Below are 1,148,737 nucleotides of genomic sequence, written 5' to 3'. Positions count from 1 at the left end.
TGAAATGGGGATTGTGGTGTTTTTAAAACAGACGAGTAGTTTTTCAAATTTTTTAAAAAAAATGTTTATAAGTACTAATATTTTACAAGTGGTACTGCAGTTAAGACTTTCAACTCTTACAATCAGAGGATTTCCATTTGGTGGATCCTAGCTGTACCACTTAGCAGGTTTTATTTGGGCAAGTAACTTAATCACTTTAAATCTCAATTTCCTCATGTGAAAAATGGGAATAATAAAAATATCTTCTTCACAGCATGCTTAGGAGAATTAAAAGAGATAATTATCCCAGAACTTGAACATAGAACACAGTAAGTGATAGCTTTCAATAATATTTATCCTCCTAAATGTCAAAGTTAGCAAACCTATTATGGGGTCAAATATTTTTATAAAGCATAGACTATAGACGGAAAACTGCAGACAGTTCTCACACTGTAATCTTTAAGACTTTTACTGTGATGTTCTAATTCTTCTCGTAGATAGGCTTGTTCTTGATAGACTTCTGTTTCACGGTAATTCATCAGCTCTAATGATGATTTAATTAGTATAACATTTATCAAAATACATTTGCTTAATAAATGAAATTTTTATCATTAGCAGTCATATGTTAAATTCAAGGCCTTCCACTTTAGAAGGCACGTAGATAAGTCAGAGCGGAACTAGGGGAGAGGGAGTCCATGGTGACAGAGCAGGGTCCTGGGGAGATGGTGAAACACTAAGGGGACCAGATGCTCTGGAGAGAAGACCTCGAGGAAGAGTACTTCCAACATTTAAAATGTTGGCCTGGAAAAGTTATCAGTTGGTTAAGAGCCCACAGAGAGGGCTTGGGTCCAATGGATTGAAGACATAAGGAGACAAATTCCAGTTTAATATAAGAAAAAAGTACATAATGGCCAATTCTAGTCAGGGATGAAATGAGCTGTGTTCGGACCAGTGGCTTCCATGTCACTTGTAGGGTTTTGAACCAGTGCAGACACCCACTTGGCCAAGTTCTGGAACAAAGGGTTCAAACACCAAACTGATGATGGGAATAACTGACTTTTAACAAATTTTGAGAGTCAGTATCTCCGATTAGATGTTTCCCCCAGATCACAACATACCTACAGAACTCTCTCAGCATTAACTGAAGTACTCCCTTAGTCCTATTAATTCTGCAAATCTAACAAGCTTTTACTTCAAGGTAAAACAAACAAAAAACCTAAGAGTATAACTTAGAACATATTGAACATCCAGTAAATTATACTCCAGCGGATCAGGCACAAGGGAAATAATAAGATGGGCCCCTCTGTGTATTCCTCTGTCCTCTTACCTCCCTGATGTTTGAGGATTCCTGCATTTGTCCATATACTGGGAGATATGTCTAGGTATACGTAGGACCCCACACTTTGAAAGCAGGCAGATCTGAAGGCAAATTTGAGCTCTGCTACATACTAACTATGTGACATTGAAAAAGGAGTGTTGCCTCTCTGAGTCTCACTTCCCTCACTCATAATGAAGATAAATTTTATTTTATACAGATTAAAGACGGTGATATAAAACATTTATCACAAAGCCTGGAATAAAATACAGTAACCATTGTAACTATGACTTCACTCATTCAGCAAATATTTACTGAGAGTTATCCATGTCGGTCACAGTACAAGTGCATCAAGAAGTACTGTCTACACTCTACTGGAGTTTGATAACCATGAAGCTCATAGATACCACTGCTAACTGGAAACATAAATGGCAACTTCAGTAGACCTGAGGGATGTGTAATCACAGAAAGGTGACCTCCAGAATAGCTTTGATCTACATTTTATAGATCACTGCCTTTACTGTTGTTCAGTTACTTAGTCCAACTCTGCGACTCCATGGATTGCAGTACAGGAGGCTACCCTTTCCTTCACCATCTCCTGGAGTTTGCTCAAACTCTTGTTCATTGAGTGGATGATGCCATCCAAACATCTCACCCTCTGTCACCTCCTTCTCCTCCTGCCTTCAATCTTTCCCATTATCAGGGTCTCTTCTAATGAGTCGGCTCTTCCCATCAGGTGGCCAAAGTATTGGAGCTTCAGCAGCAGTCCTTCCAATGAATATTCAGGGCTGATTTCCTTTAGGGTTTTCTGGTTTGATCTCCTTCCTGTCTAAGGGACTCTAATGAGTTTTCTCCAGCACCATAATTCAAAAGAATAAAATCTTCGGCACTCAGTTTCTTGATGGTCCAACTCTCTCATCCGTACATGACTATTGGAAAAACCATAGCTTTGACTCTATGGACCTTTGTAAGCAAAGTGACGTCTCTACTTTTTAATATACTGTCTAGGTGTGCCATAGCTTTTCTTCCAAGGAGCAAGCATCTTTTAATTTCATGGCTTCTATCACCATGCACAGTGATTTTGGAGCCCAAGAAAATAAATCAGTGCCTTAAAAGGAGCTGAAATCCCTTCACCAAAAGTCTTACTCCCCAACCATGTATACACATATTATCTCCCTTCACAATGAGTGGTCTGTGAAAGTGAAAAGTGTTAGTCACTCAGTTGTGTCCGACTCTTTGCAGCCCTATATACTGTAGCCTGCCGGGCTCCTCTGTCCATGGAATTCTCCAGGCAAGATACTGGAGTGGGTTGCAGTTTCCTTCTCCAGGGGATCTTCCTGACCCAGGGATTGATCCCAGGTCTCCTGCATTGCAGGCAGATTTTTTACCATCTGAGTCACCAGAGAAGCTCGAGTGCTATGAACCCTCTTGGCGAGTAAGAGTAAGGGTGCTGGCTCTACTTGGAACTCTCATTAGTAGGGGTTAGAATGCCACACTGCAGAATTTCTTAGCCAAAAGCATTCTCAGTCCCATTCAGAGAGCTCAGCATAGTGGGCTATTTACCGCTATGACCTCCCTTTCTCCAATAATTTTTCAGATCTGGGAAATAGTCTGAACCACAATTGCTGAAAAAAGTTATGCCAGTGCTATATCTGGAACCAAATGAATAAACAAGACATTAACATGCAAGTTCTCCGTAGCTTGAGGCTCTGTTGCATTAATGGTGATGAAAGGGTAGGTAGAGATCAGCAGGCATAGAGGGATAGGTGAGGCAAGGTCATGGCAGCTCAGGAGGCTGGACCAACAACTACAGAACCAATGGTCAGGGAAAGAAGCTATGCCTGAAGGCACAGCCTGACATGAGGGATGTGAGGAGAAGGCAAGAGCAGTTTCCAACATAAAATATTTGCCATTTGTCCTAAGGGGCTATGCCATTCATAGTGGATCCCTACAGTGCTAATCCCACTAGCAGTTCATTTCTAAGAATGGGCTCCAACTCTAAAAGAATTATGCATATACATATTAGGTTAGGATGACTCTCATCTTTGAATGAGAATAACTTACATTTATGTAATGCCTTACAGCCTTCAACCTCACACGGTACAGAATCTGCACAATGTAGGAGACTCAGGTTCGATCCCTGGGTCAGGAAGATCTCCTGGAGAAGGAAAGGGCAATACACTCCAGCATTCTTGCTCAGAGAATCCCATGGAGAGAGGAGCCCTGTGGGCTACAGTCCATGGGGTTACAAAATGTCAGACATGCCTGAGTGACTAACACTTTCAACACTTTCACAGCCTTCAACATGACCTGTACAATAGCCAGGCATTTTTATTCATATTTTAATTTTAAAGTGAGGAAACTGAGACTTAAGCATTTAAGTCATACAACTAATAAATGAATAGAGCCTTGTCCCGGAACAACTCTTCTGACCCCGTGCCCAATACTTCTTTCACCAGACAACAGCCAAGTTTCTAAAAAGGACTATCCCATCAGCAAATTCTGTTATAAATAGGGAAGATCCATTGACAGTACAAATAATCATCTCTAAATTACTACAATTTCATAAACCTTTTTCTTCTATTAACAAAGAGTACCCTATACAGTGAATCCCAAGTGGACAGCTTTCATACCCAGAAGAAACACCTAGCACAAGCCTGTATTTTCATCGAAGAAACTGAGACTCAAGAAAGTAAAGGGTCATGCCAGAGAGAGGTATTAACAGAGTAACAGCCGGATGTGGACTCAGATATTCTATGCATTCCAGACCAACACTCTTTACTTTTTGATGACAGTGCCCAAAAGCCCTGAACAAACATTTAAAAATTTTTTTCTATGCTTAAGAAACCTCAGCATTCATGTTGCAAGTTTGTCCTGATCACTCTCTATCAAACCTATCTGCATTCTTCAGGATCTGTTTTAAAATAGTTGGAGGCTTATCTTCTTACCTACCAACATTTTAATTTCTGCTTTTCACCTTGTTGTGAGAACAGTCATGCATCCAAGACTCCCTAGATACAGGTGCACATGGTTAAACAGTTCCAACTGCATTAGCTAAGATTCACCCAGATTCTGTTCCCTGTTATGATGGCCTCTGGTTTCCATCTGATTTCCTCACAGCTCTTGGCTTGGGTCGGAGAGGGCAGTAACATGCACAGTGGGGATATGGGTTTCAAGGGAGTGACTGTCACATTTCAATTCTCTTATTGATTACCAAGGAACTCCACCACTGCTGATTAACCTTGCACATGCTTGAAGAAATATTTTAGTCAATGAAATTGTTTAGCTTTGGGGAATTACTGAAGTGTCAATGGAAAAACAATATAACCATTACTTAAGAATTGTTTTTAACTAATAACCACTATACCCAGTCTCAGACTATTTTTAACCATTTATTTGGCTTCAATATTTTCCAGTATTCTTGCCTGGAGAATTCCATGGACAGAGGACCTGGCTGGCTATAGTCCATGGGATTGGATAGAGTCAGACATGACTGAACAACTAACACTTTCACTTTTACCTGTATGCTGAATCCCAATTCTCTGACTTCAGCTCACCTCTTAATCCCAAACCCAAGGTCTATATATTCATCCATCTGTTGGACATTTCTATTCAGAGCTTCCATTTATCTTTTTAAAAAATAGAACACATCACCTATCCTCCCTAACTGGCTCTTTTATCCCCTGCTGGAATTACCTCAGGGATCAGCTCCACACTGTCTCCCAGGTACCGCTTACTGGCCATTTATTCTTTCCTCCCCTCATTTTCCATTTGCTTGGAGTCATTAAACCCTTTCTCAGTTTTCTCTTACATTTCTCTGCAAAGTCACTTCTCCACTCACAGTGCTCTATTCTCATCTCAGGTAGATCACCTCATTTGGATAAGTATCCCCTTCCAAGTTCTCCTGGCTTAGACTCACCTTCCTTCATTCCATCCACCACACAGAAATAGGCTCTCTAAATGCAAGTCTGACTGGGTCACTGCCCTGAAGAGTCCAGCATCACAGCTTGGCATACAAGGCTCATGATGACTTGAGCCCAGCCCTACCTCTGCAGCTTCACCCAGCACCATCCCCGCATGTTTATCCTCTGCTTATCACCAGACCACACCACTTCCACATTCTACATGTGCATACATGCCTCTGTAGGTGCCCCTTCACTTCCTCAATGACCTTGCCTCTTACTTTGCTGACCGACTTCCATGTATCCTTTCAAGACTTACCTGGTTCATGACTTTAACTTGAGCAGCATCAGCAAGCAGAGCACATCTGATTCCTCTACAGAAGGAATATCTGTACAATATCTCCTCTACAGAAGTTTTCATTCTTTGGTTTTGTTTTGTTAAAATATGGACTCTAGCTGAGAACATGCTTTACATTTTAGAATTTCAATTCTAGAAACTGTTGTGAGGCCAAAGAGGCCGGTGAATATATGTAGTGCAGTAGTTCTATATCCTCCATATCTAAAATTATCTCAGGAAAGACCCACACGAGGATTAAGCTAAAACACGTCTATAGTCTATGAATATCCACCCCAATTCAGCCCAGATTTTCTCTTGTGTAGTCTGAAGTTTCTAGAAATAAATGTTTCTTCTTCATAAGACAACTACTCTAATCTTTTTCTACACAGTCTAAAGACCTAATTCGAGGTTCTTTGTTAATTAAGCCTTACTCCAAAATATTTTTAGCTGAAAAAAGTTCATCCACCCAAAAAAGAAGGGCTCATGGGACCCTTCCCTGCAGCCCTCTTGCCCAGCTGAACTAAGCTTAACAACAATCTTGACTAGATCAAAAATGAAGACCTTAGAATAGAATGGATCATTAATTATCTCTACAAGATGTGAACACAACCTGGGGTAGAGATGTATATCCTACCATTAGCAGGAATATTTGCTAACCAGCATAGTTAAGAGGCGGGTATTATCTAGACTTTAGGCCACCTGCAAAATGAATTAAATCGGTTGGTTTGTCTCAGTGACCAAAAATAAAATCATAAATGTAAAGGCCTTGGAGATGAACATAAAGGAAAACACTTCATAGCAAGTCACTACTTAGAAGTTAAGATTTCAGAGGTGAATAGGGGGCTACCAAATACTAAGATTCCTCCAGCAATTTCAGAAATAAGAGGGCCTCGCTGAGCCACGTTCGACTCTTCGCAATCCCGTGGACTGTAGCCCACCAGGCTCCTCCATCCATGGGATTCTCCAGGCAAGAATACTGGATTGGGTTGCCATTTCCTTCTCCAGGGGAATCTTCCCGACCCAGGGACTGAACCCTGGTCTCCCGCATTGCAGGCAGAGGCTTTACAACGGGAAGTGTCAGGGAAGCTTCAGAAATAGGGACTCATGGAAAAAAGCAACATATTAAGTTTTTGTCCTAGTTCAGGATGACACATGGGGCCCTTGGTGACCTGGCCTCTTGTCAGTGGTAAGGTCACGGTAATAGTACTGTAGCTAGATACTCAACCTCCCTTGTGCCTGGATATGGTCCTATGACTGTATTCTCACCAGCAGAACAGAAGAGGAAGTGATGAGCACCACTTCCAAGACCAGGCCTTAAGATACCAGATATGCGTTCTCCTATACCTTTTTATCAAAGTAACAAAAATCCAGCTTTGACCATGCAGACAAGAGTAAGGCTGATGGTAGAGCAGCAACAGAGAAGGACCCTGGAACCCTGAATGACCTTGCAGATCAGGGTCACCCCTTCAACTGGGCCATTCACCTTGAATTATTAAATAAAAGAGAAATAAACCCTAACATTCTTTCAGCTACTGTATTTTATAGTCTGTTACACCCTTTTAGCTTTTACCTACCTAGTAACACCTGTCCAAGTTTTCCCCACTCCTCATGCTTCAAAATCAGCTCTTCTGTAGAGTCTTTCTGAGACAACTGTGGCATATTTACCCCTCTTCCAAGTCACCACAGTCCTCTGTTCTCAACTCCACTGCAGCTATCGTCACAGTTTGTTTCAATGAGTTGTTTACTCTTCTGCCACCCGGAAAGAAGTAACTCAGAATTCTGGAGGCAATAATGTATCATCTACTATGTTCTGCAAAATGTTTGGCACAAGTTTGTAGCTTAATGATTCCTAAATGAATAAATCAAGTTGGAAACCACACAGACATTCCTAGATCGATCGAAAGTAAATAATAGTTGTTGATATACACATTTGTCAGCTCACACTCAATGGTAATCATGCTGCTAAGCATTAGAAGAAATGTTCAAGTCTTCCAAGGGCATGGCCTTTCTCTCTAATAGAAATATTAGTAAAATGTAATGGTTGCCTCATCTAAAAACCATGGTTCAAATATATGACTAATGACAATTTAAAAATAACTACAACAAAGGAAAGAAATGGCCAAAAAAAAAAAAAAAAGATCCTTTGATAAATTACTCTATATTGGCAACATTTGGCTTCCCTGGTAACTCAGTGGTAAAAAAAATATCCTCCTGCCAATGCAAGAGACATCAGTTCAATCTCTGAGTCGGGAAGATCCCATGGAGAAGGAAATGGTAACCCACTCCAGTATTCTTTCCTAGGAAATCCCATGAAAAGAAGAGCCTGGCCAGCTACAGTCCATGGGTTGCAAAAGAGTGGCACACGATTTAGTTACTAAACAACAACAGCAAAAGGAACCTTTATTTAACATTGATTATGTTTGTTATTAAAATTAATATGATTATCCATGGTAATGAGGTATAAAAGCTTTAGCCTTCACCCTAATCAATCACCTTTCCAGTTTCTGAAATAAGTGGCAAAAAAAAGTAAACCTCTGTCTGACTTCTAGCATGAATGCAATTGATACTAATACTGGTTTGAATCAAATATAAGACTGGATTTCATTGTAGTCAAATAGAAATATATCAAGTTTGCAGGTTTGGGATAGAAAGGAACTTGAAGATGAGTCAAAGTGACTAAATAATATGAAGCCGAGTATTAGAAGATTCCCTTTGCATATGCAAATATTTTTATCTCAATATTTTGTACCTTATAGACAAACATTTGTGGCGCTTTTAAAATTTCCATTAGTCTATTTTATTGTGGCATAACAATAGATCTTTAAATTTGAACTGTTCTGAGATTAACTGGAATTGGATCTTTAAAATTATTTTAAATTTAATGATTATGCTGTATTAAGCACTTTTTTTTTTCAAACTCCAGTAAGAGTTAACAGCCTTTGGCATGTTGCTCTTTCTGTCTGAGGAAGAGAAGTAAACAGGTAAAATCACAAGTAATCTTGACACATGTATTCTATTCATTATAACAATTAAATTTACAGAGTTAGGGAAATACTCTGGAGAATCTGCTTCCTCAAGTTTGATTTGGGTTGAAGCCAAAACATTTCAGCGTTGGTACTCAGGAGTATTATTTAGAAGATAAATTGCCTGATATCAGATTTTGGAAAAGGTAGAATTACCATCAAGTCTTGTTACACAACAATTCATTGGAGGGAACATACCCTGTATTATTCAGTTTTGCTTATCATAAAAAAAGGATTACTACTAAGGAGAATTTAATTGGAATAAAATATCACTGAATTACAGTTTAGTGTAGCATTTCAATAATAAATAGACCACCTCTTTCTCTTGGAAAAAAGTTTTATTTTGAGGTTTTACTGTCCCACTGGTATGTAATATATATTTAGATATGTGTTCTTATCATAAATCTTTTAACGCTAAAGTAGATTGTACCAACTAATAGGAGAGCTTCAGTATTGATCTTCCACTTCTTTTGAATGACAAAAACGGTTTCAACTTTCAGTGTGGCAATATCTCAAAAATAAATTTGAGTGGAAGAGATTACATTCAACTAAAACTACATTATGAAGCAGCAGCAGCAAGGTAATATAAAGTACTTTTCACGGGGATATTTGAGATCTGTACATATTTTTCCGTTTCTTTCAAGGTCTTGATTCAACAAGATTTATTAGCACTGTCTTCTTTAAGCGAAAACAAAAAAAAAGGCTCTGTATAAAAGTTTGTGTTTTTCTGTGTCTAGAACCCACACTTCTGCACTCAACTGTCTCAAAATAACTACTGTGAATAAAAGCCTTTTCTTAACTTGGTTAAGTTGAATTACCACTGCATTTTAGCCAAGGTTAATTCTTTTCATGGGAAAACTCTTAATAGGGATATCAGGCCTTCAAATGAGAACTTTAAAACTGAAATGCTAATGTGATCAAGGATAATATTAATGTTGAGACAAGGTTTATAATGGCTTAGTGAAGTGGCATGTTGAAGAGTAAAGAAAATAATGCATATAATCAAAGTGGATGGGGTAGAGAACAAGAAATATGTCTGAATTCTACTGATATTTTGGCAAATGATGGTTTTATTTTGGCAGGGATTTCCTACATCACTTTGAATAGATTTACGTTAGCAAGATGCACAAAATAACCCGAAAATTCCTTATATTCCTGGTGTGTGGGGAGGTTCTTGCTGAATACATTTGTCCTTCTCATCATGGAACATATTCATGCACCGTCAGCACAGATGCTTCTAAAAAGAAAATTATACACCCAGATACAAACATCCATTTCATCACCACTCTCTTTTCCTCACCATGTGTGATATCTAATTACTTAGGCAGTCCATCTAGTCACAATAGAACCACAGGTGCCACAAAGAAGTCTCAGTACAATAGGAATTGTCTTGCATGGAGGAATAATGGGAAGTTCCCATACTCAAAAGTTTCCTAGGACACAGGATCCAAACCTTTCCTTTCAAAGATGTGGAAATATATGATAATGCATGTTCTGTGTTTGGTATTTCCTTTTTGACTGATACACAGCTTCAGGCTTCCCACTATGTTTATTTGTACTTTAAAAGGCACTTTTTAAATTTGCTCATGTGGAGAAAGTATGACATATTTGAAAAGAGAACATAACCGTTTGTTGGGAACTTTCAATCTGCTAATTCAAATGACTCAAGTTATATCGCATTGTAAAGAAATTTTGATCACAAAACCACTTTTGTTTTTTCTAAAGCCAGAATTTTAGAAGAATCTTAGTCATGCTTCAGCTGCATGTCACTGCATTCATAAATGGGCCTCCCAGGTGGCTCAGTGGTAAAGAATCCACCTGCCAACGCAGAAGACACAGGAGATGTGGGTTCCATCCCTGGGTCGGGAAGATCCTCTGGAGTAGGAAATGGCAAGCCACTCCAGTATTCTTGCCTGGGAAATCCCCTGGACAGAGAAGCCTGGTGGGCTACAGTCCCTGTGGGTGCAAAGAGGTGGACACAACTGAGCACAAATGCACGAGGCATGAAACGCATTCATAAATATCGCCCTATGTTCAGTACCAGTGTGTGCGTGCATGCTAACTCGCTTCAGTCGTGTACAACTCTTTGCAGTACTATGGACTGTTGCCCACCAGGCTCCTCTGTCCGTGGGATTCTCCATGCAAGAATACTGGAGTGGGTTGCCATTTCCTCCACCAGGGCATCTTTCCAACCCAAGAATCGAACCTGCACCTTTTATGTCTCCTACAATGGTAGATGGGTTCTTTACCACTACAGCCACCTGGGAAGCCCCAGTGCCAGTGCACTGAAGTTTATTTCCTCCTGTGTTTATAGACTAATTTGTCTTGTAAATAACTGACCTGGAGCTGGTCCCAGGACAGCACATTATTATCAGTAGATATTTGGACAGAACAAAGAACAAACCCCTGGAGATTGTCTTGTTAATATGTATTAAATTTTAAAGGAATTACTTCATTTGAACAAAAAAAAAATATAGAGTCTATAAGTCTATACCTTTCAAGCTCTGATAATTAATAAAAAAGAATCCTCATCCTCTCTCTTCCATCCCCAGTAAGCCCTGGACTAGCAGTCAGCTGATTCGGCTCTGCTTTAAGTTCTGCCACTTACTGCTAGAATGAGAGCCTTGAAAAATTCACACTATCTTGTTTCTTGGTTTCCTGTTCAAGACAGGAAGTGAGAGACAGGGACAGTAGTGAGTTCTGGCTGCCTAACAGGGTACTTGAGAAGGTCAAATGCATGGGAGAAAAATCACTGGAAAGTGTAAGTTCAGTGAAAATATGAAGGGTTGTTATTGTGTTATGATTACCTAAATCTTCAACGGAAAAAAAGTTAATCTCATTCACTAACTATATTTTATAAGTGAGAAAATCAAGTTAGAATATAAGGTAGATTGTGTTTTAAGAACGCTATCTTAGGACTCAATGTTCTTTCCATGATTACACTCAACTAGTGAAGTGAAGTAATAAACAAAATCATATATCGATCAATGCCTCATACATAGGCGTGTGTGTGTGTGTGAGTGTGTGTGTGTGTGCGTGTGCGTGCTCTTACATTATCATTAATTATGCAATTGCCATTATGTGGAATATTTCATGAAGATAATGTGCCCTTCATTATTAAACAAATTTCATTTCAATAGCACTAACCAAATACAAATACGAATCATTTATATGTGATTATTTTAAAAATTATCCCAAAGTCTCTTGCTAGCCTTATCTCATACCAAGTTATTTGGAAAAACTCCACTCCTACCCAGCACTTCATGCATCTCTTTGATTTCTAGCCTGGAATAGCTAATAAGTAAAGCAACACAGCTAACTACACATTCATTTTCTTAGTACAAGTAAAAATGACTGTTGTTTCCTTGATACAATAAATTCCTCCATTCAATAGCCTCCTGAAAGTGACTAAAAGGGCATAAGATTCTTCTACTTCTCCTAGTTCCGTTACAGGATGATCAGATCACTGCAAGTAACTGCCACTCCTGCCAGTAAGTTAGAATCCAAACAGCCCAACCCTGGAGTTTCTTTAGTAAAGCCTACTTTTATCAAAAAACAGATATTTGTCAATTACTCCTTTCTTATAATGTAATATTCAAAAATGTTTTCTTAAGTATAAAATAGAGCCTCATATAGAAAAAAAAAATAATGTATCATCAAACAGAACTCTACCGGGAAAATGAATGAAACATGTAAATAGACCTTGTGTTTCTTTGCCCTTCTCCATCAATCCAAACTTAGCCAGAGAAATGTAAAGGCCTGATTCCTGAGCCCCAGGCCCTTGTGTGTAGCCTGCACATGTACCATGCCTGCTACTGAAACTGTTTAATAATAGAGGAGCTTGCACTTTCATGTAATTCATAATTAGAAGACGACTACAACTGCACTATTTAAAATCAAGCCTTTGTTATCAGCACCAGTTTTAGACAGAAGCTGAGAATCATTTGTGAGCTGCGGCAGACCCAGACTGTTCAAAGCAATTGCTGTTCAGCATGAAAGCTGCAATGGAGGTCACGGAACAGGTCAGGAGGAAAGATAGTGTATCGATTTCACACCAGGAATAGAGGCAAAGCTAGGGCCCACTGTTGCTGCATGTGATGTATTTCACTTCGGTTTAAGGCACATTTCATTCCCGTCTGAGAGGGGGTGGGGCACAAAGGGCAGTGGATTTCACACGGAATCATGATGAATTCTGGACTCGTGGATTCCAGTAAATATCTCCTTCCTGGCATTAAGTATTTCTGTAGCAGAGTGAATATAATGAAAATTAGGCTTCCGATGGTAGCAAGAATGTACCTTAAAAAAAGGTACCTATGTTGTGGGAAGTTCATTTCCTCCACTTATTAAAATGCAACAAAAGCAGACATGAATGTAAAAGCATAAAATGTATACAAGTGAAGAGCTCTGCAGAATGACCTCACAATGAGCATCATTCACGTGGTCAGAATGATGCTACAGATCGCTCAATGAAAGAAGTCGACTAACAGAAATAAACCTCTCAAAAGAGAAGTCTTGGTCATGGCCTCCACGTAATTCTCTGAAGTCATAGGATATTGATGGCATCAAAAAATGTTATTTAGTGTTTCCACATTGTACATGGACTTTTTCTTCATCAACTCTGAAAAGCCATTCATACTGAATAAGATCTAGAAATCAATTTACGTACACTAAACTTTATCCTGCTTCAGGCTGGCCTAAGAAAACAGGAAAACCCTGTTTATTTCCAATAAATGCCATTAATTTACAATAACAATTTTGTATTCTGCCTTGACTATGACTGTCAGCATTTTCCTACTTTCAAAATTTGTATCAGTTGGGTGAGCTTTGGAAAATAAAATAGCTGCTGGATGTTTACGATTATAAGCAAATGGAAACAGGGCAGTGTGCTTATCTGTCTTCCCATTGGAGAAAATGGACTTTTCCATTCATATACTCACCACATTAGTCCAGCTAATCCCAAAAGCCACCCATCTAGAGTGGGAAATAATTTATTTGTAATGTTAATAGCATCGTCCCCTTTAAAAATACTGATTTCATTATACATAATATAAATACTTATATTAGTTTTGTAATATTCTCTTTTCCTGTTTAGAAAGATATTTTCTCTTTTCAGAGAACCAAGATTATATTAGAGCACAGAGACATCCTTCTAAATTATTTATATCATTTCTCCACCTAATCATTATTTCTCTTAGACTGATCCCAGGCATCCGTGCAGGCCTTTGCATTGCACCTTCTTCCTGCATGCCTTGTTTGTTATTTTATAGGTAAGGAAGATCAATTTGCCATGTGCCATAGAAATAAAGATATGGCAATTAAGGCACATATATTGATAGATTCTTTAAAATTATTTTGTTTGTTCCCAAGCCTCCTTTCCTAAGGAATTTAACAACTGAGAAGGAATTTGCACATTTCCATTTTATCTGACAAAATAAAATGAAAAAGCTCAGATATATAGAAATATTAAAATAGAGATGAGAGAGAAATAAATATTTTTCTCACAAGGAAAACTGACAAGTGAGAAGAAACTACACAGAGGTAGGGAAAAGTTAGACAGAAACCAAGTGACATGACCAAATGGCCTTTAAATTGAATCCAAAGTATCAAAAAAGTCCAAATATCTATAGGAAGCTATAAGACTAATCAATCCAATCAATTATCTAGGAAGATAGTCAGTTTAATAGAGAAAACAACTGATGTAAAGAGCAGTATAGAAACTTCCTGCTAAACTATTTATGAAATTTGGCTGACATGTCACCATTCCTTCAATTGGTTCACATGAACCATTCTGTCAACTGGTTTCAAGGCCTCAATCCAAATTCTCCAGGCAGTTCATTGAGTCTTTTGTTACTGGCAATTTATCTTTAGAGAAGTTTGAATACATATAATAGGTATCGTTGCTCCAAGAAATATTTTGGCTAGCACAGCAATTTGAGAAGTTTGATGAAGTCCCAACCACCTATCTTACTTAATATACAATATGAATTCAAAAAGAATCAATGGTACTCCAATATGTACTTGAACTCACAAATATATTGCTTACATTCTTTAACCAATTTTTTTATTCATGCTAACATTTTTAAACCTAAGGCAGCTATTTCTCAGATTCATTCTTAAGATGATAATTCTTGGCTTCTGTTGAGATATTCTCCCCACCCCGTATATACTTTCAATCCAGAGACATGATATTGAAGTACGTTCTAAGCAAAAGTGCAGCAGTTCAATCTCCAAACCAAAAAACCGAGGCTAAAAAGATGCCGCTTAGTCAGAAGTGCAGCTTTAAACTGCATCACCAGTTCAAAAGATGGCTTTATCTTTTCTGCAACATAACAATGATGATGATCTGAATAAGATGTCTAGATTCGTGAGCACATAGCCCCGTATTCATCTAAAACAGAGCAAGTCAATATGTTTGTGTTTGTGCTCAGTCATGTACAACTCTTTGTGACCCCACAGACTGTAGCACACTAGGCACCTCTATCCGTGGAGTTTTCCAGGTAAGAATACTGGAGTGGGTTGCCATGCCTTCTGTCAAGGGATCTTCCTGACCCAGGGATCAAACCCGCATCTCTGACATCTCCTGCACTGGCAGGCAGGTTCTTTTCCACTAGCACTACCTGGAAAGCCCCTTATTAATGTTCAAGCTGGTTTTAGAAAAGGCAGAGGAACCAGAGATCAAATTGCCAACATCCTCTGGATCATGGAAAAAGCAAGAGAGTTCCAGAAAAACATCTATTTCTGATTTATTGACTATGCCAAAGCCTTTGACTGTGGAAAATTCTGAAAGAGATGGGAATACCAGACCACCTGACCTGTCTCTTGAGAAACCTATATGCAGGTCAGGAAGCAACAGTTAGAACTGGATATGGAACAATAGACTGGTTCCAAATAGGAAAACGAGTACATCAAGGCTGTATATTGTCACCCTGCTTATTTAACTTATATGCAGAGTACATCATGAGAAACACTGGGCTGGAAGAAACACAAGCTGGAATCAAGATTGCTGGGAGAAATATCAATAACCTCAGTTTGTAGGAACTAAAAAGCCTCTTGATGAAAGTGAAAGAGGAGAGTGAAAAAGTTGGCTTAAAGCTCAACATTCAGAAAACGAAGATCATGGCATCTGGTCCCATCACTTCATGGGAAATAGATGGGGAAACTGTCAGACTTTATTTTGGGAGGGCGCTCCAAAATCACTGCAGATGGTGATTGCAGCCATGAAATTAAAAGACGCTTACTCCTTGGAAGGAAAGTTATGACCAACCTAGATAGCATATTCAAAAGCAGAGACGTTACTTTGCCAACAAAGGTCCGTCTAGTCAGGGCTATGGTTTTTCCAGTGGTCATGTATGGATGTGAGAGTTGGACTGTGAAGAAAGCTGAGCACCAAAGAATTGATGCTTTTGAACTGTGGTGTTGAAGACTCTTGCGAGTCCTTGGACTGCAAGGAGATCCAACCAGTCCATTCTGAAGGAGATCAGCCCTGGGATTTCTTTGGAAGGAATGATGCTAAAGCTGAAACTCCAGTACTTTGGCCACCTCATGTGAAGAGTTGACTCACTGGAAAAGACTCTGATGCTCGGAGGGATTGGGGGCAGGAGGAGAAGGGGACCATAGAGGATGAGATGGCTGGATGGCATCACTGACTCGATGGACGTGAGTCTGAGTAAACTCTGGGAGTTGGTGATGGACAGGGATGCCTGGCGTGCTGTGATTCATGGGGTCGCAAACAGTCGGACACAACTGAGCGACTGAACTGACCTGAACTGAAAGTATAGTCATTTTACAAACACATCCACTAAGCTTTTTTCCCCTTATAACTCCTAACTCCTTTAGGTACTCAGACTCTCTTTTTGGCCAAAGGGCTTTGCAGTATCAACCCCATTGCATCCCAAGCAGTGACAGTGTCCTTCCTCTTTCCTGGTGGACCTCCTCCATCACCATGATCACAATTCTCTGTGAGCACCGTGGTCTCATTAAGCCACCACCATTACTATATACATTCATAATATAACTCTCACTCTTCATAGAAGTGGCCCAGAACTTGTGGTCCTTAGGTTCCCTATCATTATGGAACAATGATAGGTTCCCTATCATTATGGAACAATGATAGGTTCCCTATCATTGCTAGAAACAAGGATGACAGCACCCTACGCTCTTCCATCCTCACCCTCATCCCCAGAATTCCAACTGCTCTGCTTTCCAGCGATCTTTGCTTTAGAAGCAGACTCCAGGAAATATGATAAATATGGCTGTGGAATAGCACAGGGATCCTTCCTCCCAAATCTCAGGAAAGGCCAACTGAAGGGCTATAGGTTGTACACAAACTTCACAGATTAAAAAGCAAGTGGCTTCCAGGGCAGATTCAAAACAAATTAAGAGGACTTTCCTGGGGGCACAGTGGATAAAGAATCTGCCTGCCAATTCAGGGGACACAGGTTCGATCTCTGGTCCTGCAAGATTTCACATGCCACAGATTAACTAAGCCCGTGTGCCCATGCTCTAGAGTCCACAAGCCACAACTACTGAGCCTGTATGCTCTAGGGCCTGCGAGCCACAACTACTGAGCCGCTGTGCTGCAACTGCCGAAGCCCAACTGGGCTCCACAAGAGCAGGCACCACAATGAGAAGCCCACACGCGCATCACAACTAGAGAGTTGCCCCTGCCCTCCGCAGCTAGAGAAAGTCTGAGCACAGCAACAAAGACCCAGTGAGGGCATAAATAGACAAAATTTTTTAAAGAAAAAAAATCAGAAAAACATAAGGTGCTTTGGCTCTTGTTATCCTAGTCTCCATTTCTCCTTCACACCAAGAAACTAGCCTCCATAGGCAATTTTATGAAAACCACATATATACTAGCAAGCGACCAAATAGCTCTGAGGGACTTCCATAGAAGCAAAAGTGTCTCCCATACCTGAAGCCTAGGAGCATAGGGATGATGTTAGGAGGCAAACACACAAAGAGTGCAAAGAAAGAAGCTCATGTCAGTGAAGAGTCTGTTTATCCTTAAAGCCATATTGGCAGCCCAGACGATTCTAAAACATCCCTCGGCACTCTCTTTTGCAAAGTAATTGAAAAATGCTGCACCAACTGATTAAAAAGCATTTCAAGTTTATGCCTAATGTCTGTTATATATATTTTCAAAGCACTGAATGGCAACAAAGATTAAAAGCAGTTCCAAAATAAACAACAAATATTTATTGAGCAGCAACTATGAGGCACTCTGCTGGGACTACAGGGGATTTAAAGATGTGTAAGACTGCATCTACAGTTTAGTTGGGAGATCAGACATATGCACAGTAGAGGTTAAGCTCTAATACAACATGAAAATACTTGAAATGTCAAAAACTATATATATATCAGCAAATGTCTCCATCTCAGGGTATAAGGCTGCTCTTCTCCCCAGACACGTCCTAGCCCAATCAAAATAGACAAAAAATCTGCCGTCAAGTAATAGTAACACTGATAAAAATAAGTCAAAGAGATCACTGCCAATTAAGAAAATGTCCTCAAAAAGGCCCTTGATTTTTGCTTGCCTATTTAGTGAATATTATGTGTGTATGTATTAAATAGATAGTTTGCTAGGCTTAATTTATATGCAAAACTCACTAAACACACTCAGAAAATAAGACTAACTTTTTAAATGATCCCCTTTCATTAGATGTCTGCAAAATATCAAAATAACTGATCACTTCAGTCATTAAATAAAAGAAATTCATCCGATCAATGTGACTGGCATTTGTTAAACACAGTGAGCCTAATTTTCTTTTACTTGTCTATTAAACTGACTTCTTATAAACTGACAGATGATCTCAAAAGAAAATAATAAGTTTGTCTTAATAAAACCTTTCCAATGGATCAGAATTGTTGAGCTAGTTCAGAAGAAAAGGAGAAATGGGTCCCAAGGAATAGCCTAACACAGTTCTATGGGCTCCTTACTCAGGTCATTATCCTCTCACCTTAGTTTTCTCATTCATGAAATGAGGTCATTGAGTAAGATGCTTTCTGAGGAATTGCTCCCAGAAAGAACTACCTGGGATTAACAAATTAAAGATAATTACTTTAATACTGATGGCCAAAACCTTTCTTTCAAAATATACATACCTACACACAACACTGCCTTTAACTTTATTAAAAAACTGAATATATATAAAATTACATAATTTATGTATATGTGTTCTGTAGACAAATACAGTTACATCTTAAATACCCAAAGCAACAGATATACATTAACAACTCCACTATACAGTTTTATATATATTAAAATGTCATCTTTAGTTTCATTTTCCAGCTGAGAATATATCATGTATACCACCAAGTATAGATGAAGTTAATCATATTTAATAGAATGAGCAATGAAGACTCAAGGTTTTATTTATAATGTAATATAACATTTTTGCAGTGCTTTAAGAAAAAACATTTTTTTTAATTTCAAGCTGTTGATTCTACTTTAGAAACACTATTGAAATTCAACCCTTGATTTCATAGAATGCATACTTTCATAGCCTAATTCTATGATCTTTAAAGTGAAGAAAACATCAGAAATAGATCTGAACACTTCATTCAAAGTAGAAAAGAAATAGCCCTTCATTCAAAACAGAAAATTCCAAAAACCTAGCACAAAAAGTACAGTGTTTAAAAAGCATTTTATTTATTTATCCTCAAAGTGACTGTTTATCTGATTTATATGATCATCATTACTTCAATACATAGTAAAATACATTATTTTGGACATCATTTTAAAGTAAGGTATCTAAACATCATTAAATACATGTAGTTATAAAGTATAACATAAAGTTCAAAGGCTAAAGGCCAATGGATTAATGTACCTACAATGACAATTTTGTTTTTAATTTAACAATTTATTACATGTTATTTACACATTAAAAGAATGTCAATATAGCAACTGTGGGGACAAAGAAGTAAACATAAGCACGGCTTGACATCTGGCCAATGTTAGAATGTGACTGGGAGGTAACTGGTATAGCCATGAACTGTAAATATGGAAGGTATCATTATTCTATGATATATGATAGCTCTTAATGGGAGAGAGTGATCATCAGTTAAGCAAATGAACCATTGGGCAGAAAATAGATGTGACACCGTGGGCATGACATACTATCTGATAGGCGATGGACATTAACTGGTTCACAGATTTTAACGAGGACATATACACAATATGTAGTACATACGCATGTGCAAATTGCTCTATGTATTTAAATAAAATGAAGATATTACTATACCACAACTAGACTCAACTTTACTTCTATTTTCCATTCACACATTTTCAAACCTACATTCATCTGTATACACAAAGATATTGGGGCAAATCTTTGCTCAGAGTTTCTATTTGATCTGATATCTAACGAGTGTAATGAGAAAATTATAGATACCCTGAAACTATTTTTGGATCACAAATTAAACAAATTATACTTTGTAGTCTGAACCAAAGTTTGAATTTGGTGCCAGTGAAAGTTTCTGACTGAAAAGCTCACATATTATATGATAAAATATAACCTCACAAAATCAAACTGGAACTTGAGTTTGTCTTTATTTAGGCTCTCCCCAAAGCAGACCATGAGCTAAAGATCTGAATGCAAACAATTTTTTGGAGTGAAGGAAATACTGGCAGGGTGTTAGAGAAGTGAAACAGAGAAAATGAAGTAGTCAGTAAAAATATGAAATCAATGCTACCACTATGAGCCACTGGAACTTAATCCCACCAAGAAACTCTGAGAGTCAATGTAAACTGCATCTCAGGAATCCCATCCAAGGGGCAAAGAAACTACTCTACTTATATACCATTTCCATCAGTCACTGGGGACTGTGTCAATTCCCTGGCAAGAGCTTCAGCAGCCAGACAGAGCCCTAGACCAAGGATGCTGCCAGATAGAAGTCAAGCTGTGGGCATTGATCACATATGCTATGGTGTCCTAATACATTCAGAGGTTCCATACAGGAACCCACAGACAGGCTGCCAACCTACCAGGGGACTTCATTTCCTTTTGCCTTGAATGTTGTAAGCACCTTCTAACTGGTTTTCTTGTGCACTTATTCTCTCCATTTCAAACCCTCCTGTGCATTATTGCTAAATTAACCTTCCTATAACATGATTGTTATCTGTCAATGCCTTTCTCGAAACCTTCCAGTGGTTACCCTTTGTCTGCAGAATTAAATCAAATGTTTCAGTCAATCTTTTCCCAGTCACATTATATATTATTCTCCAGCACTTACCTCGTATTCTGGTCAATGAGAGCAGTCACTATTCACCCAAATACACCATTGTCTTTGCTCACATCTTACTCCTCACCTGGGACAATATAGATTTTATCACAGTCTATTTCAAAGGATGCCCATAGTTGTCTAAGAAGATGAGTCTCCATCACATGGGCTTTCCTTACATGTGCCCCTTTCTGTATTTCCACAGCATCCGATTCCCTTTCTACTCTGGTATTCATCAGGCTTCAAGTTCTACTTACTGCAGGAATTATCTGCACTTTCCTTCTACATTCTCAGCTCTGTGAGATCAAGATCTTTATGCTAGTCACTTTGTTTCACCTACAATACCTAGAATAATACTTGCCATGCAATACATGTTCACAAAACACGTGTTGAATTAAAACTATGACTGTAGAAAGGTGTCAGTGTGTTATAAAAAGGGAATTAAACTTGGAGTCTGACACCTAAACTTCCACTTATAACTAGGTGTGTGGCACTGGCATCCACTTAGCCATTCCACTTCTTAGTTGCCTCACTCATAAAACTGGAAAATAAACCGCCCTCTGCTACATATTTCACATACATAACTCGAGAATTAAATAAAGCAATATCCATGAAGATGCTCTGAAACGTTTAGTGACAGAACATCACACGTTACAGGTGCTATCACAGTGAGGCACTGTCCTTCAGGTAATGATGGAGATGACGCTGACCTGCTGCTGTGATGCTGTGAGTAGTTTCACCAGTATTTGTTCTGATTGTGCTGGCCTCAGTTTCAGCTCTCCTTAAAATCAATGCCTGTACAGTATGTATAAGTTGACTAGCTGAGAAGAGAGATCAGCATCTGAATTTAGTCACAGGGTTAACTAGCCTCATATGGTGACTGAATGAAGGACATTGACCTCATTAACATCATGCATCAGTCAGCAAGTGTGTGTGTGTGTGTGTGTGTGTGTCTGTATGTATTTAATAGACAAAACGGTCTATTAAAAGAAAAAAGAATTTTATAAGGCTCCCCTGCTTGTCTAGAATACTTACAGAGATGATTTTCATAGGATGCACTTGAGTAAGTGTACAGATAAAACATATGCATATCCTCATCCTTCTCTTTTCTAAATGGCACACTCCAACCTCACAGTATATTCATATACTGGCACACCTTTTAAATATTACTAAAAGGCTGCCTTTCTATAGTATATTAAGCAGCTGCTTGCATATGAGTATCTTGTTGTCCAGAGTGACAGCTGTATTTTCGCCTGTTTTGACATTGAGTCTGATCTGGGTGAATAGCTCATATCCATTAAAGTGCTATTACAACACTGAATGACTGCCAGAATACTTCCTGATCAATTTTAAAAGCCAGCTAGCTGTCATCATCTAATCGCAACAGCAAAAAACAAATCTTTGGGGAATAAAATGAGATTTTTTAAACATTTTTAAGACAGTGTATTAAATATAATCCCTAAAACCTGTTTGAATAAGAATTATAAGCTATAGAAATGGGAAGGTGGAAATATTTTCTGCACTTTGAAACCCCTTACACTTGCATATTGGCAGGCAATCTCAAATACTCCTTAAATTTACCATTTCGACAATCACTGAGTTTGAACTCCTGCCATTACATAACTTAATAAAGCAGCACTGAAAACAATCACCACAGAGTGTGATTGTGCTCACCATTAAATTTAGTTCTATAAAATTTAAGACTGAATTCAATCATCTTTCTGTCTTTGCTTCAATGGTTGAAATCCAAGTATTCAGGTTTACTTTTTACTTTTCTCAACAGCCGGAAAATATGCATATTTTTAAAGCTACAATGCCAGTATTTTAGATTTGCATTTATTAAGTACTGCCAGAGGGAGGCAGAACTCACTGAGACAGTTAAGACCACTTGACTCACCAGTTTAATTGAGAAAGTCTTACTCAAAGTTGTAATTCCACCACCATTATCCTGGCAATATCAACAAATACATAATGTATAAATTGGTATAATCCATTTGGAGGGCAAATATTTAAAGGATATAGGGAGTTTGGGTGCATTTAATCATCTGGGATGGTTTCTTAATGGGCAGCATTCGGCTCTTCTCTTTGTGGTTTTGACGGTCCATATTTTCACACCAAGACTATGTCAGGAACACTCACAATTGAAGTGGGCTTTTCCAACTGCAGGAAAGAAATGATCCAACTGCATCTCATCAGGAGGCTCAGTGGTCCTCACTTCCTCCCAAGATCACAAAGTTAAGAGAGTCTGAGCAAAAGGCTAGAAATGCCACCTTTCCAACTCACAGCCTAGAGAATCTAATAAATAGTGAGTAATATATTTCTAAAATCCTTAAATATAAGTCTCTGTAATAAAAGAGAATAATTAATGGAAATGCTTGGTTGATAAAAATCATTATCCATTTTTGGAGATTCAAGAGCTCTCCCGAAAATCAGGAACCTGTGCAACAAAGTTTACTCCACAATACTAGAGGACCTCCTTTACTTTCATCAAAGTCACCCTTCACTTTTACTTTAAAAGACTCTTCATCTCTCAATTTGTTTTTAAATATTAAAATTGATGTTATTCTAAGAAACTGCTCTATCATTAAAAAAGGCAATGCTCCCCTTTGCATATCAGAGAAAGTTCTAGTCACAGCACTGGGCTTACCAGTCTTTTAAGAGCTGCTTTCCAAACCCACAGCTGTCCTTCAATCCTAAGACTCTGTCTAGCCCCACGAATCAGCTCCCTGTTCCTCCATAACTACAGGCCCTTCCTCAGATCTGCCTAGTCAAACTCTTTCAAAATATGTCCTCCATCAGCTCCCCTGTGAAATTTCCTTCTATTTTCCCAGGTAAAATCATTTATCCCTTCCTGGGTGTTCCCCTAGTACCTGCACACATTAATTCCAGGCCTGAACATATAAAAAGAGTATTTTCATTATTTCTCTATTTACCTACCTATGTTAAATGCCATAGATACCAGGCTGTAATAGGAACAATATAAAGAAAATTCCACAGAGTCCAAAATACCCTAAATGATGGAAATTATCTCAAATTGAGATCCCGACATGAGAAGAAGAAAAAAGTAGCAGCTCCCATTATCAAGTTGCCTTTTGTGTTTACTTTGTGGTGGATTTTACTCGTTGTTTATCATTTTATCATTCTCACCATTGTTCAAGCTTTATCTTTGTAAGGCAGAATTATCAAAATCCATCTATCTATCTATCATAGTTTAAAAAATAGGGAATAGCTGGGGTCAGATCACAAAACACAATGAAGAAATGACAAAGCAAAAATGTCAATAAATTTGAGGTTGGAACTGCAGAAAATATCTCAATTTTTGTTCAAAATTACACATTATTATTAAAGGTAAAGCTCATGTTTTATAAATGTATTTTACCCCCTGAGGGTAAAAAAATAAAATAACCAGTGTTCAAAAAGCAGAGAACAAAACTACAGATACTGAAGTGAGACCTCTGTGATGGTTCAAGATGTGAGCCACTGATGGTTACTCCCAAAAAACTCCTTAAATTCGTAAAAGAACAAGTGATATTTTAGGAGCAACTATTCATTGGGTCAAAATAGCTGAGGTCATATTAGATTGAAACCTCGCTGCCATATATGTGATTTTTTTTCCTTGAACAGATTTGACTATACTTTGTACCTATTACCATATGGTATAGAAAAGAAAGTGCAGGAAAAGGTTGTAACTGAGGTCAGCTACTTGTGCCAATCCCCATTTCCTTCATATCTAGTCCATTACTCTCAGCACAAGTTGGTTCAGCCTCCCCACATACTGTTAAAAATATGTATATTGCTTCTGGGAGATCTACTGCCCCTTGTAAATTCACATATTAAAGGGTAGCATAGAAGGGAAAGGAATCTGTAATAGAGTCATTTATAGCCAAGCACTAAATCATATAATACAGAAAACAAATGTGGATGGCTTAGAGGGTGGGGGCATATATATTACCTCTCTTCTATGAACAATCATAAAATTAAATGGGATCTCCAAGCTGCCAAAATTAAGCGGAAGCTGGGCTACTAGAATATCAAAGACAAAGAAAAAGAGAAAGAGAGAATGAGATGGAAAGAGAGAGACCAACCAACTTAACCTAATCTGAATAACTAGTTAACCAGGTGTTAAGTATTTAAGAGCTTTTTTAAATTAAAAAAAATTAAACAGTTTTGAAACTCATTATATCCCAATGCATATTTCCAGAGAAGAGGGGGAGTGTGACATGAAGAGGCACTTAAAAAAAAAAAAAAAAAGCCTGGAAAATCACAGGAAAAAAATGAACAGACTACAGCTTTACCAGCTTTTCCAATGATTCCTATTCCTCCTGACTCCGTGCCCAAACACGTCTTTCTCTGAACTGCCTTGCTATTTTGCCAAAAGAGAAAACTTATTTTCCATCTATGTAAACTCCTAGAAGAGGAGGGAGCAGGAAGACTACTCAATTCAGCCCAAGAAAAATAGAGCCCTTGTGCGTATCTCCAAGTGTCTGGCAGTGACCCAATCCCCTGGCAACGTTGGTGGTCCAGCCTGGAGGCTATGCTCTGACCTAGGAATTAGAAGCGTTTTGCTAACCTTCCTTCACTGGGTCAACTGGAGAAAATGATACACTTAACCGCAGGAAGGAAGGGCATAAAGCACATCACATTTAACACCACCCCTTCCCTGAAGCTGGCAGGTCCAAAAGAGTCCCTGGAATTTAGCTGCAAAGGATTAAGCCTTGCTAGACTCTGTAATGAGAGGAGCAGCTTCAGCGGTAGAGAGGGCAAAAAAGAGGAAGAGAGTCCCAGGGAAAGGATGAGGAAGTCTGAATTCTGGATTCAAGAAGCCAAATCTCTTTTCATTTACATAAAATGTTAACAGAATCAATCACAAAGGATTAAGGGAGACTGAAAATATATTTAAACTAGCTGTCTGATGAACCAGTACACTACAGCTAAGAGGAAGGTTGTGAAGTAGAAGAGTGATCTGGAAGCAAGAGTAACAAGAGCAACAAACCCACCGGGAGGAAGGGCTAAAATGTGGGCAGGTAAAATTAGACAGATTCCTCCCAGCTCCGCAGGAAAATGTGAAAAACCAGCAAGAAGAAGAAGGGACAGAGAAGAACCAAAAAGGAAGGAAATTCAGACCATTGCTGGTATACAGGCTCCATTAACAGAGAAAATTGTTAATAGATGTGATAAACGTTCATTATAAAGAGTTTCAAACCACAGATAAAGATCATCCATAATTCCAATATTCAGTTAGTTCATGTGAACAGTTCAGAATATTTCTATATTTCTATGTATGAATCAATATACGTGTATGCAATTTTTAACTGAGATCAAAACTGTGAATAATATTTTTTATTTAAACCTTTTATTTTCTATTGGGGTGTAAACAATTAACAATATTATGATAGTTTCAGGTGAACAGTGAATGGACTCAGCCATACATATACATGTATCGATTCTCCTCCAAACTTCCTTCCTATCCAGGCTGCCACACAACACTGAGCAGAGTTCCATGTGTTATACAGTAGGGCCTTGTTGGTCATCCATTTTAAATATAGTGGTGTGTACATGTCCATCCCAAACTCCCTATATTCCTTCCCCTCATAATCATAAGTTAGTTCTCCAAGTTTGTGAGTCTCTTTTTGTTTGGAACATCTTCATTCATATGACATTATAATACTTAAAAATAAGATTTTTCAATGAATGAAACATATTTTTATCCTATAGACCTTTGCTCTGCAATATGGGAGTCACTAATAACATATGATCATTGAAGTATAAGGACTTTAATGTCTCTTGCCCAAAAGACATATCAAGTTACTCTCCTTTTAAAACCATTTGAAAATGTCTGTTTTCCCTGCGATTTATCCATATTATGAACATCTAAGAACAAAACCAGTATCTTATTCATCTTTTCTCCTGCTTTAGTGTCTGACACATAGTAAATGCTCAATAAATGTTTGCTGATTGATCTGAAAATATGCTTATCTGAGACTTATAGGAAAATAAAGGCAAGGCTAACATATGTCCATAAACATATCCACAATAAACAAGCAAATCTAACCTCTCAACTTTAATGTAAATATTACAAGTAAACAAAACATAGTATTCAAGACAAAAGCTCATATTTGTCAATAATTTATATCAAGACCAGGAAAAGATGTTTTCATAAAACTCCAAAACTACCAACATTTAAATGTCTAATGTAAAAAGGATATATTCTGAATAATCTTCCCATCTACCTTACCAGTGCCACACTCGGGTTATTATAAAACTACAGAATCAATCCACCGTCATAATGCATTTTTAGAATGTAGTAAGAACAACAATAATTGTTAACAGCCTACAGATCTATTTCCAGCAGCAGAAAGCATCAACACATGTATGAAAAAAGGTGATTCTGACTCAAAGTCAAATTAGGAAATAAGATACATAGAAGAAATATGGAGATTAGGTCACACCTTCCAATGAAAAGAAATATTCATTCCAAAAATGATGTCATGGGTCAGCTTTGAATCCAAGTGTAAGGTTAACATTTTGTCTCACTGGAAAAAAATGAATTTGACCTTGTAATATTTATATCACATAGAAACTACCCCAGACAGATTTCTTTCTGAAAGCCTTTAGATTGCCTCTTGTCAAACTGCCTGTGTCAGAGATGTGAAATGTGATCCTAACTGGAGGCCTAGTGATAACCAGAAGACAGGGCTGGAAAGACTTTTAGTTTAGTTTCTTTTTTCTTTGTTAATGAGTGTTTGCCACTATTTTTGTTACGTCTACCTGGAAGAGTACAGATATCATTGACGACAGCCCTCAGACAGACTTGCTTCTTTTTACAAAACTGTTAACAATCTTGGATTAAAAACTTAAAGGCAATGGATCCTGTCAGCACTCAGAAAGGCAAAGTCACTTACCCCAACTTTTGACTAAAACATTACAAAACTGTTAACAGTCTTGGATTAAAAACTTAAAATCAATGGATTCTGTCAGCACTCAGAAAGGCAAAGTTACTTACCCCAACTTTTGACTAAAACATAGTAACTCATTACAAACCAACTACAGAACAAAACAGTCTGAACAAATCTGGAAAATAAAGATCATATATTTTGTTATATATTAATATGGTAAAGCGTCTGCCTGTAATGAGGGAGACTTGGGTTCGATCCTTGGGTCGGGAAGATCCCCTGGAGAAGGAAATAGCAACCCACTCCAGTACTCTTGCCTGGAAAATCCCATGGACGGAGGAGCCTGGCAGGCTACAGTCCATGGGGTTGCAAAGAGTCGGACACGACTGAGAGAATGAACTGAACTGAATAATAGTAATAGTAAAATATTTATCCCTTTAAAAATTTATAAGGAATTGGGGGAAGGAACCATTAAAAAGTTTAAAGTTATATATTGATTAAATGATGACTAGGATTTTCTATACAAAAGAGTATTTTTAATTCTCTGAAAATGTGTAATTTCTAACAACATTAGTAGAAATGCCTGACTGGATGATACTTAAGTGGTTTGTACACACTTTCATTTCATCTTCAAAACATATGCTCCAGTAGTACTTCCAGTTATTTTATATTGACTCATAATCTTCTATCTTCAACATTTTCCTATGGATATTAGAAGGCGTATATCTTATATTTTGTGAACTAATGTAAGTATATCTATTAAAGGCCAAAGACACGATTCCTCTAACATGTTTTAAAATTCAGTAAGTGAGAAGGAGGCTATAAAAAAGAGGCAGCCTGGTGAATGAGGTAGAAAAATTATGGGATTTGGGATCTGAAAGACCCCTGGTTTGAGTGTCCGGTCCAGCCTTCTGTGACTTTGGACTTCTTACCTAACCTCTGTGAGGCTCCATGCGGTCCCATCAATACACTGGGGGTGATGATAGTATCCTGATATGTGGTTTCATAGATGGTCTTTACATGTGTGAAATACGTGTTCTTTGCAAGTCATAACAATTACTGTGTAATAACACTCCAACTACTATTGTCATATTGTCTTTGCCACAAGAACCTAAGTGAATAAAACATATCACATAGCCTATAGCGCAACATATTACATATTCTCTTATATTTACTACAGAATTTAATATTAAACATTTGTAAATACTAAAAATACTGGAGGAGCTCAGGAAAGAAAGGATAACACTAGGGTAAAAATAATTAGATATGACGTTAGTAAGAGATTTGACCTTTGCTTAAAAACAAAAAGACAGGATTTTGGAAGATCAGAAGGGTGAAAGGGTGGGAGCACATGTGTGATAGGCTTTTTATATGAAAATCTGTGGTTATTAAAATCTTGTACCTGTGTCCATAGGCTTGTTTTGACCATTGGGCCATCATTTGTGACTCCCGACACTTATTTGAAGAAACCCAGAAAACTACTTGGACACAGGTAAGGTTGAGTAAAAATAACCACCACTTTTTGAGCAACTGCTATGTGTCAATTACCCTCTGTCTCATCTGTTTCTTCTGTAAAACAGGGATTGTTGTTGTTGTTCAGTCGCTCAGTCATGTCCAACTCTTTATGACCCCAGGGACTGCATTACACCAGGCTTCCCTACCTTCACCATCTCCCAGAGCTTGCTCAAACTCATGTCATCTTCTGTCATCCTCTTCTCCTCCTGCCCTCAATCTTTCCCAGCATCAGGATCTTTTCTGCTGAGTCAGCTCTTCGCATCAGGTGGCCAAAGTTTTGTAGCTTTAGCTTCAGCATCAGTCCTTCCAATGAATATTCAGGACTGATTTCCTTTAGGATTGACTGGTTGGATATCCTTGCAGCCCAAGGGACTCTCAAGAGTCTTCTCCAACACCACAGTGCAAAAGCATCAGTTTTTCAGTGTTCAACTCTCTTTATGGCCAGCTCTCACATCCCTACATGACTACTGGAAAAAACATAGCTTTAACTAGATGGACCTTTGTCGGCAAAGTAATGTCTCTGCTTTTTAATATGCTGCCTAGGCTGGTCATAGCTTTACTTCCAAGGAGCAAGTGTCTTTCAGTTTCATGGTTGCAGTCACCATCTTCATGATTTTCAAGCCCAAGAAAATAAAGTCTGTCACTGTTTCCACTGTTTCCCCATCTATTTGCCATGAAGTGATGGGACTGGATGCCATGATCTTTGTTTTTTGAATGTTGAGTTTTAAGCCAGCTTACTCAATTTCCTCTTTCACCTTCATCAAGAGGCTCTTTAGTTCCTCTTTGCTTTCTGCCATAAGAATGGTATCATCTGCATATACTTCTGGCAATCTTGATTCCAGCTTGTGCTCATCCAGACTGGCAGTTCTTAATTCAGGGAGAGCACTTAGAACGCTGCCTAAAAGTAGTAATTACTCAAACCTTGGCTTAGATGATGATAAAAAACGATGATGATGATATAGCAACAGGCCCTATATGATGTACTTTCACAGCATCATTGATGATTCACAATAATCACGCAACCCACAGGGCCACATATTTGAGATGGCATAGAGTTGAATAGGAAAATATTGGACCTCTTATAATAAAAGTCACGTCCGACTCTTTGCGACCCCACGGACTGTAGCTTACCAGCCTCCTCTGTCCATGGGATTTTCCAGGCAAGAGTACTGGAGTGGGTTGCCATTTCCTTTTCCAGAGGATCTTCCCTACCCAGGGATCGAACCCAGGTCTCCTACATGGTAGGCAGATGCTTTACCCTTTGAGCCACCAGGGAAGTCTTATAATAAAAGTAATCACTGTGAACTGTTTTGGGTAGACCACTATTTAAAAACGATTGGTCTAGTAGGAACAGGATAGCCAAGAAGCAAAACAGGCACTGAGATTCTTACGCAGGCAGTGAGAGGCTGAGGGGCACTTTCAAGGTGGTAAAAATGGGATGGAGAGAAAGGGAACTCTGATCCAAAAAGGAGGGGGAGGGGTGCATGATTCCTTCTCCTTACAGTTCACTAACATTTCTCAAGTGCTCAGAATGTGCCCGAAAATGTGCTAAGTGGTTTTTATGCTGACTATTTCATTTAATTATTCCAGTCTGGGGTAGTTACTGTTTTCATTTGCATCTTGCAGATGAGTACACCTTGGCTAAGGACTATACTTAAAATAACCCAAGGTCATACAGCTTGAGCTGGGATTTGAACTCAGATTTCTATCTGACCTCTGAACCAGCACTCTTGACCTCCAAATGATGCTAACTCTCACACGGCTATACTTAAAATGATAAATATTTTATCTGACTGTAAGAATTAATTGATATTGATTTCTTTATTCAGGATGCATCTCTTTGGTATCTGAAGTTTTAGTATGTACTAGATACTATCAAGGAATATCCATTTTTAGCAAAGAATGCAAATCCAATTGCCAAACACCAATATTTTGAAAGGGATAACACTACAGACATTTAAAAAATATGACAAGGTATATAAATAACATCCATGGTGATATTCATGAAAATCAACTTATTTATAAAAGAATTATTATTCCTTCTTTCTACTGGGTCCAGCTTTGCAAAGGAAAAGCCAAAGGAGTTTCTCTAAGCAAAATCAAAAAGTTAATTTCATGAAGCCAGCTGTTTTAAATAGGGTTGTTTTGAAGACATTGTTCATATCTATTCAAAAAGACCCCAGCCCTACCAAAATGTTTATCTGTCACTTCTAACTGATCCTTTACAAAGCCTTAGACCACTGCTTACAAAAGGAATGTAGTTTATTACAGTTGTTGCACTCCAAATGAATATTGATTTCAATCTCAGAATGCTATGAAAGGACTTGCATCAATTACACAGTACATCAGAGTCATAATGCAAGTTACCTAGTTCCAATGATGCACACAGCAAATCAATCATTCACTTTCACACACCTTTGAAGAGACACCAGCCACCATGAGCTTCCTTTATCTAAAACCCTAAAATAAACCATGCAGTGCAAAGTGGTGATAGAAAAGGAAATCATCCCCAGTTTTTAAAAAGCACAGGCTACCGTCAGAAAGCCATTATAATTACTCCCTTTCAAGTGGGCTGTGTGTTAATACAAATACAAATGAGGGGGTAAAAAAAATGAAGCCTTAATGACAGCATTATGAGGGGAGGTTTCTCCTTTACATTATTTATTTATTCAATGGAAAATTATTTGGCAATTATGATAAAGCAACTAGACGACAATGACTTTCCTTTGAATCACTAATTAAAATGCTGATTGCCTGTGGAGTGAGATGTGCAGTTATGGTCAAACAAGAACTTTCATTGTGCTAAACAGCTTGGGCTGGCCTGACACCTGGGTGGGGAGGGGAGGGTGTGAATCAGGCACACTTCACTACTAAAATCACACTCATTTTTATTCAGTAAAATTCTAACAATGTTATAAATCTATATTATTGTACTCAGTAATCTGAAGAGATTTTTTTTAACTAAGAAAATCTAGGTTCAGAAATGAAAAACCTTACGAAGTCTATGAGTATATTTAATACATCTCAAATGGCTTCGCATGTAACAGTTATTTTTTATAAGTTGGCACTTCTTGTATTCTTCCATTTCTCTACAAGCTACCTTTATGGATAGACAAACATCAAAGAAATGTGACCTCCTTAGTTCAACATAAATGCTCTTCAAACACAGATGGTTTGTCTTCAATAATAGAAGAAATGTCTTACAATTAATGGTGAAGAGGAAATTAGAAGAAAGTAATGCAATGAACTCAGTGCTCTGAATGTTACTAACTAAAATTATGGTTTTCCCAATAACACTGAAATAGTCATCATTTTCCAAAATGAAAAATACATTTCTTATACTCACAACTTGTTTATGTTCTCAAAAATCAATTCATAAAGTTAAAAGAGAGTAGTTGCCTTAAACCAGTAACATACATTGTTAGGAAATACATTATTTTGAAAGATTCCATCTCTCAGAGAACAATAAATTCTTTAGATTTGGAAGAGAATAGATAATAGATAAGTCATCTGGAAGCTTCCCTGGTGGCTCAGACAGTAAAGAATCTGCCTGCAATGCAGGAGACCCAGGCTTGATTCCTGGATCGGGAAGATTCCCTGGAGAAGGAAATGGCCACCCACTCCAGTATTCTTGCCTGAAGAATTCCATGGACAGAGGAGCCTGACGCACTACAGTCCATGGAGTCACAAAGAGTTGAATACTACTAAACAACTAACACACACTTTCAGAGAAGTCATCTACTCTCATCCAATTCGAAACTTGCCTCCACAGTATCTCTCAGAGAATCCTGCCTTTGCCACAACTTGAGAAAAAGATGTTTCCTATCTCAAAAGGAAGACCATCCCACTTCTGAATGGTTCCAAAGGTCAATAAATATCTAAAGGTCAAACTAGCTTCCCCAAAAGTATTGCTGGAATCCACTCTCGAGTTATCACAGAATAAACGGATCCCTCTTCCAAACAATCCCTTCCAAATATTTTAAGACAACCATCATGCTTCCATCAGGTTTCTTCTTTTCCTTCCAAATTCACTAACTCTGGTTCTTCCAGATGCAGTCAAATTACCCAAGTGCTTTTGGATCCATTTTTTCCCTGCTCCTAATTTTTAAGCCATGATATAACAATAAATCATATTCATCTCACAGTCAAATAAAACATATAGGTCAATGTTACACAAGTGACTTTTAACAAAAACACAAATTTTATGAACTTTGATTTATTGCTCTTACATAACATTTTCTTAGTCCATAACTAACTCAGATGAAATTCACTCCTGTCTATTTGATGCTACTTCATGTCTCTAAGCCTGACTTTCCTTGTGTATAAAATGCTTAGCACAGTAAATTCTAAACAGGCACTAGCTACCATTTATGAAGTATTTGTCAAGTGCCAGGGACAGTGCTAAGGGCCCTATATGCACTACACACTACTAAGGTAGGCATCATTATTTCCATTTCACCAAAGAAAAGACTATGGCTCAGAAAGTTTCCATAGTTTGCTCCAGGTCACCCAGCTAGTCAGCAAGCCAAGATTTGAGTTCAGGCCACCCTTATCAACACACTATAAATGACTACTGTTCTTAATCTCCTACCTTGTAAAACATTAATAAATGGGCTTAAGGTAAATTTATTGAACAGAATCAGATTAAAGAAGTCTCTTAAGAGATCAGCCTCCAGTTTGATTAACTTTGGGCCATTTACTCAAAAATCCTGAATCTCTCACCAGATAATGTATATATCCATAGAAAGCCCGTAACTATACCAAGACAATTTCTCAATGACCTGCACAAACTAAGACACATGCTACATCTTGGGAGTCTCCCTAATCTACAGATTCAGTAATCATAGTATTTTATAAGGAAATGAAGTTAGCCTGGCACCCTCACTGCTATCTAATGACTACTGCTTTTGCCCAATAGTTGTCAATTCATCCATTTAACGGTTCCCATCCCAGGACAAGTCTAAATTTAGGCATTCACTTTGTTCAGAATATCAGGATTTGGGCTCATATCTCTTCTTTCCTGGTTTTTCCAAAGATTTCCAAAAGTATTTCCCCAGTCCTAACTGAAAATTTCTTTATTTCAATGGATGAATCCACACAATTTAGAGCAACTAGGAGCTCATTTAGACTCTCTACACATATTTAAGTTTTCAGGTTCTTGTAGTTATGGTTGTGATGCCCTTTACAATTTGAAAAATCATAAATCCTTTACAGAGAAAAGAAAAGTTAAATCAGATTTAGTAATGTTTCTTTCTTTTTAGCCATCTTTGTACTTGATACTATGTTTCAAACAATGCAAGTTGGCAAATATTTATGGAGCACCTATAATGTGCAAGTATTTTTGATGAGAATGAAGTATATATGATGAGAATGATGACACACTATGCTTAAAAACCAGGAAGCAGAGTCACAGTGACAGAAAGGGCTAAGTTAACACAAAAGAACAACATTAAGAGAGCAAACAAGCTGCTATGGGGAGCCTAGCAATTAAACAACAAACTAGATCTCTTATTTCTCATCTTCTATGTTTCCAAACATAACTTTAAGTCTTTTCTCATAGTTCTACAGAAAACTCGAGAAAACTTGCATGTGATATTTTGGGAGAAATCACTCTTTTCTCCATTGGGGTCATCTGTTATTGTTAGATTTTTATTATTAGAGCCTCCCCTCCAATGACTCATCTCTACTCAATACTCATTTATTCATTCATAACATAAATATTACTGTGTCTACTAAATACCAGGCAGTCATTTAAACTCTTAAGTCACTGAATCATACTTATAGTATTTTTAAATTATCTACTGTGGATCAATTATTACAAGGCCACTGGCCCTGAGTTTAAGAAATTTAAAACTTTATATTTTTAGAAATCTGCTTCCTAAAGTCTCAGGCTACTGCTCTATGTACAGTTGTCACTTGACCAATGAATTCTCCCTTAATTTAGACTTATTGAGAGTATCCATTTACTCCACTGAATCCTCAGTTACTTGAGGGATTTTTTTAGTTCATCATAAACTTTTCAGACTCTTGGAAAACTACTTGGAGAAATGAAAATCCCCACACTTAGCATGCCTACTGCATTAACAGTTCTGCAGTCTCAATAATTAAAGCAACATCCCTGTCATCCATTTCAAAAGGCGGCCAACAACTACTCCTAATTATTTAATCCATGCCCAAATGCTTTCTACTCAAATGCGCACTTTGGGATTCAAAAATATTACTTAAATACTATTTTCACTATCAAAGTAACAGATGCTTATTGCTGAAGCATTTGAAAATATAGAAAAGCAGAAGTACAAAATTATTACTCAAAGTCTGGAAGTAATTTCTTTAAGAATTTTGGTATATTTCCTTTCTGAATAAGTGTGTGAATAACACACATATGTGTCTACATATGCATATACATGCTTTGTGTGTGAATATGTGTGTGCAGGATATATATTACCTATGTATGCCAGTCTCTGCATGTTTTTTTAACCTGTTTATTATTTCAGGGGCAAGTCCTCCCACTGCAGTTCTTCCATTGCTAGTTCTTCCCCTTAGTACTTGAGTCAAGACTTGCTTAGACCCCTTAAGCCATAATCATATGTTCTTCTTAAATCTACTTTATACCAAATCTACTTTATACCAAACACATATCTGGCCATATTGGCCCTATCCTCACTATTATGGCCTGCTATGGCTTCTAGAGAACTTCTAGGCTCTTCATTCACCATGCTTCTTCATTAGTTACATATTAAATGTAAATCTATGTTGTACTCATCTTGTTTCATTTTCTCTTTACCAGCTCCACATTTTGACTGAAAGCCCTCTTGGCTCTAATAATAAGACTCCTATCAAGCCCATTCTTCCCAGTCCTGAAACTTTGGGAAAACAGATGAAGACACTGCCTTATCTCACACATGTAAGTTCATATTCATAACTCTTGCAGATATCTTCTCAGACTCTTCCAATGCCCCCCCCTTATATATTATGCATTGATCAGCTCTTGGATTCAATGAGATTTAAAAACAGACCAGCCATCAGTGCTAGTATTCTCACTCCAAGAATGTGGTATATTTCTCATTAAGTCATGTCAGGTCTACATCCAGCTTCCTTCCACTCCTCAGGAGAGACTACTGCAGCATCGGGACTCCCTGTGTGAGACTTCTCTGTGAACACTGCTCACTGTCAAGCAGAGAGCAGATAAGTGCTTCCTCAAAAGGCTCAGCCTCATCCTCCAGGGGAACAGCTCCCATCTGCTGCTCAGCTCTTGGGTGGCAGAAGGACTTTTCTGTTTCAATGTGGAATCAAGTTCCTATACTCACCAACACCGAGATGTTGGTTCATAATTGCCCTCTGATGCTTTCTTCATTCTTTTGCTCTGATCAAGAAATATTCTAAGAACCAGTGCTTATTATTCAGATATCTAAAACAAGTGAACCTCTCTATAGTCCAATAAGTTTACTTACTAAATGAATAGATGAGATTTTTTTACTTAATACACTAAGCTTTGACCACATGTCATTTGATCTTTTAAGATAGATAATATATCACTATACAGAGTCTCGGAGAAGGCAATGGCACCCCACTCCAGTACTCTTGCCTGGAAAATCCCGTGGATGGAGGAGCCTGGTAGGCTACAGTCCATGGGGTCGCTAAGAGTCAGACACGACTGAGCGACTTCACTTTCACTTTCACTTTCATGCATTGGAGGAGGAAATGGCAACCCACTCCAGTATTCTTGCCTGGAAAATCCCAGGGATAGGGGAGCCTGGTGGGCTGCCGTCTATGGGGGTCACACAGAGTCGGACACGACAAGCGATTTAGCAGCAGCAGCATACAAAGTCTACATTAATAATGACTTTCATCACTATGTGGTCATCATTTTAACATTAATTCAAAACAACAGTATGTAACATTTAGTTACTGTTTTGGTATATGAGTAGTTTATTTTAAATTAAGGATATTAACTACAAACATATCAACTTAAACAGGAAGAAAAACAAACACATATTTCTCCAAAACTACTATTTCTAAGTTTTTTAGTACTGAAATCATGAGTTTATGAAATATAGCCCTTACACAACTAATCTATTCTGGAAAAAAGCAGTACAGTTTTCTCTGTCCCTTATCCATGTCTCTGCCATAAAATGTATATCCACATCCTCCCCAAAATCACATGACGGTGTATGTTTTATAATTATCCAAATATTAACATTTTATCTCTTTGCTTATAGTAAACAAAATTATGGGGGTTATTTTTTTAAATATTTGCTGTTCTGATTTGAGTAATGGCTTATAAGAAGTAAACATAAGATCAACTCTACGGATTCTCAACAGAATACTTCAGATTGTATTTTTCATGTTTCCATCATTTGACTGTATACAGAAAAGTGAAAGTGATTTTATTTCTTATTTTGGCTTATTTGTGACATCTCCATGTTATTACCAACATAAAATGAAAATGAGAAAATTCTGGAAGACAGTTTGACAATACTTATCAAAATTTAAATGCATATTCTATTTCTTTTAATTTATTCCAAGCAAATCTAGCAAATGAACAAATACAGAAATGCAAAAAGACAGCCACAGAATTTTTATAAAAACAAAACACTAAAATTAATTTAAACACCCATTAATAAGAAATTGCTTACATGAAATATTATGCAATTAAATACTGTGTAACTATCAAGAGAGTTATATCATCTTGCAGAGATTTTTATAACATATTAATTTACAAAGCAGATTAAGGCCCATATGTGACAATAAAATATAATTTTTAAAAATATATAAGTATAGATATGAAAAGAGCCTATAAGACCATCACCAAAAACTTTCAAATGTTTCTACCTTTAAGGTGGGATCACAGGTAACTTTGTCTTTATATATCTATGCATTGCATGGCATACAATGAGCATGTGCATTTATATTAAAAAAAAAATTAAGACAATAAAACTACCAGAATATAAAATCTGCCTTTTAAACTCAATATCTTAAATCTAAACTAATTCAGAGACCCAAAACACATGACACTGATTTCCATTTAAAACATTTTTACAAAGAATGCCAAGAATGATTAATTTTAAAACATTTATAGAAAACATACTATAAACATTTAATATTTAGAGAATTATAGATGGTAACCTTGAGGGATAAAGAATTCCAAGTATAACAGCAAACAAAATTTCATTCGGTTCAGTTCAGTCGCTCAGTCGTGTCTAACTCTGCAACCCCATGGACTGCAGCATGCCAGGCCTCCCTGTCCATCACCAACTCCCAGAGTTTACTCAAACTCATCCTCTGTCTTCCCCTTCTCCTCCCATCTTCAATCTTTCCCGGCATCAGGGTCTTTTCAAATGAGTCAGTTCTTCACCTCAGGTGGCAAAAGTATTGGAGTTTCAGCTTCAGCATCAGTCTTTCCAATGAATAGTCAGGACTGATTTCCTTTAGGATGGACTGATTGAATCTCCTTACTGTCCAAAGGACTCTCAAGAGTCTTCTCCAACACCACAGCTCAAAAGCATCAATTCTTCGGTTTTCAGCTTTTTTTATAGTCCAACTCTCACATCCATACATGACTACTGGAAAAACCATAGCTTTGACTAGAAAGGCCTTTGTTGGCTAAGTAATTTCTCTGCTTTTTAAAATGCTTTCTAGGTTGGTCATAACTTTTCTTCCAAGGAGCAAGCATCTTTTAATTTCATGGCTGCAATCACCATCCGCAGTGATTTTCGAGCCCCAAAATATAGTCTGTTGCTGTTTCCACTGTTTCCCCATCTATTTGCCATAAAGTGATGGGACCAGATGCCATGATCTTTGTTTTCTGAATGTTGAGTTTTAAGCCAACTTTTTCACTCTCCACTTTCACTTTCATCAAGAGGCTCTTTAGTGCTTCTTCAATTTCTGCCATAATGGTGGTGCCATCTGCATATCTGAGGTTATTGATATTTCTCCCGGCTGCAATCTTGATTCCAGCTTGTGTTTCTTCCAGTCCAGCGTTTCTCATGATGTACTCTGCATATAAGTTAAATAAGCAGGGTGACAATATACAGCCTTGACATACTCCTTTCCTGATTTGTAATAAGTCTGTTGTTCCATGTCTAGTTCTAACTGTTGCTTCTTGACCTGCATAGAGATTTCTCAGGAGGCAGGCCAGGTGGTCTGATAGTCCCATCTCTTTTAGAATCTTCCACAGTTTATTGTGATCCACACAGTCAAAGGCTTTGGCATAGTCAATAAAGTAGATGTTTTTCTGGAACGCTCTTGCTTTTTCCATGGTCCAGCGGATGTTGGCAATTTGATCTCTGATTCCTCTGCCTTTTTTAAATCCAGCTTGAACATCTGGAAGTTCATGCTTCATGTACTGTTGAAACCCGGCTTGACATTACTTTGCTAGCGTGTGAGATGAGTGCAATTGTGCTGTAGTTTGAACATTCTTTGGCATTGCCTTTCTTTGGGACTGGAATGCAAACTTACCTTTTCCAGTCCTGTGGCCACTGCTGAGTTTTCCAAACTTGCTGGCATATTGAGTGTAGCACTTTCACAGCATCATCATTTAGGATTTGAAATAGCTCAACTGGAATTCATGTAATCTGCACATAGTCATTAGGTATGGAGATCTGACCGAAGAATATAATACTTTTTCTGACTTCCTTATTAATCAGTGTACCTTATCAGCTAGGGGACAGAAACAGTGGAGTAGACAGCTGGAATTCACCACCCCTTAAGGGCAGTGGACACTTTGACTCAGAAAATCCATTCATCCTATGGCTACCATCAAAAAATCAATAACAACAAAAGCTGGAGAGGGTGTGGAGAGAAAGGAACTCTCCTGCACTGTTGGTGGGAATGTAAATTGGTACAGCCACTATGGAGGACAGTATGAAAGTTCCTTCAAAAACTAAAAACAGAGCTACCATATGAGCCTGCAATTCTACTCCTGGGCATATATCCAGAGAAAAACATGGCCCCAAATGATACATGCAATGTTCATTGCAGCACTGTTTACAATGGCCAAGACATGGAAACAACCTAAATGTCCATCAACAGAGAAATGGAAAAAGAAGATGTGGTATGCTGCTGCTGCTGCTAAGTCGCTCCAGTCGTGTCTGACTCTGTGCGACCCCATAGACGGCACCCACCAGGCTTCCCTGTCCCTGGGATTCTCCAGGCAAGAGTACTGGAGTGGGTTGCCATTTCCTTCTCCAATGCATGGAAGTGAAAAGTGAAAGGGAAGTCGCTCAGTCGTGTCTGACTCTAGCGACCCCATGGACTGCAGCCTACCAGGCTCCTCGGTCCATGGGGTTTTCCAGGCAAAAGTACTGGAGTGGGATGCCATTGCCTTCTCCAGAAGACGTGGTATACATACATACATATATATATATATATATATATATATATATATATATATACACACACACACATGCATATATATGTATATATATATATGGGAATATTACTCAGCCATTATAAAGAACGAAATAAGGCCATTTGCATATATATAAGGGAATATTACTCAGCCATTAAAAAGAATGAAATAAGGCCATTTGCAGCAACATGGACAGACCTATAGAGTGTCATACTGAGTGAAGTTAAGTCAGACAGAGAAGGGAACTATCATATGACATCTTTTGTATGTGGAATCTAAAAAGAAATGATATAAATGAACTTACTTACAAAAGAGAAGGATACTCACAGACTTAGAAAATGAACTCATGGTTGCCAGGGGGACGGGATAGTTAAGTACTTTGGGGAGGACATGTACACACTACTATACTTAAAATGGATAACCAACCAAAATGGATAACCAAACCTATTGTATAGCACATGGAACTCTGTTCAATGTTACGTGCCAGCCTGGATGGGAGGGGCCTTGGGAGAAAAATGGATACATATATATGGATGGCTAAGTCCCTTCACTGTTCACCCAAAATTATCACAACACTGTTAGCTGGCTATACCCCAATACAAAATGTTTTGGGTGCTAAAAAATAAAATAAAAAATAAAATTTTTTAAATAAACAAGAAGAGAAAAAAAGAAAATCCATTCATCCTGACTACTTTCTTTCTCTCCAAGAACATATAGATGGATACCATCACTTATAATACTAACCAACAAATTTGGACCCTGAGTTCTGTCATGCTTTGCCACTGTATATATATAATCATGTTAACAAAAACTATGACTTTGAGGATGAATGTATCATTTTTCGTGACAGAGTTCAGTTTGAAGATTGTACAGGGTTTAAATCTGAAAAGTGAAACTCTCACTTATAAGAGATTTACAATGTCATCAAAGAATATGGTTCCTAGTATCTAGTGAGTTGTTCATTCTCATTAAACTTTAGTTTCTATTTACCAATACAGCACACCTTTATTGAAATAATGATGCAATATTAGAAATTAAATATCTAGAATGGATATCAACTAAAGACTTGATTTCATTCAAGAAGAGATCTCAATTCTCTTTCATGCTCTACCCCTGCTGAAGTTAAAAAATGAGAAGATAAAAATATTAAGACCTACGTGAAAGTGAAGTTGCTCAGTCGTGTCCAACTCTTTGCGACCCCATGAATGGTAGCCTACCAGGCTCCGCCGTCCATGGGATTTTCCAGGCAAGACTACTGGAGTGGGCTGCCATTTCCTTCTCCAGGGGATCTTCCCAACCCAGGGATCGAACCCGGGTCTCCTGCATTGCAGACAGACGCTTTACCGTCTGAGCTACCAGGGAAATCCTATATTAGGTCTTAAAACTCACAGTGCCTCTATATATAACTCATGAAATTGTAAAGGACAGGGCAATGTTCTATGCAGTTGTCCTGTGCAGAAACTTGGACGGTGGATGGAGAACAATGGGATGGAAAGGAAAAGGGAAAGAAAGGCAGGCAGGGCACCAAGCTCCACTCAGCCTGAGCAGAACCATTCCTATCTGCTGCACATCTGGGCTTCTGTGTAAGAGTTCACTTGGAAAGATGAGCCTGTTGCTTGAAGGCAAAAAGGTAGAAGAAGAAAAAAGAATGAAAAGAAAAACATTTGAGAAAAAGGCACATGACCCCAGGCCTCTCTAACCTAGAAACCTGAATTCTTGATTCATCCCTGCCACAACTAAGAGTCCACCTTGGGCAGTCTGCCTCAGCCCTCAAAGCCTGCAATAAATGCAACAACATTAAAGTGAATAAAAGATACCCCATAAGGGTAAAAGAAGAAGAGCATAATTGATTTATCATTCAATAATTTTCCAATTTTCCATACATAAGTAGGATACAAAGATAAAAGGTTACCAGAAGAACAAACAGGAAAAGCAGAACTCAGTTTTCTTATAATTGACAAACATAAACCCTTAAATTTAGGGTTTAAATTAGCTTGAAGTTTGTCTAAAGGAGAACTGGCTTATGCCCTTCTCATTTTGACTCCTGTGTCGAGTCGCTCAGTCGTGTCCAGACTCTTTGCGACCTCATGGACTGCAGCTCACCAGGGTCCTCTGTCCATGGGATTTCTCAGGTAAAAATACTGGAGTAGGTTGCCATTTCCTTCTCCAGGGGATCCTCCTGACTCAGGAATCAAATCTGAGTCTCCTGCACTGCAGGTGGATTCTTTACTGCTGAGCCATCAGGGAAGCCTAAAACCTTATGGATGTTATTAATTTTAGAAAACCACTGACAATTAGTCAAATACAATATATATGGATTTAGGTTTCAGTGAAGTTAAGAGAGTCTCTCACAAGCTCTTTCTCCTGTTTATGACTCATGCCTTTAAGGCAGTTGGTCACTCTGAAGGTAAATAGAAAGGTTTGTGCTAACCCTTATCCACAGTCTGGGATGTATCTAGTGGAACAAATGCTGCAGCGATCATCTAGACTGATGATCAGATGATGACAGCAACGTTTTCTTTATGGGATTCTAAAATTTGATTGAGTGTCCAGTATTTGCCTGACACTGTTCCATGTATCCTCTCATTGTTTTATCTGCACAGTACAATTAGAGTCCCATTTTCTGATGAGGCACCTAAATCACAGGATGAGTATAATGAACTTTAGAGGCTGTGTTGTCCACTGCCTTTATTTCACAATGGAGGAAAATGAGTCAGGGGGTACTTAGTGTCAGAAACAGCAGTAAAATGACGGTCCTCTGGGTCGGCCTGGCCTTGGGTGGTGCAGGGTTTCATGGTCAGGCAGCCAAAAACATATTAGCTTCAGCATTCACCAGCTAAACGTTCTTTGTGAAGTTATGTTACCGCTCAAAACCTTGATTCCTCACCTGTATATTGGGAAAAAACACTGTACTAAGGCCCCAGGCTTAGTGAAAATTGCAAAAGTACATGAACTCTTAGTGCCTCATCTGGCATAAAACTCTTGGTCAAAAAAAATAAATATGGGGCTCTATTTTGTTACATTTGTTTGTTTTATTTTTAGATGCCATATATATAAGTGAAATCAGACTTACAGTCACAGAACCAATGAGAGGTTGCCAGCTGGGAGAAAGGTGAGGGGATAGGGGAAATAGGTCAAAGGGATTAAGAGCTACAAATTTCTAGTTACAAAATAAATAAGTCACAGTGATATAATGTACACACAGCGAATATAGTCAATAATATTGTAATAACTTTGCATAGTGACTTGACTTATCATGATGAACATGTCACGATATATAAAAATATTGAATCACTATGTTGTACATCTGAAACTAATGTAATATTATAATTATACTTCACCTAAAAAGGTGACCCCAGTGTTATTACTACTACTATACATGCGTCCATCTCCAGCAGTCGCTGGGGTCATTAGTGCCCCCACCATCAGCAATAGGACATCAGGTTCGTCTTCAGAAGAGATACCTAAACTTGCTCCCTGATTCACTGTTGTTGCTCACAGGCCCCCTCCTTCTTAAATTCTGCCTTTCCATCTCCCTATCTGTCCATACTTCACACTGAGACCCAAAATCAGATGCAACTGTCTTAAGAAGCTGACTCTCAAAAGTTCCAGCCCATGCTGGTCCCCAGATCTGCCATATATATTACTGGATTCTCAAGATGGCACTTTATTGAATAAAATAAGATATCTTTTGACATTATCTGACTTATTCTTATTTCTCAATGAGGCAGTTTTCATAAAGGAGACTATTCACATTTTTATGTACCTCTCCAATGCTGTGCTGGGCTTAGTCACTCAGTCATGTCTGACTGCTCTGCAATCCTTTGGACTGTACCCTGCCAGGCTACTCTGTCCATGGGATTTTTCAGGTAAGACTACTGGAGTGGGTTGCCATTTTCTCCTCCATACAGGAGTTTAGGGTAGGTCTGCAACAAATAACTGTGAAAATATAGCCTTTTCTCAACCATAAATTAGCATCTTTTTGCTTTATATCATCTACTCTTTATCTGGACTCATATACTATATTTGTTTATAACAGCCACATTTTAAAACAACAGTTCTGTGTAAATTGAGGTATACTGCCATCAAATCCTCAGAGATTTCACTTGAGAAGGTATCATGTTACAAAATAAGTTTCCCCGTCAACGTGTGACATGAGCACAGGTGTAAATTCCAGAGGCCAGACTGACCATAACACTGGCGTGCAGCTCATAAATTGCTGGCCACCGCAGTCAGCCTACTACCTTTGCAAAGTTATATAGAGTTTCTCAAATTTCATAATGTTCAAAGATTTTCTGTAGACCAAGGCCTACACAATAAATAAATCACATGCCCTTTTCACTGGAAGTAGAATTCTTACCTAACATTCATTTCCTATAGAACCCTCAAAATTATAAAGACTATAAATTTCATGTGCTATAATTTTAAACTCAAAAATTACACATCCTCAGTCTTTATACTGTTTCAGAACGTAAATGTCTAGCAGCTTTGTGTGTCATTTTCAAATGTCTTTTTAAAATGTGTGGTTTCACATTTTCTTTGACTAACACCCCTAAACTCAGTCCCTCCCGGAGGAAGAGTTAATCATTGTTTCCACATTGGTATGCATTCCCCTAGAGCTTTTTACCATAAATTTACAAACATACATCTGCATCCATAGAAAATATGCAATAGTCTTTTGTGACCTGCTCACTTCACATAAATGATGTCATATTGTATATATCATTCTATAACCCCCCTTTTTTTATCCCTCAAGGTAATGGTGTTGGGGAGAAATTTCCTTGTCAGTAAAAATATTTGTAGTTCATTCTTTTTAACTGGTGCAGATTTCCACAGTTTGTTCAACTGGTTCTTTATCAATGAACATTTAGGTTGTTTCCCCTTATTGCTATTATAAATGCTGCTGCAGTGATCACCCTTGCCAGCTCCTCTATTATTTTCTATGCTGTCTGATTAGAAATCATTTTAATTAAGCATGCATTCTAATCACATATAATCCCTCAATAAATAATATCATAAAGTTTTCTATTTATTACTTAACTAGAGTAAGTTTAAAATTTCATAGCTTTCATCTTTGGTAAAGACCCTTATGCTGGGAAAGATTGAGGGTAGGAGGAGAAGGGGCCAACAGAGGATGAGATGGTTGGATGGCATCATCAGCTCAATTGACATGAGCCTGAGCAAACTCTGGGAGACAGTGAAGGACAGGGAAGCCTGGGATGCTGCAGTCCACAGAGTCACAAAGAGTCAGACACGACTGAGCGAACAACAACAAATATTAAATTTAGAGACCTATCCTCACAGAAGAGAAGCTGGCAAACTAGGGCCCACATGCATGCATGCTAAGTCACTTCAGTCATGTCCAACTCTTTGCAACCCCATGGAATGTAGCCTGCCAGGCTCCTCTGTCCATGGGATTCTCCAGCCAAGAATACTGGAGTGGGTTGCCATGCCCCCTCCAGGGGATCTTCCTGACCCAGGGGTAGAACCTGTGTCTTTTAGGTCTCCAGCACGGGCAGGCAGGTTCTTTACCACCAGTGCCACCACAGTGCCTGGTTTTAATCCATCCACTGCCTGTTTTGTAAATAAAGCTTTAAGGCACACAGCCATCATCACTCTTTATACATTATCTAAAACCTCTCTTGTACTCTTAACAGCAGAGCTGAGTAGTTTTGACAAAGACTATATGGCCCACAAAACCAGAAATACTTACTCTCTGTCCCTTTACCAAAAACCTTTGCTAACCCTACTACTAGAATATGAAATAGTCTTTCTGTGGCAAGTTTTTTTTTTCTTTTTCTATTCCTACAAAGTGCAAGTTAAAAGGTCAGCATCTTCATACTTTAAGTAGAAAACATTTGTAGTGGTACTTGCTACTGAAAAAGTCCATATTGACTGAACGCATATTGACCAAACGCAATGATACCGCTTTCGAATTCCACAATTGAAATATATAATATAACATCATAACTGTTTCAGGCCCTTCATAACTATTTACCAAAATCTGAAATGAGGAACAAGACTACAGAGTGAGGCATATAGTGATTTAAGCCGATAGCACCACTGCACTCTTTGGCATCTGGGATGGTTGTGATCACTGCTGCTGCTGCTGCTGAGTCACTTCAGTCGTGTCCAACTCTGTGCGACCCCTAGGTGACTTCTAAGATCAGTCCCAGTTCTCACATTATCTGGCACCAACTATTCACACTTCAAAGGAAGAACTATTAACAGGAGCTTTATGTATTTATACTATTACTCAAAATTATCACAATGTTCATTGACACACTCTTATTATTTTATGTTGTCACTGACTATAAAATTTAGGTTAAAGTTGGAAAATAGATAATAACAGATTTTTTTAAAGGTATAATTTGAATTTATTTACCATATGTTCACTGGTGACTCAGACAGTAAAGAATCTGCCTGCAATATGGGAGACCCGGGTTCAATCCTGAGTTGGGAAGACCTCCTGGAGAAGGAAATGGCAACCCACTGCCGTATTCTTGCCTGGGAAAGCCCATGGACAGAGGAGCTTGGTGGGCTACAGTCCATAATGTTGCAAAGTCAGACACAACTGAGTGACATGTTCTATACAATGAACTGGTATTTACAGAGTTAATGACTAGTAGAATCTACCACTTAAACAACATTAGGAGACCCAAAGCATGCACAGATAAATTTGTTTATATTAGAAATATAACTGTTTTCATTATTTTCAACTCAAATTTCCAGGTTGTGCCACATTTGTAGAAAAAGGGAACCATGGTTCCCAAGCCTTGTCCTGTGTCATAAATGTTAAAGGCTTTATCAGCATTCCTCATCATGAAACTTTACAGAGTCTATAAGCAGGGTTCAAACAATTGTCCAAAGGACTGAATTCCCATTTTGTTCTCCCAAATGGAGAAATAAGACTTCTGGTTTTGTTTGATGAAAAATAATAATGACAATTACTTCTGAATCATTTGTAGACTGACATTTGACAGACTTTTTGGAGACCCCTTTACCAACATGATTGCTTAGTCTCTTAAATGAGCACTGTAGTAACCCACAGTTGCCTCTCCACACAGCAACTGTGTGTGTGTGTGTGGGGGGGGGGTGTGTATGTGTGTGCATGCACATGCACTCGGTTGTGTCCAACTCCCTGCAATCTCATGGACTGGAGCCCACCAGGAGCCTCTGTCCACGGGAATTTTCAGGCAAGAATACTGGAACGGGTTGCCATTTCATCCTCTAAGGGATCTTCTTGACCCAGGGATCAAACCCACATCTCTTGCATCTCCTCCATTATCCCACAGCAACTACTTAACGACAACAAAAATAACCAATGCACTGATGAGTTGGTGCTGTTACTGTTGAGTGGAAAGAAAGGAAAGAGAATGGGGAAATGATTGCTTTCCCCTAGCCTCAGGCCCAGGGTGGGCCAAGGACCAAGTCTGCCCAGGACAACAAGGTTTATGTCAGGCTGTCCTAGTGTGATTACTAATGGGTCTCACTCCCCTCCTCAAAATGCCCAGTCTTAACCATAAATTACAGGTGGGTGCCCTCCTTAGAGGAGAAGGCAATGGCACCCCACTCCAGTACTCTTGCCTGGAAAATCCCATGGACAGAGGAGCCTGGTAGGCTGCAGTCCATGGGGTCACTGAGAGTTGGACACGACTCAGTGACTTCACTCTCACTTTTCACTTTCATGCATTGGAGAAGGAAATGGCAACCCACTCCAGTGTTCTTGCCTGGAGAATCCCAGGGACGGCAGAGCCTGGTAGGGGGGTCGCACAGAGTCGGACATGACTGAAGCGACTTAGCAGCAGCAGCAACCCTCCTTAGATCCAGCCTTTCCCCTTAATCTTTGCCTCCTCCAGGGTCTCTTCTCCACTTCTTTTTTGAGAGCCCTAATTTGGCAAGTGCTGAAGGAAGAAAAGGGAAAAAGGAATGTCCAGAGTCAGAGACAAGCAGGGCCCCTGATATCCAGAAGGCAAGAGGAAGTAAGAGAAGTGATAAGCAATAGAGTTGGGTGAAGTCCAAGGTCAATGTTAATAGCTTCCTGCATCAGTCAACCAGGTCACAGGAACTGTGTGCTTCCAAGGTTGGCTGTCTAGACTGGAGGGTTAAGTGTTAGGGTCAGGGTTCCTGTCTGAAGACTGTTGTTGGGCCCATAGGTCAGTACCACGAGAGAGGTCACAGGAGAAAATTGAAAGGACTTGTCCAAAGAACTGAAGTTTCTGTAAAGAAGCTTTAGGGCTATCATAGAAACTGCTATTTGAAAAAATAGGGGAAAGCTCTATGAATGCTGAAGACCCAACAGCCAAGTAATGTCCAAGGAACACTCACTTCAACAATTTTGAGAAGATGTTCACTGTCTTTAACTCGAGAGCAACTCCCTCTCAACACTAGTCTGCTGATCATCTCTAAATTAAAAGGTTCTATTTTGACACAGATGAGTTCAAAGTGAGCTTCCCCTATAAGTAGGAAAAATCTTATTTGACAGGGCTTCCAACACTCTCAGGGGCTGGGGATCCAACTCTCAAACCTATCTCTCAAATAGATCGTCATACACTGAGTTCTGGGCAGCTAAAAGAATGTGATACCACATGACTCACACTCCTGAGAAACTGCACTAGATGTTCTAAGCGATCAAATTATAAAATAATAAAAATTATTAGTATAGTCATTGTATAGCTAAGACTTACAGAGCACTATATATCAAGCTGCAGTCTAAATGCATTACTTTTATTAATTCAATTAATCTTTACACAGCCACAAGAATGATGATATTATTTCCATTTTACAGGTTAGAGAACTGAGGCTAACAAATCAGCCCTAAGTCACACATTAACAGGTGGTATAACTGGAATTTGAACCAAGGTAATCAATCAGGCTCCAGATTGTACTCACTCAACAATTTTACTATAATAACTCTCTTACACTAAACTCTTCTGAAATTCTGAGATTGGTGGAATAGTCAGCTTTAACATAGTCCAAAATAATTCCAGTAAATTACATATACCATTCTTGAATTTTCTACTTAAAAATTGAAATTTAAGGGGAAATGCTTTGTTTTTTCCCATGTCCCTATGAAGTAAATCGTAATCTTAAATCTTTACAACTGTTATAAAGCTTACCCTGTGTAATCTTATTTGGATTTCTTCTAAATGAAAATAACCCACCAAAATATTCAGGAAAGAAAGCTCATGATGGTGTTATATTCTTTTCTGAAAGCTTCATTTAGACACCTACCAGAGATCCCTCATGGACACAGAAAAATCTTAAACTGTCTCTTATTTGATCGTGCTTGCCTAAGGCATTAAGTCCAATCCACCATGTCGCACCTCAGTAACTCGACACAGACTAGAAAATTCTTGCAGTCAGCTTCCCCAAGGGATTTGTTAAGTTTCACATGCATTTAGTTGTGCAGTTGGCCTGCTCAAATTGATAAACTTGTAGCTAAATTCTTTCTGCAGCAATGGGCTGTTGGGCTTTTTTTTTTTTTTTTTTATCACCAAGAGAATAAATACTGCAAAAGACGCTGTTACTATGTGTTAGTGCTACCCATTAGTTTTTAACATAATTGAGCTTACATTCCAATTTCCTAGTAACTGATAAGTATTTATTTTGTGGATGTGGTTGAAAAGTGAAAGGAATTTAAAAGGTCTAATACTGAAATATATTTATAGCAAAACAAAAAAAGGAAGGAAAAGAAATGGTGATGTCTTAAATTGAGCAAAAAATGAAACAAATATTATGAATAAAATTAGTATTTTTCTTAGAATTCCCAAGTTGCTATGATACATGCCAATACAGGGAATTCTTGCATCTAAGCTCAATAAAGTCAATACCTAAATGCAAAATGGCTTGGCTTAACAAAAACATACTAATGAAGCTAAAACTCAAATTGTCAAGTTGTCAAATTGTCATAAAAAAGGGGGTCTTCTCCCAGATTTTAATCTTCCTTTTACTGTGCTTCTCAATTCCTAGACTAGAGCATCAACTCATATCATATCAACATTCATCAGCATATGATTTTCTATCACATTTTATCAAAGCTTGTCCCACACCATCTTCTACCTCACAGATGAATGCAGATGGGAAAAATCCCAGAGAAGCATCTTACAAACTCACTCTCATGTCATACCTGGGGACTCTGCTATTTTAGACAACATCAGTATAGGTTATAAACTCAGCATGTTCACCCATATCAATTTTGAAAGTCAGCACATCAGTGCAGTGTGTGTTATTTTTTATATCCTCTAGGTCTATGTCATTTATCTTCAGTTCATTTACATATTCAATATATATTTGTTAATTTTTGTTCTATATTGTTTTATTCTATGTTATTTGTTTAATTATTGCTCTATATACACGAAATAGATAGTGATCATATCTGTCCTTATGGAGAGAAAAAACTGAACAAATAAATATACATGCGATGAAGAAAATAAAAATAAAAATTAGTGAAGAATATGTATATAATATATACTGTATATACATAATATATATATATATATACATACAAACATATATATTCAGTTCAGTTCAGTTTAGTCACTCAGTCGTGTCCAACTCTTTGTGCCCCCATGGACTGCAGCACACCAGGCTTCCCTGTCCATAACCAACTCTCGGAGCTTGCTCAAACTCATGTCCATCGAGTTGGTGATGCCATCCAACCATCTCATCCTCTGTCTTCCCCTTCTCCTCCCACCTTCAATCTTTCCTAGCATCAGGGTCTTTTCCAAGGAGTCAGTTCTTCACATCAGGTGGCCAAAGTATTGGAGTTTCAGCTTCAGAATCAGTCCTCCCAGTGAATATTCAGGACTGATTTCCATTAGGATTGACTGGTTGGATCTCCTTGCATCCAAAAGACACTCAAGAGTCTTCTCCAACACCACAGTTAAAAAGCATCAATTCTTTAGTGCTCAGCTCTCTTTATAGTCCAGCTCTTACATCCATATATGACTACTGGAAAAACCATAGCTTTGACTAGACAGACCTTTGTTGCTAAGTAATGTCTCTGCTTTTTAATTTGCTATCTAGGTTGGTCATAGCTTTTCTTTCAAGAAGCAAGCGTCTTTTAAATTTCATGGCTGCCATCACCATCTTCATGATTTTCAAGCCCAAGAAAATAAAGTCTGTCACTGTTTCCATTGTTTCCCCATCTATTTCCCATGAAGTGATGGGACCAGATGCCATCATCTTTGTTTTTTGAATGTTGAGTTTTAAGCCAGCTTTCTCACTCTCCTCTTTCACTTTCATCAAGAGGCCCCTTAGTTTCTCTTCACTTTCTGCCATAAGGGTGGTGTCATCTGCATGTCTGAGGTTATTGATATTTCTCCCAGAAATCTTGATTCCAGTGTGTGCTTCACCAGCCTGGCATTTCACACAATGTACTCTGCATATAAGGTAAATAAGCAGGGTGACAATATACAGCTTTGATGTACTCCTTTCCCAGTTTGGAACCAGTCTGTTGTTCCATGTCCTCCTAACTGTTGCTTCTCGACCTACATACAGATTTCTCAGGAGGCAGGTAAGGTAGTCTGGTATTCCTATATCTTTAAGAATTTTCTACAGTTTATTGTGATCTACATAGTCAAAGGCTTTGGCGTAGTCAATAAAGCAGAAGTAGATGTTTTTCTGGAATTCTCTTGCTTTTTTGATGATCCAGCGGATGTTGGCATTTTGATCTCTGGTTCCTCTGCCTTTTCTAAATCCAGCTTGAACATCTGGAAGTTCATAGTTAACGTACTGTTGAAGCCTGGCTTAGAGAATTTTGAGTATTACTTTGCTAGTGTGTGAGATGAGTGCAATTATGCAGTAGTTTGAACATTCTTTAACATTGTCCTTCTTTGGGACTGGAATGCAAACTGACCTTTTCCAGTCCTGTGGCCACTGCTGAATTTTCCAAATTTGCTGGCATATAGAGTGCAGCACTTTCACAGCATCATCATTTAGGATTTGTAATAGCTCAACTGGAATTTGGGTGATCAAGAAAAGTCCTCATGATAAGGTGAGATTAGAAGAGAAACCTGAAGGAGTTTAGCATGGGAATCATAACTTATCTAGGTAAAGATGATTCCAGGCAAGTGCAAAGGCCCTGAAGTAGGAACCTGTGGACACAGTCGAAAAAGTGAGAAAAAGGATGATAGGAAATATCAAATTGTAAGCCAGGCAGCAAATCATACAGGCCCTACTGGGTCACACTAATGTGACTGCAACATTTTGAACAAAAGAGTGCCTTATTCTGATTTTTATTTTGAAAGAATAATCATGATTTCTCTCCAAGGAAGAAACTGTGAATAAGCAAAAGTGACCATAAGGGAAAGGTAGGTAGGTAGCCATTGGTAGGTAGCCATGGCGGAAAACAGTAGTTTAGCACAGGGCGGGGGTGAGGATGATAAGAAATAAATGCACTGGGGATGAACCTTGAAAACAGAATCAAAGAAATGAGCAGAATGTGGAGCATAAAATAGATGAAGAATGAAGCAGATGGGTTAGACGCAGGATATAAGAAAATGTATAAAGATCACTCCAAGGATTCAGATATAAGCAATCCAAATTCTTTACAAGTAATAAACTCACCTGTAACTTTATAGTTCATTACCAGTATGCTTTCTCTTTTGACCATCATTATAAATAATAATAATAAGAGAAGGACAAGGAGAAGGGAGAGGAAGAGGAAGAAAAAGATGAAAATAATAGTAAAATAATGAATGTATAAAATAATGGGCAGGTATATAATAAGCACAGTAAAATGCTCCTTGTCACATCTAAGTGATAGGTGTATGGATATCTACTGTAAAAGTATTTTAAGTATTCTGTATGCTTGAAATGTTCACTAAAAATGTTGAAAAACACATATACCATTTCCAAAATGTATTGACTATTGAAACTTTTTTCAATGGCTCCATCCCATGAAAATGAATAACCCACCTACATTACCCAGAAAGTTTCAATGACTTGCACAAGACTACAAACCTTAGTGAAAATAAAGTCAGGACTAGATGGTTGGTCTCCTAACTCTGCAATCAGAGCTCTTTTAAACATACAATCCTGCCAGTGTTTGTAGAACGTTTTTCACAATGAAACTGAATTCATATTAAATCAACACATTACGTTCATTCAAATCATCACTCATTCCCAGTTTGTTACCATCAATAGTGTGTTACAGTCAGGTTTTGAGCCATCTCTCTTCTTTGCCCTCTGGGTTTCAGTAAGTCCTATCACTTACTTTTATCTTTCAAAACTAGAATCTTCTGTGGCTTCAGACTTACAACTTCTCTAATCCTACAGGAAACAGGGGCCCCTATGCTGTTTACATAAGCAAAGCAGGCTCTTTAACTCCATCTCTAACATTTTGCATTTCTCTGTTTTCAACTTGAGAGGATCCTACATACAATCCTAAGTATCCTCTTCCCTGAGTAACTTTTGATTCCTGTTTTCATGAAGCCAAAACTGGCTCCCAGATGCCTCTTGAATCAAATGAAAACCCCCATCCAAATGATTATCTTCACACTTAAGTGCCTTCATCTCCATTCAACACTTTTATTCAGCAAGTAGCTGTTGAGTAATCACTTTGGGCCTATCTGTATATTAGGCCCTGTGGGAAATTACAAAATATATGACATTATTCCTGTGCTTATGAATCTGAACAATCAATGTGGAGAGACACACACAGGAAAGACACACATATGAAACATTTTTATAACAGGATGAGGTTGTATGTGACTACACATTCACAGCAGTGAGTGGAACAGACAAGTCAGACTACCAGGGACCAACGTGTTTGAGAGAGGCTTCATGAGTTTATGTAACATAAGCCGGGGCCTGCTCCAAAAGGTGCAGAAGAGCTCATTCTCTGGGGGAAGCTCTTATGTCCGGGATAAGAATTAGCCTGCTCTAGATAAGAGACTAATGTACCCAGCCTTCTTGTGTTTACTGGTCAGAAATGAGGCTGGAAAGGAGGTGGAGGCAGTGTGACACTGATTCTTTAGGTATAACTTGGGAATCTGGGATTCATCTTCACACACAAGAAAGGCAAAGGGATTACTAAGGAGGATATGACAACACGAAGGTGGTTATTTATCTAGTAGTAATATCCAGAGTGGAACACTAGGTAGGAAATTATTATATCAGCACAATTGTTAGGACATGAGGTCTCTGACAAGAGTGTGCAGGAAATAGAAAAAGGAATATATCGAGCAGGCATTCTGAAGGAACATTGTCAAATACATAAAGGAGAGAAAGGTTAACAGTGACTCTGGGGTATCACACAGAAGCAATAAAAGAATGACGAAACTGTTGATTAAAAATAATGAATAATGAAGCTAGGGAAGGAAGGAATGGTGAGTCGGAGGTGATGTCAGGTCATCTAAGTTGAACAGGCAAACTGGAAAGAACAAAATAAGCCTCAGGTGAAAAATAAGGATATGATCTAGATTCAGAGGATTCCAGCATAAAAACGATAGACAGAGACCACTAACTATTCCCCTAAACTCATGACTTTTACTTCTTGGGCACCCAGCTAAATCACCCTTCCCAGACTGTTGCAAAGAGTTGCGGCCACACGCTTGAGTGCTGGTCGGTGGGGTATATGCAGGGCTCCTGCCAAGCTGGGCCCACATATACTACCCACTGACTCTCCTCCATTTCCCATCCCCTTCACCAACTGAATGAAATACTCTCAAAATCCAGAAGACTCCTTGGATCTAAAATTTTTAGCTGGAAGGAGCCTGGAACCCTGAATAACTACACAGAATAGAGACACTCAAACATATATTCCCATTGGATCTGATATAAGAAATAGGCTTTCAGTGTGTTAAGTCACTGATATTTGAGATTCTTTGTTATAATAGCAGAAAATTCTGAAAGAGATGGGAATATCAGACCACCTGACCTGCCTCCTAAGAAATCTATACGCAGGTCAAGAAACAACAGTTAGAATTGGACATGGAACAACAAAGAAGCAACAGTTAGAACGGGACTGGAACAGACTGGTTCCAAATTGGGAAAGGAGTACATCAAAGCTGTATATTGTCACCCTGCTTATTTAACTTCTATGCAGAGTACATCATGCAAAATGTTGGGCTCCTGAAACACAAGCTGGAATCAAGATAGTTGGGAGAAATACCAATAATCTCAAATATGCAGATGACACCACCCTTATGCCAGAAAGTGAAGAGGAACTAAGGAGTCTCTTGATGAAAGAGGAGAGTGAGAAAGCTGGCTTAAAATTCAAAATTCAAAAAATGAAGATGATAGCATCTGGTCCTATCACTTCATGGCAAATAGATGGGGAAACAATGGAAACAGTGACAAACTTTATTTTCTTGGGCTTGAAAATCACTGAATATGGTGACTACAGCCATGAAATTAAAAGATGCTTACTCCTTGGAAGAAAAACTATGACCAACCTAAACAGCATATTAAAAAAGCAGAAACATTACTTTGCCAACAAAGGTCCATCTAGTCAAAGCTATGGTTTTTCTAGTCATGTATAGATGTGAGAGTCAGATTATAAAGAAAGCTGAGCACTGAAGAATGGATGCTTTTGGACTGTGGTGTTGGAGAAGACTCTTGAGAGTCGTTTGGACTGCAAGGAGATCCAACCAGTCAATCCTAAAGGAAATCAGTCCTGAATATTCATTGGGAGGACTGATTTTGAAGCTGAAACTCCAATATTTTGGCCACCTGATGTGAAGAACTGACTCCTTGGAAAATACCCTGATGCTGGGAAAGACTGAAGGCAGAAGGAGAAGGAGACAACAGAGGATGAGATATTGGATGGCATCACCAACTCAAAGGACATGAGTTTGAACAAGCTCTGGGAGTTGGTGATGGACAGGGAAGCCTGGCATGCTGCAGTCCATGGGGTCACAAAGAGTCAGACACAACTGAGCTCCTGAACTGAACTACTATAAGGTTTTCCAAAATAAATCTCTATCCTATAAAACCCCAGATGTTCAAGCCAACCTTACTGCCATCTATGAAGAACCTGCACACTTCCTCCGTTTTCATTCATTTTATTCAGTTTCATTCATACATCCTAGAATGATTTCCCCTAACTAATCCCTGTCCTTCCTGTCCTTAATATTTTTGCCTAAGTTTTACATCCCATATTAAAACAATTCCTGACTTACCCCAGCAGACAGCAGTCACTGTAATCATTTCCCTAGCCCCACAGCACTTGAGCAAATATCTCTATCCATCTGTAACTGGTTATGACTATGTTTTTATGTTTATTTTATCTGTTATCATGTATCTCCATTTATATCTGTTCCATTAGATTATAAACTCAATATGAACAAAGATTGCATTTCCTGCTTCCTTTGTAATTTCCTACATGCCTCATATATTGCCTTATACTGTCAGTGCTTCATAAACTCAACTAATTGAAGTTCGAACTTCTACTCATGTACTTGCACCAGATGCCTAACAACTCACAAAATCTGCATCAATAACATAAATACACGCCATCTTGCAGCGGCACCCTCGTTTATCCACCAGCATTGGGGAAGAAGCTGGCCCAGAGAATTAATTTCAGCAAATATAACACAGCATGGAGGAACACAAGCTGGACAACACGGCACATTCGGCTGGCATCTGAGCCTGAAATGTTCTCTAGTAAATCACATTTTAGCAACAGTCATTAAAATAGGTCACTACCAGACATTCAGTAGCCAACAAGTTCAAACTGATCCAAACTGGTTTACACATGTCTGACTTCAGTAACTAGTACCAAGATGTTTTAAGTTAGAGGCAGTTGACACTTTCTAGCCCCATTAGACCCTGATGCCACTGACATTCTTTAACTCAACTCTGCAACACAGCACCTATGCCACCTCCTCTGTTCCCCCTCCTTTGTGATACTAGGTTATTGTGTATAAACATCAGTTGTACACTAGATAGTAACTGTGGGCTTTCCCATCTGCTTCACTCAAACCCACTGCAAACACCTTAGTACAAGGATGGAATCTGTTCAAAGCCCTAGGGCCAATGTAGCATTTGTAGCATACTAAGTCGGGTAAACTCCAGGAGTCTATGATGGACAGTGAGGCCGGGCGTACTGCAGTCCATGGGATCACAAAGAGTCGGACACGACTGAGCAGCTGAACTGAACTGAAATTACATCATAGGCTTCCCTGGTGGCTCAGTGGTAAAGAATCTGCCTGCCAATGCAGGAGACACAGGTTCAATCCCTAGGTCAGGAAGATCTCCTGGAGAAGGAAATAGCAACCCACTCCAGTATTCTTGTCTGGGAAATTCCATGGACAGAGAAGCCTGGTGGGCTACAATCTATGGGGTCACAAAGAGTTGGACACAACAGAGCAACTGAGCACGCAGGCAAGTTACATTATTCAGGGTTTTTTATTTATTTTTCAACTACAAGCAAGAGAAACCCAACCTAAACAAGTTTAAGGGGACAAAAAGGCAACCAAGTAACAGTGAAGATAACTAGGCCTAAGAAAATACATCATTAACAGATTTTTCTCCCCAGACATGCAATTCTTGGAAAATCTTTACCAAGGTAAGAAACTTAAAACTGTTTGGTTCCGAAATACCAAAGGAAACAATTTTTTAAATATACCTATAATAGTTGAGGGAGATTAAAATGTACACACTTTCAATTATCAAATAAATGAGTCACATGTATAACATGTACAGTGTGGGGAATATAATCAATAATTATGTAATATCATTGTATGTTGACAGATGGTTCAGTTCAGTTGCTCAGTTGTGTTTGACTCTTTGAGACCCCATGAATTGCAGCACTCCAGGCCTCCCTGTTCATCACCATCTCCCGGAGTTCACTCAGACTCACGTCCGTCGAGTCAGTGATGCCATCCAGCCATCTCATCCTCTGTCGTCCCCTTCTCCTCCTGCCCCCAATCCCTCCCAGCATCAGGGTCTTTTCCAATGAGTCAACTCTTCGCATGAGGTGGCCAAAGTACTGGAGTTTTAGCTTTAGCATTATTTCTTCCATAGAAATCCCAGGGCCAATCTCCTTCAGAACGGACTGGTTGGATCTCCTTGCAGTCCAAGGGATTCTCAAGAGTCTTCTCCAACACCACAGTTCAAAACCATCAATTCTACAGTGCTCAGCTTTCTTCACAGTCCAACTCTCACATCCATACATGACCACCGGAAAAACCATAGCCTTGACTAGACGGACCTTAGTTGGCAAAGTAATGTCTCTGCTTTTGAATATGCTATCTAGGTTGGTCATAACTTTTTTTCCAAGGAGTAAGCATCTTTTAATTCCATGTAACTAGGCTTATTGTGGTGATCACTTTGAAATACATAGAAATATCAAACCACTGTGTTACATACCCAGAACTAACAGAGTATTGTGTGTCAGTTATACTTAAAACAAACTATAGAAAATCTGGGGTTACCAGAAGTGGGGCATGAAGCGAGGCATGAAGTAAAGGGACGTCAGATGAAGACAATCAAAAGGTACTGACTTCCAGTTATAAGGTAAATGAGTACATACAATATGATTAATATAATTAATGTAATGGCTGTATGTTGCATATGATAGCTGTTAAGAAAGATTTTTTTTCTATTCCCTTAATGTTATATATAAATGAGATAATGGATGTTCACTGAACTTATGATGATAATCGTTTCACGGCTATGTAACTGAAATCACTGTGCTGTACATATGAACTTAAAGAGTGTTGTATGTCAATTATATCTCAAAAAAGTGGTAAGAGATGCAATTTTTAAATAAAGTAAAAATACATATTAAAATGTGTGTGTGTATACACCTGTAATTACTGGAAATAAAAGCACTCCAGGATGGAGACTTACAATGGTTAATCATTTACAAAATGCAACTTTGTTTGACAAGAAATAAAACATGTAAATAATCCTCATCTAATTCCTCTCTTGGAATTATAAACCTATTATAAACCAAGGGACAAAAAATATTTACTGATTTTTTTTTTACCATAGTAAAACAATAACTGAAATTGAAGAAGAATTACTCATTAAAAATAAAACTTAAAAGCCAACATCAAGTACCCACTGTGTTCCTCACACGGTGTGAGACACAGTGAACACAGACATGAATCGTATGAAGTGCCAGTCTTGAAGGAGCACACAGTCTAAAGAAACAACCCTTGAGGCAGCATGACACAGGCTGTGATCACGACCTAGGAGAGTGAGGGGGGAAGGAGAATAGCTATCTTCTGAGTAACGGCACAAGCAGGGGATATTTCGTAGAGGAGCTGGAATTTCTGCTCTTCCTCAAAGGATATAGCTGGGCTTTACCAAGAAAGGAGACAGAGAGAATAGCATAAGCCAAAGGAGAGAATGGGGAAAAAACAGTAAGTGTTTAGAGAATAGAAACTCTTCCCATATAGGAAGGAGAGAGACTTGAAGGAAGGACTAATGGGATAGGATTAGGAAATTTAGGTGTATAGCCTAAATTTCAGGTTATAGCCAGGTTGTATCAGTTCAGTTCAGTTGCTCAGTCATGTCCAACTCTTTGTGACCCCATGGACCAACAGTACATCAGGCTTCCCGGTCCATTACCAACTCCTAGAGCTTGCTCAAACTCATGTTCATCGAGTTGGTGATGCCATCCAACCATCTCATCCTCTGTCGTCTCCTTCTCCTCCTGCCTTCAATCTTTCCCAGCATCAGAGTCTTTCCAATGAGTCAGTTCTTCACAGCAGGTGGTCAAAGTACTGCAGCTTCAGCTTCAGCATCATTCTTCCAAAGAGTATTCAGGACTGACTTTTGTATGCTGCTGCTGCTAAGTTGCTTCAGTCGTGTCTGACTCTGTGCAACTCCATAAACGGCAGCCCACCAGGCTCCCCGGTCCCTGGGATTCTTCAGGCAAGGACACTGGAGTGGGTTCCCATTTCCTTCTTCAATGCATGAAAGTGAAAAGTGAAAGTGAAGTCGCTCAGTCATGTCTGACTCTTCGCGACCCCATGGATTGTAGCCTACCAGGCTCCTCTGTCCATGGGATTTTCCAGGCAAGAGTACTGGAGTGGGTTGCCATTTCCTTCTGCAAGACTTTTGTATAGGGTCATATAAAGAAAGGTTGTATACGGTCTTATAAAGAAAGCCAGGATGTTTAGGGTCTTATAAAGAAAGCTGGGGAAACTAGAGCTTCATTCTGTACACAAGACGGAGACAGTATAGTTTGTTGGGTTTCTTTAAGATGAAATGAAATGTATGGAGTATACAATTAATCATTTTAAAGTAAACAATTCAATGTCATTTAGTAAATGGAGTATATAACCACCAGTTTTACTATTTTAAAAATATCTATATCACTCCAACAGAGCAACCTGTACCCATTAAGCAGTTGCTCCTTGCCCTAAGTCCTGACAACCATCAATCTGTGCTCTGTCTCTAGAGTGTACCCTGCATATACGTGGAATCATAAAATAAGTGTGTCTGTATCTGGCTTTTTTCACTTAGTCCAACATGTCTGAGGTTCATCCATGTTGATACATGTATCCCTACTTCATTCCTTTTAATGGCTAAATAATATTCCATATTATGTGTATATCAAAATTTCCTATCCATTTATGTGTTGATAGGCATGTGGGGTGTTTCCACCTTTTGGCTGCTGCAAATAGTGCTGCTATGAACGTGTACTTGGAATTGTTTGTGTACTTGGAATTTGAAAACAGGTACACAAACAAGTCCAAGTACATGCATGTGTACATGACTAAGGAGAGACTTAGCAGTAAGATGGCTGGGTAACTTTGTGATGAACTGGTGTTTTCCTCAGTGGCTATGACAAGGAAAGAACAAAGGCCGTTAAGAGTCTATTCAGTTACCTAGGTAAAACATGCCAATATTAAACCTAAGACCACAATGCTTGTAGAAGGTAGAAATACCATGTAAGGAATGGTCAACTGTGACTTCTGTTTCTAGCCTGAGTAACTAGATAGATGCTTCAACCAATAACTAGGTGGTTAACCAACTATTAACAGCCCTCAGTAAAAGGAAAGTGTTAGAAAAGCTGATTTAGAGAAACTGAGTATTCACCAAAAATATCTAATGGCATAAGGAATTTGGATCACAGGATGAGACTGAGTTTTACTGTAAGTTTGTTAACGATTAACACAAAGAGGGTAGCTGACAGAGATACACAAAACATGGAAACTCCAGGAGAGATTAAGAAGATGGACAAGAAAAACAGTTTAGAAAATGGTCACATTTGAATACCAGGTGGACTTAGACCATGAGTATGAAAAGAAAGCAGAGTTAGAAAAGAAAATTGAACTGTAACTTAGAGTACAAGAGCCAAAAAAACAAAAAATTTAATTTCCTTATTGGTATCTAAATAAAGAGTTCCAAAGAATAGCAAGAAGAGATAAGAAAGCCTTCTTCAGTGATCAATGCAAAGAATTAGAGGAAAACAACAGATTGGGAAAGACTAGAGATCTCTTCAAGAAAATTAGAGATATCAAGGGAACATTTCATGTAAAGATGGGCTCGATAAAGGACAGAAATGGTATGGACCTAACAGAAGCAGAAGATATTAAGAAGAGGTGGCAAGAATATACAGAAGAACTGTACAAAAAAGATCCTCACGATCCAGATAGTCATGATGGTGTGATCACTAATCTAGAATGAGACATCTTGGAATGTGAAGTCAAGTGGGCCTTAGAAAGCATCACTATGAACAAAGCTAGTGGAGGTGATGGAATTCCAGTTGAGCTATTTCAAATCCTGAAAGATGATGCTGTGAAAGTGCTGTACTCAATATGCCAGCAAATTTGGAAAACTCAGCAGTGGCCACAGGACCAGAAAAGGTCAGTTTTCATTCCAATTCCAAAGAAACGCAATGCCAAAGAATGCTGAAAACTACCGCACAATTGCACTCATCTCACATGCTAGTAAAGTAATGCTCAAAATTCTCCAAGCCAGGCTTCAGCAATATGTGAACTGTGAAATTCCTGACGTTAAAGGTGGTTTTAGAAAAGGCAGAGGAACCAGAGATCAAATTGCCAACATCCGCTGGATCATGGAAAAAGCAAGAGAGTTCCAGAAAAACATCTATTTCTACTTTATTGACTATGCCAAAGCCTTTGACTGTGTGGATTACAATACACTGTGGAAAATTCTGAAAGAGATGGGAATACAGACCACCTGACCTGCCTCTTGAGAAATCTGTATGCAGGTCAGGAAGCAGCAGTTAGAACTGGACATGGAACAGACTGGTTCCAAATAGGAAAAGGAGTACGTCAAGGCTGTATATTGTCACCCTGCTTATTTAACTTATATGCAGAGTACATCATGAGAAACGCTGGACTGGAAGCAACACAAGCTGGAATCAAGATTGCCAGGAGAAATATCAATAACCTCAGATATGCAGATGACACCACCACCCTTATGGCAGAAAGTGAAGAGGAGCTAAAAAGCCTCTCGATGAAAGTGAAAGAGGAGAGCGAAAAAGTTGGCCTAAAGCTCAACATTGAGAAAACGAAGATCATGGCATCCGGTCCCATCACTTCATGGCAAATAGATGGGGAAACAGTGGAAATGGTGTCAGACTTTATTTTTTAGGGCTCCAGAATCACTGCAGATGGTGACTGCAGCCATGAAATTAAAAGACGCTTACACCTTGGAAGAAAAGTTATGACCAACCTAGATAGCATATTCAAAAGCAGAGACGTTACTTTGCCGACTAAGGTCTGTCTAGTCAAGGCTATGGTTTTTTCTGTGGTCATGTATGGATGTGAGAGTTGGACTGTGAAGAAGGCTGAGTGCTGAAGAACTGATGCTTTTGAACTGTGGTGTTGGAGAAGACTCTTGAGAGTCCCTTGGACTGCAAGAAGATCCAACTAGTCCATTCTGAAGGAGGTCAACCCTGGGATTTCTTTGGAAGGAATGATACTAAAGCTGAAACTCCAGTACTTTGGACACCTCATGCGAAGAGTTGACTCATTGGAAAAGACTCTGATGCTGGGAGGGATTGGGGGCAGGAGGAGAAGGGGACGACAGAGGATGAGGTGGCTGGATGTCATCATGGACTCAATGGACATGAGTCTGAGTGAACTCCGGGAGATGGTGATGAACAGGGAGGCCTGGCGTGCTGCAGTTCATGGGGTCACAAAGAGTCAGACATGACTGAGTGACTGAACTGAACTGAACTATTGGTATCCCCATCAGAAAGACTGACTCTTATGTCATGCTGGTTTTTCCATGAGTTAATACTCAGCAGGATTCCTCTTATTCTGGATCATCATATACTGACTGCTCCTGTGTCCTCCATTTTACATATACCATGCTGGTTTAGTCTACCAAAGCTCTGTATGGGTAATAGCTCCAATTTGCAAATATAACCTGAGGCTTAGAAGGGTTAAGTAATTTTGGCCAAACCACACAGCTGGTGTCAGAAACAGGGTTTGAACCTATTCTCCTTCTACTGTGCTGAGCTGCCCCCTGCTTCAGTTTGCTATTAAAACAGTAATTTCTCTTTCCTGTAAAATTTTTGCAAAGGTTACTTGCTTCTTTAGTCAAATGATGATTGTTCCAAGTAGTAAATCTTGATCTGAGGAGCTCAAAGTCCTTAAATAATATTTTAAAAATAAATGTTAGAATTACTATTAAAAATTTTAAAATTTAGGGTCCCAATAACAAAGAGTTATCTTGCAAACTTCATCAAAGATTAGTTTCTTTCTATGTAAATCATTGTTATTCATTTAAAATTTTCCATATGGAAAACAATTTTGTGCTCTAATCTGTAACTTAGAAGAGCTTAGTATATTTAGTTATTGTAGCTTGATGTACTGTTTTTTTTTTTTCTTTTGCTGAGGGAGAGATATGAGTAGTATTAACCAATGTTAACTCTTTGTTAGTGTGGATGAAAGTGTCAGTCGCTCCGTCAGACTCTTTGCAACCCATGGACTCTAGCCCGCCAGGATCCTTTGTCCATGGAATTCTTCAGACAAGAATATAGGAGTTGGGTAGCCATTCCCTTCTCCAGGGGAACTTTCTGATCCAGCGATTGAACCAGGGCAGGGTCTTCTGTATTGCAGGCAGATTCTTTCTCATGAGAGCCACGAGGGAAGCCACAACTCTTTGTTAACAGGATATAAATGTAGTATATTGGGAGTCAGTCTATGAGTATCTGTTGTAACAAAAGAGTGAAATACCAAAGCATTCCACCAGTATTTACATTTAACCACCAATACCAGTACTTGGATATCTATGATATCCATAATAATGTATTTCAAACAAAATAATGAGGCATCCCAGTCCATCATCCATACCTCCTTATCCTCTCTTCCCCAGGGAGCACCCAGCCTCTCTATCACCACTTTAACTTGGAAAATTCAAAGAAGGATATCTTCACAAACTTTATGGTTCCCTTTCCCTAGGGCCGAAGGTAATTAATTTGACAAAAAATCCTCCTCTCAAATTCCTTCTGGACTATGATAAGCTAAGATCCTGTTTGTATATAAACAAAAGTGCTTAATTAAACAGCATATCTGATAATGTCAGAAAAACTGGATTCTCATGCCACCATTTTATTAATCAAAATTTGACTCTATCTATGAAGCCATGAAGATACATCACTCTTCAAAAAGGTAACAATATTTTAATTTTCTAATGCCTTTTTTTTTGTAATACTAACTTCATCTCTATGCAAAACTTACATCAAGTGCTTGGAAAATTAACTGGAGAGAATGATTAAAATACAGAAGGAAATAAAGGCCACAATCCCCCAGTGAAGTCCAGCGTCTGCCTGTCAAATGGAGAATAACCCATAGTTGAACTAATAAAAAGTATACAATGGCTAGTAAGTGGGTCTTTTGTCATATATGATACTGTTATCAAATTCAGTGGCCATTTTTAGGTCCAAAATCTTCTTTCACTTTTGTGTATTTGCTTATGATTTTCTCTTCAATTTCTCACCTCCTTGATCTCCTGACACTACACAAAGCAAGGAATTTGACTGTATTTGATTGTATTTTCCTTTTAGAATTTCTTATCCTCCTTGCATTACCTGACCCTATTCTTTAACTACCTTCATGAATGTTTATTTTTTTTTAAGTCCCTTTGTTCTTCCTACTCTCCAAGCTCTAAAATTGGTCACTCACAAACCTATGTCTGCAATCGTGCATCTCACACAATTTATACTCAGAACAGCACCAAGAGAATCATTCCGTTTCTTTACCAAACTAATCCCATGTCTCAGTCTCCCTCTTTTGATTAACTGATATCACTATTCTCGTTATGCAAACTCTGGAGTCATCTTTGAATAATTCCTCTCATTCATGACTAATTCCTCTCATTCGGCCTTCCCTTGCAGCTCAGCTGGTAAAGAATCCACCTGCAATGCGGAAGACCTGGTTTCTGTCTCTCAGTTGGGAAGATCCCCTAGAGAAGGGAAAGGCTACCCACTCCAGTATTCTGGCCTAGAGAATTCCTGGGGTCACAAAGAGTTGCACACGACTGAGTGACTTTCACTTTCACATTTATTCTGAATTTAATCATGATACTATATATATTTCATTAAATTTTTAATAACGATAATTCATTAATGTTTATTCCCTTCATGTAAAGGTATAAAATAGCATTCACCTTAATACTGGGCTCAGAATACAAGTTCACGGCACTCCCTGGCTCCGTGCTTACTCCTAGAACAACAATAACTATAGCAACTTACCTGCTGACAGCCTCAAGGCAGGCTCTCAGACAGGCATGGTCCCAAGTCCAGAAAGAGCTCGTGAGTTGGCCTCGGCTGGTCGTCTCCCACTACCTCAGTTCTAGATACTACTTGCACCTGCAGGCTAACCGGTGGCATCCTCCATACAGAAAAGAAACTGATCTATGAAATTTCTACCATAACAGCAAACCATAGAACAAAAAAGGCAAAGTCAACAGAATGAATTCTGCCACATCATGATGTGAATATTACTTGATGACTTAAGAAAAAGAACATGACACTGAGAAAGGGATGACTTACCCACAGAGAGTACTTAGAAAATGAGAGCCATGGACACAAACGCCAGATGTCCCCTTCTAGACACTCTATATGGAAAAGCAGCCTCAATGAACTATTGACTAACCTACCATCAGTAATCGGGCTTCCCAGGTGGTACTAGTGGTAAAGAACTCACCTGCCAATGCAGGAGACATAACAGACGTAGGTTCGATCCCTCAGTCAGGGAGATCCCTGGAGCAGGGCATGGCAACCCACTCCGGTATTCTTGCCTGGAGAATCCCATGGACAGAGGAGCCTAGCAGGCTACAGGTTATGGGGTCACAAAGAGCCAGGCATGATGGAGGCCAACTCAGCATGCATGCAACATCAGTAAGCATCACAGAACTATTACTGTGATTCATCTTACTCCCCTGTTCTGATTCCAGGCTCACTAGGGGCTTCTGAATGTCTGCTTTCCATGCAGGAAAAGAATGTTAGGGTCTTGCTAAGACAAGCATTCCATCTATGTGATTGTATTTCTCACTATAAATGAATAATCTGGCGTTCTGGTTTATTGGCCTCATGGATGTGGTTAATGTGAATCCACCTGAGAGAGATGGATCTGCTCTCTGAGTACTGCCACCAGACTTCCAAGTTAGCTAAGCTGAGTGGCAGATTCTGTGTAAGACATAGTCAAATTGCCAGGGCAATAAATTCCTTACTGAGGGCCTAAAGAGGAATGCGATAGTATTTTGTAACCAACTCTGAATGATATTCTTTAATGCTGAATACAGGGGATAGCAATTATAATCCAATAAGATTGTTTTGAATTAGTCATGGGATATGATCTGAATGATACAAATTAAGAGATGGAAAATATCATTGAAATTTTTGTCATCTAGTCATTAAATGAATAATGTGTGTTATTTTAATAGCTTCAGAGGGTCAATGGTGAAGAATTCTACCTACATTCGGTCTCCACTGTGCTTACAAGGATATAAGCCAGTACCTTATACAATCTCACAGGAAGATGCTACTAGAAGTGTTTGGGAAATGATTGCAGATGGACAGAAAGCTAGAAACCAAAGGGCCAGGTATTCCTCAATCTAAGACTCTTGATTCTTCAGAGGGAAGACTTCTATGGTAGCCTTAGAAGAGGATATTACCCCTCATGTCCAGATTACATGGGACTTGTTTCTTCCAGAACTGCAGCCCATTAACCCAGGTTAGTTTTCCAGAGGGAATATCAAGAAAACCATTCCTTATCACAAATATACCTCTATAGGGCCATTAAAACCATCCTGCACTTACCTCACTGATCCCGACAAGCCTTCAATTTCATCAAGAACAAACCCTGAATCCAAATGTGTTAATCCTCCATTAGCTTTTTAAAACTATACTCACTCTTAGTTTTTAATTTTTAATTCTTTATTTATCTTTCAGTTTATTCCTCTGTCTACTGAATTCACCCACCAGGAGCCTTCCATTACTGAGAAATTCCAAAAATGAGCTATCAGGGAAGGGGGAAATGGTAGCACTCAAACTAATAAATTGTAAGTGTAGGATTATGTATAGTCACATTAACCCATCTGGAAATTTTTATGCCACAAAAAGAATTGTTTCTGCTACTTATTCTTTCATAATTACTAGAATTCTTCCTATTGTATTATGTGGTTTTAAAATAATTACAGCAAGTCAATAACAGTGCCTTAAAATGTAATGATCCTAATGATTAAACATAACAAAACAGAAACAGAGTTACAGATACTGAGAAGTAACAGGTGGTTGTCAGAGGGGAGGAGGGTGGATGGAAAAAAGAAATAGGTGAGGGAGATTACAAGGTACAAACTTTGGGTGCAAAATAAGTCACAGGTATGAAATGTACAGTGTAGGGAATATAGTCAATAACTATGAAATATATTTGTATGCTAAAAGATTGTAGCTAGACTCACCCTTTTGATCATTTTGAAATGTACAGAAATATCAAATCACTATGTTGTGTAACGGAAACTAACATAGTGTTACAGGTCAATTATAATTATACTTTAAAAATGGAGAAGGCAATGGCACCCCACTCCAGTACTCTTGCCTGGAAAATCCCATGGACGTAGGAGCCTGGTAGGCTGCAGTCCATGGGGTCGCTAAGAGTTGGACATGACTGAGAGACTTCACTTTCACTTTTCACTTTCATGCATTGGAGAAGGAAATGGCAACCCACTCCAGTGTTCTTGCCTGGAGAATCCCAAGGATGGCGGAGCCTGGTGGGCTGCCATCTCTGGGGTCGCACAGGGTCAGACACGACTGAAGCGACTTAGCAGCAGCAGCATACTTTAAAAACAAGCAAAAAAAAAAGAAACTCATAGAAAAGAGATCAAATCTGTGGTCACCAGAAGTGAGGGGTAGGAGAGAGGAAACTGGATGAAGATGGTTGAAAGGTACAGACTTCCAGTTATAAGATTAAGTACTAGAGATGTAACATACAATATAATAAATACAATGAACACAGCTGCATACCATACATGAAAGTTGTAAAGAGAATTCTAAGTTCAAACAGTTCTCTTTACAAGGGAAATATTTTTTTCTATTTTTAAAAATCTATATGAGATGATGTGAAGTGAAAGTCACTCAATTACGTCCAACTCTTTGCGACTCCATGGACTATACAGTCCATGGAATTCTCCAGGCAAGAATTCTGACGTCGGTAGCCTTTCCCTTCTCCAGGGGATCTTCCCAACCCAGGGATCAAACCCAGGTCTCCCACATTGCAGGTGGATTCTTTACCAGCTGAGCCACAAGGGAAGCCCAAGAATACTGGACTGGGTAGTCTATCCCTTCTCCAGGGGATCTTCCCAACCCAGGAATTAAACCAGGTTCTTCTGCATTGCAGGAGGATTCTTTACCAACTGAGCTATCAAGGAAGCCCTATATGAGATGATGGGTGTTCACTAAACTTATTGTGATAATTATTTCATGATATATATAAGTCAAATCATTATGTCATATACCTTAAATTTATACAGTGCTATATATCAATTATATCTCAATGAAACTGGAAGAAAATTAAAATAAAATGTAATGAATGGACAGCTAATGTACACATCCATTCAATCATTCCATAAGCATACACTTACCAAATACATTCAAATGTTTTCAAATTCTGGAATAGACTGCAAATATTTGCATTTCTGCCATCTCACTTATTAATGGAAGTTCTCAGCCTCAAAACATCCCAAACTGGACTTACTATATTCTGGCACAAATCTGCTCCTTTTCCTACATTCCCTATTTCAGAGAATAAAAACACAATCCACTGAGTGAGAAATCTTTGCTCTTCATGACTCTTTCTCCCTTATCCCTCACATCCATTTGATTATTAATTTTTGCAGAACTTGCCTCCTACAATTTTTCGAGCTCATCCTTACTCATATTGCCTTAGAGCAGGGTGATATCTCTTGCTTGGAAGACAACAAAACCTCACACTGGCATCTCCTTCCTCTCATCTCACATCTCTCTTCTCTCTTCTACATCACCACCAGAGTTAGCCTTCTAAAATTCCAATCTAACCAGCTCACTCCGAAGCTAATCCTCCATAGCTCGTACAGTTTAATTCAATTCACAGGCATTGTGATGGGAAGTATAAAATAAAAGTTCAAAACCCACTGAGCAATATACAAGTTCTAATAATTTCCCAAACTATAGCTTTCCAGCCTTGTTCCCTGTCATATGACTATATGTGTCCAATCACAGCAGCCTATATAGATTTCCCTATGTGTACAGAACATCCTTTTCCACTTTATCTATCTGCCTAGTTCTTTCTCATCCTCCAAGATTTAAAGGGCTCCTATGCTCCTGACAGTCATTCCTGAGCCTCTAAAATGGCTCTTTTGTCCCAATTCTCTGGCACCAGAACATCCTGTACCTGCCACTTCCACAGCATACATCATGCTAGCTGAAACTATTATTTGCACATTTGTGAGTCTCCACACCTGCCCCTCCCCACAATCAAACTGGGAGTTCCTAGATGGCAAGTACCATAAGTGGTTCATCTGTGATTTCTAACACCCTTCCCAGTAGTAGTTATATAGTAGATAATCAATAAACACACGCTGAATGATTATAGCATGCAAAAGAATTCTATAGGAGTTGGGTTATGGGTTTCACAATTGGATATACAGAAAAAATAAACCAGAGGAAAATAGAAAGATCTTCTTGAAAGGTACAAATTAGGTTTCAGAGATTAAGTAAACCCTAGAAAAGTTTCAGAGATTATAAGTCAAGTGACATCAGTGGTATAACAATGAAGACAACCAACGAGACAAGTTAGTTATTGGTGGTGCTACTGTGATTGCTGACACCCCCAAAGATGACATACCCCATTAGCGTGTGCTAAGTCACTTAAGTCGTGTCTGACTCTTTGCAACTCCACGGACTATTACCCATCAGGCTCCTCTGCCCATGGGATTTTCCAAGCAAGAATACTTGGAGAACCCAAGTATTTTCCCAACCCAGGGATCAAACTTGTGTTTCTTATGATCCCTGCAGTGGCAGCTGGGTTCTTTACCACCTGGGCTAGTATCACCTGGGTAGGTACCACCTGGGCTTCCCTGGTGGCTCAGATGGTAAAGAATCTGCCTCTAATACAGGAGACCAGGGTTCAATCCCCAGGTTGGGAAGACTCCTTCAAGAAGGGAATAATGACCCACCCCAGTATTCTTGCCTGGAAAATACCACAGACAGTGAAGCCTGACAGGTTATAGTACATGGGGTCACAAAGAGTCAAGGACAACTGAGAGACTAACACTTCACACCTCGTTAGTGGTAAAAGACAAAGTTCAGCTTTCAGGGTCCTAATAAGAAAGACATTATACAAATGTAGGATTTTCTCATTCTTTCCATGCAATAACAAACTAGTCAAAAGCCTGAATCCTGAACATGTTTACAGATTGCTATTTGTTACTATATCTACCACTGTCAACGTGGGATGTGTTTGTTTCTATACTACTGACAACAAGCCAAAGGAATTACCTCTAAATTTTTAAACTGAGAATATGAAAGATTGAGTCTTTTTGTTGACAGAGGTCTGCTATGAGCATGTAGAAAAACAGTCTTGTAGAATAAAAAGAATCTTTTTTTTCAGTTATCACTAGATTAACTATGTCAAATGTTTCACTGCTGCCGCTGCTGCTAAGTCACTTCAGTCATGTCCGACTCTGTGCGACCCCACAGATGGCAACCCACCAGGCTCCCCCATCCCTGGGATTCTCCAGGCAAGAACACTGGAGTGGGTTGCCATTTTCTTCTCCAATGCATGAAAGCGAAGTCGCTCAGTCGTGTCCGACTCTTAGCGACCCCATTTACTACAGCCTATCAGGCTCCTCCGTCCATGGGATTTTCCAGGCAAGAGTCCTGGAGTGGGGTGCCATTGCCTTCTCCAATGTTCCACTAGGAATTTTTTTTCTGTTATTCCTAAAGTATTCTAAGTGTTACAAACATTGTAAAATCCCCAGATGCTTTATAATGTACCTACAAAAAATGCAAGCACATACTCATTGTAGAGAAATTAATTCATAGAAAAATATATTAGAAGAAGGAAAGTCAGAGAGGCAGCAACTATTGAGGAATACAGGTTTTCAACCCATCGTTCAATTGGAAAACTTATCCAGAGTATATCAAAGCTATGTGCTTTATCTTCTGTAAGTATAAACTTCCCCCTATTCTTTTCTAAATTAAGGCAGCAATAATGGTCCCATGGATGGAGGAGCCTGGTAGGCTGCAGTCCATGGGGTCGTGAAGAGCTGGACACGACTGAGCGACTTCACTTTCACTTTTCACTTTCATGCATTGGAGAAGGAAATGGCAACCCACTCCAGTGTTCTTGCCTGGAGAATCCCAGGGATGGCAGAGCCTGATAGGCTGCCATCTATGAGGTCGCACAGAGTCAGACATGACTGAAGCGACTTAGCAGCAGTAGCAGCAATGGTCCCAAGGAAAAGCCATTAGCAAGCATGAAGCTATGGCCAAAGTAACTTTAAGTGAACTATCAAGTGAAAGGTCTCTCTAGACCCATCACTTTGTCATTTCTAAAAGTTCAATTTCCAGAAAGCACATATAAAAAGTAGACAAAAGTTGCCTTTTGCCAGCCTCAGCCAACTCTGAGACTTCAAGGTCAAGTTAAGTGAGCAAACCCTCTCCACCTACAATCTCTCTTTTCTTGCTCAGGAAGCTCACACAGTTTACAACAGGACAGAGTCAGGACACTCACTGCCCTCTCCCTATTCAGCTTACATGCCTCTATCATCTCCTTCCTCAGTTTTTCCTTCCAACTAATTAAATAAGGAGGCCATTAGACCGGGGATGCTCTAATGCCTTGGTAGCTACTAAGCAAACAAAACCTAAGTCATTCATGTGCTGGAATCCAAAAAGTGAAACATAAAAACATCCAATCACAAACAGCCAACTGGGCTTCCCCAAATAAGGCACCAGCTTAAACTACAGCCATCAGATCATTTTTTGCTTTGTTTCAGTATCTTATCTACAAAAATATTGCTCCCAGCTCCTGTCAGTGGAGCTCTTCTAACCACCTTCAGTTTGGGGCTGCTGCTGCTAAGTCGCTTCAGTCATGTCCAACTCTGTGTGACCCCATAGACGGCAGCCCACCAGGCTCCGCTGTCTCTGGGATTCTCCAGGCAAGAACACTGGAGTGGGTTGCCATTTCCTTCTCCAATGCATGAAAGTGAAAAGTGAAAGTGAAGTCGCTCAGTCATGTCCGACTCTTAGCGACCCCATGGACTGCAGCCTACCAGGCTCCTCTGTCCATAGGATTTTCCAGGCAAGAGTACTGGAGTGGGGTGCCATTGCCTTCTCCCAGTTTGGGGCTACCAGATTCAAATCGAATAATGCTCAAATCAACTCTTGAAAAGTTTTAATGTGACTCAGTTTACCTTTTTAACAAGATTAATAACTTAAGCTATAATTTAACAGAGGGTTGCAACATTAGAGATTTATAATTCTTAAATAAAGAGGCAATAAACCACCGAATCAATGATTTCTCCAATCTGATTTGAATATTTTACATTTTGATATATTTTATTGAAACTGTACTTGTTAAAAATTTTTCCAGAACTTCCCTTTTCTTCTATTAAACTAAGAATGGAAAATAGTCATACTAATTAACTTTATCTATAAGAATATTGGTAGTTTTTTTAAAAAGAAATATGATTCTTTTGTATGTTGAATTGTGACAAAATTTTCAGTTATTATATTAATTAATATGCAGTTTACCCAAGTATTAGAAATTTCATGAAAACACTTAAAATTAAGTCATGGTAACACCTAAGAAGAGCAAAAAGAAATTTAAAAAAATTTTTGGTGCCAAAATCTGAGTCAAGTCAGAAATTAAAATCATTTTGACATACAATTATTTAGTAACTAGTCTTATAAACTCATAAAAATGTATAGTTTAAAGTCAATGTAAAAATTCAGTACTTAAAGTTGTAAATTTTAAGTCTGCACAGTTTTTACAGAATTGACAACTTTGCTATCTTATTGCTGTTAGTGTCATTTGTTCTATAAAGACCACAGAACATCTACTGTTTGAGAAAAACACTATACAACTAACATTCAAAATCTGATTCCAATTTTAGTATGTGTCTGATCACTGGAAATAATAACAAAGAACTACTATAAAAGTCTACACCTAACGCCCCCCTCTCAGGGATCATCTTAATTTTTTTGAATCCATCCTGAAAAATGTAACTTTTTTTTTTTTTCAAGCAGCTGATGCTTTTAAACATGCTGGACTGGGCTGAGCATTCCATCGTCCTGATGTCACACACCAGCATTTGTCTCAGAAGACATCTTTTGTACTTGTAACCAAAAGGCAAAAGAAATCAGAGCTGTGGACGGGAGAGAGGGGGAGAGGAGGAAAACTGCTTAGACCAACTCAGTGAAAAGAATTCCGACACAAACCTGTATATTTTTAGTCACTCAACATGCCTACTTTAAAATAAAGCCTTCTGACTTTTATAAGGTATTGTGCTTATTTTCACACTATTGGTTTTAAAAATACTCTCTGCTTTATGGTAATGTGTCACAGGGAAGTTAGCTATAGTTTCATGAAAGACGTTTTCATCCCTGACTGGCATCTTCTCAATAGCTGGGGCCCAGGCACACCGCTCTCTTCCCGGCAAGGCCCTCTGCACTGAAACAGTGCCGCATTCATAACTTACTCTCAGCACCGCGGGGCAGCGCCACAGAAAAGCTTCTCCAACCTAATGGGTTACATCACTGCAAAAGTCTTCCATTTGGCCTAGGTGAAAAACATGAATGCATGCCCCATTCATTTCTCCACCTTAAAAAAAAATAAAGTAAAATCATATCCACCCTAAGCGAAAAAAACCGGCATTCCCACAGCCCAGCTCCATCAAAGCTACAGCACTACTCTGCCTGAAGCTTAGGCAATGTTACTGCTAACTTTCTTAAACTGCCACCAACCTTCAAAACCAATTTTCACAGCTTGTGCTGCTATTTAAAAAGCTCAGTAAGGTATTAAAAATAACTTAAAATTTTTTTCATGGAAAAGTCTTTGGTGCAAACATTGCCTTTAGGTTTAGGTCACATTTTAAAAATATACTTGACATACAGTCATGGAACCGAAAGCCTCACCCTTCCCACTGACATCAACACACATGAACCACGGCACACAGAGGCTTCCCTTTCTCCTCTCCACACTTTGCCCTTTGCCCAAATCTGCCGCTCCCAAATCTTCTCAGAGTGGGTCAAACATCCGCAATGCTTAAGAAGGCAGTGGCCCATCCAAAATATTTTAAGTTGAAGAAAATACACTTTTTTCCTCTCTCCTTATTAGAATGTGCCTTTTAAGGCTGAACCATAATAAATGGCATGAGAACATTTCCATCTTAGTCTCAAAACACAGGTTACATATATGTGTGTGTGCGTGTGTGTGTGTATATATATATATTCACTCTTGGGAAAAAGAAGAAAAACTTGGTCATAGCCCCTTCTCTAAATCATACAAATGAGTAAGGGCAGAGTATAGCGAGTACTCCAGCCATAATTTTTTTAAAGGCTGCAGATATCCAAAACCACAGCGGCATCCAGACTGCCCAGGAGGCAGTGCTCTCCTGCACAGAGCTCAGAACCCTCACAGGAGCAGTCATGTGGGTCCTCAGAGCCGCTGTGGCAACGGCAGCAGCTCCATGTCCTCCTCACTGCCTTACCGCTGCCTGAATGACAAGGGAAAGCCATGTCAATTACGAAGAACTGTGGACCTTATGACTAACGACTCACTCAAAGCCATTTATATCCTCAATCGTGTAAATCCATCCTCGCTCACCAACCCATGACGTGATAGGACTTTATAGCTTCTTTTAAGCTATTTCTGTGCATTATGGAGAATCAAGTTGCCATCCATGGTCAGAATCTGAATCCTAAACATCCTTGTGAAATGCTCACAGAAATCAACTGTCTGCACTCCTATAAACCCAAGAGCTTTTCTTATGCCTTCTTTTCCTCTCCATGATGTGTCCTTTCTTAGGAATTAGCTGATTTTTTTGTGTGTCGTTTGTTCTTCAAACATAATCCCTAGCTGACATACATGAAAAAAAGATATTTTCCCCAGAAAGTCAACATGGAAAATTCCAAAAGAGACTCAATTCTCTTACTAAATATAACATAACATTTTGGGCATTAGATAAACACTTCACCAAAAAAAAAAAAAAAAAAAGCATAAACGTTAATTCTTGAAATACTGAAAGTTCCAATTTGCATAGGAACAGCCTAACATCAACACAGTAGACTTTTAATTACCAAAGATTCCCTCCCTGTGTAATCCGTATATTTCTTATGTACTGTAGATTTCTGCCTTTTCTAAAATGTTCAGTAGCCTCTGGACTCTGTAGCTGTACTTCTCTACTTCAAGACAGATCACTGAAGCCCTCCCTGAACTAAGTAAAAAGGAGACACTGCTGCTGCTGCTGCTGCTGCTGCTAAGTCACTTCAGTTGTGTCCGACTCTGTGCAACCCCATAGACGGCAGCCCACCAGGCTCCCCCGTCCCTGGGATTAGACACTGATGCTGCTGCTGCTAAGTCACTTCAGTCGTGTCCAACTCTGTGTGACCCCATAGACGGCAGCCCACCAGGCTCCGCTGTCCCTGGGATTCTCCAGGCAAGAGTACTGGAGTGGGTTGCCATTTCCTTCTCCAATGCATGAAAGTGAAAAGTGAAAGTGAAGTCGTTCAGTCGTGCCCGACTCTTCGTGACCCCATGGACCGCAGCCTACCAGGCTCCTCTGTCCATGGGGTTTTCCAGGCAAGAGTACTGGAGTGGGGTGCCATCGCCTTCTCCAGGGATTAGACACTAGCATATATAAGAACCACTGCTCCCATGCCCATCTATAGGATTCCTTTCTTTGTTTCCCATTTTATCAATATATATTATCTACTTGTTTATCTAAGTCTGATTACAAGCATATTTTGCTGAGACAGTATTCTGGCATGTCATGCCCAGATAGCCCTCATAAATATCAAGTAATAATCATTATCATAATTTAAAGGACTCCCTTTATGAGAAAGTAAATATAATTTGGCTCTCAAATTCTTTACATCTCTATGCAAATTACATCCAGGACTTAACTGGTTCGCAAGGTAGACGTCAAATCAGAAAACCTCTCTTGATGCAATCAGTCTTAAGAATTAAGTCAGATACTGCGCTTTCAGAACACAGGAATGACTACATTGGAACCACAGACTTGGTGGCCATCCCTCAGAAACTCTTTTAAAAGGCACGGCAAAAATTCACAGAATAGTCACGTGACTAAGGATAATTAACGTCAACCATTTCCACCCTACAAAAGAAAATAGAGCGTCTGTTAAGAATGAACAATAAAGACTTTATTTTGGTCCCATTGTTGTTGGTGTTTTTTGTGCTTTTTTTTTTTGAAGCAGTTCCCATCTCTAAAAAATATTTGCAAACACAACAGTATTCCAGTTATCTCACTGTTACCAAATTTGCTGATAGATAACGTTGTTGGAATAAATTTTGTAAATATTAGAAGAAAATTTTAAACCTGCTTAAAAATAATTTCCATTAGAAATACAGCACAATTAAAGAGAATTGAAACATAGTATTCAGGTAGCCATTCAATTTACATTGCCACAAATCCAAAGACTGATGAAGACAAAATGTTGTTAAAAGAGCACCAAATCTCTGTTATCCTTCATCTCTTTCCTTTTTTATATTTACCTAACTCTTTTTGAGCATTTTCACCTTAAATAAGCACTAAAAAGTGGCAAGATTTAGGCAAGATTTAATAAGGATATCAGCTACTCAGTGGAAGACCTCTGAAGAGCTGTTTGAGGAAGAATCCTCACTTGGCTTCTAACTCTATATGAAATTCTAAAATAGAGCAGGGATTAAACCCAAATAAAATTGAGAAAGAGCCATTACAATCCAGGTCAGGTTCACACTTAAACAATACTCAGCTTATTTTCAGAACACGGGACAACATAGAATGTATTACATATACTGAATCTAGTCAGGCTGCATTTTAAACCATATTGTATTCATTTCTTTTTCTGAATGAGTTTTCCTGCACTATACTTAATAATTCTATCTTATCTAATAAGCTTTGATAAATTACATAAATATAGCACAATATCATTAATTTATAGCCATTATTGGAAAAGGAAACCCAAAACGGACCATACAGTTTTGGCCAAAGACTTGAATTTATAGTGTCTGGCAAGAACTTTTGGAATGAATACTGGTGTATATTACTTTTTCATTTATAAAGGGAACTTTTCCATTCAAGATTATTGTTGAAAGAATTAAATTAAGTAAAAAGTGTACAATTCCAGATAAAAGTGTTCATCTCAAAAATGAATGATTTAATATGTGAGTGACCTACCCTCTGAATATTGGGGAATGTAAACAGGTCATATGAATAAATCATCCCATAAGTACAAGGTGTATACACATACAGTACGTAGTGGAATAAGGAGTGCTGGTAAAGAATCCGCCTGCAATGGAAGACACCCAGGTTCAATTCCTGGGTGGGGAAGATTCCCTGGAGAAGGGATAAGTTACCCACGCCAGTATTCTTAGGCTTCCCTGGTGGCTCAGCTGGTAAAAAAAAAAAAAAAAAAAAAAATCCACCTCCAATGTGGGAGGCCTGGGTTTGATCCCTGGGTTGGGAAGATCCCCTGGAGAAGGGATAGCTACCCACTCCAGTATTCTGGCCTGGAGAATCTGTACAGTCCATGGGGTTGCAAAGAGTCAGACACGACTGAGTGACTTTCTTAAAAAAAAATAAGAAAAGAAAGAAAGAAGAGTAAAAGATTTCACAAAGAATAATTTTCCAAGTTTGTAAACTCTACAAAATATTCCAACAAAGACAGAACTTGAGGAATTTGTCTTTGTTGGAGAATATATTCAATACAATCACTAGCTAAGGACAATGAAAATCTTCAGTATCTTTGTGTAATAGCAAAATGCTAAACATCTCTGTTTCTGTAGGTTGAAATTTGTTTTTCATCTTTAATTACACCTAAAAAACCAATTGTCCTTTAATCTTCACTTAAGATAACTTATAATTACATACTATTCTGCAAACTACTACAAATAGCCAAACCACATATCATTTCTGGTACAGCCTCAAACTTTTAAATTATTCCCGCCACTACGGAACAATAAATGAAAGCTGCAAGTTACCCAAAGCTTTATTTTAGCCAAGAGTTTAGCTCTGCCTCCATCTGAGTAATACTAGCAGGTGGGAAATTGAGTGATTTTGCTTTCACTTTCCTTTTCCCCCTTTATCCTACCTGTAGCAGTAAAACGCCCATTGACCAGTCCATATAATGTAGTGGACAGATGCAAGGGCCCATGCAGAAGATAAGTGTATAGAATTTAGGAACTAACTGGATTTGAGAAGGAGGAGGTTATCTTAAATACTTCCAAGTATTGAGCATATATATCAAAAGTAAATGTCTGAGGTGAGATGTTGATTATTTAAGGAGTACATACACAGAGGCATCATTTTAAGGGGTATCCTATTTTGGAATGCGAGATGCTGAGCTGATACCTCAAGAGAGGAGAAAGTTAGGAAAATAATATAGAAATGGAGGTGAGTGCAATGGGCCATGGGCATAGTCTGCTACTTGACACCCTAGGAATGGCTGAGATCAGCTAGGAAGAAAGTGAAAACAGAAGAGAAGCTGGTCTGGGATTACCTGTGCTTGTGCAGTTAAAAGCGAAGTGGGCTTTGGTTGTGCCCATCAAGACAACATGCTGCTGAAGCTCTTACTACCACCCCAGTGAAAATGGTGAGGAAAGGTGTACTGCCCTAAATACACCTGAGAAACATTTCTGTGATACCTTACAGGAAACCTTTATGATTTGAGAAAAGAATCTCAACTAGATTTATTTTTAAATATTCAATGTTCTGAGTACTTTTCTAATTAAAAAAATTGCTATTTTTCAGTAAGAATAAAAACGTCTGAAAACTTTAATGTAACATATAATTGATATAGTTTCTCATCAAAACATTTACTGCATAGAGATACAACTGTGCTTAATATGTAGTCCATTAAAAATAATTAAAGGGCTGCCACATTTCACCACAGAGGTGGATTTCATTTCCATTCTGGACTCAAAGATCACTTTCTATAAAGCATTCTCAAGATGCCTGTTCTGTTTACAAAAGCTCTTCAGATGAAAGATGTTTTTGCAAATGCAAAATATGAATTATTGTCATCATCATCGTTTTTATTGTCCTAGGCATGTGAATGGATTTTGCATCTGGTGGCTGTAAGGTTTTACCACAGCAGGGGTGGCTGGGTTAAAACCTAAATTCCTAAAGCAATACTGTAATACTTTGAACCATAGTGACATCCAAGAGGGATAATGACTTTCTGATGAAGTGAGCAGCTCCTCTGTGGTAAGAGGAGAGACGCCAAACCTGGAACCTGGTGCAAACTCACAGCTAACTCCTGGCTGAAAGTGGATAATAAATGGCTTCAGGCATTTCTTAGTTCTCTTGTGTGAACCTCTAACAGCAAGAACCACTACAGGCTACAGTGCTGAGGAGCTGAACAATTTGAAAAATACGTGTGTGTTTACAGATATATATATGGCTAAAAAATTAAACTGAAATACAATTTTCTAATAACTTCCATAACATAAGTGGCCTGTATCTTCTTTCAAGACAGAGTATCAGTTTATTTCAAATTTAGAGATACTGGCCTCGATTCAAATTCATGGCAGTTATAGAAACCAATGTTCCGTGCCTTGATTCAGGTGGCAAGCATTAAATCTTTTTCCGGCTGTCATGCAACAACAACTTTAATACAAATTAGCACTGCCAAACTCAGTTTCCTGGGCTCAGAGGTCCTTGATGCTACTCTGTGAATTTTATTCAGACTTCCACATGAACTGTGCTCTTTCGAAACGGTAGCATTCAAAAAGAGAAACCTAAACAAAAATACAATCTAATTATTTCCAACGTATTCTAATTCACAGCTTACTACAAAAATTAATATCCCCCTTTTCATTTTGATTAATGTGAAACACTCATTATGTCATACGGGAGAGTGTTCTTAGATGCAAATTCTGTTTCTATCACTGCAGTTCTCCCTTCAAGCTGTTTACATTGAATAGAGACCCGTCAATCAGTACTAATTCAAAACTACAGAGCTTGTGTTAGTATCTCATGGTTTCTAAGTCAAACCTTTCCAAAGCTCACAACTATGGAAAAAACAGACCAAAATAAAAGAGCCACCTCTTCTCACTAGATAGGAAAACCCAATTAACTCTAAACCTGACACTCCAAACAACTTTGGAACGGCTTCCAATAAGAAAAGATCTGTCAAAGAAACAATATTTCAAACTAGGAATGGATTCTTCTTGTTTTTCAAATTGGTCTTTAATTAAGACACCCCAGGGAAAAACAGAGCGATGAAGTAGTTAGGCTTAGCTTCCAGGTCTCTGGATATATGGTATGCTCAAAACCATGATCCTCTGGCAAACTTTTAACATTCACAGAAACACTGTTTAGCTGCTTTCAAACTGACATAATAATATGTCATTTCTTTTCTTAAAAAATAAGTTTCTGACAAGTAAATTGGTATGATTCTAAAACTAAACTCACCTCCTGGTTTAGTAGCAGCTTTCACTTAATAACCACTTCAAAGTCCACGAATTGGGCAATGTAACAAAACACCTCGTTCTGAACTCTGCTCATATAGTTTTACTCTTTCTTGACCTGAGAAATTCAGGAACCACTATTTTTAGGCCGGAGAAAAAAAATTTTAATGAGAAACTAGGAGAAAATGTGATCCCTCAAATATCATATATAGATACCTGAAATGGAGAAAATTATGTCATAGTTTCTTTGAACTAAATTATGTTAGGGTGCTCTTTTAAATATCTAAATAGAGCAAATTATACTAGGGTACCTTGATATACTGCAACCCTCAGACCCAAAGAAAGAGACATCACAAATAATGGTCCACAGACATGTGTGATCTTTTTAAATGGCCTTAAATACTGTGCAGATGTGAAGCACAGGAGATTGTGAAGTAGAAGAGAGTGGTATCCAAGAGACACCGGCTTCATACTACTCATCTGACCTTCAGCTGAAGCTTTTACTCTCTGAGCCCTAGTGTTCTAAGTTGTAAAGTGAAAAAGAAAAAAACAAAAAAACAGTACCTAGAAAGAAATTTTTTCAAGGATTAAGTGAGAAAACATGTCGAATACAGTGATGTACATAATATGCACTTCTGTTAGTTCTGAATCTTAACAAAACTTCACAGAAAACAGTGAAATAAGCATTAGCATCCCCAACTTACAGAATAAGAAACTGGGACTCGGTTCAACTAGTTTGTTGGAAGGTACACAGGTGTTAAGTGGCAAAGCCAGGTATTTAGAAGCAATAAGCAGAATAATAACATATTAATAGCAGACATTCACTGTGTGCCTCCAATGTGGTGGGCATTAACCGAAGCTCTTCAAGATGTTATCCAATGTAGTCTTCTAAGGACCCTATGACATTCACACTATCATCATTTTATAGATAAGGAAACAGTGAGCCTCAGAATACCTGAACAATTTTAAATTCCTCAGCAACTACTTATTAAGTCCTTATGATATTCCAGGCATGGCGGACTCAAGCGGCAGAGGGCAGACAGGATTCTTGACTTCTCAACTTTACAAAACTCATGCCTAACCAATCTTAGAAGGCTGTCACCTTAGAGATTGAGGAAGACATCAATCTAAAACTGAATGCCATCATTACCTGACACTTTGGGGAAAAATACAATAACCAACCATTTATAGACCTTTTCTCATTAATCCATCCAACATTTCTCTAGTACACAAAATAATTGTTATTTCTGCTTTATAGTAAAGTGAAATACAGAAATATTAACAAAATTGGATCTAAGGGTTAAAAACAGTTTTCAAAATATGGATAGGACATTGCTGAGGAACTGGAACCTAGACACCAAATGAGCCCTTCCAGTGCCAGAGACTCAGTTTCCCCCATGAAGAGAGTCTGGGGCACCCTCCTTTTACCCTGCATCCTAGTGACCAGATCTAGACATAGCTATGATTTATACACACAAACTCCACTATCCCTTCCAATTTCTTGTATTTGAGACAGGACCTCCTGGCCGTACCACCACTTGGCATAGGCACAGCAGGCATCTTTCACTTCGTTTACAAGGGAAATCATGTTATGAACTGTACAAGGCATGGCCCTGCCCCCAGTTGTGTATCTGGGTTTCTCCTTTGGGGTAGGGTAAGACATGTTTCTTTTTCCCAAAGTGGTCCAATCCCCACTTTAACTCCTAACTCTCAATCTTACAAAAGAGTCAAAGCAGAATATATGCACCCTGCTGAAGAACAGAGCCTCTTCCTCAACATACTAGCTGAGTGACCCTCAGCAAGTCTTATCACTGCCCCAATACTCCCATTTCCTCATCTATAAATGGGATGATAACAATAGCACCCAACTCAAATGGTCATTGTAAAGATTACATAAGAAAGTATCCAGCACAATGCCTGGCACCTGAGGCCTCAACAAATATTATTAATGGCTCACTATATTTATTAGCATTATAACTCCACTTTACTATTCCTTTCCAGTATACCCAGATCCATACATGGGGTCGCAAAAAGTCGGACACGACTGAGCAACTTCAATGTCAAAAAAAAAATACAATACTTACAAGAAACACTAGGAAAAAAATAATGGTAAAAGAAGAGATAAATTTTTTAAATGAGATCTCAAAATGGATTTTAGATCTCCAGACTCTGCCTGTGCTGCGTGACTATTAAAATAATGGCAATACTGACAGAAACTGTTGAAGTTTTTCAAGCCAGCAAGTGAATGTGTTTTTCCTCCTCTATTGACAATTCAGCTGAGTAAATAGATTCTCGTGTGTGTGTGTGTGTGTGTGTGTGTGTGTGTGTGTGAGAGAGAGAATGTGTAAGAGAGAATGTGTATGTGTCTGTGTGTGAGAGAGAGAGAAAAACATTAAAAAGTAATTATGGTCTTACGTCTAGAAATACTAACTAGAAGACCCTGAGTTAGAAAATCAAGGCCATCTTTGAAGACTACAGTCTGTTTTAACACACAGAAAATATGAGGAGGCAAAACCTTGATGTCAGCTCCAAAGGCATCAAAGGAAATGAAACATTTACCTAATAGACTATATATATAATTATGGTGATAATCGGTGTTTTTAGCTATTGTTAACTTTAAAAATATATTTTAAAAATAATTCTATGCAGTGAAAACAAGGACTTTTTCTTAACCTTGGAGAGAGATACTTGATAGAAAAGAGTCCTCTGAGAACAGAAGAGAAGGAGCTAACTCAAGGCTTAAAGAATGAGTCATGTCTCTAGAAAATCCACATTTATGCTCATCCACTCTTGAGTCTCTCTGTGTGCATGCTCAGTCGCTCAGTCATGTCCAACTCTTCAGGACCCCCTAGACTGTAGCCTGCCAGGCTTCTCTGTCCATGGAATTTTCTAGACAAGGATACTAGGATGTGTGCCCTTCCCTTCTCCAGGGGATCTTCCTGACCCAGGGATTGAGCCTGTGTCTCCTGCATCTCCTGCACTGGCAGGTGGATTCTTAACCACTGAGCTACCTGGGAAGCCCTCTTGAGTCTCTGAGCAGGCTGGGACTAGACAGGTCTTGACATGGATGACAAGGTAGACATAACCTAACAAGGAAGCTACCTTGTTACATTTCTTCTGATTTTTCAGTAGGGGTTGTTTAAATAAAAGTATCAGATCAGGTGATTAACCTTAGTACACAGATATTTCTCCCTGACATAAATTACAAAGCCCTTCCTTCATCTCAGTATTCAAGTATGCTCTGTATGTATATATATACATATATACACTAACAACAGAGAAGGCAATGGCACCCCATTCCAGTACTCTTGCCTGGAAAATCCCATGGACAGAGGAGCCTGGTGGGCTGCAGTCCATGGGGTCGCTGGAAGTCGGACACGACTGAGCGACTTCATTTTCACTTTTCACTTTCATGCATTGGAGAAGGAAATGGCAACCCACTCCAGTGTTCTTGCCTGGAGAATCCCAGGGACGGGGAGCCTGGTGGGCTGCCGTCTATGGGGTCGCACAGAGTTGGATATGGCTGAAGCGACTTAGCAGCAGCATACATTAACAAAAGAGGCACTGACTAATGTCAGTATCTAACTGGAAAACAATTAAGGAACAATAAACTCTTGAAAAGAGCAGGAAAGAGGTATGAATTTGGAGCCTGGTAAATCATTTAAAGCAGCAATTTCCAAACTTCTTTGACTGCGCACCACTATCAGTAAAACACCTTCTAGATCGGCCTTTACCAGGCATGTGCCATTTAAAAATGTGTACAACTGTACCAAGATTACATGCATACTGCAAAACACAAACACAAAATATCATTTTAAAGGTAAAGCTTAAAATGAATATAAATCAGTTTCTTCCTGAACCAAAATAGTTCTTGCTGCAGACTACCTGGAGTGAGCACAACCCATTTGGAGATCCTGATTTTAGAGATCAGGAGCAAGTGAGACACAAAGATCTAGCATGGGAGCTATCTTTTTACCTGTCCCTACCACCTCACTTACTGTCTACATGAATGTTTCTTAAAGGGGAGTCCAGGGGCCACCTACATCCAAAATGTCTGAAGTACCTGGAGATTCCCAGTCTCCATTCCTGACTTAAACAGTAGGCCTATCAGCCTTCATGATTAACAAGCTCCCTAAAGAATTTTTATGGACACTAATGTTTGAATCAATCCCCAGGGGCTCATTGCCTTTGCTCCTTCCTTCTGTGGCCCCCAAGGAAATCAGAAGAAGGAAAAGTATAAGGTTAGAGTGTTTTTGGCAAAACACACACACAATCATCACCACACCACAATCACTGCAACAGCAACAACAACAACAAAAATCTCTGAAAAGAAAATCACTTTTAAGAGGTAGAAACACCGTCAAAACTGCAGAGCTGTTTGCTGGTATCAACCCTCCACCATTTGCTGAAATTTTAGTCTTCCTTTCCTACAAAGGATATCACATTCCTCCACTTAAAAAAATTACAAATTTAAAGATTAAAAATATAAAAACTGATACAATTCAAATATACTGAGAAATGTGTGTGTATATTTTTGCTCCAACACACTGGTCCAGTGATTTAAAGACAACAAAGATGCTTCTCTGTAAATCTCCTTTGTTGTCAAAACATCCACAAAGGTGACCAGGACCATTTGAAAAAAATAATGGAAACAAGACCCTACTGAAAGCTGAAAGGAGAAAACAACCATATTTTCTCAGACGAAGACAACGAATCACCCAACTGTTGATACAACTTCTCTAGGCTGATGATATTTAAAAACTCAGTCTGGAGGTGAAAGATTCTTTATTCAAACATCCCAATCTGTTTAAAGTTTTTCAAGTGCTTTTACAGACTTTTATGGCAAATTTTGCTAGTATGATACAGTGGAAAACTGTTCTACCAGTATCATCCTCTGTGTTCTGTGCTTAAGTTGCTCAGTCATGTCCCACTCTCTGGGACCCCATAAACTGTAGCCTTGAGAGGCTCCCTTGTCCATGGAGATTCTCCGGGCAAGAAAACTAGAGTGTGTTGCCAAGCCCTCCTCCCGAGGATCATCCCAACCCAGTGATCCATCTGAGCCATCAGGGAAGCCCACGAATACTGGAGAAAGTGGCATATCCCTTCTCCAGGGGATCTTTCAAACCCAGGAATCAACGGTGTACAGCATTGCAGGTGGATTCTTTACCAGCTGAGCTACCAGGGAAGCCCTGTATCATCCTCTGACCACAGACAAATATAGAGATCATGATTTATTACCTACTAAATTCTGAATTCTGACACTTTATTGATCAAACATCTTTCTATAGTTACTCTCATCAGTAACACTAAAAAAAAAAAACAAACTAGTTTGTTCTTTTGTGTTATTTGCTGGGGGCAGGGGTGGTGTGAACTTTGTAAAATACCTTCCTGATATAATTTCGATGAAGTGAAATTATATAGTGAATTATATAGTGAAATTATAAAAGTCGTGTCCGACTCTTTGTGACCCCATGGACTGTAGCATACTATGCTCCTCCACCCAAGGGATTTTCCAGGCAAGAGTACTGGCGTGGGTTGCCATTTCCTTCCCCAGAGGATCTTCCTGACCCAGGGATCGAACCCAGGTCTCCCACACTGTAGGCAGATGCTTTACCGTATGAGCCACCAGGGGAGTCCTAAATTTTGATGATACCGTGATAAATAAAGGGCTTCGCAGGTGGCGCTAGTGGTAAAGAACCCACCTGCCAATGCAGGAGATGTAGGAAAGATCCCCTGGAGGAGTGGCCATGTGGCACTGATCTGATCACTTGAGATGGAAGCGTGGCGCTCTGGAAAAGCCTTCCTTTGCCTTTTTGATAAAAAGCATGTAAGTGGCTATCCCTCCGTAAGCCCTCACCCTTTTTGCCTTGAGAGCAGCCTTGGTGGATCTGGAGGAGATACCTTCTAATCCTAGGGAAAATAACCAAGAGAAGCAAAGGAAACACCAGCTTTGCCTTTGTAAGGTTGTTAAACTAACACCAAGAGTCATCTACCTCTGTACATGTCATTATCTTGAAAAAAAAAAAAAAACAATCTTTTTTAAGCCATCATTAGTCAATTCTTCTGTTTACTTCAGTAGAAAATATCCCTTGCTGGTAAATACCTTCTTTTCCTCCACCACATTTTTAAAATCTAATTCAAATATCACCAAATGTCAGAATTTTTCTTACTCTTCTGAACTAGTAAAGAACTCTATCTGTATAAAGTCTCAGCATGTTTTTACGTTATTATTATGACTTTTTCTCACTGGAGGTAAATTTCTTGAGGATGGAGGTCCTGTTTCATTCATTTTGGCTCCCCACAAAGCACTTAACAGGATGACTAGCAATCAGAAGTGTTTAGCTTAATATTCACTGAATGAATTTATTGATAATGAATGATAATCTCCTTTGTCAGTTAGACAACAATAATCAAACTCACAAATCTCCTATGGAAATGACTTCTGTGTAGATTCTATTTACTTACTCTATCTGTATTTACTCATTCATTCCTCAGCATTAATCTATTAATCTATGTGCAAGGCAATATATTACATGCCAAAGGAGCAGAAATCCATTTGATATAGTTTGTGACTTCAAATAAAGTAATTTATTGTAGAAAAATACATATTCACTTAAATTATGCCCTATGGCCTATTTCAGATGTCAGCACTTGAAAGGGTTACTTAATCTAGGTATCCCTGCTATAGAAATGGCATTCAAAATTCAAGATATACTTATTTTCATTTATAAGCAATTTCAAACCCACAAACAAGTGAAATTCTAAAAGTACATTTTTATAGGAAACCTAGACTACTTTCTCACACAAATCACTTTTTAGATTATGGTTAAGTATTTGATCAGCCTCAGATGCTTGTATAACTTTAATATGGCATAATTATGGACCAAATACTCCCAACATGAACATTAAGTCAGTGAAAAAGGAAATTAAAAAAAAATTTAATCAACCCCATGCTACCCTATTCCTTGTTTGGGTTTGGAGTTAGCTCAAGGCAAAAACTCCAAATAAATGAATGTGTTATTAAGATCTTACCTTCCTTAAGAGGCTTCTCTTGCCCACAAACTAAGCTGAAAGTACCTTTCAAATATTAATAATCACTCCCCTTCCTATATCACAGAAGGGTCCCTAACCACCATTAAAAACATTACCTTTCAGACCCGACCCTAAGTCCTCTCTTTACTTCAGGAAGAAGAATGAAGGCATTGTGATCATACTCATTTGCAAGGGTGCTTCCAAGAGTATCTGTCTTGTAAAAGGAGAGCGTGTGCTACTCTGTTCCATCACCAACTCATCTCCCATCAATGTGAGGTTAACATTTCCACCATGTAGGGGAGACTTTCTTGACACAAATCTGTAATGAGCTGACTTTGGAGGTGAGCTTCTCTATCCTAATCCTTCTGCTGCTTCTCTTTCCCATCCCTGGACTCACTGTTCACAAGGAACCTTCTAAAAATGTAGGTCATTCAACAACAAATATGAAAGAACTACAAGAAGTGGCAAAGTGCTGCTTTTATGCCTTTTCAAACAGTAGACACAGCAGGGATTCTAATAAGGAAGAGAGCAATGGGTGAACAGGGGCAACCTGTTGGATTTATTATGGGTCATTTAAAATTTGGCAACCATCTGTACTTAGGGGTCGAAGATTAAAGCAAAGATTAATTAAAGCAAAAATGTGATTACAAGGAATTTCACTGTTCTTTCCCACTGTAGACTTCAGCAAAGGCTATACAGGCATGCATTTGTGCGTGCGTGTGAGTGTGTGTGTGTGTGATTGAGTAACCTTGATCTTTAGGAATTGTCAAAGGCAGTAATGGACATAAACTATTTTTGGTACTTAATTTTTAATCTGAGGAAAGTCTTACATTTGTTCTTAAATAAGGCTGGACAAGGAAACTAAAATATCAAGTTTCTTTGATTCTAACTAGTATTATACTGGCAATGTTTACAATATAGGATATCTCAGGCTCACCAAGGGTCCCACTGGTAGACTTCTATCAATAGCTAAAAAAGAATGGCAAAACCTGAATATATCTTAATAAGTGTTTATACAAGATTAAAGTATTTCTAAATTGGTCTGCTGCTGCTCCTGCTAAGTCACTTCAGTCGGGTCCAACTCTGTGCGACCCCATAGACGGCAGCCCACCAGGCTCCCCCGTCCCTGGGATTCTCTAGTCAAGAACACTGGAGTGGGTTGCCATTTCCTTCTCCAATGCATGAAAGTGAAAAGTGAAAGTGAAGTTGTTCAGTTATGCCCGACTCAGCGACCCCATGGACTTCAGCCCACCAGGCTCCTCTGTCCATGGGATTTTCCAGGCAAGAGTACTGGAGTGGGCTGCCATTGGTCTAGAATGAACACAATACTCTGAGTCTTTAGTAATAATAAGTTTGGAAAACACAATCATAAATTTCATTACAAAGGAACAAGTTGGGGAGACAGAATACATTCCAGGAAAACTGACACCTGAATTGATGAGGCAATCTACATAAAAAATTAAAATGCGATCCAAAATGGAGCTTATTTTAATGAAGTAACATATTACTTCTATTTTTCCTGCTGATATAAGTATTATTTTTAAGTTATTTTTTTAACCTATAAAAGTGGGCATTTTAAATAAATATTATTTATTAAATATATAATAAATATTGCCCTTAGGAATTAAAGATAACATTATATACCTGGCAAATAACTTTCAGTCCTACTTTTTAAAACCTATCCATTTCATGAAAGAAGTCTAAACAAAATATATATATTTGTTAAAAAGGTTGCACAAATGGTAAGCCTATAAAGAAATCTTTTTCACAGAATCTAGATCATAACTGCCACAGGGAGGAGTGGGGAGTGCACACCTCCGGGTGGTCATTTCTGAGACGGTGATAACATCTGTCTGCCCTGGGTAAGTGTCATGTTCAAGTCCTAACTCCGGTACCTAAGAATCTGAACTTATTTAGAAACAGGGCCTTAACAGCTGCAGTTATGGGCTTCAATACAGTATGATCAGTGTACTTATAAAAAAGGAAAAATTTGGGAGAACACAATGTGAAGATGAAAGCAGAGATGGGGGTGATACACCAACAAGCCAAGGAATGCCTAAGATTTCCAGAAAACCACCAGAAGCTAGCAGAGAAGCAGGGAATGCATTTTCCCACATCATCCTTAGAAGGAACCAACTCTACCTACACCTTGATCTTGGTCTTCTGTCCTCTAGAAAGGTGAGACAATAAGCCACCCAGGGTGTGGGGCTTTGTTTCAACAGCTCCAGAAAAAGAAAACAGTAAGATAACTATTTTTATAATTATTTTTAAACTGTATACACATGTTGCATGGACTTTTCTGAATTCATACTTTCATTAACAATACAAATAAAAAGTAAAAAAGAAGTTCTATTCCTATTGTAAAGGTAAGGGGGAAAAAATGAAACTCTGCAGAAGAATCAAGATGGACATGTTAGGTTAGGTCTCTGGGCTGGAAAATAAATGAAGTCATAGAGCTTAAGAGTAAGAGAAGCAGCCGAAGGCAGCAACTAAACTGTGAGGACCCACACCTTGCCTTTCCTCAAAAACTGAGAATGTTTAGATGTTAATCTATATCTAACCCAGGACAAACTGATAGTAGAGAGCCAAAATCAAGCTCAGCTGTTGTACCACTAACGACTTGACTCCTTCTATCCTATGTTTTAAACTGTCCTTCCCAGGTTTATAAAATCACTTTTATTACTAGCCAGATATCTAAACATGTTTCAAAATGTTAGTCCCCACTACTGCAAATACCCTTAAAAAACAGTTTTAATTTCATGTCTCATTCAACCTACATGCCTGTGTCTCTTTGCTCTTCTCAATTAGTTTCATTATGTTAAATTATTAGTAACATGAATTTCTTTCACTTATTTAGTAACAAGAGGCAATCCTACCTGATATTCTTTTCTAAATTATGGAAGGGCACAAAAATTAATTTCTAATGCCTCTTTTCTCTAAAAGATGTTTCTAAAAATAAACATTTTTGTCTATACATCTACTAATTCCACTATCTACCATTGATTTGTCATCACCAGAGTAAGATTTTTGCAGCTAGGACCTGCAAGTCTACAAGGCTAATATTAATCTTATGAGATTTAGAAGTAGCACAGTGGGAAATGGGAAAGCAGACACTCAAATCCAGTGCCTAAAATTCTTCCATTTGTCTGATACAACAAATTCCATCAAAACCTACACATTCAACTCCACAAAATCAGCAAAGTAAGAAGAGCATTTGGTTCAGACTTTTTTTTTTTTAACTGCAATTTTTGGGACACAGTGTGGGCCATATCATCTCAAAACCTTTAGGGCAATCTGTATGATATCAGTTATATGTGGGACATAAAAAAATACAGCAAACTTGTGGATACAACAACAATTAAAAAAAATCAACAGACTCAAGAGAACAAATTAGTGGTTACTAGAAGTACTCTTGCCGGGAAAATTCCATGGACGGAGGAGCCTGGTGGGCTGAAGTCCATGGGGTCACTAAGAGTCGGACATGACTGAGCGACTTCACTTTCACTTTCATGCATTGGAGAAGGAAATGGCAACACACTCCAGTGTTCTCGCCTGGAGAATCCCAGGGACGGGGGAGCCTGGTGGGCTGCCGTCTATGGGGTCGCACAGAGTCGGACACGACTGAAGCGACTTAGCAGGAGCAGCAGCAGCAGCAGCAGCAGGGAGAGAAAAGTAGGAGGGGTGGTACAGGGGTAGAAGATTCAAAGGCACAAAACTATTATGTACAAAATAAACTATAAAGATTATAAACATAAGAAATATAGCCAATATTTTATAACTATAAATGGAGTATAACCTGTGAAAACTGTGATCATTATATCATATACATGTAATATATAATATTGTACATCAACTATACTTCAATTTTTAAAAACTGTAGGACATTATTGGCATACGTTTTCCCTAATGAAACAGTTCTGTGGTAACCAGCCTCCAGGATGGGTCCCAATAACCCCTCACCTCCTTGTACTTCACTTTGCGTAGTTCCAATCCACACTGCAGCAGGGCTGGTCCCTGTGACCAACGAAATATGACGTGACATTTCCAAGATAAGGGCCGAAAAGACTGCAGCTGTCATTTAGGGTCTCTCCTCAGACCCTCTTTCTGTCTCTCATCACTCAATCTGATGTAAGCCAGCTGCTACTGTAAGGACACTGAGGCAGCTTAGAAGAGTCTAGCGGGTAAGGAAATGAGACTCAACATCCAGCAAAGAACTGAGGTTTGCCAACAACCACATGAGCTGAGCCACCTTGGAAGCAAGACTCCAGGCAGCATTTGACAGCAATCTCGTGAAAGACCCTGAGCCAGAACCACCCAGGAGATATTTCAAGTTTCCTATCCCTCAGGAACTGTGTTAGATAATAAATGGTATTATATAAGTATATTGGTTATGAAAAGTAATGTGATTTAAAACTTGAAAATGTACCGTTTTTATATTTTATTATTGGATTTAGGAAACATGTAATCTGTAATTATATTCCAAGTATAAACCTGGTAAATTCATTGATGTAATATAGCTTAATATATATATAAGATTCCAACCCAGATCATCTTAAGAATTTTAACACCAACGATTCAAATCAAAACATTTCATATACACTTACATTATATATGGCATATATATTAATAATTTTTTAAAAAGTTTGGTTAGATTTTCACAACTGTCATTTCTTAATGCTTCTCTAATTATACCTTTTTAAATGTCCAAACTTCTTCTCTGGCAGAATAAACGGCTGTGGTGCCAGTGGTAAAGAACGCATCTGCCAATGCAGGAGACATAAGACAGTCAGGTTCAATCCTTGGGTCGGGAAGATCCCCTGGAGAAGGAAATGGCAACCCACTCCAGTATTCCTGCCTGGGAAATCCCATGGACAGAGGAGCCTGGTGGGCTACAGTCCATGGGGTCTCAAAGAGTCGAACACAACTTAGCAAGTAAATCTGCCTACATTGTAAATCATGCATGCTAAGTTGGACACAACTGAAGTGACTTAGCACGCTAAGTTGGACACAACTGAAGTGACTTAGCATGCTAAGTTGGACACAACTGAAGTGACTTAGCATGCATGGTTTACAATGTAGGCAGATTTAGTTGCTAAGTCATGTTCCATTCTTTGAGACCCCATGGACTGTAGCCCACCAGGGTCTTCCTGACTCAGGATCAAACTCCGGTCTCCTGCATCGAAAGCAGATTCTTTACCAACTGAGCCACCGGGGAAGACCCTTGATTTACAACAGATACTTCAATCAAATCCTTAGAATTTCCTCTACTCATATGGAATTTTAAATATCTTCATTGAAATATTTCTTTCTCTTCTATTTACATCAAAACAGATGTATATAGTAACAACTGGATTTCTTTTTAATTTAAATGGTGAAAATAATGATGGGAGGAAGCTCAGCCCATTTATTATAAAATATCTGGTAAATCAGACAGGAACCTGGGATCTGGAGTTCAGGGAACTTGGGTAGGAATCCTGATTATAAAATGTACTAGCTGTGTGACCTTGGGCAATTTACTTAACCTCTGTACTGCTGCACCCTTATTTATAAAATAGCAACAATATCACCTATCCCACAGGGTTGAATAAGGAATGGGTAATGCAAAAGATAGTTTTAGCACAGAGTCTAGCATAAATCAATGAGTATTTGTCATATTTAGTGCAGCAAAAAGTAAAACAGAAAGCTGAAAAAATGTCCCAGGTGGGGACAATATTGTTTTGGAGATTAGTAGTTATAGTCCAGCATTATTTTTATAAGTATGATCACTTTGGAACTCAAATTTTAGGGAAGTCAGAATAATTATTATCTGAATACAATTTTCAGGTATACCGAGGAAGAAGAGAGTCAGTGAAAATGGTATCTTCCATTAAGTAATGGCATCTTAGACTCCCCCAAACCACAGGTTCTCCCCAGTCTACTTTTCCTTTTTCTGTAACAATAACAAAGGACCTAAATACCAAGCATCAGGATTGTTTATGTCTTGCAACTGTCTATTACTTAGTATTTATATAGACTTTTATAACCAATAAAGAATTTTCCATGAATTATCTCACGGAATTACATACAAAGTTCCAGCTAAAGACTGAATATGTTTATTTCAAACATCAAATTAATTTAAATATCAAAATTGGGAGCTCTATTCTAACTTCAAAGTTGATCATAACACTAATGACTGCTTCTGTCTCTTAAATGGTTCTTCTCTGGGAAGGAGATGGGCTGGCTAGAAGCTGCAGGCCACCACATCCTAAAGCATGCACAGGGAGTCAGTACACCCTCCTCAGTGTCAAGGATACAAGCATACCCACTCCACGCTGTCTTCCTGTAGCCAGCACTTTGAGCTAAAAGAGGACCATTCTTCAAAAAGCTGAAGAACACATTTTCAAAGTTTCTTCCTGCCTGTCACCTCCCCACGCCCCCACACACAAATTGCTTTGGAACAGCCCAATTCATTATCTTTTTTAGCAGCTCATGGTTTCAGTTTAATGTCCTTATCTGCTGTCTTCCCTCACTTGGCAAAGCTCTTATCAAATGTTACTCTGTATTTAAAATCTAAAAGATAGCTAATACAGGGTTTATTATAGAAAATACAAAAAAGACCTGTTTTGCCATTATATATTTGCATTCAGAACTGCTTATGTTTTAAAAGAAACTTCCTTAGCCCCAGAAAGTGTCATTTTTATCATTAAATTCTATCCAGAGTTTCTTCAGGATCATTACCTATTACCACTAACAATAAGAAAAGTCACTGGATAGTACCCATTGAAACAATAAATACCTTTCAGAAGGGAAGGCGATAAAGAGATCTTGAATTAGAAGGCATGTGGTTTAAAATTGTGGTATACATTCCTAAACTTTAGTATATTTTTAAATTTCATATAATGCTAGTAATCTATCTCTTGTTAATGCCTGCATTTAAAACAGTTCCATTTAGAAATATAAACTCTTCTTAAGAGAGCATTTTTCATCATCTATTAATCATTTATTAAATGATCTGTCTAGTTCTAACTTTATGCTGATGCTATTACTTGCAGTTTGAAATAAATCAGTAGTGTTTAATAGTGTTTAGTTTTGAAATCCATTTTTAACAATTTCAATAATAAACATCAGTCTTTATATTTTTCAGTTCAAACCAATATTAATCAACCAATTCATTTTGCAGGATATTAGCATTTCTAGTAGGAAGACCTTCTTCAAAACATTTCATTACCATCCTGTCCTCTCCCTCCCGCTAATATAGTAAGGCCCTAAACTCAAACAGAATCACACAGTTTCTCAATAATAGCAAGAAACAACACACCACTGTACCAAAATACTTGTTTTTTTTTTAAAGCTTTCATTTTTTCTAATTGCTTTTTATGACTCCATAATTGCAAATGAACATTATGTGAGGGGTTTCATACCTGTGTTTGATCATTCACTTGAGTATTTAACTTAGACAATTGAATATCATATGCTGTTCTGTATTCGAACATCTGAACTACTTTATTCATTCTTTTACTTTGTATTTAACACTGAAATATAGCTTTCTAAAAGAATTTAAATAAGACCACAGCTGATTAGCAGAGAAGACAGTTTCCCACCCAAAATATGGTTGTTAGAAGTCTTCCTCAGAGGGTTTATCTGGAAATTAAATGAGATAACATGTTTAATGCTCTGAGCACATGGCCTGAGATGCAGAAAGAGTTCAACACATGTTGCCTTCATCACACTGATGATGATGATGAAGAAGATGGAGCATGTGGCCATACAGGGTATCAGGAAATCCTCACACTATGACTAACCCAGGGGCATCTTCAATTTGAGATATACAGCAATTTATCATAACATGCTATGCAGATTTTGTGTGAAAGACTGCAAAACCAACATAAGATGGCATCACTACAACCAGATAGGAATACACATTTTTTTCAGAGAAATGTTATTAGGGTTCAAATTACTGGTAAAATATTACTTTGGGTTTTAAATATTTGTTTCTGTAATGGAAATAGCAACAAAATATTTTCAAGTTTAAAAATGTTTATTTCAAGAACTGCCATGAAATTGCCATTTACGTGGGGAATTAAGCAGCAAAAACATTTCCCTAAATACTTCCAGAGGTCGGTGAATATGTTTGAACACAAATGCTGAGGAAAACACAACAAACTGAAACACAATATACTGCTGTCAGTGTTCTTAGGATTAAATGGAACTGTCTTACTGCAGGCTTTCATCTCCTCCTATTTCTTAAAGTATCACTATTAAGTTTTACATAAGTCCTCCGCTCTTTCCTCATTTTACGCTAAACATTAAGTATACATTTTGTGTAAATAAAATTCATGCATAAGCAAAGATTATATTCTATAGTAAAGGATAAAAATAATGTTTAAATAATGTTAAAAACTCAAATGTATGACAAGATTTGACTAGCTGATGGAGTAATGAGGAAAATCATTTTCATTTTCTTTGAATTAATAAAAGCTGTAATAGTATACAGAATAACTGCTTCGCCCACCCTCAACCCCCACAAAATGTCTGTAATTTGACATCCCACTGTGATGTTCTTGGTGGTTTGTCTAAAACGCTCTCTCAGCCAACTACCTCTGGGGCACAGGAAGAGATAGGTCTCTTTAGTTTCCATGTGTATTTGAACAGATTCTTTTTATATTAATGCAGGATTTTACTTTCACTTTTGTCCTGTTCCAAGACATATTCAAGGATATAATCATATAATCATCCATGGCTACTGTAATAAACATTGTTTTTTCTGCTTCTCTCCCAAACTCCTTGCATGAGTTAATGACTATAGAGAATATTTAAGTCAGGGGCCCTCCCTGGTGGTCCAGTGGTTAAGAATCCACCTTGCAATGCCAAGGACATGGGTTCGACCCCTGGTCTGAGAAGATCCCGCATGCCAAAGAACAGCTAAGCCCCTGTGCCACAGCTACTGAGCCTGTGTTCCAGAGCCTCAGAGCTGCAACTACTGAAGGCCACAAGACCTAGAGCCTGTGCCCCACAGCAGAGAAGTCCAAGGAGAAGCCCACGCACCACAACTAGAAAGCAGCCCCGGCTTGCCACAACTAGAGAAAGCCCACACATGGCAACGAAGACCCAACACAGCCACAAATAAACCAAATACATAAATTTTTAAAAAAAGAATATTTAAGTCAAGGTGGGGAGGGGGATCTATTTAAATACAAAGAAAGTAGAAAAAGTAAGGAAACCCTCCTGCATAATTTCTGTTTTAAAGTTCTTCCATGTGTTTGATTACTATCTTATAATCAAATATCATCTTTTCTTCTAAAGCCCCCTGACTCAAATCTGGAAGGATAGGAAATGCTACAGATTCTACCTAATTAACAATTAATCATAAATCACACAAAATGAAAATGAAGGATCACATATAACATTAGACATGAGGTATTCTATGAAAGTGCTGCACTCAATATGCCAGCAAATTTGGAAAACTCAGCAGTGGCCACGGGACTGGAAAAGGTCAGTTTTCATTCCAATCCCAAAGAAAGGCAATGCCAAAGAATGCTCAAACTACCGCACAATTGCGCTCATCTCACACGCTAGTAAAGAAATGCTCAAAATTCTCCAAGCCAGGCTTCAGCGGTACATGAACCATGAACTTTCAGATGTTCAAGCTGGTTTTAGAAAAGGCAGAGGAACCAGAGATCAAATTGCCAACATCCGCTGGATCATGGAGAAAGCAACAGAGTTCCAGAAAAACATCTACGTCTGCTTTATTGACTATGCCAAAGCCTTTGACTGTGTGGATCACAATCAACTGTGGAAAATTCTGAAAGAGATGGGAGTACCAGACCACCTGACCTGCTTCTTGAGAAACCTATATGCAGGTCATGAAGCAACAGTTAGAACTGAATATGGAACAACAGACTGGTTCCAAACAGGGAAAGGAGTACATCAAAGCTGTATATTGTCACCCTGCTTATTTGACTTATATGCAGAGTACATCATGAGAAACGCTGGACTGGAAGAAACACAAGCTGGAATCAAGATTGCCGGGAAAAATAGCAATAACCTCAGATATGCAGATGACACCACCCTTATGGCAGAAAGTGAAAAGGAACTAAAAAGCCTCTTAATGAAAGTGAAAGAAGAGAGTGAAAAAGTTGCCTTAAAGCTCAACATTCAGAAAACGAAGATCATGGCATCTGGTCCCATCACTTCATGGGACATAGATGGGGAAACAGTGGAAACAGTGTCAGACTTTATTTTTTGGGCTCCAAAATCACTGCAGATGGTGACTGCAGCCGTGAAATTAAAAGACGCTTACTCCTTAGAAGGAAAGTTATGACCAACCTAGGTAGCATATTCAAAAGCAGAGACATTACTTTGCCGACTAAGGTCCGTCTAGTCAAGGCTATGGTTTTTCCTGTGGTCAGGTATGGATGTGAGAGTTGGATTGTGAAGAAAGCTGAGCGCCGAAGGATTGATGCTTTTGAACTGTGGTGTTGGAGAAGACTCTTGACAGTCCCTTGGACTGCAAGGAGATCCAACCAGTCCATTGTAAAGGAGATCAACCCTGGGTGTTCTCTGGAAGGAATGATGCTAAAGCTGCAACTCCAGTACTTTGGTCACCTCATGCGAAGAGTTGACTCACTGGAAAAGACTCTGATGCTGGGAGGGATCGGGGGTGGGAGGAGAAGGGGATGACAGAGGATGAGATGGCTGGATGGCATCACCGACTCAATGGACGTGAGTTTGAGTGAACTCCGGCAGTTAGTGATGGACCGGGAGGCCTGGCATGCTGCGATTCATGGGGTCGCAAAGAGTCAGACACGACTGAGCGACTGAAATGAACTGAACTGATCCTTTTCATAAGCTACCTGACTTCAGTCAGCATACTCCACAAAGGGGCATGAGACGGACTATACATAACAGTACTACATTCATACTTACTACCTGATGGATTCAGAGAATAAGCTGTTCACCTCTGTAAACCTGAAGATACTCAGGGGTTTCAACACAAAGTGGCAATGCCCAACCGAGCGCCATGTGCTCATTCTTGGGGCTCCCACTGAATGGACCCCCTCCTCTGCTACCACAGTCATAATTAAGTCTGTGTTTGCCAGAGACTTGAACACAATTCATGCAAACTGCAGATTTCTCAAAAGAAAGAAGTCTAAAAATGACAAAATGACATTAGAATCATAGTATGTGAAGTATTTACTCCTATCATTGTAAACACAGTTCTTTCAAATGCTTAGCTTATTTCAATTGTCCAAACTTACTCCAGGTCAATACTCATCTTTGGAGTCTTTATTTGATTTACCCTTAAGGTGTGCAAATACACACACCCATACACACCTATTAAACACCAGGTATCTTCTATCAAAAGTCAGACTAAATATAAAGAATTTGTGGTTTCTGGGGAATACGAAACAACGCAAAAGTTTACAAACAAAAACATCAAGGCAAATAAACACGTAAAGAATCTATCAAAATAAGTAGAGTGTCTAGAAACCAGACCAAACGAAAAATAAGAAAGAGAGCCCAGATTTCAACAGTTAAAGCAAACAGAAGTGTATTTGCCAACAGTTTGACAGAACAAGATACATACCATGTGCAGACACTATACAGTAAATTTTGGGTCCCCTTGATTTTAAAGCGCCCAGTGGACATATGAATGCCTGTGGTCAACAGACAACTGTGTATATGGGTTTAGAGATCAGGAGAGGCACTGGTCAAAAGGAACAAGTGTGGTGTTGTCAGCATCTTTACTTGCTTTTATGAACCATGGAAATGAATGGTAGACTCCTGTAGGGAGTAGAAAATGAGGCGAGAACCCTGAACAACAAACAGAGAGCTGGGAGGAATACCAGAAATGCATGGCATCATGCAAGTCAAGGGACCAGAGTGTCACAAAAAGGAAAGAGGGATCAGAAGCATCCGATGCTGCCAAGAGATTATGGAGATAAAGACTGAGAGTGTCTGTTGGTAGCAGGTCAGCTCCAGTGTGGAGCTATACAAGGAAGGGGACTATAGTTGGCTGGGAAAACCGGAAAGTCACGGTAAGTTCATGGAGTGAGAAAGAACTTCTGGAAGCATTCAGTTATTTGGGGAGAGTAGAGCTTTCATTTTAAAGAATTTATAAGGATAACAAGAAATAAAAATCAAAGTAGAGATTGGGGTCACAGGTTTTTTTCTAAAAGAAAAACAAAACTTTAGGTTGCACTTGAAAATGGAAAGGTCCAACTTTAAGGGAACTGATGAAGTACATTTAAAGAAATGTTGAGTGAGTCTGAGATAAAGGAGCACAGAAACAGCAGCCAGGTGTAAAAGCTACACTGAAATTTTCCTGTACTGCGTTGAGGTGGGGAGCAAGGAGTGTAACAGCAATGATTTGATAATGAAGCTTCTACATTTAGGCTACAAATGTCCTAAACTATACAACTGAGAGGAAAATAAGAACTTCCATAAGTTCATAATGCTTACTTTGATTCTGCCACCAAATTCAAGAAGTATACATTCTCCAAACTGAGACACAGACGGGTAAGAGAGTGACTCAGTCAAACAAAGTGAAATTTTGCAGCTTCCATAATTTCTAAGAGATGACACACATGTCAAATACATACCTGGAATAGAAAATAAATGCTTATAGTGAGCAACATTTTAAGATAGCAAACACGAGTTACAAATTAGCAAACTCAAACACTGAAAAAGTTACGATAACATGCTAAAGAGCTTGTCACTGTGTCTGACACATGAATAATGCAATAAACAGTAACTATTAATGTATTATTATTAAAACTGTACAACATATGTACAGTTGCTCAAATTTTCCAGGTAGAAAAGCACAGTCCAGAGATGGCCTGTGTTTTTCAGAAAGAGAACAGTCTCTCTAAATCGATATTGAACATATAAACGAACATTTTCACCTGGAGTTGGGAAGCCAGAGTAGACCTGGACAAAATAAATCAAGTAATTACCACGCTGGGACACCAGACCAAATAGCCATGCATAGTCATACTCATTTCTGGAGCTCAGTGCTCTCCTTGCGCAAATAGAAAGCTTCTGCCCATTAAACAGCTCTTATTATTAACACGGTAGAATTTCTAACTGTGTTACAGGTGAGAGCTCTGTTTCCATCCATGTAGTCTGTGTGAATATGTGTGTGTAGAGGTATTTAGGTATATATATCAATGTGTCAGATGTTACCTTGGGTTCAGGGAATTAAATGTGCCTCTTTATCATACGTTAATAAATGTCTAGTTAAATTTTATTCCTAAAATTATTTGAGATATATCAATATATTTGACCATGCCTGACCACCACTGAAGACAAAATTCAGTGACAGTAGATAATAAACTTTGGAGAAAGTGAGCAATGTTCAGAGTAAAGACAGAAAGGAATTAGTATATTTGAACTACTGATTCATTCTTTCCCTAGAGTCATTAATTATTTTGTTTCTTTATATATATTAAGTTCAATCACATTTATCAAATTTTATCCCTCTACTGGTTTGTATAAAAGTAACAATCTTCACCACTATTAATAAATCATGGTAAAAAGCAAAATTAATCACAGTGTTTTTCACTGTATGCTTACACGTGATTTTCTGTGCAAAGATCTTTGTCACAGGTACTATGTACACACAGTCATGGGATGGATGAACAGTCCTTCTAAAGATCCCTAGAAAAATGTCAGCCTCTTTGTAATCTCTTGTATTTTACATGATTAAATTTTTTTAAATTTTGGCCTAATCAACTTAAATTATTATAGGTACAATTTTGTGAAATACAGAATTAATGAAATTCAAATTTTATGGAACTATAATTGACTATAAAATAGGTCTAATATGATTCTAATTGGAAATATTCCACTGTTCCAGATTTCATCCATTTGGTGCTATCATTTGGAGGTAAAGACACTGTCAATGGTATATTTGGTTCTAATTGATTTTCTTGGTTCCTTGCTTAATAGAGAGTCCTGACACATCTTGAATCTAAGACTATACTCTGTAGAATTACAAGGGTATACTCTCAATAACGTAAAGAATTCAGCTCTGAAATCCAGAATAGACCAGAAATTTCTAAGCATTTATAAAAAATAATTTATAAAATGCTTAATTTTCTCTAAAAATTTCTTTTAGATCAGTGGCCATTATCATGGTATGCAAAGGGTGGTTGTAGGTTTCTGACAGATATGGAGGATTTCTTTAATGAAACATAAATATGAAATAAGTATAATTAGAATTGGAATTCATTCATCCCTTCATTCAGTGTTCCAAGTGGAACTCTGTTCCAAGAATGTGTTTCATCATTGGGCATGCAAAATGAAGGAGACTAATTTCTTCCCTTCCAAAGAGGTCACAATCTCTAGAAAAACAAGCTTGGAAGAACTATAACATTTCTTTATCATCCATTACTTTGGTTAACAGTCCTCTACCCTGGATATGGACATGCAGAATTTTAATGATAGATTCTACTAATGAACTATGATCTGTTTACCCATGTGTTGATAGACAATTTCCATGTCCCACTATCACCTCTTCAAGAGCACTTTCCAGTTTGATATTTCAGCACTATCTACAGATATTTGTTTGTCATTTATATAAACATCCCCATGCAGAAAATAATTAGGGAATGCACCCAACAGAGGATATTTGGGTCTGAGTGTATTAGCTATCGGGCCATGTTCTGATAATGAATTTGCATTAAACTATATTAGAATGGTATCAGTAAATCCTATTGGGATAAAAATTGGGCTAAAAGACTAGAAAAGGGGAAAACAATGTGCCAAGTGATTGGGCATTGACAGGAGGTAAACACCAAATTTATAGTTGGATCTGACTTGACTATAAACCACAGGTTATTTGGGGCTTACCGGTGGTTAAAGAATTCACCTGCCAATGCAGGAGACCCAGATTCGATTCTTGGGTTGGGAAGATACCCTGGAGGAGGAAATGGCAACCCACTCCAAGTATTGTCTGGAAAACCCCACGAACAGAGAACCTTGGCAGGCTATAGTCCATGGGGTTGCAAAGAGTAGGATGTGACTTGGCAATGGAACATGCATGCACAAGTTATTTTAACCAAGACTTTCAAGTGCGACATCACATTAAATCAAGGCATATTCAAAAGTGCCATGCTATGCAAAAGACAGGAATGTATTATAACCCATGCCACCATAACTCACAAAACGGAAATCTGTTCACTTGTGATTGTTGTAAAAACTATGTGGGAAAAAGAACTGTAGACTGTAACTTGCTAAACAATATCATAATCTCCTCATAATAATCTTTAATGTAATACTTCAGCATGATGCTAGGTGTGATCAGCAAGTTTTGATGATCTGTTTGTTTTGCAATTGTAATCATTAGCTTTATAGAGATAGTTAACGATGAAATCAGAAGATAAGAAAGGTCATGATTTAGTAAAATTTCAGGATGCAAGAAGACTCAACACCTATAAGCCAATGGAATGTATTAAAGGTAATATAGAAGATGGGACCTATAGCATTAATCAGATAGAATTAATAGCATTAATAGAAAAGCCCCAGAATAAAGACTGAAAACAGAAAATAACTCTAAAGGAGACAGAAGGAAGCTAGTATCAGGATGTCATTTCTACTCTATACTAACAACACAAACAGGTTTGAGTCCAGTTTCAAATCCTTACTAACTATGACCTTACCTGTAAAGTGAAGATATTGCCAAACACATCTTACTGAGTGATGGAAAAGCTTAAATAATATACAGCAAAGGCACAAAGTGAACTCTTGGGAAGTTAAAATGTATGGATAAATAGAACAAATCAGGAAGAGAGCAAGCTTAAAAATAGGACAGATACCTGCCATGATGTAATATATTAGAATGTGAAAACATTAACATCATAAGGATCTGTCCACTACTGAATCATGATTAAGACTAAGATTCTGCATCATATACAATTTTGGAAAGATTACATACTTGAAACCTTGGTCACTTTCTGTCCAAATAGCTGACTTCATTTTGCATTAAGCTCCAAGAATCTCTACAGGACTATTTTAGCTCTAGATCCTCTCATCTATAATAATCCCCACAACAGTGATTCAGATCAATGAGAGACAAGTTTCCATGAGTCTCTTGCATTTCTGAGCATCTTGCAGGCAAGGTACTAACTATCCTTTGCTCCAAACTGTCCACTGAAGTTTGCTTGTGTAGAGAATGGCTCTGGAAGATAGAGCTAATGTTTCTCCCTCTGAGGAAAAAGAACACATCTCTAAAAGATTTAGAGTCCCTAAGATCAGAGTTCTTGTAACATAAGCTATTGTGTGTGCAGGTATTATCTAGTCCTCTTTGCACCATCCTATAGGAATTGGGGCTCAGAGAATTACATGCTGATATCCCGGCAATTGCTAATGCTGTATTAAACTTCACTTTTCTTCATCTCTGAATCAAAGGTCTTGCATCTTCTACCAGGATCCATTAAACTGCAGCAGGCCAACTTATTAGCTTGCACGTAGGATAAAGTATCAGACTCTTCAAAATTCTTGACACAGATTTTCAGGATAAATATACTCCCTTGAGTAACTGGTGAAAATGTATGAATATACCATTTCTTGGATCCCCTGAAGCCCATTCACATACTGGTATAACACTGATGGACCATGGGTTAAAAATTCCTGCCTAAGTTAGGAGAGGTCACACTCAATTAGAGTCTATCAAAAGTTTTGTGACCGTGTATAGACTAAATCTGCTTTCAAGTGAATGACAGCAAAATACAGCTAGGCAGTAACATCTGCCTTTGGAGCAAGACTTAGTAAAATGAACTTGAGAAGAAGTGAGCATGGGATGGATCTTGTTGAGTCTGTTATAGTTTGGTTCAACCCAAATCTAAACACCTGCTGCAGATTCCTTTCTACAAAGAACACTATAGCCATCTATAAATTCCCCATTTAAATTCTATTTCAGCACTAATGGGACACTTGCAACCTTGGTGTCACAGCCTACCACCCAATTCTAAATCTCTTCTCTTTGTACTAGCTCTATACCAGAGACTTTTAATTAGTAAAGAAAAAAAAATGGTTAGCAAGGAAAATGTGTACACCTCGTGCATTTAACTCAGCTTATGACATTTCCATTTTTACACTCAATGTGAGAAAATTAACATTATTTCTAAAACAATGTCATGATGAGATGCTGCTAAAGTTTCAGAAGAGATATTTCAAAGTGTTGACCGACATATCTCTTAGAGGGGTAAATATGTGTGGTGTGGAGAGACAGGCAAGAACATGAAAGATTCTCTGTGTTCTACCAATTAAAGTCTTGTTTATTAGTATCGCTTCCTTTTAAAAAATGAAAATAAGCTTTACTCCTAACTATAAATTGTTCTAATCAGATTGTCTCCTAATCAGTTCAGCTCATTCATGTCCAGCTCTTTGCAAACCCATGGAATGCTGCACACCAGACTTCTCTATCACCAACTTCCGGAGCTTGCTCAAATTCATGTCCATCGAGCTGGTGATGCCATCCCACCATTTCATCCTCTGTTGTCCCCTTCTTCTCCTGCCTTCAGTCTTTCTCAGCATCAGAGTCTTTTCCAATGAGTCAGTTCTCCTTACCTAGCTATTAGGAATCTCCTAATAACCTAGCTAAAATCAGCTTTGAGAAAAGGTCTCTGATGAGTAAAGAGGGAGAGACTGGAGTTACAGAAGTCCAGTTTACACCATACCATACTTTTTTCTTAAGTGTTTACATAGCAGAAAAATAGAAAATTGCCTCTTGAAGTACAGAGTACTTTTAGGAAAAATATTTTGATCAGTGGTATTAAATCATCACTGAAAAGCATAATACCCTAAGGAGATAAAGTACTCTTAATCTCTAGATAATATATAGAATACATGTTTGGATAATCTATATTAATTTATATTATCTTTAAAAAGTTATCTTCTTATGGTATCTATTAAACACATTAATTGGAAATGTTCAAAGAAAACAATAAATAAGTGACTGATACATGTATTTAAAAACTCATTAATCTAGGGATTTCCCTAGTGGTCCAGGGATTAAGACTCCATGTTTCCAATGATCCCTCACTGGGAAACTAAGATCCCAAATGCTGCCTGGCCAAACAATAAAACAACAACAAAACAAACATATATTTGTTCCGTATATACAACATATAGAACAAAAATATATATTTGTAACATATTAAATTAAAAAAATTTTAAAGTCAGTCTATCAGGAGCAAAAAATCTTATCCAATCATAAATATTTATTAATAAATCTGTCTACCCTATGAACAGGCTTCCCAAGTGGCACAGTGGTAAAGAACCACCTGCCAATATAGGAGACATGAGTTCGATCCCTGGGTCAAGAAGATTCCCTAGAAGAGGAAATGGAAACCCACTATAGGATGACTTGCCTGGAAAATTCCATGGACAGAGGACCCTGGCAGGCTACAGTCCACAGGGCTGCAGAGTCGGAATGAGAGACTGAGCATGCACACACACCCCATGTATGTATGTATGTATGTATGTATGTGTATGTGTGTGTGTATACAGTCACTAAGTCATGTCCGACTTTTTGCAATACCATGGACTGCGGCATGCCAGGCTTTCCTGTCTTTCACTATCTCCCGGAGTTAGCTCAAATTCATGTCCACTGAGTCAGTGATAGCAATAGCAAGGAGAGATAAGACATTCATGTCCACTAAGTTGGAAATACAACAACGAGAGATAAGAAAGCCTTCCTTAGTGATCAGTGCAAAGAAACAGAGGAAAATAATAGAATGGGAAAGACTAGAGATCTCTTCAAGAAAAGTAGAGATAGCAAGGGAACATTTTGTGCAAAGATGGGCACAAAAAAGGATAGAAATGGTATGGACCTAACAGAAGCAGAAGATATAAAGAAGAGATGGCAAGAATACATAAAAGAACTAAACAAAAAAGATCTTCATGACCAGATAACCACAATGGTGTGATCACTCACCTAGAGCCAGACATCCTGGAATGTGAAGTCAAGTGGGGCTTAGGAAGCATCACTACAAACAAAGCTAGAGGAGGTGATGGAATTCCAGTTGAGTTATTTCAATCCTATGTGCAGATGATACCACCCTTATGCAGAAAGTGAAGACGAACTTAAGAGTCTCTTGATGAAAGTGAAAGAGGAGAGTGAAAAAGTTGGTTTAAAACTCAACGTGCAGAAAACAGATCACAGCATGCAGTCCCATCACTTCATGGCAAATAGATGCGGGAAAAATGGAAACAGTGAGACTTTATTTGGGGGTTGGCTGCAAAATCACTGCAGATGGTGACTGCAGCCATGAAATTAAAAGATGCTTGCTCCTTGGAAGAAAAGTTATGACAAACCTAAACAGCATATTAAAAAGCAGAGACATTACTTTGCTGACAAAGGTCCAACTAGTCAAAGCTATGGTTTTTCCAGTAGTCATGTATGAATGTGACAGCTGGACTATAAAGAAACCTGAGCACCAAAGAATTGATGCTTTTGAACTGCGGTGTTAAGAGAAGACCCTTGGACGGCAATGAGATTCAGCCAGTCAATCCTAAAGGAAATCAGTCCTGAATATTCATTGGAAGAACTGATGCTGAAGCTGAAACTCCAATACTTTGGCCATGTGATGTGAAGAACTGACTCGTTTGAAAAGACCCTGATGCTGGGAAAGATTGAAGGTAGAAGAAGAAGGGGACAACAGAGGATGAGATGGTTGGATGGCATCCCCAACTCAATGGACATGCGTTTGAGTAAGCTCTGAGAGTTGGTGACGGACAGGGAGACCTGGTGTGCTGCAGTCCATGGGGTCACACAGAGTCAGATAAGAATGAGCTGCTGAACTGAACTGAGTCAGTGATGTCATCCAATCGTCTCATCCTCTGCTGCCGCCTTTTCCTTTTTGCCCTCAATCCCTCCCAGCATCAGGGCCTTTTCCAATCAGTTGGCTCCTAGCATCAAGTGTCCAAAATACTGGAGCTTCAGCTTCTGAAGCAGTCCTTTCAATGAATATTCAGATTGATTTCCTTTAGGATTTACTGTATACCGCAAAAACACTAAACCAGTTTAACTTCACAAGTAAAGAAGAAGAATTAGAAGGAAGCTCCTTTGAAAAACAAGGTTAAAAATAAATAAATAATTATTGCTGTTACCTCACTACAGAAATTTATTCTTTTATAAATGTTTTAGGAACACACAACATTTTCAGGGATTAGGTATTCCCCTAAGCACTGGCTTGTCCATCAAATATTATGTTAACTTCTTTCTTTGTGGTATATCATCTGGTTTTGAAATATTTCCAGAGTTGTTCTACTGTCTTGATTGAATTTAACCAACAAATGTATTTATCACTGAACACTTCCAGAGTTTTCCTTCAGCATTACACTGAGTCATGTGCATAATATGTCACTTTAAAATATAACTTAATACAGCCTATTGCTTCCTCTGCAATGCCCCTCTGGACATTCTTGCAATAAGAGTTTCTTTTAAAAGATGTTTTCATAGAAGAAAAATACTTAGGTATCCTATATTTTAATGATGGAAACCTGCTTGGCAAGCATCACATTTGATCTGAAAACTTTAGTTTATTTAATAATTTTATAAATAAGGAATATATGTAAATATTAACACCATCAGAATAAAAATTCACATAACTTAAACTCATTATTTTGTATCATACATTCATGTTATTTAAATCATGTAGTCACATAATTTTATAGCAGGAAGGAAATGTTAGCAACTCAATATACAAATGAAGAAACTACATAAAACAGAACTTCCTACAAAGATAGCAAAAGACTGACACAAGTCACCAAGACTTACTCCATTAGCTGCTGTTCTACTAGAATCAAACAAGCAAGTGGCCAATGGTAATTCATAAAGTATTGCCCTGACAATCTCGATATATCCATGGGCTCCTGTCTTAAGTATATGTTTATTATCCCTCACCTAGAGCCAGACATCCTGGAATACAAAATCAAGTGGGCCTTAGGAAGCATCTCTACAAACAAAGCTAGAGAAGGTGATGGAATTCTAGTTGAGTTATTGCAAATCCTAAAAGATGAAGCTGTGAAAGTGTTAACACTCAATATGCCAGCAAATCTGGAAAACTCAGCAGTGGCCAGAGGCCTGAAAAAGGTCAGTTTGCATTACAATCCCAAAGAAAGGCAATGCCAAAGAATGTTCAAACTATGACACAATTGCATTCATCTCACACACTAGCAACGTAATACTCAATATTCTCCAAGCCAGGCTTCAACGGTACATGAACCGTGAACTTCCAGATGTTCAAGCTGGATTTAGAAAAGGCAGAGGAACCAGGGATCAAATTGCCACCATTCACTGGATCATCGAAAAAGCAAGAGAATTCCAGAAAAACTTCTACTCCTGCTTTATTGACTACGCCAAAGCCTTTGACTGTGTGGATCACAATAAACTGTGGAAAATTCTGAAAGAGATCTGAATACCAGACCACATTACCCGCCTCCTGAAAAATCTGTATGTAGGTCAAGAAGCAACAATCAGAATTGGACATGGAACAACAGACTGGTTCCAAATTGGGAAAGGAGTACGTTAAGGCTGTATATTGTCAGCCTGCTTATTATTTACCTTACATGCAGAGTATATCATGCAAAATGTCAGGCCAGATGAAGCACAAGCTGGAATCAAAATTGCTGGGGGAAATATCAATAACCTCAGATATGTAGATGACACTATCCTTATGGCAGAAAGTGAAGAAGAACTAAAGAGCCTCTTGATGACTGTGAAAGAGGAGAGTGAAAAAGTTGGTTTAAAACTCAACATGCAGAAAACTAAGATCATGGCATCTGGTCCCATCATTTCAGGGCAAATAGATGGGGAAAAAATGGAAACAGTGACAGACTTTATTTTGGGGGCTCAAAAATCACTGCAGATGGTGATTGCAGCCAGGAAATTAAAAGACGCTTACTCCTTGGAAGAAAAGCTATGACCAACCTGTCATATTAAAAAGCAGAGACATTACTTAGCCAACAAAGGTCCATCTAGTCAAAGCTATGGTTTTTCCAGTAGTCATGCGTGGATGTGAGAGTTGGACTATAAAGAAAGCTGAAAACCGAAGAATTGATGCTTTTGAACTATGGTGTTGGAGAAGATTCTTGGACTGCAAGGAGATCCAACCAGTCCATCCTAAAGGAGATCAGTCCTGAATATTCACTGGACGGACTGATGCTGAAGCTGAAACTCTAATACTTTGGCCACCTGATGTGAAAAACTGAGTCATCTGAAAAGACCCTGATGCTGGGAAAGATTGAAGGCAGGAGGAGAAGGGGACAACAGAGGATGAGATGGTTGGATGGCATCACCAACTCGAGGGATGTGAGTTTGAGTAGGTTCTGGGAGTTGGTGATGGACAGGGAAGCCTGCCATGCTGCAGTCCATGGGGTCACAAAAAGTCAGACGTGACTGAGCGACTGAACTGAACTGAACTAAACGGAACACTTCTTGCTTTTTGCCTGCCCTCTATTGTACACAAAATCTGACATTCCTTGGTACAGCTTGACTTTCAGGACTCTCTAACTGACTTGCACCCTAGCATATCTGAACAGCAGTTTAAATATCCTAGTCTGGGGATGTTCTAGAATTCCTCTTATAGTTATTTTTACAATATACAGACTCGCATCAGCTAGAGGATGGTGCTACTGTCATAAAAAGGGCTATGTCCCAAGTCATTTGTTTAAGCTGCTATGCAGCCACATCAATACCTCGCAGAAAAGGGCCTTTGGAAATTCTTAACATTCTGAAGATAAACACAAAGGTATGACACAGCTCTTTCTTTTTTGCTAAGACTTTTCTATCTTGTTAGTAGTTGTTTGCATCAGATAAGAAGTGACTGCTAAAAGATATACTTAACTTATTATAGCTATAAGCTTCCCTGTATTAGTAGGAAGAGACCCTTTTTATTTTATTTTTACTTTTTTTTTTTTTTTTTTTGGCCATGCTGTGTGACTTGTGGCATCTTAGTTCCTCAACCAGGGATTGAACCTGGGCCATGGGCAGTGAAAGCAGAGAGTCCTAACTACTAGACCACCAAGGAATTCCTCTATTTTATTTTTTAAATGATCCCAATTTCTTGTCCTAAAAACCGAAAATAATGTATGAGATTAAACCCTACGGATGAATCCATGTCCTATAGCAGTATAGGTTATGGGATAATATGCCTTCATAAAACCTTCTGCTATCTCTGTTGCTAACTATAACTCTTGCATATATAATTCCATTATACTTTTATAATTCAAGGTTTTGAAATGCTTTTGAACCATTAATATATTTTCCTGGTTAAAATTCTTTGAGATGTTCTTAACAAGAGTCTTAGATAATGAATTTGGGCAAACTCTGGAACAGTCTTTACAGTATTATCATTCTCATTAATTTTCAGAACTACCCACTGTGTTGAGATGATTGTCATGGGCCTAAGACTTCAATTTGGCTAAATATTTTTGCATATATTTCAACATATAAGTAACTACCAGATGTTTAAATGTTAAGTTCATATGGAAGAAATGGTTAAATGTATTTATTTTTATCTCACGATTTCTTTGTAACACTAATTCTCATTTTACTATTTCCTTATGTACTTCACTATTTCCTCAATATTTTGGTCTACAATGGGCCAATAACTCTAAAATCCCTTCAAAGACAAAACAATCCTTTAAAATATTTCAGAATTTAAACCATTTACTTAGGTATAATATTTAATATATGCAACATCGCTAATTTTTTAAAAGAGAAACCTGATATAGTGATTCACCTATTACTTCAGTAAAATATACAGACTTCATGTAAAGCACAGGATTACACTTTTTTTTAACAGAGTTTTCCATTTATATTCTTATTTGGCTTTAGCAACCTGATATGTGATTCTGCCCTAACCTGTCAGAAAAAAGATGGGTAGGAGGCTAAAAACAATATTACTTTTAAGAGAGTTACTGCAGTACACAGTTCTGTACTTCCATCCAGTTTATTCGTTTTTCTTTGCCTCTTTGGTTATCTCTGAAGACTGCTCCTGTTTCCATTGTTTCATCCTTTAGCATTCACATATCAGAGCAATAAGTATTTCATTACTGGTTTATCTGTCCAGAGGCTTGAGAAGCGGTAACAATTAACCCTCCCTTCACAGTGATTGATACAGGCTTTGCTTTCAATTTGTTCCACTACACAGATCATGAAATTCTGAATGCAATCATCCTCATTGACCTACACTTTCAAACACACGGCTACAATGAGACGAAAGTAATTATTAAAAGGAACACAGGACTACTGAGATCTGAAACAAAGTCTTTAAAAAATCTGTTAGATGACCTTCTGGTAAAATTGGCAAATTCTGATGTTAACAAAAATGATAGCTTTGTGTCCCTGTCTGAAAATATTCAATGCAAGCTGATCAACGTATACTGTGGTGATTGTACTGACTGCAGTGTATACTTCGAAAATACAGAAAGCCATTTTAGAACTGTTACAAAGTAGAGATAAACTGTCAACACTGCAGCTTAATCTGCCTAATTTTTTTTAAGGAAACTAAACTTCCTGCTTTGTGTATAAATGATCAACATTGACCAAAGCAAAGAATCAAGACTGGAAAAGCAATAGCTTTATTCTGTAAGAAGACTTGCATACCTGAATCCTACATCTTCCCTCTCCTCCTCCCTTTAGATGAAGATTCACAGTAAGAAATGAATACATTTTTCACAAAGTCTGAAAAATAGCTTCAAATAAATATTAATCTACTGCAATCGATATATATGAGGAATGGAGAGGGCCGAATGGGAGAGTGGTGACTACAGAACTATATTAAAACAAGGGTTGCAGTTAAAGAAAATCAGGGTGGAAAGCAAGGCAGCAGGCCTGAGGCTCTAATCACAGAACAGAGTGATGGAGATGAACCAATACTGCATGGATTAGCAATGAATTATTTTGAACCGTAATCATATGGCTGCACAGAAGAGAGGCGAAACTAGCCATTACTCATAAACTGATCTACTGATTTCTTGAGAGAGGTGGGGGCGGGGGGATGAGAACAAATTCATATGCTAAACTAATTCAGAATAATGAAAACCTAAAGATGCAGTTACACTTCAAGTTACATTCTATTTTTAATATCTACCACATACTACATAATATGGGGTATTTACAGTAGAAACTATAAAGTGCTTGGATTCGAAAATCCAACCATTTCTTCTACGATTAGGATGTGAGATATTTATGCCACTCTGTTTTTTCTTGTCCAAGAAAACCATTTCTGAATACCTTTCATACCCCCAAATATAAAACACTAAAGTATTTCGTGATAAAGAAGAAACAGTACTCAAGGAATTAACTTCCTTTGGATAATGGGAAAAAATCATACCAAATGAAGATTCGATTGTTAGAACTAATTTTGTTAGGAAGAAAAAAAATCAAAACTGCTGGTAGCAAGAGATTCCTGAGATTCTTATGAACAGACTGTTTAAATGAAGAGCACTTTAATCAGTAGAGGAATCCTCACGTTTCTAATGTCTTGCTGTGCATTCTGCAGGTTATAGTAGCAGCTGGTAGAGGTCATATATCTTTTGTGAGCATCCCAAAAAGGCTCACTGCCAGACTGTTAAATTATGAATAAGCAATGAACAAAAGAATGCAGATACGGTGGTGACAAGATAATCCAAGCAAATTTATCTATGACAAATTTCACAGGATTAACAAATTACATTTACACAGAACAATAAAAATGTGCAAAAAAAAATAAATGATGAGCCTACTTTTCCTTAAAGCATTAGGAAAACAAAAAGTCACAAATCCTCTGCATATATTTAAATTTAACTTGATCTAAAGTAAGACATTTATAATATATTTAAGATATCTTTGTAACATTTTCCCATTTTAGGTAGATATACACAAACTTCATATACTGGTTTATATTTCATATATGTTACATTGTAAAGAATATATATATATATACACACACACATATATATATTTGGCTTATATATAAATCATGTATACAAACAGTGAAATCTACAATAAATAAATGTCATCCCATTCATATACATGAATAGAATGGATATGTTTTTAAGAAACATATTTTGAGAAATTTATTTGTGTAATTTGTATAATTATTTGTGTACTATATAATTATTTGTAATAATTTCAATTAGTACAATACATATTAGCTACCAAAATATCCTTATTCACTGATGCCTCCATTTTCAAGGACCAGAGAGAGGGGTTCTGAAAACAGTTTCAATCATTCCACTTGCTCCTACCAAAACACTGCAGTCTTTTTGAGTAAAGTGCTTCTTCTGCACGAAGTTTTTAGAACTAGTGCCCTTTTCTGCAGTGTTACAATAGCAGAAAAGAAAATTCACAGTTGGTGGAGGGGATTGATTTCAGCTATATTCATTAAAGATGACCCTTAATCCAATATTAAACTTTTCTTTATAATAAAATTATTTGTATTAATCTTATAAATGAGAAAAGCCCCAGTCTATCAGATAATAAGAAATTACTGAAATGACCTGTGAGTCCATAAAGTGTTCTTAAAATGCTATGTGGCATTGCTTTCCAAAATATGTGATATATATTTAAGTTTTAATGTTATAGACAACCTCTGTACCAGAGTCAGAGCCCTTTAATACTGCATTGGTATACTGATGATAATAAAATAATGCTGTTCAGTCACTAAGTCTCGGCTGACTCTCTGTGCTCCCATGGACTGCAGCACACCAGGCTTTCCGGTCCTTCACTATCTCCAAGAGTTTGCTCAAATTCATGTTCATTGAGTTGGTGATATAATTTATTTTAAGATGACCTGAATGCTGTTTTAAATTTTGTAGCCTATTTTTCATTTATACTTCCTACTGTCTGTTGCTTTTAATCTTCAATATTTTAGCAAAACATTTCTCTAAATGAGTCCTTTCCAACATCTCACAAGTCAACCTATCCTTTATGTAAACAAGAAATTTTCTTAACGTGAAAGTGAATGTTTAAGTTACACAAAATACTCAGCTCTTTCAACCACAAATACTCAAGCACTGCTTATCTAGTCCTTTCAAGCCCTGAAATTCCTATATTTTATTCTTTTTTTGAAGAAGCTATTTGGTTGACAGTATTGCATCTAAAAACAGGAAGATAAATGTGGTATGCTTGTCTACTCCCTCAAATCTAACATATGTTCTACAAGGAGCAGTGATTAAAGTCAGATGTTACAAAGTTTCATAATCTTCAGTCACTAAGTTGTGTCCAATTCTTTTGTGATCCCATGGCCTGTAGCCCACCAGGGTCCTCTGTCCATAGGATTTCTCAGGCAAGAATACTGGAGTGTGTTGCCATTTCCTTCTCCAGGGAACATTCCTGACCCAGGAATTGAACCCGTGTCTCCTGCATTGGCAGGCAGATTCTTTACCACTGAGCCGCTAGGGAAGCCCTTTCCAAAAGTATAGCTTTTATCAAAGAAATGTTACATACCAGACCAACCCCTGTGATCCCCCTCTACCCTACATTAGAGAAATTAAAATGTTCTCAAGACTTTCCTTTCTTGAATGTCACAAGTGTGTGAACATCCAGGAGGAGAGTGGGGGAAGCTAAATGATAACTTATCACTTACGTATTTACTGTGGTCCATTTTTAAACATGTTTTTAATTAAATGAGTTAATTAATATATGTAAAGCCCTTAGAACAGTACCTGGTACACAGTACTATATAAATGCTTGCTGTCATTATTTTAATGCCAGGTAATTTGGCAACAGGCCAACTTCCACAAGCCCTTGTACATCTCAAAAGAATATACAGAAACACAGGCAGTGAAGTGTATTATGCTTTACCCATTCAGTGGCAAAACTATCCCAAAATAAAAGTCTCGGCTGTAGTCTTTAGCTTAAACTGTGACACACTCTGAGGCAAGAATAACAGGAGTGGAAAAGGTCCATGAATACTTCACAGTCTAAGACCAAAGAGGCCTATGTATATGGCAAACTGATGCTTCAGAAATCATTCAGTGAAAAGTCTGCCCCGAAATATAGATAGCTGTGGAAGGAAAGAAGTGAAAGTTGCTCAGTCATATCTGACTCTTTGCAACCCCATGAACTATACAGTCCATGGAATTCTCCAGGCCAGAATATTGGAGTGGGTAGCCTTTCCCTTCTCCAGGGGATCTTCCCAACCCAGGGATCGAACCCAGGTCTCCCACATTGCAGGCGGACTCTTTACCAGCTGAGCCAGAAGGGAAGCCCAAATAGCTGTGGAGATTGCCCACAAAACTACCGGAATGTTAATGGTAGAGTGAGAATAATTCACTGATTCTTTCTCTCACTTTATAAATACCGTTTTTCTGAACTTCTCCAAACATGTGATGAAACACCAAAAGGCAGAGATCTAGTTCACTACTCGGCACACACAGTCTTTCTGCCATAAGAGCTCTCTGGCATGGGCTCAGAAATCCCTGACTCTGGAAAATCTGAAAAATGCAGGGCCCCTCCACATTGCAGTTAAGGTCCTACATTTCTACAGAGACAAACCTGATTTCAGTCTCTACTCTACCACCTTCTTTGGGAACAATATGCCTCTGTTTTCTCATCCATAAATGGGGATATTAGCACTTCCCTTGTAAGGCAGTGGGGAAACCAATGAGAAAAATACTAGGAAATATTTAATATTTGTTGCAAAGGGCTTTGAAACAAGTAATGTCCAATAAATCTTTATTATCATATGTGATCATTTTCATTTTAAAATCCCAAAGATCTTTAAAAAATTTTTTGCTATTAATTCATTTACATTATATAACATCTTTTCTTTCTTTCCCCCAAGAACCTCTAATTATTTTACAGTCCTTAGTTGCAATATTTTACAAGCGGAATACCTGTCCCCCCAGAACACTAAGCTAACAGAAGTCAAAGGAGATAAGGAGCCTTTTTTACAGGTCCATGAATTCTCTACTTTCTACTCGTCTAGAAAAGGGTGTTTTCTGGCCCTTGATAATATTCCACATATCCAATATATGGACAAGTCTATAACTAAAGCAACTGTTCTTACAGGGTGTATTATTCACTACTATCTCCAGCACAAGTCAGGACGGTCCATTGCAGAGGTTCAATAAATAAAGCTGAATGAACAAACCAATCAATAATTATAGTTGAGGCTCACAAGCAGTTTGGACAATGGCAATGTGCGATTTTCATCTTGCCTCTCATGATTTTGTACACGAGACCACAAGTATGCCAATTAATTCACCAAAATATTATGCTTCAGACATGTATACAGACAACTTCAAGTGCTGTTTAATCTTGTCACTGCCCTAGTAATTTCAGCTATAGTAGTAGTCACTTTCCTCTTACTAAGCCATGCCCTGTTTATGCACTACATTTTTACTAATATCACTGCAAACTATTCTATGTAAGGTTCTATCAAACTTATTAGTGCAAACATCCTATTGACATTAATGGGGCCCAGCGCAGTAAAAATACCATTCAGTTACAGTTGGTTTATTACACTGCCCAATGAGGGGAAAAAAAAAAGAAAGAAAACAGGCACTATTTACTATAAAAACACTAACATCATTAAATGCAAAGCAAACATAACTGAATTTTCCCATAAATTTGGGAAGTTCTTAGCTAGTCATAGTACAGATTTCAATATTTAAAGTTTTACATATTCCATTGTGTACAACTTTGGAAACATTTAAATTTTTAAATTAACATTTAATCACGTGAACAACTAAAAATTTTAACAGTCTAATCCTTCCACTAGGTATCAGACTTATCCATTGTATGCAATTAGGAAATGTTGATAAAACACCTGAAATTAAATTATAAGCCAAGAGCCATGCAGAATTTTTTTTAAATTAATTCAAGAGATGAATGCTATAATACAGAAAAAGTAGCCATGTGAACATAACAGGGGAGGGGCTAGCTCTGCTCTCACGTGTGTTTAATTTTCTTTAAATTTAGTGAGTGGCATTCTGCATAGGAAAGGGGAACACTGGAATCGCAGGAAAAATAAGAAAATAAAAATAGACTATAAGGGTCATTATTAATAGTAAAGCACTTAAGGAAATGTATTAGAAAAAAACATTATCAGAAGTGATTTAGATATCTCTGTGACATAGCCCCTGCAAATACCCTACAAAATATAAAGCTCAACAGCTTTAAAAATATCTCAATAAAAGCTACACTGCCTAAATGTTCCCGCGTCAAAAAAAAAAAAAAAAGTACTGCTTTACAAAAGCATGTACAGTATAGAAACCCTTGTCATAGAAAACCATGCCACAGAGCAGGGGACCCTGGACATCAGATCCCATTTCAAACAGATGCAATTTTAACATGCCAGTGGATCCCAAACTAAGATCTGGGCCAGAGCAAGAGTTGAGAGGTTTATAGAAATTCTGGCATTCCCATAAAACAGATCTATTGCAGGTAGGAGCAACAACTGTGCAGAAGAATCTGAGGGAAAATTCAAACTTCATATTGCCAAAAATACCAGGCTGTTCCAATTTGTACATCAAATTTAAATTGCAATATAATTCTTCCCAACTCATTGCTGAACAAGATAGTAATTTCCCACAACTTTCAGTCAAATATAAAAGTCGTATTCTTAAGAATATTTTTAAAGACCACAGGGACTAAAACTTTAATAATAATACCACTAGGTGCTTAAAAAAAAAAACCTCATGTAACTTTTTTTTTTAACCAAAAGCATCCAATAATGTTGGGTTCGAGTTTGCTCATAACAAATCAAATCTAGTAACAGGCATATTACAGATTTGAAGTAGCTATGTGTCTCTCAATTTATAAATCAGAAATTGGAAATAGGAAAGGATGCTGTAATGTGGGAGGGTCCTACATAATGAAGGTCTTTATAACTCCTGGCTCCTGAGCTATACAATCTAATATCCTCTCCGGTGGTTCTGTGATATGCCCATGCATTACAGTTCTTGTTGACAGTCTGTTGCCTTGGAAATATTTCATTATTTCAGTTTTTCCATTTGTAGACCCTTGGCCTTGTGATATGAAGGCCATCCTATTTCATATTTTCGATTATCATTTAAGCAATCTTGTGGAGCTATTTATATATAAGCAAGTGTTAGACAACGCATATCATCATTTATCACTCTGTGTTTAAGCTTACATTGTAGAAAGAAATGCCTCCAAAAAAGTCTCCACCACCACCTTTACTTTTTAAACTAAAAGCCCTGTGCTACTGGAATATGCTTTGCAAACCAGCCTGGGCGTATCACATGCTTGACACTTCTGTCTAATTTTCTTGGTTTTACATCCACGTAGTGGAAAAACTCTGTGGTAGTACTATATAATTTGCAGGCTACTGGAGTTTTTTGTTTGTTTGTTTGTTTGGTTTTGTTTTTAATCAAAGGAATTTTAATACACAAGGTTTTCAACTTGTTATTTCAGGCTCCAAAGAGACACTTTCTGCGTGTATGAGTCAGAGGAATTTAAGGATAACTAAATAATAACATAAGACATTATCAAGAAAAAACTTCTTTTCCCAAAATTTACTCTGTAAACATTATTAGGAGGAAATGACTTTTGTACTGTATTATTAAACTCAGGTCAGAGTTTCTAAACAAGAAGACAATTCAAAAGATTTTTTTTCTCTCTCTCTACAAGTTTTGATACTGGTATATGTGAAAAACAATAGAGATAGTGTCCATAAAAGCCTTTAAGAAGTCAATGATTTGGAAACCATGTTTTAAGTAAATGGGAGGAGGTCACTTAATGCATGTCCACAGAAAACCATCTTTTGTAAACATATTTCTGTTCAACCATTACAGAGAAATTACACTGCTAACCAACAAGTTCGAGGCACAAAGTCCACATAAAGGTGAAGTGACTACTTAGTTGAGCAAGTAACTATGAAAAACAACCCCTCCTGAACCAACCGTCTGATTTCCCATTTCTCATTACAAAACCAAATCAAGGAACATGTGTAATGTTTACACTCAAAGTGTTAAGAGCATTTTAAACCCTAATAACAAAGTGAACCCTCGGGGCATAAAACAACTGTTTGGATAACGGGCCAAGTTTGTGGTTATTACTGTTTGAAACATTTAGTTTATAACTCCTTTCTTCCTTTCCTCTGTATCGTCGCTCCTTCTGCCCGTACCTCCTTAGTACTCCTCCCTCTCCCTACAGGTTAAACCTTCTCAGATCCAACCTTTAAAATGACAGCATCCGAGCTGAACAAGAAGATGCTATTAAAGGGCATTAAATTAAATACAGTATATCCTCCTACAACTTCAATCAGAATTTCAGACCAAGTGTTATTTAGTTCAGCTCTCAAGTGGAGCAGAATAACAAATCGCGCACTTTGATTTACCTTCTTCGAATGCCAAATGGAGACAGGTGATAAAGAACGCGCTCATGCACAGGCTATGAAGTTTCCTCTAGAAATTAATTCTATCTTCAAGATTCCTATCTCAGAGAAATTCCCAAAATGGCACACAAATAGGCCTCTGCTGGAGAGATTACTGGGGCCATCCCAGTAAATACATTTACTACCAGAGAACTGGGGAAGAAGGAGGCAAAGAAAAGGAAAGAAGGGAGGAAATCAATTATAAACTTTTGACTTCGAAAAGTATTCATCACCGTGTTAAATACGAAATAATTATTAAAAGCTTTGCACAAATGCTCTGAAAAGCAATTTTTCTACCTACAAAAGTAAAGTACTTAATATGTGAATTCCCATAAAACACTTAAGACTAAATGTTCCTTTTAGCTTTATGAGTTGTCAGGTAGTTAATGCTAACCATCTTTAACATCTTTAAAAGCTGAGCTGTGTATGATTTACTCCCAGGTACATGACTTATATAGAAATTAGAGTTTAGAATGAGTCTCTTACGTATCTACTTGAAATTATTTCCTTAATCCTGACAATTCTGCGGTCCCTACTGAATAAAGGAAACAAGCAATAGTGCAAGTGAAGTTTTCTAAGGGAATAGCTTGTTTAAATATCTCCTTAACAACTAGATGGAAACTACAGGTTAAATGCTATGTTGTATCAAAAATAAAAATGCCCATGTCAAAACAATTAAATCTTGCTACTATGGACTTCCCTCATCTTTTCAAATTCACTTAAGCCTGTGAGGAAAGTAAACATCGCTGGTTGGGGGCCGGGGGCGGGGCGGGGGGGAATGGACACATCTAACCGCATTTGTTTTCCTCGGGAATCAATGGGTAACATTTCATACTTCCTACTGAGCATTTCCTCTTCTGAGACAGAAAGAGAGATTCACTTTGCTCAAACCAATATGCTATATGCAATTAATGTCATTAACGCTGCCAATTAATAGCAAATAGGAGTCCAAACAAAGTAGGCTGGGTGGACAGCAGGAGGGGGAAACCACGAGGGGCGGAGGGGTGCTTAGTTACTCTGAAATCTAACAATGCCACTCACGCAGGACAGTTAAGGAAATTGTGAAGACAAACTCCCTTTCCCTTTTGGCTTCGGTGTAACTAACTTCAAACAGACATGCTCGGCTGAGGTCCCTGCCTGGATATGCAGTTCTCCCCTGGAACTTTTTAAAACACAGATCCGCAAACAGTAACTAACGGGACAGAGATGTTCCAAGTGTTGGCACATTTTGGATCTCGCTGTTGGCTGGCTCATTGGGACTGAAGGGTTTTCTTTTTTTCCGCGGGGGTGAGGGGGTGAGGGGGGTGTGGAAGAAGAGAGTGAATAGGAGGGCAGTGGAGGAGAACAGAGGGCAAAAGCAGGAGACCTACAAGTTGACGAGGCTGGGGGCGGCAGCCCGGGCGGCGGGGAGGCGGCCGCGCGCCTCTCTCCGCCCGGCCCGGCCTAGCGGCTCCGCGCGGAGACAAGCCCCTCCGCGACACCGTCCGGGCCTGGCGCGAGCTCCGCGCTCCCCGCCCCCGGCCTCCTCCTCCTCCTCCTCCTCCCCTGCTCGCCAGCCTGCCCTCCCCCTCCCCAGCCTCATTCCTTCCTAGAGAGCAGCTGCCAAGGGACCTGCGGCGGCCCCGGGGATCCCCCGGCCCCCCCACCCGCACCGCTGCTCCCCGCCACACTGCAGCCCCTTCGTTTTTGTTTCTCTCTTTTTCTTTTTTCTTTCTTTTTTCTGCTTTTTCTTTTTTTTTTTTTTCTTTTCTTTTCTTTTCTTTTTTTTTCTGTCAACGAGTCACTCCATTCGCCGAGCCGAGGAGGTGCGACCGCTCGGAGAGCCTGGCGCCGCCGCCGCCGCCGCCGGAGAGCCCGCTCGCTGCCGCAGCCGCCGCGGGCGGACAATGCGCGCGGGGACCGCGGAGCCGCCTGCCCGGCAGACCGGGTTCCCGCGGGCTCGCGGCCCAGGAGGCGGGCTGCGGAGCGGGGCCCGCCACCTCGGCGGAGGCGGCGGCGGCGGCGGCGGCGGGAGCGGCCGCCCCGGCGGCAGGTTCAATAAACAGAAAAGTGTTACCGTTCTCGCCTGGAAGGATCCTGCTGAAAGCTGGGCTTGGTGGGCGCCATCTTCCTGCTATTTTTTTTCCTCTCTTACTTTTTGCCTCTCTCCCCACTCCCGGGGCGGGGGGCGTGGGGAGGGCGGGGGGTGTGCGTGTGCGTGGGGTGGCGGGAGTGAGTGCGGGCGTGCGCTGCGCTCAGCGGCGGCCGGGCGGGCGGCGGCCGTGGCCGTGGCCGTGGCCGTGGCGGCGGCGGCGGCGGCGGCGGCGGCCGTGCTGCTGAGGCGGGGAGGCTACGGAAAAGTAGAGGGGCCGGAGCCTCGCCGGCAGCCGGCCGTCCCCTCGCGCCGCCGGTGCCTCTCGCCGCAGGTCGCCGCCTCCTCCGCCGCCTGCGCCTTCTCCTCCCCCTGCTCTCCGGGCGCCGCCGCCGCCGTCCATGCGTCGCAGAGCCCCCGCGGCCCGGGCCGCTCCGGCTCCCGAGACATGCCCGGCGCGGAGACAGGCGACCGGCGGCGGCGGCGGAGGAGGAGGGGGAGGCGGCGGCGGGGGGGCGGCGGGGGGAAGGCGGCCGCGCGGCCCCGCGGGCAGCCCGGCCCAGGGCCCCGCCGCCGCCGCCTCAGGGTTCTCGCCCTCGCGCGCCGCCACACCCCCCGCCGTCAGCCCCGCCGCCGCCGCCCCGAGCCGGCCGGGTGGCAGGTGGGGCACACACCCTCCCGGCGGGGGGCGGTGGGGGGCCCTAGGCCGGGAGGGGCGGGGAGCGGGGGAGGAAGCGCAGGGGGTTCCCAGCTTGACCGCTGTGAAAGTATTTCTGGGCATTTTCCAGCTGCTTTGCTCCAGAGCGCTCTCTCGCACGCAGACACACACCGCCCCCCCCCCGCCCCCCTCTCGCGCGCGCTCTCTCTCTCTCTCTCCCTCTCTCCGTGTCTCTCTCTCTCCTCTCTCTCTCTCGTTGGGGGACTGGGAAGCTCGGCTGCCGGCGCAACAACGCCACTCAGTTGCAGTTTCGAACACTTCCCTTCTCTGGAGTATCGCGGCCAGGAGGAAAGAAACAAGAGAGAGAGGAACTGGGAGGCCCACGGCAGCGGGCAAGGCAACCCGGCGTCCCGGGCGCGCCTTCGGGGACAAGCGGGTGGGGTGCGCGGGCGGAGAGGCCCGGAGAGCCCCTCTGGGCTGGCGGAGCGGCGGCACAGGCTACCTTGTGGCTCGGGCGCTCTCAGCAGCATTTCCAAGCCCGGAGCAATCTGCATTATTCACGCATGTATCAAGTCTGCAGACCCCGGGGTTCACAAGTGAATCCCCAGGAGTTTAAACGCAGTTAGATAAAACGCTTCTCCCACCTGGGCACCTGGGACCAGACCGGACTTCGGGCCCTCTGGGATCCAGCCTAGCCGCGTCCTTATTTTACAGCTCAGAGAGGCCTAGAGATAGGGCCACTCGGTGCAGGGCCAGTGCTGGAATCTATTGCCTAGGTACCCTTGGTCAGAGATTTTTCTCCACGAAACCGCTCTGCCGGGTGTGGGCAGCTTTTTAGGCAGAGACTTGGATCAGTCATGTGTCACCCAGGAAAGTAGAAAGGACTCCCAAAGCATTTCTTATGAGAGCCAGACGGAAAACATCAATTCTAGGAGAGGCTTTGCATTTTACTTTAAACTTAAGAAAAAACAGACTCTCAAAGAGGTCCCATTCACTGCTACCATTTCACTATAGTGGGGCTGAGAGTCAGAAACTTGGAAAACCTAAGTGTTTTTCATGGCAGACGTGTTTAATCTGCATGATGATGTTCGAGTTCTCTTTGGAGTACACTCTACAGGTAGGAGAAGATGAGAGTGATTGAAAAATGAAGTAGAACGTGTTAAGTACAAAATATACATGGGCTGGAAGACAGAGGAAAAGTTGCCTGCTTGGAAGTTCTGGCTGCAAGACAGTCAGCTTAGGGCGTTTCTACCAAAAGATGACAAATGAGAGAAGCTTGTATTCTCCCAACAGGTGACTCTTTGCTTGAAAACCCCCTTATGCCTGTCACTTCCTCATCAAACTCTCGGAAGGAAGTTAATGCTTTTTTTTTTTTTTTTTTTTTTGGTAAAATGATGTTACCATTTACTATATATAACAGACATATCCAGGTCTTGAGGTGGAAACTAAAGTCTGCCCTTCACAGCCCCTACTACCTAACAAGTAGGTGGCCTACATTCCCAATAAAATTCCAGAGGACAGGGGACTTGTGACTAAGACCATGCCAATAACCTTCTAGCCCTCCCCCATGACTCATCCCCCTTTCCCCAAATTAACTAAAATTAAAGGTAGTAACAGGTGTCGTCATATCTGAGTAATGAAATGGAGAGCTACATTTTTCACAGCTAGCACCTTCTCTTCTGTCAACATGAGAGAACATAAAAAAAAGGGAACACGACATCCCACAGGCTAAAGTTTAGAGTTGATTCTTTTTAAAGCTTTAATCTTTAGAACTGCACTGGGATTCAGAAACTTGATAAAGTGGCCCCAATTCAAAGATGAACATGGAAGCATTGCAGCGCTTTCAGGGGCAGAGTTGGGGACCATGGAGGATTACCCTTGGGTGCTGCTGACTGGCAGGCAATTGGCCGTGGGAAGATCTTCATGGTGACAGACACCAACACTCCAAGAATAAACATAAAAGCTGGAAATTCATGACCACTTCTTATGCCCAGTTCATGTCTTAAGGGTTACTTGAAGTTCCCCGGAGTTCCCTGAAATCGTCCAAAGGCCTTCTGACATTTCTGACCCTTGACTCCCTACTTCAGAGACCACACTATTGTGACTACTGCCTGCACTTCCTAGTTAAAGTGACCGATGTATTCTATTGTCATTTAAATGTTTTATAAGTGACCAAAAAAAAAAAAAAAAAAAACTATACCTGAATCATGAGAAGGAAAAATCTAATTCCTTCCTGGTCCTTTTATGTTTGAAAAATTCCCAGATCTTTTGTATTAAAGGTTCTTATAATCACTGAACTAAAACAAGACTAAAATAATTTTTTAAATCTCTTTAATGAAATAGTCTCTTTTTGACTTATTTTTAAGACTCTCTTTTTAAAACTTCTGACAATACTCAGAGAATATAATGAAGTTCTCTACAGAATATATGCAATACAGGGCATCAACTTGGAAAGCATTCAGTGTGTTATGCAAAACCTGCTCTGGTCGCTGAGCCATTGGTTAGAAGGCACAAAATATGGCAGTGATAGATTATCTTAACCTTTTCAGTTTAAACACTGTTGGTTCAAATCAAAGGTTCTCAAATCAATGAAGTTTGAAATACAAGGTAAAAATAGGAGCTCTTATTTGAATTATGCATTGTGTATATTTTAAGTTAAATGCCATTGGCAAATCTCTCAGATGTTTAATCGTGTGCAATCTGGGAAACACAAATATTTAATTTCACACTTTCATGTGTTCTTTTTTTTTTTCTCCCATCTCTTATGAAACTGAATCCCACAAATGGGTAGCTTACCTTTCATACTACATTGTTAGTTTTTCTCAGGGCATTTTTGTGGATTACATTTTTGATAAAATCTTGAAACATCGAAAGTTGTCCTTAAGGAAAAACTTCAGGGTTCTAGGGCTGTTGGTGGTGCTGGTGGTAATATTTTCCCCCTTTCTTTCCTAATTGAATCAAATGATGTTTCCTATTTCAATGTCACACCCATAATTTTTTTAAATCTATAAATGTTTGAAAGAAATGCAAACAAGAAATACTTGAAAACTTCCTTCTTACCACCTAACCTAACTTTGTAAAATTTGCTTCCTAACTTGTATCTCTGAATCTTATCATTTGCATTATAATACGTTTAAAATGAATACTTAACAGCGCCAAGGAGACTCGGATTTCTTGCTCTATTTCCCTGTAGTAACAGGTGACAAGATAACACTATTATGTAGAATTGCAAGTCTACAGCTTCTCCTGAAAACCGTTCCCATTCTGTTTGGAAACAAATGATCAATCAGCCTCAGGTGATCAACTGCCCCCCTGGCTGCCCGTCAGCTCGGGTCCGCACCCGGCAGAGGCATTGAGAAAATTCCGCTGAAGGGGACGAGGATCCCAAAACTTTGCAAAAGCACCTTGTGCTGTGTCTCAGACTTCGCTGTAACTCCTTGGCTACGCGGGGCTGAGACTCTGGATTTGGGGCCATGCAGAACGTACAGGGTGGTTCGACTTCGCCGGTACACTAAGTGCCTTTCAGTCTGAATTGTGAATGATTTTTTTCTGTCTTATCTATAGAACGAGGGGCAAGCAAAGTGAGCCCTGGCGATGTGCATGTGCGTTGTAACGCCAAAACAAGAGGCAAAGTGAGTCCCACCCCAGCATCCCGGAGCGGGGGACACTATCCCAGCCCAGGCGGGACTACTCACCGCTGCTGGTAGGAGGTGATGCCCTGGACGTTCTGCGGGGTGCCGTTGGCCGCGGCGCCGGCCCTCCCCATGCCCGCGCCGGCCGGCACCCCCGCGGCCGCCCCGCCGGCCGCCGCGGCCGTCACCTGCACGCTGAAATCCGGAAATATTCGGATCATCGCCGCGGCTTCGGCCCCCGGGCGCGGCGGCTCTGGGCTCGGGCTGGCGGGGGCTCGGGCTGGGGCTCGGGCGGCGGCAGCAGCAGCAGCGCGAGCAGCGGCGGCGGCAGCAGCGGAGCCAGGCACCAGCCTGCAATCCCATTAGTGAGCCGCGGCCACTGTGCGCGGCGGAGAGGCGCTTTGATGTGCGCGCAGCGGGCTGGGGTGGGGGGGGGGGGCTGCCGCAAGCGCGAGGAGGAGGTGCGGGGGGGGGGGGAGTGCGAGGGACTTGCAAACAGCAAAACGTGTCAGGGTGGGGCCTTTTTTCCCTTTTGGGGGGCGGTGGTGCTCCCCCCTCTTTCCAGGATGTTGCTCTCACTGGCTGCTCCGGCTGCGCCGCGCGAGCCCAGCTGAGGGAAGAAGGGGAGGGGGTGGCGGAGGAAGGATGCACCGGGAGGCTTGGAGAGGACTTGGCCGGTGCAAGGGAATGACGGGCTGCGAGCGGAGGGTGCCTTTCTTTCCCGCCCCCTCAACAACACGGACACACACACACATACACACACACACCGCGCACTTCCGACCCAAAGTGTAAGACGAGCGCGCGCTCTCCCCCTCTTTTCTCTAGAGAAATAACCACCATCCAGGCAGGCTCGCGCCTCCCGCGGCTTCCAGTAACCTGGACTCCAGCCCGCGTGTGCAGGAATGGGGGCGCAGATTCTCCCCTCCCGGACAGGACCCCTCACTCTACCGGTCTTCTCTACGCTAGGTAGCGCGAGGGTTGCCAACTGCAAGTTGGACTACTGGAGAACTTGATGCTTATCAAGGAGGGATGGTGTGCAAAGGAGGAAGGGGGGGGGCGCTTTTGTGCAACGGAGAGTTTGTTCAACCCTTTATAAGAAGGGACTCTCTTCGCTCCTGGTGGGCGGGCATGTTGGTCTTGGACAAACTTGTGAGGTGGGGACTGTAGGTCCAGCTAAAGGGAGCCGGTTGTGCCCCTGGTGATCCATCTCTATACGCCCCTTTCAAACGATGAAACGAATAAATTAGCAGCCACAGCTGGGGCGAACTCTGCAAATTCCAGCCACCAGGGAAACAAAAAGAGAAAACACGTGCATTTATTTTCTCGTGCCTTCCAGTTACTTCTCCACATTGTTATATCAGTGTTTCTTTAGGGGCTAAGGCGGGATGCCGTGGTTTGGGCGCGCCTTTTTAATGACAACTTGCACTCCTCGCCTGTATAATGGGTGGGGGCAGTGAGGAGTGAATGGCTACTCCCCACCCCCCGCCTGGGACCCCCGCGTGTCCCCACTTCCTCCTTCTTCCTTCCGGATCGCGAAACTGGACCGGAGTTGCCTGGCGGAGGGTGCAGCCCCTGAGCAACGCGGGACGTGGTCTCGCCTCCTCTGGCGCGCCCTTACCCCCGGGACCCTTTGCTGGTATTGCTGTTGGTTTCCCCCATCTCCTTCTCTCGTCTCTTCTTCGCTCCGCGCTCAAAGGCCCGGGCCTGGCAGCTAGGGGAACGACTGGCCGCCGCGCCCGCAGCGCGAACACAACTTGGGCTCGGCGGAGCGTGGTGGCCGCGGCCGCGCCGCCCGACCCTCGGCCAATAGCGCCTCGCCGGGCGAGGCACCTGCTTAACCCTTTGGGCCTGGGGCTCAGCCAGCCGCTGGGACCCAGAGGGGCTGGGCCGATTGGCCAGAAGTTGCCAAGGACGAGAGTGGTAGAGACTGCCCGGCCCGGTGTCCCCGCACCAGGTCTGGGGGCCAGACGCCTGCCCTCGCCGCAGACCTGGGCTCCCGTTCCATCCTCGTGACTCCGGGAAAACAGCCCAGCGGCACAAAGACCGGTCCGCGCCCGGGCAGCGTCCCGCGCTGGCGGCGCAACCTCTTTGCTCCCCTAACCCGAGTCAGTTTCCGGAGGAGCCGCCCGAGCCCGGCAGCCGCAGGGAGACAGAGGGAGGGAGCCCCAGCTCTGGCTGGCCGGGCCCACGGCGCAGCTGCGTTTCCATTTTCCTCTCAAAGAAAATGCTTTGGACGGCAGATAATACCAGGAGATATGAAACTGCTTCGTCCCCCACATGTTGCACGTAAAAAGAATCGTAATGAGCATCTGTGGCGTGACGAGTTAGTTGAAGATCTAACCGAGGTCCTGTCTACCTCCTTCCTAGGAAGGGGGCCTTTTCCTAGTTTAAAGGCATTTCATTCAGAGCTATTAACAGTTACTTGTTCTGTGGCCAAACACGAAGTCACTGAACCGGCGCGGGTGGGGCCTCTATTGAGAGGGCAGGTGCACAGGGGTAGGTGGAAAGCCACAGGGGAGGGATCAGGTCACAGAAGTAGGAGGGCCTCTTCCCACCAGGAGCCCTGCGGCCGGGCCAAGCCTTGCGGGTGGACTCCGGTTTCCGTGCTCCCTCCACCCCACCTCTCATCCTCAGGGTTGGGTCAGAAGAGATTTCTAATACCACCCCTTGGCTCAGCGAAAGCTTTCCTATGGAAAGAAAGGGGAGTTCGCACTAATTATGGAGAGGTCAAGAATGTTCTAGGGGTTGAGAAAAGTTCTCCTTCTCTGACTGCATAAGGTCAAGGCCAGCAGTCCTGCAGGCCAAATGAAGTCCAGTTAAGGGCTGACCAATGAGGCTTAAAAGGAACATATATGCAGACAGTGGCTTTCTATATAATAGCATGTCTGAATTATTGGCCCATTGGGGGTGGTGCCTGTGCCTGGCGTCTGACGTCTAGGTGGTTCCCAGCCAGTAAGAGCTGCTTCCATGTATGTATGGTTTAACTCCAGTATGTAATACCATGTTCCAGGTTAGATCCGGTGGATCAGCAGGCAGCCCCTAAATGTGCTACAAGGTTCCAGAAACCGGTAAAATGCTCTTTGCCCAGAATAGATATTTTCTCTTTTAAAATATTTTCTACATAATCAATGAGTTGCATTTATAGACCATATCATCCTTCTTTTTAAATTTATCTTTGATTCTATGAATAGAAAAGACTAGCGATTATATTTTATTGGCTACTTATTTTATGGACTAGTTGGTCTGGAAATATGTGGTCCTGCTTCCCTTCTTTCTTGGAGGGCAAGTTTTTCTTGCAAGCCCAAAGGGCAAACCTGTCTCCCTCAAAAGAAGATGTGAGATTTGCTGGTGGACGTTTGAAACAAGATATGCTGAAGCTACTTCAATTATACTTGATACTATTAAAGTAGAGTTTAATGAGCACATTCAGCTTCAAAGTTCCAAGCTTTCAACTATCCATATTTAAGAGAATTAATATGGTCCCTGCCCTCCAGAAACTTTCTTTTCTAAAATAGAAATAAACAGACTATGCAAAGAAGACTTGCACAGTATGTTACTTTAGGATGTATGTGATAAGTCTGTTTCACTGTTTTTGTCCTTACATATAAAATTTTGGAAGTTTGGTTTGCATGCATGAGAGACAAATTCCTTATTGGATCTTCTTATCTTTATGTTCATTAAGGACCTTAAGCAAAATATGTTTATTCCCTCATTAGTAATTCAGATTTCATTACTCTACTCTTTCAGTTAAAATCTTTACATGCTGGCAGCTGTTTTGAAATATTTTGAAAGTTGCTTTGGCACTATTCCAACCCAAAGGGCTCCAGTTAACATTAAACTGTATACTTTCTCATTGTACATCCCCCTTCCCCCACCTAAAATATACATATCAGGTTATGTTGAGATGTAGAAGAGGAGTTTATGATGTTTTAACTCTGAATACATACATATGATATACACACAGCTAGCACAATTACATATTTACATCTTTATCCTTGTTGTCAGTGTACAACTGTGCCTTTTGCTCATATGATAAAAATATCTATTCTCTGGAAATTCATTTTCATTTACTTAGAGTTAAATGGTTTGACTTTGACTTTTCATTATTGGCTGTCAGAAGCTGCCAATGACAGGTAGGAGAGAAGAACTACAAAGCTTTATTGTATCTAATTTTTGCTTTACTCTAGTCAGGTGTTTAAGGAGAAATAAAATAGTACACAGAGACTAGAATAAGATAAAATAAATAGATAAATAGAATGAAAATGTCATATATAATGAATAAAGTAGGAAATGCTTTACTCTGAAATGCTGAGAGTTTTATTGCAGGGATCATACTTCAGTAGAGGTTTTTGGGGGGGTTTTCTGTTTTTTGTTTTTCTCATTAAAAAAATGTGAAATGGTCTATAACAGTTTGAGACATAAGGCTTCATTGTAGGAAAAGCTATGGGCTAAAATTAAGATGCTCCCATTTCATGGGAAGGAGATTTTATCTTATGTAGAGGGGATAAACTTTTGATTTAAAAAATGTTCCATCTCTGCTCCTCAGTTGAAATTGAATTCAAGCTCTTAATGCTAAATTTTCCATGCTATTAATATGTCCCCTAATCCAGTCAAAAGCAAAACTATGTCAGGGGAGAGAAAAATAATATAAACCTCACAATAATGACTTTCTTGATATTCCAGGGGAGAAACTAAGGAACTGAGAATATCTAATAAATCATTATTTATCATATATGTATGTCCATTGATAACCTATAAGGAGAGCACTGAAGATTTACATAAAATGTACAAAAGTGGCATGGGAGATTGGGCCTTTCAATATTACTACAGCCTATATCAAATACTATCTCTAACTATTATGCTTAAGTAATTCTTAGAGGACTTTATAAATATTAGCTAGAAAAAGAAGTAGTTTGGTTAAAAGAGAAAAAGAAATCCTTTAGCTGTTTCTAAATTCAGCAGCAGGCAGTAGAAGAGGAATTTTTTTTTTTTTTTATGTGAGTGAGGAAGGGTCTCAAATCCATGGTTTTTTTTTTTTTTTTTTTTGAGTTAGAATATTCACACATTGTGGTAATATTATTCCAAAGCATGTGCAAATCAATAGAATCTAACTAAAGCTAAACTTAGACTTACATGCAAAATAACTAAATTATCCCAACATATTTAAAGACTAATTTGTCTTTAAACAACAATCTCAAAAGCTGCTCTTATTTTTCCATGATTGAGGATTTTATTTTGGAGCTGAAATATCTCTAATTTTTAGGAGATGATTGATTTTTAAATCTACCTGGGAGGATAAAGGAGTGTCAAATGCTGGCTCCAGTCTGCTGCTTCTATCACTGTCAACATAATTAGAACTTGGAAGGACCCACTAAGATGTAAGTTAGGACTTGTACTTCAAGTCCAACAGCAACATGTTACTTTCTGTTCCAGTGAAAATTATGCCTAGTGCTAAAGGCAAATTTTATTTCTGTTCAGCTTGATTCCTCCAAGTAGGTATACTCAAATAGCCAACAGACTCTTTTCTTCTCTTAATTTTCTCATTAATTGTAAAAATATTAATTCATTGCATGCTTGATTCAAGAAGTGACTAATTGCTTTGGATTTTTTTTTTTAATGAAAATGACCATACTAGATGAGTTTTTACTTGACTTTTTCATTTTCAGTAGGATGGGATATTTTATAAACCTAACCACAAAGCAAATCAAACAAACAGTCTTATTACACTCCATGCTGTGTCAACCACTCTATTTTTATTAAATTATCATGTCTTGAGGATGAGATAGTTGGATGGCATCACCAACTCAATGAACATGAATTTGACAAGCTCCTGGAGATGGTGAAGGACAGGGAAGCCTGGTATGCTGTAGTCCATGGGGCTGCAAAGAGTCAGACAAGACTACAGTGACAAACGCTATGTCAACCACTTTATTTTTATTAAACTGTTATGTCTCTTCACCTAGAGGAGTGGATCTCAAACTTGAGCATACATCAGAATTGCAAGAAGGGCTTATTAAAGCACAAAATTCTGGGCCTTACCTTTACAAGCTCATATTCAGTAGGATTTGGGGTGGGGCTATTATTATTAATAATAATTTGCACTGCTAACAAATTCCTAGGTGATACAATTGGTCCCCGCATCATATTTTAGAATCACTGGCCTGGCCTGCAGTGTTTAAGATAGAGGTACGTTGGGAGGTCTAGCTTCAGATCCCAACTTTGCCACACACTGATGAAACCGGGAAGGGCAAGTTCTTTAAGCTCTTTTAGATTCTACTACTTAACCTGGTGTTAATTCAGGCCAGCAAAAATGGATTTGCCTTGCATGGTGGGGTTTCAGGGACCATTCCTTCCTTCAGGGGGTTGAGTTTATTAGCAGAAGTAAATATATAAAGAAACAAATATATAGATAAATAAAATGTCCTAAGGGCAACAACAGATTTACATAAAATGTACAAAAGTGGCTTGGGAGATTGGGCCTTGAACCAGATGAGCCGAGAAAGAAAATCAGTCAGGAGCTGGGGGCAAAAATCACGCACTTCAGGGGACCTCCCTGATGGTCCAGTGGCTAAGACTCCATGCTCCCAAGGTAGGAGGCTTGCATTTGATCTTTAGTCAGGGAACTAGATCCTACATGCCACAACTGGGAATCTGCATACCGGAACTAAAGATTCCACACACTGCACTTAAGACCTGGTGCAGCCAAATTTAAAAAAAAAAAATCTTGCACTCTGGGTTTAATTACAGTTCTACCATTTGCAAGCTGGGTGACTTCAAGTAATTTCTTTATTTTCACCAAGCCTCTGTTCCTTTCTTTGAAATATATGTAGTTCTCAAGGGATTGTGGTAGGGTTTAAATGATATAAAGTGCATGAAGCACTTAGTACAGTTCATTACTCCATGAAAGGTAGTCATCACCATGGGGACAGTCTCTTAAGATCTCTCCCAAGTTCTCTTCTTTGGAGATGAGAAAGGTCTTGAAATTTACCCACATAAGTATTGAAATACTTCCATGCTCTGTTTATGAATGTTGATAAGTCTGTTTAATTTAAATTCTACAAGACACCTGCAATTCTAAGTGACTAACTTTGTTGATCAAATTCAAGAAAGACACCAGATAGAAATACTGCAAGCATTTCCCAAAGTCCAGTGCACTTTTCCAAGAGTCCTAAAATTTAGCATTACACAAAGGGTAGATAACCTCTGACGTTGCTGCTGGTGCTGCTGCTACTAAGTTGCTTCAGTCATGTCTGACTCGCTGCAACCCCGTAGACGGCAGCCCACCAGATTCCCCCATCCCTGGGATTCTCCAGGCAAGAGCACTGGAGTGGGTCGCCATTTCTCCAATGTGTGAAAGTGAAAAGGGAAAGTGAAGTCTCTCAGTCGTGTCCAGTTCTTCAGGACCCCATGGACTGCAGCCTTCCAGGCTCCTCCGTCCATGGAATTTTCTAGGCCAGAGTACTGGAGTGGGTTGCCATTGCCTTTTCCAACCTCTCACGTTAATCATATGCAAAATGTATAGGACCTAGAGGTTATCATAGTAAGTGAAGTAAGCCAGACAAAGACAAATGCCATATGATATCATTTATATGTGGAATCTAAAAGACATGATATGAATGAACTTATTTATAAAACAGAAACAGACTCACAGAAAACAACTTACGGTTACCAAAGGGGAAAGGCGTTGGGAGAGGGATAAATTAAGAGTTGGGATTAACATATATACACTGCTATATATAAAATAGATCATCAATAAGATCCACCGTATAGCACAAGAAACTATACTCAATACTATGTAATAACTTATATGAGAAAAGAATCTGCAAAGGAATAGATATATGTATGTGTACAACTGAATCGCTTTGCCATATACCTGAAACTACCATAACATTGTAAATCAACTATTCTTCAGTATAAAATAAAACAAGTTTTAAAGAAAACTGAAAAAAAGTATGCAGTGCAGTATCCTATCCATCATTCTTGTTATAAGAAATATATCTGGTTGGTACGGTTCTCAACAACAACAATTGTTATCAACTTTCATATTATAAACAATTTTTGATTAAAGAAAATTAAATAAAGATTCTTTAAAAGATATGCTTAGACATAAAATAGTGGATTACAGATTCACTATTGTATTGGAAACAAATATGTGGCTTTTATTTCCAAATGTTTTGAAATTAATAAGGGTAAGGATAACTATAATCTTTCACCGGAGTGTTCCTTGGAACGAGGATTCACAAACATTTTTGTCTCAAGTCTCCTTTAATTCTTAAACATTTGGAGGCCACTCAAAGAGCTTTGGATTATGTATATCACATCTATCAATATTTAATATAGTCAAAATTAATTTTTAATATTTTTCGTATTAGTTCATTTAAAAAATAATACTCATTACATGTTAACACACACTTTTCATTGTAAAAATTAACTATTGTTTCCAAACAAAGAAAAAAAGAAGAGTGATGTTGTTTTATATTTGTTTTGTTTTAACATCTGGTTTAATAGAGGACAACCAGATCCCCATATTTTTTCTGCATTTAGTCTGTTACAATAAGTTGTTTGGGTACAGAAAATCCAGCTTCACATAGATATATAGTTAGAAAAGAGGTAAGTCAAATTTTAAGGACCTTAACATATAATTGTGAGTATCTTCTCTACTGTTATTATACTAACACTCAACAAGTAATAATTTCTTAAAAGTTAGCTGAAGTCACATTAAGAAATGTTTCACATTCCAGTCATTGAAATTCATTGACCTGTAGAATTTTTGTTCATGCATGGCTTTGTATCATATGCAGTGATAATTTTTGAAACATTAACATAGATCTTCCAAAGGTTAACAGATTTCATTATACAATATCAATAAAAATCACATGTGCTAGTATCTCTACTATTCTGATTTGAATTAGTATATAAAACCTTTACTTATTGGGAAGCTGTCAAGCTCACAATGACAGATACAAGTTTCCTAAAATTCTAATTTTCACTTGGAATCTCAAATACTATTATTGGTAGCCAAATACTGAAAGTTGTATCTTCAAAGGACAGGCACATTTTATTCATTTTCAAGAAAATGTCCATCAAATACATCTAAATAGCTATAGTTTGTCTGTTGTTCTTTCAAATAGTGTTTCATTAAAAAAAAAAAGTGGCTAGTTCAGCTTGCAACAAGAACAACAGGACAAGAATATTTTGAGATACTTATAGATATGCGCCAAAAGGGCTTTATAAACACCTCCCATTTCATCACAAAGGATGTTTAAAGATACATGTTCAAGAGTCCAGACTTAATAAAGTTAATAATTCTTACTGCTTCATCAAGGATGTTCTCAAATGAATCTGGCAGCTGTTCACTGTGAATGTGTGGCAGGGGAGGATACAGCGACTCCCAGTGCAGTTTGCTCCTACTCCCTTGATTCATGTTGATGCCCAAGCAGTTTTACTCACCTTTGCTTCTGTACCATCAGCATCCACAGTGACATATCCGCAATGAAAAAGGCAACTATTTATTATGTTGTTAGCATTGTTATAGTCTATTAAAATAGTTTTGACTTCATGGACACCCTGAAAAGGTCCTCAGCCCACACTTTGAGAACTGCTGTCTTAAGTTATTATTATGACCAATAAGGAAAGTTTTAACTTTTCTTTTTGCTGTGTTTTTTTAAAAGAGTGAAAACACACTTTGCAATTATGTGTTGCTTCACTATCAAATCATGAGTGTATTATTAAGAATGTACTTACAATTTTGACTTCATGTGGAACTGATAAATGTATGTTTTGCTTTTATATTGTCACCCAGGAAGTAGGTATTCCAGTACTTAATGTTGAAGATCTGGGTCCAGGAACTTCACTTTCCCTCTGTTCTCCAGAAAAAAGATGGGAATATAGAAATCAGACTGATACTTCAGAAAGATATAAAGATGAAACTCAGAGCTAGATTAAGTTCCATAGCAGAAAGAGGTTTTCCACTGTTCAGAACCTGAAGAGGGCCACCTCTGAAGGTGCTGAGCCTCCCACACTTGGGACATATCTTGGCAGAACAAAGTGACCACCTTCTAGAAACTCAGGTAAAGAACTGGAATCAATGCCCTTTAAGTTCATATATTATGTAGACATAATATTTAACCACATTATCTCTATACCATAAGCAAAATACAATTACACCATTTTTAAAGTTTTATACAATCTTTCTAACACAGCTTCACAGGCAACTAAAAATATTTTCTATATCATTCATCATTATTCTCAGGCTGGAGGATTTTAAAATCTTGTTCAAAATGGAAAAACAAGCTGAGTTATTTGTGCGAAGCATCTCCAGTTTCTCAAAACCCACAATGCACAAGAAAAAGGGAAAGATCTGTAATTTAAGTATTTACACTAATTAATTTTAAGTACCCTGGACAGCTGCTCAAGACACAGCCCAAAAGGAGGAGAGTAACAGTCTTTTGAAGTTAAATCACTACTTGTTATTAGTATTCATAATCCAAGGCATATCTCAAAGAGATGATAAACTCCTGAAGAATTAATCATTTATTATGGAATTTAAAATAATCTTGTTGAAGAATTATATCCCAACTCTGAGATACATATTTGATGGAAGTTGTAGAAGAAGCAGCTTCTTGGCTGACTTATTTACAGAGACAGCTTTTCAGTGTTTTTGTCTCAGAGGAATCAAGAAAGGATGTGTATCAGAGAAATGTTATCTGTGTATCTTTGCATGAAGGTAAGATACCAACATAACTCTTTTCTAACTTTACTGATTTTGACTGAGAAATGATCCCTCTTAAAAAGTGATTTGTGTGGTTGCCATGAAAGGAAACTATATACTTGACGAAGATTCATTGAAAATTGTAAGTTATTTATATATGGGCGGGGGTGGGGGTGGATAGCAAACCCAACTGCTCAAATTTCAAAGTTCTGCCAATCTTATTTTGTTTCATTTTGGGAGTGATATGGAGCATTTCCACTTGGAAACTGCTTTGATGCTGAAGATCTCAGTTTATTATGATTTTATTTTTAACTTTTTATAAAAAAGAAATATTGAACATTTCAGAAGGAAAATGCACTATATATGAAATCACTTCAGTTTGGCGCAACAAAAACCCAAGCTAATAATTGCTGCTGTAAGATAGTTTATTTCTCTCTCATGTAAATGTTTGGGATATACTAGTAAAATGTGATTACATTTCTTTTTTTTAAAAAAAGAAAGAAGACAACAACATTTTTTGAATTGTAGTGTAATGAGGAATCTTGAATGGTGAGGTGTACTTTAAATTCAATTGATAATATAGAATTAAACCCAGGCAAATGTTCAGATATTATTTATTCCATAGTAATGTGATCAACTATTGTTCTTTTGGCCCATAATCAGAATATGAAGGAGAAGTATCAAGGATCAAGGTTGTTTATAGTGAGAACATGGACTCTAGAAAATCTCAACCACCCCTCTCATTGACAGAATGGTTGCCAGTATTCAGCAGTTTGAGAATGAGACATCTTTCTGTTGGTCATCTCAGATGTCTTAACATTTACAACCTGGTTCTGGACAGAGACAAGATATATCTATAAAATGACTTGCTCCCTCCAATCGTTTTCTGCCAAAGATTCTCTTACCTTCAACTTGAGCTCCTTTTAAACCTTTAACTCCAGGTTTCATTCCAAGCACATTTCAGTGTTACACACTTTGTTGTTACCATTTGAAAGTTATAGAGAAACTCGGATATTTTAATAATAGCTTAGAAAACTCCATGTTCTACATTGTATGTTAGAGGTCTGGAGAGGGAAAACTTGAAACTCAGTGCCTGGATTTTAACCTGGCCAGGGACTTCAGGCCAATTACTCAGCCTCTCAGGGAAGAGTTGCTTTCATTCATTTCCTTTTAATGATGCATGAATTTGTTTCAACAAATAGTCCTTGAACACCTATTATATGCCAAGTATTCTTTTAAACAGCAAGGCTACAGCAGGAAGTAAAACAACGCTGCTGCTCATGTGGAGGTTTCACTATAGGCAAGAGGAGATAGTAATGAACTAACATTGGTACAGTCAGAAAAGACAACTTACAAGGATGTTATAAGGATTAAATAAAGTAAGCAATATAAAGTGTTTAGCCTTAGTGCCTGACTTGCAAACACACTTGTAGGTGGGAGCTATTATTGATGGTGTTACATGGATTTGGAACAGTATGAATCAAAAAATTTGAGTTTCATTAATAGTTTAAAATTACATTCCTAATCTACATGGAAGGAGTTGTTCCTATTTTGAAAATAAAAAAGTCTCTGTAATATATAATGGAATTTTTAAAAATTATTATTGTTTAGTTGCTAAGTCGTGTCGAACTCTATGTGACATTTTGAGCTGTAGCCCGCCAGGCTCCTCTGTCCATGGCATTTTTCAGGCAAGAATATTGGAGTAGGTTGCCATTTCCTACTCCAGGGGATCGTCCCGACCCAGGGACAGAACCTGAGTCTCCTGCATTGCAGGCAGATTCTTCACCCCCGAGAGATCATGGAAGCCCCTAATGGAAAATTATCTCACATTAAAATAATTTTTATTTCTCCTCTCTTATTACTCTGATTTTTCACAGTAGAATATATGTATTTGAAAGTACCCACAAAGAATTAGTGGTGCTAAAATGGGTAAACACATGAAAATGAAAAATGAATGTTTCCTGGTCATCTGCCAGTAGTCAGGCACTATGTTGGGCATTTTATACACACTCTCTGATGACACTTGAAAAGGTGCATATTATTATCCCCATGTTTACAGATGGAAAAACTTCATTAATTGCAACAGACTCTAATAAACACTTGGAACAACTAAAGAAAAATAAAAATGAAGACAACTAAAATGACTTCCATTTTTTAGTTGCCAGTTATTGTTTTACAAGTATATATTATTGTCTATATATATCTTCCCTGTAAGAAGCAAAGTAATGAAATACCACCAATCACACTGAGAAGATAACTGACAGTGTTTATATCGTAATAATTAGTTGTCCTAAAATAAATCAGGATTTTTTTTTTTACTTTCCCTCCTAAGTTCTCTCAAGTAACGATGTAAAATGGTCATAACACTCTAGTTCAACTAGGAATGCTCATAGAAATGGTAGGGATTTTTTTTTTTCCTATTAGGTTTGACTGTGTGGATCACAATACACTGTGGAAAATTCTGAGAGAGATGGGAATACCAGACCACCTGACCTGCCTCTTGAGAAATCTGAATGCAGGCCAGGAAGCAACAGTTAGAACTGGACATGCAACAACAGACTGGTTCCAAATAGGAAAAGGAGTACGTCAAGGCTGTATATTGTCACCCTGCTTATTTAATTTCTATGCAGAGTACATCATGAGAAATGCTGGACTGGAAGAAACACAAGCTGGAATCAAGATTGCCAGGAGAAATATCAATAACCTCAGATATGCAGATGACACCACCGTTATGGCAGAAAGTGAAGAGGAACTAAAAAGCCTCTTGATGAAAGTGAAAGAGGAGAGTGAAAAAGTTGGCCTAAAGCTCAACATTCAGAAAACAAAGATCATGGCATTCGGTCCCATCACTCCATGGGAAATAGATGAGGAAACAGTGGAAACAGTGTCAGACATTATTTTTGGGGGGCTCCAAAATCACTGCAGATGGTGATTGCAGCCATGAAATTAAAAGACACTTACACCTTGGAAGAAAAGTTATGACCAACCTAGATAGAATATTCAAAAGCAGAGACATTACTTTGCCGACTAAGGTCCGTCTAGTCAAGGCTATGGTTTTGCCAGCAATCATGTGTGGATGTGAGAGTTGGACTGTGAAGAAGGCTGAGCGCCAAAGAATTGATACTTTTGAACTGTGGTGTTGGAGAAGACTCTTGAGAGTCCCTTGACTGCAAGGAGATCCAACCAGTCCATTCTGAGGGAGATCAGCCCTGGGATTTCTTTGGAAGGAATGATGCTAAAGCTGAAACTCCAGTACTCTGGCCACCTCATGTGAAGAGTTGACTCATTGGAAAAGACTCTGATGCTGGGAGGGATTGGGAGCAGGAGGAGAAGGGGACGACTGAGGATGAGATGCTGGATGGCATCACTGACTCAATGGACGTGAATCTGAGTGAACTCTGGGAGTTGGTGATGGACAGGGAGGCCTGGCGTGCTGCGATTCATGGGGTCACAGAGTCGGACACGACTGAGTGACTGAACTGAACTGAACTGAACTGAATGATAGCAATGGTATAGATCAATGCTCCTAATATATGGTCCCAAGACCAGCATCATCATTGTGGGAACTTGTTAGAAATGCAAATATTTGATTCTCACCTATGACATGAAAAATTCTGAGAGTGAAGCTTACACTCACTAGTGTAATGGATTGTGATGTATCCAAAAGTGTGAGGGTAATTATTGGTAACCATATTATAGATCATTATAAAACTTTTTTTTTTCTGAAGCAAAGTCTCTCTCCTTAGCAGAACAAATTTATGTCATCGGTTTCTTTATGTGAAAATAGAAAACGAAACACTCCTTTAAAGACTCAGCATTTCCAGATGTTTCCCAGGATCACCATTTAGGGAGCTGTGAAGATAGTAAAACTTGAGCAAATATTTCAAAGGCAACCAAAGTCTAATTTCCTTTCTAAATTCTACTGCTTCTAAAGGAGTGGGGAATATATTGCAAAGGCTCAAGATCTGAAAGTTCAGAAGAGAAAACCAAAAGAAAGAGTGAACACAGGGCCCTCCCAAATATGCTTTAGAGGCTTTCTATCCTACCTGGAGGGCTGGCAGGACCAGGCCTTGTTCAATATGTAGGAGGTCAGAGACTGGGATTGGTTTGTTAAAGCTGTCACTGAGATTAGAGCTTCCCGAAGCTCCTGTCCGAACATCAAGTCAATTTCTTGCTAAACTCTCTCTCATTGTAAATGGGAAAAAGATTAGACTGTTGAATGCTTGGGGAAAAATATAAAACCAGCTGGTAGGCAAGCTTTCCTTTTTAAAAGAGAAATTCTCTCAGCCTTCTGAACTCAAAGATAGCTTAATAAAAGTTTTGGAAAAGACTAAAACTAGTGGGGGTAAAAATAAGAGGGTGAGAAAAAAGGAAGCCAGATACTTCTTAAAATTAGTGAAATAAAACATCGTATCAGTGAAATAAAACATCTTCAAAGTTCTTACAGAGGTACTGCTGAGGTAGAAAAGGGAAACACATAATGCAAAATAATGTTTAGACATTTTAACTCCAGAAGAGTATGGGAAACGCATGACCTAAGGATAGAAAAACCATGCTTAGCATTCAAAGTATTCATATTTCTCACATGTGTACACAACCTCCTGAGGCACAGATGTCCTCCTCTCATCTAATCAAAAACTCCTTTGACAGGGACCCTTTGCAGGAATAACTGGAATGGAGCAAGGAACTCAAAGTAATCCTCATTCAAATGTAAAAAGTAATGAAGAAAGGCCTCCTGAATTTTCCATCATCACCCCAGTCTGATGACCTCAAAGCTATGGCTTGCACTATAGTTTTGAGAAATGAAGCCAAAGTAATAGTGATTATAGCAAGATTTCTGGTGTTACTGGGCCCTGGTGAACAGTTTCCATGAATTAAACTGAAGTAAAGTTCAAATGCTCCTGAAGTAGGTGGGCAATGTAGCTGCTGCTGCTGCTGCTGCTAATTCGCTTTAGTCATGTCCGACTCTGTGCGACCCCGTAGACAGCAGCCCACCAGGCTCCCCTGTCCCTGGGATTCTCTAGGCAAGAACACTGGAGTGGGTTGCCATTTCCTTCTCCAAAGCATCAAAGTGAAAAGTGAAAGTGAAGTCACTCAGTCGTGTCTGACTCTTCGGGACCCCATGGACTGCAGCCTACCAGGCTCCTCCGTCCATGGGATTTTCCAGGCAAGAGTACTGGAGTGGGGTGCCATTGCCCTCTCCGGGGCAATGTAGACTTTAGACCTAATCAAAATCAAGTTATTTAGTTATGATGACCAAGAATTAAATGCAAAGATGCAGACAGGAGTGCAAGAGGCTTTAGGTTGTGTATTGAGTGGGGATGGGTAATACTGTCCAGGAAAGATAAAGAGAGGGCAAGCAGGATTTGGCTAAGTTGTCAGACCAGGATATACATCTGAGATTTGTGAAGAGACAGTGGAAGAAGAATTGTGCAGGGAGAGTCTCAGACTGAAACCCTGAAGAGTCAGGTCCTGTTTCAGAAGAAATCCACCATGGGCAGAAGTGGTCAGGCTCTGGCAGCCCCAGTAGTGTTCAATCCCTGTTTGAGGACCACTAGGGAGGAGTGTGGGCTTCCCAGGTGGCACAGTGGTAAAGAATCTGCCTGCAATGCAGGAGACCCAGGAGACACAGGTTCTATCCCTAGGTCAGGAAGATCCCCTGGAGGAGGGCATGGCAACCCACTCCAGTATTCCTGCCTAGAAAACTCCATGGACAGAGGAGCCTGGTGGGTTACAGTCCACGGGGCTGCAAAGAGTTGGACATGACTGAGCGTACCTCCACCACCACCAGGGAGGTGTGTGGTCTTGGCTCAAGAGTTGTGACATCCTGTGAAAGCACTGCCCCTAGAGGCTGTCAGCCATGTCACAACTGAATGCAAGTTCTTTCATGAAGGAAGATCCAAGTGGCACACTTCTATGGTACCTGCAGGCCACCCCTGTGCCATACAGACCCATGTCTCCATTCAGGAGGAGCCCTCCAGGACTCCGGTGGGGCTCTCTTACAGATAGCTTGGACTACTTTCGGAACCCTAGGGGCCTGCACTGAGATTCTCCAGTGAGGGTATTCCATAAATTCCACTGTATCTTTTTCTGCCACTGACATCTTCAAAATCATAGAATATGCTTGATCATCTGTCGAAGCAGCAAAGCTGCTTGTTCATGCAGTCTGGTCCTGCCATAGAGCCCTGCCCCCGGTATGTGGACTGAAGCAGTATTCCTAAGTGTGGGATGTGTTGCTTTCTGAACCCAAAGAAACTTATCAGGCATTGTGCTTCTTTCTTTGTTGTAAGATTCACAAGAAGCAGCAATTTGGTGTTCTGTTTGTTTGTTTTTTAATAATTTGGATGGGCTACCCCAGCATGCCTATGATCCTATGATTGCTAGGTTCCCAAAATTCTACTGCTATGTGCTCATGTGTGCTAAGTCCCTTCAGACTCTTTGTGACCCTAAAGACTGTAGCCTACCAGGCTCCTCTGTCTATGGGATTCCCTAGGCAAGAATACTGGAGTGGCTTACCATTTCCTCCTCCAGGGGATCTTCCCGACCCAGGGATGGAACCTACATTGTTTATATCTCCCACATTGGCAGACAGGTTCTTTTCCACGAGCACCACCTGGGAAGCCCTCTACTGATATGACAGGCCCCCCAATCCCCATATGGTTTATTTCCTGTTCTCTGGAGGGCATGTATCTTAACAAGACTTTCAGGATGCTAGCCACTTCTTACTCAACATGCCTGACATACGTAATATCATCAATGCAATAAACTGTTGTGATATTCTGAAGGATATAGAATGGTCCAGATCTCTTAGGACCACAATATGACAGTTTACATAGCCCTGTGGCAAAACTGTGATTATATACTGTTATCTATACCATGTGGACCAAAGAGAACTATTTCTGTTCACTCTTCTTGATTAGGAGAGAAAGTAACAAGCACACTTGCCAAATCAAAGGCTACATATCATGTAATGAGGTCCTTGCCAAGGTGAAATTCTATGTTCCAAAGAGAATATCCCTAAGTCAATAAAGTCTCCTTCATCCAGTATTATGTTCAGGCCCACTTTTTCAAGCATCCTCAAAATCTAATCCCAGGGGTACTTCCCCAGCTTCTGCTGGAATCTGCTGGCTAAGTTAGGATATGATTAATTTCTCTGTTCTCAAGCTCAGTACAGCTCTAGCTGGGTTCCACTGAGACTTGATTCTACTTACCAACATGGCAGCCAGAAGTGGTGGAGGCAGATATTGAGGAGAAGCCCCTAGTTGCTGTGCTGGGAAGAAGCCCCTGCAGTATCTCCCCACCTAGAAATGAGCTGACCACCTACACAGGCTCAGAAGGTTCAGAGGAATCTGGGGAATCAAAATCTACAGGGTTGTCTACTCTAATGTCTCCCTTATCCCATATGTCAAACTTCCTGACTTTCCCTCTGAAAGCCCTGATTATTAGGTCTGACTCTGGTGAGCTTTTAGTCATTTGAAGCTCAGTAATTCTAAGTCTGGGGTTTGTTAATTGGCTTTTCCTGCCTTCCCCCTATGGAGGATCAAGACTACTTTTGAAGCTGTTAAAGAGGTCCCCAGGACGTCTCACCTAATTTTTGGTTTGTTAATGGCCATTAGCTTTTTATTATTCTTCTCTAGTGTTTTGATTCAACCTAATAACAGCAGCCAAATGTATTGTCCTTACACGCATTATTCCCCACCCATCTCCTGCACAGCACTTTTCAAAATCTTGAGTCATACTTGCAATCAGGGTGTCCCCTGCACAACGGCAATGTCCTAGGTCATTACCTGTGAAGGTTTTAGCAATGGGATCACCACCTTTTGACGGGGGACTGTGTGTGCTCTGCTTACCACCAAGATGGGGGTCCTTATTGCCATAGGAGCCGAATAATCCGGGCCCAAAGCCTATCTCTTCATCCCTTTGGGTCCCCAAGAAGACAGATGCTGAGGCTGAGTTAGAAATATACAAGGTCTACTGGGAAAGGTATCCCCTGTGAAAGGTAAAGGGGAAGGAAGCAAGATGAGACAGGGAAAACTTTTAGACAAGCTGGAGATCTGTAAATGTGAAAGGAAAGTGGGAGGAAGCAAACTGGGAGAACCTCAGACCACCAGACAGACCTAACAAAGCCTTGGCCAACCCAGGTGAAAGCTCCAAATAAAAATCACCCTTAGAGGAGTATAGCATCAGGCAGAAATGGCCAGGCTGTAGAACCTTGCCATGTTTGGTCATCACAAAGTGTCAGCCAGGAACAGTCTGGCCTGGGCTCAGATGCTGTGGTGGACCCTCCAGCCATTGCCACTGGAGGCTGGCTGTCAGCTCATTGCACTCTGAGTGTCCCACTTCCATAGCTGACACAGCTATTTTATTAACAAATATACCAGGGGCTTCCCTGGTGGCTTAGACAGTAAAGAATCTGCCTGCAATGTGAGAGACCTGGGTTCAATTCCTGGGTCAGGAAGATCCCATGGAGAAGGGAATGGCTACCCACTCCAGTATTCCTGCCTGGAGAATTCAATGGACAGAGGCTACAGTTCATGGGGTCACAAAGAGTTGGACACAAATGAGCGACCAACAACTTTTCTCATTTCAAAGAACAGTGGTAGGTTTGACAGGAAATACAGAGTGAATAAGTATGGTTCTTGCCATCTGAGGGGCTGGCGGTGCAGAAAAGGGGAAAGCCATGCACATCACAAAGAAGTAATCCAAGTTGCAAGGCTGCCAGGTAAGGACATATTACTCTCGTCTGTTCAGTATCCTTTTTGCTTGTTATGCAAACCTTACCACAGTTTTCCTCTGAGGAACCACCTCTTTTGATGTGGAAATGCCCCACCACCCCCAGCTTCATCCACCCCCATCACCTCCAAGAGAGGGTGTGACTCAGACTTGGCCACTTAGGATCTTTGCTGGAAACATGCTTTTTCCCCACTGGTGTTGCTTACTCTAAAGATGAGGTTAAGTTTAGAGTTGCCAGAGAATACGTCATAAAGAGAGCCTGCCTAAGAGGGGAGCCAAGGGGCAAAGGAAAGCGGAGCGGAGAAAAAAGAGTTTGAGAAACTGAATCTTGATGACACATTTGGAGCTCTTGGATCCCTCCAGACTTTGAGACCTACATCCCCTCCTAGGCTTTTCAGTTTTATGAGCCAATAAAGTAAGTATTTCTTTGGTTTGGGGCTGTTTGAGATGGGTTTAGTCACTTTCAACTAGAAGAGTCTTAATACAAAAATGGTAGAGAAAGGAGAGAACTGTGATGTGTTTTAAGGCATAATCCTCTTTAATATGGGCCTAAGAAGGGTCATTTAATGTTAGAATTAGAAACGACCTCACGCAAAGTCCAGTTCCAATCCAACATCTTTAAAAGAGAGTCAGCAAAATTGGAATGACTCATCTAAGGTCACGGAACCACTTGGTGGCAAATCACAGGCTGACTCTAAGGCTTCCATTTCTAGGCCACAGTTATTTTCACTGTGACACCCTTATGTCCTTTGAGAAAAAGGAGATTATACAGTGTAATTCATAGAACTCACAGAAAGAGAAGAAAACTAATTTATAAACAATAACAGCTACTGCTAATTTAGTATTTAATGCCAGTAATCCTGGATAATGTGGCTATTGAAGAGCAGTTAGTAACATGGGCTTCATACTGTAATTTAGCATTACTTAAGTGAGAACAATATCAAAGTATGCACTTTTGAGCAGAGTGTGAGAAATGTCTAATCCTTATTAATTTTTCCTTTTGTGACTTGCCTGAAAATGCACTTTTTCTTTGTCCAGCACATTTCTCTTTCTTTAAAAACTTGTTTTGAACTTGTTAAAAATCTGGAATGTTGTGAGAGGAGAAACCATCTTGGAAAATTCAAATGAAATTTTTTCAGTGCATTGTTATTTACCTAATCATTGTAAAGATGTTCAGGGAGACCCTTCTGTCTTGGTGGTCCCCCTATCTCAGTGTGAAAATGTATTCTCATAGCAGCATTTTAAAAAATCAGCATTCTTACGTTTTAAAGGTTACATTAGAAGCTGAATTTTTGAGGGATGATTGTGTCCACATAAAATACCTTAAGGAAAAGGTGAAGCATTTCTACATTTATGAGTAATTGATTCTTTTATAATCTTTTGTTTTCTACATAAGGGCTTATAAACAATCCGGGGCTTTCTATTTTAGAGATTTATTTGTAGGTTGTTTGTTTTACCTAGTGTTATAGTATTTTAATTTTAAAATGTATTTGGATTTCTTTCATATGTCAGTTTTTTTAAAATATTTTCCAAATTTCTCTAAAAGCAACATTATGCTCAATCCAGGCTCACCATCACATAATTAGCCTAGTAGATCAGATTTACACACTGCAAACTGGAAATGGAAGAGCAGACTACATCTGAAGAGGGCAATGAAGAAAGTGCTCTCCGTTACATACACTCCACCTGGCAGCTCTCCAGGCTCTTATTTTTTTTAATAGATTTGATTTTAGAAAGTTCATCTATACTATTCAATTTAAAGCCTCAAGAAGTCCCATGCAAATCTTCAGGTTCAAAATGTCATAACTGCAAGTAGAGGCACTTTCAGTGTACACATCCTTGCAAACCCTAGTTAACAAAATACTGATGATGAGAAAAGCAAACGAATGAAACTCGCATATTAATGACAAAGGAGGAGAGTTGTATTTTGGTATTTTGCAACAAAGGAAAGTCTGATTTTTTGTCTCCTCAGATTCAATACTTCATGTGTACACTCAAGTAATATTCGCTGAGCACCCATGTTCATTTAGCACTGGAGATGTGGAGATGTATGAACCCAACCCTGGTGCCTGGGGAGCTTCACTGTTTACAATAGCTAGGACATGGAAGCAACCTAGATGTCCATCGGCAGATGAATAGGTAAGAAAGCTGTGGTACATATACATAGTGGAATATTACTCAGCTATTAAAAAGAATGTATTTGAATCAGTTCTAATGAGGTGGATGAAACTGGAACCTATTATACAGAGTGAAGAAAGTCAGAAAGAAAAACACCAATACAGTATATTAAGGCATATGTATGGAATTTAGAAAGATGGTAACAATGACCGTATATGAGAGACAGCAGAGACACAGATGTAAAGAACAGATTTTGGATTCTGTGGGAGAAGGCGAGGGTGGGATGATTTGAGAGAATATCACTGAAACATGTATATTATCATATGTGAAACAGATCATCAGTCCAGGTTCGATGCACAAGACAGGGAGCTCAGGGCTGGTGCACTGGGATGACCCTGAGGGATGGGATGGGGAGGGAGATGGGAGCGGGGTTCAGGATGGGGGACACATGTATACCCATGGCTGACTCATGTCAATGTATGTTAAAAACCACTACAATATTGTAAAGTAATTAGCCTCCAATTAAAATAAATTAATTAATTTTTTAAAAAGCAGGGAAGATAGGGGCATAAACAAAAGACTAGGGTGCCCTGTGAGAAGTGCTGTAGTAGAACTGTGTGAGGATTGAGGGAAAAGCAGGGGTGAGAAGGTGAAGGTGGCCTGGGAATAAAAGGTAAGATGAAAAGCTTAGTAGAGGAAAGCAGCAGGAATTTAACGGGAGTAGAAAGAAAGGGCATTCTGGGTCAGCATTTTCTAATAGGTGAAGGCGAGCATGTACATTTCATGCAGGGAATGGAATGTGGTTACAGAGCAGATGGTGTGCAGTGGGACACGGAGGTGAAGCAACAAAGCAAAATGAGCAACAAGAAGTTACACTCAGGTGTGCCACTGCCAGAGATTCGGGTTTGATCCCTGGGTCGGGAAGATCCCCTGGAGAAGGAAATGGCAACCCACTCCAATATTCTTGCTTGGGAAATCCCATGGATAGAAAAGCCTGGGCAGGCTATAGTCCATGGGGTTGCCCAAGAGTCAGACATGACTTAGTGACTAAACAACAACATGCAAGGTAGGCAGAGGCCAGACTTTAAAGACCTGGAAGGTCAAGCCACGGAACTCAGATTTCACCTCACTTTTCACAGTCACCAAAGATACTTCTGTTTTAGCAAGATTGTGGCATGAACATATCAAATACAAAAACGATAAAGTCTACAAGATTGTGGAGGGTCAATTAGTGAGAAGAGATACTGGAGCTAAGGACTAGTTTAGAAAACTGTACCAATAGAGAGTGGCCTGGTAATGAGCACTTGAGCTGGCAATAATGCAGTGGAGTAAAGGAGACAGGAATGTTGCTTAGGTAAAAGCTGGAGGTTAGCGATATTAATTTCAACTAAGGTAGGAAACGGGGCTCCCCGGTGGCTCAGTGGTAAAGAACCCTCCTGCCAATTCAAGAGTGCCCACACTCAGTCCAGGTCCATGATTACTCAGTCCTGGGGCCTGACTGCAATAGATCTACACTGGTGGCCTGGGGGAAACAATGCCTGAAAGATACCTAGGCCAATTACCAGCATACCCACATGGAAAGTGGGGCTGAGAGCAGTGCCAACCATAGTGTAATTTGTGAGCCTGCACAGTGGCTGAAAGGGAACACAACAGAGAATGTCCGTAGGTGAACAACTCCTGGGGAGGAACACTCAGTGGCTTCTCTCCCAGGGGGAGAGCTCCCATCCTGCCTTCCTCACACCACAGATCAGAAATATAGCTAAGAAACAGATCTGGGGGCCTCCATTCCAATAGCAGACCCCACTTTGACAAGGAAGTGACAACCACAGAGCAGATACCCTGCTCGGTATCAAGTGTAGGCTCTGTTGCCATAACATCAGTCACACCTCCTTTCAAGGGGATAACAGCCAACATACACTGAGGAGAGAGGTGGCAGACAGCCATACTAAAAACAGCCCTGGCACCAAAATGTTAAATGCATGGAGGCTACATAGGGACATTTCCACATAGAAATAGTCCTCCAAGACAGTCTGAGGTTGGCATTGGTGGAAGAACCCCCAGAATATTGAACCTGGAAGGCCAGAGGGGCCTGGTGCAGTAGCTCCAAAGGGCTGAGAGAAAAAGAGACTCAACTCTTGAAGAAGGCATACAAGGACTCTATACTCATATGCACTGGATCCCAGCAAAAAGCAGTACCTCCATAGGAAACTAGGCTAGACCTCCCCAGGGGTCTTGGAGGGTCTCCTGAGGAGGCAAAGGTTGACTGTAGCTCACTGCGGGGGCAAGGACACCAGTAGTGGAAGCCCAAGGGAATATTTATTGGTATGAGCTTTCCCAAAAGTCCCTATTTCAGCACCAATACCCAGCCCTGCCTCACAACCTTTAGGCTCCAGTGCTGAAAGTCTCAGGCTAAACAAACAACAAGATAGGAACATAGCCCCAGCCATCTGAAGACAAGCTGCCTAAAGTCATACAGAGCTCACAGCCACCTCAAAACACATCTTGTGACACAGCCTTGCCCATCAGAGGGACAAGACCCAGTCCCGCCCACTGAAGGCAAGGCACCAGTCCCTCCAAGCAGAAAGTCTACACAAACTCCTGGTCCAAACTCAGCCACCAGGCAGCAGACACCAGAAGTAAAAGGAACTATGACCTTGCTGCCCGCAGAAAGGAGATCACAACACAGAAACTTAGACAAAATGAGATGACAGAGAAATATGCTGCAGACTAAGGAACAAGATTTTTAAAAGCCCAAAAGAACAACCAAATGAAGAGAAGATAGGCAATCTACCTGAAAAAGAATTCAGAGTAATGACAGTAAAGAATCCAAAATCTCAGAAAAGAGAATGGAGGCACAGATCAAGAAGATACCAGAAATGTCTACCAAAGAGAGATTTAAAGAACAGAGATGAACAACATGATAACTGAAATGAAAAGTACACTAGAAGGAATCGATAGCAGAATGCTGCTGCTAAGTCAACTCTGTGCGACCCCATAGATGGCAGCCCACTAGGCTCCTCTGTCCCTGGGATTCTCCAGGCAAAAACACTGGAGTGGGCTGCCATTTCCTTCTCCAATGCATGAAAGTGAAAAGTGAAAGTGAAGTTGTGTCTGACTCTTAGCGACCCCATGGACTGCAGCCTACCAGGCTCCTCTGTCCGTGGGATTTGCCAGACAAGAGTACTGGAGTGGGTTGCTATTGCCTTCTCCACAATAGCAGAATAACTGAGGCATAAGAAAGAAGAAGTGAATTGAAAGTCAGAGTGGTGAAAATCACTGTGACAAAACAATATAAAGAAAAGAAAAAAATGTGAGGGGGAAAAAAGTGAGGACAGTCTCAGAGACCTTTGGGACAACATTGAACATACCAACATTTGCATTATAGAGGTCCCAGAAGAAGAAGAGAAAGGGAAAGGTCCTGAGAAAATATTTGAAGTGGGAAACTTCCCTGACATGGGAAAATAGTCACCCAAATACAGGAAGTGCAGAGTCCCATACAGGATAAACTCAAGGAGAAACACACTGAGACACATATTAATCAAACCAACAACAAATAGATACAAAGAAAGATATTGAAATCAGCAAAGGAAAAACAACAAATAACATATAAGGGAATCCTCATAAGGTTATCAGCTGATTTTTTAGCAGTAACTTTGCAGGCCAGAAGAGAGTGGCACAATATATTAAAAGTGATGAAAGGGGAAACCTACATCTTAGAATGTTCTACCCTGCAAGGCTCTTCTTCAGATATTTACAGAAGAGTTAACACCTATTCTGTAATTCTTCCAAAAAATTGCAGGAAGGAATACTTCCAAAATCATTTTATGAGGCCGCCATCACCCCGATACCAAAACCAGACAAAGATAATGTGAAAAAAGAAATTAGAGGCCAATATCACTGATGAACATAGATGCAAAAATTCTCAACAAAATATTATCAAACCAAATCCAACAAAACATGAAAACGATCATAAACCACAATCAAATGGGATTTATCCAAGGCTTGCAAAGATTCTTCAGTACCCACAAATCCATGTGATACACCACATAAACAAACTGAAGAAAATTTTTTAAAAGATCATCTCAATTGATGTAGAACACACATTTATGTTAAAAATTCTCCAGAAACTTAGCACAGAGGGAAGCTATCATAAGCTAACATAACAAAGGTTATATATGACAAACTCGCAACCAACATTATTCTCAATAGTGAAAAAATAAAAGTGTTTCCTCTAAGATCAAGAATGAAACAAGGATTTCCACTCTTGCCATTTTCACCCAATATCATTTGAAAGTTCTAGTCATGGCAATCAGAGAAGAAAAAGAAATAAAAGGAATCCAAATTAGAGAAGAAGAAGTAAAACTATCATTGCTTGCAGATGACATGATACTACTATACACAGAAAATCCTAAGGACACTGCCAGAAAACTGATAGAACTTATCAGTAAATTTGGTAAAGCTGCAATATACAAAATTAATTAGCAGAATTCTCTTACATCCTTGTACACTGACAACAAAAAATCATAAAGAGAAATTAAGGAAACAATCCCATTTACCATAGCATCAAAAAGAACAAAATACCTAGGAATAAACCTAAGGAAGAAAAATAGCTATCAGAAAACAGTAAGGTGCTGATGAAAGAAATCAAAGATGACGCAAAAAGATGGAGAGACGTACCATGTTCTTGGATTGGAAGAATCAATACCATCAAAATTACTATACTACCCAAAGCAATCTACAGATTCAATGCAATCCCTATCAAATTACCAATGGCATTTTTTTTTTTAAAGAATTAGAACAAAATTTTTTTTTACAATTTGTTTGGAGACACAAAAGACTCTAAATTTTTTTTTACAATTTGTTTGGAGACACAAAAGACTCAAAGCAATCTTGAGAAAGAAAAACAGAGCTGGAGGAATCAGACTCCCTCCATCAGACTACACTACAAAGTTAAAGTAACAAAACTGTTACTGACAGAAAAACAGAAACATAGCACAGCAAAGGCAAGCAAACAAAATGAAAAACTAACCCTCAGAACAAGACAGAACATTTGCAAATGAAGCAACTGACACCGGATCAAGCTCCAAAATATACAAACAGTTCATGTAGCCTAGGGAAAAAAAAAAAAAAGCAATCAAAACATGGGGAAAAGATCTGAGCAGACAGTTCTTCAAAGAAGACATATTGATGACCAAAAGCACATGAAAAGATGCTAAACAGTACTAATTATTATAGTAATGCAAATCAAAACTACAATGAGGTATCACCTCACACCAGTCAGAATGGCCATCTTCAAAAAACCTACAAATAATAAATGCTGGAGAGTATATGAAGGAAGGAAACCCTCCTACACTGTTGGTGAGAATATAAATTGGTAAAACCATTATGGAGAACAGTATGGAGGTTCCTTAAAAAACTAAATATATATAGAACTACCCTATCATCCAGCAGTCTCACACCTGAGCATATATCTGGAGAAAACCATGATTTGAAAGGATAATGCAAATGTAATGTTCATTGTAGCAGTATTTACAATAGCCAAGACATGGAAGGAACAACTGGTACATATTTACAATGGAATATTACTCAACTATATAAAAAGAATGAAATAATGCCTTGTGTAGGAACACGGATGGACTTAGAGTTTATATTGAGGGAAGTAAGTCAGATAGAGAAAGACAGATAAATCACTTAGATGTGGAATCTAAAAAAATATGATACAAATGAACTTATTTATAATAACAGAAATAGAGTCACATATGTAGAAAACAAACTTGTGGTTACCAGGGTGAAAAGTGTGTGTATGAACTGGGAAACTGGAATTGACGTATACACACTATTGTAACTAATAAGGACCTACTTTACAGCACAGAGAACTCTACTCTATAATGACCTATATGGGAGAAGAATCTAAAAAAGAGTAGATATATGTATATGTATAACTGATTGACTTTGCTATCCACCTGAAACTAATGGAACATTGTAAATCAACTATATTTCAATAAAAATAATTAAAATAAATAGATGCCTAGAGAAAGCTGCGGAGAAGGCAATGGCACCCCACTCCAGTACTCTTGCCTGGAAAATCCCATGGACGGAGGAACCTAGTAGGCTGCAGGCAATGCGGTCGCTAAGAGTCGGACACAACTGAGCGACTTCCCTTTCGCTTTTCACATTCATGCGTTGGAGAAGGAAATGGCAAGAACACTCCACTCCAGTGTTCTTGCCTGGAGAATCCCAGGGACGGGGGAGCCTGGTAGGTTGCTGTCTATGGGGTTGCGCAGAGTCAGACATGACTGAAGTGACTTAGCAGCATCAGCAGCAGCAGAGAAAGCTGATGACTTGTCTGAGTCACATAGCTGGTAGGTAGTGAGCTGAACTACCAGAAAAAACCCCCAAATGTAATATAATCTCTGAACTCTGAACATCCAACTCTCTGGACCTCCGCTTCTTCATCTGTGAAAACTTTTGGACAGGATAATCTCAAAACTCCCTTCTGACTCTAAAGGCTATTATTATGTGCTTCACTAATGAGCAAAAGCTAGCATTTCAATGTTGGTTTACATCCAAGCTGAGTGAACCTGAGGAAATCACAGATTCACTGAAACCCAGTTTCCTCATCAGTACAAATTGTTATGAGGGTTTGATTATTGTGGCTATATGCTTCTACATTTATCACAGTGGTTATTAGAAAAAATATAAATTAAAACAGCATGATGTTACTACATATTCTCTGGAATGTTAAAATGTAAAGCACAGAAAAGACCAAGCCAGCAGCTCTTTGGAACAACTCTCAATTGCTGCCAGCGGGACTGTAGACTTGTCAATCATGTGAGAAGACTGGCACTGTCCAAACAACACACATATCCTGTGACCAAGCCTCTCCTCCACAAGGATCACATTAACCAAAAGTCACGCACAAGCATGTTCACGCAGCACTATTCATATGAACCTGTGAGATAACAGGAGGTATATTTATTGGTCTGTGATCCTGACTCCCGGCACAGAGCTCCTAAAGCCCTTGGAATTTCCCAAGTGATAAGAGCAGTAGGGCATCTTGTGTTTTAATGAGGCCCCTCTGGGTGGCTCCTTGATGACTTCTGGATGGGGACTGTTTACCAGAAAGTTGCTGTTGTTTAGTTGCTGAGTCATGTCTGACTCTTTTGTAACACCGTGGACTGTAGCCTGCCAGTCTCCTCTGTCCATGGGATTTTCCAGGCAAGAATACTGCATGAGTTGACATTTCCATCTCCATGAGAGCTTCCCAACCTTGGGGCCAAACCTGCAATGTCTCCTGTTTGGCAGGCGAATTCTTCACCTTTGAGCCACCTGGGAAGCCCTGGTCACCAAAAGACCAAGCTGTGACTAGAAACTTGAACTTTTCAGCCCTGTCTTCCACTTCTCTGTAGAGGGAGGTGGTGGTGGTGGTTTAGTCGCTAAGTCGTGTCCAACTCTTGCAACCCCATGGACTATAACCCGCCAGGCTCCTCTGTCCATAGGATTCTCCAGGCAAGAATACTGAAGTGGTTGCCATTTCCTTCTCCAGGGGATCTTCTGGACCAAGGAATTGAACCCAGGTCTCCTGTATGGCAGGCAGATTCTTTACCAACTGAGCTACAAGGGAAGCCCCCCTGTAGAGGGGAGAGGGCCCTAAAATGGAGTTAACAATTGATCATGACTGTGTGATGAATCCTCCATAAAAATCCTGATGGTATGGGTTTGGGAGAGCTTTTAGGTGGGTGAACACATCCACCAACAGCGGAAGTGACATACCCCAACTGCCTGGGGACAGAAGCCCCTGTGCTTGGGAATGTACTAGGTCTCTCTTATACGCCTCTTCATTTGGTTGTTTAGCTCTATCTTTTACCGTATCTTTTAATAAACTTAAAAGCGTTTCCCCGAGTTCTTTGAGCTATTCTAGCAAATAATCAAATCATAGCAGAAAGAAGGGATGAGAACCTCCAATTTGTAGCCAAGTTGGACAAAAGCTATGGGTAACCTGGGGACCTAGTACTTGTGATTGGCATCTGAAGTGAGGGACCGCATTATGGGACAGAGACCTTAACGTGTGGGATGTCACACTATCTCCAAATAGTTTGTGCCAGAAGTGAATGTAGTTGTAGGGCATCCAGCTGGTGTCATAGGAAGTTCCTTGATGTGGGGAAAAATCCCACACATCTGGTGACCAGACGTGTCAGAAGTGAAAGAGAAAAAAGAAACACAGAGGAGGAGAACTGTAGGTTTTTCCAAAATAGAACCCTAAACTAGAAATTTCCCCCAAAACCCTGTCAACAACATCAGGGATAAATAAACCAAGGCATATACAAAGACAGAATGAGAATGAAAGAGCTACAGCTACATACAATGTGACTACATCTCACCAACAAAAGACTAAGCTGGGGAAGTCAGCCACAAAACAGCACATAGTGTTTCCCTTTATATTAAGTTCCAAAGCAGGCAAAATTACTCCATGCCATTAGAAGATAAAAGGGGTTACCCTCAAGGTAGAAGATGAATAGTTTTAGGAATGCTGATAATATTCAGTCCCTTGATCTGGGTGCCGATTATACAAGAATAGTTTGTCAAAACTTGAAGGAGTTCTATGCCCACAGTTTTTGCACATACACTCTACTTCAGTAAAAGTTTTATAGCTCTTCTCAGTACCTAAGAACTATTAGCATCCTCTATATGTAAATATTTCTTGCTATACCTATGTATTTATTTACCTTCTAAATATCCGTCTACCTCTCTATAGCAGCGTGTCTTTCTGACTAGGTCACTGCTTTCTCTACTATAGTTGGCTTGTGATGTGGAAGAACATCTGGGTTTTTCCCCACTGGCTGTGACTGGCCGTGTTTCCCAGTGCCAACCCCATACAGTAGTTCCAGTGAAGTATTTGAAAATGCTCTGCTCAGGCCCTGTATGTGAAACATGCTGAATAAATACCAGCTAAGGGGACATGAAATATTCATCCCTGAACAGAAAATTATAAAAACCATAGTCAACTAGGTTCTTGAATGAATTAGCAAGAAAATACTTCTCATAGAAGAGCTGATTTGAAAACATCATATAAAAATTTATCATGGTCTGATCCCCTTTACGCTGTATTCTATTTTCATCACGATATAGTACACTACAGAACATTAATGTTGATTCTCTCTAAATGATGCTTTCTAATTATTGTAATCTGGTAAAAGTATGTTCTATTGATTAGATAACCATGCCAAAAATAACACATAGTTTTATTAATTAAAATAATATGGCAGGAAAACCAATATTAAAAGCTAGATAATTAAAAAATTTAATAGCATCACAGGTTTAAATCCATGGAAACTAGGGGAAAAAGGTTGAGAAATTTGTGACAGTTTCAAATACTGGGTATTTGTGATGATACAAAAAAAAAAGAAGCTTTTTAATTGAAAGTTTTTGAGATACTTAGTATTTTTTTTCAACTGTGGTTTGTGTAAAAATTAGGGAACTAAGATTGGAACTATTGTTTGTCAAGCTTGAAAGAACGCTTAAAATATGTTAAGTAAATTAAACTTTGTGAATTGAATATAATAGCACCTAAATCTTCTAATTTTCTAGCCCATTTTCTTGTCCAAGCTAAAATTTAAAAGAATTTAGGTTTTGAATCTCCTATGATTTCTCTCTTTATACTGCTTATATTTATAAACCATCGCAAAGTGAGGGGACCCTCTTTCAAAGCATCATTTTAAGTTTCTTGCAGGAGATAATGTAAATACTGCATTCAAGATCATTCAGCAATCCTACCCGTAGGCATATATCTAGAAGAGACAAAATTTCTAATTTCAGAAGATACATGCACCCCAGTGTTCACAGCAGCACTATTTGCAATAGCCAGGACATGGAAGCAGTCTAAACATCCATCAACAGATGGGCGGATAAAGAAGATGTGATATATACACCATGGAATATTACTTGGTCATCAAAAATAATGAAATAATGCCATTTTCAGCAACATGGATGGACATAGACATTGTCATACTAAGTGAAGTCAGAGAGAGAAACAGAAATATCATATGATATCACTTATGTGTGGAATCTAAAATATACAAATAAACTTATTGGCAAAACAGGAACAGACTCAGAGACAGAAAACAAATGTACCAAAGGGGAAAGGGAGGGAGGATTAAATTAGGAGTTTGGAATTAACAGATATAAACTACTACAAAAATAAAATAGATAATAAGAATCTTCTGTATAGCATAGGGAACTATATTCAATGTATTTTAATAATAAAATAATCTTAAAAATAATATGTATATATGTATCTGAATCACTTTGCTGTACACTTGAAACACTGGAAATCAACTTTACTTCAATGCTTAAAGTTACAGTACTAAAAAAAGAAGAGTGGACAATTTATGCTGGCAGAGGTGGCTGCTAGTGGCCCACGGAGAGGTTAAACCAGGAAGAGAAATGTGAAGACTTGTTTGCCTGAAAGAGCTTTCGATATGATCACTTCATCTTAGCCATGGGCTTTCCTTTTACATGCGTACCGTACACGTGTTGAAAGAAACCCTCTGTTATTTAGCTGGGCTGGCAGGGGATGGGGGAAGGAACTTTTAGCCACTTGGATCTATATGGACCTGGACATGGCTTTGTGGTTAAACTGGAAGAAACCCTTTTGTTGCCTGCTTCTGACAGGCTTCTAATTTCTGATTTGATGAGGACATTACAATGCTCTCCCCACCCCCTCCCATGCCTCTTCCTCTCCCTCTCCTTCTTCTCCTCTCTTTTCTTTTTGCTCTCCCCAGTCAGAGGCCTTAAGGAGTATTTCATTTCAAACCTTTACTTCACAACAGCTTCACTGAAGCAGGATTCTCACAATAAATAACACCCATTACCAGCCCCCTACCATTGTCCAATTAAAAGAAAAACATCAATTAAAAGAAGAAATAAGATTAATGTAAAAAAATTATAGCTTTTAGAAAAAAAGACCACTGATTTTCAGCTTTAGAAAAAAACATAAGGGAATGCAGGTCTTAGTGAATAGCAAACTGCACTGTTCAAGAAAAAGCTGAATAGCAGTTTAAGTTGCAAGTCCACTAACCACCAGTACCAGAAAGTAATGGCAAAATAAAGGTTAAAAAGGAAGGTGACAGATATGCTGATTAAAATGATCTTAAAAATGAGCTTCCTTTGAACATTAAATGGAAAAATCCAGAGTTTGGATTGCCAACTGTTTACAAAGGAAAGATTATTCAGAAGAACTACGTGACTTAAACAATAACATCTTTCAGATTTTTCTGGGAAGATTTGTAGATAATATGAAATTTAAACTAACATTTGGACTTTGTCCACTTTGTGCACAGGGAAGACATTTTTGGCATGCTATTTAAAATATTTTCATATCAGTTTATCATTCCAAAGTATAGTGGAAACACACACATCTGCAGTTGCACTCAGTGGTATAAAGAAAAAAAAATGGAAAAGGCTGAGGCCACTTTACCTTATATAGAAATAAATCACAATTCCCTGTATCTATTTTGTGCTTATTTCTACCCATTCATATATGTAAGATACAATTTTAAGAAATTCTTTGTAAGAGCAAAATCATCTCGAAAACGTGAGCAAGTTACTTAAGCTCTGCTATGCTTTGGTTTCCCAATCTAAACCACAGAGACAACAGTAGAGCCCATTTACCCAAGCTATGGAGAGCATTGAAAAACTACTAAGTAGGGACTTCCCTGGTGGCCCAGTGGTGAAGAATCCACCTTGCAATGCAGAGGACACAGGTTCAATCCCTGTTGGGGAACTAAGATCCCATATGCAAAGGAACAGCTAAGCCTGTGTGCAGCAACTGCTGAGCCCACATGTGACAATTGCAGAGAGTCTCTACGACTTATTGGAAGATTCTGCATGATGCAATGTAACCAAATAAAAAGAGTAATAACTACTAAATAGCTAAAACTTCTTAGGGCAGGGTATGCATGTGTTGGTGTGTGTGTGTGTGTGTGCACACATGGGTATGTGCTCGGTCATGACTGAATCTTTGTGACACCATGAACTGTAGCCCTCCAGGCTCCTCTGTCCATGGGGATTCCCAGGCGAGAATACTGGAGCAGGTTGCTACTTCTTACTCCAGCGGATCTTCCTGACCCATAGCTCAGACCCACATCTCCTGAGTCTCCTGCATTGACAGGTGGATTCTTTACCACTGTGCCACCTGGGAAGCTCATGTATGTAGATAGCACCAAAAATAAAGGGGAAAAATCAAAATAAAGCAGAGAGGCCATACTTACTATTTATTAAATTATCAGCTATTGAAACGTTTGTAACTTCTGGGGAAAAAAAAAGAAAGAATATGCAACAGAGACTATATGTGTCCTGCACTGCCTAGAATATTTACCTGGCCCTTTAAATCAGTCCCTGCTCCAAGATAATCTTGATGACAATAAATATGTTTTATAAATATAAGTGAATAATATATATGGAATGCCAAAGATATTTGGATTTTCTTTGGGATTATATAGCATTTACTAAGATTAAAAATTGATTATATGACCAAATTATCATTTCTCGTGTAAGTTCAAACATTACCAAAATATTTATCAAAGGAAAGTCTACTGAAGGATGTCTGATGTCTGACGCCAGCAAATGTTAATCAGGTTTTTTGTAATCCTTGTTTTGTTATTTTTTACACCCTGGTCCATGAATATGACCACCAGAAGCTAGCATATATTCATAGAAGCCTTAAGAGTTTTATTAGCTTTTATTACCAAATTAACCTCACTGAGGGTTATGGTGGATGCACACTTCTAGGGGGCACCAGCCCGATTGTGTTCTGAACTATGCTTAGGGTTGCGGTTTTTTTTTTACATTTTTATTTTATATCAGAGTATAGTTGATTTTCAGTGTTGTGTTATCTTCAGTCCAGCAAAGTGATTCAGTTCTAAGTAAACATACATCTGGCTTCCCTGGTCGCTCAGACGGTAAAGAATCTGCCTGTAATGTGGGAAACCTGGGTTCAATCCCTGGGTTGACAAGATGCCCTGGAGGAGAGCATGGCAACCCACTCCAGTATTCTTGCCTGGAGAATCCCCATGGACAGAGGAACCTGGTGGGCTGTAGTCCACGGAGTCACAAAGAGTCAGACATGACTGAGCAACTAAGCACAGCACAGCAAACGTAAATCTATTCTTTTTCAGGTTCTCTTCCCAACAAAGTATAGCTCCCTGAGCTATTATACAGTAGGTCTTTATTGATTATCTCTTTTACATCCAGCAATGTGTATGTGTTAACACCAACCTAATCTATCCCTCCCCCAGCACCTTTCCCCTTTGATAACCACAAATCTGTTTTCTGTGCCTGGGAGTCTTTTTCTGTCTTGGAAATAAGCTCATTTGTATCTTTTTTTTTTTAATGAACAGAACCCCCTGAGTTGTGTGACACAATGGTACTGAGCTAGGTGCCTTTATAAGTGGACTTTGAATTGGCAAAAAAGGAAAATAATGTATACAATGTATTTTTAAAATTTTAATAGAATATTTGATAAACTCCATCTTGCCATCTTGAAAAGGTGGTTATTTTTCCCAGAGATTTAAAGATCAGTGAGTGATGCATGCCAGCTGGTTGGCGGTCAGCACAGTGGGGCTAATGGCCTATCACAAGACATTTATCTTGAGCTAGGAAAGCTCAGCTTAGTTTTACTCAATGCTCTAAACGAAGGCAGAGAAGTTCTGCTTATCTAATTTGTTTATTACCTGAAGCTTGGACGCCTAGAGGATCCTAGGCCTGGTTTACAAATGAAAATTTACCAGTGGACCGAAACTTAGGAAAATAATTGTAATATAAATCAGTATTTTGCATTAAGGAACCGTCTAAATCATGATTCTTTCAATACAGACACATGTAATTGATTTTTCAACCTAAATGTATTTTGGGTTCAAGAGACTTCAAGGAATTTTTAAAAGACTGGGGTAAGTATGGAGAATAATAGATATTTTTAAATATCTGACTTTTTTTAAGTAAATAAGTAGAAATTTAATACATTTTTTTTCCTAGAGGTGAAAATGTAAGATAGAATTTAGGAGTTAAATAACTGAAAGGTTTCAAGCCTGGTTTAACCCACAATTGTTCTTTTTTTAATATTTACCATCCTCCTCCAGAGTATTTTATTTAACATTCGAAATCAGTTACTAGTGTTGAAAAGCCACAGGATTTCATATAAATATCTGAATTGCCAGCATCTTTTGAGTCACAGGAAGACCTGGCAACAGCCAGCAGGAGCGGGGCAGGCCTTCCAGTCACTACAGTCCCCCCATCCCCTATTGCTCACCTGGCCTGCTGTGGATGTTCCTGGCCTCTAGGTACCTGAACTTGTGTGACTTCTATAAAGTGATGAAGAAATTCTGAAAAAATTAGATCTGTCCCCAAATGTAGTGGTTTTCATAGAACTGTTGAGCTTCCCTATCAAGCAGGCAGTGTCAGTGAAGCGTAAGCTGACATGGATAATATAGAGAATTCTTGCATGGGGTTGGAAGCTAGGATAGATCGACGTTGATCAGATGTCTTTTTAAGAGAGCTTTGCAGTGTCATTTGCTTAAATTATTTTTTATTGTAATGACTCTTCAACATTCAAGAACACAAAACTTGGGAGTTAAAAATCTTATGTTTTAGCTCAGATTTGTATAAATTCCAGACAAATATTTCAGTTAAACTCCAAAATTACTGCTGTTAATATCTCCACAAAAACATTTAAAAAGCAGTCAAATCTTTATGTTTCCAGATTTTTCTATCTTCATATTTTAATGGAAGTGTTTATGATGTGTAGACACAAGCTACATTTATATTTCATCATCCACATAGTTTCGGATCAACACTTTGGCAATGTGCTTAGTTGGAACTGTAAACTGAGGACTGATTCCCACGGCCCAATATTCCCATGAAGCCAGGTCATTCACCACCAGCATTCAGAGAAAAATAAGAAGATGATCCTAATTATGCCAGTTCATTCTGCTTATGAATGTTGAAGAGCTAGTTTATACTATTTGAGATTCAAGTGCACATGTGTAGGTTCCTTGTTCCAGTGAAAGCTCTGACTCATTGAAATGAAGTCAACGGATATTTATAATAAGTGCTTAATGGGTAGCCACCATTGTCAGGACAATAGATGTATCAAATAAAGTTCTTGCTCCTAAGGCCTATACGTCCTCATTAAAGACAAGTCTGGAACAGAATAATTTAAAATAATAAAATAATAGAAACAGCAAATAACCAAATATACTACAGATTGCATATATAATAGGCATCTGGAAGAAGGAAAGGGTAACACACACCGTTGTAATCTGTAAAGAACTAGTAGGATGCAGATGGTCCAAAGGAAGGGAGAAGGTATTCTAAATAACAAACTCCTCCTCTATTAGGGAAATGACTGAGGCATGTGCGGGTATGAGAAAAGCTTGATTATAGAAGTCCTGAACACTCCCCAGGAGAAGGCAATGGCACCCCACTCCAGCACTCTTGCCTGGGAAATCCCATGGACGGAGGAGTCTGGTAGGCTGTAGTCCATGGGGTCGCAAAGAGTTGGACAGAACAGAGCAACTTCACTTTCACTTTTCACTTTCATGCATGGAGAAGGACGTGGCAACCCACTCCAGTATGCTTGCCTGGAGAATCCTAGGGACCGGAACCTGGTGGGCCGCCGTCTATGGGGTCGCACAGAGTTGGACACGATTGATGTGACTTAGCAAAACACTCCCCAAGCTTGAAACCTCAAGCACTCCTTTAGGTACTGATGAAAGGGACAAAGTGATGAGCGTAACAGTGTCCTGAAGACTCAGCTAGGAGACTAACACTCTGATCCAGGCAGGCTGTGAAAAGCACTCTTCTAAGAGGTGACAGAAAGGAAAATACAATTTGTTTCAAAAGATGAATGCATTGCTCTTGGTCATGTATTGGTATAGTAGGATGGTCATAAAGAGAAATGTTATTTAAAATTTGGATAACTCTGGGCTGCTGGTGTGCTGATGGGATTAGTTGAGTGAACTCAGATTAGAGCCTATTGCATTTCTTTCGATATCACAACCTTACAGGGTAGAATAAGCCCCATAGGGAGGTGGGCTAGTTTTTCCTCAGAGAAAGAAGCAAAGAGAGAGTTTGGACTAGGGTACAATTTGAAGATGGAAATACGAGAAGTTGTAGGGGCTTATGTTATACGGTCTCTTTCTTCCCCTCCGTGAAGTAAGAAGAAAGAGCATCTACTCAGCTTAAGTTCCTAAGGTTAGTGATGGATGCCTGGGGAACGTGGGAAATCATGTAAGCTCAATGCACCAGTCTAGGGATTCAAAAATACATAAACAGAATGTAATGGCTATTTAAGCAGAGATGAAATTGTATAAATTTGGAACTGAATTTGGTATCACGGCCCTGAGCATTTCCTCCAGCAAACGTTGATAAGAACCAAGGATGCAGAACCAAGACGGCAGACAGTAAGTGAAAGAGATACAGGATTGCAAGGTGGCCTCTCAGGTCTTATTGACAGGACTGTTCATTTCACGAAGTCCAGCCTGGATAAGGAAGCAAACAAAACCAGCATCACTTGGATACGGTCTGGGGAGAAGGGAAGCATTTGAGGGCATGGCGACAAAGAGAAGAGCAAAAGGAATGAGGAAGTCAACAGGTTTTACATATTTTTTAAAATTCCTGTATTCATTTAATGGTGTACCAGTGTGAAAGTCCTGGGTGATGGTGTAGCCACAGATGTGGCTGTGCCAGGGCCAACTGGAGTTGAGTGAGGCCTGAAGATGAGGGTTGTAAGGCCAGGGAGGTATTGGGTCATCAACCAAGGAAGACGATGACACACTTGGGTTGTAGAGGTTGGTAGAGGCTTCGGTGCCCCTATCCCTGAGGAGACTGGGACAGCATCTGGGTATCCAGAAGCTGAGGTGAGGGAGAAAGAGGTTTGGGGAGAGGTCGTGGATTGCTGACTGGGTAATGTTAGGAGGGTAATGAGCTAGATGCATAGTAATTAGGGAATGGGTTGACTCTTGCACAGAAAACTTCATGTGTCTCTTTTTGTGTCCCTTTCGGGCTCTGCTTACTGCACACACAGGGGAACTGACTGCACCTCAGCTCTTGAACACACTCAACAGATACCTTCTATCCCAGGTCCTAACAATAAAATGTGGCCCTCACACATGTACAAGCTAAAATGGAGGGAGTTAACACCCATTGGGACATTACTTGTCCAGTACTTCACTGATAGAGCTCCTGGTGGCTCAAATTATAAAAATTCTGCCTGCAATGCAGGAGACCCGGGGTCAACTCCTGGGTTGGGAAGATCCTCCGGAGAAGGGTATGGCAACCCACTCCAATGTTCTTATCTAGAGAATCCCTTGGACAGGGGTGCCTGTCAGGCTACAGTCCATGGAGTCACAGAATTCGACATGACTGAGTGATTTTCACTTTCACTTCGCTGGTGGACACATGCTTCCCTCTTCCATCTATTGGGCAAATAATTCTGAGATGACTTCTAGAAGGCTCCTCAGAGCACCCCAGGTAGATTGTCCCCCTTTTGTCCACAGCGGTGGCCAGTCTGATAACACCTCTATGGACTGACTGTCCCTCCTTCCTGGGTTCACTCATCCCAGTTCCCCATGCTGTTTCCTGGGGTCGCTTCTTAAAATGTGCTCACTGAAGAGAAGCCCCTGGGGCAGACTGGCTTTCCTGCATTAACCGAAGACCCTCATCTGTAAGTAGAAGCCACTGATGAGCAATGAGGAAAGTTTCATGTCAGGTAGAAGTCAAGCTTCAGTTGGGGGAGGCAGAAGGACTCCTGAAAGACACAGGAAGAGTTTAATACTGGACGCAAATTTCCAAAGGATCGTCCCGGAATGGGTGGCGATCAGAGCTAGAGCAGAGTGGATAGAGATGGAGCACGCACAGAAAAAAGAGGGAGGTGAAATATGAATTGTACATGCTAATTTCCTCTCTGCTAGAAAATAAATATACTAATAACCTCAAAGGGCACGTTTTAGACAGCTGTATTTATTGCTGTAGCTTTGCGTTTGCCTTCGTCTTCATCTGTTTCCCCCTGGATAGAACATCAGACAGTCTAGCCTTGCTGTGTATCTCTATTTCTTGCCAACATGCTGATGTCATCCTGTATCCAGCCCTTTAAGTCACTTCAATTCACATTCATGTCTTTTGTCTTTTCCGTGGTGTCTAATTTACTACAGCTTCATTGCACTGGCTTTTCTCTTAAGTAGGATACATGGTCAATGCCTCTAAGAGAAAATGTCAAAAACAAACTATTTCTGTACACAATAATACCATGTAGTGTCCACCAGGGAAAGTTAAAAAATATCTATGTATATATAATTACATAATTTTTAAAAATTACACACAATTCTGATGGACTGCTAGATTCTTGGGCTTTTTTTTTTTTTTGCTGTATTGCCACTAAACATTACCATATTTCTTGGACTTTTGAACCAATAAATCAGACATTTTGTCTATTCTGAGCTGAAGTTTGTCATTTTTAAACATTCTGGGTTAAAATTTTAGGTTATAAGAGGCATCGGTCATGAGTTATAACAAATGGAGAAAAGACATCTGTTGTTACTTCCTAAGCCTGCTGAGTCATAAGCCGTAAGGACTCACCAGCTCCATATCAAGCAGGCCTGGGAGAGTGGTAGACATGTTTGACATTCAACTGAACCTCGAATTGTTGTTGCTTAGAAAGAATTCACAAAGGAGACACATTTGTTTTGGAATCATAGAAAAGTGAGATCAAAAGAGACCGTTCAGGCCATGGGCTCCCCATTTCCTGCTGCTCTTTCATGTCACTTTGTTTTGCTTTGTTTTGTTTTCTTTCGTGTATTGCTCACCCTAGCCTTAAATTTCTTCACGGATGACCCTTTGTGAAATTATTTCACAGTGTAACATTGCTGATAAAACTGCTTTACGTTTGCAGGCCTCTTGCCCATAGCTATTCTAGGTCTGGTGTTTCTAATGCAGAGCCAAGTTGTGGTTATCCAGTGGGACCATACCCCTCCCCTCCCCTGCCCACAATTCTGACCGTGAGAATCATCTCACTCTTACAGTCGTTGCCTCATTCATATACAGTGTTTAGAACTTCTCTTCTTTATTCAAGTTCTGCAGTTTTTCTGCTACTTTTTTAATTCCTCCTACCTTACATCTCACCTCTCAATGATGAAGAGCTTTAGCAGATTTTTCTTAAACATAATTCATCATCATAGTTAGCAGTGGCAGTTTAAGTGGTAGATTTCAAAGCACATTTCAAAAAATATAATCCTAACCATCCAAGAGACTCTAATCCAGAGAAACAGTCTTGTTGGGTACCCGTCACCCTTTATTGAATAATTAAGTTCTTCCAAAGCTAATTGATTATAGCAATGCTGATATTAGACATGAAAATGTATCTGTTATACATGTATTGGCGTGTGCTTACTAAGTCCTATATCAAACAAGTTAGTTTTTGTGCTCTGTCACTAGGAGCTTAAATCTAAGATCATCCCTATGTCCAGCTAGTCAGAGGGAAATATAGTGTTTCATTAGCATCTATTTATGGGCTTCCCTGGTGTCTCAGATGGTAAAGAATCTGCCTGCAATGCAGGAGACCTGGGTTTGATCCTTAGGTCAGGAAGATCCCTTGGAGGAGATCGCTACCCACTCCAGTATTCTTAGCTGGGAAATCCCATGGACAGAGGAGCCTGGCGGTCTACAGTCCACAGAGTTGCATAGAGTCAGACATGACTGAGTGATTAACACACACTCAGCATCTATTTATATGAAGTGTGTAATATAGCAGACTTGAGCTGCTTTCTATAATGGATACTTACTGTTGTTAGGGAAGGAGGGAATCACCCCGACTCTACAGTTAATTCATGGGGTTTAACTGCAGCTGATCCATGCCCTCCATCTCCTAACACACAATCACATGCTTACACACAGACATACACACAGTCACACGAGAGGGGAGGGAGGCACCTGAATTTGGCCTGGCCATTTTTAGAACGTTCTGTATGTTATGGGAATGGGGATGTGTCAAAACTCTCCAATAAGACTTACTCATGAGCCTTTGACCTCTCCAGTGAAGTTACTGAGGTGGCGTATACACACAGAACTACTGGCGGCTGTCTCACCAACTTTCTCAAAGGCTCTTTCTGAAGGAAGTGGCAAGAGGAAAACAAATCCAAAAGATGAAGAGTGAAATAAAATTCTGATGACATCATTTGAAAGCCAGCAGAGAGATAGATCTTTGCTGAAACCAGTGCTACTCCCATACTTTCCAATTATATGAGTCAACATATATCTGCTTTGTTTAAACCAGTTTGATTTAGGTTCCTGTCACTTTCAGGCCTTACTAATACATGTAGTTTGCCAAATAACCAGTTTGACCAGCCTTCTATATCAGTCTTTGGCATCTACCACTTGTCAAAGGAGATCTACATACCATTTGCTTCAGAATCACCTGAAATGCTTAGAAAACATACATTCTTAAACCGTATACCCCAAGCTTCTTAATCAGAATCCAGAAAGGTGAGGCTTAGGAACTTCATCCTTGTCAAGTCACCTCTGGTGATTCTATGCACATTAAAATTTGAAAGACACTACTGAAGTCATAACTTTTGATTATATCAACTCAGATCAATCAGTTTTTTATCAAATTGACTTGTAAGTTCAGTCAAACTGCAATTCTTTTCAGATAATTGATCAGTTTTTAAATGTCATCATTAATGTGGAAAGAAAATAAATACTGAAGGGTACATGTGAGAGAACTGTAATGGGACTTACAAGTTTAAATAACTGGACCATCCATATTGATAACATTTTATCTGTCATCTAAGTGGCCATTAGAAGAGATAGTTAAGTTAGGAGGGGAAATAAGTAACTTTAACTCAAAGAGGTGCAGAAAAATGTTTCACCTTTCCAATATGGCATTAATCCCCACAATTGAATTCCCAGAGACTACTTCATTTTCCAGAGACTACTAGTACAATGAAATATTCCTCATTTGTGAGGGTCCCTCTGCTTCTTTGGGTCTTTTCCATTACTCTTAAATGTATATATGCTTAATTAGTTAAGTTTAAGACACAGTTGAAACTCAGGAAATTCACCTCCAAATCAGTTTCAGAAGAGATGGATGATGTGGTGCAAAAGCAAACGAATCTCTCAACTGGTCAATAGATAAATATATTGTGGTATATACTTAGCGAGAAAATGAAAAGATATATTAATACATTTAACTATAATGATCAATCTAAGAAACATTCAGTTCACTTCAGTCGCTCAGTCGTGTCTGACTCTTTGTGACCCCATAAATCGCAGCACGCCAGGCCTCCCTGTCCATCACCATCTCCCAGAGTTCACTCAGACTCACGTCCATCAAGTCCATGATGCCATCCAGCCATCTCATCCTCTGTCGTCCCCTTCTCCTCCTGCCTCCAATCCCTCCCAGCATCAGAGTCTTTTCCAATGAGTCAACTCTTTGCATGAGGTGGCCAAAGTACTGGAGTTTCAGCTTTAGCATCATTCTTTCCAAAGAAATCCCAGGGCTGATCTCCTTCAGAATGGATTGATTGGATCTCCTTGCAGTCCAAGGGACTCTCAAGAGTCTTCTCCAACACCACAATTCAAAAGCATTAGGCTAAGTGAAATAATTCAAACACAATAGAGTGCATACTGTATAATTCCTGTACAAAATTTAGAAAAGACAAAACTACAATGAGAGAAACTAGCCAGTGGTTGCCAAGGCCTGGGCGTAATAAGGCCTCTCCTACAAAGAGGCACAAGAGAACTTCTTTGGGTGATGGAGTTGTTCTACATCTTAGTGGAGATTACACGTGCTATGTGCTGTCACTTTAGTCATGTCCACTTAAGTCTTTGCAAGCCCATGGACTGTAGCCCACCAGGATCCTCTGTCCATAGCATTCTACAGGCAAGAATACTGGAGTAGGTTCTTGTCCCCTCCTCCAGGGGATCTTCCCAAGCCAGGGACTGAACCTGTATCTCTTACATCTCCAGTACTGGCAGGCAGGTTCTTTACCACTAGCACCAGCTGGGATGCTTGAGATTACATGACTGCGTATATATCAACATTTATCAAGCTGTTCCTTGGTGGTTCAGAGGGCTTCCCTGGTGGCTCAGATGGTAAAGAATCCACCTGCAATGCGGGAGATCTGGGTTTTATCCCTGGGTTGGGAAGATCCCCTGGAGAAGGACATGGCAACCCACCCCAGTACTCTTGCCTGGAGAATCCCCATAGACAGAGGAGCCTGGTGGGCTACAGTCCATGGGGTCGCAAAGAGCTGGCCATGACTGAGCGACTAAGCCCAACATAGCACACCTTAAATGAGTAAACTGTATGTAAACTATGCCTCAATGAAACTAGTATTAAAAAATAAACTTTAGGAGACTTCCCTAGTGGTTCAGTAGCTAAGACTCCATGCTCCCAATGCAGGGGGCCGAAGATCGATCCCTGGTCAGGGAACTAGAACCCACACACACTAAGTAAGAGTTTGCATGCCTCGGCTAAAGACCCCATGCCGTAACTGAAAGATCCAGCATGCTGCAGTGACGATGGAAGACCCCAGGTACCACAACTGAGACCCACTGGAGCCAAACACAGAAATAAATTTTTTTTAAAGTGAACTTTACACTGAACAGATTTCCTCAGAGAAGAGGAACAGTTCTAGGAAGTCATGGACTGAAGTCCAGGGGAATTGTTCATGGTCTGGAGATGCAGGCAGTTCCCACCAAGGGAAGGACCAGGGAGATCCAATGAGGGAGGAGAGGGAATCTCTTATTTTAGAGCGGCAGCTTCCTTACTCACCTGTGTTTATGGTGTTCACTGACTTTAGTGCCACAAGGAATCAGAGCCAGCTGAGGCTCAAAGTTCTGCCTAAAGGTGACTATGGGAGGAACAAGGGCTTCTAAATTATCTGACTGATAGGAGCACACTGACAAAAGAGGTAGTGACCAGGAAGGGCTGTGATGGATGAGCGGCAACACATGGAGAAGCATCCTCATGTAGGCGTGTGTGGCCTGCAGCTAAGAGATGTACTGGGACAGAAAAGGACACTTCCTAGTCTAGAGGATATTTGTCTAGAGACCAATGGCCTTTCGTTGTAGGCTGGTCCCACTGGAACCATTCAAAGATGTCACCAGGTTATTTGCCCAAGCAACACATTCTAAACAGCTTACAAGTGAAAAACTAAAGGATACTAGTAAATATCTATTGAATTAAATATTTATCCTGTGGGGAGGAAAGACTTTGTAAAAGATAGGGGAAATTGCTTCTGAAAAACTGAGAACATTTAGCAAGCAATACAACTGCTTTATTCTCAGACCTTCCCTGTGAGAAGTGGGGTTTTTTTGGTTTTGTTTTCAGAGTCCTTTCCCCTAAATACCCTGTCTGCATGCTGAGAGAATGAACAGGAACAACTGAATTCTGTCCATTTCACAAACCCCTTAAAGGTAATAGGGTATCCCTATTGGTAGTGTTTTATGAGTCAAAGGATGAGTTTGGACTGCCAAGTGGGATAACTTTTTATTTAAACCCCAATTTTCTCTTTCACTCATTTGCTGTCATAAAGCAAATGAAATTTGGCTTTTAAAAAAAGTGGTAATTCATGTAAAGAAACTATTAGAGGGATTATTAAAAATCCATAAATTACATTAAATTTATAAAAAGCTCTTAGTGCCAATAAATAAGTCATGTCCTTATCTAGACACATTCAAACTGGGCATCCATAAAAAAGCACAAGGAAATGAAAAGTTCAAATGGAAGAAGAATCGCTAGATGAATTACTTCATCCTAAATGTTGCAATTGGCTTCTTTTACAGGAACAATTTTTTTCCAGAGGTGATAAACGCAGAACCTCATCAATCTAGCTCTTTACCCTTGGCGGATACTTGTCTTTCTATATGCAATTTTTTTTTTCCTTCTTGGGCTCCAGACACAAAACAGAGTATCTTTGTGATCCAGGATTTGTTTGAAGCGATTTCATCTGGAAAGAAGTCAAGCAGGGCACTAGCAGGGGAGCTTTTACAGATTATGACCTGTAATCTGGTTAATACTTTGAAACACAAAGATCCGAATGTTGGGATAAGAACATTTCATATGTGGCCATGTGCCCTACCTCCCCCACCTCCTCTGAAGTCATCCCAGAGACTGAGCAGAACCCAGCTTGCACATACTGGCGGGCTAAGAGCAAAGATAACATGGATGTAATGGCACATATTACAAGTCAAACATAGGATAATCACCTAATAATAGGAATCATTCATTCTATTATTGCCATAGGAATCAATTTCCGTTTTAGTTTAGGTATCATATCCATGGTCTTTGATCAACAGACAGTGCTGGGGTTGAATATAAGGCCTTATTTTCACTCAGATATTTGAGCTAATCTTTAAAGTTTTAGTTTTTTACTAAAAGGTTACCTGAAACCAGTGTTTAACTTTACATATCCATTTGGAGACCAGTAAATTTTAATTTGTACTCTCTTAGGAACCATCTGCTGAAAGTAAATCTTCATAACATCTAAGTTAACTTGTGAATATGTTTACCTTTCTTTAAATATAAAGAATTTGTAGAAGATACTCAATGGCATAATTTTTCTATCCAAAATGAAAGATGAAAGTTTATTTCCCAATTCAAATTTGATACTTTTTTTTTTTACTATACAGCATACAACCAGCTTTTTAATGGCCATCTTAAAGCCTGAAGACATTGATTCTATTTTGGAAATAATAACTTTGTGAGGGACTGAATTGGCATAAGAGATTTTGGGCAGATGTGTTTTCAACACATTCACTTGCACACACATGCCCTGTGTGCAAGGGAATTAGGCATCCCAACAATGATTATTTGAGACTTGAGAAATCTACATGCAGACTGGGAGTCTGGGGTTAGCAGATGCAAATTAGTATATACAGGATGGATCAACAATAAGGTCCTACTGTACACAACAGGGAACTATATTCAATATCCTGTGATAAATCATAATGGGAAAGAATATGAAAATGAATATATAGGGTCTTCTCTGGTGGTCCAGTGGCTGAGACTATGTGCTCCCAAGACAGGGGCCCTGGGTTCAATCCCTAGTCAGGGAACTAGATCCCACATGTCACAGCAGATAGTACACAGTTCAGTTCAGTTCAGTTCAGTCACTCAGTCGTGTCCAACTCTTTGTGACCCCATGGACTGCAGCATGCCAGGCACCCCTGTCCATTGCCAGCTCCTGGAGTTTACTCAATCTCCTGTCCATTGAGTCGGCGATGCCGTCCAACTATCTCATCCATCCTCTGTCTTCCTCCTGCCTTCAATAACACATGTCCTGCAACTAAAAAAGATCCCATCACACAACTAAGACCCACAGTGGCCAAATAAATTAATTAAATAAGTAAAAGAATATATATACATGTATAATTGAGTCACTTTGCTATAAAGCAGAAATTAAACACAATATCGTAAATCAACCATACTTCAATAATTTTTTTAAAAGAAGGAAAAAAAAAAAAACTACATGCAAGAAAATTTTCAGAGGAAGCACAATGGAAACCCATAGTTCCTAAGGAAATGCCCTTTCATTCCCCATCACATCTGGGAAGCAAATTATTTAGAGGAATTCTTTGTCTGAGAAAGATAATAAGAGAGAAGTCTCTAGATTTTAAACATCACCATCCCTCTGCTCCTGGAAGAAGTCCCTGTCCTCTGAAGCTGTTTCCTCTCATCTTCATGCCACTGGAACAAGCAAATACATGAGATGTTAAGAGTGATTGCTGTTCCTGCAACGACCTAGGGTTCCTGATTCACATGGGTGAAGTTTTTCCAGACTAGTTGGGAAACCAAATTGTATTTCAAAGAAATATTGCCAGGAATGAAGTAAATTTCAAATTTCAAACAAATGACTTGTGTAGTAACTCTTATTTTCTAACCCATTTGTAAACTGAGAGCTTCTGGGACTATTCTTCTGAGGTCAATTGTTTGCCATATTGGTTGAGAAACTGAAGTTAGGCTAAGTAATTTCCTCAATAGGTTCAGAGATCAAAATGCCTAGAAATTCCCAGACATATCCTCTCTATAGAGTATTCATCTCATTCATTCTGCACATTGTTATTTTGTTCATACATAAGCTTACTTGTCAAAGAATGAGCCAAAGCATCGCTCTAAGTAGCGCCTTTTTAAATGTGAAGATTTAAAAAAACAAAAATCCTTTTGGGTAAGCAAGGCAATCGATTTTAACTCTCTGTTCTTCTATGACTCAACAGAAAGGATCATTCTAACATCACCTTCACTATCCCACAATGTTCAAATAAACCTCTAAAACTCTGTTTTACACATTTGATACTTGTAGAGAAGAAAATGGAAAAAGGGAGCTTTCATCATAAAGACGTATGGCTGATGCAGGCACTTGGGAAGTTTCTCTACCCTATTTTCTCTATTTATAAACCCTGTTTCTCAATGTATTTTTACAATGAGGTTTTTTAAAAAACAGATTTATTTTAATAGGGAAATGCAGAATAAAATGTAATATACAGTTAGTACAATTCTGGGATGGAACAAACATTCATGTAAAATGAACACACGTTAGAGAACATGTAACCTTTCTGAGGATGAACTTCCCACATAAATCCTCTCCTTTCTCTGGAGGCTGTGAGACAAATATCTAGGCTGTCAAAATCAGAAAGCTTTTGATTCCAAGTAATAAGGGGCCTGGGGCAAGTGACATAATTTTCCTGTACCAATGTCCTCATTTGTAAAATGAGGATAACAATACCTTCTGATTCTACAACACTGTGAAAACCAAAAGAAAAAAAAAGAAAGAAAGAAAGAAAAAGAAAATTGAAGTTTCAATTTTGTAGAGGTATACTCTAAAATATCAGTCTTTAAATTGAAAAACTGATGGGCCATTTGATTGTGACTTTTAAGCATCTGAGCAGGTGAATTTTTGTTCTTTTGCACATCCAAACCTTTCTTTCTCTTAATTAACAAGTTTATACCTTGAATATTTATGGTGTGATCACAAGTTTATAATACCCATCCACATACATCATTTCATTTGATCTTCATAGCAGCTTTTTGAGGTAGATGTGATGTTTCCTGGGAGGAAACTAAACAGCAAATATCCTAATATCTTGCTTGAACCTTGCAACCTGGAGGCAGTTGAATTCAGCCTTGAATCCTGGTCTGCTGGGTCAAACTGCCACTTGGCCTCTGCAGGATCATGGCTGAACATGGCTGGTTCCTTGTTAGGGTGCAGAAGGCCATGCATTTCTTTAGCTCTCTTGTTCTCAGAGCTCCCTTAAAACCCCCCAGAAAAATGGGCTGAGTTCTCAGGAAGGGACATGCACATTAGCAGAGAGGATACAAGTTCTATCAAGGAAGCCACAGTTTATACAGCTCAACTGGGGACTGCTAATCATTAGTCTTTTACTTTATTTGTTCCAAATACTTTTCTCTAAACAACCAAATGGGGGATGGGAGCAGGAGGGGTGAGCAGGAAAGAAATGCCAGTAATCACGGTGAGCAACAGTCATAGGGGCAAAGTGACAGCTCAAGGCTTTTCTGTCGTCATAAAAGTGGTGCAGTTTTAGAGCGTTAAGATGAGCAGATCTCTAGGGTCTCTGTCCACCAGGGTTCTAACAACATTAGAAAGGGTGAGCCAGTATAAACAATAGCAAGATTTATGTGAGAGTAAACTGCTGACCATTGACTCTGATTTTGAAGAGAAAAGAAAAGAGAAAGCCAAACGAGACCAGATTCTTGTTATGTCCCTATTTATGGGAAAGTGAGAAACTTGACCAATTCTAGTAGACATTAACAATGAGAAGGCAAGCAGCTGATTCTGATGCTGTAAGATTATAGACAATAGAAATTAAATAGAAAAGAGACAGTAAAAAAGCTGTAACATGGCTATCTTGCTCTGCAGGTTTCTAACCAGCAAAAGGGGTGACAGAACCAGCTGGATAGGACAACTATACACTAAGAGGAATGAAAATTTTGAAATCCTACTTTTGTGGGACAAAACATCTCATGTAAGGACACTGCCAAGAGAAAATAAAACTCAAATACTTTCATTCATGACTCGTCTTTCAGTTGGTAAAATTTATCTGGAAAAGAAAGCCCAGAATTTACTCTTCTGCTTGGACTTGATTTTTATGCCTTACTAACTGAGGCATGGAGAAGGCAATGGCACCCCACTCCAGCACTCTTGCCTGGAAAATCCCATGGACAGAGGAGCCTGGTGGGCTGCAGTCCATGGGGTCGCTAAGAGTGGGGCACGACTGAGCAACTTCACTTTCGCTTTTCACTTTCATGCATTGGAGAAGGAAATGGCAACCCACTCCAGTGTTCTTGCCTGGAGAATCCCAGGGATGGGGGAGCCTAGTAGGCTGCCATCAGGGGGGTCGCACAGAGTTGGACACGACTGAAGTGACTCAGCAGCAGCAGCAGCAGCAGTAACTGAGGCATAATTGAGGCACCTCCCCTACATTCTTCCTTTGCTTGTCGGTAAAAGACGGAAACAGACTCTTCTCCTTCAGTTTACTATCAGTTAGAAAAGGTATTTTTTTCTACTCTGCAGAAACTTCTCATTGGCTTTATGATTATTTTTGAGCTATCACAAACATTTTGGCCTCATCTTTTTATGTTAGCAATCTCATTAACTCAGCTAGATCTTTTCAGCAACAAAAGAATGCTTATTATAGTCTCTTAGATGGGAAGTCCATCTTCTTAAAAAACCACATGATTAGAAAAACAAATATGTAGGGAAAGAGTATTTCGCCACAGGAGGGAACTTAACCAAAGCACCATTGACGGATCTTAATAAAAGAAAAATCAAGCTTAAAATAGAAAATTGCACACTTGAGCACAAGATCTGCTCCCATAATCTGGGAATTTTATGGCCTCCCTAAAGGAAAGAGTATGTGGTCTGTTAAATCTGATCATAAAATATCTCCTTGAGACCTTAAAATGTAATGTGTCCAAGGTGTAGTCCATTCCGTATGGGCCAATCACATAGCTGGGGTGTCAGCTCCCCAATTTTAAGATAGGCCTTCTGGTGTTATAGCCACACTCTACAGCCTTCAGAAAAAGGTTGAAAACTATAAAACTGAGGACATTTTACAAATATTAGGATAGGAATATATGTTTGATATGTATTTATTAAATATATTTGAATATCATATCTATACATCTATTTTTCTGTGGAAGACTTGGAAGGAGGCACATTAAACTCTAAAATGGTTATCTATGGAGATTGTCAAGAAACAGCTTTTTCATGTTGTACATTAGTACATTTGATTCTTTTTTACAATGAGAATTTATTAATTCAGCAATTAACATAATATCAACACAATTTTTTTTTTTCTAAAGTAGGTTTGAGGTGAGAGGATATATTAAAAATATCTGGTAATCCCAGACGAGTTCAATGCACAGTTAAAACCAATTACTTGGGGATGATCTTAGAGCTAAAACAGAAATTCTGATATTAGAAGTGTTAATATTATATTGACTAGAGCAGCCCTGGAAATTCACTAATTCACCCTAATTTTTTAAATGCCCTTTAGATGCATTGAGAATCAAGTAGTCAGTGATTATTTCCACTTCAGGAGAATAAGTGATTACCCTAGGTAATTACTATTACTAAGAGTTTATCCCAACAACAGAATATTCCAAAATACCAATTTTAGGGATATACGTTGTACAAACTCTGACAGTTTGCGATGGGGAGCTCATGCTCAAGAAGTAGAACAGCAAGATTTTAGCTTTGGAGCACGATCATTGACAGGCCTGAGCTACTTAGAAAGCTGAATGCTGTGTCCTGACACGCACGGTCTCACATTAAACAAAGCATGTGTTAAATTTCTGTGTGAATGGAGACTAGTACCAGACTCGGGGTAGGTTTGTTTTTATTTTAAAAATATGTAGTGGAAACAAAGAACCAGAGCTGAGTAAAGTAGCTCAGGTGAGTAAGGAGGGGCGGGGACAGCTCAGGGAAGGGTGGGGCAAGGGGCTCAGGGTCAGAAGTTCAGAGTTGTTCCAACCAACTTCATAAATCAAGTCACTTATAAAGTTATAAAAAGAAGAAGACCAAGTTCACAAAAGCCCAAACACTGCCATCTGCAGAAGAGACATCCTCTCTAAAGCGACTGAACAAGGAGAAAAAGGGCAAGAAAGAGATACTTCATAGAGCCAGGCCTAAACTAATGCTTTTTGCCCTACACCTTCACATTTACACTTAACCTAAAGAGATTAAAATATCATAATAATTCTGAGATTTCTGGCTCTCAAGATTTCCATTATGACACATCAATAAAGCAAGGCAAGGTGACTGAGAAAGAACGGCTGGCTTTCATTTCCTGCTCATTTGAAGGTCACTTTTGGAGATAAAGATTATATTTTTGCAGAACCAGAGGATACACGAACATTTCTAGAAACTTGTAACATCAGATGTTCTGAACGAGCAAAGGAAAATGAATGATCCTATTAAGATACTTCTGACCATAAATCAGAGGTGTTAAGCTCTGACTGGCTAACTTCAGCTTCCCATTTGACTCATTTGAAAATGGAACTGATGTGAATATAGATTGAGGCAAAGACGCACGGTACCATTAGAGGTGGCTCGAAAGCTACTATTCTTGGATCTTAGCTTGAAATACAGTGTGCCTAGCACCTGGAGACAAATATTTGCGTCGCTTCATTGTTAAGTGACTCTGTACGAGTCGCAGAAAAATGGGTGTCATGCTTGAAATACAAAAGAACTGCTGTGTTAAAGCTCATCGTCTCAGAGGGGAGGTCGGAGAGCAATTTAGTAATGTGGAGCATCTGGAAAGGGTAGTCTCATTTTCAAAGTTAGCCTGCTCCCATTTGCAAAAGCACCTATTTCCCGCTTTGTGCCACTGTTCCAACCTCCCTCCCTCCAATATTCTTAATGACGTTTTGCTTTGCTCCTCTAATGAGCAATCCTTCAGCAAGAGAAATGTGGACCCAACTTCACCCATTTCTACTGAGTTCTTAGTTTCCAGAGGCTTTTCTGCTGTGGTTAGCATGGTAAAGTTCTGTCATTCACTCACAGGGAAGTGATTCCAGTCTTCCAAGCCACTGTTTTCCCATCTGCAAAATGAAGCTAAAATAACTCTAATCCCAGAGGTTCGTTTTGAGGCACAGAATTGAATTTGCTAATGTGTGTGAAATACCTGGCACTGAGTGGGTGGCTAACAAATGTAATTGTCTTCCTTCTAATAAAATAGCGTCATGTAGGTAAACACAAACTCTTTGACAACAAAAATCCCAACAGTTAAGTGATGCAAATAACCTTTTTTTTTCCTTTGCTGAAAGCATTGAATACATTTACCTTTGCTTTTCCAGGCCTCTATGTGGTGTCCGGTATACAATAAATGCTCAATGATGTTTGCTTCAGAAGTATTGCTTAAAACATCCTCTACAAATGCAAGCAAGCCGACCATTTCAATAGTCAACTAAAGGCTGAAAAGCTGTCCTAAGAGTTTACGAAACGTTAACAGGAACATTCGCAATAGAGACAAGTGTTTTGAGCTCAGTGAGCGCCTCTGACTGCCTCCCTTCTGAACTGGGTGCAATCATCTTACCACATGCCACTAATCAACACAACTCACAGAGCAGAACATTAGAAACAGCTGCTTAAGGACTTTGTGAATATTACTTTTCCTTAAATGTGAAATAGTGACATATATATTAATACTTGAATCTGCGCAATAGAGAGCTAAGATACTCAGACATAATCTTTAAAAGAAACCAAATTAGTATCTTATATATTCTAAGATAACCACCATAGGCATTTCAATTAGAGAAGTCACATATGAAGGCAATTAGATGGCTAATGACAAGATAGCATTCTGAGGAGTAAATAATGAGTCAAGCCTATAAATTATAATTTTTTATCATCTAGGCAGTTCTTAAACTTTGAGAAATAGAACTAAATATTTTTCATACTTAGAGTTTAAATGATAAACTATAGTCCTTTAATACTAACACATTTTAAAGAGAGAAGTAAAAGTTATTGGTGTAAAACTCTACAGTTTTTTTTAATCAAGAATTTTTGGGGACAAGTCTATAATATTCTAAAAGAAATGCTCCAAACTAAGCAAGACTTCACTGAAAAACCACAGTACATCTGAACTGAGATTTTTCTTTTTTCGTAAATAAATGATCAAAACACAGTGATATAGAATCCAGAATCTGTTTCTATCTCCTAAAAAGTTCCTGGAGACTCTAATTTTGTTTTGACATGTTTTTGGTATTGTAGAGATGACTTTTGCATCTAGGTACAAATATTGTAGTTTGTAAGGCTTTGGAAGTTATTTTGTTACTCATTCAGTGACATACCAAGACTTTCTCTTCCAATTTTGTTTTTTCACATGACTAAGTTTTCTTTATTCAAATTAGAAAATTAAAACTACTAAAATATCAAATATTTCTCATTAATTCTGTAACTATTCACAAATGATGTTTGGTGTAGATATGAAAAATCACAAACAAAATATTTTAAAGCCAGGCATGTTAATTTATCACTTAGGAAAGTATTTTCAAGATATTTCAAATTTCATTAAAAAAGAGAGTATCCTATATACTTGATCATTTACACCAAATATAATGTTGACAGATATCTATATTTATTCGATTACTCATTTGTTCATTTGCACTTTCTCATTCTACAAATTTTTATTTCCCCACAATGCCCTAAGCTCTGGATATAATTATCAGCAATTATACAGCATTCTCTTCCCTCATAGGGCTAACAATGTAATATGGGAGACAGACATTAATTTTTTTAAAGTCACATGAAAGAATAATTACAAACCATCATGACGTTGTATGAAGTGTTACTCATTCAATGGTGTCCAACTCTTTGCGACCCTTTGGGCTGTAGCCCACCAGTCTCTCCTGTCCATGGGATTCTCCAGGCAAAAATACTGGAGGGGGTTGCCATTCCTTTCCTCAACCCAGGAACTGAACCTGGGTCTTCTGCTTTGTAAGCATATGCGTTACCACCAGGGAAGTCCACAAACCACGGTAAGCAGTCTGAAGCAAATGCATTGGATGCAATGAGAGCATAGAACAGGGGCCCTGACCTCATTTGGTGGCTCCAGGAAGACTTCCCTGAGGAAAATGCTTGACTAAGATATGAAGAATACTGGTCAGTCATTCATGATGGATAAGGCGAGAAGTGAATGCCAGTTTGCCAACCTAGTTTGAAAAATTGGGAAGAATCATCTTACTTTTTGAAGTAAGAAAAAAGGCCCCTGTAGCCAGAGAATGAAGGAATGGTTCCCAGCTCTGACTACCAACCCTGACTGCTGCTGCTGCTGCTAAGTCACTTCAGCCGTGTCTGACTCTGTGTGACCCCACAGACAGCAGCCCACCAGGCTCCCCCATCCCTGGGATTCTCCAGGCAAGAACACTGGAGTGGGTTGCCATTTCCTTCTCCAATGCATGAAAGTGAAAAGTGAAAGTGAAGTCACTCAGTCGTGCCTGACTCTTAGAGACCCCATGGACTGCAGCCTACCAGGCTCCTCCGTCCATGGGATTTTCCAGGCAAGAGTACTGGAGTGGGGTGCCATTGCCTTCTCCAACCAACCCTGACTAGGGGAGCTTTAAAAAATATGAGGGCCCAGACCCCACCACAGACTTAGATACAGTAATTCTGGGATGAGGGTGGCCTAATAGTATATGTTTTCTACAGTCCCTTTGGTGATTCTAATGCATAGCCCAAATTCCAAACGACTGCCATAGAGTTACTGAGGAGGCAATGGAACCCCGCTCCAGTACTCTTGCCTGGAAAATCCCATGGACGGAGGAGCCTGGCAGGCTTCAGTCCATGGGGTCGCTGAGGGTCGGACATGACTGAGCGACTTCACTTTCACTTTTCACTTTCATGTATTAGAGAAGGCAATGGCAACCCACTCCAGTACTCTTGCCAGGAAAATCCCATGGACGGAGGAGCCTGGTGGGCTGCAGTCCATGGGGTCACTAAGAGTCAGACACAACTGAGCAACTTCAATTTCACTTTTCATTTTCATGCATTGGAGCAGGACTGGCAACCCACTCCAGTGTTCTTTCCTGGAGAATCCCAAGGACGATGGAGCCTGGTGGGCTGCTATCTGTGGGGTTGCACAGAGTCGGACACAACTGAAGTGACTAGCATCAGCAGCAGCAGAGTAGAAGGGAAGAGATGGTGGTGCCTGCAAAGATGAGCATTGTTTGGGGCCAGGGGATGTAGAAGACCATGCATGAGTGTGTAATGGGGTAACAAGTGGTGACTTGGGGGTCCCATAGCTGAGGACTCTGGAGAGCATACCCTCTCCTCCCATCCAACCGTCAATGTTGATTAATGCTGCATTTCCCATCATCCCTGCATGGTTAGATCTTAAGGTTGAGTTTAGAGAAAATAGAGATATGTGACATATCTAAGATACCAAAGTTATGGCTGCAGATTCACAGTCTCTGACTATATCCAGGGAGCCCATTGTATATAACAGTCATCATGCTAGAGGCTGCGAACAGAGAAGTATGCAAACTAGCTTCTGGCTAGAGCTTACAGCGCAGTGAGGAAGGCAGACGGGAAATGAAAATGATTATATAACAAAAAGATAAGAAATGTGCACGAATGCTGAATATGCAGAAATGACTGCACTAAGTGGCATTTAAGCTGAAAGTTAAAGAAGCAGAAATGACGGAGGCCGAGGAAGCCTGAGCTGAAAAAGTATGGTCAGCCCAGGCTGGCTGTGTTTTAACAAGGAAAGAGGAGAACAGCATAAGGCAGGGTGTTAGAGGTATAAGAGTTTGATCATGGAGGACCCGAGGTAGAAAACTTGAATTGTACTAAGCAGCACGTTGAAGAAGGAAATGGCAACCCACTCCAGTATTCCTACCTGGAGAATTCCATGGACGGAGGAGCCTGGTAGGCTACAGTCCATGGGGTCACAAAGAGTCAGACATGACTGAGTGACTAATACACACATAAGCAGCATGTATTTCAGTATATCCAGTGAGAAGTTTCAAGCAAGGAGCTTAACATGATCCAATTTTACATAATGACATATAGAATAAGATAATTTTATCTTACCTACCACCTTTATTTAATAAATGTTTAAAGTATATTTTTAAAGATTTAAACTATAGATATATTTGAATCTCCTACTGCTCCCCATCTTTCCCCAAAGGAAACCAGTATCTCAAAGATTTTAAGACCTTACTGTAAATAATATCAATAAAATTTTAATAATAGTTTTATGGTTTAGAATTTAACACTGATGTGTAGTATTTGAGAATCATTCACTCTGCTTTTTCAATTAATACTTGGTTTGGCAAGAATGAAAACAGAAGACTCAAATGACTAAGAATCGCCAGTCTATGTCTGACTCAGGATACAGCATGCTTGGGGCTGGTGCATGGGGATGACCCAGAGAGATGTTATGGGGAGGGAGGTGGGAGGGGGGTTCATGTTTGGGAACGTATGTAAGAATTAAAGATTTTAAAATTAAAAATAAATAAATAAATAAAGTGGGTTTGACAAAAAAAAATAAAAATAAATAAAACATTTCTCAAGAAAAAAAAAAGAACTAAAGAGCAAAAAAAAAAAAAGAATGAAAAAGGATATATCACTAGCAAATTTATAAAAATAAAAAGAATTATAGGTAGTAACATGATACATGTCAACAAATGATATAATCTAGATGAATGAACAAATTCCTAGAAAGAATACAAACTACCAAAAGTGACAAGAAGAAACAGAAAATTTCAATAGAGCTCTAGTAAGTAGATATTCAATTAGTAATAATAATGATAATAAAAATATCCCACAAAGAAGGCTCAGATAGCATCACTGAGTATTCCACCAAACAAGCAGAAAAAAAGACCAACCGTTCACAAACTCTTCCAAAAACTGAGCACTAAGAACTCATTCTATGAAACAAGCACTGCTCTGACACCAAAACTAGGCAAAGAAATCACAAGAAATGAAAACTGTAGACCAATATTCTTTATGGATTTAAGTGCAAAAATTTTCAGCAAAATACTAGCAAACTGAATTTGACAGTGTATAAAAGGATTATACACCATAGTCAAGTGGGATTTATCCTAGAAATGCGGGGTTGTTTTAACATATAAAAATCAGTCAGTAAAATATACCATATTAACAGAATCATGCGCAAAAAGCATAAGATCATCTCAATAAACTCAGTATAGGCATTTGACAAAATCCAACTCTCTCTTATGAAAATAAATTCAACAAACCAAGAATAGGAGGGAAGTCTTCCCCAGCCTGACAAAGGCCATCTATTAAAAATCCACAGGTAGAAAGAAAAACACCAATACAGTATACTAACACATATATATGGAATTTAGGAAGATGGCAATGACGACCCTGTATGCAAGACAGGGAAAGAGACACAGATGTGTATAACGGACTTTTGGACTCAGAGGGAGAGGGAGAGGGTGGGATGATTTGGGAGAATGACATTCTAACATGTATACTATCATGTGAATTGAATCACCAGTCTATGTCTGACGCAGGATGCAGCATGCTTGGGGCTGGTGCATGGGGATGACCCAGAAAGATGTTATGGGGAGGGAGGTGGGAGGGGGGTTCATGTTTGGGAATGCATGTAAGAATTAAAGATTTTAAAACTTTAAAAATAAAAAACTAAAAAAAAAAAATAAATAAATAAATTTGTATAGAGAAGGAAAAAAAAAAAAATCCACAGGTACCATCATACTTAATGATGAAAGATCGAATGTTTTTTTCTGAAAATAAGAAACAAGTCAGGAATGTCTTCTCTTGCCACTTCTATTCAAAATTTTACTTGATGTTTTAGCCGGGAAACTTAGTCAAGAAAGAAAAGAAGTGAGGATCAAAAGAAGGAAGAAAAGAGAGGAAAGGAGGAAGGAACATGATTCATATCACAGAGGAAGAAGTAAAAGAATCTATTCAGAGATGACATGAACTTGCATATAGAAAATCCTAAAGAATCTACACACACACACAAATATTGGAATAAAAGAATTCAACAAGGTTGTGGAATATGGGATCAATATATAAAGATCAGTATTTCTATATGTTTGCAATAAAATTTTGAAAATTAAATTGAGAAAATTATTCAGTTTACAATATCATCCAGAAGAGTAAAATATTTAGAAGAGAATTTAACAAAAAAGTGCAAGGTGTATACACTGAAAATCATGTGATATTAAAAGAAATTAAAAACCTAAATAAATAGAAAGACATCCATGTTCACAGATTGAGAGACCATATTCTTAAGATAGCATTATTCCCAAAATTTATCTACAGAGTCACTGTAATCTCCATTAAGTTCCCAGCTGCCTTCATTGCTTTCTGAGAAATTGATAAAGCGATTAAAACTTATATAAAACACAAGAGACTAATCACTGAAAACAGCCTTGAAAAAGAAGAAAAACATTGGAAGTCTCACAGTGGTTTCAAACCTTACTACAAAAGTTCTATAATCAAAATAATAGGATGGCTGCCATAGGATCAATGGAATAGAATTGAGAGTACAGAAATAAACTGTTCAGTGTATGTTTAATTGATTTTTGACAAAGGTATCAAGACAATTTAATGGGGAAAGAATAGTCTTTTCCACCAGTAATGGAACCATGCCACTCTTCTGCTGCAAAGCAGGGAGAAGAGTCTCAGCCCACCCCAGGGGGCACTCTGAAGCTGGGTGACCCAAAGGGCTTGCTGCATATTGGACCACAGGGCCAGACCTTTAACTCATATCTTGATTAGTCATTGATTGTGGATCATCCCCATAAGGGAATGACCCTGCATGAGGTGGGTCTCTATAGACGAAACAATCTGAGAAAGGGCTGACAGCTAAGCACTCTTCACTGACAACACTCCCAGCCGCTGAGACAAGAAAGTCATTCTTGAAGGGGCAGCATATTTCCATGTCCATCAGAAGAAATTTTTTATCATCTTCAAAAAGTCCCCTATCCCTCTTACTCAATTTTCAACCCACCAGAGGCAATGGCTGTTTTAGTTATTTATCACCATTAAACAATTTTGATTAATCTTGAACATCACATAAATGGAATCATAAAATGTGTTATCTTTTATATCTGACATTTCACTGAACATGTTTTTGAGTATCACCATGTTATGTGTGTGAATAGTTCATTAATACAATTATTTTATTGTATTACTAGACAACGTGCTTTTCCATTTTCCTGTTGAACATTTATGTTGTTTTTAGATTTGCTTATCACGAGTAAAGCTGCTATAAACAAGTCATTTTGTGGAAAATGTTTCATTTACCTTGGCCAAATACTTAGAGGTAGAAATGCTGGGCTGCGAGGTGGGTGTAGGTTTAAGAAATTGTGAACATATATTTTCACCAGCAAAATGTGAGAGTTGCAGTTATTCTGCACCTTTGCCAGTATTTGGTATTGTCAGATCTTTTCATTTTAGTCATTATAGTGACTATGAAGTGGTATCTTATAGTTTTCATTTGTATTTTCCTGATGCCTGATAAACTTTCCCATGTGTTTATTTGCATCTGTATATCTTCTCTTTTGAAGTATCTGTTTAAGTCTTTTTCACCATCACAACCCTCTCCTCTTAAAATTAGGTTTTCTTAATGTCTTAGTCATCAGAGTTCTTTATATATTCTGATTACAAGTTTTTCATTAGATATGTATTGCAAATATTTTTTTAGCCTGTGACTTCTCTTTAATTTTCCTAACTGTCTTTCAAAGAACAAAGGTTTTTAAATTTGCTATTCATTTAATCAATGTTTTCTAGTATAGTTTCCACTTTTTTTTCTTATTTAAGAAACCTTTGCATAAGCCAAAGTCACTGATGTTTTTCTTCTGTGTTTTTGTATACATTTTGTTCTATGATTCAACATCGAAAACAAAAAGCTAACTAAAAATTGGCAGAAAATTTGAATGAACATTTTTCCAAAGAAGACATACAGATGCCAACAGGCACATGAAAAGATGCTCAACATTGTTAATCATCAGGGAAATGCAAATCAAAACCACAATGAGATATTATCTCACACCTGTCAGAAAGACTACCATCAAACAGACAACAAATAACAAATGTTGGAGATGTGGAGAAAAGGTGGGAATATAAATTGGTGCAGCTACTGTGGAAGACTCTACAGAGCTTCCTCAAAAAGCCAAAAATAGAACAGCCATATAATCCAGAGATTCCACTCCAGAGTATTTATCTGAAGAAAGTTAAAATGTTAATCAGAAGAGATATATGTACTCTTGTGTTCATTGCCAAGATATGGTAGCCAAGATATGGAGCAACTTAAGTGCCCATCAACACATGAATGGATAAAGGTGCATGTATATAATGGAACACTATCCAGCCAGACAGAATGTGGTCCACTGGAGAAGGGAATGGCAAGCCACTTCAGTATTCTTGCCTTGAGAACCCCATGAACAATAGGAAAAGGCAAAATGATAGGATACCAAAAGAGGAACTCCTCAGGTCTTTAGGTGCCCAATATGCTACTGGAGATCAGTTATTTCTGGAGAAATAACTCCAGAAAGAATGAAGGGATGGAGCCAAAGCAAAAACAATACCCAGTTGTGGATGTGACTGGTGATAGAGGCAAGATCCGATGCTGTAAAGAGCAATATTGCATAGGAACCTGGAATGTCAGGTCCATGAATCAAGGCATTTGGAAGTGATCAAACAAGAGATGGCAAGGGTGAATGTCAACATTCTAGGAATCAGCGAACTAAAACGGACTAGAATGGGTGAATTTAACTCAGATGACCATTACATCTACTACTGTGAGCAGGAATCCCTCAGAAGAAATGGAGTAGCCATCATGGTCAACAAAAGAGTCCGAAATGCAGTACTTGGATGCAATCTCAAAAACGAAAGAATGATCTCTGTTCGTCTCCAAGGCAAACCATTCAATATCACAGTAATCCAAGTCTATGCCCCAACCAGTAACACTGAAGAAACTGAAGTTGAACGGTTTTATAAAGACCTACAAGATCTTTTAGAACCAACACCCCAAAAAGATGTCCTTTTCGTTATAGGGGACTGGAATGCAAAAGTAGGAAGTCAAGAAACAGCTGGAGTAACAGGCAAATTTGGCCTTGGAATGTGGAATGAAGCAGGGCAAAGACTAATTGAGTTTTGCCAAGAAAATGCACTGGTCATAGCAAACACCCTCTTCCAACAACACAAGAGAAGACTCTACACATGGACATCACCAGATGGTCAAAACTGAAATCAGATTGGTTATATTCTTTGCGGCCAAAGATGGCGAAGCTCTATACAGTCAACAAAAACAAGACTGGGAGCTGACTGTGGCTCAGATCATGAACTCCTTATTGCCAAATTCAGACTCAAATTGAAGAAAGTAGGGAAAACCACTAGAACATTCAGGTATGACCTCAATCAAATCCCTTATGATTATACAGTGGAAGTGAGAAATAGAGTTAAGGGCCTAGATCTGATAGATAGAGTGCCTGATCAACTATGGAATGAGGTTCGTGACATTGTACAGGAGACAGGGATCAAGACCATCCCCATGGAAAAGAAATGCAAAAAAGTAAAATGGCTGTCTGGGGAGCCTTACAAATAGCTGCGAAAAGAAGAGAGGTGAAAAGCAAAGGAGAAAAGGAAAGATATAAGCATCTGAATGCAGAGTTCCAAAGAATAGCAATAAGAGATAAGAAAGCCTTCTTCAGCAATCAATGCAAAGAAATAGAGGAAAACAACAGAATGGGAAAGACTAGAGATCTCTTCAAGAAAATTAGAGATACCAAGGGAACATTTCATGCAAAGATGGGCTCGATAAAGGACAGAAATGGTATGGACCTAACAGAAGCAAAAGATATTAAGAAGAGGTGGCAAGAATACACAGAAGAACTGTACAAAAGAGATCTTCATGACCCAGATAATCATGATGATGTGATCACTCATCTAGAGCCAGACATCTTGGAATGTGAAGTCAAGTGGGCCTTAGAAAGCATCACTAAGAACAAAGCTAGCAGAGGTGATGGATTTCTAGTTGAGCTATTTCAAATCCTGAAAGATGATGCTATGAAAGTGCTGCACTCAATATGCCAGCAAGTTTGGAAAACTCAGCAGTGGCCACGGGACTGGAAAAGGTCAGTTCTCATTCCAATTCCAAAGAAAGGCAATGCCAAAGAATGCTCAAACTACCACACAATTGCGCTCATCTCACATGCTAGTAAAGTAATGCTCAAAATTCTCCAAGCCAGGCTTCAGCAATACGTGAACTGTGAACTCCCTGATGTTCAAGCTGCTTTTAGAAAAGGCAGAGGAACCAGAGATCAAATTGCCAACATCCGCTGGATCATAGAAAAAGCAAGAGAGTTCCAGAAAAACATCTATTTCTGCTTTATTGACTATGCCAAAGCCTTTGACTGTGTGGATCACAATAAACTGTGGGAAATTCTGAGAGAGATGGGAATACCAGACCACCCGACCTGCCTCTTGAGAAATCTGTATGCAGGTCAGGAAGCAACAGTTAGAACTGGACATGCAACAACAGACTGGTTCCAAATAGGAAAAGGAGTACATCAAGGCTGTATATTGTCACCCTGCTTATTTAACTTCTATGCAGAGTACATCATGAGAAACGCTGGACTGGAAGAAGCACAAGCTGGAATCAAGATTGCTGGGAGAAATATCAATAACCTCAGATATGCAGATGACACCACCCTTATGGCAGAAAGTGAAGAGGAGCTAAAAGCCTCTTGATGAAAGTGAAAGAGGAGAGTAAAAAAGTTGGCTTAAAGCTCAACATTCAGAAAACAAAGATCATGGCATCTGGTCCCATCACTTCATGGGAAATAGATGGGAAACAGTAGAAACAGTGTCAGACTTTATTTTTTTGGTCTCCAAAATCACTGCAGATGGTGACTGCAGCCATGAAATTAAAAGACGCTTACTCCTTGGAAGAAAAGTTATGACCAACCTAGATAGTATATTCAAAAGCAGAGACATTACTTTGCCAACTAAGGTCCATCTAGTCAAGGCTATGGTTTTTCCAGTGGTCATGTATGGATGTGAGAGTTGGACTGTGAAGAAGGCTGAGTGCCGAAGAATTGATGCATTTGAACTGTGGTGTTAGAGAAGACTCTTGAGAGTCCCTTGGACTGCAAGGAGATCCAACCAGTCCATTCTGAAGGAGATCAACCCTGGGATTTCTTTGGAAGGAATGATGCTAAAGCTGAAGCTCCAGTACTTTGGCCACCTCATGCGAAGTGTTGACTCATTGGAAAAGATTCTGATGCTGGGAGGGATTGGGGGCAGGAGGAGAAGGGGACGACCCAGGATGAGATGCCTGGATGGCATCATGGGCTCGATGGACGTGAGTCTGAGTGAACTCTGGGAGATGGTGATGAACAAGGAGGCCTGGCGTGCTGCGATTCATGGGGTCGCAAAGGGTCGGACATGACTTAGCGACTGAACTGAACTGATCCAGCCATAGAAAGAATGAAATCTTGCCATTTGCAACAACATGGATCAACCTAGAGGGTATTGGGCTAAGTGAAAGAAGTCAAACAGAGAAAGACAAATACCATATGGCTTCTTCAAATACACTTACATGTGTAATCTGGAAAACAAATGACAAACATAACAAAAAAACAGCTATAGATACAAAGAAACAAGTTGTTGCCTGAGGGAAGGACAGTGAGGAGAAAAGTAGGTGAGGGAGATTTCCAGTTATAAACCTTCAGTAACAAAATAAATGAGTCACAGGTGAAATGTTCAGTGTGGAAAATTTAGTATATAATTATATAATATCTTTGTATGCTGACATGTGGCAACTAGACTTATTGCGGTGATCATTTTGAAATGTATAGAAATACAAAATCACTATGCTGTGCCCCAGGAAGTAACATAATGTTGTCTCTCAATTATACTTCAAAACCAAACAATCAAACTCATGGAAAAGAGATCAGATTTGTGGTTACCAGACACAAGGAGAAGGGGAAGAGTGAATTGGATGAAGTAGTCAAAAGTTATTAAATAAATACTGGGAATATAACATACAACATGATGTATATAACTAACACTATTGTATGTTACATGAAAATTATTAAGAGGTTAAATCCTAGTAAAAGTTCTCATCATATGGAAGAAATGTTTTTCTGTTTCTTTAATTTTGTATCTATATGAGATGATGGATACTCACTAAACTTACTGTGGTAACTGGGTCTTCCCTAGTGGTCAAGCAGTAGAGTCTGCCTGCAATGCAATGCGAGAGGTGCAGGAGACAAAGCTTCCATTCCTGGGTCAGGAAGATGCCCTGGAGAAGGAAATGGCAACGCACTGCAGTATTCTTGTCTGGAAAAACTCATGGACAGAGGAGACTGGTGGGCTAGTCTCTAGGGTTGCAAAGAGTCAGACATGCCTGGACACTCACACATTAATTCATTTATTGTTTATTTCAGGATGCATGTAAGTCAAATTATTATTTGACACGGCTTAAATATATAGAGCGCTGTATGTCAGTAATATCTCAATAAAACAAGAAAATAAAAAAGCAATACATGAAGAAACTCTGACAAAATTCCAAAATAAGGTCTTTTATCTTGAACAGATGTAACCTAACAAAGCACACTTGGAGAATATAAAATTTTTTCTATTTATTTCTTCATCAAAGTGTATTGATCACTTGCTATGTGCTGTGCTGAGTTGAGCCTGGACACTCAAAGTTCACGGCTGAAGATTCCTGCCCTGAGTGATCTTTCAGTCTTGTGGTGAAGATCATGTAAACAAAACGTCAGAAGATAATTACTGTCACAGAGACATACGCTAAGTGGTGTGCAGGTGCAGAGACCATTTAGGGGAGATACCATCTAGTTGGATAGGCCAAGAAGTGGCTCGCCATGGAAACCAACAGAGCTTCTGTATTCTAGGCAGGGGGAGAGTTACAGTTAGGGAAAGCACATTGATTGAAACCACCCACCTTGGCCAGGCACCATAGTAACCATTTGCATGAGTTGTTTTAGGACAGGAGGTCCTGGTACGGAACAGGGAGCTAATAAGCCACCACCAACTGGAAGAGTTCTGGAAAGGTCAAAAGGAGACACCACATGTCTGATCACCTCCCAGAATCCTCTCCGACATCCATCTTGGCTGAACAAGGCAAGCACCACCAGGAAGGACTCTGAGTCAGAATGATTGGCTAAAGACAACCTGGGAACTAATCCCATTACCATAAAACCCGAGACTTCGAGCCACGTGGCAGAGCAGTTCTCCTGGGTTCCCTTACCCCTCTCCACCCGGGTGCCCTTTCCCAATAAAATCTCTTGCTTTGTCAGCACATGTGTCTCCTCTGACAATTCATTTCCAAGTGTTAGACAAGAGGCCAGTTTCGGGCCCTGGAAGGGGTCCCCCCTTCCTGCAACACTACCAGTGAAAAGGAAACGTTGAGAAAGTTGTGAGATGGGGTGGCATGTTTGTAAAAGGACCAGTAATTTAGGCATCATCAGTCTGACTTAGGCATTTTTTCCCACCCTTAGAGATAAGAGAGCGAATCATTTCTGACAGGTTCGGTGACTCTTTGTTTTGGAACTTTATCCTGAATACACTAAGGAAACTACTCTCATTATTTAGTCCTACTCATCAAGAACCAGAAGGAATTATACATCCTGCAATTGTTGCTGCTTAGTCACTAAGTCTCGTGTGCGACCCTTTGTGACCCCATGGACTGTAACCTGCCTGGATCCTCTGTCCATGGGATTCTTCAGGCAAGGATACTGGAGTGGGTAGCTACTTCCTTCTCCAGGGGATCTTCCCGATCCAGGGATCGATCCTGAGTCTCCTGCTTGGCAGGCAGATTCTTTACCACTGAGCCATCCTACAGTTGCCCTATTACAAAATCTCAAAATTGGAATAAGGATTTACCTTATTCCAAATAAGCTTTAAAAAAAAAAAAAAACAGCTTACAGAATGTTGGTGGCTAAATGTTAGAGTTAAAAAAAAAAAACTTTCAAAAGAGAGTATCAAATTTACATTTACTACTGTCTACCTGGCCGTTTTCCACCAAATGTACTCCAAGAGAAATTGCACAAAAATGGTAATAGTTAAACAGTTAAACATTGCTATAGTCCAGTTTGTCAAGGAAATGTAAATCTTAATTTTTAGTTTCAGAAGGAAACTACTCTCTTAAAATTTGATTTCCTTTACCATCTGCTAAATACATTGTAGAGAGCACGTAAGTCAAATTTACTTATCTTTACATATGAACAACACTAGGAAATTAAAAAAAAAAAAATCTCAATATGAGTTCTATTCATTTAGAAATGGCCAGAAAAGTAAATCTCACTGGAGGTAAACCCCAAAGAAAAGACCCTGCAGCTCTCAAGAAACATCATTTTTACACTTGAAGGAAAAGTATACTTGAGACATTGTGTGTGTGTGTGTGTGTGTGTGTGTGTGTGTGTTAGTCACAGTCCTGTTCGAGTCTGTGACCCATGGACTGTAGCCCGCCAGGCTCTTCAGTCCATGGGATTCTCCAGGCAAGAGTACTGGAGTGGGTTGTCATTCCCTTCTCCACTTGAGATACCATACTTAGCAAATAATCTGAAATTCGAAAGGGAAACCTAAGTATTTTGACTTGGTGTTTTCTTTGAAAAAGCAACAACTTAATTTTGATCCAGATTTGATAAACGTTTTTCTTCTTACCAGCAATACAATGGCAATCTGAGTTTCTCACTAGGCAGTCTCCATTTCTGCAGAGCCCTCTGCAGAGCATCACCTCCTGCATGACACATTCATCACTGTCACATTGCATGGTCATTACTTAGAGTTTAAGAAACATCCCTTTTTCTACCCAAGCAGTATAAATAGCACTGAGCATGCTTTCCATTGTGAAAATGGTATTAGGACAGTGATAATCAGTTGGCACCACCAAATGTCTGAAAGACTCAGGCAATGACACTCAAAGACGGTTGTGTCCACATCCATTTCCAGGAAGAAGCAGAAAAGGAAGTCTTCTCAAGACTTCAAGGGGCCTGCTTGCCAACTGAACCTATCAGGTTTGATGTCCTAGTAATTTCTCCCACTGTCCATGCTTTTTTTATGGATTACTCTTTTGTTTATATGGAGTTACGCTTTCATAGCTTCAATTTACTGAATTCTGGTAGACAGTATCTTGTTAAGGTGGATCAATTGGTGGAAAGAGGATAAAATTCTTTCTGCTTCTTTAATGTATCCAGGTACCACTGGTTTTAAAGCACTCTCCATATGCAGGTCCAGAGATTTTAAAAAATTCAAAGCATCCAAAAATTCACAAAGGTCAGGGTATCAGCTACAAATTAGTAGGTTCTGATGCATAAAGTTTATTTTTGTTCTTGGAAGACTTTTTGGGCTTGCTTGTGACTGGATGTATCCTATGTGGTAGTAGATTAAGAGTTACTGCCACTGGGCATCCTGCCAATGTTGGATCTTATTTATTTCTAGTTCACCACTCGACATGCAAGAGGTAAAACCAACACAATCCACAACAATAGCCATATTGTCAGGAAATCCAGCACCTGATCACAATCAGGGTAAACCAGGCTTCTCACGCATCAGTTTTCCTCTTAGAACGTCCATGTTGTTCATAATAAAAACTCCAGGGAGAAAACAGGAAGATGAGGCCTGATCTCTATTTCCTTTATTTCTTAGTTTAAGTTCTTAATGAGGTATGGGGATTACATGAGGAAGAATGTGGGGAATTACAAATACGAGGCTTCTGGATTAAAATCTAAGAAGTGTGTTTCTGGGTAGGTGTTTACGGACACGTAGGAGAGCTGTGATGGTGGAAGAAATTCGCTGGAGGGTGACAATGTGAACTTGAAACCGAGAGCAAAAGAACGTTGCTGATGCTTACCTCAAAGATCATTAGGGGTTTGTTTCAGGTATCAAATGATTGATGCTCAAGGAAGGTGGCTATAAGTAGAGGCTATGAATCAGACTGACTGACTCTGCTTTCAGTGTGTTCAGCTAATGTTCATCAATGAGGTGCTACTTAATGGATAGGATAGTTGATTGTGGATTATTTCAAGTTGGTTTTTCCAGCCTCCAAGGTCATACCCTGTGATCTTTGCCTCTCAGTATTCTTGCCTTTATGCATATCCTCCCATTTTGAACCATGAGTGATCTGTGCAATGAATAGAACATTAGTTCAGTTCAGTCACTCAGTTGTGTCTGACTCTTTGCACCTCCATGAACCGAAGCATGCCAGGCCTGCCTGTCCATCACCAACTCCCGGGGTTGACCCAAACTCATGTCCACTGAGTCGGTAAGGCAATCCAACCATCTCATCCTCTGCCGTCCCCTTTTCCTCCTGCCCTCACTCTTTCCCAGCATCAGGGTCTTTTCCAATGAGTCAGCTCTTCACATCAGATGGCCAAAGTATTGGAGTTTCAGTTTCGACATCATTCTTTCCAATGAACACCCAGGACTGATCTCTTTTAGTATGGACTGATTGGATCTCCTTGCAGTCCAAGGGACTCTCAAGTCTTCTCCAACACCACAGTTCAAAATCATCAATTCTTCTGCACTCAGTTTTCTTTGTAGTCCCACTCTCACATCCATACGTGACTACTGGAAAAACCATAGCCTTGACTAGATGGACCTTTGTTGACAAAGTAATGTCTCTGCTTTTTAATATGCTGTCTAGGTTGGTCATAACTTTCCTTCCAAGGAGTTAAGGGTCTTTTAATTTCATGGCTGCAATCACCATCTGCAGTGATTTTGGAGCCCCCCAAAATAAATTCAGCCACTGTTTCTCCATCGATTTGCCATGAAGTGATAGGACCAGGTGCCATGATCTTCGTTTTCTGAATGTTGAGCTTTAAACCAACTTTTTCACTCTCTTCTTTTACTTGCATCAAGAGGCTCTCTAGTTCTTCACTTTCTGCCATAAAGGTGGTGTCATCTGCATATCTGAGGTTATTAATATTTCTCCTGGCAACCTTGATTCCAGCTTGTGCTTCTTCCAGCGCAGCGTTTCTCATGATGTACTCTGCATATATGTTAAATAAGCATGGCAGAGGTGAATTCCTAGGCTAGGTCACCAGTGTTCTTTTAGCTCATTCTTTCTGGAGGAAGGCAGTGACAATATCCTGAAGGCAATCAAGGGGTCCTATGGAGAGGGTTCTGTGAGAAGGAACTAAGTCCTCCCACAAAGAGCCAGCACCATCTTGGCAACCATGCCAAGTGGATCCTCCAATCCTAGCTGAGCCTGCAGAAGTCCTTGGTCTCAGTCAATATCTGAATGAACCTCATGGAAACCCTGAGCCAGAACTGCCTCGCCAAGTGAGACCAGAATTCCCGATCCACAGTGCTGTAAACAAATTTGACTGTCATTTTAAGGTTTTACATGTTGCAGTAATTCATTTCAGAACAATAGATAGCTAACATTAAACTTCCTCTACTATGCTTTCCATGGGATTTCCCCAGGTCACTCCAGTTGCCTCAGAAACACCTAACCTTGGAAACAAAGCTCCACTCAGGCCTTCTCCTTGTAAGTTACTAACTGTTCACCAAAACCTATTTTCCTCAACATCCTGAGTTATTGGCTAAACCATAGTGTTCAGCCAGTAGGGGTGGGAAGAGTTGTAACTTCAGACCTGACCCATGAACTCTCCCAAGTGTGCTCCCCTCTGCTTTTTTCCTTCCCTGGTTGATTGGGATGCAACCTTCAGGGTGACCTTTGAAGGCCCATGGTAAAGATGGCATTGCCTCCGTCAGGCCAGGAGCCTGAAAGACTGAGCAATGTGGACTGTTCCATAAGCAAGGAACAATCTTTGTTCTGATACAGCTAAGCTTTGGGAGGGTCTATTTGTTTCACCAATCTAGCCTATTCTAATCTACTTATTGCCAAGTCAGTTTCCAGATTTTCTGGAATCTTTATCAAATCTGTTTCCCAGAAAAAATTTCTTTTCATGTGTGCTATTTCTTGAAGGTACTTTTATAAACTGGTAAACGAATCTATGATAATATGATCACCAAGTGGGCCTGGGTTAAAGATTCAGCAGTGCCAGATACATCCTATAATTTAACAAGGTCTGCTGGCAGATCTACATTAAACTCAAGAAGCAACCCCAGAGCATTTCAAGAAACAGCAAGACGGTGAAACAGATTTTGGATGACAGACAGGATTTTGAGTGACTCCAGTCACAGCATGCATAAACTTCCAACATTTGGAGGGTGTTGGCACTGAACTATAATCTCCCCCCAGAGTTTTAGTCTGGCTGACTCTAGGGAAGATGAAGTTTAGTCTATAACCTCGGTGACATCACATCATAACGTTTGCAGCTTCTAGACTGGCATGTGGGCTCATTTCTCATATGTAGTTGGCTGAGTATTTTTAATCTTCAAATGTTTTCCATGTCCTTTAGGCATCAACAGAGAGGAAGCCAAATATAGTGATCTGAGGATCTGTGGTTTTGCGATATCCTAAAACATTAAGGAAGATGCTACTATGTCTTGACAAAAGCATTTTAGCTTCAGCTTATTTTTTGTTTGTTTTTTGAAAATGAGATAAGAAGAAAAGATTAAAGAAAATATTCACATAGTGTTGGCTATACCTGCAAGGTGATGCCAACTAAGGAAAGATTATGCCAGCATCAGATTTTACCTTGATATTTTTTCTCACACACCCTTCTAACTAGTTCCCACTGTTATCCAAGTAGTCAGAGAGGAGTGACTGTTGATCAGGTCATCTTCTAGCTTACTAACACATTCGTGACCAGAGATATATGACAGCCACAGGTGTTAGTTTCTGCAAAAATCCCCTGGTGGGCAATGTATTAAGGTCTGCAAGTAGTAACAGAGAAGTTTAAGAATGTTTTTATATGGAAAATAATAGTATGACATATGAAAACATTCTCTTTCTAATTGTGTCTTAACCAGGTACTCCAGAAAGTATAGCCCCAGGCAGAAAGCCTATGCTCAAGTCCTTTGTTAAAAAGTACAGTCCTGATTCTTGAAAAAATGGCTGAAAAGGCAAACCTTGAGGTCACCCCCTCTGAGAGGTCCAACAAAATTACAACTATTTACTGAGCAACTATTGGTGAGAAAGACTGAAATCTACTAGAAAAAATCTACAACTACAGAGATAAAGAAGGAAACAAATGAGCTGGGTAGGAGTGTCAGAGTGATGGTATAATCAACATACATGTCCCCAGATCAATCACCAATAAATGGGAGAATAATTACGGTTGTGGAAGTCTTCTCCAAGGAGGGAGGGGTCTAAGCCCCACAGGGAGCTCTGAGGTCTGGAGAAGCGCCTTAGGAAGACAAGCCCCCAGGATGTTGGGTTTTGAAGGCCAGCAGGGCTTACTTTCTGGAGAGCCTGAGGCCTGTGTAAGAGCCTCCAGTCTTAGAGGAAACTCTGATACTTTGGCCACCTGATACGAAGAGCCAACTCATTAGAAAAGACCCTGATGCTGGGAAAGATTGAAGACAGGAGAAGGGGAGGACAGAGGACAAGATGGTTGTATGGCATCGCCAACTCAATGAACATGAGTTTGAACAAGCTCCAGAAGACGGTGATGGACAGAAAGCCTGGCATGCTGCAGTCCATGGGGTCACAAAGAGTTGAACACAGCTGAGTATCTGAACAACTCTAAGAGAAAGCACAAATCTCAAATGCTCTGGGACCCAAAGAAGAAGCAGAACTTAGAAAGGAGCTTGGGTCAGACCCACGTGCTGATCTTGGGCAGTTACCCAGGGAAGGAGGCAAGTGGAGTTCATCGGTGGATGCAGAAATGGCTGCCATTTTGGAATCCTCTCTCCACCTTACTAGCCTCAAAACCCAATCTCATCCCATTCAACCGGCCTGTAGGCTCCAGTACTGAGATGGGCAGAAACACAGCACCACTCACCAGCAGGCAGGCTGCCTTTAGACCCCCTAGCTACAGAGCCACCCCTGGACATAGCTCTGTCCACCAGAGTACCCTGCAACTAGCCACAAACATCAGTGTATGGGACAAGACCCTGGAATCCCAGGGCTCTACCAAAAGAGACCCTGAATCCCATCACTGTCCCCCAGCAAACTAGCTCTAGCCTTGAGACCACCAAAGGGAGGCACTAGCCCCAGGACCACTGCAGCCTGCTGTGGCAGGACCCAGTCAACACCACCAGGCTGGCATCAGCCCGGGACACAGGATCTGGCCCACCAACTAGTAGCCAGCAACCTCCACACAGGGCAGGACCTGGTAACCAACAAGACCAAAGGCCAGCCACACCTACCAGACCATCCACCGAAGTCAGCCCACCATAACAAAGGACCTATTATGCAGCCCACATAAGGGACAGGTAGCTCTGGTGCCCAGAGAGGAGTGAGGTGGAGGTAGTATGCATAGGATGTCTCCTGCCTAAGAAGAACTTCAAGGTCAGGAAACATAATCTATCAGGCACAGAGAAACAAAAGCAGCAAATTAGGAAAAGTGAGGAGAGAGAAGAACACATTTGAAACAAAGAACCAAAATAAAATTCTGAAGAACTAAGTGAAGAGGAGGTAGGCAGTCTACCTGATAAAGAGCTCAAGATAATGACCACAAAGATGACCAAGGAATTTGGGAGAAGAATGGATGATGCAAAATTAAAATACAGAAATCTGTTGCACTTCTACACGCTAACAATAAACTATTAGAAACAGAAATTAAGAAACAACCTCACTTATAGTTGCAGCAAAGAGAATAACATACCTAGGAATAAATTGAAGAAGGTAAAACCTGTACTCAGACAACTATAAGACACTGATGAAAGAAACTGAAGACAACACGAGCAGATGGAAAACTATACCACTTCTGGTATCAGAAGAATTCAAGTTTTAATGAGCATGCTACCCAAAGCAATGTACAGGTTCAATACAATCCCTATCAAAATACCAACTGCATTTTTCTCAAAACCAGAACTAATAATTTTAAAATTTGTTTGGAAATACAAACAACCTTGAATAGCCAAAACTATATTGAGAAATAACGGAGTTGGAGGTATCACTTTGACTTCAGTCAATACTACAGAGCTAGAGTAATCAAAAAAACTACTGTACTGGCACAAAAAACATACACAAGGATCAACAGAACAGAACAGAGAGCTTGGAAACAGAAGCATACATTTATGGTCAACTAATATGACAAAGGAGGCAAGAATGTACAATGGAGGAAAGGCAATTTCTTCAAAAAGTCATGCTAGGACAGCTGCACGGAGAGGAATGAGATTAGAATGTTCCTTCACGCTATATACAAACACAAACTCAGGATGGATTGAAGACCTAAATGTAAGGCTGGAAAACATAAAAATCCTAGAAGAAAACATAGGCTGAGCATTCTTTGATGTAAATTGTATAAATTTTGTGTTGGGTAGTTCTCCCAAGGCAATGGGAACAAAAACAAAAATAAAACAAATGAGAGCTAATTAAACTTAAAATCTTTGCACCCCGAAGGAAACCGCTGACAGCAAAAAAGACAACCTACTGAATAGGAGAAAACATTTGCAAATGATATAACAGATAAGGGGTTAGTATCCAAAATACACAAAGAGCTTCCACAATTCAATTTAAAAATACCCAAACTCAATTAAAAATGGACTGAAGACCTGAAAAGATGTCTTTCCGTGGAAGGCATACAGATGGCATGAGCAAGAAAAGATGCTCAATATGAACACGAACAAGAAAAAGATGCTCTGACAATCACTAATTGTCAGAGAAATGCAACTCAAAACATAACTCACTTGTCAGAATGGCTATCATCAAAACACCACAAGTAACAAATGTTGGCAAGGATGTAGAGAAAGGGAACTCTCACACACAGTTGGTGGGAGTGTAAATTGGTATGCCCACTGTGAAAAACACTATGGAGTTCTTCAAAAATATGAAACTAGAACTACAATATGACCCAGCAATTCTGGGTATATATCTGGGTATACTTCTGGGTATATATCTGAAGGAAATGAAAACACGAATTAAAAAAGATATAGGCACCCTAATGTTCATAGCAGCATTACACACAACATCCAAGACATTGAAGCAATCTAAGTGTCCGTCAGTAAATAAATGGATAAAGATGTGTTATATAGACAATGGAATACTACTCAGCCATAGAAAAGAATGAAAATTTTCCATTTACAATAACATGGATGGGCCTGGCGGGTGTTATGCTTAGTGAAATAAGAGACAGATAAGACAAATACTGTATATTATCAAGTATATGTGGAAACTGCTGCTACTGCTGCTGCTAAGTCGCTTCAGTCGTGTCTGATTCTGTGTGACCCTATAGACGGCAGCCCACCAGGCTCCCTCATCCCTGGGATTCTCCGGGCAAGAACACTGGAGTGGGTTGTCATTTCCTTCTCCAATGCATGAAAGTGAAAAGCGAAAGTGAAGTCGCTCAGTCATGTCGGACTCTTAGTGACCCCATGGACTGCAGCCCACCAGGCTCCTCCATCCATGGGATTTTCCAGGCAAGAGTCCTGGAGTGGGGTGCCACTGCCTTCTCCATATGTGGAAACTAAAAATAAACAAATGGATAAAACAAAACTGAAACAAACTTGCAGATACAGAGAACAAACTAGTAGTTTCCAGTGGGGAGAGGGAAGTGTGCAGGGGCAAGATAGGAATAAGGACTAAGGTACAAACTACTATGTATAAAATAAATAAAATACAAGGATATTTTGCACAGCACAGGGAATCTAGCTACCATTTTATGATAACTTTAAGTGGGGTATAATCTAGAAAAATTTTGAATCACTATGTTGTATGCCTGAAGCTAATATATTATAAATCAACACCACCTCAATGATAAAATGAGGTATGATCCTGGGGAGCAGAGGTAAGGGTCAAAAGGACTGATGCAAGGGAAAGAGGAGTTGCATTTATCCAGTGATACCATCACCTGTCAGCCAGAAATTCTTTCCACAGGGTGTAAACTCCCCTGAATTTCTGGGTGTACCTGGGGAGGGATATGTCACTATAGATTAGTTTGCACCTGTAGTTTATATAAATATAATAAAAATATATGCTCTCTTTTTTACCGTTTTTTTCCCCACTCATTCGCTCAGTGCAATGATTTTAAGGTTCATTCCTTGTGTAGCACGTGTGAACAGTGGTGGTCAGCATGCCCTGATGCGCTCCTTCTTGACACCCCTCATCCCGTGTGACTGGGGCCTGTGACTTGCTCCTGACCAGTAGAACATGGCTACAGTGATGGGTGCCATGTTACTGCTTATTTCACTTTTTAAAATGAAAAAAATTGGTAAAATCAGATCTTTACTTCACCTAGAATTTGTTTTGAGTTATGATAGGATGTAAACTTCTAAATTCTAAAATAGCTTATGCATGCATGCATGCTCAGTCACTTCTGACTCTTTGCAACCCTATGGACTGCAGCCCGCCAAGCTCCTCTGTCCTTGGCGTTCTCCAGGCAAGAATGCGGCGATGGGTTGCCAGGCCCTCCTCCAGGGGATATTCCCGAACCAGGCATTGAACCCACGTCTCCTGCATTGTTGCCAGCTTCTTCACCCAGTGAACCACCTGAGAAGCCCAGTTCCCTAAATATCTTACTGATTTCTTTTCTCCGTCAGGTTGTGGTGCCAGCTGTATCATATATTACATTCATATACCCAGAACATATTCTGAATGAGGAAGAACGTTTCAATACTAAAAACCAGTAGGGAGAAAAATTAAAGAAGGAATATAATGAGAAAAATTAAAAAGATAAAAAGCTACTATGTGGGAAAAAATTTGGCAATGAAAATGGAAAAAAAATGGTTTTTCCCTGATGATGCAGGTCTTAAAATTTTGTGTGTAAAGGAATCTATAAGAGAAGAAATGCAAGTTTCTGGGAAACATAGTCATAATAAAAACTAACAAGTATGAACCACAGAATGCTGAGTCACCAGACTAATTGCTTTACATGAATCTCATTTCATCTCCACAACAGCCTTAGGAAGTAATTGAGTTTAAGTATATTTTAATTTCAGAAAGATACCAAGATATTATTTATCTTCAGTTAGTAAATTAGTGAAGTTCATTGAAAGACTGTTTGTGAGAAAATTTCCCAAGACATGAAAAAGCACACTTCATAAAAAAAAATCATAAATTAAATTTCAGCAATTAAAAAACTTTTGATATTTAAAATACGCTATTAAGAAATACAAGGACACAAACTGGAAGAAAACATTTGCATTAAATACCTGATAAAAGGGCTTTTATCCAGGATTTGTAAAGAAATCTCAAAACTCAGAGAGAAGATGGTGAACAACCCATTTAAAAATTAGGTAAAAGACTGGAAGAGACACTTCACCAAAGAAGATAGATAGATAGCAGATAAGCACATGAGAAAGCTCAATATGATGAGTCAGTAGAAAGATTCAAACTAAAACCACAATGAGATCCTACTGCATAAATATTAGTATGGCTAGTATTAAAAGATTGGCCATATCATGTGTTGACAAGGCTTTGAATCAAGTGGAATTCTGCTACACTTTGATGGGAATGTTCAGTGGAGTACCACTTTGGAAAAAGAGTTTGCACTGAAAGTCAAATTTAAAATTTCTTATTTAAGTATTCACATATCATGTAATCCAGAAATCCCACACTTAGGTATTTGCCCAAGAAAAATAGAGGCATCGTCACAGGAAAACTGGAACACAAGTGCTCATAGCAGTTTTTTTTTTTTTTTTTTTAACAAAATAGCCAAAATGTAAAACAAGCAAAATATCTCAGTGGGAGGAAGAAGGAACAAACTGCAGATCCATACAATAGATTATTCCTCAGCAATAAAAAGCAACGAACTTCTGTCACACAGGAAACTTGGATAGATATCAAAAACCTTATGTGGAGTGAAAAAAAAAACAGATCCAAAAGTGTACTTACTGTGTGACTCTGTTTATATAAAACTCTAGAATAGGTAAACTAGTCTGTAGTGACAGATCAAGGGTTGTCTAGGCCCAGGAAGTAAGGAGCACAAAGGGGCATATTCTTGGAAAGATTCTATATCTTAATTATAATAATGGCTGCATACATACATTTTTCAAAACTCCTTGACATTTAAGCTTAAATTGGACTATTTTATTGTAGGTATATTGGACCTTTATAAAGCTGACTATTGAAAATGATTTTCATCCCAGTGGGATTTTGTTTTTACATTACTAAAGCTGAAATACTTAAAAAAATAACTTGAAAAAAAGTTTTGTTACAGAAAGAAGCTTTGTTAAAGAAATAATGGCATAGCTTCATGCTGAAGAATTATATATTTATTATACAAATTGTGAACACTATTTAATGACATCTGAAACTAATCAAAATGGATTTTTAAGGGAAAGGAGAGTCACATAACTCTATGTGAATTGTATCTCTCTTTAGAATTTTAAAATCAGCCATTACAGCTTTGAATTTAATTTCTTCTGTGCTTGTATGCTCCCTTGTTATCTTTTTAAGTTGTGGAAAAATGCTTGTTTATATGTGTAGTCTTTATGCAAATTATTGTGCTTCCTGAGGATAACTTTTTTTGTTCCTGACTTTTATTCATAGTGGTGAGGAAAGAAGAACATAAGTACATAATCTGTTTCTTTAAGACCTGGGAATATACCTAGTAAGGTGGAAAATATATTTTGCAGTGTTTTTTTTTTTTTTTCTTTACAGGATTGACTGAAACCAGGCACACTGAAAATATTTCATATAAAATGTTAGTTATACCAACTTTAAATAATAATGCATTTAAATAGGTAGGGCTTATTGTGACTGTGCTATTTTCTTTCTTAAAAGTTCAAATTCATGAATTTTTGCACAGTACATGATTTTATGTCTAAAAATAATTATAAAAACTCAGAAGAAAATTATTCACTTTATTTCATATTTGGTCTAAGATTTTTATCCTTTTAATTGTCCTGGTGGGTATCTGTGTCTCAGAGGACTATCTCACATTCTAGAAGTTACCCCAGGCCTCTTTAACTGAAGGAATGGAATAAAAAATTGAGTTCTCAGGCAAAGCCTGGTAGGGAAATGGAATATCCTCCCATTTAGTCTTCATAGCTTTAAAAGTACAATGGTCTAGTATAATTCAGGGAATGAATACGTCTACTAATAACATATTTTAAGATTTATTTTACTTTGCTCAAAACATCTTCAGTGCCTCCCAGACAGCAATGAAATAAAGTCTTCTTTCTGAGAGTGGAATTCAAGGCCTTCCATGACCTGTCTTGGTTCCACAACTTACCAGCTATGACTTTGGGCAAGGTACATTTTTCTGCCTGAGCTTCTAGTTTCTTCATACCAAAAAGTACATAGGAAGAGTAATGTCCTGCTCATAAACTTGATGTGGCCAATAATGAAAAAAATTTTTTTGCTCACATTATGTGGGTGGCATATAGTGAACAGTTGGTAGAGGGAGATATTTATTTCATGTTGCTATATTTGCCTGCTTTTTTCTTTTTTTAAATTTCCCTACTGTGTTGTAACTTAAAGGATCAATGTTGTTTTTATTTTTATTTTTCTCTTGTCTATTCAGTGGGCATTTATTGAAGGCTTACCATTGCCAGGCATCACGCTGGGTGCTGATGCTACAAGGGCAAAGGAAATGAACATGGCACCACCCTCAAGTAGCTTTCAGTCCTATGCTAAGAGAGTCAATAAATAAGAAATTCAAGAAGAAAAGTAGGTAGTGACAAATATTAGCATGGGATGGAGGGATAGGGAGACCCAGTCTTGATGGCTGCTGTTAGAGAAGGCCTGAGGAAGGAGAAGGACACCATGCAAAGAGCCGAGGAAGAGGGCGTACTGGTAAAGGGAATAGTACGGGCGACGGGCCTGATTTAACAGTTTGGTAGGTGAATGAGCAGAGAGAAGGGGCTGGAAATTAATGAGCAAAGGGGAGATAGTCCTGAGGTTTGCCTAGAAAAGCCTCCAGGGGCCAGATGTTGGGGGCTCGGCAGGGAGTTTGGGCAACATTCTATGTGCTGTGGAAAACCACGGCAGAAATCTACATGGCCAAAAGACCATTCTGCAGGAGCTGAGACTGGAATGAATGGAGCTTGGTAGGTGGGATGGTAAAGAAGGGGACAAGGGTGGAAGAAGATGTCTAGCATCTGGCTTCTGCTAGCCCCTTCGTCCTCAGCTGTGTTCCCTTCCCGGCAGCCTCCAGTTCTTTAGCCACTTCTGTCTTCCTCTCCATGTGACACGCTGGGCCTTTGCACCATTTATTTTCTCTGCCCGGAATGCTCTTCACCCAGATCACTGACAGACTGGCTAGTTCTTATTCTTTGGGTCACAGCGCATAGTCAGCTTTTCAGAGAGGCCTTTCTCCCTTCCTGATGGATGCACAACTAAGAATTTTTTTGAATCAATACAAATTGATTCAAAATTTACAATGCAATGTTTAGCTCATTATAAAAAGGGTGCCTGATGAAAAGAATAAACCTAATATTTGAGTAAATAAATGTAATTGTTTCTACAAGTAAGTTATGGAAGACTTTAGTAGCTGATTTCGGAAGCTGGAACCTGATGTGCAGAGAACGTTTCTCAGCACTTATCACTGTCAACCACTCCACAGCCCCTGCAGTCACTATAATGCTACTACTGACTAGTAGAGGAGCACATGGTTTGGGGTTTTCTGCTTTTTCTCTGGCAGCCTCTTCTTGTTTGCATGGTCTTTGTAGTCTGCAGTACGAACCTACGCAGAGTTTATCACGGGTGTTGTAAAACATGCTTTTTAAAAAGTTTTACCTCGTTAGGACATTTTGAGGTATAAAATTTGGCATTCTGCTTTTAACTCATCTTAACAAGATGTGAAGAATTCCCAAGGAGGATATTTTCTCAAAATTATAACCTAAGTGAAGGCTGATAACTAAAAGTTAAACATACATCTTAAAGCGTTTTGTTTGTTCATCTGTCAGTCTATTTCCTTATTTATTTAACTAGTTAAAAGTTCTTCACAACCGCATTTTTACCTAAATAACATTAACAGCTTGCATGATCATCACATAGCGTAGCAGTTACTCTATAGTTATAGCAATAATAAACACAAATTTTAATTTTAACTGAGTCTTTGTAGAATCTGAAACATAAGATAGAGTTTTCATTTCAGATTATGTCTATAATGTTTATCTACAGTTAAAAATAAATACTCAGATATTAACAATGAACCTTAATGATATATTTTGTTTTTATTTCTAATGTTACTTTCATTAGTAAGGCTGGAAACCCACATGTTTACCTAATCATTAATTACTGCCAAATTACATTTTGGCAATTACATTTAGAGCTGCCAAAAATGCCCTTGAAATAGGCATTCAGGTATTTTGCCTTCCAAATCAGTTCAGTTCAGTCGCTCAGTCATGTCTGCCTCTTTGCGACCCCATGAATCACAGCACGTCAGGCCTCCCTGTCCATCACCAACTCCCGGAGTTCACTCAGACTCATGTCCATCAAGTCAGTGATGCCATCCAGCCATCTCATCCTCGGTCGTCCCCTTCTCCTCCCACCCCCAATACCTCCCAGCATCAAAGTCTTTTCCAATGAGTCAACTCTTTGCATGAAGTGGCCAAAGTACTGGAGTTTCAGCTTTAGCATCATTCCTTCCAAAGACATCCCAGGGTTGATCTCCTTCAGAATGAACTGGTTGGATCTCCTTGCAATCCAAGGGACTCTCAAGAGTCTTCTCCAACACCACAGTTCAAAAGCATCAATTCTTCGGCACTCAGCCTTCTTCACAGTCCAACTCCCATAACCATATATGACTACTGGAAAGGCTGAGGTCAAAGACAAATTGCAGATTTTGTCTGAATATAAAGACCCAAGCAAAAATTGAATACATCTCTGCTTACCACCATTGCCTCCAAAAGAGACCCCTGCTTTATTATTAGTCATATATTAATTATTAACTGGTTTTTCCTTCTTTCTAAAGATTTCCTCTGTCCCTTCTTTGAATGCTGCTCAGTAGGAATACTGATTCTATCTTGTTCAACAGTGCGTTCCCTGGGCCCAGAAACATTCCTGGCACATAGCAGGAGTCCAGTGAAGCTTTGCTGAGTGGATGGCAGATGGATAACACACAGTGTATAGGCAAGAGATAATGTGACTTGACTATCGCAAAAGAAATGTGGAAAGTAATAGTTTTTTTTCTTTTTGTGTACAGAATCAATAGCCTCAGCTAAAGGATTGAATGGTAGCAGATGAGGACAAATTATTAAGCAGGTTGATTTCCAGGGTTCTGGACTGAGAAATTTTTGTATCTTCAGTGTTTAGTATCCAGCCTAACACACAGTAGGTACCCTACTGATGTTTGGTATATTAGTGAATTGACTCAAGCTTGGACTTCGGTAGATTTGATTAGCAGTTATGAAATTGACAAGCACCTACAAGCATTCTGGACATGATATTCCCAAATCTGTGCCCACTGCTGATCCCTGATGCTCCCATTGCTTCCCAGTGGCTGAACACTGCAGGCAGAGGCCACTGAGGGGCAGCGTGGTGAACTTTACTGGCTGGGGGGAGAGAGCCAGGGAAGTGTGATTACTGTCGCTGTCATTTGACTTGGGGTTTCAGCCAGGTTGCTATAAAGCTTTGCAGTACCTCACCTTCTTCCCCAGAGGAAAATGAAGAACGCTAATTTAGAAAAATACAGTGAATTTTCAAATTAATTATTGGAACAGTATCTGAACCATGAAAAAATTCTGCTTCCAAAAGAGGATTAAAAAAGAGCATAACGGCACTAATTGTCACAGAGTCCTTGCTACATTTTATAGATTTTTCATTTTGTAAAGCAGTGATTCATTTCAAAGGAAAAAAGTTGAACAGCAATTCCAGCGAAAAGTTAAATTAATACAGACATTAGCCCAGACTCTACACGGGTGATGTTGGCAGGCTACATGAAGCTCTTGCTCCCGTGGACACCACACATGGGAAGACAACCTCCCGATTTCTTAGCTGCTATAGTCATTTACTAAATTGTGAGCTCTGATGTGTCCTCGCCCCGGAATTCATTATATGGCTTCATGGGTTTGCTGGCCCTCCAATTAGCCACTTTTCCTGCCTGATTTCTTAAGAAAGGGACAAAGCTATTTGAATGTGGCCATATCTGCACAATATGGAGACTGTCATTTTTCCCCTCTCAATGATTTTACAAATAATGATGTGCTGAGCAGAGGGAAGATAACCATTTCAGCATGTGCCCACCAATCATCTCTTATTGTTTTCAAAGAATGAGCAAGTGTTCTTCTACACTTTGGGTCAAAACAATTTTTTTTAAAAAAAGACTAGAGTCATACGCATGCCTATGTGGGAAAGTTTCACTTTTAGAATCAACAAAATCATTGTATCCTCTCCTCACTGACCTCACTCCATCAGATCTCCATCATTTGTAATGAGTCTGAAAGCCTGTAAGCCTGATATTCTTTCCCCACCCACCCTGTCCCCACTCTCACTGGTTCTGTGGACTTCAGGTGACCACAGGATAATACAGGGGGCTGGGAAGGGACAGGCCTGCCTTCAAATCTTGTTTCAGTCCCATCATTGCTGTTTGACCCTAGGAAAGTTGCTTATGTTCATCTGTGCAATGGGTTTCATAATGAACACCACGCGAGGCTTTAGAGCCGGTGTGCGCCTTTGAGATGCAGATGAAGTTCCTGTCATGACTGATCATAGCTGTCACTGTTGCTGCCTAAATCCTCAGAGCACCCCAATTCATTCATTTATCAATAGGATCATCTTCCCTTGAGTTCTATATTGTGAAGCTGTCTCATATTCCATATATTAAACATCTCTCTGTCATTCTTCATTTATTCATTTAACAAATATGAGCTGTGCAATTATTATGTGTTGGGTCTGGCATGAATCCAGCTGTTCTAGAAACCCCTGCTTTGCGGAAGACTGTGTCAGGCTGCCTTTTGGTATTAAGAAAAATCCAGGGTATCCTTTATTTAAATATCTATATTCATTTCAATATTAACCAACTTGTTGGGTGCTCCTATTTTGGAAAGCATGCTGCTAGCACTAGAATAAGATACAGACCAGAAGGGAGTTTTTTATCTAACAGTTGATGCAGCTACAGGCAAAGTATTTCAAACAAGTAACTTAATAAACTTCACCTCATGGCAAATAGATGGGGAAAAAATGGAAACGGTGATAGACGTTATCTCCTTGGGCTGCAAAATCAATGTGGATGCTGACTGCAGCCATGAAATTAAAAGACCCTTGCTCCTTGGAAGAAAAGCTATGACAAACTTAGCATATTAAAAAACAGAGACATAACTTTGCTGACAAGTGTCCATATAGTCAAAGCTATGGTTTTACCAGTAGTCATATACAGATGTGAGAGCTGGACCATAAAGAAGGCTGAGCACCAAAGAATTGATGTTTCTGAAACGTGGTGCTGAAGAAGACTCTCGAGAGTCCCTTGGGCAGCCAGGAGATGAAACCAGTCAATCATAAGGGGAATCAGTCCTGAATACTCATTTGAAGGACTGATGCTAAAGGTGAAGCTCCAACACTTTGGCCACCTGATGCAAAGAGCCGACTCACTGGAAAAGACCCTGATGCAGGGAAAGATTGAGGGCAGGAGGAAAAGAGAGCAACAGAGGATGGAATGGTTGGATGGCACTGCTGACTCAATGGACATGAGTTTGAGCAAACTCTGGGAGACAGTGAAAGACAGAGAAGCCTGGCCTGCTGCAGTCCATGGAGTAGCAAAGAGCCAGATATGACTGAGCAACAACTTAATAAATACATTCATAATTTAGGTCTGGAGTCTTAGATTTTATTGCCTCTATCATGGGAGGCCATGGAAAATCTGAGGGACCATAGCGGGAAAATATGTGTATAACATATTCATATATATATATATATGTATATATATATATATATGTTAACACTTAGGTAAGATTACAGCTTTCTAGACAAGCAAAATATACAGTTTATATGTTCAATAAAGCACCTAAAACTGTTATGTCTAGATATATTAATAAAAACCCCATTTTTTTAGATGTGATTGTTTTATTTTTGTTGTTTGTTTCTCTTAATCTCTGAACTGTTGGGTCTCAGATTTTCTAATCCCAAATATTCTGAGAAGAGATTACAGCCCACGCCTGATTCTCTAGGGACTTCCGAGACAGATGGAGCATGGATACTTGGTATCTGCAAACAGTATATCATATCTTGCTTCAGTCAAAAGTTCTTATACTTTTCCTACTGAACTTTTGGCCAGACCTATTGACAAACAGCAAAGTAGATGGAGTCTGCTAGTGAGCATGAGCCCAGAGGCTTTGAACCCAACCCAACTGCACTGAGAATTTAGCAGTGTAGGAGAGGATCCAATGCTTGGCCAACCCAGAGAGGGGAGAAGTATTTGGCCAGGAGCTGTTGGGGGAGCCTGTTCACCAAGCAGGATTATAGAGCAGTGGAGGGAGCCAGGAGTGTCTGTCAGGCTCTGTGAACCCAGATGTGGCCTGCTCTGTGAGGATAATTAAAACCTCACCCTGGAAGGAGTGACCCAGTCTTCTGAGTGTTCAGAATATATGAAAAATTTCCAGAAATTATTTTACATTTTATTGCAATTAAGTAGCTACTGTGTGCAAATCTCCAGGTATGAGGCTGTAACTTGGTGTTTTGCATGACCTTGATTCTGCTTTTATTCTCCTCAAGAAAGTCTACCAGCAAAATCTGGTTATTAGGGAGAGGAAAGTGCTCTGTTTGTCATTACTGAACTGAAATGCTTCCATCAACCCTGAATTACAGGAAGAATCTCTCGTACTTAGCTATTGTTCGCATCATCGTCGCCATCATTATTTCAGGCTCCTGAAGGAGAGACGAGAGTGCTTCTTGTAATGCCAACTGTGATTTGCATGTTCATAGAAGGTTTGAAGTTTCAGAAATTAAATGTCGGGGTGTAAAATTTTCTTGAAGGAAGAAAGTATGATTGCATCGAACTTTCAAAGTACAATCAAAGTCTAAAGGAAATATAATTATTATTGTCGGTTTATCACCTCAAACATGTTGTTGTAAATGTCATTATATCAGATGAGTTTGGTAACAGGTTTTCCATTTTGCACTTTATTTGACAAGGTGATTCATTGTTTAGTGCAGTTTAAGATGTCAGTCCTTCTGGAAGGAATTGAGCTGAGCTGATGTGCATAAGAACATTCTTCCATCAAAGTATATGATTAAAGAAGGGTTAGACTCCTGAAATATTGTTTCCAAACTTGCTGTGAATAAGAGTAGTTTCTTTGTCGAGAGATAATTTATCACAGTTTGCTACATCTGGGAAAGTGTATGTAGACTACACGTGCAGCTATGGCATTTTGCAAAGATCTAAGTCTCTGCAGAATTGTCCTCCTTTGAATAAGTTTGCCTGCAGCATGGAAACCTAGTTAGTAACTGAAGTTGTGTGCTTTTGTGGGTTTCGCAGACACAACTGAAGTGACTTAGCAGCAGCAGCAGCAGGTAGCTCAAAGGTAAAGAACCTGCCTTCAATGCTGGAGACCTGGGTTCTATCCCTGGGTCAGGAAAATTCCCTGGAGAAGGGTATGACAACCTTCTCCAGTACTCTTGCCAGGAGAATCCCATGGACAGAGGAGCCTGGTGGGCTACAGTCCATGGGGTCGCAAAGATTTGGACACAGCTGAGCGACTAGCACACGTATACACCTCACAATAAACTCGGGTGACAGAGTAAGCACATCTCCGTATGCAATATGTTGGATTAGTTTGTGTCAGTCACCCAGTATAGGTAGTTCACAACAGAGCATCCAGCTTTTGAGCTCCAAAAGGGAGCCAGAATCTTCTTTTTGCCATTATGATGATGCCAAAAGCATTTCCTTTTTCTCTTTGTTAAGGTCTTACATCAAAATTTTAAATAAGAACGTAGATCTTTGTAATAAAAAACACCATTTATATATACCCACGAAGAACCAGGAATCAGACTAATTAATACATTGGCTCTCATATTCAAAACAACCTTGCCAATTATTTGCATCCTCATAAAATTGAGGGATCTGAGACTCTGAAAGTGTAAGTAATTTGCCTAAAGTCATACAGATGTTGAGTGACAGAGCTGGGATTTGTCACCCCGAGACCCCAGTGCCCAAAGTTCTTCATCTTCTGTGGTTGGTGTGTGTCTAAAGCACATCAAACATGCCTTTTTTTTTAAGCACTGTTTTAGAGCTTGCTTAGGCAATTCCTATATTTATATATAGTGTCTTTCAAAATTCCACTTGGTACCTGACTGTTAGTATCTTGTTGTAGGTACAACTGTTTACATCAAACAGAACTGAAAGATGGAACATTCTTGGGACTTCCCTGGTGGTCTAGTGGTTAAGAATTCACCTGCTAATTCGGGGGACATGGGTTCGATCCCTGGTCCAGGAAGATTCCCCATGCCATGGACAACTAAGCCCGTGTCCCATAACTACTAAAGCCCTGGTGCCCAAGCCCTTTCTCCACAACAAGAGAAGCCGCTGCAGTGAGAAGCCCCCTCACCACAACTAGAGGATGCCCATACTCAGCAACAAAGACCTAGTACAGACCACTAGAAACAAAAATTTTTTTAAAGCTGGACCATTCTTTCTTTGCTTTTTCCAAATTCAAATACATGCTGATTTCAACAAAGATCAAAATGGCCCAAGGCTTTTAGAGGGAAACTAGATACAGAGGAACTCCCAAGTATTTTCCAAATTATATTATTTAGAATTGACCAGGTAGAGAATGTCATGTGATAAAATTCCTTTTTAAAACTGGACAGGCTTTTTCTGAGAGACATAATGACCAACATTTGCTAATACAAAATAGTTGTATTTATGCAGTTGCCACTAAAAATGACAGACATGTCATAGCTGAACAATATCTTCTCCAATGATAAAAGAAGGGACAGGTTTGATGCTTATGTTGGTTCAAGGTTGAAATATTTTCAAGGCCTCCTCCCCGCCAGTTTATCTTGAGGACAGGGGAGTCCAGGATAATTTGCATGGCTCTCAGCCCCGTGTGGGCTCTGCTTCTTGGAGTTGGAATCAAGACTCCAAATCTGGGATCCACTGGAATACTCAGGTATCCCAAACTAGAGGAGGAACTCCTATGACTTTCTGTTTACATTATGGCAGCAGAAGCTTTGAAACCTCAGGTTTGTGTGTGTATTTAACCATAGACTTCTTGACTGATGTTACCAAAAATCAAGCCGTCTCCAGGAACGAGGGCTTGTTTTCATTTCCATTTAGATTTTTAAAATATTTATCAGTATTCATATGTCTGCCCACACATACCTACCAACAACACACAGTTGATGGTTTCAAATCCCATAATAGAATTAAAGCACTTATCATATGTCCCATAAATTACACCTTGCTTGGGAAGCAATAGAGCACTGCGGAGCGTGTGGTGCCGGATATGTGGACTCAGATCCCAGTTCTACTTCTATACTACTTCGGAGACTTTGGGCAATTATTTAACTTCTCTCTTCTCAGCTTCTCCATATTTAAGTGGTGTCTACTTCATAGATTTATATGGGTAATATTTGTAAAGCACCTAGGAGAGTATTTGGGTACATACTGAGTGCTATAGAACTATTTGCTTAGTAAGATTTTTTTTCTTGAAGCAATATGATTATCTATTACCTCACATCCCTTAGAATGTCTATTATCAAATCAAAACTATAATAAGGTATTACCTCACACTGGTCAGAATAGTTGGTCAAAATCTACAAACAATAAATGCTGGAGAGGGTGTGAAGAAAAAGGGATCCCTTTTACATTGTTGGCAGGAATATAAATTTATACAGCCACTGTAGAGAACAGTATGGAGGTTTCTTAAAAAAAAAAAATCCAGAAATAGAACTACCATATTACTCAGCAATCCCACTCCTAGGCATATACCCGGATAAAAGCATAATTCCAAAAGATACGTACACCTGCATGTTCACTGCAGCACATCCGCAATAACCAGGACATGGAAGCAACCTAGATGTTCAGAGGAATGAACGAAGAAGATGGTACATATATACGATGGAACACCGCTCAGGAATGAAACTGGGTCATCTGCAGAGGCACGGATGGACCGGGAGACTATCACACAGAGTGAAGTGAGTCAGAAAAAGAGAAACAAATAGTGTATATATCCACAGCATATATGTGGAATCTAGGAAAATAATTCAGATGCACCTATTTGCAAAGCAGAAGCAGAGACACAGACATAGAGAAGAAGCGTATGGACGCCAAGGTGGGAAAGTGAGGGTGGGATGAACCGGGAGATTGGGACTGACATGTATACACCATGTATAAGATAGATAACTAATGAGAACCTGCTGTATAGCACTGGGAGAAAAAAGAAGGTGCGATCTGTTTATAGATCATGTATTGAGTTAACTTTAAAAACACATTCCAATATACGTTAGGTGCTGGCAAATACTGTTTGATTCCACTTCTATGAGGTACCTAGAATAGTCTAATTCATAGAATCCAGAAGTACATTGGTAGTTGCTTGGGGATGTGCAGAGGGGAGATGGGGCCTTCCTTAGCGTTTAATAGGGACAGAGCTTCCGCTTAGGAAAGTGAAAAATTTGAGAGATGGATGATGGTAAGAGTTGCATGACAATGTGAATGTACTTATTGCCACTGAACTGTACAGTTAAACATGGTTTAAATAGCTTGTTTTATGTGACTTTTACCACAGTAAAAATATTTAAATAAAAAATGAGGAGATAGCTAAGGGTAAGAATGTGAGGAAAAGAGAACACTCTGTGCACTGTTGGTAAGAAGGTAAATCAATGCAGCCACTATAGAAAATAGTATCAAGGTTCCTCAAAAAAGTAGAACTACCACATGATTCAGCAATTCTACTTCATGGTATCAATACTTACTTGAAGAAAAATGAAAACACCAAGTGGGAAAGGTATCTGTCGCGTGTTCATTGCAGATGCACATGGCCCATGTTCATTACAATAGCCACGATGTGGAAACAACCTGTCTATTGATAGATGAAGGGGTAAATAAAATCTGATGCACACACACTCAGGAGTATTCAGCATAGAAAAGAGGGGAAGTACAATGGCAGAGAAAGACAGATGTTCTTTGGTGTCACTTATATGTGAACGTGTAAAGTGACGTCACTCAGTCATGTCCGACTCTTTGCGACCCCGTGGACTGTAGCCCACCAGGCTCCTCTGTCCATGGGATTTTCCAGGCAAGAGTACTGGAGTGGGTTGCCACTTCCTTCTCCAGGGGATCTTCCCAACCCAGGGATTGAACCTGAGCCTCCGGCACTGCAGGTGGATGCTTTACCCTCTGAGCCACCAGGGATGCCCTTGTGAATGTGCAATCTATAAAACAAAACAAAACCACGCTCACAGATGCAGAAAGCAGACTGGTGGCTGGCCAGGACAGAGGCGAGGGGCGGGGGTGAGCACACTGAGCCAAGGGGGTCAAAAGGTATGGGCTTCTGGTTATAAGAAAAGTAAGTCGTGGGGATGTAATGTGCAGCATGGTGACTGTAACTAACAATGTCTGGCACATGTCAAAGTTTCTAAGAAAGCAGATCTTAAACATTTTCATAAAGAAAAAAACTTGTATACAAATTGTATTGTGTGCATGCTGACAGATGTGAGTCAGATTTTTGCAGTGATCATTTCACAGTATATACAAATATTGAATCGTTATTTTGCATACTTAAACTAGTATAACGTTATATATCAGCACATCTCAAGAAAAATGATCGTAATGGATTAGGAAATACGTACTTAGAAGCATAGTTTGTGGAGCATTAACTCTTTTACGCTTGTGCTTGATCCTCCTAAGGAGGCAATTGATACAATTTGAAGGTAGAAGTCACGTTTTAGTGTATATTGGTTTCTGCATCAGGGTAGCTACAAAAGAATCAAAATTCTGTACATAAGGCAAGTTGGTTTGACCGTTTTTATTTTAAACTACTGTTCCTAGAGATATTAAGTGGTGGTGATTAGACAAATAAACTACTTGAATCCAAGACTAACCCTGCACAAGTCACCTATGTTCCTGAGCCTTAGTTTCTTCATCAATAAATCAGAAATATGAATATATCTAGTGGTTATGTTGTTATGAGAACCAAATAAGTTTACTTTTGTCAAGCACTACTAACTACAGTCCTTTAGTCAGTAACAGCTATGTATTATATTAATCTGTATAGTTTTATGATTTGAGCCCCTTGTCCACATTCTCCCATCTTATTGTCAAGGATAAGTATAAATGGTATCAAATGACTACATTTAAACTGGTATAATGCTTGAGAATGCCAGTGGACCACATTAAGAGGTGAGGAAGCTCATAGGTATACATGTGCTGATGGTCAGATTTTTATACAGTAACGTGCAAAGTTTTGATTTCTGTATTTTAAAAAATATGTGGCGAAATCACTGTGAATTTAGACAACCAAGAATAAAGTAGAATATTGAGGAAATAGGAAACCGACCCTGCGACAAAAGACGGAAAGGACTGGCCTTATTTACCTGAAAAGAGACTGATAAATGACTTAGTCAAGGTTTTGAAGGATAGCTTTTATGAGAGTTTTATTTTCATATATGAGGAGATTAAGGAACTGACTGTAGATACTCGTCAGCAAAGTGGACAATGTGAGGACTTCTGTCCATGAATGATGGACACTCCCACCACAGGACAGTCTCTTGGCAATCTCTAAAAATCTTCAAACATGAGGTAAACTATCATTATCCTGGATATGTAGAGTAACTAAATCTAATTCCTAGGGATGAAAAGTGAGACCTGATAACCATAAACTTCTCCAAGAGTTGATTTTGCACACGGAAGACTAAGGGCTTTCCAAACTCAGTTCTGCCCATCACCACCATGCGGTGCCACTGTTATCTGAGGTTGGGCCTCTCAGCCCCCATGGTGGCCCATTACCACGAACAGCCTCCTCTATATAGTCCAGAGTAGACTAGCATCACTTTTTATGTGTACCAGGGGGTGAAAGTATAGGAAATCACTGGCTTCAGTGTGTAATGGTCTGAAAGAGAGGTGCCATCTACACACAAATATGGTCCATTTACTGAAAACCTTTTGGAGGCTAAATATGACCTTGTGATACACATATGGGAGCCAGGACGGAAATGAGAAAATTAAGGAATTTACAGTATTCATCATTCAGACTGCTTAGGTGTTCTTTGGATTTTCCTTAGGAAAAGAACATTCGAGGAATTCAACTGGAACGTTACAATGACTTGGCCAGTGTGACAAGGTCTGTCACTTCATGACAAGTGCTGATGGAGCCCATCCATTTCTGACAATCTGTACCTTGAAAATCTGGAGTGATACGATTCCAAATTTTCTTGACAGAAAGCCAAGACAACCTTGTGAGCTAAAGGACACAGATCACATTCATCATGTTCTTTGACTTTTTGTCTCTTCCTTCTGTATTTCCAGTTTTATGCTTAGGAACTTTGCATTTGATCATAATCAGAGTAGAAAATATTCATCCACCAGTCAGTCACTCATTCTTTTATTTACCAGACACATAGGAAGAACATTTATAAGTTTATAGAATGACTGTTCAAAGTTTTGAATGATCCAATGAAACAGAAAGGTAATTGGGATCCTGAGACACACACTGAAATAACTATCATATAAGAGAATGTATAAGAAGCACCACGAAGGTGAATTGGGAAAATAGTTTTGGGCAACGGGAAAGGAGATGAGAAATCAGCATGCAGCATATAATTCTGAAGGTAAAATGCAGTCTTTCAATCAGTTAGAAGCATTTTAAGACTTTTCATGGAACTTATTGATTTATCATTGGTCATCGAATCCATAAAGAGGCCTAAGTGTATGATCTCAACATAGATTCAAGGCTTATAATTCTCTCTCAGGGCCATTACGGCTGGACAGTATGGTACAAATTAACGTGGCTAGGATGAGCCTTCTTTTTGACAAATGAAATGTCTAGTCTAAATGGCATAAAACAGGGCTGGATCCCAAGTGCCCTCCTTTTAATTTTATAACTGAACAAATTGGTTGCGTTTAGATGTCCCAGCCACAGCAGGACAAGTACCTCTCATGTGTTGATGACATACTTTCCTATATGGTTACAAAGTGGCTTTGACAAGCAATTCAGCCTATTGGCCAACTTATGTCAGAAAAAAAGATGCTAAGTATTAATTCTCCTAAAAACAAAAGTGATCCATTTTGGCAGGCATACTTTGACATCTTAATGGACAATATTAAACTAGTCTGCTCAACTGATGCCATGTGTAATTCCTTAGGGTAAAATCTGTGATTCACCTGGTTAACTCTTGGCATTCTGTTGGTCTTAAACATTTGACATGGGTCATGTTAAGGGTATTCTGTGGTCAAGACAGATCTTTGGTACTTCTTATCTTCAAAACCTTCTAAGACAGGCCATCTCCTTTGTACCCTGTGATACAAAATTCCAGCATTTTCATCAATCTGTGTAAACAGTGAGTTGCTTTGTGAGAATTGTCCTTGATCTATTAAAAAGTGCTCATCTGGCTTACTGTTTTACAGAGGTGAAGTGACTCTCCATTAAGATAACAATATCAGACAAGTCTTTTTTATTTTCACAGGGAAACAGCATCTCTGTCACCTACACATCTGATCTTTTTTTTCAATCAGAAATGTGGACTATCTGTGAGTAGATCTAGATAGCAATCTCAAATTTGAATTACATTATTACTCATCTGCTGTCAAAAAGCCTGGCTGAGGCTATTGATGCTTAGAAGGAATTATTGCAGGGAACCACTGATCAGGCATTTTCAAGATTCTTCAAACTACAACTATGCTGTGTCCTTACTTATCATAAGTAGTTCTATGCAGACACTGGGGGAAGGAGAGGATGGGATGAATTGAGAGAATAGCATTGAAACATACACATTACCATGTGTAAAATTAGATAACCAGTGGGAATTTGCTGTATGATGCAGGGAGCTCAAATCTGGTGCTCTGTGACAACCTAGAGGAGTGGGATGGGGTGGGAGGTAGGACAGAGGTCCGAGAGAGAGGAGACATATGTATAGCTAGGGTTGATTAAAGTTGATGTATGGCAGCAACCAATATAATATCGTAACGCAATTATACTCCAATTACAAATAAATAAATAAAATGAAAAACTATAAAAAGAAGTAGCTCTATGCAGCCTTTTTAAAAAGTAGACTTAAATCATAGTATCTGTTATGTTACTCAGTGGTCCCCCAAATAAAGACTCACGGGGCAAATTCCTCCCAAAACTCAGGTACAGGGAAAAAGTTATTTCCTTTTGTTAAACAAAGAATATTCTCATTGATCATGTTTTCTTTACTTTAATTGCTGACAAACTCAGAGTAAATTTTTATGCTTAGATTTAGTGCTTTCCCCTTGTTTGGATTTTCAAATAATTATTCCCTCACTGTTTTTATTTCTTGGCTCATGTCTTTGATTAATAATTTCCCACTCAACTGTGATTTTTATTGTAAGCTACCTCATATCACATCACTTGAGAAAATAGGCAGTGTATAAATATATATGAAAATCATCATCTCTTCAACATAGACTGGTTAGCGATTGTTTGGAGCAATGACTAAGAAAGTGTGGTCAGTGTAATACCTGTAGAAGAATCGCTTGATGTTTGTGTTAAACAGACACTTAGGCTTGACCTCATGTCTACTGGATCAGAACAAAGGTGGGACTGGGAATTTTCATTTTCACAACTTCTCCAGTGTGGATTCTACAGATTAAGGACTGAGAACTCCAAAGTTACTAACCTTCCCTCAGAAGGATACATCCTCTATTTCCCAAGCATTGTCTACAGCTCTGTGTGTATCTCAGTTGCTCAGTCCTGTCCAATTCTCTGAGAACCCATGCACTCTAGTTCCCCCGCAGGCTCCTCTGTCCATGGGATTACCCAGGCAAGAACACTGGAGCAAGTTGCCATTTCCTCCTTCAGGGGATCCTTCCAACCCAAGGAATCGAACCTGCATCTCTTGTGCCCCCTGTGCTGGCAGGTGGAATCCCTACCAGTGTGCCACCTGGGAAGCCCATCTGTAGCTCTAGCAGGTCAGAAATTTAGATATTCACAAAATGCCTGGTTAAATGAAATGTGTGAGGAAAAGTGATAAACCCTAGGCCTGAACCAAGAATGAATAAGGAACTGGAAAATTATTACTATATACCATGTGTGAGTCATGGGGAGTATTGACAACAGGGTGGCAGCAGAAATGGCAAGTATTTAGAGATTTCAAACTGTGAGGAAGAGGGAACACAGGACTTTTCTAGTCACAGTTTGGAGGTGAGAGATCAGAGATATTCCAGAATTTGAATGTTGAACAACTGGAAAAATGTTAATGTCATTATGTGACATAGACAATCATTTAAAAGTTAAAAAAAAAAAGTTTGGGTTTTAAAGTATGAGGTCCTAAGAAAACTAGTAGGTGAAAAGACAGTTGGATAAATGGGCCTACATCTAGAATTCTTGAGAAAAGCCAAGCTTAGTGATTAAACACTGGAACGTTACACCTAGAGGTGAGTCGAAATCATAGAAGTAGATAATAACTCTGAAACTATAGAATGAAATGCAACGAAGGCTGAGAAAGAAATCTAGAGAAACACCTCCAGTGAAGAGAGGGATGAGACACACGTCAAAAAGTAGGAGGCAGAAAAGAGAACTATGGGCTTCAGAAGTTAAAAGAATAATGGTTTTCAAAAGAGGGTTTGAGTGCCAGATGCTCTTTTGCTGTCTGCTAGGATTATAATTTCCTGAGGAATTGTACTTGAGCCATTTGAGTAGAGTGGAGGGAACAAATGGGAGGGATAGAAACCTAGAATTCGGGTAGTATAGGATGGAGAGCTGGAATGGTCACAGGATCAGGAAGAAAGTTTGAGGATGAGGTCACTGATAGACTCTATGGTGTCTTTTCCAAAACTAGGAAAATGTGACACTTATAATGGGTAAACACTCCCACGCATGCTGGCCTTTGGCCTGCAGAATACTGGATGGTTTCATCCTGTCTGGCCTCTTCAGCTAGGGGTTTTATGCTGAAGTTTTTGATGACAGCACATATTTAAGAATGTTTCTAGGCCTAGAAAAAGTTAGCATTTGTTGCTGGGCGTAAGGACAGCATGGAGTGTAACTAAGAGACAGGAGGATAAAGATAATTGATAAATCAAGGGGAGCATGAAAACACACACAGCTGCTCTTAGAAAACAGAGCAGATATAGCTATTTATACCAATACCTTACTTGAAATAAACATCATTAATCTTTTCACATAATATTGGCATGGAATGGACTCCAAATCTCCTTTTATATTTACAAAAGGGCTTCGGAAAAGTTGTGAGTGCCATATAGATACAACAAAGAATGAGGCAGATCTCAAGAATCGATATGGGATAATTTCCAGAGGATATTATTAAATGAAAAAAATCAAAGGCAAAGGACACATTTGGTATGCCACCTTTTGTGCTAGAAAGAAAGGAAAATAAAAATATATTCATATATCTGCTTATTACTACAGAAAGAAGCAGAAGAAAAATAAGCCAGAAGACAACAGAATTTTGGACTTATAAGAGCTGATGGGAACCGAGGTTGATGAGCTACGTGAGGGAATGACAGTGTTTTGAATATACCTTTTTAGGTAGTTTTGAGTTTGGAGAACATGTTAGTATTCTACATATCCAAAAATAAAAATTAGTTAATAAGAACTGGAGGGAAGAAAAAAATAACCAAAAACTGAAAGGAAATGGAAACAAATGAACTTAATTTTGTTTTAAAAGAAAGTCATAACAAAAGGGAAGAAATAGAGAAAGAAGGGAAAAGAAGTGAGGGATGAAGGGGGGGAGGAAAAAGAGCCAATAACTAAGTAACAACATAATTAGGAACTTTGGAACACAGTATTTGACCATACCCTCAGTCTCGAGCAGAGTTGGGAGTGTGGGAAAGAGAATGTGGGGATGGGGAGATTGCAAACGAATTCTGAACTCTTTTTTGCAGGTTTATTACAGTGAAGTGAAGTGAAGTCTCTCAGTCGTGTCCGACTCTTTGTGACCCCGTGGACTATAGCCCACCAGGCTCCTCTGTCCATGGGATTTTCCAGGCAAGAATTCTGGAGTAGGTTGTCATTTCCTTCTCCAGGGGATCTTTCCGACCCAGGGATCGAACCCAGGTCTCCCGCATTAACCTCTGAACCACCGAAGCAATTCTGAAACAATTTTAATGGTATTGTGTTACTCAGCAATGAGTAAATGTGTTGATGTTGGTATCCAGGGAGCTCACGATGGAAGACGGGAATATGAAATGGGAAAAGTCAAGAAAGAATCTGTGGGATGGGTTCTAACTGGAGGAACTGATGTGAACTCCTGATTCCTAAGATCAGTCTATGTATGTGTATCTGTGGGTTTGCATCTGCATGTATACATCTCCGCATGTATATACATCTATATATGTCAACATGCCTTTGCACATATACATGTACATATATGTGCATACATATTTGTGTATTTGCTAGATTTGCCAACCGAAGGGTCAGAAAAGCAAAAACATCTCAGTAGCCCTAAGCAAACCTAGCACTCAGATCTTGGTTTCCAATGCCAACTCCTATGAAGGACCAAAGCTTTGCAAAGAAATGACTGATTAAAGAATTGGGGCAGGTAAGTACGAGGTAAGGATGAAACATCTTGTTATACCAGAAAGTGAGAGATTGTTTAAAGATGTCATAAGAACTAAAGAGCAAGACTGAACGGCTCCCACTGGTCAAATTTGAGACAATTTCAGCACCAAAATAATTTGAGTATAGTGACGGATTATAAAATAATTGGAAAAAAAGAAATTCACGAATTCACACTTATAAATATATAAACAGGGGAAAAGGAAGAGATTTTATTATAGTGAAATATCAAGGGCCACTGCTAAGTGTGAAGAGAGTGGCAGAGTGGAAAATCATAATTTTGCAGCCATCTTAGAAAGAATTGGGTGAGATAAGTATTATCAATGGATGGTAAGTAAATGGAAAATTTTGAGGAGGGGCAGGATATTTACATGGTTTTACAGTGTTTCTCCATAAAATGTCCAAAATTAACATCACTAATGGGAAACAGATGAACACTATGTGTCTCTAGACAGGACACACCAGAAATGATAGAAAACCATCTATGTTGATTCCTGTTGAGAAATCATGATTTCAATCTAATCATGAGGAGAGATCAAACACAAAGTGAGGAATCATCTATTTTGCAAAGGGGGAATCATTCTTCAAAATTGCCAGTGTTATAAGAAGACAAAGAAAGACTGAGGATATGTTTCCAGGTTGAAGGAGATTAAGGAGACATGACAACTAAATTCAAGACTTAAATTATGTACAAAGAGGAAAAAGGATATTATTAAGGAAATTTATAAAATTGGAACACGCAAGGCAGATCAAATAAAGAGATTTTGTATATTTTATGCTTATATCCATAAATCTATCAACAATTGCACTATGGTTTTATAAAAGAACACACCTATATCCTTAGGAAGAAATGTATAATGAAATATTCAGGGATAAAAGGCCAGAATGTATATAATTTATCTTCAAATGGATTCAGAATAAAATCATATGGTTGGGTAAACAGAAAAACGACAAAGCAAATGGGCTGAGATATTAACAATAGATAAACCTAGTTAAAGTGTACTATTTTTATTTTTGTAATACTTTTAAAATCTGAAGTTATCTTCTAATAAAACATTGAAAAAGTTTTCACTTGTTGTTATTTAAAATATGTATAGTTAGGTGTGTTGTCAGTGTGAAACTCAGCAAATATGATCCAGGAAATCTGCTATCTTACAAAATATCTTTTGAAGATAATGTGAAATTCTGAGATGAATTTTTTACAAACTGAGACCTCAGTATTTACTCTTAAAATTACATTACCTTTAGGGGAAAAAAGACCTAAGTGAAGAAATGTCACATAAAAAGCCCACATTTTCATTCCATTAAATTAAAATTTAATTTATACTTACACTTTGAATTTTCCCTCTCCATCACCTCTTTCAGATATGAAACAAAATACATGAAAGGGAAATTGCATATTTCAAGTATTCTCAAGCAAAAATATATGTTCCTACTAGAACATTAATCTCATCCTTCATAATTACTATTGCATTTTTCTTTCATCAGGCTCTGACCTTTAAGGTGTTCCTGTTGTGTGTGTTTTTAACGTCTAACTTTTCTGGCAAATGTGCAGAGGTCATAATGAGGCATAATTATATACAGTATATAATTTTCTTTGGCCTTTTTCAAGTGCTAATTTAGCTATCATTTCTTCATATAGAATTTAAGAAATATAAGAAATACTTTTAAAAATGAAAGTCGTTTCTCCAGCTTTGGTATGAATTATATGTTCAATAAGTAACACAGACATACGTATAGATGTTAAGTGAACTCTGTAAAATAAATTCTTATTTATATAGATGGAAATGAGTTTCTAAAACAGTTTTTTTCCTCCACATTCTGCTTTTATGAAAAGGAAACAAGTAATAACTAGCCTGCTATATGGTCAGGCCACTCAAGATGGCTGTTCTCTTGCTCCCTGTATATCCCCTGCTCAACCAGTCCCTGTCTCACCTACATGCTACTCACCTGACCGACCTTCCCTTGTAAATTATAGAGCCTAATCACTAAATGCCTGTGTACTTGCCCATGGTCTCAGCCAGTGATTATTCTGATTTTCAGATCAGAATTATCTCCACTATGATAGCTTATCAGAGGGGTGGTGAAGGGTACCCACCTCTGCTGGTTTCCCTGGCAACCAATGAGCCAGCTTGATGTCAATTCCCTCTATAACTATTACTCTTCCTCTACTCTTGGTGGTAAAACTACTCCCATGTCCAGTTCACCGCCTGCCGCGCACAGTGGGGTGCTGCTCCAGGATTTTGCTTTAGAAGTGGAAGATCCCTCCTCCCCAATCTATTAAACCACTGGTATCTCTGTCACTGACTCTGAGCTCTTTCTTTGCTCTTGAGCTGGGTAACTACAGGGCCTGCAGGCCTATAGTGTGCAGTCCCCCACCTACCTTTCCAGTCCTCAGTTGCCTTATTGTAAAATGGGCATGCATAAAGAAGGATGAAATAATGACATCTGCAGCAACATGGATGGACCTAGAGATTGTCACACTGAGTGAAGTAATCCAGACAGCAAGACAAATATCATATGATCTAGCTTATATGTGGAATCTAAAAAAATGGGTACAAATGAACTTATCTACAAAACAGAAATGGAGTTATAGATGTAGAAAACAAACTTATGGTTATCGGGGGTAAGGAGGGGAGGGATAAATTGGGAGACTGGGATTCATGTAAACACACTACTATATATAGAATATGTAACTCCTAAGGACCTACTGTATAGCACAGGGAACGCTACCCAATATACTCTGTAATGACCTGTATGGGAAAATAATTTAAAAGGGAGTAGCTATTTGTATAACTGATCCACTTTGCTGTACACTTGAAACTAATACAACACTGTCAATTAACTGTACTCCAATAAATTTTTTTAATGGGCATAAAATTAGCATAGTAACTGGCACATAGTGGGTAGTCAAAAGATATTAATTTATTTTTTATTAATTACATTGATTAAAAAAATGATATCTAGGGTATGTTTACTATCTTAACCTGATTTCCTATAATTTATTTGTCATACTAAATAATAACTGGTCATCATTATGATAATGCTGAATCATCAAAGATTAAATTTTAAAAATGTTTAGGGCTTCCCTGGTTGCTCAGGGGTGAATTAAAGAATCTGTCTGCCAATGCAGGAGACACAGGTTCAACCCTGGGTCAGGAAGATCCCACATGCTGCGGAGCAACAAAGCTTCTGTGCCGCAATTATTGAGCCTGTGCTTGAGCGCCCGAGCTCTGCAAGAAGAGAAACCACCACATTGAGAAGCCTTTGCACAACTAGGGCATAGCCCCGGCTCACCGCAACTAGAGAAAAGCCCGCACAGGACTGAAGACCCAACACAACCGAAAATAAATAAAATCTTAAAAAAAACTTGAGTTGCCAGGAAGTCACACATGACTTAATCAGATTTTTAGGTTAAGAGGAATATTCTGGTGTTCAATTATTCAGAACCAGAATCTGTCATCTTTTATTTTTTAAATATAGCAATTGAGTATTTCATTCATGTTGAAGTATACCTCTTAATCTTCAAATAGTTAGCAGTTTTACTGTCTATAAGCTATTTTTCCATATAATTTTCATCATTAGCATAAGAGAATACTCTTAAACTTAGAACACGAAAAAACATATTTAAAAAATGGGCAAGTAGTATATATGTAAAAAAAGAACTATTTCTTGAAAAATTAAGGAGCTTTCATTTTACAAAACCTTGCTGTAAGCATCGTCAGTCACTTGAGATTGGCAGGCATGAGAGAACCTATGTGAGGACTGATTTGACTTTCACCCCATTGTAATGACAAGATGAAATTCAGCAATGTGAATTTCTCTATAAAAAGACACTTTAAATGAAACATGCTTGCAAGCAAGCAAACACATACACACAGAGGGAATTATTTGTCTTGAATTGCTGACAGTGTAAGTAACTTGATCAACTAATAGTACCAGACTAATTCTATAAACCTTAGAGCATTTTTTATAAACCAGTGGTTAGGGAATATTGGGATTTAAAGAGGATCTTATGCATTTTTATGTTGTTAATGCCTTAAATCATTTTAGTCCTTGAATGAATGTTGCTGAATAATATTTGTTTCATGCCTGTAATGGCCCATTTTTTATAGGGAGGTGGGATTTTTTTTTTCATTGAAGGTTAAGTGTAAGGACAAATAAATGTTTTAGTAATTTTAGTATAGTATTTATGAAATCATTTGGTTAATAGTAAGTTAATAAAATCCATTAATATGTGTCTTGATGGTGTGGAGAAACACCAAATTTTACATCTGGTGATACAAGTCCAAATTTGCCACATAAAATAGATGACGGGAGAAAAAGCAAGGCTGCAGTCTATAAGGTTGATGAACATGGCAGCCTCTATGGTAGAGACACCAAAGACTTTGTGAAAATCTGGAAAATCTGAATGTTCTGTATGTTATGCCTCTGTAGTTAATAAGGAGTGAAGTTGCTTTGGTTAAATCATCAAAATGGGCCATTTCACTAATGTAAATCAGAGGCCAAGTTTTCTCGCATTTTGCATTAGCTGCCCGTAAATTCACTTGTTTTTAAGAATGTACTCACCAGAATGCTCAAGTTCTTTGTGGCTGTGGAACAGGGGTGTTGGTTGAGTCTCTTGTTCTTTGGAAGCCATTTCCCAGGTATGGGGGCACTTCCTTTCAAGCAAGAGAATGCAAGCTTCAATATCAGTGGTTCTTAAACAAGCTATCACAAGGGATTTGTAACCAATAATAAAGTACCAATGTGTGGAAATCGCTTTCTGTGTAAGTATGAAATAGATTGTCTTAAACGCTATCCATAGACTATGGATATGCCACCCCACTTTGCCACATGAAGATCCCCTTCATGAGTTGGAGAGAAGGGGGCAGAGCCTTTCCTGACTAGAAATTGCTTATCAATTCTTGGCAAAAGTTGGAAGTGTCTCGCACAACCTTCCAAGTTGTGTGTGTTGCAATAGAAAAGAGACTGAGAAAAGTTGTTTTATGCATTTTCTAGCTTACTTTAAAACCCAATACAAACCATTCGTGCATATTTTCTGCTTTGTGAGGGCCTATTAGTCAAGGAACAGAGTGGTCTCAAAGCACTGGCCAAAATGGCTTTGCTGCAGAAACACTGTGGGCTTGCCTTGCATATGTCATTTTGTTATTTCACTCTGGAAATGCAAATACATAATTCTCAAATTAAGAGGCTGTTGATATGTGCAAAGAAGAGTTTGCTTTTTAGAGAGAAAATGGCAAAAAGGCCACTGTCTTTATGTGTCCCCTCCCTAGGCATAATGGCAGTGGGAGATGGTAGGGCTGACAAAAGTGAATTAAGAAAAAAGTCTGTAACCTTTGAACAGCTTCTTTTCAAAAAGTGTCTACCTGTGACCACAGCAGGATCTGTGGTATGTACTGATCTCCTTGATAAAGTCAGATGGTTATTTATGACCAGGCCTTAGGAAATGCAAGTGTATCTTACATAATCCTTGATCATGGTTTTACCTTTTTGGGGTTGAAAAATAAATTTGAAAACCCTGATTCTGAAATGGATTGTTTTTAAATTTCTTTGGACTACTTTAGAAAAACACTTAGAAAAGGGATTCCAGTTTATTGGTAAACTGAAGTGAGTTTAGGTTGCCTCAATTTTTCTGATGGTTTTGATTGAATTAATGACTTAGTCTATAATTGACTAATCCTCTAAATCAATCAAAGACAGTCTGTAATAAGTTTAAATCTATAATAAGTTAAAGTCTGTAATAAATTTAAATCCTTAAACCAACGGTGGATGTAGAACAATCTTTATGAAACAAAGCACACTTCATTTTACTAAGGACACGTGAAACTGAAATTAAGAACTCAATAAAACCTAGAAAGCAAAAACCTATTGTAGGTGCTAATACATTGATTTTGCAAATGAAAATCTACCTGCCTCTAAGAAAATGGTGTCAGAATTAAGAATAATATAGACCAGGGATGAGAAAACTTTCTCTGAAATGGACCTAAATATTTTAGGCTTTGCAAGACATATGGTCTCCATCACAACTACTTACCTTTGCAACTACAGTGCAAAAGCAGCCATAGACAATATGTAAACAAATGTGTGGGGCTGTGTTCCAATAAAACTTTATTCATGGACACTAATATTTGAATTTTATATAATTTTCACAAGTCATGAAGCACTCTTTTGATTTTTTCAACCATTTTAAAATGTAAAAACCATTCTTAGCTTATAGGCCAAACAGGCAGTGAGCTAGATTTAGCTCACAAACTAGTTTGCTGACCCCTACCTTATCCTGATGAAGCATGAGCTGTAAGAGTAAGTAGTGAATTTCAAGACACATCAAGAATCTCAGTGAATCATTCACACTTATAGAGTAGCTATTGAACACTATTGAACATCACCTATGTACTATTCTTGACTAAAATGTTTACTCTGAGTTGAATAAAGAGAAAACCGAACATATCCAGACTGTGGGTCATTCTATGAAAATGGACAGGGCCCTTCAGAAATGTCAGTTAGGAAAGACCAGGGAAAGAAAGAATAAAAGTGCAGGGAAACTGTTCAAGATTAAAAAGATAGGAAAACTAAAAACAATGTGTAATCTTTGGTTCCTATATTAAAGCAAAAACCACCATAAAAGGACACTCGGGATATCTGAAGAAATTTGAATATGTGTTGTCAGGTTTTATTGCATCAATGTTATTAATACATTACTTGGGTGTAAGGATGGTATTGTGAACTTAAAGAATAATGCCCTGATCTTTGGTGATAAATGCCAAAGCACATATAGATATGCAATTTAATTTCAAATGGTTTGACCACACAAAAGTGTGTGTGTGTGTGTGTGTGTGTATGTGTGTGTATGTGTGTGTGTGTGTGTGTAGAGAGAGATGAAACAAAAGTGATAAAATATTAACAATAAATGAATCTGAGTGATAAGTATACAAATATTACTACTCATTCAACTTTTATATAACTCTGAAATTATTCAAAATAAAAATTGGAATAAAAAAATACATAGAAAAAAGAGACAGCTGTAAATTTAGTGAGTTCAACTTGGAAAATTTGGCAAGACTTATATAGTGGTTAAAAATAAAGTATTTGTTAGAATTACAAAATAATATCAGTTCTATTTAGAAATTAAAATAATTTGATTTTAAGAAATAGCTGAATCATTTTAGTGTGTTTTCATATTTTTATCAAATTTTTCCCCAGGAAAGTTACAGCATTGGTAAAACTTAAAGTTGGACTGATAAAACACAACAAAATTATTAAGCTCAGCTTCTCAAAAGCCCTGAAATTAGATTTTTTTTGTTTTTGTTGTTATTGTATAAGATGTATGCTTATTCAGTGACCAGAAATCTGAAATGTACCTTTTTCTATAAATAAAACTTACAAATAAAAAACTCCACTTCTTCTAGGAGTCAAACCCAGATAATTCTTCACATTAGTTTGCTCACAGGATTTTTGGAAATGTAGAGAAACAAGATAGGAAAGAAGATAAATGAAACAAAATAAATTTCTCTTTTAATTTAGAGAAATTACCCTATTCAAGGACATGAAAGGCACTTTCACAAAACAACTGTAAACACTTTGTGGGCAGAAACCACATTTTAGTTGCCTTTGCATCTCAAACGCCAAACACACTGCCTCAAGTAATCATTCCATGAATGTTTGTTGAATGACTGAATGAGTAAATGAAGGTGGGGGGATTCTGCTATATGAGAACAGGTTAAGTTTGGATTTGATGTAAGGAAAATATTCAAGATGATTCCGGCACTGGACTGGGGTACTGAAGGAAGTAATGAATTCTTATTGATTTACTTATTTATTTCTTTATTGAAATTTACAATAATAGAATAAACATATATCTTGGATATATTCTGAGAGAAAACTTACCACTTAAATGTTCAGATATTTTTTCTACATGTATGATGATGGAGACAGTTCCTCAGTTTCAAGGATACTGCCTCTTAACATTCAGTCAGGTTGAAATGGATCTGAAAATCATGACATATGAAGGGTGGTAGAGGGAAGTGAACAACAGAAATCAGAGCAGCTGGGAGAGGATGAGTAACTGGTCTCAATTTTATCTTCAGCGTTGCCAGGAGAAAGGGGCAGAAATACTCTGAGCAGTTGCTCAGGACAGAACTTGGATTGGTGACCAAATTAAAGGCAAGGGGAAGCGGAACTATGCAGATTTTAGCAACCTAAGAAACAACTTTTTTACAGAGGGACGTGTCTAATGGTGGGACAACTTGCCTTGACAGATAATGAACACACTGAAATGGTCACATCGAAAATGTATAGGCAGAGTTGGTGTGACCATTTTCAAGAGTGCCTAGGAGGGTTGTGTACAGAGCAAAAGACTGAGGCTATATTTCATTCCTTCCAACTTGAAAAAGCATTTTCAATAAACCTGAAAGTCATGCTACAAATTCAGTGTTAATACTAAATAGATACTTAAAAAACACACATTTTCAATACCTCAGAGTCTTCAATGAGCACATAACTGGTAAACAGAACAGCTCAGTCAGTTTTTTCTTCAAATATTTTACAATAGACTTAGACTTGGCATTCTTAATTACCATCCAAGGAAAATTTAAGTTGTCTCCGTACATAAAATAATACCATACCTCTAAGGAGATTCAGAGTCTCCAGGATCTGTTTCTTCTCTACAGGCTAGCCGCTCTCCCTGTGAGCTCTATGATCCTTGGGAGCCTAGATTATTATAGTCTACAGCTGCCTCTCCACGAGGCATTTATCTCTAATCTCTCCCACCTATAATCATGGTGCATCCTGTGGCTAGATGTCTGCCCAAAACCCCTTTTGAACAAACTACTACCCATTACAGAGCCTAGAATGATTCATTGATTTAGAAATATGTATGGAAAAGATGGGGCAAAACAAAATGAAAAGTTATTAAGTGGCGGAATTATAGACTAGTATTTAAAAAATATTCTTGGTGTGGCACTCATAAGGTTCTACCAATGAAAAAAAAAGTCAGGTGCAAAACAAAGATGCTATTAACTTTCCTTACTACTTAGCATATTACATTCAAAAGCTCCAACTTAACTTTTGAAGAGACTCTTTATTAAGTCTCTCCGTTTACCTCTTCTCCTCCTATCCCTGCAGTTAAGCTTCACTATCTCCTACTATCTAACTTCCTGCTCTCTTCTAACCTTTTTCTTCCTTCTTGTCCCTTGTTGCTGCTTCTTGGTGCCTCTTTCACCACTTTGCTCTCCTCCTCAGCTGCGGGACATCTACTCAGTCTCTCTGTGTTCACCTCATCCATTCTGCCTCTAAGCCTCCTAAGAGCAGGGCTTTTGGTATCATTGCATCCCAATGTCTAGACTAGTGCCTTGCAGACAAAAGATATTAATGAATTATCAGGTGAATGAATGATTGTCATTACTGTGACTATATGAATCTACACCATTTTTAAAATTTTGACATAAATTGATTACACATTATGTGTGGTTTTATATTGCATTACATTTTTTTCTAATTGTTTATGTGTTTTAGTGTAGCTTCCTCAAAATGAATAGATGTCATCCGTATTACCTAATTCAATACTTCAACACAGCAGATTTTTATTGAGTACCTACTATGTGTCAGGCACTTTAGTAGGCATTAGGATATAAATTCGTAAGTACATTTAACAAGAGCAAGTAAAGACCAAATGGAGTATTTTTTAGCTAACTTCTTTTACACAAAATAAATACACTTGAAATCTATAGTTTAAATTAAAAAATAATCAACTTTTTTATACTTTTCTACTATTTTTTCTATCAAATCCATTCAAAAGAATTATATAACACAAATATAAGATATACTAGGTATCCCGAAACCCAAAACTACACCATCAATGATAAATATAAATTAAAAAATCTAAGATAAATTTTTATTGGTTTGGGGAGCTGGCATTTAATCATTTGTGTTCCAAGATCTTTATAGTGATCAGAAAGATTTTTTAAATTGTGAAAGCTTCATCTCTTATGCAATATGAATATTTTGGAAGCTGCTACATGTCAAATTTTTCCAGAATCAGGTGCAATAATTTGGTAAAGAACACAGGTAAAAGAGATCACTAATTTTCCTTTTCCCCCAATAAACTATGTTTATTATGCCAATTTTAATTGCCATGCAATCTAATGGATTTAAGGCTTATATTTTCCACATCACTAGACATCACAAACATGAAAGCATTTTGTACTGTCATTATACATCAATGTTTGTACTTGGTTATACATATATACAGAAATTATTCACACATCTTAACCTTGCTATTTCCTCCTTTCAAACCAACACAATTTTACCATGAAAGCAGCTTTTTAATAAATGGTATAAGAAATACAGCAAGGCACACTTTTTAAAAAACTTTTTTCTCATTACCACCTCAAGAAGCATAAAAAAAGAAAATGTTGTACATAATTTAATAGTAGAATGTCACCAGTTTATAATATACAACACCATATAGTTGTTTCCTGAAGTGCTGCATAGATTATTCTTTTTAAAAGGAAATAAATAAAATGGTGCTTTTAAAAGTTGCTTAACTTTGAAAGAAGGACCAGTGTTTCTTCCCTTTGCTGCCATAAAATCAAATATTGGCCTTTCAGGTAAATCTTTTTCCATAAACATAGGCATCATACCATTAAAAAGAATCAAAATGGAAACATGAGATTGGTCAAGTACCACCAGCAGGGCAGGGAGTCGGGGGCGGGGGGGGGGGTTCATTCCAGATAGGTGAATTTAATGGACCAACAATTCGGTGAACTGCAGAATTTTAAAGAGTAGATGGGGAGGGGAGAAGGCAAACTGAAAAGTCTTGCTGGAGAGGTGGGGTCGGCAGAGGTAGCTTGGGACAGGAATCCATGGGAGAACAAGCAGCTTTGCTGAACTTCAAAGACAATCACCTAAAGAGAACCAGCGCACATCCAGGTCACAAGGCTCATGTGGACAACCGCATTCAGAAGAAAGATTCGTCTGGGGAGAGGTCAGTGTAACAAACGGCAGTGACACGATGGAGCCAGAGACCAGCCCAGGGAGGGGGGTGAGGCCTCCCTTGAGCTGCGGCCAGGCTTACCTACAAGAGACAAAGAAGTGAGAGGAAAAACTTTCAGAAGTGTCGTTTCATTTGCAAAACTGATGAAGGCCACGATTTTAGAAATGCTTGCTAATGTTCTGAAATAAAAGGAGACATAAAGTGGTTGTAATAGCCCAAATGTTTCAGAATCAATGTGCAAAATAGATTGCTTTTCAAAAAAAGAAACAGTTTTAAAGAAAAATAATTATCAAGTTTGACTTTTTTTCTGGATCTTATCTACTCTTACTTGTGAGTGAAAGTTGCTCAGTCGTGTCTAACTCTTTGCAACCCCATGGACTACATAGTCCATGGAATTTTCCAGGCCAGAATACTGGAGTGGATAGCCTTTCCCTTTTCTAGAGGATCTTCCCAGGGATCGAACCCATGTCTCCCTCATTGCAGGTGGATTCTTTACCAGCTGAGCTATCAGGGAAGCCCTTTGCTTGTGAACTCAGTTTCGGGTACTTGAGATATCGTCAAATCAGTATGAAAATGTGAGGCTGCCGATGGCAAGTGACACAGCAAAGTATCAACTGAGCCCCTTTGAGGAACTGATGAAGGCTACCATTTTAGAAATGCTTGCTAATGTTCTGAAATGAAAGGATACATAAAATAAATAAAATAAAACAGCTCAAATGTTTCAGAATCATTGTGCAAACTCGATCGCTTTGTTTTTAAAAAAGACATAGTTTTAAAGAAAAATAATTGTCAAGTTTGACTTGATTCACAGAGTGGGAGTCTGGACTCTGGGGTTTAACCCTTCCTTCAATCACTATACATGTGACAGTGGGATTGAACAGTTCCATTATTTTACAATGGTGAAATATTCATAAATGTGATAAACCCAAATCCTTCAGCCCCTTATCTATGAAAGGATACAACTGGGGTTTCCAGCTCAAATATGAATGCATTTCATTTAAAGTACTGACAGCATTGTGCAAATGAGAATGATTCAATTAGTTCTGTATATCTGATGGCTCAGATACAAATTTGTTACAAACTCAATCGGTTCTTCATATTTCTAAGTGGCTAAAATCAACCTGTTGAGTATGAGGAACAATTAAAATTAGGCAATGCAGGATGCAATTGTGGTAGGTGCTCTGACTAGCTCTCAAATATAGCAGGCTTTTGCTTGTAGGGGCTTAAACTGAGTTCTCAAGTCTGATGTCAGGTTGCTTTATGGTCCTTCTAGAACTACTTTCATTCTTTCTGTCTTGCTCTCTTCCTCTATAATCTTGCAACCTGTTCAAGAGCCAGAAAAACTTGAGCAAATGTGGTTTGGCTGAAGCCACACGATGTTGGGGAGTAAAGGCAAGTTATCAAGAACAGGGAGAGAAAGACAGGAACAGATGGGATGAAATTTGTTACAGTAAAGTAACGCAGTAACTCAAGAAAGGCATGGTGCATTGTTCAAATGCTGAGGACATGACTCATTTGAAATCTGGCCACTGAGTAGGGAATCCTTAGGTGAGGCAAATATGGGCTTACTAAATGACAGTACTTAAATTCCTCTGGATAATCAAAACTTTCAATCTGGCCCATTTGGAAAGGGTCAGGATAAACTGGTTGAGACAAAGATCTGGGCTGTGTGTATATGTGTGTGTGTGTGTGCGCGTGGGAGTGCATGTGAGATGGGTGATGCCCAACAAAATCTTTGATATTTAGCGTGGCACGGCTCGTTATTCTGAAGTGCTAGGAAATTAAAAAAAGCACTTCACATCCAACAGAACTTTAATTTTTTAAAGTGATTTAAAGGTAAATATAATAAGATCACATCTATGTTGTTTAGGGAAAATTAATACGCTACCACCAAGAGTAGTTTCCTAAACTGCTTGGTCAACTTTGGGTCATATTAAACTCTTAATGTCATTCCAATTAACAGAATAACAATTTGTTGTGTACATGAGAAATGTTGCTTTTAGAGCTTTCCCAGTTTATAAAAACTGAGTAGCAGCACTTTCTATTGTGTATATGTATATTTGAGCATACACAAATACAAGTACTTGCCTAAAATCTATGGCCCTCTAGATATGGCCTTTCTTTGCAGACTGATAGAGTAGGAAAGGCAATAAAGCTAAAAAAAATTCTGAAGGAAATATGTACATCTTAAGTAAATACAGCACCCTCCCACACTAAAAAACCCCAGAAAATCAGAGCAAACCAAAGGAAAAAAATAGTATACACTGGCTGCATGTGATGAGTTTAGTTTTTGTATCACAGGATTTACCCAGCCTGAAGTTTAGGGTTAAATCATTCACCAAAGGTCAGAGGCTTATGATGAGGATTATGAAGAAATAACTGTCAGAATACAGCAAAAAGATTAGTGCAAAGTACATCTCTTAGGCAGGTCCTAGGAGGCTCTCCATACATATATGCTTCCTTCAAATTAGGCAGAAATATCTGGATCTATCCAGTTACCTTTCTTTGATATGACTTGCTATAACTGACCCCTCTATGTTTGTAGAAACATGATACACAAATGAAAATAGTGAAAGGCACAGCAGTGTACCTGGAAATCAGTGCAAATACATACTGTGTTAGAGCAAGTTAAAATTTCTCAAACAGATTCATTGGGCTTTTAATTAGAACACAGTAAATGAAAAACTTGTTCCAAAAATTTTGCAAAAAAGAAATGTTTGTTTCTCTTGAGGACTATAACTGCTATTCTAAGTTACAGCTCTTCTAGAAGACATTACAATCATTTCATCCTCTGAGAACTTATTTCTGGTGGAAAAAAAAACAAATTTGGTGAACTTTATTTTCCTGATAAAAAGGGCATCCCAAGTGATAGCTTTCATATGGCTTTAAAACGTGGAGTTTTTCTTTTTGCTTTTCTGAATCTTAAAGGGAGAACAATGACAACAATTAAGCTTTCATAGACATGAAACCTCATATTTACATATAATTTTACTATGCATTCCTGACATTCAACACAGAAGGTGTGTCAACATTTTGAGATTAAATGACTTGTTCTGGCTGGTAGTATTTTAACAATATGTAAATACTTACACCCAGGTACCCAGCATTAATGACTGGTGAAAAGTTTAGGTATCCAGATGTTCTGTCTACATGAAACTGAGAACACTGAATAGGCCCAGTAAATATGGCTACCTAAACGGCCTTAGGCTGATAACAAGTCACTTGGGGGCGATGTGAGTTCTGCAGAAATAAAGTCTGGCTGCTTCTCCCATTGCCTGTGATTGGCCAGGCATCGAACCGCAGGGGCTCCACAAAATATTGCTAACTGGCAGGCGGGCTGGCAGATAGTTTTACACTGTCCATGCCTGTAAAATTGTGAGGATTACACAGATCCATCAGCATATTCCCTTCCCTGAGTCAAAAGATGGAGCTGCAAATCATTACATTTCATTTCAAACAGGGGAGAGGAAAATTCCCCAGGGCATCAGAAAAGAAGGCGTGCACCCCAGAGGTTTCTCCAGTGCCTGAGCTTCTCGAGACCAGATCTCGGCATGACTGGTGATTTGAGGGTCACCGTCACATAAGTCTGCACCCAGAGTGGTGTTGCTTTCAAGCCTTGATCCCCTTTCAGAAAACAAAAATCAGCCAGGCTCTACCGGCCCTTCTGTGGAGGTTGGCAGAGCTGGCAGTACAACTGGTTCTAATAGAACTTGTTTTGAAGCAGCTTATGGAATGGCAGTTATTCTCCCTTAATGGTCAGTTTTACTGCAGACTGATGGAGAATGTGATTATAGGGTGGACATGTTTCACAGAAAATACATTTCTCTCTCTCCTACTTTTGTTCTCCCTTGCAGCCAATTGTAAATAGAGTCTGAAACACAGAAAATTAGTTGTGCTATATTAGTAAGTAGGGCTGCTTTCCTACAATTTTGCATACTGAGTTTATTTTTAGGGTATATATATGGTATAGATTCCCCCCTCACTCCCCATTTCTAGCAGCTCTACACAGAATCACACATTTTAATGAGCTGAGGGCACAGGTGTTGCAGGAAAAAAATAATGATGTTTGCCATTCATCTTTCAAATTAAATAATGTGTTTTTAAATAGTAACTTTTTTCATAATACATTATGGGAACAACATTATCTGTCACATTTTAAAAGATGTATTTGTAATAAATGTAAATTACTTTTAGAAAATCAGTAATTAGGCTCATCAAAAAATAAACAATCTGCCACAAAAAAGATAATCTTTAGCATAGTTAAGTATAATAACTGTTATTTGAATAAGTTAACAAATTAGGGTAGATTGCTTCTGTAATTCATTTCCTATAGCACGAGTTTAGGTTACTGCATTAAGCTTCTGGAGTAGGGGGTGGAGATGGCAGTCAGTACCTCATACTTTGGTGAAATACAACTCTCACATTCAAAAACTCACATTTTCTTTTCTAAACTTGATTGAGAAAGTATATTCATCACTGAGGCTTAGAAATGGGAAATAACAGAGTTTCGGTGTCACTTTTAGAATTGTATCATCCTATCAGAATTATCAATCAGTACCTGTCTTATTAAACACGAAGAGCAGAATGACTTTCTCAAAAAAAAAAAAAAAAAAAACACATGGATGGAAATCAGCCTGTCACCTTCAGGCAAAATTCAAAAATTCTGTTTTTATCAAAACGCCATTAACTTGTCATGTATTCTCTCCGCATTTGCTTTCGGAGCCTGTTCTCAGTCTCTGTGTGGATAAATAAAAGCCTCTTCCTTAACATCAACTTTCCCCTCCTGTTTGAATTCTCAGACTTGGTCGTGATTAGGAGCTGTGACAGCACAGCCTTCCACCAGGGAAGTAAATGTGATGATAGTTACATTAGACAGAAGCGTAAAAGGAGGGCCCAGATCCGGAGATGCAGCTTTAACTTAATCACTGTTCATCTCTAGGCACTGAAGGGAGCAGGCTGTGCACAGAAGCTGAAGCGGGGAGCACTGTGCATGCATTCTGATCAGAGGGTATAATTGCAATCTGGAGGAGAACCCCTTTTCCTCCCTTAGTGGGAGAATTTGAGGCTCTACTGTATTTGACTACTTCCTCAAATTTTTAATTCTTCTTGGCATAATGATGTGATAAAAGTAATGTTACTAAAAATGTCAATGGTGACCATTTTTTCCCTCTTTTGCTTCACAGTTACTTGCACAGTTGGGAGTATTTCTTCCATCTAAATGCCTTATTCAGATAAATATCTGCCATGACCAGCCATCCTGTCTAGTCCTTTCTCCTATCATAGCTTTGTTGACTAAAACTCATATTTTTAAGTATGTCTATATTAAATATATATGTGACAATATATTAAATATATATTAAAACATGAGGACTATACGTACCTTCAATGAGATGATTTTCATGCTTGGAGAGGGTTACCTTCTACCTATGCATATTTCTATGTCGTTCTTCATGAAGGTTTAGCAGATTCTCTTCACAGGTTAGAGCTGTGGGGCTGGGATGCCATGAGGCCTTGTCCTTTGGCTGCTTCGCCTTCGAGGAGAGTCTGGGAACTCCAGATGGGGCTGAAGAAGCATTGTGTTCTTCTGGCCTTGCAGACTCACCTGGGTTTTCTGAACTCTCCTTTTCACTGCCTAGCTTTGAAGGAGTAGTTACCTCTGCGCTTTCTCCATGGACATTAGAAGCTTGGGGTAAACCATCCACTTCCTTTCCTACATTACCTCCTTTCGGAGGACTTGAAAGGGCCACTGTGTCTGCATTATTGGCGAGGAGGGAAGTATCGCTGAACCTGGAAGAGCCTGCTCCTACTAGCAGGGGTACTGCAGCCTCAGTGGGATCTGCAGGTTCATTTGGAGGAGCATCAGAGAAACAGGGCTTGTCTTCAGCAGGGTCCTCCTCAACACAGGCCTCGAAGAAGTATTCGGTGTCCTCCTTGTCTTCCGAGCCAGAGTCAGTCATGTCTGTTGGCAGTGGAGTGCTGCTCTTCTCTTCAATGTAATTGGTGACCTCCCCACAATCACTGTCATGCGAGGAGAGAGATAAGTAGGAATAAAAGTCCCCTTTTCTTAGCTGGATGGGCCGATGAGAATGCTCCAACACCTTCTCCTTGATTTGAGTTAATGAAGTAGGAGCAGTGACCTCGTTTTCAGGTTGAGATTTACATTTCAGGGCTGTTGAAGTCATGTCAATGATTTCCTTAACAAAGTCATGTACTGAGCAATCTTCGGCATCTTTTTGATGAAAAATGTCTGGTTCACAGTCACAACAGGAAACGTTGTCATTGGCGGCAACGTTTTCCTCTGTTTCATTTTGTTCGCGTGCTAGGCAGCAACCAGCAGGTTTTCCAGCCATACTCGGTGCATTATTAGATGACGATTTCAGTACATTGGAGTCCTGTCCATTGATAACACTGGTTTCTGAAGGCAGTTCTGGACAAGATTTCTCAGGGGGAGTAGAAGCAGCACTCTGATTTTCAAAATGGTGGTGGTTTTGACATTTCTTTGGGACATGTCTAACCATTTGGGAAACAGACTCCTTCCCAGCAATATTTGATTCATCTGAGCCATCTATAACTGGTTTGCACTTACAGTGCTCACTCTCTGAAATCCTTTTCCCAGCTGAACCAAGACTTTCTGATTCCTTTGAAATCTCATTCGGTTTGTCCTTCTGACTTTCTGGAGTGCTTTCAATATTGCCGTTTTCCATGTCTGCCACATATGGATCTTTATTAACTTTGAAAATATTTTTCTTATTTTCACCTTTTGTCCCTAACTCATGAGTGTGGGGTAAATTCTTACTATTTCCATTATTTTCAGAGAGATGTTTTATTGAGCCATTGAGAAGGGTCTCAATGTTGATAGTGTCTGAGGAATTGGTCATCTCACTATTACTTACATCCTTATTGCCCTTGACTTCATCACTGAGATTACACCTTCTCTTATCTCTTGTCAAGGAAAGCTTGGGTCTAATCCAGGTCTGCAGCTCATTCTTAATGTAGTCCAGCCCAGACATCACGTTGCAGTCTTCATAAATTTCATCATCCGTTGCAATACTGGAGTCATCATCCTCATCTTTGACGCACAGCTCTTCTTCTGTTAAGGTGAGCGTTGAGCTGGAGAGGAGGTCACTGTCATCTTCATCATCAGTGCAGGCAGAGGTGCAAGAGACATTCACGATCATGCTGACATTGACATCACTTTCATCGGCCACTGAACGAGGAAGGCGCTTTCTGAATGACACATTCGATTCTGGGATCTTGTTCTTGTGTAACACAATATCCTCCGAGCAAAGAGAAAGCTCATCACTGCTGCTTAGTTCTGTAAGAGATGCTGGCGAGTCTTCATTAATAGAAGATGCCATGTCCAGTGACAGTTGGCCAGGGAAAGACATCTTTTGGGAACAGCTTTGAAGAGTGATATCGGAAACACTTCGCTTTATCTTCTGCTCTGAAGGGCTCTGGATATTCTCCAAACGATTCAGGAGATCTAATGTTCTTTTACTCAGTTCACCAACTGAGCCACTGCTCACACTTAGGTCCCCGGAGCTGTGACAGCTAAAAAGATCTTCATTGCTTTTATAAGATGTCAACCAACTTTCTAAAGAAGTGCTTCGCTGGAGGTTGTCACTGCCATTTTTAAAGATGCCCAATGCAAATAAATCACCCCCTGGAGAAAGAGACTCAATAGACGAACTATGAGATAAAAGAGAGAGCTGTCTGGCATTTTGCATGCCAGTGAACGTCTTCTCTACATCACCACTTTTATATGAACTGTGATCCATTTCATGGGGTGCACTTGCCAAAATCCTTTCATGGGGAGGTGCATCTGGTTGTAACTCTGTAGCCTGATGTTTAGATTTGCAGGATTTTTTATCAAAATAAAAACCATGAAGCAGGGGATCCTCCACATGTGCTTTTTCACTTTGTGACTGCTTCATTATCAACGGTAATTTGAGTTTTGAGCCTTGGAGGTACGAGTAATCATAAAATGTAAACACGTCATGTTTTCCTTGTAATTCTTCTCCCAAACAATCAGGGGTATGTTTGGTAACACTGTTTAAATCTCCAGCTTTTCCATTTATACAACCCACCGGTGAAACGGGTAACTGAGAGCTATTTGGGAGCTTAATCCGTTCCTCCTCGTCTCTAATCTTTTGCCCTAACACGTTAACTGCATCTCCCATTTGTGGGTCCAGATGTTCAGTGTCAGGGTTACTTGGGGACCCATCCACTGCATTGAGCAAGCACATTTCAGAGTTGGTGGTGGTTTCGGTGTCCCCTTCACTGACAATTCCACTCTCACTGCCTGAATTTTGGCTCATGTCTCCTCCATGGCATGGGCAGGGCTTCACCAAATTGGAGCCCCCTAGAAGATCTGGCAAAGATTTGGTAGATGAAAAGGAAGAGTCTTTGCTGAGACTCTTAGTTAAAACACTAGGCTGCGTCATGCTAGTGAACTTTGGATTGTTTTTCAGGAATGGGATGTGGCTGTCTTCATAGAGCTCAACATTGTGGAGGCTGTAGACCTGGTAAACGTGCGGACTGGATGGGGCAGTGACACTTGATGCATACTGAGATGCCCCGTGGCCACCTGCCTCTTCTTCATACCTAGGGTTCTCACTACCTGTCTCTTCAAGGTTTAAGGAAGGCATGACAGGTTGGGATTCTTGATCAAGGTCATTCAATTCTTCGTTCAAACTAATTAACTTGTTACTTATGTCAGTTTCATCCCATTCCAAGGCATCCTCACTCGTCCCATTTAGGTCCATCAAGCCAGGATCAATCACATTCAAAGCCTCCTGTGTAGGAGAAAGGAAAAAAAAAGCAGAAGAATTAGGGACACAAGCATGAAAATTTTATCCATTCAAAATCTCTTGGAAGAGTCAGGAAAGAAATTTGCCCCAAGCATGAATTTGAAAGATAGCATAATTATCAGCTCTATTCCTCTCTGGAATAACATCCAAAATTATTGAAAGAGGCTTTTCTATCAATAGTAATTTGTCACTGGGGGCAATAACATAGATTAAAATGTAAGATTATTACAGTCAAATATGTAATTTATGGAATTAACTATTTCCTATTGATTTCGTCTGCATTTTTAACCTTGGATTGGGTGAAGATAAAACTGTCAGGTAAATAAAGGTAAAAAGAGGTTAGCCTGTGACATCTTTTAGGGTACGTTCACGCTAATATCATTGCAGTTCTGGAGTTCATAATGGAGTACTATCTGCACCCACATATGGTGAAATCCCCTCTTGCTTCTGGTTCCTGAGTTCTCCACTTGATGCAGCTTCTGGGGAAAGAGAAGAGAGTTGTAGCTATCTAAAGCCATTCACTGGCCAGGAGCTCTCATAAGTCTGTCTTTTCCACCACCTTCCCTTTAGGGTTCCTTGTCTTCAGAATGTGACCCTGTTCCCAATCAGACCCAAGCTGAGCACCAGCTGACTGGTTTCTTTACCCACACCTTCCTGGACTTGAGTCTCGGGCCCCAGTACTGCAGGGTAGCTTCTTAGTCATTAGTCACTGTTCTCACAGTCTTTATCAGTCTCTATCACAGAGATTCCACTTTGATCCTTGATCCCTTGTTCACTTCTCTCATACTGTCCCTATGTAAAGTCCAGGCAGAACCCTCCTGCTCCAGCCCAACTCCAGCCCTAGAATAACAACTATCTGAGGACTTCCTGACTCCATGAATGAAGCAGCCCAGATTCTCTTAGGCTGCTTTCTGCCTGCACAGTTGGGTTCTTGTTCTTTCCTTGGATTTCTTGATTTTTACCCTCTTTGGTGAAGCGTGACACATTCTGGGACACAGAAGCTGAATGGGTTTGGCATGGTCTTGGGCAAGTCGCTTAACCTTTCTGGGCAGTCATCGCCTCACACCACTTTTTCAAGGGGGTCAGCACTGTCCATCTTCAGAGATTATTCTGAGGATTAAGTGAGCTAATGCTTGTGAAGGGCTGAGGAGGCAGTCAGTATAATGCAGCTGGAATAGTCAGTGCATGGAGAATTGCTCTAGAGTGGCCTTTAGTTAATGCATAAAGGGTTTTCCCGGCCTACCTCATTCTCTCCTCATCTTTCCTTTCAATTTGCTCTTAAAATCACAAGGGATCCATGACGTGCGTAGAGAGAGGTGTCTCACTGTATTAACAGGTCAGCATCTCTGAATTACAATTCAGAATTATTTTGACAATCTGGTTGAAAAACAGGCCATGCTGCTTTTCTTCCTCAGGAGTGGGAAAAAAGGCTTTGCCAGCAGCACATTCACAGTGCTCTCCTAGGAAGCTCTCAGTCCTTCCTGAAACTACTAGCGGACGGATACCACAAGAACACATTAAGCATAAAATACCCATTAGCACTGGATATGTAAGAGATTATCTGTATAGCCTACTTAAGTTTAAAAGAGTCTAGATACAAAGTAAACATTAATTGAGGGATACTCTTAAATTTTCTAACAGAATCTTTCCTACCAACGTTACAGCACTTAATACAGTTCACTGGCTATCATCATGCTCACTTAGGTATGGGGTACGTTCACCATGATGAATTTTTATTAGAATTTCTGTTTATTCTTTGCTTGCTGATAAAGGAAGTACTAATGACCAGTTAGTACGACTAGTGAATGTTAACATCTTTAGCTGTAGAAACAATCAGTCAGTCTAATCAAATAGTACATTAATTTCAAATACTATCTTGGCAACACTGGATTCTGAGAATGCTAATAAATAACTGAATTTGTCTTTCAAAAGAGCTCTCTCTGTAACTCTCAGGTTGACTTTAACATTTAGAGGTACAGATTTTCCGTGAGGGTCCCAAACCCGGGGGCTCACTCTGGCTGCAAGAACCATGCCACCTGGATGGGCACCAGGAGCTGAGCCCAAGGGACGCCTGTAACTCAGCTATGACACAGTTGTTTTCTGACCAAAGGCTGCCTTTGTGGCTTTCCAAATGCAAGCCCACAAAAAGCATAAAACTTGCATGGCAGCATCTACAAGAACAAATCTTTCACCCAATAAAGTAGCTGGAGTGGAAGATTTCCACAGGAGAAGATTAAACTTTTGTCTGTAATATTGTCCTTTTCCTTTCCTAATTCTCTCTTCCTATAAATCTCTTAACTTGATTATAATTTCAAAAAAGTTTTTATGTCAACTCCAGGGAATATCTGACAAGACCCATTAGAAAATCATTCACTTTAGACTTTACATTTTACATATTAAAGAAGAGCTGATCACTCTGCCCTCGTTCACTCTTTTCTGTTATGAATTAAATTCTGTCAATATTTTCAGTAAAATCTCCATTTTGTCAAGATTTAACCTCAAATATAAAATATACCCTGAGGGTAAAAAAAAGTAGGGAAAATTTCCAAGAGGAAGGACATTTACAACATTTATATAACTAAAAAGTTGCCTTTAGAAAAAGACAAATGTACAGAGTGATATAACTGGCTGGAAAATTATTTGGTCAAAAGTTCTCTTTGAGGATAGCCCAACATAGCAAATAATCCTCAAGCTAGTTAAGCATATTTTGTTGTTTTGTTTTTCTAAAGGAACTATCTGGTGCTTTATAAAACATCTCAGATGTTCCCTGTCTTTGATAAAGTGATAAATCAAACATGGATTTACAAAAAAAAAAAAAACCCTAAGAATATTTGTGAAACCAAGAAGATGGTGAGTAGTACATGAAGTTCCAATAGCGAGGCTGCCTTTTCAGAGATAATTCTGAATTAAATCCATTTGTGCAAAGGCTTTTCATTCATAAACCTGTTTCACTGGTGCAGAATTCTGGCCTAAACCAAGGACTCTCCGTATATAATTACACACAGATGTGCATACACACACACACACACACACACACACACACACACACACACACACACACACCTTTGCAGATCTGCTCAAGACCAAGTGGAATCAATTGGTGTTACTTTGTTTTGTTTTTATTCTTAGAGGCAGGTTATTTATGTTAGTGTAATATAGATAGAGAAACTAAAAGTGGCTGGAAAATAATTATGATGATGATGACAATGACCAAGATTCCAATTGCAGCAAGTAATACCTATCCAAATTAACTTCCTTCTGCACTTGCGTGACTTTGAGTCAGGTATCCTAGGACTTCATCTCTAGGCTTTTCTTAAAATTTTAAGTTAAATGGTAGATTTTTATAAGTGATGAGAAACACATTATCAGCAAAAGAGTGGAGATGAAGGAACCTGACATTCTATAAAACAATAATCCAACAGAGATCTGATACAACTACCTTTGGATTCCTTTAATTTCCTTTAAAGAGATGCAACTTTTGAAAAACTAAGGTATATCAAAAAGACTAGGATGAACTGAATGTTCCAGTCAAATTTCTGGTGCTTGAAATAGCCAAAACCATTAGGAGGTCTTGCCATCAGTGTCCCCCTGTTTATTCCAGATCTAAGAGTTTACTAAACAAGACCACTTACAAAGCCCTGGGAGGTGCGGTTTATTTGTAGGAAAGTAGAACATAACAAAAACACACAAATAAAAGTATCAAAAACATAGAGAACCGTAAGTGAATAAAGATAAGCATATTTACCCTAAAGCAAAAAGCAGAATACAGGGAAGTTTGGATAGGAGGGAGAAAATGATATATAGATAAGGGTGGGGGAATCAATTTAAAGAAGGAAAATTCTACCCTTAATATACTTACTCTGCTCTTTTGATGCAATATTTTGCCTAGCACCACCTCCTCCAAATGTAAAAAACCAAAGTGTCTGATCATTAGATGCATAATTATTTTCCTAAACTAGATAGGTAGAAATTTTTCAAAAACATCAACAACTGTAAGAAAGAGCTAGTCCTTAACAAACAGACAGCTTTTATGAGAGTTCAGAGCTTGTGGTACTCTGCCTTTTGATGGGCAGAGAACAGATTCAGAGTTAGCAAGAAGAAATATAGATGAAAAATAAAATAGGATCAGAAGCAAAAATGTTCGCTGTTCACCAACCATTGCGGAATTTGGAGCAAACAGATCTGGGTATGAATCCTCGGTTGCCCCCCTTTACAGGTTAGCAGTATGATCCTGGACAAGTTACTTACCATGTGTGCCTCAGTTACATCATTTATCTGTTCAAGATAACCAGAGTACATTGTGTCTATCTTAGAGACTGCTGGGAGCTTTAAATGAAAAGAAGTCTGTGAAGTCCTAGGGGGAGGGCCTGGCACATAGTAGGGATACAAGGATAGCAGCTATAGCAAATACTGCCTGTGAAAATAGAGGAGGACAGAGTAGTTGAGTGTTAAATAACCCTATCAAGGTGGCTGGCTGACTAAATTCTTTAGTGCAACCACATGCATGGAATCCAATGAAATCAATATTAATCAGGTCCCTGACTTACTCCCATTGCACCGGAAATGGGGGGTGGGTTTGTCTTTGCATGTCCTCACTGAGCATATTAGGAATAGCCAGATGAGAAAAGATGCCTGCCCAGCTCTCGGCAGGCCCTATAGCTCAAGGACTTTCTATTTCCAGAAAATAATCTCTTTTTTTCAAAAGGCAGGTCCATTGTCTGTGAAATTCTATCACTACTGACACATTAGAGCAATCAAATCCTGCTCACTATCTATCAGATTGACAATAATGTTAAAGTAACTTGTCTCAGCTCAGAAAATGCTTTGAAGGTCTATCTCACACTAATGATCAAAAACTGTTGCTCTTTTTCAATAACAAAGCTGATCAGAAACTCAAAACAGACAAGTAAAACCCAAAGTCAGCTCACAAATCTCACTAAAATGGGTACTGACATGAACATATTTCCCAGTCTTGGCTACACAGATATTCTGAATTAGATGAAAATGAAAAATCCATGAGATGTTGTTTTAAAGTAAATTTAAAGTAAATTGCCTTACTTTTCAACAGGAACCAGGGACAAAAGAAAGTTTGACATTGTGAATCAGGGGTTTTCCTCCTAGCTATAAACTCCATGAGGGCAGCAGCTTCTCTGGGCTGTCTCCATTAGTGCCCTAGCACCCAAAACCCTGCCTGGTACGAAGCAGGTTCTCAAAAAAATTATTTAATGAGCAAACAAAAGACATGTCTTTGGTCTCGTGAAATGCTGAAGAACTCTGGGAAAGGTTTTTAGGATTTTTTGCCATGACAAAACCATGTGGAGAAATGTATGACTTTCTAACTGGTGCTACTTCTCAGTTATGAGCTAGCAGCCTCAAATACATTTTGCTTGGTGAAAGAAGCCAGACACAAAAAGTCATACACTGTATAATTTTATTTACATAAAATACCCAGACCAGATAAATCCATTGAGATGGGATCAAAATTGGTTCCCAGGAACTTGTAGGAGGGGAAAATGGGGAGCAATTACTTAATGGGTTCAGGCTTTCCTTTTGGGGTGATGAAAATGTTTTGGAAACAGAGGTGATGGTTATGTAACATTGTGAATATAATAAAAAATGCCACTGAATTGCTCCATTTAAATGATTCATTTTATGTTCTGTTAACTTCACCTCAATTTAAAAACAAACAAGCAAACAGCAGTCCTCAGTCCTACTGAGTTTTCTGAACCTATAACACCATCAAACGTAACAGGACGTCATCACTCTGTTGAGGACCTTGCTTACAAAAATATTACAACAGATATTTCTGAACTCATGTACATCACTGCACATATATTATCAATAAAGATAATTTTTTATTCCAGGCTTCTTTGGTCTGAATGCATGTTCATCACTCCTAGAAATGTTGACGAGAAAAGCATCCTGTGGATAGTACGTCGGGCTTCCCAGCGGCATTAGTGGTAAGAAACCTACCCACCAATGTAGGAGACATAAGAGACACAGGTTCAATCTATGGGTCAGGCAGATCCCCTGGAGGAGGGCATGGCCATCCACTGCAGTATTCTTGCCTGGAGAATCCCATGGATAGAGGAGCCTGGAGGGCCCTGCAAAGAGTCTGACGTGACTGAAGTAACTCAGTACACACATAGCACTTCTCTTAGTTCACCTTCACTCATTTCAATGCAAAAGTCTCGTGAGAAGAGAGAGTGTGATCAAAAGAGCCCTTATTTGCTGAGTCTGCCACAGGCTCACCAGTGACCTTCTGACAGCCGAGACCAACTGATCCTCCTTTGCCCTTATGTTACTTCATTCTTCCGCAGCATTTGACTCCATTTTTCTTGAAATTTTCTCCTCCTTTGATTACCTTGATGCTAAGCCTCCTCATAAAATTCATGCAAGCCAACTGTTAAATGACAGTGTGTCCAACAGCTCTGTCTTGCTTCTTTTCACCCTACAAATGCCCCTGCCCTAGGTTTAGCCACGTGAGGCCTGACTGTCTATGATTCTGAAGGTTTATAGGCTACACTGAGGAGAAAGGCATTCAGATAGAGTTGGGGCGGGGGACGGGGGGCCACTGCAGGACGAGGGAACAGTAAGAGGCAAAGGCAAAGGGAACCAAGCTCTGTGGGTACCTTCAAAGGAAGGATGAGCAACCTGAAAAAGGAACACAGCAGGAAAACCCAGGTAGGACTGGTGTGAAACTTTGGGACCTGAAAGAGAAAGACTGAAAGCAGCGGGTGGTTACGAGTGTTACAGAAGCAGAGACGACAAAGGAGAGGGGCAAAGCCACTGAGTTAGCAAGAAGAAAGTCATTTGCCCTTTGAGAGGGAATATCCTGGAGGCTGGTAGGAGAAGAAAGGAGCACAGGATACGCTTGATAGTAACCTGAAGAAATCTAGGTTCCCCAGTAAAACTGTTATTGAGATTGGGAACCTGGTCCTACCAGATGCTATTTACCACCTTCCTTGTCTTTCAGCACTAGTCTTGGGAAGGGAGCACAAATGGGGAAACCATGGAGGCCGCAGAACATACAGGAAACTCTTCAACTGTTCTACCACTGCTTCCCTCAATTCTAGTAGCCCATCCTGACTTTGGGCCTATTTAAAACAAATAAACAAAAATCCTCTTTAATATTTTTAAATAAGATTTTGTGTGTAAAGAACAGGTTGCCAAGAACTTTGAGGTTCTATAAATGAATGATTGTGATGCCCACAGAGATGTTATGGGGAGGGGAGGTGGGAGGGGGGTTCATGTTTGGGAACACATGTAAGAATTAAAGATTTTAAAATTAAAAAAATAAAAAACCAAAAACCAAAAAAAAAGAAACAAGTCCATAGAAGAAAGAAGGATACACAAACTAGAAGCACTTCTTTCTATAATTTCAGTCTTACAGTGCTATTTGTGCCAGTAAATTAAAGAAACTTAGATACTGTCAAAATGTTGACATAACTCTTAGGTGTAGTAACCTCAGCATTGGTGTTTTAAAGCTAGGTAGCAACTGACAAATACCTTGCATTAAGCTATTTTTTAAAACAAAGTAATTACTATATAAATCATTATTCATTAAGCATCTACTGCAGGAAAAAGTTACTTTCCCATGCAACTCTGAAAGTTTCAGTAGAAGTAACTAGAAAAATAACTTGCTTCTACTGGAAAATAAATTGTTTTATCTTAAATATTGCTTTATGTACAAACATTGAAATTTTTATTATATTCAGAATAGAATGAACAGGAAAACTAGTCTATTTTTATCTTTTTAGTCATTATTCTGTTTTCCAGAAAATTTTCCTCAGAGTTTCAAGAATGTGTCTACAATTAGGATTGCTTAAAAATGAATTTAAAGAACAACTTGGGAAGAGATTTTTAAATAAAAGGAATATCTTTATCTGATCTCTTCAGTACTGTGTAGAACTGAAACCAATAAAATAAAGTACAAAAAAACCCACAAAAAAACAAGTTCAATATAAAGTTTAAAAAACCCAATCACAATAAGATGGTGGCATTTTCTACACTTTATTTACCACCTTGTTGCTGTTGTTTAGTCACTCGGTCGTGTCTGACTCTCTGTGACCCCATGGACTATACCCCAGGCTCCTCTGTCCATGGGATTTCCCAGGAAACAATATTGGAGTGTGTTGCCATTTTCTTCTCCAGGGGATCTTCCTGACCCAGGGATCAAACTCATGTCTCCTGCATTGGCAGGAGCCTCCAGGGAAGCTCCTATCTGCTACTACCATATGGGAAACCTATTTGGATGACATGCGGAGTTGGATAAAGAATTTCCCCCCTAATAACATCTGGCCCCATTCTTCTGTCATTGCTCTGTTTGGTGTTTGCCTTTTGACTGTCAAGAGTTGAGATAACATTTGAGTTTTGTGCCTTGGGATGTAATTTTTGCTTCACCTTTACCTTAGTGAAAGGTACAGTCTAGTTCCTTCCTTTATGATAAGGATCTCCCATTAATAAAACCTACAATTTTTAAAAACTTATAAAGCATATTTGTGCTAAAGCAGGGGTGAACAGTTCTGTAAACAAATGAAGTTTACTGACATAGCATAGGAGTTTCCAACTTTCAGACTGAATTCTACGAACACAAGCTGAGATAGCTTCCTGTACAAAGTGAGCTTTGCCAACATGCTGAATCCTGCCTGAAAAGTCAAATATCAGCTAACGGAGTTCACTCACATCCAGGATCTGCTTTCTTTATGAAGTGCATATTAGTTGAGGGAATGTTGTATCTTTTCACTCTCAAAAGGTCCACATTAAGAACAAACACTGCATTATCCCTATTTTTAATGGATTGCTTGTCTTGTTTTGTTTGTTTCTGCTGAATTCTAATACTGTGATTACAACTCACCATTCAGAGGCAAAAAAAAAAAAAAAAAAAACCTAAAAAAAAATGTTGAAATGACTAAAAATGGTACATATCATGTAATCTCTTTTCCATCTTAAGTCAACCAAACTTATCTCTTGCTTTTCTCAGTTTATCACCTGATTGGCCCAATGTTTAACATAATTAACTGGAAGGTCAGCTATGATTTGTTTTCTTAAAAGACTTAATTTTTCTTTCTAAATCTGATTTGATTTGATTTCAGTTCAGTTCAGTCACTCAGTCATGTTTGACTCTTTGCAACCCCATGAACTGCAGCATGCCAGACCTCCCTGTTCATCACCAACTCCTGGAATTTACCCAAACTCATGTCCATTGAGTTGGTGATGCCATCTAACCATCTCATCCTCTGTTGTCCCCTTCTCCTCCTGCCGTCAATCTTTCCCAGCATCAGGGTCTTTTCCAATGAGTCAGCTCTTCGCATCAGGTGGCCAAAGTATTGGACTTTCAGCTTCGACATCAGTCCTTCCAATGAACACCCAGGACTGATCACCTTTAGGATGGACTGGTTGGATCTCTTTGCAGGAGGGATCCCTCGAAGGGACTCTCAAGAGTCTTCTCCAGCACTGCAATTCAAAGGCATCAATTCTTCTGCACTCAGCTTTCTTTATAGTCCAACTCTCACATTCATACACGACTACTGGAAAAACCATAGCTTTGATCAGATGGACCTTTGTTGACAAAGTAACATCTCTGCTTTTTAATATGTTGTCTAGGTTGGTCATAACTTTCCTTCCAAGGAGTAAGCGTCTTAATTTCATGGCTGCAATCACCATCTGCAGTGATTCTGGAGCCCAAAAAAATAAAGTCTGACACTGTTTCCACTGTTTCCCCATCTATTTCCCATGAAGTGATGGGACTGGATGCCATGATCTTCGTTTTCTGAATGTTGAGCTTTAGGCCAACTTTTCACTCTCCTCTTTTACTTTCATCAAGAGGTTCTTTTGTTCTTCTTCACTTTCTGCCATAAGGGTGGTATCATCTGCATATCTGAGGTTATTGATATTTCTCCTGGCAATCTTGATTCCACCTTGCGCTTCTTCCAGCCCAGTGTTTCTCATGCTGTACTCTGCATATAAGTTAAATAGGCAGGGTGACAATATACCGCCTTGACGTACTCCTTTTCCTATTTGGAACCAATCTATTGTTCCACGTCCAGTTCTAACTGTTGCTTCCTGACCTGCATACAGGTTTTTCAAGAGGCAGGTCAGGTGGTCTAGTATTCCCATCTCTTTAAGAATTTTTCAGTTTATTGTGATCCACACAGATTAGATTTACAGTTCTGTTTTAGTAGTCTCCTCTAAAGAAAGCTTCTTTTAGACTTAAGGAAAACTGAGAAATCTCACAATTGCTAGAATATCTCCCTTGAACTACACTGTTCAAGAACTATACTATTCTACGTAAACAAAGAATGGAGAGTATAGAAGTTATGCTTGATGCTTGAAAAGTTGCTTGAAATTTCAGGATGAATTTTCCTAGAAGGTAGTAAATGTCTTTGAAGTAAGTTTCTAAGAGATTTTATACTTCTGATTCCTAGAGTACTTAGAAATGTTAAAAATGTAGAATCCCTGGGTTATTTTCTTTTTTGAGATCTCAAGGGAAAAATACTAAGGCTTCTGAGATCTGATTAGATATAAAAATTCAGTCTTGACTGGAACAGAAGCTCTGGTCCTGGGTTCTCATGAAGGAGGCTCTTGAGAGTTTTAAATGTCAGCACCTTAATTCAAACTGTAACCCAAATCAAAGGTTCCCAAATCAAAGAAATGTAAATTTCATTTTAGAGGAAAAATGATCTCAAAATGTGAATTAATTTTGTAAATTAAAAAAAAAAAAAGAATATTAGAGGCTTCAGTTCAGTTCAGTTCAGTTGCTCAGCTGTGTCTGACTCCTTGCGACCCCATGATTCACAGCACGCCAGGCCTCCCTGTCCATCACCAACTCCCAGAGCTCACTCAGACTCATGTCCACTGAGTCGGTGATGCCATCCAGCCATCTCATCCTCTGTCATCCCTTTCTCCTCCTGCCCCCAATTCCTCCCAGCATCAGGGTCTTTTCCAATGAGTCAACTCTTTGCATGAGGTGGCCAAAGTACTGGAGTTTCAGCTTCAACATCAGTCCTTCCAATGAACATCCAGGACTGATCTCTTTTAGGATGGACTGGTTGGATCTTCCTGCAGTCCAACGGACTCTCAACAATCTTCTCCAACACCACAGTTCAAAAGCATCAGTTCTTCGGTGCTCAGTTTTCTTCACAGTCCAACTCTCACATCCATACATGACCACTGGAAAAACCATAGCCTTGACTAGATGGCAAGATATTACTTTGTTGGCAAAGTAATATCTCTGCTAGGTTGGTCATAACTTTCCTTCCAAGGAGTAAGCGTCTTTTAATTTCATGGCTGCAATCACTATCTGCAATGATTTTGGAGCCCCCCAAAATAAAGTCTGACACTGTTTCCCCATCTATATCCCACAAAGTGATGGGACCAAATGCCATGATCTTCATTTTCTGAATGTTGAGCTTTAAGCCAAGTGTCACCTTAGTCTCTTAAAATCCTTTTCAATGTAAAAAATAATTAAAAATAATTTCAAACCCTAAACTCTTCAGATATGGGCCCCTAGTGGCAACTAAGAGAATATGTTGAGCTTATAGTCCAGAGAGGCAAGGCATTATGGCCAGTGGAGCTAATTACCTAGGCCAGACCTGCCTAATCTGCTACTCCAAGCAGGTGACGATGGTAGCATTTGCAAGTTATCTCTGCTTTGCTTAAAGTCAGTGCAGAGTGAGGCATACTTTAATTACATAAAGCGTGGCTACTTTTTTTTCTTTCTTTTTTTTCTTAATAAATTACAATTAATCAGGGAAGTATAAAGCCAGGTGGCCTCCATGTTTGTGTGCTAAGTTGCTTCTTCATGTCTGATTCTGTGTGACCCCATGGACTGTAGCCCGCCAGGCTCCTCTGTCCATGGGATTCTCCAGGCAAGAATATTGTAGTGGGTTGCCTTGCCCTCCACCAGGGGATCGTCCTGACCCTGGGATTGAACCTCCTTTTCTTAGGCCTCCTGCATTGGCATGCAGGTTCTTTACTACTAGCATCACCTTAAAAATATTTTTCAAAGGCCTAGTCTATGCAAGACTTTCTCCTGGCAGATGTCATCACTGTTATTAGGAAGAGTTAGATACACAGAGATCCCTTATGTTTATCTGCTGGTAGGTTCTATGTTACGGGTAACAAAGGTTTTATTTTATTTTTTCCAAAATTAAAGTCATTCCTCACATGAAATTAATCATTTTCCCTCATTATTCAGTAAAACCACTAGATGAGCTGCGACTCCATAAACTTTAGGAACTCATTTATTACGTTGTCTGATCAGACCTTGCGTTTATTTACATAGTGCACCCGTAAAACCCAGCTTTCATTAGTGTTGGGGAGGCAGGGCCCTGCCTCCTTTGCTGGGAAGGTGAAGCTGGAGAAGATAATTAACCATGAAACAATAAGGAGGCTTGCTGGGTAAGCAGTAGTGTGAAAACAGTTACTCCTCACAAAAGAGGGGAAATTAGCTTGCTGAATAAAAAAGGAAGTGTCAGATTGAAGACTGAAAGGCCTGCCAACAGAAGTAGATAGCTCTATGCATCATTAATGAAATTTTTTAACACTTAAACACCACAGCTGTCCACATTTAAATGCATGTAAATGCCATGTGTTTCCAGAGATTAATATGCATGTTAAAATATTTCTTTCCTCCTTAAAATCCTAGATGTTGTCTCTATTTCATTTCACCTACTTCTTCTACCAAGAATAAAAATGCACTAGCTTTCTCAGCACTGTGTCCTCATTTCTAAAACCCACATATACTAAGCATCCTGGAGATGGGCAGCATGCTCATTATATTTTTAACAAACACATTATTTTACATTCATAATACTGATATTTTAGTAAATAGAAAGTTTGTTTTGATTTTGCTGCTTCACAGAGTGAAGACTTATGATGTGCGTTTCCTTTCAAAACTTCCTCCCAGAGCATTAGTGCTCCCTGAAGCAGCCCCATTTTGGCAGAAATTCAGTTCCGTGCAGTGCCAAAAGAAATAGAATAAACAAACACTGCTCCATGCAGCTGGCGAGATAATTTACATATTACTGCACACCAAACATGAAGACCTGAATATGGATTAGAGCTACGGTGATGACACAAATGTCATATAGATAAAGAGAAACAAAATCCAACACATCGTTGTTTATTTTACTGCTGCTACTGTGTGAGTGCCACTCAGAAAGAAAAAAAATGGAGGAATCGCTTTTTGAAAATTGGACTCCTTTCCTTATTTGAAGAGGGTTCTTTCAGACTGTAAAACAAGAAAAGAGCTGAAGGGTGTGGGTTATTTTGGATCTCCTAATATTCTGTCCTTTTGTCTTGTGAGTTAAGCCAATTTTAATGTGCATCAGCGTGGATAAGGAGAATTAGTGATCTGATAAGAACAACCTTTAATATATAAAGACACCTGAATTCCTATTTAGACTTTTTCCTGCCCTTGACAATTTTAGTTGGGCACTGTGCTCTTTGACAGGTTAAGTTCCTTGGTTAGAGAGATCCAGAAGGCCATTTGGGCCCATTAAAGCTCCATCAGGAAACACCATCCAGTGGATAGAACTTGCCTAAAGTTCTCAGCTAACTTGTCATTCCTGCATGTTAGTTGACCTTTCACGTCCATATCTAGATGTATAAGAGTACAAGGAAGAAGGGACATGGCTCTGGATATTTATTACTGTAAGTCTTTTTCTAGTCCTTGGAGATGACAAGAGCTATATAAAGAGCTAAGAAAGTAACACTTGACAAATGATGATAGTGACAGGGTGGGGAATAAAGAAAATGTAAAATATTTGAGCTAACGCCAAATTAAAAATTCTTTATCCTGCATTGGACAGGGTTGACCTTACGGGCAAAAACTGCTTTAAAATGGGATTATCTTAGGAGCTTTCATGACATTGTACAGGAGACAGGGAGCAAGAGCATCCCCAAGAAAAAGAAATGCAAAACAGCAAATGGCTGTCTGAGGAGGCCTTACAAATAGCTGTGAAAAGAAGAGAAGCGAAAAGCAAAGGAGGAAAGGAAAGATATTCCCATTTGAATGCAGAGTTCCAAAGAATAGCAAGGACAGATTAGAAAGCCTTCCTCAGTGATCAGTGCAAAGAAATAGAGGAAGACAATAGAATGGGGAAGACTAGAGATCTCTTCAAGAAAATTAGAGATACCAAGGGGACATTTCATGCAAAGATGGGCTTGATAAAGGACAGAAATGGTATGGACCTAACAGAAGCAGAAGATATGAAGAAGAGGTGGCAAGAATACACAGAAGAACTGTACAAAAAAGATCTTCACAACCAAGATAATCACGATGGTGTGGTCACTCACCTAGAGCCAGACATCCTGGAATGTGAAGTCAAGTGGGCCTTAAAAAACATCACTACGAACAAAGCTAGTGGAGGTGATGGAATTCTAGTTGAGCTATTTCAAATCCTGAAAGATGATGCTGTGAAAGTGCTGCATTCAATATGCTAGCAAATTTGGAAAAGTCAACAGTGGCCACAGGACGGAAAAGATCAGTTTTCATTCCAATCCCAAAGAAAGGCAATGCCAAAGTATGCTCAAACTACTGCACAATTGCACTCATCTCACACACTAGCAAAGTAATGCTCAAACTTCTCCAAGCTAGGCTTCAATAATACGTGAACCGTGAACTTCCAGATGTTCAAGCTGGTTTTAGAAAAGGCAGAGGAACTAGAGATCAAATTGCCAACATCTGCTGGATCATCAAAACAGCAAGAGAGTTCCAGAAAAACATCTTTTTTTGCTTTATTGACTATGCCAAAGCCTTTGACTGTGTGGATCACAATAAACTGTGGAGAATTCTGAAAGAGATGGGAATACCAGACCATCTGACCTGCCTCTTGAGAAATCTGTATGCAGGTCAGGAAGCAACAGTTAGAATTGGACATGGAACAATAGATTGGTTCCAAATTAGAAAACGAGTACGTCAAGGCTATATATTGTCACCTTGCTTATTTAATTTATATGCAGAGTACATCATGAGAAACGCTGGGCTGGATGAAGCACCAGCTGGAACCAAGATTGCCAGGAGAAATATCAATAACCTCAGATATGCAGATGATACCACCCTTATGGCAGAAAGTGAAGAAGAACAAAAGAGCCTCTTGATGAAAGTAAAAGAGGAGAGTGAAAAAGTTGGCCTAAAGCTCAACATTCAGAAAATGAAGATCATGACATCTGGTCCTATCACTTCATGGCAAATAGATGGGGAAACAGTAGAAACAGTGGCTGACTTTATTTTGGGGGGCTCCAAAATCATTGCAGATGGTGACTGCCACCATGAAATAAAAAGACACTTACTCCTAGGAAGAATAGTTATGACCAACCTAGACAGCATATTAAAAAGCAGAGATATTATTTTGGCAACAAAGGTCCATCTAGTCAAGGCCTTGGTTTTTCCAGTGGTCATGTATGGATGTGAGAGTTGGACTATAAAGAAAGCTGAGCACCAAAGAACTGATGCTTTTGAACTGTGGTGTTGGAGAAGACTCTTGAGAGTCACTTAGGCAGCAAGGAGATAAAACCAATCAATCCTAAACGAAATCCACCCTTAATGTTCACTGGAAGGACTTGTTGAAGGTCCGACTTTGGCCATCTGATTCGCAGAGTCAACTCACTAGAAAAGACTCTGATGCTGGGAAAGATTGAGGGCAGAGGAGAAGGAGGTGACAGAGGATGAGGTGGTTGGATAGCATCACAGACTCAGCAGACATGTGTGTGAGCAAATTCCAGGAGTAGCGGGGGACAGGAAAGAGTGGTGTGCTGCAGTCCATGGGTCGCAAAGAGACAGACAAGACTGAGCAACTGAACAACAACTACTACTCTTGGCTCAGTGTAAAAGCAAAAGGAGAAATAAGGGCCATGTGAGAAAATCTTGTGATATATCATTAGAGATTAATAGTCAAGGAAAGTTCTTCAACATTAAAGAAACAAATTATTTGAAAACAGTTAAGAGAGTTGGAGTTATTTTACCAGGTGAGGAAAAGGCTATATTGGAGCTTATTTTCTATTGTATTTTGGAAGTTACTACGACTCGAACAAGGAAAAAGTTCTCTATTTTCACAACTCCAAACTTAAAAAACAGAATTACACTGCAACAAGAAAAAGTAGCTAAGATATACCAGAGGGATTTGCTTTTAAAAGGGCAATTAAACAGTCTCATGGACTGCCATGAAAGTCTACAAAAAGTATATCCCTAGGCTTTTCTAAAAACAGAAGAAACAACAATATGTTTAGGATAATCCTACACACCACTTTCAAACCACGCTTCCTAAAATAAATCCTTTCATTGCATTACTCCTCTCACTAAAATAAAACAAATAAACAAACAACTGTCAGTGGTTACTGTCTCTTCAAATTATTTTGACTGATTTTTAAGGCATTCAATCATTCGGTCATATAACAATGACTAAAATGTAATGTTCTCCCACAGGTGATCTTCCCTACGCCTCATGAATATTTGCTGCTCACTTATGTCACCATGTCTGTGTTCATAGTAGGCATTCAATAAATTTTCTTTTGAATGAGTGAATGAATGAATGCAGTTTTAGTACCCTTACCAAGTATCTCAAAATTCAGTATTAAACTCCTCTATAAAGATTTCTCTGAATACTGAGCCCTCAGTGATTTCCCTCTCAATTTTTTTTTCATTTAATTCTTATTGTAGTGACAGAACCACACAATTTACTATTAACATTTGCTTATTTATTTAACAAACGTTCATTAAATACTTACTACATATAGTTCCCAATCCCTGAGCAGATAATAAAGGTGAACTGAGCACAGACTCACTTCTCAAGTAAACTTGCAGCTTTGCATTTAGTTTTCTAATTGGTACTGTCATTTTCAGGCCAAACACAGCTCAAAATAATTATTGTCTCATCTATGTCAATATTATCTTACTATATCACTTCATATAGCTTGCCAATTCTTTGAGACTGAAAACCATATCCTGAACTACTTCTGTGTAGACAAACTCAGAACAGTGCTGAGCACAGAGCAGATACTCAAGGAGCAGTTGGTGACTACCTGCTTATAGGCCCAGCTCCTTCCAAAACCATGATCCAATGGAATCAAAAACAAACCACCTTGGCAAATAGGTTAAATATTCAGAATCCAAAACTTGCATATTCAGCAGTGATACACTAATAGTATCATGGTTATAAGAAAATACTTAACCTATATAAAAATAACTTTAGTTATTCTGACTTAAGGCCCATGGCCCCGCCTGTATCATTTTGTACTGCTAAACTCCTCTCCACAAAAAGTAGCCTTTTCAATATTGGTATTTCAGTTATAACCCTTTGGATGACTAAATACAGAATCTTTTCTTTGATAGTCAGCAAACTTAGTCCTTTATAAATTAAAAAGTCATAAGCATAATTCAAGTGAAACAACAGACCTAAAATATTAGCCATATATAAAAAAAGAAAACTAGAGTAAATCTGATCTTTCTATAGTAGGGTAAGAAAATTATTTGATGCTAGTGGCATTTCCACTTAAATGTTTTCTCTTCAACCAAAATTTAAATGTGACTACTGCTTCATGATCAACAGGTTGGTATTAAGGCTTAATACCTATTATTTCTAGACCAGTGCTTCCCAATATTTTTCAAGATATGACACATAGACAATGCTGATATAAACTTACATACTGAGAAGGAATGAGAGACCACTCACTCCAAAAGGGAAATAAAAGGCAAGGTTTCCTTCCAGGCCCCATCATGCCTTCCTTTCCACACCAGAAGGGAAAAGGTTTCAATATTTTAACACATCTCTAACAGGATACATGAGAGGGCAGCTATACATGAGATAAATATAATTAGAGGTGTCTTTAGTTGAGAAAAACATAAATACATTGGGAGACAGAGAGACAGGTCAATGAAGACTGAATTAATGGCAGACTGATGTAGGAAGGTCCGTCTAGTCAAGGCTATGGTTTTCCCAGCAGTCATGTATGGATGTGAGAGTTGGACTGTGAAGAAGGCTGAGTGCCGAAGAATTGATGCTTTTGAACTGTGGTGTTGGAGAAGACTCTTGAGAGTCCCTTGGACTGCAAGGAGATCCAACCAGTCCATTCTGAAGGAGATCAACCCTGGGATTTCTTTGGAAGGAATGATGCTAAAGCTGAAACTCCCATACTTTGGCCACCTCATGCAAAGAGTTGACTCATTGGAAAAGACTCTGATGCTGGGAGGGATTGGGGGCAGGAGGAGAAGGGGACGACTAAGGATGAGATGGCTGGATGGCATCACTGACTCAATGGACGTGAGTCTGAGTGAACTCCAGGAGTTGGTGATGGACAGGGAGGCCTGGTGTGCTGCGATTCATGGGGTTGCGAAGAGTCGGACACGACTGAGTGACTGAACTGAACTGATGTAGGAAGGGAAAAAAATAAGCATACTAAAGCACTTCATGGCAAATAGATGGGAAAACAGTGGAAACAGTGACAGATTTTTATTTTGGGGGCTCCAAAATCACTGCAGATGGTGACTGCTACCATGAAATAAAGAGACGTTTACTCCTTGGAAGGCAATTATGATGAAACTAGATAGCATATTAAAAAGCAGAGACATTACTTTTCCAGCAAAGATGCCTCTGGTCACGGCTATGGTTTTTCCATTAGTCATGTGGATGTGAGTGTTGACTATACAGAAAGCTGAGTGCCAAATAACTGATGCTTTTGAACTCTGGTGTTGGAGAAAACTCTTGAGAGTCTCTTGGACTCTCAAGGAGATCTAACCAGTCCATCCTAAAGGAAATCAGTCCTGAATATTCATTGGAAGGTCTGATATTGAAGCTGAAACTCCAATACGTTGGCCACCTGATGCGAAGAGCTGACTCATTGTAAGAGACCTTGGTGCTGGGAAAGATTGAAGGCGGGAGGAGAAGGGGAGACAGGATGAGATGGTTGGATGGCATCACCAAATCAATGGACATGAGTTTGAGTAAACTCCGGAAGTTGGTGATGGACAGAGAGGTCTGGCATTCTGCAGTCCATGGGGTCACAAAGAGTTGGACATGACTGAGCGATTGAACTGAACTGAAGTGAGAATACTCTGGGGCTTCCCCGGTGGCACTAGTGGTAAAGAACCCACTTGCCAATGCAGGAGACTTAAGAGACACAGTTCCATCCCTGGGTTGGGAAAATCCCCTGGAGAAGGAAATGGCAACCCACTCCAGTATTCTTGCCTGGAGAATCCCATAGACAGGCGAGCCTGCCGAGCTCCAGTCCATAGTATCACAAAGAGTCAGACATGACTGAAGTGAGTGTGCACACATGCATGAGAATATTCCAAAATTAATGAGACACCAAAATAATGAGCCAGGAGGCAGGATACAATAAATAAATACACACACACACACACACACACACACACACACACACACACAGAGGCATATCATATTCAAACTCCAGAAAACCAAAGACAAAGAAAATCTTGGAAGAAGTCATAGCAGGAAGAAAACCTCACTAATAGAGGAACAATGACAAGAATTACAGCAGACTTCTTATCAGAAACCATGCAAGCAGGAAGAAATTGTAACAAAATATACAAATTATCAAGAGAAAAAAATCAGTAATATATAATTCTATAGCCAAAAATTTCTCCTTCAAAAGTGAAGGAGAAGTAAATATTTTTTTAGACAAAAACAGGGGACTCATTTTTAGCAGACCTGCCTTGCAAGAAACATTAAAACAAGCTCTTTGGGAATAAGGAAAATTATATTGGTAAGAAACTTGGATCTGTATAAAGGAAAAAGCACTGGAGAAGGAATAAATGAAGATAAAATAAAATCTTACTTATTTTTATTCTTAATAGATCTAAATGATTCACAGTAATGTCATAGGGAAGGGAAAGAAGAATTAAAAATATTCTTTTGTAAGTTATCTGCACTATGCATGTGAAACAATACAGTGTTATTTAAAGATAGGCTTATACTGTAAGCTCTAGGACAGTGACTAAAATTTTGTTAGGAAGAAGTATAATTGATATGCTAAAAGAGAAGACAAAATGGAATCATATGAAATGCTCCATCAAAATAAAAGAAAGCAGAAAAAAAGGGGCAAAAGAAACAACAAATGTGATGAATAGGGAATAATTACAAACATGATAGATATTAATTGAAGTATATTAGTAATCACTTTAAATATGGACGATCTAAATCACGCAATTAAAAGCTAGAGGTTTTCAGGATAGATAAAAGAGTAAGATCCAGCTATAAGTTGTCTACAGAACTTTATTTTAAATGCAGACTCATAAAGATTAAAAGAATGGATAAAGATATACCATGATAACATTAATCAAAAGGAAAGTAGAGTAGAAAATTATAAATAAAAAAACTTTTTAAGTGAAATGACTTCTAAATAACAACAACAAAAAGAAAGTTGGACTAACTATATAAATTTCAGACACAGCATACTCAAAAAAAAGGAAAATTATCAGGGATAAAAAGGGTTATTACATAATAATATAGGGATCGATTCTTCAAGACAACAATAATCCTAAATTGTATTCATCTAACTAGAGTATATAAAAATACTTGAGGCAAACACTGATAAAACTGCAAGGGAAAAGAGAAAGTCAGATATTATGGCTAGATTTCAACCAGAGCTAAAGTCTTCTGATCTAGATTCTTTCAGTAATTGGTAGATTAATCCACATTCTTTCAGTAACCGATATATCAATCAGGCAGAAAACTAGTAAGGAAATAGCTGACTTTAACACTAGCAATCAACTGTATCTTAACTGGCATTTACAGGATATTTTATTCAACAATAACAAAATATAAATTCTTCTCAAACTCAGATGGAACATTCACCAAGAAAGACCACATTCTGAACCACAAAACACACCTTAGCAAATTTAAAAGAACAGAAATAACAATGTATGTTCTCAGACCACAATGGAATTAAACTAGAAATCAATAACAGAAAGCTGAAAAATCCCCAAATATTTGTAGATTAAACAACAAACTTTGAAATAACACATAGGTTAAAGAAGTAGCAAGAGAAATGTTAAAATATTTTAAATTAAATTAAAATGAAAATACAATTTATCAAGATTTCTAAGATTCAACAAAAGAAGTGCTTAGAGGGAAATTTGCAGTCTTACATGCCTATATTAGAAAGGAAGAAAAATATAAAATTAGAAACCTATGTTCCTATTTAAGGAAACAGGAAAAAAAGAGCAATTTAAACCTAAAACAAGATGGAGAAAAGAAATAATAAGAATGAGAAAAGAAATCAGTGAAATTGAAAATAGAATAATAGAGAAAATCAACTAAATCAACTAGTGCTGAGAGGGGTGTGGATTTTAATATAACTGGCTTAGTTTTGGCCAATTCTGAAAGGAAAGGAAGTAGATAAGGATGGGTGGTTAGGTCAACCATGGAATCTATCACTTTTTCAGAATTTCTTCAACTACTCAGTTCTTTGTTATTTGTTCATGTATTTATTAAGCAAAAATATATTAACATCCTAGTATGCCTGATGCAGAGCTGACACATTGGAAAAGACCCTGATGCTGGGAAAGATTAAGGACAGGAGGAGAAGGGGGTGACACAGGATGAGATAGTTGGATGGCATTACTGGCTTAAAGGACATGAGATTGAACAAACTCTGGGAGACAATGAAGGACAACGAAGCCTGGTGTGCTCCAGTCCATGAAGTCATAGAGTTGAACATGACTTAGCTGTTGAACACCAACAGTGCTAGGAAATGTATTAATTTCTAGACAACTACAAAGTAAGACTTAATTCCTACAATAACATAAACAATAATAGCAGCTATCGTTTACTGACCCTGTGGAAGCAATTGTTCAAAGAACTTTCACCTATTAATTCATTTAAACTCATCTAACCCAAGGTAGGTATTACTGTTATCTCCAACTCGTGTATGAAGAAGGTGAGGCATTATAAAGTCAATAATTTGCCACAATCACAGAGCTACTAAATAGCAAAGTCTGACCAAGCTCTTAGTCATTATAATACTCACTTCAGTTCAGTTCAGCTGCTCAGTCATGTCTGACTCTTTGGATCCCATGAATTGCAGCACGCCAGGCCTGGTAGGCTGCAGTCCATGGGGTCACTAGGAGTCGGACACGACTGAGCAACTTTCCTTTCACTTTCCACTTTCATGCATCGGAGAAGGAAATGGCAACCCAGTCCAGTATTCTTGCCTGGAGAATCCCAGGGACAGAGGAGCCTGGTGGGCTGCTGTCTATGGGGTTGCACAGAGTCAGACACGACTGATGTGACTTAGCAGCAGTAGCAGCAGGCCTCCCTGTCCATCACCAACTCCCGGAGTTCACTCAAACTCATGTCCATCAAGTCAGTGATGCCATCCAGCCATCTCATCCTCGGTCGTCCCCTTCTCCTCCTGCCCCCAATCCCTCCCAGCATCAGAGTCTTTTCCAATGAGTCAACTCTTCACATGAGGTGGCCAAAGTACTGGAGTTTCAGCTTTAGCATCAGTCCTTCCAAAGAACACCCAGGACTGATCTCCTTTAGAATGGACTGGTTGGATCTCCTTGGAGTCCAAGGGACTCTCAACAGTCTTCTCCAACACCACAGTTCAAAAGCATCAATTCTTCAGCGCTCAGTTTTCTTCACAGTCCAACTCTCACATCCATACATGACTACTGGAGAAACCATAGCCTTGACTAGACGGACCTTAGTCGGCAAAGTAATGTCTCTGCTTTTGAATATGCTATCTAGGTTGGTCATAACTTTCCTTCCAAGGAGTAAGCGTCTTAATTTCACGGCTGCAGTCACCATCTGCAGTAATTTTGGAGCCCTAAAAAATAAAGTCTGTCACTGTTTCCACTGTTTCCCCAACTATTTGCCATGAAGTGATGGGACCAGATGCCATGATCTTCATTTTCTGAATGTTGAGCTTTAAGCCAACTTTTTCACTCTCCTCTTTCACTTTCATCAAGAGACTTTTTAGTTCCTCTTCACTTTCTGCCATAAAGGTGGTATCATCTGCATATCTGAGGTTATTGATATTTCTCCCAGCAATCTTGATTCCAGCTTGTGCTTCTTCCAGCCCAGTGTTTCTCATGATTTACTCTGCATATAAGTTAAATAAGCAGGGTGACAATATACAGCCTTGACACACTCTTTTTCCTATTTGGAACCAGTCTGTTGTTCCATGTCCAGTTCTAACTGTTGCTTTCTGACCTGCATACAGATTTCTCAAGAGGCAGGTCAGGTGGTCTGGTATTCCCATCTCTTCCAGAATTTTCCACAGTTTATTGTGATTCACACAGTCAAAGGCTTTGGTGTAGTCATAAAGCAGAAATAGATGTTTTTCTGGAACTCTCTTGCTTTTTTGATGATCCAGCGGATGTTGGCAATTTGATCTCTCTTCCTCTGCCTTTTCTAAAACCAGCTTGAACATCTGGAAGTTCACAGTTCACGTATTGCTAAAGCCTGGCTTGGAGCATTTGGAGCATTACTTTACTAGCATTTGAGATGAGTGCCATTGTGTGGTAGTTTGAACATTCTTTGGCATTGACTTTTTTTGGGATCAGAATGAAAACTGACCTTTCCCAGTCCTGTGGCCACTGCTGACTTTTCCAAATTTGCTGGCATATTGAGTGCAGCACTTTCAGAGCATCATCTTTCAGGATTTGAAATAGCTCAACTGGAATTCCATCACCTCCACTAGCTTTGTTCGTAGTGATGCTTTCTAAGGTCCACTTGACTTCACATTCCAGGATGTCTGGCTCTAGGTGAGTAATCACACCATTGTGATTATCTTGGTTGTGAAGATCTTTTTTGTACAGTTCTTCTGTGTATTCTTGCCCCTCTTCTTAATATCTTCTGCTTCTGTTAGGTCCCTGCCATTTCTGTCCTTTATCCAGTCCATCTTTGCATGAAATACTCAAGGAAACAAAAATTCTTCAGCTTTTCTTGAAAATTTACTCTGTCTACTGGACATCCTCACATTAACAACATATATCTTACATTTACTGTCAGACCATAACTGCAATTTAAAATCATTTCTTTCCTTCTTTCCTTTCTCCCTGTCCTTTCCACCCTCCCTCATCCCTCTTCCCTTCCTTCCTTTCTTTGGCCATTATGAATGGAAACAGGAAGGAGGGCATGTCGAGCTGTGTATAATGCACTTTCATACACTGAAGAATAATGGTGAGGGATTTATGAAAGAAAAATAAATCTATTGGAAGTGATTTTTAAAAGACCTTTTGGTATTTGAAGCTTGGCTAGAAACACTCTAAAAGAAGAAAGCTGTTTTTGACATGTATAAGATTTTTTAACAACCTTCTCTCTTGTAAGTAATTAAGTATAAGTAATTACATAATTACTTGATTATGTAGCAGCACTAAAATTTTACAGGAGGTCTTTCACTTAAACTCTACCCTTATAAAAATAATTGCCACAAGTCAAAATTATTTTCTAAATGCAGCAATTCTTTCTGCTTTTAATTTTTTGAGTAGGGGTACAGGTGGGGGAGTGAAATCTAGGCCTATTTTTGTTTAGCAACCAGAGCCAGAGAAATATATGATTTAATAAGGTGTCACTGTGTTCAGATACTGACTTAAAACTTAGAGTGAATCCCTAAGTTATGATGGTGAGAAACAATTCGGTGGGAAATGAAATTATAAGACTAAGGCATATTCTAGAGAATTTCTTTGGGCATAAATTTCTAAAATCATCAGTCATAATAGGGTGAGAATGCTATTAGTTTAGTCACAAGATAGCATTTTAAAATACTTGGTATCTCAAAATGCATCATCAAATACTAAGACTGAGAGATAGAAAAAGCTTCAGATATAAAGAACACTCTCAAAACTTCATTTTATGTAACCTCTGCTTCCAAGAAACAAGCTTCGGTAACAAAATATATGGGATTTGCCCCATTTTCTTTCATTCTTTCTATCGTTCTTTGCTTTTTCTCTTTTTTAAAGTGAGCTGTCTCATCACTGCAAATTTTCTCAAGTTCTTAGAACTCTAATTAAAATGTGGTAATTGGTTATGTTACCTCAATTACCATGATGCATGGACATTGATGCAAAGTGACACCAATTGAATCCCTTGGGTGTTTTACCCTGGGGCCATCCCATTTATCGTGGCCTTATTATTTTCAATTATGTGGCTAGATGTGTCGCATAGTTTCAAGGCCAATAAATATGCAGGGTTCTCTGAACACAAGGTTCTGTGTTTTCAGTGCTGGAGCTCTGGAGCAACAGGGCAAAAGGAAAAATATATTTTGTGAAGAACAAAAACTTAAAACTCTAAATTCACTAAGGACTGAAAGGTACCCTTGCTAAAATAAAGGTATTTCAAAAGAATCCAGATTATATTTCTTTCTAAAATGTTTGTTTGGAAAGCGAGGATGATTTATTTGCTATTGATGACTACTTCTTCTAGCTAAGAAAATAGTGATGGGACCATTCAGAGACCTTATAGGATGAGTTAGACAGGGGAGGAAACTGAGATAGAAAAACAAAAGTTTTCTTCCTCTTTAGATATAAGTTTGGGTTCACTTCACTTTGAAAAGGGCTAAGCAGAACTATAGGACTTCCCCAGGGGCTCAGTGATTAAAAAAAAAAAAAATCTGCCTGCAGTATAGGAAATGCAGCTTCCATCCTCGGGTTGGAAAGATCCTATGGAGAAGGAAATGGCAACCCACTCCAGTATTCTTGCCTGGGAAATCCCATGGACAGTGAAATCTGGTGGGCTACAGTCCATGGGGTCACAAAAGAGTCAGACACAACTTAGCGACTGCTGCAACTGCTGCTGCTAAGTTGCTTCAGTCGTGTCCAACTGTGCGACCCCATAGACAGCAGCCCACCAGGCTCCCCCATCCCTGGGATTCACCAGGCAAGAACACTGGAGTGGGTTGCCATTTCCTTCTCCGATGCATGAAAGTGAAAAGTGAAAGTGAAGTCATTCAGTCGTGTCCGACTCTTCACAACCCCATGGACTGCAACCTACCTGGCTCCTCCATCCATGGGATTTTCCAGGCAAGAGTACTGGAGTGGGGTGCCATTGCCTTCTCCGACTTAGCGACTAAACAACAACAAAAAAGCAGAGCTATACTGAATACTTTACAGACATAAATATAAACATAATATCAATAATATTTTACAGAGATCTGTCCCCAGTGTTAATGGGATGGTAAGAGCACCTGAAATGGTTATAGCCTATAGTATTTCCTATTGGGACACCACTGTGCTTGTGGGAGACAAGCCATAGATTGTTCTATGCCGTTGTCACCCCACCCCATCTACCTATTCAATGCCAGTGGTGTCCTCAGTTACTATGATTGATTCCTGTACATTTCTCCACAAAAATTGAGGCATGAATTAGAACATTATTTGGGAACATCATCAATATATACAATTTGACACTTTGTCAAACCAGTTTCATTTACTGAGAATGATACTTGCATCTTCACCAGGTTTTCTTTTTAAAAAAAAAATCACATTCTCAGATTTCTGAGAACCACAGAATATCTTTTGTCCTTTTAGATATCAGTATGTCTTGATTTATTTTGAGTATTTTGAAATAGGTACAGTCTCTATCCATATGCTGCAGATGATAAAAGAAACTGACTTGGGAAAGGGAGTACTGGGACTATACCAAGATATTTTAAAAACTGGCAGAACACGTATATTTATGACAGGATCCCAAGCTTTATCTCCAAATTAACACCCGAAGAACCTTATGTTTGCAATACTTTGAAAATACTTTTCCATTTAAGCCTCATGCATAAATTAAATGTCAGGTCATTTTCCCCTTCATTCTTCTCTTTGGATTCAACAGCAAACTCAAAAGAATTTTGCATAAAACTCATTCTGTTACTTTTAGAAGTACTTTTAGAGTAAAAAATGTTGAGTGATGACATGATGACTTTATCCAAAGCATTTCACTCATAATATATGCCAAAATCAGAACTTCATTATTCAAAATTTTCAAAGCATATTTTACCTTCTTAAGCCTTTCTTTTTTAATTCAATTTTTTCTCATTGTTTGATTTATTTTTTCCAAATAATCCCAATACTTAATTTTATTTCTTCCAATGAAAACACATCTTCTTCTTTTTTTAAATATAAGAGCCAATGTCTAAGAGTGGGAAAAAGCACTGGATTTTCTTCCAAATATAATTCTCTAATTAAATTCAAGCTTGAGTCTTTAGATCTTTAATACATTATGCAAAAAATTCATAAGACTGATCAACTAATAGAAAATAGTACATTAATAAAAACTATTGTATTATCATTTGTTTATATGATTCTTCTTATATTCAATTAAAAAGAACTATAGGCAGATTCTAATGACAAGAAAAAATAAGACTATAAATCAATAATACAGGATGATGTGATAACCTACCAAAATAGTTATGGGGTAAAAAATGGCAAGAAATTATATCCCAAAGAAACTGTAATTCAAAAAGATACATGCACTCCAATGTTCAGAGCAGCATTATTTACCACAGCCAAGATGGAAGCAACCTAAATATCCATCAACAGATTAACGTATAAAGAAGAAGTGGTATATATATATGTATATATACACACAGACATACACACACACACACACACACACACACACAACGGAATATTACTCACCCATAAAAAGAATGAAATCATGCCATTTGCAGCAATACGGAAGGCCTTGCTGCTGCTGCTGCTAAGTCGCTTCAGTTGTGTCCAACTCTGTGCGACCCCATAGATGGCCTCCTACCAGACTCCTCTGTCCCTGGGATTCTCCAGGCAAGAACACTGGAGTGGGTGGCCATTTCCTTCTCCAATGCATGAAAGTGAAAAGTGAAAGTGAAGTCACTTAGTCACGTCCAACTCTTAGCGACCTCATGGACTGCAGCCTACCAGGCTCCTCCATCCATTGGATTTTCCAGGCAAGAGTACTGGAGTGGGGTGCCATTGCCTTCTCCAATGGAAGGCCTTAGAGATCATCATATTAAGAGAACTAAGACAAAGACAAATATAATATGATATCTCATATGTGGAATCTAATATTAAAAATGATACAAATGAAATTATTTATAAGACAGAAACAGCCTTGCAGATATTAAAAACAAACTTGTGCTTACCAGAGAGGAAACATGTTGGGAGAGGGGTAAATTAGGAACTTGGGATGAATATACCCAAACTACTATATAAAAGTCAGATAACCAAAAACGACCTACTATAGAGCACATGGATCTCTAGTAAATATTCTGCCATAACCCTTACGAGAAAATAATCTAACTAATATGCACTGTAAATCAGCTATACTCCAATAAATTTTTTTAAAAGATTAAGGAATAATACTGTGCCTTTTCTGATCCATGAATACAGTATAGCATATATAGTATAGTTTTAATCACTCCTTTAATATTTTGTTTTCAGAGTATCAGTTTTCCATATTTTTGTTAGATATATGCCTAAGCCTTTCATATTTTTGCTGCTATTGCAAATGATATTGATTTCAATTTCAATTTGATTATTAATTAATAGTACAAAAACACAACTTATATTAGTATATTGATCTTGTATCCTACAGTCTTCTTATATTCTTTGTTAGTTCTAGATATTTCAGGGGATTCTATAGCATTTTCTACATAGATGACCATAGAATTTATGAATATATTTGCTCCTTAATTTCTAAGCAGCATGTCTTTAATTTCTTTTTCTTGCTTTATTGCACTTGCTAAAATTTCCAATGCAATGGTGAACAGAAGTGGGTGAAAATGGACATACTTACCATGTTAGAAGAAAAGCATTCAGTGTTTTACCATTAAGTATGATGTCAGTTGTAAATTACTGTATATGCCCTTTATTAAGCTAAGGAAGCTCCTACTTTAGTCTTAGGATTCTGAGCTTATATCAGGAAGAAGGTTAGATTTTGGCAAATGCTTTTTCTGCACCCATTGGGATATAGTTTTCCTTTCTATTTGATTATGGTGAATTACATTGATCTTTGTCATATGTTAAGCTACTTGTGCATTTCTATAACTCACATGGTCGTAATGTGTTATCTACTTTATACATTGTTGATAATTTTATAAAATTTTAATATCTTTTCTATATTCATGAGAGATATCTTTGACTAATGTTGAGTTGGGAAGTATTTCTTCCTGTTCAATTTTCTGGAAGATTTTGCACAAAATAAGTACAATTTCTTACTTCTCTATTTGGGAGAATTTACCCATAAAGCTATCAAGGCCTGGAATTCTCTTTATAAGGACATTTTAAACTAATGGTCATGTAGCAGATATTCAGGTTGTGTATTTCATTTTGAGTAAATGTCGACAGTCTGCAACTTTTAAGGAATTTGTATATTTTATCTAAATAATTGAATTTGATGTTAGAAAACTATTCATAGCATTTCCTTTATATTCATTCAACATTAGTAGAATCTGAAGTGATTTCTCTTATTTCTGATAATGATATTTTTTTCTCCTCTGTCCCTGTTCAGTCTTCTAGATCTTTATTAGTTTCACTAATCTAAAATTTTTTTTCTCATAAACTTTTTTCTATTGTTTCTTCTGTTTTTAATTTCAGTGATTTCTCCTTGAAACTTTATTTTTCCATTCTTCTACTTTGTGTTTAATCTGCCCTTCTCTAGTTGCATAAGGTGAAAATTAAGGTTATTATTTTGGTGGCAAATTTTGGTTAGTACAAACTTTAATATTTTTTATTTTTATTCAGTTCAAAATAATCTCTAATTTCCCTTTTTCATTTTTCTTTGTTTCAGGATTTATATATAAGTTTGCATTTAGTTTCCAAATATTTCAGGATTTCTCCAATATATTTCTAATATTTATCTCTATACTAATTCCATTATAGCCCAAGAACAGGATATAATGAGGATTTTTTAAAATCGGAGACTTGTCCACAGCTCAGAAGAGAGTCAATTTTGGTAGATGTCCTATGTACACTTGAAAAGAGTGTATATTCTCCTATTATTGGATGGACTGTTTTAAATGTCAATTGGGTCAAATTGATTTATGGTATGATTCCAGTTTTTTATATTCTTACTGATTTTCCGTCTACTTGTGCTAACAATTATTGAGAAAAGTATTGGACTCTCTGCCCCAAACTGTGTATTCTTATCTTCTTGTAACTGTGTCAGTTTGGATTTATGAATTTGTAAGTTTTGTTCCTAGAGCACAAACATTTAGTAACGAATGGCATATTCTCTTGATTAATTAACATATTTATTAAGAAATATCCTCTTTATACCTTGTAATATTATTTGCTCCAAACTCTAATTGTTTTAATATTAATGTAGACACTCCAACTCTCTTTTAATTGTATTACATATGTATTTTTCCATCATTTTACTTTTAACTTGATTTTTCTTTATACTTAAAATAGAATCATATAGTTCAGTCTTGATTTTTTATGCAAAGTAGAAATTATTGCCTTTTAATTGAGGTCTTTAATTCATTTATATTTAACAAAAATATTGATGCAGTTGGTTCAATTTTTCATCAATTATATCTATTCTTCACTCCCAGTTTTCCTCTTTCTCTGCATTGTATGAGATTTTTTAAAATGATTTCCTTTCCTTTGTTGACCTATTTCTTATAGCGCCTTCTGTTTTTAAAGAGTCAGAGTATAAGAACCATACATACAAAAGTATAATTCTATTTCCTGGACTTGGTGATATTTTTGTTATATATTTTACTTCTACGTGTCTTATATTAATAAATCCCTTCAGTTCAGTTCAGTTCAGTCGCTCAGTCATGTCCAGCTCTTTGCAACCCCATGAATTGCCACATGCCAGGCCTCCCTGTCCTTCACCAATTCCCAGAGTTCATTTGCTTTCAACAACCTATTATCATTTAAAGCAATTTAAATAAGATGAAATAAATTTCATTTTAACCCACACAATAAATGTTTCCAGTGCTTTTTGTTTCTTTTTGTGACTCAGGTTTCTACTGATACCATTTTGTTTTTTCATGAAAGGATTTCCTTTAACATTTCTGGCAGTTCTGCTGATTGTTTTTTGATGATGATTTTTTTTTAAAGTTTTGATAGCTGAAAACTATTTTTGTCTTACTTTTAAAAGAGCATTTTCTGTGTGAAATTCTGAGTTATTTTCTTCCAATACTTTAAAAATGTTGTCCCACTGTCTTCTGACTTTAATTATTTCTGAAAAATGTATGCAAGAACTCTTTCTTCTTATGCTTCTGTATATAATGTATTCCCCATCCACCATGCCAGATACTTTGAAGATATTTTTCTTATCACTGTTGTAGTCTTTTTCAAGTTTCCTGGGCTTAAAGTTTGTTGACTTTCTGGATCTGTCGGTTTATAGTTTTCATCAAATTTGGAAAATTCTGGTCATTGTTTCTTCAAAAATTGTTTGCCCCTCTTTCCTTTTTTAAAAAAATTTTATTTATTTTAATTGGAGGCTAATTACTATACAATATTGTGGTGGTTTTTGCCATACATTGACATGAATCAGCCATGGGTGTACATGTGTCCCCCATCCAGAACCCCCTCCCACCTCCCTCCCTATCCCATCCCTCTGGGTTGTCCAAGTGCACCAGCTTTGAATGCCTTGTTTCATACATCGAACTTGGACTGATCATCTATTTCACATATGGTAATATACATATTTCAATGCTATTCTCTCAAATCATCCCACCCTTGCCTTTTCCCTCAGAGTCCAAAAGTCTGTTCTTTTCATCTGTGTCTCTTTTGCTGTCTCGCATATAAGGTCATTGTTACCATCTTTCTAAATTCCATATATATGTGTTAATATACTATATTGGTGTCTTTCTTTCTGATTTACTTAACTCTGTATAATAGACTCCAGTTTCATTCACCTCATTAGAACTGATTCAAGTGGGTTCTTTTTAATAGCTGAGTAATATTCTATTGTGTATATGTACCATAACTTTCTTATCCATTCATTTGCCAATGGACATCTAGGTTACTTCTATGTCCTAGATATTGTAAACAGTGCTGTGAAGAACATTGGGGTACACATTTCTCTTTCAATTCTGCTTTCCTTGATGTGTCTGCCCAGCAGTGGGATTGCTGTGTCATATGGCAGTTCCATTTCCAGTTTTTTTCTCCACACTGTTCTCCATAGTGGCTGTGAAAGTGAAGTTGCTTAGTCATGTCCGACTCTTTGCGACCCCATGGACTGTAGCCCACCAGGCTCCTCCATCCATGAGATTCTCCAGGCAAGAATACTGGAGTGGGTTGCCATTTCCTTCTCCAGGGGATCTTCCTGACCCAGAGATTGAACCCAGGTCTCCCAGATGGCAGGCAGATGCTTTAACCTCTGAGCCATCTGGGAAGCCCATACTAGTTTGCATTCCCACCAACAGTGTAAGTGGGTTCCCTTTTCTCCACACGTTCTCCAGCATTTATTGTTTGTAGACTTTTTGATAGCAGCCATTCTGACTGGCATGAGATGGTACCTGTTTGTGGTTTTGATTTGCATTTCTCTGATAATGAGTGACGTTGAGCATCTTTTCATGTGTTTGTTAGCCATCTGTATGTCTTCTTTGAGGAAATGTCTGTTTAGTTCTTTGGCCCATTTTTTGATTGGGTTGTTTATTTTTCTGGTATTACGCTGCATGAGCTGCTTGTATATTATAGAGATTCTTTGTCAGTTACTTCATTTGCTATTATTTTCTCCCATTCTGAAGGCTGCCTTTTCACCTTACTTATAGTTTCTTTCATTGTTCAAAAGCCTTTAAGTTTAACTAGGTCCCATTTGTTTATTTTTTCTTTTATTTCCATTACTCTGGGAGGTGGGTCATAGAGGATCCTGCTGTGATTTATGTCAGAGAGTGTTTTGCCTATGTTTTCCACTAGGAGTTTTATAGCTTCTGGTCTTACATTTAGATCTTTAATCCAATTTGAGTTTATGTTTGTATATGGTGTTAGAAAGTGTTCTAGTTTCATTTTTCTACAGGTGGTTGACCAGTTTTCCCAGCACCACTTGTTATAGAGATTGTCTTTTCTCCATTGTATATTCTTTCCCCCTCTGTCAAAGATAAGGTGTCCATAGGTGTGTGGATTTATCTCTGAGCCTTCTATTTTGTTCCATTGATCTATATTTCTGTCTTTGTGCCAGTACCATATTGTCTTGATGACTGTAGCTTTGTAGCATAGTCTGAAGTCAGGCAGGTTGATTCCTCCAGTTCCATTCTTCATTCTCAAGACTGCTTTGGCTATTCGAGGTTTTTTTTGTAATTCCATACAAATTGTGAAATTATTTGTTCTAGTTCTGTGAAAAATACCATTGGTAGCCTGATAAGGATTTCACTGAATCTATAGATTGTTTCTGGTAGTATATTCATCTTTACTATATTGATTCTTCCAATCCATGAACATGGTATATTTCTCCATCTGTGTATTAATTTTATATCCTGCAACTTTACTATATTCATTGATTAGCTCTAGTAATTTTCTGGTGGATACTTTAGGGTTTTCTATGTAGAGGATCATGTCATCTGCAAGCAGTGAGAGTTTTACTTCTTCTTTTCCAATCTGGATTCCTTTTATTTCTTTTTCTTCTCTGACTGCTGTGGCTAAAATTTCCAAAACTATGTTGAATAGTGGTGGTGAGAGTGGGCACCCTTGTCTTGTTCCTGACTTTAGGGGAAATGCTTTCAATTTTTCACCATTAAGGATAATGTTTGCTGTGAGTTTATCATATATGGCTTTTATTATGTTGAGTTATGTTTCTTCTATGCCTGCTTTCTGGAGAATTTTTATCATAAATGGGTGTTGAGTTTTGTCAAAGGCTTTCTCTGCATCTATTGAGATAATCATATGGTTTTTATCTCTCAATTTGTTACTGTGGTGTACCACATTGATTGATTTTGTGAATATTGAAGAATCCTTGCATCCCTGGGATAAATCCCACTTGGTTATGATGTATGATCTTTTAAAAATGCTGTTGGATTCTGTTTGCTAGAATTTTGTTGAGGATTTTTGCATCTACGTTCATCAGTGACATTCGTCTGTTTTCTTTTTTGGTGGCATCTTTTTTGGTTTTGGTATTAGAGTGATGGTGGTCTCATAGAATGAGTTTGGGAGTTTACCTTCCTCTGCAATTTTCTGGAAGAGTTTGAGTAGGATAGGTGTTAGCGTGTCTCTAAATTTTTTGTAGAATTCGCCTGTGAAACCATCTGGTCCTGGGCTTTTGTTTGCTGGAAGATTTTTTTAATTACAGTTTGGATTTCCATGCTTGTGATGAATCTGTTAAGATTTTCTATTTCATCCTGGTTCAGTTTTGGAAGGTTATACTTTTTTAAGAATCCATCCATTTTTTCCAAGTTGCTGATAGTAGTCTCTTATGATCCTTTGTATTTCTGTGTTGTCTGTTGCGATTTCTTCATTTTCCTTTATAATTTTGTTGATTTGATTCTTCTCCCTTTTTTTCCTGATGAATCTGGCTAATGGTTTGTCTATTTTATTTATCTTCTCAAAGAACCAGCTTTTAGTTGTGTTGATTTTTGCTATAGTCTCCTTTGTTTCTTTTTCATATATTTCTGCCCTAATTTTTATGATTTTTTTTTCCCTTCTACTCACCCTGGGGTTCTTCATTTCTTCTTTTTCTAGTTGCTTTAGGTGCAAAGTTAGGTTATTTATTTGATTTTTCTCTTGTTTCTTGAGGTAAGCTTGTATTACTATGAACCTTTTGCTTAGCACTGCTTTTACTGAATCCTATAGGTTGTCATTTTTTCATTTTCATTTGTTTCTATGCACATTTTGATTTCCTTTGATGTCTTCTGTGATTTGATGGTTATTCAGAAGAAGAAGTGTTCATAATTCAGAAGAAGAGTGTTGTTTAGCCTCCATATGTTTGTATTTTTAATATTTTTTCCTATAGTTGACATCTAATAATACCACATTGTGATCAGAAAAGATGCTTGAAATGATTTCAATTTTTTTGAATTTAATGATTCCATTAGATATATACTAATCTGCCTGAAGTTATCTCACAGCTCACTTACGCTATCTTTTTGGCTTTTTTCCTGTCTGTTTCATTTCTGACAGTTTCTGTTGTTATGTTTTCAGATTTATAAATTGCTGCTTGTGCAATGTCTAATTGATTGCTAGTACTATCCAGTGTATTTTTCATCTCAGTTATTATAGTTTTCATCTGTAGAAGTTTGATTTTAGACAGATATTTTCAATGTCTCTCCTTAATAAGCTCAATATATTTTCTAGTTCCTTGAACATATGGAATGCAAGTAAAATAACTTTTAATGTTCTTTATTAACTCTATAATTTGTCATTTCTGTATCTGCTTCTATTGATTGAATTTTTCTCCTCATTATCAAAGATATTTTACTTCTTCTTTGCATGCTGGTAGCTTTTTAAAAAGAATTTATTTATTTTTAATTGAAGGATAATTGCTTTACAATATTGGTTTGATTTCTGCCATATATCAATATGAAATAGCCATAGGAATAAACATGTATGCTGATAGTTTTTAACTGGATGGCAGATACTGCAAATTCTACCTTACTGGATGCTGGATACTCAGATGCCAAAAAGCATTCTTGAGTGTTGTACTTAGATATAGTTAAATTACTTTTAAAGAGTTTGATCTTTTCAGTTTTTTTCCCCCACTCTTTATTATTTATTTATTTATTTTTACTTTACAATACTGTATTGGTTTTGTTGGGCAAGACTTCCCAAGTGGCTCAGTGATAAAAAAAAAAAAAAACCCACCTGCCAATGCAGAAGACGCAGGTTTGATCACTGGGTCAGGAAGATCCCCTGGAGGAGAAAATGGCATCCTATTCCAGTATTCTTACTGGGAAAGAAGAGCTTAGTAGGCTACACTCCATGGGGTCACAAAGAGTAGGAAGAAACTGAGCATGTGCGTGTGCATACACACACAAACACACACACACACACACACACACACACACACAGCATTTAGTCTAATTTGCATTACAAATGCAAAACTGTTCTTAGTACTCTGTCACAGGCCCTGTGATTGATAAGGGTTTCTACTGTGACTGATAGGAAAAGGAACTATTCCCAGCTGTGTGTGAGCTTCAGGGATTGTTCCTTCTAATTTTTTCAAGGGGTTCCATCTCTGAAGACTTAAGAGGATCGCTCTGATAGCTCTAGAGCCATCTCTCTGTGCAGCTCTCTCCTCTCTGTTATATACCTGTAGCAACTGTAGCTGCCCTATCCTCATCGGACTCCCAGACCTGTCTTCTCAATCCAGGGAGAATGCAGGCTACGCAAGGATTTCTTCTATGTACACAGCGACCTGGAAATTCTCTCTAGGCAGAAATTTGAGTAACCAGAGTATCACTTCAATCATTTCACATCTCTTCACTGCCTGGTATTCAAGGTCTTGAAATTCTGGTTTCTGTCCAGTTTTTAAATTATTTCAGGTATAAGGGTACTGATCCTTTACCCTATCCTGGCTGGAAGTGGGAGACTGCCTATATCTTTTTAGAGGAAGAGGTCTATGGCTTCCATCAAGGAGTTATCAAGAATGAAGCACAAGCTGGAATCAAGATTGCCTGGAGAAATATCAATAACCTCAGATACACAGATCTCAGAATTAAAATTAAAAGACACTTTTAGAGGAACTAAAGTGCAAAGAAGAACTAAAGAGCCTCTTGATGAAAGTGAAAGAAGAGAGTGAAAAAGCTGGCCTAAAACTCAACATTCAGAAAACTAAGATCATGGCATCCGGTCTGATCAGTTCAGTTCAGTTGCTTAGTCATGTCTAACTCTTTGCAGCCCCATGAACTGCAGCATTCCAGGCCTCTCTGTCCATCACCTGGAGTTTACTCAAACTCCTGTCCATTGAGTTGGTGAAGCCATCCAACCATCTCATCCTCTGTCATCCCCTTCTCCTCTGCCTTCAATCTTTCCCAGCATCAAGGACTTTTCCAATGAGTCAGTTCTTTGCATCAGGTGGACAAAGTATTGGAGTTTCAGCTTCAACATCAGTCCTTCCAATGAACACCCAGGACTGATCTCCTTTAGGATGGACTGGTTAGATCTCCTTGCAGTCCAAGGAACTCTCAAGAGTCTTTTCCACCACCACAGTTCAAAAGCATCAGTTCTTCAGTGCTCAGCTTTCTTTATAGTCCAACTCTCACATCCATACATGACTACTGGAAAAACCATACCTTTGACTAAAGGGACCTTTGTTGGCAAAGTAATGTCTCTGCTTTTTAGTATGCTGTCCAGGTTAGTCAGAACTTTTCTTCCAAGGAGCAAGTGTCTTTTAATTTCATGGCTGCAGTCACTGTCTGCAGTGATTTTGGAGCCCCCAAAATTAAAGTCTGTCACTGTTTCCATTGTTTCCCCATCTATTTGCCATGAAGTGATGGGACCAGATGCCATGATCTTAGTTTTCTGAATGTTGACTTTTAAGCCAACATTTTTACTCTTCTCCTTTACTTTCATCAAAAGGTTCTTTAGTTCTTCTTCACTCTCTGCCATAAGGGTGGTGTCATCTGCATATCAAAGGTTATTGATATTTCTCCTGGCAATCTTGACTACAGCTTATGCTTCATACAGCCCAACATTTCTCATGATGTACTCTGCATATAAGTTAAACAAGCAGGGTGACAATATACTTGACATACTCCTTTCCTATTTGGAACCAGTCTGTTGTTCCATGTCCAGTTTTAACTGTTGCTTCCTAACCTGCCTATCAGTTTCTCAAGAGGTGAGGTCAGGTGGTGGTCAGGTGGTCTGGTATTCCCATCTCTTTCAGAATGTTCCACAGTTTATTGTGATTCACACAATCAAAGGCTTTGGCATAGTCAATAAAGCAGAAATAGATATTTTTCTGGAACACTCTTGCTTTTTAGATGATCCAACAAATGTTTTCAATTTGATCTCTGGTTTCTCTGCCTTTTATAAATCCAATTTGAACATCTGAAGTTCACAGTTCATGTATTGTTGAATCCTGGCTTAGAGAATTTTGAGCATTACATTGCTAGTGTGTGAGCTGAGTGCAATTGTGTGGTAGTTTGAGCATTCTTTGGCATTGCCTTTCTTTGGGACTGGAATGAAAACTGACCTTTTCCAGTCCCGTGGCCACTGCTGAGTTTTCCAAATTTGCTGGCATATTGAGTGCAGCACTTTCACAGCATCATCTTTAAGGATTTGAAATAACTCACCTGGAATTTCATCACTTCCACTAGCTTTGCTCGTACTGATGCTTCCTAAGGCCCACTTGACTTCACATTCCAGAATGTCTGGCTCTAGGTTGGTGATCACACCATCGTGATTATCTGGGCCATGAAGATCTTTTTGTATAGTTCTTCTGTGTATTCTTGCCACCTCTTAATATCTTCTGCTTCTGTTAGGTCCATACAAATTTGGACCATTATTGTACCCATCTTTGCATGAAATGTTCCCTTGGTATCTCTAATTTTCTTGAAGCTATCTCCAGACTTTTCCATTCTATTGTTTTCCTCTATTTCTTTGCACTGATCACTGAAGAAGGCTTTCTTATCTCTTTCCTTGCTATTCTTTGGAACTCTCATTCAAATGGCTATATCTTTCCTTTTCTCCTTTGTCTTTCACTTCTCCTCTATTCACAGCTATTTGTAAGGCCTCCTCAGACAGCCATTTTGCCTTTTTGCATTTATTTTTCTTGGAGATGGTCTTGATCCCTGCCTCCTATACAGTATCACAAACCTCCATCCATAGTTCTTCAGGCATTCTATCAGATCTAATCACTTTAATCAATTTCCATATAATCATAAGGGATTACCATATAATCATAAGGGATTTGCCAGTCCAGGTTCGATGCATGAGACAGGGTGCTCAGGGCTGGTGCGCTGGGATGACCCTGAGGGATGGGATGGGGAGAGAAGTGGGCGGGGGTTCAAGATGGGGAACACATGTACACCCATGGCTGATTCATGTCAATGTATGGCAAAACCACTACAATATTGTAAAGTAATTAGCCTCCAATTAAAATAAATAAGTTTAAAAATATAAAAAATTTAAAAAAAATTTAAAGGAAAAAAAATCATAAAGGATTTGATTCAGGTCATACCTGAATGGTCTAGTGGTTTTACCTACTTTCTTCAGTTTAACTCTGAATTTGGCAATAAGTTCATGATCTGAGCCACAGTCAGCTCCAAGTCTTGTTTTTGCTTACTGTATAGAGCTTCTCCATCTTTGGCTGCAAAGAATATAATCAATCTGATTTCGGTGTTGACCATCTGGTGATGTCCATGTGTAGAGTCTTCTCTTGTGTTGTTGGAAGAGGGTGTTTGCTATGACCAGTGTGTCCTCTTGGCAAAACTCTATTAGCCTTTGCCTTGCTTCATTCTGTACTCCAAGGCCAAATTCGCCTATTACTCCTACTCCTCCTATGACTTCCTACTTTTGCATTCCAGTCTCCTATAATGAAAAGGACGTCTTTTTTGGGTGTTGGTTCTAGAAGGTCTTGTAGTCTTCATAGAACCATTCAATGTCAGCTTCTTCAGGATAACTGGTCAGGGCATAAACTTGGATTACTGTCATACTGAATGGTTTGCCTTGGAAATGAACAGAAATTATTCTGTCATTTTTGAGATTGCATCCAAGTACTGCATTCCAGACTTTTTTGTTGACTATGATGGCTACTCCATTTCTTCTAAGGGATTCTTGCCCACAGTAGTAGACATAATGGTTGTCTGAGTTAAATTCACCCATTCCAGTCTATTTCAGTTTGCTGATTCCTAAAATGTCAATGTTCACTCTTGCCATCTCCTGTTTGACCACTTCCAATTTGCCTCAATTCATGGACCTAACATTCTAGGTTCCTATGCAATATTGCTCTTACAGCATCACTTCATGCCAAATAGATAGGGAAACAATGGAAACAGTGACAGACTTTATTTTGATGGGCTCCAAAATCACTGCAGACAGTGACTGCAGCCATGAAATTAAAAGACACTTGCTCCTTGGAAGAAAAGTTATGACTAACCTAGATAGCATACTAAAAAGCAGAAAGGTCCCTCTAGTCAAAGGTATGGTTTTTCCAGTAGTCATGTATGGATGTGAGAGTTGGACTATAAAGAAAGCTGAGCACTGAAGAACTGATGCTTTTGAACTGTGGTGGTGGAGAAGACTCTTGAGAGTTCCTTGGACTGCAAGGAGATCTAACCAGTCCATCCTAACGGAGATCAGTCCTGGGTGTTCATTGGAAGGACTGATGTTAAAGCTGAAACTCCAATACTTTGTCCACCTGATGCAAAGAACTGACTCATTGGAAAAGATCCTGATGCTGGGAAAGATTGAAGGCAGAGGAGAAGGGGACGACAGAGGATGAGATGGTTGGATGGCATCACTGACTTGATGGACCTGTCTTGAGTAAGCTCTGGGAGTTGATGTTGTACAGGGAAACCTGGCATGCCGTAATCCATGGGGTTGCAAAGAGTCAGGCACGACTGAGTGACTGAACTGAAGGAGTTATCTTCCCCTTGCTAAAGATTATTCTGACTGGATTTGTAAATTATTATAGATTATTCTGAGTAGATTTATACTGATATGGATTTGTATTGTTTTCATGGATTGTCTCATATATTTTAATTTGTATCTGTTGTAGGAAGTGAAATTCAAACTGTTCCAATAATAAAAATCTTAGTCCTCTATAATAAATACATCACAAATTCAGAACAATATTTTGGAAAATGGGATACTCTAAGGTAATACAGGCAGATGGTACTGTTGACCAAAATGTAAAGCCTTAATCATATAAAGAATTCAAAGCAACAAAATTCAAGCTTCTTTAGTTCATAAAGAAAAAAAGGAGGAGATGATAAATAAAAACATATGATTTAAATGAAAATTAGTATTACAGTATAAAAAGTATACACGGAGATTATTTTTATAAGTAACACAAAATAATCCAAAGTAAGTCTGTGAAAAGAGCTTGAATGTAGAAAGAACAAAGTGGAGTTGGTCAAATAATCATGTAATTTCACATCTCGATGATAAGTGAGAAAGATGCTTTTGAGTTTTGTCTGTTTTAACTCCCAGAATTTAATAAAAGATCTCTTGCTTTCTTCCAGTTAAAAAGAGAGAGAGAACTGTTTACCTAGTTAGGAGAATTAGAGAAGCTTACTTAATTGACATTTTTACTTTTATCTGAATTTTTCTGAATATTAAGGGAAGATTTTCCATATTTTGTCAATATTAACTCTAAACTTGAAGCCAGTAATTCTCTCAAGAGACCAAACATTATTGTTCTTTGTATATTTGCACTAACTACATATTTTCTGGAAAAGGAAGAGGTCTTGCTTACCTATCAATCTCTAACACTGATTATTATCGAGTATCACTTAGAGAAAATTCATTTGTTTAACAAATTCTAGAGTACCTGTTAAGTCCTACACGCTATGTGGGGTTTTTAGGAATGTAAAGGTGAGGAGAAATTGAAATGAGGCTGTTTTCTTCAGACTAGTGGAGAAGATCAACAGTAATTAAATTATCACACAAATAGAAGTGACATGAAAAATGAGGAGTACTGGACAGACGATTAGGTGACATCTCTTATACAAGCTATTTCCAAAGTGACTGATTAGGAAAATTCTACAATACAGAGACAGAGTTAGAGCCTCTAATTCTAAGTGCCAGAACCTAGCCTGCACTTTCAGAATGACTTCATTCAATACCTCACAGAGAATTTCCTTCAGAAATAACTTGAAAAGAGAATACCATGGGGGACTTCACATTATACCTTAGAACCTGGAAAAACTGACCCTACCTTCAAGAACAAAGGTTAAAAGTCATCTGCTTGGTGATCTCATGAAAGTGAAATACTCAAATAGGAACATCATACTCAAAGCCATTTTTTTGAGAATATGAACACTGAGACTTAATATAGTAACTCTAGACCAAATGCCAGAATGAAAGAAAATTATGAAATAGAAGAGTGTGTTCATTTATTTAGCAAATGTCTATTAAAATCTACTATATGCGGGTGTGTCCCAGACCCTGGAAATACAGCACTGAACGTTCCTGTGCACAGTAGAGGATGGCATAGGTGCAGCGACACAGGATGAAAAAGAAACAGACCACTTAGAGGCTTCTGAGTCTCTTCAAAGGCAGCCTCCACATGGGTGAAATACTTGTTTGCTCAACAAAGCAACCTGGACTCTTTACCCAACCAACAGAGATCAGAAAGAAGTCAGAAATAGTTCCAACATTTTGAGGTACATGGTATTCACTGCCTTGTTGACATTAGTGCCGCTTGCTACTCTTCTCTCCCTTTCTCGAGGGACTGTCCACTTGTTTAGCACAGAACGACCTTATTTGCTACCTCAGGATTCCAGAAAACCTACACATCCAGCATTCAACCTACAGAAAAGGGGAGATTTGGTCCACCTGTAATGTTTATCTACCTCTCTGTAGTAGCTTGAGCCTCTAAAAAGCAGCCAATATTTCAAAGCTAAAGCTTACCTATACCACAGAAGTAGGATAAAAATGTCCACAGCTAGTTTGCAGAGGTCCACTCCTGCATCCCTGATCATATGATTTCAAGTAAATCTCCAAATAAACAGTTCTGTCTCCTCCAAAGCAGCCTGAATGCTTCTCCAGGGGCAACTGGTTTTTATGTAAACTTTATTATGGTCACTACTATGCTTAGATGTTTCAAACTATAGATAAAAAATAACCTCTTTTACAAAAAAAGGAAGAAAGAAAAGAAAGAACTCTAACTAAATAGCTTCACAACAGACAGGTCATTTTAAGAAAAGACATCCAATTATATAGAATCTGATTGCTGGTAATAATCTGGACGTCTTAAGAAATTTAGCAACTTCAGCACAAAACAATTGAAGTGAACTATTAATGATAAAATCATCCCCTAGATTCAACGTAACTACAGTTGCAAAAAGAGTGAGAAGGCTTACTGATTCACTGTCTCTCCTGCTCCCAGTTTCCAATGACAAACACACCAGATAGCAAATATTAAGGCTTTGTTAAAATTAGAATTCATAGGAGAAGACTATTTTTCAGTGGCAACATTTGATTCAGTGGCAATATTTGATTTTTCAATTTTGAATCTTGGACTCTCTGAAAACATAGAACTGATGATATAAATACACAAGAAAAAATTTCCATTGTATCTATATATGTATGTATCTGTGTATTTCACTTATGTAAGTCAAACATGAGAATTAGGCCTTGAACTAACAGACATTAACTTCAAGGTCCTTTGGGGAATGCAATCTTTTCATCTATAAATCCTTTCCCTTAAGGATATGAAGGTTTTCTGGATAAGTGTGTATTCCATATTATAATAAAACAACTCTAGTTATATATTTTTTCTTCATCTAGCAATAGCCTGAGTTTACAGTCAATTTGGAAAATTCTAAAAGCAGTCCATACCTCTGCCTTGAGCACTGCATTAAAACTCTCAGAGGAAACTTGCTAGTTCTCAGCAACGCATCTCTATTTGAAGGAGCTCTAAGCAGGAACAATGGAGACTGTTTTACACATGGACAGTGTGAATTCCTATCATGGAAAGAAAAGGCAAGTGGCATACTTTACTTCACTGCCTTCTCTGTAGAGCATACACACAGCTCTGTAAGCTCTGAGAGTGGTAAGCTGTCTCCTAGCAAAACCTTCATGGTGTATTGTATGATTAGCAATGTTGTTGGTGAAGGAATGATTGAAAGAATTTATGGCTTAGTTTGGTAAAGTTAAGTGAAGTCTCCATATGATTTCTCTAAAAGACAATGAGACTAAAATTCATCTTACTAGTAGGCAAATGAATTTCTGTGTTATGATAAATGGAGTTTCTTTTAGAGGTTGGAGATAACTATTCCTTTAGTTAGCAAAACCACTGTTAAGAGGAACATATTTTCCAAGTCCTGAAAGAATGTTTTTCTGAGAAAAATGAGAGAGCATCATGATTTAAAAAAGAAACTATCACTCACAGATTCCTTTCCCATCTTCTTTTGCAGCCGTGTTTGCCACTGGACAGCTTGCATGACAATGGCTTCCCACCGTCTTTCAAGATTCACAATGATCAGCTGCATGGGCTGGTGGTCTGCGTTCAGGTTGCAGGTCTCCCGGTCATCCAGAAGATGTTGGCATAAACGCAGGATGGAGGCCACTCCGCGACGTCGCTGCTTGATTTCACGACAGAGGGACTGCAATGCAAAGAGGGACCGCTCCATGAGCATTTACAGGACAGAGTTCCCTTAAACATACAACATCCTCTTCCACCATAATTTTAAATTGTAGGGATATGCTCAACCACAAATAAATGGGATAATAAGGCCTCTGGGGTTACTTTTGGATTGTATATCTTCTACCTAAGTGATTTTTGCTTCATCTCATTCTTCTCCTCCTCTCCTCCTCTTTTTAAACTTATTTCTACATCTAAAATGTTGGGTCCGTCTTTGATGCCTAGGTGATTACCTTGATGAAATAAATCATTTAGGTCATATGAATGCCAAACAGATTGCCATGCTTTGCTTCAAGGTCATAGAAAACACAAAAGACAGAAAAGTCCTCCAAAATAAATGAGATATTTCCAAATTTTCTCCTAGATTCTCTGCAGCTAAAAGTTTACTTTTCTACAGACTGGAAATAAGTTAAATAAGATTGCAAAAAAACTGATATATAACAGCTAGTATTTGAAAAAATATGGTAAGCAACATTTCTCTTCCAAAACTTGATTAACAAAGCAATAATGTTTTGAAAACAGAAATTAGGATACAGGATGGTTATTGCATTATTTGTTAGTTGCTGTGTTTCTTATAATAGACATTCACACTATTTAAGAAGGATATGCATGCATCAAAATAACATTTTGCCCCCAGAAGCATTTGTATTACTGCAGTGACCCTAAGCTGAATGATTCAAGCAAAATAGTGGGCAAACATGTCTTAAAATATTGTATCTTTTCTTTGCCTACGGATAGTGTGTAAGTGATATTCTAATTCAAAGCCTTCAGGAGAAATGATGATTATATCCACAAACATCACTGAATTACTAATCTCCCTCTACCGCTACAATTGGACTGTTCTAACAGTTAACAGATTGCTTATTAATCAACAAGGGTAAACAAGACAATGCAATTTAATTCAGCGCTAGAGTTTTAATGCCTGAAAGTATTTGTGCTTAAAATGTTAATCTAGATAAGGCTTCATTAGAAGAAGTCTTAAAATGATTAAGTGCGGTTCACTGAAATGTGCACAGAGTGGTAGTAGATCAGCAGGTGGACGTTTCATACAGATGTTCCATTTATTGATATAATACATGCTATAGCCATTTAAACGACCCTAACTCAGTAATAGCTGGAATTCTATTATTTCTGTAATGAGAGAACCCTGTACCTTTAATATTTCTGAATTTTAAATAAGGAGAATGACAAATTCCCACACCTCTATTTATAGCAAAATATGACCAGGAATTTTATTATCCAATTTATACCAGTACAGCATTTTCAGTTATGTTTCTTGAACTTAGCCTTATTTATTTTCCTAGGGTTCATTACTATTTTCCTTATATAACTGCTGATAGAACCACCAGGTCTGACAAATTTCTTTACTGACACTATTCATTAGCTCAATGCTGAGTGGAGAGAAACTCCTACACAATCAAAGATAAAACTTAAAGAGTCTACCAAAGCAACAGGCATTGTTTCCATCTCCTCCTCCAATTCTGCTGACTTTCTCTTTTACATGCTTTCTCTCCTTCCCTCTATTTCCTTCTCTCTCTCACACATATACCCACATACCCTTCAATTTGCTCTCTTGCTCTAAAACAACTGTTGAGCCAGTCAAACTATTAAGTCCACTTAATATCTGTCAATTTTTTGCCCAAAGTTCAACACTTCAAGATGACATAATAATATAGCCAACTGGGATTGCTTCAAAAGAGTTCTATGAATATATATATAGAAGATTTTACTTTTTGTTTGTGCTTGTCATTAATTTGTTAAAAAAAGGGCGGGGGCTAGAAAATCAAAAGAGATGTTCCATGCTGCCAAATTGGATCTTGCAAAATTCTCTTTTAAGTTGCCTAAAATAATAACTGCATTTCTACAGCCAACAAAGAGTCCTGATGTTTCTTAGCTGAATGAGAATTTGCCAGGGATGGCAATAAAGGTATGTGTGGTGTTAGTCAGCACAGCCGCATTAGGTGATATTTACAAAGCAGCCCAAACAGGCTTTATTCATCTCACAGGTGTTTTCAGAGTTCTGAAACAGACATGTGAGGTGGCTAAGGGAAATTTTCACAACGCTGATTAGCCATAACTTTTAATATGAATCTAGAATGTATCCAGTATTTAAGTATCCAGATGATCCTCACTCTACATCTGAACCCCAGTCAGCTGATGGGTTTTAAACCATGTGTTAGGTGTTCTTAAAAATTGTTGACACTTAATATCAGATTTTTATGTCTCCATAATTCTGCAAATTTAAAAAATTTAAATATCCAAAGAACTCAGTGTATATTCTATATTAATAATTTCTCCTGTATGCACACTTTAGAAATAACACTACTTTAAAGAGGAGAGAGAGGAACACTGAGAATTTTACATGGAAACATATTTTTCAGTAATTTTTTACATCTAAGAGATATAATTGATAAAATTACATTCTTTTTACACAAATGTGTTTCCATCTCAACCATTAAAATATACATATTTATTTATAATCACAAACACATACTAGATAAAATCAGTGCATTTGCTGGCAATGTTTCATAGAATCAGTAGAGTTCACATTATTTCTATGATAAACTGTGTATAGAGAAATGTTAAATATAACTACATAGGAACAAAATGATTATTATAACTATCTTTGGCTTACATTTTTAGAGAAAAGCACTTTTAAACAGAAACCCAAGCTAAGCAATCTAAGTAAGTCTCAGAAACAAGATGAACTCATCCCTGCCTCCAGACCTCCTCAAATGTGTATTGTACCTTGCATCTGCTAGGCATTATTTCAGGCATGGAGGCATCAAAAAAAGAGCAGGTTACTGTTCCCACTCTCAAGAACCGGAAGTCTACTGGAAATGGACTAAACAAATAAGTATGGTACCAAGAATGATACAGAGAGGTAAGTGCTAACAGAAGTTTGTGCAGGTTGCTATCAGAGGAGCCATGAAATCAGGAAAACAATGTGAGCCAGACTGTCCAAGTCGGGTAGTTGAGGTTACAAGGACAGAAGGTCCAGTAGCAAGTAGTCTGGGACACTAGGAGTACCAGGCATGTTGGAGAAAAGAGAGAATGGAGCCCCTGGAAAAGGAAGTAAAGAACGGAAAATTCTGGAAGGTTTTGTTACACATACACATGTATCTATTATTTTTGAAACTTTCTCCCATTTAGGTTGTTACATAATATTGAGCAAAGTTCCCTGTGTTATATAGTAAGCCCATGTTGGTCATCCATTCTAAATATCACAGTGTGTACATACATGTCAGTCGCAAACTCCTTAAGTATCCCTTCCCCCCACCTTCCTTTCCTAGTAACCATGAGTTTGTTCTCTAAGTCTGGAAGTCTTTTTGCTGTACACCTGAAACTAACACAACACTGTTAATCAATTATATTTATAATCCAGTATAAAAAGTTATAAGTTCTAGAGAAGATATGGAGAAAAGGAAACCCTCCTACATTGTTGGTGGGAATGTAAACTGGTGCAGGAACTGTGGAAAACAGTGTGGAAGTTCACCAAAAACCTAAAAATAGAATTAACATATGATCCAAAAATACCACTCCTGGGCACATATGCAGACAAACTCTAATCCAAAAGGGCACATGCCTCCCTAGGTTCATGCATGCATGCGTGCTAAGTCACTTCAGTCGTGTCCAACTCTTTGCAATCCTATGGAGGGTAGCTCGCCAGTCTCCTGTTGATGGGATTCTCCAGGCAAGAATATGGGAGTGGGTTGCCATTCCCTTCCCTAGGGGATCTTCCTGATCCAGGGATTGAACTCACATCTCCTGCTCTGCATTGTAAGTGGATTCTTTACTACTGACCCACCAGAGAAGCCCTAGGTTCTACTCACAATAGCCAAGACATGGAAACAATCTAAATGTCCATTGACAGATGAATGGAAAAAATGATGTGGTACATATCTACAGTGGAATATTATTCAGTCATAAAAAATAATGAAATAATGTCCTTTGCAGTAACATGGATACAACCAGAGATTATCATACTAAGTGACATAAGTCAGAAAGAGAAAGACAAATATAATTATTTGTCTATTTCACTTATAGATAAGTGAAATATTTATTTCACTGATATGTGGAATCTAAAATATGACATAAATGAACCTATCTATGAAATAGACTCATAGACATAGGGAACAGATTGGTGGCTGCCAAGGGGAGGGATAGAGGGGGAGGTTATGGTTAGCAGATTTAAGTTATTATACATGGAATGGATAAACAACAGTTATACTACATAGCACAGAGAACTATATTCAGTATCCTATGTTAAACCATAATGGAAAATAATATTTTTAAAAGATGTATATATATGTATATATATACACATAAATATATAACTGAATCACTTTGCTATACAGCAGATTAATGCAATATTATAAATCAACTATACTTTAAAGTTTATCATTTTAATTTACAAAAAGAAAAATTTGGAAGATTTTTCATTATCGCCAGGTTTGAAGCATTGTCCTTGATATCCAATGAGATCATGCTGGTTCCTAAGCATAATCATATTACCTTCTCAGAGAAGTAGAAAGGGAAGAAGTGGGAAAGAGAATGTAAATATAAAGAAGGAGAATAATCGAAATGTCTAAGAGAAACAGATTCCAAACGCCTTTATATTTAGCTATCATTATTATTTGGTAATCTTTAGTCATTTTTTTCCTAAAGAGCTACCTTTGTTAGTATGGAGGTCATTGTCTTAGTATCACTTCAGAATCTTATTGTTGGAATATAGTTTGGTGTGATACTTTTAAGTCTCTAATGACCTACTTTATTTGCTTATTTTACATTTCCATTCAGTTTCTTCATGTTACTTTAAAAGTGGATTTGCTATCAAAGTTGAGAAGCACATAAGCAAAAATCAAAATTCCTAAGTTGTTTTTTCCTTTACAGTTCACCAACCCTTTAAACATATCTTCTTGGACATGTTACAAGAGCGCTGTCAACAAATTGAAGGTATTTGTTTTACACTTACAAACTTGCAATATGATTTTCAATCCACTAATGGTGGTACAAAGGGGTGTTTCGGTTTATCTGGGGATTTTCTCCTCTCCTGACCTGCTCTATGAGTTTCTTTGATAGCTGAAACTACTCATATTATGGAGCCAAGTGTGATGTTGGTGTAGTTTTATTAACTGAAATAATAAATCAATTATTTTTTAAATTGTTATTGAATGGCTAAAAAAATTAATGAATCAATCAATGAATATATCTTTTCAGCCAGTGATAACTTTATATTATTCATATTTGCTTGATAATCTCCAGAATTTTAATATATTAAGAATGCTAATTGTTTGAATACTATATTTTGGGATTTTATACCTTTTGGTTATTTTTGTCAACTAAGTAATTTACCAACTAATGACTAACATGTTTGGCATTGAGCTAAATTAAATAGAAGCTTTGTTCTGAGAGAGTTTACATAGTAATAAAAACCTTGATGACTGTTTGGCACGTACAAGGCATCATACTGTTAATGCCTATAGCCAACGTATGAGAAGAATGTACAGCAGATGCAAAAAATGAGAGGCTATGATGGTACCTCTGCTGCTGCTGCTGCTAAGTCGCTTCAGTCGTGTCCAACTCTGTGCGACCCCAGAGACAGCAGCCCACCAAGGCTCCCCCATCCCTGGGATTCTCCAGGCAAGAACACTGGAGTGGGTTGCCATTTCCTTCTCCAATGCGTGAAAGTGAAAAGTGAAAATGAAGTCGCTCAGTCGTGTCCAACTCTTCGCAACCCCATGGACTGTAGCCTACCAGGCTCCTCCGTCCATGGGATTTTCCAGGCAAGAGTACTGGAGTGGGGTGCCATTGCCTTCTCCGATGGTACCTCTATGATTCTCCAAAAGATGCTTTTGGCTTGTTGGTTTGGAATCATCATTTGGAGGCAAGTTGGGAAAGATCACATGAATGATACTTCTTGTAGAAGTAAACATTTATTGGGTGTCATGTGTCAAACACCATACTTTTCATTACAGGATTGGTACTGGTGGATAAGAGGCCAATAATATGATGTGGTACCTGATCTTAAGGGCTCGTAAACTGGCTGTAAAGAGAAGACTCTTGGCTACTCACAATAAGAGATATTAATGCAACACAAACGTTTTTGATAAGACCTAACCCATCAAGATATTGTAGGTTTTTAAGTGAGGTAAGTGAGGTAAATGTACCTTGTGAACAGTGACGCTGTGACCCAAAAGTAACATGGAGTTGATATACATACTAAATTATGGGCACTGGCTTTGAAGATGAGAAAGATCATTACCAGCTAAAGTAGATAGTTGCTAGGTTTCTCCTCTTGGTAGTATTTTCTTAGTTATTTTTCACTAATTTCCAATACTAATGACAAATCTTTTGTATATTTCTGTATGCTATGCATTTTCTTAGGTATTTCATATGTATCAACTCATTTAATTCTCAAAATAGCACTCTGAGATCACATGAATGATATCGGCTTCTTGAAGAGGGTCTGAGACATACGTTACTGTCATCTACCTATTTTATAAATGAGATGATGGAGACACGAAGAGGTTAAGTATCTGACCAGTGATGACACAGTTAAAAAGTAGCAAATGATTTTAACCCATGCAGTCTAAATCAAGAGCCAATCCATGAAACTATGCCACACTGCCTTTCATAAGAGAGCTGAAGAAGCTTGCAAAATTTTGACATTTTCAGACCATCTCTGCCCCTGAGTCCTAATTAGAAGTGGTTGCAGCCATAAACTTACTGCCGATGAGAGGACCAACATCTTGGTTCATATACCTGTCAGGGGTTTATCTTATACCCATTCCTAATCCTGCAAATACAGTAAGAATCAGTAAACTATACAATTCTTAAGCCCAGGGAAGTTAAATAGCAGAGGTGGAAAAATACAAATTAATTCATTGAACAAATATTTAATAAACACATATTATGATGGGCACTGTTCTCAGTGGTTGAGATACATCAGTGAACAAAACATAGTCAAAACGTTCTGCCCTCAAGAACCTCATATTTTAGCAGACAGTGGGAGCTAATCTCTTTTCTGAGAAAAAGATGTAAATTATATAAATAATAAAGAAGAGATTTAACAAAAGTGACAAACATTCATTAGGCAAACGATTAGCAAAGTTTCCAGCAAGGGGTCAGGAGATATTTTGGTCCTGACAGCTCCATTCTTGAGACAATTATGTGCTTAACTATACCTACTGTATAATGTATGCTGCAAATAAGAATTTCCAACCTAGAATTGTAAAGGAGTAATTTTTCAAAACAGAAAAAAAACACCCCAAGTGAGGTATGAATGATGACTTGAATATTCAAAGAAAATATGGACAAAAGACATCTTCATATTTTAACTGATTTCGAACTTAAAAGATATCAGCCAATACAGGAACTCAGCTCAGTCACAAACTCTGGGACTTGATCTATATTGAAGCTAAATATTCTATAAGCATGCAGTGAAGTGCAAAAAATAGCAATTGAAAAATGACATGATTAAATGGCACGACATGCAATCATTTGCTCTCAATTATATCAATGTATCTTCTTCATTTCTAGGAGTCAGGCAGAAATATTGTTTTTTAAATGCCTCTATTAAATTGGTCACCAATAATAAAATAGATGAGAGTCCTAATAAGCTCATTTACATACCATACATCATACACTACAAAACTATTCTCTCCAAACAGTTTTACTCACAGATTTGTCTCCTGGTTGTCATGCGTCTTTGCTACATTAGCAGATTTTAAAAGCATAATACTGCCTTCAGGACCATTTGTAGAAAAACATTTGTGAAACTTTTCCAGTTAACCCTTGGCTGGGTCCTTATTGCTAATTATGGAAAAGGTATTGATATAATATCTTGGCTGTCACATTTTATTATGATGACAGTAGAGGCAGAATCTAGGTCTGACATTTTGGAAATACCATCTAATTGCAAGTCAGAAACAGAGAATGACAGTTTTAAGTAGATTAGAAGTTCTTGCAAAATAACAAACTGGTTTATTTAATGTAAAAGCTAGATTTTTAAAATAGCATTAAAGCCCCCTGAATTGATTCACCAAGCACATCTCTATCAGCTCCTTGAAGAGGGTCTGGGATGTGTGCCAAAATAGTTTTAAAATTGCACATGACAGTATAAGTCTAGATTCTAATGCTAAATGATTTCTTTTCGTCATTTGAAATCAAAGTATTTTCAGTGAACACTTTCATTTGTAAGAAAAACCATCTCGCCTCTGTTCATCTAGGCTTCAGATAAGTGAAATGCCATCTTTACCCCCATGGCCTAATTAGCCTGACCTTTGACCTAGAAAAAGATCTTGTTCTTGTAATCTAGAATCCTCACCAATCAAGATGAATCATTAAGGGCCACCATGACTATTACTACTAAAATTTCTTAGACACCCTTTGGTGAATGGTGTCATCGAAGGAAAAACCATTCTTTTAACACACTCATATTTATGTTTTAATGTTTTATACCTTCATCTGTTTAAAAAATATTAATTCTATTTGGAAAGGAGTATTTCTATTTCTCTCAGCTACTTTTTAACTGTGGACCAAACTTAATAAGCATTCTAAAAAAGAAGACTGTTATTCCATGAAAGCTATTGCTAGCCCTGTCTGGCATTCTTTAATTTCTTTGTGACTTACCCTAAACTGTGTTAAGTACTTTAAAATATGTTTGTTTTTAAGAATCAAGCTCAGTGGTCATGTGCTTAGTTCATATTCACACGTAATTAGTAATATGTTATATACTTACTTTTCTAAATTAAAAATACTATTAAAATTCTAGACATATAGCACAATATGAAGATTAAGTTACTCTAAAGAAAACTGTAATAGCTTACGGATTGCTTGTGTCATTACTGAAATGCTGGTATCTATTACAGAGTCCCTCTGGAATAAAGAATGCACTTTTGGCAATAATCTCCTAAAAACATGTCTGTTATTGTTAAGATGCTAAACTAGTTGCAATTATAGAAAGGTAACTTCTAGCAATAAGAGGGAAGGGGTGCTGGATATAAATGCAACTTAGCCATTATACTATAAATACCTTTTCTGAAAATCCTACAGTCACTCTTTTCATAAGTAGATAAGGCATTAATTGCCATTTATTTTTACATTATTATATTTTGAAATCTTTTTACAATGCCCACTGTGCTTTTTATCTCTTACTGATTCCATGGGAAGTATTTTAAAATAATTCTGGAGAACAGATGAAGGTGATTTTCTTCTTGGGTTATTTATGGATCCCAACTATCTGAACTCATCTGTGAGCTCAGGTAAAAGAAGAATTATCATAAAAAAACCACACCTGGAGAATGAAGCACCATTCAGAAGGAAAGCCAGAGAGCACAGGAGCAAAGATGACACATACGGAATTCCCAGGGATAGTGTGGATCATAGAGAAAACAGATTACTGGACTAATTAATTTCACAAATCAGTCAACTCTGCTGTGTGATGCTTTTCTAATGCTCTTACCCATACACAGTTGACTATTCCTCACCCGTCTTCTCCACCAAATCCTATTTTTTTCAGACTTATCTCTGGCTGACTTACTTGTATTTCCTATGAAGCCACTCCTGGAACTCATCACAAAACTCAGTGTTACTTGAAGTATAACAGCTAGGAACTGGTTTTTTAGGGAAGTATTACTGCTATTCAAGAATCCTACAGATGGGAAGTAAATGAATTCAAGAACTCTAGGGACCCAACAAGAGTGCAGGAAGAAAGTTAGGCTATGGGGAATAACATCACTAAAAAAGTGGAAAATGATACTAGGGACAAAAGTCAACATTAGAAAGACCTTTCTGTTTTTTCATTTTATACCTTCCTGACCTGGAAGAGGCTGAGGTATAGCCAGCTCTATAAACTTCATATTTCTGATTTTATTTTCATAGCACCTAAAATAAATAGGACGCTTTCCTGTGGGCTTGGACCATTGGGAATTTGCTTCTTAGCTCTTTCCTTTGCGTTTGTGGAGGAAGCCCAGGGCAACTCGACTCCTTTTTCACCGGCTTTCAGTATTCCCAGATGTGCAGTAATACTAACCACACTCCCAGGGTCGTTTAGAAGTTTAACTAATACATAATGGCAAAACACTCTTCAACTGTTATATGAAGTAGTAGAGAGATGCTGACTAAATATTAGCCAACTGGTAAATTGCTATAATGATTACTTAGCTCAAAGCAATATTCCACAACCTTATGGGAAGGAAATGTAATAAGAACTTCATTCTTTAAACACTCCCATAGCTCAAACAAAGCAGAGGTCCAGGAGAAATTTTTGAGAGCAGTTTCTTAAACAAAGCTAATTTTCCTTTTAGAAGAATATGTTTTCTTTTTCTGAGAAAAGACACCACATCCTTCTCTTGCTTGCTCCCCCAAACAAGATTAAATACATTGGGGGATAGTTTTCTCATTAATCTCCTTCATCTGTCAGCAACGCAGAACACAAGTGATCTAAGCATAAATGTGTTTTCGTGGAACGTTTGAGAGGCAACTTGGATTGAGGGGGAAAAGAAACAACATACAGTCTTCTCATACAATAACTAGTTATGTGATCTTGAGTAAACGATAGAACTTTTATGTGCCCTCAATACCCCATCTCTAAAATGCAATGATCCTTTAGTGTTTACCATCTTCTAGTATCTCATTATTATATAACTTTGTTCTGAAACAGGAAGTTTCATATGGTGGTCCTTTAAAAAATAATAAAACATTGAATATCTCAATTCAGTTGCAAGAGGACTCTCATCTTTGCTGATGAACTTTTAGGGATGATAGAATATTAGTTTCATTTAGTCTGTATCATTCTTACTCATTTTCCTCTTTACCGGCCTGCACTGTGGGCAATGGCTTTAATTGGACAAGCGGGTTGTTGCAATCATTTGCACAAATCATCCTTACTTGGTCTCAAGATTCTCCTCATGTCTCCGTCATGTTCTAACATCTTCAAAGTCTAACTCCAAATATTTTCATAGTGAGAACCACATGCCTAAGCAAAGTACACAAAACTGTAAATTTAACTGCCAGTGTTGCTTTTGTAAAACTGTGAAGTCTGTTCTACCAGAGTTTATATTATAGACAGTTAGGATGACATAGTTGAATGGATCCATTGGTTCTCTTGCTGGTAGTCTTGGCTGACAGATAAAGAAGCGAATTGGTTTTCAAACATCTCTCCAGGCTCTAAAGGACATTTCTCCTGTCATGACTGAGAAGCAACAAAGAGGGGCATTTTTTAGAAAATGAGGAGAGCACAGGACAAGGAGGAGCCAGCATAGGATAATAGGAGGAGCCTATTATCCTGTGCATCTCAAATGAGCTTCTAACATCAGACCTGTCTACCTGGTTTTACTTACCTTGATGACATTAAACTGAAAAAGAGAGAAAAATATCCTTGGGGAAGAAAATATTATATTTTAAATGTATAGGGTATAAGTAAGGATTTAATCAACAATTTGGAGTGTCAGGAAAATTAAAAGAGACGTTAGGCCATCTTTTTGCCAGATAGGAGTAATGATTTATGCCTCCACTCTATCTTAGAGAGGTTTGGGGAGGATTAATGAGTTAATGTGTGTAAGGCTCCTTAAGCTCCTCATATGGAGGTAAAACACAAACACAAGGGGAAAAATGATAGCAAACTCCATACTGAGTTGAACTCCTGAGAATAAGGCCCCTGGAAATGAGAAGACGTTGCAGGTCAAGACGGTTAGTATCTGAGTTCCAATGCCAGAAGAGCCTTGGTTTGTTGTCATACTTATTTGTAATACTGTTTAAAACAGTACTTCATAGTATTAGCATTTCTACATTTCCTGCCAATCACAATGTTCGCTGTGATGATCATTTTTAATTTCTATTCATCGAATGAGATGGGTTTACCCTATTTTATAGATGAATAATTAAGATGTGAAAATTACAAAGGCATCAGTGATGACTCATAAAATCATCGACTTGGTATTATTGGACTACGGCCTGGATTAGGATTTAGGAGATACAGGCTGCCATCTGGCTCTGGTCGTGTGGTCTTGGGTGAACTATTTAATTTACCAGAGGTTGAGCTAGCCAAATGACCTCAAATACCATCTTGTGATGAAATTCTACAATCTGCTAAGTACTTCTTTAGTATCCAGCAACCCTAAAGCAATGTCTGTGTTACTGTGAAGGGCATGTAAAAAAACAAAAACTTGAAGATAGTTCCTACTCCTGGATGGACCTAGAAATTACCATACTAAGTGAAGAAAGCCAGACAGAGAAAGACAAATATCATATGACATCACTTATATGTAGAATCTATAAAAATGATAAAAATGAACTTATTTACTAAACAGAAATAGACTCACAGACAGAAAACAATCTTAGAGCTACCAAAGGGGGAGGTATAAATCAGGAGTTTGGGATTAACAGATACAGATATATATAATACATATAAAATACATAACCAATGAGAATTCACTGTATGGCCCAGGGAATGATACTCAGTATTTCATAATAAACTATAAGAGAAACTATCTATCTACAACTGAATCCCTTTGTTGTATAGCCAAAACCAGAGTAGCATTGTAAATCATTTCAATAAAAATTGTTTTAAAAGTTCCTACTCTTAACAAGTTTATACACTTAAAACAACAATGAAATATCATCACGTACCTATTAGAATGCCCAAAATTTGGAATACATAACACCAAATGCTGATGAGGTTATGGAGAAACAGGAGCTCTCATTCATTGCTGGTATGAATGCAAAATGGTACCAACACTTTGGGAGACATTTTGGGAGTTTCTTACAAAACTTACTACCATATGATTACCATATGATTATACTCTTACCAGATGATCCAGCAATCACACTCCTTGGTAGTTACCCCAAAGGAGTTGAAAAGTTCTATTCCCACAATAAACTGCACATGGATATTTATACCAGCTTTATTTATAACTACAGAAATTTGGAAACAACCAAGATGTAATTTAGTAGATGAATTAATCAATAAACTGTGGTACTTCCAGACAATAGAATCTTGTATTCAGTGCCAAAAAGAAATGACTTATTAAACCATGAAAAGACATGGAGAAATCTTTAATGCATATCATTAAGTGACGCTAATCTGAAAGGGCTACATACTATGATAGAACTATGATATTTTGGAAAAGGCAAAAGTATGAGGAATGAAAAGACCAAGGGTTTCCTGAGGTTGGGGTGGGGAATGGGGGATGAGGAATGAATAGGCAGAATATAGAGGATTTTTAAGGCAGAGAAATTACTCAGGATGTTGATGGACATGTCATTATACATTTATCCAGACCCACAAAATGTACAACATAACTGTAACATAAACTCTTGACTCCAGGTTTATGATGTGTCAGGGTAGGCTCACCAGTATATACAGAACAGGACATCAAAAAGGAGGGAACTAAACATGTAGATCTTCCCTGGTGGCTCAGTTGGTAAAGAATCTGCCTATGATGCAGAAGACCTGGGTTCAATCCCTGGGTCAGGAAGATTCCCTGGAGAAGGAAATGGCAACCCATTCCAGTATTCTTGTTTGGTATATCCCATGGACAGAGGAGCCTGATGGGCTACAGTCTATGGGGTCACCAAGAGCTGGACACGACTTAGTGACTAAACCACCAAAGTGAAAGTGAGTGTCTGACTCTTTACGACCCCATGGACTGAATTCTCTAGGCCAGAATACTGGAGTGGGTAAGCCTTTCCCTTCTTCAGGGATCTCCCCAATCCAGAGATCAAACCCAGGTTTCCCACATGCAGGCAGATTCTTTACCAGCTGAGCCACAAGTGAAACCACCAAACATATAAAGAAACAATGATAATCAAATAGTAGGAAAACTTTCCTGATCTAAAGCAGAATTTAATTTTTCAAAATCAAGTAGGACTCACCAAGCTCTCAGAAGAAGAGATAAACACTTTATCACATACAAGCGAAAAACGAAGTTACTATGTGGCCACAAAAATTAGACTTCACCTTTACCACCACAAATGCCAAAAGAATCATTAGCAGTTTTGATGGCAAAAGATTACACAACCCATAACAAAATTTTTAATTCAGCCAAGCTATTGTTTGTATGTGAGGTCAAGAAAAATACATTTTCAGACATGCAATGGTTTGGGGGAATATACCAAGAATGCACTTTTTCTATAAAAATTATTAGAAGACAATCCAAGAATCAGTATTAAGAATAATTTTTTTCAACAAAAAACTATGGTATAAAAAAATTGAGGTTGACCAATAAAAAAATTTGTGTAAAGAATTCTGAAATATTGTTCATATTCTTATAAAATAAATGCAAATGCCAAAAGAAGTTATTGAAAGTACGAGAATGAATATAGTTATATTAATAGTACTATCTGCACTAGTACTTTACTGACATATTTCTTTCTACTTTTAAATCAATAAGACATGTTACCTGTGCCAGCATCCTGACTGAAATTCATAACTAGGAAGATGTTTACCTTTACATTTTATGCAGTATCTCTACTCAAATTATAAAGACACTATAATGTTAGAAAGAAAATGGGTACAAAGGGACAACAACCATGGTGACAAAGATAACATTGCAACTTGGGTTCAAAAGATGCTTCTGTCCTTCTGAGGTAGCATTTTCAATGACACAAACATGAATCCTGGTATATAAAGTTAATTATAAACCAGTAATTTTACGCCAAAGCTAAAGTATTGTTTAGAGGAGTTAAATGGCATCTGCCATTGAATAAATTTAATGATAGAAAAAAGATGGCTAGTGCAGAATCACAGAATGCTACAGCTGAAGAGAATTTTTTTCGTTCAAGAGCCCAAATTTACAAATAAAGAATATTAGACAAGAAGAGAAATTAGTTGCTGAGATTATACAGTTGAAAATCCTAGATTGTAATACTGCCAACTAATAGAACCTCATGAGGATATTCAATGAATACCATTGATTAGTTAAATTATAAAAGAATGATATGGAAAATTATAGAAAGATGGTTGACAATTTAACATGAACATTGGGGAAAAAAAAGAAGTTTTGTTTGTTTCCCTAAATGAAAGTCTAATTGTGTATGTGGGGGTATGTATGTATCTGTAGACCAACGATCTGTGAGAAATATGATGAAGCTATAAAGGGGTATTTACAAGAGAGTCAGGGAGACAGAAAGTAGAGAAGAAATTGCCCTCCAAGAATCCCTACCTTGCACAAAACCTGTAATGCAGCCCAATGTGGAGACCCACCTTTGATAATCTGGGATCTAGTTTTCTGCACCCTAGAAAAGCTGTCCAGTCCATAGGTCAGAGCACAAACTTCGGAGGTCTGCTGACTACCTCCTTTTTTTTTCTCTAGTCTTGAGAGGAAAACAACTTTCTTGTGACCTTCCTTGCCGACATAGTAATAGATAAATGATGCAACTCATAGATAATTCAGTTCCTAACAATCATACAACTAATACTGAAGTAATTGAAACCCATGGAAAGGTCTCCATCTACTATTTACCACTTATGTTATCCACTGTATATACATATACTGTTTTAAAATAAGTGCCTTTTAAGAAGGGCAAGTTTATGCTATAGTAATTATAATGTTGGTAGCTAATATGTATTGAGTTCCCATCAGGCAGGCTCTATTTTAAAGAACTTTCATATATATTATATCATTTAATACTCATAGCCACTCTATGAGATTAGGTGTTATTACTATGCCTATTTTAAAGATAAGAATCCTGGGGCTTTAAGAAAAATCATGGATTAGAAATAGGTAGAAACAGGATAAACTCAAGCATCTTGAACTTTAGGCTTCTACACTGCAATGGATCAAATTCACTGCTTCAACCTTATCTACATGAAGGGTAATTCTACAATTGTGTACTCCCAGTTTCTTCCTAATTTGAGTTTATTTACAACTAAAATAATATTTAAGTAATGTTAAGGCTGTATATTGTCACCCTGCTTATTTAACTTAGATTCAGAGTACATCATGAGAAATGCTGGGCTGGAGGAAGCACAGGCTGGAATCAAGATTGCTGGGAGAAATATCAATAACCTCAGATATGCAGATGACACCACCCTTATGGCAGAAAGTGAAGAAGAACTACAGAGCCTCTTAATGAAAGTGAAATAGGAGCGTGAAAAAGTTGGCTTAAAGCCCAATATTCAGAAAACTAAGATCATGGCATCTGGTCCCATCACTTCATGGGAAATAGATGGGGAAACAGTGGAAACAGTGGCTGACTTTATTTTGGGGGGCTCCAAAATCACTGCAGATAGTGATTGCAGCCATGAAATTAAAAGACGCTTACTCCTTGGAAGGAAAGTTATGACCAACCTAGACAGCACATCGGAGAAGGCAATGGCAACCCACTCCAGTACTCTTGCCTGGAAAATCCCATGGACGGAGGAGCCTGGTAGGCTGCAGTCCATGGGGTCCCGAAGAGTCGCACACGACTGAGCGACTTCATTTTCACTTTTCATTTTCATGCATTGGAGCAGGAATGGCAACCCACTCCAGTGTTCTTGCCTGGAGAATCCCAGGGATGGGGGAGCCTGGTGGGCTGCCATCTATGGGGTTGCACAGAGTCAGACATGACTGAAGCAACTTAGCAGCAGCAGCAGACAGCATATCAAAAAGCAGCTGGAGCCAATTATACAGAGTGAAGTAAGCCAGAAAGAAAAACACCAATACAGTATACTAACCCATATATATGGAATTTAGAAAGATGGTAACAATAACCCTGTACGCGAGACGGCAAAAGAGACACAGATGTATCGAACAGTCTTTTGGACTCTGTGGGAGAGGGAGAGGGTGGAATGATTTGGGAGAATGGCACTGACACATGTATAATATCATATAAGAAATGAATCACCAGTCTAGGTTCGATGCAGGATACAGGATGCTTGGGGCTGGTGCACTGGGATGACCCAGACAGATGGTATGAGGAACGAGGTGGGAGGGGGGTTCAGGATTGGGAACACGTGTACACCCATGGCAGATTCATGTTGATGTATGGCAAAACCACTACAATATTGTAAAGTAAAATAATAATAATAATAATAATAAAATTAAATTTAAAAAGAACAACAACAACAAAAAAAAGACGGAAAGTTTATCTTTCCAAACTTCTCAGAGGCAAAAATGTTATAGATCCATGCTTACTTGATTTCCCATCTGCCTTTTATTATCAGCTACTTGGTTAATTATGGTTATCTGAAGAATATATCATTTAGATGGTTTTCCTAGTTACAATCTTTATTACTAACAAATAAATGAAACTGCTTGGATTTCACAAGAAAAATCAACCAGTTGATATTTACTGGGTGAAGGTTTTAAAGAAAAATAAACCTTTAAAACTATGAAAAAAATAAAAAGCAGAGACATAACTTTGTCTACAAAGGTCCGTCTAGTCAAGGCTACGGTATTTCCTGTGGTCATGTATGGATGTGAGAGTTGGACTGTGAAGAAGGCTGAGCGCTGAAGAATTGATGCTTTTGAACTGTGTTGTTGGAGAAGACTCTTGAGAGTCCCTGGGACTGCAAGAAGATCCCACCAGTCCATCCTAAAGGAGCCCAGTCCTGGGTGTTCATTGGAAGGACTGATGTTGAAGCTGAAACTCCAATACTTTGGCCATCTGATGCAAAGAGCTGACTCATTTGGAAACACCCTGATGCTGGGAAAGATTGAGGGCAGGAGGAGAAGGGGACAACAGAGGATGAGATGGTTAGATGGCATCACCAACTCGATGGACATGGGTTTGGGTGAACTCTGGGAGTTGGTGACGGACAGGGAGGCCTGGTGTGCTGTGGTTCATGGGGTCGCAGAGTTGGATACGACTTAGCAACTGAACTGAAGAAATCAAGTAAGAACAGAAATATTCATCACTGTGGTTTCAGAGCCTAAAGACAGTTATTTGTGGTTTTCTAGGCAGCGATAAAGTAAGGACAGGTGACATATCTGTCATCTTTCTAGATTACCATCTCAGCCTTTGTGTGTGTTAGTCACTCAGTTATGTCTGACTCTTTGCAACTCTATCAACTGTAGCCCGCCAGACTCCTGTATCCATGGATTTCCCAGTCAAGAATACTGGAGTAGGCTGCCATTTCCTTCTCCAGGGAATCTTCCCAAACTAGGGATCGAATCCAGGTGTCCCACAGTGCAGACAGACTCTTTACCATCTGAGAGCAATAATACAAATGACACATATGAAATGAGTACATAGCTACCTCTCTGCATCTTTAACTCAGAGGCAAAATGCCCCACTTCAGGAATCATTCAGTGTCTTTTAGAAAAAGGCATACTCAGAATGAATTAGGCCTTAATTACTCCATTTTCTTTATTTTAGAAGGCTTACACTGGAATTGCCTATAAAAATTTCCTGTGGGTCTTCCCACTACCCCAATGGTTAGTGTGAATAACATTTATTTAAATCTATCTTTGAACTTCAACCTTAATCCAGCCAATGTTTTTCTCTTTACAAGGCAATTCTGGATTGTATCCAATTACTTAAAATTACTTCCAAAGAAGTGTTAGATGATGGATTTTTAAAAATATATACAGTGGGGGAAAATATCTGATAAAAGCTGATTTCAGTATTTTTTTATGAACATATATGGTTAATATAATAGCTTAAAAAAAAAAGTATTTAAGACACGTAGAAAGGATTTAATCCTGTCTGAGGTCTGTTGATTTTGAAGGCATTTTACAAGCTTTTGTTACAGCCAGATTGAATTACTGTTAATTCTTTATTTGCAGCTTTGCCAACAGCATCATTACCAAGTTTGTAATGAATGGCTCTAGGACAAAGCAGCAGAGATGATCCTATAGGGTACATGGCCTCCTTTCTCATATCTCAAAATTTCAGCATATTCTCTTCTGTCCCTCAACCTTACCTCCTAATGTTGAGAGTTTTGAAGGACACAGGAAGTGTGATTATTTGTGGTGCCATTTGAGATTGATTATACTGGACATGGGAAATTCCCTCTAAACCTCTTGGCTAGATTGGTTCTATTTTTATTTCTGGAAATGACAGAGTGAGATTTGGGAAAATACTTCTTAAACCATGTGAACTGTGTTTAGCTCTTTTATTTATCTATTTTGTAAAAGTACATCAGTGATATTCCCTTTCAGCTAATTACTTAGTAATGCTGCAAACTTCCTAGTTAATTTGAAATTCTGTTTAAAACCCTACTCTAAAAATTTTAACTTCCAAAATTTAAAACACTGACTCGCATGACTATCAATTTGAACTTCAAGCTGAATCTAGGCAACCGGACTCCTCGTCTCCACCCTGTCTCTCTTAGAAGCCGTCCCAAGGATGAGGCCTTGAGATAAGAGTGGGTGATAAGACTAAATGGACTACATATATGACTGAACTCAGGTCAAGCCTCTATATAAACCTTTAAGATTCTGGCAGGTATGGAAATCTACTTGTCTCATGGTTGCCCATGACAAACCTGCTGTTTCCTTTCTTATTAAAACTGCCAACTACCAATCTGGGGTAGTCAAGCTTCTTTCTTCTGTCTTTTCCTGCCCTCTGTTTATGGGGGTTGATTTTAGGTTATAGCCAGGGGTTATAACTCCTGATGGGGTTACAACCCAACATCCTATAGATGGCTATCCATGTAATCAGAAATGGAAGGAACAACAGAGTAAGCTACAAATTAATGTGTTTTTCTCTTCCAGAAATAGTTCTCTGACCCAGGGACTAATGAGTCTACACAGTAGTGGCAGATTCAGGAACAACCTTTCTAGGTCTGACTATTGGCCTATTGGCTCTATCCCTGACTAACAGTATGGTCTTGAGTAACTTCCATTTTCCCTGCCTCAGTTTTCTCATCCATAAATAGGGGATAGTAAACCAACTGTCTCAGGACCGTGAGTGTTAAATAAGTGAATGGGAAAAATTAGGAACTGTGACTCGCCTCCTATGAGTGCTCAGTAAGTACTGGTTGTCATTGTCACAGTTATTAAAAGAATGTTTTGTTCCTCCAATTGCAGTTCTAGCATGCAGATGGTACCCATCACCATGCTTTTGGTAATTTTTGTAATCTAGAGCAGGGTCAGGAAACTAAAGTCTGCTGGTCAAATCTAGCCCACCAACTGCTCTTGTAAACAGTTTAGTAAGTTAGTTTTACTGAACACACCATATATATCATTTATATATCGTCTGCGGCTGCTTTTATACTACAATAGCAGAATTGAGTGGGCTTCCCTGGTGGCACAAGTGGTAAAGAACCCGCCTACCAGTGCAGGAGACATAAGAGACTCGGGTTTGATCCTTGGGTTGGGAAGATCCCCTGCAGGAGGGCATAGCAACCCACTTCAGTATTCTTGACTAGAGAATCCCATGGACAGAGGATCCTAGTAGGCTATGGTCCATAGGGTCGCAAAGAATCTGACACACTGAACTGACTTAGCGCAGCACAGCAGAGTTGAACTTCGACAGAGACTGTATTATCTGCTTTTCTACAGAAAATGTTTGCTAACCCTTGATTTATGGTAAAACAAGGTTTCAGTGTATTTAAGGGTCAGCAAATGACAGAACGGGAGAATACTAAAATCTGAACCTAAAGCCCACGGTTTTTGCTCTGTCTTCAGTGCTGGTTGCTGTCTGAATTCACATTAACTTTCTGTATCTCAAGTTCTTCACTCATAAAAATAAATAAAAACACACATAAGAAGGTCATCACAATTTTCAACTAATATTGTTAGGGTAAGGTTTAAATATAATAACATGCATGAAGTGCTTGGTCAAATTTAAATTAGTAAGCAAATTTGGGACATCAGTCATTGAGAAGGTTACCATGTCTATTCCACTCGTTCTTGTCAGTGACAGAGCCTCTTGGCTGGTCTAAACTTATCCTTCCTAGGCTGGTTCTGGACCCAGTCCAGCACTGCAGGCTCCTTTAACTGGTAATGGATAATTTCTCCCAATTTGAGTCTTTAGAATAATGAATTTCGTTACGGGGTACAAGGAACATATGATTAAGGAATTATTTTTTTTCTCTCTCTCTGAAGGGTCACTGTTAAAAAGCAGTGTTTTTCCGCCAATGGCATTGAAGCTGCACACACACAGCTCTAAGGGGCCCTTTGCCAGCTGGCCTCATTAAATCTCTGATGTGCTCTCTGCATTTTGTTGTCACAGTGTGTTCACTCCTGAACCGTTTTTGCCTTTCTGTCCCTGGGCTCACATCTTCCTGTCTCTCCCATCCAGGGCTCTGACTCCTTCTTAGGTAGAATTTTGCCTCATGTCTAATCCCACATTTATCACATTACTGCCTTAAAGGAAAAAAATAAATTCCACAATTGTTTTTTTTTCTTTTTCTGAAAACGTAAGACTGTGATCCTTTCTCTCATCCCAGACCAAGCTCTGAGAAGGAAACAGTCGTGTCTACAAAGCGACGGATTTTCATTTTTATATGCAGCACCCTCCTTCCCTGTTCTCCTGGGCAGTGCACTGTGGCCTATCTATCATTACTCTGGGTGTCACATAAAGAAATTCATTCTGTTAAAAGCCTGAGACTTTAGAGAACGGAGAATCATAAAGCTAAACCCTGTGGATAAAGCCTGTCTTCTGTGTGACCAATGACAGCAGTAGACATTTGGGAACCCACAAGAAGAGGTGGAATGTGGCAAAGAGTTTTTGACATACAAAGGTTCTTTAATAACTCTCTTATCTAAGTGGTTTTATCACTTAGGAAGGCAGAGGTTATCTGCTTTTTTTGGATTTGGGGTAAGTAAAAAGTTCGTATTCTGCATATGCCTATTACCAATTATGACTTTGACAGGTTATAAACATTATATTACAATATTATTATATTACAAACATTTGGTTTCATTCTTCCAATGAATGTGGTAATATACAGAACACTTAACTAATTATACACGAAGCTCTAAAGAGCAAACAGCTCAGAAATATTTATAATTGTGGCTAGGAAACACATTTATTACAGCAAATATGCATAAAGCTTTATTAAAAAAAAAAAAGTACTGTCATGCTAGATGCACTTAGCTTATCTGACCAAATTCCTCAAGGTCAAAACTTTAGAAGAGACTAGAGTTCCACATCATAAAAGAAAATCATCAGGACTCCATAATCTCAAAAAGTTTTAAAAGCTTCAATTTTAAAAGTGACACATGGCAAAAAAAAATTGACACTGATATTGTACAAATATGTAAAACAAAAACACAAATATTTTCACCTCTCTAGATCATTAATTGGAGAAGGCAATGGCATCCCACTCTAGTACTCTTGCCTGGAAAATCCGATGGATGGAGGAGCCTGGTAGGCTGCAGCCCATGAGGTCACTAGGAGTTGGACACGACTGAGCGACTTCACTTTCACTTTTCACTTTCATGTATTGGAGAAGGAAATGGCAAGCCACTCCAGTGTTCTTGCCTGGAGAATCCCAGGGATGGGGGAGCCTGGTAGGCTGCCGTCTCTAGGGTCGCACAGAGTCGGATACGACTGAAGCAACTTAGCAGCAGCAGCAGCAGCAGATCATTAATAGCTACAGCAATTTGCTATTCTGGCCAAATTGCTGAAGACTGTGACTAATAAAACTACCACCAAGAAACAATCACATTTAGTTCTGTCTTGCTCTTCCCTTTAGTCACTTGGCATGGGAAGGCATTTAGTAAATACCAATAAATAACCAATTTTGCATAGAAGTTCAAAGAATGGGCGTTAGAAGAGTCAGACAGTTCTGGATTGAAAACCAAATTCTACCAAGTGTGGCCTTAGACACACAAAACTTAACTTCCATGTGCCTGTTTCCACATTTGCAAAGTCGGGATCCTAATACCAACCTCATATGTTGCTAGTAACATTGAGATACATGTACATACAATGGAATATCACACAATGTCAAAGTAAGTGAATTACAGCCACACTCTATGAGATGAATGAATCTTGGCATTATAATGTTAAGTGAAAAAGAAATCCTAAAAGATAACATACAGCATGATTACTTTTTAATGAAGTTAAAAGCAACTAAAATTAAAAATATTCCTTCCTACCAGAGGAAAGCAAGTAAATAGAGAATGTGGGGTTCAGGATCATGCTATCTTAGGTAAGGTAGCAGGGGATGGAACAGGGCTGGGAAAAACACAAGATGAGCTATATATTACCATCAAGATCCTATCTGTTGTTTGGAGTAGGAAATATTATTTATTATTTTTAAAATAATAATAACTGTATTATTAGTTTGGGCTTCCCTGGTGGCTCAGATGGCAAAGTGCTATTATTATCATTTATTATTTAGTTATTATTAATAACTATATTAACTATAATGTAATAATAACTATATTTTTTAAAAAATAGCCAAATAAGTGAAAGTGGGGCATAAAAGTAGTTTAATGAATAGTGATATTGAAAACATAAAAATGCTCTAAAGAAAAATCATCTTTGAAGAAAAAAATAAAACAGCAAAAAGTATCTCTAATACGTCTAAAAGAAAACTTCTATGATGATTTTCAGGCACTAAAGTAAACATGGTAAATAATGAATTAGGTGTAGTAAATATTCCCTAGAGGCCAGAAAGTATTAGTGAATGACTGGAACTCCTAGAAACCGTCTAATGATTTGGAAGCTGAGAGACATATCTCTGTCTCTCTTAATCTCTTTTAAATTTGTTACTAGGACCTAGCTGAAAATGACATTGATGACACTGTAAAAACCTAAAGCATAAAGCTAACATCACTTGGCAGCATCAGTGAATCAATGCAGAACTGCTTATGCTTCCATTTATGATAATAGTGGATGTGAAAAACAATGGCCTTCAGTTACCTATGTATGAGCCAAGTAGGTAGGTAGGCAGGTATATAAATAACTGTAATAACAAACTTCCTGTTACTATTTCCAATTATTATGTAACATCTTTGGTCTTATAATATTAAGAAATTTCATCCTTTATGAATGCATCTACAAAAAGTAGAAAGAATGATTTACACATATGAGCTCATAACTGTGTGAGATACATATTACCAGCATACCATTTCATAGATGAAGAAACTGAGGCACCAGGGATCATACAAGAACTATGACCAAGGTCATAAAACTAACTGGGGCCACTAACCAGTTCACTAAAGCTGCAAAACAAGCATAACAGAACGGAAATATGTTACACAACATCTAGCCTATTGATGACCAGGATGCTTTGCAAGGTACCTGTAAAGTTCAAATAACACAGAGGGAAATATCTGAAGACTCCATCTCCCTGAAATGGAGAGGGTTAGAGTTAAACAAGCGGAAGTCAAATAACAAATCTTTCGGATATTAGATGTTAGAGAGTGAAACCCATTTGCCTTGGCAAGAGACTTTTAACTTCAACTCAATGGCAGACAAGGAATTCAAGTAAAAAGCAATGTGTAGGTATGTGATACAGATGGTTCACTGAGAAATACAGTGCCCTTACCCTGGACGGGGGCCTCCTCTTGGGTTATGCAGGGGAGCAAGGGAAGGCGAGCTACATGTGACTACATTCTCTGATATGTAGACCGCTCAAAGAGGGCAGGGCAGAAGGTATGCGATGAAGAAAACCTGGTCCTAGAAGGCTTTGAGAAGAACCGCTTGCTAGGTGTCAAGAAGTTCTTTCCTTCTTGATTTCCCACTTTCTCCTCTTTCAAACCTCTCAAGCCAGCAAATTCAGGTTTGCAACCCAAAAGCCTTAGGCTGACACCGACCAGCGCCCAAATAATCACTGAATTTATGGGAGGGCTCAAGTAGTACAGGCTAGTATGGCCGGTAAGAGCCAGCATTTGAATTTTAAGCTGCTTTTGAATAGATATTGTGTAAACCATGGGAACAAACAAGGGGAACACTTCATGGACATACCACAAACATGCACACAGCTGTGTTACTAAGGTTGACATTTTTCTATGGAGGAAAATGCCTCTAATGTAGGAACCTCTTTTACTTTATTTCTTCCTTCTGTAAGTAGCTAATTCTTTCATATGTAAAAATTATATTTCCTTTTGTTAGCATTAATACTCTTCAACTAAATCATGTGCTTTTATCATATCAATTTATAGAAGTATTTTTAGCCACATTATTTATAGAACATGTAGGTCTGCCTTTCAAAGTCCTTGGTAGTCTTGAGTGTCTGCTGGTCTGCTTTTAATTTATCAAAGCCCTCCTTCAATAGGCACTGCACAAAACCCACAAGCAGTAGAGATTTCCCCTACACAATGTGTATTTGATATGCTTAATGTTCATCTTTATAAACACACAGACGCTGGCATATAAGAAATGTGGAGGGTGTCTATAAATTCAAGGAAACATTTAAGTGCACAGTGATACATAGATACATGGGTATAATACTTTATGTACTTGATAAATATTTCATCCCTACCATAAAGAAAGCTTTTTATCAACTTTGATTGTTTTTTTATTACCTTAAAGTATTGCAGTTGTTTCTCAGCATTCATTGTTCCTTCCTTTTCTTGTCTCAGACAGGAATTGAAGATGAAAAGCTCTGTATCTCTCAGCCACCCTTTCAGTTCTTTGATCCTGACCTCCAGCTGCCTTACCAGGCTTCCGCTTTCAGGAGAGAGCAGGTCACGTGTACTCGACCCACTGTGGCCCGCCATTGTGTCCTGGATCTTCTCTCCTAGGGTTTTCTAATGCAGCAGATTAAAAACAAAAACACCAACAGAAAAAAAAGAAAAAACACTGATTAGCATAGGTACCAAATACATATCACAGTTTGGCTGGTGACAAGAGCCCACCTGGAAGGTGTCTGCTGCAGCCGCCATGTCACAACTGACATTCAGTTCAGATGAGCTCATTGTTCCATTAAGAACTTGATTCTCAAGCCATGGGTGTTGTTCTAACTATCACTAGAGGCTTAAGAAGACCTCATTCACTGATAATTTCCTCTAACAGAAAGGAGCTCTGACCCAAAAGTTCACCATGGTCACTGATAAAAATTCATTTGTATTCTCATGACAGGAGTTTACAGTAAAAATTCTCTGCCTAAAAATTTCAGGAGATAGAAGTTTGAGTTTAGTCAATATATTAAAGAGGCCAAGAGAAGACTGCACAAAAGAGAATGAAATTTCTTTTTTTGTTGTTTTGTGAAGTACAATTCCCCAAACCTTATGATTCAAGGCTGTTAAGAAGAAGCAGCACCTCCTTGGTGCTAGATTTTACCTGCCCTGGAAATCATTCAACCTTTCAATTCTTCCCACTTCACATTTGTGGATGCTCGATTCTCTAAAATAAGTGTTAAAATGAGTCCCAATCCACTACGCTAGAACTCTGCTTAGATGAACCACTATGGCTTGGAGTATAGTCAGAGAAGGCTTTTTTGCTTTTTTTTTTTTTTTTTTTTTGGTGAAAAACACTCTGTTTGGAGCATCAAAAGGAGTTAATCTATAAGGATGAATTAAACCTACAAATATCAGCTTTAAAACACAAATAAAATTAAGTCAACCAACATTCATCTGCTGTGTAGTATTCTGTAAATAGTATCTTTAGGAGATCGTAACAGAAAAATAGCCTTTCCTGGCAACACCCTTGTATTTTCATGGTGCAAATATTGATAATTTGAAGACCCTCAGTGGAATCCAGATTTAGCTATTGTTTTTATGCTGTAACAAAAGTAGCAGCAGGAGGTGAAATCAATGCCCTTGGAGGGTAGGGTCACAAAAAAGAATTTATTGCCACTTTTTTGTTCTGGAACAGTTTGCAATCATAAATTCTTCATAAACAGAATACTTCAGAGAATGGTCCGTCTTCATAAATATACGACAGAGGACATCAATTTCATTTAATTCACAATTTGTGTCAGCACAGCAGATGCCAATGCCTGCCTTGATAGGGTTGTTTAATATGCAATTGAGACAGAGTAATATGCAGCACAGGGGACAAAATTTCACAGATTAAACTGTACGCACCACTGACATTTCATTCTAATGTATTTCCATTCCACACTGTTCACCTTAGATGAAAGTAATATTAAAAACCATATCCCTCTATTTTACCATTGTTAGAAGTTAAAATCCTTGTCTTTAAATTTTTTTCATGCCAATTAAAATGTAATCATGCCAATTAAAGCAGAATGCCTGGTGGTGGTAGTGTGGCACAGGTTTTGTTAAAATTTTCCTTCCACCCTTCTCTCCCCAGAAATCATAACAACACTCAGCATATTGCATTCGAATGATATTTTTGTCAAAATGGCAACCATTTTAAAGGTATTTGGCACATAAAGGATAGTGAAACATTCTCGTTCTTTTTTTAATATTATCTTGATTTAAAGTTTTTGTTTAGGGAACTATATATATGACATACTTCAAACAATTTTCCAAAAAGATTATTATTAATTATTTACCAAGTTAGAAACAGATATGTGAAAATATAGCACAGACAAACCATCACTTTATCTACTGAGCAAATAAAGTTGCTGCTCTCATCTATTTAGTAAACAGTCTTTAAAATGTCAGACACTAACCACATTTCTCCTAAATGGGATCAATGAATTCTATAGAATTTAGTAGGTTCGGATCTAAATCACCATATAATAAAATGAAAGCCATTAATAATAATTGAAAAGTAATGTAACAATAAGTCAGAATAAAAACTTTTAATGTTTTAAGTTACTTTGTACAACTGCAGAGTGTGGTGAATTTAGATGAGAAAGCAAGGATTTCTACTTGCAGTTTTTTAATCACCTAGATTAAGCATGGCATAAACTGAACATGGCATTCCTCCAAGTCATCAAGGTACATGGAGAGCTTTTTATTCAAAATATTTTTGGAGTATTATTCCTTTAAAAAAAAAAAAAAGTCAGGAAAGGGAAGGCATGCAAAATCATGCTCCATAACTGACACCACCCATACTTAGCTGTTAGAATTAATCATTTACGTAATTGACAAATTTAGCTTACCCTTGATTTGAAGTGAAGGCAATTTAAGAGAGAAGTTGATGAAAAAATCGAGTCTAACCTCTCTCTCTCAGCTGTCTTCCAACAAAAGGACAGAACTGTCCCCTGCACAGTGCCATCCTGGTCTCTGGGTAACAGAATCTCTATATTGCCTTTTTGCCAGATTCTTGCATCTCAGTGCTTGGCTGAGACCCAGCCCATCATGGCGTGAAATGAATTACATGAAACTTTTTTTTTTTTTTGGCCTTTGTTAAAAGTGAGCTGGAAATTGAGGCACAAAACAGAGGCCAGTGTAATTCTACAATTCAGATTTGGGTCAAATTTGCATCTTTGTTTTGGTGGCTTTAGTGTGACTTGAAAGCTGTGGTGGCAACCCCACTTTTCATCTGAAGGCTACAGTAAATAGTTAAACAGTGATGTCTCCAACATGTACCTTTGGAATAAATTCTATTAACAGTCATTCAAGCATGACAGTCAGTGTATATCAGATACACTGTATTATAGTTGACTTGGTGCCTACCCATAATACATGGCATATTTTACTTACTTTTTTATGTATTAAAGAACCCAAATTATTAAAAATCTGAAAGGAGACAAGCTCAGAGTAAAAAAAAAAAATCAACAGAAGACGAAAAGCAGTGTTTTTCCCCCGTAATAGCATGAATAGCTTGTTTGAAATGTAGGTAGTGAATTGAAAAAGAGAGATATTTGTGCCTCAAATTAGAAATCAGACAGATAGAGTACTTCACTACACAAAAAATGTACACATAACCTACAAACAGTAATAAAAATGCAAATACCCCAAGCAGTTCCCATTTTTCATTAATTGAATCCACTTTTTCAAGGAGATCATTTGGTAGTAAAACGCCACCTTTCTTCAAAGCTTCAACCTTACTAAGCAGCTCCGTCTTTTTCAGGTCCCTGATGGACATTTCCACACTGTAACGCTAAAACGGGAAGAGAAAAAAGATTTCATTAGGGAAAGAGGTGTTCTTAGAAAATCTTTGAGCACAGAGTTAGTGAGGCTCACGGGTGTTAAAAGTTTTTGTTTCCAATAGAATTTATGGTGAAGCTAAACTAAGAACATTGAGTTGTTGAGAAAAATGCTGATAATGGTTTTATATATAATATATATATATTCACACACACAAACATCCAAGGTATTCTATTTAGTTGAATAAGCTTTATGCCTTTCTAAAGTTTGTATACATATTTGATCTTTATCTTGAAATATTCCAAATGAAAATACCTGGTCTAGGGGGGATTTAATATTACAATTAGTCTTGGTCAATATTTGCTCTGGAGTATTGCCCATCAGTCATTTCTGCCCTCTAAGGGACCAGTCTCAGAGTGGTACAAATAAATTGATCTCTAAAAATTGTGTAATTTTTTCCTTTTCCTATAAGTCCTCTGAATTCTTAATTTTTTTTTCATTTACTTTTTTACTTGTGTAGGCTTGGAGAAGAGGTATATATAGAGAGAGGAAAAAAACACCTCTTTAAGAATGGTTACAAATCTATGCTTCCTTATTGATTACTATAAAATGTCCCCAAACATCACAATCAATTACATAACTCTCATCCCCTGATACACATGGTTTTCTAACAAACTGTCAAGTGAGTGTCTCCTAAAAGATGTTTTGCAAGCGATAATGTAAGTGCTATTTAATGTGACAGTTACTATGGTGATTCTCTTCAAATAACTCTATCTTCATAGTTAGAAAGTCCTATATTATGGACAACTATAAATGACTGTGGATGTATTTTTTAAATGTGCACATAAAAACACTGCTGAACAGAAAAAAAACTAGATTCTGGTTAAAGTATTAAACCTATTTACCACTTTAGCACATTTCCAAATGTATACTGACAATCCCTAAACTTCTTTCTTCAAGGCGTGAAAGTTAGGTTACCAAGGTCCATTGTCCTAACTGAGCTAAAATGAGCACCTTATCAGATCTAGTAAGAAAAGCTTTTGTCTGGCAAGGTAGGAAATCAGCAAGTTCAAAACCTCCCCAAGCACTTGGGTGATTTTATTCACCTGAGAACATGATATTTCATAAGATCCCCAACTAAAATACAATCAGAAGCAGCTTAAAGGAAAAGAAGGTATAAAATCCTTGTTTTAGTTAATAGGCCCTCAGCATTTTCCTGCATATGTTTGCATACTTTTAGCTTCATATTTTAATCTTTCATTTACACTAAACATGCACATCATTTGTATTATGTAAACTTCTCCAAATGTTAGTCATTTGTGGATCACAGAACAAAATGTTTTAAATGAGGTGATTTAAAGCATTTCATAGTATTAATGAATGTTGATCAGGGAGTCAGAGTATCCAAAATTACATGAATATGTATAATGAAAAGAATCAAGGGTTGCTTTAGAGTTCTTTCAGAATTTGGCCTGTGAAACATGGGAGTTCTGAATTCATTTTCTAATGGCAGGCAATTACCATGACCACATTACTCCAACAGTTATAAAACACACTGTCTGCTCAAGTCCTTTGGACTCAACACTCAACAAGCGTTCTGGAAACCTAACTGTTTATTTATCAGAGCAATGATTGGAGGAAAGGGCCATCTGCTGTATGCAATCCGATTCCCCACTAAAGGTGATATTGCTGACAAAGGTTTACATAATTAATTTGGTAAGACTTCTTTGACATCATACTAGAGGAACGAGTATTTCAAGCAAGCAGAAGAATTCTATTCACATCTTTCACTTATGCCACGTGCATTAATTGACAGAAGGAGTTCTCCACCTGGGCTACCCAGGAGAAGCCTCAACCAGTTATCACTTTCGCTTGTAACATGCTCACCCTCTCTCTTTACCCCAACTTTGAACAGCAGCTACACAGCAGATCAGTCATGAAAGGCAACAGCTTAGATGTATCCCACAAAAAACACAGTCTTGTAATAAGAAATATCTAAAAAGCAATTAATGTACTTTTAGATATAATAAATTAATTTTCTCTGTGAAATCTAGCACTGGTAGTCACTGCAACAGCTATTATAAAAAGTTACTACGTTAAAAAAAAATTGTCTTCAGGTACGCTCTTTGTCACCACATAACCTACTGTATAAACAGATTGATGAGAGAGAGGATTGACGGACAATGCCTTCAAACTATAAAGGCTAAGAGAATCCAGCTAATTGTTAGGTAAGTATTGGTATGTGCACAAGAGGTAACAGAATGTCACATAATTTAAGGTGAAAATGTTTATTTTAATTTTTGAAGCACTCTGAAGGTTGAATCTGATACAATTTAAGGCCTCAAGCTGTATATGTCATCATGCCAGAGGGTTATATTTTTGTTGATGGGAGTATGTTTTAGCTTTTCTCCCTTCAACATTCTCAGCAGCATTAGACAGGGACAACCAACTGCCAGCTCTATCTAGTTCTTGGTCATTCTATCAAGTAGGGCTACTTTAGTCTATAGTCAGAAAATAATTTAATCTTCATATTCATTCTGTCCACAGCAGTAAGTGAGCAGAGGCTGCCCCGCTGTGTCCTGTAGTCTAGGGACATTATGATACAGACTACTCTTCCAATAGTCAAAAATGAGATTAACAAGTTAAAGTCAGATGGCTTTTCTTGAGTGCTAAGGTAAATAAGCATCCAGTATTTAATTTCCCCACAGCACCTGCTGTGGGCCTCTCTGTCTAGTCAAAAATAAAATATACTCTATTGAAAGGGTATATTTACATTATTAAGTGTATTTGCTTGGCCAATTCAATTTTGACTAATGAAGCCTCCTAATAGATCTGTGAATGACCTAAATTAAAGACACAGGCCACTCCTATCCTAAATGCCACTCTTGTGTGTGTATAGAGATATATAAAGAAAACTTTAAAACAGTTAAATATAACCACAAACACTAGCTTATTTTAAAAACTAAGAATTAAAGAAGTTTTTAGAAAATTCTTATTCAGTGCTTACTTTTTAAAAGCACAAATACTAAAATTGAATTATAAAATGAAGTTAGCCAAAACAGGATTTCTGAAGTAAATATAATTAGAAATGCATGAAGACTTGATTGAGACAACTTTTTTGACAGTTATGCTAAAGGCTTTTTTTCCCTCCTAAAACCTCCCCCCTGCCTTTTTTTTTTTTTTTTTTTTTGTTAAAAATCACACCGAAAATTCTGCCCAAATGGAGACTGGAACAATGCCTTGAAACAGTGTTAATTGTCACCATGGAAACCAGAAGAATAAGCCATTTTGAAACTGGTATAGAAGGCACACATTGAGCAACTCAAGCATTTTTCTGCCTCCCTCAATGTTAAAGAACAAGATGCCTTGTCACTGTGAGGTCAGAGAAAGAAAGCATCATGAAAGGGATGTCGATGCTCACTGTCTAGTAAATAAAAAAATAAAAAATACTACATACAGCTAATGCTACAAGACTCTACCCAGTGAATCTTTTTGAAATAGAAAGATCATCAAAAGATGGCCAGGACTGGGGGATGGATTCCACCTAAGCAAAACTTCAGGGCTATATTATGTGAACCTTGCCCTCAAAGCTCCCTGGGAATTCTGCTGTTGTAATAAAACTTCAGAAGAGGAAAGAAAAAAGGCAGCATGATGGAATTCAAAATAATGCTCTAAAAGCACACAGAGAGATTAAGACATCCATTGTAAGACTTTTGTATGGTGCTTCTGTTGGTTATGCTGAAAAGAGACCAGACATTGCTGAGCGGAGAGTGAAGTTTTGGCTATGAGAAACACAAGAATTAAACCAAAGAATTTTCTTGATTATTAGAATAGGGCTGTCAGATTCTGTGTCTCCAGGGTTTGCGTATTTACATCTTATACCGTATTTTAACTAGGCTTCATGTGATTTTATATGAGGAAGAGTAAAAGCAAGGATAAAATGATCTAGTTATTAGAATTACAGTATGATTATCTTTCCCAATGCAAAGTAACACCATAAATACCTGCATATTCAGCATATATGCCTTTTCCATAAAGACAGGACAGACAAAGAAAATACACTGAGAAAAGAAAATATACTGTAGTCTATCAACAAGAAAGCTTATGCTAGGAACACACCAAAACACCAAACCACTGGCAAAATTATTTATGAAAATATGCAGTTTTGCACAAAAGTGCAGGGATGTGTCCATCTATGACTCCCATATTGTGTTTTCGGGCTAGTGTTTACCCTCCTCATGTGAGGCTTCATGGTGGCCCCTCAGCAAGTCCATGCCTAATGCCATTCAGTGGTGAACAAAGAGTCTTTTTATATGAAAGTCCAGGGTCCACAGCTCAGCTGTACATGCCGAGTGCAGGAATCTGCTAAAGGCCAGTGTCCCCTCTGCAGCAGTACTTACGCTGCCCCCTTTTTCAGAACACCAGCATCCAGCATCTCAGGATGCATGTGATGTTTCACATGGAGCCACTATCACCAGCACTTAGCGAAGATCTTCAAAACTGAAGAAGAGAGTTCAAGCCCAAGACAAATAATGGTCTTTATTTCTTGCAAACTCCTTGTATTTTACCATTAGCAATTTATGGCGAATAATTGCACAGAGAAATTATAAAGACTCCTACAATTGTCCTTGTAAATTAATAATAGGCTTTCTTGATTGGGATAAATCTGCTGCTGAGCCTTTGGAAAAATTAAAAAGTGCAATGTCATTTAAAATTGCCAGAACTCGCACAGCAAATTACATCTGAGGTTAAGAATTGAGTTTTCCCCCCTCTTCTAGCTTATTCCATTTGCATGATCTGGAAATCACATTACATTGGCCATGTATTGTTAATTGGACATAGATTGCATTATCTTTAATATAAATCAAACTACAAATATTAAAATGAATTGCAAATTCCCTAATAGAAGATCATAAAACAATCTTTTTTAAAGTATCTCCCATTAATAATTTAATTCCAATTATATCACTCAGAAAACTTAAGTAGGAAACCTGGCAACTTCTTTCTCCAATCATTCCTTTTACATAACAAATACCTAAGCTTTTTCTAATAAATACTCACAGCAAAATTCCCTGTGAGAGAACAAAAATAAAACCACTATAACTGAAAACTTTTCAGTGCTGAATTTAAGTAAAATACTGCATAAGAACACCAAGTCTGTCTCTCCTGTCCCTTCCCTAAGGATGAGAGAAAAAAGTCTCCTACAAAAAAGATTTACTAAGTTTAACAACTACTGTAATCATACTCTGAAAATTTATTATTCTTCTATTTATTTCTTAAAAGGGTCTCTAGCCCCTTAGCTTTTTCTATAAACTTGATATCTTTCTGAAGCCTTTGCATGGCCTTTAATGAGTTTATATTAAATATTTAATACTGTTTAGGGCATATCCACTACTACCAAAAACAGTTATATTCCCAGCAGTCCCACTGTTTCAGGCAGAGGACTTGATTGATCCTCCTAGCCTGAATTGAGTAGAATGAAAAGAAGCAGTTGGAAAATAGCTGCAATCATTTAATGCAGATGACCTCTGACAGCCTCGCAGCTCTTCTATCTGAACAGAAATTTGCATGGGGTCTCTGTGCAGAGGAACAATGTAACCTAAATGGTAGACAATCTTTATTCTAATGAAGTGGGTGTCAAGGTCAATGTAAAACTGCAATGATAAATGGTGCACCACTAGGCAAGAGAAGTTGCATAGGCATTGTAGTGCTTTCACATTAATTGAAGACTGAAATGCACTGCGTGAAAAGCACAAGCCTCTCTTTTCACCATAATGTGTTAATGCGCCAATGCCAAAATGATTTCTTCAAGATGTTTGCCTGCTGACATGTATCTTATTGCAAAAATAACATAAATATGAAATTATGACATAAAATGGACATTTTTAGAATTTAGGCTTTTCCCTGATTATAACTGTAAAATTCTAAATATTAATAAAAGTCCCCAAACAACATCCTGACACCTAATGTAATTCCTTTGATTCCCCTTCCTTTTCTTTTTCTATTTAGACCTGTCCTTAATTAGCTTCAACCAGCAACATTTTATGGTTCAACCAGAACCCGTCGATGCGTACTTTCATACTGAGCTAAGTTTAAAACAGGACTTAGGAGAGGAGAATCATTCAAATACATATTTCCCCCTCTCACTTCTAAGTTTTCTGCTTGGTCTGCAGTTAAGATCTTCAGGTGTTGTTTGTCCTGAATAAAAATGTAATAAAAGCCCATGGTTTGCAAAAGAAAATAACTATTTTCTAGTGTGAGAACTAGAGGACTATAATCTGGTTGTTGGACATTGCCAAAATGACGATACAGCAATAATTACACCATTTCTTCAGTTGATCTAGCAATTTTGTGGCAGTCAATATTTTTCTTTATATGAAAATAAGAACAGTAGGCTGCTTTTAAGAAATCCTGATCTATTTAAGCCCGTGAAGGGGACATTGTTTGCTAATACACTCATTAGCAACCAAGCATTTTCAGTTCATCAATTAAACAGGAAATGGAGTTGCACCATTAGTCACAATTTGCTAAAATACTGATAAGAGCATATTGCTAACCATTTGAGAAACATTTCCAGGCTCAACCCGTAATTTGTTATAAACTGGATGCATTTTTATGGTTGACAGTTTTTTCTGATTCTGGTAGACCCTGTGAAATGTCAGCCACATTTCACAACACTGAGCTTCCTGCTGCAAATAGATCTTAATAATGAAATTATAGTTATACTAGTTAAGAATGGTCTATAGGTCTTTCAGTCTGCCGTCTTGGTGAACAGAAGGCTTCCGGTCTGATTTACTATAAAATAAATGATATTGCTAGTTTGTAAGTCTGATGTAAAAACAGTCTCAAATAGAAATCAACATTCCTGAAACGGTAATTCAGGGGGAAAAAAAATCTTAACATGAAGGAGGATAGTGAAAAAGGAAAAAAGTTACTGATGAAACCGTTTAAAAAACTGTACAGCTTCATCTGTGTGTGATTTGTCAGGTCTGAAGCTTTGACGTGCCCAAGGGGCAGACCCCAGCGGGGAGTAGGCTGCCGAGCTAAATAGCTGTGAAAGAAGTCTTAATGTAGGATGGAATTCAAACTAACCTTGACATGACCTCGGGAAAAATATGCAAAAAGTAAAATGAATGCACTCTGCAAGATACATCCTAATTTTGTGGTGGAGCTGGTTAGTTTTACAAACATAACTGAGACTTTAAAAGAAAAATAGAGAGCTAGTAAAAGGGGAAAACTTTGGAATTCGGGCAAAAAAAAAAAAGTAAGCAGGCATGATGTGCTACGGTGAAGGCATGTGAACCATTTGGAAAGAATCCAAATAAAAACCCACACTGAACAATATTGTTGTCAGCCTGTCTATTCAGGAAAATTGTTTTTTTTTAGGTTGAATATAAATGACACAAAGCCAAGATTACATCATTGCATTACAAAGTCTGTTGTGGCTTTTAGTTGAACAAGCCCCATGGATCTATTGGTTTAGGACAGTAATTCAGTAAGGAGGTTTTAATGTGTTATTTTTCCCCCAGTGTCAATAAAAAATAGAAGAATTTAAGAAAGAAAAATCATAAGTGCTCTTTAGTCACTTCCTTGGTTTTGATCTGTATTTATAAGCCAAACTCAAATATTAGTTGATGCACTGAGTCTTGATTTGATTTTATTATAAATTTTGCCTGTTTTGGAATGTTTGGCTTAAGGAGGAAGGCATTTTTTCTAGCTCCTCAGCTAAGAACTGGCTAACTCATTGGATATATGGAAATTTTAATTGAGTGTCAACTTGTGTAGAAATTCAATCCTATTACCTTCTCAATGTAATTTTGTAGCAATACCAGTTATTTACTACACTACTAACCAGATTTTAAACATAATTAAATTGCTAAGAACATACACCCCAAATCTAATGACTTAAATCCCTACAGCAAGGATGTGAATTCCTGGATCAAGTATATACACTTCTATTAGATTTTTATAAGCATAAAGCGAGCAGGAGGATGCAATCATTTAGAAGTACAGAAGTACAAGGAATTTTGCTAAGAACCTGTTGAGCATTTCTTTGTAAAGATCACTACTTAATGGATATGTCATGCCATGGGGTCATTTTTTGGTTAGTCTTATTTTTATTAGTGAACATATATAATAACATTTGTATATGGCATATTGATTAGATTGCCAAATTATACTAATCCCATTGGTCAATAAAGAATAATAAATATTTTAACTCTGATATCATAAACTCAAGCACCTACAGGTAGTAGTAAACTGGCTTCCTAGTGGAATGATTTCCTTGCTGTAAATACTCCCATCATGGTAGATTCCAAGCTACCAATTGTTGCTACTGCTGGCAAGATTCCTTAAAATATAACAATCAGCTCTCACAAGTCAGAACTAACCAGATCCAGCACCCCACTTCCTGGCTCTAATGTAAAGAATGTGAGTATAGATAAGTCATCTTCTATCTTTCATACTCTATTGCTAGGGTCACAGAAAAGAAGAACTATTTTCTATAATAAAACAAAAGGCATAAATGTGATAATTACTAACATTCAGTTCCAGTCAAGGGGAAACAAGAGGAAGTGGTGTGGATTTTATGGAGGATAGAAGAGCACAAGTTTCTCTACTCAGTTCTGTTCCTATGTGAGATATGGCTTCAATATGGCTTCTGTCTGGTCAGGTACTCATCTGAAGAGAAGATAGAATATATAGTTTTATATGAAAATTATCATTTTTATATGTTGAATTAAACTTTTTAACATTGTCCAGGCCAATCTACATCTCTAGTTGGATCTGAATTTGCAAGCAAGTACTTCTAAATGTCTCTTTTAGATGAGATTTTAGACCCAAAGTAAACATAACATGCTGGCATTGTAGATGAAATCTAAGAAGGAGATAGGGCAAGTATTAAGCCAGACAGAATTAGTCAATAACCATCCCTTCCTCCCACCAAAAAAATAAAAATATAGAAAGTGCACAAAGAATGGAGGTGACTAGGCTTCAATTGTCTTTAGGTTCAAGGAGTCAACAGACAGAGTGGAAGGAATGTAAAAAGAATGAAATATGATTTGAGGGGTCAAACACAGGGTCAAAAAAAAAAAAAATGGTAGCAGATAGATCAGTTTAACTGTGGTTTTACTAGGCCCAAACCTGCAGTCCTTGTTCTCACTGGATTCCATGTTCCAAGAGGGACCTAAGCAATGTATTACATATCTAAAGAAGAGCACTTAAGGAAGTTCCAGAAAATAAGCAACACTCCTCCAGGGAGCAAGCTGTTGAAGAAGCTGGAGATATTCAGCCAAGAGATAAATAAGAGTTGAAGATGACAGAAGAAAGGGAAGAACATGTTAGCAGGTGTGGAATAGTAAGAGTACTAAACAGAAAACATTAGTTTCATCTGACCTCAGAGGTCAGGCCTGGAATCAAAGACTGAAGCACAAGAGCTAAAGCTTGGGCGATAGTGAGTTCTCACTCACCAGAGTTATTCAAGCAGAGACCAGAAGACTACCTGGTTGGGATATTTTATTGGATAATGAAGCATTGGTTGAGGATTGGCCTAGAAGAAAGTTTAAAATTCCTCTCTATTTTAGAAAGTTGAGATTTGGGGGTCCACATTCACCAGATTAGCCATAAGGATCACATTATTATGTGTAGAAGTGCCAAGACTGAAAAATACCAAGTTAAGGAGCAAGCTGTCACTTGCCAGAAAGAGACTCAGATATAAGATCCTGATGCAGAGAATCCCAGGAGAACAGTGGGGCAAAGATACAACTACATAAAACATAAGCTATATAATCTAAGCTCAAAAATAGAGAACAAAAAGAAAAGGCAAAATTGGCTGAAAAATCCTCAAATGGTCTTCCTACTTTAAAGGCATATTTGGTGAATTCCTCAATTTAAGGAAACCTTTTGGATCCCCCCCCTTTTTTTTTTTTTTACTAAATATTTTATAGGAATATTGAGTTTATAGGAAACTTCTACTATCCAATTTATGCAGTTCGGTCCATATTTCAACAAGTCCTTTCTGTAGATTTTTTTAAAAAACACAAACTTCACAAATGCCACTCTCAAAAATTTCCTTCCATTGATATATATCAGAACTTTTCTCTAACAGATATCTAAGAAATGTGTTACATACAATCCATGCTGCCAGCGGCATGGGCATAATGGCAATTTCTCCTCCATGCTATGAAACTTCATGGTTGTGCTGTATTATGTCGAAAATCTGCACATCTCAATGGGTTTTCCGTGCATTCCAATGCACTTCTGTGACGATGTGGATCATTGCCATAATACATCATGACTGTTCTAATTACGGTTTCATTATGATATACCCTATCAGGGCTGTCGTAATGTCATGTCAGCACATAGTAAGAATAGTTATGCAATTATGTAATATCTGTTAGAGTATGTAGTGTAAGATGGAAAAAAAAAAAGACATGAAGAACAGCAATTAATGTAATGAAACTCAGTTTTCTCCTTTAAAAAAGTTTCCAATTTAAAAGTACTTCCTTTGTTTCTCATCTCCCAACCTAAACAAATGCCTTCAAATACATCCGTTTTTGTTTAATTGGATACTGCTATATAGTTTAATGGACTTATTTTTTAATAAAGCAAAATAAGAAGAGGGAAGTCCTTGACTTCAAACTATTCTCTGTATGTCACAAAAGAGTATGATTCACCTAATGTACGCGACAAGAAGTCCAGTAAAAATTTAGGCACTGAGGTTTACTATTATGCAAATGTCAATGTCACATTCTCCTGTTTCTCTTCATCTCTTGTGTGGACATAGAATTTCTTGCCTTACCTCCTAAACCTCAACTGATCAGCTCTGTCTTAAAAAACAAACTATGATAATGAAATGAGATAAAATATTAACATCCCTATTTACCTCTCTAAATTATGATCATATATTCACCTGCCTTTAGTTTGGTAGCCAAAATACACCCAAATATCTACAAAAATAGAAATCTTGTCATTTGTCTTATAAATTTGAAGAATGAACTCTCAGAGGACGAGGGCATGACTTTTTTGGTCAACCATGGAGTACCTTGAATATTTGAGGCCTTCTGAAAGCCCTGAGTCAATGAATAGTTTTTCAAACTAAGTGATACATGAACTGCTTTTTTGTTGTTTTAATATACAATCATGGGAGAATTTATATATCAAAGCTATGCCATATCTTTATAGCTGAATTACAGGCCTGTTCAATGCATTCATAATAGAAATGCTGATGAAGCCTAAACCATGGATGTGTACGGTTGTGCAGCAGCAGTCATTTCAAATATAGATATATTTTTAGCATTAGGAGCGACCAAGTTTGTTTAAATATGGACTTTTTTTTTTTTACAATTGCAAGTAATGTTAATAGCACACTGTAAATGTTAAGGCTAAGTGTGCAATGTCAAAATAGATTGAATCTCTCTGAAAATTGGAAATTCAGGCTTTTCAAACGTAATCCAGATGTTTGGCTTTTATTCAGATTTCAAGAAAGAGGGAACTAATATGATATAAAATTCATACATGCATATTTCATTAGTGCCTTTTGTATTGCTGAATTAAACATTCTGAAACGTGCTTTTCCCAAATCACATAGAGTCTTAAACCAAAGCAGTTGCCAAGATGTTGCTCACCTCAAAAATAATGCCAAATTAATTTCATAAGGAAGATACTATATATTTCTTATGTTAACTCTGCAGATAATGTTTCTCCAAAAAGAATATCTTGCTTTCTCTTTGAGGAAGATAAGAAAAATGAGAAGTGGAACACTGTAGCCATCATAGTGTATGTATCAAAAAGATATTACTGCCAAATATGGTGACTTTGGAAATCTGGGAAAATCAATGGCCTAAATGAAGGCTGAAAACATTGTCCCCCATGTTGTCATCATCAAAAGCAATCTTTTCAAGTTTAGTGCAAACAGGCATTCCCTAGGGCAGCACTGAGAAGCATATACAGAACTCACCATGCAGGTGTTAAGACAGAGCCAATCAAAGCATTTCCAGGGTCGTCTGTGCCAAAAACACAACGGAAGTGCCATCCTAACTTTATGTACTCATATCATGACTTTTCTTTGGTAGAGTGTTTTTAATCTTTCAAAGGGTTTCAACATCTATAATTGTAATAGCCCCTTAATGCCATGGGATTCTTCTTGGTGACTGCCTGAGTACGTGTATAATAAAATATTTGATCTCTTAGGCCAGTTTTTGAGAGTACTTTAGGTGTCTTCACATCAGATGAAGATGAATGTTGTATCAGAACTAGAATAAAAGTTCCTGCAATGGAATATATAAAGTCAAGGACCATGTTTTGTTGACCCTTCATCTACTGTACCTCTTATCATTATGGCTTAGATACAGAAGATAGTTGGAAAATATTTATTCATTTGAGTTTCTCCTACATGACCAGGTGAGACTGTATCCAAGCCGTCGAAATATATGCCAGATGAAAGTATACCATACACAACAATGAGCGGCATGTGATTGCCTTATTTCTCTTCAAACTTTATGCTCAATAAAAAACAAACAAACAAACTTCTTTGGTTAAAGCATCCTATACAGAAATATTCTCAAATTTTAGAGAGAACAAAGTTAACTATTTCCCATGGCCAGGAACGGTTAATGTAAGAAAAGCTTCCATAAAATGTATCAAAGAAAAGAGGAAGGTGACAGCAGATCTTTAAATATTTAAGGACACCTTTTATGAGTTCAGTGTTTTCTCACAGCAATAATATTTGATCAGAATGCGAGAGGCTGGGTCCAATTTCTAGTTCCAACACTAGTGTGCAACAGAATTAAAAACCTTCCTGCTCTAACCTCTTTTTTGTTTCTTTGGGATACATGTTCATATTTACCAGAGAGAGTTTTTAAGAAAATAAACTTTAAAGATTTTAGGCTTTAAGCTTTAAGTGCCGTGTCTTGCTTCAGCCTCAAAAAACTTGACTGTCATTTCAATGGATTGTTCTCTTTTTTTGTTCTCCTACGGCAAGCCCAAGGGGAAAGTTAGTCACATCACTTCTGTCTTATGGATTAAAAATTGATACGTAGAAGTTAAATGACATGCCCAAGGTCAGTAAGATCATGCTAAAACCCAGAAACAGAATTTTCAGAAAGAAAATTTTCATCTTAGTTTGCTAGGCTATTCCGTTATCCTTGAAAATGCATTTATAGATATCAGTGCAGAAGTCTGAGGAAATTGGTGGGTCCTGGGTATTACATTACAGTATAATATAAATAAAGTCAAGAATGCCATTCAAAGTGAGTTTAGAGTAGTCAAAACACAGTTAAGAACCCCACTCTATGTCCTCCACAGCCAGATTTATTTTGGTATAGGCTCATCTTCCGAACCTTTATGCATCTTTAAGAGCATGAGGTTGAGGTTAAAAGGGCAGAGAGTTTTCACCATTAGTCATATCTGTGATCCAGAAGTTCTCAGGCACAGGTAAAAATTCATTCGTGTAAGCTAAGACTACAGGCTTCCCTCATAGCTCAGTTAGTAAAGAATCTGCCTGCAATGCAGGAGACCAAGGTTCAATTCCTGGGTTGGGAAGATCCCCTGGAGAAGGAAATGGCAACCAAAACTCCAGTATTATTGCTGGAGCCGCCCATGGACAGAGGAGCCTGACAGGCTACAGTCCATGGGGTCACAAGAGTTGGACATGACTTAGAAACATTAGGACAAGACTAATGTCCTAAGCAGTATCTTAGGACAAGACTATAAAGAGCAAACTTTGGTTGTGACAACTGCTTTATAAGCACTTTTTCCAGTTATGTAAGGGACTCTACCATGAGCCTTCAAATAAGTTCACTAGAATAGCTGCCTCAAAGAGAAACACACTGTGTGTGAGTGTTGGGTATGTGTTCAATCACACAAATGATAAAAGTAAGGAAGAGGATGGAGAGAAGATCTAGAGACCAAAATAAAGGAAATGCATAGATGGATGGAAAGGAAGTAATGAGTAAGTAGGGAAAATTACAAAGGTTTAAACAGATGGGGGAAACAGTAACTAGTCTACAGAGCTGCTGCTGCTACTAAGTCACTGCCGTCGTGTCTGACTCCATGTGACCCCATAGACGGCAGCCCACCAGGCTCCTCCATACCTGGGATTCTCCAGGCAAGAACACTGGACTGGGCTGCCATTTCCTTCTCCAAGTCTACAGAGAATAAACCATAAAAACTATGTAAAATAAAAGTACTTCAGAAGAAGAAGGAAATCACTGCTACAGAAAAGATCTTCCATAAATGACTTCCTGGAAATAATCAGATGAAAGAATATGATAATGATAGCTTAAAAAATTGTGTAAGGGCTGCAAATATTCACTAAGAGGAGAAGAGAAGAAAAAGAGGTAAGAGTACCAGGATGTGGCCATTTAGTACAGCTTACAGCCACAAAAAGAAAAGGATTTAACTTTTCAAGAATAAATGGTAGTTACTAAAATTTGTGATTTTGAGGATTCTCCCTAAGCACCATCAAAAGGGAGCCCCTTCACTGGGCACCGTCTTCGCTGAGCCTGTTACTTCTCTGTTTGCTATACTGGTGGCTTGTTACCTGGTTCAAGAGATGCCATTTCATATTTTCATGTAAAATCTCTGCTGTTTAAAAACAGGGACAAAAATATATTCACCACTTATCCACCACCAATATATTTTAAGTAAGTGGGTCATGTTTCTACAAAATTTCAAATCTCTGTGGACAATGCATCCTTTTTCTTTCTTTTAATAAGTCTCTACTTTTAATATATGTGACTTTTGTAATGAGATTTTTTTTTGGTCTGTTTCCCATTTGTAAGTAAGCATGCAAATTCCTCATTCATTTTTATTATGTCTTAGAAATAAGGTATTATAGCCACTGTCAATATTAGTAAAACAAGTCACATAGGAGGGTAGTCATTGAAAAGGTACACTCTGTCTCTCTTTATATATATGTATATATGTACGAAGATAGTTCCCATCTTTTAGAAAATATATCAACAAAGTGTTACTATTTTTCTCCTTAATGAAAGGAGGAGGGAATTTTGTTAATATTACCCAGTAACACTACTTCTCAAAATGTACACACTTGTAACCATTTTATTACTGAGTTCTATAAACATGGAAACTGAAAAGGACCCATACCAAACATTTCAATTTGTGAACCAATGAGTTTCAAAGAGTTAGGCCACAGTACAAAAAAATAAAAGAAGAGAAAATACATGCCTGGAATCAGATTGCCCATGTTTGAACTTTGTTTGCATTGCTTACTAGCTGTTCAATGCTTTATGCCTTAGTTACTCATTGGGGCATAATGTTAATACTTTTTTCATAAGGTTCTCTGAGGATTGAATGTGCTAATATATGCAAGATCCTAGACAATTACTGTTATATACTAAAGTTATGACCAACCTAGATAGCATATTGAAAAGCAGAGACATTACTTTGCCAACAAAGGTCTGTCTAGTCAAGGCTATGGTTTTTCCAGTGGTCATGTATGAATGTGAGAGTTGGACTGTGAAGAAAGCTGAGCACTGAAGAATTGATGCTTTTGAACTGTGTTGTTGGAGAAGACTCTTGAGAGTCTCTTGGACTGCAAGGAGATCCAACCAGTCCATTCTGAAGGAGATCAGCCCTGGGATTTCTTTGGAAGGACTGATGCTGAGGCTGAAACTCCAGTACTTTGGCCACTTCATGTGAAGAGTTGACTCATTGGAAAAGACTCTGATGCTGGGAGGGATTGGGGGCAGGAGGAAAAGGCGACGACAGAGGATGAGATGGCTGGATGCCATCACCGACTCAATGGACGTGAGTCTGAGTGAACTCCAGGAGTTGGTGATGGACAGGAAGGCCTGGTGTGCTGCGATTCATGGGGTCGCAAAGAGTCGGACATGACTGAGCGATCGAACTGAACTGAACTGATAGTCAAGTGTTTGTTGCAACTTGATCCAAATGTTGCAAGCTAAGAAAATATGACCTTTGTCATAAACTTTTCTAATCTCTTTTATGACCCTAGTTTTTATATTTATGTATAACTTCCCTTTACTAAATAAAACATTGAACCTAGGAATCAGTATTCAACAGGAAAAAAAAAAACAACCTTGCTTTTTATTGACTTCCACTGAACATATAAATGAAAGCTATTGTGGTCTGCCATTGGTTTGTTATTCTTCCCCATTGTGTCTTCCTGATTTTGGTAAAAGCCTAGGAGGATGTCAAACTAATTCCCATATCCGAGGGGTCTTCTCATACTGCACTCTTCTGCAATGCACCTATCTCCATCTGACATGAAAATTCTGTCTAGCAAGGCCCCTGGTGGCTCAGATAGTAAAGAGTCTGCCTGCAGTGTGGGAGACCTGGGTTCAGTCCCTGGGTTGGGAAGAGCCCCTGGAGAAGGAAATGGTCACCTACTCCAGTATTCTTGCCTGGAAAATCCCAGGGACAGAGGAGCCTGGCAGGCTACAGTCCACGCAGTCACAAAGAGTCGGACATGACTGAGTGACTAACACACACACAGCAAGGTCCAGTTCAAATCTCATTTCCTTTACAAAGATGTTCTAAGAGCATCCTCTTAGAAGACCAGGACTTTTTTTGGTACCACACAAATGTGCTATCTTTGTTATAATTTTATTGTTTTTGGTTTTACTCTTCTAAATGGATTATAAATTACTATGGAAAAGGGCAACCTTCCTTTTTTATTGTTCTCCACAAGATATAGTAATACTTAAAAAAAGCTTATTGTCTCATCTTCTTAGTCACTAATACCAGACAGCATCATTCCTTATTCTTCCTCACTTTTTAAACTAAAGGTAAAATTATCCAACCATTAATTCCATATATATATGTATATATATCAGAACATATGAACATATGTAATTTTAAAAATATATGTGAGAAAAGAGAATTAATGTGAAATATCATTGTGTGTAGGCACACAGAGAGTGATGCAAATTTCATAAACTATTAGCAGGGCTTGACACTAACTGGGGCAGTTTGTAAAGTAGGTAATATTTGAAATCAATTTTTCCCCAAAGTAAATACAAATCTACCTTTAACCAGAGAGTGCTACAGAGAAGCCCCAGTAGCAAATTTGGCATTAAGAGTGATCATCTGTCATGAGGCCTCCCAAGGTTGACTTTGGATTCAAATATGAGCCTATGCTCTCCCAAATACCTTGGAGACCATTCCGGTCCTTTCTTCATAGACAGCTAAATGCCTTTAGCCATATTTGCAATGACATCCAGTGTGACAAACAAAATACAAACCAGGTGTGGGCATACCATACTACAAGCAGAAGGTAAGAACGGGTCGTTCATATGATGTGAAGCGACCCATTTTCAGTGGAAATGTGAAAAAATATATCTATTTGATGCTGTTGAGAAGTCCAGGGAGTATTTGTTAATTCTGCCAAAAGAAAATGGTAGGAAAATTAAAATAACTGGAAAATAAGACGTCAAAGAGAAAGCTCAACTTCCGTGACAATTTACCAAAGGACATTGTCAAGAACCTGAATGAATGGTTACCTAAATAAGAGTGGTTATATGTATACGTATAACTAATTCCCTGTGCTTACAACAGAAAATAACACAATATTGTAAAGCAACTATACTTCAATAAAATTAATTTTAAAATAAATAAATAAAATTTTATACTAATCTGCATAAACAAGAAGTTATCTACTACTGAATAAAAGTAAAATGGAAAGGAAAGAGTCCAAGAAGGCTCATAACATATGTATTTATGACTACTACCTGAAACGAACCGAAAATAATGTGGCATTTAGAAATTACCAGTTAAGATAGTTTGCAAAACAATTATATAAATTCAAATATATATTGTTTCCTTAGCTTGGAAACTATTCCTAAAATCCTGATTTTTGCCAGATTGCTTATAGCAAAATCAATTACTAACTAGAAAAATCTTTGTTTTTCCACCAAAGAGAGAATATTGAAGTTGGAATGGACCTGGGAACTACCCAGTCCAGATCTCTCACTTTAAGATGAGGAAAACAAAGCCTGAAAGCAACAGTGTCATCACCTAAGGAGAGTCCAGCCTCCTTGTGCTTTATCCCAGGGCTTTCAAATCATTTCTTCCCTACACTGGTCTTATATGAAGCTTAAAAATTAGATCAAAGAACACTCAAAAGAGGATCTAGGGAATAAAAATAACAAAGAAACTGAGGCACTGAGATGAAGTCCACCCATGCTCAAGAATTTACTATATGGAGATCTGAGTGACCGTGGTCTTTTCCTTTTCCTGAGGAAGCTTCAAGATCAGTAAATCCTGATAGCATGCACATGACAGCAGGGCTGAGTCATGGTACAGCTCTTAGAGTAGCAGCTAAACTTATTTTTTAAAACTCTACTTTACTGAATGTGCGTATGTGTGAGTGTGCATTTAAATATTTTTATTTTGTTTTTACTGTTTTCATTCTTTCTAACTCTGCTCAATAATTAATTTTCTTAAAAGGTCAATGTAAATTTCTCTTTCAGGACCAAATACAAAACATAGGGTTCATAGAATGATTTGCGAGCAGTCAAGCCACCAGAGAAATATGAATAAAAGCTGAATAACAGCCAAAGTTGAAGGAAGTGTGTTAGATACACTTTCAGCTTCATTTGGGTCCCACAAGCACAACAGAGTATAGGAGGCCACCTGGTGGTGAAATAAACCAATTAACCATTTAATGCTACACTGAAAAGCAAGCAAAATAGGCAGACTTTGGATTGTTACATAAGAAAAACTAGAACCTTGGGCAAAATAATGATAGTCAACATGTATTAGTGTAATAAAACAGACAGAAAACTGAATTGGAAAATCATTCAAATCTGTACAGTAACGTGTATCCCTAAAAATGTTGCTGTAATAGTTATTATTTATACCAGGGACTGGCAAACTTTGCCTGTGAAGAGCCAGAGAGTATTGCTGACTCAAACAAGTTGAGAGTTATGGGCACAGACACCCACACAGTCAAAATTCTGAGTATAACTACAGTGGACCCTCCCTGTCTGAGACTCAGCAACTCAATCAACTGCAGATCATGGACTTATTGTAGTTCTTATTTATTGAAAAATATCCATGCATAAGTGAATCCAGGCAGTTCAAACCCATGTCATTCAAGGGTAAACAGTTAAGGCATATGGGTCATTTGGTCACTGCTGAAACTACTCAACTTGCTATCTTTGTATAAATATAGCCACAAACAATTCATAAATGAATGTGCCTGTGTTCCAATAAAACTTTATTTTAAAAAACAGGCCATGGTCTGGATTTGACCTCCAGGCTGTAGTTTGTCACCCCTTGATTCTATACTATGTATTGGGCCCATACTATTTACTAAATAAGCACAAGGCTGAACCCCTTACATACATCATTGAATTCTAACAACCTTTCAAGGTGGGTGCTCTTCCCATTTCACAGGTTTAAAAACTGCAGCTTAAAAAGTTTAAATAATTTGGTGTAAAATGAACTCTGCTCCCTCTAACTTAGAAACGCTTTATGTAGGCTCCTCCTTTATATAGCCTCCTTTTCTCCATGATTGCTGATGCCTGTTCTGACCCTCCCTCCCGTTCATCAGAAGCTGCTTCTGGTTTCGCTCCATGGTGACTTTGTTCCTGTTTCTCTACCTTGTGTTTCCTTGAAATGTTGTTTGTCTCTTCCATCTCTTTCTCCATCACTTCTGTTATGTTTAAAAGCTTTATGTCAGTTTTCATAACAACAGATGCAAGCAAGCATAAAAAAAGACAAAGCAATGTATTAAAAATAGATAGCCACATATACAACAATAAGCCAAGGAAACTGTCATACCATATACGTTCCAAATGGAAAGTGAGCCAAAAACAAGATGCTCACTCTTATATAAATAATACATTACACATCCACTGGGAGAAGAAGCAGCTCTGTCCTTAAATGGGAGGATAATTTTTTTTTGGTCTATTTTGGTGTCATTTTCTTTTTCTTTTTCAATTCTTTTCTCCCCAGGTATACACTATAAGTCATACCATCTCAGACAGACCACATTCCACTTCCAAACCATCCATGAACTATTTTATTAACTATTAATAGGAGAGAGTTGAAAAACCCAATGTAGAAATCCACAGACATCATTAAAGTTCCTCAAATACATAGATTTACCAGCAGTCTCTCCATATTAGCATAATTTCCCCTACAAAAGAGGATGGAGGTGGTTTCAATTAGATGGAGTATAGACAAACTGAAATAAAAGACTTTTTAACTTAAAAAGAAAACTGCAGAAGATGAGAAAAGATATGCGACTATATTAGAAAACAGAAGAAATTTAATTACAGAGCAGGGATTCCAGCCGATTGGACAATAAATCCTCACGGAAGGGATTTACACTAGATACAAGAAGACTTTCAGGGCAGGGAGAGTTGTTAAACATTTTAATGGAAGGTTGTGAATTCCCTCTGGAAAGATCTGTAATGGAGGACAAATTCTCTCCTATCTGGAATGGATAAAAAAACAATCTCTGAAAGAGAGGAAACGAAATGAAGGTCGTTTTGAGGTCACTTGCAGTCCTGAAACTCCAGGTAAAATTCTCACTTCCCATGGGTAAATAACGGTACAAAACCTCTAAAAGATTCACTTTGGAAGATTCAGGAGAAAACACTCATTAAGCGGGTGATTCAATTCACAAAATATTTTTCCAGTGTCAAATATTACCCAGCTCTGGGGAGACATCCACCCAGGAGGGCACAGGCCTGAGCAGCATTGTGGACAGGGAACACAATTATTCACTTCAGTCAATTTTTTAAACAAATCTTTGAGCTTCAACCAGCTTTCTGTAACTGTATTTCCTGAACTTGGTGAGCTCAAAAATCCTGCAAGAGCTGGCTGTCACATGAAATTTCTGGCATTATTCATGGTATCCTTGGATCTTTTTGTAAACAGAAAAGGCTCTGATAGTGTTTCCATACTTTATTTCCTTTTCAAACCCAAACTTGGATGAATGGAGCCTCTTAAACTATCATCAAAACACTGGTTATAAAATGCTGGCCAAATTTGAGGTCTTGTGCTATACTCCCTTGTTGCAGAGAAAGAATTCAATTAGCTCAACTCTAGCGATTCATTTATATTTAAGTTTTCATGAACGTGAAGATTTTTGTGGCTTACAAGAAAATTAGAGATTCACAGAATTGGTCTTTAGCGTTACCAGGCTGAAGAGAGTGAAGAGGCGAGAACAATCATACAGAGAGAAGTGTTCTTCATGCATATTTTCAAATCTTACCATTTCCCAGCTGAGGAAAGCTTAGGAGGAAGGACAAAGTTCAATGGGAAGAGAGCAAACCCCAAAGGATATCAAGGTAGACACAAATGGGGGCAGGAAGTGAATTCATCACAAATCTTTATCAAAATCTAATTTTAAATGGCACATCTTTGTAAGAATTAAAGATTTTAAAATTTTAAAAACTAAATTAATTAATTAATTAAAATAAATAAATAAATAAATGGCACATCTTTTAATCTTTGGCTTTATTGTTTAAAATCATAAAGCTTACAATTAATACCTAAATAAAAAGTATAAATGGCAGTATATGAGAATTATTTTTTTAAATAATGAAGAATTTAATTTTTTTTAAATACAACAGTGGGAGAAAGTTTCAAAATTCTATTTCAGCTTTCGCTCGATATTATAGCAGTGAAATGCAGTTTTTAAATTTTCCTATTCTGAGTTAGCTTGCTACAGCTTTGAAAAGACGAATCAGTCCTTTAGTCTTTCTCCTTTCTTCACCCTCATTATGATGGACTTGGATTAAAGAGCTAGCCCAAGTCCAAATCTCTTATTATTTTTCCTCACCCCTTCGTGATTACATTTTTAGACACACAGTTGTCTGAAGTCAAACCGGATTTTATACAACGGAAGTGTCGGTAAACTCTCCTGCTAATGACAGTACAAGAACAAACTGTGCTGATATACTTCACATTGCAAATGATTGTTTACGTTCACCTACACCTACTGCTCTATTTTGGGGCTTCACGTTTGTATGGCTCATGTTATCCTCATACGTATGAACAATTATACTGAGATTGTCTACATAATCAAGAATACATCATTGAATACTACGGTTCAAGGGGTTGGAAACTAGCCATTGAATTCAGGTGATTAATTGTACATTTTTGTACCATTTGTCTCAGACATGGATGTCACTGTCCTTTTTTCCCTCTCTCCCTCTTTTTCTCCCTGATACCAGCCTGGACAAATCTGAGTACTCTGAGTATTAAGAACTGTCCTTAATGTACATGGGGCTTCCCTTGTGGCTCTTTTTCAAGGAGAGAAAATTTGACTTTTCTATTGGGTTGCCCAGAAAAACTCATTCGGGGTTTTCTGTAATATCTTACAGAACTGAAAATTATGTAAATTATGAAATTTTTTATCACCTCAATATATAACATAAAGTGTTAGTCACTCAGTTGTGCCGGACTCTTTGTGACTCCATGGACTGCAGCCCACCGGGCTCCTCTGTCCATGGGATTCTCCAGGCAAGAATACTGGAGTGGGGTGCCATTTCCTTCTCCAATAATATAAAAGGAGGCCATAAAGTTTTAGACTCAACTAGCACAACATGAAAATAGGATTGCCTTCTTGAAAAATTAATGAGTTGATAGCATAGCTCTGATCAATAGAATCTAATTAATAGATTATTAAATGCCTTATTGTTAAAATGTTTCCCACCATATATTTATTGAATTTCTATTCTGTGCGAGGTACTGTGCTAGGCATTGGAGATATATCAATAAACAACACAGACATGAATCTTGCCCTTGGAGTGTGAAATCTAATAAAAATTATAATCATTCATTCTCAAATTTGGTCCACAAAGTCTAAATCTACCATACTATTTAAAATGTTATTTAATTAATAAAAAGTACTCATGGCTAAATTAATCTCAAGGAGGCCTCTCGCAGGGAGGCACCTGTGAATATTGAAAGGGATAATTTCATTGTAATGAAGGTAGCAAAATTCAGTATGCCAAGATTTATAACACAGAAATGAGCTCCAGACTGAAACTTGGCATATATGAAAGGATTTATATAGTTATTTATATATGCACAATTATGTCTTGGGATAGCCAGTATGTCTGGTCAAAGGAATCTGACTTTATCTAGACCCAGTCCTGAAGAAAGATTATTTTAATTCAACAAGTTAATACTTGGTATCTGTGTGCATAAGCATAAGCACACATAAACGTGCGTGCATAACTAGGTGTGTGTGTCTCTCTTGCATAGATTTCCTAGTTTCAATGGCTAAGTTGAGATGACAAGGGGAATATCACAAGTCTTTTTTATGCAAATATCTATGAGCATATGGAATCAACCACTTAGGAAGCAGCCAAAATAGTAAGTTCAGTTGAGTTTCAGGGATGTATAGATATCCTTCTGGAGAAAGGTGAAGCTCTGTGGCCTGAGAAATTTCAGAAGGAAAATTTAAATCAACCCCAAAAGCAGTAAGGATTTTAGTCTGGAAGACTCTTCCCTAGCTTTAGAATAAGAAAACGTGTGTATGTGCATTGTGTCTTATGTAAACGAATCAAGATTCAGCGGGAAGCCCACTCTTCCCTCTTGGCTTAGTCCAGTGTGCCTCATTAGGGACAGAGTGTCACAGAAGTGCCTATTTTAAGAATGTATGAGCTTCACAAATGCCCACATTATTAAAAATATGCTTAAGAATGCCCTTGCTTCTGAGAAGTGAACTTGCTTCCTTGACAGGATGGGAAGGTAGTTTATCTGCAAATGATATGCCTCTAGAGCACCTCTCCAAGGGGACACTTCTTCAGTGACTCCCTTTCCAATAATAGGATCCATGAGGTTAAATCTTTCTAGGGTCATGATACCTTTAATCTCTTTCCCACAATGATTTATTTTCAGCCTTAGCTTTCCTGAAACTGACAAAATACAGGAGGCTCTGTGAGGCAAAACATAGCACGCCTCCCTAGGATGCTGAGGTGTTTAAGAAAGGTTGATGAGTGGCTAAAGAACCAGCCCATTTTCTCTGCAGATATACCATCTAAATATTGAGGACTTTCTTCTTTCTATCTTAGCACAAAAAGCTTATAGAGAGGGAGGAAACAATGTTCTTGCAAGAATTTTACCTGTTGTAGAGAAGAGGATATAGGGCAACAGTGGGCAGGCAAGCAGTATACGAAAGAAAGACTATGGGCATTAGAACTACCCAAACTGGGATCAAACCCTGACTTCTTTACTTATTTCTTGTGGTAGTTACTAGTTCAGTTCAACAAATATTTCTAGTTTTCTTCCTTCCAGCATATAGTGGGGGTGAATTTCCCCATCCAATTTGGAATAAGGTGGAGCCATGCAATTAGTTCAAGCCAATGATTTTGAGAGGAAGTGACATGTGTTTCTTTCAAGGAGAAGACTGATACCCAGAATGAGACCCTCCAGAAGTCTCTTTCCTCTTTGCCACATTGAGGGAATATATAAGAGGGTGACTAGTCTATCAGTCTGAGTCCTGGAGTTAGTAAACAATATCAAGAATAGCCCATAACTCACTTGTGATGGATGCGTAATATGTAATGAGAAATTAATTTTTGCAGGTTCAAACCTTTGAGATTTGGGGGCTGTTTGTTATCTCAGCAAACCCTAGCCTATCCTGACTAAGAAACTAGTTCTGTTATTTTAGACTAACCAGTTAACCTCTCTGTATTTCAAGCTCAGAGTACATGAAGTGGGGACAATAATTCAAGATCATCATTAGTATTAAATCCAATAATGTGCATATGGCAAGTATTAAATACAATAATGTGTACAGGGCACTGACACAGTCTAATATTAAGATTTGACCAATGTTCTTTTTTTTTCTTTTGTCCCACTATCCTACTCCTACCTCCTATCTCTCTCTCTCTCTCTCTCTCTCTCTCACACACACACACACACACACACACACACACACACACACTTCCCTTCTTATCAAATGGTGAAGTAGATAGCATCTGTCCTTAGTTCCTTTTCTAGATTTCTTCTCTCTACCCACTTTTCACTCTATTTTACCTTCTCAGTGTCTTTCCATTTAAACTAGATGACAAAATTAGCATTGAATTCAATAGTATTCTCCCCCTGCCCATACACTGCTGCTGCGGCTGCTGCTAAGTCGCTTCAGTCATGTTCGACTCTCTGCAACCCCACAGACGGCAGCCCACCAGGCTCCCTCGCCCCTGGGATTCTCCAGGCAAGAACACTGGAGTGGGTTGCCATTAGAGTACATTCTTTTTTACTATAAAGAAATGAGTCTTAACAATGGGCTTTAAGGCAGTGCGGATATTTAGTAATGGAGATAAGATGGTTTGGACTGAGAATACCTAATACTCTAAAAATTATGAAAGCGAAAGTGTTAGTCACTCAGCCATGTCTTTATGAGTCAAGTCTTCACTCAGTCATAACTTCTTGCAACTGCATGGACTGTATCCACCCGGCTCCTCTGTCCATGGGATTCAGGCAAGAATACTGGAGTGGGTTGCCATGCCTTTCTTCAGGTGATCTTCCTGACCCAGGGGTTGAACCCAGGTCTCCCGCATTAAAGGCAGACTCTTTATCACCTGAGCCACCTGGGAAGCCCTTTTAAGAACACTGGAGTGGGTTGCCGTGCCCTTCTCCAGGGGATCTTCCCGACCCAGGGATCAAACCTGTGTCTCTTCCATCTCCTGCTGGCAAGCAGCTTCCTTACCACTAGCATCACCTGGGAAGACTTTACCATAAAGACATGAATCTCAAGGATGGGATTTAAGGCAGTGTGGACATTTAGTAATGGGGATAAGATAGTTGGGATGGGGAATACCTAACAGTCTAAAAATTATGTCCCTTGGACAACCACACATCTACTTCTTTCTAAAGTTAGACATGGTAGTAAAACAAGGACAAGAAGGAAGGAGGTTTAAAAAAAAAAAGAAAGAAGTTAACAAGTTTGTTTGTGAAAGCACTATGGCTGAACTTTGCCTGCCCCCTGCTCCACCCACAGCTGGCAATGGCCAGTCTACTGTGACAGCTACCAGGACTTCTTTTGAAATAACCAAAACATTATTTAGCTACCTTTCCAGTATGGCTCAGTGGTAAAGAATCTATCTGCATGCAAGAGATGCAGGTTTGATCCCTGGGTCGGGAAGATCCCCTGGAAAAGTGAATGGCTATGGCACCCCACTCCAGTACTCTTGCCTGGAAAATCCCATGGATGGAGGAGCCTGGTGGGCTGCAGTCCATGGGGTCGTGAAGAGTCGGGCACGACTGAGCAACTTCACTTTCGCTTTTCACTTTCATGCATTGGAGAAGGAAATGGCAACCCACTCCAGTGTTCTTGCCTGGATAATCCCAGGGACAGTGGGCTCCTGTCTATGGGGTCGCACAGAGTCGGACATGACTGAAGTGACTTAGCATCAGCAACCCATCCAGTATTCTTCCCTGGGAGATCCCATGAACAGAGGAGCCTGGCAGGATACAGTCCATGGGGTAGTAAAAAGTCAGACATGACTTAGCAACTAAACAACAGCAACAAGAAGCCTCATCTCCCAGCTTTAGGAATATACGCATGAAATCCTAACAAACTGTAAAACTCAGAATGATAATAAAGATAAAATATTTGGCTTTAATAGCATACATATCATATACTTCCTTGTAGTTATGGTTACCATAACCAACGGCTTCTTGATGTGATTATATGGAACATTAACCTAACATTTATCCTTTTTATATTAAGACCCTTTTGCCAATGCCAATAAAAGATGTTAATGTCATAAAATATTAAAAACAATATTTGGTTTTTATCTTTTAATTTGGCAATTTGGGAGGGGCAAAATAAATAACCCCCAGTTCTTACCACAGTTGTCTGTAAAGTTTAATCACACAACATACAACTTTTTTCCTAGCGTCAAACCAGATTAGCCTAAATATGAATAGATCCACTAAAGATAAGCAATTTAAAAGTAGGAAATACTAAAAAGTAGGTGAGGGACATTTCCCTTAACTCACTGACTTGAAACATATATTTATATAGTATTGAGCAGTTCAGGAGCCAAAGACAACAGTAAACCAAACATCTTTTCTTATTAGGAATGTAAATGTCCTCTTATCCATTTCTATAAAACTAGGAAGAAATCTATAAACATGTAGAGTTAAAGCCAAATCTCGCAGCTTAACAGAAGTGGGGATTCATGTCTAATTAAGTAAAAGTCATTTTTCAAAAGTTAAAGGCTGAAATTTTTGCAATTTAATCCAAAATTTTATTAGCAAACTTAAAGGATTATCCTGATTGCAATTAATAAAAAGCTCCCAAACAGGTCAACTCATTTAAGTGCTATCTGTAATCATTTGTATTTTAACATGATGGTTATTACTTATTACCCTGAAACCAAGAAGCACAATGAGATATTGATTACTTTTAACCTTTAGAGCCAAGGATTCAGGAAAGGTTAGAGTAGGGGAACATTCTTCCTTTCTTGGCTGGCAATGTATAGCCTTCAGGAGAATTCAAATGATTCCCATTGGCCAAGTAGATCCAAGATTAGTTTATTCCCTGGGCTGACAAGAAATGATGATGCTTTTAAAAATAACACCCAGCAGTATTGGGTGAAGTGTTACATTTATATAACCAATGGCCTCAAGATGTGCTTCACATCACAGCAAGTCTCAGGCTGTTAACCCTGTACCAAGATTTGTTTATCCAAGTATTTTGTTGGATATTAAAAGTAATAGTTTTAATTGGAATAGACTCATCTCATTAAACCAAGTTCTCTGGTAGTTTCCAAAAAGCTGAACACAATCACTAGCCACTGCTGATCACTAGCATTTCTTTTTGTTTTCATTTTCCATGACAACATTTAAAAATAATTTTCACATTGTGCCACTGAGAAGCAGTGAGTTCTAGGTAAGGCCCAGAAAAATTATGGGCAAGGGAAACATAACTGCTATGTGTTAGATTAATTTGCAGAACACTTGGCATTATTATTGCCAAGTCGTCAAATTGTTCCAAGTTGTTCCGGAAGGTTGTTATTAATAGTATGTTTTCTGAGGAAAGTTCTGTCTACTTTTGGAACTGCATTTCTGTTGCCAAGGAAACTCCTTTAAGCACAGTTTTCTAGGAGCACACTGCTGCTTTTGTTTGCCAGTGTCCTATTCATATCATCTAAGTAAGCGTTTTACATGCTCCAGCCTTCAGTCCCAAATGTTGAAGTTTTAGCCCATTTAAGTTGCTTTTTCAAACATAGCTAATGCTGGCTATGATTGCCCTCTCTCTTCCTCCCCCTACACTCTACACCCTCCACTCAAAGTCCCCTCTCCCCTCCTTCTTCCCATTCTCCCTCCAACATGCCCAAATCTTACTATTTAAGGTATATTTTTTAAAAACAGTTACATTAAGAAAGATAGTTTTCACAAGTTTTTGATAAATTAACTTCAATTTGAATAATAATTCATAGGTTGTAGCATGAGTCCTTCAAGTGTTAATTATCTTTTCACTCTGAAATTAATGTAGTCATTTCCTACTGACTCCTCTACCCCATTTATTGAAGTGCTGAGGAAAACATGTCATTGAGTCCTGAGCCAGCCCTGTTGTTGTGATTAAGCGTGGTCACATGGCCCATCTCTGCCAAAAGGAGGGCCCTGAGAAAAGGTGACAAAGACAGTGATTTCCTGTCAGCAGAGAGTACGACAGGGCTGTCTAGAAGTGATGCAAATGAGGGGAACTTTCCCCACGGCTTGTTTGATCCACTCTAGGCCAGAGCAGGCCAGGCCAGGGAGAGAGGGAGCAGTACAATACAGCTGAGGCTGCCCAGAGAGCCAACGCACCTTCCGGACAGTAGCTCACCCGCCAGAGACAAAAACTGCTGGCGGGGCTTCCCTTCCTTGCCCCTCTGCACACAGAGCCAGCTATTTCTTGGCATACTATTCTCTTAACATCCTTCTTTTTTTTCTCCCCTTTTAAAAAAGCAGTGCAAATAGGTATTATAAGCTCTAGCATAAATAGTGTTTCATATATTGTTCAGAAACCACATCCATCTACTTTTTATTCTAACATTTTCAGGATAAGTTTTGCCCTCTCTAAAAAAAAAGAAAAAGAAAAAAAAATATATATATATACATATATGTATATTCAAGTATTCAAAGTATTCAAAGCAAACACTGATTCATCAAAGCCCAAATTAATATGACAGCAAATCTAAGGACTTTTTGAACTTTAAAAAAATGGAACAACAAATTCACTTCTAGACAGCAGTGGAGACAGCCTAGGTTTTTCCATTCTGATTGCTTTAAAAATGATTAGATAATGTTTTTTGCAATATTATAATGATTTTAAGCATATTCTTCTTATCTTAATGGAGTTTTAATCTAACATACAATTAAGCTCTACAATTAATCTACTGGGAAAGAGGTAAAAAATTATCAGTAGGTTCTTGTGCCTGATATACCAGGTACATTTTTACCTTGACTGCTTCACTAACTAGTAATTTGCTTCCTTTGAACAATCAAGGTAGAAAATTTGGATATTGAAATTCCAATATAAAGCCTAATTAACAGAATTTAATTTTTTGACGAGTACTTCTATTCTGTACACCAACACATAAGTTAAAAAAAAAGTTAATGGACTTTCTTCTATTTTAAGCCTAGTTACTGTGACCTGGACCATGAACCAGCCTACCATTACATTTTTAAGAACTCAAGTTCAGCATAAAGGTCTCAAGCCACATTCAAAATTATACAAATCAATATAATCCGGAACAAAATGAAAGAGAACTATTGCAGAGAGCTGAATTTACAAAACACAGGACAAGCATGATTAACCAGTTTTCTATGATCGGTTCATAGCTATGACAACATCATTTTGGCATCAATAGTTATAAAAACAAAATAAGTCAACTATGTCCCATTTTTCTTCTTTTACATTATATTTCTTATTCCCTAGAATTTCTTATCCCATTCCATACACATGATTATTTTAAAAGTCACATTGGTTGTCTTATAATAAATACACATCTAAATTCTCTAAAGTAACTTTATCCTTTTAAAATTTACCCCTTTCTCTTGTCTGGCTTTTTTTCCCTCTGGGAAAAAAAAAAAAATTCGTTTTTCAGTGTTTTGGTTTTTAAAAGCTTGTTTGTATTTGATTTTTTAGCATTTTTTTACCTATTCATTTGTCTACCTAATTTACTCCTCTACTCTTTTTCTCCTTTGGTTAACTTTGTATTAACTGATTTCAACTGTTTTTCTATCTCTTCAATGTTTACATTTCTTTCTCATTTTACAAATGACCTCTTCTTTTCCAGTATATAATACTGATGTCCTTTCATTAATTCCATCTGGCCAAACTATCATTGAAAAAAGCCACTTATGGATGAGAGCTGTGCTCAAAGTCTCCAAGCATTACCTGGCAACAGAGTCAGAGTAAACATAACTAATTTACTTGTCAGAAGTATTATGTCTACCTGTAAGAAATAATTGTGGCTAGTTATTTCTCTATTGTACCATTTTAATCCCTTATATTAAAAAAAAATCCTAACAGAAGATATTTTCATTTCTAAGTATCAAAATAAACTTAATTTCTCCAAGGAAATATAATGTTTTTTTTTAATGGAAAATGTAAATTTATCATCTGAGCATATCTCCCTCTTTGCTTTCACTACCAGGAAACCCAGAAAAACTTTTAGGATCTTAAGCAGTTGTGTAGGACTTTATAGTCTATGTGACTACATATTAACTCTTCTCACAGAAACAGAATCCAGCCTACATATATTTTCCCAGTTCTGATTTGTACTTATATATTAAACATATTTTTATTATTTTCCTGTGAAGTCTTATGCTATGCTAAGTCACTTCAGTCGTGTTCGACTCTTTGCAATCCTGTGGACTGTAGCCCATCAGGTTCTTCTTTCAATGGACTCTCTAGGCAAGAATACTGGAGTGGATTGCCATGCCCTCCTTCAGGGGAATCTTCCTGACCCAGGGATTGAAATCATGTCTCCTGTGGCTCCTACACTGCAGGTGGATTCTTCACCACTGAACCACATGGGAAGCCCGTGAAGTCTTATAAACAACCCCAAAGCAATAACAAAATAAAAATTACTATGTTTAGTGAGCACTGTATTATATAGAATGAATGAGTTTTCCTTTTTCACACAGAACATATTTTTTATAATACTTACACCAATGGAGAAAGATATAGGACACTAGGATTTTTCCCACAAAAGCAGAAAACACGAATAACTAACTGCCTAAATTAAGCACAACATCTTCAGTGTAAATTCCCTGAAAGCATATACATCTTGGTTGAAGTGTCAGTATTATATTATTTTTAAGCTAGAAGAGTTATTTTTAACCCCTTAGAAGTAATATAATCTAATCTTTTACTGATGTGGAATAGCTAAGGCATTCACTCAAGGTACAAATCTCTAAATATAGTATTTTAGTGAGCTTCATACTATCTGAGGGCTTCCCTTGTGGCTTAGAAGGTAAAGAATCTGCCTGCAGTGCGGGAGACCCAGGTTCAAATCCTGAGTCGGGAAAATCCCCTGGAGAAGGGCATGGCAACCCACTCCAGTATTCTTGCTGGGGGAATTCCATGGACAGAGGGGCCTGGTGGGCTACAGTCCATGGCGTCACAGAGAGTTGGACCAGACTGAGCGACTAACACTTTCACTTTCATATTATCTGAAAACAGCTCTTGTTCAACAATAACTATAAACACCAGCCCATAACTCCTGAATCTGGCTCTTGGAATTAACCCTTCATCTCTGAAACATGCAGCATGACTAGGGGCTCTGTCACCTGTGCTCTGTAAGTAGCAGAGACGGCAGTGCTCCGGGCCCTAGAATGAAGCTGCTGCAGGGCGCAGCCTCTCGGCCCTCCAGGACTGGCTGCCTCTGCTGCAGACAGCAGCAACAGGCCCAGCTGGCTCCAACTCTCCCATCGTGGAGATGCTTCCAGGTCACTCAATTTATAAAATGTACAGGATGGGGGAGGAGCTGTCCTGAGCTTCTCTGAGCCCACGAATAATGCCACCTTTGATCTGTAGGAATGGAAAATAAAGCTTTTCCTTGGCAAGTGGGTTTTAAATATTTCTCCATTAATAGTTAATGCACATGCAGACCAGCAGAGTGACAGCTCCCTGTGATTAGGAATTCTGGCTTCGTAATGCTAGTCCAAATAGGAGCTGAACTTTCAAAATCACGGTGTTACTTTTGACAAATTAAATTGTCCTACTTAGGAAGGTAGGAGGAATGAAGAGAAAGAAAGTGAGAGAGTGGGAGTAAATTCTCCTTGGAAGTGATTCTCAGATTGAGGAAGAAAGAAACGAGAAAAGACTACCTTTGTGTTTTCTAAGCTGATGATACTGCCATTGTTTATTAGAAAACAGCTTCAGAAGATCCCCATGCTGACGCTGAGCCAGACCAAGAAGGAGAAAGGACAGACATTGGCAGCATGTCTCACTATCTCCAAACAAAGAAGAAAATATATTTAAGGGAGTGGTTACTTTTTAACAAGAATCAGGTCATTCTTAGGGCCCAGCAATTTAAAACTAATCAGAAAGAAAATGATTTTAAATTTCTAACAATCTGAAAATAACAAGAAATTTTTTAAACAGATAATCCACTTTATAGCCCATTGTAATATTAAGGATCTAAATTATGTGAGATTGCATCAACGTATTCTTTGCCTTTCAAAACTAATTCTTTCCCCTTCAAAGTTCCTTGAGCATTCTGGTGTTTTAGGGTAACCAAGATATTACAAAACGTGCTCCACTCAGGAGGTCTGCTGAATGAATTGTCTGGTCTTTATCTGAAGTTCCATATCTAGGAGTCACATGATTTTCCAGCAGAGACAAGAATATAAAGTAAAGTCAGGAAGGTTGTACCTAATACTGAAAATGTTAATTAAAAAAAATAAAATAAAATAAAACAACTTCCTACTCTCTGACTACCATCTTACTATATTCCTCTAAAGTAACAGTTACAAAGGTGAACTTCAGGGATCAACCTAGGACTGAGCAATGCAGAACTGGGGTGTGGGCATGCCTCTCCATACCAGGAAATCAGCTGAATGATGAAATAGAGAGAGCCCTACTCCTCACCAGGGAGAGGAGGACAAAAGTCTCAAATTCTGTGATAACAGGAATACCTGTCCTGATCTACAGTTCCTGGGAATGTACCGTAACTTAGTTGAAGTCTCTCTTAAAAGCTGTTCACTGTCATTCTTTTCATTAATAGCAGGGATAGTGAGTTTCAATATCATCCTTAATTGTTATAACTCAACGATTATTAGTTCAATATCAATTAGATAAGATGCTTTGTTAAATAACACAAAGAATACCAGTGGAAAGCATTTTTCTCAGTTATACAAGCATTTTATCAAACGAACATGACATAGACAAGCTGAGATAGATGAAAATTCTGTGAAAAGAGTTGGGTGTCCTATTGAGTTGTCATGATGATTGGAGGAACACGAATCACAAATACCCTGTAGTGGAAGGAACAGACCTACAAATGAATTTTTTTGTCCCAAATGCCGATGGTGCCCCTGGTGAAAAAGGCTGAGGACATGTTGGTAATTTTTAGGGCCAACAAATCTTAAGATTAAAAATGAATAAGGTAGATTCAAATGGTATCAAAAGCCTAGAAAGGTCTGGGGACCAACTGAAAAGCTTTAGTCCTTTAGGGGTCTCTGTGATCCACTGGCTCCAAATCTCACTTTCCCAAGGCACTAGTTGAATTGATTCCTAGAAAAGCAGATTAGACAGAGAAATGGGACACTGGAAACATTGACCTAACCTGAGAATCCCTGGGGATTCTTGGCAAAGGTCTGAAATTAATTTTCTGCCATTAGTTTTTCTAACTCAGCAGCCACCCCAATTTCTAAATGAGTCCTTCATCAATATCCTCAAGACTGTTTTGGAGATTTCTAAACTTCTGGAATAATTTGGAAGCTTATATAAAGAGAGACACTCCATAAACCTGTAGCATTGCCTTTGGTTTCTAACCTAATCTGTAATTTGTTTATAAGCCAAATGAAAAATTAGTGCAAGTCTAGTGAGCTTAGATATACTGAGACGAGTCACAAATGAAGAACCCCAGTACCAAAATGTTTGGAAAAGTACTATACTCCAGAAGTACTGAGTGGGAGGAATAATGGCCTTCAATACGCCAGAATGGAAATTCGCAGGCAGAGCACTTAACAAGGAAACCACAAGCAAAAGAAGACTGCACTTTTTGTTCAGTGATTTCCTATTAATTGTGATGTAAATTATATGAATGGGATTTTGACAAAGAAGAGCACTGTTTCTAAAAAAATAGTGGTTTATGTGCAAAATACAAAATGCACCAAGAAAAAGAACTTTAGCATCATGGATGCAGTAAACTCTGAGATAATGGCTTATGATTAGATAACTTTCATATTATTATATTTTCTTTTTTACCTAGACTTTTAATGCTTAAGTCTTTGGGATAAAGCAAATATTAACAAACAATTAATATAGATTTACAGGCATCTTTCATATGCAAGTCTTGATCCTGGCATGAGATACAAAATCATCTCACTTTGGTTACATTAGGTTGAAATTGTTATCCTAACAATATGTGCTGCCAGACGATGGTAGCTTTGTGGCTACTGTGGACAGCTATCCATATAGGAAACAGCTAGCAGTCAACAAACTTGATTAATGTTGGGCAGAATTCTTTAGGGAGTAAAATATCACCGTTTGCTGAGTCCCTAGGGAGCTTATATCTTCTGTTAACTAAGATGATTCCCAGGGGACACAAATTAAAGTCTACCACACCCTTGAAAATAAATATGTCTCTTTAGAGGAAGTAAAAGTTAAAATAATATATTATAGAAAGGTAATTTAAAATGATAAAAAATTGGAGAAGAAAGAAGACAACTTCTATTTGACCTTGAATGTACTTCTTATTCTATAAGAAATTTTAAAAAGCTAGAGGGTAGTTGTTTCTTGTCATTATACTGTTGCTGATTCTGTGGTTAGTTATTAATTTTATTTTTTATGATTCACAATCTGCTCTTTGAAATATGCCATATGCTCAAAGCAATTCAAGGATGACAACTGTCAGAATTACTCCAATAAAAATTGCCTAAATGAGGAAGATTTACTGCAGTCTGATATTTCAGTGGAAAGTCCCTCTACCCTCCCCAACTGCTTTTTCAGACACTGTGAATATTGCAACCATTTTTTCAAGTCAAACTCACATGACTGTTTTGCAAGAACTTCTAAGACAATTTAAGCAGAATCGGTGAAACACAGTAGGCTAAGGGTGAATTAACAGACATGGAAAACAATATAAATAGTTATTAGATGGATTGCCTGCAATCAATATGTGAGTTCCAAGCCAGTTTTCTTAAATCACACGCAAATGCATTGACTTAATATGACAATGTCTGTGCTATGTAACACTAATAAACATTAAATTGGACAAGCCCTGTATCCTGGAAGCAGCAAGCCAATCGGAAGGCTTTTTTTTTTTTTTTTTTTAATCTCTGGAAATATCTGAGGGGTGGACAGAATCCACCTGAGTGCTCCAATCACAATACATTTTGTTAAATGTTACCAGTCTATTTATCCTTCATTTTGTTTCAGTCTATTTATTAATGCAGTTTCATTTATTGCTATTCATCTTAAAGATAAATCTTTGTCCTTCTATAGAATTACACCAAATAGAATGTGATAAAGGGAACTTTCTTGCAATTATGATGTCGGTACAGTCTGTCAGCACACAGGGGATGGAAATGAGTTTGGGGACAGGGAAGGGAATTCTAATAGACACCATGATACATACAATGAACGCAAAAGATATCCTGAGAGAGAGAAAGACTTGTCAGGCTAATCAGATCTTCCCCAGCAAGGTAAAGGCAAGAAGGGTAGCTCTAACCTTGTAAAGATGCTGCTGCTGCTCCTCTGACATCATCAGGTCGTGGCTGTCCATCACGAGGGACTCCATGTCAATCAGCCAATCCCAGAGCTCCTGATATTCTGAATCAAAGTCCAGAAGCCTGAAGATAAGGCACAAAATGTATTATGCATAAATACAGTGTAGTTGTTAAAAATCTCATATTAGAATAATATATTCTTGAAAACCTATGATGTTCCTGGGTGATACCTGTAAAAAGAGAAGGAAAAATTCTCGGTGTGGTTACACAGTGGGCCAGATAGGAACTCAAGCTTTTGACATAGCCATTTTCTTAGATTTTGAAAACATAACATGTAATTCTGATGCTTGTACCTGAGACATATTATGGCTATTTCCATTCGCTCACCCTGTCTGAGGATTTGCAGCATTTGAACAAAATGAACTATGTCCTTGAAAAAGAGCATTGCCATTTTTAACAGACTGAGACATGGAGGGTCAGTGCCTTGGGAAGGTTACCTGGTCCAGAATCTGTGGTACAAACAGCACTCTCAACATTCAAACCTCTTTTTCTCTTTGACTAGATTTTCCGTGGATACTGCATGTATCCTAATATATTCATGATTAAGAATACTAATTCAGTTAATTTCTCTATATGATCACTATATACTACCATATCCAAAATATTATTTTCACTGGGAAATGACTCAATCATTTATCTGTCCCTCTGCTGTCTATCTGCCTATCTCTGCAAACGTATATCCTACGTTTATTGTCATGGATGAGTAGCCAGCATTTCAGTTTAACACTCAGAGATAGGCTTGAGTGACTCTGGTAAGCCAGTGAGAACCAGGGGCAGATCCAGTATTAGACAGGTGTTCCCCACAGACATGTAGGAAACAAAGGTAAGGACAGGAAGTCAAAACAATGAATCTCTGAATAGCCAGCAATCATTAAAATTCAAAGGAGGATCACTATGGTTTTCAACAAAATAAATCATTAGAATAAGGAGCTTAAAAGGATTAATGTGATTCTCTATTGAAAGCCTGGTGAATAAGTAAAGCTCAGATTCTTCTAAAACACTGTGATCAGAAAATGAAAGTGCAGAATGAAAAAAAAAAAACTATGACTTTGTCCTTCTCCCCAAAATCATCCCTCTAAAAGAAATCTGCGAGTCTCGTCAAACTCTGAGCAAAACCCTATCAGTACTAATGGAGCAGCAGCCTCAGGTATGAATCTGAACTTATCACGTGGGCGTCTTATTACCGCCTTGTCCCTGTCTTTATACACGAAATGACTGCTTTCCAAAAAAGTGAACATCTGCTTTTCATAACTTACAATTTAATCTTAATAGATCTGTCAAAAAATTAAGGTATATCTAGTGATGGAGTCTAGACCTAGAATCATCTATTTTAATTACTTTGCCATAATTATAAAGTTTTTTGATTAGAACCATAAGCACCCAGGCCAAGGCTTATCATTGGCTAACATGTAGAATGAATTAATAAATGTTTAGTGAATGTCAATGATGGATATAATTGATATAAAGAAACCTTCAGTAAGGCTAAGGTGGTCTAGAGCTGTGCTTTCAAACTTTACTGTGCCTATGGCATTGCTGAGAGTCTTGTTGAAATGCAGATATTGACTCAGTACTTTTAGGGTTGGGTCTGAGACTCTTTGAAGTAAGTGTTGACAACTGGCAACCCTGCTGCTCCTAGATCACGCTTTGAGTAGTAAAGACTTACTTACAAGCATACATGAAATCTGAAATAGTATCCCATTTCAAAATACTAACAAACAAGCAAAAACCACTGCAACAGGAACCAATAAACCATTAGGCTTTTTAAAATTTCATTCTGTGAGTGATTGATAAGGAATGACTAATAAGCAATTGCTCACACGGCAGACACAATCACTTAGAAATATCTCCTGAATTATGTTTACTGTTTCTCTCTCCTTGTACCCGCTCACATTTTGACCACAAAGACGGGGAAAGGTGGCATGCCACCCCCCAAATTAGGAAAGTATAATCCTAATACTCATATAGGTGAGAATATCCAGGAGAATATTAAAAGCAAAAGATAAAGGAAGGGAAAGGCTCCTCGCTTCCATCTCAGTGGACTTGGAGAATAAGAATGAAATAAAGGCAAGAGGAGCAGGTGCTCAGATGCATGTCCCTCTCTCTCTTGGCTTAAGACCTAAAGGGAAAGCCAAAAGCACCAGGATGCTTTTCCTGCTACATAGTCTGGGAGACTGCCTTAAACAATGCCCTCACAATAACCTGAGGTGGGGATGCTGCAGAGAGTTGTGGTCAGGACTCTCTTTGCTACTCTGTTCTCTTCCCCTTCCCCCATGATGAGACTGTTCTCTCATCCTCCCATGAGGTTTCTGGGAGTTCAGGTGAACTTGACGGAGGCATTACCATGGCAACAGAGACACAATGACCTCTAAGGAGAGCCAGGGGGGCCTCTGAAGCCAGACCTCAGACAGCTGGCTGGGCCAGTGAAGACTGAGATGAAGCTTAGTCAGCAGGAAATACCTCCTGAACCAAGCCAAGAGATAACAACGCAGCCACAGGCCTCTGTCGTGTACAACCTCATAATGTAATGGCAGGGCAAGACCCATTGCATGGAACCTAACCAGGCTGCATCCAGGGGCCACGTTAAGCCAGAGGGCCTCACTGTACCCCAGAATCACAAGATCACATAAGCCCCTTATATTGCTCAGATGCCATCTTGCACAAAAGAAGGGAGAGGAATAGGAAATCTGAAAAACAGCATTTATTCCAAGATGTTGTTCCCTAAAGAAAATGTTATTTTGTTAGGAAAGGCTACAAGTATTGTGTGTAAGAGCCTGAACTCTGATCTTAAAACCAGGTTTTTTCTGTTGTTATACCAATGATGTATGTAATTAGGAAGTCTCATAAATTATCAATCAGCAAGTGATAATAAGGAAAGCTGTTTTCTTTTCCATACGTGTATGATTAAAAAAGAAGCTTTGATTATGACTAAACAATTTAAGGGCAAGGGGTGAATTTATGTTTGTATCCCTAATGCCCAAGATCAGCTCAGTTCAGTAGCTCAGTTGTGTCTGACTCTTTGAGACCCTACAGACTGCAGCACAGCAGACTTCCCTGTCTATCACCAACTCCCAGAGCTTACTCAAACTCATGTCCATTGAGTTGGTGATGCCATCCAACCATCTCATCCTCTGTCGTCCCCTTCTCCTCCTGCCTTCAATTTTTCCCAGCATCAGGGTCTTTTCCAAAGAGTCAGTTCTTCGCATCAGGTGGCCAAAGTATTGGAGTTTCAGCTTCATCAGTCCTTCCAATGAATATTCAGGACTGATTTCCTTTAGGATGGACTGGTTGGATCTCCTTGCAGTCGAAGGGACTCCCAAGAGTCTTCTCCAACACCACAGTTCAAAAGCATCAGCTCTTCAGCAATCAGCTTTCTTTATAGTTCAACTCTCACATCCATACATGACTACTGGAAAAACCATAGCTTTGACTCTCTGGACCTTTGTCAACAAAGTAATGTCTCTGCTTTTTAATATGCTGTCTATGTTGGTCATAGCTTTTCTTCCAAGGAGCATCTTTTAATTTCATGGCTGCAATCACCATCTGCAGTGATTTTGGAGCCCAAGGAAATAAAGCCTGTCACTATTTCCATTGTTTCGCCATTTTTTGCCATGAAGTGATGGGAATGGATGTCATGATCTTAGTTTTTTGAATGCTGAGTTTTAGGCCAGCTTTTTCATTCTCCTCTTTCACTTTTAGCAAGAGGCTCTTCAGTTCCTCTTCACTTTCTGCATTAAGGGTGTATCATCTGCATATCTGAGGTTACTTGTATTTCTCCCGGCAATCTTGATTCCAGTTTGTTCTTCATCCAGTCCAGCATTTCTCATGATGTACTCTGCATCTAAGTTAAATAAGCAGGGTGACAATATCCAGCCCTGATGTACTCCTTTCCCAATTTAGAACCAGTCTATTTTTCCATGTCCAATTCTAACTGTTGCTTCTTGACCTGCATACAGATTTCTCAGGAGGCAGGTAAGGTGGTCTGGTATTCCCATCTCTTTAAGAATTTTCCACAGTTTGCTGTGATCTACACAGTCAAAGGCTTTGGCATAATGACCAGGATAGTACTTGATAAATGATGATGAGTGAATATAGATAATGAAACCAAGAACTTTTAGTAGGGCTAGGATGACTTCAGAAGAGCAATACATGATAAAGATAATATTTCATCCTCAAATACCAATTGCAATATAGACAGGTTCCCCATTCATTCTGAAGGTGAGATTTTGCCTTCAGTACACAATGGTACATTTGCTTACTTGAAATGATTATATACAGTATCCTCTCAATTAATGTGAGCTGCCTTCCCATTCCTTTCACATCCTACTTCTATGGCGAAAATTAAGGGAAATTTATGGATAGATTTTAAATAGATGAAAACTACATACAGGATGATATAATGTTCAGAATCATGGATTTTTTTTTACTAGCTCTTTACCATGTCTTTATATCCATTGAGCTGTTCCCTCCTGTTATTCTCCCTATCAAAGGACTTAGAACAAAAGCCATTTCTTCTAGTTAAATGTACCTCAGGCTCATTCTGAGATAATCTTCACTGGAGACCTGCAAGTGCTGACTGAATCTAACACAAATATTCACAATTCCTCCAGTCCAGTCTGTTTTCATCCTAGCTGAGAATACTTAAATAAGCTTGAGTTTGTTAGATATGGTAAATGCTTTGGTTCTTTATTTTGTTTCAATAGTGTAGAATCAGCACTAGTGTTTTTCAAATGACAAATTCTCATCAGATCCTAATAGTTGCTTCAGTATTGTCTGACTCTTTGCAACGCCGTGGGCTATGGTCCGCCATGCTCCTCTGTCCATGGAATTTCCCAGGCGAAAATACTGGAGTGGCTTGCCATTCCCTTCTCCAGGGATCTTTCCAACACAGGGATGGAACCTTAATTCTGAAGACAAAAACATATTTTAAGCACTTGTGCCTGATTTCAGATTCTTTGGCATGTGTTAATTCACAGCTTAGGGAATACCTGACAGTTTTCCAAACTTAAGTGAAATCAAATATATAACTTTGTAACAAATCAGAAATAAATTACTAGAATTTCTTTGTTGGTTTTTTTTTTAATCTTCTGAAATGACTGTAATTTAATGTGCTCATTATAGCAGGAAAATTCTGAGGTAAAGGAAGTAGCTTACTTTCTTCTGTTTATATTGCCTGCAAAGGTATGCTGTAGACTGGTGATTTTATAAAAGACATCTTCTAAGGAAAATGTCAGCTACTATATAGGAAAACAGAAAAGATCATAGATGAGTGAATTTATCAAGGGTAGCACAGAACTAGTTAGTTCTATAACCCTTTGCAGAATATGCTGATTCCATCCGTTGATTTCAGAACCAGGTACTTTTCCTTGAAGTCCTCGTGACAAATGACCCCTTTTTAAAACAGAGAGAGAGAGATGATTGAAATTGTGGCAAATAGTTCAGAATCTTTTAAGGGGTATGAGTATAGGAACTGCTCTTTTGGAAGGATTTTCCTTATAAAATTTTCTTTGTAAATGTGCTTGGGTTCCTGCCAACTGATTGATACAAATATATAATCTCCTAGATGTCAAAAGGTCTCAAAGCATACCTTTTCAGTACTCTGTGAATACATTATACTCTATGAAAATGTTACAAAGCAGAATTGTACACTATTCTAAGACAGTGTTATAAATCAAACACATTACCAAAGTGATATTGTTTTGGATATTTTCCCTTTAAATTGCCATATCCCTGAAGGTTTCACAATAAAAGAGTTGGACATTCTATTGCAGATATGATATTACCAGTTTTGGAGCTTTACAAGCACAATCATGTAATGAGGAGAAAAAGTCTTCTAAATCAAAGTCAGGTTTTGTTAGATAAATATAGAATTATGTGTTCATTTCAGCATCTGAAATTCTAATAAAGACAGAGACAAGTTACGGAAAAAAAAAACATGCAATTTTTTTCTTTAGTGTTTTTTTTCTCTAAATTTTGGCTAACTACTATGATAATTGCCAAAAGTATTTCCCAATATCTTGTCCATCATTTTCTCTAACTTTTTCAGGTTAAAAAAAAAATTCCATATTTTTTCACCATGGAAATAAAATACTAACAAGACTGTTTAGTATCAATTTTTGCAGATTGGATAGCAATATATCATTTGTGAGGCTGGCACAGTTTAAGAAATGATCCTTTCTCTAAACCCTGGTGGGACTTATGTTTGACCAGCTAAGTGTTTGAATACATAAATGCATTCAGCCTTTGGTATTTAAAGTGAGCATCATTAACTCAACATTTCAACTTAAACTTTGCTTAAAAGATAAAGTTTCACCCAAGTGAAATCAATGGAAGGTGTGTGTGAATATATGAGGTTCCAGCTTGGTCCACTAAGGAATTTTGATTAAATCAGACATCAAATGAAGAAATCATCAAAATAGAGCAACTAATAGTTGAAAAAAAGAATACTAAAAAGGCCTGGAAGCTTTTCTACTAAGGCTGAGTAATACATATTTTGGAGCATTTAAGTATCCATCATTTGTAAACTTAATAGTTACTTTCACATTAATATATCCAAAAACACAAGATCAGTTCCTCAGATACCAGCTTGTCTATGTTGGAATTTCTGTTAAGTGATCCAATTTTCCTAGCTTCTTTAGCATATTGATTCTTTCCCCAAATATTCACTAAGTGTTCACTGTTCACATTATTTGCTCAAGGAAGTTTGTCTCTGGTTTTCAAAAAAGACACTAAAGGTAATGGTAGCAAAAATCTCATAAAAATATACTTTAATATTATTAAAGTAAAACACTAATAATTGATTAGAATTTCCCATCATCCTCTATGCCATGTGTCATGTAAGCACAGGAGGCAGATAAAAGAGTGGCACCTAGTCCAATCACATTATCATTAAAGAATAAAATTTAGCTTTCCAGACATGAAATCTGATATGCACAGTTGCATGTAGAATCCCTTTCCACTCTAAACATATTAAAGTGTGGACACTAATTTACTATTTTGAATGAAAATTCATGAGCCACTTCCTCATGAGAAAAGCAGCCTGCCTTTGCCATTAATAAATAAAAAGGAATATGGAGTTCTTTCCAGTAGTAATTTTCTCAATTCTCATATACACCCATGTACATGTGAAAATGTCTAAGAAAAATAAAACCAGTCCTACAGATCTGTTAACGATAGGCCCCACTTTCTCATGGTCTTATGGACGGTTCATAAACTCCTGCTATTAAAATACAATCCATAAAGCAAAAAAATTCTAACCTCTAAGATTAGCCATAAAATTAGAAGTATTACTGTAAGTTTCTGGATATATCTAGAAGATTCTGTTAGGCTGTCAGGAAGTCAAAACTCTCTCTCTAAATTTTCAGATAATACACTGGACTAAGTTCTAGCCAAAGAACTTGAAAACATTCCGAAGAATTTGGAAATGGCAGTGATTCTAACACAAATGTGAGAACCCATCTATCTGCAGACAAAGCAAGAGATAATGTCGTTTAAAAAAGAGAGAGAGAGAAACCTTCCTATGTCATTGTCCATGTGTTAGAGGGTCTGGATCCAGACTTGCTTCTGGCACACTGCTGAGGGTTAGGCAGTTCAGCCTTTTGTAAAAAGTCTACTCTATCCTCTACCTCCCTGGTTTTCAAAGATTTAACAAGCAATAGAGAGTATCTGAAGAGGGTATGGCAAACCACTCCAGTATTCTTGCCCAGAGAATCCCCACAGACAGAGGAGCCTGGTGGGCTATAGTCCATGGAGTAGCAAAGAATCAGACATGATTGAGTGACTAAGCATAGCACAGAGAATATTCCCCCTCAAGGTTAGGGCAGGGGATAAAAATGTGTGTGCTCAGTCACTCCAGTCGTGGCCGACTCTTTGAGACCCCATAGACTATGGTCCACCAGATTTCTCTGTCCATGGTATTTCCCAGGCAAGAATACTAGAGTGGGCTGCCATCCTCCTCCAGGGGATCTTCTCAACCCAGGGATCAAACTCATGTCTCCTGTCTCGTGTGTCTGCTGCATTGGCAGGTGGATACTTTACCAATGCGCCACCTGGGAAGCTCAGGAGGTAAATAACACAGGAATAACTCTCTGCCACCCAATCTCTAACAAAATCTTTGTGGAAGAGTTACTATAGAGATCTCTCCCAATATGATTTGATCTATCCTGTAAATTGGCTCTTAACTGAACTGTGCTTTGACATCACTTCTGCAGCCTACATCAAAAAATTGCCTTGGGAATTTGGTTTCTCTTCTGAAAGTATTAGCTGCTTAGTCATGTCCGACTCTTCGCGACTCCATGGACTGTAGCCCACCAGGCTCCTCTGTCCATGAGATTTCTCAGGCAAGAGTACTGGAGTAGGTTGTCATTCCTTTCTCCTGGAGATCCTCCCAACTCAGGGATCAAACTCAGGTCTCCTGCATTGCGGGCAGGTTCTTAACCATCTGAGGCACCAGGGAAGAGATGGAGTATTACAGAGGCCTGTCTTCTGAAAGAACTACAGGAGAAATCCCTCCCAGGACTCAGTGTGTTTCCCCAGATGTATATTATTTTTAATCTTAGGACACTAGAATTTTCTGATGGATGAGATTTCACTCTTTCCTTTGGATGTGGAAAGCTTAGAGCCAAATCATTGCCCTTCTTGAGGACATGCACAGAAGATGCACTTTTTTGTTTTCTGGTACACATTTTACTTTTACCTAACTGACTTCAGTCAAATATTTATTCTATTTTATTGTAAATATTTTTGGTAAGTTGACTTAAATCCTTTGTGAAAGTAATGTGGGAATGCATAAAGGAATACATTTTCAAGAAAAGAGTTAAGCTCTGCACATTAAAATGAGGTAGATTAGATTTGTCTTAGACTCTCTCATACTTCTTTCCTTCTTCAGTTGACCCCATAAACTTTCCAAAGCAGCACAGAAATTGTTTCAGCATTGTTAAGATGGAAAGGAGTTATATAAATAAATAAATAGTTTGACTTTACTCTTAACTTTGAAATAATACTTCCCCAGTAATTATGCCACTACCTCTCTAGTTCATCCTTTGTTGGCTCTTGGTATGGATGGCATTAGATTACTGAAGTGGAAGACTGTCTAGGTCTAAAATTAGTTTAATGTATTTGAACATTAGAAGCATATGATATTATGATCCCAAAGGAATATTTATACTGGTGAGATTCTTTTTATAGCCAGGAAGACTTATTTTAATAATCATAGTGCCCAGAATATCAGTTTTTCAGAAGGTAGTCAGGCACTTTTTGCTCCTTTGGCTACAGGATGCATTGTGATCTTACTATGTGATAACATCAGAACACAACAGAAGGAGCAAAAAGAACCTGAACTGAACACTGATCAGTTGTTCATTAGTTTGAGACAGGGTAAAAATCAGGGGAAGTAGGTAGAAATGCAGGGTAGAAATAAGGTCGCCTTGGATCATCTCATGATTTATCTGGGAGAGTATTCCCAACATCAGCACACAGTTTATGACTGGAGTGTACCAAAAGGAAACATTTTATTAATATGCAACAATGTTCCAAAAACAACCATTGAGCAGCAATTCAAAATGTTCATTGAAAGAAAGAGAATATAAGTGAGCACGAATGTTCACCCAGCTGCACAAGGATATTTTTGGCCTTTGGCTCAACAGAAATCCAGAAAGATCATCCTATGGCAATGAAACCCAGAGGTGATTACACCCCTTCTCAGGTATTTGAAGTCATTCAGTATATCTTATTGCTTATTTGATCTTTAATCAAATAATGTTTTAAATAGTGATATATTTGCTTTCATCTGTCAATACTATTCCTCTTTGGGAGTGTTTTATATGTATGTGTGTGTGTGTGTGTGTGTGTGTGTGTGTACATTATCACAATGATTCAGGAATACTTCATTTCCTAAAGGAAAATGGATTTATTTTTACTGCCAAACTTTTAACCTTTCGGCTAGTTAAAGTTCATTTAGTTCAACCTGTTGTGCTTGGAAACAACCTGTGTATACTGTTCGTATTTGAAGGTAAAATTTACTTTAAAATGTTACATGATGTGGGACGAATACTTCTACATTCTTATAGAGAACAAACCTTGACTACATATCCATCTGTGGACATTGCCCAAATTCCCCCTCAGCCAGAGGCTGGCATATGACTGAGACTGAAGTATCTTCTAGAACTTTACATAAGTACAGAAGGCTCTTTGAAATTCCCTCTGGATCGCCGGAATCAGAGTCAGGAAACATCGCCCTACTCTTCTACTCCACAGTGTTATTTATAGTAACGCTTAATATGTGTGCACACACACGCACACACATATCCCTACATGATGTTGTTTAGTCGCTCAGTTGTGTCCGTCTGACTCTTTGTGACCCCATGGACTATAGCATGCCAGGTTTCCTTGTCCTTCACCATCTCCCAGAGTTTGCTCAAACTCATGTCCATTGAGTCAGTGATGTCAGCCAACCATCTTGTCCTCTTTCATCCCCTTCTCCTCCTGCCTTCAGTCTTTCCCAGCATCAGGGTCTTTTCAATGAGTATGCTCTCACATCAGGTGGCCAAAGTATATAACAACTTGAATTCTGATCTTTAATTTTTAATCCTGTATGCTCTCTCTCCTCCTTCAAGAATTTAGACTAGAGAAAATATACATCCCTAAAAAAAATTTTTTTTACGTAGTTAGAAGCAATCTGAGCAGACCTAATACATTCTAACACCTGGAATCAGAAGGTTCTACCAGCAGCTTGAAGACAGAAAATAATAATCAACAGTAGTTTTCAATTCCTGCTAATCAAGATATCACCTTGGAATTTTCAATGCTATGGTTTTATTTTGGGTTTCCCAGAGGGCACCAGTGGTAAAGAACTCACCTGCCAATGCAGGTAGACCTAAGAGATGTGAGTTTGACCCCTGGGGTGGGAAGTTCCCCTGGAGAAGGGCAAACAACCCACTCTAGTATTCTTGCCTGGAGAATCCCATGTGCAGTAGAGCCTGGCAGGCTGCAGTAGAGCCTGGCAGTCCATAGGGTTGCACAGAGTCAAGACATGACTGAAGTGACTTGGCATACACACAAATTTTATTTTAAAAGACTTGTATAATACAGCCTGAAAGATTCTAGCTGAAATAAAAATGTTCCTATTAGCCATATCTTTTAAAATTAGCATTCTTAAAGAGATTGCTATGTCTCCCTGAGGTAGGTTTTGTGGGGACATGCTACCACAAGGTAAGCTGCCACCTCCCTCAGCCCCTGCTACCTCATAGTCACCATACTGTCCTTGTTGATGGTTGAGGAGCCCAAGACATCCCTGAGCTTCAGATCTGCTTCCTGGGCATTTTTACTTAGATGTTTTGCAGACCATAAAAAAGAACTTTGTCCCAAACAGTCAGTTCCTCTCAGGCCCCTGCTCCTCCCCTGCATTGAATACGATGTCCATTTGTGCAAAAGCCTGAAACACAGAGGTCTGTCTTAAACCCCGCCTCCCTTAATGTCCCTCATCCACTCAGGGACCAGGTTCTGTCTTCAACTTCTTTCCATTTTCATTCCTGCTGTCTTCAGGCCAGAACAATTTCTCACTTGGATGACTAGAATAGCTTCTTAATCAAGCACTGTCTAGTCTTGCCCATGCCAGTCCATTCTCCAGAGTGCTGCCAGCATAGTTTTAAAATTGCCAGCCTATTCTTGCTGGAATCCCTGACTGGTTCCAGCTGTTTGTATACATTGTCTCTGCTGTGGGAAACACTGGCTGTCACCTCTGACCCTGGGCCAGCCTCACTCTTTGTGTCCCACTGCCTCTACAACCCCAGTGCCTAGTAGAGCCTGCTCAAGAATCATGAAATGCTCAATGACACAAAAATCATCTGAATCTAAGTCTTCTTATTTTCTTTCTCTCCCCACATTAGAATGGCCCTTTTCTCTCTCTTACTTGCCTTATCCAAGGTTTATCGACTCTTTCTGGCTTTAGCCTCCAATCAAGTCTCCACATCTCCCATTAATTTCTAATCTATTATTGGTCTCCACCTTCAGATTCTCCAATTTAGTACATCTGGAAAGGGACCCAGGATTTGCAATTTCTAACAGATTCCCAGGAGATACTAATGCTGCTGGTCTAGAGATCATTCTTTGAAAACCACTGGAGCAATGATCTCAATTGGCAGTGGGCATCAAGTATAATATATTTTGGTTCACTCCTGCCTCCTGAATCAGAATTTTGAGGGAGGTGATATGGGCAGGCAATTTTCAACTTAAAAGTTCCCTAGGAAATCTTGATGTGTCCTAGTTAAGGATCATGAACTCAGTGATTAACTCCAGGATCTCAACTTCACTTTCTTCCTAAGCCTTATTTTGCATTACTCCCTCTGACTTTCTACCTTGCTCTCCAGTCATATGGAACGGTAAGCAGCATAATGATTTCACACCCTTATTCCCTCTGAGCCCTAGATTCGTTTTAGCTTTTCATTTATGCGCCACCATTCACTGGGCACCTAGCACACTCCAGGATGCAGCGTCTAGTGTGGTGAATGTGACAGACATGGCCCTGCCTCATGGAGTCCACATGTTGTTTGCTCTAAGCTTCCCTGGAACCCTCTGCCTCCCCTTCTTCTTCGTGATACAGAGAAATACTGATTTAATGCTGCTCTCTTGATAGACTGTAAATTTCATGAAGGTAGGGACTATGGTCTGTCTGTCTTTGTAAGTGCTCAATACATGTTTGTTCAGATTAAATTGGAAAATTCTTCCCCCGACCTAGCCCTCTTCCGAAAATCACCTCCAGAGTCCCATCTCTCTCTATCATTCCTGACCTGCTTCAATTCTCCCCACCACCATCAGAACTGAGCACCACCTTCCATGAGCCCTGCTCCCTACTCCAAGCAGATTCCTAACTCATCACTTTGATCCTTCATTCTATGCTGTTTATAAATCTGGTTCCTCTTACTAAATAAACGGTGAGCTTCTCAAGGGCAGGGACCATTTCATTTTTGCCTTTTAAACTCTGCACTTCGTAAAGGAGGCATTTAATAATATTTGTCAAATTAATGAATTTAATTTTTCACTTAAGCCTGCTTTGCAGTGTTTTTGTCCAAACTTCTTGTGGCTTAAATGAAATTGCCTTAAGACTCTTCTGTTTCTCTGTAGTAGGACAATACCATAATTCAAATTTCATATACCATATGGAACATGCATAACGTGATTTAGGGGGAAAAGAGTTTATCAAGGGTCTGAGCTAAATTTTCAGAGAGAGGGCAAAGTGTGACTTCATGGACTGTTCACTGCATCATGACTCAGGGCTCTGAGGTGAGGTCCTGGACAAGCCAGTCACCAGCCTTTTTGCCTCTCAATTCTATTATTTATAAGCTAAACAAAAGACATGTTTGTAATCTACTCTAAGTCTTGATGGGAAGTAGGATACTACTTACTAAAATAAACAAGATTTTGAAATTCATTATAAAAATGAAATCAGACAACCCCTTAATAGAAAGAGGTGTCAGAAAGACAGATGGTTATACTTTACAAAATTTACAAAAGAGTATTCTTGATGAAATCTGCTCAGAAAATTGTGCCATGCACATAGTATGCCTTCAGTGAATATTTATTGGATGAAAGAAACAAGACAATTTACAAGCTTTCATTTAAATCAACAGGAGTCAAAAGCACCAACCTGCTCCCTTTGAGAATCACCAGTGACTCAAGCACTGTTGGTCCCTCCAGGAAGCGACGGTTCCCTACTTTGCTAGTTAGGAACCAGGGCCCAGTGTCTCCCACAGAGGGACACATTCTGTTACTACAGCTCACACAGCTTCACATCCTGTCAGGGAAATCTTCCCCCCACACATACTCATGACTGTCAAACACACATTTCATGGTTGTACACAAGCTGTGTTAAATCACCTTGATATGCAGCTTTTCATTAAGCCAGAGAGGTTATAAATTCATTTCTAAACAATATTTTGGTTACACAAAAATGGACATTTAAGATCTCCATTCAGTCTAACAGCTGAGTCTTCCCTGGAGTAACCTTATACATTTTTCAACTACATATGCTCCTTTGCATGGACATAGGCTGGAGGAGGAAATAAAAACATATGGATTGCATCACCAACTTAATGTTCTCTTCAGTGGATTGGATATCTATCTGCATATGGAATGAAGACCCTAGAAGGCCCACATTATTCCCACAATATCTTATCAGAAACAATGCTCATTCTGTGTAACAAAAGGAACTGTTAATGAAGTTTATGTATCATTGGAGCAGATAATTTTAAAAGGCTGTGTTCTTAAGGTTTCAGAATTACAGATTCAACTGTGGGAGCAAAGGGTCTCAGGAGCAGGACACCCCAGATAACCTCACCCACATACATTTCTCAAACAATGGTTTTCTGTATGTAAACAGAAAATAGAAAGGAGTATATGGTTTTTGTCCTTAGTATTAAATAGCTGCCTTTTCTTCAGCACACTCTTAAATTTCCTGACAATGCACAGCCTTCAGCACCCTAAGGAGCATAAACAAAGGATATCAGGCAAGTTCACCTACTCCCACTTCACAGAACAATGCTTGTTGTTAACTAAGCCATTCCCAGGGCAGATTTATGATTTGTGGAGCCCAGAGTAAATACTCAGGTTGGGCCCTTGGAATCTGAGGTCAGAAGCACGTGGTACCAGCTCAATCCCCAGGGCTTTTAGAAAACATGAAAATGTGACCTAAAGTTTGTGGTGGTGGGTACACCAGGGACTATTTAGGCATTTAGAGAAATTAAAGCACGTTAAGGCCTCAAAATAGCTTATTGTTCACGCTCGAATATTTAACCTTTTCTTTCTAATTTGCTGTCATGCTTTTCCTCTTGTGAATAAATGTCTTCTGAATCATAGAAGATGAATCAAATACATGCTCACATGTCTATATATTAAAAATATCTTAAAAGAGCAACAAACTATAGAGATAGGTAAATTTTAAAAGTTAAAAAGCCCTTGCCCATTTTCTAAAAAGAATTACAACTCGAATTCTTTTCTTGCATTCTTAGACCTCGGGTTATATCACAAGACAGAATTTGTAACCTGTGTTGTTAATTTATCCTCAAAATCTGAATGAGAATTTTAAGTCACACGTAAGAGAAAAAAGAAAGCAAGTACATGGAAAGACTTCTTTTCTCTTGCCTTGTGAAGGAATATTTTGGCTAGAGTCACTCCCCATAGGTTTATACTATGCTGTTAACATGTTATGGAACTTGGGGGAACAGTTTCTCTCCCTTCTCGTCTGGCTCAAGCATAAAAGCAAAATAGGTTACTTTTTCCATTTTAATGAGTATAATTATTATCAAGTCAGTAAAATTATGAAATGATTAAATTTCATTATACTCTTTTAGTCTTTAATAATCACCTACTAAATATTAAAATTGAACCAGAAAAGAATTTTTAAAATAATAGTACTTTATAAATCTCATATATGTATCTATCTATATATATATATACACACACATACACACACAGTGAGAATGTTTGCATAATTTTGAAGTAATTTGGAAATATTTGAATGCATAACTTAACTATTCAGTAGCATGGGTAGTTAGTATAATATAAATACAGCCATAGATCTCAGGCTGAATGAAACTGTTGGTAGGTCATTGAAGTTGCTGGGTTGTTTCATGTAACACAGACAATAAGCTCTAGTCCACCATTCCATTTGACTTCATGTGATGCTAACCAGTTAGTCCATAGTCCCTAAACAATTATTAAATATCTATATTTTCAAAAAATTATGTTCTACCAGTTTCCATTGAGGTTCTGGTGTTTAAAATTTGCTTAGATAGACTTTAAACTATGAGGTTTAAAGAGAGGGAAATACACTGAGAAAATTATAGGCACAATGTAGTGACAGAAATGCTCAGAAAATCACAAGCCTGTTTCGAGCAAATAATACCAAAGTTAGGAAGTCCTGGGTGAGATGACAGACTGATAAAATCCATAGTCTTCAATTCTGGCATGAATGGAAAAGAACATAAATACCTTGTCTATTGCACTTCTCTTGCTAGCTTGGGAGGAAATGCCCGCCTAACACCGACCAGAGGAACATCATTGAAAAAAGTAGAGATTAATGAGAATAAAACAACAAAAAGAATAGTTCCCTACCCATTGCCTCCTCCTGAATGAACTTTTGACATATCAGCAAACTCTTCTTTCCGTTTGCTGCTGCTGGTATACTGCTCGCTGTACAGCTTGAGGGACATCTGCTCAACAGCATCTCTTTGTGCTTCCAGGTAGCATAGTTGAACCTCAGCCTGGAGAGAGAAACAAAGAAGAATGGCTGTTTTAATCTGGAAGGAATGCATTTCAAGTGAGGTGTAACAACACAGAGAATGGGAATTGTTCACATCATTATACTGCTCCTTTTCAGCTTGGATTTAATGGGATCAGCTGGGCATATTACAGAATTATATTTTAGATCTGAATCTTATAAGTTCCTCCTTAAAATATAACCTGAATAAATGAACTCTCAGAAGACTCAGTAAATATCACAATATATCCCTGAGATCATAATACTGTATCATGAGACTTTATATAAAAATTCTGTGAAATTCCTTAATAATATTCTTCCTCATACTGCCACATATGTAACATTTATTTTTTTTTAAAGAGTCCCCTTCCAACCCATACGTTTGCATGGACGCATACTCTGGATGCTTCTTATTATCTTCACCCTGAGGAGAATAAAAAAGCCTAGTACTAATTCAATACCTCTTCAATAGGGATAAGACTTCCTACATTACTTTTTTTGGTTCTCTGTATTTTGTCTTAATAATTTTAAAATAGAAAGAACAGTGATTTTGCTTACATGCAGGCTTGAATTGTTAAATTTTTCATAGATACTTGGGGCTCACTGTACTAAAAGGAGAGGTAGTAAGTTCACCATGCTGTTTTCTATCAAACCAAGGCCAAAAGAATGCTGAATAATATTTGGCAAGGAAATGTATTGAAGAGATGCTTTATTTATTGCAGCTGTTGTGATCCCTGTGGCTTTAGAGTTCCCCAGAACACCAGATAAAACAGGGAATGAAGTCTTCCCAGTGGCATGCTTGCCTGTGGTGAAGGAAAAAGGCCAGTGCTGAGTACATGTACACTGTGGACCAAAGGAGCTCTTAAGGTCTTTTTGTGTGCTTCACTAAATCCCACATGCCCGTTAACATTTCTCAACAGCCTTAAAATTTCTACTTCTTTATTATTTAATTATATATTCTCCTACAGAAAGACCAAGTCTGAGTCAGTTGCTGGGTAGTTGCCAGATTTCCACAACATGTAGGAAAAGCGGAGTCAGAGATGACCTTCTACCCTTCATGTCCATGGCCAACCAAGGCCTCTTGCACACTCTCTGGTTTTATAGACACAATCGTGGAAAAAAAAAAAGAAGAAGAGTGTCATAAAATACCAGTTGCTTAAAAGGGCGAATCAGGACTCTGTAAAGGAAATGGGTAGCTTATGAAATGGAAGATCTCAAATCATTCTAGAATTTGTATTTTGTTCTTTTCCACGGGAGCTAATTATGAATGCTCTAGATATTGAGGAAAAACTTTAAAAATACTAAAATGACTATATTCATGTAACTGAAGTTTCCGCAATCTATGTATTGGTTCATGTAACCTTTTTTCGTCCAAACTAATTGACTTGCATAAGGATTAAGAATTACGTCAAATGCTATAAACTAAGGATAATGTTACATGGAGTATTTTCAGTTTGGGAAGAAAGAGTGTGGCTGGTGGAAAGCACAAAGGAAATACTAAATCTAGTGTTAGCCTATTTATTAATAGATGGAGAAAGAGAAGGCATGGAGCATGTTAATGACAACACAGAAGAGTGCCAAGTCAGAGGTTTGTAGGTATCACAGAATTTGAAGAAATACCTAGAGACCTAAGAATATTCTTTAATGGTTGGGGGGAAGAAAATGAAACTGAATATAGAGAGTTGATGATTAGAAAAGAACATTAGACAATAGAAATGTATTGGTTCTATATCTTTCAATAAAGTATACAATATTCCCAAGCAACTAAATATGAGATCATTGAGAGATACTGAACAGTAGTCAAAGAACTGAATACAACCTGAGATTATCATACTAAGTAAAGTTATAAAGTAAAAGACAAATACCATATGATATCACTAAAATATGAACAAATGAACCTCCCTACAAAACAGAAGCAAATTCATAGACACATATAACAGACTTGTGGTGGCCAAGGAGGAGGGGGGAGGAGAGGGATGGACTAGGAGTTTGGGGTTGGCAGATGCAAAATATTACATGTAAGATGGATAAACAACAAGGTCTTAGTGTTTAGCACAGAGACCTGTATTCAATATCCTGTGATAAACCATAATGGAAAAGAATATTTAAAAAGAATGCATATAAGTAAATAACCGAGTCACTTTGCTGTACTGCAGAAATTGGCACAACACTGTAACTCAACTATACTTCAATAAAAAGTAGTGATAAAATAATTTTTAAAAGAGAACTTAAAAACAAAAGTCTTTCCAAATGCTATCCCCATTCTCCCCCTTCTCAACACTATGGGAATAATGAAGAAACACCCCACACAAATTATTCTTTTGGAAATCCCATTAAAATAATGAATCTGCACCATTAGATGCCAAAGTGGCATGTCTGATCCCTAGAGGTCCCTGTTAGTTTTTAACCAAGAATGCTGAAACTACCATACAATTGCACTCATCTCACATGCTAGTAAAGTAATGCTCAAAATTCTCCAAGCCAGACTTCAGCAATACGTGAACCATGTATTTCCTGATGTTCAAGCTGGTTTTAGAAAAGGCAGAGGAACCAGAGATCACATTGCCAACATCTGCTGGATCATCGAAAAAGCAAGAGAGTTCCAGAAAAACATCTATTTCTGCTTTATTGACTATGCCAAAGCCTTTGACTGTGTGGATCACAATCAACTGTGGAAAATTCTGAAAGAGATGGGAATACCAGACCACCTGACCTGCCTCTTGAGAAATCTGTATGCAGGCCAGGAAGCAACAGTTAGAACTGGACATGAAACAACAGATTGGTTTCAATAGGAGAAGGAGTGCGTCAAAGCTGTATATTGTCACCCTGCTTATTTAACTTCTATGCAGAGTACATCATGAGAAATGCTGGGCTGGAAGAAACACAGGCTGGAATCAAGATTGCCGGGAGAAATATCAATAACCTCAGATATGCAGATGACATCACCCTTATGGCAGAAAGTGAAGAGGAACGGAAAAGCCTCTTAATAAAAATGAAAGAGGTGAGTGAAAAAGTTGGCTTAAAGCTCAACATTCAGAAAACGAAGACCATGGCATCCGGTCCCATCACTTCATGGGAAATAAATGGGGAAACAGTGTCAGACTTTATTTTTGGTGGCTCCAAAATCAGTGCAGATGGTGATTGCTGCCATGAAATTAAAAGACGCTTACTCCTTGGAAGAAAAGTTATGACCAACCTAGATAGTATATTCAAAAGCAGAGACATTACTTTGCTGACTAAGGTCCTTCTAGTCAAGGCTATGGTTTTTCCAGTAGTCATGTATGGATGTGAGAGTTGGACTGTGAAGAAGGCTGAGTGCCAAAGAATTGATGCTTTTGAACTGTGGTGTTGGAGAAGACTCTTGAGAGTCCCTTGTACTGCAAGGAGATCAGCCCTGGGATTTCTTTGGAAGGAATGATGCTAAAGCTGAAACTCCAGTACTTTGGCCACCTCACGCGAAGAGTTGGCTCATTGGAAAAGACTCTGATGGTGGGAGGAATTGGGGGCAGGAGGAGAAGGGGACAACAGAGGATGAGATGGCTGGATGGCATCACTGACTCGATGGATGTGAGTCTGAGTGAACTCCAGGAGTTGGTGATGGACAGGGAGGCCTGGTGTGCTGCGATTCATGGGGTCGCAAAGAGTCAGAAACAAGTGAGCGACTGAACTGAACTGAAGGTTGCAAACTAGACCACTGCTTGTTTTTGGTAAAGATCTCACAAATGTGTGCCACTGGTTACAAAAAGCAATGTAAAGAGGGCGGCCAACTTCATATAGACTCATCACTACCGTGGAAAAATAATTGAAGCTCAGCCCTTTGAGATCCTTGGCCATTTCTGTGCACAAGGGTAACACCTCTTGTGTGACATGGATTCCTGGAAAGGAATTCAGAGAACAATGCTGAGAGCAACTGGAGAAACAATTAGTCACCTTACAAAAATGATTGAAATGCTGTGATCTAAGGCTTTTATTGCACAATATCTCACAGGCATTTGACATAGGAAACTTCCCTGTGCTAAAAAAGAGACAAAATAGATGGCCCAGCTTTTCCTATCCATCTGTATTTCTATCTCTGTTTTCAGTGATTCATTTCAAAACGTGATGATAAAAATAGAACCAAAGTTGTTTCTTCGGCTAAGGTTGAATGACTGTGCCAGTCTAAATCTATCTGCGAACTGCCTTATTTTTTTCTCATACTGTATTTTACTCTACAGATAAATTTTTAGGAGAAAGATCTGGAGAAATTATAGTTCTTAAAAAAATAGTCACACTGAATCTTTGATTGAAATAATTTCATTTATTGAAGCAATATAGAACCAGACATGAAACAATGAACTGGCTTAAAATTGGGAAAGGAGTACATCAAGGTTGTATAGTCTCACCCTGCTTATTTAACTTATATGCAGAGTACATCACACGAAATGCTGGGCTGGATGAAGCACAAGCTGGAATCCAGATTTCTGGGAGAAATACCGATAACCTTAGATACACAGAGGACACCACTCTTATGGCAGAAAGTGAAGAGGAACTAAATAGCCTTTTGATGAAGGTCAAAGAGGAGAGTAAAAAAGCTGGTGTAAAACTCAACATTCAAAAAACTAGGATCATGGCACCCAGTCCTATCCCTTTATGGTAAATAGATGGGGAAACAGTGGAGACAGTGACAGACTTTCTTTTCTTGGGCACCAAAATCACTGCAGATAGTGACTGCAGCCATGAAATTAAAAGATGCTTACTCCTTGGAAGAAAAGCCAGGACAAACCTAGAGAGCTAAAAAGTAGTAGTTAAAGTAGTAGTAGTTAAAAAGTAGAGACATTGCCAACAGAAGTCCGTCTTGTCAGAGCTATGCTTTTTCCAGCAGTCATGTACAGATGTGAGATTAGGACCATAAAGAAGGTGATGATGCTTTCAAACTGTGGTGCTGGAGAAGACTCTTGAGAGTACTTGGGACAGCAAGGAGAAAAAAACCAGTCAATCTTAAAGGAAATCAACCCTGAATATTCACTGAAAGGACTGATGCTGAAGCTTGAACATTTTGGCCACCTGATGGGAAGAGCCAACTCATTGGAAAAGACCCTGATGTTGGGAAAGATTGAGGGCAGGAGAAGGAGGCAACAGAGAATGAGATGGCTGGATGGCCTTATCCATTCAATGGACATGAGTTTGAGCCAACTCCAGGAGATACTGAAGAACAAGGAAGCCTGGCGTGCTGCAGTCCATTCGGTCGCAGAGTTGGACATGACTGAGTGACTGAATAACAATGACAATTGTAGATACTTTAAAAGTGACTATATTTTACAAATAGAAACACAGAGTATAGTATATTAAATAATACTACTGATGAGTAATTAACAAGATTTGATAACTTATTCATTAAGAAAAATGAAAAGGAACAAGAAGGAACAGACTCACTGACAGACCTACCTCTCACTTCCTGGCCAGTGTCATCAATGGGAATATAAAATGAGCAGTATAGATAAAGGGAACAAACGAGCTAAAACACAGTCTTCTGCTTTGAGGTACCATCTATGGGGTCACACAGAGTCAGACACGACTGAAGCAACTTAGCAGCAGCAGCAGCATGATTCCCAAAATGAAATGTTCAGCAAGCAAGTGGAAATATTAGGACTGAAATATAAACCCAGAGGCAAAGGCTGACACTAGGAGATGAAATGAGAATGCCATGGGAGATTGTGTATGATGAGAAGAGAAAAAGGATCAGCTCTTATCCTAATCGAGGCCTGCATAAGACCTCAGCTGACCTAAAGTGATGGATTCTCAAATGCTCTCCCTCCCTCTCCACCAGCCGCAAATCCATTTTATAGATAGTTCATTGATCTTTTTGATTCACATCTGGGATCACTGGTTCTTGTTGTTTCAGGGCTTAATTCTGGACCTCTTTATTTAAACTCTTTTCAATGCTACCTATGTAGTAACGGCTCCCTATTCTCTCCTCTGAGGGCCATATTATATATACAATCAACCACTGCTAACTGAATTTACTTTAGGCATAGCTGTTGAAAACACTCTCCATTCTCATTCTTACTGCATGCCTCCAAACTTTCTGTTCTTAGTATCCTCCCTTTAAATAAATGGCACCATCTGTTGCTTAGGTCAGAAACCTGAGAATCATCCATGATTCCTCTTTGTCATTTCCTACAACCAGTTACTCCCTAAATTCTGTTGATTCTTCTTTCAAAATGTCTCTCCAGTCTGTCTTCCCAGTCTGCATTGCTGCCAGCCTGGTCCAAGCCTCTATCAACTCTCCCCTGTAGTATAGCAGTTATCTTCTAATGTGTATCTGCCCTTGCCCATTCCTGCCTCTCCCATCTCTTCCATTACAGTGTCAGAATGGTCCCTATAAAGCTAAGTTAGTTTCATACTGCATTTAGATCTAAAACACAAACTTAGAACATAGCTCATTAGATTTGCTTCCTGCCTACCTTACACCTCATTCCCTACTTCTCTCTTTCTTGATCACTATGCCCCTTGTTATGCTTTCCTTCTTCCAGTTCTTTAAATAGCTCTTTCCTCTCTAAGGACCTTTGCACATACTGTTCCCTTTCTCTAGAACATTCTCTTGCTAACAACTTCTCATTCTTTACCTCTCAGCTGACATGTTACTTCTCAGGGAGGCTTCTCTGTCCACCTTATCAAAAGTAGATCCACTCTGTTTTTCTCCATTGCAGAACAGTGTTGATTTCCTTTACAGCACATATCTCAATTCAGAATTCTTAAATTTGCTGGCTTATATTTTCTCTATCTCTGTCTCCAGACTCTAAGCTCCATACAGGGATGGTGTTTCTCTGTCTGCTTGGCCATTATGTATTCCCAGCACCTAGGCAGTATCTTGAACATGATAGGGGCTCAGTAAATAATTTATCACTCATATAGTCACTAAGCCTTTATCATGTGTCAGGAACTACACCAAGAACTATGGGTATAAAGAAGAACAAAACATTGTCCCTTTTCTCAAGGGATTGTAGTACAGTGGAGGAAAGAGCCATGGCAACAAGTAGATAAGCGTACTGAGTAAAATGATGGTGGGGGAGGATGGGAAATAAAACATTGTGTGAAGGTTAGGAATGGGCAGTAAAAGCCAGGTAGAGGTAACAGTTGAGCTAGATCTGGGAGTAGGGGTATATCTTTGTCAGGTAAAGAAGCAGATGGATATCTTTACAGGTAGAATTCTTCATTTGTTCAGAGGCCCAGACTTACAAAAGGATGTGGCATGTTCAGAAAATGGTGGCTGCAGCTTTGGGGGCATTTAGACAAAGAGGCTAAAGTAGAAGGGGATAGGCTATGGAGAATGTCACCTCAGGGAATCTTACCTATCCAATGACCTGCCAAGAAGATGTCACTGTTTCTGTGATGGCCTTAATCTACTTCCATCTCCCTTCTTCTGTCATGAGATGGGTTAGTCCAGATATGCTCATAAAGTTCCTACCTCCTAACATTGCATTGAGAAGAGAGTCAACAGTTTCCAAGAGGACAGAAGTCCAGCAATCCAACAGACAGAATGCCTACCTAAGAGATTCTGTTAACTCATTTCTCTCTAGTAAACTTTTAACATAATGTTATTGGTTTATTTCACATAATGTGTCCTCTTCAAATTGTATGTTGAAGCCTTAAACCTAAATGTGACTGTAATTGGAGACAGGGTCTTTAAAAAGATAATTAAGGTTAAATAGATCACAAGGGTGTGGCCCTAATCCAATAGGACTGTTGTCTTTATAAAAAGATGAAGAGTGGTCCCACAGAGAAAAGGCCATGTGAAGATGCAGTGACAAGGCAGTTGGCCATCCATAAGCAAAGGGAGAGGCCTCCTGAAACCAAACCTGTCAACTACTTGATCTGGGACTTCCAGCCTCCAGAACTATAAGAAAGAAATTTCCATTGCTTCAGCCACCCAGTCTGTGTATTTTTTATTGCCACCCTAGTAGACTAACTAAGATCATGGCATCCAGTCCCATCACTTCAGGGCAAATAGATGGGGAAACAGGAGAAACAGTGGCTGACTTTATTTTTGGGGGCTCCAAAATCACTGCAGATGGTGACTGCAGCCATGAAATTAAAAGACGTTTACTCCTTGGAAGGAAAGTTATGACTAACCTAGACAGCATATTAAAAAGCAGAGACATTACTTTGTCTACAAAGGTCCATCTAGTCAAGGCTATGGTTTTTCCAGTGGTCATGTATGGATGTGAGAGTTGGACTATAAAGAAAGATGAGCACCAAAGAATTGATGCTTTGAACTGTGTTGTTGGAGAAGACTCCTGAGAGTTCCTTGGACTGCAAGAAGATTCAACCAGTCCATCCTAAAGGAAATCAGTCCTGGGTGTTCATTGGAAGGACTGTTGTTGAAGCTGAAACTCCAATATTTTGGCCACCTGATGTGAAGAGCTGACTCATTGGAAAAGACCTTGATGTTGGGAAAGGTTGAAGGCAGGAGGAGAAGGGGACAACAGATGATGAGATGGTTGGATGGCATCACTGACTCAATGGACATGAGTTTGGGTAAACTCCGGGAGTTGGTGATGGACAGGGAGGCCTGGCGTGCTGTGGTTCATGGAGTCGCAAAGAGTTGGACACAACTGAGCAACTGAACTGAAGTATGCTAATATACATAATAAAAGTTAGAATCACTGCCTTCTTATCAGAGGTTTAATACAACTGCTTTGCTACTTATCATTGTTAGTATGTTTTCCCCTTTTATTTCTCAGGTGGCGCTAGTGGTAAAGAACCTGCCTGCCAATGCGGGAGACATATGCAACTCGGGTTCAATCCTTGGGTCAGGAAGATCCCCTGGAGAAGGAAATGGCAACCCACTCCAGTATTCTTGCCTGGAGAATCCCAAGAACAGAGGAGCCTGGTGGGGCTACAGTCCATATGGTTTCAAATAGTTGGACACAACTGAAGCAACTTAGCATGCACAATTTACAATATAGGCAGATTTAGTTGTTAAGTCATGTTCGACTCTTTGTGACCCTATGGACTGTAGCCCACAATTCTCCTCTGTCCATGGGATTTCCCAGGCAAGACTCAGGTATATTAACTCGGGTCTCCTGCATTGCAGGCAGAGTCTTTACCAACTGAGCCACCAGGGAAGATCCTTGATTTACAACAGATACTTCAATTAAATCTTTAGAATTTCCTCTATTCATACGGAATTTTAAATGTCTTCATTGAGACAGGTTTGAGCCCTGTGTTGGAAAGATGCCCTGGAGAAGGAAATAGCAACCCACTCCAATATTCTTACCTGGAGAATCCCATGGACAGAGAAGCCTGGTGGCTATACTCCATGGGGTCATGAACAGTTGGATATGATTAAAGTGACTTAGCATGAATAGCCTAAATAATTAGAGACACTCCTCTTCAAATTTAGACTACAAATTAATAATTTAGTCAGAATACAAGACAGTGTTCTAAAATAATCTATTTAAATTTGGCTTGGTATGTGGTGATTCAAATTCAGTGATATTCTCCTGAGCCCAAATAGTTAATCAACCATATACTTCCCTCTTGATGAGGGGGAAAGAGGAGAGTGAAAAAGCTGACTTAAAAGTCAATATTAAAAAAAACTAAGATCATGGCATCTGGTCCCATCACTTTTTGGTGAATAAATGGGGAAAAAATGGAAACAGTGATAGATTTCCTCTTTGGGGGCTTTAAAATCACTGTGGATGATGACTGCAGTCATGAAATTAGAAGATGATTACTTCTTGCAGGAAAGCTATAATAAACCTAGACAGTGTATTAAAAAACAAAGACATCACCTTGCCAACAAAGGTCCATATAAACAAGCCTATGGTTTTTCCAGTAATGTACGGATGTGCGAGCTGGACCATAAAGAAGGCTAAGTGCTGAAGAATTTATGCTTTTGAATTGTGGTGCTGGAGAAGACTCTTGAGAGTCCCTTGGACAGCAAGGAGATAAAACCAGCCAATCCCAAAGGAAATCAACCCTGAATACTCATTGGAAGGACTGATGCTGAAGCTGAAGCTCTAATATTTGGCCACCTGATGTGAAGAACCAACTCATTGGAAATGACTCTCATGCTGGGAATGATTGAAGGCAGAAAGATAAGAGGGCAACAGAGGATGAGATGGTTGGATGGCATCACCAAGTCAATGGACATGAACTTGGGCAAACTCTGGGAGATGGTGAGGGACAGGGAGGCCTGGCATGCTGCAGTCCATGGGGTCACAAAGAGTCAGACAAGACTTGGCAACTGAACAACAACAGCAGCAGCAACAACATACTTCCTTCTGATGATGTGTCTAACAACAAAATAGTTATTGAGCCCATTGTAAATTTGGTGGTGAGGGGGGTAAATTTCAGTTATTCTAACAATCTTGAAGGATTAAACCCACACTTACTTTTATAATCACATACAGATACATGCCTTATCCTTGCCCTAAAAAGCACTGATTTAGTTAAGAAATATCAATTATTTCATTGTCACTGCATATCCCAGGACCCTCTGTTGGGTTAAGTATCCTGAGAATGTTGGAAAATTAGTTTTACTCTTTCTTAACTCATGCCATTGCAGGTCTGCCCGCTCACTTCATAGCTTCCCCCCACATCCACCCAGCCACTTGCGTCTGATTCTGCATCCTCTGCTTTCTCTCCTGTTTCTGCGGAAAATGTCCATGTTTCTAGCCCAAACCAATCCCCTCCATAGACACAAAGACCCCTCTCTTATCTATGCGAAGATTATCGCCCCAGCAGCAAATCACCCTTCTCTTCCTCAAGTTTCTTCCTCTCCACTATATTATTCTCATTAACACATTTCCGCGCCCCCCCTCAAAAAATGCTGTGTTTCTCCCATGGTGAAATAAATAAAGGGCTTCTCAGGTGGTGCAGTGGTAAAGATTCTGCCTGCCAATGCAGGAGAAAAAAGAGACACAAGTTCCCTGGGTCTAGAATATCCCCCAGAAGAGGAAATGACAACTGACTTTCCGTAATCTTGCCTGGGAAATTCCAGGGACAGAGGAGCCTGGCAGGCTACAGTCCATGGGGTCGCAAAGAGTCCGACGTGACAGAGAGACTGAGCACAACCATACAAAATAAATAAATAAAAAGGAAAAATAATCTCTTGACATCAATTGATACCAATCTATTCTTGGCTTAAGCCCCATTTCTCTGTTCTTCATTACAGCAAAATCACTTTTATCCACATTATCTATACTCACTATGTCCAATTCCTCTCCTATTTTCTCTTGAATGTACTCCAACTAGGCTTTGGTCCACATGCCACAGCTGAGTTCTCAGTCTTCAACCTATCCTGACCTGCTCCAGCAGGGCCAGTGGGCTTGCTCCAGAGCTCTAGGGGCATTTGGATCTTGTTTGCATGACAGCTCCATCCCTAACCTCCCTTAAGTCTTTGCTAAAATGTCACCTTCTTATTCAGGTCTATTTTGATCTTCTACTTAATACTTCAACTGACTCCCGCCCCCCCCCCCCCCCCCCCGCCCCTCCACCCAGCAATCCTCACTGTCCTTCATATATTTTTACCTTGTGTAGCTAAAATAGGTAACTTATTTTATACTGTCTATCTTCCAATTGTGGACTGGAAGCTGTGAGTGGACAGGTATTTATGTACCCATTGCTATATTTTATCCATGTATTCATTGCTTTTATCTATGTATTCATTGCCATCTCCCCAGTACCCAGCACAGCACATGGTATGTGATAGGCAATCTAAATAAATTAGCTGAATACATTTTACAGAGTTTGAAAATTTTAAATGGTTTAAAATGTACAAGGAAATAAGACAGATTTAAGGTTGTAGCCTCAGTTTAATTTTGAAAATAGTTGGCTTTATTCTCTCTTAAAAAGGAGACATTTTTTTACTTTGACCAAAAATTATTGAAATATAGAAATAAGAAAGCCTTCCTCAGCAATCAATGCAAAGAAATAGAGGAAAACAACAGAATGGGAAAGACTAGAAATCTCTTCAAGAAAATTAGAGATACCAAGAGAACATTTCATGCAAAGATGGGCTCAATAAAGGACAGGAATGGTATGGACCTAACAGAAGCAGAAGATATGAAGAAGAGGTGGCAAGAATACACACAAGAACTGTACAAAAAAGATCTTCACAACCCGGATAATCACGATGGTGTGATCACTCATCTAGAGCCAGACATCTTGGAATGTGAAGTCAAGTGGGCCTTAGAAAGCATCACTACGAACAAAGCTAGTGGAAGTGATGGCATTCCAGTGGAGCTATTTCAAATCCTGAAAGATGATGCTGTGAAAGTGCTACATTCAATATGCCAGCAAATTTGGAAAACTCAGCAGTGGCCACAGGACTGGAAAAGGTCAGTTTTCATTCCAATCCCAAAGAAAGGCAATGCCAAAGAATGCTCCAACTACTGCACAATTGCACTCATCTCACACACTAGTAAAGTAATATTCCAAATTCTCCAAGCCAGGCTTCAGCAATATGTGAACCATGAACTTCCAGATGTTCAATCTGGCTTTAGAAAAGGCAGAGGAACCAGAGATCACATTGCCAACATCCGCTGGATCATCGAAAAGCAAGAGAGTTCCAGAAAAACATCTATTTCTGCTTTATTGACTATGCCAAAGCCTTTGACTGTGTGGATCACAATAAACTGTGGACAATTCTGAAAGAGCTTGGAATACCAGACCACCTGACCTGCCTCTTGAGAAACCTATATGCAGGTCAGGAAGCAACAGTTAGAACTGGACATGGAACAACAGACTGGTTCCAAATGGGAAAAGGAGTACGTCAAGGTGGTATATTGTCACCCTGCTTACTTAACTTCTATGCAGAGTACATCATGAGAAACGCTGGGCTGGAAGAAACACAAGCTGGAATCAAGACTGCCAGGAGAAATATCAATAACCTCTATGGAGATGGCAGATGACACCACCCTTATGGCAGAAAGTGAAGAGGAACTAAAAGTCTCTTGATGAAAGTGAATGAAGAGAGTGAAAAAGTTGGCGTAAAGCTCAACATTCAGAAAATGAAGATCATGGCATCTGGTCCCATCACTTCATGGGAAATAGATGGGGAAACAGTGTCAGATTTTTTTTTTTTTTTTTTTTTGCTCCAAAATCACTGCAGATGTTGACTGCAGCCATGAAATTAAAAGATGCTTGCTCCTTGGAAGGAAAGTTATGACCAACCTAGAGAGCATATTCAAAAGCAGAGACATTACTTTGCCAACAAAGGTCCCTCTAGTCAAGGCTATGGTTTTTCCAGTGGTCATGTATGGATGTGAGAGTTGGACTGTGAAGAAGGCTGAGTGCTGAAGAATTGATGCTTTTGAACTGTGGTGTTGGAGAAGACTCTTGAGAGTCCTGGACTGAAAGGAGATCCAACCAATCCATTCTGAAGGAGATGAGCCCTGGGATTTCTTTGGAAGGACTGATGCTAAAGCTGAAACTCCAGTACTTTGGCCACCTCATGCGAAGAGTTGACTCATTAGAAAAGACTCTGATGCTGGGAGGGATTGGGGGCAGGAGGAGAAGGGGACGACAGAGGATGAGATGGATAGATGGCATCACTGACTCGATGGACACAAGTCTGAGTGAACTCTGGGAGTTGGTGATGGACAGGGAGGCCTGGCGTGCTGCGATTCATGTGGTCGCATAGAGTCGGACACGACTGAGTGACTGAACTGAACTGAACTGATAACTTGTTTACTTTCATCTAGAGAAAAGGAAGAAGAAAACCTTCTTTATTTTGAATCATTTGGTAATATTTTATTCAGCTAATAGAGTGATCTTATATGTCACATATTATATTAAAAGCTAACCACAATGGTCTCACACTTATAGAATGAAAATTTCAGCTATTGTCATCATGGAGTAAGCTACACAATACATTTCAAAATGAGGTTTGAAGTCTTCTGGGTAAGAATGTGTTGTAGCTTAATAAAGCCTGATTTCCCATTTAAAATTAAAAAAAAAAAAAAACAGTCATTTGAGCTTTCGGAAGAGACATCAGCAATGTCATAGTTTGTATTTGGAAGAATCCACACCAGCTCAGGAAGACCATGGGGATCCATCAATACTTGGAGGGGAACTGTACATTTTCTGAAAATAATTTTGTTATTTGGGAATATTTTCCTACTTTTACTAGTCTTTTTTCTTTACCTTTGATGCACTGTCTCTAAGCACACACCTTTTTCCCTTATGCATTATACAAATATATCTCCCCTCTAAACTCCCTGTAGAATCCATCTCTTGCAACTGGCCCAAATCACTTCACTCTTCTGGAAACACCTTCAGGTCCCTAAACCCCCATAGACTCTGACAAGGACTTTCAGGATTGATTAGAATCTCCATTTGGAAATCTCCATGCTTTTGTTTGGCAGAATTCCTCATATTCACTCCAGGATTGAGAGTTGTCACCTCTATAGTGGTTTTTTTGTTCCCCAAGATCCTAAAATGAACTCTCGGAAGACATTTATCACACATCCACGATTAGCTATGTTCTAATTAAGTACAAACATTATTTGGCAATACAAAGGAGGAGTTCTGTGTATAGGACTGAGTAGAGCACCAAAGTCTCCTTCTCCTAAGAGTTGGAGCAGAGACTACAGACTATGGAGCAATGCATCTCTTTAGAATAAAGTTGACTAAAGGTCTTCATTTCTTCATTTGACAAATATATTTTGAGAGTCTCTTTATGTGTAAGACATTGTATAAGATATAAATCTGGGTCAGACATGGTTTTTGTCCTTAGGGAACCTATAACCTAGAATTACAGAAAATTATATCATATAACAGGAGCTAAAATATTTGTTCAAGGATATATGGCCAATACACTTTGAAAATACTGTCAAAGAAACAATTAGTGAGTTGGTTAGGATATTCTTTTTATCAATGGATAAAAAACTTTTAAAAGTATTTAAATATTTCTTATTAAAAATAAAATATATATCAAAATTTAGGAAGATGCTCAAAGCTATTTCAATATCATACTCAGCAAGTGAGTGAGTTAAAGTCGCTCAGTCATGTCCAACTCTGTGATCCCATGGACTGAATACTGGAGCCAGCCTTTCCCTTCTCCAGGGGATCTTTCCAATCCAGGGATCAAACCCAGGTCTCCCACATTGTGAGCAGATTCTATACCAGCTGAGCCACAAAGGAAGCCCGAGAATACTGCAGTGGGTAGCCTATTCCTTCTCCAGCAGATCTTCCCAACACAGGAATCTAACCGGGGTCCCCTGCATTGCAGGAGGATTCTTTACCAACTAAGCTATGAGATTATTACATATACTAATCTTTGTACATTAGGCTATAAAATTTCTCTGACCATACTGGCGGCGCCAGAAAAGCTAGACTTATGTTCCCAAGGTTTATTTATACTTATTCATGGATAAGAAAGTCAAGACAACTGCAAAAGATAACTGATTTAAGTAAAAATATTGTATTTATATATTTAAAAGGTCATCCTTCTGTCTACTGACTTGGTGCTAGTGGCAAACCATTAAGACCATTCAGTGAAATGTTTAAGAAATCCAATTTTCAAGCTATATACTTAATGGTATTTGTTAAATGGGAAGCATTTAAACAAAGCAGAAAAATTAACATGAATGCTATTTTCATTATTTCTTCTGCAGTTGTGTGTAAAGAAAAATGTCATCTTCCTCCATGTTAATGAGAGAAGAGATGCCTATATTAAAAACAACAACAATAACACCTCCACTTAAACATAAAGAACAAACACATCACACAGTCACATTTGTGGATAGCCTCATCTACCACTACTCTCCTCTTCTTTGTAATGGAAGTAGTTAAAGTCATTAAAAATTCAGCATTTTATGTCACGAGCTAGGGTGGGAAGGGAGCGTGATTACACTGTGTGGACTGGAGGGGATGATTAGAATTTCTATGTTTCTCCATTACTGTTTCCTTAGCAAATCTCTGCACAATGACACAGGTGTCAAGTCTTGTGTTTATATTCTTCAGTGATGTTCTTATCCCTACTTCCAAATACCTCTACCACCAGTCCTTATGTACTTTCTGGCAGAAACTAAAAATTAAAGACGTATAATGTCAAGATACAGTCTCAGCTTCTCTTGCCCTGCAGGACTGGCAGTTCCTTCCCAAGTACAATTATGCTGGCAAATGCTGCTATTAACTCTATGACTACAACGTGCACTCCAGTTCCTTTGAAATTCTATAAAATAGTTGTTCTTAGATGGTGATAGAAAGGAAGGAATGAAGCAGGAACAACAAGAATTACTTTACATACTAATAATAACAATTTAGCTATCAAAACAGAACTGAACAAGTGTGCCTTTATACGTTCTTTTAAAAATGTAGCCTCCTAGGGTACTAATAATCAGGGCCTATGGTTCAGGAATGCACAGTAGCACTCAGCTCAGTGCCTGTATCCTCATTTCAAAGAGAATCATTCAAACCGACATCCACCCTGTCAAGAGTCTTGACTTTGAGCTGCTAATGTAGAATAAAAATCAATATAAATTTTGATCATTTGATGAATATTTACTTCTTTCTTTAGTGTGTAGGGATTTAGAATTGAAAAGTGCTGAATCAAGTCATTTTATTTTTCTGTGTTTGTGCCAACACCAATTTACTACCCTCCAGAAAGTTCCTGAACAAGATGTCTCAGGTGGTGTGCGTGTTGGTTTTTCCTGTCAATCAAACAGTATGTCAGTAGGGAACCATAATCATTTCCCTTTCATACTCTTACTGTTCCAAAGAGGAATATTTTGATTACATCCCTGGAAAAAGTAAACTTTCTCATTTAGACACACTATTGTAAGCCAGGGTGTCTGTTGGTTTTGGCATTCAGGTGAGCCTCAATTGATACAATCTATTAAAAGTTAAACATTTTATCTTAGGCTCCAAGGATTTTGCACTATAAACAGAGCTACAAATGGGTTCCTTTATAAGCAACATTCAGCATCACCCCCAAGACAAACAGCTTTTACAGATGTTGCCATCTTTTTCAGACATTTTTCTGAAGAATGACAAGAACATATCAACTGACTGCTCTAATCAACAGATTGGGTTCACAATAAAAAAAATTATACTTTCATTATAAATGAAAAGAGAATGCATTACAGACAAATAACTCTAAAAAAACTTAACAATTAAAATGCAATTCCAATGTAAGTCTAGTTGTAAGTAGAGTAGCATGCCACCATTTTTGCTATGATACCTTGATCTATATAACAAAAGCTTACTATTTTTGCAGGGTTTCCATAGTGATTATTAAAAGAATGGTCTTTCCTAATTTGAAAGAGGCTAATTGCAAATACCAAAAAGGTAAGCTATTCTCATTAAAAAAAAAAAAAAGTCACATATGACAGAGTGCCAGAAGATTCAATAATAAGGAGATATTTTTGGTGGTTCCTTATAAATTAAATAAAAATGGCAGCAGCTGCTTTTCCCAAGAATGATATAGCCCTGGACAATCACTAGATATTATGTAGACAGATGTTTTAAATAAAATAAGTATTTAGATTGCTAGATACCTTGCTAGATATGAAGGCAATTATAGGATGTCTTTGTTAAATTACATTTTTCATTTTTGTGAGGGAAAAAAAGAATTGTCCTGGAAACAGTACCGACAGGAAATGATCCTATATCTAAAACAGCTGGAGACTGTAACTAATATAAATTTACTTGAAAATAAAAATGCTGTGTGCCTCTGGAGACATGCAGTAACATGCCATAAAAACAGATGAGAATATAAAAGTATTTAAAAGGAGAGAAAATACATTTTATCTAGATTATACTGAGATATGATTCACTAATAAATGAGAAATATTTGAAGATGAAGAAAACAAAGAAAATCAGAAGTCATTTAAAAACTTACAACAGATATTTTACTTAAAAATATTTGCAGGAAATATAAAAATAATTTTCTAGGGAAAACATTTTGCTTTACAATATATTGATTATTAACCAATTTACTAGAGTCATATAAAAAGGTAAAGGCAGATAATAGTTTTTAATTAGAAAATTCTAATGAAAGCAGAGGGTGCTTACTATGAGAAAGGCAAGGACCCAAAATGCTGCCTAAGAATACTGGAGTAAATCTTAAAGTCATATGTAAGAGCCTCTATACAAAACTCTCACTACCTTTGTCCACGCTATCCCCATCTTTATTCCTGTTAGCTGTTGAATCAGAAAGATATCTGATGTACTAATTCATACCAAATATTTATAGGCATTAAGATTAACAACCCATCTCTAAGTTCATGAATTCAATACTCTTCAATTAAAGACTGAAATGCGTTAATCTACAAGATAATTTTAAGGAAGGCTAATGGATGGAAACCTTTTTTCACAGCAGCAGTGAGGAGGGTCTGCAAAGACTTCTAAGTCTTGAGTGCCCACCTCCCTCATCTCTATCTAAGGCTCATCCTGGCTGTGCTCACAGGGTCTGGATATCAGGCAGGAGGAGATCACATGAAGCTGGATTTCCTTTGGGGCTCTAATTTGCACAGCCAGAAAAGACCCAGAGCCTCAGAAGTTAGCTTACCTTGTCAAGAGGAAAGAACACCCAACATGGGTGAGGAGAGGGCTGGAGATGAGGAGAATAAGGGCTGAGGATGAGGAGAATAAGGGCAAGTGGAAGAGCAAGGAGTAAAAGCAAGTATGTATGAAAATCCCATGGACGGAGGAGCCTGGTAGGCTGCAGTCCATGGGGTCGCTAAGAGTCGGACACGACTAAGTGACTTCACTTTGACTGTTCACTTTCATGCACTGGAGAGGGAAAACCCACTCCAGTGTTCTTGCCTGGAGAATCCCAGGGATGGCAGAGCCTGGTGGGCTGCCGTCTATGGGGTCGCCCAGAGTCAGACACGACTAAAGCGACTTAGCAGCAGCAGCAGCATGGTGTGTATGAAGAATGGCTGTTACAAACCCCAAAGAGAAGACTTAAACAAAATCTTGACTTAAAATTCTTTGTTCGGTTGCAGTTGTAACATGCTCAAAAATGAGAAGTCTAGAACCAAAACTAAAACTCAAAACATATCTGTTACAGACTCAATGTTTGTAACAAAAAAGAAGTGACACTTTTGAACTGTGGTGTTCGAGAAGACTTTTGAGTGTCTCTTGGACTGTAAGGAGATCAAACCAGTCAATCCCAAGGAAATCAACCCTGAATATTCAGGACTGATTGCTGAAGCTGAAGCTCCAATACTTTAGCCACCTGTTGTGAAGAGCTGACTCATTATAAAGACACTGATGCTGGGAAAGATTGAAGGCAGGAAGAGAAGGGAACAACAGAGGACGAGATGATTGGATGGCATCACCGACTCAATCGACATGATTTGAGCAAGCTATGGGAGGTGGTGAAGGATAGGGAAGCCTGGCATCCTGCAGTCAATGGGGTCAAGAGTGGGACATGACTGAGCAACTGAACAAGAACAAATGTTTGTGTGCCCCCCTCCCCGCAATCCATAGGTTGAAACCTACCTTCAATGTGATGGTATTAGGAGGTTGGGCCTTTGGTAGGTGATTGGGTCATGAGGGTGGAGCCCTAATGAATGGTATTAGTGTTGTTATGAAAGAAACCCCAGAGAGCTGTTTCTCCCTTCTAACCTGTGAGGACACAGTGAAGCAGGAAGAGGGCCCTCATCAGACCCTGAATCTGCCAGAACCTTGATCTCAGACTTTCCAGCCTCCAAAACTGAGAAATAAATGCCTGAAGTTCACAAACCACCCAGTCTATGGTATTCTGTTATATAAACCCAAACAGGCTCAGCCTTCTTTATGGTCCAACTCTCGTATCCATACATGACTACTGGAAAAACCATAGATTTGACTAGACGAATCTTTGTCGGCAAAGTGATGTCTCTGTTTTTTAATATGCTGTCTAGGTTTGTCATAGCCTGTCTCCCAAGGAGCAAGTGTCTTTTAAATTCATGGCTACAGTCACTATCCACAGTGATTTTGGAGCTCAAGATAATAAAGTCAAGATAATAAAGTGTTTTCACTCTTTCCCCATCTATTTGCCATGAAGTGATGGGACCAGATGCCATGATCTTAATTTTCTGAATGTTGAGTTTTAAACCAGCTTTTTCACTCTCCTCTTTCACCTTATACAAGTTACCAAGTTTTAAAAAGAGTTACTGGGGTTATTTGACGTACACACACACGTGTGCACACACATATTTGCACAAAACATTGCAACAGTAATTCCCACCCACTTACATCATCTTGATTACTATAAAGATTGACGATCACTGCTTCTTAGAGCTTATAAAGGTGGGCTTGTATTTTAGTTGTTCTTGAAAATGCTCACTAGCTCATTGCTATTATATCTGAAAGAGACTAAAAAAAATTATAAATACATTTTTTGCTCTTTGGAGGCTTGATTCCTACCCATCAGGCATGCTCTTATTCTAAGTGAGGCATAAATTAAACAAAATTATGGCCTTCTTCTTCCTCACTTTTCTTAACTCTTTTTTCTGATCTTTGTTTTAGGACCACAGTCATCGATTCAGTGGACATAAGTCTGTGCAAACTTTGGGAGATAGTGAAGGACAGGGAAGCCTGGTGTGCTGCAGTCCATGGGGTCACAAAGAATCAGACAAAACTGAGTGACTGAACAAGAGTGAAAAAAAAATGAACTATTGCTATCTCCTAAGCCAACAGACTAATGAAAAGAATTTAACATTGCTGTGTCCAAAGCAGTCAAATTTTAACATTCTGTTCCAGTATTATTTTTTATGGCCATTATTCTATTAATATATTTTCCCCCTGGTAGTCAAGATGGATGGAGGAGGCAATGGCACCCCACTCCAGTACTCTTGCCTGGAAAATCCCATGGACGGAGGAGCCTGGTAGGCTGTAGTCCATGCGGTCATGAAGAGTCAGACGAGACTGAGCAACTTCACTTTCACTTTTCACTTTCATGCATTGGAGAAGGAAATGGCAACCCACTCCAGTGTTCTTGCCTGCAGAATCCCAGGGACGGGGGAGCCTGGTGGGCTGCCGTCTATGGGGTTGCACAGAATTGGACACGACTAAAGCAACTTAGTTAGTAGCAGCAGTAGTAGTCAAGATGGCAGAGTAGAAGGAGGCGCACTCATCTTCTCCTGCGAGAACACTAAAATCTCAACTAGCTGCTAAACAACCGTCGACAGAAGAATGTTGGATCCCACCAAAAAAAGATACCTGCATCCAAGGGCAAAGGAAAAGCCCAACAAGACAGTAGGAGGGGCACAATCACATTTAGAATCAAACCTCATATCCTCCAGAGATGCTTGGGAGGCACAAACAAAACCTTGTATGCACCAGGACCCAGGAAATGGAGCAGTGACCTCCACAAGAGACTGAGTCAGACTTGCCTTTGAGGATTTGAATGTCTCCTGCAGAGGCAGGGGTCAGCACTGGCCTGCTGTGGAGACAGGGGCTCTGGCTGCAGCAGGGGCTCTGGCTGCAGCAGACCTGGGAGCCATGGCATGCTGGTGTAAGTCCTTTCGGAGGAAGTTGCCATTACCACCATTACCCCTAACATAGTTCAGCCTCAGGCCAAACTACAGGGAAGGAATACAGCCCCACCCATCAGCAGAAAATTGGATTAAAGACTTACTACAGCAAGACCAACCTAGATAGCATATTGAAAAGCAGAGTCATTACTTTGCCGACTAAGGTCCGTCTAGTGAAGGCTATGGTTTTTCCAGTGGTCATGTATGGATGTGAGAGTTGGACTGTGAAGAAAGCTGGGTGCTGAAGAATTGATGCTTTTGAACTGTAGTGTTGGAGAAGACTGTTGAGAGTCCCTTGGACTGCAAGGACATCCAACCAATCCATTCTGAAGGAGATCAGCCCCGGGATTTCTTTGGAAGGAATGATGCTAAAGCTGAAATTCCAGTACTTTGGCCACCTCATGCAAAGAGTTGACTCATTGGAAAAGATTCTGATGCTGGGAGGGATTGGGGGCAGGGGGAAAAGGGGACGACAGAGGATGAGATGGCTGGATGGCATCACTGACTCAATGGACATGAGTTTGAGTGAATTCTGGGAGTCAGTGATGGACAGGGAGGCCTGGCGTACTGCGATGCATGGGGTCTCAAAGAGTTGGACACGACTGAGCAACTGAACTGAACTGACTGAGAGCAAGACCCTGTTTTCCCCACAGCTAATCCCTCCCATCAGGAAGCTTCCGCAAACCTCTCATCCTCATCCATCAGAGGGCAGACAGAATGAAAATCACAATCACAAAAAACTAACCAAACTGATCACACTGACTACTGCTGCTGCTGCTAAATCGCTTCAGCCGTGTCCAACTCTGTTCGACCCCATAGACGCCAGCCCACCAGGCTCCCCCATCCTTGGGATTCTCCAGGCAAGAACACTGGAGTGGCTTGCCATTTCCTTCTCCAATGCATGAAAGTGAAAAGCAAAAGTGAAGTCGCTCAGTTGTGCCCGACTCTTAGCAACCCCATGGACTGCAGCCTACCAGGCTCCTCCGTCCATGGGATTTTCCAGACAAGAGTACTGGAGTGGGGTGCCACTGCCTTCTCCGCACATGGACTACAGCCTTGTTTAACTCAATGAAACTATGCACAGTGCTGCGTTGGGCCACCAACCCAGAAAGATCATGGTGGAGAGTTCTGACAAAATGTGGTCCACTGGAGAAGGGATTGGCAAACCACTTTAGCATTCTTGCCTTGAGAACTCCATGAAGAGTATGAAAAAGGTAAAAAACTATGACACCGAAAGATACTAGATACTATGCTCCACGTCTATTTAAAGGAATGATCTGACCTTGGCCTCAACCAGTGCGGTACAGAGGCAACTCTCCTTGGGTCCCAGGATGCTCAGGGGTCTGCTGTGGCTGTCCTTCACCGTCTATTACTCCTCCTAAGCTGCTCTCACGCTTGCCCACACACCCCAGGTATTACAGACTTCTTTCAGTTCCTTGAACAAACCCAGCTCCTTCCCATACTGGCTCCTCTGCCCAGAATTTTTCCTTCCTTCTTCATATGACTATCATCTTCATATCCTGTAGCGGTCAGTTTAAATAGTACTTCCTTCTCTGATCATCTCACCAAAGATAGCTATACTCTATTATTTTCTTTCTCAGGTCCTATTTATTTTATTCCTAATATTTACTGCATCTTAAAATTATAGTTATTGGACTTAATGATTTTTTTTTTTTGCTTCTTTGCATGCTTGCTTTTTCTGATTCTTATCTCACTGATATGTAAATTCTATAAGGACAGAGATCTCATCTTTCTAGGTTTATCCCCTAGTTGTATCATAATTGTATCCCCGATGTCAGAAAATTGTGTGTTGATTGAATGAATGAATAAATGGGTTGTTGAGTGCAGGCTCACAAACAATTCTTAAGCAAAGATCCTTGGACAGTGGTGACAAACACTTCAGGTTGCCAAATGGAGTGCTAAGATATAAATGGTGGCATTCAAAAGATTTCCAGAGCTGTAACAGGATCAATTCCCTTTAAAGGGGTGCTTTGACCAAAGTCTCCTGAGATTCCTTCAGTTTAACATAGACTGAGATTGTCTAAGAATTGCAACCAAGAAAACTTGGTAGCAATTAAGCCTCTATGTTATACATTTTAATTTAAAGTGTTGATGCTTAATTTTAGCTGGTCTGTATGATGCTTTAACCCTGGAGATAAAATAATTAGTTGAGCTAAGACATGGAGAAATATTTCATGCCAAGCCATGACAGAAGCAGGATTCTCAAAGTGACAGGAAGTACAGTTGAACAACATACAACAGGATGGGAAAGTTCACGTCACGAGGAACCAAAGAGAATAAAAATGATTAATACATGGGAAACTCCTTAAGATGAGTTCAGAGAGACTCCAAAACTTATCTCATTAGGCTGTCAATTATCAAAGGGGAGAGGGATGGGGCAATTTACCTCTTGAAGTCCCAGAATATTTTTCTTTGAGCTTCATGTCTTCCATTTAGAATGGAAGTCTGAGATATTTCACATCCTTAAACAGAATCTGTTCTGTGTATGACTGTCGAGATAGAAACACCAATTATGATGTGGTTATACCTGCAGGTACTGTTGGGGCTATTTTCTTCACACAGAATAGCGTAAGCACAGTGATTTTGGAGTTATTGTTTCTGATTTAACAACTTATGCCTTCTGCCATATGCAGGTTAGAAGAGTTATTCCTTGCTGTCCTTGATGTGACAGCATCTAGTTCATTTCATCTTTTACATGATATGTTAAATTAAGCTGGGAAACTAGATAATGCAAGTTGTAATAAGTATAAAAATAAAAGTAGCCTCAAAGTTAGAGCAGAGGAAGTCTCATTTCAATTTGAATTTTCAGCAGCATTTTGGTTGTTCACATCATTTTACTTATTGCTGTAGCTTACATAATTGAAGTTGACTACATAAGTTCATATCTGGAGATATAACTCTATCAAATTTTGGAGAAAGAACCAAGAAAGAAGGAGTTATCTGGGCTTCAAAGAGCTTCTCATGCATGGGTGCATCCTGAGTTGCTAGGTCATGTCCAACTCTTTGCAACCCCATGAACTGTAGCCCTCCAGGCTCCTCTGTCCATGGCATTGCCCAGGCAAGAATACTGGCGTGGGTTGCCATTTCCTTCTCCAAGGGGATCTTCTGACACAGGCATCAAATCCATGTCCCCTGCACTAACAGGCAGATTCTTTACCAATGAGCCACCAGAGAGGCCCAGAGCTTCTCATAGTTATGAGCAATTGAACCAACCCTCACCGTGAAGTAACATTAAAACATTTTGGTGATCCGCTACTGCACATAAGACACAAATCACAGGATTAGCTAGAACCCTCACATTCAAGTCAGTATACCCACTACTAGACAACTTGTTCAACAAATAACCTACTGGCAATGTGGTTACATTTCCCCTTATGATGGCCCACATATGAGAGACCTATTTGTGAGGATTAATGGGCTTCCCTGGTGGCTCAGACAGTAAACAATCTGCCTGCAATGCAGGAGATCTGGGTTCAATCCTGGGTCGGGAAGATTCATTCCCTGGAGACGGAAATGGCAAATAGGAGCCTGGCAAGCTACAGTCCATGGGGTCACAAAGAACTGGACATAACTAAGTGACTAATAGACACACACATACACACACACATGAGGATTAATGTAGTAGATCTTCAGTTACATCACTGTTCTGATTTTAAAATCAAATAATAACAACAATGAACAAAGGTCTTTCAGTGGTTGCCATTTTCTTTAGAGTAAAATTCAAATGTCTCAGCACAATGTTTAAACACCACTCATGACTGGATCCCAGTCCACCTTCCCCTGAATCCTCTTTAACTTCGTTTTCTGACAAATAGCACACACCACTGATATTCACTTCTGACTAAACCATGTCCTCCCAGGTGTATAGCCTTTCCATCTCTATTTCCCAACCACTTCTCCATTTCTGAAGCTCCACACCCCATACATTCCTCCATGCTCAATAACCACTCACCACACCTGAATTCCTGGACTCACAATTCGCACCTATATTATAAAATATGCATCTCTTCTCACCTTATACGTATTCATGATTGCTCTATCCTATCAGATTTTAAGTTCTCCAAGAATAGGATATGAACCAGACTTATTTTGATATTGCAGGTTCCTGACATATAATAGACAGTCAACAAATACTTGCTAAATGAATGAATGAGTCAAAGAGATGGTCTGGCGAAGTTTATATATTAAAAGAGCTGATTATTTTAAAAAGTATTTAAAAGTTTGGGGGCAGGAAAAGAATAAAGTAAGCCTGGGACATTTTTTCTACCAGAAAGCAAAGAAGCATCCATTGACTAATGGGAATATCCAAACAATACAAAAGCCATCATGAGGAGGCTCCCTTTTAGAAATTTTAGATAATCTGAACATCAAAAGAGAAGAGTTGTAAGTAAAAAACAATCAACATATAATTATACTCAAAAGAGAGGACAAGAAGTATCACTAATTAAGATGACTAGTACCCCAAAATTGGTAAGTAAAAAGTTGTTTATCTTAGGTTGATATGAGGAAGCTTTATAGGAAAAAAAAAATGCCAATTAAAAATATGGAAGAAATAGAAAACTACCATTTCACAATCCCCAAGGAAATCATTGATTCCAGCAAGAATCATCAATGGATTCTAAAACTATTAAACAAAGCTTTGAAGGAGAACTAAATATTCACATGATGTCAAGGCACTGTCCTACAGATTACTACTAACTATAAGGAAAATCTCATCTCTACAAAGAAGATATTTGGCTGCCACCAATTTAGCATCACAAAGAGTGGACAACACAACTTGATGAGATGCCGTATGAAGTATGCATACCAAAAACATTTAACTTGAATCCAAGGAAGCCTCTGGACCAAATTTACAGGTTATAGCAAATAGGGAGTAGAGGAAAAAGCTACAAGACACCATGAGGAAGCAATCAGACAAATCTAGAACATAAAACATTTTGTATAATGATTCACCTGCTTCTTCAAATCGGTATTTAAGGGCTTCTGGGACTTCAGTTTGAGTGGAGTTTTCCCCCAGTTTTATTGAGAAATAATCGACTTTCATTACAGTATAAGTTTAAGGAGTATAACATGATGGTTTGATTTACATACATTCTGTGGAACGGTTATCTCAATTTCAGTCAACATCTATCATCTCATATAAAACGAAAGAAAGAAAAAAAGAAAAAAATTTCCTTGTGATGAGAACTCTCAGGAATCACTCTGTTAACAACTTTCCTATGTATCATATGGTAGTATTAATCATAGTCGTCATGTTGTACATTACAGCCTTGGTTCTTATTTATCCTAAAACTTAAAATTTGTACCTTTTTCTTTACCACCTTCCTCCAATCCCCCGCCCACACCCTCTGCCTCTGGTACCACATGTCTGATTATTTTTTTGAGTTGTTTTCTTTAGATTACACATGCAAGATCATATAGTATTTGTCTTTCTCTGACATATTTCACCTAGCACAACGTCTTTAATGTCTATCCATTTTGTCACAGATAATAGAATTACCTCATTTTTATGGCTGAATAATGTTTTACGTTGAAGAACTTCTCTATTCATTCATCTATTAATGGACACTTAGGTTGTTTCCATGTTTTGACTATTGCAAATTATGTTGCTATGAATATGGGGGTGCAGATACCTTTTCAAGTTAATGTTTTCATTTCCTCTGGACATATTCCCAGAAATGGAATTGCTAGATCATATGATAGTTTTATATTTAATGTTTTGAGGCTCCTCCATACTGTTTTACCTAGTGGCTGTACCAATTTACAATTTCACCAACAGTACACAAGAGTTCCCTTTTCTCTACATCCACACCAGCACTTGTTATCTTGTCTTTCTGATGATGGCCATTCTAACAGGCATGAGGTGATATCTCATTGTGGTTTTAATATGCATTTCTCTAGTAAATGACTAGTGATGTTCACCGTCTTTTCTTGTGTCTGTTGGCCTTTCATATGTCATCTTTGGGGAAGTGTCTGTCAGGTCCTTTGCCCAATTTTTAATTGTGTTATTTGTGGTTGGTTTTCCTTTTCTTTTCTTTTTTTGCTATTGAGTTGTATAAGTTCTTTATTGATTTAAAATATTAACAACCTCATTATATATATGGTTTTCAAATATTTTTGTAGGGTTCTGAAATAGAAATATGTTGAAGAAAAAGATGACAGTGAGGAACAAAATCATTTTATATTACCATTAAATGCACTGCTATCTTCAATATGCTACTTTGAAGTCTGAGAACCAGCACTAAGAAAGAACTATATTTTTCTAATGACAAACATTTTACTTTTAGTCAGAATACCATATCCATAATGAAACTTTCTACTATGTATTGGATATTTTAAAAGAAATATAAAGTTTTATATTGTATATAATTATTCATTTTTTATCGTTTCATCCCAAATAATCTATTCTCCTATGAAACAAGTATTGATTTTGTCCTGTTACTTGAGCCAGTATACAAATTAACAGGTTTATTACATGTGGTAAAAACCTGGATTTACTATCTCTCACCTATATCAGTTCACTAATCACTGGCTACCTAGACAAATGCTCAAATCATTGAGAATAATGTTGTGCTCGATCAGGAATCACTTGCTAATAGGATATTGATACTCTGATAACAAATTACATTTATACTTTCATGGTTATGTGATTACACATACATTTCTTCATTTGACAATTATAACAATCTTGTGCCATGCTCAGGTAGATCAGGTATTATTATCTCTACTGAACAGATGCAGAGACCACAGATCAAATAAATTTGTCCAAAATCAAAGACCTAACAAGAGGAAGAGCCAAAGGGTTCTGGCTCCAAGTCTAGTGTTTTTTTAAATAACCATCCCAAGTATCCTCTCAAGCTAGCAGTTCTGCAACCATGATTTTCAATCCCTAACCAGTCTCAGAAAAGGCAACTAAAACAGATGGGGAGTAGCACAAAATCCCTGGGTAAGGTATGCATATCAGTCACCTTCTGTGAGGCTCAGTGTACCTTGTCCTGTGGCTCCTGGACTCAAGCAAAACTCTCTGCTCCTTTACCTCCAACAATAATACCTATTATGCAACCTTAGTGGCTGGGCACCACTGCAGTGTCCACACAATGACTACCGGGTACAGCTCCCCACTCATTCACCTTGTCACTCCTTCCCTTTACACACTCTACATATGGTGAGCAACCTGACCTCACTGTAGGGATCTTTTTCTTGCCAGTTCTGATTACTGATCCCCAACCAGTAACAACCTGTTATCCTTATGATGTATTGATATGTGGGATTCACAGGGGTCCTGGGATAACTTAGAAATTTAGGGCCAAGGTTACAGCGCATGTTGAGCTCTTGACTTTCCTACATTTACCTTGTCACCCTATTACTTGTTTATGGAGGCATTATCCCTATTCCTTTTTGATCTCTTGCTTCTGGCTGGTCACAGATCCCCTGGCACCTTCTCAGACTCTTGTTTCCATCCCAACACATGGAGGCTTGCACATTCCAATACAAGCATCATGGAGCAAATAAGGACTCACCTGGTAACCTCCGAGACAATCTGTCCCAGTCTTATAGCAGGCAGCAGTGGCCTTTGCCTTCTCCTAATTCTACCTATCAGCCCTCTAGGGCATGTGGTCCTCACTGTGCCTGTTCTTTAGAAAATACTAAGTTCCCCAAATGAAACGTTACTCTCTGTGGTGAGTCTTGAAAGCTAGAGATTATGAAAAGTCAGGTGATCCTTGTGAGAAAGCGGGAGAATAAGCATTGAGACACAGACAGTCAAGGACAAAAGGCAAGAGTGAAGAGAAAAAGAAGAAATACAGTGACAGAGATAGCCCAAAAGCCTTTTTATATTTCATGTAGGTTCTAGAAAAATCATGAGATAGTAAATTAAGAAAGAGGAATAGTGACTTAAGTCATTAAATAGTCCATCTTCCTCACTCCAGTTTAATTAGTGTTTCCATATTCTCTATGAACACATAACCTTTCCATATACCCTCAAAATTGTATGTTTTAAATATTATTCACAAGGTGGTGATGAATCAACTATCTTCTTAAAGTGGATTCCAGGTCCATGTAAGCCTTACTGACATCTTTAAAAAGTGTGTTCTTATTTAGCACTTGAGAAAAAGCAAGTTAATTTTCTACAACCTTTTTTTCCCCCTGTAATCTTTTCACCAGACCCTAAAATCACTTATTTTCAGAATTCTCTCAAATCCCTGAGCTGGAATGTAGTGTTCCAGCCAACTCCTTCCTCCCACCACCAAAACATTGACGTTTCTTTCCAGGCTTTTTGAGTGATCGCCTCACAATTAGGAAAAGCCCAGTACACCCTTTAGTTGTCACTTCCTACCAGATGTTTTCCGGCTGTTCCCAATGTCTTTCTGCTAATGCTCTGCCATCTGCCACCTTAATGGTGCCCCAGTGGAGAATGGATGCTTTGGTGACTTTGCTCTCAGACTTGTGAAGACCTGGCCCATTGCCTCATCCTGGGAAATCTGATCTGCATGTTTGTCACATTCCTCCAAATAAATGTTGCATTTATTCCACCTAATAACTAACCAACTAACATCGAGCCAATTATGACATGAAGTGATAGTGTCATATCACTTTACCTCTACACCTCTATACCTGTATACCACTCTTGATTAATGGGCACATTCACATCTCATTTCCAGCAATCATATGTCCTGCCACCTAGATGACAACTGACATCTTGCCTAAACAGTACTATTACTTTTTAATCTTAAAATATTTTTTAATCAGTATGCCAAGCACAGCAGGACAGTAAGGAGTTATATGCCTTCTTGTCACCTTGCTGGTTATATCAATACTTCACACATGGAAATCTTGTGTTCATTTGATATTCTCTACAGCTGAATGAAGACAAATCCTGGTCCTCTGAGATCCACAGTCAGTTAGAGTCAAAGTCTGCCAAGGAACAGCGGTAACTGGTGCTTATTTTCGGAGTGTGTAAATCAGTGTGGGATCTATTTGTGTATATTTATTGAGATTATTGCTCCCTTCAATTATGTAGAGTAATGGAAACTATTTTTCTGAAACCACAATTATACTAGATGTCAAAAAGGTTAGCACCATTAGCTCATAATGCTTTCCCAAACCCAATGGGAATGGTTGTTATTGGGACTCCAGCAAACACAACAGCAAGTTCCAGAAAAATGACATGCATACTAATTACAATGTACCTGTCTACAGGCATCTATCTATATTTTGAATTAGTTAATTTAAAGTTTGGGCCCACCACATGATAACATGTTATCTTCCAAGATAAAGCAAGCACACTATGGCACTCTTCAATAAATAGTTCACTAAAAGTATGTGTGCTTATGGGGTCACAAGCCAGACCTGTATGCAAAATCATCAGAGTATAAACCTGAGACTGAAAGAGTGTTCACATCATCCTTGCCAGCATAAACACAAGTTCTCTCATCTCACTATTGTTATTTAGGCGCTAAGTCGTATCCGACTCTTTTGTGATCCCATGGACTGTAGCCCACCAGGCTCCTCTACCATGGGATTTCCCAGGCAAGAATACTGGAGTGGGTTGCCATTTCCTTCTCCAGGTGATATTCCCGACCTAGGGATCAAACCCAGGTCTCCTGCATTGGCAGGCGGGTTCTTTACTGCTGAGCAGCCAGGGAAATCCTCTGATCTCATAACACTATTTTACATTGAACAAGCAGCATCTTCCCATTTCAGCTCGTATTTAACTGAAATTAACAACATCCATCTTTTATTTGACAAAGGAATAAGATCCCAAATAGCAACTTCATGCTTAACTTGAAGCAGTTGTAAATGTAGCAACAGTGTAATTTCTTGTGCTGAAAGTTAAACATTCACTCATTTCTGCCTCAGTCAATAAATGTATTTAGTTGTTTTGTAAACACTTAGAGTGTCTTCAACTTAGAAAACATCCTATGATCTAATAACGTGTGCTGGGCTTTGTAAAGGAGGGAGATAAGGCCTGTAAGGAGCTTCTAGTTAGCAAAAGACACAGATTGTAACAGGTAATTATAAAGCAAGGCAGAGTGGCATAAAAGTAAGAACAACAAAAAGGAGCTAATAATACATTGAAAATACATGTAAGAAATGGTATTTTCACTGAGTCCTAGTGGATGAACAGAATTTTGACCAGAAGATAAGAAATAAATATGACTGGGCTGAAAGGAGCCTTTAGAAATGAACCTACCAAACTCTACTGCACTTCATATAATCACTGATATTTTGCTCCGCTAAGAGTGTTATTTAAGTTTTCAATGCAGTTAATTGAAACCCTACTAGATGCAAATCAAAAGTTTCAGCCTTAATTGAGATATTTTGAAAATTGAACCCATTGCTTCAGGCAGGTGCTACATGAGATTCCATTAATATAGGTAATTAACATTAGCCTCTGCTTTAATTAACATGCACACTTTAATTAGCAAAGCATTAACCAACATTAAAAAATCTGATCTTCATGCATCACAAAAACTACAAAGTTATGACTACTATGTTATTTTTCTCCAAGGTTGTAAATCACAAAACAACGATCACTTTTGAAGTACACACCAAATTTGAAATATTAAACAGGGAGATATATACAATATGAGTGATAACTCTATCAAAACAAGAAAAGAATGTTCTTTACAAGATACAGAGCCAAGAGCTTTCACATTTTAAATATGAACTACATTATAATCTTTCAGTGGAGGGCAGAAGACTTTGACTTAAATGAATCCCCATAGACTGTTATCTTCCTTATAAGAAATAAACAAATGATTATAATAGAGTTAACAATGTGACCGTCTACCTCCTAACCTCTTCTTATCCTTTCCAGGGACCAAAGAAAATAGTAGTTTCAATGTCATTTAGTACCTAAGGTTCCAAACTAGCAAAACTTTCATTTTTAAAACAACCTACGTTGCCTTGTTTTATCTTAAAGATCCACAGGCACTGGAATAGTTCTTTACTGTAGACCTACCACGTACAGAGCCACCAGTAATTACCTATTTTTATAAAACACAAAATTGACTTTCATGTTATTTCTTTCTATGATCAATCAAGATGTGCCAATTTTTAAGTTCTATTAATATTCCTTGTTAACCTATTTTATGAAAAAAGCTTCACCTTTATATGGAATAAATGGCACCCATGTGGCATACCACTGTATTCTTTTGTCCCAAGATGTACTAAAATTATAGTAAAAAACATTATAAGCCTTTTAAAACTCACATTTATAGAAAAAGCAAACATATACTGATTAAAACTTTTTAAAGAATTTCACAATATTGCACAAAATTAAAACAACAAAGTCCCCACTGATCTCCTACAACGTGTAAGGCAGTATTTTAGACAAAGAGAAACCCAAGTGACCATGACAAAAAGTGTCCATCTTGAACTTACATTCACATCCCAAACTGAAAATGTCAGAAAGCACAGCCATTGGGGTAAATGTTGGTACAATAAAAGAAAAAGCAGTGGGCGTGATATTAGATTTGTAGCCTCATTTGCTCTCTTAAGCAGTTACTAATACTGCTTGTTCCCAGTGACTTCAAAGAAAGCTGGGTCTGTTCCCACCATTGACCACTTCACCACAGCCTACCACAGGGTCAGCAGGAGTCGGTATTTTCACCCTTCACTCTCCAAGCTCCTTTTCAGCTGACAAGTTGGGCAGTGAAGGCTTCCTAGGTTTTACAAAGCTGTTTTCCAGCTGTTACAGTGGATTCCTTGGCCCTCCCTCCTATGGCAAATCAGGACCTGGGCTACCAGGAGACCATGTGGGAGACAGGTATCCTTCCTAGATCACTGCTGAGGGCAGTGCCCTGGAAACAGGTGCAAGGGCACCTCTCAATTCTGTTAAAATGAAGTCGAAAAGTCTTTATCAAATTCTTCCTCTATTCTGGAGATATTATTATGACAAATTCCTTATATAAAGCTTGAAAGAAAGTTTTAGTCACTCAGTTGAGTCCAACTCTCTGAGACCCCATGGACTGTAGCCCACCAGGCTCCTCTGTCCATGGAATTCTCCAAGCAAGAATACTGGAGTGGTTAGTAATTCCCTTCTCTAGGGGATCTTCCCAAAACTACAGTACCCAACTTATCATATTACAGAAGATGGTCCTGAAAATAAACAAAATAGTCCATACCCAGTTGAGTAACTTCCATATAGATTAATGGGGAAGAAAAAAGTTTTTAGGGGAGAAAGATTTATTAAAATAGAGTCACTGTTGACAATTAAAATTTGATGGGCAGATAATAAAAGTCACATTAAAAACAGAAATATTTATGTTCACTTTGAATATATTTTTATAATCATCTCTGCTATAGATATTGCTTCATAAACACATTTTAAGCATAGAGTTTCCAAACACATTTCTTTAGGAAAAAAAATAAAATCAAACTTAGCTCCACTAGTAGAGTGCTCTACTTTTGTTATATTCAATTCACCAAAAGATGGCTGAATCTTTATCATGTTTCATATCAACCAACTTCTGATGAATTTCACGGAAGTAACAAAAAGAGGTTTATCTTGAAACAGACAGATTAATCTTAAAAGAGATTTAACACACATTGACTTTCTTTAGATCTCTGATTATATTCTGCATGACATGATCATCATAAATCGGGAAATATGGTCCAACTCACTCTCCTACACAAAAATGTTGTTGTTGTTCTTGTCCGGTTGCTCAGTCTTGTGCAACTCTTTGCGACTCCCTGGACTGCAGCATGCCAGGCTTCCCTGTCCTTCACTATTACCCAGAGTTTGCTCAAACCCACGTCCACTGAGTCAGTGATGCTATCCAACCATCTCATCCTCTGTCGTCCCTTCTCCTCCTGCCCTCAATCTTTCCTACCATCAGGGTCTTTTCCAATGAGTCAGCTCTTCCCATCAGGTGGTCAAGTATTGCAGCTTCATCATCAGTCCTTTCAAAGAATACTCAGGGTTGATTTCCTTTAGGATTGACTGGTATTATCTCCTTGCTGTCCAAGGGACTCTTAAGAGTCTTCTCTACCACCACAGTTAGAAGGCATCAATCCTTTGGCACTCAGCCTTTTTTGTTGTCCAGCTCTCACATCCATACTTGACTACTGGAAAAACCATAGCTTTGACTAGATGGACCTTCGTCAGCAATGTCTCTCCCTTTTAACATGCTGTCTAGGTTGGCCATAGCTTTTCTCCCAAGGAGCAAGTGTCTTTTAATTTCATGGCTGCAGTCACCATCTGCAGTGATTTTGGAGCAAAAGAAAAGAAAGTCTGTCTCCACTGTTTCCCCATCTATTTACCATAATGTGACAGGACTGGATGCCATGATCTTGGTTTTTTGAATGTCGAGTCTTACACCAGCTTTTTTACTTTCTGCTTTCACCTTCATCAAGAGGCTCTTTACTTTCTCTTTGCTTTCTGCCATTAGGGTGGTGTCATCTGCATATCTGAGGTTATTGATACTTCTTCTGGCAATCTCGATGCTAGCTTGTTTGTCATTCAGCCCAGCATTTCACATGATGTACTCTGCATGTAAGTTAATAAGCAAGGTGACAATATACAGCCTTGTTGTACTCCTTTCCCAATTTTGAACCAGTCCATTGTTCCATGCCTGGTTTAACTGTTGCTTCTTAACCTACATACAGGTTTTGCAGGAGGCAGGGAAGGTGGTCTGGTATTCCCATCTCCTGAAGAATTTTCCACAGTGTGTTGTGATCCACACATTCAAAGGCTTTAGCATAGTCAATGAAGCAGAAGTAGATGTTTTTCTGGAATTCTCTTTCTTTTTCTATGATCCAATAGATGTTGTCAATTTGATCTTGGTTCCTCTGCCTTTTTTTAATCCAGCTTGTACATCTGGAAGTTCTTAGTTTACATACTGTTGAAGCCTAGCTTGAAGGATTCTGAGCATTACCTTGCTAGCATGTGAAATGAGTGCAATTGTGCAGTAGTTTGAACATTCTTTGGCATTGCCCTTCTTTGGGATTAGAGAGAAAACTGACCTTTCAGTTTTCATTCCAAAAACTGAAAGACAAAAATGTTATTGTTGTTCAGTTACTCAGTCATGTCTAACTCTTTGAGATCCCATGGATTTAAGTACTCCAGGCTTCTCTGTCCTTCACCATCTCCCAGAACTTGCTCAAACTCATGTCCGTTGAGTCGTTGATGCCATCCAACCATCTTTTTCTCTGTTGTCCCCTTTTCCTGCCTGCAATCTTTCCCAGAATCAGGGTCTTTTCCAATGAGTCATCTCTTCACATCAGGTGGCCAAAGTACTGGCACTTTAGCTTCAGCCTCAGTCCTTCCAGTGAATATTCAGGATTTTTTTCCTTTAGGATTGACTCCTTTGATCTCTTTGCAGTCCAAAGGACTGAAAAAAAAAAAAGAATGTTTTCCCCATTCTAACCCTAATCTTCTGTTTTCAGTCTTATTTTCCATTCTCCTCTACACAATCTTCTTCCCTAGGCCATTTGTCTATTCATCATTGGCTTCTAACCAGAAGCTTCCTATTTCCAAGTCTTTGCAAGCATTTCCCCTCCATGAAAGACTTTCTCTAATATTCACTCTCTTAGAAAAAATCAAAAAGTCCTTTAAGGGCCAACACTAACATCTCCCCAGTTCCAAATCTTGTGTTAGTTTTATTTTCCTAACTAAATAGTGAGCTTCTTATAGTCAAGGAAACTCCTAAAGCATTCAGAACCTTGCCTTACACATCAGAGTTACCTGAAAGCTTGATATCAACATTTTAAAAGATTAACTCCTGGAAATTCAATGTAAAACATGACAGCTATAGTTAACAATAGTGTACTGTATGTTTGAAAGGTTGCTAAAGGTGTAGAACTTAAACATTATTTTCACAAAGAAAAAAGCTTTATAACCACATAAGGTGATGGATGTTAATTAATACTATGGTGGTGATCATCTTGCAATATGTACATATATGAAAACATGCTGTACACCTTAAACTTAAATAATTTTGTATGTCAATTATATCTGAATAAATCTAGCAAAAGAAAGAATACCTTAAAATCAAATAAATAAATAATACAAAGATTTATTAAAACATTCAATAATAAACTGTTCAAACTGTATAGAATTTATCCTTTAATTTGAGGTACAGTTAACATTTTCACCTGGAATCACACGAGAACCAGATATAGATCCCCATAGTTCACAGATGCCACCAAGGTAGAAGAAGAGCAACAGAATGTTAGGTAAGTATTGAGATGAAGTGAAAGTGAAGTTGCTCAGTCATGTCCGACTCTTTGCGACCCGTGGACTGTAGCCCACCAAGCTCCTCCGTCCATGGGATTCTCCAGGCAAGAATACTGGAGTGGGTTGCCATTTCCTTCTCCAGGAGATCTTCCCGACCCAGGGATCGAACCCAGGTCTCCCACATTGCAGGCAGATGCTTAACCTCTGTACCACCAGGGAAGCTTCTCATTGAGGTGAAAGAACTTAAATTAGCAGCATCATAGGCTGGTACACTTAGAATTGACTTCAATTTTATTAGAATATTCAATTTTCAAAAAATAGTTTCAGAATAATAATTACTATTAAGGAAAACTACCCCAAAATGTAAAAGTGCTCAACCATCTACCCCTAACTCTGAGCAATAATGATGTTTTCATTGTGTTGGGGAGGAAAATTTTTCCTTTCTCTCCTTTGGTTGGCCTGATAATTAAATTGACATAAAACAGATTAATAGGAAAACAAATTTAATTATGTAATATAGAATCTCCTTGAAAGCCTGAGACTCAATGGCAGTCAGGCATCGAGGCTTAAGTACCATCTTGAGGTAAGGGGAAGGGAGTAAGGACTTAGGACTTGAGAAGAAAATTCAAAGGAAAGGGAGATTAGATGTTTGGCCAACAAATGTTTACCATGTCATGCACATCAGTCTTCCTGATATAAAAAGTTATCCCTGGTAATAGCTAGCTCTCTATTACTGGTCTCCTAAATTCCTTCAGGCAGAGAAGGGACAAGTAAGAATTCTTTTCTGAGACTATTGGGTCTTAATAGCCTTCTGCTTAAACCATCCACATCCAAAGTGGCACACTTTGGGGTAGCAGACTGTGCTCCCCCTCAGTTGCAATCTGCAGTATCTTACTGAGTACAAGGTATACAGATATACAATTATATTTAATCCTCAAAGTGTCAACTCTATCTACCATTTCTTTATCTTTTTTTTCAATTTTCAAAATGGTGGTTTTATTGCTAGTTTTTTTTTTAAATTCTTACATGATAGTATACATGTTAGAATGTCATTCTCCCAAATCATCCCACCCTCTCCCTCTCCCTCTGAGTCCAAAAGTCCGTTATACACATCTGTGTCTCTTTCCCTGTCTTGCATACAGGGTCGTCATTGCCATCTTCCTAAATTCCATATATATGTGTTAGTATACTGTATTGGTGTTTTTCTTTCTGGCTTACTTCACTCTGTATAATCGGCTCCAGTTTCATCCATCTCATCAGAACTGATTCAAATGAATTCTTTTTTACGGCTGAGTAATACTCCATTGTGTATATGTACCACAGCTTTCTTATCCATTCATCTGCTGATGGACATCTAGGTTGTTTCCATGTCCTGGCTATTATAAACAGTGCTGCGATGAACATTGGGGTACATGTGTCTCTTTCTGGTTTCCACAAAAATAAACTCAAAATGGATTAAAGATCTAAATGTAAGATCAGAAACTATAAAACTCCTAGAGGAGAACATAGGCAAAACACTCTCAGACATAAATCACAGCAGGATCCTCTATGATCCACCTCCCAGAATTCTGGAAATAAAAGCAAAAATAAACAAATGGGATCTAATTAAAATTAACAGCTTCTGCACAACAAAGGAAAATATAAGCAAGGTGAAAAGACAGCCTTCTGAATGGGAGAAAATAATAGCAAATGAAGCAGCTGACAAACAACTAATCTCAAAAATATCTACCATTTCTTAAAAGTAACCCAGAAATACCAATATTGTCTAAATTGAAAGACAAACTGGAAAGACAGTGAAAATACAAACTGTGATTATTTATGACATCCATCCATATGGCATAAATTAACATAGCAGCATCAACCAGGCTTTTTGTATTTTATCTTCCAATTATTTCTGAATGATAGATACTTTAGGAAACAATTTTTAGTTTTACTGACTATTTTACTTTTTTTTCCTTTCCCTTCTCTATCTTCTCTACCATCTTTTCTCTTTCCCCTCAGATATGAAAAATATGAAGGAATAAGGGTTACCATTGAATTGAATAGTATCACCAGGGTAAAAGGTAACTGATGAGAAAAGAGTGATCACCCAATTATAACTGAAACAGGAGGGAAGGGAGTAGGCTATAACCTTTAAAAGAATGACATAGCCATCAGTTCAGTTCAGTTCAGTCTCTCAGTCGTGTCTGACTCTTTGCGACCCCATGAATTGCAGCACACCAGGCCTCCCTGTCCATCACCAACTCCCGGAGTTCACTCAAACTCATGTCCATCAAGTCGGTGATGCCATCCAGCCATCTCATCCTCTGTCGTCCCCTTTTCCTCCTGCCCCTAATCCCTCCCAGCATCAGACTGCTTAGAACCAACTAGGTCCAAGATGCCAGAAGATCTGACTTCCAGTGGACCCTGAGTCTCATTATATGCTTGTAGTACATTAGCATGGAGAAGGCAATGGCACCCCACTCCAGTACTCTTGCCTGGAAAATCCCATGGATGGAGGAGCCTGGTAGGCTACAGTCCATGGGGTCATGAAGAGTCGGACACGACTGAGCGACTTCACTTTCACTTTTCACTTTCATGCATTGGAGAAGGAAATGGCAACCCACTCCAGTGTTCTTGCCTGAAGAATCCCAGGGACGGGGGAGCCTGGTGGGCTGTCGTCTATGGGGTTACACAAAGTCTGACACAACTGAAGCAACTTAGCAGCAGCAGTAGCAGTACATTGGCATATGCTAAGTGACACACCCACCAGCACCATGACAGTTCCATGGTCAGTCATCAAAGGTCAGAGAATGGGTGGTGGCTCAATTCCTGGAAATCTCTGTCCCTTCTCCAAAACAGTCAAAATAATCCTCCCACTCATTAGCCTATGACATTACTGAGTCCATAAAAACTAACCACCTCATGTTTCAGGGCCTTCTGAGATGGCCCACCTTCTCGGGAGTGACATTCTCTCTAAATAAATCCACTTCTTACTGATCACTTTGTTTCTCACTGAATTCTTTCTGCCACAAGACATCAAGAACCTGGACTTCATTAAGTCTTGAGACCAGGTGTGTGCTCTCAATTAAGACACTCTGAAATTTTCCACCAATTAGAAACAAATTAAAAAAAAAAAAAAGACTGTGGTTAAAGTCCCAATCTGAGTTGCTCAGCTTCATAAGCACTAATTCTCTAACTCTCCCTCCTCTCCTCCCCTTTCTCTCTCCTAAGAGAATGAATCTAACATCATTCAGATAGAGTTTGTGACTCTGTGACAAACATGGCAGATCAATGGGATACTTTGTCCCTTCTAGGAATTTTTAGGGATCTTCCCAAAATCAAGAAGAATCATAGGTGAATATTTTACAATACAGAAAATACATTGAAACTTGAATTCTGTTCTTAATTGAACATTAAAAGTAAGCTTTACTGTAAAGTGAAAGTGAAATTCATGTCTGACTCTTTGCAGCCCCATGGATTATACAGTCCATGGAATTCTCCAGGCCAGAATACTGGAGTGGGTAACCTTCCCCTTCTCCAAGAGATCTTCCCAACCCAGGGATCGAACCCAGGTCTCCCACATTGCAGCTGGATGTTTTACCAGCTGAGCCACAAAGGAAACCCAAGAACACTGGAATGGGTACCCTATCCCTTCTCTAGGGGATCTTCCTGACCCAGGAATCAAACTCGGGTCTCCTGAATTGCAGGCAGATTCTTTACCAACTGAGCTATTGGGGAAGCCAAGCTTTACTGTAAAATCATAGTGATTTTGATGTTATCAATTTATAAAATATTTTATTACAAAAATCAACATCATATCGTAATTCAAATTACTCACAGAAAACACTTTCTGATGAGAAAGTACCTGTGCCACAATCAACTGTTTCTTAATCTTCTGTATATTCACGCTTTTCTTGATAGTCATTTCTATTTCCATAATCAATTTTACTCACTGATACAGTATTTCTATTGATGCATGTGTGTGTGTTAGTTGTTCAGTTGTGTTTGACTCTGTGACTCCATGGACTGTAGCCCACCAGGCTCCTCTGTCCATGGGATTGTCTAGGCAAGAATGCTGGAGTGGGTTGCCAGTTCCTTCTCTAGAGGATCTTCCCAATACAGGGATCAAACCCCAGTCTCCTGCATTACAGGTAGATGTTTAACCTTCTGAGCCACCAGGGAAGCCCATTTCTATTGATGAATTTTTCTAAATTCAATTCTTCAGCTTGTATAATATTTCATCATCAAAACATTTTACAACCAAAATTTTAAGTAATAAATCAGATTGAATCTGTAAGTCCAACATATGTTATTTTGTTCATTTATAGAAGTACTTAGAATATGATCTTCTTGTAAACTTTTTTAATGTATAAAATAGATATTTAATATTTCCAACTGTATACAAGGCATCTTCCTAAAACACTATAGTGTGATATATCTCACTCTTAAGTAATAAGTCCACAGAATTGTGTGCTTTATTTTGATTTAATTGGTTTGTTGCATTTGTGATTGGGTTCTTTCTAATTCACTTTCTCATAGAAGAGAAAATTCTCATTTTAGTGAAAGCCATTTCGTTCCATGACAGACCATCCCCTAGGGGAGCCCTTAGGGTATGCAAAATATGCTGTAGGACAGTGTCAGCAAAACAGACCCAGGATGTCAGTGGTGCAGGCTTCAGAGTCTAGCTCTTGTGAAACTGGAGTTTGTAATGGCCTCACAAAGTCCCCTAGCCACTTGCAAATGACATACCAGTATTAAATTGAGCATGACATTTTTTAAAAGAGGAAATTACACAGCAGATATATAGCTGCTAAAAATTATGGCATTTTATAGGGCAAAATCTGATTTTTAATAATGGTCTAAAATAATGACTTTAAGTTGGAGCAATTAGTAAGAGTTTAAGGTACAATGGTTTGCAATTAGACTTGTGCACATGGCAGGAGAGCCCAAATGGCCAAGACACGGGTCTTTTAACTTGCTCCTGTGAGTCTGTACAGGCGTTTAATGGTCAGAAACCTGAGAATTCCCACTCATTCAACTGGCATGAACATGAAACGATAGAAATCAATTATTGCATTTTTCTGTTGAACAGATCAATTCACAGCCATAAACAAACAACAACAAAAATGGGGCAATCTTTCATTTGTTCTAGTTTTGTTAACACAGAGACCAGAGAGAGCAAAGGAACAACTACACATTTGTTACTGAATACTCAACAATTTCATTATGTTCTTGAAGATAAATATTATCATTACAATTATATAGATAAATAAATTGGTTGACACAGAAGCAATATTTATAGATCAACAAAAGAAAGAAGAGGAAAAAAATGGCCAAACATGGTAACTATGCTTTCAGTGGTAGAATACCTAAATTCAGGCCAAACATGTACCAATTAATAGAGTGACTCTTCTGTGCTTTAAATGTCAAGGTACGCAAAGTTGCACAGGCATAAATCAATGATGGATTTAAAAGTTTAAAAGTCGTGCATTCAGAAAGAGGAATGGGGAGAAAAGATCAAGGGAGGAGAAAGGTGAGCAAGCTCAGAGGAGAGTGGTAGAGTTGTAGCTTGAATGCAGAGTAGTTCTCTTGACTGTAAATGAAAATTTATTTTGGTGTAGTGGATGAAAGTATCTTTTAAAAAAAGGCAAAATACCCTGGACTTAATCCAACTGGGAATGATGACCATGCATGGAATTTCCTTTTAGGAAAATATTTTGTGGTCTTATAAGGATTAGAAGGCGGAAGAATACTTAAAAATAGTCCAGCTCCATGATCTTCTGGGTTTCTAAAATAGGGAAGACAATCAGGTAAGACTGGTGGACTAATTTAGACATAAATTCATTAAGGCCTATGCAACAGTGACAGCTGGAGAAATAGAAAAGCATGACTCCAAAGGGCTTGTCAAGGAAGATTCAGCAGGATTTGGTGGCTGGCAGTCCTCGTTTGGGAAATAAAGGAGAGAAGAACAGTGAAAATTGCTTCTGGTGTCTGTTGCTGAGGAGCCTAGCCGGTAGTGACAGGGAAAGTAGAAAAGGAAAAAGAGATACAGTTAGTATTATTATGGACAGATTCAGGTATCAACACATCTAAAACCAGTAACCTTCTACAGGCCACCAAAGACAGAACTGTAGAATGCCAAGTGGGAGAAGACTGAACTGAAGATATAGGTTTGAGCACCACTGCTTATGATAGTAGTTGAAACCATCCTAAATGATAAGAGCCCCAAGGAATCTGTACATAGAAAGGAGATCTAGAATGGACTTTGAAGGCAATAAAAAAATGGGAGGAAAAAGAACAGTCAATAAAAAATTTAGTCCAAGAGGTAAGAGGACCAAAAAAAAAAAAAAAAAAAATCACAGTGATTTGTTAATAATCTCTATAGGAAGCAGATCTTCCACAGCACATGGGGCAGCAACTGATCCCACATAGCAGTGACCAGACTAGCTGCAACAAATTAGATATCAATTCACCACCATGAAGACAAACAGTCACTGAAACAACTTAGAAAGAGGGATGAATCTGTTAAACCCAGAATCCTCTGCTTCTATGACACATGCAATAGGCATGAGCACCCTGCTTAAAGAACAGAAAGTGATTGAGAATGTGGAGTGGACAAGGCTGCATAGTTATAAGTGTGGGCACTGGGTACCAATGTGGGAACCATTAAAACATGTTAAAGGGTGAAGAGGGGCTACACGGCAAATTCCTATGACTGCTCAGTATAAAAAGCATCGAATAACCTATACAAGCTCCAATAACCTCTCAAACTTTTCTCTGTGTCTCACAGGGCCATCCCTAGTTGTTTCTACATTCCACCAATCAAAGTTGAAATAATTAGATATCATGGAGAATTTTTTCCTTTATATGTTTTCTAGTTTAGAACAAAAAAATTTTAAATACTCTTTATAAGTCAAAAAAATTACATTTTGAAGAGTAGAAAATAGAAAAAAGAGAGTTCTCAGAACTATCCAGCCTAAACCAGGTTTCCTATTAGTTTTTCTTATTTCCTCAAAGAATTAAAAATCAATGCACAGTCTAGGTGAATACAAAATAGGGCTAATAATGCTGCTTTTACTATTATTGCAACTTCATGGGGAACCCTGGTCTGATTAAAACACATTTGAGCTGGTAACTGATATATTTTTCTTTTTTAGGTGACACGGGTTTTTGTAAATTAATTGTACTTAACATTTAGAAGTTGGAGTAGATCACCGATATGTCCTTAAAAGGCAAATTACTCTAAGTTATGTGGGACTTTTTGCACAGTACACATCTAGGCTGTCTTAGGATGAAATACCGCAGAGTAAACTGCTTATGGGCTTCCCAGGTGGCTCAGTGGGTAAACAATCTGCCTGCAATGCAGGAGACACAGACAGATGTGGGTCTGATCGCTGGGTCAGGAAGATCCCCTGGAGGAGGGCAGGGCAACCCACCCCAGCACTCTTGCCAGGAGAATCCCATGGACAGAGGAGCCTGGTGGGCTACAGTTGATAGGGTCACAAAGAGTTGGACACGACTAAAGTGACTGAGCATGCATGTACAAACTGCTTATATTTGTTTGCACTGCACATGATTTTAACTGGAGAAAAGAAGAATGAAACAGTAATAATGAGATATCTTTTTAAACTCTAACTGAAATTTATGACTATGAGACAAAATCAGATCTATAAAATTAAAATGAAATCCCAAATCTTAGATAATTAGTTCAACATCTATGTTAAAATAAGAAACAAGAGCCCTTCTTGAGTCCTATTTTTAAAAGTGATCTATGTAAAATGTGAGTACTGTGTGCTGCTTAGAGAAACTCAGTATCTCCTTCGAAGACCAGGAACTTTTCTCTACAACATACTTTCCACCTTCTCTTTATTAGTTAAACCAGCTGAAAATCATTTACTGAACCATTCTGCAAACCTAGCTGAGTGATTAGCCAGCTCTTATTAATACTTTTTTATATCATTCTTATGAAATCCAGGTCACTCCAAAAAGGATTTGTATAAAATTAATCATAAACTACTTAAAGTGATTTGTTTACTATTGCATATTTGTTTTATATTTGCATCTTAAATTTTCAGACTTCTAAAAGTTATGTATAATTGATTCATATTTATAAAAAGGTATAAATAATGCCTGATTTGCAGCAAGGAAAAAAAATGTCTCTAACTTTAGAATTGATAAGCAATAAAATAAAAGTAAAATTACAGTGGAATCTATTGTAGCCCTTCAGTTCATGTCTTAGAAATATAAAGATATTTGTAGAAATTTAATGAAAACTTAGCAGCACAATTAAATGTGAAATAAGTTTTAACATGCATTTCTCCTGCCAATTGGCATACATAATAGAAAAATAGTAGAGAATAGGTTAAACAGTCTAAAAGGATTTTAACCTTAAATTTGACAGAAGTTAAATGGCTGTGACATTGGGTTCTTCTGCTTTATTCCAGCTAGTAATCCACCCTCAAAGTTCCTGTCAGGTAAATGACCTTGTATTTCATTAACTGATAATTAAATGGATTTATTCCACTAACGGTTTTAATTAAAATGCTAGAAATATTGATTACCCCTCTCATCCTTATTCCCCCAGATGAAAAAAAGGTTTTAGGAATGTTTATTTAGAGAAGACAGAGAATTAAATTAGATTGAATCTCTATGAGACCCGAAGACTGGTTCTTTCATTTCTGCTGCTCAAGCAGAAAAAGGTTTCAATTTTTTGATGTTTGATTAATTATTTTGCAATCCATTTATGCTTACCTTGGTGTTTAATTAAAAATGTCATTTTTAGCATAATTAAATTGGCTATCTGTGGAAGACTAACTTCAAACTTATATTTAAAAAATGCAATGCCTTTTTATTTTATTTATTTATTTTGGTAAAAGAAACTTTTTAGTTATTTGCTTTTTTGGTAGAGATACTGCCTCATGAATGAAAAACTAAGGAGAGCTGGAGCTTAATTGGATTTCCTACATTTGAATATTAGGCCACATATGCTTATGACTAGTCTAGGTTTACTTGGCTGTGCTCTTTAATCCATTAGTGATTCATTCATTCTAACAAATACAGAATATGCTCTTCCAAATGTGCTGGATTTCATAGTGTTTACACTGACAAAATATACCTCATAAAAGCTGTCTTCAGCATGCCTGGGTGCTTTTCTGCAGCACTGATTCAAGTTAAGATACAGTTTCTGCTGTCAGTTCTGTCAAAGCACATCCAGGCAACTGGAAACCTTTTTCTGCTAAACATCAGACCTAATAATGACAAAGTGGGAAGTGTAATAAACAGGAAAGGAAGACCCAATCCTTCTTGCTTTAAGGCACATGACCAGAAGGAAATGTTCTCCTATGTATTCCTTGAAAAGGCAATTCTAAAAATGATCACCATTATTATTTATGAAGCAATGCTAAAAAACTAATTTCTACATTCAGTTCAGTTCAGTCGCTCAGTCATGTCTGACTCTTTGCGACCCCATGAATCACAGCACACCAGGCCTCCCTGTCCATCACCAACTCCTGGAGTTCACTCAGACTCACAACCATCGAGTCAGTGATGCCATCCAGCCATCTCATCCTCTGTCGTCCCCTTCTCCTCCTGCCCCCAATCCCTCCCAGCAACAGAGTCTTTTCCAATGAGTCAACTCTTCGCATGAGGTGGCCAAAGTACTGGAGTTTCAGCTTTAGCATCATTCCTTCCAAAGAAATCCCAGGGCTGACCTCCTTTAGAATGGACTGATTGGATCTTCTTGCAGTCCAAGGGACTCTCAAGAGTCTTCTCCAACACCACAGTTCAAAAGCATCAATTCTTTGGCACTCAGCCTTCTTCACAGTCCAACTCTCACATCCATACATGACCACTGGAAAAACCACAGCCTTGACTAGATGGGCCTTTGTTGGCAAAGTAATGTCTCTGCTTTTGAATATGCTATCTAGGTTGGTCATAACTTTCCTTCCAAGGAGCAGGCGTCTTTTAATTTCATGACTGCACTCACTATCTGCAGTGATTTTGGAGCCCAAAAAAATAAAGTCTGACACTGTTTCCCCATCTATTTCCCATGAAGTGATGGGACCGGATGCCATGATCTTCATTTTCTGAATGTTGAGCTTTAAACCAATTTTTTCACTTTCCTCTCTCACTTTCATCAAGAGGCTTTTTAGTTCCTCTTCACTTAATGCCATAAGGGTGGTGTCATCTGCATATCTGAGGTTTTTGATATTTCACCCAACAATCTTGGTTCCAGCTTGTGCTTCTTCCAGCCCAACGTTTCTCATGATGTACTCTGCATATAAGTTAAATAAGCAGGGTGACAATATACACCCTTGACATACTCCTTTTCCTCTTTGGAACCAGTCTGTTGTTCCATGTAGTAATTCATGAGAAAAGTACAACCAAAGAAGTAACTAATGGAAATCAAATCTTACTCAAGACTGAGATATTTTGTTGTAGGTTTTCAACCAAAATCAGCTCAAATCAGCATATTTTCTAAAATGTTTGCTTTTTAAACAACTTCTCCTAAATTCTACTCTAGCTATAATAAGTTTGGGCCTTAATACATAGTCCTGGCTTGCTGAAGTCACAGAAATGAGAACACATGCAGTTCTCATATTCATGACTGATAGGGGTTCAAGAACTGAAGTGGCCATTTAACATTATTTTAAATGGAAAGACAGTATAGGGGGAAATAGCGATATAAAGACTCTAGATGAATCCTCATTTTGGTACACTTTCATATTTCTCTGTTTGGATGCTTTTTTATTGATTTTGTAGCTTACAGGTACAGCTTTCCAGGGCATAGTTGCATAGTTTTTCTTTTGATGGAGAAAAGCAAGTATAGTCATACTGATAAAATAATTATTTAAAGTCTTCAATTAATCCCAGAAGGGTTTTTGAATATGATTGTGCTCTGAATAAAAAGGCATATTTCATATAGCTAGGCAGAGTAGATGGTGGTGGCTAATGCTCCACTGACATGAAGTTCAGAGCTTGAATTTTTAAAAAGAATAGTCACTTTTAGCACTCATGTACCTTAATTACATTAGTGATCCCAATATCTATTAACTGGATTTTAGCAGTCTAATTTAAACAATGTGGATTTTCTCAAAGATTGTTACAAATCATTGATATATCTTCACTCAGTCTTATTATCAGAATAAAATCTTGGCTAAAGCTTTTACCAGACAGCTTCATTCAACCTACTGAATGGGGGAAAATATTTATAAATGATATGACTGATAAGGGGTTAATATCCAATATACATAAATAGCTCATACAACTCAACATCAAAAAACCAAACAACCCAATTTTAAAAAATGGGCAGAAGAAATGAATGGTCACTTTTCCAAAGAGGAAATGCAAATGGCCACCTTTTTGTGTTAAGGACACCAAAAGATGTTCAACATCCCTAATTATCAGGGAAATGCAAATCAAAACTACATGGAGATATTATATCACACCTGTCAGAATGGCTACTATCAAAAAAGAACACAAACAGCCAACGTTGGTGAGGATTTGGAAAAAAAGGAACCCCTATCCACTATCGGTAGGAATGTAAATTGGTGCAGCCACTGTGGAAAACAGTAGAAGGTTTCTGAAAAACATAAAAATAGAACTACTATATGGCCCAGCAATTCACATTCACCACAGTGTTCACTGCAGCATTATTTACAATAGCCAAGACATGGAAGAAATCTAAGTATCCATCAACAGATAAATGTATAAAGAAGATGTGGTATGTATGCAATGGAATAGTACTCATCCAAGAAAAGAATGAAATCTTGCCACTTGCAGTAACATGGACTGACCTGGAGGGCATTAATTTAAGTGAAATAAGTCATACAGAGAAAGACAAATATAGTATGATGTCACATGTGGAATCTAACAAATATAGTAAACTAGTGAATATAACTAAAAAAAGAAACAGATTCACAGATACAGGGAAGAAGCCAATGGTTACCAGTAGATACGGGCAATATCAGAGTAGGGAATTAAGAGGTACATAATATTATGTACAAAATAAGCTACAAGGATAGATTGTACAACACAGGAAATATATCCAATATGTTACAATAACTATAAATAAAATATACCTTTAAAAATTGTGAATCACTCTATTGTACACCTGTAGCTTATATAATATTGTATAGCACCCTATACTTCAAAAAAATAATAAATTTTTAAAACTGAGGATATTTAAAGCCTGCTCAGGCTTCCAAATGGGCTTCCCAGGTAGCTCAGTGGTAAAGAATCTTCCTACTAAGTAGGAGACCCAGGCTTGATCCCTGGAGAAGGAAATGGCAACCCACTCCAGTATTCTTGCCTGGGATGAATCCAGGCTCCATGGACAGGGCCTTGTGGGCTACAGTCCATGGAGTCGCAAAGAATTGGGCACAACTTAGCGACTAAACAACAACAGGCTTCCTAAGCAAAAGAGAAGAAAAGGGTATACATTTTCACTGGCAAAAAGAGGACCAGAAAAAGTGAAAGTGAGCAGGATTCCAAGAGCCTATTTTTCTCACCAGTAAAAGGAAATATATTTGGTCTTATACTTCAGTTTTCTCTTTTAGCAAATGGGAATGATGGATGCCTAAGGAAAAGGATCATGGGCATCTTTGCTCTTGCTAGTTCAGCCATTAGAATTTCTGAAAACCCTGCATCTGTTGGATGTTAAGACTAATGAATACCATTTGCAAAATGATAACTATATCAGTGGTTCAAATTTGCATAGAAGAACAAAGACAGAAAGATAAGGGAAGGTGGCCTGAGTTACTATACTTGAAAAATGACATGTTTCATTTTCATAATAATAGGAGCAGGGTTTTTCATACACCTACCGCAACTGGTATTTAAACAACAACCACTTGTCAAGACTACTGATAATCCTAGCACGTATACCTACTTCTTTGACTATTGTTCTGGGAGAGGGTGACTTGGTATGCCCTCAAGATACATACACAAATATTTTCAAGTTGCCAATATAGTTCAGTGCCTTTCCCACGAACTTTAACAACTAGCCAAGATGAATAACTTTATTTTTATCATTGATATGACATATTTTAATCTGTCTACATACAAAAGTAGCACTGTTAACAATTGCAACTTTCTTCAAGTATGCTATGAATCACTGTATTCCTTTTCCCTTTTTTCATGCACCATTGCCACTATCTTACCTTCAGCGGTTTTGCTAGATTTCAATGAAGATGGAACTAGAGGGCACACATTAGAATTTTATATCAGTTCAAGAAGGGGAGAGAAGAAAGACATATGAAGCCAGAATGACATTCATTGAAGGTTCCCTAGGGAAGATAACACATGTTTTTGTCTCTCACCTGCTAGGCATGCTAAATCAGTGCAATGATAAGCTAATTTATGAAATATATTTCACTGAAGCCTGGACATCTTTACTGTTGCTGATTCACTCATTAGAAGTTTAGAAATAATGGCAGCCTAATTTTTTAAAAGTAGAGGACTTGAATTTTCTGAAATAATGCTTGTAGTAGATTTTGTATGCAGCTTCAGGTTTCTAACTAAAATAAATGCTACGATGTGGCTGTTTAGCCTAAACCCGGAACCTCTACCAAAGTCTCTCTGGAATCTGTTATACCAGCCCTAGATATCATTATTGATACATTACAGTATCAGAGTGATTGGGTTTGGGGAAATCCCAATATATATTAATATGTCTAATATATGTGTTCTCAGATGTACAACTGTCTTTAGCTCTTTATGATCCTTTACAATGCTTTATAACTCAAATGTCCAAACTTAGCTTTTTTCTGACACACCTGGACCCATTTTCCTTTAGAACTGTGACTTTAACAGAACTATCAAGCCATCTTAACCAGAAGAGTGGTCTAAGGATGATAGAGTGATTTCCAAGGAGTGTGCATCAATGTTTCCAAGTGGGCACCATTAAAATACAATGTCACTGTGGTAGCCCCTAAAACCAATCCTGTTTTGTTAGTAATAGAGCAGACCGCTTCTTGTATTATGTAATCATTGCCTTCTCCAAGGAGTGGCAAATTAAATGTGGATCAAATTAAAAGCATCTGAGCATAAAATTAGAGTCAAAATAAGAATTTCCCATTAAAAAGTGCTATTCAGCCTTGTGTGATATTTTTGAAGACTCCTTTTCCCTGCCATGCTCTGATCCTCCTGCCAGGTTCCCCAGAATTGTATATAAATAGAGTCTGCTTCCTTACCATCCTCCTGTATCTCTTGCCAGATTTACTTGAATTCAACACATCCCTGTTTGAGGCTTGGGAGCTCATCAACACAGGAGTGAGCTTTTTCACCAGCATAGACAGTGCCATCAAGAAGCAGACAAGGTAGGAGGATTTAGCAGTCTGCCGTGATGGGGCAGGAAATGCAGCAGACACTCGTGATAGCCAAATGGCATCTAAATAAACCATTAAAGGTTGAAGAATTCCTCAGTGCTACCTTGCTCTTTTAAGGGTGCACCTTTCAGAACAAAGTAATTTTCTCTGAAACTAAGCATACAAATAAGTAAGTGGGATTTTATTTAATTACTTAATTTTTCTATGCACAGAGTCAGAATCTGAGTAGAGTTTAACCTTTTGAGATTAGATCACGACCAAACACAAGATAATCTTTGTCTTTAGCTCGATAATAGCACCGTCCTAAGCAATGTATTGAAGCATGTTTTACAGCAAAGATGATAACAAAAGATTTAGGTTTGTCACAGAAATAAGCCCGTAAGTGAGAGGTGACTGGTTTGCAACTTTTGTGCATGAATGATCCATTGATTACAGTAAACACACCTGTTAGTCTGTCAAAGACCAGAAGCATTATGACACGACAGCTTTGTTTTTTTTTAAAGCAGGCCTCTCATGACAAAAACAAAAGGGAATTTTATTGGGTTATCGTATGAAGAACTTCTCTACTCTTTGTGGAAGAAATTGGAGAGATTAAGTGAGAAGGTTAAAAATAATTTATATATTTATATAATAATAATTTATATATAAGGAAACACAAATGTTTCAGTATGTGAAAGTTGGTGAGTAGAAAGAATGGAGAAAAGGAAACAGAGGCAGAGAGAAGCTGTGGGGTTAAAAAATTGGGGTTCACTAAATACAACAGGGAACTAAAAAGCAATCCAAGGCCTTGTTATATAGACTTTGTGTCACTTTATAGAAAAGTAGAAAAAATTTTTAGTATTTAAAACCCTTTTTACTTCCTAGGTCAGTAGACCTCTTGGGAACATCCTGGAAACAAAACCCCTTGGGCAGTATTTACAGAGAGATCAAATGAATGTCTAGTTTCTTTGCTCCAAGGTCACCAGATAAAACTCAGCCAGGTTAGAAATTACTGACAGCTTTCCTCTGTGATGTTGGAAACACTTGATAGGAGGAAGAAATGACCTTCACAGAGAAAGCCATTTCTCTGGACATTATTTGACAGGCTTTGGAGGGCAGTAACTTCCCATTCATACCACCATGCGTGTTTGCTAAGTCGCTTCAGTCATGTCCGACTCTGCAACCTCACGGACTTTGGTCTGCCAGGCTCCTCTGTCCATGGAATTCTCCAGGCGAGAATACTGGAGTGGGTTGCCATGCCCTACTCCAGGGGATCTACCCAACCCAGGGATCAAACCCATGTCTCTTATGTCTCCTGCACTGGCAGGCAGGTTCTTTACCACTAGCGCCACTTGGGAAGCCCTCATACCACCATATCACCTCTTCAAATTCTGGAAGTACAATCCCAACTCCATCCACAGTAAGATCTATGGATGCTGGGCTTACAATCCCTCTGTTTCCTTCTGTGACAAATAGATCACCAAACTAAACTGGACATTGAACATCAAATGATCTGTTGGAAATGGTCTGTTCAGCAAACGTCACATCCTCAAGGGTCTGCAAATGAGGAGCTTTCGTAAGTCAAAATTTGTGCTTTCTATAGATGTGTACAGAGAGGGGAATGGCAACCCACTCCAGTGTTCTTACCTGGAGAATTCCACGGACACAGAAGCCTGGTGGGCTGCAGTTCATGGGGTCACAAAGAGTCAGACACAACTGAGTGACTAACATGCACACACATACACACACACATAGATGTGTACATATATGAGCATCTACTAGTGTAGGGCTCATTAACAGTTCAGTATGTCAGGTGAATATATCTACGAGAAACAGAGGAAAGAGGCAAATAACCAAAGTCAGCATTATGAGAATATTTAAGCCTACGCAGTGAATCCTAACGAAAGATGAGGAAACACATTTTTCATTTCTACCTCAGGTGACTCTGGTCTGGGCAGAAAATCAAGACTACCACCAAGTCTATTTTACCTCAAATGTCCATTTACTTAGAGGATGTGCCTCTTGCCTTTATATTTTCCCCTGATGACACACAATTGGCAAAAGACAACACTGTTGTTACATTTCTTCAACAGCAAAAAATGTCTTTTAAAAAAGGGAAACCATTTCCACGCTCATAAATCTGGAGGAGAAAAAAGGAGGGGAAGAAGAAATGCAGGAGATCAAAAGTGAAAGGAAGAAAGAAAAAAAAAGAAGAAAAAGAGAAGAGAGGAGGGAGGCAAGCAGGACACACCTTTTTAAACATAACATCCATCCTTGTAGATGAGTTTCACCATTGGTTCCTACTTTCCCCTTTCAGAGTTAGAATATTTGAAACATTCATTAGGGTAACACTGGTAAGACAGTTCTTTTCTAGATATCCAGAGCATTAATCTTCCTTATTTTATGTTTCTAAGAGTTATACTGAAATGTACACATTGGTTCCAGTTGTACTAGTAAGTCTCAATTTATCCCCTTTTATATTGTCATAAAAAGGGCTTCACTGTTGACTCAGACCATAAAGAATCTGCCTGCAATGCAGGAGACTGGGTTTGTTCCCTGGGTTGGAAAGATCCCCTGGAGAAGGGAATGGCAACCCACTCTAGTATTCTTGTCTGAGAAATCCCACGGACAGTAGAATCTGATGGCCTACAGTCCTCAGGGTTGCAAAGAGTCAGACAGGATTGAACAACTAACACACACACACATACACACTGTTATAAAAACTTTATCTTAGTGAAAAAATTCTAATGCTATGTGAACTTTAATTGTATTGCCAATTTCCTCGTCATATCATATTCCCATGGCACAGAATTAACACTGATATACTTTAACTACGCTTCATGTATAAATTTATACACACAGAGGCATATGAAATTTTTAATGAGATTTACCTGAGTAATGCTAATAGGGAGCCACACATGTAAATCCTTGAGCATCAAAATGAAAATATATCTCTACATATTCTCAAATAAGGTTTCTTGGGGGTTCATTTAATGTTTGTGGGGAATTCATTTATATGTGTAACCAAATCTCATCGTGTGAAGGTCACAGTATTTGGAGTATTTCCTAAATGCTTCTTTCTATGGTGAATGAATAGAATAGACTATGTTCAAATTTGCTGCTTTCCTAAAAGCCCACTGAAAAATGAGATGCCTAATATTTTAAGGATAGTTTCCCACTATTTAAAAAAAATAAATCAACTTTGTGAAAGAAAAAATGTATAGCTGCCAAGTATATATAAGTTCAAAAGTTTTTCTATTGCCTGAAATAGAGATGCAAGAAATTACATTAAAGTTTTAAACAGAAACAGAAGTTTTCAGTCAATGCAGATAAAAATCTATTAGAGATAAAATTGTTTTGACAAAAACTGTGTAAATACAATGCCACTGGCTGCAAGCCTATTATTGAATGCAAGTGGAAAATAAGAACAGCACTCCTGAAGGGGCATTGCTAAAGTGACACAAAATAAACAGAGCCATTTCAGTATAATTTTTCACATTAATTATGTTCTCTTATCGTAGATGTATAACTAGCCAAGTATAACAATAATAACAAGATAGCACCAAAGTTATTTTGCAAACAGGAAGAGGCAAATAAAATAATACTGATATGCTAGTTATTAGATTACCAGCCTTTTATCTTGTGGAATAGCTTCCCTGAACAAAAAGACTATATTAATCATTTCTGTTCCTCTCAGTAAATGATATTGCATTTCTGGAAAAATAATGTTAACAGTCTTTCTCCTTAAAAATACCTTCATTTATTTGCTGATTTGCCATCTTCAAATCTCCAACTACTAAGAACATTTCCAAAAACAATTTTCAGCATTAAGAACATTGGCTTTATTTTCTCTCTTGCCAGGTTAAAATATAATGCCATAAAAGCACAAGTTTCCCCTGCTTTCTTTAATGGACCTCTTGCAACCTCTTATTTACAATTTTATCAAGTATGTACCTATAGATTATACCATTTTTAGTCTCCTCAAATAAATTTCCCTTTATTCAAGTTCTAATTGTAGCTCTCCATTCTTTCTTACAGACTGAAATTTACGAACCACCCTGAATTTAACCAGTCTCCATCAGGAGTCTTTGAGGTTTGTCCTCTGGAGGCCATATTTTTTGTCCATTAATCTTAGAATAACCCCAAAGTTCAAGTCCAACAGGCTTAGTTAATATAAGTCTTTTAGTTTTTCACCTAGCAGACAGAAGTTCTCTCTTTTCCTGAACATCCTAGAGCTCAGATTATCTTTATTGTACGGTATATTATTGTACCTTCCACTTCTTCCATTTATATAATTTGCATTCTTCTCTTGCACTCAGATCTACCCTTCTGTACACGGAGCATGCCAGACTTAATCGAATGCACACCTGATTACTCATTACTATCACAGAGTGGAGATGGGCATATTTTTCTTTATTAGTCTCAAAATATTATTCTTAGTGAAGGACAAATTCAAAAGAACCTCCCAGGGAATAGAAGAGCAGTAATTTATCTCTTCTGCACCTTCACTAAAAATGGTTATCTGCAACACGCCTTAAAAGAAATCTCTGGGTCTTAAAAGAGTCTCCGGGTAGAATATGAATGGCAACAGTTTATGGCAACATGCCATCAAAAGGTCACGAAAGGAAAATGGCAGCAGCTAATGATTGCTTGTTATTTCACCTCTTTGGATTTTTGTTTGTACATTTCAGTTTGTTTCTACATTTTCACGTGCATACTTTTGTTTCAACATTTTTTTGTTTGTATATGTCTGCAACAAAGAGTCCCATGACATTACTACATAGATTCTCTGAGGTAGTATGTCTGTGTTGTTTCTAAACCACATTCTTTGAAGCTTAGCATTCATGTTTCAAAACTCTGATCTCTTTGGGGAATGATAGGATATTAGAATATACCACTAGATGTGTTTAAGACTCTGAATCAATCGAAGGTTATCTGTGAGGGCTAATGTGAGCACAGGTAAGAGAGAGTTGGCCTCTATTCACAATGTGAAGCATACTGAATAACTCATTTATAAGGACTGATTAGAACAGATGTTTATATTTGCATCTTATTTATGCAGACATTTATAAATTGTTACAAAAGAAAATTATTATTTTTCTCATCTCCCTAGATTATATATGAGGATAATAAAGAAGAAACGTTGAGGAGACAACTGGAAGATCATAGACCCCAAAAATAAAGAAGAGGGCTCTCTCCTCCCTAAGGCCTAAATCAAAGCTCTGGAGTGATTTTAAAATGTTTTTTAAATGTTTTTTTAAAAATGATTTAATATAGTGAGTTGAGATACATTACATTAGATATAATTAGACCTAGACAGGAAAGGTGGTTCTGAGGAGCTAATGAAATATCATTAAGGTTGAATATAAGATGGTTGATTAGGATAAAGCTAATCCTGATTAGGATAAACAAGATAGGAGCTAGAGATCTTATTTTTTTCTCTTATTTATATATTTATTTTGAGTGAAGAAGATGTATGCTATCTTGTATTTACTGGAAAGAAAAAATAGAGACTATTACTGTCTTTACATTTCATTAAAATATTCTATCATGACAATTGTCTTCTCCATTTTATTCTTAGAAAAGACATTTGCCTTTCCTATATTAAGGTAAATGATATGAATAAAATTAAATTTACCAGCTGTATATTTTGCCTTCACAGTAAAGAACTACAAGGCCCTGAGCAGTCTCCCTGCTCCCTCCCTCCTAAAGCCACACCCCTCACGCCCCCTTACCACCATGGCCCTTCTTGTACTCTCCAGCCACTATGCAACATAATCACCAATACTCTCTCAGCAAGAAAAGATTTTCAGTCTCTGATTCCTCCTCACCTTTACCTATTTAGTATTGAATCATTATTTAGGTCCCCACTCCATTTTACTTTCTTGGTGAACACTTGCCCAACCTCCCTGACTAGATCAAGCCAACTACAATTTCTCCTAATACTCTGGACTTCTCTGCAGCATTTTTTCACAGATGCAATTTTTTCTTTATCTGTGCAAATATTTGATTACATTCCATCTTCCTCAAGCCTCAGGAGGGGACAAATCCTATCTGGTTTGGCTCACTAGCATTTCCCCCAAAACTTATTAGTGTGATTCCTAGCATGTGGAAGGCACTCAATGAACATCTGATAAGTAAATTAATGAATGATTTTCACTTTTTACTGAGATGATTGTTATTTTATAGATACAACTAATTATCAGTTCTACTCTTGAGATAAGTGAAGATGGATGCAGCATCCTCTCTGTAGAAATTTGATATGTAGCTGAAACCTTTTTCTCCAAGAGTAAATATCTCTGTTCTATGAACACAAAAATAATCGGCCACAAGTCATAAGATCATGTACACTCATGCAAAAACAATTTAGATACTTCTGGATCACTTACAGTTCCTTTAATCATCTTCAGGGCTTATTGGTAAGCATCAGTGGATCATAACATTAATTGATTTTGAACCATTCAATAGAAATAGCATTTAGATATTACATATTACATGTATATCAGTTATTCATGCTGATGTCAAAGAATTAAAGTAAATCATACATATATGAAACCATCTAGACTTTGAAATTCAGAGAGTGTTACTGCTACATCAGGACCAAAATTCCCACTGAGGCATGTAAATTTATAAGTATTTCATATTCTTTATTGCTCCTTTCTCTATACTTCCATAAGACATCATGTACTATCTCATTTTAGTCCATATTTTTGCTGGTATTATAGTCATGACTGTATATTCAGTCTTTTTCTTTACCTATAATAGTCTCAGGAGTAGAAATCAAATTCTGTTTATTGTATACCACCTCCAACACTTTACCCAACCAACAGCCATGCACAGCGCTTTAGTAGTTAAAACATAATACATATGTTTTAAATAGAAGGGAAGAGAAAAAAACTAAAGAAAGAAAGAGAAAGAGAAGAGGAAACAGAGGGGGGAAAGAGGAGATGGAAAAAAAAAGTGGTTTTTCCACTGATGATACCATTTTGCTTGGATCAGGTTACTAGATAATATCAACTATTTGCAGCAGTTATCGGAGAAGGCATGGCAACCCACTCTAGTACTCTTGTCTGGAAAATCCCACGGGTGCAGGAGCCTGGTAGGCTGCAGTCCATGGGGGTCGCGAAGAGTCAGACACGACTGAGCGACTTCATTTTCACTTTTCACTTTCATGCATTGGAGAAGGAAATGGCAACCTGCTCCAGTGTTCTTGCCTGGAGAATCCCAGGGATGGGGGAGCCTGGTGGGCTGCCGTCTATGGGGTCACACAGAGTCGGACATGACTGACATGACTTAGCAGCAGCAGCAGCAGCAGTTATTTCACAAAAACTCAACAATGGTTAAGGTTTCATCACAATATGCCATCATCTATGATTAGATTTTCATTCCTTCTCACTATCTCTCCCCCTCAATTACCTGGCTAAAACATTAATACATGGTTAAATAGTCGACATGCTGGATGCAGAAGAGAAAAGGAAACAAAGCAGAGCCATAGAGATGAACACATGGTCTATTAGGCCACGGGCAGCTGCCCACCTCCAGCGCTGCTGCCTGTGTCAGGACAGAAGTCTGAGACAAGCGGATCCTGCCGCGCTTCTCATCCTTGCCATTCTTTACTCAAAAGAGAAAATCCTGTGCTGTTTTTTCATTTACTCTTACCCTGCTCTGCTCCCATCTTATTTTCCTCTTGACTTTCCCACCAGCCTTTTCCTCAGAAGTAGGGGCTGCTTGGTTTCCCCTTGCCACTAACCATGGTGTGCACAAGACAGTCTTCATGTCCCCACAGCCCTTCCCAGACTGCTGCTCCTTTAAATTGAAAACATTCCTGTGACTCATCCTGACTCTTTCTGTGTGGCTCATCATTCTTGGATTTTTCCCACTCTATGGTTGAGGACTGTGGCACCAGGCTCAGGATCTAACTCTCCACCATCCCCAACTGCTTTGGTCAATTTCAACTTATGTAAAATTAATTCTTCCCATAGGGCAGTTCCTTGGCTTTTTTGATTCTAAGAAACAGCAGTCCACTCCCATAACCATATTCTTGCTGTTTCTAGGATATGAATGTAAACACCCATAACTTTGATCACTTTGCTGTGGTCTCTGACCACAATCCCTCTGATTCTCCCAGTTGCTTTCTCTCTCCTCTCCCATCCCCACTCACCCTCAACTGTTAATGAATTTACTCTTTCCAGACACGTCTTGAATAATTCTAATCCCTGACTATAGATCAGCTCTCTTTCAGCTTCCTGTTTTTTTCCAACATAATCTCAGGGTTTATTATTCCAATCATCCCCTTGCCACTGTTTTCTGACTCAACTCAATTGGACATATTTGTACATGTTACAAATAACCCCCCAAGAAACATAACACAACAAAAGAAATCTTTATGTAACATCTTCCTTTGGCTATGATCTTGTTTTTCTTTTTTTTCCTACCTGCCCCAATATCTTGTTAGAATAGTCTATTCTACATTTTCACCTTGGATTTGTTCTTGAATCCACTGTAATCTGGTTTCTGTCCTTCAGAATCCATCCCTCCTCCACAATTATCTATCTTAGAATACACTGTTGTTCACCCAGTGCCTCCTCAAAAGCCAGCAACTGCTTATGTTCTCCCTTCCCTCCCATTGGTTACCAAATTATGGTGTCATAAGCTAAAATTCACTGAACTTATGCTATGTGTCAGGGTCTATGTTAAGTTCTTTACATTTACTCCTCTCAAGAATGCTACAGAGTACACAGTATTATCATTATTCCCATTTTACAGAGATGTAAAGTGTAACTAGAGATGACAGGCTAGGCCAACTACTTCTCCTTCCATAACAGCTTCTGGACCCATTCTTTCCGCTCCTTTCCCATGAACACTGCCTTGTTTCAGCTCATCAAGAGGTGCCCCACCTCATTACTTACCCTAGCTATATTTTGTGTCTTCCATCCATGCTTCCTACTGCTGTCAAAGACTCCTCTAAATTTCGCAACTGATTACATCACCCCTTGCTTTTTGCTTTTTTCAAAAATTTTTATTTTATATTGGAGTATAGTTGATTAACAATGCTATGTTGATTTCAGGTGTCCAGCAAAGTGATTCAAAGTTATCCATGTACATGTATCTATTCTTTTTCAAATCCTTTCCCCATTTAGGTTATTATAAAGGGTTGAGCAGATTTCCCATGCTATACAGGAGGTTTGTTGGTTATCTATTAATATTTTAAATATAACAATGTATTTCCTTGCTTAAATACTTCCATAGCTGCCCCTTAATGACCAGACTAAAGTTCAGTGGGCACACTTATCACACAGGTCTGCTCACAGTCTGCCCCTTGCTGGCCTCCCTGGCACTCTACTCATGCCCCTCCCTCCTCCTTCCATACTCAAGTGGAATTACTTATTGTTCCCCGACACTGTCATGCTGTGTTCACTCCCAGAAGTACACTTTCATCAGATTAATTTTTATTCATTCTTTAAAATTCAGTTCCAGCACAGTCCACCCAGCAAGTCCTTGTGATGCCTGGTGTACGCGCCCTTCCCCACCACTGTGACTTACCGTCCTGCTCCCACCACACAGTTATATGATCATCCCTTGCATTCAACTACCATCACCTACAAGGTGACCAGGACTGTGATTTTCTCAACTTTGAACCACCAGTGCCACTCATAGTGCCTATCAATATAGAGGGACTCAAATATTTATTTCTCAATCTCTTCTCTCTAATTTAGCTGTCCTGATCTGAACTCAAACATCAAAGGATGTTTTTCAAAATCTGTCATACACCTAAGGAAATTTTTTTTTATCATTCTCCAAGTGCAACAAATGATGTTTTGATAAATTAACACTCCTAATGAAGACAGCATTGATGAATTTATAGTAAAACAGGCATCATTTGCTTGTTTTGATGGGTAAGTCATTTGATTGCCAGCAATTATGTTATATGTATGTAGATATTTCAGCACATGTACCATTTACTACATTTCAAAGTCTGTTATTTTTAAAGGTATATAGATTTTTGGTTTAAAATGTCTAACAACTACTAGGACACCTTTATTTTAAGTAATTTTAAAAATAAGTGCAAAGTCCCTACTAACGCTAGCCTATATGTGTATAACCGAGCTAAAAAACCACTCAGTCAGTTCAGTTGCTCAGTCATGTCCAACTGTTTGTGACCCCATGGAGAAGACCACTATTTGCATATAAATCAGTAAGCTTAGTAGTAGATTTCAGGTGTCTTGAGAACCAACATTAAGCAAAGAATAAATTGAATAGTACCATACTGTTTTCACAAAAGCTAATAAACATGGCTTTGTAACACCCTGTTCTTTGAAGTAATCTCCTTTCCTACCATTATCTGGCTTAACATATATATTCCTACAACCTTCACGTATGTATCCATACTTCAAAAAACTTACTCAGTAATTAATTACCCATGTTCAACATTCTTTATGCGTTTAGTAAAATATGAACAGTGAACCAAAATCATTTTCCCATAAAAAGGCTGACATTCATTCTTTCCCCTAGCGTAAGTATCAATAAGGTGAATGTAATTGCTGTCTGTTTCGACCAGTGTCCTTCAACCCCAGTCTGTTCTAATTCATTCATCTAGCCTAGCCACAACACTAGCTCCCAGCTTCAAGACAGCTTCTTAGCCACAGCTAAATTAATAATAGAGTTGAAGGTAGTACTTTCTAAAATTACTTTCAATTTAATAATTGGAGATGGATCAAGGATATGCTTGCTTTTTTGTTATTTTTCTGCAGTGAATGATACAAATTAAAGTGGACAATAAAACATCCAAATACAGAGCCCCAGCTACTTATTTCTGTATATAACTTATACATATGTTAAGCCCGAAAGCAAAGACTTTTACTCTGATCATGACTCATAGAGCAAGCGTTCCATAATTCCTTGTTCTTTACAGTTGTATGAGAATTGGCAAGCTACTTTTCCATGCGCCTATTCCCTCACTAAAATAAATTGACTTCTGGAGTTTCCGGGAAAGGCTGTAACTTGATTTTTGAATCTGAAAACAATTAATAAAGCACTCAGCAAAAAATCCCAAAGAATGTTAGTACAAGACAACTTAACCTTGGCAGAACATACACTTCATTGAACTAGAAATGATCTTCCCTTTCAAAACTCCCCTGATTAAACTCAGTAGTACTAAGGTCACTACAGCTCTACACTGAAAACTAAACTGAATGCCTGGGCCTCACTTCCTTTATCTCTGAATTCTTATGTTCAGAAGGGAAGCAGCCTTGCCCAGGGCTCGCAGAGGTTTTGTTATTCATGTTTTTATCTCAACACCAAACCCTATTGTTATAGCTACCTGACTCTTTCAAGTTTGGATGTATTTAGGAAAAGAACTGGATAGCATGCCAGATGTTAACCATTTTCAGAATGGTCTGAAAGTAGTATTGCATTAAACCTATGGCCATTGCTATGCTGACTCTACCCCCCACCCAAGTAATCAGCAGTCAAAATGAGTAACCTTAAGATAATTACTATCAATCAATTAAATTGAAAGCCATGATGTCCTCAGCCTATAGAAAGATTCGAGGTAGGTTTAACTCACTGCTATTTTCCAAAAGCTTAAAACCAGGAAGAAGCAGTAATGAGCAAGTAAAAGTACCATAAAAATTTGTCAGGGAAGACATCATAGAAAAAGTAGGCTTTGAACTCAAACTTGAAGCTTGGTTAGAAGTGACTGAGATAAATGAGAAGGAAGAAAAGAATTCCAGGTGAAGGCAACAATGTAATACCAAGCAACACTTACTAAGCATCTACTGTGAGACAGATCACTGTCTCACACTGAGCACTTTATATGCCTAACATCAGCTATTTCTACAGTCCTGTGAGTTGGTTTCTTTGATCATCCCCATTTTGTAGATAAGGAAGTTGAAACTTAGGTAGCCTGAGTATCTTGTTCAAATTCACCCAGCTAGTCAGTGGCAGGTGCCTCAAACTCTAACGCTCTAAACATACAGGTGGAGCTTGGAGGACAATGAAAAAACTAACCCAACTAGTGATGGAGGCTACGTGGAGTAAAAGCAGAAAGTGTTTGATGTATGAATTAGATTGTAGAATGCCTTAGAAATAGAAAAGGTTTGAATTTGAAATAAGAGCCAGGGAAGGTCTGTAAGCAAGAGAGCAGTGTTGATGGAAGACTCAGAGTTGCAGAGACATGCAGATTGGTTTGATGAGTCAAGCACACACTTGACTGTGCTCAGTCGTGTCAGTCACGTCCAACTCTTTGTAACCCTATGGACGGTAGACTGCCAGGCTCCTCCATCCATGGGATTCTGTAGGCAACAATACTGGAGTGGGTTGCTATGCCCTTCTCCAGGGGATCTTCCCAACCCAGGGATTGAACCCGTATCTCTTATAGTCCTTTGGTAACTGTACTTGGTAAACTTTGCTTTAGAAGTGATTTAGAACTAAACCACCAAATGTTAGGAGCTTAGAAAACCAAATGTTTACTTCTCACTTACACTACATGTCTGCTAAGGATGGCTATGAGTGAGTTGTGAGTTTTCTCCATCTGTCTTCATTCTTGGATCCAGGCTCCAGGATGAAACAGCAGTGCCTATTTGGACATGCTATTCTTGTGGCAAAGGAAAAGAGCCAGAGAGACAAGAAAGACAGGCAATGGGTCTTAAAATATCTGCTCACTTACTGCTGTCAAAGGCAAGTCACACAGCCAAGCTCAAGCTCAGTGTCAACAGGGCAGGTTTGCATCCCCCTCCACAGGAGGACTGCAAGTCCCACAGTAGAAGCAGGGGTGTATAATCCTCTTATAGGAAAGGGGAGTGAATAGTGGGGACAATAATGCAATCTATCAGAGGAAGCCTGTGCTCTTTACAGATGCTGTCACTGTAAATTACAACAACAGATTGAAATGATAAACTTCATAGAAGGGGGTAAAATGTCTGGTTCTCCCCAGATAGAGGGCTCCATCCTAAGGAGAACAACTGCTATTCTATTTCCATATTTTTTGGTAAAAGTCTTATTATGCTCTATAATTTTATTGTCCCGTTCCTAAAATCTGTCAAAGCCTAAGAAATGAAACAAAGACAGTTTATATGAATTGATGGGGATATGAATCCTTTATACCATTTCATTACAATTAGAATCAAATTAAATTAGAAGAGTAAATGGAGAAAGGACCCAGTTAACATGTGTGTACACTGTCTTGATTTTCTATCCTAGATGGTATTATAATTAAGATGATTTAACCTACTGACTCTCTGTGGCTGCTGACCAATAAAATATTCTAATTGTATACAAAACACATATGATACAAAGAGTGATAGTTAAAAACAAACTGACCGAAAAATATCTGGGGGCTGTTAAAAAGGAGACAGCAGGCCTAAAATGGAGTTGTTTGTGCTAAAACTCCACGTCAGCAAACCAATGCTTAATACCTAACCTAACTGGTTTTAATTCCCCCCCAGAATTGTAACCTTTAACTAGTTAAGCTGGAATTATCTGGTCAGCACTAGTGGGGTAATCCACCCCATAGAACTTGCTGTATCCCTTAGGAGGGCAAACTTTCCTGGGACCTTTGCTAAAATTTCCTTTTTCTGTCCCTTCTCTACCTTTAAAGATCTTTCCTCTTCTACACCGTGGTGGAGCTCCCTTCTATTTACTAGAGAGGATGCGGCCCAATTTATTAAATGAATCATTTAATTTAATCAATTTGACATTTACTCAGTTGAATTTTTATCTAACTGTGCTAAACAAGTCATTCACAAATATGCAGATCATTAAATAAATAAAAATGATGTCATGATATCCTTAGGGTGAGTCATTTCCAAGCCTTTCTTTAGAATTTTTTAACCTATAAAACTAAAGTCTGAATCTTAGCTTCACACTGTTTGGTTTTATCACTCAAGTCTCTTGTCCCTCACTGATCATTTACAGCTTCCAAGGTCATTCCAAAAGGTCACTGTTTAACTGGTCCAAAGGCTGATTCTTTGATCCCCTTCCCAGCTCCATATCAAGGTTTCCTGTTTGAATTCTTAAACAGAGATGCATTTCTTTGCAAATTCACAACTTCATCTGAGCACAAAGTTTGATGATACTAGAACATTCCCATTAAAGATCAATTTTGTCTGACATTCCATTAGAAAATGATCTCTTTCCTTTCTTGCAATCCTACCAAATCTTTCAAGGAAAGTCCAAGTTTTTCCAGAAAACACAACTTGAAAGTCTAAGAAAGACAACATGTTGGGAAGTCTGGTAGGTTATGAAGTACTTAATAAATATTTGTAAATGGATAAATAAATTGATTCATCATTCTAGCAGTTAAGCCCCTCCTTCATAACAAAAGCTCCTAAACTTTTACTTAAAGGCATATAAAAAATTCAATTTTTTTTTTTTGGTATAAGATGGTCAATAATTATCTGTCATTGCTTACCAGAGCAAGGAGAAAAAAGTACAGTCAATGGTTCATAGCAAAACATATGTCCCACTTCCCATCCTCACCCACTTTTGTTAAACAAATGTTTTTAAGTTCTGGGCACACAGGTCAGGGGAAAGGGGAGAATGAATATAATACTGAAAATTCTAACATTAGAAAGAGAAAGTCGTCTCACTCCCAGTCATCTAAAATGCCATTTCCTAAATACCATAGAATGTTATTAGAATTCATCAAGGTCTAAGAAGCTTTCTTTTGTATTATAATGATCTACTACATGTAATCGTGTTTATAGAAGAACAGCGACAACTCACAGCATAACCACATCCAGGGTATAGATTTGCTTTCTAAAGATCTTTACCTAAATTGACAATCAAAATGCTGCTGTAAATTTTTTAATCATTTGAAACATCTCACTTATGTGGCAACTTCTACGGTGTATTCAAAAGGCTACTTTCCATACAGTAGCTCAAATAGACTTATGAGTTGCAACTTATTGGTGAAATGCTGGAATGCTGGCTTAATCATAGCTAAAGACTTTGACGCACTGGAAGAATGCGAATAGAATCCCATCTCTTCATGCTGCAATTACTGCTCTCAGGAGATCAATAAATGTATTTCTCCTAGTTTTGTACAACTGCATAACTGTAATATATAGTGTTTACTAACTCTGTTTTGCTATATTTGTAAAACCTATTTAAAATCTAACCAATCTTAATCTTAAAAAATCATAAACTATTCAATCATGAAATCATAAACTATCTAAGAAAGCATTCTGAAAAGTGGAAAATTAGTAAATATAAAACCTGTACTTTTAACATCATGAGTTCATTTGCATAACAACATACATAGGGTACTCAAAGAATAATTTTCTAAAAATAACATGGTAAACAATAGATGGGATATTTCAAGCACAATGTGAGAACAAATCTCTCAAACAAACGAAACGCCATTTGTGGAAAATGAGTCATGGAAAGCATGTTTCTTAATATGAAGTATAAAATATCTTAACCTAATTTAAGTTTCTACATAATCTGTGAATTTTTTAAAATTCACCAAAGTTTTTGGAAATAGAAAAAAGACTAGAAGGAAATAATATACATAAAAATGTTTAGCCATCCTTACAATTCAATGATAAAGTAGTTATGACTTTATTTCTTTTTTATTGTTTACTGTAGTTTCCAGTTTTCTTTAATGAACATCCATTACTGTTAATAAAAGAAGGAAGAATAAACTGTCTAGAACATTGAAAGAACTAACCCCTTTGAATCAAGAAACTGTTACATAAACCTTATACATTCTGTATGGAAGGGCTTACCTTTTAAATTTGAAAGAATATTATCCGGTTATAGTTTCACTTTGGTTGGGGTTAATGCTTGCATCTAAGTCCTTGCAGGTGACATTCACTTTCATAAAAATATTTTTTTCTCTGGTCCAAAACCATCTTGCTTTCTTCCTTGAACTAAATTACTACAAATAAGTCTTGAAAAATAAAACTAGTGCTGATACCCAACTCCATTGCATTATAGGTTTTTCATCAAATTCTATAAGTAATGCATCATATTGCTTTCTTTTCCATAACAGCAACATGAGGTAATTTCCATTATATCTTTTTTATAGTTTTTAAAAAATCTTTCATTTCCTAAATGTTGAACAATACAAAAAGCTGCTTGCTTACATTCTCATCTGGAATCTTATTTCTAATTTCAGTTTAAAGATAGCCTCAAGTAAATTAAATGGGCCTATTAAATAAGATCTTTTAAAAACCCAAGTTTAAAATGAGATGAGATCTTCTATTTTAAAATTAACTTATTAAATTTTGACAACTTTATTTCATGCAAACAGGAAGAGGCAGTTGAAAACTATAGCCTTGGTTTACACACAGAAGAGAAATTGATATATTAGAGTAATAAATTTCCAGGAATCAGAATGAAATGGTCATGATCACCTAGCTATTGGGAAGCAATTTTTTTTTTTTTTCCTCTCATGTAGAGGTCCCAAACTAATACTTTGGTTGGTCAATGTAACATGGCAGAGTATTACCATTCTTAAAAAGACACAATTTCAAGTCATTGAAGTTTGGTTGTGCTTAAGAATCTGAGGTCTAGTCCTTCTAGCTTCCTGATAAATGAATGCTTACAGGCAGCTATCTGCACTGGAAGAAGTCGTAACCTTACATGAATGTTCTCTGATTAGAAAAAAAGCTTAAGGTCTTTTTCTGCTACTTACGAAAGAAGCCCACTTACACCTAGGCATCCAGAGACATGGAACTAGGTTAAGATTTACTAGCTCCTGGGCAAAAAATACACTGTACAATTTTCACATTGAAAATTTTCACATTTTACATATAAGTATAAAATATATAAATGTAATAAATATATAAATGCCTTCCTTTTCCATTTCTTTCTCTCTCTTTTTCCCCAAGAAACTAGCACTTCAGCAAATCACATAGTTATGCTGTGCTATGATGCACAATGTGTTCATAGTAATGTGACATGTCTAAATGACAAAACACTGGCTATATACCAAAAATGCAAAGTAGTTTACATCCTTTCCCAAGGAAGAAAAGACTGTTATCAGTTTCTTTAGCAAGTTTCTTTGCTGTAAAATGGCAGCCAAACAACTTATTACCAAATCTTTACGAAGTTTATGATTACACCGAAACAAAAGGTTTTAGGTATGGATGACTTTGTGAAATTGTTCACTACCCATAGCTCTTCCCCTCTTGGCTTAAAGAGGTAAAATTATGAACCTTGAAATTGCCATCTCTCTTTTTTGTTCCTAGAAAAGGAGTAATAGAAGATTTCCTCCCCAAACTGCACATCCCTCCCATTTCTCCAAGAGACCTGAACTGCAGGTAGTAAAAGTTTTTATTTAGAAGACAGCTTATTTATAAATCATGGATAGTAAAGTTCTGGTATTAATTCTCACTTTTGTTTGCTCAACTTAAATATTTTAATAAACTGTTTATTTTATTTTGACTTTTCACAGGTAGTGCTACGCTGTTAGAACACACAGCTGTGTGGAATTCTTAAGAGAAATACGCTAGTCTTAAAATTTGAAAGGAAAAAAAAAACGCTTTTGGGGGGTGTTACTCTTTAGTTGGAGATGAAGGGTAAAACAGAAGAAAGATAGGAGAGAAGGGAGATGTGTATTCCAAACCTAGCCGTATAAATAGATCCTTTCACTTAAAAAAAAAAAAAAGCAAAAACAAACAAAAAATTTCCTTCCTTTTATTATTTCCTCCTCCTTTTTGTTTCCTTTCAGTGGTCCAGGTTGAAATTATTTCCTGGAATCAATCAGCCAGCCCTAATTCTAATAGAAGACTTGAGAGAGGTTTGCGTCTAATAACAGCTCTATGGAGGCCCTTGAAACTCTAATAAAGACCCATCAACCCATCAGAAGAACATGTAATTTTATGTTCATTACTTTGTGGTGCCTGGCTGTAGAATTTGGATGGTTGCACCTCAATTAAAAGTTGAATTGAAGTTAATATCATTTAAATAAAAACTTCAATAAAAAGTTAAAGTTCTATTCTTAACGGCATTAGTATCCTCTTAATGACCGCTATGGTCATTACCACCAGATAACTGACCTCCTTGACCCTTTCCTCAGTGAGACACCTTCCTGTAACACAGTCAATGATTTAGCAGTAATGAGCACTCTCTGGGAGATTATCCTGTAACCAAGCACCTTGACTTACCATTCCCTCATCTCCATCCTTCAACAAATTTTGTGTTTTTCCATTACAGGTTTTTCTTTTTCTACAAGAGAAAGCTGCTCAGGCTCTGCACCAACCCGTCCACCTCCCTTTGCCCTGTAGAGGTTCACCATATAATTGGTAAAAACCTCAAATGTAATTAAAACAGTGTAAATTAGAGGCAGTCTACTATTCGTGAGCAGTGACTGCTGCCTGTTAAGAACCTTAATCTCTACGATAAGAGACCACTCTAAAGAAGGAAAAAAAAAAGAAAGAAAGAAAGCTTAGAAAGGAGTTAAATGTGGCTTTCTAAGTCTCTTTCCAACTGGGCTTTGCAAATGGTGTTAAACTGGAAAATGTGGGAGACAAAAAAGAAGAAAAGTCCAAAAGGGTGATTTTAACAAGAGAGACTTCCACAAATCCTTTAAGAACTTCATTTCCTATTTTCCTTTTTCCAGAGACGCCATTAACTCGGGGTTGTACCAAAGAAGAAAAGGGAAGGGACACTAACCCAATTTTCTGTTAAAATAATGTCCTAGTAGGTTCAGCAACTAAGATGACTGGGAAATTCTCATTTCATAATGTTAGTTATTTTGGGGGCACTGTTTAAGGAAAAATAATATGCTCCTTATAATGCTCTGAAACTTTATACCTTAGTTAAGAATGGATCAAATTGGTAGAAAATAAATCCAATTTTTGCGGCAAGTCAAACTCACAAACTAGAAAACTAAAATAATATCAAACACTGATTACTAAATAATTAATTTTATTACAAGTCAAATTGGTCCTCAAACTGAGATTAAGCAGTGTTGATGAGATACCCCTAGTTCAAAGTTCATTTATTTTGCTTCTCTGATTTTCACATTAAATTTTTACCATAGGAGGAGATTATTCAAAGAATAAAGGCCAGATCATCTTTGATTGGGAGAAGGCACTGGCAACCCACTCCAGTACTCTTGCCTGGAAAATCCCATGGATGGAGGAGCCTGGTAGGCTGCAGTCCATGGGGTCGCTAAGAGTTGGACACGACAGAGCGACTTCCCTTTCACTTTTCACTTTCATGCATTGGAGAAGGAAATGGCAACCCACTCCAGTGTTCTTGCCTGGAGAATCCCAGGGACGGGGGAGCCTGGTGGGCTGCCATCTATGGGGTCGCACAGAGTCGGACACGACTGCCGTGACTTAGCAGCAGCAGCAGCATCTTTGATTCCTCAGACGACAGATATAAGATGAAGTAAGTATCTGATGGTACTTTCAGATATAAGCAAAAGAATTTATTAACAAGGATTTTTCTGCTAACATACGGTGTTGCTCTGAAGAGATATTTAATTCCTTTTTTGTATAATTCTGTCTATATATAAGATTTACTTTCATGTCCATAAAACCTGAACAAAGGCAGGGAGATTGAATAAAACTTCAGCTGATATCAGTCTAATAGTTTAGTGATTCCCAATTAGTTCAAGATTTTAAAAAAAAAGGAAAGGAAAAGAAAAAAAGGAATATTGTTCATTTATTCACCAACAAAGCATTACCTATTATATACTGGGCGAGAAAACAAAGATGAAAGAGCTATAGTTTCTGCCCTTGAGGAGTTTATAGTCTAATGAACAATAACAAAATAGAATGGAATATATGAAAAATCACACAGAAGTAACATGTTGAAGGAATGTAGTTGATATGACTAATTTTGACAAAAGGAGAATTGTTTAGTTACCAGGTTGTATCTGATTCTTTTGCAACCCCTGGAATGTAGCCTGCCAGGCTCCTTTGTCCATGGGATTTTCCAGGTAAGAATACTTGAGTGGGTTGCCATTTCCTTCTCCAAGGGATCTTCCTGACCCAAGGATTGAACCTGCATCTCCTGCATCAGCAAGTGGATTCTTTTCCTGAGCCACCAGGGAAGCCCTGAGGGAAAATTAGGAAGAGCCTAATGGATGAAGCAGTATTTGAGCTGAACTTTGGAGAAACAGAGTCTGAATGGATGGAAAGCAAAGAAGAACACTCTTCAGGAAATAGCCTTGGACTTATAGCTGAGTATGGTGCTAGAAAAGCAGAACTGAGGTACAGCCAAAGCAACAGAACTAAGGGCCACTAAGCCTGGAAGAGTGATTTGGGGCTGTGCCGTGCTGTGTGCTGTGCTTAGTTGGTCAGTCGTGTCGGACTCTTTGTGACCCCATGGACTGCAGCCCGCCAGGCTCCTCTGTCCATGGGGATTCTCCAGGCAAGAATACTGGAGTGAACTGCCATGCCCTCCTCCAGGGGATTTGGGACTGGGTCACAGATAATTCTGAATACTGTTAAGGAGTTCAGTTTTACATGTGGCGAGGCTTTTGAGCTGAAGTTTGATGTGATCCAACATGTATATTTTAGGACGATGACAATGGAAGTAGAGTAACTGGTACATAGAAGTAAAATTGAGACTGAGAGTTCATTAAAGCCAATGATATTACTCATCTCCAGCACTGGGTGGGGAGACATGGGGTAGGGTGGGCACCACCAACATTATAGAATTATAGGCAAGCAAGTCAGGATATCCTTATAAACTCATATGTAAAATACAAATTACCTTCAACTCAGTGATTCAGTCTGTGGGAAATTAGATTTCAAGATCAGTTTGGTTATACGAGGAGGCCCAGGCCAAGGATAGTAACTGGGTATAAAAAGGAGATGGGACGTAACAGAAAAGCATCTCTATGGCTCAACCAAATGTGAGTGTGTCCACTGATTTGTTAATAAACACTCCTTGATCCAAGTTAAACACATACCTGGCTGGTATTGTAATGGACTTTCCATTTCGTCCCTACTGGTCTCTACATGTTAGACCAAAGTCACGACCATGTAGGGCCAGGCCTACTAAATAACACCTGGAATGACCCGTGAAGGGCTGGTGAAATATCGTCCCTTTGGTTGAAATAGGGCTTAACTTGTGTCTTTCCAGCAGATGCCAGGATCAAGAGGAGTAATGGTCTATATTCTGCATGAAGCAGGGGCTCGGGTATGACTACATGGGAGGCTTCCATAGACCATCGAGAAAAACTATCAAGAAAACATTTTTACTACACTGAAAGAAAATGGAGCGGGTTATTTTTTTTTCCGTAAAATATATTGTTCTTCCAGGCTGCAGTGAAATAGTTTCTATTTAATTGCACAGAAATCCTAAGAAGGTTACAGCAGTGAAACATTAAAATTCTAAGGGCAACTAATAACATTAAAACTTTATAGCCCCAGATAGAATAATTTAGACAAAAACAACATGAACATATGTTTTGTGTAATAATAACAAACATTTATAGCTGTCAAGAGAGAAAAACACAGGTTTATGCACACCTTAATGGTGTGCATGGGTGAGCATGAGTATATTTAAAACATAATATATTACAAAAGTGACAGCAGGCATGGCTCTTCTGGGTACTATGTTAAATCAATGAATAAATTACCAAAAGTGAGCTGTGGCTGTTTGGATGTGTAATTGAGCTTAACGTATGTAGTGTTATTTCAAAAGAAACTGTTCAAGGAGTTTCGAGCCCAATCCACTCTGCATCTATCCTAGGCAGTTTACAAATAGCAATAAATGAAACTGTTTCACAGTAGGAAGGAAGTTAAGTTATATACATTACTTAAATGGAGGAAAAGTTAATTTTAATATGCTTCGCAGGAATTGAAAACAAACTTATAATAATTTTCTTATGTTCACCAAATTGGAAGTTGAAATGTAATATTTGAATTTAAATTTATTTTAATTATTCACTGTATGACTCACAAAATCACTAGAATTATCTGTTCAATGTAAAACAAATACATATACAACCCTTCATAAATATATGTTTATTATTCTACTTGTTTTAATTATACCATTTGAATGCCATACTTTTTCAAAAAAATTATTAGACTACAGAATGTGAAATAAATTTTAAGCTTGTTTGTGCCAACAAGTTAATGGCAATTGGTAATAACTGTGCTGCAGACAAAGCCATTAATGTGATTTTTAGAATAAAAATAACTTCTCATAATTTTCTTTCTAATTATAAGGTTGTTTGTCTTACTTAGTACTCTACTACAGTTTTATGAAACTGAGAAACAGGTATATTCTCTTGTTTTTCCCTGCTTGTTTTTTTCTGGACTTACCCATCTCATATTTTTGTGTAATATATAAAATGCTGTGACCCTTTTACATAGAAAAAGTGAAACAAAATTCCCTAAGAATTAAGTCCTGAACCTTCTGAATTACAGATCTTGCCAAGTAGCCAAAAGGGCCACTCTATAACTATAATTTCTTTTTTAGGAACAGCAACTTTAAGCAATTTAAAATGCTATGATGGGTTTAGGCAACAAGCATGCTGGCTCATTTTTCACTTCTTTTCTGTTAATAGGGTCCTTATATTATGGCAGATACAGGATGCAGGAATGTCATGTGTTTTATGAAAAGGAGCCTATTTTTCTTGAACAGCATATTTTCATCTGTCCTGTTAGTCCTGTACTCTGTCGCCATTTATGGCCTAAACCTAACCACCTATCAGAAGTATCTTCCAATGCTCTCTGCAACTGTATGGGCCCCTGGACTCATAAACCCAAAGACTTGCTTTTCATTTGTACTAGATGAAACAGCTGCTTACTAGCACTGAAAAGAACTAAAATGAGCTTGTACTTAAACACAGTTTTATTGAAAATCACAATACAACTATTTACATTAACTACACCTCAATTGAAAAAAGGGACATTATCACTAGGTAGGAGTTTGTCCCTTGGCACTTTCAACACCACTTCTTCTCACGTTGCCACAGTTAAGTCATCTTGCCTCTCTACTCTCTTCCCCCAAGTTTGCACAAACCAACCAATTTACTGACTCCGCCAGGCACTAATCCCCCAGGGTTTCCCTGCTTCTAAGAGCAGATGCTGATTAACACAGTCAGGACAGTCAGATGTAGACAGACAGTGAAGCCCACTTACTGCTCCCTGCTTGTTAGGAGACCAAGATAAGGAAACTACTAGGACAGGAAATACTGTTTTATGAGTTGGGAGTTTAAAGACCAGGCCATATATGCTGAAATAGGTAAAGCTATTTGAAAAAAGCTTCCTTATCTTACCCCCTTTCAAGTCTTCTCTGTCTGTAACTGTGGTCAGAGTTCTCTCATCTTCGGGGACCCCCTAATCTCACTGAGACAAGGCTGGTAGTTAAAGCGACAAGAATCAAATACTTTGCAGAAAGAAATTTACTGAGGCTCCTAAGAGCAAGGCCATAAGAGCCAGAGCCCCTCCCTGACTGCACTCATTTTTAAGTAAGCCATTTTCCTTACCTGATTTAAACTGAGTCCTGTAGAATTAATGGGCAAAGAGTCAGGGGACGTGGGAAGGGAAAAGAGATCGGTAGCTAAATTAGTGCTCAATGCCAACTGGTATGTTTTAAATGTTACCCTATGAATACTAGACCTATCAAGAGTAAATAATGAATGTAAGCCACAGAAACAATTTACTATAGAGGTCTAAATACATATTAATAAAATCTTACCCTCAAAGACCCTTGAAAAAATATCATACTAGTTATTCCCAATAATAACAAACATAAAATCATAATTCAGAAGTTCAGATCCTAAATCATTAAACTCAGGATCTAGTTACCTAAGGGTATAATGCTACAGTTCAAAAAGTATGAAGATATCACACATTGAGTCTTTGGGGTCTATAGGGCCCATATTTTGGCACTGAAGAGAAATTCCAGGAATCACAGGACGGTGTGTGGAAGGCATGGCTGTGCTAGGACTGATTTTTATGGCATCTTAATAGGTCCTACTGCGACTACCTACTCTGGTACCACCATGAAGCATCTGGCTCTGAGGATTGGTGCCTCAAAGTGGTTATTTTCAGATTAAAATTACTGTTTTTTCCTTTTCAAATCCATTACTTCTGACTCCAGTTGTGGATTCAGTCCTTGCTTCAGACTGTGTCTTTTGTTCTCATGCTCGACTTCCCTGAATGAGGTGACTATCCTCCATTCCATGTCCCACTCACTGCTCCTCATTGTAACCCAGTGAAGTCCCAGCCCCACACACCCACCATTGCAAGAGAAAAGGGAGTTAGACTCCTACCCTGGCTGAAACTTTGAGGTTGGGAATGTACGAAATATTTCTGCTCTTAGCTACCATGTATGAACTGGTCAACCATCCAACTCTGACAGTACTTCCATGTCTATCATCTGACCACATCAACAACCCTGTGAGGGAGGGAGGCAGCATTATTACATCTCCTTGGCAGATGATCACACAGGTGCAGAGAAGGGATTCTCTGACTTATGATCCCTGGGGACAGCACCTCCCGTTTGTCTATGGTGTGTGGATATACGGACTTATGTTAAGCCTCAGATTTCTAATTCTGAAATATATATCTATTTGTCTCCATCATTATTTCTAGTCTCAATGTCAGTTCTTCTCTGGTTATGAAAATAATTGATAGCATTAGTCTCAGGAAAAAAATACCTACCAAATTTATTTGGGCATTTTCCCTCCAAAGCATATTAATCATTATATTATCACTACTGTATCAGTGATATACTGTATCATGGGATATACGCTTTATACAGTTTGCTTGAAATATAAACTTTACCAAATCATACCTTTTCTTCATCCAAAACTAAAGGTGTTAATAAAATTATGAAGTACTAAATAGCTAAAATGAAGTAACAGAAACTAAATAGCTTAACAGTATAGTACATTCTCTCCTTTACCAACTTTTGTAACTCTAATTAATTAAACTTAATTGAATTCTCAAACATACTCTAGAAAGGAATGATAATCTTATAGAAATTACAAGAAACAGAAAAATAAATACAAAAAGAGGTATACTTTACTGAAATTAATGTTTCATTGTCCTCCCTGGGAACAAAATAACAATTATTTAAATGAAAGTTATATAGTATTATTTAATCGAAAATTAAATATTTTAAAATTATTTAAATGAAAATAATACAGTATTATTATAGTTGACATATTTACTATTATATAATTGGTATGTATAGGATGTCCCTGAGCTAGCTAACTCATAAATAACTGTTTAAAATGGCAAGAAAAGGCAAATTTCCAAACACAGACATAGGTTGCTTTGTTTTTCCTTTTTTAAAAATTATAAAATGCAGCTATAAAATATTTTGCATTAAAAAGATATTTCACTTTAGTTTTATATAACTGGCCTATATTCTATCATATCAATTAAATTTAATCTACATAACCTCAGAGAATATAGATCAGTTTACAAAACTGGTACAAATGTTTAAGGCACTAACAAATAATCTAAAGAATAACCACATAATTGAAGGGTTTTGATTTCTGTTGCAAATTTTTTGTTCATTAACAAGCATTTTTAAGAGTAATCTTTAAGAGACATAGGCTGAGCACCACAGTGTACGGAACAATGAATGAGAAATAGTTCCTCACCTTCAGAGAGCAAACAGCCTGAGGAACATCTTTAATACAAAACTCAAAGACAGAATGTGATATGTACTATAATTGAGGTACGAATGCTATGGGAACATGCAGAAAATTGAGTCATTTGACTAATATAGGTATTGGGTGGGAGTGGAAAGGATTGAACAGGTAGAGATGGGAAAGATATAAGAAACAGAATGAGAAGAATACAGAGAAAAAGGACAAACTGAGCAGTTTTGGAGAATAGAAGTAGCCCTGTATAACTCTAGCAAAGGAAGACAGGCTCAACGGAACAATGCTGAAAAGGATAGAACTTCACAGGCAGCAACAGAAAACCGCAGACGCATCCTGGATAGGAGAGTCACGGTGCAAATGGAAAAACAGCACTGACAAGAAGTTCAGATCGAGAGGGTAGTTTCAGAACTTTGTCCGGTGAAAGCTGTGAGCTCTGCAGAGGTTGGGGACAGTGAGGGCTATACAGCAAGCAGGTAGCAAGCAGGGGACAGAGCCTCCAGATTCTGAGTCAATTAGGAAATTTCACTTGGTTTTATGTTTGTATGGGATTATGAATAACATTTAGTTTGAAATTTTTTCTATTAAAAAAACCCACTAATTAAGATCAAATGTTCTATTTATAAATTTGGGAACTGAGACTCAGAGACTATTTTATTTGGTAACCAAAATCATGAGTGAACTCCAGTGAGCCTTATTTCAATAGAGTGACTGTTGCTAAAGTTATCACGGAGCAAAGAGTTGAGAAGTAAAAGGTTAAAAAAAAGACGATGGTTTAACAGTATCAGAAGTAGTAAAAGGGAAGAAGTAAAAGAAAGTATTTTGAAAAGTAAAAGGTAGAGAAAGATGCAAACTGTGTAATAAAACAGTAATCTATAATTATTCATTTAAACAGTGAATTTGTTGCCTAGGGTGTTTGTGTTCCCATAAGAGAAAATTCCAGCTCCACTAACAGAAGGCCAGACAAAGAGGGAAATATTAAAAATGCTGAAGGTAGGATGGTTCCAGGCTTAGTTAACACAGCTGTTCAATAATATAAGGAATCCATATTTCCCCTCTGTCATCCTTGGCACATAAGTCTGTCCTCAGCTAGCTCTATTCCCAGTGACAAAACTATACAGGTCAGCTTCTTGTTCTTTTGAAAGCATTCAGAACTGTTAAAGGGAATCTTCTCCTCCTGTTTGTCTCTTTCCATAAGGAAGAAAACCTAGGTAGAGACTTTTCTTCATATCTTACCAGTCAGAAGGGCATAAATTGACTGTGCCTGAACCAATCATTACCATGGCAAGGGTGGCCCTTGTGGTTATCTGGTGACTCATCATGGTTAATTGCCTGGGCTGGAGAATGGGGTCCACTGGAGAAGGAAATGGCAACCCACTCCAGTATGCCTGCCTGGAGAATTCTATGGACAGAGGAGCCTGGCAGGCTACAGTCCATGGGTCGCAAAGAGTTGGACATGACTGATGACAAACTCTTTCACTGTTAGTTTTTTACCTCAGTCACCTAGTATGGAAGAAGATGGGTATGTAGATAAAATATGTTATTCTGTTAGGAAACAAGATGAGGAAAATGGCTGTTGGTTAGGCAGTCCACATGCCTACAAATGAAGCTTAATAACCATTGTTTGATGCTGTTGTTGATGATTATACCATTAGTACAATATCCCCAAATCATTTCCCTTTTAGGAGGAAACGTGTGCCCATACTTCCTAATATCCAATTTCACCATGTATAGGAAGAAAGAGAGAACTATTGATTGCCTAGGAAAAGCACACATAACAGGAATTTCTATTTCAAAGTATTCATTGAAAGAGGATGTTGTAAGACAACAACTGCTTAAAATGCAAGATTTCCAAAGAAATTCTATCTTCAAACTCTTTCACCTGATTTCCCTTTTGTGTATTAGCCAAAAGAGAATAGTCATTAAGCTTTTTGTTTACAACTAAGACTAAATGAATCTGCAGATAATGACAGAAGATGCTATTTGTCAAAGGTGTGAAGCAGGAATACAACTGAAAACTACTTCATAATTAGATAGAACACAGAAGTAATTACAAAGGAAGAAAAAACACTCAGTACATCAAATTTACCTTTATCCACTGATATCTTTGTTCACATCACTGTTCTCTTTGTTCTATAGTACACAGTTAATAATTCTTAGCCTTCACCCCTCAAAATTGGGGGAAATTTTTCAATTACTGATTAACAGTAATGGTTATAAAATTCTCAATTATTAGGAAATGAGATGATTTACTTTCATTCTAAAATGCCACATTAGCACAATTTAATGACAATTTGAAAAATATACTTTGTTTTCTGTTGTCATGTTAATCTAATTTACTTGGAAGAAAAACTTGTGACACAAGAATTTCATTCATGAGGACAGGTAGTGCAGTCCAGAAAGCTAATTTATAAATATGTAATTCTTAGAAGAGTTTGTGAAGAGGAGAAACAATGCGTGATCAAAAGGGAGGTTCAGTATAAAACACTTGCTAAGTACACAAGAGGTCAAGTGCTGGAACCTCTGAAGTCTTGGGTAATGGAGTAAATCCCAACACATTAAGCTGGTTGGCATCATCCTACAAGAGTCAATATCACTGATACTACTGAGCTCGCTCAGCATTAGAATCATGAGTATATCATGTAGCTGTCGCTTTTAGATAGGAAACCACTTCAGTATTCTTGCCTCAAGAACCCCATGACCCCAGAAAATGAGCCCAGCAGGTTGGCAGATGTCCAATATTCTACTGGGGAAGAGTGGAGAAACAGCTCCAGAAAGAATGAAGCAGCTGGGCCAAAGTAGAAACAATGCTCGGTTATGGATGTGTCTGATGGTGAAAGTAACGTTCAAAGCTGTAAAGAATAATACTGCATAGCAACGGGCAATGTTAAGTCTATGAATCAAGATATTTAAGGTCAAAGACTAACAGAGTTTTGCCAAGAAAACACACTGGTCATAGCAAACACAACAATGCAAGAGATGATGCAAGAGATGAATCTTCCAACAACACAAGAGATAAGTCTATACATGGACATCACCAGATAGTCAACACCAAATCAGATGGATTATATTCTTTGCAGTCGAAGATGGAGTTCCATACTGTTAGCAAAAGCAAGACTGGGAGCTGACTGTGGCTCAGATCATAAACTCCTTATTCCCAAATTCAGACTTAAATTGAAGAAAGTAGGGAAAACAACTAGGCCATTCGAGTATGACCTAAATCAAACCCCTTAACGATTATACAGTGGAAGTGACAAATAGATTCAAGGGATTAGATCTGATGGAGTGCCTAAAGAACCATGGATGAAAGTTCATAACATTGTACAGGAGGCAGTGATCAAAACCATTCCCAAGAAAAAGAAATGCAAAAAAGCAAATTGGTTGTCTGAGGAGGCTTTAAAAATAGCTGAGAAAAGAAGCAAAAGGCAAAGGAGAAAGGGAAAGATATACCCATCTGAATACAGAGTTCCAAAGAATAGCAAGGAGAGATAAGAAAGCCTTCTTAAGTGAACAATGCAACGAAATGGAGGAAAACAATAGAATGAAACCCCACTCCAGTACTCTTGCCTGGAAAATCCCATGGACAGAGAAGTCTGGTAGGCTGCAGTCCATGGGGTTGCTAAGAGTTGGATACAACTGAGCGACTTCACTTTCACTTTTCACTTTCATGCATTGGAGAAGGAAATGGCAACCCACTCCAGTGTTCTTGCCTGGAGAATCCCAGGGATGGGGGAGCCTGGTGGGCTTCCATCTATGGGGTCACACAGAGTCGGACACGACTGAAATGACTTAGCAGCAGCAGCAGCAGCAGAAATCTTTTCAAGAAAATTAGAGATATCAAAGGAACATTTTATGCAAAGATGGGCACAATAGAGGACTGGGATGGCAAAGATATAACAGAAACAGAAGAGATTGAGAAGAGGTGGCAAGAATACACAGAAGAACTATACAAAAAAGAGGTCTTAATAACCTGGATAATCATGATGGCATGGTCACTCACATAGAGCAAGACATTCTAGAGTGTGAAGTCAAGTGGGCTTTAGGAAGCATTACTAAGAACAATGGCAATCCACTCCAGGATTCTTGCCTGGAAAATCCCATGGACAGAGGAGCCTGGTAGGCTACATACAGTCCATGGGGTCGCAAAGAGTCGAACATGACTGAGCGACTTCACTCGCTCACTCACTCACTAAAAACAAAGTTAGTGGAGGTGATGGAATTCCGGTTGAGCTACTTCAAATCCTAAAAGATGATGCTTCTAAAGCACTGTACTCAATATGCCAGCAAATTTGGAAAACTCAGCAGTGGCCACAGAACTGGAAAAGGTCAGTTTTCATTCCAATCCCAAAGAAGGGCAATGCTGAGCTATTTCTTTGTCTCAGATCTGGTTTCACAAATGGACCAAAAAGTCCCATATGACATTATTGGTTTTAGTAGTTTAGGCAGATGGAACTATCCAGTGAAATTTAGTATTTACCCCTATCTTTCTAATGGCTGCCAGAAGAAGCACCAAATGAATGACAGTAGAGAAACAAATGTGACCAAGCTGTTTTGGAAAAACACATATATAGATTCTGTTCCAGAGAAGTGATCTGGGTCATTTTACAAGGCAGAGCTCCCCAACCCTATATTTCCAAGGTCTAGAAGGGTATGGAACAACAGACTGATTCTAAATAGGAAAAGGAGTGCATCAAGGCTGTATATTGTCACCCTGCTTATTTAACTTATATGCAGAGTACATCATGAGAAATGCTGGACTGGAAGAAACACAAGCTGGAATCAAGATTGCTGGGAGAAATATCAATAACCTCAGATATGCAGATGACACCTCCCTTATGGCAGAAAGTGAAGAGGAACTAAAAAGCCTCTTGATGAAAGTAAAAGAGGAGAGTGAAAAAGTTGGCTTAAAGCTCAACATTCAGACAACAAAGATCATGGCATCTGGTCCCATCACTCCATGGAAAATAGATGGAGAAACAGTGGAAACAGTGTCAGACTTTCTTTTTTGGGGCTCCAAAATCACTGCAGATGGTGACTGCAGCCATGAAATTAAAAGACGCTTACTCCTTGGAAGAAAAGTTATGACCAACCTAGATAGCATCTTGAAAAGCAGGGACATTACTTTGCCGACTAAGGTCCATCTAGTCAAGGCTATGGTTTTTCCTGTGGTCATGTATGGATGTGAGAGTTGGACTGTGAAGAAGGCTGAGCGCCGAAAAATTGATGCTTTTGAACTGTGGTGTTGGAGAAGACTCTTGAGAGTCCCTTGGACTGCAAGGAGATCCAACCAGTCCATTCTGAAGGAGATCAACCCTGGGATTTCTTTGGAAGGAATGATGCTAAAGCTGAAACTCCAGTACTTTGGCCACCTCATGCGAAGAGTTGACTCACTGGAAAAGACTTTGATGCTGGGAGGGATTGGGGGCAGGAGGAGAAGGAGACGACAGAGGATGAGATGGATGGCATCACTGACTCGATGGACGTGAGTCTGAGTGAACTCCAGGAGTTGGTGATGGACAGGGAGGCCTGGTGTGCTGCGATTCATGGGGTCGCAAAGAGTCGAACACGACTGAGCAACTGAACTGACTGACTGACTGAGAAGGGTATAAAAGAATATAATAAAGTGCATTATGTTAGTTAAACCTCATTCATCATTTACTAGAAGGATATGTATGCACACAGATTATGGTGCACCAAATATAACATGTTAAAAATTAGACTTTGTTAGAGATGCAAACAGTATCATGATCTAGTTCTGCTCTCTGAGTTTATGTCAGTTTAGAAACCTTTACCTTCTCAGTTCAATCTCACCTAATCTTGTTAGAGAACTTTAGAGCAGAGGCTACAAATTTCATCAACCAGTGTGCTGGTCAGCTGCTAAGTCACAATAGATGCTTTTAGTCTTTTTCAAAGCAACTCAGAATGTATTTTTTCAGACAATCTGTTCAAATAGAGACCAACCTCCCCCTTCCCCCCCCCAAAAAAACTAACAACCTATTAAAATAATTAAGTGACACAAGGAAATACAAAAAACATTAAAAATCATATTTTTATTCTTTATCATAGAAATTACTAGTTATTTGGAGAGAAATAGGTGAAATGGCTCTTTTAAAGATTGTTTTACTTACAGTAAAAGCCAAGAGGCAAAGGAAATGGGAGAGAACTGTAGAAAGGAAGATCAAATGGTAAGATAAGATTGTGCCATTACACAGTAAAAAGAAAAAGAATATCATAAAAGATGAGAAGATAGAGTTCTGTCTTTAATAATAATATTATATATCAACCAATTTAATTTTTTAAATATATATTTTTAGTTCAAATAACATTTAAAGTGAGCAAAACAAAGAAGTTTAGGATGTAGTTGCTGCACTGAGGAATCTTCAGTCATGGAGTACATATTGCCTGAAAAGTAAACTAACAAAAGATATAAATGAGAGCTCAAGACAACAATAGAAGTGGTGTCATTTCTGTGTCAGGCTGTGTGTGATTAGTCACCAAATGTGTGGTACAAATAGTAAATGCAGTATAGTTTAGAAGAATAGCAATCACTTAGGGCTGGAAGGTTGCAGGAAATCTCTACTGAGAAGGAGGGATTTGAATCCCATTCTTGTTCTCCTGTTCCTCCTCACTCTCAACCCTCTCTCTATTCAAACAATTGCCCTATTGACTAATCACATGGAATCTGCCTTCATTCTAAATTCTTTGGTTTCCTTTTCTCTTTGCAATTGCTTACCACTCAATATTCTTTCTTTCTCTTCTACTTCATAAGACATATCCTCCCTTCCTTCAATTCATAGCTCCACCCGATTCACTTCCTCTCTGTCATCTGAATCATGCCAATTCATCTTCTTTCTTATCCTTCTTGAAACTATCTTCTTCAACCATCCATTTTTAACCAGTCCTATTCTGTAGTCTATAAATGTGCTAAGGTCACCTCTACTCCATGAAAAGTTCCTTTGACCTATACCCCTAGAATCCCCTGTTACCAGTGTTCTGGAAGGCAAGAGCTGGGAGTTTCACTATTGAGCATGCATATTCTTACTTAATCCCCAGTATTAATATGATATCTTTGCTCTCAGTTACCCTAGACATCCCCCAAGGTTCTATCACACTTCTCCATTCTCACACAATAGGCTTTTCTTGCCAATATCAACTTCAAAGGCTAAAGCTATTAAATCTATGTAGACTTCTCTAGCAAATTACCAATGGCATTTTTCACAGAATTAGAACAACAACAAAAAAATCTTGCAAATAGCCAAAGCAATCTTGAGAAAGAAAAATGGAGCTGGAGGCCTCAGGCTCCCTGACTTCAGACTTATACGACAAAGCTACAGTCACAAAAAAGCATGGTACTGGAACAAAAACAGAAATACAGATCAATGGAACAAGATAGAAAGTCTAGAGATAGACTCATGCACATATGGGCACCTTATCTTTGACAAAGGAGGCAAGAATACACAATGGAAAAAAGTCTCTTCAGTAAGTGGTGCTGGGAAAACTAGACAGCTATATGTAAAAGAATAAATTAGAACACTCCCTAATACCATACACAAAAATTAACAAAGTGGAATAAAGACTTAAACATAAGGCCGGACTCTATAAAACTCATAGAGGAAAACATAAGCAGAACAATTTGATACAAATCACAGCAAGATCTTTTTTGATCCAACTCCTAGAGTAATGAAAATAAACACAATAATAAACAAGTGGGACATAATTAAACTTACAAGTCTTTGCACAGCAAAGGAAACCATAAATATCTGCAAACAAAGTTACCAACAAGGGATTAATCTCCAAACTATACAAACTGCTCATGCAAGTCAATATAAAAAAATTTTTTTTAATGTGCAGATCTAAATAGATATTTCTCCAAAGACATACAAATGGCCAAAAAGCAAATGAAAAGATGCTCAACATCACTGATTAGTAGAGAAATGCAAATTGAAGCTACAAAAAGGTATCATCTCACTCTGGTCTGAAAAAAAATCTGGCCATCATCAAAAAATCTACAAACAACAAATGCTGGACAGTGTGTGGAGAAAAGGGGCCCTTCCTGTACTCTTGGTGGGAATGTAAGTTGGTACAGCCACTATGGAGAAAAGTATGGAGGTTCCTTTTAAAAACTAAAAATAGAAATACCATATGACCCAGCAATCCCACTCCTAGGCATACTCCTGGAGAAACCATAATTTGAAAAGATACAGGCACCCCAGTGTTCATTGCAGCACTATTTACAATAGCCAGGAGATGGAAGCAACCTAAGTGTCCAACAACAGAGGAATGGATAAAAAAGATATGCTACATATATATAACAGAATATAGTTAAGACGTGTCTGACTCTTGCAACCATATGGACTGTAGCCTACAAGGCTCTTCTGTCCATGGAATTCTCCAGGCAAGAATACTGAAGTGGGTCGCCATTATCTCCTTCTGAGTAATGGAATATTACTGGAATATTATTCAGTCATAAAAGAGAATGAAAAACTGCCATTTGCAGCAACATGGATGGACCTAGAGCTTGTCATACGGAGTGAGACAGTGTCATACTGTCTGACATATCAGACAGAGAAAGACAAGTATCACATAATATTTCTTATAAGCAGAATCTAAAAAGTGGCACAAATGAATCTATTTATAAAATAGAAGCAGAGCTACAAAAGTTGGAAATAAGCTTAAGGTTACCAGGTGGTAAAGTGGAGGAGGAATAAAGCTTTTCAGGCGTTATTTTCTATTAGGTCCTCATCACGTCCCATAAATATGTAGATACTCTATGTTCAAAAGAGCCAAACCATTCACTGTTCACCACTCTTTAGATGTCCCTCATATTCTCCATATCATGATATTTCCTCTACCTAGCATGCCCTCCTTCTAATATTTTCCTACTAACAATTTGTCAGAATGCTAGAGATCTCCACAAAATACAAATTCTCTTAGAGGAAAGAGCTTTCCCAGGCACCATGAAATTGAAATAATGTCCCCTCCACAAAAGTTCTCTATTTCTTTTGCCCTTATCTCTCATTATAGTATTCATCACACAGTCTACCTTAATTTAGAATGGTGTGTGTGTGTGTGTGTGTGTGTGTGTGTGTGTGTATGTATGTGTGTGTCTACTGTTGCAAAGTGAGCATGGAGAGGAATAGTGTCCTGTCCAGAGCTATGACATCATAATGTAGTTATGTATTCAATATTTATTGATTTTAAGGATGGATAAGAGCAGTGTAAGTAGAGAGAACAGGAAAAGTCCTGGGCAAAAGCAAAGAGAAAAGAAGGGAAAAGACATTTGGAAGATTGTGAATTAATTAGAACATTAATGAAATGAAACAGTGACATGAATCTTGACTAAGCAGGTGGAGTCAAGGGACAGGGTAAGGAATTTGGTCTTTATGCTGTCACACACGAATTTTAAAAACCTTTGAATAAGCCTGAGTACCTAATATGAGTTTGGAGCCTACATTTTCTATCAGTAAAATTAAAATGATAACAGAAGCTACAACTGCTATATTATTGAGAAGAATGAACGAAGGACTTCCCTGGTAGTCCAGGGGCTAAGATCCACATTCCCGATGCAGAGAGCCCAGGTTCAATACCTGACTGGGGAACTAGATCCCACATGCTGCAGCTAAGAACCTGCACACTGCAACTAAGACCATCACAGCCAAATAAATAAATAAATAAATAATAACAAAAAAAAGAATGAATGAGATAATCCAGACATAAACCTAGACCATAGTAAGCCTGCTAACTATGCTAACCCCATTAATACAGCGTGTTACACACACGCACATGCATACTTTATGTGATAATATCCATGATGTCAAAAATAAAGACAGTTTTTCAGGCTTTGACTTCCAGACTAGAGAAAGGAAAAAAAAAGACAGAGGGGGTAAAAGGAGAGCATTAATGTCCATGAAGTGACTTAGGCAGATGAGCTTCCCTAGATGCATATTTCCTTCTTTTATCTTTCTGTGCCTTCTCTCGTCTCAGCCTCCTGCTTTAGGCTTCCTTTTTCCCTCTTCCCTTTCTCACACAACAAGATCCATGACCCTGCTTAGCCCTGCACGGAGCCAGTGCTGGCCTCTGTGGGCCAGATGAAGTACAAAGAAGCCACCGCCCCCTCCTAGTGCAAAGTGGCCTGGAAGCTGCAGTGAGATGGGTCCCTGGACTCTAGCCCAGCAAGACCTCAATTGAGATAATGTCCCCTGAGAAACATTAACCTTCATTTTGATACAGTGGGAGGTAAGACTGGGGATGTTCTGTGGGGCCTGGTGGCACTATAGTACTCTGAAAAAATCTCTCTGTCTCTGTTAGCATCAGAACAATATACATGGCTATATTCCAACAGACTTCCAAGGAAAAGGAAAAACCAGCATGTGGACACCTCTGTGCTTTCTGACCTCAATGGATGGAAGAGATACTCCAGGTGTGAGAACAGTTAAACAAGCATTTGGAGTACTCAGGGTGTTGAGCGCAGGTGTGTGTACATTTGAAAGCTGCTGTTTTATAAGAAGTGCTAGGTGACTCAATAAACACAAGAGCCAGAGCAACCTAATCCCTTTAGCAGGGCTCTCCCCAGCTCAGATGCTCCCCTGCCAGAAACAACACATTCGGGGGTGGGGGTTGGGGGGCGAAGTGTAAATCACACACTGAGGTAATTGTTTCACACTTTCAAACAATTTACTTATTAGTTTTAAAGTGGATTTTAGAAGCATTTCTGTGTCTTGCCTTCTGGTTTTGTTTTGTTTTGTGTAAATACTTCTAGATTTAAAAAAAATGCTGACCCCCACCCATTGTATATCAAAAAGTACCTTGAATGTGTTTATTATCTTCAAGATAGATCAGGCTGAGTTAAGAAATGTTAGTTCTGCCTATAAAAGAGGGCTGCTTTCCATAGAATGTAACTTTCTATCTAATACCATGCATCTCTGCAACTCTAGGTGTTACAGATTCAAAGATTAGGTACTCTTGACTAAAAAGGAAAAAAATAGACTAGCTACTCTTGTCAATGACATTTCCCTGTCATTGACTAGAGACACCAAAGAATTTCACTCCCCAAATCACCCAGCACTGGAAGTATAGTGCAAAAAATCAAGATAAGGTATGGTTTTCTACATCACAGAGGCCATGATGCGGCTGACCATTAGCTATCCTTTGACCTAATATATATTAAATCATCTCCATCATTTTTTTTCAGTCACCTAGTTAAAATGGCAGACTTCTTTAAAAAAACTCATCTTGGGCCCACCCACACATCTGATAATATGCAAATGTAAGTGCTTCAAGGAGATTAGAAGAACTATCTTTTATTCAATTCCATCACAAATTTAGTAACCACAACTGAACTTCAAAGAAATAACTCACTTTTGTTTCTGTCTTTCAAAAACACTTTTGAAGAAAAGTTGCCCTTCTGTTAACAAAAAAAAAGGACTACTGAAGAATCCACAGTAGAAGAAAGAGCTCTCCCTAGGTACTACATTTCAGGACTGTTTATACAATTCAGCAGGAAAGGAACTGGATACTGGCTTTTAGGAAGAATTCTGTAAGGAAGAGGGGGAATTGCTAATGCATTTAGTACTCATTTGCTTGCATCAAGAACCCTGTTCCATTTCAGTCTGCCAACATCCTAATTAAGATGATCTAAATCTGAGGTGATCTATTATTCTAGATCTAAGATAGCTCAATCTACATTAGACAAGATGTTACAGCGTGCGCTTACAATGAGATGATAAGACCACTGAGCAGGAAAGCATGTCTTTCCTCATGTCTAACCCAGCATGGGGCAGAGCTCTCTGTCAGCACTCAGTAAATAATGGCCAGGCCTTTGCCTGTTGTTTTTGTTTCTACTAATTCAATCTTATGATATCATTTCTGGTTCCTCTGACAACACATAACTGTGCTCTTGTTTTGAAAAAAGAAAAGAGTAAATCACCTCAAGTAATTCTTTATATACATCAGTGCCACATATAAGTATGACTGACCACATACAAATGCAATTCCCATTCAATATCTTAAGGCTGTTTCTGAAGTTCTATATTAAAGAACATGCAACTCCATAAGTATTTGAGCCAGAAAAGAAAAGAATGCAGAAACAATGCTTTAGAAGAATCTGGATCAAATTCCGTTCCAGGATAATAATATCCAGCTGCACTATTACCCAAGAAGTACTATATAATACAGAGACAAGATCATAAAAAGGGCCTTCCCCGATCAGCCTCTTTCTCTTCCTTCAGTTAAAGAAAGTTACCCATAGTTATTAGCATAAATACTAGGTAAAGACTTGAGTGTCTGGTAAACAAACAGAAAGTATGTGTTACTATTAGACTTGCCCTCTCTTGACATCTAAGAAAAGGCTAGGTGATTAGCAACATACCCAAATCAGAGTACACACAGACACCACTTTCTCAGCCAGTACCTGAAACTGTCATTTGTAGGGCTGAGCAAACATATTTAAGAAATGTCCTTAAGCTTGCTCTTGTGCTATTGTTGAACAGATAACATTGATGACCTTCACAGTCTGATATCCATTTCCAAAGGGATGACAACTTCAATCTACGAACCTCAAAAGGAACCAGATAAAATAAGCACAACCCTAGAGTTCAAAGCAGCTAACCCTCTGCCTCCTTTCACTAAGTAAGTAAAGATCTTGGTTGGAACCCAGGCGAGGTCACCCTTTCTATTTGCTATAAAGTTTACTGAATTTACATTAAAATCTTCAAATAGTTTTTGTTTGGGGAACGTATATGTTTCTTTAAAGAGGACAAAGGAACCATTGCTGTGTGCTTTCAGTGATGCAAAGTTTGAGATGTCAGGCGGGGAAATCCCGGCCTTGATTCTAAGACATCCGTAATGATGGCTCTATAGGTAAAAAATAAAAACAGGGATAAGAACGTTTTAAAGGAGGCAATGTGCAAAATTTAAGAATGCCTTTTTGCTTTCAGGATTTTTGTTTTTTGCCTTGAGATGTAAAAAATAAAAATAAAAAAGAAGAAGGAGAGTAGCCTTTGTTTGCAGTTAGACATTCACTGTGTTTTGAAATCCCTCCAGCTATACACCATACAGAATTTTAACATACTAAAAAGCCTACTTCAAAATGATGAACTTTCACCAATCTATCTTAAAATATATAATTACAAGCATACATTCAATTCTTGGATCGTGTGTGCCAAAGCTCTATTTCTAGAATTGGTGAATTTTGTTCTCTATTTCCATGTATAAAAGATCTCACAGTCCTGGGAAAACACTTTTTTTAAAAAATGAAATACAACAAATAAGGTATGCTGCCGAGTCCTGGGGGAGAAGTTTCCCAGAGTCTTTGAATTTCCTCCTATCTTCCTTCTTTACAAGATTTCTAAGACCAAGCCCTTTTCTACAGTCTCTCAAACAAGGTAAAAAGAAAAATACCCCCTAGATATATTCCTTAGATTTTCTATTATGCTTCTCAAGTTCCCATAGCTTCTGATGTAAACCTAAGATGAATTCTAGAATTATTTTTTTATTATGTTTTAATTTTATTTCCTCTTTTAGGTCTAAGATGAAATAGATGATCATAAATGCTATGCTTGGAGATATATTTCAAGGCACAATTTGTACATGACCTGTGCAAGGTCATGTCACGGAAAGAGGGCCAACATGACAGACAGGGAGCGAAATTCAGCTTTTAGTCTCGCAGAACTCCAGGGTTTAAGCTTCTATGTGTGCAATATGTTTCTGTTTAAACAGGGCATTTTAGATACTTTCTGTATAGGGACCTCATTCTGACTTGAATAGTGTCAATTAGAGACACATGAGGAATTATTGCTCAAGTCACTGATAATTAAGGGTCATTTTTTGTCACATGAACCTGGGTGTGGCAAGCTGGCCTAATCTCATCCAAAAGGTTGCAAGTTTTCTGCATGTGCTGTTCTCTCTGCCCATCAATTTCACTTGGGCAAAAATCCTTCCCTGTTTAAAACATCAACTGCCCTCTAAGTCTTTCCTTGAGACCCCTACTTGGGGTTAGTTAATTCCTCCTCTGTTTACTCACAGAACTTTGTACCCCCCTCCAGTATTCTTGCCTGGAGAATTCCATGAACAGAGGAGCCTGGTGGGCTACAGTCCATGGGGTTGCAAAGAGTCAGACACGACTGAGCAACTAACACTTTCACTTTTTCACTTTCTACTAGAGTAATTGTTAGATTCTATCACAATTATTTGTTTGTTGTCTCCACCACTAGATTATGCAGTCTGACATATTTACCCTCATCTCGGGTTTCCTATGGGCCCAGCGCTTGTAAGCACTTCAGATATGCCAACTCTAAATCTGTATCACAGTCCCTTGAGGTGGATGTTACCATTGCCTCCGTGGTACAAATGAGGGATCTGAGGCAGGGAAGTTCAGTCATTCTCTGAAGGACACATTGCTAGTGAGTATCAGGTTGAACACAGACAGTCTGACTTCTGACTGAGGAAGGCAGTTCAGCAACATTAAGCAAACAGAAAGAATGACCCATTCTGGTTTTGCCTCAGTTTCTTAAGTTTAAATTTAGAAATGGATTTTCTTTATCTTAAGTTGAGTTTACCTTCACCCTTGACTATGGATAAGTTCATTTGTCTAGAGAAAATTCAACCCAAACTGAGGAAGAGAGAACTGGCAGGGAGGTAAAGGCCTGGGGTGTAGCCCGCTCTGCCAGGTCGAAGTCTTGACTCTCACGCCTCCCCCAGGTCCACATCCTGAGATGCCTACAGAAGCCTCTCCTGTGGCTGCTTTTTGATGCATCACACTGTGCACATAGTAGGACAGGAAATGTTTTGGAACAGAAATACTATTAATAGGAAAGACCACTTATGTTATTCTTTGTAAACAGATGTGAGTTAAGAAAGACATTTTCACTTAGGAGGTGATTCAAATACAGAGGATTTTTGTTCTTGTCATTTTGTTTGGAACTGAGACATCCAAGTTCCAAACTTGGGTGACTGGTGATGGAAGCACAGTCTGATGCTATAAAGAGCAATACCGCATGCAAACCTGGAATTTAGGTCCATGAATCAAGGCAAATTGGAAGTGGTCAAACAGGAGATTTCAAAAGTGAAGGCCAACATATTAGGAATCAGCAAACTAAAATGGACTGGAATGGGTGAATTTAACTCAGATGACCATTATATCTACTACTGTGGGCAAGAATCCCTTAGAAGAAATGGAGTAGCCATCATGGTCAACAACAGTCTGAAATGCAATACTTGGATGCAATTTCAAAAATGACAGAATGATCTCTGTTTGTTCCAAGACAAAGCATTCAGTATCACAGTAATCCAAGTCTATGCCCTGACCAGTAATGCTGAAGAAGCTGAAGTTGAATGGTTTTATGAAGACCTACAAGACCTTCTAGAACTAACACCCCAAAACGATGTCCTTCTCATTGTAGGGGACTGGAATGCAAAAGTAGGAAGTCAAGAAATAGCTGGAGTAATGGGCAAATCTGGCCTTGGAGTACAGAATGAAGCAGGGCAAAGCCTAATAGAGTTCTCCCAAGAGAATGCACTGGTCATAGCAAACACCCTCTTCCAACAACACAAGAGATGATTCTACACATGGACATCACCAGATGGTCAATACCAAAATCAGATTGATTATATTCTTTGCAGCCAAAGATGGAGATGCTCTATACAGTCAGCAAAAACAAGGCCAGGAGCTGACTGTGGCTCAGATCATGAACTCCTTATTGGCAAATTCAGACAAATTGAAGAAAGTAGGGAAAACCACTAGACCATTCAGGTATGATCTAAATCAAATCCCTTACGATTATACAGTGGAAGTGACAAATAGATTCAAACGATTAGATCTGATACACAGAGTGCCTGAATAACTTTGGACGAAGGTTCATGACATTGTACAGGAGGCAGGGATCAAGACCATCTCCAAGAAAAAGAAATGCAAAAAGGCAAAATGGTTGTCTGAGGAGACCTTACAAATAGCTGTGAAAAGAAGAGAAGCAAAAGGCAAAGGAGAAAAGGAAAGATATACCCATTTGAATGCAAAGTTCCAAAAGGAGAGATAAGAAAGCCTTCCTCAGTGATCATGAAAAGAAATAGAGGAAAACAATAGAATGGAAAAGTCTAGAGATTCTTCATGAAAATTAGAGCCTTGATGTACTCCTTTTCCTATTTGGAACCAGTCTGTTGTTCCATGTCCAGCTTTAACTGTTGCTTCCTGACCTGCATATAGATTTCTCAAGAGGCAGGTCAGATGGTGTGGTATTCCCATCTCTTTCAGAATTTTCCAGTTTATTGTGTTGACTTACACAGAAGAACTATACAAAAAAGATCTTCATGATTCAGACAATCATGATGGTGTGATCACTCACCTAGAGCCAGACATCCTAGAATGCAAAGTCAAGTGGGTCTCAGGAAGCATCACTACAAACAAAACTAGTGGAGGAGATGGAATTCCAGTTGAGCTATTTCAAATCCTAAAAGATGATGCTGTGAAAGTGCTGCACTCAATACACCAGCAAATTTGGAAAACTCAACAGAGGCCACAGGACTGGAAAAGGTCAGTTTTCATTCCAATCCCAAAGAAAGGCAATGCCAAAGAATGCTCCAACTACCACACAATTGCACTCATCTCACATGCTAGTAAAGTAATGCTCAAAATTCTCCAGGCCAGGCTTCAACAGTATGTGAACTGTGAACTTCCAGATGTTCAAGCTGGTTTTAGAAAAGGCAGAGGAACCAGAGATCAAATTGCCAACATCCATAAGATCATTGAAAAAGCACAAGTGTTCCAGAAAATATCTATTTCTGCTTTACTGACTATGCCAAAGCCTTTGATTGTGTGGATCACAACAATCTGTGGAAAATTCTGAAAGAGATGGGAACACCAGGCCACCTGACCTGCCTCTTGAGAAATCTTTATGCAGGTCCAGAAGCAACTGTGGGAACCAGACATGGAACAACAGACTGGTTCCAAATTGGGAAAGGAGTACATCAAGGCTGTTTATTGTTACCCTGCTTATTTAACTTATATGCAGAGTACATCATGTGAAATGCTGGGCTGGATGAAGCACAAGCTGGAATCAAGATTGCTGGGAGAAATATCAATAACCTCAGATATGCAGATGACACCTCCCTTATGGCAGAAAGTGAAGAACTAAAGAGCCTCTTGATGAAAGTGAAAGACGAGAGTGAAAAAGTTGGCTTAAAACTCAGCATTCAGAAAACTAAGATAATGACATCTGGTTCATCACTTCGTGGCAGTGACAGACTTTATTTTGGGGGGCTCCAAAATCACTGCAGATGGTGACTGCAGCCATGAAATTAAAAGACGCTTGCACCTTGAAAGAAAAATTATGACCAACCTAGACAGTATATTAAAAAGCAAAGACATTACTTTGCCAACAAAGGTCCATCTAGTCAAAGCTATGGTTTTTCCAGTAGTCATGTATGGACATTACAGTTGGACTATAAAGAAAGCTGAGCACCGAAGAACTGATGCTTTTGAACTGTGGTGTTGGAGAAGATTCTTGAGAGTCCCTGGGACTACAAGGAGATCCAACTAATCAATCCTAAAGTAAATCAGTCCTGAATATTCATTGGAAGGACTGATGTTGAAGCTGTAACTCCAAAACTTTGGCCACCTGATGCGAAGAACTGACTCATTTGAAAAGACCCTGATGCTGGGAAAGATAGAAGGTGGGAGGAGAAGGGGACAACAGAGGTTGAGGTGGTTGGATGGCATCACCAGCTCAGTGGACATGAGTTTGAGTAAACTCCATGAGTGGGTGATGGCCTGGTGTACTCTAGTCCATGGAGTCACAAAGAGTCAGACATGTCTGAGCAACTGAACTGAACTGAGACATCCAAATCAGCAAGAGTCAGATACGTTTATTTTTCCTCCTGATATCTAAATTCACATCTCAAGTCCCTTCAGATCAATGTCAACTATGTCACCTTTTAATCCCTTTCTAATTCTGCATTTTACATATATTTATTTTTCAGATTCAAATAATTCTTACTTATTGTAGAGACTTAGAAAATTCAAAGGTATTTTAAAATATATAATTGCATATTTAGGCCTCTTCGAATGTTTGAAAATTCTCTTCTAAAACATTAGTTTTAAATGGTTATGTAGTATTTCATTGGGATAAGATATAGCATAGTTTAATTAAACAGCCCCTGTTTTTGAACATTTTGAAAATGTGAAAGTGTTAGTCGCTCAGTTGTGTCCAACTCTTTGCAACACTATGGGCTGTAGCCCACCAGGCTGCTCTGTCCATGGGGAATTTCCAGGCAAGAGTACTGCAGTGGGTTGCCATGCCTTCCTCCAGGGAGCTTTGTGACCCAGGGATTGAACCCAGGGCTCCTGCATCACAGACAGATTCTTTACCATCTGAGCCACCAGATACCAATGGTTTGGTACTGGAAGTAACAAGAAGACAGATATTCTTTCACACTGTTTTGAGGATCCCAGTTATGTGAGGATCATGTGGCCCTGTAGGAAGAGGTTTTCTGGGAGTTGTAGAATGCAGATTCTGGGGCCTTACTCAGGTGACTGATTCATTTGAGGTGGGGCCTGGGAAAGGGGGTCCTATTTTTGAGAAATGTTAACATTGCCTCTCATTTCATAATACCTTCTCCTCATTGTGTTTAGCTATCTTCTTTATTTCATCTGTCTCTGACAGAATGAGCAATAGTGCCCACTTCAACCTGGCCCTGGTAAATAGAGCCACAGGTCCTTGTGAACACAGGTGACTGCACCATCTCTGCTCATCCACCACCCCGACTGACCCCGCTTACCCATCCACACTCCACACCAAAGCCAAGGACAGGTCGTTACTCTATGAGTCAATGATGTCCTTTCCCTGCTCACTCCCAAACCCTCCCCTTCGCCCCTACAGCCACGCAGCCTCCCTTGCAAACTCCCCGCTCCCAACCAGCTGCAACAGCCTGTTCACAGAATGTCACTTCCTCAAGGAAGTGCTCCCCCATACTCGGATCTCAATCACTTCTCCCAGCCCAGCCTCCGGTTACTCCCTTTGCTTTTCTTTCACAGTCCAGCGTGGTTTATAAAAGCATGGTTGTGAGATTTAAGTCTGTCACTCCACTTCACCACAAGCTTCGTGAGACAGGTACCGAGGCTGATTGTTCATCACTGCGTCCTACCCTGAGCAGTGCCAGTAACAGACAGTGCTCTAGGCGGTGCTGAAAATGAGCTCTGGGGCCAAAGGGCTCAGATTCACATCCCAGCTCTGCTACCTAACACCTGTGACCTTAAGCCAGTTGCTTCTCTGTGCCTTCATTTTTTTCCATTGGGAATTATAATGGTACTGCCTTAAGGTGTTAGAACTGGACATGGAACAACAGACTGGTTCCAAAGAGGAAAAGGAGTACGTCAAGACTGTATATTGTCACCCTGCTTATTTAACTTATATGCAGAGTACATCATGAGAAACGCTGGACTGGAAGAAACACAGGCTGGAATCAAGATTGCCGGGAGAAATATCAATAACCTCAGATATGCAGATGACACCACCCTTATGGCAGAAAGTGAAGAGGAACTATAAAGCCTCTTGATGAAAGTGAAAGTGGAGAGTGAAAAAGTTGGCTTAAAGCTCAACATTCAGAAAACGAAGATCATGGCATCTGGTCCCATCACTTCATGGGAAATAGATGGGAAACAGTGGAAACAGTGTCAGACTTTATTGTTTTGGGCTCCAAAATCACTGCAGATGGTGACTGCAGCCATGAAATTAAAAGACGCTTACTCCTTGGAAGAAAAGTTATGACCAACCTAGATAGCATATTCAAAAGCAGGGACATTACTTTGCCGACTAAGGTCCATCTAGTCAAGGCTATGGTTTTTCCTGTGGTCATGTATGGATGTGAGAGTTGGACTGTGAAGAAGGCTGAGTGCTGAAGAATTGATGCTTTTGTGTTTTTTTTTTTTTAATTTTAAAATCTTTAATTCTTACATGCGTTCCCAAACATGACCCCCCCCTCCCACCTCCCTCCCCACAACATCTCTCTTTGAACTGTGGTGTTGGAGAAGACTCTTGAGAGTCCCTTGGACTGCAAAGAGATCCAACCAGTCCATTCTGAAGGAGATCAGCCCTGGGTGTTCATTGGAAGGACTGATGCTAAAGCTGAAACTCCAGTACTTTGGCCACCTCATGCAAAGAGTTGACTCATTGGAAAAGACTCTGATGGTTGGAGGAATTGGGGGCAGGAGGAGGAGGGGACGACCGAGGATGAGATGGCTGAATGGCATCACTGACTCGATGGACGTGAGTTTGAGTGAACTCTGGGAGTTGGTAATGGGCAGGGAGTCCTGGCGTGCTGCAGTTCGTGGGGTCGCAGAGTCGGACACGACTGAGCGACTGAACTGAACTGAAGGTGTATGTAGTTTGTTGTGAGAATTAAATGAGAGAGTACACAGAAAGTAATGTACAACACAGTAGCTGGCATGTAGAATGCCTCCAATACGGGGTGGCTTTTAAAAAGTAATCACTCGGTATATTTTTGTTCAATAAATAAAACACAACAGAGTTTTCAGGCATGTTCTTTTTCATCATCACTGGCCCCTACTCCAACCAAAGCATCAGCCCAATCAACTTCCACTACAGTCTGTTCCTTGAAAGAACAGCATTTCTGCCCTGAGAAGTCTGCTGAAGACACTCCCCATTCCCTGTTATTAGTTCCAGCTCTGATTCTTTCATCATGTCACTTCCCAAAATATGTGCTCATGTGCCAAGACACTTCTCTTCCTTCCTTCAAGTATTTCCTGAAATGTGACCTCCTCCATGGAGCTTTCTTTAAATGGAACTGAGCTCATCATTCTGTTCTCTGTTTCCAACAAATAAGGTGAAGTTCGTTGTTTTAAGATTCCAAAGCTGTAAAGCACCTGAGGTTTTCAACTAACTGCATGGTCTCACCACTGCAGAACAGGTTGGGTTTCTCCTTGCCTGAACTTAAGACTGTGAGGCTCAGAGGGCAGAGCATTTGTTTAACTTGCTCTGTATACATGTAGCCCAATGACAATCCACATGGAGGCTGAGTAAACGTGACTTGATGATGATTTAATTACTTTGTCCATGCCAGGAATATAAGCCATGAACTCTTAAATCTGTTTCCCCCATTTTATAGTATGTTTCCATGCTGAGTCTATTATGAGACCTGTTTTCTGCATTAAGTTTCACAAAAGAACAAATACAAAAGAAAAGAGAGATTGAATGAAAATATCAAATTAATAAAATTATCTTCCACATCATGAGTCCAAAGATACCTTTGGACTTATTAAAAGGTGCCTTGTTTAAAATTCAAGTTCATATGCTTTACAGATTATTTTGTAAATCTAAAATAGATAACCAAAACATGTCAATATTCATTTTTAAAGTACTTGTATTTGGTGCATGCACCATTATGGAGAACTTACACACAGAGCAAAAAGATTTGTAGCAAAGCATATGACCTTCTTCCCACTACAATGACCATCCCCTAATTAGGCAATGCATCTGATAGTCATTAACAGGAATGAGATAATGAATCACTTTCTCTCTTCTTTGTTAATTTGCTGTAACCAAGCGGCTAATGGATGTCAGAGCTGAGTGATTGCACTGATTATAGTGATTTATAGTTGCAACAAAACAATTTAAAACCATTCTGATTATTCATGTTAAAGATGCTTTATGTTTTGTTTACTAAATGTTTTATGTCCTCCTTTCTCCTACCCTTAAAGTACTGTCCCCCTCCTACTCTGCCACTTTTCACAGAAAGACCCGTTCCTGGAAAACTTGAAAGTTGTAGGAGGCTTTTTTTATTGTTTTAAACTAAGCAATTTCATTTTGTTTATACATACCTATACATAGAGAGAGAGAGATAAAGTTTACCCAGTAGAAACGAAAAGCCTTAGGGGTAGAAAGAAAACTTCAGTGGTGCCTAGTTCAAAAGAAGACAGAAATAAGAGGAAATAAGGCAAACTTCAAGCCACTTACCTTGGGGCTTCCAGTCCCTTCCTCACCCTCCACAGACACATCAGTAGCCAGAATCTCGGCTTTGATGGTATCCAGAGCCCGGAGAATCCAGCTGTGTTGCCGTTTGATTTGCCTCTGCAGCTCCTTCCATTGACTTGCAATCATCCGCAGCATGTCCTTCAGTCCTTCTCCAAAGGAGGGGGAAAGCACACGTTAGCGACTCAGCTGTGTTTTTACTCAGTATTGTTTTTCATTTAAGATTAGATGGATATTTCCAACAATAAACATAATTTTAAGCAATCATTACCCTCACCTGCCTCTCAGAACTGAGACTGGGGGTTTTTGACTTGACAGAAGGCATAAGGACACAAAAATTGGAAAACCCCATAGTTGCATAGTTTAGAACTGACTTAGATTTAACACATGGACTAAAAAAATGTATACAGAACCAAAATCACGATACGTAAAAATTATTAAGACTCTTGCTTCACATTCCAAATAAAAGGCCCTGTGTATATCTTTTTGTGGAGACTTTACAATGATCAGAAAATGTATGGAAATAAGTAAAGGTAATTCAACTTGAAATACAGTAAATGGGCCAAATTTAAGACAGCAGTCTTTAGCGTTAGCACATCAGATTAATGCTGCTCTTTTCTTATTGGGCTGTGGTAAGCTCAAAACAAGGGGCAAACTAATTCATCCTGTCTTATGGTCTTTTACTACCAGGATAAGTATAACCAAATGACAAAACTATTTTTTATTTACAATCTGTTTGTCATAAATACACTAATACTGAGGTAAGAACTGGTCTAAGGCTAAAACTCTGCTAATGCAATGACCAGCAGAGAACATGCAAAACGGTCATGTGTGTGAATTGGCAGGGAAATAATCATGTGTCTCTAGACTGCCTGCCTTATATCTGTAATGATACCTACAAGTACCCGGATGCATATGCATTATACTATATGCACAATTCTCATTCATTATCTTAATGTTATTTCCAGAGCACCTACATTGAAAAGCATGTCAATGTGAAGTTTTCAGGAATGCGATTTCAATTGAAACTTGGGTGAACAGCAAGCCCCAAATAAAATGAACAGACCATTTGGAGGCAGTATTTCATCTTATAAGTATCACAGCATTGTATGCAGTATATGAAACATTTATAAATCTTGAAGGTCAATCTGATAATGTAAATATTAATAATACATAAGGAAGTGAATATATGCAGTAATTTACAGCAATGCTTCTTCATTCTTAATAGTCTGGAGACATAAAGACTTGCAATATTTCAGGAGGATTTACCTGCTTTGTGAGATGCAATAAGCTCAAGAAGTTGGTGTCCTTCCTCCTCCACAGCTTCCTTGAGCGCACAATGACTGTCTACATTCAACTTAAAACTCTGCAAGGAAAAATATGAGCATCAAACCCTGGCAAGGCCATTAAACGTAAAACATCCATATAAAATTACTTGCTACTTTTTATCAAGAGCCACGCAGTTCAATTTACCCAATAGACAAACTAATTTGCAATACTAAAAGCTATTGATATTTGGGATCTGGGCTCAAAATGTTTCCATTAGATTAGCAGAGTGCATCTGTTTGGAAACAGCTGACATATCTAGAAATTCATTAGGTTTTTATGAAAAGTCACATCCCGTAGGCTATATCAAAAGTAGCAGTGTTCTATAATATATACTGAAATTCTACCAGCACATATAAGGTCTTTTCTTCACTTTTTTAGAAACATTAGTGCTAGCACTATTTATGAAACCATAAAACACTGGCAACATAAATTATGTGCACATATATAAATCCATTAATAGTAGGGTTTGATTCAGCTGTTTTTCAGATATCACACAAACTATGGAATACTGAGGTGAATTTAGGTGCTGTAGAGAGGAGTCAAATGTTTTTCAAATGTTTGAATTTCAAGCTTATTCCTTACAATGTGACATTGCTTTATAAATAAATACATCAAGCATACGAGGGGCATTTTTCACTTATGATAGTTACCCAAAAGATAAAACTATTCTTATGGGTGAATTTCAACTCATAGAAATTTCTTGCAGGAAGCTTTCCATAATGTCTTTCATAGAATTAATTACTCCCCTCTCTCGGCTTCCTCTGTTCCTTATATCTGCTTCTATTGAAGAATTTATCACACTGAATTCTGCTTTATTCACATATTTGGCTACCAAATTATTACAATCAAAAGACTTGCCAGTTTCACATTTATTTCCAACTCATGTCACATACAAGGTGTTCAATAAATATTTGCAGGAATAGTGGATATCTGCTGAACTGGATCAATAGGACTCTCTGAAGGGGAAGGTTTCCATTTTAATATTTCAGGAAACAGGGATGGTTTTTCCAAAGATGTTTTTCCATCTCTGGAATGTTATAAGGTGTTCCAAACACAGGAGGTCTGATGGAGAGTAATCATAGTAACCAATATGTTGAATCAATGGTTAGTCTTGAGAGTGAAAATCCAGCCCTTGACTTGATTAATCTGAAAAAGTATGGATTTTGAAGGACTATGTGCCAAATTCTGACTTCTCTATAATAGGACTCCAAAATACATGATATATTTTGCTCTCACTAAAAACTTGTTGAGCAATGATTCTATATACTACACTGAATTTAGTATTAAGAATAATTGACAAGTTTGAGATGATACAGTGTTATTGGGAATATAATCCAGGTGAAAGAGGTTAAACAATCATATGCTACGAAATCAGGTATTAATTTTTCCCATTCTTTCATTCAGAAACCATATTGCGCCTCTTCTGTACACTGGAGAGGGTAATAGCAATTTAAGGGGTATAAGGCATGGCCCTGCACATCAAAAGGAACCTGAACCGTCTTGGAGGTTCAGGGAGAGTCTTTTTCTTAGTGGAAAAAAGGAGTCTTTTAAAGCTCAGAAGAAAAAGCGGAACAATCAAAGTAAGCTGAATATGAAGGAGGTAGAGACATAATCAGAACTTGGAATATAAAGATAAGAATTTTGATTTTTAAAAAATGACTCCAAAATGATGAATCATTTCATCTTACTAGAGGCATAAGAAACAGTAAAACTGCAGCATATAGCAGAAAGAAACATTAGATTTCCCTGAGGGTTGTTCACTATTTCTTGTATTGTCCTCTTTCAACTACAGGTATTTGGTTGAACAAAATTAAGTATGGCAATATATCAGAAGCCTGATGCTTCTGGTCAATATAATAGCTTTTAAAAATTAAATTATTATGATTGTATAGCCAAAACATGGGTGTTATTTACTTTCTGCCATGATAGTGGAGAGCCTCAGCTCTGAAGCAATGTCATGCAGATTGAGGTGCATTTGTGTGTTTCAGGGAGAAGGGACATAGAAAAGAAAAATACCTGTGATCAGCCCAAGAGCACCAACACTTAGGAAGAAATCTAGAAAGAAATCTATGCTATAGATGATGTCCTCATAACTATAAATTTAGCCCAGTGCTCTCTTTGATTCTATTTACCTAAAACAGACAAGTATTGAATGTTGTAATCATGAGCTTCTGAAGGCATGCATCAAACCTATGTCTCAACAAAAGAGAACCTTAGGACCTGTGAGTAGGTTGCATAATTTGACATAATTGAGGCCAATAGTACAGAATAGAAGCAGTTGGATCTGGTTCTGTCTCAAGATTATGTGGAAGGATTTGATTAGGACATTGAAAAAAATGGTGTTCATTACTAAGAAAAAAGATAAGCTGACAAGCTTTATGCTACAGAAAAGAACCACTTAATACAACTACAACCCAAATGATATTGCTTGATTTTCAGGTGTATCCATTAACGACTAATAACATCAATAAGGAATGCACAGTGGGCCTCTGAGAAGGCAGACAAGCCAGCACATGAACAAAATTGTCAATGAAATTTCTGGCTGCTGAAGAATTCTGTAATAAACTCACTTGCTTCTGTGCCCACCTCTTCCCTAGGGAAGGAAGCTTAAGCAAAGGACTTTGTTGTTGTTGTTGTTTCACTTGACACTTGGGCACATTTCCATTCCTGTGCTGCTAACAGGTTTCCTCAGCAATGCCTTACGACATATGGTCCCTCTGCAGCATCCACAGCACTCCCTGAAAGTGCAGGGCATTCTCTGCAGGTTTAATTTATGGCAACAACATGGCCATAGGCAGGTACCACAGATCTGCATCACTGAGGATGATGTGAAACTCCAAAACTATGAGTAATCTGGGGCTTACGAGATAACGACATCTTTTTTTTTAGTGTTTTAAAGCAGCATAGAACTGAACATCCAGAAGAGAATAGCTAAGGACATGAAAAATACAGTGGCTGAGACAAAGGACCCGATTAGCAAAAAGATGATACATCAGAGGTTGACCATTGGGTATTCCCCTTAGTTCGACCTCCAGCCTCACCAGCTGTATATATATGGGTGCCTTACTCCTTGTCGGGATCCAAGTTCAGGTGAGGCACAATGACTGCACTTTGATCATGATCACAGCTTACCAAGTAGATAAAGTACTACATCTTTACCCATACTATCTCAACCAAATTTCTGCAGATCTCAGTTTGATGGAAATATGGAGGTCACACGGATATAAAATGAAATCATAGAAATGTATGCCTTGATACACAAAACTATGACAAATGTGAAGAATGTTATTCATGAGGGATCATAAGAATTGATATGAATCTCCTGATATACAAAACAGTGGGAAAGACCATAAGCACATTCAGAGGCTTCAAGATCCAAAATGTCTGTTTTAGCAGAATCATATCATGAACACAGACTTTCTGCTGTCCCCAAGGAATATTGTCAATGTGGGCCAGGTCCATTGAGGTCCATGAATTTTATGTTTGTGAACAGAGAGGCCAAAAAGAGTTACTGCATCTTTCTTGACATAATTTTAGTTTTCTTTTTAAAAAGCGTATGTTAAATCAATAGTTATTTATTGAGTAGTCTCTACCAGACCTATAGATACAAAAGTTAACAGTACACAATACACATGCAACATATAGTCTGTTGGGTAAAAGAGATCAAAAGCAAATAGCTGTATATGACCCAGTAAAAAATAAACATGTAATCAGGGCTTGATGTATAACAGAGAGTGGCAGGGCCTTCAGCTGAACAGTGATGTGCCATGCTCAATGAGATTGAGCTTTTTTAAAGTACCATGCTGGCCAAATAAAAACAAGACTGTGGGCTATATTCCGTATGACAGTGCTGGATAGGTACTGAGGGAGCTCAACTGGGAGCCAGGTTCTACAGAGCCCAGTGGGGAGCTCGTGGAGAAAGGACTGGATTTCCACATGGGGCTGGAGATACCCTGTCTTGCAGCAGGAACCCGGGAGGCAGCAGAAGCCACTTGGTGTGGCTAAGACAAGGTCGAAGAAGGGGAGTTGGGAGCTGTGGCTACACGTGTTATTTAACTCTAAGAGAAACAGAAGAAGTGGAAGAAGATGTTGACAACATGAGAGAGTGACTGGTAGAATTCTGTGTTCTAGAAACATCTTTCTAGCTGTTACGTAGAGCTGATTTTAAAAGGGCGGACAAGGAGACCATTTAGGAGGCTGCTAGGGTAATAGAGGCCAGATGTTTCTGCATGCTCATATTTTTTTTAATTAAAAAAAGGTATGCTTTTTCTTCTAAATGAATGGAAGAAGGAAGAATGGAGACAATCTTCTGTCTTTTTAAGGTTTTCTCAGTGCGTGAGAATAGCATGTGCCAGAATTTAGTTCTTTGGCTGTTCTGATGATAAATACCAGAGTTTTATTAGTCAGGAGTCTCCAAATGTGAAAGACATATTGAACTGATGAACTTTTACTCCCACTGTCATTTTAAAGAGATGGTATATATGCTGATGAATAAGACACCTCGTGACACTTTTTCTTCACACAAAAGATTTTTACTACCCTAGGAAAATGAAAACTTGCTTTTTCACAAGGACAGGAGGAAGAATGTGTGTTCAGTCAGAGAAGCAGGGGCTTGAAAAGTCACCTGCTACCTGTCTCAGGCCATCTCTACCCGGACTCTATTCTGAGCTGTGCCGAGTACCATCTGCATCCCCCAAAGGGCTCTTGGTGGGAAAGAAAGCCATGATTCCCTGTGAAGAGCCTGGCAGTTTCTCTCCTGCTTGTCCCAATGCCATTGATAGAGGATGGTCATATGGTCCTCAAAATATAATATATACCTTCCAAATGCCGTATGTGCCAAAAATTCAAAGACTTTTATGAGTAAATATTTATTTAAGAACCTCCTAAAAACTTGATAAGACACTACACAGCCATTACAATGAAGACTATGAATTGGCATGAAAAACAGAACACATTACAAGTCAAAAATTGAAAGTTCACCGTTGGTGGTATAGTGGTAAGCACAGCTGCCTTCAAAAAAAAAATGAAAGTTCAAAATTGTATCTATGATACAATGGACAGACCCAGTGTGTAGAAAAAGAAGACAGTAGGGACTGTGCAGTTAGGACTCGGAGTGAACTTAGTCTGGTCTCATGGAACAAGTTCTTGGAGCTTTAGCTTTCTGAAACATAAAATGTAATATTATCTAACTTCAAGTTGTTGTGAGAATTAGTGGCAATGATTGGAAAGCATTGAAGCAGTGTCTGGCAATGAGTGGGGCTAAAGCAAAACCATTATAGACTTTCAAACTCATTGTCTCTGTTTTCCAAATGTTCTGTGCAGTAGGTGGTGTTCACGGCATTTTTAGGTGACAAGAAGCACTTCCTGTTGAAGCTGCCTGCACTCCTCAAGCACTGACCCCAAGTTCTCTCTGCCTCTGGGCTAGCACCCAGCACAGGCCTGCCACAGACGGCATGGAACACAGATGCTGCTCAGAGAGTCCAGGGAGTGGGGGACTGAGAGACCAGTGGTCTGGGTCTTCATTTTGCCTCAGGTGTGTGCCCTTGGACAAGTCATCTAATGCTTCTGGGCTTCTGTTTCCTTATCTACAATCCAGGCATGTGGACTCAATATTTTCCAGTTCTTGGACATTTTATCTTTAAGCCAGACAGTTAAGGACAGATGGTTCAGGAGAATTTTTATTTATTCTAAACTAGAAAATTTTCAAAGGGGGAAGAATCCCAAAGGCCATCTAACCATTCATCTATCCTAGGGCAGCTCTGTCCCTCTACCATTCCAGGCAGATGTGTTCATTCTATTTTTAACTATCTCCAGGAAACTTTCTTCTAACTTCTCATCCTGAGTCCGCAACATTTCGTCTCAGGAATGTGAGAGCTTTGTGAAGAGCAGCATGAGCTTCCCTCCGCTTCAGACTGTTTTGCCAAGTCATCTCTCCAGTGTAGAAGTTGGAGATCAGAAATACTGTGAGGATATGCCAACAAAATCCACATGTCCAATCAATCACCAAGTTCTGCCAATTTATTTCCCATCCTCACCATTCTGTATCGACTAATGCAGGCCCACATTGTCATCCTTTGACAGGCTGACTTCAACAACCTCCAGCCATGACCCCCTAAAAATTACATTTTTTTCTTTATTTGTGGTGTGCCTATGAAGGTGCAGGCATCATCTTAAGCTTGAGGGATGTGGCTGTGAGCAAGATAAATATAGTTCCTGGCCTCACAGAGCTCACAGCCTAGAAGTAGAGATAGGAGGTGGAGGAGTGCGCAACTTAAAAACAAGGAGTTACAATCGATCATATCAAGGGGTCTGTGACACGGTGCAGGTGCTGGGGACAAGCATGGGCTTTGGAGCTGGACAGGCCTGGGTTCAAACCCTGGCTCCTCCATCAACCACTTCATGCCTTTGGCACTCTCCGTGGACTCAGTTTCTTCATCTGTAAAATGAGGACATGTTAGTGCCTGCCTTATGGGGTTCTTGTGAGGATGAGATGCCATGATATCTGTAGAATAGAGCCTGGCATATCATAATAACAGAATACAAATATTTTATTACATGGAGTGATCCAACTCTGAGAAAGATGCTTGTTGAAATCTCCCAGTGCTTCCCCAGGTTGCAGGATAAGGTGGCCTGTGAGATCTCCACCAAGTCTGCTTCTTGGGCACCAGGTCTGCCTTGAAATGTGCCTGAACTGCTTAAAATTTCCAGCTCACACCAGCCATTTGCTCATCTAAGATTCTGCTCTTGCAGGCACCTCTCTGCCTGGAAGGTCCTTTCCCTCTCCCCTGACTCAGTCCTGCTCATTCTTTATAATTCATCTCTGGTGTCACCCTTTCTAGAAAGCTTTCCCTGACCATCTTCCACCCTTCTGGCTTCCCCCCGCCTCAGCACCCACATTACCTGTGCAGAGCTCAGACCTCCACTAATTACACTGCTGTGTAACTACTGATGGCAGGTCTGCTTCCCAGCCATGAGTTCTGAGAGGAGGATGTAACTTTTTACTTGTGTTTGGATTCTCACTGCCTAGGACAGTACCTGGCACACAGCACACACCTAATAAATGTTCAGGGAGCAACTGAATGCAGATTCATACCAGAAACCTTCCACGATGCTTCCGAGTCACCTATACAGCATTTTGGGCAATACTGGTGCAATCACTTCACTTGGAAGTGGTTGATAAATGTTCCCAAATTTTATTCATTGAACACCATGTAAATGAGCTGTCATGTTCCTTCGCCTACAAAATTACTTGCCAATTACACTGAGATGATCCTGGTGTAATTGCCATGTAAACTGTATCCTGGCTGAGATAGCCCAAATCATCAATTTAACTTTACCCTCTCATCATATGGTACTTACCACATAATTAAATAAATGGTCAGCTACCACCACAATTATATATCTCCCCAACAAAATGAGGTGGTTACATTTGTCACTGATTTATTAGTTATGACAATATGCAACACACCACCACGTATACTATCAGAAGCTTCATAAAATGGAAAGCACTATGTGCTCTTGAGAAAGAGGTTCTAAGTTTATGATCAAAGAAATAAGCATTATAAAAACTTTGTTCTCTGTTTTTTTTTGTAAGGGCATTAAGATATGAAGACAAAAATCCTGTTCTTTCTGAAGAAATTTTTGCCCCTGAAATCTCAGATAATAAAAACATCTAGCATTTGAAAGTGAATTTAGCTCCTCAAACAAATTACAACTTCTTTCAAATAGTTGCATTTTTTTTGCAGAAGGTATATAAAGTATATATACTGGCATTATTAAGGCTGGCATTCATTTTTGATAGACTTGCTAATATCTAATGCAAGGATTAGAGAAGTTAGAGAGACCCTGAATATTGATGGTGCCTCTTAGTGACAAAATTTTCATGTTTTTCTGGATGCTGCCTCCACACCTGGCACAGGTAATCATATTGACTTCCTAGCACGGCCACATTAGGCCAAATAGATTCACAGAGGTTCTGTCTAAAGGGACCATTTGACTTCCAGAACACACTGCTTCTGAGGCCCTAATTGAAAAAAGAGGTCAGTGCTAGCCCAAATATCTCTCTACCCCCTGCAGTGGAATAATTGATGTGCAGCAGCCTCTACAGATGCGGAGTCACTAAGGTGATGGATGGATATAAGTATATTATTCACACGTACATCTGCTAATATACAGGTCCCAGTGCAAACACCAAGACCTAAGAATATTATGTGGATTTAGGACAATCCCTGAAGGACTCTAGTTCCATTAAAAATTTGTTTGGCAGCCTGGGGCAGATCTATCCCAACTCCCACATGCTTCATGCATTTGAGAGGGGGAACCAAACTGCTTTAGAAATAAATTTAATAAATTTTGTAATGTCAAGTCATTAACATCCTGTTTAGTCATATAGTCTTCATCTTTTGAAATGGTAACGTTAACCTGTGGAATTTTTTTTTTAACTTTCTAATGTCTGACTTAACATTTTTACTTTCCTTGTGTTTTCTGCCACAGGGGATGAATTACATCCTGAAAGCAGAAGAAAAATATCCTACTGTTTCTCTCTATAGGCATTTTTCTTGTCACAAATATACCAGACAATACCCAGAAAGTCTGTAACCAGGGTCCATTTTGATTTGGAAATTGTACAGGAAATTCCTGCAGACATTCATGGTTTATAATCTTAGTTATAATTTGCTGCTGTAATGGTTGTAACACTGCTTCTACAAAATGTTCGTTTATTCATCTGGCAGATTTGTTTAGTACTCATTAAGCATGTGCAGGGCAGGGTGTCAAAGGAGACACCAAAAAGACACAAGCCATCTCTCAAGTCAGAGGAGAATCATTCAGGCAGGGAAGCTAGGAAGAAATTCAACCTTTCTAGGGACACCTGAGCAACTCACACCTGTTCTCAGGTCTCCGACGGGCGTGCATGAACAAAGCATCTTCACAAACAACAGGCTTATGTGATCTTCACAACACCTTCAGGAGACATGACAGGCATTTTTCTGGCTAAAGATCTGTTTCAGGCCTGAAACTTTTATCTTAATATCATTGTTGCCAGGTAAATTGTTTCAAGATTCCAAAATTCCATGTGACACAGCAGATAAGCAAGATCTGCACACAGGTCTACACAAGGAGACAGATGGTGGGCGACACACCTTGGCTCAAGTGAATTAGGTCACCCACTGGCTCTCCACACACAGAGTCCTTCAGTCCATGCAGGAACCCTCGTAGTACAAGGCACTCTGCAAACTTTCTTTCAGCGTTTAGCATACCACCACCCTAAACAGCTCTGATGCTGGGAGGGATTGGGGGCAGGAGGAGAAGGGGATGACAAAGGATGAGATGGCTGGATGATATCACCAACTCGATGGATGTGAGTCTGAGTGAACTCTGGGAGTTGGTGATGGACAGGGAGGCCTGGCGTGCTGCGATTCATGAGGTCACAAAGAGTCGGACACGACTGAGCGACTGAACTGAACTGAACTGAACCCTAAACAGCAAGTGCTTAAATAAATCCAGTTATTCTCTGTCATTCTATTTTAAAATAGTCATCACATTTGAAAGAAAGAGAATAAAGTAATAAATCAGGAAAATGTATAAGTGACAGCAATTTTCAAAATGATGGGAACAAGAGTCCTTAAACTGAGTCAGGCAAAAAGTACATCCCCAGGTACTTTGAACAGTTCAAAGGGAAGACAAGACTATTTGTCTCCCAGATGCACAGAATTAGTTATATGAGCAAAAGGATGTGCCTCCTGTCCCCACGCATCAACCTCAAAATGCCTGCATGCTATAAATCCCCAACAGATCTTTCTTCCACAAGCTACCAAAGGAAGGAATTCAAGGTTGCAAGTTGAGTACCTCAAATCCCTCAAAGAGAAGTGATGCTGCTCCCTACTAAACTCTCAGCTACTTACCTTAAACTTTAAACTGACAGGAATCAAGGGGGACAAGCATATAGAACTTCAAAGCTCCTACAAGGCCACCAGCCCTGCTCCGTGAGGCTGAGCGGGGTGGCGGCCAGTCTCGCACAGCTCAGGCTTTTGAAGTCTGTCGACGGTCTCTTATTAACTGAAGCGTATGGGCATGTGGTAGCTGCTGGTCTTGTGAAGCTCAACTTTTTCGGGCCAGAGCTGCCTATCATCTTAGCAGAGGAGGGTAGGCAGGGAGAGGTGGGCACCAGGAAGTGGGAAATGGAAAGCCTGTCATCCCTTAGCTTCAGACAATGAAACGTGGAACACAGGTGGACATGCAAGGGCAAGCTAAAGAAAAATAGTTGAATGTGTTTTGGGAAATTTTCTGGCATGACTAAAAACTCGGTGAGAAGTATCATGTTTTTCTTATGATACAAATGAAAAATATGATTTAATTTAAAATGATATAACATAAAGATCTAACTATAAATGCTAAATGCATGAAAACATCTGTATTGAGATTTTGTTAGCCAGTCACATTATTAGTTCGATTCAAACTGCTTTTGTAAGTTCCTAGGGTAATGACACAATAAGGAATAAGGAAAAGTTTTCAGACCATTCTGCACCAATACAAAAGTACTGTCTGCAGGGTTTTGGTGAGTTTGTGCCCCCTTGAGGAAGACACTTCAAATTGCAGGGACCACTTCTAAAATGAACAAGGTTCTGGAAAGTGGGCTTAAAAACTACCCTTATAAACGCAAATTCAGAGCTACACACACAGAGATGGCCCTATTCACTTTTTAGGAACTGGAGCAAAAGCTTTTCTGAAAACATGGCAGAATCTCATTACATGGGACCCTGAGCTGCTGCTGTTGTTGCTGTCTGTCTATAGCAGCAACTCAGGTAGACTGCAACTTTGCTGTAGACAGACAACAATGGGACAAGGAGGAAACGCTCAGCTGTTGTTACAACAACATGAATGCTCATTGCAGTATTATTTGCCAAAGCATCAACAAAGAGGCAGCTTAAATAGCCATAATTATGGGAATGGTTAAGAAAAGTGTCGCAAATCCATACAAATAGTAAGGAGCAGCTAAAATGTGCAGTAGATTTTCATTTTCTGACAGAAGGACGTCTGAGATATATTAAGATACAAAAACAATCACTGAACAGTATGCACAATGGGCGAAAAATCTTTACAATGTATGCACTTTAGAAAGATATAGAATAAACTGTTTATGTTGGTTATCCAGAAAGTATAAGGCTTTCTACTTTTAATTTCATGGTCTTTATACAGTTTAAACTTTTCCAGTGAGTATAACTTAGTGTTTTCCTGTAACTAGAGTTCCATAATTCCAACAGCTGTATGAAAGACAGTTTCCTCCCCCCTTAAGCAAATGCCCCCAGTAATCGCTGAGTTCTAATAATGTCCCCTCTTTTGCATGTGAATACTTCTTGTAAAGTTCACATTCCCTGACTTCACAAACCCCTAGAATAACCCTGGAGCTTCAATCCCACCCCGTACACAGAGAAGCTTTCAGCCAGTTTCCAGACCCTTCAATACACTGAAGTCTTGGTCAGATTCTGTCTGCTGTGGGGCAGCAGGCCTTCCTGTGCTAATCCCAAGGGCATTGGTAGCATCCGGAGAGACTACAGAGGACAGACCAGATGTTGGTAATGAGACTTCTGACCAGACGACAGCATCAAAAAGTGAAGAGATATTTTTCTGCTGACATCTCTTTCTAATCCACCCCCTTTCTAATCTATCCCCTCTATTCTTATCCATCTGCTGCCTAACCCTGTCCACTTCCTCTCCATTTCTCTCATTGCTCAGACCTCATTTAACCCTCTCACTCAACAACAGCCTCCCTAATCTTAGGCTTGTTCCATCCATGACTAAGGAAGCAAAGTCTCTAGAACATACTGGCCTTTTCAGTACTGGAAACCAAACACGCTTTTGCCAGGGTTAGAGACCTTTTACATACTTATCAGTATGGCCTTCAGGCCTGACTAATCGTGGATTCCTCAAACTACTGAGATATCCATGTTCTTTTAGAACAGAACCCCCAAAACAGTTTCTTTTAAAAACATTTTCTATTCACATCAAAAAAAGGGACTCATTTCCTTAATATTCACAAAGCTCCCATAAATTCCAAAGCAAAAGGCCAATGACCTAGCAGAAAAGTACGTTACGAATATGAGCATATAGTTCTTAGAAAAGAAATACAAATGACTTCTAAAAATAAAAAGCGGTACTCAACACCACCTAAATACAAGAATAAAAACTAAAATACAATGAGATGACATTTATCAAAGGGACAAAGATCAACCGATCTGATAACATGGTCTAATAGTAAAGATGTGCAGAAACAGGCTTTCTCATGCATTGCTGAGTATAAACTGGCACTATCTCTGTCAAGGACAATTTGACAATACATGAAAAATTTAAATATATATAACCTTTGACCCAGAAGTTTCACATGAAAGGTATTTATTTTAAAGATAAGCCAATACTATGCAAGAGAATGAGTATTCAAGGATATTCACTGAAGTGCTGTTTATAATAGAAAAAGACTGCAGCAAACAACCTATGCTTTCATCAATAAACAACGGCATATTCACAAATGGAACACCGTGCAGCTATCTGAAAGGATGCAGCAGTTATATATTTACTGATTTTGAATTATTGCTAATATAAATTAAGAGAACAAAGCTAATTATACATATGCATTTGTTTTCAAATACCAGGAGTAACTCTGAAAGAATACAAAGAAAAAAGGAATAATGGTCACCTCAGGAAGAGAACCGGTAAAGGTGGTGGTGGCTGGGGGGCGTGGGGGTGCACATAGGTGGGAGGCATGCCCTTTTACTCCCTTCCTTTATTTACCTGTAGAATTCTGTGTTCTATCCATGCATTAGTTACTTTAAAAAAAAAAAAACCCACATTTAAAAAATCTGATACCAGAGTGCCATTCCAGCACATCCTTCAAATACTGTGTGTGTATGTGTTAGTCACTCAGTCATGGTACAACTTTTTGTGACTCCATGGACCGTAGCCTGTCAGGCTTCTCTGTCCAGAGAATTCTCCAGGCAAGAATACTGGAGTGAGTAGCCATTCCCTCTTCCAGGGGATCTTCCTGACCCAGGGATCAAACCCAGGTCTCCTGCATCTGCAGGCAGATTCTTTACCATCTGAGTTACCAGGGAAGACCCTCAAATGCTATACTCAAATTCATTTTCCACTATGCCCGTTGTTATTCTCTCACTTAATCCATGGACTTATCCAGTTAATTCATAGCAAGCTGAGACTTCCCCCATGGAATTTACAGTTGATTCTTGTCACTCTCCTGCTTTAAAATAAAATCAAACCTTCTATGAATCCCCATTACCCACAGAGAAAAGTTCAATCCACTCAAAGGGCATTCAATTTCTTTTACCATCCAGCCCTTACCTGCAAGACACAACATAGCCTCAGCCACACCAAATAGCTCACCCCACCTCCCTTACTTGCCCATAAAATTTCCTCCCACCTCCTCACCTCCCCTCTTTATCCAAGAAATCATATATGGTCTATGAGGTCTACATCAAATTACATCTCTGAGCCTTCCCTACCCTGAGGAAGAGCAATAAAACTTCACACTACGATCTAAACAGTACTTGGCTTATCTCACAAGAAGTTTACTGCTCAAAATTATATTACATTCATCATTTATGGGTCTATAGATGACTACATTTAATCTATGGTCATCTCCCTTAGATTACAAATCCCTGGAAGAAAGACGTGAAACTCATTCATCATGTATTCCTAACATGTAAATAACTGCCTGGCACACATAGGTGCTTAATATATATGGACTCATCATCATCACCTCCCCCCCACCATGTTTTCTCATTTATCAAACTGAATTAAGAATGTTGTTTCTCCAAGGCTTTTTCTATGTGGTTGGTTAATGTTTGCCCAACCTGACACAGCTCTGCCTGTGCAAATTTATCTCCCAAGTTTAAGCCATGCCTTTGGGTTTGGCTCTTTTTCCTAACTACTGTGCAGATGTCCGGTGTCAGTTTGACTTTGCCTTCTCCTACTGGATACTCTGGCTACAGGTTTAAAAAACAAAAGAACCAATTTCTGCTTTGTTTTCCTGCAATTGGCTGCATATGATGTGGTGCCATTTGGTGAGTTAGGCATGGATAAACACTATTGAGGAAATGAAAGTTGTCTTTTCAGCAAATGGACATGGACTGTAATCTCTGAGGAAAAAATTGCTGTCCTGCTCTCCTACTTTGCTTCTCAGCAGTCTAACTGAAGATAATAAAAATCCTTTTGAAGGGAAAAACTATTTATGATGCTTCTACGTAAATGTAGTTTTGGGTGACTTTTGCTTCTTTAGACAATAAAAATGGTGATAAGAGAAATGACCTAAGTGTCTACCATCAGGTGAATGGATAAACAAATTGTATTGTATCTACACAAAGGAATACTATTCAGCAATAAAAATGGACAATTAAAACATACAAAATCAAAGTAAGTATGCTGGGTGATCTCTTCAAGAAAATTAGAGATACCAAGGGAACACTTCATGCAAAGATGGGCTTGATAAAGGACAGAAATGGTATGGACCTAACAGAAGCAGAAGATATGAAGAAGAGGTGGCAAGAATACACAGAAGAACTGTACAAAAAGGATCTTCACTACTCAGATAATCACAATGGTGTGATCACTCACCTAGAGTCAGACATCCTGGAATGTGAAGTCAAGTGGGCCTTAGAAAGCATCACTACGAACAAAGCTAGTAGAGGTGATGGCATTCCAGTTGAGCTATTTCAAATCCTGAAAGATGATGCTCTGAAAGTGCTGCACTCAATATGCCAACAAATTTGGAAAAGACAGCAGTGGCCACAGGACTGGGAAAGGTCAATTTTCATTCCAATCCCAAAGAAAGGCACTGCCAAAGAATGCTCCAACTACTGCACAATTGCACTCATCTCACACACTAGTAAAGTAATGCTCAAAATTCTCCAAGCCAGGCTTTAGCAATACATGAACCGTGAACGTCCAGATGTTCAAGCTAGCTTTAGAAAAGGCAGAGGAACCAGAGATCAAATTGCCAACATCCGCTGGATCATGGAAAAAGCAAGAGAGTTCCAGAAAAACAGCTATGTCTGCTTTATTGACTATGCCAAAGCCTTTGACTGTGTAGATCACAATAAACTGTGGAAAATTCTGAAAGAGATGGGAATACCAGACCACCTGACCTGCCTCTTGAGAAATCTGTATGCAGGTCAGGAAGCAACAGTTAGAACTGGACATGCAACAACAGACTGGTTCCAAATAGGAAAAGGTGTACATCAAGGCTGTATATCGTCACCCTGTTTATTTAACTTGTATGCAGAGTACATCATGAGAAACGCTGGGCTGGAAGAAGCACAAGCTGGAATCAAGATTGCTGGGAGAAATATCAATAACCTCAGATATGCAGATGACACCACCCTTATGGCATAAAGTGAAGAGGAACTATAAAGCTTCTTGATGAAAGTGAAAGAGGAGAGTGAAAAAGTTGGCTTAAAGCTCAACATTCAGAAAACGAAGATCATGGCAACCAGTCCCATCACTTCATGGGAAATAGATGGAGAAACAATGGAAACAGTGTCAGACTTAATTTTGGGGGGCTCCAAAATCACTGCAGATGGTGACTGAAGCCGTGAAATTAAAAGACACTTACTCCTTGGAAGGAAAGTTATGACCAACCTAGATAGCATATTCAAAAGCAGAGACATTACTTTGCCTACAAAGGTCTGTCTAGTCAAGGCTATGTTTTTTCCAGTAGTCATGAATGGATGTGAGTGTTGGACTGTGAAGAAAGCTGAGCGCCGAAGAATTGATGCTTTTGAACTGTGGTGCTGGAGAAGATTCTTGAGAGTCCTTTGGACTGCAAGAAGATCCAACCAGTCCATTCTAAAGGAGATCAGTCCTGGGTGTTCATTGGAAGGACTGATGCTGAAGCTGCAACTCCAATACTTTGGCCACCTCATGCAAAGAGTTGACTCATTAGAAAAGACCCTGAAATTGGGAGGGATTGGGGGCAGGAGGAGAAGGGGACAACAGAAGATGATATGGCTGGATGGCATCATCGACTCGATGCACATAACTTTGGGTAAACTCCGGGAGTTGGTAATGGACAGGGAGGTTTGGTGTGCTGCGATTCATGAGGTCGCAAAGAGTCGGACACGACTGAGCGATTGAACTGAACTGACTGATGCTGGGTGAAAGAAACCAGACCAAAAAAGGAAAAAAAAAAAAAGAGAGAGAGAGAGAACATATAGCTTGAGTGCACTTATGCAAAATTCTAGAAAGTACAAACTAAACTAAAGGCTCATGACTACTTAGGGATGAAGAAAATCTGAGAGGGCAGGGAGGGAGCAATTACAAAGGGGCAGGAGGAAGCTTTTGGAAGTGATAGATATGCTGCCTGTCTTGATTGTAGTGACAGTTTCATGGGTGTATACATTTGTCAATTTGTCAAAACTTGTAAAATGTTTGAATATATGCAATTTAGTATGTCAAAATTATACCTCAATGAAGCTGTTTAAAAAAATGGACAGAGGTGAAGAAGGAGGAAGCAGGATGCAGCATGCTTGGGGCTGGTGCATGGGGATGACCCAGAGAGATGTTATGGGGAGGGAGGGGGGAGGAGGGTTCATGTTTGGGAACGCATGTAAGAATTAAAGATTTTAAAATTAAAAAAAAAATAAAAATAAATAAATAAAAAAAATAAAACAGTAAAAAAAAAAAAAGTAGTGTTTAAAGAGGGTCATCCAATGTGCTCAATATTTGCAAAATACCTTTCCAGACTGACATTTTCCTGAAAATGTCACTTTCTAAAAAGACATGAATTGTATTTTTGAAGGAGCAGCCAGGTTGCAAGCAGATGATTAATTATCATGGAAAATCATTGATGTATCATTGCAATTTCACAGTATTTCTTACAGTTAGAATAAAGCTCCTTCATATCTCTCATAAAGGTATTGTAAAGCTTTAATTGATTTGTGTTGGTAAAAACCCTTGGTTACTGTCATGGAAAATAATTGAATTAAGTATCAAAATATAAATGTACAACTTTTTTATTGTTTATTTGCTTTTCTTTATAATAAATGTTGCAGGGTGCCAACTATTCTATCACATTATTAAATCAGGAAAGACATGTGACCCAGAGGCTTTCACATCCATTGGTTTAACATTAAATTATAGACTCTACAGAGAATGTTCATCATGTAGCTAACTCCACATACTAGATACTCTTGAAAATACCTCTTGCCCACTCATTAAGAAGCAGCAAAGACTTATACAGGGTGAACTAAGAAATATAAATCTCTAGGCTTAGTTGTACACTTTCCTTATGGAAAGGTAGATTTTTTTCACCTACTTTTGAGAAGAATAACAATGTTAACTCAGCACTATAGTAAAAAAAGTATAATAAAAAATATAAATGACAATATTGCTCAGGAGCTATGTAGATGGACATTGTGCTCAGAGAGACAGAGTAACGCAGAGTTTGCATTAAAGATGTTTAAATGACAGGCTGTATCTAGATTAACTAACACAGCATGCAGTAAAACGGTGACTCAGTAACTGTCTTTTAGCATCACTCAGTGGCAATCCATACACACTAGGTCTTCAGTAACTGTTAAAACAAAATTACTCCTAATTTCAGTTCCTAAGATTGTGATTTAACAACAGTGAACAAATCTGAGATTATAGTCCCTCACTATTTGCAAAGCAGAGGTAATGAAGATGTTCCTATGTTATCTCTTGAAACTAATACAGACACGGTAGTGGAGAAAATTCATTCAAAAAAGTGTTGATCATCAGGTGGAAACAAGGTTATTCTTTAAGAGATAGACAAGACATTTTAAGAAGAGCTGTTTGCTGTGGACCTAATGTAGAATCCATAGCAAAGAGAATAATAGTTTCTATATTTTAGGCGGGAATGTCATTATGAAGCCGGTACTGGATACCTGCAATTCATTATGGTCTGTAAAGAGCTCTGCAATTTACAAGACCAGAATCCAGTGGACACAGGCCACATGTGGCAATTTAAATTCAAATGTAAATTCATTAGAATTAACAATTCATTTCCTCAGTTACTCTAGCCACATTTCAAGTGCTCAGTAGATAGGTGTGGTTAGTGGCTCCCACAATGGACGTTCAATATTGAATATTCCATCATCACAGAAAGTTCTAGTGGATGGTGTTGGGCTAGAATGAGACAGAGGCCAACACAGGGGAGCTAAGTGAATAATTCTGCAATATGGATTTGAGAAGAGGAGTACATATTGCTTTAAAAAAGGGTCAGGTCATTCAGCTCCCAAAGAGAGGAGAGACCTTGGTTCATATTTTCCTTGCCTGGCTTTCAATAAATAACCTAGAGTTAAAGTGCCCTTTATGTCCTCATGCCCTCTGGGACCTCAAAAACGAAATTTGTGTTTTCCATAAAATATTAAATCAAGAGAAATTAAGACAGCACATTTAATGTGAAATAAAGTTCATATACTCCTGTTTAAACACAGATTAGAATTTCTGTCAGAACAATGCCAGTGAAAAGTTGACATCCTAATTAATACAATTTACATTATAAAGCAGTGAATATCTTTATCTTGCTATTATGAAATGCCCTCTTTTAAAAAAAAATCAAGGCTCTACTCAACAGGGATTTGAATACTAAGGGTAGTATTCAAAAGCCCATGTACAAGAGAGGCAGTTAGGGTCAGTGGCATTTTTACACATCAACCCAGCTCTCTAAAAATGGAAACAATATACTCAGCCTCTACCACACAGTTTTGTGAGTTTTAAAAAAAATCATCCACGGGATATTTACATGTAGCAATAGGATTTTGAGGCTGTTCTTCCTGCTTTTCTTGCAATGATATAAATCACACTGCAAAACACAAACACTGAAGAACTAAAAAACATCCCTGTTCTCTCTCCCCTCTTCCTCCCTTTTCTCTCCTTTCTCTCTCTCCTCCATGCACTTAATATCACAGAGAGCGGTTCCAGAACCCTGTGAACTCACATATATGCAGGACTCCCACGCAATGTTTATTCAATCCAAATTCTGAGTGTGTGAGAGGGGCAGAGAATCAGCCCCACAGCTGGGTACCCAAGAATTCGTGTTCATTGCCTTTGTCAATTTTATGCTATCGGTGAAAGGAATAAAGATGAGATCCTGAAAGCTTGAATTTTCATTTCCTCTGACAATGTGCTTTTTCTTCATGCTTTATCACACTCCACTACTTGGTTTCCACCCCTTCATAATTGATATCGGCCATTTGAAGCATTCAGTAAAAACCTCATGAGGTTCATCAAATGTCCCCCAGTCTATAATTCTTGCTCCTAACATATTCAGAAGCATATTCATCCAAGTGTTTTCTACTTTCTCTCCATGGCTTTCCTTGTGCACAGGGACAAGAGTAATGACAGTTGTATTAATTATATGCTGAAAAACCCACATAGCAGCAAAAATGATGGAGATCATCATTTTAAATATTTTATTAAAATAACCCAGTGTAGAACAGATAAAGTAGACCCTCTTGATAATGAGAGGTTCATTAATTTTATAAGAATTCTAGAAAGCTTAGAATGGTCATCAAAATGACCTTTCATTTATTTTTTTAAGAAGAAGAAAAACTTCAGTCATCACTTTAAGAGAGCAAGGGTCTAGTGAAATTTTCTAAGATATTTTTAAAAATAATTACCTTTTTGGGAAAAGTTTTTAAAAAACAGCTTTAAATATGGAGAATTTAGATTTCATAGTATTACTTGAAATGCCTGTAAATTTTCAGCTTCTGTAATTTACCCCATTAAAACTTGGTTTATTAGCATATAATGACTTCTGATAAGTAAAATCTACATTCTCCATAAACAAACAAGGACCACATTAAAATTCTTCCCGAACTAACATTAAGAGCAACATAGTCTTGTTTACCAAGTGTGTCTCCAGGTACAGTTTTAGGCCATCCGTCTCTGCTTTAGGAGGTGTCCAATTTTCAGTGGTTTCCATGGCTTCGTTTAACCATTGAATAAATTCATCCAGTTTGTTTACAAACCCCTTGTGACAGAGAAGGGGGGGAAAGAACAAGAAAAGCATGTTAATAGGTTATTTTTTAAAGCCAATCTTAAAAATTCCATACCTCATCAATGGTAAAACTGATACCACTGCAGCCCCATCCTATGTCCACACTGTACAACAAAATTCCCACCATTCCTGCCACTGAAATCTATTAAAATGGAAAGAAACTGTTCATGATACCACTCTGGTTTTTTCCCTAGGAAAGATTTTGCCTTTTTTTTTTTTTTTTTTGAGGAATTTAGACTGGACTGCAGAATGGGTATCTGACAAGAGCCCCCTCACCAAAAAATCAGGTCAAGTCTGCTAGGAACCCAGCTTTGGGGGATAAAGTAAAGATGGCGTTCTTTACTGAGAAGCCCAAGGAGTTGAGGTGCCTTAACTGAAAGAGAAATCTATTTTTAAATCACATAAGTGTTTAAAGGGACTTGGATTAGTTCTACTGACAGCTCAAATGTCTGTGATTGAGTCTGGGTTCTAAGAAACTAAAAAAGGTACAGGACCAAGGAACAAATGTAAACGCCTAACTCTGGGTGTGTCTTGGACATAAAAAAAAAAAAAAATTTCTCGGCTAAGAAGCACAATTCACAATAACTTTGCAAATTTTCAAATAGTGGTTACAAAAATTTATTGGCCATTTAAAAGAACACATCTGTGGAAACGGAAAATGTTTTGAAAAAATGAAAGCCCGGCTCTGAATCTTAAGGGAAGGAATAGGGCTGGCCACCGGCTTGCCATGGCTAGGTAAACAGCACCACCTGGAGGTCGAAAGGAGGAAGGACAGGCTTCTGTATTTGAACTCACTGAGATGGCTTGGGATGCTAGTTCTCTATTGAACTTAACCTGTTCCTCAGTTACCTTTTGATTATCTTTGATTAATATTTTAATACTTAACTGGTGAGTTAACTTGCAATAAAAATCTAAGCACTCCTCATTATCAGGGGGGATTTTAGCTTTCCACCTTCACTCCTACTCATGTGTAGCCATAAGAATATAAACAGAAATTATGAAGGCAAGTGATACTAAAGTCCATCTGATTTCTGAGACTTTTGTCACCTGCTATTTCTCCACCTCTCTGAGCCTGTTTCTCTGTGGTGTGTCAACCAGTGTTCTGTGAAGTGGATAGATCTATTCTTGTATCATGAGAGGATACTCTTAGAGAAACCAAATAGGCTCCACTCTGTACACTGAGCTATGTGACGTGCAGGAGAATTCACATTTGGATGCAGAAAAACGAATATTTGATGTTCATCTTCAGAAGCTCTGCTAGAGTCTTCATGGTGTGAATGAAGGAAAATGAGGCTGACATAAGTAATAACATGAGAAAATGAGGAAAAAATGCAAAATTTTACTTATTTTGTAATATAAATCAAATCCTAGTAAAATAGATACTGGTCTTTCATTCATTCTTTTTAAACTTCTGTGTATTTATTTCTGTTTGCACTGGGTCTTCATTGCTGCTGCACAAGCTTTCTCTAGTTGTGGCCAGAAGGGGCTACTCTCTGGTTGTAGGGCATGAACTTCTCGTCTCAGTGGCTTCTCTTCTTACAGAGCATGGGCTCTAGAGTGAGGGCTCAGGAGCTGCGAAGCACGGGCTTAGTTGCTCCACGGCACGTGGGATCTTCCTGGACTAGGGATTGAACGTGTATCCCCTACACTGGCTGGAGGATTCTTAAGCACTGAACCACCAGGGAAGTCCGTTATTCATTCTTTTAACAAATATTTATTAAGCAGCTGCTTTGTGTGAAGCACACTGCTGGACAGTACTGGGAACAAAAAGATAAATATCAGTGAAGTAAAAATATCAGCAGAACATAAAGCATGTCTAAGCACTGGCTTACTGAGTTCTGGTCATTTCAATCAGTAAAAAAAGTTAAACCATCAATAGACTTGAGACATGTACCTGAACTTTTTTGTGAAACTTATTCTGCCTGTATCAGAATTCTGTCTGTACCTAAGTTTGTTTCTGTTCTTAGTATTTGACCTGCCTGTTTCTCTAATACTCTGAGTTTATGCATATTTACCTGGAGAGTCAAAGATGACTATAAAAATCAGATTTTCTTCATAACACAATTCAATGCTGCGCTATACAAAAAGCACATTTTACACACGTTCGCCTCACCGCTACAGACTGAGTTACAAGCCTTTGAAAGGCCACATTTTAGTTTTCCTCAAACTCCTGAATTTCATCTATTCCATTTGTCTCTCTTGTCATTTTCTACCACCACTTACCTTATTGTTCCTTTTTGCCCCTTCTTCCGTTATCTTTCTCTGCCTCTCTGCCAAGCACCCCAGGGCACACTGAGAGTGACCCAGGCCACAGGCACCAGTCCTCCTGGGCCACCCCCTTAACTGTCTCCTTATGGGTGTATTCCTTGCTATATTCATATCTGATACATGTTCTGAGAGTCTGATAACTGAAGCCAAGCCAGGATTCCACCTGCAGAAGAAACCTTGGTCATCCAACTTGGGAGAAAATGGAACAGCCATTAGCCTATTCTCACCAGTTAACAGCGCACTTCCCACTTTCAAATCATCTGCTGGAGTAATCAAATTATTTACATTTTGAAAGTTCCTTAATGAGATGCTTTTAAAGAATCTTACTTTGAAACTTTCTAATGCATAAATTTTTTTAAAGGCTAAGAAGCACAGGTAAAGTATATAAAAATGTACACTTACAAGTTTGTGTAAAATAATTTGTTAAAGCCCTCAGTTAACATACATTCGAAGATTATATTTGCAAGGAAAATAAAAGGTTGAGTCTTGCAAACAGCTACACTTATGACAGGTTAAAAATACCCATTATTAATCCTCCTACACTATTGCTGGGTAAACAGGTACAGCCACTATGGAAAACAGTGTCGAGTTTCCCTTTGAAAGCTAAAAATAGAGCTACCATATGATCCAGCAATCCCACTCCCAGGCATATATCCATGAAAAAAGAAAACTCTAATTTGAAAAGATGCATGTACCCCAATGTTCATAGCAGCACTATTTACAATAGCCAAGACATGGAAGCAATCTAAGTATCCACTGACAGATGAATAGATAAAGAAGTGGTGTGGTGTATATATATGGAATACCTCTCAGCCACAAAAAGTATGGCATATTGTCATTTGCAGCAACATGGATGAACCTAGAGATTATCACAGTAAGTAAGGTAAACCAGACAAAGAAATAGTATATAATATCACTTACACATGAAATCTAAAAAATAGCACAAATGAGTCTATTTACAAAACAGAAACAGATTCACAGACATAGGAAGCTAATTTATGGTCACCAAAGAGAAAAGTGATGGGGGGAGATAAAGTGGGGAAAGGAGGGAGAAATTAGGAGTACAGGATTAAAAAATGTATGCTATCACATATAAGATAGATAAACAATAAGGATTTTCTGTATAGCACAAGGAACTATATTCAACATCCTATAATACCCTATAATGAAAAATATTCTGGAAAAATATATATCTGAATCACTTTGTTGTAAACCTAGAACTAACACAATATGGTAAACCAACTATATTCCAATTTTATAAAGAATACTCACTATCTCTTTTATTTTCCTGTCTATTTCTCTTCTGTGACAAACCTAGTCTGATTTACTAGAAACTGTGGGGGTGATTACTGTTGCTCTAGGACAGAAACAGAGCTTTCCTTGCGGCGGACAGGGGACCGGGAAACAGCAACGCAGTAGAGAATAAGACATGGTCCCCCTGCCTTGTGTTGTTAAAGGTCTAGGGGTAATTTTTTTTAATAGAATTACATGATTTTTAGAACAAATTGAAATTGAAAACTATTTCAGTAGAAGGGGAAAGGAGTATAAAATAGGAAGCAGATATTTGTATTGTCAACACAAATCTGTGAAGTGGTGCTGATTATGGTCATTTTACAGATGAGGAAACTGAGGGTCAAAGAAAGTGGGTGCCTAGCCTAGAGGCAGAGCTGGAATCTGAATCCACATCCCATTCCAGAGTCTGTTCCTCTCATGGGGCCACAGCGCCCTCTAGAAACAGTGCTCTGAGAGACATATTACCAAACCCAGATGGAGAAGAAACATTTGTTCCCACTCTCACATTCTTAGCACTGAGATTAAAACTCTCAAAAAAGTCCCTCCCCTTCACATTCAGTATTTTCTATTAATTTTTCTGAAAGAGGATCTCTGATGAGAGCAGGGACTTTAAAAAATCTTTTTTTTTTTTAAGCAAGCAAAAATCACCATAAATTTTATTTTTATAGAAAATTTAAACCAAAATTTTATTTCTAATTTATAGAAAATTTAAACCAAAATTTTAAGGCAGCACATGCTTAAGCAAGCCCATCCTATCAGTGCCTCAATTACAGATGAGTTTGACTCAGTTCAATCAGAGAGGAGATAGCTCCTAGTCCTCAGGAGGTAGTTTAACCAGTGAGCTGAGCTGCTAATGTCCTCTTGGTGTTTACTGTTTGGATATGTGTGAACATGTGTTCATCCAGAGAAGGATGCACATTTCTTGGTGGACACAGAAATCAAGTGTGTTGTCTGACCTAGCCCAGATCAGGTTAACTGCCTTCAGAGAGGGACATGCTGAAGAGCATCAGAAAGTGAACTATTTTCATTGTATTTTTGAAACTAGAAAAGGTCAGCCTCTGCTGTTAAAACTTTTTAAACCATTCAAAACCATTTACCCCTTTCTTAGTGTTCCAAGATTAAAGGATTCCATGAATGACCTTATCTGAACAATGCTAGCTGAAACAATAAGTAACCCTCATATAGCACTCACTAAGCCTGGCATGCTACAGTCCATGGGTTGCAAAGGGTTGGACACGGCTTGGCTTCTGAACAACAAACATGCCCGGACGATTTAAAAGCAATATACAATAGATCATCAAGCCAGACTTTAAAATATATTTTCTCTTGAAATCTTCACATAAGCCCTGAATGAATGTCCCCATTCCTATCTTATCAATGCAGAAACTGAATTTCAGAGGCACCAAGTAGGGTCATAAAGACCCTGTGAGGTGGGTACTATTGTCGCCCCCATTTTACAAATGAGAAGACTGAGGCCCTGAGAAGTAAGGAGACATGCCCAATGCCATGTGGCTAGAAGGTGGTGGACTCAGCACCTGAATCCAGAGAGCCCAGCTGGCACCATGTGAAATCATGAAAGGCCAGCTGATCTAACGATTTGCCTAAGTCCCTGGCAGAAATTAGAACTTGAAAAACATTTAAATGAGGATTAATCATGATGACAGGAGAAGGTATATTAAAAGGCGGGGGGAGGAGGAACATGCTTATCATGAACCAGTGCAGATAATATTAAGAGAACAGCTGTTAAAACCAGACAAACTGAACTTGATTCCAGGCTCCATCCATCTCTTACTAATAGTATAAACTAAACGAGCTACATGGTGCCTCTGAAATTCAGTTTCTTCATTGGTAAGGTAGGAATGGGGATATCCATTAGGGGTTTATGTGAAGATTTCAAGAGAAATATATATTTTAAAGTCTGGCTTGATAAACAATTTTTAAAAACCATTTCTAATGAACAGGTTCCAATTTGATCTTTTATGTCATCCACTCAAAACATTTTGATTATTCACTAAGCATACAGCATTTTGCTGGGTGTCACAGGGAAGATGGAGAGAAAAGTCCCCCCACAGTCATAATATGAGAGGAGGCACCAACTGCTCTGGCCATGCAGAGGGGGTCATAACTTGGCTCAGGTCATCACATGAGGTGATGTGGGGGGGGCAGCATCTGAATCTGCAGGTGAGCAAAGACTTCCCTACTTCTTGTTCCACCTGCAGGTCCTGAAGGGATCGTGCTTCTCTATTTAAACAGCACACACTTTAAGGATAATCTGGCTTCATTTTTCAAACCAGGACAAATGCTTTGGAGCCAGTCTTTACCAATTACCACTGGAGCAATTACCAGTGAGTAATTGCAATCCTCTTACTTTACCCAAAAGGAAGCTTTATTTAGGTTCTGGCAGCTGGTGAAATTAGAACCCCACTTAAAAGCAAAATTATGCATTGAGCTTTAATATGTGTATCTACCAACGTATGGGACTTCCCTGGTAGCTCAAGCTGGTAAAGAATCCTCCTAAAATGCAGGAGGGAAGATCCCCTGGAGAAAGGATAGGCTACCCAGTATTCTTGGGCTTCCCTGGGGCTCAGACTGTAAAGAATCCGCCCACAATGCGGGAGACCTGACTTTGATCCCTGGTTGGGAAGATCCCCTGGAGGAGGGTATAGCAACCCACTCCAGTATTCTTGCCTGGAGAATCCTCGTGGACAGAGAAGCCTGGAGGGCTAAAGTCCATGGAGTCGCAAGGAGTCGGACACAACTGAGTGACTAAGCACAGCACCAAGATATGGGCTTCCCAGGTGGCACTAGTGGTAAGAACCCACCTGCCAATGCAGGAGACATAAGAGATGCAGGTTTGATCTTCCTGGATCAGGAAGATCCCCTGGAGGAGGGCATGGCAACCCACCCCAGCATTCTTGCCTGGAGAATCCCATGGACAGAAGAGCCTGACAGTCTACAGTCCATAGGGTCACAAAGAGTCGGACACAACTGAAGTAACTTCACACACACGCTATCAACATATATATTTAGCCTTCCATTTTTACTTATATACCTAATTCTTATATGAAATGACTAATATAGCTTTTTTACACAATAGCTTTCAAATGCAATTCACCTTTCCCAACGACATATCTGTGTATATAATATGCTACCAAGACACGGAGGCTCAAGATCAAATGAAAGGGAATTAAAAGTGATACTTTGAACTCTACCAACTTACACATTTACCCACATTCCTACCTATCAAATCCAACACAGTACAAGTAATTGACAGAAGGGAGGATATGGTATGTGCTTTTAGAAGAAAGATTGAAGAGAAAATGAAATGCTTTAAGGCAGTTTTAACTCTGTTGCCATAAGAAAACTCAAATACTGAAATGTTTTATGAAATATTTAGCTTCTCTTCTAAAGGTTGAATGAAATGTCTTTAGAATTTGAAAATATTCCTAATATAACTATCCCAGAATAAAGGCTGTCAGTTGGAAAGAGAATAAAAAGGGCAAAGAAAGGTATTATTTTAAACTGCCCAGGTGAGATGTCTTATTCTGAACTCAGTATCATGTGAGTATGATAAACTGAGCTGAATCTCTAATTCCTTCAAATACAAATGACAGTGGTTTCAACTGGGAAAAGAAGAGCCCAGAAAGACCCCTGACTCTTATAATGGGAAAGGCTTTCCTCCAATATCCAAAGGCTTTGACTTCAGTTACTCCCTGTTGTTTAGTTGCTAAGACATGTCTGACTCTGTGACCCCCATGGGCTGTAGCCCACCAGGGTCTTCTGTCCATGGGATTTTCCAAGTAAGAATACTGGAGTGGGTCAGTTATTCCCCACTTATTTATAAAAAGAAATGGTCAACAATGTTAAGGGCAAAGCAAGTTTGGAATGCACATCATCAAAGTCTAATAAAGATAGGAATGAATAAAAGAAATAGGAATAAACTGGAACTCATGATAAGTTAGTATTAACTGAGTACCTATTATGTGCCAGGCACTTATGTATTATACTTACAACTACTCTATGCTGTAAGGGTTTACAGAGAGCACTGATGCACACACAAATGCTTACAACTGTCAAGCAGTGAAGCTGGGGACCCTCCCGCAGAGCTGTGCTCACTGACTCCATGTGACACATTGTCTCCAGCACCCCCAACGTTCCAGAGGCACTGGATCAGCAGATCAGGCCATCTTTATCTGCCTCCGAATCCCAAACAAGGACCTAGGTTGCTCTCACTTTAGAATTTAGGATTATGATTGTTTAATGGTTTACTTGTAGGCTTTTTATATCCAGCGTTATAAATAACAGTACTTAACATTTGGGTGCTGACTATCTACCAACTATTCTTCTGATAACTTGTGTAGTCACTTAATCTTCACAAATGTCTCTATTGTACAGATGAAGAGGCTGAAGCATAGAGGAGTTATGTAATTTATTCAAGGTCATAAAGCCATTAAATAGCTATTAAGTAGTTTTGTTCCAGGGTCCAAGCTCTAAACCACAAAGCCACAGTCTTTGTAAGCAGACTTACCCTCATGGGGTTCACAGAGAGAAAAACAAAGGACATAAACATTAACTGTGGTCCATTCTTGCTATCGAGCCTCTGTGAGAACCACTGTCCACGCCGCAAGACTTCAACGTTCCCATCACCGCCGCCTGTGTTGTAGATAATTCTCCCTTCTCTACACTATTTTCTGTCCTCCTTTGCTCCTTTTTTAAGGAAAGGGCTAATCTTTTATTGACATTAGATGAACATTTACTATTATACAAAATCTTATAAATATTACTTGGAAATACATAACAAAAATATAGGCATTATATAGACATGTTATATAGACAAGAGCTCCCATATAAACTTTCTTTAGAAGATATATAAACATTATATAGAAAAGGGGAAATATTTTACTGAGATTAGATGAACATTTTCCTTAGCAACAATTTTTGTTCATTTTTATTATATTATATTTTTATTATAACATTATATTAAGGTATAGCTACTTTACAATGTTGACTGGTGTTTCTCTTTTGCCTTTTCCTTCTCTTTCCTCTACTCCTTGCCCCTCCCCTCTCTTGTTCTTCATTTTTCTCTCCCTTTTTTGCTCCTCTCTTCCTTGCTCTCCTCCTCCTTCTTCCTTGTCATTCCTTCTCTCTCCTGCAGCTCAAAGTCTCCCCAAACCATGCTGTGGCTAATCAATCACTTTTAATAAATATTTCCCCATATGTTCATACAATTTTTAATGAAAAGGGCAGTTTCCTCGACACTGAACACAGAGCTGAAATGATATAATCCTATGTTTAGATGGGAATACTTTCCTGAATAGTAAAACCTCCTTGTAAATCTAATAATTGGAACAAGAATGCATGTAGCTAGATGGGGGTGCTTTTAGATGATAAAATTTTTCAAAAGATTATCTATGATTGTTTAAATAGCCTAAATTTTATCTAAAGAATATACAGTTCTTTACCAATAACAAAGTTATTGCTTTAGAAAAAAATGGAATTCAGTGTAGAGAGTTTATCACACTGGATGAGCAAGAAACAGCCAACTTTTTACCAGAGAACTTCAGAGCAGCGAGTCAGTTAAGGGTAACAATGCAGCCACTGTACTATCAGTGGAGCCAAGAAGATAGAAAATAGCACTATCTAAATACATCTGCTTGCAAAGAACAAGAGTTCCATGCACATTCGAAGTACAGACCCAGTCTTCAAAAGCCCCTCAGATCCCAGGTAGTTCAATGTCTTACAGGTAAGGAAACTGAGGCTCAGAAAGGTCAACTACTTGACTGGTAACAGACCAGCAGGCAGCTGAGGCAGAAGGACTCGAGTATTGTGTCCTCAGGTACAGAGCTCTAATATTGTCCATTTTTAAGTTTTCATGAATGTCTTATGGAGTAAAAAATTCTAGAATTAAAACAAAGACAGAATTAGAGTTTTAAAGAATAAGGTAGAATTCCAGAGTTCTGTTGGCTTAGCTAATTGGGTATGCCATCTGATTGGGTGGCCTTAGGCCAGATGAAAAAAAATAGAGGACACTGAGAGGAGCCAAGAACACTCTTGGCAGATAAAATCCAATAGAGAACTACTCATTATGAGAAATCTAAGTAGCTGAGCATGGCTAATGTTCTGGAGGCCAACAGGGAAACTGAGAAGTGAGGTTGTGAAGAGTCTAAGCCAAGAGCTGGGCATATACACTGCACTCTCAAGTTGGGGCTTGATCCTAAGAACAATCAGGGTGTCACTGCAGTTCTGCAACAGAAGAGAGAGAATCTGATCAGCATCTTAGAAGACTCACTCTGACTCCAGTGTGGAGAGTGGATTGGCAGGTGTAAGGCTGAGATCAGAAAAGCCAGTTGAAAGGCTACTACCCTAACTCCTGTGAGGGCTAGACAGAGGCAGAAGTAGTGGGCATGGAGGGAACATGCAAGATTGCAGAGAGAGAAGTTAACACAGACAGGAACAGTTGAATTTGATAGATAAAAAAATTGGGATATCTGTTAGAATCTGATATGACTTCTAGATTTCAATTTTGGTTGGAGTTACTATTCTCTGAAAGAAGCAGGAAGATATTCAGAAGGAAGAAGTCATTTTACATGGTCTTAGATAGCTTGTGAGGGGTAAGGAACAAGATCTAGGTTAGAGAACGCAACCTACAGGTAGTACTGGAGACCACGGGCAGGAATGAGAACCCAGAAACAGTGTGGAGGGACATATCTACTGGGCATCTTCTATAGACTGAGGCCCCACAGTGCAATGCTCTTAATTTTATTCACCCCAGTCCCTCATTACGTGTCTGCTTCAGTGGTTCTTGACACTGTCTGTGTCCTCAAATCAACTGTAAAATACACCAGATTCAGAGAAAGGAAATCTTCCTCAAAGTCCATCAAGGCTACAAAGATAAACAGCCAACAGCTGAGACGCACTGGGAACATACTCAGGTTGTTCTTGGTGGGAAAAAAGTACTTGCTGCCCTTTTGTGACAAGCTAGAAAAATCCAGTATTAACCAGAAAACAGGATGTGCTAATAGGAAGCACCAGACCACCTCACCTGCCTCCTAAGAAATCTATATGCAGGTCAAGAAGCAACAGTTAGAACTGGACATCGAACAACAGACTGGTTCCAATCAGGAAAGGAGTACATCAAGGTTATATATTGTCACCCTGTTTATTTAACTTATATGCAGTGGCTGAGTGCGTGCAGGAGGGCCTGGAGGAGGAAGGGCTGCGGGAGATACCCCTCATCCAAGGTAAGGAGCAGTGGCTGCGCTTTGCTGGATCAGCTGTGAAGAGATACCCCACGCCCAAGGTAAGAGAAACCCAAGTAAGATGGTAGGTGCTGCAAGAGGGCATCAGAGGGCAGACACACTGAAACCATACTCACAGAAAACTAGTCAATCTAATCACACTAGGACCACAGCCTTGTCTAACTCAATGAAACTAAGCCATGCCCGCGGGGCAACCCAAGACGGGCGGGTCATGGTGGAGAGGTCTGACAGAATGTGGTACACTGGAGAAGGGAATGGCAAACCACTTCAGTATTCTTGCCTTGAGAATCCCATGAACAGTAATGAAAAGGCAAAATGATAGGATACTGAAAGAGGAACTCCCTAGGTCAGTAGGTGTCCAATATGTTACTGGAGATCAGTGGAGAAATAACTCCAGAAAGAATAAAGGGATGGAGCCAAAGCAAAAACAATACCCAGCTGTGTATGTGACCGGTGATAGAAGCAAGGTCCGATGCTGTAAAGAGCAATATTGCAATAAGAACCTGGAATGTCAGGTCCATGAATCAAGGCAAATTGGAAGTGGTCAAACAAGAAATGGCAAGAGTGAACGTCAACATTCTAGGAATCAGCGAACTAAGATGGACTGGAATGGGTGAATTTAACTCACATGACCATTATATCTACTACTGCAGGCAGGAATCCCTCAGAAGAAATGGAGTAGCCATCATGGTCAACAAAAAAGTCCAAAATGCAGTATTTGGATGCAATCTCAAAAACGGCAGAATGATCTCTGTTTGTCTCCAAGGCAAACCATTCAATATCACACACAGTAATCCAAGTCTATCCCCCAAGCAGTAATGCTGAAGAAGCTGAAGTTGAACAGTTCTATGAAGACCTACAAGACCTTTCAGAACTAACACCCCAAAAGATGTCCTTTTCATTATAGGGGACTGGAATGCAAAAGTAGGAAGTCAAGAAACACCTGGAATAACAGGCAAATTTGGCCTTGGAATGCGGAATGAAGCAGGGCAAAGACTAATAGCGTTTTGCCAAGAAAATGCACTGGTCATAGCAACACCCTCTTCCAACAACACAAGAGAAGACTCTACACATAGACATCACCAGATGGTCAACACCGAAATCAGACTGATTATATTCTTTGCAGCCAAAGATGGAGAAGCTCTATAGAGTCAACAAAAACAAGACCAGGAGCTGACTGTGGCTCAGATCATGAACTCCTTATTACCAAATTCAGACTCAAATTGAAGAAAATAGGAAAAACCACTAGCCCATTCAGATATGACCTAAATCAAATCCCTTATGATTATACAGTGGAAGTGAGAAATAGATTTAAGGGCCTAGATCTGATAGACAGAGTGCCTGATCAACTATGGAATGAGGTTCGTGACATTGTACAGGAGACAGGAATCAAGACCATTCCCATGGAAAAGAAATGCAAAAAAGTAAAATGGCTGTCTGGGGAGGCCTTACAAATAGCTGTGAAAAGAAGAGAAGCGAAAAGCAAAGGAGGAAAGGAAAGATATAAGCATCTGAATGCAGAGTTCCAAAGAATAGCAATAAGAGATAAGAAAGCCTTCTTCAACAATCAATGCAAAGAAATAGAGGGAAACAACAGAATGGGAAAGACTAGAGATCTCTTCAAGAAAATTAGAGATACCAAGAGAACATTTCATGCAAAGATGGGCTTGATTAAGGACAGAAATGGTATGGACCTAACAGAAGAAGAAGATATTAAGAAGAGATGGCAAGAATACACAGAAGAACTGGACAAAAAAGATCTTCACGACTCGGATAATCACAATGGTGTGATCACTCATCTAGAGCCAGACATCCTGGAATGTGAAGTCAAGTGGGCCTTAGAAAGCATCACTACGAACAAAGCTAGTGGAAGTGATGGCATTCCAGTGGAGCTATTTCAAATCCTGAAAGATGATGCTGTGAAAGTGCTGTACTCAATATGCCGCAAATTCGGAAAACTCAGCAGTGGCCACAGGACTGGAAAAGGTGAGTTTTCATTCCAATCCCAAAGAAAGGCAATGCCAAAGAATTCTCAAACTACTGCACAATTGCACTCATCTCACACACTAGTAAAGTAATGCTCAAAATTCTCCAAGCCAGGCTTCAGCAATACGTGAACCGTGAACTTCCTGATGTTCAAGCTGGTTTTAGAAAAGGCAGAGGAAACAGAGATCAAATTGCCAACATCCGCTGGATCATGGAAAAAGCAAGAGAGTTCCAGAAAAACAGCTATTTCTGCTTTATTGACTATGCCAAAACCTTTGACTGTGTGGATCACAATAAACTGGAAAATTCTGAGAGAGATGGGAATACCAGACCACCTGACCTGCCTCTTGAGAAATCTGTATGCAGGTCAGGAAGCAACAGTTAGAACTGGACATGCAACAACAGACTGGTTCCAAATAGGAAAAGGAGTACGTCAAGGCTGTATATTGTCACCCTGCTTATTTAACTTATATGCAGAGTACATCATGAGAAACGCTGGACTGGAAGAAACACAAGCTGGAATCAAGATTGCCAGGAGAAATATCAATAACCTCAGATATGCAGATGATACCACCACCCTTATGGCAGAAAGTGAAGAGGAACTCAAAAGCCTCTTGATGAAAGTGAAAGAGGAGAGTGAAAAAGTTGGCTTAAAACTCAACATTCAGAAAACGAAGATCATGGCATCTGGTCCCATCACTTCATGGGAAATAGATGGGGAAACGGTGAAAACAGTGTCACTTTATTTTGGGGGGCTCCAAAATCACTCCAGATGGTGACTGCAGTCATGAAATTAAAAGATGATTACTCCTTGTGAAGAAAAGTTATGACCAACCTAGATAGCATATTCAAAAGCAGAGACATTACTTTGCCAACTAAGGTCCGTCTAGTCAAGGCTGTTTTTTCCAGTAGTCATGTATGGATATGAGAATCAGACTGTGAAGAAGGCTGAGCACCGAAGAATTGATGCTTTTGAACTGTGGTGTTGGAGAAGACTCTTGAGAGTCCCTTGGGCTGCAAGAAGATCCAACCAGTCCATTCTGAAGGAGATCAGCCCTGGGATTTCTTTGGAAGGAATGATGCTAAAGCTGAAACTCCAGTACTCTGGCCACCTCATGCGAAGAGCTGACTCATTGGAAAAGACTCTGATGCTGGGAGGGATTGGAGGCAGGAGGAGAAGGGGACGACAGAGGATGAGATGGCTGGATGGCATCACTGACTTGACAGACGTGAATCTGAGTGAACTCCGGGAGTTGGTGATGGACAGGGAAGCCTGGTGTGGTGCGATTCACGAGGTCGCAAAAGTCGGATACGACTGAGCGACTGAACTGACTGAGAATATATCATGAGAAATGCTGGACTGGATGAAGCACAAGCTGGGATCAAGACTGCCTGGAGAAATATCAATAACCTTATATATGCAGATAATACCACATTTATGGCAGAAAGTGAAGAAGAACTAAAGACCTTCTTGATGAAAGTGAAAGAGGAGAGTGAAAAAGTTGGCTTAAAACTCAACATTCAGAAAACTAAGATCATGGCATCTAGTCCCATCACTTCATGGCAAATAGATAGGGAAACAGTGATAGACTTTATTTTGGCAGGCTCCAAAATCACTGCAGATGGTGATTGCAGTCATAATATTAAAAGATGTTTGCTCCTTGGAAGAAAAGTTATGACCAACCAAGACAGCATTTTAAAAAGCAGAGATATTACTTTGCCAACAAAGGCCCATCTAGTCAAAGCTATGGTTTTTCCAGTAGTCATGTACGGATGTGAGAGTAGAACTATAAAGAAAGCTGAGCGCAGAAGAATTGATGCTTTTGAACTGTGTTGTTGGAGAAGACTCTTGAGAGTCCCTTGGGCTGCAAGGAGATCCAACCAGTCCGTCCTAAAGTAATGCAGTCCTGAATATTCATTGGAAGGACTGATACTGAAGCTAAAACTCCAATACTTTGGTCAACCTGATGTGAAGAATTGACTCATTTGAAAAGACCCTCATGCTGGGAAAGATTGCAGGCAGGAGGAGAAGGGGATGACAGAGAATGAGAAGGTTGGATGGCATCACTGACTCAATGAACATGAGTTTGGGTAAACCCCGGGAGTTGGTGATGGACAGGGAATCCTGGCTTGCTGCAGTCCAAGAGGTTGCAAAGAGTTGGACACGACTGTGAAATTGAACTGAACTGAACTGAAAAGTACTCCTGGGAGAGGCATGTTCCAGTTGTAAAATGAGAGAAATGAGTTGGACAACTTCTCATGCCTTTCTGACTGTTAGCATCTCTGGTTCTTGCATACAGAGCTTCTTTCAGAGCCAGGGATGCTCAGATGATTTCCCTGTTCTAGTTGAACAGGGAACTGTTCTTTGGTGACTTTTGCATACCCTCCTCTCACTATCCCTATCCTTTAAGATTTGCTGCAAGGCTCCTCTCCCAGCAAACCATCCCGGCCTAGCACTATCTCTCCAACATGCTTCCTTACTTTTTCCATCTTTTGCAGTCAGAGTTCTGATGGACAATTGTAAACCTCCTGGAGACACTCCCTTTTTCTTCCGATAAATCGTAATGATCTTCCTCTGGCTAAGGAGTGCTGTGGGAATTATTACTTATAAGTACAAAATTATAAATACATATTATAAATATGTATAAATACAAGTTACACATAAATAAGTACATTTTATTTATAAGGATGCTGTGTGGCAATATTATAAACTAGAAGTTTGTATTTATCTGAACACATATTCACAGCATAAATTCCTCTACATAAACTTCCTAAGGTGTCAGAGAAGTGCATTAACTAAAATTATTGGGCCAATTAGAGAAGAATCATCTCTAATGCAACAGAAGAATCATTTGTCAAGGCAGGAGGCTCAGAGCCTCACAGAGAAGAGGGGTGCAGGAATCTAGGGTGACTATCACAGGTCCCACAGTGACGGGTCTTGAGTAGGAGGTTGAGGCTTCATAATGACCAAGATGGCTGAAGGTAGGAGGAGAAAATAGGGTGGTGGCATCCGGTCCCAAAAGGCCAGAGCCACCTGCATACAAACAGCTACTGAGGCCTCAGCCCTCCCCTCTCAAAACAGTTATAGTAACAATGACAACAGCAGGAGTGAACATTTCTTAAATGCTTACTACACACCAGATACAATTCTGAGCTCTTTAAACATTTTAACACATTTAATCATTAAAAAAAACCTGTATGTGGAAGATACATTTTTAACTTATTTTGCAAGGAAAAAAACTGGGGTGAGAGAGATCAAGTCACTGGCTCAAGATACACAGAACCGCATCAACCTGAAAAATGCAAAGTACCTGGGCCTGAACTTACAGGTAGCACCTTTCCTGGGTAAAGTTGTTTATCGACCATGAAAATCTCAGGCCAATCATCTTTATATGATGAGATCATATATAGCCTGACATGGTCTGACATCATGCGTGACCTCGTCACAGAACCCACACTCTTAGAATCATCTGCCCCCACACTGATCAAAATTAAAAAGTTAATTTTAAGACATTACAACAGCAAACTTGTCAAGATGAATGTTTCCAATCTGCTTCATTTAGCTGAACTTACTTACTTACTATCAGTCAGTCTAATTCATATCTAATTCTTACTTGTTTACCGTCACCATTGTCCCTAGCCTCTTGGCATCTGAGAAACTCTAGCCAGGCCCTAGATTCCTCTAGGATGTCTGGCTCTTCTCACTTTACAGTGCCGGAAATGCAGCATGCGTATTTTCATACCACCAGGCTCATTAATGTCATAGCCCCACACTCACTCACCATTAGGGTCTTCTAAAGAGAATTCACCCAGGATTCCATGGAACAGAAAGAAATTCCATGTTGAAGTGATATATTCTAGCAAATATTTTAGAGAGAAATGGCTGCATCTCTTAGTTATGCCTCTTAATCTCATAACATTTCAGAACTGAGAGGTATCTTAGAGGTCAGCCAGTTCAGTTTCTCTACTAATGCTTATTTTTTGAAACTGAGGCTTGAGGGCTAAAGTTTCTAAGGTCTCAGTGCTACATGGGGCAGAATTAATATTCTTATTATAAAATTAAGATTATTCTTTCTATTATTGTGGACGCTAATTCCTTGAATTCATGGGAAAGGTCACAATCATGATAAGACTGGTATTCATGTAGCTGTTGGAGTTTACAATGAGCTGGTGCTCTTTGTAATTTCATACAATAATCTGTGCAGTGACAAACATAATTAATATCCCATTTTAGAGACTAAGAGATTTAAACAGTAAACTTTGAGTGATGTATTCAAGTTTTCATAATTAAACAATGAGGGGCTATGAAAGGAGTTCAAAGTTCCTGCCTTTCAGTCTGTACACTTGAGTAAATTACTAACTTCTCTATGTATCTCTGCCCTCATTGGTAAAACGGGGATAAAATAAGATAAGAGTGTATTCATCACAGAGGTATTTTTTTCTTGAGAATTAATGTGATGATGTGTTAAATGAATAAAACTCTTAGCATCTTGCCTGACATGGCAAGTGGGCAATAAATGTCAAGGCTTTCTTTTTTTTAATCACTGTCTTTCTAAAACATCATACTGTTAACACAGAGAAATTACTTTAGGCTTAAGGATAAAGAAGGGTTCACTAATGCCCTGATAATTATTGAAATTGAATTAAAAATGCAACACTGAGTTTATTCCTCTTTTGATTTTCATCATCATAGAAATACTTGCTGTCAAATGAGGTTAGGAACTTTTATCATCCTGACACAACAAAAACCAATTTAATCATAGCTTTTTTACACCAAGAAAAGAACAAAGAACTATTTTCATATTAATATTTAAAACTGCAAACAAAAAGCTGCACCTTCCTTATAATACCTTTCGGAAGCTAAAAATCAGATGCACTGACTGGATGCAGCCTCATGGTGGTGCTAAATCACCATGGATAAAGCCTGGAGTGCCAGCTAAGGCTCTGCAGAAGCCAAACTGACACAGGACTGAAACATTCCTACTGAGTTAACCAGGAAGGTATTTGCTTTGAATTCCTACAGTTCTTCTCCACAAACCTTGAGCAATGACCTTGACATACTGTCCCAACAAATCCATTAGTAATGTTAATTCAGTTTTTTTCCCCTGGCATTGCAACAAATAAATATACATACATATATATAATATTAGCTATAAAAACATCTGTGTAGCTTTATTTTTTAATGCTGTATTAATTGAGATTCTCAACTTGGATCTGGCCACAGCATCTGCATACAAGATAACATCTATCTCTGCCCCATTCATCTACTGTAGATCTTAATTTCATATGTCCCTTGGAACCGTTTATTAAAGTTCTTATATCTCTCAGCCCCCAAATCTTAGCTTGAAATCTCAACTCTTGACCTTCTTCCTACACTATCTCATTTTTTAAAAGCCACAAAACTAGACTGATTTTCCCTTCATAGCATAACCCACCTCTCTTCATTTTCCTCAACTGACTTCCAAAACCATAGTTCAGACCCTTTTATCATATATGCAGGTTGTTGCACCAACCTTCAAAATTAGCCTTAGAGCATTAGTTCCCAACCTTGACTGCACATCAGAACCACATGAAGGAGCTTTAAAAACTACCCATCCCTTGGGAATCTGCTTTAATAGCTTTGGGTGGAGCCTGAAGTTGGAATTTTCTTTTCAAAGCTCCCAGTCATTATAATGTGCAGCCACAATCAAGAACCACTTCACCAGAGATGTATCTAGCATACCATAGTCATGTTAACCTTAAACTATAAACTATCTGGGCCAAACATTTGAGTAATTTCTCCTCATCAGAAAGATTGCAAATAAGTGACTTTAAGGCCAAGCTGGATTTAGAAAAGGCAGAGGAACCGGAGATCAAATTGCCAACATCCATTGGATCACAGAAAAAGCAAGAGAGTTCCAGAAAAAACATGTACTTCTGCTTTATTGACTACGCCAAAGCCTTTGACTGTGTGGATCACAACACACTGTGGAAAATTCTTCAAGACATGGGAGAACCAGACCACCTGACCTGCCTCCTGAGAAATTTGCAGGCAGATCAAGAAGCAAGAGTCAGAATCAGACATGGAACAACAGACTGGTTCTAAATTGGGAAAGGAGTACATCAAGGCTGTATATTGTCACCCTGTTTATTTAATTTATATGCAGAGTACATTATGTGAAATGCCAAGCTGGATGAAGCACAAGCTGGAATCAAGATTGCCGGGAAAAATATCAATAACCTCAGATATGCAGATGACACCACCCTTATGGCAGAAAGTAAAGAGGGACTAAAGATCCTCTTGATGAAAGTTAAAGAGGAGAGTGAAAAATCTGGCTAAAAACGCAACATTCAAAACACTAAGATCATGGCATCCAGTCCCATCACTTCATGGTAAATAGATGGGGAATCAGTGGAAACAGTGAGAGATTTTCTTTTCAGGGGCTCCAAAATCACAGCAAATGGTGACGCAGCCATAAAGTTAAAAGACACTTGCTCCTTGGAAGAAAAGCTATGACCAACCTAGACAGCATATTAAAAAGCAGAGACATTACTTTGGCGACAAAGATCCGTCTAGTCAAAGCTATGGTTTTTCCAGTAGTCATGTATGGATGTGAGAGTTGGACTATAAAGAAAGCTGAGCTCAGACGAATTGATGCTTTTGAACTGCGGTGTTGGAGAAGACTCTTGAGAGTCCCTTGGACTGTAAGATCAAACCAGTCAATCCTAAAGGAAATCAGTCCTGAATACTCATTGGGAGGACTGATGCTACAGCTGAAACTCTAGTACTTTGGCCACCTGATGTGAGAACTGACTCATTGGAAATGGCCTAGATGCTGGGCAAGATTGAAAGCAGGATGAGAAGGGGACAACAGAGGATGAGATGATTGAATAGCATCATCGATTCGATGGACATGAGTTTGAGCAAGCTCTGGGAGTTGGTGATGGACAGTGAAGCCTGGTGTGCTGCAGTCCATGGGGTTGCAAACAGTCAGACACAACTGAGCGACTGAATGGAACTGAATTGACTTGAAGGCCAAACCCATCCGATGGATATATCTTATTTTGCCTGTTATTAAACTGTTCAGACTGAAGATTTTAAAAACTGGGAGATGTCACCTAAAACCCAGATTTCCTCTCTTTCTAAAAACTGCAACGTCTGGCCACACAGGGCCCACAGCCCCAAGCAACCATCACATGGCTGCCTCCCACTAGGCATGGCACTGGCCCCTCAGCCATTCAGTCTCCTTCACTCCTTACTTACACCTACCTGTGTGACTCATTTATACTATCTGTCTGCCACTCTTCAGAGTCATTTTAGTTTGCATCTTCTAGTCTAGAGGAAAAAGTTCAAACTGAATGATACTTTTCCTCACCCATTTATTCGCTTCTTCATGCATTCATTAGACAGGTATTTATTTTGTGTCTGTGCTAGGCAAGCACTTGGAATACAAAGTTCAATATATTTTGGTCTTTTCTTTCTAACTTTACATACTGATTCCCTTCAAGTAACTCTATTCTAACCAACAGTTGGTTTAAGAGACATCTCTCTCCTAATGTTCATAGCCTGGAGGCTAAATTCCCAAATCCTTTGCAGTTAGCTGAGGCTATAAAGACAAAGTCTGGACCAACTGGATGTGAACAGAAGTGACGTGTACAACTTCCAAGTCCTGTCTGTGAGAGTGAAGTTGGGTGCTCTCCATGTTCCCCTTCTGGTGAGATGGAACACAGGCTCAGCACTAGAGTCCCCTGGGACAAGAGCAACAGGGAGAAAGCACCTGAGTCCCTAGATGGCCTCTGTCTTCCCTGGATTGATTGCCTACCTCTTGCTATGTGAGAGACCAACAATCTTCCAGCTTATTATATTTCAGAATCTCTTTGTCTACAGCAGTTTAGCCTACACCCTTTACTATTTCCCAAATACACCTTAAATATTCTTGCCCTCAACCTTAGCTTACACCAAAGCTTTTGTCACTAATATCCTGCCTTCTCATCTCTACTAAACTTGGCTCATCATTCAAGGCCCAGCTCAAGCAGTGCATCTTCTGTGATGCTTGTTATCTTCCTTTCTCTGTTCTCCCATTGTTTGACTTTCCACTTGATGAGACTTATCAAATATTATCATATTTAACAAACAGGGCCTAGAATTATGTTGTCATAGCTCTCTCAAACTCCAGGTCCAGAATTTAAATCAAAATTTGAGATTTTACATACCATAAATACAGAAGAATATTCAGAGCCCAGTATTCTGTTACTAATGCCTCTTGTGGAAAAATAATCTGCACTATCAATTCATGTTCAGTTTGTTATCTTTTAGCACTCTTGGATCTTTCGATTTCAGCTACAAAGCTGAGCCTTTCCAAGTCTTTAAAATCATGGCTTTTTCCTTAATATTTAAGCTAAATTCCTTATTCTTGCACCTAAACAAATTTTTCAACCCACTGGATACACATTTCTAAGAATAAGAAATGCACTGAGAAGATCAAGGGTTCAAGCTTGAATGGTGATGAAAGTCATCTTGTAGTCCTCTCATACTTGGAATATGAGAATCTCTAGGACAACCTTAGAGGGAGAAAGCAGAAGATGCACTTGGGGAAGGAAATTAATAGGGAAAATAGGTGCCAGGGAGTGAATATATTCCAGAAGAAAATATATTCCAGAAGAATAGTAAAGGAAAAGGAAAAGAAATAAGGAAGATAATTCAGATACAGGAGAAAGGTGAGACTAGCAACTATGAGGGATAAGATTAGCATAAAGGAAAGGCATGTACAAAATGAAATGCCAGTGAAGAAGAGTTGAATCCAATAACCTCAAAATGCTTCCTATCTGATCAGATACTCTTAAGAGATCATTACAAACACTGAAGTGCAGACTACCACTCCACCAACTTTAGGAAAACCGCTATGTGGTTGGTACAAAAGAAACATCAAAAGGAGATGAAAATTAAATTTATAGCAGATCTCGATAAAGTTACTAAGTTACTCTGCTGCTGCTGCTAAGTCGCTTCAGTCGTGTCTGACTCTGTGTGACCCCCATAGACAGCAGCCCACCAGGCTCTGCCATCCCTGGGATTCTCTAGGTAAGAACAATGGAGTGGGTTGCCATTTCCTTCTCCAATGCATGAAAGTGAAAAGTGAAACTGAAGTCGCTCAGTCATGTCTGACTCTTTGCGACCCCATGGACTGCGGCCTGCTGCTGCTAAGTCGCTTCAGTCGTGTCCGACTCTATGCGACCCCATAGATGGCAGCCCACCAGGCTCCCCTGTCCCTGGGATTCTCCAGGCAAGAATACTGGAGTTGGTTGCCATTTCCTTCTCCAATGCGTGAAAGTGAAAGTGAAGTCGCTCAGTCGTGTCCCACTCTTAGCGACCCCATGGACTGCAGCCCACCAGGCTCCTCCGTCCATGGGATTTTCCAGGCAAGAGTACTGGAGTGGGGTGCCATTGCCTTCCTGCTGCTGCTGCTGCTAAGTTGATTTAGTCGTGTCCGACTCTGTGTGACCCCATAGATGGCAGCCCACCAGACTCCCCCGTCCATGGGATTCTCCAGGCAAGAACACTGGAGTCGGTTGCCATTTCCTTCTCCAATGCATGAAGGGGCAAATAAAAACAATACAGCTGTGTTTCAAATCAAGTAAAGAACGGTAGGCAGGGTTTTTTAAAAACACCTAAGTGTTTTTTTGTTGTCGTTTCTTATTTTTTAAGACAAATCTTGGCTCTTGAAGTTTTGTCCTATCATACAAAAAAGCTAGAGGTTGAGAGGTGAGATCTTTAAAGCATAAAAGGTAATCATCCTGAGATAAAAGGTAATCACACTAAGAAAAGATAAAAAAATAACTCAAAGACTTAAACCTAAGTCTTAAACTATAAAATGCCTAAAAGAAAACATAAAAGCCTCCATTGGTCTTGGCAAAGATTTCTTGGCTATGACACCAAAAGCACAGACAACAAAAGCAAAAATAGACAGATGGGTCTACAGCACACTTTGAAAATTCTGAGTATCAAAGGGCCCAGTGAAAAGGCAACCTATGGAATGGCAGAAAATGTTAGAAAATAAAAAATATAATAAGATCCAGAATATAAAGAACTCCTACAACTCAACAACAAAAAATCAAATAACCCAATTTACAAGATGGGCGAAGGACCTCAATAGACATTCCTCCAAAAAGGATATACAAATGGCCAACAAACATATGAAAAGATGCTCACCACATCACTTATCAGAGAAATGCAAATCAATATCCTAATGAGATATTACCTCACACCCATTAGAATGGCTACTATGATTTAAAAAAAAAAAAACAGAAAACAACAAATGCTGGTGAGGCTATGGAGATATGGAGAAACTGAAACTCGTGTACTTGGGATTTTTAAATGGAGCAACCACTATGGAAATGGTATGGTGATTCCTCAAAAAATTAAAAGCACAACTACCATACGATCCAGCAGCAATCCAATCCAATTTCTAAGAATATATCCATGGAATTGCAAGTAGGGTCTTGAGGTATTTGCATGCCTACCTTCATAGCAGCATTATTCACAATAGCCAAGACGTGGAAGCAAGCCAAATATCCCTCCACAGATGAATGGGTAAACAAAATGTGGGAGATATATATATATGTATATATATATAGTGGAATATCATTCACTGTTTAAAAAGAAAGAAATACTGCCATATGCTACAACATGGATGAACCTTGAGGACATTATGCTCAGTGAAATGAACCAGTCACAAAAAGACAAATACTATATAATTCCATTTAAATGAGGCATCTAAAAGGCTTCCCAGGTGGTGCAGGGGTAAAGAATCCACTGCCAATGCAGGAGACTCAAGAGATTCCGGTTCGATCCCCAGGTAGGGGAGAACCCCTGGAGAAGGAAATGGCAACCTGCTCCAATATTCTTGCTTGGAAAATTCCATGGACAGAGGAGCCAGAGGAGCCTGGTGGACTACAGCCCATGGGGTCACAAAGAGTTGGACATGCTGAGCACACACACAAAGGAGTCAAATTCATAGAAACTCAAAGTAGAATGGTGGTTCCCAGTGGCTGAAGGAGAGGGGATAAAGGCATCATTAGTATAGTTTCAGATTTGAAAGATGGAAAAGTTCTGGAGATATGTTTCACAACAATAAGACGATACTTAATACTACTGAACTATACACTTAAAAATGGTTAGGAAGGCAAATTCCATGTTTTTTTTTTTTCTTTTACCACAATGGAAAAAAAAAGGAGAAGAAAAAGAGAAGACAGGAGAGCGTGATATTTCTTTAATCACTGCCACCATCAGTGTGGCATCAGTGATGTATCAACATATGGTCAAAACGAGGATGAAAAATAGGAAGGGTTTTATCTGCACCATTTTATCTCTGGGATAAAGAAATGTAGAAATCAGTGACAAGTTAATCCCAGGACCACACCTGTTCTATATTCCCATTATTCGTTACTCGGGAATTACTGACCAATTCCTGTCTCTATCTACAGGCGGCGGCAATGGTGACTGCCTTTGCTACCACAGACTAGACTACAATTCTATATAGCCTAGTTACAAAGAGCAAGCACTCAAATATCTGTTGCACTCAATCTGAAATTACTTATGTGCAAAGACATTCTTAGCTGATACCAAAAATAGGTTTTCAAATTGGACTGTAGATGTCTCTGAGATAAAATGCTAACAACAGCTGAGTCATTGAACTATAGCTGAGACACTATAGTTGAGCATTTGAAGACATTTATATCTCAGGGGGGAAAAGGAATTAGCTATGTCATGTATCCATTAACTTGGTACCAATAAATTCAACCCAGTGGAGTCATGTCTTCCAGAGTGACTTCCGAGAATTTAGAGTGAGCAGAAAGCCTGTGATGTGAGAAGGGAATCTGGCACTTATCCCAAAGGACAGATCTCCCGAAATGCTTTACTTGTCGCTCAGTCGTGTCTGTGGAGAAGGCGATGGCACCCCACTCCAGTACTCTTGCCTGGAAAATCCCATGGACGGAGGAGCCTGGTGGGCTGCAATCCATGGGGTCACTAAGAGTGGGACACAACTGAGCGAGTTCACTTTCACTTTTCACTTTCATGCATTGGAGAAGGAAATGGCAACCCACTCCAATGTTCTTGCCTGGAGAATCCCAGGGACCGGGGAGCCTGGTGGGCTGCCGTCTATGGGGTTGCATAGAGTTGGACACGACTGAAGCGACTTAGCAGCAGCAGCAGCAGTCGTGTCTGACTCTTCAAGACCCCATGGACTGGAGGTCCTCTGTCCATGGATTTTTCCCAGCAATGATACTGGAGTGGGTTGCCATTTCCTACTCCAGGGGATCTTCCCAGTCAAGGGATCGAACCCAGATCTCCGGCATTGCAGGTGGATTCTTTACCATATGAGCCACCAGGGAAGCCCTGCTGTTATCACACCACACTGCACTTTTCCAGCTCCCTAGGAATCACAACTGCTCAACTAGCATCAGTAATCACCTACATTGGACTAGTGGCTACTTACCAGCTATGGCTATGAGAAAGAAGTCATACTATTCATTTGCTAATCTAGTAGTGGTCTGTGGGTTTTATAAATAGATTTGATCTGCCTATGTGATTACTGCCTAAGTTCCTTGGCATTTGAATACATCTCTAGGAGGAAAGCAAGTCAGTTCTGGCATCTCAGCTGAAATCCCAGCTCCCATACTTAGCAGCAGGGTGACCCTGGGCAAGTCATTGGCATTAGAGCCTTAGATCTGTACAAACAGGACCAATAATAGCTCTTCCCTGGGGATGTTATATAAATTAAATGAAGGAATCTACTCAGAACGTCGCATATAGTGGATGCTCAGCAGACATTATTTGCCTAGCTTCTTCCTCACTTTCAAGCAAAGGTCAGCAAATGTTTTCCATCAAGGACCATACAGCAAACATTCTAGGCTTTCCAAGCCATTGGTCTCTGTCACAACACTCAATTTTGTCACTGCAGGACAAAAGTAGCCATAAATGATGAGCACAGCTATGTTCCAATAAAATCTTATTTTAAAAATTAGGCCTTGGGCCAGTTTTGGCCCACAAGCTATAGCTGCCATTCCTTAACACTTAAACCACATATGTCCAGACATCAGACTAAGCTAATTTTTCATCATTCTGTTGGATTTTGCCTGCTCCAGACATGTCCTTGCCCTTTCTCTTAGTTGCTTTTATTTCTTGAATGTATCAGAGCAAATGAGTCTAGTTCAATGGACTGACTCATCTCTCGACTTTTAATTTTAGGCCTTGAGAAGCCCCATAGGAGGTAAGCACTCAGACCTGGGATGCTCGATTACCTTATCCACACAAGAGGTTCTCGGGAAATCAGCCATGTTTGAGGAAGATTCCCTCAACCTGCACAGAGACTGGAAGATAGACCATCACTTAAGAACTCACCTAACTGAGGAACTTTCATTAGAGGAGAAGGATGGGTTGCAACTTATTTCCCAGGTTTTAAAATACTGCATAACCAATATATTTGCATTCATTTGTGTATGTATAAAGCACTTCTTAGAGGACATAAGAACTGAAAACCACAATGATCACTGGCAAGGTGGGAACTCAAATTGAGGGACAAGGATGGGAGAGAGAGTTAACTGAATATTTTTAAAATGTTTTTAATGGTTTTGTTTATTTTTATTGATGTATAGTTGATTTGCAATGTTGTGTATAGTTGATTTGCAGTGTTGTGTTAGCTTCTAGTATACAGCAAAGTGACTCAGTTATACATATATAAACACATTCCTTTTCATATTCTTCTCTATTATGGTTTATCACAGGATATTGAATATAGTTCCCTATGCTATACAGTAGGGCCTTGTTGTTTATCTATTTTTATATATAGTGGTGTATATCTGCTAATCTCAAACTCCCACCCTTTTCTCTTTTGGTAACCATAAGTTGTTGTTGCTGTTGTTGTTGTTGTTGTTTTATGTCTGTGAGTCTGTTTCTTAAGCATAAGTTTTTAAACCATGTGAAAACATGCAATCTATTCAAAAATTAATTTTTCTGATGAATTAAAAATTCAAACTAAAAACAAAACTTTCACATTCACAAAACCAGCCTAGTAAGAGAAAGACATACATGTGAGAGGTGAAGAAAGACAAGAACATAAAGCATCTGAGACTCACATGTCTCATGACTCCCAGGTGTCCCCAGGGACCCTAAGGCAGCCCATAGTTTTAGATCAGGCCACAGTTCCTCCCATGGAGTCCCACATGCCACACTGAGAAGCTTTCCAGCACCTCCATCTCTCTTGCTACTGACTCTTTTATTCCTGCCTTCAAATAAGCTTTAACTTTTTAAATAGAAACTTTTATCTGACCTCACTTTCCACTGCCATACTTTCTCTCATATGGCTTTCACAGCTCGGTTCCGGGAGCCATTAGGAATGATTCTCTCTCACTTCTTAACCATCTATAACCCAGCTTCTACCTCTGCTCTTTCATGAAGTCCCTTTTTCTCTAAGGTCCTCACTGACTCTTTACAACAAATCTAAAGGTTGGTTTTTCTCCTTCATCCTTACTGTTCTTGAACTCCATTTTGCAAAGAACAAAGCTGATATTCATCTTACTAAACATCTCTTCTCCCTTCATTTACTTAGTACCACAGAATTCTGTTCCTCCCTCAACCCCACTCTGGGCTGCTTTCATATTCCTGCCTCATAACTGGGCTAAAACTTGAGACATCCTTTTCTCTTCTCCATCTATCCTCATTCTCTCAGGGATTTCTTCTCTTCCCAGGACTTTATCTAGTGGGAAGAGAAAGCAGACGGGGCTTGAAGCATGGCTCTATGACATATTAGCTGTGCGGGTTAAGGGAAGTAATTTAATCTCTTTGAATTCATTTCCTCCACTCTAAAGCAGGGTCACTCACTCTTTCATTCAACAGTCTTCACTGAGCATCTACTATGTAGCAGACAATGTTCTGGATACATGAGATTCACTAGCAAACTAAACGGATGAGTATTTCTACCCTCACAGAGCTCCCAATCTAGCAGAGGGAGACAAAACATTAACAATAATATACATGCTAAATAAGAGAATTATATAAAATGTATAAATACAGTAAGAGCTGAAGACAAGAAACAGAGGTCAGGATACACCTTTTAAAAGGTGATCAGGGTAAGCTACCCTGTGTGCGTGTTTAGTTGTGCTCAACTCTCTGCCACCCTATGGTCTGTAGTCTGCCAGGCTCCATGGGGATTCTCCAGGCAAGAATACTGGGGTGGGTTGCCATGCCCTCCTCCAAGGGATCTCCCTGATCCAGAAATCAAACCTGCATCTCTTATGTCTCCTGCATTGGTAGGCAGGTTCTTTACCACCAGCACCACCTGGGAAACCCAAGCTTCCCTAAGAAGCTAATATTTGAGCAATCACTCAGAAGAGAAGGAGGAATTAAAAAACTGACAGAGAAGGTACAGCCAGAGGGAGCTGACAAAGGTCTGAAAGGCAGAAGTGTGCCTAGCTTATTCTAGGGACAGCAACGGGGCCAACGTGGGAATGGAGTGAAGTGAGCACAGGAAAGAGCAATTGGAAATGAGTCGGAGAGGAGTTGGGCAGGCGGGCAATCCATGTAGGGCCCCTGAATGCCATAGGAGCCGTTGTGGGGTTTTGAGCAGAGGGGTGGCATGATCTTTCAGGGTTTTGAGCTGAGGGGTGACATAATCTGATCTATTTTATAAGGGTCACTCTGGCTGCTCTGTCGGGAACAGACTTTAGGGGAAGCAGGGTGGAAGCAGGGAAACCAGCAAGGAGGCTACTGCAGTAACCCAGGCAGGAGTGATGGTAGCTAGGACCAGAGTGGGTGCACTGGCGAAGTGGTCAATTTAAGATTAAAAAAAAAACAGACTTGCAGGGTTGTTATGAGAATCTTATGAAAGCATGACTGCAGGTAAAGTGCCTAGCATGTGCCTGATACCAGGAAGATGTTAACTTCCTAAATGGCTTAGTCGTTAAAAAAAAAAAAGTGTCTGCCAACACAGGTGACTCAGGAGATGAGCAAAGGGTTCAATCCCTGGTGGGGAAGATCCCCTGGAGTAGGAAATGGCAGCCTATTCCTGTATCCCTGCCTAGAGAATCCCATGCACCGAGGAGCCTGGCGGGCTAGTGTCCATGTGGTTGCAAAGAGTTGAATACAACTGAGCATGCATGCCTGCACACTTACTATATTTTTCTGGTCAAATATGGGTCACCATATGGAAGAGGTCAAAGCTAGAATGTGATACCCCAGGTCAACTGACCTGGGGAGTGACAGTCACCCTCACCTGAAGTATTGAAATGAGGTTAGTCTGAGGAGGGGGCTTAATCTTTTAGCTTTTCACCTCATAGCCCAACTCCAGAACAATATTTCCTGAGGCCTACACTCCCTCTTAAAAGTTTCATCATCTACTCAACATCAGTGCATATATTTTTAAAAACTACCTGCCCCACCTCCATCTCAAGCTGTTTCTTCTATTAAAACTACACCAGTACCTACAGGCTGAAAACTTAGCTTCATCTTTGTAGAATTATGGAATAAAAGATGCTTCCTTTGGAAGCTGGTATAATGCCATCATCTGTTTAAAACATCTCTACCTACAAAAAAGAAATGAGGCCAGAATGGAGCATGACTAGCTGTGAGCCACTCTTTGTCTTTAATGACTGGGCAAGGTCTGGAACCGGTTTTCTGGATCCCGGTCTTGTCGTCAACAGCCCTCCCCACATTCACCCGTGCCCCATTTCCACAGCCCCTTACGCTGGCTGCCAGAGGCATCTCCGTATACGTCACCACCATGGCTGCCATGACTATCTTTCCTGTCACTGCCCAGGAGGCCTTCCAGAAAGGCTATCAGAGGCCACAGCCTATTCTGCTTCAAGTGTGCTGGCTCTGGGTTCAACTCCTGGCTCTGCACTCACTAGCTGTGAGGCCCTGAGCCAGTTTCCTAATCACACTCTGCCTTGCCATCTTCATCTGAAAAGTTCTTACCTCCCAGGACTTGGCAGAACAAGGCATGTAAGGCCCTTAGCACAGAACCAGTGCAAATAACAGCCCAAGGAGGGTGAGTTACCGCGAGCCATGACTATTCTCAGTCGCTTTCAGAGAAGTTACCACAGATGTCTGGTGAACAAATCCTACTTGCCTTGGTCTGGCCATCAGAGCCTGGCAGCAACCAGGTCTATTAAATGTATGGAAATGTAGTGCTCCCCGCTCACTGATCTTCTGTTGAGAAATTCTCTGTGCCCCAGTACCATGCTCATTCTCAATCCCCACCTCCATGTTTTGGTTTTTGCTCCTGCCTGAAATGCTCAGCTTAGTTCTCTCTGTCTAAATCCTGGCACATTCTTCAAAGCCCCAGTGAAAGCTTATTCTTTCACAAGGACTTTCCAGGCAAATCTTAGCTCTGCTGCTATTATTTCTTCTCTTCAATACTACCGTATTTACATGTGGTACACACTGGTCACTCTTGTGTAAAGGCATGGGAGCATTTAGTTAATAATATGAGTTCTAGAGCAAACTGCCTGGTCTCTCTCAGCCTCGATCTCCTCATAAAATAGGGTTAATATTAGGGTTGCTGTGAAGATTGGACACACAAATACTTAGTAAAAAACAATTAATATATGTAACTATTATTATATATTGCTGTTAACTTTTTCCTCTTTGTTTTATATATTTTCATCTTCTTCCTCCAGGTCATTCCATCCATATGTACTATACTTTTATCTAGTATCTTATATCACAGCTTACATTAATGAGCTAAGTTCTGAAAATTTTGATTTCTCTTCTTAAAGATTTCATTACATCTAATAATTTGCTCTAAAAGTACAGATTTACCCAAAATATCACCTCCCCATCTCAGAGCCCATAGATGGTACAGAATACAGGTAGCATGGTTATTAGCCAGAGGAGGAAGGTTGAAGAAAAGAAAAAATCCTGAGAAACTAGAACTGTCTGGTCTTTTTCTGCAAAAGTTAATATTGGAGATACGGAAGCTATTCTGGGGTTAGAACCAACAAATCAGAAAAGCACTGGGGGTAACTGGAACTTTCCATTCACACATTCCTGAAGTATTGGTATGTGTGCACGGCTACTGTTGTACTTTGTTTTGGATTTCACTCAAGCGGGTCCACCACTCACCAGGAGCAATGTTAGGTCTGAGCAACACCAACCAAGAGTTCTACGGCAGCAGGCACACATCAAGCTAATGCACAGACATGCACAGTTCCTGGTTGAGGCCCACTGTCACTAGGCAGTGATCATTGTGTGTTTTTTTCTTTTCTTTCTTTGGGGAATCAACTATGTTTATCAAAAATAGCAAGACGTTTTATAACAGAGAAGGGCTCACCTTTTCCCAGCAATACTTCCAAAAACCAGGTAAGAAATCATCTAGATTAAGAAGACCATCCTTACCTCTATTTTTTCCCATATGGCTTCATAGTTGTCCTGGTGTTGAATATCTTGCATCAGTTTCTGAATTAAAGCAGACTTTGCAGCAGAATGGCTCTCAATTTTCTCAGAGGATGAGACTCTCTCTGACTTCTCGTCCATGTATTTTTTCATGCCAGAGAGAGGCATGCACAGTTCCTCGTCGGAAAGAAGGTCACTCAAGGGGCCAGATTCCACACTCTCCCCGAGTGAAGAGGCTATGTCACTGGATGAGCTTGGAGACACCCTGCCTAGCCTCGTATGCTTCTTCTTGACATGGTATGTTGGATACATCTCAGAATCTGAGTTCATTTCAGACAGTTCCCAGTCATCAATATTCTGAAGGGTTTCTCCTCTGGGTTTCTGAGGCAGCAGCTTTGTTAGGTTTTCCAACTTCAGAGCTAATACTTCTGTCTGCTTGAGGTGAGAGGGCAGTGCCAGGTACTCATCAGAGCCATACCAGGCCTCCACAACCTGACCGTTCCTGGTGATGTGACTTGGGGAGGAGGAGTAGCTGCTTTTGTCTTTGTGTTCTGAAAGAAGGGGTCCTAGAGATGTGACGCTGTCTGAGCTAGCAGAGGACTCACTGCTTTGAGTAAAAGGTGGTGAACTGGATGTTTCTGACTGCACTGGCAATTTGGCCTTCCCACTCCTCTGGTGACACGGCTCCAGTGAGGACGTGGAGGCAGACTCTGTCTCTTGCCTCTGTCCGGCCTTGGAAGGACTAGAAGGAATTGCATTCGGCACTGTCAAACTCCTAGTGCTTTTGGCTTGCTTGTCTGAACTGGGTTCCTGTTTAGGGGTCTGGCATGGAGGCACCTCTTCTCCGGTCTTCTGGGGCTTTTTCAGTCGAAGCTTCTCTTTATGGCAGTCGTTGAGCCTCCCCAGGCTGGAGGAGACCTCCTTAATGTGACTTCTAACTGTATTTTCAAGATTCCCATCCCCCATCTTGTGCAAACACTCATATGACTGGCTGGCGGCAGAGGGGCTGTTGGGGTAAGGAGACTGTAACACCAGGCACAGCTTAGACCTGTCAGGAGGATCCACCAGGGATGGGGTGCTTCTGCTCATCTCAGGCTTCAGGTCGACCATCTGCTTCTTTCCACTAGAGCCTTTCAGATTATTTTTAAATGTCTCGTCTTTAAGGAAAAACCCTCTTTTTGGCAACGTGGGCTGTGTGGGAGAGTCCTCATTATAGTTAAAGCAGTCTCTGATGGATCGCTTGGGGGTTGTGTTTTCACAAGCAAGAGGCTGTGGATTCTTTGCCCCAAGTTGGGAAGAGGAATCAGATTCTTGCTCCACAGCTTCTGAAGCGGGTTGAACAGCATTTGTCGGAGCTTCCACTGAAGATGATGGCCCCTGCATTAAGCCTGGTTGTTCCTCCACTGTGCACGCATTATTTTCCTCACGTCTACCTCTGTCACCTGCTGAAAGAGATACTTGAGACGCCTCCTCGCTCACGGCTTCGCTGCAGTTGGAAGGGATGGAGTCAGGAGCCACCGAAAGTAACCCAACACTTCGGATAAGCTCGGGGAACTCCTTTTCCATCTCACTGTAGCTCCACGAGTCGAAGGGTTTGGTTTTGACCTGGCTAGAGGTCATATCACCCAGGCCACCGAGCAAATCCTCACTTGGACTGTAGTCAGATAGTTCGAAAGCAGTAATACCGCAATCCAGAGACAAGTAATTTTGAGAGCATTTGATTGTTAACTGTCCAGAGTCGTCTACTTCCGTTAGAGCATCAAGCCGGCCCTGAAACAGACAACGAAAATGGTTTCAGCAAATGTAACATTACACTCACTTTGCTGCTCACATGAAATCTCATCAGAAGCCACAATACAGGCCAAAAATGCATCAATCTCAATTGCTTCTGGTTTCAGGTACAGAAAGGCACATTCACTAATTACCATATTGCTTTACATAGCATCCTGTTCTTAAATATTTAAGGATTTTTCTTCAATCTGGAGAACAGAGCCTTGGTCAAGGCCAATCCAAAAATAACCATTCTTGCCTGGACTTTCTGTTTTAAAATAGTGTATTGTTCACTTAGGAAGCATTTGTTAAGTGATGCCTTAAGTAGTAATATTTCTGAGAACAAATTAATATGAGAGTAAAATCTCCACGTATATCTCTTTAGCTTATCACTCCATCACATGCTACAGTCGTAAGCTCATAGTAAATGCTCAGTAAATACTTTAAAGTAGAATAATTAATTATAGTAAGTCTGTTGTGTTAAAAATATGTTCACAAATCACAGGAAGATGAAATACTGAATTTGCATACATAACAAAAACAGTTCAAGACCAGCTTCTACTGTCCCCATCTGTGTGAAGGTAAACATGAGAATCCTGGAAAAAAATAACGTGTTTCAAAAGAGTATCTTTGCAGCCCCCATCCCTTTCCTCTGTGTGTATTCTCCCATACTCTCCCACCCTGATGCCCACTTCATCTGTGTATGTTAGATACCAAGTGCCCACCTTCCTTCAAAGTAGGCTGACTTGAAATTCCCTTATGCTAAAAAATAGTATTATAAGTGTTTTTAATTTAATTGTTGGTTGTGTGATTAAGGTTCTTATCTCATTACTAATGCAGTTTCCAACATCACACAACAAATGGGGAGAGTTTTAATTGACGATTTGTTTGGGACAGAAGGGACCCTAGCATCCGACATGCCTACAAGGCTGAAGGAATAGCTGGTCTAATCTAGCCCTTTAGGAGATGAAGAAAGAAAACTGCGGAGCGGAGGGTGGTGATACCCCAGATCTCTGTGCTCCTGAGGGAGGAATGGAGTGAGCACAACTCTGTTATTTCAGTCGGGTTATCCCAAGATCTGATCTCTCCAGGCCCTTATATCAGGTTTTTTGGCTCATTTGTTTGTTTGGATTGGGGAGGTTCTCTCTCTTCAGACCTTGCCTTTAATCTCCTGTTCCCTTCAGTCTTATTCCACAACATCTAGGTAAATAATAATAATGAAAAGCCTCGTTTTATTTTTAAGCCTAAATCTCCTCATCTTATAAATGGGGATGGTTCCTTATTACTATTATTTTTTCATTTAATCCTCAAAACGATTTTCTCCTGGGGTCTGTACTGTTGTCCCTGTTTTATATAAGTGGAGCCTGAGCCAAAAGAAGGTACATAACTAGCACAGGGCCTGGTGACTAAAGCTGAGCTAAGCCCTAAATGAAGGCTGTCTGATCCAGAGTCCACACTCTGACCTTTGTGCCAAAATTTTCTCTGATTCACTGGATGCTATTTTAAACGGATATATCCCCTCCTCCAGTTTGCCTTCCACATTGCCACCAGAGTAATCTTTACAAGTTGCAAGTCTGATGCTATTACTTCTTTGCTTAAAGTCATTTGTTAGCTTCCTACTGCTAGATTAAAACTCAAACCCTTCAAAGACAGATATAAAGAGGCCTCTCTCAGGCCACCTGCCCCTCCAAGACTGTACTCAGCCACAGCATCATCCTTTCATTTTTTTTAATATATTGTCTTTCTTCTGCCTCAGAACCTTTGCACATGCTATTTCCTCTGCCAATAAATCTTCCCACCTGTAACACCCCTAACTAGTTAACTCTTACTCACCCCTCAGACCTCAGATCAAGCTTTATTTCTTCAAGATTCTAAAGTCCCACATAAATCAGAATCTTTTATAATCTCTCAAAAAAAACTATGTTGTTTTTCCTGAAACATTTATCTCAATCTTTAAATACATACTATTGTGATTCTTTGATTAATCTGTTTATCCCATTGGTCTGTAAGCACCACAAGGATATAAATCACATAGAAAATGGCTTGCTCACCAGGATAACCACAACACTTAGCATAGTGAGCTGCAGAGAGTAAGCATTCAAAGATACATCTGTTGAATGAATGAAGACATTTGGGAATGTATATCTATGCCTTCATGAAGTTTATTCCTCTGATTATGTAGTTTTAGTTGATTCCAGTGATTAAATGCCCAAACCTCAGAGTTAAATGGACACGACTGAAGCAACTTAGCATGCATGCATGCATTGGAGAAGGAAATGGCAACCCACTCCAGTATTCTTGCCTGGAGAATCCCAGGGACAGAGGAACCTAGTGGGCTGCCGTCTATGGGGTTGCACAGAGCTGGACATGACTGAAGTGACTTAGCAGCAGCAGCAGCAGAGTTAAGTTCTAGCTTATGCATTAATTATTCATATGACCATGAACCAGTAGCTTGATGTCACTAAGCTTCATTTCCCTCATCTGTAAAAATGAAAAAAACAAGCCATGTCATAGGGCTGCTGCAAGCCTTAAAGACTACATAAGACACAAGTCTGGCACATGGATAGGTACTCAATGAATCCTTACCCTTATTACTTATTTTATATACATCGCACTTTGTTGTGATATAAATTGTCCTGTGGTTAAGTGCTAGTGGAAGAACACGCAAAGTGCAATGGTATGAGTGCTTGCAAGGGCCAATGTGTTCCCACTGTGAGGATGAGCATCATTCAGGTAAAGTGCTTACCACACCGTCTGGCATATGGTAAGTTCTTAATCAATGTTTACTATTGTGTTAATATTATTAAAAGTTATCACTACCTGTACAACTACCTCTCTTAACCTCAGTCTTCTTATTTGTAAGATGGATTACAATATAATCTGTAAAATAAGGATAACAGCACTCACTCTCCCTACTTTCCAGAATTGTTTGAGGATCTAACAAAATTGTGATGGTGATTCCTAACATTTAATAACATATGTTATTCATCTTTGACTACCTAGTGACTTAGAAAGAGTAAGAAATCAGACTCCTATATCCATGGAATTCTCCGGTAAGAATAGTGGAGTGAGTTACCATTCCCTTCTCTGGGGGAATCTTCCCAACCCAGGAACTGAACCCGGGTCTCCTGCATTGCAGGCAGATTCTTTACCATCTGAGCCACCAGGGAAGTCAATAAATATTTAGGGGAGGTAGAAAGAAAGGAAGGGAGGAAAGAAATTATTACTATTACAGAAGAGATCAGTTAAGAGCTGGTTTTGCTTGCTTTATTTAATTATTCCTAAGTTTATGTCCTTAAACAGTCACTTAAACTCTCTTAAATTCAGTTTTGAGAACTGAATGGAAAAATGACACTATTTCTTAATGGAAGCATGACTGAAGTATATTTTTTAACTGAAGCAATTGATTTACAATATTGCATTATTTTCAGGTATACAGCAAAGTGATTCAGTTACATATATATTTTTTCAGATTCTTTTCCATTATAGGTTATTCTGATACTGAATATTGTTCCCTGTGTTATATAGTAAATCCCTGTTGTTTATCTACTCTCTATATATAGTTGTGTATACCTATTAATCCCGTACTTTTCATTTATCCCTTTTCCCTTCCTTTTCCCTTTGGTAACCATAAACTTGTTTCTATACCTGTGAATCTGTTTCTGTTTTATAAATAAATTCATTTATGTTATCTTTTATATTCCACTTAAAAGTGATATAATTTAGTATTTGTCTTTCTCTTTCTGACTTATTCATTTAGTATTGTACTCTATAAGTCCATCCCTGTTGCTGCAAATGGAGATCTTTCATTCTTTTCTATGGATGAGTAACATTAAAATGGAACTACTTTTAATATCCATTATCTTTCTTACTAAATGAAACAATAAACATAATTTGCTTATCACAATTTCTGAAATATAGAAAATTTCAGGATAACACATTTTTATACAATTTTGAGCTTTGCCCTAAAGTATTTTTCATTTGTTTGTTCAGCTGGCTTTGTTTCAGTAATACATTTGCCAATTTGTTTACAAGATATTATCTACTCCGTATTTAAATAAAGGAATAAAACTCATTTTGTTTGTGTAAGGACAGAAAGAAAGAGAACTTGCCACTTTCTCAGTTTTCAAACCTATTCTATGATGGGCTCTGAAACTCAACTGATTTCTAGAAAAGAAAATGAATTCACCTTCACTGGAATACATCTACTATTTTAGATTATCAGCATGTTTAATACCATTTCCCTCTTCATTCTACAAATCTTTCACAGTTGAATTTATTCTGATAAAGCTTAGAATTTTATCCTAATTCTCTTCCTATTTTCCACAGTTTCAGTGTGTTGGCAAAAACAAAACTGACAAAAAATAGGATAAAAAATAGCTTCAGAAAGGATGGTAATGGAGACAGTGCTTCAGTTCATAGAGAAATGTTCACAAAGCAGAAGGCTTTGAATCCACTGTTCCTTTACCCCTTCATACAATATATTCTTGCATATCTACACCAAAGCTAAAAACTGACTCCAGACATGAAAATCCACTAAACTGCTTCCAACTGAATCTGTAAATAATTGTTGAGCTCATAGTGTGGGGACCATGGGTACTACTTAATATAAAGTCACAACACAGCTGTGAAAATAGTGGCCAGTTACAGTCTCAATGGTTTTTCATTTTTCATGGGCTACCACCTGGTGAACAAAACAAGTTCAAATAAAAGCATGATGAACATATTCCACAAAACACAATAAGCATAAACTCTAGAGTACTTTTACATTCCCAGCTATAAACAGAGTTGATCAGAAAATGTTTATTGAATGAATAAACTGTTGTTGCTGTTGTTGTTGTTGTTGTTGTTGTTGTTGTTCAGTCACTCAGTCATGACTCTTTGTGAACCCATGGGCTGCAGCACGCCAGGCTTCCCGGTCCTTCACTACCTCCAGGAGTTTCCTCAAACTCATGTCCATTGAGTCAGTGATGTCATCCAACCGTCTCACCCTCTGTCATCCCCTTCTCCTCCTACCTTCAATCTTCTCAGCATCAGGATCTTTTCCAATGAGTCGGCTCCTGGCATCAGGTGGCCAAAGTATTGGAGCTTCAGCTTCAGCATCAGTCCTTCCAATGAATATTCAGGATTGGTTTCCTTTAGGATTCACTGGTTTGATTTCCTTGCAGTTCAAGGGACTCTTAAGAGTCTTCTCCAACACCACAGTTCAAAAGCATCAATTCTTCAGTGCTCAGCCTTCTTTATGGTCCAACTCTCACATCCATACATGACTACTGGAAAAACTGTAGCTTTGACTAGATGGACCGTCAGCAAAGTAATGTCTCTGCTTTTTAATACGCTGTCTAGGTTCAGTTCAGTTCAGTCGCTCAGTTGTGTCTGACTCTTTGCAACCCCATGAATTGCACCATGCCAGGCCTCCCTGTCCATCACCAACTCCCGGAGTTCACTCAGACTCACGTCCATTGAGTCAGTGATGCCATCCAGCCACCTCATCCTCTGTCGTCCCCTTCTTCTCCTGCCCCCAATCCCTCCCAGCATCAGAGTCTTTTCTAATGAGTCAACTCTTCGCATGAGGTGGCCAAAGTACTGGAGTTTCAGCTTAAGCATCATTCCTTCCAAAGAAATCCCAGGGTTGATCTCCTTCAGAATGGACTGGTTGGATCTCCTTGCAGTCCAAGGAACTCTCAAGAGTCTTCTCCAACACCACAGTTCAAAAGCATCAATTCTTCAGCACTCAGCCTTCTTTACAGTCCAACTCTCACATCCATACATGACTACTGGAAAAACCATAGCCTTGACTAGACGGACCTTAGTCGGCAAAGTAATGTCTCTGCTTTTGAATATGCTATCTAGGTTGGTCACAGCTTTTCTTCTAAGGAGCAAGCATCTTTTAATTTCATGGCTGCAGTCACCATCTGCAGTGATTTTGGAGCCCCAAAAAATAAAGTCTGTCATTGTTTCCACTATTTCCCCATCTATTTGCCATGAAGCGATGGGACTAGATGCCATGATCTTAAGTTTTTTGAATGTTGAGTTTTAAACCAGCTTTTTCACTCTCCTCTTTTACCTTCATCAAGAGATTCTTTAGTTCCTCTTTGCTTTCTGCCATAAGGTTGGTGTCATCTGCGTATCTGAGGTTGATTGATATTTCTCCCGACAATCTTGATTCCAGCTTGTGCTTCATCCAGCCTGGCATTTCGTGTGATGTTCTCTGCATAAAAGCTAAATAATAATAAGCAGCATGACAATATACAGCCTTGACGTACTTCTTTCCCAATATGGAACCAGTCTGTTGTTCCATGTCTGGTTTAATTGCTGCTTCTTGACCTGCCTACAGGTTTCACAGGAGGCAGGTAAGATGGTTTGGTTCTCCCATCTCTTGAAGAATTTTCCACAGTTTGTTGTGATCCACATAGTCAAAGGCTTTAGTGTAGTCAATGAAGCAGAAGTAGATGTTTTCCTGGAATTCTCTTGCTTTTTCTATAATCCAATGGACATTGGCAATTTGATCTCTGGTTCCTCTGCCTTTTCTAAATCCAGCTTGTATATCTGGAAGTTCTTGGTTCATGCAGTGTTGAAGCCTAGCTTGGAAAATTTTGAGCACTACTTTGCTAGCATGTGAAATGAGTGCAAATGTGCAGTAGTTTAAACTTTTTTTGTCATAGCACTTCTCTAATAATTTGAATAAATAAATATGTAAAATGAATTGGTTTGACTCAGTTATTTCCAAATGTCCCCTCTAGTGGTAGAAAGTGGGCAGGTCTAATGACTAATTAATATGGGATGTTGGACAGAATGAGGTGAATACATGGGTAAGAACAAACAAGCACAAAAGAATGTATAGATTGGAGATACCAAGAGATACCTAAAGTAAGATCTCTTCAGAGTTAAGACAAAGCCTTCCATTTCTGATCTCCACCTCATTAGCATACAATGCCTTGTAACAACAGATTTAGAGCAGAGTTGACTAGTTTTGGATTCTTTTCTGTTAATTGGATTATAATTTCTTAGGCTTCCCAAATGGTGCTAGTGGTAAAGTACTGGCCTGCCAGTGCAGGAGATGTAAGAGATACAGGTTCGATCCCTGGGTGGGGAAGATCCCCTGGAGGAGAGCTTGACAATGCACTCCATATTCTTGCCTGAAGAATCCTATGGGTAGAGGAACCAGGAAGGCTACAGTCCATAGAGTTGCAAAGAGTCAGACATGACTAAAGTGACTCGGCACACACGCATGCACAGTTGCTTAGAGTTCTTTGTAGTTTCCCATAACCACAAGAATTCCAATTGAGGACCCTCTAGGGATCCCACTTTGGAAGGATGGCATCTGGGGACTAACACATACCTACATATTCATCCTACAATTTTAAGAGGAACCCTACCAAAGACTGTATCATGTCCTTCATTGCCACATTATCCAGGAAAGCTAAATGAAAACAGATTGTGCCTTAAAGTTAGAAGTGAGCCCAGTAGATTTTCATTCCCATAAACTTCTAGGACCTGCAGGGAATTTTCCACAGCAAGAGCATCATTAAGAAAACAATAATCAACAAGTATAAATCATTTATGAGAAGCCCAGATTTGTTTTGTGCTGTTGATAATGTTGGAGCCACTAACACATTAATAAATTAATGAGCTAGGGAGTACTCTTTATAAGGCCTTTTAGTCTTATATATTTATATAAATGCCTTTTATACTTGTATAATACATATTTTCCACAAATTCAACAGCAGAGCACTAAATTGGGTGTCAAGAGCCAAGGGACTACACACACACACACACACACACACACACACTATATATATATCCAAACATGGTATCTATCTATACATACACACGCATATATATATAGCCCCTACTTAGCTAGCACAATACCTCTGTGTATTGTGCGTTTATTTGGGAATAGGAGAGTTTACTTGGACTTAACTTTACAGTGTTCATTCTTAAACTATGCATCATAATCAATAACAATAAACTCTCCAAACTGTGCTTACTATGAGTACGAAAAATCTAAGTGTACTGGTTGTGCAAAATTCTAAAGCCCATATGACTCACTGCAACCAGAATGATTTTTCTAAAGCATGAACTGAATCATCAATTCCCTGAACAAACTCTTCTGTTATCCTCAAAATAAAGTCCACTTCTCTTAATATGACTTTTTAATATAGCTTTTCATCTTCATGATATGACCTTGCTCACATTTTAGTTCAAATCCAGCTTCCTGGTCCTTTGAGCTTTTTGCTCTCTGATATTATCCTTCTCTCTCTTACCTCTGAATCTTTATGTCATTCCTTCTGTCTAGAACAGTTTCTACCTCCATTCATCAGTCTAATCCTGCTTCTTCCTCAAGTCTCAGGTTAGACTCGCGTCTCCTTGAAAGGCCTCCCTGCCTGAATTAGATGCCCCTTCTCTGACCTCCAGTGGCTTCACGTAGGCGATTGTATCTGCATGTAAGTCATGTAGACCAGAGTCTAGTCTTCGTGTCAGTCCACTTGTCTCAATCCCCCGCGAATCTCAGCCCTTTAAAGACAAAGATCATGCTTCGATCATGATTATATTCTTAGCACCTAATGCCTGGCCCACAGTTGCTGCTGCTACTACTGCTGCTGCTAAGTCACTTCAGTTGTGTCCGACTCTGTGCAACCCCATAGATGAAGCCCACCAGGCTCACCCATCCCCGGGATTCTCCAGGCAAGAACACTGGGTTGGGTTGCCAATTCCTTCTCCAATGCATGAAAGTGAACTCAATAAATATTTATAAAATAGTTGAACAAGGAACAGGATGTCAGGCTAGCACCAAAAGCTACAGGTGATATCTATGTAAACTACCAGGTGTGAGTTAACTCTGGTTCATAACTTCATTCATTCATCATAGCCTCTGGTTGACAGATTGATTCATTCATCAAAGCCTCCCATCACTATCCCTAGTTTCAAAGCCCAGCTTAGGACCTGCTTATTTACTTATAAATAATTCCTATCCTGCACCTCTGAACTGAAAACATTCTCAAATAGTCACACTTGATGATGCATTATGTGGCTTCCAAGAAAACACCCACCTCCTTTGTCTCTTCGGAGAAAGCCTGCAGAATGTCCGTCTGTCTGGTGTAGTTGCCATTGGCATCCTGCAGACCCTGCAGAATGCGCTCCCTCAGAACAAGCACTGAGACACGGAGCTGGTGCCAGAGCAGCTGCACGGCGTGGATGTCCACGATCACGTTGACAGAGTAGGACAGCAGCTTCAGAGAGAACTCTGTTTCAAGGAGGGCATGGATCTGCTCGACATGATCAGAAATATCTTCACAAATGTCCTGCAATAAAGGAAAGCGAATATATGATGACTCTTTTGCCTTAACCTGGGGTGCTGTGCTGTGCTTAGTCACTTAGTCATGTCTGACTCTTGGTGACCCTATGGGCCCATCAGTCTCCCCGGGCCATGGGATTCTCCAGGCAAGAATACTGGAGTGGGTTGCCATGCCCTCCTCCAGAGAACCTTCCCTGGGGAGGGGAACAGTAAAAAAGTCACTCCTTTACTTGACACCAATGATCAGGGCCAACAGGTCAAGGGAGCACATGCTGAACAGCGGCCTTTGTTTCAATTCAGATACACAGTCACAAGGGCTTCCCAGGTGGCGCTAGCGGTAAAGAACCCACCTGCCAATCAATGCAGGAGATGCAGGTTCAATCCCTTCCCTGCTGGGAAGATCCTCTGCAGGAGGGCATGGCAACCCACTCCAGTATTCTTGACCTGGAGAATCCCATGGACTGAGGAGCCTGGTGGTCTACAGTCCATAGGGTTGCACAGAGTTGGGACACAACTGAAGTGACTTAGCACAGAGTCACAGGCCATATTCCCAGGCCCTGGGGCTTCAGTGCAAGCAGGTAAGTTGATCATTTCCATGACACAAATAAGCTACTATTTTTTCAGATACCCACACTGAAAGTTCAGCCAAGGTAAGAGGTTACCTCACAAATCCAACCCCTGTTCTCTGTATTTACTGTTAGTTTGGGATTCAGGTAAGGGATCCAACAGGGTTTCTCTTTGCTACTGGTGGGCTCCACCAAACACAAAATATCTCAGAACAGAAGCATCCTCCTGACACCTAGGGCTTCCCTGATAGATCGGCCTGCAATGCAGGAGACCCCAGTTTGATTCCTGGGTCAGGAAGATCTGCTGGAGAAGGGATAGGCTATCCACCTCAGTATTCTTGGGCCTCCTTTGTGGCTCAGCTGGTAAAGAACCCACCTGCAATGCAGGAAACCTGGGTTCAGTCTCTGGGTTGGGAAGATCCACTGGAAAAGGGAAAGGCTACCCACTCTAGTATTCTGGCCTGGAGAATTCCATGGACAGAATTTCATGACACAACTATACAGTCAGACACTGAGCAACTTTCACTCACTCTCCTGACACCTAGCAAGAAGAAAAATGGGCTAGAGCATGGGCTTCAAAGAACTCCCAGCCATTCTCAGTGAGCCATGGGATCTCCACTGTAAGGGACGACTGTCACATTCCCACAGGGACACAACTTACAGTTAAATTTGTAATGGATATCCAAACTTTGCAAACAAAATCACTCTTAAGAAGGAACACCAGAGAAATCCCAAGAGTAAAAACAGATACAATTTGGTTTTGTTTTTAAGACTCAGACATTGAAAATAAAAACACTACTATATTAAAGTTTAAATGTCCTCCTCACATACTGTTAGGTAGGCATATTTTATCTGATATGTTGCTTGTCCTTACAAGTTTCCACATTTTCATTGTGCTGTTAGAGGCCTGCAGCATGAAATGGGTAGCAACCCTGTAATACTTACTTGAACAATTGGACTCCATTAAGCATCAAAATGACGTAAATGTCAGTGAAAAGTGCTCAATTACTCATTTTTAGTTATGTATCAGTGATTTCTTTTAAATGGAGCTTGAAATCTAAGACCTAATTGGTAATAGTGATATAAACTGGTGATAATAACTTGAAACAGATTAAAAAGTTTGAATAGGCAATGGGGGTTCTAATTAGGTAAACTTCTTAGAAAATAATATGGGCCCATGGTCTTATGCAGTCCAATAGATCCTTGAAGCAAAAACGATACTACCGTATTACATGAACATGAGAAGCAATCAGCCAGATTAGCTAGCCTTTGCTGGCCTTCAGCAAAAAACAGCAGGCCTGTAACTATCATCAGATCTTCCATGTAGCTTGGGGTCCTAGTTGATGCTTATCTGGGCATCCATTCCATTTACCCCCACAGCTCTTATTTCTGATCCTCAAACACCTCCCCCAAAGCAAATGCCCTGCATCCTTTGCCCTGTCAAGATGCTCATTTCTGTGAAGCACTGTTGCCTTGGGAAACACCCTTCCTCCCCCTGCTGACCTTTTCCAAATTCTTGTACTCTCCTGGGTAATACCCCACAATCCACTGTAAAAACATGCCTTAACTTCTTCACGAATGCTACCTCTACCTGGTCTTACCCAAACTTGACTTTGCCCAAGGCTCCTGCTTCCTCCACCACTCTCCCAGGGGAGCTGCTCATTCTCCCAGGCCTGGACTGAGAGGGGTGTAGGACAGGAGAGGGAGGGGGACCTGATGGGGCAAGAGCAGGCCTCAGTGCTGCTTTGCCACTTTCTGCTCATTACTCTTTTGCCCTCATATTAACACCCTTCTTTCTTCATAGGTGCCTACCATCTGCTAACCTTCCTGTCATCCTCCTTTACTGCTGTTATCTGCATTCTTCTCTTTCCTTCCTCTACACTAAAGAATGCATCTGGTTCACAGTTTTCTTCTTTTCCATACTGAGCATAACTGTTATCTTAGGTAATGTCAACATTCACGTCAAGGAACCAACCAACACTGTAGGCTGGAATTTCCTCTACTCCGCAGCTCCTAAGACCTTGGTGCCCACTGCACGGGGACAACTCTCCACCATAGCTCTGCTCTGGACTTCGCCATCACTCCACCTGGGGAACAATATCAGGAAGTCCCTTTTGCCACCAACCTCTTTGTCCGACTTCTTTCCTCCCATTCTCCCACTACAGGTCCTCTTCACCCTATCCAGGCCACCATTCCTCTTTTCGCATACACCTCCTGCCTCCTAGCACAGCCTCTACAGTGATCACTTCAACCACTCTACCGACAGTGTTCTCAACTTCCTCACACTTTTTGACTCCATGATTTAGAATTTGTGAGTGTTGGTCCCTTAGGCCCCATTATGATCCTACAGATGCAAAATACATCACATACTTCAGAGAGAAAAAGGTTGGAGAAACCCTTCTGCCACCTGCTCAGAATAGCTAAACAGGCATTTCTACACTCTCCCATGCCCATCCCCCTATACAAAAATTATATATATATAACCTGGGTACCATGAAACCTACATGCCAGAGCACATGCCATCTTCTCTCTTTACACATATGGCTCCCTCATAATGGACGTAGGAATGCAGTCAGAGCCAGGTCATGGGTCAGGGTGTCAGGCAAGTATCCAGAGGAAACTGTGCATAAAAGGCACTAAAGCATCCATGGTGCCAGTTAACTTAGGTTTCCATCCCCTCCTCCTCAGTAACTGTGAAATGTGAACTGGCCCTGTTCCCACACATCGGGTTAAATATTTTCTTACTTAATTCACATACAGCACAGTAGCTCCTATGGCATTCAGAAGCACAGCACAAAATGCATTGACTACATTCTGTTTATCAACTGCCCACTTCACTCAACAGCTGCTGCCGCCTGTCACTGAAACAGGACTCTCCTATGGTTACCTAGTAGCTGATACAAACACTGATGACCTGAGATTGTTTACAAATAAACTCCATCTGGTTGGCTCAGTGCTTTTCTTTTAATTTTATGTTTATGTGAGAGAGGTGCCTTTTATGGGTAAGACTGTTGTATATGTATTTTCCAGTTGTATCTTATTTCTTCTAGACAGATACAGGGCTTTTAAGACAACTATTATGTTTTTAACCAGTATCGCCAGTTTCCACCAGTGTGATATAACAGTGAGGGTGCCTTTTCTGCAAGTACTCTGACTGCCTACTATCCTAACTCCAAGCATAATTGCCAAGACTCCGGCTAACTCTCCCTCGGAGGGGATCTATTTGCTGCTTCATCATGAGGGAACCATGCTCCCTCCCAACCATTCTCAAGACATTGTGATGGCTTCCTTGTGAAATTAAAAGTATCTGTAGATCAGCATTCTGCCAAAGTGTCCCAAACTGCCCATCTTCAAGGATTCCATGAGTATGAGAAGGGAAACCTGTCCTTCCAGCAACTTCCCTGCCCAGGTCTTAACACAACACTTGGCACCCTCGTTTCACTAAGTCCCACTGATGCAGCCACTCCCACTTCTCTTTGTTTCAAAACCCCCCAGTAACTACAGCCTGCCTCTCCATAGGGACAAAACGTAATCAGCAAACATTTCTGCCTTCTTCTACTACCCAAGTAATGTTTCTTTCTCTTCCCCTCAAATAATTTCACTGTTTCTCTCAAAACACTCTTGAGGTACATTTGTATAACTGCAGGACACATTCAGATGGTTTTTCTTAAACAAACATGAATTATAGCCTGCTTTTAAAGAACATGTCTCCCTACTCCCTCTTCCATCTTTTTTCCTATCAGAATTTTAAAAACCTTGAACCCTCATCTTATTTAGAGCATACCATTACATTTAAAATAGTTTTTATTTTCTAAAAGCAGTAAGCAAGAGATAAGCAAATATAAGATGTATTGTGTGTACCTATTTTAGTCTTACTGCAAAATGCCATGTCATCATGACTGCTCACTTTCTTTACTAGCAATTGTAGAAATGAATGATTAAAAGTAAAGTGACTTTTACCCATATGCTCACCATATGTGTGCACGCTCATTAGAAAAAGCTGAGAAGAGATTCTTACCTAATACAAGTACTTTGTTTTTTAAAATGTAGATCAAGGGAATAGCACTTACTTGTTTAAAAAACTCTGTAAGTGAACCATGTGAACTAGAACTTGCAAGTTCATGCAAAAAATATTGCAGAGTATTAATGTCATCTTCAGTTGACTTTCAAAACGGCACTTTCTCCAAAAGACAGATTGATAGCTGTTCCTGTGACAAGGTATTTTTATTTCTCCCAAAGTAGACTACCTCCTCTTTTCTCCTTCCTCTCCTCTTTTCTAATGGTCCTAGTTTCTTTGTCACATTGAAAATGACTGTGAGTGATGAAGACTGGTGGGAGGGATGCTGAGACTCTAATCACCATAGTACTTCTCTCCAAAGTTTGAAGAGCTCTATGGTTGTTATCGGTGGTTATCCTTTTAATTACTAAAATTCTGCAAGTGTGAGGACCGAAATGAGATTATTAATGTAGAAATTATTTTTCTGTTATCATTAGCTGGTACTCGTCCATCTCCCTCACTGTATTATACTTTTCTGGAAGCAGAAAATGTGTGCTACTCATCTTTGTACTGCTAGGACACTGCCATACAAGTGAGCACTGTTCAAAGGATGTTTGCAGAATTGGATTCAATTGGATAAAATATTGCTATTTCACAAATCAATGTAAAATCCTTAAAAAGCAAGCACTGGCTTAGCTTCTTCTCCTAAGTATATCCACACTGATTAGTACTCTCTGCAAATGTAACTGATACTGAATTGTCTCTTGCTTTGATTAGAAGAGGTGACCAAAAAAAGCATTTTGGTTAAAAATTGTGATTTTAAAAGACTCAGAGGGTTCACTGACAAAGATGCTGCTTTAAATTCTTAATCCCAGGCTCTAGTGATTTATTTGAGATGAGAAAAATCCTGAGCAAAAAGACAAGAGGAAAACTGGCAATTGCTACTGCACACTGGAAAACCTGTTTTCTCTAATTAAGCTATTGCTTAGTCACTTTCACATTCAGTGTTTTAGATAATAGTTCAAAATCAAAGTTCATTCCCTAGTGAAAATGACAGCTGTGGCCTCAACAGCTCATCTGGAAATGGCTCAGAAGGTCTGTACTTTCCCCAGGACATTTTTACAGAACTGACTTAAGGCAGAAATGGACAGAGAAGTCAGTTCAGTTCAGTCGCTCAGTTGTGTCTGACTCTTTGCAACCCCATAGACTGCAGCATGCCAGGCTTCCCTGTCCATCACCAACTCCCAGAGCTTTCATACTGTAGTGCACTTGTTAATCGTGCAGATTTCAAAGCCGCTCCTTTTGAAGAAAAATGGGACCAAGGAATCTGCATTTTATGAAGTATGCAGTAGCTATTATGACTGTGTTGTAAGCATCACACATTGATAAACACTGAGCCATAGACAGATCCTCAGTCTAGAAATGGGACCTATATGCAAGCCGGCTGCTACACAACCATAAAAACAAAACCTCCAGCAACTTGAAGGGTAGCCTGCCACAGACACTACACAGATATCTCTGTTGGAGTACATACATTCTTTGTGTTCCAGAACACAATTTCCCACAACCTTGTTTATCCATCATGATAGATTCAGGCCACTATTCATCCACCTTCCTAGTCTCCCGAACTCCTGCAAACACACACACACACATGCACACACACACACATGCCTGCAGACATATGCATATTCCCTTGAGGCTCATTCCCATCTGCCTATACCAGTCACTACTATCTCTTCATTCCAGTCACTTAAGATTTTATTTTCTAAAAATTTATCAAAACTTTTTAGCAATTTACGTTTCTTTATCTGAGATGGGAATTTTCTAATAACTCGAAATTTTGGAGCATTTCAAGTTACAAATGGTCTTATAACTTACCTAATAATACTTTCTCTTGATCTATTCACAAACACTCTTTATACTGGGAGAAAGTTCTATTAGGGATTTCATTGCTGACTCATAGTGTGACCTTGGAAAGGTCAACCTCTTTCTTAAATGCTTTTTGTATATTTAGATCACTAAGAACATGGCACAGCTTCTAAGGATGTGTTTCTATGTCTTCCTCCCCCACATAAATATATCCACAGCAACTATCTTGGCTGTTGATTTGTATTTAAACACCTACAGCATGCCTGCTGGAAGCTAACATTATAGATACAAGTTTTTAGATCTCACATCCGGAACAGGAAATAAAATCTCATAGTATTAGAGCCCTATGAAGAACTAATTTTAGGGGCCATGGTTCACAACCTGTGACTGAGATAACAAAAAATCCATATTCTGAGGCCAATACTACCCTTTTATGTAAATAGGAGTGCATGTTGTCAATTAACCTTCTAAAAATCTCTCATTGCCTCCCAAGAACCCAATAATTTCATTTCTAGGAACTTCTGCTAAGGCAGTAATGCATTTACCTACTGAAATGCTATCACACAGTTATTCATAATGGTGAAAAAATCTAACAATCAAAAGAGAGGAGATTGGTTTAATGTGATGTGGTACCAATCCCATACAATGAAAAAATACACAGATACTAAAATATGCATTCTGGATGTCAAGAAATATTGTTAAGTGAGACAAACTAAATTATATGAGTTCTATTAAAAATTATAGTTACATATACTTTCAAGGAGAGAACTAAAAAATATGTCAAAGCTGTTTGTTCATAGTATATTCTCTAGATGGCAGCAATATAAATGATTTTAATGTATTGTTTTGTCTGCATATATTACATTTTCTCTAGTAAATACACATTTCTTCTGTGAAAAAGTAAAGTAAAAGTTAACCAACAACAAAGAAGTTAGTTTCTATGGCAACAAGTCAAGGAATAAACAGTTATGCAGAGTAAGTGATATGCAGAATCCAGTATAAACAGAGTCAATATCACTGATTGAAGAAGATCAATGTCAGAGCAACAGGACCCCCAAACTGTCAGCATTCTTTCAGTGTAGGGACAGACCTGTCACCTCATTCACAGATAGCCTATCATCATTCTCTGAGGACTCTATGTCAGGTGGCCAGGTGCTACAAGTTGAGTACTAACAAATAAATAACATGTCATTAATCAGTTGTTATTATACTCATATTATATTCATATCCTGAATATTCATTGGAAGGATTGATGCTGAAGCTGAAGCTCCAAAACTTTGGTCACCTGATGTAAAGAACTGACTCATTGGAAAAGACCTTGATGCTGGGAAAGATTGAAAACAAGAAGAGAAGGGGATGACAAAGGATGAGACAGTTGGATGGCATCACTGACTCGATGGACATGAGTTTGAGTTAGCTCCAGGAGTTGGTGATGGACAGGGAGGCCTGGCGTGCTGCAGTCCATGAGGTCACAAAGAATTGAGCACAACTGAGTGATTGAACTGAACTGAATCAGTAGTTATTAAGACTTTCAGCTCTGTTTTTGTTCTCATTGCCTTTTTTAAAGTTTAGCAGAATTGATATAAAGATATGGGTAAGGAAAAGACATTAATCACCTGAAATGAGTGAGAATTTATGTATTAATCACCTTCTCTCCCTTTTAATTTGATTGGGTTGTTCCAGAGGACAACTTCATAGATCATCAACCCTCTTCCATGTTTTTATATAAACTCACCAGGGAGGGATGTTGCTGGGGACAGATTCCATTACATAACAAAGTAAAACCTGTTCATCTCTAGGAGAGACCTCAATATCCTAGGATTCAGAATCTTCCACTTTCAAGATACTATAGTCTTTAGGTAATCACCAGGGAAGTGAATATATTTTAAAAGAACTCAGTGTTCCCTTGGGGGTATACTTTACATAACTGAAATATCAGTTCTCTACAACTGTTAAGGAATTACTGAAACACGAAACTTTTGCTAATTGATTTATATAAGCTTCTGTTTACTTCCATCAATGCAAATAATTTGTATTTGTGTGTTTGTTCTGTCCCTATGCTCATCCTTGCATCCACAGAACCACAAAGAGAAATTTGCAAACATCCAGCACATTTTCTGAAAAATCTAATGCTGAGCATCAGAGCCTATGTTTTCATAAAATGAAAACATAGAATTCAGCTTATATCTTAGTTAAGAAAATCCATTTTTGTATTTTGCCTGCTCCCCGCTTGACTGACTCTCTGTATTGGAACTACTCTTCAGCAAGCACTAGACATACAAAGCAAGGCGAAAGTTATTGAATTCCAATAATGTGGTTTTAAATCTACCTCATTGCCCTTTTCCAGAGGCCCCTTTGGGAAATAAAAATGGATCAGAATAACATATCTGACCACCAAGTGCAGCAACCATCCATTATTAATGTCCCAATGACACACCAAGATGAAAGACGGAGGAGCCATTCAAATAGTCATATAACACTGATTCAGGCTTCTCAAAGGACATTGTACTTTACTTTTTAAATCAGCAACCAGCTGAGAAATAAATTCAATTTCAATGCACTTTCCAAACTTCCAGATTAATTTTACCTATAAAATCATTTTAACCTCATTGCTTACTTAGATTGACTATAAACTTAGTGAGGAAGAACTTTCTTTTCTCTTATTACACACACAGAATCCTATTCCTATCAAACAATAAGCAGAAAGCACACAAAAGGAAAAGCAAGACCTATAAATGAGCTCTGAGCAAGCACAATGACCAACCAAACCTCAGGTTAGTCCTTTCCACATTTACCCCATGATTAATAAGCTCTCCCCAATAGCATCCTAAGTCTTAAACTTCTCTACCCTTAATTAATTGCAGACAGAAACCATTTTGTGAATGTCAAGTGAAAATTCAGATGTGTACAAGTAAATTAATGATGAGTTCAGTTCAGTCACTCAATCATGTCTGACTCTTTGTGACCCCACGAACTGCAGCACGCCAGGCCTCCCTGTCCATCACCAACTCCCGGAGTTTACCCAAACTCATGTTCATTGAGTCAGTGATGTCATCCAACCTTCTCATCCTCTGTCATCCCCTTCTCCTCCTGCCCACAATCTTTTCCAGCATCAGGGTCTTTTCAAATGCATCAGCTCTTCACATTCGGTGGCCAAAGTATTGGAGTTTCAGCTTCAACATCAGTCCTTCCAGTGAATACCCAGGACTGATCTTCTTTAGGATGGACTGGTTGGATCTCCTTGCAGTCTAAGGGACTCTCAAGAGTCTTCTCCAACATCACAGTTCAAAAGCATCAATTCATCTGCACTCAGCTTTCTTTATAGTCTAACCCTCACATCCATACATGACCACTTGAAAAACCACAGCCTTGACTAGACAGACCTTTGTTGACAAAGTAATGTCTCTGCTTTTTAATATGCTGATGAGTAATAAAATTAAAGAAATACAATACAAAGGGCAAATGACTTGGAGATACAGAAAATAACAGTAAGGAAAGGCGATATGAGAGATTTATAAGGATAAGGCAATTTACACTGTTTCTCCATGATTCAGATCTTCAGTTCAGTTCAGTTCAGTCGCTCAGTCATGTCCAACTCTTTGCGACCCCATGAATCACAGCACGCCAGGCCTCCCTGTCCATCACCACTCCCAGAGTTCACTTAGACTCGCGTCCATCGAGTCAGTGATGCCATCCAGCCATCTCATCCTCTGTCATCCCCTTCTCCTCCTGCCCCCAATCTCTCCCAGCATCAGAGTCTTTTCCAGTGAGTCAACTCTTCACATGAGGTGGCCAAAGTACTGGAGTTTCAGCTTTAGCATCATTCCTTCCAAAGAAATCCCAGGGTTGATCTCCTTCAGAATGGACTGGTTGGATCTCCTTGCAGTCCAAGGGACTCTCAAGAGTCTTCTCCCACACCACAGTTCAAAAGCATCAATTCTTCGGCGCTCAGCCTTCTTCACAGCCCAACTGTCACATCCATACATGACTACTGGAAAAACCATAGCCTTGACTGGACAGACCCTAGTCGGCAAAGTAATGTCTCTGCTTTTGAATATACTATCTAGGTTGCTCATAACTTTTCTTCCAAGAAGTAAGCGTCTTTTAATTTCATGGCTGCAATCACCATCTGCAGTGATTTTGGAAAATCACAAAAAATAAAGTCTGACACTGTTTCCACTGTTTCCCCATCTATTTCCCATGAAGTGATGGGACCGGATGCCATGATCTTTGTTTTCTGAATGTCTAGGTCCAAAAAGGGGGAGAGATGAAAGGTGGCTTACAGATAACAAAGTTTACTGTTAAAGTTTGAAAAAGGACAGGAGGGAGGAAGATGAATAAGACACGTAAAATGACACAGATGCTGCATTCAAGCACTCAGTTTAGCTCTATTGAGGGAGAAAAAAACGTGTGACCAGAAGTGGGTGGCTGAAGAAAAAGACCTGGTGTGGGAACTCTGAGACAGAAAGCAGTTATCACTAGCTAACATAAGAGGGGAGAGGTAGATGATTTCTGTGGTGTGAACTAACAACCTGGAACATCCAAACACAGAAGATCCTGCTTCTTTGGAATTGCATGAAATCTTTCTGGCAATAACTCAGACTTTGAGCAGAAATCAGCAGCAAGGTTTCAATCAAGAGAGTCAGGTGCAGAGAGGCCTATCTACCCTGGAAAATAGCTGAATTGAAATCAGAGAGAGAACATTGATAACAAGGAAATTTCTGAGGAAAATTTATCCCTGGTACTAGTGAAAAGTAGATTCTGTAATTAAACCTCATCCATGGTGCCTGTCCACTCATACTCTATAGACGATTTGTGCTCCAGATTTGCTCATACAAACATCAAGAAGGTTCTCACAGTCCAAGCAGAGGGTACAAGGTATGTGTAGGGCGATTTCATCCCAAAGGACTCTTCTCCTCCTTTCTCCTGCAGGTTGGTGCAAAGGTTAAGATCATCAGTGACCCTGAGGAGCCCTCTATATCAAAATGCCCCTGGGGTTTCATCACAGAGCAGCAAAGAATGAGGACTTGTTCGGCCAGCCTGACTCATGATTTCCTTTTGCCAGAGTTGACATGAGAAAATAAACATATGCTTCCTTGAAATGGACAAACATTTCATCATCATATGATCAGAACAAAGAGGCCATCTTGATGCTGAAAAAAGCAGCAAAGCACCTAATTATAATAGCATTCATTCTCTATACATCAGTCTTAGGTGGAAACAATATGGACCACAGCCTAGGATCTAGAAATAGGCTATCATAAACAAGTATATGAGGAAAAAGTAAAATAAATAAGTACCCAAATATCTCTGAGAGACAGGACTGCATGTCACTTTTTTCTTTAGGCTTTCCAGGTGGCTCAAGGGGGAAAGAATTGGCCTGCAGTGCAGAAGATGTGGGAAATGTGGATTCAAACCTCAGGTCATTTTTTCTTTGTAGCCATATGTTTGTTTATATATTATAATTTAGTATAAGGAACATGGAATACTTTTTAAAAATAATCATTTGGTGGGGTTTTTTTCCCTGCTTGTTTGTTCTTCAGCATATACACAAAGATCCTGTTTTTTAAAAATAGGAAGCACTAAGTGCATTGTAGCAGGAAGACATGGTTAGTAGTAGTCATGGGAGAAAAGCTGGGGAAAGGGAAGGAGAAATAGCACAAAGGCTTCTGTGTAAGGACCCTGAACCCTACATGATGACCAGTGCTGGATTCCCCATGAGTGCTCTGCCCACAAAGATGTTACAGCCATGTCCTGACCCATGAACTCACCCTAAAACTTCCTTTATATGTAGCCAGAACACATTTTGTTTTTCAGACTGTGGGAGGTCAGCTGCCCGGGGTTATGGAATGACAGAGATTTCCGGGAGAGGCAACCTCAATGAGAATAAAGGAGTGTCAAGTAACATACAGCCAATGTTAATCGACACCAAAGCTGGAATGACCAGCCCTCAGATGGACTATAAAAAGCCAGCGGAGTTGCACGTCTCATCAGCAGGACTCTAGTTGCCTTGGAGCCAGACTGAGTCTGAGAGTGGTAACCACTCCAGCTGTCAATAAGCAGTCAGCGCCATCATCCACCCCAAGCAGGAGCCTGGTGTCCTGGAGCCACCTTCCCTCTAGTGTAAACACCTCGATGAAATGCAGGCCAGGACACTGTTATTTATAACAGCGCAACTTGCACTTACTTATACAGCCAAGGAGGAGTCATGAAACATGCAGTATGCCACACAAATGGCTAATGAGAAGATTTTTTAAAACTTTACAAAATATTATTGACAGTTCACTGCAAAAATGTTAGAAAAGCTAAGACAAAAAATTAATCAGGGACATGTCTATCTCATTTACCATTTATCCCTAGAGCCCCAAACAATGCCTGACACATAGTAGGCTATTGATAAATAAATAATCACTGAATGAAGAGTAATAAATAAATCTCCAATAACCTACTCTTCATACAAAGTAGTGTATAACTTCCTAGACTGTGTTCTATTTTTGTGTTGTTTTTCACTCAATGGCATATGATGAATATTCTTTCATGTCAATAAATGTTTCATAATTCTTTATGGCAGCATAGTATTCCATTTTAAGAAAATACAGTATTTTTTGAACCAATCCTTTGTAGCTGGATATTGGCCTCGGAGGCTCATTTTCTTAAAGGCACAAATACCCTATTGGTCAATCACCAAATTCTGCTGATTTTTCTTTTGTTAGAATATTAAGTTCCATGAGAATAAGAAACCTTTTCTGTATTACTTATCACTGGATCTCCAGAATGTAGTACAGTTTCTCAAGATCAATAAACAATGAATAAGCAATGACACTTGTCTGTCCCCTTCCTTTAATTCCCATTTCAATGGCCCAGCTCCTGTCTGAACCCCTGACATAGCCTCTGAGCTGGTTTCCTTCCTCTAATATGTCCAACCACCTTTCCTGAGACAACCATCCTTTACTGAATTAAATACCAATAAATGCCCCTTTAATTACACAATGAGTTCCCCCTTCATTATGTGATTCTCTTGCTCAGAACAACCTTAAAATCTCTGCAATGCAAGGATAAATTTTAAAGTCTGTATTCTAATATACTAAGGACCACTATAAAATAACACAGACTACTTATAAAAATGGAAATCCACCTTGGAGATTTTTCAGTCTGAAACTGTCATTTCACACATGAGGTAACTGAAGCTTAGAAAATTCAGTGACTTACCAAGGACACGTGGCTGGCCAGCAACAGAGCTCAGGTCGTTGGCCTGTAGGCCACAGCTTGTTCCTTGAGGTCACACCAGCTGTGTCCCAGTCCACCTTGCCAGCTTCATCTCCTTCTCAGATCCTCATTTCAGAGGAGACAGTTTTCAAACTACTGCTGAAATAAGCCTGACTCATTTTGGTTCTTTTCTTTTGCTCACTGTATCACTATTGCCTAAACTGTCCTCTTGTTCTGCTTCAAATCTTTCTCAAGGTTTAGTTCAAGCCCTGCCTCCTCTTCAATTCCTTCCCGGGCCAAACTCAATTCTTTGTCCTCTGATCTCCATTAGCACTTGCCTGCCCCACTCATTCCAGCACTAAACTATACACCACCTTGCAATAGTAAATATCTCATAGCTGAGTGAAGTAGCTTACTGCATGTGTAAGAAGGAAAAGAATGGTGGAAACGGAAAAAACACCAATGTGCTGAGCCAGTGGTATGCTGGAACATACCACTTAGTAAGCACAGGCGCTCAGGCATTATGCCTTGATATTTCCCTTCACCGTTTCTTATTTTAAATGTGGAACTTAATTTGAGGCCAGTCTTTCTGGTTTGCTAATTTCTGCAAAAGCCTCCCAGCTTCAAAGCAGGATTATTTTTTATACTTTGAGACACTAGATGATAAGACCTTTGAGAGAAAGAATTGTGCCTTACTTATTTTAGTATTCACAGTAGTGGCTTGTGCAAAGCATTAGACTACACATTTTGGAGCAAATCTGACTACTTTTCTATAAGTAATTCTACAAATGCCCAAATTGAAATTTGCTATGGTACTTCCCCTAACTAACTAATACTTTTGACTAATAATGAGCAATCATTGGACGGATAAACATAATACTGACCAATCTGGAAAGAAGATGGTTAAAACTTTTTACTACAGTTACTACTATGCCAAAGAACAAAAAAATCCTCTAATATATTTAATTTACCTTATGCTAGTAACTACTGTCTATTCTTATACCATAACTCAGGAGAAGTACTGCTTTTTAGGCACCTTGTGTAGACTTTTCTTTTCTTTTCTTTTTCTTAAGGTCTAAGAGGAGAATGAAAAAGTTGGCCTAAAGCTCAACATTCAGAAAACGAAGATCATGGCATCTGGGCCCATCACTTTATGGGAAATAGATGGGGAAACAGTGGAAACAGTGTCAGACTTTATTTCTTTGGGCTCCAAAATCACTGCAGATGGTGATTGCAGCCATGAAATTAAAAGACGCTTACTCCTTGGAAGGAAAGTTATGAGCAACTTAGATAGCATATTAAAAAGCAGAGACATTACTTTGCCAACACAGGTCCGTCTAGTCAAGGTTATGGTATTTCCAGTGGTAATGTATGGATGTGAGAGTTGGACTGTGAAGAAAGCTGAGCGCTGAAGAATTGATGCTTTTGAACTGTGGTGTTGGAGAAGACTCTTGAGAGTCCCTTGGACTGCAAGGAAATCCAACTAGTCCATTCTAAAGGAGATCAGTCCTGGGTGTTCTTTGGAAAGAATGATGCTAAAGCTGCAACTCTAATACTTTGGCCACCTCATGCGAAGAATTGACTCATTGGAAAAGACTCTGATGCTGGGAGGGATTGGGGGCAGGAGGAGAAGGGGATGACAGAGGATGAGATGGCTGGATGGCTTCACTAACTCGATGGACATGAATCTGAGTGAACTCCAGGAGTTGGTGATGGACAGGGAGGCCTGGGTGCTGTGATTCATGGGGTTACAAAGAGTCGGACACAACTGAGCAACTGAACTGAACTGAAGAAGCATATGTATGTCGGGGGGTGGTGTATAATGATATATGCACACACTGAGGAAAAGAGATAAAGAACTTTCTTTATATAGAAGAATTAAAGCTATATATGACTTCCCTGGTGGCTCAGACAGTAAAGCATCTGTCTACAATGTGGGAGACCCGGGCTTGATCCCTGGGTTGGGAAGATCCCTTGGAGAAGGAAATGGCAATCCACTCCAGTACTATTGCCTGGAAAATCTCATGGACAGAGGAGCCTGGTAGGCTATAGTCCATGGGGTCGCAAAGTGTCGGACATGACTGAGCAACTTCACGTTCACAAAGCTACATATATGTGCGTATCTGTGTGTGTGTGTGTGTATACACAAAAGACAGTTACATCTGCCATAAAACTGCTATTTATTATTGTTATGTTGATATGTAAGTTTGGGATCAGATGTCACTTTATGTATTTCTGAATCAGTGACTAGATAATCGATCCATTCACATATTTATTGATGAGTGAATGGACCATCTCTACCTACTGGCTAACAAGTTTACATATGTCTAGATACTTACATGTGCACACAAAATCAAAGCCGGATTTTATGGCCATGGCATGACTGAAATTCTAGAGGGGCTAGGGGCAGGGGTGCAAATTATGTGGATGTGGCAAGAGCTGGTCTCTTCATAGTAGAGCACTTACCATAATCTTTGCAGTCTATTATTCTTTCAGTTTAAATTTTTCAGTTCAGTCTAAATTTTTCAGTTTCTACACCAAGGCAGAACAAATAGATCTATGACTTTTGCTTTACACTCTGTCTACAAAACAAGCTTGTTCAATGTTCATAGGATAGCACTATTAAGCTTCCAACAACTATATTCCCCTCCATTTATCAGGTCTTTAGGACATTCCTTCAAGTCATTCACATGGAGGAGGAGCTCCTGGGTTGGTAATTACAGAAAAACCTAAATGGTCTTTTTGGCTAACCCAATACATTAATGCTAGGCTTCACACATCCAAAAGTAATGTCTTCCCTCCAAGTTGTCGCTTTTTCAGCAGTGCAATTAAAATAGAAATTTCTAGAATTCCACATTAAGAACTGCCTTCAAGACAAGTTCACAAATTGCACAGTAAAATAAATGCTGTATCTTCACATTCATTTCTATTTTGACCAATGATTAATATCCAGCTTAATAACCTGGCTTATTCACCCTACGCTTGGCCCTAAATAACTTGTCTGTTTTCAAAAATCAAATCTACTATAAAAAGGATGAGAATTAGACACCACTGAGGATTTTGAAAGAAGTATGTAGACGTCTCTAAAGAAGATTCCAAAAAATGGATTCTCAAACTACTGTGCATATTATTGGACCATGACTCTGAAAGTGAGTACATTTATTTATACAATGATATAAATTCCTTGTGAGTGAGCAACTAAATGGAATCATTCATATTTATATATACCTCATAAATAAAACATGCATATACATTATGCATGTATCAGAATGCCTTATACATAATACTCAATAAATACACTTTTTCAATAACTGTTCCTAAGTACAGAATCAATGTTATTGATTTCTCTTTTTGCCTCAGGCTCCAACATAGCTTGACACAGCATTGTTATGTCTTTATTTAAAATTTATTTCATCATGACTTGTCTACATTGATTTTGGTTATTTAAAATATTGCATTAAAATACTATTTATCTTGATTACTAAGTTTTTTGTCACCCTCTCAAATTTTGGGCCTGAGAAAAGTCCCTCAATTGCTTCACCATAATCTCTGCCCTGCTTTGGCTAAGCCATTGGCTGAGGAAGATGACAGAACCTCCCATGCCAAGCTGGGTCTATGTCAGCCACCACCAGAAAACCAGCAGATATAAGAACTAGACAAATACTTGATGCCATATGGCACTGAATTATGAAGTGGCTTCTCTCGCAGCAAGAGTTAATTGATATAGTAATGACAATTATAGGTCTATAGAGATTAAATTTAGGGGGCTAGTAGACTCTGGGAGTTATGATTATATTATTCAAAGTTTGCTGCTTATCTAGAAAAATAAATGAGACAGTATAGAGCAGATTACGGGGCTTCCTGGTGGCTCAAGAATCTGCCTGCAATGCAGGAGACCCAGGTTTGATCTCTGTGTCAGGAAGATCCTCTGGAGAAGGGGATGGCAACCCCCTCCAGTATTCTTCCCTGGAGAATTCCACTGACAGAGGAGCCTGGTGCGCTACAGTTCATAGGGTTGCAGAGTTGGACATGACTGAGTAATTAACACTTTCACTTTTCACTTTCATAGTAGATTGTATTACTGATTTCTAATAGTCAATGTTCTTCTTTATAAAAGGATTATACTTCTTTAGCCCATTGATAACAGACTTGGCCAAATGACTTGTTTTGGCCAGTGAAAAGTGAGCCAAAATGAAGTAGCCGGAATTTTAAAAACCATAGAGTAACCCTCCTGTCACTATTTCCTTCCTGATTTCAGAAGACCAGAATAACTCCAAAAGAGCTGTTCCTTCAGCCTGGTCCCAGATGATAAAGACACAGAGGGAGAGCAAACTCATGCACCAAAATGCAGGGCCCAGGGACCACAACAAAGACCCAATGCAGCCAAAATGAATAAATAAATAACAATATAGCAACAACAAAGAGAATGCCTTGCAATGAACTTAAAAAAAAAAATGGAGAAGACCTAAATTTTAAAAAAGCTTTAAAACACTAATGAGGTTTAAAAAAAAAAATTCTACATCATTAAATAGCAGCCCTCTCTAAGTTATTTTATAAACATGATGCAAGTCCCCAAACAAATATCATCAGATTGTCCTTTTCACACGGAAAGGAGTTGAAAGTTGGGGTTAGAACCAGACAGTCTGATTCTAACATAACTGGATAAACAAGAATAACCAGAGAAAACTAAAATTAAAAAAAACTAATAAAATAAAACTAGTTTTACCCCTAAAACTAACTAAAATAAAGAAAACTAAAAAAAAATAAAAACACACAATGACAGTGTGCATGCTAAGTCGCTTCAGTAGTGTCCAAGTCTTTGCAACCCTATGAATCCAGGGGAGGCACCAGGGCCCCCTGTCTGTGGGATTCTCCCATCAAGAATACTGGGGTCGGATGCCATGCCCTCCTCCAGGAGATCTTCCCAACCGAAAGATCAAACCTGCACCTCTTTTATGCCTCCTGCATTGGCAGGCCAGTTCTTTATCACTAGTGCCACCTGGGAAGCTCTCTTTAATAAATATCAAAATATATTATAACGTCTCAGTAATTAAAATTGTGTAATATATCACAGACAAATAAAAAAAAAAAACAAGTCCAGAAGTAGGCCCAAATACATAAGGGTATTTGAGCTTGTGATAAATGAGGCATCTCAAATCAGTGAAGAAAAAAGTAACAACCAGACAAATATCTTAAAAGATTAAGTTGGATCTACCATATACCTGGATAAATTCCAAATGTATCAAAGATTTAAATGTAAAAAATGAAAACATAAAAATTACTAGGAAAAAGTAGCTGAGTTATTTATAATCTTGGAATGAGTAAGGCCTTCTGGATAAAAAATCCAGAGCTATTAAAAGAAAGACAAACTTGTATACAATGGAAAAAGGAAAGAAAAGTTCTGAAAAATTGTGAGAAAGCATACATTAAGCACAGTCAATGACAAATGACAAACCAAAAAAAAAAAAATACCATGGTTCATATCACATGGTTTATACCCCTAATCAACACAGAACTCCTATAAATCAATGAAGAAAAGACCAACAACACAACTGAAAAACAGGCAAAAAAAATTAATACTGTTTATAGAAAAAGTATTACTTCATAGAAAAAGTAATAGTTAAACATATGAAAAGCTGCTCAACTTTCTTTGTAGTATGAGAAATATAAATTTAAACTATACCAAAGTATCAGCTATAAGGCAAAAATCCAAAAATTTGGTAACTCAAGCTATTGGCAAAGGTGTAGGGAACAGACACTTTTAATACATTCCTGGTTGGAGGATAAATTAGTGAGATAACCGAAGAGAACAACTGGGCTATTTCTGTCAAATTCCAAATACATATACACACTGACTTAGAATTATACATCTGAGAATTTACATCTCTAATATAATTACACTTTTTGTGAAATGACTCATGTTCAAGCTATTTACTGTAAAATAAGTTTACAATGTCTAAATATTGGAAACAGATTAAATGTCCAGTAATGGGTGACTAGTAAACTAAGATACATTCACATGACAGAATATTACACAGCTATAAAAAAGAATGATGATAAAAAGTTCTCTATAATTCTGTCATAGAAAGATCTCCATTAAGTTTAAAAAGCAAGGTTTAGAATAGTGTGTATAGAGTAACACAGAAGAAAGAATATATATTTGCTTATAAATGCAAATATGAAGTCTGGAAGGATCTGTAAGAAACAGATAAGAATGAGTACAACTTGGTTAGGGTACGAGAGGAAGAAGCTGGACATCCTCTACTGGAGGACAGAAGGGGGACCTCGGAAAGTATATATTTCATACTTTTAAATTTTTGAAATCTGTGAATGTATTTCATATTCAGAAATTTAAGACAGCATCAAAAACTCCAAACTAGTTTTCCATAGGTAATTTAAAGCTAAAGGTCAGTCAGTGGTTTAATCATATCATCTTCAATAAAACTGACCTAAGGGACTCTTGTGCTATAATCAGTAGTCCATGGAGAGCCATCACTCTTTACTACTAGTCTGATTTGAGGAATATTATCTCATTTCTCCATCTAAAATATCCCTTTCCATCCAAGAAATAAAGCAGCTTATTAAACCACTTCAACTCAACAGTTTCACTAACAGCATTTCTGTTACTATTCTTCTAAGTACTCCTAAAATGCTAAAAACTTCAATTGAACAGGCTGCTCATTATAACATAAAACACAATTTATATATTGATTGAAATAGCTTGATGAGGACCTTAGTGACCCTTTGCTTTGAACGAGGAACTTCAGTATGCTAAAGGAAAAGGCCCACTCAAAATGATAATGCAGTGTTCAGAATAGTACTATTAGTTGAATTATTCAGTAATAAGGCATATTTGCTTCATTATACTTGGGCTGTCTGTCGTTTTCCAAAACAGCTGTAATAGGATACTATCATTAAGTTATAGAGCAGCCTTGGAGACAAAATATTGAAGACCTGAGGTTTTCTGCAAGAACTGTATCTACACAGACAAAATTAAAGAGGGGGTTGAGGGATAAATAAACGAGGATTGGGCAGTCTGACAGAAAAAAAACATCACTCTAGGGACCAGCATTCTACTTATACTTTCTCATAAACTAACCCATCATGTAATGTGCCTGGGCATCAGTTTCCTGATTTGTAAAATGTGGATAATAATAGCCTATCTGCTGTGATAGAGACTCTGCTGTATGCTCTTTAAACCCATTTCTTCTTCCTCTTGGGCACAGGGCTAAAGAACATTTCCCAGGTATCCCAGGGACTTAAGTAGGTTTGGATGACTGGGTACTGACCAATGGAATGTAGGTAGCAGTAATACTTTGCTGCCGGGTCTAATCCCCAAAACTTCCTTTGGGATACTCTACCGAACTCTCTCTTCTTTGTTTGCTGGCTAGACTCAAAGGATCCAGTGGGGTAATCTGAAGTCATAGAAAACAGGAGTCTCTAGAACTGCACTGTCCAATATGGCAGCACTTGAAATGTGGCTACTCCAAACTGAGATATACTGTAAGTATAAAATACATCCTGGATTTTGAAGATTTAGTATAAAAATGTTTAAATAGCTTTTAATAATTTTATAATGATAACATGTTAAAATAATATTTTGGACAAACTGGGTTAAATTATTAAAATTTATTTTACTCATTTCTTAGATCTGGCTACTAGAAAATTTAAAATCACATACATGATCCACATTTGTGGCTCATATTTATTTATTTTGGACAATGCTGCTCCAGATGTAAGGAGCCTTGATCCCTGAACGACTGCAAAGCAGCAGAAGTGCTCCACTACCGTGCTGTGCTATCACCAGCTCAGAATGCTTCTGCAAGGAGAAACTGCAGGGCTCAATGCCTGTGCCTTTGGGAGTCTACCCTACGTCCCCTGTGTGCATACCTGCTCCAGCTCAGCTAAAGGAAAAAGAGATGTGGTCACACCAAGGGTAAAAGGGATGGAGGAAAAGTATCTTAGACAGGATGTGGCTATGACCATCATACATTCAGACTCTGGAAACATCTGGCAAAACAGGTAGAGAAAATGATAAAAGTTGGGGATATATAGACTTTTCCACACAGGTAGTGATCAGCACTAAAGTACAGAACTCCTCAGTTCAATTTGCCCATCCAAACCTTCACCATTCTAACTAGTACTGGCACCCCACAATGACACCACCATACCAATCCTAGGTAGATACGTTACAAGAATGAAATTTTAACCACTGGCAGAGCACCTGGGCATCCCGGATGGTGAGCATGCTCTCCTTCCTATCAGAGGCTTGAGGGAAGTATGCCCAGTGTCACACAGTATGTTCACTGTTGCAAGTACAGGAAATAACAACTGGTTGAGTATGATACTTTCCTCCTTTCCTTCAGATATACTGCAAAATTCATTTTCATATAATAACAACAAAAAATCTTAACAAGTAGATGTTCTGTAGCAATCTGCCAAATGATCAGGTCATGGGATGGGTCTGGGTGCCTATTTCTCCACAAAGCTCATTCAAGTCTTTTGTAAGCAAGATCATTGCTAAGAATAATCTGTCTCTTTTTCCTGTTGATAATTCCATGGATCAAGCAGATAAAATATGTTAGTAACTTTTTCTCTCCTTCTTCTTCTTGTCTCTTTTTTCTTGAACATAAAGATCTTTTTATAAGTGGACCAAACACAAAGGTATTAGAGAGCAGCCCAATCAGAACCTCAGGTATTTTGGACATGTCAATTACAGTTAACCTTTTATAGATAATAGCCTCATATAGATGTAGGGTGGACCTGTGGCTCAGAGGGTAAAGAATCCACCTGTAAGGCAGGAGATCTGGGTTCAGTCTCTGAGTCAGGAAGCTCCCCAGGAGAAGCGAAGGGCTACTACCCACTCCAGTATTCTTGCCTGGAGAATTCCATGGACAGAGGAACCTGGCGGGCTACAGTCCATGGAGTCTCAAAGAGTCAGACATGACTGAGCAACTAACATTTTCATATACAGATATACTGCTTCAGTTCATATAAATTCTTACTGAATAGATTTAATTCTATTTTATCATGTACATGTAAACTTTCAATAAGTTCTACTTTTAATAATAGGTATTTCATATCAATGAGGACCACTCAACTGGAATTATAAGATTCTTCAAATTAAAAACCATGTAATAAAGGTTTTGTCTAGTCTCTTTTGAGTGACTAATGCTTAAAAAATTTAAACATTTGAAATCTATAATACTCAATGCATTTTAGTCTGATAATAAATATGTGATAATATCAAATAATGAAAAATAATAATAAACAAATAGTAGTATCTCAAACTTCATGAACCATATTAAGTGATATATTTAATATTACTACTACTGTATCAAAAAGTGTTGTCTAATTTTATTGTAAGCATCAATATTAATGCTTTGCATTATCTACCACATTCATCTTCTGAACAGGTCACTTTATAATGTAGACAGATCTGGCTGTGTAAGATCAAAATCAAACATCATCTAAAAGCTGAAGCAAGGGGTAGCTTCTTAATTGTATACAGAATGACAGCCCTAAATGAGTGAATAAGAATGAAAATTCCTTCTCTCTTTCTCTCTCCTTTTGTTGCACTAATATTTTCTTAAGTGTTTTAAACTTTCATATTGTGAAATACAGCTTGTATATATAAAAAATTTATAAATAATAAATTTAAATTTTAACCAATAATCGTGAAGCGAATACTTTTATAACTATCATTGCTAACAGCCAAGATGCTCCTCATATATCCTGTCTAGAGGTGATTTATTACTTTATGTCAATCACCTCTTGCTTCTTTTTTTTTTTTATCATTTTACCTAATTAGTATGGGCACCTAAATAGTTTAGTTTTTCCTGTTTCTGATTTCTATATAAATGTAATCATACAGTATATATTCTCTCATCTTGATTTTTCATATAACATTAAGTCTAAAAGATTTTTTCCTATCCTGTGTGTTTTCTATCATGAGAAAGTTTCTAAAAATAGAATATATAATTTACATATAAAGAATAATAATAAAATGAACACTCATGTGCCCATCATCTAGCTTTAGAAATTTCCCTCATTTACAAACGGGGTTTGCCTAACAGTTTCCAAAATGTTTTGACAAGAAAAAGAAACGGGAGGAAGATATGTAGAATTATTTAACTACCAACTATTATTGACTTGGTAGTTCAGAGCCTCTAAACATCTTTGCCAGTAATATAATCAAAGCAGCCTGACCTTCTGACCCCAGGGTCTTGGGGCTGCCCTGGCCTAGATGGTGACTGAAGCTAATTTATTCCCATGGCCAAATGGCAGATGCTATATATACTGTATGGAAAGAAACAGAGATGTTTGTAAATCCCACCTGGGGCCTGAGCTGCTGTAAGCTTCTTTTCTCTGAACTCTATCTTCAGTATGCAAAAGGCTCTACACACAAAGCAACTCATTTTGTTGCTCTGACCTCAGTCCTGTTGGTGCATTCTGATAGCTCATCCCTGGGTTCTGAAGACACCTGCCTTTCCCAGCGGTGCTGTGGAGTGATAGCGCTAGTCTGTGGCGTTTCCAGTGATAGTCACTTCCTTTAGGTAACATCCAGCTTGTGGCAGAGCTGACCAGCAGCTCCAATTTCTTCCTGCATTGCCCATGTTGTTGTTGTGTTAGTCACTCAGTTGTGTCTGACTCTGCAACCCCATGGACTGTAGCCTGCCAGGATCCTCTATCCATGGAATTCTCTAAGCAAGAATCTTGGAGTGAGTAGCCCTTCCCTTCTTCAGGGGATCTTCCTGACCCAGGTAATGAACTCAGGTCTCCTGCATTTCAGGAAGATTCTTTACCAACAGAGCTACCAGGGAAGCTAAGCAAAGGAAGAGTATTAGTAAAAACCCAGACACAGACAAAAAAAGTAATCATTGAAGATATACTGATTATAAGGTAAATGGTTAAAAAAAAATCTCTGGAAGAAGAAAATGGGATACATATTATAAAATAGTTGTTATCTTTTTGGAAATAGGTGAATTAATTTATCCTGAGCTCTTCTGCCCTAAGAGATTCTGACCCTCCCCTGCCCACACTGCTGCATCACAGTCTAGGTCTGCTAGAACCTGCAAAGGTCTCTCTTCCTGACTACACTGGCTTCTTAAGGGGAAGGACCACTGAGCGTCATTCATCCTCAAGTTCACAGTGGCTGACATATGTGGTTGTTGTTCAGTCGCTCTGTCATGTCCAACACTCTGTGACGTGATGGACTGCAGCACACCAGGCTTCCCTGTCCTTCACTGTCTCCTGGAGTTTGCTCAAACGCATGTCCATGGTTGGATAGCATCACCAACTCAAAGGACATGAGGCCGACATATGGGAGAGCATCAATAAATAACTGGTAAGTTAAAAAACAAATATTTGCTACCTGAAGCATCAGCTAAAATCTAAGATAAAAGTTTAAAAATAAGTTCCTTTATGGAATTTTCCTTATATAAAGAAGTCAAGCCTTAATATGCTGATATACATGTTAACTTGATTATTGAGTAGCTCTAAGGATTCAAACAAATATTCTTTTTTTAAAAAAAAGTATCTATAAAATGTAGACTATTTGTATGACTGGGAAAATGGTTCCAGCACCTAAGCAAAGGGTGATTAGTTGTTATATATTCAGGGCTGATATTCAGGCAGCATGTATAAGTAAGGCCACGCCTGTCGCTTAGAGCTGACATCAGTTCTGATTGGCCAGTGTTCATTTCATGCTACATGTTAAAAATATGAATATTATGCATCATATAGAAAGAAGGCTACTTACTATAAAATGACAATCACATAACAATGGAGGAGGGGTAGCAGTAGAAACACTGCTACTGTAAAAAATGGAAATGTAGAAGGACATCTGAAAGTTGTTAGTGAATTCTACTCATAATTAATAAAATCAATATATTAATAAATAGTTATACAGTTTATTTTCATAAATCCCTTGGATAGAAACTCCCTAAAAGAGAGCAGTCTTTAAAACAAAGCTGGGGTATTTTCCTAGTGGTCCAATGATTAAGAATCCACCTGCCAGTGCAGGTGCCAGCACACGTTAGTTGCTTCAGATTAAGCCTATGTGCCACAACTACTGAAGCCCGCACTCTCCAGAGCCCATGTTGCACGAGGGAAGACACTGTAATGAGAAGCCTGTGGGCCACAACTAGAGCGTATCCCTCACTCTCTGTAGGTAGGGAAAGGCCACGTGCAGCAACAAAGACCCAAAGCAACTAAAAGTAAATAAATAAACAAAATTTAAAAAACAAAGCTAGGGTCGCTATATTAATATCAGAAAAAGTAAATTTCAGAGCAAAGAATATTACTAAAGATAAAGAGTCATTTCATAATGATAATGGGATAAGTTCACCCAGGGGATAAAACGATCCTAAATGTCAATGGATCTAATGAGACCATTTCAAAATTCATAAAGCAAAAACTGAAAGGAGTAATTCACATTTATAACTGGATATTTCAATATCCCTCTCTCAATAATGGATAGAACAAACAGACAAAAAACCAATACTGATACATACATAGAGAAGAGTTCAACAACATTAGCAACCAACTTGACCCAACTGATTTTATAAATCTTTCTCAACTAAGAGTAGAATACAATTCTTTTCAAGTGTCTGCGGAATGTTTACCAAGATAGGTCATAATTATAAAACAAGTCTCAATAAAATTTAAAAGACTCAAGTCATAAAAATTATACTCTTTGGCTACAATGAAATTAAATTAGAATACTTGAAAACAATAACAAAAGGACCTCTGAAAAATCCCCCAAATATTTGGGAAATAAGTAATACACTTCTAAATAATTGAGGAATTAAAGAAGAAATCAGAAAATAAATTAGAAAGTATTTTTAAATAAAAATAAATATACAATCTATAAAAATTCTTATGCTGCAGCTAAAGTAGTACTGAGGAGAAAATTTATAGCATTAAACACCTATACAAGAAATGTATCAAATCAATGATCTCACATTGCATCATAGGAAGTCAGAAAAAGAAGAGTACTGAGATAGTACATGTAGAGAAACCCTAAAACTATAATATACATTTGGTCATTGACTAACTACCAAGGGTGAATTTTTTCAAAGATATCCCAAACACTGCTAAATATCAGCTCTCAGCCACTGAGGATGTACGCTCTCTGTCACCAGGTCTGACAAACATCACAGGCAGCACTCAGCAGAAACAGTAAGTCCTTTTAGAAAGACAAAGGAACTAAGAATTCATACATACTGAATGTAAGTAACCTTGATGATCATGCTTTTAATGATACAGTTCTCATATTTTGGGAGAATATTACACTCTTGCTATTACTGTTGGGGATTTAAGGCTAAAGTTTCATTAAAATGAGTTACTGTTCAAAAATCACTTAGGATAAGCCACACAAAACTGATATTTATACAGGCCCAAAGTTATCAAATATTGGCAAATGCATATTGTTCAAGCTAATAATTCCTGAGACTGAAATAGACATAAATGTTAGAAGAGCAATAAGATTTCATTTTTGCAAGGTTATTAAATAGACATAATGCACAAAAAGCAGGATAATACTCTTTCCAACTATTATTTTTTAGTTTAAGTCTCAGACTACACTCCTTGTCTCTAGAAAATCTTTACCCACCAAGGTCATCATTTAATATCCAATATATCCAATAGGTCATCCCCCAAATCCAAAACCACACAGACATTCTTCAAGGGATACCCAAAAGTTTTTATGTGATCATATACATATACCTAAATGTTCCTTGATAATGAAAACATGGTTTTTGCTTCTCAGAAATTTATCCAGGTTTATGCAACATTTGTGATCTCAATTTAAGATTCTGATGCACAAAATAGAACCACCTAATCATAGTTTAAATTATAACTTCTTATTCATTTTATATAGAACCTCCTTAAAAGTGATCAGCTGTTGAAGTATGTGTTAAATTATTCCAATTACAGAACCCTCCTTGCACATATGTTTCAGAAATATGTCTGTCATATGATATGAGGTATATGTATAAATCTCAATAAATTCTGGATTATCCCACTTGGGCGGAAGTTCCAAAGCATCCCTTCCAGCATTTTCATACTTATTTTATGTGCCAGATATTTGGAAGCCAAAATTAAACTTGATACTTTATACTGTAGGTCAACACTGGAGTAAGAAGAGCAAATACTGCAGCATTTTACATTAGTTGCCCTGATACAGGGAACAAACAGAAGGCTGAGATTATTTGGATGAGAGAAGTGTTGATTTTCGTCTTAAAGACAAAAACCTAGACCCTCTGAAGGGTTTTAAAATATATTAAAACTACTAACAACACTTTCTCCCATTGTTTCTCACAAATATAAAACCCTGATCTTTTGGATCTAGAATAAGGGAAATAAAACAGGAAAGAGGAAAGTAAATTTTAAACAGGCATTTCATCATGTGCCAGGCAAACTGAACTTTTTTTAACTCCATCAGTCTCCATTAGGTCCTAGAATTTTCATGTACTTGAGTGAGAAAATGAAGACTTTGATTTGCAAAATATCAAGGAAGCGAGTAAAATTAAGTACCCATCAATACAGACACGCTGTGTGCAGACAAGACATTTGAGATCTCTTGTCCAGCTCTGGAATTGAATAGTTTTATGACCTCTGTCCAACTTACAGAGAATTCCATGTAAACACCAGCCTACCTGAAGTGCGCTGCAAGAAGAGAGCCAAAGTACTATGGGTCCTACCCAGGCTGTGGAAGTTTCATGTCCCTCGGCCGAGCCCTCCGCTTCTGTCAGTTACTCCATCACTGACCAACAGGTTGAAAGCAGGGCACTGGAAGCCCAGATCTTGTAACTCAAGTAGATCTGGTCTTTAATCAGCTGTCACTGGCTAACCAGCTTTACACACCGAGACGATAAAGCACAATACGTAACTTTCTTTCCATACCTGAACACTTAGAGGCTTTTGGGCCTACTGCTTAGAGGCGTGTTGTGAACTGTTAACTATACTACACTTTCAAATCCTCAGTCCCTCAGCTCCCAGACTGCTAACTGGAATTGCAGTCCACATGTGCCCCTCACAATTAGCAGGGTTATTTTAGGCACTGACCTAAGTTCTCAGGGAATGTAAGCTGATGGCGAGCGGGAGTCTAATGTGACAGTTGCTTGGTTACAATAGAAAGCTCATTCGAGAAGCTTATAATCTGTGTGCAGTTCTTCCTCGACACCCCACTACATGGATTTTTACTTTAGCTGGGGAGAAACACTGAAATTATTCACCTATCTTTTAATATCCACAGAAAGCTTAGACCCATCATGAAGAACAATAATTCAACAGAAGGATTGGACAGCTATACAAAACAACTTTAAATCTGACTGGCAGTATTTAGTCACATGGTGTGTCATTTCATAAGAAGTCCTAGCAAAAATAAACTACCCAAAATCTAATCAAGATTACCAATTCCCTTCCAGGCTCTCTTACACAAAGCTATAAACATAAAATACTCTAAAATTTTTTCATAATTATTAAAGTTATTTCCCCTCTACAAACTAATACATAGCTACTAGGTTCTACTATTTCTAATAAAGTACTCCACCTACTGGTTAATATGACTGTTTTGCAGACTCTATCTCATGGGAGATATAAAGCAGAAAAACAGTAGAAGGAAACTGTGCTGTCTCCTTACCAGTGAATTCCTCCATGCAGCACTGAATATTTTGTCTTCCAGAGGCAATATGAGATAAATTCATAAACGTTTCAACTTCCTCATCAACACCCTTCTCATGGTTTCCACAAAAGTCAGAACTCAAAGAGAGAACTTGAATTCCCAGGAAGGCATGGATATAAATTAGACACAGGAAGAATTTCCTGAGCTGGAGATTTGCTGAGAACTACTTGTAGAAAGAATTAGTCAAACCTCATTCTGCATGCTCGGCTGTATCCAACTCTTTTGTGACCCCATGGACTGTAGCTGGCCAGGCTCCTCCATGGGATTTCTGAGGCAAGAATACTGAAGTGTGTTGCCATTTCCTCATCCAGGGGATCTTCCTAACCCAGGAATCAAATCTGTATCTCTTGTGTCTCCTGCATTAGCAGGCAGATTCTTTATCACTGGGCTACCTGGGAAGCCAAGTCAAACCTCATTCTAAGAGAAGGTTAAATAAAAGGGTAGATAAATCTGTTAGGAATGGTTAGTCATGGGCTCCCTAAAGAGACAGCAACAAAATGGGTTAAGTCTAAAAGTCTCATCTCTTTCCTTGGCGACTGCTCTCTCAAACTTCTTGAAAGTCAGCTCAACGGTCATCTCCTCTGGAAGCCATGTGATTCCCCTCAGCTGGCTTAATGCCCCCTCCTCAGTGCTTTTTCAGTGGTCTGGTTACCTCCTTCTTAGTTCCCCAAACAGGAAACTCAAGTCAGCAGTTCCTGTATCACATTCATCTTTGCAGAGCAGGCTTAAATCAGCACTGGGCTCTTAACAGATATCAGTGAATGTTTGCTGAATGAGTGAATTGGATGGGGTGTTTTAGAATCACTGAAGCATTCATGGCCTGCTTCTGGGTTCAACAAGCCACTCATTCTATTCCTACTCTCCTGAGATATTGTTAGTTTAGGGTGACCAGCAGCTCTGAGGTGGCATGATAGATGTCACACAGACTGTTATAAAACTGAATGACTGATGAAGGAGCAAACAAATGAATAACTACACAGCAAATCTTTAGTATTAGTAAAAGTGTTCTTAGAGCCCATTCCTGGGTTCCAGTCTTAAGCCAGGCCTGCTCTAGTCAGTTGCTGCTGCTGCTGCCGCCAAATCGCTTCAGTCGTGTCTGACTCTGTGCGACCCCATAGACGGCAGCCTACCAGGCTCCCCCATCCCTGGGATTTTCCAGGCAAGAACACTGGAGTGGGTTGCCATTTCCTTCTCCAATGCATGAAAAGTGAACGTGAAGTCACTCAGTCATGTCCGATTCTTTGCGACCCCATGGAATGCAGCCCACCAGGCTCCTCCGCCCATGGGATTTTTCAGGCAAGAGCACTGGAGTGGGGTGCCATTGCCTTCTCCCTAGTCTGTTACTGCCAGTGATAAATAAGAATCTGCTTTCCCAAAGCCAAAGGCTTTTTCACACAGCTTCCTCTCTGAATGCAATTACCTTTTTCTCCAGCACCCCAGCTCCCACTTCCCATAATCTGAGGTTCTTCCATTTATGATGATGATGAAGAAAGGGAAGCACAGCAGTCAAAGCCAGTTCATAGCATGGATGAATCACAAGCTATAATGGCTACACTTTAATCTTCAAATTCTTTGAATATCTTTCAAGAATGAGGTAAAAAAGCATATTTTCTATTAGGACTCATGAAAAATATTTGGACCACTGAATATATCTTTAGAGTTATTTTTTTCATCATGGATTTTTATCTACAACTTGATAGCATAACCTGTGCAATTTTTTTTAAGAGAGAGAGAGAGAGAAGCCCAGTTCTATGGTCAGTTATATCCTGGCAGCAAAAAAAGGAACATGCACTTCACAGAGTCCTATTTTTAATTCTCATTTAAATAGCTGTCAGCTCTTGCCAGCACGAAATAAGAAAGATGACAAAATCAAGACAAGATTTTCTGACCAGAACCAAGTATTAACACTGGATAAAGGCTATACTTGTTTGAGAATTTACATACTTCTCAGCAAGCTTAAAAAGCATCCAAACATAACTTTCTATCATTCTGGCACACACTAGTAGATAGATAGACAGATTAACAGATCATCCAACAGAGACATTAGACAAATCTATAAAAGAGATTTTTCTAAAATTCAGATAAGGGAAATGCCTTTCTCTACTGGCTATCAGTAACAAATATATTCATTCATTTAAATATAAATTTTTTTTTCAATAACCATTATATAGTAAGTTCTGTGCTCAGCCCTCAGAATTTTAAAAATGAAAGTACCATGGCCCTGATCCTCAAGGAATTTAGAACTTAGAAGAACGGATAAGTAAATAATCACGATGCCGTCTGCAACTGAGGTGGTGTCTGCAGAGGGTGCCATGAGAACAGGAAGGTGAAAATGGGCACCCTGGTCAGAATAAGACAGAGAAGCCAGTAAAAAGAGGCGAGGTAAACCAGAGTCTCAAGAACAAGCAAGAAAGAGGCACAGATTCTGTGGGGAAGCATTCACAGAGAGAGAGTATCTGATGAGAGTACCTGGAAGCAGGAGATACGAGGTACTTCTGCTGAGGCAACTGAAAGCATGTGAGTATGAGAAGAGCCTTCCATACAAGGGTGGGAGTAGGCAAAGAGGCAAGAGATGGAAACATAAGATAAGATCATTTGTCACACCCTAGGCCCGCCCAGAGGAAGGGATATCGATGATAACAGCTTGCAGTACACCTTAATCCTAAGGGGCTTCTGTGGGCCTTTCACGGTGGAGGGCTTCAATTAAAATAATTCAATTAACTCATTATTTAGTTTCCCATTTGAGTCACAAATCCAGGCAGATAAAATCAATTGTTGTTACATAAGAACTGCATGATGGATATTTGATATTAGTCTTTACATAGTATTTATAACCTAGATATGAGCGTAGCTATAAAAATAAGCTTCATTTCTAAAGGCATACATGACACACTTTAAAGCAATGATTCAGAATCACAAAGTCACTGGAGTTGGAAATTGGTTCAATTTCCTCTCATGGTAGAGGAGGAACTACTATAACCATGGTCCAGAGAAGCTGTCATTTGTTCCAGTCATATGCTAGAAAGGGGCAGTCTTTATTTGAGGGCAGAGGTCTATGAGAATCCCACAGCACACAGTGCCTGCCTTCATTATTTGCTGAAGGGGGGTGAAGGGGTATGAGGGGATAGGTATAATGTTACAATTTTATTTTATGGGTTATAGAGAGCTATCACTAGATTGTAAGCACTGCAGCAAAGCTTAGGTCAGATCTGTATTTTAGAAGGAGCATTCCTTGTTTCAATTGGAGAGTAAGAATAGAGGTCTTTTCAGTAACTCAGACAAAGAATTGGGATAATTGGATGAAAAAGGCAGAGGGGATGGAAAAGAATGAACATATTATGGAAACAATAGGGAAATATAATGGACAATATTTGGCAACCAGTTGGACATGGCAGGTATAGAAGCAGAGATGTTGAGCAAGGGTAACTCCTTGTTTCCTGGCACGGATAACTGAGTAACCCAAGAGCAGGTATCTAATGGGATACACACAAAGTGTTTATGCAGAAAGGAGATGGCACCTAGCCTTGAGAGGAGCAGAAGGGCCTGAGTGACAGATGACACAGCCAGATCACCTCCACATCCCACAGGACACTAAATGACATTCTTGGTATCTGAGGTAGTGTGTCCTAGCTTTGTTGTTCCCAGAGGCATGGACATAAATCATAGTTATTGATTAAATAACTAAAATCATAAGCCATCCCCTGATAATAAACCATTATACTTTGACAGTGTCTTAAACTTCCATTTTCATCATTACTTGATTTCTAGTTCTGGTTACGGCAGACTAGCCTGTGCAGACCAACCTTTCCCACTGAGAATAACCAGATAAGGTGAACAAAAAAAGTATCTGTTTGAAGGCATAAGAGAATTCCCAAGGCAGCAGGGACTTGAGAACCTAAGATCTTACAGAGAATAAAAATTCAGAGAGAGAGGATATGTGGCACCATTTTCCCCTTGAAGGCCTTTGCGGAGTTTTAAGCAGAACTAAGAGGTTGAGAAGCTGGGCTGTTTTCAGTTTTCAGTGCTGGAGGGACAAAAACTGGAGCTCACAGTGCAGCAAGGAGGAGGAGCCATGGTTTAAAAAAATTAAATAAAAATAAACCAAAACAAAAAATCAGGCTTTCAGAGAGAACCTCTAAAGAACCACTCCAGAAGAGTACAGGTAAGCCAGAAATAGGCCAGTCCTCAAAAGGAATCCAGAAAAATGTAAAAAAAAAAAAAGAATATATCGTGACAAAGTTGGATTTATTCCAGGAAATCAATATTGTTTGAATGTTTGAATTTAATGTTTGAAAATGAAAGTTTGAAAAATAATAGGAAGATCTTTATTCAGAAAAAATATTGCTAAAAAGGCAACAATCATGGATAAATCACATAGACACATTTTTGGCAAAGGAAGTTAGATACAAAGAATATATCTAGCATGATTATACTTATTTTAAGCTCAAAGGCAGGCAAAACTAAACTGTTATTTAGAAATGCTTACCCGGCAGCAAAACTGTAAAGCAACAAAATGACTATCCTAAAGTCAGAATGCTGGATACTTCTGAAGGAACAAAGGGGCTGAGATCAGAGAGAGTATGTGAGATGATTCTATGTTCCTAAAAAAGTTCTAGTTTTTTTTAAGTTAGGTAATAATAAGTCAGATGTTTGCTTTAAAGTTTCTCAAATCAAATATATATATATATGTATGTGTGTGTGTGCGCACGTGTATATATATGTGAGAGAGAAAGCAATTTTTAAAAGGAAATATCTACTGATAGTAAGATGGGAATGGCTAAAGAAACATACCATATTCTTGCATAAGAAGATTCAAGATTATGAAGACGCCAATTCTTCTAAAACTCATCTCTAAAGCAATATAAGACTAATAAGAAAATAACAGAAAATCCCATACCAAACAAACCAATTTTAATTGGAAAAATATGCTAGAAAGGCAGGGAATTTTTGAAAATATCATTCTTTTCAAAACTTTTCTTTTAGTTTGAAGTAGAGACAAGGAGTCCATGAAGGCTGTATATTTTCACCCTGCTTATTTAACTTATATACAGAGTATATCATGAGAAATGCCGAGCTGGATAAATCTCATGCTGAAATCAAGACTGCCAGGAGAAACATCAACAACCTCAGATATGCAGATGATATCACGCTAATGGCAGAAAGCGAAGAGGAACTAATGAGCTTCCTGACGAGAGTGAAAGAGGAGAGTGAAAAAGCTGGCTTAAAACTCAACTTTCAAAAAGCTAAGATAATAGCATCCAGTCCTATCACTTCATGGCAAATAGATGGGGAAAAAATGGAAACAGTGGCAGATTTTATTTTCTTGGACTCCAAAATCAATGTGGATGTTGACTGCAGCCATGAAATTAAAAGATGTTGCTCCTTGGAGAAATACAAAGGATCATAAGAGACTACTATGAGCAATTATATGCCAATAAAATGGACAACGTGGAAGAAATGGACAAATTCTTAGAAAAGTACAACTTTCCGAAACTGAACCAGGAAGAAATAGAAAATCTTAACAGACCCATCACAAGCACGGAAATTGAAACTGAAATCAGAAATCTTCCAGCAAACAAAAGCCCAGGTCCAGACGGCTTCACAGCTGAATTCTACCAAAAATTTCGAGAAGAGCTAACACCTATCCTACTCAAACTCTTCCAGAAAATTGCAGAGGAAGGTAAACTTCAAACGCATTCTATGAGGTCACCATCACCCTAATCCCAAAACCTGACAAAGATGCTACAAAAAAAAGAAAACTATAGGCCAATATCACTGATGAACATAGATGCAAAAATCCTCAACAAAATTCTAGCAATCAGAATCCAACAACACATTAAAAAGATCATACACCATGACCAAGTGGGCTTTATCCCAGGGATGCAAGGATTCTTCAATATCCACAAATCAATCAATGTAATTCACCACATTAACAAATTGAAAAATAAAAGCCATATGATTATCTCAATAGATGCAGAGAAGGCCTTTGACAAAATTCAACATCCATTTATGATAAAAACTTTCCAGAAAGCAGGAATAGAAGGAACATACCTCAACATACTAAAAGCTATATATGACAAACCCACAGCAAACATTATCCTCAATGGTGAAAAACTGAAAGCATTTCCCCTAAAGTCAAGAACAAGACAGGGGTGCCCACTTTCACTGCTATTATTCAACATAGTTCTGGAAGTTTTGGCCACAGCAATCAGAGCAGAAAAAGAAATAAAAGGAATCCAAATTGGAAAAGAAGAAGTAAAACTCTCACTGTTTGCAGATGACATGATCCTCTACATAGAAAACCCTAAAGACTCCACCAGAAAATTACTAGAGCTAATCAATGAATATAGTAAAGTTGCAGGATATAAAATCAACACACAGAAATCCCTTGCATTCCTATACACTAATAATGAGAAAGTAGAAAAGAAATTAAGGAAACAATTCCATTCACCGCTGCAACGAAAAGAATAAAATACTTAGGAACATATCTACCTAAAGAAACTAAAGACCTATATATAGAAAACTATAAAACACTGATGAAAGAAATCAAAGAGGACACTAATAGATGGAGAAATATACCATGTTTATGGGTCGGAAGAATCAATATAGTGAAAATGAGTACACTACCCAAAGCAATCTACAGATTCAATGCAATCCCTACCAAGCTACCAGCGGTATTTTTCATGGAACTAGAACAAATAATTTCAAGATTTGTATGGAAATACAAAAAAACCTCAAATATCCAAAGCAATCTTGAGAAAGAAGAATGGAACTGGAGGAATCAACTTGCCTGACTTCAGGCTCTACTACAAAGCCACAGTCATCAAGACAGTATGGTACTGGAACAAAGACAGAAATATAGATCAATGGAACAAAATAGAAAGCCCAGAGATAAATCCACACACATATGGACACCTTATCTTTGACAAAGGAGGCAAGAATATACAATGGAGTAAAGACAATCTCTTTAACAAGTGGTGTTGGGAAAACTGGTCAACCACTTGTAAAAGAATGAAACTAGATCACTTTCTAACACCACACACAAAAATAAACTCAAAATTGATTAAAGATCGAAACGTAAGACCAGAAACTATAAAACTCCTAGAGGAGAACATAGGCAAAACACTCTCCGACATAAATCACAGCAGGATCCTCTATGATCCACCTCCCAGAATGCTGGAAATAAAAGCAAAAATAAACAAATGGGATCTAATTAAAATTAAAAGCTTCTGCATAACAAAGGAAAATATAAGCAAGGTGAAAAGACAGTCTTCTGAATGGGAGAAAATAATAGCAAACAAAGCAACTGACAAACAACTAATCTCAAAAATATACAAGCAACTTATGCAGCTCAATTCCAGAAAAATAAATGACCCAATCAAAAAATGGGCCAAAGAACTAAATAGACATTTCTCCAAAGAAGACATATGGATGGCTAATAAACACATGAAAAGATGCTCAACATCACTCATTATTAGAGAAATGCAAATCAAAACCATAATGACGTACCACTTCACACCAGTCAGAATGGCTGCCATCCAAAAGTCTACAAGCAATAAATGCTGGAGAAGGTGTGGAGAAAAGGGAACCCTCTTGCACTGTTGGTGGGAATGCAAACTAGTACAGCCACTATGGAGAACAGTGTGGAAATTCCTTAAAAAAATGCAAATAGAACTGCCTTATGACCCAGCAATCCCACTGCTGGGCATACACACCAAGGAAACCAGAATAGAAAGAGACACATGTACCCCAATGTTCATCGCAGCACTGTTTATAATAGCCAGGACATGGAAACAACCTAGATGTCCATCAGCAGATGAATGGATAAGAAAGCTGTGGTACATATACACAATGGAGTATTACTCAGCCATTAAAAAGAATACATTTGAATCAGTTCTAATGAGATGGATGAAACTGGAGCCGATTATACAGAGTGAAGTAAGCCAGAAAGAAAAACACCAATACAGTATACTAACACATATATATGGAATTTAGAAAGATGGTAATGATGACCCTGTATGCGTGACAGCAAAGGAGACACAGATGTGTAGAGAGGACTTTTGGACTCTGTGGGAGAGGGAGAGGGTGGGATGATTTGGGAGAATGGCATTGAAATATGTATACTATCATGTAAGAAACGAATCACCAGTCTATGTTTGATGCAGGATACAGGATGCTTGGGGCTGGTGCACGGGGATGATCCAGAGGGATGGTGTGGGGTGGGAGGTGGGAGGGGGCTTCATGTTTGGGAACTCATGTACACCCATGGTGGATTTGTGTCAATGTATGGCAAAACCAATACAGTATTGTAAAGTAAAATAAAGTAAAAATAAAAATTAAAAATAAAAAAATAAAAGATGTTGCTCCTTGGAAGAAAAGCTATAACAAACCTTTTTAATATGCTTATTAAAAAGCAGAGAAATCACTTTGCAAACAAAGGTCCATGTAGTCAAAGCTATGACTTTTCTAGTAGTTGGTTGTACAGATGTGAGAGTTGGACCATAAAGAAGGCTGAATGCTAAAGAATTGATGTTATCAAACTGTGGTGCTTGAGAAGACTCTTGAGAGTCCCTTGGACAGCAAGGAGATCAAACTTGTCAATCCTAAAAGAAATCAACCCTGAATATTTATTGGAAGGACTGATGCTAAAGCTGAAGCTCTAATACTTTGGCCACCTGACACGAAGAGCTGACTTGTTGGAAAAGACCCTCATGCTGGGAAAGACTGAGGGCAGGAGGAGAAAGAGGTGGTAGAAGATGTATGGTTAAATGGCATCACTGATTCAGTGGACATGAGTCTGAGCAAACTCCAGGAGATAGTGAAGGACAGAGAGGCCTGGCATGCTGTAGTCCACGGAATCGCAAAGAGTCAGACACAACATAGCAACTGGACAAAAACAGCCAGGTAACTAACGAAACATAGTATAAAACTGTATTATATGAAGCTATGTAGTACTTCATATGTGAATAGATAAATGGAAATATAAAGCTAGAAACAGAAATGTGATGAAGTTGGTACAAGTGGGGAAAAGATCATTTATTCAACAAATGATATTGGGACCCTGAGGTAAACTTGAATCTTTGGTTTAAAAAAACTTTCATTATAGGGACAACCCAATAAAGTTTACAGAAGAGGTATTAGTACAAAAGGAATACAACTGTGTTTTAAATATATGAAAAGATATTAAACCTCACACATAATAAGAGAATTGTGCCAATGCTATCTCAAAATGCATGTTGTGGGTGAGGGGCCTGATGCAACTCTCTCAGTTTTGAGGCATTTCCTTTCTCTAATTAGCAGCTTGCTAATAGGTATATAACTCCTTCTATAACCTAGCAAGGGGGCACTCTTTCTGTCCCCTTCTGATGTCTATTTCAGAAGCTTTCTCTATCTATTTTATGCTTTAATAAAACTTTATTATATATACACACACACAAAGAATTGAAAGTTAAAACTACATTGAAATACCATTTTCATTTATCAGATGAGCACTATCAAAGAATTAACATGTGTTGAAAGAGACACACTCACATCCTGCTGGTGAGAATATAATCTTGTATAAGACTTATAGAAAATTATTTGGTAATATCTATCACAACTATCAATATTAATTATATACACTTTGACCAGCAAATTACAATTATAAAGATTCTTTTCCTGAAGATATACTCACATAATGGAAGACAACATTAGGAAGTTATTCCTTTCTGTATTTGAAATAACATAAAAATCCATTAATAGTGGACTGATTGAATAAATTATGTTTATACATATAGTGCAAAACTATGCAGGTTGTTATTCTGGTTTGAAATGTTCTCCAAGGTATGTGCTGTTCTCATATGTGCAAAACATTATGTAAAGGTTGCAACATTTGCATGAAAAATAAAATGAATAATTATTCATACATCCACAATATTACTTGAACATATTTTCTGTGCCAAGCACTTTTCTAGGCCCTTGGAAAATATTAGAGGACAAACCAGAAAAAGACAGACAATAAGAAAAAACATATAGCATAAGTGCTTTGGAGGAAAAGAAAAACAAAACGGGGAATAAAGAGCACAAAGCTAGCAGTGGGGATGCTGCTTTATATAGCGTGGTCAGGAAAGAATTTCTGATCAAGTGATATTTGAACAGAGACACCAAGGAAATGAGGGGGAGACAGGAAGGCATCTGGGGGAAGTATATCTCAGGAAGTCAGAGAGCAAGTGCAGAGGTTCAGGAGTATTAAGTATGCTTAGTATATTTAGGGAACAGCTAATGAGAACAGAATGAAGGGACGAGTGTAGGAGATGTAGCCAGGAAGGTTGCTGGGGGGTGGGAGGAGGGACACATACTGCCACTGTGAGGACTTCAGGCTCTTATTCTGAGATGAAAAACCACTGGACGGGTGTAGCAGGATGGTGTGCTGGGAAGCAGACTCTACAATGAAATTAGCATCCTTGAAGCTTTTCAGGACAGGCGATGCTAGCGGTAAAGAACCCACCTGCCAATGCAGGAGACATAAGAGATGTGGGTTCGACCCCTGGGCCAGGAAGATCCCCTGGAGGAGGACATGGCAACCCACTTCAGTATTCTTGCCTGAAGAAGCCCATCGACAGAGGAACCTGGTGGGCTACAGTCCAAGGGGTCGCAAACAGTTGGACACGACTGATGCAACTTAGCATGCTCACATGCTCTTAGGATGAACTCCTGAGGAAGGGGAAGAAAGTAGGCAGAGCTGGCGAAAGGTGAGTTGTAAAGCAGTCTCAACTAATGCATCAGTCCACCCACACAGAACTCTGAAACTGAAAATACCCTTCAAATTGTCCGAAGTTGTAATGTGGAGCCAGGCCTTTATAACGCCATATTGCTTACATACAGCATGAAAATGGACGCTGCAGTAGTGAGTTTATCAAAGGGTGGGAGAAGAGGAATTGGAAACAGTAACTGGAGACAACTTTTCAAGTGTTACTGCTGTAAGGGGAGCAGAGAAGCAAGGTGGTAGCTGAAAGGGAATGTACAAGTCAAGGAAGAGTTCTTCCTCTTTCAGGCTGGGCTATGTTACTGCTTGTTTGTGTACTGAAGGGACTAATGCAGCTTATATTTGTTTTGGAAGAATCTATATTAAATTGATAGCAATGATTGCCTCTGAAGAAGAGAACTGTGAGGCTGGATAATAAGGGTAGGAGGGAGGCATTAGTGTTTACAATTTTGTAATTTGCATGCATTATCTAATCACAACTCAATCAGTAAACAAAGTAGAACAAATAAAATAGATATTCATAATATTGACACAAAAAGTGATCCTAAAATATTATGTGAAGTAAGCTAACTAATAGTAGCCAGTAAGTTTTTAAAATTATATATAGGAATATAAATTTGGACTAAAATTCTAGAAAAACATACCAAGTTGTCCACAGAGGTTATCTCAAAAAATATAATAGGAGAATTCTCATTTATCTGTTTGATTTTTCACAACAATCTTGTATATCAGGAAAATTTTTTCATATTTTAAAAGTATCTTTCAGTTTCAGTTCAGTCGCTCAGTAGTGTCCGACTCTTTGCGAACCCATGAATCGCAGCACGCCAGGCCTCCCTGTCTATCACCAACTCCCGGAGTTCACTCAGATTCATGTCCATCGAGTCAGTGATGCCATCCAGCCATCTCATCCTCTGCCATCCCCTTCTCCTCCTGCCCCCAATCCCTCCCAGCATCAGACTCTTTTCCAATCAGTCAACTCTTCACATGAGGTGGCCAAAGTATTGGAGTTTCAGCTTTAGCATCAGTCCTTCCAAAGAACACCCAGGACTGATCTCCTTTAGAATGGACTGGTTGGATCTTCTTGTAGTCCAAGGGACTCTCAAGAGTCTTCTCCAACACCACAGTTCAAAAGCATCAATTCTTCGGCACTCAGCTTTCTTCACAGTCCAACTCTCACATCCATACATTACCATTGGAAAAACCATAGCCTTGACTAGACAGACCTTAGTCGGCAAAGTAATGTCTCTGCTTTTGCACATGCTATCTAGGTTGGTCATAACTTTCCTTCCAAGGAGTAAGCGTCTTTTAATTTTATGACTGCAGTCACCATCTGCAGTGATTTTGGAGCCCCCAAAAATAAAGTCTGACACTGTTTCCACTGTTTCCCTATCTATTTCCCATGAAGTGATGCTACCCCATATCCAAGGTCAGGGGCGGCAGCCTAGAGTGCCAGGCTGTGACGGCGCAGGAGCGGCCAAGAGGAGCTACCCCGTGCCCGAGGTCAGGGGCAGCGGCCAAGAGGAACAACCCCAAGTCCAAGGAGCGGTGGCTGCGTGGGCACAGGAGGGCCGAGAAGAGCTACTCCACATTCAAGGTCAAGAGGGGCAGCTGTGAAGAGATACCCCTCATCCAAGGTAAGGAGCAGTGGCTGCGCTTTGCTGGAGCAGCCCTGAAGAGATACCCCATGTCCAAGGTAAGAGAAATCCAAAAAAGATGGTAGGTGTTGTGAGAGACATCAGAGGGCAGACACACAAACCATAATCACAGAAAAGTATCTTTACCATATATGAATTTGTAAATACGAATTAATCTTCTGTGTGCTGAAGCAACAAGGAAACCAACTAGATACCTTCCTGGGTCACTGGATTCTTCAAGCATGAGAAGACGGGATAGGGGCTGAGGGAGAATACAAAGAATCAAACCTGGGCTGATTGACTAAAAGTGCAGTGAACTCCGGCTTCTAAGAGCACATCTCACACTGCTTTACCTACCAAACCATGCCTATCACAGTGATACCTAAGTTCAAACAAATAATAAATGAAAACAGATTTCTTTAATATTTGGGCTCTACATGGGTTTATAAATCACAAAACCATTTCTTCCTTCCTTTCTGACTGCTATGTGTGTCAGTTTACACAAATATCTACAAATCATGGAAAGAAATCCAGCATGAAAAAGCATGACCTCCTATGAATGGGCACCTTGACCCTGAATGGAGTACAAATGTTTAAAAAGAGAGCCCTTTGGATTCTTCATATTGCGTTATTATTTCAATGACAAGACTTCAGGGCTTAATACAGATCATTCATTAATACAAGAGCCCACACAGGAGAATTTCGTATTCATGGCAGTTGTGAATTTTTTTCTCTTAAAATATGACTCCAGCATTCTCTGAGTTGGGGCTATGTTCAGCTGCTTCTTTCTTTTAAATATCTGACACAGCAGCCAATATTTCTCTCTCAACCAACAGCTGTCTGTCATTTGTTTGAATTTGTTGAAATGTGAATATACATTTAGTCAGAACATGCTCCTCAAGGGAAGAATATTAAGAGACCTAAACCTCAACTTCAAGGTCCAATGCTCTCATATTTACAAAAAGATTGTTTTTTTTCCCTCTCACAGCTCAAGACATCCTGCAAATCCCAGACTGACCTCACAAGGACTAAACAATCACAGTGCCAGCATGAAGAAGGTAAAGAACTCGACAAACCCCTGAACACAGGAGTTGTGAGAAAACATAAACATATGGGCCCGCCCACCGATACGGTACAAAAAATGTTCAGGTTATAATATTAAGTCAAAAAAACAACATATAAAATTGTGACGGAGTCGAAGTCCAATTTTTGTACACATGTAAGTAAAAACTGGGAAAGGGAAATACATCAAGAACGATTATTGTAAGGATCTCTAGTGGGCCACAGGTGATTTTTATTTTCTCCTCATTTATATAAGAATATGTGCTATTGTTATAATCAAGGGGAAATAATAGAAGTGATTTTTAAAAGCAGTCATATGCAATGCCAAAAATCAATCAAGGTGGGAAGGGGTATTTCCCTGATATAAGCTACATGTTCCTTTCTAAACTGAATGGCATTTCTTTCTCAGAAAGTATTTTCTTCATGTTCCTGGTGGTGCTTTAGCAAGTCAAATTCTCTAAGAAATAAGAGTGGGCAGCCCTATCTCCTCCTTCCTCCCACTGTATTTTCCTCAAAACTTTAACTTGAGACTAGCTCCTCCCTCCTGGATACTAATTGTATTCTGAACCAAAGACAACATAGCAGAAATCAGGAGTTCATGGTGAATGATGAATTCCATTACACCAAGAAGCCTTGCTCATGCCACTCTTTCATTCTCTATCTTAATCCCACTATTCGCTCTTCCTCCACTTGTGTAGCCATCTGCCATCTGAAGCAGTCATAACCAGCTTTCTTCATACCCACCTGAAGAAGTCATAATTAGCTTTCTTCATACACAGTCATCACAGTGGAGTTTGTGTGTCCTGGTTTCTCCCCATAAAACCACCCTGGTATAAACCTTCTTTTTCTGACCTGCACCTTGGGCAGACATATACTTCAGGCTAAATCTAGTTTCCACATGCTAATTATCTCTTTCTGATATCAAACTACATTTTTGCATTTTCTGATGGCAGAGGTCTCCTCTGATGTGTCTTCTGTCTCGTTTGGCTTTCCCTCTGAGGATATTCAGTTCATCTTTAATCCTCGTCATCATGGTGTATTAGCTTAACTGCTGCTGCTTCTTCACATCTTGACTCCATTTGCAGCCTGGAGTTTTCCTCCTCACAATTCACATACTTAACTCTTTAGTCATCTGTTTAGCAAAAGAACCTTCAGCTCCCTAACATCTATCCCTTTGTTTCACAGATCTGAGTGTGATGTCTTCTTATAACATTTGATAAAAATCACGTAGGAACTTGGCTTTCAGGTGCATGTGTGTGCATGCGTGTGTGTGTGTGCGTGTGTGTGTGTGATATGTTTCTTGGCATCAACATTCACTGATGTTGGCTCTTAATCATTAAATATGAAAGCCCCAAACTCCATACATGGCAATGCTCAGTAAATGTTTTTGCTCTTAGTGTTTCCTTCTGGCATTTAGGACTGGATGCCCACTAGATCTGTCCTGTCCAGCTATGTGAAAGATTCACTGTGGATGCTAAACCCCAGCCAGGCAATGCCTATTGACTCTCATCATAATAGCTACATCTGTATGACACTTATTATGGCCAGGCATCATTCTAAGCATTTCACAGATACTATTTAATTTATGTTCATTACAATCCTATGAAGTAAATGCTATTATTATGATCACCCTTTTAGAGAAAAGGAAAATGGGGCACAGTGAACTTCCTTTTGTAGCTGTGTAAGAGGTGGGGCTGGAATTTGTACCCAGACAGTTAGGCTCCAGGAATCAGTTCCCTTAACCACCACTCTAAATTGTCTTTCATATGTAGCAAGATCGCTATAAATAAAAATGCTTCGTTACTGAAAAGATCTGACTAAATTGAGTTTGGGAACCAAAGTAGTAAATATGCCACAAGGCATTTTTGCAAGTCTGTGATACACACTTGTCTTGAATTGTGGCACTAAGTTTGTCAGGACAGACACGCACACACATATGGCAGCCAAGTTGCCTTGGAGCTGAGCTTCAACCAGCCAGTCTAAGCCACTCCTTGGGAGAGCTGGGAACCCAACCCTCAACTTCCTTTTTCATCTGCTTCTACTTATGGAATTTTTTTCTCTATTATTTTTAACTCTGTGATTCAGAATGATCCTCAATTTGGGCTCCAACATCTAATAGCTTTAATCTTCATCTACACAATTAAAATACAGCTAGATTCAATTCTAGGTATGAGAAAGAAGGCTAAAATCCTGCAGGAGACTTAGACTTCTATTCAAGTATCTTAATACAAAGCATCTTTGAGGTAATTTACACAAAGGAAGCTCAACTGAAACCTTTTCCAGCCCCCATTTTGCTGTTTGCTCTAGTCTGAACAGAGTCCGAGTTGGCACTGGGGCTCTTTAAAAAGGAGGCCCCATGATTTTTCCCTAGGCCACTCAACCCAATCCAAGGAGCTGCTTCTACAGACCCACCTACCTTCCCTCCCCTTCTGTGGATAACCCTTTAAAAAACTAATCACTGCAAGAATGTTAAGTGCTTGAGGTCAGAATTTTTGTCAGTTTTGTCATTGCTATGCCAAGGATGAATGTCTGACATATGGTAGACTCTCAATAAGTATTTGTTGAATTGATAAACACATTGTAAGATGCCAGAATATAAATATAGGTATGTTTAAGAATATATTGAACTTTTGTTTCAGCATAGAAATAGCACAATTTAAAGGCACAAACTAGATAATAATTACAAAACTGTTGTTGTTCAGTCACTAAGTCATATCCAACACTTGGCAACCCTATGGAATGCACCACTTCAGGCTTCCCTGTCCTTCTCTATCTCCTGGAGTTTATTTAAATTCATATCCATTGAGTCAATGATGCCATCCAACCATCTCAACCTCTGTCATCCCCTTCTCCTCCTGCCTTCAATCTTTCCCAGTATCAGGGTCTTTTCCAATGAGTTAGCTCTTCCCATCAGGTCGCCAAAATATTGGAGCTTCAGATTCAGCACCAGTCCTTCCACTGAACACTCAGGGTTGATTTCCTTTAGGATTGACTGATTTGATCTCCTTGCTGCAGGGCTTCCTTTGTGGCTCAGCTGGAAAAGAATCCGCCTGCAATGAGGGAGACCTGCGTTTGGAAGATCCCCTGGAGAAGGGAAAGGCTACCCACTCCAGTATTCTGGCCTGGAAAATTCCATAGACTGTATAGTGGATGAGGTCGCAAAGAGTTGGACATGACAGAGCAACTTTCACTTTGTCCAAGGAACTCTCAAGAGTCTTCTTCAGCACCACAGTTCTAAAGCATCAATTCTTCAGTGCTCAGCCTTCTGTATGATCCAACTCTCACATCCGTACATGACTACTGGAAAAATCATAGCTTTGACTAGGTGGATCTTTGTTGGCAAAGTTATGCCTCTGATTTTAATATGCTGTCTAGGTTTGTCATAGCTTTTCTTCCAAGGAACAAGCATCTTTCAATTTCATGGCTGCAGTCACTGTCCACAGTGATTTCGGAGACCAAGAAAATAAAATCTGTCACTGTTTCCACTATTTCCCCATTTATTTGCCATGAAGTAATGGGACTGGATGCCATGATCTTGTTTTTTTGAAAGCTGAGTTTTAAGAAAGCTTTTGCACTCTCCTCTTTCATCCTCATAAAGAGGGTCTTTATTTCCTCTTCACATTCTGCCATTAGAGTGTTATCCTCTGCGTTTCTGCAGTTGTTGATATTTCTCCCAGCAATCTTGATGCCAGCCTGTGATTCATCCACCCTAGCATTCTGCATGATGTACTCTGCATAGAAGTTAAATAAGCATGGTGACATACTCCTTTCTCAATTTTGAACCAGACCATTGGTCCATGTCCAGGTCTAATTGTTGCTTCTTGATTTGCATACAGGCTTTTCAGAAAACAGGTAAAGTGGTCTGGTATTCTCATCTCATTAAGAATTTTCCACGTTTGTTGTGATCCACATAATCAAAGGCTTTAGCATAGTCAATGAAACAGAAGTAGATGTCTTCCTGGAATTCTCTTGCTTTTTCTATTATCCAAAAGATGTTGGTAATTTGGTCTCTGGTTCCTCTGCCTTTTCTAATCAGCCTGTACATCTGGAAGTTCTCGATTTGTGTATTACTGAAGCCTAGCTTGAAGGATTTTAAGAATTACCTTGCTAGCATGTGAAATGAGCACAATCATACAGTAGTTTGAACATTCTTTGGAACTGCCTTTCTTTGGTATTGGAATGAAAATGAAACTTTTCCAGTTCTGTGGTCACTGTTGAGTATGCAAATTTGCTGATATATTGAGTGCAGCACTTTTACAGCATCACTTCTTAGGATTTTAAGCAGCTCAGCTGGAATTCCATCACCCCCACTAACTTTGTTAGTTGTAATGCTTCCTGATACCCACTTGACTTCACACTCCAGGATATCTGGCTCTAGGTGCGTAACCACACCATCGTGATTACCCAAGTCATTAAGACCTTTTTTGTATTCTTGCCACCTCTTCTTAATCTCTTCTATTTCTGTTAGGTCCTTGCAGTTTCTGTCCTTTATTGTGCCCATCTTTGCATGAAATATTCCCTTGGTATCTCCAATTTTCTTGAACTGATCTCTAGTCTTTACCATTTTTTTTCCTTTTTTTTCTATTGTTTTCCTCTATTTCTTTGCACTGTTCACTTAAGAAGGCTTTCTTATCTCTCCATGCTATTCTCTGGAACTCTATAGTCAGTTTTCTATATCTTTCTCTTTTTCCTTTGCCTTTCACTTTTCTGCTTTTCTCATCTATTTGTAAGGCCTTCTCAGACAACCACTTTGCCTTCTTGCATTTCTTTTTCTTGGGGATGGTTTTGGTAACCACCTCCTGTACAATGTCATGAGCCTCCAGCCATAGATTTTTAGGCATTTTGTCTACCAGATATAATCCTTTGAATCTATTTGTCACCTCCACTATATAATCATAAGGGATATGATTTAGGTCATATCTGAATGCTCTGGTGGTTTTCCCTACTTTCTTCAATTTAAGCCTAAATTGTACAATAAGGAGCTGATGATCTGAGCCACAGTCAGCACCTGGTCTTGTCTTTTGTTGACTGTATAGAGCTCCATCTTTGGCTGCAAAAAAATATAATCAATCTGATTTTGGTATCAGTCATCTGGTGATGTCCATGTGTAGAGTTGTCTCTTGTGTTGTTGGAAGAGGATGTTTGCTATGACCAGTGTGTTCTCTTGGCAAATTCTGTTAGCTTTTGCCCTGCTTCATTTTGTACTCCAAGATCAAACTTGACTGTTACCTCAGGTATCTCTTGGCTTCTTACTTTTGCATTCCAATCCCCTATAATGAAAAGGACATCTTTTTCTGGTATTAGTTCTAGAAGTTCTTGTAGGTCTTCATAGAACTGTTCAGCTTCTTTGGCATCAGCACTTGGGCACAGATTTGGATTACTGTGATGTTGAATGTTTGCCTTGGAAATGAACTGAGATCATTCTGTTGTTTTTGAGGCTGCACCCAAGTACTGAATTTTGGACTCTTTTGTTGACTATGCAGGCTACTCCGTTTCTTCTAAGGGATTCTTTCCCACAGTAGTAGATAAAATGGTCATCTGAATTAAATTTGCCCATTTCCATCCATTTTAGTTCACTGATTCCTAAAATGTCAGTGTTCACTCTTGCCATCTCCTGCTTGACTGCGTCCCATTTACCTTGATTCATGGCCCTAACATTCCAGGTTCCTATGCAATATTGTTCTTGACAGCATCAGACTTTACTTTCACCACCAGATGCATCCACAGCTAAGCATGGTCTTCACTTTGGCCTGGCCTCTTCATCCTTTCTGAAGCTATTTCTCCCCTCTTCTCCAGTAGCATTTAGACACCTACCTGGTTTCAAATAGGAAAAGGAGTACGTCAAGGCTGTATATTGTCACCCTGCTTATTTAACTTATATGCAGAGTACATCATGAGAAACGCTGGACTGGAAGAAACACGAGCTGGAATCACGATTGCCAGGAAAAATATCAATAACCTCAGATATGCAGATGACACCACCCTTATGGCTTAAAGTGAAGAGGAACTAAAAAGCCTCTTGATGAAAGTGAAGGTAGAGAGTGAAAAAGTTAGCTTAAAGCTCAACATTCAGAAAACAAAGATCATGGCATCTGGTCCCATCACTTCATGGGAAATAGATGGGGAAACAGTGGAAACAGTGTCAGACTTTATTTTTTTGGGCTCCAAAATCACTGCAGATGGTGACTGCAGCCATGAAATTAAAAGACACTTACTCCTTGGAAGAAAAGTTATGACCAACCTAGATAGCATATTCAAAAGCAGAGACATTACTTTGCCAACTAAGGTCTGTCTAGTCAAGGCTATGGTTTTTCCAGTGGTCATGTGAAGAAGGCTGTGAAGAAGGCTGAGTGCCAAAGAATTGATGCTTTTGAATTGTGGTGTTAGAGAAGGCTCTTGAGAGTCCCTTGGACTGCAAGGAGATCCAACCAGTCCATTCTGAAGGAGATCAGCCCTGGTATTTCTTTGGAAAGAATGATGCTAAAGCTGAAACTCCAGTACTTTGGGCACCTCATGTGAAGAGTTGACTCATTGGAAAAGACTGATGCTGGGAGGGATTGGGGGCAGGAGGAGAAGGGAACGACAGAGGATGAGATGGCTAGATGGCATCACTGACTCGATGGACGTGAGTCTGAGTCAACTCCGGCAGTTGGTGATGGACAGGGAGGCCTGGTGTGCTGCGATTCATGGGGTCACAAAGAGTCAGACACGACTGAGCAACTGAACTGAACTACCTAAGGCGCTCATTTTCCAGTGTCATATCTTTTTGCCTTTACATACTGTTCATGGGGTTCTTGAGGCAATAATACAGGAGTGGTTTGCACTCCCTCCTCCAGTGGACCACATTTTGTCAGAACTCTCGACCATTACCCATCCATCTTGAGTGACCCTACATGGCATGCCTCACAGCTTCATTGTGTTACACAAGGCAGTGATCCATGTGATCATTTTGCTTAGCTTTGTGATTGTGGTTTTCATTTTGGCAGCTATGGGATTGTAGTTCTTGATTCTGTCTGCCCTCTGATGGGTGAGGATAAGAGGTTTTAATTGCAATATTATATAGTTTAACATGGTGTTAAAACATTTTTATGGCTAGTTGAAAGAGCTGAAAATGATTTCTGTTTGTAGACTTGGCTCACCGATTAAGATGCAAGGGTTAAGGTGAGCAACTGGTTGTATGCTAGTACTGCAAACAGAAGTTGGCTTTGCTTGAATCTCCACACTGAGGAGGTTCATCAACATGCTCCTTTTGAAGCTTTGCTCCTCACAGAATAGTCAATATGTACCCGTCATCAGTCCTGGAGAAGGCAGTGGCACCCCACTCCAGAATTCTTGTCTGGAAAATCCCATGGACGGAGGAGCCTGGAAGGCTGCAGTCCATGGGGTTGCTGAGGGTCGGACACGACTGAGCGACTTCACTTTCACTTTTCACTTTCATGCATTTGAGAAGGAAATGGCAACCCACTCCAGTGTTCTTGCCTGGAGAATCCCAGGGACGGGGAAGCCTGGTGGGTTGCCGTCTATGGGGTCTCACAGAGTCGGACATGACTGAAGTGACTTAGCAGCATCCTTCAAGACACCTTGCCCAAATGGCACCTTCAAAATGCAAATCAACATCAAAAACATTCAAGGAAAATGATTAATTGTGGGGGGCTGGTGGCAAGGGTTGCATCTGAATCAGGTATAGTCAGTGTGATAGCAAAATGGTATAGTAAATTAAGAGAGTAGGTCTGGAGATAGTCTGAAAGTCAGTCTTAGCATTGCTATTAACAACTTTGATTCCCTGGGAGAGAAACTTAACCTTTGTGCTTCAGTTCCCTCATTCGTTAAGACAGGACAGGACACAAGTCATAGGATGCGGATTAAATGTGATAGTACATGCACAGTACCTTATTATGCCTATAGCAGTGCCGAATAAAAGTTCACTATGATTATTATACATTTATGAACCATTAAACGTGAAGTATTAAAAAATACTAAACTGAGATTTCTTTTCCTTTGTATAATGCTCATCAGGCCGTAGCTCTGGCTTTATTTTCAGAGAGAAAATTTAAACAAATACACTTCCTGTGTCTCAAATAAAAGTGTAATATTGAGCACGAATGCTCTAGAGCTGTGGAAGTGAACCAATGCACAAATTCTTCCCAAATGAATGGAAAGTTAGTTTCCACCTGAAAAACAATCAATATACTTCCTATCTTTCAAATCAAAGAGGAATAAACAAATATACAGAAATGTTTGACAGACGTGTGGAATCAGAACAAATTTTGGAAAATGAGGGAAGTGCAAACACCAAACTGAATTTTTAAGCTAAATGAAAGATCAAGTAGACTGGAAACATACCCCATGTAGAGAACTTCAATCCTCATCTCCCTCAGGGAGAAGCAATAGTTTCCTGCAAGCTGCAATCCCTTTTTCTTTTCTGTTTGTGAACTACAAGCCAGCCCCATCTGGAATTTAGTTTGGTACAAATAAGTTTGTCTGTCCATTTGTTTACCTTGAAGTCTTTTCTTTTCCTCTCCTCTGAGAATTCTAAGGATAACATTCATAGTCACTCTTTTTTTTTTTTAAACCAGAGAACTCGTTTGTATATTAAAAGCTGAACCATGTGAAATTACCTACGTTTAACTACCTTTTACCTACAAAAAGATAAATTTCATATGGTTCCACTTCATTTGTTGTAAATTGGATGGATGTGGTCTTGGGAGAACTGGGAAGTAAGGAAGTGGATGGGTAAGAAGAAGGGCTGTTTCCCAGTGAATTTTTACTTCATTTCTTCAAAGTTGTATCACAAAGCCAAACACTTGCTGAGGAATTGGAACCACTTCACAGGGAAGGAATTAAATTCTTTCAGTATTGATGAAAAGACAATGTGTTGCTAACAGCAGCAGACCTATGACCCAACTGTATGAGAAGGTGACAAGGAAGTAAACCACTAGCCAAGCAAAGGAAACAATGGCTTTCTGCCCCCTGCGCTGGGATGAAAGTTGCATATGCAGCAGCTGAACAAGTTATCTTGAGAAACACGACCAGGCAGTTTCCTACCATGTAAAAGCACTAGATTTTCAGTCCCCTCCCCTATAATCCATGCCCCTTCAATGAACCTTGTTCAGGCATGTTTATTAAACAATGGACAAATGCCTGAATTATGAACCTACAGGTCAAGCAGCAAGCAGCTCACTCCATTAATTAGGCATTTCAATCTCTTCTTCCCCAACTTCCTTGCTTTCTCTCTTTCTGCTTTGGAATTTTCATTAAGTATGACATTTGACTTATTCTGAGAGCAAACACTGTATTTTCTGGCTTTCTTAATTTGAAAGCCAGATGATCTCTTTACTGGCCCCAGGGAAGAGGGAAAACAACTTTTTGTCAACAATTGCACTTGGCTTTTCATTTCCTAGTTTTCAAACTCACAATTCCATTATTATCTGTTGTGCGTGTGCCCTGGAGATGGTGTGAGCAGCCTATAAAACAGGCTTCCAGTGAATCACTGCCTCTGAGGACCATCCCTCACTGTCTCTGTCTCCACCCCTGGGCCCCTCCCACTGCCCACCAAAGCTAAACTGTCATCTATGTTTTATTGAAAATAGTATTTTTAAATGTGTGATAAAGAAAGCAGTAGGTCAATCTTACAGAAAGTAAATACAGAACACGGAAACTTTTTTTCATATTGCAATTCCAACATTCTACAGGAATTTATATTTAGGCAAATATGGGTGTTTGAGAATGCTTTTGGACTCAACATTAATCATTCTGAGAGAGGAAGAGTCCAACCAGTTTAAACTAGATTTTTCTCTCTTTGTAACCCATGTGGCATTCCAAACATTTCTAAGCATTAGAGTTACATCATTTTCTCTCTTTTTTTCATTTAATACAAACAAGCCATTATATTCCATTTCACAACCTTTAAATTCCCAGTATCAAATTACCCAGCTGTTGTTTCAATCTCTCTCAGTTGCTAAGAGATGGGGATGGTGGCAGACCAGACCAATTTTCTTCAACACAGAATTGTAAGTTGACATAAGAGGGAACTAAATGCAGCCAAAGCACAAACAGCCCAACAGTTGGCAGCCAGGCTGTGTGTCTTTTCACAGCTGCAGGAGACAGTTGGTGCAGAGAACTTCATTGCCATCTCCCTGCCAACATCACTGCCATGTTTTCATGAGTTCTGCACAATGCCTCTCAGCAAAGAGAGGTATTTTCATTCGCATTACAGAGATCAGTCTCTTGTTACATTGGTGCTCTTAGAATTAAGTACCATGATCTTTTCAGGGTCAAGCCCTTTAATAATAATGATAACAATAACAACAATACAGAAAAGCTATAGGAACATTTATAGTCTCCCACTATTCTGCATAAGGCACTTATTCCCCCAGCTGCCAGGAGTGTTGGCTGCTTACTGCTCCCATCTGAGACCTTCTCTGGGGCTTGCCCTCAGCTGCCCCACCCAAGGTCACATCCTTCCCTGGGAGCACTCCATGTCCAATGCCTGCTCAGTGGGAGGAGGTAGAAAGCCTGGCAAAGGAGTGGGCCCAACTCTATGGAGTTCCCCATAGGAATGACTAATGCCTCTACCGCAGCACAGTGGTTCAACTCCTCCCTCTGCTAGGATGATGTTGCTCGCGTCTCTCAGATGGTTCATTCCAATAAGCCTCCAACATACAAATCTCAGAGCCTCAGAATGTGCTTCCTTAAGAAAGCAACCTACAAGGACAATTATCAATACATTCTCAAACCTCTGATTTCTTTGAAAGAACAAGCCACTTAGCTTCTACATATTGAAGTCTCAAAGAAATCCCAAAAGGACTGTTTTTCTTGGTTTATTCACAATAATCGTGCCAACACAAAAGTCAATAGCTCAGAATGCATGATACACGTGCTTACATAGTGGCACAAGGCAGTGTTTTTAATCTTGTCCAAACTCCAGTCAAGGGGCAACATCAATAGAATAATGGTAAAGAGGTAGATGAAACAGATAAGAAACTATAAAGACAGTTTATATTCTGGATGGGGGTGCAGGTTTCAGTTAAAGTTAACTGTGCAATGAAGATGTTAGCTGCAGCCCTGGTTCAGTTTGGTTCAGTCGCTCAGTTGTGTCCGACTCTGACCCCATGAATCGCAGCATGCCAGGCCTCCCTGTCCATCACCAACTCCCGGAGTTCACTCAGACTCACGTCCATCGAGTCAGTGATGCCATCCAGCCATCTCATCCTCTGTCATCCCCTTCTCCTCCTGCCCCCAACCCCTCCCACCATCAGAGTCTTTTCCAGTGAGTCAACTCTTCGCAGCCCTGGTAGGGAGAACACAATTCTATCTACTCCAACAGGGAGAAAGAATGTTGAAAGAATTTACAATAAAACTTGAATAAAGGTAGACTATACCTTAGGAAAAAGTGAGGTACTGGGTTGTGAAACTAAATCCCAGCTGATGGTCATAGACTTGGATTGCACCCCTGGCAGTGAAGATTTAAACATTTAAACTATGTATGAGAGGGTTCATAATATATGGGTTCCAAAAACAGCCCCAAGGTTTGCATTCTGGAACACAACGTGTTACTTCTCTATACCTGCCTGTAACTGGATTAAAGGACTGCTCATGGATCAAATAACTTCTGCTTCCTTCATTTGTGTGACTAGGAGATATGAAATGTAGAAATAAGTAGAGAGATGATAACATAAGGCATGGTACTTTGTGCTAGATTTAGTACTAAGTTTTGTAATTATAGAGATAATGTGTATTTATTATTTAAAGTTTTAAAATCTTTTAAGGAGTCTGAAATATAATATTGCTTTGAAGTTTTAATTTGAAATGTTTCACACTGTGATTTTATAAAATTCTGATTAATTTTTTAATATAAAACAATCTAGTTTATTATGGTTATGAGTTTGGCTTATTATATTTTTTAACTTGTCTAAGTGCATAGAAAGATTGGTTTAGTTAGGCTTCTAAGTCTATGGTATTATTCATCTAAGGTGTTTGAAATTATTAGATAGGTTAAAATGCTTTAGGAAACTTAACCAAATTTGTGAATGATGTTAATTTGTTAAACTTGAGATAACTGAACATTAACCAAAAAAGTTATCTTATTTTTGCACTATATTTACTAGGTATATTAATAAAGAGATAGATAAGATAAAATTAAGGCATAAGAAAAAAAATTCAACCTTTAAAATTTTCAACTTTAATAATGCAATCTCTATTGGGGCTGGTGCATGGGGATGACCCACAGAGATGTTATGGGGAGGGAGGTGGGAGGGGGGTTCATGTTTGGGAACGCATGTAAGAATTAAAGATTTTAAAATTTAAAAAATAAATAAATAAATAAATTTGTAAAAAAAAAAATAATAATGCAATCTCTAAGTGTTTCTTTCTACCTCAATTATCAGGAATTATTTAAGCCTCCCCTACTACTGTCTGTTCAAACTTAGGTATTTTGTTGGCGTCTGCATACCCTACAATTTCAGAGCTGGCAATTTTCCTCTCAGTTGCTTTAAATGGCTCCCTAATTATGTTTCTTGAGCAATGAAGCTGATGAATTCAGTAGGAAAGAACTGTGCCTTCTTTGTTCAGTTGCTGATGTGAGTCCCACAAACATCAATGATACAGTTTATACAGAATAAGTCATGAGTCAGAATAGAAGAAAATCATGTAGCTTTATCCAAAAGTAAAATACTGTATAATAAATCCAAAATTATAATGAAAAGTCCTTAGTTCTGGTTTGATCGATGGTCAGTCTTTCACAGCGCGGTGGGGGGTAGTATGGGTGGGAGTTATGTCTCTCAAACTGTGCTTCTCCACTGTTCAAGTGCACAGAGGTCACCTTGGGATCTTGTCAAGCTGCAGGTTCAGTAAGTCTGGGCGGGAGGAGAGACTGCAGGCCTAGTAGGTTCCCAGGTGTTGCCTAAGCTTCCAGTCCAGGGACCACACTTTGGGTCACAAAGCTCTAAACATCAGTACTCTAGTTGATGTTTTGTAGTTTCTTTAGCAGTGAAGATTCTGTCAGGAGTAACAGGAAGGGAGTGGTCATGCGTAAGTACTAATCCTGGCCTAACATGGTATCAATATATTTGCAGGAATTGATGTTTCACCATTTAAAGATTTTCTCTTGAAAGAGCAACTGAGGTTAAAGCAAATCAGTAATTTTCCCAACATCTACATCTATTTTCTTAGAAAGTAAAAAGATAAATATTAAGCTTAAAAGAGTCCATCACGATAATGAGGTCACTGAAGGCATAATCCTTCATTTCAGAAACATATAATGTCATCTGTATTTCATAACTTACAGACATGTTTGAGCAGCGTTTCTTTGGCTGACAGACTGAGAGTATATGCTTCAGGAATGTGTTTCTGTTGAACAGCGAGGCAAGAAAAACTGTAGATAACTGGCATCTGTAGGAACACTAGGTGGTGCTACAATACAAGTAAACTATGAATAGACAGCCACTCCTTCCCCCGCCAGGATTCAATCCTTAGTGATTTAATTAATCATCATATCTTGCTTGTTTTCTCACAGATCAAGTTCAAAATTGATCTTCAGTTTATTACACAGATTACTGGCCATGCTTCAGAAGTTTTCTATTTCTAGGAAACACTATAGGAATCTACGGATAGTTTGATATGTCACAGACCGTAACAGTTATTTAAAATGTATGAACATTCATAGGCGTATATTTTTTCATTGTTCTTAAATTACATGAGAGAATGTTAATGGTCACAAAGTCTGTGATACACTGGCATGCAAAGTTGTGAAAAATCTCTTCCCTTAGAGACTTTTAAGAGCAATACAAAATGCTCTATTGATTTCCTGTATTAGTTTCACAGGCCTGCTTCAAAGCAAGTCTGAAGAACTTTACCAAACAATGCCTACAAATTATTTCCTGGCACTAGGTCTCGTGGCACGAGCTCTCGTACAGGAAAGTACTTCCCCAGTGTTGCATCAGTTCTCACGGTAAACCCCGTGAGTCAGGAAGGAGTGACAAAGCAGAGGAAGGATCAGCAAATTTTCTAGTAGAATGCTTAACTAATACCTCTTCCCGTAGCAGCACCACAGAGTTTAGGACAAACTGTTTTACACATTCCACTAAGCAGAGATTAATTTGGACTAAATCTACCTATCATTCACTTCTTAATCACAAGTCATTTTAAACAACTGCTCTATCTCAGATCAGTATCATAGAAATAAAGATGCAGCTGACAATGGTTTAGGACTGTTAGGGCAGAGGGAAGGCCCATTCAGAAAGCAGGACACTTGGGAATTAGTGAGTCTCTGGAGGTCGTTGTGGGGCTTTGGGGGCTTTGATCAGAGGAAAACAACATGAGGGTGTGGAGTACCATGAAGAGAGAACAAAGCAACCAAGATGGGAGGAGGGAGGGCAATAGAACACACCAGAAACACAAGCCCTGTTTGGCAGTTTTGCCTTTAGTCATGGCAGCACAGGTGTGTGACCCAGAGGAGACCCTGATCTGAGCAATAGAGATGACATCCTACAGCAACTTGCAATTACAGGGTGCTTAAGCACAGAGAAATAAACTTGAATCAGCAAAGTCCCTAGCTTCAGGGAACTCTCAATCTAGTGTTTCTGTGCTACACTGATGAGGTAGGCTGACCTTCAGTCCATGAAAGTGCAAGACGTTGTCTGACAAAGGCTCTGATGTATTCATTTCCTGGATACAGAAAGCATGGCAGACAGGAATGAAAACTGAGGTCTAACCCCTCAAAAGGCACTGAGTAAGGAATATTTTTGTCATGAAACTAGCTCTTCTGAGTTGTTGTTCATTATTCAGTCGCTCAGTCATGTCCGACTCTTTGTGACCCCATGGACTGCAGCAAGCCAGGCTTCCCCCCCATCCTTCCCTGTCTCCTGGAGTTTGCTCAAACTCATGTCCATTGAGTCAATGATGCCATCCAAACATTTCATCCACTGTTGACCCCTTTTCCTCCTGCCTTCAATCTTTCCCAGCATCAGGGTCTTTTCCAATGAGTTGGCACTTTGCATCAGCTGGCCAAAGTATTGGAGCTTCAGATTCAGCACCAGTCCTTCCAATGAATATTCAGGGTTGATTTCCTTAAGGATTGACTGGTTTGATCTCCCTCTGTCAAAAGGACTCTCAAGAGTCTTCTCCAGCACCACAATTCTAAAGCACCAGTTCTTCAGTGCTCAGCCTTCTTTATGGTCCAACTCTCACATCCATATTTGACTACTGGAAAAACCATAGCTTTGACTCTATGGACCTCTGTGGGCAAAGCGATGTCTCTGCTTTTTAATAAGCTGTCTAGGTTTGTCAAAGCTTTTCTTCCATGGAGCAAGCGTCTTTTAATTTCAAGGCTACAGTCACCATCCACAGTGATTTTTGGGGTCCAAGAAAATAAAATTTGTCACTGTTTCCACTTTTTCCCCATCTATTTGCCATGAAGTGATGGGATCGGATGCCATGATCTTAGTTTTGTGAATGTTGAGTTTTAAGCCAGCTTTTTCACTCTCCTCTTTCACCTTCATCAAGAGGCGCTTTAGTTCCTCTTCGCTTTCTGCCATTAGAGTGGTATCATCTGCATATCTGAGGTTGCTCTTCTGAGTATGTCATTTCATTTCCTCTTCAGCGACATCATCTGTAAATATTAATGAGGTGCCTACTTTTTCAAGGTACCAGAGTTCCTCTCATATTACTGACTGAATAGAAAAATCACATATCTTCCTAGGTTCTGTGTTATTGCTGGGGCTCCTATCTCATTGCTTTAAGACAAGGACTCCTATTGTTAAACAGAAATGTGACACCATTATTTCATTCCTAAAAATTAATTTCTAAACATTATAAAACATCCATATTTCCTCAATAGTCATATATATATATGACTACTGAGGAGATACATATATATATATATATATATATATATATATATATATATATATCTTTTGCTGCTGCTGCTGCTGCTAAGTCGCTTCAGTCATGTATGATTCTGTGCGACCCCATGGACTGCAGCCTACCAGACTCCTCCATCCATGGGATTTTCCAGGCAAGAGTACTGGAGTGGGTTGCCATTGCCTTCTCTGATATCTTTTGCTATATACATTGAATTCTGAATCAGGATCCAAGCAAATTCCATCAGATTGGTTAATATGGCTCTCTCCATTAATCTATAGTTTTTTCTCTGTGTCTCCCTCTCTTTCATGGAAATTCTGTTGAAGAAGTAGGGTTGTCTGTCCTGCAGAGTTTCACATTTCACAGTCTGGGCTTTGCTAATTGCAACCCCATCAGTTCAGTTCAGTTACTCAGTCGTGTCTGACTCTTTGCAACCCCATGAATTGCAGCATGCCAGGCCTCCCTGTCCATCACCAACTGCCGGAGTTCACTCAAACTCACGTCCATCAAGTCGGTGATGCCATCCAGCCATCTCATTCTCTGTTGTCCCCTTCTCCTCCTGCCCCCAATCCCTCCTAGCATCAGACTCTTTTCCAATGAGTCAACTCTTCACATGAGGTGGCCAGAGTACTGGAGTTTCGGCTTTAGCATCATTCTTTCCAAAGAACACCAAGGACTTATCTCCTTTAGAATGGACTGGTTGGATCTCCTTGCAGTCCAAGGGACTCTCAAGAGCCTTCTCCAACACCACAATTCAAAATCATCAATCCTTTGGCGCTCAGCTTTCTTCGCAGTCCAACTCTCACATCCATACCTGACTACTGGAAAAACCATAGCCTTGATTAGACGGACCTTTGTTGGCAAAGTAATGTCTCTGCTTTTTAATATGCTGTCTAGGTTGGTCATAACTTTTCTTCCAAGGAGTAAGTGTCTTTTAATTTCATATCTGCAGTGATTTTGGAGCCCCCAAAATTAAAGTCTGACACTGTTTCCACTCTTTCCCCATCTATTTCCCATGAAGTGACAGGACCAGATGCCATTATCTTAGTTTTCTAAATGTTGAGCTTTAAGCCAACTTTTTCACTCTCCTCTTTCACTTTCATCAAGGGTTGCAATATATTACACAGGCCACTCTCTCCTATGTTTCCCGGAAATTGATAGTCGGATCTAAAATCTTGATCATGTTCAGGTTTCTTTTTTGTTTTCCTTTTGGCAACACTAGCTTATGGATGGTATTACACAATTTTGTAAAGAACTGCATGTGGTTGTCTTACTTTTTGTGATTTTTATCAGCCAATGAAAATTGCTGCCAGCAGTTCTTATACGGACCTTTCTGCAGATATTCTGACCACCTAACACATTCTCCAGCAGATTTCTTAGGAACTTAAGGAAACAACATACCCTGATTTCTTGCAAATCTGAGGTCTTTATACTCAACGCTCTGTTTCACTGAATCCTTAGCTCACATTTTCTTTCCCAGAGTATCCTAAACATGTTACTTCACTGTTTTCTGACAGGAAAATAAAATTAAATAATCATCTGACAAAAATCTAGTGACAATCTTACATTCCTTCCCTAATTAGTGACTTCATTCTTTAGCCTGGATGACCACAGGATATTTTTTCCCTCCTTTTCATAGTCCAGTGATTTTTCACTAATCTGAAAAACTATCTTTTTTAAGTGGATTTTTTGCAGCTTTGGAATCCTTTAAGAAAATGAAAGCAAGCTTGATATATTTTTAACTGTTAATACAGCTTTAGGGTAGTAAAAGAATTGCCATCTTGAACAAGTTAACTTTCTTTATATATGCTAACATATATTTGCCAAGGGTTTTCATTCACACTAACTTGCTATCAAGGAGGCAGATTGAACAAAATATGACTTTGATCACTGGGGAATTATCTGTAGCAAAATGGTTGGAATTCCTACCTTGTAAAGTCAATTATTGTGATTTGCTAAAATGATGACCAAGACAGCCTTATAAAGTTGGAAAAGGAAGGTTTCAGGAAAGTGAATATAAGGGGAACTTTTAAATTTTTCTGTTTTGTCATAACTTGAGTCCTATTATATAATTAAGGTTTACGGCCTCTGAACAGAGATGAAAATGTCAATGGGAACAATTCAGAAAATCAAGTTTATGATGCAGACAAAACACATGTGGTCCAGGGATGGGGCCCAGTCTGTGCAGCTTCACCAGGGCCTGAACTTTATCAGGATGTCAGCCCGAGCAGCACACAGGGAAGAATTTCCAGTGTCGTCAGCACACAAATATCTTTCTGTTTGGTTTCACTCTCAACTAGCTCTGTGTTGAAGTCCTGAAGTTGATTCTAGATGAATAAGAAGCTTGGGATTTCTAGGTTTTGCCTGCCCTGGCCTAGTGTTGAGTATGAGAGGGAAGGGGTATTCTCATCATATCTGCTATACAGACAAGCTTCTAATTTTGAGCTGCCTCTACTCTATGCCCGGGCCATTTGAGGGCTAAAATGTGAAGCAGATAAAACAAAGTTTGGAATCCTCATGACTTCCCCTGATATTACTAAAAATGCTCATTGTCAGGGAAGCTTCTGGCCCATCCCACCACCCCCCCCAATCAAAACCTACATCTTCTATATTAAATTTCCTCAAGTCCTACTCAGTAGATGATAAGACCCTATTCTGTACATTAAATTCAGTGTTTCTTCAACCCTGTCTTCACCAAGAAATCTCTTTTGTTAGCTATCTCACTATAGCCAACTCTTTCTCACCATAAACCCCACATTCTGAAAGACTATACCTATTAGAGAAGTTAAATTATTTAGAAATTTTTATTTTTCAATTTTTCCATTTATTCAATGACAATTAGAACTGCTTCTCAGAGCTGCCTGACCAATATGAGATAAGAGATATTAGTTACCTCATAGGCTTGATAGAACTTCTGAGAAAGCAGTAAAAAAAAAAGAAAGAAAGAAAGAAAAAAATCAGTCTCTGAAACTATATTATGGGTAAATGTATAAACATCTATTAGACTTTTTGAAGTTTCCAAAGTACTTTGAAGATTATCATTTATTTAGATATCTTTGGTTAAATATCATTGATTACTTTTCATTTTAAAATTATTTCTCCTAATATGTATTACTCCCTCCTCTTGTATAAGAAAATATTTTAATTAAAATGCATATAATTATTAATTCTAAACAAGTAGCAAGTCCATTTAGGAGATATATTTGAGGCCCATGGACAAGATTCTGGTTACAACCAGCCCTCATTTTTTTTTTTTTTTTTGCTCATGACACCTTAAGGTGCCTATTTTAAAATAGCTATCTTGATCCAGCCATTTGACATCTGTTACTAAATCATAATGTAATCTTGGTTGATTTAGATTCCTTGTTTCAACTCGAAAGCATAATTTATTTTACAAGGATTGCTATCAGCCACTTATTTTCATTATTTGATAATGAAACAAAAAAACTCTTGAAAGCTTGTTTCTGAAAATAGCTATATTTGGTGACTTACTTACATAATATTATAGCTTTGTACTCTGTTCTGTATTTTGGTTTTCATAAAAAGCATTTGACCTCTGCTTTCTGTTTTTTCTAAAGTCAAAACTGAACTACATTTCTGTGAAAACAACATTTCTACTTTTTTCTTCATTTTGAAATATGAATACTAAATTAAATACTATGTCATTCAAAGACTGCTCATCATTAAAATGAAACCATGGTAAATGCTACTTCTCATTTAAGGCATTTTAATAATATCTAGACCAATTTCCATGGATCCTATTGGCCTTAGCACTATTATTTTACCTGCTTTATAATCAAATAGCCTCATGTATTTATCACATATTTTAAAAAACGTTAATCATTAACCTCTTTAAAATTTTGAAATGCATGTATTCTGTCCTTTTCTACATATGCTGATCTGCCACTTAAAAATATAACAAGACAAAATAAACAATCCCCCTGCAAAAATTCAGTCCTTAAAAAATGATTAGGTAAAGACAACAACAAAATACCTTCCTCTATCCCTTCTTCTCATCAGTGTGACCACATCCAGATTGTCCTGCTTTGACCAACCACTTTCCCCCACCAACCCATTTTATAAAGGCAGATGAACAATAATTCAATCACTTGTTTGGAATTTATACATTATGTACTTCCAAAGTAGGATTGGGGCAAGTTACAAATGTCATATAATATAAAAACAGGACAGCACTGGTTTAATATAAAACTGGTTTAATATAAAAATAAGCCAGTCACTCTAAAGGTGATCAAAGGGACAGGGACTATATGGCTCACCACCGTTTTTTCCCAGTGTCAGTATCACAAAGGAAGATTTTGGATTGAACCAATTTTACTTCAATAAGAAGGGGAGGAAAAGGAAGTTTATTTACAAGCAAGTACTTCTTGGGACGTTGAGTAAACCATGTCTGATGACAACTTGGCAAACACATTGAGACCCTCTTCCAATGGATAATTCTCATAATCACATCATTCAGCTGCTACATGTTCAAGAAAAATACACCACCCAATAGCTGTATATTCAAGAAAAACATACAACCACGTTTTTAAATGAATAAACTAAAGAAAAAAATTTCATATAAGAAAGCATTTATTTAGGGCAAATAACTCCATCCATTCCAAATCTATGATTATATGCCTTTTAAATTATATATCAAAAAAGAAATGTGAAATAAAAACTCCTTAAACATCTAAACATGTGTGTTACCTGCATCTTTTCATCTCATATAAAAGTCAAGTTTCACTATAATTTATCTTCCTACTGGTCTGCTCCAGCAAACCAGTGGTCCCTACATTGTGGCATTTCATTTTCTACTGCTTTATATCAGCAAGTACAAGATCAAATATGGCCCTGAGTATAAAACTCTATGATATAGGCGTCAGAGCTGGCCACATAAGAAGTTGTGTCCTGACCAGAAACCTTGAGACTCTAGTGTCTGTAGGACAAGCATTCTCAGTGAGTTGAAATCCAGCACATGACTCACTGGAGGGCATTTACCCTTTCTAAATTTAAGATCTCTTACATATCTTAGAAGACCCAGATGAAATAGAAGGCAGGCCATCAACCTTAATTTCTCTAAGTTATGTTTTACTAGCATTCAAAAAGTGCCAGTAAAGAGAGAGATCCCAGAGAAGGCAACTAGGCATTAAACACTCAAGAAAACAACTTTGAAGGCATATTCCAACTGCAATAAGGTCATGACCATCTGGTTAGTTTTGCAGGCTGATGGAAACCTTATGCATAATTTGAAGCTGTCCGTCCTTATCATTTCTTATGTAAAGTCATAGGGAAAATTAAGGAATTAAGTTCAAGTTTCAGAGATGAGCTAAAGACAGAGACTGATTGCTTCCCCAGACTCTAAGAACCTTCATTTCTAAGGAATGTTGCCTAACTCCGATGTCATTCATGAGAAACAGATTCAATTTGTAGTTTGGCTTAAGAGTCACTTTGAAAAGCTCTATTATCACTTCGGGAATTTGAAATAGCTAATAATGAGCACACGGTAGTCTGACTTTACGACGGCTCAGTCAGTCTACACAAAGCACTTACTTCAGTATGGGCTTCTAGATAAATACTAGTCATCAGACTGGATTGCAACACTGCCTTAAACTGTATCTGAGAGACAGTGTAAATCCTGCCACTGCCTGACTTGCCATTTAGAGTGGTGGGATGTAGACGAAGGATGCTGGCTGGAGCGTCAGAGAGCAAGGCATCACCTAGATTCCGCCCCTTGTTAGCTGTGTAAATCTGAGAACTCGCTTAACTTCCGTGGACCTCTGCTTCCTCATCTGTAGAATGAGGAGTGGGATTGGATGACCACTCAGGTTTTATCACATCGTAAGGTTAAAATAAATAAATCCCCACTGCTCAGAATGTCCTTATATAGAAAGTCTGCCTTTGTATTTATGTATTTATGCCTACAACAACAACAACAACGGTTTCTGAAGCCGGAGTTCCCTTTGCCATGATAAAGTCTTCCAAATCATATTTCATCCACCACTATCACCAACACAGGTCCCTACTTTAGGTTTTAAACTGGACTGCACAGGATAAAGGGTCTCTGACTACCACCGTTACAACTAAGAGGTGTTTTAATAATAAGAATATCATTCATGACAGTAGCACTTTCCTTTTATTTGTTTAAACTAATCACGAACATTATTTTATCTCTAATTATTTGGTAAGGTAAATGGTAAATATTATTAATTCTATCTTGAATAGAAAAATTTAATGAGACTTAAGAGCGGTTGGTTCAGTGACTTGCCCAGTTGATGTGAACGCCTCTCTCACAATCAACCAAGGGAATATTTATTGATGCAGTCTCTGCAGGGCAGCTCTACAATATGGGCCAATTTCAAATATTTTTTACACACATACAAAAAGATATATGCTCAAAGTTTTTGTAATAGGGAAAAAATAGAAGTTACCTATATGTACATCATTAGCAGAATATGCAAATAAATGAAGGCATATTCAGGCAATGGCTTACTACACAAAGGAACTGAATTTGTAAAGTTTTATTTAATGTTTATTAACTTAAGTTTAAATATCCATATTTGGCTAGAGGCTACTGATTTCAGACAGCACAGCAGACACTGATATTTATTTTATGACTATGTATTGCCTCATAATCAGAAAAAATATAAAATATTTCATTTAAACATCAGCAGCAACAATAAATCAACTGACCTGTGCTTAGGAGACAACCAGAAGATACATGAATAAATTAGTTCACAACAGGTTTATCTAAGGAGCTGCTTTTCCTGCAGTGTGAGATCCCATTCCACATTTTATTAATATATGCATGGTTTCCATACCTGCACATGATTGTGCTAATTTGGCAAGTTTCCTAGACACTGGTTCACATAAATTGCTTTATGACAAGAAAGCTATATCCTTTGTGCAAGCTCTGCAGAATACACCCGAAAGAGAGAGTGATAAATGGACAAGACCAGAAAATAGAAGCTGCAGCATTGAAAGCAAGGCCAGATTTTTGAAAGGATGATAAATTATTCAACTCATTGAATAGATTTATAGTGATTAGGAAACTCAATCTTTCTACTTACAGATTTTGATTAAATAAAAATGTATACTAATAAAGTAGCAAAACACCTTACTTTTTCAAATGGCAGCCAGTATAAAATTTAGTCTTAGGGAATTATGTAAACTAGCTAAAAGCAATTTGACTTTTAGACCTGCATGAAGCAAGAAGGATATTTGTTTGTTCACATGGATTTCCAAATTCCAATCTATTTGCAAATTAAAGCAACATTTTCCCTCCAGTCAATTATTTTTTTTTCCACTACCAGGTTATTAGCTAGACAAAATATAATAATGAACAACTTTCCCAGTTTGTGTTTTTCTTAGTATTCCGCTATTCTAAATAAGCTATAATAAACATATTCATGTAGAAGGCTTTTTTCCCTATACGAAGCATTTTAAAAAGCCTTCTAAAGGGTTAAATTGGCCCAAATTTTAGCATAATTAACAATAAAACTATAACTAAGCTCGTCAATAAATTGAATCTTCCACTTAGTCTACTCTTTTGAAGAAAAAAAGCTAACCCCGAAAGTATATTGAAAGAAGACAGGAATGTTCAGCATACATCTCTTTGTTGTTGTTCAGTTACGAAGTTGCGTCTGACTCTTTGTGACCCATGGACTGTAGCATGCCAGGCTCCTCTGTCCTACACTATCTCTTAGAGTTTGCTCAAATTCATATCCTCAGTGATGTAATATAACTATATCATCCTCTACACCTTCTCCTGCCCTCAATCTTTTTGAGATCAAGGTCATTTCCAATGAGTTAGCTCTTCCCATCAGTTGGCCAAAGCTTCAGCTTCAGCAACAGTCCTTCCAATGAATATTCAGGATTGATTTAGTTTAGGATTGACTGGTTTGATCTCCTTGCTATCCAAAAGAGTCTCAAGAGTCTTCTCCAGCACCAAAATTTGAAAACATCAGTTCTTCACCCCTCAGGATTCTTTATGGTCCAACTCTCACACCCATACATGACTGCTGCTGTTGCTGCTGCTGCTAAATCGCTTCAGTCGTGTCCGACTCTGTGCGACCCCATAGACGGCAGCCCACCAGGCTCCCCTGTCCCTGGGGTCCTCCAGGCAAGAATACTGGAGTGGGTTGCCATTTCCTTCTCTGATGCATGAAAGTGAAAAGTGAAAGTGAAGTCACTCAGTCGTGTCTGACTCCTAGTGACCCCATGGATTGCAGCCTACCAGGCTCCTCTGTCCATGGGATTTGCCAGGCAAGAGTACTGGAGTGGGTTGCCACTGCCTTCTCCCCCACACATGACTACTGGAAATCATAGCTTTGAAAATACGGATCATTGTTGGCAAAGTGATATCTCTATGTTTTAATAAGCTGTCTAGGTTTCTTATAGCTTTTATTCCAAAGAGTAGGCACCTTTTAATTTCATGGCTGCAGTCACAGTCTGCATTGATTTGGAAACTTCGAATCCAACAAAATAAAATCTGTTACTGCTTCCATTTTTCCCCCTTCATTTTGCCATAAAGTGATGGGACCAGATGGCATGATCTTAGCTTTTAAATGTTGAATTTCAAGCCAGCTTTTTCACTCTCCTCTTTCACCCTCATGGAGAGGCTCTTTAGTTCCTCTTTACTTTCTCCCATTACAGTGGGATCATCTGCATATCTGAGGTTGTTGATATTTCTCACACCAATCTTGATTCCAGCTTCTGATTCATCCAGCCCAGCATTTTGAATGATGTACTCTGCATATAAGTTAAACGAGCAGAGTGACAATAAACAGCCTTGTCATACTCCTTTCTCAATTTTGAACCAGTCAGTTGTTCCATGTAAGGTTCTAACTGTTGCTTCTTGACCTGCATATAAGTTTCTCAGGAGACAGGTAAGGTGATCTGGTACTCCCGTTTCTTTAGGAATTTTCCACAATTTGTTGTGATCCAAACAGTCAAAGGTTTTAACATAGTCAATGAAGCAGAAGTAGATGTTTTCCTGGAATTTCCCATGCTCTCTCCCCGATCTAACAAATGTTGGCAATTTGATGACTGGTTCCTCTGCCTCTTCAAAACCCAGCTTGTACATCAGTTATCAGTTCATGTACTGCTAAAGCCTAACTTGAAGGATTTGAACATTACCTTGCTAGCATGTGAAATGAGTGTAACTGTATTGTACTTTGAACATTCTTTGGCACTGCCCTCCTTTGGGATTGGAATGAAAACTGACCTTTTCCAGTTCTGTAGCCACTGCTGAATTTTCCAAATCTGCTGGTGTATTGAATGCAGCACTTTAACAACATCATCTTTAGGATTTTAAATAGTTCAGCTGGAATTCTTTCACCTTCACTAGCTTTGTTCCTAGTGATGCTTCCAAGGCCCACTTAACTGCACACTCTAGGATGTTTGGCTCTAAGTGAATGACTACACCATTGTGGTTATCCCAGTCATTAAGACCTTTTTTGTACAGTTCTTCTGTGTATTCTTGCCACCTCTTTTTAACCTCTTCTGCTTTTGTTAGGTCCTTACCATTTCTGTCCTTTATCGTGCCCTTTCTTGCAGGAACTGTTCCCTTGATGTTTTCAATTTTCTTGAAGAGATCCTCTATTTTTTTTTGAATTGTTAATTTAAGAAGGCCTTCTTATCTCTCCTTTTTATTCTCTGGATTTCTGCATTCATTTAGGATATCTTTCTCTTTCTCCCTTGCCTTTCACTTCTCTTCTTTCCTCAGCAATGTGTAAAGCCTCCTCAGACAACTACTTTGCTTTCTTGTACTTCTTTTTCTTTGGGATGTTCACTGCCTTCTGTACAACATTACAAACCTCCATCCATAGTTCTTCCAGCACACTATCTACCAGATCTAATCCCTTGAATCTATTCATCACCACCATTGTATAATGATAAGGGATTTAATTTGGGTCATACCTGAATGGCCTAGTGGTTTTCCCTACTTTCTTCAATTTAAGTCTGAATTTTGCAATAAGGAACTCATGATCTGAGCCACAGTCAGCTCCAAGTCTTGTTTTTGCCAACTGTATATATTGCTTCTCCATATCTGGCTGCAAAGAAAATAATCAGTATGATTTCAGTATTGGCCATCTGATGATGTCCATGTATAGAGTTGTCTCTCGGGTTGTTGGAAAAGGGTGTCTGCTATGACCAATGTGTTCTCTTGACAAAACTCTGTTAGCCTTTGGCCTGCTTCATTTTGTACTCAAAGGCCAAACTTGCCTTTTACTTCAGGTATCTCTTGACTTCCTACTTTTGCATTTAAATCCCCTGTGATGAAAAGGACATCTTTTCTGGTATAGTTCTAGAAGGTCTTGTAGGTCTTCATAGAACTGGTCAACTTCAGCTTCTTCAGCATTAGTGGTTAGGGCATAAACTTGGATTATTATAATATTGAGTGTTTGCCTTTGAAATGAATGGAGATCATTCTGTTTTTGTTTTTTGAGGTTGCACCCAAGTACTACATTTCAGACTCTTTTGCCTGTGAAGGCTACTCCATGTCTTCTAAGGGTAGATAGATATATAATGTAGTAGTAGTACATATAATGGTCATCTGAATTAAATTTGCCCATTCCCATCCATTTTAGTTCATTGATTCCTAAGATGCTGATGTTCACTCTTGCCATTTCCTGCTTGACCATATCCAATTTACCTTGATTCATGAACTGAACATTCCAGGTTTCTATATAATATTGTCCTTTACATCACTGGACTTTAGTTTCACCACTAGACACATCCACAACTGAGTGTCGTTTCTGCTTTGGCTCAGCCACTTCATTCTTTCAGGAGCTATTAGTAACTGCCCTCGGCTTTTCTTTTTGCCTTTTCATACTGTCCATGGGTTTCTCTAGGCAAGAATACTGGAATGGGTTGCCTCCTCTAGTGGACCATGTTTTGTCAGAACTCTTCACTATGACCCATCAATTTTGGGTGGCCCTACACAGGCATGGCTGATAGCTTCAGTTGAGTTACCAAGCCCCTTCTCCACAACAAGACTTCTGATTCATGAAGGAGATACAATGTCTTAATCTACATTATTTTGTGAAAATGATGTTCCAATGGTTACCTCAAAAGTTTCTGTATCCTTAATTCTGAGAAAGATTCAGGTATGCTCAGTACTATACACTTGAAATTTGGGGAGAAAGCATACTAATACACAGTAAAAAAAAATTAGTATTAATATTTGTTCTCTATTTTACTCTGTTAACTAGGAAAAGGACATCTTTTTTGGGTGTTATTTCTAAAAGGTCTTGTAGGCCTCCACAGAACCGTTCAACTTCAGCTTCTTCAGCATTACTGGTTGGGGCATAGACTTGGATTACTGTGATATTGAATGGTTTGCCTTGGAGACAAACAGAGATCATTCGGTCATTTTTGAGATTGCATCCAAATACTGCATTTCGGACTCTTTTGTTGACCGTGATGGCTACTCCATTTCTTCTGAGGGATTCCTGCCTGCAGTAGTAGATATAATGGTCATGTGAGTTAAATTCACCCATTCCAGTCCATTTTAGTTCGATGATTCCTAGAATGTCGACGTTCACTCTTGCCATCTCCTATTTGACCACTTCCAAATTGCCTTGATTCATGGACCTGACATTCCAGGTTCCTATGCAATATTACTCTTTACAGCATCGGACCTTGCTTCTATCACCGGTCACATACACAGCTGGGTATTGTTTTGCTTTGGCTCCATCCCTTCATTCTTTCTGGAGTTATTTCTCCACTGATCTCCAGTAGCATGTTGGGCACCTACTGACCTAGGGAGTTCCTCTTTCAGTATCCTATCATTTTGCCTTTTCATACTATTCATGGGGTTCTCAAGGCAAGAATATTGAAGTGGTTTGCCATTCCCTTCTCCAGTGGACCACATTTTCTCAGACCTCTCCACCATGACCCACCCGTCTTGGGTTGCCCCGTGGGCATGGCTTAGTTTCACTGAGTTAGACAGGGCTGTGGTCCTAGTGTGATTAGATTGACTAGTTTTCTAGAGTATGTTTTCAGTGTGTCTGCCCTCTGATGCCCTCTTGCAACACCTACCATCTTACTTGGGTTTCTCTTACCTTGGGCATGGTCCTTGGAAGAAAAATTATGACCAACCTAGATAGCATATTCAAAACCAGAGACATTACTTTGCCAACAAAGGTCTGTCTAGTCAAGGCTATGGTTTTTCCTGTGGTCATGTATGGATGTGAGAGTTGGACTGTGAAGAAGGCTGAGCACTGAAGAATTGATGCTTTTGAACTGTGGTGTTGGAGAAGACTCTTGAGAGTCCCTTGGACTGCAAGGAGATCCAACCAGTCCATTCTGAAGGAGATCAGCCCTGGGATTTCTTTGGGAGGAATGATGCTAAAGCCGAAACTCCAGTACTTTGGCCATCTCATAAGAGTTGACTCATTGGAAAAGACTGATGTTGGGAGGGATTGGGGGCAGGAGGAGAAAGGGACGACCGAGGATGAGATGGCTGGATGGCATCACCGACTCTATGGACGTGAGTCTGAGTGAACTCTGGGAGTTGGTGATGGACAGAGAGGCCTGGCGTGCTGCGATTCATGGGGTCACAGAGTCAGACACGACTGAGCGACTGGACTGAAATCAGCTAGGAAAGTCAAATGAAATATGCCCTGCCCCTTGCAAGCCTTGCTAATTAAAGTTTTTTTTATGCTATATTTCCTAATTTATTGTTTCTTTATACTTTTTCAACATATTTGGATGTAAAATAATAGTCTCATAACTTGAAAACAATGCTCAAAGATCTCATTCTTCCTCAATAGGCAAAAGAACAAAACTATGTTTTATCTTTTTTAAGAAAAGCTATATTTTATTGTGTCTTAATGACAAAAAGCAAACAATAGAAGAATGTATTATGAGTGGAAGTATATACAGTTGCCACAAATCTAACACACATGCGCATATATACACTTGGCCAGCTCATCCTGTCGTAGTCACAAAAGCAGCAATTGGATTGGGAAATTATAATCATAACTAAGGACATTTACATAGCATCTGGGAGAGTTCCAAGTTCTTCTAAAGAATGATCTTACTTGATCTTTAGCCTTTAGAGAGAAACATTTACAGCCAAGAAAATTACAGCTCATAGAAATCATACTGGATTGCTTGGCATCCAACTTCTAGTGAGTAGCAGAGACAGGATAAGAACGAGGCCTGTCATCTCTAAATCCTGTGGACTTCCCACTCAGCCTCATGTCCAGTCAGCCCTGGGGCAGCAAAAAGTGGAGTGAGGGCCACAAGGGTGTCACCAATTTGAAGAACTCCCATTCCAACATTAAAACTGGTTTATACTAGTGGGGCATCAACCTTTCATTACTTGCAACATGCTTCTGAAATCTCTGATGTAGCTTAAACTAAAGGAGCCACCATAAAATAAAATAAAATTTTAGAAGGACTAAGACATTCCAGTATGCCCTACAAACTCTAGAAGACAGCTTCAAACAAGCTTTAAGAATACTTTCAATTGTTTTAGTAGTTATGAACAATAGGAATTAGAAATCAGTCTCTTTTGCTTGAATTCAGTTAGCAGTCAAAGTCATATGACAAGGTAGAAACTGGCAGTTTTCAGCAGGGCCTCTTTTGGAAGGCTTTTCCTTCCATCTACTGTTTCTGGGCCCAGAGCCTTCTCCTCCATTAAAAAACAAAACAAAACATTTATAAGAAAGCCTCTTATATATATTCTTGATGTGAATGTAAGCCCACGCATTACTTATGCCAGTGACATTTATTTTTAATGCTTTATCTCTAATTATGAAAAGGAAGCCTTTGCAGAGGGCAGAGGGAATTCAGGCATTAAAGAAAAGACTGGGAAGTTAATTTTAGAAGGTGGATCTCATCTGCAGTCTTACCATATACCTGGGATTGGGCAGCTCCCCCTAAAGCTCCCAATGTTCATGTATATAAAAAATCTAATACAAAGGAGGATCCAGATGACTATTTTCCACTAAACATCAGACTGTGAAATCAAGTATACATTTTCAATATATCTCTTTCAAAATCTTTCCATTTTGAAATCAGGAAAAAGTGAACTGAAAAAGCAGCATTATATATAGTATACTATAGTAATAAATGCACAGTCCCCACGAATGGGTTTCAGAGGTTGTCTTGAAATAGTATACAAATTATGGACATGCATATGCAATGCCTTGTGAAGATGACTTACAGCTTTCACCACATTTTCAGAGAAATTACTAATATAAAAGATGGTAACATTGACTTCAGAATTGGAAAGACCTAGTTTTTATTCCTAGCTCTACCGCTTTCTAGCTGTGTGAACTTAGACAAGTCAACTAACCTCTCTGTACCTCAGATCCCTCAGCAGACATCCAAGTATTATTGTAAGGATTAGCAGAGATAATGCTAATTATCTCTTTGAAGAATAAGCAGCTCTGGGGAGCTGGTTAGTATTATTACTAGCAGAGAAAAGGACTAGAGGGACTTTAAGAGAAAGGAAACTTTCTTATCCAGATGCAAAAAGAGGCAACGGGGGATCAAAGCCACAAATTTGGCAGAATTTACAGTTGGCTGAGGATATGTCTAGTTATCTTGGCAAAATGTTACAGCTGGAAGGAGGCCTACTGATCCCTCATTTTATAAATGAGGAAGATGAGACCCAGAAAAGGGAGGTGTCACTACATCATAGAGTTAGTAACAGAACTTGGACACTGAATTTTGGTCCTACTCCAGGCAGCTGAGAACAAAAAGAAGCTGCCACTGAGGTACTGTTGTTAACCAGCTACAAAAAAACCACTCAGCTTCATCAGATTTATAGATGTTTTTCCTCCTTTGCAAAAGGACCTTTGGTCCTGGGCATCATTAATCAAGATGTCAGTGCATTTCATTTTTAGTTCTTCCCCCTTTGCTCTCTTTACTACAGAAAAGGCTGTGTGCGTGGGAAGATTTATGATGGATTTAAATATGTCATTGTACCTGTTTTAACCTTTGAAACCAAGACTCCCATTGGGAACTGTTAGAGAGAATGTCATGAGGAGTACATTTCCATACGAGCTCTCACTTGGACAGAGAATGGATGTAAATGAATATTAAACTGCCAAGTAGTCAAAGATGGAGTTGATTCATAATTCTATTTCCTCTCAAACATGAATATGTGTTATGCTAGAGATTTAGAAAAACTGAACTAACTGGTAAAGGACTTGCATAGAACTTACAGATTTAATTTGCCCCAAACTTTAGATATGGTTAACTGGAGTATCTTGTCTTTCAAGGGAACTTAATTAATGCTACTCATTGTCTCCTTCTTATTAAGAAAAAAGTCAAATTTTTCTCTGAGTTAATTCCAACAAAATTCTGCTTGTTTTGGCCAAGGCAGAACCCCAAAACTTCTGTGAACAATTATACTAATTTTAAAATGCTTATGAATCTATTTTACTAATTCATTGAAATATCCTCAGGAAGTTATGTTTTCCCTGGCATGCTAATGCCACTCAGAGCAGAGGGAAAATTTTAAATGATAATGTGATGTTCTTGGATTAGAAGAATCAATATTGTCAAAATAACTATACTACCCAAAGCAATGTACAGATTCAATGCAATCCTTATCAAATTACCAATGGTGTTTTTCACAGAACTAGAACAAAAAACTTCACAATTTGTATGAAAACACAGAAGACCCCAAATAGCCAAGCAATCCTGAGAAGGAGAAACAGAGCTGGAGGAATCAGCTGTCATGACTTCAGACTATACTACAAGGTTATAGTCATCAAGACAGTACATACTGGCACAAAAACAGAAATATAGACCAGTGGAACAAAATAGAAAGCCCAGAGGTAAATCCACGCACATGTGGGCATCTTATCTTTGACAAAGGAGGCAAAAATATACAATGAAGAAAAGACAGCCTCTTCGATAGGGGGAAACTGGACAGCTACATGCAAAAGAATGAAACTAGAACACTCCCTAACACCATACACAAAAATAAACTTAAAATGGGTTAAAAACTTAAATGTAAGTACAGAAACTATACTTCTTAGAGGAAACATAGGCAGTACACTCTTTGACATAAATCACAGCAAGATTCTCTCTGGCCCATTTCCTAAATTAAGGGAAATAAAAATAAACAAATGGGACCTAACAAACACTTTTGCATGGCAATGAAAACCATAAACAAGATGAAAAGACAGCTCTCAGAATGGGAGAAAATAATTGCAAATGAAGCAACTGACAAAGGATTAATCTCCAAAATATATAAGCAGCTCATATAACTCAGTATCAGGGAAACAAAACAATCCAATTTAAAAATTGGGCAGAAAATCTAAACAGACATTTCTCCAAAGAAGGCATACAGATGGCCGATAAACACATGAAAAGATGCTCAATATCGCTCATTATTGGAGAAATGGAAATCAAAGCCACAGTGAGGTTATCATCTCACACTTTTCAGAATGGCTGTCATCAAAAAGTACACAGACAATAAATGTGGAGAGGATATGGAAAAAAGGGAACCTGCCTGCACTGTTGGGAACGTAAACTGATACAGTTATTATGGAAAACAGTATGGAGATTCTTTTGAAAACTAGGAATAAATCTACTCTGCTGCTGCTAAGTTGCTTCAGTTGTGTCCGACTCTACGCAACCCCATAGACGGCAGCCCACCAGACTCCCCTGTCCCTGGGATTCTCCAGGCAAGAACACTGGAGTGGGTTGCCATTTCCTTCTCCTATGACCCAGCAATCCCACTACTAGACATGTTTCCTGAGAAAACCACAATTCTATAAGATACATGCACCTTAATGTTCACTGCAGTAGTATTTACAATAGCCATAACATGGCCACTCTAGTACTCTTGCCTGGAAAATCCCATGGACGGAGGAGCCTGGTGGACTGCAATCCATGGGGTTGCAAAGAATCGGACACAACTGAGCAACCTCACTTTTACTTTTCACTTTCATGCATTGGAGAAGGAAATGGCAACCCACTCCAGTGTTCTTGCCTGGAAAATCCCAGGGACGGGGGAGCCTGGCGGGCTGCCGTCTATGGAGTCGCACAGAGTCGGACATGACTGAAGTGATTTAGCAGCAGCAGCAACATGGACACAACTTAGATGTCCATTGAGAGATGAATGGATAAAGAAGATGCGGTACATATATACAATGGAATATTATTCAGCAACAAAAAGAAACAGATTTGAGTCACTTATAGTGAGGTGGATGAACCTAGAGCCTCTTGTACAGAGTAAAGTAAGTCAGAAAGAGAAAAACAAATAACACATATTAACATAATATGTAGGATCCAGAAAAATGATACTTATGAACCTAGCAGAGAATGGGCTTGTGGACATAGCAGGGGAAGGTGAAGCTGGGACAAACTGAGAAAGCAGCATTGACATGTATATACCATCATGTGTGAAATAATAGTGGGAAGTTACTTTTTAACACAGCGAGCGCAGCTTGGTGCCAGGCTGGGGTCAGGGGAGGGGAGGGAGGCTGACCCCAGAGGGAGGGTATAGATATATACAATTATGACTGATTCATGTTGTTGTACAGCAGAAACCAACACAACACTGTAAAGCAATTTCCACCAGTTAAATAATAAAAATAAATAAATAAAAATTTAAAAAGAATAAAATGATAATGTGAGAATTCAATCAATCAATCAGCTGACCAAAAATGGTTGCAGTTTTATACCCAAAAAAAGTGGGAAAACTTTCCCTTATAAAGTGTTTGAGTGGGAAGATTAGACTGGGAGTTTGAGATTGATATGTAGACACTGCTATATTTAAAATAGATAACCAACAAGGACCTACTGTTAAAAACATTTTTTAAATAAAATAAAATATGAGGGGCAAGCTTTTAAACTTGTTTGAGAATATAGAGAACATATGAAAATAAGGGTTTTTTTCAAATTAGAAAAAATTAGCAAATAAGAATGCAACACAGTGGACACTGTTGCTAAATCACAGCTCAAGAAAGCAGTGAGGGTTGAGTGCATCCAGTAAGGCTTTACAGCTGAAAGAGGAGATATGTGCTAGGTTTTGGGTCACTGGCTTTTGGTTGTGAATGAGAATTATGAGTGTAGAATTTGTGCTGCAATGTCTAGCTGGGGTCATGATATAAAGAAAACACATTCATCTTCTTAAATAGCTTCAGTTTGAAATAAGATTTTTTTTTTCTATCATTGACTATGTTATAAAAATCAAAATAAAACAAACAAAAGAATCTAAAAAAAGAACCTAAGTTTGATGATAACTAATAAATAAATGCATAGTCTTTTATAGCCTTTATAGCCTTGTGCTTTAAGCTTCAATACATTTCTTCTGGAAACCTGCAACATATTTATGCAACTGCATTTTAAAAGATATATGGATGGAGAAGGAAATGGCAACCCACTCCAGTGTTCTTGCCTGGAGAATCCCAGGGACGGGGGAGCCTGGTGGGCTGCCGTCTATGGGGTCGCACAGAGTCGTACGTGACTGAAGCGACTCAGCAGCAGCAGCAGCATCTTTTGTTCTGTCTTGTACAGAAAACAGTAATGGCATCATTGAACGTTTTTTTCAGAACCATATAAATATGTCTGTAACATTAATACTTCCTTTTAAGATGTAAATTCAAAAGAGATTTTATTTAGAGAAACTGTTCTAATTAAAATTGTTTTCCTTCACGCTGTTTACATTTAGATTCATAATTGTTGAGACAAAAGAATTCACTGTAAAATAATGCCAACCTATATAATACTGTAATAAATTATTTTGTACTTAAAAAAAATAAAATAAAATAAAAGATGTATGGAATTTTAGGGTAACCACATTAAACAGATATGAAATATTTATTCTTATTTATGATCCTGTGGCAGACAAGAAATATGATTGCTTTCGCTCTTTAGGAAAAGCTAGGCCCAAGAATTTTAAAAACCTAAAACAAACAATAACAAAACAAAGTCCAACTCTGAGAAGAAAATTCACCATTTTTTTCTAACATAGTTTTACATATCTGCAATTTAATTTATGAAAATTTTAAAAGAAATATTTTTTAAAATATGGACACCTCAACTTTACCTAATTAAGAGATACAAAAAAATAACATATGAAGCAGAAAAATAAATGAGGAAAGCATGCAATTATATGCACACAAAACAATGCCAACTACTGTGCTAATCCATGCAGAATTTAGGTTCACTTTGATTTACCTAGCTCATTATTCATTATAGAAGACCAGAATCCAACTTATATGTACCCTAGCAAGACCTACTAGAGTGAACACATTTAAACAGAACCCAGCAAAATCATCAATTCCATGCAGATATTTAATAAATAGTTTCTGCCACAATAATGATGTATCTGTGTATCCATGTATACAAATCTTACATTCATCTACTACACAATACAGTATAGAACTCAAATAAATAAGCTAAAAAAACCTCATTGTCTTTGAACGTCTCCTTACAACAACTACCCTTTAATAACATCAAGTTTTCATTACAAACATGATTTATCCCTAAGTGTTCTTTAATACACTATTTTTAGAATTGCAATGGAGTTTTGAAGTGAGGACCCACCCCACCCCCCACAGTCATAACCATAACGTGTAAAGTGCTCAGGATGTCTTGGCAAAGGTCAGACAAAATGGAAATATGCATGCCAACTACTGTGTTAATCCATGCAGAGCTTCTAGCATAGGTGTGAACTGACTTTCCCTGAGGAAGATCTGCTAATTATTCATAGGTCTAAGTTTCTCAGGTTGTAGCCGATCAGCAAAATAATCAAAGGAAATGTATTTTATGCTGATTGTTCCCTTCTGTCCTGATTCGAAAGTCATACAAATGTATCATCAGAGATGCAAAATTATAGAATAGAATAAAGCAGGATTCCTCGTAACAGCTACAGCAGTAATAACCCAAACTGGATGCTACGTCTACCACCATGCTACAGTAGATACCATAGGAAAATATGGGGACAATCAACACAAGGACTGACCAGACTGGACTCCAAAACTGTTTCACCAGGTAGGTGACATTTAATTTAACTGTGACTTGGGGAATGTATAGCAATTTTTCTAGAAATAGAAGTTTAGGGCAAGGAGTAATATGATTTTCCAGGGAGAGAGAAACCATGTTTCAAGGCATGAATTTCTGAAAGGGCCTGGGTTTTCAGAGGAGCAGGAAAGGAAACAACAGACCAGCTGAGTCCAGATTGTGAAGGAACCTGCAGGTCACAACCAGACATTTAGACTTTACCTAGGTTTCCCTGGAAGATCAGCTGGTAAAGAATCTGTCTGCAATGCAGGAGACCCCAATTCGATTCCCAGGTTGGGAAGATCCGCTGGAGAAGGGATAGGCTACTCCAGTATTCTTGGGCTCCCCTTGTGGCTCAGCTAGTAAAGAATCCACCTGCAATAAGGGAGACCTGGGTTCCATCCCTGGGCTGGGAAGATCCTCTAGAGAAGGGAAAGACTACCCACTCCAGTATTCTGGCCTGGAGAATACCATGGACTGTATAGCCCATGGGGTCGCAAAGAGTTGCATGTGACTGAGTGACTTTCACTGGGAGGGCAGCCAGAGGTTAAGAGAGGTAAACACTGCAGTTGAAATATTTTTTAAAAGAACATTCCACCTGTGTTTCTTCCCGGATGCAGACATATGTGCAAAAAGGAGGTAGTCTCCTACCTGAGTCATGTGGATGAGTCTCCCCACCTTGTCAGTAGCACCTAACTCCCCAAACTACAGATGTGGATTCGTTTGCCAATGTGTTAATATTAATCCCCTTTGCAGTAGCAAAGGTTTGAGCTGCAGCCATTCTTAACACTGTTGTTTGAATGACTTTATTGGGTCTTTTGATAGACTTTAAGTTTCTGGAAAGAAGAGACACTACAATGCGTACTGAAAACTTTCTTTGGAATTTCACTCAGGCCAGCTCCCTCCTCATGAATCAGTCCTCCAGTAGACCTTATACTCACTCTCTCTTCCTCGAGTGAAGAGCATACCACTTTCCATCTTCATTTCACATATTCCATGTATATTAAACAATGATTTTGGTAAATTTGTCTCATGCAAATAATGAAAAAAATTAGTGGTTTGAGTATCTGATAACAATAGAAGCAGTTCACACTAAAAGCCCTCTAGTAACAGCCATGCTGCTAAAATGAACACAGAAGAAATTTCTATCCTATTCCTTTTTATTCTGTTCACATGTGGTATAAAGAAACACAGCCCTGAGCCCTAATGGCAAGTGATAACAGTTACATCAGTTTAGTTTGAGCCCAAAGAGGGCAAACAAAGCCACAGAGAACCAGTCGCCTCTGACTCGCCAGCTACTTTCCTGGTTTGCCGCAGTGGCCTGGTCTAATGGGCTGTTTCTCGCTTCCTGTTACCACCACGCAAGTCCAGCCACTTTGTGTCATTTACTGAACATCCTCATAAACTGTATCACATCTCTCTCCTCCCCAGATTACTATGCACACACCCACAGATTCATGCCAAGACCCAAGTTTTTATCATGTTATTTCTTTGTTCGTAGGTGTCTGTATAACTACTATATCAAGCCCTGACTCCACCAAGGGATTTAAAATATTTGTGGCCCTTCAAAATGTGTCTCCTCTAAGTTCAGTGACATACATCATTCATCATTCCTCGACTCCAGGGTAAAGGCCCTTCCATCTTGCATATTCAAAGCATCCTGTGCACAAGCTATCTCCCAGGCCTATACAAGGTAGCACAAAAAGTTATACCAGTAAACTGCACAACCTCAAAAGATACCATTTGTATATAACCTGAACAACTATAGGTGGGCAGTCCTGAGCCTGGACTTCTCTATAGAATAATTTCTAGCTCAAAAACTTGTTGTAAGAATTAAGTAAGAGAGAAACATTTACTTTTTCTGGATTCAGTTTTTCTTTTGTAGGTAAACACTGTTAGGACTGTAACATAACATTTTGAGGCATTTCTTACAATTATGAGTATGGGTGTGTATTCATTCATTCATTTAATAAAAATTTTTTTGACCATATAGCATGTAGGATCTTAGTTCCCCAGCCAGGGATTGAACCAGTGACCCCTGCACTGGAAGCACGGAATCTTAACCACTGGACCCCCAGGGCAGTCCTAAGTAACGTAAAAGAGTACGTCTAAAACATACGGGCTGGTGTCTGGCATGGACTTGTTACTTCCTTCCCCCAATTTTTACTTCTTTATAATGTTTCTCAACAAGTCCATTCTAAAGGAGATCAGTCCTGGGGGTTCATTGGAAGGACTGACGCTGGAGCTGAAACTCCAATACTTTGGCCACCTCATGAGAAGAACTGACTCATTGAAAAAGACTCTGATGCTGGGAGGGATTGGGGGCAGGAGGAGAAGGGGACGACAGAGGATGAGATGGCTGGATGGCATCATCGACTCAATGGACATGAGTTTGGGTAAACTCCAGGAGTTGGTGATGGACAGGGAGGCCTGGCGTGCTGCGATTCATGGGGTCGCAAAGAGTCGGACATGACTGAGAGACTGAACTGAACTGAAGGTCACTTGGGAAACTGAAAAAGTTCAAAAGAGTCATTTCATAGGAGTCTTTGCTCCTAAATTAGTGATTTAAAATCTCTTGCTGTCAATTTGGGAGGAAAGGAAAAATGGAACAAGCAAGACATATCCAAAAGCCCTCTGTTCAAAAGTGTCTCCTTTGAGGATGGTCAACTCTAGCCTCTGCACTGGAACCACTAGTGGAGACTTTAAAAGTACTGATGCCTAGGTCCAAACTCAGACTCTGATATCACTGTCTACAACAGAGCCTGGGAAATGGGCTTGTTAAAGCTTCTCAGGAGATTCTGTTGCAAAGGAAGGATGAAAAATACTCTCTCTACACATGACATACCTGGAAATCAACTGATTTCTTAACATTTTTTGATAAAGGTGTTCATCTCTTGCTCCACCCACTTCCATGTTAGGATACTAGTAATTCACACCTTAGTATCAGTTCACTTTAATTAGATCACATGTTTCCTTCCTTCGAGATGAAAATTTTGAAATGAAGAGAGTGGACAAAGGAGCAACAAACAACAGACAGGAAAAACATCTCCCTATTTCATAATCTATGAACAACACTCCTACTCAAAGGAATTTCAGGATTTCATTTATGTCCCCACTTCTAAAATTTCACATTCCTACTTGCGATGAATCAAAATACAAAATATTTTAAATTAAGAAGAAGCTTAAAATACTAAGCTTCTTCTTAATTAAGAACATGAGCCCCCATCCTCACATCCATTCATCTCAACCATCTAGTACAAGAAAACCAGAACTAATATCTTATACTTTATATCCAATAAAATTTCTCACACCTATAGAAGGGTGTGAGGACACTGCACTAAAGTAGAAAGAATATTAGACTTGAGGCTCTGAAAGCTTGTTTGACTCCCAGGTCGATCCCCTACTAACATTTCTGGGACTTAATTTCTTCATCTCTACTAGGAGATTAAGGTAAGGATTGAATAAAATACTGTAAGTAAAAACTCCTGGAACATATCAGGCATTCAGTAAATGCTATTGAACTAAAAACTCTCCAGGAAAGGGAAGAATTAACTCATATCCTACCTCTGGGCTGCACCTAGAAAAATCTAACTCCCTGAGATCATAAAAACTGATGGCTACTGTTGCTCAGTGATAGTTCAATCTGACATTATTTTAAAACTACTTTTTAAGCAACAGATCCCAATCACACTTCTCTAGTCAAAATACTGGTTTCTTTAGATTTTTCTCATTGGACTCATTTCTAAATCCATTAATGATATTTATTACTTTTCCCTAAACTCTGTTTTTATGGTTTCCTTCAAATTGGGAAGCCTGTGATAACTATCACTTTCCATTCTACTATCGCTAATTAAAAATTACACAGCTAGACAATCTAGTAAACTTGGTGGGCCACCTCAATAATTAGTCCTCCCATCCTCAGCTCTAAATACGCAGGCACATGTGGCTAGGTCCATACATAGCCAAAGATCTTCCACAACATGTGCCACAAATAACTAAAGTTATTTTTTCCATGTCACCCTTCCCAAGACTTCCCAAGTCTTAACCAAGAATATTCATATGTATTATTAAACATGTTTTTGATGTGAGATTTTTAGATCATCTTCCAAAATCATCATGAAAAATATTAATCATGCAACTATCAAAAAGTATTTATTTAGCACTTAGAGTATGTGTGCAGGGGGTAGAGGTAATTACTCAACAACTAAGACTTTTTTTTCACATAATTGCATATTTAAAATTAGCCTTCTTGAACATTAAACACTCTTGTTCAGTTCAGTTCAGTCACTAGGTCGTGTCCAACTCTTTACAACTCCATGGACTACAGCACGCCAGGCTTCCCTGTCTATCTCCAACTCCCGGAGCTTACTCAAACTCGTGTCCATTGAGTCAGTGATGCCATCCAACCATCTCATCCTCTGTCATTCCCTTCTCCTCCCACCTTCAATCTTTCCCAGCATCAGGGTCTTTTCAAATGAGTCAGTTCTTTGCATCAGGTAGCCAAAGTATTGGAGTTTCAACTTCAGCATCAGTCCTTCCAATGAATATTCAGGACCGATTTCCTTTAGGATGGACTGATTGGATCTCCTTGCAGTCCAAGGGACTCTCAAGAGTCTTCTCCAACACCACAGTTCAAAAGCATCAGTCTTGTTACTTCATTCATTTTTCACAGTCAGTGATACCAACTGTCCTTATATAACCTAAGCATTAATAATAGGAAAACCTTTTCCACTGTTAATCATTTTACTGAAATCATACTTCCAGGACACTTGACAGCCAGTATTCATATTCCCTGAGAAGATACACTCTGAGGAAGACACATTAGCCAAAAGAAGATTCAAGCAACAAATCTGGGCTTTGGGAAAATAAAAAACTTCAACATCCTCATATCTACAAACATAGAAATCAGCTTCATTTTCTCATTTTCTGAGATTTGGATATGCTTTGGGGTTGTCATCTGATCCCATATAAATACTAAAAAAAAAAAAATTAAGTTGCAAAAACTGGTACCAGGTTACCCTTACTTGCATAATAGATTGCACAATTAAAGCACATATCAAAGATATGAGGGAAAAAAGCAGTAACTATCAAACTGTTCTGGCACTGACTCAGAGAAAGACATAAATTATACATCACGACCAAGCATATATACATATATATATACACCCACGGACGGAGGAGCCTGGTAGGCTACAGTCCATGGGGTCGCAAAGAGTCAGACACGACTGAGCGACTTCACTTTCACTTTTCTTTTCATATATATATGCCAAGTTTCACAAAATAGTATTTATCCTACTTTATGTAATTCTACTTTAGTTTCAGCTCTTTAGTTCATTAAATTGATTTCACAACCACTAACGCACTGAGATGGAGAAGGCAATGGCACTCCACTCCAGTACTCTTGCCTGGAACATCCCATGGACAGAGGAGCCTGGCAGGCTGCAGTCCATGGGGTTGCGAAGAGTTGGACACAACTGAATGACTCCACTTTCACTTTTCACTTTCATGCATTGGAGAAGGAAATGGCAACCCACTCCAGTGTTCTTGCCTGAGGAATCCCAGGGACGGGGAAGCCTGGTGGGCTGCCGTCTATGGGGTCACACAGAGTCAGACACAACTGAAGCAACTTAGCAGCAGCAGCAGCAGCAGCAGCAATGCACTGAGATATACTTTTTGAAAAACAGCCATCTAAAGAGTGAAAGGGAAAATATTTACTCCTGGGGCAAGTGTCTTTGCCTCAAAACAAAGACATTTGGTCTTTGATCTTAAACTAGTACTTATTTAACTTAAGATATGTTACAAAGAAATTTAACTTAAGATATGTTACATTAAGGTATATTTAACTTAAGATATGTTACAAAGAAAAAGAAATCCAAGAAGGCAAAGTGGTTGTCTGAGGAGACTTTACAAATAGCTGAGGAAAGAAAAGAAGCAAAAGGCAAAAGAGAAAGGGAAAGATATACCCAGATGAATGCAGAGTTCCCGAGAATAGCAAGGCAAAATAAGGAGGCCTTCTTTAGTTAACAATGCAAAGAAATAAGAGGAAACCAATAAAATGGGAAAGACTAGAGATCTCTTCAAGAAAACCGGAGATATCCAGGGAACATTTCATGCAAGAATGGACCAAAGAGAGGACAGAAAAGGCAAGGACCTAACAGAAGCAGAAGAGATTAAGAAGAAATGGCAAGAATACACACAGAAGAACTATGCAAAACAGAGGTCTTAATGACCCAGATAACCATGATAGTGTGGTTACTTATCTATAGCCAGACATCCTGGAGTGTGAAGTCAAGTGGGCTTCAAGAAACATTATAATGAACAAAACTATTGGAGGTGATGGAATTCTAGCTGAGCTATTTAAAATCCTAAAAGCTGATGCTGTTAAAATGATGCACTCAATAGGCCAGCAAATTTGGAAAAACTCAGCAGTGGCCACAGGACTGAAAAATGTCAGTTTTCATTCCAATCTCAAAGAAGGGCAGTGCCAAAGAATATCCCAACTACTGTATAATTGCACTCATTTCACATGCCAATAAGGTTATGCTCAAAATCCTTCAAGCTAGGCTTCAGCAGTATGTGAACAATGAACTTCCAGATGTACAAGCTGGATTTAGAAAAACCAGAGATCAAATTGCTATCATCTGCTGGATCATGGAGAAGGTGAGAGAATTCCAGAAAAATATCTACATTTGCTTCATTAACTATGGAAAAACCTTTGACTGTGTGATCACAGCAAACTATGGAAAATTCCTAAAGAAATGAGAATACCAGACCACCCTACCTGTCTCCTGAGAAACTTCTATTTAGGTCAAGAAGCAACAGTTAGTACCTTACATGCAACAACCAACTGGTTCAAAACTGGGAAAGGAGTACGTCAAAGCTGCATATTGTCACCCTGCTCTTTTAACTTCTATGCAGAGTCCATCATGCAAAATGCTAGGCTGGATGAATCACAAGCTAGAATCAAGATTGCCAGGAGAAATATCAACAACCTCAGATATGCAAATGATACCACTCTAATGGAGGAAGGTGAAGAGGAACTAAAGAGCCTCTTCATGAGGGTGAAAGAAGAGAGTGAAAAGCTGGTTTAAAACTCAGCATTCAAAAAATAAGATCATGGCATCTGGTCCCATCACTTCATGGCAAAATGAAGGGGAAAAAGTGGAAGCACTGACAGATTTTATTTTCTTGGGCTCTAAATCACTGTGGATGGTGACTACAGCCACGAAATTAAAAGGCAACTGCTGCTTGGAAAGAAAGCTATGACAAACCAAGACAGTGTATTAGAAGGCAGAGACATCATTTCACTGACAAAGGTCTGTATAGTCAAAGCTATAGTTTTTCCAGTAGTCATGTACAGATGTGAGAGTTGGACCATAAAGAAGGCTGAGTGCCGATGATTTGATGCTTTCATGTTGTGGTGCTGGAGAAGACTCTTGAGAGTCTCTTGGACTGCAAGGAGATCAAACCAGTCAATCCTAAAGGAAATCAACACTGAATACACGTTGGAAGGACTGTTGCTGAAATTCACTGGACACCTGACTGCAAAGAGCTGACTCACTGAAAAAGACCCTGATGCTAGTAAAGACTGAAGGCAAAAGGAGAAGGGGGTGGCAGAGGATGAGATGGTTTGATAGCATCACTGACTTAATGGACATGAATATGAGCAAACTCCAGGGCTTCCCTGGTGGCTCAGATGGTAAAGAATCCACTTGCAACGTGGGAGACCTGGGTTCTATCCCTGGGTCGGGAAGATCCCCTGGAGGATGGCATGGCAATCCAGTACAGTATTCTTGCCTGGAGAATCCCCATGGACAGAGGAGCCTGATAGGTTACAGTCCATGGGGGTGCACAGAGTCAGACACAATTGAAATGAGTAAGTGGCAGGAGATAGTGGAGGAAAGAGGAGCGTGGTGTGCTACAGTCCATGGGGTTACAAAGAGTTGGACACAACTTGGTGACTGAACAACAAAATATTACAAACTGAAAACTACTTAAAATTTTTTAATTGAATATTTCACACAGTTTATTAACATTAAGATCAGATCCTCTAAGCCCTAAACTATGATGTCAGAAGTTTAGTTCCACTCAGAGTTCCTGTTATAAAGAATTTCTGAAACCCCTATGATGTGTTTTGGATGTACCCAAGAATTCACCCTGGCTGTTGCTCACTGTTACAGCCAGTAGACTCCACAACTGCCACTTTAGTACAACCTCTGCCACCATAGGTAGAACCTGTTATGCTTCGGTGGTAAGCGAAAGAGAATATTCTTTCCCTCTATACCTGTGGAGCAACAGGAGGAGAGAAGCCCAAGCACCCAGGCACAGAGACAGCTGAGACAGGTCCTCCAAGTTATACCCACAGCCCTTTCCCTTTGCTGGGTACCCATGCTGCCAGGTGGTGGCTGCTTAAGAAGGGGTTCTAGAACTGAGAACACACATTACCACAAACCACACTCCCTCCCTGCTCTGGGGAGGATTCCTTTCCCCATGATGAAGGTGAATCCCCTTCCAGGAGTTCCTCATCCCAGGACTTCCACTGTCCTCAGTTCATCAGGTACATCTGATATGAGAATCCCAGCTGTGGAGAGGATTCAAGCCTTTTCCCCAGTAAGCCCTCCAGGCCCTCCATGTCAGTGACTGCATATCTAGATTTAATTCTACATGTCAGGCACAATCTCAGTCTGGGTACAGCCCAGTCAGAACATCTTATAAACACAGTACCTACTCAGCGTTCTAACTTTGAGAATCTTAAGCATGTTATTTAGGGAGCTGATTCCAATAAAGTCACTTCAAGACTTTTACTTGTCATCCAGCCACATCTTTTAGTCTAAGTTTTGCCTCTTTCCTGCTATCATGCTTCCAGGAACATAAATAATATTCTCTCTAAGATGACTGTTAATCAGGAAGCATAGGTATCTAATTTGCTTATTTAGCACCCAAATATATTCATTCAGAGCAGAAATTGCAGTTATAGTCAAACCCTTTTAAGGTTCTTGTTCTGGTTTTCCTGCACAGAACAGCCTCCGAATCCAAAGGAACAGGGGTAGGGTGGAGGGGTAGGGGAGAGTTTCTAAAAATGGCTCAGCTTGCCTCTCATATTTCTTCCTTAAGTATTGTATCTGGAGGCTAAGAAGCAAAATATGTGGATTACATATTTTAATCTTAAGGTGAGACATTTTTAATTTACCCTCTAGAAAAATAACCACCACCCCCTCCCATTTTGGGGACTTTATAATAGTGGTTTATAGTTCATCCTAAGGGTTACAATAAAACTTCCTGTAAGAACTTGGAAATAGGTTGGTAAGAGTAGTCTCTGATTAATAAACTTTCAGATCAACACAATGACCAGAAGAGAAGTTTAGTTATCTTTGAAGAAAAAGAGTTGTTCAGGCCTCTCGAAATCAGATTGATTATATTCTCTGCAGCAAAAGATGGAGAAGCTCTATATAGTCAACAAAAACAAGACCAGGAGCTGACTATGGCTCAGATCATGAACTCCTTATTACCAAATTCAGACTTAAATTGAAGAAAGTAGGGAAAACCGCTAGACCATTCAGGTATGACCTAAATCAAATCCCTATGATTATACAGTGGAAGTGAGAAATAGATTTAAGGGCCTAGATCTGATAGATAGAGTGCCTGATGAACTATGGAATGAGGTTCGTGACACTGTACAGGAGACAGGGATCAAGACCATCCCCATGGAAAAGAAATACAAAAAAAGCAAAATGGCTGTCTGGGGAAGCCTTACAAATAGCTGTGAAAAGAAGAGAAGCAAAAAGCCAAGGAGAAAAGGAAAGATATAAGCATCTGAATGCAGAGTTCCAAAGAATAGGAAGAAGAGATAAGAAAGCCTTCTTCAGTGATCAATGCAAAGAAATAGAGGAAAACAACAGAATGGGAAAGACTAGACATCTCTTCAAGAAAATTAGAGATACCAAGAGAACATTTCATGCAAAGATGGGCTCGATAAAGGACAAAAATGGTATGGACCTAACAGAAGCAGAAGACATTAAGAAGAGATGGCAAGAATACACACAAGAACTGTACAAAAAAGATCTTCATGACCTGGATAATCATCATGGTGTGATCACTCATCTAGAGCCAGACATCCAGCAATGTGAAGTCAAGTGGGCCTTAGAAAGCATCACTACAAACAAACCTAGTGGAGGTGATGGAACTCCAGTTGAGCTATTTCAAATCCTGAAAGATGATGCTGTGAAAGTGCTGCACTCAATATGCCAGCAAATTTGGAAAACTCAGCAGTGGCCACAGGACTGGAAAAGGTCAGTTTCATTCCAATCCCAAAGAAAGGCAATGCCAAAGAATGCTCAAACTATCGCACAATTGCACTCATCTCACACGCTAGCAAAGTAATGCTCAAAAGTCTCCAAGCCAGGCTTCAGCAATATGTGAACCGTGAACTTCCTGATGTTCAAGCTGGTTTTAGAAAAGGCAGAGGAACCAGAGATCAAATTGCCAACATCCACTGGATCATGGGAAAAGCAAGAGAGTTCCAGAAAAACATCTATTTCTGCTTTATTGACTATGCCAAAGCCTTTGACTGTGTGGATCACAATAAACTGTGGAAAATTCTGAAAGAGATGGGAATACCAGACCACCTGACCTGCCTCTTGAGAAATCTGTATGCAGGCCAGGAAGCAACAGTTCGAACTGGACATGGAACAACAGACTGGTTCCAAATAGGAAAAGGAGTATGTCAAGGCTGTGTATTGTCACCCTGTTTATTTAACTTATATGCAGAGTACATCATGAGAAACGCTGGGCTGGAAGAAACACAAGCTGGAATCAAGATTGCCGGGAGAAATATCTATAACCTCAGATATGCAGATGACACCACCCTTATGGCAGAAAGTGAAGAGGAACTAAAAAGCCTCTTGATGAAAGTGAAAGAGGAGAGTGAAAAAGTTGGCTTAAAGCTCAACATTCAGAAAATGTAGATCATGGCATCCAGTCCCATCACTTCATGGGAAATAGATGGGGAAATAGTAGAAACAGTGTCAGACTTTATTTTGGGGGGCTCCAAAATCACTGCAGATGGTGATTGCAGCCATGAAATTAAAAGATGCTTACTCCTTGGAAGAAAAGTTATGACCAACCTAGATAGCATATTCAAAGCAGAGACATTACTTTGCCGACTAAGGTCCGTCTAGTCAAGGCTATGGTTTTTCCAGTAGCCATGTATGGATGTGAGAGCTGGACTGTGAAGAAGCCTGAGCACCGAAGAATTGATGCTTTTGAACTGTGGTGTTGGAGAAGACTCTTGAGATTCCCTTGGACTGCAAGGAGATCCAACCAGTCCATTCAGAAGGAGATCAGCCCTGGGATTTCTTTGGAAGCAATGATGCTAAAGCTGAAGCTCCAGTACTTTGGCCACCTCATGCGAAGAGTTGACTCATTGGAAAAGATTTTGATGCTGGGAGGGATTGGGGGCAGGAGAAGGGGACGACAGAGGATGAGATGGCTGGATGGCATCACTGACTCGATGGACGTGAGTCTGAGTGAACTCCAGGAGTTGGTGATGGACAGGGAGGCCTGGCGTGCTGCGATTCATGGGGTCACAAAGAGTCAGACACGACTGAGCGACTGAACTGACTGAACTAGTTTACTGACTGAAATGCTTACCAAAGGAGGAGTCAAATTGAAAGTGGGGTAGGAAGAAGACCAATACAGCTACCTATAGAAAGAATAGACTCTCCCAGGCAGACTCCCCAGACAAGATCTCCAAGATTTCTGAATCACTCACAGACTCTCCCTCATGGGAGAGTAATGTCCCAAATGCATTTGGGCCTGATTCATCCAATGCCATTGTCTTAATTCAATCCTCACCAAGCAGGCTTCTTGCTTGTTAATTCCAGAGCAAGCCTGCCTACATGGAAAGAAGGCACTGACCATACAGATTTGGACTTATCCATCCAACCACAGATAGGAGCTGAACCGACCTACCCGCAGATGCCCAGCCCTTGCCCTAGGCAACAGAGATATAGTGGAGAATTATACATTTGAGGTCCTTGGAACTAATACAAACAAATAAATAAGGAAATTAAAGCTAATGATAAGAACTATTACCAAAAATAAGCTGAATAATGGACTAGATAATTGCTGGGGGAGGAGATGAGTGTTTTCAGAATAAGGATCAGGACTAGCTTCTTTGAGAAAGTAACATTTAATATAAAATTAGAGGGTGAACCCCACTCTGAACATTTTCCAAAAGCATCTCTCAACTAATCTAAGTTATATATCAACAGGATGGTAGAGAAGACCATGACGACAAGATTTAGAACAATCAGTGTGAAAGGTAGTTTGAGGTGTGTAGACAAGTTAGGTAAGGGTAGCTCCTTTTTCTGTTCTTGCCTTTCACCAACCATAGCACAGGTCCCACCCCACTCCCAAAACCTGCTCAACCCTCTCCCAGGTTTGTGCCTCCAAATATCAGAACTGGACCGTGCCTCTAGCTCACTATTTGATGAGGATCCAGAATCTACCAGATCAAGCTAGAGGATGAGTGTTTCTAGGCAGAGTACACAGGAAAAGCTATGAGGCAAGAACAAGCCTAACATTTCTTTGGCACTTTCAATCCGCTTGGAGCTTTATAAACAAGGGGAAAGTAATAGGAGACATAGACAGAGAAGTAGGCAAAGACAGAGCCATAGGAAGAGAACTGGATTTTATTACAAGCCAATAGGAAGCAAGAGAGTTGTTACATGACTGATTTACATGTTTAAAAGATCTCATGGCTGCTATGTAGAGAATAAACTGCAACATAGTAGAAGAGGCTCTAAAAGTAGCCCAGGCAAGCAGCAATGTGTCTTGACCAGGGTGGCAGCAGTAGCGTAGGGGAGAGGTGAATGGATCTAGGGCATATTTTGAAGATGGATCCCTAGAACTTCTAACAGACATATACACGGGGTGTGGAGTCATGTTCTGGCTTGGCAAAAAAAGTGGTGCCTTTTACTGAAATTGGGAAGACAGCATTGGGGAGGCATTCAGGGCTTGTCAATGAGCATATTGGTGTGAGATGCTCACTAGAGACAAAAGATGTCTGTTAGGAAGTTGGGGCTCCTAGAAAATGTTGTGATGGATATACATAAATTGAGAAATTATCTGTGCCCAGATGGCTGGACCATAAAGAAGACTGAGCACTGAAGAATTGATGCTTTGGAATTGTGGTGATAGAGAAGACTCTTGAGAGCCCCTTGAGCTGCAAGGAGATCAAACCAGTCAATCCTAAAAGAAATCAACCCTGAATATTCATAGGAAGAACTGATGCTGAAGCTCTAATACTTTGGCCACCTGATGTGAAGAGACAACTCATTGGAAAAGACCCTGTTGCTGGGAAAGATAGAAAACAAAACAAAAAGAGGGTGGCAGAGGATGAGATGGTTAGATAGTATCACTGACTCAAAGGACATGAATTTGAGCAAACTCTGGGAGGACAGAGGAGGCTGGCATGCTATAGACCATGGGGTGCAAAGAGTCAGACATGACTTAGCAACTGAACAACAAGATGGTCCTTAAAGCCATGGTATTCCCATCCTTGTGATTTTTTTTCACTGTATAATAAATAAACTGAGTAATTCACCAAGGCATAAAGACAACCTGGGATGCCCCACAGCAGATGGCTGGCTTTGCCCTGGCTGGGCCTGACTGTCTGCTTTACATGCACCTAACTTAAGAGCTGCTTCTACAAGGATGTCTTTCTGTGATTCCACATGTAAAATTCTGTGACCCAGAGCCCTTTTTTTCTTGCAGATCCAATGTGGAAATCTGAAGAACTGACATGTATTTAAAATATTTTTTAATGCATCTAAACGCTTATTTGGTTGATTTAAAAAAATATTACACAGAGGGGAAACTTAAATAAGTAGATTGGGAGACCAAAACAAAACCCTTGTGTCAAGAGAGCCATAGCTCACTCACCAGAGCTTTTTGACTTTGGATTCAAGGCAGAAGGGCTCTATTGTTAGACTTATTATTAGAAAATTCTATTATTATAGAATATTCAGAGACTGTTGGTTAAGTCACCCGATAAACTAAGTATCAAAGAAAGTAATAACAGAACTCCTAGAATTAAGTTAACATAAGACAATTTCACTTTACCCCTTAAAATGTTATTAACTAGTCTGTGACCACTGTGTTGCCTTCCTGCTCTCCAGGGCTCCACTCTCAGCAGGGCAGACAGACCACACAGTGGGACAGAGCTAAATGGAGGCAGTGAGATGCCTTTTGAGTGAGAAGGTAATAGGCAGTTCCAATGAGAATAAGTAAACTGCCCTACAGGGGATTTCTCTACACTGAACAAAATCCTGGTTGACATACAAACTTCATGTTCCTATATGGAATGAAAATTTAAATTTTTACCTGCATACTATTGACGCAATTAAATATAGTTAGTTGACACATTGTTTTTAGATGCCCTTAGCATTTTTAGTGGAGTCTTCTAAGGAGATTTCCATCCCCCCATTCTCATTTATCATTTACCACATTTTCTGTGTAAATCTGAAAGAGTCTGGGCTTAATTGGGCTTCCCTGGTGGGCTGCTGTTTATGGGGTCACACAGAGTTGGACACGACTGACGCAATTTAGCAGCAGCAGCAGGCGGCTCAAACAGCAAAGAATCCTCCTGCAATGTGGGAGCCCTGGGTTCGATACCTGGGTTGGGAAGATCTGATTTTAGAGAGCAACAGTTAACTTTCCTTGCAAACTCAACCCTGCATTTCCTCATGGTAGTCACAGAAGAAATGCAACATTAGCAGGAACAGAGGAGAGTAGGTTTGCTGAGGAGCCCCCGACTTCCTTCTATCTCCAATCTGGAGAAGCTAGAGGGCTGGTGGTGGCGGTGGTTTAGTCACTAAGTCGTGTCCAACTCTTGCGACTACATGGACTGTAGCCTGCTGGGCTCCTCTGTCCTTGGGATTCTCTAGGCAAGAATACGGGAGTGGGTTGCCATTTCCTTCTCCAGCTACAGGGCTGCTCCTCTGATTAAAGGGACTGTACAGCAGGAACTGATATGCGGCAGGACACCACACTCTGCTGCCACAGGGGGGAGACCAGCCAGCTCGCACTCCAGTAAAGCTTGTTCCCAGCCATCTCTGATACCCTTTTGGTGCTTTCTCCTCCCTAAGAACCTATAGAAAGAAGATCACCCCACCTGCTCAGCCTGGGAGAGGCCAAGACACCTTGGCATTCTGGCCTTTTTGTTTTTTCTCTCTAAAACCCCTCTCCTTCCCTTTCTTGAAAAGTCTCTCTTATGGAGTAGCTGGGCCCCAGATTTGCTGAGCCAGCCTGAGAAGGCTGAGCTAGATCAGCTCCAGGCTTTGGGGCACCTGTGCTCCCTCAACTGTCCTTTCCCCTCACGATGATGGCTGCATCTGATAAGTCACTTAAGCATTAAGATCCAAGAATCTGTTTGGTCTTTGGTTGTAGATCATTTGATATGAACCAGTTTAGGCAGAGGAATTCTCCTTAGGATCTCACCTAACTGACTAGAAAGTTACATTGGGGTTTGCGGCCAATGCTAGGGTATAAATCTGCCTTGCTTTTTTGCCCACCATTGACCTGAGTGTGTATTTCCTTTGGGAACCTGGAAGAGAGAAGTGGCCATGAGAGGGCAAGATTCCCTGTATCTTGAGATCCCCAGGCCAAAATCTCTATTATTAGCACTCTTTACTAGCATCTCCATTTCATTATTATCAACAGCGAGGCTTCTGAAGGGCTCAAGAAGTCACACACATTCTTTTAATGTCTGAACTTTAGATGAGTTGTTATAAAAGCACCTTTGTTCTGCACGATGCATTGTACCTGGATGAAAGAACTCATTCTAAAAGGAAAACAGTGCCCTCCCCAACCATGCCAGAATCCATTGTTTGCCACAAAGGCAGCATCGACTTCAACAGGAGGTAGTAATCACATACATATACAATCATGGCTCAGTTTGCCTTTTTTTTTTTTTAATCTATGAGAGTCTTTAGTAAACCTTTTGTAATATTTTTATTCTTTACTACTGATTTCTATGGCACTGCACAAAAATGCCCCCCTGCTTTCCTCATTTCTCTGCATTATCCCCTGAGGTCAGTTTTATTTTAGGTGCTCAGTTCACAAAGTAAAACCAGGAAAGAAATCTGCCCATGTTTAGCTACAAAAATAATAGTTTCAAACCTGTTGTTCTGATTTCCTTCTTGGATGCTTTCTCACTGAGAATTACTGAACTCAGGCTCTAGTTACTGCAGCCACCTTCAGGCTTGTCTGGAACGGACCTGAGCCCAGAGACCTTCCTTACCTTTAGTTGAACTAGATGCACATCCACATGCTTGCTGTCTGAGTCCTGCTGGACTGAATAGGTTAGGTCTCGGACCCTCTCTGAGGTCATCCGGAGCCAGGTCTCAATCTCAGGTAAGTGGAGGACAATCTTCCAGTCGGCTCCTGTATGTAATGGGGGAGGCTTTTCGTACTGCTGGTCAGGATCCATGTCCCTCATCACCTCTTCTCCTTCACCCTGCTCCACAGTGGGGGTCAAGTTGATGGCCATGGGTGAAGCATCAGTAGCCATGGGATCCAGGTCCTGTGACCTCAGAGGGGAAAGTGTCACGCTCATGGTTAACATGGAGAAGTCTAAACCTTACTTCTTTCCAAAACAGCTGAAAGGCAAGAGGAAAGAAGAAAGCAAAAGTCAGACAAGATTGCCAAATAAAGGAATGATACTTCGCAGAAGAAACAAGGTTTCTAAATTAAGCCAGCTTTCTAAATTAAGAAACCATAGCTCATAACAAAAACAGAAAGAGGTGCTTTGAGTTTTTGAGTTTCTACCAACTAGATCCAAGATTCAGCATAAAACAGGAACACAAAACTGTATAGTATTGCCTACCCCAACATCCATTCTCTTCTTACTCCTTAATAACAAAGTCCTAGTTTTCAGTTGTGTATACATTTGCCAAGAATTTAAAACTACATTCCCTGCCTCCAGCGGAGCTTGCTGTGGTCATGTGGCTAAGTTCTGACCAATGAAATGCATGGTTTCTTTTAAGATAAAGTTGATTAGTTTACTAATGAGCTGACTATGTCATTTATCTTTTTCTGTAACCAATTTGACATAAAATAACTGCTCAAGATCTTATACTTCAAACATTTTAAACAGACATTATTTTTTAGTTTCAGGAAAAACTTCTTCTACTCGGGGCAATGGGTTCCTTGTCCTTTTCTAAGTCTTTTTCTAGTTCTATGCATTCAAGTCAGTATATATCCTCATTTCCCATAGATGAAAGGCAGCTGAATATAAAATGTGATTACCAGAAAGTAGCTATATTTCTTTATATTCTTAAGATTAACTTAATAACAAAAACAAAATTATTTTACCTATAAACATGGAGGGGGAATAAACAAAAAAGTTCCCAGTTTGACTTGGAATATGTAACATCCCATACAGGAATGAGCACGGGGAATAAAAAGACATATTGAAATGACAAAAGCCTTAAGAATAAGTTATTCTTATGACATATTATTTCAGAAGCTTTCTAAAGCATACTCCCTCTCTTAATTTCTTAATTTTGTAAAATTACATGATAAGGGGGTTTACAGACGAATTTTTGAAAACAAAGTAATTTGCAAAGAGCAAAATATTATGTTATAAGGTAAGTTTATCACATTGGTACCTGCCTTAGAAAATGGTTTTAGGCTTCAACAGCTTTTCTACACCTGATTGCAAGAGGGAGAAATCCACACCCCATATTTTTAACCACTCTCACATGTAGCCTTTAAAATAACAATAATACTAGACTTGACTGTTTTTAAAAAATTAACAGAATCCTGCTCAAACTGTTTCAGAAAATTGCAGAAGAAGAAAAGGTCTCCATCACCCTGATACCAAAACCAGGCAAAGATGCCACAAAAAAAGAAAACAACAGGCCAGTATCACTAATGAACATAGATACAAAACTCCTCAACAAAATTCCAGCAAACAGAATCCAGCAACACATTTAAAGGATCATACATAGTGATCAAGTGGGCTTTATCCCAGGGATGCAAGGATTCTTCAATACATGGAAATCAATCAATGTGATACACCATCTTAACAAATTGAAAGATAAAAACCATATGATCACCTCAATACATGCAGAGAAAGCTTTTGATAAAATTCAATACCCATTTATGATTAAAAAAAAAAAAAAACTCCCCAGAAAGTAGGCACAGAAGAAACTACCTCAGCATAGTAAAGGCCTTATGTGACAAACCCACAGCAAACATTATTCTCAACGCCAAAAACTTAAAGCATTTCCCCTAAGATCAGGAACAAGGCAAGGGAACCCACTCTCACTACTATTACTCAACATTTGGAAGTCCTAGCCACAGCAATCAAAGAAAAAGAAATAAAAGGAATGCAGATTTATAAAAGATGAAGTAAAACTCTCACTGTTTACAGATGACATAATACTATACATAAAAACCTTAAAAAATGCCACTAGAAAATTATTAGAGCTAATCAAGGAATATAATAAAGTCACAGGATAGATATAAAAGTAATACACAAAATCCCTTGTATTCATATACACTAACAATGAAAAACCAGAGCGAAATTAAGGGAAAATCAATTAGAAAGTATAAAAATTTCACTGAGAGGGATAAAACTCCAGAAGAGTGAGCTTTCTTATGTTCAGTCACTCAGTTGTGTCCAACTCTTTGCAGCCCCTTGAACTGTAGCCTGCCTGGCTCTTCTGACAATGTGATTTTCCAGGCAAGAATACTGGAGTGGACAAGGGAGTGCCATTCCCTTCTCCAGAGTATCTTCCCAACCCAAGGATCCAACCCAGGTCTCCTGTATTGCAGGCAGATTCTTTACCATCTGAGCTACCAGGGAATATGTATTATTTACACCAGATATGTCAGTAAGACTTTCCAGAGGAATAAATATGGAAGAGTCTCCCTTCTGGAAGTTTGGATATTAAGACTGATAACACAGATATGGTTATATATGTAAAGGACAAATAGAGTAGATTAAAACAAATAAAAACATTAAAGAAAAATGTACTAACAGCTGATGTGCAACACACATAAGTAAAGGGCAAAGAAACCTTATATTCAAGCTGCAAAAGCAAAATTTTTCTGTATCTACCCTGTGACTCAGATGGTAAAGAATCTGCCTGCAATGCAGGAGACCCAGATTCAATCCCTGGGTCAGGAAGATCCCCACGAGAAGGAAATGGCTACTCACTCTAGTATTCGTGGAGAATTTCATGAACAGTAAAGCCTGGCAGGCTACTGTCCATGGGGTTGCAAACAGTCGGACATACTTGAGCCACTAACATTTTTCACAAAATTTCAACCTGCATGGGATGTTTCTATATTTAGTTGCTCAAACTGTAAAGAGAATTCCCATGACCCAATAAGCAAAGCAATACTTTACTTGAAGTATATGTCAACTTCTGTCTATTTGCTTTCCTTCACGTACAGCTTTGCCCCTGGGGAAGGAATACCGTATGTGTTATAACAGCAGAACAAGTCCAGGAAGTGGCATAAAATTGATTAATTACCCATTTTCATGGAACTAATTACAATAAACATTTAATTTTCAATTCCAGTAGTTCGCAACTAAATGTACCACCCATGGATAACCACCCTCTATTTCTGATTTTCACAAAATTACATCTGATTTCCGAGATAAATTAGTACTTTAAAGGAAAACTGTCTCGTATTGTAGAGATCTACTATAACAAGCTTCATATGCATTTTTCCTGCCCTTATCTCAACTAGTCAAGCTTGCTTTGCCATCAAATTAATTACTCTATTTGAATGCAAACAAATAGGAAATTCAGCACAACTCTATATATTCTTTCAAATTCTAAGTTTTGCATTTTTCTTTTACAGGGGTTCATGCAATAAGATTCCTTTCCAGTCACAGATAAATTTGAGGCGGGGCTGCGGGTGGGGGGCGTGTTGGGAAGCCAATAGACCACAACTTCTGATGATGCAAATGAAGCACTGATTCAAGTACATACGGATACCTACGCAGTTATAACTCTGGCTCTGAAGCTGTACGAGAGGAATGATCCACCAGCTTTTTGGAACCCAATGACCTCCTGTTCCCCTCCCCCATCAAATGCTTATCTGTGGTCACCTTTCCAGCATTAGAGATAATACCACCTTTATCCCAGCTGCTGTTAAAAATAACATAGATCAAATCCTTTCCTTTCCACAATCCAAAGACGATTCAACATTTAAAGTGCAAAAGGCAAAAGCAGTAAGGATTTTAAAACTTTTAAAAAAATTTTTGCGGGAAGGTTTTTCTCACCATACTCTATTTATCATCCTACAGAAACTGAAGAAACATGCCATGGGTTGCTCACTAACAAGGACTGCTGCTGCTACCTCCCTGACAGTCCACAAGTTTTCAGTCGAAACCTGACGTTAGCAGAATATATTCAATGTGAATAAGACATTTAAATAAGGAGTGTGTTCTTTGACCAAAGTAGGAAGCAAAAAATGCAGCTACACATGCATCAAAACTGCCCACCTCTTTCTCCTATCTCTTGTGATTTTCTCTGTTAAATAAAACAACAGAAAAGCCAGAAATCTGCTGCTGTACTCACTGTAAATGCTTTTGTCCCTAAAGGTCCTTCAGGATTAAGTGCCTGGCTCCTCCTCCTCTCCCCACTCGGGTTCTCTCTTTATAGCCAAACAAGATAAAGGCCCCTATCAGGGCTGCTTCATGCCAGCAGGACACTGGCGAGCCTGTAGAGGACCAGCTTCATGCACTTAGTGCCCTAAATCTCCAGCAGAGAGAGGGCTACTGCACTGTCCCTATTTGGAAGCTAATGTATAAGCTCCAGTCTTGTGCAGTCATAGGCTGGCCTTTTGCGAACGAGCAGCAATAAGGGTGTTGAGAAAAAGGAGGTAGTTGCCAAAACAAGGATCACTGTGCAAAAGAGTATTTGGGTGGACAAACCACACCCAGACATGGTCCAGAAGAATCAAGACCATATGCCCCCAAATCAAGCAATTTTAAAGCAGGATAAATTTTAAAATGTACAAATAAATTAATAGTACTATAGCAATATAACCAGTTGACAAAGTCAATTTGAGCTAAATGCATTCATTCAGGCCCTCTCTCTTTTCTTAGGAAGAAACTGCTCTTCCCAAAACAAGAGCATCTTCATGTGTATAGTTTGAAAGGTGGTCTTATCATCATGTAAATCAACCCCAAACCTAAATACTTACTATCTTCCCGTATGCTGCTTATTCCCCCCCAAAACAAGTGAGAGACTAAATTATAAGTCTAGCCAAATTAACAAATCTGCTCACTACAAAGGACATGCTACAAAGCTGAGGTAGAGAAAATTAAGTTAGGCATCACTAAGTGTCCTTTTTTCTTTTGCTTCATTTTTTTGCTTTTGTATTCTCATAATTACTCTTCACAGAACCTATTCATAGAGGCAGTGAATTTTGAAAGAGGAAAAAAAGTTCCACTGGAATGCTTTTGTTTTTGTCTATGGCTAGCTCTCATGCTTTGACTACATTAAGGAAAAATAAATGAACTCAAGAGGTGCACCCTATATCTGCTTCCAGGACTCTAGAATTGGGCTCTGCAAAGAAAACACAAAAACAAGCTTAATAAATGGCTTAATTAAATGTCTTGGCCTACCCAGATGAATGAGGCTCTAATTCATCACCTGGTTTTAAATCTTGCTGCCTGTCTGCCTCCCCAGTCTCTTGTGAGGTCAAGGGTTGGGAAACTTTAAGTGGCTTTAAGTTCTTTAAGAGGAGAGCCAAAGAATTCCTAAAAAATACTGTTAAAATTTGTACTTAGGGGGAAAAAGAGTGCCTTTTGTAAGATGCTCCTCAGGAAGTTTCCATCATTACCTACTCCTCCTCCTTGGCCCTCCTCTCCCAGCCCCAGGCCCTCCAGCACTCATCTGGGTAACTGTTTAGTGAGATCACTGTGGTAACCTCAGATTAGGCTCACTTTTTAATCCTCCTACGTAACAGAGCAGCCTAAAAATGGATATCAGTGAGAAGAAGAAACTCAAGCTTCAAGTACACAGGCTTAAGGAGTAGGGAGCGGGATGAATACAGACTGTAAATAGTGGGGCCCAGACAGATTTCTATAATGTAAAAGATCTTCTTGGTGTTACCACTGATGTTCTCCCCCATCCTTTTCCCTTTGATATATCCTTTGTGTATGGCTGTCCCCTCAAGCAAATGGCTGATTACTTCCTACTAATCACACAGAGACCATGAGCCCTCTCCTGGGTCACTTCTCAATCACTGCTAATTCCCTCACCCAGAGCATAGGGTCTTGTGTCAGCCATAATACACTTCATCAATCATCTTCCTTGCTTAACCCTTCCCCCCGCCCTCCCCCCAGCCTCCTCCTATTATTTAGATCCTCCTCCTATGGCATAGACACCCAGACTGACTCCGTTAGTCATCACACCTCCCTTGTCTTCCTTCCGTCACTGCAGTGGTCAGTTCCTGTCACTCAGAGATCCGGCTGGCTACTTCACTCCACTTGGGGTGGGGTAAGGAGCACGAACACTCATCAGCTGCGAATAGCGCCCACAGTCATGAATTTGTGGATCTGAACTCAGGGATGCTAACGAGTATTCATATTTCTTATCCAACCCCAGGTTGCTAATAATCACCTTGAAGCATCAGGCAGCCACCTTTCTGTTTTTCAAGAAAATGTCTTGGGGAGAACTGGATTTGTAAAACTAATACGTAATTTATATAGTCATTATTTTTGTCAATGCTATTAATACAAAGAAAATGAAACAAGATTTATATGAAACCAACTAACATTACTGAGAATCAGCTATATATAAAGCACTGTGTGTATATATAACTCATCAGATTTACTTTCAAGGAAATTATGATTAATGGAGACAATTTCCCTCCCTTCACTCTCCCCTTAGACACACACACACACGTGCACACATACTCATCTACTGCTGCTGCTAAGTCACTTCAGTCGTGTCCGACTCTGTGTGATCCCACAGACGGCAGCCCACCAGGCTCCCCCGTCCCTGGGATTCTCCTGGCAAGAACACTGGAGTGGGTTGCCATTTCCTTTTCCAATGCATGAAAGTGAAAAGCGAAAGTGAAGTCCCTCAGTCGTGTCGCACTCTTAGCGACCCCATGGAGTGCAGCCCACCAGGCTCCTCCGTCCATGGGATTTTCCAGGCAAGAGTACTGGAGTGGGGTGCCACTGCCTTCTCCGACGCATCTACTAATACCTTTAAAATAGGCAGAATGTGGGCAAACAAAGCCCTGTGGGGCCCCTGTGGGGTGGCATTAATCCTGGATAGAGAAAAGATAAGGAAGAACCTGAAGAGGGAAACATTTGAGATAGGCTGTAAAAGTAGGTGTGATTTAGATGGGCAAAGGGAGATGGGGAAAGAATTCCACCCTGGGGCAAATACTTGGAGAAAGACACCTCAACATCAAGAATTGGGGAGAATCAGCAAATAATTCAGTGTTGAGAGGAATTGGGAACTTGATGGAATGGGAACCAGAAACAGATAAGACTACAAGGTAAGCTCCTGCTGTGTTATAAGAACACTTTGAACACCATACAATGGCATTTAGAATGAATCTCACAGGGATCAGGAACTCTGAAAAGGTTACAAAAGAAGAGAGATAGAATTACAGTTGTGTGCTAGAATGAGACAGAAAAATCAATATACAAACTCTTATTTACCAAGAAAATTAAATGAGAAATAAGCATTATGAGAGAATCAACATCTTTTCCAGGCAAACTTCATCAATATAAAATGTAATCTTAAAAACTACTTTATACCCCATAAAAATCAGAAAGAGAGACTGATTGAGACAGAAAGACTACAAGTCTGATTTTTAGATCAGAGTAATTAAAGGAGTTCTGTGCTCTGTTCTACCTACTCCATTAAATATAAAAGAGTTCCCCATTTTTAGCTCTCTATTAACCCTAGCATCATATATCTGCAGTGGAAAAATTTGTGGGATCATTTCATGCAATGTTTTACTTTTTTCTTGTTATAAAATTTTTTTAACTAATTAAAAAGTAACAGTAATTCAAACATTATAAAAATAAATAATATTGAAGTTAAAATCTCCTCCTCTATCCCAATAGTCTTATCCCCAATCAATAAGTGTTAAGAGGCTGTTTATCTTTTGTGTCCTCAATATGTAAAGTAGAAAGGAAATGAACCCTAAAAGAAAAGTTGTCTTTAAAGATTCTGAAGCCTAAATTAGTCAGTTATCTCTATTAATGAAGCAATATAGAAATGTTTGCTAATTCAGTGTTTATTTACCAGGTACTAGTATGAATTCTACAGAAAGTTGTCACTGACAAACTGAAAGAATGCTGGGCAATTTCTGCAAAGAAATAGTCCACTGAATATATGTATTTAATTTGGTTCCTTCTAGAAACCTCACTAACACTACTGCAGTGGGGTTTTGGTTTGAAATTTAAGTATAAACACTCGAGAATGGGAGGGAAAACAGTAATATTTTTGGCAGCTGAAAATCAAATGAATAAATGATAAATGCCTTAGCCAACCCAAGGAAACAAAATCCTAAACCAGTAGCACAGAGAGTAAAGAACCAACCTGATTTTACCTTAGAATTCTTTAAGTATTTTAAAATTGGTGGAGCCAAGATACCTCTGGCATTGGAGATGGAAAAGTATTTAGTGAAAAATTAACTTTACCCAAGAAAAGTCTGGCCTTTGTTCCAACTCCTGAGAGGTAACCTCTAAACTTCTGGAATTCCCTGAGCGATAAGATTATTTTTGTTGTTCATGGTGGGCCCCTCAGACAACACCTGATAGTCTATGCTAACAAGGTGATGCATGATGGGAGCTAACCACACAGAAAGACCATTAATGCAATTAGAGGGTTGGGGCCTTGAGCAACCATATGCACAATCATTCAATCATTCATGCCTAAGTAATGAAGCCCCAGCAAGAATTATCAACACTGAACTTTAAGCAAACTTCCCAAACTTGGTGTATATGGATATACACCAAGCACAAGAGGTAATGCATCCCTAAGGACATGGAAGCTTTGTGCTGGAAATTTCCCAGTCCCAGATTCCACCCTATGTTTCTTCCTTTGGCTGGTTCTGATTTGCACACTTCTGCTAGAATAAAACTACAATCGTAAGTATAGTGCTTTCCTGAGTTCTGTGAGTTGATCTATCAAATTATTCAATCTAAAGGAGTCTGTGAGAATCTCCAAATTTATCATTAGCTGGTCTGAGTGAGGATGGTCCTGGGGACCCCAGAACCCACAGCTGATGTCAGAAATCTTGGGCAAACTAGACAGTCTTGAAGAACTATACCCTTAACCTCAAGTTTCACCTAACTGTGGGTAAAGGAGCAATGCTATGTTGAGAAGATTCATTCTGATTGAAAAATGTTTAGAGACATTAGAATTTTGGGTCTTTCCTTACTCTGTGTTGCTGGGTGTTGCACTCACTCCAATTCTAGATGTTTATTCTTCAGAAAGAACCAAAGGATCTCTGGACTTAGGGGCTCTGGGCAGTTGAATATAGCAGTACCTTGAAAATAGGGGAATTAAGTTAACAGGCATTAACATTAAGTTAACATGCTGAGACCTCAAGTCTTCCTCTGCAACTTGACTCTCCAAAGCCTTCATCCTCCATTTAGGAGACTAGAGACACCACCCCCACCCCTGCAAGTAGATCTGATCAGTCCAAGAAGACACAATACGAAAATCTGGCACATCCAGATCACCATATAATGACGTTCAGGCCTACCCACATACTCAGAGATTCAACCAGCTTTCTGGTCTCCTACTCCCAAATATGATCAGGCAGTTAAGGATTAGCAGAAATTAAGGAAAAACTCTAATGTGGATAACAGTCCCAAAGGAAGCAAACAAAAAACTTCAACCTGGAGGAAACAGATTATGCAAGGAGAAGATGATTTGGTGAAAAATAAAAATTACCAGAGATAAGATATTGCATCCATGACATAAGAAAAGAATTTTATTTTTTAAAATGTATAGAAAAAAGAAAAATTTGGAAAAATAAAAACATGATACCAGAAAGAAAAATCTTAATATAATGGCTGGAAATAAAGTTGAAGAAATCTCACAGAAAGTAAAGCAAAAAATAAACAGACAGAAATTAGGAGAGGAAGATAAACAGGGACCAATCCAAGAGGTCCAAGAATAGGAGTCTCTGAAGGTGAAATGAAAAACAAAGGAAAATATTATTAATAAAATCTTAGAAGAAAATGAAGGACATGAGTAAGAAGACCCACTCAGTGTATGAAAATAGACACACAATAGGACACTTTATTGAAATCCAGAATACTAGGAAAATAAGATTTGGGTTAAAGGTAGAGGCATATACAAAGAATTATAAATTAGATAAATTTAGATCTCAATAGTAACTATGATATTGTGATTTATAGTAAGACTATCTATTTCGTCTTTATCCCCATTTCTGGCACAGAGTTCCTAAAACTCTGGGAATGTCCAAAACACAATAGCAAAGGGATCATCTTTCGTTATAATATTTGTTCTTTTGTCCTTCTTCCTGAACTAGCTCCAGAGCCATAATGGTGAAAGGAGTGTCTTGTTATTCTTAGAAGTCCCTTTCAACCACACCTGGTTTAAGCTAATGAGGTGATTTTCAGAAAGGATGGGGGCTGATTGCCAGGGAAACCAACCAGATTAAGACATTGGAACTTTTGGTCCCACCCCCCAACTTCTAAAGGGGAGAGAGGGGCTAGAGGTTGAATCAAACACTAATGCCTATGATTTAATTAATCATGACTGTGCAATAAAGCCCCATAAAAACCCAAAAGGACAGGCTTTGGAGAGGCACTAGATTGGTGAACAAGAATGTATCCACAGGCTAGGTGGCTGGTACATCCCAAACTCCACAGAGACAGAAGCGCCTGTGCGCAGGACCCTCTGGACTTTGCCTCGTGTATCTCTTTATCTGGCTGTTCACTCGTATTCTTCCATAACTTTTGTGACAAAATGATAATCTAGTAAGTAACCTGTTTTCCTCAGTTCTGTGAGTGGTTCAAACTAATTAACCTGAGGAAAGGATTGCTTTATAGCCAGTCAGTCAGATGCACAGGAAGACAATATGGATTTGCAGCTGGCACCTGAAGTGAGTAGCGAGAAGGGGACAGTCCTGTGGGCTGAGCCCTTAGCAAGGGGAATCGGATACTATTTTCAGGCAGACAGTGCCAGCACCAAGTTAAATTACAAGACGCCCAGCCAATATCACTGAGTTGTTTTGTGTGGTAAAAACCACACACTCAGCAATGCCAAAAGTGAAGAAGAGTATTGAGAATGGAAGAGACAGACAGAAGTGTGTTTTCCCATAATAGCAACATTGGAGACTAGAAGACAATTATTTTCCTCAAGAAGAAAAAAGAACCCTGGCATATAATGGGATACCAAGAATAAAACAGTTTGATAAAAATAAAAAAAAATCAAATGTGAGGGCAGGATAAGAGACTAGTCTCTTCACATTTAAGTTTACAAGAAAAGAAACCTCCCACACACTTTTCTCAAGAGATACCAGACTCTTTGGTAGGTACTCCACCAAAACAAAGAGGTAACCAAGGAAGAGGAAGTTAAAGGATGCAATAAACAGGAAACCTATCACCCCAGGGTGGTAAAGAGGAGAAATTTAAGGATGTCAGCCATATACCAGGGCAAGGAAGGCATCCAATCCAGATTGGACCAGGTCAGAAGGCTCTCAAAAAGACTTCTCCAAACAGATGACACTGAAAGAAAACCTGATGTGAATGAACACAACAAGAAGAGATTTTTGATCTAGTGGAGCACTGGAGATTGAATTCAAGACAATTCAATAGAGACACAGAAAACTAAGCAAATAACAATAAACTCTAGAAAAAATTAAAAGGTGTACAAAAATAGAATAGGAATTATATTATTCTATGTGGTTTAGCTAAAAATTGTATTTACTTATTCTTAACATTAACACTAAATGTTGATGTAATCCAAGTCACAACACGTTTTTGCAGGAAGAACTGGGAGTAAGAATTGTGTGTGTGCATACATGGGCATGTGTGCCCCTGTGAGAGAAAGTAAGAGAGAGGGATGGGATGGGGAAACAAGCTAAATAAATTCCTATCTTTCACAGTGAGAAGTCAGTAGATAAAAATAAGAGAAAAATAAGTATCCATGCCATTCTATTGTTCTAAGATGAAGGTACTTACCAAAGAATCAGCTGACAGATGAAAATGGTTGCCTCTGGAGAATTGGAAATGGAAAAGAAAGTCTAAAGGCTGCTGTTAAAATCCCCAAGCTACTTGACTCTAAACTATTTGTGTGTAAACATACAAATTTAAAATACCTAGATTAAAAAATAAAAGTGTTTCTTAATTGCAGGACAGGGTTTTAATAGACTCAGGTACATTGATAATTTCCAAATAAGGAATAGGAATATATGACTTATTTGACTATGAAAATGATTGCTTTTGTTTGCTTGTTTCGGGTAGAGAATGACGCAACACTGATGGGGCACTCAGTTACAATGCTAAGTTTAAAATTGTGCCTACCCACCTGTTAAACACCCTATTTTAAAAGACAAAATGCTTATTGTGACTCAGTTCAATAATAAGGTTATATTTGTTTCATTCAAATAATTCCTTTAAGAAATAAGTACTTCCTATGAACTAAACCTATCTCATGATGAAAGCCACAGAAGATTAAGGGACCAAGCTGAAGATAAGGTTATTTCACTATTTGTCCCATGAGTGGATATGTTCTAGAGTGAATAACGATTATTTCTGACGACAACTGAATCAGACTAAAATACAAAATCATGAACTTAAGCCAGATCTTTCAACTAATATTACATTTGTTAGTACCATTCATGCTGCAACTTGAGAACACATCAAACAACTACCCACACTACTATTCTTTCATCAAAAGAAGACATTTGACAGGTGATGATCTCTCATAAAGACCAGGATTTTCAAAAGCATTATTTCCTATTCATTATTATTTCCTATTCGCCCTAACCTCCCAGACATGCAAAAAAGATTTTCTTTAGAAGATTCTAATGTCAGATTTAAAAATACTAATGGAGATAGTAAGAACTCTTAATATCTAACAGTCTGATGTGATCACAGATCCTCTCTCTGAATGTTCTTTAATACAGAAAGAATAATTAAAGGTCTGGTATCATATCTGCTTTTCAAAGAAACAATTTCTGCAAGGTAAAATTATTTCAAATATTTTACAATGGTTTTGCTTAAAATGAATCAAGTTTATTAAATACTGTTAAGTGTTTCTGTCCATCCAGTCATCTAAATTGAAGATTGGTATCCCTGATAAAATATGACTTGCTCCAACATGAACTGTTGCTTTAAAAAATAATTCCTATAATAAATAAAAGTCCTACATTATGGACCTGCAAAGAAAAATAAAATATATATTTCTAGTAAAAAAGAGATAGAACAAAAATAAATATGGGCTTGTACTATGTATGCTGGTAGGCAATAAAAGCACAGGGCATGGACAAGCCTAAGCTTTTTTCTTAATGAATTATTCATTATCTTGCTTAAGGAAATAAATAGCAATAATAGAAAGTGCTGAGTAACAGCTAATGACTTAAAAGCCTCTAAAAAGAAACTGGCAGATCCTTTAAGGACCCTAGAAACTTAGATTGAATACTACCAGATGCTCTGTCAGATCTTCCTTTCAGCAAACAGGAAAAAAATATTTTATTTTTTTTAATATAAGTTGTCTCCTCTAAATCCCAGGGAGTACAAGGGACAAAATGCTGAATATTATAACAGATCAACCTATACTCTCTCCCAACTGCTTGAGAGCTAAAGCCTAATAAGCTGAAAGCAAAAACCCTCCAACCCTTAGATTTTATCACTTACCACTAACAAAGTTTAGCTGTGCAGTGGGAAGAGAGCAGCAGGTTCCCAGAGAGGTCATCATTTCCAAACCTTTCACTTCTTGCTCTCCTTAGTAGTCTTGGATAAGACTTTATCATCAAGCACATGAGAATCTGGCAGTCATTCAAGACCCAAGGGTCATCCAGATGCTTTAAAGCCAACTAAGCATTTTATTTTAATTTTTCCTATCTTTCCTTCTTAGCAACAGTTAAAATTAATAGGACACTCCTAAACAGTTGTTTCTTCTCCATCAAGCACAGAAAATCATCTTTGTATAATTTTTCAATTAAGACTTCACAATCATATAATACATCACATGACACAGCTATTTTGAGTCTTACTTAGTCATTTACAGCTAAATACAAATGAATCTCAGACATATTATGCTGGTCACAGCTTCTGTTCATTGTGCCCTTTGCCCGGATCCTGTCATCATTAACAGTTCCCTATGAGTCATTGATTTGGATACTCAACGTCTTTTGAATGAATTTCTTCAACAAGAAATGTTACTTCATAGGTTTGAAAATGAACAATCCAGAATATGTCATCAATACAGCTGACAACTTTTTGAACAAGAGTATTTGCAATGACTTTTAATTAAACTAGACTCTATATTGTGGGAGTTTTATTTCATTTTTAAATAATGTAAAACACAAACATCTGAGAAAATATGGCTTTTCTCAGCTTCCATCATAATGTGCAAAGTAGCATGAAGAAAACAGATTTAGACAGATTTATAAGAAAGCAGAGGAATATTTTGGCCTGACAGTTTTATGTATACCATAGTTTGAGGGGAAAAAAGGTATTTAATGGGCATCTCACTTTGATACTTTTTTGGTGCTGTGAAAAACAAGTGAGGCAACACTTGTTGACCCTCCCTCTTCCAGGAACTTCAGGCCCAGGAAAGGAAGAACTAGCAGTTTCTGTGTGGACTTACTTCTCAACTGAACTGTAAAGAGAAAAGGTTGGGGAAAAACTGCTCTGAACATAAAGAGTAAGTCTGTACTATTTTTCCATTTTTTACCAGCTTTATTGAGATATAACTGACATATAAAATTGTATACACTTAAGTGTATGTGAGGGCTTCCCTGGTGGCTCAGATAGTAAAGAATCTGCCTGCAATACAGGATTCCTGGGTTTGATCCCTGGGTTGGGAAAATCCCCTGGAGAAGAGAATGACTACTCACTCCAGTATTCTTGCCTGAAGGAGCTTGATGGGCTACAGTCCATGGGTCACAAAGAGTCGGACACAACTGGGTGACCAAGCACGCACACAAGCGTATGTGATGATTTGACATACAAATATTGCAAAAGGATAACCACATAAGGTTAGTTAATACACCCATCAACTCACATAATTACAATTTTGTGTATGTGTGGTGAGATCACTTAAGATATATTAGTATTAAATATAGTCACAATACTGTCCATTAGATTCCCAGAACTTAATCATCTTATACCTGGAAGAGAGTGCCTCTAACAACCACATTCTACTTTCCATTTCTATGAGCTTGGCTCCTTTTAGATTCCACATACAAGTAAAACCATACAATATTTCCCTTTCTCTGTCTGACTTTTATCACTTAGCCCTCAGGTCAATCCATGTTGTCACAAACGGTACGGTTTCCTTCCTCTTATGGATTATACACACACAAACACACACACTCATGTCACATTATATTTATCCATTCATCTCTTGATGAACACAGATTTTTCCTATGTCTTAGTTATTGTGAACAATGCTGCAATAAACTTGGGGACAGATATCTCTTCAAGACAGTGATTTCATTTTCTTTGGATATATACTCAGAAATGGGATTGCTGGATCACCTAGTGGTTCAGTTTTTTGAGGAATCTTCATACTGTTTTCCACAGCAGCTACACCAATTTACATTCCCATCAATAGTGCACAATAGTTGCCTTTTCTCCACATCCTCACCGGCATTTGCTGTCACTGGTCTCTTTGAGAATAGTTATTCTAAGTGTGAGGTGATATCTCATTGTGGTCTTGATTTGTATTTCCCTGATAATTACTAACATTGAGCAACTTTTCTTATACCTGTTGGCCATTTGTGTATCTTCTTTGGAAAAATATCTACCCACGTTCTCTGCCTATTTTTAAATGGGATTATTCAGGAGGGTTACTAGTGAGCTGTACAAGTTTCTTATATATTTGAGATGTTAACTCTTTATCTAATACATGGTGTGCAAATATTTTCTCCTATTCCATATATTACAGAAACTTTTTCCCAGTTGAATATTCTTGACTGCCTTGTCAAATATGACTCAACTCTGCCCTCCAGTGAGTAAGCACCAGCCCCCCCCCCACCCCCAGGCCATGTACATGGCTTCAGGGGGCCCTAGCTCCACCCTCCAGCAGGTCAACACCAAGTCCTATCCCCTTGGAGCTGCGTGACCAGCCACAGGGGGACCCAGCCCCACTCATCAGCAGGCCAGCAGCAGCTCCATGCCTCCCTCACCAGATGACACAGCCCACTGCACAGGAAGCTTACCCCACCCTCCAGTGGCACTGAAGCCACCACATGAGGCATGACCCTGTGGCCAATAAGACCAGGGGGCCAGCCTGACCTCCCAAAGCACCCATTGTAATCAGCTCCAGCACATCCCACATTGATGGCAACCCTAGAGTGTACAGTTCTGGTGACCAGAGGGGAGTGTTTCTGGGCCCCAAAGCACATCTCCTTCTTAAGGCCACTTCTCCAAGATTGAGAAATGTAACCAACCTACCCAACACACTGAAATAAACACAGAGAACTGGGAAAAATGAGGAGATGGACAACAATGTTCCAAACAGAAATGAGGCATAACCTCAGAAAAACAACCAAATGAAGTGGAAATAAGCAATCTTTAAGATGATCATTTTTATTTATTTGTCAGGCAAATTATAGATCTTCATCTCTTTGTGGTTGGAGTTTCATTAGTTTTCTTTGGTCATGTTGTATATTGCCTGACACTTCATGATCCATGCAACTTTACATTGGTTTTTGTACATTTGAAGGAGCAAGCACCTCTTCCAGTCTTTATAGTTTGATTTCAGTAAGAAAAGATCTTCTCCTGACTATTCCTCCAGTTGGTGGAATAACCTATAGAATCACAGTTATGTTGGGCCAGAGCTGGTTATGAGGTTGTTTCTGGGTATGCAGTGAGATCCAGGTTGGCAGGCTTGTTATCAGGGTCTCAGGTGGATGTGGATAATGCCTGGTACCTCTAGTACCTTATACAGTAATACTGAGTAAGTAGTGCTCAAACAACTGTTCACTTCCAAATTCACAGTGGGGTCTTCAGACAGTGGACCTATTACAGGTGTGTGGCAGGTGTGGTCTCTAGGAAGATTGCCATCTGGTCATTGGATGGGTCCCTATGTGGGCAGGATTTATCATGAACCTCAGCTGAGAGGGGCTGAAAGCAAGCCCCAGGACTGTTTCAGTTTCCAGAGCCAAAACTGAACTCGGCAGACCTGCCTCTGCAAGCATAGATAAGTCTCCCACCAGCTCCCTGAGCAAGCTGGCCTGATCCCTGACTGTGAGTAGAGGTACTAAAGCCAAGTATAGGACCCTTTCAGGATCTCCAAGAGTTTGGACAAAAGGGCCTGCTGCCTGATCTCCATACCAGCAAAACTGCTGGCAGACTGTAAAGGCACTGGAGTAAAGGGCCCTTTCAGGATCTCCAAGGGCACACATGGGAGTGTCTCCTGTGCTGGGACCCTAGAGCCCCAGGACTGTTAGCAAACTGGCAGACTGGCTATGAGGAAGCTAAAGCCATGTATAGGGCCCTTTCAAGGTATCCTAGGATCCACATGAGAGTTTATTCTGCCTGGTTCCTATGCCAACAGGCTTGCTCTTAGATTGCGGCTGGCACAGGACTAATACCTAGTCTAAGGCCCTTCAAGGATCTCCAGGGCACAGATGAGAGTATCCCCTACCTCATCAAGTCTCTGTACTTTTAAACTAGTTTCTGAGTCTATTGTTGTTAAGTCACTCAGTAGTGTCCAACTCTTTGTGACCTCAGGGACTGCAGCACACCAGGCTTCCCATTGTTCACTATCTCCCAGAGTTGGTTCAAACTCATGTCCATTGAGTTGGTGATACCATTCAACTATCTTCTCTACTGTCACCACTTTCTCCTCCTGCCCTCAATCTTTCCCAGCATCAGGGTCTTTTTTAATGAGCTGGCTCTTCACATCAGGTGGCCAAAGTATTGGAACTTCAGCATCAGTCCTTCCAATGAATATTCAGGACTGATTTCTTTTAGGATTGACTAGTTTGATCTCCTTGAAGTCCAAGGGATTCTCAAGAGTCTTCTCCAGCACCACAGTTCAAAACTTCAATACTTCGGCACTCAGCCTTCTCTCTGGTCCAACTCTCACATATGTACATGACTACTGGAAAAACCATAGCTTTAACTATATGGATCTTTGTTGGCAAAGTGATATCTCCACTGTTTAATATGCTGCCTAGGTTTGTCATAGCTTTCCCTCCAAGGAACAAGCATCTTTCGATTTTATGGCTATAGTCACTCTCCATAGTGATTTTGGAGCCAAAGAAAATAAAATCTGTCACTACTTCCACTTTTTCCCCCTTCTATTTGCCATGAAGTGATGGGACCAGATATTATGATCTCAGTTTTTTAAGGTGGAATTTTAAGCCAACTTTTTTCACTCTTCTCTTTCACTGTAATCAAGAGGCTCTTTACAGAACGAATAATTAAAGGTCTGTCACTTCTACTATAGGAATGGTATCATCTGCATATCTGAGGTTATTGACATTTCTCCCGGCAATCTTGATTCCAACCTGTGATTCATCCAGCTCGACATTTCACATGATATACTCTGCATAGAAGTGAAATAAACAGGATGACAACATACAGCCTTGATGTATATCTTTCCCAACTGTGAACCAGTCAGTTGTTTCATGTAAGGTTCTAACTGTTGCTTCTTGACCGGCACACAGGTTTCTCAGGAGGCAGGTAAAGTGGTCTGGTACTCCCATCTCTTTAAGAATTTTCCATAATTTGTTGTGATGCATCCACACAGCCAAAGGCTTTAGCACAGTCAATGAAGCAGATGTTTTTTCTGGAATTCCCTTGCTTTCTCTATGATTCATCAGATGTTTGCAATTTGATCTCTGGTTCCTCTGCCTTTTCTAAACCCATCTTACACATCTGGAAGTTCTTGGTTCACATACTACTGCAGTCTAGCTTGAAGGATTTTGAGTATTACCTTGCTAGCCTGTGAAATGAGTGGAACTGTAGAGTAGTTTGAACATTCAATGGCCCCAGGGCTATAAAATTGTCCTTTGGCAGGGGTACCATACCCTAAACTGAAGAATTATAAGCTTATATTTATAGTTAATATACTTATATTAAATCATACACTTATTTAATATTTAAATCTCATCTACTCTTCCACTCAGATCTCAAAATGCTATCAGCATGGCCTTAACTTTAGTCAGGATATTGGAATCTGATCAGATCTGAAGGAAAGACTGAAAGATATTATTGAGGGAGGTCAGTTCATCAGTAAACATCACTCTATAGCAGGATTCTTCTACCTTGCTATTATTTACATTTTGGGCCAGATAATCCTTTATTATGTCTTCCCAGGTGGTACAGTGGTAAAGAATTTGCCTGCCAATGCAGGAGACCCAGGAGGCATGGGTTCAATCCCTGGGTTGGGAAGATTCCCAGGAGAAGCAAATGGCAACCCACTCTGGTACTCTTGCCTGGAAAATCCCATAATCAGAGGAGCCTGGCAGGTGGCACACTCCTTGGGGGTTGCAAAGAGTAGGATGTGACTTAGCAACTGAGCACAGCACAATATTGTATAATAAAGAGCTGACTTGTGCATTGTAGCATGTTCATCACCTGATGCCAGTAGTACTCCCACCTGTCTGTCCATTGATGACAATCAAAATGTCTTTAGATAGTGCCAAATGTTTCCTAGGGTTAAAATCACTCCTGGTAGAGAACTGCTGCCTTATACTGAGACTCACAGTTGATATTCCCCTCCCACATACCCAGAGCTTCACATCAGCTTCTAAAATATTTTAAAATTATGTATGGGTGAATATATATAAATCTGTTATCTGTGTTTGAATTAATTAACCATCTAGGAAGCATAGGGTAGTTTGGCTCTTCTCAACTAAAATTATTTTGTTCTTTACAAGATCTAAACTTAAAAAAATTTCTGAAAAACACCATCTAAAATTAAAAGTATCCATCCTCCCAAAATTTAAAAATTGAAAACAAAAACTATTTAACATCATCTACCCATGGGAAATGAAGTGAGGTTTACCTTACTTTACACAATTCTAAACAGACGTTCTTTCTCACTCAAGAAACAATTAATTATCTTAACCATCATCGTGATCATCTAAAAATGTCATCATACATAATCAAGAGAGGTAAGAAAGTCAAGCAGATTTTCCTGAGGATACCTTTGAGGTTCTGGCCTTTAAGAGATGTGCATCGAATACCAGTTTGAAATGTGGAACTTTATTACCTTTCATGATGTTAAGTATTTTTAATGTCAGTTTCAAATTAGAAGAGTGCCTTTTTACATGTAAGAAAAATACTTTAAGAATGTATGTATATATGTGTGTGTCTGTATACACTCTAAAAGTATTTTTCTTACCGTCTGGTGGCTCAGACAGTAAAGAATCTACCTGCAATGCGGAGACCTGGGTTAGATCCCTGGGTTGGGAAGATCCCCTTGAGAAGGGCATGGCAACCCATTCCAGTATTCTTGCCTGGAGAATCCCCATGGACAGAGCAGCCTGTGGCTACAGTCCATGGGGTCATAGTCAGACACAACTGAGCAACTAAGCATGTATATATAACTGAACCACTTCGCTGTAGAGCAGAAATAATTAACACAATTGTATAAATCAACTACTCTTCAATAAAATAAATTTTATAAAAAAAAAGAAAGAAAGAAAGAAAAACTCTATTATGAGAACCATACAATTTCAAAGTAGAAAGGAACCTCAGGAGCCATCTATTAACCTCTTATCCCAGGAAGGGATCACCATATCAAGATTCCTGAAACACGATTAAGGATAAAGAAAGGGCTGCTATTTTTTAAGATGGTTCACTTGTGAATCAACTAGAAAACTATCGAAATCTGCTGTTATAACTTTTACCCATTGGTCTAACCTTTAAAGAAAACAAAATTTTTCTCTCTAATTCATCAGTTTCTATTCAAAAGTTCTGGGCTCTTTCCTCATCGTGTAGTTTTAAGTCCCCAAATATTCCTAAGCCTCACTGGTGTCAGGAAATGAAGTAGAACATGCTTCCTGAGACAGCTGACCATGTACCCCTCCACCAAACCCCTCCCACCTATCCCTAACTCCTTTCAAACACACCCAAAGTCACCTAGATAGTTAGCATTTTCAAAAGGGATGGCCTCTGTCTCAGATCCATTTATCAACTAGTCATGCAGCCTTTCACCAGCATCATCCTCTCTCCACGGACTCAGCTGAGCCTCTACCCTTCACCAATATCCATTCATCAAGGAGTGATCCTTATTTCTACACACAAAGGTCATCTTCCTCACCTACATACACCCATTTGGAGATACTTTACACTATAGCAGAGAATAATTAATATCTTTGATTAAGAAAAGAGGCTAAAATCAAGTCACACTCAATTTACCTGTATTCTTAGGAAAAACTGTGTAGCAGATGCCCAAGTTCTCATTCTTATCTTTAGAGAGTTTTCTCATCCACTTAAGTGAAAATCAAATGAGCTCCCAACAGTTAAAACCACCACCAAAAACCATCCTGTCTTACTCTGAACACTGAAAAGTTTTTAGTGTAAATAATTTTGCTAATCTGAGACCACTTCTTTTTTGTAATAATTTTTAAGTCTCCAGCCCTATTCAAGTCAATCATTTCAGAGCTAAATTTGCAAATGTTACTACTTTCATAAGATAATGTAACAGCTGAAGACTCATTAAAATTTTCATTGTACCCTGCAACAGAATTCTGTTCTTTCCCCCTCCTTCCCTGTTCATTTCCACTTGATTAATCCCAGCTCCCAGCCAGCCAGTCTTGGAGAAAATCCTGCTCCCCTACCCAATCCCCTCTGCTAGCTCTGGTGTGCCAAATACTAATTCTTACTCATGCAGGGGCAGCTCCTCTTTTTTGAGAAGCTTTTCCTCCCCCTCCTCCTCTCCTGTATTACAGTTTGGGGGAGTTTACAAGGCCAGTGATATACACAGGTACTAGAGGTACCTGACACCACCCAGAATAAGCCTACTCTTTTGGCATTTTTCTGCACATTAACTGACAGTAAGTATCATCTGCAGTCCTGCAAAGAATTCTTTTCAGGGCCTTGAGGTTTTTCTGCCTCAGCTCCTAGTAGGCATTAAACCAAATATTTTGCCCAGATTCATCCTACCTACCACTATGGAAGCCTCGCTTCCTCCAGGGGTATCTCATAACTCAGGATCCTAGGAGAGTTTGTTTGTCTGGTTTTTGTGTTTCTGTGGAGGTTGCCATTGCTCTGAGGTTAACTGGTACCATTTATTAAATCTCTAAATCTAAAACTGTGGGCTTCCTGAAAACTACCTGGAAGCAAAATGCGAATGAGCGATCATAAAACAAAGGAAGAAGTAGAGAAACTCTGAGACAATCTCAAACCACCTCACTGACATGCAGTGATAATTTAGGTTTTGTGGCTCTACAATGGTGCCCACACCTCTGTGAGGGTCAGCCGCCCAGGTGCCTGGCCAGGCCTGGCCAGGGGGCTCAGCCTCTGCTCCCACGCTCTGTGCTCTGTGGTGGCTGAGGCTCTCCTAGGTGCCTGAGTGGCCATCTCCTCACACAGAGCTGAGCTGGCGAACTGATGCTGCCCAGGCCCGGAAACAGTGGGGGCTGCATGGTTTGTCTAATTCTCTGAACATAAACTTGGCAGGAGTCCTTTGAGTTACCAAGCAACTGAACATCTGACATGAAGCGTTTAACAACCTTTCCATAGATTACTAAAAGTTCCCAGAGCAAATTCATGTCTGGTCCCGTGAAGAAAGAAGAAACAAACAGAGGTAGCCAAGAAGAGAGTAGGGAGAAAAAGCCAAGAAAGAAGGTGAAAAGAAACAGCAACTTATAGAGGCAGGAAGAAGAGAAAGAGAGGAAAACAGGAGGCACTTTAGATAGAGACCCTCAGGGAAGGAGATTATGCCCCAGGATAGCATTTCCCAAAAGCTCTAGGAAGTAGTCATTCAGCAAAAAGAGTTTCTACGGTTTTCATTTGTTATACAGAATCATGGGTCTTTTCTCCATTTTTGTTGTCTTCACTCCACTCAGCCACTCACCTCAAATACACAGCTCTCACAAAATCTGTAACAGGAGGCTAACATGCATGACAATCTCATGTAGACACACAAAGAGCAGAATACCAATGAGAGACAGTTAGCAAGAATGGAAGAGTTCACTACTTCTGGCTTAGAAAGCTCTCAATTCTTAACTTAATATTCTGAGCAAGATGCCTTTCTGCTGCCTCTCTGAATCAACTTCCTACCCTGCTCCCTGGTGCAGGCAATGTGTGCTTAGTTGCTCAGTCATGTCCAGCTCTTTGAGACCTCATGGACTGTTGCCTGCCAGGCTCTTCAGCCCATGGGGATTCTCTAGGCTAGAATACTGGAGTGGGTTTTCATGTCCTCCTCCAGGGGATCTTTCCAACCCAGAGATCGAACCCAGGTCTCCCACATTGCAGGTAGATTCTTTACTGTCTGAGCCACCAGGGAAGTCTGGTGCAGGCAATAAGGAGATGAACTGTTTGTGGAGAATTGGAAAGTTTGACAATAAGAATAAACCAACCAAAAGTCAGTTCAGTTCAGTTCAGTTCAGTTGCTCAGTTGTGTCTGACTCTCTGCAACCCCATGAATCGCAGCATGCCAGGCCTCCCTGTCCATCACCACCTTCCAGAGTTCACTCAAATTCACGTCCATTGAGTCGGTGATGCCATCAAGCCATCTCATTCTCTGTTGTCCCCTTCTCCTCTTGCCCCCAATCCCTACCAGCAACAGAGTCTTTTCCAGTGAGTCAGCTCTTCACATGAAGTGGCCAAAGTACTGGAGTTTCAGCTTTAGCATCATTCCTTCCAAAGAACACCCAGGACTGATTTCCTTTAGGATGCACTGGTTGGATCTCCTTGCAGTCCAAGGGACTCTCAAGAGTCTTCTCCAACACCACAATTCAAAAGCATCAATTCTTCGGCACTCAGCTTTCTTCACAGTCAAACTCTCACATCCATACGTAACTACTGGAAAAACCATAGCCTTGACTAGATGGACCTTTGTTGGCAAAGTAATGCCTCTGCTTTTGAATATTCTATCTAGGTTGGTCATAACTTTCCTTCCAAGGAGTAAGTGTCTTTTAATTTCATGGCTGCAGTCACCATCTGCAGTGATTTTGGAACCCAAAACAATAAAGTCTGACACTGTTTCCACTGTTTCCCATCTATTTCCCATGAAGTGATGGGACCAGATGCCATGATCTTCATTTTCTGAATGTTGAGCTTTAAGCCAACTTTTTCACTCTCCTCTTTCACTTTCATCAAGAAGCTTTTTAGTTCCTCTTCACTTTCTGCCATAAACAATCAGCATTTTATTAACACATGGCTAAAAATCTAAAACCAAGAATTGCTACACTTTTAATAATAGGTTTGTGGGCCTCAAATTCTCTCTCTCACCACCTTTCTTTAATAAATATTGTATTCTACATAGAAGTTAATCCAATTAACTTCTATGACAGTTTCCAGTCCTGCTGTCATCCCTGACACACAGAGACCCAGGGAGAGATACTTCTTTCCAGAGTAAATTTTAGGGGTCCAGAGTCAGTGGTCTGTGCTATTACAGGAGCAATTCTTGCCTCCAGCCCCCAGAGTACTACATATCTCATTTAAACAGAAAATTAGAAAAAGCAATTGTCAAGAGGAAAAATTAAAACTTAAGTGACAAAAATTCTGTCATTCTGTATGATCACATGGAATTTTTAACTCATGCTTAAAACTTAAAGCAGTAAAACAATGCAATTATAATGTTTTGTTTCATAAATGAAAAGTTAATACATGAAATATTTTACTGAATTTAAACTTTAAAATTATTACTTTTATTAATAATTGTTAACTATATTTATTCTAAAACTTAAGGGTGAATCAATAATTATGATTGATTATTCACATGGTTATTGTTGAAAATAATTTTGTCCTATATGAGCAAGGGTAAGGGTATTAAAAATTATGTGTTCTGGGTGTCAAAAATGCCTGGTATACCATTACCTCTTTGGAGCACATAACCGTCTCCTCTTTCTGGCTTCTGACTGGGTTCTTATTGGACCACTGGTGGGGATCAGGAAAGAAAAAGAGCGAGAGCGGGGCACTTATCTCTTCCTTTCCTTGCAGACTTGCCCAACTCTGGCAACATCCTTTGACATTTCTCCCCAGCTTTATTGAAATATGATTGACAAATAAGCAGTGTATAAATTTAAGGTGCACTGGTGGTCCAGTGGTTGAGAATCCACCTTGCAGTACAGGGGACACTGGTTTGATCTCTGGTCTGGGAGGATCCCACATGCCGAGGAGCAGCTGGGATTCTTGTGCCACTATTACTGTGCTCTAGAGCCTGAGAGCCACAACTATTGAGCCCATGTGCTGCAACTACTGAAGCCTGTGCACTAGAGCCTGTGCTCCGCAACAAGAGAATCATTGCAATGAGAAGCCCACGCACCACATGAAGAGGAGCTCCCACTCGCTGTAACTAAAGAAAGCTTGTGTGCAGCAGAAAAGACCCATCACAGCCAAAAAACATATATAAATATTTTTTCCAAAAAAAACTTAAGGTGCACAACATGATCTTTGGAAATATGTATACATTGTGAAATGATTCCCCCAATCAAGTGAATTTACCTACGCATCACCTCAACGTATTTACCTTGTGTGTGTATATGGTGAGAACACTAAGATCTATTCTCTTGGCAACTCTCAAATACATGATACAATATTATTAACCATAGTCACCATGCTGAACATCAGATCTTGAAAACTTATTCATCTTGCATAAGTGATATTTAGTACTGTTTGACCAGTATCTCCCCATTTCCCCTACCCTCCTGCCCCTGACAACCACAGTTCTACCCTTTTTTTCTGAGTAAGTTTATTTTATTTATTTATTTTTTTTAATTTTAAAATCTTTAATTCTTACATGCGTTCCCAAACATGAACCCTCCTCCCACCTCCCTCCCCATAACATCTCTCTGGGTCATCCCCATGCACCAGCCCCAAGCATGCTGTATCCTGCATCAGACATTGACTGGCAATTCAATTCTTACATGATAGTATACATGTTAGAATGCCATTCTCCCAAATCATCCCACCCTCTCCCTCTCCCTCTGAGTCCAAAAGTCCGTTATACACATCTGTGTCTTTTTTGCTGTCTTGCAAATAGAACTACCTTATGACCCAGCAATCCCCCTGCTGGGCATACACACCAAGGAAACCAGAATTGAAAGAGACACATGTACCCCAATGTTCATCGCAGCACTGTTTATAATAGCCAGGACATGGAAACAACCTAGATGTCCATCAGCAGATGAATGGATAAGAAAGCTGTGGTACATATACACAATGGAATATTACTCAGCCATTAAAAAAGAATTCATTTGAGTAAGTTTATTTTAGATACTACAAATAAGTAAGATTAAATGATGTTTGTCATGCTCACTTTGGCAGCACATATACTAAAACTGGAATGATACAGAGAAGATTAGCATGGCTCCTGCATAAGGATGACATGCAAATTCATGAAGTATTCCATATTTTTTTAAGAAATGTTGTTTGTCTTTCAGTGTCTGGTTTATTCCACTTAGAATAATGTCCTCTAGAATTATCCACTTTGTCACAAATGATAGGATTTCCTTCTTTTTCATGGCTGAATAGTAATCTACTGTATGAAGTGAAGTGAAGTTGCTCAGTCGTGTCCGACTCTTTGCAACCCCGTGGACTGCAGCCTACCAGGCTCCTCCGTCCATGGGATTCTCCAGGCAAGAATACTGGAGTGGGTTACCATTTCCTTCTCCAGGGGATCTTCCCAACCCAGGGATCAAATTCAGGTCTCCTGCATTGGAGGCAGATGCTTTAACCTCTGAGCCACCAGGGAAAGACCTGTATAATATTCCAATATATTATATCCACTGTATAATATTCCAATACACCACATTTCTTTATCCACCTACCCATAGATGGCCATTTAGGCTGTTTCCATATCTTGGTTACTGTGAATAATGATGCAGTAACATAGAGATATGACTACAGTGATGTCATTTCCTTCAGATATATATTAGAAGTGGAGTTGCTGAATTATATGGTGGTTATTTCTTTAGGTTTTTTTTTTTTTTAAGGAATCTCCATACTGTTTTATAAATGGCTATACCAGTTTACATTCCCACTAACCTTTGACTTTGGCCAAAGTCATTCTTTCCCCATCTGACCCATTCTCTCCCTCTCTCTCCCCTTCTCTCAGTTGTGATTATTACCTGCTCATTCAGACCCAGGGATGGACAGGCAATGCCTTAAATTCCTTAGTAGCCTGAGGATACCACACGTGAACGTGAACGTGAAGTCACTCAGTAGTGTCCGACTCTTAGTGACCCCATGGACTGTAGCCTACCAGGCTCCTCTGTCCATGGGATTTTCCAGGCAATAGTACTGGAGTGGATTACCATTTCCTTCTCCAAGGAATCTTCGCAACCCAGGGATTGAACCCGAATCTCCCACATCGTAGACAGACGCTTTACCGTCTGTGATCTCAGCCAAAAATCCCCCATAATTTCTGGATATCCTGTCTATACCTTTATACATTTAGTTTTATTTAAACTCGCTGAAAATTACCCACTTTGTAGGAGTCAACTATTTTCCACTAAGACCCTAACTAATATATATTCTTACTTCTTATAAATCCAATTTTTATCACAACTCTTCATTATCCTAGGTCTCAAACAGAAATTTTTCTCCTCCTTAAATATGTATATTCCAATTCCATAGGATCTTAGGATCCTGGGAATGGAGTAGCTGATATCAGTTGTTTAATTACACTTTCAATATTCAGAGTACAGTAGATGTTCACTTAGCTGATGAACTGCTGCAGCAGAGCCTCTATACATCACTTCCCTTCTCCAAAGTTTGCCAGTCACCTTGTAAAAATAACACTGGACAAATTGCCTCATTTAGCACAACATCTCCCTCTACAAAAATCACTATCATTTTTCTGCATCTCCCCAAATTAAGATCTAAGAGTTCACCATCAACCCACATCTAAAAATTAAACTTATACATTCTGAGATTAATCAAAGCCTTTTAAAAGGGCTAATCTTAATCTTCCCAAAGAACGGCAATGCCAAAGAATGTTCAAACTACCACACAATTGCACTCATCTTACATGCTAGCAAAGTAATGCTCAAAATTCTCCAAGCCAGGCTTCAATAGTATGTGAACTATGAACTTCCAGATGTTCAAGCTGGATTTAGAAAAAGTAGAGGAACCAGAGATCAAATTGCCAACATCCACTGGATCATCAAAAAAGCAAGAGAAATCCAGTAAAACATCTACTTCTGCTTTAATGACTACGCCAAAGCCTTTGACTGTGTGGATCACAACAAACTGTGGAAAATTCTTAAAGAGATGGGAATACCAGACCACCTGACCTGTCTCCCAAGAAATCTGTATGCAAGTCCAGAAGCAACAGTTAGAACTGGACGTGGAACAACAGATTGGTTCCAAATCGGGAAAGAAGTACATCAAGGCTGTATATTGGCACCCTGCTTATTTAATATATATGCAGAGTACATCATGTGAAATGCTGGGCTGGATGAAGCACAAGCTGGAATCAAGATTGCCAGGAGAAATATCAATAACCTCAGATACGCAGATGATACCACCCTTATGTCAGAAAGTGAAGAACTAAAGAGCCTCTTGATGAAAGTGAAAGAGCAGAGTGAAAAAGTTAGCTTAAAATTCAACATTCAGAAAACAAAGATCATGGCATCTGGTCCCATCACTTCATGGCAAATAAATGCGGGAACAGTGACAGACTTTATTTTGGGGGCTCCAAAATCACTGCAGATGGTGACTGAAGCCATGACATTAAAAGACACTTGCTCCTTGGAAGAAAAGCTATAACCAATCTAGACAGCATACTAAAAAGCAGAGACATTACTTTGCCAACAAAGGTCGATCTAGTCAAAGTTATGGATTTTCCAGTGGTCATGTATGGATGTGAGAGTTTGACTATAAAGAAATCTGAGAGCCGAAGAATTGATGCTTTTGATCTGTGGTGTGGGAGAAGACTCTTGGCCTGCAAGGAGACCAACCAGTCTATCCTAAAGGAAGTCAGTCCTGAATATTCACTGGAAGGACTGATGCTGCAGCTGAAACTCCAATATTTTGGCCACCTGATGTGAAGAACTGACTCACTAGAAAAGACCCTGATGCTGGGAAAGATTGAAGGCAGGAGAAGGGGACAACAGAAGATGAGATGGTTGGGTGGCCTCACTGACTTGATGGACATGAGTTTGAATAAGCTCCAGGAGTTGGTGATGGGCAAGGAAGCCTGGTGCACTGCAGTCCATGGGGTTGCAAAGAGTCAGACACGACTGAGGAACTGAACTGCACTGAATCTTAAGGTTAATGGGAAGAATTAATTCCAGACAGTACTGATTTTAATCTGTCCGCATCCTCTGCATTTCGTTTCATCCAAGTTAACAGCAACTAAAAACATAGCTAAAATTCTCTACTAAAAGTATTTCTTAGGATGAACACTTAGGTTAATAATTTTCAAAAAAAATGTGTGGGAGAAAAGGCACACTCATCTCTATTCTCTGTCCTTATAATGTTTAAAATGACTTAAATACTCTCACAGTGTGAGGATTTAACATCAGAGAGCCAAGCAAACTCAAGGAAGGAAACAGAATTACATCTAGTAAAGAGCAAAACTACATGATTTCTGCAAAGCAGTTCATCAATCTGATGTGACTCTAACATAATTACTCAGGAGAGAATCTGAAGGTGGAAACGGCCACTGAAGAAACAATTACCTTAATTAATCTGCATTGATGAAAATGAGAAGTAGAGTTGAACAACAATAATAGCAATAATTAAAAAAAAAAAAGCTAATGCATCACACTTACTATGTTTGTAAGACACAGTTTTAAATGTTCTACATGCATTCACTTATCTAATCTTCAGAACAATCCTAGGAATTAGATCACTATTGCTGTTCCCAATATTCAGATGAAGAAAAAGAGATTCAGAGAATTTAAGCAATTTTTCCAAAGCCACACAGCTAGTAAGTGACAGAGCTGGGATTCAAGAGTGGGTCATCTGGCTTAGTACCCATATATCAAATCACCAAGACATACCATCTCTACTGGAACTTAGAAAAACCATCCTTTTATTGGTGTGCAATTAAAAACTATATCATCTTATCACAGTATATGAATTCCATTTAATTTCTGCTTCTCTTTTAGGAACAACAACTAAAAACGGGAACTGAGGCATCCCAAGAGAACTCTTCCTGGTGTAGTCAGAGACATGGCGTTAGGACCTAGTTTTATCAGCAGAAAAGAAAATGAATAAATTCTCATCATTTAGGAGAGAATCAGGAACCTCTTTGTGAATCTGCTGACAGCTATGGTCCCTTTCCCCAGAATGTACTTTGCATTCAATTACAGGCGTTTGCAGAAGCCCAGATGTCCATCCATAGGCCTTATGTGAGAACACTCTCTTCTTAAATGAATCCTAAGTCTACAATGCTGTATATATTTTATTAAATTAAAAAAACAAGAATCAACTGATAAACCAATATTTTCACTGGGTGACTTCTATAATGGAAGCACTGTGCCCAATCTTGTGTGAAGAGTCTAAGAAAAGATGTATAATATAGTCCCCGCCTTCAAAGAGCTGGATGGTCAAGTTTGCAAAATGGTAGGGTCATTACTTCTCTAGGGACTCTAAAGAAAGAAATATTAATTTTAGCTTGAGTTGTCAGGCAAGGCTTTAAAAGAAGACTTGGAACATGATGTGGTCTAGAGAGCTGATAAGGATTGCAGAGAAATCGAGAAATGGCATTTGATATCAGAAAATAATAGAATTATTCCTTTTAACACTTGCCTGGATTTATAGGCTAAGAAAATTACTTTTATGAAAAATACTGTGTGTTACTTGCAATTGTTAAGAATCTTATTTTCCAACCAGATACTGTGCTTCCTGGCAACATGCTCACCTCGGCCCAGCTCTCTGCTGGGAGGACAGCACACAGCTGGCAGCCCTTGGGCTGTCCTCTCAGAAGCCAACTATTAATAGATGGCGCATAACACTGTTCACCAGGACAAGGATACCTGTCAGTAGAAATTGGCTTACGGCTCTTCACTCATCTCCCCATGGCCAGAGAAGCCCAACAAATAGAAATTTATTTTGATTCTGAGGTAGCTTTCTATCTAATTAGCAATCCCATGAGTCCCTACTCTTTTCACTCAGCTGTCAACAGTCCTTGATGTTCTGAATAAAGAAGCTGTCCAAACTGGGATTAAAAAGAAGGGGGGAAAATTCACCATTCCTTTTCTCAGACTCCATGTGGAGGTGCTGAGCTGGCTCAGCTCCCTAGAGAGCTCTCTTTACCTTTTCTTTGCAGCCCTAGTGACTATGCAGGATTGAGGTATTTACATCTCACAGCCTTGATTCTTGCTGCAATTCCTTCTAGCAAAAATTCCACACAACAGAAGGACAGGGTACAGTTAAAATTCTGGTAGAATCAACGTTGACCTGATTGGGAAATTCTAGAAAAGAGATTAAGTTACTAATTAGCTAGGGTTGCAAAAAAAAAAAAAGGCAATGTATAGAAATAGAATACAAGGAAGAAGACATCCAGTAAAATGGTCATCCTACATTCAACCAGAAATGGATACCGCCATCTCATATGTGGAAAGAGATGCAAGTTTGGAGCGGTTGCCTCCTTTCAAGAGATTCACAGTTTGACAGTGTTGCAGTATATCCCCCAGAGGACTGGGTAAAATTGGAGGGTGGGAGGGGGAGGTACAGTGGAGAAGAAAGTATCATAGAAAGCAAGCAGGTCAAAAACAGAAATGAAACATAATTTTAAATGAACTCATACTTTGATACTCTATAGCTGGGAGTAGTGAGAATAAGATCCAACAAACTAATACCATGCCACATCACTGTCACTTTTCACTTTCATGCATTGGAGAAGGAAATGGCAACCCACTCCAGTGTTCTTGCCTGGAGAATCCCAGGGATGGGGGAGCCTGGTGGGCTGCCGTCTATGGGGTTGCACAGAGTCGGACACGACTGAAGTGACTTAGCAGCAGCAGCAGTAATCTGTGTTTTCACAAGAATTCCAGGTGATTCAGATGCACTTCAGTTTGTGAACAACTGGGTTAGACTAGAGTAGAATGGGTGTTGGATTCTCAACCACAATGACCAGGACAATGGTCGAGGGATCAGACCAACCATTAAGATGACCAAAGAGTTTATTCAATTACCATTTTTGAATGCTTGCTCCACTTCAACTTTTTATTTTACTTTCACTATACCATTTAACACTATACAGTATCTCTGCCAGGTATTACTGTCTCCATTTTACAGCTTAAGAAATGGAATTTCAAGCAATTTAAGTAAACATTCAATTTTACAGAGCAAAGTCAAGATCTGAACAAGGCCTTCTGACTCTAACCCACTTTTCATTTCATTATGCCAGAGTTGAAAGATGGAGGCTGCCTTAGCCTCTATATTCTAGGGAGGCTCTGAACTCCTTGATATTCATATTTAAATGAAGATTGACCAGAGAAATATCCTCAAATCTATAGTCTTCCTTGGGTCCTGAAATTCTAAGAAATTGCCAGATTATGAGGCTTCCCTGAGGATACTTCTTAACTGCCTCTTAGAGTTCAGAGTAAACCAAGCCTAAAGAGATGGCCCAGGATACAACAGACATTTTTTTTTTTCCCTCTCAGAAATGGAAAGGAAACCCCCTAAAGGCCCAAAACCGAGAGAAATCTCAAAAACAGGTACTCAAGTTCCTGTTACTCTAGACAGAGGTCACTGCCATTCTCAGTAAGAAATGGGCTTGCATGTAAATGATACATGCGGTGGCCACAAGATGGGGTGAGAGAACTAAGATTCTTACATTGAGCCAGGACCCTAAAAGGGCCACACTCTGAGAACAGGTAGACTAAAACAAAAAATCAATCTACAGATGGAGGACAAGGAAACTCCTCTTCCTCAGGCTGAACTCTAAGGGGAAAAAAAAAAATCTCCCCTGATAATTTGCAACAAGAGGCTTGCCCTTACGGTGAGTTTGAGATGCGGATTTATACTACTCAGTTCAGTTCAGTTCAGTCACTCAGTCGTGTCCGACTCTTTGAGACCCCATGAATCGCAGCACGCCAGGCCTCCCTGTCCATCACCATCTCCCAGAGTTCACTCAGACTCACGTCCATCGAGTCAGTGATGCCATCCAGCCATCTCATCCTCGGTCGTCCCCTTCTCCTCCTGCCCCCAATCCCTCCCAGCATCAGAGTCTTTTCCAATGAGTCAACTCTTCGCATGAGGTGGCCAAAGTACTGAAGTTTCAGCTTTAGCATCATTCCTTCCAGAGAAATCCCAGGGCTGATCTCCTTCAGAATGGACTGGTTGGATCTCCTTGCAGTCCAAGGGACTCTCAAGAGTCTTCTCCAACACCACAGTTCAAAAGCATCAATTCTTCGGTGCTCAGCCTTCTTCACAGTCCAACTCTCACATCCATACATGACTACTGGAAAAACCATAGCCTTGACTAGACGGACCTTAGTCGGCAAAGTAATGTCTCTGCTTTGAATATGCTATCTAGATTGGTCATAACTTTTCTTCCAAGGAGTAAGCGTCTTTTAATTTCATGGCTGCAATCACCATCTGCAGTGATTTTGGAGCCCAAAACAATAAAGTCTGACACTGTTTCCACTGTTTCCCCATCTATTTCCCATGAAGTGATGGGACCAGATGCCATGATCTTCATTTTCTGAATGTTGAGCTTTAAGCCAACTTTTTCACTCTCCTCTTTCACTTTCATCAAGAGGCCTTTTAGTTCCTCTTCACTTTCTGCCATAAGGGTGGTATCATCTGCATATCTGAGGTTATAGATATTTCTCCCGGCAATCTTGATTCCAGCTTGTGTTTCTTCCAGTCCAGCATTTCTGATGATGTACTCTGCATAGAAGTTAAATAAGCAGGGTGACAATATACAGCCTTGATGTATCAGTCTGTTGTTCCATGTCCACTTCTAACTGTTGCTTCCTGACCTGCATACAGATTTCTCAAGAGGCAGGTTAGGTGGTCTGGTATTCCCATCTCTTTCAGAATTTTCCACAGTTTATTGTGATCCACACAGTCAAAGGCTTTGGCATAGTCAATAAAGCAGAAGTAGGTGTTTTTCTGGAACTCTCTTGCTTTTTCCATGATCCAGCAGATGATGGCAATTTGATCTCTGGTTCCTCTGCCTTTTCTAAAACCAGCTTGAACATCAGGAAGTTCACGGTTCACATATTGCTGAAGTCTGGCTTGGAGAATTTTGAGCATTACTTTACTAGCATGTGAGATGAGTGCAATTGTGCTAGCAAGGGCAATAAATCCCCAGTCAAAGAAAGTAACATAAAAATTGGTTTCCAGATTGTTACTGCCCCTGAGGTCCTGGCTAACAAAACCAGGAAGCCTCTTTGTAGAGACACATTCCCATCTCAGGCCACACAGGGTTCTCACAGATAAGAGCTCACAATCCTAAATCACAAACCCTGAAGGAAATGTCACCACAGCTGAAAGTTCAAAGAAACAACAAATATGAACTTCACATAATAGAATTATCTGAACAGGAGTTTTAAAATTATTTTTTAAAGTAAAAGAAAGAATTAAAAATATGAGAAAGAAACATGATATTATCAAAAAAAATAAAATAACGAAGCAGATTTGAAAAAGATATGCAATAAGGAAATTTTCAACCTCTGTCATACAATTGAGCACACACACACATCATTCTTAACAAGAAATGTATGACCTCATTGAGAAATCATCCTGGGTTGCAACAGAAGTTGTCAGAGAGGCAAGAAAAGCATAAGGTTAATCTCATTGCTCCACAAAGCATTTTGTAATTTGAGAATCTAATCAAGGAATCACCAAAATGCCCTGCTTTATACTGTATCCAATTCTATCCCTACAACGACATGGAGAGATTTGTTCCTGTCGCCTGCTGTAACATGGTGAGAAGTTGAACAACAGCTAAATGACTGGTGATGATGTTTTTAAGAATACAGAGGGCATGTTTGATGAAAAGCTTTGTGAAATCTCTTGCCCTGCAGAACTTCACCTTTCAGCTTAATATTTATATTCGTGGTATTTCACAACAAAGGCAAGCATTTCAGAAAGTATTATATTAAACTCAAACCTCTCTTCAGCAAAGTGAGTTTTCTTTATTAAACTTAAAACTTTTTATTCTGGTTTTCTAGATAAGGAGCATTTCCCTTAAAATTTATTTCTAATAACTTGTAGAAATATAAAAAGGGAAACATTCAAGTTGCAGAATATCATTAATTTGTACCAAATACAAATTCAATTCTAGTGTTGGAGAAACGCTTCTGTGAAGGCCTGCAGTTCAGTAACCATCATAAATGTACTTATTCACAGAGATTGTCACACCCCTTCTGCTGCTAGACCTAGCAGAAGCCTGAAACCACAGGAGAGGCCTGCACAGAACAAGTGGATGGCTGAAAAGCACAGGATTGCATCAAACTATGCTCATCAACTTGGATGCTTCTGTCTTAATCCATTCCTGGCTGAGAGAAAGGCCGCTCCTTCACATTCCTCCCTGCATTTCCAGAATGCGTGAATCACTTGGCAAAACCTGAGGCCAAAGGAACCACAAAAGGCAACTTAAAGCCAAGAATCCCTTGCCTGACCCTGCCTCAGAGAGAACGAACTCCTGGTTTAAATAGAGGCTTGGAGGAAGCAGCGACTCCCTTCCTACCAGGGAGAAGGCCTCGTGCCTGCCCACCACAGATTTCCTGCCATCACTGGAGACAGGCAGAGCCTCACTGCATTTGGGACCTATGTTTGCTGCTGGGAAGAAAGCAGAGAAGCACTTCTGGCCCTTGTACAAACACCAATTATGTTCCTTGTTTACAAAGCAGTTATTTGCCTGAATGCAAGCCACATAAAGAGCAGGAAGATTCTCTTCTCTTACAAAGTCAGAGTTCGTTATCTATCTGTAACACAAAGGTCTCCTTTATTATAAACTTGGAATAAATGTGTCTACACAGAGGATAAGTGATTGAAGGCACAAGCAACACTGCCAAGCTAGTAGAGTGGCATCTGAGATTTATTGTGTGGTTAGTGTGAAAGGTAGAACAGTGACAGATGATTAGTTTTCCGGTTAGAAGCCTAAGGCTTCAAAGAGATCTCAGTGCTACCGTTTCTCAAGTTGCTAGTTTCGTAGCAACTAAGTGAACTCTTATTTACATAGTCATCAGCCAGTGTTAGTTTCAGCCTTCTCTGTACCTACTCTCATCTTAAAACATCCAACCACAAATGCTTGGCAGAGAGTTCTTTCCTTCCGGTAAATTAATTAAGGGTTATTGAGTACCTACAGCCTATTTAGAGCTGTGTGTTAAATCTAAGTCACAAATCTTCTTCTCATAAAGAAGGTGGTTCATTTAAGAAGAAAATCATCTCATCACACAAGGAGAAATATATTTTTCTACTTCTTTAATTTTGTATCTATTCAAGATGAAGGATGTTCACTTAAGTTATTGTGATCATCATTTCATGATGTATAAAAGCCAAATCATTATGCTGTACCTTAAACTTATATGGTGCTGTATGTCAATTACATCTCAATAAACCGAAAGGAAATAAACAAGTGGAAAAAAAAGATGACAAAAATTGTACTTTGGCCCATTATGTGGGTTTTCTTGCTTTGAGGCACTTGGTGGCTCCTCCAGAAACAGCCATAGTTCATTTCTTGGCACCATGGCCCTGACCCCAACTTGTGGGTATCCTGGCAAGAAAGGCAGAGTACTTGGAACTCAAAGGCAGTAATTCTCAAAGGTGGTCCCTGGACCAGGAGCATAAACACCACTGGGGAACTTGTTAGAAATGAAGAAGCTCAGTCTTTGCCCAGAGCTAAGGAATCAGAAGCTCTGGGACCGATTCTCAGCAATTTAATGTTCTTCAGGTGATTCTAATGTATGTTCAAGTATGAGAAGCACTGGTTTAAGTGAACTGATTTTTAAAGCTCTGCCACTTGTCAAACTGTCTTGCTTTGTTTCCACTTTCTACCTTTTTAAAACTAGAGAATTTTTGTTTTGTTAACAAGTTATAACCCTTTTGGCTGCAAGTCACAGCAGACACTTATCAAACTAGCTTGAACAATGAGAATGTTGACTGCTGGTGCTACTGCTGCTGCTAAGTCACTTCTGTGCGACCCCATAGACGGCAGCCCACAAGGCTCCCCCGTCCCTGGGATTCTCCAGGCAAGAACACTAGAGTGGGTTGCCATTTCCTTCTCCAATGCATGAAAGTGGAAAGTGAAAGTGAAGTTGCTCAGTCGTGTCCAACTCTTAGCGACCCCATGGACTGCAGCCTACCAGGCTCCTCCACCCATGGGATTTTCCAGGCAAGAGTACTGGAGTGGGGTGCCATTGCCTTCTCTGGAGAATATTGACTGGCTCACCTAATTGGAAAACTAGCATAGGGCCAGTTCCCCCATTGATCTAATCCACCAGCCCTGACTTGGGTTTTCCCAGAATTCTATTAATCCCACGCTCCTCCCAGGTGGTCAGTGAGATGGCACAGCAGTTCCATCTCACAGCTGCACACAAAAGCCTCCAGTGGAAGAGAGAGGGCTCACTTCTGGCAGCTCCCAAAAGAGTGAAGGAAAACTTTCCCAGAAGTCTCCAACACACCTTTCCTCTCTTTTATCATGGATCCAAATTACAATATGAAGTCATTCCTGAACCAATTACTGGCAGAAAGGATGGGAATGAACAGTCAGGCCCATTACCACATCTGTGGGTGGAGTTAGTTCCCCCCACCCCCACGTGGAGGGTGGATGTCAAAAGAAAATCAGGGTTTCAGCTAGAGAGGAGAAAGGAGGAATGACTGATAGGTGTCAGCTCATTTCCAAGAATATCCTCTCCGTAAAGGAAATCATCAGTTCTCGACATGGCAATTAAAGCTAGATATCATGAGTCTAGAAAGCCAAAACCACAAACTCCAGCCCTTAGCACTGAACAATAATTAGGCTGGAGGGAAAGTTATCAAATCTCACAGGAAAACTCAGGAGTAGAGTGAAAAATAAAAACTATTTCCTTTTTATTTCTTATCCCATTATTCTACTTCTCCCACCTCTGACAATACAATTTTCTAAGGAATAGCTGAGGTCTTCTGGCCATTTCCCCAGTGTTACATGAATATTCCTTACAGATAATTGATGACACATTTCACTCACAAATAGTACATCCTGGAACTATTTCTATAGCTTACTAGATATTAATTAGAGCAACAACTCTAAGCCAGATAGTGTTAAGCAAAGAGGGTACAATGAGGGTGGGTCCTCATCTCTAGGACCCACAGTGAAATGAAGATATGTGAACAGGTGAGCACAATGCAAGGGGCAGTGGGCAATAACAGACACATGCCCACACTGTAAACGAACCATACACCAAAGCAATGAAATCCACCTGAGATATGAAGGATGGAGGTGATACTCCAGGAAGGTTTTGAAAGATAAATAAGGAGGGGAAAGTTAAGTTTCTGGCCAACCCTTAGAAGTCAACATAGATAATGTAGCATTTCGTTTGCATAACAAAGCAGCAGATCCACCCAGGGCAGAATACTCTACCTCAGTGCAGGGGTTCAGACACAATTGTATTGACATATTTTGAAAGTAACTTGCTACTAATTATAAAATACTAACATATGCAAATGATTCACCACTTAATAAATGAAAGCAGGTTCAAGGTTATCACTATAAACCTGTTGCTTTTATTTTTCATGTGCTTTCAGAGGTGGAGAAAAAAGGGAACAGAGTTATATTTAGCCTAATGGAGACAGAGTATGTGTCTGAGGTTCCCATGATTGTATATAGTAGGTATGAACAGGATCTGTTCTGAGTCCTGGCTAGAAAAGGTGAGGACAGAAGCTTTAGGCTAATGCTGTTATTAATTAATTCCTGAAGTCAACTCCTAACTTGTGGTAACCAAGGCCCTAACTGGGGCCTTGAAATGAAATGAAACTAAGGTAGTCCTAACTTGCACAAGTCCACTCTACAATGAATGATGCTATCAAGCAGATGCCCGATTTTTCACATGCACAAAACTGTTCTGCCCCACAATTTTTCAGAGATAAGGGTCTTTTTCCTCCTTTTCCTTTAGTTGCTAAGAATGACAAATACAGTGACTTTTATATAAAAATAAAGCCATATTTACAGGAACTGCTTCTCCCACTAAATAATGGAAGTAAACTTAAGAAAACTACACGCTTCAGTTGACTAGAATCAAAGGTCACCCCAGCAAAAACAGACACATGCAACAAATAAATATGCTGCGGCCAAGTTCAGGGGTATCTGTGTGTGTGTGTGTGCATTTGCACTCAGGTGTAGAGAAGAGACAGGGAAAGAGAGCTGCTGTGTGATATGAGTATAGATTTCTTCAAGAGCAGGTCATCTTGACTACTGTTCAGTCTGTTTGCTCTCATGTACCAGTGACCCCACATTTCCTGTCCCCAAAAGTTTGTTATTTTATTCTTTTTGAGACTCAGAGTCTGATGCTTCATCTTACCCTGTAGAACTGTAAGACCACCCCATTGGTCCCAGTTTGGGAACTTAATCTCCCTAATATTATAACATATTTGCCAGACTCCTTTGGAATCCTAAATCTCTGGAAGTTTAGAACATTCGCCTCAATCAAGCAAAGAGTGTATCCCTTGTGGGTGGCATACAACACATCATGAACACTCAGTAAACTTTCTAGACGGTAATAGCAGAAAATCATCTTGGAAGAAGAGTATAAGAAACACTTCTGAAATACCAGCGTCAAATGGCTTTCAATTTCACCTACTGCTCGAAGATCACTTTACTGAATGTTATACTACCACCTGTGAGTTTCATACTTGAATAAGCAGAATTCATGCACCTATGTTAAGTATTATCATTTAACATGACTCTGTAAAAGAGAGTGCTTGGTGGTTATTATTGATTTTAAATATGCAGTAATTGAAACCTGAGGAACCTGGTTGAAGGTAGATGTTTTCTAAATGATATGTTTTCTCTTTTAAAAATTTCCTTTCCAGTTAATTTCCATACCTCATTCTATTATTTACTCATATATTCAAATGTGCCAGTTAGAATTTTAAATGACAAATCTGAAGTGTTTATCAATGTACCTATTTTTAAAGAACACTTTCTTACTTTTTATCATTATTAGTCATACCAAGAAATAGTAATAGTGGAGAAAAGGACTAGAACTCATCTTTGTCCTTAACTATCTCCTTGCCACAATTTTCATTAATTTCTTAAATTTGAATTTTAAAAATTTAACTTTAATCTTTCACTTTGCTTTACAATAGAGTTGCAAAATAGGACAAATAACTCATTAATTCCTTCTTCCCTTCTTTTCCCCCAATGTTAACATCTTATATAACCACAGTACAATTGTTGAAATAAGAAAATAAACATTGATAAAATTTTATTGTCTAATCTATAAACCTGATTCAAATTTTGTCAGTTGCTCCAGTGATGTCCTTTTTCCAGTCTGGGTCCAGTTTAAGATCATACAGCACATTCACTTGTCATGTCTCCATAGTCTCCTTCAACCTGGAGCAGCTCTCAAGTCTTTTACAACCATGACAATTTTGGAGCGTATCGGCCTGTTATTCTGTAGAATAAACCTCAATTTGGGTTTGTTTGATGCTTGCTCATTATTAAACTCAAGTTTTCAATTCTGTCCAGAATACCACAGATTTGATATTGTACCTTTCTCAGTGTATGAGCGCAGGAGACACATGATGTCAATATTTCAATATTTATTGATGATACTAATTTTGTTCATTTGCTTAAGGGGTGTCTGCCAGGTTTCTCCACTATAAAGTTACCATTTTTCTCTTTGAAATTAATAAGTATATCATAGAGAAATACTTTGATTTATGCAACTACTTTTTATACTAGTTCTAGCATCCATTGATGACTTAAAATTGCTAAGCTGCACTCCTGTGAAGAAACAAGCTGTTAATGGAGAACATGGTGTGCAGTCCTTTTAGTCTTGTCACCTTACAATATATAGTCAAAACCAGTTTCCCAGAGTTGCTAAAATTAATTCTTTCCTTCTCCTGACCATTCATGCTGGTTCTGTTGTTCATGTGTAATCATTAGATTTGTTATTATTTATATTCTGAGTTTCTCCACATCTTGGATGACTATCTGAGTAAACAAAACATTGACATGGTTCTAAAAGTCAGAAGTACAGAGAAAAGTATATTCAGAGAAGTCATTCCCCCCTTTCATTTATTCCATTTCCATTGTTGCTGTACCCCAAAACACTCACATACTTTTTCCCTCCCACTCTCTCTATATAACCAGTCTCATCTGTTTCTGGTTTATCCATCTTTTATTTCTTTTTTCACAAATGAATATTTTCTTTTTTGCCTGTCTTTATTACATGAAAGGCACATACTATAGATAATCATTTATCTTTACTTTTTTCACTTAATTACATCAAGGAAACTATATCAGTTCACAGAGATTATAGTCTAAGTCTTTTGTTTTAGGGTGAAATTTTCTTCAGAAGGATAGAGGAAAAGTATATGACAACTTGTTCAAATTCTGGAATATTTTAACTAATATTTCCTAGAGGAAAATGTTTCTAAAAACACCAGTTGCACAGATAAGCATACCTAAACCTGGCAAGATTCCTCCTTTTGCTACACAAAAACAGCTCTTCACTCATCCAGCATAAAGCATCTCACCTAGAAAGATATTCCACATAAATGTTAAATTATTTCATCATTTCCAGTATCCCCCTTTGGTGTTATATTAAAATTATCTTGTAAATTAATGAAGCATTATTGAATATCTGTTGAGCACCTTCCAAATGCCAGTTATTATGGACCTAAGACACTGCAGCTAGGAAGCTAAGAAGTTCTGTAAATAGAACTAAGGAAAAGGCTATAATGCCAGGTTGTATGACAGTGAAGTGATTGTAAAAATTGCCCTGGAAATTCAGAATAAGACAGTCCTGTTCAAAAGAATGATTAGAGACATACCAGATGATTACCAAGGGCTCTAATTTTTTTTTTTTATTAATGAAGTATTACAGGCTTGAGAATTTAAAAGGAGAAAGCATTCATTTGTGTTGGAATGTAACACAATAGACGATTCTAAACTCCCAACTCTACCCAACAACTCAGCAGACCCCAATTAGGATTTTTTTCTATAATTTAATCATCACTGGAAAACAATGAATAATAACTACAAGAACCAACAGGCTAGGAAGAAAACAAAAACAAAATAAACACTAACAGCCTAGAAGTCAAAAGGGATGATGTGAATAATAACCAAACTTTCATACAGTCAGCTTGTTCCATGGCCTGGTGATTAACATGGATAACACAGTATTAACAGAGCCAGTAATTCTGAATCTCTCTGTTCATATCAGTTTTATCTCTTAAAAATCACCTTTCCTGGCTCTAAATCAGTGTTTCTCAACTTGTTTTTCATTATCAACACCTCTCAGGTGCTCTTTTAGACATAATTTTGTAATCACCACTCATAAAATTTTACTGCCACAGACACACTCTACATGCGCTATATGTCTATCTGTACTTTAAATATCGAAAGAGTTGGATTCTATTTTTTTTTTTTTTTTTACTGAGCAAAAACCAATTTTCGCCTCCTAGGTCAGGGGTGCAATAGTGCCTCTATTGAGAATGCAGGCTCTAGGATTCTTCATGATGCTGTTTCCCTGTGTAGAAAATTCTTCCATCTCCAAAATGAAAAGAATTGAGAACCAAATGAGTGTCAAACTACTGAGCAACAAGTAGAAGAAAAAGCATAAGGAAAGCAAGTCACTGACCACTGAAAATAAAAAACTATATTTCAAGTATTAATTAGGAATAAATTAAAATAGATTTTATCATTAATAAGACTCTATAGCAGTTAGAAATGGCTACCTATAAAGTTAGCTGTCTTTGACAATGCTAAACCTCATGCTGGACTACTAAAGCAAACTATCTTCATTAATGATAAAACTGCAGTTGCACTTCTCAAAGGCAGTGAAACACCAAATGTTCTAGCTTTCAACCATATTTAGCGATGTTATTCATGGCTTTACTATCAGAGGAAAGCTAACAAACAAGCTAATTGTCACCCTTTAAATATAAGTGAAGTTAAGTCACTCAGTCCTGTCCAACTCTTTGCCACCCCATGGACTGTAGCCTACCAGGCTCCTCCGTCCATGGGATTCTCCAGGCAAGAGTACTGGAGTGGGGTGCCATTTCCTTCTCCAGGAGATTTTCCCAACCTAGGGATTGAACCCGGGTCTCCCGCATTGTAGGCAGATGCTTTACCATCTAAGACACCATATAAGCCCCCCTCCAAAAAAAAAAAAATAAACTACCAAAAAAATAAAGCGTTTTGTCAAGAGATTGTTAACACTGGACCTAAAGAAAGTAATCTGAATGAATGACTAACTTTTCAAGAGAAGGCTTGTTGGTCTTTTTTTCCCAATGAAATGACAAAATCAGGAGACTTTCCCTTGGCATTAGCCAGGCTGAGAATAAAAGAAGCTATGGGGAATTCAAATTTATTGGGCCATTTCTCAAAGTTAGGGAACAACATTGAGTTCTTCCTTCTCAAATGTCCCAGTCTCCCTAGAAGCAGATGCTGGGGGAAAACTGGCAAGATAGACTTTTGTGAAATGAAATAATAGAACTGGAATAGAGGAAAGTAATGTATACTGAATGAAAGTGTAAGTTGCTCAGTCATATCCAACTCTTTGCAACCCGCCAGGCTCCTCTGTCCATGGGATTTTTCCAGGCAAGAATACTGGAGTGGGTAGCCATTCCCTTCTCCAGGGGATCTTTCCAACCCAGAGATCAAACCCAGGTCTCTGCACTGCAGGCAGATTCTTTACTGTTTGAGCCAAACTGGAGCCCTACGGAAACCCCAATGTATACTAAGTGCCAAGCAATTTCATTAAGTTAAAATATTCATCTCTTAAAATTACCATATTAAGTGATATTTCACTTCATCTTCAGAAGTGAAGCAAACATGCTTAGAAGGGTGATCTAATTTTTCCCCCTTTGTGACTCAACTGCTACATGACAGATTTAAATCTAGGTATAACTCCAGCATTAATATCCTGTTCCATTATGGGTCCAGAACCTTGAAACAGTTGCCTACTGCCCTTTCTGACTTTTTGATGCCATTTCTTCCTACATTTTCCTCATTCTTTTTTGCCTAATACTTTGGCAAAAACACTGAAAACCTGCATGTCTCCATAATTCCTTTACCACCTCCTTTTTTCTTTCTCTTGGTTAGTGGCACTGGGTTGCTCCTTCACTTTCAGATTCAATGGAATACCTGAAAGGTCAGGTCTTTCTTGCAACTCTTCTGGAGGAGCCTTGAGTGACCTGTTTCTCACTGTTAAGTGCCAACCTGTACTTTACAGTAAAGTGCCTACTTTGCCTCATGCAACTTAGTATCTTCCCTTCTTCATTTCCCTTTTACTCTATTAGGAATAAATTAAAATAGATTTTATGTATTAATAAGACTGTGTTTTACACCTCATCACCTGTGTTTACACCTTCACATGAAGCACTGAAGTTCTTGTTTTAGGCTCTGCTTTCTAGAAAAATAAGGCAAAGACTCTTTTACTTAAACTTATAATACTTAGAAATTTATGCAGTGTTACATTGAGTTTTTAATAGACTTTATTTTAGAGCAGCTTTAGGTTCACAGCAAAATTGAGTTAAAGGTAGAGATTTCCTAGACATATACAATCTCCCCAACTATCAAAATCTTGCACCAGAGTGGTACATTTGTTAAAATGTGGTACATTTGTTAAAATGTTAAAACCAATGAAGCTACATTGTCACATCTTTATCACCATTAAGTCCAAAGTTTACATTAGGCTTTACTCTTGGTCATACACATTCTACAAGCTTGACAAATGTAAAATGGCACGTTGTTGTAGTATAATGGTGGATAATGGCATGTATCCACCATTACACTATCACACAGTATAGTTTCACTGTCCTAAAAATCCTCTGTGCTCCACCCATGCATACCTCCATCCCCACTGACCCTTGGCAACCAGTGATCCTTTAATTTTGCCTTTTCCAGAATGTCATATACTTAGAATCATATAGTATGTAGCCTTTTAGGATTGCCTTATTTCACTTAGTAATATGCATTTAAGGTTCTTCATATTTTTACATGACTTGATAGCTCATTTCTGGTTAGTACTGAATAATCCACTGTCTCTACATATCACAGTTTATTTATCCATTTATCTACTACAAGTTGCTTCCAAGTTTTGGCACTTATTAATAAAGCTGCTATATACATCCACATGCTAGATTTTGTGTGGCTATAAATTGTCAGTTCTTTTGAGTAAATATCAAGAAGCCAATTGCTAGATTATATAGTAAGAATAAGTTAGTTTTCTAACAAACTGTCAAACTGTTTTCCAACGTGGCTGTTGGAAACCATTTTGCATTCCCACCAGCAATAACTGAGAGTTCCAGTTTCTCCGTATCTTCATCAGTATTTAGTGATGTCAGCATTCCGGATTTTGGCCATTCTAACAGGTAAGTAGTGGTATCTTACCACTGTTTTAATTTGCAGTTTCTTGATTACACGTGAAGTTGGGCATCTTTTCATATGTTTATTTGCCATCTCTGTATTTTCTTTTGTGACATGTCTGTTCCAATCTTTTGTTTCTTTCTCTCCAATTAGCCAGATAAGTCAGGATATGATGGATTATCAGCCATATACACTTACCACTCCCAAGGTCACCACAAAGGTCTATTCTCTGCAGAGGAGGTTCTTCTCATCAGATTGCTCTGCTAAGACTAAGACTCTACTCTGCTCCATTGCAGGCTGCTTGAGGGAGCCCCTCCCTCGAAATCTTGACCTCAGTCTTATTTCTACTGAAGAATAAGTCAGCCTCTCCCATCTTCACCTCCAACTCAATTCCAACCAATCCTTTTTTTTCTCCTCTAGTTTCTCCAGTATGTTTAGTTTTCTGGCATTTGATGCATACATGATGTCCGGGGTGCAGCAGAAAGCCCTCAGAGTACAAATCTGGAGAACTGTGTCTGGTGCCTGCTCTGCCTCTGATCAGCCGGTGAGCTCTGGCAAAATCACTTAACATCATTATACTTCAATTTCTGATTCGGGGAAATGAAAAGCTAAATTGAGATCTTTTCCAGCTCTGATGCTAGAATTTTAGAGATATATTCTGCTCTTTAATGACATCCTGGAATACAGCCGAACTCTTCCTGTGTATCTGAAAGTCTAGCATATATATTTCAGTCTTTGAAAATGCGGTTGAAATGTATCATCTTCCTTTTCAGGGACATTGGTGAAATATGGAGCCAGTTCCCAAATCATACATTAATGTGATCCAGCAGAAGGTGAAACCTTCAAGTAAATATTCTCTTTCTCAATCTTTTCTCTGGCCCACCCTCTTGCCCTCATTCTGCCCACTCCCTGTGCTTCTCCTTTTCTCCTCTCCTCCCTTCTCTCTTCCTCTTTTGTGCACTCACAGATGGCATGAGCAGAGCAACACAGCTGACAATTAGAAAGCTAGTAAATTTGCTGAGCTATATTTGGGCATAAGATTCATGATGAAATCTTTCATGTATGAATACTCATTTAGGCTAATTTAGATCATCCAGAAAATGGTTAAGAGTAATCTCCACCCCCATCAGGTGACTCCCACCAGCAGTATGTGCACACTTGCTGGTTGCAGCCAAGAGAGGCAGTGAGTCCTGTGTAGCAGTGGAGGCTTTTGGTCAGAATCCATGGCAAAGTTGCTTTCCCCCCAACTGGAGTCTAGGCGCAGACTAGACTCCACACAGCTGCTCTCTCAACTGCCCAAAGGTCAGGGAGGAGCTGGTTCCAAAGAAAACGCTTTCAAGGAAACTAAACTTAATATGCTGCATTTTCACATATTTCTATAGAAATATGTAAGAAATGCAGAGAACGAAAAGCTGTAGGCCAGAGAGCAAGACATCATCAGAGAAGATGTGAATAAGACAAGGGCAGAGATACTTCAACTGGGGAGTTTTGCCAACCTCCTAATCAGGAGGTAGGTACTGGAGATCAATACGAGAATGATGCTGCATGGTATCTGCCATTCACTTTAGATTAACAGTTAGCAATCTAGAGTCCTTCACACTTTAGCTGCATCAACAAAGTTCGCAGCAAAGAATCTGAGAACAGAGGATAAATATCTGTGAAGAGTTGGTCCCAGAGAACAACTATAGATCCTGTACCCAGGGGGTAGGGAAACAGTCCTCTACATACTGGTACCTAAACAAGATTATTTCCGTTGGGTGCGGCATATGCCACACTGTAGCAAATGTGACACTTATAAAGCAGAGGCCACCAACAACAAGTGAAAAAACAATCATCATCATCATCTTAGTAAAATAAAATTTCCATTCAAACCATTCCACTCAAATGTCATCAAAAGATAAAAGGAAAGAATTCCTTTCCTTCTATACAGGTGAAGTACCAAGTACTGGAGCTATGTCTCATTTCAGATTTACTCCTTGTAATTTGCCTAATGCCAAACAGATCAAAGCAGGAAATATGCATAAAACCCCCATTAATTCCATTAAGCATCCATTACCATTAAATGGAATCAATTTTTGCATTTGTGGCTTTCATTGTTAGCATCACCCATCCCCTTCACCCATCATAATCCACCTCATTCTACTCCCTCCCCATCCCCTGCACACACAAGCACAAAATGTTTTCAGAGTTTAGGCACACATGGCACTTTGCCAGTGACAGTCATGCCCCCTAAAACCAAAACAATAAGAAGAATGTGGACTTTGTTCTCCCCCTTACAGGGAGCTCATTAAAGGGTAAGGCTGCATTACCACAAAACAGGCCAAACCAGTTCCTATTAAACCAGTTCATCAGAGACATTGTAACATAATAAGGAAGAGGAGCTAGGGGTCTGAAAACTTGAAGTTCTAGTCCTAGCTCTGCCCGGTATTCTGACCTTAAATCGTTTCACCACTCTAAAACTCAAGAAGTAGGGTTGAGGCCTCTTCCATTACCAAAATTCTATGTTCCTATGGCTTACACTGGGCTTCCCAGGTGGCTCAGTGGTAAAGAATCCATCTGCCAATGCAGGAGACACAGGCGATGTGGGTTGGATCCTTGAGTTGGAAAGACCCCCTGGAGGAGAGCATAGCCACCCACTCTAGTATTCTTGCCTGGAGAATCCCCATGGACAGCCTGACAGGCTACAGTCCATACAGTCACAAAGAGTCAGACACAACTGAGAGAATGAGGAAGTCCTTGGCTTCTCATAGGTAGCCATTTTCAGCTGTCCCTTGCTTCTTTCCTCCCCATATCACTAAGCAACAGTAACAAAACATGAGATGACAGCCTCAGAATTTCCCTGGTTTTATCTCCTACTCCCCCATGAGAATTTATCTAGTAGTATTAAAAATAACCTGAATACTCAGCATATTAGGGCAGTGCAAGACACAGAATCTGTACCCTAGAGATTCTACCTTGTTCAGTCACTCAGTCATGTCCAACTCTTTGTGACCCCATGGACTACAGCATGCCAGGCTTCCCTGACCTTCACCATCTCCCCAAGTTTACTCAAACTCATGCCTACTGAGTCGGTGATGCCATCCAACCATCTCATCCTCCACCTATTGCCCTGGTATTGAGAGAATTAACCAAGTCTGAAAAGAAAGCCCTCCTCACACTAATCTAGCAAGATGGGACACAATGACCAGATTCCTTGTGTGCCAGAGTCCAGTGTCACAAGTTAAGGGATTTTGCTTCTTCACAGTGTTTCCCTAAGCCTTCAGTGTGCAGTGTGCTCACTCCTGGTCAGGTGCTCCTAATCCCAGAAATGCACATCACGTTACCAGTGGCCACTTGCTGGTCAGGAGCCAGCCTTTCTACAGGCTATCCCTGGTCACTTACATGCACAATGGCCAAGGTAGAGAGTATGAATTGGGGGAGGGAGTGTGACAAGGCAGGTAAGGGCAGGCAGCTGGTGGCAGAATGAGGAGCTGTGTTTTACCAGGGCTTAAATCCAAGAAAAGCTCACTTTGAAAATCATCCTCAAAAATCCACTAAGAAAGCATCATATTAGAGATTGACATTTGGCCCCTCAATAATACTTTTCTCCAGGGTAGGAACAACTGACTCTTTCTTGGGTTAAGCAAGACATCAAAAAGTTGGCTTGCACTTAGGAGCCATGTTTAAACCCAGAATTACCCTCAGCTCAGGAAGATGCTCCATCCTGGGGTGCCCAGGGGAACCAAGGTCAACTGAGGAAAAGCGAGAGCATGTCTCCCATCCTAAGGGAGCTCTACAGACAAGCCTAGACTTTGGGGGTAATTCAGCATGTAGGATGAGTCACAATATTTAAACTCCTTTCCACAAGTTACTGGTTGAATCTGTACATTTTAAATGTCCCATGATGTAAAACTCCACTATACTGTCACCAGACAAGGATACTGGATTTTCTGGAACTGGCCAAATTCAGATATTCTGTCTCAGCCTCAGAATAGTTGATAAATTACAAGTTTCAGATACTATAGTGATTTTAGAAAATAATACAGGCCCTTGAAAGATAATTCATCTGCTTTTTTCAGACTAGAATAGGAAATGACATAGTATGCTTTTGTACACACACACACACACACACACACACACACACACACACTCACAAACACAGAGTTCTGCTCTCCTGTGGCCAGAATATGACATAATATTATTTTTGACAAACAGTGAAATAACAGATTTTTTAAAGTTGTTTTAGGACAATTTTGGTTTTATACATCTAAATAGTTTTCTCATCCTTGAAAGTAGTTTCATCTTCAGCTTCTCTCTCTACTCTTCACTGGGGGGAGGGGGGGTGGGCGACCTGAACTCTGCCCTCCTGAGTAGAATCTCAAAATTCTATCTTGGAATGGTGCATGATCTTTCTAAGGCATTTTTTTTTTTTTTTAAGCAGGGGTTGCAGGGTTCTGATAACTTCCAAGCTGGTGGCAAGAGGGTGAGGCCAGCAGAAATACCAAAAGCGTTCAGGTGATGGCAGTAGCATCCTTTGCTGGCCCGCTTTCCTCTGCCTGCTGCCACCAGCTGTCTCATTTCAAGGAGCCACATCCAAGTCATTGCATCCTTGCCTGCTGATACAGCTTCCTTCCCCTGCAAAACAAAGCTGGTACACACCCCCACACCCGCCTCCTCCACAGACAATGAACCCCAGCAAGCTCTGCATGTGCCCCGGTAACTGGCACTTGAATCCTGCCATGCTTTCCCTCTGAGATGAGATAATGAAGCTGGAGTATTAAGGACATCAGGCCTGGAGTGGGTTGCTCTTCCCTTCTCCAGGCAGATTCTTTACCGACTAAGCTACCAGGGAAACCCTGGTCACAAGGTACTCAGTCAATTTTCTAATTTGAGGTTACCTATAACATTTACTGGTTGGAGATCCAACCAGTCCATTCTGAAGGAGATCACCCCTGGGATTTCTTTGGAAGGAATGATGTTGCAGCTGAAACTCCAATACTTTGGCCACCTCATGCGAAGAGTTGACTCATTGGAAAAGACTTTGATGCTGGGAGGGATTGGGGGCAGGAGGAGAAGGGGATGACAGAGGATGAGATGGCTGGATGGCATCACTGACTCGATGGACATGAGTCTGGGTGAACTCTGGGAGTTGGTGATGGACAGGGAGGCCTGGCATGCTGCGATTCATGGGGTCGCAAAGAGTCGGACAAGACTGAGCGACTGAACTGAACTGAACTGATAACATTTACTGAGCACTTACAATGTGCTGGGTATTACACGCAACACTTTCGTCTAATCTTTTCTATGACCCTAGAACCACAAATAATCATTATTCCCAAATTATAAATGAGGAAACTACCCCACCAAGAGAATATGCAGCCTACCTGAAGCTCACACAGGAGCACATGGTAGGACAAGGAGCTGAACCTGCGATGGCTGATTCTGCAGCTGCTGCAGAGAGGTCTGCACCACAGAGCCTCCCTCTGAACCCCTACTCTCAGACACAAGCATGGACTCCAGGCGGAATTCCAGAGGCAAATTTCCAGCAGATGGCTTAGACGCTGAGAAGACTGGAAGAGCACTGGTATCAGCAGGCTAGAAGTGAGTCAGTGGGAACAGCAGCAAAAAGCAGAGAAGGGAAGGGAAATGAATGCTTGTTGAGGACCTGCTGGGCAACTCACAATCTTGAGAGGCATGTGTTACTGACATTCTTTCCACAGATGAGCATACTGAGGCCCAGAGGGTTAAATCACGCACCAGTAGTAAGCTAGGACTCTGCTGAGCTACAGATAAGCAGGTAGAAGTTTCATCCTTTGCGATGGCACCCCACTCCAGTACTCTTGCCTGGAAAATCCCATGGATGGAGGAGCCTGGTAGGCTGCGGTCCATGGGGTCGCGAAGAGTTGCACACAACTGAGCGACTTCACTTTCACTTTTCACTTTCCTGCATTGGAGAAGGAAATGGCAACCCACTCCAGTGTTCTTGCCTGGAGAGTCCCAGGGACGGGGGAGCCTGGTGGGCTGCCGTCTATGGGGTCGCACAGAGTCGGACACGACTGAAGTGACTTAGCAGCAGCAGCAGGGAAAGAGAGGGAGGAGATGATATCCCACAGCAGGTGGGACCCTGGACCCTGAGCAGGTGAGGTCTAGAGGCAGAGGCTGGGGAGGCAGACTGATGAGAAAGCGAGAGAAAACCTGAAGTGTCTTGGGTAGACATGCTGTTGGAAGCGGGTTTCAGCCAGATGAGGTAGGTTAGAAAGGAAGCAGGGCCGATGAAAGCAGAGACCTAGAAGACAAGTTTATGGGAGGAACTATGGGAACAACCTCCTCTTCTGGTGGGCTCGCTCTGCCCTCCCAGCCTTTCCTTTAACGCAAGCTGTGCTCTGCCTCCAACTGCCCACCCCACCGGCTTCTCTGACTCCAGATAACACTTACTTTACTCCCTTTCCTTTAATTGCCCAAACAATGAAGCTGAAACTGACTCTTATTTTATGAATTTAATAGTCAGATGCTCTCATTCAACTTTAGTTAAACAGACAATTTTCTGTCTCTACCATTGCTCAGAAACTTCACTGAAATTAAAACCAAGCTTCTCCATGTATGGGCATCTTACTGATATTTTCTATACTTCTTTAAAAGAAAAAAAAAAAGGTTTCCCATTTTTACCATAAATTATGTACTTTGGCTGGATGTTTCTCCTACTGTGTTATCATTTTTTAAAATAAGACTTTGGGACTTCCACGGTGGTCCAGTGGTTAAGACTTTGCCTTCCAATGCAGGGGGCTATGGGATCTATTCCTAGTTGGGGAGCTAAGATCCTACATGCCGCACTAGCAAAAAAACAAAACATAAAATAGAAGTGATATCGTAATAAATTCAATAAAGATTTAAAAAATAAAATAAGACTTTGAGGATTTGTATGTTTGATTTATAGGTCTTGCTGAAAACACAGAGAAAAAATTTTAATTTAGAGGCTCTCAGCCAAAATCTTCTCAGAAATCTTGAGAGTAAAAGCTCTGAAGCAGATAGCTGTTCCCTGTACCTGATTACTGTGGTTTTAACGACAGGGGCTTACTTTCCTCATGTAACAAGGACTCTAGCAGCAGAAATGTCTGGAGATGATGAAAGGGTTTAAGGACATCCCTATGGATGGAACTTTCTGTACTTCTGCTAGACTAGCCTCAGTATATAGGCATTGTATTCTCTTCAAAGAGACAAAAATCTTAAATATTTTCTAATATACGCCTCTTAAAGGGAGAATCTGTTAAAATGTTTTATTATTTTAATGTCTGAACCAGCATCTTCAATAACAGAATACAACTTCAAGCCTAAATGTAAGTGAAAAAGACTTCTCAAAATCTTCACTCATCAAATATTTGTTAGTTTGTATCTTATTTGAGGTAGGCCCTGGGATGAGGATTGAGAGAGAAACAAATTATAAACTGCACTCTCCAGGAGCTCTCATTCTGGTATAGGTGACACATAAAAACAGACCATCAAAAATGTCTCCTTGAAAGAACAGAGTGGGAACCCAAAAAAGGGGCAGAGGACTGCCTGAAGACACTAGAGAAGGCTTCAGAGAAAAGATACTCCAACTGGTCTTGAAGGATATGCAGACATTTGCCAAATGAATCGGAGCATTTTCAGTGGCAGGAGCCATGGGCTTACTACATAGAAAAGAAGCTGGAGAGTTAGGTCAGATTACAAAAGACTTTACATGCTCAGCTGAGGCAAAGGGGTGGGGAGTGCTCTTAAGTTTGAGAATGACATGGCCAGCATCAAATTTTAGGAAGGAAAATTGCAACCTTGTAAAGACAAGTTTGTGTGAGAAAGTGACCAGAGAGAAGGCACTTGTGGCCATTGGCAAGGTGGGATGAGGGACTAGATGAGATAGTGGCAGAGAGGAGGGGAGAAGGAGCAGATCCTGAGTTTCTGAGATAGACATGACAGGATTTGCTAAATGACTAGAGGTGGTGTGATAGGGAGGAGACATCATTGTCAAGGGCAATTCACAGATTTTCAGGCTAGGAGGAGGCTAGCTGGAAGGTGATACCATTCGCAGTACTTAAAAATGAAGATCTTGACAAGAGTTGCTGAGCTCAACTTTGAAGTATTGAGTCTGAGGCCCCAAGAGGAATCCAAGTCAGGCTCCAACCAGAGATGCAGAGCTCGAGCCTGCAACCAAAGTATGGGGGCAGATATTGATGGAGGCCCTCTCTGTTCACAGATGGGGCTGACATCATGAAGGTGAGCCACAACGAAAAGGAAAAGAAGTAGGTGGTCCAAGGAGAGTAGAGATAGAAAATGAAGAACAGTACAAGACAAGGGGAGAGAAAAAGGAAATGAAATAAGGGACCATCTTTATATTTCACCCTGTAGGAAAGGTATAGAGATGCCTCAGACCTCTGGCCCCTTTTTCAGGCAACTCTGTGTAAAGTAAGAAAGCAGAATAGAAACAGATAACACACGACCTGTATTGCAGAGGACAAGTTGCAGTAGTAAAGGAAGAGGCAGGAAGAATGAGAAATAAATTACTTTTACTTTGCTCCAAAGTGTTTAATGAGAATTTTTTTAAAGCCAAGCAGTCTAAAGTAATTTCATACAGGAGAAAATAATCCTACATTCTTCCATTGTCCTCGAAAGAATTACTCTATTAGACAATTACTAGTTTTAGCTATTTGGAAAATTCACTTAGGTGAAACAGGGTTTGTGAGAGTGTCAAGACAAAATAATTATTTCCATTTAAAATACTCATTTTTCTCCAATCATTTGAAAGAAAAACCTCTGCCCTAAAAAGAAGTAACTGGTTTGGGTCATCTTCTATGTAATACTAGAAATGAATCAAACCAGTATAAAAGTCACTTTAGGGTGGAGTCTAATGGACCATGCACATGAGGACAATCAATAAATGTTATTTTCCAGTGATGATTAGGCTGGTCCCTCTTCCCCAGCAGGCATCCAATCCTCAGACACTTTCCTCTCTTTCAGGCATGAGCTCCCACTGACTTCAAAGGAAGCTTAAAAAATGGATTAAAGCAAAGATCATGTACTGACTTCAAAGGGAGCACTGAAAACAGAAGATATTTCATAGGGGAAGGGACGGAGATGAAAATTTTGTTCCTCTTATTGTTTCATGCTTAATGAATTCCATCAGTATCCGCTGTGCATTCAGCCAAAAGGGTTTTCTTCCATTTGCAACATTTTCCATTTTGATGACATCATACTAGTTGTTCATTCTTAAAAAAATTCTAATGCTTGCTCTAAACATTTCAGTATTATTTATTAACAGTGAAGCTAAATGTTAATTTTCTCTCTTGATGATATGGTGGCCATGACAATACAATTTTGTCACACCATGTAAAATATTGCCATTTTAACTGCATACCATAATGTCACTATGGAAAATGATGAGACTTATTCTTGATAGCACAATGTTCTTCTAGTATACATAGCCAGATCTGATTCTTGGGTCTCTCTTCCTCTTAAATTTCAAATAATTTACTATAACAAACTTTGAACTTTCTGTGTAAGTGGCCACCAGGCTTATTGTTTCTCTGAAGGATGATTATTAATGTACCATCACCACATTCACATAAGCAAAATTCAAAACACTTAACTCTTTGTGGCATTAAAGAGACTCTGAAAATAAAAATATATTTCAAGGAGGGTTTGTCTTCTCCATAAAAAAATGTCTGACTCATTCTAAAACAATAATTATGATTAATCAGGGGCTTGTAAACAAGCATGTGATCTAATAAAACTCCAACATTGACATTGAAGTCGCTCAGTCATGTCCAACTCTTTGCTACCCCATGGACTGTAGCCTACCAGCCTCTTCCGTCCATGGAATTTTCCAGGGAAGAATACTGGAATGGGTTGCCACTTCCTTCTCCAAGGGATCTTCCCAACCCAGGGATCGAACCCAGGTCTCCCGCAATGTAGGCAGACACTTTACCATCTGAGCCACCAGGGCCCGCTAAACTCACTGGTGTCCTGATCCAGTGGTAAGACATCCAGCTACGGAATAAACAAAACTTGTGTGCAGGTGTGCTTAATGTGGAGGAGGAAAGCAGTCATTTTTACCCTAATGCTCAGGCCTCTCCTAGGGATCTCCATGCTCCCAAGACTGCCTGTGTTCATGACTGCCCTGTCTCCCTCCATATGACTCCCCTGCCCTGTACACACATACATTTTCTCTCTCATGGACAAACACATACTTCTATAGGACAATCACACGTGGGAGTCATGAGCTGTATGATGCAGCAAAGAGAGTGGGAGGGAATCAGAGAAGGCTCTCCTCTCTCTCCACGGGGAAAACAGAGGAGGGCATAGCTGAATGTGTTATACAGTTCAAAGGAGAGGAAGATCAGACACAACCTCACATTTGATTAAGCTCCATATAAGGATTCACAAATGAAATAATGAAACCAGTGGGACTACCACCAACTGTAAGTCAAAATAAGCAAGAGAAATAATTACAACAAACTGGTAAGGAAGTTCAAGGTATAAGTATGCACTGATTTAGCTAAGAAATCCAAGTCTGGCTTTAAATGATATGACAAGACCAGATACTGCTCAAGAAAAGTGATGTTTCCAAGACCTCATGATATATCTTGTTAAACAGTTAGAACAGAAGTGACCAAAATGTTACTTTTCTAAGTTTATTTCTCAACTGACCCCAAGAACAAACAGTTTAAATGAAAATTAAAACTGGAAACATACATTCTTCTTATTCTCAAAGAAAAGCCTGGTTTGAGTCTAAATTTACATCCACATTTTGAACCAGAAAAGTCCTTTTAAGAGAAAAGTTTCATTTCAAAAGAAAAAGTACGAATTTCCTCTGTGTTCTATTAATTTTACTTATGCACAAACAGATGAAACAATGACTATAAGAGAGGCATTGTGCTAGGTCCCATGTAAGGCCAGGGCACTGGGAGAAAAGCAAGGCACAAATAATGATGGTCCAGGAGAGAATGTGTCCCATGGCCACGAAGGATGAGAGGCCCATAAAGCTATGCCATGTATCTCACTTAAAATCACCTAACAAAATGTCAAGTCAAGGTTCACTAGGAGTGTTGCAGAATTCTAGTTATGAGGAGAGTTTACAGATTTTCTACAAGTAAAAGAGGGATGGGTCTCAAGGTCAAGTAAGCTCAACTACATCTGGGAGACATTTGACAGACAAAGTTAGAGTAGGTTCTTTACTGTGGCACTTCCTAATACCCCTTTGATGGACTAACATACATCACAAATTTCCAAGAGAACTGAGCTGGCAGCATTTCTCAAACTTGTTTGACCACAGGATACTATTTTTCACAGACTATCTCGTGGAACTAGTGGCCCACAAAACACTTTGGGAAGCCCTGGAAAAGTATGAGCTTGTGTAGAAGACAGGGAGCATTTCAAATTGACCAGTCAGTCTCAAGTAAGTGAAGAGTAATTAGAAGATAAAGTTGGAAATGTAGGTTAGGGTTCAGATCATGGAGGAAGGACTGTGACTCTCTGAGTACATTCTCCTGCAATCTCCCTCTTTCCTTGGCTGTCACAATAAGATAAATCTGAATGACTTTAGCTCAAAACTGGCTCTGCCACTTACTAAATGCAAAACGTTCAGTAAATTATCCCTAAGTTCCCTTTTTTCCCTTATCTATAAAATAGGGTTGTTAAAAGGATTCAAAGAGTCCCTGACTTACAAACCACTCATGAACTCCAGAACATAGTAAACACATAATAAACCTTTGTCTGTCTGTCTATCAAAGGCTTGATAGGGAAGATCTGGAAGAGTGTGGGCTTGTGTAGAAGACATAGTGCACTTCAAATTGCCCAGCTGAGCATTTTAAATTTCTAGCCTTTCTATTCCTCTGTGCCTCGCATGTTGGTTCAGCATTTCCCTCTTGTTCCTTAAACACTGGCTTTCCCCAGAGTGGTCCCCTTATCCCCTATTCTCTGCTTACTCTGAATGCTTTCCTTGAGAGATGGCCTCAACTTATTTTTTGCTCTACTTCCAAACTTCTTTCCCCCTCTGTATTGCATATCACATCATCAAACATCCAGTTGTCCAGAATAGAAAGCCTTGGATCCATCCTTCCCTTTTTATACTCCCACCATCCTGCCTTTGTCCTCCACTGCTTCCCTCCCTACATTCAGCTTGTCAACTGATTCATTGACTCCACTTCTGGGATGGTTCTTGAATTAACTGGTACCTCTTCATTCCTGGGGTTTCCCTGATAGCTCAGTTGGTAAAGAATCCACCTGCAATGCAGGAGACCCCTGTTCGATTCCTGGGTTGGGAAGATCCTCTGGAGAAGAGAAAGGCAACCCATTCCAATATTCTGGCCTGGAGAATTCCATGGACGAGTCATAAAGAGTTGGACACAACTGAGCGACTTTCACTTCACTTCACTTCTCCATTCCTACTGCAGGCTTTCATCATATTCTTAGCATCTCTCACTTAGATTTTTAAAGCAAGTTTCTAATTTGTTTCCCTATTTCAATAGGTTCTTCACATTATATTTCATAAATATAAAATTGATTATCTTATTCTCATTTAAAATCTATGAAGATTATAATTTTACATTAAATGGTTTAAACAATAAATTCCAGTTAATGATATTCATGTTGAAATATTTAAAGAGTAATGTTCTGAGATCTGCAATGTTTTGAAAGGCAAAAAAAATAAAATGGATTGATGGATTACAAAAGGCTGGATGGTTGGATAGACAGGTGATTAAACAAGTATAATAAAATGTTTATAGTAAAACACAAACTGAATGATAGTTGTACAAGTATTCATGTAGAACTCTTTCAGCTTTTCTATATGTTTTGAAACTGTTCATAATAAAATGTTAGTGGGTAGAGGATCATGCTGGCTCCCTGTCATCTAAAGGAAAGCATCCAAGCATCTTAGGTGGGCCCATGACAGTCTGGCTCCCCTTCCTCCCTCTGATTTTATACCCTATTTTGTTGTTTTGTTGTTTAGTCGCTAAGTCAGTTCTGACTCTTTGCAACCCCAAGGACTGCAGCATGCCAGGTTTCCCTGTTCTTCACTATCTCCTGGAATTTTCTCAAACTCATGTCCATTGAGTTGGTGATAGTATCCAATCATCTCGCGTCTTCTGTCACCCCTTCTTCTCCTGCCCTCAATCCCAGCACCAGGGTCTTTTCCAGTGGGTTGGCTCTTCATTTCAGCTGACCAAAGGATTGGAGTTTCAGCTTCAGCAGCAGTCCTTCCAATGAATATTTAGGGTTTCTTTCCTTTAAGATTGACTGGTTTGAAATCCTTGCTGTCCAAGGGACTCCTAAAAGTCTTCTCCAGCACCACAGTTCAAAAGCATCAATTCTTCTGAGCTCTGCCTTCTTTACAGTTCAATTCTCATGTACAGACCCTATGCTCTAGCCAAATGAGTCAAATGCCTTAATACCTTGTAGACTCTTATATGGCTAAAGTTTTACCAGCCTTTCCTCTTTTTCTAGAAGATTCTTCCATTATTTCTCTATCTAGCAAATGTTTAACTGTTCTCAGCAGCAGCATCCCCTCTTAGATGACCTCCTGAGAAAAATTAACTATTGCTGTATCAATAAGCTACTGTTAGTTTTTCCTACTTGTACTAAAAACTTTTTCTAATAATTATTTTGGCTGCACTACATGGCAGGTGGGATCTTAGTTCCCCAACCAGGGATCAAACCCATACTCCCTGCATTGGAAGAACAGAGTCTTAACCATTGGACCACTTACTAGGAGCTTCTTGATGAAGTATGTCTCTCAATTCTTGTATACACAATACTCAGAATAGTGTGGACACATTCTAGGCCATTAAAGCATGTCTCTGAGTTAAACTGTGCACCAGACTAAGTGTGCTATTTCTTACACAGAGTTGTAAGTTGCTATCTCTCAGCCTTTCACCTTATTCAGAAGCAATCTCTATGTCCTCTGTTCCATGTAACTGCTGTTTTCATCACTCCTCATCTTTAACCACGGATAATTGTGATCCCAGGCTATATAGCTATTCTATCTTAATCCAAATGGGTTGCACACATTTCAAGTGTATTTTCTGTAATTAAGGAGTAAGAGTTTTTTCTTCCTATAAAGACTTTTACATCAACATGTAAGAGAAGAGAAGGTCACTTATGACTAGCTGATGTTTGGTCTCTTTCTAAAAGTGCTAACAACAAAAATCTCTTAAGTTTTAAAATGAAATTCTGCATTATAAAGAAATAGAACCATCAGAAACTAAAACACTGAAAAGTCCCTCAGAATTTTTACTAAAGCTTGCACTTAACATTCTTTATCTTCTCCTAAAACTTAACAGGCAACAATCAGCAATAACACTTTAATCACTCATTTCACTTCCCTCTCATCATTCTGTATTCTCATAAGAAACAGCCTGTGAACTACACAAAATCTTGTTTGGGGCACTTCTAACTGCTCCTTCCACTTGTTCAGGAAAATTCTTGTCAACTGAACAGTAAATGTTTGATTCCAAAAAGCTGAGTCTTGCCATTCCCTCTACTTTGTCTCCAGTGTCCAAAAACCAAAAATGTGATTTTTAACAAATACATTTTTTATAAAGAAGTTTTACTCCAGTAGGAAAAACAGCGACTCTTTCCAGGTTCATTGTGATGGCATTTGATTTGGGTGATTCATCGGAGAAGGCGATGACACCCCACTCCAGTACTCTTGCCTGGCAAATCCCATGGACGGAGGAGCCTGGTAAGCTGAAATCCATGGGGTTGCTAAGAGACGGACACGACTGAGCGACTTCACTTTCATTTTTCACTTTCATGCATTGGAGAAGGAAATGGCAACCCACTCCAGTGTTCTTGACTGGAGAACCCCAAGGACGGGGGAGCCTGGTGGGCTGCTGTCTATGGGGTCACACAGAGTCAGACACAACTGAAGCGACTTAGCAGCAGCAGCAGTACCCCGTACCCATTACACTGTTTCTGACCCACTAAATTTGCATTGCTCCAAGGCTCACTGAATTAAAATACCTCCTCCTCTGCCTAGCAATAAAAGATGTATTTCTTCACAAAGATCTTCAACAGTGACTCAGAACTCCTCTACAGTCAAGAGAAATCCACAAAGGACCCAACAAAAACAAAAGAAAAATGTTAACTTAACAAACAGCTTTTACAAAATGCTCACAGTTTTGACTGCATAACAAGCCTCCCAACTTTCAGCCTGTTAGCCACTTTCTCAGCCCGGCCTCCTTAGGACCACATGCATCCTCCTTTATGGCAATTTGTTTGTTGGTCTCCTCTTTGATGAAAGGCCACAACATGGGGTGAAGGGTGCATTCTATATCCCCAGGACAGTGCCAGGGATAAAGTCAGTGCTCCATAAACTCTGTGTTGACAGGAGGGAAGGAGAGGCAGTGATTGTGGCTCATGTGTCTAGCTTAGGGACATCTCTTAGGTCACAGAAAACAAGATGAGCGTTTACTTCTAGGGCTTAGTTAATTTTCATGTTTCTGGAGTTCTCTTGCCACAGTTTAATATATAATCTACTTCTCAGATTACTATCTAAACTAGCAAATATCTCCCCTCAAAAGAAATAAGCCAGAGTGAAGCTAAACAAGATGATTTGTTGACTTAGTTTGCACCTTCAGGAATTCACTGAAATTAAAACCAGGAGTCATCATGAGTCACTCTTCTTCCTCTTGCACAAGGAAAGGAGATATAATCATGGAATGGAACATACAAAGAATAAAGCAGGTCCCCCCAGTACTAAAACCTGCCCCAGTCTCTGCATGCCAGTGAACGTAGAAAATGCAAATCCCAAACAGATCTTTAACACTTACTCGTTTGTTTACATTTTGAGAGCCTTTATAAGAGTAATATCTTTTAGCTTTAAGAGACTATCCTCCTTTCCCCTCATCATTTAAAAGATTTTTTTCAGGCACCTAGCATTTCACCAGCACTAATAGGGCCTCTGGTTTCCTCCTCAATCAATCAGTAAGTTATTTATGGCTAAGTCTCAGAACTGTGCAATTAGAGACACTGGAAAATTCTACTAATGGTCATTTGCCAGGAATACCAGTTCTAGTCCCTAGGGAATCAAACTCAGTCATTATTTGGGTTCACTTCTGATAATTAAGCATTTAAATAGCATTCTGCACATCTAGCATGTTTAGCAACAATTTTGATAAGTATTCTTCCTAAGAACCTAGAATCACCCCCAGATCAATAGTATCGTCTTTATAAGTCACAAAGTTAGGGTGGTCAGGGACCAAGAAAGTCCCCTCCTTCTGCATGAAAGAGATGCTTCTCTTCTGAGGGTAAGAACCAAGCTGCTTCTCTAACAGCAATTTCTGGTTTGTGCTGATTTGTCCACAGTTCTTCAGTCTTTTACTAGGTCCTCTCCTGATGGTTAACGGTATTTCAGAACTTCTGACTCTGTCCTGAAAATGCCATACATCACACACTCTGTGGCCAAAGTGGAACAAAACAGTCTGGTTCAGAAATAATGGTCATATAATGGCCTGATGTTACGCTGCTCTAGGGAGTTATGTAAGTTAAAGGGAACTTACACACTTAAAGAAAAAGACTGAGAACAACTAAGAGAACTGCTGTTTCTATTTGGAACAAGTCAACCACTGAAAGGATAAACTCAGCACTTAAAATGGATTGTTCTCCTGGAAAATAATTTAACCTTATACGTGTATTGTACATGTGGTGGTCAACTTTATGTGTCAACTTGACTGGCTAAGAAATGCTTAGATAACTAGTAAAACATTTTCGCCAGGTATATATGTGTATGTGTGTGTGTGTGTGTGTGTGTGTGTGTGTGTGTGTGTGCGTGCGTGCGTGCACGCACTTCTTTGGAGAACCCTGATTAACTTGGTACAATGACTGTAAGCCAACACTTGAAAGGAAGCAGCAATCTCGGGATCAAGAGGCCATTATGAACAAGTCTTATGAGGCTAGTGAAAGTGAAGTAGCTCAGTCGTGTCTGACTCTTTATGACCACATGGACTGTAGCCACCCACCAGACTCCTCTGTCCATGGAATTTTCCAGGCAAGAATTCTGGAGTGGGTTGCTATTTCCTTCTCCACTTATGAGGCTAATCATCCCTTAATTATTTGTTTTTATTTTTTTAAATTTTATTTTATACATGATGCTTCTTTTAATAATTATTTGTTTTTAAACATTTGTTTTACTGGACAAACAATTCAGAAAAACATAATAGATGGGTATACATACCTGTATAGGTTCCATCAAGAACTCTGACTTAGTCGGTCAAGATGTAGAGAAGGTAACAGGAAACCAGGAAATCAGTAATAAATCCAATGAACTCAGCGAATGGTTACTGGTTTCTGAGTCCTGATCAGTCTGGAAGAAGGCTTTTGGTGCCACTCTGCATTTCTTATCCTTTGCCTGTCTTGGACAACAGGTCTCTCCTTCTAAGTGCTTCTCAAATCCATCCACTTCCTTCCACCTCACTGAACGTCTCGGTACCAGGCCTGGCTATCTTTCCCGCGGGCCCTGCAGTGGCCAATCTCTGTCTTTAGTCTTGCTTCTTTCTGGTCTTTTGCCCATATTTTAAAAGGGTGCTTATCTTTCTTGCTTTTGCCTATCTTTAGAACCAGCCAAAGTTCTATTGTTCTATCACAATTATTCATAATTACTTTCATTGTCAAAAGTACTCCCAGTGGGTGAAATCATCTGCCTAACTTTAAAACAGTATAATTCTAACCATATTACTCTTCCATTTAACCCTTTCAGTGGGTTCCACCAGCTCTTAGAGTAAAATCCAAATTCTTTGATAAGGTTTTTTAACTTAATTCCACTAAACTCTATGTACTATGAGGGCAAGGATTTTTTTCTTGGTCTGTTTTCTTAACTGGCATGACTCTAGGGCCCAGAAGAGTGCTCAAACATGTGTTGAATAATTAGCTTTTAAGGAACTCACAGTGTGGACACTTCCTGTATCTCCTACTTCATCTCTGCCTTCTCTTCTTTATAGTCTAATCTTCAGACAGATTGTGCTACATTCAGTTGCTTCTCACCTCTAGGCCTTTGCATATGTTCTTTGTTCTGCCTGGTACATTCCGTTCCTTCCCCCAGCTCTCCCTCTGTCTTACACCTAATCTCCTGTCCAATTGTTTTATGGTCCTGCTTTAAAGTTCTTCCTTTCAGAGGCCTTTCCTAACCCTCCAGTTAGGAAATGTCCCCCAACTACTTATGCACACACCACCCTGTACTCCTAGGCTAATACTCATCATACTTGCTTTCTAGTTACCTATTTTTGCTTACTCTCTCCCTCTCTCCTTCTTTTCTAGTATGTTTGCTCCCTGATAGCACTTATACATATTCCCAGCACTAATAAATTACTGTTTAATTAATGAAAATAAGCCAATGTGATCTTAAAGGTACAGTATAAAGATAAAATGGGAGGACAGTCCTGCCTCACTCTTCAGCGGATGATGTTCAGTCCTGCGTACCATTTGTTAATAAAAACATAGCCCTGCCTGCTCAGAGGAAAGCAGTCAGGGAGGTTAACAGACTATAACACAGAAACTGAGACAGTGCAGCCTGGAAAAGAAGGGGAAGGAGAAACCAAAGAAATGAGAACTGCCTTCATATTTCTAGAAGAAAGAAAAAGTCTATGTTTCCCTTCTAGGGTCAATGGACGGAATTAGAGGACAACAGGTTTGGGCTTTTTTACCAGTCAAAGCTACCAAAATATAAATGTGTTGTCTATGAGGCATTCCTTATAGGCAAATGGTGACTTGGTGGGGGAATGAAGCTGGACTAGAATGTTTTTAGTCATAAGTGGCAAAGAAAACATAGTAGAGATTACGGTGGTTAAAGCAGGTTGGTCAGATGAGAAGGGAAGTTCCCAAGACTCTCATGCATACCTCACTGAGCTGTCTGGGAATTCATCCCTGTCTCCACTCTACACACCTGTGAAGAGAAATAGGCTTGGTCAAGTAGGATAAGAAGCAAAGTTTAAGGAGTAGGATACTAGAGGTGAGCAGTCATTGAGGAGAAAATTAAATTACTGATGCTAATCCATTCCTATTTAAAATACAATAAAAATATACAAAAAAGATAATGGATTCAGTAGTCAACTTTTAATAAATCCAAAGTAAAAGAAAAATCAGTTCATTTTAGTTCAAGATAAAGAGAAAAAAGTTCTGATCTTTTTTTCATAATAAATAATATCTAATAACACTTGTATTCATAATCTTAGCTCCTGAGCAATTAATAATTTAAAAAACAAACAAGCAAAGAGATGGAGTTTTAGACCACTTAATTCCATGACCATAATACTTTCGACCACTTCATATCCTTAACCCATCCTTCAAGTTACTAATGCAAACATCCATGTCTTATCAGGCTCTGAGGTAAGACTCCAGGTGACAAACTAATGACACTGATCTCTGTTTTGGAGGACTTATTTCTGGATCTCCAATCTTAGGAGGACTGGACTTGGTGGGAGAGGAAAGAAACTCCCAACAGCAAATCTGAAGAAGTGGCTAAGCCTCTCTCATTCAAAAGAGCCTATCACAGGAGAGTGGGATCGCTGCTCCCAGGAGGGCTTCCAAAAGATCTACTGAATTATTCATGGTGTGAATTGGAGCAGCCCACTGCAGGGAATTTTCAAATACTCCTATGTCTGGCTACCACACAGGCCCATTTCAAGGATCTATTCCAGAGCTCAGGGGGGTCAGAGTGGTTTGTAAAGCACTCTGGTGTGTATCCAAATTCTTTCCCCTAGCCTCCTCTGAGCTGTGCTATGACCTTGCAAAAGCCTTTCTTTCTCCTAGGGGACAAATTAGAGATTTAAACACCTCAGTTTTCATATTTCACATTTTGACTAACATAAACAAAAATGCTTGCTACAGTTTTCTCATCACTACTCCCTACCCCATCCCCTTCCAACACACACACACACAGCATTTTCTAATCCAAATGTAAAGGGAGAAAGAGATCACTCTCTAGTTAGAAAAGAAACACAGCAAGAGGTAAAATATGCAATGCCAGTTAAAGTCAACATTCTAAAAATTAAAGGGCCTAGTTCTCAGGACAGATTGTCTTGCTCTCACAATGGTTTTCTAAAGACCTTGGACCAAAGTCAAAGAGTATCTGCCAAGGATCACAGCCACCCCCCTACTCCACCCACAGTCACAACAGGCCACTGGGTGGTGTCAGAGACAGACTATCAAGCCACAGTCTGACAACTCATCCGGAGAGGACTCTGACCCCAGAAGGGGCTGCCCCACAAAGAATTAACTCCTGAGGCTCCCTGGCATCTGAAGAAAGAGTTGTTAGCAAATAAAATAATGAAGTCTGGCAATCAGGCAGCAGGCCACTGCAAATGGGCAGGAGCAGGATGGGAGCGATGGTATAAAGGCTGGGCAGAGGTGGAGGCAACCAAGGAAGGATAGGATGCCAGGGTGAGGCAAGGACCAATGAACTGTTGTTTGATGAGTGTGGTTTTGCTCATGTCTGTTTATTTTAATGGGAGAGACTTTTGAGGGTACTTATATCCTAAGGGAAAGAGTCAACAAAGAAAGAAAAGTTTGAAGATACAGGAAATAGAGTGGGGAGGATTAGTGAACAAGTGCCCTAGAAAGGCGGAGGGGGAGAATAACTGCAGACAGGGCAGGTACACATCTCCCCCGAGGAAAGGGAAAGCAGCGAGTGCAAACAATGGTCAGCAAGGCTGGGTGTGGGAACTGAGAAGTTCTCACCCTATGATCAACCATTTCTTGGTGAAGTTGGGAGCAGGAGACAAAAGTCTATAGTGATTCTGAGAAGACTGAGGAAAGGCTGACCAGGAGGATTACCAGATGGGCCAGAGACCCTTCTGACCACCAGCCTGGGTACAAGTGCCCCAAGAATAGCTCCCATGGGAGATCACAGAGGAGAGTGGAGTCCCAGAGGGCCATGGCAGCTGAAGGAAGCTGTTCAGAGGAGGTGGGAAAGGTCTGGAACCAGTAGTCATGAGAGTTAACTGACCACACAAGGTACACATTATCTGGTGTGTTTCAAAAGAAGGCTCAATGGGTCCTGGGGTCATCAGTAAGTCCTAGTGAGACATTAGACCCTCTTGATGGCAATGTCTGTGTGAGAGCTTCGCAAAAGGGACAGACTAGGTCCCAGGACCAAAGAGCAGTGTGGAAATGAGTTGCAGAAGACTCCCACCAAGAGGATCTCTCTCCCTACTGTTCAGTGACTGTTCATCATTAGAGAGGCAGCTGTCCTGTGCTGAGATGACTCGTTTGCCATAGGTACTACCACCCTGCAGCTTCTGCAATCAAAGCAGAAATCAGAGCAGCTGACAGCAGTCAGGGAATGGGAATGTAGTGCTGCGTCTGTGGTCTACAGCACAGCCGTGTGCCAGGTGGGCAGTGGGCAGGCCTGTGGACTCAGGGAAAGCCTAGCTTGGCTCCTGTGATAACATGCGTGCGTGGCTTGGACTCTGTGTCTACATCTGTGAAATATGGAGTTTGTCTTAGAATCTAGAGGATTTCTAAGCCATTCCCTGGTTCTATTATTCTTTATAACTCTATCATTAATTCTCTTTATTCCAGAATCCGAGCATCTCTGGCAACCTAAATCTACTACCTAGCAACAAATAAAAGGGAAACAATCTGGGAGACCAATTGGCTGTCATAATTTGTTATTTGTGTCACTGATTATCATCTGGAAAAGTAGTTTTCTCAACTGGAACTTCTGAAATATAGATTGAAGAAAATGATTCAAAAAGCCCCCTTTTCACTTTTTCTTTGAAGTAAAAATCTTATTTTTTTTTCCTTGAAATTTCTACACTTGACTGAGAGGTGAGAGTAAGACAGGAAATGGGAACTATTGGAATGGGGGGAGGGGTCATAGTCCAAATGACTAAAAGGTTAAAAATACCACTAGTGTGAAAGATCAAAAGAAATCAGGGCTATTTACCTTAGCTAAAGAGATAAGTAGTTAGACACTTACTCAGATAATCCCACTGCCCACCACCATCTGCCCTTCAACAGATGGGGTACACAACTCTGCCATGCCCACCACGCAGCATCCACAGTCTACAATCCAAACAGATTTTCCAAGGGCTCTGGTTGTGCTAAGAGGAAAGGAGGGAAAGGAGAGCTTACAAGGAAAGCCTCTCTCTATCAATATCAAGAAGAATCCTAGAGAGGAATGAACTGGTCCAAATCTATTTCATTTCTCTGCATTAGTTTATTTCTCTCAAAGCTTGTCACCTTCCTCACACCTTCCTTTTCCTCTTCATTTTTTTTTTTTTTTTCACAAAAATCAATCCAGATTCATTATCTCTACAACCTCACCCCAGTGTGAAGAGACTTCCTGCTACTACCCTTCCTCCAGTTCCTAATTCTCTCTCCTACTATTCAGATTTGAGACATGATGCTGAGCAAAAAAGACCCCTGCCCTCACCCCACTTACAATCTAATGGGCAAGCCAGCTGTTGCCTCTACAATCCTCTCTATTTTTAACTTTTAAAATGTTCTCGCATGAACTAGCCACTGTCCTCTTATTATACTAGCAACCAACTAATTATCTTTTTAGTAGAAGCTGAATCGGCACCTCCCCAGTGAAACCTTTCTCTGTTCCCCTTGGTAGACTTAAATATTTGTTTTCCTGTGTTCCCACAGCACATAGTACATAATCAACCTGTTTCAGGTAGGGGCTGATTGGTTGGTGATTTTTTGTGCTTCTGTCTACTCACTAAGATGGTAAATTACTTGAGACTAAGGATGTTTTCTCTCAGTAGCACCACTACCCAGAAAAGCATGGCATCTATCATTAAAAAATTAAAACTGTGTTATCTAGTCCATACTTCAAATAATATTCCATTCATTCAGCCATTCACACTACAAGCCATAGGACCATCTTTGGTTCATCCTTTTCTCTCTTTCCCTACTCCACTGAAATCCAGGCGTATATGTCTGAATTAGTGACTTTCCCCTTAATGCTCTGCAATCCCTGAGTGCCCACCTCATGCCAGCCCTGGTCTTTTCTTACCTGACCTATGACAATAATCTGCTCACCACTTTTTAGTCCTCCCACAACTGAATGACCTTTCAAGTTGTTGCAAATTTTCTAAAACACGGGTCTAATTGTGTAACTTCTCTATTCAATAGAATAAAGTCTTATTAACTCCTTAACACGATTCCAACTCACCTCTCTAGTCCTCTCTCTTACCTCTCTGTGCTTTCCTGCCCCAACCAGCCATCTACTCACCTTACGCTCAGGTCACATTAAACTGGTACACGTCATGTTTGTTCCTGCTCCCAGCCTCTGCATGTGCTCTTCACCCTACCTGGAACACCACCATCACATGTCTTTCCCCAAATACACACACACACAACACACACAAGCATATGCACACACATACCTTTCCCTGGCAAGTTCCTGTTTGGGACAGAAGCCCAACTCAAATATGAACTTTGCTCTGAATATTTTCTCAAGTCTGGCAGAACCCATTTTTTTCTCTCACGGTGCACCCACATATTATTTGGCTCATATCTGGAGTATAGCACTTAATGTACTGAATTTTAATACTGTCTACACAGCTGTGTACCCTACAATACTATAATTTGTTGATGTCTTAGACACATCTAATTCATCTTTGTAATTACACAAGCCCTATTGTACAACATAAGGAGGTTCTCAATAAATGTTGTCACCACTGTTGAAGATGCCTATGTAGTCGACATGTTTAAAAATATTAGAAAAGAAAATAAGAAACTTTAACCAGAACTCTAGGGGCACTCATTGGCCTCCAGGCCGAGGGATGGACTAGATAATCCCTCAAGGACCCTCTCAGTTCTAGTCTGATCTCTTAGCATTAATTGAGTACAATAGGGCAAGCACGATGCTAGGTGATTTTTTTAAATCAAGTATCTTACCTATCTCTCACAACAAACCTGTGAGATAAGCAAATTATTTCCTTTTCAATGCTGGAGAAAAGTAAACTCAGAGAGAAAAGACTTGGCAAAGTTCCTGCAGCCAGCCAGCAGCAAAGCCTGGTGCTAACCTGAAATTTGAAGATAAGCCTGAAGAGCAGGACTTTTTAAGCTCTGAGGCACAGCAGCACCCACTGGGCCTAATAAGTGGGAAAGACAACTTAAAGGATACCATGGACTGTAGCCTACCAGGCTCCTCTGTCCATGGGATTCTCCAGGCAATAGTACTGGAGTGGATTGCCATTCCCTTCTCCAGGGGATCTTCCCGATCCAGGGACCGAACCTGGGTCTCCCGCATTGTAGACAGACGCTTTACCGTCTGAGCCACCAGGGAAGTCCTAATACATGAACAAGTAGAAATCAAATGATCTTCCCTGTAGCTTGAGTCCTGGTCTCTGCTGATTCTGAGCCATATAAACAGTGAAAGTGAAAGTCGCTCAGTCATGTCTGACTCTTTGCGACTCCATGGACTATAGAGTCCATGGAATTCTCCAGGCCAGAATACCGGAGTGGGTAGCCTTTCCCTTCTCCAGGGGATCTTCCCAACTCAGGGTTTGAACCCAGGTCTCCCACCTTGTGGGCAGATTCTCTACCAGCTGAGACACAAGGGAAGCCCAGAATATTCGAATGGGTAGCCTATCCTTTCTCCAGTGATCTTCCCAACCCAGGAATCAGACCAGGGTCTCCTGAATTGCAGGCAGATTCTTTACCAACTGAGCTATCAGGGAAGCCCCTGATAGTAAAGCTTAATAAAAATCAATGAGGAGCCAATCCATATTACAAGTGCAGCTGGAAACATACCCTGTGGGAAAGAGAAAGATTTCAGAAGCAATGAAGAAAACTCTAATTAGTCCCTCACATCACACTTTACCCAGCAGAATCCAAAACAAAACTCTAGATGGCGTCCCTTTAAAAGGTCCAGTGGTTCGTTAGTTACTGGACTTTGAAACAGCTGCCAATTAGGCTGTTTCCTGCCTTCTTTCCAGCGCTGGCCTCACTGGTCTCCTGGCTGGTGCTTCTCACCCCTATCCCCTTCATCCTCTGCCATTTATAGCAGAGCACAACCTCGCCGATTCCCTGATCCCACCAGTGTTCTTCCTACCAGATCATTGCTCACACTGTTCTCAGCCTGTGATGACCTTCCTCAGCCTCTCTAAAATACATCAATGGCCAAAGGTGACACAATTTGAGCAATGTAACAAATAACCACAGTACTGAATTATAACCTAAAGTATAAAATAAATATCCATTAATGTATACTTATATCAATAAATGATTGAATAAAGAAATAAGTGTAGGAGTGACATTCCTTACCAAAAATTTGAATTAATAAATGTAGGGAAATGAGGGAAATAGAAACCCACCACTACAACACAACAGTAATAATTGCTACAGGCAAGATCCATTGATGAATGCTAAAATCAGTGGAGAAAATGTTCAGGAGAAAGATGGTATTAGCACTGCCTCAAAGTACTACCTCCCAAATTTACTAAGGACTGTGTTGCTTTTAATATATGCACACAGATCCTTTGACAGACCTCCCTGCAGGAGATGAAGCTCAAGCCCCCTCACCTTAAGTGACACTGAACTTAGAGATTTGCTTCTGAGGAACAGAGCATGGAAAGGGGAAAACAGTAACTTTACTGTTACTACCCACATGATCAAGGTTAAATCACCAGCAATCAGCACGAGCCCTCTGATTTATATGATGAGAAAGGCACATCACGTCTGTGGTGTTCTCCCCAAAATCCATAATCTTAGTTGATTCAGGTGAAAACACCAGCCAGACTAAAATTGAGGGCCATTTTAGAAAATACCTGATGACTAGTCTTCAAAAGTATCAAGATCACAAAAGACAAGCAAAGACAGAGGAACTGCCACAGACTGGAAGAGACTAAAGAGATGCGATTACTAAATGCACTGGGATATCTTGGATAGGATCTTGGAATAGAAAGGGGGCTTTGATGAAAAAAAAAAAAAAAAAGGAAAATCTGGAGGGAAATAAGTGTTTGGTTTTTAGTAGCGTATCGTTGCTAATTTCTTGGTCTTGATGAATATATCATGTGATGTAAGCTGGTAATATTAGAGGAAGCTGGGTAAAGGATATATGGAGACATTCATACTATCCTTGCTACTCTTATAAATCTAAGTTTATTTCAAAATTAAATGTTTTTTAAAATACACCTTTTCCTTTTTTATGTATCTATATCTCCACTTTTCTAAAATGAACATGTTTTCCTTGAAAAATCAGAAACTAACAGAAAGATGTTCATTTTTAAAGACAACTTTCTTGGCAAAGGCTTCTCTCAGGAGAGTAAATTGCTCCTCATGCTGCATGCAGGAGATGAGAGTTCGATCCCTGAATCAGGAAGACACCCTGGAGAAGGAAATGGCAACCCACTCCAGTATTCTTGCCTGGGGAATCCCATGGACAGAGGAGCTTGGCAGGCTACCGTCCATGGTCAGACATGACTGAGCGACTAAACAATAACTGCATTCCTTCAGGATTCTGTCTGCTCAAAGACTCTGCTGCAGCATTCAGTTCATTCTTCTTTATTTTACAGTTATGTGTCTCTCCTCTCTGCAGCTTTATGGAGGCAAAGGCCTTTTTAATCCTACATAGCACCAAGAATCCAATGAGTGTAAGCTGAGCTACTGGTAGTAAGGAAGACTGTCAGTCCAGGGACAGGCCCTGAGCCAATCTCCCTTTGAGACTGGCCTGCCAGCTGTGGTTTCTCTAGACCTCTGCACCTGGGGCCTCAGCAGGCAACATTAAAGCAGAGCTCTGGAACCAGTCGGTCTCAGGATAATTCATCTCTACCACCCCTGGCCACAGCCTTGTCTAATTCAATGAAACTATGAGCCATGCTGTGAAGGGTCACCCAAGATAGGTCATGGTGGAGAGTTCTGACAAAACATAGTCCACTAGAGAAGGGAATGGCAAACCACTTCAGTATTCTTGCCTTGAGAATCCCACTAATAGCATGAAAAGGCAAAAAGATAGGACACTAAAGATGAACTCCCCAGGTTGGTAGGTACCCAATATGCTACAGATCATCAGTGGAGAAATAACTCCAGAAAGAATGAAGAGATGGAGCCAAAGCAAAAACAACACCCAGTTGTGGATGTGACTGGTGATGGAATTAAAGTCTGATGCTATAAAGAGCGATATTGCATAGGAACCTAGAATGTTAGGTCCATGAATCAAGGCAAATTGGAAGTGGTCAAACAGGAGATGGCAAGAGTGAACATTGACATTTTAGGAATCAGTGAACTAAAATGGACTGGAATGGGTGAATTTAACTCAGATGACCATATTATCTACTACTGTGGGCAAGAATCCCTTAGAAGAAATGGAGTAGCCCTCATAGTCAACAAAAGAGTTCGAAAAGCAGTACTTGGATGCAATGTCAAACACAACAGAATGATCTCTGTTCATTTCCAAAGCAAAGCATTCAGTATCACAGTAATCCAAGTCTATGCCCCGACCAGAAATGCTGAATAAGCTGAAGTTAAATGGTTCTATGAAGACCTACAAGACCTTCTAGAACTAAAACCCAAAAAACGTCCCTCATTGTAGGGGACAGGAATGCAAAATAGGAAGTCAAGAGATACCTGGAGTAACAGGCAAATTTGGCCTTGCAGTACAAAACGAGTAGGTCAAAGGCTAACAAGAGTTTTGCCAAGAGAACACACTAGTCATAGCAAACACCCTCTTCCAACAACACAAGAGAAGACTCTATACATGGGCATCACCAGATGGTCAATAGCAAAATCAGATTGATTATATCCTTTGCAGTCAAAGATGGAGAAGCTCTATACAGTCAGCAAACATAAGACCAGGAGCTGACTGTGGCTCAGATAATGAACTCCTTATTGCCAAATTCACACTTAAATTGAAGAAAGTAGGGAAAACCACTAGACCATTCAGGTATGACGTAAATCAAATCCCTGGCAATTATACAGTAGAAGTGACAAATAGATTCAAGGGATTAGATCTGATAGACAGAGTGCCTGAAGAGCTATGGATGGAGCTTCATGACATTGTACAGGAGGCAGTGATCAAGACCATCCCCAAGAAAAGAAAGGCAAAATGGTTGTCTAAGGAGGCCTTACAAACAGCTATGAAAAGAAGAAAAGCAAAAGCAAAGGAGAAAAGGAAAGATATACCCATTTGAATGCAGAGTTCCAAAGAATAGCAAGGAGAGATAAGAAAGCCTACCTCAGTGATCAGTGCAAAAAAATAGAGGAAAACAATACAATGGGAAAGATTAGAGATCTCTTCAAGAAAATGAGAGATACCAAGGGAACATTTCATGCAAAGATGGGCACAATAAAGGACAGAAATGGTATGGACCTAACAGAAGCAGATGATATTAAGAAGAGGTGGTGAGAATACACAGAAGAACTATACAAAAAAGATCTTCATGACCCAGATAACCATGATCATGTGATCACTGGACTAGAACCAGACATCCTGGAATGCAAAGTCAAGTGGGCCTTAGGAAGCATCACTGTGAACAAAGCTAGTGGAGGTGATAGCATTCCAGTTGAGCTATTTCAGATCCTAAAAGACGATGCTGTGAAAGTGCTGAACTCAATATGCCAGCAAATTTGGAAAACTCAGCATTGGTCACAGGACTGGAGAAGGTCAGTTTTCATTCCAATCCCAAAGAAAGTCAATGCCAAAGAATGTTCAAACTAGTGCACACTTGCACTCATCTCACACACTAGCAAAATAATGCTCAAAATTCTCCAAGCCAGGCTTCAATAGTATGTGAACCGTGAACTTCTAGATGTTCAAGCTGGATTTAGAAAAGGCAGAGGAACCAGAGATCACATTGCCAACATTCATTGGATCATCAAAAAAGCAAGAGAGCTCCAAAAAGTCTACTTCTGCTTTATTGACTATGCCAAAGCCTTTGACTGTGTGGATCACAATCAAACTGTGGAAAATTCTTCAGAGATGGGAATACCAGACCACACGACCTGCCTCCTGAGAAATCTATATGCAGGTCAAGAAGAACAATTAGAACTGGGCTTAAAACTCAACATTCAGAAAACTAAGATCGTGGCATCAGTAAGATCATGGCTAGTCCCATCACTTCATGGTGAATAGATGGGAAACAACATTTTTTTTTTTGGTCTCCAAAATACTGCAGATGGTGACTGCAGCCATGAAATTAAAAGATGCTTGCTCCTTGGAAGAAAAGCTATGACCAATCTAGACAGCATATTAAAAAGCAGAGACATTGCTTTGCCAACAAAGGTCTGTCTAGTCAAAGTTATGGTTTTTCCACTAGTCATTGGATGTGAGAGTTTGACTATAAAGAAAGCTGAGAGCTGAAGAACTGATGCTTTTGAACTGTGGTGTTGGAGAAGACTCTTGAGAGTCCCTTGGACTGCAAAGAGAGCCAACCAGTCCATCCTAAAGGAAATCAGTCCTGAATATTCATTGGGAGGACTGATGCTGAAGCTGAAACTCCAATACTTTGGCCACCTGATGCAAAGAACTGACTCACTGGAAAAGACCTGATGCTGGGAAAGATTGAAGGCAGAAGAAGGGGAGGACAGAGGATGAGATGGTTAGATGGCATCACTGACTCGATAGACATGAGTTTGAGCAAGTTCTGGGAGTTGGCGATGGACAGGGATATTCATGCCCCTTGGCATGCTGCACTCCATGGAGTTGCAAAGAGTTGGACACAACTGAGTGACTATAATGAACTGAATGTTAAAGAGTGAGGAATTGGCTCTTCTGCTCACCTGGTTCCTCCTGTACTTCTTTCTGAGCAGAGGAAAGATAATCCTTACCAGAATTATGAGGTTTTGCTTCCATTCCCAAAATGTGGCTTTAATTGCTCTGGTTCTTGTAACTCTTTTCCTCAGGGATACTGGGATACATTTTCCAGGGCCTGGAGGACATTTTTACGAAGCCACATGGTACCTGATGGCCATGACCCAAGGGCAGAGACTGCTCTGGACAGTGAGATAGAGATGAAAGACTGGGCAAGTCAAGGACCTGGAGGACAGAGCTGGATAGGATCATGCTGGCAGCAAAAGAGAGAAGTTCAAGGTAGGCTGGACCAGAAATATTCTAGACAGGGGCCAGGGGATTTTAGAGGTTACAGACTTCTCAAGTGGCACAGTGGTACAGAATTGCCTGCCAATGCAAGAGACACAAGAGAGGCAGGTTCATCGCTGGGTTGGGATTGGAAACCCCTGGAGCAGTAAATGGCAACCCACTCCGGTATTCTTACTTGGAAAATTTCATGGAGAGTGGAGCCTGATGAGCTACTGAGGTTGCAAAAGAGCTGGACGTAACTGAACGCATGCTCACACACACACTCACACACATACACACACACATTCACAGCTTATAGTAGGGATCAGTTAGCCTTGCTCAGAAGGATATAGGCCAAAGTCAGAGCAAGACAAACAAAAAATTAAATTAGTACATTCTGAGATACCAAGAGCAAAAGCAGTTTTCCAGAAGCTAATAGAAACCCAAAAGGTTTAGGAAGAAGAAGGTGGATGCTGAAAAACTCCGAAGAGTTCTGTCGTTATTGGAGAATCTCTGCTTCCTTTCATTTCCTAGCATTCCTCCTGCAGTACTTTTCCCCTGGACCCCAGCTCAGATATATCATAACCAGGGTGAATATTCCAAAGCACAGTACTTCCCACCTAGCAACTCTGCTGGACCCAGATAATGCCCTGAAAGTTGCAAGTGACCTTATATTTGTAAGTAATTCCTGTTCCTGTGTCCAGAGCCTGCCTTTCGGTCTAGGGTCCTCCCCAAGATCTTCTGAGGATCTGTCTCTCAGGACACCCCTCTGATTCTCATGCTCCACTCTTAACTGGCCAGAGTACTTAAGGTAGAGGTCCCCTTTAAGTCATCCCTTTAGGACTCTCACTATCTAATTCATAAAAGGGACTCTCTAGTATCTATTACTCAGTAAGAATCATGGCATTGGTGGTTGACACAATGGAAGCTACTCAAAGGAATTTTTACAAATCTGTTGGACAATAGCCATTTCCATTCCAGTGACATTGCAGTATTTCTAAACAACAATTTTTGGGACAAGAATTCAGAACTGTACTCTATAGATTCAAAGTGGGTTTGACTTGTATATGGGAGTGATTCTTTTAAAATTCCCTTCAGACATTTCATTTAAACTTAAAAATCAAGGGACATCTTTTCCTACAGTAGTCTTTTGATTTTATGGCTCTGTGTAGATGCTAAGAAAGGAAGGAAAAATGTCTTATGACCAAAGAATGTCTAGTCCAGGGCCAGGGGTAGAGGACTGTCTATTTCTTGGCCTTTTATGGTCCTGAGCCTCAGAAGTACAGAGAGATCTGTAGGCCTATTGGGGCTTGATATAATGATTAATGGGATATAATTTTGGCTTAGAATTTGGAAGTTCCAAATTTATTTAAAGTGTATATAATAGTAATAAAAATAATAAGAAGAACAGCAATGACTTTCTTCTGTTTCAGTTCAGTTCAGTCATTCAGTCATGTCCGACTCTTTGCGACCTCATGAATCGCAGCACGCCAGGCCTCCCTATCCATCACCATCTCCCAGAGTTCACTCAGACTCACGTCCATCAAGTCAGTGACACCATCCAGTCATCTCATCCTCTGTTGTCCCCTTCTCCTCCTGCCCCCAATCCCTCCCAGCATCAGAGTCTTTTCCAATGAGTCAACTCTTTGCATGAGGTGGCCAAAGTACTGGAGCTTCAGCTTTAGCATCATTCCCTCCAAGGAAATCCCAGGGCTGATCTCCTTTAGAATGGACTGGTTGGATCTCCTTGCAGTCCAAGGGACTCTCAAAAGTCTTCTCCAACACCACAGTTCAAAAGCATCACTTCTTCAGTGCTCAGCTTTCTTCACAGTCCAACTCTCACATCCATACAGGACCACTGGAAAAACCATAGCCTTGACTAGACGGACCTTTGTTGGCAAAGTAATGCCTCTGCTTTTCAATATGCTATCTAGGTTGGTCATAACTTTTCTTCCAAGGAGTATGCATCTTTTAATTTCATGGCTGCAGTCACCATCTGCAGTGATTTCTTCTGTTTATTGGGTGCTAATTATGTGTTAGGCTGTATGTGAAGAAGTGTTTCACATTAAATAAGTGCTAACTTATTAAATCTTCAGCCAATTTATTATTGATAAAAGGTAGTTGAAAGGACACACTCAGTGCCCTGACCTTGGTTTCTAAACATCCTTCTTCAGTAAAAGCAATAGCTTTCTAGGATACGAAAATTTTAAGGTGAGCATGAACATCATGTAGCATGAGAAAGTAAGGAAGTGCTCACAAAACAAAAGCAAAAGGATGGGGCATGTCAAAAGGACATAGGAGTCAAGCTGAAAAAGCTTCTCTTTTTTTCAGTTGAGCCACACTTGCAGAATCTTTGTTCTCTAACCCAGTCCCAGCAGTAAAAGCGCCAAGTCCATACTACTGGACCACTAGGGAATTCCCTGAAAGAGCTGCTAATAGCCAAATTTGGAACACTTTGAGCAATAAAATAAATAAATAATATAATATTGTATAATTCCAAAGTATAAAACAAATATACAATAGTGCATGTTAATATAAATAAGTGAATGAATAAATAAATGAACAGGGGAAAAGAGGCAAGTTTCCTTACTCAAGAATTCCCAAATAATGTATAGTAGTACTGCTGTCTCTAGGAGTAAGAATTTAACCCATCCCTCCATTCCTACCCACCTCCCCCACCCCCACCTCCGCTCCTGACCACTGCCAAATTAGAGTGGGCTAGATTTGGTGGCTCATTTCCAAGGAACAGAGTACAGAAAAAGAAAAATACGCAGTAACTTTACAGGGAAACGTCTGGCAAACACCACCATAGGCAAGTGATGAAGTAAACTTCAACAGTGATATTACGCCAAAATCATGTACCACTGATTCTCGTGTGATGATAAGAGTGCTTCATCTCCATGGAAGTCTTTCCAAAAACCCATGTATGTTATATGCTTCGTCACTCAGTTTTATCCACTCTTTGTGACCCCATGGACTGTAGCCTGCCAGGCTCCTCTGTCCACAGGGATTTTCATGACAGAAACATCAGACAACCTAGACTGAGGGACATTTTATAGAACAGCTGGCCTATCTTTCTCAAGACTATTATATTAATAGTTATGCACCAAGATCAGCTTTATAGTTTTTACATATGAACCTTGGTAATATGAGATGTTAACAAAGAAGAAAACTGTGTGTGGTTGTTAGGGAACTCTCTGTATTCTCTCTGCAGCTTTTCTGTAAATCTAAAATTATTTGAAAACAAAAAAAGTTTACTGAGATAGATAAATGAATGAATAAACTGGTGAATAAATAGTTGAAAGCTTAAAAAAATGCAGGCTTTTTTTTTTCCAAATCAGAGTATTATAGAAAATAAAAAATTCCTCTCCTCTCTAAGTAGAAATTCCAAGCCCACCCCACCGCAATCCCAGAGGTAAATATAGTTTAACAATTTGGTATAAATTTTTCCAGATGTTTTCTCTGATCTTTATGTATATACTTTAAAAATATACAACTGGAATCTTGCTTTTCATTCTGTCCTATGACTTACTTTTTCTCTACTAAATACAAAATCATGGAATTAGCTTCAAGACAGAATGTAATGATTTTCCAGGTGACTTTTAAATATTCCTGAGAGAGTATTGCTTCCAGAGAGGCATTAGCTATCACGTCTACATCCTACCCACTTTTTAAGCCTTCTAGATGTACGTCTTATAGATGTCTTAGGCCTTTCTAAATTTTAGTCATAGTACCCAAGATTATTACCTGATCTGCTCTAAAAATAGTCTTTGATAATCATGGACTTTTAAGAAACAAAGACTAAGAAAATAAAGTTATTAACAATTAATAAAATAGAAATAGGAAAGATGTTGCTAGTTGACCACATTTATGTCATAATTGTAGATGGATGTTAACTGAGGTTGTTAGTGATAGAGATTGAATGTATTTCTGTATATATGCAGGTATATTTGTATATATAATTTTAAAGCATTACTTTACTACCACCTTAGGATAAGAATAATAATCTCTAATTATCTGAGCTCAGAGCCAGAGGAATTATTGATTTGAGTAAGATTTTCTTTACTTTCACCCCTTTTTGTAACACAGCCACAGCTGGAACTTGAACATGGTTCTGTCTTAGCATCTTGCTGTGCTGCCTCCAACCCCAACTGGGTAGCCCTGCTGTAGACACTGTAGAGAGTTACACAGCCATAGGCAATGGTTCCTGTGCAAACTTGAGGAACTATGTGTGTGTGTGTATGTGTGTGTGTGGTGTAGAGAAGTCTTCAGCATGCTCCTCAGACCTTTTTTTCCTGTCATATTTCTCTTCCATTTCCAGCCCACACTGTAACAGTCCTTCACTGGTCACCCTCACTGTGCCATTCCCAACCTCCCATTTCTCCACCAATGGCTGCTGTATCCTGCAGAGAAAAGAGAAGCTTAATGATAGGAATCCCTCACATGTCCTGCCCCCTTAATACAAATCTGTAAGCTGGTATATCTTCTTCACCTACTTTCTCTTCCTGCTTTTACAGAAGTGAAGTCGCTAAGTCGTGGCCAACTCTTTATGACCCCATGTACTGTAGCCTACCAGGCTCCTCCATCCATGGAATTTTCCAGGAAAGAGTACTGGAGTGGGTTACCATTTCTTTCTCCTTCTCCAGAGGATCTTCCCACCCAGGGATCGAACCTGGGTCTCCTGCATTGCAGGCAGACGCTTTACCATCTGAGCTACCAGGGAAGCCCTGCTTTTATAGAAAGAGGCAAAATATTGTTAAAAGCATGGATTTTGGAGTCAGGAAGAAATCTACCCATTCTCTGCTCTGCCACTGTAGCTTTGTGACCTTGAACATTTTACTTAAAATTTTTTAACACTCAATTTCCCATTCTTTTGAAATGGGCATAATTACAGTGTTCATTTGGTAGTATTAGAAGATAATGCAGGAGAAGTCTGTTTAGCACAGTAAGTGCCTGGTGTGATAAATGGCCATAGAACCTTCTTTTCAGAAAAAAATCCATCACCCAGATCTTAAATTTCTCTTGTTTTTCTGAACCCTTCCTCTGTCTATAAATATGGTCAAATAGCTTCCAGGTTAAAGTAAACAAAATCCAAAAGACCCCTCCCTTGATCCTGCCTTTATTTCTTACTGTTGTCCCACTTCTCTTTGCTCACTGCCATGGTTTTAACAGAGGATACCCTGTTTCACTTTACAGTGCATTTATTTTTGCTCACATGAGATAGTTGGCTCTGTTGCTTATGGTAGAATAACCCTAACTGATACCGATTCTTGAAAGCATCTTTGATGCCTCATGTTAATGCCTCTCAGCTCCTTTAGTTACTTTAGTTACTGTCAACAAATACTTGTTAGGAACAGTAGCTAAAAGCTCCTACAATACTAGGATCTAGAAATACATAAATGAATAGAATATGACTCTTTTCCTCAAGATCTTCACAATTTAGTGGAAAAGAGAAATATACCAACACACAATTATAAATCATATATTACGAACTAGTAAAATAATAGAAACTTTCCTGGGGACATAGGATAGGTTCAAGGACTAAAGGAGGACATATGTTGACATATTTAGTGTTCCTGGAGCTTCCCTGGTGACTCAGATGGTAAAGAGTCTGCCTGAAATGCTGGAGACCCAAGTTCGATCCCCCAGTGATTAGGAAGATCCCCTGGAGAAGGAAATGGCAACCCACTCCAGTATTCTTGTGCCTGGGAAATCACATGGACAGAGGAGCAAGCTACAGTCCATGGGGTCACAAAAGAGTCAGACATGACTTAGTGACTAAACAAAAACAACAAAAATAAAATAAAAATAACACAATGTGATTCACGTAAGGAGTAAGTTTGTTTCAGGGAAGGAAAGCAAATTAATGAGTCTTTCCCATTATAAATTTAGGACAAAATTTTAGCCTCACTTTGTAACATAATTGGACCTCTCTAGTGGAGAAATTAGGTCAAGGAACAGTTGTAGTGCAGGGGAAGTGAAATTATAGGCATTTTGAAAGCTGGTATGAGTTTCTGATATAAAAGCTCAGCCAACCACATCTGTTTTAAGGTACTCTTTTAGCTGGATATATTATTATTTTGTGTGAAATTGTTTCTTTTCACCATATCTATAAATGTTTATCTAAATCGAGGTTAGATTTACTGCAGGTAAAACCTCTTAGAGCAATTGCCAAAGAGTCATGAATATTTGTGGTTCCTCACTATGGACTGATGTTTAAGAATTTAGAGACAGAGTTACTGATTAGAGAGCAATCTTACAGCATGAAATAAAATCATGGCTGCTGCCAGCCCATATGGCACCTTTATGCAATTTGGAAAAAGATATTCTCTCTTCAAAACACTTTACTTCCACTTTTAGGAAATTGTCATCATATACTGACTTTATTAGATTAGGGCACTTCTATTGCCATTTTCTGGAAAACTACACTAGTAAATATGCAAATTTTGGTATTTGTGATGTGAAGAGTCCCACTAGAAGGGGCGCCCTGTTTAATGCACAGCCTGCATTGTGGCATACATGGCAGTCTTAGTTATTGGGTTGTATTTAGCATTCTCTCCTAAAAATTTGCAAATGAAAACCAAAAAGTAGCAGCTATACTTCACTTAAGGGGAGAAGAAGCTAACTTTGGGCATATCCAGATGACTCTCAGACCATGCATTTTCTCCAACAGAATTGAATCAGAGCATGGAAGAGAACTGTGTTCGGCTGTTGCTTACTCGGCTTGAAAAGTATAGCAGCTTCAAGAGTTCTGAAACATCACATGCATTAGCTGTGGCTCTGCAGAGGGTACATTTCCAGTTCCAAACTTCCTGTTCTAGAACTCTGGGACAGATTTGCAAGTGCAAATTTTCAGTTTATGGTTATGCACCATAAATTGTGGCTAGCATTTGATCTTTGCCACTTATTACACTCTCTTGCTCTAGAATTTGAAATTCCTGTTCTTAGGGAAATCCTGCAGTGGATACTCAACATATGAACAAATTATTTGTTCCCTGAATGAAAATGAACCTTTGCTTATTTTCTAATAAAGAATGAAGTTTTGGATTTTAAATAGTTGGGTATACTCTGTTTCTGGTGTTGTTTCCCTCTAGGTTTGTTCTCTGACATGTATTTTGGGTGGGGGACTAGGATGCAGTGAGGCATAGCAGTTTACTCAAGGTATATTCTGGCTTTTAACCCCCCAAGAGGACCAGCATGACAGGAGAGCCATGATCCCAATAAAACTGAGAGGTGAACAGAACATGTTGAGAATAGGTGCAGGATATAGGATAGCTTGTTTACTTTCGAGCTAGAGTGATAGGTGGGGTTCCCCAGGGACAGTGGAAGAGGGAGAAAAGCTGTCAGATGTGAGTGAGATGGGGAGATGACTAGGCCAGCTTGAAAAGCCCACCAAGTAAGGATTAGTGATTACACAGGCTGTATTTTCAATGGTGACCAGGGGTGGTTCAGTTCAGTTCAGTTGTTCAGTCGTGTCTGACTCTGTGACTCCATGGTCTGCAGCATGCCAGGCTTCCCTGTCCATCACCAATTCCCAGAGCTTACTCAAACTCATGTCCATTGAGTTGATAATGCTATCCAACCATCTCATCCTCTGTCATCCCCTCCTCCTCCTGCCCTCAATTTTTCCCAGCATCAGGGGCTTTTCCAACGAGTCAGTTCTTTGCATTAGGTGGCCAAAGTATTAGAGTTTCACCTTCAGCTTCAGTCCTTCCAATGAATATTCAAGACTGATTTCCTTTAGGATGGTCTAGTTGGATCTCCTTGCAGTCCAAGGGACTCTCAAGAGTTTTCTCTAACAACACAGCTGAAAAGCATTAATTCTTCAGTGCTCAGATTTCTTTATAGTCCAACTCTCACATCCATACATGATGAATGGAAAACCAAAGTAGTGACTAGATGAACCTTTTTTTTTAACAAAATAATGTCTCTGCTTTTTAATATGCTGTCCAGGTTGGTTATAACGTTTCTTCCAAGGAGCAAACATCTTTTAATTTCATGGCTGCAGTCACCATCTGCAGTGATTTTGGAGACCAAGAAAATAGTCTCTCACTGTTTCCACTGTTTCCCCATCTATTTGCCATGAAGTGATGGGGCCAGATGCCATGATCTTAGTTTTCTGAATGTTGAGTTTTAAGCCAACTTTTTCACTCTCCTCTTTCACTTTCATCAAGAGGCTCTTTAGTTCTTCTTTGCTTTCTGCCATAATGGCGTCATCTGCAGCTTGAACATCTGGAAGTTCACGGTTCACATACTATTGAAGCCTGGCTTGGAGAATTTTGAGCATTATTTTGCTAGTGTGTGAGATGAGTGCAAGTGTGCACTAGTTTGAACATTCTTTGGCATTGACTTTCTTTGGGATTGGAATGAAAACTGACCTTCTCCAGTCCTGTGACCAATGCTGAGTTTTCCAAATTTGCTGGCATATTGAGTTCAGCACTTTCACAGCATCCTCTTTTAGGCTCTGAAATAGCTCAACTGGAATCCCATCACCTCCACTAGCTTTGTTCATAGTGATGCTTCCCAAGGCCCACTTGACTTTGCATTCCAGGATGTCTGGCTCTAGTCCAGTGATCACATCATCACAATTATCTGGGTCATGAAGACCTTTTTCGTATAGTTCTTCTGTGTATTCTTACCACCTCTTCTTAATATCTTCTGCTTCTGTTAGGTCCTTACCGTTTCTGCCCTTTATTGTGCCCATCTTTGCATGAAATGTTCCCTTGGCATCTCTCATTTTCTTGAAGAGATCTCTAATCTTTCCCATTGTATTGTTTTCCTCTATTTCTTTGCATTGATTACTGAAGAAGGCTTTCTTATCTCTCCTTGCTGTTCTTTGGAACTCTGCATTCAAATGGGTATATCTTTCCCTTATTCCTTTGCCTTTCACGTCTCTTCTTTTCTCAGCTATTTGTAAGGCCTCCTCAGACAACCATTTTGCCTTTCTTTTCTTGGGGGTGGTCTTGATCACTGCCTCCTGTACAATGTCATGAAGCTCCATCCATAGCTCTTCAGGCACTGTCTATCAGATCTAATCCCTTGAATCTATTTGTCATTTCCACCGTATAATTGCCAGGGATTTGATTTAGGTCATACCTGAATGGTTTTGTGGTTTTCCCTACTTTCTTCAATTTAAGTCTGAATTGGCAATAAGGAGTTCATTATCTGAGCCACAGTCAGCTCCTGGTCTTGTATTTGCTGACTGTATAGAGCTTCTCCATCTTTGACTGCAAAGGGATATAATCAATCTGATTTTGCTACTGACCATTGACCATCTGGTGATGTCCATGTCTTCTCTTGTGTTGTTGGAAGAGGGTGTTTGCTGTGACCAGTGTGTCCTCTTGGCAAAACTCTTGTTAGCCTTTGACCTGCTTCATTTTGTACTGCAAGGCCAAATTTGCCTGTTACTCCAGGTATCTCCTAACTTCCTACTTTTGCATTCTAGTCCCCCAGAGTGAAAAGGACAACTTTTGGGGTGTTAGTTCTAGAAGGTCTTGTAGGTCTTCATAGAACTGTTTAACTTCAGCTTCTTCAGCATTAATAGTCGGGATATAGACTTGGATTACTGTGATCTTGAATAGTTTGCCTTGGAAATGAACAGAGATCATTCTGTTCCTTTTGAGATTGCATCCAAGTATCGTATTTCAGGCTACTCCATTTCATCTAAGGGATTCTTGCCCACAGTAGTAAATATAATGGTCATCTGAGTTAAATTTGCCCATTCCTGTCCATTTTAGTTCACTGATTCCTAAAATGTCAATGTTCACTCTTTCCATCTCCTTTTTGATCACTTCCAATTTACCTTGTTTCATGGACCTAACTTTCCAGGTTAATGGACCTGACACTCTTTAACATCGGCCTATCACTATTAACTAAACTTTAGACTTGACTGAAAAGTAGCTAAATGGCAGATGGCTTCAATCCCAGGCGGCCAGCACTAGTAAGTGCATGCAGTCAAGTGTACTGGTATTACAAAGAAAGTGTGGGATAGAGAATTATTTATACCTGGGTTCAGTGTCTGAATTACCCTCATGAGCAAAGAGACTCTGAGCAAATGATAAACTATAACTTTCAATGTAAAATGGTAACCTAATGTTACAAAATCTGTAATTTACTTTAAAGTACTTCAGTATAATATGTAGATATATATGACAATTAATTTAAGCTTCATTATAGATGTATCAGCAAAAGTTATATCTGGTAAGTATGGTCCAGAAAGGGCGGGGTGGGGGGGGGGGTGTTAATGTGCCAAGAAGCATTATATCAAAAAGGGGGTAACCTCTCTCCTACCTCCATAAATAATCATTGCTTTGTCATTTAGAAAGATGAAAATTAGAAATGGATTTTCCCTGGAAAGATTAAATGTATTCAAGACATGTGAGCTAGTTAAAATACTGTAGAAACACTTTCAGGGAGAAAGAATAAGGATCCTCAAATGTGCCCCTTAGTGATGTTATCTGAGGCTCAGTCCCTAATGTGTCCTTGTCTTCAACCACTGGTATAGAAGAACTTGATTGTGTGATGCTTACTAAAGGGTACAGAATTCTACCTGGAATAAAGCTTTTACTTAATATTATACAGTCGGAGCACCTAAGAAACAGAGCTGGAACATCACTCAACCTATCAAGCAGACTATATGAAATATCTTGTGCCTACTTTGCTAATGAATGTTTGTCTAATAAGTAACCTGTATGTGTGGTAAATTCTGTTTCAACGATTTTGTTCATTACAACTTGTTAACAAGGCTGTGGAAGAGTAGTTAATTATTATCAATTCAAACTTCTCAGGTAGCTACTACGATTTCCAAAAATAATTAGGTGTGATTCTCAAACTGGGTTAAGGAAATTCTTAATTTCCATCCTTTATATCCTGCAGAGTTTTTGAGAATAACTCTGTTGTTGTAAAAAGCTACTGTAAACTCTAAAACTCCAGTACAAACATGTCTCAGAGCTGTTTTTGATTTGTACAACTCAATCTTCCCCAGGGTTTGCCAGCTTAGGGGATACAAATATAGTCACACTATCGGCAATGTCTTGCATTTACCGGTTTCTTTCTTTTACCAGGCTCACCAGAGTCTAGTTCCCTGAAAAGAGGGCCCAGGGTAGAATTTCATGATGTTTCAACGCTAAATGTGTATGCACACTCATTACAGCATGGGCACCTTCACCAGGAAGAGCTGTTATTTCCAGGCACCAGCAGGCCCCTCTAACTGATGTTCTCTAGGCAGGGGTCTGCAGGCTGGGGCTCACCCCATGGGACATGTAAGGCAAACCTTTGGTAATGTAGGGAAATATTTGTTTCTGCTTAATTTTTGTTTCATTCATTTTTATTTTTACTTTTGTGTGCATTTTATAAAATATATATTAATACAAGTGAGGGCATATTTTTTTTTAACAGATAAGACTATCAATCAAAAGAATTTGGAAACCTCTGGTTACAACACCTGTAGAGAGAGGGGAACATACCTTTCTCTCTCCTATTTAATACACTGTCTAAAGCTTGTAATAATAGGCTTCTCTGGTGGCTCTGCCTGCAATGCCAGAAAACTGGGTTTGATCCCTGGGTTGGGAAGATGCCCTGGAGAAAGAAATGGCAACCCACTCCAGTATGCTTGCCTGGGAAATCCCATGGACAGAAGAGCCTGGCAGGCTACAGTCCATGGGGTCACAGAGAGTCAGACATGACTGAGCTATGAACACTTTCATTTTCAAGGCTGCTAAAGCAGTGGTCTTGTGCTCAAATCGGGTACAGATTCTTTAACTGAATAGCTCTTATGCACAGTACACTTGCCTCTCCCTAAGTTTCATAGGTCTCAGCCGTGAGTTCAGGGAATGACCAAGAGAGGATAACTTGTGTCTCACTTCCAACTGAGCTCAGAATCACTTCACCTTTTGGAAATTAGAGTTTATCATGGCTGACTTCACTTCCCTTGGAATGAGTTCTCTTCAGAAATCTCTTCTGTCCCTGGTCCCAATACACTCTGTCCCTTGAAGGGAACAGACCACCCACTCATCACCAACACAGGACAGACATTCAGGGGACATACCCAGACATGTCTGTAGCTCACTGATGGACACAACTCAAGCTGAGAGGCTCCAGCCTACACCACATCTGACAGTGTAAAGAATATTACCCCTCACTGCTAAATCACATAATCATTTCCAAGGCAAAGGACTACCTGTACGAGGAAAGTCTCTCTAGGTAATCTCGTCCCCTGAGAGTAGATGCATAACCTCTGTGTCTCCAACTTATTCAATCTGTTGGTTGGGGGGGCGGGGGGGAGTGAAATCAACTATTTACAATATTTTAATACATGAAGGTGCAACAGATTGTTGAACTGAATCTGAATTAGAGAAATAAATGCACATGTTAAAGTGTGGAATTTCCCTTGACAAGACTATGAGAGTTTAATAGTAAATATTATTCACTGGGCTTAAAACAATTTTCTATGGAAACCTTTTCCACAAATTAGAAAGGAAGCATAAGGAAAATAAAACTTGATATACAGACCAAAGAATGTTCAAACTACCATACAACCGCACTCATCTCACATGTTAGCAAAGTAATGCTTAAAATTCTCCAAGCCAGGCTTCAATAGTGCCTGAACCATGAACATCCAGATGTTCAAGCTGGATTTAGAAAAGGCAGAGGAACCAGAGATCACATTGTCAACATCCACTGGATCATCGAAAAAGCAAGAGAGTTCCAGAAAAACCTCTGCTACTGCTGCTGCTGCTAAGTCGCTTCAGTCATGTCCGACTCTGTGCAACCCCATAGACGGCAGCCCATCAGGCTCCCCCGTCCCTGGGATTCTCCAGGCAAGAACACTGGAGTGGGTTGCCATTTCCTTCTCCAGTGCATGAAAGTGAAAAGTGAAAGGGAAGTCGCTCAGTCGTGTCTGACTCTTCGCGACCCCATGGACTGCAGCCTACCAGGCTCCTCCGTCCATGGGATTTTCCAGGCAAGAGTACTGGAGTGGGGTGCCATTGCCTTCTCTACTTCTGCTTTATTGACTAGGCCAAAGCCTTTGACTGTGTGGATCACAACAAACTGTGGAAAATTCTTCAAGAGATGGGAATACCAGACCTTCTGAGAAATCTGTCAAGAAGATTTGGCAGGTCAAGAAGCAACAGTTAGAAATGGACATGAAACAACAGAATGGTTCCAAATTGGGAAAGGAGTACATCAAGGCTATATATTGTCACCCTGCTTATTTAACTTCCATGCAGAGTATATCATGTGAAATGCTGGGGTGGATGAAGCATAAACTGGAATCAAGATTGCTGGGAGAAATATTAATAACCTCTGATATGCAGATGGCACCACCCTTATGACAGAAAGCAAAGAAAAACTAAAGAGCCTCTTGACGAAAGTGAAAGAGGAGAGTGAAGAAGTTGGCTTAAAACTCAACATTCAGAAAACTAAAATCACGGCATCTGGTCCCATCACTTCATGGTGAATAGATGGGGAAACAATGGAAAGTAAGAGACTTTATTTTGGGGGCTCCAAAATCACTGCAGATGGGGACTGCAGCCATGAAATTAAAAGATGCTTGTTCCTTGGAAGAAAAGCTATGACCAATCTAGACAGCATATTAAAAAGCAGAGACACTTTGCCAACAAAGGTCCATTTAGTCAAAGCTATGGTTTTTCCAGTAGTCAGGTATGGATGTAAGAGTTGGACTATAAAGAAAGTTGAGCTCTGAAGAACTGATGCTTTTGAATTGTGGTGTTGGAGAAGACTCTTGAGAGTCCCTTGGACTGCAAGGAGATCCAACCAGTCCATCCTAAAGGAAATCAGTCCTGAATATTCATTGCAAGGACTGATGCTGAAGCTGAAACTCAGTTTGAATGCTGCAGTCCTTGGGATTGCAGAGTCAGATACGACTGAGTGACTGAACTGATACAGACCATCCCCAGCTTATGATGGTTCAACTACTATTTTTCAACTTTATAATGGTACAAAAGCATTTGCATTCAGTAGAAACTATACTTTGAATTTTAATTTTTATCTTTTCCTGGGCTAGGGATATACAGTTTCATACTCTCTCTTATATTAGGCAGCAGGACTTTCATCATCCACACTGTCAAGAGGATAAATAACTAATAAAATTACAATCATTCTGTACTCAGACAACCATTCCATTTTTAACTTTTGCACAATATTCAATAAGTTACATGAGCTATTCAATACTTGATTATTAAGTTGGTAATGCATTATAAGATTTTTCAACTGTAGGCTAATGTAAGTGTTCTGAGAACATTAAGGTAGAATAGGCCAAGCTACGATATTCATTAGATTATATGTATTGATTACATTTTTAAATTACATTTTGATTCACAATATTTTCAACTGATGTTGGATAACCCCATATGAAGTCAAGGGAGATCTGTATAAACATTGGTCAGCACTGATGAATTGATGATTTTGAATTGTGATTATGGAGAAGACTCTTGAAAGTCCCTTGGACAGCAAAGAGATCAAACCAGTCAATCCTAAAGGACATCAACCCTGAATATTCATTGGAAGGACTGATGCTGAAGCTGAAGCTCCAATACTTTGGCCACCTGATGCAAAGAGTCAACTCACTGGAAAAGATCCTGATGCTATAAAAGGTAAGAGGAGAAGGGGATAATAGAGGATGAGATGGTTGGATGGCATGACCAACTTGATGGACACGAGTTTAAGCAAACTCTGGGAGATGGTGAAGGCCAGGGAAGCCTGCCGTGCTGTAGTCCCTGGGGTCACAGAGTTACACACAATTTAATGACTCAACAGCAACAACAAAATGTGGTTATTCCTGCTCAATTTAGGGAAGAAGCTGAAGTTGGACAAGATGCTGACGCAAGACTCCTTTAACCTCTGAGATCTCACAGGTCTGGGATTGGAATAGAAATCCTACTAAAACAAGGTCAGGCCACCAGGCTGGCCACCAGTTAGTCAATATTTTACACTACGAATACCCCCAGCCTCCACTGACCACTCCTGAGAATTTATCCTAGGTACTGTAGTGAAAGTCACTTAGTCGTGTCCAACTCTTGCGACCCCATGGACTGTAGCCCACCAGGTTCCTCTGTCCATGGGATTCTCCAGGCAAGAATACTGGAGTGGGTTGCCATTTCCTTCTCCACGGGATCTTCCTGACCCAGGAATTGAACACATGCACTGCAAGCAGATTCTTTACCGACTGCGCTAGGAGGGAAGACCTAGGTACTGTATTTTATATATATATATATATATATATAGTGTCCAAACTACAGAATACTTGACAGGTGAGGTACTAAGAAGAAAAACAGAGCCCAGAAGGGCAACTTTCCTTAGGCACAGAGCTATTAATTGTATGTGACTGTATTCTGAACTCAAAAGATCTAACTGACACCAAGCACAGCTCACCAACAGACCACCACCTTCCTCATGGGAGGCAGGCATCTGAATCCTTTAAGGGGAAAAAAATGGTTGCTGATTTGCTCTCTTGTGAACATTACTGTGAACAATGCCAGTGTCATGGGCCACAGAGTTAAAACTGGCCCCTGTCCATTGGAATTAATTCAAAAGACAAATGAGAATACTGCCTGCAAAAAAGGAAATACATTCTGGTGCTGAAGTCAGCAGTGTGTAATCCTCTTGAGTTAGGGTGTAGTAAATTTATATATCAACTTTTGAAACTCTCTGATAAGATAAATTTTTATTTCAAAGTAAAAAAAAAAAATAATAATAACATACTCTTTCCATCTAGGATAACACATCTCTTGTTTGTTGAAGTCCCTATCAGTGCTCACACTGTGCATTTTCTCCCCGTCTTCACCACAGCACACCAACCACACTGAACACCTGACACTGTCCTAGACACAGGCTTTAACAGAGCTGGAAAAAGTTCAGAGCACAGCTAGAAAGATTATGGGGATGGAAGGGCCTTGAAAAGAAAGTCTAATAATATCAGGTCTATAGTGTAGGTAAGAGGACACCAGGAGTTAGGGAAGCATGACCTAAATCTACTAGACAATAAAAAATTATTTGGGGTGATGTGACCCTAAGCTCATTTTCACCATCCCAGAGAGTTAGAAACTCTACAAGTCTTGGTGACTCAGCAGGACCTGGGTGAGGGAAGAGGTGAAACTGAAGACTAAGGATGACGCTTAGTCTCTGCCCTAAGGGATGGAACGGAAGACAAGGCTTTATTCCAGACAAACAATTCAAAAAGGAGAGCAAGTTTGGAATGGGGAAGAGGCTGAGATAGTTTTAGATGTGCAGAGTAAAGTTATTCAAGAAAGATTCTGGAGAATACAGACAGAAGGTAGGAAAAATATTAAGTCTGTATCTCAGGATAAATAATCAGAGGGTAAAAATCTGAATTCATGAGTCATCAGCACAGGGTTACAGGAGAAGCCATCAACAAGCACAGGATCATTCTGAGAAATGGAAGAGAGTTAAAGATTTGCCCCTCTGGTCTAGGAAAGAGACACAGTCTCACAGGAGTTATTTTAGGGCTACATAAAACATCAAACTCATTTACTAGCGGGTATTAAAACATATGGAATACTTGTGAACCTTTAACATCTATGACTCTTTTTTGGTGCAAACAATTTTACAAATAAAAATTGCAATCTATCTGTTATAAATAAATACAATTTAAAAGTCAACAGTTTTCATGAGAGGTTTGTTACTGTTGCTTTCAAAAAACAAAATATAAAAGGGAAAACAGTTGAAGTAAATTTCCAGATGACATGAAAGACAATTCTCCTATTCTTCCCCAAAATGTCTTTTGGAGATCTTATTAAAAATCTACACAGCCCTGGAAGATAGGACGCTTCTTCCCAGGAATCTGCTCCTTGCAACCATTTCTCATTTACTCTATTTAGGGCCCTTTGTTCTTCTAGCTAAACATTTAGATATTTATGAATGAGGGAGTATAAGAATGGTTACTTGAAACAACATCATGACTGTTACAGAGTTTGAATATAAAATCAGGCACCATTCTAAGAGTCATAAGGATTATGCTCAGCAAGCCCTTGAGGCAGGCAACAGCATTTCCATTTTACACATGAAAACAAAGCTCAGTAAGTTGAGCAACTTGCCCAAGGCACATTGCTGGTTCCAGAAAAGCAGAATTCGATCCCAGATCAGTCTTTCATTAAAGCCCCTGAGTGCTCTTTGCACTACATCTTTAACTCATTTAAAGACTGACTTTCATTACTGTGCTTCCCTGGTGGCTCAGAGGTTAAAGGGTCTGCTTACAAGGCGGGAGATCCGGTGTTCCAATCCCTGGGTAGGGAAGATCCCCTGGAGAAGGAAATGGCAACCCACTCCACTATTCTTGCCTGGAGAATTCCATGGACAGAGGAGCCTGGTAGGCAGTCCATGGGGTCTCACAACTGAGTGAGTTCACTTTCATTATTGCATTACAAAAATAGTAAAGACATTATTATGATAATAAATAAATTATTAGGTTGAACCACATGAAACTGATGATATTTGGCCATTTTTGATCTACAAAACTGGGAATTCCACACAGTATGACTTTATAAAAGCACTTACAGGTATTTTGGGGGGTGTCTAGAGCAGCAGTGTGAGTTTCTAAAGAAATTCCACACCCAACAGGAAGGGTAGAAGGGAACCCAGCATTTCACTCAGCTCATTAATAGAAAATACATGTTATGGCTAAAAAAAAGAAAGAATATATAGAAAATACTTGATTGCAAGAGAGGGGAACTATTTTAAAGTTTGCTGGGGGGTGGTAAGAGGAGAGAGAATTGGAGGAAGGTACAAACGTCCAGTTATAAAACAAATTAAGTGCTAGGAATGTCATGGGTAACATGACATCTGTAGCTAACACTGCTGTATGGTATTTAGAAAAGTTAAGAGAGTAAATCCTAAGAGTTCTCATCACAAGGAGAAATTTTTTCCTTTATTCTTTTCTTCTTTCTTTTTACTGTGTCTATATGAGAAGACAGATGTTAGCTGAATCTACTGTGGTAATTATTTCACAGCATATACAAACCAAACCATCAGGTTCTATGCCTTAAGCCGATACAGAGATGTATATCAATTATTTCACAATAAAAACTGGAAAAAAAATTAAGTTTGTTGTGAAAGACAGTTTAGTTCAGTTCAGTCGCTCAGTCATGTCCAACAGTGTCACCTCATCAACCGCACTACGCCAGGCTTCCCTATCACCAACTCCCGGAGTCCACCCAAACCCACGTCCATTGAGTCAGTGATGCCATCCAACCAGCTCATCCTCCGTTGTCCCCTTCTCCTGCCCTCAATCTTTCCCAGCATCAGGGCCTTTTCGAAGGAGTCAGCTCTTCACATGAGGTGGTCAAAGTATTGGAGTTTCAGCTTCAACATCAGTCCTTCCAATGAACACCCAGGACTGATCTCTTTAGGATGGACTGGTTGGATCTCCTTGAAGTCCAAGCAACTCTCAAGAGTCTTCTCCAACACCACAATTCAAAAGCATCAATTCTTCGGCACTCAGTTTTCTTTATAGTCCAACTCTCACATCCATACAGTGACCACTGTAAAAACCATAGCCTTGACTAGATGGACCTTTGTTGACAAAGAAATGTCTGTGCTTTTCAATATGCTGTCTAGGTTGGTCATAACTTTCCTTCCAAGGAGTAAGCATCTTTTGATTTCATGGCTGCAATCCCCATCTGCAGTGATTTTGGAGCCCCCAAAATAAAAGTCTCTTACTTTCCATTGTTTCCCCATCTATTCACCATGAAGTGATGGGATCAGATGCCATGATTTTAGTTTTCTGAATGTTGCGTTTTTGCCAACTTTTTCACTCTCCTCTTTAACTTTCAAGAGGCTTTTAGTTCTTCTTCACTTTCTGCCATAAGGGTGATGTTATCTGCATATCTGAGGTTATTGATATTTCTCCCGGCAATCTTGATTCCAGCTTGTGTTTCTTCCAGCCCAGCGTTTCTCATGATGTACTCTGCATATAAGGTAAATAAGCATGGTGACAATATACAGCCTTGATGTACTCCTTTTCCTATTGAAACTAGTCTGTCGTTCCATGTCCAGTTCTAACTGTTGTTTCCTGACCTGCATACAGATTTCTCAAGAGCTAGGTCAGGTGGTCTGGTATTCCCATCTCTTTCAGAATTTTCCACAGTTTATTGTGATCCACACAGTCAAAGGCTTTGGCGTAGTCAATAAAGCAGAAATAGATGTTTTTCTGGAACTCTCTTCCTTTTCCATGATCCAGCGGATGTTGGCAATTTGCTCTCTGGTTCCTCTGCCTTTTCTAAAATGAGCTTGAACATCAGGAAGTTCACGGTTCACGTATTATTGAAGCCTGGCTTGGAAAATTTTAAGCATTACTTTACTAGTGTGTGAGATGGGTCCAATTGTGTGGTAGTTTGAGAGTAGTGAAAGACAGTAATTTGTTAATTTAAGTGAAACCTTATGTATTGACTATAGGTTAACCACCAAGAGTACTGTGAAACACAAGCTAATGAATCACACACGTGTGAAATTTAAATGGTGTATAAACTAAAATACGTCTTCACCTATATCAGGGCATTAAGCAAATTTAAAATGGTTTATGGAATATCATTTTGGAAAAAATCACACGGCTGAACAATTGAAAGAGAAGGAGAACCCTGTAAGTGAGCCATAAAATATTAGAGCTTAAAGGAAACACAAATCATTTACTTTAACCCTTTTGTTTTACTGTGGAGGAAACTACGGTTCAGGGAGATTATATTAGCAGGAGTTAAAATTCAGGTTCCTGACTTCCAGTCCAGGGCTCTTTAAAATAGATCAGAATAACATGCTATTTGAACATAATAAAGTCCTCATACACTGTAACGGGTGATGGCATATATTGCAGATGGAAAGAAATATCCATAGGGCATAATTTTTATCCTGGAGCATGAGGAGGTTGCTAAAAGTAAATACATTAAATATGTTTCATAACCATAAAATAAAAACACTATGAACTATAAACTTAACATTATTACATTTTCTTATTCAGCCCATCAATATTACGGTATAACAAGAACACTGCCTTCTCCCAAGATGTTTTTTTAACTGGTTTTGGATATTGTTTTGACCTTTAAAAGAGGAAGGCATTCTAAAAATAGAATGCCGTCAAAACGGTTTGAATTTAAAGAAAAAAATCACACACCTGTTGGTTGAGAAACAAATACTCAGTTCAAAAGTATGACATTTAGAATATGTCTTTGGTACAACACTCAGCTATAGACATCCACTGTTAAAAGATAGCTTGCCTCTAATTTAAAATATATAGCAGAAATTGGCTATCTTAATTATTTCCTTCATTATGAGGTGGTATGATCTTTTGACCAAGCAAATATATTGTTACGTACCTGTGCTTTGTTTTATTTCTCATTAGAACATTTTTATAGCAATAGGAAAGGGCTGATTCCATGGCTTATCATTCTCCCTATCTGGTACTTTCCTTGAAGATTCTTTTATAACTCACTAATGTATCAATCAATCCACTGAGGATTCATGATTTAAAGGAGAATAAAGAACTGTTCCTGAAGGAGACTCAAATTCTCTAAAGAGAAAGAAGATAACCACCAGTAGGAGAATCAACGTATCTTTCAAATGACCTGGGAAACTCTAGCTCTCTTTTAGAAACCCCATATGGAGGAGAAGCCCATCAGAGATGTCTGGGCAATATCCCTGCTTTCAGTGGAAGGATTTAGAAACTGAATGGTGTATAATGACCTAACCACCAGCCACAAGGGCTTCTCGACATGGTATCTGGAAAAGCAAGAGTCACTAAAGGATGTTCAGAACCTTGAAAAGCATCACTGCAATAGAGAATTCATTTTCTACATACTGAGTACAATCAAGTTGCCTCTCTCAAAGGGTATGTGGATTCATTCATTCATGCAACAAGAATGTACTGAACCTCACCACATGCCAGGCACTATTCTATGAGCTGAGGAAACATCAGTGAACTAAATAAACAAAAATCTCTGCCTTTGTGCAACTAACTTTGTACCAAGGGGAAACAAACCATATAGTAAAACGTGTAGTTTTCAAATGGTGATAAGTGCCATGGAGAAAAATTAAGCAGGAAAAAGAAATTATGTGCAATATATATGTACCTAGCACAGTATAAGAATTTAAAATATATTAAAGGGTTTTTCTTTCCATTAATAAAAGCTCCGAAAATTATTTCACTGGTTCCATAATTGAAGTTGAGATATTAAATTTTTTCTTGGAGGAGCAATAATCTTATCCCACTACTTCTGAGTAGTGAAATAATAATAACTTTTATTTATCAAATGCCTTCTCTGTGCTAGTAACTTTATATAAAAACACTTATAATTCTGTAAAATGGATGCGTGTGTGTGTGTTCAGTCGTGTCCGACTCTGCGACCCTATGGACTGTAGTCACCTTCTGTGCATGGGATTTTCCCAGCAAGAATACTGGAGTGGGTACCCCCTAATTTTATATATGGGGAAAATGACACTCTAAGAAACTCAAAATCACAGATCTTGTCATCTTATGCTAGAACTAAGATTCAAAGGTAAATATGCCTGGCTCCAAAACCCACCATGCCAGGCTCTATTTTTGTCTACTGTTTGTGTTTAGGAGTGTCAGGAGATGGAGTGAGTCAAGAAGGGAAACATGGCTATTGCTCCCATACGACCACCCACTCCTGCCTACCTCCCAACCACTAATCTTCTGAACAGAGAATATGAGTCTACATACATGTGAATAAGTTGTTAGATTTTAAGATCTCAAAATCTGGAATGGAAACTCTCATTTGGTATAAGCTAGGCAAAACTTTCCTTTAAGTTTGGTAATGTAGCTTTTCCACCACCATTTGAAGGTGTAGGGTATCTTTGAAAAGGAGCATTTTTTTTTTTTGATTCCTCAAATTGGCTCACAGAACTCATTTACAACTTTATGTTGGGTATCTGGGCATATGCAGTGTTTACAAAAGAATGATGTTAAGATTTAGCTCCTAAGAATCAGAAAAAAAAAATCATGGTAGAAACCATGATTTTTGTTATTTTCTTATAGAATAATTTTTAAAATTAAAACAAAATATATTCACCTTCACAACAAATAAACTTAATAATACTAATCAGAGCAAAGACCCAAAGGAAAAACACTCTAAATAAAAAATAACATGGTGAAACATGTCTCTTCTTAAGCTGGTTATGCTACCTTTTCCATGCCTCTGCATCTTAGCACATTCATTTTCAGTTTAGTCAAAATTCAAATGTTTAAAAATCATGTTATAAATTATTTAATACTAAATTAGTAAAAATCATAATATCTTAATTCACTAATCTGATTCTTATAGTTCTATGAGCAGACTTGAATTGAAGAATGTAGGGAAGACCACTGGACCTAAATCAAATCCCTTCCGATTATACAGTGTAAGTGACAAATAGATTCAAGGGATTAGGTCTGATAGACAGGGGGAACATTTCATGTAAAGATGGGCACAATAAAGGACAGAAATGTTATGGACCTAACCGAAGCAGAAGATATTAAGAAGAGGTGGCAAGAATATACAGAAGAACTGTACAAAAAAGATCTTCATGACCCAGATAATCATGATGGTGTGATCACTCACCTAGAGCCAGACATTCTGGAATGTGAAGTCAAACGTGCCTTAGGAAGCATCACTACGAACAAAGTTAGTGGAGGTGATGGAATTCCAGGTGAGCTATTTCAAATCCTAAAAGATGATGCTGTGAAAGTGCTGTACTCAATATGCCAGCAAATTTGTAAAACTCAGCAGTGGCCACAGGACTGGAAAAGGTCAGTTTTCACTCCAATCCCAAAGAAAGGCAATGTCAAAGAATGTTCACAGTACCACACAATTGTACTCATCCCACATGCTAACAAAGTAATGCTCAAAATTCTCCAAGCCAGGCTTCAACAGTACCTGAACAATGAACTTCCAGATGTTCAAGCTGGATTTAGAAAAGGCAATGGGAACCAGAGGTCAAATTGCCAACATCCACTGGATCATCAAAAAAGCAACAGAAATCCAGTAAAACACCTACTTCTGCTTTACTATGCCAAAGCCTTTGACCATGTGGATCAAAACAAACTGTGGAAAATTCTTCAAGAGATAGGAATACCAGACCACCTGACCTCCCTCTTGAGAAATCTGTATGCAGGTCAAGAAGCAACAATTAGATCTGGACATGGAACAATAGACTCCTTTCCAAATCAGGAAAGGAGTACATCAAGGCTGTATACTGTCACTCTGCTTATTTAACTTACATGCAGGGTATATCATGAGACACTCTGGGCTGGAGGAAGTACAAGCTGGAATCAAGATTGCCAGGAGAAATATCAATAACCTCAGATATGTAGATAACACCACCCTTATGGCAGAAAGTGAAGAAGAACTAAAGAGCCTCTTGATGAAAGTGAAAGAGGAGAGTGAAGAAGTTGGCTTAAAACTCAACATTCAGAAAACTGAAATCATGGCATCTGATCCCATCACTTCATGGTGAATAGATGGGGAAACAATGGTAAGTAAGAGACTTTATTTTGGGGGCTCCAAAATCACTGCAGATGGGGACTGCAGCCATGAAATTAAAAGATGCTTGTTCCTTGGAAGAAAAGCTATGACCAATCTAGACAGCATATTAAAAAGCAGAGACACTTTGCCAACAAAGGTCCATTTAGTCAAAGCTATGGTTTTTCCAGTAGTCAGGTATGGATGTAAGAGTTGGACTATAAAGAAAGTTGAGCTCTGAAGAACTGATGCTTTTGAATTGTGGTGTTGGAGAAGACTCTTGAGAGTCCCTTGGACTGCAAGGGGATCCAACCAGTCCATCCTAAAGGAAACCAGTCCTGAATATTCATTGCAAGGACTGATGCTGAAGCTGAAACTCTAATACTCTGGCCACCTGATGTGAAAAACTGACTCACTGGAAAAGACCCTGATGCTGGGAAAGATTGAAGGCAGGAGGAGAAGGGGACAACAGAGGATGAGATGGTTGGATGGCATCACCGACTCAATGGACATGAGTCTGAGTAGACTCCAGGAGTTGGTGATGGACAGGGAGGTCTGGCGTGCTGCAGTCCATGGGGTTGCAAAGAGTCGGATATTACTGAGTGACTAAACTGAACTGAACTTAGCAGTCATGCCTATTTTGTGGTTGTTTTTATTTTTGAGTTTTATTTTCAGGTCTGTCCTTTCTCTTTAGGCAGCTGCTCTTCTGAGACACATATTCTCAGTGTTCTAGAAGCTGCGTGCCACTCCTACTCAAGACTGGAACCTTGCCATGATGGCTACTCTCTCACCATCCCCTCGCCCCATTTTTATTAGTTAGCTATAGGTCACAAAGAGTCTGACACACCTTAGTAACTGAATAACAAAAAATTGAAAATGCACAATTTTTTAACTATGTTCATATACCTGTTTTCACTTAGCACATAACCTTCTACTAACTAAGGCCCTGCTCTTTTGGTAAATTCTGGTCAATGTCCCACATAGACTGCCTGCAAGAGCGATTAATATGCATTCCAGACACATTCTCTTTTAAATCACACAAAAGCAAAAAGCAAGTTAAATAGAGTGGAATATCACAATTAACTATTTAAAGCTAAATGTAAGCAGACTGCTTCACAAGGGGAGCTGAACTGTCACTTGGTTTTAGATGGGCTATTTTTATGCTAATATAATGGGAATAAACAGAAGCAGGGAAGTTGGGTGCCTAGGGGGCTGCTGGTGGGGAGAATGATGGTGGGTTGATAGCTATCCCACAGGACCAGTGATAGGAGACTGCTGGGGTATAAACAAAGGATGAGCACTAAGAACTGAAAAAGCTGAAAGCATGTGGCAAACAGACTTTGAGTGGGCCAGAAAAAGTAATGAGTTGTTTAGGAAGACACATTTATATGGCTGAGTCCCTTTGCTGTTTACCTGAAACTATTACAACATTGTTAATCGGCTATATGCCAAAGTAATATAAATAAAGTCTGAGTATGATTTTTTTTAAAGAAGAAAACACATTTAAATCAAGGAATTGAATGAAAAGAACGGAAGATGAGATGGCACCCCGAGCTACACCTGAAGCCCTATCTCAGAGTATCTCTAGAGCAAGGGAAGAACGAATCACAATGTCTACAAGCAGAGCCCAGACAGCATAGCATTAAACCTGTGACAGGCTTCTCCAACTAATATACATGTGCTTGCCTTTGTCTGTCCCAATTTGGAAACTGTTTCTTCAACACATGATCTTGCACATGGTAGACATTTGACATACTTGTTGATTGTTGACTGCTGATGAAATTGTCTAAAACAGCTGGCTCTACAGTGTGTACTGTGGTGGACATGGTGGGCATTAGGACAGTTACATAGGGTACAGAGAAAGGCTGTGAGTCCTTGGAACTTGATCCTTAGAGAAGACTCCATCTCTAGGACATGACAAAAGCCCCTTATGGATTTGTCAGATCCTTGTTTACTGTCACACAGCCACCAAAAAAAAAAAAATTAACTTTTTCCAGTGCATCAAGTACCATCATTCATGTCAGTTCTCTAATGTTTCTCTGTTCATCTGCAAATTAGTACAGGATCTTCTCACTGTGACATGACAGGAGAGAATGTGTCACCTACTCTAAGGTCCAAGAGTTTGTCACCATCTCACTATTGTAAACAGTAATGGCAGATCTGGACTTACGTACATTAGCATGGCTGGAACTACCTTGCTGAAAAAGAGTTCATTATAAATATTGACTGTAATTCCCTTTTTAATTAGAAAAAGTGAACTCTTCCTACAGTAATATAATCTCAAATTATAGGCACCCAGCCTCCTAGAAAGAGAGAATAGAAAAATAAAATAGTGCTAAACAAATACCCAACTAGCATAAAAATGTTGTGTAATTTAAATGAGAGTTAAACAAAGCAGGTGTTAAAAAGTAATCAAGTAGTAACAAAGGCTGGGAAAATTAATTCAAACAATGAGCCAATAGGATGGTTAATCAGCTTGCTTTGCAAAGAACATTTGATTTCTCCCCTGAAAACAGCAGTGGTGACAAATAAGCCTGACCTAGGAAATATCTTCATGTATAATGTAATATGTCCCATATTGCCTATAAAAGAAATGCCACTGAATTACAGGTGTATGGTGCTGAATTATCATGGATGCTTCTAAATTACCATGCATGGTGTCTTTGCTCTGGGTTGTCTGACAATGGTTCTTCTGTTTTTTAAACTCTACAACTGTTATTTGAATTATTCCAGAATAGAAGTTTCACACTAAAAGGGCTCAGGCAGCAGCAGTGGGGGTAAATGGACAGGAGCAGGGGGAGACCATGATGAATTGGAGAATACTGCTCCATCTAAGGCGGTCAACTCTTGCCAAGCGAATCACATCATCTAATTCTTACACAAAACCCAGAACTGTGTGTGAGTTTTTTATATCGAAGGGGCCATACAGATGGCTAGGTAATCTGCAAGGTCCAGTGTAAAATAAAAATGCTGAACCATTTGCCCCCAAAATTGTTGAGAATTTCAAGCTGGCAACAGTAGAGCATTAAACATAGTGTGGACCTTTCTCAGCACAGGGCCGTATGTTGCAGCACAGGTTGCCTGCCTATGAAGCCTGTCCTGTAGCTACATAAAACAAATTCAGGAATCACCTAGTGTGAGACCTATTTTAAAGCTTCTACATTCTCTCCTTATTTCCCCTTGGGACTCAAAGTAACAGGGCTGGAAGAGTTTGGAGCATGCCCTATAGCGAAAGAACTGAGACAAACATGGCTGGTGGCTGACAAGGGGAACAAAGTATCCCTTGTTCTCACCAAGTCTTAAAACCAACTGGGGGATTCAGCTGTTGATAGGTGTGTGCTTGTGGTGAAGAAATCTTAGACCTGACTAATCCAAAATACATAAAAGTTTGTTGCCATAGCTAAAGTCCTATAAAAAGTGATACTCCTCGGAAAAGCCTTCCCAATCATGGCCCATCTATAGGGCTGGGTATGTCGGACCGCCATCAAAGAGGAACAGTTAATCCGCAAGTGACAGTCACGAGTTAGATATCCTTCACACACACATGAACATGAAAAGCTTCATGAAAATTTATACAAATACCATCAAACTTTTGCATACATTAGTTAATAGGATTGTTTAGACAAATGCTTCCCATTTAAAGTGATGTTTATAAGGCATACTAGGGTGGATGAATAGGTTGCTTGTGGCTAGAGGTGACTGGCACGTACCTCCACCAGCATGCTGGCTGGAACGTGCCATTTAGAGGGCTCACTAGAGAGTTTTTAAAGATGAGAACTATCTTTCATTAAAATGAAAAAAACATCCTTAAACTGATCTGTCATATACATTTCATATTTCCATACATCAGGTTTACATAAATTGAGATAGACATGTAAAACAATTACAATTATACTTTTCCCAACAGCTTAATACCAACAAAATGCTTATTGCCATATTGGCTATGGTCACACCCAGCAAGATTCTAATCCAAACTCAAGAAGAAAAAAATCAAAGCTGTTCTTCAGTGCAGCAATTTTACCTCCATGTGTAGGCCATATATGTATGTGTGCACAGATAATTGGTGTATCTCTGAAACATAAGTAAACAGAATAGCATTACGGTATCAAAAGAATAAATTATTCCACTATAAATTTACCTGTTTTATTTGGTCTCTCCATCCCCATTCCTGATAGAATGTAGTGGGGAAGAAATCTGCATCTATCTTGTCCCACTGCTATGTTCTCCAATATTGCGTGGCACATAGTAGATACTCAATAAAAAGTTGTTAAATTAAATTGAATACACAGGATCAAAACAAGTTATCAGTCCCTGATTCTACGATTTTTTAAATAGAGACATGTGGCAGAATTACCAATTTCCCTAAATTCCACTGGCTTTTCTACTTCCCAAATAGAACCTAACTCTGATAGTCACTGTACCCAGTGTACAGTGTACACTGTACCACTGTACCCACTGTACCCAGCAATTCTTTGCTTTCTGTCAGCCTCTAATTCCTGTCGCTCACACAGACATGAGCTTGGGCCTCCTTGACACAGGATGGGAGAAACATTAACTTCTTCCCAGAACCTAGAAACAGCTAATGAGCTCTGAGGAATAATATTTCTAAGTATTCACCAGACCAGAATCAATAGCAATGTGCTGTCAGTGTGTGCATTAGCCCCACAGTCAAACAAAGAACAGCCCTTACAGCCCAATAATGACACAGGGTGTGGATAACTGGGGATGGGCAAGATGATGCAGAGATGACTGTATCAGCTCTTCTCAAACACAAGGCTTCCAGGATGTTGCACAAGACTGTCATTCCTGTACTCTGTAAGAAATAGGAAGCATTTAGATTCAGCCACTGATAATATTCAGCAAAATAACTCTCTTTTAACTTCTTAATCCAGGAGATGGATTCAAAGTACACCTTCCTGGCTATAAGAGAAGTTTACTCCTCTATTCCTTGTCGGGTGTTGGCAGGGAATTCAAATGCCTTAAAGTTAGCAGAGCACTACATAATGCAGCTGATAAGACAGGTACAACAAACTTGAGTCACTACTGACTCACGTAAGACCTGCTTTCAGTACAGCTCCATCATGCCCACACTCATTCATGTAGCATTTTCCATATACAGATCCTGCTAGAAAGGTATGTAGAGCAAGTGTACTGGCAAAAGGTCTGAGTATCCATTGTGCATTGCTTTAATCTATAGGATCAGAGTAGGATCTGACCAAGATTCATGCTCATCCCTGTAGTAAAACTGATCTTAGTGTTTTAAATGAGATTTCAGTCTATGAGTGAAATCTGATTTTCCAATCAGAATGAGAAGGGTGGGGTGAGTTGATAGAGTAAAGGTGACTGCTTTTATGGTATACACAGTTAAGATGTCATAAAACTAAGATGACTGGGTAAGCAGGTGGGTATCACAGTCAAAGCACACTGATTTGGAATCCTGGTCCAGTTATTTATTAACTATATGACCTTAGCCAAATTTGGTAACCTGGCAAAGACTCGGTTTCTATAAAATGTAAATAATAATATCTAATCCTATAAAATGAGATTGTTACTCTCTATTTCATAATGTCATTATACAGGCCAAATAAGTTAGGTTCAATGTTTAGTTCAGTGCCACACAATAAAAACTGAATAAATAAGAGCTTGGTTATAATTATGATTTTTATTTTTATCATCCCACCATGGCCTAATTATCCAAAGAATTAACTTATTTGTAACTTTGTAATTCAATGAAGAAAGCTATAACCAAAAGGGTAGAGGAGGTTAGTTTCTCATGAGGCTTCCATGGTCTAAACTTGGCCACATGGTAACTATGATCATAATGATTTTTCTCTTATCACTGAGAAATAAAATTCTCTACATTCTAGAAAGTTTCAATGAAACACCACAAAATGCAGCCAATCTCTCCCTTCCCCGGTAGACACACACACCCCATCTACCCCTTGGGGATATATTAAAACTAAGACAACTGAAATAGCCTTAGCCAATAATTAAGACACACAGCTAATCAGAGAGCAGCACGGGCTCTGCAAAGAAACCGGGCACTCAGGATAACAGTTCCCATTATTAGGGCTTTGTTCTCCTGGAGCAAAAAGAGCACAAAAGCATCAAGTTGGGGAGCTGCAACTGTATTTTGAATTATGTGCAGAGGTGAGGAGAGATCACAGGCACCTCTAAACTAGAAGGATATTCCACCAGATAACTGCGTCAGCCCACACCCACCAGCGCACTCCCCACCCTCGAAGCATGACTCCACTGTTTCTAACACTATCCTTAAGAAATCTGGCTTCTGCGACTTTCAGTAATTGTACAAATCACCCATGATGAAGCAGCAAAGAGCACTGTTAGACAAAAGAAATAAATATTAAGCAAATAGGAAACTCATTAAAATGCTGCCTTTGGTTACTTTTATTCCTAGCAATTTATGTTATCAAACAGATCTTTCTTCATTGCTTTTCCCTGAAAGTAACACTTCAAATGAATTTCAATGGCCACTGAGTGATTTTCTCCAGACCCACATAATCCAGCCATGATATGCACTTCCCCTCCCCATCCCCCACCATCCAGCACTCCTCCTTGTCACCCTAGAGCCTCTGACTTAGCTGTGTTCACACCCAGAAGTCCCAGGAGAGCCTTCTGCTCACATTATACAACACAAAAAAGCAGGCAATGAACAACCAACCCATGCTCCTAAATGCCTGCGATAAAGCCAGACTGAGCTGACCTCTCCCATCCCATAGAGCTGCATATCAGGCACATAAACTTAAAAGAACCGAGAGCAGCCTGTTTGTGATATATATAAATAAACTAATTAAAACCCAAGGTCTTTCATTCTAGCTAGTGCCTAATAATGGGACCAATATGCTTGACTCTGTGCAAAAAAAGAAAAAAAAAATCACTCCAAGCTGGCAAGAGGTATTCCTTTTCCTGCTCCCTGTGAAACATCTCTTTCAGGCTCAATAAACAGCCTAAAAGAAGAGGAACTCAAGGGTTGCCATTCATTCCTGTAAGACTTTTCAAATAAGAACTATCAGCTTGGCAGCACTGAGCCAAAAGACCACTCCCTGATTCCAAGTGGACATATTGATCAATTGAATTGACATGTGCCTCCTCCTTTCTCTCTCTTAGTAACAATCAGCTGCACCAGGGAAATCCATTTCCCAAAACAAAAGGCAACTCACTGCTCCTTATCTGATAATGCCAAGTCATGTATTTTTTAAAAAATAATAATAATGGTGTTGATGAGGCCTAAAGACAGAGATAAGAGTCTAAATAAGCACCATACGTGTTTATTGTAGTTTCAGAATTGAGTTGAGGTTATGACCAAGCCCAGAGATCTGTATTCACCACAGTCGCTGAGGATTCAGCTATTTATTCGTCTTACCAGATTCTGGTTAAAGTTAAGCAACACCACTGCCACTTCCAGAGGCTCTCCACAGGGTTACCCTTCACTGCAACTGCCGCAGAGAGGAGACTTGGTACAAGTCAGCCTGCAAATAACTCCAGCTATTTTGGAGACTAGCAAGAGATGAAAAAATATCGTGGCAGTCTTTCAACTATGAAGGCCATAGACTGAAGGACTAGCACATAAATCAAAGGCTTAAGTAATTTCATTCTGTTTAGGTCTCTATATTTTTAATAAATTCTGTCTTGAACATGCAAGAGGTCCCCTTTCACATCAGGGTTATGTCAAATGCTTATTCAGCATTCATTTCTTGCCATGAAGAAACTGAAACCCAAACGAGGTAAATACTGAATTTCATATTGTAAACCACTTAATATTTCATAAATCACAAGAGCAAATAAGGGACCAATGAGCTTTCCCCATAAAAAAAGAAGCATATCTTTACAATCTTTAAATACTGTGTACTGATCAATTTAGAGCCTATTTGGGGCTTTGCGATAGAAAAATATCTTATGTTTATGAAAAATTCCATGAGAACACTAAAAATAACAGGCAGAGATGAAACAAGAATAATTCCACATATTTTTATTTCTCTATGACTCTTACAGGGCTTTGTCTTAACCCAGCAGCCTGAAAACAGATTTAGGTAAAACAGCTCTTCTTTCCCTAGTCCATTTTAAGCAGACAACATCCCCCCATCACTGTCTTAGCAGACACCGGCTAACCAAGAAAACAGCCGAGCAATTACGGCCCAGACATTTAACACTCACCATCTCCTGCTCCCACCGTCTCCTTTTGATGTTTACAGCACATCTGTAGGATGCAATACTAGGAGATGCCTTGTTTGACCTGCTGCATGATGCTGTGACATCAGTTCAGATGATGCAGCTCATTATGGGAAAGACTGCTGTTGCTATGGCAACTGGGATGTGCTAGGAATCCTTGCTGCATTTCCAGTGGAGCCTGAGACAATACGGAAGCCCTGTAAGAAACAGACGATATGCAAAATATAGACCAAAGGAAGAGGATCCCTCATTGGACTAAAATCCATAGGTCTAAAAGGGATTTCCCTGAAGTCACTTTGGAAAAAAATAAAAATTATCTCCTACTTTGTTGTCACACATTTAGGAGGGAGAGAGGGAAGAATGCGATTTAGTGTTAAACAAATTAAAAACTCAAATGGACAATGTTTCTCTGTTAGGCAATTTGATTACTTTTTCCTCTCTGGACAGCATTACAATTAATTATCTTTTTTAAAAGTTACTAAAAAGAATTTTTCTCGTTTGTCAAAGACCAGAAGAAAAGCAAGGAACAGAAAAAGAATTATAAATGGAATATAAACAGCTGAGAAAGTGACTGTTATTCTGAAGTAAATAGGTTTTAGTTCTACAGAACACAGACAAACTCCTACCAATGAAGTCTGTCCTAATCATTTCTACTGATGAACAACAACCCACAGAACCTTCTCACACAGACTAGCCCCAGCTCTCACTTGAACATTGGATAGGCACATGGAAGGAGGTTTAGAATCTAGGGGCCACACAATTTCACCTTCAATTTCTGGGGTCCCTTCCCTTGATCTGCAGAGAACTCCTACCACTCAGAGTCAAAATGCAAGAGAGTCTTTTCTGGGACCAAACCTGGTAGTTGGAACAAACGGTAACTTGCTAGAAAGTTCCTAAATCGTTTGCATTCCTAACATTGGGGTTCTGTTTTCTTTTCTATGAGGCAATAAGACACCGAGGAGAAAATTACTCACACCCCTACCCCCACAAAAGCTGAAACTACATGAAAAGCCACCTTTATATAAGACACAGTGAGGTTATTTCTCCAGTTAGGAAAAGAAAAGCAAATCTAAAGCAATCATTTCTTTTCAGTCCTGAGCAGAAACAAACATTATGTGATGTGAACTGGGGGGAAGGAGATATATGCAAAAGCAGCCATCTCTTGCATATTTAATATTTTCAGACCACAGATAGAGAGAGAATCAAGCTGACCTACATCCACTCTATCTGCACAACTCTGGGGAAGAACCACATTCTAAAACCCCAAGTCTAATGAGACAATTACATTGTCCCCTCCTACTTGAGATTTTAAATGCCATTGTTAACCAACAGCATTGGGGATGGGGGGATGAAACAGCAGAAGGAATTCAGGCAGTGGCTTGGTAAATGGGGGCTGATAAAATGTCTGAAAGGTGCCAAGATCCTAGCAGGGTGCACCATCAGCCATGCACAGAGCATTTCCTCCCTGATGGAAAGCCAAGACTATTCCTGCTTCACTTAATGAGGAATTGGAAGGCCAAGAGCAAGACGTGAAGCTGCCTGCCCAAGTCATCCATGCTCTCAGTCATAGGCCAAGCCTGACTCCCACCCTTTATCTTAGACCACATGCCACACCACAGGAAGTTAACAAGCAGCTACTCTAGCACAAACAGCACTGATCTGGGATTCAGGAAACCCAAGTGTTAATGCCAGTTCCTCCAGTGAGCATCTGTGTAACATCAGGTCAATCAATTAACCTCTCTGGTCCTCAAGTTTTTCATCTGCAGAGATGATGGATTTAGCTAATGACCACAGTTTCCAAGGTTTTTGTTAGTAGTGGAAGCCTTTCTTCTAATGATATAGACCAAAGCTGGGCTGCCCTGGTTGAGAGGGGAAAAGCCCAGAGTCAAAGTTGGTAAGCTCTTCTTGAGCCCACCTCACCTCATCTGCCTATGATCTGACCCCTGAAGGCACCTCTGATGAAACCCTCAGCTGGGGAAGAGAGTGAAAGTCATGGGTCTATAACAACATTATGAGCCTTTCCCCAACTGAAATCCATGGCTCTATAGAAGTGAGAGAGAAGGGTAGGATCAGGTGTTCGAGACTTGAATATGGCTTCTCAGGATGAATTTGCTTTGCCAGAAGAAAGTCACTTGTTTGGTGGGAAGAGATGAATGCTTCATCAAATCTGAGGCCAAGTCAGACTTTTATCAACCTGAAGTGGCTGAATAACTGGCCCCCAAAATGGCCTGGACTGGCTTAAAATGTAGACCCATAAAGCAGAAACAAATCATGAAGTGTTTTCTTGCCATGTGAACAGGCCTACAGTAATTCACCTTGAACTGCCCAGTGGCCTTTCTCACTGCTCCCAAATCCTCAGCCTGTGCTGCTGTTTTGAGAACTGCATGCACTAATGTTTATACCCAGAACCATCATAGAAACACTGAACCTTGTTAATATTGTCATTAACAGCCCACTCAGCCCAATCAGGGGAGGCTCTTTAGCTCTCACCTGTAGGACCAACAAGACTCTGGAATAAGATGGTTAGGAAATGGCTCACAAAGTCTGCACAGCTACCAAAGAGGGCTTAACCCTCATCACTCACTTCAGATGAAGTCAGGGAAGGTAATGGACAAGGGATCCTTCTAGAGGCCAGAGCCAAGACCAGGGCAGAATGGCTAAGCACTTCCTCTTGGAGAACAGTCAGAGCCAGCCTAAGAAAACTCTATTTCCATGTAGCCATTTTTACTAACCAAGGGTCATTTTTATCTTAGGCAATGTTATGTGGAAGGAGAAAAGATTTAGTTAATCTTTTACCAACAATGCCCAATTCTTTAATTCTGGCTGCAAAACTGACCTTTATTCACAAAATATACAAATACTCAAGCACTCTAACAATAGGCCTACATGACCATATACACATGCTGGCTATAGAAGCTGCTTTATCAGTACACTATACACTTTGTAGAACATCTGGAGGACAAAAACTTGGACACCAAATTACAGTAGTATTTATGGCTCTTACTGTTGTCAAATGCACAGCAGCCCTTCTATATTTTTTAGATAACCATGCAAAGCAGATATTACTCCCCGAAGATTATTAATCACGGGTGATCAGAATTTACAACCATAATATTAATATATAAGCTCAGCATTGTTGTTACTTGATGTTTGGATTTATTATCTCCTCTCAGAAATCACCTCTTCCACATTCTAAATGACAGGCTTTGGGTGAGAATCCAACAAAGGAATGCGAAATGCCACTCTCTGTCTTAAGCCAATCAGCTTTTTACATCCCCCAGAGGTAAAGAAATTAGTTGAGAGATGATATGGGGCCCCACTGAAGCCAATGAGATACAATGAGATATTGTAAGGAAATGACTATTGGCTCCTAGTTTTAAAAGGACATCAAATCTGAAGCTGCTTGTCCATTCTGCAGTCATGAGTAAAAAACCTACCTAAGAATAAAGCCAATAGAGGGAGGCCCAAGCTGAGAGACAAGAAACTAAGTACTGGTGATACTGCTTGGGCCAGAAATCAGCCCTACTCTGACTTCCAAGAGCCCAAAGTCCCTTTTTCTGCTTCAGAAAGTATGTTTGGGGATTTCAGGCACAGTAAACAGAGCCTTAATCAATCCAATCACTGAAGAAACTGTGTAAGGCATAAATTGGCACTATTAGCATGAAGCATATGTAGAAGGGAAAAAAAAAAGCCTGGGCTCTGGAATGGTTCACGAGACTCAATAATGACACACCTCAAAAGGCTAGGGCCAGGGCCAAAGCTGGCAAGACCTCCTCACAGGAAGGTGCAAGGCGTTCTCCACCTTTTCTCTTGGACATTCCTGGACTTGACAGTGATCACATACCCCAGTCAGCTTAAGCCCCATTCCTCTGTTCTTTCCCAGGCAAAATTCCCATCAGCAAAGGCCAAAAAACATCCAAAAATCCAAGGAAGGTGGATTTGCTCCTGAATGAACACCTAGATTTGGAGCCTGAAGTGAACCTTGGGGTGACTTTTGCCAAAGAAACTGACCCCAACCTATTCAAAAATCCCCCTGTCATCTTCTGAATTTAAGATCTTCTCTTGCTCAGCTTCAGAGTTAATATGGTTTTCTGTTTCACTAGACTTAACTCCAAACATAAATATCTGACATAAAACCAACTGACAGAAGTCTAGCTGTGTAAATACCTATACATGTCAGGACCAACATATGACGCAGGGGTTTATGAGCTGTTTAAACTCTGCATTGGTATTTCTGGGGCTTTCCTGTTTTCATATTTAGTTTTTTCATAGGTCTTAATCTTATCTACTCAAGTGGACAACACTTTAGGGTACTACCAATGTCTTGTAAGACTTTTGATTTCCTCATAACCTTTAGCACACTCCTAGGCATAAGTAACCCCCTAACAACTCCTTCTTAATTATTTATTTATTTTTTGTTAAAGTAATATTGTTTACATTCCAAACAAGGAAAAATTTCCTAATAGCTTTCCTTATCACTCCAGAGTTTGAAATGTTATAAGATTTTACTAAGGCTTATATGTGTAAGTCTTTTTCCCTTCCTTTGCTGCCTAAATAACAAAAAGTAATTTGCTACTAAGATCTGACCAAAAATGATAAAGCAATCCAGAAAACAAACATTTTCAATTTGTCACCAGAGACAGAAGGAACAGAGATCATGATACCTGTTTCAAGTTATTTACAACTGAATCTTTTAATTAACATAGCATTTTCAGCTCACATAGTCTTTTAGACTAGATTCCTCCCCTTATCCAAAGAAAATTATGAATAAAATAACTAACCCTCATTTATACAAATTCTTCTCCCAGCAAAAACAAAATACATTCTTGAAAGATTGGGTTTCCCAAGATAACTTTAGTTAGAAAAAGTGATTCTTTTTTTCTATTGAGAAGAAACAAATCGCATCATACCTTCATATGTAAAATTCCAGTAAATAATACAGTAAGAGTTTCACTAAATCAAAGTCACAAGCAGCTCTGATAAAAGAGTTTTGTTTTACAGGGTTCAAACATATTTTTTAGTGGATAATCCAATAATCAGCTCTATATAAAGAATAGAAGAATCACACATCTTTATCATTGGTAAGGTAATCTTCATTTGCTAGGGTGTCATGAAACAAATGAGACAGTTGAAACGTTGTAGCCTATCATAAGCATCCATTTTGTTTTACCTCTAACTGAGTTGTTACACTGGCCTGACTTATATTCCATTAACTGGATGCATCTCTGTCATGGAAGCAACTTCAAGCATCTTCAGGGCAAAGACTAAATCTACCAGAGCAGAGTAGGCTATGTAGCAAACAGTTGTTGTGTACCTTGCCTAGTAAATGCTTCTTTACGTGAGTTTGTCAAACTCAGAGACTTAATTCTGGTCAGCTCAAGACATACAATTAAATACTCCCAAGCCACCAGTCAGACATAAATATATATGCATATAAACACATATACAAACAGACTTAAAAACATAGGTGAGAATGAGTTTTGGCACATAATACCAATATTTCCCTCCTACTCTAGTCAATAACAACATTTTACTTTTAAATGTACTAATTTACTGCTGGTCTAAACACTCCATCAATGTATTTACTGTGAAAATATTTTACTATAATACAAACTATTATTGCTTCATGGAATTCTTTTGAAAAGGATTACACAGCCACAAACATAAAAGTAAATCTAAAATATTCATAAGTATACATGTCACAAAAAGAACATATGCCATAATAAATACATTGAGATAACAAACAAAACAAAAACAATAAATCAAATAATGAAAGTACTACTTTACCTATCTCTCTGTTTACAGTGCTCACTCAGTCCTATGGACTGAATATGTGTATCCTTCCAGAATACATACACTGAAATCCTAACCCCAAAGGTAACAGTATTAGGAGATGGAACTTTTGAAAAGTGACCAAGTCATGAAGGTGGACTGCGCATAAATCGGATTAGTGCCCTTACAAAAGAGGCCCCCAAAAGTTCCCTTGATCCCTTTTGCAATGTGAGGACAAGGTGAAGGGTCATTGTCTGTGAACCAGAAAATGGGTTCTCACTGGACACAGAATCTTTCAGCCCCTTGATCTTGGACTTTCAATGTCTGTCTTTTATAAACTACCCAGTCTATGGTATTCCTGTTATAGCAGCCCAAACAGATTAAGACTCCAGCTCCTGGGAAAATTGGTCAACCACTTGTAAAAGAATGAAACTAGAACACTTTCTAACACCATACACAAAAATAAACTCAAAATGGATTAAAGATCGAAAGGTAAGACCAGAAACTATAAAACTCCTAGAGAAGAACATAGGCAAAACACTCTCAGACATACATCACAGCAGGATCCTCTATGACCCACCTCCCAGAATACTGGAAATAAAAGCAAAAATAAACAAATGGGACCTAATTAAACTTAGAAGCTTCTGCACAACAAAGGAAACTATAAGCAAGGTGAAAAGACAGCCTTCGGAACGGGAGAAAATAGTAGCAAATGAAGCAACTGACAAACAACTAATCTCAAAAATATACAAGCAACTCCTGCAGCTCAATTCCAGAAAAATAAATGACCCAATCAAAAAATAGGCCAAAGAACTAAATAGACATTTCTCCAAAGAAGACATACAGATGGCTAACAAACACATGAAAAGATGCTCAACATCACTCATTATCAGAGAAATGCAAATCAAGACCACAATGAGGTACCATTTCACACCAGTCAGAATGGCTGCCATCCAAAAGTCTACAAGCAATAAATGCTGGAGAGGGTGTGGAGAAAAGGGAACCCTCTTACACTGTTGGTGGGAATGCAAACTAGTACAGCCACTATGGAGAACAGTGTGGAGATTCCTTAAAAAACTGGAAATAGAACCGCCTTATGACCCAGCAATCCCACTGCTGGGCATACACACCAAGGAAACTAGAACTGAAAGAGACACGTGTACCCCAATGTTCATCACAGCACTGTTTATAATAGCCAGGACATGGAAGCAACCTAGATGTCCATCAGCAGACGAATGGATAAGAAAGCTGTGGTACATATACACAATGGAGTATTACTCAGCCATCAAAAAGAATACATTTGCATCAGTTCTAATGAGGTGGATGAAACTGGAGCCGATTATACAGAGTGAAGTAAGCCAGAAAGAAAAACACCAATACAGTATATTAACACATATATATGGAATTTAGAAAGATGGTAATGATAACCCTGTATGCGAGATAGCAAAAGAGATGCAGATGTACAGAACAGACTTTTGGACTCTGTGGGAGAGGGGAGAGGGTGGGATGATTTGGGAGAATAGCCCTGAAACATGTATAATATCATATAAAAAACGAATCACCAGTCTAGGTTCGATGCAGGATACAGGATGCTTGGGGCTGGTGCACTGGGATAACCCAGAGGGACGGTATGGGGAGGGAGGTGGAAGAGGGGTTCAGGAGTGGGAACTTATGTACACCCGTGGCAGATTCATGTTGATGTATGGCAAAACCAATGCAGTATTGTAAAGTAAAAAAAAAAAAAAATATATCAAAGAAAAAAAAAAGACTCCAGCTCCTCAAAACTAAGCTGTGTTTCTATATACCTACAACAAAAGAGAAATCAAGAAAACAGCCCCATTTACAAAGGAATCAAAAAGAATATAATACTTGGTAGTAATTTAACCCAAGAAGGTGCAAGATCAGCACACTTAAAATTATAAAACACTAATGAAAAAAATTACAGAAGACACACATAAATGAAAAGACAGCCCATATTTGTGGATTAGAATAAACAATACTGTTAAAATGTCCATACTACAGAAAATAATTTTCAGAATCACTTTATCAGCCTATCAAAATGCCAGTGCTCCTTTTACAGAAATAGAAAAAACAATCCTAAATTTTGCATGGAGTCACAAAAGACCACAAGTAAGGCAGCCTTGAGTATGAAGAGAAAAGCTGAAGCACCATACTTTGTGATTTCAAACTATCATACAAGGTTATATAAGTGAGCAAAACAATCTGGTACTAGCATAAAAATAAACACATAGATCAATGGAACAGAATAGAGAACCCAAAAATAAACCCATGCATATATGGTTGACTAACTTTCAACAATGGCACCAAAACACAAAATGGGAAAAGATGGCCTCTTCAATAAATGCGGTTGGGAAAACTGGGTAATTATATGTAGAAGAATGGAATTGAGCCCTTATCTTATATCATACACAAAAATAAACTCAAAATGAACTGAAAACCTAAGGAAAAGACCTGAAACCATAAGATTCTCAGAAGAAAATCTAGGGGAAAATCTCCTTGATGTTAGTCTTGGCAATAATTTTTTGGATACAGCAGCAAAAGCACAGACAACAAAAACAAAAATAAATAAGTGAGACACATTAAACTAAAAAGTTTCTGCATAGCAAAGAATCAAGAAAGAAAATATTTGCAGACCATACATCCAATAAATGGTTAATATCCAAACTATAAAGGAACTCTTACAACTCAAAGCCAAAGAAATGTCAAATAATTCAATTTAAAACTGAGCAAAGGATCTAAATAGACATTTTCCCAAAGAAGACATACAAATGGCCAAAAGGTATACGATAAGATGTTCAATATCACTAATCAAGAAAATGTAAATCAAAACCACAGCCACACCTGCTAGTATGTCTATTATCAAAAAGACAACAAAGCATTGTTCAGGAGGTAGAGAAAAGGGAGTCCTTATACACTGTTGGTGGGAATGTAAACTGGTATTGCAATATAGAAAGCAGTATGGAGACTCTTCAAAAAATTAAAAATAGAACTACCATATGATCTATAAATCCTACTTCTAATTACATATTTGAAGGAAATGAAATCATCATCTTGAAGAAATATTTGCCCTCCCATGTTAATTGTAACATTACTCACAATAGCCAAAATATACAAACAATCTAAGTGCCTATGTACAGATGAATGGATAAAGATGTGGAAGACATATATAATCTGTGGAAGATATCTATATATGAAGTCCCACATTTTATATGGGATTTACATCTCCAGTTTTATACATATATATGTGTGTGTGTATGTATACATATATATATATATGTTAATATGTACAGTCACAAAAAATAAGGAAATTCTGCCATTTGTAACAACATAGATGAGCCTGGAGGGCATCATGCTAAGTGTAATATCCTGAAAAAGAGACAGATACTGTAGGTATCATGTGAAATCTGGGGGAAAAAAATGTCAAACTCATAGAAACAGAATAGGATGGTGGTTTTCAGGGCCCTGAGGAAGATGTTGGTCAAAGGGTATAAACTTTCAATTATACGATGAATAAGTTCTGAAGATGTAATGAACAGACAGTGACTACAGTTGATACTTCTGTTTTGTATATTTGAAATCTGCTGAGAATGTAGAATGTATGCATTCTTACCAAAGAAACAAAAAAAACAAAGAGAAAGCAGCAATCACATGCGATAGATGTGTTAATTAACTTGATTGTGGCAATCATTTCACAATGTATATGCACAGTAAATCATCACACTGTATACATTAAATATATTACAATTTTATTTGTCAATTATACCTTCATAAAGCTGCTGGATCAAGAGAGAAAGAATCAACAACAACAACAACAACAAAAAAGACATGCAGATCTTGTATGGAATTTAACCAAGTGTTTCTTTATGGATATAAGATTAAGATACTTCAGGACCTTGGCTTAATGACTTAAAACACCCAAGAAGTATGGCATAACGGTAGATAGTACCTGCTGTCATTGATCAACACTTAAATAATGTGCCATTCAGGTTTTAAAAAGTTAGTGGTGTGCTACAGAGTATCATGCATAGTGCAAGAGATGAGCTAGACTGAAGGAAAAGATGATGGTCCACGGTGAAAAATGAGTTAGCACCATTTGTCTATCTGGGACTCCAAGTGATGATTTAAAATAAGGAAATAACCCCTCCTCACCAAAGTGGCACCCTTTGGAGTCACTGCTCCTGATGTTGTGTGCATTCTTATGTATTGGTGGCTTTGAAATCAGCTCTGGAGTCTCCTTCTTCACAAGAGACAGTGTTATGAGTAACCATCATGCAGACAGTAGGGTCTGAGAAGAGTCCAAGTCCCACCTGCCCCATGCTCTCCTTCACAAACCTGCTGTGCTTCCTAAATTACCTCAGAATCCACTCCACTCAGCTGGAAGCTAATGAATGTTCTGGAGGAGAAGTGTCACCATCTGCTGTCCACAGCCACTGAGACCCACAAGGCAGTGAGTGCTCTGGGACAGGCACTAAGATGAGTGGGAAGACAAATAGGTTGAAGCCCCACCACTAACAGCCATAGAAACTGGGCAGGACATTAACCTCTCTTACAGTCCTCGTCTGTAAAGTGAGGAGTAACTGCTCTGCTTACCTGACAGTGCTATGGACGTCTAGGAAGTAAATGCATTATCTGTAAGCGCTGTAAGAAAGAGGGAATGGAGGTAGTGGGTAAAGGGAAATAAGAAGGAAGAAAATGAGGAAAAGTAAGAGAGAAAGAGGTCAAGACAAGGACAGAAGAATGAGGAGGAGGGAAAAGGGAGAAAGGAATGAAAATATGGGGACAAAAGAGTGACGGGAATGAGGGAAAGTAGAGAGGGAGAAGCAAGGGGAAGGAGGTAGGGCTAGGAGGATGAGGAAGCTGCGAAGGAATGTAGGCTTTGAAATCTGAATTCTTCCAGCCTCTGCTCCCACCTAGGTGTTTGTATTGGACAAAGCATTTATCTGAGCTTCACATGTGTCTTTTGGGAAATGAGGATAATAATTCTGCCATTCAATGTTATTATAAAGATTATCCACTCATTTGTTTCAACAAATATTTATTGAGCACCATTCTAGGTGCTTCACATGCATCAGTCAACAAACACACCAGAAGCTCTGTCTTTTGGGAGCTCATATTCTAGTACGAACTGAAGAGTCCATCATGAAACCTGGACACTCAGTAGATGTTAGTTAACATTTTCATTGATACTAACAAACTATAAAATATTATAAAAGGTAAAAATATTACTATTAGCCCAAATTAATCAAATTAGCCAGACTCCATTTCTATGGCGAAATGGAGGTTAGAAGAGGTAAAGTTTGATGAAGAAGGGAAGAAAGTTCTGGTATACCGGAGGGTACCCAGGAGAGAAACTGAGGAACAGGAACCTCTATGAGCCCAGGATGCACCACCCTGAAATAAAAGTAGAAAACTGCTCTTCAACCAAAATACCCACTGTGGGCTGTTAAATGAAGAGGGGAAAAAAAATCTACTATAATATTTGAGATGTTACATGTATTTTCAAAGCCCCTCAGGTTATTCTAATTATCAGTCAGGATTGAGAATGACTGAACTAAATAATTCATATGTGAATAATTGAGAGCAACTTTGCTGTGAAGTTTAAGTATATAATTAATGTACATGAGGAATCACTTTGTACTTCCTGCAGCTAGAACAGGAACTTTTGAGTTTTTCTACTAAGGGTGACATGTTTGTACTGATCCACACTCTCCTTGTTCACTTGACTTACAGAAGGTGAGGGGGAGTGTGCAAGATGAGAGAAGTAAAATGAAAGGATTTTGAATGTGCCTTAAATAGGGCTCAGTCTGGGGGGTGAAGGGGATGCGGAGCCACTTAGAATTTAAACTAGAAAAAGGCATAGTCTAAAGGCAATCCTTCTAACAAAGTTTCATAATACACCCTTATCTGGACTTACTAGAAATGTGCTCTTCTATTGATCTCTAAGTTGGTATAGTTTTCTTATTTTTTAATATAAAAGCTATCTTTTAAATATACAATCTCAGCTTAAATCACTAAGGAGACATATATAGAGAAAATGGATACAGAGTAAACAATTCAAATATTTTAGTCCAATGTGAGTTACTTAAGAAATAAGGACAAATAAATGAGAGAAAAATTATAATAATCAACATAATATTAGCTAACTATGTGGCAGGTACAGTTAGGGTATGTATTAAATCATTTAACTATTAAAGAATCCAGTGAGAAAGGTACTGAATGTCATTTTGCATATAAGAAATAGAGGCACCCAGAGTTGCTCAAAATCTTGCTGCTATAAACGGCAGAATACCAGAGACTTGAATCCAGGTGGGTAGACTGATACAGAGTCTGCATTCTTCTTTTTTAATTGAAGTATAGTTGATCATAACGTGTTAGTGTCTGATAGACAACAAAGTATTCAGTTATACATATATATGTATTCTTTTCCATATTCTTTTCTATTATGTTTTATTACAGGATGTTGAATACAGTTCCCTTTGCTATACACTAAAGCCTTATTGTTTATTTATTTTATTTATGTGGTGTGTATCTGTTAATTGCACACTCCTAATTTATCCCTCTCCCAACCCTTTCTCCTCTGGTAACCATAAGTTTGTTTTCTATGTCTGTGGCTCAGTTTCTATTTCATAAATAAATTCATTTGTGTCATTTTAGACCCCACATATAAGTGATATCATAAAGCATTTGTCTCCGTCTGACTGATTTCACTTAGTATGATAAATCTCTAGGTCTATCCATGCTGCTGCAGATGGCCTTATTTCATTCCTTTTTATGGCTGAACAGTATTCCATTGTGTATATATATCACGTCTTCTTTATGCATTCATCTGTCAATAGACATTTAAGTTGCTTCCATGTCTTGGCTCTTTTAAATAGTGCTGCTTTGAACACTGGGGTGCAGGTATCTTCAAATTACAGTATTCTCTGGATATACACCCAAGAGTAGGGTTGTTGGATCGGAAAGCAACTCTATTTTGTTTTTTGAGGAACCTCTATACTGTTATCCATAGGGGCCACACCAATTTGCATTTCCATCAACAAGGCAGGTTCCCTTTTCTCCACACCCTATCCAGTATTTGATAGTTTTAGGCTTTTTGATGATAGCCATTCTGACCAGTGTAAAGTGGTACCTCATTGTAGTTCTTAGTTTGAATTTCTCCAATAATTAGCAATGTTGAGCATCTTTTCATGTGCCTATTGGCTATATATGTATTCTTTAGAGAAATGACTATTTAGGTCTTCTGTCCATTTTTTGATTGGGTTGCTTGTTTTTCTTTCATTGAGCTGCATGAGCTGTTTGTATATTTCAGACAGAGTCTATACTCTTACCCTCCAAGGCACAACATATAATCCCCAAAATGTTTGTTCACCTCTGGAACACAGACCCTCCCTCATTAATAGACCTTTCCAAGCATCTTGCCTTGACTATATTGGTTCCCCAGCAGCAGTTCAGAATTCAGTCAGTAGTGGAAAAAAGAAATCATGTGCGCTCAGGTAATCCACAATATAAATTAGCCATGTACAGATCATGAAGAGGAGACTGTGTCTTAAGGAGCTCCTAACTGATTTCTTACATTTTATAAGCTACCAACTGCAAAAGTCTTGCCTAACAAAATTCTGTTGGTACAATCTGACCAATCTGGTGGGTATATATTAAGTTTTCAACAAATTCTTGTTGATCAAAGCAATATCCAGATCTAAACAATTCATCTACCAGCCCAGGCATCTTTTCATTACAAACTCACTTTTTATTATTCCTATGCATGTTTCCATAAGTTTACTAGATACTGATGCATCCATATACATTATGAAGTATCATATCATTGGCTTTAAAGTTTATGTCATAGCAATCTGCATAAATTGGGGTTTTTTTCCTCAACATTACATTTTTTATATCTAGCCAGGTAGATAGAAATAGCTCTAAGACATTCACTTTAACTGCTGTAAATGATTTCACTTCATGAAAAGTCTGAAATTCATTTATCCATTTTCCTGTTGATGTATTTTGTCAGTGATTATTGATCAAAAACCCTATTTTCATATAAGGCAAAATATTAATTTTATTCTTTAAGAAAAAAGATCTACAAAAACAAATTCAAAACAACCAGCAAAATAGCAATAAGGGCATGCATATAGATAATTACCTTAAATGTAAATGAATTAAATGCCCCAACCAAAAGACATCAGATGACTAAACGGATACAAAAACAAGGCCCATATATACGTTGTCTATAAGAAACCTACTTCAGATCTAGGGACACATACAAGTGAAGGGATGAAATAGGTATTCCACACAAATGGAAATTAAAAGAAAGCTGGAGTAACAGTACTCATATCAGACAAAAAAAGACTTTAAAATAAAGACAATGTCAAGAGGCAATGAAGGACACTATATAATGATCAAGAGATCAACCCAAGAAAAATATATAATAATTGTAAATATATATGCCCTCAACATAGGAGTACCTCAATATATAAGGCAAATACTAACAGCCATAAAGGAAGAAATTGACAGCAACACAGTACCAGTGTGTTACTATTATGTAGGAGTCTTTAACACTCCATTTTCATCAATGAACAGACCAATCAGACAGAAAATCAATAAGGATACACAGGCCTTAAATGATACACTAAACCAAATGGACTTAATTGATCTTTATAGAGCATTCTAAGCAAGTCTCAGTAAATTTAAGAAAACTGAAATTATATCAGGTATCTTTTTTCTACCACAACACTACAAGATTATAATCGACAACACAAGAAAAAAAAAAAAAAACCACCGAGGAGGTTAAAAAAAAATAAGCTACTAAATAACCAATGGTTCACTGAAGAAATCAAAGTGGAAATCAAAAATTACCTAGAGACAAAACAAAAGCACAACAATTCAAAACCTATCAGTTCAGTTCAGTTCAGTCGCTCAGTCATGTCCGACTCTTTGCGACCCCGTGAATCCCAGCACACCAGGCCTCACTGTCCATCACCAACTCCCGGAGTTCACTCAGACTCATGTCCATCGAGTCCGTGATGTCATCCAGCCATCTCATCCTCTGTCGTCCCCTTTTCCTCCTGCCCCCAATCTCTCCCAGCATCAGAGTCTTTTCCAATGAGTCAACTCCTCGCATGAGGTGGCCAAAGTACTGGAGTTTCAGCTTTAGCATCATTCCTTCCAAAGAAATCCCAGGGCTGATCTCCTTTAGAATGGACTGGTTGGATCTCCTTGCAGTCCAAGGGACTCTCAAGAGTCTTCTCCAACACCACCGTTCAAACGCATCAATTCTTCAGCACTCAGCCTTCTTCACAGTCCAACTCTCACATCCATACATGACTACTGGAAAAACCATAGCCTTGACTAGATGGACCTTAGTTGGCAAAGTAATGTCTCTGCTTTTGAATATGCTATCTAGATTGGTCAAAACTTTCCTTCCAAGGGGTAAGCATCTTTTAATTTCATGGTTGCAACCACCATCTGCAGTGATTTTGGAGCCTAAAAAAATAAAGTCTGACACTGTTTCCACTATTTCCCCATCTATTTCCCATGAAGTGATGGGACCAGATGCCATGATCTTCATTTTCTGAATGTTGAGCTTTAAGCCAACTTTTTAACTCTCCTCTTTTACTTTCATCAAGAGGCTTTTTAGTTCCTCTTCACTTTCTGCCATAAGGGTGGTGTCATCTGCATATTCGAGATTATTGATATTTCTCCCAGCAATCTTGATTCCAGCTTGTGTTTCTTCCAGTCCAGTATTTCTCATGATGTACTCTACATATAAGTTAAATAAGCAGGGTGACAATATACAGCCTTGACGTACTCCTTTTCCTATTTGGAACCAGTCTGTTGTTCCATGTCCAGTTCTAACTGTTGCTTCCTGACCTGCATACAGATTTCTCAAGAGGCAGGTCAGGTGGTCTGTATTCCCATCTCTCTCAGAATTTTCCACAGTTTATTGTGATCCACGCAGTCAAAGGCTTTGGCACAGTCAATAAAGCAGAAATAGATGTTTTTCTGGAACTCTCTTCCTTTTCCATGATCCAGCGGATGTTGGCAATTTGACCTCTGGTTCCTCTGCCTTTTTAAAACCAGCTTGAACATCAGGGAAGTTCATGGTTCACGTATTGCTGAAGCCTAGCTTGGAGAATTTTGAGCATTACTTTACTAACATGTGAGATGAGTGCAATTGTGGGGTAGTTTGAGCATTCTTTGGCATTGCCTTTCTTTGGGATTGGAATGAAAACTGACCTTTTCCAGTCCTGTGGCCACTGCTGAGTTTTACAAATTTGCTGGCATATAGAGTACAGCACTTTCACAGCATCATCTTTCCGGATTTGAAATAGCTCAACTGGAATTCCATCACCTCCACTAGCTTTGTTCGTAGTGATGCTTTCTAAGGCCCTAGGATGCAGCAAAAGCAGTTCTAAGAGGGAAGTTTTTAGCAATACAATCTTATCTCAGAAAACAGAAAACTTTCAAATAAACAATCTAATCTTATACCTAAAGCAACCAGAGGAAGAAGTAAAAACAAAACCCAAAGTTAGTAAAAGGAAAGAAATCATGAAGATTAGAGCAGAAATAAAACAGAGATGAAAAGACAAAAGAAAGGATTCATGAAACTAAAACCTTGTTCTTTAAAAAGATAAACAAAATTGAAAAACCTTTAGCCAGACTCATCAAGAAAAAAGGAATAAAATTAAAATCTTAAAGGGAAAAAATTAAAATTAAAAAACAATAAAATGAAAAAAACAGAAGTTACAATGGATACCACAGAAATACAAAGGATCATAAGAGATTACTACAAGCACATATATGCCAATAAACTGGACAATCTTAGAAGAAATGGCAAATTCTTAGAAAAATACCATCTCCCAACACTGAACCAGGAAGAAATGAAAAATAACAGCGGCCCAGACATCTATTTCGATGCTGCAGTGCCTAAGCTGTGCAAGGAACAAAGGTGCTTAAAGATAATTTTTCCAGGCTTCCCTGGAGGTTCAGTGGTTAAGAATCCACCCGCCAATGCAGTGGGCATGGGTTCAATCCCTAGTCTGGAAAGATCCCACATGCTACAGGGCAACTGAGCCCATGCCCCACAACTACTGAGCCCACGCTCCTGCAGCCAGGGCTCCACAGCAAGAGTGGGCACTGCAATGGGAAGCCCATGCACTGCAACCAGAGAGCAGCCCCTGCTCACCACAACTAGAGGAAATCCTCACACAGCAACAAAGACCCAGCACAGCCAAAACTAAATTTAATTATTTTTTTTAAAAAGATGGTGTTGCCAATCAAAGGGTGTGGTTGCACAAAGTACATGGATGGCAAGGGTACAGGAAGTGCAATCTCAATAATTGCTAGAACCCTTGTCCCCCTGGCCTAATTTTCAGACTCAGTAAAACACACTGTGGCTCCAGAGGGAAGAAGACAGGGCTGGGAATTGGGAGCACTGAGTGTCAGTCCTGGTAACTAGCTCCGAGGGTCTGTGTTTCATTTTTTGTCACGATGTATGCTTTGCCATTTCTGAGGACTATTGTAAAATTCCCTGAGATAATATTAGGGAATGTGCTTTCTGTATTTAAAGCCTACAGGCCAGGCCAGTAAAAATGGCAAGGGTTTTAGAGACTAACAGACCTAGGTTTAAATTCCAGGTCTGCCATTCGTTAGCTATGTGATCTTGGGGAAGTAACCTGCCCTCTCTAAACATAATGCCCTCATCTGTTAAAAAGAGTTACTAGTAAGATCTATCTCTTAGAATAGTCAAAATAACTAAATTAGCTGATTATATAAAGCACCTGGCACATATTAATGCTAAATAAATGGTAATTATTATGCTCGTTTTCCAGCCATTATTTCTCAGGTTAGTCTTACATAGACTTAAACATCTTGAAGGTTTTGACAATGATTTTTTAAAAATCCCTACAGCATTTAGCATAGAACTGAATATGTGAATAGTGACTAGTAGCAGCAGCAGAAGAAACAATACTAGTAGGAGCAAAATCAGGCACAGCAGCATCAGCTAATAGACCACTCTTAGCAGGAAGCAGCAACAATAATAGCAGAGCAAGAGCATAACATAAAGCCAGCAATAATAGTCATAGTAGTAACTGCAATGCTATCCTAGCCTATGCCTTCTTCTACTATGGATCTTCTATCCTCGTATCAAGAAGATAAAGTCTCCCATGCAAATAAACACTGATTTATAGGCACTGGGTCAATAGGAAATTGAGCAAACCTTGCAAGCTGAGGAAGTGCAAATGCTAATGGATGTTAAATACAGGCTGCATCATACTAATCCTGTAAATTGTCATCTGTTATCAGATGCAGCATCTCTATGCCACTGTTAAATGGGGAAAATGCTAAAGAAAGAAACTCACAGAATTCTGATCAGTGGTGAGCATAATTCACTCAATACTTAAGGAGAAAACAATCTGAGGCCCTTCTGCTCTCAAACTGAAGCCTTCCTTAGAACTTTCTTCTCTGACCCTCAAACCTTCAACATCTTAAAAGACTCCAGTCCTCCAGATTCAAAGTTAATTTTTCAGGTATCAGTGAATGAGCAGAAAGGCTCAGATAACTACCTGAAAGTGAGGCCCAAATCTTTCCCAGCTACTTTGGGTTAAAGGACAAAAAGGTTGGGAAAGCAACCACCATGAAGCCAAGAAAATAAATTAAAACACCAGATGAATTTCCCCATCCATCTTCACAAGTAAGGTTTTCTTTCTTTAGTGAAAATTTTAATTATTGCTTAAGAAAGTAACCCAAAGCATAGATGCATTGTAATTTCCTCCTTTTTACACTAGTTTTTAATGCATGGCTTCCTTTGGAGAACATGGGAGAGGAAGTTTATTTAAGTTTATTTAATAATATGTACATGGTATATATTTTAAAAGAAAACACTTACAAAGAGGTAAAAGTGGCAAAGTTTGACCATGAACCACATATAAAGAAACATCCTTCCAATAAAAGCAATTCCAAAGGGGGAAACATAATCTCTGGTTAGCAAATTATATATATATATATGAAGACACTAACACTATAGATATCCAAATACATGTATATCGGCTCAGTACATAACACATAAACATGACAACACACCAAGAAATAAATATCTTAATGAAAAACTCAAAGGAATTAAAACACAATGTATCAGGAAGACTCTCACCACTATTGGGTAGTATTTTTATTCATGTAAGAATGAAGGACAACAATCTGTTCTTTGGAATAAACAAGTCAGGAGCCTTTTTCTGTACAGGCATAATGAGCTCTCCATAGCTTTCCTCTTCCCTCAATGATAGGAAATCAGAGTTCACAAAGAAGGATCCATTTGGCTAAATGCCAAGGGGAGAAACCATTTTGCTCAGAGCTCTTTGAGCAGACAGCCCAAGGAAGAAAAAGTTTGGGTTCTCCCCTGCTCTGCAGAGGATGCACATAGGCAGTAACTCTGGGGATGGTATTGAAGCAAAGTGTCCACAGTTTAAAATCTGCTCTATCTCTGTCTCATCACCACATCCCTAAAGTCAGCCAGGGCTTACAGGCCTTGAAATTTCCCTTGGCCCACCCAGGAATGGATTTCCTGACTCTAGATTACTAATTTGCCAAGTTCAGTATTTGCCAACAGTGGGCCTCAGCTAGGTAATGGGAAAATACAGAATCTGGTATCATCAAATGGGTGTGTACTTACAAATATCCACCAAATGGTTGATGGTGAGTCATGATGAATACAGAACAAGGACCTGAATTCGCAGTTTTGTGTTCAGCCAAGTAATACTGTTAGCTCACAGTAAGTTCTTTCTTCACTGGTAGCAAAGATTCCCAAGTATTTGTTAGTACCAGAGGCAGCAGAAGCTCTAGAAATATTTGGGGTAGAGAGAATGGAGTGACCTACAGAAGCAGAGGCAACACTCAGGGTAGGAATAAGCAAAGCTATGAAGCTATACCCCTACCCCCACCACAAATATCCACTATTTATTTGAACGATGAGATTTAGAATTACTAATTCGGACTTGAGCAGAGTGTTCAGCCCTTAAATAGTCCTACTGGTAACCTAGCAAATGTTTTGTAAACCCTAAAGCACTATATAAATGTTATCTTTACTATTAACATTATTACAAAAAAGATAATACCCAGACTTTACCATTTGAAAATGTATTTTATTCTTATTTGTTTTTAAGCTGTTAATGGTCTAGGTGGTTTCTTCAGTGAACTTTAGAGCACTTACAAGTTATATTAGGTAGTCTTCAGAGAAATTCTAGACCAATGAATCAATGAGAATAACAGTAGAAGGGGGTAAAACAACTTTCAAAAATGTGTCTTTTCCTTCAAGAAACATTATTTTCTGTTACTAAAGAAAACCCCACTCAGCCTGAAATACTATGGATCCTTGAACAACATAGGTTTGAACTACATAGGCCCACTTACACAGAATTTCTTCACTAAATACAGTCTAGTGCTGCATGTCCACAGTTGATTAAATCCATTGATATGAAACTGTAGATATGGAGCTGTAGTAGATTTTTGACTGTGTAGTGTCAGTGTCTCTAACCCCCTCATTGTTCAGTGTCAACTTGGTTGACTTTACCAATATTCAAGGCTATTTCATGCAGCTAGGAATTGGTTTTTTAATAAGTTACTTGACCAAGAAGACTTTTGGAACAAAGAAAAACTATGCTCCGTATATTATTCCTGCGTCCACCCATTACATACACAGCAAACACTTTTTTTGCAGTTTTAGAATAGGAGTATTCCTTTATTCCAGCCATCAAGGTTCAGAGGTACAGAGTCTGCTATGTGATTTAGTACCAGACTCAGACAATGTAAGCACTATAATGTGAGTTCTGGCCACTCCTGAGATTTTCCAAACTTTGATGGGTAAAATCTGAAGGGAGAGGGGTGGTGGATGAGGGCTGCCATATACGTGATTAAAACAATTCTATTTGCCCAGATACAGGAACCTGAATTCCCTTCAGAGAAAAGAGAAATTTTGTTTTGAAAAAACGAAAAAAAAAATCTGAGTATACCTTGGTTACATCTACCAATTTTCCTTGAAGAACAATGTGAAATAACCTAAATATAGTTGCTTAAAATTTTAAATATAAGTACTATTTTTGGTAGAGAAGATTTTCACTTGAGGTTGAGCTTGAGTGGTCTTTAGAGACTTTTTCTTTTTTTTTTCAGAAGGGAGCTATGGATTGAGGATAAGGTTCATCTAAAGGGAGTGGATATTCCCAATCTTTGGATGAGATAGAGACTTTGACTGAGAAAGCCACCCGTAGACTGGGAGGGGAGGAACCTTGTTCTCTTTCTGGGTTCTTGGGAGAGGTATACTTAGATTCTTATAAGTACAGCACTCCAGTGTGTGGTCACCTGGCTTCTGCCACATAGAAGCATCCAGAAAATCAGGCAGGTGGGCACTAGAAAGGTACCCTGGAGCTATGTAAAACTTTGAAGGTAACAAAACTGCTATAAACTGAGTTGTACCCCTCAAAGTTCATATGTTGAAGCCTTAACCCTCAATGTGACTATATTTGGAGACAGAGCCCATAAGGAGGTAATTTAAGTTAAATGAAGTCATATGGGCGGGACCCTAATCCAACAAGAAGAAAAACCAGAGAGCACGTGTGTGCTGCCGTCTCTCCGTCTCCGTCTCCCTCTCTCTCTCCCACTGTCTCTCTTCCGTCCCCTTCTCCCTCACTCCTTCCATCTCCCTCCTTCCCTCTCTCTTATGCACACTTGCACACATTTTTCTCTTTCTTCCATGTGAGCACCTAGCAAGAAAAACAGCCACCTACCTACAAGGCAGGAAGAGAGCTCTCATCAGGAACTGAATTGCTAAGCACCTTGATCTCATACTTCCCAGCCTCTAGAGCTGCAAGAAAACAAATTTGAGTTGTTTAAGCCAATCTGTGGTATCTTGCTGGGCTTCCCAGATAGCACAGTGGTAAAGAATCCACCTGCCAATGCAGGAGACATAGGAGACAAGGATTCAATCCCTGGGTCAGGAAGATCCCCTGGAGAAGGAACTGACAATCTGCTCCAGTATTCTTGCCTGGAAAATCCCATGGACAGAGGAACCTGGTGGCCTACAGTCCATGGAGTCACAAAGAATCAGACGCAACTGTGCACACACATGGTGTCTTGCTATGGCAGCCCCCAAGTCAACCAAGACACTATCCATTAATAGTAACTGTTTCAGGATACTTTCTGTACAATTTTCTGTTTGTTTCATTATTCCTTCATCTTAAATAGTCTTATTAAACCTGACAGTCTAGCAGATCCCTCAAGTTATTTGAAGGCCCAATATGCTTTGTAAACTGTGCGAGGCAAGGGAAAACAATGACAAATATGATAGACACAGACACTATGTTTATGATCAATCTAGACAGGAATATATTAAATATATACATGTATATGTTCATGATAATTGTAACAAGTGCCATCCTACCATATGAGAGCATACAGCAGTCTCTGCCATGCTATGCAGAATTAAGAGGAGATCCTGATCTCTGTATGCAAGAATCAGGCAAGGCTAGTGTGGTAGTGGGGGCAGCCACGGTCTGAGGGAGATTAGAGATCCTATACCACATAAGGCAATGGCCAGGCTTGATGAAAAGACTGGGCATCAATCATCTCTCTCTCATTTGCTACAACAATATCCCCAGAATTTCACACACCCTAGCACACTGCAGACACTCTACAAGTATTTGTTTTTAGATGGATGGGCACGAATGACAGTACCATGGGGGAAATCTCAGAAATAAATGGGAGAAAATCTGAGAGGACCATAGCCCTATCCTCCAGTATATAAAAACATAAAGTTGCTGTCATAAGAGTATGAAGAAAAAGTGACACTTTATTACAATTCTCAGGGACATTCCAGTAAAACTGACTAAAGATTTGTTTTTGGGACCATGTCAGAAATGCTCTGTAATAAACAGCTGTTGTTTCTGCCCAACAGCCATTTCCAAAAGTTCCAAGATTCAAAGTTTTTACCTCTTAAGTCTCTTTTCCTTTCGGAAAGAAGAGCCAAAATTTCCTCTGGGAAACCACCCTCCACCATTCTCCTGTCATGTGGTTTCCATGGAATTGAATTCAACTTGAGCTACAGGGAAGTCCCTGATTGGCTTTAAAAAACCAACATATCCCATCCTTATGGCTATACTGACTACTTCCAGAATGCCACATAAATCAGTCAGAGCCAAGGAAGTAAGTTTAGTCTTCCTCTGGAATTGGTAGTTGGGAGTGTATAAAACCACAAAGTGAACCGGTAAAGCTGACACCCAAATGAAGCAAGCCTAGAGACTGAACATGGTGATAATACGTGAGCACTGGACCAAACCGCACTGGAAGCTCAGCCTGCCTGTGTACTTTACGTGAACTGATACATTCCCATCTTATGTAAGACACTTAAGAATCCTAATGGATATGCCCTGCTTGCCCTGTCCTCACTCTCATAGGCCTAAGTAGGCTGGGTCACAGGAGCAATCAGCCCACCTTAAGCCTCTCTGGAAGGCAGCTGGGATTTCTCCGGCAGGGCTCCACAGTCATCTTGCCAGCAAGATGGTCCTGAGAGAACTCCCTCTGCCCTGTGATTAAGGGCTCCATCCTACAATCTGCCTTCCCTGCATCTGTTTCCTACAGCAGGAGGGCAAAATGCCCAATATGAGATATATGGGAAATCCCTGGGCTTGAAGTTCAGAGTTATTGATGCAATAACAGATTTCAGCTGTCTCCCTTTCTGTTACCACTTTGTCATGTCACAATTGCTCAAAACCAAGAAAAGGAAACCTCAGTGGCTCAGTGGAATTATAGAGACACAGAGCACAACCCCTGAAGACAGAAGGGTAGTTCTAACTCTTTCCATACTGCCCTGCAGCCCAAGATTAAGTGGCCATAGCCCTTCCCTTCATTCAGTTCTCTGTCACAGGTCTTCAGCACACAGCTATACCCTGCAGTCATGGGATGCTATGGACTGAACCATGTCCCCCCAAATCTGTATGTTGAAGCCCTAATTCCTCCTCTCCCAATATGACTGTATTTGGAGTTAGGAGATAATTAAGGTTAAAAGAGGTCATAAAGGCAGGTCCTAACCCAATGGGACTTCTAAAAGAGGAAGAGACACTGAGCTCTCTCTCTCCCCCACCCACAAACAGCAAGAAAAGGCCATGTGAAGACACAGCGAGAAGCCAGGAAAAGAGTCCTCACCAGAAACCAAATCAGCCAGAACCTTGATCTTGAACTTCTAACTCCCAGAATCATGAGAAAATATTAGTAAATTTCTGTTGTTTAAGCCACCTCATCTATGATATTTTGCTATGACAGACTGAACAGACTAATTAATAGAAGGTTACAGTTTTCTAAGCCAGTAGGAGCAAATTGTGTGATAAGGTTGTGCGAAAAACTAAAGTAATCTTTACTGAACAAAATATTAACATACTGTTGGTGGGCAATAAGAGTCATGTTTTAGTCTACCACACATAAAAAGAGACAGAGGGGCAACCAGCATGAGTCACCATCGAGGGAAACTGAAGCTACTGGCGTGGAAAAGAGGATATGGTGGTTTTCAAACAGCAAAGAGGTGTCATGTTGAAGAGTGAGCTAACCTTGTTCTGGTACTCAAAAACCAGAAGATCAACAGAGAAAGAGAAGGTAAAGCTGGTTTCAGTTTAACATTAGAAAGCACTCACGAAGAGGTGCCCAACAATTGAAAGGATTGCTTCCTTGGGCCATGGAACACCTTCTTACTGAAGATAAACAAGTAGAGACTGAATAAGAATCTCTCAGAAATATCAAGCAAGTAATTCTCACTGCAAGGCACAAGGTTGAACTGTAAAACTCCTATCTCTTCTTCCAACTCTACGATCTTATGAATCTATGACTAATAGCACAGCGGACTCCTGGTTTCAAATCCCGACTCTGTCACTTACAAACTGTGTGACTTTGAACAAGGTACTTTCTCATCTGCAAAATCAGGGCACTAAGGAAAACTTCTTCACCTTGTGGTGGTAACATGAGTTAATATATAGAAAGAACCTAGAACAGCACCTAGCCCATAGTAAGCCCCAAGTAAATATTAGCCTTTGTTACTGATAGCTGAGTGACAACTTTGTTCTCACCCCCATTACAACTAAAGTGAAAGTGTTAGTTGCTCAGTCTTGTCCAACTCTTTGTAACCCCATGGACTGTAGCCTGCCAGGCTCTTCTGTCCAGGTAATGCTCCAGGCAAGAATACTGGAGTGGGTGGCCATTTCCTTCTCCAGAGGATCTTCCCAACTCAGGGATCAAATCCAGGTCTCCCACACTGTGGGCAAATTCTTTACTGTCTGAGCCACCAGGGAAGCCTACCATACCTACAGCAGGATGTAAAAATATACACATGCTCCTGGTCCTCAAGACTAATATACAAAAGTAGGAGCAAACAATGATAGCTACCATGCTTGGAGTTTCGGCTACAAATTAAACACTTTACATAAATCACTATGTTACCATTCCAAATTAAAATAACAGACCAAAAATGGTAAGATTAAGTAATCTGGAGCTAGTCACAAGGTGATAAAAGGATTCAGATCCACTTTTACCAGGCTACAAAGTGTAGGCTCTTTCCATTCTATCAGCCATCTCAAAACTATTCTGTTGCTTTCTGTTATCTAATTATATCACTGCCAAACCCTGTGGGGTAAATAGAGTGCATAGTATGATGTGCGAGTTGTATATACAGGCTCAAAATGGTGGCTCTGTATTACTAGCTGTGTTATTTAACTCAGGTCACAGCTCCTTCATGATAAAATGAAGAGGATGTTAACAGTTTCTGTGTATAGAAAGTATTTGTTGTTTAGTCACTAAATGCTATCTGACTCTTTTGCAACCCCATGGACTGTAGCCTGCCAGGTTCTTCTGTCCATGACATTTCCCAGGGAAGAATACTGGAATGGGTTGCCATTTCCTTCTCTAGGGGGTCTTCCTGACCCAGGGATTGAACTTGCGTTTCCTGTGCTGGCAGCTTTCCTGGTAGCTCTTTATCACTGAGCAACCAGGAAAACCCTAGTGAAAGTACTGGGTTAGCCAAAAAGTTCATGAGGGTCTTTACATAACAGAAAAACCTGAATGAACTCCTTGGCCAACTCAATACCTGGCACAAGGCTAACTGTAATGAGGTGTTAACCATTATTATGATTCCATTGATACATAAAGAAACTGACACAAATCAGCAAAAAACCTAGACGATAAATCAGGTTCTTTGCTTGTCAACCATTTTTCCACTAGGTTATATAGTTGTACTGATATGACATGTTAGTGTTTTTCTTCTGAAAGACTACATATATTTTCTAACACTGAGCTCTTCATCAAAAATGATTATATTTCTGCCATCTCTGCAAAGCTTGAATATTCAATATGATTTTTGCTGATGATTCAATCCTTAAATTCAGCCCCTGATCATCCTTCTTCTGGCCACCCTTTCACATCATTCTGGAAAAGAAGGCGCGTTGGTCTTGTGTCCCCATGACAGTTGCCACAAGCAAGAACACTGCCAGACCTCAGCCTCCAAGCTTCCTGCTCTATTACACATCCCAGGGAGTGGCTGCTATAGAAACGCTCTTGCCTCACATCTGGCTTCCATTTTCTTTACCGAATGGCCCTGTTTTTTTCACTTTGTGATCCTTCCACTGACCCCTGCTAGACTTCCAAACAAACCAACTGTGGGCAACCATTTCCTTTTGGTGAAACTCCTTGCCAGCCTAACCGTAGTTATTGTTTCGGTTTTTATTTCCTTATTATAGCCCCTGATGGTGACAAAGTAGTACTTGCTCCCCTCTCCTATTGTGGGTTGGAGACCGAAACAACAGTCCTGGAATTAAAATTTTCAAAAAAAAATATTTTTTTAAAGAGTAAATTAGAGATTGACAGTACCTATTCTCCTCTCTCTCCTTCACTCACAAATTAGGCCTCTGACCCACATTCTCACATGGATAATGGGGTTTCTACCAGCCTGAGGATCCCAATTCTGTGCCAAATATGGCTCCCCCATATGGCAAAAAAGGCTGCTGCCATGGGACAGCTGCTGAGCTGAGACTAAATCCTGTTTGGAACACTTACGGCTCACAGGGTGTCACCTCCAAGATGTTCAGGGCTCCATCTCTCCCTCCCAGCCTGCCCATTAGGTTTAAAAGCAGGCGTGCGGCATAATCACCCATGCCTCTCCTGGATCCCTGAGGGGAGCCCCCTCCTCTGGGTGGAGCGTCTGTCATATGGCTACCAAGCATCTGGTTTTAAGCAGTTTTTGGTTGAGAGATGAAGTCGTGCCAGTATTGTACTGTTTCCCTTCCCTGTGGACATTCATCAGAGTAAATGACATGAGTAGATTAGCCCAAGGACCTGAGTCCCTCCTGGCTAAAATTGATTCTATGGATCCAGAGTGTTGAACCTCACATACTAGGAATCCCTTCTAGTGTTAAAGTACGTGGGGATTTGAGTTGTTTTCCAGAGTTTATATCGTTGTCTGATTGCCCCCTACACACCTATAACACCCCACTACACATAGACACACATTCATATACATTTTGCAACTGATAGTTGGTTTCATTTTTTTTCCTTATAATTTCTCCATGTCCTTGTTAGTAAATGAAAACATTTTGTACTTCAAACTCAGCTTGATGAACATTAAGTCTAAATCAGCAAGAGGTTGAGTGATACTAAAGTCAGGAAGGCCATCTCCTCTCCCCACACCAGAAAATGCCAGAACTGGAGGTCTGGGAGGGCAGTGTGGTTGAGGAAAGACACAGAAGCAGAAAACAAAAGCCAGGAAAAAATTGACATTATCCAGTGATATAAACAAAGAAAGAGGAGAAGGAAGGTATGGAGGGAGATAAAAAGTATGATGAGAGATGGAGTAGAGAGGAAGAAATGAACATTTATAAAGTATCTATCATGCACCAAAACTTTATAAGATAACTCCATTTTTATGGAATGTTTAATATCCAACAGGACCCCATAGGAAAGAAGGCACCCCATTTTTACAGACAAGTGACTTGTCTGACATTGTTGAGTAGCTAGTAAGTATGATATAACACCTGAACTCAAGTTTGTTAGAATTCAAAATCCCATGCTTTTCAGTGCATCAATCTGTCTCTCTCAAGTCTAAATGACCGTGTTCATTCTTAACCACAAACAATTACTGTAACTATGGACACATAAAATGTTAACATTAGAGGAAGCTAGGTGAAGGGTATATGGGAACTCTCTGTACTATCATTGCAGCTCTCCTGTAAGTCTAACTTTATTTCAAACTAGAATTTTTTTAAATGAATATAACTGCATTTCACAGAGCACATGTAACCCAGACAAGGAGACAGCCATGCTTCTGTGGATCAATAACCAGGCTTCATATGATTTACTCACTGTCCTTTGACCTCAGATGCTAATGAGCCCAAATGTTGCTTCTTACTAAAATTAAGTAATTGCTTTAAAAGTTACTGTCAATCTGAAGATATTTCCCAGCTAACCCTGTTACCATTGCTAATTTAAACACAGAATTAAAAACTGCCATTACACATCATGCTACCTGCTTATAATGATTATACCTCACATCTTCATAATATATCCTAGGAGTCTCACTCATATCATAAGCAATTAAATTAAGTAAAATATTTTAGGCTTTGGGGTGATAATGCCTGTGTGTGTGAAGTCACTCAGTCGTGTCCGACTCTTTGTGACCCCATGGACTGTAGCCCCCCAGGCTCCTCTGTCCATGGGATTCTCCAGGCAAGAATACTGGAGTGGGTTGTCATTTCCTTCTCCAGGGGATCTTCCCAACCCAGGGATGGAACCTGAGTCTCCTGCATTGCAGGTAGACGCTTTATCCTCTGAGCCACCAGGAAAGCCAATAATGCCTGCTACTATTCTAATGATTGGTAACTCAATCATTTAGTTATAAAAATAATACCCTTAGTTGTAGAAGTTCTATGTGTTGATCTGGAATCATGTTTTCAGATATTTATTAAACTGGAAAGAGGATCCAGGCCCCTTAGAGGACACAATCAGATAAAGAGAGTGATAGCCATCTAATTCTGTTTTCATATTTTCTACTACCACCTTTTGTGCTTCTAAAGGGATATTTCAGAGTCCTATCTTTCTTTGAGGTACACTCTCCTTTGACCCTTCTTGTGGTACTCCTGGATCTCTCAGTCTCGACACCCTGTCCTGGCCAAGAGGTAGACATGTAAGCAATCTACCTCTGACCCTCTCCCCCAGAAAATGGAATACTGGGCAAGGGAACTAAAGATGGAAGATAAATGGAGGTCCCCTAAAGAAACTTTCCATGAGCTAATTCAACTAAGATCCCTGGAGCTAACATGGCTTCTATACTTGTGATATCTTATTTTCTTTTACTGTGTGAGCTACACAAATCTATTCAATAAGGTTTTTTTTTTCTTTTAATAAAAGATAGTTTCTGTTATAAGCAAACGTAGAGGATCAGAACGCTGTATCTGGAAGGCATCTTAGAATGACCTAATAACCACACTCCCTTACCTCCAGCCAGTATGTTTCAACTGAAGAAAGTGAGCATTTTAATTTGTGTTTAGTCTTGCTACATGGAATGTCAATTTTTTGTCCTTGAAACTAATAGCATGCTAGTGTAAACAGTCTCTGTGGGCTTGCCCATAAATATTTCATAAGATATTGCTATTAAAAAAAAAGTCTGCTTTAAAGAGTTATTGATGCCACAAACTAGCTCGCTCTATAAATGAAGACCTAACAGTGTAGAATATTGATACTCCTATAGTATTTCCTATCACAAAAATGAGTTAAAGGAGACAGAAATTACCTCCAAACTCTATTTTAAAGTAGCTCATTTAAATAAGGTATTAGGAGAAACACTCCTATAGGCTCTCAGTGGCTTAGAACATTAAAAGTTTACTTCTTGTTTATATCACAGGCCAATGTAGGTCATTAGAGTGACGCTGCTCCATAAAGTTATCAGGTCTCAGGTTCCTCCGTCTTGTAATTCTTAACTCCTTTAGTCTGTAAATCTCTCCATGTGGTAGTCAAATGGAGAAGAGAGTGGGGCGTGGCCACAGGAGACTTTTATGGGTCAGACCTGGAGGAAGAACACATCACTTTCACTCATATTCCACTGACCAAACTCTAGCAATGTCACACTTAGCTGCACAAGAGGTTGAGAAATGGAGTCTAGTTTTGTGCCCAGGAAGGAAAGAACATATACACTAGTGAATTTCACTGGGTTCCCTGGTGGCTCAGATCCGCCTGCAATGCAGGAGACCTGGGTTCAAATCCTGGGTTGGGAAGATGCCCTGGAGATGGGAATGGCTACCCACTCCAGTATTCTTGCCTGGAGAATTCCATGGACAAAGGAGCCTGGTAGGCAACAGTCCATGGGGCCGCAAAGAGTCAGACTTGACTGAGCGACTTTTACACTGCCATAAGCAGCAGATTTCTGGACTTGAAAGAAAACAAAAATTCTGAGTATAATTCACCTCTATCTAAATACAGAGTCTGCCCTACTTGAATTAGTACACACACAGATATGTTTTTTAAATATTCTGTTTTACAGTGACACAAGAAAAGCACTAAAATTATCTAAGTAATCAAGATATACAAGTTTTGGGAACTTCTTTGGTGGTCCAGTGGTTAAGACTGTGAACTTCCAATCCCCTGCAGGGATTGCAGGGGGTGCAAGTCTGATACATGGTCAGGAAACTAAAATCCCACATGCCACACAGTGAGGCCAAAAAAGAAAATTAAAGAAAAAGATATGTAAGATTTCTTATTAAATAATGAAAGCAAAAAATATACTAGGATAGGGTCTTCCGTGGTGATTCAGTGGTGAAGAATCCACCTGCCAGTGAGGGCAATATGGGTTCAATCCCCGGACCGAGGAGCAACTAAACCCATGTGCCCTAACAACTGAGCCTGCGCTCTAGAGTCTTGCAGCACTGCAGAAGCCTGCGCATAGAGTCCATGCTCTGCAACAAGAGAAGTCACTGCCGTGAGCGCACCTCACTCCTGGTACACTTGCCCAGAAGAATAAAGCCTCTCAGTTCCTAGTTCCTAACAATTATCTGCACCACAATGGCTTAAAGAGGGAGGGGGTGGGGAGAAGGAGGGAGGGCCGCCTAGCCAGCAGGCCTGCTTCAAGGCAGCCAGCGGGCTGGGCTGGCAGACTGCTCAGAGCCTGCTGCTTTCCACCAGGGGTTTTGCTGACCAGATCAGAGCGACACTTGAGAAGGCAGCAGCTGTGGCCAGAGACATCTCCTCTAACTCCTTCTTAGCTAATGAACTGGAAGGATCCAGAGGGAGTCAGGAAAGAATAGCTCCCCTGGGGTGTGCAGGGAGGCCTCTCCTTCCATGAATTTTCCATTTTTAATTAGGCTTGATGGTTTGGTCAGGATAAGACTTTTGAGACAAAGTATCATACTGAGCAGGGATGCCCAAGGCTTCATTCACCAGATCCCTCAGGATCACAGACCCAATACTTCCCCTGACTTGTCTCCCGACTTGTGATGGGGCAAAGAGGAAAGAAATAGAGGATTTTTAAAGTATGTTTTCTATTTCAAACAGAACATGCAATAATTATTAAAAAATTAAGACACTTTTGAAATACAAAACAAAAAAAGAAAATGTGTCCCATAAACCTACCTTCCCAAAGGATAACAATCCAGTGTTTTTATTTAGCTTTTTTATAGACAAAGATACCTGTGTTACTTGCACATAAACATAGATATTTAAGATGAAAATTTGATCATATTATACACTCTATGCCTCTTGCCTTTTTCCAACTGCCGTATCTATCTCATTCACTTTAACAGCTGAATAATGTTCCATTTTAAGTTTATGCTTTTATTTTGCCAATCTTTTACTGAGTAGTATCACTTTTCAGTATTTTATTAGAATAAATACCTGATATACAGATTATTAGATATTCCAACTTACATTATATTTTTTAATCTTAATAGATTTTAATAGATATTACCAAGTTGTAGCCTTTTTGTTGCTATTGTTCATCATAAAATCAGTTTCCAAAACAAATTAAAGGTGAATTGTTTGAATGCTTTACCCATGAAACATGGCCACCAGAGAAGTTCCTACCTAGATAAATTAACTGTTTTCCAAATCTAGGAGTGTAGCTCTGGGAATAGTTGGCAAAGAAGTCACTCAAAATAGACAAAGCCGTGAACAGACAAGTCATTTGAACAATTTTACATTCATTATCTGATCCTGCAAATTATTCACAATCGTACAATATTAACTTCTTTTAAAGTAAAAATCGTACCTCTTTACATTTCTAGAAGAAAGTCAGTCCTGAGTAGTTTGGAAATCAAAGATGGAACAGGGTCTATAAGGAAAGAGTCTAATATTCAGTGCCACAGTCCTCAGGCATGAAGGGATGAAAGTGAGGAAGGTCCCCGGCCTGACAAATACTTCTCTCACACAGATGCTAGATGTCCCTGTCCTGAGCACTGGATAGGGGTGTCAACAGTGCCACTGTCCTTGCATGTAACAGATGGAAAAGAGAAACCAAGAGAGTTACCCTCAAACTGCTACTTCTTGGGGTCATAATTCTTTCCCTCACATAAAACCCCTCTGTTTCTGTCTCCCCAGTTTCCCTCACTCCATAAGCAATGAAGCAGGTCTGTATTCTCACTTTCCTAGGTCACTGTTGAACCGCATTCCCCAAGACACACTAGCCTGAATTCAGTCCCAAACTGGCATGTGTGACCAGCAGAGGTCAGCATGGAAGTTTTAGATGCCACTGGAGCCAAATGTCAAAATGGAATAAGAAATGGCCACATCCAGTCTCACCCAAGCATGTTTCAGTCTTTGTAGTGATAGCTTGTGTTTCAATAAGAGGAAAACAGAATAAAGTAATATAGATAGGTTTGAAAAACAGCAATATGAATTCATGCGGCCTTAAACATTTATTTCTTCTATCTACAAGCTAAATTTTTTTAAGTGTGATTCAAAATTGACTACTGACTGTATTAAAGCCCTGTGTAAATTGAAGACAACAGAAGGAAAAATCAAAGAGGAGAAGAAACAAAGGAAACTTCCAAGAGTGAACAGGCTAGTTTTGAAAGACACAATTTGGGTAGTCAGTTCTTTTCTTCATTTTCAAATTCAAAATATGATACAAAGGATTAAGAGCTCCCTGGAGTTGAAATAAGAATTACCTAAGATTGCTGATAATCATGGTTTGTTGCAATAATGCCATCATCAGACAATATTAGCATAAAACGTCAAGATAATAGTTTATGTATGTAAACACACACCTTATAAGTAATTCCCTTTTTAAGAAGGAAAAAGAAAAAAAAGAGAAAGAAAGAAAAGTATCATTTTATCACCATGCCCTTTTAATGCAGAATTATTATTCTTAATGCAGAGTCAGATTAGATAATCCCTCTACCTAACAGGAAAGTGTATGAGTATGAGTGTATGAGCATGTGTAGGATATGTGTCTGTATATACACACACAGACATCCTGCTGTTTTATTTCATTTTAAATCAGTGTGTTCAAGTGTTTTCTCTTTTGGTATATCAATAACAAACTTTATTAAGGAAACCTAAGCTTACTAGGGTCAGTATTAATTTTTTTAATTAATCAACAACAAAAATGGGCTTTGGAATTATATAAAACTGTGTTCAAACCCTGGCTCCACCATTTACAATTCAAGAAACTTGAGACAAATAAACGACCACTCTAAGGCATGGTTTCCCTCGCTGCACATGGAGGTACTCGACGTAGAGCTATAGTATGAATTAGGTGAGAACACATGCAAGTACCAGACAAATCCTGAGAAGTCAATAAATTTGTTTATCTTCCCTTTAATTCAAACATGAATGATTTATGCAAAATTCTTCCTAAGGTATGCATGGTAATATTATTAGGAAACAAATGAGAACATTTGAGTTACAAAGCATAATTTAACACTTTTTGCTAAGATTTATCTTATGACATCATTACTCCTAGTTAAGCCAGTCAGTGTTATATAGTGAAATTGGCATTTACCAACCAAGAGAATTTTGAGGGATTTCCCTGGTGGTCCAGTGGTTAAGAATCTGCCCTACAATGCAGGGGACGTGAGTTCAATCCCTGGTTGGGGAGCTAAAATCTCACATGCCTTGGAGTGACTAAGCCCACATGTCATAACTACTGAGCCTGCACGTTCTGGAGCCTGTGAGCCACAGCTAAGACCCACCATAGCCAACTTAGTAAATATATTAAAAGGGAGAATTTAGAGAGGAGGAGTCTTTATATCCTAACTATAATCTTTCAAGCTAGTGGCCAAAAAGCAATACCAAACCTAAAAATGGACTATAACAGGATCGTTAAAGGATAATGCATGGCTCCTTTTATTGAAGAAAAACAAATGTCTCAGACAGATTGTTTTCAAATCACTCAAAAGCACAGCAAAGGAAAGGTAAAACAAAGGGAACCATCTGACATAACACCTATTGTTAAAGTAACCCTTTCCTTTTTCCCCTTTCCACTGCCAGAAAACAAAGCCCTTAAAGTACAAGCCTCTACTGCCAATGCAGGAGACACAGGTTCAATCCCTGATCCCAGAAGATGCCACACACAGAGGAGCAATTAAAACAGTACACCACAACTCCTGAGCCTGCTCTAGAGCTCAGGAGCCACAGCAACTCAAGCCTGCATGCCCCACAGCCCATGCTCCAAAATGAGAAGCCACCACAGTGAGAAGCCCGGGCACCACAACCGGAGAGTAGCCCATGCTCACCGAAACTAGAGGAAAGTCCTCACAGCAGCAAAGACTCAGCACAGCCAAAACATAAACAATTTTTTTCAAAGTACAGGCCTCTAATCAATGCACATTACCTATATTAACGTATAAATGTGCCAGTTTTCCTAAATGGGAAAAAGTTCAAATGTAGGGAAGGAAAGTCAGGAGTAGGACAAATCCTGAGTAGACTAAATACTGGAATGCACGCGAGATTCAATTCACTTTAAACAAAGATCAGCGGTGATCAGAATCCAACGGGTTCAGTCCATCCTTGTGGGACCCCACTTGTGTTAATGGTTCCAATTCGCTCTTGCTCTCCTGCACTTGGTACTTTACAGTCATCTTTCCTTCCCTGTCTGTTCTGTGTCCACAAGCTCCAACATCAAATGGGAAGATGACAGACTTACACATACTGCTTGACCAGCTCCCACAGTTACATAAAGTCATGCTCCTGCAGTAAATCCCTGTGTGTCTGTGTGTGTTCATAGAGGTTAAAGCCTCTGCCTGCAATGTGGGAGACTTGGGTTCAATCCCTGGGTCAGGAAGATCCCCTGGAGAAGAAAATGGTAACCCAGTCCAGTATTCTTGCCTGGAGAATCCCATGGACGGAGGATCCTGGTGGGCTACAGTCCACGGGGCCGCAAAGAGTTGGACACGACTGAGCGACTTCACTTTCACTTTCACACATATGAAGGGATTTGTTACAGGGATGAGACCTTATATAACTGAGGGACCTACAAATATATATCACATTCCCAAGTGGCTCAGTGGTAAAGAAACTGCCTGCTAATGCAGAAGACAGGAGACATGGGTTCAATCCCAGGGTCAGGAAGATGCCCTGGAGAAGGAAATGGCAACCCACTCTAGTATTCTTGCCTGGAAAATCCAATGGACAGTAGAGCCTGGTGGATTGCAGTCCATGGGGTTGCAAAGAGTCAGACACTACTGAGTGCTCACACAAGGCATCACAAAATGGATATATATATATATATATATATGACGAACCCTTACTGATACACACCTACATACTTAATATATTGATACTTTTCTTGTTTTTCTCTGAATATCTTAAATCTTTTTGATCTCTTCAACATAGAAGGGAAAACGCAGAAATAACTTTAAAACATCCTTTTCTCTCTCTCTCCCCTTCAGGTAACTAGGTTACATTTAAAAGCCATTACATGGTGACATTATAGGATAAAGAATACCCAAGCCATTTTCCATCTCTCTTGTTAGCAGAAACCCAAACTGCTTCAGGTGTCAGAGGCCTGCTCCCTCCTAGGAGGCTGGGCCCTCCTCCGCCCCAGGGGATGCATCTTGAGTAGCACAAGCCAATCATGGAATTTCTTTTCCTTCCCAGTGACTGGGTTAGGAAAGGGCATGTAACAATTCTGGCTAGTTAATTGAAGAGGGAAATCTGTTGGGTGCATAGAAGTTTTAGGAAATCTTCCTTCTCCTTTTTAAAAGGGAACGTGCAATAGAGATGACCCTTCTCACAGTCTTTGGATGTTGTTTTATAGGGACATGGTTTCCGGAGCTGCTGTAGCCCTTATGGTAGGCAGAATAACACCCTCCAAGTGTATCCATATCCTAATCCTCAGAACCTATAAATATACTAGGTTACATGGCAAAGGGGAATTTAGGTTGCAGATAGAATTAAAATTGCTAATCCTCAAAAGAGATTATCCTGGTTCATACAGGTGGGCCCAAAGTAATCACAACAGTTCTTAAAAATTAAAAGAGGGGGGCAGAAGAGGAGAGCTGGAGCGAGATGTGACTAATGAATAAAGGCACAGGCATGCAACACCACTGACTCTGAAGATGGAGGAAGGGGGTCAGAGTCTGAGAAAGTCCCTGCAGAATCTGGGAAAGAAGCCCTGATGGAATCAAGCCTTACATCTTGATTTTAGCCAACTAAGACTAATGTGGCACATGTGACCCAAGGAATTATAAGATAACAAATATTTGCTAATAAGTAGCAATAAGAAATTGATACAGCCCTATCTGACTATAATGCTAATATACCTGAACTCAAGAAACCAGTGGCAGGAGTAGAGAGTAGGAGAGCTTTGGCCTTCCCCTGGAGTTTTAAACTCCGTGTGTTCAAAAGAATTACTAAAGCAAACGCAGAGCGTGCTACTAGCCCAGGGCACCACTCCTAGTAAGCTCTGCACTTACAACTTGCTGTGTCCTGTCCTGAGCATCATGTTCAAAGACGGCCAGTTGCAACTAGAGTGTTCACGTGACATCACAGGAACAGCAAAGAACCCTGAAGATGTTGCCTTAGAGGAGACTTCAAGAAAGTCTACAAACCTTATGAGGCTGGAATGTGTTAGTGGGAATGAGACCGTTCTCCAAGGGGCAGATTAGAACCCATGGGTAGAAATGGATGAAGCAAGTTTCATCACAATATATGGACAAGCTTTTAATCATTTAGAGAAGATCACTGCTGGAGGGTCTTGCCTCTGAACGTACAGCACTTGATGTCACCAGAAGAGAATCCCAGATAGAGTGGGTCTCATTCTCTTCTAAAATCCCACCTAAACCTAAGGTTTCATTGGTTTAAGTGAGGGTTTTAGTGACTAGTACAATGCTTACCACATAGAAGGTACTTAATATTTGTTGAATGACTGAGTGAGTTCAGTGTGGAGGCATAGGACACAGACTGCAAAATCTATCTACTTCACAGCTTGTCCATGTTAGAAATGCTTTGATAGGCGTATCTAGCCTGTAGAAACAGGCCTGAAAACACTGGCAATATAATTATGACTAAGGATTATCAGTAAGAATTAGTGTCCAGATAATGCAATTTGTTTTTCTCATCCTAGTCTTTCCACAATTCACAGAGAGGAACAGAATTTATTTTTACTCCTCAGGTGGTTTCCAACCAGTGGTCATATAATTTCTAGCTATTTATCATTCCATGCAACCCTCCAGTAGAGACAAACAATGAATTGCTTAACAAGTAGTATTTGATGGTGATAACAGTCAATAGTATCTTTGTATTTGCCTCAGTGTTAGGACCCTTTTCAGGGCTGCCATCTGGACTAAACCAAATGACAATGCTGATTTCTTGATGGCCCAGTCCCCACATCTTGTTTTGCCCTTTGGGTTTATCCAAAATCCAAGGCTTGTCTAACTCAGAATCAAAATATGTGGTTAGTTACTAAAAGAGGGTTTTGGAGCTTGGTTGGTTGGCTGGGTTTTTGTTCTTGCTGTTTTGGGTCCAGGCATTACTCTTAACTCCCTTCTGTTAAATACTACATTACCCTTTCCAATTTCTCTTTAAAAATGCATACAATTCTGGGTCAGGATGGGAGTGCTTGCTTTCCTAGGCCTGGAGGGACTAGGGTATCAGAGCTCTGAGCTCTGGGGGCAAAGGGAAAAGACGAGAAAGGGGAAAAACAGAGATGCACTGCGCTACTCAAAACTACAGGGAGCTTGAGGTGTCACCTGTGGAATCACACCTTGCTCAGGAACAAAGTTTAGAACAAATCTAGCTGATCACTAAATTCTAGAAACTCAGTGAGTGATCCCTCTTTAACTGTCTGCTTCCCTCACAGCAGTGGGTCTTGGTCTTGAAACTAGTTTTTATAGAGTGACTTTGTCACCCTGACTGGACTGAGAATAGGCATGAAGTCTAAGCTGGACCAATCAGAGTCCATTTATCAATACCTGAACTGAAAGAAAGAGACACATTACCTAGCCTCTTCAGATGCCTCATCTAGTCACCATGATGTAGCTTAGAACCTGTCGGAGAAGGCAATGGCAACCCACTCCAGTACTCTTGCCTGGAAAATCCCATGGATGGAGGAGCCTGGTAGGCTGCAGTCCGTGGGGTCGCTAAGAGTCGGGCACGACTGAGTGACTTCACTTTCACTTTTCACTTTCATGCATTGGAGAAGGAAATGGCAACCCACTCCAGTATTCTTGCCTGGAGAATCTCAGGGACAGAGGAGCCTAGTGGGCTGCTGTCCATGGGGTTGCACAGAGTCGAACACAACTGAAGCGACTTAGCAGCAGCAGCAGCAGCAGCTTAGAACCTGTAGGCTGGCCAGCTTGTACTTGCAAAAGGTCAAAGGGGCAGAGGAAATAGGCCTACGGCAAGACACACCTGATCCTAGGCCCTTCAGAGGCCTGGCTACATTCTTCTCAAGGCTACATGAGTCATTTGTGTTATCTTGCAAGTTATTTTGTCCTTAGCTAATCTTGATTCGAGTCTATTACCTGTCATCACAGAATCATAATAGTACATATCTGTGGTGACTTTTTTAATGTGTCAACTTAAGTAAGATGAACCACATTTCCCAGGATTCCCTTTTCTGTGTATTTCTGAGGAGGATTAGACACAAGAACGATTCTTGTGGGAGATCTGCTGGATTGCAATGATGCAGCGACCATTCCAAAGCTCTCACAGGTTGCTGCTTTTATTTGCTCACTCAGCTTGTTCAGATGAGGTAGCAGCTGGCCTGAATCTGGCTCCGCTTTCCCCTGGACCTTCCCTCAGCCTCTCTAGCTCCTGGACCAGGTGTGCATGGTTAGCTCTGTGATAAAGAATTCAAAATTGACTTCTAGCCATATATTAGTTCATCCTGCTGATACTGGGCCCATCTTCCCAATCTATCGAGATCATTTTATCTGTCATTCTGTACATTAACTACCTAAGCTTCATTACAATCTGACCCCTGGCTGTCCTCCCCATACCCTTCTTATTAATGCTCCTCAGGGCCCTTCCATCTTCTAGAAAACTATTAAAATAGTGAGCAAGAATGGAAAATGATCTAATATATCACTATGCTGCCCCTTCCTTATACATTTAAACAAACATTTCTGAAGATAGTGGAGTTTTGCAGATATGGAAATTTCAGTCCCTAGATCAAGCCTGGTAGTAAGGTAAGGCAAAAGAGGGCCTGAAGGTAAGTGGCTGCCTTGTCTGGCTACTCTTGTAGTCTTGGCCACCACAGCAAGAAATAGGAAACCCCAGCTTCTCCCATCTCTTACACAGGGCAAAGATTTCTCACACTTTGTCTTCCTTTTTCAAAGAACTGTAAGATCATAAGGTCGGGAATAAATGACTTGTTTCAGCCTTATCCCCCAATCTTGAACATGCCTGGCACAAGTAGATACTCAGCAGTAACTATTGCTCTTTTCTGCATAAGCTTGCACAAGGCCCACTTTGACACTGAGGGCACAGGAAATCATAGCCAACCCTAAACTGCAGCACAAACATCAACCTCCACGTCCATAGTGGCAGACACATCACCAGCCGTGACTTGTAATATTTGAGAGTAAGAAAGAGAGGGAAGAAAGAAAGAACAGTGATATAGTACTTTTTACCAAATGTACAGTTCCAATCTAAAACTAGAGATTAGTCAAATATTATTATCCTTAAGCCCTTTTTAATTATGAGTCCTGGAAATTAAACTAAAATTTCCCACCTGAGCCAAGTGTGCACACTGTATTAACTGAGAAGGTAGAGGGAAATATGAGATAGGTAGACAGATGCAAATAGACCTTACAAAACAGAAAATGGCTATATAGAGAGGGAGGAAAGGCTTAAGTGAAGAGGACAGGATAAGAAAACAGATTTCTTTACATATACTTTTGTTGATTTGACTGTGGAATCACATAAATACTTTATATCATTACAAAATAAAATTAAATTTTAAAAACCAATACTTCTATGCTGAGTCCATACTCAAAAAGCTTTGTATCAATACTATATGATTCCATTCATATGACATTCTGAATAAAAGCAAAAACTACAGGGACAAAAAGCAGATTCCTAATTGCTGGGAACGGGAGTGGGAGTTGGCCATAAAGGGGCTTGGGGCAATTCAGGCGATGACGGAACTGTTCTATATCTTAGTTTTAGGGCAGGGTACACGATTTTATGCTTTAGTCAAAACATACAGAACCACACATTAAAAGGGACAAATTTTACAGTATACACATTAATAAAAGGAAGTGTAAAATAGCCTTAATAATAAAAAGCAAAAAAAAAAAAAACAAACAAACCCTAAATGTGTGTCTAGTGGTATAACCATCAGAAATAAATCACAAATGACTTTGAAACACAGTAATGTGTCTTGTCATTCATTGTTTTTGCATATACCCTCATTACAAAAAAGAAATTCAAACATTTCAATCATTTTCATTTCATCATAATTTTAGAGTAGCATTAATAATGCAACTCTTGGACTATTGGGTGTTTAATGTGGGAAAAGTACAATGAGTAATTATACTGGCGTTAAGAACAGAGATTTTGATGTAAAAGGAAGGCACAGATTAAGATCAACAAAATTAAGTAAAAATCCTGCTTTCTTAATTAGAAGTATCAGTATGAATTTATAATTTATTTTATGTTAAAAATATGTTTTTGGACTTTTCCGGTTGTCTAGTGGCTAAGACTCTACACTCTCAATGCAGGGGGCCTGGGTTCAATACCTAGTCAGGAAACCAGATCCCACATGCTACAACTGTGTGTGTTGGGGGTGGGGTATGTGTATTTCTTGTATATGTCTACTGAAAAGACCTAAAAATAATGGCCAAACCAGAAGCAATTACCAACCATAGCATCCAGGTAGTGGTCTCTAAAATATACCTCAGGGCTTCTTGGAGAAATGGTAGATTAATGTCTGGAACAGAAAACATAAAAGATGAGCCAAGAGCAATTTGTTACACCAAAAAATTAAGAAGTCATCAAACATTACTGGAGTTATATCCAGAATATCCACAACTCAACTTGAATGCTCCTGCTGGGCAAATATGGGAAATTTTAGGCACTCGTAAGGATAATACTGGCAACGCATTAGAATATACCACACATGTTTAAATTAAGTTCATAATGATCCTAAAAAGCACTGGTCATCTTTGTGTGCTAGGGAACTGCTTCATATCTGTAAAGCTGAAAATAAAAGGAAAGAATCAAGTACCTTTCCTTCTTTTCCTTAGGGAGCCCTAGTGGCTGTCAAGGGTAAAACTTTCTTTGAACTGGAAGTATTCCAGCTAATAAGGGAAGAAGCAAAAATGCCAACAGATTCTATCAGACCAGTTGCAATTATTAACCAGAGGAATGAGCCTGACTTCTGAGAGAAAGAGAAAAATTTGAGGTAAAAGGACATAAGAACATTTTTCATTGTATTTCATGGGAAAGTGGTACTGATTACTGAAAAGTAAATGGCTTAAACTTTTTTTCTTTTAATAACTTTACTGGGATATAATTCATATACTATGTGAGAGTGTGTGTGTGTGTGTGTACATGCACATGCTAAATTATGTCCGACTCTTTGCAACCCCATGGACTGTAGCCCACCAGGCTTTTCTATCCATGGAATTTCCCAGGCAAGAATACTGACGTATTTTTCACAGGGATCAAATCCATGTCTCCTGAATTAGCAGGCAGATTCTCTACCACTGCACCACCTAGGAAGCCCCTCATACCCCATATAATACACTCATTTAAAATGTGCATTCAATGGTTTTTAGTATATTCAGATATGTAAAACCACCATCACAGTTTCAGAACAATTTCATCATTCCCAAAAGACCCCCAACACCCATAAGCAGCTATTACCCATCCTTGCGTTGCCCACAACCCCCACCACCAGAGGCCATGCCAGTGGGGTTGAAGTGTCATCTCATTGTGGTTTCCATTTCCATTTCTAGAGATGACTTTTTAGTGTGTAGAGAAATAATTTTTTTTGAAACTTTAGCACTCCAAGTGAGGAGAAAAGATCCTTTTGAAAAGAGAAGAAGTTGATTCACACTTGATGAATGCTTTTTAGTGAGGGATTCTCAAGTTAGTTTTTAGGAATTAAAAAGCATACTAAAGGATGAATTCTATAAAGAAATAAAAGATGAAGAACATAAGAAGAAACAATATTTTTTTGGTCATATTCTGACAGATAATTTGACATCTAAGCATTGGAAAAGATCCTGATGCTGGGAAAGATTGAAGGCAGGAGGAAAAGGGGAATGACAGAGGATAAGATGGTTGGGTGGCATCACCGACTTGATGGACATGCATTTACGTAGGCTCCAGGAGTTGGTGATGGACAGGGAAGCCTGGTGTGCTGCAGTCCATGGGGTCACAAGGAGTCGGACACGACTGAGCAACTAAACTGAAGTGAACTGAAACATTATGTTGAATAAAAACCTTTATTCCCAAGAACTGGTTTTTCAATCGAACAGTATCAGGACGAGCAGACAACTCCTGAATTTAACCAAAAGAAAGAAGGAGAGAGGATGAGAAAGTAGTATTTGTGTTTTGGAACAATTTTTATTAAAGTTGAAACTGAAGAGTCTGAGACTGGACTAGCCCTTCATGGAAGAGACATCACCACATGACTTTGCTGTGTTTGCCCTGTAATGTCTTGATATGCTATAAAAGGTTGGAAAAAGACCTGGAAAAAAATTTTAATTAAACATTTGGGGATGCCTAAGAGACTCAGTTTAACTAGAAGGAGGCAAGTTTTCTAATTCAGACAAATTAATGGAACTAAAGCAAACAAGTCAAGACAACTCAGTTTTAACAATTTTGAATATGGTACTTAAATGAGTTTATCTAACATGAAAATATGGAGTAAGCCATCTGGTGACCCTAAAAGAGGAGACAAAAATGGAAAATCACAGAAGTAACTGTTTACTTACCCTTAAAGGAAAACTAGAAAATGGTGTTTATGAAAATGAACCTACCAGAGGCACAGAGAGGAAAAGATGTTGGGACCATCATCTTAGAATAAAAGGAAAAATCTGACATTTTGTCTTAGAATCACAATGAAATTTAGAGAGGAAGGGGTTGGGTCATCCAGGAAGAAGACAAAAAGGTGAAAGGAAAACAAGATAGAACTGAAACAAAGGAAACAGCCAGAAATATAAAAGAAGAAAGTAAGAATATCTTTCTTACATTCATAATATGAACAGGACAGAACCCTGAAATCCATTGAAAGATTCACAAGTCCAGAAAATCAATGAGACCCAGAAAATTTCAAAAAGAAGTAGGTTAACTATATTTCAGAAGAAAGAGAAGTCAAAATAGGATGATATCTTTGAAGAAAAAGGCCAAAGAAGGGAAAAAAAAAAAAAAAGGCAAGGGACTAGGGGAATAATTTGAGAATAACTTGATTTACTCAGAAAATTTTTAGGTGAGCTTCTAGAGGTTTCTAAAATCAAGTTAGAAAAAAACAATGTGGAAGTGTCACAAAATAAGAGAAGGAAATACATATGAAGAAAATGTTTTGAGAAATTATCTTGAAGAGAACGAAGGATCATCAATGAAAACGTCAAATTAAGGAAGAATGCAACAATTCTTCTTTTGGGAAAAAAATAGAAATGAATACAAATAGAGAAATTGACATTTTAAAGCAAATAATAATTGTCATTTAGAGGTGGAAATAATAGGTGTTTTCCTTAAACTCTGAACTCTTGACATTGTTTACTCTTTTTCTCAATTATGTACTGAACATACACAAGGCTTGTTCCCTCTTACAGACTAAGACTTTTAAGCCAAAAGTATAGAAACTATGTCCTTTAAAGTCACTGCAATGAATACAAAGTAGACAATTCTTTATATTTCTGCCCAGTTCAGGAAAGATCTGAGAACTTTTATCTCCATAAAACTGAGAGAATATCATATACTGGTCTAGATTATAAAAATGAGCAGTCGCTCAACAAACACTGAATAAATGAGGAAATGATGAATAGAAAGACAGACATGCACACAGAAACACTGCTTTTTACTCAAGAGTTTTAAGTCACATCAAAGACAAAACATCAAGAACTATTAAAACTTTTCTTTTGGGAAAAATAATTCAATTAAAACATAAAGCTTCTACAAAATTTTGCTTCTAAAAAGTTCTTTAAAATTTTGAATCACCAGTTATATACACGAAACCAACATAATACTATAAATCAACTATACCTCAATAAAAAAGTAAATAAATAAAAATCAAACATATGCTTTTCAAATATTTTCTCTTTTGACAGATCATGAAAAGACATGCTAGAGAAGCAAACTTTTGAATAGGACTACAAGTACCTATTTTTTACCTAAGATTATGAACATATTATTAGTTTATTTTTATCTTTCATTGAATTATCAGACTTAAATTAATCATGTTTAAAGGCTTCTTTTTGCATAATGCTTCCAGAAGCACTTTTTACTTACAAGTTTTCATGAAACTGGCTGGAAGTAATTAGGATTAGTCAGAAACTTACATAATGATGATAATTTTTCATTAATAGAAATGTCTCTGCATTTTTAAATAGGTTATATTCCAGATAGTGACATCTTTTTTAAGTGAAATCTATACTGTTTTGTTAGACATGGGGTATGAGAGGGAAGATTTTAATGCTACTGTGATACCTGAAATAAGGTTTATCACTCCCTTAAAGAAAGACTGCTTGGACTATATGCAACAAGATAAATCTACCTGGCCGTCATCACCCACAAGTGCACCTTGCCTTACTTCTACTATACATTAAAAAAAAGAAAGAAAGAAATGAGAAAGATGACAAAAAGATAATCTTGGCACACATTTATTTGCCTGCTTCCAACCACTAGACTCTGAGTCCTTGAAGGCAGAGACTGAACATTACAGCTTTTTGATCCTGCGCCTGACACAGGCTTTTAATAACCAGATAGTAAATTGTGGAGGGATGTGTTGTGATACCAGACTATAGGGTTTAATATTTTATTCTGTTTCCTATCCTGGAAAGCCCATTCCTTTATCCAGCAAACATTAAGCATCTTCCATGAAGCAGGCACTGTTATACTGCTTGGGATACAAACAAAAATTCCTATCCCTCATAGCCTACATTCTAATGGAAGGAGATAGGTAATAAATAATTCAAATAATCAATATCTTATGTTAGGTGATAAGTGCTAGAGAAGAACAAAATAGAGCCAGTTAAAGAGAGTCAAGCATGCAGAGGGAGTTATCATGAATTTTAAGCAAGGTGGTCAGGATCGGCTTCCCAAAGATGGTGACAACTGAACAAAGACTTGAAATAAGTGAGAGAATGAGTCCTGGGTATTTGAGGGAAGGTCTGTCTAAGGAAACAGCTTTAGCAAAGGCCTTTATGTGGGAGAGAGCCTGGCCTGTCTGAAGACTAAAGGTAGGCACCTAGAGCAGAATGGGCACGGGGAAGCACATGTAATGTGGGCCTGTGTAAAGATTTGGCTTTTATTTGAAAACAGATATCCTCTGGATTATTTTTGAACTGAGGAGTGACATAATCTGACATATTAAGCAAGACCCTTCTCACTACTCTGATGAAAGAGGCTGAAACAGATTCACGGGGAGGCCCTTGCAATAATCCAAGAGATGACATCTGTATGTGTACACTAAGGCTGCCGCAAACAAATTAGCACAAACTGGGTGGTTTAAAGAAACAGAGGAAAAGAACAGAATGGGAGAGACTAGAGATCTCTTCAAGAAAATTAGAGATACAAAGGGGACATTTCATGCAAAGATGGGCTCGATAAAGGACAGAAATGGTATGGACCTAACAGAGGCAGAAGATATTAAGAAGAGGGGGCAAGAAGACACAGAAGAACTGTACAAAAAAGATCTTCACGACCCAGATAATCATGATGGTGTGATCACTAATCTAGAGCCAGACATCCTGGAATGTAAAGTCAAGCGGGCCTTGGAAAGCATCGCTACAAACAAAGCTAGTGGAGGTGATGAATTTCAGTTGAGCTGTTTCAAACCCTGAAAGATGATGCTGTGAAAGTGCTGCACTCTATATGCCAGCAAATTTGGAAAACTCAGCAGTGGCCCTAGGACTGCAAAAGGTCAGTTTTCATTCCAATCCCAAAGAAAGGCAATGCCAAAGAATGCTCAAACTACCACACAATTGCACTCCTCTCACACACCAGTAAAGTAATATTCCAAATTCTCCAAGCCAGGCTTCAGCAATACATGAACCATGAACTTCCTGATGTTCAAGCTGGTTTTAGAAAAGGCAGAGGAACCAGAGATCAAATTGCCAACATCCGCTGGACCATGGAAAAAGCAAGAGAGTTCCAGAAACACATCTATTTCTGCTCTATTGACTATGCCAAAGCCTTTGACTGTGTGGATCACAAAAAACTGTGGAAAATTCTGAGAGAGATGGGAATACAGACCACCTGACCTGCCTCTTGAGAAATCTGTATGCAGGTCAGGAAGCAACAGTTAGAACTGGACATGGAACAACAGACTGGTTCCAAATAGGAAAAGGAGTACGTCAAGGCTGTATATTGTCACCCTGCTTATTTAACTTATATGCAGAGTACATCATGAGAAACGCTGGACTGGAAGAAACACAAGCTGGAAGCAAGATTACCAGGAGAAATGTCAATAACCTCAGATATGCAGATAACATCACCCTTATGGCAGAAAGTGAAGAGGAACTAAAAAGCCTCTTGATGAAAGTGAAAGTGGAAAGTGAAAAAGTTGGCCTAAAGCTCAACATTCAGAAAACAAAAATCATGGCATCCAGTCCCATCACTTCATGGGAAATAGATGGGGAAACAATGGAAACAGTGTCAGACTTTATTTTTGGAGGCTCCAAAATCACTGCAGATGGTGACTGCAGCCATGAAATTAAAAGACGCTTACTCCTTGGAAGAAAAGTCATGACCAACCTAGATAGCATATTCAAAAGCAGAGACATTATTTTGCCGACTAAGGACCATCTAGTCAAGGCTATGGTTTTTCCTGTGGTCATGTATGGATGTGAGAGTTAGACTGTGAAGAAGGCTGAGCACCGAAGAATTGATGCTGTTGAACTGTGGTGTTGGAGAAGACTCTTGAGAGTCCCTTGGACTGCAAGGAGATCCAACCAGTCCATTCCGAAGGAGATCAGCCCTGGGATTTCTTTGGAAGGAATGATGCTAAAGCTGAAACTCCAGGACTTCGGCTACCTCATGCAAAGAGTTGACTCATTGGAAAAGACTCTGATGCTAGGAGGAATTGGGGGCAGGAGGAGAAGGGGACGACAGAGGATGAGATGGCTGGATGACATCACCGACTCGATGGACGCGAGTCTGAGTGAACTCCAGGAGTTGGTGATGGACACAGAGGCCTGGCGTGCTGCGATTCATGGGGTCGCAAAGAGTCGGACACGACTGAGCGACTGAACTGAACTGAACTGAACTGGGTGGTTTAACTAAGAGAAATTCACTGTCTCATAGTGTTGGAGGCCAGAAGTCTGGGATTGAGGTGTAGGCAGGGCCATGCTCCCTCTGAAGGGTCTAGGCAAGGATGTGCTTCAGGCCTCTCTCTTAGCTTCTGGTAGCTTCAGGCCTTCCTTGGCTTGTGGATAGCTATCTTCTCCCTATGTCTCTTTATATCAATGAGAGCAGAGAAGATAATGAGAGGCGGTCACATTCTAGATAAGATACAAAAGTCTGACCATAGATTATCCTGACAGATTGTGGAGAATGTAAAAAAAGAAAAGAATAAAGGATGAGTCCTTGATTTTGACCTAGGAAGGGGATATGCAGCCATGAAGATAAGGAAGACCACAGACAGAGAAGTGGTGGTGACAGCCCTCAGGTGCGTGGCGTGTAGTGAGCTGCCAGTCTCCAGCAGACGGGCCTCTAGGCTTCGAGGCAGCACCCAGGCCAAGGCCACAGGCTCCCTGGACTGCTCTCAATCAGCAGCTGTGCACAGCAGGGGCACTAGAGCAGGACTGTTCCAGCCTGGGCAGGATGCCTCTAAGGGCAACCTTGGCTCTGGTTCCTTATTTGCCCACTAAGATTTGCTCAGAGCTGTGCAGAGTCTCGGGTTCTTACCCACCTTTCCTCCTTTCTTCCCTCCCTCCCTTCACAGGTTTCAGGTTCACAACGCCATCCAAAGGCTCTCCCTCTACTCTGGCTCTTACTCCTCTCTATCCTTCACAGGTGCCTCCCCCGTAAGTCCCTCACGCTTCTAATTCCATCTTGGCATCAACATCCAGAGAACGTGAACTGACACAACTGGTAGTAGGAGTCAGGCTGAGAAAGCAAGCAGTAAGATGAGATTTTTGGACTGAATCATCTACCCTTCATCTGGTAAAGAAGAACGCACCCCAAGGGGTCTGTGGGGCATGGACAGTCCCTGGCACAAGGCGGTGGGCCAGTGGCTGAATATTTTACTGATAGTGATGTGGGAACACATCCAGTGGAGGGGAATTCCAATGCTGGTAAGATGCAAACATTTGAAAGATAAGGGGGTGAGTAATATTCCATTTTATATATGTACTGTCAACCACAAATTGGCACTTGCCATTGAGTGCTTGCCATCTGCCTCTACAAGGATTATATCAAATCATGTGCTGCCGCAGCTGCTGACCTTCAACAGCCCCTGAAGGAGTTCAGGATGGAGAACAGAAATGAGGCACTCTGTACTCAGGGTGAAACTGGCAGGACAGGTCTTCAGATAGTTAAATATTTTCAGGAGCTGATTTCATTAGGCCAATTCTTGTATCTCCTCATATCTAGAAAAGCACTAAAATGCTTCATGGTGATGACAGTTTCTCGTGACTAGCAGAAGTTTCATGAGACAAGCAGAAAGTTTTTTGGGAAAATATGTGGGTAATAGCATGAACTCCCTAATTCACCAAAATCACATATACACTCTCCTTTCCCCCTACCTCTTTGGAACAGTTTCTCAGAGCTATCTCCAGGGCAGCAGTCCTCATATTGCCCCAAATAAAACTTAACTTACGAGTGTCACATTGTGCATTTTTTTAAGTTGACAGTACCACAACTTCTTTATCCATTCATCTACTGGTGGACATCTAGGTGGCTTCCATGTCCTTGCTATTGTAAACAGTGCTGCAATGAACATTGGGATACATGTATCTTTTTCGGTTACGGTTTCCTCAGGGTATATGCCCAATAATGGGATTATTGGGTCATACAATAGTTTTATTCCTAGTTTTTTAAGGAATCTCCATCCTGTTCTCCATAGAGGCTGTTATCAATTCACGTTCCCATCAACAATGCAAGAGGGTTCCTTTTCTCTACACCCTCTCCAGCATTTATTGCCTGTAGATTGTTTTGATGATGACCATTCTGATTGGCAGAGAAGGTAAGGTGATATCTCATTGTAGTTTTGATTTACATTTCTCTAATAATGAGTGATGTTGAGTACCTTTTCATGTGTTTATTAACCATCTGTATGTGGATCACAACAAACTATGGAAAATTCCTCAAGAGATAAGAATACCAGACCACCTGACCTGCCTCCTGAGAAATCTGTATGCAGGACAAGAAGCAACAGTTAGAACTGGACATGGAACAACAGACTGGTTCAAAATTGGGAAAGGAGCCTGTATACTATACATCAAGCCTGTATACTGTCACGCTGCTTAACTTATATGCAGAGTACATGATGCAAAATGCTGGGCCAGAACACTCACAAGATGGAATCAAGATTGCTGGGAGAAATATCAACAGTCTCAGATATGCAGATGATACCACTTTAATGGCAGAAAGTAAAGAGGAACTAAAGAGCCTTTTGAGGAGGATGAAGGAAGAGAGTGAAAAAGCTGTCTTAAAAGTCAACATTCAAAAAATTAAGATCATAACATCCGGTCCCATCACTTCATGGCAAACAGATGGAGGAAAAGTGGAAATGGAAACATTTTATTTTCCTGGGCTGCAAAATTACTGCAGATGGTGACTACAGCCACAAAATTAAAAGACACTTGCTCCTTGGAAGGAAAGCTATGACAAATACAGACAGTGTGTTAAAAGGCAGAGACATCACTTTGCTGATTTGCTTGACAAAGGTCCTTATTGTTAAAGCTATGGTTTTTCCAGTAGTCATGTACAAATGTGATAGTTGGACCACAAAGAAGGCCAAGTGCCAAAGAACTGATGCTTTTGAATTATGGTGCTGGAGAAGACGCTTGAGAGTCTCCTGGACAGCAAGGAGATCAAACCAGTCAATTCTAAAGGAAATCAACTCTGACTGTTCACTGGAAAGACTGATGCTGAAGCTAAAGATCCAGTACTTTGGCCACCTGATGTGAAGAGCCAACTCACTGGAAAAGACCCTGATGCTGTGAAAGATTGAGGGCACGAGGAAAAGGAGGCAACAGAGGATGAGATGGCATGACCGACTCAAATGGCCATGAATTTGAGCAAACTCTAGGAGATGGGGAAGGACAAAGAAGCCTGGCATGATGCAGCTCATAAGGTCACAAAGAATTGGACACAACTTAGTGACTGAACAATAACATATCTTCTTCAGACATTTAGAGAAATGTCTGTATAGGTCTTCTGCCTACTTTTTGATTGGACTGTTTGTTTTCCTGGTATTGAGCTGCATGTGCTACTTAATATTACTCAGCCATAAAAAGGAATGTATTTGAGTCAGTTCTAATGAGATGGATGAACCTAGAGCTTATTATACAGAGTGGTAAGTCAGAAAGAAAAAAACAAATATTGTATGGCTCAACATACTCCCCTAAGCCCTGCAAGTCTGCAGAGGGAACCCATCACTTGGGGTGAGAAGCTAGCACATCCCCGTAGAAGAAGACACTACAAAGCCCTCTCCACCACAAGAAGTATATGCCACCTTCAGGAGTGGTCCGCTTGTCCCCTGACTGCCAGAATGATAGCTCAAGATAATCTGTGGTAACATGCTAAAGGTGATAAAAGAGGAAAGAGAGCTTCAAGAACTAGCATGTCATGACAGTCCAGGGAAGGACCACTGTGGTTGCACTTTAATGGTGCCTAATCAAGGGAGGAGGAGTACAAGACTGTGTAAGCAAGAATGGCTGGATGACATCACCAGTTCAATGGACATAAACTTGGGCAAACTCTGGGAGATGGTGAAGGACAGGAAAGCCTGGCATGCTGCAGTCCATGAGGTCACAGTCGGACACAACTTGGCAACTAAACAAGAGCAGGCAAGAGTAAATTGACTTAGGGCATTCTCTTGGGACATGGGATCTAACATCCTGGCAAGGACACCAGGGAAGGAGCAAACTTGCTGTCTGGAGGTTCTTAGAAGCCTAGAGAAAACTATGGTGATGGTGATGGTTGGACATGCTAAGTCATGTCCAACTCTTTGTAACCCTATGGAGTGTAGTCTGCCAGACTCTTCTGTCCATGGGATTTCCCAGGCAAGAGTACTGGAGTGGGTTGTCATTTCCTTTTCTAGGGAATCTTCCTGACCCAGGGATCGAACCCACATCTCCTGCTTGGCAGGCAGATTCTTTACCACTGAGTCACCTGGGGAGCCCAGAGAAAACTATGGTCTACACTAAAGAAAGTGGAACTTCTTGAGTTGCCATGGCAAACAGCCAAAGAAGGGATAAAGAGGCTGGGGGAAGCAGGTACCCTGGAATGGGTGCATTATGTGATTCCAAAGACCCACCAGAGGAATATATTTCTTAGGAGAGCTAACAGGATGCTTCATTTATTTACCAAGGCCATCAGGAATTTCTAGTGAGGGGAGAACTGGCACCACTAAGAACTTCAGTAGTCGCTCTCCTCTGTAAGTTGGAGCCTATAGTAAGAGAGGCAGTCACAAAGCTTGGCTTATTGATAGTGATGGAGTTGATAGGCCCCAAAGCAATTGTCCCCAGGTGGCAGCACAGAAGCCAGGAGAACAAAATTACTGCAGTGAATGGCAAGGCTAGAAGGTCAGCTAACTGATCAGGAAACTAAAGAGAAAAGATACCAGATGATCAGAGTCAAAAAGATTCATGTAAATGGACATATAGTTGAGAGAATGAAGTGTGAAGGTTTTTGTATCATGTTAATGCCATCAGTGCCACCATAGAATAGGCACTGAGTGATTAAATAGGCAAAATGACTCAGCCAGCTGACATGAGTCAGCCATTGCCATCAACCACCCTGAACTAACAAGATGAGCACATCCCACAATGGCAGAGATGATGGTTACATTTGGGTGCAACAGTGTGATCCTCACTTACCAAGGCCAATCTAGCTACCGCCATCTCTGGATTTCCAGCCTGAGATCAAAGCTGAACATCCTCCTAGGCACTATTCCTTGAAGAAAACAACTAACCACTTGGCAGCAAGTTGACTATACTCCTTCAAAGGCCAATGATTCATTCTTATAGGAGAAGACACCTATTCTGAGGAGGGGGTTGCCTTTACTGTCTGCAGAGTCTCAAGCAACACCAGTATACAGGAATCATGGTATGTTTATTCCACAGACATAAAAGGCCACAAAACATAGCAAACGGCCAGGAACCTACTGCACAATGAAAGACATGTGCAGCAGGCCCATAACCGTGGAATATATTGGCCATATCACACACACCACACCACAGAGAAGCCACGCCACTGGCATAATAGAGCACTGAAATGCCCGCTTGAAGGTATAGCTGAAATATCAGCTCAGAAGCAATTCCCTACAAGGATGGCATGTAAGTATCGAATCTATATGGCACTGTGTCCCAACAGGAAGAATTCATGAGTCTGTGAACCAAGAGATGGAAGTAAGAGTGGCACCACTTACCATCATTCTCAATGACCCACTTGGGGGTCTTTGTGTTTCCCAACTCTATTGCTCTGGGTTAGAGGTCCTGTTCCCCAAAGATAATGTGCTTTGCCAAGGTGTACAGCTTTCTTTGATATCATATGTAATCTGATAAAAGGAAATCCCTCCTTCTCTTCAGTTTGAGATTTAAGATATAAGCAAGACACGACCACCTGCACTTCTACAGCTGATAACTGGACAAACTTTGCAGTGCAGAAACTGTATGTTTGGGATCTCCTGTATATCTGGTTCCACTACTATTTTATAAGATGTTTAGAGCATGAAAAGATTAACCTCTGGTTTACATGCATGCTGCTTACCAAACAGCTAAGTTACTTAAACCTGCCTTCCTCAAGGGCTATTTCCTGCAAAAGTCCCAGTTTTAGTGAGACAGCAAAAGAACCACCTGCCGCCTGGGGTCAGGGCTAGGTTAGTTGAAGAGTCTCAGCTTATTTGACCCTTTCCCATCTGCCAAATATAAGTGACACTACCTCCCTCTATGAAAGAAGAAGAAATATGGCAATATTTCAGATATTTAAAACAATGAGATTTTGCTGTAATGAATGGAACGTTAGGAATCATGTTCTTAACATGCAGAGGCTAAAATGAAAGGTCATTTTTCTGCAATGAATTAAAAAGTGAGCAGATGCTATGTTAGGAGTAAGAAGGCAGCATTCTGACCACACCCTCCCTCCTCTGAGGGTGGGTGATATTTTGATCACTAAAGCACTTGTGATATTTTGTTTGGTAGGTAGCTGAGATATTTGAATTTTTGAGGCATGGGAGAAATTGAAAAGTCTCACACATTCACAGAACCCAGGAAGAAAGAAGAAATGGAGTGCTTAGATGTCTGTTCTTCTTCTCACATCGTGTACAGTCAGGCACTTGAGGTACCTTCCTTTAAAGTGAATTCAGCACAAGCAGGGTCCAGAGTATGTACACACATACTCTACAAATAATTATTCCTTTTAGAAATGTCATCATCACAAACATAACAAAGATGGCAATTAGGATTCAAAAACAGCAGTAGTCCCAAAAATTGTTTTAGAATAAACTTTATACCCAAATAGAATTTCATTTGTATAGGCCTGGGTCTGAAAGAGAAGGGCTAGATTTCTAAAGATAATAGATTAAAAGCTGGGGAGTCTAGATAGTCTCTGAGTTGCTATTTACTTGGCATCAAGTACATTCAGTTTTTGAGTCAAAGACATTCTTATGGTCTGAAGGAGACAGTTGCTGGTTTTAAGGTCCTTCAATGGAGTGTGAAGATCTTGAAATGCCAAGGAAAGAAAGTGCAGGCCAATCCAGCTTGTCTTTTCTGAGAGATGGCCAAATCTTAGTGATGATCTGATTCGGGCAGCCAAGAAGTCTTAGTTTTGATCTTTCGTAAGGAAAAGTTGAGATTCTGCCTAAGTCAACAGAAAAGAGAAGAGGCCAGGATGTGAATAAAACCTATGAGACGACGCCTGCCTACACACTGGGTAGGCACGTTCAGTTTGAGGCCTTCTGCTTGCCTGCTTAGGCCTTGGGCAATTATTGAGCTGATGTCTCATGCGCCATTACGTAGAGTGTATACTCATTTACTATATCTTTGTCATGCTATTTTAAGACATCTTAGAGAAGGCTTACCTGCGACAGCTACCTCTCAGCTAGAGAGCTAGACAGTGTGGCCTCTCCAGACCCCTTTCCTGGGAGGTCTAAATCAACTCCCTGATTTTCTGGATGCTGGACATGAAAGAGGGTAACCAGGCTAGGAGCCCAGGAATAGAGAGCTGGGTTCAACTGGCCTGTGAAAGCTGCTTTCCCTGTAGCACATGACTGGAAAGGCAGTATGGTATAATGGTTTCTGTGTCATTTTCCCATTCTGCCACTTGCTAGCTATATAAATTCTGGAAGTTGTTTGTTTGTTTGTTTTTTCAATCTCTTATAAGCCACTATTTCTTCATCTGGAAAATAAAAATAAAAATATACCTACAACATAGGAAATAATGAGGTAATACATGAAAAGTGCTTGGCATATATAAGTGATTGACATCTGTGTTATCCTCATTACCAAAAGAATGAGGAATTGAGGGAAAGGGAGACAGGAAAGTAACTCCTCCTCTAAGACTCTGTTTCCTAGTTTGTATAATAGTGGCATGATTGTTACAGCCATTTGCCTTAACAGACACGTGAAAGAGAAATGACATGACAGATGTGAACCCCACTGGGAAAGAAATATAAGATGGTATCATTAACAGAAGGCGATATCCTGAGGAAACAAACATGGCCTTGACATTTGATTGTTCTCTTTTGGGAGTATTCTTCCTGAACTCTACCTTTCTGCTTTCTAATTCTGCTACTAGACAGGCAAATTCACATTTTCAACTGCCTCTGAGATATATACTGAGATTTTGAGATCAGGTAATGTTGAATTCTCATAAGCTCTTTCAAGCAAGAAAAAAATTTTAAATACAAATAAAACCCCAAAACTACCAGGTGATAAAAAATGAAGATATCATTTGTCCAGATGTTGCTAAGTTAACAAGCGAATCATAGTAAACTTTGATCCAGTCACTTTCAATGAAAAGAGAACTTAAATTGACCTATTTTGGGGGCTCCAAAATCACTGCAGATGGTGACTACAGCCATGAAATTAAAAGACGCTTACTCCTTGGAAGAAAAGTTATGACCAACCTAGATAACATATTAAAAAGCAGAGACATTACTTTGCCAACAAAGGTCCGTCTAGTCAAGGCTATGGTTTTTCCAGTGGTCATGTATGGATGTGAGAATTGGACTGTGAAGAAGGCTGAGCGCCGAAGAATTGATGCTTTTGAACTGTGGTGTTGGAGAAGACTCTTGAGAGTCCCTTGGGCTGCAAGGGGATCCAACCAGTCCATTCTAAAGGAAATCAGTCCTGGGTGTTCATTGGAAGGACTGATGCTAAAGCTGAAACTCCAATACTTTGGCCACCTGATGTGAAGAGTCGACTCATTGGAAAAGACTCTGATGCTGGGAGGGAATAGGGGCAGGAGGAGAAGGGGATGACAGAGGATGAGATGGTTGGATGACATCACCAACTCGATGGACGTGAGTTTGAGCAAACTCCAGGAGTTGGTGATGGACGGGGAGGCCTGGTGTGCTGCAATTCATGGGTCGCAGCAGGGTCACAAAGAGTCAGACACAACTGAGAGACTGAACTGAATTCTTTCAGAAATAAGACCTCTTTCCCTCTCCCCTACCCCCACCCTTGGAAAAAAAGAATTCTAATTTAAAAGCTAACAGTCCTGTAGTGTTTTGTTTTTGCTGAAGAAATTTTTTCCTACAGTTTATTTCCTTTCCTTGAAAATAATATACACTAGGTCCTAAATATTTACCAGATGATACAGATCTGCCAGGGTTTTCAGCCAATTTTCCAAAGTTTTATGAAATCACTTCTTGGACATGTTTCTAACAATCTGGCCCATGAAAACGTAACTGGGGAGGATTGTTCCACCTTCTTCACATGGCCTCTAGGTCACAAGCCTCTGTGTGTGTCCATAGGAAACTCATACCCTGCAATTTTGAAAGTCCTTGCTCATTCAGAAGCAGTTGTTATCAACAGATAAATATACAAAAAAGTTTATTCTCTGGGAACATCTATTTCCAATGAAGACACCACGTGTTCTGGCTTCTGTACAAACTTACTTTCCCAGGCTCCACCTACTCAGATCTCAACTATCTGCCCTCTTAGCTAAATAATCCTCAAAAATAAATTTCTATTCAATTTTTACACACTAGCAATTTTCAATTCAGGGTCCACAGAGCCAAATACCAAACCTGCCTTAATTAGAGCAGCTTCACTTATATTTTTTTCTTTAATCTTTATAATTTTATTTGAATTAATGCTTTAAAACATACTGGGGGAAAATCATATGTTTCCATAAGTATAAACCTTAATAAAGAAGAAGGTCAGTTTCATTACTTCAGTTACTAGAATCGTCTAACTAATAGATATCAAAATGTCATATTTCCATTTAAAAATCTTCTGAAAGGATTATAAGCCTCTGAGAAATCTTAAGAAGAAACAGGAAGGTTGGGCTTTCACATCCTGTCCCCGTTGCCTTGAGGATTTGGCGGCCAAAAATCGAAGTCTTTCCCCAGGGGAGTCTCACAGACACATCCAGCCAGGAAGGTCACATCCCATGGAGAACTCCAGAGGAAGAAAATGATCCAAAGGGGTGTGAAACAAGGCCAAGCATTTACTATAGACCAAAATCCATCTATAAAGCAGCGACCCAGTTAGTGCGGAGACATTATCCTCATTCTACCATGCTATTATTTTTGTGTCTCTATGTGGGTCACAGCACAGAAAAATCCATGGAGGATTTGCCAGGGAAAATATGGAAGTTACTGCTGAGGATTGTTGACCTTACTTTTCTACTCTAGTAAGGTGACCACAGGGAGTAGCAAACCCAGACTTTGGGATCTCACAGACATAAGAAAATGTTTTTAAAAACTGACTCACAGTTGCTAACTTTTACTTTCACCCTGCAAATAAATGCTTGAGATGATAACTCTCATCTATTACTGTCATTTTGTAAAAGGGCATTTGAATACCAGAAAGGAGGGAGACTATGATCTCAGAGAAAAAGGGTTGACCTTTCCTAAACATATCAGCCTACTAACATCACACCCTGCCCCCTACTCAGACTGAATGTTCTGTTTTGTTCCAATTTAAACCAGTGAAAAGTACTTCACGGCAATCCCAGAACGTACTGTGTACCCAAAGAATGAGGCCAGAGGATCCCGTGATGCAGGCTCCGAAAGTGGCTTGGCCCTCACCTCGGCAGACTGGTAGGGAAATCCCTGAGAGATAACCCCACGTATGAGTTAAGGGGATCCAACAGAAAAACAAGTGCGTCCTGGCGACTTACAAGCTCTGCTGTGCCCTCTGCGCAGCCCTGGGAGAGGGATGGAGGGGGCAGGAGTGCGCACCCTCTTCCACACTGCAGCTTGGTCATCCTTTTCCAGCAGATGGCAGAACACACACATAGAAAACTCCAAAGCCACCCGGGGCTTGTGCCTCTTGGTTGGTCCCGGGTATGATTTCTTTAAGTCTTAAAAGAAGAAATTTCACAAAGAAAAAAGTCCCACCCACACTTCATCCAGAAACCTGTTTACACAGTACTTCACAGAAAGGCTGAAACTCTCTGCAAAGGGAAAGGCCACAAGGCAAAGAAAGCTTGACCCATAAACTGCAAGGACCAGGATCAACAGCTTCAAGATGTTAGAAAAGTCTAGCAAATAATTCATGTATTTTTAAAATTCTAAACCGAAAGCTTTTGTTAATCTGTTTAATTAATTTTTATCACATGTGCCTATAAAAGTACAGTTATGAACTGTCTTTACTAAAGAAGCTGATGGATTTTACATTGCCTCTTTCCAAGGAGAGAAGTCATACAGTATCCGAAGTTACTTCTGACACGGTGGGTCAGAACAGCCAAGAAAACGAATCTTGTGTCTCTACTGGAGTGTGTTTTCACAAAAGAAAAATCATGTTCCAAGCTAAAAAAAGTATTTCCTAAAATATGCTCTAATTGAATATTTCAGACACAATAGTAAGTAAGTAGGTCACTTGCTCTCTAGGATTCAAAGACTACCAGCCTGTGGTACTCCATTTCTATCCTGAACAGCAGAGTTAAAGAGAAAGTACTCCACACTACAAGAAAATCCTAAAGCTCTTTACAGCAGCAGCTGCAGCTCAGAGGTCAGATCTATGACCATGAGTTTTGTAGAGAATCTTTGAAAAAATTCATTAGTATCCTCAAAAGTGCCAGTAATTAAGCTTCCAAAAAAAATCTGCAACAAACATATCTATACTACCACCCTCCCTTCTAGGCAACTTCTAGTCAGAAAATGGTCCCAGGAATATATGCCCTAGAAACATTTTTTAAATAGCCTAAATTTGACTTTCAAATCATGCTCCTTCTCCACAATCTCCTTTTTTTTCAGAGTCTATCTGGTCCTGCCCCAAGTACTGCCAAACAAATACCCAGTGCTCCCAGGGACGCACCACACTCAGTGCTTTCCAGGATGATGCCTGCCATGCAAAAGAGAATATTAGAGCCAGAAAGGCTCTGACAGAGGAATTAATATCGCTGTTTCCAAAGATGAGGAAACCCTGGCTCTGAAAAATAAACTCCCTCAGGCCACAGTTGGCTGGTGCCAGAGTTATCCCCATCCCTCCAGGTCTTATCAGATTGTTCATTTTCTCCAGACAAGAACTGTGGGGCCAAAGTATCTGACTTCGTTATTACTTCTCTCGGAAAACAGATCTTTGTTGAAGGGGTTTTGGTTTGGAAAGTTCAGGAAAGACCAGTTGGAGCAGACACGATCTTGAACAGTAGGTACTTTCCATGCCCTCAAATCACATTCTGCCTGTAAACAGACTATGCTTAAAAAACGTAAGCACGGAGCATGGAGCTATGGGACCATTAGGCAACCACGAAGAATACAAGCACCGTGAAGGTAGGGACTCCCTTTTATTCACACCTAGTATGAATTCATTCCCAGTACTTAGAACAGAATTCTCACTGAATACTAGCTCAACAATAAATATTTGCGTGATGAACAAAATGAAGGAAGGGAGCATCCCTCTTCCATCTTCTCTAGAGTCCATCTCTACCCACTCTTTGCTTCCTCTTATACTTAAGTCTAGTTCCTTTAATCGAAACTCTGCTGTCAGGCAATACCTATCAGTCTACATTTTGCTGCTAAGTCACTTCAGTCGTGTCCAATTCTGTGCGACCCCATAGACGGCAGCCCACCAGGCTCACCTATCCCTGGGATTCTCCAGGCAAGAACACTGGAGTGGGTTGCCATTTCCTTCTCTAATGCATGAAAGTGAAAAGTGAAAGTAAAGTCACCCAGTCATGTCCGACTCTTAGTGATCCCATGGACTGCAGCCCACCAGGCTTCTCCGTCCATGGGACTTTCCAGGTGAGAGTACTAGAGTGGGCTGCCATTGCCTTCTCCAATTCTACATTTTAGCAGCCTTTAAACCACTGCTTAACTGTTTGGAAAAATGCTTTGGCCCCTTTGCAGGCTCAGTCTCAGTCAACAATGAAAGGCCTCTATGGCCAGACCATATCCATCTTCCTCCCCATGCACATGACCAAGGTGTGAAGTCTTTGGAAGAACAAAAAACTTATTCACAGGCCGTTAGCACCTTTCCCCAGCGACCTACAGATTCCCTCCTGAGGCTCTCCTTAGCTTTCACATCTTGTAAAATAATCTAAAACCCTATTCTCCTGCTGCCTCTATCTTCCTTTCTCAGCAACTTAGAAGCTGTGCTGCTTTTGCAGATTTAGGCTCAGCTGTCCTTTCATTAAAGAAGGCTAAGACGCTTGTCTCTTACTCTTCACTCATCGAAGCCCAAGCACCTCACCTCATTAAGCAGGAGCCCATTCTCACCCTTTCACACATTAGGGGGTGCTGTTGCTATAGCCAGACCCAAGGATGTTGGAGTCAGGGAGGAAAGGGAAGTGACCAAGCTCTCAGGGTTCTGGGAGACATTCCTATCTGGGCCTCTCTGCACAAACCCACTGCACAGTTTCTCAGAATCAAAGAGTGTTACACCTCCTCAAACTCTACAATTCCAAGGTGAAGCTTACACACGGTACAATTAAATGGGAGGACGGGAGATCTCCAAACTAAAGGTTTTACTTACTGTAAGACTCATTTAGGTATACAAGCTCATATCAGAGTATTTTTGATGATGGCTGGATGGGAATAATTAATTCTCACTCATTTCAGGAGAAGACAATTCTGTTTAGACAACCAAGCGGCAAACACTGTCAGGCAGCATCAGATGTATCAAAGGCAACCAGAACAACCGGGAAACACTTGAGTTTGTCCCTGCTTTTCACAATCATCTTTCCTGGTATGTGATGTCTAAGACTTTGGGAATGAAAGCTTCATACACAAACAAATGAATATCAGCCTCTCTCAACCCCCAGCCTGGCTATTGCACAAAGCTTGCAGGCTGCCAGAGAAGCTTCCCTGGCCTCGATTAACTCTTTGCTTGAATAACTGGTGGACCTGCATTGCAGGAAAAGCTCTCTCATGCAGCATAAGTCCTTTTCAAATTTTTGAACAAGTCACTGTACAAAGAAAGTATTCTTTTGTTGGTTTGTAAATTTTTTTAAGATAAGTTGAGGATAATGTGTGTGTGTGTGTGTTTTTTTTTTTTTTTCCAGTTCTCTGAATGAGGCTCTCACCTAACAGTATGAACATTAAACATTCCCACACAGGGAAGAATAGATCTGCACCAAGGGAAGTAACTCTGGTATTAATCCAAGAAGAAACAATCCCGCTCACCCTCCCCCCACCACCAGCTAGGTTTCACACCCTTTGTTGCAGTGATTTGGGTACTCCACACAAATGCTAATGAGCAACAACTCACTAATGCTAATGATTAGAACTCTCTTTGGCTCCAAAAGCAATCCAACCAAGCTAGAAACTTGAAGAATCCCAACGTGGTTCAAGAGGGACTCAGTCAGTCAGAGGTGCCATTTTAGAGCAAATCTTACAGAGAACAGTTTCCTTTTACTCTGAACCCCAGCCCTACAGAGGACACTATCCCAATTACAGGTACATCATATTTTCACATGAAATGCAAGGAATTTCCAGTACCAGGTTTTCTGCAATAACTAGCTTGACATTGCCGCATAAAGCTCTAAAGACAAGGATAAATATACCATACTTAATAGAGTGATGAGGAAACTTCTAAGAAAGTTCTCTTAATTTCCACCCTCACATACCCAAAAGGTATTCTCCTATTACTTCCAAAAGCTGACTACTGCAGAGAGCAAGCCAGAATGAGGAGGCTGGGAGATGTGATGTGGGGCAGAATACGTTTGAAAAAGGCACACTCTGAAAAAGTGACTGAATAGCTCCCTGGAGGGACTCTGCTTAATCTCACTGGAAATCACTTAGGTTAACACAATCATAAGGAAAAGACAGAAAGGGTGGGTAATACCAATATACTCATGATTCAAGGTCCTGATAAACAATGGGTGTTTCTGGCCCTACCCTGAAGTTTCAGTCTTTAAAATGAAAAACCCAAAGACAGAGTCTTGAACCTGTAGTTAACTAAAAACTTTTATATGTAAAATGCTAACTAGTTTGAAAAGGTATAGCAGAAAGCAAGTTTTAACTTTATCTGCTACATTTTCAATTTGTTTCACAGTCATTCCTGTGATTTCCTAATCCAAACAGTGAAAATAAAGTCTTGCTTTCTCGGTAAATTCAGCAGAGATCACAACCACAGTTACTTACTCGGTTTACCTGAAAAGATTTAACTATCCTTGCCCCCACCTCAGAGGACTGTCATTCTTAACTGGCTTAGTGTGGGTCCTGAGCCAAGGATCTTTTCAAACTCCTCAGGTGTATGGCCAGGTTGAGTACCACTGAACTGGGGTATCCAGGCCCACCTACCTAAATGTAATTCACTGCTTTCTTTGAACTTTCCCATATCTGATTTTTTTATTCTTCAAAATGAACTTAGCCGAGAGCTCTCTCACCTGAATAGAGTAAAAATAAGACTATAATCAGGCAGTGCAGTGGTAAAAAAAAAAAAAAAAAAAAAAAATCCTCCTGCCAATGCAGGAGATGCAGGAGACATGGGTTCAGTCCCTGGGTTGGAAAGATCCCCTGGAAGAGGAAATGGCAACCCACTCCAGTATTCTTGCCTGGGAAATCCCATGGACAGAGGAGCCTGGCAGGCTATAGTCTGTGGGGTTGCAAAGAATCAGATATGACTGAGTATGCAGGAACAGGCAATCATAAAGAACTTTGAGGTAATGAAAAAAAGGAACTGGGTACTTTTATCTTGACAATTGAAACCAATTGTTGGCACTGCTAACAATGAAGCCACAAGAGGTTAATGAAATGGTGAAATAATATAGCAAATATGCAGCAAATCTGTAATTCTGAGGTAGAAATATGTTATGTCTCCTTACCAAAGGATTTGTTGCATTGCAGAATTTAGCATTAAATTCAAACAAAGAAGCAGTAGAGAAGAAAGGGACGTGAGAAGCTTGAATCACGAAATGTCTAAACTTAGATCCAGATGTGCTGGAGAAGAGCTTCAAACCCTTAGTCCTGGGGCAAATACTGCAAGGCCACGTGGGAAGAAGCCGGCAGGCAGCGCGAGGTCTCCCTCTGCCTCCCTGTGCTGTCTCCCTCTCCCACGCCTCCCTTCAAGGCCAGTGGATCTGGTGGGGCCCCTGACTGAAACTACTCCGTTCCCTCCGCCCTCAAAGAACAGAGCAGTCAACCTCGCGCTGCTGGTCAGCAGCTAAGGAGAGATACACCCCCTTAAGCCCTAAACCATCATTCAGCACCAAAGAAGACCTTCGAGGTGAGAATCAACTAAACCCTAGAAATTAGGACTGTCAAAATCCCAAGTTAGCTTCAGGAGAGGCCACGTGGTACCCCTCAGTTACATGAGCTGTGAACTAGCAAACGTTACTTTCTCAGAAAACAAGAATCACAGATCCACTTGGCTGGCAGAGGATGGCGCATCTCCACTCACCCACACCTGCAGCATTACAATGACAGTAACACAGCTGGCTACATAAGGACAAAACGCTAGAAACACCTTACATAATCAAAGCTGTGTAGCAAGGTGACGTGCCTGGACCTGTGTTGGAATTTCACTCAGGCAAAAGTCTCCAGCTCCTTCCAAATGTATTTCTAATGACCTAATTTGGTCTCAGGATTTTGGTGAGACAGCTTATCAACCAGCACAGAGTACCTTCTCTACTCCTTCCGACAAGGTACTCACTACCCCGCTTTCGACTTTTCTCTCATCCATCCCAGTCAGTTTGGAAAGCCCCGGGTTTTCACTTTCCTAAGTGGGACTTGGGCCACTGCAATGATTCTTCATTCAAACACTTAAAACTTTTGCTCCTAGAAGATTGAAGCAGGCTTCTAAAAGCCACCAGTTCTCAGGCACTACGTTCTATTTCCTTCTCCAAGAGATCTTCCCAATCCAGGGATGGAACCCAGGTCTCCTGCATTGCCTGCAGATTTCTTTAACGTCTGAGCCACCAAGGAAGCCTGACAGAGAGATGCAACAACTGCTAAAGTTGCATTAACTGCCAGTTCATAACTGGCAACACCAGGTTTCAAACCCAGGCAAGCTAGCTCCAGCATCAACCCTTAACCACAGTACACACTACCCCCTCATTCTCCCTGCAACTTTATCTTTCTGTATTCATTCATTCAAATATGGCTTAGGCCCCTAACATCTTACCAGATATTACAGAAAGATAACTTTCATTTGACAGATGTCTTCCCTCAGAGAGCAGCAGTATAAATGGGCAAAATCAGCAAAACAGTGTCAAGAAAGAAGGCAGTTACCAGAATGTGAAGTCAGGTGCTGTGTGCTGGGGGCAGCAGGAGAACTCGAGCCGGTGGGAGGATCCTGCTGGGCACTGAAAAGTAAGCTAACTTTGGAGAAGCAGGAAGAATGGTCCAGGAGGGGAGAATAATACGAACAAACGTACAAAAAGAGGAGGACTGGGGACGGAAAGAGGTAACTGCCCCCTGTGCCAGACTCTGTCCTGCTGTTCTATGTGTGTGAGCTCATTTAATCCTCATACAGACCTATAAAGCATCCTTGCTTAACAGATAACAAGGTGCAAGAGTCCAACAACTTATGATCACAAAACGACCAAGGGACAGAGCTAGGTTCATCTACCTCCCACGCCTTCTCTCAGCAGAGGGCCTCTTCACAAGTGAACACAAACCCAAACTGAGGAGGCCAAGGAATCAAGACCAGCCCTGGCAGGTCCAGGCCAACTCTACCTATTCTGATTTCCAGACCCCTGAGAGCAACTGGGGTTCCCTGTCTTCACCCCATCCCACTGGATAGGTGCATTTTCAACTTAGAAGCCTCTTCCCGTGGTGTTTTCACTCCAAACAGCAACCTTTCTGCAAACTAAATACTGTGACTTGCTTTGTCTAAATATAGCACAGTCCTTTCCAGCCAGTTTGGCTCACCAGTAGAGGGCCTCACTGATAACAAGCTCTCTGCTGATGGGGCCCGCTGATGGGGACACAGGCTAGGCCTGGGGGCCCTCTAAGATCCCCTAACCCAGGCCCCTTTGTAGGGAAGACAAAACTGTGGCTCAGACAGGGGAGAGGAGGAGTCACTGAAGGTATTCCCTCACCCCACCAAAAAAAAATCTGAGCTCCATAAAAGCAATTTGGCAAGCAGAGGTCTGAAATTCCTGCAACAGCTTGGGGAGGAGGGAACTAAGGATCTGCCTTCCCACATACTCTCTCCTTTTAAAAGAGAGGGCTGCTAAGACTAAAAAGAGCAAATCTGTTTTCTTAGCAGGGTTCAAGCTTGACTTAAATTTTGTGTTGTTAGGAAGGGAGTGGAGGTGGAAGGGCAGCTAAATGTGAATCATCAGCAACCTGGGGAGTGGGATGTTTTGGGACAGCACGCCTTCCTGAGACCTTGGATTGGCGCCCTTCTCTCTGCAGGGAAAGCAAGCCCTATGTCACAGCACCCACCTACAGCCTCTTACAGCATGCCTTTTACAGCATCCACTGTCTAGAACGGGAATACAGGTGTCGTGATGCTCCCATTGCCCTCAGGTGGCCCTTAAACAGACTTGAGGTAATGGACCAGAGTAGAGCAAAGGAGAATCTGGCGTCCAAAGAGGAAAAACAGCACCCATCATGTCACTGTCAGAATGTTTAAAATGTATATCAAGATCATTACTTATCAAACTTCCCCTCTAGCAATAGAAATAGCCCATTGCTCTATCTAAGGCCAAAGGACTGTGTGTTACCTTCCATTAATATTTCCTGTCACTCTTCAGTCCCATTTCTACCCATCATCACATTAGACCATAGCCAAGGGACATAACATTTTTTCTAAAATGTATTTACCTTAATGTGTTCAGAGTACTTATAGGTTAATTTCCCTGCTGGCAACTTTTAGTGTGGTCATACAGAGTATGACAAGGACTTCTTCTCTTCTCTCTTTAGCATTAGATAAAGTCTTCAGAGGGTGCAGAACCTAGATATGTTTAAATAAAATAGACCAATGACCTTAGGCTACAACAATTCACACAGGAGTAGCTGGATACACATTTTTTCTAATCTAGGGCTTACTGGCCAAAAGTAATTTGAAATATTCGGGAACCTAGAGATTGGATGACTTAAAGGTAAGGAAGCTGGACCATTCCCTCTCTCTTTAAATCCTCTCTTCCCCTCTGCACACCTCTCTGTGTTTGCCACCTACCTCTCTGAGCACTCACAGTTAGGTTGCTTTATGTGTCCCTCTCCCTCTGCCAAGCTAAATGTTGGTATTTCCCTGAACAAGCTCACCTACTCCCATGGAGACATCACATAGTCCCAAACCTGTACTTCAACTGGTATCTCTCTTCAGAACTTCAGACCCATTCCGTGAAACTGCCAGCCCTCTGTGATGTGCCACAAGCACCTTAGTCTCACCCTGTAGAAAAATGACTCATCATCATCTCTCTCCACACCTCTTCGCACCCATTTCTCTTTCTCTTTTCTCTTGCTGATGGCACCATCTTCTCTCATTGCCCATATCTGAGACCTAGGAGTCATCCTTCATTCTTTGTTCTTCCCCACTCAAGGTCCCTCACATCCAATTAGTGTCAAGCACCACCATGATCCTCTCTCGAATCCATCCACTTTGCTCCACTCTCATGACCTCTAACCTAGGTCAGGTAAAAATCATTATTTCCCAGAGTAGACATAAGTCTCCCAGTTGGTTCTCCTGTCCCTACTTGAGTTCTCTAATCCATTCTCTATGTTGCACTCAGTGATCTTTCTAACCTGTTATCTAAGCATGCCACACCTTTGACTAAAAATCCTCCTGTAGCTCCATTCTGCTTTTAGGATGAAGTCCAAGTGCCTTAACCAACTGAAGAGATCCTGTATAACTTCATCTCCACATAGCTCCCCAGCCTCATCTCTCACCAGAGTTCCTTCACATTTCATGTTTCAGCCCACAGAATCTCTTTCAGACCTTCAAATCTGCTGTTCTCTCACCTCCTGACCTTCCTAGCGTCACAGAATTGCACAGAGAAGAGGGACTGGAAAATCTCCAAATCAGGGCTTTTCAGCAATTTCCTCCTTCTCCTCAGAAAACTCAATCCAATTAAATAAATATTTACTGACTATCCACGAAGGATAAAATACTATCTTGGCAATTGCAAAGACATTTAGTAAGTAAGACATAACCCATGCCTATGGAACTTGAAATCTCACCAAGTTCACTTGAGTTTAAAAGTGTCTTTGCACCCTGAGTTTAAAAGTTCAAGTTCCTGAAATGTAGTTCTCTTCCTAAAACTTAAGTTCAAGCCATGCTAAGGGACCATCTTTTCCTGACACAACTGGTTTGCGCCTACACTCACTTTTACCAGACTATTTCACCCCTTCTCTACCAATTCAGGGCCCACATACCCTCTCCCAATCTGTACATTTCAAAGCAGCAGCACTGGCTGTTAATGCCTAAGTTAGAAAGCTCTTAGTTCTGTTGACTTTTTCAGCTGTTGCTTATGGCACTCTAATTGGCATTGTTCCCCAGGAATTCCAAGGAGCCTGAAATTCAGCATTATGTGTGGTGTTGCATTGGCCGGGGCTGGACAGGAGTTTTAGGTTTTAAATACTGGGACTCAGGAAAGGGGTAGAAAGAAGAGGCACCCTGAAGAAATAGAATAGACAGCATTTCTGGACTGTTCCTGAGCACACAGAGCAACACGATGGAACAAGGCAAAGAACACCTATCTAGAATCAACAGACTACAGTCTATGTCTCTGCTGAGTTTGAATGTGATTTTATAACAGAGATGCAATCTTAGTGATGGTTTTCCTTTTTTCTGGTAGGCAGATGACTGACTAGAAGGCTCAAGATTAACAGAATTTCAAAAAGGCACCCCTCTGGGCAGACAAATGACCAAAAAGTCACCCCCTCCTCCTGACTGTCTGGAGGCAGGATTTGTGCTTGGCATGCCCCACATGTCTACACGTGGTTGGCCCGGAATGGCACCTCTCTGCCTTTCAAATTCATGGCTATCACTACATAAATGGGAGATACTATCTCGAGTTTCTCACCACCCAGCCCTCAGCAAGAGAGGGTCTACTTTCAAAATAGAGAACGTTACTACATTTTCCATACTTCTCTACTTGGAAACTCATGTGAAGACTCCTAATGCCTTAAACTCATTATTTGTTCATAATGGTCAATCCTGACCCACAACCTGCCCCCCTCAAAATAAGGCAGAAAACTTGGATTGTTCTCAAATACAATACAAAGAGAATTTCTGGCAACCAAGTTTTACCCAGAGGTGGTAATGAATCATAATTATCGTTGGCTGACCAGAAGCCAAATGACTATTAATAGAAAGAAGCAACATGAAAGAGTCAAACAGGATAGGGAGCATGCAACATTCGAGTTGAAACAATAAAATAGAATCAGAATATAGAGACCCAAGTGGCCATTTGTCCTGCATCTCATTCCTTTTGATTTTAAGGCTGGGGTTGATTTCTGCCTAGTTCAAGGCGGGGCATATACTAGCCTAATTTGGTTGGGGATCCAACCAAGGATTCTGAATGCTCCTTTTAAGGCAGGTCCTGGGCCTTAGTTAAGCTGTATTTCTAGGTCTAAAACACCTTTCCTTCCATCTATTGCAAAATAAGTTTGTCAGTGTACGTCAGCCACAGCAGTAAGCAGGAGAGTCAAAAGACTGAATGCAGCATCAATCTCATGTTTTATTTGCATCCCTAGAGGCCTGAAGATTCTACACCTGGGGCAGCAAAAACTCCCTCAAAGGACTGTACATGGAGTGACCTTCATATTTTCCGCATCTCTAGCCTGGCCTTATTACTCAAAGGACACTGACCCCTGTATTCTAAGAACTGTCAGTAAGTCTTTCAGTCTAAAGGAAGTATAAAATAAGGAGATTACTGATTTACAGGTCAAAAATATGTATTGAGTTTGGAAACATGTATCAGTTACCTTCTCTATTGAAAACAATGGATTTAGCACTAGGATAGGTTAGACTAGGATGAAGGGCTTGAAAGATTAGAAACAAGAAATCTCCCTTCAGTTCAGTCACTCAGTCGTGTCCGACTCTTTGCGATTCCATGAATCGAAGCACGCCAGGCCTCTGTGTCCATCACCAACTCCCGCAGTTCACTCAGACTCACGTCCATTGTGTCAGTGATGCCATCCAGCCATCTCATCCTCTGTCGTCCCCTTTTCCTCCTGCCCCTAATCCCTCCCAGCATCAGAGTCTTTTCAATGAGTCAACTCTTCGCATGAGGTGGCCAAAGTACTGGAGTTTCAGCTTTAGCATCATCCCTTCCAAAGAACACCCAGGGCTTATCTCCTGTAGAATGGACTGGTTGGATCTCCTTGTAGTCCAAGGGACTCTCAGGAGTCTTCTCCAACACCATAGTTCAAAAGCATCAATCCTTCAGCGCTCAGCTTTCTTCACAGTCCAACTCTCACATCCATACATGACCCCTGGAAAAACCATAGCCTTGACTAGACGGATCTTTGTTGGCAAAGTAATGTCTCTGCTTTTCAATATGCTATCTAGGTTGGTCACAGGACCTTAAAAATGGAAGAAACACACAGACAGAACCTAAATAATATGAGAGAGGCCAGGTGTATGGGGTTGTGCTTGTGGAAAGAGAACCAAATTTGGAACCTGCCATACCATCAATACCTTTTAAATATTTTTCACTCCTCCAGGGTAAAATCTTATGATACTTGCCAAGGAGAGAAACTACAATAAACAGAAATATGCTCCTTGAGGAAGATCTGTCTATACTCTTTTGCTATTCCTAGGACAGAGGCCCTGGAGTCTATTTTCAAGTAGAGCTGGTTTTGATGTATATGAATGATTTGGTCAGTAAGATAGCAAAAAGCCAAAGAGATCAAAAGGATTAGAAAAGCCCACTGAGACAAGATTATGATCCATCCACCAGCAGATATCTGGGCTTTGCAGCATGGCTGGGACACAGACCTACCGATTCAAGTGGATGCCACCATCCCTGTGTGCCTGAGGGTCTTTTACACCCTGGGGAGACAGTAATTGCAGTCCTAACAGGAAGATCTGTGAAGCCAACTGCAGAGCTCCCTAGTACCCTGCATTAAAAGTCATCAGAACTGGAGGCTTTGCTGATAAGAGAAACAGAGCATTAGAGAAACTAATGTAGGATACTGAAAAATCCTCAGACAGACCCACTTCAGCTTGATTGTAATTCTTGGCTCCAGGCCTATTTCTGAAAGACATCAAACATAGAAAGAAAAAAAGTCTGAGAAAAAAAACACACAGCTTATTCCACTTGGAGGATAGAGAACGAGACATGTAACAGATGGAATGGGAAAGGGCAAAGGGCGTAATAAGATTCGCTACAGGATTAAGCATTCATTTGATTAAAACCAGCATATGCAGGGCAGAGACAGAACAAAATCACACCACTCTGACTCATCATGCTTCAGGGTGTGCAGCCACCACCATGCGGGGGAGACCAGGTGGGAGCCATATACACAAGCCCCGCTAAGAAGCATCATAATTGGTTAACTGGACTGTGAAGGTTTTGCCTTGATCTTTAGTGTCACGAAAGTCTCAGCCACAGAGAAAACTACTCATCTGCTGCAGAAACAACAGCTCAGCTTTGTACCCTCAGTGCTGAGTGCAATGCCGGGCACAGGCATAACTGTGCTTTGAGTGAAAGTTTAATCTCTTAGTTACATCCATGAGATCTGGAAGGGGGAGAGGTACAGTCTATAACCGTATGTCCATAATCAGTAATGGCCCCTTTCACTTGTGAAAGAGTATCAGTTTGGACAGCATTATATTTTACTTTGGGTATATAGTCTATCAGCAAAATAAATATTTTCCATGAATTAGATGATCACAAATACACATGGGGCCCTTTATTTTTTCAACCAAGTCACTCCTCAGTCCTTGCAGACCTGTCTTTGGTGGACTTGGTGAGGCCTGCTTCTCTCTAGTCTGCTGTTTTACCGTTTCACCAATGTCGCCCTTAAATCTGCTATCCCTGTTTTCTCTCATATGTCCTGGCTCTACCTCTGGGGGTGAGGAGTGTGAATCAGCGACTCTGTGTCCTGTGAGTCCTGATTATTTTAAGTCCTTCAGTGTCTCAGAGGAACACCACTTCTAATATATCTTTCTTTGCTAATATTCACCACGCTTTGTAGCATGACTTCAATATATTTTTGTGCTGACAAAGTCTCTTTTTTTCTGAATTTTCAGAGACCTCTCACAAGAATGAAGGATAAATGACAACAAGGAAATAAGGAAGCAAAGGAGGAAGAAAACCCTATATTTCTACAAATGAATAAATAAACAAAAAGCCTGAGTTAGGGCCTACATGTGGACAGGGAGACAGACTTTCAACCCTGTGGCTTCTTTTTAATCTACCAAAAAGAAAGGGCTGAATTACATGCTTGCTTTTTAAGCAAGTAGTCTGATTTATTTCTGGGACTTCTATTTCCATTTATTTACCTAAGCATTTACACCAGCAGGATTCAAGAACAAACTCCATTTGTTCAAGATAAATCATCATTCATTCCAGGGAGCCCAGAACCATCATAAAAATAAAGAGAAGTAGGAGGGGAAAGGAATGTTAGTAAGAACTGGATCCATTAATAAGTTTGGGATTTTGATATTTTTATGTAATTTTTTCAATCTTTCTTTCAGACCATGAGTGTTTATTATTTGGTGTGTACACTTCTTATGAGATTCTGGCATTACTGCTAATAAGGAAATAATGGCAGATCTATATTCTCTGTCTTCATAAAAAGAAGCAAGAGACTCATTTGGCCACATCAGACTGAATCAGGAACCTTAAATAAACCTTAAAACAAGAAATTATAGAGACTGAAGATATGGATTAGAATCCCATTCTATTCGTTCCTTGCTGCATAGACTCAATTTCTCTGCACAATGAGGGCCTTATTTGCTTAAGCTCCACCCATCACTCAAGCTCTATGAGTCCATGACTAATCAACTCGTCAGGGAGAATTTCTTTCTCCCATCAGCCCTACATGAAGTGCATCAAATGTTCAATCCCATCTCCTACTCCCACATTCCACTAGTTGTCTTCTGACACCCCTAAACAGAAGGCTAGGATCTCTACACTCCTTTGCTGCCCCAGTCTTTCCCTGAATCAGATGCTCTGGATTATATTAACTTCATCAGGGTGACTTCTGGTAAATGAACTGACTCTACACACAATGCCTGGCTGTGCCTTGGCTAAGCGCTTCCTGAGCACAGCAAAACATCTCAGATCAAACAGTCCATCTGTCTTTAGCTGGAAAATAGAGTTTCAATAAACAAGTTTGCTCAAATTGGCCAGCTCAGGTCCATCACTGAGAAATCAATCGCTCACTCTTTCGGGTCTCTCCTAAGTCAGTGTATGTTGTTGAGTGGATTCAATGTTACAGCAATCTCAAACTCTGCTTCTCCTTTGGCAAGGCACGTTACTTCATTACACTTGCCTAGAAAGGTACCAACATTCTCTGACTTGCTACTGACACTCATTGATTCAAATGTGACTCCCAGTCATGTTTCTTTACTAAAAGGAGCCTAAACAAAGCATGTGTTACACATTTTTCCTTAAAAAATAGTGGTCACAAAGGGACAGTTAGGGAGTTTGGGATGGACATGTACACACTGCTATGGGTAACCAAAATGGATAACCAACAAGGACCTACTGTATAGTACATGGAATTCTGATAAATATTATGTGGCAGCCTGGATAAGAGAGGAGTTTGGGAGAGAATGAATACATGTTTATGTATGCCTGAGTCCCTTCCCTGTTCACCTGAAACTATCACAATATTATTAATCGTCTATACATCAATACAAAATAAAAAGTTAAAACAAAAAATAGTGGTTACAATTCACCAATACCCACTGTTCCTATAAGATGGAAACCCCTTTACATAGTTAGACCCAGGGATCTTAAACTCCATTTGGAGATTTCCAGAAAGTTCTTTTGTAACTACTTCATGGAATTGCTGGGACTATGAAATGAGATGATGCATGCGAACTGCACAAACCCCAGCACATTATAGGAACTCCATTTTTTTTCCAGTGGGTGAGAAAGATGCCTTAGAGAAGGTAGCCCTGCCAAAGCTCTCTTGATGATGATAGGAACAATTACTGTGACTACATGGTAAAATGGTAGGGGTAGGACAGATGGGATGAATGCGTTAATATAAGTAGAGAGAAAACTGAAACAGAAATGGAATAAACCATGAACATAATGTGGGAAAGTTTTCCCAGACTCTGCCTTCTCAGCATCCCAAATGGCCACAACTCATGGAAACCTGGCTTTTCTGGTGGGTTGCAAGCTCCAGCCTCATTATTAGTATATAATCTACCTACAAATTTCCTCTTCCTGCACTCTGAATGCTGCCATCATAGGAACACATTCTCTACTCCCTGGATAGATTCTTATGTGTAATTGCTACATCTCTCCCATGGTACCAGTGGCATTCATATCTCTACACTTGATTTCTCTGGTCTGAGTGGAAACAACCACCTGAGATTCTATTTTATGGAAAATTTGATAAGTTCTATGATGTAGGAACCCATGCCCACTTAATTCCCTAGGAATTCTACCTACCACTGCTTTGCTGAATTTAAGGGTCCATGGTAGGCATTTTCTTCATAATAATCACAGATGACATCTATTGACTTTCAAATGCTCTCATTGCCTAGCTGAAAATAGTGTCCCACACAAGGGGACACAAGGAAGAACTGTCCTGCTCCAAACAGCAATGCAGCTCTCCCACCCCTACAGCGGTAAACTCTGCCTAGTCTAGTAAAATGCTTCCTAGAAGAGAAATGAATCAAAAGCCTCCGTACTTCTAAACATTAGCTTTGCTAGGCTGACTTGCATGTTCCCACACCCTAACTGCAAGATAGATTTCTTATGGTCCCTGAATTTCGTTCCTTGTCCTATTAACTGGGTTCAGGGACAGTGACGGGCACAAGGCATTCTTATGAAACAGACACTTAACTCAAATCTACCAACCACAACATGAGTCTCTCAGACTGGACTTGTTCCAGTCTCTTTTCCTTGATTTTCCTTCTCTAGCTTCCTCTATGCTTTTCATAATTACTGCTCTTCTTCCTATTACAAATGAACTTCTTCTTCTTTCTGTCATCTCCTAAACCTCCCTGAAGGACTTCTCTAGCAAGTTCTGGCAAAAAGTAGCAATAATGCTGAAGACCAGTCAAAAAAAGCAAACAGAAAAGCAACCCTCCCCCTCCCCCAAAAAAAAGTGAAAGGAAGCATGCTTTTGGTTCTGGAAACCACATGCTTCAGTGCTATCTTAGGCACTAGCGCCGAAGGGTCCCATGAAAAGGAGTCAAACTGTAACATTGCTTAATACTAATATCTCAATAGCACTGCAGAGTGATGTCTACCATGACTTCCCTTGTACCAAGGGCTGGGTTTCCAGCAACTCCTTTTATTCCTTTGCTGGTGCCAATTTCTAATAGCTTTATGGCCAGAAACTACTGCACAACTTGGGGAGGGTGGGGTACAGAGAGAGATAGGAATTAGGGGTTCAGTGGGTTCAGTGGCACTGTGCACAAAAGCTGGCCCCTGGAGGAAACAAAGGTCAGGAACTGCCTTGGTCCCTTGGCACTTTGAGGGTGTCACTAGTTGGACCACACCTGTCAGCTCTACACTGAAATAAGAAATAAAGGCCCAGGTTCCAGAGTTTCTTCTGCCTGTCAGGTGCCACGACAACTTGGTGCCAGGCCCTAACCATCCCTTCTCCATACCCCAGTAGGAAAGCATCAACAGAATAGGGTTCAGCAACACCCTGTCTATAAGGGGGACAGAAAAGGAGTCTTATAGCCTGACCATCTTATCTGAGGTGATGACAGGAAACCTAGAGAGAAATTATATGTGCATCCTTGTATGACCATCAGAGTCTAACTTGCATCTTCATGTAAATGAGAAGACCTTCCCTCACTCTGAGTAGATACAGCTCTGTGGTTACATAGCTTGGGTGAAATGTGGGCATGATTTGTGCTCAGGAGTACTGCACAACACAGAGCCTCACAAAGCCGTCCCATTCCATAGCTCAAAGGTTAGAAACTACTAGGGTTAAGGCACAGTGTCAGAAAAGACGGCAAGTGTCATGCCTGGGTCAGTCTTCTCACACCCTTCTGCGTGTTGGGGCATCGATCTGTGCCAGGCTAGCTGAGGGCAGAGGTGTTAGGAGGAACAAGGGTGGCAGGAATACAGTGGCCCTGCCAGAACTTATAGTCAAGCCAGCCATGTCCTAACCTCACTCTGACACAGCCACTGAGACCCAACCCACTCCTATCATCATACTCACTCACCACCATCTGTCTCTGAGAGTGATTATCAAGAACAATCCATGCTTGCTGTGAGTGCATGTGGGGATTCAACAGTGATGTGAGGTACAAAAATCGGCCAAGCAGTATTATCACCAATGGAAAAATCAAAAGGAATGGAGAAAGTACTCAAATCAGGGTGGATTAGTTCCTAAAAAAAGAATTTGACCACACCTCCTCACCACTGCTCCAAACATAAAATAACAGATAAACTTTAAAGGAAGGTATTAAAAAGGTTAGCACTTCCCTGTAGCTCAAACGGTAAAGAATCTGCCTGCGATGCAGAAGACCAGGGTTCTATCCCTGGGTCAGGAAGATCCCCTGAGAAGGGAATCGCAATCCACTCCAGTATTCTTGCCTGGAGAATTCCACGGACAGAGAAGCCTGGCGGGCTACAGTTCATGGGGTCTCAAAGAGTCAGACACAACTAAGCGACTAACATACACACACACACACACACACACACATTAAAAAGGTGGGCTCTAAAGCAGCATGAGGATCTCCCTAGAACCTACTATTTGCAGCTCTGGGGGGTTCATGGCAGCTTGAGGTGCTCCACATATGACAGGTACTCTGAGCCAGTTTCATGGTGGAAATCAGGGTGGGACCAGTGTCTCCTGCCCTCATGACAAGCAAGCTACTGCAGGTGCTGTCTGAGGGTAAGCCTCCTGTGAAGCTGCAAACCTAGGGAGCCAGGAAGAAACTACAACAAACCTGGCATGGAGCCGACCTGAGCAAGGCTGTGCATGAATGCAGGGAATGGACCTGCAACCTATTTAGTAGCAGCCAGGGCAGCACTCTCTCACCACAATAGAATACCTCATTCTGAAAAAGGGTCCTGGGAGGCTGAAGTAGAGACAACCTTTCAGGGGCAGAAATGCTGAAGAAAATGTGAGAATCTTAAGCAAAAAGGGTAACCAACAAAAGTCAGCTAACATTACAAACACAATGAAAATAACAGACTAACCTAAAAAGCATTTCTGTGTTTTCAGGCTCCTCAGAGAAAAACAAAGGAATAATAAATTCAGACTTAAATTGAAGAAAGTAGGGAAAACCACTAGACCATTCAGGTATGACCTAAATCAAATCCCTTATGATTATACAGTGGAAGTGAGAAATAGACTTAAGGGAATAGATCTGATAGAGTGCCTGATGAACTATGGACAAAGGTTCATGATATTGTACAGGAGACAGGGATCAACACCATCCCCATGGAAAAGAAATGCAAAAAAGCAAAATGGCTGTCTGGGGAGGCCTTACAAATAGCTGTGAAAAGAAGAGAGGAAAAAAGCAAAGGAGAAAAGGAAAGATATAAGCATCTGAATGCAGAGTTCTAAAGACTAGCAAGGAGAGATAAGAAAGCCTTCCTCAGCAATCAATGCAAAGAAATAGAGGAAAACAACACAACGGGAAAGACTGGAGATCTCTTCAAGAAAATTAGAGATACCAAGGGAACATTTCATGCAAAGATGGGCTCGATAAAGGACAGAAATGGTATGGACCTAACAGAAGCAGAAGATATTAAGAAGAGATGGCAAGAATACACAGAAGAACTGAACAAAAAAGACCTTCACAACCCAGATAATCACAATGGTGTGATCACTCATCTAGAGCCAGACATCCTGAATGTGAAGTCAAGTGGGCCTTAGAAAGCATCACTGTAAACAAAGGTAGTGGAGGTGATGGAATTCCAGTTGAGCTATTTTGAATCCTGAAAGATGATGCTGTGAAAGTGCTGCACTCAATATGCCAGGAAGTTTGGAAAACTCAGCAGTGGCCATGGGACTGGAGAAGGTCAGTTTTCATCCCAATCCCAAAGAAAGGCAAATGCCAAAGAATGCTCAAACTACCGCACAATTGCGCTCATCTCACACCCACTCCAGTGTTCTTGCCTGGAGAATCCCAGGGACAGGGGAGCCTGGTGGGCCGTCTCTGGGGTCACCCAGAGTCGGACACAACTGAAGAGACTAGCAGCAGCAGCAGCAGCACACATTAGTAAAGTAATGCTCAAAATTCTCCAAGCCAGGCTTCAGCAATATGTGAACCATGAACTTCCAGATGTTCAAGCTAGTTTTAGAAAAGGCAGAGGAACCAGAGATCAAATTGCCAACATCCGCTGGATCATGGAAAAAGCAAGAGAGTTCCAGAAAAACATCTATTTCTGCTTTATTGACTATGCCAAAGCCTTTGACTGTATGGATCACAATCAACTGTGGAGAATTCTGAAAGAGATGGGAATACCAGACCACCTGACCTGCCTCTTGAGAAATCTGTATGCAGGCCAGGAAGCAACAGTTAGAACTGGACATGCAACAACAGACTGGTTCCAAATAGGAAAAGGAGTATGTCAAGGCTATATACTGTTACCCCGCTTATTTAACTTATATGCAGAGTACATCATGAGAAACGCTGGACTGGAAGAAGCACAAGCTGGAATCAAGATTGCCAGGAGAAATATCAATAACCTCAGATATGCAGATAACACCACCCTTATGGCAGAAAGTGAAGAGGAGCTAAAAGCTTCTTGATGAAAGTGAAAGAGGAGAGTGAAAAAGTTGGCTTAAAACTCATCATTCAGAAAATGAAGATCATGGCATTTGGTCCCATCACTTCATGGGAAATAGATGGGGAAACAGTGGAGACAGTGGCTGACTTTATTTTTTTCGGCTCCAAAATCACTGCAGATGGTGATTGCAGCCATGAAATTAAGACACGCTTACTCCTTGGAAGAAAAGTTATGACCAACCTAGATAGCATATTGAAAAGCAGAGACATTACTTTGCTAACAAAGGTCCATCTAGACAAGTCTATGGTTTTTCCAGTGGTCATGTATGGATGTGAGAGTTGGACTATAAAGAAAACTGAGCGCCAAAGAATTGATGCTTTTGAACTGTGGTGTTGGAGAAGACTCTTGAGAGTCCCTTGGACTGCAAGGAGATCCAACCAGTCCATCCTAAATGAGATCAGTCCTGGGTGTTCATTGGAAGGACTGATGCTGAAGCTGAAACTCCAATACTTTGGCCACCTCATACAATATGTTGACTCATTGGAAAAGACTTTGATGCTGAGAGGGATTGGGGGCAGGAGGAGAAGGGGACGACAGAGGATGAGATGGCTGGATGGCATCATTGACTCAATGGACATGAGTTTGGGTAAACTCCGGAGTTAGTGATGGACAGGGAGGCCTGGCGTGCTGAGATTCACAGGGTCACAAAGAGTCGGACATGACTGAGCAACCAAACTGAACTAACCTGAGCTGAACTGAAGAGAAAAAATGTAATAAATGAAAAATACAGAAACTCTAGTTTGTACAAAGGATCAGAAAACTGAAAACTTACACTGAGAACAAACCACTAAGAAGGAGAGGAATAGTATGAAAGAGCAGCTAAGATTCATGGAGAATACATTGAGAAGCTCCAAAATTCAGCTCAGTTCAGTTCAGTCGCTCAGTCGTGTCCGACTCTTTGCGACCCCATGAATTGCAGCACGCCAGGCCTCCCTGTCCATCACCAACTCCCAGAGGCTACCCAAACTCATATCCATTGAGTCAGTGATGCCATCCAACCATCTCACCCTCTGTTGTCCTCTTCTCCTCTTGCCCTGAATCTTTCCCAGCATCAGGGTCTTTTCCAGTGAGTCAGCTCTTCACATCAGGTGGCCAAAGGATTGGAGTTTCAGCTTCAACATCAGTCCTTCCAATGAACACCCAGGACTGATCTCGTTTAGGATGGACTGGTTGGATCTCCTTGCAGTCCAAGGGACTCTCAAGAGTCTTCTCCAACACCACAGTTCAAAAGCATCCATTCTTCAGTGCTCAGCTTTCTTTATAATCCAACTCTCACATTCATACATGACCACTGGAAAAACCATAGCCTTGACTAGGCAGACCTTTGTTGACAAAGTAATATCTCTACTTTTTAATATGCTATCTAGGTTGGTCATAACTTTCCTTCCAAAGAGTAAGGGTGTCTTAATTTCATGGCTGCAATCACCATCTGCAGTGATTTTGGAGCCCCCCAAAATAAAGTCAGCCACTGTCTCCACTGTTTCCCCATCAATTTGCCGTGAAGTGATGGGACCAGATGCCATGATCTTAGTTTTCTGAATGTTGAGCTTTAGGCCAATGTTTTCACTCTCCTCTTTCACTTTCATCAAGAGGCTCTTTAGTTCTTCTTTACTTTCTGCCATAAGGGTCGTGTCATCTGCATATACATCTAACCAATTCCACAAGAGCCAAGAATTAATGGAAAAGAAGCAATATTCAAAGGGTTAATTTCAAGAATCAAAGAAATATGAATCCACAGTTTGAAAACTTACTCCAAGAGGCAAGGTGATGAAAATAAATTCACAACTATATTGTGTGATCAAAGTACAGAACACTGTAAAAGTTACTAGAGAAAAAAAGACAAATTCCTATGAAGGAATGACAGTTGGACTGAAAATAGGTGTATCATCAGCAACAATCAATGCCAAAAGAAAAGGGAGTAATATCTTCCATTCACTGAGAGAATATAATTATTTACCTTTCTGTACTAGGCTATTCAGTTATCATAGACTAGGGGAGATTACTACCCAGAGACTCACTGAAAAGACAAAAGACTGAAGAATTCATATAGAAACTGATAAAATATATATATATATAATAATACTATATTGAATCCTTAACCGTAAAAATAATAACTATTTTTCTGTGTTTTTTTTTTAAGTTTAAATAAAACCCTAGATAGCAATATGAAGAAAGCTATGTGCAAAGTCTATATAGCAGGAAGAGAGGAACAAAGAAATTATTTTCTTATCCAAAAGAGAAGAGATATGCTGAATAAACATAGACTTTATAAAAATTTTAAAAATCAGGCATATATGTTAAAACTGTAAGGAAAACCACTAAAATAAGAGAATGCATCATATATATTACAAACAACAAAGGGAAGAAAGAAAATTTTTTTAAAAAAGCAATTGCACAGAGAGCAGCAAAGGAAAAAAAAAAGCAGCAAAGGAAAAGGGTGGCTGCAGCAGAAGCACCCAGATGTCTGCCAAAGATCTGTGATTCTCTCCCTCAGTGAGGAACTGATGCTCGGAAGTGGCTGTCAGGCCGAGAACTACATTTCCCAGGTCCCTCTTGCTTCTGGGTAGGACCATCTGACTAGTTCTCATCGAATGAGCTGTTGTGATGTAAATAAATTTTAGGCTGATGTGGTTAAGAAGCGGGCATACCTTCTCAACCCTGTCTTTCCCTTTCCATGGTGATCTTGGAACTTACACGTTAGGAGTGGCAGAGCCACAAGATTGAAGGAACCTGGGGTTCTAAATGACTGTGTGGGGCAGACCATACCCTCCATGCCACTGACTGGATTTTACATAACAAAATATAGACTTCTATTAGGTTAAACTACTGCGGTTTCCAGGTTCATCTGTTAATCTCAGCTAGCACTACCCTAAGTAATACAGATGGTAAACAGAAAATGCAAAAAATAATGTGGGTATATTATCAATCACAAAAATGTAAATGGATTAACAAGTTCAAGGGTTGGCAAACTATACCTGGCAGGCCAAATCTAGACCTGTATATTGATTTATGCAGTGGTCCCCAACCTTTCTGGCACCAGAGACTGACTTCATGGAAGATAATTTTTCCACAGACCAGGGCAGGGAGGTTCAAGATGATTCAAGTGCATTACATCTACTGTGCACTTTATTTCTATTATTATTACATCAGCTCCACCTCAGATCACCATGCAGTAGATCCTGGAAGCTAGGGCCCCTGTATTTATGTCAGTCAATTCATTTATTGTCAGTGGCTATTTCTGAGTAGATACAGCAGAGACTACATGTACCACAGAGCCAGAAAATATTTACTATCCAGTCCTCTATAGACAAAGAGTGCTGACCTCTAGATTAAACCCACTTATTAAAAAATGGGATGAGATCAAGTCAGTTTTTAAAGATTCAAATGATGCTATTTACCAGAAAACATAATTATTTAAAATCTCACCAAAGGTTTAAAAACAAGGAAATGGATAAAGATATGTCAAGCAAGTATTAACCAGAAGAAAAAATACATAACAATATTAATATCAGACAACATAAAAGGTAGCGCCTCAGCATTGGACAGAGGAGCCTGGTAGGCTACAGTCCATGGGATTGCAAACAGTTGGACACAACTGAGCAACTTCACTTCATTTCACCAAAAAAATTTCCTAAGAAGATGAAACAATCTTGAACTTGTAAGGACCTCATTAGATAAAGCAAAAGTGATAGAATTACAATGAAATTTTCTCAGGACTGTAAATTCAGAGGCAAATGTTTCAGTAACAGATAAATCAAGCCAATAAATTTTAGTTTATTAAAGAAAGAGCAATTAGGATATCTAAAAGCTGTGACTCCCAATGGAGAATGGGTAGGGGTTTCAAAACCATTTGAGGAACTTTTTCAAATAGTACATTACCCAGAGAGAAGGAAAGGAGAGATCCCCTGAAAACTAACGTAGTACACCTCTGCTATTGTCAGAGAGGGATCCCTCAAGGATGTTATACTGTGGGAAAAAGAGGTTGAGAACCGTTTAGTTTTTTTTTCTCAAGATGGTAGACAGTGATCAATCTTGATGAGAAGCACCCTGAAAAGAAACATTTTTGGATTTATCAAGTACTTAAACCATTTCCAACATGAGCTTCTCCATGGCTACCAGAGACATCAAAGGACTGGAATAAGAAGAACAAACAAACAAAAATCTGTTGTGATAGTGACCAGCTATCTCCCCTGATTTTCTGAGTACTTGTTTCTAATTCTCAAAACATGTCAGAGCTTTGTCGTATAGATTCATTTTAACTAAATATACACGTGCTCAAGACAGAAAATAGTTTTCAAAGTGTTCAAATATACTGACCTAAAATCTTGGCCAAACAGTTTTAGGAAAATTTTACTAAAAATGGACAGCCTATTAAAAGGCAAACTACTCCTTCTAAAGTTCAAAGTTCACCGCACAAGAGAAATTCATTTAATCTAAGGAAACCACCAAAATGAAATTAGACTCTGCAATAAAATAGAGGAATGTAATGTTCTCATTTAATCCATTCCACCAGTCCACTTGGTTTCCTCTCTAGCCCTCGCCTATGAGAAGAAATTTATAATAATGTAGTCAGTATGACAAAATTCCTAACAAATAAATTGTATGTCCATAGAAGTTTGCAATGAATATATTTTGAGACTCTACACTCAAAGGCAAGAATAAAGAAATTGTGGACTACGGTACTAGTTCAGAAAAGTATATATAATAAATATATATTAAAAATATATAATTTAGTAGTAATGAGGAAAACACAAAATGCTAGGGAGAGAAGTTCAGTTCTGACATGGGAAACAGAGAATACTATGTATTCTTGAATAGGTGAATAACGTGGTGAAAACATCAAAGAAGGATTAGAGCAGAAAGAGAGAGGCTAGAAAACCTGGATGGTCCATACGTGAGTTGATGAGGGAGGGGATTTAAAGGAGCAGTCGTAAAAATGAGATGTACTGTGAATGAAGACTGGGGCTGAGGAACCAACCCAGACTGAGAATAATTGGAAGAGAGAGAGAAAAAAAGAAAAAAAAAAAAAAGGAGGGAGTAGGAAAGAAGGGCGGAGAAGGCAATGGCACCCCACTCCAGTACTCTTGCCTGGAAAATCCTATGGACGGGGGAGCCCGGTGGGCTACAGTCCATGGGGTCACAAAGAGTCAGACACGACTGAGCGACTTTACTTTCACTTTTCACTTTCAGGCACTGGAGAAGGCGATGGTAACCCACTCCCTGGAGAACCCCAGGGACCGGAGCCTGGAGGGCTGCCATCCATGGGGTTGCAGAGAGTCGGACACGACTGACATGACTTAGCAGCAGCAGGAAGGAAGGGAAGATGGAAGAACAAAAACTACATTGATTACAATTACAAAACTGGTCCAGGCACGATGACAGTATAGAGAAACCTCTTTCTATTCATGGAGGTGAATTTTAGACTCATTAAATTTAAGATTAAAGCTCAAGGATAAAAATCAGGCCAGCATGTGAATACGGTGACGGTGATTCTCAAACAGTAGCCCTTAGAGCCCTGCATCAGAATGCCCCCATCCCCTCACCACCGCACCCCAACCCGTCCCCCACACCCCACCCTTGTGCCTGTTAAAATACAATTTTCAGGGCTCCTCTCCAGACCCACTGGGGTTGCCTCATAGCTCAGTTGGTAAAGAATCCGCCTGCGATGCAGCAGACCTGGGTTTGATTCCTGGGTCGGGAAGGACCCCTAGAGAAGGGAAAGGCTACCCACTCCAGCACTCTGGCCTGGAGAACTCCATGGACTCTATAGTCCATGGGGTCCCAAAGAGTCGGACATGACTGAGTGACCTTCACTTTCACTTTCACTTTACACCCACTGAACCACTATCCTATGAATCTGGATTAAGTCAGTTTAGAGGAGGGAGGTACTGAGTGCACTGGAGTGACCCCCACCAGAGATGGATGTGTGCACTCTGTAGCCCAAACTCCAACTGGCTGAGCTTACCCAAGGTTACTGAAGAGGAGAGTGGGATCCAAGTACTAACACTTAGGGTGGAGAGGTGGGGTCTCAACAGTTATGTGTCACAAAGAGTAGCCAGCGAAGGATACACAAAGAAAGGTGTATGTGAGCTTATCAGGACAGAATTATACATTATCACTAGGATGAGGGAGTATGTGGACGAAGTTCGACTGGGTACTTGGATTTTTTTTTCCCTCTGAAGTCCTAGAAAACGGGACTCCTATGACTGACCAAGAATATAGCTTGAGCCTGCTGATTGCATCCTGGATAATAAGGAAAACCAATAGGCTAACATTAGGTACAAAGTAGATCAAGTAATAGAGTTTTTAAGTATTATCTTGTCCAAAGTAAGAAAAGATCTTAATGTCTCTCATTTTCATCAAGTATGTAACAATAACTTTTGGGTTAAAAAAAAAAACAATTAGGAAATGTTTAAACAGGTGTCTAATATTTTAAGCTCTGGAAGGAAAAAGGTGATTCGCCCCAAGTGTACTATTCCTCCCAGTTATATTATTTCCTTTCCAGTGTTTTTAAAATGGTCCTAGTTTCCAAGGTAACAGCCACAGGATACTAGGTCATATTCCTCTCAGTTTAAGAGTTGCAGGCAGGTGCTGTTCAGAATGTTCTGAAAGCCTCGGATCCAAATACCCAAGTGCTCTTCTGGAATTAATGAGCAAAAATATTCAATCACTGCAAACCTTAAAGCTGAAAAAGCTTCTTTGGGTAACAACAGCAATTTACACACCTGCAAAGCTTTGCAACACACAAGGCCCTTTCCCATGCATTTCTCACAGAGTCTTCCTCAGAGGGAAGCAAAGCAGATATTATTTTCCCCTTTCACAGGAAGGGTTATGTCTTAGGAATGGCACTGGGATTTGAACCCTGACCATCAGGCTCAGGAATCTTTTCACGATACATGAAACACATTATTAATTTAAAAGGGTTTCTTTTCTTTTCAGAAGTAAATCTAAGGGACTTCTCTGGTGGTCCAGTGGCTAAGACTCTGTGCTCCCAATGCAGGGGGCCTAGGTTCCATTCCTGGTGGGGAAATTAGATCCCACATGCTGCAACTAAGAGTCGCATGCTGCAACTAAAGATCAACATGCCGCAACTAAGACTTGATACAGCTAAATAAGTAAATATTATAATTTTTAAATTAGGTAATTAATATTTTTAAAAAAGTAAATCTGAAAGGAACATTTGATTGGTAAATGTTTTATCTGCAGTTTACATCATCAAATATTTCAGTGATGCCAGGCTCAGTTTTTCTGGTGAACTTGAAGCCTAAATTTCCTGGGAAAACAGAACCTTTTACCTGCAAGAAGGAATAGAGTTAGTGGGGGAAGTAAAACCACAGTGTGGCCAAGGAGACGTGAAATATAAATGCTTTATACAGCTGGGGTCTTGGTATAACAATCAAACTCCTCCTTACCCTAGAATCCAGGGATTCTCGCCATTCTGGAATGAGTAAGGACTAAGTCTTAACTACAGCAGAGGCAGCTGAGCTACAAAGAACAAACTAAAACAAAGACCATCTCACTAACATCTTCCTGAGACCCTGAGAACCCAAAGCAACACAGTTTTGTGGCCCTAACTGTGCTAAGGGGCAGTATGAGAGCACACAAGCATAGAAATTATTTCTGAAATAGCCCCTGTGTGAGCAGAGGCCATCTTATCATGGAGTAAATGAGATAGAGTCATGGAAATATTATCTTCTCACAGCTGCTACAGAGTTTTTATCATTAATTCATTCATAAAGTTATTTACTGAGGTCAGACTTTGTGACAGGTAGTTGGGATACAGCAGTGTTCAAAACAAATGAAGTCCTACACTTTGTAAGTTTTATTCTAGCAGAAGAAGAGATAAAACAAATAAGTTGTGTGATGGACAACAGTTGCCATGGAAAAAAACTGAAGCAGGATAAAGGGGATGTGGCTTTCACAAAATACAAGTTGTGTTTCCATTTTAAATGTTTTTTATAAACCATAAAAAATCCATAAGATTAATTTTATTAGATATGATAGTTCAGGAATATTTTATAATGATAACAGAACCAATTCCTCAAGACATAGCAATCCTAAACGCATATATAGCTAGGCAATATTTGCTTCAAAATGTATGAAGCAGTGAGTGTTGAAACTGAAAGACCAAATAACTCCATAATTATAGCTAGAGATTTCACTAGCCATCAGTCAATAATTGATGGAAGAAGTACAAAAAATCAGTAAGAATATACACGGTTTGAACAACATTATCAACTAACTTGACTTATTAACATTTATAGAACATTCCAGGCAACAACCACACAGTCTTTTTCTGGCCACAAGGAACATTCATGAGGCATATCATATCCTGGGCTGTAGAACAAGTTTCAATAAATTTAAAATATTGAAATCACATGATTTCAACATTTAAAACTTAAATTTTAAATTAAAAAAAATAACACAAAGATATCTAGAAAATCCCCCCAATATTTAGAAACTAAAAGTAAACATCTAAATGATTAATGTAGCTAAGAAAAAAAGGTAAATAGTAAACATTTTGAACTAAATGAAAATACAAACAGCACATTAAAATATATGTGGTAAACATGGTCTTGGATTAGAAGAATTAATATTGTTAAAATGAACATACTACCCAAAGCAATCTACAGATTTAATATAATTCCTATCAAATTACACATGGTATTTTTCACAGAACTAGAACAAATAATCCTAAAATTTATTTGGAACCATACAAGGCCCACAATTGCTGAAGCAATCTTGAGGGAAAAGAACAAAGCAGGAGGCATAACCTCTCAGACTTAAGAGAGTACTGAAAAGCTACAATAATAAAAACAGCATGGAACTGACACAAAAACAGACATATAGATCAATAGAGAATAGACAGCCCAGAAATAAACCCACACATCTATGGGCAATTAACCTACAACAAAACAGGCAAGAATATACAAGGGGGAAAGGACAGTCTCTTCAGCCAGTGATGTTGGAAAAGTTGGACAGTCACATGCTAATCAATAAAGTTAGATCATTCTCTCAGTTCAGTTCACTTCAGTCGCTCAGTTGTGTTGGACTCTTTGATCTTTTTAGATCATTCTCTCATATCATACAAAAAAAGAACTCAAAATGTCTTAAAGACTTATATATAATACATGATACCATGAGGCTCCTAGAATAAAACATAAGCAAAATATTATCTGACATAAGTCACAGCAATATTTTCTCAGGTCAGTCTCACAAAGCAAAAGAAATAAAAGCAAAAATAAAACAATCCACTCAAAAAATGAGCAGAAGACCTGAATAGACATTGCTCTAAAGAACATACAGATGGTCAACAGGAACATGAAAATATGTTCAAAATCATTAGTAATTATATAAATGCAAATCAAAACTACAATGAGATATTGCCTCATACCAGTGAGAATGGTTATCATCCAAAAATCCACAAACAACAAATGCTGAAGAGAGTGTGGAGAGAAGGAAATCCTCCTGCACTGTTGGTGGGAATGTAAATTGGTACACCACTATGGAGAACAGTATGGAGGTTCCTTAAAAAACTAAAAATAGAGCTACCATATGACTCTGCAATCCCACTCCTGGCCATATATCCAGCAAAAAAACATGGCCAGAAAAGATACATCCACCCCAATGTTCACTGAAGCACTGTTTACAATAGCCAAGACATGGAAGCAACCTAATTGTATATCAATAGAGCAATGGATAAAGATGTAGTAAAAGGACTATAGCCTGCCAGGCTCCTATGTCTATGGAATTCTCCAGGCAATTCTATTGGAGCCATTCCCTTCCCCAGGGGATCTTCCTAACTCAGGGATTGAACCCAGGTCTCCCACATTGCAGACAGATTCTTTAGCATCTGAGCCACCAGGGAAGCCCATATATATATATATATACACACACACACACATATATATATATACATGAATATTACTCAGCCATTAAAAAGAATGAAATAAGGCCATCTGCAGAAACACGGATGAATCTAGAGAGTGTCATACTGAGTGAAATAAGTCAGACAGAGGAGAAATAAATGACATCCCTTATATGTGGAATCTAAAAAGAAATGATACAAATAAACTTACTTAAAAAATAGAAAAAGGCTCACAGACTTAGATAAATGAACTCAAGGTTGCCAGGGGAAAGGGATAGTTAAGGGCTTTGGGAAGGTCAAGTATACACTCTGTATTTAATATGGATAACCAACAGAAACCTATTATATAGCACATGGAACTCTGCTCAATGTTATGTGCCAGCCTGGATGGGAGTGGGGTTTGGTGGAGAATGGATACATGTATATGTATGGATGAGTTCCTTCACTGTTCACCTGAAACTATCACAACATTGCTAATTGACTATACCCCAATACAAAATGTTTTTGGTGTTATAAAAAATAAATAAAATTATTAAAAAGCAAAAACAAACAAATAGGACCTAATCAAACTTAAACACTTTTGCACAGCAAAGGAAATCATAAAACAAAATGAAAAGACAACCTACAGAATGGAAGAAAATATTTGCAAATGATGCAACTGATAGGGCTTAATTTCAAAAGTATACAACAGCTCATACAACTCAATAACAACAACAAAAACAACCCAATCAAAAAATGGGCAGAAGACCTAAATAGATATTTCTCCAAAGAAGACATACAGATGGCCAAGAGGCACATGAAAAGATACTCATTATCATTAATTATTAGAAAAATGCAAATCAAAACTATAATGAGGTATCACCTCACACCAATCAGAATGGTAATTACTAAAAAGTCTACAAAAAACAAATTGGGGAGGGAGTGTGGAGAACAGAGAACCCTTTTGCATTGTTGGTGGGAATGCAAACTGGTGCATCCATTATGGAAAACAGGATGGAGGTTCCTCAAAAAACTAAAAATAGAGTTGCCATGAAAAAAGAAAAAAAGTGTTAGCTGCTCAGTTGTGTCCCAACTCTTTGTGCTATAGTCTATGGACTGCAGCCCACGAGGCTCCTCTTTCCATGGGATTCTCCAGGCAAAAATACTGGAGTGGGTAGCCAACCCCTTCTCCAGGGGATTTTCCTGACTCAGAAATCAAACCCAGGTCTCCTGCATTGCATGCAGATTCTTTACCATCTGAGCTACCAGGGAAGTCCCTGATCTAGCAGACCCACTCCTGGGGGACTTTCAGTGGCTAAGACTTGGCGCTCCCAATGCAGGGGGCCTGGATTCAATCCTTGGTCAGGAAACTAGATCCCATGTGCTGTGACTAAGAGTTCATATGCCACAACTAAAAGATCCTACATGCCGCAATGCACATCAAAGATCCCACATGCCACAACTAATACCCAGCACAGCCAAGTAAATAAATAATTTTTTTTAAATTCTACCCCTGGGAATTTACCCAGAAAAACTATAATTTGAAAAGATAAATACACCCCTATGTTCACAGCAGAAGTATTTACAATAGCCAAGACATGGGAAACAACCTAAATTTATACTGATGGATAAATGAATACAGAACAGCTAATGTATATATACATTGGAATATTAGTCATGAAAAAGGATGAAGCAATGCCATTTGCAGCAACATGGATGGACCTAGAGATTATCAGACTAAGTGAAGTAAGTCAGAAAGAGAAAGACAAATACCATGTGATATCACTTATATTTGGAATCTAAAATACAACACAAATTAACATACCTATGAAACTTGTTTATTTAACTTATATGCAGAGCACATCATGTGAAATGCCCAGCTGGATAAGTTTTAGGCTGGCATCAAGATTGCTGGGAAAAATATCAACAACCTCAGATATGCAGATATATGCACTTTAATGGCAGAAAGCAAAGAGAAACTAAAAAGCCTCTTGAGGGTGAAAGAGGAGAGTGAAAAAGCCGACCTAAAACTCAATATCAAAAAAACTAAGATCATGGCATCCACTCCCATAACTTCATGAAAAATAGAAGGGGAAAAGGTGGAAGCAGTAACAGATTTCCTCTTCTTGGGCTCTAAGATCACTGCAGATGGTGACTGCTGTCATGAAATTAGAAGATGATTGCTTTTTGGAAGGAAAGCTATGACAAACTTAGATAGTATATTAAAAAGCAAAGGCATCACTTTGCAAACAAAGGTCCATGTAGTCAAGGGTATGGTCTTTCCATTAGTCATGTACGGATGTGAGAGTTGGACCATAAAGAAGGCTGAGGGCCAAAGAATTGATGCTTTCAAACTGTGGTGCTGGAGAGTCCCTTGGACAGTAAGGAGATCAAACCAGTTAATCCTAAAGGATATCAACCCTGAATACTCACTGGAAGGACTGATGCTGAAGCTGAAGGTCCAATACTTTGGCCACCTGATTCGACTCACTAGAAAAGACCCTGATGCTGGGAAAAAGGGAGGGCAGGAGGAGAGGAGGGCAACAGAGGATGAGATGGTTAGATAGCTGCACCGATTCAACGGACATGAACTTGGGCAAACTCCAGGAGATGGTGAGGGGTGGGGAGGCCTGGTGTGTTGTAGCCCATGGGGTCTCAGAGTCGGAGATGACTTGGAACTGAACAACAACAATGAAACATAAAGAAACTCACAAACACAGAGAAGAGACTTACGGTTGCCAAAAGGCAGCTGGGTGGGGAGGGAAGGATTGGGAGTTTGGGATTAGCAGATGCAAACTAGTATATACAGGATAGATAAACAATAAGACTCTACTGTATAACACAAGAAACTATATTCAGTATCCTGTGATAAACCATAATGGAAAATAATATGAAAAAGAATATATATGTGTATAACAGTCCTTTTGCTGTTCAGCAAAAGCCAACACAACACTGTAAATCAACTATACTTAAATAAATGTTTTTTAAATTTAAAAAATGTGTAGGGTACAGCTACAGCAGATAAAATTGTCTAGAGGCAAGTTTAAATGCTTCTATTAGGAAAGAAGAAAGGTCTAAAACGAATAATCCAAATTTCTTCTATAAGAAACAAGAGAAAGAGGAGTAAATTAAAGCTAAATAAATAGAAGGAAGGAAATAGAGTAGAAATTAACAACATATAGAACAAGAAGTAGAAAAAAATTTTTTGACCAAAACTGGTGGGAGTTTTTGGCAAAATACAATAAAATTAATAAATGTCTAGCCAGACAAATCAAGAAATAACAGAGAAAACACAAATTACCAACATCAGGAACAAAGGAGGAGACCTCATTACAAACACTAGGGAGATTAAAAGAAAAACAGAATAATATTATGAAAAACTTCATGCTGCTGATTTAGGAAAAAATTCATCTTTTCCTGGAAACACAGGAGCACACACACGGTTACAGTCTCTGAAACTACTGCTTCTCAGAGCAGTCTCAACCATTTATAATCACTGTAACTTTTAAAGAAAATAACTGATTTTGCATAGAAAACATTTCACGTGGAAAATGTGAATGTCACACCCCAGCATTTAATCAGACTAGCAGAGTTCATGAATTCACATATAACTTTCTACAGTCACTAATATTCCATATACCACTTCTCAAAATGGTAGAAACGAAGATGTTCACTAACATGAACCAATGACATAGGTTTTCTGTAGTATATAAAAATAAGCTAAAGTATAAAAAATTTAAATATGCTTAATAATTAATACTTTATTTTTTCATCATATTTACAAATGATTTAGGTATTTAATGACTTTCCATTAATTAGCCTGATCTAATGTCAATCCAAGATTTAACTTACCGAGATCTTGGAAATTTATCTTCAAGCTGACATACCACAGAACATAATTATCACACTAATTAAATAAAGTACATCAGAATAAGGATTAATTTGGTCAAATACAAATTTATATTTATCATAAGTAAGCATTAATTCGAAGTAATGCTAGCTAACTTGATCAGTAAACCTGTATAAGTTTAGAAAAAACATACCCAAATATAATATAAATGTATACTTGCATTACATATAATGCTGATAAAGAAGATATAGCTGTTTTATTAAACCAAGTTATTAAAATAATCTATCCCTTCTGAAAAGGTTTTTTGCAGTTCGCACAAGAGACTTTAACTGGTTTGCTGCTGCTGCTGCTGCTGCTAAGTCGCTTCAGTTGTGTCCGACTCTGTGCGACCCCATAGACGGCAGCCCACCAGGCTCCCCCGGCCCTGGGATTCTCCAGGCAAGAACACTGGAGTGGGTTGCCATTTCCTTCTCCAATGCATGAAAGTAAAAAGTGAAAGTGAAGTCACTCAGTCGTGTCCGACTCCATGGACTGCACCCTACCAGGCTCCTCCATCCATGGGATTTTCCAGGCAAGAGTACTGGAGTGGGTTGCCATTGCCTTCCCCTTAACTGGTTTAGTGGGTTGCTATTTGGAAGAAGACTGGAGAATCTGTTAAGTAAGGAAGACCACTGGCGATAAAGAACCTACCCCTGGCTGTTTCTAATTACAGGGAAATGATGCTGACTGGGAGATCCCCAAATCAGTATTATGATGAGTTGCAGACTCTTCATTCTTAAATAGTCTCCTGCCGTATTCATTCTACCAGGATTAAAAGGTCTTCATAGCTCAGCAGTTCCTTCGACTGCATCATGATTCAATTATCCTTTCAAGGGTGATGATTTGAGACCTGTGGGCACTCACCAGTCCTTTCGGCTTCCCAGGTGGATCGAGTGGTAAACAGCCCATCTGCCATTGCAGGAGATGTAAGTGACTTGGGTTTGATCTTTGGGTCGGGAAGATCCCCTGGAAGAGGGCATGGCAACCCACTCCAGTATTCTTGCCTGCAGAATCCCATGGACACAGGAGCCTATCAGACTACAGTCCACAGGGTCAAAGAGTTGGACACAACTGAAGCAACTTAGCATGCACACACACACTGCAGTCTTGGTCTTACTTCCTCAAAAGCTGCAAGTGGAGAAATCCACAGCATGGGTTCCAGTTGTAGTCTCAGGTGGTCTCCATTCAATAAAACTGGAGGAATTTTTCTCTTGCCCTTGATTTGTTTCCATGTCTTCTTCATCACCAATGACCATTGCCTCACACTTTCCTTCTGAGAAGCCAATGCTCCTGAGGATGGGAGAATTTTGGAATCATTTCATTGTAGCTGTTAATTTTTTGATGATATAAATGTTATGGTTCTCTGACCAGTTATCACTAGTGCCAAAGGCTGGGGAGGGCATACAGGTTCAAAAAACATCACCATCATCATCTTCTACTGAGGAGTCTTGAAATTTATTAGACCTAGAAACTAAAGGATTAGGTGGACCACTAAATAAATTTCCTACATTAGTGAGACGCATCATTCATTAGATATTTAATGAATGAATATATGAATGGTCCTCACTGAGTCAGCCCCTTTGGGGAACTGATCTTTTCCCTCCCTAATTCATCAGTGGTCTCTGATTTTCTGGGACATTCCCTTGAATACTCCACACAGACAACCACAGATTTCAGATACTCGGCTGCTCTTATGTTTTTCTCCATCCCAGGACCCACACTCATCAAGACTGAGTTAAAAATAAACCCAAGAAATGGTAACAGCTTCTTGCCTTAGCCCTTCTAGAAAGGTATCACTGTTTAAAGGGGATGTTTTAGAATTTGAGCAAAAATGCATTGCTCTAGTGACTAGAAGAACATTCAGCCATCAAGTCTAGAAAGAGTTCATCTGAGTTAGGCCTTTTGGATCATCTCACACCCTCTACTCGCCATGCCCTTCACACCTCTGAGCTTTTACAGTTTTTTATCAACCCTGCCCACCTGGTGAAATATCACCTCAAAATTATCGTCTCTATCTTTCCTGGTTAGCAACTCTCACCTGTTTCCTTAGCAGAGCTCATACCTTTACAACTGTGTTATTAGTTATCATAATTATATATGCTGTCCTCTCCTCTCCCAGAGACAAGAAGCCCAACAAGAGGGGGAGGAGTTGCTGAATTCAAAAATGGACTGGGAGAAGAAGGCAGTAGGAGAGAATCAGAGAGATGGCAGTGGGAGGACTCAGATGGCATTACCAGCTTTGAAGATGGATGGGCCCACAGGTCAAAAGCGCAGGTGGCCTCTAGAAGCTGAAAAGGTGAAGAAACAGATTCTTCCCTAAAACTTCCAGAAGAGAAATCAGCCTTGCCAACAGATTTTTCACTCAGTGAGATCCATATCAGACTTCTGATCTAAAGAATTATAAAATAATAAATTTGTGTTGGTTTAAAAAAAAAAAAGAAAAGGACTGTTTTACTTGCCAGTTTGTGTTGCTTGATTCTGGCAAATTCTATTTTTTCAGCAGTTACTGGCAACATCCCCATGAAAGCATGACGGCTTCTCAGTGAAGAATTATGGTCTAAGCCACTGCTAAGAGCTGTGATTTCAGGTGGTTGAGTCTCACCATCGCTCACCAATCTTTTCACTCACGGGGCTCCTCTTTTCCCAAATGCCCTATTGGATATCTTATTTAAGCCAAATTGTTTCCCAAATTTTTTGAGCATTACTTTTGGGATTTTTGCCATATCAAAGTAACACCAGAGCTAATAGTAACTTAATCCCTTTCTTCAAAGCAACTTAATTTTTAAATAGTACTTTTGCTTTATAGGTAATATGCATAAAATATTAAGTTTGATGTGCTAATTGTTTTCTCCAAATACACATTTAAAAACAAAACTATTAAAATTTTTTAAAAACCTTTGCATTAAAATAAACTTGTAACTACTAAAATTTTAAAAACAACTCTGCCTAGGTATCCAGGAAAATCTTTTCATGCACATCAGTAGGATAACTCCTCCACTTTGTGAAATACTTCCTAAGTTTTTTCTACCCTCCCCAGGCCTTCTGCCCAGAGCTACCCCTTCATTCTCAGCAGGCTCCCTCACCTCCTACATACTTAAATAGAGAGTCCTTCAGACTTGAATTCCATCAAGCAATCTCCCTGTATCTTCCCACTCCACTCCATACACACCCCTGAAAGCTCACCAGCATCTGCTCTCATCCTTGCTCCCTCTGCCTTTGCTCTCAGAGGAGGAGCCTGACCTTCTTTCCACTAAAGAAATGTCTGTTCACTCATGTTCTGAAGCCCATTCTAATACACTGCCTCAAGGATCTTACCATTAAAATAGTTTTCAAGGATTTACCTAAATTATACAAACTTAAACTCTTAAAATGAGCTGATTCCTTTACTTTTTAAAATCTAGCACATTTTAAATCCCAGAAATCCCATTCCTTATTTTCTGAGAATTATACGAACATTATATTTAAATAGGCACCTATTTATCTCAAAAGCCAATAAGAACAGGACTTCTTTAACTTAGGAAATTTTTATCAACTAATAGCACCATCTGGATTTGGAAAAACGTTATACATCCATAAAATGAGATGTAAAGACTTTTTTTGAATTACAGACATACAAACACAGAGTTTAATTCCAGTCATGAGTCAAGAGTAAACACAGAAGTACAAAAAATTTACTGGCTCAGATAGCAAAGAGCTGTTCTCCTTGGTGAAATACAATATTCTTAATTGTTTCGAGCCCAAATAAATGAATAACCAAACAAATAAGACTAACAAACTAGTTTCTCTGTTGTCTCTTATCCAACAGAGACCCGATCTCTTCAAATTATTGATCCATTCACATGTTATAGTTAGACATAACACGAAATTCCCAATCATTGCTACCAAGAGAGGGCAATGATACCGCTGCAAGCAGAACACATACAAACCACAAAATTAATAGAGAACAATATTAAAAATAAAATAACAGAGAGCAAAGCAAAGTTACTCTCATTTTGAGAGCCAAAAAACAAAAGATGTGTCTAAGCTTTAAGCAACCCATGAGTTGCATTTCTCTGGGGAAAACTATACCTAGTTTTGTTAGGTGAATCCATTGAGCAACTCAGTAGAAGATCTCCAAGATGTTAAAATATATTTGAAAAAAAAAAAGTAAAAATCATGCCTCTCATACAAATATAAAATGAACATGTGTTAAAGATTTTATTGAATGTATTAATCAATGAAGAAACAAGGTAGATATTGCAACAGCTCAAACGAGAAATCAAAAATCACAAATTTATATGGAGTAAAGGAATGCTGAAATGAATCTGCAAATGGAAGCAAAACAAGCTTCTTCCATGGTGGCAGACAGAAGTCAACTGAATCTCTACTAGTCAGGACAGATTTTGCATGTCTATAAACAAGAATTATTTTGTGTCGCTATCAGCTATCTTAGAGAAGGAAATGGCAACCCACTTCTGTAGTCTTGCCTGGGAAATCCCATGGACAGAGAAGCCTGACAGCTACAGTCCAAGGTTGCAAAGAGTCAGGCATGACTTAGGGACTAAACAACAACAATCAGTTTTCTACAATTAACAGTTTTAAGACAGTTTTCATAGATTTGGAATCATTTAACTCTAATCAGATAAGCCTGGGGGACTGTCTAGATTCTAGACGATGCAGTTATCCACCTGGGCACACATTTTTCCTACACAAGAGACACTTCTCCCATGAAAACAGAAGAAACAGGGATTGTGCGAATATAAGTAAATTTGTACTTGCCATTCAGTGACTAATTTTTTAAAATGTCAGTGCTGCAGTCACCATCCTCAGTGATTTTGGAACCCAAGAAAATAAAATGTGTCACCGTTTTCACTTTTTCTCCATCTCTTTGCCATGAAGTGATGGGACCAGATGCCATGATCCTAGTTTTTTCAATGGTGAGTTTTGAGCCAGGCTTTTGGAAATTAAGGAAGCTCATCACTGATAAGTCTCTTGTGCAGGCTTTCACCTTTTCCCCCCTTCTCTCCTCCCCCTCTCCCCAGTAATACGAGAGGGAGAATATGAGGCTATCTGCTACTACAAAGTAAAGCAACTAGTTGCTGTGAAAGGGCTCCGTGCATAAAAATATCTCACACCAGCCTTACCACAGTGACTTTCTCATTTCACTAAAAGTAGCCTTTAAAACACAGGGCTTCCCTGGTGGATCAGTGGTAAAGAATCCACTTGCCAATGCAGGAGACACAGGGTTCCATCCCTGGTCTGGGATGTTTCCACATGCCTGCAGAGCAGTGAAGCTAGGGCCCAACAACAACTGAGCCTGTGCTCTAGAGGCAACGTGCCACAACTGCTGAAGCCCACACCCCTGAGAGCCCACGCCCCACAACAACAGAAGCCATAGCAATGAGAAGCCCAAGTACCGCAACCAGAGAGGACCCCCGCTCACCAAAACAAGAGAAAAGCCCACACAGCAACAAAGATCCAGCACAACTCTCCCCCCAAAAAACACATATAAATCATCTGGGCGTCATCTTGTGCATAACTTGTATGCAGAGGACATCACGCAAAATGCCAGGTTGGAAGAATCACAAGTTGGAATCAAGACTGCCAGGAGAAATATCAACAACCTCAGATATGCAGATGATAACACTCTAATGGCAGAAAGTGAAGAGGAAGTAAAGAGCCTCTTGAGGAGGGTAAAAGAGGAGAGTGGAAAAAGCTGGCTTAAAACTCAACATTAAAAAATTAAGATCATGGCATAGGGTCCCATCACTTCACAGCAAATAGAAGGGGAAAAAGTGGAAACAGTAACAGATTTTATTTTTCTTGGGCTCCCAAAGCACTGTGGATGTTGACTGCAGCCAAGGAACTGAAAGATACTTGCTCCGTGGAAGGAAAGCTATGAAATACCTAGATTGTATACTAAAAAGCAGAGACATTACTTTGCTGACAAACATCAGCATATAGTCAAAGCTATGGTTTTTCCACTGCTCATGTACGGATGTGAAAGTTGGACCATAAAGAAGGCCGAGGGCCAAAGAATTGATGCTTTCGAACTGCAGTGCTAGAAAATGCTCTCAAGAGTTCCTTGGACAGCAAAGAGATCAAACCAGTAAATCCTAAAGGAAATCAATCCTGAATATAATATTCATTGGAAGGACTGCTGCTGAAGCTGAAGCTCCAATACTTTCGCCACCTGATTTGAACAGCCGATTCACTGGAAAAGACCCTGATGCTGGGAAAGACTGAAGGCAGGAAGAGAAGGGGGTGGCAGAAGATGAGATGGTTGGATGGCATTACCGACTCAATGGAGATGAGTTTCAGCAAACTCCGGGAGACAGTGAAGGGGAGGGAAGCCTGGCATATTGCAGTCCATGGGGTCACAAAGAGACACAACTTAGTAACTGAACAACATCATCATCCTTTGACTAGTACAGGCAAATCCTCACAGCCCAATATTCTGGAAATCTATCTCTAGGCAAGTTTGGGAAACACTGCTCTACCACATTTTAGTTTACGGGGTTAGCCAGAAGAGCCCTGAAGAAATAAAACCCAGTCCTGGTGAGTTTTGAAAGATCCTTGGAGATCTTTCTAGGTGGGCATTTAGGAGGTGTTCTGAGGAGTCTATGGATAAGTGAGGGAAGGGGGAATAGACATAAAAGAGAGAGAATAGCAAAGGAAGGGGGCTGGAGAAGAGCACCAATGAGATTCGTTAGTAGAGAGAGACAGAGAAATGGAGAACAATTAAATCAGAAGCTTCAGGGGAGGGCTCTGGCACTGATATTTTTTAAAGCCCCCATGATGACTACAAACTGTAGCCCAGGTTTATAATCTCTGTTCCTTAGCTCAAGCTCACCAATTTCACACCAGGTAAAGTTGGTCACTGATACTGAGATTGTGATTCATTTATTCCCTGCTCAAGAGGATGTGAGGATTTTAGTTGAGCTGCTCCTTTTTAATTAGAGCAAAATTCCTAAAGAGGAAATGATTAGAGGTTTTGTCCATTTCAATTGTGTCATATCACTGAATGTTCCCTTCCTATGAGTAAAAAGAAAAAGAATAAGGTAGATTTTCCACTTATCAGTGTGTGTTATCCAGTTGTTGCAGTAAGATGAGAAGAACTCAGAAATATGGCTGTAAAATAAGTCTTGAAGTTTTTCTTCTTTTCTAAGCTACTGCAAAGAGTAAAGCGAAGTGAAAGTGTTGGTCACTCAGTCACGTCTGACTCTTTGCAACCCCATGGAATGTAGCCCGCTAGGCTCCTCTGTCCTTGGGATTCTCCAGGCAAGAACACTGGAATGGGTAGGCATTCCCTTCTCCAGGGATCTTCCCCACCCAGGGAATGAACCTGGTCTCCTGCATTGTAGGCAAGTATGACCTAGTAATACTACAAGCAGTCCAGTGGAAAAAGAAATGAATTTGGTCTCAGAAGATAGGTAGGACCAGTGCCAGTACTGCCCATGGAAATCATTAAACACTTAACTCACACTTAGCTTCCTTCTCCGAAAATACGATTTTTCATCTCTTTGGATCTATAATGCCACTTATTGTAAGATGCACCAGTTTTACATATCACAAAGAAAACACAGATGACTGTTTTATTCCATCCATAATGTAAATAGTTAGAATTATGACAGCATCTATTGGTAACACAGTCTAATGTTACAGAATATAAAAATAAAAACTTTGTTTTCTTGTCAATAAGATAAGCTGAGAAAAAAACCTCTAAATCAATCTTTCCTAAAGTCAATTTGCTACAAATGCCCACTGAAACTCCCTTCTTCTCATGCTTGATGTTTAGTCGCTAAGTTGTGTCCAACTCTTTTGCGACCCCAGGGACTGTAGCCCGCCATGCTCCTCTGTCCATGAGATTTCCCAGGCAAGAACACTGGAGTGGGTGCCAAGATACAAAAGATTATCTAATTAAAAAGCAACCTACCTCAAAAGTTTCCTATATAACTTCCAAAAGATGTGTTAAAGAACACTATCTGTGCCCACCCCCCCCCCCAAAGAAAGTGATTAGAGACTTACACATATTTAACTGGTGATAAGAGCAAAAATTGTTTCAGTCAAAATCTAATCATGGGATCTTATTAGTTTGGCAGAAGCCAATAGTGCTTGTTTCAATGTTGCAAATGTGTAGCCTGAAAACATGAGGGTGATTACAAAGGCAGAAGGTGAACTGGGTAAGCAGGCTCAGTGAGGTATTCCATGTAGATGGAGGAGGGACGAGATGAGGGAAAGAAGATACAAGTGGAGAAGACTAGGGGAACACAAGAGTTTGAGGCGGCGGGGGTGGGGGTGGGGGGGGGGGGGGGCAGACAACTGTGTAATAGAAAGGAGAGAAGAGTGGAAGGAAATCTAAGAGGCTAACTGAACGCCTCTAACAATGTTCTCCTGGATGAGGCCTTTAACAAATGTATAACCTGACAGAAAACAACATTCAGAAAATATCCAGAAAAGAAACAGCCTGCATGCAAATAGTAACGAGGGTGGGTGGCAAGAAACTGTAGCTGAAGGAGAGAAGACTGTGAGGGAGGTGGGGCCTACAGACCCACTGAATGGCTCCAGAAGAGTCTCTCGGTAGCGAGGAGGCAGAAACAGGACTGCAATCTAGCTTAAGAAATAAAGGCAATTTGTTAGCTCATGTAACCAAACTATGGAAATGACTGAATGATCCGGAGGCTCAAAAGACAATGATACTCTTCCTTCATTTCTCATTCTGGCCTTTTTCTCTCAATTTCTTCCTTGGGGTACCAAGAGCCTTAGGTTGACATTCTTTATAGGGCACGAGCCAAAAGTTAAAAACAAACCGAGAACCAGCCAGCCAGCCAGACCCTCTACCTGGGCAACGTTCATCACTGTATTCTAAAACCATTAAGTGAAAGGTGTATGGGAAACTTGATAATGGAGGGTTCGGGCTGGTGACCTCACCTGAACTCACTGATTCAGCCAGACATTACCTGCCTTTTGTTGAGATGCGATAGGAAAGGATACGTGCTACCAGTGCGCCTCTAAAGCTTAGTAAATTATACCAGGATCTAATTGCAGCTTTATATCTAATTATAAACTTTCAAAAAACATGGAGAAACAAGTTAAACGACATCATCAGTGATAAACGAGCCAAATGAAAGAAATGTTACGTTTCATGGTGGAAATATCCGGTTCGCCCAACAAATCAGTATCATGAAGAGAAATGGCGGTGGGGGAGGAGGGAGTGGAGATGGGCTGTTACAAGAGTTGACTCATTGGAAAAGACTCTGATGCTGGGAGGGATTGGGGGCAGGAGGAGAAGGGGACGATGGAGGATGAGATGGCTGGATGGCATCACTGACTGACGTGAGTCTGAGTGACCTCCGGGAGTTGGTGATGGACAGGGAGGCCTGGCGTGCTTCCCTTCTTGGGGTCGCAAAGAGTCGGACACGACTGAGCGACTGAACTGAACTGAACTGAAGAAGCATAGCAACCAAACACAACGTGGGAGGACAGAACCTTCTTTGGAAGGAATCTTTCAAACAACCAAGGAAATTGGAACGTAGAGTGAATATTAGGTGATACTAAGGAATTACCTGAACTTTTCGAGGTGTGATAATGGGTGATTACTTTTCATTTTTTCCCCCAAGAACTCATCAAAGAAAGTGTAACTGGGAAACTACGAGCTCTAAAGGGAGGCGGGCGGCCCACTCCGAAAAGCGTCCGCCTCACGGAGCGCGCGTGTCCCGCTAGCCCGCGGGCTCCTACAGCGCGCAGCTCTGAGGGCCGTTGTCGCGCTCGCCGCTCCCAGCATCCTCCACGGGCCGAGCACTCCCCCAGGAGGACCCGGGGCCCTGGGTCCCTCGAGGAGAGCCCTTACCCAAGATGCTCCGGGCGCTCATTTGCATGTCCCACCTAAAGGTGAAATAGACTGCGATCTAGTTGTCAGAGCAACAAACGTGCGAGCTTTTTGAGTGGCTGCACGAAATCAAATTTCCCTAAACGTTTCGCCTTCGCTGGGAAGACGCTAGTTTGGTCACCATAACTGAAAAGGATGAAAGATATTCGTGCCTTATAAATGCTGTGGGGGCGAGTTTGGATCGTGCTCGCTTCGGCAGCACATATACTAAAATTGGAACGATACAGAGAAGATTAGCATGGCCCCTGCGCAAGGATGACACGCAAATTCGTGAAGCGTTCCATATTTTGCTCTTTTCCCCACGGTCCAGATACTGTCTCAAGCTCAAAGGAAACTCCTTGGGGTCAAGCACAACGTCGGGCACGCAATGCTGAATTTGTGATTTTTCACTATAAAATATGTTATAAAAAATATTCGTTCAAGGCAATCTATGAAATGAGAATGAAGCTGAGTTACATCTGTAAATTTTTGTGCAAATATGAATTTGAGTAAACTCCGGGAGGCCTGGAGTGCTGCAGCCCATGGAGTCACAGAGTCGGACACGACTGAGCGACTAACTGATGTCGTTTCTATGTTATCTTGGAGATGAGAAATCTTACATTTCTTTAACAGAATTTGAAAGTTCTGAAATCGCCTTTTGATCTGTCTCCCTAGACAACACAAAGCAGAGGGGCAGGTGGGTCTGGCTCTTGGTTCACTAAAGGCTGCCTGACACATGAAATGCTCAATGAACCCTTACCAAATCATTTCTAAATTATTAAATAAATGAATTATTGCTAAGTTAATGAATCCTTGCTATAGGAAGTAAGCAACAGTAGTACACATTTCTCGGGCCTACTTTGTGACTTCGGTCGTTTTTGACTGGAATTCGTACTCTTTTCTCAGATTGTGAGCTACACAAAAGCAGGGACTGTTACCAAAGAGTGAACTCAATGTTAGCCGGTGGATCCTAGAGCTTCCGGATCCACTGAAAACTGGCTAGAAGCAGCAAGCCCGTTACTAAGTCTTTCTGAGACGGGTTTTCTATGCCTGTTTTTATCTGACTTCTAAGGGGCACTCAAAATGTCGCTTTACCTAGACCGGGTGGATTCTGTGATGGGAAATATAAAAATTCAGCGCCCAAAACCCAAAGTGTATTTTTACCAGTAAAAACAAGCATTCGACTGCAGACATCAAGATTAGCTAGGTAACTTAATAGAAGTGAGACAGGTTGGCCGGAGGGATGCCAGGCAGTCATCGAGCTGGAATCGACGCTGGGAGGGCAGAGGATCCGGTGGGAAAGAATTCCAGGTGTCCTCACTCTTTGGGGATGCACGTCGGAAAGCGCAAACCCGGGGTCTGCCTCCAAAACTACCTGTCAATACTTCACAGTCTTTTGTGTTAATCCGGCAAATAGTGTCTGGAGGTGGGAAATAGGCGCAAAATATGGAACGCTTCACGAATTTGCGTGTCATCCTTGCGCAGGGGCCATGCTAATCTTCTCTGTATCGTTCCAATTTTAGTATATGTGCTGCCGAAGCGAGCACGCTTCAGCTTTCGTCCACCGCTTATATAAAACCCACAAGGTCTTATCTCTTTACAGTTACGGTGACCAAACCGTGCATCTTTTCGATGACTCTGAAACTTTTAGGGAAATTTGATCTCACAGATCCACGCACAAGGCTCGCATGTTTGGTATTCTGACTGCTAGATCGCGAAACTTGTCGAGTTCTCCTCTTGCTGGGACATGCAAATGAGTGCCCGTAGCATCTTGGGTAAGGGCCCTGTCACCGACTCCAAGTCGGACGATGGAGCCTTTGGGGCCCTAAGCCCCGCGGAGCATGCCGGGAGCGGCAAGCGAGACTCGCTTGAGGAGCTACTAGTAAGCTGGACACGCGCGGTCCATGATGCGGCCGCGATGCGGAGTGGGCTGCCCAGCTGCGAAGACTGAGGCAGCCCTACGGGCCTGCCTGGAACAAGTAGCATCTCCCTCAAGTCTAAGAATTTGCGAATTGGTTGCTTTGCTGGGCCAGTAGGATGCTGGGTCCCTAGGATTTTGGATCGAGCTCGGGTTCTCCCAGCAAAATGTGGAACGTGTCACCAATATTTCACCCGTGACATAGTAGCCTTGTGCCAGTTCCAGAGGCTTTGTTGATATAAGCCTAGGGTCCAGCCCTCCGGGAGATTCCTCCCAACAACTAAACCAACTTAGATAATGACGGTCAGCACCACACTCAAGGATGCCCCGGGCTCCTCTAGCGTTAGCTCTGGTGGATCCGGCTTGAATCCATTCTGCGCAGGAGTCAGTGAGATGGGAGGGGCAGCCAGGACGGATGGCCACGCCCCTCACAGGTGTCTTTCCCCGAGGTCACTTTGTAGCCTGGCCTCCAACCTGCTGGAACACTGAAGGACACGCTGAAACACAGCTGTTAGGCCTGAAAGATCGATTAGAAGAATTAAAGTATTAGAGCTGAACTGGAGAATCATTCTTGAGCTTCCGCGTACTTCTCACACGCTAACCCTAACCCTATTATGATACAAACATGCCGGACAGATCTACCTGCGAGACATACTAGAATGCTAGTGTTAAACATCCTGATTTTAACTACTGCTCAAGTAGCAGCCTGACACGTTGTGAACTGAGGTCCAAAGGTGAAAGCCTCCATATGTTGAATTAAAGTGAAGGGCATAAGCTTGCCTGCGTTGTGTTAAAATGGCACCCTTAACAAGGCATATGGCATATTAGAGAATAAGTGGGATTTTACTTCTTTTGGTCGTTCTACCCTTTCCACAACACAGTATTTTGAAGTAAAAATCTGTGGAAGATCAGTAATTTTGAGGAGTTTTAAAATTGATATCCAGTTTTATGATGTACGAAAAGAAAATAGGGTGAACCCATTTAAGAATTTCTGGTATTAATGAGACAAAAATAGAGAAAGGAGCAGAAAGCCTACATGGATTATTGCTGAACCTATCTTTCTCTATGTTTATAGTTATAATTCTCTTCGTTCACAGATTTTGAGAAGCAATAAACTATATTGTTCTTACCTCTCCCCAAATCAGGCAAAAATACCAGTCTGTTGAATTAAATTGTCCAATTACAAATAAAATATGCTTTGATGCATTTTTTCGAATGGCCTGTTTTTTCAATAAGCATTTCTAACTTCAGAGCTATTGAGAAATAGTAAATTGATGTTCAATTTTATGATTTGAAGAAATATATCAAAGTCCCTCATTTTCTTACTCCATTTAGAAACCGTCAGCCAGGTTTTTAAAGGATACATGTTAAGAGGAATCTGTGGTTCAGCTGGTAAAGAATCTGCGTGCAACCCGGGAGACTTGGGTTCGATCCCTGGGCTGGGGAAATCCCCTCAAGAAAGGAAAGGCTACCTACTCCAGTATCCTGGCCTGGAGAATTCCATGGACTGTCCGTCGGATCACAAAGAGTCGGACTCGACTGAGTGACTTTCACTTTCACTTCATAGTTGGAATATGGAGTTGGTCAGAGTTCTAATGACATGAACTTGATGTCTCTACAAGTTGTAAACTTCAGTCAGGCTACACTTCTAGGTGACCATGTTTAAGCCCTTCATATTCTGAAAAGAGGAAAAAAGTTTTACTACAGACAGAAAAAAAATGTGAAATTTGACTAAAGATCAAATTTTTATAATGGCTTTAAATTATCAGATATGCATAGAAATAGCAAAAATGTGTGATTTTCAAGTCATGACACGGAGTAGAACAGAATTTCTCACAGGTAATTTACACATGACCCCCTTTAAAGAAATAAATTCTCTCTAGGCTCCCTATATTGCTGTAATTACTTTTATTACATTGTTATTTAAATATGTGTAAACGTAAAACTGGGTATAAACTCATTCTTGCAGCTGTTCAGTTCAGTTCAGTCGCTCAGTCGTGTCCGACTCTTTGCGACCCCATGAATTGCTGCACACCAGGCCTCCCTGTCCATCACCAACTCCCAGAGTTCACTCAAACTCACGTCCATCGAGTCGGTGATGCCATCCAGCCATCTCATCCTCTGTCGTCCCCTTTTCCTCCTGCCCCCAATCCCTCCCAGCATCAAAGTCTTTCCCAATGAGTCAACTCTTCGCATGAGGTGGCCAAAGTACTGGAGCTTCAGCTTTAGCATCATTCCTTACAAAGAACACCCAGGACTGATCTCCGTTACAATAGACTGGTTGGATCTCCTTGCAGTCCAATGGACTCTCAAAGAGTCTTCTCCAACACCACAGTTCAAAAGCATCAATTCTTCGGCACTCAGCTTTCTTCACAGTCCAACTCTCGCATCCATACATAACTACTGGAAAAACCATAGACTTGACTAGATGGACCTTTGTTGGCAAAGTAATGTCTCTGCTTTTGAATATGCTATCTAGGTTGGTCATAACTTTCCTTCCAAGGAGTAAGCGTCTTTTAATTTCATGGCTGCAGTCAATATATGCAGTGATTTTGGAGCCCCAAAATAAAGTCTGACACTGTTTCCACTGTTTCCCCATCTATTTCCCATGAAGTGATGAGACCAGATGCCATGATCTTAGTTTTCTGAACATTGAGCTTTAAGCCAACTTTTTCACTCTCCTCTTTCACTTTCATCAAGAGGCTTTTTAGTTCCTCTTCACTTTCTGCCATAAGGGTGGTATCATCTGCATATCTGAGGTTACTGATATTTCTCCCGGCAATCTTATAGCTGTTACATAGTCTAAAACCAAAGCAAATTTACAAATTAAATACACAACTACAAATCAATATAATTCAAATGAACAACATTAATTTATTGCAGTAGATAATGTGTATGGCTGAAACTAAGTAAACACTCATGGGTTTGATAGTGGAAAGATGTAGCCTCAGATTTAGTTCTGTACTAAACTTGCTTCTGTGTTTTGACTCATGCAGAGAATGCAATTCACATAAGTATGTTCTGAAAAAACTGAATCTTGGTTTACTACCAATTATAGATACTGGAACATATTTTTAAAAATATTTTGGCATTTTTAAAATCAGGCCATAGCACACAATAGATGGGCACTGAGACTCTATGAAATAGGGTAGTTTCAGAATAACAGGCCTCCTAGTTAACACTGCAGTAAGCAATCTTTACTGATGACTCCATAAAGCTGTAGTATTTATTTCAACATGGAGTTGGTGTAACAGCATAATTGAAATTAGCACGAAATATATATCTAATCAAATTTTGCTGAAATTTAGAACAAGATAAGATTATATGGAGTGAGTTTTAAACTCTTAAATATTTTTTTAACATTTTTTTTCCAGTTTCAGCCTGAGATTATAGTCAGACAATTGAAAGCTAAGAAGGAACTAGTTTTCTCACAGTGTTTTGTTTACATCTTCTTGGGACTCCATTTGGACAATATTTCAACAATTGTTGGCAAGAGAGGAAAGGATTAACAGAGAGGCTGTATAATCAAAATTACCCTCTCACCCCCAAAACAAGGCAGACAGGTTCTACAGAGAAACAAGTCTGACACAGGCATCATAAGCCTCACGGTTTTTCAAACAGGTTCCATACCATGCTGGCCATGAATGAGGCTTGAGAACGCAGCATTTCACAGAGGCAATTAGAAACTGCCTCATGCACATCATTTCAAAATTGATCATAAATCAGACTTTATTATGATTCCACTCTGTTTTTAGTTTAGAATATTCAAATAACCATTTAATCTTTATTTGTGTAGACTGTCCTGAAAGCATTTGGATTTCTCTTGGTGCAAATACATCACTTATATTATTCAGTTTATCTCTGTTCATTTCTCATTAGCCCCTACAAAATAGTATAGTACTCGGTGGCATATCATTTTCTTGATGAGAAACCAAAGTACTGATTTCTTTTAAAAAGTAAGAAACTAAAGACAAGCATTGAAAATGTTATTCATATGTATATTATTACTAGGGAAATAGAAATTTTGCCTTCACAGAATATGAGTACAGTGGCAGACACTGGTCATTGCTACCATTTATTATAGACAGTAGGATATGCCAACCAAACAGCACTGACACACTGATGTTTCCTTAGTTCAGAACGCTGAAATTTCAAAGGTAAATGAAAATTTATATGGAAATTTCATGGCAATGCTTAGCTATAAACTAAAGATAACTTATTCAGAAGTTTCAGACTCTGCTTATTTTAATATTTTAGGATAATCATCCAAATATAAATAATCTCTCTTCAAAATCCAGTAGAAAACTCTGACCCCTGAGAACCTGTTTTAAGACTCTAAAAGATTCTATATCCCAGATAGGTTGATATAGAAAAATCTACTTTCTAGAGTTTGTACATCTTTATATGTGTTCTTTTCTTGAGAGGACAACCCGAGAATTAGAAATAGAAAAGGAGAGAGTAATAGTTATTAAGCACCAACTACTTGGTAGATGTATAAGATTGCATTTAATATTTGCAATTATTATCCCATTCTACAGCTGAGGAAACTGATGCTAACAGGAGTTATGCGCCTTGTACAAATTCATATGAGTAAACAATACTGGGTTAGGGGAAAGCCAGCATTCAAACTCAGGATCCTCAGAATCTAAATCAATGCTGCTTCTTATTCTATAATTTTATCTAACGTTAGAGAAACTCTAATACAGCTTTAACCAGGAAAATATTTAAGAACCATTTTTATATTCTTGGGCAATCAATACATAGAATATCAGTTCAGTTCAGTCATTCAGTCGTGTCCAACTCTTTGAGACCCCATAGACTTGGGGTACTTGGATATTTCACAAAAAGATACTCAAACAGCTAATAAGCAAATAAAAAGATGTTCAACACCATTAATCATTAGAGAATTGTTAGTTAATATACAATGAATAGTATTCCACACCTATTAGAATGGCTAAAATATAAAAGATTGACAGTACCAAATATTGGCAATTACGTGGATCAACTAAGAACTCTCATACATTGTTGGTGGGAGTATAAAATGATACAACTTTCAAAGAACAGCTTGCCAGTTTTTTATAATGATAAACATACATTTACACATACACTTACACAAGCTTTCACATATTTGCCCAGAGAAATTAAGACATATGTACACAAAGATTCATATAGGAAGGTTTGCAACTGCTTTACTCATAATAAATAGTTCCACAGTGGAAACAATCCAAATGGTTTCCATCAACAGGAAACTGGATAAGTTGTAGTATACAGTGGAATCAGTTCAGTTCAGTTCAGTCCCTCAGTCGTGTCCGACTCTTTGTGACCCCATGAGTCACAGCATGCCAGGCCTCCCTGTCCATCACCAACTCCCAGAGTTCACTCAGACTCACGTCCATCGAGTCAGTGATGCCATCCAGCCATCTCATCCTCTGTCATCCCCTTCTCCTCCTGCCCTCAATCCCTCCCAGCATCAGAGTCTTTTCCAATGAGTCAGCTCTTCACATGAGGTGGCCAGAGTACTGGAGTTTCAGCTTTAGCATCATTCCTTCCAAAGAAATCCCAGGGCTGATCTCCTTCAGAATGGACTGGTTGGATCTCCTTGCAATCCAAGTACTACTCAGCAATAAAAAGGACTGCATCACTGATATGCATAACAACCTGGATGAATTTTACAGATGTACTGTACAAAAGAAGCCAAACATAAAAGAGTACCTTTGTATTATTTCTTTCATATAAGGTTTAAAAAGAAGCAAAGCTAACCTAATAGGAACAGAACTCAGAACAGCCATTGCTTACAGGGGAGAAGCAATAGGGAATGGACTAAAAGATGGTACAGAGAAACTTTCTGGAATGATGTAAAGTCCTATATATCTCAGTCAGTGGTTTATAGGGGTGTATATATTTGTCAAAACATATCAACTATACATGAGATGTGTGCATCTCATCATTATCAATTATACTGTAATAAAAAAGCAGAAAGCAGTGAGAACAATACTTCAGTTCAGTTCAGTCGCTCAGTCATGTCCGACTCTTTGCAACCCCATGAATCGCGTCACGCCAGGCGTCCCTGTCCATCACCAACTCCCTGAGTTCACCCAAACCCATGTCCATTGAGTCGGTGATGCCATCCAACCATCTCATCCTTTGTTGTCCCCTTCTCCTCCTGCCCTCAATCTTTCCCAGCATCAGAGTCTTTTCAAATGAATCAGCTCTTCACTGTTGCTAAAATCCAATGCTGATGGGTTTTTAACCACCATTGTTTTTAACCAGTGTTCCTGGAACTTTATTCTCTGTCCATACTCTTTACTAAACATATATTGATCCCATGTAGTAAAAAGGCATTTACTAAGGCTATGGTTTTTCCAGTAGTCATTTATGGATGTGAGAGTTGGACTGTGAAGAAACCTGAGCACTGAAGAATTGATGCTTTTGAACTGTGGTGTTGGAGAAGACTCTTGAGAGTCCCTTGGACTGCAAGGAGATCCAACCAGTCAATTGTAAAGATCAGTCTTGGGTGTTCTTTGTAAGGAACGATGCTAAAGCTGAAACTCTAGTACTCTGGCCACCTCATGAGAAGAGTTGACTTATTGGAAAAGACTTTGATGCTGGGAAGGATTAGGGGCAGGAGGAAAAGGGGACGACAGAGGATGAGATGGCTGGATGGCATCACCGACTTGATGGACATGAGTTTGAGTGAATTCCAGGAGTTGGTGATGGACAGGGAGGCCTGGCGTGCTGCAATTCATGTGGTCGCAAAGAGTCAGACATGACTGAGCAACTGAACTGAACTGAAAGCTGGTAGATATAGCCTTTGTGGAGGTTTCATCAGGTTGAGTTGAGAAATAGATACATATACTTCTAAAGTAGTGCACTGAATATGTTTCAACACACAGTGTGTGTGCTTAGTCACTCAGTCATGTCCAGCTCTTTGAGACTCCATGGACAGAGGAGCCCCCCAGGGCTCCCCAGTGATGAATTGTCTGTCCATTCTGGGTTAATCTAGCATTTCATCTCAGCTACACAATTCATATGGAAGAAAAATCTTTGCTGATTGTCAACATAGTCTGCACATGATGAAATCCCCCCAGGCTCCTCTGTCCATGGGGATTCTCCAGGCAAGAATACTGGAGTATGTTGCCATGCCCTCCTCCAAGGTATCTTCCCAACCCAGGGATTGAACCCAGGTCTCCCACATTGCAGGCAGATTCTTTACCATCTAAGACACTAGGGAAGCCCTCAACACACAGTAATTTCTTTATTTAATAAGTAGTTATCTGACTTCCCTGGTGGCCCAGTGGATAGGAATCTGCCTGCCAATGCAGGGGACACAGGTTCAATCCCTGGTCCAGGAAGATTCCACATGTCTTGGGCAACTAAACCCTTAAGCCATAACTACTAAGCCTATGCACCTAGAGCCAGTGTTCAGCAACAAGAGAAGCAACCACAATGAGAAGTCTACACACCACAATGAGAAGTCTACATGCCACACTGAGAAGTCTACACGCCACAATGAAGTGTAGCCCCCGATCACCACAACTAAGGAAAGCCCACAAACAGCAACACATACCCAGCAGACACATAAGTTAAAAAAAAAAAGTAGTTATCAAATATCTATTACATAGCAGGTACCAGAGGTAGAGTAGTGACCATGGAGTTTTAGCTGAGTGTGAGAGAGAGAGATTTTTAAAGTATTCAAATAAATAAGTGAGATAATTTCAGATGGTGATAAATGCGATGAATAAAATGAAATCTTTGACCACATTTTACTTATTTATGAAGCAGGATGTGTGAATCACATATTTGCACGTCAAATTACATTTAGCTCCCTTATATTTCAAAGATCAATTCTCATATACTTTCATTCTCACTCTATGAAGAAAACACACTTTCAAAACATAAAAACATGAAGACCTGTTTCACTGGTACACATTTATGTACATTTTCTCACACACTCTTTTTAAAAGGACAGATTGACAATTCATCAGATCATCACACATAAATTAAGAGTACATGGACTGTAACAGATCCGCTATCATCCTTCAGTTTCCCTGGAAACTCACACTTTCTTCTCAAGGCTTGAATATTCAAGAAGGTATACTACTGGCTGGGAGTTTAAAACCTATTGGCTTCAAATGACCCAAGAAAATCATACTATTAATACATACCAAGCTTTCATTCGTACAACACGTACGGTATAATAAAAGTTTGACTCTAAAGTCATAGCACCTAGTTCATTGAAATTATTCTAGAGTCATGCAGTTGAGCCAAAGGATTTCACCAGTCTAAGAATCTGTTCCCAAACAATAGTATTGTTGCTTTTGATATCTTAAAGTTTATTTTTATTCTCATCAGTGGAGAAACAGAAAAGAGATTTGAGCCACTAGTGCCTTTAGCTTTGTTTGCGGCTGATGAAAAGCTAAAACTGTAGTGGTCTTCACTATGGCTGACCAACCCTTGTCATATAACCAGCTTTCCCAAAGTCAAGCAGGCCTGTGCAAGCCAAAACGTGGGTGAAATAATTTCCTGTCATTTCTGTGATGCTTTATATCACTTTGAGAAATGGTGTGTTTTTTTTTTTTTTTTTTCCATTAGCAAACTCTATTAGCACTTCAGGGAAAATAATTCCTGAATGATTTTCAGAGACAAGCATCTTTAATGTCACCTGCTTAGAAACAGGGAGAAGGCAATGGCACCCCACTCCAGTACTCTTGCCTGGAAAATCCCATGGATGGAGGAGCCTGGTAGGCTGCAGTCCATGGGGTCGCTAAGAGTCGGACAGGACTGGGCGACTTCACTTTCACTTCTCACTTTCACGCATTGGAGAAGGAAATGGCAACCCACTCCAGTGTTCTTGCCTGGAGAATCCCAGGGTTGGGGGCGCCTGGTGGGCTACCTTCTCTGGGGTCACATAGAGTCGGACACGACTGAAGCGACTTAGCAGCAGCAGCTAAGAAACAGACACTGTTCCAAAGGGCAGTGTGGTCTGCTCAGTGGCTTACTTATAGAACTGAAAATAACCAGAGAGCGATGAATCGTCCATTCTGGGTTAATCTTCTAGCATTTCATCTCAGCTACACAATTCATATGGAAGAAAAATCGTTGCTGATTGTCAACATAGTCTACACATGATGAAATTATACATTTATATTCATTCACCTTGCAAAATAATCATAACAACGTTGGTGATAGGTCTTGAGAAACCATGGGGCAGGTATTCAAGTGAAGGCAAGCAATCGAAGAGAAGGATAACTGGGTTTACATAGCTACCTGAGTAAAAAGATAATTAAGAATTAAAATGATCACATAAATAGTAATGAGAGTGAAAATGGATAGTTACAATTTATATGATGATGCTAGTGTTTTTTTCCCTTTTTTTCATGAAAATATATCCACAGTGTTTGTACTCACATGAACAATAAAACTCAATTTATTTTATCTTTTAAAATCAGAGTTTGAGGCTGATGGCAGAGGCAAAGTTAGTTGCTCAGTCTTGTTTGACTCTTTGCAACCCCATGGACTGCAGCCCACAAAGCTTCTCTGTCCATGGTGAGTCTCCAGGCGAGAATACTGAAGTGAGTTGCCATGCCCTTCCCCAGGGCATCTTCCCAACCCAGGGATCGAACTCAGGTCTCCCACATTGCAAGCAGATTCTTTACCATTTGAGCTACCTGGGAAGTCCACTTTACACTCCAGGCTAAGAAAATAACGCCAAATCATCCCTGAAGGGCATCCATAATGGTGGCTGAAGTCACCCTAAAATGGTTCATTCTCCCGACTCCTTTCTAATCATTCTGAGACTCATGGTCAGCAAGGACCTCTTCTCTAACTATCACACGGCTCTTAACCAATGGGGTTGTTAGGAGTACAAACTTTGGGGGAGACATATCTGGATTTGAATCTCAGCCTGTATGATCCTGGGTTAGTTTTTTGGTTGTGCTTTCTCACAGTTCCTTGAATTGGGAACAGTACCAACCTCATTACTGTAAGACTGAAAGGTAAGATGCTGTATGAAACATGCCTGACCTATGAAAGGTACTCAAATAACTATTTGGTTCATTTCACATCCGTTTCTTTCTCATAGGTCTTATCACACATTGCTTATAAAATGTTCTCTTGCTGTTTACCCCTCCTTTGATTATAACCTCCTCAATAGTGAGGATGGCAGATCATTCATTTTTGTGTCCTCTAGAGCCCACCACATAATGCCTTAAACAGAGAAGGCACTTGGAAACTATATATTGAATTTTACTTCTTGTAACTCAGCATACACTCAGCAATTTAATGAAATAAAACCACAGTCAAAATGTGTAATGATATTTCTTTTTCCTATAGACAGGTTGCTTTTATTTTTAGAAGTGTCTTTTTGGAGCATTCTCTTAGACTGATGGCCTTTCCCTTCAGGCAGACAGTCTTCTCAGGTTAGACGGGGGGCTATCTGTTTTCACCACTCATCTGAGGCTTTGCTTTTGTCTTGAAAGTAGTTTGTGACATGCATGTTTAGATGGGTTTTCCAGTAAACAGGAGAAGCCCAAGGAGTAATCAGCCAAACAATTCCACTTTTTGCCAACTGAACATCCATTAGCTGCAATTTACAGTACAGCTGACTATATGTATGCATGATACATTTTTAAGCAGTCATAAGAATTTTAGTGAGCCCTAAATATATTCAACATGCTTTAATCCAAGAAAAAATTTTTTTTCAAGTTCTCCATATATAAAGTAAATGGCAATTATAAAAATACTTTAAAGAGGCAAATTCAAATCAGTCACGTGGGGCCAAATGTACAAATGCCTTGTACATTTTACTATGGGAAAAATGTGAATAAATTAATGGTTTTGAATATTTTTGAATTAAGTGCAACTTTTCTTTCCTTTATCTTTTCCTTTGGCTCTGTGACCTTAGAGAACCTCAGTTTTCTCATCTCACAAGTCTGTTTCGAGGATGAAATGATGTAAATATACACAGTGCCCAGTGCAGCACCCACTGCACAATGCAGACTGGAGCTGGGGCAGGTGGCCAGGGGATACTGCTATTCAAGGCACAGCATGAGCCCAAGTCTCCCTTTCAGGAGAGATGAGAGTTCTCAATGACAATCCAGTAAGGAATTTCCCAATCCCTTTCTCTCTGAGCTCTCAGACATTCCAAAGACTTTTGAGTCAAAATACCATAAGAATTCTGATCACAAGAATAACAAAGTGAAGCAAACAAATGAAAACATTAGCATGAAGGGAAGTTTGTGGTGGCTCAGTAATTAGGACTCTGTGCTCTCACTGCAATTCCTGATGGAAGATCTGAAATCATGCCTTATAGGATGACATTTTAGGAATCAGTAAACTAAAATGGACTGGAATGGGTGATTTAACTCATGACCATTATATCTACTACTGTGGGCAAGAATCCCTTAGAAGAAATGGAGTAGCCCTCATAGTCAAAAAAAGAGTCTGAAATGCAGTACTTGGATACAATCTCATAAACGACAGAATGATCTCTGTTCATCTCCAAGGCAAACCATTCAATATCAAGATAATCCAAGTCTATGTCCTGACCAATAATGCTGAAGAAGCTGAAGTTGAACGGTTCTATGAAGACTTATAAGACCTTCTAGAACTAACACCCAAAAAAGATGTCCTTTTCATTATAGGGGACTGGAATGCAAAAAAGGGAAGTAAAGAGATACCTGGAGTAAAAGGCAAATTTGGCCTTGCAGTACAGAATGAAGCAGGGCAAAGCCTAACAGAGTTTTGCCAAGAGAACGCTCTGGTCATAACAAACACCCTCTTCCAACAACACAAGAGAAGACTCTATACATGGACATCACCAGATGGTCAATACTGAAATTAGATTGATTATATTCTTTGCAGCCAAAGATGGAGAAGCTCTATACAGTCAGCAAAAACAAGACCAGGGGGTGATTGTAGCTCAGATCATGAACTCCTTATTGCCAAATTCAGACAAATATTGAAGAAAATAGGGAAAACCACTAGACCATTCAGGTATGACCTAAATCAAATCCCTTATGACTATACAGTGGAAGTGACAAATAGATTCAAGGGATTAGATCTGATAGACAGAGGTTCGTGACATTGTACAGGAGGCAGTGATCAAGACCATCCCCAAGAAAAAGAAATGCAAAATGGCAAAATGGTTATCTGAGGAGGCCTTACAAACAGCTATGAAAAGTAGAGAAGCAAAAGGCAAAGGAGAAAAGGAAAGATATACCCACTTGAATGCAGAGTTCCAAAGAAGAGCAAGGAGAGATAAGAAAGCCCTCCTTAGTGATCAATATGAAGAAAGAGAGGAAAACAATAGAATGGGAAAGACTAGAGATCTCTTCAAGAAAATTAGAGATACCAAAGGAACATTTCATGCAAAAGTGGGCTCGATAAAGGACAGAAATGGTATGGACCTAACAGAAGCAAAAGATATTAAGAAGAGGTGGCAAGAATATACAGAAGAACTGTACAAAAAAGATCTTCATGACCCAGATAATCATGATGGTGTGATCACTCACACTCACCTAGAGCCAGACATCCTGGAATGCGAAGTCAAGTGGGCCTTAGGAAGCATCACTACGAACAAAGTAGTAGAGGTGATGGAATTCCAGGTGAGCTATTTCAAATCCTAAAAGATGATGCTGTGAAAGTGCTGCACTCAATATGCCAGCAAATTTGTAAAACTCAGCAGTGGCCACAGGACTGGAAAAGGTCAGTTTTCATTCCAATCCCAAACAAAGGCAATGCCAAAGAATGCTCAAATTACTGCACAATTGCGCTCATCTCTCATGCTAGCAAAGTAATGCTCAAAATTCTCCAAGCCAGGCTTCAACAGTACCTGAACAATGAACTTCCAGATGTTCAAGCTAGATTTAGAAAAGGCAGAGGAACCAGAGATCACATTGCCAACATCCACTGGATCATCAAAAAAGCAAGAGAGTTCCAGAAAAACATCTATTTCTGCTTTATTGACTATGCTAAAGCCTTTGACTGTGTGGATCACAACAAACTGTGGAAAATTCAAGAGATGGGAATACCAGACCACCTGACCTACCTCTTGAGAAATCTGTATGCAGGTCAAGAAGCAATGGTTAGAACTGGACAGGGGAAAACAGACTGGTTCCAAATTGGGAAAGGAGTACATCAAGGCTGTACATTGTCATCCTGCTTATTTAACTTCTATGTAGAGTACATCATGTGAAATGCAGTGCTGGAAGATGCACAAGCTGGAATCAAGATTGCCGGGAGAAATATCAACAACCTCAGATATTCAGATGATACCACCCTTATGGCAAAAAGCAAAGAGGAACTAGAGAGTCTCTTGATGAAAGTTAAAGAGGAGAGTGAAAAAGTTGGTTTAAAACTCAACATTCAGAAAACTAAGATCATGGCATTCGATCCCATCACTTCATGGCAAATAGATGGGGAAACAATGGAAACAGTGACAGATTTTCGGGGGCTCCAAAATCACTGCAGATGGTGACTGCAGCCATAAAGTTAAAAGATGCTTGCTCTTGGAAGAAAAGTTGTGACCAACCTAGACAGCTTATTAAAAAGCAGAGACGTTACTTTGCTGATAAAGGTCCATGTAGTCAAAGCTATGGTTTTTCCAGTAGTCATGTTTGGATGTGACAGTTGGACTATAAAGAAAGCTGAGCACCAAAGAATTGTTGCTTTTGAACTGTGGTGTTGGAGAAGACTCTTGAGAGTCCCTTGGACAGTAAGGAGATCCAACCAGTCCATCCTAAAGGAAATCAGTCCTGAATATACATTGGAAGGATTGATGGTGAAGCTGAAACTCCAAAACTTTGGCCACCTGATGTGAAGAACTGACTCATTTGAAAAGACCCTGATGCTGGGAAAGATCTAAGGAGGGAGGAGAAGGGGATGAGATGGTTGGATGGCATCACCGACTCAATGAACATGAATTTGAGTAAACTCCAGGAGTTGATAATGGACAGGGAGGCATGATGTGTCCATGGAGTCGCAGAGTCGGACATGACTGAGAAACTGAATTGAACTGAACTGAGGATGACAAAAAAAAAAAAGACTAACAACAATTACCTTGAAAAGGAAAACAAGGAAGCAATTATCATAGGTGGGGGTGTGTGGAACATTCAAGGGTGTCCTGGGAGTTGGCAGTGTTTTGGATCTGAGTAGTGGATACACGGTTTGATTTTATGATGACTGAGTTATACATTAGCTATACAGTAGCTAAATCAGTGCCTATGGAAAGAAAACTGATGATGTACTCTCCATAAATCTCAAGTAATTTCAAAGAAGCATTATCAGAAAGATTATGATTTCTACAATTCTTCCATGTGTGAGTTGCACCAGCTAGAATCCCAATTTTGAGCTTTCCCAGCTGAAGTGTTTTCCATCGATCTTTTCTCTTGGTTGAAAAAAATCACAGGCAATTTGTTGACTTTGATTATGATGAAATAAAATTCATATTTTATAGCAAATAACAAAAATTTTTTTAAAAGACTATGATCTCTAAAAATTCAAATAAATTAGAAACTATACAAAATAACTACAAACCCTCTGTATATAAAATATTAAAAATGCTTCTAACAATACACAAGTTAGGAAATATTTCAGAATCAGTTCAGTTCAGTTCAGTCGCTCAGTCGTGTCCAATTCTTTGAGACCCCATGAGTCACAGCACGCCAGGCCTCCCTGTCCATCACCAACTTCCCGGAGTTCACTCAGACTCACATCCATCGAGTCAGTGATGTCATCCAGCCATCTCATCCTCTGTCATCCCCTTTTCCTCCTGCCCTCAATCCCTCCCAGCATCAGAGTCTTTTCCAATGACTCAACTCTCCTCATGAGGTGGCCAAAGTACTGGAGTTTCAGCTTTAGCATCATTCCTTCCAAAGAAATCCCAGGGCTGATCTCCTTTAGAATGGACTGGTTGGATCTCCTTGCAGTCCAAGGGACTCTCAAGAGTCTTCTCCAACACCACAGTTCAAACACATCAATTCTTCGGTGCTCAGCCTTCTTCACAGTCTAACTCTCACATCCATACATGACTACGGAAAAACCATAGCCTTGACGGACCTTAGTCGGCAAAGTAGTATCTCTAAACAATGATAAAAACACATACTACATCAAGATTTGTAGCATATAGCTAATGTACTATGTATAGGAAAACCTAGAGATTTAACTGCACATTAAAAGAATGAAAAAAAAAAAAACAAAATTAATGATCTAGGCAATCAACCTGATAAATTATAAAAATAACTCAATAAACCCAAAGAAAGTATAAGGAATTGATAAGATAAAAAGAGGAATTTAATGAAATAAAAACAAAGACCCTATTTTTGAAAGAACCAATAAGCCCAAAAGTTGTTTTTGTGGGGGGTGGGGGAAACTAACAAAATTAACAAACTTGGGCAAGACTAATCAATACAAAAAGAGAAGAGGTATAAAGAAGCATTGTTTAAAATGTAGAGGAAGGGATATTACAGATACAGAGGGAATAAAAAAGGTAATAAAGTAAACACATATAACTTGTGACAATAATTTGAAAGATTTGATGAATGAGACAATTTCATGCAAAAATACTTCATTCAAATCAGATTGATATGGTTATGGATGGTGTAAATGGCAAATTCTTTAAAAAAAAAAAGTTAGACTCATACCAGAAAGGGGTGATCTTTTAGAGGATTGTTTGGATACTTCTTGACCAGAAAAGGAAGGATTATCTGAACTCTCACATCTCATGCTAAACCTCTGATGGTATAATGAAAGACAAATTACATTTGGAGGTGGGGTGGGACAGGCCTAAACATCAGTACCCTATCAACAATAGAAGATGATTAGTCAGTCAGTTCAGCAGCTCAGTCATGTCCAACTCACTGCGACCCCAAAGACCCCATAGAAGATGATACAAGGTATGAAATTATGTTTGAGTTTTTATTGTAAACCATTGCTAATTTTCTTTTCATTCTTTTTTTTTTTTTGAAAAATCTTTTCAGAATTCTGACCTCATTTGTATTTATTTATTTAGTGATGTCCTGTGGCTTGCAGGATCTTAGTTCCCTGACCAGGGATCAAAGTTTCCAGGCCTACAGCAATGAAAGCGAAGAGTCCTAACTGCTGGACTGCCAAGGGAATTCCCTAGTTTTCTTTATGTTGCCATGTTCAATCTCAGAAATTCAAGTTTCAGGTAATACAGCATTGACTTTGTAGTTTTTTCCAAGTTGATCAAAACTGCAGCATCCTCAGCTTTGCAGGCTTACTTGCCACTTCCTGGTACAGTAAGAATTCATAGCACTATGGACTTCTTCAAAGGACCATCTATCAAAGAACAGCCACTTCTTCCCAGTCAACCTATCAAATTAGTAAGAAGCAGATAAGACTGTGCAAGAACATGGGTTTTAGACTTCCCTGGTAGTAGAGTGGATAAGAATCCGTCTGCCAATGCAGGGGACATGGGTTTGACCCCTGGTCTGGGAAAGTTCCACATGTCATGGAGTAACTAAGCCCGTTCGCCACAACTACTGACCTCAAGCTCTAGAGCAGTGAGCAGCAACTGCTGAGCCCGCATGCTCCAGTTACCGAAGCCCATGCACATAGAGCCTGTGCTCCACAAGAGCAGCCACTGCAACAGAAATTCTGCACACCTCAACTAGAGAGTAGTCCCACGCTCTGAAACTAGAGAAAGCCCGCACACAACAATGAAGACCCAGTGCAACCAAAATGTTCATGGTAAAAATTTTCAAATGCCTTTAAAAAAAAAAAAAAAAAAGAACATGTGCTTTGAAGTCAGAACAATCAGGGTACAAATTCACCATAAAGCTTGTATAATCTTGAAAAAATTACATTTTAAATATCTACATTTCAGTTTCCTCATCTGCAAAATTAAAATATTGTTCATAGAATTACTAAGCCCAGGACAGGACGTGTTTGAATAGAAAGTGTTTACTGTAGAGCCTGTAGGTGCTCTATTGTGTAGTTCTTGTCCCTGGTTCCTACTCAGTGTTGGAGATAACATGTTTTTAAATGGGTATAACTCATACACAGTGAAAATGCTTCTCCTAGAATCTTTGGAAGTTATAAACATCACATATTTAATAATCCAATTGTTTGGGCAAAAAAAAATTCCATTTCAAGAAATTTTGCATTTTTGGTTATCACACTGTTCAAGGAGGCTGATTAATTTTTTTTTTTCGGCCTGTGAGTATTATAAAAGAGAATGTCCTGTTTTTGAAATGGCTGTAGAAGGCATAAGGCATCAGTGAAGTGGCTGACCACCCACCCACCCCAAGATGCTGCCCAGCTGATATCCTACTCCTGTGTATAAATTTAGGGAAAGAAACTTTTTGTGGGCTGACCTGCTTTATACTTTAAGAGATGTTTTCCTAGTGGGAGATGTATTTCCATCCAAACAAACGACTTCCAATAAGTAGTTCATATTTGACAAATTAACCTTTGAATACCTATTCTTATCAAGTTATATTTAAAATCTAGTTTCTAGGTAGGCCTATAACTCTCAACATTCATGGGATTTTCTGTTGCTGTTTTTTTGGTTTTTTTTTAAACTTTGGGACCTAACCTATTACTGGGCAGTGAAATCACCTGCAAGGGAGGATTGCAGCTATAATTAATTGGTTATGATCAACACTAAAAAAATACAGAAAATATTTGAAAGCATTAATATATGGCAAGGGCAAGTTCTGTTTGGGAAACTTTCATATCTATGTTCTACATGTAGGTGCATATGTGTGCACATACACAAATGAATCATCCTGTCAAAATAATTTTTATTCCGGGTTTCGAAATGAGAATCGAAAGCTGCTGCTCCATGTAACCTGGGCAAAAGTTTTGTTGTCCACTATATGATAGGGCAAGGGTAGGGGAGGAAATTCCCTCTTGTTGATCTAAAACCCAAGAACACACACATATCACACACACATACCACGTAGTTCCCAATGTTCAAGTTTGTTTTGTAAGTTTTGGGGGACTCAGAATGCATCCTGTAAGAGAAAGACATCAAACCAGTCCACTAAATTCTCTTTAATCTACAGCCATAGTATTAAACAACCCAAGAACCGTGGAACAATATTCCACAGCAAAATGCAATCATTTTCAATTTATGAAGTGAGATACTCACCAACCTGGAGTAGAAGACACCTAGCTTGGTTGCCACTAACCTGTTAATGATTTTAGGCAAAGCAGTCATCTCTCTGAACTCAGCTTCCTCAGGGAAGAAATGTTGAGGTTCTTTAAGGTTTCCTCTTCCTCTGTCATGTGATGACCCAGTATCTCTACTGTCCCACCTTCATCCCTACAACAGAACGTGGGCACTTGGTGTCCACAGTCAAGTGTTCCTTTCTCCACCAGAGCCCAGGAATGTGTCAGGAGCTGTGTTTCAAAACAAAGTATTCTAGATGGCATGATCTCGTTCCAGAACCCCAAGGGTCTGTCCCTTTAGGATTTTCAACAAATTCTGCATTTCTACTATTGACACTTCTAAGACCAGAGTAGATAGTATCTGCTGGATACTATTGTATACTTGCTTGTACCAAAGCTTTACCTTCTTCTGGACACTCTCTGGACCACCTTGAAATCTGGCAGCTTTCCCTGTCACTTAGTTTATGGGACAGAATAATTCCTAGGTATATAACAAAGGTTCCAAACCAGGGGTGATTGTGCTCCCCAGGGGACATTTGGCCAAGTTTGGAGCCAGTTTTTCAGGACCAGAGTAGGGGTAGTGCTATTCGGATCAACTTGGGTAGAGGCTAGGGATACTGCTAAACATCCTACAATGCACAGCACAGCTCCCCCTACAAAGAATTATCTGGTCCAAAGTGCCAGTAGTGCCAAGGGTGAAAAACTCTGGCATAGAATGTGTTCCATTCAGAGCCTGAAGAGGCCTACCAGGTGCTGTACTTTCTTATTTGTGGTAGGGGATGCAAGACATGTAACGCAAATTTCTCTTACTCTGAGGGGGACCCTAAAAATTCCACTGAAGCTCCCTGATCTGAAAAAGGCTTCTCTCTCCCCTCTGGAGTGTACTGTCTCATCAAGGACTCCACCTACATAGTCAGTGTGACATCAATGTAATGGATCATGGATGCCCAGACACTTTCAGTTCTTCAAAATGTAACAGATGTTAAGAGAATTGACATCGTTCTGAGGTAAAATTGTAAATCAATGTTACTGTCTGCTTCACTTGAAAGTAAACTGTTTCTCCTTCTCTTTCCTAATTGGAATATACTCTTATACTTGCCAAATCAATGATATGTATATTATTAATACATGCTATCACTGATATACAAAAAAGATCTTCATGAGCCAGATAACCATGATGGTGTGATCACTCCCCTAGAGCCAGACATCCTGGAATGTGAAGACAAGTGGGCCTTAAGAAGCATCACTATGAACAAAGCTAGTGGAGGTGATGGAATTCCAGGTGAGCTATTTCAAATCCTAAAAGATGATGCTGTGAAAGTGTTGCACTCAATATGCCAGCAAATTTAGAAAACTCAGCAGTGGACACAGGACTGGAGAAGGTCAGTTTTCATTCCAATCCCAAAGAAAGGCAATGCCAAAGAATGCTCAAACTACCCCACAGTTGCACTCACCTCACACGCTAGCAAAGTCAATGGAAACAGTGACAGACTTTATTTTGGTGGGCTCCAAAATCACTGCAGATGGTGACTGCAGCCATGAAATTAAGACACTTGCTCCTTGGAAGAAAAGCTATGACCAACCTAGACAGCATATTAAAAAGCAGAGACATTACTTTACCAACAAAAGGTCTGTCTAGCCAAAGCTATGCTTTTTCCAGTGGTCATGTATGGATGTAAGATTTGGACTGTAAAGAAAACTGAGCACTGAAGAATTGATGCTTTTGAATTGTGGTGTTGGAAAAGACTCTTGAGAGTCCCATGGACTGCAAGGAGATCCAACCAGCCAATTTTAAAGGAAATCAGTCCTGAATATTCATTGGAAGGACTGATGCTGAAGCTGAAACTCCAGCACTTTAGCCACCTGATATGAAGAACCAACTCATTGGAAAAGACCCTGATGCTAGGCAAGATTGAAGGCAGAAGAGAAGGGGACAACAGAGAATGAGATGGTTGGATTGCATCACCAATGCGACAGACATGAGTTTGAGTAGGCTCGAGGAGTTGGTGATGGACAGGGAAGCCTGGCGGGCTGCAGTCCATGGGGTCACAAAGAGTCGAACTCGACTGAGTGACTTAACTGATCAGTGATATTGGGCTTCCCTGGTGGCTCAGATGGTAAAGAATCCATTTGCAATGTGGGAGACCTGGGTTCGATCCCTGGGTTGGAAAGATTCCCTGGAGGAGGGCATGGCAACCCACTCCAGGGCTCTTGCCTGGAGAATCCCCATGTACGGAGAAGCCTGGTGGACTGCAGTCCATAGGGTCGCAAAGAGTCGGAAATAACTGAGTAACCAAGCACATCAGTGATATCATGCCTAACACTACTGTTATTAGGATCACCTTTTGGTTGAATTTATGACAGCCTACAGTCATCCTCCAGGATCCATCTGGTTTCTTCAGAGGGCAGACTAGTGAATTTCTAACAAACGGGTGGGGATGATGTTTTGGGTCTCTAGGGATCAAATATCAACTCAGCCTCTGTGTCTAAACTTCTTTGAAATCCAAGGTTCTCCTTTCTCCAGTGTACCATCAAGAAGTAATGGCCTCAGTCGTTTTGGGAAAAGACAGAAAATATTATACTTGCTGAGTTGTTGTAGGAGTCTTCCTCCAGAAGACCCATTCACCTTTTAAGTCAGTTGGTTCTGGATGTGAATACAGGTCAGGGAACTAAGTAAAGGATTTTCACTTTTTTTTTTTTTGGAGTGGCTGACTTTGGCCTCTTGTTTCTCCATACTTGGTTAAAATTTTGTTGTTGTTGTTCTTAGATGTTAAACAGCATCCTCACTTAATGTCCATCTCTTTTGCCCTTACAGATGACATGTTCTATTAGCCATCTCCACAATTCCCTGGTCAAGCCTCTGAGACTACTCCCTCCAACCTTGCAGGTCATTATTGTAATTTTGGCCTTGTGACTTCTTGCAGTTTAGCGTGCCACCTACTTTGGGATGCCGTCATTCCTGTTCTATTAATTAGCTCAATTCTGTGACCACTTTCCTATCATCAACCCGTCTGCAGATGAGAGAAGCCACCACTACACTCTTTAGTGAAACTGATGTCCCTCTCAGAAGTCCATTCCTGCTGGTCTTGATGGATGCAGAAATGTCTAGATCCCAGTATCTGTTCACCACCACCCAGTAGTTGGTCATTGGCTATAGCTGCCCATGGATAGTACGTCTTGGGTTTAAATGCTGCAGTAGATTCTGACAGTGTTGCAGCTGAGAACTGTCAGCTGACTGGACTCCTAGAGGCAAAGATCTGAGCAGTGGTGCACTTCCATGATTACCATATGGACATAATTTTGAACTGAGAAAGAGGCACTAGGGCAATACTAGTTGATGAGATGGAAATCAGGATGACTTGCTTATTCAACTTGTTGGGTCCTCCAGCCCTGCAGAGGTCCACTCACAGATGTACCACTTCTATGAGACTGCTGCTGGCTCCATCTGACCTGATGATGCCTTGATAGATTTGACAGAACCTTCCTCATCTTAAATAGTTCTGGCCACATGGTCACTGATAATCCATGATCATGCTTGCTGTCTTGTCCATGGCTCATAAGCATGCCAGGAACTTTCTGAAAAGTATGTAATTTTTGGCTGCAGATGGCATGAATTGCTTCAGAGCTCTAAGAATCTCTGCTGTGATTCTCCTGTTGGGGAACCCATAAATGTCACATGTTGTCTTCTCCCATCACATACCTAAAAATATATGTAATTCTGCTTGTCTTTTCAAACATATGAGTTGTGATTAAAACATACACATTACTATATGTAAAATCACCACCACGGATGGACCTACTGTATAGCATAGGGAACTATACTCAATATTTAGCAATAATCTAAGAGAAAATAATCTGAATATATATATATATATACACACACACATAAAAACAACTGAATCACTTTGCTGTACACTTGAAACACACTGTACATCAACTATACTTTTTTTGGCTGTACTATGCCCATTGTGGCTCATAGGCTTAGTTGCCCTAAAGAACATGGGATCTTAGTTCCCATACTAGGGATTGAACCCATGTCCCCTGCATTGAAAGGCAGATTCTTAACAACTGGACCACTAAGGAAGTCCCAATTATACTTCAATAGAAAAATTTTTTAACTACTTCATTTTGGGAAAAGATTAAAAAAAAGATGAGTTGTGACTTTACTCTGTGCATCTATTTTCTACTTCTTTAGTTTTTACTTTTTCCCGGCTGATAATCTAGGTTTCCTAATATATGCATTATCAGCTACACATTCAAAGCCATGAATCTCCTCCTAAGCATGGCCCTAGCAATCTCTCACAATTAACATCCCACATGACTTGATGCTATTTTCAGTATCTTTTAGTTAAAATGTTTCTATTTTTCACTCACGAACTTTTATATATTATCCAAACATTTCAGGATTTTATCTTGTTAATGATTTTTATCTCAATTCTAATATAACTGGAGAACAAACTTTGTGACTTAAATCCTTCAGAATGTGAGACTTCCTTTGTGGTTCAGCGCATGTTCAATTTTGTTTCACGTAAGTATCTAGTTATTGGGTACAATGACTAATATAGGTCCATTATGTCATGTTTGCTTGCCATGTTCAAATTTTTGATACCTTTATGGATATTTGCTTCAGTAATGAAGAGGTGCTAATATACTTGGGATTGTAAATTTTTGTTATTTCTTTTTTGCTTTATTTAATACTATGCTATTAGGTTCCTACAAATTTAGAATTGCCATCTCTTACTGAGTAAAGTTTTTATCATTATTAAATATCATCTCTCTCTAGTAATGTTTTTTGCCTTATACTGTCTCATAATAGTATGACAATACCAGCTATTAGTATTTGCATATTTTTATAAAATGTCTACCTTTTGATAGTCATACATATTCCTTATTCCATAAATGCAAATTAGTCAGATTGTTAGAAGTTGAACCAACTCTATTTCTTCCTAATATTTGGCTAAATGCTGAAAAGATTTTTTTCATTTATATTCATGAGATTGTCCCGTATGTCCTTGTTGAATTTAATTATCAAGATTCTGTTGACCTCATTAAATGTTACTATTTTTCAGTTCTGCTAAAGATTTTATGTAAGATTTGTGTTAGCACTTGGCAAACTTCATCAGCAAAACCATGTAGGTCTAGGTACACTATGTACTTTTAAGTTATAAATTCATTTTAATAGATATCAGTGGTTTATAATATCAACTTCTTAATATTTCTGATCCTGAAGACTTTTGGTGAGACCCTTATAAATGTTTATTGTCATTTTAAAAATCTGGTTTGATTCTCGTATCACTTTAGAACAATTTTTAAAATTTAATGTACTTATTAATATATTGGGGTCTAAGAGCTGGACACGACTAAGCGACTTCACTTTCACTTTTCATTTTCATGCATTGGAGAAGGAAATGGCAACCCGCTCCAGTGTTCTTGCCTGGAGAATCCCAGGGACGGGGGAGCCTGGTGAGCTGCCATCTCTGGGGTCGCACAGAGTCGGACACAACTGAAGCGACTTAGCAGCAGCAGCAGCAGCAAGAGGTGATGGAATTCCAGCTGAGCTATTTCAAATCCCAAATGATGTTGTGAAAGTGTTGCACTCAATATGTCAGCAAATTCGGAAAACTCAGCAGTGGACACAAGACTGGAAAAGGTCAGTTTTCATTCCAATCCCAAAGAAAGGCAATGCCAAAGAATGTTCAAACTAATGCACAATTACACTCATCTCACATGTTACCACCCGACCTGCCTCCTGAGAAATCTGTATGCAGGTCAAGAAGCAACAGTTAGAACTGGACAGGGAACCACAGTCTGGTTCCAAATCGGGAAAGGAGTACATCAAGGCTGTATATTGTCATCCTGCTTATTTAACTTCTATGTAGAGTACATCATGTGAAATGCAGTGCTGGAAGAAGCACAAGCTGGAATCAAGATTGCCGGGAGAAATATCAACAACCTCGGACACGCAGATAACACTACCCTATGGCAGAAAGCAAAGGAGGACTAGAGCCTCTTGATGAAAGTGAAAAAGTTAAAAAGCTGGCTTAAAACTCAACATTCAGAAAACGAAGATCATGGCATCTGATCCCATCACTTCATGGCAGATAGATGGGGAAATAATGGAAACAGTGAGACTATTTTTTGGGGGCTCCAAAATCACTGCAGATGGTGACTGCAGCCATGAAATTAAAAGACGCTTGCTCCTTGGAAGAAAAGCTATGACTAACCAACAGTAATGAGATGGACATGAGTTTGAGTAAGATCAAGGAGTTGTTGATGGACAGGGAAGCCTGGTAGGCTGCAGTCCATAGCATAGCAAAGAGTTGGACACGAGTGAGCGACTGACGTAAATTACTGTCCTTTCTCCCCAAATCCTTGTCCTACTGCCTTTATTATCAGTTTCTCCCTTTCTCTGACTGAACCCTTTATTCACAAAATGGGAGAGAAGGAATTGTAAACACTTTAATTTTCTAGGAAATGGCATTAAAATGCTTAACATGCCCAGATCTCTACCATTAAAAAGCTTAGCTTTGACTAGCTTAATACAATGTGTGATTGTAAAACTGCTGTTACTATCAAGCCTACATGACATAAAGTTACGAGTTTAAATTTGAATGCCCAGGTTTTTCCTATGATCAACTCCTACCATATAAAATTTTTCCTTTGGGAACTCCCCTTTTGTCCTCTCTACATGGAGTATAAAGGCACATGACAGGGAATAAATCTCTTACTCTCACACCTAAGATTGTATAGTTGTATGGCTTTTGGATAGCTTAAGAAGCTCTGACAAGTGATTTTGATATATGGAAACCACTGCTATAAATAGAAAAACACTCGAAAGCCAGCACATTCTTAAAACTTGAGAAAGGTTAGTTTCACCTGAAGGAACTTGTTTCAATTTAACGAATCTATTAGGATTTGTCATTATAACCCTCATATAGCACTTACATAAACCAACCAAAAAAATTTCAGAAGATCTATAGTTTGAAGAGATCACCCATTAAATGATGGTCACACACTTTAATGGACATAATGGATGATGTCCAGTATGGACATTTATTTTTGGTTAGCACTTTAAAGATATTAATCACTTCACTAACCTATATGAAAACACTGTATGGTCATGATTACATATTAAATTACTACCCTCAAAAATACTAAGAACAGAAATAAAGCTGTGAAAGCAATTCATTTGTGATATATAAAATTCTATCACCATTCCTAACTTCTAGATGCAATGTTTTATTAATCTACTGTGATCTTTCAAAAAAAACTATTCCACACAGTTCTCATTTACTTCTTATTTACAACTAAAAAAAGAGATCATTCAGTTTGGGGGGGGGTGTGTGTGTGGGAAATTGGTATGAATAGAGGGCAACAGTCATTATCCTTTGTAAAATTTTACTCTGACCTACATTATTCTGAGTTACTCTATCATACATTATTCAACATGAATAAAACTTGGAAGATTAATTTTACTAACCATCTAAGGCAAGGATCAGTCTAAGCTCTGTTGACCAAATCCAGTCTGCTGCCTCTTTATAAATACAGTTTTATTAGAATGCAGTCACATTCATTTAATTCTATATTATTCTGGTTATTTTTGTACCATACAAGAGTTGAATGGTGCCAGAGATTGTATGACTTAAGTCTAAAGACATCTGCTGCCTGTCCTTTAACCAAATTTGCTCACCCTGATCTATACCATATTAAAGTGGATTAAAAAAATTTTTTTAAATTACTTATTGGCTATGCTGGGTCTTTGCTGGTGTACTCAGGTTTTCTCCAGCTGCGGCAAGTGGGGGTTACTCCCTAGTTGTGGTGTGGGCCTCTCATTCTGGTGGCTTCTTTCGTTGCAGATCATGGGCTCTGTGAAGTGTGGGCTCAGTAGTTGCAGTTCCCAGGCTCTAGAGCAGATTCAATAATTGTGTTGCAGGGGCTCAGTTGCTCCATGGCATGTGGGATCTTCCTGGACCAGGGATTAAATCTGTGTCTCTTGCATTGGCAGGCAGATTTTTTACCACTGAGCTACCCAGGAAGCCCTTAAGTGGATTTTAATGTAACTTACACCAGTTATTTTGTAAAGAACTGAATGAAACAGTTTGTATTTTTTAAAAAAGTACATTGCTAATAATGGTTTCTCTATATAAACTAAAACTGTACTTTTGAGTGCCAACAAAAATGAAAAATTTGGAAATTTCAAGAAATCTCAAAGAGTATCTAAGACTGTGATCTCTCACATAGCTAGTTTTAAGAAAACCTTTTCACCTACACATTTGACATAATTCACTTTATACAATAAATAACCACAGTAGGGACCGAGAACACTGCTTCTAACTTTATCATTTTAAGGTATTAAATAGAAGCTGGCTTCGTTAAACACCTACAAAGATATTTATGCGGATAAAATGAAATATCAAGAATCTAGAGATAAGAGAAAGTAAGAGTTTGAAATTTAAAACTGGTAAGATAGTTTAAAAACTGGTTCAGTTCAGTCGCTCAGTCACGTCTGACTCTTTGTGACCCCATGAACTGCAGCACACCAGGCCTCCCTGTCCATCACCAACTCCCGGAGCTTACCCAAACTCATGCTCAGAGTCGGTGATGCTATCCAACCATCTCATCCTGTCGTCCCCTTCTCCTGCCCTCAAATCTTTCCCAGCATCAGGGTCTTTTAAAATGAGTCAGCTCTTCACATCAGGTGGCCAAAGGACTGGAGTTTCAGCTTCAACATCAGTCCTTCCAATGAACACCCAGGACTGTTCTCCCCGAGAATGGACTGGCTGGATCTCCTTGCAGTCCAAGGGACTCTCAAGTCTTCTCCAACACCACAGTTCAAAAGCATCAATTCTTCGGCGCTCAGCTTTCTTTATAGTCCAATTCTCACATCCATACATGACTACTGGAAAAACCATAGCCTTGACTAGATGGACCTTTGTTGGCAAAGTAATGTCTCTGCTTTTGAATATGCTGTCTAGGTTGGTCTTAACTTTCCTTCCAAGGAGTAAGCATCTTTTAATTTCATGGCTGCAATCACCATTGGCAGTGATTTTGGAGCCCCCAAAAATAAAGTCTGACACTGTTTCCCCATCTATTTGCCATGAAGTGATGGGACCAGATGCCATGATCTTCGTTTTCTGAATGTTGAGCTTCTAGCCAACTTTTTTCTCTCTCCTCTCACTTTCATCAAGACTCTTTAGTTCTTCACTTTCTGCTGTAAGGGTGGTGTCATCTGCGTATCTGAGGTTATTGATATTTCTCCCGGCAATCTTTGATTCCAGCTTGTGCTTCATCCATCCCAGCACTTCTCATGATGTACCCTGCATAGAAGTTAAATAAGCAGGGTGACAATATACAGCTTTGACGTACTCCTTTTCTTATTTGGATACAGTCTGTTGTTCCATGTCCAGTTCTAACTGTTGATTCCTGACCTGCATACAGGTTTCTCAAGAGGCAGGTCAGGTGGTCTGGTATTCCCACCTCTTTCAGAATTTTCCACAATTTGTGATCCACAGTCAAAGGCTCTGGCAGTCAATAAAGCAGAAATAGATGTTTTTCTGGAACTCTCTTGCTTTTTCCATGATCCAGCGGATGTTGGCAATTTGATCTCTGGTTCCTCTGCCTTTTCTAAAACTAGCTTGAACATCTGGAAGTTCATAGTTCACGTATTAAAAACTGGTAGGGACTTAAAAATATTAAATAGGACAGACTACTGAGTTCAAGGTCATAAAAAATAATCTGGTACTCAGCCATGTTCGACTCTTTGCTGACGCCATGGACTGTAGCCTGCCAGACTCCTCTCTCTGTCCATGAGATTATCCTGGCAAGAATATTGGAGTTGGGTTACCATTTCCTCCTTCAGGGGATTTTCCCCATTGAGGGATCAAACACGTGTCTCCTGGGGATCCTGCATTAGAAGGTAGATTCTCTACTGCTAAGCCACCTGGGAAGCTCTGGTGAATACTGATACATAACTAATTTGGATGAATTACTAAGCAATTAGTAAATATGTCAACTCCTAATCCAACATCATGTATACTGTGATTAAGATTTAATACAAAATAGAAAGAAATTTGAAAAAATATATGTTTTAATACCAGGGGGAAGTACCAGACAAGCTATTAGAACAAGAACCATTATTAAATAGTTCAGAATAAATTTTACAAGGCAAAGAAAGCTGAACAGAAAATCCATACTGTGGAAATAAACAAGTATCAGGTTGTTCCTAAACTATAAATTCCCTGACATCTACTTACAGCAGAAGTCCATTCTACTGAAGGTCTTGGCACTCTTCCAACGATGAGTAAAAGTAACTAAACCAGAACTGCCAACAATGCATTAATTCCAAGATTTAAAATTTAATACATCAAGCTAAGATCCTGAAAGATTTTTATAAAAGATTAATATTGAACACTTTAAGATTTAAACAACATGAGAACTGTGGATCTTTCCCACCCAGCCCTGCACCAGAGATAAAATCTTACCAATTCCTCGATCCCAACAGCACAGAGAGAAAACTAACACTGTAAGGGGGAAAAAATGGAATCATGCTCATAGGAATGATGATGAGATCAACTAAGTAGTGAATATCCCCAAAGTTCATTAGTCAGTAGACTTTAACTACCTTAAGAGATCATGGTACTTGGATCACTTCTAATGACTGGACATTGGATATCAGATGTTATTCATGCTTGAAGAGTCTTCTCAACTAAACACAGACCCTACCATAAGAAGTCAATGTTGAAGAGTAGTTCCTTCCCTTATTCAATCTTAGAAAACTTTATTTTCAGACATTTGATAAACTGAAAAGGCTTCTGAGAACTTCCAGAGTTCAGATACAATAAAAAATTTTAAATTGGATATAAAGTTTTGAAGTAAATCAGAAATTGTTCAGCCTAAGAATTAAGGTAGTTAAAAGGATTAAACTTAAGATAAAACACATACAATCATCATTCAGGTCACTGACCTCACCAGATCCATAGAATCTAGTAACACAGTCCCATAAACTTTGTAATATTCATGAACCATGAAAAAAACAAAATTATTATATTCTTCAATGTCAGCACCTCTGTATAAACTAGAATAGGCTTCCAATACTTCCAGTAGCTCAAAATGTCTAGCCACAGCTAAAAATTCAGACCTAGGTAACATCTGAGTCTTAAGAAACCTGTGCAACCTTGGTTTTCCAAACATTTTAAAATTAAATTATTATCTGTAGGTATACATACAGAACAGATTTTGGATCTCCTCTCATGGTACAGTAAAAGCTCAATAACACACTTCTCAAAGTAAATTATGTCACCATACTGACATAATTTAAAAAATATTTTCCCATTTTATGAAAAAAAAGTTGATTTTTACCAATGAAATGGTAAAATTAGAGGCAACTATAACTTATAATCACATAGCTTCTTAATGTTTTATTCATAGCATTCTTTACACAGAAGCTTCACTGATATTAAATTTACTGCAGCATCCTGTTGGTGAAGCACAAAAAATTACATTATAAACAAAGAAACAAAGCACTTTTGACTTTTTAAAATTATATATATATTTATATCCAGTTGACAAATAGCATCACAATTATTACCGTATAAAAAACTAAAAATCACCATGTAAGCTAAGGCCTAAATTCTTAATCCAACTGTTCCTTTCTGTTACTATCTAAGGATATAAGAAATTAAATTCTAGTACCTCAAAAAAAAAAGTCTACATTATTTACATACAGTATGGAAAATAAAAGCTGCTTTTTGGCTAAGTTAGATTGCTGGTACCTACATTATTTACATTGTAAATATTAGAGGGAGAAACTACTAACAAATACCATTTAAAATGAAAATATATTTTGCCTGGAATTTTGTTCTAAAATTAACTGTATATCCTAAATAAGTGTCTGCTGAAGAGAATTTGATTTCCCATAAATCTACTGAAAATTTAGACAGTTCCACTATGCTGCTTTATATTGCTAATCTAGATAGTGTTAAGTACAATACTGAACTAAGCACTGAAGCTTAAATGAAACGATGGCAACATGTGTGTAGATGGAATTTTATTTAAAACTGTAAAATATAATGCCTTAATATTTACCCATAATTATGAGACTATCTAATATTCTTTCCATCCTTTAAGAAGTTTCATATATGACAGGTCCCTAAAACAGTGAAACCTTCTAGTAACTTACCAGAAAAAAGTTTCATTATATTATTTTGCTTGTAGAATTACTTTTCTAACATTAAAAAACATATCTAAACCCTTGGCAAAAACAAACGCAATCAATTCAGTGTAACAGACTGAGCTTTAAACTGTATTTTAATTATCAATTAACTGTAACCTATTGGTTAACTGAACCAAAAGTAGAATTTTAATGATCCGCTATGAAACTTTTCAAATCAATTATAGAATGCATAGAAAAGTGGAGATAAATTTTGGGAAAGGTGTAAGGTAGTAAGTGTGGAAAATGGTAAATGCTAGTTTTAATAACAAAAGTTGCACTAAATGTACATGAAAGTTAAATTAACACAGTATAAAAGAGAATAGCTTAAATAAACTGGGATTCACATATTACAATAGCAAAGTTATGACCGAATGAACTGAAGACATGAACAGTTCTGAAAATTCTCTTTTCAGCCTACTTCCAAAAGAAATAGTCAGGCTTTTTTCCTGTACATAGTTTTGAGCTTTGTCTATACCATATATAGTAGAAAAATAAATTCTTTAGCAACCTAGAAACAGTTTATAAAACTCTTACAGTTTAATTTTCTTTGCCAGACATGCTGATGTTAAACTGACAGCTATAAATTAAAGCTATATAGACAATAGTTATAAGTAATATAGAACAAGAATACTACATTTACCAGATTTTTCTTTTTAAAAATTACTGTACTTTCTTAATTCCTGTGTGCTTTGCAATAGGAATAATAGGGACTTTGTTTTCTTAGAAAAGATAATAACATGTAAGAGTATAACACAAATAAGATAATTTATAATATACATGTACTTCCACAGCAGCCTGGTTCATGTCAACATCTTGATTCTGAAGTCAAAATTAGAAGTACAATACCTAGGACATAACAGTTGGGAAAGACAGTATTTATTTTAGGAAAAAATGGAGCAAATCAAACTCTTAGGAGCCTCAAATCCCAAAATCATCTATTTACTATAGTATACATTAGACAACCTTAAAATTGCAGTATGAAGATCACAACATGGACTGAAGAAAATTTTTCTTTACTACACAAAATATAACCTAGCAACAAAAAAACACATTTTTTTTTTCCTTTCTGGGGAAAAAAAAGGGCATGGTTTGATAATGAACAAATTTTGAATAAATCCTAACAAAATTTACCTATGCTACTTAATTCAGAAAATTTTATCCGTAATTTAGTGTTCTGGTTATAACTTTGCTAACAAAATGTTTAACCTCCAAAGCAGCAGTCATTTACAGCAAATCTGGTACCAACATCAAAGGAAAATAATTGTTTTACAAAATGGTGCAAAAGCCACTTTGGATTTTAGTACAACATATCACAGAAAAGAATATGAATACAAGTTTGCAACTTTATATATACATACTCCAAAGAGGCTGTCAGTACCCAAAGTATTTTTATTGCTATATCAGCAATGGATTTTTGGATATGTTTTTTTAAGGGCCACATAAAAATAGATTCAAGGGACAGATTAAATTGAAGTCCTAGATTAAAATGTTTGGTTTAAAGAATTTTCTACAACAAATTTCATGTTTATGTATGAAAAGTTATATAACCTTATATGAAAATGTCATGAAGTATTTTCTACACTATACTAAATGTATTTCCCAAGAGGGAAAAAATTAAAATATCTAAAATATATTAGATTAAGATTACAAGACCATAATAGATCTTTTGAACATGCATCTGTTTACAGAATTAACAGTATACAAGATGTTGGTTTCATTATGGACTATAAAGAAATGAGTTGGTGACAACTATCCTTTGCACAACATTATCAACTCACTTTAGCCACAAGCATGTCCTTGGTATGTGTGTACAAGAAATATTTTCATTTACCCCCATCAAATCGTCCACAGGTTTACTCAGAAGATGAAGGTGCAGAAATATGTTAAATGTATTTTTCTTTCCTTCAAACAACATCCCAAGCATGGCATAAGTAGCCTGAAATAATAAAATACTTAACTGGGCTTTTTAGTTACCTACACAGACTACTAAAAGTAAATTAAGTTGCTCAAATTAACACGTCAAATAACAAAACCAGCCATAAAGCAGGCTGGAAAGCATTAAATGTTTCATATACGTGAGTTTTTAAATCATTTAATTTCTATAGAAAAATTTTATTCACAATATAATGTGACAGAAAATGCCACAGGAATGATATACTGATTGCAATAAGGTTGCATGCAACAGCAGCTTTGTATTTTATAGCTATTTTTGTTTATAAAAATTAAACCTCTCAGTCATGCTTATCACATGGTCTTAGATTTGTAATGTAAATGAGTAAGGAATACCATACAGTTCAAAGAGGAAATGTCTCATCATTTTGAATGTGAATTATATGTAAGAAACATGAAGTATACTACTGAACCCTGAAACATGCATGTCTAGATTTTCTTTTGTCCAATTTCAGGCTGTCTGCAATCCTTCTTACTTATATAATACCAAGAGGATCCGTCTGTAACTGTGGTTGTATCAGCTGAGGCTGCAGTGGCGGTGGTAACTGAAGTGGTACCATTGGTTCTACCAACTGTCCTGGGTTTGAAGGAGGCGGTGGAGCCACAGTGTTTGCAGTTTCCACAATTTCTCCATTGTAAAAGAAAAACTGACACTGTTGAATGAATGTTTCAACAACGGATTGATGGATCTTGGTGGTAGACAGAAATTCTCGATTTTCAAAATCAGGTCTCATCAAAGTTGGCCAAAAACAGATAGATAAGTTGTCTGCTGTCATTAAGTTGACTTTATTATGTTGACTGACCCTGAAATTACAATATAAAAGAACAATTAGAAACCAGTCAAAACTTATTACAATTAAAGAATTCATGAGTTGGAAATTATTTCAGATGATTTGGCTTTACTTTTTTTTTTCCAAATCTTAACTTCAAATTTGAAACATTTTCTTCTTGTGCATTCCATGTGTAACTACATTCTAATAACAGAAGACAGCAGTAAAATCCATTCCTTATGAGAAGCAAAGATGGTTTTTACTTCCAGAAAAATTATTCTACTTCCAACCAGCAGACTTAACTTTCAAAAAAAATTAAGTTCCTAGTATTCTAAAAAAACAATCTTTATAATCATCAACTACCTTGCACATCATCACAAATTTAATTTCAATGACAACAGTTCACAGAAGTACATTTATGTAACAATAAATAATTTACAAATGACCCTATATTACTAATTTGCACTTACAGTCTTTTAAATATGTGAGCAAGCATTACTGACACCATACATAAAAATCAAGAAGAATCAAATCTTGAATTTTAACTCAAAATTATTAAATGGGGAGGAAGTTTTAGATATTTTATCCAACGCTCTCATTTCACACATAAAGAAATAGCTCAATATGCAAAGTAGCAGGAAAATTTTATACTTAACTGTGCATATCAAAAAGTTTAAAACTTAAACCAAAGGACCCACATCCCCAAACACAGGAATTGTTCATCCGAGGTAAAATAAATGCACTAAAAACGTGTTCTGTGGTAAAAAAGCATTATCTTTTGTTAAGAGACTAAGTAAGAATACTCAGAATAAAATCAACCTTTTCTTAAAATACAGTGTATAGTGGGGCCCAGTCAGGTGTGTCTATGTGGTAGTCAAATAAAGATTCTGAAAATGCCTATAAATCTGAAAGACACGAACTGGGGCAAGTCTAATCGTTGAGTCAAAACAAACAAAAGGGAGGTAATGTTTGAGTTGAGCAAAGGGTAATGGGTATTAGTAAAACACTAGGAGAGTACTTCAGTCACAACAGTGGTTCTCAAATACTAGAAAGCTAAAGTAATCAAACAGCATGGTATTGACATAAAAACAGACACATGGATCAATGGAACAGAATAGAGGGCCCAGAAATGAACCCACACATCTATGGACAATTAATATTCAACAAAGGAGAATACACAATGGAGAAAAGACTGTCTTCAGCAAGTAGGAGAGCTGGACAGCCACATGTTAATCAGTGAGGTTAGAACACTTTCTTACATTATACAAAAAAAAAAAAAAAAAAAAAAAAGTCAAAACGGCATAGGACTTAAATGTATGACATGACACCATAAAACTCCTAGACAAGAACATCTGCAAAACACTCTCTGACATTGTCATTTAGTTGCTAAGTTCTATCAGACTCCTTTGTGACCCCATGGACTATAGCCTACCAGGCCCCTCTGCCCATGAGATTTCCCAAGCAAGAATACTGGAGTGGGTTGCCATTTCCTTTTCCAGGGGATCTTCCTGACCCAGGGTTCAAACCTGTGTCTTCTGCATTGGCAGGCAAATTCTTTACCACTGAGCCACCTGGGAAGCCATATTCTCTGACATAAGTCACAGCAACGCTTTCTCAGGTCAGCTGCCCAAGGCAATAGAAATGAAAGCAAAAATAAATGGGACCTAATCAAGCTTACTGGAGAAGGCAATGGCACCCCACTCCAGTACTCTTGCCTGGAAAATCCTATGGACAGAGGAGCCTGGTGGGCTGCAGTCCACGGGGTCGCTAAGAGTCAGACACGACTGAGGGACTTCACTTTCATGCACTGGAGAAGGAAATGGCAACCCACTCCAGTGTTCTTGCCTGGAGAATCCCAGGGACGGGGGAGCCTGGTGGGCTGCTGTCTCTGGGGTCGCACAGAGTTGGACACAACTGAAGTGACTTAGCAATCAAGCTTACAAGCATTCGCATAGCAAAGGAAACTATAAACAAAATGAAAAGACAACCTATGGAATGGGAGAAAGTACTTGCAAACAGTATGATCGACAAGGAGTTAATTTCAAATACACAAACAGTTCATACAACTCAGTAGCAAAAAAAATACAAACCCAATCAAAAATGGGCAGAAAACCTAAATAGACATTTCTCCATGATATACAGATGACCAATAGGCACATGAAAACATGCTCAACATTACTAATTATTAGAGAAATGCAAATTAGAACTATACTGAGATATCATCACACACTACTCAGAATGGCCATCATCAAAAAGTCTACAAATAATAAATGATGAAGAGGGTGTGGCAGAAAGTGAACCCTCCTAAACTGTTGTTGGTGGAATGTAAATTGGTGCAGCTACCATGGAGAACAGTATGGAGTTTTTAAAAATATTAGAGTTGCCATATGATCCAGCAATCCCACTCCTGGGCATATATCCAGAAAAGATGAAAACTCTAAACTGAAATGATATATCCATCCCAGTGTTCACAGCAGCATTATTTACAACAGCTAAGGCATGGAAGCAACTTAAGTGTCCATCAAAAGATAAAAGGATAAAAATATGGTAAATATATGTACACAATGGAATAAAAAAATGAAATGATGCTATCTGCAGTTAATGAGTGGACCTAGAGACATACTAAGCAAAGTTAAGTCAGAAAGAGAAAAATACCACACAGTATCACTTCTGGGATCTAAAAAATAAAATGATACAAATGAACTTATTTGTTCAAAACAGAAGCAAGATTCACAGACATAGCAAACCTATGGTTACTAAAAGGGAAAGGGCAGGAGAGGAATAAGTGAGGACTTTGGAATTAACAGATACACATTACTACATATAAAATACAAAAAACAATAAGGCCCTACTGCATAGTACAGGAACTATATTTGATATTCCGTAATAACCTATAATGGAGAAGAATCTGAGAAAGTATGTAATTCAATCACTATGCTGAACATTTGAAACAAACATAACATTGTAAATCAACATAAAAAAAAAAACAAAAAAAACACCTCCCAGTGGTTCTCAGTGTCTATCACAATCTTCTGGAGGGCCTGTTAAAACACTAGGTTGATAATTATGTCTTGGATGGGGTCTGTTAATTTGCATTCCTAACCAGTGCCCAGGTTTTGCTGATGCTGCTGGTTTGAGGACTGAATTTTGAGAAAGACTAAGACAACTACCGCACAACTGCACTCATCTCACACGCTAGTAAAAGTAATGCTCAAAATTCTCCAACCCAGGCCTCAGCAATACGTGAACCGTGAACTTCCTGATGTTCAAGCTGGTTTTAGAAAAGGCAGAGGAACCAGAGATCAAATTGCCAACATCTGCTGGATCATGGAAAAAGCAAGAGAGTTCCAGAAAAACCATCTATTTCTGCCTTATTGACTATGCCAAAGCCTTTGACTGTGTGGATCACAATAAACTGTGGAAAATTCTGAGAGATGGGAATACCAGACCACCTGACCTGCCACTTGAGAAATCTGTATGCAGGTCAGGAAGCAACAGTTAGAACTGGACATGGAACAACACATTGCTTCCAAAAGGGAAAAGGAGTACGTCAAAGCTGTATATTGTCACCCTGCTTATTTAACTTTTATGCAGAGTACCTATGAGAAATGCTGGGCAGGAAGAAGCACAAGCTGGAATCAAGACTGCCGGGAGAAATATCAATAATCTCGGATATGCAGATGACACCACCCTTATGGCAGAAAGTGAAGAGGAACTAAAGATCCTCTTGATGAAAGTGAAAGAGGAGAGTGAAAAAGTTGGCTTAAAGCTCAACATTCAGAAAACGAAGATATGGCATCTGGTCCCATCACTTCATGGGAGGCAGATGGGGAAACAGAGTCAGACTTTAGTTTTTTGGGCTCCAAAATCACTGCAGATGGTGACTGCAGCCATGAAATTAAAAGACGCTTACTCCTGTGAAGGAAAGTTATGACCAACCTCGATAGCATATTCAAAAGCAGAGACATTACTTTACCAACAAAGGTCTGTCTAGTCAAGGGTATGGTTTTTCCAGTGCTCATGTATGGATGTGAGAGTTGGACTGTGAAGAAAGCTGAGTGCCGAACAAATTGATGCTTTTGAACTGTGGTGTTGGAGAAGACTCTTGAGAGTTCCTTGGACTGCAAGGAGATCCAACCAGTCCATTCTAAAGGAGATCAGTCCTGGGTGTTCTTTGGAAGGAATGATGCTAAAGCTGAAACTCCAGTACTTTGGCCACCTCATGCAAAGAGCTGACTCACTGGAAAAGACTCTGATGCTGGGAGGGTTTGGGGGCAGGAGGAAAATGGGACGACAGAGGATGAGATGGCTGGATGGCATCACCGACTCAATGGACTTGAGTTTGAATGAACTCCGGGAGATGGTGATGGACAGGGAGGGCTGGCGTGCTGCAATTCATGAGGTCGCAGAGTCGGACACAGCTGAGCGACTGAACTGAACTGAACTGAAGGCAGTCATGTTAAGATGTGATAAGGAGCCAGGTACAAATTGATACTTTTTGTTAAATGCTATCAGTTTAATTAATACAGTGGCACTGTAATAATAACGTGGTGTAAACAGAACGGAAATTTAACAGAATAAGTTAGAACTAGGAGAAAGCAACAGCACCCTACTCCAGTACTCTTGCCTGGAAAATCCCATGGACGGAGGAGCCTGATGGGCTGCAGTCCATGGGGTTGCAAAGAGTCTGACACAGATGAGTGACTTCACTTTCACTTTTCACATTCATGCACTGGAGAAGGAAATGGCAACCCACTCCAGTGTTCTTGCTTGGAGAATCCCAGGGATGGGGGAGCCTGGTGGGCTGCCATCTCTGGGGTCGCACAGAGTCGGACACGACTGAATCGACTTAGCAGCAGCAGCAGGCCACTTAATGTTAAACAATTTGGATTTTTTTCTTCAGGATGTAAGTGATCTTTACAGAGAGAGTTTTCAGAACGATCACTTTGGCATTGTGATCAAAGGAGAAAGAAAAACTGGCAGAGAGAGCTCAATGAAAAACTAGAGTTCCCTAAATAAGAAATGATGAAATTAAAACTAAAGCAGTGGCAGAGGAATGAACAGGAAAAATAATCAGGAGAAAAAACTAATTTGCCACAGTAACTCACTGAATATGAAAGGTGAAAGAGAATATATTTAAGGAACAACTCTATGGATTAATTTTTTCAATCTGTCAATCACCCATTATACATTTATCATTTATTTCCTATACTAGAATGTAAGTTCCATGAAACGTGTGATTATTTTATTTACTGATGTCTGTATAGCACTTATAAGAATACCTGGCACAAAGGGTAAACCCATTATCGTCAATAACTATTTATTTTAAAATTTAAGTCTGATGATACAATTTCTCTATTCTACTTTCTAGTGGCTCCCCATACCATTCAGAGAAACAATCATGCAATGTTTTTTTTCACTGACACTTGTTCCCCATCCCAGCCCCTATAAATGTCAGTTGAAATCAACACTGAAATTAGTGATACACATGAAAGCAACCTCCTTGTGAAAATATTTTGAGGACTAAAGCTAGTCAATAGGTTACACTCTGAGTAGTAAGCAACGTATGCTTCTTTGCTATTCCTCAATGTATCAAATGTGCCTGTTGTCACTAACTGTTGTATCACTGGAGTCAAACACAATAAGTGTCTAACATAACACTGACGGTAGACCAGCACATGATTCTTTGAACATGCTCTTTCCTTTGTCCCTTTTCCGTATTATTTTTTAACGAAGTTCAATTCTTATTTCAGCACTTCAATCAAACTATAAAATAATACATTCATATACCATCCCAACATTCCATACAAGACAACGTCTCTTCTAGTACTCTGTACACATCTGTTAAAGCATGAACCATCTGTATGGTAATATTCAAAAGAGGAAATTCCACTACCTATACTGCAATGTTATGTATGCTGGTATTTTCTCAGACAGGGAGACTTCAGAGAAGTTACTAGAAATGTTTATAATTTTATGCTACACTGAAAACACCACAACTTTAATATTCTCTTTTAAGAGGTACAGACTGAAATGTACTTGTTTTGGACAATGATATTATTAGCTTAAAAAAACCAAACATGAGTTCTTTACAATGTTAGTAGAAAATACTGTGAAGGGTGGACTCTCAGTCTCAATAACAACTCTGTGAGGTGTTAACTCTTCTCACTCTTATACAGTCAAGAAAATGAAGACTTAGGAAGGGTTAAAAAATTTGTCCAAGGCCACAGAACTAAAAATGTTTCAAAACCAAAACTATTTATAACTCCAAAGTCTTACAGTTTATCCCATTATACAATATCAATATTTTCTTTCATTTAACGAATGATATTGGCAAGAGTTTCTTTATAGAGAAAAGCATGAACTTGAAGCTTTACATTATTTAAGGTTTTTTATATTGGATAATGTTATAATTTCAGTCAAGAAGGATGGTAATATGAATTCAAGTTTCTAATAGACTTTCACTATGAAGACTATCTAAACAAAACAAGCAAGATATACAAAAGAAATAGTACAAAAGAAGAGGGAATTAAACCACTTAATAAAATTTGGATTCTAATCATACGATGTGTCACCTGAGCCTATGATTTCTCTCTTTAAATCTCAATTTTTCCAACTTCAAACAGGTTGATTTGGTTAATTATCTAAGTGTCATTTTGTAACTAAAATCTAAGATTCTACAGAAAAGAACTGTTAAAGAATAGCAATGACCAAAAAAAAGTACTCACCACACTTACTTTTTATAAAATCATTATGCATACTAAAAGGGTCACATATCTTTCTTTAAAAAGGTTCATGAAAAACCTATTTTACAAATCCAGGAAAAAATGATCTAGAGATTCAAAATTGAACTGTATGTTTAGTTTGTCTCTATCTTAAAATTATCCAATTTACAGTTACATGTTGAAATCTGTAGCGCATTTTACTTGCAAAAACAAAAAAATAAAAATACCTGTTTAGATGTGTTATTATATATCTGAATACATCATAGTTAACAGGATGAAATTTCTTAACAATTTCTTTCAGTGCATGAAGACGTTCTGCTTTATCCAGGATTTCTGTAAAAGTAGTGAGGAATTTGTATGAAACACAGACATTAAAAAATATTGATAAAGCTTCTTGCTATGCTTATTGTATAAAACAATCAAGAATGTATATGAAATATGTTAGGAGAGGTAAACAAAAACAAAGAAAATGTAAACAATCTGCTAATTAATAGGTTATCATTTATTACAGTAAGACTTTCCACAAAGCTAATAACTGAATAACTTGGGGATGGCAAAATTGTGTATTAGTAATTTTTAAAAGCAACATCTAACTAGATAGATACTGACTTAGAATCAACTAATTACTAATAAATCTCTTAAGCTCTTAATATTCATGGTACAAAGAGTAAATATTTTAGGCTTTGTGGGTGAAACTATTCAACTCTGCAGTTGTACAAAAGCAGCCATAGACAATATGCAACAAGAGTGGCTTTGTTCCAATAGAACTTAAAAAAAAATCTGAATTTCATATAATTTTAACATATCATATAATTTTTTCTTTTAACATTTTCAACCATTTAAAAATGTAAAAAAACATTCTTAGCTTGCAAGCCTTCTGAAAACTGACGGCAAGCTGAATTTTTGGCCTACAGATCAGTTTGCTAGCACCTGATTTAAAGCATCATCATATACTTATTTATAATTCACTTAGCTTATCAAACATCTTTTTTCACAATCACTACGGCAGTCAGTTACTTTTCAAACTTGTGCAAATTATGAAACAGGATAACTGAAAGGCGGTTCTGCTGTAAATAGCAGGAGAGAAGAGAGCATCCTTATTGCTTCTCTTCCTCATTCACTTCTTTCTTCAAAAAATAACAGTGGGTTCCTCTGGAGGGGTCCAATCTGCATAGCAACTCATGGCAGGTAGTCAAATACCACTTACTGTGTATTAGTCACTCAGCTGTGTCTGACTCTTTGCGACCCCATGAACTGCAGCCCACCAGGCTCCTCTGTTCATGGGATTGTCCAGGCAGGAATACTGGAGTGGGTAGCCATTTCCTTTTCTAGGGGATCTTCCTGACCCAGAGATCAAACCCAGATATCCCACACTGCAGGCAGATACTTTAACATGTGAGCCATCAGGGAAGCCCCAAAACCAAGTACTAACAAATTTCTCATTTGCCACATATTACTTCTAAATCAGCCCTCAGTAATTTCCTAACTAGGAAAGTTCTAAGGCTATTGTTTACAGTCAAAAAGTAAGAAAATCTAAGCTATCAAATGGACCATTTTCCAGTTTATATATGAGACTATGTATAAGGCAACTGGATTGTGTGCCAATATATTGAAGTGGATTTTAATTAAAAGAAAATTAACAGACCTCTAACAATCAAAATTGTAAGAAAGTAACTGCACTCTAAAGAGCCTGAAGACTTGGAATTAGAAGGACATATTGAAGAGAAACATTTAGAAACTAAATATTGAGAACACAATAAGGCTTCCCTGGTGGTGCAGAGGTTAAAGCGTTTGCCTGCAATGTGGGAGACCTGGGTTCGATCCCTGGGTCGGGAAGATCCCCTGGAGAAGGAAATGGCAACCCACTCCAGTATTCTTGCATGGAGAATCCTATGGACAGAGGAGCTTGGTGGGCTACAGTCCACGGGTCACAAAGAGTCGAACACGACTGAGCTACTTCACTTTCACTTTACTTTCTACCTGACAGTCAAATAGACCTTTTTTCCCTCATTTTCCAGATAACAAATGAGTATCTGCTAAGTAGAAACATCTGGATGAATGAGGATGCCAATTAAGAATCAATACTGAATAGGTATTCATTTTCCTAACTCTCTCAAAATCTGACAAGACATGAGGCCAAAGTTAATTTCTTTGACTTAAAACTTATATTAAAAAAAAAAAACATATTTTACTAAAGTACATTACAGATACATTCATGTGAAGAATTAACTTCTTTTTCCTAAACCTCAAACTTCCAGCACTATGATCTAACTTCTAGGAGGACCTAGTTATCTAGGAGGCTAGCTAAAAGTATTTAAACGGAAAGAACTTTAACAAACAGCTCTAGAAGCTGCATTTTTATTTGCTACTGAATGACTTCTTTTAACACATAGCAACCAATGTACGAACCCCACTACCATATCCCTCTCAAAAAAAAAAAAAAAAAAAAAGGCTTATACTTACTTGCTGCTTCCAGTAGCTCTGGATGAAGAGAATATGGAATTAAAGGATCTGGTAGGTCTGCAAAGAAAGCTTTAAGAGCTCCAGCTACAGCATTTACTGTTACTTCCATTGATACTAGACTGATATTATGATCTACAAGACAAAAATTGAAATAAAAAATTATAATGAATTTAAATTTATTACAAGAGAAGTAAGCTAAGTGGTACTTGAAGAGCCAAAGATATTTAAGTCTTCTCATTGATCACCTTTATTTAAAGGCAGATTCATCTCTCCCCCACTGTTTTAATGTAAGTTTGCCTGATAAAACTATAGATAATGAAAGAGAAAACCAAGCAAGGAGCATTTTCTGTTATAATAAAAAAAACCTATTAGGCTTATTAGTATACAGGCAATATTATTTAACATCTCTCTTCTCTTAAAACATTTTGTTTAATGTAAGCTATTTTTAAAAGAGGTCATAAGGAAACAGAGACACAGATAGGAATCATACATATAAATTCAAGCTTCAACTTTTTAACTTATACTTTATAAAACCCTTTAAACACTTATCAGTGAAGTTCTGACTTTAAATAAAACAATAACAGAACACAGTAAAGGTGTATTATAAGGTTAATTTGCTATTTTAAAGTCTTATTTTCCTTTTATAAATACAATGAATACTTATGATAAAGAAAAAAGTACCCCCATAATCAAGAGATAATCACTGTTTCTACTTTAGCATGTTTCCTTTCATCCTTTTTCTGCTCATTTGAAAAAAAGAAAAAGAATCATACATATTTTTTATATTGAATTTCATTTTTAAGGAATTATCCAAGGTTATTAAAATTTCACCAGCAACTTTTAAAAATTTTTTTGAGGGAGCAGGAAACATTTCATTGCTATTTCAAGCTTGTAGAAATTCTGCAATAATAAAAATACAAAGAACTCACATACCCTTAACCAAGAATCGCCAATCTTTACATTTTGTCCTACACATAAACAATTTTAACAACTATAAAACATTCTCCCAGACATAAAATTTACATAATATTCTATTAGAAGATTTAGATTTATTTCATTAAAAAAAAAGTATAAAGACGTTATGATTAAAAACTTGTATTTACTAATGCTTACTTCCTTAGGCAGGCTACATTCCTTGAAATATAAGCTACCCAGTGAACATTTAACATAGTGTCTGGCACAGAAAATTCATCATATGCATTATCTCATTATTCTTCAGTTATTTTTATCACTCCCATTCTAGATTATGAAAAAGTTGCTGTTTAGAAAGATTAACTTCCCGGGGTCACAAAGACAGTAAGTGACTTCCCAGGTGGCGCCAGTGGTAAAGAACCCGCCTGCCAATGCAGGAGATGCAAGAAATGTGGATTTGATCCTTGGGTTGGAAAGATCTGAAGGAGGGCACAGCAACCCACTCCAGTATTCTTGCCTGGGAAATCTCATGGACAGAGGAGCCTGGCGGGCTATAGACCAAAGGGTCGAGAATAGTTGGACACAACTGAATCAACTTATCACAGTTAAGTGGTAGAACTAGAAAACAAAACCAGAAAGTCTAAATCAAGAGGCCCTGGTACTGACTATTCTTCCTTTATTACTTAGAAGTAAAATTGTAAGGATTTGATAAAGTCTACACAGTTCTTGTGAGAAAATACTTTTTAAAAGTGAAACACTAACAATACTCTTTCAAAACAAAGCACATACAACCCCTTTCTCCAACACTCAACAATTTTACCATTTCAACATATATAATCTTCATTATTCTATTTGGTTATCTAGTATTCTGCTTGTAAACATGAGTAGACTCCCCACCTTTAAAACAAAATATAAACAACATTGCAGTAAGTTTCTTGGTAGGCTTACACTAAGACTTGTAACATAAATATTTACAAATGGAATTTCTCCAGCAAAAGCTATCTAAAGCACCCACAACCAATAATATACAACATACCTGTTTGCCTATGCCCTACCAATAATCTTTTCCATTCTCATAATAAATATAACCTTTTTGTTTAAATTTTTATTTATTTATAACTGACAGAGGCTGAGCATATTTTCATATGTATGTTGTTCTTCTGAAATGAACTGCTTAATCTAGCAAATAAATTCCATAGCCCCCCTAGATTTGCAGTTTTTCTTCTGAGTTTGTTTTATCCACTGTTCCATATAGAAGTTTTTACATTTTTAGGCAGTCCAGTTTATCATCTTGTTCATGCTTACTAGGTTTCATGTGAAGTGTAGGCCTTTCCCTACTCCGAGATTATAAAAATATTCACTCATTTTTCTCCCTAGTACAGACAGTTTTCATTTTTTTCAATTAAATCTTTGATCTCATATAGAGTTAATTTGAGTAGGAAATTCAGCTTTTTAAAAAATCCCTAATTAGTCAGTTGGCACAGTATCATGAAAGGAAAAAAACACTTTCAAATTGCACTTAAAGGTAAATCTGTATACACAAAGATGACGATGCATCATAACTCAATTTACTGCTTTTCCAATTCTGGTAATGGATTTACAGCTCTGTTTCTTGACTCTGGCATCTGTTTGATTAAATACTCCTAATACTACTTCAAAACTTTCTCCCATAATATATAATCTTAAGGAGGTTTGCATATGAAATTTCAATAAGGAAACTAACAAAATGATGATTTTGTCTTATATAATTATCTTTTTACCTTGATCAAACTGCTTTTGAATATTGTCTTGATCAGTTTTGTTCCCACTAACACGGTAGAGTCCTTCAGTACATAATCCTAAAATCAAGAAAGAGACTTTTGTACATGCATATATAGGTACAACAGAGAATATACTTAACCTTATGTAAACTTGATGACTTATAAAATATGGTGGTAAATATTTTTAGGAATAAAATAATTTTGAACATTTCATTTAAAGTTAAGTTCACAATGGACTAATTTTAAACCAGTTAGGCTACTCAGTTCCATGCAAAAAATGAGAAGAAACATTCTTCCTATTTCTTTTACTAAATACATCTAATTTCCAGACTGTGATATATTGAAAAAATTCAAAAGACACTGAAAGGTGGAGAACTAACAGCAACTCTGACAAACACCATGACTGAGTTCTCTGGGTTTTCTTTTTGCCTTATATATCCTAGACCAGGCAACAGAGAAGCCTGCAACCAAGAAACACTGATAAACACAGGCAAAAAAATAAAAACAACAACAAACCACCACTTAGAAAACCAACAAGAAAAGCTGCTCTCTTTGGTGAAAGGATTGGGAAAGGTGTAGACTAGCAAGCAAAATCATTTTTTAATTACTGCCCTACTCCAGCCAAACACCGTGGAACCTACTCCTCCTCATTCACAACAATGGCAGCCAAGTAGAATTCTACTTTAGCCAGCAGTAACAAAGGTGTCCTTCCCCTTTCAAGATGCCAGTGAGGGCTGATTGAAGTCTGAAGTTTTTAACTACCACGTTGAGGTAAGAAGTACCCTCCCCTCTCTACCACAGTGGTCAACAGAGGCTGGTGGAGATCAAGCAGGGTGGGGAGTCCAATCTTCTAGCCTCACTTTGTAGTAATGAGGCAGCCTTCCTCCCCGGCTAGTACAGTGTCAGAGGAGGCCTGTTAAAAATACATTTAAATAAGACTCAAAGTTTCACAGCATACTATTCAAAATCTAGAAAAAAACCATAATAAAATGAAAATCATTCACCATTTCAAGAATCAAGAAAATCTCAACCTGAATGAGAAAAGACAATTAACTGACACCAATACAAAGATGTCAGTTGTGGAATTATCTGATAAGGATTTCAGAGCATCATAAAACACTTTGGTGAACAATTATAAATACACTTGAAACAAACTTCCTAACAGAAAGTTTCAGCAAAGAAACAGAAATATAAGGAACAACAAAATGGTAATTTTAGAACCAGAAATACAGTAACAGAAACAAAGAAATTCACTGAATGCAATCAACAACAGACAAATGATGACAGAGAAATGAGCAAGTGATCTTGAAGACAAACAACAGAAATTATCCACTCTAAAGAACATAAAGGAATTAGACACACACACACAAAAGATGAGCTGCAGTGATTTGTGGGACGACAGAAGAACCAAGATTTGTATTATCAGCCCCAAACCTATCCCTATGTTCAATGGGAAACTTCTAAAAGGGACTCAATTTCATAAGGCATTGCACTCTTCTGATCACAAGGAGGAAAAAAAAGAATACAATAGCGGATTCTGTCAAACTTAGTTCCAGAGCAATATCAAAGGTGCTTGTATGGGACAATATATTAATCCCTTCTAATTTTCATCAGGTTAAATTATTTTGTTAATATTTTGTTTTTTAAATTTCACAAACATCTTTACATACAAAGATGTGAAAGGGGAAAAAAAATGTACCTCACACTGCAGGAAACACATCAACATTGAGAAATTCATGAACATAAAGGTAAGGGAAGATCCCCTGGAGAAGGAAATGGCAGCCCACTCCAGTATTCTTGCTTGGAAAATCCCACGGACAGAGGAGCCAGGCAGCCTGTAGTCCATAGGACTGCAAAGAGTTGGACACAACTGAGCGATTGAGCACAAACACAAAAACACGCAAAGGTAGCAAAAATCCACTGACAAAAGTTTCATGGGTCAAAGTTATTAAATCCAAAGTTTTAACTTCAATAAAGCACAGCTGCTGCTACTAAGTTGCTTCAGTCATGTCCGAATCTGGGCGACCCCACAGACGGCAGTCCATCAGGTTCCCCCATCCCTGGGATTCTCCGGGCAAGAACACTGGAGTGGGTATAAAGCACAGCAGACACCACCAAATAACCAAAATAATCATTTACTGTGGGACAAAATAACATCCTAGCCCAACAACTCAACACTCAAAACACGAAAATCATGGCACCCAGTCCCATCACTTCATGGCAAATAGATGGGGAAAAAGCGGAAACAGTAACAGACTTTATTTTCGTGGGCTCCAAAATCACTGTGGACAGTGACTGCAGCCATGAAATTAAAAGACACTTGCTCCTTGGAAGAAAAGCAATGACAAACCTGGACAGCATATTAAAAAGCAGAGGCATTACTTTGCCCTCAAAAGTCCATATAGTCAAAGCTGTGGTTTTTCCAGTTGTTATATACGGATGTTAAGAGCTGGACAGTGAAAAAGGCTGAGTGCTGAAGAATTTATTCCTTCAAACTGTGGTGCTGAAGAAGACTCTTGAGAGTCCCTTGGACAGCAGGGAGATCAAATCAGGCAATCCTAAAGGAAATCAACCCTGAATATTCACTGGAAGGACTGATGCTGCTGCTCTAACACTCTGGCCACCTGATGCAAAGAGCTGACATTGGAAAAGACTCTGATGCTAGGAAAGATTGAAGGCAGGAGGAGAAGGGGACAACAGATGATATGGTTGAAAGGCATTACGGACGCAATGGACACGAGTTTGAGCAAACTCTGGGAGGGATGATGAAGGACAGGTAAGCCTGGCGTGCTACAGTTCATGGGGTCATAAAGAGTCGGATACGACTGAGCAACTGAACAACAATACCAACAGATATGATGCACTTAGATACAACAATACTTTGGTGGTATTTCTAACTAAAATGCATAATTTGAATCCAATAATGAGGAAAAGAAACCTCAAATTGATGGAGAAAGAAAACGTTTATTTGTATAGTAAAACACCAATCAATAGACATAATAAAAATGATAGACTAACCTGACATAGTGACATGCATTTATTTGCTACATGAAAAAGGAAACGTGTAATCATCCATGCTAAAAACCTTGCCTTCCTTTCACTGATAACTGAGTGATGTATTTTTTTCTTTTTTAAAAAGCAGCAGCAACAGCAACATAATAATCTAGATGTGAATTAAATCATCCAAAGTATCCATCCTGGGCCTCCAAGTAATACAGGCACATTAGAAATCTATACCAATATTCCAAAACTATGTTTTAACCAAGTACTTTCACCTTTTTTTCTTCCATTAGAAAGATAACTAACCCTTACATTGCACAGAACTCACGATATCTGAAGTTCTAAAAAGATCTAAGTTCTATCTGAGTTGATAATAGATTGAGTTTCACTAAAGTCACAAAACACATGACAAACAGTAAAGGAGAAGCAAGCTGTGTAGATAATTCGTGAATTATATTGTTTCCATGGGAGGTGGCATCAGCAAAAGAGATGAAGAAACGAATTTTGGAGCTTGGTTCCCCAATAAAAGCAACTAAAAGTGAAAGTGAAGTCGCTCAGTCATGTCTGACTCTTTGTGACCCCATGGACCATAGCCTACCAGGATCCTCCATCCATGGGATTTTCCAGGCAGGAGTACTGGAGTGGACTGCCATTTCCTTCTCCAGGGGATCTTCCTGACCCAGGGATCGAACTTGGGTCTCCCGCATCGTAGGCAGATGCTGTACCGTCTGAGCCAGCAGGGAAGTCAAAAGCAACTAAGGAGCAGCCAGAATTTATCAGAATCAACTTCTGCAGAACCCTGGAACCTACTTAAAAAATTACAACCACCACCAGAAGTTTTGGAGAAGAAAGCAGCTTTAAAATGCCCAGTTACTACTCCCCATACCCTAGACTGGCAACGACCATGAGGAAGGCAGTCTGCACTGGGGGTTTAGACTGCAAGTGTCAGAGGCGGGAACACAGATCTTGTTTGCAAAGAACTACAGTTGTAAATTTTAACTTGTCTGGTGACTCCTAGAAGAAAGAGCACAAGGGCTTGCCTATGTTTCACTGTGCTAAAATATTTAAATATCTTATTTTCAACAAAAAATTTAAGAAGCATAGTAAGAAAAGCCAGTATGGTCCATTCTAGGAAAAAATATTAATAGAAACTGCCTGTGGGGAACCCAGTCACTGTACTTATTAGACAAAGACTTTAACCTTTAAAAATGCACAAAGAGCTATAGGAAGCCATGTACAAAGAACCAAAGAAAACCAGGAGAATGATGACTTAAAAAATGAAGAATATTAATACATACAAATTCTAGAAGATGATGCTATTAAAACACTGCACTGAACATGCCAGCAAATTTGGAAAAAGTCAGCAGTGGCCACAGGACTGGAACAGGTCAGTTTTCATTCCAATCCCAAAGAATGCTCAAACTATTGCAAACTGTGCTCATTTCACATACTAGCAAGGTAAAGCTCAAAATCCTTCAAGCCAGGCTTAAACAGCATGTGAACCAAGAACCCCATGAACCACAGCATGCCAGGCTTCCCTGTCTTTCACTATCTCTCAGAGTTTGTTCAAACTCATGTCCATTGAGTCTGCGATGCCATCCAACCATCTCATACTCTGTTGCCCTTCTCCTTCTGTCCACAGTCTTTCCCTAGCATCAGAGTCTTTTCCAGGGAGTCAGCTCTTCACATGAACTGGCCAAAGTACTGGAGCTTTGGCTTCAGCATCAGTCTTTCCAGTGAATATTCAGGGTTGATTTCCTTTTGGATTGACTGGTTTGATCTCTGTGCTCTCCAAGGGACCGTCTCCAGGACCACAATTCAAAAGCATTAATTCTTCAGCGCTCAGTCTTCTTTATGGTCCATCTGTACATGACTACTGAAAAAACCACAGCTTTGACTATATGGACCTTTGTGGCCAATTAATGTCTTTGCCTTTTAATACGCTATCTACGTTTTTCATAGCTTTCCTTGGAAGGAGCAAGTGTCCCAATTTCATGGCTGCAGTCGCTGTCCATAATGATTTTGGAGTTCAAGAAAACAGAATCTGTTAATGTTTTCACTTTTCCCCCATCTATTTGCCATGAAGTGATGGGACTGGATAGCATGATCTTAGTTTTTTGAATGTTGAGTTTTAAGCTAGCTTTTCACTCTCTTACCTTCAAGAGTGAAGCTGCTCTTCACTTTCCGTCATTAGAGAAATGACTGCGTATTTGAGGTTGCTGATTTCTCCCGGTAATCTTCATCCCAGCATGTAATTCAACCAGCCCAGCATTTCTCATGATGTACTCTGCATATAGTTAAATAAGCAGAGTGACAATATACAGCCTTGTTGTACTCCTTTCCCAGTTTTGAACCAGTCAGTTGTTTCACATAAAGTTCTAACTGTTACTTCTTGACCTGTATACAGGTTTCTCAGGAAACAGGTAAGGTGTTCTGGCATTCCCATTTCTTTAAGAATTTTTCAGTTTGCTGTGATCCACACAGTTAGTCTTTAGCATAGACAATGAAGCAGACATAGATGTTTTTCTGGAATTCCCTTGCTTTTTCTATGATCCAGCAGATGTTGACAATTTGATCTCTGGTTCCTCTGCCTTTTCTAAACCCAGCAGGTACATCTGGAAGTTCTTGGTTCATGTACTTTTGAAGCCTAGTTTGAAGGATTTTGAGCATAACCATACTAGCATGCAAAATGCATCCAACTGTATGGTAGCTTGACAATTTTTTCGCACTATCCTTCCTTGGGATTGGAATGAAAACTGACCTTTTCTAGTCTTGTGCCAGTGCTGAGTTTTCCAAATTTGCTAACATATTGAGTGTAGCACTTTAACAGCATCGTTTTTTTAGGATTTTAAATAGCTCAGCTGGAATTCTATCACCTCCACTAGCTCTGTTTGTAGTAATGCTTCCTAAAGCCCACTTGCACTTCACACTCCAGGATGTCTGGCTCTAGGTGAGTGACCATACCATCATTGTTATCTGGGTCATTAAGATTTTCTGTATATTTCTTCAGTGTGTTCTTGCCACCTCTTCTTAATCTCTTCTGCCTCTGCTAGGTCCTTACTGTCTGTGTCCTTTATTATGTCCATCTACGTATGAAATGTTTCCTTGATATCTACAATTTTCTTGAAAAGATCTCTAGTCTTTCTCATTCTATAGTCTTCTTTGCATTGTTCATTCAAGAAGGCGTTCTTATCTATCCTTGCTATTCTCTGAAACTCTGCATTCAGTTGGGTGTATCTTTCCCTTTCTCCCGTGCTTTCTTCTTTTTTCCTCAGCTATTTGTAAAGAAGCGATGAGCCCCTGGCTGGAGGAGGTAATGGCAAACCACTCCAAGAACCCCATGAACACAAACAGTATGAAAAACACAAATACCTAAGTACAAATCTAATATATACAAGATCTCTATGAGAAAAACTACAAGACTGATGAGTGAAAGCAAAGGACTAAATACAACTGACCCTTGAGCAATGCAGGAGCTAGTCCATGTATAACTTATAGCTGGTCCTCTGTATCCACTGTTGCTCCACACTCACAGATTCAACCAAACACGGATTGTGTTTGCTGCTGCTGCTGCTCAGTCGCTTCAGTCGTGTCCAACTCTGTGTGACCCCACAGACGGCAGCCCACCAGGCTCTCCCGTCTCTGGGATTCTCCAGGCACGAACACTGGAGTGGGTTGCCATTTCCTTTTCCAGTGCATGAAAGTGATAAGTGAAAGCGAAGTCGCTCAGTCGTGCCCAACTCTTAGCGACCCCACGGACTGCAGCCTACCAGGCTCCTCCATCCATAGGATTTTCCAGGCAAGAGTACTGGAGTGGGGTGCCATTGCCTTCTCCTGGATTGTGTTTAGTACTATATTATTTACTATGAAAAAATATCCAAGTGTAAGTGTACACACACAGTTCAAACTCATGCTGTTCAAAGATCAACTGTAAATGGAAAGATATATATACTATGTTCTTGGATAGGAAGACAAATACCATTTGGGTGTCAATTCTTCTCAGCTTGATCTACAGATTCAAAGCAACCCAATCAGATTTCCAAGAAATTATTTTATGGTTATCAACAAACTGATTCTAGAGTTTATATATTTACAAAACACGTATCTGATAAGGACTGCTATCCAAAATATACTAACAACACGTAAAACTCAGTAATAAGAAGACAACTCCACTGCAAAATGGGCCAAAGACCTTAATAGATAGATAGATACCTTATCAAAGAAGCTATATAGATAGCAAATGAATACAGAAAGAAGCTCCATATCATATGTTACTAGGGAATTTCAAATTAAAACAATGAGACATCACTATTAGAATGTAAAAATCCAGAACAATGACAACACCAGCTGCTGACAAAGATGTGGAGAACAGAAATTTTCATTTACTGCTGCTGGGAATGCAAAATGGTACAGATGCTCTGGAAGACGTTTTTTAACAAAACTAAATGTACTCTTTGAGCTTCCACTGCCAGGAGCCTGGATTCAATCTCTGGTTTGGGGAACTATGATCCTGCAAGCCTCAAGGTAGGCCAAAAAACAGATACCTAAAGGTACTATCACCACGTGTGCTCAGTCACTCAGTTACGTCTAGCACTTTGCAACCCATTGGGCTGTAGCCCACCAGGCTCCTCTGTCCATAGGATTTTTTAGGCAAGAATACCGGAGTGGGTGGCCATTTCCTCCTCCAGGGGATATTCCCAATCCAGGCACTGAAGCCACGTCTGCACTGTACGTAGGTTCTTTACTGCTGAACCACAGAGCAAGCCCACTCCTACCATACCATCCAGCAATAATGCTCTTTGTTAATTTACTCATAGGAAATGAAAAATGTCTACACAAAAATCTGCACACCAGTGTTTACAGCATTTATTTTGTAGCTATAGCTATGTTTATAGCATAACTGCCCAAACGTGGAAGCATACAGGCTGTTCTTCAGAAGGTAAATGGATACTTAAATGGTGGTACATCCAGACAATGAAATATTATTCAATGTCAAGAAAGAATGGAGTTATTAACCCATGAAAAGACAGAGAAAACTTAAATGCATATTACTAAGTGAAAGAAGCCAATCTGAAAAGGGCACATATTGGATTATTGTAACTATACATTGTAGAAAAGGTAAAATAAAAAGGTAAAACAATAAACAGGTATGTGGCTGCCAGGGGTGGGGGAGGTAGAGAGAGATGAATAGGCAGAGCACAGAAGATTTTTAGGGCAGTAAAAACACTCTTTATGCTACTGTAGTGATGGATATGTCATTATACATATGTCCAAACCAATAAAATATACAACACCAAGAGTAAATACTAATGTACACTATGAACTCTGGGTGATTATCATGTGTCAGCACAGGTTTATCCTTGGCAAAAAATGTACCATTTGGGGGAGTGATGTTGGTGATGGGGGCTGGGGAGAGTTTCATGTGTGAGAGGGGGTATGTGGGAAATCTCTCTCTTGATTCTGCTATAAATCTAAAAAAAATTTTTTTAAAGATATAAACATATAGAAACAGATATCAAAATGTTATGAGGATGGAAGTAAAATCAATGGAGTAAGTTTTTTAGCAATGATAAGTGACATTTCAGGGACAAGAATACTACAACAATTAATAAGGCTAACGGCAGTATTTTTCCCCCTCAATCAAAAATAGTAAATTTTAAATATGGGGGGGGGGGGATATTACTGCACCTGGAATTCACTGTATTAAAACACATCACTACTTTCTAGCCACTATATCTTTACTATCTGAGAAAAACCAACAACAGTACTTCAACCTTTCATTTTGCTACTTTCTTTACATAAAATGCTTAAAAATTCATAAAGTAAATATTACATATTTCATTTCATTTTCAAAATAACTGACAAGAGGCCTTATGTTAATGATAAGGAGACAAGCTTTGAAAAGTGGATTGACTTGCTAAAGGTAAGACATTCGGCAAGCCAGAGTCATTACTTTGTCTCATTTGATACATAAAGGAAATATTTTTTGACATGCCACCCCATTTGTTTCATGGTAGATGGTTTCCTCTCTCTGCATGCTTTCTATCACTGAGGTTGGATAATAATTTCATTTCCAGACATTTTTCCTAGAAAATAAAAATATAAGCAAATATGTAAACAAAAGGATAACTGCCATATTGAATGTCTGAATACAGTACTAATTATTTCTCCCCGGGGATAAAAAGAGGAAGGGCCAGTGTGTTTTGTCAGACTTGCAAACATTAATTTTCCTGCAGGAATTTCACCATTAAAAAAAACAAAAGAGCTATAGGTGTGATCACAATTTTTCTGATTGTCAGTCACAAAAATGACAATTCCATGTTTCCATCTAACATAATAACAAAGTATCTGACATAGCTTTTTCCTAAGAACAGCCTTTCTTTTCCTGCATTAACCAGAGCATTTTGCACATTGTGTATTACCTTCATCAAATACTATTATCACAAGGTAAAGCCTGGATTTTTAATGATGTAACAGCTCAGTACAATAACAATTACCTGGAATGTGAAGTCAAGTGGGCCTTAGAAAGCATTACTATGAACAAAGCTAGTGGAGGTGATGGAATTCCAGTTGAGCTCTTTCAAATCCTAAAAGATGATGCTGTGAAAGTGCTGCACTCAATATGCCAGCAAATCTGGGAAACTCAGCAGTGGCCACAGGACTGGAAAAGGTCAGTTTTCATTCCAGTCCCAAAGAAAGGCAATGCCAAAGAATGCTCAAACTACCGCACAACTGCACTCATCTCATACGCTAGTAAAGTAACGCTTAAAATTCTCCAAGCCAGGATTTAGCAACACATGAACTGTGAACTTCCAGATGTTCAAGCTGGTTTTAAAAAAGGCAGAGGAACCAGAGAGCAAATTGCCAACATCCGCTGGATTATCGAAAAAGCAAGAGAGTTCCAGAAAACATCTATTTCTGCTTTATTGACTATGCCAAAGCCTTTGACTGTGTGGATCACAAAAAACTGTGGAAAATTCTGAAAGAGACGGGCATATCAGACCACCTGACCTGCCTCTTGAGAAACCTGTATGCAGGTCAGGAAACAACAGTTAGAACTGGACATGGAACAACAGACGGGTTCCAAATCAGGAAAGGAGAATGTCAAGGCTGTATATTGTCACCCTGCTTATTTAACTTATATGCAGAGTACATCATGAGAAACGCTGGGCTGGAGGAAGTACAAGCTGGAATCAAGATTGCTGGGAGAAATATCAATAACCTCAGATATGCAGATGACACCACCCTTATGGCAGAGAGTGAAGAGGAACTAAAGAGCCTCTTGATGAAAGTAAAAGAGGAGAGTGAAAGAGTTGGCTTAAAACTCAACATTCAGAAAACTAAGATCATGGCATCTGGTCCCATCACTTCATGGGAAATAGATGGGGAAACAGTGGAAACAGTGTCAGACTTTGTCTGAGCTCCAAAATCACTGCAGATGGTGACTGCAGCCATGAAATTAAAAGACGCTTACTCCTTGGAAGAAAAGTTATGACCAACCTAGACAGCATATTCAAAAGCAGAGACATTACTTTGCCAACAAAGGTCCATCTAGTCAAGGCTATGGTTTTTCCAGTGGTCATGTATGGATTTGACAGTTGGACTATAAAGAAAGCTGAGTGCAGAAGAACTGATGCTTTTGAACTGTGGTGTTGGAGAAGACTCTTGAGAGTCCCTTGGACTGCAAGGAGATCCAACCAGTCCATCCTAAAGAAGATCAGTCCTGGGTGTTCACTGGAAGGACTGATTTTTAAGCTGAAACTCCAATCCTTTGGCCACCTCACGTGAAGAGCTGACTCATTTGAAAAGACCCTGATACTGGGAAAGATTGAGGGCAGGAGGAGAAGGGGACGACAGAGGATGAGAAGGTTGGATGGCATCACCAACTCGATGGACATGGGTTTGGGTGGACTCCGGGAGTTGGTGATGGACAGGGAGGCCTGGCGTGCTGCAGTTCATGGGGTCGCAAAGAGTTGGACAAGACTGAGCGACTGAACTGAACTGATATAAATTTAAATTATAAGAAGTCACACTATCTTTTGCAATGGTCATGCACGTGTTGTAGGAAAAAATAATAAATGCTAATTCTACTTTGGAAAATAAAGACTTAAAAAGATATCACTTTTGTGTTACTATTGGCACAAGGACACACATGTAGGGTTATTAAAAGAAACTAGGGTTCATTTTTTAAACATTTATTAAATAAAGATTTAATCACATGTGCCCCCTGTTTTAGGAGCTACGGGTCCTTAATCTCTTAGAGATTATGGTCTAATGGCTGTGGTGTTCAAAAAAAACAAAAAGGATGGATTAGCTGTACCCCAATGACCAGCTACTTCAAGAAGAAAATGTTCTTGCTAACAGATAAAAAATACGTTTCAAAGCCAGAAAACAAAAAAGGCAATTTATTAATACACTAGAAATCCTTAAGGAATTTCTGCTAGACACAGGCATACTAAAATTATCTAATGAAATGCTTTAAGGGCTAATTTATAATTCTTGGCTAGATCAAGAATAAACAAGTCACTCTTGAATCATTAAAGTCAGATGTCAATGATCACAACTTAAAGCATTATCTGACACTGTTAAGGTTATTAAGTCTAGAATTTCAAAAGCAACCTCTAAACTCCTTTAGGAAATAGCATCATATGTTTCTTGTGTGATGCATCAAAGAAAGATAACTCAGCCCTATGTAGAATTCCAGCCAAAAATGTTTAACTTGAATCTGATCAGGAATCAGACAAAATTTAGGAACATTCTGGGAAAAAAAAACTTAAGAATTTCCCAAAGGTGATATTTATATTGTGGTTATGTGGAGAAAATGTTCTTGTTCTTAGGAGATATATGCTAAAAGATTCAAGAATGAAGTACATGATATTTGTAACTTTCAAATGGTTTAGCCAAAAAAAAAAAAAAAGGTTGGGGAGAAATGTGGCAACCTCCTCCCCCAAAACTGGTATATCTAGATGGAAATTGTATGGATGCTTCATAATATTATCCTCGTAACATTTCTGAAGGTTCAAAAAATTTTCAAAATGTGAAGAAATAAAGAAAACATGGAATAATTACTTCAGATTTGTGGTCACATATTTAACATGAAATGCATGGTTTATGTTTTTCTACAGCCATGATCTACTTTTCTCGTCCAACTGCAGAGTAGGCAGAGAGTTAGTTTAACCAAAGTTGAGGTTTGCCAAGAGAATAACATGGTGAGGGTTGATGAGATATGCAAAGGAGTGAATATAAAAATGGACTGAGATATACATAGGACAAGGAAGCACAGAAGAGAAAAGGCAATGACATTCAGTGAAAAAAGTGTTATTTAGATTACGAAATGAGTAGGAGTTCTTCAAAAAGGCAAATGGGAATGATGAAGTATAAATAAAAACAAAATTACAGTGACCTTTATTTTAGCAATAAAACAGATTCATTTCTACTCATTTCACCTCAATTATTTATCATTGGTATATTGGAACAACGTAATTTTCAGACCAATATTTAAAGAACCTCACTGAGACACTCATGCTTTTAACATAATCTGAGTAGAAAAATAACCTCTAAGCTTTAGAGGTAATCTTTTCTTTGTAATTTGTAATAATGAGGGCATTTCAGATTAACTACATCTACATGCAAATATAAATTTTAGGATAGTGAGAGAAATTCCTCATTTATCTGGAACTTGGTTATCTCATCCCCTAACCTATCATAACTGAAAAAACGCAAATAAAAAGGATTATAAATAGCCAAAAAGATGTTACAAACCCCTGCACTAAAGTATACTGTTTTCTTGATAGGAGGAATACCTCCTGTTTTCCCACAGATTCTATTCAACCTAACCAAAACACAACTTTGACCAACTCTGCTATATGTTTTCCTGACTCACAACAAATTAGAAATTGTACACTGGAAATGCAAAATAAAATTACAAGCAGCAGAAGATACACTGGCAACAAAATGGAAAACTGAAAGACTAAAATCTAGAAACAATTTTAGAAAATCTCTAACATAGAAATGCTTCAAAAGTTCCTGAAGATAGCTCTTTAATAACAGAGAAAACTAGCATTAAAATATTCTAAAGAATAAAAAGATAAAGAAACACTTCCTAGCTCATTCTATGAGGTCAGTATTACCCCAATACTAAAGCCAAAGACTTCAAAAGAAACGAAAGGTATGTATCAATATTCTTTAGGAATACAGATGCAAAAAACTTCTGCACAACACTAGCAAACTGAAGGGCTTTTCAGATGGCATAGTAGTAAAGAAACCGCCTGCAAATGCACAAGATGCAAAAGATGAGAGTTTGATCCCTGGGTTGGGAAGATCCCCTACATTAAGGAATGGCAACCTGCTTCAGTATTCTTGCCTGGAGACTCCTTGGACAGAGAAGCCTGGTGGGCTAAGAGTCAGACACAACTGAGCACCCACACAGCAAACTGAATACAACAGCATTAAAAAGATTATATACCATGAGGCAGTGGGATTTATCACAGGAATGCAAACGTGGTTCAACATAACAAAAAGATAATGCAACTCACATTAATAGAATGAAAGAAAAAATCCTACATGATTATATCAATTGAAACAGAAAAATCATTTCACAATATCCAATACCCTTTCACAATAAAAAATACTCTACAAACTAGGAATATAATGTTTTATGGATTGACTTAATCTAACCAAGAGATATGCTGAAGTCATAACCCCCAATGCCTTAGAAAGGGACCTTACTTCCAAACAAGACCACTACAATCAGCTAGGATAAGATGAGGTCAGGTAAGATGAGGGTGAGTCCTTAACCCAACAACTAGCATCCTTCTAAGAAGGCAGATACACCCAGAACTCCAAAGACAGAATGGAGCAACATTATTGTAAGCCAAGGAATATCAAGGATTGATAGACACCACCAGAAGCCAGAAAGAAGCAAGAAAGGATTCTACCCAGAGTCCCTAAGGGAGCATGACCCAACTGACATCTTGATTTCAGATTTCCAACCTTTAGGCTGTCAGCAAATACATTTCTATTGTTTTAAGTTACCCAGTTTGTGGGAGTTCATTCTGGCAACTCCAGGAAACTAATACAGAAGGAAACTTCTGTAACATGATAAAGAATATTTATGAAAAATTCAGAGCTAACATGATAATGGTGAAAGAAAGAAAGCTTTCCTCTAAAGTAAGGAATACCAACAATGCCTGCTTTCACCACAGCTATTCAATACTACACTGGAAGTTCAAGTCAGAGCAAGACACAGAAACAAAAAGACAGCCAAATTTCAAAAGAAGAATTAAAGCTATCCCTATTCACAATGGATATGACCTTACATACATAGAAAATCCCAAAGAATACACACCCACACCAAAAAACCCCCCTAATATGCTAATAAAAAAAATTCAGCAAAAAACAGAGAGAATAATCTCAAAAGCAATTGGGACTTGAAGGAGAGAGGGTAACACATCATATACAGAGGAATACTGGTAAGAAAAACAGATTTTTTGGTAATGCAGAAGACGAGGAGCAATCTTTAAAAAAACTGAAAAGAAAAGAATCTAACAGCCTAGAAGTCAAAAGAGCAAAGTTGGAGGACTATACTTCCTGGTTTCAAAAAAATTACCCCAGAGATAAAATATTGAAATCGAAGTGGTACTGACAAAAATGAATAGGCATATAGATCAATGGAATATAAGTGGAAGAACTACTCACATTTACAGCCAAGTGATTTTCAAAAAGAATGCCAAGGTAATTCAATAAATGGTGCTTGGACAATGGATATGTACAAGCAAATGAATCAAGCTGGGATGCCTCCTTGTACCATACACAAAAATTAACTCAAAATGAATCACAGACCTAAATGTAACAGGTAAAATCAAAAAAGCTCTTAGAAGAATATACAGGAATACATTTTTGTAGTCTTGGCTTCGGAAAAGCTTTCTTAGATATGATACCATGCACACAGTGACCGAAAAAAAATTAGATTTCATAAAAATTTACATTTTGTGCTTCAAATGATACCAACAAGGAATTTGGGGGAAAAAACTGCAAATCATATTTGAAAGCAACTTGTTCACTGCAGATGGTGATCACAGCCATGAAATTAAAAGATGTTTACTCCTTGGAAGGGAAGTTATGACCAACCTAGACAGCATATTAAAAAGCAGAGAATTACCTTGCCAACAAAGGTCCATCTAGTCAAGGCTATGGTTTTTCCAGTGGGCATGTATGGATGGGAGAGTTGGACTGTGAAGAAAGCTGAGCACTGAAGAATTGATGCTTTGGAACTGCGGTGCTGGAGAAGACTCTTAACAGTCCCTTAGACTGCCAGGAGATCCAACCGGACCATCCTAAAGGAGATCAGTCCTGGGTAGTCACTGGAAGGACTGATTTTGAAGCTGAAACTCCAATCCTTTGGCCACCTCATGTGAAGAGCTGACTCATTTGAAAAGACCCTGATGCTGGGAAAGATTGAGGGCAGGAAGAGAAGGGGACAACAGAGGATGAGATGGTTGGATGGCATCACCAACTCAATGGACAGGGGTTTGGGTGGACTCCGAGAGTTGGTGATGGACAGGGAGGCCTGGCGTCCTGCAATTCATGGGGTCACAAAGAGTCGGACACAACTGAGCAACTGAACTGAACTGTATCTAGAGTATATAAAGAACTAAACTCAACACTAAGATAAACAATTCAACTTAAAAATGGCAAAGTATATGAATAGATATTTTTCCAAAGATATACAAATGGCCAATAAACAACTGAAAATATGTTCAACATCATTTGCCATCAGGGAAATGCAAATCAAAACCACATGAGACTTTCACACCCACTAATATGGCTATAATCAAAAAATCAGAAAATTCATGTTAGCAAAGATGTGGAGAAACTAGAACTCTTGAATATTGCTGGTGGGAATGTAAATGGTACAGTCACTTTTTGCAAGACAGTCTGGTAAATTCCTCAAAGGGTTAAACATAGGGGTTTCCTTAGTGGCTCATATGGTAAAGAATCTGCCTGCAATGCAGGAGACCCTGGTTAGATCCCTGGGTCAGGAAGATGCCCTGGAGAAGAAAATGGCAACCCACTCCAGTATTCTTGCCTGGAGAATTCCATGGATAGAGGAGCCTCATGGGCTACAGTCCACAGGGTCGCAGAGTCTGACATGACTGAGCAATTAACACATACGTACCCTATGATCTAGAAATTCTGTTCCTAGGTATGTATACTCAAAAGAAGTGAAAAACGTGTCCACACAAAAAACTGGTACATAAGTGTTCACTGCAGCAATATTCGGAGTTGTCAAAAAGTGGCAATCAACACAAATTCCCATCAATGGAACATTCAGTTCAGTTCAGTCCCTCAGTCGTGTCTGACTCTTTGCGAGCCCATGAATTGCAGCACGCCAGGCCTCCCTGTTCATCACCAACTCCTGGAGTTCACTCAGACCCACGTCCATAGAGTCAGTGATGCCATCCAGCCATCTCATCCTGTTGTCCCCTTCTCCTCCTGCCCCCAATCCCTCCCAGCATCAGTCTTTTCCAATGACTCAACTCTTTGCATGAGGTGGCCAAAGTACTGGAGCTTCAGCTTTAGCATCATTCCTTCCAAAGAAATCCCAGGGCTGATCTCCTTCAGAATGGACTGGTTGGATCCCCTTGCAGTCCAAGGGACTCTCAAGAGTCTTCTCCAACACCACAGTTCAAAAGCATCAATTCTTCAGTGCTCAGCCTTCTTCACAGTCCAACTCTGACATCCATACATGACCACAGGAAAATTCAACAATAAAAATGAATGGGGATTCCTTGGTGGCTCAGTGGTAGAGTCTGTCTGCCAATGCAGGAGAAATGAATTCAGGGCTTGATCTGGGAAAACTCCACATGCGGCTGAGTTAGCCCATGCGCCACAACCACGGAGCCTGTGCTCTAGCGCCTGGGAGCTGCAACTACTAAGACCACGTCTGCAACTACTAAAGCCTGCGTGCCCCAGAGCCAGTGCTCGACAACAAGACAAGCCACTGCAATGAGAAGCCCATGCCCTACATCTATAGAGGAGTCCACACAGCAACAAAGACCCAGCACAGCCAAAAATAAATAAAAATTATTTTAAAAAATGAAGTACTGAGAGATGCTAACATGGATGCTATAAAACACTATGTTAAAGCAAAGACGACAGTCACAAAAGACCAGAATAGGTAAATCTATAGAGTCAGAAAGTTAAGGGATGATGAGTATGGAGAATGGGGAACTGACTGCTTAATGGATGGGGTTTACTTTGGAAGTGATGAAAACGCTCTAAAATTGAATGTGCTGATGCTTGCACAACTCTGTGAACATACAAATATACCACTGGACTGTACAATTTAAATGGGTAGATTGTAGAGTATGCGAATTATATTTTTATAAAGCTGTTTTCTAAGAGGATTATAACTTAAGAAAATCTTTCAAAAATAAGGATAATTACGTGTTTAAAGTAAAAATTATGAACATATACTATGATACTTAAAACATATTGTAAATTTTAAGTGTACAATAGAACAAGGGACAGGAGGGTTAAATGTACTGTTCCAAGGTTCTCAAGCTACACATTATGCTGGTATAATGTTGTCTAAAGAGAAATTGTGATTAAAGATATATATTTAAAATTCAAGAGTACCACTTAAAATAACCCTAACAGATAAACATTGTAACTGGATGCTGGTGTTAAAATAAGAGTAAAAAGTTTTCAGCTAATCCAAAAGAAAGCAAAAAAAAGAAAAGGAATAATGTTTACACGAGACAAAAAATAAATAAAAACAAGACAAAAGATTTAAAACCAATTAGATTGATAATTACATGAAAAGCCAATGATCTAATAAATACTCCACTTAGAAGAGTGGATTGTCAGACTCAGTCCATGAGAAACTCCATTAAATAAAAAGATACAATTAAAAGGATTAAAAAAAGATATACCACATAGAAAAAAAGAAAATGAAGTTTGCTACATTAATTTTACATTAAGTAGGCTTCAAAACAAGGAGAATGCATCATAAAGATACTATTTCATAAAAAAGACATAATCCTAAATATACGTGAAACTAAACAAATTTCAAAACACATGAAGCAAAAACTAACACAATTCAAAGGAGAAACAGACAAGTATCAATCATGATTAAAGATTTTAACAGTACTCAATTAAAAAAACAAGTCAACAAGAAAATCAGTAAGGACAGATAAGACTTGACCAATATTCTCAAAGAACTTGACCTGACATTGGATGAATCCTTCATCCAATAGCTTAATAAACATTTTGCTCAAGGTCCCAAGGAACATTCTTCAAAACAGACCACATTCTGGGCTATAAATAGCCGTCTCAATAAAGTTACACTGAAGTCAAACTGTTATCAACTGCAACAAAATTAAACTATAAATGAATAACAAAGTTATCTGGAAAACATTTGAAATAAAACTTAATTAATGTGTTAAAAAGTCAAAAGGAAAATTACAAAGTATCTTGAACTGAATGAAAATGGAAACAGCATTAAAATCGTGGTGTACAGCTAAAATAATGTTTATAGGAAGATTTTAAATGCTAAACAGTATAGAAGACTGGATAAAATCATTAATCTAAGTTTATACTTTAAGAAACCTATAAAAAATCAAATGAAAGCAAAAAGAAGTAAAGAAGAAGTAGAAGTCACTGAATTTAGAAATGGACAAAAGAGAAAAAAGAATCAAAAAAATCAAAAGCTGGTTCTTTGAAAAGATCAATAAAATGGACAAACTTCTAACAAGAGGGAAAAAAAGAAATTAGTAATGCCAAAAACAAAAGAGGCATCAAAAGTATGATACAGAATTTTATAAACCACCTTATAGCAACTTGAATGAAAAGGACAAACTCCCTGAAAGACACAGTCAATGCTTACTGAATAAACTGAAAATCTGTACAGTCCTATATCCATTAAAGAAATTTAATCTATAGTTAAAAGCCTCCTCACAAAATTCCAGGTCCAGATAGTTTCACTGGTGAATTCTACCAAAATTTAATAAAGAACTATTACCATTCTATACAATCTTTTCCAGAAAACAGACTCAGTCTGTGACGCCAGCTTTAACCCTGATACCAAAACCAGATATAAGGTACTGCTAGAAAACTATGAATTGTTAATTCTTAGAATGCAGAAATCCTTACTTTTAGCAAACTGGGTCCAGCAATAACACATAGACCAAGCTGTATTTATCCCAGGAATCTCAGGTTAGTTTAATATTTAAAAATCAATTAATATAATCTCACCATTTACACTGAAGTAAAAATGAACTTTCTAGATACGACATTCACCTAACTTTTCATTAAAAAAAAATGCTTATCAAAAGGTCATTAAGAATAAATAGAGCTGTAATGAAATTAGCTCATGCTTTCAAACCATTAAATTTTGTAGTCTATTCAGATCACTACAGTTTCATGGTTAACTTGTATTCATTTTAAATGCACATAAACATAATATTCTGCTTATATTCCTCAACTGTGACTAGTCCAACCCTCAGTAACAGATTGATTGGATGAAACAGACGTAAGAGCAGGCTTGTTTTTAAAACAGTGAGGATATCTACACACGCCTTACAAATACAACTCAAATCATATAAACCATATGAAGCTAGTGCTCCTGAATAAATAATAACATCACAAACAAGCTAATTCTGTGTATTCATAAATACTGCTATGAATTTTAAAAGGAAAAATTCATGTGTAAAATGAGTTAAAAAATAGTATCAGACTTAAACATTTTGAAAACATTCAAACTACCTTAAATCATACCTATGATTAAATAGTAGCATAATTTAATAACTGAGTTATTTTGAATTCCAGAATTAATTTAACACTCTAGGATCTGACTTTGCCATTTAATAAAGAGAAGTCTAATAAAAGCATGACTGGCTAACAAAAAAACTGCTTTCAAATATCTGATGGTTATGTCTAAAATATGCAAGATAATTAATCCTAATGAGAATGACATACTTTTTTCAAATTTAGTTTGAATCAGGAACATCCGACAAACTATTGGTGTAGCTAAAGTAAAATTTCAAATCAAACCTCTTGAAATGATAACTTCTATCCTACCTGTATCTTCAATAAATTCCACACATTTTTCAACAAACAGTGGTATAGGCTTCTCAGCTGTAACCAGATCCTGGAGGGGCATCCCAAAGTAATTACTTTCCCAATTTCTACGTGTTGGTGGATTGAAGTTCTTAGTTTTCTTTTTCTGCTATAAGAAAACATATTTAAGTTAAAAGTATTTTAATTAATTCCCTTTAAAATAACATTAGTATCAAGCAATATAAATACACAATTTGTATCAAAAGCAGTTATCTAAAATGTTACATCCAACCTAAATGTACATCCAACCTAAATGTCCATCAATATGAGATTCAATAAACAAATTCTGCTATAAACAGCAACTTGACCAAGAGAAAGAGACAAAAGTGAACAGACAAAAAATGGCTGAACAAAAGAAACTGTTCTCTTTGGAAAATAACAGAAAACTGGATAGGCAGGAAAATTAGAAAAGATCATTTTTCAATGCCATTGAAAGGAGTAAGCATCGCACAATTCACAGTTCAAGTGTGGTATGTTAATTGCTGCGTTTGTTATTTGGTTTTTGGAAGTTCCAAGTGAGATTTTTGTGCATAGCTACATTAGTAAGCATAACATAGCTTTAATTATTGATTATATAATGAAGCTATGCAACTCTATGAGTGTCTAGTTTCATCATTTACGTCTTATTTCCCCATTTTCTTCCATAGCATCTACTGAATATTTCTTAAACATTAAGATATTTTTTTATAAAAGAAGGTAACATCCCAGTGGGAAATGAGATGTTAATTTAGTTCTATTAAAAACATTTTACTAGGCACCCAAAAAGGTAATTTTTATTAGCAATGAACAAAACGTTCACAACAGTAAAAAGTTACATAACAATTTTCAAAGTTTAACTTCAATCTTGCATTGGGAGAAAATAGCTTCTTAACCAGGGAGTGAACATTTCAAAAACGAAGGAAATACTGCCTGAAATTCAACCCTTAAGGAGATTCTGAGTCAGTCTTTCTTAAGTAGGGTGTATTTATATCTGTCATAAGTATTGTAACTGACTTACAAATCAGATAAAAACATGCTATTTCTAATCAGAAAAATGTGGGGGGGGGGGAGGTGGGGCAGAAAGGGAGCACAGGCTGAGGTTTCAATGCTTAAAGCAACAGCCCTCATTTTAATTTCCGATTCTTCCCAGCGGAATCTCTCCTTTCGATGGATTGACCTTTCAATATTCTTTCAAGTTCTGAGTTATGCAATTTCCCTGGTGGCTCAGATGGTAAAGAATCCAACTACAATGCAGGAGACCCGGGTTTGATCCCTGGATCGGGAACATCCCTTGGAGGGAAAAACAGCAACCCACTCCAATATTCTTGCTGGAGAACTTCACAGACAGAGGAGCCTGGTGGACTAAGGTCCATGGGGTTGTAAAGAGTCAGACACAACTGAGCAACTAACACAGTCAATTAAGCCCCTTCTTTCATTTCAATTTGAGGCTGCTCTACCTAGCAACATCCAGAGTTCATGAAATCCAACTTTTAAATTTTCATATACCATCACTCTGGTGATACAGATTGCACACAGTATAACTAGGTGTTTGGAATGTCACCATCAAAGCACTGGAGTACTTGACCTGGCTCAAGACCTGGCCCATCAAGTCAAGTAGTGCAGATTCTTCCTACTCCGTAAAGAATCCTTCCACTAACCACCACCACCAAAACAAAACAAAGTGCAAGAAAGCAGAAATGAGCTGAGGTAGGGATACAGCGGCTGGGTTGTCGTCCTTCTTAGGAGGAGCATTAAGATGCTTTCTAGTCTGCAAACTACTAGAAGCACCATTTGATTAGAAAAGTAAAAACTAAGGCAATGATGGGTGTTTTTGTTTAGAATGATAATACAAGTGGTGAAAAAGGACTATACTTAAGCAGATTAATGATAACAGCAATGCCCAGCCTTTGGTAGCAGCAATAGAAATAAAAGATCTTAATCTGCAATGTCAACTAAAGGAAAAAGTTGTAAGAAAAGTAAGCTAGCTAGTCCTAACTGCTCCAATCAACTCTTAAGAAATTTGCTTTTCATACTACCCTTTAGGAAACAATCTAAATTCCGAACACTTAACTAGAATTAGGGTTAGATTTCTCCGGGTTATGCTGAGGGGTATCTCCCAAGGTCCATAAAGGTACAAGGGCAAGTTACTCAATTCTGCAGATTCAACACCACTAATTTGAGGGAATGAAAGGCTAGGTGGCTTATAGCATGGAATTTCTGGCAAACTCTAAAGGGATAATTTACTAACATCTAACCGCTTGACAGTCAAGTTACAGGTTACACACACTGTGGGGGAAAAAATGCGTAAAAACTTACAAGACTTTACCAATTTTTCTAATTTATACCGCTACAAAATAAAACTCTGTGTAGGAAAGTAGTTTTGAATTGGACACTCATATATTAGCTTTCATGATGAAGAAAAATGTCTAACTTTTTTCTGTAAGTGACAGTTCTTCTTTATTTATTTAGGCTGCATTTGGTCTTTTTCTCTAGTTGCTGCAAGCATGGACTACTCTCCAGTTGTGGTGCAAGGAATTCTCACTGCAAAGACGTCTCTTGTTGCAGAGTACAGGCTCTAGGTACTGAAGCTCTAGGCTTCAGCAGTTGTGGCACATGGGTTCAGTAGTTGTAGTGCATACGATTAGTTGCTCCAGAGAATGTAGGATGTTTCTAGACCAGGGATCGAACCCATGTCTCCTGCATTGTCATGCGAAATCTTCACCATTGAGCCACCAGGGAAGCTCTATAAAGTGACAGTTCTTAGGCATAAAAATCACTTCAGAGAGTTCTTTAAAAATGTGAATTTTGAAAAACTACATAATTCTAACATACAACCCTTAGTTAAGAGTTGCTAATCTATAGCTTTAAATTTATGCCAATTTAAAATAATTTATATAATATAAAATCTATTTCATAAATTAAACTGTCTAAGGCTAGATGATGACAACTTCTATTGCCATCAAGGTTTTCTGAAATGCAAGAAAAAAGATGGGGCATATGGTTATTTGGTCATTTACATCTATAGCTTTTGACCAATCATTAGTCAGAAGTGGCAGCCCCCAATTAAATAATTGTGTTAGTAAGAAAACAAATCTGATTTATGACAATTAAACTTCTGATTCATTATTACATATAAATCTCAATTTCTGCTTAAATACAAATACCCATGGTCTTTTTTTCTGGTAAATCTCATGTCTGCAAAAGCATATCTAGTAAAACAAACATTCCATTTCACAAACGATATAAACAATGTTACTAATTGTCTAGCAGATATTAAAAACTATCATTAGAGTAAGTAAATAAAAAGGTATATAAATAGCTCTCTACAGAATTGGCTCTTCCCCTTCAGCAGTATCAGCAACACAACAAAGGAAAAAAACTAAGCAATATCCTGAAGTAAATACTATAATCAATAACACTGAAAAAAACACAATATCTCAATTCACAGGTAATCAACCAACTGAAGAAAACTCTGGTACCAAGAAACAGTTGAGGTAGTTTACAAAGAATAAATCTAGGAAACAAGAAATGTTGGACTTCTCTATTGTCTTTAAGCTGGGATTCTTGAAATAAAAGATGAAAGACCAGAGGTAAGATGTAAAGAAAGTGAAGAAAAAACCCAGTAAAGAAATGAACACCCTCTTTGGTAAAACACTCAATGATTGAAAATATCAGAATAAAGTGGAAAAGATCATCAGAGTCCCCTTTTCTACTATATCATTTCTCTGACACACACCAAAAACCACTTTAAAGAAGTCTTAATCTTCCTCTCCCTGCGAGCAACTGCTCCAGAATGAGAATTCCTTTTCGTAGAACAAACTCATTGGAAAAGACCCTGATGCTGGGAAATATTGAGGGGAGAAGGAGAAGGGATAACAGAGGATGAGACGATTGGATGGCCTCATCAACTCAATGCACATCAGTTTGAGCAAACTTTGGGAGATGGTGAAGGACAGGGAAGCCTGGTGTGCTGCAGTCCATGGGGTCACAAAACGTCAGACACAACTGAGCAACAACAATAAACTCCACATAAATCACCTATACTAGTTGTTTCCAATTCCTCTCTTTCCATTCCCTTTTATATGTACTGAAATTAATCTTTTGCTCAGATGATAAAGAATCTGCCTGCAATGTGGGAGACCCTGGGTTGAGAAGATCCCCTGGAGAAGGGAACAGCTACCCACTTCAGTATTCTGGCCTGGAGAATTCTATGGACAAAGGACTCTGGCAGGCTACATTCTATGGGGTTGCAGAGTCGGACACACCTGAGCGACTGTGACTTCACTTGAAATTAATCACTTTCATCACTTCACTAAATCTGCTCTTATTAATATTATAAATGATTGTTCTGCAACAGTCAGTTTTCAGCTCTCCTCTTAACCTTTCAACAGTTATTCTCTTGAACAGACTTCAGGAGACTACCTTTGTTATCTCACTTGTTCTCCCCTTATTAGTCTTCTTTGCTGGTCCCTCTTGGCAACCTTGTAATACTGGCAACACCCCAGGCCTCAGTCTGTCTTTTTTTCCCTCAATATCTATAATCACCCTCTTGGTAATGTCACCCATATGCTGATAACCCAAATCAATACCTTTAGCTCAGCTCTTTCTCCTGATCTCTAGACTCATTTGGAACATTCTACCCGACATTTTCACTTGCATATCTGAGACATTTCCTAACATGTGCAAAACTGAACTCCTAATGATTTATTTCCTTAAAATGCGCTCCATCTTTAGCCTTCTATATACATCTCAGTTGCTGACAATTCCATCCTTTCAGTTGCCAGACTAAAATCTTGGAGTCATCTTTGATACCTCTTGTTTTCTCACATCCTTCTTTCAAATGTATGATACAGCAATTACCCACATCTTAACCATCTTATTGTGTTGACTGCCTAATCAATCCTCCCTGCTTCTACCATCATTCCCTACAAACTATTCTCAATAAAGCAACCAGGGTAATGACTCCACAAATAAAGGCCTTTAAGGGCATATACAATTTTGCATGCCTGAACTCTGCCTCTTTTTATTCTGACCTTATTTTCCTCTACCTTCTCCTTCATTTTAGTCCCGTTCCTCCAACTACAAGGCTTACTTGCTTTTTCAGCATGCAACGCATGCTCCTACGTTTAGGACTTCTGGAACGTCTGTTCCCTTTACCTTCTCAATGAGGCCTACATTGACTATTAAAAACTGACTATTAAAATTTGTAATCTATGGTTTATCTCCTGCCCAGAACTTCCAATCCCTCTAACACTGCTTTTCCTATCCACAAAACTATATGATTTTCTCATGTATCATCATCATTTTGGTGTATGCCTGCTACAATTTAAGATCCACACAAGGGCAGGGATTTTTATCTGCTCTGTTCACTAATATACTTTAATGATATGGAATACTGTTCGTAAAGAAGAGAAAGGTACAAAGTCAAGGTACAAGTCAAGGTCTCTTCTGAAATAATGAATTTAACTTGCAGACAGAATAATCTCATCATGCACCAAGAAAGATAAACAAAAAATAGGAATAAACCATCAAGTTACAGATATGCTGCAGAACTGGTAAGCTTCAGAAATCTTAAAAAGCATTTAGGTAAAAGAAACCAATGACCAACAATGGTGAAAAAATATCAGGCTAGCCTCAAAGGTCTCATGAAAACCTAAAAAGTCAGAAAACTCTTCTATAGGAATGTTCATGAGGAAAAGATTTTTTAAGGATCCTTTACTTAGCGTGTCATCCAAATATGGGTAATAAGCAACTCTAAAAGGAACTATAAAGTTCTCAAATATGTAATAATTAATATTTAAATGACAGCACTCTCAAACTGCCTTCTTACAAATCCTAATCACATAATGAAACATCATTGGGTGGAGAGCAGGGGACACAGGGATAAATTAGGAGTTTAGGATTTATATATATATATTAGTATATATAAAATAGATAACCAACAGGGACCTACTGCATAGCATAGGGAACTATTCTCAGTACTTTGTAATAAGCTACAAGATATAAGAAAATGAAATATATATATATACACACACATACATAATATCTGAATCACTTTGCTGTACATGTGAAACTAATGAAACATTCAAAATCAACTATACTTCAATTAAACCACAATGAAACATTATCAGTATTAAAGAACTTACATTTGGAAAATGTGTGCTTTGAAAAACATAAAAATAAACACTTAAAACTAATTCTGAGCTACAGCGGTACAGCTACTAAACAGAATATTATCTGTAATTTTGTGAGTCAATGTACAGAAAGTAAAAATTAAACAACTAGTAGGCCAGAACCAAAAGCTTCAACCTATCCTAAAAAAGGTGGTGGGGAGTAAAAGATAAAGTAATTATGTTAATATGCAACAGGGTATCACAATACACTATGAAGGATTAAGGATGATAAACTGAAGTTGGGATTCAATATAAACTTAAAAAGAAGCCTCAAATAAACTAATAGCTCCTTTCTCTTCATTTTTTTGCTGATGAAAAATAAAAATAGAAAATAAGAAAAAAGCAAACTGAAACATAAAAATAAATGTAAATGAGGGTTTCCCTGGTAACTCAGTGGTAAAGAATCCGTCTGCCAATGCAGGAGACACAGGTTCGATCCCTGGACCGGGAATATCCCACATGATTCGCAGCAACTAAGCCCGTGCGCCACAACTACTGAGTCTGTTCTCTATAGAGCCCAGGAACCACAACTACTGCCGCCAACTATCGAAGGCCTCGTGCCCTAGAGCCCAAGCTCAGCAACAAGAGAAGCAAATGCAATGAGAAACCCAAGCTCTGCAACTAGAGAGTAGCCCCACCACCTGCAAACTGAGAAAAGCCCACGCAGCAACAAGACCTAGCACAGCCAAAAATGAAGATTAAAAAAAAAATTTTAATATCTAAATGGAATAAGATCAGGTAAGTTATAAAAGACTCTCAGACTTGGTAAAAAAAAAAATACTAAACGCGACTAACCACATGTCATTTTAACTGACACTCCTAAAAGTTGAAAACAAAATGATGGAAAAAAGAATGATTTTTTGTTTTTACAAGAGCAATGTTAACTCTGCTGCTGTCTTCAAAGCAAAAAGCTGTGAACCACACAAAAGAGACTCACATGACAATTATCCAGAATTCAACCCATCAAGTAGCAACAACAAACTACAGCAGAAATATGTACCTCTAAGGAAACAGAAAATTTTAAATGATCTCTAGTTCTTGTCAGATCAAGTATACCAAAATTATGGATAACAAAGATGAATTAAAAAGGTTGATTTCAACAGATTTATATATATTAATATATGTTAAAGTTTAGGAACCGGATAAATAGTATAATTTCATTCCAAAGTAAATCATTTATGTTAATATTATAGAAAAAATTAAAAAACAAATACTAAAGTACTGACAATCCTCTAAGTTTAGAGGATGGTAAAAAAGGAAAGAAAGAAAAGGTTGGGGTGAGGTTACACAGAATTTTCACTCTAAGCTGTACAGTTCCTTTTGTAAAGAAAATGCTTTCTGAGAAGATAAAGATTACTTGTGTAACCAGGAAAAAAAAAAAAATAAAAGATTTTAAAAATTATGCCTATGGAAAAAAAACTGTCTACAATACATAAATTGTAATCCTGTTTTCAAAAAGGAAAGAGATAAGAAATCAAAATTTTCCCCAGTAGCTTCCAATTTGAGTTTTCTCTCCTTCTTACATACTCTGTCCCACACAGATTCTCAATGTATCACACCAAATGCTAAACAATTGAGAAGTTGGGCAATTAAAGAACTCAGGTAACTACAAGCACTACCTACCCTCTCTCTTCCTCATGTCCTCAATTCACATTTCATCCATCTATCCCTCTCCTGGGTCATTCTTATGAATATACAAATATACTACCTCTCATTTTAAAAAACAAACACAAAAACAAAACCCTCCTTTGATCCCATATTGAGCTCTACTGTCCCAATTCTCACTCCTCTTCACAGAAAAACTTCTTGAAGACGTCATCTACATTTACAATCTCTACTTTTCCACATCCCATTCACTCTTCAACCTACTTCCATCTGGCTTTCTCTCTCGTTCCACTGAAATGCTTGTTAAAATCAGATACCTCTACACCATCAAATCAAAAAGAAACTTTTCATTCCTCTTGAGCTCTCAGCAACTTTACTGATCACTTCTTCCTTAAACACTTGCTCTCTTGGCTCCCATGTCACAACTCTTTACTAGTTTTTCCTCTTTTCTCCCCAAGAATTCCTTTTTCAGTTTCATCTACTATAACTCTTTCTGGTTTATCCAGTGTCAGTTCTAAGTTCTCCCTTCTCCATCCATTCTCTGTCCTTATGTGAATTTATCTAAACTCATGGCTTTCAATGTTCTTCTATCTTGAAAACTTTTCCTCTGAGTATCAGATTCATACATCTAACCTTTATACTTCCACTGGGATGTCAACACAGATATTTTAACATAATATAAAAGGCACAAAACAGATGTCCTGATTCTCTCTGATCTGAAACTTTTCACCCTTAGCTTAGTCTTCTTCACTATCCCAGCAAATCTAAACCTACCCATTGTTTATACCATTGCTTATACCATAAATTAATAACCAACCTTGACTTTCCCTTACTCTCTACAGTGAATGCATAAGAAGCCCTATTGGTAGGACTTCCAAAATACTCTAGAAATTGTCCTAGAGTATTTCCTTTTTATTAAAGGGTAATTTTCCTTTTTATTACCTATACCTTAGCACAGTATCTGGCACCTGGGTGCTCAGTCAACACTAAAAGAAGCAAACAAAATGATAAACAGGAGACTGAAAAAGCATTCACTATATAATGTTTCTGTTAACATAAAAGGACTATTGGTTTATTTACCAGTTTTGCAAATAGTTTCATTATACCTAATTTTTTTTTCCTATGGGAGTCATTATATATAGGTGTACCTAAACTTAAGTATTTGAACCTAATTAAATCAAGATTCATACAAAATAGTGATTCCTATCATAAAACTACAAGAAGAATTAACAGCCAACTCTATGCAAATTCATTTGGAATAAGGTAATGTATCTTCAACAGTATGTAAGAACTGAGCATTTACCATGTACATAACATCATGCTAGGTACTGTGCAGGACAGGGCACACAAAGCTACACACGTGAAAAACTTCACAGAATATATACACACACACACGAGTACAAGCAAACCTGGCAGACTTGAAAGACCCGTGGGTTAATGTCAATATCCTGTTTGTGATATTGTACCAGTTTTGTAAGATGTTACCTTTGTGGGAAACTGGACAAAGGGTACATGGAATCTTTCTGCATTATTTCTTACAATGGTATGTCCATCTACAATGAATCAAATTAAATTTTTCTTAAAAAGGTCACTGCAATAATCCAAGTAGGAAGTTATGATAACCTCAACTAAGACCGTGACAATGAAATGGAAGCATGTTTTATGGCAGAATAAAGATCAGCCAACTAAAATAAATAGCAATAGCATGTAGCTTAGACCCAGAGTACCTCCTTCATGGAAATACATTCTTAACCAATCATGGTGAGGATAGGGAAGTAATATCTATGACCTGTGAGGAAAAACCTGCCTCTCCTAATGAGCAGGTACAAACATGCCTCGTATGATCAACTTCTAGAACGCACAGGAATTTCCTTAAAGACCCATTCAGCTAGACAGAGTTTCTCAACTTCAGTATTATTGACATTTTGAATTGCAGGGTGTTTAGCAGCATCCCTGGCCTTTACCCAACAGCTATCAGGAGCAAACCCCCACCCTAGTTCTGACAGCCAAAAATGTCTTCAGGCACTGCCAGATGCTCACTGCAGGTCAAAACTGACCCTGGTTGAGAACCATTGTGCTAGGCTAATAACAAGGACTGAGAATTCAAACTTGGGAGATGGCTATAAATATAGCCCTGAGAAGTCTGAGTTTTTTTTAAATTCAGGACTGAGAATCACTACTATAGGGTACACAAAGATGAATGATAATCGTAACAGCCCTCAAAAAGCTTACAATGTAATAATAAAAATAAAACTTACCGAACTACAAAGCAGTAAAACTACTATAAAGTGATCATGCTGGAAGAATACTACACCATAGCATGTGTGTGTGTGCCTAATCGCTCAGTCGTGTCCAATTCTTTGCGACCCCATAGACTGTAGCCCACCAGGCTCCTTTGTCCATGGGATCCTTCAGACAAGAATACTGGAGTGGGTAGCTGTTTCCTTCTCCAGAGTATCTTCCTAACCCAGGGATCAAATCCAGGTCTCCCACATTACAGGTGGATTTCTTACCAGCTGAGCCACCAGGGAAGCCCAAGAATACTGGAGTGGGGAGCCTATCCCTTCTCCAGGGGATCTTCCTGACCCAGGAATCCAACTGGGTCTCCCACATTGCAGACAGATTCTTTACCAGCTGAGCTACTAGGGAAGCCCATAGCGTAACACACCAATATAAGAAAGAAGACTTTAGTGGGTATTCTTGCCTGGAAAATCTCACCGACAGAGGAGTCTGGTGGGCTGCAGTCCATGGGGTCGCTAAGAGTCGGACATGATTGAGCGACTTCACTTTCACTTTTCACTTTCATGCATTGGAGAAGGAAATGGCAACCCACTCCAGTGTTCTTGCCTGGAGAATCCCAGGGACAGCAGAGCCTGGTGGGCTGCTGTCTATGGGGTCGCACAGTCAGACACGACTGAAGTGGCTTAGCAGCAGCAGCAGCAGTATTCTGTGAAGATCTACTTAATACTTTAGAAAAAAACCAGTTCTATAAGAAATGTTAGGTGCTGAGACTCTGAATACTTTACAAGTGAGAGATATTGTGAATACTCTCTCAAGAGGGAAGAGAAAATAACTGACGGCAAATAAAATTTGGTCTGGGTTCTTGTATATACTAATCAGACAAAATGGTTCTCACATTGATTAATCTCTAAAATGACATCTTCCTATAAAGCATTTCCACATATATTATCTACCTGGCAGGCATTTTATTAATGCCATTAACAACTTTATTACAAAAAAAAAAAAATTTGGAGTCACATCATCAACTCAATGGACATGAATCTGAGCAAACTCCAGGAGATAGTGAAGGATGAGGAAGCTGAACACAACTCAGCGACTGAACACCCCCACCAGGAGAGGAACCTAGCAAAATCTATTCCAGTAAAGGATGAGTAGATTTCTTCCCAGCTTCCCTAAATATTTATTTTCAAGTGTATTAAAAGGAAAATAAGTTTTATATTATACCCAGCATTTTATTCTTAAAACCACTACTCCCTTTGCTTTTCATGTCATCTGTTATGTTCTTTCTGGTACTCTAGTGATTTGCCAATCCAACAATCAGAACATCAGTAAAAAATGAAGAAAAATTCAAGTGTGTTCTCTTATATCAACAAAGGTTCTAGAGTCCAGTTTTAGTAACTACATAAGAAACCTTTAAAATGCTACTAAAGTTTTGCAAATGTGCATTTTTCCTTTTCCCCAAACCCTTCCTTAGATTTTCAAAGGCTAAGAACAATTTCCAGAAAGCTCAAAACAATCACACATGCATATGCAAAATGTACCTTTTATTTGGACAAAGTTACTTTCTCAAGACCACTTTTGTCATACCCTTGATATTTTGTTCTAAGAACTACAAACATCAGAAATTACTACTTTTAAAAAGCAGCTGTCCTTCCCCTGAGACGTCTCTTTACATAGTCACAGATTAAGTCCTATTGATGGCTCTTTCAACACACCGACTATAATGATAAGAAAAAGTTAAGAGCTAAAAACAATAAAACGATATCTACTGTAGAAATAACTCTTCTAGGGCTGAGCGGGACAATTTGCAGTACATAAAACTTTGGAGCACATAAAATTGATAACCCTTTAGACTCGTAAGTCTTGGGAGAGTAACAACTGCCTACTGATATAAAATTATAGTAAGAACACACATTCTGTGTAATAGGAGTTAAGTGCCTCCTTTTTTATCTTTTAAATTAATTTCTTTATTTTAATTGGAGACTAATTACAATATTGTGGTGGTTTTACCATACATCAACAGTAATCAAGCCATGGGTGTACATGTGTCCCCCCCATCCTGAATCTCCCCCACCCCATCCCTCTGGGTTGTCCCAGAGCACCAGCTTTGAGTGCCCTGCTTCATGCATCGGACTTGCACTGGTCATCTGTTTCACAAATCGTAATATACATGTTTCAGTGCTATTCTCTCAAATCATCCCACCCTCACCTTCTCTCACAGAGTTCAAAAGTCTGTTCTTTACATCTACATCTCTTTTGCTGTCTTGCATATAGGGTCATCGTTATCATCTTTCTAAATTCCATATATATGTTCATATACTGTATTAGTGTTATTCTTTTTGACTTACTTCACTTCATATCATAGGCTCCAGTTTCATTAACTAAACATATTCTAAAAATTATAATGCTATAGAACTAAGAGTAATTTCAATAATTTGTGCTATGCCAGGTTTTGCTAAACATTCAACATACTACTATGAAAGCCAAGAAAAAAACACAAAGTTTGAATAGAAACACACTGAAGACATTAACATTTGCTCTTAAATTAGTAAAAAACAAGCATACCACTGACAGAATCATTTAAAGTAAGTCTTATTAGAGCATGTCAATCAAAATATACTTTAAACACTAACCATTCTGAATTACATTTCATTCTGAATTTGAAGAGTAATAGATCTTGGTCAAACCCACAGCAAAAACCAAATCCAAAGAAACAGCAAACAGTAAAATACGGGCAGAAATAATACTCATATATTCACACATGTCATACCATTAATTGATGTCACCAGCACCAGAAATGCTACTAAAGAACCAATTTTAACTTCATGAGAAATTTCTGAAACACTTTAGAACTAATCAATCAGAGCAGAACATATTTAGCCAATTAGCCAGTATGAAAGCAATAGAAGCTTTTACTAAAGACACCTAAGTAAATGCTTTCCAAATGAGAGATACCAGAAGTTTTACTAACCTTGATGAATTATATAAAAAATGCTTAATATTCAACAAAACCAAATTTACTAGACTGAATTCTTGACAGCAGAGCCCACAACCAAGTCATAACTTTGGACAGCGTTCCTCTGTCATAGCAAGCATTCAGTAAGAGGCTTACTGGATAAAAAAACAATTTCCTTGAGTCAAATAAATGCAATTATTAAAATATATATATAAATGGTTGTTTTATTACCACTACAAAAAAAAGTCAGATACTCATACTGACTTCAATTGATCATAGTACAACACATTGTGCGAGGACATGGAGATTAACTATGAACAAGACATAAATCCAGCCTGCAGCAGACACTGGTTTTCATCCCTTAGAAATTATCCTAATTTGGGGGAAACCAACCTCACCAAGAGCTCTAAAAGCTCAGGTCAACATTCAGCAGCATAATTCTACTCTCCTGGCCAGACTTCACTGGTTAGGAATGGAGACAGGACCCAACTCACAGCAATGAAACTGGAAAAGATGCTGACTGAGGAATCTGGGAAACCAGCTTTCTCATTCTTCTGAACACACTTCCTTTACAAAAGTGACCCTTATTCTCTCCCTTAAGGAAGTGTCTGCAAGGTAATAATAGATACAATGGGCACCCTATATCAACTGCCCAGAAATCTTTAGATTAAAAAAAAAAAAAAGGTAAAAAATAGAAAATCTGAAACTGTCAAGCACTTCAAGACTTGGTTAAATGACCCTGTTCATTAAACAGGTACAAACTACATTATCTGTATCTGACCTCTAAGAACTCCTCTCTCTATAGTAAGTTTTTCAAGCATCCAAGTTTCAGTTAGCCTTAAATATAATTCTTTCAGGACTCTAGTTTCTCTCAGATGTGAACACCAACAGTCACTTAAGCAACCGTCAGAAGATTACACTAAAAAAAGTGATACACATTAAAAAAAAAACAACAGAACTTACCCTATAACTTATACATTCTGATATAGACAAACAGCAGTTCAACACAGACATATTTTCACATATTTCATTACTTTTGTATCTGGGATGAACAATTTCTAGATCAAGAGAAAATTCTTGTTACCACTGTTTGGCTTGACAGTATTTTCAAACTGGGCATTTTACTTAATAAAGACTGAGGTTCTAGAAGTCAGGAGTCTAATAATTCTAAACTTAAGATTTACTATTCTAAAGGATCTACCATGGTAATAGCTTGGTATCAATTCACTACTTACTAATAACAAATTAACATCTTCTGACTCAATATATAGATAACCCTTCCATTTTTTTTTTTTTTTTTTTGAAGAAAACATACCTACTTTGGTATTATTTCCTTAACAGGCTCTAAGCCCTAGTATAACAACTAAAGCAGCAGAATCTTCTAAGATACTGATAGAGGGGTTTTAGTAAGAAAACAGCAATAAAATAGAAAAAAATAATAATAATATAGATTGGAAGGAACATCTGAAAGTAAAATACCAGTTGGTAGTTACTAATAAAAATAAGTGAATGAAAAGATTCACAACCTGGAAACGACAGGAAAACAACTTTTAAAAAGGCTAAAAATGAAAAATCATTAGAATACCAGCTTATTCTAATGCACCACAAAATTCACCAAGTATTCTACTATTTACTATTTGAATCAAGAGGATAGCACCAAAATGGATACTGAAGAAAAGACAAGTACCTCAGTTCACTGCATGCACGTGTGAAAAACTGGCAATTTTATCAATATAATTCAAAATTTCTCACTTAGTTCATTCTCTTAAGCACTGTTTTACAAGCGCTCGTAAGTTACAAAATCCATTTAATAGATCACAACCAGCACCTATTTTTTCACTATAATAGGCTAGAAAATCAAAATAACTTATAAAGTAGGTATTGTTTTAGAAAATTTCCTTTACACAGATATATATGTGTAATGGGCCATGATTTAAGAAAATAATCCTTACAGATCTTTCCAAATCAAGAAATATCTTGCAGCTCTTGTTCCCACAACTAATACTAAACTCCTTTTGGGGTACAGAACAAAAGATAATTGAGCATAAAGCCATCTCTGATTGGCAGAAATGACAATTAAAGCCCACATTAGGACAATCAGGTCTTTGAGCCACTTTTAAATGCCGCTAATACCCAAATGTTATGATTTTCCAGATGTCAAGGAACCTAAGAAAGTATTCCTAGACTATAGCTCCCATGCTGGAATCAAAGAACAAAGGTTAAGAGAATGAACTTTTCTCTTAGCGAGAAAATGAAAGAAAAGTGCATAAACTTAGGATCAGAAATCACAGAATTCACCTAAGTGCAAAACTTAGGAGTATTTAATTTAAAAATGAGTCAGGAAAGTAATCCAGCAAATGGGACAGAGGACTATTCTAAAATACAGATGGGAGTATACTGGGATATTTCAGGCATGAAGCACATTATAATAGCATTCATTGAGCACTGCTACATGTCAAGCATTTGAAACACATAGTTCCAATTTCTATCACTATTACAAGGAAAATATTGTAATTTTTAATTTACAGGTGAGGCCATCAGCTAAGAAAGGGTATGTGATCTATGTTTACTCTCCCTACCTTTAAGGATCATCTCTGCTACCTGGCCATTCAACGTTGGTAGCTCTTCAAGGCTGTGTTAGACAACTGTATTCACTCTCCCTATGTCATTTCATCTACTGCCATGTCTGCTTCACTGTCTCCTAAATATGCATCTCCAACTCAGACCTCTTCTCTGAAGATCTGCATATCTAAATGCCTACTTGACACCTCCACCTGAACTCTAACTTCTACCCCTCAACTCCAAACCTGGCAAATTTCCAATGCTCTATGTAAGGAACTTCCCTGGTGGCTCAGACGGTTAACTGTCTGTCTAGGATGCGGGAGACCTGGGTTCAATCCCTGGGTCAGGAAGATCCCCTGGAGAAGGAAATGGCAATCCACTCCAGTACTACTGCCTGGAAAATCCCATGGACAGAGGAGCCTGGTAGGCTACAGTCCATGGGGTCGCAAGAGTCGGACACAACTGAGCGACTTCACTTCACTTCATGTAAGGAACAGCATTGTCACTGATTAAGCTGCACAAGCTAGAAACCAAGGTGGTATCTTTCCTCTCTCATTCATCGTCTTTACCCTTCCCTCATATATGCAATATATTCACCAAATCCACCCCATTCTATCTGTTGCCACCATTCTCCTTCCCGACTCCAACTATTCAAATCTTTCATCATGATTCACTTAGGCTACTGTAAATGCCTACTGGTCTTCCGTATCACTCAACCCATACTACACACTGAAACCAAGTGATTCCAGATTCACTAACTCTGTTCATTTCAATTTACTCTTAGGCTCAATAACAAAAAGTCCATCAGTACTAAAAAGGTCCGAGTCCAGTCCCCACTCTCAAATCTCTCCTTGTACCATTCTCTCCCATAGATCAGGTATCAGCCAACTATGGCCTAGTGGACCAGTTTACCCTGTTGCCTGTTTTTTGAAAATAGCCATACTCATTTACGTACTGTCCATGGCTGCTTTTGCACTGCAACAGTAAAACTGAGCAGTTATGATATAGGATGTACTACACCTTCAAAGTCTCATATATTTATTATTTAGCTCGTTACAGAAAGTTTGTCAACAACGGTTTTCGATCACTGACTAGTCACAGTGACCTCCGTTAAGAACATGCACATGTTCTATTCATTCAGAATTAAATATTCTTCCATCCACCCAACCACTCCCCTAGTTAAGTTCTATTCATCTATCAGATCTAAAAAATGACAAGTCTCAGGGAAGCCTTTACTTACCCTGTAAACCAGTTTATCCTAATTCAGATTAGCCACATTTCAAGTGTTCAACAGCCTTAGGTAACTCGGAAGGACAGTTCTGAGTTAGAGGTCTGTATATTTGGGAGCTTTCTATTTTACTGGTCAATGTGACTGTCTCTATACCACACTGTGTTAAATACTAAAGTTCTACACAATTTGACAGAATAAGCACATATATCACCACTCCACCTCTGCCTTTCTTCTTCAGAAGTGTCCTAGCTGCTCAATATTTATATTTACTATTTACTCTTCCATATTTGTATTAGAATCTGTGTAAAATTTCTTGAAAAATCTTTTGACACTTTGAGTGAAACAACACAATCTAGAGATGTAGAGCCTGAAGAACAATAACTTCTTTATGACAAGCCACATTCAGGGACAGGAAGGCAACAGCTCCCCGTTTATTTAGATACTTTTTAATGACTTAAAATAATGTTTTATGCTTTTCAACACAGAGGTTTGCACATTATGTTACAATTACTCCCAGGCAGTAGATAATCTGCTATGCTTTTGTAAATGGTGTCTTCTCTAATTATTTTTTCTAGTTATTTATTGCTGATGTATAGAGATGCAACTGACTTGATTACTGATGATATATGGAACTAACTCTGCTCTTTTATTTATAATTTATCTGTGGATCCTATTTGGCTTTTACATAGGCCAATCATATCATTAGCCACTAATGAAAATTTTGTTTCTTTCCAATACTCATGCTTTTATTATTTTTTCCTTATCTTTTTGCTTTAACTAGGATCTCTGTATAATATTGACTGGAAGTGGTGATATTATAAACATTCTATCTTGTTTCTGGGTGAAAAGGGAATTCATTTCCTTCATGAGGATGTTATTTAAAGTGATTTCACTTGTTTGCGTATTTATAGATACCTACTCTCAAGTAAGCTCTCATCTGTTCATAATTTATTTAGTAGCTTTCCACTAAATTAGTAGGAAGCTAATGAAAAAAATTTTATCAAGTAGTTTCTATATATTGTTGACTTTTTTTGTGTGCTTAAATACATCTAACAATCCCAACAAACTGTGGGTCAGTACCCTGTGTTCAAATACATGAATATACCTGCAGTGAATTACATGGATTTTTTAAAAATAAGACGAACAATGATTATATGTAGCCTCACACACCAGTTCAAGTAGGATTTTCCCAAGAACAGGGTAAATCAGATCATGCTGCCAAATTTCTACAAAAATTTTTTATTTTCAGAGGTTATGGATTTCAAAGTTGAAGTTAACGGTCTATAGACTTGCAGTTTAAAATTTTTGCATGTGCACTCATAAGTAAAACGGGACTATAATTTTCCTTTCTTATATTATCATTGACTGGCTCTGGGACTAAGAATAGATAACTTCACAGAGAATGAATGAATTCTCTTACTCTATTTTCTGGATTTGTAGAACATTGGAATGACCTGTTCCTTAAAAAGTCTCCTGTAGAATTACCTGGGCCTGGTATTTTTGTGCTAAGATGTAACTACTACTTCAACTTATTTAACAGTTACAGGATTATTCTAAGCTTTCTTGTCATGGACTTCAACTTTGCTTAACTTCCAAATTTATTGATCTAAATTGTTGACAGTATTTTCTACTATCTTACTAATCTGCTGCTGCTGCTAAGTCACTTCAGTTGTGTCTGACTCTGTGTGACCCCATAGATGGCAGCCCACCAGGCTCCCCCGTCCCTGGGATTCTCCAGGCAACAACACCAGAGTGAGTTGCCATTTCCTTCTCCAATGCATGAAAGTGAAAAGTGAAAGTGAAGTCACTCAATCGTGCCCAACTCTTAGCGACCCCATGGACTGCAGCCCACCAGGCTCCTCTGAACATGGGATTTTCCAGGCAAGAGTACTGCAGTGGGGTACCATTGCTTGCTCCACTTATTAATCTGATCTATCTGTAATTATATTCCCCTTTTCACTCTCAGGGTTTACACCTTCTCTTTTTACCTGATCTTGCCAGATTTTTGTCTATGTTTCTAGTCTTTTCATATAGTAAAACTTTTTAGTTTTGTTGATTTCTCATTTGGTCTCTGTACTCATCACTTCAAAACTGAATATGTACATCAGCCTCCTAGCTAGACTACCTGATGTCAATTTCCTCCTATCTGGAATCTCAAGTATAAAACAATTTTCTTACTGCTTAGGCCCTGCTTAACTAACTGCTTTTGGATTTGAACTAGCTCTTCAGTTTAGCAGACTCATAAGTTTCAGTTCAGTTGCTCAGTTGTATCCAACTCTTTGTGACCCCGAGGACTGCAGCACACCAGGCCTCCCTGCCCATCACCAACTCCCTATAAAGGCAATGATATTGCACAATACCTTCAACTGGGACAGTTTCCTATTGTATCTTAACTTGCCTAGACACAATCTTACACCTCTGTACAAATGACTTCCCCCTCTTAAAGTATCTTTTCTTCTTCCTAAAAACCAATCAAAATACTCAAACCTGGTGATTTACCTTTTTCATGAAGTTTTGTGACCCTAACTCTATACCCCTATGGTGATCTTTCATCTTGTGTTCACTTAATATATGTATCTGACAGTATTATCACAAAATAATGTATATACTTTTTTATTTAATCAATTTACCACATGCCAAGCACTATTTCAGAGAAGGCAATGGCACCCCACTCTAGTACTCTTGCCTGGAAAATCCCATGGACCGAGAAGCCTGGTAGGCTGCAGTTCATGGGGTCGCGAAGAGTCGGACACAACTGAGTGACTTCCCTTTCACTTTTTACTTTCATGCACTGGAGAAGGAAATGGCAACCCATTCCGTGTTCCTGCCTGGAGCCTGGTGGGCTGCCGTCTATGGGGTCACACAGAGTCGGACACGACTGAAGTGACTTAGCAGCAGCAAGCACTATTTTAAATAACTATGAACGTATTTCTCATAGGGAAATATGTTTACTTCCATCTTCCTTGAAAGGAGTATACAGAAGTTACACAGCTAGTAAGCTGATTCAAATCCTAGCAGTCTGGCTTTAGATCATGTGCTCTTAACTATTACACTATGCTTCCCTACAGTGCTCTAGTATTACTCTTCTACCACTGTTCCAAAAACAGGGTACTGTCTTTCAAACTAACATTTAAGCTTTTTTAGGGATGCGCATCTTCAATTCTTTTATATCCTTCAGCAGCTTTTTGTACAGACTTAAGCATTCAGCAGGTTTTTAGTGAATGCTCACTAAACTGAAACAGAAGACAACTTACTCAAGTCCAGCTTACACAATGAAAACAATTTCCAGGCAAACAAAAGCTGCACTAAAATGCTCCAGCTTTTCTGTAATGCTTAAAGGAAAAATACCATGGATAACTATGATATAAATAGTTAGCCCTGGAGACATCCAAGGCACTTCACTGTACACATATAATACAAAGCCCTAAAGTATAACTGCAGCATGAAACTATATAAAGCTGCACTGTAACCTATGTTTATCTTTTTAAGAACAGAGGTTCAAACATTTAAGTGACATTTATGTTTAAGGTTAAACACTGAAGGATTAAAAAATCACTTATAGATCTAAAAGCTTCCAAAATATCAGGTTTTCCAATTCTCTTTAAGTTCAAGTATTGTAACACAATGAATCTAAAATTTAAAGCAATGTTATATAGGCATGTCTTGGAGATAATACAGGTTGAGTTCCAGACCACTGCCTAAAAACAAATATCACAATAAAGTGAATCACACAAATTCTCTGGTTTCCCAGTGCATATAAAAATTACATGTACACTATATGGCAGTCTATTAAGTGTACAACAGTATTATGCCTTAAAAAAAAACAATGTATGTACATCAATTTTAAAATGTAGCTAAAATGTGTTAATCATTATTTGAGCCTTCAGTGAGTTGTAATCTTTCTGCAATAGTAACATCAAAAATCACTGACCACTGTAACAAATACTATAATAATTTTAACATTTAGAATATTTTGAGAATTACCAAAATGTAACACAAAAGCAAGTAAGAAGTAAGAAAATGCTACTGGAAAAATGGTGCTATAAAGCCTTGATCATTGCAGGGTTGTCACAAACCTTTAATTTGTAAAAAATGCAGTATTTGGGAAGCGCAAAAAGCAAAGCGCAAGAAAACAATATATCAAATATGCCAATATATCAAATTAACGTATTTATGTCAACAAATCAAGCTGCAAAACTGCTAAGTCTAAAGGGAAAAACAGACAAATAGGATGCTTACAAACAGAGAAAATGAACAAAAGCATTTTATATCTAAGTTTCTGTAGAAAGAATCTACATATTCACCTAGAATTTTTATGCTGAAGAATACAAAATCAAACTCCCACCCCAAATAAGCTTTTTGCTGTTCAGTTGCCCAGTCATGTCTGACTCTGCGAAATAAATAAGTTAAAGCACAAGTAAATCAAATGAAGTAACAAAAAATAATCAATCCTCACAAAATACTCAGAAAATTAAAAAGAGCTGCCAATTACACTTACTAAATAACAACAGCCTAACTTCTCACTGACGTCAAATCCATTATCTTAAAAAAATAATTTTTTAAAAGTCAAAACAAACATCTTTAGAAACATTATGAACCATAAATTAAACTTACTTTTTTGTCTTCTTTCACTTTGTGGGTTTTCTTCTTCATTTTCTTATCATCTAACTCTTGATCTGAAGTGATTGCAGGATTATCGATACCACCTTTCCAAGTTTCAACAGGAGAAAGAAGTGGATCTTCCTCACTTCCACGATGTCTTCCTTTTCTTTTCGTTTTAGAAGTAGTGAAAGCCTCATCATCACTTGCATCTGAATGTGTTCTTCTGTAATATGACTTGGCTTTACTAAACAGGGTTTTAGATTTATATTTGTATTTTGAAGGCCTCCTTTCTCCATGACTTTTCGAGGTTCTATCAGAAAATCCATTTTCTTCATCTCCTTGGGTGTTATTTACAAATGAGTTTCTAATTTTAATAACGCGATTCTGACTGTCATCTGGGACAACGTATATCTCATCAGAATAGCCCTTCTGTTTGAAAATTGTGTCCATGGGTTCTGAATAGTTATCTGAAGGATCCATATCTTCGGGATGTGCCAAAGGCACCCGAGAAGTCTGTTTTCTTGGATTTTTACCAATACCAGCTTCAATTGTTTTTAAAAGGTTTGGATCCAATTTCTTCACGTTTGTCTTCGGTGCAACTGGTTTAGGTTTAATAGGTGGAGGCACTTTATGGTTGCGTTCATGGTCATGACAATTCGGGGTGCTGTGAATAGGGTATTCATTTCCTTCCAAATCTAATCTATATCTGGATCGGTCACTAGGTGTTGGAAGCAGCTGTACATCATCCCCAATTGGACTATAAGGAGGTGGTGCTTCTGTATCATCATCTGAATCGGGGTAGTTGTTGTAGGGAAAACAGTCTCTGGGAGATGGCAGGAAAACATCTTCACTCTGATGGGTTGATTCCCTTGTACTATCAGATAAATAGGAATTTTCTATCATATTTTTTTTCTCTAGAACATCACTGAAAAACAGTGTAAAGACCTCAGTTTGCCGATGATACTGAGATAAAGAATACAATGCTGTAAATTTAGCAGAGATCTCAGTTGCAATGTGTTCTCCTTCAGTCATTAACTCCTTGATGGCCTCATTTTCAAAAAAGTCTGCTTGGCTATCAGTAACTGCCACCAGTTGTACAGGGATGGTGTCTTGAACCTCTGACAGAAATGCTCGAAGCATTCCCATTGATGCTTTCCGTTTGGCAGAATACACTAGTATATAACCATGAACCAGTTCATCTTTCCTTACTCCAATTGAGGAATGGTATGATAATATTGTGATCTGTATTCGCCTCCTTTTTTCACCAATGATTTTATCAAGCATTAGGGAATTATTCTGTCCAGCTTGGGCAGCACTACAAGAATGAGAATCAAGGAAGGGTGAAAGAATAAGATCCACACTAAATGGATCACCACACATGGCACACATGACAATTCTCAAGTCAGCTTCTGATACATCCTTATTGGTGGGAACTGGGCTCACCACATCTAAATTATGTTTAACAGATTCTAATACTCCTCTTAGAGCTTGCTTTATTTGGGTTTCATTAAATTTACGAGGATATGTACCACCAGGTACGTCTACAAAAGGACATTGTAACTTGTTTGCCAACTGTTGCCCTTGATGCCTGAGAATTGGTAGATTCTTACTAATAGAATCTCTCTGATTAGCCAGAATTAATGTAAATGGAAGGTTGGCCATATACTTATCTTTTCTGATCTGAGAAGCTTCAGTTCTTATTTTTCCAATGAATTCCCCAATAAAATTCAGTGACTCAATGGAATTAAATACACAAAAGCACCCATGTGGTTTAAAGGCAGCAGTCCACAACTGACTTAAAAAGTAAGGCGACTTGGCATCAACAGGCCGAAGATCAAGTTCATAAATTTTTCCATCTAAGGCATACTCATCGTCAGTGGATTGTGTCCTTATCTCATTTGCTAGCTCTTGGGCAAGGCCATCTTTCCCTAAAATGAAAAGGTTAACTTTATCTATATTGGTGCTATCATGATACAACCGTAAGCGACCATGATCCAACTGCAAAAGACTACTGGCAAGTAACTGCTCTACTTTAATGTCTGTACAGTTTTGGCCACTAAGACACGTTTCTTTAGTGGGATGATAAACAAATCCTATATGCTTAAGTAGAAGAGACTCCCTATCCGGTGCAAGTTTCTGTAAAGCTTTATATCTAGGTTCTTCACTCAAAACTGTATGAATTTCACTCATTTTATCTGAACTAGGTGTTGCATTAAGATCTAAATCATAAAAAAGTTCAGAATGTTCAAAAAGCATTTCCTGAAACTCTTCTTTGGCTTTTTCAACTATTTCTCGCTGATGCCTACCATACACCTCTTTGCTATCGGCCTCAGTGATGTATTTGAAGGCTTCATCCTCCATTACAAAGCACATAACTTCCTCCCACGGTTGCCCAGGTGAAATAAACTGAATTTTTTCCAAAGTCTTCTTGAATTTTTCCTTCATTTCTACCCTCCTCTTCTCTGATATTAGATGCTGTACATGGTTCTGATAGACTTTTTCAGCTTCTAAAGTGCTCAGGAGGTCAAACGGGATCCGTCTATCATTAATTTTATCTATATGGTCAGTTTCATCCCAAGGTGTTTTTTCTAGCACCACAAAACATAACTGAAAATCTGCTCTCTTTTCCATTAACTTCAAAGCTTCTGACCAATTCAAATGTTCAATCTCTTCCAGATTTGGCAAAAGAGTGTTAAAAGCTCTCGGTAAAGTATTTATATATTCTTCTCTCCTTTTTCTTATATGTTCCTGTTTAAGCTGTTCTATGTGTTTTGAGAATGTATTTCTAGCCTTTCTTGTTCCCTCTAAGTTGATGTATTCTTCATAATCAGGATGATTTTTCAACTTGTTACTAACAGTTTTCCAAGTTGCATGATAATCTCTCACAGTCTGTACAAGTTTCTCAAACTTATCTGTTGCTGTGACAACAAGTTGTCTCTGTGTTTTATAAGCATCCAGATAGGGAATAATTTTAGGCTTGCCACGAGTTTTATCCAACATTTGTACCAGTGCAGTGAAACATGTCTCAATGTTGACGTTAAATCGTGCTGATGTTTCCACTACAAGAAGGTTCTTTTTGTTTGAAGCAAATGCCTGAACTTCTCTAAGATAATGATCCACACATTCATCACATTTAGTTGCTGCTATTATTACAGGTTTTTTTGATTTTGATAGCTGGACAAAAAGGTTATTCACAAATTTAAGTTGATCATCAAACTTCCTATTGCATCCCTGACTTACGTCAATGCACAATAAAAATCCATCTACATTGAGCTTCCCTTCAGGCATTTGCTTCTGTTCGAAGTCTTGCTCCAAGCCTAGTTGATCAGTGCAAATGTACATTAGTTTTTCTGCTGACTGCAATTTAGAGGCAGCTGCACGCTTTATATATGGTTGCAAATTCGTACTCCGATGAGGCAAGAAAGTCTGGTCATCAATGAACTCAGTTTGTTCGATGACATGAATTTTGCACTCTACTCCATCTTCACCACTTTGCGTTATGTCACCCCAGTACAAAAAATGATCATTGTTTACTACTCGTCCTCCAAAGTCAATGGTGCTAAGCACAGAAGTATGTTCTGGATAATATTCATCAGCTTTTGAGCGTACAAATCTATTGCACAAACAAGACTTTCCAACTCCACAGTTACCTTTGTCTTTTTCAGTCCCAGAGAGTCCAACTACACTGATGGTATAGGACGGGGGGCGAGGCTCTTTGTTTTTTGCCATCATAACTCTCTTGTCATGTCTCTACATTCATAAAGATAACCAGATATACTTCTCATTTTGAAAATAAAATCATCTCAAAATACAGATCCCACATTTCAGAACTACATTTGGTTCTTTGTATTTCCCTCATTTCTGTGCAGAAAGGTCTTCAAGATCATATGGATCATCTTCCTAGAAAGAGAAAAAGGACAAATCTTAGTCATGAATTATACATGCTGAACTATATACACATTAAAGATGTTCATAATAAAGTACCAGACAAGTTAACGATGTCACAGTATTTTAAGAAATCACCAAAGACAGTTTATGATTTACTGTTAAAAGTGCAAGATGACCTCAAAATTTAAGGCAAATCTAACAACTAAAAAAACTAAATACAAATTTTAATGTGATTTTACAAACTTTAAAATGAAACCCTATTAACCAAATATGCATTTTGTTTCTAGTTCTTCCCTTCCCTCAATTTTCCTGTCTTCTCTGTCTGGAGGCTATGTTTGATAATAACTAAAACAAACTAGTTGCCTTAACAACTCTCCACAACTTAAAAAACTATCTGCTTTCTATTACATGGTTCCTCAAACCTTATTCCCTAAAATGGAATTTCATGTGAATTTAGCAAGATCTTAGAATTTTTAAAAGTCTTATGCAATCTATCAAATATTATATAAAAAACCAATTAAATATATTCATATACATAAACAAGAAAATGGAAAAAAAATGAACAGTTAATACAAATCATTACAGTGATTAACTGGATCAACACTTCTCAAACTAAGGACCAATTTTTATTTCATACACACAAGTCAATTTTTAAAAACACAATGAAATTTTTAATCTGAATGAAATCTTTTAAAAAAATGTATGTCCCAATTTCTTATTAGATTCAAGACACAAAAAAATTACTGCCAAACTGTTTCTAAATGTTCTTGATTCCTGCATTTATTTCCTCTCAGAGTATTTACAAAAAGCTCACAGATCATATTTTGAGTAGCACAAAGCTCAAGAGTTTAAAGATTATATATCTGAGACAATCTTTTAGAATTATTTGATATAAAAACAACAACAAATAACCTATAAGACTTGCATGCAATTTAATTCAGGTTATCTGTGTGGAAACAATGAATTAGTCTCTTATAATGGTTTTATTTGGAGACTCTTCACATTCTTTTGATGTTTAACTAAAAGCATTACATAATTTCTACCATACCAAATTTCACAAGGAAAATATCCAGTCATGTACATCAACATATATGAAAAATATCTTCAATCCAGACAAAATAAAAGATCATAAAGACCATGAGGGAAAAACAAATAAAAGGTCAGAAAATAACCACTGTTTGCCCCAAATATGTGGTTTCTCCACTACCCTCAAAATTGCAAGTAAATATCTATTAAGATTATAGTCCACATCTGCTATACTAATGGTAAAAAGAAATTATTCTTGCAATTTAAAATTCTGACTAATATTTCTAATACAATAATATTTTAAAATAAAATCTCAAGACTTATTCTTGTATTCTCTAAGTTTATCCTAGCAACCTCAATGAAATACTAATTTTAAATGTATCAGCCACCAAACACTCAAGCAAAATATTAGGTTCACTTTTGTAATATAATATTGAAGCACCAAAATCAGTAGTAGAAAACCATGAATAAATGGAAATGACTTCAAATTAAATTCCTAACATTTATGAGTTTACAACAGTAAAACCCTAAATCTTTTGAGACATGGTTCCCCCATGTATAAAATGGAGCTGCCTATCTAAACAGATTTAAGAACTAAGTTTTTCTTTGTTAATGTTAAATGCAAAGAAAAAATGCTTAATAAATATTAAGTTCTGTTTTTAAGATTTGATTGTTGGAATCAAGGAAGCTGTTGAAGATTTATAAAAAAAAAAAATGACGTGTTCAGGCTGGTGATTTACCAGTATTTATCTGAGAGCAGTACATACAATAACTAGCAGTGTAAGAAATTAGGGCAGTCCCACTCAATCCTATTAACTCTCTTTTATCAAGTAAAAAAAATTTTAAAATTTAATGTGATCAAACTGAATATTTGCACTGAACATCAAGTTTAACATTCTTTACTTAAACTACAGAAAACAACAATTGGGCTACTTAATGGATATTTCTGAAAACACTGAACTAACTGGATAAAAAAGTTATAAAGAGCAATAAAAAGGGAAATTAGTTTCTGAAAATAGCATAGTGATTCCATAACAAATAGTTAAAAAAAAACAACCTGCAAACAGCAGAATACAAAGTCTATCTTTCTTTCTTACTAGACAGGTGAAAAATTGCAGACGATATCCTTTTAAATGTACACCAAAAGAAAACATAACCAGCGATTACTTTGGGGAATTTTTACATTGAATTCTACAAACACCAGAACTACGCAGAGCTCTTGATTAACTCTGGTGGACAAACATCTATTCTGAAAATTAAGAGCAATTCAAAGCAGTGAAAGACTGTTCCCTGCTTTCCAGTTTAAAACTGGAAACACAAAATTTTCAATAGAGAAGTAACAGTATGTTATATGGACCTGAGTATTGTGGAAAATTTTCAACTACAAATCTAATCCTTATCATAATGGTTATATCTTGGTTAATATTTTTTACAAATACTTATCCAAACACATTAAAAGAATCATTCATGCTCTCCTAAAGCATAAACCTCAGAAGACTGAGATACTTTTCTATCTAAAGTTATCCAGCATAAAAGTCAAAATAAAAACACTACCACAAAATGAATTTTTAAAGTTTCAGAAAGAAAAAGCCCTTAAACGTAAGGTGAATGGAAGCATGAAGTCATCATCCTTTTATCAATCACTGAAAACTAGGCTTTTTATTTAACTGAGAAATAAAACTCTATTGTATTGACAAATTTTCAGTACTAAGGCTTTGACACATCCTAATTAGTGGCAGTCTCTGACTTACAAATATTAAAGTTCAAATTAAAAACAAGGTAGCTTTGTGTGACATGTGTGGTTTAGAGACCAAATTCACAGTAAACTACCACTAAGACACAGTGAAGAACATCCATGTTCCTTCTACTAACAATGTTCTCAGACAGGCTACCTGCTGGCCTTTTGAAGTCAGATCCAGAGTTTTTGTCATGAGTCACCATATAGTGATTATCTGGTGAGAAAATTCACTTATCTAGACGTAGGAAAGAATGCTGGACAAATAAATAGTTGCTATCTCCAACTTTTCACCAGAGCAGTGCCTTCTTTATCTGACTTACAGGTTTACTTAACTCAGAAGCTTTAGTTTAAAAGTATTTTCAGATTTTAAAACAGTTTGAGAAACCCTAGACTAGAAAACTACTGTCATCTTGTCCTAGAAAAGATTTTGTCATGTGAGTGAGTATGGTATAACTACCTCAAGGAAGAAAGCTATACTTTCTGTACAAGTTTATAAGGAAATTTACTTTCAGACACTTGGATAGTTTATGTAATTAATCTACTGGCCCTCACTATTCAAGTCAAAATTGCACTCCATTAACTAACCAAGGTAGTTTTTCTTCTGTACTGAGAAAAAAAGAATGCCTTTTTAAAATTTCCCACTAATAAGCTAATGGCCAATGTCTATAGGCAGGCTGTTAGATTCAATTTGAAAACCCCTTTCAAGTATTTTTTAGTGGTTAATCCTTGACTATGTCGATCTAGACATAGCTTTTCTATTTTTGACATAACTTAATCTTTGTAAAAAAAAATATAGAGAAACCAAGATAAAAAGCAATAATGACCTACTCAAAGTTATAGGGCTGAATCTCTTGATGACCAACCTTTACCTTCTTAAGCATTGTCACTGTTGTTTACTAAGTCATGTCCAACTCTTTTGCAACCCCATGCACTGTAGCTTACCAAGCTCCTCTGTCCATGGGATTTCCCAGGCAAGAATACTGCAGTGGGTTGCCATTTCCTTCCTTCTCCAGGAGATCTTCCTGACCCAGGGATTCAACCATGTCTCTAGCACCGGCAGGCAGGTTCTTTACCACTGAGCCACTAGGGAAGCCCTTCTTAAGCATTAGTGCTACTTGTAATAACCTGCAATGTAATTTCTCCTCCTGCCTTTAAGATTATCCTATAAACTTTCAAGGAAATGTTTAGAATAAGTATCTGTACAGAAATTAATGACAATGTATAATCTTAAAGTTGGACACCTGTGCTGACATGAAGCTATCTCTACAACTAAGTTTTGAAATGTTTTAAGTCATTCAAACACAACACGATCCTTTTAATGGAGTTTTAATAACATGAGGTGGCTTTCTGCAAAAATAAAAAAATTCTTTTTTAAAGTTCTATAAGGAATCTAGCCAACTGAAAGATTCTTAGTAATTCTGGATTTAAACTAAATTTTGTAACTTTTCACAAACCTCTTGCACTCATGAATTAATAAAAAGTTTATTTAAAAAAATATTTTACACTTCCAAGTTACTACATGCTGTCAGGAAATTCCAGCTGGCCTCATCTTCAAAACACATTCAGAAATCACTGCTTTTCACTACCTTTATTGCTGTAAGTCTGATCTCATTCCATTCTCATCTCTGGCTCTTCATTACTCCAAAGGCTTCTCAACTAATTTCTCTGCTTCCACTCCTGCTCCTCTTCCTCAGTCTGTTCACAGAGCAGCAAGACTATTTCTTTTAGAACATACATCAGACCCTCCCTTTCTTGAGGTTAAAACTCTCCTGTGGCTCCAAAGAAAGTAAAAGTGAAGTTTTTTCAATGGCTTACTACAAGATCTACCTTCTCTAACCATATCTTATTCTCTGACCTATTCCCATTTTATTCTCCTCATTCCTCATTCTATTCCAGTCATAGTGAAGAATCCTGAACAAGCTAAACATGTTCCTACTTTTGCCCTTACTTTCCCTATCAATCTCCAAATTCCCCTTTGCTTATCCTAATTTACAACTTTATTATTTGTCATTAACTCTATCCCTCTCCCCTCCCCATTCTAGGTTTAAAAAAGATGTACAAATGCACAAATCTGTTCATTCCATCATCATATTCCAAGAGCCCCAAATAGTCCTTCCCACATAGTAGCTATTCAATAAATGTACGAAGCCTAATAAATACTACAATCAAATGTTCTTAATTCCCTGGTTAAAAAAAAATAAAAAGTAAAGCATGTTAGGCCTACTAAATAAGTGCTACAATTTATTAACCTAAAAGATATCATAAAGCTATTTATGGAGGAAATATACATATATTCAAGGTTCCCAAAATTTTGTCAAAATTTAAGCTATCAGAATAAAAACTATGGTCTATCATAATGTACAGGTATACCTTGGAGATACTGCATGTTTGGTTGCAGACACCACAAAAAAGCAAATACACAATAAAGTGAGTCACACAAATTTTTTGGTTTCTCAATGCATATGAAAGTTTACACTATACTGTAGTTTATTAACTGTGCTTCCATTATGTCTGTATGTACATATCTTAATCAAAAAATAACACTGTTGGAAAAATGGCATCTATACACTTGGTCTACACAAGGTTGCCAAAAACTTTCAATGTGCAAACCCTCAGGATCTGCAAAGCACAATAAAACAAAGTATGCCTGTATTCAGTCAGAATAATCACCTAATTTTTATTTTTGACACTAACATTTTTTAAATCACAAACATTTACTACAGAAAAGTACATTTCAAAGGCCTAATTACACAGAAGCAGCTTTGTAATTACATTCTTTTTTTCTAATTAAAAAAATGTATTTATTTTGGCTACGCTGAGTCTTTGATGCTTCACAGGTTTTTCTCTAGTCACAGAGAGTAGGGGCAATCCTCCAATTTTTGTGTGCAGGCTTCTTGTTACAGCGGTTTCCTTTGTTGCGGAGCACAGGCTCTAAGGCACACAAAGTTTCAGTAGTCACAGCTCCTGGGCTCTAGAACACAGGTTTAACAGTAGTGGCACCCAGGCTTCGCTGCTCTGCACCATGTGGGATCTTCCCAGACCAGAGAGGATTCTTTACCACTGAGTCACCAGGGAAGCCCTGCTCCATCTTTTTTTAGGTCAAATAAAGAAAATATCCCTTAAGTAAACAAATATTCAAGACAGAAGACAGATTCAAGCCCAAAGATGATCATATATTCCACAATCTTAGATAAACTTACCTAGAAAAGTTTTAGAGTAAAAATATCAACTGTATACTAAAAGATGAATGCGGCATAATATTGCCTATTTCATAATATACTTTTCTTAAGTATATCTCAATACAAACTTACGCTATAAAAATTAGAAGAGAAAATGAGAAAGCCATTTTAACATATAAAAGAGAGTTAAGTAAACAACGTTAATGCCTATAGGAGAGTCAATCATATTCCGTATTTTCTTTAAGGTGAAAGCATACAACCTTAAGGTTGAAAGGAATGCTAAAGTCATATTCCCATAAATTAGCTTTCGTGGAAGCGTATCTTGGTAGGATCCAGGATAAAGCGTTAGGATGGAGATTTTTTATTTTTTAACCACATTTCCAGCACTCAGATCAGCGCCTGACATACATGGAAGATCAAGTATTTGATGACTAGATGAATCAATCTTCAAACTCAGATCCTGGAAAATCTTGAAGTCACATTCAGAGTCACAATTAACAAAAATCACATACTATTTATTATGGATCCATAAGGTACAGCATTGCAGAATATTCTAATATAAAAAGTCCAGTTCTCCCTCCAAGACCTTTAGTCTGCTCATTAATAGAAATAATGGGTTTATAAACATTAAGCCTGAAGGGTACTTCAGAAGGGTCTCAGTATGCAGCAGTCTGGGATCTCTCCAAACTCTACTCAGCAAAGGTAATTCTGCTTTTTACCCATTTTTATCTTTTGATATTTCAAGTATTTATTGTTTGAAAAAGTTTCACTGTAGAACATAATGGTGTAAACTATTCCCAAACAGATTTACTGCCAATCCTATTTTTAAGCCACATTTTCCTCTAACAACATGTCTCTGAGAATATGGTATCAAAGTTATTCTCAGCCCTTCCTAGTCCATTTCTTTACTCTGCGGTGAAAACAGAAGACTCATGGGTCACCTCATTTACATCTACCTATGTAAACAACCCATTAAATATATACTGTACTTAGCTACTATTTGCTTAGCTTTATGGCAGAAGTTTAGATAGGGTGGTCAGGGAGGGTGGTCTGACTAAGCCAGGGAGCTATGAATATACTCCCTTCCAGGGTCCAAGTTCTTTTTTCTCACTTTGGAGAATGGAGACATGAGGGGAAGGGCATAATTTGCCATTCATTATTGTGATGCTACACAGAAGGGAAAACAAACTACAATTTTTTACTTCTAGGAACATTAAGTGGTCAAATAAAAATCTCAAAAAAGGGTATAGACTAAAAAGGAGGTATGGATTTTTTTTAAAAAGGCTGAAAATCACTGCCCACTCTTTAACAAGTACTACAGATGGGGAGACATAGGCAATGTGATACACTAAAAGACTGATAAATGTAATGAGAACTCAAAGAAATGAAAGATCAGTACAAATTAGAATAGGTCAGGGCTTTGAAAACTTTTTCTGTGAAAGGTCAAACAATAAATACTACAAGCCACAGATAATATTTACACAAATGATCATTATAGACAATGAAATCAGAATTCCATGTAATTTTCACATATTACAAAATATTATTCAAAATTGTTTCCCCAACCATTTCAAAATGTAAAAAGCAATTAAACAAAAACAAGCAGCAGACTGGACTGTGCTCACAGACTATAGTCTGCAGACTCCTGCAATAGATTTAAGGATTTGAGTAAACTCTGAAAAAGACACTGGCTTTGGATTTTAAAAAGTCCTTCCTGGTATGTGATTAGTGTGGAGTGGCTGAATACAGTTGCCCTGTTAGAAAGTAGAAACTTACCTATTTCTGAAGATATGTCTATGGAAGGTCTTCAAGGGCAAATAGGAGTTAGACCTTGTAGTGAGCAATAAGAAACCATTCTAAATTAGAAGTGAAATACAAAATTGGATTTGGAGGGGCACAGTGCCTAAGAGATGGGCAAACACTAGAGGCTCGAAAGCACCTGAACTATCACAGAACTGAAAAGAGCCATTCAAGACAAAGACTTTGGTGACTGGCTACTAGATAAAGGAAATAAAAGACAAATGAGTCAAGTTTCTTAAAGAAAAACTAATCAGTCTCAGCAACAGATGGTGCTAACACTTGAGTTTCAGGTGATAGTATTACCAACACAAGTGAAAACACAGAAATGAAATGAGGTAAAGTCAAGATTAGTAATATCAACTTCAAGATCACAAACTTGAGAAAATAATTTAAGAGACCATTTGATGTGATACCCTTTGTAACAAGCACTCCAAGAGTTATAAACTTAGACAGTAAAGTAGAAATCTGGATCTTTGTCTGTCCTTCCCTTTAACAGTCAACCAAAACAAAAATAAAGAAGAAAATAAAGAGAGATATTATCTTGGTTCTAAAAAGGCAAGTATAGAAAGAAATATAAAATGCTGGATCACAATACTGAATAGGAAGAAAATGAACAAACTGTATACCCTATTAGAAGGCAAAGAATCAGTTTTCCAAGGCTGTTTGACAATGCCAAATATAGTTAACAAAGATAGGAATGCAGAGATAATTTATTTCCCCATTATTCCTTCTATTAATCTTGTGTTAATATTTTCCCCCAAATCCTTCAATTTGCCTTACAATGTACAAACTGAGTTTGCACATTTTTACCTTATATTCCTCCCCCACCCCACCCCCAGCCCCAGTTAATTTATCCACACAAGGAGTTATGCTGTGGGTCCACAATGTCATTAACTTAATGTCTTTTTTTTCTCACTTATCCCAATCCTGCAACTTCAAAACGATATCTCCTTTATCTAAATTTCTTTACACCGATTTTTAAATCAATATGTTCTACTTTGTATACGGCTCCTCTACTGTGTTAACTGGCATTTATTCCTAAATTGTCAAGCACCAAAGCTCCACACCAAAGCTGTAAGCTCTGTTAAGAGAGCAACATTTCCTGTATCACTCTAATGCCTAGGTGCACAATAAAATATTGGTCAGGGATAATAAAAAAACTAAATCTAACATGAAGCTAGCAAAATGAAAATTCATTTTTCCATTTACTCTTCGTGATGAAAAGCTTGAAAATCTAACCAAATGGAAACATACTAGTCATTATTTTAATCCAAAAATTACAGTTATGCATAACTTTTCCCCAATAGTTTTAAGGAGTAAAATACAGACATGACCAAATATTAACAACCTATTTTATCTGACTGCAAATCTAAGGAATTGTGGACAATCTCCAAAATACAGAGAAAACAAAACAAAAACTTTTTGTCTCTCTTACTTTCAAAGTTCTACTTGCAGTCAAAACATTCAAATTCAAATGCTTCTTCTGTAAAGGTTTCCCAAAGAGGCTGATAGAAACAGTGGTTCTCTTTTCCATATTTCTTAGTACTTGTAACCATCAATATTTATTACCGTAAAGTTACTACTGCTTCAACTATAGCTTGAGCTACATTATTTCTAACTTATCTTGGTACCCCTAAGGCCAGGCACATAAGTGCCGAATGAAGTTAATCTGAATTAATGAATACAAACTGGACGCTTTCAAACAAATTTTAATACAGATGATTTCTTTTTTCAAAGGAATCCTTGTATTTAGGAAGAATACTTTTAATAGACAAAAATAAAAGCTGCCCTGGTTTCTAAGGGTGAGATATCAGAGGAAGTCTCAAGGCATCCAGCAAAAATCCATAAGGGATCCAAGGAACAGAATTTGAAAACCAATTAAAGTTCATACCTAAAATTCTAAGCAGTGAACTAGTATTTTTCTTTGTTTTCCTAGTTTGAGAAAATTATCAACAACCTTCACTTAAACAAATAGGAGCTTGATTACTCAAGTCACCAAATAATGGAACACTTTACAAACTTTCTTCACAGTTCTTTGCAAAACCAAACTCCCATGGTGTACCCCAAATGTATTTTACAAACATCCTTTAGAAACACAAATGTTACTAAAATGGAACACCATACAACACTTCTTGAGTCAACTATATTATCTGCATACTTTCTGGGTATGCAAAGAAAAAATCAGTCCAAACAAATTTCAAAAATAATATTTATGGAAACTTAATTGTGACAAAACATTCTGCAGCTACTAAGAAAATCCCGATTATGCCATTTCATGTTTAAGAACTGAATACTAAAAGCAACACCTGTGATAAGTACCATTAATGATGAAAAAGTAAAAGTTTAGTACAGTTTTCCTGAGAAATGACTTTTTCCTCAATGTAAAAGTGAGTTACAAAATATTATTCTAATCTGTACCACAACTTTAATTCCAAAAAAAGAATGCAGATACAATATTTTATTCCTTAAAAAATCTGAACTTTCAAGGTCGAAATAATTTTCTCCAAGAGTTAAGTGTACAGATTAAATCAGCCTTTCAAACAGAAAAAGAGAGGGGTGGGGTCCTGGTTTCAAAACATTTAGGATAAGTACTATGTGACAGAATTAAGACCTTACTTGCAATACAATTTCTAAAGTGCTAAAGTAATTTAAATGTGGGGGAGGAGTGCTAAAAAACTGATAAAGATACCAGAATTCTGTGACAATTCTTTCTTGGATATCCAAGTGTAACACACCCCATTCCCCAATGCTCTTATAATTAATGTACAAAGAATGGTAAAATGCTGAAGTGGGTTAAAAAAAATGTAGCCTACACATGACAACAAAATCGATTGTTATCTAGTCAACTGAACTGCTCTAATTTCTGCTTTAAGTCAATTAGATCAGTAGTGCTATTTCTTGAAAGTTAAATGCACAGATATACCCAGATTTTCAGTCATGTATGTTTAATCACATGCTCCAAGGCCTATGCAAGTTTTTGGTAATCTGCATTTACCAGTGTCTTCCTCTGATGGACTATAGATACAAGAAACGTGGGTCAATTTCAAAGAACAGATGAAAGAGCCAAAAATGAAAAAGCAATTTAAAATGGAAGCGAAACCTTAATCTGAAAACTCCCTAGTAGGTTACCGGTATGGTCAGTACGTCTATTTAAGAATACGAAAAAATAGTTTCATCACATTAAAAATAAACCGGAATTGACAGTACTTCCAAACACATTTTATTAACATATTTTCCTCAACCAAATACTTTTCTGAAGCGTTGAATCCAGATCAAATTTTTGTTAAAAGAACCATCTTAAGTGCAGATTTAGAGAAATAGTCCCTGAAATGAATGAGAACATCAATGGAAATAAACACTTATTAATATATTCAAACTGAATACTGGTTTTGGAATTTAAGTGGAGTCGGCAAACCCCGCCCTCCCAACACCTGTAGAAGACTGCATAAGATCAGTAAACATAGCGACGCATTTCACTGTTTCATACCTGAACACTTTAAAAGAAAATGATGCCGTTTCCTACCAATTACAAATGCAAAAGCAAATTACCGATGGAAATTTAAACTTAAAAACGCGCGTACACACCATCTGTATGCCTCTTTTGGTCTATACTTAAAACATTCGAATTCCATATATTAAACGTGGGCCCAAACTGGATTTCTATCATATTGTAAAAGCATAACCATCTTCCTTACAACTTTCTCGGAATTTTACTAAAAGTCCTGATAGTTTGCCTAGACGTCCGAGCACCTTTCAGCCTCAGCTACACCCTGAGCCTCCACCTCACTTGCATTTCTAATAACGCTGGAGAGGGAGGGTGAGAGGGAGTGAGTGTATTTATGTGTGGATAAGTGCGCGCGCGCTCCCGCGCAGTTCCCCACCCCCACCCCGATACTTTTCTTCAGTGGAAACAGGGAGAATCTAGAGGTTATTCTAGCGAAAACTCAATTTCAAAGCCTCAACCCGGCCGCAGCCAACCCTTAGGGCTCTGTGTTTTGGTTGCGCAGTGCAACTTCTCACATCCTACCCCGAGCTTTAGGAGCAGACAAGAAATTGGTGAACAGAACCCAGGGTCCGGGGGAAGCTAGGGGGAAAAAGTGAAAGGGCCGATCCCCCAGAAAGGCGCTCAAGTTTGCAATGAAGACTGCGTCTCCGCGAATATGCGCCCACCCTACCTCTCCCCTTCCAGGTGGAACTCGTTAACAGCAGCCGCCTGGCTAATAGACACCGCCACCTTCCTCCCCCACGCACCATCCGAGACCAGGGCAAGTGAGGGCGGCGGGCTGGAGCGGACTCTGGCCACCACCAGGCCTCCGCCGACCCCTGCCCCATCACCTGTGGGGAAAGCGCCCCCTCCCCCGGCCTCTCTGCCCTTCACGCCGCCCGTCTCCCCCCCACGGCAGCCGCTCCCCGCCCCGGCCTGCGAGGACAGAGCGCGGCGCCGGGCTCCCCTCCGCGGCGGCGGGGCCCCAGCCCCTTGAACTGGTTACAACCGGCGGCGGCGACCGAGCGGGGCAGTGGGCGGCGGGAGGGTTCCCGGCGGGGAGGGGGCTAACGGGCAGGCCCAGAGGAGCGGGGAGTCGCAAGGTCCTACCTAACACCGTCGGTCTCCTCCGTCTCCTCCTCAACGGCAGCGGCCCCGGTGGTGGCGGCGGCAGCGACATTCCTGGGGAGCGCTCCCGCCGCCGCCTCCTCCTCCACTCTCTGCTCGCCTCTCTTCCCTGGCGCGCTCACCGAGCGCCGCGTCCCTTCAGCCACCTCCCCCAGCCCGCCCCAACACACACGCCCCGAAACCTCAAGCCCTACGGCTCCCGTGGCCGGGTAACCCACCCTCCCTCCCTCCCAGCCACCAGCGGCGGCCCCGTCCCTCCCCCCTTCCCCGGCGCCCGCCGCCGCGCCGGGCTCAGTAATGGCGGCCACTCGGGCTCCCTCGCGCTGACGGATCTCTCCCTCTCTCCCGAACTTTACCTCAGCATCTCTCCCGGCGCGCACCGCCGGAACGCACACGCGCGCGCGCGCGCTGCCACACACCCGGCCGGGGGCGGAGCGGCGGCGCAACCTCGACGGGGCGCGCGCGCGCGCACCCGCACCGTCCTCCCCACAATCCCCCGCCCCCGCCGCCCTCACCTCGCGACGCCTCCCGCGCCGCGCGCCCGGCTGGGCCCCGCCCCTGCCCTCGTCTCCCGGGAGCCTGGGAAGGCGCGAGCGCCGGAGCCGGAGGGAGGGAGCGAGCGCGCGGGGCCGCGTTCTCGCTCGCGTCCCGGCTCCCCCATTGGCTTCTGCCCCTCCCCCTTCTTCCTCCGCCTCTCCCATCCATTGGTTCCCTCTCCTACTCCATTCCTTCTCACCTTTTCCCTTTTACCCATTGGCGTGAATATTTTTCCTCTGCTTTCCCCTTTCTCCGTATTCTGCTCCTCCTCCGTCCCATCCTCCACGCTTTAGAAGCTGCCGACCATGCAGCTCTGAGCACTGTCGTCTCCGAACCTTCCCTGCTTTCTCCCTTTCCTTCTGTTCCGGTTTCTGGCCGTAACTGGGAGCAAACCACAATACTGCAAAGGGACCTGATATTGTGTTAGCCGTTACAAAACATCGCATGGGCACTGAATGATTCTCGATAAATCAGCCTACGCTGTCTGAGTATTAAAGAATTCAAGAGAGGAAAATATATGCACCAAGCTCGTTCCCGGGGACATGCTCCCGCGTGTGCAGCCAGTTTCCTGCCTGGGATCGCTGGCCAACTAGACGGCACCCGCCCGGGACCTGGTGCCGTACTCACCCAGAAAGCAAAACTCCATGGGAGCAAGAAGATTCCGTTTCTCCGTCGACACCGCACAGGGACGGAGGCAGGCCCTCGGTTTAATCCATTCTTAAGGAAATTGAGCGAGATGCCAAGACATGGGGCGGATTGAATTCGGGGTGGCCCAGAAGACCCCTGCTCACACTACTACTGAGCAAACCTTTAGGAACCATCGGTCACCTGGCTCTTATTATACTGTCTCAAATATAGTCAATATTTTTGGAGACGTAGAAATCTCACAAGTTTGGAGGTACCCTGGGCTTTTGGCGTATTTCTTATCTGAGCACTGGCATTGAGTCGTGGTTAAAGGGCGGTGGAAAAATGTCTTTTCTTTCATCACTGAAGAAACTGAGGTCTTGTGACTTTCCCAAGGTCATCAGAATCTGTCTTACACATAGTTCTTAAAATAGCTGCCGGCAGATGAAAGAATGAATGAGCAAAAACATAAATCTACCCCAATTTGTTACGTTTAAAAGAAAGAAGTAATGTGGGGGCCAATTTCTTTTTGGGAGTAGATTTATTTCCTGCATTGAAAACGGTTCATCATCAGTAAACATATAAAAAAGTCTTTTAAATTTAAAGTATTCTTTATTTCTTATGTTACATAAGGTACTTTAGTTAGCCAAGGTTGCTTTTTAGTGTTACAATGATGCAGCTGCTTCCAACCAGAAGTATGTTTAGGGTCTGTCAGTAAAGAAAAACAAAACTGCCTTTTGGTAAAAATCAGTTAGAAAATATTTGTCTGTAAATCTGCCACAGAATTTCAGCAGAAGTCCTGTTCCTTTCTTCCATACCCCTGCCCTTCTACTCCGTATTTCTCTAAGGTAAACTTAATAGACAGAAGCAGAAGAGATGTTTAATTTCTCTGTTTCTTGCTCCCTAATTTTAAAAAGGCATGACTACAATTACTTCCTCCAGCCACTCCCTTGCATCTGAATGGTACCAAATAGGTTGAGTGAGGTACATAGGTACTTATTTCTTTCAGTTATAAACCCTAGGCAAGGAAAAAGGACACTACAGAAAACTTGCAAAGAAAGAAAATATAGAAAAAAGGAAGAAAAAGAGAGGAGGAAATTTTAGAGAGTGGACCCATCAAAATGCAGTACTAATGCCTTAATACACACATCACTTGTACAGGTTGGAAAGCCCATGCATTTAAATGCGTTTTTTGACCTTTGTATTAAAAGTTCCTAAAAGTACGAGAAGCCAATTCAAAGCTATAATTTAATACTTGATGTTGAAGTATTAAGTACTATAATAGGGTGTCCACCCTAATGTAAAAATTATTTCCTAAATAATCAGAAATTTCATAACCATGGCATGTATCAGTACAAACCAAAGTCAAATCAGGGCTTTTAAAGGTGTTAACATTCTTTATATATTATTGTTTTCTTCAAACCAGGACATCATACCGAAGAATCAGGACATAAGACTGGAGAGAAAAAAAGACTTTTCAAATTTCTTTTTTCTCATAATATAGACACAAGAAAATGAAGCGGGACAGGGAAGGGGGGAAGCCATGGTTTTCAAATGATAGTTGTCATAACTGACATTGTTTTTACTCTTTAGTCCTTCTATATTATCCATCGTGATTTAAGGAGTCAACTTTACAACTTTGCTCCTTATTAATACTAATACACTGGTGAGCTGCTTACCAGTACAAATAACTAACAAGTTTATATCATTTTAATTTTTGTATCTGCTCCTCTCGCAAGAGAAAGCGTACAGTTTTCTGCATAAATAAAAATCTGAAAATGGAAAAAGGGGGTCAAACTTCTACGGTTATAAATGCTTAGATATATACAAATAAAGGCTATAAAGAGCAGAAAATAAAACTCAAGGATAATATGGTATATTTTAAAATTGATTAGGAACCATGCCTTCAGGGAAACAGCTTTAAACACCAACCCTCCCCACCCAAAACAAAAAAACTTTGAGAAAATAAGTAACTTATCATTTTACATACACACAGAAACACTCTGGAGAGATAAGAGTAAATATTACCAATCTCTCTTGGATCAACTACTCTTCTTATCTAAAAAGGAAAAAATTTAAGCACTTGTTCTCCACTGGATAATTAAAATCACCCAAAGCTTTGTTCTTCATTTACTTTGAAAAAATTAGCAGAATAAGATTTCAGTCGGGCATTTTAGGTTTTTAATTTAAATATCATCCACAAATTTCTAGTTCTTTAACACATCCTAACAAAGTATTCACATGCTTAGGATCAAAAGAGATGACAGCCATAAAAAATGTTATCAACATTCCAGCTTTTACCATCAGCAGTAACACTACATATAATATTCAGATGTTTGATGTGATTTGGTTTCAAAAGAACTTACCCTATAGAAGTGGGTACACCCCCTGCTGGAAATCTCTGATTATAACTACTTCGGCTTTTGTAGCCTGAACCAAAAATACAGGAAACGCCATAAAGGGCCTTTCCATTCATGACAAAATTAACCCATACTTTTTGCCTGTCTGACATTAAGACAGGCTTTTGGAAAACAGACTATCTCAGAATATCACCCTGATTACAGGAAAAATACATGAAAAAGTTGGAGAATAACAGAGGCAAATAACAATAACTAAAGCACAGAAAGGTTATTTCATGTCTAATTTCCCACAGAATTTCACGACTTGTTTCCACACCCCACCCAACCCCTACCTACTCCCTTGACCTTTCTGTTTCTCCATATCCCATATAGTTAGAGCTATTGGGAGGAGAGAAAGCAGGGTATTATGGGGTGTTACTCCTATGAGCAGGCAAATACCAATAACCAATAACCACAGTATAACCACAGTAGCCATTTGCTGAGTTAAAGTGCTGAAAAGCTTTCTCCAAATTTGTTTTATGGCTACCAATGATATTTTCAGCATGAAGAAAAGGTGTTAATTATGTTTTGGCTATTACCGTAGAAAATATTTTGACAAGAGTTAAGGTAATTGTGAGCATGGCACTGGAACAGTAGGAAAGAAATGCAATGACCTTATTGGCATTTTGTCCCACAAAACCTTGTTCTGTTGATTTTTCAGAATTGTATTTTCAGACTGAAATCCCAAAGATGGTATCCGAGTCTAGCTTCAAAATGTCACATTCATGCCGCTCTGGTCCTCGGACATAACTGAAAGAGTAAAATTAAAATTCTGTTTTTGAATAATTAGTATTTTATAAAGTTATTTGTAATGCAGACTCCTTTTAAAGGAATAACAATTCATTCAGGTCCCACCAGCACAAATACTTTAATTAGACAAAAATCTTCAAGTTATTTCCTCTCACAAAAGGAGGTATTGTTGAGCCATCTGGACCCTCCATTGAGTTTTTATGAAAGATCACAGCTTGAATTTAATCAACCCCCAAAAGTTTAACCCCATAAAGCTAAAAACTAACTGCAAAGGTTCCTAAGAATTATCTTTGAGATTGTTACCACTGTCATTTTAAATCATCACAGTGGGAAACAGGAACCTGTATTGCTTGACTGTTTAACTATGCACATAATTTTTGTGAATATCCTTATTCCCACTCTCTAGATGGTAAGCCTGTCAAGGTAGGAATCACAGATGAATGTTTGGCCCTGTTCGATAACTGGAATTTGATTAGCAGAAAGTTCAGTAAACATTTGGTAATAATAATATGAAACACTTTAGGTTTTATGGATTTCTGTGGATTTATTACTAACAGAAGACTTTGGATTTATTTTGAAATACCAGCTGAGATAATCACTTTGGAAAATACAAGTCATTTAAACAAATTGCTGAATTAGCTTATGAAAGTTGAGTCAGATATCCTTCCCCAAGTACCACCTATATTTCTGCATATTACATCTCCCTGGTAGGTAATTGTGTTACCAGTGACAAGTAACCATGGATCTAAAGTGTCAAGGAATATTCTAAAGAACTGGTGTAACTAACAGGTTCTGAAATCAATAATAAGGTGTCTAATCACTTCACAATTAAGGCTTTGTTATTTCCACCTATTATTATAAACTGCAGTAGATGATGAATGTCTTGCCAATCCATGCTTCAGCATTTTCTTCAAAAAGCTTCACAAGTAACAATGTGATTTTTTTCTGATGAATGCACTGGTTCTTTCAAGCATACCTATTACATAGTGAAGAATAATAACACTCATCTTTCCCCAAATAGGCTTCCCATCTCTCTTCAGCACAGCCCAGCACAGGGCTCTGGCATATACTTCATTTATTTCTAGCTTTGGTTCTCTTAGGTGTAGACATTAAACAACTCTCCTATTCTTTCCCCCGAAAGTATTTACATTAAAAAGTCTGAGATTCTACAAACATGATAAAGTAAAAGTGACAAAAGTTCATAAAAGCTCTATGTGTCCTATAAATCAGATTCTTTAAAATTAAATAAAGTAGATTTAATTAAAATAGATTAAATTAAAAATAAATTTACAATATTTTAAAAGTATATATTTATGGAGGTAGAAAGGTATTCGTATTTTCTGTGAAAAAAATTAGACTACAAAGCAATGAAGGAAGTACAGTTCTATTTTTATAAAAAGAAAATGTTTTGAAAACAAGATGACAATATTATTAACTAACATATTACTAGAGATTTAATTGAAATTGCCAGGAGAAATATCGACAACCTCAGATATACAGATGATACCACTCTAATGAGAGAAAGTGAAGAGGCACTAAAGAGCCACTTGATGAAGGTGAAACAGGAGAGTGAAAAATCTGGCTTAAAATTCAGCATCCAAAAAACTAAGATCTGGTCCCATCACTTCATGGCAGACAGATGAGGAAAAAATGGAAACAGTTGCAGATTTTATTTTCCTGGGCTCCAAAATCACTGCACACAGCAGACTGCAGAAATGAAATTAAAACATGCTTGCTTCTTGAAAGAAAAACCATGACAAAACTAGACATTGTATTAAAATGCAGAGATGTCACTCTGCCAACAAAAGTCTGTATAGTCAAAGCTATGGTTTTTCCAGTAGTCATGTACAGATGTGAAAGTTGGACCATAAAGAAAGCTGAGCACTTAAGAATTGATGCTTTTGAACTATAGTGCTAGAGAAGACTCTTAAGAGTCCCTTGGACAGCAAGGAGATCAAACCAGTCAATCCTAAAGGGAATTAACCCTGAACATACATTGGAAGAACTGAGGCTGATGCTGAAGCTGAAACTCCAATACTTTGGCCACCTGATGCGAAGAGCTGACTCACTGGAAAAGGCCCTGATGTTGGGAGAGAGTGAGGGCAGGAGGAGAAGCAGGGGAGAGAGGATGAGATGGTTGGATGGCATCACCGGCTAAATGGACACTAGTTTGAGTACAATCCGGGAGATAGCGAAGGGGAGCCTGGTGTGCTGCAGACCAAGCCAGACATGACTTAGTGACTGAACAAGAGATTTCATCTACATGGTGATATTATAATATCAAGTGTTTACTTTATTCTTTTTGCTTTTTCTGCAATTAAAATTTTTCCTAAGTTTTTTGCAGTAAAAAATTGGAATTATACGGTTGAAAATTGAGAAAGAAAGGCAATGTAAAAAGCAGAATAAGGTAAACTGTCTTGAAGCAATTGAACTGTCTCTATATATCTCTACTAATTTCCTTTTTTATTCTTTCCTTTTCTTCTCTTCACTGTTTATCCCCTTACTTCTACTTTAGCTGTTTCTTCCTTCTTTCTTTTTATTTTGATTCTTCATCTTCTTTTCCTTCTCTCTTAATTTTCTCTTGGGCCTTTTACAGGCCACCTTGGGTACCGTCTCTGTCTGCAGGAGCCTCTGATGTAATGGAATGAAATGGTCTAGGCAAACCTATTATTTCCACCACTAGATTGTATTGTCTTTGATGACTTTTTAAATGTTCTTACAGACCAAAGCAAATCAAGCAAAGAACATATGTTTTATTAGGTTTAAGGACTTATTTTAAATTATGTAAATCTGCCAATAGCATTGCCTCTACTGTTGATGATTTCATGGCACAGATTCTATTTTTAAGCTCTTTTTCTACACTAAAACACTGCACAAAAACTTTCAGGTATAGACAATAGATAGTTTGTCTAATATTGATAAAACTGAGCTGATCTTTCCACATGCTCTGGTATTTCCCTTTGTACTACAAGGTTTATGATAAAATGTGTTCCATTTGGATGGTTTCCCATGTGGATTTGCTGATACTCAGCTTCCCTGGTGGCTCAGTCAGTAAAGAATTCACCTGCAATGCAGGAGACCTGGACTTGATCCCTCTGTTGGGGAGATCCCTTGGAGGAAGGCACGGCAACCCATTCCAGTATTCTTGTGTGGAGACTCTCCAGTGACAGAGGAGCCTGGCGGGCTGCAGTCCATGGGGTCACAAAGAGTCAGACATGGCTAAGCGACTAGGCACACACAGCACCGCACACAGGTTACCTTTGACTTCCTATCACCCCAAAGAACTGAGGGTTGCTTTTCTAAGTCAGAAATTTATCTTGTAGAACTCCTCCTTTGCTATATCCTCAGCATAGCACAATCAATTACCAATTTAAAGGAAAAGTGAAGCTGCTCTTACTACAATACAAAGGAATGCTGGAGCACAAATTAGTGTAGTGGAAAGACCTCCAAACTGGGGATCAGGAGACTTGAATTTGGTATCTCAGGTTCTGCTTACTGTGTGACCTTCAGAAGTCAATGAATGTCTCTGAAGTTTCCGAATCCCTAAATGGTCCCTCTGACACTTTAACATTGTGGAGTTTGAATTTATTTTGCAAGGTTAACCAACAGACCAGGCTTCACTTCTTCCTGTTTCACACTTAATTTAACACCCACCCACACTCACCATCACACCCAGGACAAAGTTGTTACTCTTAGCTTTCCTGTAAGTTTTTGTCTGAGGCCTGTACCTCATCCCTCCCTACAAAGAAAAAAAAAAAAAAAATTCATCCTGATGAAATTAAATTAATTGCATTCCTCCAAAATCCATCTCTAAAATCTATTCCTAGAACAAGCCAGTCATATATCCCTGTTATAAGGGCAGCTTCTCTGAACATTCTTTGACAAAAGATTGCTTTGTAGTTTCTAAGCTTACAGTCCTTTATACTCCCACAATTTATTCATCATTCTTCTCCCACCCCATCCCCCAATCGGCAATATAGCCCCCGGCATCCCGTAGCCAATTCTGGGTCTTCACAATCCTATTTATTAATAGTATTCAGGTGCTCATGGTCTCACCCATGTCTTTTCTCCCTTGTGCCCACTTACGGTCAGTCCTATCTCTACCATCACCCCAGACAACAACTAATCTTTCCATCTCTAAGGATTTGCCTATTCTGGACATTTAATATAAATAGAATGATACAATATGTGGTCTCAGTGTCTGGCTTCTTTGACTTATACTATTTTTGAGGCCCATTCATATTTTTGGATGCATCAGGATTTCCTCCCTTTCCATTGCTGAGTAGTATTCTATTGGATGTATATACCACATTTCGTTTATCTGTTCACCAGTTAGTTGACATTTGATTGTTTGCACTTTTTTAGCTACCATGGATAATGCTGCTATGAATAAAAAATGTTTGCACGTATATATGTTTTCATTTCTCTTGGGTAGATACTTACAGGTGAAAGTTATGGGTCATATAATAAATTTATTTTTAATATTATAAGAAAATGCCACATATTTTCCAAAGTGATTCTATCATTTTATATTTCTATCAGTAGTGTATGAGGGTTCTAGTTTCTCTACAATCCGGTCAATATTTGTTATTGTCTATCTTTTTACTGTAGCTGTTCCAATGGGTAAGAAGTACTATCTTATAAGTACCTTGAATTCACATTTTCCTAATGACAAATTATGTTGAACATCTATTTATGTGCTTTTTAGCCATTGGTATCTCTTATTTGATAAGATTTATATAAAAATCTTTTGCCTATTTTAAAATTGGGTTGTTAATCTTATAATTCTGGGTCTCATTGGACCTTAAATTCTTTTATTGAAATTTCCTCTCTCAAAATCCTGAAGACTTTTTCTTAGCACAACAATGACTTTATTTTCATATTTCCCAATACTTCCTCACATGTTTGTGATATTTTTTTCCAACTTGCATAATGTTGTAAAAGATAAAATATTGAGTAAAATATTTTCTCTTCCAGGGTATTCTTACAATCAGTTTATTTAACTGGCAATACATAGTTGTTGTTTAGACTTTATTTTCTTTTCCTCATTGTTTAAATGGAATGGCTTCATACCAGTTATCCTATTTGATTTTGTTGTAGAAACAGTACACTCATTCTATCAGAAAATCTGGGTGAAGGACTGTTCAACAGTGAGCCACATGCTCCCTGATTCATGACACCTGGGATCTCTATCTCAATAGCACAAGCCTTGAGCAGAATTTTTGAGGCATTTCAATCAAAAGTGAGTTACTACAGCTAACCTTCTTCTCCCTGGTGCCTAACTCATTTTCAGTTAGTAAGAGTTTTTGAAAGTGAGTTAACTCTTTTAAGCCAAGGGAATACAATTTTAGAGCACTTCAAAGTGATCTTTTCATTTGATACCTCAAAATACTGCCATGCCTTTTAAGGTTTTGCAGTGGGAAGGCAGCTTCTTAGCCTCAAAGAAATCATGTTCCACAGCGATTTAGGGATTAGAAAGAAGAGGGGCTACTTAAGTTTGGATACTGTTTTCTGATTTACTATGTATACATCTGCAGAGTGGCCTGTGGGTTCGAGTTCCTGTGGTATGCATCCCAAGTGTCATAATAATTCTAATAAAAGAGCTCTGGCTTTGACAGCATTCTGTCTGTTCACCTTGTATTGGAACAAGCTGCTGACAATTCTTTGAATTTACCTGAGGGTAAAACTCTTCACCCTCTCCAAACATGTCATCAGTTAACTTGCTGTAATTGGCTACCACAGCCCACCATTCCAATAAGTGTTTTTAGCTAAATCATCACAATAATAGGTGTTTGTCAAGATATCTTCAGAAATCAGATGCCACTTTGTACACCTGCAGCTTACAAAGATGGCTTGCCTGTTAAACTCTCCTAAAACATTGAGAATAAATACTCTTGTTGTTCAGTTGCCCAGTTATGTCTGACTCTTTGCGACCCCATGGACTGCAGCACGCCATGTCTCTCTTTCCCTCACCATCTCCCAAAGTTTACCCAAGTGCATGTCCATTGCATTGATAATACCATCATATAAATACTCTTTAAGTTGCTAAAATGAAATACTCTATAAGTTACTAAAATGAAATGTCCGCATTTGAAAATGGAAAGTCTTCATACAAAGTGGGACACTCTAGGAATGCTGACAACTGGAAATCTTAGTCTCCCTAGTCCTGTTACATTGGTCCAAATCTTATTTAGGTTTTTGCTTTTAGTTTAATCATGTTGAGAATGCTTGTTGTTTGAAAGTGATATATATTAAGTGTAAGCTGGTTATAGGGTAATTATTTTAAGTTTACTCTAGATTATTTCACATATGAGATATATATACTCGCAGTTTGATGTATTTTAGAAATTCAGTATGATTCCAGATTCGTTCAGACATATGAACAAACATGTAAATACTTACGTAGCCTGGCAGAAAATAGATAAAAATATTAACAGTGGCTATCTCTGGGTAATTTTCTAAAAAACACATTTATCATATATACTTTCTTACATATTCATCTTATATACTTTTTATTTGTCCATATATTTTATTGGACTTCTTAAAAAGAGGATTTTTTTAAATGCTGCACATACTAATCATATCTTCTTGTTCACAACATTCCTTAAAATTATACTATCTGGCAGAGAAAATACAATCAACAAGAATTCTGAAACTTAAGTAGATCATCTCTTGGAATATTATTTTGATATACTGTCTCATTCAACAACTATCACTTTGTACCCACTATGTACCAAAGACTGTGCTCAAATCAAAAACACAAACGTGAAAGGCATGATTTCTGCTTGCAGTGAGCTCATTTTCATGTCCTAGGATTGGACATTAACTGAGAACTAGGTCCATAGATTACATGTTTTAGTGAAGAGCAAATAAGTCTTTCAATTTCTATTATTCTCTAATAGTTTCATTATTTATAATTTCTCCTTTTAAACATGCCAAGCATAGATAGATAAAATTTTCTGTAGAATGACAAATTTGAATAGACAATAATTTCTCCTTAGTCTAACTAAACAACTAACTTGCTCAAATTACTTTCGTAATTAAGGTATTTTTCAGATTCTGATCCTTAGAGGTACTCTACTCATTTTTTCTCTCCTATTGTCAAAGTTGTAATCTCATGGTTTTGTGTTTTGCAATTTTTAGGTTAGTGCCATACCACTAAATGACAAAGAGGCCATTCCAAGACCAAATGAAGTCTTGTTTTAACTGGCATATAACTGTTTTTATTTGGGTTTCTGTGGAATTTGGAAGTCTGCAACTCATCCAAAATGAGGGCATTCCACAAATTCCATTTCGTAAAAGCCATCCCTCCTTCGTATACTGTTTCCATTTTCTTCAATGTAACTAAACTTTTAGCAGGACATTCCAAGAAAAGTGATAAAGGGATGTGTTTTAAGACAAGCAAAACAGAATTCTTATTCAGCAAGTCCTCTTGGTAATATTAATAGCAGTAGCAGCAAAGTAGTAGTAATAGTGGTACTACAGAAAAATAATAAACATAATTAAACAACACTTTAAAATAAATTTTGAAAATCCAAAAATTAAAAATATAGTTGGTATGTTTTAGTTGATTCAACACAAATAATAGTCAAAAATCTTTAGCAATGTGTGTTTATTTCTCAAATTGTTTATACAAAAACTAGGTTTTTCTGGATTGCCAAAATTATAGCCTAAAAATCTTAGATTTTCTTTTAAATGCAAAAGTTTACTCGGACTCTGAGCACTTAAACGCAAAGAGAAACAGGAACAGATTATGCTACGGAGAGGAGGCCTTAAGGAAGACTGTGGTCATCTTCCCGTGTAAGATTACTCCTGTGGCATCTTGTTTCTTGAGAAATATAGAATATGGTAGCTCCCCATATACAAGGGACGGTGTGTTGATAACGAGTAAAACTCATTCAACTTAATGGGGATGAGGCCCATGAGTCAGGACAAACATGGAACCCAGAGAATGTTACATTCGGAGACTCAGAGCATGTGACAGAGGAGACTCCAAGAATGTTCTGACCGAATGCGCAGTTGGTTTGTGGAATTGTAATGGGGGTTGTGCTCCAGGTCCTCATTTCTCCTGGGAAAGCCTCAGCACCTTCTCCTGAAGCCTGGCTTTGTGCAGACTCAGGGCAGAGTGTTTCACTTTTAGTGATATGCTCTTCACTCTTCTCCACAGAGCACAATTTAATACAAGTACTTCTGAGTGTGCTAAAATTTATGGAAAATATGCCCTGTAAGAGCTTTAAGTAACTTGGATTCTTTTGCTTGAGAAAAGGAAAATTATTTTTAAGCATATAAACGATGCAGTGGTGAGTGAACAAAAGGAAATGAGCTTATACAGCCATAAGGCTGAAGAGAAGGAAGGTCGGACAGTGTCAGACACCTCAGAGTTTTCCGGACTTCTCTAATCTGCCTGCAGGGCAGGAGACCCCGGCTGGATTCCTGGGTCGGGAGGATCAGCTGGAGAAGGGATAGGCTACTCATTCCAGTATTCTTGGGCTTCCCTTGTGGCTCAGCTGGTCAAGAATCCCCCTGCAGTGTGGAGACCTGGCTTTAATCCCTGGACTGGGAAGACCCCTGGAGAAGGGAAAGGCTACCCACTCCAGTATTCTGGCCTGGAGAATTCCATGGACTACAGTCCTTGGGGTTGCAAAGAGTTGGACAGGATGGAGTGACTTTCACTTTCTTTCACTGGAGATATTTGAAAACCAGAGTCAGAAGTGCTGCTGATAAGTCAGAATAAAGGACTAAGTGGATGTCCTATGATGCTACTCAGGTAAAGTGAAGAATGCCATTAAAATCAAATGTTCTGTGTGTCTCAACATGCTTATAAAACAAGGAGGCTGCCTTTCACTTGGTGTGAATGCATGGTAAATAATGCTCCGGTGTCACAGGCCACATACCAATATCAGCATCCATAGCCGAACCCTAGGTCTCAGACTCATCTTTGCATCAGTATATCTGGACCTCTGTTCTCCCAGATCATCATCATTATCATTGCCATCATCACAAATGAATAAATCATTATCCTTTCCTTCAAATTTTTAATAAATAGATAGGAAAAAGGACACTATGTCATGGTTCCCAAACTTTTAATAGTCACTTCAAAATTTTTCAATGGCTTCCATGTGATAGTTTGTGTTTTAAGAATCTGTTGACGAGACAAATACAAAATTATAATAGCAAAAAGCTGTCACGAATTTTCTTATTATTTAAAAATGAGTGTATCTTCTTAATCCCCATGGCATTTATATACATTTGAAAAACTGTACCTGTGGGACACTGTATGTTAAGTTTCCAGATACTATTTGGTATGCACATTCAAAGGGCCCAAGAAAAGTCAGCCCTCAGAGGAAAATAACAACTGGAGCTAAGGAGATCTGGATCTGAAGTCACTCCTTGAAAACATGACCAGATGTCTTTTTCTTTCTGAACCTAACTTTCCAGTCTATAAAATAAGGAGGCTGGACTAGCAGCTCTTTAAGAATGCTTTGAGCTTTAAAACTTCTTTGATTATATCAGATTCTTTATTTAGCAACCATATGCAACTGGATTTAAATGTCATATGTGGCTGTAAATGTCAATGTATGGCAATATTAATATGGCTTTTCATGCTAGGGAAGTTGTTCTTATCAAGAATTAGTCAATATTCTCAAACACTTATGTTTAATAAACCCATTATAAATATAAAGCATACCTACTTCTCAGACATTGCTTTATTTTTCATATTTCATTTAGTCAAACAATCTTAAAACTTAGGTTTAAACATATTTATCCATATATTAGAGACAGAAACACTGAAGTCTGTTCAAAGAGTTACATAGTAAGTCAGTGACATAGTTTTAAACAAAGTTGTCATTAGAAGATAAGTTCTGCAAAGAATGCTAAAAGTATCTATCAGTGCTCTTTTCACAGTAATGAATAAGTTATTGAAATAATCACTGTAGGAGATTATCTTCTTCAAAATTATCACTATCCTAATTGCTTTAGGGACTTCCCTGGTGGCTCAGACGGTAAAGTGTCTGTCTACAATGCGGGAGACCAGGGTTCAATCCCTGGTTTGAAGATCCCCTGGAGAAGGAAATGGCAATCCACTCCAGTACTACTGCCTGGAAAATCCCATGGACAGAGGAGCCTGGTAGGCTACAGTCCATGGGGTCGCAAAGAGTCGGACACGACTGAGCAACTTCACTTTCACTTTCACCATTAACTCAATTTTTTCTAGCTTGTGCTGTTTGATTGTAATTGATTAAAAGACTGTAAAGCTACTGTATCAGGGTTTGTGTATGCTTTTTAAATGTTGAAGTTAAACTATATCTTAAAATATTTAATGTTATTATTATTATTGTTAACGTAAATAGTATTTAAGGAAAATTTTGAGAGTGAATGAATTAGTGAAATAGTAATAAGTGCTATTCTTAGTAAATTTCAGCAAAAGATTATACTTTTAAATTTTGAAATATCAAATCACATTTTAATTTTAATGTTTATAGATCTATATAATGTTTACTTTTCTTCAATAATATGATTTGAGCATTATCGTTAGCATTTACTTTACTCTTCTGACCATGTTTTTCCTAAAGTGAGTATAATATACAAAATTAGTATGACTTTATACACAAATACATGATAGATATTTAAATGCCAAGCACAAAATTCCTCTTAATCATTTTGAATTCTTACTGGCTATTTTAGGTAGTCACAGGAATAATTTTTATTCGTAACTGTTCCATCATTTCAAAGCCTAATTACAGGAAATATTTTAAAATACCTGGAGCCTAGAAATAAACAGATATCTACTCTAATAACTTGGGATAGCCAATGCTTCCAGAGCAATCGAATACCTAATATACTGGGAAGAATAGCTTTTAATTTAGAGCAACAGAACTACGTCCAGAACAAACCAATACCAGTTTGAAGAGGACTTAGTATGCTTACATTTCACCCAGGTATAAAAAATTATATTGAGTAAAATCTAAGGAGTAATGTCAAGATAAGCATGATAAAGTTTCAGCGATTTAGTTAGCAGTGAAAAGGAGAAAAATAGAGCCTAAAACAGAAGGATGTTAAACCCAAAAAAGCTTCTATAGAGCTAGGGAGTGAGGCATTGAGACTTTTGTCACCACAGCTCTTTCTTCTTTTCATCCTCTTAGCCCTGAATGAAGCAGGTGACTGGGCCACACTGCAGGCTCCTATCAGGAATTGAGCCTCCTTCCGAAATTCTGCTGAATGCATATAGATGCATTCATGGAAACTAATTCTCCCACCTCGAGCAAGCTCTGCACCCTGATTAAGTGCTTGCAAATTCTACACTGCTGAGCAGTGTCTTCATGAAGCTTTCCAAGGTTGCTTGGCAAGAAAAAAATCTTCCTCAAAAATATACTGATTGTGGAATGGTTCAGATACAACCTGCAAAGTGCTGGATGAGATAGGATCAGAAGCAAATGGTCAGAAGCTCACAAAGGTGCATATACTAGGTCCTTGATGAGCCACTGCATGATGAGAGGACACAAAATGGGCATCTAGACACAGACACAAATAAAATATTAAGAAATGCCAGCACAGTTTCATGGCTAAAACACAGTTCAGAAATTAATTTCAGCTTTACATAATCACACAGGAAGTAATTAAATGAAACAAGACAACCTGCTTGTTCAGAAATTAATTTCTATGCTAATCTTGAACCCTAAATTTTTGCTAATCCTGTTTCACTTTAATCACATTTTCAAAAGCCTACACTCTTTACCATGTTTCCCAAATGCCACTGTTTTCCACCGTGTGTTCTGTTTTGATACAGCTCTTGTCATTTTTGCCCTCATCTGACAAATTCTTAAAAACACAATCTAAACACAATCCTACACAAAGTTTGGAATGTTTCTTGGTGCAAATGCCCCTGAAAATTTCAAACTTTTCTAGATCAGTTTGGCCCAGTCCAAATGATCAGAGGTCTCTATAAGAAAGCTCTCAAATCCTTTCCATGGGCTAAGTAAGAAAGCAAATTACCAAATGATGGATGAAGAATAGCTATATGATGCCTTTCAGCACACTGAAAGTCACTCAGTTGAGTCTGACTCTTTGTGACCCCATGGATTCTACAGTCCACAGAATTCTCCAGGCCAGAATACTGGAGTGGGTACTCTTTCCCTTCTCCATGGGATCTTCCCAGCCCAAGGATTGAACCCAGGTTTCCTGCATTGCAAACAGATTCTTTACCAGCTGAGTCACAAGGGAAGCCCAAGAATACTGGAATGAGTAGCCTATCCCTTCTCCAGTGGATCTTCTCAACCCAGGAATCGAACTGGGGTCTATCTGCATTGCAGGCAGATTCTTTACCAGCTGAGCTACCAGGAAAACAAACACCAAATCATGCACTAGTCATTTTCCAAAGTAAGTGATTATCATCCCTACAAAAAACATTTTAAAGCATCTAAGTAAAATTACTATAGCTTTTATGGACTCATACCCCATCTATCTTCCTCTAGATTGAAATACATTTATGACATCTAAGGACTGTTTGTTCAACTGGTTTATTCAGTCAATTATTCATTTGTCCATTCATTTAACCAACATATACAAAGTGCTGGATGTTGTGCTTGGTGCTGGAGACATGAAGATAAAGATAAATCTATTTTCACTGTTTAACAGGAGAGAGAAATGGGAGAACAATATTGGATTATAGTGATAAGTATGTTAGAAGAATGCTCTCCACTGGGAAGGAGGGTGTACCAAGGACAGCTTCCATCACCAAGGAGATGATAAACAACCAGAGTCTGAATCAGGAAAAGGAGCTGCAACAGTGAACAGAGTAAAACTAAACTAGTTTTTAAAAAAACGAAAAAAGTGAAATTCAGTAGGAATCATTTGGAAAGACAGGTGACCTGTGATTACCCTAGAATGCAGCTCAGTTTTATTGCTTCAGGGCAAGAGAAAGAAGTCCATGGCCTCCAAGGACTCCTTTTCCACTTTACAATTTTTTTATTTTGAAGCTGTGGTACAAACTTAGCAATAAAATGATAAAGAAAAGCATTCCAATTGTAACCATAGTAGTCAGGACAGATGGAGAAGGGTACCAGGAGAATGTAGCAGAGAGTTCAGGATGCATGACCAAACAGTCCTCAAACACCATCATCCAATAATCTCCCCAAATCTCTATGGCCCTAATTCCTCAATCCTCTGTGAGCATCATTTATAACTTTCCATTTGAGGGGCTGTGATATATCCCCATTCTTAGAAATCTCTGTGACCTTTTAAAAAGATAGCTCAAAACATGACCCATAAAATTGTAACCTACATTTCTTATTTTCAACACTTAACATTTCAGAGTTCTTAGATTCTTCCCTTTCTGAAACATGAAAGAAATAATGAAAACATTTGTTCTGTCCCAAACTAAAATAAAAACAGAAAATATACACTAAATTTAGCAGCAGTAATTCTATAGGGCTTCAGTAGAACTGGACTGCAATTGTATAATCTAATGAGAAGCACTTCACTCCATATTTGTGTGCCCCCCTTCAAATCCATGCTGTGGGGAGGGGAGTAATATTTTTTTAAGGGATTACCAGCCTGCAAAGAATCCACCTGCAATGCAGGAGACATAGGAAATGTAGGTTTGATTCCTGGGTCAGGAAAGTATTTTGGAGGAGGAAAATTGCAACCCACTCCAGTATTCTTCCTAAAAATTCCATGGATAGTGGAGCCTGGTGGGCTACAATCCAAAAGATTGCAACTGAGCAACTAAGCACACACCTATATAAGTGATTAAACTACTCCTGGAGGTGGCATAAGATAAATCAAGAAGATAAAACAAACTGAACTCAACTTTAAGAGAAACTTTGTTATGGTGAAGACCCAAACACTGAGACATCATTAAAGCTTCCTGATTAAATTAACATAAGAGGCACAATCTTTCCATTCCCCCTTCTGTTTAAGAAGCTGAAGCTTCTTTATACAGACATTTCAATGTGTCTGAAGGATTAGTTAAACCAGAGTAGATTCATAACCTTGTATAAAACAGGGAAGAAAAACCAAATAGCAATGATTACTAAATGTTGCAACAGACTGTTCTACATGGCACTCAAAAAAATGGTGTGCCCTTTAATACAGCAATTCTTCTAGGACTCTGACTCATGGAAACATAGACAAGAATGTCAACTGATGTACTATTTGTATTGTAAAAGAGGGAAAACAAATCTATTTTGATAAAAAGAAGATAGATAAATCAACTACGTTAGAATCATGATATGGGATGTTATGCAACCATTAGTATGAGATGTATTTAAGGCAATGGCACCGCATTCCAGTACTCTTGCCTGGAAACTCCCATGGACGGAGGAGCCTGGTAGGCTGCAGTCCATGGGGTCGCTGAGAGTTGGACACGACTCAGTGACTTCACTTTTCACTTTCATGCTTTGTAGAAGGAAATGGCAACCCACTCCATTATTCTTGCCTGGAGAATCCCAGGGATGGCGGAGCCTGGTGGGCTGCCGTCTCTGGGGTCGCACAGAGTCGGACACAACTAAAGTGACTTAGCAGCAGCAGCAGCAGCATGAAAAGATCTCTAAGATATTAAATGAAAAAAGCATGTCGCTTAATTATATATATATATCTGTATCTATACATAAAAATACATTCCATTTGTGTGAAAAATAGATGTGTACATATATGTACATATTATCTATACATTTAAAGTATGGGAAGGAAAGATGTGTACCTGTGGAAGAAAATGGATGGGTTGCAAAGAAGGCAGGGTAAAGATAAAGAGGAATTTGTTACTTCTTATACTTTAATGTTGTTTACATTTTATGATTAAAACTCTCTTTAAAAGTAAAAAGCAAATGGTATGCATCAGTTGTCAACGGAGGTTAAAGAACAGTAACAGCAACAAAAAACCTAAAATAAAGTTAGAGGCCATAGCACACACTAGAGAAGGCATACTAAAGTCTGTTCAAGAAGACTGAAAACTATTTTAGTAGCAAATTTTGGGGTTTTTTTTCAGTAAAGTATTTTCAAACAGTGAATTATGTAACCCCAAAGCATAACATCTCTGATTAGTATGCACTGCAACTTTATACTATATAGATTGTATCATTTTGTAATGTGTCAAGCACATCACTATAAAAGCACAAAACATATGCTTTTCACCTGTGATAAATCACCTTGACTAGGTCACAGAATGAGTAGACAGCAGGCTGTAGAGTTTTCTAAGTGCCACATAAGAGCCCTGAAACATAGTGGCACTTTTCTTATTTTGCTGGCGTAAGTTACACATGCCATCAGAACCACAGTCCATCTCACATTTGTTACGCTTTTGACAAGCAATTTTCATTCAGTAATGCCTGTTCATGTACATTGGCATAAACCAAAAGGAGACATATATTTATTTTTATTTCAAAAGTATAAAGTTGTATTCAAGTATTTTTATAATGCTGGTAATTTCCTACACTTCTTAGAATTAACATGATAAAATATAAATATTTTAAAAATAATAATTTGAATAATTATATAGGGGTTTTTGTTCCATGGTACTCAACTCTACCTAGTTAGTATTTAGTTCTATTTATTCCTCACCTTCTCCTAACTTTCTTCCTACTTTTTTTCCTCCATCCTTTCTTCATGGCTTCCATAATTACATATTCAACACCTCTTATGTATTAAGCAGTATGCTAGGTGTTAGGAATCCAAAGATGGTATGACATAATTTCTGCCATGAATGAGTTTACAGTATAGGGAGGTAAGCAGGTTAGACTGAACAGAACATGATGCTGTAACAAAATCCTGATGAAAAAGAAAATAACATTTATTGGGCATCTACTACGTGCAAAGCACCATGTTAGATGTTTTATCTACATGTTATTATTTCTTTAACCTTCATATTTAACCTTCCTACTTTCCTGCAGGTATTTTTACTTTCTTTTTGCAAATGAGGAAATTGAATTGCAGAAAGATGAAACAATGTTAAAAATCTCAAAGCATCTAAGAGATCAACAACAGTGCTGTTAATATGCTAAATTATAAACGGCTTCATTAACTCACTTGTTAATACCTGCCCCTGAACTGGAAACCAAAAATCTTGCCACCCACTGCCAAAGCTCGCTTTTAGTTAGAAAGAAATGGGCTGCTATAGTTCAACAGTGAAACTTAGCATATGTTTTGTACAACTGAGTTTCCATTTTAAGTATAAGATGACATTATCATTCTATTAACAATTAATTTTAAAAAATTTGACAATTGGGAGAGTGAATTCTTCTGAAAACAAAAGTATTGATACTATATACAGAAAATAGAGTACTCTAGAAATAATGTTGAATGGTTTATCTGACCTCCATCTTACCAAGTTTCCTTAATTTCACAGTGTAAATGCATTCTTAATTTTTCTTCTCTTTTTGAAGGACAGTATTGGATCAGTTTCTATAACCAAGACATATCTAAACAATTTAAGCTTTTAGGAGGAGAGGAGGAAGCAGGCATTTTATGGCTGGCAAAACTGAAGATCCAAGTATTACCTGAAGGTTGAAAGAAAGGTCAACTAATGAGCCTTCCTCATAAATACAGTTTAACACTTTCTGTTCTCTTTGTTAATAGAGATGAAAAGTAGCTTGTTTGCTTCCTCCTTTCCTTCTAACAAACATACATTAAATACTTACTGTGATCCAGACTTTGTGCTAGGTATTGGAGATATAAAAATGAAGTAACACACAGTCTAACAGGGATCTTGCAGGTTCTAGGCACTGTATTGGGCTTCCCAGGTGGCTCCAGTGGTAAAGAACGCACCTGCCAATGCAGGAGACATAGAAGACATGGGTTCAATCCCTGGGTCAGGAGAATCCCCTGGAGAAGGATGTGGCAACCCACTCCAGCATTCTTGCCTGGAGAATCCCATGGACAGAGGAGCCTGGTGAGCTACAGTCCACAGACTCGCAAAGAATCAGACACAACTGAAGACAATTAGCATGTACACACAAGCAGTGTATTATGCGCTTTAGATGGGTTATCTCATTTAATACTTACAATAACTCTGTCTGATAGGTAGTAATATTGTCTCCATTTTGCAAATGAAAACAAAGCTAATGACAGTCACATATCCAGAAAGTAGCACTGCTAAATGTGTTTGCATTTTAATTACTGTATGACACTGCTAAAATAAAGACAACCAAAGAACTGCGGGAGCCAGAAAGGTATAAAAGGGAGTGACCAACTTGGCTCCAGGCAGTCCAGAGAGCCTTTTTAGAGGAGATAATACTTGAGCTTTACCTTGAAAGAAGAGATAGTAGATATACAGTGGGTGGATGGGTATTTTAGGCTGAGTAAAAAATAAAATTTTAATTGTGTGTATATACACACACACACGTATATAAAGGAACAGAGGTGTAAAAGAGCAGGGCAAGATTGAAGAAAAAGTTCAGGGCCTTCAAGAAATGAGCCAATAGACCTAAAGCTAGATGAGGAAGGTTTGCATGTTTCAACAAGGAACTTAGGCTTTATCCTGAAAATAGCATAAAATTAAGAAAATGGAATAAAAGATTGTGTGCATGTGTGTGTAAGATAATGCCTGTGGCAATGAAGAGAGTGGGCTGAAAGTACTATGTCTACGTATAACTGCAACAGTCTATGAGAGAAAGAAGGGGCTATCCTGAGGCTCTGTGTGATAATGTGATTTATAATAAGGAATACATATTTGGTTTTCATTCCTAGTCCCTGACACAGGGCTCCTAAAACTGTTATAAATTTCTAAGTGATAAGAGCACTGGAAGCATCTTTTGATCTAGTGTGGTGACTCTGGGTGGGCTTCTGGATGGAGGACAGTCAACAGAAAGACCAAACCACGACTAGAAATTTTAGCCCTGCCCCCACCTCAACTTCTCTAAATAGGGGAGAGGGACTAGAAATGGAGTAGAACTCGATCAGGCCTACATGAGGAAGCTTCCATAAAATCCCAATGGCATGGGATTCAGACAGCTTCCAGGTTAGTGAACACATCCACACTGGGAGGGTGATGCACCCCAACTCCACAGGGACAGAAGCTCCTGCACTTGGGACCCTCCCTAACTTCCCCTTATGTACTCCTCATCTGGCTGCTCACCTGTATCCTTTAATAAACTGGTAAGTGTTTTCCTGAGTTCTTTGAGCCTCTCTAGCAAATTAATCAAGCCCAAGATAGGGGTGATGGGAACCTCTGATTCACAGCCGAGCCAGACAGAAGTTGGGGACCAGCTAACTACTTGTGATTGATGTCTGAAGTGAGGTGAGAGCTGTCTTGTGGGACTGAACCCTTAACCTTCAGGATCTGACACTGTCTACCAAGTAGATAGTGCCAGAGTTGAGTTAAATTGTATGTTGCACAGCTGGTGTCACAGAGAATTGCTTGTTGTGGGGAAAAACACTCCATGCATTTGGTGACCAGAAGTGTCAGAAGTGAAGTGTTCTGTGTGAACATAAAGGCGAAACACACAAGAGGAAACACCGTTCATTTTTTTTCTTAATTTACTCTAGTTCTGCGGATGTCTAGGTGTCCAAGCAGCCTATCTTGTGCAGCATGCCGAGAGGGGTTAAAAAGAGCTGGTGATAAGGGAAGTCAGTATGTATACACCTTGTGTGTATGCTCAGCTGTGTCCAACTATTTGTGAACCCATGGACTATAGCCCACCAGGCTCCTCTGTCCATGTGATTTTTTTCAGGCAAGAATATAGGAATGGGTTGCCATTTCTTCCTCTAGGGATCTTCCCAACCCAGGAATTGAACCTGTGTCTCCTGCATTGGCAGGAGGATTTTTTAGCACTGAGCTACCTGGGAAGCCCCCATGTACACACCTTACATGCCATGTTATTGTGTTAAGCATTTTTACATGTATTATTCACTTGATCCTCATAACAACCCTAGGAACTTACTTCTTTTTCTATTTTGTGGAGGAGATTTCCAATTATTAAGAAAGTTATCTAAGATCATACAGGTGACCACTAGTGGAGCTATAATTCAAACCACTCACACCTATCTTCCTTCAAAGCTTATGGCCTTTCACAGAGGACACGCTCAAGGACATTACAATCTATTCAATGGTTCCATTCATTCTAGTTGGCCTTCAATGAATTTAAATAAAGTACCTTTGAGAGCCAAAATGTTAAAGCAGCAAAGATGACAAAATAAAGATCACAGAGCAGATCTATAAAATAAGACCTAGTAAGGGGCTTCATTTAAAAGTATGCTCTATATATCACATTTGTGGGCACACTGCCATTCACCTAAAAGGGAAATTTCTAGAGATGCATGCATAATTTGCATTTGTGGTTTTGGAAACTTCCCAGAAAACCATGCTCTGAATAAAAGGACACGGTATTAAGGTAAAATCTATATGTAGCTTTGCCTAGCAACCTAACTTCAACAATCAAGGTTATTACTAAAACGATTTTGAGTAGGCTTAGTGTATTTAGCTGTATATATATGCGCACACACACACACAAACACATACACAGTGTTGTTTTAGAGAAACCAGGCTAGCTGCTACCCTTAGGACCTCTTTGTAATGTTGCATTCCTGTGACTAAATGGCCTTGATTCCATATTAAACTAAGCTTTCACACTGCTGTAGCAAAGTGCCATTATACTTTTATTATCATTCATTAAGTTTACAAATGGATTGGGAATGATAATCCACATGGTATAAGCGCTATATCAATGTTAGTTGCTGCTATTGCTGTTATTCCTTATTATTATCATTACTATTTTTCCAATCCAACCAATCATCAACATTAATAGTATCAGGGGTAGACCCTAAAACTTTGGAGGGTCTAGCATAGCATGAATCTGATACGTTTTTGACCAAAGAAGCATCTTCTTTTTTTTCTGAGAAGGATACTCTAGATTATGAGATTGACTCACACAAGCCAATCATCATTTCATAATTTCTTTCTTCAGTTCCCCATCCCTCTATACTTCTGGCTTCCCTGTCCATGGGATTTCCCAGGCAAGAATACTGGAGAGGGTTGACACTTCCTCCTTCAGGGGATCTTCCCAACCCAGGGATTGAACCCATGTCTTCTGTGTCTCTATTGGCAGCTAGATTCTTTACCACTGAGCCACCTACTTACCCATAAAAAAGAATGAAATAATGCCATTTGCAGCAACAAGGATGGAACTAGGGATGAACATATTAAGTGAAGTAAGTCAGAAAGAGAGAGACAAATATTATTTCATATCACTTATATGTGCAATCTACAATATGACACAAAGAAGCTTATCTATGAAATACAACACTCTCTATGTGAACATAGAGAACAGAGTTGTGGTTGCCAGAAGGAAAAGTGGGTACAGGAGGGATGGACTGAGAGTTAGGGATTAACAGATGCAAACTATTATATACTGTAAGATAGATAAATAACAAAGTCCTGTTGTATAGCACAGGGAACCATATTCAGTAGCCTGTGATAAACCAAAACGTAAAATAATGTGAAAAAGAATGCATTGGCTGGGCAAAAAGCTCATTCAGATTTTCTGTAAGATGTTACAAATGAACTTTTTGGCCAATTCAACTGAACTACTTTGCTGTACAGCAAAAATTAACACAATGTTATAAATCAAGTATACCAATAAATTAAATTTAATTTAAAATTAAAGCAATAAAACAAATTTACAAAATATCTACCCTCAGGGATAAATCAGGAGCTTGGCATGAACACACACACACTACTATATATAAGATAGATAACTAACAAGGACCTACTGTACACTCTATTCAATATTCTGTGATAACCTATACGAGAAAGGAATCTAAAAAAGATTGAATATATGTATGTGTATAACTGAGTCAATTTGCTGTCCATCTGAAACCAGCACAACACTATTCCAATAAAATTTTTAAAAAGAAACTAATTAAAAACAAAAAACAACGGACTTCCCTGGTGGTCAAGTGGTAAAGAATCCACTTGCTAATGCAGGCAACACGGGTTCCACCCCAGGTCTGGGAAGACTCCACATGCCGTGGAGCAACTAAGCCCACATACCACAACTACTGAGTCAATACACTGCAACTACTGAAGTCCGGGAGCCCTAGAGTCCGTGCTCTGCAACAGGAGAGCCACCGCTATGAGACGCCTAGGCACTGCAACTGGAAAAAGCCCACACACGGCAGTAAAGAGCCAGTGCAGCCAAAAAAAGAAAGAAAAAAACCTCAAAAAAACCAAGCTCCTCCCCAACCCCGCAAAATATCTACCCTCAAGAAGATGCTATTCTAGTGGACCACTCATGCCACACCTCTCACCCACAGTATCCATCCATCTAGGGCCAGGATCACAGGACTGGCAATAGGTACAGAGTAAGGAGGAGAAAAGACCAGGCCTCCAGAGAGCCACGCCTCACCCTTTCCCTCCTGCCAGACTGACAATACATCAGCATGGCTAAGAGAAAATCCCCTCACCAAACCCCCCCCCCCCCCCCCCACATACCGCTACACTCACCTTTGTATGATGTTTTGGCTTTTATCACCTCTGGAAGCTCACAGTTCATGTAGCTAAGAGGAGGCTCTCCTTTCCAACCAGCAGACATCTAACACTAAGAGCTTTCCATGAGGAAAACTTGAAGATTTGTAGGAACCAAGGGCATTTTACATGAAAACCTAGACTCCCGGCTGCAGGGCTGTGTGCAAGCACCTTCTCATCAGGTACGAGCTGTACTGAGCAGCTCTGTGATCTAGGATTCCATCCACATGCAATTCACTTCTGCCACGCTAGACACTCGCATCAGCAGTGCCCGAAGGGCATGACCAGGAGATTGAATCTGACCTACTTCATACTCAGGTTCCTGCTCTGTGGGATCTTAATGAGTTTCACTAAACCAAATCTTCTCAGTTTCCCTAAAATGTAAGGAAGGAAACAAGATTCAAATGATTCATTTAGAAATAGCCCTTTATCATGAGATGTTGACTAAACTTTTCAAATGAGAGCATGTCAAGTAGATGACTACCACTTGTCCATCACAAGAGCAGGAACAGAAGTTATCTACTAAATAGAGAAACTCAATTCTCAAAAAACTAAAAAATGTTATTTGGCCAGTGATTCAGCCTCTTTCTCTCAAACCAAACTTTTCAGGAAAAGTAACAGCATATGAGGAAAATAGGTGTTTTGAATTGAATCTCTATTTTCCTTTCCTCCTGGTGGAGGTAACTAATAGACAGTGAAATGGCCAAGAGGTAGGCAGGAAGCCACAGAGGATTGGAGGAGAAGTGAAGGACAGAAATAATCTACGGATGCTAGCTAGGTCTGAAACAATGTAGAATTCAGTGTATTTCTACTTTACATGATAAAGGAAGAGGCATGGAAAATAATAGTTATACTAGCTTAGGTAATAACAGTAATTAATAGTTACATGCCTCTACTATGCTAGGCCCAGTGCCTGCCAGGTATTTTATATCCATTATCTCTTAGAAATCCTACAAGGGTGGCAGTATTCTTATCTTAGAAAAGAAAAAACTGGGGACTCAGAGAGTTAAGTGTTTTGCCCAGACTCACATAGCAAAGTGGAAGAGCCTGGACTGGAACCTAAACTCAAGACCCTTCCCTTTCACCCCAAGTCTCCTCTGCATTACCCCTTAGAATCCACTGCAATATTTGATACAGTTCTCAAATGGGAATCTATTATATTGATAGTTTAAAACATTTTAAATAACATTCCAGTGAAACATGTAGAATATCATTAGGATATGGAAGAATCACCTACAGAGCTTGTTTAAATTGAGTATCACTGGGTTCTATCACTGAAAGATCGAAATTCAGTAGGTCTGGGGTTTACTATCTAGACCCCAGGTCCAGAAATCTAGATTTTAAACAGGCATCCAAGTAATTAATATAGGCGATCATCAGATTATACTTTGAGACACAGTGTCATTGACCCTACCTAAAATTTCTAATTCTCAATTTCCTATTCCCTTGCTTTGTCACTCACTTTGTTCTAAAATGTATGATGGATACATGCCGATGAGATTATAGTTTGGTGTTTCGGGAAAAAAATACAATACTGGTGGGAAGGCGCCTAAGTACTTGGTGGAACTCTGTTGCTAACTAGTTGGGTAAACTCAAATAATTTCTTTGAATTGTTGGGGCCCTTTGCTTCTTCACAAATGAAGAGTTTCTAAAATCACACATCTATGATTTTATTTGGCTAAAAAAGCCAATTTTTAAAATGAAAATTATCTCTAGAGCCTCACATTTCAATGGTGAAATCTGATAAGCAGAGTCTACTTTCTCTATAAGTTTTATAATATCAACACAGTGCCTCTCAATATCATGGATCTGGGGAAAGGGAGTGGGAATCCAAAACTGGAAGTAAGCGCAAGTTATATTTTAAAACCATTCAGTTGTTTGCTTAGCAACTGATTTCTTCAATTTCCCGATGGCTCAGCAGGTAAAGGATCTGCCTGCAATGAAGGAGATGCAGGTTTGACTTCTGGGTGGGGAAGATTCCCTGGAGGAAGAAATGGCAACCCATTCCAGTATTCTTGCCTAAGAAAGCCCATGGACAGATGATCCTGGCAGGCTACAGTTCAAAGTGTTGCAAAGAGTCGGACACGCCTGAGCACACCCACACAATCAAGTAGTTATAGTCATCCTAAGAATCCTTTTTGCATATATATATATAGTAGACTCTTGAACAATACAAGTTAGAACTGTGCTGGTCCACTTACATGTGGATTTTTTAAAATAGTAAATACTATAATACTAAATGATCCTCAGTTGAATCTGTGGATACAAATCCGTAGACACAGAGGGTCAACTTTAAAGTTACTGGAGGATTTTCCACTGAGTAGAAAATGGGGCCTTAAATCTCCATGCTGTTTGAGGGCAACTGCATTTCAAATCTTAAAAGGCAAGTTGTTACAAATCATTCATTCTAGTTTTCAGTAGCATCTTGCAGTCCAATGCAATTTTGAGTTAGCTTTTAAAGAACTAAAGACACCCCTTGATTTACATTAACACACCCTTGGATATTCAAAACACAGGTTGAGAATTGCTGATTTATAAATGCCCAAAGTATGATTTATTGGATGGTTAGTGTCCATGGAGATAAACCTAAGAAGTGAAATAAGTTATATGAGTGAAGCCACAAGTTACAAAAGAGAAGGAAGACCATGGTGAAAGACCTATGGTTCCAAGTCAATGAGGAAAATCATGAAGCAGACTTGCTTGCTTTCAGAAAATTGTGTTTATTTACCTTGAAATATTCCTCTCAGCTCTGTGACTGATTAACACCTTCCTAAGGCACTAATTTTCTTGTTCAAACAGCCTGGTCTAGCAGCAACTTTGGTTACAGAAAGAAACGAAGAAACGATACCATGTATTATTACGTGGAAAATCTGAATCACCAGAAACAAAAGAAACAATTCACTCAATTATGAACTAAGTTGAAACGCACTACTTACAGCAATGTTGAAGGAGACATTAATTTCACATTTAGATAGTATGCAATATTTTCTCCAGCATTTTGCAGTATAATTTAACAGCTCTTATTTAAAAAGGAACTTTTCAACTCAATTGATGCTAGTTTTATCTCTGAAGCTTTCAATTATACACATTCCCAAAAGCATCATATTAAGTAAACTCAATGCATTCATAATCTAACATAGCCAGTGTAGCATAGTAGAGGCACTTAGGGAAGTGTACTAAGATTATTTTGCATGTATCATAAGGATAAATATATGTTTTCAATCTATTTTCTAGCTATTTCCTAAGCCAGATTTTAGAGAGTTCATAAATTGACTTTGACTTCTTCAGTTTATGATTTTGCAGCATCCAAGAAAGATAAAATGTTTGCTGCTGCAGCTAAGCAATATAATATTGCTACAGTCTATTTATTTGTATTGCAAGGTAAGCTAACAAGTTAGAATGAAAAGGTTACTTTTTTAGGTCAAGAATTCTAAGAAAAACAAATTTTTATACTCCATACTAATCTTTAATAACATTCATGAATGCTATACCCTAAAAAACCAAAGTAACTATTTTTTATGGCTTAGGAAAAATTCTAGCTAATAACCTCTAATCCACAAATAACCCAAAATATGAACTCCAGAACCAAACCCCTGACAAACCATCAAAGATCAGGTGGGCAGCAGGCTATATAGGTGCTCAAGCATCTTCTCCCTTCACATTGTACTGCATCTTCAAAACTGAAGAAATAGTTTTAAGAGCCAGAAAGGGGCTGGTGGAACTACAGAGCTCTCTCTACTTAGAAAAATAAGAAGAGTATGTCCCAGGGGATCAGAAACTTCTGTTATCATGATGTTCAAAATCATCGGGATGCTACTTGGCCTACAAATTGTGCATTTACCTAATTTTTTTTATAGGTTTTGTGCCTGCTTAAAAAAACTTTGGGTATAATTGTGGTCTAAAGATCCCGACTTGATGGACGTGAGTTTGAGTGAACTCCGGGAGATGGTGATAGACACGGAGGCCTGGCGTGCTGCGATTCATGGGGTTGCAGAGAGTAGGACATGACTGAGCAACTGAACTGAACTGAACTGAACTGAAGGATACTCTATCAGTGCTGAGGGGAAACCCAGGGAGCAGGACTTTGTTGTAATGTGTCTGTATTATATCTAAAGGATACATAATTTTTTCTAGAATTGTTGTTTAGGCATTCAGAATTTGGATAGGAAAAAACTCAGCAGTGGCCACAGGACTGGAAAAGGTCAGTTTTCATTCCAATCCCAAAGAAAGGCAATGCCAAAGAATGCTCAAACTACCACACAACTGTACTCATCTCACACGCTAGTAAAGTAATGCTCAAAATTCTCCAAGCCAGACTTCAGCAATACGTGAATCATGAACTTCCAGATGTTCAAGCTGGTTTTAGAAAAGGCAGAGGAACCAGAGATCAAATTGCCAACATCTGCTGGATCATGGAAAAAGCAAGAGAGTTCCAAAAAAACATCTATTTCTGCTTTACTGACTATGCCAAAGCCTTTGACTGTGTGGATCACAAAAAACTGTGGAAAATTCTGAAAGAGATGGGAATACCAGACCACCTGACCTGCCTCTTGAGAAACCTGTATGCAGGTCAGGAAACAACAGTTAGAACTGGACATGGAACAACAGACTGGTTCCAAATAGGAAAAGGAGTACGTCGAGGCTGTATATCGTCCCCCTGCTTATTTAACTTGTATGCAGAGTACATCATGAGAAACGCTGGGCTGGAAGAAACACAAGCTGGAATCAAGATTGCCGAGAAAACTATCAATAACCTCAGATATGCAGATGACACCATCCTAATGGCAGAAAGTGAAGAGGAACTAAAAAGCCTCTTGATGAAAGTGAAAGAGGAGCGTGAAAAAGTTGGCTTAAAGCTCCACATTCAGAAAATGAAGATCATGGCATCTGGTCCCATCACTTCATGGGAAATAGATGGGAAACAGTGGAAACAGTGTCAGACTTTATCTTTTTAGGCTCCAAAATCACTGCAGATGGTGATTGCAGCCATGAAATTAAAAGATGCTTATTCCTTGGAAGGAAAGTTATGACCAACCTAGATAGCATATTGAAAAGCAGAGACACTACTTTGCCAACAAAGGTCCATTTAGTCAAGGCTATGGTTTGTCCCATGGTCATGTATGGATGTGAGAATTGGACTGTGAAGAAAGCTGAGCACCAAAGAATTGATGCTTTTGAACTGTGGTGTTGGAGAAGACTCCTGAGGGTCCCTTGGACTGCAAGGAGATCCAACCAGTCCATTCTGAAGGAGATCAGCCCTGGGTATTCTTTGGAAGGAATGGTGCTAAAGCTGAAACTCCAGTACTTTGGCCACCTCATGTGAAGAGTTGACTCATTGGAAAAGACTCTGATGCTGGGAGGGATTGGGGGCAGGAGGAAAAGGGGACGACAGAGGATGAGATGGTTGGATGGCATCACCGACTTGATGGATGTGAGTTTGAGTGAACTCCGGGAGATGGTGATGGACAGGGAGGCCTGGTATGCTGTGATTCATGGGGTCGCAGACAGTTGGACATGACTGAGCAACTGAACTGAACTGAACTGAACTGAAGGATACTCCATCAGTGCTGAGGGGAAACCCAGAGAGCAGGACTTTGTTGTAATGTGTCTGTATTATATCTAAAGGATACATAATTTTTTCTAGAATTGTTGTTTAGGAATTCAGAATTTGGGTAGGCTAAATCATTCTCAATAGTAATTCTGAATAATCCTTGTGTCTGAAATGCCAGATGGAGGAATGTCAAGGTAGATGAAATGAATTAATAATAATAGCAGCTAAAATTTATCAAGTGTTTGATATGAATGATTTTGGTTAATTCTTACAGTCATCCTCTGAGGTATATATAATTATATATTCCATTTCACAAATGAGGAAACTGAGATCTACAGACGTTAAGCAACTGGCTTAACGATTCAGAGGATTCAGAGCTGGTAATGGAAGGATGAGAATTCAACCCAGGCAACTGGGTTCCATATCTGACATGTTTAAAAGATGTGCTATATGGCCTTCCAGAAGGTCTTGTTTGCTTCCAGGAAGTCCAGCTCCACAACGGTCAGCCTGTCTCTGCTTACCTGTCATTAGTTGCCAAGGAAATGAGAAAATCCCTAAGGTGAACAGCATAAAATGTTCAAATAAGAGTTAAAGAAGGAACTTGTGTTTTTATTTATGCTACATTGTGCTGTATGTAAGGCAATTTATATCATTCAGTACTTTAGAACCATACCATTAATTTTGGAATGTCAGATTAGCATGGAAGCTATTTAATCTATCATTTTTTTCAATAGGAATTTTCTGACACCAAGGATACAACGTTTAGGGATACAGCCTCTGTGAACATATTCCAAGTTTAAAAGTTCTTTGCAAAGGGATGGGGAAAAATGGGTAACTGTAGAATTTGAGGGAAGTGACCATAAGACAGATGGAATTGACTGAGAAAATCTCATTGCCTTGAGGTTCATGGAAGAAACTTGTTGCCAACTCTGAGCCCCTGGGATGTCCCCCTTGTGAGCAATGGACTTTTACAGAGTTTATAAAAACTCTAGGGACCTCACCTCTAGGGACCAGGGGGTTCCTCAGCTCCAGGAGAGATGCTAAGAAATTCCAAGAAGCCTGTGCAGTTTCTAACACCTTTGTGTGCACAGCTAAATAGTGCATACTATTTTCTTCCCTACCTCTTCTATTCTTACTTGTGTAGGGGGCGGGGGGTGTGGGGGGGGGCAGGGGCTGTCGGGGGGCGGGCGGTGGTTTCTGTGTTATCTGTACTCAAAGAAATCTCCATGCCTTTATGAAGTGACAACGACCGAATTCTCTTTTCATAAATTCATTCAAAGTTTCTGATCAAAACAGACAAAGAAATAACTAGAAAAGGTGGAAAGGATAAGAAGGTTTTTTAGTAAATTTAAAATATATTGTTTCCCTGAAGTACTAGTGCCTTTTCAAAAGGCAGTCTCCTAATTTGTAATCACACTCTTTAACTATTTTATATCCAAATTCATTCCGTATTTCATGACATTTTATTATTTAAACATTTTATTTCCTTATCTGGCATTGGTTATTTTTGAACCTGTGGTCAGATAAGAAGGCTGGGCAGATGGTACTTTCAATTTAAATGGATTTTTATGCCATTAAAAGGAATGTTTGCTCTGTCTAAGAAGAGCATTGACTGTAAAAGTCACAAGCTTCAGACCATTTCCTGTGGGATTTTTCCACTGTCCTTCCAATTAGCCAGTCAATGTGATGTTTCTCTAAACATGATCATTTATTTTTCTCTGGAGGGTTACCTTCCATCCCATTCAAGAAAGATGATCCTGGAAAATAAGGACAGCTTTCTACACACCCTCAGCACAGTATTATGATTAGCTGCAGCCTAACGTAATAAATGACAAAAGGAAAAAGCATTCAGTTTCTTTACTCTTCTCATGTAAAAAAGCATTTGTTGCAGTTTGAGTCCCAGCCAACTTTCATTGTTTAGACAATAATTAGTCGAATTATACCAATCACCAACAATCATAACAGACATTATATAATTGTAATTTAGACCAATGACCTTGGACTTATGAAAACAGAATGTGGGATAGTTAATTGCATAATGTGGCACTACAATTCTATATCTATAAACTCCAGGTTTTTATATTAGCGAATTGATTTATAATACCCTGTACCTAAACATTTCTGAAAATGACAAAATTATGTGAGTTCCACAAGATAACCAAATAACATTTATTTCAAACAAACGGATCCATATTAAAAATAAGACTTCCATTCTCCTATAAATAATGACTTCATATACTTCAGAAATTTGAAGGGACTTTGCAACAAACAGTTTAAATTGATCTGTTTCAGAAAATTGGACTAGTTTAAATTATTGAAGGATGAAAACAAATCAACATCTTTTATAATCAGAGAAATGCGGAATCTGTTCAATACTCACTGTCAGTAGAGTTCACCTTAAGAAACAGAATGGGTTGTGCATACAAAAACAAACCCTAAGTTAGAAGCTTCACATCAACTGAATGATGAATAAAAGACTCTTCCAGCACAGTAGGCAAATTTCCCCTTTAATAAGCAGCCAGGAAAAAGCAATATTTCAATGTTTGCTCTCCTTCCTCTGAGAGGGTTTCACTATGACTTATTTTACTTCCTTTTTATTCTGTCCTATTTTCTTGGCTCTCACAGACAGCTCCAGTAGCAACATGACAATACCACTTTGCACTTGCCGAAAGCGCCTTTTCTCTAAAACTCTCAGCTGTGGTCTATGCGAGGAGAGTGTAAAACAGGGGAAATGGTGCAAACACTGAAGTTCATCCTCTCGTGCAAACATTTCGAGAGACTCAGACTCATTTGAACTCCAGCCTGGGAAAGAAGGACACCAATGAAAACCTAACTCCTCCCAAACTTCATGCTTAGTATCCCTGAGGCCTTCGGCAAGATTCACCATTATCTTGAGCTCTGACTCACATATAAAATACAGCAATTCCATTTTCTTTATGAGCATCTGAAGAGTAACTAGATTGCTTTTTCTAAAATAAAACTTGGGGGAAAAAAGCAGATTCTTGGAATTCTAAAAATAAGCCTAAAGTGGGTATTTAGTGAGTATCAGTCTTGGATGTATGTTTCTAGTTGAGAACATTCACATTTCGGTTTTGTTTTTTTTTTTAATGAAAAAACTTACTTATCCAGGGGGAAGAAAATCTCAAAATAAAAATGCTTCAGAATATAACTTATCAAAAGGTTGTTGATGCTCTCTTTTCAGTGTTTATGTGTTTGCATATGTATATGTAAATCTGCATCTATAGCCATCTACACAAGTATTTTTTATTTTTTATTTTTTTAATTTTAGTTTTTTATTTTTTAAATTTTAAAATCTTTAATTCTTACATGCATTCCCAAACATGAACCCCCCTCCCACCTCCCTCCCCATAACATCTTTCTGGGTCATCCCCATGCACCAGCCCCAAGCATGCTGCATCCTGCGTCAGACATAGACTGGCGATTCAATTCACATGATAGTATACATGTTAGAATGGCATTCTCCCAAATCATCCCACCCTCTCCCTCTCCCTCTGAGTCCAAAAGTCCGTTATACACATCTGTGTCTCTTTCCCTGTCTTGCATACAAGGTCGTCATTGCCATCTTCCTAAATTCCATATATATGTGTTAGTATACTGTATTGGTGTTTTTCTTTCTGGCTTACTTCACTCTGTATAATCGGCTCCAGTTTCATCCATCTCATCAGAACTGATTCAAATGAATTCTTTTTAACGGCTGAGTAATACTCCATTGTGTATATGTACCACAGCTTTCTTATCCATTCATCTGCTGATGGACATCTAGGTTGTTTCCATGTCCTGGCTATTATAAACAGTGCTGCGATGAACATTGGGGTACATGTGTCTCTTTCCATTCTGGTTTCCTCGGTGTGTATGCCCAGAAGTGGGATTGCTGGGTCATAAGGTAGTTCTATTTGCAATTTTTTAAGGAATCTCCACACCGTTCTCCACAGTGGCTGTACTAGTTTGCATTCCCACCAACAGTCATCTACACAAGTATTTTTTAATGGAAGAGAACTTTCTTTACAAACATCAGAGATCTCTGTTGTATGCTAAAGTTGTTTAAGGTTACTATCATAAGATAGAGATTTTCAACTTCCCAGGTTCCTGAGGAGTACCTGGGTTTCAGGAATCAACAATCATTCCTTTGCTCTCAGCATTTATATTGGCTTTGAAAACTTAGAGCAGTTTTCCCTTCATATTTCATCAAAGATGCAGATAGTTCTTCTCAAAGTGTATCAGCTAATTAGAAGAATTAATTTGTGTGGGTTGGAAATTCCTCAGTCCAGTTTTTATTTTAGTAAACCTAAAACAAAATACACATAACTATCTACTCCTCTACCAAGAGAAAATGTAGGAAAGATAAATTAACCTGCCAGAGTAACCAGAAAAAATGTATTTTTGCAAACATGTATTTCTTGTAGATTAAAGAAAATATGTTTTCAAAAAGAGATTACAAGCCAGTAGATACAGTACCATCCTGGTTTTGTTTTAAATAAATGTGTGTGTGTGTGTGTTAAAGTCACTCAGTCCTGTCTAACTCTTTGCAACCCCATGGCTGAAGCCCGCTAGGCTCCACCGTCCATGGAATTCTCCAGACAAGAATACTGGACTGGGTAGTCATTCCCTTCTCCAGGTGATCTTCTCGACTCACAGATACACAAACACATATACCAGCAAATAAAATTCAACAGCATAGAGAAAGATTAATATATCATGGCTAAGTGGGAATGCAAGGCTGGTTCAACATTAAAAAAATCAATCAACGTAATTCAGCATATCAATAGACTAAAGGAGAAAAATCACATGACCATCTCAATATTCACACAAAAGCATTTGAAAGAATTCTATATTTACTCATGATACTCTTCACAAGTTAGGAAGTGAAGGGAAGTTGTGCAGCCTAATTCAAGGCATCTACAAAAAACCTACAGCTAACATCATACTTAGAGCAGGAGCAAAGTAAGGCTGTCTGATCTCACCAGTGCTACTAAACATCACACTGAAGATGCTGCCCAGAGCAATAAGGCAGGCGGAAAAGGCACATCATTTAGAAAAGAAGAAATACAATTTTCTTTATTTGAAGATTTAAAAAACACACATCTAAACAACATTAGTTACTAGCTAAATGCGAATTAAAACCACCATTATACACCACCATATACCTGTTACAGTGACATTAAAAAATAATTATACTAAGAGCTTGTTAGGATGTGGAGCGATGGAACGCTTATAGTTGCTATTGGAAATGCAAGTGTTATATGGTCAGCCAGGAAAACTGTTCAGTATTTTCTTATAAAGTTAAACTTTTACCTAACAAATAATCTAGCAATTCTATTCCTAGATATTCACCAAAGAGAAATGAAAATTATTTCCCAGTGGCTTTATTCAAATCGCCAAAAACTGGAGACAACTCAAAATGTACTTAGGGTGAATGGAAACAAGTTGTGGTCCATCTATCTATACAGTGAAATCTTAGTCATAAAAAAAAAAAAGAACTGTTCATACACATAACAACATGGATGAATCTCAAATGCCTTATGCTAAGAGAAAAAAGCCAGACTTAAAAGATAACATCTTGCAAAAGTCTGCTTATATGACATTCCAGAGAAGGCAGAATTAGAGAAAGAGAAAACAGATCAGTGGTCACCAGGGGCTGGGGATGAGAGAAAGAGGAGAGGCTGACTGACTATAAGGGCAGTGAAAGGAATTTTTTGAGGTTGATAGAACTATTTTGTAACTTGATTGTGCTGGTGGTAACACGACAGTGTGCACTTATCAATATTCCACAGTATACAAAAAATGTGAATTTTACTGGAGGTGAATATGGTAAACTTTAAAAATGTATTAATACACACACACAAAACCTGGAAGGATATATGCCAAAATACTGATGGCAACCATCTCTTTGACGTATTATGGGTGATTTTAATTTCTTTCTTATCCTCTAACATTTTTAAATTATCTTCGATCAATATATATTACTTTTATTTCCAGGGGAAAATAAAATTCCATTTCTTTCATCTGTTGAATGTGAACCTCCAGGTCTAGTTGCCTGCCTCTTGGAGGTCTTCTTCATCCCAGTATTCCTTTCTTTCTTCCCTTCTGTCCTTTATAATAGTTTCAATACATCAAAACTCAGTTTAAGAAGATACAATGATTGCCTAATGCCTACTCAAGCTAGCCCTAATTTCTTTGCTGCCTCTGAGTCTCACATGAGATTAGACAAAGATTTATTGAGCCCTTATTATGTGCCAGAATTACTAGGTGCTCTACATGAAATATCTTATGTAATCCTAGTACAATAACCTCAGACGATGTGCTTTTTCTGTCCTCAATTTACAGATGCCTATTGTCACAAGCTAATAGAGATGGAAGTGTGCTGATCCCAGAGCTCAAATTCTCAACCACTGCAGTGGAGTGAGGTGATTAAAAAGTATGATATCTGGGGTTTCCTTGATGGCTCAGTGTTGAAGGGTCGGCCTGCCAATGCAAGATACACGGGTTTGATCCATGATCTGGGAAGATCCTACATGCTGCAGAGCAACTAAGCCCACAGCTGTTGAGCCTGCGCTCTAGGGCCTGGGAGCCGCAACTATCAAAGCCATGTGCTGCAACTACGGAAGCCTGCACACCTTAGAGCCATGCTCTGCAAGAAAAGAAGCCACCACAATGAGAAGCCTGTGCATCGCAACTAGACAGGAGCAACCCCACTCACCACAACTAGAAAAAAGTCCGCATAGCAACGAAGACTCAGCACAGTCAAAAATAAATAAAATTATTATTTTTTTAAAAAGTATGGAATCTGGAGGAAATCTGCCTGGGTTCTAAACCTTGGCTCACTAGCGGGTGATTTCGGGGGAAATTATTTAACTCCTCTGAATCTTTTCCCTGAGCATACATAAAGATAAAAGCAGCAACTATTCAGTTGGTTGTGAGGATTAAATTATATTATACATGTGAAGCGCTCAGTACATAATAGGAGTTCCCTCTGTGCCTTCCCTCCCACCCCTGCCAGTCTTTCCTCTTCAGCTCTAGCAGGAACCTTCCTTCAGCTCCCATCAAGGTGATCACCCAACTATTCAGCAATAGCACCAGGCTCTTCCTGTCTGCTACCTTTTTTGTCCAGAACATCTACTCTTCACTTTTCCACCTCTGTCTTATCCTAGTTGACAAGGCTTAGCTCAAATTACCCTTCGTCCAAGACAACATTTCTTTATTAAGCTCCTTATGGGTGGTCACTAATGATTTTATGAACACTAATTTTGTCTTTGATTAAAATGGCCATCCAATAAGATAAAGAGTATTTCTATCATCATAGAAAGTTCTGTTAAAGAGCACAGGTCTGGAATGTAGACCTCTGGAGAGCAAGGACTATGGCTAAGGTTCTGGAAACCCAGCAGGACTTAACACAGCGATTACACAGGACAAATTCAGTTGAGCACTTATGTTTTATTGATTTGCCAAGGGTATTCACATTTGATGGGAATACTAATGTAGGCATGATTGTTTGACCTTGGCTACAAAATACTGGTTGATTAAGTTATTTATACAATTTCAATTTTCATTTCAAAACACCAAATTTCCAAAGAGCCCAGCTCATCTCTCCCTATTCAGGGAAATGAAATAGCTATTTTGCCAATGACCTCTCTAGTTATGAGCTGATGTCCTCTGTGACATATGCAATTTTCACAGAATCTTAGATTGAAGCTGCCCATGTTAAGTAATCTTGTGCAAAACATTGCCTAAAAGAATTGTCTTAGAGCGAAAAGATTTCCTTGTGTTTGACAAATACTGCCCTGATGGCCAGCAGCATTTCAATAAACAGAAAATGCCCACATTCACCTTATTCTAAGGTAAAGAATTAAGGTCAACTGATATAACCAAGGTCACATTTCAGCACTACTACTGGATACAGTTCTCTCAGACACCTGAGCCCCCAGCAAACAGCTCTCTTCACTGAATCCTAGAATTCTAAATCATTCCCATACCCTTAGGGTATTTTACGCCCACTAATGATGCCACTTATTCTGAGTGCCTACAATTTGTTAGCTCTCTGCAAAAGCAGCAAAAGCTGAGGCCGAGGCACAGCGCCCCCCACCCCCACCCCCATCCTCAATCAGGTAAACATCTTGGCTCTATCCCAGCTGAGTCACTGTCACAGAGTAAAAGACTCAAAAAAGTCAGATTGAGCTTAAACCATTCCACTAAAGCTGCTGCAAAGTAGGCCATTAAGAAATAAAACATAAAAGTAACAAAACAGCCTTTTTTCCACCATATGCTAAGAGGTTTCTCCAAATGATCACACACACACACACACACACACACACACACACACACACACAATTCCATACATCAGACAGGAGGGCAAATTGAGAAAGTGGCTTCAGGGATGTGTTGATTGAAAATACTCAAGCAAGATGAATTGCTTTTTGATAATTAGATTTGAGGAAGTCTTTTTTTTTTTTTTTTTTTTGGTCTTCTATGACTCCACTGTTTTGTGTATTGCAGAAAGACTTAAAATTCCAAGGAGGTAAAGGTCTTTCTCCACGTCTCATCTCTTTGTGCTTTTATCCAAGACACAATGAAAACCTTCATAAAAATTTCTCTTATCAGGCTTATTTGCCAAATATTGACAATGTTAAAATGGTTCAGTATTTCATCCAAACTGTAATTAAGACTTGAAGAAGAAAGTTATTCCTGGATATATCATTATTAACATTCAAAAAGAATAAAAGAGGAGCAGATATGAGTTTCAACAAATGAAATTAGCAAAATGAACCTGATTTTATATTTTAGGCATTCTCTGATAGCATAGCTCCTAGAATTATAGCATAAATAATAGCCCCTATTATTACAATTGAGAAATTCAACAAGGCACAAGATCAAAGTGCATATACACTGGGTTAACCTCATACTCATTCAGTCTCAATTATTAAAAACTGCTTTTGGTTAGATTTGCACTTTGAATTTGAGAGGATTTCTTTACTGACAGCAAATTTACAGCCTCTCCTTATTGCAGCAAATTTGCTTGACTTTTGGTCTTTATGCTGACATTTTGATAAACTAGTACTCAAGTCTCACGGAGAAATAGCATGATAATAATCTATAGCAAACACTTGCAAATTAAAAAAAAAAAAAGGAGCAGAGATAGCAGGATAAAATGCAGCTCTCCAACGTCAGAAAAGTAATCAACAGTACCAACAAAAACCTATTGGCAGTCTCTTTACTGTTGCCCATATTGAAGTCCCCTCCACCTCCCACAATCCCCTGGGAGGTGTGCTCAATTTTTTTCATTAAAGGGATTGAGATGGGAAGGTGGGGAGGGTCAGAGACAGAAGGACATAGAATGTGATGAAGAGACACAGAGAGAGGAAGAGACAGAGAGACAGGGAGAAAGGCAGAGAAAAAAAATCCAAGAGATTGAGAAGCTGAGAGAGAAACAGAAACCTCTAACTCAAGAGTTAACTGTTACTAGCTTGGGCATTGAGTATAACAGCCTGTTGGAAAGTTCAAACAAGAGTGAAATGAAGGTGGGTGTATTCAGCTTAAATTGACTTGCTGAGTGGGCCAGTCATATTATCCCTGATGTTTCCATCACATCATGCCCCCAGTTCACATTAAGGGGCTCTATTTTGAGCATCATTTAGCCTTGTATTTTCACTCAGGTTGTTCTAGTTGGGTCAATCACCAGAAAGTAGAAAATACTAATTTGTAATCTCCAAGTTATTTGGATCAGGAAGTTATGTTTCATTTGAAATGCAACTGTCTGAAGCACTCATCCCAATACCATTACACAGCTTAGCTGCCCAGGTGCTCCCAGATCTTGGCATTTCGTTAATTACCACAAGAGACGATCACCTCCAACACTTGCATTAGTTGAAGCATCCTCTTGACCAGTGAAGTGCGAGGTAGGAAATGCTGCATGATTGACTGATTCTTTTGCAAAGCACAAGTCTGTGTGATGTGCTCTGCCTCCGGTGGCACTGGCCTGTTTGTTATACACAACTGAAGACACTGAGTATTCCAGTGAAACTTCGTTTTAAAATGCTGGTCAACAACAACTACGCCAGTGGTTCTCAAATTTTGGCATGCATCAGAATCACCCAGACCTGGTAGCCCAGAGGGCTTGCTAGAACACATACTGCTGGCCCCTCCTGCCGCCACCTCAAGAGTTTCTGACTCAGGAGGTCTGGGGACCCACCTTAGGAATTCAGCAATCCCAGGTAACTGAGGAGAGGAAGACTGTCAGAAAAACAAAACAAAAAAACCAAATAGGTTCTTACATGCAAAAAGGGGAAAAGATACTTCTTCTCTTTGGTCTGTGAAATATCAAAGCTTTTTAAACCTGAATGTGCCTAGGAATCATGCTCAGGATCTTGTTAAAATGCAGATTCTGTTTGAGCAGACCTGGACTGGGTCCAGACATTCTGCATGTCTGATGAACTCAGGTGATGTTGATGCAACTGGACCAGGAACCACTGAATCTGCAGGCTCTTCATTACCCAAGGCAGTGTTTATCGAAGTATGTCCTGATGACCATCTCATCAAAACCACAGGGTTGGTTGGTTAGGGAGGGAGGGTACTGTTCTTTTGCAGATTTCACCCTAGACATACTGTATCAAAAACTCTGAAAGTGGAGTCCCAGGAATCTGCAGGTCAAACAAAAGTTTCTTTGATTCCTATATAGACTAAGAACAATGGACTGGGTGTTGGGGGATGGTGGGGGTGAGGTGGGGTGGAGGAAAGGCAGGGAGAGGAGGACATTAACAGGTAGTTATTCAGGGACTAATATTTCCAGCTACTGGCTTACCAGGGTGCCTGCTTATTTTCTCTCCTTTATTCTATTGCCCACCTTATGTTGGTTGTTGATGACATCAAAGAGACTAACTAGGATCCTAAAAGAAGGGATGAAACTTCTAATCGCTTATTTTTTTCTGTATTAGTAAAATCTTAGTAAGAAAAAAAAGGAAACTATAGGCCATATTTAAATTTGTTTTCTTAAATTTAAATTATTTCTGCTTTATCTATCTTCTGTTTCCATAGACAACCACAAATTGTTGTCTAGACTTCTTTTGTTAGTAGTAAGTGAAAAAATGTTTCTGTAGTGATTACTTAATATGTTGCTAAATCCAGGAGACAGCAACTGTCTGCCAGCAAGTGCCATATTGAAGTTTCCTAAACACTACAAAAAATAGAAATTATTTACAGTTAGCATTCAACATTGGCAAACAAGTCATGTTATTAAAGTTGTATTTGCATATGTTATATTAGGAGGCATGCAAATATATGTGCAAAACTGGTCATAATTAATCATTTCCACCAGTGATAAATATCCCATTTCCAATCTTGTGGTCCAATCCCTCCTTTCTTGGGAGCACAGATGTGTGTTTCTAACCTGCTGGGACCACAGTATTATGTGCAATACCACTTTCCCAACCCCCTGATCCTATACCTAATTCCTATTTCTTAACCAAAGACTAAGAAAATAAAGTTTGAACAGCAGTTGCTGCTACTGCTGCTAAGTCACTTCAGTCATGTCTGACTCTGTGTGACCCCATAGATGGCAACCCACCAGGCTCCCCCATCCCTGGGATTCTCCAGGCAAGAACACTGGAGTGGGTTGCCATTTCCTTCTCCAATGCATGAAAGTGAAAAGTGAAAGGGAAGTCGCTCAGTCGTGTCCAATATGGACAATTGTTTCTAATCCTAGTTCGTACTGGCAGGAACAGCTACGGAAATTTTTGAAAGCTCAGGTTCCCCAACCATCTCAAGATTCATATTCAGTAGGCTTGGGGTAGGCCAGGAAATTTGTAACTGTCTAAAACATTCCAGGTGATTAAGAGGATCAACCAGAATTGGGCCCTACTGACATATATAAAAGAGCATTGGACAAAATCAAGGAACTTCAATAACATTATAGTTACTCTTTTTGTTGTTCATAAAATTTATGTTAATTTAACATAAATTTATGTTTAATTTATGTTAACTTATGTTCTTCCTACATATCGGGCATGTTATGAAGCACTTTACATATATCATCACTGAATCATCACACCAACCATGAATTTATAGGTGAGGAAAGTTAAGTAATTTGCCCGAAGTCAGAGACAGTAAGTGGCAAAGCATAAATTTGATTTTATCATTAAGTAATAACTGAGTCATTTGAGCAGGCAGTGAGTCATTCAAGTCATTGGGTTTTCCCATTTGGAGAGGAGGACTGGGAGACTAGGAAGTAGAGCTCTTCTAATCTTCCTTTAAGCGCTAATGTTTACTAGTGGAATTCTGTTGAACTAGGAGACATGGTTTGTGCCCTTCTGGAGCTCAAGCTGGGTTGTCAGACTCCCTGGTTCTCATTCTCATTTCAGGTTTAAAGTGTCACTTCATCTCTGTCTCCTCATTTCTTATGGAGCAAAAAACTCCTTCATCAGCAACCCTAGTCCGTCTCTCAAGCATCTCCCAGGACCTCAGGGTAGAACCCCAATCCTCCTGGCCCGCTGGGTCGCAGCTCCCCAGCCCTGTGCCCTTGACACAGTGTGTTCTCCACCTCAATGCTCTGCCCTTCCTGGTTCCCTAATGGAATGAGCCTGCTCGCCCCTCACAACCAACCCACATATCAACTCCTTCGTGTAAACATCCCTCTTTTCCTGTTCAGAACTGATTTTTTTCTTTTAAATGTTTTATTTTTGTCTTGTGTTACAGGTAGAGTGAACTTAAGTCCTAGCTCTTTGGCAATCTCAGTTTCAAATATTCTGTCAGCTTATCTACACAAGGATGCCAGTACTTGGCAGTCTTGGTTTAGCCAACATGGCAACTGTAGTTACAGCATATATCCCACTGCTGCTACTGCTGCTGCTGCTAAGTCGCTTCAGTCGTGTCCGACTCTGTGTGACCCCATAGACGGCAGCCCACCAGGCTCCCCCGTCTCTGGGATTCTCCAGGCAAGAACACTGGAGTGGGTTGCCATTTCCTTCTCCAGTGCATGAAAGTGAAAAGTGAAAGGGATTTCGCTCAGTCTTGTCCAACTCTTAGCAATCCCATGAACTGCAGCCTACCAGGCTCCTTCGTTCATAGGATTTTCCAGGCACGAGTACTGGAGTGGGGTGCCATTGCTTTCTCCATATCCCACTAGGAATGTAAACTGTTTTCCTTTTGGTGACATTATGGAGGACAGAGACATCTGCCTTATCTGTTTGACTATTCTTCCAGCCACCTCCATCCATCTATCCATCCATCCATCTAACCATTTATTTGCATGCAGATCAAGTTGCTGCCACTGCTGCTAAGTCGCTTCAGTTGTGTTCGACTCTGTGCGACCCCAGAGACGGCAGCCCACCAGGCTCCCCACTCCCTGGGATTCTCCAGGCAAGAACACTGAAGTGGGTTGCCATTTCCTTCTCCAATGCATGAAAGTGAAAAGTGAAAGTGAAGTCGTGTTTGACTCTTAGCGACCCCACAGACTGCAGCCTACCAGGCTCCTCCATCCATGGGATTTTCCAGGCAAGAGTACTGGAGTGGGGTGCCATTGCCTTCTCCGGTACATCAAGTTACATACCCCAAATTTAAGTTGCCTACACTTGGCCCATAATAGATACAATTTTTTATTGAACTGATAGTAACTGATTTTATGTGAATCCCTATTTAGATAGGTCCTTTGCAATCATCTTCTCTACCATACCCTTGCCACACTGGACAAAAAATCATTTCCTGTAAAAAAGTAGGTAATAAAATATTAAAGGAATGATAGCTATAGAAAATGAATAGAAGGACAGAAATGTTAAATTTGATTAGTGCAGGCTATCAGCATAATAAAAGAGACAAAGCTGACATTGTGCTTTGGTTAAAAGACAATGATGAAGGCCAAGTTCTTCAACTGGACCTGTGCCCAGCACTGCCTTTGTACCAAGTCTGGTAAAGGATTCAGACAGCATGAGACCAATGTGACCCGTAAGATTAAGTGAAGGTAAGCAAGGGGCCATGTCATAGTCAGCTCAGACTGCTATAACAAAATAACACAGAGTGGCAGGGGCTTATCAACAACAGAAATTTATTTCTCACTGTTCTGGAAACTGCAAGTCTAGATCAGGGTGTAGGCATGCTCAGGTTCTTGTGAAGTCTCTTCCCCTTGTTGCAGACAGCTGCTTTCTCATGGTATCCTGCATGGCAGAGAGCAGACAAAGCAATCTCTCCTGTGATTCTTCTAAGCACGTTAATCTCATTCATGAAGGCTCCATCCTTAGGACCTCATCTAATCTTAATCACCTTCCAAAGATCCCACCTCCCAGGACCATCACAATATGGGCTACAGCTTCAACATATAAATTCTGAGGGGACACAAACATTCATTCTATTAGCAGACTGTGAATAGGTCCTCAGAGGCAGAGCTCTTCAACTCACCACAGCACAGGGTGACAGTATTCAGGGAAAAGAAATACAGTATACTTCTAAAAGGGGTTTCATCTCCCAAGGCAATAAAATAAAAGCAAAAATAAATGGGGCCAAATAAAACTTATAAGCTTTTTCACAGCAAAGGAAACTATAAACAAAATGGAAAGACAGCCTATGAACTGGGATAAGACATTTGCAAATGATGCAACCAACAAGGGCTTACTTTCCAAAATATACAAACAGCTCCTACAATTCAATAATTTAAATACAAGCAACCCAATCAAAAAATGGCAGAAGACCTAAATAGATATTTCTCTAAAGGAGTCATACAGATGGTCAAGAGGCACATGAAAAGATGCTCATGATAACTAATAGAAAAATGCAAACCAAAACAACAAGATACTACCTCATATCAGTCAGAATGGCCATGATTAAAAGGCGTACAAATAATAAATGCTGGAGAGGCTGTGGAGAAAAGTGAACCTTCTTACACTCTTGGTGGGAATGTAAATTGGTGCAGTCATTATGGAAAACAGTATGGAAGTTCATCAAAAAACTAAAAATAGAGTTACCATATTATCTAGCAAACCACTTCTGGGCATATACCCAGACAAAACTATAATTTGAAAAGGTAAATGCACCCCTATGTTCAAAGCAGTGCTATTTACAACAGCCAAGACATGGAATCAACCTAAATGTCCATTGATAGATGAATGAATAAAGATGTGATACAGCCATATGAAATACTGAAGTAATGCCATTATTTCATAAGAAAGAAATAATGGATTTGCAGCAACATGGATGGACCTAGAACTTATCATATTAAGTGAAGTAAGTCAGAAAGAAAAAAGACAAATACCATATCGTATCACTTATATGTGGAATCTAGACTATGACGTAAATGAAAATATGAAACAAAAACAGGTACACAAATATAGAGAACAGACTTATGGTTGTCAGGGGCAGGGGCGAGAAGGGAAGGATTGGGAGGTTGAGATTGGCAGATGTAATCTAGCATACATAGGATGGATAAACAAGGTACGACAGTATAGTACAGACAGGGAACGATATTCAGTATTCTGTGATGAACCATAATGGAAAAAAATATATGCACGTATAATGGAGTCACTGTGCTGTACAGTAGAAATTAAACACAACACTGTAAATCAATCACAATAAAAGAAAAAAAATTATAGCTTCTATGTGCTTGGATACCAAGAAAACATCACGAATAAAGGCAAGATCATGAATAAGGAAATTCAGTGTTCCAAATCTCCTTTTCATGGTTATTGTTTGGTAACTTGTAGAAGGTTTCACTGATCTCCAAGATTTTCTTAAACATCTCTTCTCTGTGCTCCCAGACCATGTATCTCCCCTGTTAGCTACCACAGTGTGGCTTCCTATGACTTATCTATCCTTTTTATTACACAAAAGGAAAGATGGAAAGCTCTCCAAAAACAAGATGTCATTTACTCTGGTGTCTCCAAGACCTGGTAGAGACATAGAAATTGCTCAGTATATGTCTGATGAATTATTGAAGGGAAAAAAATTAGCCATCCATACCTATCATGAGTATTTCCTTTTAGTCACCTCTTTTGGACTTTTCAAGTAGGTAGTGTTTTGTCTGTGTCATTCTCATAAATATGTAGGCTGTGTCAGGCCAGAAGTAGGTTTCTGACCCATAGGAGGTCTAAGCCTGGGAACAATGATGTAGAAAAGATCAAAGCACAGGGCAACTATTTGGCCTAAATCCTCTTTAAAGCACAGAACTTTGCTATCTCAGCCATTCTGGAAAGCAGTTCTAATTCTGATTTTATTCTAGTAAGATAGGCAAACATTTCCTTTGCAAGGGTTGTCCTCTTCTTTCTGCTTTTGCATGAGTATCCAAAGAGTTCTTGTAGAGAGTTCTTACACTCCTCTGTGTAAGATGAGAGTTACAGCTTTAACATTTACTTCCTCTTAACCAAGACTCAGGAATCCTGAATCAATAATTTCAAAGATCAAGTGAGACGGCCTTTGCTTTGTAATGTGTTTTTCTATCTCACGATCCACACACTCTGCCCTTTTCTCTCTGCAGTCATCTGTAATTAGTTTTCTGCCACAACCTGTTTAGAACAGCGGATGCACTTCCCTTGACCATCTAGTTGAATATTATATAATTATACTTCACATTTGGTGAAACCTGGGTTATTCTAAAAAGGTTGGACATGGTGAATCATATTTTCTTGTAGAAAAGCAGAGAATGAGGTTTTGAGGCTTGGCTTATGGTTAGTGGCAAGTCATAAAAGTGCTGAGGCCTTGGACATTCTCCTGGAGCAGCCTCTAACACGTTCTAAGTCACCTTTACTGTGTCAGCTCTGTGATCTCTGCCTTAGTCCTGTTAAGCAAAATGATAGATATTTTTTAAAAAACCACATGGTGAATGGCACTACATGTACTCTCTCATACATTTTCCAGTTCCTGTTCTTTTCCCTAATGCACACTGGAAGAACATGGCCCAGCTGGATGTCAACCAGCAGAAGCAGAGGGAACTATATGGCTAGAGATTCCAGTTTCAATGGGGAATGTGGTCCTAAAGGCCTCAAATGACTGAGGTCTCATCATCCTCGACTATCCTGTGTTGTTGTTATCATTTGTGACTCTTTACTTATGCAAATCTCCACAAAGAACAGTATTTCTTTTTTTTTTTTTTTCCATTTTTCAAATGTGGTCACATAATTATTTAAACACAATAGTGTATGTGAGTGATGTTTCCATTAACTGTTGGGATTTTACACAAATTGTAACTCCTTCAAGCTCCTTTTCATCTGGGAATTTAAAAGTCAGATTAGATCTAGATTGAGCTTTATGAGGGGTCTCTCAATGATAAAAATAGCAAAGCATTTAAGGAAGTGTTATCTATATACAAATAGCCTATATCTTCAAAGGATAGTTCATTATAACTAACATGCAACAATCCTGATTATTTCAGTAGGTCATATACAGAAAGTATAATTCTCATTTCCCTACTTTATTTTTTCTGAGAGTAATATCACAGACTAAAGGATCATTAAAATCAGGTCCTGGATTTTTAATTTTCTTCAAAGGAATGTGTCAAGGAAAAGTATATGCTGTAAAAATCAGCTTATCACTGACAAGTCACTCCTTAGATTATTAAAGGTGCAAAAACTTCCACAACACCGTTTACTTTTTATAGAGAAAAAATGTAAATGTTACAGTAAGAAGAGAAAAACAGTTTAACTCTATTCAGAATTGTTGAGAGGCATAACTAATGAGACGCTATGCAATACTTTGCAAAACTGTCACCTCTCATTCATTTGAGTTCCAAATCTCCACTTGGGTATGAGCAAAATCTTTTGCTGCGGCTTGTCTCATTATGGCTAGAGGTCCTCCTCCTAGACTATCTGCATTGTTTCTTAAACCGGTGTTTTGCCTAACACTGACCTTCAGAATGGCGGACAAGACAACAGAGCAGAGTGGTGGCGACCTTAATAGCCATGGGCATGAGCTGTATGTGGATTGATGACAAGACCTGTGCTGGACCCAGGACACTGATGAATCAATGCTGTTCACCTGATGCCAACATTTTTAAATTAGACTTTAATGCACTTACAGTCCTAGTTCTAGCACATCCACTTCTGTGATTTTAAATGTTACCCGCTCTAATCCTTAGTCTCAGTATTTATAAAATAGGCATGATAAATAGTCCTTGTCACAATAATTGAGAATACAACGAGATGAGGCATGCCAATTTCTTTGTTCATGCTTACCTATTTGTCTGTCCTTACCTCACTCCCAGGTAAAAATTAGGGACTTTATCTTGTACCCAGAGGTATCTCCAGTGCCAGGAACAGTGTGGTCACATAGCAGGAAGCTTGACAAACATTGTTCTCAAGAAATGAATGACTGAGATAATGCAAGAGAAGATCCTGACATGATTCCTGGCAAATAGTAAGTAACTGCTCAATAAGTATCAACCAAATTAGTTCTTTGAAATGTTTTTTCAATAAAGTAGCTTGTGTAATATATCTTATAAAGACTCTGAGATATGGGGCTTCCTGGCCCAGTGGCTAAGACTGCACTCCCAATGGGGAAGCCCAGGGTTCGATTTCCAGTCAGAACTAGACTGCTCATGCTACAAATAAACACGATCTTGCATGTAGCGACTAAGACTCAGTGCAGCCAAATAAACATATGGGGAAAAAAAGATTAAAAAAAAAGACTCTGAGATATCCTTCAGTGAAGAAATCTGCATAATTTTTATTTCTTCAGTGAAGAAATCTGCATAACTGCTGCATTTACCAGTATTACTTAGCCACAAAACTCCCTCTTCTCAACTATACCTGCTAATCAATATTTTGCAACACTATTGTAAAACTGAACACACTTTGGGGAATAAGGAATTAGTTCAGCATCCCTATTTTAGGTAAGGCAACTGAGATCCAGCTATTAAAGAATTTGCCTAAATCAAGTAGCCAGGAGTAGTAATTCCAGAACTAGACGCAAATGTTCCAAATTCCAGGCCTGTTGTTCTCTCCCCAGTGTGTGAGCCGTGACATTGTTCTCTGGGATTAGAAGGTATTGGATTCAAATCCCACCTGCATTGTCTAACATTGAGGCCTGTATCAGGCACCGCTGGTGCTCCACCTCACAGCCTCTCTTCTCTAAGGGGGGGGGGCCTCTTTGACATCTGAGCATTGTGTACCTGTTGGAATTGGCTCCCAGGAATGTGCAACCTGGAGGGTCTCAGGGCTTAACACCTCACTGGGCAACCTTTGACCAATGGGGGATGGTCTCTCATGGGTAAGTGCTTTCCCTTTCTACTCCCAGGCAGATAACACTGAGGTGCAGTCTGTATGTCTCCCTCGAGGGTCCCTCTGGGATGGACCCCAGGCACCCACAGCAGTGACATAGTTCACAGCTGGGTAGGAGTGTGTGTGAACTCTCCACATTGCTAGCTTTCCTCCTTTCCACTCACGCTGCCTTTCCCCAGGTGTGTTACTCTTTTGCTTACTATTGGAAGCAGCTGTATTATCTCTTGTGAGCCTATTAAACATGTGCCAGGTTTCACACCAAAGGTGGCTGCGATCCGGCAGGCAGGGGTGTAAAAGAGGGAGTGACGTCTAAATATAAGTTGGACTAGAATGGAGGCCTCTCACAGATGAGAGGTGCTACTAGGCTCAAAGCTCTGTTGTTTTCCTCTTCCTGAGTTTTCAAGGATTTTGAGAAGACACAAGAACAATGTGTTTACAAACATACTCTGTGTTTTTAACACCTTCTGGTTTTTCTGTTATGCTGAATGAAAAGAGGAAGCCACTCTTGGTGTGGGAAAACCATGCAATCTGAGGTCATTACCACGATCCTTTAGCAATGTTGGGTAACCTACTAGGGCACCAGAGGTTCAAGCTTTAAGCTTATTGTTCTGCTCTTGACCCTAAGGCAAGAAAGGGAGGCAGCACTGCTGTATTACACTGTGGACAGACCCCCAAATCTCAGTTTATTTCCTGCTTATGTAATGATACAATACAAGGGTTTTGATTCAGCAGTTTTCTTCCATGTTATGCCTTAGGGACATGGGCTGTTCCACAGCGTGGTCTTGTTCCCTGGAGCCTCATTCTCATCATCTGTATTCAGCTGGCAGAAGACGAGAGTTTGGAGAAGGCTCTCTGCCCACAGATGACACTCAATACCAAAGTTTATATTCCACTGACAAGAATTAGTCACGTGGCTCCCCCTAGAAGAAGGAGGTTAGTAAATGCAGTGGTGAAGTACAAACTGGGGGAAGCAGCCCACCATCTCTGCTACAAAGGTACAGTTGTCAAGAATGCCAGTTCTAGGGACTTCCCTGGTATTTCAGTGGTTAAGACTCTACCTTCCAATGCAGGGAGTGCAGGTTTGATCCTTAGTTGGGGAGCTAAGATCCCACATATCTTGTGGCCAAAAAACAAATCATAAAACAGAAGTAATACTGGAGCAAACTCTGTAAGACTTTAAAAATGGTCCACACTGGGGAAAAAAAAAAAATGTTAAAAAAGAATGCCAGTTCTAGAGCCTAGGACCTGAATCCAGATCCCAGTTCTGCCCCTCAGATGTTGTTTACTCAGACATGTCTGAGTCTTCGTGACCCCACGGACTGCAGCACGCCAGGCTTCCGTGTCCTTCACTATCTCCCAGAGTTTGCTCAAACTTTTGTCCACTGAGTTGATGCCATTCAACCATTTCATCCACTGTCGCCCCCTTCTCCTGCCCTCAGTCTTTCCCAGCATCAGGGTCTTTTCCAGTGAGTAGGCTCTTCACATCAGGTGGCCAAAGTATTAGAGCTTCAGCTTCAGCATCAGACCTTCCAATGAATATTCGGGGTTGATTTCCTTTAAGATTGACTGGTTTGATCTCCTTGCTGTCCAAGGGACTCTCAAGAGTATTCTCCAGCACCACAATTCAAAAGTATCAGTTCATTGGCGCTCAGCCTTCTTTATGGTCCAACTCTCACATCCGTACATGACAATGGAAAAACCATAGCTTTGACTATACAGATTATACAAAGCGATGTCTCTGATTTTCAATATGCTGTCTAGGTTTGTCATAGCTTTTCTTCCATGAAGCAAACGTCTTTTAATTTTGGGGCTGCAGTAACTGTCTGTAGTGATTTTGAAGACCGAGAAAATAAAATCTGCCACTGTTTTCATTTTCCTCCATCTACTTGCCATGAAGTGATGGGACCAGATTAAACCAGCTTTTTCACTCTCCTCTTTCACCTTCATCAAGAGGCTCTTTAGTTCAAATTTATTGCCTGCCTTTAATTTGCTATGAATTAACTTGGTTTCTCAAGTCTTAAGAAGGAATGGTTAAAAGTGAAGTATTCAGTTAATTCACTTACCTGGTATCCCTGGTTGAAATTGTCTACATTTATCCATCTCCTATATTGCTATCAGAGTTCTGTCCCTATGTAAATCTGATTATTTTACTTTCCTGCTTAAAATCTAAATTGCTTCCTTTCTACCTATGAATTAAGTTCCAACTTCTTAGCCTGGTATATCAGGACCTCTAAACGCTGCTACCCTGACTTATCTTTTACCACCTGCTCCAGCACCCTTCCACTAATGCCTCACCACACTGGATTTTCTCCATTCTTTTCCACACCTTTGTGACCATGTATATGCTGCTACTAGAATTCTGTTCCCTATCCCATCACCACCTGGCAAAGGCTTATGTACTATTCCTTAAGGCCCACTCATCTGATCCCTTTTCTTTGAAGCCTTCCCTGGATCTGCCAGCTCTGCCTTCCTCCCAGCACCACCACTCCCTGATGCCTGGGTGAAATCAGCTACCCCTTTCCCTGATTCCCATTGCATGTAAACATACCTCCATGGTGGTACTTATTACTTTACACTCTGGTTTTCCAGCAGTCAGCCTCCAGGCACAGCTGTGAGCCTCAAAAGCAGAGAACATGTCTGATTCATCTTTCACGGGCCCAGGAGAGCATCTGTCTCATTTAGCACCCAACACCCAAAAATGTTGGACTTCATTGGAATTCAAAATCCTGGCACCACAGAAGAATCTGGAACAAGGAAATAAAATCCACTCATTCTCTTGTTGTGTTTCTCGTTACACAAGATCTTTACTTCTCAAGAGTTATTTTACCATGGACATATGTAGTCTATTTCATAAAGTACAAAAAAGAAAAAAGGGTATGTTTTCTATAAAGTTACATGCTGCAAGCTTTGATGCTTATTCAAGATCTAGGAGAAAGTATATGGTTTTTTATAAGTCATATGATTCTCAAACATTCTCTCTTATGATTCTCCTCTTAATATGTGTCATCATCCAGGGAGCAATGAAGTCACCAAGGTGCATCCACTGGAGATGAGGACTGGAATGATGAAATGTCACATTCTCCACATGTGGACACAGACCCTCTTTGGGCTTTGGAAAACTAATCTCTTATTACCAGACCTCCTTTCTGCACAGGACTCTTTCAGAGGCGTTGGCATTTGGTGATGAGTATAGAGCAAGTATGGTTGTCACAATGGTCAGAGCAGGCTTCTGGTGTTTAGTGGGTGGGAGACAGGAATGCCAAATACTTTGCAATGCATGGTTAGTCATGCAAACCACATATTGAATATCATTCCACCAATGCCAATAACCCCCCAGGTAAGAAGTATTGAGTTAAGGGATATGGTAAGCCCTTAGTTGAGAACCCTTGAGCTAACCACTCATATGCTTAAGTCTTTATTTTTTTAGGTGAGATAATAGAAAATCATAAAAACCCAAAAGGAAGTTCCTGCCTTTGCTTAAAGACCTTTGATTTAAAGAAATTAATAATATTTTTCTTCCATGTACGAAGTATGGGCTTATATCACATTCACTGGAAATAGGAGACTCTTAAAAGAATCAACAAGAGAAGCATTTGGCAGGCCCTCTTGCTTGTGAATATAAGATAGTACAGCAGAATAAAATGGTCCTTCTTTGCAATGCATTTAATTTAATAAAACACCAGATTAAAGGTAGGACAGTCTCATCCTTATTACAAAATAACCTGCAGAGCGAAAACTGAAACATGCACAATTCCATTAACCTTCCATTCATAGAGCATAATGTAAGTAGAATGTCATTTTAACATCCAACTGAACAAGGCTATTTCCATGCCCTTAAGAGTGCTTTACATCTTAACATTATTTGTCAGGGCGCACACAGGAAATAGTATTGGGGAACAAAAATCCCAGGGCAACAAACCATTTAGAAATATTTATCCTCTTAATCATCTGCTTTCTGAATGAAGATATTTCCTTTTCATATAGAGTTTTGTTTGCATTATTAAATATTCTTTTTATTGTAGTATAGTTGATATACAACATTATGTTAGTTTCAGGTGTATAGCATTGTGATCTGACAATCAAATACATTACGAAATCATCACCACCGCAAGTCCAGTAACCATCTCTCACCATACAAAATTATTACAATATGGTTGACTAGATCCCTTATCACTCTGTTAAATATTTTTAGCAGCATGTGCAAAAGCATGTCAGTTGTGGCTTAACAATGTTTATCGAATTTGGCGTCTCTGTTAAATATTGACTTAGGGTGTACAGAATCACAGAACTTCAGAATCTCAGGCCTTCAAAGCCCAAGAAATCATGGAGTCCGGTTCCCTATTTTGCAGATGAGAAAACTGAGACTCAGGGAGATGAGGGACAGTGGAGGTGATGGTTATCTGTAGGGCCAGGGAGGAAAAAGAGTGGATCTGGGTAGGTTTGCTTTGTGAGCTCTCAGCATTTTCCAGTTACAGATTGTCTTTCAGTTCAGTTCAGTCGCTCAGTCATGTCCAACTCTTTGAGACACCATGAATCGTAGCACGCCAGGCCTCCCTGTCCATCACCAACTCCCAGAGCTCACTCAGACTCAAGTCCATCGAGTCAGTGATGCCATCCAGCCATCTCATCCTCTGTTGTCCCCTTCTCTTCCTGCCCCTAATCCCTCCCATCATCAGAGTCTTTTTCAATGAGTCAGCTCTTCGCATGAGGTGGCCAAAGTACTGGAGTTTCAGCTTTAGCATCATTCCTTCCAAAAGAAATCCCAGGGCTGATCTCTTTAGTGAACCTTTAATTATTTTCTGAATGCTGCTGCTGCTAAGTTGCTTCGGTCATGTCCGATTCTGTGTGACCCCATAGACGGCAGCCCACCAGGCTCCTCCGTCCCTGGGATTCTCCAGGCAACAACACTGGAGTGGGTTGCCATTTCCTTCTCCAATGCATGAAATTGAAAGTGAAAGTGAAAGTGAAGTCACTCAGTCGTGTCCACCTCTTAGCAACTCTATGGACTGTAGCCCACCAGGCTCCTCCATCCATGGGATTTTCCAGGCAAGAGTACTGGAGTGGGGTGCCATTGCCTTCTCCGATTTTCTGAACAGATAATGGCAATTCAAAACCCTGCTCATTTAATACCCTATTTTAGCTGTTAGTACTAATACAATGAGCTCATGACCAAAAAAGAGAAAGAAAAATAGGGGTAAAACCAAACAACCGCATAATTTATAAAACCATGAAACATAACTACCTAAGATTTGAAAAACATGTTGCATTTCATTAAGATATTGTGTTGTGTTCAGTTACAGTCAGTGCAGAAAGATGTAGCATCTTTTACCTTCTCTGGCCCTAATGCGTTGGCACAAGGCAAGCAGGTCCTTTGGTGCCTATCTCTTCCTCCCTAACCCCCTACATCTTTGCGAATGAATTGCATACCTAACGCTGGCTTTGTGCAAGTGAATTTTAAGCCCAGGAAACAGTAGAGTATATTTAGTATATTATAGCAATAGGCTTCAAGTTCAATGAGATTTGGATCTAATGTAGCAATTCGGAAGTCTCTTCAAGCTTATTAAAATTAGATTCTACTCAAGTTTACAAGCAGGTACAATAACACTTGAGATGTGACCGTATTCTGCATTCAAGAGGCTTTTTTAAAAGTACATGTAAAGCAAATTGCTTGTGTAATATTCTCTTTTTCTTTCCATATTTTTATCCTGTGACCACTGACACAGGAACAAATGTCCGTCTTTGACAGGTACTAGTGTAGCATTTTGGTAATTAGTTTAAAATACAGCTGCTTTGTCCTCCTGCTGCTTTCCCCCAAGGCAACCTGTATCTGAAAGCTTTTTTTAAAGCCATTCAACAAGCAGGAAGAACCACACCTGTTGCATTTGATTTCCTTCCCATTAAATCAGGATGAATAATTTAATAAGAACTGCTCTTGCACAGACACTCCAGTGACTGGTTGAAAGATATGACTACCAGGCTGCTGGCATTTTTGTTGTTCCTGGCTGGTCTTGAGCAGAAGCTTGTTTTTCTTCCCCAGTGGCAATAGCCCTGTGACCTGAGACTTTCACCTAAACCCTTAGAACACTAGGACCTTTCAGTTATGACAAGAGCCATTGTTTCTTTTGCAACCATGGCAGACACTTCTGGTTGGCTATTTAACTGACCATCACAGCCTCCATCTTCCTATAGGTTGAAATAGGCAGATAATTGTATTCCCAGCCTCCTTTGCAGCCAGGGTGGTCATGTGACCCAGGTCTAAACAATGAAGCATACGGTGAAGTTGCCAAGGGTCTTCTGGCAAATCTCTTCTTCCCTAATGGAGAGGTGGTTTAACACTGTAAGGGCTCTAGAGCTGAACTGCCAAAAGCTTGAGTCCAGCTTTACAACATCTTGTCTGTGTGACCCTGATAAAGGTAACTGCACACTCTGTGCTTTGATTTTTCCTATCTGCTGTAGAATTAAAGGAGTTAACACATGTAAAGTACTTAGGATAGCCCTGAAAGATTAGCAAATGTTCAAAAATTAGTTATGATTGTAATTAATGAAAGATAGAAGACACACAAAGAACATTTCTGCTAGCTGCCTTTGAAAATGGCTCTGTGAGGTCACAATGCCTGGAGTTACGGCAACCATTTTGTCATCATGAGGGGAAGAAAATTGCAAAGACTTTGACTCAGAACCCTTGAGTTCTGAAGATGCTGACACAAACCTGGGACTGCTTAACTCAAGATTTTCTTAAGTAAACAATAAAGTAAAGTAAAGTAAAGTCGCTCAGTCGTGTTCGACTCTTTGCGACCCCATGGACTGTAGCTTACCATGTAGCTCCTCTGTCCATGGGATTTTCCAGGCAATAGTACTGGAGTGGATTGCCATTTCCTTCTCCAAGGAAGTAAACAACAGTCATTCTAATAGTGGATTTTCTGTTATTATCTACTGAACAACTCCATCTAACACTGTCAGTATTAATCCAGGGTTTAATCCCTATCATCTCTGCCTCCAGCTGTACTTTTGGCTTTGTTCACTGTTTCCTCCTCTGGGGGAAACCTTTTAGGATGTTCCCTCCTAACAGTCTGAGGCTGACTTCCTTTAATTCTCTCTGGGAACTCTCTTAAATAGGCTGTGGGTTTGATAACAGCCTCCTGTGAGGGAACTAGGGTTTAATGGGGAGCAGGAGTTATTAATCCTCCACCCTCCTTCATCTGAGCAAGATCTAGCTATAAAATAGGCAGACCCCCCCCCCCCCCCCGGTTCCTGCAGGGCTGGCCACTGCATGCAATCACGTACCGTCCATGGAATCCTCCAGGCCAGAATATTGGAGTAAGCAGCTGTTCTCTTCTCCAGGGGATCTTTCCAACCCATGGATCAAACCCAGGTCTCCCACAATGTAGGTGGATACTTTACCATTTGAGCCACCAGGGAAGCCCAAGAATACTGGAGAGGGTATCCCTTCTTGAGCAGATCTTCCCCACCCAGGAACCGAATCGGGGTCTCCTGCATAACAGGCGGATTCTTTACCAGCTGAGCTACCAGGGAAGCCAGTAAGTTGCAAGCGTCCCAATCTGGCAACTCACAAGCTGTGTCCGAGGTGGCGTAGGGGTCTCTGCAATCTCTAGGCTGTGATGGTAATCCAAGGCCACCACGTGCACGATGGGAAGGGCAGAACTGAGTGACCTCTGAATTTCACATGGTGCTTTTTTGCCAAGATCACTATAAAACTGCCCTACCTCCACTCTCTCAATGCAGTTATGTTTCTTCTGGCAAATTTTATTCTCTACTCTGTGCTTTCCAGACCACTCCAGGGTAGACCATTATGAAAAACGCTGAAGACAAGGATCTTGTAGAATGACAGAGGAAGGAAGAAATACAAAAGTAGAAGCCCTGGGACTCTTGTCTAGACAGTTTCTTGCTGGGTGCCTTATATCTCTTTTTCTATATCCAACTTTGATGATAAGCCTCCAAGGATTTCTTTCAGCCTGTTTATTGCTGAAACTACTGCAGAATCACAGTTGAAAAAAAAAAAAAAGGATAATGAAAAGAGGGTGTCACTTTGTAGCCAATCTGGGTTCTGGAATTAAATCCAGCTCAGGTTAGGAGCAAGCCATAAGACCCAGTTGCTGTGACCTACTACAGGACCTCAGTGAAATTATTTTTAATATTTCCAGTGCGTTTGTAGGTGATTTTTCTGTCACATAAAAGTCAGAATGAGAAGGCAGTTTCTCTGGGGAAATTTGGAAGAAAGGAAAGCACATCCATCTATTGCTTGAATGTTTTCACTTTTTAACCATATCAGTGTATTTATGTTTTAGCTAAACCCACAAGATGTTACAGTAAGGATCAACACGTTGCCTTGGCTTACATTCTCAGAACAGACCGAACCCTCTGGAAGACAACATAAATGGTCGTTTAGGTGTAGGTTAATGAATAGCCCCATTGCTTAGCACCCTGTGCTATCCTGCTAACTCCCAGGATGTGCTGACCTGAGGGAATAGTTTCACGCAATGTACCCACTCTAGTATTCTTGCCTGGAGAATTCCAAGTGACTGAGTGACTAAACACACACACCCACCCACTCACCCACACACACACACACACACACTCACAAACAGATACTGCCATGCACATCACTGGGGGATGACCAAGAGCTGGACAGGGACCTGGATTTGTAGAGCTGCCTGAAAGGAAGCTTCATGGCTTTTTCACTCCACACTGTCAGGCATGCCTAAGTCCCTTCTCCAGCTAAACAAGCCATTTTCCCCCAGTGCTTCCTGAGTCCTTCATCCTTTTACTGAGAAGCCAGAAAAAGAGGTCAGTGCAAATGGGTGTTGAAAAGAAAAACCCTGGGCCTCTTTTAACCAAGAAAAGCAGAGCATTTCTGAATTCTGGCTCCGACACAGAAAAGCCCTGTCTCTAAGTCCCTGCTCATGATGACTGCCTGCGGACTTGTTGAAAAGTATTCTGGCTGATATTAACTGCCACAATCACGTATCCACAAAGAAACACTTTAAAAATACCCAGAACCAGGTATTTAGAAGCAAGTAGGCCAAGCAGTCTATTATACTGCTGCTGCTGCTAAGTCACTTCAGTTGTGTCTGACTCTGTGCGACCCCATAGACAGCAGCCCACCAGGCTCCCCCGTCCCTGGGATTATCCAGGCAAGAACACTGGAGTGGGTTGCTATTTCCTTCTCCAATGCATGTAAGTGAAATGTGAAAGTGAAGTTGCTCAGTCGTATCTGACTATTAGCGACACCATGGACTGCAGCCTACCAGGCTCCTCTGTCCATAGGATTTTCCAGACAAGAGTACTGGAGTGGGGTTCCATTGCCTTCTCTGAGTCTATTATACAATAAGCTTTAAATGAGAAAAGATATATGCACACACACATACACACACATATGAAGGTTTAAGATCTGTAGTCTCAGATGTGTGCCTAGCACTATGCCAAGGCCCCTAGGTATGTAGAAGATCCAGAAGACAGGTTTCTTATCTTCCAAGAACTTAGACACAGGAAGGAAGGCACGATCATTCTACATAGGATGGTTAAACAGTTAAGTGCTCGACTGTGTGGAAGTAGAGTCGTGCCAGGTGGGCAAGGGAGAGCCCCAGGGCTGAAGCTGTCAAGGGATACTTTGTGGAGAAGCCGCCAGCCCAGTGGCTGGTGCCATGTCAGGGAAATGATGAATTTAAAAAGGACTGAGATGGGGCAACTTCTTTTATCCACAGAGGGCATCTGTGTGGGTCAGGAATGCAATCAGACAACTTATGTTGGTCTGACTCAAACTTTGTACTTGGTTCAAGGTCTGATTTATAGCTTCAAACAGTTTTACCTATAAACACAAAGACACTGCAAAATGATTTGAGTCTTTAAAGTAAACAGTTGAGAGCTGGTTTTACTGCGGCATGAGGCTATGTAAGAACTGTTTGATGGTTCTGTCTTACTACAAAGGTGGCTCTTTCTTACAAGTCAGGACTTTAGTTTCCAGGAAATGAACATTCATGGCTTTAGTCACCTCCTTGCTAGAGAGACAATAGGAGGAGAAACTGAATTCATTCCATCCATGTATATCTTTGCCTGGATTCCCAAAGCAATGAATGAGATTTAAGCAGAAGTTGCTGAATTCTTTGCTTTGTCCTGACACGCAGACTATTTAAGAAGGAAATCAAGCCAGGGAAGTATTTAGGGGGGAAAGTGGCTGTAATTTATTTTTAAATGCATCAAAAAACAAACTGGACTACTGGGTTGGATAGAGGGATGGATATATAGATATGTCATAATGTAAGTATAGTAAAATATTAAGCATATTCATGTAAAAATTTTTTAACTTTCAACTTAAATATTAAACAGTTTATAATAATACGGTGGTAAACCGAGTCAGAGTTTTGTTTCGCTTTTTAAAGTTTCTTGCCCTTTCTTCTAATAGTTAAAGATCATTATCTGAAAGGACACAGAAAGAAAATAGCTTGGACTAAGTGCTAGACACACTGAAAAGTAAAAATTGTGTATGTTATTTTTTTTAAAACAAAACCTCAAATCTGTCTTTACCAGCCAATTGTAGATGCCAGAAGTTCTACCGTTAGAAACACGGTTTTCTGAATTTAGGGGTTATTCTATAAAAACCTCCTGGGGTTCTTGGAGGACTACCAAATTAAACTCTATTAGTTATCAACACTTAACTGAAAACCTTAAGTGTCCACTTCCAAATAATATGTAGCTAAAGATATTGAGATAAAGGAGACAGAAAAGAAAACATAAGTATTGAAAGTTTTAGAGGATGAGTGCAAGATGCTGAAAATATATCTACAGATCAGACATAAAGATGTTACATCAACTTCACTTTCTTACAAGGCAACCCTGGGCCAACTTAAATCTGTATAAATGTTTGATGCTCTTGAATTCTATATAAAAATATGAAACTAAAAATTTCTGAAACTCCAATGGAAGTCTCCTGTGGCAATCTAAAAAGGCTTATAAACTTCCCTTCTATAGCTCTTGCTACTTGATACCAAGGACTCAAGCCCAAATATCAGCTCCACTGAGGACGCTTGGTACAACAGACTGTTCATCTATGATTAGGTTGAAATTTTGACTTACCTTTCCTCTGTGAAGGAGAATAATTTCATCTTTGTATATTTACCTGCTTTTTCTATCATCAGGTACCCTTTCTTAGCCTGGTTTCTAGAGCCTGAGGCAAGGGTTCAGGTACTGTTATTTTATTAGGAAGGGCACACCAAGGATCAGGAGTGAAGGACAAGGGAAGTGAGGCAGGAGATAGAAACCAGATAAGGAAGTATATTGTGCTGGCTACCGCTGAGCACAACTGACTGCTTGATATCAAAGGACCGTTTTCCATGGAGCCATGTAAACAATGTTTCAGCAGTGCCCCTGTAGGGGAAGAATGTATTCTCTGCTTCCAGAGCCCACTGGTCAGAAGTTTCACTCCATAGAGTAAAAGCCCCCTGGACCCGCAGGTGTATACCTGTGAGGATTGCTGTGAATATCTACGTCAATGTCTTGGAATAGAAGAAATCCCAGAGTAACAGGCAAGTCGTGCACAGCATGGGTGTGAGGCAAAGAGCCGTCAGGCTGTGCCTTTGTGAAGCTGCTGGTCAGCTGGAGCGAGAGACAAGTGGAAAAGGAGATCTCAAGTGGTGGATAAGCAGCAGCTGATACATCCCACCCTGTACCAAGCAGCCTGCTGTGCCCTCTGTCATCTGGCTCACTTGGCTTACTCTAGAATCTCGATTTTCGTAAGAGGAGGGTGCGCTTACTTTTCCCCTGAAGGGGAGGTCTAAGTCTAATCAGTCACAGAATTTCCCTCAAGGTGGTGGCAGTTGAAGTTTCCAAAAAAATTTCAGAGCAAGAGGGTTAATGAAATAAGATGTAGTGCCAGCTGGTTCTAAGGCATTAATTGACATTCACCCTCCCCCTCTTCACCTCCTGTTTCAGATTTCTATCACCTTGGCCAGCACTTTGCCACTGATCTGCAGTGCTAGCCTAGTAGTATAATCAAGAGCTACACTCCCAAGGGATGTGAGGTCTTTACTGCTTTGCCCTTGGTCTGTGATTGCTATAATTACCCACTTTACCTGGATGCAACAAAATATATGCATCTTTGTGAATCCTGTGGATTTCAGAAGTACTCTTCCCTGCTCACATTGTGCAGAACCACCATAGCTCCTCTTTCTTTGCTTGCTGATCCACCAGTGTAAGGAGCCCAAAGTGAGCGGGAGGTGGATGCAATTCAAGTTCAAAGGAAACCTTTGGATCTCTGAATATCAGGGCCTCTAAACTTGGAAAATTCTGTTTGTGGGAATGTAAAACCTTCCCTGAGAAGGCTTCTGGAACTGATGATAAGACAGGCCATGCCTCCTTCCCAGGTGTTCTAACCAGTGGGAACATAACATCGTATATTGGCTGATTGTTGTTGTTTGGTCACCCAGTCGTGTCTGACTCTCTGTGACCCCAGGGACTGTAGCCTGCCAGGCTCCTCTGTCCATGGGGTTTCCCAGGAAAGAATACTGGAGTGTGTTGCCATTTCCTTTTCTAAGGGATCTTCCTGACCCAGGGATCGAACCTGTGTCTCCTGCACTGGCAGGCAGATTCTTTACCACTGAGCCACCAGGGAAGCCGATATTGGCTGACCATCCAACATATATATTGCAAGCCCAGAGAAGATTGCTCCAACTCCGCAAGGTGTTTTCCCCAAGGTGACAACTTAGTTGAGTCTTTAGTAGCCTATTCCACCACTCTATTGACGTGCTTTGGCCACCTGGTGCAAAGAGTCGGCTCATTGGAAAAGACTCTGATGCTGGGAAAGATTGAAGGCAGGAGGAGAAGGGGACATTAGAGGATGAGATGGTTAGATGGCATCACTGATTCAATGGACATGAGTTTGAGTGAACTCCAGGAGATGGTGAAGGACAGGGAAGGTTGGTGTGCTGCAGTCCATGGGGTCACAAAGAGTTGAACATGACTTAGGGACTGAACTGAACTCATTGATATTAGACTGGCTGCTTCTGGATGACAAGGTACATGGTACTTCCTGCAGTTATGTGTCTACTGTCAGATCTCTTCTGCCAGTACTATAAAATGGGTCTCTTGGTCTTACATATCATTGTAAGGGTGACTACATCAATATACCAGGCATTCTGAAAGACCTTGGGTGGTTTATAGGTGGAGGCATTACTTGGAGGCAAAACAAACCCATATGCAGAGTAGGTATCAACTCCAATAGAGATGAAGGCTGCCCATCAGGGTAGGAGGAACCAATATCACAGCCCTGCTATGAAGCTGCCAGATGCCTCACTGAAGAATGGTGTCATATCAAGGAATCAACACGGGTCTCTGGTTCTGCCAAGAAGCCTTGAGCAGCCTTGGTAAGGTGGTTCATAGGTGGGCCCTCAAAGGTGGGCCCATACTTTGGACCCACGCACAGGTTCCTTGCTACTTTGGCCACCGTGTTGATGGGATCACAGGACAAGCACTGGGGAGCTGAGGAGAGACACTGACTTGTACCCACAGGATCAATCATCTGTCCCGCTGGTTGCTGAAATCCTCTCTGCGCTGGATGCTCTTTGGTGATCATCGATGTGAAATACAAACATCTGCACACTTTATGCCCAAACTGTGTGTCTCTTCTCCAGACCTCCTTGCTCCATCTGATGGGACCATCCTCCAAGAAAGTGCATAGACTGTATCTCAAAGATGGCGCGTCGTACTGGGATGGGAGAAAAAGAAGAGTTTCTCTACGATTGGCAGAGAACTCTCATTTCCCACTAGTCAAAGGTTTAAACTGGGATCGTTAACTCTCTTGCATTTCTAGGCTGTTGCTCACACCTGGGCATCTGAAGGTGGGGGGTGGTCCCATGCCTTCGTGCCAATAGGGAAGCACCAGGAAGGTGAAGGGCTTGCAGTGCAGTCCTGAGGCAAACAGTCCCAGGTGGCACTGTCTATGAAACTCTGTGTGAAGCCCACTGACGTCCATGCAGAGCTGGCCACTTCCGAAGCAGCTGGAACAAGCAGGTGAGGCTGAGAATAACTGAAGTAGGACATACATGTTTGTACTCCTCAAAGCATATTTCCAAAGAACTGTGTCTCCAGGCTATAGGAATTAACTGAGCAATTTTGTCATTAATATGGAGTTTTCCGGCTTGGGACTCCATTTGCCTATTCCCTCTTCACCACCCCTTACCCTGGAGGTGTTCTTGGGAATCCAAGGAATGTGTCAAACGTGTCTGAGACTCCATCCGGGCCCACGTTCAGTGCGATGATCCTGTTCCAACTTTGCCAGCCACCAGACTGCCCCTGCAGGCCCTGCCAATGCTGCTGTTCTACTCAGGAGGCAGAACTTGGCCAAGTGCCTTGGCCACACTGAAAGGAGAAGGTATTCTTGCTTGTGTCATGCCCTGTGGCAGGAGATGCCTCATCCTGCAGCAGAGTTGTCTGGGCTCCGTGGTGTTATACTTTGGTGACACTGCTCTTCCAGTTTTATTTATTCTTCTCTCCAGGGCTGGCGTATGACACTGAGATAATTGGGCCAGGGTGTCTTCAAATAACAGAGACTCTGTGCTGAACTGAGAGTCATTACTCCTTTTGATCCTTAAGTCCTTTTGCTAAGTACGGCTTGCTGTGCCAGAATTTTTTTTCCCCTAAGGATAAGTTTTCTCCCAGGAACTGTACAGCTCTCACAATTTAGTATTTGATACATCTTTTTCTTCCAAATCCCTTTCCTCCAGTTTGCTAGAGGAGTCAGTTTAAATTCTTTGTCTAGGAGGTTCCTGAAGATTCTTGTAAACCAGGACAACTGAGGGCTGGGAGATGCTGTTTGCCCAGTTCCTCCCACTAGTCATACCTGACTCTCGGCTCTGGACTATCCCTAAGGGTTCTCAAATGCTTAGGAAAGGAGAACAGAGAAAACATCTCTTACACACACACACACTGTCAGGGTAGTGATTTAAAATTTAATTTGGAAGTCACAACAAAGCCTCCTCTTAAATGTTTACAAAGCTTGTACCTACAGAGCATCTCTTCCATTATACTCCCTTTGATGGTCACTTCCTTCTTGGTTTCGGTACCCACTGAGTTAAAATCTTTGAGCTTTTGCCATATACAGAGACAGTGAGACCTGATGATAGCCTCAGAGAAGCAGAGAAATGCTGACAGGAAAACATGCGGTGGACATCCTCCATGCCAGGACATGAGTCGTCGCCACATCTCAGGAGCCGGAACTCAGTGGAATATCCCAACACGAGGGGAAGAAAGCCCATCGTCCCCTAGGAAGTTATCAGGACTCCTGGCCCTGTCTTCTCAGACTTTGGGTGGGACCTTCCCCTTTCTGTTTCCATTGTTGCTTGGACAAAGTAAGTGGCATTGTATGCCAGCCACGATTCAAGTCAGTCAATTCAAACCTGGCAGACACAGTATTGATGCTGCAGGTAGGCACACCCTGGACTACCTGCTTTCAGCTGAAATACTCATGTGGGTGCATGGCAGATCCTGAGGCATATTCCAAGATGCTGCTACTGTTTTACTGGGCTGTCATTTCGTGGTGGCTTCTTGAGTGCAGGAATCTTGTTGGCATCTTCCATTGGACAGCATCAGGCACACAGTTGGTGTTAAAAATGCTTATTAAATAACTGGATGAGAGAATTACATGTAGAAAGAATTACTTGAAATAAATGCCATGAGCTGGTGAGCTCTACATTTTTTTTTTATGATACAGCAGTTCTCACTGTAAGAAACTTTGAAAGAGAATCAATATATAACCCATTCGAATATGTGTCTAGACATTGATAAACATGGACCAATGCAACATCAGAATCCCAATGTGAAAGAATACATAAAGAGGAGAGCTCTGTCTTGTCTGCTATTTCCTATGTACACACTCTGTGCTATAAGAAGTCAGGATGTTAGAGCTGGAGGAGACCCACCAGATGTAAAAACCGAAATCTGAGGAAATGTGGGAACTTGCCCAAGGTCACTCCTTAGCTCAGAGCAGATTCTGGACTGGGACTCAGATGTCCTAACTCACACTAGACATTTGCTCCCTCTAGTCCCTGCTCAGTTACGACGCCTTCTCCTCAGCTGTACTTTTGGGACCATGTCATGCGAACATTTCCTCTTCAATTTTGAAGTCCCCTGTTTCAGAAGTGAGCCAGTCCCACTCTTGGAGAAAGGCTGCTGAAAGTAGCAATTATACCCCCAGATTTTAGTCCTCCTCTTTCTTAATGACATCTCTGATCAATTGGTGGAAACACTGCTGTCTGAAATATCTCAAAGTCAGCAGTACCTCCTTATTGCAGTGGCTAAGCTAACTTTAAGAGAGGAAACATGGGAGAAGAAATGCTTATCTCCCTGTGTGTTTATTTCTCTTTCTCTCCCTTACACACACACTGATTATTTCCTGTACTCAAAGGGTTACAAAGCAGCCGGAAAAGTTATCCAATTTGTCCCCATTAGACACAGCCACACCTGTACATCCTAGATGTAAGAAAATCGACTATTTGTACAGAGGACTCCTCCCTTGGAAGTGCCCTTCAGTTTCTAATAATTCTCACTAAGAACAAACCATGTACGAGTACACGCCACACACGGGCACAGTGTGGGCAACACAGGACCAGAGGACCTCCCACTGCTGCTGGCGGCCCCTAAAAGGCAGTGCAGGTGCAGAGGGGGACAAAGTCACCCACAGCTCCATTTCCTACACACACGAAGCTGGGTTCTTCATCAGGGAGCTTTCCCTGGGAGACATGCCCCAGCAGTCACCTTCTTCTAAGGGAAGGGATATGTGTATACATATAGCTGATTTACTTTGTTGCACAGCAGAAACTAACATTATAAAGCAATTATACTTCAATTTAAAGAAAACAGCTTAAAAATAAACAGATAAATAAATAGACACACCTGAGGTATGACAGGGAGTTTGTATCTGGTGCAAGATTCTCTGGATTTATTAACAGCATACTACCTCCTCAGCACGAAATCCTTCTTATACTAACCCTCACTGCAAAGGCCATTCCTGTCACTAATCACCAACCACTGCAAAGATGCAGAAGAGTAGGTGACCCCCTGGGTGTCACCGTTGACCCTTAGCTTTCTCCAGGCTTAATCATCATCCCATGAGAGGTTCATCTAGCCTCTCGTGGCAGTTTGCTATGAAATTCATTGAACAGATTTTTACTGGAAATGTCCTCTGTGCTAAGCTCTTAGTATAGAAACCTGAACATGAAACTTATCATAAAGTGAGAAAGTTTATATTATAATGAAAATGGTGATAATAGATAGTATATGCCAGGTCCTTCACTAACTCACTACATCAACCCCATGAAGTGTTATTACCTCTGTGCTGCGCTTGCATGCTCAGTCATTCAGCCATTTTCAACCCCATGGACTGTAGCCCGCCAGGCTCCTCTGGCCCTGGCAAGAATACTGGAGTGGGTTGCCATTTCCTTCTCCAGGGATCAAACCCCCAGCTCTAACATCTCCTGCATTGCAGGTGGATTCTTTACCTGCTGAGCCACAGGGGAAGTCCCTGTTACTACCTCTAATCTTCCTTTATTCAAAAGTCAGGCATTAGAGAGGTTACGTGACTTGCCCGATCTCACACAGCTTATTCATGAAAGAGCCAAACAGCTTTTCTCCAAAGTCTGTGGTGCAACCACCATGAGCAAGTAGACAATTTCAGTAGAAGATGGTAAGAACTGTAAAGGAATATGTACAAAATACCTGGGGAGCACAGAGAAGTTACCTAACTTAGCCTGAGGAGTTACAGAAGGCTTCCTGGAGGAGATGTTCTCTGAGGAGCCTCAGATCCCTCCAAGCCCTAGGCCAGAGGCAGGCTCACTAATCAGTAGGAGCCTGTCCAGTCTCTACTCACTTTCCCTTCCTCCATATCTTGACTGGATGTGACTGGCTCAAACCACTGTTCCTGGTACCAGACTCAGATTCAGAGGAAGTTGATCCTTCTTGGGCTTCTGCACCTCCCCCCCTCCCCATCTTGGCTGTTGAATCCCTCACAGTCTAAAGCAAGTAAGAGAATTGGATGCTGCCTCCCTTTCACCATTAAGGGAACCCGGGTGGCAGGCGAGGAGAATTAATGCATTGACTCTGAACATATCTGAGATGGGGTGACTCCATTGCAAACTCATTGTGTCATACTTGAACAATATAAGGATTCTTTGCTCTCTCCGAGAACCCACAGCTGCAAGATTTCTAGGCTGCTTTGCAGACTCTTATCAGAGTTTTAATGAAGTGTAGTTGGTTTGAAGTAAAGTCTGTCGGTTCTCATGAAAAGAATTAAATTTTGTTCTTGCACTGTATATTCAGCTCTGAACCATGACTCAGGGCTCATTACTCAGAAAACAGTAATCCATTTTCATCCTTAAATATTAATCGTGCTGCTGTATTTTCCCCTGATAGGAGGATGAACTCATTATCGAGAAGGGTTTGCCCATAGGAAACAATTGGTTACAATGGTCTAGAAGCCGGGTGCTCAAAGAATTTGAAAGGGCCAGATACTGCCATGCTGAAGGGGTCTTTGGCTGGGAAAAAGGAAACTAATTACCACACATAATCCTAGTGACATTCCAAGGCAAACTAGTATGGCCATTGGGATGTTTGCAACATTTGTGAAAGGCTCTGGCTGTACTTTTCTGTAGCAATAATCACTGATTATGAACACAGAGCTGGAGAATAACACAAGGTCTTTTAGCCCAGCTTCTAATCTTTGATTTAAGCTTATGTGTCAGATGAGCAAGACTACCTGTCTCTCAGTTTAAAGATTGACAAGAGCTTTAATCTCAGGGACATGGCACAATAGTAGCTACTCAACAAATATTTGTTGAATGAATAAACAAATGTGAATGCATGTTGTGGCTTTCCTGCACTTCACAGGCTTTTCAGCCAAGCTTCCTATTGTAGAGTCAAGAAGCAATCTATTTTTTCCATTCATGGCTCTGGGGAAGGTACAGCAAGCATGGTTCAGAAGGGGAAAGAAGGAAAAGGAAGAAGGGAGGAAAGAAAGAGGAGAGGGGAGGAAGGAGGAAGGAGGAAGGGAGCTCTCTGGAGAAGAGAGAAAGGTACAAAAGGAAGATGTAGGGAAGCAGGGAGAGCAGCTGGGAACTCGAGAGGGAGGAAGAGCAGTGAAGTAGCCAGACTGGAGGGAAGAGGAGGAAGACGGGACAGCGCGCATGGAGTAAAGCAGTTAATGGCCTAATAGCAGCTTCTGAGAGCTATTGGAAAATTGGAAAAAGCTTCTGAGAGTTAATGGAAAACAAGTGCTACGACCTGGTAGCCTCGCTAAGTGGGAGGCAGAAATAGCCCCCGGGGAAGAATCTGTGTCTGTGGTGGTATAACAGACTGAATAAAAAGGTTTTAAATAGCAAGAAAGAGAGGGAGGGAGGGTGGAAAAAGACTCTCCCAGTTAAGAAATCTATCATCTTCCTAAAACTGTAAGTTCACTTTCACAGTGATGAGACAGGCTCTTGTTTCCACAGGCACCTTTCTAGCGAGAGACCCTAAAAAATTGCCAAGCTCACAGGTTGCAGTGCTGCTTGTGGGGAAATGAAGCCTGCTATACCAGAAAGCAGACCTAACTTGTTTAGGTGACCCGAACTCTTTCCTTGCAGGGAACCTGGCCTGCTTCACTGCCTCTCTCCTTTTTTGGCTGTGCTTTGAGGCTTATGGAATCTTGGTTCCCCAATCAGGGATTGAACCCAGGCCCTTGGCAGTGAAAGCACCAAGTCCTAACCACTGGACCACCAAGGAACTTCCTTCATTGTTTTTCTGTGCTGGCCGAGGTCAGGATGATAGTTTTACTTGCCCTGCTCAGCAACTTAAAATGCTCATTAACAGCAAGTTCTTCATTATGTCTAATCTATATCTCTCTTGCTTTAATACAAGTTTCCTTTTTCCTCTCTATCCAGCGTCAACAGAGGAGATTAATTAGCCCCTATGTTCTGTAGAGTACATTCCTTGATACCCTTTGCTGCTGCTGCTAAGTCACTTCAGTTGTGTCCGAATCTGTGCGACCCCATAGATGGCAGCCCACCAGGCTCCCCCGTCCCTGGGATTCTCCAGGCAAGAACGCTGGAGTGGGTTGCCATTTCCTTCTCCAGTGCATGAAAGTGAAAAGTGAAAGGGAAGTCACTCAGTCGTGTCCGACTCTCAGCGACCCCATGGACTGCAGCCTACCAGGCTCCTCCGCCCATGGGATTTTCCAGGCAAGAGTACTGGAGCGGGTTGCCATTGCCTTCTCCATGATACTCTGTACTCTTAGATTATTCATTAGCCATCTCCACCCTCTCCTACCCAGGAAGGCTTTGAACAATCACTAAATAGATAATGAGACCTACTTCTGCTACCTTTTCCTAACACATCCTCGCACAGCATCACGACCCTGCCACAGGCAAAAGAATCACAATAAAACAATTTCAGATTGAGAATTACCTGTACATGTCCTTAATATTTAGCCTGGATTATCACCCAAAGATTAATTAACCATATGCTCTTCCAAATGTTTTTATGACATTCATATAGAGCATGAATTACCACCTCCACGTGAGGGAAGAAACTGGAATGTGCCTTTCCCCAGCAGGTTTTCAGTACAGCCAGGAAAAACCTCCAGTGTCTGCACTTGAACTTTCTTTCCCTGCCCACAGTCCAAAGTATCCTTCATGTCTTCAAGGTCAAAGTCCAGAAAAATCCCAAAGAATTTCCGAGAGCCACAGCCATGAAGGAGGGCTTGTTGTTGGTCTCCCTGTGGTTCTAACGCTTCCCTCAGTAGCCTGATGTATCTTCCCACCACACCAGGCATCTCATCCAGAAATTCTCTTTATCAAAAAAAAAAAAAAAAAAAAGGCCTTGCAGGAAATGCTCTGGACATTGAATTGGTTCATAATGACAACTTTCTCAAAATTTTCCATTAGGCATCAGCTGCTCTTTAAGTTAGAGTGAAGAGAAAAGGTCATCATTTCTCTTGCTGCTTAAACTAGAGCATGACTCAGAAGAACAAACAGGGAAGAGACGGCGCGAATCCCCACATTATTTTTTAATACCCCACGTGGTCCTGCAGGCTCCGCTCAATAAGATCTAGGACTAAAGTAAGTCTATCTTTCCTTACGTAACTGTTTACCTTTGCAAAGCCTCCCTAATCTCCCAGGATGTGCAGATGGCTACAGAAAAGAAACTACATTCCTTCTATCATATGGGACAGACACCCAGCAGGCAAGACTGGTTTCCCCTAGGGTCAGGTAAGTGGACAGCCAGCCCCATGTCAGAACAGAAGGTTGGAGCTGAGAGTGTGGGCTGAGCTTCTCCTGGTCAGAGAAGGGGGTGGGGACTGAGGAGAGAGCAAAAGGCCCCCTCCCCAGCCAGCACACCCTCCCAGCTCAAGAGCATCTGTGAAATTCTATCATTAGAGATTCCTTGTCTTTCTCTCCTGGGAAAAGACAACAAATCACACACTGAATTATAAGCAAATCAGTGGGAATCTGTTCATCATGTGACTCCCTCTGGAAGTGGGGCTCGGGGCAGTGGGAGTTCTTCATTCACAATGCTGCTCAAGCCCTGTCCAAGAGGATGAGAGCTGGTGCTGTGCACAGGGACAGAGCAGGCAGCCCAGTCTTCTCTTCTTGGTCCAGCCAGGGTTGGTTTTGCTTTTGGTTTTGGTTTGTTTTAACGGAAGTAGAGTTGATTTACGGGGCTTTCCTGGTGGCTCAGTGGCTCAGATGGTAAAGAATCTGCCTGTAATGTGCGAGACCTGGGTTTGTTCCCTGGGTCAGGAAGATCCCCTGGAGAAGGGAATGGCTACTCACTCCAGTGTTCTTGCCTGGAGAACTCCATGGTCAGAGGAGCCTGGTAGGTTATGGTCCATGGGGTTGCAAAGAGTCACTGAGCAACTAACACACACACATAGTTGATTTACAATGTTGTATTAGTTAGTTTCAGGTGTATAGCAAAGTGATTCAATCACACACACACACATATATTTATATTCTTTTTCAGATTCTTTTCCCTTATGAGTTATTACAAAATACTGAGTAAAGTTTCCAGTGCTAGACACATGTCCTTGCGGGTTATTTATTCTATGCAATGTGTATATGTTAATCCCAAACTCCTAATCTGGGGAAAGAACACACTCCCCGTCCCTCCTTGGGAAGCCTAAGTTTTTTTTCTGTCTGTAGGTCTATTTCTGTTTTGTATATGTTCACTTGTATCTTTTCTAAAAAAGATTCCACATATGAGCAAGATCATACAGCATTTGCCAGTGGTTTTTAAGACTCCATAACTAGTCTTGCATCACTGGCCTGCTGCGCTGGCACACCTCTTGCACACACACTTAGAAAAGCGCTGCTCTCAGAACGGACCCCTCACCATCTTGATCTGTAGCCAAAGGTTTTCAGCCCAGGGATTTCCTGGATATAATGTCAAATCAGCTGAATAGAACCTCTTTGGTTACCTTGGAAATTCTCTCTGAAAGTAAAACCTTGGTTTTAAAAGGGAATAAAGCAAAGTTGATACCTGCGCAGCTCCATTTTGGGTGAGGTTGGTAGAGATGCCTTTGCAGAGTTAAGTGTTACCAGGTCCCCCACCCACGCTGTCCCAAACAGGCTGTGTGAGCTAGAGCTTCCTTTATTCCCCAACTCCTGACAATACAGTGTCCCCACTGGCAACTTCCAAAACACAGGGTATGAACTTTCTCTTCTCGATTTGAAGGCTGGAATTTCAGAAGTGATTTCAAGTTTTGATTGCCCAGTTCTCATTTTCTGTGGATTTTGGCAAGCCAGCTGTTCGTGACACTATTTTCATCTGCTAGCCCCACCCTTTGGTGGGACACATTTCAAAATGAAATCATCCCATCTTGGGCCATGAGATCTCTTGCTTCGTTTTTAAAAAAGCAAAAGAGCCTAGCACTCAGCTGCAAACAAATCCCTAGATTAAAGAACAACCATTTTTTGTCAGCTTAAGCAGATATTATGACTTCCTGGGGACGTTTACCACATGAAAATGTACTCTCTCTCTCTCCTGGTGGAATGCCTCCCAGAATTCGCTGGGTGGATCAAGTGACATTTCCAACTAGAGAGGGGAAGAGGAATGGAATGAGAAACACAGTCATGATTCTTTTCTTCTGCAACCAAGGTTTTCAAGGAATTGGCTATTCTTCTGGCCTTGGTATGTCTCAAGCAGTTGTACTCACATTTTGTGTTGGGGCAAGCTCTCACTGTCTGAATTGCTACAGGCCATTTAGGCCAAATCTTGTGTCTGAATCTCGGTTAATTTAGGAACAGGCTAGAATTTTACCTGCATACCTATCTTCACTTTCTGTTTTACTTTGGAGACCTGGATTTTTAGGTAGAACTGGAATCTCTCAATGCTCTCAATGTGGATTTCCTGTGCCAAAGCAGCTGTATTACGAAGTTGAAAAGCGATCTGATTTTACATTACTTTCATCTCAGTTTCTATCCAGTTTTAGTAAAGATGGAAACTGCATATCTTCTTTTATTTCCACTTCCCATTATTTCCACTTCAGGTGAAAAAGGAAGAAGTTAATGTCCAAACATGTTCGATTGTCTCTGTCTCAGAACATTTCTTATATGTCCATCCAGAGAGGACAGAGGCTGTGTTGATTCTGTCTGGGAAGACTGAGACAAGTGGGTTTAAATAATTCATAGCTTTTCAATCTATCAAGGCGGTGGCTGCGGGGTTGTTTATCATACTTAAACAACTGAGAACGGGCAGGAATTGACATTCAAATGACACCAACATGAGGGCATGGGATGGGAAGGAGGAACAGGGGGATGGTGGCAGAGTGGAATGATGACTTATGTAGCAGTTCATCCCTCTGCCAGCATCTGCAGCAACTCATTTCTGCTATGCTTTGTTTCTCAAATCAGAATATTCAGCTTCCTCCTCACAAGGAATATGTAGCCATGTGCTGGGCACTGGTAGCCCAGGGATAAACATTCCATCTTCCTAGAATACAAATTTTGCATGAAAGATTTGGGGGTTGGGACATGTAAAGCAACTTAACTAGTAATTTTAATAGTTTTATGTTTAAAAAGCAACATATTAGGAATAGTATAATATTCAAATATATATTTTAACCTAAAAGAGGAGAGTGAAACCAACTCTTCCAACTTCCATGAATGTTCTACTAAACCCCAGGCTTCCAGGGATTGCATGTCCACACTCTGGCAGGTGGGATCCCTGAGCAGAAACATCTGAAAAACCCATCCTGCTGTATCTAACAGAACTACCTACCAGGCCAGTGTCCTGAGGCTGGCCTGCCTCTGGCTTCTGTTGGGCAGGGCTGCTCCAGGCACGATGCTGTGTGGGCTGGTTGCGTGACGCCTGGGCCCAAACGAGCCATTCTACCCCTCTTGCTCTAAATAAATCCCCACTGTCTGCCCATCGTGATTGCTTCTCTCTGGACGGTAGTTATGAGGCCATTAGTAGAAAACAAGAATCTGCTCTTTCCCCATCTGCATATTGGACAAGTCTTGCACTATTTAGCTTGTGAGGCCTGATAAGAAGGCAGCACAATTTGCCCATTGACTGCTGCCCTCCTTTCCAGCCCTGAGTACCAGAGTCTCCTGGCTTAGACTCTGATTTTGCATGTCCCTAGCTGTACCCCATTGAATGCTTTCAGTCGCACCTGCGTGGCACTTGTGAGCGAAGAAAAAGGGCTCCCTTTGAGCTAATTCAAACTCCTGGCCCTCACACTTGTTCCACTCTTGTCTGTCCCCAGGATCTCTAATTTGAGGCCTAACCATGTTTGAAGAATGCTGTTTTCATGCATTCACAGTGCACTGTTTATTTTGATCCATACTCCTAGGAACATGCTGGGTACTTCCCTTGTATTTTTTTTTTTTTCCCCAAAGAAGGCAGGCACTGATGACACAGCTCTCTCTCTTCTTTTTCATGATGGCTCTGAGGTCAGCCATGACTGTGTCCAGGCATAATCTCCCTTGGATTCAGCATCTCTCCGGACCTAGTCCTTCTTTTGTTGACTTTCAAGAAAAACAACTGACTTTAGGACATGAATAGCTCAGTGCCATAGTCCCATGAGGGTTTAGCACATTTGAAAATTATTATCATGATGACAGATTATTGGATGCCATGATAAATTAGGAAGTTCAGATGCCAATTTATCATGTGGTGAGATTTAAAAAGAATTGCTATCAGAACTCTTGCTACCAGAATTCCTTTTGTGAAGAGAACTGACTGCTAAGTTCCATAAGGATAGGGACTATATCTCCTTTCTCCTCTTTGAATACCCAATGCCAAGCTCAGTGAGGGGCACAAAACAGGAGCTCGATGAAAATTTATTGGACAAAATGAATGCATAAAAAACTTTAATGGGCCATTTAGACAGACTAAATACAGCATCTGGAAGGGCCAGAACAAAGGAAAAGCTAAATGGTTATACATGAGGAAATGGAAGAAATTCCCTCTTAAGAGGGAAGAGAAAGGGAAAGAGAGAACAGAACATTTCAGGAGGTAGGCTCAGAGATGTTTAGGTTCAGCAGTGTATTAAATTCAAATTTAAGCTATGCTTCAGAGTTATAAAATCCCTCATCTCCCCATGTTTATTTTATGTAAAACTGCTATACACACAAAGGTTTCAAGTGAAGACTTTATGTTGTTTTACTTGCTTTGTGCTAAGCAGTGAAAGGTGCTGAATTTTCTGTATAGGAAAGTACCACATGAGTAAGGAATATCCACTATGATGTTCAGAGGACCGAGAAACTACTCCACTGGAAGCAGGAATCAACAGGAGGGGTTGTTGCTTCTCCTCTACTCACATTCCAGGCAAGCTTGCATAGTGTGGGGTGCAGCCCACCCAAGAGGGATGGGGCTCATTTTGGTCTCCTGTGACATCTAATCATCGTAGGACATGACCACTGGGCTATGAACTTCATTGTATCTGATACCACTCAAGTCTTGTTTTTTCATTCAATCCTTCCCATTATCCTCCTCTCCCATTTTTTATAATGTCTTAAAACATTTTCACTATCATGAAATATGAGAGTTTCTGCTGAGAACAAAATGAGAAATACATTTATTCCCACAAGGATTACCACCCATGAAATCTATTCTTGCCTTCCTATAAGACTTAGCTTAGTATAGGTAGAATAGCATTTAAAAATGCTTGTTATTTTGAATCTGAAGTAATGATTAGTTGTGTGGATCTGAATGGGCTTCCCTGGTCGCTCAGCTGATAAAGAATTTTCCTACAATGCAGGAGACCCTGGTTTGATTACTGGGTCGGGAAGATCCACTGGAGAAAGGAAAGGCTACCCATTCCAGTATTCTGGCCTAGAGAATTCCCTGGACTATATAGTGCAGTGCAGTTCAGTCGCTCAGTCATGTCTGACTCTTTGCGACCCCATGAATTGTAGCACGCCAGGCCACCCTGTCCATCACCAGCTCCCAGAGTTCACTCAGACTCACGTCCATCGAGTCCATGATGCCATCCAGCCATCTCATCCTCGGTCGTCCCCTTCTCCTCCTGCCCCCAATCCCTCCCAGCATCAGAGTCTTTTCCAATGAGTCAACTCTTCGCATGAGGTGGCCAAAGTACTGGAGTTTCAGCTTTAGCATCATTCCTTCCAAAGAAATCCCAGGGTTGATCTCCTTCAGAATGGATTGGTTGGATCTCCTTGCAGTCCAAGGGACTCTCAAGAGTCTTCTCCAACACCACAGTTCAAAAGCATCAATACTTCGGCACTCAGCCTTCTTCACAGTCCAACTCTCACATCCATACATGACCACAGGAAAAACCATAGCCTTGACTAGACGGACCTTAGCCGGCAAAGTGCTTTTGAATACTATCTAGGTTGGTCATAGCTTTCCTTCCAAGGAGTAAGCATCTTTTAATTTCATGGCTGCAATCACCATCTGCAGTGATTTTGGAGCCCCCCAAAATAAAGTCTGACACTGTTTCCACTGTTTCCCCATCTATTTGCCATGAAGTGATGGGACCAGATGCCATGATCTTCGTTTTCTGAATGTTGAGCTTTAAGCCAAATTTTTCACTCTCCTCTTTCACTTTCATCAAGAGGATCTTTAGTTCCTCTTCACTTTCTGCCATAAGGGTGGTGTCATTTGCATATCTGAGGTTATTGATATTTCTCCCGGCAATCTTGCTTCCAGCTTGTGTTTCTTCCAGTCCAGCGTTTCTCATGATGTACTCTGCATGTAAGTTAAATAAGCAGGGTGACAGTACACAGCCTTGACGTACTTCTTTTCCTATTTGGAACCAGTCTGTTGTTCCACATCCAGTTCTAACTGTTGCTTCCTGATCTGCGTACAGATTTCTCAAGAGGCAGGTCAGGTGGTTTGGTATTAACATCTCTCTCAGAATTTTCCACAGCTTATTGTGATTCACACAGTCAAAGGCTTTGGCATAGTCAATAAAGCAGACATACATGTTTTTCTGGAACTCTCTTGCTTTTTCGATGACCCAGCAGATGTTGGCAATTTGATCTCTGGTTCCTCTGACTTTTCTAAAACCAGCTTGAACATCTGGAAGTTCATGATTCACGTATTGCTGAAGCCTGGCTTGGAGAATTTTGAGCATTACTTTACTAGCATGAGATGAGTGCAATTGTGTGGTAGTTTGAGCATTCTTTGACATTGCCTTTCTTTGGGATTGGAATGAAAACTGAACTTTTCCAGTCCTGGAGCCACTGCTGAGTTTTCCAAATTTGCTGGCATATTGAGGGCAGCATTTTCACAGGATCATCTTTCAGGATTTGAAATAGCTCAACTGGAGTGCCATCACCTCCACTAGCTTTGTTCGTAGTGATGCTTTCTAAGGCCCACTTGACTTCACATTCCAGGATGTCTGGCTCTAGATGAGTGATCACACCATCATGATTATCCAGGTAGTGAAGATCCTTTTTGTACAGTTCTGTGTATTCTTGCTACCTCTTCTTAATATCTTCTGCTTCTGTTAGGTCCATACCATTTCTGTCCTTTATCAAGCCCATCTTTGCATGAAATGTTCCCTTGGTATCTCTAATTTTCTTGAAGAGATCTCTAGTCTTTCCCATTCTGTTCTTTTCCTCTATTTCTTTGCATTGATTGCTGAAGAAGGCTTTCTTATCTCTTCTTGCTATTCTTTGAAACTCTGCATTCAGATGCTTATATCTTTCCTTTTCTCCTTTGCTTTTCTCCTCTCTTCTTTTCACAGCTATTTGTAAGGCCTCCCCAGACAGCCATTTTGCTTTTTTGCATTGCTTTTCCATGGGGATGGTCTTGATCCCTGTCTCCTGTACAATGTCACAAACCTCATTCCATAGTTCATCAGGCACTCTGTCTATCAGATCTAGGCCCTTAAATCTATTTCTCACTTCTACTATATAATCATAAGGGATTTGATTTAGGTCATACCTGAATGGTCTAGCGGTTTTCCCTACTTGCTTCAATTTGAGTCTGAATTTGGTAATAAGGAGTTCATGATCTGAGCCACAGTCAGCTCCTGGTCTTGTTTTTGTTGACTGTATGGAGCTTTTCCATCTTTGGCTGCAAAGAATATAATCAGTCTGATTTTGGTGTTGACCATCTGGTGATGTCCATGTGTAGAGTCTTCTCTTGTGTTGTTGGAAGAGGGTGTTTGTTATGACCAGTGCATTTTCTTGGCAAAACTCTATTAGTCTTTGCCCTGCTTCATTCTGCATTCCAAGGCCAAATTTGCTGGTTACTCCAGGTGTTTCTTGACTTCCTACTTTTGCATTCCAGTCCCTTATAATGAAAATATAGTCCATGGGGTTGCAAAGAGTTGGACGTGACTTTCACTTTCCTTTACACTTCCACGTTAAAGTAATAATAAATAATTAAGTATAAGAAATTATGATGCAATCTTAAACTTCAAATGAGATTTGTTGAAGGGAAAAAAAAGGATCTTTCAGGCCACTGAAGAAATAGGCCTTCCCCATCTCCAACCATCTCAACCATCATGATGGATTAGTGAGATTAAAACAGTAACTCTTTCTCTACTACTGACTATGATAATAGGTGTTCTTTATCATATCTCTTTATTTAAATTTTAAAAAATGAGTGTGATTAATTCTGAGCTTGCAGGAAACTTGCATACCAAGAGACAGTTTGAGGTTAATGTTCTTTGAGATTATTTTAGGCTTTTCTCCAAATCCTCCAAGGAGTTTTCTTAGAACAATATGCTGGGAAATGAAGCAGGAGGGTAGACCCTTGGCATCTGAGGGTTACACATGGCATATTTACACTCTGCATGTCTGCTATATGTAACTGCCTCTGGATTTCTGTGATACATAGGAATTTGTCATCTTGACTCTTATTTAGCCTCATTTGTTGTTCTCTACGGCTCTCCAGAAGGGACATTCTTTCTCTACAAAAAAATGGCCACTGAAATTTCTTGAAAATTGAAAAAGTGGTTAATTTATGATGTAAAAGATGAGACAAGAAATAGACTTATGTTTGAAATGTGGTTCTAGGAAAGCATGGATTCCCCAAAGTAAAGAGAAACAACCTTTTCAAATATTAAGAAACTGTATACTGGTACTGAAGCGACAGAAATTAAGATTTGGAAAGAAAAGATTTCATTACCAGTTCTTGGCTCATATTTTAATATAGAGGCAGAGCACAGAAGTGACACTGCACTCAGATTCTAGCTCCCACTCACCCACTAGCCAACTGTGTAAACTGGAGATAGTTACTTCACCTGTCTGGACATTGTCATCATCATCACTATTATGGAGGCCAGAATTTATTGAGTCCTTACTATGAGTTAGGCATTGTGCTAAGCTCTTTATCTGGATTATCTCATTTAATGCTTGCAACAGCTTGATGAAATAGGCACTATTATTATCTGTAGAAGCAAATAATACTGAATAACAATAACTAAGAGTTACTGAAGCTGTATGTTGTCACTCTGCTTATTTAACTTATATGCAGAGTGCATCATGCAAAATCCTGGGCTGGGTGAATCACAAACTGGAATCAAGATTGCCAGGAGGAATATCAACAATATCAGATATGCAGATTACTGGCAGAAAGCTAGGAAGAACTAAAAAGCTTCTTGATGAAGGTGAAAGAGGAGAGTGAAAGAGCTGGCTTAAAACTCAACATTCAATAAACTAAGATCAGGGCATCTGGTCCCATCATTTCATGGCAAACAGTTGGGGGAAAAAATGGAAACAGTGGCAGACTTTATTTTCTTAGGCTCCAAAATCACTGTGGACAGTGACTACAACCATGAAATTAGAAGACGCTTGCTCCTTGGAAGTAAAACTATCACAAACCCAGACAGTGTATTAAAAAGCAGAGTCATTAGTTTGCTGACAAAGGTCCATATAGTCAAAGCTAAGGTTTTTCCAATAGTCATGTATGGATGTGAGAGTTGGACCATAAAGAAGGCTGAGTGCTGAAGAATTGATGCTTTAGAACTGTGGTGCTGGAGAAGACTCTCAAGAGTCCCTTGGACACCAAGGAGATCAAAACAGTCAATCCTAAAGGACATTACTCCTGAATATTCATTGGAAGAACTGATGCTGAAGCTCCAATAATTTGGCCACCTTATGCAAAGAGCTGACTCATTGAAAAAGACCCTGATACTGGGAAAGCTTAAGGGCAGGAGGACAAGAGGGCAAAAGAGGATGAGATGGTTGGATGACATCACTGACTCAATGGACATGAGTTTGAACAAACCCCGGAGACAGTGAAGGATAGGGAAGCCTAGCGTGTTGCAGTCCACACGGTTGCAAAGAGTCAGACAGGACTTAGTGACTGAACAATAAAGCAAAACGTTACTGAATGCTGATTGTGGGGGAAAGGATGCCAAATGCGTTACACGCATCATCTCATATAATCCTTTTAATCATGAGTTGGGTACTATTAAGCCTCTATTTAACAGATAGGAAATTGAGGCTTAGAGAGGTTCATTAATTTGTTGAAGATGACACAGCTAGTAAGAAGCTAAGGGGGATTTTGAATTAAAAATGCCATTTGCAGCAACATGGATGGACCCAGAGATTATCATACTAAGCGAAGTCAAAGATAAATACACGGATATCACTTATATGTGAAATTTCTAAAAATGGTATAAATAAACTTATTTACAATACAGAAACTTACTCACAAACTTCAAAAACAAACTTATGCTTACCAGTGGGGAAAGGTTGGGGGGAGGGAAAAATTAGGAGTTTGGGATTAACATATACACAGTACTATGTATAAAATAGATAATCAACAAGGACCTTCTCTATAGCACAGGGAACTCTACTCCATATTCTGTCCTAGCCTATATGGGAAAAGAATCTGAAAAAGAATGGATAAATGGATAACTGAATCATTTTACTGTACACCTGAAATTAACACAACATTGTAAATCAACTATACTCCAATATAAAATAAAAACTAAATTTTAAAAAATGCAAGAAAAAATATTCTCTGGAGCTCAAGATCTCAACCATTAGGCTCTACTGGGTATATAAAGAAACTAATCATACTGAAAAAATAGACATTAGTGTACAGATGTGGAGTTCTTTATATTTACATAGCACCCAGTGTTGGCAATATTCTGTCATTTAGTCATTATGTCATATAGATGGTATTTCCCATTGGCACGGCCAAATCTTTGAACTGTTTCCTCTGGAGTAATTTTCACAGAACCATACTCGCTGCATGTGGTTTCCTATTTGCGGCCAAGATTGAACGCCGAAAGGACAGCTGGTCGAGGTTCAGCTTTTAGAAACACGGACTATAAAGCCAGGTCTCATCTGTGTGTGACTTGAGGTGACCCGTAAGGGACTGAACCTGTGCCCTGGGCACATTAGCACTGCACTTTATCCAAAGAAACCAACTGCCCTCATCAAATCCTAAGTGTTATCTCAAGCACTTTCTTTTTTTGTACCCTATTAAACAGATGGCAAGAATCTGTGTTTCTGACAATTGAACAAACTTTCTTTTTTGCCTTTCTTGGCTTACAAGAAGAAAGGAATAGAAAATGGAAATTCACTGGGACAAAGAGAGGCAGATTTTTAATGTAGATTCTCCAAATCCTACACACATACACCACCACACATCCATACACACACAGGCACATACCCCAACACAGAGACACGCAAATGCACACAAAATACATACGTACATGCACACATGCACACAGAGCCACCAACAGCAGAACAGCAGAGACAAGAGTAATAGTTATTTGTCCATAATGAGAGCCTGATGGGAGATTTAGCAATACTTCATTTTCATGCATTTTCTTTAGGAGTACAAGTCATAGAAGACACAGAAACAAATAAACAATCTCTTAGATTGACTGTCAATGTGAGGAACAGATGTATCCAAATGATAGTTATTAATGTTATTTCTGTCTCTGGGAGAATGATAAATTACATTCAAGTCTATTACTTAGCAGAGTTATTATGCATTTAGGAACTGAAATGGGGGACAGTTTTGATTTTTTTTGGAAGAGCAAAAGCAGACTCATCTTTCGGCTGAAGCATGACTGTTTTGAGATCTTGTTAGATCCCATCTTGAAAGCAACAGAAATTGGCCAGGTGTCACTCTTGTCCTGATGGGTGGCACAGATGAAAAGAGGGGCATGCACAGGGGATTTGTTCTTGACTTCATCATGATACTCTTCCTTTATCTGACATTCACTAAAAATAACATTTGAATGAAGGAATCAGGTTACCCAGTGACAGTTTTAGTAGTAGCAGTACACTGTGGGGGAAGCTTTTATTCTTCACACAGAATTGTGAAGTTGTACAATTTCAGTGTTGGGTTTGTAGAAGGCATTTCCAAAGACAGTCCTCAGAGCTCAGGAGATGGTAGCTACATTTCTGAGGCAACTTGGAAAGCACGCTTCCATCATGAAGGCAAAAGCTAGAAGGAGATGAATAAAACCTTAAAGCCTTGTTCCAGTCCTGCCATTCCAGATCTTTTCCCATGTGCTATACTGGCCCCAGTGAGTAACCAGATTACTCAACTGCTTTATGATATTTGTTTCATTTTTGAGTATGGAAAATACAAGCTGCAGATTATTTTAGTGTCAGATGGTCGGAGTGAAACTTGGAGCCTCTGAAGACAGAAGACATTTGTATCCTAACTCCTGATTCCAGAACTTTTAAGAGACCTGACACATAGTAAAGTTCTGAAGATTACTGAATGAATAATAATAGTCAGAAACTCTTGCAGTCTTTCTGATGCATCTGCTGCCTTCACCCTCACTCAGCCCAGCCACTAGGTCCCCCGGCAGAGACTCAGACACACCAAACACAAATCTCCTTTGCATTCACTGTACTACTGACCTGGACAGCTTCTCACATTTATTTGTGGGACCGGCTCTCCCACCTCCTAAGGTCTCTACTCAGGTGTCATCTTATCAGTGAGGACTTCTGTCCTTTTCTCCACATTCTTCCACTGTGCTTACCAGCATCTGATACAGTATATATTCACTTGTTCATCTGTTTAGCCTCTTTAGCCACTCCCCCACACAAGCCCGCAGGAGCATCAGCTTTGCCTTGTTCATTGCTGGATCCCCAGAGCTTAAAAATAAATACTGATTGAGTGACTGACCAAATGGGTGAGCATGTGTTTTGGTTATCATTCCTTGGGTTGATAGGAACAGATACTCACTCAAGCAATATCAAGCAAAGGGGATTTGCCTTAAAAGGAAGGACTCTTCCAGAAACCCAAGGATAGCAATGACGATAGGTTCCTTGGTGGGGTTGGGGTGGGTGTCCTGGAGGTAAGAACTGGAAAAAGTGGCCAGACCTCAGTGGAAGGGTTGAGAAGATCTTAACTCCGGCACTCCATCATGACCACACTTCACTTCTCCTCTCCCTGGAGGCTCCTGGTTTCCTTCCCACTTCAGCTGGTACCATCCCACATGATAGCTCTGGCTGTGCATTTACTGCCCCACTCCATCAGCTCTCTCAGTCACAGTTTTTCCATGGAGGAGTCTGATGACCTCAGGTCACCTTTTCAACCCAGGTCAACAGTTCCTAAGTTGCTGGCTTCTCAACTGGTTAAGCCAATGTCCTCCCCGGAACCACTCACCTAGGATGTGAAGCAGTATCAGGTAATCTGATCCTCATTCAGTAGAAATCACCTGAGGGGCAACTTCTAGAAGGATCAGGACACTGATCTCCCAAATACTATCCTCCTCTTCCTCCTCCTCCTCCAAGAATGCTCTTTTATCTCCTGTGCTCACACTGCACTCAGTTGCTCAGTCGTTTCTGACTCTTCGTGACCCTGTGGACTACAGCCCACCAAAGTCCTCTGTCCATGGGATTTTCAGGCAAGAGTACTGGAGTGGGTTGCCATTCCCTTCTCCAGGGGATCTTCCCAACTCAGGGATCAAACCTGCATCTCTTATGTTTCCTACATTGGCAGGTGGGTTCTTTACTGCTGAGCCACCAGGAAAGCCCCTTGATTTCCTACATTCCCCTTTAAAGGCAATAGGGAGTTCACTGCACCTTTTTTGTTTGTTTGATAGACTTCTAATCAGTTGGGTTTGTCCCCCAGATGTCTTAAATATCATGACATGTGTTAGTTTAAAGACTACAGTTCATGTGGAATCAAAAGTCATACAACCATTTTTTTGGTCATGGGCATCATGGCAGATTTTAGATCAAAAAGGTGTGTGGCAGTCCCACATCATTCCTGGGAAAAGAATGTTCTCATAGACACAAATGACCAGAAATGCCACATCTAAGGGGGCTTCTTCTCACGAGTTAGGAGATTTGGGGAGAGGGAACATTCTGAGACAGCTAAATTCACAGCAAAGGGACTGGCAGGAGACAGTTATTTTGTTTGGCTCAGATGCTAGAGGCTAAGCTCTTGAAAGGTGTGTAATTAATCTCTCCTACGTACTCTTTAAGTCTCTTGTCAAACCCAGGATTTGTGTTATTTTCTGGTCTCAAGATTTTACTATTGAGAACCCTCAGCTAAGTAAACTGAGGCCTGCATGGACCCTGATGATGTTCCAGGGGGACTGTTGCCGTCAGCATTCTGTAGAAAGCAGGCAGCCACAAGCAACGGGGTGGTGACCCTTACAGAAGCCACTGAATGCATTCAGTGGATCCAGGGGCAGTCACCCTCAGTTCAGCTCTGAACCTGAGAATTATGAGGATCAAAACTGAATGGACACACTGTGTGAAAAATTCTCCAGTTTAAATGATCAGGTAAGAGACTGTATTTTTCAGAGTAGGAGCTGACAACTATGGCCCATGGGGCTTGCTGCCTGCCTTTTTTTTTTTTTTTTAATAACCTGCGAGCTAAGGATGGGGTTTACATTTTTAAATGGTCAAAAACATTAACAGAAGAAGAGCATTTCATGATATGAAAACAATATGAAATTCAGATTTCAGTGTCCATGAGTAAAAGCTTCATCGAACACAGCCATGTTGAGTTGCCTATTGCCTATGGCTGCTTTCCCACTACAAGGGCAGAGCAGTTGTGACAAAGACGACGTGGTCCACAAAGCCTAAAATATTTGTTTTCTGGCCCTTTACAGAATCAGTTTTCCAACTTCTGTTTTAGAACACAGAAGTTAAAAGTAACCATCTAAGTCAGACATAACTATGTCAAATCATAGCTCACCATTAACTAGCTTTGTGGCCTTAAAGTTACCTAACCTTTTTGAGCTCCACTTTCCTCATCTGTAAAATAGAGACAAACACATTCCTATCCCCAATGGTCTTCTGGAGGAAGTGGATGAGCAGAGAGCCCAGCTCCACTGCGTAAACCAAGGGATGACTGTGAGTCTCTTATCCTCAGCATCCGGCATGGTGATTGGCACAGAACAGGTGACAAATATGTATTGCAGGATAAATGCATGAATAAACAGCAGAGTGGACATTTAATATTAATTTGGCATATTATCCCAGAGGTGTTTGGGGCCAAGTAGCCAATGAAAGAAATGGAAAAGACAAGCCAAAAGTCCAAGAGGGGTCAGGACTGAGCAAAGCTAGACCAACTGAGCTGTTGCTATTCCTACCACTGCTGCCCCTGATGCCAGGGTCATCTAAGGCTGGGGGGCTCTCACTGGGCACTGAGATTTCTCTTCTGCTTGGGTTTACCAGAGTACTTATTCCTGGAATTAGAAGCCACTCATTCACTCTCTACCATTAGGAGATCTTTTGGGCTTTACCTTTACAGGCAAATATATCCAGAACCCTCCCCTTTTCTCTCTCTCTCTCTTTCCTCTGCCATTCCTAGAGTTCTGGGCTGAGCCACCCATCATCTCTCACCTTGGTGATGTCAACAGTGTCTGTTTCCTCCTTGGTTCTCCTATAGCCCGTTCTTAGTACGGTAACAAGGGTAACCCTTGCACAAGGTCAGATTATGTCACTCCTCTGCTCAAACTGTCCAGGCTGCTTGTCTCATGCAGAGTAAAAGCCAAAGTCCTTCCAATGGCTTAAAAGTCACTGCTTGCTCTGTTCCACCCATTGCTCTCGACCGCCTCTCCTCTTTTCCTTCCTTGCCCACTCTGTTCCAGTTACAAGGCATTTTGCTGTCCCAAAGGCACCAACAGGTTCCTGCCTGAGGGCCATCCTCCCATCTGTCGCTTCTGTCTGAATGCTCTTCCTTCTGACAGCCCCATGGAGTACTCCTTTCCTGCCTTCAAATCTCAAACGTCACTTCTCAGTGAGCTCTATCCTGGCCACTCTGATGAATTAATTCTGTTTAAAACCAGATCTGCACCCTTCAGCATTCCCAATCCCCCTTAGCTTTATCATTAAGGATTTAGTGATTCCATCTATTTTTACTGGCTTTATTTCCACTAGAATGTAAACTCCACGAGGGCAGGAATTCTGAGGGTTCTTTGTCTAGCAAGGCATTCCAAGGATCTGGAACAGTAGCCGGCCCATAGTAGGTTCTCAATAAAATTTGTTGATTGAACCAATTAATCTAGCATTTTATAATCCAATAGTCTTTCCCCCATCTCAGAATTCACCTCTCACTGGATCTGCCAGGAAGCTGACCACCTCCCTGAAGCCTCCGTGCCAGTATTTTAGATTCTATAAAGGAAACCTAGAGAAACTCTCCCCAGGGGAGTCTGCGGAGGCCCAAACTACACCCCAACTTCAGCTGTACCCCCTGGGTCAGGAATGACCTTACCGAAGGCAGATCATCCAGCACTGGACTATTCAAATTCCTGCTTTTTTCCTTTCCCTTGCTTTGTTTTTGCACCAGCATTATTGGCAAGATCTGCAGAACTTCAGAAAAAGGGTTAGGAAGACACAAACCTCAACAGCACTGAATTTCTAGCTTGTATAAAAGATCTGGCAGGAAAAAGAGCTTAAATTTTGGCAAAAATTAGGGGTAGAATCTGTGTACTGAGTTATCCCAATTATCTCAGATAATACTGTGATTATATTAACACCCCTGAGAAGGATGAAAGGAAAATAGGAAACGGCTCCCTTCTCCTCTGTACACTGTACCCTGTTCTGTACCCTGCCCAGCGCAGCACAGGCACATCCAGCATCTCTCATCCCAAGAAGGAGACTGTTGCTTATAGACACCTGATTCCCGGCTGTCATGCCGTAAGGAATCCTACCAGCGTTCACAGGAAACGTCCTGACAGCCCTCTCCCTCTGGCCCATGTTCCAGCAGAGATGACTGTGGTCAGAGCCATCATAAAGTTTAAGTGTATATGAATCATAAATAATGATGAATAACCACATTATAAATTTTGCAAGGCTTGTTTCACAGAGATGAGATTTATATCTAAAGATACTGAAAGTAAATCCTTCCTCCACCCTTTTAGTGCCTCAGGATACTCAGCAATAAACAGGGAAAGGAAACTGCCTGAAGAATTTATTGAGGAAAGTCCTTGACCAGCCAGAGCTGGGGCACTCTTGGTGTAGGCTTCCTGTGTGTTCTTTCACTTCTCAGGTTGTTATCTAGAGAAAGGGGGTGGGAAGAGGAAAGTGCTCCTAAGAGAGCACAATGTAGGCTATACTTCTGGGTTCCTCTTTAGAACCTGGAGATGTAAAGTTTTAACTTTTTTTCTTACACATACAACTATTTATTGCTATAAAATAAGCACCTACTTATTTTTTTCACCTATCAATTTTATAGGTGTGCTTTAAGGAAAAAAAAAAGCCAAGCCCTTGTAAGGAGTGAAATAAGTGAAAGCTGCACACTTTTTTACCCATTGGGCAGTGCTGCCTGCCCCTCACCCTGGGCCAGTGAGTCTATTTGCAAAGCTGATTTAAGATGAAAAGCAAAGTGTAATGAACAAGCTGTACCCCTCTGCCCTGATGAATATTTTTGGAGTGAAGTTTGACCAGTCTCAAAATTCTTCACAAATGCAAGAGGAAAAGGCATTAGGCTTCTAATGGCCTGGATCAGGTTTCCATAGTAGCTTGGTTAGACAACAGACCTTTTCCTGAGTTATGCAGATCTTGTCAATAATGCTTGTGCAAAAACAAGAAAGCCAACAATGGGGTCTTGTTCAGTTTAAGCTGAGTCATGAAAATCAAGCACTAAAACCATCCTAGGAGAAAGACCTGATTGGTGAAGCAACAGCCAGTAAACTCGGAAGGAATTTTTGAAAGGAAGTGTTACCCTTGTATTCTGAAAGGCATTCAAAGCAATGAGATATTGAACAAAAATAATTTGACATTGCACTTCTTAATCTCATAAAATATGCTTAAAACTAACTCATTATCATAATTTATAGCAGGAACTAGTCTCTTATGTCTCAGTGGACAGCCTGTCTGACATCATGGTCCCATTTGCATGATTCATTTTTTTTAATGGCAATCTTGCCAGGCCATTATAAAGTAAAACAATTAATTATTTTTATGATAGTTGGTTGCCTTCTGGCCCCTAGTTTTTCCTTCATGGGGAACGTTATCATTCATGCAGGCTTGCCTGATACTTCTGCTAATGCATGTTAGAATGCTGCCTGTACATTAACACGAATCATCCAAAACATGCAAAATGAAACCTCATTTCGTTGCCCATTGCAAATTTAATACTGTTCCTGTCTTGTGTTTCTTACAGCTCCGCCTTTACAGCAAAGCAATTATTCAACCTGACCGGCACTACCATTACACCAAATGTCACCATTCATCCCAAGAAATAGGAAAGCTTTAGTTAAGGACAGAGCTGTTTTCACTGGTGCTCTCTCTAAGAGGACAGTGAGAAGGCTGTGGGGAGGCAGGGTAAAGGATAAGGAAATTAGTCCTTCTGAGACTCTTCTTGTGTCTATACCTCCAATGGAGAGTCAGATGCCATCTAAGTCAAAGTGAGGCTAGCTTTTATTTCTCTACCCCCTCCTTCTCACTTCCCACTATTCCTCATAACTACAGAAAAAAGTAGAAAATCATTTTTCTGTTTAGATTCTCTATTGCTGGTTATAATTATTATGGCAACGATTGCTGGGTAGGTTTGCAATCTGTGAGAGTTTACCACATAAAGATATTAAATCCTCTTATGGACATGATCTCATTAATTCTTAGAATGATATTCTGATATGAAACAAGGACCAAGACCTTCAGTGCTCATGCTCTTTATGGACAGGAGAGCAAGGCAAGGTGCTGGGAGGCCACAAGGGAATTAGCTAAATTGGGATTAAAACCTAGTGTTGTCTCATTTAGTGCTAGTGCTAAGCTAGATGATTCTACAACTTAGAGGCACAAAACAAACACATAAGGATCAGCCAGGATGGACTGAAAGTAAACATTATTTCACAGAGTTTCACAGAGCACCACCTGACTGCAACCTCTGGGTCTCTTAATTCAAATCCTTAGAGGGAAATATCACTGGCAAAGCCCTATCTCTAGATTGATATCGTTTGGGTCAGGTGTCCAATCCTGGTCTAGCTCCTATGACGTGAGTTCCAGTGAGGGATCACATGTGATGCAGAGGTGCTCCTGCAGCTAGAAGGGGAAGTGAAGTCAGGCTTGTCTAGCCTGTTTGTTCTGACAAGTGTTAGTATATCATTGTGTTCAGCCTTGTCTTCATATTTAACTTGTCTTTTCTAGTACAGTAAGTTTCTTGACATTAGGGCTCTGTTTTTAATTTTTTTTTCTTTCTACCTCTCAGGACCTTGTATGTGGGTTATCAAAAAATTTGGTTGAACCAACTTTATTCTCTTTTGGTATACAGCAAGTAAAAAATGTAAATATCTCTTAGCCATTTGATAAGAGAATTAATGGTATGACATTTTCAATTGCAATATCTTTTAAATACTCATTTAAAAAAGATAGAAGATAGCCATATTTTTCTTCATAGAAGCGTGATCTTCTTATTGGCAAACATCACTTATAAGTGGTCTATGTTTCTTCAAAATGGTTTTAAGATGATGTGCTCAGAGACTTCCGTGTCCCACAATGACAGAGTAACTGATACCTGGCTTGTCTTCCTACTGCAATAAACTTTAATGATGAACAAAACACATGAGGTAACTGTGTTTAGGCAAAGAACAGGCAGCATAGGACTGTAGTTTTTGTAATTCTGCAGTTCTTGAGAGAAGGGAAGCATGATATTAACCCCACAATTACCCCAGTTTTCTGCTCTGGGCATAGTTCTGCCATAATATAGGGAGATGGAAACAAAGTAGAGTGAGAAGATAAGTCAGAGATTATAGTTCCAAGCTGCTGAAATAGTTAATTTGTGAGATCAGATGCTAGAGAAGAATCCGTGCAAAAAGAGGTCCCAAAAGTCTGAGTGGAGATTCACCACGGATCCTTGGCACAGACAGGGCCACACATCACTGGGTGAAACTCTTGGGTTCAGCAGGGATTGACTTCTGTAGGGCTGAGAGTTGCATGGTAATACCAATGGTAACGCCAAAGGTTGTATAGCACTGGCAGGTACTGGAGTTCTAGTCTAGAATTCAGTTGAAACCTCAGAAAGACTTTGTTTTAGGACTTGAGAAATAAGAATTTTAAGAGTAAGGACCATATGATAGACTAAGGACTAACTTCAAAACCAAAACAGACCTCCCCGAAAACAAAACAAGACAAAACAAAACTGAGTTTGACAGAGCCAAAAAGGATCTACCAGTGACTGAACCAGCCATAAGAACAATTCAGCACTCTTTACACTCAACACATCATCAGTCTCTATAAAGTATCATTCATAATGTCCAGGCTACAACAAAAATTTACCAAGCACACAAATAAAAAGACAAATATGATATAAAGAAATAAAAAACAAGAAAAAAAATGAAGACATTTCAGATGTTGGAATTATTGCTGCTCCTAAGTCACTTCAGTCATGTCCGACTCTGTGCAACCCCATAGATGGCAGCCCACCAGGCTCCCCCATCCCTGGGATTCTCCAGGCAAGAACACTGGACTGGGTTGCCATTTCCTTCTCCAATGCATGAACGTGAAAAGTGAAAGTGAAGTCGCTCAGTCATGTCCGACTCTTCGTGAGTCCTTGGACTGCAGCCCACCAGGCTCCTCTGAACATGGGATTTTCCAGGCAAGGGTACTGGAATGGGTTGCCATTGCCTTCTCCAAATACTTAAAGAGAGCTACTACAAATACGTTAAAGGGCTTAAAATATGGTCAAAATGAGTGCAGAGATGAGAAATCTCAGCAGAGAAAAGGAAACTATAGAAAAGAATAAAATGGAAATTCTAAAACTGAAAAGTACAATATATATAATGAAAATTATTATTAAAGTTTAAGAAAGATAGATATTATCCATTCTGGAGATAAGAGATGGGTTTAAAAAAAAATGAACAACTTGAGTGATCTATGGGGGCAATCATGTGGTTTAACATAATAAAAAGTATTCCAGTGTGACAACAAGATGGCAGAGGAGTAGATGGACCTGGAGTACTTCTCTCTCCAGGGATGCATCAGAAATACATCTTCAGATGAAGAGAATCTCACAGAGCACCAGCTGACAGTGGCCAGGAGTCCCTGACTACTGGAAAGGAATATACAGATCCATGCAAAACTCGTTAGGATGTAGGAAGGAATGGAAAAAGAGGAGAGTGAGTGGGACTGGACCTGCACCTGGGGGTGGAGGAACTGAAGCAGGGGTGAGATTGCCACAGCAAAGCAATAGTTTGGGACAAAGCATAGGACTTTGAGGCTATTGGAGAGTGAAGCAGCTGACCTGTGATGGTCTGAACAGAGTGAGAACCACACAATCTGTACCATAGCCCTACATACCCCAAACAGGTCCTCTAGTAAGTGTAATGGCTAGGAGCAGGAACATAGGGATTGGAGAGTAATCCCAGGGTGAGGACTGCTGTTGACCGTGGGGAGATGGCCCGAGAGGACTGAGTGGGGAGACCATGGCAGGGAATGCCCTTGGAGGAAAGCCAGGCAGCGATGGAGACAGGGTGATACTGCTGAGTCATGCACACGGGGTGGCGCCCTCGCTGTAGTGCCTCTCTCTCCCCACACGCCAGTGCCGGCAGTTGATTAAGAGAGAAAGACCCCAGTATATGCCGTCTTCAAGAGACCCACCTCTGACCTAGGGACACACACAGACTGAAAGCAAGGGGCTAGAAAAAGATACTCCATGCAAACAGAAATCAAGAGAAAGTTGGAGTAGCAATACCCATATCAGACAAAATAAACTTTAAAATAAAGACCATTATAAGAGACAAGGGTTTCCCTGGTGGTTCAGACTATAAACAATTTCCCTGGTGGTTCAGACTATAAACAATCTGCCTGCAACACAGAAGACCTGGGTTCAATCTCTGGGTCAGGAAGATCCCCTGGAGGAGGAAATGGCAACCCATTCCAGTACTCTTGCCTGGAGAATCCCATGGACAGAGGAACCTGGTGGGCTACAGTCCATGGGGTTGCAAAGAGTCAGACATGACTGAATGACAAACACTATAAGAGACAAGGGAGGGCACTACATAATGTTCAAGGGATCAATCTAAAAAGAAGATATAATAATTATAAATATATATGCATCCAACATAGGAGCACCTTAATACGTAAGGCAAATGCTAACAACTATTAAAGGGCAAATCAACAGTAACATGATAATAGTGGGGGACTTTAATTCCTGCTCACACCAACAGACAGATTATCCAGACAAAAAATTAGTAAGGAAACACAAAGTTTAAATGATACCCTGGACCAGTTGGACTTAATCAATATCTACAGGGCATTTCATCCAAAAGCAGTGGATTTCACTTTTTTCTCAAGTGCACATGGAACTTTCTCCAAAAGAGATCACATCTTCTACCACAAATCAAGCCTTGGTAAATTTTAAAAAACTGAAATCACTTCAGGCATCTTTTCCAATGACAACACTGTAAGATTAGATATCAAGCACAGGAAAAAAAAAACAACAAACTACAGAAAAACACAAACACATAGAGGCTAAGCAATATGCTTCTGAATAACCAACAGATCACTGAAGAAATCAAAAAGGAAATAAAAATATACCTAGAAACAGATGACAATGAAAACACAACAACTCAAAATCTGTGGGATGCAGTGAAGGCAGTGTTAAGAGGGACGTTTATAGCAATACAAGCCCACCTCAAGAGTCAAGAAAAACACTGAATAAACAATCTAATTTTACACCTAAAGCAACTAGAAAAAGAAGAGCAAAAAACCCCCAAAGTTAGCAGAAGGAAAGAAATCATAAAAATCAGAGTAGAAATAACTGAAAAAGAAATGAAAGAGATAATAGCAAAGATCAATAAAACTACCTGGTTTTTTGAGGAGATAAACAAAATTGACAAACTATTAGCCAGACTCATCAAGAAAAAGAGAAGACCCATATCAATAAAATTAGAAATGAAACAAAGGATCATAAGAGATTTCTACAAGCAACCATATGCCAATGAAATGGAGAACCTGGAAGAAACAGACAAATTCTTAGAAAAGTATAGCCCTCCAAAACTGAAGCAGGAAGAAATAGAAAATATGAACAGATTAATCACAAGCATGGAAATCAAACTGTAATTAAAAAATCTTCCAACAAACAACAGTCCAGGACCAGATGGTTTAACAGGAGAATTCTACCAAAAATTTAGAGAAGAGCTAACACCTATCCTGCACAAACTCTTCCAGAAAATCACAGAGGAAAGAAAAATCCAACTCATTCTACAAGGCCACCATCACCCTGATACCAAAATCAGATAAAGATGCCATAAAAATGAAAATTACAGGCCAATATCACTCATGAACACAGACACAAAAATCCTCAAAAAAAATTCTAGCAAACAGAATCCAACAACACATTAAAAGGATCATACATCATGATCAAGTGGGCTTTATCCCAGAGATGCAAGGATTCTTCAATGTAAAATCAATCAACATCAAACACCATATTAACAAACTGAAAGATAAAAATCAGATGATCATCTCAATAGATACAGAGAAAACTTTTGACAAAATTTAACATCCATTTATGATAAAAGCTCTCTAGAAAGTGGGCATAGAAGGAATAACCTCAACAAAGGTCATATATTACAAATCCACAGCAGACATTTTTCTCAGTGGTGAAAAACTGAAAGCATTTCCTTTAAGATCAAGAATAAGACAAGAGTGCCCATCCTCAACACTGTTACTCAACAGTTTTGGAAGTCCTACCCACAGCAATCAGAAGAAAAAAGAAGAGGAATGCAGATTGAAAAAGAAGAAGTAAAACTCTCATTGTTTGCAGATTACATGATACTATACATAGAAAACCTTAAAGATGCCACTAGAGCTAATGAATGAATATAATAAAGTCACAGGATATAAAATTAATACACAGAAATCTCTTGTATTCTTATACACTAACAATGAAAAATCAGAAAGAGAAATTAAGGAAAACAATCCCATTCACCACTGAAACAGGAAGAATAAAATACCTAGGAATAAACCTACCTAAAGAGACAAAAAAAAAACCTGTTTGCAGAAAACTATAATTCAGTGATAAAGAAATCAAAGATGACATAAACAGATGGAAAGATATATCATGCTTCTGGATTAGAAGAATCAATATTGTGAAAATGACTATACTACCCAAAGCAATCTACAGATTCAATGCAATCCCTATCAAATTACCAATAATATTTTTCAAAGAACTAGAACAAAAAAGTTCACAATTTGTATGGGAACACAAAAGACCCCCAACAGGCAAAGCATTCTTGGAAGAGAAGAATGGAGCTGGAGGAATCAGACTCTCTGACTTCAGACTATACTACAAAGCTACAGTCCTCAAGATAGTATGTACTGGCACAAAAATAGAAATCAGACCAATGGAACAAGATAGAAAGCCTAAAGATTACCTATGCACTTATTGGCACCTTATCGTTGACAAAGGAGGCAAGAATATAAAGTGGAAAAAAGTCTCTTTAGTAAATGGTTCTGGGAAAACTGGACAGCTGTGTTTAAAACAATGAAATTAGAGCACTTCCTAACACCATACACAAAGATACACTCCAAATGGATTAAAGACCTAAAGAGAAGACCAGAAACTATCATATTCTTGGAGGAAAACATAGGCAGACCACTCTTTGACATAAATCACAGCAAGATCCTCAATGACCCACCTTACAGAGTAATGGAAATAAAAATAAGCATGGGACCTAATTAAACTTAAAAGCTTTTGCATGGTGAAGGAAACTATAAACAAGGTGAAAAGACAACACTCAGGATGGCAGAAAACAACGGCAAATGAAACAATTGACAAAGGATTAATTTCCAAAACATACAAGAAGTTTGTTCAGCTCGATACCAGAAAAACAAACAACCCAATCAAAAAGTGGGCAGAAGATCTAAACAGCCATTTCTCCAAAGAAGACATACAGATGACTAGTAAACAAATGAAAAGATGCTCAACATTGCTCATTACTCAGTTCAGTTCAGTTCAGTCGCTCAGTCGTGTCTGACACTTTGCGACCCCATGAATCGCAGCACGCCAGTCCTCCCTGTCCATCACCAACTCCTGGAGTTCACTCAGACTCAAGAGAAATGCAAATCAAAACTACAATGAGCTATCACCTCACAATGGTTAGAATGGCCATCATCAAGAAATCTACAAACAATAAACACTATAAAGGGTTTGGAGAAAAGGGAACCTTCTTGCATTGTTGATGGGAATGCAAATTGATATAGCCACTGTGGAGAACAGTATGGAGATTCCTTAAAAATCTAGGAATTCCTTAAAAAACTACTGTATAACCCAGCAACCCCACTTCTTGGCATATACCCTGAGGAAACCATAATTGAAGAAGACACATGTACCCCAATGTTCATTGCAGCACTATTCACAATAGCTAGGACATGGAAGCAACTTAGATGTCCATTGACAGATGAATGGATAAAGAAGTTGTGGTACAAATACACAATGGAATATTAGTTAGCCATAAAGAGGAACACATTTGACTTAGTTCTAATGGGGTGGATGAACCTATATCCTATTATACAGAGGAAAGTAAGTCAGGAAGAGAAAGACAAATATCATTTATTAACACATATATGGAATCTAGAAAGATAGTACTGATGAACCTATCTGTAGGGCAGCAATGAACACATAGACATAGAGATCAGACTCGTGGCCACAGGAGGGCAAGGAGACAGTGGGACAAATTGAGACAGAAGCACTGAAACATATACATCACCATATGTAAAATTAGATAGCTAGTGGAAGTTTGCTGTATGACACAAGGAACTCAAATCTGGTGCTCTGTGACAACCTAGAGGGGTGGGAGGTGGGAGGGAGGTTCAAAAGGGAGCAGGCATATGTATACCTGTGGCTGATTCATGTTGATGTATGGCAGAAACCAACACGATATTGTAAAGCAACTATGCTCCAATTAAAAATAAATAAAATGTTAAACAAGCAATCCATTAATCCAAAAGAAATCAGGAAAGGCAGAAAAAAACATAAGGAAACCAGAAAAAAAATGAGATGACAGACTTAAAACTAATAATCATCCTACTTATAAATGGACTAAATATTTCATTTAAAAAGGAGAGATTAAAGAGCGAGACCCAATTAAATACTGTCTCAAAGAGAGCCACTTAAAATATAAACATAGAGATAGCTTAAAGTGAAAGGATATAAAAAGATATGCACACAATAAACATAAAAATACTGCTGTGATTTACTAATATCAGACAAAGTAAAGAGTATTATCACAGATAAAAAAGGATACTTCTTCAGGAGAAATCAGCAAGATATAAAAATTCAAAACATATACTTATCTAATTACAGAGCTTCAAAATATGTGAGAAAGAACTGGCAGAACTAAAGGGAGAAATAGAAATCATAGCTGGAGATTTTAATACCCTTCTCTCAGCAACTGATAGAACAATTAGACAATCAGAGTAGATAAGGTAGATTTAAATGAAATTATCAACTGGATCCAGTTGCCATTTAGAAAATACCATACAGTTAAGATTTAGCTTCCCTGGTAGCTCAGACGGTAAAGCATCTGCCTACAATGTGGGAGACCCGGGTCCGATCCCTGGGTCCGGAAGACCCCCTGGAGAAGGAAATGGCAATCCATTCCAGTACTCTTGCCTGGAAAATCCCATGGACCGAGGAGCCTGGTAGATCCATGAGGTCGCAAACAGTCGGACACGACTGAGCAACTTCACTTCATACAGTTAGGAATCCAGTCTCTTCATGGAATCTGTGACTATAATATATTTAAATTAGAAATCTATAAAATAAGGATATCAGGAAAAATCCAAATATTTTTAGGTGAAACAGCCTAAATAACCCATGTATAGCAGAAGAAAGCATAAGGAGAACTGGAAAATTTCCAAACTAAGTGATAATGATATCAATATATCAAATCTCATGTGATGCAGCTAAAGCAGTCTGCTTGGAAGGAAATTTATAGTTTTTTTTTAAATTTATTTTCTTTTAAGGAAGAATATCTTAGAAACTCAGAGAGTTTTTTTATTTTTTTGGCCACACCTCGTGTACTCTGCAGGAGTTCCCCAAACAGGAACTGAACCCATGCCCTTGTAGTGGAAGCTCAGCATCTTAACGACTGGACTACTAGGGAAGTCCCAAGAAATTTATAGCTTTAAATGCTTATACTAGAAAAGAAGAATGATCTGAATTCAAAGATCTCATTCTCACCTTATAAAGCTAGAAAAAGAAGAGTGAATTAACCCCAAAGCAAGTTGAAACAAAGACACAAAAAAGCATAATCAAAGAAATACTGTTTCCATTTATAATACTCCAGCATAATTGACCAAGAAAAAAGAGACAGTACAAATTACTCACACCAAGAATGAAAAAGAAGATGTTACTATAGACATCCTACAGACATTAAAAGGATAATAAGGCAATATTATGAAATATTCATGCTAATAAATTTCACAATTTAGAAATACTGGAAAAATTCCTTCAAAAACTCAAACTGCCAAAACAAAAACAGGAGGAGAAAATCTGACTAGCTCTATGTCTATCAAAATAATTAAAAACTTCCCCACAGAGAAAACTCCAGGCCCAGACAGTTTTTATAATGAATTCTCTTAAACACTTAGGGAAGATGTATTACCACCATCACAGACTTGAAAGATACAGAGGTGGTGATTTCCACCACATCCACACTGAACTTGTCTGTCTGGCCTGTGCAGAAAGCCGATGGATCTTAGAGAATGACAGTTGACTATTGTAAACTTAACCAAGTGCTGACTTCAAATGCTGCTGCTGTTTCAGAAGCAGCTTCATTGTCTGGGCAAAGATAACATTTCCCCTGCCACCTGATATGTAGCTATTGCTCTGGAAATACCCATTTCTCAAAGCCTATTAATAAAGACCACCAGAAGCAGTTTGCTTTCAGCTGGCAAAGCCAGCAATACACCTGCACTGTTCTGCCTCAGGGATAGAACAACTCTCCAGTCCTGTGTCATAATTTAGTCTACAGTACCTTGATTGCCCTTCCCTTCCAGAAGATATCACACTGGTCTTACTAGGGGCCACCAAGTTACTATGCCATCTGAGTCAACAGGCAAGTAAGAGGGTTACTTTACTGGCCAGACTTATTGATCCTGCTTATCAAGGGGAAACTGGGCTGGTACTACAGAATGGATATAAGGAAGAGTATGTCTGGAATGTAGGAATCACTTAGGGTATCTCTTAGTACTACCATGCCGTACGATTGACATCACTGGAAAACACGAACAATCCAATTCTAGTAGGACTGCTAATGGTCCAGACAGACCCTTCAGGAATAAAAGTTTGGATCACACTACAAGGCAAAGAATCAAAATCAGCTAAGCTTCTTGCTGCAAACTAAAGGAATATGGAAATGGCAGTGTAAGAAGGCCCCACTCCAGTACTCGTGCCTGGAAAATCCCATGGATGGAGGACCCTGCTAGGCTGCAGTCCATGGGGTCGCTAAGAGTCGGACATGACTGAGCGACTTCACTTTCACTTTTCACGTTCATGCATTGGAGAAGGAAATGGCGACCCACTCCAGTATTCTTGCCTGGAGAATCCCAGGGACGGGGGAGCCTGGTGGGCTGCCATCTGTGGGGTCACACAAAGTCGAACACGACTGAAGTGACTTAGCAGCAGCAGCAGCAGCAGTAGCAGTGTAAGAAGGTAGATATAAATACCAGCTATGACCATGTGACCATGTTATAGAAATGAAGACTTTGTTATGAGTATTTCTTGCTTATTTTGTTAAACATGTTTATATATATGTGCATATGTGTTTGTTTTTTCCCTCTCTTATCCCCATATCATCTAACATAAGATATATTAATAGTTAACTTTATAAAGTAATTAACCTCCAATTAAAATAAATAAATTTATATTAAAAAAATAAAAATTAAAAAAATAGTTAACTTTATATAAGAATATTTACGTTATAGGATATCAGGGAGAAGAATGAACCTTACCCAAGACTTTTGCATCCTCTTTTGGGGAAAGAGTCAGTGCATTGCTGATTATATACAGGATAGTTGCACCATGTTAAGCAAAAGTAGGGTTTTGGTAATGGGCTTTGTTGCTGCCTTTATTTGAAAGTTAAGAATAGCTTAAGGAAATGTATATAAGTGTCAAATCGATAAGAGATAGGCTGTGATGGTCTGTTTTATGCCAGCTTTACTAGGCAATAGTCCCCAGTAATGCAAATACTAGTCAGGTGTTGCTATGAAGGTATTTTGTAGATGGGATTAACATCCACAATCAGCTGATTTTAAAGAGATTATCCTCACCAACAGGAGTGGGCCTGATCCAATCAGACAAAAAGACCTGAAGAGCAGAACTTGCGGTTTCTCTGAAGAAAAAAAATTCTCCTGAAGCTTCAACTCCTGCCCAAATGTTTCCAACCTGTCCTCCTTGATGACCTGTTCTACAAATACTTGCAATATAGCCATCTTTCTTCCTTTCTTTTTTTTTTTTTTCTATCTTCACATACACACCTACATAGATATGTATATACACTACTACTACATTCTTTTCTGGTGGAACCTTAACAGATATGTCTTCAACTCTTCTTTGAGGCTAGAAGAATCTTGATACCAATACTTAACAATAACATACAGGCAAAGAAAATTGCAGGCTAATACAGCTCATAAACTATAGACACAAAAATTCATAATAAAAATGCTAGCAAATCAAATTCAGCAATATAAGAAAGATTATATATCATGACCACATGGGGTTTATTCCAGATTGAAAGTTAGTACAATACTTGAAAATCAATCATAGAAATTCATCATTTTAACAGAATAAAAGAGAAAAGCCATATCACCATCTTAAGAGAGTAGTAAAAGCATTTGAAATTCCACATTCATTTGTGGTAAAATTCTCAATATATGAGAACTAGAAGGGAATTTTCCAGAGTGTGATAAAAAGCATCTATAAAAACCTACAGTAAAGATACTTAGCAGTTAAGTATTGGCTGCTTTCCCCCTAAGATGGAAGCAAGGTAAAGTCTCCACTCCTACCATTTCTAGTCATCATTGGGCAAAGATGGCATAACCAGTGTAATAAAGCAAGAAAAAGAAATGGAAAGAAGAAAGATCTGAAAATAAAAAAATTAAGCTGTCTTTATTTACGGATGGCATGATTGCTTATGTTGAATGTTGATTACACCACATACTATTAATAGCTTTGAGATCTTGGGCTAATTACTTACTATAACAACACTTATTGTCCTCATCCTCACATCAAGTTAGGATGATGTAATGAAATGTTTAGCACAATGGCAGACTCATGATGGTGGTAATGGTGGTAACTTAATCCAGAACTTTATCCAGAATTTTAACTTCTCTGTGCCTCAATTTCCTCATCTATTAAGCAGATAATACTATTGGCTACCACATAAGAGGGCTTCCCAGGTGGCGCTAGCGGTAAAGAATCCATCTGCCAGTGCAGGAGACATAAGAGCCCTGGGTTCAATCCCTGGGTCGGGAAGATCCCCTAGAGGAGGGCACGGCAACCCACTCTAGTATTCTTTTTTTTTCTTCTTGGTTTTATTCTTTTTATTTTTATTTTTTTAATTTTTATTTTTACTTTATTTTACTTTACAATACTGTATTGGTTTTGCCATACATTGACATGAATCCACCACGGGTGTACATGCGTTCCCAATCCTGAATCCTCCTCCCACCCCCCACCCCATATAATCTCTCTGGATCATCCCTGTGCACCAGCCCCAAGCATCCTGTATCCTGTATTGAACATAGACTGGCGATTCATTTCTTACATGATAGTATACATGTTTCAATGCCATTCTCCCAAATCATCCCACCCTCTCTCTCTCCCTCAGAGTCCAAAAGTCCGTTCTATACATTTGTGTCTCTTTTGCTGTCTCATCGCAGCACTGTTTATAATAGCCAGGACATGGAAACAACCTAGATGTCCATCAGCAGATGAATGGCTAAGAAAGCTGTGGTACATATACACAATGGGCTATTACTCAGCCATTAAAAAGAATACATTTGAATCAATTCTAATGAGGTGGATGAAACTGGAGCCGATTATACAGAGTGAAGTAAGCTGGAAAGAAAAACACCAATACAGTATACTAACACATATATATGGAATTTAGAAAGATGGTAATGATAACCCTGTATGCGAGACAGCAAAAGAGACACAGATGTATAGAATGGACTTTTGGACACTCTAGTATTCTTGTCTGGAGAATCACCACGGGCAGAGGAGCCTGGCGGCCTGCAAAGAGTCAGTCACAACTGAGGCATCTCAGCATGTATGTACCACGTAAGAATTCTGTGAGGATTCCAAGCAAATGTACATATGATGCTTTGAACAACACCTGACACAAAACAAGCATCAGTAGTGTTAGCCACTTGTATTATTATCCAATTATGTGTTCCATGTTTAGCATAATCTTTTATCTTAAAATTATTCTCTGAGAAGCCACCTTAATAGAAAGGATTTGGGACTCACTCTTCTTGGTAAGAAACAGAGCGAAGCTCCTCTGGAGCCTGAAAGTGATTTGTAGTCAAAACAATTTAATTAGATTCAATAAGCTTTTATTGAAAACCTACTCTATAGCAGTTACTGCTAGGCATATCTCTACATTTTAATCTCTTTTAAGCCTCAAACCCGGTTTTGGGTGGGCACTTTCTTCAGGTCCATTTTTGGGGAGACTGAGACACAGGGTAAATACTTTGCCCAAAGACCCACTGCTAATAACTGACCGGGTTAAAATAGCATTTCAAGGCCTCCAAGTCCAAGCATTCTCCTCGCTTCTTAGTCATGTACAACACAAGTAGCCCCCAACTAACCTCACCAGCTTGTGTTTATTCTTTGTGCACAGATAAAATTAGTCAGTCACAAGCATTTACGCTAAATGTCCAAATTAACACTGGGAATGTGTGTCGAACGAAGCCAAAACTGTTGGTGGGGGTGGGGAAGGAGGAAGGGAGAAGGCTTCTCTCCAGTTCAAGGGATTTGGAGCCGCACCAGCAAATCTGCCCCCACTTTCTAGACTCCATGCTATGAGAAAGAGAGATCAGGACGTATAGTAAACAGCATCACACCAAACTCCATGCCCAATTCTTGTAGGAAAAACACAGAAGGAGCTAAAAATGTAACCTGTGTTGGATCCCTGCACAAAGTGGGCCTTCATTAGTTATTGCTACATGTTGGTCTAGAAGAAATATTTCATTAGCTACACTCTTGCTGTAGATTTTATCTAGTTGCCATAGAAACTTGGGAGAAAAAGCTTGTTTCTAACCCTTGGACTAGGTTTGCTACCCAGTTTTACAGCTCTATTTAAAGAGCCCCCTTGTTATTTTAAACTCTTCCCCTTCTGGTCTCCTATTTTCTTCTCCTATGAGACAGCTGGACGGGACCTGTTCATGACCTTCCAACTGCTACTTGGCATGTTTTGAAGGCACAGTTCCTGAGAGGAGATGGCAAGAGCCAATATTGCTTTTCTGTGTTTATCTCTGAGAAGGGCTCCGGTCACAACAGAATTTTTTTAAGCTGAAGTTTCACTTCGTGAAAAGTAAAAATGAATTGTTCTGTTTCTATTGCCTCCACCAAGCAAGCTTCCCCACGTAGCCCACGTCCTTACAGTAGTGAGCCCCACCCAACTCCCTAGACAGCCTCTAAACTGGAAGTGTCTAGTTTCTAGACACCCTGAGTCCTTCTGTTTTCTCACAGGCCCCCTCTTCACTGTTCCTAGAGTTTCCAAATACACTACTAGGGCTGTGCCTGTCTGCACCGCTTTCCCTCCCCAAGGAACGAGCACATGTACCTCCGAGCAGGATTCTAGGCTCAGCTCACAGACAGTGGCTCCCAGGATGTGAACTCCTGCCTGTCTCCATACTGGATGAGTGTTGTCCCTTTCCTCTCCTGTCTGGGGACTCATTTGGCACAAATGGAGATTCTCATCTCATTACAATTGGGTTTGCTCCACAGGAGAGAGGCGGGTGTCAGACGGTGAGTTCTATTTAGGGTGGGAGACAGTCGAGGCCTGGCCCTGCTGTGGTTTGGAGGTAAGGTTGAGGGCCAAATGCTGGGCATTTCTGGAAGTTAGAAAATGTAAGCTGGGAAGGATAGGAAGACTGCTTCCAAGCTTATTTTGATCGTAGATGGAGGTAAGCTTGGGTACATGGCCGAGACTGATATCACATAAATGACATACTACCCCTGAAAGGCAGAGACAGTCTCCCAGAGAGGAAGTGGAGCTACGGGTCTCATCTGTGTCCAGGAGCACGACTGCCACTCCATGGACTTAACCTCTCAAACTGAGGATGAAAATTGGGTATGATGGCCTACTAAGGAAGCTGCCAGGCAACCCCACCTTCCAGGGATGCACCCAGTTAGGAGGGTGTCTTGTATTAGCATTCTCTTTCCTGTATTAGCTCTCGGGAGCCTGATTATGGAGCCTGATAGAAAGGCCTGGGTGACTCTCACAAGCATAGGGGAAGATAAAGATTCATTACAAACTGTTCTGTTCCTGTGATTACTAGCAAACGAGTGAGATAAGCTGGCTCATCAGGGAAACACTCCCTGGAGATGAAAGGGCTTCAGGGTTGCCAAGACAAGTAGTCTTTCCTTGGTAGAAAGTCCAAAGGTGACCACTATGGCTGGGTGGGTGTTTACACCTGGCTCTAAGCTGACAGTATCCAGGTGAGTCCTGGATGTGGGCAAGGAGGAGTTCCAGTTGCACCTATGGGATGCTTATAGCTACAAACCCCTTGTTTGTCTCATTTGCAAATGCTTCTCATGCTTCAGACAAAGCTTGATGCATATAGTAGATAGTAAACAAGTGTTTGTTAAACATATACCAAGTTGTTGTTGTTGCTATAGGTCATAGATTTCTTTTAATAACAGCTTTATTGAGATACACTTCACAAACCATGAAACTCGCTGTTTTAAAGTATACAACTCAATGAGTTTTAGTGTATTCACAGAGTTCTACAACTATTACCACTACCTAACTCGAGAACATTTTCCACTACCTCTCTCCAAAACTCTGAATCCATTAACCATTCTTCCCTATCCTCTATCCCTCACCCCCTGGCAACCACTGACTCAGTTTCTGTCTGTGACAACAGTTTTCTGACAATCGCATTCCACATTTTTATGGATTTCAGATTAAACACACAAAGCAACATGTCCACCCAGGTCACGCTCTTCAGAAAGCATCCCCTGTGTTATCCTTGTTCTAACTAATCCAGCCTCATCCTTTCTATCACTTAAAAGAACAGATGGCTTTAGCCTTCTCCAGGCCAAGGCTGAATCTCTGGATTGCCAAACATGCTGATGAGCACTGAAATTCAGCCCAGAATCACAATGAAAGCAAATGTGAAATACCTGGACATCGCCAAACTAACACAGGCCTTTCCCCATGCTCCAGCACCATTTAGCAGCAACGGAAGTGACCCATTCTGGTGTAATGACTATTAGCGGAATGGGGCATGCTAGATCAGTGATGGGAAGTTGGGCTTAGTCTGAAAAGGCAGCACTGAAGATGGGCAGTGGTGTCAGCCAAGGGACTTCACATGAGGAAGCACCAAGACCTACTTTAGGATGAAGCCTGAAATCTGAAGCCCCGGGGTTTGAGGTTACGCTGGCAGAAGGGGGGATAGCCCAAAGATCTGAAACCCAAGGCAGAGCTGATTCAGGATCCAGGGTGGGCAGCCAACTCCTGAACACAGGAGTCTGTGCAGGCTGAACAAGGTAGTTCTGAGGACTATTGCCAAATAGCTTGTTGCCACCTCAGTCAGATTTCTTAGCCCAGTGCAGCAGCTCTTGCCTGAGAGCATTTTAAAGGTACCATGGGAACTCTGACACTGGGAACTGAGACTCACTGGCAGATAACAATCTGGAGGAGGTCAGCTCTTCCTTCAACAGCTTAGCCTATTTTGAAAATGAAAGTTGGTGAGGACAATTCTCCAGTTCCGGGAACATCATGGCGGCTTCCCTTAGAAGAGGTGGCGAGGCTCTGTGTCATGTTTACAGACAATTGTTAACGTGGCTTTTCTAAGCCAGAATGTGAGCTTCTTGCAGAGAGTTGGTGTCATCTTCATTTTTTATCCCAGTGCCTAGAAGTTCTGGCACATAACAACCACTCAATAAAGACTTATTTAGTGAATAAGTGAATTTCTAGTACCTGTCTCCATAAAATATGCTCCCATTTTTTTCCCCAACTTCTCAAGGAAATAGGAAGGAAATACAAAGGAGCAAAATTTTCCACAGAACTCAATGGCAAAAAGAGTACCCCTTCTCCAAGACTCACTGCATTGAGGAGGGCAATTATGATAAAATATAAATGTATGCTTTTATTTATTTATTTATTTTTTATTTTTTAAATTTTAAAATCTTTAATTCTTACATGTGTTCCCAAACATGAACCCCCTCCACCTCCCTCCCCATAACATCTCTGTGGGTCATCCCCATGCACCAGCCCCAAGCATGCTGAATCCTGCGTCAGACATAGACTGGCGATTCAATTCTTACATGATAGTATACATGTTAGAATGCCATTCTCCCAAATCATCCCACCCTCTCCCTCTCCCTCTGAGTCCAAAAGTCCGTTATACACATCTGTGTCTTTTTTCCTGTCTTGCATACAGGGTCATCATTGTCATCTTTCTAAATTTCATATATATATGTTAGTATACTGTATTGGTGTTTTTCTTTCTGGCTTACTTCACTCTGTATAATCGGCTCCAGTTTCACCCATCTCATCAGAACTGATTCAAAGGAATTCTTTTTAATGGCTGAGTAATACTCCATTGTGTATATGTACCACAGCTTTCTTAGCCATTCATCTGCTGATGGACATCTAGGTTGTTTCCATGTCCTGGCTATTATAAACAGTGCTGCGATGAACATTGGGGTACATGTGTCTCTTTCAATTCTGGTTTCCTCGGTGTGTATGCCCAGCAGTGGGATTGCTGGGTCATACAGTAGTTCTATTTGCAATTTTTTAAAGAATCTCCACACTGTTCTCCATAGTGACTGTACTAGTTTGCATTCCCACCAACAGTGTAGGAGGGTTCCCTTTTCTCCACACCCTCTCCAGCATTTATTACTTGCAGATTTTTGGATCGCAGCCATTCTGACTGGTGTGAAGTGGTACCTCATTGTGGTTTTGATTTGCATTTCTCTAATAATGAGTGATGTTGAGCATCTTTTCATGTGTTTGTTAGCCATCTGTATGTCTTCTTTGGAGAAATGTCTATTTAGTTCTTTGGCCCATTTTTTGATTGGGTCGTTTATTTTTCTGGAATTGAGCTGCATAAGTTGCTTGTATATTTTTGAGATTAGTTGTTTGTCAGTTGCTTCATTTGCTATTATTTTCTCCCATTCAGAAGGCTGTCTTTTCACCTTGCTTATATTTTCCTTTGTTGTGCAGAAGCTTTTAATTTTAATTAGATCCCATTTGTTTATTTTTGCTTTTATTTCCAGAATTCTGGGAGGTGGATCATAGAGGATCCTGCTGTGATTTATGTCTGAGAGTGTTTTGCCTATGTTCTCCTCTAGGAGTTTTATAGTTTTAAATGTATGCTTTTAAACGCGCTACTCTTATCAGGGGGAAAAAAGACACTGCACATCCAAGAGGAAAATATGTGAGCTGAACGAAGATTTAAAAAACAAAACAACTGATGTAAGGCCAGGGAAAGAAGCTCTTAAAATGCTGGTGCAAAGACAGCGAGTACCACACACGCGTGTCTACCCCCTTCCTTCCGAGCCCATGACAGACACCACTAATCAAGTTTAGGCTATTCTTTCCCACCAAACTGAGGCTAAACTTCAGAATCCTTGTCAACACTGTATTTCATGCGGTCATTACTGGGTGGTTGGTGTTGATAGACCTAACATAAGCCATTAGTCATGGCTGAGCTGGAGTGTAGGAAGGGCAGGGTGGTGAAAGAGTGTGAGGTCATCTAAGGAAGACAAGAAGGGGGACTGGGAGGAGCCTCGACAGACAGCTGAGATCTGTGGTCTGGCTCAAGCCTTCTACGGAGGTTGTGGGGTGCATGCAGAAGTCTCGGCCTAACTTAAGGAATGCCCTGGGGCTGGATCTGAGACAAAGACAGAAAATGGGCTAGTTTTCCAAGAGCCCCAAGGGGCTAAGCTAACAAGTCAGGTCACCTGGCAAAGTCTGTTACCCCAAAGCCTGAGTCCAGAAGAGCAGGCAGTTCACTGAAAGAGGAAGGAAACAGCGTTAATTCTGTGCCAGGGCCTGGTGCAGAATAACTGAGTCTGCCTGGAAGACATGCCTGAGCTATAAGCTGCTTGACCCCCAAATCTGCTGCCTGTGCAGAAAATGCTGGTGGTGTACAATTTGATGGAGCAAACTGCTTCTGCCCCCATGTTAGGGGTGACAGGAGGACAAAGAGGGACAGATTTGTTTCACAAGTAAAGGGAAGGGACTTCCTTGGTGGTCTAGTAGCTGACTCCAACCTTCCAGCTCACGGGTCCCGGGTTTGATCCCTGATTGGGGAACTAGATCCTGCATGCCTCAGCTAAGACCCGGTGCTGCCAAATTAACAAATATTTTAAAAAATCAATACAATGTTAAATGGGAACAAAAAGTGAAGGGAAACTGGTAAAGGAAAAATTTCTCTTCTCTTGTCTTCCCAGAAGGGGACAACAGAAAATGACCTGAGTATAGCTTTTTGCTTGCCAGTAGCTCCTTTGTAAACCTGAAATGTCTGTATCTATCTTCAGCTAAGCTCTGTAAGGGCATGGGATATCAGTTTCTCTTTTGAGGTGGAGGAATGGGAACCCAGACAGACTGCATGACGAGTTCTCTGACACACAGGAGACAGCTGGGATCAGCCTTCACGCTCTTCTTGTTCAAGACTTGTCTGGGCTGACAGTGGAAACCATGACGCCCTCATCAAAACAGCCCTGCAGAGAAGTGGTCAGGAACCACTATGAACTGAACTTGAGTTTTCCTATGGCATTTTTCCTCTGAGAAGCTAGAAGTATTTTCCTGCTTTACACTCAAGGGACTCAATAAACATATCTTTATGTCAATAACATCTTTCTAATATACATGTTTGACTATAGATCGGAAGAGCCAGTGTATGGGCTGGCCCACCCATTCTCAGACGCAGTGTGGAAAAAGAAAAGTTAGGAAGACTTCAGTTTCAGCTTTAGCACTTACTAGCTGTGCAGCCTTGGGTGGTTACTTTCACTCTCTGAACAACTGTAGACTTAGGGTACAACTCAATCCTAAAGGAAATCAACCCTCAATATTCACTGGAAGGACTGATGCTGAGGCTGAAACTCCAATACTTTGGCCATCTGAAAAGACCTTGATGCTGGTAAAGACTGAGGGCAGGAAGAGAAGGGGGAGGCAGAGGACGAAATGGTTAGATAGTATCACTGACTCAGTGGACATGAATTTGAGCAAACCCCGGGAAATAGTGAAGGACAGGGCAGCCTGGTGTGCTGCAGTCCTTGAGGTCGCAGAGTCAGGCAAGACTTAGTGACTGAATAACAACATTTACTTCTTAAGGGCTGTCCTGAGGATTCACAGTGTATATAAATAGCTTGACACACAATACATGATCAGTAAAGCTAAATCCATCACTCCTAGGTCAAGACAGAGGCTGGCGGTTTTGTTCTTATAAAGTAGGTAACATGGAAGAAGTCTCTTAGAGACAATTCTGGACTCCTGGAAGTCCAGACGTCCAGGCCAAAGCCCCTTCCTCTTCTCCATCTCTCGGCTGTCTCGCCGGCCTGCAGGCTCAGGCTAGGGGTGAAGAGGGCGGCAGGGAGAAGGCCGAGTGGACTGGCTCCCAGGGCCCTGGTTCCTAAACAGAAGCACACAGCTGCACCTGCCCTCAGGGCTGCATTTAAGTTCCTTTCAAACCATGGACCATTTGGAGAGAATTCTCATCACCCTTTTTTGGGAGGTGACAGAAGCATGACAGTCTGAAGGAGAGGTGGGAATTAAGGAGAGACAGAGCAGGGAGCCATGGCACAGCGAGGGCCTGGGCCACTGGGGAACGCCCCCCAAGGGCACCGAAGCTGGTAGCTCAGTGAATCCGCTTCTTGGCTCAAAATGTGCTCAGAACGTGTCTCAGCCTCCTCCTGCCCTCAGGAGCCCGGGCGCTCTCCTCCCCTGGGCTCAGCCTCTGCCAGCTCCCTCAGCCAAGCCCACAGCTCGCCAGGAGGTCAGGGCCAAAACACAATTGCAACAACTGTAGTGAAGGCTGAGCAAACAGCTCCGAAATGATGATGAAAAGCTGAACCACGGGAGCAGGCAGGCTGTCCGGGAAAGACACTAGAATGATAAATCATGGCCACCAGGCCCTGAGTTCTCTCCAGACCAGGAGCTTTGCTGGCAGCGGGGGCACAGGGGTCCCGGCTGTTCCTCCTGAGCACACTCTGGAAATGCGGTACCATTTCTTTTCAAGTAAAATGTTCACAAGATGGCTGTCAAGATCAGGATGAAAGCCATTAGAGGAAAGTGTGAATGCAGAACCCTGGGGACTTACGAGAAGGCAGTCAAAGGCTGGGATATTTTAAAAGCCAATCTTTTTCCCAGCCACCCCTGGTATGGTCCTGCCCTCAGCTGAGGCCCCAGCACAGCCTGGGTGCTTCACTGGGGAGGGACTTGAAGCTCCACAAGGCAGCTGCCCTGGAACCACCTGGAAGACACAACCATGGTGCCAATAGGAGGAGGTTACCCTGCAGAGTTTGGCAGTAGGAGTGAGCAAAAGTTATGCAGGGGGACACCCTGGGGAAGGGAAGGTTGACCTGCAACCTATACAAGGGGCATCAGGACAGCATGAAGACTCCAAAGCCATCTCCTTCCTCCTCGCTGGCCATCTGGTCCCTAGCCACTGGGGCCCACTTGTACCTTCAGAAAAATAAGACCTCAGTCTTTTGAAAAGCATCCGTGTCTCCAGCTAAGGCCAGCCTGCTGTTTCTTTCTCCAAAATGTTTTCCCAGTTCTTCTCCCCCTCCTCCCACCCCCTTCATTCCTGTATCACCCTAACCCAGGCCTTGTCATCTCATTCTTGGAAAACTGCAATGGCTACCATGTAGCCTTCTCAGCCCAGCTCTCAGGTCTTCCTTGCCATAACCATAAGACTTTCTTATTTTAGGACTTAAAAAAAAAAATCATGAAATTCCCTTACTCCTAGTTTTACACTGTTATCCTATCACAGTGTCTGGAGCCCAGACCCCTCCCCCTAGCCTTCCAGATCCTCATAACCCACCTCTAGCTTCTCCAGCTCGTGGAGAATCTGGACTTTCTGCTCCAGTTAAGCTGCTGCCTCCCTGTTCCCTGTTCAGGCCAGGCTCATCCCTACCTCCAGTTCTTATTCCTCCTTTCCACACCCTCCTCACCCTCTCCACCTAATCAAACTCTCCCCCTCCTTCCAGCCCAGCTGCAGTCCCCTTCACTCCTTGCCTTTCAGGACTTCCTTGGCCTCTGTGCTCTCTCATTCTTCTGAATTTCAGCTGAAATCAGCAGCTCGACATGGCTCTTGATGAGTTTCTGATTGTCTCATTCGTCTAGCTCGTCTGCAAGGGATCTGGGAGCAGGGCCACTGCTCATATCCTTCAATGACCTCAGGAGAACCAGGACAGAGCATGGTGTTCACACATAGAAGGGTCCCAATTCAAACTGGCTGGCTCTAAAAAGTAGGGTGACCTTGAATTATAGTGAGGCCATTCATTCAACAAATGCCCACTGAATACCTACTATGTTTCATGACTGCAGTGTCATGATCACTGGAGACTACAGTGTCAGAAAGACGGGGAATCAATAGACGACAGGGAAGCATAGTTAAATGCACAGGTACCACACAGGCTGGCAAGATGATGCTCTGAGAGAGAACAGAGAGTATGCTACAGGGGTGCAGAATGAGGACCACCAACCCAGTCTCAGGAGACCATGGAATGCTCCCCAGGGTTGGTGTTTCTTAAAGACCTGGAGTTAGCTGGTTATGGGCACTAGGGAGAATGACAGAAGAATATTTTAAAAGAACTGAAAGGTTTAACGTAGCCTGATTGTGTCTAGAAATGGGTTTTCTCTATTTACTTGAACAGCCTCTATGCCATCACTAGTGATTAAATGATAATATAATTATCTGTCTGTAACTATTGATCTATCCATCCATCTCTATATTCTTACCCAGAACACACAAGTCCTGTGTGCTGGCCAGATATGGTCTGGGGAGGAGCAAGAGCATTTATATTTCATAGCATCTCTGTCTTTTCATTCTTAGCTGCCTGAGATGTTTGGGATAGTATTTCTTACAAATGGAGGGTGGGGAGGAAGGGGGACGGGAGAGGGAAGGATCCTTCTCTCTCCCATAACACTCCAGCCCACTGGTTCCCCACAGTTTATTGCTATTCATAGCATTCCTTTTTCACCCAAAATGTAGGAATAATCTGACTGTGAAGCTATTATGGATAAAGTGAAGAGACTGCTATGTACAGATCTGCATTCTCTTTCTGTTGCTGAGAGTCAAAGGGCAAGGGTCCATCCCCGCTAGATCTTCACGTGTTCAGACTAGCAGCGTAGTTCCTTGAACAGGAAAAGGTGAGATTTACACATCGCCAATTTCTCAGAACAAGGTCCCAGCCTGGATGTACTGGCATTTGATTATGCTACTTCTGGATTATTTATTTAATATTGTTTCATTAAATTTTCAAAGAGCACAAGTGGTTCTACAAATAAAACACAGAGTGCCAGGGTACGAAAATGGATGGTTATATTCAACTAATATTTTTGATCCTGAAAGAAATCAAGTAGGATGTTTGTGTGCTTATGTGGGAAAATAGGTACGATTTTGTGACAAGACCCTTCCAGTCACACTGAGACCCCTCTCTCTGTGGACCTGTGAACACAGCGCATGGTGCTGCCTAGAAAATTGAACTCTACCCAATCTGTCCAAGCACCACAGCCTTCTACTACCTTGCAGAGCAATGGCTGGACCTCAGCCTCTCATGCTAAGTATTCAGGGCACAGACATCAAACTCCTCTTTGTCTTCCACGGGGTGGCAAAAGGCTGGGAAACACAGTCAGGACCCCACACCTCTATTGACTGGTTTGGAAACAGGAAGGCCCTGGCTGCGATATTCAACCACACTAAATGGCCGGCATTATCCGGAGGCTTGAACATGGGTTCATTGTCTGGCTGGTCTTTGCTGCTGAGTGCGCTGGAGAAAGGCCGTGCGTAATTAGGGGCCGCCTGGTGAAAAGGGCTCCGCTCACACCACATGCCCAGTTTTTGTCCTTGGAGGAGGGTGCCAATCTGAGAAAGGGTGAACCCCAAGGGAGAGACAGTATAAAGCATTTTGAGGCGGGGTGGCTATCTTGTTACAGTGACTTTGAGTTACGGAGGAGATTCCCAGTCAGAATTTAGATTTAGGGCGGGACACCTGCCAGTGAGAGAACCTAGCAGAACTTTGCTGTTGACAACTGTGTATGGTGAGTGGTGCACTCTTGTGCTGGGGAACTGTGATGTGTTTTTCTAATAAATTCTTCCCAGTCTGATGTGAATCGTTTCCAGGTACTTAGATGACTCAATGACTTAACATTTCATTTTAAAGCATGCTCTGCACAGGAAACAAGGCTGACATTATTAGGATTTTTATTCTTTAGATCTGCCTCATCCAGTCAGGTTGGTTTCAGACCCTGAGGTGGCATTGTAGAAATATTTCCTATGAACATTAATACACAACCCACGTTATTCTCTAGAAAAGCAGAGTCAGTCTTTTTAATGACATGAAAAAGTTTTGACATGAGGAGAATGTGGAGGTTCTCAGCACTCCTGAGACATAAATTCAATCTCTCTGAGTAGAGGGTCTCACATCCAAATCGCCAGCTTTCATTTGCTAGAACACAAGACTCCTTTAATTCCCTGACCCTTTAGCTTGTAGTTTTTTTTTAAATAGCCAAAGACATTCTCATTCCTGAGGTTCCCGATAATTTGAACAAGCTAACAAGCTTTCCTTCCCCGTCCTGTGCTCCTAGCACGGTCGTGGTTTCCAGGCTGACTCTGGTACCCCTCTCAGCAGTTCTGCTTGCCCCACCCCACCGTCTGGCTGTGGAGATGCAAGCTCAGAGCGGTAGCCAAGCTTGGCTGTGCTGAAACCAGCCGTTGTGATTTAACCATGAACAAACTTGGGACCTTAGCCTTTGACGGGAACCTGAAACTTATTTGGTTCAGTGTCCTTCCCCAAGTTATCTCCTCTCTAGTTGAAATCTTCACTACTTTGTAAGACGGCCTCTGTATCAGCTGACATTGCTAACTGCAATCAAGTTCTCTTTCCCAACACCCCACCCCAGTGATCCTACTCAGTCATTCCATTTCCTGGCTATAACCCTGGTACAGCTCTCTCCAGAATGATCATAGCTAGTTCCTTATATATCATTTTTCTCTGCTGAAGTCTTGAAGGCAGGAGCCCTGCCTTATTCATCTTTGTATCCTTACTGAACAAGAGCTGAAAAGAAATGGGCAATTCTTTCACTTCAGCACTACTTCATCTCACTCTATCAGTCAACCAAACCAAACTATTTAACTATTCCATGGTTCGAGCCACATTTCTCCAACTTGCTTGAAAAGGTTTCATGAGAGAGCCCATCAAATAGCCTTCTGAAATCCAAAAATATTCCCTTGATCTTCAGGTTTAACATTTCACTTTAAAAAAGTGGAAATTAACTTGATTTGTTATTTCTTTTTACGGAATCCATCTTAGAACCTTAGAACATTAGAATCCATCTTAGAACATTTCTCCCCTTTCTATACTTTAACAAACTATTTGTTAGATAACCCATTCTAGAAATTTGTTGGTGGCTAATGTTGAGATTACCAGCCTGTAGTTTGCGAGTCCACCTCTGAAATTTGGGGCACCAATTTCCCCCTCTGACTTGTGGCTAGTCATTTCTTTGTTACTTGTGCAGAAACTATTAAAAAGTTGTTCCTCGATCTTACCTGCAATTATTTTGGTTCCCTGGAAAGTAATTTATCTGGCCTTGGAGACCTGTGATGCAGTGCTAAGTCACTTCAGTTGTGTCCAACTCTGTGTGACGCCATGGACTTTATTCTGCCAGGCTCCTCTGTCCATGGGGATTCTCCAGGCAAGAATATTGGAGCGGGTTGTTGTCTCTTTCTCCAGGGGATCTTCCTGATCCAGGGATCAAACCCATGTCTCTTAAGTCTCCTGCATTGGCAGACGGGTTCTTTACCACTAGTGCCACCTGGGAAGCCCTTGGAAACCTGAATGCTTTTCAAATGCCCAGCTTCTCTCAATATCTTTGTCCTCAATTTGGGCTTTACTTCACCTTTCCAGGCTGCGTGCTCACTAACGAAGGAAGACAAAAATCCAGTGTAACTCTGGGAGCTGAAGTGTGGTGAGCGTCTAGAGCATTCCTGCCAGCTATCGGCAGAGGTGGATTTACTATGAAGTTCATGAAGCTTAATCTTCAGAATCTCTTACTAATTTTGTATTCTTTTTTCTTAAAACTGTATTGCCAAACCGTGCACACTTCAAAGCACAGACCTATGGATCTGCCTCAGGTCTTGTGTAAGGTCACATAATTTGCTTCTACTGGAAGTGTTCTTATGGGTATTGCCAATAGCTGGTCTATCAAAGCAAGAATAGAAAATATAGGGGTGTTTTATGGGCCAACCAGGAAGCTTAAAATACTCAGCACTGATACTACCATTTCACCTAGACTTTAGGAAATTCTCTTAACCTTATTGTTGTTTCATTTCCTTACCCACAACATGGGAAAGATAATCCTTCTTTCTTAGTTGACACTCATTCAATGTTGACCCACTGCAGCTATATCCCACTTTACAGTAATTTGATAAATATAAAGAAATGTTTGTTGATACCATACATATTAAACAGGAAAATTAATAACCTTGGCATAATAAGCCAGGTTAATTCTACAGGGGAATTGATTTAATTAGTGAGTGCTGAATTTTAAGAAAGAATATGATTTGCAGTAGGGAGAACTGACTTATGAACACAAGTCAAGAAGCAGTGGAAGGTTGAGTGTGCCCCTGGACCTTCTCGAGTTCCAGTTCCTGTGTCTGGAAAATGGAGATGACAACACTTCCTCAAAAGATGTTGCGGCAACTGAAACCAGGTAGCGCAGTGGTAAAGAATCTACCTGCCAATGCCGGAGATGCAAGAGACGTGGGTTCAATCCCTGGGTTGGCAAGATCCCCTGGAGGAGGGCACGGTAACCCACTCCAGTATTCTTGCCTGGAAGATTTCATGAACAGAGGAGCCTGGCAGGCTATAGTCCATGGGGTCACAGAGTCAGACACTCACTGAGTGACTAAGCCTGTAATACTAAAACACTCTGTAAACTGTGGAAGTGACTTATAGATGTCTGGTGTTACTCTTGCCTTCAATCATAAAAGTTATGTTGATTTAAAAAAATCCAACCTACACAAAATTTCCTGAAGTACAGACTGTGTACCATTGGCAATCATGGAGCACATGAGTTAAAACTTTGGTGAACAACAATGCAAATATCAAATGCTATAAAGATAACCAGCAGTTTAAAAATCAATAAAGTATCCTACCTCAAAGAGCACATCTCTTCGATCCAGACCCCACTCTTTTCATCCAGCACGGCAGAAAAGCTAGCGATGTTGAGATTCATACTGGGAGTACAGGAGCAGTAAACTTATTATCCAACCTTATTATGGAATAAACATTCCTTCAGTTCCTTCTTTACTGTGTCCCACACTCTGGGATATTTTGTTGATACTCCCCAGCCCAGGGAAACATTTCTCCAGAGTTTCAAAGTGCTTGAACCTGAGTATCATCTTCTTTTGTTCACTCACAGTATCACAAGTTCCTGACTTGAGACTGTCCCTTCATTCAGAGAAGCAACCTTGGACAATAGCTTCAGGTTGCCCTTGAGATGCTTAAGCTCCTTCTTGGCAGAAGAAATTTTACAACGGTTTCCTTTCAAAGGTTGCCAGAAGATTCAAGAAGGACTTCAAGCCTCTTTGACATTTTTGAGCGCCTTGCTTGCAGGATTAATCTGTTGAGTTGGAGGGCTATTTCTTGACTTTGCTTAGCTCAGTTTAACAGCAATTTAAACATAGATTTCACTCCTCACAATCTGTTGTTTTACAAGGAAGACCTCATTTCACAAAGTTCTACGTAGAGTGGAGCTTCTGGGCTCAATAGAGACAACTGCATTCATTATCGCCAGCCCTGACTTTCATTGCAGTGAGGAATCCTGTTTCAGTTCATTATCTGCTTTCCGGCTTCATCAGTCTCCATTAGGAAGCACCTTGCCTTTCTGCCAAGAGACACTGAGGTGAGTGGCCCAGTTCCCTGACACAGGTGCAAGCTGCCAGCACCCTGCACCCACCACGTACCGCCCCCTCCACGTGCAGGTCGGAAACCCATCTTCCCTCATTAGGAAGAATGTTGTTTCTGAAATCACCTTCTGACATGCAGAGTCCAGAAGGTATGCTCTCTCCATCCCTCCCTGTGCCCCTTTCATTCCTGCCACCAGGGGCTACCCCCCAACTCTCTTATCACCTCAAATAGAGCACTGATCTCCAACAAGATCCAGACTGGGTATTGAACCTACCTTTCTCAGCATCTTCCCCTTACTGTTGAAGCCACAGCATTCAAAGGAGAAAAAAGGAGAAGGAAGTAAACCAAGGCCAATTTTGGACAGAAAGGGGAAGAGTGAGGCAGATGAAGTAAAAAATAAAGATGTAGAATGAGCCTTAGATTATAGGGGCACCTGACGTTGAATCAAGAATCCTTCAAAGTCCGCTGAGACCCCACGGTGTCTCTGAATTTTGTTTAAAAACCAATAACATGAAACTAAAATATGTTTGTGAACTGGTGAGGGTTTTTCCCCACTTCACCCATGTCATTTCTTTCCCTTCTCTGAATTTAGTAAAACAAATGAAAAAACAGACCCTGAGTAGCATGACACGTCAAAACTTTGTCCAGAGACCATGCACATGAACAACAGAAAGGTGCGTTTGTTTTGCAGACTTTCTACTCAGAAGAATTTAAGGCCTCCTTAGCCCTGCTCAGCCGGAGAAGGCAATGGCACCCACTCCAGTCCTCTTGCCTGGAAAATCCCATGGACGGAGGAGCCTGGAAGGCTGCAGTCCATGGGATCGCGAAGAGTTAGACACGACTGAGTGACTTCACTTTCACTTTTCACTTTCATGCATTGGAGAAGGAAATGGCAACCCACTCCAGTGTTCTTGCCTGGAGAATCCCAGGGACAGGGGAGCCTGGTGGGCTGCTGTCTATGGGGACACACAGAGTCCGACACGACTGAAGCGACTTAGCAGCAGCAGCAGCAGCCCTGCTCAGCAGGGGCTTCATGTGGCCTCTTACAGGATGGAGTCTTTCTCCTCAGATCTACTATCTTCATACACACCAGCTCCAGCTGTGCCTTCATTTTCAAGAGCCAGCACCTGTTTCTCACTTCTCAGGCCTGCATTCAGACAGCTGGAAGTGATGGGGGCATTTCTGTCCTGACAAGGGAGGGGGCAGGACAGACCTTGATCACAGGTGGGAACTCCTCCAGCTCCTTGTCCATCCCTTCCTGATGAGAACAACACTGAAGGCTGACCTCCTCTGTCTCCAAGAGCAACTCCATGGGACTTCGCCTGATGCTTTCCTAGACCTCCCTTCCTGATCCGACCTCCCGACCAATTTTTCCTGGAAATGCTTCCTAGTACGTCACTTTCACATGACCCCTTACCTTAGCAGCAGCCTCTGAGGAGCCCCACCAAGAGGACGCAGAGAGGGGAGAGAGAGAGAAAAAAAAACAAGTCTCCAACAGGTGGGAGTGAGAGATGTGCAGGGAGATAAGAGAGAAGGGCTTGACAGAATGGGCTAGATAGTTTTTAGACTGAAACAAAAGAAAAATTGCGTACCCTCTTCTAGATCCCGTATGTCTTCTAATATGTGTACATGTAGTGTATGATTTTCCTTTTCCTTTTCTCTGGCAAACAACTGTATTGCGTATCTTCAGAGATAATAGGCATAACTTAAGAGTTGTATGTTATTTCATCCTAAAATATATTTTCTTTATACATTCTTAATTTGGGGAACAACAAAACAGCTTTGACAGGAAATAAATGAAAACTGAAAACACAATTTAAAGAAAAGATATTATGAGCCTCTAGCAAAGTATTAATAACTCGAAGATATGACAGGAAGAAGTGATGGGGATAGAGCGTCATCTTCTCTCTGGATTTGCAGAGACACCCATTTGATCCTCTTGCTGCTGAACTGTGAGGGCCCCGCCTTGGCAGTGGGTTTGAGAATCTTGGCTGAGACTCTTAACCTCCCAGTCTCTTTTCTCTATCGGTAATATGAATGACAGTGAATGAAAACAGCATTCATTTCATCATGCTTACAGGGTATCAGAGCTTAAGTTTATTAATGTATTTAACTCATACAACAATCCTTTGAGCAGCTACTGCTATCTTCATTTCCCAGATGAGGAAACTGAGGCACAAAGAAGTAATATGACAAAAATCTGCACAGGTACACAGAAAAGATACTGTCACTAATCATCAGGAAAATGCTAATCACAACCACGACAAGCGATTACCTCACACCTGTCAGAATGGCTATCACCACAAAGACGAGGTAACAAGCGCCGGCAAGGATGTGGAGGAAAGGGAACTCTTGTGCACTGGTGGTGGGAACGTAAACTGGCACTGCCACTATGGAAAACAGTATGGAGGGTCCTCAAAAAATTAAAAATCGAACCACCATATGATCCAGCAATTCTACTTCTGGGTACTTACTGAAGAGAATGAAAACATCAACTCAAAAATCTATACGCACCCTCATGTTCAATGAAGCACTGTTTACAATAGCCAGGATGTGGGAACAACCTAAGTGTCCAGTGATGGATGAGCAGATAAATACAATGTGATATACACACAATGGTGTATTATTCAGTCATAAAAAGAACGAAATCTTGTCATTTGCAACAACATGGATGAACTTTGGGGGCAGTATGCTATGTTAAAGAATTCAGACAGAGAAACATAAATACCATATGATCTGCAGGAAAAAAAGAAGCTCACAGATACAGAGACTACATGGATGGTTTCCAGAAGCACAGGGTGGGTGTTGGGGAAATATCCATGATGGGAGTCAAAAGGTACAAATTTACAGTTAAATAATAAATACTTCATGGGGATGTGATGTACAGCATGGATACCACAGTTAATAATACTGTATTGCATATCTGAAAGTTGCTAAGAGAATAGATCTTACAGGTTCTCAAAACAAGAAAAAAAAGTTTTGTAACTAAGTATGGTGATTAGTGGGCTTCCCGGGTGGCTCAGATAGTAAAGAATCCACCTGCAATATGGAAGACCTGGGTTCGACCCCTGGGTTGGGAAGATTCCCCTGGAGGAGGGCATGGCAACCCACTCCAGTGTTCTTGCCTGGAGAATCCCATGGACAGAGGAGCCTGGCGGGCTGCAGTCCCTGGGGTTCCAAAGAGTCAGATATGACTGAGCGACTAGGCACAGCACAGCAGCATGGTGATAAGACTGACCCATGATGGTGAACATTTCACAATATATACAATGAGCAAATTATGTTGTACACCCAAAACTAATATACCACTCTATGTCAATTATTCCTCAGTAAAAAAGTAAAACAAAATGAAACAAAACAAAATCTCTTTTCCTACTTCTCATAGTTGTCATGAGGATCAAATAAAATAATGGATATGAAGACAATTTTAAGGCACCACATGTGTAATCAATTCAGTTCAGTCACTCAGTCGTGTCTCTTTGTGACTCCATGGACTACAGCACACCAGGATTCCCTGTCCATCACCAACTCCTGGAGCTTGCTCAAACTCATGTCCATTGAATCAGTGACACCATCCAACCATCTCATCCTCTGTCGTCCCCTTCTCCTCCTGCCTTCAATCTTTCCCAGAGTCAGGGTCTTTTCAAATGAGTCAGTTCTTCACATCAAGTGGCCAAAGTTTTAGAGTTTCAGCTTCAGCATCAGTCCTTCCAATGAATAGTCAGGACTGATTTCCTTTAGGATGGACTGGTTGGATCTCCTTACTGTCCAGGGGACTCTCAAGAGTCTTCTCCAAACAGTTCAAAAGCATCAATTCTTTGGCACTCAGCTTTCTTTATGGTCCAACTCTCACATCCATACGTGACTACTGGAAAACCATAGCTTTGACTAGATGGACCCTTGTTGGCAAAGTAATGCCTCTACTTTTTAATAGACTATCTAAGTTGGTCACAGCTTTTCTTAAAAGGAGCAAGTGTCTTTTAATTTCATGGCTGCAGTCACCATCTTTAGTGATTTTGGAGCCCAAGAAAATAAAGTCTGTCACTGTTTCCATTGTTTCCCCATCTATTTGCCATGAGGTGATGGGACTGGATTCCATGATCTTAGTTTTCTGAATGTTGAGTTTTAAGTCAACTTTTTCACTCTCCTCTTTTACTTTCATCAAGAGGCTTTGGTTCTTCGCTTTCTGCCATAAGGGTGGTGTCATCTGCGTATCTGAGGTTATTAATATTTCTCCCAGCAATCTTGATTCCGGCTTGTTCTTCATCCAGTCTGGCATTTTGCATGATGTACCCTGCATATAAGTTAAATAAGCAGGGTGACAATATACAGCCTTGACATACTCCTTTCCCAATTTGGAACCAGTCTGTTGTTCCATGTTCAGTTCTGACTGTTGCTTCTTGACCTGCATACAGATTTCTCAGGAGGCAGGTCAGGTGGTCTTGTATTCTCATCTCTTTCAGAATTTTCCACAGTTTATTGTGATCCACACAAAGACTTTGGCATAGTCAATAAAGCAGAAGTAGATGTTTCTCTGGAACTCTCTTGCTTTTTCGATGATCCAATGGATGTTGGTAATTTAATCTTTGATTCCTCTGCCTTTTCTAAATCCAGCTTGAACATCTGGAAGTTCATGATTCACATACTGTTGAAGCCTGGCTTGGAGAATTTTGAGCATTACTTTGCTAGTGTGTGAGATGAGTGCAATTGTGCGGTAGTTTGAACACTCTTTTGCGTTACCTTTCTTTGGGATTGGAATGAAAACTGACCTTTTCCAGTATTAGCATTACTAGTGTAGTTATTATTGACCACATTAATAGTTGTCATCAGAGCTACCAACCTATCCATGTTATAAATACCCTTTCCCTACAGATCTTACAAAGCCACAAGGCTACATTCCTGGACAGGGTGCAGTGGGGCATTGTTTACCTGTAGAAGGTATTTATTTGAGGTTTGCAAGGTTTTCCTTGTCTGCAGTGGGGGCCTCAATTACACCTAATGGTCTTTCTCTACTCCAGTGTCTAGTCATGTCTGGAGGACTGCCAAAGTGGGCTCACAATGAAGCTCCTAAGGGGGCCAAGGAGAGGAACTGCAGAGATATCTTCAGCCCTGCCCTTAGCCTCTGTCATGGATTGAACTGCACACCCCAAAAGATGTTGAAGTCCTAATCCCCAATACCTGTGAACGTGATCTTATTTGGAAATGGGGTCTTTGTATAAAGATCAAAATAAGACGAGGTTATTAGAGTGGGGTCCAATCCAATATGACTGGAGTCCTTATAGAAGAGAAGACAGATACAGAGACAGACACATACAGAAGGCAGATGAGGCAAAGACACAGGGAGAATGCCACATACAAGCCAGGGATGCTCGAGGCTGCCAGAAACTAGGAGAATGGCATGGTACAGATCCTTGCCTCATGGCCCTCAGAAGGAAATCTACACAACCAACTCCTTGATCTCAGATTTCTAGCCTCCAAAACTGAGACAACAGATTTCTATTGTTTAAGCCACCTAGTTTGTGGTACTTGGTTACTAATACAGCCTCCTTTGTTACTTTCTTATGGTACTTTGTTACTAATACAGTTAATATGACCTTTCATTGATACTGCTGCCTCTGCTCCCAGCCTCTGACAGAGAAAACAGGATACCCTTGTAACCTGCCCCTCTTGGATCAAAGCTATGGGGAAGAGTGTGGGAAAGAGTTCTGAGCGAAGGGCAACCTGACCCAAGACTTATCAGGATGCAGGACTACTGCAGTCTGTTTCAGAGAGAGGACTCAGCACCTGCCCAACCTCTCTCCAGGGACAGGAAGCTGTAGTGAGTGGTGGGTGCTGAAGTTGGAAGCCCACGTAGACTCTGGACTATTCCATGGTCTGGAATAGTCTGGAACCCTGGACCCTATACCACCTGCCGTTCTGGGTGATATATAAGATGAATAAGGAGAGGAATGAGTTTGGGCAAACTCCAGGAGATAGTGAAGGACAGGAAAGCTTGGTGTGCTACCATCCATGGGGTCTCAAAGAATCTGACATGACTGAGCAACTGAAAAATAACAATGAGGAGGGGAAGCTGGCCAAGAAGGAGTTAAGAGAATGGAGAGAGGAGAAGCAAATGAGAGAGACTGAAAGACAGACAGGCACAGAGAGAAAGAGAGACTGGCAGGGCCCAATGGCTGTCTTGTTTCTGCCCTTCCTGAGCCAGACTTTGTTGTGGTCCCTCATGCACGTGTGTATGCATGCTGAGTTGATTCAGTTGTGACCTCATGGGCTGCAGCCCATCAGGCTCCACTGTCCATGGGGATCCTCTCCAGGCAAGACTGCTGGAGTGGGTTGCCATTTCCTCCACCAGGGAATCTTCCAAACACAGGGATTGAATTTGTGTCTCCTGTGGCTCCCGCATTGCAGGCAGATTCTTTACCACTGAGCCACCAGAAAAGCCCTCCCTCATGCATATTCTTTAATAAATACCCACGTTTTCCCTCTGGTCACTTGATTGTTCTCCTTCTTCCACCTAAAGTGGCCTGAGTGTCGCAGCTCAGAATAGAAACATCAGCCCCTGGAGAGGAATGCTACTAAGGAGACAGTGACATGGGTATTTAATTTAGTCCAGCTCCCCATGTTCTGTGCTAATATGAGAAATAGCAGAGTAAGCAAATTAGAAACTAAAAAAAAGGAAGTCATAGTGAGGTAATACACAGCATGGTGATTATAGTCAATAATATTGTATTGCACGTTTGAAGCTTGCTAAGAGTAAATCTTCAAAGTTCTCACCACAAGAAAAAATGTTTTGCAACTTTGTACAGTGACAGATGGTAACTGACTCACTGTGGTGATTATTGCACAGTGTATACAAATATTGATTTGTTAGCTTGTACACCTGAAATTGGAGCAGGAAATGGCAACCCTTCTTGCCTGGGAAATCGCACGCATAGAGGAGACTGGCAGACTACAGTCCATGGGGTCACAAAGAGTTGGACACGACTGAGCAACTGAGCTTGCACACACATCTGAAACTAATATAGTGTTATATGTCAATTATACCTCAATAAAAGTATATTTTTTGACAGTGAAAGTGAAAGCCGCTCAGTTGTGTGTGACTCTTTGCCACCCCATGGACTATACAGTCCATGGAATTCTCTAGGCCAGAATACTGGAGTGGGTAGCCTTTCTCTTCTCCAGGGGATCTTCCCAACCCAGGGATCAAACCCAGGTCTCCTGCATGGCAGGCGGATTCTTTACCAGCTGAGCCACCAGGGAAGCCCAAGAATACTGGAGTGGGTAGCCTATCCCTTCTCCAGCAGATCTTCCCAACCTAATAATTGAACCGAGGTCTCCTGCATTGCTGGTGGATTCTTTACCAACTGAATTATCAGGGAAGCGATCTTTTTTAAAAGCCCTAAGATATTAGGCACAAGATAGAATTGTTCTGGAACCCTGTGACAAAGTATAACACAAAAAGGGAGTGGGGGAAGGAAATGATGATGCTGATGGGGCCAAAGCCTAGAAGTTCCAGGGACCTAGTTCTGAAGAGCCCTCCGGACCAAGTGAAGCAGTTCAGCCTTTTCCTAGAGAAGGAGGCATTTCAGAAAGATGAAGATAGCAGCAGGCTGAGAACGGAGGAGAGTGGGACAAGATTGGAGGTGGGGAGTATGATGAAGAGGCTGTCCAAGAATCCAGCCATGAGATGATGGTGGCCTTAGATGAGGACAGGTTCCTGGAGGAGGAATGAGGAAGAGATGTAGTTAGGCGAGGTTAAAGCAGGCATGCTGAGTGTGAGTGGACTTGGTGACTGTGGAGCTGAGGGGAGGGAGGAACGGACAAGGACATGAAGTCATGTGAGGTGACTGGTGGGCAAGGACTCAGCCCCGGGGGCAAGGACTGAGGAGCAAGAACCAGTCCCCAACATTTAAGACCCAGTCCCCCCAGTGCAGCCCCATCCCCAGGGGCTGAAAGTATATGTCATCCCCCCAACAGCAGAAAAGCTCCTCTTCAGGCGGCTGCCTGCTTGGAGCCTCACAATGGAGCTCTGTGTTTACACATTCAGGAGAATTGAATCTCCCATAAGCATATATGTGACAAAGGGCTCGCTATAAGCAACGTTAATGAAGACAAATGAATGAGCCAAATGCTGCAGCTTGCACAGCGGCTCTCCAGGGCCCTGCCTTGCAGGGAGGCTGCTGGGAGGGGAAAGCTCATTCCTGGCTGGGCTGCTGCTTTCGCTGTGCCTGACGGAGATGTATGAGAACCCTCCCACCGCGGGGTGACTCACCACTGCCTGCCCTATGGGGGCTGGCCTCGCAGGGGGCTTTAAGGGACTTCTAAGAAGATTCAAAGAATGTGTTTACACATTTTGGGGGGAAAGCTATCTTAGAGGAGATAGGCAAGTGGAGATTAGCTGGAAACAGTGGTCTGATCACGTTAAATAAACAAGCTCCCTGCATCGTGGTGGCTGCTGACTGGGAAAGCAGGTATTAGGATTTAATTCCAGCCAGTGAGTGACCACACCCCAAAGGCATCTTGCTGAGTGCCATGAATCAGTCCTGCATCCAGGATGGGACTGGCTCTCAGTGGAATTCTCTCCTAACCTTTAAGGCCATGTGTTTCTGCTCATTTCTCTTGGTGACAGAACAGAGAATATTCAACTTTGGGACTTTTACTCCAACCCTTCCTTCAGGGAGAGGGGGGATCACAGCCAGTAGAAAGAAAAAGAAGATCCGTATAAATCAAGCAGCGTACCACTGGGGCTGGGGAAGTGGCTCTGTTCTGGCCCCAGATGACATGGGTGGATGGCAAGCAGGCCCCACCCTGAAAGAAAGGCTAGGTGATGCTTAGAACCAGCTCAGAGAATCTCAAGAGGTAGAAAGACAGTGGTCCAAGGTGCCTTTGGTGAGAGGATGGGGAAACCTGCCCCATGAATAGGCAGAAGTGCTTGCTGTAAAAGCACCAGACAGCAGCAGGGAGAGGACCTCCACCATTTCAGCATCTGTTCTGTGTGATTCAGGAGGCTGCACAACGGACAACGACTCTATCCCAGGGGAAGTCTCTGACAGGACATTAAAAAAAGATGCCCCTCAGAGTCTAAATGAAACACTCTCAGAATTTCCCATCACGTATTCAAGAAGTCAATTTTACTAGATCAATAGGAAAGGATTTGAAACTAATTAATCAGTGCAGAGATCAGATCAGCCAATGACAGTGAGACAAAGGCATGGAAACTTGGCATATCAGTGCAAGGCCTGCCTGTGTTCAGACAGTGAGATAACACTGGGGCTCAGGCCCGTGGAAGAAATTCCAATTGCTCAGTGAAAGGAAGAAAGCTGGGTGACGAACCCACCGTTACCTGCCATCTTCAGGGGATATCCTCCTAATGACACTCAGATTGATTTTCCATTGCTGGAAGAAAAGGAAGTAGAGGTGATCAGAGACCATAAATGACTTTTAATAAAGCCAGGCAGGTGGCTGAAAGAATGTATGTGTACAGGAAAAATGAAGAACAAAAATAATGCACAAGTTTCCACCATCAACAGAGTGACTAAGAGTCAGTAAAACTGGGATGGGAAACAGTATGGAGTACCTTAACACCTGAAGTAGCCAGCAGCCACACCCTCGAGGTGCAGGCAGGGAATGGGGTCCTTCTCTCAGGATCCAGTTCCCTCCTCGCCTAAAACAAAGGCTTGGGCCAGATGAGCGACAAGGCCTAAAGATGCTACTGCTTATTCCTGTTCTAGAGCCATACTGCGAGGGGCACAGGTTAGTGTTGATCAAGAATTGGCCATAACTGTGTCATGGGAAGACACAGTCTTGCCTGGCTTTACTAGGTTATTTACGTTCTCTGATCACTTGTACTTCCTTCTCTTCCTTCCAGCAATGGAAAAATCAATCTGAGTGTCACTGGCCATCACTGGGTCGTGGGAAGATTCCTAAATCAGGGCTAGATCTGGCCTCAACCCACTCCATCACTTAATTTTTCAGAATCCTTTTAGAACCCAGTCAAGTTGTATCCCATTATTTTATATGTGCCTAGCACCATTCTGGCCTCATAGTGGCTCAAAATGTACACATCCCTCACGTCTTCTGGAGCAGAGAAAAGCACTCAGCCTTTGGAGCCAGAAAGAACTGGGTTCAAATCCTCATCATACCACTAGCTGGTTGCGTGACTCTCAATTGGTCACTTCCATACAATGGAATGAGCTGGTTCTAATAGGAACTCACATGGAAACATGCCCACAATATAAGTTTAAAGTATATAACAGACAAGAGCCAAATGATGAAAGCAAGTGCTCATCAGGGATGATGGGCCAAAAAAAAAGTAATATATATAAGAATGGGATATTATTCAGCCTTATAAAGGAAGGAAATTCTGATATTCTATAACATAATAAAACCTAGAAGACATTATGCTAAGTGAGATAAGCCAATCACAAAAGGACAAATGTCTAATGATCCTATCTATACTAGGTTCCTGGATTAGTTAAGGTCATAAAAATAGGAAGCAGAGTGGTGGTGACTAAAGGCTGGAGGAGGGGGACTGGGGAGTCAGTTACAATAAAAAGGTAAATGATAGAACAGTGAGTTTGGTATGTTCCAATTTTGGTTAAAGCCTTTTCCCTCTCTGTGTGTTGTCTTTGTACAGAGGAAAGTCTGGAAGGTTGCCTACCCCACTGGTAACAGGGTTCCTTTGTGGGAGTAGGACTGCAAAAGGGTGGTAACAGATGACATGATTTACAAGTTACCTGCATCTCAAGGCGTGAAGATTCGTGTTCAGTTTTGACCAGGCAATGTCAGTAAATTCTGACTCTCAGAACTCCCCTGTTTCAAAAGGAAAAAAAAGTATTTATCATTACTCTTGTCATTCCTTCCTGGGATGCTGTCTATGGTTTTCTGTTTTTTACCAAACACAGTCTGGACTCCATTGCTTGGTATGTAAGACCTGTACAAATGGGCTGCGACCAGCTTCTTGCCAGTCTCTTTGAGCTGTCTCTGTGTGCCAGTATCACAACCATTCAATACTCCCTGAGCACAGTTCTTCACCTCTGCGGCCTTGATCAAGCCTTTCTCTCCAGAAACTGTCCTTCCCCTCAATCTCTGCCAGCAGACCTCTTGTCCATTCCTCACGTACAGTCTCTGAATCCCTGGATGGAAGTGACCTCTCCTTCCTCTCTCAAGGCAATCATCACACCTAGCTCATCTCTGGCTCACTTGTGGGTGCATCTCTCCCCTCGCGGACCCTCTGCTCCTGGAGAGAGAGGATCATGCCTCATGGAGCTTGGCAATTCCCAGGGCACCTACTATGGTATAGGAACTTAAGAGCAACAGTGGTGATGGTGGCGAGAGCTCCACACCATACACCTCGCTCACCTCATCTGGTCCCTGCTGCTGCCGTTCACTGAATGCCTGTGAGCCAGGCTCTGAGCCAGGCATGACACATATCACCCCACTTCATTCTCACAGGACTTCTGTGGTATAGGTGTTATTATCCCCATTTTACAAATAAAGAAACCATGGCTTAGAGATTAAAACCCTTCCTAAGATCACACTGCAAAAGTGGAGATCTGCACTCTGGCCTGACTGGCTCTAAAACACGTGATCCAAATGATTATAATCAACTGCCTCCCCGGTATGCTGGCACACGCAGTGGGCACTCAATACTTGCCTGTTTCATGACTGCAACTGGAGAAAAGGCACCATGCCATGGGCAGAGCACAATGGCTGTGGACTCAATGCTGTAAGACAAAACAAAACAAGAAATGCCCACAGTGCTCTGGGCTCCTTAGCCAGTGGAATTTCTGGAAGTGTCAGCTCACACCCGCTGGCCACATTTGAACGACACTCGAGACTGTTCAGGCCAACCACAGCTCTGCCTTTGCTCTCTTTCTCGATTGATTTCAGATACCCATCTCTCCCCAGCCAGAGCTTCACCTTCTCCCCATCAACACCCAGGGGCTCTGCTCATATGTGTCAATGGTTACGCCTGGAAAGTAGCGGGGAGGCGTGATTCTCTTGGATTCTGACCTCAGACACTTAGACGCGAGGAAACGAGCCCTGCAGAGCTGATCTGGCCCCACTCGCCTGCTCGTGCTTTCCAGAAGCAGCGGTGACGAGGAACACAGGGAAGATTCTCAGATGTGGAGAACAGATTCTAGAGGCTCTAGGAAGGACAGGAAGGAGGCACCTGCCTGCTGACCTCCGTGCCTTAGGCCTTCTTCAGAAGCAGGTGGCCCCAGTACCTGGTGAATGCAGACCTGCACTGTCCACACGTGCTCCTGTAGAACACAGAACAGGTTCCGAGACTTGGTGTGAAAAACAGAATGTAAAACGTCTCATTAATAATCATGCCGATGACATTTCAAAAAGATAACATTTTGGTTAATTAGGTTAAATATATATATGGTTAAAATTAATCTTTAATTTTTAATATATATAGAAAATATGAAATTATATATATGATTTGCATTTGTTGCTTGCATTATATTCTCATTGGACACAGCTGATCAGACCTCTAGACCCTCTGCTCTAGGTCCATGCCTGAGACTCTGGCTTTCTGGACCCAGATCAACCCCACCTGGGTTTTCTGTGCAGCGGCAGTTATGGTGCTTAGGATTCCCCGCCTCTGATGCCAACAGCAAAGTTTGAGAATAAGAAAGGACTTCTGAAGGAGATCAGCCCTGGGATTTCTTTGGAAGGAATGATGCTAAAGCTGAAGCTCCAGTACTTTGGCCACCTCATGTGAAGAGTTGACTCATTGGAAAAGACTCTGATGCTGGGAGAGATTGGGGGCAGGAGGAGAAGGGGACAACAGAGGATGAGATGGCTGGATGGCATCACTGACTTGACGGACGTGAGTCTGAGTGAACTCCGGGAGTTGGTGATGGACAGGGAGGCCTGGCGTGCTATAATTCATGGGGTCGCAAAGAGTCAGACACGACTGAGCGACTGAACTGAACTGAACTGAACTGAGACAAATGGAGAAAGTAGTATCGACATGTATACACTATCATGTGTAAAACAGCTGGTAAGAAAGTGAAAGTGAAAGTTGCTCAGTCCTGTCTGACTCTTTGGGACCCTATGAACTATACAGTCCATGGAATTCTCTAGGCCAGATACTGGAATGGGTAGCCTTTCTCTTGTTCAGGGGATCTTCCCAACCCAGGGATTGAACCCAGGTCTCCTGCACTGCAGGTGGATTCTTTACCAGCCGAGTCACAAAGGAAGCTCAAGAACACTGGAGTGGGTAGCCTATCCCTTCTCCAGGGGATCTTCCCGACCCAGGACTCGAACCAGGGTCTCCTGCATTGCAGGTGGATTCTTTACTGAGCTATCAGGGAAGAAGTTGCTATATAACACAGGAAGCCCAGCCTGGTGCTCTGTGATGACCTAGAGGGGTGAGATGGGGAGAGGGGAGGGAGGCTCAAAAGGGAGGAGATATATGTATAATTAGGGCTGATTCACGTTGTTGTAAGGCAGAAACCAATACAACATTGTAATTTTCCTCCAATTAAAAAATTATAAAAAGAAATAACTAGATCTTTGAGTATTCACTCACCTTTCCCTCTCAGCCCATCTCCCTGGGACAGTGGTTTTCAAAATGTGGCCCTTGAACCACCAGCATCACTTCACCTGGGAACTTGTTAGAAATGCAAGGGATCAGGCACTATCCAGAACTGTACATCCTTAAACCTCGAAGGCCTCTTCCATCATAGGTATGTGCTGTAACGAAACAGGGAGATACACCTTAGATTTTCTAAGGTTGAAATAGCAATGTGGGAAAGGAACAGCTTTTCCTACTGTCCACCAAGAGGAAAGCAGCCGATGGTCAAGAGGGGCCTGGGACACTTTCATCCTCTGAGGCTCCGGGCATGTGAAAACAAGTTCAGTTCAGTTCAGCAAGTCATGTCCAACTCTTGGAGACCCCATGGACTGCAGCATGCCAGGCTTCCCTGTCCATCACCAACTCCCGGAGCTTGCTCAAACTCATGTCCACTGAGTCAGTGACACCATCCAACCATCTCATCCTCTGTTGCCCTCTTCTCCTCCTGCTTTCAATCTTTCCCAGCATCAGGGTCTTTTCAAATGAGTCAGTTCTTCACATCAGGTGGCCAAAGTTTTGGAGTTTCAGCTTCAGCATCAGTCCTTCCAATGACTAGTCAGGACTGATTTCCTTTAGGATGGACTGGTTGGATCTCCTTGCAGCCCACAGGACTCTCAAGAGTCTTCTCCAAAACCACAGTTCCAAAGCGTCAATTCTTTGGAACTCAGCTTTCTTTTTGGTCCAACTCTCACATCCATACATGACTACTGGAAAAACCATAGCTTTGACTAAATGGACCTTTGTTGGCAAAGTAATGTCTCTGCTTTTTAATATGCTGTCTAGGTTTCTCATAGCTTTTCTTCCAAGGAGCAAGCGTCTTTTAATTTCATGGCTGCAGTCACCGTCTATAGTGATTTTGGGGCCCAAGAAAATAAAGTCTATCACTGTTTCCAATGTTTCCCCATCTATTTTGCCAAGAAGTGATAGGACCAGATACTATGATCTTCGTTTTTTGAATGTTGAGTTTTAAGCCAGCTTTTTCTCCTCCTTCACTTTCATCAAGAGGCTCTAAAGAGTCTTGATGACTCTTCAGTCTAGTTCCTCTTCACTTTCTGCCATAAGGGTGGTGTCATCTGCATATCTGAGGTTGTTGATATCTCTCCTGGCAATCTTCATTCCAGTTTGTGTTTCATCCAGCCAGGCATTTTGCATGATGTACTCTGCATATAAGTTAAATAAGCAGGGTGACAATATACAGCCTTGACATACTTCTTTCCCAATTTGGAATCAGTCTGTTGTTCCATGTCTGGTTCTAATTGTTGCTTCTTGACCTGTATACAGATTTCTCAGGAGGCAAGTAAGGTAGTCTTGTTTTCCTATCCCTTGAAGAATTTTCCATAGTTTGTTGTGATCCACATAGTCAAAGGCTTTGGCGTAGTCAATAAATCAGAAGTAGATGTGATATGAAAACAAAGGTATGTCCAAACAGGGTTTCAAAAATTGTGACATATTTTTAAAATTTAATAAATGAAGGCTTGTGCCACATGTAAAATTTAAAACACAAAACAGTGTGATCATCCTATTCACAATATAATAGAAGGATTTATTTTTGAAATTTATGGGCATGGTACCAAAGTCTGGCAGAAATTTAAAGCCGATGATCGTTTCCTTCTTTTAGCCCTATTAGCATATCTTTGAAGATAAAACTTTCAAAATCCAAATTTGAAGCCTTTGGTGAGTGTGAGAATTCTGGATGAAAGGCCTCCCTTTGCTATGTGCCCCCTCTCCAAGAGAACCCCTGGAGAGACATCCTTTATAAATGTGGCCAAGGGCAGCTGGGCCATGGGGATCAGCCAGCAATGGAGAGCCTGGCACCAGACTGCTGAGGTGGGTTGGGGGACACAGGAAGAGAAATCAAGGTTCTGAGAGTGTGCCCAAGCAGTGCCAGCCAGCACTTTCCCATCCCCCACTTCCCTCGTGGCTCAGATGGCAAAGAATCTGCCTGCAATGCAGGAGACCTGAGTTCAATCCCTGCCTAAGGGAAGATCCCCTGGAGAAGGGAGTGGAAGTCCACTTCCCTGTGAGATCAGTCCTCTGGTTTGATACATAGTTGCTGGGGAAGGGGAGGAATTGGAGAAACACTTGCCTGTATAGCACTTCCTGTCAGTTCAGTTCAGTTCAGCCGCTCAGTCATGTCCGGAGTTGGCTAGAACAATTCCAATTAGGACTCTTTGTGACCCCATGAATCGCAGCACGCCAGGCCTTCCTGTCCATCACTATCTCCCGGAGTTCACTTGCTGTAGTGTGGGTTTACAAAAGCACAGCTTCTTTTGTATCAGAGGCTGGACTGGGTTCAGAGCTCAGGACTCCTTGTGATATTAGGCTTTAGGAAGAAGAGAAAGCAACGCCAGACTCAACAGTTACTGCCTGGGCAGCGGGCACATCAGTGAGGAGTGTCACTGGCCGCAGCAGCGTATGCTTTCTTCTTTGGGAGGTGAACTCAGAGACACACCAACGAAAGGCCTTGCCAGCTGCAAGCCTCTGAGGTCCCTTTGGAGGCCCCCAGCAAGGGCTGTGGCATTCAAGCAGTACAGGCAGCCTGGGTGCCACAGGGTAGAGTGGGGTAGGGGCGGGGAGGCAGGGGGCAGGAAGAAACAGCAGCCCTTGCTCTCCTGGACGCTCTGCATCAGCAGCCGCCACCGCCTTCCTATTTCCTGGGGATATGGCCCCAGGCCTCATGTCATCCTCTCTCCAGAGAACCAGGCTTCCAGGGACGAAGGTCATGCTCAGGCAGATGTGGGTGAGAGCCGGGGTTCCAACCCAGGGCCAGCACTCACACTTCATGGTGTCCTCAGCCAGGGCAGGGTTGGTCTGAATCTGCCATTTCATTCTTCTCATCACTCCCCCTGGGTCAGCAGGTTCCTGAATTTCTCCAGACTATGGAAAATCCGAGGAGGAGGGGAGAGAAAGGGAGAGAGAGAAGGGAGGAGGATGAGCACGTGGGCCGTCCACTACCTCATGGCACCAGGGTGGTAAACATTTGGAGAGAAGCCAACGGTCTGGTGCCTCGAATCTCCCACATCTCTCCAGCCAAGATTCAGACCTGTATATTCTGGGCTCTCTCTCCATTTCACCAGACTTTAAATGACCCAGACCTGGGTGTGGGTTATTTTGTCCAAAACTTTCCTCTGGAAATCCAGATTGTGATGCAAGATATACATTCTTGCAATCAGATTTCTGAGGCCCGAATGCACGACAGTGTGGACTTAGCAGTCTGACTGCATCCCATTTCCATCAGCCCATCGAGTGAATGCACAGTGAGGTACTCATCACTTCCTGCTGGCTCGGGAGACAGCAATAGTACAGATAAATCGGGATAACCTAGCCAGGGCTCAGCTTGTCCTGGCGATTCAGAGAGAATAAGGAAGAGGATCTCAGATGACTTGTACAATCAATCCCAAGGTTGTCAAATTGTTCTTTCACTGTGGAATTATTGGTTTCAAAATCCACCCCTAGGTTCTGTTATGACAGAAGACCATTTTGGAAAGACAACCAAAGCCCAATCCCAGAGTCTCCCAACAAGTGCTGTAGTAATAATACCAGCAATAATAATGGTAGTTAATAAATACTACTTTGTGCCAGTTACAATTCTAATGCTTCATGTGGGTCTGTGGGGAAAGGGAAGGGCCATCCTTGGTCAGGTGGCCTCAGCCAGCTCTCTGCAGGACAGTCCCTTGACCTCTGCTAAGCCTCCAACATAGACATATCTCTTCTTAAAATTAAAAAAAAAAAATTGCCATCTCATGCAGCATGTGGGATCTTGGTTCCCCAACCTGGGATGGAACCCATGTCCCCTGCAGAGGTGCAGCATCTTAGCCACTGGACTTCCAGGGAAGTCCTAGAACAGACATGTCTTGACTCTTCAACATTCTTGTTCAAGTCTCAGCTAGCCTAGGACCCAGGCCTACTTCTCCTCACCACAAGGAAAGAGCAGTAAGCCCCTGATGGCTGCATTCAGTGGGGTGTTCTTTAGAAGAAAACTCCAGAAGAAGGGACTGTGAGTCTCTAGGAAGCAAGCACTGTTTTTGCTCATTGCTTTTGTTCCTTTAGGGAGCTGTAAGGTGTGGGGGGTGGAGGTCTAATTTGGTGAAAATATGTAAAAAGCGTAAGTTATTATTGTCTTTCTAAAGCAGCCTGTGTGGATCACAACAAACTATGGAAAATTCTTCAAGAGATGGGAATACAAGACTGCCTGACCTGCCTCCTGAGAAATCTGTATGCAGGTCAAGAAGCAACAGTTAGAACTGAACATGGAACAACAGACTGGTTCCAAATTGGGAAAGAAGTATGTTAAGGCTGTATACTGTCACCCTGCTTATTTAACATACATGCAGAGTACATCATGAAAAATACCAGACTGGATGAAGCACAAGCTGGAATCAAGATTGCCAGGAAAAATATCAGTAACTTCAGATATGAAGATGACATCACCCTTATGGTAGAAAGTGAAGAGGAACTAAGAGCTTCTTGATGAAAGTGAAAGAGGAGAGTGAAAAAGTTGGCTTAAAACTCAACATTCAAAAGACAAAGATCATGGCATCTGGTCCCATCACTTCATGGCAAATAGATGGGGAAACAATGGAAACAGTGACAGGCTTAATTTTCTTGGGCTCTGAAATTATTGCAGATGGTGGCTGCAGCCATGAAATTAAAAGATGCTTGTTCCTTGGAAGAAAAGCTATGAAAAACCTAGACAGCATATTAAAAACAGAGACATTACTTTGCTGACAAAGGTCCATCTAGTCAGCTACGGCTTTTCCAGTAGTCATGTATGGATGTGAGAGCTGGATCATAAAGAAAGCTGAGTGCCGAAGAATTGATGCTTTTGAACTGTGGTGTTAGAGAAGACTCTTAAAGAATTCCTTGGACTGCAAGAACAAACCAATCAATCCTAAAGGAAATCAATCCTGAATATCCATTGGAAGGACTTATGCTGAAACTCCAATACTTTGGCCGCCTGATGTGAAGAACTGACTCATTGGAAAAGACCCTGATGCTGGGAAAGACTAAAGGCAGGAGGAGAAGGGGATGACAGAGGATGAGATGGTTGGATGGCATCACCGACTCAATGGACACGAGTTTGAGCAAGGTCTGGGAGTTGGTGATGGACAGGGAAGCCTGGCGTGCTGCCCTCTTTGGCGTTGCAAAGAGTTGGACACGACCGAGTGACTGAATTGAACCGACCTGAAAGCAGCCTGCTCTGAGGTAGCTTTCTGTAATTCCTCAAGTATATCGAAAATATGCAACCTTATCAAACACACATGCACTGCAGAGCACATGCCTGTGGGAAAGTGAAAGTCGCTTAGTCAAGTCTGACTCGTTGGGACCCCATGGACTATAGTCCTATAGCTCTTCTGTCCATGGATTCTCCAGACAGGAATACTGGAGTGGGTAGTCATTCCCTTCTCCAGGGGATCTTCCTGAGCCAGGGACTGAACCCGAGTCTCCTGCACTGCAGGCAGATTCTTTACCGTCTGAGTGATCAGGGAAGACCTGCAAGTGCTCCTGAAATGCTAGTTGGCATGAACCGAATCTTGCTAGCATGTGTCCTGTGTAGAGCAGGGGAGTGAGAACAGTGTCATGTGGCTCCTGTCTGTGCGCTGGCTGCAGAGTCGAGCACAGGGTGCCCGGAGCTTCAACAGCATCATCACCTGTTGTCCTCACCTCACACCCATGAGGGAGGGACTTTCATCCCAATTAACAGATGAGAAAACTGAGGTTTGGGAGTCAAATGATGTCCTCATTATTGCACAGCCATCAACAGAAGAACTTGTTGGAACCTGGGCTTGTCTGATTCCAATGACCAGAACTAGAGATAAGATGCAAGCAAGACAACATAAAGAAATTCTCCCAAGTTATGCCCCAAAGCTCCCTAATTACCAATGTGATTACAGAATCCTGTCACTTCCTTTCTTTTGCATCTTCCTTGCCTTCCTGATCCAGTCAGAAGGTATTTTAGATGGATCTCAAGTGGGGTGTGCCTTTGCCTACAAAGAGCCACTCAGACACTGAAGCAAGTCAAGCCAGTAGGTCTGTGAATAAACGCCCCCTTCCAGAAGCATTCTTCTACAAGCACAGCTTCCCTAGAAGGACTCAGATCCCAAGCTGGTCAAAAGGGCCATCACCCAATGCTGCCGGGTCCGAATAAGAGAGGCACTGCTTGCAGAACCAGGGACACCACGGGCTGTCCAAGAGGAGCACAACAGGAGGTTCTCCAAGACGCTTCTCAGCATTCAGGGAAGTTGATCTCTGCAGATTCAGCATCCTGAGGAGCCAAGGCCAATTCCAGGCCTGGCATGTTCTAACAAATGCAGCACTCAAGCCCAAGACGTTCAAATTGTTACCTCATGTTAAAGAGAGCCCAAAGCTGCAAGCAATTAGCACTGCATCTGTGAGACTAGGGAAAGACAACCAAGAGAGCAGGGCTTAAAATGACTATTTTGGTCCATGTGGAAAATTGATATGTTACGTGCATGATAAAATCCTTTCAGATATGCTTTTAAACCTCACATTTTTAAAATTCAGAGTTTAAACATTATTCTGGGAAAAGCAGCATGAGATCTATAGCATCAGGAGATCCGTAAGTAAACTGAAAAGCTGTTGGAACCTTCAGCAAAGGAATTAATGCAATAAATGAACTCAGGCGTTAGTGAAAATGAATCAAACTGCATAAATTATAAAATTCAATCAGTCATGGAATTTCAATACTCAAAAGGACCTTGAAAATTATCTATTACAAGAGCAAGAATTATGGAAAATAAACGGTCAGGTGGAGAAAATCTCCTGGCTAGAGGAATGTACAAAGAAACAAGAGAGCCAGGAGGTAGCAGGCACAGTGGTTGGAAAGTTCAGGGTTTTGCTCAGCCATCCTGGGTCTGAAGCTCAGCTCTGCTTCTTGATGGCGGTGTGAACCTGGCTGGGTTGTTTGATCTTCCTAAGTGAGTTTACACCTCTGCAAAATAGGTCAGTGCAACATAAGGTTATCTGAGTCTTAAGGGAAACCATCTACAGAAAAGACTTATTACGGTGCCTGGGACACCACATGGTTCCTGAGAGATCAGCATTCTCTACACAAACAGAATCTCAGTGAGCCAGACCGACACACTCACCATATATCACTGTGGCTCTCCCATCAGTCTATGAAAAAATAAAATGCAGTAGACCTGAGCACTCAGATTTCTGACTGTGAGAGCTGGACGTGAACTTTTTTGGGTTAAAAAATCATGTTCATAGAAGGGATCTGCATCTCAACTGAGAAAGAAGCCAGACCTGTTAAGCAAGAGAAGAGGCCCCATAGAGACGTGAATTTCCTCCCTTACAAGGGTTAAGTGAAAGCTCCCTGCAATGGCTCTTGATGCAAAACTGCCCCAAAGTTATATAACTCTGGGCAAACATCTGGCCAAAGGAGATTCAAAATGAGCTTCAGTAGTGTTCTATTTTAGCCTAGAGTTGAAACCAGTGCTGCAGTCATAGTGACTAACAAAAAGCTGAAGGTTAACAATGAAGATATTATTCTATGTTTGTGTGTCTTTAGATCTTAATATAATTTAGTTTAGCCTTATAATGAAAAGAAGAAGTGTTAGTAGCTCAGTCATGTCTGACTTTTTGCAACCCCAAAGACTATAGCCCACCAGACTCCTCTGTCCGTGGAAATCTCCAGGCAAGAATACTGGAATGGGTAGCCATTCCCTTCTCCAGGGGATCTTCCTGACCCAGGGGTTGAACCCGGGTCTCCTGCATTGCAGGCAGATTCTTTACCATCTAAGCCACCAGGGAAGCCCCAGCCTTATAATATAACATTTATTGATCACGCTGAGGAAAGCAATGTAGAATAGTGGGAGAATCACAGGCTATGAAATAAGACAAATCCTATACCTGTCCATTGGGATGTGAATAACTATACCTGTCTTCAGGGTTGCTGTGAAGTATGGCCCCATAGTTGGTGCCTAATAAGCATTTGTTTCTTCTTCTGTTTCTTCCACACTTGTTACATTAATAAGCAGCTCTATTTTTTAATGGAAAAGATGGTGATCCTTGCCTGACGTCATTTCCCACACCAAACAATAGGACTCGAGCTGCTCAGATCAAAACCAAGGAACAGATATCACTTTCTGGCACCTGGTGGCTCAGATGGTAAAAAATCTGCTGGCAATGCAGGAGACCTGGGTTCAATCCCTAGTCAGGAAGATCCCCTGAAGAAGGGAGTGACTACCCACTCCAGTGTTCTTGCCTGGAGAATCCCATGGACAGAGGAGCCTGGTGGGCTATAGACCATCAGGTCACAGAGTCAGACACGACTGAAGCGACTTAGCAGCAGCAGCAGCAGCAACCTACAATAGCAGAAAAGACGCCTGTGCTTAGACCAAGAGACAAGGGTCTTCGTCCTATTTTTGCTACTGGCCAGTTTGTTTTTTTTTTTTTTTAAACCATAGGTAAGTCACTTAACATGTCACCTGTATTTCTCCCTCCAACTCTACAAAATGAGGAAATTATATTTTTTTAAAGACTGGACAGCATCCAAAGCCCTTAGAGCTGTAAAGCCTCCATGTTTCTACAGTTTGGTTCATGCTTGTTCTTGCAATGTGTGACTGTTCCATTTCAAAAGGCACAGGGCCCTGCTCTATGACCTCCATGTTGGTTCAAGTCACGATTTGTTCCCTGAGCTAGAGTCTCCATATAAACAGTGATTGCACAAACAGAGTCTGAGTGAACCAGGGTGCCAGCTGTCACTGCCATACCCTCTGCTTACTGCGGAGATCAGCTAAAGCTGTGTGAGCTGGGAGTAAACGGATCTGCTATGAAGATATTACTGTGAAAGATTTTACTGTGAAAATGAGTTTTCTGATGTGTTTGAAGAAGCAAAAATGCTCTGAAGACATTTATGTCTAAATGATCTCACATGAATTAGGGAAACAAACAAACAAAAAATCACACAACCTCCCAGGCTTCTGCAGGTATTTAGTTACTGTGGGTGATAAAAATCTCACTTAACTCCCAAATGTCCCTCTCACCCTGAAAATTTTTTGGTCAGAATTCAAAATAAAATGAGGGCATATGCCATTAATGCCTCAATAATCACACCAATGAGGGCAAGTGCTTTGGTTTATAGAATATTAATATCTCACAAAACTAGGTATTTGATTCACTTCTGTAACCTTATAGCTTCCCCAACAGTTGGCAGAATTTTGCACCTAGCAGGCTGGGAGCTCTTTGAAGGCAAAGCAGGTATCTTGTTCCTACTGGGCACAGGGCCCTGGTATATTATAGATGCTTGAATTATTATCTATGAAGGCCAAACTATGGCCCTATAGTTTGCTAGAGCCAACATCACCACCATCACCAACTACAGCAAACTGGTACTTAAACAACTGAAATCCGTGATTTGAACAGCAGGAATGTGTTTTCTCAATTTTGGAGGTTAGAAGTCCTGAGATCAAGGTCTCTTTGGCAGAACTGGTTTCTCCTGAGGCCTCTTTCCTTTGCCTGCAGAGGAACATCTCCTTGTGTTTTCACATGATCTTTATACATCACTGTTCAAATTTCCTCTTTTTAAAAAGACACTCATCATATTGGACTGGAGTCCACTATAATAATCTCATTTTAACTTAATTACCTCTTTAAAGACCATATCTCCAAATACAGTCACATTCTGAGACACTGGAAGTTAGGTTCAACATCTAAGTTTAAGGTTGTTGTGCTCAGGTGTTCAGTCTTGTCTGACTCTTTGTGACTCCGTGGACTGCAGCCCACTAGGCTACTCTATCCATAGGGATTCTCTAGGCAAGAATGCTGGAGTGGGTACTCATTCCCTCGTCCAGTGAATCTTCCTGACCCAGGGATTGAACTGGAGTCTCCTGCATTGCAGGCAGATTCTTTTACTGTTTGAGCCACCAGGAAAACCCCAATAAATTTAGGAGGGCACAAATCAATCCATTACATTGCTCAGTAAGTGCTGAAAGAGTGAATGGTGGAAGGATAGATGGCTGAGTGGATGAACAACTAGGTAGTCAACCACCTCTAGGCAAATCAAATGAATTGACACAATTACTTGTGGAGATTGTGTTGGCTGTAATACCTGAAAGGTTTTTACATTATATATTTTCATCCAGCCTTACAAGATGTTTTAAAAAATTATTACTCACCAAATTCCATCGAGCTGACAAGAAATAGCCACAGCCAGACTTATCAATCCCATTTCCCCTGTCCCTTGGTATACTCGAGGGAATATTAGTATCTGCCTACAACAAATAACTACTGCCTCTCCTGTAAATAACCATGTACTTAGTCCCTTTACATTAGGGAAACAGAAAGAACTAAAAGAAGAGTTTTAGTTAGATCTGTTGCCTGGTATCTCTTTGTTCAGCCTGTTTTCGTTTCTTTTTAAGCAAACCTGGCCAGTACTTAGTTTCTAGGTTGTCTTCAGTTCAGTTCAGTTCAGTCACTCAGGCGTGCCCGACTCTTTGCGACCCCGTGGACTGCAGCATGCCAGGCCTCCCTGTCCATCAGCAACTCCCGGAATTTACTCAAACTCATGTCCATTGAGTCGGTGATGCCATCCAACCATCTCATCCCCTGTCATCCCCGTCTCCTCCCACCTTCAATCCCTCCCAGCATCAGGGTCTTTTCAAATGTGTCAGCTCTTCGCATTAGGTGGACAAAGGATTGGAGTTTCAGCTTCAACATCTGTCCTTCCAAAGAACATTCAGGACTGATTTCCTTTAGGATGGACTGGTCAGATCTCCTTGCAGCCCAAGGGACTCTCAAGAGTCTTTTCCAATACCACAGTTCAAAAGCATCAATTCTTCGGTGCTCAGCTTTCTTTATAGTCCAACTTTCACATCCATACATGACCACTGGAAAAACCACAGCCTTGACTAGATGGACCTTTGTTGGCAAAATAATGTCTGTTTTTTATTTTTATTTTATTTTATTTTATTTTTTTGTTTTTGTTTTTAGTGTTTTATTTTTTAAATTTTAAAATCTTTAATTCTTACATGCGTTCCCAAACATGAACCCCCCTCCCACCTCCCTCCCCATAACATCTCTCTGGGTCATCCCCATGCACCAGCCCCAAGCATGCTGCATCCTGCGTCAGACATAGACTGGCGATTCAATTCTTACATGATAGTATACATGTTAGAATGTCATTCTCCCAAATCATCCCACCCTCTCCCTCTCCCTCTGAGTCCAAAAGTCCGTTATACACATCTGTGTCTCTTTCCCTGTCTTGCATACAGGGTCGTCATTGCCATCTTCCTAAATTCCATATATATGTGTTAGTATACTGTATTGGTGTTTTTCTTTCTGGCTTACTTCACTCTGTATAATCGGCTCCAGTTTCATCCATCTCATCAGAACTGATTCAAATGAATTCTTTTTAACGGCTGAGTAATACTCCATTGTGTATATGTACCACAGCTTTCTTATCCATTCATCTGCTGATGGACATCTAGGTTGTTTCCATGTCCTGGCTATTATAAACAGTGCTGCGATGAACATTGGGGTACATGTGTCTGTTTTTTAATATGCTATCTAGGTTGGTCATAACTTTTCTTCCAAGGAACAAACGTCTTTTTATTTCATGGCTGCAGTAACCATCTACAGTGATTTTGGAGCCCCCCAAAATAAAGTCTCTCACTATTTCCACTATTTCTCCATCTATTTGCCATGAAGTGATGGGACCGGATGCCATGATCTTTGTTTTCTGAATGTTGAGCTTTAAGCCAACTTTTTCACTCTCCTTCTTCACTTTCATCAAGAGGCTCTTTAGTTCTTCACTTTCTGCCATAAGGGTGGTGTCATCTGCATATCTGAGGTTATTGATAGTTCTCCCAGCAATCTTGATTCCAGCTTGTGTTTCATCCAGCCCAGCGTTTCTCATAATGTACTCTGCATATAAGTTAAATAAGCAAGGTGACAATATACAGCCTTGACGTACTCCTTTTCCTATTTGGAATCAGTCTGTTGTTCCATGTCCAGTTCTAACTGTTGCTTCCTTACCTGCATACAGGTTTCTCAAGAGGCAGGTCAGGTGGTCTGGTATTCCCATCTCTTTCAGAATTTCCCACAGTTTATTGTGATCCACACAGTCAAAGGCTTTGGCATAGTCAATAAAGCAGACATACATGTTTTTGGAACTCTCTTGTTTTTTCAATGATCCAGGGGATGTTGGCAATTTGATCTCCGGTTCCTCTGCCTTTTCTAAAACCAGCTTGAACATCTGGAGGTTCAGGTTCACGTATTGTTGAAACCTGGCTTGGAGAATTTTGAGCATTACTTTGCTAGTGTGTGAGATGAGGAGATGAGTGCAATTGTGCAGTAGTTTGAGCATTCTTTGGCATTGCCTTTCTTTGGGATTGGAATGAAAACTGACCTTTTCCAGTCCTGTGGCCACTGCTGAGTTTTCCAAATTTGTTGCACTCAATAGAGCACCATCTTTTCACAGCATCATCTTTTAGGATTTGAAATAGCTCAACTGGAATTCCAGCACCTCCACTAGCTTTGTTCATAGTGATGCTTCCTAAGGCCCACTTGACTTCACATTCCAGGGTATCTGGCTCTAGGTTAGTGATCACACCATCATGATTATCCAGGTCGTGAAGATCTTTTTTGTTCTTCAAATACACAGTTCTTGTGTGTATTCTTGCCTCCTCTTCTTAATATCTTCTGCTTCTGTTAGGTCCATACCATTTCTGTCCTTTATTGAGCCCATCTTTGCATGAAATGTTCCCTGAATGGTCTAGTGGTTTTTCCTACTTTCTTCAATTTAAGTCTGAATTTGGCAATAAGGAGTTCATGATCTGAACCATAGTCAGTTCCAAGTCTTGTTTATGCTGTCTGTATAGAGTTTCTCCATCTTTGGCCGCAAAGGTTGTCTTAGCATACTGATTCCATTTGGTGAACTTTAGAAATGCCCCCAAAGAATTGTAGGGGACCAGGAAAAGACCTCAGGTTGACCTGACCTGTAGGTTGACCAGGGGACCTCAGGTTGATTTGATCACTTTGAGTGCTATTACACCTCTAATGGCATAGAAATTCAGGAGCCTACCCTCCTCTGCCAATGATCTTTCTTTATGTTTTCATCTGGTTGTAGAATAATCTTGGTCACAGTAAAAGCATCAACGTGGTTGAAGGTGTGTGTCTGGATGGGGTCAGCAAGGTACTTGTGCTCCAAGCCCTGCTCCAAGATGTCCTGGGTCATGGTAACGGCCGCCAGTTTGACTCACAAACTCTCCTAATGCCAGCCTCTGTTCTGATGGGAAGCACTGCCAGGGCACACACCCAGCCTTAAAGAATGAACTCTTTGTGGCACAGCCGGTATGAGGCTGATTCATGGTGTTGTGTGAGCATGTGGGCACTCACTCATTCACTCATTCATTCATTCCTCTGTCATCCTTTCCTTACTAGAAACCTGGTTCAGTGGATAAGCCATAGCATAAGCTTCCCTTGAAGAAGTGTGGTAACTGTAAAAGGTTCCATTATGATTCACACCAATTCTGTACTTGAAAGTAACAACAGAGAGATACATTGATACTGTGAGTTCTATCTGTATAATTTGTGAATTAGGTTTAAAATTTAAAGACAAATTTATTGTGGTCCTTGGTCGATGACAATGATAAATTATCCTGCCTAAGACCCTTGGGCAGATCAGCTACTCTAAATTTAGTATTAACCCAGGCAATCACCCCCCTGCTGCCTTCCCCCGAGGCTTCCTAGACGAGGCGGTATTACTTAGTATTTCCATGGATGTCACTAGGCATAACGCCGTGCGATTTCAACTCTGTGTACAGAACAGGCCCTTGAGGTTCTAGTTTTCCCCATCTGCAGAGTTCTTTTCTCACCCCACCTCTCCAGACACCCAGACAGTTGTGATGGGAATTAATCAAATATATTCATGTGCCATAAAACTTCTTGTCAGGGATTCAGACCAAGTGATTTCTGACCTCTCTCTGACTGCCTCTATTTTTTTAAAATGTGTTTTAGCTCTCCTGTTTCAGACATGTTTTATTGTATACCATTTCACATTCTTTTTTCAGAGTAGGTAGCATGTAAGTCATGAAGAAAATCCATCAAAGCAACATATTCCCAGAGCATGATGAGTTCAGCGAGGAGGCAGCAAGATGCTGGGTCGGTTCCCCTCAGGCCCACCTGGCCAGGCCCACCTGTCATTCCCTAGTCAGTCCTGTTCTCTCCAGGCTGAGGAATGATGGAAGAACCACCCAGAGGTCTGTGAGGAGCCCCACTGTGCCAGAAGTCGAGCGCTTAGTTCACTTAAGCCTTGCTTTGCTGATAATCTCACATTACAGAAAGACACGGTTACGGTGATGAGAGCTGCTGCTTGGACCTATTTTTGGCCGGTGAGGCAGAATTAGATGGATGGCAGGATGGAGCTGACTGACTGGCCCTTGGAGACAAAGGGGACTTGCCATCGTATGATTTATAAGAGCAAAGAAGGGAACATGAGCAGCTAATGTTCCTGAGACTGTAGGAAAGAGGAACTACACAAGTCCAGCAAAAATAAGGTGTGGTTCAATGGACTTAAACAAACTGGGAGGGCAGTGTAATGTGGAGGTTAAAGTACACACTCAGGAAGCTGTACAGACCTGAGTCAGGCCTGCAGCTCTGCCCTCACAGCTGTGCAAATGTCGCCTCCCCAGAGCACAGGTTTCTCACTATAATCGTGAAGAATAAGACCTACCTTGTACGTCAATTGTGGGAATTAAATGAGATAAGGTACATACAGCAGAGCGCCTGAATCATGGTCAGCACTCAAAGGTTGGCTGTTACTGTTGCTGTTCCCAATCTTGTAGGCTTCCAAAGCGTGAGACGCTAGGCTAGATGCTCTTTGATCCCATGGTCAGAGATTGCAATCATATAGAGCTTGATTCTAGAAAGACTGCAGGTTCCACATAATATAATTCTGATGATCTATTCATACCTAATTCCAGAAAGGAAGGAGCAAGGGAGTTATCCAAAGAAATCACTATGTCTCCAATGAGTTTGTATTTACAAAGACACTTACAAAGGCAGGAAGGAGGAACCTGCAGCCGAGAGCAGATACAAAGGAATGATATAAAATGAAAGAATCAAGCCAGGGAATTCGAAGGCTGGGGCCTGGGATTCGTGCAAACAACAATTACACTTAGAACAAGAAAAAGAACAAGAGAGGTTGTTAGCCTACTGCTTGGGGCAGATGACACTGTTAATTTTGGCATGATATAGTGAACACAGAATTACTCAATTCCGAGTTTGTTTCCATCTTCCCTATCAAGAATGATCTGTAAGCCAGAAAGGAGAACAAAAACATGGCCGAGAGGAAATGAAAGTCTGAGATAGTGAGGGGATAGGAGGAGGGCACCTGCTGCTGTGCTTCAGTCTCCGGGCTCCGATGAATTCCATCTAGGCAGCATCTGTAAGGGCTCCCAAATACTCACTGCAACAGAGGTGCAAGACAAACAGCCCAGGACCCTCAAAGAACAAGAATTCATCATTACAATATATGAAAAATGGCACTATGATCATGTATAAGTTTATGAAGCATGGAAGAATTTCCAGAAACTTGCAGAGGCGCAAGTGCTTCAATTTTAGTAGCAGAGACTGTTAGCAAAATTTACACCAACTTCATCCCTCTCAGAGGGTTCCTCAAATGTTAATTTGTTCCACAGACATCCTTGTTTGGAAATGGTAACAAACAAGGCTGCACAATCTCTTTGTGAACTAGGAAGAAAAGTAGAGACTCCATGATAGTACAAGTAAGAGAACTCAGCGTAGCTCAACTATAATCCCCAAAGAGGACTAGAGAAAATAGGCTAGCATCTGCCTGTAAAGGGATTTTAATGGCGCACGACTTGGTTTCCGGTGCCTCTGGACACATACAGACAGGGGTCTGGCTTTAGAACAAAGGAGGTATGCTGACATCTGCTGGGAGAAAGATCAGGAGGCAGTGGGTGGGGTGCAGAAGGGGTTCAGAGAGCAGCTGAGGAAGCCGAGAGCCTGTGTTTGGATCCTAGCTCCACCCCATGGTAGCCGTGTGATGTTGACAGAGTTACTTAGGCTCTGACTCCATTTCCTCCCTCTGGAAAATGGGAAGAATAATTGCTTCAACCTCACTAGATGACGTAGTTTCCATTATGGTGTATTAAAGCATTTAGAAAGTACCTGATTAGAGAAGTTATTGAGAGCCCAAACCATCTTGTCTGGCTGAAATTATGGAATCTTATAAAATGAAAACTATAAAATACTTACAATAAATTCTAATGCCAAATAAGGGAAAAAGCCTACAAGTTTACCAATATGGGGTTGACAGTACAGAGGTGTGATGGAATATGACAGCCACCAACATCATGTTACCGAAGAACAATTAAAGCAATGAAGAAAATCAGTCAGGGTTAGGGAGAGGGGGTGATGGAGGCAGAGGTGCTCTTTGGGGAAGATGGTCTCTGAGGGATGGTCATGACCAGGGACTGAAGTGAGTCTGGAGCTGCGCAGTGCTGGGAACAGCAAAGGCCCTAACACAGGAAAGGGCCTGGATTTGAAGGAAGCACACAAGACTGGAGCGCTGTGTGCCAGGTGTAGAGGAGACGGAAATGGGGTTGGAGAGGCCTCGCCAGGCAGGATCCTTCTAGCCAGGGAAGCTCTAGGGTTTTATTTTCTGTGACATGGGAATCCACAGGAGACTGTAAGCAGGAGAGAGTTAAGATTTTAAAGGATCGCACTGGTTACTTTTTGGAGCACAGGCTATAGGGGAGTAAGAAAGGAAGTAGGGAAACATATTTTGGGCAATAGTAATTTAACAGTTCTGCAGTATTTTAAGAAAAAGATGATGATGGCTTAAGCTGGGAGGAAATGGTGAGAAACAGCAGACTCAGAATACATTTTGAAAAGTATGACCCTAATTTTGTAAAAAAAGAAATATACACATGTATATATGCTGGGAAGATGTATACGCAGGAAAGAAGAGTGGTTATCTCTGGATCATGCTATTCATGGTGATTTTAATTTTCTACTTTGTGATTTTCTGCATTTTCCCCAACAAACATGTAGTATTTAAAATATCAGGGAAAAAAAAAGAGGACATTTATGGAAAAGAAAAAATCAATTATTCAGGGACAGGCCACGTGAGGTATGGGTCAGTAACCGCCTAAGTAAAGAGACCTTGAGGATTTGACTGACAGCAATTTCAATACCTCTTGACAGTGTAAATGACTAATTTAAAAAGTTATAATGGCAGGTAATAGGACATAATTTAGGGACTGCCTGATAGGGAGCTCACTCTCTGTGGGTGGTGACTGCCCCTTGCACTCTGCTTTATCCAAGCCCACCTAGTGAATGTTCTGGGTGCCACATTCTAAGATCTAAATGAGCTGGAGGAGAACCATCAGGATAGGGAGAGGGCTTCAAACCACACACATGGTAATAAGGAGCAGTGACTGGAGGGAATGATGCTGAAGCTGAAACTCCAGTACTTTGGCCACCTCATGCGAAGAGTTGACTCATTGGAAAAGACTCTGATGCTGGGAGGGATTGGGGGCAGTAGGAGAAAGGGAAGACCAAGGATGAGATGGCCGGATGGCATCACGGACTCAATGGACATGAGTCTGAGTGAACTCCGGGAGTTGGTGATGGACAGGGAGGCCTGGCGTGCTGCGATTCATGAGGTCGCAAAGAGTTGGACATGACTGAGAGACTGAACTGAACTGAACTGAACTGACTGCCCCCTGAGGACCCACTCTGTGTCAGGCACTTGAAAAATGTGAAGTAGTTACAGTATGAGATGATCAATTTGACCAGAGGAAAAAGGTGGCAAATAAACATTTTTTGAGCAATAATGGAGCCACTGCACTAAACATTTTTTCACACTTTATCACATCTGATCGTTACCATGATATCTGAGATAAGTATTATCTGTGTTTTGTAGAACTATAGTTCTGTGAAATTGAGTTAAAGAAACAGCATTGGCATCCTTATGGACTCTGGAGTCAGAAGCCTAGGTTCAAATCCTAAGCAGCTCTGTGACCTTGGGCATGCTACTCAGCCTTCCTAAGTCTCAATTTCCTCATCTACAAAAAAGAGAGTATGACACCTATCTTAAGGGACTGTTTGGAGGTTGAATTATTTAATACATCAGAACACTTTGCACAGTATTTAGCATTGTTAAGAAAACATGCTGTGAGTTAGGGAACAAGTGGAGAAGAAAAGAATCCTAGTTACTTTCTAGGAGGTGGATAGAGAAGGATGGGGAGGCTTGTACTGACTTTAAGAAGTAGAACCAGACCCATTGAACATAAGCATAACAGGGTGTTTCAGTTCAGCTCAGTTCAGTCGTTCAGTCATGTCCAGCTCTTTGCGACCCCAAGGACTGCAGCACGCCAGGCTTCACTGTCCATCATCAACTCCCGGAGCTTACTCAAACTCATGTCCATCAAGTCAGTGATGCCATTGAACCATCTCATCCTCTGTTGTCCCCTTCTCCTCCTGCCTTCAATCTTTCCCAGCATCAGGGTCTTTTCCAATGAGTCAGTTCTTCGCATCAGGTGGCCAAAGTATTGGAGTTTCAACTTCAGCATCAGTCCTTCCAATGGATATTCAGGGTTGATTTCCTTTAGGACTGACTGGCTGGATCTCCTTGCAATCCAAGGGACTCTCAAGAGTCTTTTCCAACACCACAGTTCAAAAGCATTAATTCTTTGGCACTCAGCTTTCTTTATGGTCCAACTCTCACATCCATACATGACTACTGGAAAAACCATAGCTTTGACTAGATAGATCTTTTTGGCAAAGTAATGTCTCTGCTTTTTAACATGCTGTCTAGGTTTGGTAGGGTGCAACTTGAAATTTGTTGGCTAGGTAACATCAGTTACTTTTCTGCCAAAGTAGACACAGATTTTCCCAGTTCAGGGAAGAGTCATTTTGTGGTCCAGAGAAGGCAATGGCAACCCACTCCAGTACTCTTGCCTGGAAAATCCCATGGAAGGAGGAGACTGGTACGCTGCAGTCCATGGAGTCGCTGAGAGTCGGACATGACTGAGCGGCTTCATTTTCATTTTTCATTTTCATGCACTGGAGAAGGAAATGGCAACCCACTCATATTCTTGCCTGGAGAATCCCAGGGACGGGGGAGCCTGGTGGGCTGCCATCTATGGGGTCGCACAGAGTTGGACATGACTGAAGTGACTTAGCAGCAGCAGCAGCGGCAGTAAGTGGTCACTCCCTGATGCTGTGAGATGCTGTGCCCACTGACCTAGAGGGCGATGCAGTGCAGAGCTGATTTCTGGTGAGAGGTGGGACAACGGCATGAAGTTCAAGGAGCCTCCTGGGAAGGATGTATTAGAATCTCCCTGATGGGTTAGGACAGATCCCATGAGAAACGCCCCAAGAGGAAAGGAACCAAAGACCCCAAAGGAAAAACTCACTATGAGAAAAGGGGCAATCTAGTCTGATGGTCTTGCGTTTCCAGCAGGGATGTAGGGTAGCCCCTGCAGGGGTAGAGAAGGTTGATTCCTACACAGCCCGTGGCTGAGACTAGAAAGCTTTCTGATGTGGGAATGACTTGAAAACAACAACTGAGATTATGAACTCAGAGAGCTGCCATCTTGGTGCCCAAGGATTTATACCATGCAGAAGCCCAAGGGCGGGAAGAGAATCCGAGCACCCGTGGCAAGTGGTGCTGGACCTTGCAGAGCCAGAGTCCAATGTCACCACCTGGTGAAAGGCAGCAGCACCGGGAGGCCTTGCAGCCTCCCTTAGGTGCTCTTCTGCCTGCATTTGGAACTGGGACTAACCCTGGTGGGGCGTTCTTAGTGCTCTCGTATGTTTAGAAGAGGGAGAAAATTCAGGGTTCAAGAGAGCGGTTTTGGACTCTCTACTAGTCTGAGCAGGAGGATGTTCCTGGCAACTGACGGAAGAAAATTTGTAACCCCCACCCTATTTTACCCAAGCCTAAAATAGGTTAACTCAGTTGTATCTGTTTAACAAGACTTGATTAAGCTCAATGTTAAGGACTTTCTAATAATAATAATAGCTAATATTTATTTAGTGCTTATTATACGCCAAAATCTTTACATGCCTTACCTCATTAATCCTCACAAATCCCCATGAGATGGACATTACTTTTTATCACCATTTACAGAGGAGGAAACAGAGGGTGGGTGTGTCACAGTCATACGGAAGACAATGATGGAATAGGAATTAGATGACAGAGAGACCCAATCACAGAGATTATCCTTTTAACCACTTTTAACTACTGTATCTTTATAAAGATGGAAGGAGAGTGCATACACAGTGGCACCAGAGCTGATGGCATTAGATCAGACACATGTTTGGGCTAGAATACCCATAAAGTCCTCTTAGGCTACAACACTGAGATTTTACACTGCCTTGCAACCTTAAGATCTGCGTGTTTCATTTATCCCTACAGAACTGCTATCAAAATGAATTGTTTGTTATGAGTGGAAAATAAGCATAAGAACTACTGCTAAGGAACAGAAAGATAAACCACATGTTGAGATGCATTCTAAGTCTGTAGGTCAAATTGCATTACAACAACCCTCAGGGGCATGGTATTTGTTCACTCGACAAATATTTATTATACAACTTGGTATGGTTCTAGGTGCTTGGTACATAGCAATGAACTAAACAGTCAAAGGTCCCTGCTTTGTGGATTTTACAGTCTTGTGGGGGGAGGGAAAATAAACAGTAAACATTATAGCTGAGCAAATTATATAGTATATTAGAAGGCTTTAAGTCCTTGATCACAGTTGTAGTTTTAAATTAGGCTGGCAGGGGAGACCTCTTTGACATCTAAACAACAACTTGAAGGAGGTAAGAGAGTCAGTCATGTAGATCTCTGAAGGAGAAACGTTAGAAGCAGAGGATATTACCAACGCAAAGAGCCTGCCTGGTTGGAGGAACAGCAAAGGGGCCCCTTGGGACTGGGCAGGGTTAGGGCGCCAGCAAAGAGGAAGAGGGGAGGCCCAAAGAGTTAGGCAGGGTGACGGGTCTTCCAGGCCATTGTCAAGACTTTGGCTTTAATTCTAGGTGAGATGAGGAACTGAGGTGGGACTGAAAGCAGAGAACTGACATGATCCAACTTACATGAGTACATTAAGATGCACCACATTTTATGTTGTTTTGACTTTAAAATGTTCTTTACCACTGAGATCGCTGCGCCTGAGGAAACAGCTGATACCTAAATGAAAGTCTGTACAATGTGCTGAGAACTGCATGGGCCTTGTGACTGGAGTGGAAGGAGAGGGGGTTGGTGGATTTGAGTAAAAATAGTTTTGTCATTTAGTGCAGAGCTGCTAGATGGAATAACTAATAACGATAGCTGTAAAGGTCACTGCAAATAATAAGTGCTATTAAACACTAACCAATACTTAAAAATAAAAAGCTTATCATTATTCTTTGGCCTAGGAGTCAGGACCTCTGGCCGCCCGCGGGGCTCCACCAGCCTGTTATTGCTCCGGAGTCTTTAAAGGACTTTTCCTTCAGCCGGGTTATCTGATGACTGAATCTCCCATCAACAGCACTGGTGGAAGGAACCGAATTGTTTGCCATGTGTACTTGGCAACAAAACAATCTTGAGGGTAGGGGTTGATGAACATTTGTTTAAAAAAACAAAAACAAAAACAACCACTGATTCATAAGTTGCCCTTATAAGACTCCCTGAAAAGCACTGAGTGTTTAAATGAGTGACTTGGGGATGCAGGTAAAAAGCTCTTGCAACGAGCTGTTTATACCAATCCATTGGGTCATGGAAATTTTGCTCAAGATTTATTTGTGTGGGAATAACACTAGACTACTAGCTTGCCAGTGCCAGCTTTGAAACTGACACAATGAATAGCTATTGTTCTTGACATTGTATCCGGCCGCTCACATCCACACACACTGAAGATGACCTTCCTCTCTAGAAATAACTTCCAGCCATTATATATATTTTTAATTGTTACTGGGATACGCAATGTTCTAGATGCCTGGCAAGGAGGGAAATTGTATAAAGATATTTCAGATTCTCTCCTTGAAAGGATTCCACAACCTCTCTTTTTTGGTAAGTTAGGTCACTGAGGTTATTGCATTCCAGCATAATGAGATATGTGAAGAGGTTATTAAATAAAGGGTGGAGAAATGAAATAAGTTATTAAAAGTTATTAAGCATCTATCAAGTACCAGAGTCTGTGTGATTATATCATTTTGTTTCACCATCACAAGCCCATAAGAACAGATACTCTCCTCTATGTTGAAGATGAGGCAGCTAAGGCTGGGAGAGATTAAGTCACTTGCTTCAATTACTTAATAAGTGTCAGAGCTGGGATTTGCACTTAAGTCAGTTGGCTCCAATCCAGAGGCACCTGACACAGATCTGCCCTCGAGAAGGCTGTCATCTAGTGGGTGAGGCAGGACTGACACACAGAAATCCATTGGAGAAAAATACCAGCAATACAGAATCAATGCTCATAATCCATGTGATCAGGAGTTCTGATTCCAATTCTATAAATGAGTAGGAAAGTGAAGTGAAAGTGTTAGTTGCTTAGTCGTGTCCAACTCTTTGCGATCCCGCAGACTGTAGCCCGCCAGGCCCCTCTGTCCATGGAATTTTCCAGGCAAGGATTCTGGAGTAGGTGGCCATTCCCTTCTCTAGGGGGAGATTCCCAACCCAGGGATCGAACACAGGTCTCCTGCATTTCAGGCAGATTCTTTACTGTCTGAGGCACTAGGGAAGCTGAAAAGGCCCTAAACAAAGTGCTTACAGGGACATTAGTGAAGGGACCAAAGGAAGCATGATTTTTTCTAACAATGGCAAAATTGCTTCAAATGATCTAAGATGCCTGAGAAGATGGGCATGAGGCTGCAGGCCCAAGACAGCACTGCCCACCTTCTGACTCACACATTTTCCCTCAAGTTCCATGGTGTGCAGGATAACAGATGTGGGCTAGAAGGTGTCAGATTAAAAGCAAAATCCTAAGACATTAAGGTAAAATGTGAATTAAGTCACAAAGACAGCAAATAGGACTCACTGGTAACTATGAAAATAAGACTGAAAGGTGACTGATGACCTGCTAAAGTTTTAGGAAATCTTTAGCTTCTAGGATGTCTGCCTTCTTTCTTGTCATGCACTGGGCTTTACTCTGGGAATGGCCAGTGTGTTAGTTACTAAGCTATAAACAACCTCCTATGCTCTACCTTGTGATTCTGAAAATAGAACCACAAGGAACAGAAATGGCTGTTTAGGATGTTGACTGGAAGAAAAGTGGTTCTTCTGGCCAGGGCAGACCACTGCGGTGCTGAACGGTCTACACAAATATCCCCTAAAGTCATACGTGATCCCCATCATGCAAGAGGGTAAGCAATTTCCCTACTGGGAATCTAGAACTCAGCTATTCCGTGTCACCAACTGTGGGGATCAGGATGTTATTCCTGGAAGTAACTGGTCCAGGCATCCCAGTGTGGCCAGGGGTCCCACACAGAAGAGGCAGTGGGAACACTTCCTGGTTGACTACTCCATCAGGGCCGTAGGATTTGGCTATCTTACCCCTTGACAGCTACTTCTGCCACCACTGGCTAATCATTCATGTGCTCCACCACCTCAATGCTCCCTCAGCTCTGAAAGTACCAAGCAGGTAGGTGTGGCAATAACTGGGACCCTGGACCCCAGGCAGCGCAGATCCAACTCCTACCAAGACCACAGCGTAGTTAACACTTTGGAGGTGAAACTGGAAAGGAACAAAGGCCAAAAAAAAAAGAAGTACAGCCTCTCTTTTTGTCCTATAATCTATCTTTTGATCTTTTAATATATAGATATAATACGATAATATGCATCTGTTTTTACACGGTGAAAGAACATGAGTTGGTTTGGTCAGAGATGAACTGTGACCTCTCTAAGAAAGACTTCACTCACAGAGCGGCAAAGAGAGTTGCATTGGCACACGTGCAGACGTCACAGGGACTCGACTGAATCTTACCAAGAATACGCAACTCCATGGCCCTCCCACAGGAGCAACTGCATCTGTTAGAGTTTCTGCCACTTTGTTTTCAGGCATCTCTGCTGAACAATTGCACACCTATTTGCTTTTTTATCATTCTAATATTGAAATTTTGTATAAACCTGATTGTGAAACAGCCACCAGAGAGATGTGGCTTTGGTGTGACACCAAGCATAACATGGAGCGTGAAGTCAGTTAACAACAAAAAGAGATACACTTCCTGGTGTAATAAATTTAAAGAAACAAGCTAAATCTTTTATATCTTCTCTGTGTAAAGAGCACTTTCTGTGGATGGGAACTATTTTGAAAAATTCCACAGAAGAACAATGATTGACAGTGGGCTGGGTTGTCTTCCCTTGGTCCCTCCACATCCACTCACCACCCTCTCTTGAGTGCTGCTCCAGAAAAGTGCAGCCTGTAGACCATGTCAGCGGGCTCTTGTGCTTCCCAGCTTCCTGTTAGCTTCTGCTAATGGGGAGTTCACAAGAGACGGGGCCACTGTTCAAACTGTCACTGGCAAATCAGAATTTCTGTCTTGGGACTTCCCTGGTTGTCCAGCGGTTAAGAATCCTCCTGCCAATGTAAGGGACACAGGTTTGATTCCTGGTCCAGGAAGATTCTACATGCCGTGGGGACAGAGCCCGCGCTCAAGAGCCATGCACCGCAGTGAGCAGCCTGTGCAGTAGAGCAGCCCCCGCTTGGCGAAACTGCAGAAGTCCCGAGTGCTGCAACGAAGACCTAGTGCAGCCACAAATTAAAAACAAACAAAAAAGCCCCAACTAAGAATCCTTGAAAAACAAAGCCCTTTCAGGTTTACTGTGTCCTTGGCCTAAGGTCACTTCTTTCTGTATATCATGGCCACCCCTCTGCCATCCATCAGGGGCCAGGGGAGGGCAGTTTTCCTGCTCTTAGTCCTGGGTTCCTGCTTGACCTCCATGCCCTGCTCCAACACACACCCACATCTCTGCAGATAACTCCCTTATAAGTAAACTCTTAACAGATTGCTTTAATTTGGTGTGCCATCTCTTTCTTGTTAACTGGACAATGGACTCTAACGATATACCACTCAATATGGGCAGGGGGAGATAACATTCTAGTCTTGTATTGAAAATCTGCTTTTCAAAGAGTTAAGTAATATTTGTTATTGTTAGGTAATGTGCAGAAATGCTATTCAAACATTTAACATGGTGCTCTAGCAGGGTCCTGCTGAACCAGGCATTATCCCTTTAGTTGCTGGATTATGGAAAAGCCTAGAAAGTTCCAGGGGAGGGATTGTGGCAGCCAGGGCAGAAAGCACTTGGTGGGAGGGGGTGTCAGGACTGTAGCTACTGACCAACCAGTACTGGAGGGTTTAGTGTTTTAACAGCTAGTGCACTCCAGTATTCTTGCCTGGAAAATCCCATGGATGGAGGAGCCTGGTAGGCTGCAGTCCATGGGGTCACTAAGAGTCGGGCACGACTGAGCGACTTCACTTTCACTTTTCACTTTCATGCATTGGAGAAGGAAATGGCAACCCACTCCAGTATTCTTGCCTGGAGAATCCCAGGGACAGAGGAGCCTAGTGGGCTGCTGTCTATAGGGTTGCACAGAGTCAGACACGACTGAAGTGACAGCAGCAGCAGCAGCATTCCAGCTGAATATTTGTTGGGTAACATGCCTACCTATCTATTTTCACCTTTGGGCCAGCAAGTTCTAACCACAAAGCTCATTTCTACGGTTATTTAATATACTCTGTAGGCAGAAATGCAGATGAAGGAGCAGGGAACAGATGTTGCCTTGTATGTATAATGAATGAGCAACAAATTTTGCATTCCCTCCCTCTACCCCAAGTGAACCAAGAACCAATTTTAAGCCTCTGGCAGAATGGGTAATGTATTGACAAGCTCGACATATGAACCAAATTTCAAGGGCTGCCCAGCACTACCAGGCGATTTTTACAACTGTGACATTTGCATCAAAGATTGTCTGTGCTAAGCATTTTGCATCTCTTATGACAGTCCTTTTAATCCTGGACTTTGGTTTCTTATGTTCGAGCCCATAAAATAAAGCTCTGTTTGATCCTAAGCCATACACAAGAAATTTCTTGGTTCTTTTAGCCCTGATCCTATGTAATATAATTGGTTATTCCTCCTCTGAAACAAAATTATATCACATATTTTTATATTTCCTTCTACTGCTTCTATGGTGACACTATTTACATATCTCAAGTGATTAGTCATAAAATCAGGCCATATGCTTGTAACACTTAACTATCTGGATTTTTAATCCTTTTAGTTTCGGTCATGGACAATTACATAAATTCCCTTCTTATTTACCATGTTGAAAATAACAAATAGCTAAACTCTCTAGCTAATGTAGCATCAGGTTTAAGAAATCAGAACACCTTATGAATTTGCCAGAATTTCAAAGGAATCTTTAGCTATAGGACAATGGTTTGATATGAAAGAACACGCATGCCAGCAGCTAGCATTTCAAATACTGTCATTTCTCCTGTGTCCCATCATCCACTGGAGGTAACTTAATGACAACAGAATCGGGAAGCAGGTATGGAATGTGTGCATAAACGTGCAAGAGGCTAAAGGATATAGGATCAATTAAGCTATAGAAGAAATGTGATGATCACAAATTGTACTGCACTGTAAGCCAGCCCTTGTTTAGTATTAATATCAATGTCAGCCGATATCTATAACATAATTTACAAATTTTACTTCTGTTTAATCTCCTGTTCACAAGAATAACTGATCAAGGAGGATATCCTGTCTTGATATGAAGATATGTTCTTCAAAGCTTATTTGTTGAGTTTTTCCTTATGAGATTTATGAAATCAAATGTTTCTCCTTCTTAAAGAAAAATATTACACCATAAGCCTGTAATTAAACAAGCATCTCTGGAAACAGAAAAGTAAAAAGAAGCACAATTAATTAATTGTGCTAACCATTCTTCCCTGAGGATATTAGCCAGGGCTTCAAGAATTAATTAGAATAATATTAATGAAACAGAATTATCAAGCTACATCTAGCACTTTTCCATCTTACAAAACACTCCAAGAAAAGACAGGCACTTGGTCCAGTTAAGTAAGCAAACAAATTCAACATTTCTAAGTATACTGTGCTAAAATTCCCTGAGAACAGAGGCAGTCCTGGGGTCTTTGTTCAGCTTGCTTCCCAACATGTTCCTAAACACACCACACAAAAGATCTCAAGGCATGGAAATAATAAGTAACCCTCTTGTTTTCTAGTAAAAAGTTAGTTGTTCTGGGAATAAAATGTACCATTACCCAACCTCCAAGTGGGGAAACTCAATCAAACTGCCATAGAATTATACCGTTAAACAGGCAGCAAAGTAAACCCTCGACTTCTAGTGCGGCTAACAAACAGGCTGCTGACCACCCACAGAGACAATTGCAGAACCCCCCACAATCCATTACCTCAGCCAAGTAAATTCCCATTTACCGCTAAGGAGCGGAAGCTGTAAATTTCCCTCTAAATGTGCTTCCCCAGCAAGTCTGTGATCAGAAGATGCCAACAGCATTGCTTCAGCCACAGCGTTGGCTCCCCCACCTGACCGACTTCCCCACTTCAGTTCCGGGCCTGCCTTTTGGGGGGCCTTTATTTAGTCAGAAACAGACAGCAATCAATTTGATGATACAAAAGTGTCAAATCAATCCATTTACAGCTTCAAAAAAAAAAAAAAAATACTGCTGATGTTACAACCTCAAAAAATCCAGACACTGAACCATCTGGATTCACAGTGGGAACTCAAAACAGAAGAGGATAGAGGCGCAGAAGTCCAGGAGGCCTGGGAGGCCTTCTGGTGGGATGGCTGTCCTCACACTGAGATCTCCTCTACGCCACTCCCGGCAGAGGCGCCTTTGCAGGGTGGCCCGTGGCTGCTCAGGTCAAACGGGCAACTGCTTTTGCACGTGTGCTAAATCACTTCAGTCGTGTCCGACTCTGTGCGACCCTATAGGTTCTCGTCCTCTAGGCTCCTCTGTCCATGGGATTCTCCAGGCAAGAATCCTGTAGTGGGTTGCCATGTCCCTTGCCAGGGGATCTCCCCGACCCAGGAATCAAACCCATGGTTCTGCTGTCTCCTGTGGGTTCTTTACCACTAGTGCCACCGAGGAAGCCCTGGCAAATTGCTCATATCGATCTAAAACTTCCACCTGTTTAATGCTCCCTTTGTTTTTCACTTTTTGTTTTTCTGAGGAAGTAGCGTAAGACTAGCCCTCGTCTTCCTTCCAGCTCTGTGTGGAGTCTGTGTTCACCATGGCGTCTTCTCTAGGCCTTATCCCTTTAGTCTTACTGGCTGCCTCTATCAGGCTAAGAACACAGAGGATTCCACGATGAGCAAGATGCAGAGCCAGGCACACATGTGATTAAACAGTTCATCAGGATGACTGCTATAGCCATAAAGTCCTTTAGAAACTGCCTTTTAAAGTTTTTGTCCATACCAATGCAAACCTTTTTTCAACGAAGTCTATATGGAACACAGTACATGGGTTGACTGAGCAGAGCTGCTCTGGGTGGAGTAAGATGGGGGCTCAGCCTCCCTCTGTTCCCTTCAGAGGCCCTAGAAACACCCCCACCCCATAGAGTCCCAGGGCCCCGTGCAGCACAGTGTAAACACCACAGCTCTAGAACTTAAAAGAAGGCAATCTGGTCAGATGTGGAGTGCTGGAAGGTGAAGGAATAAAGAGCAGGTAATGCGAAACATCCTTAGATTAAGCGGCACCTGAGCTAGAGTGATGGCTGAACAGAGCTGAGTCAAGGAAGCTCGCTCGGCACTGCGGCTGCGCCAAGGGAATGATTAGCCCGGAGAGTGTGTGAGGGAGTGTCCTGAACCAAAGTTAAAAAGCAGGCTGGACAGAGGGAGGAAGGCTCTGAATGCTAAGCTAAGGAATCTGTACTTTTCCTAAAGGAAAAGCCATTGGAAGCTTTTAGCCTGGGGAGTGACATGAGAAGATCTGTGTTTCAGAAAGGTTAAGTTCAGTGGTGATAAGGAGTTTATGCTACAGAATGGAACAAGGTGGTGGAAATTAACACTGAGATTGTTGCAGTGGTGAGATGACGAGCGCTTGTTGGAAGGACATTTTGGAGACAAAATTGGTAGAAGTTGTTGGCTGGTTGATTAAAGGAGAATTCCAAGATAATGCTAAAATTTCTTATTCATTAATTCAGTTAACAAGCACTCACTGAGAACCTACTATGTGCTGGGCACAATTTAGAGATGAATAAAAATAGTTTCTGCCTTCAAGAAAGTGACAGCCTGGGGCTTCCCTGGTGGTCCACTGGTTAAGAATCCACCTTGGAAAAAAAAAAAAAAAGAATCTGCCTTGCAGCACAAGTGATATCAGTTCGATCCCTGGTCCAGGAAGATCCCACATGCTGTGGAGCAACTGAGCCGATGCGTCACAACTACTGAAGCCCGTGTGCCCGAGAGCTGTGCTCCACAACAGGAGAAGCCCTCACGCTGCAGCTAGAGTTGCCCCCACTAGCCACAGTTAGAGAAAGCCTGGGTGCAGCAATGAAGACCCAGCACAGCCAATACATAAATTAAAATTTTTTAGAAAAGAAAATGGCAGCCTATTCAGGTGAGACAGATAGGCAGGCAGTTAAGCAGAGCATGAGTGCTAAGTGTGTCTACAGAAAGTGTACACGAGGGTCTGAGAGCATAACGGGGTGAGAGACAGACACGCATGCTGGCCCCTTCCACTCTGTTCCACTCTCCTTCCATCACACCTTACTGTGCATCAGGGAATCGAAAGCTAAGCACTACTTTACCTTGCAACTCTGTTTCCCCACATGGACTTAGTCTCTGCCAACCAAAAGCCAAGACTGAAAGACTTGGAACATAAGCATAAATGCCATGGTGTAGTGGTTACCTGTGACTGCTGGCATCATTTATCCTAACAAACAAGGGTGTGGAGGCTTTTTTAAGGGGCAGCCCCCACCTTCCCAGGGCGGGGGGGGGGGGCCGGTTTCCAGCTGACATGGCTCTTGGCAGAGGCAGTAAACCCTTGGTTGGCCAGTTCTGCAGTAACAATTTCGGAGTCACCCCTGGAAACTCAGCTTAGAACCTGTTCCTTCAACCCTATGATAACTTTACGAGCATCTGTTCCTCCTTTCTCTCTTTTTAAAAGCTAGCTGAATAGATTGTTAGCTACAACTAATTCCTAATTGAATCAAAGAAATTAAGGTAGGCTGGAGGTGGTCAGGGAAGGCTGCCAGGAGAAGATAAAGCTTGGATGAATCTTAAAGGCTGAGTAAAATTTAGTCAAATGGAGAACCAGAAAAGACATTCCAGGCAAAGCTGGGAAGGTAAGTAAGAGAGAGAATGATGTGTCCAGAGAACCGCATAGGATTCACCTGGGGAAAGCTAGGCGGTAAAGACAGAAGGGCAGCCAGAGGCACAGTCATGACAGCCTCTCGTGAGGCTAAGCAGTCTGAGTTTTATTCATGGGAAGTTACTGGAAATTGTAAGCAAAGGAATAATATAAGCAGACTTAAATGTTAAAAAGACATCCTTGCCGAATTGTGAAGTGCAGATTGGCACAACTAGAGAGGAAAGTGGAGAGACTTCAGCAGGAGGGAACTGCAATCATCCTGGCAAGAAATACTGAACATTGAGAGAACAGCTAAGAGGCAGTTGGAGCGGCATGGTGGGGACAGATTTTAGAAGTGAAAAGGAAGCAGAATCTCTGAGACTGGTGTTGTTGAGGGTGATACTCCATTTTCTGGCTTTGCCAACAGGTGGATGATGCTGCCATTTATTCCAGAATGGAATAAGGAGAGGGGAGTGTGTTTGGTGGGGAAGATGAAGAGTTCAAGTTTGGATATGATACACTGGAGAAGCGCATAGACAACTAAGTAAAATTATAAGCAGGCTTTGGGATAGATGAGTTTGTAATTCAGAGTTCAGTTTGAGAGTCCTTCCAGGTAAGTGAATGCTAAAGACTGGGGTAGAAGGATTGCAGAGTACGTATAACCTGAAAAGGGGGAAGGGCTGATGACAGAGAACCAGGGACAACAACAATTTATAAGGTAAGAATGGAAAAAGAGGAAGATGGGACCAGAGAGAAAAGAGAACGCAAAGAAAATGGTGTCTTGCAGAAATCCCTTGCATTCCTATACACGAATAATGAGAAAGTAGAAAAAGAAATTAAGGAAACAATTCCATTCACCATTGCAACGAAAAGAATAAAATACTTAGGAATATATCTACCTAAAGAAACTAAAGACCTATATATAGAAAACTATAAAACACTGATGAAAGAAATCAAAGAGGACACTAATAGATGGAGAAATATACCATGTTCATGGATTGGAAGAATCAATATAGTGAAAATGAGTATACTACCCAAAGCAATTTACAAATTCAATGCAATCCCTATCAAGCTACCAGCCACATTTTTCACAGAACTAGAACAAATAATTTCAAGATTTGTATGGAAATACAAAAAACCTCGAATAGCCAAAGCAATCTTGAGAAAGAAGAATGGAACTGGAGGAATCAACTTGCCTGACTTCAGGCTCTATTACAAAGCCACAGTCATCAAGACAGTATGGTACTGGCACAAAGACAGACATATAGATCAATGGAACAAAATAGAAAGCCCAGAGATAAATCCACACACATATGGACACCTTATCTTTGACAAAGGAGGCAAGAATATACAATGGAGTAAAGACAACCTCTTTAACAAGTGGTGCTGGGAAAACTGGTCAACCACTTGTAAAAGAATGAAACTAGATCACTTTCTAACACCGTACACAAAAATAAACTCAAAATGGATTAAAGATCTAAATGTAAGATCAGAAACTATAAAACTCCTAGAGGAGAACATAGGCAAAACACTCTCAGACATAAATCACAGCAGGATCCTCTATGATCCACCTCCCAGAATTCTGGAAATAAAAGCAAAAATAAACAAATGGGATCTAATTAAAATTAAAAGCTTCTGCACAACAAAGGAAAATATAAGCAAGGTGAAAAGACAGCCTTCTGAATGGGAGAAAATAATAGCAAATGAAGCAACTGACAAACAACTAATCTCAAAAATATACAAGCAACTTATGCAGCTCAATTCCAGAAAATAAACGACCCAATCAAAAAATGGGCCAAAGAACTAAATAGACATTTCTCCAAAGAAGACATACGGATGGCTAACAAACACATGAAAAGATGCTCAACATCACTCATTATTAGAGAAATGCAAATCAAAACCACAATGAGGTACCACTTCACACCAGTCAGAATGGCTGCGATCCAAAAATCTGCAAGCAATAAATGCTGGAGGGGTGTGGAGAAAAGGGAACCCTCCTACACTGTTGGTGGGAATGCAAACTAGTACAGCCACTATGGAGAACAGTGTGGAGATTCCTTAAAAAATTGCAAATAGAACTACCTTATGACCCAGCAATCCCACTGCTGGGCATACACACTGAGGAAACCAGAATTGAAAGAGACACATGTACCCCAATGTTCATCACAGCACTGTTTATAATAGCCAGGACATGGAAACAACCTAGATGTCCATCAGCAGATGAATGGATAAGAAAGCTGTGGTACATATACACAATGGAGTATTACTCAGCCGTTAAAAAGAATTCATTTGAATCAGTTCTGATGAGATGGATGAAACTGGAGCCGATTATACAGAGTGAAGTAAGCCAGAAAGAAAAACACCAATACAGTATACTAACACATATATATGGAATTTAGGAAGATGGCAATGACGACCCTGTATGCAAGACAGGGAAAGAGACACAGATGTGTATAACGGACTTTTGGACTCAGAGGGAGAGGGAGAGGGTGGGATGATTTGGGAGAATGACATTCTAACATGTATACTATCATGTGAATTGAATCGCCAGTCTATGTCTGATGCAGGATGCAGCATGCTTGGGGCTGGTGCATGGGGATGACCCAGAAAGATGTTATGGGGAGGGGAGGTGGGAGGGGGGTTCATGTTTGGGAATGCATGTAAGAATTAAAGATTTTAAAATTTAAAAAATAAAAAACTAAAATTAAAAAAAAAAAAAAGAAAAGAAAATGGTGTCTTGGAGGGCCAAGAGAGAGCATCAGATATCCTAGAGTGCACACACACACATACACACACACATACACACACACATGCACACACATGTACACACTCTTGTGCACGTGCAGACACACATAGAGTTTTTTGCAAAACCTAAGCAAAAGTGTTTTAATGGGAGAGTGGGGCAATGCATTTTAATAGAAGGGGAAAAGTAAGCACTAGAACAATCGAGAAAATATCAAAGGCTATTTTTTTTTTTTTCAAGAAACTTCAATATGAGAGCAGAAAGAAAGAGACAGTTGCTAGGGGAAGATGTAAATCCGAAAGTTTCATGTGCTTTTTAAGATCGGAATGACTTAGAATAGCATACAATTACTGTGAAGTTGCTATATGCCAAGCGCTGTTCTAAGTGTTTCACATGTGTTAATTCACACAATCTTTTTAACCACCCCATGTGAGAGGTACCATTTATCTCTGTGCTTCCCAGAGGAAGAAACTGAACACAGGTGAGCTTAAGGAACCCGTCCAGGCTCACAGCAGCAGCCCTGGGATCCACACCTGAGGATTCTGTGAACAGGACTGCACGCATAACCACGTGGTGAGGGAGAGCCCTAGACCCGAGTAACAAGAGCCAAGGTAACTGCTAAGCAAAGGAGGGAGGGCACTGTTGACGGACAGTAAAAGGACTGAGGAGCTGCTCTGAGCTGTGACTGAGGCTGGAGCCCAGGAATTTCCTCTGCCTTCAGTTTGCCAGGTGTGCGATGGGACTGAACAGGACTCACATTGGAGCAACAGAAACTAGGTTTGGAGCATGAGGAAAAGGTAAGGAATGATATTGGAAAGAAATAAGTATTAATTTATTTAACAAACTTAAATAGTTAATTATGATGTACCAGGCACTCTTTTAAAGATTTCTAAATATTAACTCATTTTAAAATGACCATCAATAGTCACTGTTTCCATTTATGGTCCTGTCTGTGAGCAAAGCATTTCTTTAAAACTCTTATGATCCTCACAACCTCCCTATAAGGAAGCTATTATTCTCATTTAAGGAAAGTAAGTTTTAGACATACTAATTAATTTGCCCAACATCATGAGATTTAGCAAGTGGTGAAGCCAGGCTTTGAACCTGTATTTGTATCTCCAGAGCCTGTGCTTTCCACCACTACACCCCATCTTCTTTGTACAGAATATGGTGATGAATCAAATGTTCAGGCTAGATAGAAGACATAAGGCCAAAAGGGGATGCATGTTTGGCTGAAATTGGAGGAGCATACGGTGGAGGTCTCTGTGTATTTCAAGGGCAAATAGAAGGGGGCTAAACTGAAAGGGTAGAAGTTGGGGTTAAACATTGGGATTCCAGAGTTTAGGATTTCAAAGGCACAGCAAGAGCCATGGTTCTGGTTGGAAGGTGCTGGGCTAAGATCTTGGATGGACTCAGGATCTGGAAATGACAGCAAGAAGGTACCTCATCCTTCTGTCAAAATCTTCAATCTTTCCCAGCATCAGGGTCTTTTCCAATGCATTGGTTCTTCACATCTAGTAGCCAAAATATTGGAGCTTCAGCATCTTCCTTGAGTATTCAGGGTTGATTTCCTTCAGGATTGACAGGTTTGAGCTCCTTGTAGTCCCAGGGACTCTCAAGAGTCTTCTCCAGCACCACAATTTGAAAGCACCAATTCTTCAGCTCTCAGCCTTCTTTATGGTCGAACTCTCACATCTGTACTTGACTACTGGAAAAACCATAATTTTGACTATACAGACCTTTGTCGGCAAAGTGATGTCTCTGTTTTTTAATATGTTATCTAGGTTTGTCATAGCTTTCCTTCCAAGGAGCAAGTGTCTTTTAATTTCATGGCTGCAGTCACTGTCCACAGTGCTTTGGAGTCCAAGAAAATAAAATCTCTCACTGCTTCCACTTTTTCCCATTCTATTTGCCATGAAGTGATGGGACGGGACGCCATATCTTAAGTTTTTTGAATACTGAGTTTTAAGCCAGCTTTTTTACTCTCCTCTTTCACCCTCAAGAGGCTAAAGAACTAAAGTAGTTTCTATTTGCTTTCTGCCATTAGGGTGGTATTATTTGCATATCTGAGGTTGTTGATATTTCTCCTGGCAATCTTGATTTCAGCTTGTGTTTCATCAGCCTGGCATTTCCTATGATGTACTCTCATATAAGTTAAATAAGCAGAATGATAATATGCAGCCTTGTCACATTCCTTTCCCAGTTTTGAACCACTCACGGTTCTAACTGCTGCTTCTTGATCCACATACAGGTTTCTCAGGAGACAGAGACATGGCCTGGTACTCTCAGCTCTTTAAGAATTTTCCACAATTTGTTGTGATCCACACAGTTAAAGGCTTTAGCATAGTCAATGAAGCAGAAGTGGATGTTTTTTTTCAGAATTCCCTTGCTTTCTCTATGATCCAACTAATGCTGGCAATTTGATCTCTGGTCCCTCTGCCTAGCTTGTACATCTGGAAGTTCTTGGTTCACATACTGCCAAAGCCTCTGTTGAAGGATTTTGAGCATAACCTTGCTAGCATGTGAAATAACAGTAATTGTATGGCAGTTTGAATATTCCTTGGAATTGTCCTTTTTTGGGATTGGAATGAAAGTTGACCTTTTCTAGTCCTGTGGTCAGCGCTGAGTGTTCCAAATTTGCTGACATATTGAGTGCAGCACTTTTAAGCACTGTCTTTTAGGATTTTAAATAGCTTAGCTGGAATTCTGTCACCTCCACTAGTTTTGTTTGTCGTAATACTTCCTAAGGCCCACCTGACTTCACACTCCACGCTGTCTGGCTCTAGGTGAGTGATTACACCATCATGGTTATTCAGGTCATTAAGATCTTTCTTGCATAGTTCTTCTGTATATTCTTGCCACCTCTTCTTAATCTTTCTGCTTCTGTTAGGTCCTTAATGTTTCTGTCCTTTATTGTGCCCATCCATGCATGAAATGTTCCCTTGCTATCTTCAATTTTCTTGATGAGATTTCTAGTTTTTCCGCATTCTATTGTTTGCCTTGGTTTCTTTACATTGTTCATTTAAGAAGGCTCAGGATCTGAGTCACAGTCAGCTCCAGGTCTTGCTTTTACTGACTGTACTGAGTCACTCTCACTGCTGAGTGTCAAATAGTTTGTGCGTAGCAGGCCTTAGGAAGGAAAGATACCATATAAGAAGCTACTACAATAAGCCAGGCAGACCAGCGTGCTAGCAATGGAGGTGGTGAGAAATGCTTGGATTCTGCACGTTTGGTAAAAGAATCAGAGAACTGGATTGTGTAGTTGGCAGCCTCTATAATGGCCCCCAGTGATCCTTCCTTCTCCTTGAGTGTGGCCTGGACCTAGTGGCTCACTTTCAATGAAAAGAATATGGCAAAGGTGATGGTATGTGAGTTTCAAGACTAGCTTATTAAAGGTGACCTCTGTCTAGCTGCCCTCTCTCACTCTTTCTCTGGCTAACTGTGGGAAAAACCAGATACTATGTTGCAATCTTCCCTTGGAGAAGCCCATATGTCAAGAAACTGTCATCTTTAGCTAATAGCCAGTGGGGACCTGAGGCTTGCCAACAGCCACATGAGTGAATTTGGAAGTGGTCTACCATAGTCAAGCCTTGAGGTGACTGCAGTCCTGGCTAGCACCTTGACTATAGCCTCATAAGAGACTTTGATCCTGGAGACCCAGCTAAGCTGTGTCCAGTTTCCCAGGATGCAGAAATTAGGTATAACTTGTTGCAAAGCAATACAGAACTAATACAGATTGGAGATGGGAAGGGAGAGAGAGAATAATTGAGGATGACTCCAAGGGTTTTGGGGTTTTCCCAGTGGCTCATCGGTAAAGAATCTACCTGAAAGGCAGGAGCTACAGAAGATGCAGTTTTGATCCTTGTGTTGGGAAGATCCCCTGGAGGAGGAAATGGCAACCCACTCTAGTATTCTTGCCTGGAAAATGCCATGGACAGAGGAGCCTGCTGGGCTATTGTCCATGGGGTAGCAAAGAGTCAGACACATCCGAGCATGCACACACTACTTGGTTGAGAGGGAGAGGAGGAAGCAGAAAGTGTTTTGGATGGGTTAAATTAAAGATGCCTGGTCAACGGATATCATGAATATGCAGTCGTATTTTCAAGCCTGAAGTTTAGGGGAGACATCTTGGCTGCTCAAGCCTTTGCTCATTTTTCTATTGCTTTGTCTATCTTTTTGTTATTATTTGTAGTAGTTATTTGCATAATATAGACACAGGGCCTTTGTCAGATACATGCATTATAACTATCTCCCACTCTGTGGCTTACTTTTTCCCTCTCTGAATAGTCTTTTGGTTTACAGTCTAAATTTTAATACAGTTTGACTTATCCACCTTTCTGTTTTGGCTGGCACATTTTATGTTCTGTTTAAGAATTTTTCCATACTCCATAGTTATAAAGATGTTTACAAATATAAATTTGAAAGTCTACAAGCAATAAACAGTGGAGACAGTATGGAGAAAAGGGAACCTTCTTACATTGTTGGTGGGAATGCCAACTGGTACAGCCACTATGGAGAACAGTGTGGAGATTCCTTAGAAAACTGGAACTAGAACTGCCATACAACCCAGCAATCCCACTGCTGGGCATATACCCTGAGGAAACCAGAACTGAAAGAGATACATGCACCCCAATCTTCACTGCAGCACTGTTTACAATAGCCAGGACATGGAAGCAACCTAGATGTCCACAGGCAGATGAAAGGATTAGGAAGTTGTGGTGCACTCAGCCGTGTCTGACTCTTTGTGACCCCACTGACTGCAGCCCACCAGGCTCCTCTGTCCATGAGGATTCTCCAGGCAAGAATACTGGAGCAGATTGCCATGCCCTTCTTCAGAAGTTGTAGTATATAAACAAAATGGAATATTAACTCAGCTATAAAAAGGAATGCATTTGAGTCAGTTCTACCGGGGTGGATAAATCTGGAGCCTATCATACAGAGTGAAGTAAGTCAGAAAGAGAAAGACAAATGGTATATATTAACCCATATATATACATATAATTTAGAAAGATGGAACTGACGATCCTATATGCAGGTCAGCAAAGGAGACCCAGATATAAAGAACAGACTTTTGGACTCAGTGGGAGAAGGCAAGGGTAGGATGATTTGAGAGAATAGCATTGAAACATACATATTACCATATGTAAAACAGATGACCAGTGCAAGTTTGATGCATGAAGCAGGGCACCCAGAGCCAGCGCTTTGGGACAACCCAGAAGGATAGGGAGGGGAGAGAGGTGGGAGAGGGCAGGAAGGGGGACACATGTATACCGATACCAGTTCATGTTGATGTATGGCAAAAATCATCACAATATTGTAAAGTAGTTATCTTCCAATTAAAATAAATAAAATAAGTTTTTTAAAAAGAACGTAAATTTGAGGATCATCAATGTACTGAATCAAGTTACCAATGGAGTGATTATAGGAAGAGGAGAAATCTCACAAACAGGCCCAGGGCACGTCAATGCTTTAGAAAACAAGGGGATGAGGAGAATCAGCCTAAGAGACTGAAAAAGAGTAGATGGTCAGTAACGTGGAGAAGACCCGACCGAGACAGAGTGGGGGCCTGGAAGTTTCTAAGTGAGGCTATTAATGCTGACATATACTGCTGATAAGCAGAGAAGGATGAGACCCAGCATGGACCACTGGAGTTGGCCGTGTAGAAAACACAAGATAAGCACTATTCTTATGAGTATGTGTGTATGTTGGGGGTAGGGAAAGCCCTAAAATCTAACTGGAGCAGAACAGAAGAAGTGAAGACAAATACAGGTCACCCTTATGAAAGACTGTGCTATAAATGAGAGGAGGAAAATAGGGTGGCAGCTGGAGGGAACTATGTGACCAAGGAAGGTATTTTTTTCCCAGTGAAAGATGTAATAGTACATGGGAACAGCTAATATGTGTACAGCCGGTGAGGAAGATCAAACTGAAGAAATAACTGATAATGAGTAGACAGTGGCTTAAGTGCTGGAACCATGTCCTTGAGTTGGCAACAGAGATGGGACCTAGTGCACAGATGGAGATGCTAGTCACATATGCAGTTGGCTGGCAAATGCGGGTATGGAAGCAAGTAGAAGGCCTTTTCTGATTGCTTTAGTTTTCCCACACATACATAACAGAATGATTGAATCTAGACTGTGGACCAGGCCATCAGGGTTCACATCCCAGCTCTCCCATCTCCCAATGTTATAACCTTAGGCAAGTAACTTCGCTTCTGTTTTCTCAGCCTTCACATCTGTGAAATGCAGATAACAGTACCTACCTTAGAGGGTTGCTACAATGATCAAATGAATTAATATGCATAAAGCAAGGTTTTACTTGCATTGCAGACAACATTGAGTTTTGGGACATTTTATACTAAGGTGCTAGTCATGGACTAAAGGGAAAACACCAAAGTGGAGCTCCAGGCATCTAAGCGTTTCCCTGGGACACATACTAATGTTTCCCCTGTGGACTGGGGGAAGGGAGTTCTAAGGCAACTTGGCAGGAACACTCTGCGACTCTAGTATCTTGTGATTCTCAACTCTGGGCAGTACTTACGGCCACCTGCAGAGCTTCACAAGAACATCAGTGCCTGGGCCCCACCTTCAGAGATTCTGACTCATTGATCTATGGTGGAGCCTGTGTTGGTACTTCTGGAAAGCTCCTGCCATGAATGTAATCTGCAGCTAGGGTTGGAAAGTACCAGTCTACTAGGTGGGCCATGCTGCGGAGAAGGAGGATGAGTCACGAGAGTTGTATTCTATTAAACATTCTACTTATCCCATAAACTGATTCTTCATCTACCAAGCCACTTTCAAGATTTACTCTAGTTCTGCAAATGGTTTTTCCGTAAGAGAACAGTGTCCTGATATCTAGCCCGAGTGGCAGTCACCTTCTCATTGTAAATGACTAACGTGTCCCTGTGGTCATGTGCAGTGGCATGACTCTCTGGGAGGCACAGGCAAGTGTTTTTGGACTTAGCACTGGCACGGGTCAAAGGGAAGTCACAGAAGTGGCGCCATCTTCTCAGTCTCATCTGTGGGTGCAGATTAGCAGACCGCTCCCTGGAAACACTTTTATCTCCAGGAAGTGAGCGGCTAGATGTAAACACCACATTTCATAAGATGTGTGGGGAAAGGGAGAGCAGAGAATGCTGGCTCAGCTCTCATACCTGTGACGTTGGCACGAACACTGGACATAGTTTCTTACAGCCTAGAGCCACGGCTCCTAATCTGGGACTCAGGGACTTCCTGTATCAGAACCCCCCTGTTAAATGAGAATATTTGGAAACAAAGCAGAAATCCACATTCTAAGAGGCTCTCTGGGGAAGGATTCTGTATGAGAAAGCAAGGGAATTTAGAAAGTTGAACTGATTTTTACTTTCCATGAAGATAATATGTGAATAAGTCAAATAATGCAGACCTCAAAACCTACTATTCCCTTCTCTAGCTTCCAGTGGCATTACCCAAAGAGCAAACTTTCTTAATATTTTTTCTTTTGGAAGTTACTTATCACTTCTGGATAATATGTTGGATAAAATTAAGAATTATTTCTATTTCTTAATTTCTCAACTAAAACAATTGTACTGACTATGGTATAAAGATAAGGATTTTTATACTATCCCATTTCTTGCCTCTCTTCAATGTTTCAATTTTTTTTTTCAGTTTCTCTAACAATAATCACGGTAACATTAAATAATATTCATACTTCTGTTTCTTTTTACGTAAAACTTCATATCTTGTCTTGAATTCCCTTCCACATTCTATCTTGTGTCAGGTATATTTTTAATTTTACATGATTAGATTCTTCAAAAAATAAACCTTCAATTGATAGACCACCTCCTCTTCCCCAACCCCCAACTGCCCACCCCTGCTTCCAAAGGCCCTGTTGACTCTCAACTCAAGGCTTCCTCTGCTAGGCCAACAGCTTCCGTGGCCCCTGCAACTGGTGCTAGGCTGTCTGTTACCTTTCCCTGCCTCTCATCTGTCAGCTCACTCTCAACCTTCCAGAAATGTGTTCTGGTTTCTCATTCTGTTGTGAACCCCAGTTGCATTCCCTTCCCTGCTGTGGGTTTATTCTTTTGGTAGTTCTATGCTTTCATTTTGGTTGGTCTTGGGAGTAATGGAAGGCAAACGTTTGCACCTTGTTCATCTCCTTGAAACAGATGTCTTGGAACTTATTTTATAGAGCAAACTGCATGGTCATTGCTGTTTTGCATATCAGTCCCAATTCCCTCTTAATCATGTGTGTCCTGCTCTTTCTTACATAAAGACTGTTCTTAATAGAATATGCATTAAGCAAATTTTCATTTCCTTTGTCATCAGTTTATAACAATCTGCTCTCCTTGAATTACACTGTTTTAAAACCAACCTTAGTGCCACTGAAAGTATTTTCAAATATCTCAGGTCATTGTATCTACAATTTTTGAATGTTTGTCCCACTCTTGGGTATTTATGCCTGGAGAATCCCATGGAGGGAGGAGCCTGGTAGGCTACAGTCCATGGGGTCGCAAAGAGTCGGACATGACTGAGCGACTTCACCTCACCTCATACCTCAACCTAGATAGCATATTCAAAATCAGAGACATTACTTTGCCGACTAAGGTCCGTCTAGTCAAGGCTATGGTTTTTCCACTGGTCAGTATGGATGTGAGAGTTGGTCTGTGAAGAAAGCTGAGCACCGAAGAATTGATGCTTTTGAACTGTGGTGTTGGAGAAGACTCTTGAGAGTCCCTTGGACTACAAGGAGATCCAACCAGTCCATTCTAAAGAAGATTAGCCCTGGGTGTCCTTTGTAAGGAATGATGCCAAAGCTGAAACTCCAGTACTTTGGCCACCTTATGCGAAGAGTTGACTCCTTGGAAAAGACTCTGATGCTGGGAAGGATTGGGGGCAGGAGGATAAGGGGATGACAGAGGATGAGATGGCTGGATGGCATCACGGACTCGATGGACGTGAGTCTGAGTGAACTCCAGGAGTTGGTGATGGACAGGGAGGCCTGGCGTGCTGTGATTCATGGGGTCGCAGAGTCAGACACAACTGAGCAATTAAACTGATATCTCAACCTCTTTTTTCATTTTGAGTCTAACTTTTAAAAAACAGAATAAGATCTCCTAAAGTAAGTAAAAAAATAAAGTTGAATATCTCATTTCCAAAGACAATGATTCATTCCACTGCTCTATAAAGCCAATGACTATGGGGAGTCTGCTTTTAAAATTCAAGTCCTCTGCAGTGTGAATGTCTGGCTCTGTGGTTCAGATGTCAGCTTTGGAACAGGACTGACTGTATTCAAATCCTGCTCTGGCACTTACTTGGCATGAGATCGCCAATCATACACATAACATGATAGAAATTAGTGAGCCATTCTCCACAACACTCACAACACTTCTCCTGGGAATATAGGTAGACTCAATTTCCTAGCCTCCCCTGCAGGACGGGGTGACCACATGATTGAGTTCTGACCACTGAAACGTAGGTGGAGATTCTGGCCCACAGAAACTGCAGAGTCCTTCATGACCTTAGTCATCCTGGCGGCTGGCCTGATATGAGTTTCCAGGGTAGGCTTGGAAGCCACAGATGGAGTGGAAACCAGCCCACCCTCAACTGATGCTGACAGTGAGATTTTACATGATCCAGAAACAGCCTTGACATGATTAAAGGATCCATTTCCTTTTTGTTAATCCAGTGAGGTTTCAGGTTTATGTTATAGCAGTTTGATTTACTCTAACCAATATACTTAACTTTGCTAAGCCTCACATATCTCTTTAGGATAATTCTAGTACCTACCTTCATAGTGCTGTTAAGAGGATTAAAAGAGAAGCAATGAATATAAAGTATGCTAATGCAGAGTGCTTGGAAAATGGTAAATACACAATAAAAGTTCATCATTATTATTCTGTGAAATTTGTTGTTAATTACTGTTGTCTGTTAAGTGTGATGTCACACTAAAATGCCCATTCCTTGCTGTCTGAAATTCTACCATTCCGTTCTACAAATCAACGTCCTCTCCTTTAAAACATAACTTTCCCACTTCTAATTATATGGTGAACATGTTTATATGTTTATTGCAAAAAATCTATACAATAGAGAACTTATAAAGAACTAAATATTGATAATCTATAATCCTATCATCTGAGATAACCATTGCAAGCATTGTGGCATATGCCCTAATCCTTCTATTAATATAGGAATGTGTGCTGTGTGTATATATATATATCTACACACACACACACACACATATTGGGTTTTTCTGTTGTTTAGTTGCAAAGTTGTGTCTGACTCTTTTGCGACCCCATGGACTGTAGCCCACCAGGCTCCTCTGACCACGGGAATTTCCCAGGCAAGAACACTGCGTGAATTGGCAGCCAGATTCTTTATCACTAAGCCACCAGGGAAGCCCAAATATACATATGTAAAACACACACACACACACATATAATCAAATCAGGAACAATACTAAACATAGTTTCTTTTTTCACCTTAACATTTCATCTTAAATAGTTTCCTAGTATTCAAATATACTTTGAAAAGACGATATTTGATGGGTGTTTATTGGCGTGTAACAACTTATTCAACTACTATGGATATATCACACTTCAAACATTCTTTACTGTAACGCATTTTTGTTGTTTCCACCAGAATAAATAATTGGAGAATCAACCTCTTGAATGTAAATCTTTGCCTCTCTGATTATTTGCCCTTTCTGCTCTCACTTTCCTTTATCCAGGCCCTTAAAAATAGTTTTTGTTCCCACAAATGATACAATAACTGATACCTACTTCATCTTGAACTATGTTTTGCCTTTGCTATTTATTATCTTTTTCCTGTAGTTTTAAAAACAAAAACGTGCTTGGAAAAGTTCACAGATCTTTTCTCTGAATATCTCACGTTAATATATTTATTAAATTGTTTTACTTGCAGAAAGAAAACACAAAGTGAAAGTGAGGTCGCTCAGTCGTGTCCAACTCTTTGTGACCCCATGGACTGTAGCTACCAGCCTCCTCTGTCCATGGGATTCTCCAGGCAAGAGTACTGGAGTGAGTTGCCATTTCCCTCTCCAGGGGATCTTCCCGACCCAGGGACTGAACCCGGGTCTCCCGCATTGTAGGCAGACACTTTAACCTCTGAGCCACCAGGGAAGCCCACAGGGTGATATCTAAACTGTGAGTTAGAAGCAAAAGGAGCTCTGTGAGGAGGAAAGGGACAGGCAGTGGACGTGATTAGAGACAAGACCGCGCCCCACCTCAGAGTTCCACATCAGAGAAGGTCTCCTCTCCTGTTGTCCCAAGCGTCACCAGAAGATGAGCTACTGCAGTTCTTCCTTTTATACATAAACAGATACAAAAAACCATGAAGCGTTAACAAGCTAGGATCTTGCTTAACTGAGTTTTAGCTGAGTATACAGATGGCACTGACAATAAGAGTAAACAATGGTACCAATGACACATAATCCTTGCATGGGACTCTTGTTCATTGAATGGCTTTGGTCAGTGTCTGTAGATAAATCAATAATGATTCTAGCTACCTCTGTCTCCAGCAGCTAAATCAATGCCCCTTCTTCAGGTCAAGGAGATGTAGTATTTCTGCACTACATGGTATCTGGGCAAAATGTTTGGATATGTGTAGGAATGCAGGTTGCAGCCTCCCTGGAAGGTTTCCATGAATCACAGTTATCTATTCCCACAGCTGGAGGGGACCACGTAAGTCTGCAACTGGCTTGGAGCATGCAGCAGAGTCATCGTCCGAGGTAAATGCTCCTTTACCTTATTTGCATTTACTTCTGAATTGTTACCTATCATCCTGAAGGTCTAGCTACAGATATTTATTGGAATGACAGTGTTGCTCTGCTTTTCCCCTCAGGCTATGTCAAAGCGTAACATTAAAATAATAGACACAGATCTGCCTTTCTGTCTTCACACATCGGATGGTCACTCTCAATAACATCCTCTATAAACAAAAAGGGCAACAATAGGAGGTACAATCAAGATCCCAGCAGGAAACATGGCATACTCAAATTCGGGTAATTCATGGATGGCTTAATGGAGGGACTATTTCCAAAGGTGTGGGCAAGGTGTAGGGAAAACAGGGGACAGGGTGGCACTCTAAGGCTAGCTATCAGCAGGGCAGTAACCAGCCCTAGGCTTGAAGGGGTTAGTTACCAGACACAAAAGGACAGAACCACGTGGAAAATGTCTGTGCTGACTTTTTAAAAAAATGAATTATAGTTAACTTGGGCTCTCCTGGTGGCTCAGCAGTAAAGAATCCGCTTGCCAAGCAGGGGATGCAGGTTTGATCCCTGGGTTGGGAAGATCCTCTGGAGAAGGAAATGGCAACCCACTTCAGTATTCTTGCCTGGGAAATCCCATGGACAGAGGAGCTTGGCAGCTTACAATCCAAAAAGTCACAGAAGAGTCAGTGTCAACTTAGAGACTAAACAACAAAATAGTTAACGTACAACATTATAATAGAATATTATATTAGTTGCAAGAATAGAAACATTGATTCAGTATTTTTGTAGATTCCTCATCATACCAAGTTATTATAAAATACCGACTGTATTTCCTGGGCTGTACGTTACAGGTCTGTGACAATGATTTTGTAACTGGTAGTTTGTATCTCTTAATCCCTTCACCTGTTTTGTCCTCCCTCCACCCCTCTCTCCTCTGCTAACTGCTACTCACCTTGAATCTGTTTGTGTTTTGTTATATTTTTTTCATTGGTTTTTTTTTAGATTCCACATACAGTGAACACATGTCTTTCTTTGTCTGACTTATTACACTAAGCATAATAACCCCCGGGTCCATTCATCTTGTCACAAATAGCTAGATTTCATTATTTTTTTATGGCTGAGTAGCATTCCATTTTATATATAACACCTTTTTTATCCATTCGTCTGTCTATGGGCATGTTGGCTGCTTCTGTATCTTGACTATTGTAAATAAGGATGCAAAGATATGCAGTGCATGTATCTCTTGGAATTCGTGTGCTGACTTGCTTGTGATAGAGGGATGCAGCCAGCCTTAGGTGATCCTACAGGGAAGGACCCTGAGGAATAAACACCTTGACATCACTCAACTCTTTCCCTTGATCTCCTGCTGTGCTTGCCTTGGTAGAACCAACCAGAATGGAGTAGCCATGCGAGTCACTCTTGCAGGGCAGAGAGCAGGAGACTGGGGGGAGGTGAAGAGTGAACGTGGCAAGATGCATGGAAGATGGCTAGCAAAGGAAGAAAGACCAGAGCTTAGTGTGGATGTGCCAGTGTGAGACATCAAGGGGAGAAGTCAGGGAGGCAGGGCACTTACGACTGCTGTTCAGGCCTGAGCTGGATACACACCCTGAGGACCCAGCACACAGATGCTTTTTAAAGGCAATAATGAGGTGGGTATGGAGGGAGATGAGGACCAGCAGCAGAGACCTAAGTCTTTCCTAGCACAGAGGCCTGAGAGAAAGGAAAGCTTAAGAGCTGTAGAGCCTGGAGGGCAGCTGAGCAAAGGCTGAGCAATGGAGCCTGAGGAGAACGGAGGGCCAGCATCACGGGCGGCTCTTGGGCTGACTTGGAGGAATCCTGCGACACAGCATGCTTGGTGACTCTGCTGCATTTTGGTGGAGATGGGGAGACCAGGGCTGGACTGTGGAGCACGGCAGAGAGGATGGGAGCAGGCGGACGGACAGTGTGCGTGTGAGCACATTTTGAGGAGTTTTTGCTGCAAAGAGGGGGAAAGAAATGTGAAGGAGCACTGGCAGGGCAAGTGGCGTCAAGGTTGACTGCTTTTAACAGAGAGATAACATTAGGTTTGTATGCTGATGAGAATAATCCATAAGCAAGAGCAAAAACGATGGCAGAGGAGAGAGGGGGGACTATGGCAACAGGACGCTCACAGGCCCCTAGGTTAGGAGGCAGCTGCCACTCAATGCCAGCTGATTGTTGCCACTTCTATGGTTTCTCTAAGAGAAGCCAGAGATTGATATTAAAAAAAAAAGAAAGAAACATGAAGTCTCTTGATATTTCAATGATGACAGGAAATTTAAAATTTTTAAAAAATTTTCTGAAGTCCAAACAAAACTCATCTGCAGGCTGCCAACTGGCTGCCTACAATATGGCAAAGCTTTCTCTTTCATGGGACCTTTGAAGGACACTGGCTGTACAATCGCTAAATTCTTTCAACTTGTAAGGACCCTCGGGGTGGTGCTTGGCCAGGGTGGCTAATGATACAGTCACTGTCCCCTTCCTAAAGGGCAGTGGAACTGAGGTTGCCAGCGCGGGCTGCACATCCTATACTTAAGTCCTCACAGCTAATACTTAGGCTTCACATATGCCCTTTACCTCCTCCCACCTCCTGCTCACTAAGGAAACTTATTATCTGCAGGCCAATGCAAATAAAGGTCACCAAGAGACACTTTCCAGCCAAACACCAAATGCTGGCTTGCGGTAGAAGGGCTGATTGTTTGTAGGCTCCTGGCTAATAAAAGAAATGCCAATCACAGGGGGCCTCGGCCTAGTCTGAAACTCACAAGGAGCCCCAGCTGTCAGAGATGGCCCCAAGCAGGACAGCACTTGGATTTCCAAGGATGTCCAGCACCTGCACAGAAAAACTGCAGAGCCTGGTGAGTGGATGGTCCTTCACTGACCCAGGGAGGGCACACAACCTGCCAGGCAGGGAAGAAGGAGAGCTGACATAGCCATGCCACTGCCTTCTTCCAGAAGCAAGAGTGAGGAAAGCCACCTTGGGTGGGTTGCTGCGATTTTATACTCAGGAAACTGGCCTTTAGAATAGGGTTAAAATCGTAGACCTCTCCAATTTTCACCATGTGAATACAAGCGTTAAAAATGCTTCTCTGGTCACAGTGCTGGTTTCCCCTAGTGGTGCCTGGTGCTGCCTGGAAGCATAGTATTAGCCCTAGAAAAACCGTATTTTAAATGAGTCTCCTCTATTAAGAATGAGTCACTCAAGCTTCATCTGGAACAGAATCAACTTTCATCTCTGAAACATTCTGCTCGCTCAGTCACCTTTCAGTTTGGTCCCATGTAGAGCAAGACAAGAAAAACGTTCCAAGGGTTCTGTCACACTGTGAGGCACTAATGCACACCTGTTTTCCCTTCCATCCTGCTAAAATCTGCCCAGGGAGAGGAAAAAAGGCTTAAGTAGGCTGAGGAGAAGAGAGAGTCCTCCATCAGAAGCACTTTTAAATGTCTTCAGCTGGGAGGTTAAAATGCTTCTCCCTGCTCCCAAGGAGAAGGAAACTGGGCAAACATCGATCAAGAGCTCCTTTGTATGGCAGGATTCTGGAAAAGTGCAGAAGCAAAAGGCTATGGACAACATTTAAAACAAAACTGGACAACAAGGTATCCCCCATGCACCCCAAAATATAAATGGGTGGAGACAAACCCACACTCACAAGACCTGCATGGTAGCCCATCTGTGCAGGAGGAAGAAGAGGGAAGCCACGGGGCTCTGACTTATGCACCCAAGAACAGGAAAACCACAGTACAGCCTACGGCTTTCGCTGGAAAATATGGAAGACCAATTTGAGAACAGAAGCTAAAACCAGGAGGTTTTACCCTCACCAATAGAAAGTGAGTGCAAGGAGCCTGAGGTAAGCAGGACACAGGGGCCCCTGTGGGATCGGGGCTCCCTCCTAGAATGGGCCCGCTCTAGGGAGGAGCTGCTGGGAGTGCAAAGATGAGCAGAACAGGGACAACACAGAGAAAGGAAAGAGAAAGTTCAGGCCAAAGGACAGGCGGGAAACAGAGCCAAGAAAGCTGAGCGAGCAGGCTACCATATGTTTGAACATGGACACAAAATCAACAAGAGAGGTGCTTTGTGAGGAAGAAACACTTTGTTTAACCCCCTGCCTCATTCTAAAGTTGAGAAAAACTAATTTCACTAAGAATGAGTGATAGGGAAATATCAAGGTACATACCATACAGATAATGATAAGAAAACGGAAAATAAGGAACTCAGAAGCATCCCATAGGCAAGGAAAGCAAGCCAGAAATAACACGATACAGTACAAAATGGTAACCTAATTACTTTAAAATGAGTTCAAAGGCATTAAGGAAATAACAGAAGACTTGAAAAAAACAATCAAAATTAGAAGAGCTCAGAAATGAGGTGACAGAACTCATACAAATTAGAAAGAAAAGAAAAGAAAATCATTTCAGAAATGAAGAGTAAACTAGAAGGAATATAGAGTAAATATACACAATAATATTCCAAGAGAAAGAAAATATGGCAAAGAGAAACATTTTAAAAGCCAAAAAGAAATGGAGAAAAGAATTAAAAAGAGATCAAAAGAAAATGAGGAATATTAAAGATACACAAGGGAGCTTGAATGTATAGGGAAGAGTCCCTGCAGAAGAGAAGTCAAAGCGAAAAAACAAATACTAAAAACTATAACTCAAGAAAAAATCTTCTACAGTAAAAAAATATAGGTGCTTCCTTGGAGGCCCAGTGTTAAGACTCCATGTTTCAATGCAGGAGGTGCAGGTTTGATCCCTACTTAAGGAACTAAAGTCCCACATGCTGCAGAGCACAGACAAATTAAATAAAAATTTAAATATATATTATATATACACACACACACATATATTAGAAATACATATTGGAAAAAAACCACAGTATGTACCTGAGAATATCAACCCCAAATGAACAATACAAGGCTATATCTGGACAAGAAAGGAAGAGACGGGAAGGGAAAATTGTTTGGACACCCAGAAAAAAGAACAGATGAATTATAAGAGAAATAAAATGAAATTGCCACTTGGCTTTTCCCATACCAATGCTTTTTCTCAGAAGGAAATGGGGTAACATATTTAAGATAGTTGAAGAAAGAAAGTATGAATCAAGGATGTAATATCCAGCAGAAGTTATTTTCAAGTATAAAGGGCACAGACAAACTCTGCAACATGCAAGGACTTAGGCAATACTATTCCTAAGACCCTTTCCTGAGAATGGGCTTCAGACAACCAAGATGGCTAGGGTCACAGTGACGCAAGGACTGAAGGTGGACATTACATACGGTATATTTTACATATGGTGTATTTCACATGTGGAACGAAGACTATGGGAGGGCTAAGAGACACTGTAGACAAAGTGCAACTAATAAAAAATAGGGGAAAGACCAGATGTGAAATACATGTACAGATGTATATATGTATCTACAGAGACATATTTTCCTGACCGTGTCCACTGAAAAGGCCCAGAAACAAACTGATCCAGCAGCACTAGATATGGCTTTAAAATTTAATTTCTCTTGAAAAGAACCTGGGGCTCATTAGAATAATGGAAGATTTCAGGTGCAATGTGGTAATTTTATATAGATGTGATAATTTGAGTTTCAATAATGATAATACATGCAACATTTTAAACCTATGCTGCTGCTGCTGCTAAGTCGCTTCAGTCATATCTGACTCTGTGCGACCCCCATAGACGGCAGGCAGCCCACCAGGCTCCCCCGTCCCTGGGATTCTCCAGGCAAGAACACTGGAGTGGGTTGCCGTTTCCTTCTCTAATGCATGAAAGTCAAAAGTGAGAGTGAAGTCGCTCAGTCGTGTCTGACTCTTCCTGACCCCATGGACTGCAGCCCACCAGGCTCCTCTGTCCATGGGATTTTCCAGACAAGAGTACTGGAGTGGGGTGCCATTGCCTTTTCCTTCTACACCTATCAGTGCAGTTCAGTCGCTCAGTCGTGTCCGACTCTTTGTGACCCCATGAATCGCAGCACGCCAGGCCTCCCTGTCCATCACCAACCCCCAGAGTTCACTCAGACTCACGTCCATTGAGTCCGTGATGCCATCCAGCCATCTCATCCTCTGTCGTCCCCTTCTCCTCCTGCTCCCAATCCCTCCCAGCATCAGAGTCTTTTCCAGTGAGTCAACTCTTCTCATGAGGTGGACAAAGTACTAGAGCTTCAGCTTTAGCATCATTCGTTCCAAAGAAATCCCAGGGCTGATCTCCTTCAGAATGGACTGGTTGCATCTCCTTGCAGTCCAGGGGACTCTCAAGAGTCTTCTCCAACACCACAGTTCAAAAGCATCAATTCTTCAGCACTCAGCCTTCTTCACAGTCCAACTCTCACATCCATACATGACCACAGGAAAAACCATAGCCTTGACTAGACGGACCTTAGTCGGCAAAGTAATGTCTCAGCTTTTGAATATACTATCTAGGTTGGTCATAACTTTTCTTCAAAGGAGTAAGCATCTTTTAATTTCATGGCTGCAGTCACCATCTGCAGTGATTTTGGAGCCCCTCAAAATAAAGTCTGACACTGTTTCCACTGTTTCCCTATCTATTTCCCATGAAGTGATGGGACCGGATGCCATGATCTTCATTTTCTGAATGTTGAGCTTTAAGCCAACTTTTTCACTCTCCTCTTTTCACTTTCATCAAGAGACTTTTTAGCTCCTCTTTGCTTTCTGCCATAACGGTGGTGTCATCTGCATAACTGAGGTTATTGATATTTCTCCTGGCAATCTTGATTCCAGCCTGTGTTTCTTCCAGTCCAGCATTTCTCATGATGTACTCTGCATATAAGTTAAATAAGCAGGGTGACAATATATAGCCTTGATGTACTCCTTTTCCTATTTGGAACCAGTCTGTTGTTCCATGTCCAGTTCTAACCGTTGCTTCCTGACCTGCATGTAGGTTTCTCAAGAGGCAGGTTAGGTGGTCTGGTATTCCTATCTCTTTCAGAATTTTCCACAGTTTATTGTGATCCACACAGTCAAAGGCTTTGGCATAGTCAATAAAGCAGAAATAGATGTTTTTCTGGAACTCTCTTGCTTTTTCCATGATCCAGCGGATGTTGGCAATTTGATCTCTGGTTCCTCTGCCGTTTCTAAAACCAGCTTGAACATCAGGGAGTTCACGGTGTTCACGTATTGCTGAAGTCTGGCTTGGAGAATTTTGAGCATTACTTTACTAGTATGTGAGATGAGTGCCATTGTGCGGTAGTTTGAGCATTCTTTGGCATTGCCTTTCTTTGGAATTGGAATGAAAACTGACATTTTCCAGTCCTGGGGCTACTGCTGAGTTTTCCAAATTTACTGGCATATTGAGTGCAGCACTTTCACAGCATCATCTTTCAGGATTTGAAATAGCTCAACTGGAATTCCTTCACCTCCACTAGCTTTGTTCGTAGTGATGTTTTCTAAGGCCCACTTGACTTCACATTCCAAGATGTATGGCTCTAGATGAGTGATCACATCATCATGATTATCTGGGTCATGAAGATCTTTTTTGTACAGTTCTTCCATGTATTCTTGCCACCTCTTCTTAATATCTTCTGCTTCTGTTAGGTCCATACCATTTCTGTCCTTTATCGAGCCCATCTTTGCATGAAATGTTCGCTTGGTTTCTCTAATTTTCTTGAAGAGATCTCTAGTCTTTCCCATTCTGTTGTTTTCCTCAATTTCTTTGCATTGATCGCTGAAGAAGGCTTTCTTATCTCTTCTTGCTATTCTTTGGAACTCTGAATTCAGATGCTTATATCTTTCCTTTTCTCCTTTGCTTTTCACCTCTTTTCTTTTCACAGCTATTTGTAAGGCCTCCCCAGACAGCCATTTTGCTTTTTTTTGCATTGCTTTTCCATGGGGATGGTCTTGATCCCTGTCTCCTGTACAATGTCACGAACCTCATTCCATAGTTCATCAGGCACTCTATCTATCAGATCTAGGCCCTTAACTCTATTTCTCACTTCCACTGTATAATCATAAGGGATTTGATTTAAGTCATACCTGAATGGTCTAGCGGTTTTCCCTACTTTCTTCAATTTGAGTCTGAATTTGGTAATAAGGAGTTCATGATCTGAGCCACAGTCAGCTCCTGGTCTTGTTTTTGTTGACTGTATAGAGCTTCTCCATCTTTGGCTGCAGAGAATATAATCAATCTGATTTCGGTGTTGACCATCTGGTGATGTCCATGTGTAGAGTCTTCTCTTGTGTTGTTGGAAGAGGGTGTTTGCTATGACCAGTGCATTTTCTTGGCAAAACTCTATTAGTCTTTGCCCTGCTTCATTCTGCATTCCAAGGCCAAATTTGCCGGTTACTCCAGGTGTTTCTTGACTTCCTACTTTTGCATTCCAGTCCCCTGTAATGAAAAGGACACCTTTTTTTGGGTGTTAGTTCTACAAGGTCTTGTAGGTCTTCATAAAACCGTTCAACTTCAGTTTCTTCAGCATTACTGGTTGGGGCATAGACTTGGATAACTGTGATATTGAATGGTTTACCTTGGAGATGAACAGAGATCATTCTGTTGTTTTTGAGATTGCATCCAAGTACTGCATTTCGGACTCTTTTGTTGACCATGATGGCTACTCCATTTCTTCTGAGGGATTCCTGCCCTCAGTAGTAGATATAATGGTCATCTGAGTTAAATTCACCCATTCCAGTCCATTTTAGTTTGCTGATTCCTAGAATGTAGACATTCACCCTTGCCATCTCTTGTTTGACTTGTTTAAAATCCATGAGTTCTTAAATAATCTTTTAAAAAAGGAACTGGTCACCTTTGAGGTATGGCAGGGAACTAATTCATGAGAATTAGTAAATAAAAGGCAAGTTCCCTATGTAAACTATACCACTGATTGATCAATGGTAATGAAGAACCTCTCTAAAAATGTATTCCAACTAACAGAAAGGATAGAATTAAGATAGCATCACTGTGCAACTCTAATGAGTTAAAAGATGTTCACATTAAAGCATCAAAGTTGTTCCTATCACTAAAAGAGAGACAATCAGATAATCACGTACCTCCTATGATCTTGCTAAATACTACCTACAATTTGGCCAAAATGAGTCTGATCCAGTGTCTGGACATAGTTGCCAATTTTCAGGAAACACAGAAGTCAGGGGAACATGTTGTACAGCACCAAGAGACTGCAATCAACACAATCCAGATTTGGGGAAATGCTAAAGGTCCAGTGGCCGGGACTCCTCTATATAGATTTTAAGGAAAAGAGAGGGAATCTGTAAGTTAAAAGAGACTTAAAGATACCTCAAATTTTTTAAATGAGCAAGAACTAAACCACAGTGCTAAGGGAGGCACATATACAGAACAATAAAAAATGCAGCTAAATGATTACAGTAAAGTCAGGATATGGTTACTTTTGTGGGGAAGGTGGGACTTCAAGTGGGTGTATTAGTCGGCGTTCTTCAGAGAAACAGAATTAACAGGATATTTATAGATACATAAAAATACACACATATAGATTCATTACAGGAATGGACTCACGTGATTGTGGAGGCTGAGAAGTACCACGATCTACCACGTGCAAGCTAGAGAACAGGAAGGCCAGTGGTGTGATCCAGCCCAGGTCTGAAGGCCTGAGAATCAAGGGACCAATGGTATATGTCCTTGTCTGAGTCCCAAAGCCTGAGAATCAGGACTGCCAGCACTCAAGGGCAGGAGAAGATGGTTGTCTCAGCTTAAGCAGAGAGCATAGCCAGGCTTCCTCTGCTTTCTTGTTCTGTTCAGGCTCTGGATGGGATGATGCCAGATTTGGGGTAGTTCGAAAGGTCAAATGCCCCAGAGTCTTCTACATAAGTTTTAAGGAAAAGAAAGGGAATCTGTAAGTTAAAAAAGACTTAAAGACACATCAAAGTTTTTAAATAAGCTAAGGGCAATCTTCTTCACTCAGTCTACTGATTCAAAAACTAATTCCTTTCAGAGGCATCCTCACAGACACACTCAGAAATACAGCATGGTTTACCAGTCAAGTAAATCCTATTCCTAAGACCCTTTCCTGAGCATGACTTTTGAACAACCTAGATGATTAGGGCAGCATTAACATAAGGACATTCCTTTGCCCAGTCAAGCTGACACATACAATTAGCCATCATAGTGGGTGACAAAGTTTTATTTATTGACTTGAAAAGTACGCTCATCTCAGAATAAATCATGCTATCACCCTATGTTGTTTTCTGCATCTGTGTTCTATAATAATAAAGTCATATTATTATAATTATAGCCCATGTGAAAGGGCTCTCCACAGTTGGTAGGTGGGAGAGCTGGATGCCAGGTTAGGAGGTGGGAGGAATTCCCCTGCAGACCTTTAGGGAAAAGCAAACCCTGTTCTAGCCCTCACTGTCAAATCTTGTTCCATCTAGAGCTGTGGTCAATTCAACTGGGTGTGCTATGCTATGGTTATCTAATTCTTGGTGATTTAAAGGCTTTTAAAATATGTAAAATGGAGAAATTTCATCCAATTAAAAAGAAAATTTTCCATTGCAAAAAGCTTCTTAGTCACTAGAATAAATGACTAAAAGAAGTTCTGCTCTTTCCCATGAATGTGAGAGTTGAACTATAAAGAAAGCTGAGCGCTGAATAATTGATGCTTTTGAACTATGGTGTTGGAGAAGACTCTTGAGAGTCCCTTGGACTGCAAGGAGATCCAACCAGTCAATCCTAAATGAAATCAGTCTTGAATATTCATTGGAAGGACTGATGCTGAAGCTGAAACTCCCAATACTTTGGAACTGACTCACATCAGGAAAAGACCCTGATGCTGGGAAAGATTGAAGGCAGGAGGAGAAGGGGGTGACAGAGGATGAGATGATTGGATGGCACCACTGACTCAACGGACAGGAGTTTGAGCAAGCTCTGGGAGCTGGTGATGGACAGGGAAGCCTGGTGTGCTGCATGCAGTCCGTGGGGTTGCAAAGAGTCAGACACGACTGAGTGACCGAACTGACTGAACTGATGAATGGCCACAGGGCTCTCTACTCGGAACACCCCTAGGTGCAGGCACATGTGAAGACAGGCCTGACAGATATCTCTTTGGTGTCCCCCAAGGAGATCATGATTGTACTGTCACTGCCCAGGTGTGCTGGCCCATCATAGGAAGGCAGAATAGTGTGGTGGCTGGGGCACAGATGTGTGTCAGAAAGACTTAAGTTCAGATCCTGGCCTTGGTCACTTACTAACTCTGGGCAAATTAATTAACCTTTCCAAATGTTTGTTTCCCCACCTACAGAATGAGCATAGTAATCACAACTATTTCATTAAGTTGTGTGAGAAATGAATGTAATGATAGATGTAAAGGGCAGAATACTTGATAATCCACAAGAACTCACTAGGTGTGAGCTATTCTATGTTTATTACTATTAATGTCATTTTCATCCCCAGAAGGACAGCCTGTTAAGGAAGAAAATACTTTAGACCAGTGGTTCTCAAAGTGTAGCCCCCATACCAGCATCATCTGTATCACCTGGGGACCTCTTAGAAATGCAAACCAACCACTCCCTCCAACTCCAGACCTATTGCATCAGAATCTTAGGGGTGGGGCCCAGCAAGCATCACCGACTCAATGGACATGAGCTTGGGTAAACTCCTGAAGTTGGTGATGGACAGGGAGGCCTCGCATGCTGCAGTTCATGGGGTCACAGAGTCAGACACGACTGAGCGACTGAACTGAACTGAACCAGTAATTCTAGGCATGCTAGAATTTGAAAACAATGTATGGCAAAACCAATACAGTATTGTAAAGTAAAATAAAGTAAAAATAAAAAAAATAATAAAATTAAATAAAAACTAAGACCTTGACAAACCTAAAAAGAAAGAAAACCACTCATCTCATGCCATCAACTGTTAAAGTGAAGTTGCTCAGTCGTGTCCAACTCTTTGCGACCCCATGGACTGTAGCCTACCAGGCTTCTCTGTCCATGGGATTTTCCAGGCAATAGTACTGGAGTGGGTTGCCATTTCCTTCTCCAGAGGATCTTCCGACCCAGGGATCAAACCCAGGTCTCCCACATTTTAGACAGACGCTTTATGGTCTGAGCCACCAGGGAAGTCTTTCCTACAAACTTTCACAGCCAGAGAGCTTGAATTTTTCAGGAAAACTGCTAAAATTTTGCTTTTTAAAAATTGACTGAGAGAACAATGAACTTGAAATCCAGTCTTGATTTTATCAACCAGTGATGCTGAAGAGAGAATCCCTGCCTAAAATCCCACTAGCATTATAAGTACACTGAAAGCAAGATTGTGGATTGTTATCCATGTGTTCCCCAGCATCTCACATGCTGTCTGACAGGTTGTAGACACTCAGTAAATATTCATTGCCTGAACAATGAATGAAGACTTAGGAGAAAGATGGAGATGATCATAGCATTCAACCGGCAGATAAATTCAAATCTCAAGTAATCTAACTTAGGATTTTGCTTTAAAATGCTTGCTTTGTAGAACTCAGGAGATAATTATTTGCTTGGCTTAGTCAGCAACATAAACATATCTTATTAAAATGTATGATTTCCAGTTGAAATTGGAAAAAAATGATCAACATCAATTTTAAAACCTCAAATAACTAAATTTCCAGTGAAACTGAATTTGGGGCAGTGCTCAGTGAGCCCTTGGATTAAGAGACAACCAGAAGAAAACACTGGACAAAAAAGGATTTTAGCTACTGTTTCAAACGCATTTCTGGGGCTAGAGCCTGAAGATAAAGAGACGTAAGTGACTTTCTCCCTCCATGTTTATGTATAGTTCTATAATAGAAGTATAAATGATCCTTTATGTCCTGAAGCAAGACAAAATATAGAAGATAAAAGGGCTATACTGAATATAGTTTATTAAGAAAGAGAATTATAAAAATTTTGTTTTAGGAAGATTTCAATAATTCCAAATTTCAATTTATCTGCATATTTTGCTTTCTTGTTCAGTTGCTAAGTCATGTCCAACTCTTTGCAACCCTATGGACTACAGCACACCAGGCTTCTCTGTCCTTCACTATCTCCAGAGTGAGTGAGTGAAGTCGTTCAATCATGTCTGACTCTTTGCGACCCCGTGGACTGTAGCCCGCCAGGCTCCTCTGTCCATGGGATTCTCCAGGCAAGAATACTGGAGTGGGTTGCCATTTCCTTCTCCAGGGGATCTTCCCAGCCCAGGGATCAAGCCCGGGTCTCCCCCATCACAGGCAGACGCTTTATCCTCTGAGCCACCAGGGAAGCTCTATCACTATCTCCAGAGTTTGCTCAAATTCACGTCCATTGAGTTGGGGATGCCATCCAATCATCTCATCTTCTGTTGCCCCTTCGCCTCCTGCCCTCAATCTTTTCCAGCATCAGGGTCTTTTCTAATGAGTCAGCTGGTCTCATTAGGTGGCCAAACTATTGGAGCTTCAGTTTCAGAATCAGTCCTTCCAGTGAATATTCAGGGTTGATTTCCTTTAAGATCGACTGGTTTGATCCCCTTGCTGTCCAAGGGATTCTCAAGAGTTTCCTCCAGCACCACAATTTGAAAACATCAATTCTTCAGGGCTCAACCTTCTTTATGGTCCAACTTTCACAACCACACATGACCACTGGAAAAACCATAGCTTTGACTATACAGACCTTTGTTGGCAAAGTGATGTCTCTGCTTTTTAATATGCTGTCTAGATTTGTCATGGCTTTCCTCCCAGGGAGTAAGCGTCTTTTAATTCCGTGGCTGTGGTTGCCGTCTGCAATGATTTTGGAGTCCAAGAAAATAAAATCTGTCACTGTTTCCATTTTTTCCTCTTCTGTTTGCCATGAAGTAATGGGACCGGATGCCTTGATCTTAGTTTTTCGAATGTTGAGTTTTAAGCCAGCTTTTCCACTTTCCTCTTTCACTCTCATTAAGAAGCTCTTTAGGTCCTCTTTGCTTTCTGCCACTAGAGTGGCGTCATCTGCATATGCTACGTTCCTTTATTTAGAAAACAGCAGTCACATCATCAAGTTGAAGCACCACATCTTCATATGGAAAAATATCTTTTCCTTTAAGAATTAATACATAAAACTAATAAATGTAATTCTGGGAGGCATAGGAAAATTGTCAGCCTGGCATCTATCCACAACTACAGACTATATAGAAAAATATTAAAGTAATAAAAAAAAGTGTCAGAGGCAGTAATGCCAGGATCATCCATATTTATTTTGCTTCTTGTATTTGACCATCTATCAATGTGAACAGCCCTCAGTAAAAATGAATGGTTTTATCAATATTCCCAGCAAAACACATTTGGTTTTACCAATGTAAGATCTACTGCCACCAACCTTGAAAAGTCTGATCTCCTGGCCCCAGGACACCAGTTCTCTTACAGATCAGTACAATCTGATGAGAAGCATATATTACCTAGAGCAGCTCTGTACATCAGAGGAAAAGAAAAAAGAACTGGGTGACTGACAGCAATTCCTTGGTGGCACTTGACAAAATAATGCAAGTTAACTCAGGAATTAATAGTCATATTGGAACTATCATCTTTTACTTTGGGATTAGAAGTAATGAAAGACTCTGGGACACTAAAGCATTATCATCCATTCATTTCTAAGTAGGCTGAGAAAGATAAGGAACATCCCAAAGAGTTTAACTTACCCTTAAGGTGATACTGATTCATACTTTCATCCATCTATTTGCTCATTCATGTAGTTCTCTGTAATTCTGTACTTGGTTGCACCTTTAGATTTACTTTTGTACTTAAAAAGGAGGACAATGGACTTGTACATTTTTCTATGTATTCTATTGACTCTGTTTTTGGTGACTACAAACTCCTCTTCAAGGATTTCCTTGTTGTAAAACATTCAGAAACCTCGCCAATCTTTCTGAAATTAACAAAAATAGTTTTAAAAATTTCTCTGAAAATTTCAGTGTTCTGTCCATTTATTTCTCCACTTAAAAAGGTTACTTATACTTATTTATACCCTATAGCTCTGCAGTAGCTCAGACGGTAAAGAATCCTCCTCGGTGCAAGAGATCTGGGTTTGATCCCTAGGTTGGGAAGATCCTCTGGAGAAGGGAATGGCAACCCACTCCAGTATACTTGCCTACAGAATTCCACGGACAGAGGAGCTTGGTGGGCTACAGTCCATGGGACTGCAAAGAGTCTGACACGACTGAATGATTAACAAACACATACCTTATAGCAGTGGTTATTCACAACTGTAATAATGGAAAAAATACCTCAATACTCCTTATTTTAAAGTGTCACATGCGTACTGAGTCTCTGCACGGTTAAGGAGAATATAAATTTCTAATATTGAAATTAAGGAATTTGGGAGTTGAAGAATAAAAGTTACCTGAAAAAAAAAAAAGCTCCAACCTCCACCAGTGTGTAATGACTCCCAAATCTATCTGAAGCCCAGCCACCTTTCTGAGCTCCAGGTTGGACACAGAGCTACCTTCCTGTCACTATCATTCTAATAGTAAAGAGGTCTGCAAGGTCCTCACACACACACACACACACACACACATGGCACTTCATCATGGATTCATAAATGGCCTTTCAACAGTAGGCCTATGGGAAATGAGCCAGTTTCCCCGTCTAGAGATAAGACTCGGGAGACGTATCAGCACGTTTTCTTCCATGGCTGTTTCTGATGCCACCCAGTATTGCAAATAGCAGATGACAATTCTGATCCTTCCAGATGCCCGCAGGACCGTTAGGCGCTGCCCCACTGCTGTTCTCCATTTCACCGGCCGGCATCTGAAGGAGCAATTTTATTACTTGCTCAGGTTAACTGATGAAGAAACAGAGGTCTTTTGAGGAAACTTATTTAATAGTTCTGTAGAAACTCTGCACTTGACCCAAAGAATAAAATGAGTGGTCCGTAACTATAAAGGTGTATTCCGGGCGGGTGGGGTCGGGGGATGGGAGGGAGGCTTGCGAGGGAGGGGATAGGTATATACATACAGCTGATCCACACTGCTGTACAGAAGAAACTAATACAACGTTGTGAATCGATCATGTTCCGATGGATACTTTTTTTAAAACATGCATTCCAGTACTTCACTACTGGCTCACTGGCATCTGAATCTTTTCCTCAGGGATGAACCTCAGGCCACCAACAGCTGGGCAAAGGTGATGAGCGACCAGGACAGAGATTGAGGGGTGGCTGGCACTGTCACAAGCTGGGACCTGTCTCTGTTGGGTGTATGTAATTCCTGTTTTAACAGAGTCTTTTCAGTTACACATAATAAATCCCTCCTTGATTAAATGATGGGGACTAGGTAATCAGTATTGTTTCTTTTGTTTTAGCAACTATAAGATGAAACATGAACTCACATGGCCTCAAGGGAAGGGTGTAAGTCAGGCTGTACACCCGTGGTGGATTCATGTCAATGTATGGCAAAACCAATACAGTATTGTAAAGTAAAAAATGAGTAAAAAAAAAAAAAATTAAAAAAATAAATAAATAAAATAAAATCCCGTCAAGATGTCACAATGATCACATGTTCCATAGGCATCTGAAATTTAACATGGTCAAAGCCAGTTATCATCCTTCTCCTAAAACACCCTGCTCCTCATTTCTCTGTCATGTCTCCATGACTGGTACCATCTGCCCAACCACATCCAGACACCATGTCCTACCATTTCTAAATTCCACTTGATATACCACCCTGAGTTACTAGATCAGACGCAGGAGTTGAGGTGGATATTTAGCAGGCAAAGTAAGTTGAAAAACGGAGTGGACCACCATGGAGGAGGCAAGGGAAGTCAGGAGGAGGTGGCAATGATCTCTGTCCTTCAAAGAGTCCTAAGTAGTGAGCTATTTCTGGCCTATATGGGTGGAATATGTGAGTCTGAAGGACAGCCAAACTAGATGTCCTCTCCACAGAGACCAGAACTTACTGAAATGCTTTTTTTCCAACAGCTTCTTGGTATACTGATAAACCAGATGTCAGGAAGTCCCCTTGGGAATAACTGCAGCAAGCATTGACTGGCTGCAGGGAGACTCGTAGTGAGAACTACAGGGTGTCATGTTGAATGTGGAGCCATCAAATTCTGGAGGGACTCTGCAGTTCCAAGTAACATGTTGTCTGGCTGAGCCACAGGTACAGGAACTGAATGTAGGTCTCTCTCGCCACTGCCACTTCTCTCCTCCCTGAGTAGAGCAGTCCCCAGAGCATGTGACCTTGAAAAGCATGAAGGTCAAAGCCAGCAAGTTGAATTTAAACTAAGCCACTTGTTAATCAAATAAGTCAATCCTAACGGAAATCAACCCTGAATATTCATTGGAAGGATGGTTGCTGAAGCTGAAGCTCCAATACTTTGGCCACCTGATGCGAAGAGACAATTCACTGGAATAGACCCCAATGCTGGGAAAGACTGAGGGCAGGAGAAAGGGACGACTGAGGATGACATGGCTGGATGGCATCACTGACTCAATGGACATGACTTTGAGTAAACTCGGGCAGATAGAGAAGGAGAGGGAAGCCTGGAATACTGCAGTCTAAAGGGTCACAAAGAGTTGGACACGACTGAGTGACTAAACAAGAACAACAAAGATAACTGGAAAATGGGAGTTAGAGAACGGAGATGTGGGGCAAGGAATCAAGGTGCAAGGAAAGTCAAAAGTGAGAAGAGACAGAGTTGTTTTGGATGAATTCTGAAGACAAAGTGAATGCCTGCTAGGCTTTTTGTCTGCTCTCAGTAATCTCTTAATGTGGGCAAGCCAAGATTGTTCAGATGATTCGGACAGGGAGCAAAGCAGCAAATTGAGGTGGTTCATGCTCAACACGGGATAAGGCAATGGCCACCCACTCCAGTACTCTTGCCTGGAAAATCCCATGGGCGGAGAAGTGTGGTGGGCTGCAGTCCATTGGGTTGCGAAGAGTTGGACATGACTGAGCGACTTCACGTTCACTTTTCACTTTCATGCATTGGACAAGGAAATGGCAACCCACCCCAGGGTTCTTGCCTGGAGAATCCCAGGGACGGGGGAGCCTGGTGAGCTGCCATCTATGGGGTCGCACAGAGTAGGACACGACTGAAGTGACTTAGCAGCAGCAGCAGCAGCATGCTCAACACACATGATCCCACTGCGTTGTAACAGGTAAACTCCTCTAAGGAGGAAGAGAGACCGGGATGAGTAAGAGACTCCCCAGAACTGCAAACATCTGAAACAGCCTCTCTGGGAAAGGGTGTTGACCAGGGACATATAAGCAGCACCCAGGAGCCCCGAGGACCCCATTAAAGCTGGAAACCACATATCTGTTGTAGCAGTCTTACACTCGAGTGTGTGGTTTTCTACAGTGTTGCTGAGCAGTTTCAGGAGGAGAGGAAGCCAACAGCAGAAGTCATAAGAGCTCTGGCAAGAGCAAAGTAGCACATAGTGATTATACAAAATAAGGGAGTGACGGAGAAGCAAATGAGCCGTTTACTGTGTGAGTCTAGATTGGAGAAGAAAGGAAGATGTGATGATGTTTCTCTTTCACCTTGGCTGAGCCTCGGTGCCCATATATTTGGTCAAACATTATTCTGCATGTTTCGGTGAGGGTGTTTTCAGATGAGACTAACATTTAAGTTAGTAAACTCTGAATAAAGCAGATTGCCCTCCATAACATGGTTGGGTGGACTTTATTCAGTCAACTGAAGGCCTTAATAGCACAGAAGACTGACTTCCCCCAAGCAAGAAGGAATTCCGCCAACAGCCAGCCTCTGAACTGCAACATCAGTTTTCCATGCGTCTCCAGCCTACAAGCCCACCCTGCAGATTTTGCACTTGCCAACCTCCACCATCACTTGAGCCAGTTCCTCAAAACCCCTCTCTCTACATATCAAGAGAGAGAGAGAATGTTGCTGTTCAATTATCCTATATGTTGGTTGCTGCCCTATTACTTCTGTTTTTCTGGGGAACCCTGACTAATACAAAAGATAAATCTGGAGAGAGGGGAAGGACTGGGTGAAGGGACATCAGACCATCAGAAGTCCTGCAAAGTTCACTAAAGGTTAACAAGAGTGTGGGAACAGGAAGAATGGTAAATAACTAAACTCACATTAGGGGAGTTTCAGATTTCAGATGCAGAGCAGACCGAACAAGAACAAAGTCAGAGGAGTAGGGGCAGAGAATGTGAAAACTGAAACAGGTTTTGGGGTTCAGGTGCTTGTCGGGCTGTCTGCACATGCACGCTGAAGCGGGACACTCAGTGAGTGTGGGAGAATGGAGAGAAGACTGCAAGCTAGCATGCCAGCAGACCTGAGAGCCCCATTTAATGGCTCCTTATCTCCGGCAGTGGAGAAGGCGATGGTACCCCACTCCAGTGTTCTTGCCTGGAGAATCCCATGAACGGAGGAGCCTGGTGGGCTGCAGTCCATGGGGTCAGGAAGAATCAAACACAACTGAGTGACTTCCCTTTCACTTTTCACTTTCATGCACTGGAGAAGGAAGTGGCAACCCACCAGTGTTCTTGCCTGCAGAATCCCAGGGATGGCAGAGCCTAGTGCGCTGCCATCTATGGGGTCGCACAGAGTTGGACACGACTGAAGCCACTTAGTAGGAGCAGCAGTATCTCCGGTAGGGCAAGTCCAGCTCCTTCAAGTGGAAGGAAGCCCTTCACAACCTGGCCCTTCGCTCCTTCCTAGCTCACCAATGCTCAGCCCCAGCCCAGCCCAGCCTAAGGCCACATTGACGTTCTAATCTGTAGTCTGGATCCCGACTAAATTCTCAACCTTCAAACCTTTGCACATTTTATTCTTCTTGCCCTTCTTGGAAGGGCAATCCACTCCTTACTTTCCTCCTCCTCTTTCCATACTGGCACCTTCAAATGAAGCCAAAAGGAATTCTCATCTCGACAGACACTCCTAATAAACCAAAGACCCTCTGGGCAATAGTCTCTTTCAAAGGTCAGGAAAATTTCTTCCTCTTCACAGTGATTAGCTGTACCTTGAATGAAACAAACTGCACTTTCCTATGGGACTGCAGGTTCTACAAATCCTTTAAAAACTTTTAGGCTGCTCAGCCTAAATCGCATCCTGGGATTCGAGCTTTCAAGGTTTAATTCAGGTAGCTCCAGAGAACTGTATTAATTACTTGTAAAGATGACAACAGGTGGCAAGAGGTGGACTCACCTCCAAGGTTCTTCATTTTCTGTGGGCCACTGTCCATTGCCAGACTTTCAATCTCAATGTTGAGTGCAAAGACGTGCTTTGTGCATTGATTTCTTTTCCTATTCTTGATTTTCCCCCTGCAGCTCTCTTGAACTTAATGCTTTATTTAAAAAGTGGTAAATAAAACATGAGCCTGGTTTTAACTTTTAAAGCATAAAGTAGTTCAATAAGTAGAAGAGTGGATGGATGTTGATCAATTAAACTTGATTCATAGCTTTCCAACTGATACCCAGATTCAGACACTTTGGCAGTAAACTTTAAGGTCTGATTTCTTTCTTTGGCCTAAGAAAAATTCACCCCTTTGGCTCATTTTCTTCCCTTCATAGAGTGTATGGAGGTGGGGAGAGACCTTATGGAACTGGAGTAACTCTATTCCGGGTGTATACCCTTGCACGTTTGCTCACCTTTCCAAACCACTGTCTTCAAGTTCTCACCAGTAACAGAAACAAAAGCATCATTATAGAGTCATACTGATGGGCAGAATTGTCCACATGTGACCCTTCTTTTCACAATTAAGCAAGCTGGAGCTCTTAGTGGCAGACACAAAATATGATTCCTTACTTTCTTTAAATAAAAGCTCTCCTCTTTAATAAACTCCTCATTCACTGTGAAACTGAAAACACAGCATTTTCCTGATGACCAGATGGCCTAGCAAACTAAAGCACTTCAGGCACTCCACACTTCCTCCCCACTACCCTCCACAGGGGGCAAATCAAGAAGCAAACTCCTTATTCCTCCCAGATGCCAGCCACTCTTGAAGGCATCTCCCAGTATTTATTTTAAAATAACAACAACAACAACAGAGCAATGGAGTTGGAAGAAAGCAAATATTTCTTTAAAGCTATAAAATAAAACTCTTCCAGATGAGTCAAATAGTAAATGAATAAAAGAAATGAATCAAAATTACATTCTTGATTAATATTTCATTCAACAAGAATGCCACTTACGGTTATTCTATCTGTTGCAGCTGTTTGAATTACAATTTCCCTTCAAGTTCATACCCAGTACTCCAGAGAGTAAAGCAAAGAAATTCTAATATAAGGTAATGTGAGTAGAATCTTATCCCCATTAGTTGATATCCACTTAATATCATAGACTGTTCCAGCTAATAAATGCCTATCACGATTCCTGAGATTCTCTGGGTATATTTTTCTCTAACAGTCTTACCTAGACAAATTCACTGAACTGTCCAAACTCATTTCTTCTACCCAAGAAAATGGGTACCTTACAGTATTACCAAATATACGGAAAAATAGAGGGAAAGAAATTTGTATTTGTAAGGTACTTTCCTGTACGGATAAACTAACAATTTGGTCTCTCATTTCATTAGGAAATCTACCTTCTCCCTCTTCCTCAAACCAGTTTTGGAGATGGTGACTAATGTTCTTATTTACATGGGAACTGATACCACTTTCATTCATTGCTTAAAATAGTAACTTGTTAGGCTGCTAGGAATTGTCAAGGGAAAGTAGCTTGTAACAAGGATTTTTATTAACAGAGCTGTGAAGTGAAACCAAAACTGAGGTGGGGGTACCTATTCTGCATTTGGAAAATATGGTCTCAGAAAATGTGCAAGCAAGTCACACACACACTTGTGTCTAAAAAATCAGAACACTAAAGCGGTGTTCTAAAAAGCATGGCAATAAAAAGCCCATCATTCAGAAATGAAAGTGGGTTATACAGGTTCCAGCCTAAACACGTAGATGGCATATTTTCCTATTCTTTTCAACGTCTCATTTATAAAAGAGCAACTTGACTAAATGGCTCTTGTGTCTTATTCTTTAATAGGAAGTGATTATTATGAATCTTCATTTTTAAAATATTTATTGTAAAATGTAATTAATTGGAAGTTTTAGATAAATATAAAAAGCTTGTTTATATGAAAAGTCCTCCCTAGAAAGGGTAAGAAATCTCCCTGATTCTACAGAAAACAATTACTTGCTAATTCAAGACAGTAAAAATTCTCTCCTTACCTTTGACATTTTTGTTTATTGGTGATTTTATGTATACTATTTATAAAAATTGGTTAGTGCAGATGGAGACTAAGTAATGTTGACTGTTTTGAGCAATAGTCTGAACACTAACCAAAGTATAAGGAGGTAGATTTTTTTTCAGAGCAATGTTTTTTCCTACCACAAAACATTTGGGCTAGAGAGTCACAGGATATTTATTTTAAAACTTTCTAATCAGTAAAAAGAAACACTTCCTTGGTGCAAAAATGGAGCAAACATCACCCAAAATTCCCTATAAATTCTCCAGCAAGGAAAACTGGATGTAATTAAAAAAGAAAAAAAAAAAACACAGAATTTTGTTCCAAAAATAAACTTTATGCAATCACAGGAAGCACTTAGATCCCTTTTTTCCTCCTCTTGCAGGAAAATGAAACAATCTCTGGGCCACAGGAAATAACACAAGTTTTAGAAAATCCCTGTGGTATGAGAGAAAAACCTTCAAGTGGATGTCTTTTGAGTCCCATCGATGACGTAAAGGACAACAGATGTTCAAAGACTCAGGTACTTCAACAAGTAGTAATTGATTTGTACTGCTGAGAGTGATGACTCTGTCTGAGGTTCAGGAAAAACAGGACAGCAGAGAGTCACACACACAACACTACAATCAGTATGCCTGCACGCAACTAACTCCCAGCTTCATTTTGACTAAAACAACAACCGTGGGAAGAGTGATGATGATGGTAAGAGCAGAAGAAAAGCAGCATGAGAAGAAACAAAGAAAAAGTGTATCAGACTATTTTATTTTAGCTTGCCAGCAGATTCCACTGGAAATGAGTACAAATACGGGCATGCCAATGATTGATGAGACATTTAAGTTAAATCAACAATTCATAACTGTGGATACACATGAAGAAATTTGTGTCATAATGCAGCTGGGTAGAAGAAAACCAGCTGAAATATTTACAACACTTTCATTGAATTTAACTATAGGTGAAGATCATGGCATCCGGTCCCATCACTTCATGGGAAATAGATGGGGAAACAGTGGAAACAGTGTCAGACTTTATTGTTTTGGGCTCCAAAATCACTGCAGATGGTGACTGCAGCCATGAAATTAAAAGACACTTACTCCTTGGAAGAAAAGTTATGACCAACCTAGATAGCATATTCAAAAGCAGAGACATTACTTTGCCGGATAAGGTCTGTCTAGTCAAGGCTATGGTTTTTCCAGTGGTCATGTATGGATGTGAGAGTTGGACTGTAAAGGCTGAGCGCCAAAGAATTGATGCTTTTGAACTGTGGTGTTGGAGAAGACTCTTGAGAGTCCCTTGGACTGCAAGGAGATCCAACCAGTCCATTCTGGAGATCAGCCCTGGGTGTTCTTTTGGAAGGAATGATGCTAAAGCTGAAACTCCAGTACTTTGGCCACCTCACATTGGAAAAGACTCTGATACTGGGAGGAATTGGGGGCAGGAGGAGAAGGGGACGACAGAGGATGAGATGGCTGGATGGCATCACGGACTCGATGGACGTGAGTCTGAGTGAACTCTGGGAGTTGGTGATGGACAGGGAGGCCTGGCATGCTGCAATTCATGGGGTCACAAAGAGTCGGACACGACTGAGCGACTGAACTGATTAAGAGTACATTCTGCCTTCAAAGCACTTCTTAGAATATCCAGTTAGGAGGGTATTTTTGCCATTGCTATTTAGGGCACATTAGTAAGCACACATTTGTATAATCTCACCATAAAGACTTATCAATTAAGTCCTTCTCAGGATGAGAGATCAAAATATTTTATTTAGAGTAAATCAGGAAGAATTTAATATTCTGTAGCGATTTCTTCCTTTGTGGCTTAATGCAAAAAGGAGATTCCACAGGGCCTGAAGACCATCTATTTGGGCTGTGGCATTCCACAACCACATCTTGAATTCAACAGGTCATAAATAGGATAATAAAATAAACTGGATTCAATAGATTAAAAACGTAGTTTCATGTGACTTTTTAGACTGCTGGGTTTTGGCAACAGCAACTTGGCAGGATGCTGTGCTAAATCACCCAGGGCACCAAAATACACGTTTCACTGCCCCATGCTCTTCCATCATCCTTTTGCAGCCTTGGTTCCCTCAGGGTGGTATTACTATGATGGTTTTCCAGCTGGTCTCCCTATTTTTCCAGTTGCCTCATTTCCAACATACGGCTGAATCAACTTTAAAAAAATATGACTTCCATTTAAGTCACTTCAAAGGTCAGGAACTTATGAGAGCCAGTTTCTTAGTAATCTTACTGAGATAACTGGCATATACATACGTGGGTGTGTATGTTTTAATGCAGACTGTAGCTCCACATACACTTTTTTCTTCAAGCCCCCAAACCTGGGGATCACTGCATTTCAGAACATATGGAAGTGCTTTATTCTCTTTCCATGGCTGCATTATACTCCACTATATGGATGTTCCACGATTTATTTAACAAGTCTCTGTGGAAGGGAAACGGGTGGTGACTGAGTAGAAGGAGGAAATGCATTTTTTCTCCAAATGATATTTTTAAGGTCACATTTCACACACACAAAATACCTACAAGTGAGTTAAGCAACAAGACAATATCCATGACCCCACCCATCCTCCCAAATTAAAAAAAAAAAAGTTTACCAACAATGTATTTACTTTTGTGTTCATCTCTCACCCATCTGTCTCTCACCCTAGAAGTACTTTTCACCTGATTTTAATGTTTATGATTCCTATAGGTTTTAAAGAAAATTTTATCATATTTGTTTATATGGCTAAATCATAAATTAGTTGGTTTTGCTTATTTTTGAGCTCTGTAAGATAGCATTGCTATAAATAGTCTTTGCAAAGACATTGCTGAAATAGGATCTCCATATTATAAATAGTCTTTGTAACTTGCCCCTTTTGCACATTACATTTCTCAGATTCATCCATTTTTAAAAAGAAGCTGCAGTTCATTCATTATCATTGCTGCAGAATATTCTACTGTGTGACCATACTGCAATGAATTTATCCTCTCTTCTGCTGCCAGACATTTGGGTTATTTGCAGATTTTTGCTACCCTGAGCAGTGCTGCTATGAACATTCTTATATGTCTTTTGGTGCACATGTGTAAGAAACCTCAAAGAAATGCCAAGAACAGAGTCATAGCTTATGTGACTGCAATATCACAACAAAGTGTTCTGCAAATGGCTGTTTACCATTTTACCACTAGGGTCTAAGATACGTCCCTTCTCACACTTGGTTTATAAGACTTAACTACTTTTTACAATCCAGTAAGTAGAAATGACCTCTGATTTGCATTTTTCTGATTACTGCTGGGACTGAGTTGTGTCTCATGTTTATGGACCATTCACATTTTCTCTTCTGTGAAATGCCTGTTTTGTTTCTATTGCTTAGTTTTCAATTAAGCTATTCTTTCTTTTTGTATTTTCTTACTGATCTGTAGGAGTTCTTGAATTCTTATGAATAACTAGTTATAGGTGCTGCAATATGTTCTCAGCTTACGATTTATCTCAATTTCTACACGATGTCCTTTACCGAACAGACATTTTAAATTTTAACGTAACGCCAAATTTATCAATCTTTTCTTTTATAATGAATACCTTTTGAATGAAAGGTTATTGTTTAAGGGATTCTTCACTCCTAGGATCACAAAGTCATGTATTTTCTTCAAAATTTTATAAGTTTTACTTTTAAAATTGATTTTTATGTGGCATGAGGTAGGGATCCAATTATTTTTCTGTCTCAGCAATATTTCTCCAATGATCTGCAATACTCATTTTGTCATAAATCAAATATTCAAATATGCATAAACTGTTTCTAGGCTGTCAATTTTTCTATCCCTATGTTAACTCCAAACTGTCTTAATTACTATAAATTTATAGTGAGTCTCGATATCTGGTAAGGCAAGTTGCCCTCCTCCTCCTCCTACTGATTTTTCTACTCCAGGAGTTTCTTAGCTAGTCTTTGATCTTTCTCTTCACATAAATTTTGAAATCAGTTTGTTAGGCTGTATGAAAAGGGGGAATTATTTTTCATGGAATGCTTTTTTGTACCTTTTAAATTTTTCTGGAAAGCATGTATTATAGATAAAAAAATAATTTTAAAAGTCTTATGACTACTTGTTGTGTCAAGGTCACACTGCACTTCATGTCACTCAAAGCCCTCGGTAATAGGATCAGTTTTTTCCATCCTATTATCCTATTTCCTATTACATCCAAATATGAAACTGTATCTCAAAGTGGGTTAGTTTTCCTACAGATTGCCAGTATACACCATATTCCTTCCACTGACACCCATTTCTTTGCTCACATTATTTCCTCCTATTTAACCCTCTCATCTTCAAACCTGTCAACTACAAATTGACACTTGCCAAGAGCATTTGCCAGCGACTAAAAAACAACAAGGGCGTTTGCCATCTGCCTCTGCAGAGATTGAACCCTGTGTTGTTGCAGCTGCTGCTGCTAAGTCGCTTCAGTCATGTCCGACTCTGTGTGACCCCATAGACAGCAGCCCACCAGGCTCCCCTGTTCCTGGGATTCTCCTGGCAAGAACACTGGAGTGGGTTGCCATTTCCTTCTCCAATGCATGAAAGTGAAAAGTGAAAGTGAAGTCGCTCAGTCGTGTCCAACTCTTCGCAACCCCATGGACTGCAGCCCACCAGGCTCCTCCGTCCATGGGATTTTCCAGGCAAGAGTACTGGAGTTGTTGCAGCTGCCAACCTTCAAATACCATGAGAAAAATTCAGGGTGGAAAGTAAGGCACTTTGTACTTCAGAGAAACTGTGCAACAGGTCTTTAGTTAGAATCTTTTTCAGAAACTGATTTCATGACCCCAGTCCTTGCATCTCTTCATGTCTAGAAGAGCACTAAATCTCTTCATGGTGGCACCAGCTCCTAGTGACTAGCAGAAAACCTTTTGTAAAGTAAGCGCCTGATTTGCACTGAACTCCCCCTTCACCAAAATCTTACATATTGACCTTTCCCCACTACCTCTTTGGAGGAGTCTCTCAAGAGCTATGTGAGGTGCTGTCTCTGGGACTGCAGTCTTCATTTTGCCCCAAATAAAACCTAACTCGTGACTCTCACGTTGTGCATCTTTTTACTCAACAAACCTGATTTCAGATCTTCTTTCTCCAGGCCATTTCCCTCAAACAATATACTTGGAGTTTTGCTCTTATTCATTGAAACATATACTTTGTCATAGTTTAGTGTCCTCAAGTAAAGTAGAAGCTCCTTATGATCAAGTATGGGCTGGAAAAGAGTTGAAGAAATATTTTTGATCAGTTCTTCTCAATGTTAAATGGATTTTAGACTAATCACTATCGTTGACCTTTGCTTCCAGTCACAACAAGGCCCTTTAGCTTCAATGTTGGCTTTCTTTTGTACTTGATCTAGGTGAGTAACTAGATTAGTGAACTATAAGAGAAAGTCAGTATTTAATAGAATTTATTTGCCAGGAACCTTTACAACATAATTAGAAAATACCCTCATCAGCAAAGACAGCCTAATAACACATTCTCATAGTGGTTTTCAATTATCTGTATAGTTCTCCATCTGAAGAGATGATAAAGGAACAAGTGTGTGAACCATAATTAAATCCATTAGGCACAGTGTGAGAAATAATGTTTAAACAACAGTTCAACAGCTGCAACACCCATATTCTACAAAATGTTTTTTTAAATGCTTGAAACAGATATAGTTGAAGATAATTTACTGTTCCTATTTTACTTTTCAATTTAAATAATAAAAAAATCATTATTGCTTGATACATTCAATTTGTAAAAGATAACTGATGTTATTGTAAAGGTCTGAACTAACCTACAGTATTAAAATTACCAAAGGCACAGGGTATAGATGAGCTAAAACAAGAACTCACAACTGTCAAACTTGAAAATACCTACAAAAGATTAAAAATAATAAAGAGTAGGAAAGTAATTTGAAAAAATCTTCAAAAACATAACCATTTTTTGTCTTTTTAAATTAAACAATAGTTTTGTACTAAACATCCTTTAGGTAGTAATCAAGTTATCTGTTGTTATAAACCTGACATTTCTGGGAGTAAAAGTCAGCTACTTTTCAATTAGTAAGTTGAAAATATGGCACATCAATATTTATATAGGCCATCCAATTTTAGAGTTTAACAAGGTTTTCAAAGCATTGTTACATTTTAAACTGAAGGTTTAAATGTTACTTAAATAACAGTTTATTAGAAAAGTGGTCTGTGACCAACTTCTATACTATACTCTATGTAGAGTTTAAACCAAAGTAAGTAGTTTTAAATGTGAAAACAATTTGCTGCTTCAGATAACACAAGCAGACATGGCAGAAGTAAGAAAAGAAAGCAAATAATTGAATTGATTACCCTACAAGTTTCAATCTGAACTCCAAACATCAGCAGTCACTCAGACCAGCACAAGGAAGAGAGAATATTCTGCTCATGTAGTTGGTCAATAAGGTCTCTTTAGTTAAAAAAAAAAAAAAAGAGAGAGACCTTGAAAAAAGAATTTGAAAATAACTATACATGGAAACTATGACATTGAATATGGGTGTTGCAGTCATTTAAAAAAGGTTATTTTCTTATAAAAACACTACTCTAGAAAGTATAATCCAGTATCAGAAAGCAACTCATGAATGCATCATTTTTCTTAAGAACCTTCTTGAAGTATAACTGATGCATAATAAACCAAACATATTTAAACTGTACAACTGGATGAGTTCTGACCTAGGTATACACCACAATCAACTTAATGAACATTCCATCACTTCTCAAAGCTTCTTCATTTGCTTTTTAATCTAGTCTTCTCCCCATACCTGTTCTTTCCCAGGGCCCATCTCCAGGCAACCACTGATCTACTGTGTCTGGTAGGTATGCATTTCCTAGAATGGTATGTACATAAAATTACACAGGTTGTAGCCTTTTTTTGGTCTGACTCTTTCATTTAGCATCATTATTTTAAGATTTAATAATTTAAGAATTCATTTTAATAATTCAAGATTTAATAATTCATTCTACTTTATTGCTAATAAGTATTCTATTACACAGTGGTGGTTGGTGGTTTAGTAGTAAATCACATCTGACTCTTTGTGACCCCATGGACTAGCCAGCCAGGCTCCTCTGTTCAAGTTACAGCCAATCTGGTTTATCCATTCACCTTTTGGTGGACATGTGAGTTCTTTTCAGCATTTGGATATTATAAAGATGCTAGGAATCGGATCAGTTCAGTTGCTCAGTCGTGTCCAACTCTTTGTGACCCCATGGACTGCAGCACGCCAGGCCTCCCTGTCCTATACCAACTCCTGGAGTTTACTCAAACTCATGTCCATTGAGTTGGCGACGCCATCCAACCATCTCATCCTCTGTTGTCCCCCTCTCCTCCTGCCTTCAACCTTTCCCAGCATCAGGGTCTTTTCAAATGAGTCAGTTCTTCACATCAGGTGGCCAAAATATTGGGGTTTCAGCTTCACCATCAGTCCTTGCAATGAACACTCAGGACTGATTTCATTTAGGATGCACTGGTTGGATCTCCATGCAGCCCAAGAGTTTTCTCCAACACCACAGTTCAAAAGCATCAATTCTTTGGTGCTCAGCTTTCTTTATAGTCCAACTCTCACATCCATACATGACTACTGGAAAAACCATAGCTTTGACTAGACAGACCTTTGTTGGCAAAGTAATGTCTCTGCTTTTTCATATGCTGTTTAGGTTAGTCATATAACTTTTCTTCCAAGAACTAAGCATCTTTTAATTTCATGGCTGTAATCACCATCTGCAGTGATTTTGGAGCCCCCCAAAATAAAGTCAGTCACTGTTTCCACTGTTTCTCCATCTATTTCCCATGAAGTGATGGGGCTGGATGCCATGATCTTTGTTTTCTGAATGTTGAGCTTTAAGCCAAATTTTTCACTCTCCTCTTTCACTTTCATCAAGAGGCTCTTTAGTTCTTTGCTTTCTGCCATTTTGTCTAAGGGATTCCTGCCTGCAGTAGTAGATATAATGGTCATCTGAGATAAATTCACCCATTCCAGTCCATTTGTTTGCTGATTCCTAGAATGTTGATGTTCACTCCTGCCATCTCCTGTTTGACCACTTCCAATTTGCCTTGGTTCATGGACCTAAACATTTCAGGTTCCTATGCAATATTGCTTTTTACAGCATCGGACCTTGCTTCCATCACTAGTCACATCCACAGCTGGGTGTTGTTTTTGCTTTGGCTCCATCTCTTCATTCTTTCTGGAGTTATTTCTCCACTGATCTCCAGTTGCATATTGGGCACCTACTGACCTGGGGAGTTCATCTTTCAGTGTCCTATCTTTTGCCTTTTCATACTGTTCATGGGGTTCTCGAGGCCAGAATACTGAAGTGGTTTGCCATTCCCTTCTCCAGTGGACCACATGTGCTAGGAATATTTGTATATAAATCTTCATATGAATATATATTTGTTTCTCTTAGTAAATAACTAGGAGCAGAATAGTTAGAGCTTTCACTTTTTTTAAATGTGCCAGACTGTCTTCCAAATGTAAATATACTATTTTATGTTCCCAACAACAGCGTATGAAAGTTCCAGAGGATCCACATAGTATCACATCAATACTTGATGCAGTCAGTCTTTTTCATTGTATTCATTTTCATAGCTGTGGCGTAATTGCTCATTGTGAGTTTTTTGTTTTGCTTTGTTTGCATTTCCCTGATGACAAAAGGTGTTGTGTATTTTTCATGTTACTTTTCAATGATATCTCTTTTGGTGAAGTCTCTAGTCCCATTATTTACTCATTTTAAAACTAGGTTTTTTACCCAGACATGTGTGGCAATAAATAAATAAATAAATGAAAACATTAATTAATAAAAAAATAAACAGTCCATGGGTGTAATCTTAAAAAAAAAAAAACTGGGTTTTTTGTCTTCTTATTATCAGGTTATAAGAGTTCTTTACATAGTTTAGATACAAATTCTTTGTCAGATATTTTGTAAAAATATTTTCTCCCAATCTGTAAATTTCCTTTTAATTTCCTTAACTACTGTTTTAATTTCAAATAGCTGCTTTAATTTTTATGAAGTACAAGTTTTGACTTTTTCTTTTACAGTTTTATAATGACTTTCTGTGCTGTATTTAAACACATTTAACTCAAGATTATGAAGATTTTTCTCCCATCTTTTCCTTTTAGAAGTTTCACTGTTTTGGATTTTGCATTTAGGTATATGATCCATTTTGACTTAATTTTTGTAAATGCGTAAGGTATAAGGTAAGGTTCATTTCTTGGCAAAAAGATGCTCAACTGAGTACAACTGCTGAGAAGATGATCTATTCCTCATTGAATTACCTTCGCACTTTTGTTGAAAATCAAGTTATCATATCTATATATGTCTATTTCTGAAAACTCTACTCCCCTTCTGCCCTTAAAAAAAAAACTTCTGGCCATTATTGAACTTAATTTTTACCAAGAGGTGCTTCAAATACAGTGGTGGACTTATATGATATATATCTCCATATATTCTTCAGTTTTAACTTTATAGGATTTAGAAAGGGTTCCAAGGAGTCTGTTTAGGGGGATTCTTCCCCTGTTTGGAATGCAGAGAAGCAGAATTCAGATAAAAGTTTAAAAAAAAAAAAAAACCCAAAAAACTATTAGCTGGATTAGAGCACATGCGACCACAATGGGTTAGCAAATACCCTACCCCTAAATTAGATGGACTTGCTCACCCATGTCCAAGGTAGAGGTGGACAGCTTTGGGCTTCCCAGTACCCTACCTTAGAAAGCTCAGGATTTGGTTGAAATCAGAGACAGAGATAGGAAGCAAACTGCCCATGAGTCACTCCTCTTTCCCTGGGATGGAGTGATTGGGGGAGTGAGAGAGTCAACTCCTAGGTAGAGGTAGGTTGATAAGAAGTCCGGGGTCCCTGAGGAGGAGAAAGGGATCTGGGGCTCTCAAGGAGGAGAAAAGGACAAACGTTATTTCTACATTGCTTTGGCTTAGTCTGTATAACAGTGATCTTGCTGGAGGACATGTTTCTCCTTAACAAGAACCTTCTGACTAATCTTGTTATCTTAAGACATATATTGTGGGAGTGGGTCTGGTGAGACCTTTCTATTGTCAGTTCTGTTAGGTAGTTAGAATAGGAAATAGAAGTCCAAAGTGGCAGTGGCTAAAAGACAAGGAAGGGAAAAGCCCGCGAAAATAGAACAAAGGAAGGTCAAAGGAAGGTCGGAGGACCGGAGTGAGGACTTCAGGTAGAACAAACAGCACTCCCGGCTAGCCCAATTTGCATAGGGCAGGCCAGGGGGAGGGAAAAACATATAAAAAGGAGCCAAAGGGCTCTCTCTCCCGCGTGCTGGCGCGCTCCTCCACTCTCTTCTCTTCCTGTCTTTGGGTTGGTATGCCCTTATGCTTCGAGGATGAATTCTCCTGCTATCTTCTAAATAAAATAGAGGTGTAACACTGATTTATCTAAGAGCTATAACACAGTTTGTCCAAGACCCGAGTGCTGTGATGCGCCGAGGGCTTTAATGTCTGTCACTCCAAGTCTTTGTTCTGACGAGACAGAACCGAGGAGCATACACTCACCTGACGGTTCTAATCTTGTTAATTTAAGATGTATGCTGTCGGAGTGGGTCTGGTAAAATTATTTAAGGCCTTGATAAGACTAGTGAGTGGGGGCACTCTCCGTCCCCCTTCTGATGTCTATGTCAGAAGCTTTCTCTGTCCTCTTTCACTTTAATAAAACTCTGCTACGCAAAAGCTCTGGAGTGATCAAGCCTGGTCCCTGGTCCTGAAGATAAATCTTCAGAGATCAGGAATCTGACATTGCTCACTGTAAGCTATCAAGAGTTTGTCTTTCCCTCCTGGACTGGTGAATGGAAATTTTCTACACTCTATGGAAATGTGAAGGATGAGAAATAACTATTACTTCTAGCAAGAGGCAGACTAGCTGTGCTTGGTAGTCTGTTTGAAGTCAGCT

At 39.5% G+C, this 1,148,737-nt stretch overlaps 3 protein-coding genes and 4 non-coding genes across 23 annotated transcripts in view; 2 read left to right on the top strand and 5 right to left on the bottom strand.

Moving 5' to 3' along the window:
• NPAS3 (neuronal PAS domain protein 3) overlaps nt 1-127,441 on the bottom strand; it is a 966,851-nt gene extending 839,410 nt beyond the window's left edge. For 5 of the 9 annotated variants that reach the window (XM_060401793.1, XM_060401794.1, XM_060401796.1 and 2 more), the window contains exon 1: nt 127,365-127,441. In XM_060401793.1, coding sequence (XP_060257776.1) covers nt 127,365-127,435 — 71 coding nt within the window. In that variant the 5' untranslated portion in view covers nt 127,436-127,441. Of the gene's footprint in view, nt 1-122,996; nt 123,076-127,364 lie in introns of those variants that run through there. The other 4 variants (XM_060401795.1, XM_042235677.2, XM_042235678.2 and 1 more) reach the window with 2 other exon arrangements.
• Nucleotides 127,442-232,292: 104,851 nt separating this feature from the next.
• Nucleotides 232,293-733,611, bottom strand: AKAP6 (A-kinase anchoring protein 6). 3 transcript variants are annotated; one of them, XM_042235676.2, is made up of 14 exons: nt 733,488-733,611; nt 626,333-626,690; nt 531,181-531,432; nt 520,361-522,127; nt 489,035-489,157; nt 469,096-469,192; nt 467,812-467,975; nt 369,220-369,368; nt 353,058-353,178; nt 317,072-317,218; nt 313,783-314,007; nt 288,171-288,386; nt 240,863-244,277; nt 232,293-235,563 (listed from the first exon to the last, which is right to left on the bottom strand). In XM_042235676.2, exons 2-13 carry the CDS (start codon nt 626,654-626,656, stop codon nt 240,903-240,905), a joined length of 6,960 nt encoding a protein of 2,319 aa, XP_042091610.1. In that variant the 5' UTR covers nt 626,657-626,690; nt 733,488-733,611; the 3' UTR covers nt 232,293-235,563; nt 240,863-240,902. The 3 variants fall into 3 exon arrangements, with proteins under 3 accessions (XP_042091610.1, XP_060257769.1, XP_060257770.1); XM_060401786.1 differs by lacking the exon at nt 733,488-733,611 and adding an exon at nt 626,918-626,966; XM_060401787.1 differs by lacking the exons at nt 531,181-531,432; nt 626,333-626,690; nt 733,488-733,611 and adding an exon at nt 530,540-530,639.
• LOC114109279 (U6 spliceosomal RNA) lies at nt 652,678-652,784 on the top strand. The gene has a single exon (XR_003585953.1). It is a non-coding gene; the product is annotated as a U6 spliceosomal RNA (small nuclear RNA).
• TRNAC-GCA (transfer RNA cysteine (anticodon GCA)) lies at nt 706,481-706,552 on the bottom strand. The gene has a single exon. It is a non-coding gene; the product is annotated as a tRNA-Cys (tRNA).
• A 101,717-nt stretch (nt 733,612-835,328) lies between the features above and the next one.
• LOC114109272 (U6 spliceosomal RNA) lies at nt 835,329-835,435 on the top strand. Its single transcript, XR_003585946.1, has one exon. It is a non-coding gene; the product is annotated as a U6 spliceosomal RNA (small nuclear RNA).
• Nucleotides 835,436-836,564: 1,129 nt separating this feature from the next.
• Nucleotides 836,565-836,671, bottom strand: LOC114109273 (U6 spliceosomal RNA). Its single transcript, XR_003585947.1, has one exon. It is a non-coding gene; the product is annotated as a U6 spliceosomal RNA (small nuclear RNA).
• A 29,258-nt stretch (nt 836,672-865,929) lies between these two features.
• Nucleotides 865,930-940,914, bottom strand: ARHGAP5 (Rho GTPase activating protein 5). 7 transcript variants are annotated; one of them, XM_060401788.1, is made up of 7 exons: nt 940,846-940,914; nt 923,451-927,338; nt 902,051-902,198; nt 881,969-882,046; nt 879,297-879,428; nt 877,061-877,166; nt 865,930-870,142 (listed from the first exon to the last, which is right to left on the bottom strand). In XM_060401788.1, exons 2-7 carry the CDS (start codon nt 927,168-927,170, stop codon nt 869,815-869,817), a joined length of 4,512 nt encoding a protein of 1,503 aa, XP_060257771.1. In that variant the 5' UTR covers nt 927,171-927,338; nt 940,846-940,914; the 3' UTR covers nt 865,930-869,814. The 7 variants fall into 7 exon arrangements, with proteins under 7 accessions (XP_060257771.1, XP_060257772.1, XP_060257773.1 ...); XM_060401789.1 differs by having other exon boundaries at nt 940,418-940,902; XM_060401790.1 differs by lacking the exon at nt 940,846-940,914 and adding an exon at nt 940,197-940,270.
• Nucleotides 940,915-1,148,737: the final 207,823 nt, after the last annotated feature.

Source organism: Ovis aries, chromosome 18 (assembly GCF_016772045.2).
Source record: "Ovis aries strain OAR_USU_Benz2616 breed Rambouillet chromosome 18, ARS-UI_Ramb_v3.0, whole genome shotgun sequence".
In the NCBI taxonomy this organism is placed as follows: Eukaryota; Metazoa; Chordata; class Mammalia; order Artiodactyla; family Bovidae; genus Ovis; species Ovis aries.
The sequence above is the reverse complement of the archived record's forward strand: the minus strand, read 5'-3'. Positions and strand labels throughout refer to the sequence as shown.

What these genes read in the sequence shown, in the direction of transcription:
- AKAP6 (XM_042235676.2), bottom strand. Translation starts at nt 626,656, where the DNA reads ATGTTAACCATGAGCGTGACACTTTCCCCTCTGAGGTCACAGGACCTG. An exon ending in TATTGCATCTCACAAAGCAG is followed by an intron (nt 467,976 to 469,095) that starts GTAAATCCTCCT and finishes CCTTTGGAGAAG; the next exon opens with GACTGAAGGACATGCTGCGG. An exon ending in CATTCAGGAGGAGGCAATGG is followed by an intron (nt 353,179 to 369,219) that starts GTAGGGAACTAT and finishes CCTTATCTTCAG; the next exon opens with GCTTCTGGACTTTGATTCAG.
- ARHGAP5 (XM_060401788.1), bottom strand. Translation starts at nt 927,170, where the DNA reads ATGATGGCAAAAAACAAAGAGCCTCGCCCCCCGTCCTATACCATCAGT. An exon ending in AAGTGAAAGAAGACAAAAAA is followed by an intron (nt 902,199 to 923,450) that starts GTAAGTTTAATT and finishes GTTTTCTTATAG; the next exon opens with CAGAAAAAGAAAACTAAGAA. An exon ending in GGAATTTATTGAAGATACAG is followed by an intron (nt 882,047 to 902,050) that starts GTAGGATAGAAG and finishes TCTTGATTTTAG; the next exon opens with GATTATGTACTGAAGGACTC.